The sequence below is a fragment of the Peromyscus maniculatus genome, chromosome 9 (genome assembly GCF_049852395.1).
Source record: "Peromyscus maniculatus bairdii isolate BWxNUB_F1_BW_parent chromosome 9, HU_Pman_BW_mat_3.1, whole genome shotgun sequence".
Classification (NCBI taxonomy): domain Eukaryota; kingdom Metazoa; phylum Chordata; class Mammalia; order Rodentia; family Cricetidae; genus Peromyscus; species Peromyscus maniculatus.
The window spans coordinates 1,307,287-2,460,719 of NC_134860.1; the positions used below are offsets into that span (position 1 = coordinate 1,307,287).

Genomic DNA, 1,153,433 nt, shown 5'->3' on the forward strand with positions numbered 1-1,153,433 from the left:
ACTGAACATTTGTATCAGTCCTAAGCAAAATCCTTAACTGTGCAACAGTTCCTGCCCATTGCTGTCTTCCTTTGGCAACTGGGACCAACCAATCCATGTTCTGTCTCTACAGGTTTACCTGAATCCTCCACGGAAGTGGGATCACAATGGCGATTGTTACTCCTTAACCTAGTGTTTCCAGGGTTCATTCATGTTACAGTCCTGTGCTAGTACTTTGGTCCCTTTTGGACTGAGTAATGTTCCACTGCATGCACCTGTCACACCTTCTTGATACATTTTTTTTCCTTTTACTGAAAACAGATTTTTTTTCCTCACATACAATATCCTGATACGTTTTCCTCTCCCTCTACTCCTCCTAGTTCCTCCCCCCCTCCCCCCCGCTTTCCCTCCAGATCCACTCCCTTTCTGTCTCTCATTAGAAAACAAACAGGCTCCTAAGGGATAACAATAAAATAAAACCTAATAAGATGCAATAAAAACTAAGACATCAGAGTTGGACAAGACAAACAAACAGAAGGAAGAGAGCCCAAGAGAAGGCACAAGAATCAGAGCCCCATTTGTTTGCACACCCGGGAGCCCCTTGGGAAGAAATTAGATAGAGACTCCCATTTAGGGCTGAGCATCTCGAGGCCTCTCACTCTGCATGCCTGCCTGTAGGTCTCTGCATTTGTTCCCACCTGCTGCAGGAGGAAGCTTCTCTGATGATGGCTGAGCAAGGCACTGATCTATGAGAATAACAGAATGCCATTAGGAGTCATTTTATTGCTATGGTTTTTGTTGTAGTTGTTTTGTGGGGCTTTTTGTTTGTGTTTGGCTTTGCCCTAGGATCCTGGGCTATCTAGTCTGTGATTCTTGGTCACCCAAGCAGTGTTAGGTATGGGTTCCATCTTGTGGAATAGACCTGAAGTTAAATCAGATATTGATTGGTTACTCCCATAAGTTTTGGGCCCCCGATGTCCTAGCATAGCTTGCAGGCAGGACACCATTGTGATCAAAGGGTTTGTGTCTGGTTTGGTGTTTATGTTTTTCTTTTAGTGGCCTGCAGAGTACCTTCCTGTACCAAAGACACTGGAATGCAGGGATAAAGGCTCTATGTAGGCACCTGCTCAACTTCGCCATGTTCAATGAGTTGTATATATGTTATTTTCAGCAATGGGGCCTTGCTGTCAATTTGTGGAGAGGTTTTTAATCATACAAGTCTTTCACTTACTTGGTTAGAGTTACCCCAAGATATTTGAATTATACTTGAGGCTATTGTGAAAGTGTTGTTTCCATGATTTCTTTCTCAGTCCATTTGTTATCTGTATATTGGAGGGTTACTGATTTTTGTGACTTAATTTTGTATCAGCCACTTTGCTGAAAGTGTAATCAGCTGTAGGAGTTTCCTGGTAGAATTTTTAGAGTCACTTATGTATGCTATCATATCATATGCAAATAAAGATACTTTGGCTTCTTCCTTTCCAATCTGTATCCCCTTTATCTTCAGTTGTCTTATTGTTCTAGCTAAGATTTCAGGTATTATATTGAATAGATAATGGAGAGATGGACAACCTCATCTTGTTCCTGATTTTAGTGGAATTGTTTTGAGTTTCTCTCCATTTAAGTTGATGTTGGCTATTGACTTGCTGTAAACTGCCTTTATTATATTTAGATACATCAATTGTAACCCTGATCTCTCCAAGACTTTTATCATGAAGGGGTGTTGGATTTTGTCAAAGGCTTTTTCTGCATGAGATAATCTTGTGGCTTTGTTTTTCAGTTTGTTTATATGGTGGATTGTATTGAACTAAACTCGAATCTCTGAGGTGAAGCCTGCTTGATCATGGTGAATGACCTTTTTGATATGTTCTTGGATTCAGTTTACAAGTATTTTATTGAAAATTTTTGTATCTATGTTCATGAGGGAAATTGGTTTGCAATTCTCTTTCTTTGTTGGGTCTTTATGGGGTTTGTGAATCAGGGTGATTGTGACCTCGTAAAATGAATTTGGCAATGTTCTTTCTGTTTCTTTCTACTTTGTGGAATGACTTGAGGAGTATTGCTATGAATTCTTCTTTGAAAGTTTGGTAGAATTCTGCACCAAAACCATATGACCCTGGGCTTTTTTGGTTGGGAGATGTGCTAGCTAGTCTTATGTCAACTTGGTATACAAACTAGAGTTATCTGAAGGAAGGGAACCTCAATTGAGAAGATGCCTCCATAAGATCCAGCTGTAGGCATTTTCTTGATTAGTGATTAATGGGAGAGGGCCCAGCCCATGGTTGGTAGTGCTATCCCTGGGCTGGTGGTTCTGAATTCCATAAGAAAGCAGACTGAACAAGCCAGTTAGCAGCACCCCTCAATGGCATCCAGATACCTGCCCTGTTTGAGTTCCTGACCTGACTTTCTTCAATGATGAACAGTGGTATGAAAGTGTAAGCTCCCCAACTTGCTTTTTGGTCATGGTGTTTTGTTTGCAATAGAAACCCTTGCCGGGCGGTGGTGGCGCATGCCTTTAATCCCAGCACTCGGGAGGCAGAGCCAGGCGGATCTCTGTGAGTTCGAGGCCAGCCTGGGCTACCAAGTGAGTCCCAGGAAAGGCGCAAAGCTACACAGAGAAACCCTGTCTCGAAAAAACCAAAAAAAAAAAAAGAAACCCTAAGACAGGAGGCTTTTGACAGCTGCTTCTATTTCACTGGGGATTATTCACTCTGTTTGAATTGCTTATCTGATCTTGATTTAACTTTGGTAAATGGTATGTATAGAGAAAATTATCCATTTCTTTTAGATTTTCAAATTTGGGGAGTGTAGGTTTTTAAAAGTATGTCCTTATGATTCTCTGGATTTCCTTGGTGTCTATTGTTAGGTTCCCGTTTTCATTTCTAATTTTATTAATTTGGATATTCTCTCTCTGCCTTTTCGTTAATTTGGATAAGGCTTTGTCAGCATTTTGATTTTCTCAAAGAACCAACTCTTTGTTTCATTGATTCTTTGTATTGTTTTTGTTGTTTCTATGTCATTGATTTCAGCCCTGAGTTTGATTATTTCTTGCCATCTATTTCTTTGGGTGTGATTTCTTCTTTTTATTCTAGAGCTTTGTTAAGTTACTATTATAAGATCTCTCCATTTTTTTTAATCCATGATAGTCAGATAGGATACAGGGTGTCCTTTCAATTTTCTCGTATCTGTTGAGACTTGCTTTGTGTCAAAATATGTGGGTGCCTTCTGTATGGCTGGATTTGTAGATAGATATTGCTTAAATTTTTTTTTTTAAATCTTAAAATGCCTTATTTTCTCCATCAGTGGTGAATGAAAATTTTGCTGGATATAGTAGTGTGGGCTGGCATCTGTGGTCTTTTACAGTCTATAGCACATCTGTCTAGGACCTTCTGGATTTTAGAGTCTCCATTGAGAAGTCAGTTATAATTCTAAGAAGTCTGCTTTTATATGTTACTTGATCTTTTTCTCTTGCAGCTTTTAATTTTCATTATTTGTTCTGTAATTTAGTGTTTTGATTATTATGTGGTGAGAGGAATTTCTTTTCTGCTCCAGTCTACTTGGTGTTCTATATGCTTTTTGTACCTTTATAGGCATCTCCTTCTTTAGGTTAGGGAAATTTTCTCCTGTGATTTTGTTGAAAATATTTTCTGTGCCTTTGACCTGTGTTTCTTCTCCTTCCTCTATTCCTATCATCCTTAAATTTGGCCTTTTCATAGTTTCCTAGATTTCTTGGATGTTTTGTGCCAGGAGATTTTTAGATTTAACATTTTCTTTGGCTGTGTACCCATTTCTTCTATCTTTTCTTCAATGTCTGAGATTTTTCTCTTCCATCTCTTTTTATTCTGTTGGTGAGGCTTGCTTTTATTGTTCCTGTTTGAGTTCCTAAAAATTTCATTTCCGGATTTCCCTCAGTTTGGATTTTCTTTATTGATTCTACTTCCACTTTCACGTCTTGGATGCTTTTGTTAATTTCCTTCCAATGTTTGTTTGTGCTTTCACATATATCTTTAAGGGATTTATTCATTTCCTCTTTAAGGACCTCTATCATACTCAGAAAGTCTGTTTTAAGGTATTTTTTTGTGCCTTGGTTATGTTGGACCATGCAGGACTTGCTGTGGTAGCGTTGTTGGGCTCAAGTGGACATGTATTGTCCTGGCTGCTATCGATCACTTTTACACTGGTGTCTAGGCATTTGGGATCGGGAAGATTGTAATTCTAGGTGTTGTCTCTGCTTGGTGTGTGTTCTCTTCCTTGGTTTCTGTTGCCCTCTCTGATTCTTGGGAGAGTGTGGTGGCTGTATGTTGCCTGGCAGGAAATTCTTCGGGGATCCTGATAGGTGTGGTCACCAAGGGGTCCAGGTCAAATGTGTTTCTGGGTATTGGGAGTTGACGCTTAGGAATGGGGATGGACTAGGGGGATACGGGGCCTCCACAGGAGGGAGAAAAGCAGGGTCAGAGAGTGGTAAGAGGCCACAGCAAAAGTTCTGCTACAGAGCTGGAGATAAACCAGGGGATTGGACTTGGAGGTATGGAGGGAGAGGTGAAGATCTACAGTCAGCCTACCTGCTTCCCTGGTCAGTGTGGCCTGTGAGGTCCCAGGGAGGGCCTGTTGAAGTGGGGGCTAGGATAAAGCAATGAGCAGGGAGAGAGGTTAGGAGACAAGATCTGTGTGACTGACTGGCGATGGGAGCAGGGGCCGGGGAAGGGAGCCTGCAGTAGGTTTTCTGCTGCAGAACTGGAAATGGAATGGGGGGGTTGGGAGGGTTGGACTTGGAGGAGGGGGGATAGCTGAAATCTATAGTTAGCCTGTTTCTCTGTTACATATTCTTTCTTTCTTTCTTTCTTTCTTTCTTTCTTTCTTTCTTTCTTTCTTTCTTTCTTTCTTTCTTTCTTTCTTTCTTTCTTTCTTTCTTGACAGGGTTTCTCTGTGTAGTTTTAGTGCCTGTCCTGGATCTCGCTCTGTAGCCCAGGCTGGCCTGGAACTCACAGAGATCCACCTGGCTCTGCCTCTCAAGTGCTAGGATTAAAGACATGCGACATTTATTTTCTTTCTTTTTTTTTTTTTTTTTGGTTTTTCGAGACAGGGTTTCTCTGTGTAGCTTTGCGCCTTTTCCTGGAACTCACTTGGTAGTCCAGGCTGGCCTCGAACTCACAGAGATCCGCCTGCCTCTGCCTCCCGAGTGCTGGGATTAAAGGCGTGCGCCACCACCGCCCGGCTGACATTTATTTTCTTAATGGGATTATATGAACTTTTTTTTGGGGGTGGGAATGAGAACAAGTGCCTATCCCAACTTAGTGGACTGTTGTAGAATATTATTTTAAGGTGTGTTACTTTTGTTTATGCTGCATTTGTTTAACTCTGTGAAGCTGTGTTTCTGTGCCTGTTTAAAACACCTGATGGTCTAATAAAGAACGAATGGCCAATAGCGAGGCAGGAGAAAGGATAAGTGGGACTGGCAGACAGAGAGAACATAGAGAGAAATGAGGAAGGAGGGGAACTCCAGGGGCCAGCCACCCACCTACACAGCAGCCATGGAGTAAGAGTAAGATTTATAGAAGTAAGAGAATGGGAAAAGCCCAGAGCCAAAAGATAGACAGGATAATTTAAGTTACGTAAAGCTTGCTAGAAATAAGCCAAGCTAAGGCCGGGCATTCGTAAGTAATAATAAACCTCCGTGTGTGTTTGTTTGGGAGCTGGGTGACGGGCCCTGAAAAGAGTAAAACAAACAACAGTGGACCAGTGAGTTCATTGGGCTTAGATGAGGGGTTCCTTACAGGAGTACAGATGGCTTTGTCTTAACTGCTTTCTAGACCATTTGGATTTGTCTGAAAGAGTCCTCTTTCCACCCTTAGTTAAGCCACATTTATATTTCTTGTGTGTTGGCTGTTAATTCTGAAGCACTGTGGATTTTCTAAAGCACTTTGGCCACATTTTATCATGGAGTGTCCTTTCCAGAAATGCAAAAAGGAAAAGCGAAACAAAACAAAACTAACCAACCAACCAACCAACCAACCAAACAAACAAAAAACATGAAGACCAATGTAGACTTTATTTACTTCTGGTTAACTAGTTCAATGTTCTAATAGTTGTCTAATAGAAAAAAAAAGTCATTTATTTTCTAATCTGGGTTTTAGTTGCTTTTTAAAGTGAGGAGTGAGCACTCCTGAGAGCTTCATGTGCCTCCTATGCCCATTCCAAAGAACTGCAGGCCACTGAGGGATGCTGAGAGTGGGAGAAACCATCTGCCTCAGGCAAGCACACCCCAGTTGGTTATCCATTACCAAAGGTCAGCCCTGAAAACATAGACAGATGTAACATCATACAGACTGAACAGGTTATATACGGATTATTATATGCATATATATATATACATATATATATATATATATATATATATATATATATATATATATATGAAATAGCAATCAATGAAAGAGAGGCCATGAATATGAAAGAGAGCAAGGAGGATTATACAAGAGGATTTAGATAAAAGGAAAGGGGGAAATGACATAATTATAATCTCAAAAATAAAATTAAAAGAAGAAAAACTTCTTATTCTGTGAGAATCTCGTACATATATACAATATATTTTGATCATTTTACCCAACCCCCTCCTTCTCAGAGGAAATTAAACCCACAGAGTCCAGTCCATGCTGCCCATATAGTCAAGGTTATGAGGCCATCCACTGTGGGGCCACCTCCACTGGAGGCTCACCTACCCAAGACTACACCAAACCCCCCCCCCCAAAACAAAAAAAAACCTAACTCTCCTTCCTCCTGAAACCATCAACTGTCAGTAGCTTCTCAGCTGGGGGTGAGGGCTCACAAGCCCTTCCCCCAATCCATGCTAGAATATTACCTGGCTTGATTTTGTTCAGACAACCACAGCAGCTCTGAGTTCTTGAATGCAGGGGTCCCAGTGCTACAAGGTGGACAGTGTGTCTAAGGGGCTGAGTTGACAGTCTTGGGGCAGGATAAATAAGCTATCCTATGAAGCATAGGTAGGAGCTGGAGGGATGGATCAAGGGTCAAGAGCACTTGTTGCTCTTGCAGAGGATTCAGGTTCAGTTTCCCATACTGCACAGTAGCTAACAACAGCCTGTCATCCAGTTCCGGGGAATCTGACACCTCCTCAGGCCTGCCTGCACATGACACACAGACACACATGCAGACAAGACACCCACACTCCTAAAATAAAAATAAATAAATCTTTCAAGCATAGGTAATACCCATACAAACTTACCATGCTCTACTGGGAAGTCAAAGGCATCTTAGTTTCCATCTAGTTCAAATGCCTGGTTTTCAGGCATGGAAACCAAACAATAGAAGAAGGTAACTCTCCCTCCATTTATAACTAATCCAAGGACTACATTTCTCCATTAAGTGTTTAAAAATAAAAATCTCTGCTAGGTTTTCTTTCTGACTTAGTTGAGAAATCTGGTCTTCACTTTAAGTTTCTTATTTACTTGCATTGGGGTTAGTCTGGGTGTTCAAAACCCAGAGAAGAGTTCTAGCAATTGCCTGGGCTGCTCACCATAGAGACTCCCTATGGCACCATGAGATAGGAGCCCCTCATCTTGCCAGCCCCAGATGAAGTGTGCAGCCCTTCAGTGATGTTCCCTCCCCTCCAGCAGGCCCTGGTAACTTCAACCCCACTTCTTCTTCTCAGGCCCGCCCCAAACCAGATACCTTCGGATCCACTTAACTCAGCCTCTCTCAAAAACACAATGGCCTTTAAAGTCTGGTAAGTTTTGTTGCTTAACTGTTGGTTATGTGAGGACATGAAGAAAACCCCATCTCAGTTTTCATCATACATCAGGTGCAGGCCACATAGCAATTGGTAGTTCTTTGGATTTTTATTTCATGTGCCAAGAGCAAGACCAGCAGAGATGTGGTTAATTTTACATGTAAACAAAATAGGTAGTCACCAGCAGAGGAGGGCTTGAGGACCCAGAAAGATATTCTTTGGAATCATATAATTTCAGGATTAGGAGAATTTTTGTTGTCTTTGAGACATGGCTTCATATAGTCCAGGCTTGTCTCCAATTTGCTCTGTAGCCAAAACTGACTTTGAGAACTTGATCCTCTTTCCTCTACTTCCCAAGTTCTGGGATTATAGGAACATGGCATAATGCCCAGCATGTTGAAAGGAATTTAAAAGGATTGCCTTGTTTAGCAAAACACCCTTTCTTCCCACATCTCTCTCTAAGTGTATGTAAATGCTTATGTGGGTGTGGGTACATAGGCATGTGCATGTGTGTGAAGGCCAGAGCCACATTAGGTGTCTTTCCCAATAGCTCTCCAAATTATTTATTCAGTGAGGGTCTCTCACTGAATCCAGAATTTACCAATTCAACTAGAATGGCCAGCCAGTACACCTCAGGGCTCTCCCAGTCTCTACCTCTCCGGCATTGGGATTGCATGTCTGCGCTGCTGTGCCTGGCTCTTATTTGAGTACTGGGGATCTGAACTTAGGACCTTGGCAGCAAGCACTTTACTGACTGAGCCATCTCCTCTGTGCCCCTTCCCCTATCTTTTGTTAGAGATAGGGTCTTGCTTTTCATCCTCTCCTGGCCTTGAACTCTAGATCCTTTTGATTCACAAACAGGGCTGCATCACATGTGCGTGTTGCTATTCTTACCCCTTTCTAACTTTTCATTGTGTTGACTTTTCATGGAGAGATGAAAACAAATGCCTGCTCATCTCAGATAGGGCACCAATGACAGGCCAAACTACAGTCTCACCGAAGTCACAGAAAAGGGAGTTATTGGGCTCAGAACACTTACAAGAGTGTGGATGAATCCAAAATAGCTGCATCATCACTAATCATCACCATCACTATTACTACCACCTCCATTATCAACATCATCACCACCACCATCAGCAGCAGCAGCACCACCATCATCAATATCACCATCACCACCACCATCAGCAGCAGCAGCAGAAGCACCACCACCACCATCACCACCACCATCATCATCATCACCGTCACATCCCATCATGGATGAGGACCTCCTGGTAGCTGCATGAGAGGAGTTCACTTTCAAACAACCTTTCATTTTCTGTGTGCTCCAGTATCTCTCAAGATCACTTGCAGCTGGAATGGGTTGAGGGTGGAGGATGAAGGGTGAGTGGTGGTACAGAAGAGTGACAGCTGGACTTTCCTTGTCTATCATTAGAGAATGACGGAAAGCTTCACTATCAATACTCCTCTATCAATATTCCTTCACTGTCAATACTATGTATCAATAGACATAGTTACCTCTATTGTTTTCCTGATCAGTGGCCATGGCTACCAGGCCAAGACATTTTAGATGGTCATAGTATAAACATGCTATGCCTAGAGGGAAGAAGGTCACACTAACATTCCTGAATGTCCTACAAATCCCTTCATGTCTTATTTACTCAGTATCTCTTAGGTACTTGCTATTGTTAATTAATTTTTAAGTCATTGGCTTCTGGGACATACTGACTTCTAGTTTTCCTCCATAGCTTTGGTCAGTGTTTTTTGACTGGGGACTTTGCGCCATAGGGGACATTTGGGAATATCCAAGTATATTTTTGGTTGTCCTTATAGGAAAGAAGATGATGTTTGTTTTTAGTAAGTAAAACAAATGTATTGGGAATGTACTATGTCATAAACATAGATGATCACATTTGTGTCTTTCTACAACATCAGAATTTATTGGATAACAGTAAGCTCACAGGGAACAGTGGTTTCCATGGCAGTAATTTTGTCAAATATACTTTCCCTTGTAAATATGGCCAAGACAAACAGGGTTCTTTAATTTTAATTACTGGTGTGTGTGTGTGTGTGTGTGTGTGTGTGTGTGTGTGTGTGTGTGTGTGTGTTTAGAGTGACAGACCCCTTTCTTGGCTTTTGGTGAGCTTAACTTGGGAAGCTGAGGTGCCAGATGGTCATGGACACCAAATGTTCCCTGAGTCAGTGGCTTCCACACTCATTGTCTCCTGCCCAAGAAGAATAAGGAAACACCTACAAACAGTGAGCAGAGAAACCATAGATTGTTTTAAGGGGAAGTGAGAAAAAACTGCGAATGGGAAGGGATCCAAGGGAGGAATAACGACAGCCAGCTTGCCCCTTGGGCTTTTATGGATCTGTGGCAGAAACTATGTGGAGATTGTGGCATTCTTACTGTCAACAGCCAGTTTTGAAGGCACCTTTGTCTGAGCCAGTAAGGAGACCATATACCTTACGCAAACTTCCTCAGCCCAACCAGAGTTGTTCATTTATTCAGGTGTGTGGCTGAGGGTGCTGTGTGACCACAGACTCTGTGCTGCTTCCTAAGGGAGGGTCTAACTCCTGACTCAGTGTTAACGCTCAGATGACAGATTACAGGTCACATGGCAAATCTGCCTGTTTGAATTATGGAATAGCTGTAAACAGTTAAAGTAGCAAGAAGTCTCGAAGAGACAAGAAGCTAAGGCGGGTTCCTCTAGAACCCAGGACCTCCAGCCCAGGAATGGCACCACCCACCAGGGGCCAGGCCCTCCCCCATTAGTCACAAATAAAGAAAATGCCTGACAGCGAATCTTATGGAGGCATTTTCTGAATTGAAGTTCGCTCCTTTGAGATGAATCTAGCTTGTGTCAAGCTGACATAAAACAGGACAACATACATGTCCCAATCCCATGGTTTGGTCATATAACATCGTTCACATGTTAACTAAACCTTCTTCCTCCTGGTGCAGGACATTCCCCCAAACCTTAGAAGCCTCCTGAGAAGACACCTTACTTTGCTTGGTGGGACTGAAACTTCTTAGTTCCTACCCACCAGTGTACTACTTGCTGCCGCCTTAAAAAGTTGCCTCAGTGCCTTTTTCTCAACCTCCTTCTGTAGTTTACTTTCTGTTGCTGTGACAGCCAGCATGGCCAAAGGCAACATGGGAAGGAAAGGCTTTATTTGCCTTATGTATCCTGATCACAATTCTTCATGGAGGGATGCCAAAGCAGGAACTTAAGGCAGGAACCGGAAGGCAAGAACTGAAGCAGAGGGCATTGAGGAACACCGTTTACTGGCTTGCTCTCCATGGCTCACTTAGTTTGGTGTTTTTATACAACCCAGGACCACTGTGCCCAGGGTGGCACCACTCACAGTGAGCTGGACCCTCCCACATTAACCCTTAATTAAGAAAATACTGCCACAAACATACCCACAGGTCAATTTGACGGAGGCATTTCTCTAATGAGATTATCTCCCCAAATAACTCTTAACTCGTGTCAAGTGTTAAAAATGAAACAAAACAAACCACTAACCAGAACATCTTCTTTCTCTCCACCACAAACCTGAAGGTTACCTTCCCCTTACATCGCTGACTATTTCTTCTCTGTCTAGGATTTCCTTTCTTAGGAGTCCTAAAATCTTCAGGGCTCATTCTGTGGACTCTGACCTCATGTATGGGATTTTATTGTGCTTCTTGGAGGCTCAAGTTCTTCTTAACCACTGCTACCTGCTCCATACCTTGCTGTCATCAGAGCTTATTCCTTGCATCATCTAATGAAAGCTGTGCATTGACACATTCCAGTGAGTGCCCCATATGCCTTGTGGTGCTTTGAATGAGAATGGCCCTCATAGGCTCATATATTTGAATGCTTGGTCCCCAGTTAGTGGAACTGTTTGGAAAGGATTAGGAGGTGTGGCTTTGTTGGAGGAGGTGAGTTTTGTCACTGAGTGTGAGCTTTGCTTTTTAAAAAGCCCATGCCACTCCCAATTAGCTTCATTCCCCCTGCTCCCCTGCCTGCCTCTTACTTACTTGTGGGTCAGATGTAAGCTTTCAGATACTGCTCCTGTGCTACATTTCACTTGTGTGCTCAGTGCCCATATAGATAAGAAGAGGGAATCAGAACCCCGGTACTGGAATTACAGATGGTTGTGAGCTGCCATGTGGGTGCTGTGAACTTAACCAAGGTCCTCTGGAAGAGCAGCCAGTGCTCTTAATCACTGATCCAGCTCTACAGTACCACATTATATAAAGATCAAGTTAAACATACTTGTTTCCTCAACCACATCATTTCTTTTTTTTTTTTTTTCACAATCATTAAATCTTTTATTTACATATAGAAATTGGTAAAACTTAAAACAAAACCAAATGCAACTTGTACAGAAATCCTTTAATTTTCTTTATTTCACACATTAAAAAAATGAAACACACTATACAAATGGTTTTCATAGCAGATTACACATGGGTCCATTCAGACTCCTCTCAAGTGCTGCCTCAGCAGACAGCGTTAACCAGGGGCCAATGTATTGATTTAAGTGCAGTAGCATGCAGCCTCAGCATGGAAGGTTCGGGTCCCCTCTGTCCATAAGTTAGGGTAAATGGCATTGGCGTCTGTTTACTGACTGAAATGTGTCAGTCCTGAGCAGTCCGGCTGTAGCCTGAGACCAGCTGGTGGGAACTGTGGTCTCAGCGTTAAAAAGGGAGGTCCAAATGGCGGCAGGCTGGCTGCTATGAACATGAGCTGCTTCCATTCTATTCAGTGGACTATGTTGTGGGTCACAGACCCTTTTAGAAGGGTTAGGCCAAGTAACTGTAGGTATCCTTCTCACCATCAACTCGTTCCAAATATTCTTTCTCGATGAGAATATCAATGCATTTCTTGATCACTGGGACCCGAGGTTTGAACCTGGAAGACAGCTGAGTGAGGACTTCACCAAGTAACTGCTGGTGTTTCAGGACCTTCCTCATTTTCATGATTCTCACGATGGCCGCCTGAATCAGTAGTTTGCGGTCTTCCTCTATATTTTTGTGTGTGGTCTCTTGTTCCTGCTTCTGTTCAGTTTTCATTGGTACGTTGATATTAACCCTTAATTTCTTATTTTTATAACCAAGATATAACTTGATTAGGGTGTCTGGCTTCAATTCCACCTCATCAACATTTGCATTTTCATCTTCCAGGACCAGCAACTTCGACTTCAGCAAAATCTGTAGGACTTGTGCCAAAATGTCCATCTTAATCTGAGTGCTGTCCGTCAGCTGCTGCACAGTGTAGGCGTCTTCTGTGTTGTACTGAAGCAGGATCGCCATCTGGAATGTGGAGGCCTGCAAAGTATATCTGTTTTTGAAGCAATTAGTGACTAGTTCGCCTTTGGACAGTTGATACAACCACGTCAGTTTTCTGCCACTGTGGCGGCTGGCATAGAAAGCTGTGAACCGCTGATAACTGCGCTCCAACTCTGATGGCAAGGCAAATGTGCAAGACTGCTGGAAGGGCCATGACCCGGAACTGAGGACCTGGATGCTGAAGTCCAAGTCCAGGGGTTCTGAATTCGTTAGGTGCTTTTTGAACTGTTCATTCAGATCTTTGCTTACACCAATGTCTTGAAACATTCGTTGAAGTTTGGAGGTGTACTCAAAACCACAAGCTTGCTTCAGCTTGGAGATCATGCTGGCTTCGGCGTCGTCACTTGCACTGTTCTGATGCACCAGTCTCTTGGCAAGCATCTTTGCATAGAACTTCTGAAACACATCTTTGTCCTCGATGTACTTGAAGACCACCATCACTTGATTGAGGGTGTCTTCCAGTTCGGCTTCTTCCGGGTTCTTGGAACTTTTCTTCAACAAGGAGTCACAGTACCGAGCGAGCAGCTCAGGGGATTTACTGGAGGACTGGGCCATTTTGGTAACTGCATTGTTGTTTATGAAGCGACCGCAAGCCTTATCAAGTGCAGCCACGAAGCCAGCGCCACATCATTTCTTTATGGCAAACAAATCCCAAAAAACCAAAAACCAAACAACAAACCTTCAAAATCTTTTTATTTAGCCTTCTGCAACATAGTAGATTGTTATCGTAGTCACCATACCATGGAACAGAGCCACAGAACTTTTTACTGCTAACCTATGGTGGCTTAGCACCCGTATCCCACCATTTCCCTACCCTCTACACACACAATTCTAGTCAACCTCTGTGAGATTAGCCGTAGATTTACATGTGAGGGGAATCCTATGGTAGTTGTTGCCCTGTGCCTGGCTCTTTCCACTTAACACGTTGTGTTCAGTTACTGTCTATGACAGGATTTGACTCTTCTCTTGTGGTTAAATAGTATTCCACTATGTAGGTGTACTGTGTTTTATCATTCACCAGTTGATGGATGTTTAGGTTGTTTCATGTCTTGGCTACCATGGATGTATAGGTTTATGTGTAGAGTCTTTGTTCTGTTCTATTGAGCTGTGTGTCTATTCTTATTCCATTATCAAAGCATTTTCGTTGGTATAGCTTTTATAGTCTGTTTGAAAGTGAGATAAGCAGGTCACTAAAACAAAACTTGGGTTTGATGGAAAGGTTGGAGGTAGCTCCAAAGTATGATGTTGGATCCAAGAATCTGGAACTGAGAACATGAATGCATGCTATTGGGGAAAATCACATCAACACATTTCTTTGGTCCATGTGTTTTATAGTTCACGGTTCGGATTCTAAGAAGAGAACGTGTGATTGGTCTTGCTCACTGAACGCAAGTGCTTCTGGGCTATATTGTGGGCTATATCAGATTTATGACTGACATTGTGTGGAGACTACTTTCAACCAGTTCTGCATATTCAGGGGGAAAGAATGCTGAGCAGGGGGCAGCAGTGGATTTCTGCTTGATTCCTGCCTCAGTTGGTTCAGATTGCTACAACAAAGTGTGGGAGACTGGAGGGTTGAGAAGCAACTGGAATTTGGCTGAAATGTGTTGTTCTATACATAAGTCTACAATTACATCTTGTAGACTTAGTCTTTTATTTCTCATAGGCCCAAAATGTGGAATGAAACTGTGGAAAAGCATTGTCAGGGTCATATCAATCTTCAAAGCTACAGACAAGGTTTTTTCCCAATCAGAGCATGAAAATGTCAAAAAGGAAATCACCCGAGCTTGGGAACACCCAAAGAAATTGTTACAAACACTGAAAAGGTTATAAAAAGCACAGAGGCATGCAATTTTAAATCAAGCAAGGAAGTTAAATGAGTGATAAATATGGAAAGTAGAATCTAGTCATTAGAATTCCAAGTTAATACAGGCCCAGCGGAGGCCCACAGAGGTAGATGGGCCTGGCGGCGGTGGCCGACAGGGACATTCAGGCTGCAGAGACATACAGGCCCAGCGGTGGCCCACCGAGGTAGACAGACCCAGCGGCAGCTGACAGGGACATACAGGCCCGGCAGCGGACTGCAGAGGTAGACAGGCCCAGCGACGGAGACAAGCAGACGCAGCGTGGAACAGGGACGCCTCTAACCCCAACACGCGGGGAAGAAGCTATTTCCATGGGACAGAACCAGAACGAATCTGAACACTCTGTCTGAGGACAATCCAGGGCCCAGCTGCTGATCCTGCGAAACCCAACAACTTGGAGGTGTTGGTGAGACTACCCCACCCAGCTGAAACCCATCTGGGAGAGGATTCAGATGCCTACAGTTGGAAGTCTGAAGAAACAAGATCAGCTGAGGAGTTGACGAATGAACAAAAGGTGACCTGGGAACACAGAAGAAGGCACTGCCCAGCCACCAAACCAGATCACCAGAATCATAAGTATATACTTCGCCGACTGAGATCAGCTGCCCCTAAAGAAATAGCCCAATAGCACCAATTTAACCAAGAACTCCTACTAAACCAAGACTAAAAATTAGAACAAGAGAGGCACTCTCAGACACAGACACCACCTGCACCACACAGAGGAAGAGATGAGTAGACGCCAGTGCAAAAATAAAGGCAACAACATAAAGACCTATATGGCAACATCAGAACTTAGTGATTCTACACCTGCAAGACTTGAATATACCAAGACAGAAGAAACAGAAGAAATCAACCCTAAAAATGACTTTAAGAAGATGATAGAGGCCCTTAAAGAAGAAATAAAACATTCCCTCAAAGAGGAAATAAAAACTTCCCTTAAAGAGGAAATGAAAAACTCCATTAAAGAGGAAATAAAAAACTCCCTTAAAGAAATGGAAGAAAAAACGAACAAAAAATGGGAAGAAATCAAAGAAAGCCAGGAAAAAGCAATTGAACAGATGAAAGAAACATTCCAAGATCTGAAAAATGAATTTGAGACAATAAAGAAAACACATGCTGAGGGATTGCTGGAAATAGAAATCCTGACTAAACAAACAGGAACTACAGAAACAAGCATAACCAACCGATTGCAAGAGATGGAACAGAGAATCTCTGACACTGAAGACACAATAGAGAAAATGGATTCATCAGTCAAAGAAAACACTAAAGACAAAAAAGTTGTAACACAAAACGTCCAGGAAATTTGGGACACCATGAAAAGACCAAACCTAAGAATAATAGGGATAGAAGAAGGAGAAGAATACCAACTCAAAGGAACAGAAAATATATTCAACAAAATCATAGAAGAAAACTTTCCTAACCTAAAGAAAGAAATACCTATGAAGATACACATAATAATCAAAACACTAAACACACAGAACAAAGAAAAAATATTAAGAGCTGCAAAGGAAAAAGACCAAGTAACATATAAAGGCAAACCCATCAGAATAACACCAGACTACTCAATAGAGACTATGAAAGCTAGAAGATCATGGACAAATCTCATGCAGACACTAAGAGACCACGGATGCCAACCCAGACTATTATACCCAACAAAACTCTCAATCACCATAGGCAGAGTAAACAAAATATTGCAGGATAAAACCAGATTTAATCAATACCTGTCCACAAACCCAGCCCTACAGAAAGCACTAGAAGGGAAAATCCAACCCAAAGAAGCTAAACACATCCATGAAAAATCAAGCAATAGATAATCCCACACCAACATACACCACAGAAGGACAACACAACACAACCACAAAAAATAACAGGAATTAACAATCACTGGTCATTAATATCCATCAATATCAATGGTCTCAACTCACTTATAAAAAGACACAGGCTAACAGAATGGATAAGAAAACAGGACCCATCCATCTGCTCCATACAAGAAACACACCTTAACTTCAAAGACAGACACTACCTCCAAGTAAAGGGCCGGGAAAAGGCTTTCCAAGCAAATGGACCTAAGAAACAAGGTGGTGTAGCTATCCTAATATCTAATAAAGTAGACTTCAAACTAAAATCAATCAAAGGAGACCAGGATGGACATTACATATTTATCACAGGAAAAATCCACCAAAATGAAATCTCGATTCTGAACATTTATGCCCCAAATACAGAGGCACCAACATTAATAAAAAATATTACTAAACCTTAAAATGCACATCAAATCCCACACATTAGTAGTAGGAGATTTCAACACACCACTCTCACCAAAAGACAGACCTATCAGACTGAAACTTAACAAAGAAATAAAGGACCTAACAGATGTTATGACTCAAATGGGCTTAATAGATATCTACAGAATATTCCATCCTAACACAAAAGAATATACCTTCTTCTCAGCACCCCCATGGAACCTTCTCAAAAACTGACCACATGCTTGGTCACAAAACAAATCTCAACAGATACAAAAAAATTGGAATAACCTCCTGTATCTTATCAGACCACCATGCCTTAAAGTTAGACCTCAACAACAACAAAAATTATAGAAAACCCACAAACTCATGGAAACTGAATAATGCCCACCTGAAACATCAATGGGTCAAGGAAGAAATAAAGAAAGAAATTAAAGATTTCCTAGACTTCAATGAAAATGAAAGTACAACATACCCAAACTTATGGGACACTATGAAAGCAGTGCTAAGAGGAAAATTCATAGCTCTAAATGCACACATAAAGAAGATGGAGCAGGCCAGGCGTTGGTGGCGCACACCTTTAATCCCAGTACTCGGGAGGCAGAGGCAGGCAGATCTCTGTGAGTTCGAGGCCAGCCTGGTCTCCAAAGCGAGTTCCAGGAAAGGCGCAAAGCTACACAGAGAAACCCTGTCTCAAAAAACCAAAAAAAAAAAAAAAAAAAAAGAAGATGGAGCAATCCCATACCAATGAATTAACAGCACAACTGAAAGCTCTAGAACAAAAAGAAACAAACTCACCCAGGAGAAATAGATGCCAGGAAATAATCAAATTGAGGGCTGAAATCAACGAAATAGAAAACAAGAGAACAATACAAAAAATCAATGAAACAAAGAGTTGGCTCTTTGAAAAAATCAACAAGATAGACAAACCCCTAGCCAAATTAACCAAAAGGCAAAGAGAGAGCACCCAAATTCACAAAATCAGAAATGAAAAGGGAGACATAACAACAGACAATGAGGAAATCCAGAGAATTATCAGATCATACTTCAAAAACCTGTACTCCACAAAAATGGAAAACCAGGAAGAAATGGACAATTTTCTGGATAAATACCAAATACCAAAATTAAATCAAGACCAGATAAACCATTTAAATAGACCAATAACCCCTAAAGAAATAGAAACAGTCATTAAAAGTCTCCCAACCAAAAAAAAAAAAAAAAAAAAAAAAAAAAAAAAAAGCCCAGGACCAGATGGTTTCAGTGCAGAATTCTACCAGACTTTCAAAGAAGAACTAATACCAATACTCTTCAAAGTGTTCCACACAATAGAAACAGAAGGAACACTACCAAATTCTTTTTATGAGGCTACAATTACCCTGATACCCAAACCACTCAAAGATGCAACAAAGAAAGAGAACTACAGACCAATCTCCCTCATGAACATTGATGCAAAAATACTCAACAAAATATTGGCAAACCGAATCCAAGAATACATCAAAACAATCATCCATCACGACCAAGTAGGATTCATCCCAGGGATGCAAGGATGGTTCAACATACGAAAATCAGTCAATGTAATACACCATATAAACAAACTGAAAGAAAAAAACCACATGATCATCTCCTTAGATGCTGAAAAAGCCTTTGACAAAATCCAACACCCTTTCATGATAAAAGTCTTAGAAAGATCAGGAATACAAGGAACATTTCTAAACATAATAAAAGCAATTTATAGCAAGCCAACAGCAAACATCAAATCAAATGGAGAGAAACTCAAAGCGATACCACTAAATTCAGGAACAAGACAAGGCTGTCCACTGTCCCCATATTTATTCAATATAGTACTAGAAGTTCTAGCTAGAGCAATAAGACAACAAAAGGAGATCAAAGGGATACAAATTGGCAAGGAAGAAGTCAAACTTTCACTATTTGCAGATGATATGATAGTATACATAAGTGACCCCAAAAACTCTACTAGGGAACTCCTACAGCTGATAAACTCCTTCAGTAAAGTGGCAGGATACAAGATCAACTAAAAAAAAAATCAGTATCCCTCCTATACACAAATGATAAAAGGGCTGAGAAAGAAGTCAGAGAAACATCACCCTTTACAATAGCCACAAATAATATAAAATACCTTGGGATAACACTAACTAAATGAGTGAAGGACCTTTAAATAAGAACTTTAAGCCGGGCGGTGGTGGCGCACGCCTTTAATCCCAGCACTCAGGAGGCAGAGGCAGGCGGATCTCTGTGAGTTCTAGGCCAGCCTGGACTACCAAGTGAGTCCCAGGAAAGGCGCAAAGCTACACAGAGAAACCCTGTCTTGAAAAACCAAAAAAAAAAAAAAAAAAAAAAAAAAAAAAAAAAAAAAAAAGAACTTTAAATCTCTAAAGAAAGAAATTGAAGAAGATATCAGAAAATGGAAGGATCTACCATGCTCATGGATAGGTAGGATTAACATAGTAAAAATGGCAATCTTACCAAAAGCAATCTACAGATTCAATGTAATCCCCATCAAAATCCCAACACAATTCTTCACAGACTTGGAAAGAAAAATACTCAACTTTATATGGAAAAACAAAAGACCCAGGATAGCTAAAAGAATCCTATACGATAAAGCAACCCTTGGAGGCATCACCATCCCTGACCTCAAACTCTACTATAGAGCTATAGTAATAAAAACAGCTTGGTACTGGTATAAAAACCGACATACGGACCAATGGAATTGAATTGAAGACCCTGACATTAATCCATGCACATATGAACACCTGGTTTTTGACAAAGGAGCCAAAACTATACAATGGAAAAAAGAAAGTATCTTCAACAAATGGTGCTGGCATAACTGGATGTCAATATGTAAAAGATTACAAATAGATCCATATCTGTCACCATGCACAAAACTCAAGTCCAAGTGGATCAAAGACCTAAACATAAATCCAGTTGCACTAAACTTAATAGAAAAGAAAGTAGGAAGCACTCTTGAACGCATTGGCACCAGAGACCATTTCCTAAATAAAACACCAACAGCACAGACCCTGAGCACAACAATTAATAAATGGGACCTCTCGAAACTGAGAAGCTTTTGCAGGGCAAAAGACACAGTCAATAAGACAAAAAGACAGCCAACAGAGTGGGAAAAGATCTTCACCAACCCCACATCTGACAGAGGATTGATCTCCACAATATATAAAGAACTCAAGAAACTAGACATCAAAGTACTGAACAGTCCAATTAAAAAAATGGGCTAAAGAGCTAAACAGAGAATTCACAAAACAAGAACTACAAATGGCTGAAAGACATTTAAAGAAATGCTCAACATCCTTAATCATCAGAGAAATGCAAATCAAAACGGACTCTGAGACCTTACACCTGTCAGAATGGCTACGATCAAAAACACCAATGACAGCCAATGTTGGAGAGGATGTGGAGCAAAGGGAACACTCCTCCACTGTTGATGGGAACGTAAAGTTGTACAACCACTGTGGAAATCAGTATGGCGGTTTCTCAGAAAATTAGGAATCGAACTACCTCAAGACCCAGCCATCCTACTCTTGGGCATATACCCAAGGAATGCTGATTAATACCATAAAGATACATGCTCAGCTATGTTCATAGCAGCACTATTTGTAATAGCCAGAACCTGGAAACAACCTAGATGCCCATCAACGGAAGAATGGATGGAAAAAATGTGGTACATATACACAATGGAGTACTACTCAGCAGAGAAAAACAATGAAAGCATGAAATTTGCAGGCAAATGGATGGAACTAGAAAAAATCATCCTGAGTGAGATAACCCAAACCCAGAAAGACAGTCATGGTATGTACTCACTCATAAGTGGATTCTAGATATAAAATAAAGAACAATCAGACCACAACCCATAGAACCATAGAGGCTATATATATAGCATGGAGGTCCCTAGGACGACTGTGGCTTATAATAAATTTCAGTTTTACTCAATTATTGAAAAAAATAGCCAAATGAATGGAAACACATGAACTATGAACCAAAGGCTGAGGGGCCCCCAGCTGGATCAGGCCCTCTGAATAGGTGAGACAGTTGATTGGCTTGATCAGTTTGGGAGGCAACTGGGCAGTGGGACCAAGTCTTGTGCTCATTGCATGAGTTGGCTGTTTGAAACCTGGAGCTTATGCAGGGACACTTGGCTCAGTCTGGGAGGAAGGGACTGGACCTTCCTAGACTGAGTCTACCAGGTTGATCGCAGTCCTCGGGGGAGAATTTGCCCTGGAGGAGGTGGGAATGGGGGCTAGGCTGGGGGTAAGGGGAGGGGGTGGGAGGGGGGAGAATAGGGGAACCCATGGCTGATATGTAGAACTGAATGGTATTGTAAAATAATAAAAAAAAGAATTCCAAGTTAGTCACGTGCTCATTTATTTATTTTTACACACTTATCAGGAGCTCTCTTCATGCCGTGTGCTATGCTGGGTCCTGGTGATACATATAGCTCTTACTTCTATAACACCTCTCTCCCGTTTTAAACATATATTTCTGCTTCTTCTAAATTTGTGTATTTTTATTTTACAGTAAGTGGAGGATATGTTTTCAAGTAAGTGGACATGGGTCTGTGTATCATCAGCCTTTTGCTGCTATAATAAAATAATTGACTTAACCTAAAATAAGGGAAGATTGATTTTGGCTCACAGACATAGAGGTTTCATGTGGTCCATGGGTGCGGGTCTGACAGTCTCTGAACCTTCCAAAATTATACAGTTCCATCATATGCATTCATTCACTGTTTCAATCAGAGCTCTCATGATCTAATTATGTCTCAGTGATTGGATTCACTATCTGGGGTCTAAGCCTCAAAACTATGAGCCCTTTGTGGGGGGAATACTTCACATCTAGATCATAATATTCTGCTACCCTCACAGGATCATGCTTTCAAGGAATTGCAATGGCATTCATGGAATTAATTAAAAGAATTCATGCTTCTTTTTAATTACGCAGGCTGACTGTTAAATGTTCCGTGTTGTGCAGAAGGCAGAGTAGGAAGCCTTTGCAGCTATTTGCAGCACTGTCTACAAGTGAGTCTGGACAGGTGTAACCCTCCGCTCTTCACCCCTGGCTCCTGCCAGGGCAGGAGGAAGCCTGAAGACTGGTGGATTGAATCGCTAAAGCCTTTTCTGCCATGGCCACTGTTGCCATCTCCAGTACAGAACAATGTGGCTGCAGATCCTTCCAGATCTTCCCCATCTCCCCTTCCACCCAAATCCACACCCTTTCTTTCTCTCTTTCATTAAAAAACAAACAGGTATCTAAAGAAAAAGAAAAAGAGAGAAAATTAAAAAGATGATAAAAGGGGTTGGAGAGATGGCTCAGAGGTTAAGAGCACTGGCTGTTCTTCCAGAGGTCATGAGTTCAATTCCCAGCAACCACATGGTGGCTCACAACCATCTAAAATGAGATCTGGTGCCCTCTTCTGGCATGTAGGCACACATGGTGGCAGAAAAACTATGCATTTATAAATTAATAAATCTTTTACAAAAAAAGTTGATAAAATAAAAACAAACACGAATGAGACAAAAACAAACAGAAAAAGGAACCAAAGGGGGGGAAAACTCTACAAGACAGACATATAAATGCAGAGACACAGAAACCCCATATAGACACAAAGCTGGAAATCATAATAGGTAGGCAAAAGACCCATAAGGTTAAAAAATTGCCCAAAAAATTATGAGATTCCCCACCCCCAAAAAAATACTAGTGAATTTATTTTGTGTTGGCCATCTACTGCTGGGCCTGGGGCCTGCCCTCAAGTGTGGTTTGTGTACTCAATGAGACTCCATTGGAGAAAACTAATTTTCCTCTGTGGGCAGTTATTAGTTGGAGATAGCTTCTAGGTTAGGGATAGAGGCTCGTGTCCATTTCTCCTTCCAGCCCTGGGACACCATCTGGCTTAGACCTGTGCAGGCCCTGTGCATGCTGCCTCCGAGTTCATATTGCATCAGTCCTGTTGTGTCTAGAGGGCCTTGTTCCCGTGATGCCCTCCATCCCCATGGCTCTTATCTTTCTGTCTCCTCTTCTGCATTGTTCCTGAGACCTGAGGAGAGGAATTTGATGGACACACCCCATTTAGAACCCACTGTTCCAAGGTATCTATCTCACTCTGTGCATTTTGTCCAGTTGTGAGTCTCTGTATTTGGAGGATCTAACTTTAAAAAAAAATTAAATGTCCATTGAACAAGAGAAAATGTAATCTTCCTAGACTTGTAATCAGATGATTTTAATAGCTCTTCTGGTTAATTGGATGATTCTAGATTGCCTTTGGTATACGAAAGGCCCAAGGCTCAATAAAGCAGACAACAATTTGAGTTCTCAGATAATTTCATTTCTGGGAAGTAGCCCTAGATGCTTCCATGGTTACATTCAAAGCAAACACAAGCACCTATTTAGCCAACACTCTGGTTTAATTACAGATTCTTCTTGATTATGACTTAAATTTTGACTTACATAAGACTATTTGAATTCCAGCTGGGTATACTTGGAAGCTATTATTTTAGGAAAATTTTCAGCTTATCAGACATTTTACCAATTAAGCAAGGCTTCCACATTGAGTAAGTTCCAAGGGTGTTTTCACACACCAGTGATGGTAAATGAAGTTCATCTCACATCTGTCTGTTGCTTGTCTATCTGAACCAGGGTCTTGCTATGTATCTACGGTGGCCTGGAACTTGAGACCATTCTGCCTCAAATCCTCTTCCCCAAGTGCTGGGATTTCAGGTGGACCCCATCACATCTAGCTCACTTGTCAACTTTAGCTGATTGGCTTGCCTGGCATGGCACATTGAGATGGAGCCTGAGGCAGAGCCTGAACTCTGTGGGAGGTTTACAAGCATGGCCAATCATTAATGTCTTTGGTTGACAGAGACAGGCAGGGGCCACACACTCTTCACAGTTTCCACCCTTGATTCCTAAACTACAAGGGAAGATGGGAAGTGCCTCTTTTGTGGGCAGAGACCAAAATGCTGCCAAGGCTTCCCAACCAGGGGCAGTCTGTAGACACACTAACTCCATCCTGAAGATAAACCTTTGTTAATGTGCCTGGAAAATGGCTTAAATAAAATCTTCGAGGATTCTAGTTCCTTGCAAAAAGGATAAGTGTTCTGAAGTCTATGCAGTCACTGTTAAGTGTGCTGAACCTGGAAGGAAGGTGAATAAGCCTGACAGAGTAGCTGTGGCTATAGCTCAGTGGGAGAGAACTTACCTCGAATGTTCAAGGTTGCAGGTTCAATCCTCAGAATAAAAGGGAAGAAAGCCTGGTGGGGTAAAACAGCCCAGGAGCTGGTACTAAAAAAATACCAGCTGTTAAGCAATCAGTTATCAATAGTACCCATTTCCCTAGGACTTTCCCTCATATCTAAAATACAGATACCAATACCAACTTGTTTGTTGATAACAAATATTTATAACAAACAGCACCTCAATGATAGACATTTTTCTACAGAAATGTGAATTATTGAGTTTCTTTGAACATTTTCTTTTAAACTACTTTCTTTATGCTTCAAATATGCTTTTGGTAGCTTCAATTCTGAAAGGCAGTGTCAGCTATGACCGACTTTATGATTACTTCAGTAAAGTGACATATTCTCCCTGCAATATTAGCAGGCTTCCCCCCCCCCCCACAGGGTTTCTCTGTGTAGTTTTTTGGTGCCTGTCCTAGATCTCGCTCTGTAGACCAGGCTGGCCTCGAACTCACAGATATCTGCCTGCCTCTGCCTCCCGAATGCTGGGATTAAAGGTGTGTGCCACCACCGCCTGGCTTAGCAGGCATTTTTATTTGGCACCCCCCCCCCCCCATGGGAGTAGTTAGGAAATAAACTCATTTTTACCCTTCAGACCTGGTGGAAGCTTTCCATTGGTGCTTGCATTGTCAAGTTCAAGTTCTCCATCACTACTCTTCAGCTGCCATAGTACAAGACACATAATGAAATTATATCAGAACTGATATCTCATACAGAAAATAGTCCCTGGGTTCACTTCATGGTTCACATGTTCTCAGCATGCTTTACATGTGACTCCTGTAATTTTGTGTTGATCTTAGAAAAAAAACCTCTTTGGTTGGAAGGTGTTTGCTGTTATTTTAAATTGTGTGTGTGTGTGTGTGTGTGTGTGTGTGTGTGTGTGTGTGTGTGTATTTGTGCAGGTGGGCTCAGTGCCTATAGAGGCCAGAAGAGGGCATCAGATCCCCTGGGCCTGGAGTTAAAGCTAGTTGAGCAGCTCAGTATGTGTGCTGGGAATTGAATTTAGGTATGGAAGAGTAGCATTTCTTCAGTCATTTCTTCAGTCCCCTTTTGACTGAAAGCTTTAAGATTATATTTATATATTTATTTGATATGTAAATATTGGGGAGGGGCATGGCCCACATGCGGAAGTCAGAAGACAGCGTGCAGGAGGAGTCAGTTCTTGCCTTCCACCATGTGGGATCCAGAGATGGAACTCAGGTTATCATGTTTGGTGGCAAGAACTTTTACTGCCGACCTGTTTTGCTGGCTTTCTTTAAAAAACCCTCTGGAGATATAGGCAATTGTGAGCTGCTGTGTGGCTGTGGGGACTGAACCTGGGTCCTCCACAGTGCTCTTAATCACTGAGCCATCTCTCCAGCCCCAGATGTTTCTTTTAAAATCCAATTTCTGAAATGAAAATAAAACCAGTTTGTGCTTAGAATTATCTCTAGAGGAAACTTAGCAAGGAGAACCAGGCCAACACCGATGATCAAACAGAACTGCTTTCTTTCTTTCTTTCTTTCTTTCTTTCTTTCTTTCTTTCTTTCTTTCTTTCTTTCTTTCTTTCTTTCTTTCTTTCTTTCTTTCCTTCCTTCCTTCCTTCCTTCCTTCCTTCCTTCCTTCCTTCCTTCCTTCTTTCTTTCTTTTTTTTTTTTTTTTGGTTTTTCAAGACAGGGTTTCTCTGCGTAGCTTTGTGCCTTTCCTGGAACTCACTTTGTAGTCCAGGCTGGCCTCGAACTCACAGAGATCCACCTGGCTCTGCCTCCCAAGTGCTAGGATTAAAGGTGTGCGCCACCACCGCCCGGCCAGAACTGTTTTCTAGATCCCTTTAGAATTTCAAAAATGGAGCTGGGTGGTGGTGGCACTTTATTCCCAGCACTGGGGAGGAAGAGGCAGGTGGATCTCTGTGAGTTCGAGGCCAGCCTGATCTACAGAGTGAGTTCCAGGACAGCCAGAACTGTTACACAAAGAAACACAATCTTGAAAAACAAAAACAAAATTTCAAAGATGGAACTTCATGTAGGGAAAGATTCTTATCAAAATGGTCTGTCTCCAAAGAGTCTTCACCACATTTCCTTAAATGTAGGAAAGTGATCTAAACATCTGTCTCTGACCCCACAGGGGGGGAAGGCAGGCAGCAGGTAAAGCATAGAACATATACCCAAGATATTCAAACACAAAGAATGCTCTAGCCAGGTCAAAGGGATAAGAGGGACTTTTGGTTTAAAAACCCTATTTGGAGGGGCTGGGAAGATGCTTACTGTGTAGGCATGGAGGCCAAGTTCAGGTCTCCAGTACACATCTTGAAAAATATCTGAGTGTGGCAGCTGGCATCTGTCTTCCCAATATGAGGGTATGAGTGGATCCTCATCTGCACACCCAAGTGCACACATACATATATACCATACACATATACACACACAATATGCATATACACTGTGAGTCATATTATTGTGAACTGTAGCTGGAGAGCTTCTCTCCAGGTCCCACCAAGCGCCGCAGTCCCACAACCCATGTATAAAATAATCATTCAGAAGCCGGGCGGTGGTGGCACACGCCTTTAATCCCAGCACTCGGGAGGCAGAGGCAGGCGGATCTCTGTGAGTTCAAGGCCAGCCTGGTCTCCAAAGCGAGTTCCAGGAAAGGCGCAAAGCTACACAGAGAAACCCTGTCTCGAAAAACCAAAAAAAAAAAAAAAAAAAAAAAATCATTCAGATGCTTATATTACTTATAAACTGTATGGCCGTGGCAGGCTTTTTGTTATCTACTTTTTTATCTTAAATTAACCCATTTCTATTAAAAGTTGCCACATACCTTACATCTTGCTTGTCATGGTGGTGGCTGGCAGGTCTCTCTCACTCAGCCTTCTACTTCCCAAAAGACATGAAGCAGGAACCTGGTTTTTGCTCTGTTTAGAATTGTTTATTAAAAATTCACAGGTTTAAGGTGGAAATTCGGGCCATTGGACACCATTTGTAGCTGGAGGGCTTCTCTCCAGGTCCCACCAAGCACCGCAGTCCCACAACCCATGTATAAAATAATTATTCAGACGCTTATATTACTTATAATCTGTATGGCCATGGCAGGCTTCTTGTTATCTACTTTTTAAAAAAAATCTTAAATTAACCCATTTCTATTAATCTATAAGTTGCCACGAGGCTTGTGGCTTACCAGTACCTTACATCTTGCATGTCATGGCAGTGGCTGGCAGGTCTCTCCCACTCAGCCTTCCACTTCCCAGAATTCTCCTCTCTCCTGGTCCCGCCTATACTTCCTGTCTGGCCATTGGCCAATCAGTGTTTTATTTATATAGAGCGATATCCACAGCAGTGAACTGCCTGACATGGGTATTAGGAATTAAACTGGGGTCCTCTGCAAGAGCATTCTCTGCCCTCAACCACGGATCCATCTCTCCATCCCTACTTATTTTATTTTTGGTATGAGGGGTTGAACGTGGGGCCTTTTGAATTCTAGCACACTCCCCATCATTTATCACACACACACCCTCGGCAATAAATTATGCCTTGTTCTTTCTGCTTCAGCATGGATCAGCACTATGTAGTCAGTCTGGTCTTAAATTCACTCTGCCTCCTGAGAGTCGGGTACAGGGTTATACTACACATCCAGGTCTTAAACAATGACTTCTGGTTTAACTTCCATGTCCCAAGCCTACTGTGGTTCCTCATTGTTCATCCCAGTCTGTTTAGACTTTCCAAACCTCTTGGATGATTTCAAGGCCAGTGTCATTGGCTCCTAATTCTTACTAAATTGTCACTTCTTCCCATTAGTCCATCCGACGCACTTCCCTTTCTCTTATCTTGGATTAGGTCGAGTCTCACCTTTGGGCTTTTGTGCATGCTTTCCTGCATGTCAGGGTGTGTTATCTGTTCTTTCCTGCCTTTCTTGATTCATTTATTTTTATGTGTATGGGCATTTTTGTCTGCTTGTATGTCTATGTACCATGTGCATGCTTGGTGCCCATGGGGGCCAGAAGAGGGCATTAGACCCCCTGGCACTGGAGTCACAAATTGTGAGCCGTCATGTGTGTGGTGAGATTTAAACTCAGGTCCTCTGTGCAGCCAGTGCTCTTAACTGCCCCCGCTCCCATTTCCTCATATAGTGTTTCCTGGTTTCTTTGTGCCCATCCATGTCCTTGTTTTCTGGAAGCCGGGAAGTCTAGCCACTAAGCGACTGAGTCAGACAGACGTGGGTGAGGTGCTGATGCTCCTTCACAGGCTCTGTGAGACGTGGGCAGACCGTTGAGCCTCTCCACGCTTTGCTTCCTTACTAGTATGAAGCCACATTGAGAGGACGAAGTCACATTTTGTGTGCACCATTTAGCATAATTTCCACGACTTAGGCATTATTCTGTGTATACTTTGTTTTGACTGCCCAAACAGAATCAAAGTATTAAGGAGGAGGACTGAGGCTGGAGACGTGACTCAGCCAGCAAAGTCCTTGCCTTGAAAGCATGAGGACCTGAATGGTCTCTAGAACACATATATACAAAAGAGGCAGTGTCGTTGCCTGCGCTTGTGATATCACAAGTGGGGGATGGAGACAGGGATATCTGGGGCTTGTTGTTCAGCCAGCATAGCCCACCTGGTGATTCCAAGGTCAGTGAGAAACCGTGACTCCAAAATAAAGGTGGATAGTTCCGGAGGACGACGCCTGAGGTGGTCCTCTGGTCTCTCTATGCACATGCACATATGTGCACGTGCTTACACTCACCCTACACACAAAGGGGGATTGCATGGTAAGCTTACTCTCTTGTCACCCACCATAGAGATCCACACACTGCTGATACCAGGAAAACAGGCACTGCATGTGTCTCTGTTGGCTGCTGCGTTGCTATGGAGCTAAAGTTTTTTTTTTTTAAAGGTCTTTTACCTTTTCATCCTCCCAAATGAATCTTAGAAAGATGAGATACATCATTTTGATTGTTTTCAAGATGATGCACAGCATCAGCTGGCTGCTGCGCTATGGAAATGGCTGAGATATGATGAATTAGGCCCTGTAATCAGCAAGGCTGGTTCATCACACAGTGCTTCCAGAGGCACTAATGAAAGCCATGGCACAGGCTGCCCATGACATGGTCTGCTCTGAGGGGAAAGAAACTAGAGACCTGGGAGGAAGAGGCAGATGAGAGACATCTCACACCGTGAAGACTGAAATGGGGCCTTCCCTGGTTCATGGTGACATGGTCTTTCTAACTCATCATTTTAGAAAAAAAGTAACTGATAATTTCCACATCTAAGAATTTATTTTTGCTAAGTAGTGTGGGGTAAGCTTTTAATTCCAGCACTTGGGAGGCAGAAGCAGGTGGATCTGTGAGTTCAAGGGCAGCCAGGGCTATGTAGAAAGACCCTGTTCCAAAACAAAACAAAACAAACAAAACAAACAAAACAAAACAAAACAAAACAAAACAAAACAAAAATCCCAACCAACCAAACAAACAAAAAACAAAAACCACAACAAAACAGAAAACAAACAAACAAACAAACAAAAAGACAAGAGAGAGAAAGAAAAGAAAAAAAAAGAAAAAGAATTTATTTTACAGAAATGAGACACCAAACCATCTAGTTATTAAGATGCTCACTGCTCCATTTACAGTAAGTACAAGCTTCCTGTGATGGTCAGTGTTGATTGTCACCTTGATGGACCCTGGAATCACCTAGGAGACAAACCCCTAGACACACCTGTGAGGGACACACCTGTGAGGGGACACACCTGTGATGGACTGATTATGTTGGGATTAGACTCTGGCCTTGTCTGTGGTTGGTCATCTTGATGAGGTTACCTTGAGTGGGAGGACCACCCTAACTAAGTGGGGGCGGGGGAGGCACCATTTCATGAGTTGGATCCTGGACCACATGAAAAGGAGGATATTAGCTGAGTGCAAGTCTTCATGGTTCTCTGTGTGCTGACTGTAGATGCAGTGTGGCCAGCAGCCTTAAGCTCCTACCTTCCCCACTTCCTTGCTAGAAGTGGACTGTAACCTCCAACTGTAAGCCCAAATAAACCCTTCATCCTTTAAATTGCTTTCATCAGGGATTTTACTATAGCGACAGGAAAAATAACCAAGGCATTCCCTGAGGTCTGACCAGCGCCATATTAGTTAAGAAAACTTGACTTAGGAGGTAGCTCACTGGTGGATCTCTTATCTAGCATGAGTAGACCCTGGTTTGAATCGCCAGCACCTCAAGAATGATAATAAAAATGGCAAACTCATACGGTACAATAATCTGAAGCTGCTAAAAATATAGCTGAAACAAATAGAATCAGGTCCATGACATGCCTGTTATCTTTGTCTTGGTCAGTTCAGGTTGCTATAATGAAAATACTGGATAGTGGGTGTGTAAACCACACATGCTTACATTTCTGTTAGAGAGGCTGACACTTTCAATAACAAGGCACGAGCAGATTTGGAGGCCTGTGGGGCCCCTTTCTGACTTGTAGTTCCTCTTACTATGTCCTTGCATGCAGAAGGGAGCCAGGGAGCCAGAGTCTCTTAACTTAGAGCATGAAAGCTGTTCCCATTCACGACCCAACAACCTCCGAGAGCTCCCCTCAAACACTGCCAGATTAGGATTAGGGTTTCAGTGAAAGAATTTAGAGGAATACATTTCATTACAACTCTGCAGAATACCATCGGCCAATGCATAATTATAATGTATAATTAACCACAATAATGACAATAGCAGTGATGAACTACTGAATGATAGACCTCTATTTTATCATTTCTTCTGAGGTATGTACTTAAAAAATAACATTTTTATTCTTTGATAATTTCATATATGTGCACAATGTATTTCTATCACATTCATCTCCACTCCCTCTCTATAACTCCTGAAACCTCTCCCATCCTTCTTCCAACTTAATGTCTTCTTTCTATTTAAAAAAATATAATCCATTGAGTACAATTAGTGCTGCCCATATGTGCTTGGGCATGGAGCCATGCACTAGAGCAGGGTCAGCCTACCGCAGACCTAAGTAAAACAGATTCTCCTTCACGAGGCACAAGCTTTTATAATCCCTTCCTTACAGAGGAGGGATTCACAAATCATAAGGTTTAGTGATTTGGCTAAGGTCATGTAATTAGGAAATGGCAGACCAGGATCCATGACCAGTCCAATATCAGCACACACTACCAGCCACTCATCCATCCTGTCATACAGGAGAATGAGTAGATATGTGTGCTGTAGTTGTGAAAAGTCTTCTAGGAAAAAAAGGCTAATGTGTCTAGAATTAATATATCCACAAAGCAAAAGTTGTTGTTATCCAGGTACATGTACGTTTTTGTGTGTCAGGATTACCACTAGGAAAGAATAGTGGGAACTTGGATGTTTACTCTCTATATTCTTTTTTTTTTTTTTTTTTTTTTTGAGACAGGGTTTCTCTGTGTAGTTTTGAGCCTTTCCTGGAACTCACTTTGTAGCCCAGGCTGGCCTCGAACTCACAGAGATTCACTTGGCTCTGCCTCCCAAGTGCTAGGATTAAAGGCGTGCGCCACCACCGCCCGGCAACTCTCTATATTCTTAAAAGATGTTTTTATCTCTCCTAACAATGTTTGAGTTTTTTTTTCCCTGAGCAATTTAAGAACAATTGTGCACCCAGAAAGACAGACATGGGATGTACTCACTTGTAATTGGACATTAGATGTAAAGTAAAGGAGAACCATGCTGCAGTCCACAGACCCAGAGAAGCTAAGTAACAAGGAGGGCTCAGGGGGCAGGGAATGCATGAACCTCACTGTGAAGGGGAAATAGAATTGACCTTACCAAGAAGGGGGTGAGGGGTCTGGAAGGGGCAGTGGGGATGGGAGCAGGAGGGATCAGGTTGTGGGAGGATGCGGGGAGAGATAACTGGAGGAGTCTCTGGGATGAGCTAGAAGACCCTAGCTAAGACTCCTAGCAGTGGAGGATACAGAGCCTGAACCAGACGTCTCCTGTAGCCAGACTTCCAGTGGAGGGACTGGGACACCAAGCAGCCACATAACCTTTGGCTTACAATCTGTCCTGCCTACACGATGTACTGGGGTAAAGATGACACAGATATTGTGGAAGTAACCAATTAATGACTGGCCCAGCTAGAGACCCTGAGAGGGAGCTCACCTCTGAGAGACAGGACCCAGAGGCCGGATACCCTAGAGACCTACAGTATAACAAAAAACGACTGGAAAAGAAGAAAAAAAGTCAATGAAATGATTCCTAGTGATATTCTGCTATACTCATAGACTGATGCCTAGCCCAACTGTCTTCAGAGAGGCTTCACCCCAAACTGATGGAAACAGAAGCAGAGACTGCCAGCCAAATGTTAGGCGGAACTTGGGGAATCCTGCGGAAGAGGGGGAGGAAGGATTGTAGGACTCAGTGGGGTCTAGGGCATCACAAGAATCCCATAGAATTAGCTATCTGTCCTGGGCTCAGAGAGACCAGATTGCCTCATCCAGCCTTAATAGAAGAGGAGGAGCCTAGTGTCCCTGGAACTTGAAAGACCATGGCTGGCTGATATCCATGGGAGGCCTGCCTGTATCTGAAGAGAAACAGAGAAGGAGGAGAGGATGAGGAGAGGGTAGAGGGGAGGAACTGGGGGGAGAAGAGGAAAGGAAAACTGGTTAGAATGTAAAAAGTTAAAAAAAAAAAAAAAAAAGAACAATTGTGCAACAAATAAAGCTACCGCCAGGGGGCTCCCTCTCGCTCTAGAGGCGATGGGTAGGGAGCTGTCCAGGTGCTGAAGCATGTGGCTTTTGTAGCTCTGCGCAGAGATTCCGCGATCTCTAGAAAGCCACTGCAAGCTCCGTGGCTGGAAATCCGACGGTGTTGGGTGCTAATCTGGAGCATGGGGCTGACTGCGCTAAATTCTTTGGTCCTCTGTCACTCCAGCCTGAATCATTTCCAATATGTAAGGGAAGGGTAAGCAATTGGTAGATAGTGGTTCAACATGCTTTTCTCCCTGGAAAGAAAAGACGCCACCACCAAGAAGCCAGGGGTAGGTGGGTGGGATTGTGAGCACAGAGAAGTTCAAGGCACAGGCGTCAGCCAACATGGTGATCAGGAATTCCTACCTAGTCTTCAAGTACTGGGGAGAGGATACAACCTAGGAAAAGATAACACGGCTGTTGTTTTAATGATTTTACTAACTGAGCTAAAGAATCCGAGCTTTTAAATATATTTTCTGCATTGTTCATAAACAATAGGGATGTCCTTTATTTTTTCCTTTGAGTGTGTGTGGTGTATATGCGTAATATATTTGCATGTGAAGGTATGAGTGTGTGTGTGTCCACGCACGTGTGGAACACAGAGGGACATGTCAGGTGTCCTGTTCTGTCATTCTTCACCTTTATCCCATTGAGACAGGGTCTCTCACTGAGGTTGAAGCTAGGCTGGCAGTCAGCAAGCCCAGTGATGGTTCTATCTCTAGAAACCATTGTGCCCAGCTGTGCCCAGAGTTTTTGTGTGGGTGCTGGAGATTTGAACCCAGGTCCCCAGGTTTGCACAGTGAGTGCTCTTACCTTTTGAGCCACCCTTCAAACCCTAATCTTAGTGTTTGATAAGAGGCTGTAAACACCAACATGAAAATACATTCATAGGATGAACTGTTTGTGGTGCTCAAAGGTGGTGATGATTGGGTTTGTATGGTTATATATTTTTCTTTTTTTTCAGAGCTGAGGGCCAAACCCAGGGCCTTGCACTTGCTAGGCAAGCACTCTACCACTGAGCTAAATCCCCAGCCCCATATATTTTTCTTGAGTGTTTAAATTGTTGCAACATTTCAGAGGAAATTTCTTATTATCATATATCAGAATATTAGTGCATATTCTTTTGGACTCAGCAATTCCATACTAGGGATTTAACTAATATTTCCTGGAGATAATATGGATAACTATGCAGTAACTATTGCAGCCACATAGATATGATACTATGAATGCTATGATGAAATATTGGAAGCAACTTAAATATTATTAATAATAGGCTAAATTATGCTTTATCAATAGACACATAGTTACTAAGACAGTTGATTTATGTAAGCAGACAAACACAGTCATAACATTTTTGGTATTGAAGAAAAGGGTAAAGAATAATATATATATATATATTATAGTCTACTTAGGTAGGTACACTTGCATACACATCCCGCTGTACACAGAGAAGAATCTAGAAGACTATGGAATGAAATATTAACAGAGGTTTTATTTCAAACAGATGCCAAAGGAAAAGAGAGGGACTTTTAACTCTTTTTGATGTACATTACAACATTAATTATAGATTTTCATTAATATCCATACATTATGAGCAGGTGCCATTTTATCTTATTTAAAAGATAAAAAGAAATAGCATAAATCAAAATATTGAGGTAGATATTGAGGTAAATTTTCTGTTTGCAGCTTTTTAAAATTTTATCTTTTCTAGTTTTAATGCCACTAGAGAATTCCATTCTTTCTCCCCTTTTGGTTATCAGAAAAAGACTTTATACAAAGACTTTCTTTTTCTCTCTTTTTAATGTGAAACATGTATCACCCTAGAAATTTCTTGAATCACAAAAGTCCTTTGTCAGCTGAATAGATCAATCCACATGTCTCTTTTTCAGCAGTTAGCTGCTGAGGTTGGTGGTAAGTCACTTTTCTTTCTTTTCTTTTCTTCTTTCTTTTTCATGACAGTGTTTCTCTACGTAGCCTGGCTCTTTAGACCAGGCTGGCCTTGAACTGCCTGCCTCTGCCTCCCAAGTACTGATATTAAGGGTGTGCACCACCATCGCCTGCTTGATAAAACACTTTTCAAAGATCCTCAGCTGTGAAGTTTCGGATGCCAAAGTATTGGATCTTCAGGTATGAGAAAATATAGATTGTGTGTCTATGCTAAGTTATAAGGGTCCACTTTAAACCGGTGTTTGCAAATTCAATCAGTATTGATTAAACTCTTGACTTTGGAAGTGGAGGGGAAATTTTGGGAAACAAGAAATCTGGTTAGTGTCAGAAAGACCCCTGGGATTTTTCACAGATCCCTGATCTGCCACAAAAGGGATCCTCTTTGACGATGACAGACTAAATGGCAATCATTGCAGTAGACGGTTGTAGATGTTACCCAGGGCACTCTACTGAAGTTCACACACTGAGCTCACAAGATGATGTCCCTGACATATGTCAGTGTGGTGAGGGAAAGACTCACAAAAAGGGCTGAGATCCCTTAACAGATTATACGCCAATCTGCAATGTGGGCAGTGGGAAACCTTCCAATAAGATGTTGATACTCTTAACTTGCCTTTCTGTACAATATGTTCAGAATCATGTTTCAGATATTGAGAATTTTTTTTTTCCATCACAGGCAATTTATTTTGTTCTATTCATTCACAGTTAATACAGAAAATACTTGGAAACATTTCCATATAATGTTTGACACAGAAATCATCAAATAGAAGTATACAATGTTGACAGGAGGCAGTACATTTATAATTTATAACCCCAAATGTATTTATAAATTAGAAATGGAAAGATCTACAAATGAAATTATGAAGGTTCACCAAAGTCATTTAATCTGTTAGTTTCTCATTCATTTTTATGTCTTAATAATATTCTATTGTATGAATAAGCCACATTTTATTTCTCTCCAGTATTTGATAGCTATTTGAGTTGTTTTAACTTTTTTACTATTAGCAACACACTGCTGTAAACCTTCATGTACATGTTTCATAGGTGCACATTTTCAGTAGTTTGAGGTTATATTCCTAAGGGTAGAATTATTGAGTAACAGAGTAACAATGTTTTGCATTTTGACCAACCACCAGACTGTTTTGCCAAAGTGGCACACCATTTTACAATCTCACCAAATCCTTGTTTTTAAGGCTCTGATTTTTGTACAAAAGCATTCAATCATTCTGTCAGACCAAACCAGGAAAATTTTTTTTTAAAGTTAGAACAAAGCAAAAACCAGAGATTTTGTGACCTGGAATTGGAAGTCTATCTTTTAGCCCTTCCTCACCGGTACTGAATCTTTAAAAGGTTTGGTTGAGAAAGCAGGTTGTAGCTGAAGCTTGATGTGTTACATTGCTGCTTAAGACAAAATATGACTAACAGAACCAGAAGGCATGACTGGGGCTAAGCCAGTTCTCTCTGAAATGGCAGTGAGGAAACCCAAGCTCCATTGTCCATATCATCTAAGCGCATAGCTCTGTCTGGCTCCTCTCGAACCCAGACACAATGAAAGACAGGAGACACAGTGTGCTGAGAAGTGAATCTGTGGCAATTTTGTATCTTAAGTGTCATAATTATTTTCCAGAAGTAGCTACAGAACAAAATAATGACAAAGTAATAGTTCTCTCTTATAATCAAGGCTTTCCTTAAAATTAGCTCTCACTCTCTAGCTCAGGTTAGCCTAAATATGTAGCACAGGCTAGTCTCAAATGTATAGGGATCTTCTTGCTTGGGCCTTCCCAGTGTTGGGATTATGGAGATGAGCTACTGTCTCTACAATAATGGATCTTTACCACGTTTCATATTATTTAATCCTCTTTATAGCCTCATTAGATAAACTCTGTTTAGAAAATAGAATTCCAAATTTATTTCTTGTTCATATATATTATATGATAAGTAGTAGGAGTTCAATTACCCCCATTTAAGTGATTCTGGTCATTAGATGCTCAGAGTTTATACAACTTTCTTCTAGATATTTAAGGATAAAGAGGGTTATATAACATGTTTCAGAGATTTGTTTTTATTATTATTATTTGTGTGTGTGTGTGTGTGTGTGTGTGTGCGCGCGCGCGCGCGCGTGTTTGCGTGAATGCACGTGCATGTGTAGGCACAGGTACTCACAGAGGGCAGGGGAGGTACAAATGGCTTGTTAAAGGCTGGCCACTCCACAGCTCCTTATTTTCATCATCTTGGGCAGTCGTGAGTCTCTACATTGACCACCATTCGCTGTAAAGAAAGGCTTCTCTCTGATTAAGGCTTTAATCGGAGATTGGCTTTTGTCTATGGATATAAAAGTATACTACATCCAGAAGACAAATTGATGCTATATCAATTTAGTTAAATATTAGCAGTAAGTTCCCCCGCTTAGGCCCTGCCTCAGTTTCTGTCTTATCCCAGTAGTGATACTCTGGGGACCAAGCCTTAGCATGGCTCTTCAGGGACATTCTAGATTTAAGCCACAGCACATGCGTTAGTGGCGTGCTTTGAGAAATAAGATACATTGATGCAGCAATACATGAAAGGGTGTATTAAGTAGGGAAATCACTGAATCTAGTACACAGATTAAAAAATAAGGGCACAATCAATAATTCTAGTCTTTAAGGGTGGAATCAGGTGAGTCATAAGTGTGGAGATAGCCTGGGCTACATAGCAATAGCCTGTCTCAAAAATAAAATAAAATAGAACTATTATTAATATTAATTACTAAACTAATATTAACTACTAAAGAGGCTAGCTCAGGAGAAAATTTCTTATCTTTTTTTTTTAACTATGGTTCTCACTAAATAATTTTATTCAAGTTCTAAACAGAAACACTATAGTACTGAACTTGGACTCAAAAAGCAGTATACCTTTTTCTAAGCTGTTAGAGGGCACAGAGCCACGCTGTCCAGTATGGATGAGGAAGAGAGTTCAGGTAAAAAGGCCCCCTTTCCACCCCCCTTATGTGGTAAATGGCTACATGATTTGTCATCTCTGATCCTTCACATAATAAGTGAGAAGATTTTCATGATGGATACATTTTCACAACAGACATCCTCAAACTCGCATTTTGATTTTATTTCTATAAATATAATAAGAAATATATGTACAATGATAAATATTGAACTCTGTGATGGCTTTAGCAGTCATGTCTGATTAAATAAATTGTACAATGCACATCACACACATGATTTCTGACAATATCAGAAAAAAATATGTTTCTTATAAATTAAATTATTGTATGGCTTGAACATTTTTTTTTCAAGTAAGATTCTGTTCTAAGGAGAAACTTTAAAACTTAAAAGGAGGTATCATAGTAACTCGGGCTTCCAGAAGAAAACACCAACGATTGAGTGGTGTGAGAAACAGGAAATCGTTCTCTGATAACTTTGGAGGCTGGGTATGGGTAGGGTTGCTTTCTTCTGAGGCCTTGCCTTGATTTGCAGATGGCTGGCTTCTTGCTGTGTCCTTATTTGGCTTTTTGTCAGCCGCCTTCTCCATCTGCAGCCCAGACTCTCCTTGAACTCCAGACTCTCCTTGCCTCCATCTTCTGGGTCATTCCTGTTGCAGGGGTGTGTGTGCTGCCATGTGCTGACAAGTTTTTCTCTGAGATTTCTTGTTAGCTTTGTCTTCAAACACAGTCATATCATGGGCCAGGGCTTTACCATATGGCTATGGAGGGGGGAACCAATTCAATTTACTTTACAGAAACTCAAAGGAATAGCAAGGGCCCCTGAGCAGGGGCCTCTGAGCAGGGGCAGGGAAGTTCAGTTTGGAAGGTGGCGCTCTAGTGATACCTGAGTCTGCGGGTCAGAGTGACAGGGAGGAAGCCTCGCAAGGGAATTTGCCATCCTGATATGAAGAAGCCTGATCAACTGTAAGACTCTGTGGATTTGAGGTCAGAGAATTCTCCAGCGGGTAGAGACCTTTCAGGATGAGCACATGACAAACACTGTTGGTGCTGTGGAACGGACCTATGGTGCTGAACATTAGAAAGCATTCCATCCTCACTTTGAGGTGTAGGGTTGCATGGACGATATCATTGCTTTCTGGGGTCTCTACAGCAGAACAATGATTTTTTGTGTTAGAATAATTAAACTTTCTTTAGATGAGCATCTAACTTCAATCAGGTCTGAATTTCAACTTCAGGAAACGATGCACACGCTAGCTGAAGGGTATTTAGCGAGCTGATGTGTGCTTCTCGGGTATTTAATAACCTGTACTAAGACAACCGCTTCTTTTCCCAGTAGATTTCTCCTTTCGTTGATATAAAGAACAGACTGTGTACTAAGCATTCTGGTTGGCAAACACCAGGTTTTAGTTTTGTTGGTTGGTTTCTTTTCTGAGATCTGGTCTTGCTGCTCAGCTCAGGTGGGCCTCAAACTTGTGATCCTTTTACACAGGCATGTTCCATCATGTCTGGCAAATATCAGATTGGTGGTTTGATTGATGGGTGATTGATTGATTCAGACAGATTCTTACTATATAGCCCTGATCAGCCTGGAATTTGCTATGTAGAATAGGTTGACCTCAAGGAATACACAGAGATCTGCTCATCTCTGCCTCCTGAGTGCTGTGCTGGGATTAAAGGCATACACTGCCATTCCCAGCTCAGAATTTTTTTTTTTAAATCTGCATTGCCTCTTCCTAAAATAAGCATCCTTCCTAACCCACCTCTCAGGTACTCGAGGGAATTTGGACTCCTGAGGGTAAACAGTTCTCACACACACCTCTTCCATTTCCCACTCCAGTCCACTTTTCACGGAGACAGACCTTGATGAATATCTCCCTTGGACTGGCCTTGAATCTCTTGAGAGATTGTGCATCATAGCGAGGAGCCAAAGCTACAGCTCAAGGGTGAAAAGAGACCATAAGGTGCTTTCAACCCAGAAGGCCGCCGTGTTGTGCTGGCATATCAGCCCACAGCAGTGGCGGAAGCCAATTCTCCGGGAGAACGCCACGGGGAGGGAATTCAAGCAAGGCCAAAGCTCTTACTCAGCACACGAAGAAGCAGGATATAATAAGTAAGACTCAACGTGCTGACTCAGTGTCAGCCTGCAATTCACATTATTCATAGAGAAACCCTGCAAGGACTCACCCCTCAAGATGATAAACCACACCACTGTTGGGCGAGCACATCCAGATGTTTTTTTTTTTTTTTTTTTTTTTTTTTTTTTTTTTTTTTTTTTTTTTTTAACTGTAGGCAGTGAAAAGAGGATTTGCTTGGTCAAGGGCGAAGCTGGACTTGGGAGAATCATTTCCAGTGGCAGACTGTCCAGCGCCATGAAGCCCTTGGTAGTGGCTCTTGCATCTGAGTGCTCAGCCACAGTGCCCGCTGGCTCTAAGCTTCCCTCAGTTTCCTTACCTGCCAAATGGGGACTAACTTGGGGTAGTGATGTATAATGGTTTGTGTCAATTTGACAGGGTCCAGAATCATAGGAGACAAGCTTCCAGGCACACCTTTGAGGGATTTATTCAGATTAAATTAGTTTCTGGGTTTGCCTGTGAGGGACTGCCATGATGAGATTACTTCAGGTAGAAAGACATACCCTTAAAGGAACAGCTACACCATCCCCTGGACTTGGGTCCCAGGCAGCATCTCCTCTGCTTCCTGACTATGTATGTAAGGACCATCGGTCTCCGGCTCCTGCCACCATGATGTCCCCACCGTGATAGATGGTATGCACCTTCAAACCATGAGCCCAAACAGACCCTTTTTGAGCTGCTTTTCTCAGGGTATTTTATCACAGGAACAGAAAAAGAAACTCGTACATGAGGAATGCTTGCTGTGTGGGTGTCCTGGAACCGTGCAGTATGTAACGTGCTTGTCTAGGTGCCCAAATGCTTTGTGAGTACCCCGTAACTTAATGGTAAATGACAGAGTAATTCAAGGCATAATCAGTTACTTATAGGCAACTTGGCAAGAGAATTTAGCAAACCAGCCTAAGGACTAGAGCAGGAAGTTCTGTCCAGTATTGTGAGGGGGAAAAAGATCAATATTACTCTGGCATCCTTTTTTAAAATAAAATTTTATTTCTTTGTGTGTATGTGTGTGTGGAAGGGAGGGTGTGCAAGTCATTCGTGCATATGGAGGTCAAACAATAACTTTTAGGGGCCTGGAGAGATAGCTCAGAGGTTAAGAGCACTGGTTGCTCTTCCAGAGGTCCTGAGTTCAATTACCAGCACCCACATGGCAGCTAACAACTGTCTGTAACTCCAAGATCTGACACCCTCTCACAGACATGCATGCAGGCAAAACACCAATGTATATAAAATAATAATAAATAAATTTAAAACAACAAAACAAAAAAAACCCAATAACTTTTAGGAGTCAAAAAATCATCTCTGTCTCTACTCTAGAATCTTAAATCATGACTGCAATGGTCAACTTGGCAGAGTCTAGACTCATCTGGGAGACAGGCCTCTGGGCATGCCTGTCAGGAATTATTTTGACTATATTCATTGATATGTGAAGACTCATTTAAAAATGATTACATTTTGCAGGGCGGTGGTGGCGCATGCCTTTAATCCCAGCACTCAGGAGGCAGAGGCAGGCGGATCTCTGTGAGTTTGAGGCCAGCCTGGGCTACAGAGCGAGTTCCAGGAAAAGCACCAAAGCTATACAGAGAAACCCTGTCTCACCCCCCCCAAAAGAAAAATGATTACATTTTACATTTTATTGTTATTGTGTGTGGTGTGTGTGTAGGGGCATATGCACGTAGAGATTAGAACATTTTGTGGAGTGAGTTCTCTCCTTCCACCTTTATGTGAGTTCCAAGGACCAAATCCAGGTAATGAGGTTTGAGTGGTAAGTTTCTTGCCAGCTGTACATCTTGCCATCCCCAAAGACCTACCTTAATTGTGGGAGGGAGTTCCCTGGGCAGGGCATCCTGGACTGCAGGACATGGAAAATGCAAGCTGAACCCTAGCGTGCAGGCTTGCATTCATCCCTTGCTGCCTCCTGATTGTGGATTTGCTGAGAGCAGTGGCTTCAAGCTCCTCCTTGACTTCCCTGCCATGATGGGCCTTGAGCAGTGAGCTAAAGTAACCTGTTCCTTCCTTAAGTAGCATTTGTGGGAGTATTTCATCACAAAAACAGGAAACAGACAAGAATCTCACGCTTCTGAGCCTATTGGTATTATGGAGACGCTGAATTGAAGTGCTACATGACAGGATTTGCCCGAAATATTTCTGATCTTTGAAATAAGCATATGAAACACAGTCTCCCTATTTCATAAATTAGGAAGCTTGGAAAGGGTAGGCAAATTTCTAAAGGACCTATTGCTGGCACATTAGTTATCTACTGTTGTATAAAAGACAATTCTAGAGTGTGATGACTTAAAACAAGCTAAATTTTCAGGGCCCTCATTAAGGTAAGGGGGCAGGGCCAAAAGCTCTGTCTATTAAGCTTTCTAAGTGAGTCTGATGAGTGCGAGGCTGGGCAAGCATGGCCCTAGAATGTGTCTCTAGGAGCAATAGCTTCATGGAGTTAAATGAATGGTTAAGATAAGGGCTCAAGGAACCAAAGACTGGGATACGGAGTAGTATCACCCAGATCATGTCCTCTCCTGCTGGACCTCATTTTCTCAGAAGTTATTCCCCAGTCATGTGCCTGGGGAATCTTTCAGAGAATTTGGTGGTGTCCATTTTCCCTTCCAGGAGCATCTCATGGGATTAGCATTTTATGGAATACATTTTGGCTCTCGGGAAAACGTGGCTCTAAAAGGAGAAGCAGTACACACAAACTGAGAAAACAATGGTAGCAGAGAATTATTTACTGAGAAACAAATTTCTAGCTAGTCAAGGCTTCAGATAACTTTCAGGTCTATATCATGGCCACATTTTGTGACTTTTTTTTTTCCAATTCATGTTGGAGGAGCCTCATCTCTGATATCTTCAGAGATGTGTGATTTCTAAATATCATCCGGGATTTCAGTTATCTGCATTTTACAGACTAGTAAACCAATGTCATGGAGATGAGTGTGGACATGGACTCTTAAGCTTCTAAGACACCTGGCTACTGATAGTGACCATTGACAAGATATTGGTGTATGTGTACCATTTTCCTGTTTGGGTTCCTCATGGGTATTAACAAGCTTGGAGAGGCACACGTTTCCAAAGGCATTGAGCCCCAATAGGGAACCAGGCAGCTTTAGTTGCCTCTGTTTCTTCCTACATACTTGGGGTACTAAGAAGTCAGGTTGCTCCTGACCTGCCCGCATCACCATTCCTCATCTTAAACAAGAAAGCCACCTCAATCCGTGAGCATTGGATACTTTATTTGGTGGATGTTCCTATACAATTTAAAAAGGAAACTAGGCTGGCATCTCCTGCCTCCTGCCTGGTCCTCATCTGGCACATCTGTATTTCTCAGGCTGATTTAGCAAATTAAAGAGAGCTAATGAATCACACCTTTCTACCCTGCTGGTGGTGTTCTTCTGGCTTCTGTTTAACAAGGAGAAATGACCATCATTGTGGAAAGACTCCAGAATCTTCTTCAGGAAAAAAAAAAGTCCCAAATGTAAGTTTCTAGGAAGAAACCACCATCAGAGTATCCTTCAATGCATAATTGTTATTATCACAGAAGAGGCAGAAAAGTTAGGATATGAATTCAAAACATTTTGCTTACAATTGCATCTCTCCTATTTATTATCAGAAATAGCATCTTGTTGCTATGGTGTGTAGCACTCATTTTCCTTTGAGTGCCTGTTGTATAACAAGAGTGTGCTAAAGCCAGGTGGTGGTGGTGAATGCCTTTAATCCCCGCACTCGGGAGGCAGATCTAGGCAGATCTCTGTGAGTTCAAGGCCAGCCTGGTCTACAGAGCAACATCTAGGATGGTCACCAAAACTACACAGAGAAACCCTGTCTCAAAAAAAAAAGCCAAAACAAAATAAAAGAGTGTGCTTTATGTATGTTATGCCCATTTCATTTACTAATGTAGAAACTGGGACTTAGGATTCTATTTGTCCAAGTTACCAGCTGCTTAACCACGCTACCATTCCACATACAGCACTGTGAATATGGAGTAAAAAGTAATTTAAATGGCCCTTACAATTTTTGATTTTTCTTTTTGCTTTGCAAAATAATATATATTTTTTTAAGGTTCAGAATACAGAGTTATTTTTAAGACATGCCTTTCTTCTGCATGCCTGTTATCCCGGCACTCAGGAAGCAGAGGCTGGAACATCAAAAGTTCAAGGTCATCTTTGGCTATATAATGAGTAGAATTCTATCCTGGCTTACATGAGATGCTACTTCAAAGAAACAAAAAAGGAATGCCTTTCCTTTCCCCAGTCTGTGAATTACCAGAAGCAGCATGGTATTCTGGTGAGCAGTAATGGCTTTGAGGGCAGGAAGGCCCAGATTTGGGAAGAGCAACTATGAGATATATCATCCTTGTCTTAAAGAAGAAAGCCCTGTCCCACCTGTGGACATTCAGATGCCATTTTGAGGGTGTGCCAATGTAATTTCTGTAGGGAATATCTCACACTGAAATCATTGTTGACAGCCTGAGAAATGGGGAATACTATGTTCTACCACCTCACATGGTGACCGTGAATGCAGAACTGTACATACATAAAGTTTATAGTCTTGTGTCTGGTGCCGGTAAATGTTCAGTGAGTGATAGTGGGTTTTATTTTTATGATGGGAGGCCTTAAGAGTCCTCCTATCTGTTTTCACATGCACTTTCAATTAGCTAAGCCTTCAATAAGAGTTCTCGGCGGGAGCCTTACATCATCCTATGTATGTGCACAGTCAGCTAGGAATTTGCTGGAAGCTTAGAGATGCCAGTTCTGGCCCCAGCCATATGAACCAGGCAAACTGTACCTCGGCTTCCTTATTTGTCAAGTGGGAATAATATTAGCACTCACTTCTTCAAAGCACAGTTAGGAGGATAAAATATTTTAAAAAATATGGAAAGCTAAAATGTATACTCAGCTGCCTTTAATGTCGGCTTTCTGTGATCTTGTAAATGCTGCAGAAGGGTGTGTTCCCCGACAGAGAACAGCCTCAGACCATAATGAAGCCCAGAGGCTGGGTAAAGCCTCCACTGTTTCCTTTGGTGCCTTCACTTGTGGAGGGCCAACACAGAGGGGCCAGACAGCCTGCTTTCTACTTCCTTTAGTGAACTCCCGGTGGTATGATTACTTACCTAAGGTCAGAAGTCAAGTCCTAAAGGCAGAAGCCAGCCAGAAATCTTGGTGTTCCTCTGGCTTGCTTATGACACCAAAAATCCTTCAGCTGCACAGAGTGAAGATGCCGGAAGCAGGGATAGTTTCAATGCACTGTCTCAAATGGATGGGTCCAGGCAAAGAAGATGCCCGGGAGACACTCAAACCACAATATTTTGCCACTGTTGTTGATAACCGGGAAAGGTTTCTACTATGTAGCAGCCGAGGTCATGTTACATTTTAGAAGCTGGCCTCACGGAAGAGGTGCCCCCAGCGGGGTCCACACTTACTCCCCACCCCTCCCTTCACGAGTTTGCAACATTTGCTTTGTCAGGTTGCAGCTGCCTTTTCTCTGACAAAGTGGACTGAATGGCCAGAACTCCACTGCTGTCGACGATTAAAATTGGAACAGCCAACCACAGCCCACTCTGAGGAGGTTGGTACACATTTATATCCTGTGGCTGTGTGGGCAGCGCATTCTGGAGAGCCAGCTGCTGGCTTGAAGGCTAGGGTGGGCACTAAGGTGCCATCAGGAACATGTAAGACAGTCCGAGGTTCAGATTTGGGAGACAGAGGACAATTCTGTGAGGCCTTTTCTCTTCCGCCTTTACATGAGTTCTGGGAACTGTATCCAAGGAGCCTGAAATTACTAGCTGCTTGTGCTTGGGCGAATCACCTCACCTATCTGAGTATCCTCATAGTGCGGCTCAAATGAGAGCTATTTCAGAGGGTTGGGATATCGGTTACATGAGATTAAGCCTATAAATTACTTGTATTAGTATTTACTGGTAGGCAGTAAGTGCTCAGTGAGTCTCAGCTGTTGTTACTGATGTGTGTAAAGTGCTTGGGGCAAATATAAATACTCAGGGTGAATACTGTTATAGCATTAATTGCTGATATTATCTGGACCTTGAATCAGCTCTGTCTCTACTCCCTGGTCCCACGAGTCCTCTCCCAATAAAACTGGCTCCATCTCTGTTTTAGAGGTTTCCTCTTTGTGAGACTGAGATATAGCTTCCAGGGCAGGGCAGGGCCCCTCGCTAGTGTCTGAAACAGTCTTAGCCGGTTGTCTTCTTCCTTTTAACCTTCCACCAAATAGCGACTGCAGCTCTCAGGTTCCTTGGGTAACATTTGTTTTCTCCTTCTGAGACATCATTTACTTACCACTGCTGCTCAGTCACAGACAGCCCACATACCCTTTCCAGTCTTGTTGGTATTTGGTTCAGAAGTGAGCTAGGTTTGCTCAGTCCTGGCTACCCATTAGATTTGTCTGGTGGAGGCCTTCTAGAATATCTAGGTATTCGTTGCTGATTGAAGTCTGTCTGTGGAGTGGGATATCTGCTGTTAACACTTCTGATGATTTACTTTTTCAGGGCATATGTTTGGGGCTTTCTGTGAATTAGCTCATGGAATCCTCCTTAGGACCATATGAGTTACTCTCGCCCCCATTCTCCTTGGCAGCTGAGGGTGCCACTCAGGATTCCCTGGTTACATTAGCAGAGTCACCTCTGTGGGACGCAGAGGTCTCTTTATGTCCCATCAACTAAGCTGTTTCCTCTCCAATCTCTTTTCTGAATGACTCAATGGCTGAGAGTCCCCGACGTTCTCACACATTCTGGGAAGAGCCTTGGGGCCCACTGATGCTGGTGGGTACCTGATTTCAGCTGTGAGGTTAGACGAGGTCGAGAGGAGGTGCCATCCTCTCTCTTCACACCCTCACCCACGCTGCATCTGCAGTCACTGTGAGGTGAGGCAAGTGTTAGTCATGTTCCCAGACACCCAGGATGGATTGGGCATTTCATCTAATTAGAAGCAATTAGAGATTAGTCCTCATGGTGTAAGTATTTCCTTACCCAGAGAAGAAAGGCGTTGGTTTTTGGAAAAACAGGCAAAATTAGATTGTTTTCCATTTTTATTTTATTTTGAATGTGGTTTATGGCTTTAGTCTATAATTAAACTGACACTTTACTTAAAAATTTTAAATTTCTTTCAAATTTTATTATGTTGTGTACATATATGCATGGTGTGTGTGTGTGTGTGTGTGTGTGTGTGTGTGTGTGTGTGTGTACACTGAATAGCATGTGGATGTCTGAGGACAACTCTGTGAAGTTGCTTCTTTTCTACCTTTGCACGATCTCTGGTACTTGTACTCAGGCTGTGAGGCTTGCATACCGAGGGACTTCACCTGCTGAGCCATTTGAAAGGTTTGGGCATTGGCACACAGGGTCATACAGATAACTAGGGGCTATCAACCCTCTAGAATCTTATACACTGTATCACTCAGATTTTGTTGCTGCTGCTGTGGCAAATGCCTCACATAACCAAGTCAAGGAGGAAAATGTATTTTGGCTCATGATTTCAAATCACTCATGTCAGGGAAGGTATGGTAGACCAGCTCATATCATGGTGGTCAGGAAGGAGAGTGAGAGAGACAGAGAGAGACAGAGAGACAGAGACAGAGAGAGGGAGACAGACAGAGACAGAGATAGAGACAGACAGACAGACACAGACAGTGAGACACTCAGATATATATATATATATATATATATATATATATATATATATATATATATATATACACACAAATAGAGAATGAAACAGAGAGAGGGTAAGGGAGGAAGGGAGGGGAGAAGGAGGGAGGGAAGGAGAGAGAGAGAGAGAGAGAGAGAGAGAGAGAGAGAGAGAGGAGAGAGAGAGAGTTTTCAAGGACAGAGCCTCTAATGCTCTAGTTTTTCCATTGAGGCCCTACTTTCTAAACCTTGTAGAAGCTGATCCAGCTGGCGAGCAAGCCCTGGGAACAAGCCAGGTGTCTACAAAGAGGGATGCAGCAGACAGTGCCCACAGCCCCCCTCAATGTCCATCCTCCTATATTCCTGATTAATAAAACCCAAGTATCATTCAAAGAAACAAAGTATGCAGATAAATGAGACAGTATTTTCGAGCTTCCCCTGGGGCTAGGAGTGACATTATTAAGCACACGAGATCTAAGTGGAAGTTGTTAGAGGTCAATCTAGCTGTAAATTAAAAATGGAAGCAGATACGTCGAATGCTAATGGCCATTTTCCCCGGGTACTAGAATCATGGAAGATTATTTTTCTTTTCAAGACGTTGCACATTTTCCTGAGCATGTGCTGCTTCTAAAACTAGGACGCAGGAAGAATAAACTTTACCTTTAGGAGACGTCCAGTTGCACTCGAGTCACCAGCCTTATGGGACCGCCCCTGAGTTTGAAACGCTTCACTTCCGTCCCAGGGTGCAGATGTGGCCATGGCACACGTCCTGTGCACCCGTAGAGAGAGAGGCTTTTCCACCTGGCTACTTGGTTTCATCACTGAGTAGCCCTGCTCTTTAGAACTACCTCCTGCAGAGTGTGGTTCAATTCTGGGTGTTGATTGTGACACCAAGCCCCTTATGTCACGGGAATGTCACATCTTCCTTAAAGAAGAAACGACTGATGACTCCGAGGCCTTGATCTAGAGAAGGCTAGATGGAATTATTTATTGTCTTCTAGAGGCTGGATGCTTGCAGTATGGGAGGAGGAATAAAAAGAGGTTACCAGTATCTCTTTTCACAGACAGTACGCTGAGCTAAATGCTTGATATGTGTGTATCTTTTAATTTTTTTTTCCTTTTTCTCATTTCTGTAGGCCAAAGTAGCCTGGAAATCATTGTGTAGCCCAAGCCAGCTTTGACTTTGTGGCAATCCATCTACCTCAGGCTAAGCCACCATGTCCAGCCAAATGTCTTTTAGTCTTGACAACATATTAAGATTGTCTAGGGGCTGGGGAGATGGCTCTGAGGTGAAGAGCACTGGCTGCTGGTCTTTCAGAGGACCCAGGTTTGTTTATAGCACCCACACAGAGGCTCACAACTGTCTGTAATTCCAGGTCGAGGAAGTCTAATAATGGTATAAAAGTGGGGCACAGACATACATGTAGGCAAAATTCCATACACATTAAAAATAATTAAAAAGAAAATTAAGTGTCTAGTTTTGGAAATTGGCTAGAAGAAAGAAGCGAGTTGCCCGTGATTATTCCAGCTAATAAATTCAGCTATGAAACTGTCTTACTCCCCAACTGGAACTGTTAGCCTGGGGGATCCATCAGGGAGCAGAATGTCTTTAACAGGTGGAATTAGAGTCATATATGTTAGGTCTTAATATAGGACAAAAACATATTTATGTCAGGCGGCGGCAGCACAAGCCTTTAATCCCAGCACTGGGAGGCAGAGCCAGGCGGGTCTCTGAGGCCAGCCTGGTCTACAGAGTGAGTTCCAAGACAGGCTCCAAAGCTACACAGAGAAACACTGTCTCAAAAAACAACAAAACCTCAAAACAAGCAAACAAACAAACAAACAATAAAAAAATGAAAAATAAAACTAAATAAATAAATAAATAAAAATTGAACAATTCAGCAATGAAACGCACTATTCTGTGTTGAAAGGAAGCCCTGTGACACAGGATCTCCCACTGAGGCTAACTGGCTCTGGGAAAGAGAAGCTGTCACAATTTTTTTTTTTTCAGTGAACACTATGAAGAACCACATGCTGTGGGTGTGTGGTGGTTTGAATAAAAATGGCCTTCATAGGCTCAAAAATTTGAATACTTGTTTGGAGTTGGTGGGAGTGTTTTTGGAAGGATTAGGAGGTGTGGCCTTGTTGGAGGGGGTTTGGCCTTGTTGGAGGGGGTGTGGCCTTGTTGGAGGAGGTGTGGCCTTGTTGGAGGGGCTGGCTTTGAGGTTTCTATAATCTATGCCATTCCTCCTTATCTTTCTCTGCCTCTCACTTTTGGGTGAGAATGTAGTCTCAGCTGCTGCTCCAGCACCCTGCTGGTCTGCTTGTTGCCATGCTCCCGACATGATGGTCATAGACTCAGCTGACCCTCTGCAGCTGTGAGCCCCAGAAAACTCTTTCTTCTCTAAGTTGCCTTGATCATGGTGTCTCTTCACAGCAATAGAAAGGTAGCTGAGATAAGAGGCTTGGAGACTTGGGGGAGATTGATTCCCAATTTTCTAAGAAAGTGCCATATTGATTTCCAAAGTGGTTGTACAAGCTTGCATTCCCACCAGCAGTGGAGGAGAGTTCCCCTAGCTCCACATCCTTTCCAGCTAAGCTGTCTTCAGTGTTTTTGATCTTAGCCATTCTGACAGGTGTAAGGTGGTATCTGAGAGTCATTTTGATTTGCATTTCCCTGATGATTAGGGATGTTGAGCAATTCCTTCACTGTCTTTCAGCCATTTGAGCTTCCTCTGTTGAGAATTCTCTGTTTAGCTTTATAGCCCATTTCTTAATTGGACTGTTGGGCATTTTGATGTCTAATTTCTTGAGTTCTTTATATATTCTGGCTATCAGCCCTCTGTCAGATGTGGGGTTGGTGAAGACCTTTTCCCATTCTGTAGGCTGTCGTTTTGCCTTGTTGACCGTATCCTTTGCTCTACAAAAGTTTCTCAGTTTAAAGAGGTCCCATTGATTGATTGTTTCTCTCAGTGTCAGTGCTACTGGTGTTATATTTAGGAAGTGATCTCCCCCAAGACCCAGCTATACCACTCTTGGGCATATACCCAAGGAATGCTCAATCATACCACAAGGGCACTTGCTCAGCTATGTTCATATCAGCATTGTTTGTAATAGCCAGAACCTGGAAACAACCTAGATGCCCTTCAACTGAAGAATGGATAAATAAAATGTGGTACATATACACAATGGAATACTACTCAGCAGAGAAAAACAATGACAGCATGAGGTTTGCAGGCAAATGGATGGATCTAGAAAAAATCATCCTGAGTGAGGTAACCCAGACTCAGAAAGACAAACATGGTATGTACTCACTCATAGAAGGATACTAGATGTAAAACAAAGATGACTAGACTGCTACTCACAACTCCAGGGAGGCTACCTAGAAAACAGGACCCCAAGAAAGGCACAGGGATCACCCAATGACAGAGAAATGGATGAGATCTACATGAACAACCTGGAGTGGGGGAAATGAAGGGCAAGGGTCGAGGGAAAGAGAGCTTAGGGGAGCGGGAGATCCCAGCTGGATCAAGAACAGAGAGGGAGAACAAGGAATAGGAGACCATGATAAATAAAGACCACATGAGAATAAGAAGAAGCAAAGTGCTAGAGAGCTCCCCAGAAATCCACAAAGATACCCCCACAATAGACTACTGGCAATGGTTGAGAGAAAGCCCAAACTGATGTACTCTGGTTATAGGATGGCCAAACACCCTAATTGTCGTGCTAGAAACCTCATCCAATGACTGAGGGAACCGGATGCAGAGATCCACGGCCTGGCCCCAAGTGAAGCTCCAGGAGTCCAATTGGCAAGAAAGAGGAGGGTTTGTATGAGAATTGTTGAGACCAAGATTGGAAAAAGCACAGGGACAAATAACCAAACTAATGGAAACACATGAACTATGAACCAATAGCTGAGGAGCCCCCAACTGGATCAGGCCCTCTGGGTAAGTGAGACAGTTGATTGACTTGATCTGTTTGGGAGGCATCCAGGCAGTGGGACTGGGTCCTGTGCTCAGTGCATGTGCTGGCTGTTTGGAACCTGGGGCTTATGCAGGGCCACTTGGCTCAGCCTGGGAGGAGGGGACTGGACCTGCCTGGACTGAGTCTACCAGGTTGAACTCAATCCTCAGGGGAGTCTTTGCCCTGGAGGAGATGGGAATGGGGGGTGAAGGGTGGGAGTGGGGGAAAACAAGGGAATCTGTGGCTGATATGTAAAATTAAATTAAATTATAAAATTAAATAAATAAATAAATAAATAAATAAATAAATAAATAAATAAATAAAAAGAAGAGGCTTGGAGACAGTGAGCAACAGCAGCAGCATCATCAGCAGCATCATCAGCAGCATCCCTTTGGCACACTCTGGTTTTCAGGTGTGACTATGCAGCTGGGTAAGATTTTTGCTTTCAAGGCCCTTCTATTCTTTGTCTCTTTCAATTCCTGTTTAGACCTAGCTGATTATATATCCAATTAGCCGCCAATTGTTATAATTATCACTCCCCCCCCCCCGAAACAGATAACCAACTCATTTTATAGAATGTAGATGACATGACATCAATATACTTTTAGGTTAAATGGAAATACAGATGTCTTTGACCTTTGCAAGGAAAGTGTCTTAGCAAAGCTATTTGCTGAGTTTCCAAAGGCTATTATAAAAAAATTATTGAATAAATAGGCTTCTCCTCAAAATTTGCAGATATTTGTTGTGTCACTACAATGGGCTTGGAGTTGGGGTTGACATAACGGGTGTGGTCCTTTTCCTGGTAATAGTGGAGCAGGTGGGAGTGTGTGGAGGACAGCAGCGTGTCCTTGAGTCAGCCATTTCAGTCCAGACAGCCTCTCTCTTCCTTAGAAAAACTTATTTTTATGTGTTTTGCCTGCATATGTGCATGCATGTGTGTGCGTGTGTGTGTGTGTGTGTGTGTGTGTGTGTATGTGCATGTGTATGTGTGTATGTGCATGTGTGTATGCATGCGTGTGTGTGCGTGCGTGCGTGCGTGCGTGCGTGTGTGTGTGTGTGTGTGTGTGTGTGTGTATGTGTGTGTGTGTATGTGCATGTGTATGTGTGTATGTGCATGTGTGTGTGTGTATGTGTGTGTGTATGTGCATGTGTGTGTATGTGTGTGTGTGTACCTGGTGCCCAAGGAGGTCGGAAGAACATCAGATCCCCTGGAACTAAGGTTAAAGATGGTTTTGAGTCACCATGTAGGTGCTGAGACTTGAACCTGGGTCCTCTGGTCCTCTGCAAGAGCAGCAGTGCTCTTAACTGGGGAACCATTGCTCCAGCCTCTAGTCTTTCTTTTGGACAGTGTCCCTCTATATAGCCCCAGGTCAGACCTTGAACTTGAAATCCTCCTCCTGGGTGTTGAATTACAGGTGTGTGCCCCCACACCTGGCTTCCACTGTTACCTTGCTAAGATTTATTGTATTTTTATTGTGTGTGTCTGTGTGTGTGTGTGTGTGTCTGTGCACGTGAGTGCAGTGCTGGTGGGGGCCAGGACAGGGTGTTGGATCTCCGGGATCTGGAGTTACAAGTGGTTGTGGGCCGCCTGACAGGGGTGCCGGGAACCAAACTCAGGTCCTCTGCAAGAGCAGCAAGTGCTCCTTCTTACTTCCCGAGCCATCTTTCCGGCTCTTCCACTTTAATGGAGTTATGCAGGAAAAGTACGGTGGGCAAGGGAGAGTTACCAGCAAGGGGGTCCATAACAATGGCTTCTGGGTGATGTGCCCCTGATTGGAGGCTGCGCACTAGGGAGGGTGTAGTGGACACAGATGGAAGCCATGGAAATGGTAAGAAGGAACTGGTTCTTGGAAGTTATTAAATAGCAGTTCATTCCAAGCTGCAAGATTCCTCTTGTAGGATTTCTATGAATAATTAGCCCGAATTTCCAAGGCCTCAAAACCAGACAGGGACGGGATGTTGAATTCTATTTCACCGAGTATTTGCCTGAAGGATTTAGGCTATCACTCTTTTTTGTCCCTATTTGTACCCTGCAGTCCACAACCCAAGGCAATTTTGAGAGGTGTGGATGTAGTGAAAGTAGGGCCCCCTCTCCCCATTAACTCTGAAACACCTGCTAGAGCCCCCACCCCCACCCCAGACATGCAGTGCATGTTTAACATGCCCCGGGAAGGGCATATGCCACTCTGAACAACATCTGACATGCATCATGCTCCAATAAACTTCACTCCGGAACAAGGTCACAGAAAGAATGCTGTTTGATCTTTACTCACAGTACAATTTTGCTCTTAAAGAGAAACGCAACATTTAAAAAGGCATGTCTCCTCTCCTTATTTTTAGGACTGTTTTGCTTCCAAATGTTTCCTGGCCAGCACCCAGCTTTTTATGTGTGTTCCTGAAACTTTAGAAAGAACAGTTTCTGAAAGTCACATTGGCAGCTGAGGAAATTGTAAAGCAGAAACAGAATATAGCCCTGACAGCTGAATTTATCGCACATCAAGATGATGCTAATCTTCCTGTATTGAGCACTTACTATAGGTCTGCCACAGCCAAAGGAACTTTCCGAGCAATTTCTTATCTAGTAGCTTCAAGTTATGTATGAGGCGAGTACTATTAATTATTCCTCTCTCTCTGTCTGTCTCTCTGTCTGTTTCTGTCTGTCTCTCTGTCTCTGTCTTTCTGTCTCTCTCTCTCTCTTGAGATATAATCATGCTCTGTAGTACAAGCTGTCCTCAAATTTGTCATCCTCTTGTCTTAGCCTCGCGGGTGCTGTGACTGCAGACAGATGTGGGTCATCACACCCTACTATCACTCTGGACTCACCTCATGTGTAGGAGCCTCACGGGAACTCACTGAATTACCCGAGATTATATAACTCGTCAGCGGATAAACTGAGACTTGGTGACAACACTCCGATCTGACCTTCTATTACACTTTGCTCCTTGTTTGGAAATGTTGGGACGGGAATATTGAGTATCGGCTCTTTAGACAAATTTAAGCTCACTACTGATTGTACTTGTGGTTCCAGGCTTCAACATCTAGCACAAATATAATCTCTACTCAATTACACCCGAAATGTTCCATTAGCAAACTGGTTTAAAGACCCTTTGAATGAGTAGATGAGTTTAAGGTTACTATGCTCAACGTGCTGGACAGTCTGGAGTGTGTAAGGCATAATATTTGGTCCTCTGGGTAGGTGACAGAGATAATAAATGCTGTAAGATAGTATAATGAATATTGTGTGGGTGGTTGGGGAATTCAGTGTCACTTGAACTTCATCAGTGCCAACCTCTCATTTGCATATCCATCATCCACCCCGTGGGGCTGTGGCACTTCTTGATGAGTTTTCCGTTTATCACTTTTTAAAAGCTTTTGTGTTCCCGGCTCCAGGAAGAGGTCATAAACATTCATCCAGATGCAAGACTATTAACCATTGAAAAGGAAGGGGGAGATGTACTGTGACATGGACAGTGTCTGCCATGTGCACAGTTTTAAATGAGGGAAACCAAACCCTAGAAAGCGTGTACATTGGTCCTCCATTGTCAGTGGCAGATGACAATGAAGAACAGCCTCTGCGAGGAACGGCATTTGCTGCCTGGCGGGCAGGACTCACAGACTGGAAGAGCCAGTCACACAGAAGAGCTCTTAGAATGACTGGGATTGCAGGATCCTCAGCTGTGTTCCTCAGTGAGAAGCACAATGTCTGCCTTTTGTTTCTGCTGCTCACTGCTTGCGGCTTTTGCAAAAGAGTGGGCCACAGATGGCACCAGCTTTGTTAGTACACCCTTACAGCCTCTCTACTGGAGAAGTATGGAGGCCCAGTAGTTGTAAGTCCCAGGAAAGGCCTCTCTCTCTCTCTCTCTCTCTCTCTCTCTCTCTCTCTCTCTGTGTTCAAGCTGAGGTCAACCTTGAGTGTCATTTCTCAAGAACTGTCCACTTGGGTTTTTGACATGGGGCCGTTGAGTAGCCCGGAACTCAATGATTAGGCTAGGTTGACTGGCCAATGAGCCCCAGAACTCCTTAGCCCGGAACTCAAAGATTAGGCTAGGTTGACTGGCCAATGAGCCCCAGAACTCCTTCCTTCCCCTGCTTCCCCAGCCCTTGGACAAGCCCTCACCATGCATGACTTTTGTTTATTTTTGAGACAGTCTCACTAGGTAACCTTGGCAGGCCTGGAACTTGCTGTGTAGATCAAGTGGGCCTCTAATTTCCCGAGATTCACCCGCCTTTGGGTTAAATGTATATGCCACCATGACAGGCTCAATGCATGCCTTTTTAAATATGGCTTCTGGAAACTGAACTCGGGTCCTTCTAGTGTGGCAAGAACTCTATTAACTGAGCCATCACCCAAGCCCCCAGGAATAGATCTTGATTGGCATAGTTATGGTCATGCATCTAGCTCTTGGAGCAATCACTTTTGCCCAAGAAAAAAGGCAGTGTGAGAACTCCTGAAGCCAGGATTGTAGCACTAAAGCCAAAACCAGGACACAAGGGACACTTCCGGCAAAAATCCATAGCCAGACCCATTGAAATACAGACATTTGTTCCAAATTCCAAGCAGGCTGGGGATGAAGTTCACCGCTTGCCTGCTATGTGCAAAGCCCGGAGTTTGATTCCCAGAAACGGAGGTAGGGGGCCCAAGGGAATATACACCAGGCTGCTAAAAGTGGTCGGAGGTCAGAGGGTGGTCTTAGAGGATCAGAGTGCTCTCAGGAGGCAAATTTTCACCATTTATGGAAAGTTTGGTTAAAACATTTTTTTTTTAGATTTATTAATTGTTTTGTCTGTACGCATGTCTGTGCACCATGTCCACATAGTACCGTTGGAGGTCAGAAAAAGCAATCAGATCCCCTGGATCTGGGGCTATAGGTGTGTGTAAACTTGCTTGTGGGTTCTCTGTAAGACCAGTAAGAGTTCTTACCTGCTGCTGCATCTCTCCAGCTCCTTCAGTTTTATTTTAAAACCATTCTTCCTGTTTTTCTTAGGTAATTTTCAAAGAATGCTTTTCATTAAAAGGTTAGGTAAACGACGTCCTAACTGATTGCCCTCTGTTTGTTCAGCTGATCATGTATCTCATTAATCAAACCTGGGAGCAATCGTTCTAAAGCTGTTGCCAATTTGTACACATTTTTTTCATTTAAAATAACTTTTTTTTCACTACTCTCTTCCAAGCAAATGAGTTCCCTTTCATTTAATTGTGCAGTTAAAGCTTTTGTTTGGAAAAGAACAGTTTCTCAAAGCTGATCCAAAACCTGTTTCAAGAAATGGATGAATTTTTGCAACGTAAGTTTCAAAGCTCTGGACTGTCTAGAACATTCAGTATCTTGTAGGTGGTAGGACAGATACCTAGCGTTTGGACAGAAAAGCAGTGCTCAGTTCCATTTTCTGAGTCCATGCCCTATTCTGCCTTTATCTAGCACTGGCCCCTGTCCTGAGGCAGGTTGATTAATGAGCCCATCACTTGTTTCTCTGCAGTACAACTGCAGATTCCACTCTTCAAATTACATTAATGACCCTCCTATTACTGAAAAATGGCTCATATTTATCTGGTCCTTGGACATATTTCGATATTTATCTACTTTTCACATATGTAGCCTAAAGGAGGTATTTTGTAGCCCTTAGGTTCTTGATTAAAAGAGGTAAGCAAGCTCATCTTGGTTCCAGGAAACTTTTTGTTTTGAGGAAGGGTTTCCTGTAACCCAGGGTGACCTTGACCTTGCTGTGTACCAGGGATGACTTTCTATCCCCCTGCCTGCACCTCCTGAGTGCAGGGATTACAGATGTGGGCCAGCTGGGTTCATGCAGTGTTGGAGATAGAGCCCAGGGTTTTTAACTTGCTAGCCAAACAGTCTACCGATGAAGTGACAACCTTAACCCCCTCTCAGAATCATTTCTAGGTGGCTTCAGTTTCTCTTACAAGGAGACCCCATTCTTTTGGCAGGAATCTTTCCACTTAGAAAGTCTCCAGGCTGCAAAGATGAATGCTGGCACTCTGGGTGGTACAGAAATCCTATACTGGGAAGTTAGTTGTTGGCCAACAGCCCTAGCATAAGAACCTAGTGAGTAAAACTTGATACTGGCATCTCCTGTCCTCTTTTTTCTTGTTTCCTTTCTCAGCAGTTCCCATTAAGCTTTATTTACAATACATACACTAAATGTAATAATAGTAGTAATAATAATAATAGTTATTATTTTTAATATTATATAAAACCTAACAGCCAAACATAGGCTGTAGTTTGCCGATTTTAAAAAAATTAAGGGCCAGGGAAGTGACTCGGTGAACAAAAGGCACTTGCCGTCAAGCCTGAGTTTGATCTTGGTGTCCACACCGTGGAAGCAAGGAGAGAACTAACTCCCACAAGTTGTCCTCTGGCCTCTACTTATGTGCCAAGACACATGCATAGTTTATCTATGCAAACGAATAAATAAATGTAACAAACATCTTTTGGAGGGGTTCAAGACAGGCTCTCATTATGTAGTTCCAGCTGTCCTGGAACTCACTCTGTAGACCAGGCTGGCCTCAAACTCACAGAGATCTGCCTGCCTCTGCCTCCCGAGTACTTGGATTAAAAGTGTGGGCCACTATGCCCAGCTATTGTAACAAACAATTAAAATATAATGTATTTGGTTACTGGGATAATTTTACACTCTGTAACCAAATACATTACCCCAATTTTGCACCCAGGGCAGTATGTTTTTCTTGCCCCCCTTTAGTCTAGGGCATTTAGCACAGGCTTTCACAGATTAGTTGTAAACACTTGAGACTGTTTTATGCATATATTACTCTTTTACTTAACATGACCATCACTACAGGTCCAGAGCCATTGTTTAAGAGATAGAAGGACTTTTTCTGAATGGTTATATTTCACTCACATCACAGACATATTAAAAAGAGATGATGAACTATTATTTTATAGATAAAAAATCTCAACATAGGCAATTTCTCTGAATACATATAATTATTTTTATGTTTTATTAGCATATGTTAATTATACAAAATGGGCTTCGTTATGACATTTTCATTCCCGCATATAATTTATTCCACCACATTGCCTCCCTGTCACTCTCTTGTCCTCTCCTACTCCTGCTGATTCCCCCTTCCCAATTATTTCCCCTAGTTCCCCATCTACTTTCCTGAATGACACATAATTATTAATTTAGTTCCCTTTCTGCTTTCATTAATGATACATAACTAATTACTAAGGGCAGAAGTTTTGCCACTGTGGAGGGGAACAGAAGAAAGTTTAGCTTTGTGTGTAACTAGCATTTCAAGCACCTGTTTTATTCTGACGCCTTATTCTTGATTTTTCCTCCCCTTAAAAGGAAATTAATTTTCATTATCAACTAGAGTGGACACAGGAGACCCAGTCGTCACCCCTTTGGGTGGGTCTGTGATGGGTTTACAGTATTCCTTGACTGGGGGAGGGGCAGTCTGAATGTGGGTGGAGTTATCTTCTAGGCTGGGGGCTCTGAGGAAATTCAAGGGAGCTAGATGGTAGAGTATCTCCTTTTCTGCTTCCTGGTCTGCCATGATCTTGGCTGCTCCACCAGGCCTTCCCTACCATGAGGAACAGAATCCTCTGAAATGGAATTAGAAAGGGCTTCCTACCCTAGGTAGTTCTGCAGGCCATTTCATCACAGCCACAGGAGTAGAAATTAATATACAAATCCTATCAGTAGCTTGTTTAAAATTTTTGTCATGTCATCTCAACACTTACCTGGATGTAAACCCAGGTAGGACTCTGATTAAGAACTCTTCGTGGGTTCCTAGAATAGCTGCTTTGTTCTTTGTGATGTCTTCAGTTTTTGCAGGAAAACAAATGTGGCATTTAGGTCACTGCTTTAGGAGTAGAGAGAGTTCAAGATTAAAAACCACTTAGGGAGAGGCCTAGCACATAGCATGGACCATACAGAGGAGTGCAATTGTTTTTCCTATTGTTGAATTCAAAATGAATGTGGAGAATCCTTAAAGAATGTAAAACTAAATTGTTGTTGGTTGTTTTTATTTTTATTTTTTGTGAGGGGTCCACCACCCAGCTCCCAAATAAATCACACACGGAGGTTTATTCTTACTTATGAATGTCTGGCTTTAGCTTCATTTATTTCTAGCCAGCTTTTCTTAACTTAATTTATCCCAACTACCTTCTGCTTCTGGGCTTTTCCCATTCTCTTTCTTCTGTAAATCTTACTCTTACTCTGTGGCTTGCTGTGTAGCTGGGTGATTGGCCCCTAGAATCCTCCTCATTCTCTGGCTGCTACCTTTCACCCCCCCCCCCATTTCTCCTTCTATTTACTCTCTCTCTGCCTGTCAGCCCCATCTGTTTCTCTCTCCTGCCTCACTATTGGCTATTCAGCTCTTTATTAGACCATGAGGTGTTTTAGACATTAACACAGCTTCACAGAGTTAAACAAATGCAACATAAAAGTAACACTCCTTAAAATAATATTCTACTCCACTAAATGGAAGAGAGGAGAGGAGGAGCATGAGGAGGAGGAGGGAGGGAGAGACAGAGACCGAGACAGACAGACAGACTGTCATTTTCTTACACTGTCTCGCTGTGTAACCAGGACAGTGGCTCCCATCCAACCCTCAGTCACTGGCCATCATATCCACACTGGCAGGTTTATGAGGGTTGATGACAATAAGATGACTACTTGGGCAACATGGTACTTTATATATAATTGTTTTGAGACAGCTTGGGCAGGCCTCAGAATCCCCATGTGGCCAAGGATGACCTTACACTCCTGGTCTACCTGTCTTTCTCCCAAGCATTAGGGTTGTGGGGATGCATTGTCACACCTGGCAGTTATATTTGAAAACTTTAGGACTTTGAGTCTTTTCTATTGGGGCACACGTGTTCTCTTTTGTTTCAGAAGCTGAGGTGGCTTGGCTCTGGCTGAGGTGGAGCTGACAGAACCGGCTAATGGTATGGATGTGTGTGGGGTAAGCAAGAAGAAGCAGAATAGCATTCTTAGGTTGGGCTTGCATAACAGGAGGAATGATCATGTCAATAATTTGATGGACAACCTCGGAAAAGAAGAGGCTCAGTGCACAAGAATCTTAAACTATGTGTAAGGGACCATAAGTTGGAGACACTGGTGGGTTACACATATTGGGAATGTCTAGTAAGCTGTTGCATAATAAGCTCTTTGTCTTAAAAAGTCTTGTTTCAGCTGGGCGGTGGTGGTGCACACCTTTAATCCCAGCACTTGGGAGGCAGAGGCAGGTGGATCTCTCCGAGTTTGAGGCCAGCCTGGGCTACAGAGTGAGTTCCAGGACAGGCACCAAAACTACACAGAGAAAACAAAAACAAAAACAAACAAACAAAAAAAGAGTGAAAAAGTGTTGTTTCTGTATATATGGCTATCTGTTTTTCTCTCTATGTGCCAGCTTCCCAGGGCAAGCATTTTAGATTTTGCTCCTGGGTGACTTTAACATTTTGATGGGGGTTTTGTAGCCATTTTTGGAAACAGGATCTCATGTAGCCCAGGCTGGCCTTGAACTCCTGATCCTCCTGCTTCTATCTCTGGGATCACAGGCATGCATAACACCTCTGGATACAATCATCTAGAGCTTACCATTCAGTGCTGGCTAATGGACTCATTCTAAGCTCAGTTTCAAATACCGAAGAGAGCCCGTTATGGTCCACTCTGGGACAGGTGTCCATCACAGAGTCTATCATGGCTGGGTTCACAACATAGGTGTAGCACCACTCCAGGCTTTTCACAGGGTCTGGCGGCACGGTGGGGTGTGGCCGGCACGGTGGGGTGTGGCGGCACGGTGGGGTCTGGCGGCACGGTGGGGTGTGGCGGCACAGTGGGGTGGGGTGTGGCAGCACAGTGGGGTGGGGTCTGGCGGCACGGTGGGGTGTGGCCGGCACGGTGGGATGTGGCGGCACGGTGGGGTCTGGCGGCACGGTGGGTCTGGCAAGCATTGTCTTCGGGTCTTTTTTCTGATCCTTTCCCCCTGGATGCTCCCACAGTTCTCAGTACTTTGTCCCTTCTTAGGTGGTTGGAGTTGCCTACTTTCTATCCGTTGCCCTCACTAAACTATCTAGTTTCTGAGGGGAGAGGCTCTGAACCCCCAGGCCAAGAGTAGATGCTAAATACATATTCGTTAAATGAATGAATAAGTTTGTGAGAAAAAAAAAATCTGCCACAAAACGGTGTTCTCTCTGGCTCGCTGGAGGAGTGGCTACCACGAAGATGTGAGACACCAAGCAAAGAAAATGAAACAAACCAAGATGGTGAGCGCAGGAGGCAACAGGCCGGGAACTGCCGCTTCCCCAAAAACGCTGCACCGCGTTAAACGCCGTCCAGGTCTAATGGACCCATCCGGACTTCAGTGGTTGTGCAGAGCTGAGATGCTGCAGCTCTCAAGCCAAATTATCTTGGGTTGTCTTAGCATCCAAAATAACCACTTACCGCTCCCCTCTGCGTCCGACCTGACGTCCTTGTGACTATTTGGGTAAATCCTTTTGGAATGTACAGATGACTGGCTTCCACAAATCCAAAAGCTAAACATGCCCTCAAATAACATGGAGACCTCCAGCAGAGATCCCCTGCTTGGCTGTGACCTGCCTACCTGAGGTTTCCTCTGATGCTTTTTAAAAAGTGTCGTGACTTAGGACTTTTTTGTTCTGTAACCACGAAAACTTCATTAAAGTGTTACTGCATTGGAACACGGAGTTTGGGATAACCTAAATTTGTGTTTCTGGGCCATGGCCACTCATATTTGGCTTCAGAATAAACTTACTCTATTTGAGGTGAATTCTGTGGGTTTTTTTTTTTTTGTATCGACAAGATTGTATTGTAATTTTCCATCCAGTTGAGTAAAAACCTTGGAATGGCTGCTTGTTAGCCCTTGGCGTGTGGTGGGGTAGTGTATCTGTGTACATATGCACACACACATATCTAACATTAAGCTAGAGAATCTTAGCTGGATGAGATCTTGAACTCCTTTAATTTAGCTTTTAAAATCTTCAAATGGGGAACTAAGTCCCAGAGAAGATGAAGAGGACTTACCTAAGCACTCTAAAGTCTCCAGTCCTTTGTTTTGTATGTAAAATGACTATTCGTTCATCTTTTTTTTTTCTGAGTAAATAACCTCCTTTGAAAGAAATCTATTGAAAACCATGAGTCTCTCTCGTCTCTCTCTCTCTCTCTCTCTCTCTCTCTCTCTCTCTCTCTGTGCGCGTGCATGTAAAATATTCTTGGGTCTCTATACATATAGTACATTATCTTTTGAACATCCAGGGATTCCTACTTAGAACCCACAGGTCAAAGGAAGAGAGAATGAATGCAATCAATAGTGAATGTTGAATACTGCATTAAAAAAATCCATAATAGTGCCACCTTGGGTATATCACCTGGTTTTTCGAAAGATTATTAACGTTTTACAGTTTTTGTGAGCGTGATTGAGAAAGTGTAAGTGCTGATGCATATATATGCATAGATGTATACATACATGTATTTAAAACACATTGTCACTGTGCTGGTTAGTGTTGCCAATTTGATAGGAGCTAGAGTCACCCGGGAAGAGTGAACCTCAACTAAGGAATTGCTTCCATCAGATTGGCCTGTGGGCATTGATGACTGATGTGGGAGGGCCCCGCCCACTGTGGGTGGGGCCTTCCCTGGGCTCTTGGTCCTGTCTGGGCTGAGAAGGTAGCAAACTGAGCAAGCCATGGGAAGCAAGCCAGTAAGCAGTGACCCTCCATAGCCTCTGCTTCAGTTCCTGCCTTGTGCTCTTGTCCTGGCTTCGCTTAATGGTGGACTGTGCTGTGGAAGTGTAAGCCAACAAAACCCTTTCCTCTCCCAAGTTGGTTGGTTTTGGTCATGGTAACAGAACACAATATGTAGTTTGGTTTTGTCCTTCAAGTATCAGGGTTAGGAGAATGAGCACTCTTTGTTGGGAGTGGAAAGACTCAGAGGCTATGAAAAACCTTAAATGCCATGGCTATAAAAAGAAGCCTTTAGGCTGCTATTGGAAGGCATCCTCCGGTTCTCTGAGCCGTTAACATAGGAGTTTCTCCCTCCTAGGGTGGGAGGAAGGATTGTCCCCACTCACCGTGCTAATAATATTCCACCCCCCTGTTCACCCCACCGCTGGATCCGGATCCGCTTTATTTGTGTGAGCTTCCCAGCAGGAGACATTCGTGTCTGGCCACTGAAGTTGCTGGAAGCAGACTCATCAGGACATAAAGGAAATCACTGCTGTTCTGGAATTGACTACTCACTAAAAGGGACCAAATTTGGAGATGCCTCTGACGTTTCCTCCACTAATGCGAAGTGGCAGCAGCAGGGGTTCAAGACTTCTTGTTGAGTAGAAGCTTTTGCCAATGAAAACCTTGTCCACCTCATGCACTTTACCTGAAACGTGTGCTTGCATGAACTCAGGGCCCATCTTTATACTTTAAATGGCAATCAGATGAGACACCCAACGCATGTGATGAACAGGACCCTTAATTGTTCTCCTTTTCACCTTTCTGTCTGGCCTTTCTTGGGGGGGTTGGTTTGCGAGGAAGTGGCAATAAAGTAGGTATCTGTGGAACCCATCCTTCTAAGGATCCTGAAGCGATGGGATGGTGCCAGGAGATAGGAACCCCCAACCTAGTTCTATAGGTTAAAGTTAAAAGGCAAGTGCTGTCCTTGTTCCCCAGAAGTGTCTGGCAGCTTCTGGAGGGTCTTCTGGGGGGGAGAATTGCGGAGGTCAGGTGCTTCGGGCTGGAGGTTGCCAGGAGGCGCTGCGGAGCGGCGCGCACTCGACTCTCTGCTGCCCCCCGCGGAGGTGCCCAGGCCCCAGCCGCGGCCCCTCTGGGCTCCTCGGGAATGCTGGGAATGTGAGTCAGGGCCTGGGCGAGCGGCCGTGAGCGCGCGTGTCGGGACTGCGGCGGGCGCCGCCCCCTCGGCCCCGCCCGGCCCGGCCCCGGCGCTCCGCGCTGGCCGCGCTCCCCTCCACCTCCCCGCCACCTCCCCGCGCTGCCCGCGCTCCCAGCGCTCCGCCGTCTCGCGCTCCTGGTCGCTCCGGCTCCTCCCGGCCGCCCGGAGCCGCGGCCACGCGAGGTTGTAAAAATCCATGTGGGACCGCGCCGGGGCGAGCATCGCTAAGGTGAGACGCCGACGCCGGGGCCCGGCTCCCTCGTGCGGGTCCCCGCCGCTCGTGGGCAGCTGCAATGCGTTATCGGGGGAGCCGGAGGGGAGACGCAGCCGCCTCCTCGGGGCTCTCTCGGGCGGGGGAAGGGATGGGGCGGCCTAAGGGCGGATTTGCCTCGGTGTCTAAACCCCCGGATTGGAACAAGTGCACAGTTCCTCTGGCGCCCGCCCGGGCGGCCCGGGCCACCTCCTGCGGTCCCTCTCCCGTAGCCACCCTCACTGTCTGTCCTCGCCCTTCTTTTCTGCAGACCCCCACCCCCCGCGCCTGGCTGCCGTCTTGCGGGGAGGGGTGGGGTGCTCGCAAGGGCGGGGGTCTCGCTGAACCCCAAGCTGAATAAAGTGGAGAACAGAGAAACCCCAGCCCCGGGGGTTGTGAGCCTAGCTGTCTGGGTGGGCTCCGGGAGGATGGTGGGGACGCAGGTTAAAAAACGAGAAATCCATGCCTGGGAAAATGAAGATGATTTACTGGGGAGGGGTAGGAGGTGGTGTATGAAAAAGAATATGATGTGAAATTAAACAGCATTCCTACCTTCTCTCTCCTCATCTCCTAATTATACAAGGGCTACTTACAAGGAGGTACCTTAAAAAAATTATTATTATTACTGTCCGAGCCTTTTAAAGATCATTTTTAGGACAGTGAGGAATTAGGGCTCCTTTGCTGTGTGATAATAAAATAGTACCCGTAAACTCTCCTCTGTTCGGCCCTACCTAATTTATTTTGTAGTTAGGGGTCCTTTTCCTCGTCGCCAGAGGGAGGGTCCGCTCTGTTAGGAGAAGATCAATTTTAGGCGGCTACCTGCCTTTGCTGGATGAAAGACAATTTACTCCTGGAGCGGTGAATTGTCAGCTCTCTCCATGACTGACAGCCACACCTGCCACTTATGTGGGTCGAACGGGACCGGTGGAACCCCAAGAGCCAATCAATGCTCGGGAGAGGAGGGCTGCTCCCACTTGTCTTGGTTAGTTTCCTGGTTGGCTCTTTAAATCAGTGGTTTTACTTAACCATTGGTTTCCACCTGGTAGGAGCTCCAGCTGTGAGAAGCAGAGCCGCGGGAAGCAAACTCCTCGGAAATGGGCTTAGAAGCAAGTAGGTTCGACCTGTGGTCTCTTGCCTTCCCCGACCGCCACTAGTTGTAGCTGGGAATGCTGAGGTCGTTGGCTTAAACATGCAATGAATCTGTGTAAAGAAAGAAACGGACGTGGGGTGCTGGGGTGGCTGAGGTGGTTGGCAGAATCTACCTTTCCCCCAGAATTGCAGTCTTCTTTATAGGAGATGCATTTACTGTGGAGCTAGCGGAGAGAAGGGTGTGGCACTCTGTCTCCTCTGGTCACCCTACCCTTGTCCTTGTGAACTCACACTGTTTCTGGGTGTGTAGTTTGGTCCTTAAATCAGGTCTGGTGGGCTCAGGAGATGTTTTTGAAGCAGAGAAGCGTGCTTGACCAGTGTTCACGCGAATAGAAAGGGTTCTTTGAGATTGGACGGTCTAACTCAACTCATGTTGAGTTAGTGTTAGCAGTGAGGGCTGCCTGGTTCTCCTTGGTGGGGTGTCAGTTAGGATGGGGGTGGCGGTGAGGTAAAGGACTTTACCTTCTCATGCGAGGCATCTTGTTGGTTTGCTTCTGAACTCTAATAAAAGCCTTTGACATTTTCGGAGGAAGGAGGTATGGCTTGTGAGACTTGGATGGATAAATCAGGGATGAAGGACCAGGTCTTCTTAACTTTGTTCTAGTGAAAGGCTGATTTTGAGGACCTTTCTCCCCGAATTCATTAGAAAACAGTGTGTTGCACCCAGGGAGATGTCACCTTATTGGGAGCTGGACCTGGATGTGAACATGATGCTGCGGATTCAGCTTTATATGAGCCAATTGTGAACTGGCCTGTGCTGGTTAGGACAGTGGATGCCAGGTGTGTCAAGAGGTATTGTTACTGTTGCTGTAGTCGTGGTGCTTATTCTTATTCTAAACTTAGCAGAGCCCATATGAGGTGGGTGCTGCTCTTTCCCCCAAATTAGACTTGTGGAGACTAATGGAATTAGGTATATTGCCACTCTATACCGTCATGGTAAGTCCTTTTGTTTGACCCAGAGCCTGTGTGACCTTGCCGTGGCCTTGAATTCAGATTTTGATCGTGTGGTCTGCACAAGTCCAGTGTGAAGCAGGGACTCCCCAGTGTACAGAGAGCCCACCCTGTGAAGAGCTCACTGTGATGTTAATGGTCCTTATGCCTGCCTGCCTGCTTGCCCAGTTGTCTGAAGTGGCTTGCTTTTGCCAGTAGGCAAATTTAACAACTTTGTGTATTGTGTGCTTCTAATAGAGCATTTTTGGTCAATTAGTTCTAAACTTGATGATGATGATGATTTAAAAGAAAGTAAAACAATTCATGCTCTTTTATTTTTCTTGATACCTCAAATTTCCAGTTTAAGTGTGTCTTGGTTGAGTAAATGCTTTTAACATCAGTCAGTTGGTTTCCTGCATCCCCAGGGATTAGAGTTTCATCTTTCTTTCACTTGCAAGAAAATATCTGTTCATTAGTGACTAAATATACTTACACTTTAAATTATCCTTTTAAAATTCTCTCTCTCTCTCTCTCTCTCTCTCTCTCTCTCTCTCTCTCTCTCTCTCACACACACACACACACACACACACACACACACACAGACTTAGGTTCCATGAGCGCCATCCCTGGTGACACTTAATGGTGGAGGTTTACCAGAGCAGGTATTGTGAACGATGAGGGAGGTGGGCCGTGCTGCTCACAGATTCGCCTTGGTGGACAGGCTCTGACTCTGGTTAGGTTGGCTCTGTCCAGTCTTTGTTTTACCTGTTTCCTAGACTATCTGCCAGCTTTTTAAAAGCAGCCCACCTGTCACCATTGCCCATCACATGGGGTACCTCTTGCCGGCTACTAGTTTAGTTTCAGTGACATTTATACAGTTCTTCGGTAGTTTTTTTTTTTTTTTTTCTTCTTCAGGTTTCCTTGTTTTATAAGGCAGTGGAACAAACAGGAAGCGGAAAAGCACCAGTCTTGCAAGTTTATGACGGTTGGTTCCAAGATAGAAGTCACTGGCTGCAGCCAGAGAGTCTTCAGTCTGCTCTCTTTTAGATGAAGGAAAGGGACAAAAGTAAAGGAGCAGGTCAGAAATGCCAACATATTCCAAATGATCGTGTTGTATCACTCAGTTCCCTGTTCTATAGCAACAGGTTTTCATTTGCACACTCACGAGCCCAGGCTAACCCAGGCTCTGCTTCTGGGAGCACCTTGACTGTGAGCTGTAGGCTGAGTTCTAGTGTGTTCCACGTGTGTTCCGGGGCCCAGGATGAAGGGGTAGCAGTTACCTGTGGTTTGCTCTTGCTATGACAAATTCAGTCCAGCATCTAGGCAAACCACATAAGCAAATGTGACTTCCACAGACACCCTTTCTTGGACAAAGGAGTTGCATGGGGAATCCAACCTTGGTGGTAGATTGCCTGTGGTAGGGGAAGGAAGGCTCAAAGAACTACATCTCTGCTTCCATGTGGGTTCAAAGTATGGAGAATTTTACAATTATCACTCCTTTCTTCCTTCCTTCCCTCCTCCCTTCCTCCCTCTCTCCCTCCCTCCCTCCCTCCCTCCCTGCATCCTTCTACCCCTCCCTTCCTCCTTTTTGTGATTTTGAGACAGGGTCTTATTGTGTAGTTCTGGCTGTCCTGGAACTCACTTTGTACATCAGGCTGGTCTCCAACTCACAGAGATCTGCCTGGTTCTGCCTCCTGAGTGCTGGAATTAAAGGTGTGTGCTACCACACCTGGCAAAAATTACTACTTATTCGTGCATTTTTTTCCTTTTCATTCTTTTTCTTTTGGTGTGTGAGTGTGTGTGTGTGTGTGTGTGTGTGTGTGTGTGTGTGTGTGTGTGTGTGTGTGTGGTATTTGAATGTGTGCCCATATGTGGATATATAGAGGCCAGAGGAGAAGGCTGGGTGTTCTATACTATTATTCCCTTGAGAGCGCCCTCTCCACTCCTCACTCCATAGTGTGTGCCGGGATTAAAGGCACAGGCCATTCCCAGCTTTTACATGTGTGCTGGGATCTGAAGTTTGGTCCTCATGCTTATTTGCTCTTACCCACTGAGCCGTCTCCCCAGCCCCATCTCATGCTTGGAGAATGCAGTCTTTAACCTGTTATCCTCATCTCTCTCTCTCTCTCTCTCTCTCTCTCTCTCTCTCTCTCTCTCTCTCTCTCTCTCTCTCTCACACACACACACACACACACACGTTTAACCTTTGTGTTTTGGAATGTACCATATTTGACTCTAGAAGGCTGATGGTCACAGCAGGTGTATGTACACATGTGTAACTTTAATTATTAGGACACTAGTTTTGTTTTTAGTATTCTGTGACATAATTGTTAATGCAGTGGGGTGGGCCAGGGTTGGGGAGATGGCATTTTGGAACTTACTGTTAGGAGTAGGTGGTAGGGAAAGAGTTCTTGGATGAAATGCTGTTTTCTTCGATTTGCAGGGAGGGAATTAGAGCTACAGCTAGAGCAGTAGATACTTGTGGTTTGAATGAGAACCCCCCTCCCACCTCTGCAGGCTTGTGTATTTGAATGCTTGGTCCACAGTTTGTGAAACTGTTTGGGAAGGATTAGGAGGTGTGGCCTTGTTGGAGGAGCTGTGTCTCTGAGGGGGCATGTTGAGGTTTCCAAAGCCCACACCATTCCCATGAACTCTCTCTGTGCCCACAGCCCAGGGATCTGAATGTAACCTCTTAGTTCCTTCTCCGAATTTTTTTTTCGAATTTTTTTTTTTTTTCCCGAGACAGGGTTTCTCTGTGTAGCTTTGCACCTTTCCTGGAACTCCCTTGGTAGCCCAGGCTGGCCTCGAACTCACAGAGATCCGCCTGGCTCTGCCTCCTGAGTGCTGGGATTAAAGGCGTGCGCCACCACCGCCTGGCTAGTTCCTTCTCTAACACCATATCTTCCTGCCTGCTGCCATGTTCCTCATGATGGCCATGGACTCTCTATTCCTCTAGAACCATGAGCCCCAAATTAAATGCTTTCTTTTAAAAGTTGCCTTGCTCACAATGTTTTGTCACAGTAATAGAAATGTAGCTAAGACAATTTTGTAGGGATATGAGGGGCACTTCTAGATAGAACCAAGTTACTCCATTTAGCCAGAAAGCAAGTAAGATGAACAGCAAGGACAACTGTATTAGCAGTAGTTTTTTTATAGCCTAACCTTTTTGTTTTCATGATATAACCTTACTGTTTAGCTTAGGCTGGCCTGGAACTTGGCAATTCTCCTTCTTCAGCTTCCTAAGTGCTGGGATTATAGGTGAGTGTCAGCACATCCAGCTGTAGTATAACTTTTATCAAGTAACTGTGTGCTAGGTACTTTGCATTCATAGCACTAATTTACTATTAGAGTGGACCTGGTTGGTTGCCTATCCAATCTTCACCCCACTCCTGCTTTTTTAACTAAACCCAGTTTTGACATAAACATATGCCTATTTTAACCTCCCAGACTCTCTTGCATCATAGAGAAGACATGAGACAGAGGTCTAATAATGATGGAAGTAGAAATTATTGGGTGGGGGTTTTCCAGAAAGCTTAAAAAAGAGGGCTCACATGGTTGGTCCTCTCCAGTAGCTTTTGACACTCTGTTCTGCTGCTGGGAACATAGGCATAATACCTGGATAGGCCAAGCCAACTGTAACACTGAAGCTGGACCGTGTCTTCACCATAGCAAAGCTGTGCTGTGTTAGTCTTGTGTTTAAGCTCTAGCTCAGCGAAACAAAACAAAAGGAAATATAACTAATGACAGAATCGGAACCTGGAAGGATTTTAGCTCTGATGGCCTACCCTGTCTTTCACTACTGGGCTTTGTTTTGAGACAGGGTCTCCTGTTGTCCTGGCTGGCCTTGCATTCTTGATAAACTGTCTCTGTCTCCCAAGTGCTGAGTGCCAACACACCTGCCTCCTGTACTTCTCACTGAATAAAGCAAAAGAACTGCTTTATCTGCAAGACATTACTGGTGTGGAACATTGCTTTAACTATGTAAAGATATGTTATATTTGTTTATGTTGTGGAACATTGCTTTAACTATGTAAAGATATGTTATGTTTGTTTATGTTGTAGACTATTGCTTTAACTATGTAAAGGCGTCTTACATTTGTTTATGCTGCATTTGTTTAACTATGTAAAGATGGGTTGCTGTTTCACCTTGCCTGCTTAAGGCACCTGATTGGTGTAATCAAAAGCTAAATGGCCAATAGCCAGGCAGGAGAGGGATAGGCGGGGCTGGTAGGCAGAGAGAATAAGTAGGACAGGGAAGAGAGAACGAGGGAGAAAGAGAGGAAGACACCCCGGGCCAGCCAGTCCGGCATTTGCCAGCCATGGATCGAGCAGGGAAGTAGGACATACAGAATGAAAGGAAGGTAAAAAGCCCGAGACAAAATGTAGATGAAGAGAAACGGTTAATTTAAGTTGTAAGAGCCAGTGGGAGAAGCATAAGATACGGCCGAGCATTTGTAACTCATAATAAGTCTCCATGTCATGATTTTGGGGCTGGTTGGTGGCCCCAAAGAAAGCCTGCTACACATATTGCAGCCCAACATAATCATCTTTGATGTGTATTTTCTTAAAGGTTCCTCAAAGCAGACACTACCATATTTATTTTGCAGATGGAAGGAAGCATTAAAGCTCTGAGACATTAAGGAACTTGCCCAAGATCACAGAACTAGTAAGTAGTGGGAGTGGAGTTCAAAACAGTATCATTTTGACTTTTAGGCTCATCTTGTCTTTAGCTGGACAGGATAAAGAGCCATAGAAATAAAATTGGAAAAGTAGGGTTCAACTAAGATTGAGTAGGCAGCTTAGTTCTAGATTGAAGATGAGGTTGGGAGTCAAGGATTGGGTCTGTGACATTCAGTGTTAGTGTGAATGAGGGCAGGGGGGAAGCTGGGCACAGAACAGACCTCAGGGATGTGGGATAAGAATGTGATTGGACCACTGTAAGTCCTGGTGTTCTGTTAACCTACAATCTTCTGAGAACAAAGCCAAAGCTTCCTGAAGGTTAGTATTAGCTTCTATTGATGGCCTCACATTAGCCAGGAAGCAAGGAATGAGTAATGTAAGAATTACTAATGGGATGTGAATCATTGTTCAGGGCTGTAGGGTGGAGGTTTCTGCTCATTGTCAGAACCATTTACGGAGCCCTTGATGACCTTGTCCGATGTGATTTTTGTCTTGTCCTGGCTTCATTGTGGTAAAGAACAAAGTCAGAGACGCTGTAATGGTGCTTCCAAGCCCGCCAATGGACCTTTTCCTTCCCGTCACCTGTTAGACATTCTAGAGCTTTTATGGGAGGGGCTACTTGGACTTTCCAGTCTTAGCCTTTGCCTCTCCTCTCTTTTTTAAATCTGTACAAGAATTTGTTTTATGCTAGATATTTTTCAGTTGCATAAGCTTTTCCCCTCTTAAGTAACATTTAGCTGGATCCCACTAAAGAGTTTATAGGAAAAAGAAGAATTTCTCTAAGAACTCCAGAGTTGAGGTTTATGTTGTCTGAGGTGTTTTTGTGGTAAGGTCTCTGCTCTAAAATGACAGCTGCATACTGTCTTAGGGTCAAGGTTGTGTGACTCTTGTAGCTGTCCAGCTGTTTTGTTTATGTACTCTGCAGTAAATGCATATTAGGAGGCTTCTTGGGCCTTGATATCTGTAGTGTAGACTTTAACTGTCCCCATAACCACCTAGTCTCTCTTTTTAGGCTTGCATTAGAAGTGACTTGTATCACTTTTGTGGTAGAACATTAAATGTGAGGTGTAAGACCATCCAGAGCTACCTTCCATGGTGTGATGGACACAGAAGCACAGGGCCTCTTTGAGACTGGGGTCCCAGTCACTCAATGAATGAAGCGTCTACTCAGCTGGGGTTGGATGTGTACTTACTGTAAAGGATAGACAAACCTCGGCTGTTGAAGCCATGAAGATTTCGTCTCTTAGCTCTTCTGCTGAACTTGTTACTTTTTGGGGTTATCTTTAGGATTAACCTGATGTCTGTCCAGCTTGTCCTCACGTTGTACTTAGGAAAGTCATGGGCAGGCATTCACATTAGCTGTCCATGTACGTCGCTGTCAAATGAATCATTTGAATGGGAATACTCATACTCACTAACACTTATTGTCATGCTTACAAAAAGGCTGAAAATGCTTGTGTGTGGTGCTTTGTTTTTAAGAAAAAGCTGTTGGTGCCCTGTCACCTGTCCAAGCAGCTTTACTTCTGTGGCCTGGAGAAAAATCGTGACTATCAGCCATCCCACCATGGCGGCTATTAACGAAGGAGGTATTTGTTCACTTGTGAATTAACTGTGGAACGTCTGTCTTCCTTGTGATTGGCACGGGTGCTCAGAGGTGAGCCACAGGTAGTTCCTCCTGTTGTGAGTCAGGGTTAAGTTTGTTCTGTTCAACAAAAGGCACGGGCTTTTGAGTGTCTACTGTGCTAAGTGCTATCTGTCACTCATTTTATATTGCCATAAAGTTAGGTACATGTCTACCTTTTTTTCCCCCCCGAGACAGGGTTTCTCTGTGTAGCTTTGCGCCTTTCCTGGGACTCACTTGGTAGCCCAGGCTGGCCTCAAACTCACAGAGATCTGCCTGGCTCTGCCTCCCCGAGTGCTGGGATTAAAGGCGTGCGCCACCACCACCCGGCTGTGTTTCCTGTTTTATAGATAAGGCAACTGAGATCCAAAGAATTTGTTAAGCGCCATCAAGGAAGAAATATTTGCCTTTTGGCTGTATTCCTCAGGACCTAGGGGAAGGTTTTCCACACAGTAGACCTTCATTAACTATTTAGTAGATGGATTGAAGGAACACTTGAGCTCAAACAGCCAGATGTAGACCCACATCTGCTTGACCCTCAAGGCTACCTGAGTATTACAGTAGGAGCAGCGACTCCCTATACCTGCAAGAGAAGCAATTACTAAGTCCCACAGCATCAATGCCAAACAGCGGACAGGGCTGGGCTGTCACAGGGCTGAGGCTTCCGTCTGGTTTCCCACAGGTGGGGAAGCCCCACACTGCTACCTCACTGGCTTAACTGAGATATAATGGGCACCTTTCTCCTGGGCTGGTTCAGTTTCTTCCCTGGCTGAATTCCCTTAGCACTCCACTGCCTGATTCCCAGGACTGCGACCTCAGTGTCATGAGCATCCCCTCCCCGCTTGCATCTTTGAGATCTGTTGCTTCCGAGTTCTATTCCTCTGCTCTTGGACCTGCATTGCCTCTGCCAGGAAGAGTTCATCTTGGTTTGAGCCCAGGAGATCTCTGCTTGCTGGCACCTCCTGGGCACTCAGCAAAATTAAAAAGGGGTGAGGGGGGGGGAGAATGAGAGAGAGAGAGAGAGAGAGAGAGAGAGAGAGAGAGAGAGAGAGAGAGAGAGAGAGAGAGGAAGGCAGCCAGCCCTTTCAGGAAAGAACTGATCATTCATTTCCTGGAAGTCAATGATGAGATTACAGACCCCACTGGGTGAATGTAGGTTAAAAAGCCATCTCTGGGATATGCTTGGGGATGAACAAATGTGCCTGTGCGTACACGTTTTTGCATGTGTGTAGGCACACATCTGTGTGGGTGCACATGCATGTGTTTGCGTGTGGAAGCCAGAGGTTGATGTTGGGAGTGACCCGCCATTGTTCTTCCACCTCATTCACTGAAGCAGAGTTTCTCTTTAAACCCGGAGCTCACTGAAATGGCTACTCCTAATAGTCACCTTGCTCTGGGGATCCCCTGTTCTGACTTCTGAGGCCAGAATTACTGGCAGGAGGCTGTGTCTCCCCCGCAATTGTGTGGGTTTCTGGGAATGCGAACTTCTGTCTCTTATATGGTGAGCACTTTACCTGATGAGCCATCTCCCCAGACCTTCCTGAACTTTCACGTGTGTGTGTGTGTGTGTGTGTGTGTGTGTGTGTGTGTGTGTGTCGTGTGTGTGTGTGTATCACCTCTATTCTTGCCTTCCTGCTCCTCCCCCTGCCCCCTCACACAGTTTTGAGTATGAATGAACTGCAGGCAGCAGCGTGCATTCCATCAAATGCCTGAGGAGCCAACTGAATTTAAGGTAGCTCCTGAGTGGGTCAGAAGACAAGAGCTTGAATGGGAACTGAGCAGTGTGACTGTTCTGTAAGAATACGCTCAGGTCCTTAGGCAAACTCTGAGAGACATTTCTGCTAAAATGGCATGACTAATTATAGCAAGAAAGAGCAGAGTTTCATCAGAAACTAAACCTTGCTGTAACTCTGCAGATATTGGTTCTTAGGCAGTGAATTTCACTGTAACACTGTGGATGTGGTCAGGGTGGGAGTCCATCCTCTGGGCACCTGCAGGGATGGAAGGTTCTCTGGAGTCCTTGGAACTGCTCAGAGGGTGGAAGCCTGTTCTCTGGAGGTGTAGAGTTGGGCAACACTGTAAGATGTGAGGTTGGGCTGGACCTGTGACCCCTCATTATTTTTCTCAGTGGAACTGGCAGGCATTACAGTCCTATCATGATGTTCTTTGCCTGTTGAAGGCAGGCTTGCCACATTGCCTTCCTGCTACCTGTCATGACCTTGAAGAGCAAGGCCTGGCATCCACCTGGAGCAGAGCTGTGGACTCTTTTTCCCATTTGCTCTTAGGAGATGGTTTCTGATTTTGCCTGATGGTATGCTTTCTTCCCTCTAGGCTATACGTTTCCCTCCTGACTCTTCCTTCTTTCCCAGTCTGGTACCTCCTCCTGCTTGTTCCCGAGCCTCTCCCTAGGGGAGCAGGAGGTTGGGTGGTGAATGGGATGATGGCTTCACATTCCTGAGGGCTCTGTGAGGACAAGGCCTCTTTGATGCCGGGCAGACATAAAGGCAACAGGGTTTTGGTGACCGCTCTTCATGCTTGTGGGACATGGAGCAGTTAGCAGGGACTGACACACAAGGGGAATTATGGCCATTTTTGTTAAGGATGAAAAAGAATTGTTATTTTTATATACAGGCTTCAGATATACTGATGACCCACCTTGAATTTACAACACTATTCTAAGAGTTGCTTAGAATAACTTCAGAGCAGATTCTTTTAGCTACAGAAATGTTACACTGGCCTGGGGTCCAGAGACCTGAGTGCACACCCCTTTGTGTGCTTGCCATTAATCTCCTTATATGGGATCTCTGTCTCTCATCACTTAGGCCAACTTATTTTATGCGTTTCATGTAAGATACATACACACATGCATGCATTTGTATGCACACATTTGTTCATGCATGCGGACTTTTAACTAAATAACTATCATTTGTCTGCAATGTCAACCTTGGGCACAAAAATAGCATATGTTCTCTTATGATAGATTTTATTAACGAGGAACTAAACCATTGTATTATATAGTGGCTGTATGTCGGTGTATTCGCCTGATGGGTCTCTTCTGGGCACGAGGAGGACTGTAACCAGAGCAGGTAATGTGGGGGCTTGAGTGTTAAGAGTGTCTAGTGGTAGCACAGAGAGGTGAGTGAGTAGGCAATAGAGGCAGGTGCTCCTCTGGGGAGCAATTGGCCTGCCACAGAGGACTTCGAAGGTTCATGGAGAAGGATGAAGGAAGGGTTCCTTAAAAGGGTGACACCCAAGGTGTCATGGAGGGCAGGTGGGAGAGCTGCAGTAGAGAGAACTTGGATTTTGGTGGTACAGATAACAGATGAGTAGTATGGGCCTCGGTCCAAAGGTGAGAAAATGGGCGATTTGGGGCTTGGTGAGGTGGCCATAGGTGGGCCTGTCGAGCCAGTATTTTTGGCAGAGTGTGTGGTGTGGTGGGAGAGCTTGAGAGGATGATCAGACACAAGGACCCCGTGAGCCCTGAAGACGCTAGTGCTGAGCTTCACTTTCGAGGACTTGGGTACAGGATTGACATAGAGACTCTGTTTTTTTTCCTGTACTAAGGATTGAACCCCAGACCTTGACTTGTGGGAGTGATTTGGGGCTTGGTTTGGTTCCAAGGAGCCTGAAACTGGAGAGAGGATGGCAGGATGACCTGGAGAACTATGGGAAGGTTGGATATGGCCTTAGAAATGCTGGCAGTGCCTACTGGAACCTCATTTACTAACCATGCTTTTTGTAGCCTTGCTCATGTTCAAAGACTGTCTTTTTTTCAGGTGAGGATGCTCCTTACCAAAGACCTGCAGTGGAATTCCACACCACTTGGAGGTTTTGATGAACCTCTTTAAATGTCATCAAGGACCAAAATCTTATCAGTGAGATTTAAGTAGAGAATAGAATGTGGATCTTGTTTTAAAAACACAAAGGTCAGTGTTTGCAGTAAGTGGACAGAATCAGACTGAGCATTAGACTAATCAGGGGGAAGTCTGGGAATAATTTCTAGCATATAGCCTTGGAGAGTGGTGTGACAAAGTTCATGAATGGAAATGGTTTAGTTATCCTTTGAAATGCACACAGTTGGGAGTTAGAGGTAAGAACACTGTTGCATGTCCTGTGCATTCTGGCTCCCTTTAACTGATAAACTGCCTTTCACATACTTCTGAGCTTCTATTTAGGAACTGATGTTTTGAAATATTGTGTTGCAACTTTATCTGCTGAAAGCACCTGTATTTCAGGAGAGTCACCTGCAATATTTGTACAGTCACTTGACTTTCATGAATGTTGCCGCTATTGTATAGGGGTAAATGGAAAAATATAGGCAGCAAATGAAAGGCAGAAAGAGTGAACTTCATAATGTAACTGAGCAAAGACAGGGCCATTCCATATGCCCAGTGTGTAAGGTGCTTAGTCAAATGCTTTGGACTTGATTTGGTCAACTATACATAGTTGTGTGGAACAAGAAAAGGTTAAAAGTCTTACTGTGTATGAAATGTCAGAAAAAAAAAGTATTGAGTTATGCTAAAGAGAAAAATGCAAATAGTGTCTCCTTTCTTTTAAACATGTAAGTTTAGTCAGCATTTGTCTCAGTTTTCAGAAAAATACATATTCAGAAATGTATTTTCTATGAGATGGGGATGTAGCTCAGTTGACAATGTGCTTGTTAGCATCTGTAAGGATCTGCATTTAGTCCTGAGCACTGCATAAACCAGGTATGGTAGTGAATCCCTATTATTCCAGCATTCTAGAGGGGGAGGCAGGAGGATTAAAAGTTCAGGGTTATCCTCAGGTGCACATCAAGTTCAGAGCCAGCCTGAGATAGAAGAGGCTGTCTCTAGACATTAGACTATTCATTACTTGTTTGCATATTTATTTATTTATTTATTTATTTATTTATTTATTTATTTATTTATTTATTTATTTATTTATTTATTTATTTATTTATTGTGAGATTGAACCCAGAGCCTTGCATATACTAATCATAACCACTACTACTAAGATATTTATCCAGCCCTGGTCAGTCTTATTTAAGAGAGCAGGCCTGAGTTGTAATCTATTTTCAGACTTGCCCGGTGGCATAGGTGAATGTTCAGGAAAAACATTCTCCAGGTATTCTGGCAAACAAGTGGTACTTGGCAAAGGCTATACCTGGACAGAATGTCATGGTTCTAGGTTCATTTGTTAGATTGGAGCACTGTGGAGCTAGAAAAAGACAAAATATATCTTTATTGTTGTTAAGATGGCAAGTCAGATCCAGAGAGAGAAGGGCCTGGTCAACCTCCAGCCTCCTAATTCCCCAAGTCAGAAGGTGTTTTGGTGACCTGTTTGTCCTGGGCTTTCCGCTCGCTGTCTGGGGAGTCTCTCTAACTTTTGTGGGACTGGTTCCCTTTAGGCAAAGGTTTGGGTTGTTAGCATTTGAAATTCTAGTACCTTTAGTGCTTCTGGTATCTGTGTTCTAGCCGCTGTTAGAATTCATTCCATTTGAAGGCTGATTAGCATTCCACTGTATGTGTATACCACATTTGATTTACCCATTTGATGCATTGGGCTTGTTTCCACCTTTTGGCTAATATAAATAATTCTGCTCTATGCTTTGTGTTGGATGTCTTGGCGGGTGTTTAATTCCCTGGGACTTCTACTCTGTCTCCTACAGGGGAAGATTAGCTTCCCGAGGTTCAAAAGGAGCCCTCAGGCAGAGCTGCTGCTGGTGGCAGTGGGGATCCCCGGGGGCCTCTAAAATGTTCATTGCAGAGGAGAGATTGTAGCCTCAGCTCACAAGCTCCTGACCCAGTAAGTAGAGGAACTGGGATTTGGATCTTGCGTTCTTGGCCTCAAAGACCATGTTTCAACTCTTCTACGCTGAGCTGGTTTTAATTACAACACTACAGTCGCTAGGAAGATGAAAGAGATGTGGTTCCTGCCTCCAGTGAGCTGTGAGGGCTGAAATATCTACCCTGTGAAAGGCTGAAGTGAAACGGTGGCTTTGGGCGATTGGAAACTCTGTTGTAAGATGGGATCACAGCACATGCTTGGAGCGGGTTTCTCTTGCTTTTCTATGGTGACGACATTGCCCAGGACAGGCATAACTGGCCTCAGTATGGATCTAGGCTTTAGACATGTATTCATACTGGTACTGACTATCTGGATTCCGACCGAGTTCTCTTTCTCTACCTGATGATCACTTTTGCACTGTTAGTGCAACTCTGTCATAGCATACTAAGATGCACCCCACCCCCCTTGCAAATTTTAAGCAATTGCCTTCCCTTTATGTCCAAGCGTCAACAATAAGTATTTCTCGGGATACACTAATAAAGAAAACACACATGGAAACAGCAAAAATGGCTGGGTATATTCATCGGTGTCTGAAAAGACATAATTTAAAATTTCCATCTGTCTAGAGACCTAACATGAAATATTTTGTTCTGAAGGATGGCATTACCTTGCTTGGTAATGTAATAGAGAGAAGAAAAATGTGAGAGACTGCTGTTCCACATTTTAACCTCAATGTTATGTATTTTGTTTTAGCACTGTACTTACTTGCTGTCATGGGTGGTCTATGGTTCTGTTTCTGGTTGTCTTCACTGTAGGACTTGGGCTGGTGGGCTCGCTCTTGGAGAGTTATCCTCAGAATGAAGAGGAAACACAGTGATTTATCCTCAGGGTAGCTCCTAGTGTGGTTAGAGATGGCAAATGTCTCACTTGCCATTGGCTAAAACAAGTCACAAGTCCAAGCCAAGTGTCAATGGAGCAGAAAGATTTTCTTCCTATCAGAGGCAAACTGTAGGGATGGTGACTCTTTTGATGCATGCTACAGCTACCTGAAATTTTACTTTCATATATACACTTTTGAAAACTCTGTTGACCAATTCGTTTTCTTTAGACCCTTTAGTGCAAGGCTTTTACTATTGTTAATTCTATTTTACTCACAAGGAAGAAATATTGTACTAGAGGGTTGAATATGACATTCCAATATGTCTGTTGGTCAGAATTGATGATCATGATCCTACTTAGTATGCCTGGGTTCAGTTGAGTATTTCCACATCCTTAGATCTGAATGACCTACTTCATTTTGTAAAGTAGCCAGCATTACAGCTGAGGCTGCTCTACCATGTGAAGCTCCTTAACTTGCTCCCAGTTAAACAGACACTAAGTATGAGATCATGGATTCACATATAATGTATGTCGAATCTCTTAAGGTTTCTCAAACTTGGGCCGGCTCTCTTTGGAACAGAATTTCTTATAGAACCCCAGGATTGACTTAAATTATTATTATTATAGTAATACTTTAATTATATAAACATGAGGTTGGTGAGGTCATTTTTAAAGGTCTTATACTTTCAGAAAGCCCAAATCAATTTAGAAATTGAGTACTCTTCATATTAATAATTCAAATTAGCATCATTAACTTAACTGCATTAACTAAATTGCTGCTTGTAACTGGAATATGATGCTGATTATTGTAGGCGGGTTCTTTGGCAGTCAACTGGTCTACCCTGCTGTGCACTGGGTGATGACTCAATTCTCTCACAAATCTAACTTCTGTGAAACTTTGACTCATGCTGAGGAGCATGGCATCCTTTACCTTTTACCTAGTGGGAACACATCCTTTAGATTCCCAAGTCCATCTTCTTTCCTTTCTCATTGACTCACAGTGATTCCTTAGGCTACAAGGAGATACTCAAACTCAATGGGCCTGTATGTTGTGGTGAATATTCTCACGTTATATGTCTTCAGATCACTGAAATAAAGACAACTTTGAATTCTCAAGAGCTTTGCAGGGTCCTTACCAAATTGATTAAGGATCTGTCCCCTATATCCTACTCTGCCTAGTTCAAAGCATAGATTTTCTCCATCTGTTACTATAATTTCTTTCGGTGAGTTCTCTTAGAGTCCACATCTATCACTCGCAAGAGGCCTTCATCTATTCTAGGGTTTAAACAGCCTTGTATAACAATTAGAGTTGTTAATGTAAAGCCAAATAAAGGGGATGTGGCCTCATTTCTCATGGAGGGCCTCTGGCATTTTAGAAGCCGCATTCCAGATTTGTTCTTTAGAAATATTCAGTGAGTAGATTCCATCTATGTCTCTTAGTTTCTCTTTTCATTTTTTCAATTAGATAGAATTTATAAGCAAGAGATCCCATTCTGTTACTTGATGACTGAACATATGAACTCTCATTCACTGTAAATTCAGTTTTTCAAGGGATTTCTGAATCTAATTCAGCATTGTGCTCTGGATTTTCTTTAAAGGCTCAGGTGTAATTCCTTCATGAACATCAGCCATGTTACTGAGAGACTGTTCTCTTCTTTGTAGACGGAACAGATAGATGTATGCATACACAAGTACATAGATGTATGCATACACAAGTACACAGATGTATGCATACACAAGTACACAGATGTATGCATACACAAGTACACAGATGTATGCATACACAAGTACACAGATGTATGCATACACAAGTACACAGATGTATGCATACATGAGCACACAGATGAATGATCTGCTCTGAAATTTGCACATTTAAGGTATTCTCCACTTCCCGTTATTGATTGAATTCTTGTTGCTAAAATTTTCCTGTATATATATATATATATATATATATTCTCCTTTCTAGCAAGAAGCCATATAAACACTTGTGTTTATTTAAAAGCTATTTAAATGCTGTTGTCAATGAAGAAGCATTTTTGTATGATTGAGTGTCTGGGGGTGAGGGGATGGTCTAGATTTCTTCTACATTTCTGTCATTTTCTCTGGAACATCTGTCAGCGGATGGATTGAGGATTTTTTAGTGTAAGACCCAATAATTCCCGGCTCTATTTTTTGGTAAGTGTGCTATAGCTAAAGCTTTGCCACTTGACATTTCACGTTTGCAGATTAAAGGAGATGCACAGATGTTTTAAAACCAAATTTAAAAATCTTGGTTATTTCTTCAGTGCAACCAGTTTAATTTGTTCCATTGTGTGAGGCCATGGTTAATGTTATAATCAGCATATTGTACTAACTATAACAGTTACTTTAATTTTATTTAACATCTCATTGCTTTTACCTTTTAATGCTTGTTTTTTTTTTGTTATGCTTTGAATTTGTGGATTTAGCTATATGCTTTAAGAATATATTTCTTTAAAAAGTTTTTAGGTATTTTACATTTTAAATTTAATACTTTGGAATAATTTGATAGAGTTTAGAATTTAAACAGTGGGAATGGCTGGTGGGAAGAGCAGTTAACTAAAACTGGGGTGTATGGAACATTTACCTTGTGGTATGGGATAAAGTCAACCTTCTCGCTCAAGTACTTTGCTATAAAATATGAACCAAGGCAGCTGAACATGTAGTCATGCTAAATCTGCACATAGAAAATGGTAATTATGAATGAGTATGAGAGAGCTGAAGGGGAGAGTTGTGAGCCATGCACAGGCATGTGTCAGTTTCATAGAGAATTTTGGAAAATGATTGGAAAGCATTTATTTTTATTTATTTTTGCAATTTCAGCTATAGCAAGTTGGATTTTTTTAACCCCTAATTCATATTTTTGTAGCATTTAAAGATTAAACAGTTTATCATTGAGATTTCTGTGGATGTAGAGACATATAATGTTGTAGCTGCAGATTTTTCCTGTTTTAAGAAATAATGCATCTCTAACCGAGAGCTGTTTGCAATTGGTGCCTACTGGCAAAGAGAAAATCGATTTCCCAGTGGACTCTGGGTACAGCAGCCACATTCCAGGGCAGGCCAACACAAAATGAACTCCATGTTTTTTGTAGACTTTTTGTTTTTGCATTTTTCTGTCTTATTAGTCTTTCGCTTCTTTGTTTTGATTTTCGTTTTTGTGCCTAAAGAGAGGCAGGAGGGGAAGAGGGAGACAGTGTACTGGGTGGGTAGGTTCTGGAAGGAGTTTGGGGAGGGGGAAATATGATCAAAATATATTTTATGAAAAAATTTTAAGTAAAACTATGAAAGGTATTAATGCTAAGCCCATTGCTTCTGTATGTCTAGGAGAAAGAAAAGAGAACCCATCACTTGAAAAAAAATTAATTGGTGTTTGAAGCATTTTTAAATAGCAAGCTGAATTTGACCCAAGCTAGTCAGACAGGGCTAAACTTAATGAGTTGAGAGAATTCCAAGATAATTTTGAGGTTTTTAGTGCCCTTAGGCTTATTAAGGTTATCCAGGTCAGCTTTTATTGGATATTATCTGTGTGCTGGGCATTTTGCTAAATATATTTCTTGTATCATTTCATTTAATGCCCCCCCCCAATTCCTATGAGAAGTACTGCTGTCACCCCCAGCTTTGCAGCTGAAGGAAATGAAGGCCAGGCAAGGACCTGCTTGAGGGCACGTCAGGAAGTGAGACGGATATAGGTATGGATCCAGTCAGACCTGGTTTTGAGGCCTGACTTGAGACCTCTCTTTTGAAAACGCTGTGTCTTTCCCCGCTGGCCAGCATCACGGAATTGTCACCTATCATCCACGGAAGTGATTTCAATGTTATGATGAAGGGTCGTGGCACTGAAGTACCACTTCGATTCTTTCAGACATTCAAGGAATGGTTTACATAGCTCCTATGTCCTTAGACATGTGCAAGAAGGGCTACTGGGGGCCACTCTGGATCTTCTGTGACTGTGTTCCCCATGGGGGGAGGACTTCATAGGGACACATGCAGGTGTCTGCAGAGTCTGGTGTTCCAGAGTCCATTCCTATACCTACTGGCCAGTGACCTGCCTATATAGACAACGTGATGTGCCTCCAAGCCCTGACACCATTATGTCCATCTCTGCACTTAGGATTGCCAAGGGACACATGTTTGCAAGGTAATAGACATCAGCAGGTTAGAGCAGATGGGTCAAATCCAACTGCTGTCGGATTTTTTAAAAATCAGATTTTGCTGGAATGCAACCTTGCCCATTGGTTAGAATCATCTGTAGCTGCTTTGTGCTGAAATGACAGCCAGGCACATAGACCAAATGGCCCACAAAACCTCAACTACATCATCATTTGGTCTTTTACAGAAGAAGCCTCTCTCTACCTTGAATATAGCTAGGAATAGTCTAGTGTGCTAGCCGGCAGAATTCATATATGTGAGGCCCCTGGAGTATACTTGAACTATCGGTGAGGACAGAGGGTTTGGGGGTAGGTAGGTCCTTCCTTTTGCTACTGGATTTCGTTTAGAACTTGGAAGAGTAGACATTCTAATTCAGAATTAAAGCCCTGTCTCTCTGACCTTTACATTTGTCGAGGTAGGAAGACAGGGTGCTTTATTTGCCAGTTTGCCAGCTCAGTGTATACATTTGAAATGTATAGATATTGTCCTCAGGCCTGTATTACCCTCTGGAGTCTCCCAGTGTTAGACTGAATGTTAAAACTTGGGGTGCACAATAGGGGTTTATGTAGGAAGGAAGCAAGACCCTAAGAGATGGGGATGCAGTGTGAAATTTCAAGGAGTGGGAGTGGTTTGGGGACATGGGTGGACCGCTGGATGTGATGTGGACCATGTTCCAAGTCCTGATAGTGGCAGAGGTGACAGGTATGAGAACTATAAAATCAATCTGTGCAATTAAATTTACCTTTATAGAAGCCTGCAGTAGCACATGTCCATGGCTACACAGTGAGATGTTGTTGAAAAAAGAGTTAAGATGTAACTTTGTCATATGTATTATCCTTTAGGTTTATAAAAACAAATAAGACCAACTAACTATATTAAAAAAGAAGAAACGCCCACCAAAATTCTCATCCCCTATATCACTTGTCCAAATTAAGTTTTCAATGCTGGAACCTATCTGCCAGCTTAGCTAGACATTCCAGGTCCATTCACTAGGGAACACCCACCCCGACCCCCACATGTCCGTCTGTCCCTTTGCCTCCTCTCCTGGACTTACATTGCAAAGTGAAAGGGATACGGTCTAAGTCTCACATCCATAGGGTCTGGGGATGTGGCTCAAAGGGATTGACCTTGATGACAGGAAGCTATCAGGTGATGTGATCTAAATGATAACTGGGAAGGAGTCCCGTGAAGGGAACAGTATGTGTGTTGGCTGAGAGACAGGAAGGGACTTGATGCATTTGAACAACAGGAAGACCTGTTCAGAGATGGTAGAGGAGAGAGTCGCCAGAGGACCGGGAAAGAGATCCTGCAGGATGTTTGGTTTTATCTGTGCAGCACTGGGAAGCTTGGAAGTGTACTAAGTGGGTGGCGGAGATATTTTTGTGATTATAATTGTAACTTAACACAGTTTGGCTGATGTTTTGGAAATAGAGCAGAGGGTGTCAGATGGGAGGTGTCTCAGGAGGGCATGGGCTAGCTTCAACAGGAGGCCTGCTAGTGTAATAGGGTGGTGACAGCAGATGTGTGAACAAGGAGGTGGATTCAAGGGAGAATTTTAGAAAGGAGGTAGAATGGACTTCAGTAGGTGGTAAAGGAGAATGGATTCTTATTTAAAGTCTTTGATGTGGTAGAAGTAATCCAGCATTTTACTGCCCACGGGCCAGACGTGGAAAGAGGGAGTCAGGCAGACTATAAGGCCACAGGGAGCAGAGGGATAGGAAGAGCAGAGGGGCATGCCCTCTCCTGAAGGCGCTGCTGGTTGGCTCCAGTCTGTCATTGTCTTGGAGGGAAGCGAGCATGACAGTGTCAGACCTTCAGATTTTTCTTGTTTCCTTCCTTTTTTTTTTTTCTTTTTTCTGAGACAGGGTTTCTCTGTGTAGCTTTGCACCTTTCCTGGAACTCCCTTGGTAGCCCAGGCTGGCCTTGAACTCACAGAGATCCGCCTGGCTCTGCCTCCCGAGTGCTGGCATTAAAGGCGTGTGCCACCCTTCCTTCCTTTTTTGAGGAGAAACTGGAATCTGGATTTTAATATTAATTATCTATACCTTTCTGTGTTGGCAACTAGAAGCAAATCCTAAACAGCCCTGTGCCAACTATGCCCCACACATCTGCAGCAGCCCTGTCCTAGTCATGCTCCGCACATCTGCAGCAGCAGCAGCAGCAGCAGCCTGATGGGCAGTCACTTCTTGCTTGAGACTGTTCTCTACCATGTCCCCCTGTAGAAAGATTTTATTTTTGAATTAAATGTCATCGGTGACCCAGAATTTTAAAAAGTTGGAGAGGCTGATCAGAAAAAAAAGAGAAACAGATATTTTCAATTGTTTAAGTCTTAGGCGGTGTTGATGATCTCAGCTCACACGGTCTGTCAGCAGGGCTCAGGTGATGGGCTGAGGCTGAAATATGTGGAAATAAACTTAACCTAATTTAGAACAGATAGCAGGAAGTTCTTTTGTCTTAAAATAGAGCATTCCAGACTGTGATAGTCTGAGACACTTGAGGGAGGCAAGACTTAAGGCTCTTCCAGCCTTGTCCCCTGGGCTTCCAGTTGGAGAGTCCTCAAACCTTGTTAAGAGGGCGAGTGGATGAGTGCATATTTTATTTATGAATCCATAGGCAATTAGAGACAACATCCTCATAGTCCATAAAACCATCTGTTATTTCGCTTGACTCCCAAGCAGAACTTACCTGTGGACTTCAAATTTTGTTCATGAGGTGCTGTTAAAGTGGGAGGTGTTGTGCAGCTGATTTCTTTGGTGTCAGAGTTTCTCTTATGTCAGCAACTTTGTTTCAGTGCAGTTTGAGGTTATGAATAATTTATCCTATGTAGTGTTGTTTATTCAAATATACACAAGCAGGTATTTTAAAGTTTATTAGAAACTACCAAGAGACTCTATCTTGGCTCTGTAAGAGTATTTAACACAATAAGATCTTGCTGGTACCTTATTTTCTAAAAGCACATTTGTACGTGGGTAGAAAAGCTTAAAAGTGGTCTTCTTGAAGTCAGTAATGGAAAGTAGGCATTATTGCATTATTGACTGCTGAATAAAATTCATCTTTTTTTATTTTTCTCAAAAAATTATTTTAGGGAATTAAAAAAAAAGGAAAAGAAAAAGAAAAAAAACCAGGGTAGATGAGAAATAAGGAGACAACAACTCAAAAAAAGCCCAAGTGTCAGAGCAAATGTCTTAAAATACACCAGGGAATTCAACACAGCTGGGCAGAGGGTGGAGGGTGTGAGTGACTCAGTAGAACAGGTAGGAATCATGAGGTGCTGTGGGGATCATGAGATGGTGTAGGGGATCATGAGGTGGTGTGGGGGATCGTGAGGTGCTGTGGGGATCGTGAGGTGCTGTGGGGAATCATGAGGTGCTGTGGGGATCGTGAGGTGGTGTAGGGGATCATGAGGTGGTGTGGGGAATCATGAGGTGCTGTGGGGATCGTGAGGTGCTGTGGGGGATCATGAGATGGTGTAGGGGATCATGAGGTGGTGTGGGGGATCATGAGGTGGTGTAGGGGATCATGAGGTGGTGTGGGGGATCGTGAGGGGCTGTGGGGGGATCGTGAGGTGCTGTGGGGGATCGTGGGGTGGTATGGGGGATCGTAAGGTGCTGTGGGGGATCATGAGGTGGTGTGGGGGATCGTGAGGTGGTGTGGGGGATCGTGAGGTGGTGTGGGGGATCGTGAGGTGGTGTGGGGGATTGTGAGGTGGTGTGGGGGATCGTGAGGTGCTGTGGGGATTGTGAGGTGGTGTGGGGGATCGTGAGGTGCTGTGGGGATCGTGAGGTGGTGTGGGGGATCGTGAGGGGCTGTGGGGGATCGTGAGGGGCTGTGGGGGGATCGTGAGGTGCTGTGGGGGATCGTGAGGTGCTGTGGGGGATCATGAGGGGCTGTGGGGATCGTGAGGTGCTGTGGGGGGATTGTGAGGGGCTGTGGGGATCGTGAGGTGCTGTGGGGGATCGTGAGGTGCTGTGGGGGGATCGTGAGGGGCTGTGGGGATCGTGAGGTGCTGTGGGGGATCGTGAGGTGCTGTGGGGGATCGTGAGGTGCTGTGGGGATCGTGAGGTGGTGTGGGGGATCGTGAGGGGCTGTGGGGATCGTGAGGTGGTGTGGGGGATCGTGAGGTGCTGTGGGGGATCGTGAGGTGGTGTGGGGGATCGTGAGGTGGTGTGGGGGATCATGAGGTGGTGTGGGGGATCGTGGGGTGGTGTGGGGGATCGTGAGGTGGTGTGGGGGATCGTAAGGTGCTGTGGGGGATCGTGAGGTGGTGTGGGGGATCGTGAGATGGTGTGGGGGATCGTGAGGTGGTGTGGGGGATCGTGAGGTGGTGTGGGGGATCGTAAGGTGCTGTGGGGGATCGTGAGGTGGTGTGGGGGATCGTGAGGTGGTGTGGGGGATCGTGAGGTGGTGTGGGGGATCGTGAGGTGCTGTGGGGGATCGTGAGGTGGTGTGGGGGATCGTGAGGTGCTGTGGGGGATCATGAGGTGGTGTGGGGGATCATGAGGGGCTGTGGGGATCGTGAGGGGCTGTGGGGATCATGAGGTGCTGTGGGGGATCGTGAGGGGCTGTGGGGATCATGAGGTGCTGTGGGGGATCGTGAGGTGGTGTGGGGGATCGTGAGGGGCTGTGGGGATCGTGAGGTGGTGTGGGGGATCGTGAGGGGCTGTGGGGATCGTGAGGTGCTGTGGGGATCGTGAGGTGGTGTAGGGGATCGTGAGGGGCTGTGGGGGATCGTGAGGTGCTGTGGGGGATCTTGAGGTGTGGGGATCGTGAGGTGCTGTGGGGGATCGTGAGGTGGTGTGGGGGGATCGTGAGGTGGTGTGGGGGATCGTGAGGTGGTGTGGGGGGATCGTGAGGTGGTGTGGGGATCGTGAGGTGGTGTGGGGGATCGTGAGGTGCTGTGGGGGATCATGAGGTGCTGTGGGGGATCGTGAGGTGCTGTGGGGGATCGTGAGGTGGTGTGGGGGGATCCTGAGGTGGTGTGGGGATCGTGAGGTGCTGTGGGGGATCGTGAGGTGGTGTGGGGGATCGTGAGGTGCTGTGGGGGATCGTGAGGTGCAGTGGGGGATCGTGAGGGATCAGTGGCAACCAGGGAACCTGCCTCTGGCTTACTTCATTGCCTGAACCTGCACTTCTTGAACAAGCTTGACCTAATTCTCTGTGTAGTAGCCTTAGGGGTGGTCTGGTCCCAGGAAACTGTGCCCCATCTTTATAAATCTGGCAGAAGGAACTCATTTCTAAATAATGTGTTTGGCTTAGGTTCTAATTAAAATTATTTTTAAGAAGTAGAAGAGTGGGCTGCAGTGATAGCTCATTTGATAAAGTGCTTGGGCTGTAGGCGTGAGGGTCTGTTTTTTTTTTTTAAATGTCCCCCTTTTTAAAAAAAATTCTTCTCTCATATCTTACATCCCAATTGCAGTTTCCCATCCACTCAGTCTCTCCCCCATCCCACCTCTCTTCTCCCCCCAGACCCACATCCTTTCCATCTTCCCTCAGAAAAGAGCAGGCCTCCCAGGGACATCAACTAAACATGGCATAACAAACTACAATAAGACCAGGCACATCATCACATCAAGGCTGGACAAGGCAACCCAGTAGGAGGAAACGGGCCCCACAAGTAGGCAAAAGAGCCAGCAACTGCCCCTGCTCCCAATGTTGGGAATCCCAGAAGAACACCAACCTACTCAGCCATAACACATATGCAGAGGACTTAGTGCAGAACCTCTCCAGGCACCCTGGTCTCTGCAATCCCTGTGCGGGTCTGAATTTAATCTCCAAACCAAGATGAAAAAGACAGGCATATAGTGGTGCTTGCTTATAATCCCAGTGCTGGGGAGGTGAGGAAAGGCTCACTGGTCCAGCAGCCTCGCCTGATCAGGGAGCTCCAGGTCAGTGAAAAGAAGGTGGATGGTCAGAGCAGAGAGATGCTTGGTGGTAAAATTGCTGGCTTGATCAATCCCTGGAACCCATGTTGGAAGGAGAGAACCAGCTCACTAAAATTGTCCTCTGACCTCCAAAATGTGCTGTGGCACACTGCATCTGTACACACACACACACACACACACACACACACACACACACACACACCCTTTATACATAATAATAAGTTAAATTTCAAAAATTAAAAGGGCCAGTCATGGTGGTGCAGGACTTTAATCCCAGCAGATGCAGGCAAATCTCTTGAGTTAAAGGCCATCCTGGTCTGCAGAGCGAGTTCCAGGACAGCCAGGGCTACACAGAGAAACCCTGTCTCAAACAACAAACAAACAAACAAACAAACAAAACCAAAGAAGAGGAGGAAGAAGAAAAGGAAGAGGAAGAAGGAGGAAGAAAGGAGGAGACGAAATTTAAAGGAAGATTTTGCTCATGACACCCAAGACTGCCCTCTGATCTCCACATGAGCACTGCACACATGTGAACATACACATATGTGAGCATGCACACACATGAACACGCACACACATGTACACACAAATATTCATATCCCCTGAGTTTTTAGGGATGAGAGATAGTTCATTACAGACTCAAGTGCCAGTGAGCATAGGACACAGACTGAGATTGCACAAAATGATAACGGCCTCATTAGGTTTTTATAGTAACAGAACAAAGAAAACCATCAAGTGGCACGTGTCCGAACACGTTGCTGGGAACGTGATGTAAGTGCGTTACAGCAGCAAAAGGGGAAACTTCTGCCGCCGGCCTCAGATGCTTTCCAATGACATGGTTAGCTTTATCGTTGGTGGAAGCTAGTGATTGCCTGTTAAGACATCCCAGGAGGTTTTACCCTGTCGGCACAAGGATGTCGGGCCCGACACAGAGGTGGACAAGAAATGGCTGTTAAGGGCCCTGGAGATAGCCCAAGATACATTGTAGTTGGACGGTGGCCCTGCAGCTCCCAAGCCTCCCCACAATCATTGTTCTTCTAATCAGATAATCATACTTGTAGAAAGTTCAAAGTGAGGTGTGGTTTCCTTCCAGGGACGTCTGTCACATCTTCATGGAATTCAGTTCCTTAAACACCTGGAAACCCTTTGGTCACAGTGGACAAAGGATAACAAGAACTTAAACAGGAACTTCAGATTAGATGTGTTCCCATTTCCATATCCAGAATCAGCAGACCCGTTTTTAGCTGTAAATCTTCACAAACTGGAACTACCCTTGAAAATGTGTTTTTCTGTTGTGAGAAGAGGGAGAGATTGCTCTGTATGTATGTATTCTAAATGTATTGTCATTTATTTCATAGAAATGTTTTAAAAGGAAAAGGCAGACATGCAGTGACGAAGAAACTGCTCAGTCACCGTCTCAGTGGCCTCAGCGTTGCCTGTGTGACTTGGTAGTTTCTGTGGAATCACTTGGATAGAACATCTCTTGTCTAGTGTGGTCTTGGTGGTGCAAATATCAGTGTTTTTCTCAGCTACTTGACACGGGCTGCTGATGGATGACATGTGTTCTTTCTGACACTTAGACTTCATTATTGAGGCTTGAAAGTAAATAGGGAATTATGCTTTTTCTTGGAGTTTTTGAGGTCAAAACTCCATTTTTCAAGTTTATTTTTTATGTGAACTTGTATTTACTCTACAAAATAATGGGTTTTGTTGTGAAAATTTCATACTTTGACCATATCTGGTAGTGCTTTTACTTTTCTTTTAGACCGTATTATATGTAGCCCAGGCTGATCCCCAACCTTCTACATAGCTGAGGCTGGCTGCAAATTGCTGATCCTTCTGTTTCCACCTTCTAAGGGGCGGGCAACTGTGCATGGTTCTAGCCAATTCTTTTGTCATTTACCTTTCCCTGTAGGGGGTAAATTTTGTAGTACCTGAGCTCAAGAAGATTGTTTAAGAAAGTCCATTCCTGGGAGTAAATTTCCTGCAGACAAAAGCTATATCATATCTCAAACCCATTCACGCCAGCTTTCAACGTTAGGAACTAATCTGTTCCTTAAAAACATTTCTTGTATGAGGAAATTAGAATGTTTTAAGGAAAAATTTTCAAGTATCTTAAAGGGAAAAGGGTTCACTTGCCAAATAATCTTGGAAAAAAATCTATCATACATTCAATTTTGGGTCCATTGCCAAGCCACCCTAGTGGTCTACCATCTCTGAGACTTCTTGGTGTAAAATCAAATTCCCATTAGCTATACTAATCCAGACATTTGCTAAACTGCCCAGGATGTACTGGATGAAAATGGCTGGAGTTGGGTAATATTACTCCGAGAGTGTAGTTATTGGATATACAATGTTGAAATCTTCATTGATTTGGGAATTTTTTGTAGCTTCAAGAAGAGCTGGTAGCTTCAAGGGATACTGAGAGGAAAGAGCATAGGCTGTGAGGGAAATAGCCTAGGAAAAGATGGGAGTATGAATTGTTCCATTTCTATCTTGTATTTCTTCAAGAAAGTGATCCTCGGGTACTAACCAGTGCTTCATCAATCAAAATATTAGTCAGCCAGAACTTTTTCAATCAAAATATTATGAAATGTTTTCTATCACAACATTATTACATTTTCATTCAACAAATAACCCGTGTCATATGGCTAGTTAAATAAATGATTAGATAACCATTCAATAAAGCATTAAGTGACTGATTCCAAAGTCTGGGGGCTTTAGACAATGGCTTTTTATTTTCCACAGCTCTGCACCTTGACTGACAACCCTGATATTGCTTATAGTGTTAGTGTTACTCATGTGGATAATACTAGATGGCAGTTCAAGGTGCTTATATCATTGGCCTGCCTTAGTGCTGGCTGGGATACATCCTTCAAGTCTTCATATCAGCTGTGTTTCCATGTAGTGTCTCATCTCCAAAGATTTTCTGTGGGATTCTGTTTCCAATAGGACAGCTTGGACTTCTGTGTTAGTTGTGACCTAAATATCTGACCAAACTATTTGAGAAAATACCTTCAAGGGAGGAATTCTTTATTTTGGCTCATGGTTTTAGAGAGGTCAAGATGAAGGAAGGGGAAGAGTAAGACATAGCCCTTGAAGGACATACCCTTATGATGGACTTCCTCCAACAAGGCTCTGCCTTCCACAGTTCCTTACCTCTGAAGACTTCATAGGAGTTTAAATCCATCAGTGGGTGAACCATTCAGTCAGTCAGAATCCTCATGAGGTACTTGTCTCTGGAAAGGACACCCAGAGGTGTGTGTCAATAATCCAAGCATTTCTTACTCCAATCAGATTGACAGTCAGGATTGCCTAACACAAATTCCTTACGTCATGTCAGCCGAATTTGAAGAGACAGAAGAGAGACTTTAGGCTTTCTAAGGATGAAGTTCCGTGGGAGAATAGTGTCACATCTTCTGCATTTGTTGGTCTAAGCCAGTCACAAGTCCATTCCACATTCAGGAAGGAAGGAAACAGAATTTTCCTTGATAGGAGAGACAAATGCTCACAGGAAGGGAAGAGAGTTTTGGTGGCCAGCCTTTGGATTTTTATGATAGTCGCTAATAATCATGTCTTTTAAAACATTTTCAGGCACTCAAGCGTAGTGGAAAAAGGAGATGGTGTTAGGAATAAAACATTGAGGGAAAAGCAGATTATAGCATGGGACTTTATGTAGAATTTAATGCTGATTCACCCGAAATGATATCCATACACACTTGCATACACTTAAGGAGAAAGCATCGTTTTGTTAAAAGACACTGTTGACGAGTGACAAGACTGAGTGCTTTTGTCTAATTCTTTAACACCTGAGTTTATTTTTTCTCAAGACAGGGTTTCTCTGTGTAGCTTTGTGCCTTTACTGGATCTCGCTCTGTAGACCAGGCTGGCCTCAAACTCACAGAGATCCACCTGCCTCTGCCTCCCAAATGCTGGGATTAAAGGTGTGCGCCACCACCTCCCGGCAACACCTGAGGTTTTTTTTTTATAATAACCTACTAGTTATTTTAACAATTAAGTAAGCACTTAGGTTTATGACCAATTTTAGAAGATTAGAATAAAGGCTTGAGTGTGGTGGCACACACTTTTAATCCCAGCACTCAGGAGGAAGAGGCAGGTGCATATTTCTTTGAGTTCAAGACCAGTCTAGCCTGGGTAGTTCTAGGCCAGCCAGGGCTGCATAGTGAGCCCTATCTAAAAGACAATGTAGAAGAAATGTGTTATAGTCTCAGGTTCTAATTCTTTCAAAATTGAGCTTTTGTCTATCCCGGATGATTAATGGGACATCACTTTATAAGGAAATTATTTATTATTATAATCATATGTTTGTATGTGTGTACACCATGACACATGTATGCAAATCAGAAGACAGCTTGTGGAGTCACTTCTCTCTGTCACCCTTTACATGGGACTCAGGTATTGAACTCAGGCTTTCCAGCATGCATGTTGGCCAGGCAGACACTCAGCTTTTTAGCAAGCGTCTTTACCTGAACTGTCTTGCTGGCCACAGCTGAACAATCGTAGCTATTCACAATTGGAAATAAAAGATATCTAATACAACCCAGGAATATGCAGCCATATGTGTACTTATTTGAAAATATGATCGAAGACAGATGAACATTCAAAGGCAAAAGGCAAAAGTAAACACAATAGCAGTAGAAGTTGTTAGTGAGACTAGAGAGATACAGGTCGAAGCAATAAAATATAACGTACCAGCCCAGTAAAAATCTATACACCTTTGAAATACTAAGAGACAAACATTCATCGTATCATTGGCTAGAGAAACAGAAAAATACAAACGTTAAGAATGAGATAGGGATATAACTTAAAGTGATGTATTTTTACTTAAGGGGAAGGTATACATGCCTATATAGATTAGACTATGTTTGAAGAAAAAATAACAATCAGTGACATAGAATAAATAACAAATGAAAATACACGGGTAAAGTTGGTAAACAGTGAGAGGATAATCAGTAGCCCAGTCTATGCAGTTTCATGGGTTTGCTTTACCAAATACTTCATCATAGAAATGACTTTGTGTATTGTTATCTGTTTGAGAACACAGTAAAAAGGAAAGCTCCTATTTCTTGATTCTAGCATTGAATTTGTTGCTAACCCTGCATGGAGAGAGCTCAGAGAATCTGGGAGCCAGGGTCAGAATATTCTGCTTTTTAAATGAGGAAGCATAATCATTTTTACTGTGTGTGTGACTACGGCTGTGTGGTGTAAGTATGTGCGTCTGTGTGGGTACATGTACCAGTATGTGCATGGAGGAGGACGTCAGGTGTCCTGCTCTGTCACTCTCCACCTCACTTCCTGAGACAGAGTCTCCCACTGAACCTGGTTTGTAGCCAGACAGCTGCAGTGATCTGCTCACCACAGTGCTGGGATTACAGGTCCTTGTAGGCATGCCTGGAGTTTCATGTGGGTGCTTGGGATTTGAATTCAGGTCTTCCTGGAGTTTTATGTCGGTGCTTGGGATTTGAATTCAGGTCTTCCTGGAGTTTTTTATGTGGGTGCTTGGGATTTGAACTCAGGTCTTCTTGCTGCAAAGGAAGTGCACTTTTCTTCCAAGTCATCTACCCAGTTTCTGGAAGCCTGGTTTTGGACAAGAGAATGTTTCATTATGTTACATGTTATGTATGTTGTATGTATGTTTCTAAAAGGAACACATTTATTTATTTTTTTAATTGGCTGTTGCAATGCTCCAAACCCTGGGCTAGCCAGCTTTGCAAAGGCACCGAGGTTTAAATCTGAAAGGGTGTAAATTTTGTGTTATTTGTGAGAGACCTTAAACCTAGCTGGAGAAGTGAATGCCTGTTCTAGATGTAGGAGGAAAAGACAGGGGAGGACAAGTTCCACCCTTTTAGGAAGGTACAAGTCTCAGTTTTAGCCTAGCCAGGCCCCAGTGCCTAGAACCTAAACTTAGTAAAAACAGCAAATTATATTTCCTATAACTGTTGAAGTTATAGGAAAAAAAATGTGGGAGCCCACTCCCACCTTTTGAAGGGTTGTTAGGTGGAGGAGAGAGGAATGAGGAAATATCAGAACAGGATAGCTTTGGGAGGGCCTGGATCAGTACCCAACAGCCACTTCATTTATTGAAAAGGGCTTTTATAATAATGCCAAGGGGAGAGGCAAATGACTTCCCCCTTGCAGATCAAAGCACACTGCACAGCCAAGTGCAGACCCTTCCAAACACCTGGTAACCACACCCATGGTTAGATCATCCCATTATGCAACCTTGCTGGGTAAAGCAAGCCCAGATTCTCTGACCCTGACTAAGTTCTCACTAGGAAACCTCAGTGGATCTCCACACACATACACACACACACACACACACACACACACACAAAAAAAACCCAGAAAATTCTTATTATAAAAGCATGCCTTCATTGTGGAAAACACTGACATGCAAATAAGTGGGAGAAAATCAATGCCTTTTAGAATAGTAACTCTGATGTCAGTTCCATGCCTGTCACTGTAGTCTCCCTGCTAGTGTATGCATATATCTGTGCTTTCCAAAAGTGTGAGGAACACACACACACACACACACAAAAAAAAAAAAATACACACAAATCGTTTGTACTCTGCTCTTACCCACTTCCAGTATGTCAGGAACATCTTTCATTAAATATCCATGCTGTCATGCTTGTCCACTGTCTTGTCTGTGCCATTCATCATTTATATAACTGAATTCTTATTATTGGTATATTGATATTCCCTTTTTACTGAAGAGATTATTCATACAAAAATCTTAGCTATAGCATGATTTTTATGTATTTCTAAGGAAAACGAGACAAGGTTAGAGCAATGTAAACATTTCAAATGAATTGCCTAAGTTACAAACAGATATATAATTCTTTTAAAGACTGTCTTTTTAGGGAATGGGAAACATTTACAGAAAACATTTTTTCACATATATGTGAAGACTCCTTAGGGTGTACATGGTAGGAACACCAAGTAAAATAGAAATTAGCAAAAAAGAAATTCGTGGGCAAAGGCATCAGTCACGCCTTGCTCCCACAATGCTGCAAAACAACCAACCACAAAACTTCTGTGATACTCTAAGAAGTACTGATGGGGTCTGTGTGCTGCTCAGCCCATCTTGGGTGGCTTGCTCCTGCATCTGTGGGCAGCCACTGAGGAGGCAACTCCACTCAGTGGGATGGGGCTTGCTTTCACACACTGGGGTTGGGTTGGTGGGCAGCTGGCAGGACACCTTGCCTATGTTTTGTGTATCTCGCTTTTTCTTGTCTAGATAAAGCATGTTCTGGTGTGATGGAGGAAAATGATCAATGAATAAACACACAGGTGCTGTCTCCAAGGCTTCTGCTATGTTCACATTTGTTTTCCTTAGCCAAAGCAAGTTATAGCACTGGACTCTAGAGTCAGTAGGAAATGCATTATGAAAAGCTCAGATAAAAGAAGGTGTAATGAGTCTTTCTTTGTCCTTTCGGCCAGCTCCCAAATAACAACACAGAGACTTACTATTAATAACGAAAACTTGTCCTTTAGTTTAGGCTTGTTTTAGTTCTTATACTTAACTCATATTTTCATTAATCTATGTGCCACCATGTGGCTTTTTACCTTTGTCCCATTCTGTGTGTCCTACTTATTCCGCAAATCTCTTGCCCCCCAATTATCTCCTCCTATTTCCCCTCTCTGCCTGGAAGTCCCACCTATACCTCCTGCCTAGCGATTGGCTGTTCAGCTCTTTATCAAACCAGTCACAGCAATATCTTCACATAGTACACAAATATCCCGCAACAAGAAGGGGTATGTGCTGGGGAGAGGGCTCAGCGGGCAAAGATACTGGCCGCTATTCCGAGTTCTGTCACTGGGCACTGACATGGCGGAAGGAGAGAACTGACTCCCAAAAGTTACCCTCTGACCTTCACACACATGCACGTGCACACACATACAATACATAAATAAAGAAATACATGAAGAGAAGGAAGGAAGGAAGAAGAGGTTAAGACTTGGGGCTAATGCTGTATCTCTGGCACATGTAACTAAAATGGCTGCAGAGAGATGGAGCTTCAGTGGTGGCTAGATTCAGAATATCATGTGATGTCTTCTTGCTTGGCTTTACACACCTCAAAGTGTGGCTCTGCTTCCTTTGGCTTCACTCCCACAGAGACCCCTACCACATGGTAGTTCTCAGAGATCTGTCTTTTTCATATTTTTTCTCTTTTTTTAAAAATTAGCATTTATTAATTATATGCAGTGGGCTTTTTTCCTTTTTTTATTAAGAGATTTTTCTATTCATTTTACATATCAACCACAGATTCCCCTGTCCTTCCTCCTACCCCCCCAGCCTTCCCACCCAACCCACCCCCCATTCCCACCTCTTCCAAGGCAAGGTCTCCCCTGGGGAGTCAGCAGACACCGGTACACTCTGTTGAGGCAGGTCCAAGCCTCTCCTCCCTGCACCAAGGCTACACAAAGTGTCTCACCATAGGCACCAGGCTCTAAAAAGCCAGTTCATGCACGAGGAACAGGTCCCAGTCCCACTGCCTGGGGGCCCCCAAACAGTTTAAGCCAAACAACTGTCTTGCTTATCCAGATGGCCTAGTCCAGTACCATGGGGGCTCCTCAGCTATTGGTCCACAGTTCATGTGTCTCCACTAGTTTGGCTAGTTGTCTCTGTGCTCTTTCCAATCATGGTCTTGATATCTCTTGCTCATAGACTCCTCTCTCTCTCTCTCTCTCTCTCTCTCTCTCTCTCTCTCTCTCTCTCTCTCTCTCTCTCTGACATCTTAGAGCTCTGCCTGGGACCCAGCTGTGGAACTCTGCATCTGCTTCCATCAGTCACTGGATGAGGGTTCTATGATGACAGTTAGGGTATTTAGCCATCCAATCACCAAAGTAGGTCAGCTCAGGCACCCTCTCGACCATTGCCAGCAGTCTATGGTGGAGTCATCTTTGTGGGTTCCTACGGTGGGTTTTAGTTTGACATTTTCATACATGTATTTGATGTATCTTGATCACTACCCTTTCTTGTCCATCTTTTTCTCCTGGTAACCTCATTCTTTGTCCAGCTAGCCCCCTTCTACTATCATGTGCCCTCAAATTATTGCATGTTATTTTGTGTCAGTGGATGTGAGAATATTTGTGTGTGTGTGAGTGTGCTGTGGCACACCTGTAGAGGTCAGAGGACAGCTTTCTTGAGAATTCTCCCTCTACTGTGGACTCTGGAGATAAAACTCAGGCCATCAAGTTTGCAAGGCAGGCTTGCCACTCAGTGATCTCGCCATCGCCCATGTCGTCTTTGTTAATGAACCGTTGAGTTTACTAAGGGTTACTCATGGCTTTATTGCCGAGAAAAACCTTTACCTTATTAACCATAAACTGCTTATATAGATCTTCAGGAAGGGATGCGACCTCCTGGGCCCCTCCCTGACTTCAGTATAGAAGGTGAACAGGCCCAGTCTTACACAGATCTTGGCAGGTGATCTCGGTCACTGTGAGTTCAGAAGTAGTTGGAAGTCAGTGTTCTGTACCACCCACTCCTGTCCTCTGATCTTTCTGTTCTTTCTGCTTCTTCTGTAATTTCCAGAACCTTAAAGGGCATAATGTAGATGCCCCATTGGGGGCTGAGCATTCAACCATTGCTTTCAGAGTTCCGTCTTGAACACAATTAGCTCTAACTGAAGATGATCTTGTCTTTCCTATCTGTTCTGCCTGAAATCACCATATGGAGTCTTTTTGGACCAGTGAGAGTCCAGTCACCATTCCTTGAACTACTTATGGTGTCTGCAATGGAGTATAATGACTAGACAGACTTGGATTATATTCTCACCTCATTCTTGCCATCCAGGATGGAGCCGTGGGAGTCAGCCTCATCTAGTCCTTATGAACTGGGGTTTAGAAAGAATTTCTTTAAGGAAAATAGAGATTGCATTACTAGAAAGTGTGTCCAGAGGTGGGAGGAGAGATAAATGATAGGCAGATGAAAATAAACAGTGCCTCTATGTGTTGCTTTTAATGTTTTAATCTCATTAAGACACTAAACGGAAGCTTTTTATTTCTTTATTTTTACAAAAGCTGTTTATTGACTCTCCTATGTTAGGTAGCAACAAGGTATTTTATAGATAGCATCTGGTTTATACTATAATGAGTAAGATGGTATATATCTGTATTTTATCTACTGAAGAGTAAAAGCTCATGACAGCTTTTTGCATAAACTCACTCTCTCATCTGCATTCCAGTGCAGATTTCACCCTCAGTTTGCCCCTCTCTACTCTGTCCTCTTATTGCCCAGCTGAAGGAAAGAAAAACACATTGAAAATTTTCTGAGAGCAGGAGGCCATGAGCACCCATTAAGGCCCTTTGAGGCCCAGCACTGAAGTGATAATTGCAGCCCTGTGGCCCCAACTATATAAAGACTGTCCTGATATCTTGACTCACCACCATAGGGAGCCTCTCTTACTTTTCTTGAGGAGTTAGGGGACCAGGAACTCTAATCCTCTGCACTGTTCTCCTGGGCCATTTCTGTGTGGATGGGAAGAGGTTCATATGAAGATTAAGGTCAACTAATATGGAAAAGAACTCTCAAATGACCAGCCTGGAAGATGTCTGATGGGAAGAGACAGGAAGGACTGCTGTTTCCCCTGGTAGTAGCTTTGAGAATCTGCCCATATGTACAGGCCTCTTGCTGGTTGGAAACCCCTCTTGATTCTAGCTCTGAGATGGGCAGTGGGCTCCAAACCATGTGTCAGTGACAGCTGAATGGTAGGAAGCTGTAGTGTTGGGTGCAGCAGAAAGGAGGTCTGACTTCTAAAGGGCACAGGAGGAGAAAGGACAACACACATGTCAGGTATTAGACATCCAAGGGAGCAGCAGTTTCTCAGTCATTATTTTAAGCCATGTGTATTTGAGGGCCGTGTCCCTAAAGATGGGTTATTTTATTGCTAAAGTCTACAGAGTGAACTCTTTGGATTTCCAAACCATACTTAGCATAATTCAAGAGGGAGAGCTTCATTTTCCTAAGGAAAAAAAGAATTTCCTTGTTACTTTGGTAACTTTTGACTTTGGGGGCATAGTGGGAAATTTGTTTTAAATGTTTACATGTGCCAGGCTGTGGTGGCTCACGCCTTTAATCCCAGGACTCGGGAGGCAGAGGCAGGTGGATCTCTGTGAGTTCAAGGCCAGCCTGGTCTACAGAGCGAGTTCCAGGACAGGCACCAAAGCTACACAGAGAAACCCTGTCTTGAAAAAAACCAAAACAAACAAAAAAGTTTACAAGTAGTAAGAAATGTTTCAGATTATTTTTCTTTATAAAATAAATATAGAGGTACCACTTTATTTTATCTATCTATTATCTATCTATCTATCCATCCATCCATCCATCCATCCATCCATCCATCCATCCATCCATCTATCTATCTATCTATCTATCTATCAATCATCTATCTCTATCAATCATTTTGTCACTAATTTATCATTATCATCTTTCCATTTATCTATCATTCATCCATCATTCTATCTGTCTATCTAGATTTTTTTCAGTGCTGTGAATTGAACCCAGGACCTTGTGCCTTCTAGGAGACCATTTTACTACTTCTGTTAATATATTTTAAGGTATGATGCAATTGTAGTTAGAATTCCAAAGAAGTTTGTTTTTAATTCTCCTTTTTCTCATTTTTCAGATCTCTGAGTGGAGTCATTTCCTGGTACAGACTATACAAAGAATGTGGTGAAAATTCTGGCCAGTAGAGGAAACATTGGCTTCAACCCTAAGGTTGCCTAGCATTTCTTCTCTTCAGTAGCACCACACCACAGAAGAAAAATGTACGGGAGTGCAAGAACGATCACTAATCTGGAAGGGAGCCCTTCCAGATCACCGCGTTTGCCAAGGTCACCTCGTTTGGGCCACCGAAGAACAAGCAGTGGGGGTGGGGGAGGGACAGGCAAGACTCTGTCCATGGAGAATATTCAATCCCTTAATGCTGCCTATGCTACGTCTGGACCCATGTATTTGAGTGATCACGAAGGGGTGGCATCAACAGCTTACCCAAAGGGTACTATGACTCTGGGCAGGGCCACAAATCGAGCTGTGTACGGAGGTCGGGTCACAGCCATGGGGAGTAGTCCCAACATTGCTTCCGCTGGACTTTCCCATACGGATGTTCTCTCCTACACAGACCAACATGGTGGGCTGAGTGGCTCATCCCATCACCACCACCACCAGGTGCCCTCCATGTTGAGGCAGGTAAGAGACAGCACAATGTTGGATCTCCAAGCCCAGCTCAAAGAACTGCAGAGAGAGAATGACCTCCTAAGGAAGGAGCTTGACATTAAGGACAGTAAACTGGGATCGTCCATGAATAGCATCAAGACTTTCTGGAGTCCCGAGCTCAAGAAGGAGAGAGTCTTGAGGAAAGAGGAGGCAGCTCGGATGTCTGTCCTCAAGGAGCAGATGAGGGTCTCTCACGAAGAAAACCAGGTAGGTTCTGACCTGTCACAGTGTTCCCAGGCTTTGCAGATGGTTCCAGACCTACTGTATGTACTAAGGAAGTTGGGCACCACAGAGCAGGTTACACTTGGATGCCACGGCAGAACCCAGGAAGCACCGTGGTGTACTGATTGATTTCCTTACTCCGGAACCTTCCACATAGTGGCAGCATTGGGGAGGATTGATCCTCATTGCCAACTTCTGTACGTGGTTAATTCTGTTCTCTTTTTCAGCAGTTGCAAAGCAGTTCAGATGTTCCTCCCTCAGCATAGAAGAGGAAAATGTTAACCCCTGCACGAGTAAACACTTTACATTAAAAGGCCACTCTTGACTGGTGACTTTTCATTGTTTGTTGTTATTTTTGCTGTTGAACCAGCCTTGTTTCTTAGAATGAGTGGTGTTCGCGAAGTAGCAAACTCAACAATATGAAACAGGATTGGCAAGAGTGGATTTGATACCCCGTAAGGGAAACTCAGTTTCCTGGGTTTCCGTAGCTTGGTCTTCAGCCTTTATCCATTCAGTATTTTCCCACTATGTATAAGGTGCCTTCTTAGTCTTTGGTCCATCTGCTGTATAATAGCAAAATTAGGGAGATTAGTTTCCCAGAGTCTTCCCGAATTGCCCGTTCCCTTTCTTACAGCCACCTGTTCCTTCTTAAACCATTGTCCCCAGAAGGCGTCACACCTGCTGGACTGAGCCTACAGGACTTTCTGCTGGAAGGCCTGGCCCACCCTCATCTTGTCCGCTTCCTTCCACATTTGAGCTTCCACTCCATCTTTGGTCTCCCTGCACACAGCTGAGGTTTCCCTTGCTGTGGTCTTCCTCTTCCTTCCCACTGTTAGCTTCCCCGACACCCATTCCCTTTCATTCCAGTCCGTTTTTCATCTTCTCGATTGTGTGAGGCCTGTCTTACACAGTATCATTTTCACGAGTGCTTTGGAATCATCTGGATCTATGCAAATCTCAGTTTCTTATGTGGAGAGAGAGAGCGAGCGAGCGAGAGAGAGCGAGAGAGAGCGAGAGAGCGAGAGAGCGAGCGAGAGAGAGCGAGAGCGAGAGCGAGAGCGAGAGCGAGAGCGAGAGCGAGAGCGAGAGAGAGAGAGAGAGAGAGAGAGAGAGAGAGAGAGAGAACTAATGTGAGAGCGCTAAGGGGGAACAGACGGGCTGTGCCATTTGGCCCATGAACTCCCTGGTAGTATTTCACGTTGTTAGAAGTCTGAGATAGTTCTAACCTGGCTGAACAAATGACTCTGAGAGCTGGCCTTGCAGTCGGCCTAATGTCACACTCCACCTTTTGATGGAGGTCATCTGATGACCCTCCCACCCGATCCTCTGACTTATAGTACTTTAGAGCTAAGCACCTGTGGGTACATTTATGGCTTCTACAAGGATTTGTTCTTGCTGCCTTTCTGTGTGTTGTAAGCAGCGAGCGTCCCCTTATCTCTGATTATCTGGCAGAGCCGGTGCTGCTTTCCAGATGTGGAAAATGTGATGGTTTTCCCTTGGAACAGAAAGCTCCCTTCTTTACCCTTAAATCAAATTAACATGCATTACCACTGTTTCTGCTGCCTCCTGATTCGCTGGCTCATGAACTCCCCGTGAACTGGTTATTGTAATATGCATTTCCTCCCTGCTCTATATTGTTTTTCTCCTCTCTGTAGCTTTTTGTGTTTTAAGTAGTTAGCGCCATTTAGCGATGACAGAAGCAGTGGCAGAAAGCTTGAAGGCTTGGTCTCTGGTCTGTCAGCTCTAAAATGACTCTTCCCGCCGCTTCTGTCATTGAGTTTACATTTGATCACCAACCTGCATTTATACCCGTGTGTTTATTTGTAAATTACATTATGTCACAGTGTCAATGTGTTCTTCTGTGTCTTCTTTGATACTCACAAAAATACATGGATGGGACAAAGTATAAATAGAATGAAGTAATTCCTTTTTCCTTTTCTTTTTAGCGGTGCCCTGTTTCTTCCCTCTTAGAAGTATGTTAGGATCCCTTTTAGAGGTCTATGTATCCCTCTTGCTCAGGATAGGTTAGGCTTCTCTAGAGTGACAGTAGACCTCAAATCTCAGTGGCTTAACACATGACACACACACACGTACTTCCTTCCTCCTTTCTTCTTTCCAGCATCTCACTATGTATCCTTAGCTGCCCTAGAACTCACTCTGTAGACCAGACTGGCTTTGAACTCAAGAGATCCACCCACCTCTTACTCCTGAGTTCTGGGATTAAAGGTGTGCGCCACCACACCTGGCTTCTGACATTTATTTCTTATTCCCTAAGGTATGAAGCAAGTCATGTGACTCTCCATGGCAGATCTTTCCTGTGTAGTGAGTGACACGGGACCCAGGCCTTCTACATCTGGGAGCCTGGCTTTGAGAATTGCTATTCCAGGGCAAGAGGTTCCTGAAGAAGACACACACTGACTCCTTGATTCTCCTGACTAGCAGTGACACAGCTGAGGGAACTGGGGGGTGTAGTCTTCCGCTCTGAGAGAGAGAAGACAGACATGGCGTTTGTAACTGCATCTGTAGGGTTTTTTAGGTTTGTCCTAAAAGTGGAGCTTGTCAGGCGTGGTGGCAAATGCTGATAGCCCTAGCACTTGGGAGGTGGAGGCAGGAAGATCAACAGTTAAAAGTTGTTCTTGGCTATGTAGTGAGTTCAAGACCAGCCTGGGTTACACATGTCAAAGAAACATAAATGGACAAACAAATAATTGAAAAATAGTAAACCTAGAGGAAATAAAGTTTGGGGAACAGCCCAGACTTAAGTTGCTGTTGATGTTCCCATTTTATTGCTGCCATATCCAGTGCCATCTGTTGAGGGCTCACAGTGAACTGTGTGTTATGAGTAGAACATTAAGTATGTCATCATCCAGCCTCTTGAATCAGTCATCTGAGGCCAGTACTGGAGGTTTTCTTATCTTAAAGATGAATGTAAATGTAGAGAGAAGGGAAGACTTGCCCAGATTTTTGCCAAGTTGGAAAGTGGCAGAGCTGGCCTTTAAAGTTTTGGTTTGGCACTTGACTTTGTAGGTTGCTACCTACCAAGGGGAGCACTGAGCAGAGAGAGTGTTAGTATAGCAGGAAGGTCATGTTTGATGAAAAGAATGGCAAGCTCTCAAAATACTTCAAGTGTGCATAAAAATATGTAATACAAATCATGGGCATCATAAGGAAAAAAGGCAAGCTGTAATGGAATGGCGAAGAATTTGGTTTGTTTAGGATTTTGATTCTTAATTAGGAACTGATTTTTCCTAGAAATGAGTTTGATGCTATTTCTAATTTCTACTTGTGTTACCTAGCTTTCTGTCATTATAACACAAGCTGGACACAATTAACTTACGAAGAGCAAAGGTTTGTTTCAACTCAGGATTTGAGAGGTTTCCGTCCCAGATGGGGTGGAGCCGTTGTTCTGGGCCTCTGATGGGCGCAGTGGGTGGCAGTGGTGGATGAGCACACTGCTCAGCCAGGTCTTACAGTCCCCTTCAAGGGCATGCCTTCATTGACCCGAGGACCTTTTCTAAGTGGCACCATCTTCCAATGGCAGCATCCTTGGAACCAAAACTTTGACGTTTGGGAGAACACTTACTTAAACAATATCAGTACCATTCACTATAGCTAACTGTACCTTCCTTTTAAAGGTAAAAAAAAAAAGCATAATAACTGTTTCTATATGCAAGAAAGGGACATAAAAGTCTTTTCTTTTTTTCCTCGAGCTGAGAACCGAACCCAGGGCCTTGTGCTTGCTAGGCAAGCGCTCTACCACTGAGCTAAATCCCCAGCCCCCATAAAAGTCTTAACAGACACTTGACTGTGGTTTCTTAAGCACAACAGCCAGAAGCTACAGCTGCAAATGTCATTCTTCCAGGGATGTTAGATGCTGGAATTTAAAACAATGTGAACTGTTCTGCCTGAAGAGGAATGGGAGGCAGACTCATTACAGAAGGGAGGGAAGAGGGAAGAAACTTGTGTGCTCTTGTCTATGACATTCATAGCTTTATAAAGTTGCCCCCAACCAGCACAGACATATATCCTCAGGTGCAGTTTATAGAGGGCATTGGTTTTAATGTCCTCCTGGTTCTATCCATGGGAGCTGAGACCATCTCCAATTCTAAGAGAGGCTGTTGAAGTTGCTCCTTATGATAGAGAAAATTCAGGAACTCCAGAGCCAATGCGTAGGTGGCCTCCGATTTCTTACGTGCAAAGTGTTGATGATCAGGTTCCTGCATGGGATATTCCATCCCTTCTTTACTTCCCATCTCTTCAGTGACACAGGAATATAAATGTGGATATAAATACATGAATATAAATACATTTGCTGCTGAGCGTTGCAGTCCCGAAGTTTGGGGTCATATGTGTAATCCAGAGTGCATGTGTGCAGGACTAGCTTAATGTGAGTAATCCAGAGTGCATGTGTGTGGGGCTACCTCTATGTGTGTAATTCAGAGCACATGGGTGTAGGCCAGCTTAGTGTGTGTAATCCGGAATGCATATGTGTAGGGCTAGATTAATGCGCATAACCCAGAGTGTATGGGTGTAGGGCTAGATTAATGTGTATGAGCCAAAATCCAGAATGCATGGGCACAGGGTTAGCTGTATGTATGTAAGCCAGAATGCCTAGATGCAAGGCTCTATTTGTGTAAGCTGGAGTGCATGGGTAGAGAGGGCTATCTTACTGTGTATAAATCAGAGTTCAGAATGCATGGCGACACAGCTTTTTGTTGTTGTTCATGACTTTGTTGTGTGATGTGCTTTTGCAAACTGCTAGAGAGCAGAGCACAGTATTCTGGGAAATCTATTCTTTGAGGTGGCTGAACCCACAGCTCATGTTCTCAATGCCATAGCAGTAGACTGAGGAACGGTGAGTTTAAAATATTGAACACGAGGTTAAGAGCACTGACTGCTGGGTTTGGTTCCCAGCAACCATCTGGTGGTTCACACTGACTTTAACTCCATTTCCAGGGGATCTGACACCTTCTTATAGCCTCCATGGGCACCAGGTATTCATATGATGCACATGCATACATGTAGGCAAAACACATAAGAATAAAAATACAATTTTTAATGTTGTTGAATGTTTTGCTGTTACTTGAGATTTGTTTTTGGTGGTCTGTAGGTTGTGCTAGATGTTGGGGGTATAATATTATGCTATTATAAGGAGGTCAAGTGACTCAATTTCTCAAAAAAAAAAATATAGGTTTTTCTATTCTCTTTTTCTTTCCTTCTTTCCTTCTTTCCTTCTTTCCTTCTTTCCTTCCTTCCTTCCTTCCTTCCTTCCTTCCTTCCTTTCCTTTCCTTTCCTTTCCTTTCCTTTCCTTTCCTTTCCTTTCCTTTCCTTTCCTTTCCTTTCCTTTCCTTTCCTTTCCTTTCCTTTCCTTTTTCCTTTCCTTTCCTTTCCTTTCTTTCTTTTTTTGAGACAGTCTTACTATGTAGCCTTGACTGGCCTGAAACTTGGCATGTTTTGAGCCAGATTTTGGCTTCAAACTTGTAGCAATCCTCCTGTCTCTGCCTTCTGAGTGCTTGGATTACAGGTGTGCACTCCAACACCTGACTAGTTAGTCTTCATATTGCCACTCTATCTCCCACTATAACAGAGATCAGAGGGAGAGTGTATGGTAGAGAGTAAATGTTCAGAAATGTTGTGAGAAGCCGGGTGAAGTGTTACACACTTCTAGTCCCAACTGCTTGGGAGGCTAGGGTGGGAGGGTAGCTTCAATCTGAGTTCAAGGCCAGCTTGGGCAATAGAGCAAGACCTTGCCTTGAAACACTCAGAAGTGGAAATTTTGTAAGGACTTGATCTTGCGATTTAGTGCACAGATGTTACTGGCTTTTCATATGCCTGGATATTCTGTACAACTATTACCTTTGTGCTTTTAATGACCTCTTTTCCAAATTAGATACATGGGAAGTAATTTTTAGACATTTCTTAGGTTGTGTGTAGCCAGTCAAGGCTCTGTGTGAGTATAAATAGCATCGCACACTAGGAGACTGTACTAGATCTAATATTTACTCATCTTGTGAGGAAGTGGGACAAGGTCATTGGGAACTGTAACCCAAGAAGTGTAAGTAAACCTGTCTGGGGAATGGTGCAGCTTTTAGGCAATGGTTATGTGATCGTTTCTATTTCTGATTTAGCACCATAGAAAAGAATAGACTCTAAATCAATATTAATAAGAACTTTTGATCCAAATTCAACATATCGCTTATTAGTTTTTTTTTTTTTTTTTTTTTTTTTGGTTTTTCGAGACAGGGTTTCTCTGTGTAGCTTTGCGCCTTTCCTGGAACTCACTTGGTAGTTCAGGCTGGCCTCGAACTCACAGAGATCCGCCTGCCTCTGCCTCCCGAGTGCTGGGATTAAAGGCATGCGCCACCACCGCCCAGCTCGCTTATTAGTTCTTATTTGGAGCCTGAAACTGGAAAAGCTGAAAGAGAGTCCCCTCCCCTCCCCTCTCCTCCCCTCTCTTCCCCCTCCTCCCCTCTTCTCTCTTTCCTTTTGAGATAGGGCTCATGTATCCCAGGCTAGCCCAGCAATCACTATGTAGGTAAGGATGATCATGAACTTCCCACGCTTCTGCCTTTACTTCCTGACTGCTTGGGTCACAAGACTGTACTACTACACCCAGTTTTATGGGGTGCTGGGGATTGAACCCACATCTTTGTGCATGCTAACCAAGCATTCTATAAGCTACATTCTTTAGCACCCCTCATCATTTTTATTACTTATTTTACTTGTATAACTACAGGCCCCTTTCGGTAGGAGTCATTTGACCCTGTTCTGAAGTTCTCATTTGATTGTGAGTGTCCGGATCTGACGAGCTGTACCAGCTGGGAGCGAGTGATAGAGATACAGTTTATTCTGATGAGAAGGCAGCGAGGCAGCTGCAGCAGGACAGTCTGATAAGAGTGAAACTCAGCTGTCATCACTTTTGTACAGGGAAGGCTCGCCAGGAATCGCTGGGTCTCCTCAGGTTTATGGGGCGGGGGCGGGGGTGGTGGTGGTTAGATGTTTCTATGGTTTGTCTCCTAAATGTTAATGTGCTGGGAGCTTGGCTCTTAATGTAACTGTGGGAAGGTGGTGAGAACTTTAAGGTCTAAGTGGGTCATGAGGGTTTCACCCTCATGAGTGGATTAATGTCTTTCTCAAGGATGGGGTTAGGTCTCTGGAGACTGACTTAGGTCTCATTGGAATGAACTGGCTCCTCCTGGGGGACTGCAGTAGTTACTGTGAGAGCAGGCTGCTTAAACAAGACCACCCCAATCTTTGGGTATTTTCTGCATGTGCTCCTTCATTGCTTTTGTGCATATGCTTTTACCATGTCATGCCAACTGCAATGCAACATTCACTAGGAACCAAGAAGTTGCTATCACCACCAACCTTTTTGATGAGAAGCATGAGCTAAATAAACTTAGTTTTCTTGTATTTTATTCAGTCTCTGGCATTTTGTCATAGCAACAGAAAACGGGCTAAATCAGATACATTCACCATGCCAATAGATTTGTCTTACCACTGTACCTTCTTCAGGGCTCTTTTCTTTTGACTGGTAAAAATCAAAGTCCCTGAAGACAGGATGTCCAAAGTGTGGCCAGGGAGATGATATTTTCCAAAGAGGATTTTCTGGTTAAAGAAACTTTAGACACACATACTAGAAACATTTGCCATGGAAATTCATAATGCATATGTTCTAGGTTGAGTTTTGTCTCCTCCCTTAAAGGTAGGTTGGATCCCTAACTCCTGTTACCTGAGAATGTGACCTCATTTGGAGAAAAGACCTTTACATAGGTAATCAACTTGAAATCTTTAGCATGGGCCCTAATCCAGTTTGACAGTTGTCTTTATAAAAAGGTAGATTTGTACACAGATACAGACATGCACAGAGAGAAGATGTGAACACACACAACTAGAGGGTGACCTTGTAGTTAAGCAAAGGAAAGACTCTTGGAACATGTCCTTTTCTGGGAGCCCTACGAGGAAGCAGCTGGGTTGACAGTCTTGTCTCCGTCTCCATATTGTGAGATAATGAACATCTGTTGCTTGGCTTGTGGTATTTTCTTATGATGGTCCTAACCAAGGAATGCCATATATCATGATATATGTAATGCTCAACTTTTGAAATTAAACAGCACTTAAAATTCATTTTTAACCTAACAATTTCCCAATCTTCCTTGACCATGAAACTTCATCTTAAACTAAATGCTTAGGATGCTATTGCCACAATACCTCTCAAACACCATCTTTATACAGCTGTGACCAGCAATGCTCTTCTGTTTCTTGTCTTGAGCATTGATGTGATGCCTAGGACCAGGTGTGTCATATTCTAGTCATGGAATAAAGACCAAAGACAGTGCTGAGAAATAGGCCCACCATATGGCCTGCCTCCAGATTGCTAGTCATGTGAGAAAGTGAAGCCCTGACTATGTAGATCACTGTTGGCTAGGCATTCTATTCAATAACACACTGCCTCTCTGTGTAAGGTTTTTCACACTATTTCTCTTTGAGACGTGTGTGTGTGTGTGTGTGTGTGTGTGTGTGTGTGTGTGTGTGTGTGTGTTTTCCCAAAGTTACACAGGCACATGGGTTTAGCATTGGCTAATCTAGTTCAGTACCATCATACAGGACAGAGTGCCAGAACTTACAAAGACAAAAACAAACAAACAAACAACAACAACAACAACAAAAACCTTGAAGTTTTTCAGCTATAGTTTTCTGGCAAGCTGGAAGATCTTTTATCCAATCTTAGGTGATGACCTGCTTAGACAGAAAGGCAATTTTAAGTGTCTTCTATAGATAGGTTAGAATTTCTTTGGCTCAGGAGATGGATGAGATGGCGCGGTGCCACAGTGGGTTTCTTTGTTTGCTCGAATGTAAGAATGATTTGAAGTGAGCTATACATCTTTGTCACAGATGTCAGCTCTTTTCTGCCCCAGTAATCTCTTGCAGTCAGCCCTAAAGGCAGGCATGTGTACCACATGAGTAGCCTTACAGACTTTTATTCTCAGGTTTTCTTTGGAAAGATTTGGTTCATACAAGGGCAAGAAATGTTGTATGCTGGACTTTGGCAGATATAAATGATTCCGGCCTCTCTCTTTCTTTCTGTATCATGTTAGTTGGGTCAGGAGGTTCCTGTAGTGCAGATGCAACCAGAGAAGACATTCTGGACTGCTTCAGTGAACAGATTCTCTTAGTCCCAGTATGCTAAAGGTACATATTGAAAGCATAGGGAGGGGAAGGTAGGCTAGAGGGTCGGGGCCAGTGATCATCCTCAAAGCATTCACTGTCTTATCACATTTCCATGGACAGCATTCTCAGAGGGTTTTAAGAACCAAGTCTTGACAAAGCGAGAGGAACACGGTGATTTTATTGGCCAACACAAATGGGCTGGTTCTCTTCTGGCCAGAGATCAATTTCAATTTCTATAATTAGTTGCAGGTGGAGCTCTTGTGGTGGTGGTTTGGGTCCATTGACATCTGTGTGCAAATTCCCACCACCACCAGGTGAACTCAATAAATAGTTGGGCTTTGCAGGAATATAGAAAATTATAAATCTTTCTCTCTCTCTCTCTCACACACACACCCGCCAGATAAAGCTGCTTTAAAGGTCAGGCTTTGAAAGCTGTGGAAAGCCTTTTCAAAAGTTTGGGATCTGGGTTTTTTGGCAGAGTGTAGGCATACAGCCAAGAGCTGGGGCAGCCTGACAAACAGAAGTCTGGCATGTGCACGTTCTCCTGAGTCTTTGGGGAGCCAGCATCTGACTGCATTTTAGAAGCTACCTGCCGCCATTTTGTCTTCTAACAAGACAGCAAGAAGGGAAAAGACTGAAGCCGCACCTTCTCATCTCCTCTTCCTGGATTGGCCAGGGACTACCTGTTTGGCAACAGGTACTGATCAAGTTCACTTGGTAGTTCTTAACTGGGGGAAAATTCCGTCACCCAGAAGACATTTGGAAAGATTTTAAGCCACATTTGTGGCTTGTACAAATTGGAGGAAGGTGATACTTCGAAGAGGAAAGAAGGAAGGATGCAGAGAAAGGAGGAGGAGGGAGCTAGTGGCGGGAGTGGCAGAGGAGGCAGGGCTACCAGGAGCAAGAGATTTTTCGAGGCAGGGTTTCTCTGTAGCTTTGAAGCCTATCCTGGAACTCGCTCTGTAGTCCAGGCTGGTCTCAAACTCACAGAGATCTGCCTGGCTCTGCCTCCTGAGTGCTGGGATTAAAGACGTGTGCCACCACTGCCCTGCACAAAATGCATTCTTGTTTTAAGTAAGAGGTCAGAGGAGAATGCCTGAGGAGCATGGCTGCTTGGGAAACTTATCACAAAGGATGGGAAGAAGCAACTCCAGGACAATTAATCTATAGGTAGCAGAGGAATGAGAGATCCTCACTCAGGACACTCATTGAGGACCTAGAAGAGTCTTTCCCCCAATCAACCAAAGTGGCCCTTCAGGGACAGACAACTTTTCTTTTGTGCAGTTGAGTTCTAAGGAGGATGGCCTCGTTAATTCAGCTAGAGTTCTTGAGCTTGTCTTCATTCTTGGGAACTTCAAGGCAGTTTGTAAACTTCCTGGTCCAGGAGCTCTTCTGTTGGCATCCCTCTGCTGGCATCTCTCAGCTTCCTCTTGAATTGATTTCTGACCTTCTTCAGGCTTTGTCTTTTGGGAGGTTTCATGTCCTGTCTGTCAAACCTTCCTCTTGGGTCTCAGTCTTCCTGATTTCTGCTTTTTGGAGCATTTTTTTTCTTTTCAAAAACCTCTCTTTGTTCTCTCTGAGAATTCAGACCATCTACTCACTTCATTGTTCTCTCTTGTTTAGGGAAGAATATGACTAAAAGTAGCAGAAATCCATCCAAACTGAAGGGTGGTGGTGGAAGGGGGTTACTTACTGGGAAGAGAGCTGGGTGCCCTGAGGGGATGGGATCATGGTTATTTGGAAGGTGACCAACAATACAAGGTCTTCCTTCCCTCTCTGCTCCCTTGAAAACCTGGTTTCCCTTGCGCCTTGTGAGAAAGTGTCAACTTAAAGCCTATGTACAGCATCTATACAAGTACTCAACAGGGACTGCTCTGTAGCAATTTTAAGCTCAGAACTTGGGTCCGAAGCCTAGTGTATATTTGTTTTTAGAGCCACACAGCCGAATAGGCCTGTGCAAACATATCTGGGAAATGGACAGAATGGGTAGGTTTTCTAAGAGAGCATGTATGGGGAAGGCATTGAGGACATGATGTCCATTGCTGGGAAAACATGTTTGTGTCACATACAGTTGGAAGCCTGTCTATTTTGGTTATCAGAAAGACCCAGATCAAGTAAGACTCTGATGGTTTGGAAATTTAATAACCATCACCTCTGTCTTGCACAGCCATTTCGATAGCAACTTTAGTTTCTTGGTCTCTTGACCTCCACACTCAGTTTATCAATCTTTTTCTATGCCCACCGGAGAAATTGCAGACGTTTGTATCAATTGATACGAGGATCAGTTGCTGCCATCATATTTTAGCAGGATGGTTCCTTTATCTGATATTAGTATATTAGTATTTAATATTAAATATGGTATATTTGTGAGAAATTTAAAACCATCGCCCACTTTCTGTACATGTCTTAGTTAGGTTTTCTATTGCTGCAACGAAACACCATGACCAAAAAGCAAGTTGGGGAGAAAAGGGTTTATTTGGCTTACACTTCAGCATTGCTGTTCATCACTGAAGGAAGTCAGGACAGGAACTCAAACAGGGCAGGATCCTGGAGGCAGGAGCTGAGCCAGAGGCCATGGAGGGGAGCTCTTACTGGCTTGCTTCCCATGGCTTTCTCAGCCCACCTTCTTATAGAACCCAGGACCAGCAGCCCAGGTTGGCCCCACCCACCATGGGCTGGGCCCTCCCCCATTCATCACTAGTTGAGAAAATGCCTCACAGCTGGATCTCACAGAGGCTTTTCATCAACTGAGGCTCCTTCCTCTCTGATGACTCTAGCCTGTGTCAAGCTGACACACAAAACCAGCCAGTACAGTGCACTTCCTTAGTTTCAGTTGTTAGTGGGTGGGATTTTGGTACTAGATAGAATCTAGAAACTTAGAACTAGGTATGTTAACATTTACTGTTTTCTATTTGAAGGATGTAACAGCTTGAGTTCTAAAAACTGTCTCAAGATACTGTTCTTGAGTGCATATTATCTAAATAAGAATAGAAAGAAGTTAAAATGTACTGATGTGTTCCTTGGAAGAACTTCTGGAAAGAGCCATGCATGGTTAATATTCCCTCAAAGAACCCTGACCCCATTGCAGTAAGAATGTATATGAGATGGAAAACTAGACAATAAACATGAGGATCAGATTTAGAATCTGCCCACCTTTAGAAATACAGAAAATACTAAAAAAAAAAAAGCCTTCTTAAAAATTGAAAATTATGTGCTTTTTGCCATTGTGAAGCCATGCACTTTTGAGGTGCCAGCAAAAACATCATAATTTCCCGTGTGTGTGTGTGTGTGTGTGTGTGTGTGTGTGTGTGTGTGTGTGTGTGTGAGAGAGAGAGAGAGAGAGAGAGAGAGAGAGAGAGAGAGAGCGAGAGAGAGAGAATGTGTGTAACCTGAACTATGCATAGTTCACCCCATCTGTGAACATCAAGAGCATCTAATGATGTCTACATTAAGGATCCTATGTATAGCTATAACTGTTTGATATCAAGTAGTATTCATGTATCAGAAGCAAGTTCCTAGTAGTTAATGAGGTGAGTGAGATTTGGGGACTGTGGGATGTGTTTCCAGCTCATTGAGTTTATGCTGGGAAGTCAGGAGCCTTTGTAGGGACTTAGGTGAGAGAATGTATGTTGGTGAGGTGGAACTGTGTTGGTGGATTATACACATGCACTAAATGCATTAAGATACAGTGGACTGGAGGTGGAGAACTTTATCACATCTTCAAGAATAAGTTCCTTGAAAGGAGCTGAAGAAATATGTATCAAATATTTTTACCAAGGACTTCAAAAATTTCCAGCTCACCTCAGTTCTGTCTCATTTTATTTTTTTTTTGTAATTGCAGGTAAAATCTAGTGCTAAAATTCAGACATTTATGATAGGGCAATAAAAAATTTTGGTGAATTATCTCGTAAGAGTTTCTTGGGTACCTACTGTTTCTAGTTACACTGAGGATAAGCTGAAGTGTAAGAAGTTTTTTACCCCTCTGCCATTTCATGACTGCTAGTAGAAACCAGTTCCTTTTCCTGTGTAGACTGTGAGTAAAGAACACAGCAGTGGCATATCTGATTTGAGGTAAACAATTGAGTACCTCAGTCTTTACCAGGGACTTAGTATAGGGAAGGAACCTTCTTGCTCAATTTATTTCTTAGAAGAGTTGTTGATACTGATGTGACTGTTCTCCTCCTCCTGCAAGAGGCCTAGCCAGAGTCCAGGAGGACAGGCGCAGTGTGCACCCAATATTCAGCTCCAGCAGAGCTTCTAGAAGGAGGTGGCATGACGCCGGGGCAGGGAAGGATCTGGGATCTTGTCTTTTTCAGGCAAGCACCTGAAGTCATAAATTACTTCCCTTCTAGCGGACCTCTCTGCCTATCATATGCTTGCTTGATAAATCAGAAACCAAAAGGTCGCTTTAGCTTGTCAGGCATTTCCCATAGGCACCTGAAGTGAATGATGGTAATTACCAGTGCTTATTGGGTGCCAACTACTGTGTTAATTTCACCCAGGGCATCTCCTTTAACTTGTGGGATGATCTCGTGGAGGAGGCTTTGTTTGTTAGCAGCACCAGCTTTAATACAGCTGAGGCAAGGCTAAGAGGGGAGGACTTTGCCCAGAGTCACGGAGAACAGAAGACAGAGCTGGAGCTGAGCCCAGGCAGACTAACGTCAAAGAGTGTCCAAGGCAAAGAGTGTCCAAGGTTGACCTTCGCACAGAGTCTTCGGACAAGTGTGAAGTGACTTCCATGAGCCTGTCCATGTTTCATTCAGAACTTCTGGTGAGTGTTAGTGAGAGTCAGAACTTGGTGCCGTTCCTGAACACATTAACACCCGCTTCCTAGGTATTTCCTACCCTCACTGTAGGCTTTAGAACGACACTCCTCTATAGTACTTGTATAGTAATTCTGCCAATCCTAGTTCTTCCTCTTACATTCGATGCACTCAACAAAGACACTCTGTGAGCAGAACTGGCAGTGTGGTGTTAATAGGGCCTGCTTCCTCCATTTCTGCTTGTCTTCGATGGCAACTGAAAGTAACATCTTTAGAGATAGATTGTCAGGCTTCCATCCCCAGCCTCGGAACTTTGGTCAGCATAGTCTTTGAAGTTGTGTCCTCACTTGTAAAAAACGATGTGGTAAAAGTGCCTACTCTGGGTATAAATTTAATAGGATTTGAGTTTAATTGGGAGGGAGGAAGTTTGTGTAAAAATATTTAGCATCATGCTAGCATGAACAGACATCCAAGTTGCAGAGGACGATGCCTTCGGAGAAAGTCAGACTGAGCATAAAACCAAGATGTGGAAGAGCAGACCGGAAGAGTGCACAGCTAAGGCACAGAGCTGGAGCCTTGATGGCGCTGTATTTGAAACCTGTCCTACCTCTGGATTGCCTGGAGTTTGTAGGAACCAATGCAAGCACACACTTTGTTACTGATAGACAATGTGTCTGGATGCTAGAGCCTTGACTGTTCAGAGCTCTCCCATGAGAAGCCTTGTGGTTATGAAAGGGATGTCCTGCCCCGCTCTTGGCTTGAGAACCAGAAGGGGAAGTGTTATACACCAAGGCCCATTAAAGAGAGGAGGAGAGTTGCATCTCCCATTAAAAGATACAATCAAAACGTTTCGGAAGCCCAGAGAAGGAAGTGGCGAGGAAGGAATTCATACTGAGAACAGGGCACTGGAGACAGTGTTGAGAAAGGCAGGAGGTGGGCGCAGAGATGAGATCCAGGGAGCCGCATTCCCAGTGGAGCGAGCAGCTACTGGAAAATGCTGCCTGGAGACTGACTTCATAAAGCACAGGCATGAATTCAGGGCAGAGTTTGCGCTCCAGATATTGCCCTTAGATTTAAAGAGGAGAAAGACAAATTGGCTCATAAAGGTTATATTTTCTTAGAGGATTTTCCTCCTCTGAATCAGAAGCTAATACTGTGCTTAATACAGCGTGGGTAACACGTATAAAGATGAGCTGCGTTTTGCTTCTATGAGTTTTCCTGTGTGTTCCGGCTCTGTGAACTCCAGTGAGGCCACAGAAGGATGAGAATGATCCAGTAAAGGGAGGGTGATATTGTTGAGACTAAGTTTGGAAGAAAAGAGTCCAAGTCCAGCCTTGGGCAGAAGACAAGGTGTCTCTTCCTCAGGCCCAGGGAGGTGTTCAGAAAGTGTCCAGATATGAGACATTTGTAGCTAGAGTTTTCCGCCTTGCCCACAGTCAGGACAAATCTCTGTCACCCGCCAGTCCCACAGCCGCTCAGACCCAACCAAGTAAACACAGAGACTTATTTTGCTTACAAACTGCATGGCCGTGGCAGGCTTCCTGCTAACTGTCCTTATCTTGCTAACTGTGCTTTTATCTTAAATTGATCCATTTCCATACATCTATACCTTGCCATGTGGCTGGTGGCTTACTGGTGTCTTCACATGCTGCTGGTCATGGCGGCAGCTGCAGTGTCTCTGGTCATGGCGGCGGCTGCAGCGTCTCCTTCTGCCTTTCTGTCCTTTTATTTCTCCTCTCTGTTAGTCCCGCCTATCTTTCCTGCCTAGCCACGGCCGATCAGGTTTTATTTATTAACCAATCAGAGCAACTTGACATACAGACCATCCCCCAGCACACCCAAGTGCAGACCATCTCAAACACCTGCACTCAGGCCCATGGTCCTAATCATCCTCTATACGGACCTGCTGGGTAACGCCACAAAGAACCCAAGAAGGGCTCCCACAGGACAAACAGAACATCCCACAGCACCTCCCCTTTTCTTTTTTTTAAAAAGGAAGGTTTTAACTTTTACACATCTCCAAAGCCAGCTTGGTATATTTGGGAATTTGGGCGTAGCTTCTCTTAACTACTTCCTGCTGGAGGGGGGCGCTGTATCTTATGGGGATGCAAAGAAAATTTTAGGATCATGGAGTAGTCCGTGAGACCGTATCGTCTGAGCCAGTTGCCTTGAAATGATTCTGGATGTTGGATCATCTGGGCCATGGTGTCATCGGAGACCTTTCAGGTGGTCTTGGCTGGTCAAACCTGATGTATCTTAATCTGGAACAAATCCATAGCCTCTGGCTTTCTGTAGAGACAAAAGCAGAGTCTCCTTTCCAAAGTAACACATCCTTATATCCAAATTTTAAAGTCAAGATATCTTTAATATATACATATTGGTTTAACTCAACATCTTTTACGATCAAATGTTTTTCTGCAGTTAAAAATCCCAAAGACAATATAATCCAAACTCTCTGTGTGATATCCATCTTTACATGGCTTATTTTTTATATTACTTTTACTTTCTCTTTAAAGACTTTATTTTTTTAAACTTTCTATTTCTTTATATAACTGTCTATGTTCCTTTTCCTCTCTCTTCCAAGCCTATGTACATTTTTACACACATTGTAAAGCATTTAAAGTCTTGTTCCATCTGAATCTGTCTTATTGCAAACTTATTGCTTTAAACTGTAGCCTTCTAAGCCTGAAACGGCTCTGTGGCTGCTGGCTCCGCCCCCTTCAGCTTCCCAACATGGCGGTGGTACGTTTTCCACCAGCTCTGGGAGCCATCAAGTCTCAGAAATAGTGGGTCTACACTTTTATCCAAGCAGCGTGTAGCCCAGAAACCTCTTTTTTTGTTTTGTACTAGCAAAGGCTAAATCCGCCACGCAGCTTAATGTTCCATTTGCAGAGGCCTCATTCCCGCCATACTGCAGGTCAAGCACACATGCCAGGAACCCGCCAGTAACTCAAACCGGCGGCTGCCGCTCATTTGAGAGAGAGAATTAGGAACTGTGGGGCGTTTACCGACGTCACCGTTCCTGGAGAACTTACCGACGTCACCGCTCCGTGTGTTGAGTTCTGAATCCTCTTTACCACCACGTGAGGATTCTTCTCAGATCACACTTTATTGGAGCGCCTCTTGGTTAAGGGACTTTGTCTTTAGTATTTTTTTTTTTCATTACACCGGCCTTTATCCCTGTTCATTTGTCCTTTTTCTTTAGTCCCTCTTTTTTTTTTCTTCCCTTTTTTTCTTTAGCCCCACGTTGGGTGCCAGACATTCCTGGTTGTGAAGCAGAAATAATTTTTAACCTAAGGAGACTTCCTTGTTTCACCAACAAACAAACAAACAAACACCCAGGAAGCCTCACACTAGAAATAAATCTAAACTTGGATTTGATACTAACCACAGTATGCTAACATAACTTCAAATGGTTTCCTTTCCCTGGGCCTCTGTCTCACCTGTTGCAATATCACACTTAATGGAATTATCTCAAATGAGTGTTGATTAAAATATTCCATAACTCTTTACTACTCAAAATTTGTCAAGATGATTGGAGAGAGAGCTCAGCTAGGTAAAAGTGGTTGCCTTGCAGGCATTAACAACCTGTGTTTGATCCCTGGAATACACATAAAAATTCCGGGTTCGTGTGGTAATCACAACACTCTGGAAGCGAGTGGATCTCTGCGGCTCCTTGGCCAGCTGGCCTAGCCTTCTGGGCAGTGGGAAAACTTGTCTCAAAAAAGGTGGACCACTGCTGTTGCTGAACGACACACGTGCTTGTCCTCTTGTCCTCCGTGTGTGTGTGTGTGTGTGTGTGTGTGTGTGTGTGTGTGTGTGTGTGTGTGTGTGCGCGCGCGCGCACATCATTTGTGGAATTAATTAAGAGTGTTCCGGGAGCACCAGAAAGTCAGTGTTGTTATTACAAGACTTACACATGCAATTTTGATGGGTCACAGGGCTAAGGTGTGATAAGTGAAGACAGAGAAGCAGGGAGGCAGGGAGGCAGGGAGGCAGGAGAGGCGGAGAGGGGCAGGTGAGGCAGGGATCCTGGCACTCCGGCCGCTGTGCTGGGGTTGTATTCAGGTGCTGCTGCTGAGACAGTGTGCTTGCCACGTGATGCCACAGCATTCCCATTCCCATGCTTGCTGGAGACAGGAGCCACCGGCATTTCCCTCAGGAGAAATTTTACAAGCGAAGGCTAATTTTACTTTTGCTGTTGATGGTATTTCTTAGCTATTCTAATTAGCCTCCTAATAGAAATGCTACAGAAGTATATTCCATGCTCCCGAGAGTGCAGAGGGGAAAAAGGTTGTTCTTAAATAACCCGGAATAGGTTTTACCTGTGGATTCCAGCCCTGCCATACTCCCTTTCTCATGACTTTCTGAAAAGGCAGATACCCTTGGCTTAGATAGAATGTCTACTTCTGCCTCATTGTCAACTTCTAGACTGTGGGATACACTTCCTACTCAGTGTCAACTGTAAATAAATTATTTTAGCAAGGCAGATGACAGTCATATTGATGGGTTAAATGCTGTCTCTCAGTTTTTTCTAAAAAGCATTTTGTTAATTTGTAGATTATATTTTGCTTTCTCCCTCAGTATTTTATTGTGTATCTGGCTGTCCCTCTTTCTCACTGTCCATCCCTCCATCTCTGCCTCTCTCCCTACCTCCCTCCATTCACCTATCATTTATTCATCCCTTTATTAAAGTGAAAGTCCAAATATAGCATTTTCTTATTAAATAGCTATTTATTGAAATGCATAAAAATGTACAGTGTTAATGCCTCTTTAATTTCATTAGACAAGGAGGCCTACATCTAATTCTGATTTTGCTACCAATTGGCTTAGAGTTAGTTCCCAAAATTGAAAGGTTAATGTCATGTAAAAAACCAAAAGGTTTGGATTTTCTCCTTTCTTTTTAAAAGAAAATTTTAATTTATGAGTATGAATGTTTTGACTGTATATATGTATATGAGCTCCTGGTGCTCATGGAGGCCAGAAAACAGCCATACTCTTAACTACTGAGTCGTCTCTCCACCTCCCTGGATTTTCTTGAATATGGACAAGATCTTGTAGCTTTGAGTCCAGGAGACTGGAGTGAAACAGCTACTACCTCCTGTAGGTGGGACATAATCCCTCTGGGTTCCTGTAGCCCATCCCTTAGTTGATACACACACACTCTCAGATTTAAGGTGAAATAAGGACATTTCTGAATTCAGAGTGTTGGTAAGATGTAGACAATGATACTCTCCCAGAGTTTTGAGTGGGAAACCCAACTCCTCCTGAATGTGAGTGGAAGGGCAGCTTAATAACCCCGTTGGTCTCAAGGAGTGACAAGCTACTCATGCAGGTCTGAAGGATGGAGGAGAAATAACTAAGGCATTGATTAATTCTCAGGGGCCAGAGACATGATCATGAATGGTGGTGGTTGGCTGATGCCTGTCTGGCAATGAAAAGGATCAAGTTCCCTAGGAGAATGGCACAAAAGCCAAGGAAGAGCTCTTACTAAAGGTTCAGCATAGACAGAGGGGCCACCCCCCTTGTGCTAAGAAGGCAGATGCAGAAGCCCGTGTAGAGAGCTCTTCTTGCAGAAGAGAACTAGCTTCCTTTGTTTTACGGATGCCTGGAATTTCTACAGCTGTTCATGGTCTTGAACTCCCTGGGAAAGCACAGGCAGATACAGCTGTGATGAAATCAGCCTTCCCAGCCTGGCTTTTCTAAGGACATTGCTCATTTCAATAGTATTTTAGCTTCATCTCAGCAGCTGCTTTCAATTTCATATTGGGTACACGTGACTAGGTAATTTGTACACATGTGTATAATGAGTGTGTGTGTGTGTGTGTGTGTGTGTGTGTGTGTGTGTGTGTGTGTGTGTTTTTGTCTGTGTCTTTAAGCCCAGTGCTAGGATCTGGGCCGGATAACCACTATAAATGATGGTTATTTGGCTTTGAGGAGGAATTTTCCAAGAAAGTTCCTTGTCATTCTCAAGTCTGAATATCATGCAGAAGAAGTCTGTTAGGAAAGTCTCTACATCAAAAGGCATTTACTTCCTAATAAGTGTTATTGTTTGACTACAATACAGTTTATTGCACATTTCCATCGGAAAGTAATCTGGGTTTGTTAGGGGTTTACAGAGGTTGTTGGTGACTAAGTTCCTTTCTCCTCTCCTCAGTGCCCATCGAGGAGAATGTACACTTAAAGAGGTCAGAAGGGAGGCAGGATCCGACTGTGTTCATCTATGTGGAGCAGTCCATGCTCGTGCCGCCACACAAGATTCTCTGGCTAGGGGTGAGAACTTGCTGTTGTAGCCAACCAGATCCCAGGCTGCTCATGTCCGCTGCATTGGAAACCATGTAGTCTCCACACTTGGGGAGAACTCGGGGCTAGACAGGGAAGGTGCCTCTGAGGTCTTACCGTACAGATCCCAGAGATGTACAGGTAGAGGAGGGTTTGTAGGGCGCTGTCCTCTGAGGCTAGAAAGTCGGGTCATGGTGTGCTTCCTGGGGAAGCACTGTTGCCACTGGAGTGAAGAAAGGTGATGGCGTGGGGCTGTCCGGTCCTGTTGGGGCTCCACACCCAAGGATGAGGGTGTAGAGAACAGCTGGGATCCTTCTGCACCACAGTGACCTTGTCCATAAGCACAACATATCCCAGTAAATGTCTCTGTATTTGGAAAGCAACACCAGACACTTCTTTGGGGGCAGAAATAAAGGACTGATTAAAGGGGACAAGGGGTTGAATTGTGCTTCATAGGAAATTGAGAAATAGGACCTGTCACTCATTCCACAGGTGAGCCCTGCTAACACATCTATCACTTTTCCTAAGCATGGCCAGGGTCTTGTTTTTAATAACTTATCATTTCTAAATAGCTAAATAGATAGTTGAAGAGAATATCAGTAAGACCTGATATTTGATCACTTACTGCATGCCAGCCACATTTTTGATAATGACATCATGAGATAGGTGTGATTTTTGTTCCCTTTTGTGGATAAACAAATGAAGGTGCAATATACGTCAGAGGAGGCGTGTCACTGGCAATAGACTTGACATCAAAAGCACATTACTGTTGTTGGTTGTTTTACTCTTTTGCGGGGCCTGCTACCCAGCTCCAAAATCAATCATGCACAGAGGCTTGCTCTTAATTATAAATGCCAGGCCTTACTTAGCTTGGCTTGTTTCTTGCCAGCTTTCCTTAACTTGTATTATCCTGTCTACCTTTTGCCTCTGGACTTTTCCCGTTCTCTTACTTCTGTAAATCTTACTCTGTGGCTTGCTGTGTAGCTGGGTGGCTGGACCCTGGTATTCTCCTCCTTCTCTGGCTCCTAGATCTCTCCTCCCAGATTTCTCCTTCTATATATCCTTTCTGTCTGCCAGCCCTGCCTATCCTTTCTCCTGCCTTGCTATTGGCTGTTCAGTTCTTTATTAGATCATCAGATGTTTTAGACAGGCACAGTAACACAGCTTCACAGAGCTAAACAAATGCAACATAAACAAAAGTAACACACCTTAAAATAATATTCCCCAACACGTCACATTCTCAGTTAGCCCTTTCTCTGCCTCACAGTTGTTGTCTCAGCATGTAAGTGCTCAGCTACTGCTCCAGCACTTTGTCTGCCTGCTGCTATGCTCCCTGCCATGGTGGTCATGGACTGTAACCTTCTGGAATCATGAGCCCCCCATTAAATGCTTTCTGTTATAAGTTGTCTTGGTCATGGTATTTTGTCATAGCAATAGAAAAGTAGCTGAGACAACAAGAAAGGAGAGGTGGAGTGGTACCCAAGGCATGCTCTCCAGGCCTTTTAGAACCCAGGGTTGCTCTTTCAGCCACACACATACAAATCTACAAGAAGGGCAATACTGTAGACATCAAAGAAAGGACACCGTTTAAAAAGGAATGCCCAAAAATGTTACCATGGTAAAACTGGGAGATTGTTACCCAGCATGCTGTTGGTATTGTTATAAACAAGCAAGTTAAGGGTGAGATTCTTGCCAAGAGAATTAATGTGTGTATTGAGCATAGTAAGCACTCAGAGAGCAGAGCTAGCTTCCTGAAATGTCTGAAGGAAAATGTGCTTGATCTTGGCCAGATGTCTGAGAAGCAATGCCTGAAGGAAGATGATCAGAAAAAGAAGGAAGCCAAAGAGAAAGACTCCAGGGTTCAACTACAGTGCCAGCCTGCTCCACACAGAGAACCTGTGTGAAGGATCCTGTTACTTGTCCCTCTCGAAAGTATGCCATAAGAAATGTAAAATACCCAACCATTGACAATAATAACTCTACCCCCAAATAACCTATCCTCACTGCAGAAAATGGTGTTGTGAGCTCTGGTAGTAAGCCAGGCTCTGTAAAGTAAAGTTGATGAACATCACTGAGCCTCAGTTTCCTACTCTGTAAAATGGACTGAAAGTGACAGCGTAGGGTTACTAAATGAGCTGCTGTAAGCTGTTAGTGCTTAGAACAATGCTGTGTGTTGGCTGTGACTGCTGTCTTCTTTTAGAACCCAAGTCCATGCCTATGATTTTAATAGAGAAGGGAGTTTTGTAAGAGATGTGTTTGAAATATGGCAAGACACAGCCCACAATGGGACTATTTTTTTTCTATCCTATTTTAAATTAGGATGTCCAAATGTGTCTGAGATGTGAGGATTATACCTTCCGGCATGCCGAAACATTTTTTGGCCGTATCTTTTTAGACATGAAGATGAGCTGTGAGAAGGATGGGGCTGTTCTCATGTTGGAGGAGGCAGACAGGCAGATGGGAGGTGGCAGAGGGAACATCCCGATGCGCTCGAGGAGGAGGCGTTAATATTTCAACATCTTTCTCGTTATTTGCAGATAATTTTTATGAGAGGTTTTCTGAGATGCTCAGTTTTTTCCGTCTCTGAGTGACACTGAACTGTCACAAATCAATCTACTAAGCTAAAGGACTTAGCAGCCCTCTGTTTGGGAACTGACGGAGTCCCAGTTTTGTAACAAAAATGAGGCTTAGCTTTCTAAATTCTGACTTTGCTTTCCTGAGGTAATTTATCATCTTGCAAAATTCACTCAACAGCCTGGACTCAGCAGCGGCAAGGTTTGGCTTTGGTCTTATGTGGGAAATAGACCAGCTAATAGTTTGGTATTAATATTGTGTTCCTTTTCTATCCTGGGCAATGAGGAGACAGAGGTGAACAGGAATGCATCGATGATTTTTTTTAAAACTTTGTTTCCATTTTATTTTTTTGTGTATTTCATGTCACGCCTCTTGATCCCAACCATCTCTCTGCTCCTTAAATAAAACAAAATACAATTTAAGAGAGAAAAAAAAAAGGAAGAAAGGGGGAAATCTCATCATGGAAGCTGCAGTGTGATACAGTGAGTCACACAGTAAGCCCCTTTATACATTTTTACATGCAGGCGTTCATCTCAAAGAATTGTTGGTCTGGTTCGAGGCCCCGGGTTTCAGCTACATCATCGATGCCAGGCCTTCACTGGGACTCTTCCTGGACATCCTGTGGCTCCCCTGTCGCCCTGTGTCATGGAGATCCTGCAGCCCTGGGTCTGAAGGACAGGACTCCCCTCCCCCCTCACACACATACACATGTGCTCCAGCAGGTCACAGATGGGGTAGCTGTTGGGTGGGACAACACATAACCCTGGTTCTGGGCCAGGTAGCTGCAGGGTTGGCCAGCTATTCATCTCTCCCCTATCTTCACCACCAGGGTGAGCTCTCCAGCATTGTCCTGGCTAGTTCACCCCTTGCAGAGATGAGTAAGGGACCGGGCCAGTTCTGGTTTTCATCCTCAGCGTCATCTACACCTACCTACACCTTCAGGGCCAGCTCTGCTGTGTTGCCCAGGTGAGGTGCAGGGGCCACTCTCCTGAGTGCTGCAGCTGATGAGGGGGAGATCAGCTCCCTTGCTATCACAGGCAGTATGGGACAGGGGTAAGTCTGGACATCTCCCCCACCCACACCACCAGAAAGCATTGATTCTTTAAACTGGGAGCAAGGTTGAAGGCTGATCTTCAAGGAAATCATCACAGCATGGTGTGATAACTGATCCAGCCAAGCTCCACTAAGAGGAATCCATTAAGGGGATATGTTGAGCGCAGTTATGAGGAAGGCTTCTGGAGCCAGATATACCTGGCCTTAAAAGTTGCCTCTGAAAATCTCAGTGGAACCAAACCAACTTGTCACTTGTCTCTGTATCACAAATCAGATGTTGCTTTCCCAGATTCCTGGATTAACATCTATAAACATGAAAAACAAAACAATGACTTCTCCTGTAGTGAGGTTTAAGTGACAGTTCACTCAGAGTACTAAGTGCATAGTAAATGCTCAGTAAACATGATTGTAGGAATAGAGTGTCACAGGGTGAGTTCTCTATAGTGTGATCTTGCTAAGTTATTCATATAGCTTGATGCTTATGTATCACATTGCATGGTATGTTTAATGAGTGCATACTTTTATTCCTTATCTTTAAATCTTTCATCAAAGTTCATTTACTAAATTTATATTCTGTATCATAGGGACATAAATTAAGATCAGTTTGCTCTCTATATATTCAGAAATTTGACATTTTGGATACAGTTTTGCATATAATTTTTTTTTTTTTATAAAATCATCTCTGTAATTTCAGGTGCTAACAGCTGCTGAAAAGATACCCTGTTTTGGTCTGTAAAGAAAAAAAAAATCTTAAGCCAACTCCAGTAATTTAGAGGCTTTGTTTTAACAAAATAAGAAGCCCTGGGCCTGTAATTCCGCCAGGAGGTTGAAATATCAAGAGTGAAACTGCCCCCTCTGCAACAAAACCAAAATTAAAAGGAGAAAAAAAAAGTAAAACGAAATGCTAGCATCATGGCTGGGTAAGGTGGGGGATGAGACCGAGGCCCGGAGGTCTGCCCATTGCATCCTTATGACGTCAGGTAAGCCGGCTTCTTGGGGATGCTTCTTGGAGTGTGGAAAAGGGCGAACGATTCCTGCCGAAGACCGAAGCACCACGGGAATGGCGTACTCAGCACCGAGTGGATGCCGATATTACCCACATGGTATTAAAAGTGACAATCTTCCAGAAATTTGGCAACAGGCTCGGAGGTGTATCTGGGGCTCAGGGAGTTAGGACGCCCTGTGACACAGGGTGCAAAGGCGGAAGGGATGTTTTACTCAGGTTCTGTGATGAGTAGCCATTCCGTTTCTCTGCCCCCCCTTCCAACTAGCTTATTCTTTTTATATTCCAGGTTAAATTCCTACAAAAATCTAAATATCACCAGTCTTCTAAATATCACCAAAGCTCCTTCCCCTCCAGGTGTAGCAAAAATCTGAACAGGAGGTACAGTTTGATGATGTTTAGACATAAGAAAAACCAGCAGGTACAGCCCTGGGCAAGAAACAGACAGAGGTTATGTGCTATGTCCACTCTAATGAGCGAAAGGGGCGGGACGGGACTCGGAGCTCTCTGGGTAGTGGCCTCTGCCCCTGGGGTGGGGGTGGGGCAGAGGTGGGGGAGATTCCAGGAGGAGTTTGTGGTAGGCATTTTGGAAACTAACTTAGTAGTAACATGGAAAGGAATGTCCTGGACGTGGGGGTGTGATTTGGTTCAGACCCAGCTCCTCACAGGCCCTGCCCTGGGTCTCAGGTGTGAGCTGCCGGCCGCCAGAGGGCCTTGGTGCATGCACCTTGGCCTTCTTTGAGTGGCATCCACAGTCATCTTCAGTCCAGCCTTTGACTTGTGGGACCCCTGCCTCAGCCATCCTCCTCTCCTTTCTCCTCCTCCCCTCTCCCAGCCCCTCCCCCCCGTCATTTGCTTTTTGTCCTATAGTAAGTGAACATCCATTACTTACTGATTTCTAGAATGTCTCCACAAAAACAGTAACTGTTTAATAGATGCCGAGGGAATGTGCTGAGCCTCTTGGCCTTGTGACCATTGCAGAGCTTGTGTGTGCTGTGGGCGAGAATGTGGAATGTGTAGGGTGCTTTGGTGTGCGTCCTGGGAGAGAAGTCTCTTAGATTCCAGTTCTCCTTCTCCACTAGTGGTTTTCAGCTGTGTGTCCTTGAGCAAGTGACTTAGCTTCTGAACTTCCATTTCATAGCCCTAAAATAAGGATAATACTTGGGCTTACCTCATGGGATTGTGTGAGGATTAAACTAATCAAAAGTTGTAAAATGCTGCGAGCTGAGGCAGACACGGAGCAGGGCAATCAAGCACTAAGTATTTTTAGTTTTGCACAGGGCAGTTTGAAACATGAAAACTGCTAGACGTGGTAGGCTGAGGCTCTCCGGATGAAGTAAACATTATTCTCTTACTCATGGAAACGGACATCCATTCTGTGAGGATCTGAAGAGACTCTGTTCTGAGCACTATAAACAGTGCGAGGGCTCTTGTGGATTTTCTGTGGAGAACATGGCTTAGGAGGGCTTCCCTGCAGAAGTGGGACTTGAGCTGCCATGCCATGGCAGAGAGAGAGAGGGCTTAAGAAGTCTAAGAAGGGGCTGGAGAGATGGCTCAGAGGTTAAGAGCATTGACTGTTCTCCCAGAGGTCCTGAGTTCAAGTCCCAGTACCCATGTGGTGGCCAAAACCATCTGTAATGAGATCTGGTACCCTCTTCTGTGTACATAATAAATAAATAAATCTTAAAAAAAAAAAAAAAAAAAAAGAAGTCTAAGAAGTGGGTGGCAGTGGAGGGACAGTGTGTGTGTGTGTGTGTGTGTGTGTGTGTGTTTGAAGTAAAGGGCATCAAGGTGGAAGCACAGAGCAATTGGAGCTTAGGAGATGTGTTTCCAAAGTCACACTGCAGGGTGACACCTGGACACCATTACTAGGGATTCTGCTGCAGTTGTTGAGGCGTGGTGTGTGTGTGTGTGTGTGTGTGTGTGTATGGCTCCCTATGTGACATGAATGTATAGCTAGGTTAGAAACTGATGCTCTTGGATTATTAGAAATGCAAACACCCATATCCTAGGGCCACACTCAGTGAATCGGAATGTGTATTTTAGCAAGATCCACAGGTGATACGTATGCACAGTTGTGAGAAGCTTCCATTTGCATAGACTCATCCAAAGTGGATTCAAAGAATCTGAGTTCTGACCCCAGAACTACTGATTTGGAAGGTCCAGCGCGGCACCATCATTCTTGAGACACACCTGTCTGGTTGAGGAGAAGTTGGTTTGAGACAAGATTTGAGAATGCTGATGGGCATTCGGATGAGAGAGGAAGCGGACCTAGGTTTCAGCCTGATGCGTCCTGGGCCTGTCCTCCGGAGAATCCATCTGGGGACTGCTGACATGTTTTGCGTTTTTAAGCTTTAAATGAAGTCCAGAGAAAAGACAGTGTTCACACTAGGACTACTAGTAGTCTGTTACATTTTGAGTTCGGTGAAAGTCATTGGAGAGAGAGGATTACCAGCATGGGTTTCTATGATTTGTCTTTATTGGCCCCGGAAACCAATTGTCTTATGTGGCTCAGGATAATAAAAAGACACTTATCCCGTCAGTTATAATTTTCCAGATGGCTTCCAGGAAAATTTCCAAGTAGAAATCAAATTTATTCAGTTCAAGAACCCACTGGGAAGATGATACAGTCACAGAAAAAGCCAAATTCTCATTGACTTTGAACTCAGTGTCTTTCTGAATTACTGTCTCTCTAGGTTTTGAAAACTTTGTTTACTTTTTTCTTTTCACGACTCTTCTGCATCTTTCTGATTTCCATTTTATTTAATTGTCCTCTTGATTTGTATAATGAAGTTATGAGGTAATTTGATAATGACTTGAAAAGTGCATACTTTTAAAGCAAACATTGATTACTTAGTTTGATTTTTCTCCTCCTCCTTCCTGATTATAAACACAGTAAGATGGTTCTAGTTAGTGGAGGTTTTGACACTATCTAAAACCTACTATGAACTTTGCGATGGTCCAGCAGAGAATTGAATCAAGCCAACTTTGGGGCGCCAGAGGTGCTACTCCCGAGCTTAGTTTGTGTCTGAAGTCTTCTGGTGCCCTTGAGGAACCGTAGTTAAAGCAAGAGGACCAAATGTCCTGTACTTTTTTCCTTGCTCTTGGGGCAACAATGCCTCTCATTAGGTCTGGCTTCTCATCCATTGTTGTAGAGGTATGAGTGCCTAGAAGTTCATGTTCTTTTGATGGAAAAGGAAAAAGCCAAACAGGTGAACATATAATTTTTGGAAGCATAAATAGGTACCTTATTCTTGGAATGCAGTTGGCAAATTGCCATCAACAGTTTTAAAATATTCATGATTCAGTGATTATTCTTCCAGGAATTCTGTCCACACAAAGTAAAATGATGTTCATCAAAATTGTTCCATATTAAAAATTGACAAAGCTAAGCCTGGTAGTGTATGCCTTTAATCCCAGCACTTGGAGGCAGAGGCAGATGGAGCTCTGTGGGTTCAAGGCCAATCTGGTCTGCATAGCAAGTTCTAGGCCAGTCAGTTACATAGTGAGACCCTGTCTCAAACAAACAAACAAACCTACAAAACAAGTTGACAAAACAGGAACTAGCATAAATATCTGAAGATCTATTGTGATATAATGAAATGCCACCCAGACATTTAGATTTGAAGAAAAAAATGACATGGGGATTATGTCTGTCTGTCTGTCTGTCTGTCTCTCTCTCTCTCAATCATCTATCTATTTATCTACCTGCCTACCATCTACCTTTCTTCCTGTCAATCTCTATGTATTATTGATTATCTTTGATCCTTCCTTTTCAGTCAACACAATAGTCAGCCTTAGATGTTTGGATACTGACTTTGCTCAGGGTCACTGCCCATGCTGGGTACTGCTGTTCTTTACTCCTCTTCATCAAATCTGTCCACCTCTCATTTCCTGGACCTTCCCCCATAGTTTCCCATGCCTCCATTTTTTTTTTTTAATTTAATGTGGTATGTTGGTGAAGTGGTATTTATTTATTTGGGTATTTTGCCTGCATGTATGTCTGTGCACCATGTGCATGCCCTGTGCCTGCAGAGGAGGGCATCAGGGTCCCTAGAACTGGAGTTGAGGATGGGCTGTGAGCCGCTGTGTGGTGTTGGGAATGGAATCCTCCAGGGCCTCTAGAAGAGTAACCAGTGCTCTGAACAGCTGAGCCTTCTCTTCAGCTCTCATGCCCCATTCTTTACTTTGGCTGACTCATTTGCATGTGCAGCTTACTTATTCTGAACCTTCCTGTTTTCTGTCAGGACTGTCCATCAGTTCTCCGAGCCACATGTTGAAATCTATCCATTTATTAAGCCAGGATAAATGCTACTTCCTTTGATAATTGTTTTCCATTCTAATCCTCCCAGCTGGAAATTGCTTCCTCCTCTGAATTTTTATAGCACATTTCTGGTATTGGTTATGTAGTGTGCTTTGTGTATTGCATTCTATCATAGTTATTTGTATGCAAGTCTTCTCTTCCATTGTCCTTCCAGGAGAGAATCTTACCTTGCTTATCTACAAATTGCTTATGTTGCCTTAGGAGTCATTTGATATGTATTTTCATGATGGCGTAGTAAAACTAAGAAAGACATGAGCAACTTTTTTTTTTTTTTTTCTTGAGATACCAGACAGGCCTAGAAACTACTGGGACTGGCCGACAAACTCAGGGCAGTTTGTTGTCTTAGTCCCCCACGTGCTGATATTATAGGCATAAACTATTACACTTACATGAGTGAATTTTAAAAGTTGTAGATTTATAGAAAATGAACTGATTTACAAAATAAATGGCTCCCACACACGTCTAATAGTTTTCTTCCCTGAGCACATCACTCATTTATATGGAATATACATGAAACATGAGGAGGCAGATACTCTGAGACACCAAGGCATTGGATATAAGTGGTACTAGTTTATGAAAGGGGACTGTTTTTGTTCATGGGAGAATTTATTTCATAGATGCAAGTATTAATTGTTGTTTGTTTCCTTCAGTGCAGATAAAAATATGTATCTTAATGTAAAGACAGTCATTTTGAGGTAAGGTTGAGAGTCCCTTATCCAGAATGCTTGGGACCAGAAGTAATTTAGAGTTCAGTGTTTTTTTTTTTTTTTTTTTTTTTTAAGAAGTTTGGAATATTTGTATAGAATTCACTGAGTTGAACATCTCCAGCATGTGTTTATGTTGGGGGGAGGCAAATATTTGGATGAGTAGACAGGAGATTCGAATAGGTCACCTGCATTTTGACTCATTCTCACAGTGTGTAAACCTCGCGGTTTAGCCTCGGATTCTTAATTTGTGATGTGAGGGTAACAGTCACTCACTTCACAGACTGGCTAGACCAAACAAGGTTGTCAGTGGTATAATTTACAATTTGTTGGGATGCTGGGATGTGTAGAATCGAGCACAGCTGGAAAAATTCTGCTTCCCAGGCACTGTTTTACCTCTACAATCTTGGAGCTTGTTTGCTTTTTTCTGTTCATGTGGTTGCCAGAGGGAGAAAAACCAAAATATGCAAGAAAGGAGGCTGTGTGTGAGTGTGTGTGCTCGAGTGTGTGTGGAGATGGTTAATAAAAACGTTTTACAAATGGCTGTTGAAGTTTCTCTTTAGTAGCCACTGAAAAAAGAGGTGGGGGGACTTGAGAGCATAGGCTTTTTTTTTTAAGCTTAAGATTAAATTATTCTTTTCTTTTGATAGCTGATTGAGCTTCCAATTATATAGCAGGCTAAAAATTGGACCACAGAGTAATGAACATTATAAAAACAGGTATTAGTAGAGCTGTTCATTAAAATTTTGTTTATAATTTGTTGGCAGAAAATAATAGTTGGTTTTTAGAAGAGAAGTCTTAATATTTCTGGTTTGTAGAAAAATTAAACGTGTTTGGAATCATACAGCATTTCTGTGCATTTCAATTTACCACAGGCAAGTCAGACCCTTCCTTTTAAAAAATATTCCAAGGCAAAGGGTTTTATATGGATTAGTGCATCGTTCACGGTGGGATTTGAAATGCAGAAATTGTTTAAGATGTTTTTATTATGGAATATTACTGTGTGTCAAGCATAAGGATGTTACTCAGATTTTAGTTCAATGTTTTGTTATGTGCTGACAGTTTTTATGGAGGATTTTGAATGTGTAGAATAGGAATGTGCGGACCACCTTCCGTGAACTCCTCGCCTCCCCCCTGCTCTCTCCGCTATGATTATGAAGCAAATCTCAGGTTCCCCACTAACCAGTGTTTCCACAAATATAGTCATAGCCTCAGTGTCAGAACGAGAAGGATCTTTAAGAAAGTTATAGCTATAATGCTGTTAGCACATAAATGAAAAATTAATGACATGTTAAAAAATTTAATTCAGGCAGTGCTCAGATTTCCCATTGTCTCCTAAGTGTTAGAGTTGTTTTTTTTTTTTAAACAATTAGTGTAATTTAGGATTCGAATAAGGACCACGTGTTGTGATTGGCTGATGTTTTACATTTTACCCCCTGCCCCCATTTGTTATTTAGTTATTGAAGAGCTGGGTTGTTTGTCCTGTGGCATTTCCAGCAGCCTGGATTTTGTTGATTGCATCCCTGCAGAGAGTTGGAAATCTTTCTCCATTCTTTGTGTTTCTGGAAATTGGTAGCCAAAATTAGAAGCTAGATAAGAATCAGGTTCATTTGAGGTGGGCTGGGGGATGTGGCTAGTGTTTCCATCTGTGATCGTTCTCTTTCAGGTCAAGAACTACATTCCTTGAGTGAAAAAAATGTGTGTGGTGCTAAGGTTCTTGATTTCCTTGTTGTAAAACGTGTATGGGCTATAAAATTGTTTTATATGAAAAATTCTGCAGCATTTTTATAGCATATGGGGGAAACAGATTATTCATAATCAGAAAAATATATTCATAATCAGGAAAAGTTTACGAGGATGTTCTAATTTGTTAAATTTTAATTTTTTAAAGCCATAGATAGAGAATGTGTTGAAATGATTTGCTGGTGTAATTGAGATTTTCAGATTTGATTCTCTATCCAGCCATCGTCATGCCCTAGGAAGTGTCTCTGAACTCAGAGGTGTTCTCAGGACCTCAGTGTATCACTTGCATTCCATGCTTGTGTTCTATGTATGTGCAGTAAGCCAGAACTTCTACAGGGTTTACATCTTTTCAGCTTGTATGAATCTGCATTGATTTATAGGTCACATTAGTTTAGATGGGGAGACACAGGCTGTAAAGAGTTTCTGCCACCTATATATTTATGACACTGAAAACATTCAATTGATTTAAACATAAATAAATTGTTAAGCATAAATAGTGTACTGTTTAAGCCCTTGTAAAAACTCTGTTGGGAAGGAATTTTGTTTGCCTGTGGATTATAGGTAAGCATCATTGGTGCACCTTATTCATTGACTGAGTATCCACTTGACATGGCCATGCTGGATGCCATGGAAAATTAGATCGAAAATTAGGAGATTTAAATTATAAATCTGCTGTGGAAATGGCAGATTTTCTTTTAGCAAATATAAATACAAGATGTCCAGTCTAAATTTGAATTTTCTTCCCAAGAATTGTTACCTTCAGTCAATCATAGGAAAACAAAATAAGATAGGAATTTCCATAGGTAAACAGTATACAAGTTTTAAATTGCATACTATTCTAAGAAACATAATGAAATCGCCCATTGGCCCGGGTGGAATTTTAATCTCCCAGCCCCTTTGTTCAGAGTATCCATGCTGTATATATTGCCTACCTGTCAGTCACTTAACAGTGCTCTTGGTATTCGGTTTAACATACAAGATTCAGTACCATCTCCAGTTTGAGCCATCTACTGGAGTTAACATAAAGATGACTCTATGTCTCTAATATGATATGTAACACAGAATAAAATCTGTTTCGTAATTCTGAAACTCAAAATTCATTGTGTTTTTCTTTATTTTGACATTTCTCCTCTGCTGGAAGCTATTTTGTGACTTTTGGCAAGAAATTTTACTTCCCTGTGGCCTTAATCCTCACCTGTAAAGTGTGAGAATTGCAATAGGATTTGTCAGCTTGTGTTCCTCTTATAGTAACTCAACAAGGATTTCCCTAAACAAGTATAGAGAGGCATTTGCAGAAGGATGCTCCTTTTTGCCTTGCCTTACGAAAGGTTGGAGGCAGCCACTGTTGGAGACTGTATCCTTTCCAACTCTGTTTCCCCTTAAGCTATAGTAGCACAAACATACTCCTAATTTATGCTGGCACATAGCCACACAGAATAAAAGTAAAAATTCCCAATCTCCTTTGTGTGAAAGTATGGCCGTGTTACTAAGATGTAACTAATGGGATGTCAGTGCAAATCATAAATAAAACTCTGGGAAGCACACAAGGAGAGGGCATGTCTTTCTTCCCTTATCTTCCTCCCTTCTGCTGGAATGTGGACATTGTGGCTTGAGCTGGAGCAGACATGCTTGCTTGCGCCATGGGGTCAGTTTGGGAATGAGACAATGTGTGGTGGTGTAGAAGGAGGCACATTTTTATGTCCTTCTACAGTTTTTTTCTTTTTGTGTGTGTGATAGAGTAAGACAATTTTATCTTGTTTATTCTCTTGTTATTTGAAGCACAACTGGATTTTATCCCAAATAATGTAAAAATTAGATATCTCTGTGTGGGCTACTTGCAAAAAAAAAAAAAAAAAAAAAAAAAAAAGTTATGGTACAACTGACCATACAATGCAACATTGATAAGATATTATTAATTCTGTCTATATATAAACAATAAGCAACTGAGCTGGGCCATGGTGGCGCATACCTTTAATTCCAACACTCAGGAGACAGGCAGGTGGATCTCTGAGTTCGAGGCCAGCCTGGTCTAGAGCGAGTTCCAGGATAGCCAGATCTCACAGAGAAACCCTCTCTCACAAAATAAAAAAAAAAAAAATCCAACCAACCAAACAAAAAATCAATAAGCAACTGAATGGTTACATATAAATGACTAATCTATAGAACAGGTTGTAAGCTATCACTTGTGTGACCAAAGGGTGCTCTAGGAATGCATGTGTCTTTGTAGACTTGCCTTTGAAATAATAGCCAAGACAATAGAAAGTTCCTGCTGGTCACTAGGGGATTGGGATTCCATTTAAAACTTTATTGTGTATGCCTGTGTGTGGTGGAGATGGGAGTTTCACAATGTTGCCTAGGCTGACCTTGACTCTCTCAGCTTAAACAATCTTTCTCCTACAGTTTCATGAGTTGCTGGGACGATAGGTGCAAATCATTATGCCCCAAACACATTAAGCCATTTTATATGAATTATATGTTATGTATATATGTATGCATGTGTGTATGTATGTGTTATATAGGGAGGAATGTGTGCCATGGCTCATGTATGGAGGTCAGAAAGTAATCAGGGGTTTTGGCCTCTTCTGCCATGTAGGTCCTCAGGATCAAACTCAGGTGGTCAGGCTTGGCAGCAACGCATTCCGCACCAAACCATCTCATTGGCCCCAGCACACATTTTAAAAGAGTTGTGTGTGTATGCATGTGTGGCCGGGTGGGTGGGTGGGGCATATGCATGTGTGTGCACAAGTGTATGTATGTGTTCCCACCTGTACATGTGCATGTATGGAGGCCAGAGATCAACACTGATGTTGGGCGTCTTCCTCTATTGCTCCCCACCTGTGTTTTATTTTGTTTTAAGACAAGGCCCCTCTCTGAACCTGGAGATCATGGGTTCAGCTAGCCTGGCTGGCCATCAAGACTCCTGCTTCCTCCACCAGCACAGGGGTTGCAGACTTAAGCTGCTACACCTAGTTCATCCCTGGGTGCTAGAGCCCGAACTCAGGCACGCACACTTGTACAGCCTCTTCCTCAGTCCTCCACATGCGTTTTCTATGGTCAAGACCATAGAACCAACTTATTTTTTAACTTTAAAAAAGTAAAAATTAATTTTTAAAACTACTTGTGTATTGCTGAAGCTGTACAGAACATGACTTTTTAAACTGGTATCCACCTCCTGTGGGCATTGGGTGTTTGAATGTGGAGCTGTGAAAAATTTGATGAGTAAAAGGTTTCTGAATGGGAAGCAACCAAAGATGAATTCAAAATCAAGCACAACAGATGCTTTCATAGCCAAGGGCCAGAAAACACTGCAAAGGAAAGCAATCATTCAGATATTTAGTGAGCCAAGGGCAGCCGTGTGCTAATGTATATACAACTTTGCCTGTAGAAATCGACTTTCACCTTGATAATCTTGATATTTGAAATACTTCATTAAAATTATTTCTTTAGTGACCAAGGAGTAAGGGTACTTTCTCTGAAAGCATGAGGATCTGAGCTGAATCCCTAGCCCTGGTGTAAAAAGCCATGCATGGCTGTGTGTGTCTCAGAGCTGGGGGACAGAGACAGCTGAACACCAAGACCTCACTGGCCATGGGGTAGTGAGAGACCCTGTCTCAAGGCAGTGAGGCTGAGAGCCTTAGAGGAAGAGGTATGATCTCCTCTGGCCTTCACATGTGCATGTATTCAGCTCCTCTCTATCTAGCAGAGTATAGCATCTTTGCTGTTATTTGTGCTACAGGAGTCTAATATGTTTACATGAATTCACATTCATGTAATGTGTCTGTCTCTTCAGCATAGACTACTGACGTGAACCATTACCACTGCTGTATGTTACACAGCACGTTATCAACTGCACCATGCTTTGTGCACAGTAGGTGAAAGGAAAGTATTTGATTTGACTTAAAATTGGATAACACCCATAAACCGGACAGTTAGTCTCTCACCAGATATGACTTGGGACATTATGATGCCCAGGAGACAGGAAAGATTGTTTTTAATATTTTTCATAAAACTTATTAGATTTGAATTAATTTGACATATAAAAAATGATGTACTTTAGGTACATAGTTTCCCCCAGAAAGGCAAGATGTTGTCCATAATTTCAGTAGTAACCTATTGCTGTGCATGGTTGCCTTTATTAGCACACTCTCCTTGATAGGAAGCTTTCATTTCCAACTCTGAAAAGACTTGTATTCTGAGACCCCCTTCCCAGGGGATAGCAGGTCATCATTTAGTCTTCTTAGTTCATCTCCTTAGTGGAGTTGATAATGCACAACGTGAACAGCAGACATGGTACCACCAGGTCATCATTTAGTCTTCTTAGTTCATCTCCTTAGTGGAGTTGATAATGCACAGCATGAACAGCAGACATGGTACCACCAGGTCATCATTTAGTCTTCTTAGTTCATCTCCTTAGTGGAGTTGATAATGCACAGCGTGAACAGCAGACATGGTACCACCAGGTCATCATTTAGTCTTCTTAGTTCATCTCCTTAGTGGAGTTGATAATGTACAGCGTGAACAGCAGACACGGTATTTAGACATTGAAGCTCTCTCCCTGCTCCCTATTTCCTACTTCCTTCACTATTTCCTTTTCATGTTTCTTGTTCCCAAAGTAGAAATGGTGACAATACCTCATAGTTGATGTGAAGGAATTTTCTAAGTGAATGATTGATAAAGCATAAAATTCTAGACAGAGTTAATTACTAATCTTATTTTTTTTCAAGTTGATGGTCTTTTTATTAGGAAAGAATTAAAGACTTGCGTTACAACTTGCAGTGGGCATAAATTACACTTTCTTGATCAGCAGTATTGATGGCTATTCTAAAGTCCACAGACTCAGCCCAATTTGTTGGCTCCAAGTCTTGTCTCCGAAGGTTTAAAAATCAGAGTCAGTGGTGGTTCACGCCTTTAATCCCAGCACTCAGGAGGCAGAGGCAGGCAGATCTCTGTGAGTCTGAAACTAGTCTGGGCTACAGAGTAAGTTCCAAGAAAGACTCCAAAGGTACACAGAGAAACCCTGTCTCACCTGTCTCAAAACAGAACAGAACAGAACAGAACAACAACAACAACAACAACAGAGTTCAAAGATGCTCCCTTGGTAATGATTTCTTAGTAAAAATTGTCAGTCGGTGACACCCTGTCATCTTTTCAATCTGGTAAGATGCACACAGCACTAAGCTCACATGAAAGTACAAAAGGACCACCCTAATACTGAGGCTGTGTCTCAAGTTTAGCTGTCACCACCCCTTTTCTACACATCATATTGAGGTAAATGTGCTTGTTTTCAGTAAACTGCTATGGCACTTTATACTAACAGATTGAGTGAGAACCCATCTGGTCAGGTTTTGAATTTGTTTTTTCACTTTTAACACAAATGTCTGACCTTATTTGGTTGCCAAGCTGCATGCATTAAAAAATACTAGTACCAATCACTAGCAATGAGAACTTTAGGGAGTCCGCTGAGTGCTTTTTTTCTCATTAAGGCAGTGCATGTTTTTACATTATAAAACTGACATGTAGCTTGATCTATAGGAGATAGGACCATCAACTAATATATTTAGATTTTGTGTGTGGATAGAAGGTTCTGTTTGTTCTTTTGACATTTACTTTTTCTAAAAAAAATAAAAAACCACAGTGAATTAATGAACTTTTTTCTTTCATTTTCTTTTTTTGTGTATGTGCAAGAGATTTGAATAACAAACAATTTGACTTGAAGTAGGAGAAAGTGGTTTAATATAGATGTCTTAGTTACTGTTCTAGAGCTGTGAAGAGATGCCATGACCAAGGAAACTCTTATAAAAGAAAACATTTAATTGGGGGCTTGCCTGCAGTTTCAGAGAGTTAGTGCATGACCATCATGGTGGGGAGCGGACAGGCATGATGGGGCAGCAGTGGCTGAGAGCTGTCCTTCCCAGTTTCACAGGCAGCAGGTAGAGAGAGAGAGAGAGAGAGAGAGAGAGAGAGAGAGAGAGAGAGAGAGAGAGAGAGACAGAGACAGAGACAGAGAGAGACATATAGATATAAACAGGCAGGGACAGAGTGAGAGACAGGGAGACAGAGAGAGACAGAGAGAAGACAGACACACACAGATCTATCTATCTATCTATCTATCTATCTATCTATCTATCTATCTATCTATCTATCTATCCATCTATCCATCCATCTATCCAGACAGGGACATATGGTGGTATTCTTTTTGTACTGAAATGTGATTTTAATTGTATGTTAATAAATAAAGTTGCCCGGGGGTCAGAGCTATTAGAGCCATAGCAAGAGCGGGCGGTGGTGGTGCACGCCTTTAATCCCAGCACTTGGTAGGCTGTGTGTTCAGGGATACAGCCAGCATTGGAGACATACGCCTTTAAGACCTGGAGGGCTGTACTTACAGGCAGTGACGAGGCAGTCATGTGTTTGGGTTTACAACCAATGAGAAGGCAGAACAGAAAGACTATTTAAAGAAAGACACACAGGAAGTAGGTCTCTTTCAGAGAGCTAGGAGCACTGCAGAAAGGGTAAGATTTTAGCTCTGAGCTCTGACCTCTTGACTTTCTCTTTTACATTGGTTCTGTGTTTCTTATTTAATAAGATGGTTGGTTACATCTACAGGGACAGAGAGACAGATAGAGAGACAGAGAGAGACGCAGAGAGAGAATTAGTAGACTGGCCTGGCTTGGGCTTTTGAAATCTCAAAGCTTACTGCCAGTGACACATTCCATCCAACAAGGCCTCACTCCCCTCCTAATCATTCACAAATACTTCCATTAACAGAGACCAAGCATTCAAATCATGAGCTTATGAGGATCATTCTCATTCAAACTACCACAATAGGTCTTCATTTTGTGGTCATTACATGTACTAATTCTTCATAATTGCTGTGTTTGTCTTCATCACTTCTCTTGGTGATAGGACCTACATTTTCATCTGTTAGTTTTTTTCCTTGGTTAGTCCTGATGTGATGTAGTTCTGCTGTACTGGTATGACCATTTCTTTCCTTGTCAAAGACTCAGACTATCTCATGGATTCCTTTTTTGCTATCTGCATCTTTGAATCACACCCCGCCCCCATCATCATAGTAAAGAATTCTGGGACATCAACGGTGCAGTTCCCGTCAGCCTCCATTTTGTTGATCACATTTTACAATTCACCTACCATTGGGTTATAAACCACTGACCTCCTGACAGTTCCAAGTTCCCTTGGTGTAATGGTGCCACCACCATCTTATCAAGTTGAGAGTAGGCTTCCATGAATTCAGTCAGCTGCTGAGCCATGGTGTGAGCCGGGCTGAGGAAGAGCAGAGAGCAGGTGAGGGGCTGCCCCAGGGCAGGAGCTCTGGCCTGTGGGTCTTCTCTGCACAGCTGCTGATGTGCTGGTGAACTCTGCAGCAGTCACCACATGGCTGGGTTTGTTTTGTCACTAAGGAGGGGGCATAGTCAGCTGTGCTTACTGAAATCTGTGGCCAGGATACTTAGATGGAGTGGCACTGGCCTCCATCCAGGGCACAGCAGGAAGCTCTGACCCCCTGCTCCTCATGGCCATCTTTCAGTGGAGAATAATTTGCAATGTTGGCATGAGTGAACTTCTTAAGGGTTTATTTTTGGAATGTCTCCCATGCATGAGATTGAAGTTGTCCAAGCTATGTTGGACTCTGAATGCTTCACCTGTGTTCTCATTTTAATCCTCCAAACCTCCTTTGAGATGAGTGCAGGGGCCATTATCCTCATTTAACTGATGAAGGAATGAAAGCTCAGGGTCATCCTAAGTCTGAGTCACACATGGGAGCAGGTGCTCTGTGTTCAGTGCCTTTCTCCACAGCACACTGCCAACAGCTCCACTGAGCTGTCATAATGCAACCTCAAAGATGTGTGTCCCGAACCCTTAGTGGGGTTATTATTGTTGCTTCTGGTTGATTTTGATCACATCTCTGTCCCAGATAATCAGTTCTTCAGGCCAGGTCAGCAAATTCTTACTTGTGATTATAAACTAGCTTATTCTCAGACATATTTAATTTTTAATTGTGTGTTGTGTGTAGGACTGTGTGTAGACATGTGCATGTATGTGCAGGTGCCTGTGGAAGCCAGAGGTGCCCAGTCCCCAGAGGTAGAGTCACAGGTGGTTGTGAGCCACCCAATGTGAATGCTTGAGTTACCTCTCCAGGCCCATGAACTAACTTACTTTCAGCAAAACTCAAGGAACTTACAAATTGTCATGCTGGTAAATGTGCATCTCAGTTTGTTCCTCTTTTTTTTCTTTTATTTAAGTAACATTTGTTTTTCATTTATTTTATGTAGTAGTATTTGACCTTGAGCACTGAAGAAGGCGGTGCGTCCTGCCATTGTACATGACCTCTTAAAAGGAGAGGGAGAAGGGTCACATTCCCCATCAGATCAGAGGACAGCTTCAGCTGTCTACTCTGTTCTGTATTCATGAGTATTTCCTCAATTTACCTTAATAAATTTCCCTAATACTTCTTCTTTTTTTTTTTTTTTTTTTGGTTTTTCGAGACAGGGTTTCTCTGTGTAGCTTTGCGCCTTTTCCTGGAACTCACTTGGTAGCCCAGGCTGGCCTCGAACTCACAGAGATCCGCCTGCCTCTGCCTCCCGAGTGCTGGGATTAAAGGCGTGCGCCACCACCGCCTGGCACCCTAATACTTCTTAAACAGACTCCTGTGGATTTACCACTTTATCATCTTCCTTAGTTATGATAAAAGATAAACTAGATACGAAACATTAGACTCGCAAATATAGGATAGATGATAGACTATTTTCTTATGTTGCCAAATACAAATAGACTAGCTATTGTAACTAATTCTTGCTTGATAAGTGTTCTATTATATGTAATTTTACTATGTTAAAGTTAAAACCTTCCTTCTTGATTAGCTAATAAAGGGGAAGTACTGTGGGATACCTTTCTGTATGCTGTGAATATGTGTGGCTCTGATTGGTTGATAAATAAAGCTGCATTGGCCTATGGCAGGGCAGGATAAGGTTAGGTGGTACATTCAAACTGAAGAGGAGATGAAGAAGGGTGGAATCGGGAGAAGCCAGCCTGCCACTCAATGAGCAACAAGATGCCAGCAGACTGATAACACCATGGCCACATGGCAACATATAGATTAATAGAAATGGGTTGAGTTAAGTTATAAGAGCTAGCTAGCAAAAAGCCCGACTCATAGGCCATACAGTTTGTAAGTAATATAAGCCTCTGTGTCTTTACTTGGGACCAAGTGGCTGCAGGATATGGGTCGGAGAGATTTGTCCTGACCAGAAATTTCTGGCTACAATTGGTGCCCAATGTGGGGCACGAACCCATGACCCTGAAATTAAGAGTCTCATGCTCTACCAACTGAGCTAGCCAGGCTCACAACAGATGAGGCAATACACCAGACAAACAATTAGCTCCCTGGGACACCTACAGATACCCTGTAGGACTGGCTGTGCTCTGTGGTGGAGGCGCACAAAATGGTGGTGGCTGCGGGAGTTTCAAATAAATGGAGTTGGCAGCAGCCACACTGAACAGTTTTAAAAGTAAAGGAAGTCTGCCGGTAATCTCTAACCAGGTGGGGGTCTGTTACCTGATCCATGATCCAGCTGCTACAAGTACAGTACGAGAAAGGTGCCTCGTGGTATACCTTTCCCTCTGAAGCGGTACTCCATCTGCCACAGAACTGCATGCTTCTGGCAGTGTTTACAAGGATCACTGCAGCAGGAGCTGCCTGGCCCACAGGCTCCCAGCACAGGCCGCCATATGCAGGCGGTCACCTGGGCAGGGGTCAGGCAGTTCCCAGGGTGGGGTGGGGGGAACGGTTCACAGGGGCTCTGCAAGGCAGAGGAGAAACTCACCGGCAGCTGCCTGTGGGTGTTAGGGTGTTAGGATTTGGTCATGCAAGTAGCCCCGGTAGGGGCGTGTTGGGGTCGTGCTTGGGCGCCAGATAAAGTGATAAATCCACGGGAGTCTGTTTAAGAAGTATTAGGGAAATTTATTAAGGTAAATTGAGGAAATACAGTCACGAATACAGAACGGAGTAGACAGCTGAAGTTGTCTCCTGATCTGACTGGGAGCAAATCCACCTCACAGGCTGGAGCAGGGAGAAGGGGGATGTGACTCTTCTTCCTCTCCTTTTAAGAGGTCATGTACAACGGTAGGAAGCACCGCCTCCTCCCGGCCCTATAGCTCAAGGTCATGGGCGGAGCAGCTACCGCTACAATTTTACACGTAGACCACAGTTTCTCCTCCCTCCCCTCCTTCCATTCCCCCATCCCCCCATCCCCCCACTTCTCCGGCTCCGTTCAGAAAGGGGCAGGCCTCCTATGGGCTTGGACAAAGTATGGCACCTCAAGTTGAGGGAGGACCACGTGATGTGCTATGCTTTGTTCAGTTCATCCCTCTTCCAGTTGTTATGTTGATAGATTGCTTCCAAGAATATTAGCACACCATCACTTCCTGTCTAGATTCCGATGGCAGACATTTCTAGTAAATAATGCGACTTTCCCACGAAACCTAGTTTTGTCTGTAGAATCCTCGTCAACTCAGAGTACCAGGCAGCCCATCACTGCTGTTTGCTATCCTTTGTTCCTTTTTTGCTCTTTGAAACCCTTTTAACAGTTTCCTCATTCAGCCATTTAAGTGGGTGGTAGGGGAATGACCCAGCTAGTTTAGTTTTAAAAGCAAGCTGTGAAAAGAAAGTCATAGAATTCTATTTTGGCATAGAAGTAAGAACATCACTAGACACCTGGTATTGAGTTGATTGTAGTTCCCTCCCCCCCCCCCCCCCACAAAATTCAGTGGGAGAATTTCCAGGAAATTGAATGGTAGGCCTTTTGTGCAGGGTAAAATAGACTTGATAGAAAAGCTGAAGAAAAAGCTAAATAAACGTGGTTATTCTTCAGGGTGTCTTGTCCTCTGTAGAGACATTGTGTGGAAAGTATTATTACAATTTCATTGTGAGAAGATGCTGTTCCACATTTGCATTTAATATGGTCATGTCTTTTCTTGGCTGTCACTGGTTTAGAATGGAAAAAGAACCATAACTTGAGATAATTTTTTACCATTAACTGAGGTACTTTTTTTACTATTGAAACATCAACCTTATTTTTGGCTCCTTTTCAGCCAACTGTTTATTTAACCACTAAAACTAAGCCACTTTTTATGAAACTGGGCCTGTACAGTTGTTGCTAGTTGCTGTTGTGAACTTCCTCTTCTTGTTCCCCAAAGGGCTGGATCTTGTCTTTCTAGTGCAGCAACAGATTCCCTCTTGTTTCTTAAAGGTAAGCTGGCAGTTCTGGAAGAATGAAATCTATAGATTTTTGGCCTCCCCCCCCCCATGATTTTGGCAGTTTCCTTCAGTTTTTAAAATATTTATATATTATTCATGTGTGTGTGTGTGGGTATGTGTGTGTCTGTGTGAGTATATGCCATGTATGTCCAGGTGCTTTCAGAAGCCACCAGAGGGCATTGTATCTCCCGGAGCCCATGTTGCAGGAGATTGTCAGCTGCTTGCTGTGGGCTCTGGGAACTGATCAGGAGTCCTCTGAAGAGCAGCAAGTGCTCTTGACTTCGGAGCAATTTCTCCAGCCTGGGGGATTTTTTTTTTAATGAAATAATTTCTTTGAAGCTTTGGATATTTCACATCACATACTCCAATCCTGCTCATTTCCTTGTCTTTCCATATCTGCTTTCCATCCTTGTAGCCTACCCCCAAAAGTTAATTAAAAAAAAAAAAACCTAAAGAATTAAAAATTAGAAAAGGAAGAAAAAAAAAGAAACTGAACAAATCAAAAACCCATCTTGTCGATCCTTCTGGGCAGCGACCTGGTCCTCTATCAGCCGTAGCCATCTGTACATATAACATTCTGCTCCTCCAGCTCTCCTAAATGTCCATCACATTTTGTTCACTGCAGTGGCATCGGAAGTTGTGGTGTGTCACACAGTACACCCTTTGCCCCATCAGCCCATTGCAATGAGTTGTTAGGGTTGTTCAAGGCCTCTGGCTTCTGCTGCAACACCAATACTGTACTCTCCTAGAGACTTTCAGATATCGTGCTGTTGCTCTGAGTCATCACTCTCAAACCACAAGGCAAAATAACTCTTTCTTCCTTACATTGCCTTTGTCATAGTTCTATCACAGCAACAGAAAAGTAGCCAATGTTCCCAGCCAAGTGAGAGCTACAAGTACAAATTATTTTCATACTGAACAGCTATGAAGCACAGTGTGGACCAAAGGACAATACTTAATGCCCAGAGGGGTACCCAAGGGAATCCACAGGCCCTGACTTCTTAAAGCTTAAAGTATAGACTCCCCAAGGCAAATACAAATGCCATCATTTCCAAGAGAACTTCTAGAATTCCTTTCCTTGTTCTACATGCTCACAGTATTCTACCCCCAGTATGCTTTGGCCTTCATTGGTTTCTGATTTACTTTGTCAACCCATGTATATCTAATCTCCCCTGTCTATCCAAGAGAAGATTAATTCCTCATCTATTCTTGAACTCTGAAGGCAAGCAAACAGAGAACGGTTTAACAACTTGGGACTCCACTTGTCTTGGGCTATGCCCACACCACTCTCCAACAATGGGTCTAGGAACCTATTAGCAACACGGGACCCTCACCTATACCAGGTGCATGCACACCCCTCTCTGAACAATGGAATCAGCTCAAGTTCCTCTTAATGATCACCAAACTTAAAGAGATTCTATTCAGCAGGAAGCTGAGAGCTCACAACCTTAACCTCAAGCCCAAAGCAGAGAAAACAAACTGGAGATGAGTGAGACTTTGAACTCTCAAAGCTCGTCCTCAGTGAGGTGCTTCCCCCAGGAAGGCTGAGCCACCTAAACTTCCCCCACAGCACCACCACCTGGGGACCAAGAGTTCAACCCAGGAATATGGGGACATTCTCAGTCAACCATTGCAGAGGGGAATGTAAGGGAGATCAAATAAGAATCACCTGTGAGAATCATGACTCCACAGTAGAGTGAGAAGATACCTGTGAATTCTAGCTCTCCCCACATATCCAACTGTTTTAGTCACAGGCATGGAGTCATTGTTAAAATAAGAGTTAAGAGACTGTGATGTGTGACTTGCTTGGTCCTCGTCTACAGTCAGGTCTCTAGCATTGATGACTGGCTCATACACTTCCTGCAAGGATTCTCTTGGAAAAGAAAGTGGTGACAGAGGATGACTGTATTCTTCATTGAAATGGAATTTGATTACCCTTATTTCTCTTTAGGTGGTAAGAAGAGCTCAACTAGAGAGGTTATAAAAGCTCCTCCTTTTTTTTTTTTTTTTTTTTTTTTTTTTTTTTTTTAAGACACTGAGGGCTTGGATGCATTAGCAAAGGTGACAGTGTTGTCATGGTGAAGGAATATTATCTAACACCGGCTTGCCCTGATCCAAGTTTCACAGACACAAGCAGCAGATAATTTGAATAGTGAAATAAACAAGGAGGAACAGCAGGACGGACACATTCAGGATCATCTACTGCCATGTTACTGGCACTCTCATTTTAGAAGGTTTCAAAATCACTTTATCATGCACGAAGAGGACTGAGAGCTCCCATGATGTGATGAATGATTTGAGGATTGTGACGTTTTAGACTGGGATCAAACTGTTGCATTTTATAAGAGTTGGTGGTGGTGAGTGTGTGCATCAGGCTTTGTACTAAAACAAAATGGTTAGATCTCTCATAGTAATTAGGAACAATTTTAGTTCATAGCATTTTTGCGTAGTCAAAGTTAACCCAGTTAACATTTCAAATATCTGTATTCTATTCTTGCTACAGCTAAAATTTGAATGTAACTTTAAGATACATATAAAACCCTTATACATTTAGTGACTCTTATATGGCACATCTTTGATAAATTTTAAATAGCATTTTCATATATCCTAATATGCATCAATTCTCATCATTGGTGATTAGGATTTATCTCCTTGTCTTGACAGTTAAGTTCTAGTTGCACAGAACCACTGTTTGGTTCAATTTTAGCTTCTGGTGTGACTAACAGAATGCTGGGCCCACATCTAATAGACATCTGTGACAAGAGAACACCAGAGAAACCAACCCGTGTCCTTGATAGGCAGTTCCAGGCAGCTTCTTGCTGTCAACAAAAGGCTCAGGCTCTGTTTGGGTTGGAGAAAGAACTGTTATCCTTAGGTTTTGTTTTAGCATGCTCAAAATCACAAGGCCCATTGTACTGGCCCTTGCTTTGTAAATGCCATTATACTGCACACACTTCTCTCTCTCTGAAGTCTCAGGAGCGGTGGCTGCCTCGGTGGTAGTGCTCCACCATTCTTTTTAGAGCCCAGCACTAAGGCCATCTTCTAGCACACACAGCCAGTCAAAGTGGGAGCTCTGGACCAAGAGGTTCCAAGCCCCGTTTCAAATCAGAAACACTAGAGGAAACTCAGAAAGAAAATAGAAAACAAAACCAACAAAACTCAACACTAGAGATACTGGTTTGCAATAGTGAGGGTGGAGCCCACAGTTTGAAATTTCCTCTTGATGTTTTGGAGGGTCACCAGTTAGGAAACTCAGGATAATCCCATGATCCCACTCTTTGTATCTTGATGACAGAAAAGTGTAATCAGAGTCGCTCTTTATTACCATCACACTAGGAATAAGAGCAAATATTTTGAATATTTCACTTGGCTTAATTGTTATTGTGATTTATTTTCATATTGGTTATCCTGAATTAAACATCTGATTTGTTTCTGTGGTTGAACTTTCAGTCTTTTTTTTTTTTTTTTTAACTTTCTTCTAACAAGTGATTTGGGGCTTCACAGTATAGAACACTCAAATAAATGTAACAAATATAGCTGAAGAAAGTAAGACATTAAAAAGAATGCATATATTTATGGGCCATTCTTAACAACTAGAGCTTTTTTTCATTTTAAGAAAAAGATGTATTTATTTTTATTTTTTTGTGTGAGTCACCATGTGGGTTCTGGGAAGTGAACCTGGGTCCTCTGCAAGAGTAGCAAGTGCTCTTAATGGCTGGGCCTCATCTCCAGCCCCTGGACTGCCTTGTTTTTTTTTTTTTTTTTTTTTTAGGAGGAAATGAGTTGAACTTCAGCATTCCTCTCTCTCTGCCTCCAAACTGTGGCTGTAATGTGCAGCAGCTCCATGCTCCTCACCCCACAGAGAGAACCACTTTCTTATTTAAAAAATTTTTAAATTTATTTTTCTCTCATACAATCACACAATCCATCCCACCACAGCCTCCCCTCCCTCCACTCCTCCAAGGCTCTCCCCTGCCCCACCCACCTCCCCTCTCCTCCAGATCCACTCCTCCTCTGTTTCCCTTCAGAAAAGAGCAGGCCTCCCAGGGATATCAACCAAACATGGCATAAAAAGTTACAACAAGACTAGGCACAGACCCTCGTATCAAGGCTGGGAGAGGCAACCCATTAGGAGGTAGGGGGTCCCAAGAGCAGGCAAAAGAGTCACAGATATCCCCACTGTTAGGAGTCCCACAAAAAACCCCAAGCTGACAATACATGCAGAGGACCTAGCACAGAGCCGCACAGGCTCCATGGTTCCTTATTAAGTCGCTGTGAGCCCCTGTGAGCCCTGCTCAGGTGATTCTGTGGGCCGGTTTCTCGTGGTGTCCTCAATCCCTCTGTAGGGCCACTGTTTCAATCATGCTTTCTCTAGCATTGTGGACTGTGTCCTCACATTGATCCACAATAAGCCCCTCCATCCTTGTTGATTTGTTAGTGTTTTGACACAGCAATAACAAAAGTAACTAATAGACTTTCCTCTCTCTTCTTCTTTTCCCTCCCTTCCTCCCTCCCTCTCTCCCTCCCTCCGTCCCTCCCTCCCTCCTTGAGACAGTAAAACACTAAGAAGAGTGCTTCTGAGTCTATTCGCTTCCGTTGTCTAATTCATTTTCTAAACAGGTAAATCTGTGTGAGCACTAGTGTGTCTCCTCTCACTGGATGAAATAGAGACGTTAAGCAAATCATCTAATACTCCAAATAACACTGACAATGAGTGAGCTAGAAGACATTCGTCATTTTTTATCTAATAATATTCGGCATGTATTCATTACAACAATGGCTGTTTTAAGTGTGAGATTCATAGGATTTCCGCTGTGTAGTCCAAATTAAAAAGTTCTTCCTTTTTCATCCATTGTGTTTAGTTAAATACACCTTCCCTGGTCTTGACCTTGGGAACTGATAGCTGAGAAACTGAGAGAAACTGATACTCATAGAAGTGTTTTTCTTTTCTTTGGTGGTTATCCCAATTTGGAGGTGGTTTCAGAGGGATTGTAGGTGTAAATTGGCCTAGTTTCATAGTCAATTATCATTTAAGATCATTTGGAATTGTTTAACAGATAGACCATAAGTAATTTTCACATATAAAAATAGGACATAATAATTAGCTTCTGTTTCCCATGTGTTTAATATTTCAAGATCAAATCTGTAACTTGGAGCAGGTGGACATTTTGCTTTATTTGTGAGGTTTTCATGTGTAGTCCTTCCCACTTTCTAGAAAAGGTGTTGGACCGATAGCTTAGTTCCTCATCAAACATACTTGTTGCTTTTGACTACAGTCAGTTGGGTGTTGGTGTTAAGAGCACGAGGTCTCGTTCCCTACAAGTGCTTTCTCAGACTTTCAGCATTTATTTGTTCGATCCTACTCTGCCAAGATCCTAAAAGATGATTAGCCATGGAATGGAATTGAGCTAAAAGAAGAGGAACAGAAAGGAGGAATAAATGATGGCTGCAGTGGGAGGTGACCTTGTCTAGGAGTGCCCCAGCCAGCGTGGGAAAGCACACAAACCACCGCGCTTGCGGCTGCCCAGCCAGACTTTCAGCTTTCTTAACTGGAAAGACAGTGTTAGTGCTTCTCCGTGAGACTGTCAGGAAAAATGGGAACTAGTCACTAGAGGAGTTCCAGCTGGAGGTGATTTTTGCCCTCTGGGAAGACATTTGTTGGTACCTCCCCTCCCCCCTTCAATGTTAGCTGTTGAACCCGGGGCCTCATGCATGGTAGCCAACGCTCACCGAGCCACAGGCACAGCCCTCTAGACACAGTTCTCATTGCTGTGCTTATTGTGGGTGGAGAGCTGTTAACTGGTATTGGGCACAGGTGCTAGTTAGCTGCTAAGCATCCTGCAGTGCATGAACCAGCTTCCACAAACATTGCTGAACACAGATGTCAGTCGTGCAGGATTTGAGAAATCAATCTTAGCACATTATATGGTCCAGAGTGAAGACTCAAAAAAATTAGTTTTTATCATCATCTTCATCATCATTTTTTTTTCTTTGAGACAGGGTTTCTCTGTGTAGCTTTGGTGAATGTCCTGGAACTCGCTCTGTAGACCAGGCTGGCCTCGAACTCACAGAGATCCACCTGGCTCTGCCTCCTGAGTGCTGGGATCAAAGGCTTGCACCACTACCGCCGCCCGGCTTCATTGTTATCTTTATCAGCAACTGCTGATAAAAAAAACTCTTGTTCATGGCCAGTTTTGGATTCTCCTTTGAATTTGTTCCCCAGCCCCTTCTCTTTTTTTTTTTTTTTTTTTTTTTTTTTTTTTTTTTTTTACCTTGTAGGTGAATTTATCTGTTCCGCAAAATTAGACTAACCTTTCAATTATTTTTCCATTTTTCTCATGCATACTCATATCAGAGCAAGCTCTCTTGACCATCTATTTCTTTACTTTAATATTATTTTTCTGTTGTTAAATCATTGTACACTCTAGAGTCAGAGTGCTAGGATTGAAACCCTTACAACACTACCTTCTTGAAGTGTGCAACTTAATTTATTTTTTAAGCTTCAGTTTTCTGGCATGACATGGAGATTACTAATGTTTCTTCTCATAGAGTTCTAGTGAGCATTGAAAGAAATGAGCTACATGAACCTCTTGGCTTAATGTTGACACCAAAAAGATATATATGTATATATATGTTGGTATATACATACCAGTAATATATACTGAGCAGTATATATCATTTCATAAGTAAATAGAAGTTGCTGTGGGCTATTTTCCTTTTTAAAAATTGTTATGTAGTCAGGCTTTGGCTTAAATCCATGAAAGCTAAGCTGTTTTGATTAGTAATCAAGAACGCAGAAGATCTTTTCTGTACTAACCCTGCTCTGCCCAGTTCTGTAGCCACAGCTGTGTGAGGCTCTTGAGCATTGGCAGTGTGGGCTGTCTGAACTGAAATGTGGTTAAATAGGGCATACACTTTTAACAGATTTGGTACAACAAAATTATAATAAAATGTCTCAGAAATTTTTAATATTGATTTTGTCTCGAGATGAATGATTTTTGATATAGTGGGTTAAATAAAATATATTTTGGAACTAATTTTTAACATATACTGTTTTTATGGTTTTTAAATGTGGCTGCTAGAATATGAAGTTTCACGTGTGGCTTGCATTATATTTCTGTCGTACTGCTCAAGGCTAACCTAACCTAAGAGGCAAGGCTCCTCAAATGAAGGCACATCTGTCCTAATCAGTATCCCTGAATGGTTTCTGGCACACTCTCAGCAAGGTAGGAATGGGAGTCTGTCCCTTGAGCCCAATCTGTCTGGCTTACGTGGTGACTCTGTTAGTTACTTTAGTTCATTGCTGTGATGAAATATCCAACAAAAGTAATTTGAGGGAAGGTTTATTTTAGCTCATGGTTGGGAGTGCACTTGACCATGATGGAGAAGGCATGGGAGGCTAGAGCCAGCCTAGCTCTGAGGCAAGAGTGGGAAGAAGCAGAGAGAGAGATGAGTGCTAGTATTCCACTCACTATCTCCTCTTTCTTCATCCTGAGGCCCGAAGTCCATGAAATGATGGTTATCACACTCAGAGTGGGCCTTCCCTCCTCACGTGAACCTAGAAACACCCTCATAGATGCGCTCAGGACTGTCTCCCATGTGACTCCACAGCACCGAGTTGACCATCAAGATTAACTATTACAGAGACATTTTAAATTGATACAATGATAAAAAAAAAACATGCATATGACTCTGTACTCTTTTTGGAACTTGGACTTTTAAGGAGGAAATGTGGTTTCTCTGTAAAAGTGCAGTTCCCCTTGGAGACCTTATATCAATCAGGCAGGTAGCTGCCGTTGTTCTCACACTGGAAATATTGAGCTTTTTGGTATGGTTGCTCTTTGTTGCCTTTGTGATCTATCCCAATGACTCAATAGATTGGTGAAGTTCTCACACACTTGCAAAGTCTCCTTCCATTGGATTGATTGCATTGGGGGCAGTATGGTTTTGTTGTTTGGATGCTCCAATGCATTCTACAGACTGGTTAGAGCTAGTGTTATGGCACAGATGAAAGAACCTCATGTGCTTTTTTTAATACAAGATTTTCTTCCACTTTTTTTGAGATCCAATGTGTGAAGTGATTAATTCTATTTAAAAATAAAAGTCGATTGAGACTGTTTGCATAATGTTGCTCTGCAGGTGTTGATCTCTTAATTTGTACTTCAAAGTTTCCACATGGCACTTCAGAATTCAGTTGTCAAGTTTACAAATTGATAAGTGAGATGTTATCTATTGTAAATAAGACTAAGCTTGGAGGCATATGACAGGTACCTCAAGATTGTGTAATTATAAAGTAAACTGAATAGGCCCTAAAAGATCTGTCTTGGAGTGGACATCTCTGTTATTTCATGCTTTACATTGTAGACATTGTGCAGACATGTCTATGTGTTGATAAATGCACCAAAGAGATCTAAAGCTTCATAGAACTTCATCTAATGATTTTCATTGATTCTGTTTGTATGCATTCTTTTCTGTCACAAAACTGAGATATGTTAATAACTTGTAATGTATATTGAATTCATACTGCATGAAGCCGTTATACTGGACAATGCAGATCCAGTGACTGCCAGTTACTAGATTGACATTGTCAATCAACATTGACCCAGGACTCTAATGGGAGAAATTATACAGTGAAAAGTTCATGTAGAGTCCAAGATGTTAAGGAATTTGATGTGAGAGAATGTCGGGGCCACTGTAACCACAGATGCATTTGTTCTTGGAAATGTGAGTCCAGCTGATTCTCCTGAATTGAATTGTAGAAACAGCTTCTTGTTCAGTTTGACTTCTGTATTCACTGTATCTGTTTGCCATTCAGTCTCTATTAGATTGCTCTACTCTGTCCCATAATTTCTTTCTTTAAATGTGTGTGTGTGTGTGTGTGTGTGTGTGTGTGTGTGTGTGTGTGTGTGTGTGTGTAGGAGAAGGTCAGAGGGATATCAGGTCACCAGGAGCTAGAGTTACAGGCAGTTGTGAGCTACCTGGTGTGGGTGCTGGGAATCAAACTTGGGTCCTCTGCAAGAACACTCTGTACTCTTAACCACTGAGTCGGCTCTCCAGCCCCTCTGTCCTGAACGCATCACTGAGAGATGGACTTTTTCTTTCATCCAAGTGATGTGTGTTCTGTTGCAAAGTTAGGATTAGTTTAGCTTTGCCTGTTAGGAGGAGTTGTTTTCATGCCTCATGTTACTGTTGCTGTTACCAGAACATCTAGGTCTATTAGTAAATGTTCAGCAAACTATTTCCCTTGTGAGAAGCAAGAGAAGCTTGAGGGTGTTAAGTGGGTATTTTCTGAGCAACTCAGTTTATCTGCGTTGTCCAATGTTATATAAGAAACTTCTCCTGAACTTAGGTGCTTTCAACAATGATACTTCTTGTTACCTGTTTTATGGGTCGGGAGTCTGGTTCCTGTAGCTGGATTCGATGTCTCTAACATGTGGTTATACCACCCAAGGCTGCAGTGTCTTCTGAAGGCTTGAATGGAAACAATCTTCCAAGCTCTCCTGAGGTTATTGGCAGGATTCAGTTCCTTGAAGGCTTTTGGACTGAGAACTTGAGGTCCTCCTGCACTCTTGACTAGAGACTTCTTTTAGTCTTTGCCTTTAGGCCTCCCTGTTACGTCAGTTTACAGTATGGTAGCTAGCTTCCTCTAGAGCAGGCGAGAAAGAGGGAGTGTAAGCAGTACAGAAGCCACAGATTTTAATAATGTTTTAATAGTTGTTCAACAGAAGCAAGTCATTAGGTTTAGCCCATGCTGGGGTAGGGAGTTCCATATGGTGTGGTACCATGAGGTAGAGGCCATTGGAAACCTGTTTTAAGAAGCTACCTTAGGCGGTGCCTGCAGTGGATGTCTCTCACCTGGTACTCCTATAAGGTCCCGTATTTCCTCCTTGTATTTCTTCCAGTGATAAACCTGTGAGCCTGTCAAGAACAGGAGCCATGCCTGTCTTGTCCCCTGCCATGTCTACAAGGCCTGTACTGTGGTACGAAGGTGATAGGTAGTCAATACTATTTAGAAGGAGTGTGTAAAGCCATAGACCCGTCTCTGCTAACTAGTGCCAGCTTTTCCTCCTGCTGCCTATCTTGAACTTGCCCCAGTTGCCCACCCCCTGCTAAGGGCCCTTGATGTTAGAACCAGCATTTGGCTCTCCTCACACTCAGACCTTCTGACCTTTGTTTTGGAAGCTCCTTTGGCTCAGAGACGCGGGTCTCTGGATACTATTTCTAGTCACCTCCCTCTCCCTCTTTCCCACGTAGTCCTTGCCTCTCATCACACGAAGTGGAGATTGCGATTGCCTTCCTAGAGAGAGTGATCCGGAGGGAAGGTTAAATCCTATGTCAATCTCTGTTGTTATGGAAAAAAAAAAGTGACCTAGTAACCTTGGGAGCATGCTGGGGCTCCTTTCTTGATACAGGCCTCAAGGAAGAGCAGACAGGGATAGCTGCTCTCATTCATCCCAGAAAGATGTGTGAAGGTGACCTTCCTGGACATGGAATAAATGCTTTGTTATATTTAACCCTCTCACACTCAATCTTAATATTGTTGCATTGAAACGGAGGGCACCCGCCATTAAAGAGAAGAGACCCGAGGCTAGGCACTTTGAAAGTGTGAGAATATGAATTTTCCTCATTGTGTGGATAGTTGTGACCTTGGCTCTGCTATTGTCGGTTTTAGTATTGTCACTCCTGGTTCAATTTTTAAGCAATATTTATTTACTTGTGTGTGAATGAGCACATGTGAGCAGGCATACATGTCATGGTGCATGTGTGGAGGCCAAAGGACAACTTTGGGGGTTAGTTCTCTCCTCTCACCATGTGGTCCCTGGGGAGTGAACTCACGTTATCAGCCTTCGAGGCAAACACCTTTATCTGGTCAGTGCTGATAGGTCCGTCCAGTTCGTCCTGCCTCCTGCCCCACAGCAGATCTTTCTAGTTAGGTATCGAATAGCAGGATCCTACGAACTGGACTGCAGTCTTGCTGCCTCACCTACTGGTTCATGATACCTGTCTCTGAGCCCCGGTTCTCCCCGCTGAGAGGAGAATAAATGAATGGACACCACACTGTGCTGACTAGTTTCATGTCAGTTGACACAGGCTGGAGTCAGGTGGGAAGAGGGAGACCTTCATTGAGAAAACGCCACCATCGGATAGCCTGGGGGCAAGCCGGAGGGACATTTTCTTGATTCATGGTTGATGCGGGCAGGCCCATCCGTAGGGGGCGGTGCCATCCCTGGGCTGGTGGTGCTGGATGCTATAAGAAACCAGGCTGAGGTGCCATCCCTGGGCTGGTGGTCCTGGATGCTATAAGAAACCAGGCTGAGGTGCCATCCCTGGGCTGGTGGTCCTGGATGCTATAAGAAACCAGGCTGAGGGAGCCGTGGGGAACAAGCCGATGAGCAGCACTCCTTCATGGCCTTTGCTTGAGCCTCTGCCTCTGGGTTCCTGCCTTGGGTTCCTGCCTTGACTTTCCTCCCAGCCACGAGCTGTAAGAGGAGACAAACTCTTTCCTTCTTAAGGTGCTGTTCGTCCGGTGTTTTATTACAGAAGTAATAGAGAATAACTAATACACACTTTCCGTGTGACCTGGCATAAAGCAAGCATTGGATGAGTGCTTCCTACACGTCTTATCTGCATGGAGGAAGGAACATGTAAAATGTGGACTTAATGGAGGACGAGAGTATGGAAAAAAAAAAAAAAAAAAAAAAAAAAGGGAACTTGTAGACCAGGGTAAGCAAACCAGAAGCCAAAGACCAAGTTACAAGTTAGGCTTACCTCCTGTTTTTTTTTTTTCCCCCCCTGCATAGCCAGTACAAAAGAATGGATTTTTACATTTTTTTTAACGTTTGGGGAAAAAATCAAAAGAACAATATTTCATAGTATATGGAAATTATATGAAATACAAATGTCCTTGTCCACAAATAAAGCTCATAAAATAATTTAAAACAAATGGATAAAACAAACCTTAAAATGTTTACACTGTGGCCACTCCTGTTCAGTCTGTCTTCTGTGGCTGGATTTGTGCTTCTGTGGCAATTGACCAGGACTGGCAAAGACTGATGGACTAGTGTGCTGCTCTAGATTTTAGGCACAGGCTCTGGAGGGGACGAGACTGGGTGACAGGTCAAGCCAGAGTTCTCTAGTTAATATCCTGCTTCTTCTTTTTTTAAATTTCAATTGTAATTTTTTATTTGTGTGAGTATTTTACCAGCATGTGTGTGTGCATGTGCGTGTGCACACCACTTGTGTTCCTGGTGCCTGAGAAAGCCAGAACAAGGCATCAGGTCCCCTGGAACTAGAGTTACAGCTGGCCGTGAGCTGCCTTGTGGGTGCTGGGACTCAAACCTGGGTCCTCTGGAAGAGCAGCCAGTGCTCTTAACCACTGAGCCACCTCTCCAGCCCCTACTGCTTCTTAAGTAGGCTTTTGTAATATGTTAATGCCCAGATTATATACATCCAATATTCAAATTTAAGAAATGATACATTCCAACACTGAGGAAATTAAATAAATTTATGGACATGGACATTTTGTATTTTATGGGATTTCCATGTCCCATGGAAATTATTTGAAATATTTCTTTGTTAGTTGATAAAAATTGACTATGTATTCAAGCTGCAAGTTACTGAACCTAGTTCTTAAAAAGACCTTCAAATATTAATTTTATTTCCAGATATTTTCACTAATTTTAGCCTGACTTTCATGTAATTTTATGGGATCATTGACTAAAATGTAATAGTTAAGTATTAGGCTATAAAATGCTGTTGAAATGCTGGCTTGATATGAAAATAGACTATTACATAAAATTACTGCTTATTTTAGCCGGGCGGTGGTGGCGCACGCCTTTAATCCCAGCACTCGGGAGGCAGAGCCAGGTGGATCTCTGTGAGTTCGAGGCCAGCCTGGGCTACCAAGTGAGCTCCAGGAAAGGCGCAAAGCTACACAGAGAAACCCTGTCTCGAAAAACCAAAAAAAAAAAAAAAAAAAAAAAAAAAAAAAAAAAAAAAAAAAAAAAAATTACTGCTTATTTTAAATAATTTGGAAGACAATTGCTAATTCCAGGTTAATTTAAAAACTACAGTTAATTGAGACACCAAGAAGGATTTATGTCCTGTATTTATCAAAGTACAATGTATGGCTCTAACTGGAACTGACAATATTGATAATGAACTGAGCAGACATTAGGATTTAATTTTCAGTTCCTGAGTAATGGTGAATAATTGCTGTTCTTCATCTTAAGCTGTCATGCTGAGCTGGTAACGTGTGTGATCAGTCAAGTAGGACTGTATGTAGAATTGTGGACGTAGTCTGGCAGATGATGTTGGTCTCTAGCTCCTGTTCTGCTATGGGATCTTTCCCCAAGTTTCTTAGCTTCAGTTTCCTGGTCTGTTGTGAATATTAAATGAGGAAAGATGTGAAGAGCTTGGTAGTTATGTCTGGAATTAGTTTGAGGTTATTAGTGTTCAGTGGTGCATTGTTATGATGTTATTAGTTAGGCTTAGCAAGATTATTTCATATCACCAATGTTAATTAATGTAATTGAGATGTACTAACTTTAGTGGGGGTGTGAGTATATTATGAGCTCTACCCATAATTTTGGAGTCATGATGTAGCCTGTAATTTACATAGTTCTTAGAATGTGAAAGCATGGAACACATCTTACCACAGAACTCTTCAGCTCATTTCCTGGGGAAGGCAACTCCCTTACCCACTCAAGGCATTGTATTCCTTTGTCTCTCATTTGGGGCATCTTGTTGAAGCCCCGTTGGACATACAAATTCTCCTGGCAGAGGCTCATGGGTTGTGTAAGAGACCCAAGAACTTGAATTTTCTTAGCTTTGGTTTCCTATTCTACACCATGAGTTCACTAATGGTACTTTCATCATCAGGCTGTTGTGAGAATTAATGGAAAAATACATGTGTAGGGCTTGACAGTTGTGTTTGGAATTGGTATAAACTTATTCCTGGGGTATAGAAAGCCTCCTCAGCTTTCTCAAGACATGGCACACACAGAAAAGTTCACAGAAAAGTCTGGGGTGAACTGATGAGTATCCCTTGGCTATACATGCCTGACTGGAATGTGGACTTGGGATCAATGACTTCTTTATACACTGGTGACCCATTTGTCATTCTCCTGTGCCTTATCAGGTGGTCAGCTTCTGGTTTGAGTAGAGCCTTGGTGCGGCAGTGGAATGAGAAGTGATCCAAGAACAGCAGATATGTCTGTGCGGGAAAAGGGAATGTATTGATGGAGGCAACTGAACCCCAGCCTTCGGGAGGTAGCGCAACAGGCGAGGCTGTGCTCTCTTCCTGAGCGTGGGCTTCTTCATCTGGCCATTGGAACTTTTAGACTTTTGTACATGGCCCTGCTACATGTGTGTCTATTTATGTGTATATGTGTTACATGTAGTGCAGAAATGAACGACAGCTTTCCAAATAAGAACAGAGGTTATATTTATTCAGAGCTCCCTTTAACAAGAGAGCCAGCCATCGTCCTGTGTCTGACAGAGACTGCCAGGGGCTGGTGTAGAGTGAGAAAGCTTCCTAGTGACAGAAGGGGAGCGTTGTCCCTTGACTCCATGGAGAAGGCTGCAGAGCTAACTGAAGATGAAACCCATCTTGCAATTGGTTTGGGGCGGATATTTGGCTTTCTTTGTTTGTTCCTGAGTTGGAAGTACAGATAAAAAAAATAAAAAATAAAAAAAAGGGAAAAATTGGCAGTTACAAACCAAATCCCGACTCTTGTCTCCAGAGTCAACGTGTATCGTAAGGTCTTCTTGACCTTTTTATTATTGTGTTGCCATGGAGTCATTTAATGGGAGAGTAGCTGTGCATAAGCATTTGAGACCCTGGGTGGAACATAATGACTGAAATCATGACCTTAGTGCCAAAAATGGGAATAATTAATAGTCCTTGTAAGTAACTTCAGAACCAGAAACATCAATTGCTTAGCTGAGGCCAAAAGAACAAATTTCACAGGTCATGAGGATGAACTAGAGAGTCAAGGCTTTCTGTAAGACCGTGTTTAAGTTTATTCTTTCCCACAGGCAGGCAACGATAGAACTGCCACTGTGGCCAGCCAAGAGGAAACGGAAAGCAGTGTACTTGTCCACCTGTGCTGAGGGCTTGAGACTGACCTGGCGCCATTCGAAGGTGGAAGGAGTCGTTAGTAACTTCTGCCAGAGTCAGCAGTAGGTTTAAGGACAGTTCTGTTGGCAAGAGTATCATCCCTGGTTGTTACCCAGCTAATCAAGGATGCTTTCCTTTTGGAGCTCACATTCAGCCACAACACTTCATAGAACAAGTCACTCTGTGTCCTGGAATGTCAGTCTGAGCTCAGCAGGATCAAGCTTCTTGGCAACAGAAGCCTGGTCGCCCACACTGCTAAGTGACCCCTTACTATATGCCTGTAAGTAAGCCCATTGAACTCATTATTTTACCAAGCTAGACTTGGGTGGAACCATTGCTTTGGTTTTCATTGATGCCCTCTCTGAGGTGAGTAGATGTTTGTTCAAATTGCTCCAGTAAAAGTTCATGCAGTATTCTTGCTGGCCTGATACTTGGTATGTAGCCCAGTTTCCTCAAACTCATAGCAATTCTCCTGCTTCAAACTCCCAAGTGCTGGGATTACAGGTGTGCACTGGCACAGCCAGTTTAGAGGCTGTTATGGGAAGAGAGCTATGTATGGTATCAGAGTTTCTTGGAATACTTTAACATGTGTGTCTACAGCAGTAGAATGTAGTATTTGAGATGAGATCCTTGGCCTGTGGGCCTTCCCAGTAACTATTCTTAGGAACAAAGCTGGTGTGTAAACTGTATGGCTGTAAGGGCTCGTGGGAATGTCTTTGGATGAGGTGAAAGCCCACTATTAACTTAATACCTTCTTTCTTATTGTTAAAAGTTGTTTTCCATGGCTCACTGGGTAAAGGTGCCTGCCACCAAGCCTGACGACCTGTGTTCACTTCCTGAGATCCACATGGAGGGAGAAAGCTGGCTCTTACAAGTTGTCCTCTGACCACCACCTCCATGCCATGGCACATGCATGTGTGCCCTCGTGCGCGCGCCTGCGCGTGTGAGCACACACACACACACATACACACACATACACACACATACACACACAATGTAGTAACATTTTTAAGATGCATGAAAGTTGTTTTCTAGTCTATGTTAGAAATATCTTAAAGTTTCACTCTTTTCCATTTATATGATTAATTATGGTCTAATCTACATTTATTGGAGATATTTGAGTATGGATTTTAGAATGCTTTATTTTACTTTTAGGATTTTCTCTTTTTAACCCTCATATTTATTATGGAAAGACAGATCTTATAGGTACTTTCGTGGAACAGAACTGTTGAAGATTTACATTCCATCTAACATGTGTTTAAGTTGGTAAAGTATGGTAACCCAGGTCATATGTACTCAAAATAACTCTAAATTCTTCCAGAAATAGAAGTCTTGTCTGGATTTAAGGAATCCTTAATTATAGCTTTGTGCTAAACTAAAGTCTAAGGTTTAAATTCTATAGTTTTCAGAATATCTGGCTCATGGATGGTGTCCTGGTTAGTTAGGTTTGTTTGGTTGTTTTATGTTTTTTGTTAACTTGACACAAGCTAGGGTTATTTGAAAAAGATCAGTTGAGAAAATGTCCCTACCAGACTGGCCTGTGGGCAAGCCTGTAGGACATTTCCCTGATTAATAATTGATGTGGGAGGACCCAGCCCACAGTGTGTGCTGCCACCCCTGGGCAGGGGGTCCTGGATGGTCTGGTCTAAGACAGCAGGCTGAGCAAGCCACAGAAAGCAAACCAGGAAGCAGGGTTTCTCTGTGGCCTCTGCATCCTTTCCCCATGTTGGTACCTTCAGTTCCTACCCTGACCTCTCTTAGTGATGGACTTAAGAGCTAGAAAGTGGAAGAAACCGCTTTCCTCCACTTGCTTTTGGTCACAGTGTTTTGGTCACAGCAATAGAAACCCTAAGACAGATGGAATGGAGCTTTGGATAGCAGCTGGCATTTTTTTTTTTTTTTTTTTTTTTTTGGTTTTTCGAGACAGGGTTTCTCTGTGTAGCTTTGCGCCTTTCCTGGAGCTCACTTGGTAGCCCAGGCTGGCCTCGAACTCACAGAGATCCGCCTGCCTCTGCCTCCCGAGTGCTGGGATTAAAGGCGTGCGCCACCACCGCCCAGCTAGCAGCTGGCATTTTTGAGGTGTAGAAATGTTGATGGGAAGTTGAGGGGTTTGTTCAAGGAAAAAAGGATGGACAGAAGTACACAAGGGAGAGACTGGAGGATCAGGGAGCCAGAGGGAGGGATACAGGGAGCAACAGCAGGAACAGGGAGCAGATTTCCTGGAGAAGTCAGTTTAAGATCCTCAAATTGTTCATTAGATTGGGCCAAGTCATTTTTTTAGGAAAGTGCTTTTAAATCAGAATTTTGTTCGGAGGTCTCTCCATGTGAATAAAATTGATTCTGAGAAATTGTATTCCTCCCCTTTGCCCCACCAACGTGTGTCGCAAATAAATGGTTTTCTGGAAAGCAGCGATTTCCTAGAGTTCTATTGAAGATGGCTTTGGTGGACTTCTGTGGGCTAGGCACATGAATCGGGGCTATAATGGAAGGATGCAGCAGAAGAAGTATTTCCCTTTTTTTCTTTCTTCTAGAGGAAGAGAAGAGTTAGATTTAAGTTACCTGTGTATAATGGCAGCATTTGGTTGAAAGTGATGTTTGTGCCTTCTGTGTCCTGTGTCTAAACCTTCAAACCTTAGGATGGCCTCTACAGGTGCCAGTCTGACATGTGGCCCTCCTACAAGAAAACCAGAAGAATTGCCCTCTTTGGACTGAAGCCAGTATCTCAGGGTAAACATAGAAGATGGAAGGAAGAAAACATTATTCTTTTTTTTTTTATGGGCCACATAAAGTTTCCCCACGTGAGCGCCAATTTGGTAAGAACCACAAAACTCCCAGACTGTGCTTCTGGATTAAATGACTTTGAACCAACACAGGTTCCATGCCCTGTGGTTCTCTTTATGGGAGGCAACACTTTGAGACAGCACAAGTCGGGACAAAAGCGGACAGAAGCACGCAAAGGAATGGGTTAGTTCTCCAAACAAATGGGGACCACTAACAAAGTCCAATCCTAGGAGATGACAAATACACAGCCAGGAACCCAATACGAGCAGAATTCACCCCCACACCCTTTTACCATATCACTGCAGATTTGACACTCTGTGAACAGCAAGGCACAAGGGGCCTCTTTGGGTACCACATACAGTTTAAGGCTTGAGTCCATGGCAACAGACAGTGCAGACCATATCTCTGGGGACCAAGAAGTTTCTGGGTCAGCTGAAAGGAAACAAAGACTACCCAAAGGAAAACAAGCAGATGGTGTTTATCCAGGATGTGCTGCAGCAAGAGCTCCTACCATCATCTCCAGCGTTTGGCAGAGACTCAAGAGCAGGCAGAGCAGGGGGAAAGCTGTATGTGTAAGAAGGTTTGAGGTCCACGTTTTGATTGGTGGTCAGTGTCATGAAGAAGGAAGTGAGGCGTCTTATATGAATGGTCTGGGGGAGAATAGAATGTTTATTTGGAAGCAGAGGCAATAATAAGGAAGTGGGCAGTCATTGACCAAATCCTGACTCCCCTGAGCAGTTACGGCAGAGGTTGTGGTCTGGCTTCCCAGGCTGGATGCTGTGGAGATAGTGGCCTGGAGATGTTAGTTTTAGTCCCTCAATAAATATCAGTGAAAGCCTACCTCATTGGGGGTTTTCACATACCATGGATTAACCCTAGGTAACAAATGCTATGTTTTGATTTTAGATTTTATCCACTAAAAACGTAAATGTTTATCCACTGTAAATGACTAGATCATTAATTTTTTCATCTGTACAGATCAAATAGGCTGATTTGCAACTGCATAAAAATAGACATAGGTATATACAAATAGATAGGAGTATCTGTGTTCCAATAAATCTTTATTATTAACCCTGGAATTTGAATTAAATCATTTCCATGTCATGAAATACTCTTTTTTTTCTTAACCATTAAAAATATTAAAATCCATGTGACTTTATCTTTGTCAGTTCACAAAATGGTACCCTACAGCCTACTGGTACCTGGCTGCAGAGGCCCTGAGTGTTTGGCAGTACTGTGTGGCCTCTGTCCTGTGCCAATGGGCCAAGGTGGCCATGAGCCTCTCTGAGCCCAATGAGTACCTCCGCTGTGATCTGCTAGAGAAGAACATTAACATTGTCCACACAGGGTTGAACCAGCCTCTGACTCTCATGAAGATCATGTATGGACACCTGGGTGACCCAGCCCACCAGGAGATTGAGCAAGGGAAGACATACCCACGTCCATGGCCTGACCAGGTGGCCATGCAGGATACCACAGTCCAGACTGCTGCTATGTACAGTTCATCAGCAGTGGGCTGCCCGAGGTAGCCATGCCGTTAGACATCCACTGTGATCGTCTGATTGAGGCCCAGCTTGGGGGTGAGAAAGACCTGCACCAGGCCAAGGACATAAACCAAGAAGTGTATCATTTCCTGGCAATTGCAGGTACCAACTATGGCGTGGGGTCCTGGAAGCCTGGATCTAGAATAATTCACCTGATCACTCTAGAAAACTATGTATACCCTGGAGTTCTTCTGATTGGCACTGACTCCCACACCCCCCAGTGGTGGTGGCCTGGGAGGCATCTGTTTTGGAGTAGGGGGATACTGATACTGTGAATATCATGGCTGGGACCCCCTGGGAGTGATTGGTGTGAAGCTGATGGACTCCATTTCTGGTTGGACCTCACCCCAAAGATGTGGTCCTGAAAGTGGCAGACATCCTCATGGTGAAAGGTGGCACAGGTACTCTTGTGGAATACCATGGCCTGGTGTTGACTTCATCTCCTGTACTGGCATGGCAACAGTCTGCAATTAGGGTGCAGAAATTGGGGCCACCACATCAGGGTTCCCATACAACCTCAGGAAGTAGAAGCACCCGAGCAATACAGACTAAACAGACAGACATTGCCAATCTGGCTGAAAAATTCAAAGATACCTAGTGTCTGACCCCGGCTGCCAGTATGAACAAGTGATTGAAGTTAACTGCAGTGAGCTGAAGCCATATGTCGATGGGCCCTTTACCCCTGACTTGGCTTACCCAGTGGCAGAAGTGGGCATTGTGGCAGAGAAGGAAGGCTGGCCTCTGTGACATTGGAGCGGATTTGATTGGCAGCTGCACCAATTTAGGCTCTGGGGACTTGAGATGGTCAGCAGCTGTGGGCAGCAGGCACTGGCCCACGGACTCAAGTGGAAGTTCCAGTTCACCATCACACCAGGCTTTGAACAGATCCACACCACCATTGAAAAGATGGCTAGTCACATGTTCTGAGGATGGGGGTGGTATTGTTTTGGCCAAGGCCTGTGGCCCTTACATCTGCCAGTGGGACAAAAAAAGACATTAATAAGGGGGAGAAGAATGCAATCATCACCTCATACCATAGGAACTTCACAGGCTGCAATGATGTGAATTCCGAGACCCATGCCTTTGTCACATCCCCAGAGATTGTCACAGTCCTGGCCATTGTGGGAACTCTCAAGTCCAACCTAGAAACCAACTACTTGACTTACCAACTACTTGCCAAGGATGGCAAGAAGTTTAAGCTGGAGGCTCCAGATGCAGGTGAGCTTCCTAGATCGGACTTTGACCCAGGGCAGGACATCTACCAGCAACCCCCTAGCCCCTGCCCGAGGACAGCAGTGGGTAGTAGTGAGCATGAGGAGGAAGAAATAGGTCCTAAGAGGTCTTCCTCCAGAGTCCCTGGCTTCAGCATTTGTCTCATTAGGGTCATTAAAGCCCAGCCCCGTAAGAGCCCAGACTGCAGAGGCTGACCAGTGAGGAAGCTGCAGCCAGTGCCCACCTCCCTGTACTAATTCTGGCTACAAAGGCAGCATCATAAAGCTCGTTATGAAAACTTGGGGAAAACTGGAAAAGCTTAGAGAGGAGAGCAGATGCATGTCTTGCCATGCATGTGTGGCTCATCTCCCCTAGCAGTTGGGTGCCTGGATTCCCTGTCTTTCTTTCACCAGGATTTTATGTACATGTTGCCCATATTTTTTTTAACACTTTTACGGAGTTATAATTTACGTGTAATACAACTCAGCTATTTAAATTGTGCAGCTTAATGGGTTTTGCTGTGCACCATTCATTTTTATAAATTTGTTATTTAAAAATCTTAACTGTGCTATTTAACAGTGTTATTCATATAATTATAATGATATAATTATAATTGTACAAGATTTGCCACCAGTTTTCTAGTTTTTAATCACTCCATGGAAAATTTATAGCCTTGCAGTAATAAGTCCCTATTCTTTTGTCCCCCTTCAGGCCCTGGTAACTGCAAATCTACTTTATTTTTTTTTTACTGTGGGTTCAAACGGTCCAGGTATTTCCTATGAGCAAAATCGCACAGTACTTTTCCTGCTTTCTACACTCTATTTGCTTAGCCTGAGATGTGCACACTCTTTTCTAGTCATTGTTTTCGTTTACTGTTCTGAGGCTGTTTCGGGGTAGACAGAGGCCAGGAAGTGGAGGTGGGCCAACGTTTATCAGTCACACTGAAGCATTTAGATTTTTCTGTGTAGGCAGTGAGAGCAGTAAACTTTTCCCCTCCTTCCTTCTGTCCTCCCCTCCCTCCCCTCCCTCCCTCTTCTCTTCCTCCCTCTGTCCTCCCTCCCCTTCCTCTTCCTCTCTCCTTCTCTCTGTCCTCCCCCTTCTCTTCCCTCCCTTCTCTTTCTTCCTCCCTCTGTCTTCCCCCTCCTCTCTCTCCCTTCCTCCTTCTCTCTGTCCTCCCCTTTCCTCCCTTCTCTGTGTCTTCCCCTCTTTCCTCTTCCCTCCCTCCCTCCCTCCCTCCCTCCCTCCCTCCCTCCCTCCCTCCCTCCCTCCCTCCCTTTCTCCACCTCCTCCCTCTTTTCCACTTCTCAAACCCCTGCTTCTTCCTCTTTCTTCCCACCTTCAGTTTTATCTTTTTTTTCCCCATTTCCTTTTCCTCCTCTTTCCCCTCCAGGAGGACCTGTAGTGTTCATTGTGGATGTTGACTCGTGGGGAACTTTCCCAAGTCCCGTGATGGTGGGAAGACATCTTCTCCATATAGGTGGATGTGTGATATCCATGGAGTCTTGGGGAGAGTTGCTGAGTCTGAGTCATGATTTGCAGCCCATCATGGGAGTAATTCTTAGGACAAGAAGAAAAGAATGCTCTTATTGCAGGGGCCTAATTGTTCCCTGGTTGTGCTTTGGCTTCCATGGCCCTCGTATGTTATTCGTGAAGCATCTTTTTATGGAAAGCTCACAAAATTCGTCCTATGAACATAACCTCCATTTGACAGAGACGGGTACATTATCTACTACATAGGCTGGCTTGGCTGCTACTGTCTGCTCTCAGTGATGGCGCTCTTCTTTTTGTTTTAAGCATACAACATTTAAAAGTACAATTATTGTGTGTGTGTGTATGTGTGTGAATATATTGGGAGTTGGTTATCTATTTCCACTGTGGGAGTCCCAGAATGAAACTCAGGTCATCAGCTTCGATGGCAAATGCCTGCCTACTCAGCCATTTTTCAAGTGCTACTTTATTTTTAAGTTCCTTTTATTTACATTTACGTTTTGTTTATATTTACAGTTGTGTGTAGTACCACCATGCACATGTATAGGTTAGAGAACATCTTGTGGGAGTTTTGGCAGCCTGACATCTGGCCAGCTCCACCTTGTACTTCCCAATGTCCTTCTCTGTATCCCATGGTCTGATGTCCTCAACTGCCAACCAGACTTAGTAGGTTTGTTTTTCATTTTTTGGTTATTGTCATTTTCTTAGCTCTCTTAACTGAGTTCTTGAAGCTAAACTTTGAGCCTTGACCATCTCCATTTGGATTCAGTTGGTCTCTGTTGGTGGCCTTCCCTTTTGAAGCTTTCTCCTATTTTTCTTACTGGTTCAGATAGCGTACCCGTATTCAGTTTTGTGTCCTAGATGTTGATGATTCTAAGCTGCTGTTTTGCATGGGAGGGGTTTTTGTCTTGTTGGAACTCTTTCAAGCAGGCTTCATTTTTTTTTTTTTCACATGTTTCAGGTCAGAGTTGGTATCTTTGTCTGCCTGGACTTCCCCACCCCATCTATAAGCCTTCAGAGCATCCGGTGGACCTTCTTATTTATCTTTCTTTTCTAGTCTGTCCTGGGGCAGCAGCTGCCTCCACAGTCTTTGAAAGCCCACAGTTTGCGTACAGAATCCCCGCATGCTCCACAGCACGGTTGAAGAGACTTTTCCTGGTCAGCTCTTTCTCTGTAGTTCTACTCCAGTTCCCTCATGGCTCAGCTGTCTCCCGCCCACCTTCCCACCTCAGCTCAGGAGGATCTTTCCTGTTCTCTTGTTGCCATTTTGCCCACTTCCCTCTTTCTTGCCCACCTCATTCTTCAGCGCTCAGCTCTTCCATTGCCTCTTCAGTGACCTGTTTTCTCTTTCTCCTTCCTCCTTGGTGCTTTCAAACCGATTTTCTTTCACCCTTGGAGAATACAGCTTCCCATTTTATCACTGTGACTCTGTCTTCCTTTCCCATTAAACGATGAACCAATCCTACTCTTTATTTATAAGACCCCCACATCTGTTACAGAGCTTAGAGATGGCAGGGGTTATTAAAAAGACTTTTGTCGCCATGAGGATAGGGTTCAAATCTAGACTTGCTACCCACCAGCTGTTTGGGTCTGAAGAGGTCATTTTTTCTGTACTTCTTGGTTCCTGATCTGTGAGGTGGAAGTAAGAATATGTGCCTTGCCTATTGGTAACAGGTATTTAGAACATTGAACAGTTAATAGAGTTTCTTCTGCAGAGCAGTGGTGCACAGTGTTTATGATCAGGCGGTTCTGGTGTCTGATTATTTTCCCTGAAATCCTAGTTTCCTAAGTATTTTTCTTAATTTTGCTTTTTTTCCCCTGGTCTCTTTTTCTGAACTGTATATTCTTGGCATAGTAGGAAGGTTTGATGTAGGAGGGTGACAAGAAGTAGAAAAAGGAGAAAGGAACTTGAGAAACTGCCTTCATTGGGCAGCAGAGCTCTAATTTTAACTCGGCAGTTGTTCTGTGATAGACTCCCCAGTCTGGCTCCATACTCCAGTCATGGTGATGATATGGTGGAGTTTTTAGCAAATAAACCAGATTTTGCACATGTGCACACTTTGGCAAATTCATGTACCTGTGCTGAAGTAAATTTCTACCAAATAAGTTGTCCACTTGTCAAAATGTCACTTTAGACCATTAATTGTTTCCAGTCATTTTATTGTTCAACTTTTCTGCCAAGCTCTCCATTCAGAACCAAATGTTCTTCCGATCACCTTACGGGTAACAGATGAGCATTAACAACAAGAGTGCTAACAATGGCTTAGGGCACAGAGTCCCTGGGAGCAGCCCTACAGAATGTTATTTCATTTTACTTTCATAATAAACGCAGGGAGAAAGCACCATTCTTCCATAGTAGTCAAGGAGAGCAAGGCTTGGAGAGGGTGGAGACTTGCCCACATCCATTTACTGAGTCAGAAAGGTGAAACAGTCTGACCTGAAGCCTCATAGTCTAGGCTGCTAGGATAAAGTGTGTCTTTGGATGTAGTTGTCCTTTGAAAACCAAGCTACACATGACCAACTTGGTGATAGTTATGTGATAGTTGTGGTATGTAACGCCACTGAACATGCAAGCTAGATTAAAATAATGCTTTTGTTCTATTCAGTCCCTCATGTCAAGAAAGTAACATTGTAGGCAATTGCAGTATAATTGTGTGACAGTGTCTCTCTTACCTCATGGTAATAATTATTTAGAAGTTTAAAGAATCTTTACACAAAGTACAACACCAGGCCAGAACCCAGTTACTCCATTGTGTTTAGTATTAGACTATGTTGGAGGATAGAGAAGGATGAGAGACAGTAGTGGGTGGATCACTTTAGAGATATGGTTTCCTTCAATCAAGAACCCACGCCACAGTCAGGTTTGTTCTTGGATTCTAGAGAAGGACTTGAGGATCAGTGGGGCTCAAGTTCATTCCATTGTCACTAAATGCTAGGCACCAAACCTCACACCCAGGATGCCAACTCTGGGAGAACAGTATCTATTCTGATGTCATGATCGACTGCCCCCTTTCTGTGTAGTCTACAGTAGAAGGCGCCTTTATCCATTTATTTGAGAAAATTGGGGCAGAAGTGCTAGGGGAGAGGAAGCTTGTAAATGGTGTAGTTCTGTTTGGCAGGTTGATATCTCTATATAGAATCAGCTATACATGCAAAGGGTCAAAAATGGATGGAGCTCTGGGAAGTGATTTCCTTGATGCTTGCAATATTTATTTAGATTTTTAAAATATTACCTTGTGTTATGACGGGGTGATTGTTCATTCCACAGAATATAATGTCTCATCAGAGTTTAACGTGATAATAATGAAATTAGACCTTCACAAGTGACTGTGGTCTTTACATGGCTGAAATAGTTTTTCTGCCTGTGTAAAGCAATGGCTGACTGCTCAGTGTATACGCAGGTCCACCCGTGAGACCTGCATTTGCAGGACAGAGGCTGCCATGGCTCCATCAGGATCTTCTGTAGACACACATGAGTGGCAAGGGATCCAGAACACCATTTCATTAATACTGAACACTGTGGAGTGAAGCTTTGGGGTGTCTAGAAAGCAGAGTCTAGCTCCTAACCCCCAAAAGGTTGCTGCTACTGTGGATGCACATAAAGCTATATGTGCTGACCAGGAGAGCATTTCTAGATCTTTAGAGCCTTCTGATTTTCATACAAAAACATGGACATTAACTTTTAAAGTGCAGAGTTATGGAGGGTAGAGGTGAGAGGTTGCAACAGAGAATGCAAGGCCTGTAAAAAAAAAGATACATTTACTCTTCAGTGATTTATTGAAGAGTTTGTTGACCTCTTTAAATATCAGTATGGGTTTGAGCTCTACTGTCTATTATCCGTGTTATCGAGCAAGTTACTTTTTCATTTCTGAGGTTCAGTTTTCTCATTCTTAAAGTAAAGGTAATGATATTTGCCCAGCATAGAGAAATTAATTCAAGCCAGGCATGGTGATACAGACCTATAATTCCAGTTATTTGGGAGGCCGATGCAGGAGAATCACAAGGCCCATTTAGGCTATAAAGTGAGTTTAGAATAGCCTGGAGACTCAGTGAGACCTTATCTCAAAGTGTAAAAAGTGAGGAGAGGGCTGGGATATGCAATGTGTGAGCCTTACACTTGATTCCTAGCATTACAAAAGCAAACAAACCTAAACCAGATCAATGACATAAAATGTGGAGTGTCATGCTAGGAACATCGGAAGAGCTCAATGAACAGCCATCCCGATGCCTACCGTTTAAAGAATAACGTGGCACTAAGGAGGAAGCGGAGCTTGGTTTTCTCTCTATAAAATGACTGAGGTCTGGTCTCAGGGGTCAGGTGTGAGTCAGTGGATGAAGGATATAGGCAGATGCTAACCACACACATATCAGTTCAAACTCTAAACCAAGCCTCGCCAAGGACTCAGTCTAGCCAGATCAGCTCACTGTGAAAGCAGGCTAGTGCTCAGATGGACTTTACTGTAGGCCATTTATGTCATGCCCAGGTCCATACCTGTATTGCTGTTTTAGATGTCTTCATGTTAGCCTAGAAAATTATATTGGAGAAATTAGAGCTCATGTTTCCAAAACAATGTTGAGTGAATTCTCAATGTGACTGATAGTGATTTGGGGCTTCCCTCCTGCTTTGATTCTCTAAAGCCCTCATTAGAAGTAATTCAGGGCAGCTATTGTATTTCACAACCAGTTTTGATTTGATGAGTTGAGGGGCACGAACCAGCAGGAGCTAATGGCCTCGGTTGGACTGTGCAGCTGTCTGCTTCACTGGGCTTCTGTGGATAGCCTTCCTAATTGGGAACAATCAAGGTGCTCCTGAGGAGTTTCTGAGACCATGTGGTTCTGTCCAGTCTGATTAATCCACTCCCGGTGGTAAGTTCTGTCTGGAGCAGACAGAACAATTCAGTCTTCTCCCAAGTAGGGGTGGGGCCCAAAGGCTTTAAGTTATTTTGGGATTCAGTGGATTTGTTTTTGTTTGTCTGTGAGGGAAAGAGGAGCCAGACTGTACCCTGAGATTGGGTGATGGAGGAGTTGAAATACACAACTTGACATTTTCCTACTTGGCGCAGAATTCGTTGGAAAGCTAGACCATTTGATGCATTGTTTAGAGAATAGATTTAAAATTTTGTACCTAGAAAATGAAATGATAGGTCCTTTCCCTTCCTAGAATTGTAACATGCCCTCATCTTAATACGCTCACAACTCCTGCTTTTGCTAATAAATGGTCAAAGGTTTCTTTGTTCAGCAGATGCATTGGACTGTCTTAGAACAATGTTCTTTTCCCTCACAGTGCTGTGTAGTTTTAAAAGAAGAATCGGTTTTGTTTGCCATCCATTTGCATGGCCTTGTCTTTTGTACATTTCAGGCTGAACAGTTAAAGTAAGAAAATAAACACCCTCTAGCCCTTGGCATTTGATGTTGCATCTCTGTTTTTCATTTGTTTCGTTTTTGCTTATTGTTTCTTTTACACTATTCTTCTAAACCAGATCTGTTTCATAATGCGGAGATTCAAGCACCAAGAACCGCTGGAGAGGGCTGTGGTAAGCAGCTCTCACTTTGGAGAGAGGATATGAAACTGTTGATATGAACAAACAGCTCTTTTTGTCGAAGGGATGGTTAGGGTGTTACTCTGCAGCTAAGCCTGGACTTGAACTTGCAGAATTCCTGCCTCAGCCTCTCAAGTTCTGGAGTTACAAGTGGGACCCACTAGGCCCAGCTTGGATAAATAGCTCCTATAGAAGGAAATCCTACTATGTATTTGTCATGGTTTTTAATACACTGAGTATCTCCCAGATGTTGAGAAAATGACAAGGCTACCATGAGATCCCTGCTCTGGTAGCTGATCTTGGAGGGATAGGACTGATTCAGGTGAAATGCATGGAGAATTTACAGTGCTCTGCAACATTGCAGCTCAACACTGTTGACATTTTGGTTTGGGAGGATATGCTCTGAGCATTGAGAGAAGTACAGTCGCATCCTCGGTCTATCCTCATTAAATGATACTTGCATACCATCCCCAGCTGTGACAAACAAAACTGTCTTTAGATTTCGTCACATGAACTCCAAGTGGGCAGAACTGTCCCTGATTGAGAACTGCTGATGTACTCTATATATGAGGAGAATGTGGCAGGGATTACTGATGCCCAGGGAAGGAGCCATGTGGGTGAGTCATAAGACTTTGCAGATGGTTACTAATCCTCATTGTCTATGGGGAGAAGACAGGGTTCCATGTGTGTGCACTGTTTATGCACACACGGGCAGATAGTAGCTTGTTAAAAGGCTACAGATTTGTTTGAAAGTGTTTTTGAATTAAAATACATTTTGTGGGGTTGCAGAGATGGCTCAGTGGTTAAGAACACTTACTGCTCTTGCAGAGGACCAAGTTTGGTTCTCAGCACCCATACGGCAATTCACAATCATCTGTAACCCCAGGTTCAGGGGATCGGATTCCTCTTCTGGCCTCTGCAGGCTTGTGCATGATTGTGGTACATCAAGCAAGCAAGCAAACGCATGCACGCACACACGCACGCACGCACAAGCACGCCTCAAATATTAAAGTAGCTTTTGGCAAGTTGGTATTTTCTCACTTAGAAGATTCTAAAAATGTGAAGGGTGATGATGTCATAAGTGCCTGGTCAGGTTTTAAGTACCGGGGCTACCTGGTATCTGCCATTTATTTCTTACCCAACTTTGGGAACTATTTAGCTTCATTTTGTCTTGGTTTTATCATATTCAAAATAGAAATAGATTTTTCATTTAAGTTAGTATTATTGTAAGAATTAAATGTGAAATTGCATTATTGCCATTATAGTGAGTAATATATAGTAAATATTTAATAAATGGCAGCCTTTATTATTTCTATTGGAGGTACACATTTTTGTCCTTAAATTTCAGAACAATTAATTTCAATAAATTTTAAGTGCTAGAATACTCTATTGGAGGGGGATGGAGAGACTCTGGGAAAGCTTAAGGAGAGGATGAGTTAAGATAATGTAGGGTCATAAGGCAGACCAAGAGGGATGCATGGTTTGTAGATCTGTATTTGATTAGGCTATAGGGCCATAGCCAGCAAAGAAATGGGTCCAGTGGATTCTAACTCTTGAAAATTAAATGAACATGATAATAGTGGACCTACCTATTCCCCCCAATGATCCCTATTTTCTAGATTTGTGGCTTTTTTGGGTGAGAGCAGAATCTGTGACTTGCTTGTAATCTGTAGAATACAGCAAAAATAATGGTATGTATGTTGGTTACATGGAATTGGAATGCCCAGTTTCAAGGAGACTGTTTCTTGCTTTGAAGATGAAAGCTGCTATGTTTTTAGATGCCCAAGGAGATGGCTACCTGATGAGGAACTTAAAAGCACCAGTCATAAGCAGGCAAGAAACTGAGGCTGTCAGTCTGGCAGTGTTCGTGAACTAGTTGCCACTAATGACCATCTAAGCTAGGAAATGAAGCCTACCCCAGTCTGGTGAGGCCAGTTCAGTCAGCTTGGACTCTTAAGCATATAAACAACGAGACATTAAGCGTGTATTTAAAATTGTTACATTTTATTTATTTATTTAATGTGTCTGGGTATTTTGCCTTCATGTATGTCTGTGTACCACATGTGTGCCCAAGGAGGCTAGAAGAGGGCATTAGATTCCTCCAGAAATGGAGTTACAGTTGGTTGTGAGCTACCATGTGGGTGCTGGAAATTGAACCCGAGTCTTTTGGAAGAGTAGCCAAGTGCTTTTAATCACTGAGCCATCTCAGTGTCTATACATTGTTTTAGGCTGCTAAATTTGTGGCAACATCCTTATATAGCAATAAATAATACATGGCCATGGAACACAGATATCTAGGGACTTTCAGTAGACAAAAGTACTTATAATTCACCAGATCTATCTGAACATGGCCTTTTCCCCTTCATCTTGTCCTATGTCCAGTCTTTGGGAACATTTCTAACACACCAATCACAACCAACCATATCTTTGAGACTATCTTGATTTCTTTTTTCCTCTTCATAACTCTTTCCAAATTGTTTTCAATTCCAACTGATCCTTCTTGACTTGGTTCTGTTCTTTTTATTCTTCCCATACCTGCTTTAGTGTAGGCTTTAGTATTTCTAGCCTGGATAATTTTAGTTGTCTATATACCTATCCCTCTCCTCTAGTCAAACCCTCCTTACTCTGTTATCCACATTGCACCACTATTTATTATTATTATTATTTTGGTTTTTTTGAGACAGAGTTTCTCTTTGTAGCTCTGGCTGTCCTGGAACTCCCTCTGTAGACCAGGCTGGCTTTGAACTCACAGAGATCCACCTGCCTCTGCCTTCCAAGTTCGGGGACTAATGCATCACTACCGCCTGGCCACATTTTTATTTTTAAATGTGAATTGGACTTGGAATCCCCCTCTTAATAAACCTTGAATGGCTTCCCTTCAGGACAAAAATACAAAGATTTCATACTGGCATGCCCTGTCTCCACCTCTCCTCCCTCTAGTCATCTTCCTCTTCAGGAATCATAGGGGTCCCCTCAAGAAGCCTCCCTCAGCCCCGCTCCCAGCTGAGCACTCAGAGTTCCTGAGACGTATTTCATTATGCATAGTGTTGATTGGCTTAGTGCTTATCTGTAATCTTCCAGTGGCTTGTGACCTTCTTCAGATGGATATCACGTCTGGTTCCCCACGGTATCTCTGGCTTCTCCTGACAGCTATAGTAGAGGTTTGGTAAACATTCGTTGCATGCATGCATGAATGCATGTGTGGATGAGTGGATGCACATGCCAGGGCTACATCCATCTGAGCACTTGTTCTCCAGGCAACCTCCTATCTCCTCTAGCACACCTCCCCAGAATAGCTCTCCTGCCTTCCTGGGTGTGAGCTTCCTTCCTGTTCACACCTGCCACCTCAAGTGTGAGTCTGTAGAATCTGGAGGAGATCATGTGTTGAGCAGCCTTATTTTCTCAGCTGTTTCCTTCCAATGGTTCCCTTCCTGCGTCACAGTTATGGGTGAACTTTTCAGGACTGTAGTCTATGAGTGTAATTTTCTTAGAGCTTTTCCTCTAGCTGACCTTTAAAACATTTTTTTTTTTGGTTTTTTAGATTTACTTATTTTATGTGCACTCCATGCATGCCTGAGCCCATGCCCTTAGAGGTCAGAAGAGTGTACTGCGTCCCCTGGAACTAAAGTTAGGGGATGGTTGTGAACCTTTATGTGGCTCCTGGGAGCAGAACCTAAATCCTCTGCAAGATCATTAAGTGCCCTTGGCTGCTGAGCCATCTCTCCAGGCTGCTCTATGCTGCGCTTACTGTAAGCGAAGAGAAACGGCAGTATGATTGTTTTGTATCCTCTGGAGTTCTGTTTTTTTTTCTTTTTTCTCCTGTGTTCTGGTAATTGCTTTGACAAGGGCAGTGATTTGGTCTGTCAAAATAACCCCTGGTTTTATCTTACACCAGGAAATATTTTTTTGTTATTGTTTTGAATGAATGCTTGAAAGAACTTCCTCCACGTGTTGAATAGGCCATGTTGGTCTGCTGATGCCACTATGACAAAATACTGTGTGTGGACTTAGTGGTTAGAGCACAGACGTAGTTTATCATAGCTCTGGGGTCTGGAGAGACTGGACCAGAGTGCTGGCAGATTCAGTGTCTCATGGGGACCTTCTCTCCTCGTTAGTGTTTTGTTAGATCATCTGGAGAGAGGGAACTTCAAGTGAAAAAAAAAAATGCCTCCATCAGATTGGCCTGTAAACGTCCTGTGGCCAGTGCCGCTCCTGAGCAGGTGGTCCTGGGTTGGATAAGCAAGCTAGCTGAGTGAGTCAGGAGGAGGCGGCCAGTAAGATGCCTTCCCCCATGTCCCTGTTTCACTTCTTCTTTTTTTTCCTTTGGTTTTTTGAGACAGGGTTTCTCTGTGTAGCTTTGCGCCTTTCCTGGAACTCACTCTGTAGCCCAGGCTGGCCTCGAACTCACAGAGATCCGCCTGGCTCTGCCTCCCGAGTGCTGGAATTAAAGGTGTGCGCCACCACCGCCCGGCCCTGTTTCACTTCTTGACTCCAGGTTCCTGTCCTGAGTTCCTGCCTTGGCTTCCTTTAGTCCCGGACTGTGGTCAGGATGTGGAAGCCAGAGAAACCGTTCCCTCCCCAGGTTGGTTTGGGTCAGAGTGTTTGTCACAACAATAGAGAGTAAATTCGGAGTCTTCCCGCGTCGCAGAGGACTACTTTCTTACTGTGTCCAGAGTTAAATGGAAGGGGAGAAGGAGCACACACGGGCTCTTAGTGAACATCTGGTCGTTCTCCAGCCAGTGTCTCTTCCGCATGCAGGACATCAATCTTGTCGTGGCAGCTTCACTGTTGTCCATCCAACCCTAATTAACTCCAAGGACACCACCTCCATCTGCCATCACCCTGGGAGTTAGAGCTTCAGCACAGGACTGATGAGGGATCACAGAATTCAGTTCCTGACACGGGCATGGCAATGGCCACGGTTGGTGCTTGGTGGAAAGAAAAAGCATCCATGCAATTCCACAGAGAGCCGGGATCATGAGCTGAGATTTTGTGCTAATCACTGCCTTCACAGAGCAATGGTGGATTCAGAGCACAGAGTGTCTTGATAAAGTGCCATTCACTTTCTCTCCTTTTTTTCTACTTCTTTCTCTCCTTCCCAGGGCAGGTTTGGAGTTAAGTCATCCTGGGATACAGCTCTGATTGTGTCCCTTTCTTTGGGCTTGCATTTTGTAAGCTTTTGTAGCCTGACTTGAAAAACCGATTAACGCCCATCTATCTCACAGGGTTGCTGAGAAGGTCAATAAGGCAAAACAGGAAAGCTTTGCAGTGGAGCTGCATGCCTACACCCACCACGACCACCGGCTCTTCCTCTAAAATCATGGGATTCACTGTATGTTTGCAGCTGCGGCTCTTCCCACTGGCTCCCTCTTTCACTGCGCAGCCTGTTTCTGGCCCTCCTGTTTTTACTCGATTCCTGTATTTTCTGGCTTTTCAAGAATTAGCACCACTACAGAACATTCTGGAAAAGGAGCTCAACCACAATGTGGCTGTGTCTCGCAGCAGGCAGCTCTCAGTTACTGGGGCTGTTGGACATGAAACATGTTTGTTTTGATGCTAATAAAGTGTAGCTGGGAGATGCAGCCAAGCTTTAAAAAGGCCCGGTTTTTTTAGTTCATATCTGGTAATTATAGGGCCGACAGATCTTGCTCTAGCAGCCTGGGTAACTGCACTGGGGGGTAGGATAGGGCAGGGCTGGTGGGTGTGTGCTCAAATGCTCTCCTCGCTCAGATGATGCCTGCCCTGTTTCTGAACCTTAGGTGTTGGTGAGATGAGCAGAGGGTAATTTGCTGCCACCCCAGGGCCCTAATTTCATTGTCACCATTTTGGTGAGTGTGTCCCAGGCCTACTCTGTTTGTGCCAGTTAGAACTCCAGAACAAACTGTTCCGTAAATATTGCTTTAAAAACTAATGCAGCACCGCCACTTTATTCAAAAATAAACTTGAAAAGCTTTGCCTTGGAGAGCTGTTTTCTTCAGTTAATTTTTTTAAGTTGAACCCCAGAGTTTCTGAGAGTTTAAATCAAGTAATATCTCATGTTAGTCATTCTTTCCTCCATCTTTTCCTCCTTCTTCCTGTCATTTGGATGGTAGCTTCAAAAGTGGTCGGAGCCTAGACTCAGGAAGGTCTTCAAGCAGGAGGACCTGGAGTTAAGGCCAGCTTGGGCTACAGTGAAAGCCTGCCTCCAAGATAAACGATAAGCAAGAAAAAGCACCCTACTTATTTTGTTTTCTTGTGAATGTTTTGAGCTCTGTAGGTTGTAGTTGTTTTCTTACTCTTTACTCTTTCACTCTTTGTTCTTTGCTATTTTGGGGGACCCCCACCCAGCTCCCAAATAAATCACACACAGAGGCTTATTTTTTATAAGTGCCCAGCCTTAGCTTTGTTTGTTTCTAGCCAGCTTTTCTATTTTATTTTTATTTTAAATATTTTTTTCATTTTACATACCAACCACAGTTCCCCCTTCTTTCCTTCCTCCTGCCACCCCACTACACCCCCCCATCCATTCCTCAGAGAGGGTAAAGGCCTCCCATAGGGAGTCAACAAAGTCTTAGCCATCTACTTTTGCCTCTGGGCTTTTATCTTCTTCTATTTCTATATATCTTCTTTCTTTCTTACTCCATTGCTGGTTATGTAGCTGGGTGGCTGGCCCCTGATGTCCTCCTCACCTCCTTGTCTTGCTTCTTGATCTCTCCTCCCAGATTTCCCCTTTTATTTATTCTCTCTGCCCTCCAGCCCCACCTGTCCTTTCTCCTGCCTCTCTATTGGCCATTCAGCTCTTTATTAGACCATCAGATGTTTAGACAGGCAAAGTAACACAGCTTCACAGAGTTAAGCAAATATAACACAAAGGAATGCAACACATCTTTGCATCATTCAAACAAATGTTCTGCAGTATAAACAAATGTAACACATCTTAAAATAATATTCCACAACAGTAGGTAGCCCTTCATTAAATCTTTGCTCAAGAAATGGACTACCTTGAGTGCATTTTTGGGTTGCCATAGGGCATACATATGAGACATGCCCTAGCTCAACCTCCTGAGCCCATGCCCTCTGCTTCTCTTTGACCCCGTGGTGGAAACAGTTGAAGTCGTGCAATCCAAAGATTAGAGACTGCAGACCTAGAACCCCTGTGCCTGGCTGGGCTCTGTTTCCTTGAGGGGCATTTATTTCCATGAGTAACTAACTCTAGCCTGAGGGAAGGTACCCAAGCTCTTCAGAGACTCATCCCCCCCCACACACACACCCAAGATGGCTATGCTCACCCCTACACCATCAGCACTTGTTCCATTCTCAGTGGTGGCTTCTGTGAAGAACAAATAGAACCAAGGGACCCCCTTCCCCTTCCCCCTCCCTCATGTCCAGAAACAGCCATGATATGTGAGAGCAGTCTGTGGGACCAAGTCAGGTTGAGAATTCTGTACTCCTTGTCTCCTCATCTCTATAATCTTCCTTTTTTATATAAATATCTTATTTCTGAACCTGACGTTCTTGCCTCACCCCTGAGTCCACCAATGTTGTTTCTTCTTCACCACACTTTGTATACTTTTATTTTCATTAAACAGTCATTCTCCTGCCTCAGTTGTTCCCAGAGACAAACAGAATGACCATGGCGCCTGTGTTTGACTTTCATAGATCCTGAAACATCTTTTAGCAGCATTTGGCAAAATGGTGGCCCTCCCAGTCTGTCTGCATACCTGTGTCCATTGTAGCTTTATTTATAATGGCTAAGGAATAAAATCAACCTAAGTGTCTATCATCAGAGGATTAGATAAAGTAATATAATATTTGGCATTTTAAGAAGATGCACTGCTGTCTTTTAGGACAACATGAATGCATATATAGGTGTTATGCTAAATAAAATTATCTAGGAATTGGAAGACAAGCATTGAATGGTATCAGTTATACACAGAATAAAAATAAAATCAAATAAATTGAACTTTTAAGTATAGAATGAGGGATAAGAAGCTGGAGATGGGAGAAGAGGGGAAAGAGAATAGGAAACTCTCTGTCAGAAGTTACAGTGTTTCAGTAAGGTGATGAATTTTATTTATTTGTTTGTTTTTTGTTTTTCTTCTCTGTGTGTGTCGGGGGTACATGGACATGTGTATACACATGCATGTGTTGGCCCGAAGTCAACCTTGGGTGTTACATTGTTTGGGGGTTATCTACCTTGTTTTGTTGAGACAGAGTTGGTCAGAGGGGCTGGCCTACTAGGCTGGGCTGGTTGGACTGCTACCACAGCTGTCTGTGTCTGTGCCCTGCCTGTAGTTTTTACATTTTTCTGGGGATCAAACTTGGGTACTCATCCTTACATGGTAAGCCCTTTACATGCTGAGCCATCTCTTCAACCCCAAAGAATAAGTTTTGAGGTTTATTTCACAGCAGGGAGACTTAAGGTTAATAAATACATATTACATATTTTAAGAGTCAAATTTTAATATATTACTACAAGAAAGTCAGGTCAGTGAAGTGATAGATATGTTCATTGGCTTGTTTAGTCACACATACATGTATAGAAACAGAACACTGTACTCCTTAATGATTTACAGTTATTATTGATAGTAAGAGCCAGAGGAATGGGAAGTTCGCTGTGAGATTTTGTTTGCTGGAAATGTCAGAGAAGCTGCACCATGAGGTCTCATAAACACAGCTCCCTAATTAAGATCTGGACCAGGATGATACCAACAGATATGCTTAATGTGGAGGGGAGAGATCTCACGAGGCCTCAGCCTCAGACAGAGAACTACAGGCAGGGAGAAATGCTGCCTGTGGGAGAAATAGTCCTCCCCAGGGACGAGCGCTCAAGCTGGTGTCCAATACCCAAGTGGTCAGTCCTGAAATCCTCTGAAATCATATGCATACAAGCAACTTCACGTGGACTGCGCAGGTTGTACTTATAGAGTTAGGAAAAAATTATATATATGCCATGAATTTGAGAACCTGGTGGGGTGGGGTGTCTGTGCATGGGAAAGTTTGAAGGGAGGAAAAGGAAGGGCTAAAATGATATAATTAGATCTTAATTTCAAAAACTAACACATGCATGTGCCCTCACAGATACATTTAAACTAGTTATTTAACAGAACAAAGGCCTGGCTCTCCAGCTAGACTATACAGCTGGCACATCTCTTCTCTTTGTACTCTGTCTCCAGGGGCTGCCGTCAGGGAGATAGATGTCTAATAAAAGCTGTTGGAAATCGTGGAATGCAGGCCAGCCTATATTCAGACATCATTGTTTTCAAGGAATGGAAACTGTCTTCTGAGGGTGTGGCCTGGTGCTGCCAGTGGCCTTACAATGACACACAGATTAGCGTCTTGTATGTCTGCTTTTACCAGCACAGCCAACCAGAACACCTGATGGGTGAACACAGATGCGGTGGGATGGGATACAGCCCTCACCCAGTCCCTGTTGAATGAGTGACCTCCTGTCACAAAGGAATCCATGATGTTCCACCAGTGGGAATACCCCAATTCTAGTTTCTTATTTGACAGGAATTAATGGTGTGAAGGTGTGGCTTCAGAGCCAACAGACAGCTGGGGAGCTCAGTAGAGGGATAAGTTAAATCCGTTCCCATAGTAGCTGTGTTTACAAACACATTTGTGAACATTGGTGTCAGGGGCCACCTTTTATTAAAGGATGGTGTGCTTCATTTGTCACTCATTGAGGTTTAAATGCTGGGTGGGGGTGGAGAGCTTCCTCTGACCTTCCTCAGGGACGGTGCAGGTATTTGTTGGAGACACAATCTTAGAGTACTTCATTACAGTAACCGCAGAGCTTCATACTCAACAGAGCACATGAAGGCATGTTGCTATCAGACTCCCTCACACTCCCTGAGAGTGAGGGGAAGGTTTGTTAGGGCAATGGGGGCCCGGTGTACTTGAGAGCCAAAAGGCTCAAGCAGCCAGCTTAGCCTGGGCACTAGACATTCATGGAGGCCTGGTGTACTCCAGAGCAGCCAGGTTAGCCTGGGCACTAGACATTCATGGAGGCCTGGTGTACTCCAGAGCAGCCAGGTTAGCCTGGGCACTAGACATTCATGGAGGCCTGGTGTACTCCAGAGCAGCCAGGTTAGCCTGGGCACTAGACATTCTCGGAGGCCTTGGGCCCTTTTCTCATGTTAGTTTTCTTTGCTTTTCTTTCTTCTACTTTATCCAGGAGATATGAGCAATGAAATCCTGTTTATCTTGCAAATGTAAAAGGATATTTTGTTTCATGTGGTATTTGAAATACCCGTCTGTGTCTCTCTGTCTGTTTATTCTGATAAGTCCCAGGAACACAGGCCTTGGTGGGTGAGGAGCCAGAGACCATGCCTTGTGTTCTCAGGGGACAAAGAACAGTAAATTTCAGAAGAAAGGATTATTGAAATAAGCAAATCTTTCTTTGTTGCTGTTGTTGAATTCTCTGGTCTGGAGTTTTATCATGGCTTCTGTATGCAAACAACAATTTGCAAAGCTAACGAGGATGCAAGATTTGGTGATGGAAAAAATTTATGATAAAAATATATTAGTTTTACAATCAGGAACAAAAAGGTAGGCAACTTTGTATTATAGCCTAAAGTGTCCGGCTTAAGTGATCATTTCTATGTGCTTTCTGGAAGCTAGACACTTTCAGTCTTCTATGACTTTGTAGCCTTGGGGGGAGGGGTAAAATTATCTAAAATTAAAATAATGTAATTTGATAACTGTTCAGAACTTATATTGTAGGCACCTAAACTCCATAATTAACAGGGATAAAGTACCTTCCCTTATCAAGTTTATAGTTTAGTGGGAAATTGTGCTATGGAACTTCTAATTTCCTAGTATATAAGAAGAATGAAAGAAAGAGAGCTTGAAATACACACACACACACACACACACACACACACACACACACACACACACGAGAGAGAGAGAGAGAGAGAGAGAGAGAGAGAGAGAGAGAGAGAGAGAGAGAGAGAGAGAGAAGGATCAGAACAGGGACCTGACTATATTAGTCTCTTTTCTGTTACTATAACAAAATTCCTGAGAGTAGGTAGGATATACAATAACGAGATTTATTTGCCTTTCTGTTCTGATGGCTGGAAAGTCCAAATATGATGATGCTGTTGGCTTGGTAAGAACTCCTCTTTAGCAGTATGGTAGAGAGCAACCATGTGTTGGGATCTTATAGAAAAGGAACAAGTAGTTCCATGGTCTGACAGACGGCAAATAGAGATTAGGAGATCCGGCTTACTCCTTGTTGAGTGTACCATTGTGCAGCTCACTGGGGTCCCATTGAAAACCACATTTATTCCACCTGAGACCATGGATTCCAGTTACCTAATCACTTCTCCCTGGGCCCCACAATGGGACCCAAGCTTCTAGCAGCGAACGTTTGGGGTACACTCAAACCATACCTAAACTGTAGTATTGTTCAAAGCAGTAGTTACTGAGGCACAATTCTGAATGAGCCTGGCTAAGAGAGAAAGAGTGCTCAGCCTGAAAGCTTGGCGTGCTCTGGCAAGGTGTCACATGTAATGAAGTTCAAAGACAAGGTGTGTGATCAGCCCTGGCCTGAGTCGGGACAGATGGCTGATCAGGCGGGATGAGGGACTTGAACTTCCTCTGTGTAAATGTCCCTTCCGTGGAAAACGTATTCTTCATCAGTGAGCTAAGAAGATAGCCTATGTGAGACATCATTTCCTCCACCCACAGACGAGAGGTTCTGCTTCTTGACAACTTCTAGGCCCCTGCACTCAAATTTATATCCCACTGTGTTGGAAGAAGAGCAAGACTAGAACACAGGGGTGAGAAATGGACAAACCCCCTTTTGCTGGGCTGGGCTGGTGTTCCTCCCGCAATGGGATGCAGTACCCTGAATTGAGGGGAGGGGCAGACTCTTTCATCTCCAATGTCCTTCCTGGTTCTTGATGAGTCTGGTGGTGTTGGTGAGTACTTCAGAAGGGAACACCCAAGGATTTACAGTGGGTCGTGGAAGCCTGCTGCTACAGGATACAATTTTAAATGGAAATGTTAAGTGTTCAGCACAGTAGCTGGCATATGGCAAAGCTCCTAATGAATGGTAATTTCCTATTTTTTTTCCAACAGCTATATCACCAGGGGTATTTGTTATGTATTCTAACACTAAAACTCAATCATACCATCCCCCTGTTGAAATCTTGCAATTCTCACACTGCTTAGAGAGTGAGTGCTTGATTGAATTCATTCTAGGTTTTGTAATGGCCATAAGTAGCACTGTTGGCTTTCTAACCAGGGTAAGAAAAGGACTTGAAGCATTTAAAAAGTGATCTGGGACACTGAACTCAAGGTCTCCAGATTGCTCCCGGCTTTCCCATTGCTTGGAAGAGGAGAAAACTGTGGCTCTGTGAAGCTCCATTCTGTGTCCCCTCCATGGAGGGAGCATCAGGGTGGAAGAGTCGCCCTGCACATTTATGATGAATGAGCAGGCTCTGAGATCTGTACTAGTGTGACCACATCCTTGCTTTCCTTTGCCTCTCTGCCGTCCTCAGTGGGCATTGCACAGAAAAGATCTTCAAGGCCTCCCCGCATGGCTTGTACCTGGAATCTCAAATGACCTGCATGCTTAGGACACAGGAGTACACAAACAGAAATGTTTACCTTATGTTTCAAGAGTCCCAGATAACTAGAAGCCAAGCGCTGAGTAAAGGTCCTTGGTTGAATACTGTTCTGGAGAACAAACAGGTGCCTCCGGAGCTGCTGACAGTATTGAAGAAGCTTCCTGGGCCCCGTGAGACTGGGTGGCTTGGTGACCTCGGGGTGGGACTTACTCTCTCGGCTGCTTTCTTACTTTCTGCTTCTAACCTCAGGCCTTATGTATGCTGGGCAAGCGCCCTGCCCCTGAGCTACACCCCGGCCCTACTGCTCTTTAATTTTATTTTAGCCTTCCCCACCTCCCCGAAAGTTTAGTGAGCCCACAAACCTTTCACAAGTGGTCACTCTTCTCTGTGGTGACCGCTAGAAATGTGTAGAAATCAGCTTACCCTGGCAGGCAGCCCTCTCTCCATGCTGACAGGAACCTGGCCCTTTCAGGACTCTATGATCTGCAAACCTCCACGTTTTTCAGGATAGAAGGCTTGGAGCACAGTGAGCTCTCTTTTTAATTGGCAGCAATCTCCTCTCACCCACAGCCATGTGCTGTATCTGATTCCATATTGGCTTTCATTAGGAGTTCTTAGGTCTCTAAAGTGGCCTGGACCAGCTCCCCCAAGAACAGGCTTTGTAGGATGAAGCCAGTGAAGGGATAGACAGGACAGTTCTCCCAAAATAGATCTCATCCCTTTAAAATAACCATGACCTGCTGCATTAAGTATTAATTGCAAATCTGTTTCAACTTTTAAATAACATCCCATTTTAAAAGATTTATGCTAGTTAATCTAAGCTCAATAGAATAAAATTGAAAACAAAGGAAGGGTAAAAAAAAAATCTGGGTATCATTTAGGGTGCTAAATTAGATTCAGGATTTTTTTACCCCAAGAAGAGGGACATTTACTGCTGTCATTGGTGATGGGGCCTGGAGAATGGAGCCTAAAAAGGAGGCAGACCAGAGCCCCATTGTACAGCCAGCTTTTTTCAGTGCATCAGACTCTTCATATTGTGAGGGCTATGAGGAGTAACCTGAGCAGAGCGGACAAGGACAAGCTGCGTGTGGCAAAATCATGTTTTTCCATTGAGGCAGATAAATAACAATCGCCAATTGTAATGAAGAATCTCAAGTAAACTCACTTCTGCCGCTCACCTGGGAGGGGCCTGAAAGCACATCACAAGATCAATTCCGTGGCTTCAAGAGACTGACCCTTGTCTTGTTCTCTTACAAGCACTCAGAATTCGCCTCACACAACTACATCATTCTTGGACTGTGGTCTGACACACGGACGTTTATTTTTAGGATTTAAGTACATCCCTCACCCTCCTACGCTTACCTATTGAAAACTTCACAGATGCCACATAGGTCTGTTTTGAGAAGAGGTCTGTCTGCTTTTGAAGTTTCTTACAGGTGGCAGAAAGTTTTAACTTTTGCGCGCGTGTGCGCACACACACACCACACACACACACACACACACACACACACACACAAGGATCTGTCTGGAAACCTGGGTTATTGTTGATAATAAGCTTCAAAGCAATAGTTCTCAACCTGTGGGTCGTGACCCCTCTATGGTGTCACATATCAGATATTTGCATTACGATTCATAACAGTAGCAAAATTACAATTATGAAGTAGCAACGAAAATAATTTCATGGTTGGGGGGGGTCACCCTAAAGGACCACAGCATTAGGAAGGGTGAGAACCACTGTTGTCAAGGAACCTGTGGAAGATGTTTTGTGCTTTATGGTTAAAAGCCCCAAACAGAAACACCCAGCGCCATGGCCTTGATTGTCCTGTTTGTGTGAGTTTGGTGCCACCTTGTGGTCAATTGCCAGACACTCGCCATGCAAGGAAAAGGCACCCCGAGGCAGCTAATAATACTAAAATTATGTCTTGCAAATTAGACAAGAGAAAACCTCTGTGAATCTCCCACTGGATACGTTCAGCTCCATAATTTGGGGGAAGCAACTGGCCTTGTCCGATGGCATTCAGATGCTCCCACAGAGTGGCAGAGCTTTCTGTCGTGTGTGGAAAACCGTGAGTGTTTGGGTCCTTTTCATCTACCCAATGTCCTGTGAAACCATTGTTTTCTTTCTTTCACTTTGAGCTGAGTATTATGAGCATCAATGTATATCTTTTAGGTAATCACACGTGGGCGTGTGTCCACGTATGCGCTTGTGCCTGATGTGGTGTGAGTACGGAGGTCAGAGCACAGCTCTCTGCAGGCATTTCTGTCCTTTGTGGTAGGTTGTGGGAATCGAACTTAGATCACCCTTGGACTTGTGTGGCGAGCATCTTTGTCCACTGAACCATCTTACCAGAGCCAGGATGTATCTTTTTAATGTTACTACTTAATGCTGTCATTATGAGAATAGTAGGCATATAATAGAAGGAGGAAGTCTTGTTAAAATACCTTAAATAAAATAATATTATATAATATATATATATATATATTATATATAATTTAGGCCTTATATACTTTGATTTAGCAAGATAATGAAGTAAAAAAACCAATTAATTTTTTAAGTATTAAAGAAGTACTTTTTGATGGCCGGGCGGTGGTGGCACACGCCTTTAATCCCAGCACTTGAGAGGCAGAGGCAGGCGGATCTCTGTGAGTTTGAGGCCAGCCTGGGCTATAGAGTGAGATCCAGGACAGGCTTCAAAGCTGCACAGAGAAACCCTGTCTTGAAAACCAACCAAACAACCAACCAAACAAACAACCAACCAAACAACCAACCAACCAACCAAACAAACAAACAAAAAAGTAATCCACCTTCAGACTCTCCCCCGTCCCCTCCCACTCTTTCTCATACTCATGACCTCTTCTTTTTGTGACACACACATGTGGCTGTGTGTATACGCAGCTGCTGAGTCCACGTAGTGTTGCTCATGTGTGGATTTGTCTTGGGCTGGGTGACCTAACGGGATTGTTCTCTAGAACACTGCTTCTCCCTCTCAGCAGCCATCAGTTGCCTGGAGCGCTTCGTGTAGGAGGGGGTGTTTTGAGATTTCTCCCTTCCACCTTGGCATGCCAACTGGTGTTGTCATTGTGCAGGCCTTCTTCGGGCCATGTTTGTGCTATTTCATGGGTGTAGCTTCCGTATCACATATAGAAGACACGGTCACCTCACATGACCTGGCTCTCAGGCTCTCACAGTCTTTCCCCATTTCTTCTGCAGCATTCTTTAAGCCTTAGGCAAGGGTGGCGTTGCAGATATATCAGTAGAGGTTGGCCACTTCACAGTGAATTGTTCTCGGCAATTTTACTGGTTTCTGATTTCTGTGATGGTCCCTGCTGCCAAAAGAAGTGTCTTGAAGGGTGAGAGCTACACATGTGTATGTATGTAAGTATGTACAGGGGGAGGAAGGGTGGGAGGGAGGGGCAGAGAGAGAAAGAACGCCGTATACTTATATGCATGGCATGGTTGCGGAGGTCAGAGAACTATGGGAGATGGTGAACTTTTGGTGCGAGGGTGGGGTTAGAACACAGGACCTTGCATGTGCCAGGCACATGCTCTGCTGCTGAGCTACACCTCAGCCCTAAGCTGTGACTTTGGACTTCTTTTAATCCACTTTTTATTACAGCCTCTAAGGCATAGAGAAGGTTTTTCTTCTTCTTCTGTTTAACTCTATTATTGTTGTTTATGTGAGTGTGTGTGTGTGGGGGGGGTGCACAGAACGGGGCTGGAAGCTGGCTCAGCCCCAAACCCTGCTTTTCTAGGAGCACAGAGTGCTAGCCCCGAGCCTTGCTGGGCCGGAGGGGGATTTAGAGATTTGGTGTGTGGAAAGAGGGTGGAGGCTGCAGAGGGGCATGGAGAGGGAAAGAGATCTGTCCTGCTGCCAGACATGCAGCAGACTATGGAAAACCTCCTTCACTCTCTCCAAAAGATAAAGTGGGCCCTGGAAAATCTTCCGCCTGACTAAACCTCTCTAAAGGTTCCCTTTATACACACAACAAAGCCCAAATGCGTTGAAGTAGCTTTCGGATTCTTGAGGACCTGGCTCCTTGCCTTCTCCCGCCGAGCACACATTACCCCGGCCATACCAAGTTGCTCTGGGCACAACTTCCCAGCTCCTTAACTCGGCACTGTAGTTCAAGCTGTGCCTGTTGCCTTGACTATCTTTTTCTGGAGAGTTCAAAGCTTTGTACAGGGTGCATCCTAGGAGGTCACCTCTGAAATGCTTCTCGAGGCGTCCTTGCCCGCTAGTCCCGTGAGGTGTTCGCACTGCATACACCCATGATGCCATGGTGTGAGATGATCCTTGGGTGCTTCAGGGTTCCTTACTCAACAACAGCATCTGTAAGAGGGAGTCCTGCATGCTAGTTCCATTTTCATTACAAGAATTCTGTAAACGCCTTGATCCGTATTATCCTCCCGTAGACGAGAAGGCCTGACGTGAAGCCAGATTGCAGAAGGCAGTAGATGGGCAGCATGCTGGCAGTGGGGACTCATGGCTTCTGAATCTCCTCTCTGACTTCATTGCCCTCTGGGCACCAGGCACTACTCACGGTGTTCTTCCACCAGCCTCATCTTGTCTGCGTTTGTACACACTCCTCCTCCTCATCACGTCCAATCTCCCCATTCCTTCCACAGCCTCCTAGACCGAGGCAGAAGAGGGCTCCTGTCACGGAATGTTTTGGGGAAGGATTTTGACTGAGTGATCGCTGTCCTGGCACTCTGTGCATGCTGAATGGCTGGTCTGTGTGGCTTTTTTTTTTTTTTTTTTTTTTTTTTGGCGCCCCTCATTTCTTGTGTTTATCACAGACTCCTTTGTTTAGCTGGTTTTGTTTTCTTATCTTAGAAGTCCTTTTATACAGGACAGAGATGGGCCTGGGAGAACCTCCTGAGACAGGAAAGGGCTGTAAAGGTTCAGTTGTTCAGCCACCAAAATTATAGATGGCAGACCCACCTCCTCACCTGTCCTGTGTTCTTCCTGCCTTCCAGGAGAGAGAGCCGGGCTCCTAGGTCATGGTCCTCTTGGTTCTCTTCTTTAAAAAAGGCCTGCTTTAGGTAGGACAGGCAAGAATGACTTAGTTTTAGGCAATTTTATTGGCAACTGAACCACAGGTACAGGAAATAGATACAATATGAATGTACAGCCTGGAGAGTGAGTATTATACACATACCACCTTCATCTAAGTCCAGAGATGGCTCTCTGTGGCCCTGCATCATTTTTTCCCTTGACAACCTTGTTCTTCCCACAAAGCCACAACTCCAGGGTAATCTTCTTTGCTTTAAAAAAAGTCCTTTGACCATTTAAGTATATGTTCATAAACAGCACGGTTAACTAGCCTGATTTTAAACTTTGTTCCAGTGGGATCATGTAGTCTTATTCTGTGGAGTATGGTGTATTTCATATAATACTCTTCGTGGAATTCATCCCTTTCATTGAGTGTAGCCATGATCTGTGTGTATTTGGCTTCATATGCCAATGGTATTCTTTCATATAAATAGACTCATCTCATCATCCACTTCTCTGTTATGTTGTGGGTGAACAAATGGCTTGGTTGCAGGTTTTGACTGTCATACACAGTCTCCCTCTTAGTTTCTCAGTTCTTGTGCCTTGGGGCACATGGGATGCACTGCATTTGGGCATGTGCCTTGGAGTGGAAGCTCTTGGGCATGTTGTAAGTATATCTTCACCATTAGTTAAAATGCCAAAGGTTTTTGAAAACAGGTAGGCAGTTCACTAGCAGTAAGCCTCCTTCCTCTAACCCCCAATTTTGGCATACTGTGGAAACCACAGATGAATCATATTCATGACTGCTTTTTGTTCTGGAGCTGGAGTTATAGGTAATTGTGAGCCACATGACATTGGTGCTGGGAAGTGAACTCAGGCCTTCTACTAGAGCAGCTAGTGCTCTTAACCGCCCTTTAGGAAGTGCTTGTTTTCTTTAAGATATTGATAGCACAACAGGTCATTTGCATGGCAAGTGTTGGAATCGGGTGCCTTGCTCTCCTTTTTATTTTTATTTTTTATTCAGATGAAGACCGCAAGGACTAGGAAGGCTAAATAACTTACCAGTGTGATACCAATGTGACAGTGTTTTATCACATCAGAAAAAATATCTAGTACAACTGCCTTGACCATACCTCTTAGTGCTCTCATTGAAAATGTAAGGTTATAAGTTATCTGTGGTGTGTGTGTGTGTGTGTGTGTGTGTGTGTGTGTGTGTGTGTGTATGAGTGTAGGCTTAGTATTGATGCTGGTTGTCTTCTTTGAGTTCTTTCTGATGGGTGATACCATTCTGTATGCTGTGAAAATGTGTTGCTCTGATTGGTTGATAAATAAAGCTGTTTGGCCAATGATGAGGCAGAGTAAGGTTAGGAGGGACATTCTAAATAGAGAGAGAGGAAGGAAGAAGACAGAGTAGGGAGACACTGCCAGCTGCCACCAGAAGAAGCAAGATGTAAAGGTACCGGTAAGCCACGAGCCACATGGATTTATAGAAATGGGTTAATTTAAGATATAAGAGCTAGATAACAAGAAGCCTGCCACGGCCATAGTTGAAAAAATAATATTAGCCTGTGTATGTTTAATTGGGTCAGAGTGGATGCGGGACTGGCAGGTGAGAGAGATTTGTCCTGACCACAGGCCAGGTGGGACACAGGAAAACTTTCAGCTACATCTTTCCACTTTTGTTTTTTGAGGTAGTCAGAGCTCATTAATGTAGCTAACTTGCCAAAGAGCTTCAGGGATCTACTTGACTCTTATCTCCCCCCAAGAGTTGGGATATAGACATGTGTCACCGTGTCCAGATTTTCACATAGGTTTTGGGATCCAAACTTAGTCTCTGCTTTCATTCAGGTCCTTTAGCAGCTGAACCATCTCTCCAGCCCCATTCATGTGGGTTTCTAAAAGGAGTTAGGTCAATAGTAGGTATTTGTCTGAATTTCCCCCCTAATTTTCTTATTGAAACAAAAGTGAATTCCATAACATTTAAATATAATTTAAAAATTATTATAAAGTACTTTAACTTTCCCAAGGCCTCAGCACTATCCATAGGGACCTTTCTTTCTTTCTTAGCCACATTTAACAGACACTTTGTTGGTGGCCAGCTAGAAAGTTCACATTTATCAACACCTCTCAGTAGTCATGGCGGCCAATGGGACTGCTCAAGAAGACCTCATCTGTCTTTTTACTGAGGCCTTGTGTGGCATGGCCTCTGCATGCATAGGTGCCTTTCCCTAAACTCCAACCCAGTACTTGTTTATGTGCTGGGTATAAGTCTATACTCACACTGCATAGAAATCATGATTCCTGTTTTATATAGGAAGCATAGAGGTCTAGTTACTTACTTGTAAGAGCTCAGGCTCAAACCCATGTTCAGTATCCCTGGCTTTCCTGTTCTCAGCTATGCACTGTGCTGTGTGTCCAGGGCCTCTCTGGGTTCTCTTCCCTCTCCTCTTTGCAGCAGTGGTTTTGTACACTGTTCCTTTTGTCTGGGGTGATATTCTTTCTCATACTCTTCCATGCCTCACTAACATTTCTTTCCCTTCAGAGCTCAGCTTAAACTATTTGCAAACTATGGCCGATAGTTTTGTTATTTACTTATTTTAAATTATTTGCTATATAGGTCCGAGTGAACTGTTTTACTCTCCTCATATCCTATAAGTGTCTTGAAGGCAGAGCTTTCTCATGCTGCAACAGGGTGTGTTTGTGCACTTGCTGGCGACTGACTGGAAGGATGCCTCTTGGTGGAGACAGTGCTTCTCACTGTTCCCTTTACTCCAGATGTGTTCTTCAAGAAAGCCCTAACCTACAGAACTCACCTTCTAACTCTTGTTTAAATGACTCCTTTGGTCTAGCGCCTGATTGCTTTGGGTTTTTACTATGCATTTTTAGTTCTATGTCTGCTTTCTGTCAAGCCTTGCCTTATAGTTTACAAGGCTCCATTAACTCCAGGCCCTCTGCATATATATATATATATATATATATATATATATATATATATATATATATATATATATATATCTCCCGTGACTATACAGAAGAAGAGGTGGTTCAGTGAAGACTTCTCTCCACTGAGTTGAATAACTGGGTTAAAAATGTGTCCCCATCAGTGTTTAGCACCTGCCCAGTGCATTGTTTTCTTATACTTAAAGTGGGACAGTGTCTTCTTCCCTGTGGTAGCCAGCTTTCTATCACCATGGCAAAATACCCAAGACCATGGACTTGAAAGGTTTGTTTTGGCCCATTCCTTTAGCGGTCTCGGTCCGTCTCCCTTCACGCTGTGACGAGGCGGAAGATCATGGTGCGGAGTGTGGTGGAAGAAGGTGCTCACTTCATGGTGGACAGAAAGCAAGATGAGGAAGAGGAGGGCTGGGTCCCATTCTCCCCCATGGCGGTACTCTACAGCACCTAACTTCCTTTCACTAGGTCACCCTCCGTCCTGTTCCACTACCTCCCAGGGATCCAGCCTGTGATGGACTCAGGGGGACGTTCAGTGGAGAATGGTAACAGACCGTAGAGCAATTAACAAAGTAATTCAGCCAAGCGGTGACCCGAACCTTTAATCTCAGTACAAACCATAGAGACCTGAAGGTCTGTATAGACAGGCAGTGATGAGGAAGTCATGTGGTTGGGTTTAGAACCAATGAGAAGGCAGAACAGAAAGGCAATAAAAAGACAGGACACAGGAAGAAGGTCTCTCTCTCAGGGGAAGGACAGCAATGAGTGGTAAGATAAGGTAGTCTCAGTTCTTGGCTACTGCTCTGATCTCTGGGCTTTTAACTCTTTATTTGGCTCTGTGTTTCTTATTTAATAAGACTGTTTAGAATTACATCTACAGTTCAAGCTCCAGCCTCTAGCACCTGCCTGACCCAAAGATTGTGATGAAGAGAAAACATATATTCTAGAATATTTGGAAAACCAGAGGACTATAAGAATCTAATCAAACTGTGTCTGAAGTTCTATCTTAATAGTCCCATAATTAGGCCTCCATCTGCCAGGCAGACTCTGTCTGGGCATGGGGGATGACCTTCATAGTCTCAGTGTTCCCTCTCCCCTGCAAGCACCCCCCCATCCCCTGGAGTTAGGTATTTCCCTTCTCTAAGCAATAGGCTCTGGTGTAGTAGTTTTCTTTGTGGACAGGCAAAAAGAGAGCATCCTGGGCTCATTTTTAAATGGCCAATTTCTTTCAATTCACTGCTGGAAGAAGTGGGAGTTACCTCTGGTGTTCACAGGGAGAATGTGCTGGGGATCCTAGAGTTAAGATTCACAAAGTGTGGGGACTCCAAAGGTTGGGCCTCTCTGAAAGTTTTAAGATGCTGTTTCTTTAAAAATCAAGACACACAACAGTAATACCTTTTCCACTTTGTTCTTACCATCTGTAGATTGGACACAGGAAGGAGCTCAGCCATAGTTTATCCAGACTTCTTATTTAGCAATGGATGGATAAAAGGAATACCATTTAGTGTAATGGTAAATGCTGGCAGCAAAGGTTTAACTGTATAGTGGTAACAGCCCGGTGATCCTGATATAAACGTATAGTTTGAAAGACAAAAGGAGTGGATGAGAACATGCCACCGTTCTTTGCTTGCTGTGGAGGAAACTATATAGCAATGGGTGCTATATCACAAAACAGAAAACTAAATAATATGCAACTGAGAATATGGCAGAGCTTCACCATCTTCCAGAAGCTATAAAGTCAAGTAGGCTATTGGCTTATGTTAAGCATTTGAGAATTACTTATATGGACTGCTTTGAAAACCCTTAAAACTATTTTGTAAAAATAAAAAAATAAAACACCGTGTTAAATGATTGCTATTGTTGGACATTTAGTGTAACTTGATTAGTTTCTGATTTGAATTCCAAATGAACTTGGGTTAAAAGAATAAGGAATAGCGTTGGCATATATGTGGCTTCATGATCCAGCACTTGCCCGGCATACTCAGAGCCTTGTGTTCCATTCCCAGGATGGAAAAAACCAATGCAAAACAAAGCAATGAAATGAATGACTGGTGAACATCCTTAACATTACCACACACAAAACTATACATTAAACTGTTCACTGTACAACATTTTAAACATCAGAAGTTTATGTCCCATGTTGTAATTTGTAAAAAGAGTCTTCTGTTAATTATTTCAGGATTTAAAGTTACCTGGTATTGGGAAATAGATGAAGTGGCTGGGAGGGTGGGGGCCAGCAGGAAGAACAGGGGAGTATCTAAACTTGGGTGTTAGTGGACTTGTCCCTCGGTCTGCTCCACCCCTTTTCCTGAGTTACTTCCCAGATGCCCATGGCTGGGGCTGAGTCCTTCAAGAAGGTGGCCCTAAGTGGAGATGTTCTTGTACTTTTCCAGATTCCAAATTTGGGTTTTTCTCTTTTCCCCCTCACATGTCTTGTCTCTCTCAGTTAAGTGTCATGTGGTAACTAAGCTCAGCTTCTGAAATTCGACTTGCTGGTTTCCAATCTGGCCCTTACTCTGTGTGACCTTGAATGATTTATCTGACCTCTCTCCACCCACTTTTTTTTGGGGGGGGGGTCTGTGAAATGAGGGTAATAATAATTTACTGAAAACATAATATCTACTTCTTAGATTGGATGGGAGGATGAAATGGGAGGTCTGGTAAGTGTTACCTTCGCTACCATCACATTCTTCTCCATCCTTATTTTTAAGCCTCTGTAAAGGCTCTTCCAAGAATTCCTTGTCATACCCTATTGTTCTCCAGCCCGGAGGTGGGGTAGTCTCCGTGTCTGCAGCTGTGTCAGTGTGCACACACACCACACACACCTTTCGTGTCTGTAGTGTGCACAGCTCCTGGTAGACACGGAGGTGAGATTCCTGACTTTGTGGGGTCTGAAAGCTAGAGACTTAGCTATTAAAGTGAAAGAAAGAGTGAAGTGGTGTGGGTTAGCACAAACCCACCCCACAAGAACATGGGAGCTGTGTAGCAGGAATCTTAGAGTCTTATCAATAAGGTCAAACCTGAGGCCAGTTATTGGGGTGAACGCTGGAAGATCAGAGAGACAGAACAGGCCACAGCCACCTCACCTCACCAGTTCCTCAGCTGATCCTGTTTCCTCAGACTGGAAGCCTCTGAGTCCTCATCCAGATTGAATCTCAGCTGAACTGCTGCTCCAAAGCCTGAAAGTTTAACCAGCCAAATGCTTCTAGTTTCTGGTCTTCACGCCTTATATATCTTTCTGTTTTTGCCATCACTCCCTGGGATTAAAAGCTCGCTTCTTGGGATTAAAGGTATGTGTCACCATACCTGGCTATTTCCAATGTGGCCTTGAACTTACAGAGATCCAGAGGGATTTCTGCCTCTGGAATGTTAGGATTAAAGGTGTGAGTGCCACCATTTTCTAGCCTCTGCATCTAGTGGCTGTTCTGTCTCTGACCCCAGATAAGTTTATTAGGGTGCACAATATTTTGGGGAACACAATATCACCACAGAGCTGCCAGGAGGGGGCACATTCAAGCTGTGCCCGAAGCATGAGTAAGACCTTACAAATGTAACCCCAACTCCATCTTCTTCTTAGAGCCCTTTCTAGTCTTATTCTTTACAACTCATGACCTAAATAACTTAGCATTTATTTATTTCTGCTTCAGGCCTAGCATGTACAGACATCTATTTAGTCATATAAATATGTAGGCCAGCCACTTTCTTATTGGCTTACAACTACCTGGAAGATGAAGATGAAGATTATCTCTGCATGATCAGAGCTTCCTGCAGGACACTCTTCAAATCAGCTTTCAGTTAGAGGTTTGTTTGGTTTTTTGTTTGTTTGAGCTAAACACACCTCTGAGGAGAATAAATTCTACAAGGGAATTCTCCTTACCGCATGCTTGACTCAGTTGAGGCCAGGTGTCCTCCTTGCCTGATGGTGACTCAGTTTTGCCATATGCAAACTGGCAGGCTTGGGTCAGGGTCTTTCTGGTTAGGGTTTCTGTGATTCCCTTCAATCTGGAGAGGGATGTGGGTTGTGTGTGTAGCAGCATGAATGGGTGCGTAAAGTAGGACATGGAAATATGGGTGCATTATCCCCTGGTGCTTTCTCTGGGCATATCTTGGCTGGCTGGCCAGCTGGTGGAGTTATGCAACTCCTTTGTGTGCTCTCCCAGCTCTGAGATAAGCATTATGGAACATCTGTAAGAAAGAACTTGAGCTCTTAATGTAACAGAATCTACATATATTAGCCATACATTTGATGGGCCAGATATTCCAAAGGAAAAGTAGAATGTAGAGAAAGAGGCCATGGAGTTCTTGAGAAATCACAAGTGAGGAGAGTTCACAGTGAAAATCAGTAGAGGAGAGATAGATAGAGCAGGTGCCAAAGCATGATCTTACACAGCCCCTAGCCTGATGATTCCTGGGAACCAGACTGTTGTGGTATAAAGAGAAATGGGTCCCTACTGGGCTGCCATTTCTACCAAAGGAAATGATTTGGAAGAACTGGCCATGTAGAAGAGCAGGTGATTTTTGTCTAGCCAGAAATGGCCAAGACCATTAGAAGTTGGTGACCTTGAGTTCAGCAGAGGTACAAAGAGAAAAATATGGAATTCAGACCTGTTCTTATTCTCACATTTACATGTACAGGGTTAATACATAATTCAAGGTAGTTTTGGAAAACAGATGCAGGGACAGCACACCTGGCCAAAGCCATACTTTGTCCTAGTTGATTGGTTTATGTTACTAGAGTTAGTAAGGTGGATTAAGGCAGTTCTTTGGAGCTGATATCAGCACTGTCAGAACCGAAGTGTGTGGCTCTTATAGGGCATTGCTGTAGATTTCCTGCTGTGTTCTCCCTTCTTTGCCACCAACTTCCTATATTCTTCTTTCATGCCCATTGTGCTTCCTCAGTAAGTGGGATTTCTTGAAGCCTTTTGCTTGTGAAGGTTCTAGATCCTCTTGGATGGTTCTATGTAACTTTTTTCTCTTCCATTGACTTGGATTCTAGTTCTAGCTGTCTCAGTGAGGCATGTGATATTCTAATGTGATAGTAAGACTCTTCTTCCTTGATCCATGGAGCCACTGAGGTAGGAGTGAAGAACAAGGCCATTTGTCATGGAGCTTGGCTGTGAATGGAGAGAGTTCATAAGAGGAGCATGTGAGAAGAGCTGGTCATGATAAGATGCCTTTATTTCATAATCCAATTCATTCATCAATATATACATTGAAATTCTTATCTGACAGAGTAGCATTAGGGATAAGAGCTTGAGTTCAAGAGTCAGGCTCAAATCTTGCTTATCTTGAGCAATGACTTCTCTCTCCTTGAGCCTTATTTTCCCTATCTATAGAAAGGAGATGGTAATCGTAGCCACCTGATAAAGTTGCTGAGAAGAGGGTATCAAATGAATAAAAGTGCTTAGCATAAGGCTCAGTGTAGGGTAAACATTTTACAAATATTAATATTTTCCCATGTAGCCCATCTGTAAGCAAACATGATAGATATTGTACCTGTCTTTGTAGAATTTGTAGTTTACCAAAGCAATAATTATAATGAATGCTCTCATAGACTAGTATTGGGATACATGTGCAATGTATAGAACATGTTTAAAGTGGATGCATTCATTAAATGGGCAAATATTTATTGAGCATCTGTCTACTAGGTATGCTACATTGTTATTGAAATGAATAATAAGCGACAGTGGTGGTGGTTCTGGTTACTGCGCGGAAAAGTCACATTCACCATAGAACCCAGTATTAGTTTTAGAGCTTTATTAGGAGGAAGAGGGGTGGGGGAAGAACCAGGCCTGGGAAAGAGCACATGTGGAAAGCAGAGAGAAAGATGGTGGAGGGGGGGAGGGCAGAACAGAGAGAGAGGGTGGGGTCTGCATCTGGCTTTTTAAGGGCTCTCTGTGAAGCAGGCTTATGGAGCTACACCACACATGCACTGATTGTGTGACCATGCCATGCACGTGTAGTCGCTAGCGCACACTGATGACGTAAGACGCAAGACCCTTTGCTTAACTCCTGAACTGCACATGTGCGGTCATGCAACTGGAGTAAGGGCAGAATTATACTAGTTACTAACACTGGATATGCTGTTTGGGGCAAATCGTCAACTCTTTGTACTCATAGAGACTATGCTATAGTTAGAAGATAGACACACGCATTGAAGATCAATGAGATGAGGAGGAAGAGTGGGATTTAGATAGAGTGATCTAGGAAGGCATCCCTGGAGAGGTGGCATTTGATCAAAGAACTGAATGAAGTGATGAGAGGTGCCGTCATTTAGGGAGGAGCATTTCAGGTGGAGGGAAGGGTGAAGACACCAACGGCTAGGCAGAAGTCTGCAAGGTGGCTGGGAAGTGAAGGTGAGCGCTGCAAGCAGTTCTCAAGAAGGCTTGACCTTCTTGCTGGGTCACTGCGTTTTGTTTCTGTGGCTCATCTGGGTTTTCAGCTTAGCATGATCTCATGTCTTGATACTTCCCATGGTGACTCTGGGCAGACATATACCTGTTTTGAAATAGGCTGATTTGGGGAGACTCTTGAAGGACCGTTAATTTTGGGCATGACTGTGGTCTACTGACTCCTAAAGCTGCATCACAGTTGGTGTTTCTCCCCACTAGGGTAGGATGAATCACAGGGGTTCGGATAATCTTCAAGGCAGCTTCCTCTGTCACCACCACCACCGAGATGCTCCCTTAGTCATCCTTTAGTACTGCTTGCTTCTGTTTTCCGACCTCTTTCTTTTGGGTGAAAATAGTCAAGCATGGCTGCCTCCAGCTGCTCCCTGTTTAGGGACGGGAACTATGCTGATTGATGAGTTATATCTAGGACAGGCTGCTTCTGAGGATAGGAAACCTACAGAATGTATCATCGATTCTAGAACAAATTTTGTCTTTCATCAAAATGGGAGGAAGACATGCTTTTCAGTGAGCAGAATCTCAGGGAAGCACCAGAGTGGAGGTGACATGCGAATCTTGATATTTCAGAATTCTGTGATCCGTATTTTTTTTTCTACAGTGCTTTTAACTCCCTGAAATGGAGACGGGGTCTAACTCTGTCAGGGGCTACCTGTCATCACTACTTCCTTAGGTTGTTAGCTAACAGAGGACCACTTTTTGGTGATTATTGCTTGTCTTCTGTTTAGCAACTCTTCTCAATGGAGAGTGATCTATGATAATGCTTTCAGTTTAAAATGAGTGAGAGGCCGGGCGGTGGTGGTGCATGCCTTTAATCCTAGCCCTCAGGAGGCAGAGCCAGGTGGCTCTCTGTGAGTTCGAGGCCAGCCTAGGCTACAGAGTGAGATCCAGGAAGGCACCAAAACTACAGAGAGAAACTCTGTCCCCCAAAAAACAAAAAATAAAAACAAAAAATAAAAATAAAAAATAAGATGAGTGAGTTTATTAAGCATATAGCAAGCAAAAATAAATGAATAAGTAGCAGGTAGCAAAACATCATTAGGCACTTTTGAATGGAAATGACTGGAGTAGCTCCTCAGTTGAGATAACAAACAAAAGTAGCATCATTAGATCTGGCACAGTGGAAATGACTGGGGAAGCCCTAGTAAAACAGTAATGCTGGAGGTCCTGATTGAGAGTGTCCTGGGCACAGCGTCTTCTCTACTGATGAGTTTTTGTTCCTACTGCAGGCATTACACCATGCAGTTGACAATAGTAACGCCTGTTGGAAATTGCTTACTTGGTAGCTGTTCTCAAGGGCCTAATGTTTTCACTCAATTCATTCTCTTCTTTTCAAGACTAGTATATTTTTATTCTCGGACTGTTTGGCTGTTCTCACTTGTCTCTAGACAAGAGGCTTTGGAGGATACCCTGAGACAAACATGCTTGGGCCTTATAGCAAGAACATTCACCCTGGTGACATGTAGACAAACACCGACTCTCTTTTTATAGAGCGCCACCAATGAACCAAAGTATGATTCCACCAGAGTCCAACTTGGGGGAACCCATGAGTTTATTGGACCTACTTACATAAGGATGAGGGCTTACTTATAGGAGTGTGGGAGACTCTAAAAGCAGCTCTACCACTGGAAGGTTTCACCCCAGCATGGAGGATGACTCCCCCATCACTGCTTAGATGGAGTCACCTCTTCAGTTAACTTTCTACAATCTGTATACTCTAGCACCTCTTGACGCCATGTGCAGGTAAGCTTTGGGGTGCAGAAGGGAGTGCTGTAGTTTTGGGTGGGGGAGTCAATGACTCTTCCTAGCCCTCTGTCTATGAGGGAACATCAATAGTCGATAAGCTTGATCTCAGCAGTTTCTTTTGAGGAGTCACAGCTTTGCCAATGAAGGTGACAACTGTTATGCTCTGAGGATAGCTTTATACAACAGGTCCAAAATGGGAGGGGAGGTGGGTTCTAGAACTAGCTTCATAGTAAGCCTAAACAAAATCACCAATGTATTTTATATTACAGCAGCAGTATTTTAAATGTCTTATGTGCCATTTATGGACTGTATCCTGTAAGTCAGTCCTGAACTTGTTGGTTTAAAACCACAGCTGTTTAATTTTGGCATGACTCTAGAATTTGCTGGGCATGGCTGGACTCAGTTGACAGTTTGTTAATCTCCTCTAGGTCCCTCTGGAGGATGAAGTCATCTGGTGATATGACAGGGGCAGTTATGGTGGCTTCTGTCACATGCCTGATTTTCAACATTGCCTTTTTGGCTGACCGACCTTCCTTAATGGTCTCTCATGTCAAAGAAAATAGCTTGGGTGTCTTCAAAGCATGAGTTTCCAACTATTTTTTTCCCTCTCTCGCTTTTCCTGGCCTCAGGCAGTTGCCTCTCTTTTTCTATAATATGCTGATTCAAGTGTGTGTATGTGTGTCGGGGGTATCTGTAGCTTTTTCTCATCTCTCCAGACTCCCAGCTTCACTGTCTGGAACCAGGGAATTAGGTCTGTGCTTTGTGTGCTTCATGTACTACAGTCTAGGCTGTCACCAGGCTGGGAGGTCATCCTTAGGACCCCATTTGGTTCCAATGGAGGAATCACCGCCATGAAAACAATCTCTTTATATATATGGTTCAGCTTCTCAGTTGTTCCAGGGAAGGAGGTTGTTTAATCTCTGTAATTGCTTTCTTTGTCAGAAGTCTCAAGAATATGGAAGTGAACTTACAACTATTAAAACACTCTTCAGGGCAATCCCATGTATTTTTTATGAGAATGCATATGCATAAGATATGTGTATCAAAATGTCACATTAAATTGATATACATTATCACCTCCAAAGAATAAAGCTACAGCTAAGTTAGAAAACAACAAAGGATTAATCCTCTATCAAGACTTGTGTACTTGAGTTTGTATGCTAATTATGTAACTAAAATTCATTTTCAAAATGAAAAAAATAATAAAAAGAATATGGAAGTGAAAGTATCAAGGTCTCTTGAGTTCAAAGTTAGGGAAACATCAACTCTGAATTCTGTTACTCAAAGTTAGCCCAAGGTCAGCACAGGTTCAGGAGATACGGGATAGGGGAGAAATAGAGTGGGCCTCTTGATGGGATTGGAGATGAGGCCATTGCAAAGGGGCAGGATGGGTAACAGTAGGGGGAAAGCTTACAGCCTTTGCCATAGTGCCACGTGGTGGGATGGGTAGGTAGCGCTAATTTTAACACAGTTGCTAGCATCTCTCAAATAGTTGTTCACAGGATCTGCTGAAGCATGTTCTGGAGAATGCATTGAATCTAAAATTGTGAAGTGTAGTTGTTAGCTGTTTTGATAGATGAGAAAACTGCTGTTTCTCAGAGATTAAGTGATTTGCCTGAGGACACCCCCGGACGGTGTGACTCCCGTGCCTGTGGGGTGCCATGCCAGCTCCTTAGAGCTGGCCTTTTACTTCTGACCTTTTTGTATTCTTCTTAACTTGTGGTTATACCTATGTAAGCATAAACATGTCAAGCAACATTTAAAAACAGGAACAGGTTAAATTTCAGTCAGTTGGGGTATGTTGTTCACGATTCTCGCTTTTCTGTCCTTGATTGCTGCGGCAACAATTCTCTTAGCTCCTTGAGTGCTGATTGGGAGTCTTCCCTCTTTAGTTTAGCTAAAACTTCATTTTCTTTTCAAGAGCTCTACCATAGTTGTTGATTTTTATTTTTTTCTATTTTATTTCTCCTCTAATATTTATTAGTCACTGATTTTGATATGCCACTGAACTCTGTCAGTATGTGTGCGTGGTGGTAAATGTCCTTGGAGCACTACTGCCTTGCGAATTCCATAGGCTTTCATCTATGTGTTTCTGTTTTTGTTTGCCTCACGATAGTTTTTGATTTTCCTTTGGATTTCGTCCTCTACCTATTGATTGCCCAGGAATGCCCTGGAATTGTTTTTATTTCTCTCTATGGGTGCTCCTAGACCTATAGGCACTGTGAAATGAACCCCAAAGTTAGATGAAGGCAGGCCTTGGTTACTGTTTCTTCAGGGAAACTGCTTTTCTTGTTCCTCTGCCCTGCGATAGAGTTCAGCTTGTGAGTGGTCCGTGTTACGTCCCTCGTTCACTGCTCTGTGTTACGTCCCTCGTTCACTGCTCCGTGTTACATCCCTCGTTCACGGCTCCAGTAGTTTACGTGGGGAGCTCAGCTGTAAATTTCCCATGGTCCTTTTCTCCTTTGCCCCCCTTCTGCTGCCCCCTTGACCCCACCTGCCCTCTTGACAGCAGCCCTCAGCTCCACTCATTCCTTCAGTTTTTCCCTTGGGTTTTGCCCCCTGAACATCTCTTAGATTAGAGACTTCTCACACGCAGGGGTGCTTTTGCATGTGCTCAGCCTTCCTTAGTTGGTGGTGGTGATCCGCTCTGCCATATTGCTGGACACTGGAGTGTCAGCTGCAGCTTAGGCCCTGACTGTTCTTCACCCTGGCGTGTCCCAGACCTTCCTCACTGCCTTCTTGGCCTGTACTCTCTCATTTGTGCGGGCTCCTGTTCTAGAACAGTCTCTGTGCCCGTGGTTCATGTGCCCACAGGCTCAAGCATTTGAACACTTGCTCTCAGCTCACAGTTGGTGGCACTGTTTGGAGAGGTTGTGGAGATTTTAAGATGTGGAGTCTTGCTGGAGGAAGGATGTCACTGAGAGCAGTTTCTGAGAGTGTGTAGCTTTGCTCTCCCTCTCTCCCTTCCTTCCTCCTTCCCTCCCTCCTCCCTTCTTCCTTTGTTCAGTTGACATGTGATTGCTCAGCTTTCTGCTCCTGCCGGTAGGCCTCCCCAACCATTATGTATCCCCTCTGGAACTCTAAGACACCCCCAAAAGTCTTTCTTCTGTAAGTTACTGTTGGTCATGGTATTTTGTCACGGTGACAGAAAAAAAAACGATTAATGCAGTGTCCTTGATTTATTCTTCAAATTTGAATAGTCTATGAAGTATTAAAATGTTTCTGTAGAGTTTTAAAAATTTCAATAGTATATAAGTATTTAAAATAATCAAAGTATTCTTTTAAGCCCTAAGATTCTTTGTGACAAATATAGGTAAATAAACTGTTCTCTGAAAACATCTTTCTCCCGTCAGGTCTTTGCTGAAATAAATGTGACATTACCAGAGGGAGCATGCCTGAGTGCTTACTACACTGCATGAAACTTTACCTTCTGACATATTTGACTCTCTACCCTCTTACCATGTTCATGTTTTATTTATTTATTTATGATTTACCATTTCTTGATATGCTGCACTATTATTTATTGGTTGCCTTATTTTCTTTCTTTAGATATTCGGTTCTGTAAGTTTAAGGATATTGTCTTTTTTCTCCCTTTTTCACTGTTGTAGTCCCCAAACCTGGTTTTGCACCAGTATATCTGGGACATGGTAGATGAGACCGAGTCCATTATATAGCCCTGGCTGGCCTGGAACTTGCTGTGTAGACCAGGCTGCCCTCTAGCTCAAAGAGACCCTGCCTGCTTCTGTCTCCCAAGTGCTGGGATTATATATGTATATTTAACTGAGTGATTGAAGTAAAATTACCACATAATTTTATTTTGTAGATTATCATTAAAATTAAAACAGTGATACTTCTAGTTCAGTCTGGTGTTGAAGGCCTGCAATCCCAGAAACTCAGGAGACTGAGGCATGAGGATCAAGTTCAAAGTTAGCTAGGGGAACTTAATGAGATTCAGTCTCAAACAGAAAAGTAAAGAAAATCAAAGGCTAGGGATATAGTTCAATTTCAGACACTTGCCTGGTGCTGACCCCTCTCCACCGAGACAGGATCTCATGTGTTCCAGGCTGGCCCGTGTAGTAAGATTATCTTGAACTTCTGATGTTCTCGACCTCTGGGGTTACAGGTGTGCACCACCATTCCCTGTTTATGGAGTGCCGAGGATGCATGGCTAGGCCATGCACTTGGTCAACTTAGCAAGATTTTTAAAATGTGTTTTTATACACACACACACACACACACACACACACACACACACACACACACACACACACACAAATATAGTCATTTAAAAGCTTTCTTAAAGGGATAAGTGATGTAAGTTTTGCAGACACTGCATTTGCCTATGTTTTTCTTCCTTTCTATAATCATAAAAGCTGCAGTTCTTTACATTCTTGTTTATTTCCCTCTAGATTTTTTTAGTTGAAGAAGTAAAACGCTCGAAGATGCAGTAAAAAAAACTCCGCTCACTTTGCAGACACTGCTCTCTAAGGGTTTGTGCAGCAAGCTGCTCATAGTTCACAGCTGAAGACCTGAACAACGAGGAGGGACAATCATCTATTTTAAATGGGGTGCAGATGTGTGGATTCAGGAGGGCCTTTGGCCTCACTGTAACTTGGGGAGGACTCTAGTATATTGAAATTTATGTAACCCAGGACCAATAGTTCATCTGCCTAGGAAGAATGCCCATAAGACCTGGAGTGAGAGCCTGCTTTGGTTCCACTAGTCTTCAGTTCAGTAACTCTTGTTCCGGCCCCGGCAGCCCAGTCTGCACTTTCAGATCCTTTATGTCCCTCTTGGACCTGCTAGGCTAGCTCTGATCCAGAGCTAGAGTTGAAAGCCATCCTCTCCTCTTCTTTACTTTAAAAGTCTCAAGTGAGTTGTAAAACCAAAGAAATATCTACAGATGAAAGAGGCACTTTGCAAGACCTTGTTTAAAAATACTTTTTACTGTACTTTGGAGAAAATTCTGTTCTCTCTTACTGGTTTAAAGATTTGAAAAAGAATCTGAAAGCATATGAAATCTGTACGTGCTCATGAATCCATACATACATGGTTTCTGAATCTTCACTAAGGGTATCTTTTGTCATGAATAGTAGGTACACAATTATCTAGATAAAGTTAAAAAAAAGGCTTCAAGCTACTAATGCAAGATTGCTCTCAAGGATCTTATGTCTTAGCCATGTCATTGCAATTGTAAAAGAACTGTTCTCTCTCTCTCTCTCTCTCTCTCTCTCTCTCTCTCTCTCTCTCTCTCTCTCTCTCTCTCTCTCTCCACCCCACCCCCCAGTTCCTTCAGTGATAACAGGGATCATCAGTTATCAGTTTGGAACCTGTTTCAGGTTCCAAAGTGGCCCCTTAATTCTCGACATTTATTCCGCACAGTTTTCCTCTAAACCCACTGCAAAGTCTTTAAGCTCCTGGGTGGAAGAACATTAAACCCCAAAAACTCCCCTAAAGGTGTTTTCTGAGAAGTCATTTCAGAGAGAAGTGACTTCATCCTGGTTGGAATGAATCATCTGTTCCAAGTCCCCAAGCCTCGGAGCCTCTGGCTAGCAGCGTGGGGTTCAGAGCGTGGTTGTGGCAGCTGTATCGTCAGTGGTATGCAGTGGGGGGATGCATCTGGTTCAAAGATGTCTGACTCTAGTGTGGAAATCTGGCTGTTGCATGTGCCCTGATGCTAATTATGTGGTAATCAAATCTCTCTGGCTTGCAGTACCAAACAAGGCTGGTTTGAAGAACCAGAAGAATGGGGAAGGACAGTGCCCTGCAAGCCTGGTGCCTCTGACTTGCAACTAGCTACACAGTCCTTTTGGCAGTGACTGCGCAAACTGTGGTTAGTTTATCCTCCTGTAAAAGTAAGCAAGGCAGCTTTCCCTTCTGATCCCTGCCACTGGTAATGTTTAGAGGTTGGTTCTATTGTTCAATTTTTTCTTTTTTGCTGTTTCTTTGGAAGCAATAGTCGGGTTTACTCATTTGAAACAGACAGTTATTGTGTGGTTAGCAGTTAAAATGTCCAGGTTAAAAAGTTTGTGTGGTGAAAGATTTTGTTTGCATAGAACACAGACACATGTGATTTCATGTGTCGGTTCATTCTTTTCCCATGGCATTGTGGGAAGGTTGCAACCTGGGTTTCCTATTATTATGGTGGCTTTAAAAATGATGGCTGCGTGTTGGCTGGGGTCCTAGGTATGGGACATGTGGCCTATCCACTTATCCCATGGTTCTGCATGGATGTTTGGATTATTACCAGATTTTTAAAGGAGAGGAAAACTGCTAGTGTCCTCAGGCCCCTCAAGGCTTCTGATCACACCGCTAATGAAGGACCTTCTGGAGCCTGACTGAAGACTGTCTGAGTCAAAGTCAGCGTTCTTAATTCGGGATCTTATTCCCAATCAAGTCTTTACAACGTTCACTGTTGAATTATTCCTTTTTGTCCTCTTGAAAGTCAGAAGATGACGTGGTTGTATGTTTATATGTAGTTGACCAGAGTCTTGTATATTTTGCTCCAGGAATCCCTTAGTTCCAACAAACATATCTATAGCACTATTACATTATTCAAAAGCATTCATATCTCTCTTTTTTTTTCTTTCTCGAGACAGGGTTTCTCTGTGTAGCTTTGCACCTTTCCTGGAACTCACTTGGTAGCCCAGGCTGGCCTCAAATTCACAGAGATCCGCCTGCCTCTGCCTCCTGAGTGCTGGGATTAAAGGCGTGCACCACCACCGCCCGGCCATATCTCTTCTTTTTAAAAGCTCACAGTGGTAGCAGCAATTGTAGATTCTTGTTGGTCTCCCTGCTAACCTTACTCCTGCAGTAGTTGCTTATGGTGGACACCAGCTGCCACACTGATTGATCAATGGCAGACATCTGGCTCACCCTAGGCCCTGCGTGTTTTCAGTTTGGGAGAAGTTGTGTCACATGCTTCTCTCAGAGATTCTTGTTATGTCCCATCTCCTCCTTTCTTGCTTGCCTTTTTTTCTAAATGCAGGAATACTCTGCTCTATTTTTCCTGTGCTCCCCTTTTGACTTAAGAGAGACCAAACTGATTTCTTCTGCTTTCAACCCAAAGAATATCAGCTGAAGTAACAGTGTCACGTGTGTAAGTTGTTTTTGGGAAAACCATTTGACAAGTGAGAGCGGGACATGGGGAGACTTCAGGGAGGTGCCTGTCTCCCACCACCCTAAAAACCTTTCCCCTTTGCTTCTTCCCTCCTTTCTCTTTCTTTTCTCCTTCTCCTCATTTTATTATCATTATCATTAATTATTATTGTGTGGGTGTGCATGAGTGTGAGTCTGAATGCATGTGCAAGGACATGCCATGATTTATGTTTGTGCGTAGGTCAGATGGTGACATTTGGGAGTCAGTTCTCTTCTCCTACCTTGTTGAGGCAGAGTCTCTTGTTTCTGTCGTGTTCCATGCTCCAGGCTGGCTGACCTTCCAGCCAGTTGCCCATCCATCCTCCCGTCTCGCTGTAGGAGTGTTGAGATTACCAGTGTGTACTGCTGTATCTAACTTTTTCCACATGGTTGCAGGGGTAGAATTCATGCTTGCTTAAGGATCACTTTTATCGGATGAGCCTTTTCATTCTTCCCCCATTCCCCATCATTTTAAACAGCTTCTTTGAGGTACACTTGGCATGCTATAAGATTCACAGTTTAAAAAATTGTACAATTCAGGGTTTTTTAAAGTATCTCCACAGCATTATAAAATAGTAATAATTATCCAAATAGAAATGTAGCATTCTCCCCGTCTGTATCTTTAGTAGTCATGCTCTGTCTTGCATACGTCTAGCAATGATCCCTCTGGTCTGTGTCTTGTTCCTGGCTATTGATATTGCATTCTCATGATATATTGGCCACACTCCTTTTCAGGGACTTATAAGTTACTTTTCTTATTGCTAAACAAAATACCCACAAGAACACCTTAAGGAAGAAAAGGTCTGTTTGCTCACAGTTTAGGAGGTCGGTCATTCAGCCCGTCTGTTGCGGGAGGCATGGCAGATGACGAATGTGAGGCTGCTGGTCACGTTACTTCTATAGTCAGGAAACAGAGAGAGATGAATGCTGGTGCCATCCATATGCAGAGTCAGTCTTCCCACTCAGTTGCCCCTCTCTGGGAATGCCCTTGTAGATGCCAAGAGGTTTGTCTTCTTGGTGACTCTCAGTCCCTTCAAGTAGACAATCAATATTAAAGGTCACAGGGGTTTGGTTTGTTCTTTTTATTTCATTTATTCATGTTCTCTTTTTCTCTACATACACATACATGCATATTTGTTAAATGTTTACACATGAAGTCTTTAGACATTTTGGGGAAACAGTGGTAAGTATCCTATCTCCGTACCAGAGAAAAGGATACTAGTGCATTAATAAAATGGAAACCTCTTACAGAGTTTGAATTCTTAGGCTATGTGTGAACCTGTATATTCACGTTTGCCTAGTACATTGTTCAAGTTATAATCTGAAGAAGTTTCAACATTGACTCTTCATGGTTTTTCTAGTCACTTGAAATTCCATCGAGACAATAGAGCGGCACACAGAAATGCTGTTTAAAGGCAGGGTAAAATGACTAAAAGAGGGAATATGGAATGCAGTATTGGCATTTCTGACGATCGTTTAAAAGCTCCCCTCAGGTCACCTTTTAAATAATAATGACAACAAACAACAGTGAAGGATTAAATTTAAGCATATTTCTGCATTCCCTAATACAAATGATGAGTGTGTATAATCACATATCTTATATAATTATATGTTTTGTGATTATATTTACATGTACATAAATTAAGGGGTTGGGGATTTAGCTCAGTGGTAGAGCGCTTGCCTAGCAAGCGCAAGGCCCTGGGTTCAGTCCTCAGCTCTGAAAAAAAAAAAAAAGAAAAAAAATAAGAAAAACATGTAAATAAATTAAACTGGTAGGATTTCTTCTTTGACTGGGAAAGGATCCTTGGCACATATGCCTATCAAATAGTACCTAGCTCAATAGTGGTTGTGAAAGACCAGATGTCCCCCCTCATTTGCTTTGTCCTGTAGTCCCCATGTTGGGAACACTACTTACAGTTTACTTAGGCTTAGTTAGTCACACACACTGGCTTTCAGGCCCTTAGGGCTACCCCACCTTTCTATGTTCATTGTGTTTTCCATTCACATTTTTTATTAGCAAATGAACTTGGCTTGAAGAAGTAGTAAGGTTGAAATGTTTCTCACACCTTCATGTGTCTACAGATGTCCCAGGGGTCATGCCATAATGCAGATTCTGATTCAGCAGGTGTGTGGCGTGGCCAGGAGCCTGCTTGCTAACGCTGCTGGTCCAAGGACACCACGTGACATGATTCCTTTCTTTTCTCCTCCCAGGGGTAGAATGACCCAAGAAGCAGAGAGAAGCAGGTGGTCCTCAGGGGGGATCTCTTCTCATTAAAATTTTGAGTAGAAGGGGCTAGAATTTAGCTGGAGTACCCATGAGGCTTAGGGCAGGTAGCATTACCATCTATCCAGGCATTTGAAATTAATTGAGATAAACCTTTTTACCTATTCTAAAAATACTTAGGTGTTTGGCCATTTGTTAAATGGACACGTTGTATGGTGGTGAAGAGAAGATACTGGAAAGAGGGGCAATAAAGATTCTTAAGTGCCATGCAAAAAGATTTACTAAGTAACTAAGGGAAGTGCTGTCAAGTGCCTGGGTGCGACTTGGACTGGTGGTGTCATTAGTTTTCATCTTCTACCTATCAGCACTAGATTACACATTTGAGGCTATTTCTTCAAAGTCACTAAAAAAATTCCAATTTCTTTTTTCTTTTTTTTAATAAAAAATGGATCTCCCTGCCCATACAATGTGTTCTGATTCTGGTTTCCCCTCCTCCCACTCCTCCCAGGTCCTCCCCACCTCCCCACCCACTCAAATCCCCCCTCTTTCATTAGAAAACACATAGGCATCTAAAAAATAAAACAAGCAAACAGAAAGAGCCAAATAAAAAGCACAAGAAGCACACACACACACACACACAGACACATTGATACACACACAAACATACACACACATTCATACACACAGTTACAGACACATACACACAGATACAGAAACATTCTCACACACAGATACAGACACATTAACACACACAAACATACACACACAGTTACAGACACATTCACATACAGATACAGATACATTCACACACAGAGATACATATTCACACATATACATTCACACATACAGATACAGACACATTCACACACACAGTTATAGACACATTCACACACACAGTTACATATTCTCACATACACAAACACACATACACATTCATACACACAGATACAGACACATTCACACATGCAAACATACACACACATTCACACACACAGTTACAGATACATTCACACACACAGATACACACACATTCACACACAGTTACAGACACATTCCCATACACAGATACACATTCACACACACAGAAGCACACACATTCACACACACAGAAATCCCACAGACTATATTAGCAAAAGACCTATATGGCAAAAGAAAAAAAAAAACAAAAACAAAACAAAACAAAACAAAAAAAAAAAACAAAAACAAAAAGCCCAGACAAAGCGTTGAGACAGAAACCCATCGAGTTAGTTGGTGTTGTCCATCTGCTGCTGTGCCCAGCTTGTTAAACTTCAATTGTTTTTTACAATTACGTCAGGTTTGGAAGTGCTGACAGTAGGGGATGCTATTGTCCTGTAGTTGCTTGTATATTACGGGTAATGCAAGGAACATAGCGACCTTCAAACCAGGAATGGTTGGTATCCTGAGAACCCCTTATAGAATTATATGCAGGCCAGTTAATGGGAAATCAATTACATCCATTCTTTGAGTTGGTCTTAAAACAACTGTTTCCTGTTTTCCCTTATTTAAGAAAATGCCAAAGTGCTTAGTGTATTGTTTCCACTATTGCATTTGTTTGATGATTGGAAATTTATGTTCAGTAGGCCCATCTCTGTCTCCTGCTTAAATAGAGGGAGGAAAAAGAGAATTTCAAATTCTGGGCCTCTAGCCATCACTCTCTCAAAATAATGATACCATTCCTTACGTGCTAGACCCCATGCTTCGTGTTTTATGGGAACCACTGTGCTTACTCAACAAGCATCTTGGGGAGTCTTTGCATGAACTCTGCAAGTTAGTTAAAATTATTGTCTTCTATTTATGGATGAAGAGTTGATAATTAGAGGGTTCTAGTAATTTGCTGAATAGGATGTAATGGAATCAAAATTCTGCTCTTCTTCATTAGTCTCAGAAGGCCAGACAAGATTAGTGGTTTTTTTCCCTCCCAGATCATGTAACTAGTTGAATGCAAAGTTAGAGATAGAACACAAGTCCTTGACTCGAAGCTCAGTGCAATATTTCAGTAGCATGTCACCTTAGAGTATTGGTATATAATAAAAACCAGAACTTCTTGCTTATGAAGGCAAACTTCTTCATGTATTCTGTCCATAGCATTATTAATCTTGGCAAAATGTCACATATCCACCGAAGTGGGTTCTGCAATCATCAGTGATACCATGTCCCTCTGCCTATGAAAGTCGCTTGTCAGGACGCTTTGTTCAGCTCCCTTTATTTTTCCTTGGGGTATTCTATGCTAAGGGAGAGGGTCTGGGCCCATATATGTGAACATTCTCTTCTTCATACCCTTCCATTAGTATACACACATATTTCTAGCTCGTCTGTTGTTTGTCTTTTCACACACATGGCTTAGCCCTGAGAAGGCTTGGAGTCGTGGCGAGTGTTGTATATCCTGTACATGGGATTACAGAGAACCTGCCCTAAAAATTAGATTAGAGACAACCTGGAAAATGATTAATAAGAAAATAAAGTCACAAGAGAAGTAGAGCAGGTTACGTGGTCTGCAGAGAAACAGAGAGATTCTGTTTTCTTTGAAAGAGTTATGCTTAATCCTTGCCTGAGAAGGAGTATGGATTTATTAAAAAAAAGAAGAAGAAATTTCAAGACTTCTGGGTATAAGCCAATTCATATTTTTATATAGCTTGGAGACAGCTTTTGTAGCAATGGAGTCCTAAACTGCTTTACAGTGCAAAAACTTTATCATTTTTTGTTTTTTTCCCCTGCAGTGTGGAAAAGAGCTTAAGGTCACACATTTTTTAAAAATCTGCCAGGAACTCATATTTTCCATGTTTGGGAATAAGACATAGTAGATTCTAAACATCTGGCTAGTCCCTATTTAAATAATTGAGTGTTCCATGCACATCATACATATATAATTATATTTTCATTCTATTTACCTTTTTGTATTTCGACATTCTGAAATCTGGATTAGATTCTGACTCCAGTAGCTATTGGAAGTTGGCCTTCTAAACATTGGCTCAGGCAAAATGTATGTCTCCCTTCCTCATTTTTCCATATAAACTTGAGTATGGTTTAGTTTCTAGTATTTTCATTGTTCTTTTTTCTTTATAAAAATGAACTGAATATGGGAGCTGATGGGAGTGGTGTAAAATGAAGTTCTGTGATTTTTTTTTGTTGTTGTTGGAGCTGGGTGACTCTAGAGTTGTCTGGAGAAAACCTCAGGTTTCGACACTGGCCCATATCTGCTAATGATGTGACTACAGCGGAATCCTCTAAGGACCCCAGTTTATCCTCTTGTGAAGTGGACAAAGGTCTGGCAGCTCAGAACAGTGCTGTCAGATGAATGAGCTGGCAAACGTGAGGCAGTTGAGTTTTGGGGGAAGGAGAGAATGGGACAGAGCACACGGATGTCAGGGACACCACCCCTCTACTAACCACAGAGAGGACGGGAAGCCTGGCCTCCTCCACATGGCGGCCTTGCGCTGACTAACTGGTGAGACAGTTTCCTCTTCTCTCTCTTTTTGCATCTCATTCACTATTATGTGTGCTGTGGAATGGCGTTGTCCCGTCCAGTATAGGGAAATTAACAACTGTGCTTGAGAAGGTATTTTGTGTGTGAGTATTTGAGACTCCAAGCAAACATTGGCAGCTTATAGAACGCTGTTCCAGGGAAACTACAACGTGAAATGGGATTAAACGCAATCTGCTAAAAACAGAAGGACACTTGGTGTGTTGGTCACTTGTTAATGAAGTGTAACAAATTCCTGGTACTGCCTTTTGGCTGAAATGTCATCCATATTGAAGGTTGAGAATTCATTTTCCCTCAGGGCCTGTCTGGAGGAAAATGGAGTCTCCTTCAATCTTTTGGATAATACTGTGAGATTCCCATTTAACAGTTGGCCAAACTATGGCTTAGGGAAAGGCTCAGGTTAGCTCGGGGACGCCATGGGAAATGGGAAAATCTCAGTTAATTTGTCTTAAGGCCCACACTTCTCCATCAACTGTGATTGGACAGTGTTAGCATGAGAAGAGAGACAAGACTTCACAGCCGAACTTCACTTTTATGAGACCTTACCCCTCCCTTTGTAGGCCAACTTCCCGTCTGAATGCTAGGTGTCAAAATGCTTCTACCCCAGGGCCTATGTATGTCCAAGTGCCTTGGTCCTGACCTCTACCTCAACAATGGAGGGTAGGATTCGGGAGGATGTGGAGACCGGCCTTGCTGGTATATGGAGAGTATGGCCTAGTTCACACTTGCTGTGGAAGGAACATTTTTCTGAACTCAATGACATGAAGTAGGTTGTTCACCCCCAGTTTACAGATGAGGAATCAGGTTCAGGCTAAGAAACCCATTCTATATCACACAGCTAGGACATGGTCTGGCCAGGATTAGAACCTGCTCCAGAATCTAGCATGCTATATACTGCATTGCCTTCCCCCTCTGTGTGAGTGGGTACCTGTGAAGGTCAGAAGAGAGTGTTGGATGCTTTGGGGCTGAAGTTACAGACAGTTGTGAGCTTCCAGATGTGGGTCCTGGGAATAGAGCTTAGGTACTCTGGAGGAGCAATATGTCCTCTTAACCACTGAGCCTCTTCCTCCTCCCTCCCTTCCTTCCTTCTTTCCTCCCTCCCTCCCTCCCTCCCTCCCTCCCTCCCTCTCTCCCTCCCTCCCTCCCTCCCTCCCTCCCTTCCTTCTTTCCTCCCTCCTTCCCTCCCTTCCTCCCTTCCCCTCTTCCTTCCTTCTTCCTCCCTCCCTCCCTCCCTCCCTCCCTCCATCCATCCCTCCCCCACTTCCTTGCTTCCTTTCCTATTCTTTTTTTGTTTTTGTTTTTGTTTTTTTGAGACAGGGTTTCTCTGTGTAGCTTTGCGCCTTTCCTGGAACTCACTTGGTAGCCCAGGCTGGCCTTGAACTCACAGAGATCCGCCTGGCTCTGCCTCCCGAGTGCTGGGATTAAAAGCGTGCGCCACCACCGCCTGGCCCTTTCCTATTCTTTTGAGACAAGCCTCACTCTATAGCTCTGGCTGGTCTGGTACTTTCTATATAGACCAGACTGGCCTTGGACTCCGAGATCTGTATGCCTTTGCCTCCCAAATGCTGGGCTTAAAGCCTTGAGCTCACCAGGGCTGGCTTTTCTTGTGTTTTTCTGTTGATCTTGTTGAATTTATGGGATTGTACTGTAGGTAATAATCTTTTGGCATTTTATGAATAACAATTTTTTCATTTTTATGATTTGTTTTTCATTATATGTTGTCTTTGTGTAACAGAAATTTCTGAATCTAATATTGTCAAATTTATTCATCTTTTTCTGGCTATTTTTTCTTGTTAGTAGGATAGTATTTTTCTTATTTTTTTTTATAATTTATAGACTCTTGATGTTCCTAAGTTTATAATCACATAATGCAGTTGATAATGTTAGAGTTATCTCCTTTCAATCCTTCTGATACTCGGCTTCTGGTCTTGCTGTTTTGACTCAAGCCTGTGGGAGAATGTTGTCTAGGTGGTGCTGATAGTGGATATGACTTCCTTTCCTTTTTAATGGCAATCCTTCTAACACTTATAGTAGGTATTTATTCCATGTATACAGTCGACATACACTTTAGGAGTAGTTCTCCTTATTCCTAGTTTGCTTAGATTTAAACAAACATGAATGACTATATCTTGAGCTGATGGCATATTTTTTCTTTACTGTAATTTTTTTTCTAAAAGAAGTGCAACTAGGCTATACATTCTATATTTCTTTCATGAGTCTGACTTTTTTTTCTGAGCGGTACTCATGGTCTGAGTGTGAAGTTGGGCTATAAGTCACTTTCTTCATGCTCGAATCTAGCTGTTGTGTTGTTAGTCAAGTCTCAAGGGATGAATGGAGAGATTCTCCAAAAGAGTATATAAATTGGAATCATCTGGGCTTTCTTAAAGGAAAGACTTTTAAACCATGGATCCAATTTAATAGTGGCAGAACTTGCCAGGCTCCCATTTCTTCTAGAGTTAGATTGTGGAAGATGCTTTTCTAGTCATTTGTTTGGTTCATCAACATTTGCAGTTCTTGGTCAAAAGTTAAAATCATTGGCATGCCCTCTTTTAAATATCACATGTGTTGTGCTTTTTGACACATTTATTAGATTTTTCAAAGAACTGGCAAGTCTTTGGATTATCTCCATTGGGTCTTTGTTCTCTGTTTTACCTTATCTATGAGGCTTTCATTTATAATGCTGTATTTTTCATTACTACATGATTTTATTCTTTTTCAAATCTGCCAGTTCATTTTGAGTGTCACTTTTACATCCTTAGTTCTTTACTGTTTTTTGAAAAATATTCGTTTGCATACTTACACATTTCAGAAACATAACCTGTTCTGTTTATGACTATCAGCTATGGATTTTCCTAGTGTCTCTGACACTTTTCTCCATTTTGTGAAGCATTTTTGCCCCAGACAAGGGCTTTGCTCTTGTACCCCCAGAAGATTTATATTTTTCTTTTTCAGGGATCAGGGGGTGCTACGCTACCTGAGACCATTCTACCCACTGTGCAGACCTGGGCATGACAGGGAAACAAGTGTGCTGGCTTGGTCTCAGTTACCTTTCCAGCTCAGTGTTTACACTGGCATCTGTTCTTATGAGAGAGGGACTAGAACTTTACTGTGTGCATGTGAGTCTTATCTTTCTCTGTCTCCCTTTTTCTTCCTACCTTCTCTTCCCACTTCTTTTTTCCTTAGAGATTTCTCCTTTTTTTGTAAGCCTAACTATGCTTAGAAGGAGGATTTACTTTCATTTAGCTGTAGTGTAATGGGAAGATGTATCAGGAAATGTAATGATGCCAGGAGGAGGAGGAGAAAGAGAAAGAGAAGGAGAAAGAGAAGGAGGAGAAGTAGTTGATATGACTTCCCTCATTGTCCTAGGATACTGTCACTGAACTTCCTTGTGCTTGAAATTGAAAATAAACTGGACTAACCAAGCTAGTTAGCTCCCATGCCATTTACTTATGTGTAATATAAGAAGAGTCCTTTAAGACATTCCCCTTTTATGGACTGAATTGCTCTTTGCCATTTCTCTTGCAGGGCAGCGTTTAAAGTATATACCTAAGTAGGAAGGAAGGTTAAGAAGGGACTGGTTAGAGGACACATGTCAGGGTACATATGGTAGAGTCTATTTGTGCTTCTTACAAAATGGTTGCAGCCAGTAGCCTGGACTTCTACTAAAGTTTGGTTCTCTCTAGAGTCTTCCCAGTGGTAGGCCATAGAGAAAGGAGCTTGCCTTTTGAGCTTTGATTTTCTAAGGACAACTGGAGAATGATCCTAGAATCAGGGTGGCGAGTAAAAGGGTTTTAGATCCTTGTTCAACACATGCACTTTTGTACTTGAAGGAGGTTAGCTAAGATGCAAGTAGTTTGGTACCCAGGCCGAAGGTTGAAAAAGGGGGCTGTCCCGTCCTGATGAAGGAGGGCCCTGGAAGGGCGTTTATCTCTAATGAGCAACACAAAGGAAGGCTGTGGGAAGTTGAGCCATCGTGATGACCAAGAGATTCCAAAGAAATGGTCCTGCAATACAGTCTTGCAGGTTGCTGTTTTGTAGGCTCATAATTACTCAGCCAGTGAAATCTAAGTGATTGACTTAAAAGCAGTGCATTTTCATGATTGAAGAGTGGAACATGATTGCAATTGAGGGGGCTGAATAATGTGAATACAAGGAAAATGGAAACTGGCCATGATTTTTCTGACTTTTGACTCTTGGAGAAAGTACTGTAGTTCTGACAGAGATCTTACTTGTACTGCAACCTTGTCTTTTAAAGACTATAATACTTTAATAAATTATTTGAGAATTTCATACATCATACAATCAAAATATACTTTGATTGTATTCACCCCTCTTTCCTCAGCTCTTCCTGTCTTTGTCACTGTTCTATTGCTGTGAAAAGACACCATGACCAAAGCAACTCTTACAAAAGAAAGTATTTAATTGTGGGCTTGCTTGGAGTTTCAGAGGTTAGTCCATTATCATCTTGACAGGAAGCATGGTGGCACACAGACTGACATGGTGCTGGAGAAGTAGCTGAGAGGTCTGCATCCTTATCTGTAGAGAGGGAGGGAGAGAGACAGAGACAGAGAGACAGATACAGAGAGACAGAGAAAGAGTCAGATGGAGAGATATATATATAGAGAAAGAGAGAGACAGAGAGATATAAGGCCTAGCATGTTTTTGAACCCTCAAAGCCTATCCCCAGTGACACACTTCCTCTAACAAGGCCACACCTCCTGATCCCTCTAATTCTTTCAAATAGTGCTACTCCCTGGTGACTAAGCATTCAAATATATGACCCTATGGGGGCCATCTTACTCAAACCACACCACTTCCTAAATCTACCTCTCATCTCCCCTCCAAACTTCACATCCTTAAAAAAAAAATAGCTCACTGAGTCCATTTTGTATTGCTCATATATGCACGAATGTGGGGCCGTTTATTGGAGCATGAGCAATCTACCAGGAACTATACTCTTTAAAAAAACACTTTCTCTTCCCTAGCAGCCATTAGCTGTCAGTAGTTCCTCAGCTGGGGTGGGGGCTCAGGAGCTTCTCCTCCATGTGTGCTGGAGTATTGATTGAGCTAATCTTATGCAGGCACAGTGTAGGTACCCACAGCACGCTCAGTTCCTTCGTGCAGTGGGCCTGTCTTGTCCAGACACCACTGTTTGGTTCTGGTCCTACCTGACTACTGGCTCTGACAATCTTTCTGCTCCCTCTTCTGTGATATTCTCTAAGCCTTGGGGGACAGACATAATGTAGATGTCCCAAGTGTGGTTGAGCATTCCGTAGACACTCATTCTCTGCGTGTTGTCCATTAGGAGTTTTTATCTTAACCGCCACCCACTGCATAAAGAAGTTCCTCTGATGAGGACGAAGAGGACAGACTTGCCTTTGGCAGCTAGTTCTGTCAAGCTTTTTAGTTATCCACACCACCAAACTCCTTCAACAGATGGTCTTTTGTCAACTGTCCTTGAGGTATCCCCTACCATTTAAATACTGCATGGGGTCAGTACTGTGGAATGAAGTTATTTAGGTTAAGTCCTATCCTTTCTGTAGGACACCCTATGGCAACCTAGTGTCACAGTCTAGAGTCACACCATTTTTGTCTACTTTCCCAGCACCAAGTACAGGATCCCCGACACGAAGATTTGTCTTTGTTAGAGTGCAGGTGTTCTCTTGGGCCTATAACCTATATGCTTCTGTTGTTCTCCTTTGTAAATAAGGTTGACAAGCTAATTTTTAAGTTCTCTGAAAACCTTGGAAGATCCAATTCCATGTCAACAGGTGGGTTACCCTCTTCAGACTGTAGGTTTTTTTTTTTTTTCCAAGACAGGGTTTCTCTGTGTAGCTTTGGAACCTTTCCTGGAACTCACTCTGTAGCCCAGGCTGGTCTCAAACTCACAGAGATCCCCCTACCTCTGCCTCCTGAGTGCTGGGATTAAAGGTGTGCGCCACCACTGCCTGGCTAGACTGTAGGATTTTGTTGTTGTTGTCTCTGAAGTGACCTTAGTCCATCCTGACTAGTGGGGTGTGTGCTCTGTGCCTGATACATTGAGTTTTGCGAGCAGTAACTCATTTAATCATCATTAAGTGATTTTACTTCATTGAGATTAATACTTCCTATGTCCTCTTACAAACATGGAAACTTAGCAGCTACTGCTTTTAGTGCACAATTTGTTATCAAGGGTGCTATTACATTTTAAAATTATGACTATCTTTGTTAAATATATAACCTGAGATTAGGATCTCTAGTGAATTTTTGAAACTGATTTGAGTTATTTTTTAATTTTATTTTTTATTATAGTGTCTTTGTACATGAGCATCCACATCACAGTATGCCTTTGGAGGCCAGAGGACAGCTTTGTGAATTTAATTTTCACCTTCTACCCTAATATGGGTTTCTGGGATCAAACTCAAGTTTCCAGGCTTAGGAGGCAAGAACCTTTACTGCTGAGCCATTTTGCTGGTCCAAGTTGAGTTTCTTAAAGATAGAGTAATTAGAGATTAAAAAGGGAGGGACAGGGTTGGAGGTGGGGGGAGAAAATGAGATCAAATGAGATGTCTCCATAGTCCCTGTCTTCAAGGATATGAATTTGAAAGATGATCAAAACTTATCAGGTATATACATTTTGCTAAAGAATCCTTTGTGTAGAAACAAGGTTATTCCTTCTTGAGTTTGGACATATTAACATTAAAAGAGAGTAAAAACTAAATGCAAGCATAGATTTGCGACATTTAGGAACTGAAGTTTAGACTGAGTCTCACATTGTATTTGCTCATGATGAACTCATTTTGTGACTAATAGACTAATGGAAAAGTATTGTTGCTTAATGACATGCAAACCTACAAAAGCCAACCTGGATATGATGGCTAATTCTTAATTGTAAGAATTGCTACAACTGTTATGCGTGCCCACCCGTCTGCTCTTAACCACCCATTCTTCTTTGGCACACTCTGAAGGACTTGTGCCCCTTCGGAGCCCACACGCTGCCATGGTTCAAGCAGGGCTATCTATGGAGGGCAGGCTTGCTAGATAAGCACCTGGCCATGCCCCTTATCAAGCTGAGGGAGCTGGAACAACTCGCTCACTTTGTCTACAGTCTCATTCCTTTAGTGGAGATTGTAACAGTGGATACCACTCTGGGCTGTTAGGGAAGTTGGCTAGAGCTTGGAGCGTGTGTGGCAGATGGTAACTGCTGTCCAGGTTTTCACTGTGACTATCCATTATTAGGTTTAGTTTCTCTTTGGCTCTGAATATTTCCATGGACTCTTCATTTTGCAGCTTTACGCTATGGACAGATTCTCACTTCTCCTTGAAGACACCACTCTGTGGTGGGATCTACATAGCCCTCCCCTACGTGACCACCTCTCTGTGTGTCTAGCCACCCAGCTATGACTTTCTGTCATGACTCTCAGGACACAGTGTCTCTTCTGTGGCTTTACTTCTTTACTTGTCTTCAGGAACTGTGAGCACGAGCTATTTTTTCCTCTTGTTTCTATTTGTGAGTCTGATAGATAGAAGGTATATGTATACTGAATGGATAAATGGCCCTCCTCTCCTTCCCTTAAACCCAGTACCTGATGCATTGTCCTTGTTATTCCTTCCCTTAAGCCCAGGAAGAAATAGACTGAGCCCTACTTTTTAGATATGAAAACAGAGGACTAGGGTGATAGACAACTTGCCCACCCAGGGACAGTTCTTTTACTGTCATCTTGCCAATGTTGACACCTGTGATCAGAGCATTTCTGCAAATTTGTTTTGGAATCTCCTTCTGACTTATTTATGAATCTTGTAAAAAAAACCTCATAAAAACATAAAACAAGCATTAATTTTGGTTGCTCTCATTTTCCATTCTCATCATCTTGATTCATCACATTTATCTCCAAATTAACTTGGATCAACTCAGAAACCCACACCACCATCCGAGGACAAAGACATGCTAGCATAAAGCACATTTAAGTAATCAGAAGACAGTAACTGAAGTGCATCCCAAAGCAGGGCCAAAGTTTGTCCACACTCCATTGGAATCTTTTTGATTGGTTTAGAGATGGGGCTTTGTTGGAAAAAGATCCTATGGCCCTGTGCTGTTAGTTTATACTTTCTATGACAGCTTTATTGAGGTAAAAATTACTTATCTTGTAAGAATAAATGTTTTACCCCTCATAAGTACAAATGGTCAGTTTTTATATATTCACAGCTGTGCAACTAACACCACTACCTAGCTTGAGATTGTGTTTATCGCACCGGAAGTAGTTATACCCTCTTCATTTCCTGCAAACATGAATGTTTATGTTTATTTATTAATTTATCTCTGCCTATGAATGTGCTTATCTGGATTTTGTGTAAGTGGAATCACACTATTTGTGGTCTTTCGTGATTGGCTTCTTTTATGCTGATATATGATTTTTCAGGGTCATTTTTTTAGTTATATCACCCATTTATGTCTAAATAATATTTCATTGACTGGATACATCACATATATGCACTGATTAATTGATTGGCATATGGATTATATGTACTTTTTGGCCAATGTAAATAATGCTGCTATAAATATCTGTATATAAACAAGCTGATTAAGTGGAGAAATAAAATTTAGTATATTTCTCTAATGGAATAAAATTCAGTTATAGAAAGCAATGAAATACTGATACTTGCTAAAACAGGTATTAAACTCTGAATGCATATGAAACCAAAGAAACCATTTATTTCATTATTTCACTGATAAGAAATGTCTTTCATAGGCAAACTTTTAGAGACGGAAAGATTACTGGCTCCCAGGGCTTCGGTCTTGGGAAGGAAATGGGAAGTAGATTGCTAAAAGGTGCAGAGTTCCTTTCTGTGCTGAGAAACATGATACAAACTGTGTTGGAACAACTTGTAAATAAAAGACCCTGAAACTTATATTTATAAGATTACATTGTATGACAAAATAATCAGCAGTCTATGTCAATGTGTGGCATTCAGTACCCTGCCAGGCACTGTGGCCCTCTAGGGACTTCTCATTCCCAGTGTGAAGGTGAAATTCAAACTCGTAGAGTGTAATCTGGCAGTGTGCCACACTGTGCTAGTTTCTGGGTGGAGCCTACATTCAGAAAGATCTCAGCACCTCCAGGTATCAGCTACAGGACTTTAGACAGACTTAAGATGTTGACGGTTCCAGTATTTATATAGCTCAGACATAGTATTATCTGTGCCTTACAACACCATGAGTCCCTGTGGGTGGGAGTCATGTCTTAGGTCCAGCTTGATTCCTCTGCTTAATGTTGTGGTCTGGTTCACAGGCAGGATTATGTGTCTGTGAATGAATGAGTAGCTGCTATTTTTGAAGCCTCCTGGTATGTCCCTGGGCAAAAACCATCTTCAGGCTTGTGGCTGCCTCCTCTGAGCAGCGTGAGGCTGGTCTGGAAAGGAAGACATGAATTCACCAACTGACTTCATTCAAGGGTTTCTTTTTCCCAACTGTTAACTACTTTCTCTAGTGCTCTCCACTATGGTGACTGGAAACAATGTTTGGGTACTCAAGAGTGTTGTGATTTCCTCTCTGGTAAGATAGCCAAAATTGTGGGTTGGGTCAGAGAGAGAGGGAAACAAAAGGCTATTGAAATAAGCCTTAATTGGCTTTTCTTTTTTGTTCTTTCTTTTTCTTTTGTTCTTTTTGCGTTGACCCAGCATCAATGCTCTGAATTGTGTGTAGCTTCTGGGTGTTGGCTTAATGAGAATTTGTTTTCTTTCGTTCTTCTGTGAAGGTACTCTGTGTTGATTAAGTTCTTTTGTTGAATATCCTTTGCTTGCACTGGACTTTTCTTTATGTTGATTTTTTGCTTCATTTTTTTCATTTCCCATGCTGTTCAGTTACTGGATGCCAGAAGAACCAAGGTTTGTCCACTCTTTGCAGCCTCTTTGTTTTGCGCTGCGTAGCCTCACCTCCTCGTGTGTCTGAATGTGTTGTCTGTGTCTCCATTTATTCCCTTTTGCTTGCAGAGGCAGTAATCCTGTTTACTAAACCTGTTCACAGATTTATTTGTAAAAAAAAAATAAAGTCCTCGTTTGTGTCTACTTGTATTGGATGCTATTATTTTCATTTTTAAATGGATAATGCATTTATCATGGAAAATAATGGATAAAGAACATCTTAGGAAACAAGGAATACTGAGTCTGGAGTGTTGTGGGCCTAAGAAGGTGTGTTTCATGAAAGTTTCCCTCTAACCCTTTCCCTTCCTAAATTAAACACCATAGATGTATAATTTCCCATGTGGTTGACACTAATATACCGTTTCTGTGTGTGTGTGCACATATCTCTTCTCCTAAGACATTCAGAAAGCATCACTGAATTAATTACCCTCTTCATGTGCTGTCCCATGCTTCTGAAGTCACCGTGGAGGACTTCATAGCTGGCCCCTGGACCTCATGATTAACATTCCATCGTCATGGTGTGGTAGCGGCAGAGAGCTTGCCCATGGCCCGTTTATTGACTTTCCTCCTTTCTCCTCTCCCACTCCATCTTTCTCACTGTAGCACCTGCAGTTGACCATCCAGGCCCTTCAGGATGAGCTGCGGACCCAGAGAGACCTCAACCACCTCCTGCAGCAAGAGAGTGGCAACCGGGGAGCAGAGCACTTCACCATCGAGCTGACGGAGGAGAACTTTCGCAGGCTCCAGGCAGAGCATGACAGGCAGGCCAAGGAGCTGTTCCTTCTGCGGAAGACGCTGGAAGAAATGGAGCTGAGGATCGAAACACAGAAACAGACTCTCAATGCCCGAGATGAATCCATTAAAAAGCTCCTGGAGATGCTGCAGAGTAAAGGGTTGCCATCCAAGAGCCTCGAGGATGACAACGAACGCACGCGGCGTATGGCAGAGGCCGAGTCTCAGGTCAGCCACTTGGAAGTGATTTTAGACCAGAAGGAGAAGGAGAACATACACCTCAGAGAGGTAAGAGCGCTCAGTCAGCTTCCCCGAAGCCTTGCTTCCGGTACTGAAATGTATCAGTCAGCTATCTCAGGGTTATGTAGCCTCATCCCCGACACTGGCTCCTGGTCTACTCCGCCTGCGGCTGGTAAAGTCGAATCGGGCATGCTCTTTCTGCGGTTCTCGTCACGCGTGTTGGGTTATTATTCACGCAAGGGCAGCAGTACAGTTACTCTCAGGTGCCTACGGTCACCTTTCCACAGGCGACTATGGTTTAGAGGCTTTTAGGGACAGGTCTGCTTAAGTTTGGTTGTTGGTCAAAACTCTCTCTAAAGAAACAAAACAAATAGGTGATTAGCAACACAGAGAACCCAAGCGTTTTTATAACTGATTCAGGGACAGAGTATATGGAAAGCAAAACACATGTGTGTTTTTGAGAAGAATGGTAAAATGTACAGAGCAACTCTGCACATTCAGGTCTAAGATAATCCTCGTCTGCGTTTGCATTTGTCTAGGACAGACTGTTCCAGGGCTTAGTATGTGTTTTATCCTCAGTGTTAAATCATTTGAAGTCATCCGGAGGCAGATTCTTTGGCTGGCCACCACTGCTGAACGTTGAGATGCTCAGATATCTGAGAATTTATGGTTAGTTAAAGCTTAGAAGAAAATGTGGGTGTCAGCCAGGGTTTGAAATTGTTACCACAGTTTTCTTGCTACTGGGGTAGAGATGGATCTAAAAACATCATGTAGGTGAAACTGCTGAAGGGAGACACGTACCACGCAGCAAACTGTGAGCCTTAGATGTATTTTCTAAACACCAATGGCACTGAATACTAGTTCCAGAGTCGACTAGATTTCTTGGTATTGAATACCCGTTTAGATGGGCAGCTGCCCGGAGAGTCCCTTGTTTGCTGTTAAGGAAGCGTGGCTTCCTTGCTGAGACTTGCTAAGATACCGATGCTCCCAGAAGGTTCCCCTAACATTGTTTGTATCTGCTTGGAGTATTTTAGCAGACTTTGGTCTAATTTTCAAACCTGATGTCCTCTACTCTTAATCTCACTTTTTTTATTTTCATGAGGTCTTAGCCATATATTTTGGAAACCACATGGCTTGGTTTTATATTGATACTTCAAGAGCTATTTTGTTGGCCTGCTCTTTCTATTTGAGTTCCAGGGGTGTGAATGTGGTGGGCAGATTTCTAAAATGATCTCCAGTGGTCCTTATAGCTTGGAATTCACACCCTTGTGTAATTACTTTCTCTTGAGGACTGGATAATTCTAGAGACTTGCATCTAAAAGATACAGTACAGCAGAAGCAATGGATGTTGATGCCACTTCTAAGATAAGGTTACATATGACTGAAACCTCTACCTTGCAAGCAGAGCTTGTTACCTTCCTAGTGTTTTGATAAAGCAAGCAGCTGTATAGAAAGGCCGGACAGTAAGGACATGAGGGCAACCTTCAGCCAACATCCAATGCGGTGAGGAGGTGCTCAGCCTGGAAGCCAACAATGAAACCTGCCGGCAGCCACAGCTGAGCCTTCAGATGAGATACTGAGTGATAGGTTGAACGCCTGAGCTGCAGCCTTGTGAGACATCATGAAGCAAAGGACCCTGCTAAGCTGGGCCTGGTCTTTGGACCCATAGGAAAAAGCCAAACAAAACTATGAGGTAATGAACATGTGTCTTTGGAGTTGATTGGCTTGGGAGTCACCTGTTGTGCTGCAGTGTGTGACTAACACAGCAGAGCAGCAGCCATCCCCCTGTCCCTCTTTGGGAGCCTCCAGTCTAGTCTACAGAAGAGCAGTGCACATCGTGATTGCATGCAGACAGGTCAGGTTTTGGAAATGTTACTTGGGTTGTCTCAGAATTGTCGGAGTAGAGCATCTCTATCATTAGGAAAAGCTGCTGCTTTCATTTTGGGGTCAAGGGGTGATGGTGTAGATGTAGCCAGAGTGGGACGCCAGAGAAACGGCCAGTTGCAGCACACACACATACCCCCTCCCCATGCTGGGTTCTTGTGGTCAGAGTGGAACCACTGCTTTTCTGCTCTAGATTTTGCATCTAAGTAGCATGTATTAGATGCTGCTTTGGTCCATTGGTGTGGTCATTTCCAGTTAAAAGAATAGAAACATGCTGGGCAGTAGTGGTGCATACCTTTAATCCCAGCACTCGGGAGGCAGAGGCAGGTGGATCTCTGTGAGTTCGAGGCCAGCCTAGTCTACAAAGCAAGTTCCAGGAAAGGCGAAAACCTACACAGAGAAACCCTGTCTTGAAAAACCAAAAAAAAAAAAAAAAAAAAAAAAAAAAAAAAAAAAAAAAAAAAAACCAAAAAAACACAATTCATTTTTTTTCAGAAGTTGATTGGTTCTCACAGAGGTCTGTTGTGGATGTAGATCACATTTAGACCCTTAACATCAATTTGAGAGGTGTTACAAAAGGGACATCCTGCACACCCAACTAGATTCAGTGATCATCAAACCAATCAGATGAGCCCTAATCTTGGCTCATCAAGAATAGACAATATGTAAAAAACATGCCTATGTTAAAAAACATTAATTTTAAACTTGGATTCAATGAACATAGTTTAGAGGTTTAGAAGAAACTCCTTTTCTAAGAGAAGATTGCAATATCTTGTGAGGTCCTTGGTTAAATTTTTAGGAATTTGGGGAGCCTGCTCTCAAGCCATTGATCACTTGAAATTGGTCATGGTTGGAATATTTACATCTTAGAAACTGACAAATGCTACTTTTAGATTACATGGAACTGTTACTCCTATCTTCCAAATAGACTCCTGTCTCTCTAGCTTGAATGCATTGATGACGCAGGCTGATCTGTGAAGAGATGGATGTGAAATTCAGCTGAGTAGAACCTCCATCCAACGTATGGTGAGGACTAACAGACTCACCCATTCCCAAGAGCCATTCCTAAAGTTTAGCAGCATACAGCTGATGGAAGTACAGGGAAGACTTACCAATGATATTAGCAAGAAGGGGTGTTTCAGAGCCTGGAAGTTAAAAATTGGAAGAACTGTGACTTTAAATTCATTAGCCATTCATAGTTCAAAATTTCCCCAAAGTATCTGAGTGGTTGGTATTGTATAGATGCTGTGTGCTGACTCCACTGAATTCCTAGAGACGCCTCATTCATTTGGTAGATCGTTTGTTTGTGTGTTTGAAACAGAGTCTACTTAGTATTCCAGATTGGTTTTGAATCTGCTATATAGCCTAGGCCGGCCTCAAGCTTGTCAACTTCCTGTCTTAGCCTCTGGAGTCCTGTATTACAGGGGTGTGCCACTTGTTGCATACGTTTTTATTAACTATCAATTTGAAAGTATAAAATGATAACTGATAGTTTGGCTTGACTTTTGTTGTGAGAAATAGACGGAAAAATCGAGAAGTGTTATGAAAGGGAGAGTGAGGCGCAAGGCCCCGGGGAGGCCAAATTCTAGTGTGGTGGTTAGGAAAGGTTTCTTGCAGGGGCCTACGATCATGAGACTTCAGTGACAAAAAGGAGCTGGCCAGCCAGGTAAGGACCTCAGAAGACTGTTTCCCTCGTGTTCTAGGAGGTAGGTGCTACTATTTGTCCTTCTTCCCTGGGGGAACTGAAGGACAAGGGACATCAAGAAGCTTGCTAATGTCACATAGGTAGCAAGCAGTAGAGATGTCTTATGGATCAGTTGACTTAGTCTCATCTCTTATATCATTTCATTATGTCTCCTTCCTAGGAATATCTTTGCTGGAGTGTTCTAGGCAGAGCAGACATTTTGTGGGATGATTAAAAAAAAGGGTCACTTCTAGACAGAGGACTTAGGAAAGGGGGAGAAATCTCAAAATATGTGACTCACTTTTCTCTTACTGCACTGGTGTTCTTCGTAACCATGTTTCTGATCTATAAAACACATAATACACAAATAGTTGTTTCCCATTACCGAAAGTCTGGGTTATTTCCTTCATTAATTATCCTTTAAGGCAAATTCCACTGTAAGCTGTTTCCATGTTTTCTACGGAGGCTAAAAATGTGCTTCTATCGCACTATTTTCATTTTTTTTAGTAGAACAATATGTCTGACAGCTTTCGTTATTAAACCAGTAAGGATAACTCAGCGTGCATATAGAAACTGCCTGACCTCTGCTAATTGAAGTGAATTTAAAGCAGGATTTAAAGTGTGCTTGAGGTTTTTACTCCAGTGTGTTCCTGATTCCTTTTTCATTATGTGCAGCTCAGCCAGGTTGGAGCTGTGGTGCAATGCTGGGGGAACGGAGTGCTAGTGCTTTATGATTCATATTCAGGCGGAGTTGGACCGCACAGATATCCCATCCCCAGGCCTCCTACAGTCCATTGTTCCAGGCACTCTGGAGTTGGCAGAAACTGCACATGAGGCAGAGTGGCTTACTTCAGTGTCCTCTTGTTTTTCTGTGGTCTGGAAAAGGCTGAGAGTGAAACCACTTCTTTGTGGAGCAGGAAACGGCAGCAAGAGCAGCAGCGGTAACAACAACAAAATAAATGTGATGATCTCCACTTATTTGGAACGCTGAAGTCATTGCCAGGAGCTCCAACTGACATGCGAAGGGTTGGCCAAGACTCCGTATTACTCACTGTGTCATCAATGCGTTTCCATACCGGTTGATTTGATAAGACAGTGTTTGATGTGATAATGGCTTACCTTGTACTCTAGCTTTTTCTGCAAACATACTGTTCCATGTAAACTTTCCAAAATACCATTGATCTCACTGAGGAGAGAAAAACCACTCTATGCTATTCTTACATTTATAGACTTCTACTTCTTAAGGGGTCTTAGAGCAGAATCTGAGGTCTTTGGACTTGGCATACTGTAGGGTGCTGGGTGGAAGGGTCTATCCTGTGCTGCTATGGGTGTTGATGTTTGGTGCTGATTTCTTGGGGGGCGCTTAGCTTTTCTTCACTAGTAGAAGCAGAAGAACACTCAAGCCACTGGGACTCAGGTTACTAATAGCCCAAGGCTAGCAAAACTCAGGACACAGGGTCTGAGTTTGTCTTCTGTGCTGTGAGGAGGCAGTGAGAAGTAGATAATGTGAATTCCTGGTCAATGTCTGTATCCATCTAGAATGTTCAGAGGCCAGTGGAAGATCCACCAACGCCAAGGTTGTCACCTTGGTATTCTTGAGCTTTAAATCTTTTATCGATGGCTCAAACCTCCCTCATATAATTTCTGCTCAAATTTCTACATGATGCTCCAGTCAGCCCCCACCCCCTGTCAAAACCTTGTGGCCTCATTTTTTTTTTAACATGCTTGTCCTTGGTTCTGCTGACTACACTCCAGTTTTGCTGATGAAGGCATATCTAATTCTGACTCCACAGATTCAGTGCATTCTATTTCTACTCATAAGGCTTATCACAGAAGATATTCCAAACACACGAACTTAGCATTTTATGTACAGCGTCTTTTTATAAGATTTCTTTTCCCATATATTATAAAAAGTGCACAGTTATTTTCTATTTTAATATAATGCATTTATAAAACCCCAATCAGTACTCTGTGAGTATTCTCATACCTCAATATGGCCTGTAGATGTTCAACAAATATTTTAATGAGTGGAAATGATTTAAAATCCTTAGAGAATTTCTCGGTGGTTTATTTTGGGTACATATTGAATATAGGCATTAAAACTATGAGAGTATCCATGTCAGCTTTGTGATTAAAAACAGATCACACTAACGCTCACTTTGTGTGTCCTATGCTGTATTGCGTTGTTACCATCCTTAGTCTATAGGTAAAGAAATCGAGACACAAAGTAGTGAGTTATTGTCCCCAAATGGTGTGCAACAAATGTTGGAGCTGTCACAACTTGGTTTGGCTCAAGCCTTGTACCACTCTTGGGCTGTTCACTAAGAGGACAATGAGTAACACTTAGATGCTGTGCAGTTTAAAGGGAGGAAAGCTGGTGACTGGCTTCATGTGTGGCCGACTCAAGAGCAGGAATTCTTACCAGAAGTTTTGGGTAGTCCCACCAAAGTCACTACATATTACTAGGAAAACTGGTGTCTTCTCTTGGGGTTCTTAGTCTTGATAAAAGAATTTAAGAACTGGTTCACAGGGAAGCTCAAGGACAATTTTATTAGAATTTAAAAGAAAACTCCAGGGCAGACAAGCTGTAATCTTGGCCAGTGACCCGGGAAGGGGCTAGAGGAGGAGAGAAAAACCATGGCACTTCTAAGCAGCTGCAGGGTAGGTAAGCAGCCTCCTGAAGGGGAAGAGAGCTTCAGAGAAAGAGTGAAAAATCCCAAAATACTAGGGAAGGCGTACTTAGGCTCTGGCCAGCATCCAAAAGAGATAAAAAAGAAGAAAGAGGAAATGTTACATCTTCCTGAGTCAGTACTCAGAAGAGCAGGCAAACCTAATGGAGCCCTACAGTGGCTCCATAGTGACTGTAAGAGGGGCGGGAATTCTGGAAAGAAAAAGTACATTGTCTCATTAACAGATAATTTACTCACCCTGTCTCTTTTAACAACTTTTATTTTTATGTGTGTGTCTCTCTGTGTGTGACTGTATATGGGTATATGAGTGCAGGTGCCCATGGAGAGTACTGGACCCCCGGAGCTGGAGTTGCAGGCAGTTCTAAGTCTTTTAGAATGGGCCCTGGGAACTGAACTCCAGTACTCTGAAGAGCAAGTGCTCTTAACTGCCGAGCTCTTTTTCCGTTCTCTTTAGCATGGCTTAAGATGGTTTCGCCTTCCCAAGGGGTGGTCCCTCAGCTGTGTGACTGACTTGCTCACCTGGAATGTTGTTCTCCATCCTGGCCAGAGATTCCATTCTCTTGACTTGAAGGAACTAGTTTTCCCTTTATGGGCCTTTGCTACTACTGTAAGCAGAAGAATCTGACGGTAAAAAAGCATGGTTAGAGACGAGACCGTCAAGTTAAGGCACAGATGTGAGAACGATGCCGGGTTTAGGAAACTGGGTTGGGAGCAGCTGAAACTCCGCCTTTCAAGAGGCAAAGGAACAGCTGAACAGCTGGTTTGGGTTTAGGTCTTTGAGAACTCTGAGTGCTAGACACAAAGGATTGGCTTTTACTCCATGAACGCCAGCGAGCTTTTCAAAGCCTTTGCCCTGGGGAGTGTGGCATATGATATTGATCAGTTGAGAGTGGATTTAGGAAGAGACAAAGTCAGGGAGTGAAGTTAGAAGGATGTTGTGGCTGTTTAGATGGGCAGTCGTCTAATATGGGTGGTAGCCATGGAAGTTGAAGGGATAGTTCATCTCTACGTGTAGCTAAGGCATTGGTAACTCATTAAGTGCACACTGGGAGCTTCAAGGAGCGACAGACAACTATTGTGAGTTTCTGTGTGGGCAGATGGTGGGACAGTGAGAATTATTAGCAAGAGTACAGAGGCTGAGGAAAAACTGGATGCCTTGGGTTTGTTGAAATCCTGCAGCCATGGTTGTGAATACAGAAGAAATGATATAAAGTCCTGCCTAAGCACATAGAACATTTCTCATGATTGGTCACTTGCAATTTTTTTTTCATGGAAACCTGATAATTTGTGGCCACCAAGCCTTCCATGTACCTAATTCTATGACCTGCCGTTTCTCATATACTAGAATGCCATACTTCTTCTTTGTGCCTTTTATGAGTAAACATTTAATTTTGACTGTACTATCTCTTGAGGTTATGTGGGGTTTTCACTGACAGATGCCAAGGCAATAAATTCTCCTTGTTCTCAGTAGGTTCCATCTTCCCTATACATTTCATGGAGAATAGGTGCCAAGGAAATATTTCAGAAAATGTTCCTTTGTACCCAGGTTAACAACAGGGCACATCCACAATGAGAATTTCATAGCTTTACCCTCCCCTTTCAGATGACATGCAGAATATGCACCAATAATTCATTTCTGCTTGGCAACTTTTGCTTGGTCTTCAGATTCTGACATATTCTTTAAAGTTGAATGCTATATACTAATTTGAAATGGGTCAGGTCCTACCCCATATTGATTTTAACGAGTGTAATTGGCTGCTTTTTACAGTAACAGACTGGTAGAGCCCCAGGGGGCCATTAGACACCAGGCCGTCCAGCTGCTGAGAAAGGAAACAAGCAGCAGACTGCTGTACAGTGCGGGGCCAGGGGAGGATTTCGGGAAGTTGTGCTGGGAGAGGCTGACTACTGTGCTCATGACCCTCCAAACAGTATTCTTTCGGTATCAGACATGATTTTATCCCAATCATGATTTATTAAAACAGTCGCCACAAATAAAACCTCAGTCATAAGAAAGGCGTACAAGCACTTGTAGTGCGAATAAATCAGTGTGTTTCATAAGTTGTGGCCATGGGGAGTTGAGGCAGACTTGGCTACGTCAAGGTCCTCTTGTCTAAAGTAGGAGCACTAACTAATTCCTTACTGGTGGAGGAGGCTTGGTAATTTATGGAACATGCTCACTTAATGATCCCCACAATCCAGGAAGGGCACTGAGGTTCAGGGAAACTAAGCTTTGATGATGTGTAACATTTACTGAACACACACTAGGATCAGCCCGTGCTAACTACTTTTTAAGAAGTTCCATTTTATCCTCTCAGTGAGGTGGATGGTGGCTTTTTCCTCCTCTCAGATGAGGCAGTTGTAGCATAGAAAGGTTATGTGACTGGTCCAGTTTCTCAGATCCAAGTCAACATGGGTCATGGATTCAGTGTGAGGCATGTTTATTTCAGGCATCTTATTTCTAACCACTCCTAACCACATCCAGGGACTTCAGGCTGACCAAGAGTGAAGACCACACACTAGGATCTTGTCTTTTGACTTGTTCTGGATCTTGTGACGCTGATCTCGACACACTTGGGAAGTTGGAACCTCAATTGAGGAATTTCCCCCCAGTGAATTGACCTGTGGGTATGTCTGTCGGGGCATTTTCCTAATTGCTAATTGATATCGGAGGGCTCAGCCTACCATAGGAAGTACCATCTTTAGGTACATGGACTTAAGGAAAGTATACAAGAGATGCTGAATATGAGCCTTTGCCTGCATGGTTTCTGCCGAGTTCCTGCCCTGAATTCCTTCAACAGTGGACTCTGATCTGTAGGATGAAATGACCCCTTCCCTTCCCAAGTTGCTTCTGTTGGTGTTTTATCACTGCAGCAGAAGGCAAACCAGGACAGAAACATTCTTTGGTAATGCAGAAACCATTTCAAAGTTAAAAAAAAAAAAAAAGCTCTTATCTGTTTTCCTTGTTACATCTTGGTTTTTAATTTAAAAAAATCAAGGCAAGGTCCCATATGGCCTAGGATAGCCTCAAACCCAGGGTAGTCTTCCTGCCTCAGCCTCCTGAGTGGTTGGGTTGTAGGCATGCACTGGCATGCCTGGCTTCTGGCCCCATCTTGTACAGGGCCTGTTGAGGGAGATATTGTTAATCGGTGAGGTCCCTGAGCTGTGGGATGGGCGGATGGGTGCTTGTAGAATGTGCAGTATGAATAGGTCTTCTCGGTAAGGAGTGATGCCCTCCGCACTAAAGAGAAAGTCCCTGCACATATGAGCAATTGGTAGAAAAAGAGAAAAGGAAGTCAAAGTGTCATAGTAAAAATTGTATTTACTAAAACAGCTAGGAGTTGGCGAACTATGTACAGCCTGAGCACCAAATGCCATGCTTGCTCCGAACCCTGGCCTTCTATTAACAGATAATAGTATGTATTTCTTTATTAATTAATCAATTTGTTTATTTTAGTATTTATTTTTTTTTGACAGGTCTTACTTTGTAGCCCAGTCTGGCCTGCAACTCACTATATAGCTGAGGCTAGACTCCAACTCAAGGTCATCTTCCCATCTCACTCTCCTGAGTGTTGGAATTCCAGGTGTGAGGCACTGTGCCTGGCTGGATTTTACCCTTTTAAGTGGTTACTTATAAAATGATCATATAATATCTATGTGTAATATTCCCTATATTGCCTCTTGGCTTATAAAGCCTAAAATATTTACAGCCTGTCCCTTTAAGGAAAGCATACCGACTTCTGATTCAGATAAATAAATACTTTGAAAAATCAAGACGTTTGGTAAAAGGCCTGTCAGCAATTAGCTACATTTTATTTCCCTAGCTTTTGAGAAGTTTTTCAAGTCAGAAGACACATTTTCTGTCTTTTTTTTTCCTTCTTCCTTAAAATGATTAGACTTGTAGTCCTGGAAATATTGGCAGTTAGCACAGATGGCTGCAGTTCTTTCAGGAGTGGTGAGTACTGGGATGATAACTTCTGTGGATTCGAGGGGGGGGGGGAGGTATTCCCTGACTCTGTGATGCATCTGACAAATCCATTGTCAAAGTTTGGAGCCAGTGAGGACTTCTTGGCCTGATGAACATGCGCAGGTGGGCTGGTGAGATGACTCAGCAGGTGCTGGCCCTTCCCATCGAGCTGGGCTCCCCAAGTTCAATCTCTCAGACCCACATGGCGGACACGGTGGTAGAAAAGTTGTTCTCTAGCCCTGACCCTGCCGATATGCTGTGCCCTGTAGGCCCCCTGTGGTGAGTTGGATGAGAACGCCATAGGTCCAGAGTTTGAATATTTGGTTGAGGAAGTATGTCACTGGGGACAGACCGTGAGGTGGCACAGCCATATGCCGGTTTCAGTTTGCTGCTTCTGCTTCATGCCTGGGGTTGAAGGTTTGAGCTCTCAGCTTTCTAATCCAGTAGCCATGCCTGCTTCCAGCCACCCTTCTGCACTGTGACAGCCGTGGACTCGTCTCCCTTGGGAACTGTAAGCCTAAATAAAACCTTCCTTCTGTAAAACTGTCTTCATCATAGCGATAGAAAAGTAACTCATGTACCTCCCTTACAAATGTTTTTTTAAATCAGACTTTCTCCTTGTTTTTTTCTTTTTTTCTTTTTCTATTAAGATTTTGCTTATTTGTTGACATATCAGGCCTATACAATGAGTGCTTTAAACACCGGTAGCTGCTTTGAAGGGACTTACCTGAAAAAGAGCCTGCTTGTGTGTGTTCAGGTCAGTTTACAAAACTTTTCTATGTGGTTGTTGTTGCATGTTTCCCCATTGAAAATGCTCATCAGGTCAGCCCAGGACACAGTCAAGAGGAGATCTTCAAACTCCCCAACTGGCCTGTGTTTCTGGAGCAGCCAGGTCTCTGGGTGGGGTCCCTACTTGAACATTTTCAGTATTAGGGGAAGCCCCTGTGTATTGCTTCCTTCCTGTAGCCTAGAGTTGTTCAGTCTCATGACATTTAGGGCAGGAAAGTTCCTCACAGAGAGGGCCATGGTTAGCAGCATCTGGGGGAGGCGTGAGAGTGTGGCACTTCACCTACTAGATAAAGTAACAGCCGCATCCTCAGCTTCAAATTCTGAAGAAGACACCACCACTGAAACGTGGCACCCGACATGGCAAAGCACTCCGGAAGGCCAGACCAGTTGTGAGCCGATACATTCTTCTGGTGGCTGGCCTAGGCCTGGGAAAAGTGCATAATTTCCCAGCCCAGGTTCTGGAAACTTCAAGGAAGGGTAAACCGCAAACACCATATTGTAAGGGCAGGGGACTGAAGTAGGAAACAGATGAGCTGAGTGGCGGGGGTGGGGTGGGGGGATTGAGCATGAAAAGAAACCGGAGTAGGGAAGGGGGGTGGTGGGCAGGCTTGGAAAGGAGGAAGAGAGAAGACATTGGATTGAGAGGCGCTGCCCTAGTAACACCCCACTCCTTTGTCCATCCTTCCTTCCCTCTCAGAACATAGAGGTCTGCGTCCTGGAAAAGACATCTAAGGCAGGGATGGAGGGGACATCTTAGAGATACCAAGTAGGAAAGTTTGTATTCAGTGAAAATAAAAGGGATTTGACTCTCAGGAGCATTTATGGAGGCAGTCAGGGATCCAAGAAAACACATAATCCTCAATTTCTGATTACCAGACTCTCCCCATTAATTGGCAGTTTTATTTTATATTAAAGGTTGTTGTCTCTGCTTTCCTCAAGCTGGCTTCGAGTCTCCCTTTCTGCTTTTTAAGTAAATATTTCTCTACATGGGCTGCGCTCTACCCCCAGTACCACCAAGCTGCGGAATCAGTTTTGAGTGCGGCGGTTTTATCACGTGGAAATGTACTGCAGATGTTCAGAATTACCTTTCCTTTCTCCTCTTTAAAACATTATGACCACACATGCTTTGCTCTAAATACTATTAAGTATTTTTATTATTGCTATTTAAAAAAACCTTGCCTCAGGCAGAGTCCTACTACAGCTTAAGTAAAGGTATGTATCAAAGTAGCAGTGACTCTGTGACTGTGTTACATTAATATCTGAACTCATACATGCTTTTGAATGTGTCTGAAACTTAATTGTTTACCCACTTGACCAGGTTCTCTGGTTTTAGAGAACTCTTTTCCTTTCCTTCACCCTAAACCATATATGGTTTTGTTCACTCTCCCCCTTCCTGGACAAACACACTAGTTTTCTCTAGGCTAGAGACGTCCTCTGTTTTCTGCATGTATTTTTAAACTCAGCCTGGTCACATAATGAAGTTGGCAAGGAACTGATCTGCCAGCATGAACTCATTAGTACATGGTTTTAACAGCTACTAATGGAGCAGAGTTCTATTTATTTATTTATTTTTTTGCAGAGAATATCATAGATTTGTAGAAGGGTTTCTGTATTCAAGTGCCCCATACTCTGCTGGTCATTTGTCAAGGAAATGCTTCAATACTTAATATAGCTCCAGTTTGCAGAGATTAGCTGCCACTCAAAGCTCAACTTCTGTTAGGTTTATTATTATCTATTACTGTTATTTTATTTATTTCTCTTGGGCAGCCTTAGACATATTTCTCTAAAGAATTCTGTGCCCACTCTCTGCAACTCTATTTTTTTTAAAGAATCAAATTTTGTGTGTGTGTGTGTGTGTGTGTGTGTGTGTGTGTGTGTGTGTGTGTGTGTGGTTTATATAGTGCCCATGCAGTCTAGAGGAGGGTGTTAGATCTACCTGGAAATGGAGTTAAAGGTGGTTCTGAGCTGCCCACTGTGGGTGCTGGGAAGAGAGCTCTGGTATTCTGCACAAGCAGTGAATATACTCTTAACCACACTGCCATTGACTCCTGTTAATACCTATTGCAATTCTTTAACTGTTTGAGTCTGGCATCAAGAGCTTCCTTCTTTTTTAGTGTGCTGGGAATTAACCCTGGTTTAGACAAGGATATTTGGGACAGTGCTTTTTTACATCGATATCTAAACTGGAATACACTGTGAGATGATTCTCTTTAAAGGGAGGAAGAGGTTTGTCATTCTAGCAGAGGCCACACAGAGAGAGTTGCAATCTAATTGTGCCTTAGCAGAAATGGCTCTGGATGTTGGTATTGAACCTACATTCCCAGCCATGTTCTTCCAGGTGGGGTGGTCTCTATTGAAGTTCTTTCACAATGCATGTCAAGCTTTAGACTGTTTTAAAGGCCTCGGCCTTAGCTGTTTTAAAAAGCAGAATACCACATGGTGCCTGGGTCCCAGCCAGTTGCACATTTGAAACTTGAGACGCCTTTAAAAAGCTGCCAGGCAAAGGCTCGGTGGGCATCATTAAGATTCCTCGTAAGCAGTGTGGAGAGGTAGAATGATAGTGGGGGTTTGGAGGAGACTTAAAGGTGATGAACTGAGAGTGCTGACATTTGGCATGTCACATTAGAGGGGCCATGGAACCCTCGCAGGACTCACTGATCTCTGCTTTGCTAGGCTGTGGTTGTCTTGAGGAGTGTGTTCAAAGTGATTGTGTTTCTGGATATGCCCTCACCTGAGGAGACTGCAGGGCATTGTATACCCGAGATTCACTGGGCTTAGTGTATAGCTAAGGGAGGCTCATGCAGTCTCATTTTGGATAGTCCCATTGTTAATAGCAACAATATCATCATCGATAGCACCACAGCTGAATGGAAAATGCTCTAGGTACAGGCAGGTAGCTGAGTGCTGTGCTCAGCTGCTCCCCAGAACAATGGTGTGAGGTGTAGGTGTTGACATTTCCCTATTGTTTAATCGGGGCAGTAAAGTAACTTTCCTAGGACCTCACAGGGGCCATGGCCCATGAAATGAGAAATTGTACCATCTCCCGTTGTGTGGCAGTCAAAATTACTCCTAGCCATTTCTTCCTGTACAGTTCTTCTCCTCTCTGGTTTGTTTTCTTTGAGCTTTTTCCCCCTAATATATTGCTCATCTGGTTTCTGTTATAATGCCATTTAAAATTGTACTCTTTCTTCCAGTGTTTTGATTTTTTCCTCTCTCGTTTTAACCGGAACCATTTTCTTGCCTTTGTGTTTCCTCTGTATTGTTTTAGGGGTTAACCTTGTTGCCACATTCCAAGTTGCCGTTCAGCACTTTGATTAGCAACCTGAAATTTGTAAAGCACTTCTAACCTGGTACAATGTGAATCAGCATGCTTCTCCACTTCCTGTCGAAGAGTAGGAGAGGGCCCGCCCACCTCTACAAATGTTGTTTCCTTGAAGAAAGGCGAGGAAGGATGTCAGTTGGCCTGCAGAGCTAGGCTCTTCTCCCTCTCCAAACCACCGCCTTCTCTCTTCAGGCATTTTCCTCTCCTCCTGGCATTTTACAGGTCACTTGTTGGGGTCCAGGTGTTTGTACTGATCTGCAAAAACTCAAGGGTGACCTCTCTACCATCTTGGTCTTACTTTGCATTTGCTTATAGACATTACTATATTGTGTGGTAAGTATCTGTATAGGGCTTGGTAAGCTGACTTGAATATGACATGTTTACCTCATGTCTGCTTCATAGTAGGTGCTCAGCAAGTGTTGGTTTACTGTTATTTAGCATACATATACTTGTTTCCTCTCAAGGCAATTCCCTGAGAACAGGAAACACCCTTTACTCATTTAATAAATCTCCAGCACCCTGCTCATGGTTCTTTATAATTATTGACATGTATCTGTCTCCTGGAAACATTCTGTACAGCATATGAACAGACATGTGTCTTATATATCTTTAATGCCAGACACTAAGTGGTAGCTTATTTTAAAAATATAGGAAGAATGCATTCCCTGGCCTTTCTTAGCTTCCACTGGCATGGCATGGCTTGGCTCATGGTCCACTCCATATTCAAGCAAACACTGAAACATCTTCATGTATCACTGAACCTCATTTATTCTACAACTTCTCTATACACCTTATATTCAAATTTTTAAATTTTTGAGAATTTCATATATAAATACTGTTTTTACATGATTTCCAACACTTCCTCTCTCCCTCTAACTCCTTATGTCCTTTTCCCCACTCCCTTTAAAGTCTGTCTGTTCCCGCTATCATCCCCTTAATGCTTCTGGATATCTTCTTTAATTGTTGTTATATATGTATTGCATTCATACATACACATATATGCATAAATGCACCCAGCTGAGTCCATTTAGTATTGCTCAGATGTGTCCTGCATTTAGGAATGACTGATTGGGATTGTATCAGGCCCCACCCCTACATGAAGAGCTATGGGTAATTAATGGGTTCTGAGAGAGGGAGAAACAGTCTTTTACATGCTTTTGGATCTGTCTGTGAGTTTCCTTCCCATTGCTCTTACCTTTGTCTGACTCAGTTCTTCCAGTTTGGCACTACTTGTAATTTATTCTCATACGCTATTAGGATCATTGGAGAGAAACATTAATCTGTTCTTTGAGTAGCCTCCATTGACTAGAGAATGATGTTCAAACTCTGAGAAGAGATATAGGCCTTTCCAAGCTCCTCTGCTCCCGTTTTCTCTCTCCTTGCTTCCTAGTTGTTCAGACTCTGGCTTTCTTGAACATCAACTCTCTGGTCTCTGTGTCTGGCTGGTGAGCTTCCCCTGCAGCCTTGGCTCCCTTCTTCCTCTGTGTAGAAGAGAAGATTGTTGTCACTGCCGTCAACATAGCTCGAGTTTTTCATTTATGTATGTCTGATGCTATTTTAAACTGTTGATATGTAGTAACTCAGGGATTTAATCTTTACCACAGCCCCAGTGAAGATAAGCCTAGGGTGGGGAGAGGGTCGTTTAGCATAGTTTTCCAGATCCAGGTCCATCAACCCAGGTTTTCTCCCAAGCTGGTTACCATGCCAGTCCCCTTAACACTATGGCCATCAATTAGGAGTTGGTTTTAAAAGTCTGTGGGACTTCATGAGGTAGCATTAAGGGAATGATAGTGGGAACAGACAGACAGGAATTGGAGAGGTTGCCTTGAAATAGGTTTCCCAGCGATGATTATAGCAAAAGAGGAGGGCAGAAGTATCAGAAAGAAACTATGCTTAGGAAGAGAAAGACAATAAAAGGGAGGAACACAGTGATGGGAATAGAAGGAAGTATGTGGAGAGGAATGAGAAACCAGGAAGCTGAATCTGCCAGGAAAGAGAGTTCATTGATTGACTTTCTTGTTTTATGGGTTTGTAGGTCTACAAGGGGATACTGCAATGACAGAGACTTTGCCAGGGGCTTTGCATTCAGAGGAGTCTTAGGGCTGCATGTCTCTGTTCTTGACAAGTTCAGTTGCAGATAGGCAGGAAGACAGACCACTGCATGTTGCTTTGGACCAGTGCAAGTGGCATTTATTCTTATACTCTTTTCTCCTGTAAAATGACAGGAGGTTTCAATCAGCCCTTAATTTATTCAAATGATACTTCTATTTAGTTTTCTTAAAGAATATACTGTAATCAAACAGGAGGAAATTTAAAGACTGAATTTTAGCCCAAACTATTAAACTGGAACTAATATCTTGATGTTATGAACCTTAAAGATCCAGATGAACAGTTTCAATATTGGGTTTGGGAACTGTGTCGATGAGGATACAAAGTACGGCAGTATCCCAGCAAGCTCCTGACACTGGGTCCTGGTAGCTAGTGCTGCATAATCAGAGATGGCAAAGTCTGAGCAGCTCAGAGAGGAAATTAAAACATTTCTATCTAAAAATCTTATCTTTTGCTTTTTCAAGTGACCTCCTGTGTCAGAAAACAAAGACCTAGGCAGAAACGCTAGGTGATTTGTAGTTGGCTGATCTGTTGTCCTCATATATTGAAAAGTGTATTTGTAAGGAAATTAAATTCCATGGTGCTCTAGCCATTGGCTACATAATATCAATGCTTCTGTGAGGCTGAAATACAGAGTCACCTTTGATCTCAGAACCCCAGAGGATTTGACAAAAGTTTAAATGAACTTGTCTTTTCTCTATCAGGCCTTGCCATCTGCAACACTGTTGGTATTCTGGGGTGGCTTCTTGGTTGTGGGTGGGTGCTGCCTTGTGCAGCAACACCCTTGACCTGTGCCCAGAGGGGCCAGTAGAGCATCACTCCTCCAATTATAAGTTGTGTCAATAAAAAAAAAAAGTCTCCATAGGTTTCCAGAAGTTCCCCCAGGGAACAAAAATCATGCCCTGTTGAGAAACATTGCTCCAAAGCTTTGCTACCAAAAGTTCAACATGCAGCAGAAATGTAGTCTCCTGGGCGTTTGCTGAAAAGGTCAATTCAGCCCAGGCCTCTGTCGGAAGAGGCTACACTGTAGCGAGGTCTGCAAGAGACCTGGGGACTTGGAGAAGTTGAGACACAATGATACAGAGCTCCATATTGGGCAGCATGGGGGTCAGAAGCGGAGAGCTTTGGAGTCAGACTTACTGTTCATAGTGGTATGACCTTGAGAAAATTGGTTAACCTCTCCAGGCATGTTTCTTCTTCTACCAGCGGGGACTAAGAAAACCCTTGCGTTGGGAGAATGAAGCATGAATGGAGTGATGCCCGGGGAGGCCCACCCTGCCCTCACCAGAGTTTCCACTGGGCTAGTTCCTGCCTTCCCTGGCAGCAGCCCATTCATTGGCAGTTCCTTGGAGGGATGAGCTAGCAGGGAAGGAAAGGCTCCGTGTCTGCTTTAGCGCTCCAGAAGTACAGCAGGTCATAAAAAACCTGTTTACACATTTTTATTTTTGAATCATCTCCTTCCTTCAAGCTGTGGCTATCCTGGTCTGGCGCTCCCATGGCTTTGGAAACTGGGATCCTGGATCTGGAAAACCCATTATCTCGGGCTTTGTGAACTCTTAATGATCTAATTTAAAAGCCAGACTCTAAGGGTGGGAAAGGGGAAGCTGATGGCAGGTAAATGTATTTAGGGAAGAAGTAGCTATGTTGTAAAGTCTATTCCTGTGTCACTGCGACGGGATTTCCAAATGGGCAATTATTTTTACAACCATTACTAAAATGTTTGGTTATACACAGTGAAAATGAACATTTCTGCCTGGGAAATAGGATGGTTGTCCCCCCACCCCCATCTTTATCTTTCTTTCACTGTGTCATTAGCATGCCACAGATATAAGAAGCCCCTTCTTGATTTGCCAAGAGTAGCACAGGTGACGGTGAACGGCCCCTGAGGGCATGGTCATAGGGGAGCTGACTCCAGCCCCTTGCCTGAGGTGGGTAGCCCCAGTGTCCAGGACAGACCAGCTCAGCTACCACCCAGGGCCACAGCTAGGCCTTAGGTTGGCCCCCCCTAGCATCTATCCCATCTAGGACCTGCTGGAGCTCATGAAGGGACTGGTCCTGTGGAACAACACCTGCAGGATCTCTATGACTTGGGGCGGCCATGGGATCTCCCAGAAGAGTTCCGGTGAGGATCCAGTGATGATGGTGTACCAGAAACCAGAGGCCTTGAACCAGACCAGTGACTTGTTGCAGTGAAAATTTGCTAGAAAAGCTGATAGGCCAAAAATGGTCTACAGTAGGGCACACCGAGGCCCCCAATGCCACCAGGACGAAGGAAGAGGTATTGGAGAGACGAGAGAGAAGCAGCAAAGAATTTTGATTTATTTTCCCTGTTTTGTTTGGTTCTTGTTTTTGTTTGCTTGCTTGCTTACTTTGTTTTGTCTTCTTTTGGGGAGGGCATGCTTCAAGGGTGAGGGGAGGATATGGGACAACGGAAGGTGAGCAGAATTGGGCATGTGAAACTCCCAAAGAGTCAATAAAGAAGTTAAATTAGACACCCCATCCAGTGACTGAGGGAACCAGATGCAGAGATCCATGGCCAGGCCCCAGGTGGAGCTCCGGGAGTCCAATTGGCGAGAAAGAGGAGGGTTTATATGAGCGAGAATTGTTGAGACCAAGGTTGGAAAAAGCAGAGGGACAAATATACAAACGAAAGGAAACACATGAACTAAGAACCAATAGCCGAGGAGCCCCCAGCTGGATCAGGCCCTCTGGATAAGTGAGACAGTCAATTGGCTTGATCTGTTTGGGAGGCATCCAGACAGTGGGACCGGGTCCTGTCCTCAGTACATGAAATGGCAGTTTGGAATCTGGGGCTTATACAGGGACACTTGGCTCAGCCTAGGGGGAGGGGACTGGACCTGCCTGGACTGAATCTACCAGGTTGAACACAATCCTCAGGGGAGTCTTTGCCTGGAGGAGATGGGAATGGGGGGTGGGCTGGAGGGAAGGCGGGGGTGGTGGTGGTGGGAGGGGGGAGAACAAGGGAATCCGTGGCTGATATGTAAAATTAAATTTAATAAATAAATTTAAAAAAAGAACTTAAATTAAAAAAAAAAAAAAAAAAGAGTAGTCCTGCTAGTATCAGGGCATACTCTAACCTGACCGAGATAATGCTCCTTTTGGTTTTTTGGGTGAAGTTTATTTTAAAATGACATGCTTTGTTTTAGTGTGCTCTTCCCTGGAGAAGACTATGTCTCCCACTCTTCGAATTCCTTAGTTGCCTGCAGTTCTTCTCCTGGTGTTGAGGCCTCCTGGGTTCATCACCCCCTCCCCTCTTGTCCCTATCCACTTTAGCATGTCTACGGAATGTCTGTTGTTGGTGTCCTTGTTTAGCTGATGCTCAGGCAGTCATATTGGTGAGACGTTATGTGTAGCTTCTGACATTATCAGGAGACACAATATGTCACAGCAGACTCCTGGTTCCTCTGGCTCCTGCAACCTTTCCGTCTCCTCTTCCACAGTGATCCGTGAGCTTTAGGTGTAGAAGCTGTTGTGTAGATGTACCAGTGGGGACCGGGCTCCACAACTCCGCATTTTTCTTGGCTGTGGTTTCTATAGTGGTCTCTTTCTGTTGCAAAGACAAGTTTCCTTGCTGAGGCATGAGGACTACACTTCTGTGTGTGTATGGGGACAAATGCTCAGGATGTAGTTAGGGATTATGCTGTTTTGTTAGAGTGGTGTTTGGAGGTTCTTCTCCCAAGATCTGTGACTTCACTAGTCCTGGGTAGCTGGCTAGGTTTCCAGTACTAGACATGATTTTCCTTATTTTGAGTGTGTGGGGCATCTCAGGTTCAATTACGGAGCTATTGGTTACTACCAAGGTGTGTGGGCCACCACTATACCCTTAGGTTGTCATTTGATGCTGGTGGTTGCTGTGGCTTATAGCTGGGTAGGACTGTTGGTTGCTTTCTTTCAGGTACTGTGAAAGCTAGGACTTAGGGAAGGTTTTTAGGTCAGTTCTAGCTCAGGGGCCTTTCCTCCCTGTCTGAAGTTTTTAGCATGGTGTTTTTAGCAATAGGGTCTTACAAGTAGCATTATACAGACTGAGCAGGTTGTAGTTATGTATTTAGGACTATATATACATACATACATACGTGTGTGTGTGTGTGTGTGTGTATGTGTGTGTGTGTAACAACAATTAATGAAAAAAGAGGCCATGAATTTGGAAGAGAGCAGGGATGAGTATATGGGAGAGTTTGGAGGGAAGAAAGGGAATGGACAAATGATGAAATTATATTATAATTTCAAAAATAAAATAATGAAAAAATAACATGCAATATAGGTAACAAGCACACACATACATATTCACATACAGTATTTGAATCTGGCTTGTCAGAGCAGATTTTATACAGATCCCAAGAATAGTCATGTGCCACATAATGATAGTTTAAAGGTCTGTGAGAGAGAGAGACCACACATATAACAGCAGTTGAGTAAAATTATAACAGTTGAAATGCTTCCGTTACTTAATGATGTCACAGCTGTCAGATGTTTAGCTACATACATCCTTGCCATCCCTCTGCGTTGCCTGCAATCTGCTGTGCAGGTTTGTACCCTAGAGCCAACTGACTGTGTCATGGAACTGAGGTGTGTAGCAGACTTTACCACCTAGATTTGTACAAGCACAGTCACCGATAATCACCCAGTGATAAAATCATCTAACATTGCATTTCTGAGAGCATATCCATATCACCTAGTAATGCATGCCTACAGTTTATCTAAAGTGCTGTGATGCTGTAAGTGTGGAGGGACATGATATAGAGCCATTGCGTGGAGTTGTAGATGGGCACTGCACAGCTCTAAGGGATACCATTTATATTATGGCAAGCATAGACTTGCGTATATGTATTAGGACGGTGTGCCAGGAGGTGTCAACACATTCCCTTATTTTAACAAAAATCAGTCAGTGGTAGGGATGCTCTAATAGGTGAAAGTCAAGTGCTTGCTCAAGGGGAGTTCCTTTTCTGATTTGTACAGAGGCAATGTAAGCTAGCAGTAGCCCTGGCAATTCAGCTTTCTCTGGGAGTTCTACTTTGCTGTGAAAAATTTTATGCATTATATGATCATATCATTATCCCAGAAGAAAGAAGGCCGATAAGAGCCAAGAGAAAAATATAATGTATTTTGTGATACCTGAATGTGGAAAAAGAATCTTCCATGAAAGGGATGCTTTTGGACATCCTTGTCATCTTGAAGCTACTGCCAATAGCTGTGTGTCCGCTGCCATCCTTCCCAGGTGGAGAAATCACTGAGGTAGTAGAAGAGGCTTGCCAACTTGAGTCCAGCCAGCAGCAATTAGAATAGGCAGAAGGACCCAGATGGCTCAGATGGGTGGGAGATCCGCTGGCACTGGTTTGGGGGTTGGGAGATGGGGGATTATTCTCATGCACGAGGCTGCACTTAGTGTGTGCCTTCTCAGGACTCAGCTTTGTTTTTCACCTAGCTTAGCATTGGCGGTGCGAGCCGCTTTGCTGGCTCATCGTAGGGTCTTACGTTCTTGAGGTTTTCCATTGTCGCTTCCATTTTATTCTCTGGAGAGCCGGTAGCTTCACATTGAGCTGCATCTGAATAGTCACTGAATAGAGGGCATGACTCAGTTAGGTGTGGCAGCATGGGTGCCACAGTTGGCAGAGGGCTCTTCTGAATAAGCAGAGGAGGAGAGAGAACGCAGGTGCCGGTGTGGAGCAGATGGAGAAAGTGTGCTTTTGTTGTTGTTCAACTGATAAACTCTTGGGTCCTTTGTATTGTAGTATTGTATTTGCATGTGCCCCAGTTAGTGGCTTGCAAAGAAGTGTCACCTAGAGGTTGTTGCTGTTTTTTGTTTGTTTGTTTGTTTTCCATTTTTTTTTTTTGGTTGGAGATATCATTTTTGTAGCTGTGACTGTAGCAGGATTTTCAATTGAGTGTTAAATTGTGATTTAAGGGGAAAATAGTTCATGAAATTTGAAAGTAATATGCTAAAACTGGATTATGATTACAATGTCATAGTGATGATATAATAGTAAGAAATTTTATATGTGTATATATAGATATATAATACATATATATTTTAATGCAACATATTACATAGTTAGTACAACATTTAGTATGGGCCTATATATAACATTTGGTCGTTACCTATAGAACTGACCAAGGAAAGTCACATTGTTTTTGCTTTTATCAGTGTGGACAGTGAGGCTGAATAGGGTTACCTTCACATTTCTGGGAAGCAGAAGGGATGGGGCTGACTATTTACACCCTCAAGCCCTTATGCATAGTAACTACATTTCTGAGTTTGTACCCAGGAGATATTTGAATGTTGTTGCTTTTTTGTAGAATGTCTGTCTTAGTTCCCTTTGCTGTTGCTGTGATAAAACACCCTGACTAAAGTAATTTAAGGGAGAAAGGACTTGGTTCACGGTCCTCATGCTGGAAATTCGGTGGCAAGAGCTGGAGGGAGCAGTCAGGAAGCTGAGAGAGAGAAATGCATGCTCAGCTCTTTTCTCCATTTTACATAGTCCGAGGTCCCCTGTCCAGGCAATGGTCACAATTGAGATGGGTCTCCCCTAAGCAATTTACACAGTAAACACTCACAGCTTGCCTAGCGCCCCATCTCCCAGATGATTCTAGAATCTCTCAACTTGACAGAGAACACTATCACAGTGACCAGCCATCCCAGTTGCTTGGTCGTGAGGGCTTTTCCAGAATGTTGGACCACTATGAAAGCCAGAAAAACCTTGGAGGAGCAGGGAGAAGATGGTCGCTGTACTCTTGCATGCTCTGGCAAAGACAAGGTAGGTAAGCATAATGTGGAAATGACTGCACTGCCTCGTTACCCTTCATACTGGTCCTATATTCTGGAAAGTTTGCATTACAGTGTAGTTTTCCTATCAGAAGTTTGTAAAAATGTGTGAAGAGAGTGAGGAGACCTTTGAGGCTGTCTTGTCTATGATCTTCCTCAAAGTCCTTTTAAGAGATGGAGATGAATTATAGATAAATGCCCAGATATTTATATACCTGATGAGCTAGCAGGAGCCATGTGATCACAGCTCAGTCTGGGCCACAGTGGTTGCTTTTCAGCCAGATGTCTCCATCTTGGCTTTAATTTGGTAGATTTTAATAACTTGAGAACTTTCATCCCTCACATAATCATGAATGTGAGCTGTTCCTCTTCTGTTACAAGATGTCAGAAACTCAAGTTGAGTGTTTAGCAGTTATCTTCATCCTGGAACTGGAAAAACTGGCGATAAATGTGCTTAGTTTAAAAGGGCAATTTGCTATTGGGAAGCCTCTACTCCTTTGGGAACCACTTTTAGGTCTGATCACCTCCTGCCTGGAGGCCTGGCTATTGACAAGAGGAAGCTTATGTGGTTCGATTTTTGTAAAAATCAAAGTAAATAAATACCTTAAAAAATCTTAATATGGATTTATTTTATTAACATGCCTGCATGCATACATACGTAGACAATTTCAGGGGAAAGATGGAAAAAAATAAACATTTTTATTATAACTTACTGGTATTTTTAGAGGTTTTGAAAAATTTTTAAATGCTAATTTATTTATTTATTTACTATCCCAATAGCAGTTTCCCCTCCCTCCTCTCCTCCCATTTCCCACCCTCCCAGTCCATTCTTCCTCTGTTTCTGTTCAGAAAGGGGAAAGCCTCCCATGGGTATCAGCAAAAGCATGGCATATCAAGTTGCCATAAAACTAAGCATCCCATCTTGTATTAAGGCTGGGCAAGGCAATCTAATATGGGGGATAGGTTTCCCAAAACGAGCCAGCGTAGAGACTAGAGGTTGCTCTTGTGTGTCTTCCTTGGTTGTTTGCTATCTTGTTCTTTGTGGCATGACTTACTGAACCTAGAGCTCATCAACCTTGACCTTGCTTGACTGGTTGGCCAGCAAGTTCTAGGGAACCACCGGTCTCTGTCACCATGCCTACCTTTCACATGGTGCTCGGGACCTGAGCTCAGCCTCACATTTGGGTGGCAAGTGCTTTACTGAGTAAGCTACCTTATCATCCTAGTCGAGCCTCTCTCAGCCTTATTTTTCCTTTGGCTTTATTTAGTGTGCGTCTCACTGAATCTGGGGCTTGCTATTTCAGCCAGAAAGACAGATGAGCTGGCGGACAAACCCCGGAGTCCACCTGCCTCAGACCCTACATATAGACTCCCGCAGCTGGCTTTTCCCTGGTTTCGGAGGGTCAGAGCTTACACAAATGCTTAGGCAGAAAAGACTTACCCACTCAGCCATTCCTAGCCTTCCATCTTAGATGTTTTCCTTTTTTTTCTGGTTATTCCTATGCTGCCAAAGGTCACGTCTCACAGTTGGAGTTTTGTTTGTTGATTTGCCATGGCCTGGACAGGGAGTCATTTCTAAGCTGGCTAGGATGGTTATAGTAGTGATTAAAGTGAAGACTAAGTCATTTCAGCTAGCACTTGGCAGGTATTTGTGGTATCCTGTCTAAATAGCTCCTTGTGAGTTTTGGCACTGGTGAAATAAAGCTTGTGACAATGTGGACTTCAGCTAATGTCAATGACAACTTGACTATAACAGGGAGCTTAAAAACCTTGATTCTCTCTGTAGACCTGGATATGTAACGGGATTTTATTCAAGTGTTGGGGTCTTGAGTGTTTATATTTTAGTGAAAGCGCCAATACTTTCATTTCCTTTGTTTTCTATCATGCATCTAAAACAACTTCTTCAACTTTAAAAAATTTGTTTATGGCTGGGCAGTGGTGGCACACTCCTTTAATCCCAGCACTCTGGAGTCAGAGCCAGGTGGATCTCTGTGAGTTCAAGGCCAGCCTGGACTACAGAGCGAGTTGTAGGAAAGTCGCAAAGCTACCGCAGCAAAACCCTGTCTCGAAAAACCAAAAAAAAAAAAAAAAAAAAAAAAGAAAAGAAAAAAAAAAGAAAAAAAAAGAAATTGGTTTATATTTCTATATTGTGGGGTGTTTGTATGTGTATTGTATATGAATGAATACACACATGGATATGGAAACCAGAGGATGGCTAGTTGGAGTCAGTTCTCTCCTTCCACCATGTGGGTCCTGGGGACCAAACTCAGGTCCTCAGGCCTGGCAGCGGGCACCTTTACCCACTGAGTCAGTTCACTGGATTTTTAGTCTTAACAACATGATGTTACTAGAATCAGAGATGGCCTCACATACATAACCAAATTTGAACAAACTCCATAGTATGTTCAAATTCATATTCCTTAGTACTACTAGGAAGTCAGCTGAGGTATTCCTAAATATATAAACACAACCTGCTCAGTCTATATAATGTTAGCTTGTATGCAGATGTTTTCAGTGCCAACCATTTGGTTCTAGATGACAAATTGGTGTGCTCTTCTCTGGGGAAGACTGTTTTTGCTCCCAGCATCCCTTGGTGGCTTATTGATCTTTGTACAGGGTTGAGTACTCGTGGATTTCCCCTGTGCACTTAGCCTGTCTATTGTTGGTGTCCTTGTTTAGCTGATGCTCAGGCAGTCATATTGGTGAGACTCTATGTGTAGCTTCTGACATTATCAGGAGACACAATATGTCACAGCAGACTCCCGGTTCCTCTGGCTCCTGCAACCTTTCTGTCTCCTCTTCCACAGTGATCCGTGAGCTTTAGGTGTAGAAGCTGTTGTGTAGATGTACCAGTGGGGACCGGGCTCCACAACTCCACATTTTTCTTGGCTGTGGTTTCTATAGTGGTCTCTTTCTGTTGCAAAGACAAGTTTCCTTGCTGAGGCATGAGGACTACACTTCTGTGTGTGTATGGGGACAAATGCTCAGGATGTAGTTAGGGATTATGCTGTTTTATTAGAGTGGTGTTTGGAGGTTCTTCTCCCAAGATCTATGACTTCACTAGTCCTGGGTAGTTGGCTAGGTTTCCAGTACTGTATTTTCCTCATGCTGTGTATGTGTGGTGTCTTACATCTAGTTATAGAGGTCTTGGTTGCTACCAAGGTGTGTGTACCACTTCTTTACGCTATCAGTTTTCACTTATCATTTGATACTGCTTGTTGCTGTGATTTCATAGCTGGGTAGAACTGTTTTTTTTTTTTTTTTTTTTTTTTTTTTTCCTTTCCATTGGAAGCTTGCATGGTGCCTTCTGGTGCTATGAAGGCTAGTCCTGAGAGAGGAAGCTTTCAGGTCAGTTCCAGCTCAGGGGCTTCTGGGCCCTGTGTCTGATGTGCATGGTGTCATCAGCAATAGGGCCTTGCCTTCCACCTCTTAGGAGCATCAAAGGCAGTAGCAACGACACAGAATGTTTGGGAGTCTTTTAGACAACTCCGATTAGCAGCTTGAAAGAGGCTTCTCATGCCTGGTGTTTGGGCTTTTGTTAGATGGTCTTTGGCTCTTGGAGGGAGCATTGTCCCTAGATGTAAAGATTTCATTTACAGTCTGCATATTTATCTACTGACTTATGTATATTATAGGTGATTTTAGGTAGATAGTTGATAGCATGGTTTCATATGACTTTTTCAGACATTCTTGCTGGTACTTTCCTCTCCCTCCTCCCTCCTAATTCTGTATTAATTCCGCCCCCTCCCCCACTCCCTAGTTAAAGCACCTCCTCTGTTTTCTCATCAGACCATTGTACCACGTTATTTTCCTTTCTGTTGCTCCCTTATCCAACCCCCTCCCTTGGAAATGGCCCCTTTCTACTTTTCTGGTTTCTGCAAATACCCCAGGATGTGGACTTGTATCTGAATATTTGGAGCTAGGAGAGAAAACATTCAATGTTTGTTTTTCTGAGTCTGGGTCACCTCACTCAATATAAACTTTTTTTAAATCCATCCATTTCCCTGCAAAGTTCATGATTTCATTTTTCTTTACAGCTAAATAGTATTCCATTGTGTGTATGGACCACATTTTCATCATCCATTCATCAGTTGAAGGGCATTTAGGTTGTTTCTACTTTCTAGCTTATTGTAAACATGGAGTGAACAGTGAACATGGAGTAGGTTGCCTACTACTTTGGGAATATGCCAAGGAGTAAGTAGTGTAGCTGGGTCCTATGGTAGATTACTTTTTAGTTTTTGAGAATTATCCACGCTGATTTCCGGAGTGGCTGGACCAGTTTGCAATCCCACAACAGGGAATGAGGGTTCCTTCCCCCCATATTTTCTCTAGTATTTGGTGTTGGTTGCTTTGTCAATCTTCGCCATTCTGACTGAGGTCACATGAAATCTCAAAGTTGTTTTGATTTGCATATGGCTAGTTGGTAGGTATGATGACCATTTTTGTTTTGTTTTGTTTTGTTTTTAGATATTTCTTAGCCTTTTTTTTCTTCTTTTGAGAACTCTATTCAGGTTCCAGGCCCAATTTTTAAATGGATCATTTTTTTTGACTCAGCATTTTGAGTTTTTTTTATTCATTCTAGATATTAATCTACTGTCAGAGGTACAGCTGGCAAGGATTCTCATCCTGTGGATTTTCTCTTCATCCAGTTGATCGCTTCTTTAGATGTGCAGAGACTTTTTAATTTTGTGAAGTCCCACTTGTCAATTGTTGTCCTTAATTTTTGGGCAAATGGAGTCCTATTCAGGAAGTCCTTTCCTTTAACCATGTCACGTATGGTATTGCCTATGTTTCTGTCCAGCATTCAGTATTTCAGGTTTCACATTTAGGTCTTTGGTCCATTTGGAGTTAATTTTTGTGCAAGGTGATAGACACGGATCTAAATTAGTTCTTCTTCATGAGAACATCCGGATCTAAATTAGTTCTTCATGAGAACATCCGGTTTTCCCAGCACCATTTGTTGAAGATTTTTTCTTTTCTCCAGAACATGTTTTTGGCATCTTTGCCAAATATGAAACGGCTGAAGTTACATGTGCTCATGTTTAGGTCTTTGATTTCCCCCCATTGGTCCACATGTCTGTCTTTGTGCCAGTTCCATATTGTTCTTATTCCTGTGGCTCTGCAATGCATCTTACGATTTGGAATGAGAACCCTCCAACAGTGTTCTTTTGATCAGGATTGTTTGGTCTCTCTGGGATTTTTTGTGGCTCCATATGAATTTTAGAATATTTTTTCCTATTTCTGTGAAGAGTGAGATGGAGATTTGGATTGGTATTGCATTGGATATGTAAATAGCTTTTGGTAAAATGATCATTTCACAATATTAGTTCTGTCAATCCATGAGCATGGGATATCTCTATGTTTCCCAATGCTTTTCTCTCTTTCTTCAGAAGTTTAAAGCTTTCCTTATAGAGGTCCTTAATATCCTTGGTTCTATTTCTACATATTTTATTTTATTTGAGACCGTTATGAATGAGAGTGTGTCCATGATCTCTTTCTCTGTATGTTTGTTGATGGTATGTATGGAAGCTTTTGACTTGTGTAAGTTAATTATGTATTCCTACTGTATTGTTGAATTTGTTTATTGTTTCTAGAAGTTTTCTGGCAGAATTTGGGGCATCTCTAATTACTATCATGGGGTGTTCAAATAGGAATAGTTTGACTTATTTTCCTATTTGCACACTATTAATTTTCTTTCCTTGCTGTGCTGTTCCAGCTAGTGCTCAGTCACAGTACTGGAAAGGGTGGGCATAGTTGGACAGCCCTGTTTTGCTTTTGACTTCAGTGGGGTTGTTTCAAGTTTTTCTTCATTTAGGATGATATTGACTGTGAGTTTCTCACATATAGTTAATATGTTGAGGTGTGTTCCCCCTAGTCATACGTTCTCTAGGACTTTTATCATGAAGCCATGTTGGACTTCGTTGTAGGCCTTTTCTGCATTTGTTGAAATGATCATGTAATTTTTGTATTTAAGTCCATCTATGTGGCTATTACATGTATTGTGCATATTGAACCAACCCTGAATTTCAGGGATAAAGCCAATTTGGTCATGGTCGATAATCTTTGGGTTGTATGTTTGTATTCTGTCTGCAAGTATTTTATTGAGCATTTTAAAAATCCATGTTTATTAGCAGTACTGGCCTGCAGTTTTATTTTTCTTTTCTTTTTTTTTTGTTTTTGCTGTTTCCCCCTGGTTTTGGTATTGGAGTGACTCTGGCCTCACAGAAGCAGTTTGGGGAGTGCACCTCCTGTTTCTCTTCTCTTTCTTTCTTGACTGGGTTTAGAAGGATTAGGTGCATTTTCTTTGAAAGTCTGGTAGAATTCTGCTGTGAATCTATCTAGCCCTGGAGGTTTTTTTTTTTTTTTTTTTTTTTTTTTTTTTTTTTTTTTTTTTTTTTTTTAAAGCTGGAAGGCTTTTTATTACCTTTTCAAGCAAGCTCCCATTTGTTATGGGTCTGTTTAAGTTGTTGACTTCTTGGTTTAATCTTGGTGGTTTGGCTGAAATTCATCCACTTCTTTTAGGTTTTTCAGTTTAATGGAGAAGAGGTTTTGAAAAGAATTTCATTAGAATATTCAGAATTTCTTTGGTGTCTGTTGTAATGTTTCTGATTTTGTTCATTTAGGTTATATCTGTCTGTCTTTTAGTTAGTTTGGCTGAAGGTCTGACTATCTTGTTTGTCTTCTCAGAGAATCAGTTCTTTTCATTGATTCTTTGTATTGTTTTGTTTCTATTTCATTGATATCTGCTCTGATTGTTATTATTTCTTGCTGCTGACTGGGGTTGCATTCAGTCTGTTATTTCTCCAAATTTTGTGTCGCATCATTAAGTCATTTATTTGTGTTCTTTCTCATTTTTTTTAAACATAGGCACTTAGAACTATAAATTTCCCCCATAGGACTGCTTTCAATGTGTCCTAGAGGTTTTGTTGTGTTGTCTTTTCATTTATATTTTGTTCCAGGATTTCAAGTTTTCTTTCTTGATTATTTTCTCCAACCTATTTATCATTCAGCCATGAGTTGTTTATTCTCCATGAGTTTGTGCACTTACTAGAGATTGTACTGTGGTCAGATAGGACACACAAAGTTAGTTCAATCTTTCTGAAGCTTTTAGGTTTATTTTGTGTTCTAGGATGTCCTGTTTTAGAAAAAAATTCTGTGTTCTGTTGAATAAAATGTGTATTCTTTGGTATTTAGGTGGAATATTCTATAGCTATATTAAATTCATTTGATATATGGTGAAAGTTCATTCTGATGTTGCTCTATTTTTTTGTTCAGTTGACCTGTCTGTTGGAGAAAGTGGCTAATTGAAACTATCTACTATTTATAGGTTGATATTAATCTGTCTTTAAATCTAGCAGTATATTTTTTTATGAAATTGGATTCACCAGAATTTGGTACATATATGTTTAGGATAATGATGTTGTCTTTAGGATTGAGGGTGATTCCTGAAGGGTTCCTCTCAGTCCCCTTATAGAATTGTTTTTTTTTTTTTTTTTTTTTTTTTTTTTTTTTTGAGTTATAGACCTCAGAACTGATGGAGTGTGTTTATTTTCTCTCTGGGGGGAGATTCCGCAGCATGGGTGGAAAAATGAGATGAAAACTGGGGCATGGTGGTATGGTATATGTAGGCATTCAGGCTCCGTGGTTACAAGAAATCCCAGTGAGATCAGTTAGAATGGAGTTTTCCCTGAAAAAAACTCAGCATGCCAAGTGCAGGTGCTGGATGTAGCTGGCCATGAGGATGAGCTGGGGTGGGATCTTGAGGCCCACATGCTCCAGGAGGCACATACCTTGGCCTTCCTCTGACCACAGCCTCACATGCCTTTTCTGTAGCTCCAAACACATGCTATAATCTGACAAGCCATAGCTTTTGAATTTACCTTTTATGGATCCAGCTGAGTTGTAGGGAGTTCAACTTGGGTTGGTTTTATACCTGTACCATTCAGACCCACAAGACAGTATTTTGGCTTCTGGGCACCCCTTTCCATCAACCCACAGTGCAGGGCCACAATTATAAACTATAACTGCATATTAAGATAATACCCTAATAAGTGTCTAAGATCTATCAAAAATTGTCATAAATCTCATTTCCCTCCACTCCCTATATTTGCTGTATTCTAAGTCACTCAGACATAATGTTTGTTTTAAGAAAAATCTTAATTATGTCTATTTTTTTTCTTTAATAAGCCACTCTTTCTCTTCTTCTGAAAGAGGAAGGAAAACCCAATTTTATGTGTTACAAATGAGATGTGTCTTTTTGAGGTACAGGGGATTGCCCCATGGAATTGCTATGAACATGCATCTTACAAGAATTAAAATTTACTGTGTGAGAAAGATTATAGACAGGATGATCATTATTTATAGAGTAAGACATGGTGTTGAGTTCCTAAACAGCCACCTGGTGAATGAGTAAGAGTTGATTTTCATATCTTATCTACTCTGGTAAATATTGTGGGTAAAGAGAAACTAAATCAACATTCAAGATATCCAAGTGGAATTTTGGACACTTCCCATGATTTTTCTTTGTGTCTACTTCTTCATATCATGTGATACAAGACATGATAAAATGGTGTCTGTTGATCAGGATTGGCCAGCTATGGTCTGTGGGCCAAGTCAAGATGGTATTTATTTTGATAGATGGAGTTCATTGGAGGCTTGTCATACCCATTTGTTTCTTTACTGTCCTTGGCTGCTTTTAAGCTACAACAGCAGATTGGAGTCTTTGCAACAGAGACATTTGGTCTGCAACACTAAATGTTATCTGGCCCTTTTCAGGAAAGCTTCCCAGCCCTGGTTTTGATCATCCGAGGCAGTAGGTTTGTAAAATGCACCGAGGAACCCCAGAGTTCTGAGGGTGGGCCAGGATCTTCCCTGGGGTAAAATTTAGCAGGGTCGGGCATGTGATCCAATGTCCTGTTTCATCCATAATATTTTGGCTGCCCTGTTTGCTGCTAGTCTTCTGTGTGTGACTTGATAAGAAGAAATTATTGTCTCATATAAAAATAATGTCAGGCATACTGATCTAAAAGCACAGGAGGGCATTCCACAGAGAGAAAGTTTCTCTGAATGTGTCTGATTGACCTCCCTCATTGTAAATTGAGATGGGACCCTTAACAGGAAGTCTCCAACTAAGGGAAACAAATCCTTGATAAGAATTTGGAAGCTGGAATAAACTTCTGTTACATATTAACCTAGTGCAAATTGCTTTTAAGTCTCCAGCAATCCACTTCTCATTTTGTTTTTAAATAGGCAAAGATGATAAACTTCTTGTGCTGCAATCATTGTTTTAAAAAAAAGATTTCTCCAACTTCTTTATGTGGGCATTTAGTGCTATGAATTTCCCTCTTAGCACTGCTTTTATAGTGTCCCATAAGTTTGGGTATGTGGTATATTCATTTTCATTGATCTCTAGGAAGTCTTTAATTTCTTTCTTTATTTCTTCCTTAACTCATTGGTGATTCAGTTGAGTATTATTCAGTTTCCATGAGATTGTAGGCTTTCTGTAGTTTTTGTTGTTGTTGAAATATAACTTTAAACCATGGTGGTCTGATAGAACACAGGAGGTTATTCCAATTGTTTTGTATCTGTTGAGATTTGCTTTGTGGCCAAGTATGTGGTTGATTCATAGCACTAAATGCCCACATAAAGAAGTTGGAGAAATCTCACACTAATGACTTAATAGCACACCTGAAAACTCTAGAACAAGAAGAAGCAAAGTCACCAAGGGAGAATAGATGCCAGGAAATAATCAAATTGAGAGCTGAAATCAATAAAATAGAAACAAAGAGAACAATACAAAAAATTAATGAAACAAAGAGTTGGTTCTTTGAGAAAATCAACAAGATAGACAAGCCCTTTTCCAAACCAACCAAAAGGCAGAGAGAGAGAGAGAGAGCATCCAAATTAACAAAATCAGAAATGAAAAGGGAGACGTAACAACTAACACTGAGGAAATTCATAAAATCATCAGGTCATACTTCAAAAACCTGTAGTCCACAAAACTGGAAAATCTAAAAGAAATGGATAATTTTCCAAATAGGTACCTGTAGTGGGTAGCCATTCCAGCTTGGACCAACCCCCATTGAGACTCTGGCAACTGTCACGCCTACGAGGTGGGGCTACCTAAGTTAAATTAAGACCAGATAAACTATTTAAATAGTCCAATAACCCCTAGGGAAAGAATCAGTCATTAAAAGTCTTCCAACCAAGAAAAGCCCAGGACAAGATGATTTCAGGGCGGAATTCTACCAGATCTTCAGAGAAGAGTTAATACCAATACTCTTTAAATTGTTCCACACAATAGAAACAGAAAGAACATTGCCAAACTCCTCCTATGAGGCTACAATTACCCTGATTCCTAAGCCAAACAAAGATGCAACAAAGAAAGAGAATTATAGACCAATCTCCCTCATGAACATTGATGCAAAAATACTCAATAAAATACTGGCAAACAGACTCCAAGAACACATCAAAACAATGTGTTATCCACCTTGATCAAGTAGGCTTCATCCCAGGGATGCAAGGGTGGTTCAACATATGAAAGTCTGTCAATGTAATACACCATATAAACAAACTGAAAGAAAAAAACTACATGATCATCTCACTAGATGCTGAAAAGGCATTTGACAAAATCCAACACCCCTTCATGATAAAAGTCTTGGAGAGATCAGGAATACAGGGAACATACCTAAACATAATAAAAGCAATTTACAGCAAGCCAACAGCCAACATCAAATTAAATGGAGAGAAACTCAAAGCGATTCCACTAAAATCAGGAACAAGGCAAGGCTGTCTGCTCTCCCCATACTTATTCAATATAGTACTTGAGGATCTAGCCAGAGGAATAAGACAACATAAGGAGATCAAGGGGATACAAATTGGAAAGGAAGAAGTCAAGCTTTTGCTATTTGCAGATGACATGATAGTATACATGCAAAAATTCGACCAAGGAACTCATACAGCTTATAGACACCTTCAGCAATGTAACAGGATACAAGATTAACTCAAAAAAAAAAAAATTAGTAGCCCTCCTATATACAATTGACAAACAGGCTGAGAAGAAAATCAGAGATACATTACCCTTTACAATAGCCACAAATGATATAAAATACATTGGGGTAACTCTAACTAAGCAAATGAAGGACCTATATGACAAGAACTTTAAGTCCCTGAAAAAAGAAATTGAAGAAGATGTCAGAAAATGGAAAGATCTCCCATGCTCATGGATAGGCAGAATTAACATAGTAAAAATGGCAGTCTTACCAAAGGCAATCTACAGATTCAATGCAATCCCCATCAAAATACCAACACAAGTTTTCACAGACCTGGAAAGAACAATACTCAACTTCATATGGAAAAACAAAAAACCCAGGATAGCCAAAAGAATCCTGTACAATAAAACAACCTCTGGAGGCTATTGGTGAAATTATTAAGGCCACTCCACGTAGTTAAAAGGAAGATTTATTTAGTGGGTAACTTACAAATGAAGGGATAGGTAGGTTGCAGGGTCTGGGGAAGGTGTATCGCAGTCCAGCGGTGTTCTCTGGAGCTCTGCTCAGTCAACTTCCACTGTCTAGGGTTCAGCAAGAGAGAGTGTGCCAGCCCATCCAGATCTCGGGTCTCGTGGCGCCTCCCTTGGCCCTGCCTTGTAGGCATGACAGTTGCCGAAGCCTCAGTGGGGGTTGGAACTTCCAGATCAAAGCTGGAATGGCTACCCACTACAAGAGACATCACGATCCCTGACCTCAAAGCTCTACTATAGAGCTATAGCAATAAAAACAGCTTGATACTGGCATAAAAACTGACATGTAGCCGGGCGGTGGTGGCGCATGCCTTTAATCCCAGCACTCGGGAGGCAGAGGCAGGCGGATCTCTGTGAGTTCGAGGCCAGCCTGGGCTACCAAGTGAGTTCCAGGAAAGGCACAAAGCTACACAGAGAAACCCTGTCTCGAAAAACCAAAAAAAAAAAAAAAAAAAAATGTTTAAAAAAAACTGACATGTAGACCAATGGAATTGAATTGAAGACCCTGACATTAATCTGCATACCTATGAACATATAATTTTTGACAAAACTGTACAATGGAAAAAAGAAAGCATCTTCAATAAATGGTGCTGGCATAACTGGATGTCAACATGTAGAAGGCTACAAATAGATCCATATCTGTCACCGTGCACAAAACTTAAGTCCAAATGGATCAAAGACCTCAACATAAATCCAGTTACTCTGAACCTGATAGAAGAGAAAGTAGGAAGTAGTCTTGAACATATTGGCACTGGAGATCACTTTCTAAATATTACACCAGTAGCACAGACACTGAGAGAAACATTCAATCAATGGGACCTCTTGAAACTGAGAAGCTTTTGTAGAGCAAAGGACACAGTCAACAAGACAAAGCAACAGCCTACAGAATGGGAAAAGATCTTCACCAACCCCACATCTGACAGAGGGCTGATAGCCAGAATATATAAAGAACTCAAGAAATTAGACATCAAAATGCCCAACAGTCCAATTAAGAAATGGACTATAGTGCTAAACAGAGAATTCTCAACAGAGGAAGCTCAAATGGCTACAAGACATTTAAGGAATTGCTCAACATCCCTAATCATCAGGGAAATGCAAATCAAAATGACTCTGACATACCACCTTACACCCATCAGAATGGCTAAGATCAAAAGCACTGAAGACAGCTTATGCTGGAGAGGATGTGGAGCAAGGGGAACTCTCCTCCACTGTTGGTGGGAATGCAAGCTCGTACAGCCACTTTGGAAATCAATATGACACTTTCTTAGAAAATTGGGAATTAATCTCCCCCAAGACCCAGCTATGCCACTCTTGGGCATATTCCCAAGGAATGCTCAATCATACCACAAGGGTATATGCTCAGCTATGTTCATAGCAACATTATTTGTAATAGCTAGAACCTGGAAACAGCCTACATGCCCTTCAACTGAAGAAGGGATAAATAAAATGTGGTACATATACACAATGGAGTACTACTCGGCAGAGAAAAACAATGATATCATGAGGTTTGCAGGCAAATGGATGGATCTAGAAAAAATCATCCTGAGTGAGGTAACCCTGACTCAGAAAGACAAATATGGTATGTGCTCAGTCATAGGTGGATACTAGATGTAAAACAAAAGATGACTAGACTGCTGCTCATAACTCCAGGGAGGCTACCTAGAAAACAGGACCCTAAGAAAGACACAGGGATTGCCCAATGACGGAGAAATGGATGAGATCTACATGAGCAAACTGGATGTGAGGGGGGCGGGTAATGTAGGACAAGGGTTGGGGGAAAGAGAGCTTAGGGTAGTGGGAGATCCCAGCTGGATCAAGAACAGAGAGGGAGAACAAGGAATAAGAGACCATGATAAATGAAGACCCCATGGGAATAGGAAGAAGCAAAGTGCTAGAGAGGTCCCCGGAAATCCACAAAGATACCTCCACAATAGACTACTGGCAATGGTTGAGAGAAAGCCCTAACTGACCTACTCTGGTGATCGGATGGCCAAACACCCTAACTATTGTAGTGGAACTCTTGTCCAGTGACTGATGAAGTGGATGCAGAGATCCACAGTCAGGCCCCAGGTGGAGCTCCAGGAGCCCAATTGGTGAGAAAGGGGAGGGTTTGTATGAGCGAGAGTTCTTGAGACCATGATTGGAAAAGGCACAGGGACAAATGGCCAAACCGGTGGAGACACATGAACTGTGAACCAATAGCTGAGGAGCCCCCAACTGGATCAGGCCCTCAGGATAAGTGAGACAGTTGATTAGCTTGAACTATTTGGGAGGCCCCCAGGTGGTGGGACCGGGACCTGTCCTTGGTGCATGAGCTGGCTTTTTGGAGCCTGGGGCCTATGCTGGGACACTTTGCTCAGCCTGGGTGATGGGAGGAGGGGACTGGACCTGCCTGGACTGAATCTACCAGGCTGGGCTGAATCCCCAGGGGAGTCCTTGCCCTGGAGGAGATGGGAATGGGGGATCAGTTGGGGGGACGGTGGGAGGTGGGGTGGGATGAGAGAGGACGGGGGAATCCGTGGCTGATATGTAAAATTAAATTAAATTATAAGATAAAAAAGAAAGAAAGAAAAGGAAAAAATATGCTGGATATAGTGACATATGTCTTTAATCTCAGGACCTGGGAGGTAGAGGCAGGCAGATCACTATATAGCATGGTCTCCATAGTGAGACCCTACCTCAAAAAACAAAACTGAATAACACCCAAGAGAATTTGGCTGTAGTTGAATATGCAAACTCACAGGGATGCTTACTCTGTTTTCTGTTGCAAAAAAGAAAATCAAAAAACGAAACCAAACCAAAACAAACAAACAAAAAAATCCAACAAATCAAAACAAAACAAAAACCAAAAAAACAAAAATCCAAACCCACCCAAACCCAAAAAACTCTAAAACAACAACAACACAAACCCCATGGCCAGGTACTTTTTAAAGAAGAAAGTTTGGGGTTTTGTTCATAGTCTTAGAGGCTGGTTCAGTATCTTCATGGCATCTGGTAGGCATCTTCTTGCTACTTCTTAACATGAAGGACATCAAGGGGATCATCACGGGAGAAACAGAGCATGCATGTTAGTGTGGGTCTTAATACATAGGAAGATTTATTCGTGTACTCATGGAGTCACCAGGGCCCCACTTCCATGGGTGCCTCTGATCATGGCCAACTTCTTTCCACTAACATATAAATTTGGGGATTTCAATGTGTGACCATATGGGGTCCCCATAGCACTCAGACCATAGCATAAGACACTGACCCAAAGATCAGTGTATACTGAATCTTCTGTTTTGGTAGACAGGGTCTTGCTGTATAGCCCAGGCCTGTTTGGAACTCACGAGGTAGATGAGATGGACCTTGGAGTCCTGATTCTCCAACCCCAGCCTCTCGGCCACTGTGATTGCAGCCCTGCACCACCACATCCAGCTCGTTTGTTCCAGTTCTTGAACATCAACATGAGTTTGGCTTTAAGCCTCATGCCATGGAAACTGACATTTTAGTTGGCTAGCTTTCTCAAATATTTCTATTTTTGTAACTTGAACAAACCAAAAAAACAAGATACAAGTTGTGTGGGACTGAGGGTGAGAGTAGAGCCTTGGGATTAGGTGAGATGAAGAGGAGGCATTGACAGCTTTAAATGCATCTGTATTCTAGCCATGCCCTAGCCATGCCCTAACCATGCCCTAGCAATGCCCTAACCATGCTCTCTAGTCATGCCTTAATCATGCCCTAGCCATGCCTGATGAAACTTTGTGCCATGGTGTATTCTGCTAAAAAGCCACATGAATCAGGTATTTTACCAGTGATTGTGAACAGAAACTTGATACGTACATGTGAGAAGCATTTCAGTGCTTCGTACTCAGAAGGGATGAATTCACTGTCAGATGGGTACAGTTTATGCATGTAGCTGCAGTATCCACCTTAAAGGGGAAATCTGGAAGGGGGTGGACAGGTTTGCCCTGTTCTAGAAGTTTCATTTATCTCATTTAATCCTCATGTGAGCCTTTGAGATGGATTGTATTACTTCCATTTCACAGTTAGGAAAACTAGTTAGCTAAATACTTCCTAAGGTCACATACGAGAACTTAAGTGTGTTGCTCAATGTTTTCTTCCATGCCAGGCTGCTGCCCATTAAAAAAGAAACGGTTACAAATTAAGTCACAAATTACAATAGCAACAAAGGGTAAGTTAGGAAGTTTTTCTAGAAATCATGAGCAAATTCTCTGTATAAAATTTTGTTTCTGTTGAATATTTTTTTTCCAGAGCTGAGGACCGAACCTAGGGCCTTGCACTTGCTAGGCAAGCTCTCTACCACTGAGCTAAATCCCCAACCCCAAATATTTTTTAAATTATTTATTCTTCAGTAATTTTATACATGATACAGTGTATGTAAATCATTCCTACCATCAACTGCCCCCCATTCCGCTTCAGCTCCTCCTAGACCACACTCTAATATTCCCCTCCAAACTTCATGATATTTTTCCTCTCCTCTCCTCTCCTCTCCTCTCCTCTCCTCTCCTCTCCTCTCCTCTCCTCTCCTCTCCTCTCCTCTCCTCTCCTCTCCTCTCCTCTCCTCCCCTCCCCTCCCCTCCCCTCCCCTCCCCTCCCCTCCCCTCCCCTCCCCTCCCCTCCCCTCCCCTTCCCTTTTTCCTTTTTTTTTTTTTATAACTTGCTGAGTCTAATTAGTGTTGTCCATATGCTTAGAAGTATAGGGTGACATCAGCTGGACCATGGGTGGCCTCCTGTGGGCCACACCACTGAAGAAAACTGACTTTACCTCATCCAGTGACCATCAGCTGCCAATAGCTCAGCTAGGCATGGGTCCTCATGAGCCCCTCTCCATCTGTCTTAGGGTTTTTCATTGCTGTGAAGAGACACTATGACCATGGCAACTCTTATAAATAAAAACATTTAATTGAGGTGGCTCACTTACAGTTTCTGAGGTTCAGTGCATTATGACCATGACGGGAGCATGGCGTTGTGCAGGCAGATGTGCTGCTGCTGAAGCTGAGAGTGCTACATCTTGCAGGCAATAGGACATTGACTGATTGTCACACTGAGGGAAGCTTGAGAAAAAGACCACAAAGCCTGCCCCACAGTGACACACTTCCTCCAACGAGGCCACACCTCTTAATAGTGCCACTTCCTTTGAGGGCCATTCTCTTTCACACCAGCACACCATCCATGCGGGCTTGTTGGTTGGCTTGAACTTGTGAAGTCTTGTGTTGGCTTTCTTCACATGTTAATATGACAGAATATATGTCTCCATTGTCTAGATATTTAGGATAACTCTGACTAGGAACTATTAACCCTGAAACCTGTGTTAATTTATTTTTTATGTTATTGAGAACAAAGATTATCTCACATTGATTTTCTTCACCTGTGGAGAATGAGCATGTAGCAGGTTATTTTTGAAGTATTAACTAGTGATTTTCATCTGTAGTAAGTTCTAGTAATTCCTGTTTGTCTTGCTGCTCTCTGAGGCAGATCAAAGGTGTTGATTTTTCTCTCTGCAAGGGGTAACGGTTCACTTTTGAGTTCTGGATAGAGGTTAACGAATTGCAAGAGTCCAGACACCAAAGGTTTTGATTTACTGTAACCAGCCTGTAGAAAGAGAAAGTATTTCTTGTTCTTAAAGGTGAACATATAGCTTGATGGACTGACTGGACATCTGTTTTCAAGCCACTGTCTTATGGTGGTGAAGTTTCCTTTACCTGTGGATCCTGTCAAATGCAGTCTCTGATTTGGCTTGGCACCCGAGATACTGTATCTGTTTTAACATGCTCAAGGCAATGCCCTCGCTGCTGGTCCATAAACCAATGTTCAGTAGAGAATGCATGATGGTAGGATAGGAGCTCCCCACCCAAAGGAAAGAAAGAGTGCATCCCACTGAAGAAGATGATCAAAGAAGGCATGTGGACGTCAGGGGGCATGTGGCTGCCTGGGAATAAATTCCCTGTATTCTTCCCTGTTTCATGGGAGGGAGGCAGCAGACAGATATATCTTCAGAGATCTAGAGATGGAGATAATATATTCTTTGTGAATACATACATACATACACACATACATACATACACACACATATTCTAGGGCATCTTGGGGAGACTAGCTGATGCATCTTCAATAGGTTCCGTTTCAGAGGGTGGCGGTAGCTGATTGTAGAAAGGAGCTCATTTGAAGTGGAAGAGCATCCCCAGCCCCAAGGAGACAAATACAGAGAAGGATGAAGGACTTGGGGTGACCGGGTGGGAGCAAGAACTCAGAGTCCATGATCCTTGTTGGATAGCCATCAAAAGTTGATGCCAGAGGCTAGCCCACCAAATATAGTGGCACTGGCTACCCTAACCTGATCTCTAGGGGACAAGCATGTCCCCAAAGCTACTTTCCCTGTGCTAGCGAGGTAGAGGTACATGAGAAGATGAGGCAGGTGGATCGTGAGAAACTGGCTTGAGCTGCTTCTGAGTGCCAAGATGAAGTCAGTTGCGTCTATGCCCCACTAGGGGGTGGAATTTACAGGCTTCATTGAAAATCAGTTCTAGAGATAGAAAGTTGTTTTGCACATCAAATATGAAGCAATGTTTTGTAGTTTTCTTGTAATTGAAAAAAACAATTTAAAGCCATAACCTGCTAAAATATTTTCTTTTAAATTAGAATAATTTATTTAGCACGTGTGCACATGCGTGCACGAGTTTGGGTACATGCCACAGGGTACATGTAGAGGTCAGAGGACAACTTGCAAGAGTTGGTTCTCCCTTCTACCATGCGGGGCCCAGGGATCCAGTTCCTCAGTCTTGGTGGCAAGTGCTGTTACTCACTAAGCCATCTTTGTGATCCTCAATTATTATTCTTTTTAAATCACATTGGTGAATAAACTACACTTTTGGAATATTGAATATGGAGTGAACACCATTCTCTGTGTTACTTCATTTGGAAGGTATTTCAGTTATTAAATGTTGCAAGACAGGTACCGTTATCACCTCACACACCTGAGAAATCTGAGACTTAGATAAACTAGCTTTCTTGTCCCAGCTTCCGCAACTGCTAAGTAAATGAGACCAGGATTACTAATTCACATCCATTTGAGATTCTCAGATCCTAGCGTTAGACTTGACCCATAATGAGAGCACAGTCAGTATTTGAATGGATGAATATGTAAATGTGACAGATGACCAACTGTTACATGGGAATCCAGTTCTGAGCAAGATAGGAAAGAAAAATGAATCAGATGCACCCTATTCTCAAAGAATTGGTTGTGCTTGCTCCATGTGCGTCCCAACTCAGAGCTGAACCTTAGGGAATAATGGTGGGTCCTGTCAAAGAGCAAAAGAGAACCTCTAAACTGACGTTCTGTGGATGGGAAAAAGTTTGTGGTTAGGGGGCTCTGAGGGAATGTTGTTTATTCTTGAGCTAGGTGTAGGGTGGGGGTCCAGAAGAGGGGCCAAGAAGCTATTTCAGGTCAGTTCGTGCCTCTTAGAGTCACTTTATCATTTCCCATTGTACTGCCGCCATCCACGGGCAGGATAAAAGCAGACAGCCTCCCAGGGCAGACACAGAGAAATCACAGCTAGCTCTAAGTCGTGCCAACTTCAAACCTGGGCGCCGGCCTTCTTCCAACACGTCCAGCCCAGCTGACAAGACTTTTGTCTGGCTTCCACTTTGCATTTGGGTCCCTGTTAATCCGATTAAAACACCAATCCCACATGTAGGTATTAAATTTCCTGTTCAGGCTTTGAGGTTGAATTCCTAATTATGGCCTTTTCTTCACCTACCAGAAGTACAAGTCTTGTCAAAAACTTATGGTTTTAGAGCTTAGGGGATCTTTAGAACTTGTATCTCACATACAAGTTCTTTACATTGAAGTCTGAGTTTGTGTGCAAACAAGTGGGTATTTCCAAAGCCTTTCAGTTGTAACACACGTTTGATGTGGACGTTTGAAGTGGGAGTGGCCTGATTGCCTGCAGTTACCTCTGTAGCTTGCCATTCATAACTGAGGACTAGGCAGTCCAAGCTTTGTGTAAATGGGAATAACTATTGAGGGAAGAAAATATTGTCAACATAAATGGATGTCAATACAAATAACATTTATGTAGTTCTACTTATGGAATGCATTCTTTAAGTCTTAGCACACAGCCAAACCTTCATGCCAAAAGGTATAGAAATACCATCTCCATTAAGATAAGCTTACTTACTTGTTTGTTTGTTTATTCCCTGTCTCTGGCACAGGCTGATCTGGAACTGTGTGCCTTGAGCTTTCTGCAGCCCTCCTGTCTCAACCTCCTTAGTGGTGGGATTTTAGATGTGAGCTGTCAACATCCTGATTTATTGTTTTCAATAAGAGAAAACATAAATAATTTTTCTTAAACAATTTGAAATATTTTCTTAAACAATTTTAGGTTATGTATATGTGTGTACCTTGGGAATATGTCCAGTCCTTATAGAGGCCAGAAGTGGGGTCAGATTCTCTGGACCTACAGTTACAGGTTGTTGCCTGATGTGAGTCTGACCTTGGGTCCCCTGGAAGAGCAGTAAATGCTTTTAACTGCTGAGTTATCTCTACAGCCCCTTACATAATTTTAAAAGAGGTATTTTTTTTAATGGGAGAAAATTTAAATAGGAATCTAGAAGCAGTATTGTACAGCTTTAAAGATGATTTAACAACACCAAGGAAGAGCTGGATATAGTGGTGCGTACTTACATGCTAACACTTGGGGGGTGGAGGCAGAAAGATTGCTACAAGTTCAAGACCAGTCTGGGAAACATATCAAGACACTTTCTCAAAAAGACCCCCTCCTTAAAAACAAAAAACAAACTAAATCAACTGAAAAACAAAAGAAAATGAAACAAACAAATCCCCAAATCAGAAATATAACAACAACAAGAAAAAACCCAAAGCCAAAAGCTCCATTTCTTTTGTTCATTCTTAAAGTCCTGTCAAATCATTTTTCAGTCTTAAAGGGAATGGACTGTGGAGTATGAATCAGTGAACACATATCCCCCTGACATCACCAGCGTGTAAGATGTGGCAGTGGAGAATGCAGGGACAGGTGCCTGTATTGGAGAGTGGCTGCCTCTCATGCTGTCTTGGGAAGGTGTGGCTCTTGGGGCTGCTCAGCCAGTTCAACTGCGGCGCCATACTCCTGATCGTTGATGCATAGCTGATGTCTGACAGGGTCCTTGGGACATCTGTAAACAATGATCTGCTGTTTGCTTTTAGTTTTTAGCTTTTGTACTTTGTATTCCTTACGTGTGTGTGTGTGTGTGTGTGTGTGTGTGTGTGTGTGTGTGTGTGTGTGTAGGCCAGAGGTCAACTTCAGCACCATTCCTCAGGAACTATCATTTTGTGTTTTGAGATAAGGCATTCATCAGATAGGCTAGCCTGGCTGGCCAGGGAGCCCGAGGAGTCTACCTGTCTGTGAATCGCCACTCAGAGGATTGCAAGCACCTGCCACCACATACTTAAAAAAAAAATGAACAAACACAACACCACAACTTCGTAAGTTCTGGATTGAACACAGATCCTCCTGTGTGCGGCAGTTATTTTACCAACTGAGCTACTGCCTCTGCTCTTTTTATATTGATTTTTTTCATTGTGTTTGTAGCAATATCCTTGGAAGCAACTGCCATTGTATTTCTAGAGTTGCCATCCCACTTGCCCAGTTGGGGAGATGACAGTCTTGGCTCTCTTGGAGCTTATTATTTTAGGATATAATTCTTTGAATTTGAAGTCCCAAATCACTCTAAGTATTGTTATTGCTTTTCAGGTTTGCAGTTAAATGGAATATATATGGGAAGAACAAAAAATAACTTCTGCACACTCTTAAATTGTTTTTCTTCAAATATAGCAGTAATAATAAAATATATGCAGGTGAACTACCACCACGTTGGCATATAGATTTAAAGTTGATCTGTAGCCAGGGTAAAGTACAGCAACTACCAGAACTTGTGATGAAGGTATTATTTTAAAATCAATATTTAATCTGTCTGTAATAGGATATCCTTCTAGCCAAACAGTTTCTTTCATACAGAGTGCTAGGCAATGGGAGGAAGGAAGTCCTTTTTCCCTCCCACTTCCACTCACCTGCTTCGGATTGTGACAGGCTGCAAGGCAGTCCCGAGAATATGGACACACTATTTTTGTTGCTGGAGTCTTCATGTGTAAAATTTTGAGGCCAGAGCTAGATTAGATCAGTGTTTCTGCAACATTGTTGTATAAAATTCCAGTGCTCTAGGAGGAGTGTTGAAGCATCTATTAGTAAAAAGTTTGCTTGATCAAATTCAAGTGAGAAATGCCCCTTCTCCCTTTAGAGATTCCCAGTGTGCCTTGGTATGTGTAGGATTCCTGATAGCCTGAAATGAAGTTGTATTTTCCACAGATCTTCACCCAGCAAGTCTCAAATGCATTTGATGACAGAATCCTGTTATCAAGGAATGTATTTTGGGAAACAATGAACTAAATTTCTTCCAAAATTACAGGGTTTAAAACAGACCATCCAAATGCTGCCGAGTGGCCTTGGACTTGGCCTCCTTTCTCCCACTAGATGGCGCTCTTGAATGAGATTTATTTTCTTTCCAGCGTCTCGAGAGAAGTTTGCTTTTCCTGTAGTACAGGAACATATGGATCAGTTGTAAAACTGATCACAGGGCCTTTCTGGTAGCATTTTACAAGTCATTTAAAGTAGAGAAGCATCACTGGTCAAGGTAGCTGCTAGCCAAGATCAAAATAGTACTTGGATTTTTCTCATTAGTGCTATCTTTAAAAATCAATCCAAGGTACTATTTAAATAAAACCAGGATGAATTCTAACCATGTATCAGCCGGACAGGATTTAACTGGACATTTGGGTTGTTCCCTTGATCACATAGACACATTGGGTTGTGAGGCTGTGGGGAAAGCTGGTGGCCCCTGGGCGTGTTCTTTAGTCTCTGTGATGCATAGGGAGAGCTTTCAGCCACCATTAAGATAATGGGATTTCTGTGATAGTATCACATGTATGTAGATGGTGGAGACCTATCAGAATGGCTCTCCAGGTAACCTGTGCTAAGTGTCCTCTTAAAGTCTCCTTCATGTTCTAGTACATTCTCTATTAGCTTTTTATTTAAAAAATAATGTTATTAGGCACAATGGTTTTGCTGGTCTGTGGGTTAGTGAGTCCCTGCTTTACTTGGTGCTATTGTAAGCACTTGAGCAACACCCCCTGCTTGGAGTTCACGGAATTTCACACATCAGTTTAAGTATGCCCAGGAGTTTTAGAAAACAAAGACAACTTCACTCAGGAATCGTCTCGCTTCAAGTTTGTTCAACTGAAGGATGTTTACCCACTAGAAATGTGCTCCCTTTTAATGATGGGAAGGGAGCTATAAAAACGTAAGAGGAGGCTTCCCGAAAAGCTCCCTGAATTACCTGGCATCTACCATTTTTTTGGGGGAAGCAATTCAAATTCTGTGACAGGAGAGCCTCACCCTGTTCTCTCAGTCTAACTTTTGAAGGTTAAATCTTGGTAAGACATCTTACATCTTTTTTTCCAGTAAAAATTATTTCTGAACACTAAATAGCTCCCCAAGGACGTGAAATCTCTCATGCTTGCTGAAGGTAAGTTCTCAATTGCTGTTTTCTTAGTGTGAACGGCAGATCTGTGTCTGTGTTACATTGTGTGGTGTGTTTTCTCTTAGTTTATCCTCTATGATGTGCCCTCTAGTTTTTGACCTATATTTGAGCTTTAAATATTTCTGTGGGGTGGTGCAAAACCATTTGTGTCTTGTTCTCTTATTTGGTAAGAATATCCACTTGAGGAATGTAATGAAGTTGTTGTTGTTGTTGTTGTTTTTTAATCTTAACTGATATGCATTGAACTCCTAATGTTCAGACACTTCATCAGCCGTTTTAGATTTACTATTTCATTTAGTACTCGCAGCAACCTGTAGGAAGTAGATGCCAGTTCCCTAGCATGTTGAGATGGGGACACTGAGGTCAGAAGCATTAAGTAACTTATTAATGTCATTTACTTTGTAATAGGCACGGCACGAACTGCAAATCGGATCTCTTATGCTGTCTGTTTTACCAGCATGCAAATGATATGGTATTTTTGCATATTAAAAGTTCTGGCATCATACATATGATGGAGGCAGGCTGGAGCTTATAGCCACGAGGTAGCACGAAATCTCCTGATAATGAGAACCCCACTGCCAATTTTGCCCTCAGCTTCTAGACATCAATATTTCTTGGCCCGATGGCTTCATATTCAAATATGTTTGGCCATGTTTCTCAAAACACTGAGTTACTATACTTTGCATTAACAGTGCTTGGCTTTGTCTTTTATGCAGAAAACCCCTCCAGGCCTCTGTAATGTGCTAAAAAAGATCTTGTCTAAAACTCAAGAAAATAAATAACATAAAACTGTTCTGAATAAATTTGAGTTAAGTGAACAGAAGTCTTTTCTGTGTACGTGTATTGCATACATACAGTTGTGTATGCCTATGAACATGTGTTCTGTTGCTGGGCCTAGGACCAATATCCTCTATAGTGAAGGACATCTCAGAATTTCCATTATAAATTATTTTAAAGGCATATAACGAATACTGTAAAAAGCTCAGAACTGCCTGGAACTTAACTTTATTGTGTTTGTGGGAGTTGTTACAGGACTGCAAGGAAGCATACAGGTTCAAGTACATCTTTGCTTTGGGAGGAGGTGGAGATGCTTCACCCTATTGATACGGGTACAAGGGCTGTCAGAAATATGTCAGGGATCTCAAGGAGTCAAGCCTCAGAGGCAAATGCAACAGTCGGATTCTGGAGGCCAACAGGGCAAGTACAAGATTTGATCTTGATTATTGATTACAAATAGAAAGACTACACAGCATATAGTGAATTCCGTAGGAGAATCCCATTTTACTTTTTAAACATTAGTTGGCAGGGATGCAAAAAGTACTAGAATAATAAGCCAAAAGAATGTATTTACTTTAAAAACCAAGTCTCAAAAGTAATCTCATCTGGAAAGCCTGCAGTAGTTATAAAATGTATTGAAAACCAACAAAAATGTAATGAACATGCACTGTTTTCCAGGAAGAATCCAAAGCTGGATATTCTGAGATGTCCTTTCTGTGAGGTTCCAGTCAGCACTTCCATTCTGCAGCTGAAATTACAGATCAGTGTGAGGCAGGAAACCCAGGTCTCACAGAGCAGGGCTGGGAGGAGAGCAGATTTCGCTCAGAGATGCAAGAGCCTGTAGTTTGCACCATGCGGAACCCAGCCAATCCTCATGTCCCCATCAGCCTAGCTGTTCTAAGTTCTGGGGCTCCAGAACCATCGGAGGCACTTTCCATTTCCTCTCCCCACTTCATGCCAAGAAGGGTCAGTGGCTGTGAGGTGATTGTTTCTCTAATGGAAGCTTCGCTCATTAATAATAAACATATTTAAGGCTGGACTGGGCAAAGGTTTCAGAGGATTTACTGAACAGATTAAAAATGATCATATAATTCTGGAGTCTAAGTGATGTGTTTCTCCAATTAAAGAGGTCAAATAAATTTCAAACGCACTGGAAAACTCAGAAAATAAATTGATAGATAAATTGCAGGTCTCTTGTACAACCACTAGATAAACTGAAGGACTGTCAATCTACAGCATATCATTAGCTTTGTTAGTTACTTTAAAAACTTATTTATGGAGAAAAATGGTTCTAACTTGTGATGCAGTCAGCTTGGATTTTTTCCACTTTTAGTTGAAATCAGTGTTTGCTGAATAAGTCATCTGATCAATTTGTAGCTAGGTGCTTTGTTTTGTGCATGAGTGGACTGGCAAATTTTATGTCAACTTGACCCAAGCTCGAGTCATCAGGAGGAAGGAGCCTCAGTTGAGGAAATGTCTCCATAAGATCCATCTGTAAGGCATTTTCTTAATTAGTGATTGAAGGGCAGGGCCCAGCCCATTGTGGGTGGTGCCATCCCTAGGCTGCTGGTCCTGGGTTCTATAAGAAAGCAGGCTGAGCAATCCAGTAAGCAGCCTTCCATGGCCTCTGTATCAGCTCCTGGCTCCAGGGTCCTGCTCTGTTTGAGTTCCTGTCCTGACTTTCTCTGGTGATGAACAGCAACGTGGAAGTGCAAGCTGAATAAACCCTTTCCTCCCCAACTTGTTTTTTTGGTCATGGTGTTCCATCACAGCAATAGAAACCCCCGAGACGATGAGGGACCTTCTCACTTCTCAGGACCATGCCAGTTTTCTCTGTCCTTTACTCCCTGCAGGTACGCTCCATGAAGACAGGGTGTTGTACAAAATGGAATTTCAACTGAAGAAAATTTAGCCTGTAGACACGGGGTGGCTGGTCATATTCACATGGGTTATTTGTAACTCATGCCCATGGACTCCATTTATACCAAGCTATACTAGTTGTTAAATAGAGATTTTGTTTTTTACCTCTGGGAGGACGCAAACACTCCTGCTATACCAGTCAGATAACCTTAGCTGTGGGCTGGGCTCCCAGGTGATCCAGGTTATAAACTAGGCACGGCAAGTACAGCCATACGCTGTTGCTCTCAATTTTGTGCATTTCCAGAGAAGCAAGGTGGCTCCGTCATTATGAGCAGAGGGCGGGGCATCAAGGAACTCAGCTCATTGTACAGCTTTGTCTCCGTGTGGCCTTGGACAAGTCAACTTCTCTAAGCATCTTTAAAATGGAAGATTATGAAGATTGAGTTGACAGAGACACAGGCTTAGAATAGTTGATGGCCACTCACCTTAGTATCTGTTATCTTGATTATCATCATTGTGAATGACACTTAGAAGAGACCACTGGTTATCAGCAGAAGATGACATTTCCAACAGTTGGGAAGCACTTTTGACTGTTACATGGTTAGGCTTTAGGGGACACATGCTACTGGCATCTAAGAGGCACGGGCCAGAGATGTCATCACTGTCCTCTGATACTCAGGACCTCAGCTCCGTGCTCCCACCCCAGAATGCTAATGCAGTCTCCAAGGTAAATGTTGACATTGAGAAATCCATTTTTAGTGCCCCACAAACATGTAAGTAAAATCAAATAGCCAGGAAAAGTTGAAATGTCAAATCGCCCTGGTATGATATGAGAAAGCAATTCCCTAGTGAAAACATTTGAGTGAGGAATCTGGGGGAGCCCCTTTGCAGCATTGGTGGTGGAAGGCCAGGGAACTGGCTGGCAGGAAGTGGCCGGCCCACATTAGCAATGAGAGTGGATAGAGTGAGCTGGGAAAGCCATGGCCTGCTATTTGGGGATTAGTTTGCTCAAGGCTGTCATTTCTGCCACCTCCCCAGCTGTCCTATTAAAAAAGCACTCAGATAGTAAAGGAACTTTTGTTCCTTCAAAAATGTAACCATAGACGTGTTCTCACTAAAACACACGCGTGTTTGGCGAACTGCAGAGACGGTAAGACTGGGATCATTTAGAAATAATCTTTAACCTATAATCAGGGGTGCAACAAGGGTGTGGACTGCTTGGCTAATGAATTCTGGATCCCTCCTGTGTTTCTCAAAATGACAAACTCCACACATGAGTAGCAATACACTTCGATAAAGACTTGAATTCACCGCTGGTATCCATAATGCCCCTGGTTTGGAAGACCGGTGCTGGAGGGGACTCTAGAACTCGCATTGCAATGTATTAAACAATCCAGCTTATGACACGCGTATTTAACCTGCCGTCTGGTAAACTCTTTGGGTCCTGTCCTAGGTATTTTACCATTGGGGCTCTGCCTACCTGTTGCGTTTTGTCTTCCAGCACGTTCTTCACCCACACTGTCCTCCCCTTACTGCACAGCGATGACAGCATGAAGTCAGCTTCGAAGGTCGTTTTTCCACCTAGAAGAGAATTATCTTGTGCTCGGGTCCTCTAAGAGAGAAAAGTCACCCATTGGGTGGATGCATAATAATAGCTCCTTATATAGGATTCGTGGATACATCAGACCATGACCTCTTTTTGTCTTTTTTTCCCTTCTCAACCCAAAACATTTTGTCTTTGAAACTCATCTCCTTTAAAAAAATCTCTTCATAAAGCATTCCCTTCTTTCTTCTTTCACTCCGGTTCTCTCGACATTACTCCCTTCCTCTTCAGTAGCCCAAAGGACAGGTCCTTCTGTTTTCTTTTTATTAGCTTGTTTTTAACAAAGCCCTTGTCTCTGAATTGTACACGGCCTCTGGTATACAAGGAGCTATAACTGTATCTCCTTTTACTGCATCAGGTTCCTGCACACAGCAAAGTGCCTGAATTATGATGGAATAATCTGGTGGGTCTTTCCCTTTTGGCCAACTAGAAGCTCTGCTTGTCATCATGCTACTCAATGTGTGTTCCCTAAAATAGTCCAAGGAGGTCACACCAACTCTCGGAGTGGGGCTGTGTGCCTTGTTCTTTGGTAGCCCCTTACCTAGAGTTGTGCAGAGCACGTGCCCAGTAGCTGTGTGGGAAATGATGCTTTAAAGTTGCCGTGAGTTGGTTAATGGTTAAGTGTTCCATGTCATTTGTAGTGTGAAAGGCAGTTGATGTATTCAAATCATCTGCCCAATGCAATTAATCATGGAATTTGATGGACTTACTCTAAGTCATGCAGCTTGTATTTATTTGATTTATATACTCAGCTTGTCAAGAGAAGGGCAAAATGGACAGCAAAGAGCTTTTGGAAATAGAAATTAGCCTGAATGAGGACAATTATGAAAATGTATGTGTACCAGAAGACCTGGATAAAGAGGCTTGTTACCGTGAGATAACTAAAATCGCAAATGAGTAGACAGTAATTGCTGTTGACTGGGTATTGGCTGACATTGGGGAAGTCAGACCACGCAACATGGCTTTGCATTCTAGGGTCTTGTCCCTTAGTCTACAGCTTGGCCAACTTTTTCTTAAAGGACTAGATGATCAATCTTTCAGGCTCTGTGAATCACTTGGTTTTGTCATTATTCAATGCTGCTTTCACAGCATGGAGGTGACAGCAGTCATGTTCACATAAAAGGAATGTGTTATGTTCAAATAAAGATCTATTTGGAAAGCTGGGTTTTGTCAGCTCGCCACAGTTGGTTGACCCTGGTCCCAAGGGTGGGCATGTATATGGGTGTGCATGTGCATAGAAAACTAGTCTTGGAGTGGGTACTTTCCTTTGCATCCATTTGTAGGAAGTCTGTACTAGCAGAGGATGTGGATTAGAGTAGGAAAGGGAGAGGCTTGAGGCAATGGGCTGTTTACTCATCTGTCTGAGTGTATGCATAGCAATTTCCCCTGTTCTGTTTTCGCATTGAGAAGTCACTAAGTTTTTCGCTCTTCTGTGAGTTATTTTCTAAGCATGTATACATTCTGTCTTTCCATGTTTAATGGTTGGTGATGCCCATACTGTACTGACTCATTTTGCACATTCACCATTTCTGAAACTGGGGCCTGGGGTTGATGGTGCTGTAACAAGACTCTCCTTCAGGCCCTGGGGTTGGGGGTGGGGTAGGTGCTGCTCTTGTTTTGCTAAATGGACACGATGTCAAACCACCTTCCAAATGCTTCTGTTTAATGCCCCAGGTTGGGGCTACTCCAGAGAAGGTTCTTTTGCAGTGGGTGGCAGTTAATTCAGAGACTCCCAATTGGCCGAAGCATAGAAGAGAAGTGATCGTTAAATACTCAGCCCCAAGTTGGGACATCTTTACTATAGCCTCCGAGGCTCAGCACACGTCCGTCACACAAGAGGCAGGAAAGAATGTAAGCACTGGAAGATGTGCAGTTCTGTGAACCCATGTCTTCTGGGTGTGGCATGACTGTTATGAACTCACTGTCACTGTGATTAGGACCTGTACGGGATGGAACTTCTCATCAGTTCGTTACTGACAGGAGAGGACTATGGACAGCGGATGGTTGCTGGGGAAAGGTATCATTTTCTTCCATGGTGTATCCATGGTTAAGATGCCCTGCTCCAGTAAACAACCCTGACCCACGCTCATTCAAGCAGCTGTCATTGAACCCAGCAAGTCCCATACAAATGATGGGACAGTGTCTGAGGGACTTGTTGGAAAGAGGAGAGACCTGTGGGAGAGTGAGGGAGACAAGAGAAGTCATGTGATGGGGAGTGAAAACAACCCAAGCTTGTTTTATACATATGAGAAAAAAAAAAAAACCCAAAGAATAAAGAGGAACAAACAGCAACAACAAAAACAAAATGAAAAAAAAAATTCTGTCCTGGTTGCAAGTTAAGATGCCTCTCTCAATCACTATTTGCTTAAACTTAGAAACATAGTGGACAATTTTGTAGTGCCTTAGGGCAGCATTTAACATAGTTTCTAGAACAGAATTATTTATTTTAGATATTCTAGTTTTTAACTGTTACATTTACTCAGCAATTTATTTGACACAAACACTCCGAGAACATTTAAATGAAGATTCAAATGCTTTCTTTCTCTCTCTCTCTCTCCCTCCCTCCCTCCCTCCCTCCCTCCCTCCCTCCCTCCCTCCCTCCCTCTTTCTTTCTTTCTTTCTTTCTTTCTTTCTTTCTTTCTTTCTTTCTTTCTTTCTTTCTTTCTTTCTTCCTTCCTTCCTTCCTTCCTTCCTTCCTTCCTTCCTTCCTTCCTTCCTTCCTTCCTTCCTTTCTTTCTTTCTTTCTTTCTTTCTTTCTTTCTTTCTTTTGTCTTCAGTCCTGACAGGGATCAGTCACTTTACAAGTTTCAGTTGTTTTGTTAACTGAACTCCCCTTGTAAGGCATGGCTTCTCGTGTTCTCTGTGGGCATTTATTTCACATACACTTCCTCTAGGAAGACAAACTATGGACCACATTTTCTGACTTCTGTGATCCAGGGAAGAAGCTGGCCTGTGTGTACATTACCTGTAGCTTGGCCTGTGTTAGTACAAGGTTTGAGAGCAGGTGTTGGGATATACATGCCTCCCCTGGCTGGTCTCACTTTTATTTCACTGCTTTCAGGTTTTTCTAAAACTATGAGGTGCTTTATGCAGGTCTGGCCTAATTAGCAGAGGCCAGGGAAGTTTGTGAGAGGTTTTGTGTTCCGCCTCCTTCCTGTCTCTGCAAATCAATTAAAATGGACGATGAAGAAACTCACACTCGAACAGTGTATAACTCTAGAGCTCACTGCCATGTGTTCCCTTCCTGCATTCTAGGAGGAGGTGCTGCTAAGCCATATGTATGATTTACAGAAGCCAGAGATCCATTTCAACCAGCTTTGTGATATATGGGCCTAGGGCAGAATATAGAGACATTATTTATGCCTCTGATGAGAAGGGGAAAGTTATATCTTATACTGTGTCTATAGTGTAAGCAGTATGCTACAAAAAGCACATCTGTCTTTGTAATTAGCACAAAATCTCACAAAAATTTAACTTAATAGTATTTCACAACTGATATCTTTAAATACTATTACTGCTCCTAATTGATAATAGTAAATATACCCTGGTGTCTGTGGTCATTGGCAACTTTTAGGGTGCTCTCATTTACTTGTTCTCTTTAAAGTAGTTATTTGGATACTCAGTTCTGGAACACCCTTTCTATAACTTTCCCCATTATATACTTTATATAAGTTCAATAAGGTAGTTTAATATTCATTGCTAATTGATTATTAGAGAGTAGTAAACCATGATTCTTATCCACATGGAAAACTGTGTAGTTTAGTGTTTGTGGTATTTTACGTATATGGACCTTAAAGCAATTCAAGTCATTTTTACTTACTGACATTCTTTTTATAGGGCATGAAACCTGAGATGTAGGAAAGGGCTAGCCAGAAGCTGTAACTCACCCCAAATTCTTTCTTGAAACAACTCTGGAGAAATAAGTTCTTCTTTTGACAGCTTGAATTGCATTTTAAAAGTCTTTTCTTTAATTTTTTTTTGTTTAAAAATTGTGTGTGTGTGTGTGTGTGTGTGTGTGTGTGTGTGTGTACATGTGAGTGTAGTACCCACAGAGGCCAGAAGAGGGCCTCAGATCTCCTAGAGCTGGAGTTACAAGTTGTTGTGAGCTGTCTGACATAACTCCTGGGAACTGAACTCTGGTCTACCGCCAGGCCATCTCTCCAGCCCCAAATTGCAGTTTTTATGCCATTTTATCTTAAAGGCACTTAAGTGAAAATATAATAATGTTTTAGTTCAGATCCAAAATTTAGAGCAACTTAATTGAGTCCTTTCTTTTTAAGTTGAGGAACCAGAGGCTGTTCCTAACTTGGGTTGGTCTAGGTAAGTACTACAGAGACTAAACACCTATAAAAGATAACCTGACTAAGCCCTGCCTAGCTTCCCATGTGGAAGCTGTAGCTCTTTGTCTCTGTAGGACTAACCATGTAGCCTGTGAGAATTTGGGGAAAATGGAGCTGCTGGAGTAGGCCCAGGCCCAGGACCTTTTGGGTGCACCATACCCAAGATAGTAGTAATATATTCAGGCTCCCCAGGGAGGCAGGTGAGACCAGTTTCATTATATGTGGTTCTACATGTGTGGCTTAGGCCTTCCTGGAGGCTTTAATGAGTCTCAACTTCCATCTTCTGAGCAGGGGAAAGGAAGGCAGCAGAGTTATCTGGGTACCTCATTTTTTCCGTCGTTCCCAAGGACAGAGACTGTGCTTCATTCTCTCACAGACTCTTGGTTCAGTGTGCCCTGGCTGGGGGTTCAAGATCATCTAATGAGTTCCTCTTATTGGCTTAGTTTACTCCCGGTTAAGAAAACAAACAAAAACTATGCCTGAGAGACAGAGGGTGAGGGTTGGACAGATTACACTGCTGTGGGCATGGTGATAAATTCTTCAGTAATACGTGTTTGCTCCATCTACATCCTGACTTACAAACACACCTCCACTAAGGTGCATGGGGTCGGGCCAGACAGGAATCATTTGCGTACATTCCCAACTTAGCTTTCCTTTTCTTCAACTGGACAAAGAGTTGCTAAAACTCACATGTACATCGTGACTTCCAAAGAAAGAAAATCAAAATACCCTCTGTGTGAAATTTTCCATTTCTCAGGGAATTCAGGTGTATGAATCACTTCCTTCTGTCCTGTCATAGAAAACTATAACACCCAAACCAAACCCGATGTGACTTCACAGTCCAGCTGTGGAGGCCTGGTTGGTGTTTTCCAGAGAAGACTGCTTATCATGGAGCAAAAGCTACGCTCTTAAGTGGATTTCTGTATAGGCCTTACAGGAACAGTTTGCAGATGTGGATGGCATGCACAAGAAAAGATTTTTACAGTGACTGACATCCTCAAGACCTTCCCAGGAAAAGGAAAACGCGTCCTTTCTCAATTTCACGTTCGCTTTCCCCTGATCAAAAGGTGGATTTATCTATGGTGGCACCTGAAAAATAATTTTTTAACAGGGTTGCTTCGCAGTAAAGATGAAAGTGCAGCAAGTGTTAGGCAGGCCAACTGGAAGGGCCTGAGCATGGACAATTTTATGTTTGTTCTTGCAATAAACATATGTGGAGTCTGGGACGGCCTGATGCCGTCATCTGGTGCTGTGATGGAGATCCCCACTGACGCTGGAAAAACACCATGTCGGTGAAGTATAAAATGCAGCTTCAGGTACATTTGTGGGTTGGGGAAGTGTGTTGATGGGAATAAAATCTTAAATCTTCTTAGTTTTAAGGGTCTGAGAGAGGAGAGCAGACAGAAGGGCTCAAGCTGGGAAGTGATGGGTGGGGTGTGTGTTTTGTCTCAAACAGTGTTCATGGATGTCCTTGGAGAAATATGTAGGCGAACTAAATGAAAGAAGCCCCTGTAGGCTTTAAGTGTTGACTGACCAAGATGGTTTCCCAGTGTCTTTTGGTTGTTCACGCAACGCTTGCAGCATATATCTTCTTGTGCATTGGCTGGAGGGCCTGTAGTTGTTTACGTTGGCCTGGCCTTTATATTATGTACTTTTTAGGAGACTTCCTAGTCATCTGTTTTCCTGTTCTCCAAAGGGGTAGTGAAGTTTGCACAGTTGCTCTGTAGTAAAGTTGGTTGCAGGGAATCAGAGGAGCAAGGTGACACTCAGTTGAGAGACTGGGCTTGAGAGGTGGCTCAGTGGTTAAGAGCACTCATGTCTAACAGTTCATAATTGCATAACTCCAGTTTCAGGGGTATCTGATATCTTCCCCTGGCCTTCCCCGAGTACCTACACATATGTGATATGCAATCATACAGATGGATACATGGATATATAAATAAAAACTAAATCTTAAAAGAAAGATTGGACCTGCTTTGGTATTTTACCACAGGCCCACAAATAGCCCACAAACACACCTGGGATCTTGAGAAGGCATCAGCCAATACATGACCTTCAGCAACGGAGCTTGTGAACCAAATCTCCAGGCATGCATTTCCTCCAGAGGGGACATTCTCAGCAACTACCAGGAATGTTCTCCTCTACCCAGAAGTCATCGTTTTTAGCTAGGAAACACTATGGTGAAGAGCATTTACTGTTCCCAGGAATTTAGACAGTCTGCTGAGCAGATGGTGTCCACATTTAAGATTTGTCTCCGGAAACAACTGCCATCCTGAAATGGAGAGGAGGGAAGGGAGGTTCTCTCTCTCTCTTTCTCTTTCTCTCTCTCTCTCTCTCTCTCTCTCTCTCTCTCTCTCTCTCTCTCTCTCTCTCTCGTGTGTGTGTGTGTGTGTGTGTGTGTGTGTGTGTGTGTGTGTGTGCGCGCGCGCGCGCGCGCTTCAGATGGTGATAGTTTCAAGTGATACATGAGAGACACAGCCATCTCATTTGACGTCCAGGTTTCTAGGCAGTCCTTTCCTACTTGGATATGTGCTAATTAAGGATCATTTCCTTTTGCAAGTAGATATAAAATGAGGTGAAATTATTAGTAAAGAGTTGATGATCAAAATTCTTATCCTAGGTTCCTTTATACATTATTCTTGTTTGAATCACTTTTCCTCCAGCTACCGTTAGTCAGCTAACATTGGCACATCTTTCAGATCCTAGCTTTCTGGTCACTCTGCAGAGGAAGCTGCATTTCCTGATTCAGTTTTCTCATCTCATTTAAGCATTTTAAGAGACTATGTCATTTTGGCTTCAATTTCCCAGCATTCCTCAAGTCATACTTGGGGTTCTGTCTGTACCTCAGTACTCAGCTTGAGACTGAGTATCCGGTGACTCTGATATTTACTGAGTGATTGCTGGATATAGCAGGTAAAACTAGCCTTAAAGGGGGGAAGTCAGCTTAAGATGCAAGAGGAAAGGCTCCTGTCCTTGAGGGAACCGTACCTGCTTTTCTGTATGAGTAAGCTGCTGCCTAGATTGTAACAACCCCTCTCAATGCAAGGCAGCATTTAGTTTCAGGAGCATGAACGATATGGCCTTGAGGAGGGGGCATGCACCAAAGGATTCTGAAGGGGGCACTCTTGTGAAATCAGGTACTCTTTAAACCCTAAAGGGGGTCAAGAAGAACTAATCTAAGACCACAGGGCAAATTGCTGCTGTTTGTTGTGTTGTCTGGGTCCCAACTGCAGCCATTCTGAACCAATGCTACACACTGTTCATATCTGAGAAGTTCTGGGATTCCTGCTATAACAAGTCAAGTACTGTGAGTCAAGGGCTTTGGTTTTAGTAGTAGTCTATCCTGCTGAATTCCAGTAGGGGTTTTTTGATGAAATTTAGGAAGTTCACTAGAGTTTCATTTGAGTTCATGTAAAAGCCCATGACAGAGGAAGAAACATCCCTTTCATTGTCACTTTCTACTTTTATCTATGAAGGAAGTTTCTTTGAGCAAGAAAATCATCTAAGATGTACAGTACAAGGAAAGAGTGAATTATGTATTTTTCCCCTTGCTGTCACTCTGTCTTGCAAATAGTTAAGTTTTCATAGAGGCTTTCTAAGATTTAGAACTATAATAGTTTCTGTTCTCAGGTTGTTGTTATTAGCATTCCTATAAGGAAAGAGATCCATTCAAAAGTGGTTGTAGGCCTGAATATGGCCCTCATATGTAGGCACCCTAATCTAAAAGCCTATGATTACACTGCCCTTCTTACAAAAGAGCCTTGCAGAGATTTCATGGGAGTGAGGATCTCGAGGTGGGCAGATGAGCCTAGATCATTAGTGTCTTTTCAATATCCTCCTTCCTGCTAAGCAAGCCAGTCATGCAAGGAATGTAGCCTTGCTCTCTGTCACCTGTGTATAACGTCTGTGAGGCCCATTGTAAACGCATGCTTCCAGAACTAAACGGCAGAAATCTGTGTTGTTTTAAGTCAGTAAGTTTACAGTGATCTGTACCAACAGCTTTAGAAGGTTAATATACCCACAAATAAAATGCATCTGTTTACAAATGGAAATTTTATTTCTACACCAAAAAATCATAATATGTGGTCTCATAAGTCAATTTGCTAACCCAGTGGTATTGTTCAGACATTTTCATCACAGGATGTTGCTATAGGAACTGTGGGTTCCGGGGTGAGCAAACTCCATCACAGTGCAAACCCTCAAAGACTGTTCCATATAGGCAGATACCAAATAGCTGGATACACAGGTATTTAACCCAAGTGTTATAAAAAGAAATGTAAAATGTAAATGCATAATCTGGAGGGCTAGTCAGAGAAGGATTTCTGGAGGAAGTGATTTTCAGGATAAACTGGATGCTTGGAGGAAATTAGCAGGTGAAAGGAGGAAATAATGCAGAAGAGCATTCCCGGTAGGAAGACCAGCATAGGTGAAAGGCTGAGGCAGAAGACCCAGCACTACTGAGGAGCTGAAGATGGCACTGTGGTCGGAAGGCAGACCAAGAAAGGGGTCTGGCAGGATAGACACTGCATGGCAACACAGGGAAACCGTGGTGCCTTTTGACCTGGAAGGAATCCAGCACTGTAGACTAAGTGATCTTTTTCGCCGTGGATGGAGGGACACTGAAGAGGAGAGAGAATACATAAGATGAAGGACTCTCGACGTCTTCTAAACTGAGGCTGTTCTGAGAGTGACAGGACGCGCTGTTTATTTGGAGCATGGATACTAATGAGGGCTGTCTCAAACAGAGTAAACCTCAGGGCATGATTGAAGTTCCGGACTGGCTAGCATAACAGTCTGGACCCTATGGTGGCCTTGAGGATGCTTCTTAGAACATCGTTACAACATGCTTTCTTCTTCCTTGGCCCTCTGCACTTACTTTGACCCTCCCCCACCCCAAAGATTTGTAAAACAATTTAAACCAGCCCACAATATCTGATTCTTTTCTGCTGCTGCCACAGCTTCTGTAGATCTTACCTCTGAAGAGGTACTGTGTATAAGCCAGCTCCCTCCGTGGCAGCAGAGATACACATATCCTAGAACTGGGCATCCTGGTTTGCTTGGGTTTCAGCCTCTGCTAAATGTTCTTGGCTATTCCTACTGATAGAAAGCAAAACCCTGCTATTAGACACCTAGAGCTCAGCTTCCTGGTTTCTGGCAGTCCTTTCCAGCAGAGGGCATTGTATCAGCATTCCCTGGAAAGCAGCCCAGAAGAGCCCTCCCCCAGAGGCCCTCTCTCTCTGGCATAGTGCCTACTTTTTTGGGAAATAAGAATAATCTCAGTCAGACATGTGATTGCCATCTCTACTTTTCCTATGATTTTTTTTTTTTTTTGGTGAACCTCAAATTTTACATTCTTAGCCTCCAGCATTATTTTTATTATATTATACTTAAGTTCTATGCTGTGTCTGAGAAATTACTCTTTTTGTACATGGTAAAACTTTTGTGCATTTTTATGCGCTTCCTTTTAATTGTTAAAGATGTGTTTTGTTTTGTGCATTTAGAGTTTGCCACGAGATGTTGTGGTCTATACATAGAGAGTAAGAGGGTAACTGTGGTGACGCAGGTTGTCATACCTATTGTGATGGGCAATCCTCATTGTCAAAATGACTGAACTTTGAATCACCTAGGAGATAGGCAAGGCACACCATGTGTGTCTGTGTTTCCAGAGAGGACCTGCCCTGGGGTCAGCGCTCACCTTGAATGTGGGCAGTACTATGCAGTGGACAAAGTGAGCTGCACATCTCTGCTGCCTTTGTGCTTCCTATTCTGCTACGACGTGACCTGCTTTTCTCTACTGTACTGACCACGACAGACAGCACACTCTGAAACCATGAGACAAAATAAGTCCTTCCTGCTTCTTGTTGTTCCTGTCTGGCATTTTAGTCACAATGGTGGAAAATAACTAATAGAGCCGTCATCTCGTGGAGAGAGAGAGAGAGAGAGAGAGAGAGAGAGAGAGAGAGAGAGAGAGAGAGAGAGAGAGAGCGAGCTAACATCCTAAATGCCCTCTAATTTCATTAACTTCAGTTTTCAGCCTATAAATGTGTCCATCCCACAACCCTGTTCTGTATCCTATACCATACACCTCTTCTCCCCATCATTTCATTTTCTGTTTGTGTATTTGAAGCTCCATTTATTTAGTGTCTGTTGAATTCGATGCATAAGGCCACATTCTTAAGGTCTGTAGTGAGTCCCAGGGTGTGTCTCTTATGATCATGCTTCCTCCCACTTCATAGCCCCAGACTGCACCACATTCCCAGGGCATTGTTCACTTCTGACACCTTCTACAGCCTTCCCTGACCAGTCTTCTGTTATGTTTGCACTTAGAGTGCCCTTGCATTCTTACAGTCCATCTCAGGATGGTTCCCCAGGGTAACGGTCTGTTTCTCTTCTGTTTCCAGTACTGTTTTTCTCTTATGACACTCATCAACTTGTGCTTACAAGGAGTTGTTGGCCCCATAGCTATGCACTATGGACATCCTTGAGGTGGGGGAAGAAGGAAAGGTATATTTTATCCAAACATGCACAGGGTGTATTGTCAGTCAGTGTTGAATTATGAATGCAAATCTTCTGTATAATGCTGATTTTTAAATTTGTGCTTTACAATAGACTGATCTTAGCAGAAAATTCTTTATTGTTTCCCAGTCAGTCTTCAATTGTAATAGAGCTTAAAAGGAAGTACTAGGATTTATACCATATGAAGAGGTATAAATCTTTTTGTTTCAAAACCAACCAATCAAACCAAACCAAACCAAACCAAACCAAACCAAACCAAACCAAACCAAACCAAACCAAACCAAACCAAACCAAACTAAACCTCAGCAGTCTCCAGTTTGCCTGGGCTGTCTTTTTCATGAGTTACTTAGGCCTATTTTTGTAGTCAGTTTCTAGTATATTGCACATAGCCTCTAGTTATGTCAGTTTGACGATACTGCTATGAAGTAATTGTTTAATTTATCTTCGAATGCCTTTACTTCATATCCCCTGGGAATCCTTTAAGCTTTCCTCTTAGGAGAGGCCTTCTGAAGAGTGTGGTTTGGTGTCCATGAATTCCTGGAAGTTATGGATGGTTGCAGGATGATTCACACAGTAAATATCTAGGGCTGGATTTGCAAATCATATGGTAAAATCTTGCAGGCATCATTGGCCATTAATCTTTTCCCTGCTGGAAGTAAATAAAAGAGATCAGTGTCCACACAAATCTCCTTGTGGGTTTGACATAACGGGCATTACTCAGGGCCATGGTAGGCTTCGAATGGGCAGGATCAGCATCGCTTGGGAATTTGTTTTCAGCCCAGCATCTCAGGACCCACATGAAACTTGCTGAATTGGATGCTCTGGGACCTTGTCCAGCAATGTCTACTTTAACAAATCCTAGGTGATTCTGTTACACATTGAAGTTTGATAATCCCAGCCTAAGAATATGGGTGGTATTGCATGTGTTGATGAGTAAGGTCTGGAATAAGTTTGCTTTGCATCTTGGTTCTTCTCTAACTGTCTTGAGATAGGGAACTTGAAGTTACTGTCTTGAGATAGAGAACTTGATATTATTGTCTTTGAACTTTCTCCACTCATTTATTTTGAGTCTAAGGATTGTAAGCCTCAATTGGCATCTGGAGGAAAGAGCTTATTTTTTATTAAGGAAGCAGCTGGTAGAGATACAGGTATTAAAGAAATGACTATAAGTGATTACTTGTGACACTAATTAATTCTTTCACATCTCGTTCCCTAATTACAAATAGTTTGCTTGTCAAAAGATTTATTTCATGGGGGAAGGGTGCAGAGAGATGCCTTAGTTAGTAAAATGCTTGCCTCACAGGGTGAGGAACTGATTCTATCTCGCAGGTCCTGTAAAATGCTGGGCATAGTGTTGTGTCCTTGTAATCCCAGTGCTGCGGAGGCAGAGACAGGAGTGTCTCTGCTGGTTGCTGGCCAGGTGGTGCAGCAAAGTTATACACACACACACACACACACACACACACAGTTGCCACACACATAATTTATTTTCAAATTTTCAATTACATTGCCAGCAGACAAAAAAAATTGGGGCATGGTACCATGCTTAGCACAAATGGCCCATTAGAAGAGGAGCCTGTTTCATTGGGAAGTAAGCTGAGAGGCAGGAGGGAAAGTCACTCCTTTATTTTGTTTTAATTAAATTTATTTTTGACTATATATATTTTTTCCATAAAAAAGATGTAAGAAAAGAGTAAAGGACAAATTATATATGTATATGTACATATATACATATATAGATGCACACACATCTGCCCCTCTCTTCTACAGTATATAGACTGTAGTTATGTATATATGTACATATGTATATTTACAGTTCTCTTTTACTGTTTTCTTATCTCTCTCTCTCTCATCCCCTTCAACCTATTTCATAGTAACAATTTCTATTCCCATTTCATGTCTTCTTTTTGGCTTATTTTTGTTTTGTGACCTACTTGGGCTTAATTTTAGACCACCCTCCCCGCCCCTCCCCCCTTTTCCAACACTCAGTCCCTGGGTGATCACATCCTGGGTATGGATCTAAATACCATCTGCTTACCAATGATTCACAGATTTATGTCTTTGACCTCAGCCTCACCTCTGAATTTTTGAATCATCTGTTCATTTCTGCTCCACTCTCTGTGCGTCTGCTTTATAGGCATTACAAATGCAATGAATCTAACCTCTATTTTTGATCTCTCCACCTTGTACTTTATCTTCTTTCAGTTTCCCATGTGACACCCAAGTCAAAGCCTGACCGTACCTTTTGGCTTCTATGCCATTCACATCTAGGCCATGGATGAATACTGTTTGCTTGTTACTAGTGTAGCACTTAGCTGTTCCTTGCCATCTTCATTGCTACGCTCTCCTGTCCTAAACCACTGCCACCAACTCTTCCCTCAGTGACAGCTCTCCATGTCTTGCCTCCTAGAGGAGATTTCCCACATGGAGTCTTGAATAGTTCTTTGAAGGTAAGACCATGTTCTTCTGCTCAAAACTCCCCTACGGCTTGCATCTTCCTCTAAAGAATTTTGCCAAAGTCTCTCACCAGCAAAACAAGCCATGTTGATTTCATGTGATGAGTTGATGAGACAACCAGGGCGCTTAGTCTTGGGATATTTTTGTTCCTTAAACTCTTGGCCAAATAGAAGAAAACCAAAGTGGATGACCAAAATAGATGGTCAGTACTCTTTAAAATTGTAATGCAAGACAAACAAGGAGGACAGAGAAATTGGAAAATATGCACATGACTGGATGTAGTGGAATATTCTGGACTATTGGACCCAGAACAGAAAAAAAGACATTTGTGTAAATATTGGTAAAGTTTGAATAAAGACTACAGTTTAACTAACAGTGTTAAACTGGTGTTATTTCCTTATTATAGTATTGAGCTGATGTTATTTTCTTAGTTTCCACAAATGTACCACAACAGTATGTGATATTAAATATTAGACAATAAAGTGAGAGATAGATTTGCAGAACTATTTAACTATTTCACAAATCCAAAATTCTCTTAAAATTAAAATGTATTTGGAAACAAAAATTCTTATAATAGCTGTTAAGGGTCTGTGTAATCTGGGCCCAAAGGATGCTCTAACTTGTCTTCTGTGAGCAACTGGCTTCATCAGCATCGACCTCTCTCTTGGCTGTGTCAGCCTTGGTTTTGTTTTTAGGTTTTTGCACTCTTGTGTCTTACATGTGGAGAACCCTTTTTTGGGGGAGGCATGACTAAAGCCTCGACCTCTTTTATAGATTTGACCAAAGAGCACCGTATGTGAAGGGGCCTCCCCAAACTTCTACCTTCCGTCCCCCTACTCTATATCACCTTACTTAGCTAATTTTCTTAACGTGTGTCTGAGTATATTTTCTTTCTTTCTCCTTTCACAAGAAGTAAGTTCCATGATGTGGGTATTTGTTTTGTTTACTGTGTGTCTTCCGGGCAATGCCTTGTAGATAGTGTGGAGTTGGAAGAGGTGCTTGTTGAATGAGTAGACTAGATTTAAAAAAAAAAAATTGTAGTGAACGTCCAGCCTCACAGAAGCGATGGTCCTTTAAAAGGAACACATTTAGCCTTATGAAAGATTCATAACATTGAAGATTTCTGTGTCTGTTCTGTTGTGGGCTGGTGAAAACTTGATAGCAGATTGGTGCTGGCCCACCAGCTGGGATTTCACAGCCTTGGGCTAGGTCTTCCTTTCTTCAAAGGGATATAGTATTTTGGTTATTCTAAACCCATGTTATCTGATATGGTAGCCATTAACCACATGTGGCCATTGACATTTAAATTAATTAAGGCTAAATGGAATTAAAGAGCACACCATCCATGTTTCAGTGTTCCATAGTTCCATGTGGTTAAGTGAATACTCTGTTGGAAAGCATAGGCATGGAACAATTGCATTGTTGCAAAATGTTCTTTTGACAGTCTACTTGTAGACAGACAGACCCTTTCCTTTTAGCCTTTGGATTGTAAAAATCAAATGGTAATAGCAACAGCTATCGTTTATTAACAGTCTTGTCAGACACCTTGCTATCTGTTTTGGAAAATTTCTTCTGACCCCAGATCCTTGGAAGAGATACTATTTTTGTTTGTTTGTTTTTTAGATGAGAAAATTGAAGGTCAAGAATAGTGAGTCAAGTTTTCTAAGGTCACACAGCTTTGAAGCCAGGTTTCAGATTTAAGGCTGCTGTAAACATCAGACCTGTAAATGTAACATTTGAGAGAAGCAAGAGTCCCAGCCAGGAGTAATGACCCTGTTTTGATGTATCTTTGAACAACCATGAGTTATGTATGTTAGCAGGGTTGCCAGGGTGTTTGTGTTGTCCTTTCTTTTAAGTCTCACCAATAAACTTCAGGGCATATATTTTTATCCTTAAATACTTTCTTACTATGATAATTTCACTGTTATCTGTCATAGATGCTTTTCAACAATGTAAAGTATAAACTGAAGTCTCAGCTCAATATTATAACAGGTAGGGAGGGATCCTTTTTCTAATGTGTAGAGGAAGACAGTAGAGCTGCATCATGAACCAGGCCATGTCACTTTTGGTTTTTCCTTCACTGGATAAATACTTTATATTATATGTGGGAGAACAGCCTCCATAGGTTCATATGGTGGAATGTTTAGTGGAACTGTTTGGGAAGGATTAGGAGGTGTGGCCTTATTGAAGGAGGTGTGTCACCAGGGGTGGGCTTTGAGGTTTCAAAAGCTCACACCAGGCCCAGTTTCATTGCCTGAAACTTCTGGATCAGATGTGAATTCTCAGCTGCTGCTCTAGCCTCACGCTTGCCATAATGTTCGTGGACTAACCCTCTGAAACTGTAAGCAAATCCTCAAGCACTTGTTTCCTTATATAAACTGCCTTGGTCATGGTATTTCATCACAGCAAGAATAACTCTAAGACAGGAGGCCATTCTGGTTAGAGAGCTTTATTGGACACCAGGGGAAAAAGCAGGTGAGGCATGCAGTAAATGGAGCTTAAAAACATAAGCCTTGGGTGAGTCTTTTGTGGCTTGACTTCTAACTAACTTGAGTAAATGACAGTCCCAATTCTTACATCTGTAAATCAGCATAATAGTAATTCCTAGCTAACAGGGTTATTGTAAGAATTAAGGAAAACAAAGTACATGCCATGTGCTTTGCCCATAGGCAACATCTCATGCATGCTGTTATTGTTATTTTAATTTTGTAATTATCACTTGGTGAAATACATCTAGAAGCTATCTTAGTAATCCATGAGTATAGTTTGTGACTTCAAGACTCTGGGGGGAAGTTGTAAAGAACACTGGGCTGTCATTTGTTGTTGACCATTTTAGTTGGCAGCAGTGTGGAACTGGGAGGGCGGGGCCTAAAAGTGAAGCTGACTAAAGTCTCATGCGATAGTCAACTGTATTCAGAGCATCAGATAGTTTATACTCTGAGGGCTAAGAAGAGTCACCTGAGTAAAGTGTACAGTGACAAGGACAAGCCACACGTAACAAAAACATGTTTTTCCATAGAGACATTTGAATAACAACATCCAAAGTAAGCTCTCTCCCATCATTACACCTGGGAGAAGCATGAAAATACATTCCAAGAACAATTCTGTGTTTTGAAGAAGAAATTGAGGTCACAAGATTCTTGTCTTCTTTTCTTGGAGTTTTCTCACAAGCACTCAGAATTCTCCTTATACAACTACATTCTTGTAATGTGTTCTGACAATTTGTATTACTTGTTATTTATTTATTTATTTATTTATTTATTTATTACCAATTTTTAGTTGTTATTTCTTCAACAAAAATCACTTCTAAGAATTGTAATAATTAATTCCATTTAGTTCTTCCAAGATGATATTATGATACTATTTTCTGACATACTTCATTCTTATTTATAAATTTATGAAATTATTTCCTCCTCTTCCAAAAAATCAAATTTAATTCTATAGAACAAAGTGAATTCAAGGATCCTAATCAAGTACTCTCTTTCTGTATAGTAAGTTGGATGATTTTAAAACTATGCCTCCATTAGTTTGTTGTGGAATATTATTTAACTAGGCAAAGATGTGTTCCATATGTTTATGCTTTGGAATACTACTTTAACTGTGTAAAGGTGTGCTATATTTGTTTATGCTGCATTTGTTTAACGATGGAAGGATGCGTGTTTAATTATGTAAAGATGTATTGCTATCTTACCTTGCCTGCCTAAGGCTCCTGATTGTTCTAATAAAAAAAACTGAATGGCCAGTAGCTAGGCAGGAGAAGGGATGTGGGGGCCGGGGCTGGTAGGGAGAGAGAATAAATAGGAGGAGAAATCTAGGCTCCAGAGGAAGGAGAGAAGAAGAGAACGAGAGAAAGAGGGGACACACTGCAGGACAAGAAGCCAGGCAGTTGCCAGAAGCAGCTGAAGTAAGATATACAGAAGGAAAGAAAGAAGGTAATAAGCCCCGAGACAAAAGGTAGATAAAGAGAAACAGGTTAAGTTAAAAAAGCTAGCCAGAAATGAGCCTAAGCTAGGCTAAGCATTCAAAACTAATAATTAACCTCCATGTCATGATTTGGGAGCTGGTTAGTGGCCTAAAAGAAAAAAGCCTAGTATATTAGTTGTGGTACATGGATATACTGTTATGTTCTTCATTAGTGGCTCTGAAATTTTCCTTATCAACCTTTAAAATGATAGAGTTGGTTAGTTATCTAATAAATTGTACTAGTGTGATAAACAGTATTTAAAAAGTGTGTGATTTATTCTCATAGTCATTAGAAGTACTTCAGTAAGACATCTTGTACAAATTAGTCAACAATGTATATTTGTCAGTCAAAGCAAAAAAAAAGTTCAACATATAATTTTAAGAAGCTAGCCTTGAAATATTTCTAATTTCATGCCCAGTTAAATCTATTCTAATTTTCTGTCTCTAACCATAGATATATCAATCAGAATTCTGTATTCTGTTTATACTGTTTATTTTTGTGACTCTGTGTGTTCACATGCACAGGAGTGTATGGGTGTACCAGAACATGTATACCTGTGTGTTGGACAGAGGTTGATGATATCACATCTTCCTCAATCACTTTTCTTCTTTATGTTTTGAGTCAAGGTTTTGTAGTAGAATATTTTAAGGTGTGTTACTTTTGTTTATGTTGTATTTGTTTAACTCTGTGAAGCTGTGTTACTGTGCCTGTGTAAATCACCTGATGGGCTAATAAAGAACTGGCCAATAGCAAGGCAGGAGAAAGGATAGGTGGGGCTGGCAGGCAGAGAGAATATATAGAGGGAGAAATCTGGGAGGAGAGATCTAAGATCTAGGAGCCAGAGAAGGAGGAGGACTCCAGGGGCCAGCCACCCAGCTACATAGCCAGCAACTGAGTAAGAGTAAGATTTACAGAGTAAGAGAATAGAAAAAGCCCAGAGGCAGAAGGTACATGGGATAAGTTAAGGAAAACTGGCAAGAAACTAAGCCAAGCTAAGGCTGGGCATTCATAATTAAGAATAAGCCTCCATGTGTGATTTACTTTGGAGCTGAGTGGCGGGGCCCCCAAAAGAATAGAAAACCACCATCACCACCACCAACAGGGTTTCTCATGGAAACTGGAGATTTCCTATTTGACTTGACTGGCTGTCTTTGGAGCCCCCAGGAATCCTGAGGTTTCTATGTGCACAGTGCTGGAATTACAGGTGTGCACCACAAACCCCAGCTTTATTGTGTGGGTTCTGGGCACTTAAACTCAGATCCTCATGCTAAGCACTTTGGTGACTGAGCCATCCTCCCCAGCCCCTTAAAGTGTCATTAAGCATCATGGTAGGACACTGCCATAGCCTTGACAATTCTTGGTTAGTAGTGTTTCTCTAGCTCCTCTCCCTGCTCTTGGCAAGTGTGCTATATTTCTTCATGTAGCTTATTTTTCAGCTATCATATCTATTTCCGGTCTTCTGGTGGCTGCTTTTCATGTTTTTTTAGTTGTATAGAGCTATAAGTTTTAGAAATTCTTTTGACTTATGCTATGCACTAGACACAATGCTGAGTGCTGGGGGTCTGAAAGTAAATAGAGGGAAGCTCAGAAACAAACCAAATAGCCCTGGGAAGCAGGCTAGAAAATATTTTATAGGTGGGTGATCTGTATTCTTGCAGAAAATTACAAATAATCTATCTTGTTTGGGATCCTAGCCTTTTTAACTGATAGCTGTTAATGTAGCTGGCTGGTTTCAATCTTAGGGAATGATGGTAGAAGGCACCTCAGGATATCAGTCCAACAAATGGAAAGAATATGGTTATTCAAGGGACTGTTCTGATTTCCGTAAGTGCTAGTGCATGGGAGGCAGCTTGCTACATCTGGGGAGGGGACATTTCAGCTACACTCTGGGCGTTATGAGGGAGCAGTGGTTGGCCTGGTCGTCGGTGGGCTGGAAGCATCATAAGGCTCACATTCTATTTCTTGGAGAGCACACATTTCTCTTCCCCTTGATGTCAGCACTGGTGCAGTCAGAGACCACCATGGAATGACAGGTGACCACCTCCTTAGCTGTGTGACTACTAGCAGTGAGGGAAAATATGTATGTTGCAGAACCCTGGGATGGCTCTGTAAGAACGTCCTTGACAAAACCTATTCTAAGATTTGAACTTGGGTTGGTGAATCAAGCAGTCAAGCAAGGGCCTTAAGGAAGAAGGATTTTGCTTTTTTTTTTTTTTTTTTTTGGTCAGAAGTGAATGTAATTCTACAAATGGGTCAGTAACTTATATCTATCGGCAGGGCAGACTAGAGCAAAGGTAAAATTCTTTCTGATACTTAAAGTGGTAGTCACTTATTTAACCAAGTACAGAGGATGTTTGGTGCTTTGTTAGTGACATAGTGACCTTCTCATGCTGTGGACATGGCCTTGTCTTGCCCCGCTTTGTGCAGTCTGTGTTTTATAAGATCTTTTATGTCTGGCTAGACAGTAATATGGTCTAGTATGAGTACCATGCTAGATTCTCGATGTCAGGACATGCTCACTTTTCTTTAACTACAGTATTTGCTAGCAGCTTCAGGATTCCTGTAGAGTAGTTAACAAACAGGGAAAACAGAGGCATGTGCAAAAAAAATAGACTAAATCTTAAAGTCTTACCTAAAAACCTTAGTGGTGGGTTGGAAGGTCAGAGTGAGGGCAGGAAAAAGTTAGGGGAGCCTGATGTTCAAGAGAAAGGGCTTATGAAGGCGATGTTTAAGGCTAGACAGGGAACAGTGAAAGGAGAGGGAGCAGATTCCACCCACCAGAGGCCAAGCAAAGAAGCTGTCATAGGAAATACATGCTGAGGAGAGCTGGAGCTCTGAGAACTCTCACCAGCCTCTGAATTGCTAGCTGGAATCACTAGGTGTGTGCTTGGCTCATACCAAGTGTTCACAGTCCCTCTTGTTTTTATAAGCATCTCTGGGTAGGAAGGGGAAGGTAGAAGAGAATTATGGGCAATCAGTTTTCCACAACTATGTATCTGTTGAATACTATGTAGAGTAAGAAAAGATTTGAAACCTTTGGAAACCTTTGTCTACTTGATAGTAAGAATCAATCTCTCTCTCTCTCTCTCTCTCTCTCTCTCTCTCTCTCTCTCTCTCTCTGTCTCTCTCTCTCTGTCTCTCTCTGTCTCTGTCTCTCTCTCTCTCTCTCTCTCTCTGTCTCTCTCTCTCTCTCTCTCTCTCGTGTGTGTGTGTGTGTGTGTGTGTGTGTGTGTGTGTGTGTGTGTGTGTGTTGGAGTCATGATCCACATGGACCAATCTTTGCATAGTGTCTCTTTGTAACCATAGGAATAATTTCAAATTAGCTCAAGGTTCTATTGTTACATTCTTTAAATACCATGAGGAGGGATAGCTAGGGCATGGCAACACTTGCTTACAGTGGAAAAGGACACTCTTCACCTGCTCTGTTCCCTTCAAAAACCCCTCAGTCCTCACCCAAGCTCTATTTTCTCTTTATTTGTGATTTGGAAATTTGATTTTTTTATTTTCATAAATAATGTTTTTGTAGAAATCACTGTATAAATAGTGCAGACCTTGTATGAGTAAACTCACTATGTAAATTTTTAGCAGTGGGATTGATGGGTCAGTCAATTTAAATATACTCAGTTATAAATGAGTGTGTCATTTTAGATGTCTACCAACAAAGTTGGAAGAAGCTTACTTTTTTCCACTTTCTTGATAGCCGTGGCTAAAGTTGGGTATTTTTTTCTTTTCTGATCCAAATGTAAACATGTGACTCTACATAATTCTTTGTGTGTTTATACATATTACTTAATACATCTAACTGACCTATGGTAAACAAAAAAAAAACCTTTAAACTTACATATCACTTTCTATTTCTCCTAAATTGCTTTTGGTATATTTTTATATATTATTGACTTACGATTCTTAAATAGTATAGAATGATATGAGTAAATTAGCATGTAGTTTTGACAACTTTTAATTGGTGGGAATGATACTTGACACAACATTTTTAAAATATGTGTGGTGGAGAGAAAAATATGCAACCGATTTATTTTTCTTGCATGGAAATATTCACTCAGGAATGAAGACTCTTAGAGAATGCAGTGGCCATCTCTTTTCCCACTAGGGTTGCAGCTTAGGTAATCATTGCACAGTGATGCAAGAAGAGCTTTAGTGACTGAGTTGAAGCTGTCGGGAAGCAGTGAACTAACAAAAGGGGGGCCTTGCATAAGTTTAGGGCTGAAGTTTTAGCAGATATACTGCTGGTCTCCCTTCCTGTCAGCTATTATCATTCGAAGGGCTATTTTTCCTTTGGTAGTCCTTGGAGTTTTTAATCCTTTTACTCATTTGTATCTCCCGCAGTGGATGAATGTGGCTTTCAATGCCTGGCCTTCAATTTGCATGCCATCTTGGTTTGAGGGAAAATATTTTTCCACCTTAGAGGCATGATTCAATTGGTATAGTGTGAAATGGGGACAGTGGTTGATTGAGGTCCTACCACAATGCCACCGAGCCTTGCCCTCCCAACTGAAAGAATCCTCTCAAATGGGACCATTCATTTTGACCTAGTTGGATGCTCTATTTCTGGTTCTCGAAATGTTCATTTTAGGCACTAAGCTTCCGTTGAAAAGTGAAGAGGGAGGAGGTGCTGACAGTCCAGATTCCATGGAATCCCATTTGTCAACAGGCCTGGTTGGCTGCCTTCTATCCGGGAGGGAACTGGTTAAATTCCTCCATCTGAGCTCAGACTCTGGTGGCACAGGATCTCTATATTCCTGGCAGGGCACAAAACACCCTGCAGGGAAGTGAGCTTATTGGGAAGTTAGGAGGGAGAAGATGAGTACAAATGAGTACAATGGTTTCAATCAGAAGCCAAGTTGTTCTGAAAACTGCTTGTTCTCAGGATGCAAAAAAGATCTAGGCATCGCCTGAAGCTTTATCAGCCATGGGGGTCCTTCTCTAAACCTATCCTTTTTCCCATTTGACATTTTGTGGCCAGAAGCTTCTCTATGGCTGTGGGAATCATAGAAGTAATACAGATGTAATGTATTCTTCCTACAGCTATAGCAGCAATATTCATTCATTCAGTATGTTCATCCATTCAATCTTTTTTCATCATTTACTGTAGTAAGGTATAGGGGATTATTGCTGACAAGATAAACATGCTCATTTTCCTGATCTCGCATTCCAGGGGGAAAGCCCAAACTAGAGAGGTAGTTGAAATGTGGTGATGGTTCAGAAAGGGGAATGACAGTGATCAAAGGACTGTTGTGCATGGCACTATCATGAAAGGATGGTGTTCTCCAAAGGTCCGTGTGCAAAGTTCAACTGCCAATGTGACAGGATTGGGAAGTGATATAAATCTCTAAGAGATGAGACCTAATGGGATGTTCACAGGTCATTGAGGGTGTATCCCCCAAAGGGATATATATATATATATATATATATATATATATATATATATATATATATATTCATCCCATCCTCTCTTTCACCCTGAGGATCAAAATCTCTCTCCTTTTACATCCTGGCTCGGGATGTGATGTAAGCCACCTGACCAGTGCTTTTGCTGTGCTGGGCCACTGTCTCCAGAGACTCAGACCTATGGACTTGTCCTCCTTGAGCTTAACCAAAATAAACCTATCTTTATTCCAGAAGTAGCTGAGTGGTTGGTTATGCATGTGAAGCTTACTACCACAGGCAGCTAGGGTTATTTTGAGTAACCTTGACCTTCTTGCCCCTTGCTTGGCTACTGAACTCCGTATGTGCTATCTTATAGCTGGGGGAGTGGCCAGGAATCCCAACAGGCATCATCTGCAGCAGGTCAAGGAAAGGCAGAAATGATTTGGATGAGAAACTAAGAGAAATGCAGTATGGCTAGAGATAAGAGTAGTTTGGAATTAGGGTTTAAACTGTTCATTGTGGACACTTCTTCCAAACATGAAAACAAAGGAAGCAATCTGCTTTGTCCTTCTAACCAAGATGTCTTTGGTATTTCCTGTCGTTATCAGAGTTTGGGGGCAGCATTCTCAATCACTTTTACCATCGTGAGTTTGAGAATTGTTGTTGGCATTATTGTCTTTGATAGCTGAAAGCATTTTAATATATTGTTGTCAGTAAATGCCATTAAAAGTGACACCTCTCCTTATACGAGTGACATCTCAGCTTCACATGGCCTCTCTATTGTGTGGGTTTCTTCAAGAATTTTAATTGAAGATGCTTAGATTTTGTATAAAAATCACAGAGTGATTTTGTGCAAATTTAGCTCCTAGTTTTTTTCTTCTTATAGAAGATGACAAAACTCCTGTAAAGGACTCCTTAAAGCATTTGTTAATACTATTCTGTTGGTGTGCTATATAAATAAACTTTTTAATAAACAAGAATCATAATGAGCAGATCATTTTCATAGGTTCTGGAATAACATCCTACCTATGATTTTTTTTTCTTTTAGAGGTTCACAAAATTCAATTTTTCATATAAAACAGAGCTCATCTCTGGGGCTCATCAGTTTTCTTTATTGTCTTCTGTTTCCTGTCTCAGTGATGTATGTTTTTATTGCCTTCTTCTGTGTGGCGTCTTCAGTCTCTGTGTAGCATGCTCCTTGATTTCTATAACCAAACCTGCCAGAGTCATGTTTGAATGTGGGTGGGTGGCTTCTGTGTTCCTGGAGCTTGCTAATGCTCAGTCATTGTCTCATCAGCCTGTCAAAAAGCAGAGAATCTCAGTTGTAGCTGCCAAATCTAAGTTGTAGCTGACTTAATTATCCAAGTCAATTAAGATTTTAAAGATTCTTACCTCGTTGTTGTGTGCCTAAAAGATAATCTGTATGTACACGTGTGTTTCTGTGTACGTGTGCACATGCATGTGTGTGTCCATGTGGAGACCAGAGTGTGCTGGGTGACTTTCTTTATCACTCTTACTGAACAAGGAGCTCACCAATTCAGCTACATCAGTTGGCCAGCAAGCTCTAGGGATCCTCCTGGTTTTGCCTTCCCAGCATTGGGATTATAGTCATACATCACCATTTCTGCTTTCCTGTGTGGGTTCCAGGTTATTGAACCAGGTCTTTACAGTTTGTATGACAGGCACTTTACTGATTGAGCTCTCTCTGTCCTATGTTTTCTTTTTTGGCGTGTATATGCATATGTTCATGTGTATGTACATTTGTGTGTGGGCATTCATGTACCAAGTATGAAGACAAGAGAGATAACTTCTGGTGGTGTTTTTTGGGGAGCCATCCATTTTGAATTTTTTTAACAAGGTTTCTCATTGGTTTGGGGCTTGTAGATTGGGTTGGGCTAGCTGGCGAGTGAGCTTCAGGGATCCTCTGGTTTCTACCAGTGATGGGCTCAAGCTACTGCACTTGACTTTTAAGCTTGAGTTCAAAGGGTCCAAAATCAGGTCCTCATGCATTCAAGGAAGTCACTTTACCTACTGAGATATCTTTATAGCCCTGGGTATTTGTTTATGTGTGACTTCCAACAGGTTGTTTCCCTTATATAATAATTAAAATATTATATGCATCTTAGCTTAGCCAGTCAGGTGCATTTGTCCTGATGTGGCAGTGGTGAAATCTGGTGGCTTTAGGGACAATTGCAGTGGAGCTAGTGATAATGTCCAATGAGTGTGTGGTGACAGTTTAGACAGGCCTGTTAGCTGTGATAGTACTGAGTGATGTAACAGTTAAGAAGGGTGCTGTGGATGCTGATCCTCTATTTCAGCTTGATTGGCAGCCCATCTAGTGATCCTGTGAGCTGTCTCATGATTTTTCAGTACTTTTCTGCTATGGTCAGCTAATTTTGGGCTTACCACCAAAATTCCATTGTGTAACTGACTTTACCTGTGGCTGTGACAAACTACGAACCAGAAACAACTTCAGGAAGGAGGTGTTGGTTTTGTCTCCTAGATCGAGGGTGCAGTGCATCATGGTAAGGAACACATAGCCAGGAGCTTGAGGGATCTCATCACGTTGTGTCTGCTGTCGGGAAGGAAGCAGATGAGATGAAAGCCGGTGCTCAGCTTGCCTCCTCTTTTATCCACTGTGAGACTCCAGCACGGGGACCAATGTTACCCACACCAGGGTGGGTTTTTTCTCGTCAGTCAAGCCTCTGAAAATGCCCACACAGATGTGCCTTGTGGTTGGACTTCTAGATGATTCTTAATCCCATCAGCTGACAACATCATCGGTCACATGCATCTGATACAGTGACCATATCACAGGGGCTGTCCCCAAAGCCATTTGTCCATGTAACCTGTTGTTTATTGAGCATTCCATGTAATTAGTATGTTGGGATAGTGTGTTGTGAAATTCGAATAGCATGACAGAACAAAACCTGGGGATTATACTTTATTTTATAATGCATGGGGTTGATCATGATTAGAAAGTCCCTGAATGCTTTCCTGATCTTATTTGCATAAAGTCCCATAATATAGTGTAAGATATTGTAGGCCTGCTGATCCTGGGAGAGGAGGATTGAGAGTCTAAGGTAAACCTATGTGAGAAGCTGTGTGAAAAGGAGGAAAACATACTGTAGGACGCAAACAGACAATTATTGGTATTTTGAATGGAGGCTACACAAGATTCACTCATTGCTCCAGCAGAGGACTCTACTTTTATTTTTCATATTAGTCAATTTATAATAATGGGTAAACAGTCATCATACACATCCAGTTCTTTATGTTCCTTCCTTTCCCTACATCAGGGGCTTTTCGTGATTTTAATGTTGACCCTCATAGCAGCCATGTGTGTGCACTGTTATCCTTATTTCACAGTTGCTAACTCCCTGCCAGGATGAAAGGAATCACCAGTGATTACGAGGAATAAAGCTGGGATGGACCTGGAGCTCCTCAGGGGATATGGCCCTTTCATTTCCTAATTCTTAAGGCTATATGGTCTCTCTGGATGGACTCTAAACACAGCACTGCTCTGTGTCTCGTTGGGACCTTCTTTACCAGGTGGGTCTTAGCCTAAGTTTGTTCTGTAAAGAGGAAAGTCAGTCACCCCAGTCATGTGCACAGTGCCTGGTTTTCAATAATGCATGTTTCAGGATGGGTAGTGGACTCTTTCTGTGCCTGCTCATGTGGTTTACATTCATGTCTCCTGCTCTATAAATTTGGGGACCTAAAGGTTTAGGAATTTTCCTCACTATAGTATAGTGCCTTTCCCACATTCCCCAAATGTCTACTTAAACAGATAAACATCTCTATCAAATACTAACAGTAAGTCCAATTTTCTCATCTTTTCTCATGATTGCCTCACTAAAGAAGAACAAGTGAATTGAGATTCTCTTTTAAGAAGAGATATTAGACATTGAGGAATGTGATATTAGGGGCTAGGGTTTCCCTTTTGACCACTGAAATCCTGTGGCTAGTTCACCACCCTCCCAGTCCCCTGAGTGGAATCACCACCCATGCTAAAAGTGAGTGGGTTTGTGTGGAGCAGCGCTGGGTACATCTAATGTGTCTAATGTGTCTAATGTGTAAGGCTGCCATAAAGACTAAAGCAGGCAATGTTCTTATCACATTGTAGATGCTCAAATGAGAACAAAGTGCCCTCTATTAACTGAATATCAAGTGTGACTGCAAATCATATTATATTATGCTACAGTTCTTAAAACACACAGATCTGAAAGATGAGACATAAACAAAGTAACATCTACTGAGAAAGCAGAGAGGTTTATCTAAGATTTCTGTATTTAATGGAGATTTGGGGCTTTGACAGTTTATTCAGCTCAATTCAATCTCGAGTCTTCGTGGAATTTCCCAAGGAATGCCTGATAGTGTAATTAAGCACAGAGTAAAAGGCCACACCTATAGCGTTACTTAAAGCATTGCTCACGTTAGAGCATAAAATGGGGGGCTTTAGTACAAAGCACACCTCTATGGATTCTCTTGAGAACACGCCACCAGGCAGTCACTAAGTTGTATAAAAGACAGCTTATCCCTATTCTACATGAGTTGTCTAAGTTTGGACAGACTTGGAGTTATAAATCTGAAGATGTGCCATTTTTGGCGTGCTCTTTTCTCTTCAGTCAGGCTCAACAAATTGCTTTTCCTATGCATAGTAATTTATATTAAGGGAAATACCAAGAGCATCTGCAGTAATCAGATAAAATCCCCTCTCTTCTTACAGATCTGACTTTTCAGACCCAGGTAGTCTGTTCTTGCATAAAAGAAAAATATTGCCAGTTGCTTTAGAGAAAAAGATGAGACATTTTAGTGGCAGTTTAATTTACAACAATATGTTTTATATGTGCCCTGCTGATGACATTGCAAAAATATCCGCTGGTTGAAAAAGTACCCTTAAGGCTTGTGCCTAAAGTGTTTATTTTTATACTATAATAGAGTGTCAGGGGTGAGGCAAGAAGAGAAATACATGACTGTGTACCCTTACCATAAATCTATAGAGCAACAGTCCTCTGCCTGCAGGGACTGCAAGCCATGACTTCATGAAAATTTCAGTTGTATTTTTCATGGATAATTTGGTTGTCCTGGAATTGATAATTCTATTGATTAGAAATAAGTAGGACTTGAGCTTACTGACAATCCTCACCAAAGCGCAAGTCGGCTGTCACGACAACCTGGATCCCCAGACAGACCCTTGTTCTGTTGATTCCCTGTTAAAGGGCTATGTGGTAGCACCCAACACTGGGCCCTGCGGGAAGAAAGGCAGCTGATTTTTCTGACCACTGAGTGTGGTTGCTGAGCAGTGACTGTGTGTAGTGCGTCTACTATGCTAGGCTCTGGAATAGAGCAACGAATCCACATTCCCTTGAAACTTCAGAGTCTAAGTGATGAGGGGGGTGCCACAAAGGTAATGTCTAGAATGAGGATATAAGCATGAACTAGGAGTCTACAGTCTAGAGGCAGAGGCCAAATAAAGCATGTAGATACCTGCCCAGGGATTGGAGTTTAGAAGGGCAGAGAGGAAGGGTGGAGCAAGAGATTGCTGCAGGCCCTGAAGAACATGAATGACATTCTCCAGGAGTTAAAAAGCAATGAATTTGAAAGCTAATGTGATAGAGAAAGGAGGGGGTGAGGAAAGAATCTTGGGAAAGGTTGGTCATGACACTCCTTGGTGATGCCTAGCTTCAATCCATCCCTTACTGTGAGCCTTTGAGGGGTTTCAGTAGAGGAGCTAGGTGGTTAGATTTGACTACTTGGTTGTACTAAGGAAAGTGGGTGGAGGGCAAAAGGACTCTCAGCTCCAACTCTAGACAGCTCCCGTGTCTGAGCCTAAAGGGACAGGCAGCCGGGGCTCTAGGCACCCCACAATCCCCAGACTGTGGAGTCTGTGCTTGGTGGTAATGTCAGTTTTCACAGAGATGTCTCAAGTATACTTCCAAACCTCCAGGCTCCTCTGCTTCATGCGATACACTGGCCCCTGATGTGTGGCTGTGCCAGGCTCTGCCACCAGTTAAGCAGCTTCTTTCTCTGGGTGAGCTTAGCATCTTCCCTTTGCCTGTTTCTAAGGAGCCAGTAAGGTGTCCTCTGCTACCAAGTTAACTTCTGAAGCTGTTGACTCCTGAATACAGCTCAAGGACCAGAGAAGTCTGTAAGTGTGAAGAACAGCCCAGGTGCCCCTCCTCTTTCTTGGTCTGTAACTGCTCTGAACACGGTGGGGGCGGGGGATTATAACATCTTAGTGCTGTTTGCTGTCACATCTGCAAACGGATGAGATACAGCAAAGCAGGACTTTGAAACTTCAGTGTGAGACCAGTAGATAAAGCAAAGCAGGTGTCCCAAATGCTCGACTCGTTGACTAGAGCATAACCTAACTGAAAACAAAGCTAAGGCAATGTAGTGTTAAGTGTGTTTCAATTGAGCGGCAAAAGCTTATTTTTAAATATTTGCCCAGAATCTCTCTATGAGATTTGGAATTGCCATCTTTTTACTCAGAAAAAAAATGAACAGCATTTCTGGCAACAATTAATAGTCCATTTGTGGCAGTCCCCATGACATCTTTATGATTTGATAGGATGAGTCATGGAAATTCTACCCTTCCCCGGCTTACATCTCCAAAGAGAGTGATTGGAAAATCTGCTTGAAGATGCATCAGTTTATGCCCACATTGTCTGGATCTGATAAACTCTTCATGCGGTTTGGGGATCAAATGACCACAATTGACTTTGCTGTGTTGCCAACTAGTTTGCATGTTGCAAAATGGAAGCAGTTTACACATAATAAAAATGCCATCTATGAAATAGTAAAACATAATTATGCATGTGAGCCCTTTCCTTCTCCATCTCCATTTACTCTTTCAGCACTCACAGTGATTGGGGAATGGAGTTTTCTAGACTCAAAGTATACAATTCTGTAAGTATGGTTTAAGTATGGCCTACAAACTCTAGTGCCACAACTTTACCCGTTTTCTCTTTTTAAATCAGTATGCATGGAACCAAGCACTCTCCCAAGTAATGTCACACTATAAAATAATTTTAAAATTTATTTTAATTTAAATTTTTATTATGAGTGTGTGTGTGTGTGTGTGTGTGTGTGTGTGTGTGTGTGTGTGTGTGTGTGTACTTGCCACTCCATTTACAGTGTGGAGATCAAACTCACATTGTATGGGTTGGTGATAAGTACCTTGACTCATTAGCCATCTTGCTAGCCCTCAAAATTTTTTTTTTTCTTTTTGAGAAAACCCATCTTCTCTCAATTTTATGTTCATGTTTCTAACTGCTAATCATATACTTAAACTTACACAAGATGTAGTATTCTTGTACCATTACATGCATTTTTAAACAATACCTAATGGGCAATGCCTCAGTATATTGAAAATGTTTCATTTTTTTTTTCTAAATGACAAAAAAAAAAAGCAAAACAGAAACTTTTGTATACTATCATCCTAGTTTAGGTTATCTACAAGTGCAGAAATGTAAATATCTAAGTAGTCAGCAAAAGGACTCCATAGGTGAGAAACTAAAAGAAAATACTACTGAAAGTATGTGTGGGTAGAGGCAGTGTGATTACCTTTTTAACTCCAAACCATTCTGTGTTCTTCCTATTTTCAAATAAACCAGATACTCCTTTATAATCTCAGGGGAATGTGAGATAATGAAGTGAAACAGATAGTTACATAAAGGTACACCTACCCAACAGATTGTGGTTTTGTAGCAGGGAGAACAGCAACCAATGATAATCGTGTTTCTTATATTCCAGATGTTTTCTTCTCCTGTTTTTTTTTTCTTTTTTTGATCTTTGGAGACATGGTCTTGCTGTGTAGTCCTGGCTGGCATGGAACTCATTATGTAGAGCTAGGCCAGGCTCGAGCTTGTTGGTGGAGATCTGCATACCAAGTCTAGGGTACTAGCTGAAGTTTTCAGGCTTTGGTGTCCCAGGGCAAAGTATTGGCCTAGGGACCCATGGTTAGAGATAGAAATTGAGAGTTTACTGAGAGAGGGGAAGCACTCCTGAGGGTGACAGTGGCCTTGTGAACTGAGGGAAACATGCTCTCGAAGGCTCTGCCTGCGTCATCAGATTCATGACCCTTTCTAGGTCATTTACATAGAACCCACCTCTCATACGTTTGTGTATTATGCACTTTGCGGGGGAAGTCATGCTCTATTTGTTGTACAGCCCAGGTGGAAAAGCTCTTCCCATCATTTTCTGCCAACTGGCTTCTTTCATATGTTAATCTCCATGTAGTTTCCTCTGTTCCCTCTTCTCCTACACCCACAAACCTCTAGCAAAACTCCCTCCCCCAGAGACTTTTCTCTGACATCTTTTTGGGAAGTCAAAAGGTGATGACCATTCAGTTCATCTCCATTACCATGCTGATGAGAGACAAGGTCACTTCTACTTCCTACTTTGCTTATTGGTTGGCGAGGAGGAGGCGGCAGCTATATTCAAGTATCATGGGTAGACCTTCCCTGTCATTTCTAGGAGACACAATCTCACAGCAGATTTCCTTGTCCTCTGGCTCTACAATCATTCCACCCCATCTTCCATGATGTTCTCTGAACCTTAGTTTTAGGAGTTATGTTGTAGATGTAGTCGTTGAGGTAGGGTACCCCATGATCCATGCTCAGTTGTTTTCTATGTTTTGACCAGTTGTGGTGTTTCCTCTTTGCTTCTGAGGGGTGAAAGCACAAGGGTAAGTGCTTAGAATGTATTAGGAGTTGTGTTGGTTTAACTGAGTGGTGACAGTAGGTTTTCCACCAAGATTCATGACTTCACTAGCCCCAGGGAGTTGGCTCTGTTTCTAGTAACAGGCACGGTCTTCCTCATGTTGAGTAGGCTTTAAGTCCAATTAGAACAGCTAGCTGTTGGTTACCACCAAGATATGACTACCATTGTTGCACTCTTAGGGATATCTTATTATGCTGGTCATTGTTATAGTTCATAGACATCATAGCAGAGTAGGACTGTTAATTGCTTCCCTCCCCTAGTAGAATGCCAAGTACTTCCTGGAACTGTGAAAATAGCTAATTGTTTTGATAAAACATTTTTAAAAAGCATATTAACTATTCAAAGAAATCTGTAAGCATAGGGCTAAGTCATGGTTTCAATCTTTGGATTCTAGGGATAGCAGAGTTTGGAGGACCATTCCTCAGATGAGGGCAGTTTTTCATGAAGATAGGTCTAAACAGGACCAGAAGCCATTTTATTTTCCCAAGCAATAGGGACTTTTTCAGGGGACTTGTAGAATCGGAGTTGAGATAATCATTCACCAAGTAAATTCTTAACTAAATTGTACTTCTGGTTCTTTGTTTTAAAATTTTGGTTATAATATAAACTTAAAGTAATTGGACTGGCTTAACAGTTTGTATTTATTTGACCATTTACTGAAACCATTTTGGTGCCAGGTAATAGTTCTAAAAATATAAGCGTATATATGCACCAGACATATTCATAATCATATATAAAGATATATTTTAAAAAACAAATACCAAAAAAGTATTTTGTGTCACTTGTCAACTGTGTTAGACTTTTGATCAGATCATTTTTCTAGCCTCAGCCGTCCTTAATTGAAAATCTGTACTTTAAAAGACATGATTTAAATTTTTCCTTTTAATTTTTTATACAATGTATTTTGATCATGTTCTTTCCCCCAATTTCTTTCAGATTCTACTTGCTTCCCTACCCACACAATTTATTTAATCCTATCTGTCTATCATCTCTCTCTCTCTCTCATCTATCATCTATCTATCTATCTATCTATCTATCTATCTATCTATCTATCTATCTATCTATCTATCATCTATCATCTATCCATCTCTCTGTCTCCACACCCTTTTCTCTCAGCAAACAAATAAACAACAACAACAACAACAACAAAACCCCTGGAAAAACAATAACAACAAAAATCTCCAAATTAAAACAGACAAACTAAAAAAAAAAGAAAGAAAGAAAGAAAAGAAAAAAGAAAAAAAAAAAAACCAAACAAACCAAAAAAACCCAAGATAGTACAAAAACCCCACGGAGTCTGTTTTGTGATGGCCAACCATTCCTGTGCATAGGGCCACCCTGGAGTTGGCTGGTATACCCAGTGACACTTCATTGGAGAAAATTATTTACTTGCCAGCAGATATCAATTGGAGATAGCTTCTAGGTTAGAGAGGGCTTATGTTCAATTCCCCTGTCAGTGCTGGGATGTCATCTGACTAGATCTGCACAACAGGCCCTGTGCATGCTGTCACCTGTAAGTTCATGTGTATTAGTCCCATTGTCTGGAGGATGCTGAGGTTTCCTGGGAGCCAAAACCATATGGAAACCTACTACTGTAGAAGCTTCCAAAAATATATACATATATGAAAGGAATTTAAATGGAGTCACGATATAATGGAGGAGACAATGCCCCAGCTAGATGTCTTATGCCACCAAGTAAAACCTCGAGTGCCAGGAATGGGCTACATCTTCAGCAAATGTTGTTTTATATAAACAAATGACATTTAAAGGTTTTATAAAACATTTAATAGACCCAAAGATACCATTTTAATGGGTTTTAAGAAGTTAAGAGTACTTCAGTTCATAAGAATGTATTTATTCATTCAGGCCTTCTCCCAAACACTCATTTTTACACATATGCACTTACATGTTTTAAAGGCAGTTACACCAAGAAATAAGAAACTTAATGTTTTCAGAAATAAGAAAATTAGTAATTTCAGCATGCCGTAAGAAAATAGAATGACACACCTGCTAAGGGGCCTCAGTGTTTTCTTTCAGTTATTTCACAGGATTCCGGGGACAAATGGAGTCTTGTCCTGTCTGTCTGGGTGTCTCTCTCTCGGCCCTCCTGGGTTCTGCTGGGCCCTCTGCTGGGCCCCCTGTGGCCTAGTGGAGCTGCTGTCCAGCCTCACGGGCCTTGGTGATGGCAGTAAGCAGCTAAGCAGCTGGCTGTCCAGGTACATTCTGTGAAAGGGGTCATTGGATTAGGTACTACTTCCTGAACTCCAGCAGCTCAGACCAGCAGGGAACAAAAACAAAAACAAACCAAAACCAAAACCCAAGCAATCTGTGTCATGATGCGAAGCTAGCACCTGCTAAGTCTGGGGCTGATGGGGAAGGTGGGAGCCATCGAGGGCAGCTTCCTAGAGACTTGAGGGGGAAGTGACCCCCGCCAGGGAGGAAGAGTAGAAAGGGTGTTGTAAGCAGTGACATGGAAACAGTTTGTGAGTGCACACGACACAATTACAAAGTAAGAAGATTGTGTCTGTTGACCTTTGAAGACAAAAGGGTTAAAGGAACCTTCTCTTTGTCAGTCTGTCTCATTGGGACCTTCAGTCCCACAGTGGCGGTCATGCGTGGTTGGTCTCTTTCTTCTTGGTTGTTCAACACTGAGAAGGAAGAGTTGAATAACTGAGTGTGAGGCCTGGGTTTCCTTATGAAGGAGAATTTCTGGGAAGAAGGAGATAACAATGGCTCTTAAATTGATTAGAAAACTTCAGTGACGTGGAGAGGTTGGAATGTGGCAAGTCCAGAGCCAAATTATCCTGGGGCATCTTTACCCAACTTCACAGTCATTTACTGCACTGCGCTGTAGTGATCTAACATCTTTCTGACCATAAAGCAAATCTTTGGAATGTACAAACAGACTCCTCCTAGTTTCCAACCAGCCCAAGAGCCAAGAACACTGTAAGTACCCAAATCCTGGAGAAAAGTTCCCTGATTTGCTGTAACCTGCCCGCCTGATGTACCAACCAATTCGTTAGAAAGTGTGCTATCTTATGACTTCTTTTGTTCGATTACTATAAAAACATTATGACATTGTTGCCCTCCAGGAACTGGGTATTTGGGAAAAGGCCGACTCTGTGTTCTCTATCCCCACTCACGTATATTTGGCTCCAGAATTGACTGTCTTTTGTTCCTATGAGGTGAGAGCTGTTTCTTTTGTTGACAGTGGTTATCTGGGCTCGTGGGTTTTAGCAAGAGTCTTTGGGCAGTAAAAGAACAAAAGTAAAAGAAAAACGGAACAGTGGGGTTGGCACAAAGAGCAAGTCGTGCATTTGGAAGGAGCAGGGAGGCAAGAGCCCATTTTGGTGTAGGAGCAGAGAACTGTGTTTTTGAAAGTCCCACACAACAGAGAAAACCAAAACAGGAGACATATTTAGGTATGGCCAGTGTAGACTAGATGTGCAGTGATGTTTTGGGTGTCCTGAGGGCAGCTTCCTAGTTTTTTCTTGTATAATTGAGGGTCCACTACTGAAAAAGGAACATGACACTAATTATCCCCAGGAGTTCAGGAATTTTCTTAAAGGGAGTGCTGTAGACACAGGGGTGGATGAGTGACAGCAAGCCTTACTCCTTGTGTACCCCATAGCAACCAGTTCCCTCCTTTTATTATTTTCTTCGTGTAGCCCCTTATCCGGGTAGAGACTCTTGTAGGTCATGTAACTTTGGGTTTCTATTGCTGTGATAAAACACCATGATCAAAAGCAATGTGGGGAGGAAAGGGCTCATTTCATCTTACAGCTTCTGGTCCATTAACCAAGGAAGTTCCTGCCATGGTCGGAACTCAAGGCAGGAACCTGGAGGCAGGAACTGATGTCGAGGCCGTGGAGGAATGCTGCTTACTGGCTCCTCGTGACTTGCTCAGCCTGTTTTCTTATGGTACCCAGGACTACCTACCAAGGGTGGCATCACCCACAGTGGGTTGGGCCTTGCCGTATGAATCACCAGTTAAAATAATGCCCAACAACCCTGCCTATAGCCTGATCTTATGGAAGCATTTGCCTCCCATGGTACTGGCAAATCCAAAATGTCAAGGGTCTCCACTGCACTTGGGTTGGGCCCTCACCAATATCCCCTCCTGGCCTTTTGTGGTGGCAAGCTTCAGCTGTTCTTCATGAGACCTTCAATCCTTCAGAGTTAGCACTACCTGAGAAACTCTTATCAATTACCAGTTTTGGCTGCAGGCATAAGGTACAGCAGGGCAGGAGGCAAAATCTGAAGCAAAAGCCATAGAGGAACACTGCCCTCTGGCTTGCTTGAGTTCCTGCCCTTCACTCAGTGCTGGACTATTACCTGGGAGTATAAGATGAAATAAGCCCTTTCCTCCCAGGTTGCCGTCGGCCATGGTGTTTTATTACAGAAATATAAACCCTAGCTAGAATAGCATTTCCCAGCAGTTCTCTTGATGCCTGCAGACTAGGGCCAGCTATGCATAGCATGTTAGTTTAATAAACTGTCGTCCTTTCACCAAGATTTCTCCTCATCTAGCTTGGATAGTATTACAGTGACTTCTCCTTCTGGTTCTCAGGATCGATCTTATTTTCATCCTTGAGGTTTTATCATAGCTTGTGGTCCAAGGGACAGTGAGTGAAGAGACAAGTGTCAAGGCCTCTGGAGTGGAGAATTAGAGTCCTTAAGATGTGGTGGATTGGAGCTGTCTTTCCCATCCTATCTAGAGCATAGTTACAAGAGAATTAGAGACTTTTGATGTGAATCCCCAATACTTCTGCACTTACCCATTCCTAAGCTAGTGTTTTAACCAATTATCCACATTGTTCTGACTCCCAAGATTGTGTCTTAAAAGTATTGAAATGCTATTTCAATTTGAGGCAGTGTCTCGTGTCACAGGTGGGCCCAGCCCCCAGATGTTACGATCATTCTTTTGTCTCAGGGTAGATTCAGTTCATATTCCTGTAGAGCTGTAGAGAAAGCCCGCTGTTGGGGTGAGCCACAATAATGCCCGTGAGCCACAGTAAGCTGAGGCAGGACGGATGGAGAGGAGAGGAGAGGAGAGAAAGGGAGAGGCCCCGCCCCCACAGGGTTTCCAGAGGCCCTGGGAAAGTGGAAGTAGGGTGTGTTGGGAAGTGAGAAATTAGGAACAGCGCAGTCAGACCTCCTTGCTGATGGCTCAGCAAATGATACAAGGACAGACAGAGTCCCAGGATGCCTGATGACGTTTCCAGGGTCACTTGCTTGCAAAGAGGGATGGAGACAGTCTATTAAGAAAGGGAGAACGTGCCGGGCGGTGGTGGCGCACGCCTTTAATCCCAGCACTCGGGAGGCAGAGGCAGGCGGATCTCTGGTCTCCAAAGCGAGTTCCAGGAAAGGCGCAAAGCTACACAGAGAAACCCTGTCTTGGAAAAAAAGAAAAAAAAAAAAAGAAAGAAAGGGAGAACGTGCCTGAGAACGAGAGTGGACTGGCGAGTGAGCTGGAGGACACGCATGCACTCAAAATTGCTGTATCCTGAGATAGAGAACCCTCTATAGGTCATTTACATAGCACTCACCTCCCCCACGTTTGGATACCATGTCCTTCTGTGGGAAATGCTCTGCCGCTTGCATGTAGCCCACGTCTGGAAGGACTTCCTGTCTTTTTCTGCCATTCTTTCATATGTCAATCTTGATGTACCTTTCTCTATTGCCTCCTTGCCTACACTCGCGAGTGCCGCTATTCCAGGCACATACAAAAGGCCCAGATTTTACTTTTATTCCTGAAGTCACCTTCACTTTTCTCTAGGCAATTCTTCTGATGCTTCAGTTGAATTATTGCCACATGGAAGGAATCTCTGTGTTTCAGACCTTTGCATAGCTGTGTTGCATTTGCTTAAATCCCTGCTAGGTGAGAACTTAAACATTTAAAAATGGTAAGATGAGTAAGGATAGGCAGAATGTGAAAATCTGGTTGATGTGTGTTTGGAGGTGTAGGATGCCATCTGCTCCTGAGTGCTGAGCAGCCTCCTGAAATACCATTATTTGAGCATCTGGGGTCTAAGGAGGAGTGTGTCTATTTGACAAGCTCTGCATATGCATACATAAGTATATTTTATCCTTAGAATTGAACTTGGTTTCTCTGCAAGAGCAACAGGTGCTTTTTACTGCTGAGTCTTCTCTCCAGGCCCGGCATAGCTTTTTTGAAAAACAAAAACCAAAAACAGTTGTACTGAAAAATTTTAACCTGGTTCAAGATAAGATTTGACAAAAGAAATAAAATGTAAAGGGTCAACTGAACAGTTGGACAGGAACCCTGGGGTACCACACTCTCTTAAGGTACCAATGTGTTATAATCCACATAGGACTAGCAATTGATTCTCTTGAAATCATAGGGTTTGCTGCCTAGTGTGAGTCAATATTTCTTCTTAAATGAATCCTCTCTCTGCTTTTTAGTCTTGTTCCTGGCATCTGTTCCCTCTGGCCTTGTGACCCTATGGTAGTGTTGGTGGCCATGCCCACAGCTGGCAATGCTGTTGTTATTTTAATGCCTTTAAGTAGCCTGTCTGAGCCACAGGCCTTGGATACCAAGAATCAACATTATAAAGATAATGGGTCCTATGATGTGTGTTGTTAGGTGGTTTGCTGAGTTACAGATGGTCTTATTACAGTTTGGACAGACATTAATCAGACAGTGGAATAATTGGGATCCTGCTCAGAATGCAATGTACTCCAGTGACCCAAATTGCAAAATCTTCCCTTTCTAAGAGAATGTGCTGGACTCGAGGCCACACATTTGCAGACAGACTTAATGAGGAAAAAATTCATGCAGTTCTAAGTATTGTCATCCACAGCTGTGGAATACAGGCTCCAACTTACTCTGATCAGGGATTTAATAGACTATGGCTTTAAAAAAAATCAGAATCTGAAGACAACTGAAGTATGGTTACTATATTCCTTGCTAATTTATTTGCTGAAGGAGATGTTGATGCTTAATTGGTATTTAGTAAGGGTTGAGTCTTTTTGTTCAAAGAAATGAAAATTTTCTGCAAGAGGCAAGCAGTTATGTTTGATGAGATTTTATGGGGTGTTAAAAGTTTATGTGGATTAAGACTGAGCGGGAGACAAAGATGTGCATGCCCACCCGGAGCTCTCTGGTTGGGCTCTGTTATGGTGAGCAAATACAGGGTGGGGTATGGGGTAGAGTGAAAGGGGGCAGAGAGAAGGAGGGAGAGAGAGAGAGAAAGGGAAGGAGAGAGAGAGAGGGAGAGAGAGAGGTGGGGGGGAAGGAGAGAGAGAGTGAATGGTTCATGTCTTATGGAGAGAGGCAGATCCGAAGAGGCGAAAGCAGGGAGGGGTGGGCTGAGGTGGGTGGCCTGTTTGCCACCCGGGACCATGGTGATGTCCAGGCCTGGGATACTGCCAAGGGCCGTTTCTGCACCAGTGGCCCTGCTGCAGCCATGGTCTGTGTTGACACCTGTGACATCTGTTACTACTGAAAGCTAAGAGGATAGGGCTGCACAGAGTTGGCCCCGCCCCTCAATGGCTTCAGCACTGTGGAGAACTGGACCCGCCCCTCAGTGGCTACAGCACTGTGGAGAACTGGACCCGCCCCTCAATGGCTGCAGCACTATGGAGAACTGGACCCGCCCCTCAGTGGCTGCAGCACTCAACAGGGCGTCAAAGTAGAGCTGACTCTGTTGACAAGAGTGTGGGTGAGCCAGCCCGAGAATATGAGTGTGGGAGATCTGGTCCTGGCCCTCACCTGCCATATGGTGGTGTGACCGAGGGGGAGATTCCCCCTGCTCCTCACGGGCTACAGCACTCAGGAGAGTGGGCCCTGCACCTGGCCTGGGCAGCACAATAGAGTGGACCCTATTGACTTGTGGGGGTGGGGTGTGAGCGTGAGAGACCTGCCCCCACCCCCTCCCCGTCTGCCATGCCGTGGCAGGTGGGAGAGATATCCCTGAGGTCCCAAGAGCAGGGGAGCTGGCCCTGCCTCTCACCAGCTGTGGAGTGGCCCCTGCCCCTTGTCTGGGCAACACAGTCGAGCTGCCTTGGTGGTGTAGGTGTAGGTGAGCTGGCCCTGGGGGTGTGAAAGCAGGAGAACCAGCCCCACCCCTTGCTGTTTACAGCGTAGGGTGAGCTAGCTGGAGAGCTCACCCTGGTGTTGAAGATGAGGGAGCACTGGCTGGCTAATCAACCTAGCAACTACCCAGGCCCAGAACAAGGGCTTTGAGTTGAGCCCACCCTAACATCCACCTCATCTATGATCTGCTGGAGCACGTGAAGGGGCCGGTCCTGGGGAACCAAAGTAGCAGGATCTCCATAACACAGGACAACAGGATATCAAAGAGGAGTCCCAGTATCAATAGTATAGCAGAAACCAGAGACCTTGAACCACACTAATGACTCATTGCAGTGAACACTTGCAAGTGAGGTGTGTAGACTAAAGGGTATATATTGTATGACTCACTGTGTCACACTACAGCTTCAACGATGAGATTTTTCTTTTAAATTTTGTTTTGTTTTGTCTTGGGAGAGGAGAGGTTGTAAGAGCAAAAGGCAGATGCAAAGGGAGGGGGAGATGAGTGAGATCGAGATGAATAATGGGAAATCTACAAAGAATCAATAAAAAGTTAAATTAAAAAAGTTTATGTGAAAATACTTTGGAAGAAACATTGAATTTTTTGTTCTTTGAGAATTTTATACAATGTATTTTTATCATATTCGTTTCCCATTCCTTCTCCCAATTCTTCCCAGACCCACCCTCTCATCCCTACACCCCTGCAACTTTGTATACAATTTGTGCTGTTAGTACACTCCCGGGCATGGAGCTATTCACCAGAGACTGATCAGCCTACCAGCCGCCACAACTTTAAAAGCAAACTGACTCTTCCTCTGCCAGAAGTCATTGCCTGTCCATAGTTCCTCTCGGAGGTGGAAGCTCGTAAAGTCCTTCCCCTGCGTGCTGGAGTACTGAGAGGCTTGATCTCATGCAGCTCTTGTGCAGGCTGCCTCAGCTGCTGTCAGTTCATGAGTGCTGCGGTCCTGTCATGTCCATAAAACTGAGAAACAGCATTTAGAGACCACTTGAGTCCGTTTTTGTGGCATCAGAATCAATCTCTCTCCCTCACCCCCTTTTCTTCCTTCTCTCTCTCTCTCTCTCTCTCTCTCTCTCTCTCTCTCTCTCTCTCTCTGTCTGTCTCTCTCCCTCTCTTTCCCCCTCTCTCCCCCTCTCTCCCCCTCTCTCCCCCATCTCTTTCTCCCCCTCTCCCATCCTGGGTACCTTTTCTCTCCTCTCCTTCCTCCCCCACCCCTCACTTCTTCTTGCCCCCTTCCTCCTTTTTCTCCCTCCTTCTTTTTAACCTACCTCTTGGCTCAGTATAACTACCGCTGTTGGGGACAATTTTTTTTTTAAATGTGTCTGTCAAGACTTTTCAATGTTTTCTAAATATGCATCTAATTGAATGTATATATCCCATTAAAAATTCAGAGGAGACCAGTGCAATGGCTCAGTGCTTAAGAAGACTCTTGTTGCTGTGACCTGATGAATTAGCTGCCTGGTACCACATGTTTGTCCCAGATCAAATCACATAAGTTGTCCTCTGACCTTCACACATATGACACACATGTACACACAGACTCACATGCACACAAAAAACCAATAATTATTTTTAAAAGTCACTAATGTTTTAAAGTAACTAATTACAAATATTTGCATGTACTTAATAAAATGAGGTCTTTCATAGAGTCAACAGGGCACAAATTAAAACAAAACCATGCATCTAGTACAAAAAATATTCGTTTGAATGCTAACTTTGTGCCAGGCATCTTGTAAGGAGTTAGAGTCTGATGTGAGCAAGGCATGCATTCTTACCTCCCACAGTAATTTGAGTAACTGGATGGGTGGATTCATGCAAGGTTGTATTGTGGCAGTAAAAATTAATGCACAGCAGGCCCCCTGCACAAGGCTGCTCTTTGAGCTAGACAGCATTCATGTAATTCAAGTATTTTACACACATGGTCCTCTGACATGCCCTGTAAATAAGTATTGCGACTACAGTTTGCAAAGTTTCATTTTTTTCCATGGTGTTTTGTTTGTTTGTTTTGTTTTTAATATGATGTTTTTCTGGAGAATGATTACAAAATCCTGGAATGATTCAGGAGGTATTCAATTCCTGGTCCCTGATAAACTGAGTTTATTATATCTGGAACATTTCAGGGACTGCTTCAATAAGCCATTAAAAACAATGATGCGGATTTTAATGAAATTGCTGCAAACTTACGTATAATTTGAGAGTGTTTCATCAATGAATAATTGCATTCTTCTGAAATAAATAATTTTCCTTCTGTCATAATTAGGATGAAAAGGATTAAACTATAACTTCTTTAGCCAGATGTCAAGAACAACAAAAGTGGCTAAGAACATGGCCTTCTCTAGCTTCCACAGATAACTCTCAGAGTTACTTTGAGGTTAGGTGCTTGGTACAAGTATCTGGGTACTTACTGGCATAGTTTAGTCAAATCAGGACAGTGATACTGGGTAATCTTGATGGTTTCTGATCATCTGGTACTGGGTAGAAACATTTCCCTGAGTGGTTCTGGTTTCAACTGCATATAGGAAATGATCTGTTTTCTTTCAGAGAACCCAAGCCTGGGCACAATGCTAGCTTGATTTTGCTCAATAACTTTCTTAGTTTGAAGGCCCAAGAGTCTTTCTTTGGACCTAAGAAAGATGACCTCAGGATCAATCAATCCATCACCTTACATGGTTATCATTTTTGTACATGTGGTAGGAACATTTAAGATCTACTCTCTAGGCAAATGTTAAGTCTGTAATATATTAATTATACTTAACGTAGCACACATAAAATTTTCTAGAACCTATTCACTTTATAAGCAACATTTTATATCCATTGACTGACCCTGCTTCATAAATACCACCGTTCTCTGTTTCTATGTGATCAAGTTTTTTAGGTTTCACATGTAAGTGAACTAGTACAATATTCATCATTTTGTAACTGGCCTGTTTCATTTAGCATAATGCCCTCTACATCCGCTCTTATGTTGCAAATACTCAGACTCCCTTCACAGTTATAACCATTTCACAATGTATTGTATCAAGTATCCCAAGTACACCTTAAATTTGTATAATTTTAATTTGTCAGTTATACTTCAGATAGGCTTCAAATAAACACACACATAAATAATAAAAGTGATGAGCTATAATTTAGAGATGCTCAAAATTTTCTCGTTTGGTTGCCAGATGTCCATTGCTCTAGATGGAAGGACATGTGCACATGAGCTTCTTGATTGGGACATTTTTGGAGGCTTTCTACAAATGCAAAGTCATCAGAATGATATTTTGGAATTTTAATTTACTTTTATGGGTACTATTTATATACATATATAGTATGTTTTAATAATTAAGAGAAACTGGTTTTTATCCTTAACACAAGTCTTTATTATGTCCTGTTAAAATCCTATAGTTTATGTGTAAAGTTAACTAGAGACTTTCAATACCCAAATGGAGTTTGGTCTGGAGGACATTGCTGATTTTTAATGGTTAATAGGGAAACTGATTGCCGCCTTTGGATGTTCCAGGAACTAAAACCTTGTTTACCCAGCTGGTCAGTGGTATTCTGCCTAATGTTGCAATACCTAAGGTTTCCCGAACCCTTGGTGAAGTGACTGTTTGGATGTAGACATGGGAACAAATTCTGTCTTGGCAGTTTGTCTCTGAGTTCATGATAGCTTGTTCTCTTTGTGTGACCAAATATGTTCAGCAAGCACTCTTTCTGGATCAGCTCCAGAAAATAGGCTTTCAGAAGCAAGAATACAGTTCTCTCAGAGCACACTGATTGCTCTAGACTCTAGCCCATGTTTTTATAAGTTAAAAAATCAAACATGCCAGCTATGGTGGTTTATGCCTTTGATCCTAACACTCAGGAAGCTGAGGCAGGTAGATACTCTGTGAGATCCTGGACAGCCTGGTCTACATAATGACCTGCGAGATATCCATGGCTATATAGAGAAATTCAGTCTCAAACAAACAAACAAACAAACAAACAAAACAAAACAAAACAAAAACCTCTATGAAAAGTCTGTAAAGGGCACAGAAGGGATACAAGAATTCTCTTGTGTGATATGCTGTTGATGGTTTGTTGAACAGCATTCTTGAGGACCCAGCAATGGCTTGAAGAGGAGCACAGGTAATCATGAATTTGCAGATGGAGGAGGAAGGCTGAAGTAAGAGTGGAGTGGAGTCAGGCAGAGTGGAACAGAAGACAGATGGGCACTGTGGCAGTTTCATCGTTCTATTTGAGGTTGCTAGGAAGACCGAGGCATCGAAGCCACTTAGCATAGGGTCTGGAGCACTTTGAGTGTTCAGCAACAATAGCTGGAAACAATCTGTATCTGGTGGCATGCTGGTAAATGTTTAACCACTGGTTCTTGCTTTGTAAGACTTGCAGCCTTCTGTGGGGCAGTGACTCCCATCATGGCTAATTGTAGCAGTCCAAGTGATGCCTTTGAACACAGAATTGACAAGATTATCTCCTGAACTGCTAAGAGCCAATTTCAGAAAGCACCAAGTGTTCTGTGTGATCCTGGAGGTCTTGACAGTCCTAACATTGCGCCTTGGCATATTCACCTCAAGTCACCTTGGTCAAAGCAGCTGAAAGTTAGCTTACTAAGAGGTGTATGGCATTAATGTGGGGGACTGTTATTGGAAATGATTGTCAGGCCCTGGGATATGAGTTTTGCTCTGGGGAAATTTCTAGACTTGCATCTTTAGCCACCAGCCACTCTGGATTTGAGACAGGAGCCTAGGAATGCATTTTAGTTCTCGACTGGGTGAGGATGACCCTGGTGGGAGGAACATGAGTAACTGTTAGAGCTGGGGAAGGATATTTTTGTTAGTAAAAAGAAACTAGGTAGTTTCCAGTCTCCCCCATCCCCTCGCCCCCGGAGAGTTTGAGTAGGCAACATGTGTGGGAACAAACCTGAGAATAGTCCAGAACTCCATGGGATGGGGAGAGTAGAAATGAGGAACTAGAGGCTGTTAAACCTGTGGAGGTGGAGAATGGGAGGTGGTTCTTACAAGAAGAACCAGTGAGGAAAGACTCCTGTGTGTATAGCTGTTTACTTACCTTGCTGGCCCAGCTATATGAATATACATTGTTATGTATGTATATTGCAGTCTTTGTGTCTTACAATGACTTTGAAACATTAGCATTCATCTACTTGGTTGCTCACTTTGAAAACATTGGGATCGATAGGTCTGGATGTTCCTTGTACCCACTACGCCTGGTTGGTCACTGAGACTCCATGGTTATATTCCTGTGTTAGTGTTCTCCTGCTGTGACAAATAGCACAGCGACTCCACCTTCAGGAGCAGAGACTCACTTTGTTCGTGATCTCATTGCAGGGTTGCTTGGCATCATTGCTGTGGGCCTCCAGGAAGGCAGAGCAGCACTGCAGTTGAGGCTGTGCTGGGACAGAGTTGCTCATCTCACAGTGACCAGGAGGCAGTGGGCTAGGGGTGGGGCCATGTACAAAGTCGTGTCCCCAAGGACGTATCCCAAGAGATCCACTCTCTTTGAGCAAGTCCCAACTCTTAGGTATCTTCTACCTTCCAAAACTTTAGTCCAATTATAAGCCTATTAAAAGATTAATTTGTCGAAGTGGTTCAAGCCCACATGAGCCAATCAATCTCTTTCCCAAAGCTCATTTCTGGACATTGTGGTATTGGAGGGTAAATGTTGAACACATAGACCTTTGGGGAACATTTTGGATCCAAACCATTAGAAACAACACTGGCTATGTGGTGTTCTTTGATCTAGCAAGGGGGAGGTCTTTTGCCCTGCCCCTTGGCATTGTTATAAAAAGCCCTTTTGAATAAGTAGAACAGGCCATTGGGTATTAACCCAGGTCCTCCTGAAGCTATCCTGTGTTTCTGTCTTTCTCTTCTTTGCTATCTTTCTATGTAATGTTTTCTTATCTCTCTCTCCTTCTCATAAGAACCCTTGAAAACATGGGAGCTAGCCTCCCACAGATGGTACCAGAACTTGGGACTTGGGTACAGAAAAGATAAAAGAGAGAAGGGGGCACTGTGGAATCAGTTGGACATATCTGGTTATGAATTAAGGTTAAGGAGATGGTATTTTATTCTTCAGGAGTAAAACTGTATATGGATAAAGCAGAGCAGCTAAAAATTAAGCCAAAACAAGTAGTAAAAGTTAGGCTGCAGCAAGTATCTCTCTCTGTCTCTGTCTCTCTCCTTCTCTCTCTCAATTTCTATTTACTAAATTTGGTTAAAATAAAGGGTTTAGGTATAGGGATATTGTGTAGGAATAAACTTAGGGTAAGAGAAGAATTTCTCTGGTGCTAGACCTGGTGCACAGAAAACAGTATCCAGAAATGAGCAGCCACTGCAGACTTAGGAGTCTGAGAAAGAGAAGCCGATATGGGGCAGGGAAATAGTAAGCAGATGTTTGTATATATAGTAAGAGAGTCTGAAAATTAGAATAAGTAGAATAACAACAAGTACAGAGGTTCTTAGAGTTTATAGAGGAGCTGTGTCCTTGGTTTTCTGACTATAGGACTCTGGACACAGACTCATAAGAGAGAACTGGAGTTGAAATGCAACACTATTATGTGGAGCATGAGCCAGAAAAGATCCCAGTAGAAGCTTTTGGCCTGTGGGCAATCTGAGTCCTGAGTGGCGGGGGGAATTTTCCCTGAGGTGGACAAAGGTGAAACAAAACCCTCTGCTCTGCCAGAGCTGCTGCTAGATGGGGATACTTTTACAAAATCATTCAATCAGATTCAGTCCCCTCTTGGCCATGAAGCTGAGTCTTGGGTTTGAGACAAGGGAGGAACTGCAGGGTTTGAGAGACTTAGTAATTTAATCTTTCTCAAAAATTGGAGGCTCTTCAGGTCTCTCCTCAGAAGGTTCCTCATCTTCCTTCTGTAGGGGTAGAATTAGACTCACCTGAGGGGTCATCTATCAGAATGGAAAAGTCACTCATAATTGCCCTGGCACAAAAGCCTCCTAGAGCCCCTCACTGCTAGTCCTGTTTTTCCCCAGTATTAGAGAAACAGCTATCAGAAGGGTGCAAGGATTTCAAATGTTCCCAGTAATTGAACAGCCAGACACCCAGGGTAGTATCATACCAGTGCACATAAATGGAGCCTGGAGCCACACTGCTTCTGGTTGCTAGCAGTAAACTAATGTGTGGCTCCTTTAAGAGATGGTTTCCTGATTTCTACTAGCTGAACAGAAAGCTTTTCAAAAAGTGTTACAGCAGCTCAGTACAGTAATTCCATCTTCACCCTAGGGCAGCTTTCCTAAGGAAGGCTACTGGAAAACGCAGAGCCTTGTTTGGACTGGGTTGTTGCACTGCAACAAGTTTTGGTAAAGGGATCTCTATGCAAAGACTCCAAAGCCACTGACAAGTTAGGCTCTGATTGCAAATTTTCAGGGGAACTTTAAAACTGGTCTCAGAACTGACTTTGAACTTCAAACTTCAGAAATGGAACAGTTTTGATTTCACCTACAATTTTAACTATGTACCCTCTGTCTTGTTAGAAGAAAATGTAAAAAGTTCTGTTAAGAGATCATTTTTGAATGTTTGCTAAAGTTTGTAAAGTATAAATAGTCCTATTGAGAGTTGGCTTTTGGATGTAAGTTTGTAAGAATAGTAAATATATATAGTAATATTCATGTTAGAATTAGGTTAACCTCTTGATATTAATGAACCATGGTTTGGTGAAGCTAAGAGAGTCATTAGGTTTGATGCAGTTGCATCGGGAGTTTACTGATTTATTTGATGTGGTTGCATCAAGACTTTATTGATTTTTAAAAGGGCTTGATACAGCTGAGGTTGATATAGACATCTTAGACCCATTCAAAAAGGACATTCCATCTTGGTCATCCTCTACTCTTTTACTGGGAGATGTGGCCAACTGAGGGAGCAGGAGTATTGCTGTGGTTGTTCCAGCTACTTGCAAGCTTTTAGTGGAGACCTGATTTAGAGCTGCATAGAGTTAAGCTTTATACTTTCCCCTGCCAGAGGCTGGTAGTCAGAGATGGGTAAGTCCTTCTTGCTAGCTGCCAACCTAAGACAGAGTACACTTGACAGAAAGTGTATCTCCATGTTGGATAAGGCTGATTAGTGAGGAAGAAGACAACCTAAGACAGGCACAGTATATCTGAGGGATCTGAGGGACTCTTTAATATATTAAGAAGGGGGAGCTGTGGAGACCCACAGAGGTTTCCTAGTGAGAACTTACTCTGGGTCCAAGAATCTGAGCTTTCTTCACCCAGCAGGGCTGCATAATGGGATAAATTGATCATGAACATGGTTCCTAGGTGTTTTGAAGGGTCTACACTTGGCTCTGTGGTGTGATTTGATCTTCTAGCAAGGTGGACGTAAAAGGTCTGGTAAATGGTGCTGGTGGTGGTGCTGGTTACCACATAGAAAGTTCATGGTCACAACAGAACCCAGTGTTAGTTTTCAGAGCTTTATTAGGAGGGAAAGAGGAGGGGGAAGGGAGAGAGGAGAGCCAGGCCTGGAGAGGAAAGCATGTGTGGAGGGCAAAGAGAGAAAGATGGTGGGGTTGGGGGAAAGGGGAGCGGAGCAGAGCAGAGCAGAGAGAACATGGGGACTGCATTTCCTAGATGTCCTTGCATGTATAACCACATGACTACATTTAGGCCAATGACATGTGAGCAAAAATGAATATGGTATTTCCAAGCTTGACCTACAGAAACCTTGAGTTCACTTGTCATTCAAAGACATTCACTTGTCTTTGCTATGGTAGTAGGCCTATTCTATAGGGTTAGTTTAGAAAATTGTGATAGGAAATCTTAGATACATTTATATCATCACATTTGCTGCTCATGACCCTGTGCAAACCATACTGTCACCATGTTCATTTTACAGCTCCTGAAGGCAGGTGTAGAGCACTCAAGTCCCATGGTCACAGCTAGAGAGGAGGAGAGCCCTGGGCTGCAGACCTTCAGCTTTCTAGGATGAGAATTTGTTGCATCACAGCCAACACCACCAGCTTTGATTAATCCGAGGTGACTGGACCTCCATTTCCAGTTGTCTTCTGTTGTTTAGTATCTGTTTTTGCAAACACAGTCTCTGCAGACTCTGAAAACACTGTTTTAAAATATGACTCTGAAAGCTTCAGAGTGTCGCGCTGGGGATTAGCCATGTTATCCCCAGGGATTCTCAACTGAGTCTAGCTGCCAAAAAAACCCCTTTCACTGTTTTGGAAAGGACATAGGGGTACAGTCCCATTTATAGGGGTGTGAGTAATTTCTACCATATGGCTCATGATTTACTGTCTTAAAGAAACGTTTATCTGTGGCTCAGTAGCTAGGCCTTGTCAGACTTGAGATGATGAAAGTGTTTATGAGGAACGTACTTGCCAGTTCAATTATTATTTCAAGGGGCTGGCTAACAGGAAAATTATGGCATTGTAGCTGTTAGAAGCTAAACTCCAGTAGATAGCCTGAGTGTTTTTAAAGTGGTTAATTCAATTTCCCCTATATCTTCCCAATAATTGATCTTAAGAAGTTTTGGTCCTATGTATTACATATACAGATGTATGCATATATGGCAGAAAGTCTGTCCTGTTCCTTAGCTATGAATTGAGAGCAGTCTGCCTGGCCCTGGATGTCACCACTGTCAGTACACAACATTAGGTGGGCTCTATTCAGTGTATTTTACATGTCCTTGGTTGGGGGCTTTTCTCTAATGATCATAGCAAGCACTGTTTCCTGGATTTTTCTCAGTGCAGGGAGAGTTGGGAAGTTTTCTTTCTTTGTCTTAGGAGAACGATGAGTGTTCTACTGTGTCACCCAGCTAGTGAGCCCAGCCTCTTCTCTGAGAACCCTCTCCATCTTCTGTTCTCACCCAAGTCTCCATTTTTGCTGGTGCAGCAGCTGTCAAGTGGGGGCAGTGGACGCAGCCATCTCCAGGCACAGGCAGCAGCAACAGTGTGGGCTGGGAACAGTAAAAGCTGCCCGAGGCTTTGTGCACATGTGGCAGCCCAGTGCTCTTGCAACACTTTAAACCAGGCCAGTGATGGAATATTTCTCCTTGCTACATGTACCAGGTCAAACCATGCCTACGACTTCAGTCTCAGGCTCAATGCTGCCCCTTTGATTTATTCAAGGGACCACCACATCATTACGACTTGATGACTTAGTATTGAGTTCTTATGGTCAGCTTAGCCACAGAATAGTTTACCATCTCATTTTACTTAGAGACTATATACATGTCCATACATATACCCCTGCATATATACTCATATGGTTTCAATGGAAAGAAATTCGGTTGCTTACAGCTCTGGAGACAGAAGTCTGAAATCAGGGTGCTGGCAGAGCCCTCTGCCTCCTGAAGTTCTAGGGGAGAATTCATTCTTGCTTTTCCTAGTTCTGATGACTATTGGTATTCCTTGGTGTCCTCGGATGGCAGCTGTGTCCCCATCTATCTTTATCTCCATTCACACACAGGCTTCTATTTTTCTGACTGTGACCATATTACTCTAGTCTCGCCATCATCTTAACATTGTCTCCTCCTTTGATCCATGCATCTTCTGCCTATTTGAACTCTCACCTTGTCTTTTTTCTTTGAAGACTCTGGACATTTCTGGAGTTTGGCCTACTTGGATAACCTTTTATTATCTAATTTTGGGATCCTTAATTTAAAAATGTCTATAAAGGCATTTTCCAGGTGGACTCACACTCATAGGTTCTGACCAAATACACCATGAGGTGGGGAGAAGGATGCTATTGAACACAGTAGATATATCCCACCCTGAATTTAACTTTTGTTCCTCAGAAGAACTCTTTGATTAATTAGGCTATGTTGGATCACAGAGACTGCTGTGGCCAAGACAGATGCTTTATTTGCCTTTAGGGACCTTGTGGCTTGGAGGAAAATGTAGACACTGAAGTAATGAAAGAAAATTGAGAATATCTAATGGCTGCTTTATTGCATGATCTTGCTAAGCAGAATACCTCTATGAGTTTCAATTTATTACTGTATATAATGGAGATAAAGATAGTAGCCCTCTGGCTGGGGAGATGGCTCAGTGGGCAGTGATGGCTGTGCAAATATAAAGACCAGATTTCAGCTCCCCAGCTCCCAGATAGAAGCTTGGTGGGGCTGAATGCACTTGTAATGCATACACACACATGCGCACACACACACACACACACACACACACACACACACACATCCACATGGGGTAGAGGGAGAAAGAAAGAGAGAGAGAGCAAATAGTGAAGAATAGCCTCCCATTTAGGGTATTGTGGGGTTGTAAGGATCTGGATGCTGAATTTTGCTTGTTCCACCTTGGGCCAGTTATGGTGCAGAGATGAGATCAGGGATATGCAGTGTCTTTCCAGGAAATGGCTTCTGCCTTGGGTCAGAGGCAGTGTTCCCAACATTCCATCCGCCTGTCCATCCATATAGCCATCTATGCCTCCTGTGATCTCTGGGCCTTACTCCACTTGTCTTTGTTGGTCTTAGCTTCTTGAACTGCAAGTGAAGATAATCACAGGGCCTCATGGAGTCGTGAGCAAGAGCTGTGTCAGACACAGCAAGAAGAGACTCTGAACTGGCTTCAGCTCAGAGAGCGCGATGGGCGAAGGATGGAAGGCGCTGTCAATTTAGCCTCACACCCCTGGGTGTGCTGTGCTATGGCCAGGTCAGCAGCCCAGTGGCCCTGTGTACCCATGACTATGGGGCAGCTCCTCCAGGTATAGACCTTGCCTCAGACCTTTATTCCCCCTGATCCTGTACTGGGACCCGAACCCCTGAGTACCACAGCTTGATCGGAGGTCTTTAGACCAGTCGGTACAATGTAGTCTCCCCCAGGGACTGCCCTCTGTCAGCTCTGCCTGTGTCCCATCACTGCTCTGCTGCCTGGGCTACCTCCTACATTCTCTACTTTGCCGGAAGGGCCCTATGCCGTACCGAGGCATCTTCTCCTGTGACTCCTTCTGGCCCCGTTTCCAGCTGCCCTTCTATGCCTATGGAGCTCAGTGTCCTCTAACTCCAGACTGTCAGGGAGATGCTAGCTTTTCACTTGGCTCAGACTGTCAAGTAAATTGTTAAGGAGCTGACACTTAACTGTGTTCCAGATACTCTTTTAGGCACAGCTGCCAACGGGCTTGTCCCCTGGTCACCCTTTCATCCTTACAGCTCAGTCTGGCAGGGTGACTGTCGTCTACTCACACCTGAGGCCATGAGACACAGAGAGGTCCAGCACCTTGCTCCAGGTTTCAGAGATGGAAATCCCAAGGCCAGCAATTATATCTATATGTTTCCAAAAAGGAAGGGCCCGCTCACTGTTCCCAGAGATGGGAAAACAATCCCTTTTGGGCACAGTCTTCAGAGCTCTCTTCCTGTGCAGCAGCGATGATGCTGTTACTTCTCTCACATTAGAAAAGGAGGGCTTTTTTTTTTTTTTTTTTTTTTTTGACCAAAGCGTCAGGTTCATTTGAACCTGAAGAGTCATTTTGAGCTGCAAAATTCACAGGTGCTACTTGTTCAGCCCATTGCCTGCGCTTATCATTTGTCAGCCCATTGACTTTAGTTTCCCACCAATCTTAATGAAATAATGAGGGAAACACCGAAAGTACCCCAGAGTTGCACAGAACTTGCTGTGAAAACTGGATGATAAGACTGGGAGCAAGTATGGAACTGGCTTAGAGACACTCCCAGCAGGCCATGTGTGCTCACCATCTGTATCCCGAAGCCCCAGTCACTGCTTTAAGGCTGAATCCGTGGGACAGCAGGAGCCCAATGTTTGAAAGTTCTACCAGGGATGCTAAAAATCAGCTGTGTGTAAAAATCTGTTCTGGAGAGGCGAGCGGACCCTGCTTGTGCAGGCGAGAGTCACTGATAACGGCACCGCCCCCTGTGTGCATAGATAGGCCATTTTTGATAAGGAATATCGTTGTTCGGTGTAGAGCAGCATGGGTTCTATCCAGAATGCCCGAAGAAGTGGTGTTTTATAAGAGAAATCCCCAGGAGAGAGAAGTGGGATGAGTTTCTGTACTAGAAGAACCGTTAGATGAAAATAAGTGTTCTGTGAAAACTGCACAGTGTAGGGCTCCATTGTGCTTTGAGAATGACAGATGGATCTCAGCTCAGGTTTTCTAAGGTCTGATCTTGGGCTCACTGAGCTCTGAAGATCCTGCTTCCTCCTGAACACTAAGTCCAAGATGAGTGCTTCCCTCCTCAGCTTGGGGTATAGATTATATGCAATAGTGTATGTCTAGTCATTAGCAAATGCCTGGACATGGCAAGAGGTATTGAAGGGTCCGGTCGAAGGGAGAGCATAGGGAGCGGCTTTGACTTAACAGCCGAGGAGAGAAGGTTCAGCTAGATGGTCTATGGAGCGGTGAGTGCTTAGCTCTGAACTCTCAAGCTTCCGCTCAGTGACCCACATCATCGACATGAAGGAGCTGGACGGGAGTGAGAAACTGGACCAGTTGGTTTCCACGGTGCCTTCTAGTTTTGTGAGCCTTACTGTTTTACCTGGTGAGGTTTATTACAGATGAGTGTCTGAATGACAATTCCTAACAAAGGAAGGATCATGCCCTTTCTGCATAAATGTCACGGTTGCCACCACCACCACCACTGTATCCTCCTGTGGTCTAAAGTGTGGAGTGTGTCTCTATCCAGGGAAGTTGTCTGCGTAGGAACTGCCCTCTGCTCTCGCGGTGCGCTGCCATCTGGACCGTGGGGGTGTGCAGGGAACACACTGTCGATTCATTTGCCATCCCCTTCTGGCATCTCTAAAATGGGTCCTCCGGCTAGAGCTGGCAAGCAGCCAGACCCTCCCTCCCTCCCTCCCTCCCCCCCTCTCATGACTTCCCAAGTGCTGAAGGACAGGAGAGAAAACGGACAGAGGTGCAGACAGCGGGTCTGTCTGATGGGGCTGACTTAAGGATGACTGTGCAACTTCAGATCTGGGTCTTAGAATGTGTGCTGCTGAGTGTGGGGCTGAGAAAGACGTTCTCAAATGGCGTTTCTGGAGCCTGGGATGCCAGGAAGCACCCCAGGGGTCCTGCAGTGGACCCTGTATGGGCTCTGGTGTCTGACCTCCACTTGATATCCTATTAATCTTAGCACTACCACCATTTTTCACGTCCTTCTTCCCTCTGCCTGGATCTTGCTTTTCACAGGTCTTTATTTGCTGGCCACTGTTCATCCTTCAGGTTTTTGTCTGAAGGTTACTGAAAGGAAAAGTATTGGCTTAGGACCCCCCTAAGACCAAGTTCTCAGCACAGAGGTGATTTATTTGCCCCAGAGGGACAGAGGGAAGAGAGTAAGAGACAAAGACAGGAGATAGAAGGTGAGGGAGGAGATGGGGTATGGTGGGGGAGGCAGGGATGTTTGTCCTGAGGGACGAAGGACTGCCTCTGGATAGAGAGGAGACAGATGTGGCATGCAGGAAAATGGCGGTTTATAAAGGTACAAGGAGAAACCCGGAGTTAGGATGCGATGTTTAATTTTAACTGGGTATGTTAATTAGGTGAGCCTAAGGGGCTTTTGATTGCTGGGCTTGAATACTTTGATAACTGGACCTTGGGAGCTGGCCTCAGGAGGAGGAAGTGGCCAGACCGCCATAAGGGACTAGACCTTGGTGGCTAGCTTTAGGAATGGTAATCTAATGGTTTGTAGCAGGCAGAGGGAAGGGGGAGAAGGGCAAGGCCTGCGAGAGCCACATGCTGGAGTGGACTAGCGTCACGTGGGTTAGCGTCATGCTAGTCCTTTCCTGACTGCCAGGTTCAATTCCCGAGAGGATAAGAATAGCAAACGATAAGGCACTTTAGTCAGGAGTCCACTCAGGAAACACACCTTATACGGATCAAATGGTTCCCAGTCCCATTTTTTTTTTTTCCATTTTGGGGGTGTGGTGAGGTAGGGGAGTGTGTTTAGACGGAGGCTTCTGTATAGACTGCATGTGTATAGACTAGCCTGGCACTTACTGTGCAGCTAAGGCTGACCTCTGGTTTGTAGTCCCTCTGTGTTAGTGCCCCAAATTCAGGGATGCCACTTGCACCCCAGGTCTGGCATCCCCTGTCACTTGTGTCTCAGTGTTTTCTTGCTGCTCTGGCTCTTACAGCACTTATTACCTGTGGCAGCTTGAATGAAATTGGCCCCCATCATCATCTCATAGGGAGTGGCACTATTAGGAGGTGTGGCCTTGTTGGAGGAAGTGCGTCACTGTAGGGGTGGGCTTTGAGGTTTCCTGTGCTCAGGATCCTGTCCAGTGTCTCAGTCGTCTTCCCATGGCCTGCAGGATGTAGGACTCTCAGCTGCTCCTCCACCACCACTTCTCCCTGGGTGCCGCCATGCTCCCCGCCAGCATGATAATGGACTGAACCTCTGAAACTGCAAGGGAACCCCCACCCCACTCCAGTTAAATGTTTTCCTTTATAAGAGTTGCCGTGCTCATGGTATTTCTTTACAGCAATAGAAAACCAACTAAGACTCTACCTTTGTATATTTGTAGCTTTAACCTGTTTTGGTGTTTACTATTTTCTTCACTAAGCAGAAGGCCTCAATGATTACAGGGCCATTCTCATCATTTATTTATTTATTTATTTATTTATTTATTTATTTATTTATTTATTTATTTATTTATCTATCTATCTATCTATCTATCTATCTATCTATTTATTTATTTATTTATTTATTTATTTATTTGGTTTTTCAAGACAGGGTTTCTCTGTGTAGTTTTGGTGCCTGTCCTGGATCTCACTCTGTAGCCCAGGCTGTCCTCGAATGCACAGAGATCTGCCTGGCTCTGCCTCCCGATTGCTGGGATTAAAGGCATGCGCCACCGCCGCCTGGTGGCCATTCTCATCCTAATTCCCCCTTGTCCCAAGGACCTGTCACAGTATCTTATGTATAGTGGATATTCAATTTATATAAGAGAGGGTGTTGCTTTTAGTTACTTTTCAATTTCTGTGATAAAACACCATGACCAAAGCAACTTGTAAAAGAAAATGTTTAATTTGGGGTTCATAGTTCCACAGAGTTAGTCCAAGACTATCTTGGTGGGAAGCATGGCAACAGACAGGCTGGCATGGCACTGAAACTTTTAAAACCTCAGTTTCCTAGTGATATACTTCCTCCAACAAGGCCACACCTCTTAATTCTTCCCAAACAGTTCCACCAACTTGACACCAAGCAGTTGAATGTAGGAGCCTATGGGAACATTTTCATTTAAACCACCGCACAGAGAGAAGGATGGACTGAAGGAGAGGGAGGTGGGCAAGAGTGTGAGTTCATGTATGTTTTGTGTTGGATTTTTGTTTGGAAGGAAAATAAAAAGAAATCTGAAGAGTTGCACTCCTAAAATAAAGGTTTCATGGCCTTGAAATAGGACAAAGGGAATGGAATTTTAGATCAAACCTAATTGTGTGTAACCTCTGAGTAGTGGAGCGCAGCAGGTGCTGCTATTGCATGACTCAAGGCCCCTGGCAACACTTTTACTGGACAGGTATGCTGTCTCCACTGGCTGCGAGAGCTAAAGCTCTGACTCACATCTGGTACCCTTGCCTTGGTGACCATAATGAGGTTTCTTACTGCCTGGAAGCATCCAGCAGACTGTAGGCAGTGGATGGCAGGAGCAGAGGCAGTGGGCAGCCTGCAGCCCGTGTCTCAGGGTGGTACAGGCTACGCAGCACAGTTCATTTTCCCCCCATTTCACAGCTCACTTTCTCAGCCTCAGAGTCAGTTCCTGTGCATAACTCTTGTTGTCTCTCTTTTCTATGTGGCTTTTCTTCTTTCTGTACAGTTTCCCTTTTCTGCCTCATACAAACAACCCTGGCTTGGCTCCAACCTCTCAGGCATGGACCTAAGATATAGACGTGGGTTGTGGTGATTGAGCACCTGACTTTGCCATGAGTGGATGGAATAGGTTTCATTAGTAAGAAAGGCTTTGAGTCAGGAAGCTGCCATCATGGAGGTGAACGTGGTTTGTTCTTTATGTCTTTGAGTAAGTATGACAAAATCCAGTGTATGGAAGTTTCAGAACAGTGTGCTTCAGTTCAATGTAGAAAACAAAAAACAAACAAACAAACAAAAAAACAAAAAAAACCAAAAAACCAAAACAACTGACCAACAAGGGAATCCTAAGGCTGGTGAAAGACTCAACACACTATATTAGTTTTATGTTGCTGGCATAAGAGATCATACACATTGAACAGCTTGAAAAACGAATTTAGCAGCTCCCGGGTGGTTCAGCTGGATCACCCCTTTTGAGCATATCAGGACAAAATTAAGGCATTATCAGGGCTGTGTTCCTTCTGTATCAGTAGGGTTCCAAGCCCGTTTAGCCCATTAGCCCTTGCTGGCTCCTACAGTGCCTGGTATGGCTCTCAATGGCTGTAGCATGGAATCCTTCTAGAGCTTAAGATCCCTCTGGCTTCACCAACTGTGGCAGTTCCTTTTGCTTCCAGTCAGAGTTCACAGATTTTAAGGAACATATATGATTATTCAGTATAATATCTAATTTTAATGTCCATGAACATGATCATAAAATGTCTTTGCCACAGAATGTGCCACCTTTACAGGATTTAGACATAAGAGAGGGTTATCTTTGGTAAGTGGCATTGTTCTATTTATTATAATCCCATTCTAACTCCCAAAGATTCTCCTCCCTCCTTATAAAAAATAAAATTCACCTCAATACTAAGATCACCTAAGGTTGTCCTATTACAGCACCCATTGGCTCAAAGCATAATTTCATCTGACTCCTAACAGTTCTACAGTCCTATTACATATAGACTCTGTGTATAAAATAAGTTCTGGGTGTAATCCACAGGCACAGCCCCTGGATTATAGTTCCTCTTTATCGGTGAGTCTGTGAAATAAGGTATCTGCTTATAGCAAATGGCAGTGAGGCAGGAATAGGGCGTTAGCCGACATTTCAGTTAGATGAGAATGTTGGAAGGTAAAGTGGGGTCCCAGGCAGTGTTGAGATATAGCTGGGAAGCCAATGAAATTCAGGGCCTGGGAAAGATGATCTTTGGTCCTTCACTCTTCACTGAAAGCAGCAGCACTCAGTGTGCCCTAGTGTTTACACACCCAAGTCATAGCCTGGCCCAGCTTTGTTTATCTCTGAGATCAGAGGAGAACCCACGCAGAGGCTGAGAAAATACCTGACCACAGTGTCCTATGGGAAACTATGGAGAGAATGATGACTCCTCAGTGAGAAAGATGAATTGAAAGTGCTCTTCCTGGGAGGAGGGGTCCTCGGTGGTCAGTGCAAGCCAGTACACCAGCTTTGAAGGGCTGTGTTTCTGCTTTGTAAGAGGAGGTGTGTTTCAAAGGTTTATGTCTCTGCTCAGTAAAGGACGAGTCTGTCGGAGGAGTGTAGAGGTGGCTCATCGTTGGGCCTGGATGTTTGCTACTCCCTCTCTCCCATGCCTGTGGTTCAAAGCTAGGAGAGTCTTTCAAAGGAACCAAGAAACAAACCAGAAATCAGATTGGCTACCCTTGAAAATCCCGCTTGTTTTTAGAGTGTGAACAGACTATAGGTAGCAGTGTAAACTAAGTGTCAGTACTCAAAGGTGTGAGGTTAAGTGTCAGATAGAAGTGGCTAGCGCTTTCAAGTGTTACTAACTCTGATCTTAGGCATTTAAGATCTTTAACTCCCGGAGTGTGATTATCTCCCCCTTCAGATGAGGGTGGTAATACCTCCTTTAGGGATGCTATGCCCGTCAAAGGAGCCGGGCATGCGGTAAGTGGTACCTGTTGTTATTGTTGAACTTAACATTTGTGGTGTGGTTCCGTAATCTAGTTTAGCCTTCCTTTTGTCTTTTGGCAGTCAGTTTCCCTGAGGTCTTGGGTAGTGTTTCATTTGCTTTTGCTGTGTGTGCTTTGTCTAGTCTGTATTACTTATCTAGTAACCATTAAAATAAGAATGATAATATTTCTTCGGAGCTATTATTAACAAAATTTAGTAATAGTTTGAGGTGGCTGAATTCTGTGACTTTCAGTTGGCTGCCAGGGTTACAGCATATAACGGACCAAGAAAAATCTATAAGAAGAAAATTGTGGTGGTATTGTGTTCACCAAAATATTGTGTACCTTAATAAACTTACCTGGGGTCAGAGAACAGACAAGCCACTAGTTAGTCAGTGATAGCACACGCCTTTAATCCTAGCATTCCAGAGATAGAAATCCCTCTGGATCTCTGTGAGTTCAAGGCCACATTGGAAATAGCCAAGCATGGTGACACACACCTTTAATCCCAGAAAGCCAGCCTTTAATCCCAGGGAGTGGTGGTAGAAAGTAGAAAGATATATAAGGCGTGAGGACCAGAAACTAGAGGCTTTTGGCTGGTTAAGATTTGGCTGGATAAGCATTCAGGCTTTTGAGCAGTAATTCAGCTGAGACCCATTCCGGATGAGGACTCAGAGGCCTCCAGTCTGAGGAGACAAGACCAGCTGAGGATCCGGCGAGGTGAGATAGTTGTGGCTTATTCTGTCTCTCTGACCTTCCAGTATTCACCCCAATAACTGGCCTCGGGTTTGATTTTATTAATAAGAACTTTTAAGATTCCTGCTACATCTGGCGCCCAAGTGAGATAGTTGTGGCTTATTCTGTCTCTCTGACCTTCCAGTATTCACCCCAATAACTGGCCTCGGGTTTGATTTTATTAATAAGAACTTTTAAGATTCCTGCTACAGAAAATCTTTAAAGGGACGTCAGTAAAATGAGCAAATTCTGCATTAAAACAAGTAAAGGGAAATGTAAATGTGTACATACAGAGACAGAGATAGTATTGGGGCTTCCAAATAATCATTTGTGTGTATGTGTGTGTGTGTGTGTGTGTGTGTGTGTGTGTGTGTACACAAAAAAACAAAACAAAACAAAACAAAACAAAACAAAACAAAAAAATTAAATAAGTCAGTTTACATCAGATTTATTTTCTTCACTTCCAAATAATCATTTTTTTATGTGTATAAAAGCAAAAGAATTAAATACCGGTAAGCTTATATCAGATTTATTATCTCCATGGAAACAATTTCCCAGTCTGTAGAAATCTAAGTTTCCTATGTGGGACCTATAAACAAGAATTCCTAGAAAGCAGCTGTGTCTGCAAGGACTGATTGACTGATAGAGCTATGGGGATGTGGAGAAGTTGGAATGCTGTAGGTCTAGAGGCTAATTACAGTTTATTTTGTGCTAGTATTAGCTGCCTAAATAGCCATTCCTTGCTCACCTCTGTGTCAGAACTGTCCTCCTGTGGCTAATAGATTAAAAAACTCTTGGAGTATATTAACCTAGTAGACCACTAGCATCCAACAAACCAAAAGCTAAAAATGCCGACAGATATCATCTGAGACCCATAAGAGAGATTCCCTGTCTTGCTCTGACCACCTCTCCAATGCACTCATCAGTGCATTTTAAAGCTACCATGATTTATGACTTTCTTTGTTTTGCTGCTATAAAACTCCATGAAACTACTTCCCTGTGGGAACATGGAACCTGGGCAGCCTAGCTTCATGATGCCCGGTACTTGGTCCCTCAGCTTTGGTTCCAGAACAGTCTCTTCATCCTTTTGAGGTGAAAGCTGGTTGTGTTAGCAGACTAAATCTTTATAAGGATCTCTTATACAATCACCTTCCAGCATTCTTTTGATGACTATGTTCATTCTAACAATGTTTCCTGAACGCTTGAGGCATGATATGAAATCCAGTGAGAATGCATGTGTGAGCTAAGGAAAACCGAGGTTCTGTGTGTATCTTACATGGCAGGCATGGGTTCTACTACTGTAGCTGGAAGTTTTCTTGTGTCCCGCCTGATCCCGCAGCTACTCGGTCCCAAGTAAACACACAGAGGCTTATATTAGTTAAAAAAAAACTATATGGCCTATGGCTTCAGCTTCTGGCTAGCTAACTCTTTCATCTTAAATTAAACCATTCCTATTAATCTATATGTTGCTTTGTGGCCGTGGCATTATGGGTCTGATGGCATCTTGTTGTTCAGTGGTGCCTGGCATCTTTCCAACCCTTCCCTTCTCTCTCCATGTCTGCCTGTATTTCTCACCTGGCTGTAAGCTTTCTTGCCATAGGCCAAAACAGCACTATTTATTATCCAATGGGAGCCACACATATTTACAGCATACAGCAAGACATCCCACAGCAAAAACACTTTAATTATTCGTTCAGATCTAGGAGTAGTGGGAATATGGTCACTAGTTTCAGAGCACAGGACAAGTGGGCAAGGGAGGCATTCTGCTAGGCTCTACTTCTCATAGCCTTCCAGGAACACTCATCAAGGTTCAACAGCAGCAACAGTAACAGTCAGATTCATTTGTTCAATGTGTCCTGTGTGGAAGCCCAGTCAGCTTAGTTCTAACTAAGCCGCAAGCTTAGTTCAACTTCACCACTCCAGAAGATAAGCTGTATTACAAGGGAACAAACTGAGGGGGAGAGAAAACGCAGCAACTTGTCCAAGATCACATTTCTAATTGGTCTCTGAGATGGGATCATCAGTTTCTTGCTTTATAATGTGTAGAAAAGAATGTGGTCTATATCACTTCTGTCTTTTTTAAAAAATACATTTGGAGGCCGGGCGGTGGTGGCGCACGCCTTTAATCCCAGCACTCGGGAGGCAGAGCCAGGCGGATCTCTGTGAGTTCGAGGCCAGCCTGGGCTACCAAGTGAGTTCCAGGAAAGGCGCAAAGCTACACAGAGAAACCCTGTCTCGAAAAACCAAAAAAAAAAAAAAAAATACATTTGGAGTGTTCCTTTGTGATTTGCTATGTAGTCAGTCTTTAAATATTCCATGGGATTCTTGAAAAGGAGATATGCAGGACCCAAATTTCAGTATCATTGCCTACTGAGCCAGCCTTGTTAATTTTTATTATTTAACTATTTTAGGTTATTTGAAAATGCTTCATCTGTCAAAGGTTGACAAGATTGTTAATATAGTGGTGTGGTTGATATATTGTGTATTCTAATAAACTTATCTGGGGGTCAGAGAACAGAACAGCCACTAGATTAGACATAGAGGCCAGAAAATGGTGGCACACACCTTTAATCTCTGCACTTAAGATCTCATGTCTTTGCTTGGGAAGGACACATGCGTTTAATCTCAGGAAGTGATGGCAGGAAGCATAAAGGTATATAAGGTGTGAGGACCAGGAACTAGAGGCTTTTAGCAGCAGTTCAACTGAGACCCCCAGGGGTGAGGACTCAGAGGCTTTCAGTCTGAGGAAACAAGATCAGCTGAGGAGTTGGTGAGATGAGGTTGGATGTGGCTTGTTCTGCTTCTCTCATCTTTCAGCGTTCACCCCAATATCTGGCTCCAGGTTTTTTTTATTATTAATAAGACCATTTATCAATTTGTGTTTCATAGTGGAGTCTCAAAATTTGAGATAGCTTAGTCCTAGGACCAATGTCCGTGAATGCTCATCTGTTATACAAAATGGCACAGTCGATTTTCGTGTAACCCATATTCATCCTTCTGTATGCTTTGACCATCTCTAGACTGCCTTTAATACATTATAAATGTGATCTAAACCATTGTTACACTCTACTATTGATAGAATAATGGCAAGAAAAAGTCCCCTTGCCATGTGCAGACACATATTTCCCTAATATTGTTTTAAACAGTATTTTTATTTATTCATTGAAAATTTCATACATATATTCAATGTGTCTTGATAATATCCACCCCTACCCCATTCCAAATTCTCCAGGGGCTCCTAATACCTCCCCTATCTTTTAATAGCCAACTGAGTCTAATTAGTGCTGCCCATATGCACATGGGTTTGGAGTCACCTACTGATGGTCAAGGCATGGGCCACCTACTGATGGTCTGGCCACACTCCCAAAGATAACTCCCTCTTGTCCAACAGCCAATAGTTCCTCAATTAGTTGTTAGAGCTTGGTCTCCTCTTCCCCATCCATGTTGGATTTTCTAATAGTTTTTGTCTATAGTTGATTAAATTTAGAAGTGAAGAACTCATAGACACAGAGAGTTGGCTTTATTGGAACAGAATTGTTCTTCCTCCACTTCTGTGTGCCTATTCATGTTTATTTTTTAAGCTTTAATATTTAAGATGAATATCAGAACTATTTATTTGCTACTGAGATAAATTTTTTTATGTTTTCAAGTCCTGAAGAAAGCAATGGGAAATCGAAGGCCAAGTCAAAGGAGATACAGGGAGGGTTACTACAATGAGAGAAGGTAATCAAGATGTCACTCCCAAAGTCAGATCAAAGCCAAGTGGCAAACCATGGGTTTTCATTAGCACCCCAGGCTCTGGAGTCAGGCTGCCTGCAACAAATCCCTGCAGTTTATCAGTTTTTTCCCCTGTGGGCAAATTACTAACTTCTCTGCTTCTGTTTCAAGTGAAAAATGATGATAATAATAGTACCTGCCTAAGGAGGTTATTTTGAGAATTAAACACATTAATATTTATAAAGTGCTTAGAAGATTGCTTAGCACATAGCCATGCATAAGTAACTCCTAGCTATTATCCTCACAGCACCTGCTTTTGGTTGAAAGCACTGTAGAACATCCAGGCTCCCAAGTACAATGTCATTTGTTCTATTTCAGTGGTCAAACAGTGCCAAATACTCTTGGCAGGCACATCAGTATTTTCTGGGAATATAGTAGAAACAGAGTGCTCATGAAGTTTACTGTTCGGTGATAGACACACACACACACATCAATCAATTATACCCAGTTTTCTAAGTTAGTATAAAATTGAAGCTATATTCAGTGATATTCAGAATGCCCATGGTTTAAAACACTGGTCATTTACTATCCCACAGATTCTGTGGGTCAAGAATTATAGAGTTGTTTAGCTGGGGTGTCTTAGCCTGAAGGCCACACATGAGGTTGCTCCTAGATGGAGCTGTTGTCATTTGAAGGCTTGGCTGGGACTGGATGAGCCACCTCTGTGATAGCTCATTCATACAGCTGTTGGCGGGACCCCCCATTTCTTTCCACATGGGCTTCTTCATAAAATGGCTTGGTATTCTTTTTTTTTTTTTTTTTTTTTTTTTTTAGATTTATTTATTTATTATGTATACGGTGTTCTGGCTGCACATATCCCTGCAGACCAGAAGAGGGCACCAGATCTCATTACAGCTGGTTGTGAGCCACCATGTGGTTGCTGGGAATTGAACTCGGGACCTTTGGAAGAGCAAGCAGTGCTCTTAACCTCTGAGCCATCTCTCCAGCCCTGGGCTTGGTATTCTTATGATGTGTTATATGGCTTCCCACTCAGCAAGTGATTCAAGAATGAGAGCAAGAAGGAAGCTACACAATCTTTTATGCCCACGCCTTAGCAGTCACATATACCATGTTCAGCATATTCCATTTGTTGAAAGTGGCTTGCTGAGTCCAGTCCATGGCAGCAGGGAAGGGATGCCTTATCAAGGGGGTGCAAAGAATGTGTACATATTTTAAACTACCACTGGAGAAATGGATGTGTTTTTCTGAGATTGCTATGATGAATATTAAAGAAATCCTAGATAAGAGGTTGAAAAGTTGTATGTAAAGGGCCAGATAGCAAATACTTTTTAGCTCTTTGTGGTTATTGGGTCTCTGTTTCTGCTCCTAAGCTATGCTGTTACAGAATACGTGCAAGTATAGGCAGTGCTCCAATAAAACTTTATTCATCAAAACAGATGGCGAGCTGTATTGGGCCTATGATCTACAAACTGACCAACCTTGTAGACAAAAGAGAATAAGATAAGGATTAATCCAAGCAAAAAAGACAGCTTGTTTAAGAAAGGAGATAATTGTTGTGAATTTCAGATACATGGGACAGAATCGGGCTTTTGCCCCAACTACTGATTAGCTTTTTGAAATATTATTTGTAATGAAAAAAATAAAGAATAGGAAACACTTATACAGATACATTTCTAAAAATAGATATTATTTCACAAAGATCAAACTTCAATATGCACATCTTTTTTTGTTGTTGTTGTTTGTTTTTTCTCTGTGTAGCTTTGCGCCTGTCCTGGAACTCACTCTGTAGCCCAGGCTGGCCTTGAAATCACAGAGATCCACCTGGCTCTGCCTCCTGAGTGCTGGGATTAAAGGTGTGCACCACCACTGCCCAGCAGCATATCTGGCATTTCTGTAACTTAAAAGGCAGTGCACCTTGTGGGTAGCTTTATATTGTCCGTGTAATAAAAGCAAAGAGAAATGCATGGCAAGTGTTGTTGTCACTGGGATACTTTCTGCATGGGTGGAAATGAGGCAGGTTGTAGAATTTCATTAGTTGCTATTATGCTGATGTTTGTCAAAAGGTTGTAGTTCTGATAAAATATACATGATATAAATCCTACAACTTTAACCATTTTTAGTTCATGAGTCAGTAGTTTTGAGTTCTCCACATTGTTGTATAACCAGTCTCTACAGTTCTCCTTTTGCTGAACTGAAACTCCAAATCCACCCCTGCCCTGAGTTTTGCAGTCTTTGTATTTTCAATGGCCTTTTGCTCACAGCATAATATCTTCAGGGTTCAACCTGTGTTGTAAGAGGTATTAAAAATCCTCCCACTGTGTGCTTTTTTTTTTTTTTGACATTTTGTATTTTTATTTGTGGACAGACATTTAAGTTGTTTTTCACCTTTTGGTTATTGTGAAAATGAGAGTATGAACTTGACTGTACAAATCTAAAGCAACATTTCAATCAATGATGAGTTAATGATGAGTTAAATAGTGCTGAGTTAGTAGTTAAATGACTAATTGTATATGAATGTCTCATACCATGCCTTGACTTTGCTCAGATCTTCCAGTCTTATTTTTCTAATGGAAAATCAGTGTCTCCCCAATGGATGCCAAGTATAGGGCTTCGGTATCCAAGACTGATGTGGGTTGGTGTTTAAAACTGTATTTTATTTTCTTATTAATTTCTCCACTTGGTTTTGGTCTATAGAGTGACAGTCTTTTGCATTTTCTCCCCCTATGATGCTAGGGCCGGAATCCAGAGCTTCACCCATCCTAGCAAGTACCTTGCCCCTGAGCTCCATCCCCAGCCCTGAGAGTGGCAATCATGAAACATGGCTACAGATTCATTTGCATTCCACACTGGAACCTGAGGAGGATTATTACTGCTTCAAAGTATGACAACGCAATGCTACAGGGTTAGATCCTCAAAGACAATGCGATTTCCTGCTTATTTTCTAGAACTCTTGCTCTTGGGGGCTTTCTATATAAGTGTGAGAATTGATATTACCCTGAGGCTGCCAGGCTTGGAGGATGCCCAGGCCATACAATGAAGCTGTACATTGATGCTCAGAGAGATGTTTCTAGCCAAGTTCAGCCTTCAAATTATTTCCAGGTACATTGAACGACAATTAGGGAAAGAAGCCATCTTGGGGTGGCTCCAGTCCTTCCTGTTCAAAGCTCCAGGCATCATGCCATAGAGAAACATCTTTCCTGTTCTATGCTGCATACATTCCTGACCTACCACTCATGAACATAATAAAATAGCATTTCACAACACTAAGTTGTGTTAGATGGTCTGTAATATAGACTTCCAGAACCATAGTGAGATAGAGCCAGATAAAAATAATAATCACCTTTGAGAAGAAAGTTAAGTTTTGAATGTTTTTTCCCTCCTTGTCTCCTGAAGAAAGTATGTGATATATATGAACACTGTTTTGCCAGGCTCATCTTGGAAGCTAGTGTCTATCCTGGTTAAAACAATAGATTTCAGACTCTCATTAAGTACCAATAGATGTCACTCCAATGAGCCACTTGAGATTTCATGCCCAGAATTCTAGGATCTTGGTATATTTCTAGGTTGATCATCTGAAAAGGCTGGCAGTTGGACAGGATCCCCCCCCCCCATTTCTTTTTCTTGTTTTTAATGCTGAGAATGGGTGTGACTAGAAAGAGCAGCCAGAGATGAGCCTTTCAGAGTCAGCTGCCTATTAAATCAGTGCTGTTCTCAGGCCAGAAGACACTGTGCTTCTTTCCATCCTTGCCTCACCCTCACAAAGCTGCTTGTCTTTTGGTTCAGAGGCGGGAGGAGGGATGTATCCATCCCTGGGATGCATCCTGGGATGTAGGCTCCCAACTTGTGACTCTCAGTGCAGTGCTCTTTTCTCACAGCGAATGATTTTTAGCTCAGTATCTGGTTCAAAGACAAAATTCTGCGCCAGACCCTGTGGAGCAATGAAGCACTGCCCACTGGTGTGTGTGTGTGTGTGTGTGTGTGTGTGTGTGTGTGCGCGCGCGCACGCGCGCGCGCGCACGCGCGCACGCGCATGCTTGCCCACTCTAAGGGAGAAACCACACTTCTTAAAATTTGATTCTTTTAGAGGTCTTTGACCTAGGAAAGTCTTGAGTTGAAGTATACTTAATCTAAACTTTGTACTCCTTCACCCTCATACCTGGTGAGAACATCAAATTTTCCTAGGGAAAGCCATTTGCTATTTCAGATGCATGGTGGATGCATCTTGCAGATGGCTAGGGATGGTTTCGAGCATCCGGGAAGGAACTCATCTACTGTCTGTTTGGAAAAACTTGGGCACATAAACACGAATGTTTCTGCAGCAAACAGCACAGGACTGATAAGGTGTCCCTTTCCCCGGCAGCCCCTGTAGGAGCTGAAGCAGAGAGCTGGGGTTTGTTTCTCCAGGTAAAGCCCGCAAGCTTCAAGGTTTCACTTTGCAGAAGTGTACTGTTCATTTACACCCTCTTGCTCTATAGGTATTCAGACTTTTCAAACTTCCCCTGCTTCAGGGACCCAGGCTACTTTTGGATGAAGGCCTTGCCATCATCCTGGGTCCAGGAGTCCTTCAGCTCTAGATAGGCAGATAGGAACGGAGAGAGAGGCCTAAGAGTGGCTTAGGAGTTTCTCTGGGAGGTGACTTCTTATTGCTGTCTAAGTTTCATTGTCTAGGAAGCTCAGTTTAGATACAAGGGTGGTGGTGGTGGCAGGGAGCTTCCTAACAATTCTACACTGTGGAAGAGGAGCCCAAATCTTTAGGGGGTTACTGGTCCTCTCTGCCAAGGCACAGTGAGCATTGGCCAGGATCTTGGAGATGAATGAAATACTAAAGTGGCTCCTTCAGACTACCTGTGTACTCTGCACACAGGGTATTATAGTCTCTTACCTGATACTTGGAGACCAAGGTGATCTTTACAAATTGAAGTCATAATTGACAGAGTACCATGAAGGTAAGAATTACAATTTCCAGCCAGACAGTGGTGGCACATGACACGCCTTTATTCCCAGCACTTGGGAGGCAGAGGCAGGATGATCTCTGTGAGTTTGAGGCTAGCCTGGTCTGCAGAGTGAGCTCCAGTAGAATCACAATTCCCAGGTACCAGGGGATCTTATTTTCTAAGTAATATAGTAGGCGAAGTCCAGTCTGGATTTTGAGCTAGTTTCTCATCAGAGGTGTATGAGGATTAGAAAGAGAACAGTTTCTACTTTTGCATCATTACTGCGCAAATTTAGCATTTTTTTGCATGTCTATCCTGTTGTTTTCATGTTTACAGAGCAGCACATACCTTTACCTTGAGGTTTTTATGTTAATTCTTTTAGTTGTTTATTATTTTGACCAGTTTTATATAAGGTTAACCTATCTCCTCAAGTTATCTTCTGATTTTTATTCTAGAATAGGCTTGATTATAGTATGAAACAATCATTCTTCTTCTTTCCCTCTTTTAAAGAGATGGGTCTTGCTGTGTGGACCAGGCTGCCTCAGCCTCCTGAATGTTAGGGATTACAGATATGCCCTGCACCTTGCTTGAACCTTTGCCTGTCATTAAAGATTATTATTTTAAATTTATTTTTATTTTCTGTGTATGGATGTTTTGCCTGCATGTATGGCTATGCATCATATATACGCAGTGCCAACAGAGGCCAGAAGAGGGCGCTGGATCTCCCTGGAACTGTAGTTACAGAGGGTTGTTAGCCACACTAACATGGATGCTAGGAATTGGACCTGAGTACTCTGGAAGAGTAATCAGTGCTTCTGATCACTGGACCATCTCTCCAGCTCTCTTTAAAGATTATTTTGATGCTACCTGGTCTCAGAACTACTGACCTGTGAAGTGAATTTTTTTTTTTTTAATACCAGTAACTATATGGAACAACTCCAAGGAGTGAGTGACTTAACCTTTTCTTGTCGGTGAGATTTGACTGCTGAACTGCAGCAATATTGGAAGCAGTGGTAAGGAGTAAGTAGCTTTCCTTACAGGTTGAAGTTACATGGGATTCACTGCATGGTATATGGAACTGGGTTGTGTGTGGCCCATGAAAGCTGAATGTTGAAACTGGTTCTACTGGCTAGTGTTACAATTAAATAAACAAAGTCAGAATTAAGTAAATTGTAATAAACTGATAATTCCCTCATTTCCATTAGATCATTACTTTTTTTTTTTTTTTTTTTAGTTTTTGTGTCTTAGAAAATGCTATAGATTGAGGTCCTACTTTATACTTTCTATATTTTCTACTCTTAAAAAACCCTTGATACCAGATGCTTTTTTTTTTTTTTTTTTTTTTTTTTTTTGGTTTTTCGAGACAGGGTTTCTCTGTGTAGCTTTGCGCCTTTCCTGGAACTCACTTGGTAGCCCAGGCTGGCCTCGAACTCAGAGAGATCCGCCTGGCTCTGCCTCCCGAGTGCTGGGATTAAAGGCGTGTGCCACCACCGCCCGGCTACCAGATGCTTTTTAAGACAAGTGATGCATTGAACATATAGTTCTGAGAGTTCATAGTCCACACAGCCTGCATGTGTGGCTATGCATCATAGAAGGCCCCTGCCTGCATCATATCTTGAAGAATGGGCTCATGGTGAGGGTGCATGAGAGGGCGGGGTCAAGTGCAGGGCAGAGTGCTTGAGGGAGGGGCTTACTCTTGTAGCAGCCTCTTAGGAAAAGATAGCAAGGTCCCATGATGAGTACCTCTTCCTGTCTGAGGACAGTGACCCTGGCCTCCCATGAGTCCCATTCAGCTGCCCCACTTATAAGTTCTGCCACCTCTCATCCGACCACACTCGGAACCAAGATTCTAATGCAGCTTTGGGGATCCAGTTAAACAGTATCCCAGGCACAGTCCTTCCTAGCTCCCCACTAAGTGACACCATTTAGGTGGCTTGAAGTAGGCCATGGCAGGTGCTGGTGCTTAAATGTTTGCCAGAAGCAAACTCTCTAGGTCATATTCCTTTTGATAGTGCCAAGACATTCAAGAAGCAAGCAGTACCAGGACAGTAGATGCTCAATAAGGGACAACTGTTTCTAAGGTCAATCTTTCAAAAGCCCTTGCCATCTCCAGGAAGCTGAATAATGCCCACATTACCAGATCCCTTCAGGCACAAGCTCTAGAAGACAGAGATCTCTGTTTCTATCTTCATATAAGAAGATCTGTAGTTCTAGACTCTATCCCTCCCAGGGATGTGTTACCAGAAGAAATGTGTCAGCTGAGGTGAGAGCATCTTAAATAGTTAGGGGCAAGTTTTAAAACCAGAGTTTAAGGAACAGTATTACATAAGGTTGCTGATTTGTGTTGCCTGGAACATTGTGGGTGGGATGTGATCCTCAAAACTCCAAGCAGGTTGGTAGTGCTAAGTACCCAGTTGGTCTTCAGCACACCGTCCAGATTTCCTGGTCACTGGCCTAAAAGGTTACCAAAGGAAGATACTGCTTACCTGCCCATGTGCCTTGTCTCAGATAGGACTGCCTTTTAGTGTGGAATGTGTTTTTCTAACAGTTTTTACATCCCTGCTCCCATCTTTATGCAATGGTGGTAACAGTAGGTAGAAGTGATGGACGGTAGTTAATTTTAAATGCCCTTCTGGGAAAAGCTAGATATTAATTACATGGTCCATTCCCAGTTTTTACATCAAGTCTACAAGTACTGCATATTGACTCTAAGTTGGCTTTTCTGGAACCAGAAGTAAATCTTAATCTCCATAAATGACCTGTATCAGCAGGCTGCATATGTGAGCCCTGTATGTATGTATTACCCCTGGTAATGACTTTCACAAAACTGTTGATATCTGTTAAGAAAATCAAAGCATGGCATGAACAAACTTTGTGTTTTTTTCTTCTGCTGAGATGACTTTTCAAAGTCTGGGCAAATGGTTCTTTTGAGGAAAGGCAAGTGGCAGGGGAGCCTTCAAGCTTAACATCGTAGTGATGCTGTTTGTGCTTTAGCTAAGGAAACCTCAGCCAGCCTTCCAGGAGTTCTTGGGTATACATATCTGGCTTTGAGTGATTTTGTCTCTCCTTTGACATAGTTGGTTTTAAAGCCAGTTTTAATTTCTTGGCGTCATGATTTGGTAAGCATATCGCCCACAGATGTGATTTTGAGCAAGAACCTAAAGTGTGAATTCAGAAGTGAGAGATTCACAGGGACTCATCAGACCACTCCAAAGAAGTGTCACACAGTTGTACTGAAATGGCTTTCAACTGCTCACTGCAAACCTGCTCCAGTAGCAGAGTGCCGTGCGAGCCAGGGAGCGAGCGGCAGATTTGCAGCCACGTTAGTCATTTTCCTTCCTCTGTCTCCTTGCTGGGCTTGTGCTGGGAGCGCAGAGTAACACGATTTAGTAGATTATGATTTGAAGGCTGGGCACAAGCCCGTGTTGAACAGTGTTTAGACTATGATTACTTTCTGGCTTTGTCACAGTTGACATTAATTATTGATGGAAGTTTCAGAAATAGCGCATGTGCCAGGAGCGTTTCGCCGGAACGCAGGCTGCAGGCAGGAGGGATGCTGAAGAGTGTGGGGGCAGAGGCACCTGTGGCTTGTTGATGTCTGCATACAGGGAAGCCGGACCTGGTGGGCTGTGTGGTAGCTGTGTAAAGGTCATGGTATAACAGAAGGATGAACCGTCAGGCTTATTTCTATCGTGTTCCTCCCCAGGAACTGCACCGAAGAAGCCAACTTCAGCCGGAGCCAGCCAAGACGAAGGCTCTCCAGACTGTCATCGAGATGAAGGTAGGAACTGAGCGCGTTTGTCAAAACCAGCGGTGCCTGGGAGTTTGTTGTGACTGGACGGTGCTTGACAAGCATGTGCACGAATCCAGTGTTTTTCTCTAGACACCATGGAGGGTGCTCCGCTTCCAGCTCACTTTGCTTTTCTTAGCGCATCTCATTTATTGGCCTTTTAATTAAAGAGCTTTTCCAGGAAAAGAATAAAGGGCTCGAGTAGCTCTTGTTTAACAGGAGCTGGGCTCCTTCCCAGAGTGTGACCAACACCTTTACAGAGTTTGTTTGAGCGTTACAAATGTTTACTTCTAAATCAAGTACCCCTCCCCCATTATAATGGACAGACACCTTTGAGAAACTAGGACTTGACATGGCGATGCACTTGGGGTCATTAAATCAGAAAGCTCTACTGTCCCCAGCAGTCACTTTTCAAAGAATGATACTTTAACTCCAGTATTTTCTTCTTAGCCAGTCTGGAAGTAAGAATAATTTATTGAATGCCTGCAAAGTATAGAAGTGCTATTGAGAGGCATAGAGAGAAACTATTTCAAAGAACAAAAAAGAAAAGAAATCCTCGAGGCTGGGTTTAGGGCATGTGAGGAATAATCAAGTTGGTGGTGATGGACACATCCTGGTCTCTCTAATCAGGAAGGAAATGTAAATGAAACATGTTTGGTTTGCCAGTGTCTAGACATTTGAACTCTTCTATTTCCAATTTTCTTTTTCTTTTTTTCTTTTTTCTTTTTTTTGCAAGGAAACAAATGGTAAAATTGTTTATTTTAGGAATAAATAATTTCATTTAAATTGTCCTATTAAGGAGAAAATGTTTTCAGCATGAATATATCTGCCGTCTGTAATTCCACACCTGAGTTCATACTCTAGGTTCCCAGACCTTATTGTCCTACAAGAATCCAAAGGCTGCTCGCAGCTTGCTGACTTTTCTGTCTCACAGTACAAGATTCAAATCATTTCTCAGAAGTTCCCAGGCTCTAGAGAAAAACTCATGTGAACTGTTGAATTTTGGGCATGTGCAATTGTGGCAAGATTTTTTTTTTTAGTCCGTGGCTGGGTTTTTATCGGAGGACTTCGTTTCATGGCGACAGTGTAAAACATTGACTTGACAGCAAACACCTCCCAGCCAGTTACATGAATCAGGGCGTTCAGGAGATACTTGAGCAGGTTGGCTTGAAAAGTATCATTTGAATGAAATATTAATAAGATTGAACAGTAAGGATTAATAGTAGCTTGTGGGTTGTGGTTGTTAATTCATGTAACTTTATTCTGCACTTAGAAGACAGTGGTTAGGTACTGGCATTTTAACTTCTCATTGCAACCAAAACTGAAATTAGATTGAAGGGAAAAAAAAAAAACACCTCAAAAACTAAAACTTAAAACATCACCCCACAGACATACAGATACAGATACACAGACACAGACACATGAGAGAGAGAGAGAGAGAGAGAGAGAGAGAGAGAGAGAGAGAGAGAGAGAGAGAGAGAGAAAGAAGAGAGAAATGAGCTGACTTTATTTTATAAGCGTGGCTCTTCCTCCCTTGTACCTACCTTTACATTGACTGCCTCCCTGTTCACAAAAAACAATAGAATTAACATTTTTTTAAGTAAAAGAATTCTAGAGATCTCTTAGAAGTATCTGGCCTTGGGTGGTAGGTGTTCCCTTGTTAAGTGTCTCCATTTAAAGACAACTTCATTTTTGGTGACTGTTTAAAGTAGAAAAATCTGTTTTATTCTATTCTCACTTCGTATTTTATTATAAGAGAAAAAGTAAAGAACATTCATTTAGTCTAGCTAACTGGGGAGGCATAAACTATAAGGACAAAATGAATATAAACTTACTCTCAGTTAAGTGAGGTTAAAAGTTTTCATTTATGGATGTTGGTGATGCTGAGTCTATATTTTTAGGACAAATGAAGGTCAATATATGTCTGAGGAAGCAAAGGACAAGTCCTAGTGTCCTTTTGGTGCCTCCTAGCTCACATAGGCTTTGGTATTTTATCTGTGGAGAAGTCTGCTCCCATTAGCATCTAGACTCCACACACCTGAAGTGAGTTCTGGAGGCTCCTGTGCAGGGTCATCTCCTACATACATCATGTGTGTATTGTGACAGAGGCGCTGATCTCATCTCATTTTGTGTATTAGAAATTAGGACAAGCCTTAGAGGGGACTAGTGAATAGAATTTCAACTCAGAGCTTGGAATTTGAGATTGTTTTTTGTCTTAGATTTGGCTGAGCGTCATCATTGTTATTTAGTGCCTTGCCAAATCTAAAGTTAGAAAGAGGTTTTTTTTTTTTTTTTTTTTAAGATGGTCACATGTCCCATGTATCTCAAGCTGGCTTCAATTTTACTATGTAGTCAAGGGTGACCAAATTTACTATGGAGTCAGGGGTGACCAAATTTACTATGGAGTCAGGGCTGACCATGAACTCCGGCTCCTCCTGTCTTTCGTTCCCAAATGCCAGGATTACATGCCACCATGCCCTATTCAGAAATACAGGGAAGGCTCTCTTAAAGTGTCCCCTAGTTTCAGGAAGATGGCATGAATTAGAGCAGACAAAATTATCGCTTACTTGTCTCTTGTTCCTCAGGGAAACTGAGGGTGAAGTTCTGAGCCCCATTTGTTTCCACCAACAGCATCAACTCTGCAAAGGGGCTTGGTGGGAAAGTGGTTTGCAGAGTCCTGCTTATCTCAAGCTCTGTTTTTGAGCTCCATCCCAGGGCTCTCTGAGAGCTCTGTGGGCCCCACAGACTGGCTGCTTTTGTGTGAATGTCTCTGCAGCGTTAGCCCTAGAGAAGTCCATCTGTGTCCCAATAGGGGACCCGTCCTCCATAGGCACACCTCCCACCCAGTCTCCCGAGGGAAAACAAGAGGAGGGAAGGAAAACCAAGCCACTGATGATTTATCTTCTTGCAGGAATCTCCACGTTTTAAACTTGGCCCTGATTTGGTGTGGCAGGTATGTCCGGCATTTGCACGTAGAAAACTGTGTGTGCTTCTCTGAGAAATTCCTTTCCTGTGGAGCTCCTGAGGCCCCTTTTCTGATTCTGGTCTAAGCTCCTTTCTGCTCTTTTGGAGTACTGCCTGCAGCAACAGCTCAAAGGCTGGGTCTTCAGTTCTCTCTTTAATGCTAAGCCTTTGAACGAATACACTCTAAGCCGTTTTGATGGTAAATTTGACGTGAGCATTCTGCCCAAAGCTTTCACTCTTTTGAGTTTATTGATAAACTATCCATCTTTAAAAGTGAAAAGAGAATGGAGTATATGAATGGTTAACACTTGTCAGCTAGCTTGAAAACTTTTCTTGCTAGAACTTGTAAGCCGCTGAGAGTCTAATTCTGTTGAAGTCACAAGGAAATTTATTGACCCATTTAACTGAAAAAGCAAAATAATAACAACAAAATCCAAATCACAACAGGGTCTGGCTCCAGACACAGCTTGATCCACTTTTTGTGTCAGTCTGTTCCTTGTCTTGTCCCTCATGAGAGCTGTTCCCAGACAGCTTCTCCCTGCCTGTCTGAGGAAGATGGCCGCCACAGCCCCCAAATTCAGAGTTAGAAGGGAAGAGAAAGTTAGGTTTTTGGTTTTTTGTTTTGCATTTAATACAGAAAATCAACCAATGCCAGAGAAATGATGGTTGCTGAGATAAGGTATAAAACTTCAGGCTGAGCTTAACAGCCCAGATTGAAGAGAAAAAGGCCTTCTGTTCTCTCACTTGCTTAACAAGTAAAACTGATGATCAACAAAGGCGTTTTCTGGTTTGGGGAGATGTCTTGGCTAGTAATGAGCTTACCGTATAGATGTTCTAGATAAGTGTGAGGACCTGAGTTTCAGATCCTCAGCTCAGCACCAACACAAAAATCCAGGCATGATGGTGCACACCTAAAATCCCAGCCTTGGAGATGTGGAGGCCAGTGGCTGGTCTCTGGGGCCTGCCAGTTAGCCAGCCTAGGCAGTTGGTGAATTCCAGGTTCACTGAGAAGCATTGTCTCAAAACATGAGAGCAATTGAGAAAGACACTGGGTGTGGACCTCTGGCCTCAATGTATGTATATACTTGAATGAGTGTACCCACAAACATATTCATAGCCACCTATCCAACCCCCCCCCCACATACACAAAAGAAGAAAGTCAAACTTCTGTTAGAACAGCAGAAATGAACCATTCTTCAGCAGATTTTATCAAATGAATATCCCTGAATGATGTAAGAGCTTTAGTAGAAATTTCAGAAACCATACTTGATCTGAGGAGCTTGTTAACTACAGAAGATTAAGAATCCAGGGGCATGATGTTGCGAAAATATGGGCTTTCTGTTGGAGCATGGGCCTTCTGCTTTGTAGCTGTGTGGCTAGCTGAGGCAGGAGTCACTTGGACCATTCTGTTGAGTGAGTATCCCTTATACCTGAAGGCCGATGGAAGCAGTTGGAACTAAGCAAGAACAGCACCAGACTTCAGTAAGACGCTCAAGCGAGGCTGGGGTGGTGCTGGCACACAGCTCTAATCCCAGCACTTGGGAGGCAGAGGCAGGTGGATCTCTGTGAGTTCAAGGCCAGCCTGGTCTACAGAGTGAGTTCCAGGACAACCAGAGCTACACACAGAAACTCTGTCTTGGGAAAAACAAAACAAAACAAAAGCTCAAGTTCCTTCCTGTGGCGCACAGGAGGGCATGCCTGCCTTCAGCTGTGACTTGGGGTAGAAGCTGGCTTTTCTTAAAAAAACTGAACATTGCCCTTTGTCTTTGTGCCCAGGCAGGTGTTGTTGTCCTGCAGATGGGTTCAGATTCCTCTAAGAGTAATCTTAACATTTGATCAAATTGACTTCATTTGGGCTTGTAGGGTGTAGGGGAACATTTGACTCCAAACCTGGTTCAGCCATAGCCGGTAACCCTCAATCCCAGGATCGAGTCAGAGGTACTGTGAGATAGCCATCAGGTGTTTTTGGACTCCAGACCCTGTTTAGGTTTATTTCATTCACCTTTGAGACAGTCAGGGGTCTTAATTAAAATGATTTCTTCTCCCAGGATGCTGTCTTCTAGGAAGATTTGTACCATATACAGCTTCGTCTGGTTAGGCTGTAACGATGGCATCTAGGCTTTGAGACTATGACCCACCACAGCTGTGGCTCTGTGGTAGAGAGAACACTTGTTAACATGTGTGACACTCTGCTTTGTATGCAAGTAAAGTAAATGAACGGCAAACAAAAAAACTGGTTCCTATTTTTTTATGGATAATAAACAAAAGCAATAAGCACAGTAATATCGTTAAGCAAAGTAGCTCCTATGCCAACAGCGAAGTCTCCTCCCACATAGTTAAGTAGTTTCAGCAAACCTGGGAGGTGACATGATGGTCCCAATCTGGATGATAAAGCTATGGTTTCGGGAAACTAAGCAACACGATCAAGACCCTACAGCTAGCTGGTTGGCAGCTAAGATTTGGACAAATACTCTTCCCCAGTCCCAGCTGTGCTCATGGAGCATCTGCTTTGTGCCTTCCACACTACAGTTTTGCTAGCGTGGCTGGCAGGTCAAGTGGCTTTTCTTGACCTCATTTTCAGCGCTCATTTGGGACAACGCGCAGGGACTTACATCTGAGAAGAGCAGAGTCAGCCCTGAGTGCTGGAGAAGCCCTCTGTGGGTTTGCAGGACTTCAATGCTGTACTTGGTGCTGGGAGGCAGGGCTGATTCATTCCACACACGTGTTATCTGCCCTTCAGACGTGGCTCTTGTAGCCAGCGTGTATCCTGTTTCCCACTCTGAATTCTGAATCTTATTATGAAGTCTTTTAACAGTGAGGTATGACTGGTTCAGACTTGCTAAGTCTTGTTTTTGTTTTAAATAAATATAAATCTTTAAAATATTTTCCTATTTTTTGAATTTTATATAATATATTTTGATCATATTCACTCTCTACTTCTCTCCCTAATTTTTCCCAGATTTCCTCGCCTCCCTACCCAAATCAACTAAATGTCTCTTTTTTTATTAACCCACTCAGTCCATTTTGTGTTGCCCATATATTCCTTGATGTGTGGCTATCAATTATGTGTTATTGGCCTACCAGGGGTCACACCCTTAAAGAAAACTAATTCTCCCTCCTGCAGACACCATCAACTTTCTGTGGTTCCTCAGCTAGGGGTGGAGGCTTATGAATGACTGCCACAGGTCCTGTTACCATGAAGACCATGTTGCTCTGGTCTCCCCTGACTTGTTGCTTTTAATGTCATTCTGCTCTTCTTGGGTAGCCGCTGTGTATGTGTATGATATAGAGTTCTCACTCTGGCTGAACACTCTATCAGCATTGACATTGTACACTTCTACCGATTCTGAGTGTTTGTGCTAACCACCATCTACTGCAGCGAGAAACTTCTCTGATCAGGTCTGAGAGGCACAGACACAGTGCAGTTTGGTCCTATATTCATTTATCATAATAATAATAATAATAATAATAATAATAATAATAATAATAATAATAATAATGTCATCCTTGGCGCCTATGAGCTCCCAACATAGGTTCTTGGTCAGATTTACTGTGCTGGGTATGTGTGTCCTCTTATGCAGCAGGTTTGAAATCTAACCAGAAAAGCCTTTTTAAAAAAAATGTGCTCCATTCATTTGTGATACCAGAATTATCCTGTAGCTTGGTTTTCCCCCTTGGGAAATTTCTTCATATTTTCATCTTACAGCTTGAAACCATTTCTGTCCCACTTAATTATTTTTCTTAAGTAAGGGGGGAGTTGTGGGTTGTAAATGACATCCAAAAACAGCAAAAGCAAAATGTCCAGTTAAATGTAGCTCTGAATGATATTTAATTGTCTTTAGAACAAGTAAGATAAAAAGAAAAATACAGCATTTTCTTGTCTTGCTGGAACTCTTCCTGTGGTATGTTTGATTCTGATTGTTTGACCGGGTTTCCAGTTGATAATTACTGCTATTAACTTCATTAGTTTTGAAAATATCATTCCTGAATTTAAAGCACACACACCAGTGTTTATTGAGCACTTTTTTGTTTGTTTGTTTTTGTTTTTTATTTCTCAAGACAGGGTTTCTCTGTGTAGTTTTGGTGCCTGTCCTGGATCTCACTCTGTAGACCAGGCTGGCCTCGAACTCACAGAGATCCGCCTGCCTCTGCCTCCTGAGTGCTGGGATTAAAGGCGTGCGCCACCACCGCCCGGCCTGAGCAGTTACTTTGTACACAGTACCACATAGTGGATCTTTAAAACAACAACAGCAGCAAAACACAACTGAGCTGTCAGTCATTAAGGTGCTAATAGAAGTGAGAGGACCAAAGTTCGATAAGAAAGGGGCAGGGAAGGGCAATGGGAAGCCAGAGGAAACCAAATGAGAGGGCAGGGAGTGCTGCTTGGGGAAAATGGCATTAGAGAAACACCTTGGAAACCGGTACAGGTGTACAGAATGGATGGGCTGCATTGTGGATTGTGAGCAGTGGAGACTACCAGAGTGAAGACAAGGAGTCTGTGCTGCATAAGGAACACGTGGGGAAGATCAAGCCATCCACTTGGTTGAGAGGAGACTTTTTAAGCCTAGAAGCAAAGGAAGAGAAACCAAGAGAAAGAAGGAAAGAAAAACAGTAAAAGTCAAAATTAGTGAATTGAAAAGTTAACATTTTTTAGATAGGAACACCAAAGCCAAATACCAACTATCTGACAACAAAAATGACAGATCCTGCTTAGAACCCCAGAGACAGCTCAGATAACCAAAGCAGGAAAAGTGGGACATCACTCCAAATCTTAACGTAAACAGGAGAGTATTTGTGAATGATTCATGATAACAAATTGAAATTTTAGGTAAGTGACTAAATTCTATTAAAACTACAACCTGCCAAAACTGTGTGAGTAGGAATAGAATATCCAAGTGTCCTAGAGTCTAAAGAAAGTGATGATGTCATTTAAAAACTCACCACCAAGCCAAACAAATCTCTCAGAACCCAAACACAAATTTTGTAGGTTCAGATGTCATCTTCAGAGAATTGTACCAAATGTTTGTGGATGGAGCTAGATAGATCATAGGAAAAGTATTCCTAAACAGAATGGAAGGGAGAACTGCCTGGCCTGTGTGCCTTCTGCTTAAGCTTGATGCTGCTGCCTGGCCCTACCAAGGCACTGGAAGTAATTGTGTGAATAAACACCACTATGAATTATTTGAATGAAATGAATGCAATTATAGACAACATGGGAAAAGAGCAAAGTTGTACTAATATTTGGATATCAGTGTTAGTCTCCATAGTGAAAATATAAGGAAAAAACGAGGACTTAAGTAGACACAGAGAAAGCCTTTGATAAGTGTAACATCTGTGAAAATCACTTGATTGGAAGTGGAGAGTTGTCTTAGTCTAAGGGGGGTGGTTACAAGAAAGATGTAGCAAGTATATTTCACATCAACAGTTGATCCCTTTCCCCATGACTCAGGGATCGGGTGGGGGTGTCTGTTGCTCGGTAATGCTCTGGGTATCACAAGTCTAAGAATTAGAAAGGAATAAATAAAAACATTTTTATTTAGAGGCAATATGATTACAAGTACAGGAAATCTCAACTGTGTGTGTTTGGATTAAAAATGGATTTAGTCAAATGTCTGGCTCATATTATAAAAATCAATCTTCTATTAACAATTATGAAATGAAATTTATATCTTGTCAGTTATGATGACATTAATAAACCCAGAATCTCTAGAATTAACTCTAACAATAATTTTACAAGACCTAGCCTATTCATTCCATGAAAGGCTGTACAGCAAGAAGTAGCAGGCTATTGGTCCATGCAGCACACAATTAACATCCACAAAACAATTTTAAAGAATCCAGATCCAAAAGAGCATGTAAAACATGCTGTCCTTTGCGTCCGCCAAAACTAATTAATGGTGTGAAATACCCAGATGGTAGCTAATTTCGAGTAGGAGAGAAGCAGTCGGGGCTCAGGGAAGAATATCCTGGCACTAGGTGGTCATGTCCTGTTGTGTGAGCTGGTTGGCGTATGCCCAGTGATCACTTTATTATAGTTCACCATAAGCGGGTTAAATCACATGAGTTTGGTAACTTGAAATATCTATTACCTTTATGTAAAATACTCATTTAAAAGCAGGAAAAGCTCAACAATCAAAAGCAGATAACCCAGTTAGAAACTAGACAAAGGAGTTAAACAGACGTTCTCCAAAAAAAGGGATTCAAGTGGGCAATATGGACATCAAAGGACCCTAGGTATCATCAGTCATTAGGGAAAAGCAAATAAAATTATATTTAGATCAACTCCTCCACTCCCATAGAATGACTAAAATAAAAATGACAAACAAGGAGTGTTGAGGAAAGATGTATAAATATTGGATGGCTTGAATGTTCATATGGGGATTTAAAATGATGCAGACCATTTTGTCAAACTACTGGGCACTATCTCAAAATACTAAACATGACCCAGAAATCCTACATCCAGGCACACCCACAAAATTGAAAACAAGTGTCACTATCATTTGTCACACCTACAATAAATAAAGCCACCAAAGTGTCCATCATGAAGAAATAGAGTTAGAGGTATCCACAGTGTCAAATGTTACTTAGTAAGAAATAATGCATTACTGATTCATGCAGCAACCTGGAGAACTATGAAGACATAATTATAAATAAAGGAAGCCAGTCCCAACGGGCCATCTGTTACCTAACTTGAATTATATGAAGTGGCCAGTAGGAGCAGGCTAGTGGCAGAAAGATGAGTGATTGCTAGTAGATGTGGGGAAAGGAGAGAGATGAGTCACTGCTAACAGGTGAGAGCTTTTGGGACCTGAGAATGTTCTAGAATTAGCGGTGATGATTCCACAAACCACTTAATTAAATATGGGCAAATTTTATGTTCTGTGTATTATATCTCATATCTCAGCTGGTACTAAATTTTAAAAAAGTAAAGGAAATGATCAGTATGATGATTGTAAATGTTTACTTGAGGTACCGTAACTATAATGTTAGGAGTAGAGCTGTATTACTGCTCTTATAGAAGATGTCCCAATGTAATTCCCAGGAAGGTTTTGAGCCTAGACTACTAGGCTCAAGTAGTCTTCCTGCCTTAGTCACCTGGATTGCCAGGATACTACCGCTGTAACATATAAAGAGGTTCTACTTATCAACATAGAACAAATATTTGGGGAAAAATATCTCAAAACGTTGACACACACTATTTTCCCCTCTAAATTGTCATGCTGTCATGTTACATTTATTATATAGGGATGACTTGTAATTATTATTTGGGAAAAGCAACAATAAGGTTGTTAAAAGAAAAACCCATCACCTCCGCGAGAGATGGCATACACTTGTGATTCTAGCTCGGCTACAGGAGACCCTATCTACAGCAAAACAAAACAGCAGCAAACATTCCCCCAATAAGCACCTATCAATAACAACAAACCATCATAAAAACCTTAAATTATTATACTTATTTTCCTTGACTGGACTGTGAGGATTCCAATGGAAGGATCCTGGTATTGAATAGATATTCAAGGAATTATTTTCTTCACTCCCTTCCTTTTAATCTGGAAATTGAGTTTTGTCTGCTAAAAAAAAACAACAAAAAAACGCTACATTTGAGGAAAGTTCAACAGAGAAACAGAATTAAATAAGCTTACTTTAGGCAGAGTCTCAGCTCTGAGTGCAGTCATGATTTGCATTTTGAAAAGACTTTCAAATGTCTTTGAAAGGAGAAACCAGTGGAGAAAAAAAAAAAGTGAATCACATCATAGGAGCATGATGGTCCATGCTATAATAAATGACCAAGGGGTTTCCCTTTCTTGGTTCCAAGCATCTGGCAAGACCCTGACCCCTCCGGCTCTCATTAAACTCAACTGGCAAATGGAGGGATTGGAGTAAGTGTCCTGCTTTAAACATTCTACCAAGTTTGGAGGCTTTGTACCGAGAATTTGAACTCTTAAAAGATGGCTCTGATGAGTCTGACTTGAGGTGACATTCTTGTAGTATTGAACCCTCAGCTTTTTGTCTTGAGTCTTGGTCAGCAGAGTGCAGACTAGCAGCCAATGTTTTGCGCCATTGCTGGTGCACAGTGCCCAGCCTGGTGTTTATTGAGGGAGTGCAATTTCCTTCCTGATGTGCAGCCCTACCAGTAGGGTTGAGAAGTCAGCCACGGGCCTCATGTGAACTTCCCTTTGCAAGCTGTGGTAATGACAGTGTACCGACCATCATCAGCCTCATCCCTAAGGCACGATCCCCTTTCACATCCATCAGGCAACACTGGGGATGGTGTGGGCTGAATTCCTTTACTGGCTGTTGCTTTTTCCATGAAACAAGCTGGTTGAACACGGGAAGATTTGTGGTATGTTTCAGAGAACCTGAGAAAGCCTCTGCCCCAACCAGAGCCATGGCTAGGGCTAAAAGGAATAGGAAGAATAAGTTCAGGTTGACTGCAAGGCCAGAGAGCATCTTCACCTATTTATCTACCCGAGGAAGGCTGGAAAAGAAATGGAGAGGGAAGTATCCATGTCTTTAGCCTCCCTGAAATGTGTTTGCTGCCTTAGAGAGGCACGTTTCTCTGTCTGCTTTTTTCAGAGGATGGGTAGCTAGAATCCAAATGCTCTTTGTACTTTGGTATGTGGGTGCATACGTGTGTGTGTGTGTGTGTGTGTGTGTGTGTGTGTGTGTGTGTGTGTGTGTGTGTGTTTGTATGTGCTCTCATTTGAAAGAAGTTTTTGAAACCTCTCTATCCCTTATATCTCTCCCCGACATCTTCACTGTTTTCTCTTGAAGTTGCTCTGCGATTGTCAGACAAAAAACTGTGTGGGGAAGATCTTGAATCGGCCAGGTGTCTAAAGTGGAGCTCCTTCTCTGAAGCTAGTCTTGCTTGAGGTTGGTCAGGAGACAGTGGGATCCCACTATGTGAATTAGTCTTCTATTTCAGGAAAGTTGTCTGTCAAGGAAGCATTCCAGTTGACTGATTGAACTCTTAGACAGACTGCTACTCAATGGTCTCCCAACTATAAAATGGCAAAAAGAAATAACTAAGTTGATAAGGTTATTATGGAGGGTTACTTGAGAATTTGCTAGCATAGGGATTCTCTAAGTAATCAGTGAGCATTGACTATTGTTGTTCTGAATTGCATTTTTAATACCAGAATAAACAAATGTTTGATTTTTTCCATGCTATTCCTTTCTGTATGTTCAGGCAGCACAAACTTATTTATGTTTTTATATTTTATCTAAGTGAAACATAAGTGGGAAAATGCAGATATGAACTTAAAACTTTTGATGTATTTTCCAAGCTGAGAACTTTACAAACCATTGTATAGTGTTGTATCATTTTTCTCTGAAAGGGATCTGCTTCTCTTAGAAAATCATTCATCATTTTTGCTTCCTCTCTTGTGGGTGCTGAAGCAACAAGTCTCCACCTGGCACTTCAGAGCCTGTTTGTGTCACTTGTGTCATGGACACACTGAAATTATTTCATCCTTAGTTACTAGCCCTGTCCTGGTTTATGTAATTTGGAAATCTAGGGAGCGGATGATTCAGGGGGAGTTCAATCTACTTGTCCAAATGGTGATCCAGTTTGTTTATTCTTGATAGAGGGCCTCCCTGAATACCCTAGGTTGGCCTTGAACTTGCTATTCTCTTTCTGTAGCCTCTTAATTGCTGAGATCCCAAGTGTATGCCATTAGGCCTCAATTTCTCATTTTGTCATCACAGTTTCAGTGGAATTGCCCCTGTTACTACTGATATCTTGAACCTGTCTTTGATTCTCATTTTTCTCAATTCTATTCACTGTCTAATTTTCTGGGACTGTCTATGATCTCCATCAGTTTTTATTCCCCATGCTTTTGATAATTCTTTTATTTATTTATTTTTCCTAGCCTGGATCTTCAGCCATGGCTGAAGAATGTTTCACCACCAGTTTGGTGATTCCATCATCTCCATGTTTTTCTATGCCAGCTTCTGTTTGGATCATTAACTCCATCCTCACCATCTTATTATCACCTCATGCGCCAGTTTATAAATGATGCCCAGTCATCCCCAGGAGCACACTCCTAACTCAGTTCTAGGGATGACTGTCATTCCATCTCATCTTCCCTTTGTTTCCACCTCCTCTGTAGTGAAATGTGACATCCTCTTCTTTTTGTTTTTAGACAGGCTCTTACGGTGTTAATCTGTAGACTAGGCTGGCCCCAGCCAGATTCGCAGAGATCCACTTGCCTTTGCCTCTCGAATCCTTGTGGTAAAGGTTTGTGCCACCACACCTGGCTTATAATCTGCATTTTTTAGTTTTGTCTGTTTCTTTTCTCCTCTTTGCTGTACAACCCTCATCATTTTCTAGTTCTTCCGAATATTATATGCTGAACATCATAATAAGTACTTTTGAGTTTGTAACTTCTGGCTGGCAAAAATTTTATCTTTCTTAAGTTAAACTTACTCATAGCCAAAGCCCTCCTTAGGCTCTTGTGCTCTGTGAAGGTTTTTGAACTCCAGAAAGACTATCTTAGCCCCTCCCCCTTTTAAAACTTGTTTATTTCCTTAGATAATCTTACATCTAACTATACCTTGGACACTTTCATACTTACCTCCTATGCAACAGGTGACACAAGTCTTATTTACGCATTTTGGCAATCCAGTCAGTGAATGGTCCAGGTGTAGGCCTGCCTAGTTATTCGATATGTTCTAAGACCTGTCATTGGCTGTTGTCAATGTCATACACCATATTTTCCTTATTCTCAGAAAAGGAGAGAATGTCCTGTATTTATGTCTTTTCCTTAAAAGACACTGGTTGGCCTTGCTAGAGTTACAAGTTCACTCCTGGACCAGTCGCTGAGTCTGGAGATACATGGATCTTGTCTCTGGGCAGGGCTAAACAATTGAAAATCCTCTTAAATCACAGCAAGTTGGGCAAATACAGTTCCTAAAAGGCAAAAAAAGTTGACCAGAAAAAAGGCAAAATGAAACAAGAGGACCCGCCCCCCAGATAAACGAAACCCCAAGCAGTAGCTGTGCAGACAACGTCTCCACTGTGGTTACTGTTCTGGAAGCTTTCCATGTTGTTTTCCACTTAATTATCACAGCAGTGTTAGGAGCATGGTCACCAGGTTTGACCAGGTGGAATCCAAATAGAAGCTGCCATCTTGCCCGGTGTACTGATGGGACTAGAGAAGGGACAGACATACTGGTGTGGTGTGATGATGGTGCTGCCTCTTCTCTCCTGGTGGGGGCGTCCATGCATGATAATGTTTCCCAAGCATTACAAACACTTGCAAGTTTCTTAGCACACCCAGAAGCATGTTCTAATTTCAGAGAGGCTGAGTATCCCATCTCAAAATTTAAAAGCCTGAATTGAGATCCGCACCTAGGTGCGTGGCTCCTCAAGGCTGAGTTTTCACCTTCTTATGCAGTGTGTCTGGGTTTTTATCATTCTCTCTCTCTTAAAGATTTATGTATTTCATGTTATGTGTAATTTGCCTGCATGTATATATGTGTACCATGCGCATACCTGTGGAAATTACAGATGGTTGTGAGCCCATGTGGGTGCTGGCAATCAAACCCAGGTCCTCTGCAAGAACAAGTACTCTTTTTTTTGTCATTTTTTCTTTTTGTTTATTCTTCTCTCATATGTTACATTCCAATTGCAGACTCCTCCCCCGCTTCTCCTCCCAGTTCCCCCCTCCACTACCCCCCCACACCTCTTCTTTCCCCTAGATCCACTGCTCCTCTGTTTCCTTTCAGAAAAGAGCAGGGCTCTTAGGTACTTTTCATAGATGCGCCATCTCTCCAATCCCATTAGCTTCTTTTGTTTGGTCTAACTCTGTTAAGAATAACAACAGATTCATAGACAGAGGCCATACAGTAAGCTAGTACCATAAGAGAGATGCACTTTTTTCATGGTTTCGTATCAGTACCATGTATATCAGGGTCAGGGTGGCAGGAAGGACATGGTCCAGAGCAAGGGTTTCATAGCAATGAGTCAGTGTAGACAAATGAGATTATGATAAGTGGCTAACTTGCCTTTAATTGGTTGGAATCTAACCTGATCCCATGTCTGTGCATTTTCCCATGAAGGAGCAGATATTTTACAAACAGATAAGCACAGAAATGTCATCTAGAACCTGGCATGTCCTTTGTCATCTTCTAATCTAGGTTACTATCTGTTCATAGTTTGATTAGGACCAAGACAATGAGGTTTTGGTTTCCTGGTATGTATTCTTTTTCTTCAAATATGTTGTAGGCCTAAGTCAAATTCTTTCTAGAGTACTTGGCTGGGGCTTGTGCAACCATGGTTAAACCTCACACTGTAGGTCCTTCCAGAGCTAAGACATGACTCAGCTAGCTTAAGACTCAGGGCTACACGGTTGTGTTTGCATCTGCAAGTAGATGACTTTTAAGGGTTGAGCCTTCGCAAGCCTCTGTGGTATCCAGCAATAAAAGTTTGGAATTCTATTCTAAATAAAATGTAATATAATTATGTAGGACTGTTTCCTGAGCATTACGTCTTATCTTCTTTAAGCCAGTTTGGGCCTATGTTGATCAGTGCCTGCTAGTGGATATGTGGCCATGGTGAGTCCCATGCTCTCTGAAAGCTGTTTATATATTCTCTCTTGTCCTGATATTAAAATGAAACCCATAATTCCTGCTGTATTCAGAGGAAAGTACATTGTGATGCTTAGAATTCACATAATTGTTGCATTTTGTGATGAACTGATATTTCTTTTTTAAAAATGTTCCGCCCACTCGCCTTTTCAGCCTTCAGTTCCTAGAGAGGAATTGAAATCTGTTCCTTGCTGTTTAAGGGGAGCATGATGTTTGACAAGCGCAGGAAGAGTTACAGTGGCATTCTGACTGGCATTCTGACTGGCACAGCCGATGTAGGCCGTTTCCTCACAGGATTGCTGTGTCTTATGTGCCAAGTTCAACAGCCTTTGCAAGTAGGTTTGTATGTCTCTACATGTGTTCGTTCGTCCAGTAAGTTGCTCTGGTCTCTTTGCATTGAGTCTTGTCTGTGGTGCCTGATGGACCCCTGCAGTCCTCCAGGGCACTAGCATCTCCTTGTGACCTTGGGAAAAGGCAGGTTAAGATTTCATAGTTTGGAGTTGGAGCTCGAGATTTTTGCCCAGGTGATTCCCATGCAGCTGGGGCCAGGCTCCTTCATGAGTAACAAAGATCTAGACTATATCCCTTCGATGAGAGAGAAGGATGCCCCAACATCTTGTTTTGGTTTACCTGCTATCTCCCATACCTGGCAAAGTGATTGGTACTAAGTAGACGTCCAATGTACATTTATTGAATGAATGGGTGGATGTGTGAGAGAACTCCCTGTGTCTAAGTTTAATACCAATCTGAAGCATATCTATTTTAGAAAATCCTGGATTCGTAAAAAAAGAACAGAAGAAACTTACTGGGTCTCCCTGCTCAGCTTCCATCTGCATTGCTCGGTGGTGCTCAGCAGCTGTTGCTAACACTCGTGGCTGGGTTAAGAGTTACCATGGTGAGCCTATGGCTGCTAGGAGTACGGTCTTGTGGCTTAATTTTTACTTGTATATCAGATACTTATTTTAGCTGGTGGATGTAAAAATGCTCTTTAGTGCAAATCATTAAAGGGAAGCTGTGACCTACACTTTGTGTAAAATTTTACAAGCATTATTTTATGCATGTATGAGAAGAAATAACTTGTAAGAGGTCAGACATTTTCCCTAATAGGGAGCAGAAACAAACATATTTTAGATTCCTCCCCCCTCAGTATCTTAAAATGTTATTACAGTCTATAACCAAAATATAGCATTAAAACAAGACAACTTTATGGGCATCATATCTCATGGCTGTTGAGAAGGTATCAACTCAGACATGAGGGGTGCATTCAAGATGATGAGAGTCTATGGCATTGTTTTATTGCCCTAGTCACTGCAGATTCTCAGTCCCTCCCTCCCTCCCTCCCTCCCTCCCTCCCTCCCTCCCTCCCTCCCTCCCTCCCTCCCTCCCTCCTCTCCTACCTCTGATCTTCCTTCCCTCCCTCCCTGTATACATACATCCTTCTTTTTCTTTTCTCTCCTTTTCTTTTTCATTACCTACCACTTCTCTTCTCCTATATCTGTCTATATAGCCTAAGCCAGCCTTGAATTTGTAATCCCTCTGCCTCAACCTCCCAAGAGCTATCTATGGTTATAGGGATTATAGGCATGTGCCACCCAGCTCAGTTAGCGACCACTTTCGAGTGACAGAAGCTGATTCGGTAATCTGAATATTTAAGTCCTACTTGTTTTAAGTTTGGATAATTGAAGAGTATTTTCCCTTGACAAATCCAAATCACTGGCTTCTGTTTTATTGAGTCATAGCATTGTGTGCGCATGTGGCATGTATGTGTGTTTGTGCTCCTATGTGTACATATTGAAGTCAGAGGTCAACATCTGGTGTTTTGATTGTTCTCTGCATTGAGTCATGGTCTCTTTGTGAACCTGGAGCTCCCCAACAAGGCTGATCTTGCTCTCTAGCAAGTTCCAAAGGCCTCCTGTCCCTGTCTTCCCAGCACTGGGATTGCAGGTGTGTGCCGCCATGCCTGTCTTTTTAACACAGGTGCCAGGGACCCAAACTCAGGTCCTCATGCTTATGTGGAAGGCACATCACCAGCTGAACCTTCCTCTCCAGCCCCACTCAGTTTTTAAAAAGACCTGATGGCTAAAGGTGATAAACCGGGATGGACCTGAGCAAACACTTTGCTGTAGTATTCCTCAGAGCTGCGGACATTGAGTCTCTCCAACAGGCGTTTCTCAGACTCACCAGGCCTTGGCGCAGAGCTTGTAGGTACTAGAGGTTATTCTATCTTGTATTTTGTTACTTTGTCTCTAACTCAAAGGCAGTCCCTAAATTTTGTGTTTCTGGAGGCTGTTTACTTGTGAAACAACCTATGTGTGTTTGAAAACTATAACAGATTGTTTAAAATGTGAGTCATTAGCAAATGTAACAGTATTCAGATTTCTAGAGAGTAAATACATCTCTACCTTCCAGAACTCTGGGGCTTTTACAACCTGTTGTCATTGAAGTTTTTTTTAAATCTTCCTTGCAGACCATGGCTTAAAGCTACTGCATGTGTTCTTTCAGCATCTGCTTCCAGAGGGAATGTCCGTCCACTGCGCTTCCACAGTCCTCTGGGGTAGCTGTCACACCCACATCATAGCCTTGCAGACTTGCTGAAAACAAACGATAAAATTCCTTCTCCCTAGATTCTTGGAGCCGAGGCATGTAACAGGCGAGGAACATGATGGCCATTGTCTGATTTTCAACCTTAGTTTCCTCACTCTCTCTGGCTTGATTTTGAACATCTTGTACTCAGCCAAACCCAAACTCTACCTCTGTGCTTTGTATCTTTTCTTGGCTGTAGATCCTAATGTGTTCATCACCTATTCAAGTTTGTCTGGGATTTTTCCGTGCTTAGGAGTTTGGGGAATGAGTTTTGTTGCCCTTGAAGTAGATTTCTAATGTAGGAACCAGGTTATAAATAAGGACAGAATAAATAGATCCTTCCAGAGTAGCCATTTCCTTTTTTATTTTTCTTTCCCCTTTTGCATTTTGGGATGCCTGTGGCTAAAGAAAAAACAAGTTTATGACGAGAAGAAAAAAAAGTTGCTAATTTAAGGAAATTATCGAAGTGAAAAATATTCTGTTCCACTGTTTACTAAACTTTAAACTCAGATGCATGTAGATTCAGAAGCCCCCTTCTGGGAATAAACTTCCTGTCTGGACTCATCTGATTGTTCCTACACAGTATGTAATTCTTCAGCATCGGGTGGAGAGGTCCCATGTAACCTGTTGAGTTGCTAGTTGTGGCTATTGCTAAGTAGAGCCTCAGGAATTGACTTAGGAGCAAAACTGAAGGCTCATAGGAGACAGGCTCTTCTCTTTTTGCCCACAGTTGAGACCTGAAATCTTACCAGGAGGTATTAGAAAAGTTGTGTCAAAGAGAGGAGAACTGCGAGTTTTACTACTGTAATATATACACACGTCCTTAGTCACATAAGTACGATCATCTCAGACTCGGGAGATTTTTATATAGGAGGAGAAGGAAACTGAACCTTCTCTTCACACTTAACACGGCTATATTCTTATAAAGATTGAATTTAGTGCTGGGCGGCAGTGGCACACACCTTTAATCCCAGCACTCAGGAGGCAGAGCCAGGAGGATCTCTGTGAGTTCGAGGTCAGCCTGGTCTACAGAGCGAGATCCAGGAAAGGCTCCAAAGCCACACAGAGAAACTCTGTATCAGAAAAAAAAAAGTTTCCTAACTCTAAAAATGAGACATGTTCAAGGTTATTAAAAACTTGAAAAGTTACATAGACGATTATGATTAACACACTCTACCCTAAAACATAGGATAGGGTGTTAGTTAAGACAGTAATCAAGATGGGCAGGGGAGATAGCTCATTGGTAAACGTTGGTAAAGTGGTTGCCTTGCAAGTATGAGAGCCTGAGTATGACCTCCAGGATCTACAGTTCAAAAAAAAAAAAAAAAAAAAAAAAGCCAGGCATGATGGGGGCAGAATGGATCCCTCCTTCCTCCTCTTCTGTTTTTCACAGCTCAGAACTGAAGCAAGTCAGTCAGTGAGCCTCCACGGTCTGTCTCCCAGAGCTTCCCTAACAAGCCGGACTGGGAGGAGTCACCAGTGGGCTTTGGAGGCTGCCAGGGTGAGATGAGGGCGCCCACCCACCGTACAGGCTCTGGTGAAGACCTTCTTCCTGACGTGCAGATGGCCACCTTCTTTCTGTGCTCATATATGGGGGAGAGCAAGAGAGAAACAGAAAATTCTAGTGTCTTTTCTGACAAGAACACTACTGTGATCCCAAGGACCCTGTCCTCATAGCCTCATCTGACCTATCCCTATATCCCATATCCAAATTCTGTCACGTTAGAGGCTAGGACATCATATAACTTTAATAAATAATTCCCTTCCTGAAACTAGAACTTACATCAAAGATTGAGAAATCCTGATAGGCAATATATAAAACACAAATGGTGGTTATCTTTGGATAGTAGGATATAGGAGATTTTCTTAAGTCTTAACTAATTGACAAAATGTTGCTTTTATAACTGAAAAAACACAATACTATTATTTTCAAAGGAAGTTAAAACTCTGGACTGTAGGATTTCATAATAGTTTTGAAATTTTCAGATTTAAAATTTATTTTGATGGGATTTTCCCGAGAATTAATGGAAATACCTATTGTGTTAAGCATTTGGTTCTGGACCCATAATAGAGCCCAATAAGTCATTGTCATCCTTCCTCTGTTTCTTCCTCTTTTATACAGTTACATTGTAGATAGTAATAACAATTGTTACTAAATTGACATGTAACATAGAAAAGTGAATCTACAGTGGCCACAGAAAAAGACAGGCACATCTAGTTGTAATATTTTAAAACTGGGTTAATAAATGTAGGAACCATGTATTGTGCTTATATTTAATCTTTTAGGTTCTTTTTTAGAATTATTAAAGAACTATTGGCTCATTTTCATTAATGTTTCATGACAAATATAACACTGATTAGTTGCATCTTTGTAGTGTAATGCAGGCAAATGGAGACATTGGAAATCTTAGGACAACTTTAGACATCTTGTCTCTCATCCTGGAAGCTTTGGGCGATGTTTTTTGTTGTGCTTAGGGGCTTGCCCTGTAAGAGCCCTCTACTCTGTACTTCCTCAAGCATCGTTTCTTATTACGCATTCTCTTGTGTATAGAGTCTGTCACTGGATGTTTTTTCTCAATTAATCCCACATCTGAATGTAATATTTCTCGTTTTTCGGGTCTGTAAATCAATAGGTTAGAAATGGCTTGCAAGTTAGTCATGTTTTTGTCACGTAGGGACCTGACTGCTCGCCAAATAAATCACGATGTCGTGATATATTATTTCCAGTTGTTATAAATTTTCAATATTTATTGTATCAGTCATACAAAGTCAGGATTCAGTTATTTAATTTCACTTATGTCTGTATTTCAGATGAGAATCCCTCTCTCCATTAGTAAGTTCGAATTTCCTTCTCTCTTGGAGTCAAATTCCAAGCATGCCTGGAACAAGCAGCTACAGAATTCTAAACAGAAACAAGCAGGAACAAACTGCTTCTGTGTTTACAGGTGGACTAAACATGTACCCTGGTTAACTAGATCCAAAATTACAATTTTTTTCACTGAAAAAGATTATTTCACTGTTGCTTAGTAACCTGGTTCCTGGACCTTAGTGAAACATGTCTATGTTACTGTCTGTATTGTGGACACGTGACGTTCATTGATCATTCAAGCATTTACCTGACCAGTGATCCTCAGATGTGAAAACACAAGCTCTTTTGGACCCCAGGCTAGTTCTGCAGCAGGGCTAATGCCCCACTACCAGAGTTGCCATCTTAAATTCCATTTGGGCAACGATGAAATAAAAAAAAAGTCAAAACAAACCCCTCCAACTTTCTTTCCCTTTTATCAACAGGACACAAAAATTGCTTCATTGGAGCGAAACATCCGGGACCTGGAGGATGAGATCCAGATGTTGAAAGCCAATGGCGTGCTCAACACAGAGGACCGCGAGGAGGAGATCAAACAAATTGAGGTGTATAAAAGCCACTCCAAGTTTATGAAGACCAAGGTAGGTCCCCGAGTCTCAGCCTCTCATGGCCTCGATTCGAGGAGAAAGTTATGGCTTACCTGCTTGCTTCTTCAAAGACCCACCCAGTCTGCCTTATGCCACATGACATACATGGATAGTGAAGAAGAACATGGGAAGATTTAAATTCAGAATTAAAGGATCTGAAAGGCGGTCTGAGGAAATCTTTAGTGGAGTGTCTACTCTGCAAGGTTTGGGGTGGGTTCCCTTGTGTGTCTGTCTCTGTCTCTGGAGTTCACAGGTTTTTAGTCTCTCTCACATTTCCAGCTACCTGGATTTTTTCTTAGAATTGCTGCTCTGCCTGGTTCTTGCCCATCCCTGGACAGTGCTATCTCAGAAAATACTGTTCTCACAAGCTGTTAGCATATTTCAGTGCTATTAAGATATCCTGGTTTGCTTTTTTTTTTTTTTTTGATACCCTGGTTTTAGCATAAGACAAATAATTTTAAGCATCAGTGCTTCCGTTTGGTCTAATTATTCAACTTGTCTAGGCTGGAGTTTCCTTATTTGTGAAATGGGAATCAAGAAAGTAGATTCCTCACTAAGCTGCTTTGGTATTCCCCAGAGATTATTCATTTAAAGCAGGTGGTCAGCCTTGCCTAGTCTCCAGAAAGCCCTCAGCAACTGGGCATGGCTGCCTGTGTTCTTGTTTCTCTCTTGGTTACTCTTCAGTATTTAGGAAGCATTATTAGACTAACCTGCTCCATTAGTTTATATCACTATTGCCCATTCAAAGAACTGGCTTCTGTTTGTCAGAATTTAACTTTGGGCTATATGTGAACTGAAGATCTGAAATGATCAGTTTTTACATGCACATAACCATTAGGTTTACGAGTAGCCACAAATAGAGCTTTTGAGACTTTAAGATGGTTTTTAAATTGGTTTTGAAAATAGATTCTTCTGTCATACAATACATTCCAATCACAGTTTCCCCTCCTTCCACGCTTCCTACCTCCCTTCTTCTACAGATCCACTCTCCCCCATTTCTTTTCAGAAACGAGCAGGCCTCCAAAAGATGAGAATCAAACAGGACAAAACAAGGTATAGTAAGACAAGGCAAAAGCCCTCACTGAGGGCTGGACAAGGCAACACAATGGGACAAAGAGTCCCAAGGGCAGGCAAGAGTCAGAGACACGCCCACTTCCACTGTTAGGAGTCCTACAAAACACCAAGCTATTATCTATAACGTATACACAGATCTGGAGCAGACCCATGCAGGCCCATTGATTGCCACTTCAGTCTCTGTGAACCCATGTAAACCCTGCTTAGTTGAGTCAGCCGGCCAGGTTCCCCTGGTGTCCTCCATCCCTGCTGACTCCTACCACCTTTCCTCCCCATCTTCTGCTGGGTCCCCTGACCTCCTAGGGGAGGGGTCCAATGGAGATCTCCAATTTAGACTCTCTCTGCATAATTTCTGACTATTTTTCTATTTTTCTGACAAGCCATTTTGTTTCTGAAGGTATTTACCACTTGAACTGACTCAGGCCTATCTCTGGCTTGTCTTTGCTGGCAGAGAGGCTCTTGGGGAGGGTTTTGTCACCCGGCCACACTTCCTCTATAAAATGGGGCAGTACTGCCAGACTTAGAATGGTTCACGAGGATTAAATGGGAGTTGAAAAGGACAATGTAATTAAGTGCCTGGCTCAAGAAAGTGGCTAACAATTGTAAACATTATTCTTGAAGAACTATAACCCAATTAATAATAGTGATGAAATACTGTTATTGTTGAACTGACTTGGAAAGTGAATACAAATAAGAATGTGTTATACCTCATAAAAATGTTAGACTGATAAACATTAGCTAAATGTACTAGTAGGAGTCAATTTTTATGTTTTGTGGTTGAAAACATGTTCTTATTGGATTGGACCATAACATTTATTGCTTATTTCTTTATGGACATTTCTTGATTCTCCTACAGTGAGGAGTAAGTAGGATTCCTACTTAAGCTTGGGAATGCTACCTGCAGTAGTTTGGAGGGAAATACTTAAATTAGCTGTCGAGAAAGCCATGTATCCTCAGACTGATATTGACCTGGGAGGGTGGATCTGGGGTAGGTTGGGGGAGGGCCTCTGGAAATTCCTGTGACTCAAGTAGGTAGCACTGAAGACCTAAATTATTTTTATAAACCCGGCACCATAGCAAAACCAGGACAGCATATTTTGGGAGAAGGTGGAAGATGAGCTGTGAAAAAAAACCAGCAGAGTTTTAGAATCTGAACTGGTGGGAAGCCAGGAGTGTCAGAGGGCCTTGGAAATCCCTGTGTCTAGGAAGTCCTTTGGCACATGAACATTGGCCTCAAGAGCCAAGGCTCCTTGAAAGACTCCTGTCTTCTGCAACCCTTCCTTGATGGAGACTCACATTTCTGATCCACCTCCAAAGGCTTAGAGGATTCAGACTGTGAAATCCAAGTCTAAGAGGTCATCAAAAGCACTAGTTACTTTCAGGTACATCATTAAACTTCTGAGAATGCAATGAGGCGTATCAGTAATTGCTTTTCCAAAAAGCGATGGCCCTCTTTTTTGTAGAAGGCTTTATTCCCAACCTAAGACAGCTTTCATCTACTGATCTCAGGATTTCTGGGTTAGCTCCTCTCTCTGTCTTCAGGGTTTGTCAGGTGCCACTGTGCTGTTCTGGATCTCCCCTTCTCTTCTGAATTTGTAACCCATTTTTATAAATCCCTGACAGATTACAAACCTCATAACCCACCGCATGATAATAAGCATGTCACTTTCTTGGCGGGGGGCGGGGGAGGGGAGGGGGGAGGGAATGTACCTGTAGTGAAAGCTGTTTGCCTTGGTTGAGCATGTCTTTCAGGGCCTTGGCTGTGTCACAGTTTGAAGTGGGGGAAGAATTCTCAGACAGGGTGAAGTGTGTCTGATGTCTACATGGACTTCATATGAGGCAGGTGATGTAATTCCAATGGGTTTGTCCTCTGGCCATCACAGAGAAGCCTTCCTTGGCTTCAATCCTCATGGATGTTTGATTGCATCACTTTCCATTTTTATTGAGTTCATGGCTGTAAAAGAAGCAAAAGGCATATTTTTGGAAATATGTGAGTTTTTTTTTTACCCTATAAATGTATTCCCTTCAGAAAATCCTTTTTCAGTTATTGTCTGCATAAATATTTATTTAAAATTTACCTCATGGCAATGATAGTCTGAAAGCTATTTTGAAGAGCCTGCCTGTGTAATATTTATAGACTGAAGCATCTTTATCACCATCAGCCCACTTTTGTAGAAGAAAGTAGGTGTGTGTGTGTGTATGTGTGTGTGTGTGTGTGTGTGTGTGTGTGTGTGTGTAGCCTGCCTCACACTTCCTGTTCCCTCTCTTCTGTGGATTAGGGGCTTTCATTCACAGTCCTTTCCCCATACCCTAGCCCCAGCATGGTGTTCTGCTTGGGAGTTTGTGGTAGTTTTCACAGATGGGCTCGGGCCAATCAGCAATGTCTTTGCTGAATGCATGCTGAGCTGACAACCTTGGAGCTTTCTAGTGGAATGGGTTTCATGTGTGCACTGGCTGTACGCTGTGCCTCAGCTGAACAGGCTGATTTGGGTCCACAGCCCTGGTCCTGTGGGTCACAAAAGAGCTTAATTTTTTTTAAAAAAAAGTTATCATTTTAGGTAATCCTAATTCTGACCAGCTTTCTCTTTACATTCCGTTCTTGTCAGTCCTTAGGAGAGGAAACTCTTGGTTCTGTTCCACACAGAAGTGAAAGTGGGTTCAGGATTCTAACCTCAGGGGTGCTGTGCACAGTGTTCCCGGGGCTCACATTCCCATCAGTAAGCCACACGCAGTCTCTCGGAAGCCTTAGAGTCCTTCTCAGGACCATTTTCTCTTCAACTCTATCAGTCCTTTCAATTTGGTAAGCTAGGAAATGGGTTCCCGATGCCATAAGACTTCTTGCTAGTGGTTTGCCTTCCATATTTTGGTTTTTCATCTGTACATACTGCAGTAGTTATTTTTCTGGTTGTTGTGAGAAAAACCCTGTGACAAAATCAACTAAGTGGGAACGGTTTCTTCAACTGTCAATTTCAGAGTATGATACATCATTGCAAGGAGGTCGAGGCAGTAGGGATTTGAAGAGCTAGTCACATCTTCAGTGGAGAGCAGAGAGAGAATGAGTGCATGTGTGCTTGTGCGTTTTCCCACTCTCACACCATTCAGAATCACCTCCTAGGGAATGGTGCTGCCCACCATGGGCTAGTCCTCCCACTTCAGTAAGCCCAATGAAGAAAATCTCTCACAGGCATGCCAATAGGCCAACCTAGCTAGACAGTTCCTCATTCAGAGTCCCTTCCTAGGTGATTCTACAATGTTTCAAGCTGCCAATCAAACCTAATTGTCACATCTATCTTTCTGGTGAGTGTTGCAACCCGAACGAACCCTTCTGAAGATAGAAGTCTCACTCCGGGTGCCATATAGTACCACTCACAGTCTCCCTCAAAGCACCACTGTGCTCATGCTCAGATGCTGCCTGAGTGACTTAGGTATTGCTTATGCCATTTTTGTTGTTGCTGAAAGCAACAAAATGCCGAGTGAAATATATATTAAAAGCATTAAAATATATGAGCTGTTAAGGAATCTCAAGGGCTAAAACTAAGCTATCGTGGAACTTGCCTTGTAGGTAGAGAACAAGTTATTTATTCATGTTGCCATTCATCAGGTGGGTAGACTTGAGCTTTGGTTTTCACAGCCACAAGGACACTGGAGAAAGGTGACTGGTTGGGCTAGTTCAGATGAAGTATGTCACAGGAATGTTACTACCAGCACAGCATTAAACCTGGGATCCCAGACATCTACACTCTTAGTGGAAGGAGAAACCAAAAGTAACCCTCCTACTCCATGTACCTCCACATTTTCTAAGGGACTCCAGGAAAAATGGTCTGTTTTGAAATTTTGAGCCCAAAGAAAATTGAACAAGATTTTTTTTTTCTCTGAGACATGGTTGGATCATGTGTGGATACACTGTATGAGCTGATCTAGAACTTTCAGGTAGGGAGCAGGCTTAAAGGATCCTGGGTTGGGAGTATCTCAGGTGCTGGCAGAAACAAATGGTCTGAATGGTCACATGACTGCTGCCAGTCTCAAGTACCTCTCCAAAGTTTCCTTCCTTTTTTTTAAAATCATACAATCTGCAAGAAAAACAATAGAAAAGGGGAAACAATAGAATCAGAAATTATGACACAGCCTGTGAAGTGTGCTCTTTACATTTAAATAAAGTAAATGATTGAAATCTAAAGAATGATCGATCAAGAGACTCTAAAAATACCAAGCAGTTTTTGTGATAACCAAATAAAATACCTAGAAACAGGAGATTATAAAAACAGAAATTGAAAAGTGTAGTCAGCAGTTTAAACATTTGATCTGCCATAGCAGAAGGGAGATTTAATAAGCTAGGAAACAGAGCAGAAGAAATGAAATAAGAGAGAGAGAAAGGAAAGACTTTGGAGAAAAATAGTATCTAATAAGGTCTCCTTTGAGCCTCATCAGAGCTCTCATAGTGGGAGGTGTGTGTGTGTGTGTGTGTGTGTGTGTGTGTGTGTGTTAGGGGGAATCACTATTAGTAGCCATTCTGGACAAGGTGAAGGTTTCAGATGGTAACTGTATGTCCAAACTAAATAAGAAGGGTACATACAGAGAAACCTCTATGGATATATGCATCATGGTAGAAGTACATCATCTCAGAGGCAAAGAAAAGTCTCTAACAAACAGCTAGAATATTTGTCCAAAAGTTATTTATGAATGGCTAAGAAATCTATGCCAGCAGGTAAAGACTTATGTATTTACCATTAGTCATTGGAAACATACAAATTACAGTGAGTGTCTGATTGACACTCACCAGAATGCTTAAATTAAAAGACAGGTAATAATAGGTGTATAGCCAGAAGTTTCTCTCCCGCCTGCCTGTTCCCAAATATTCGGCAGCAGCTTCTAAAATAATTGACTCAGAGGCTTAATATTTACTTATAAATGCTCAGCATGTAGCTCAGACTTATTACTAACTAGCCCTTATACCTAAATTAACCCATAATTCTTCTCTGTGTTTAGCCACGTGGCTTGGTACCTTTTCTCAGTCCAACATTCTCATCTTGCTTCCTCTGCATCTGGCTGGTGACTCCTGACTCCAACCTTCCACTTCCCAGAATTCTCCTAGTCTGGTTGCCTGCCTATGTTTCCTGCCGGGCTACTGGCCAATCAGCATTTTAGTTAACCAATTTGAGTGACAAACCTTTACAGTGTACAAGAGCATTATCCCACTACATTTCCCCCCTTTTTTTTGTCTAATTAAAAGGAAGGTTTTTTACCTTAATATAGTAAAACAAAAACAGTTGTTAAGAATTACAGTAACAATATCCAATCCATTTGTATTTGACAAAATTAGAGAAAATACTTGGTGAGTCTAAAGTTTTGTATCTAATTTACTTTCTATTATAACTAAGGAAAACTATAACTATTTAGTCTTCAACTCCATCAGAGTTGATATAATGTTAGATCCCAGAAAGATATAATGTTACCTAACGACAAGGACATCAGGCTGCCTGGATAGTCACCCAAAGTTCCTCGGCAATATTACCTTAACTGTCCCTTGTTAATCTACATTCATTAGTCCAATGTCTGCCTTTGCTATACCTTCTGAATACTCCAGAAGGGAGGGGCATTCTTTTGGGATTATTCTTAGAAAAAAAAAAAACATTGTTTCTAGAAATGCCCTGTTTACAGTCCCTTCTTAGGTGACCTTGTTTATGGCAATTGAAATACCTGACATTTTGATTTTTTTCAAACTTCTGGAAATCACCTCTCCTATCCAAGCATCATCATAGTCATGAGATTCAGTATTGATTGTATCTTGGATCCATTCCTCTAATGGTGCTGATCTTGCCTTTAATGGCCTAATTACACTTTTGCATTGTGCATTCGAATTTTCAAAAGCTAGAGATTCAATAATTATTTGTCTAGCTTCTGAATTTGGTTTCATTCTATTTACTGCTGAAGTCAAACTTTGGAAGAAATCAGTGAAGGTTTCTTTTGGGCCCTGCATAACTTTATTAAATAATTCAATTTTCTTTCCTATGTCTTCAATTCTGTCCTAAGCATTTAAGGCTGCAATGCAGCTTATAGCCAGGGTGTAGGCATCATATAGAGATTGCCTTTGTACATTAGCATAATTGCCCTCTCCAAGAAGTAGGTCTTGGGAGATTTCCATACCTCTAGCCCTACTTTGTTGTTCACTGGTCTTAGCCTCATTTTTCCACTAGGTCATCCATTGTAATTGAGGAACAGCCTCCAAAACTGCTGTAACCAAATCTCTCCAGTCTTGAGGGATAATTCTATTACAAGTTGACCATGAGTTTAACATCTGCTTCACAAAAGGTGAATGCATGCCATATGAGACTATCGCTTCCTTGAATCTCCTCAAATCTAACATTTTCACAGGAGTCCAATCAGCTTGACCGCAATCTGGGTGATATGTATCATTTGGCAGTTCCTGTAAGGTTACTGGATAGACTAAGGTTGGCTGTTTGAAAGCCTTAGACTGTTTCTCTGGAACCTTATAATGCAATGCCGAGACTGGTTCTCCTTTAAATTCCTTTATCTGGGTCTGAATATCTCTATGATCTGTTTTTAACAAGTTTTTCTTAAACTTTTATCTTGGCACTCATATTGACCAACCTTTTTAGTGATAAAACAAAAATGATCAAACAAAAAATATTTATGACTGACATTACACAAATCTCATCTACATTAATTATCCTCTCTTTTAATTGCTCCATTTTCAAACTGTCTAGTGTATTATCAGGGACCTAACTCCCTCCATTGTAATAGTGTTTCCCATTTTTTAATGTGGCGAAAAAAACTGTCTTTTTTTTTTTTTAAACTAATTCCCTCCTTTAATAAATCCCAATTGACTCACCAAATCTGCTGACAATGACCATTCAGATGCCTGTGAAGAGAGGCAGCTACCTAGTGTGGCAGCAGCCCAAGGATGGGGTCCAGGGAAAGCCATAATCCACCGGGAGAGGGGAGGAGTGGCTGACTCTTGCTGACTCTGGCCAACTCCTTAGCCCACGGACTCTGGTGGCATGTCGCTCTGGCCTGAGCCAGCGGCTGCAAAGCCCCAGGCAAGTGGCTTTTTCATGAATTTGTGTCCCCAAAGTTGAGTGCTGTAGGTGTAAGTGGGTTCCCGGGAGAAGTCAAGTTTTGCATGTTGCTGTTGGGAAAGAATGGTGTCACAGACTGTAAAGTTTCCTTAGCGCAGCATGGTGGGAGGCAGAGGCAGGAGGATCAGGAGTTCAGAGTCATCCTCTGCAGCACAGTGGATCTGAAGATAAGCAGAGCTGTGGGAGACACTGTCTTAAACAACAGCAAAAACTACATCCACCACCAATTTCCTCAAAATACTAAACATTTTGTTACCTTGTAGCTTAACAATTTTGCTCCTGGTGTACATTCACGAAGTGGAAATTATGTCTACAGAATCCCATACATAAACGTTCTTAGTGCCGTTGTTCAGAATAGTCAGAATGTAGATATATCTAAGTTTCCGCTGCCTAGTGAGTGGGTAAGTAACATGAGCAATAGTCACACGGTAGAGTCTTATTATGTGATAGAGATGCGTGAGGTGCTACAACAGAGTAATTCTCTAAGCAGTATGCTGTGCAGAAGGAGCAACCAGCCATTAATCCCATGTTTACTGCAGTCACACGAACTGTGCAGGACATGACAATGCTCAGGGACAGGAAAGTAGTCTGTGGCTGCATGGAGCTGAGAACAAGAGGTGGAAAACAGAGTGGCTTCTTCGGGGTTATTTTTATCTCTGAGTTGCAGATGTTCTGAGGTTAGTTTGTGATGGTGGTTGCATAACTGTAGTAAATGGTAAGTTATGCAAGGTGTGGTTAGTAAGTAGGGGGAAGCCCTTGCCTTTAGGGGCATGAATATGGAGTGATAGCCTGGCTTCTCAGTGGTTTCTGGTGGCCAGAAGACCGCTGAATGACAGTCACTGTTCCCAGAGTCAGGAACTCTCTTTTTAAAATTAACTCCCCCCATCTCATCTGTGTGTGTGGATGTGGGTGGGTGTGCTTGCGCGCGTGTGCATGTGCTACAGTATTCCTGTGGAGGAAAGAGGACAACCTGCAGGAATTGGTTCTCTTCTGCCATTACCCAGGGATTGAACTAAAGTTGCCATGCTTGGTGACAGGTCTCTTTACCCTATAATAAGTATCTCTAAACTAGAAATTGTTTTAGTGTTAAGTAATAATATTCAAGAAAATAATAGAATTAAGGTTTTATTAAAAAATAAAACCCCACTAAAGCAAGAAAGTTTCATTTTTCTGAATTTTTTCATTTGTTTTCTTCTTTCTTTCTCTTTCTTTTTCTTTCTTTAATCTCTCTTCTCCTCCTCCTCCTCCTCCTCCTCCTCCTCCTCCTCCTCCTCCTCCTCCTCCTCCTCTTCTTTCTTCCTCCTCCTCTATAGCCTAGACTGGCCTCAAAGTTATATTTCTCCTGCTTTAGCCTCTAAAGCTGTTTTTAAAAGAATTTATTCCTTATATCCAGCCATAGCTTCTTACCCTCTGGGGAAGTTTTCCCTGCTTTCCTCCTCTCCCTCTCCTCAGAGTCTGGTTACCACTAACAGACTTGCAGCTCACATGACATCAACTTTTCCACAGTTCACATACAGGTGGGATCATATGTCATTTGTCCTTCTGTTCCTGACAACAAGCTTTCTTTGTGTGTGTGTGTGTGTGTGTGTGTGTGTGTGTGTGTGTGTGTGGCTGAATACACACACACACACACACACACACACACACACACACACACACACACACACACACACACATAGTCCCATTTTCTTTATTCATTATTTCCTGGGCACTCAGTGTGCTTCTGTTTCCTGGCTAATATGAATAGTGCTTCCATATACTTTGGAAATGCAAATGTCTCCTCAATATACTAACCCACTTTGTCTAGCTATATGCCTCACATTGAGGTTGCAGGACCATATGAGCATTGTATTTTTTATTTTTCTGAGGTGTTTCATACTGTTGTCCATACTCACTGCATGGATTTGTGTTCCCACCAGCAATGGGAAGGTCCCCTCTTTCTTACTGGCTGTACTTTGCATCTTTCTGACAGTTAGTGATGTTGAACAAGTTCCACACACTTGCCCGTTTCTCCTGTCTGTCTTTGAGCATTCTCTTCCTTAGTCTATGCCACTTTAAAGTGTTGACTGGTTGTTCTTTCTACTTAGCTGTATTTTGGATATTAACAACATGTCTGATGTACAGTTATGTGCTTCTGTGTTCCTTAATTCGGGGATGAGTGCAAAAGTTGTGTGTGGTGGTGCGTGTCTGCAGTCCCAGCAGGCAGGAGAATTACAAGTTTGAGGCTGGCCTGGGTTACACAAGGACCTGTCTTAAAACACAAAACAAAATCAGAATGAGTAATAGGCAAAGGTGGTGGTAAGTGTGTAGTAAATCAGAACCAATGTGGACTGTGTAGAAGTGATTATGCCCAGGACTGGAGAGGTGGCTCAGTGCTTGAGGTCACTGCATGCTTTGCAGATGACCAGAACTGGGTTCCCAGCCTTCACATCAGGTGGGGCACACCCATTTTTAACTCCAAAACAAGGGGATCTGACACATTTTTCTGGCTTCTATAGGTACCCACATGCATGTATGCTAACACACACATGTGCATGCATACACACACACACAAATCTTTTAAAAAGTAATGTCACTAAAATCAAAGCATGACAGAACTAAATGACATAATAGTATCTGTCTAGAGTCTGGTGATTGGATCTGAGTTGAAGAGCCTCATGGTATTCAGGAAGAAGATAAGCATAATATCGAAGACGACACATTAAAAAGATAAATTTTATAATTTCTAGAGTGGTAACCTAAAGATTAAAATAAATTAAGTAAAATAAATGTAAATATAAGTATAACTTTTAAATTGATGGCAAAAAATAATAATGAAAAAAAGTCATTTCAAACAAGGCAGAAAGAGAAACGGAAAAAAAAAAAGAAAGAAAGGAAGGAAGGATAGCATAGAGAAATCCTGGGTGGTGCACTGAAATAAAATCCTGTGGTTGTGATAAATATTCCACTTGATCTTTGCAGACACATAAAAGGATGTGGAGATTGCTGTTTACAAGTGGAAAGAGAAGCACAGGGCTGAAGAGACATGGAAGTTTTGGAGTGATGCCTAGGTGGGCAAGAGTACTTGCTGTGTGAGCACAGATACCCGAGGTAGGGTTAGGATATCAGCACCCTATAAAAGGCAGGATGTGATTGTGCATCACCTGAGTACTGTGCAGGGGAGGCATGAGGATCATTAGGACTTGCTGGCTGCCAGCTTATCCCAAGGTTCAGTGAGAGGCTCTGTCTCAAGAGTAAGGCAGAGTGTTAGGGCAAGCCATCCAGCATCCTACATATACCCACCCCCTCTCTCTGACTCTTACCCTCTCACACACACATGTGTACACACATATACACATACACCACACCACACACCATGCCACACTCCCACACAAAGTAACACTAAAAGTGAAAACGGGCAAACTAGTCAAATACTTGCCATAAAAACTGCTCCAGTCTTCGAGGCAAAGAAATCAGTTCTGAAGTTAATATAATTAAGAGAACTACAAGAAGCAGTTGATGATTTTATCATTCAGTGGGTAGTTTTAACACATCCTGTGAGCTATAAACAGATGAAGCAGACTTTTTAAAGTAAAACATACTGAAAATGTAAGCTTCCAATTTCATGAGTTATCCGATCCTGGGCTTACTATTGGATAATGCACATCTCAGTTGCTGAATATGTTTGACTTCTCTTTTTAGTATAATATTTTGATCGATTCTTTGGGAATTTTGACAATTATTTTTATCATATTTGTTCTGCATTCCTCTCCCTAACTCTGCCCAGATCCAGATCCACCATCCTTACAACTTCACATGCTTTTTTTTTGACTCATTGAGTCCAGTATACTCATGGGTGTGGGGCCGGCCATGCACTGGAGTATGGTCAACCTCCCAGAGGCCACATCCTTAAAGAACATTGCTTCTTCCTCCCTCCACCCCAAAGCCATCAACTGTCAGTAGCACCTCAGAGATGGGGATTCATGAGCCCCTCTCTGATCTATGCTGAAATGTTGACTGGTGCAATCTTACTCAGGTCTTGGGTAGACAACCCACAGCTGCTTTCAGGTCATAGGGGTGGTGATTCTGTTGTGTACAAAATACATTGTTTCACTTTGATCCTCTCTGACCTCTGGCTTTTGCAGTCTTCTAAGATGGTCTCTGAGCTTTGTGGGAAGGGAGTGTGATATCGAGTTCCCATTTGTGCCTGAGCACTCCATAGTACTTTGTACTTTGACCACGATGAGCATCTGTGTTAACCTTCATCCATCACATAAAGGAAATTTCTGATAGGGTTTGAGGACGGCACCAATCAACGGGTGTAGAGATATGGATTTAGAGTGCTATTTGTTACTATTAACAAAATATTAGTACTAGTTTTATCCCCAGAGTTTTTGAGCTCCTCAACCAGGAGTGCTTGGCAATAATTATAGTACTAGGCATGTGTTTTCTCCTGTGGAATGGGCCTCAAATTCAATCAGAAGAAGAATTGGTTACCCCCATGGCATTCATGCCAGTGTTTCATCCTTAGGCATGTCTTGACACATCGATTATTACTATAGCTTATAGGTATGGCTATAGGTAGGACTGCTGATGACTCTTCCAACTAAGCAGCCTACATAGATCCTTCTAGTACTATGAAAGCTCGCTAGCAGGGAGGAAACTTTCTGGTCAATATTAACTTGATTTCTGCATGTACTGTGGCCAAAATGTGTGGTATCTTCAGCAATATGATGAACAACACAGAGCAGTGGCAATAGTCTGCATTGTTTTGGTTGTTTCTAGTATACTCCTGATCAACTGGCAGGAGATTTTTTATTTGGTAAACCTATGATCTCTGGGAGCAACATTTTCCTTGTGTAGGTGAATCCAGTTACACACACACACACACACACACACACACACACACACACGAGGGAGAAGGAAATGGGGGAAAGTGCTGAAAATTAGTGAGATAAATTTCTAATTTATAAATTTAGAAAAATAAGCAGAATAATCCCAAAGAGGCACAAGGAAGGAAAAAGTCTAAAAACCAGAGCAAAAATTGATGAGCAAAACCCAAAAGTGAACTTGTCTTACCAGCACTTCTAAAACTAGATCTCTGATTTCTTGGTTTAATTTGACATTCTTCTGATGAGATCAAGCAAGGAAACATTAAAGAAAAGAATTTGAGAAAGTATGATCATAGATACCATTGGTAGAAGAGATAAGAAGGTTTTGTGAAATTTTCCTTTAAGTTAATATGAAAATTTAGTTGCAATGTAGAATTCTTAGTAGGGGAAATATTACAGCTTTATATGTTTTTGCTCGTGTTTTCTAATGAACATCAAAATAAAAAATAATCCAGCTTTATAGAAAAGATCTCCAAGCACATTAAAATAAGCTTCCGTAGATAAGTGTATACCAAAACCCCAAACCACAGCACAAACAGGAACAGAACAGAGCACTATTACCCAAAAACATAGATGAAAAATCCTTAAAAGAGTTGCTGCAATCTGAATCCATTAACATTGAAGAATATCATATGTCGTGACTAAGTGAAGTTTTCATAGAAATACAAGTAACAGATAATGTTGAAATTCCATTGATGTGAATCATTATAACATATTAAAGGAAGGAAAGCATGGGATGGAGGTAGAATGTTGGATAATATTAAACATTCTTTAATGATTTAAAGAAACTCTTGAAATGAGTGTAATAAAAGAGAACTTTCTCAAACCTAAAAGTGCATCTTCAAAGATCTAATTACTATATTTGTTAGTAAATGACATTATTTTTCCACATGTGAAAACCAGATGTCAAACTAAATGATGAAACACTGAAAAATTTCCCCTTGAGTCCTAGAACAAGACAGGCCCTTCTTCCTGAGTGGCCTTTTTATGTGGCTTGTGTGGACTTCCACATAGTGGAACTTTCACAGGGTTGATGACTTTATACCATGTGAGCTGGATCCCAACAGGAGGCAGAGACTTCCAGTTGGGATTGTCATAGAGGCTGCGAGCTGTCTTCTACGTTAGCGCAGGAAGAGGTACTGATCCTTTGCCCCATTCAGAATCATTGTTCAGTGCAAGGTCAAGAGTGGGAAAACAGACCCAACTTCTGGTTTGGAAGAGGGACAGTTATAAAGAAGAGAGAAGGACCTCGTGGTGCAAGTTTTCTCAGAAGATCATCTATCCCAGCTCCTAACAGTGGACAAAAGTGTAGTGACATAGGACACCAGGAAAGCTATGGAGAAATGGCACTTTTACAAGCTGCTCGTGGTCATGCAAATGAATATAACTGCTTTGGAAAACAGTTTTTTTGTCTTATCTGGTAAAATTAGATTAGGATGTTGTGGTGGTTTAAATGAGAAGGGCCTCATAGGCTCACATATCTGAATGCTTTGTCATTAGCAAGTGGCATGTCTTGAGAAGGATTAGGAGATTTAGCCTTGTTTGAGGAAGTGTGTCGCTGTGGGTAGGCTTTGAGGCTTTAAAAGCTCTAGACTTGCTCAGTGTCACTCTCTTCATGCTGCCTAGAGTTCTGGATGTAGAATTCTTGCGTCCTTATCCAACACCATGTTTGCCTGTGTGTTGTCATGTTCCCTGTCATGATGATAATGGACTTACCTTTGAAACTGTAAGCAAGTCCCAATTAAATGCTTTCTTTTGTAAGAGTTGCCTTGGTCATGGTGTCTCTTCACAGCAATAGAACAGTGACTAAGACAGAAGTTGGTATCAGGAGTAGGGTATTGTGAAGAGGCCTGACCATGCTGTTTATTGGAGGAATATAGAAGACTCTGGGACTTATACTAGAAAAGCGGTTGGGCACTTTAAGCAGGGGATAATGGGTCACCCACATAGGAGCATGGAAGACAATGCTGAAGGCAGTTTGAACTGTTGGGGCCCAACTCAAGAAGTCTCAGAGGGGAAGAATATTAGTAAGTGGCCTAGAGACTGTTCTTGTGGTATTTTAGGGAAGACTGTGACTGCTTTCTGCCCTTGTCCTAAAAATCTGCCTGAGGTTAAACTGAAGAGTTTTGGATTCATGGTGTTGGAAGAGGAAATTTCAAGACAGCCTGGTATTGACTCTGTTGCGTAGTTATTATTGGTTACTTTGATGTAGATCTATAATGAAAAGGAGCAAGTTGAGCAAGGAAAAATGTGAAATGTATAGTTTGAAAAAAAAAAAGGAGCATTAGGAAGTGTAATGGAGCTAAGTTCACTGCTCAAGCTAATAAAAAGTTCAAAGAAGATTCTTATGCTAAATAGAATAAAGGGAGTGGTGACCTCAGGACCGTACTCCACCTAGCTAAGCTTCCAACTTGTGAAAAGAAGCTAACGAAAAGCTTAAGTAGTGAAGGAAACCATCAACAACAGAAAGCTGATGCAGATATAATTGGATAAGGGACCATGTCCCAGTCCCAGCAAGCATCATAACTTGGCAGCCATATGGTTCTGACTTTAGATACTACACTTGATCTTAGCCAAAAGGCCGAGAAGCGATTGGTTCTGACTTTAGAGTGAAGGATACAAGAAAGGGGTTATGGAATCTCCCTCTGCTGCTAAGGAAAGCTGCTGAGACCAGGCATGTGTCAGTGATTTCCCTATATGGAGGCTCAGAGAAGACATTGTATGAAGCTGTGAAGGTAAAGCCTGGATTGTATTGGAGACTCTAAGATGTTGAAGATGCCAGAGTGGTGGAATACCTGCTAAGGAGAGCTGAAGTGTGTTACAGTCAACAAAGCTGAAAGGAGTTGGAGATCTCAAGAACACTTTGACATCAGACATGGAGATGCAGAGTTTGGAGTTTGCCCAGCTGGTTTTAGTCTTGCTTTAGCTCAGTATTTCTTTGGTATGCTCCAATTTTTTCCTTTTGGAATGGTAATATATATTCTGTGCCATTGTATGTTTGAAGTATGTGATATGCTTTTTGATTTTGATTTTACAGGGGTTGCAGTTAAGAGATTGCTAAGAGTCTCAGAAAGACTTTGAGCTGACTTTTAAACATTGTTGAGACTGTGATAGACTATGGGGATTTTTGAAGTTGGACTAAATGCATTTTATAATATGATATACATTAAATTATTATATACATTACATTATGGCTATAAGCTTGTGGAGGCCAGGGAGTAGAATGTGGTGGTTTGAATAAGAATGGTCCCATAGGCCCATATATTTGAATGCTTAGTTATCAGCAAGTGGCATGACTTGAGAGTAATAGGAGATGTGGCCTTGTTGGAGTAGTTGTGGCCTTGTTGGAGGACATGTGTCACTGGGTATGGGCTTTGAGGTTTCAAAAGCCCAAGCCAGGTCCAGTTTCACTCTCTTCCCACTGCCTGCAGCTCCAAATGTAGAGCTCTCAGTTCCTTGTCCAGCTCCATGTGTCCCTGCATGCTGCCATGCTCCCTGCCCTGAGGATAATGGACCTCTGAAACTGTAAGTGTATGCCTACAGAATGCTTTCTTTTATAAAAGCTGCCATGGTCATGTCTTCACAGCAGTAGAACAGTGACTAAGATGGACATACATGCTACATGGTCCAGTAACTTCACACCTGGATGCAACCTTGAGAAGACGTTAGCTATATGACCATGTTTTATATATTTTCAGAGTAGCACTGTTGTAAAGGTTAAAAATCGAGAACAAACACCACGTCAGTAGTAGAGCTGATAAATAAGTTGAAGTGGATGCTTGCAGTGGAATGCTCTTTGTAAGTGAAAAAGGATTGAATTTTATGTATGTGGGTTTAACATGGACATGATTTAATCACTAGCACATAAACCCTTAAGGTATATGCAACACAAACTTTTAAAATATGAAAAAATAATATGTTCTGTATGGACGAAAAAGTTAATGATAAAACTAAAAAAAAATGATCTCAGAATTCAGTGACATTTCTTAAGAGGGCTAGAGGGAGATAGATGCGGGATGGTTTTGACAGGATTGATTGTAATTATTATTTTTACATTTGGTCACTTGAATGATGAGTGCTTCTTGCTTTGCTTTTTCTTACACCTTATGTGTATTCTAGGTTCTTTTGTCTCCTGTATGTTTAATAGAAATAAAATGCCTTAAATTACTTTTCCTTTGGAAGATTGTCTTCCGATGACCCCCTTGAGTCACTGTCTCTACTGTGGACTTGAATCTTGGGTTAAATAGCCAGGTTGCCCCTCCCTCACCATGGTCTGCATAATGACAGTAGACTTCCGGGTTTTAGAGACAAGTAGGCTTTAGCACCTTGCAGACCCAGGTTCTGAGTGAGCTGGAAGGCATCCACCTCCCTACTTGTCTCTGTAGGGCCTCTTCCAGACCATCTCTTGAAGCAGATTCATGGCATTTCCTGCTGGATCCATATCCACTGGCTATTGAAATGGACAAATGAGCAGGGTAAACTGATTTTGCCATTGTTTTGTTTTCCAGATTGACCAGCTGAAGCAGGAACTTTCCAAGAAGGAGTCAGAACTTCTTGCCTTACAAACAAAGCTTGAAACCCTTAGCAATCAAAATTCAGATTGCAAGCAACACATTGAAGTGCTCAAAGAGTCGCTTACTGCCAAAGAACAGAGGGCTGCCATCCTTCAGACAGAGGTAAGGTGCTGTCTGGGGCCCTGGAGAGCAGGGACACTTCGCCGTGTATATATGGTGTTCTTTCTGAGAGGTGTTCTGGAGAACACTTTCCCAAAACTGTTGGGGTCAGATGTGTTTGGGGATTCACAGAATTTTGGATTTTTTCAAACCCAATGCCTGTTATGTGTATTATAGCTTTGTGACTCCCCCCCCCCACACACACACACAAAACTGAGATTGCAGCAATCCTCTAGACCAAACATGTGACTCCTTCTGCAGGGAAAGACAGTCTCACACTGAAGTGGGATAATTATGGATGAAGACTGGGCTCATTGTCTCCTGTTGGCTGTGTCATGTTATACACCCAAGGAGTTTGTTTCACATTTAGATTTTTTTCTATTCTATTTTTTCCATTGTTTAGAGCATTTTATTATTATTATTATTATTATTATTATTATTATTGTTGTTGTTGTTGTTATTTTGGATTTGAGAATTATAAGGAATTGGATCTGGAATGATTAGATTTCATCAAATCATAAAATGATTAGACTAGCCCATACATTACTTGATGTCATTTGTTAAAGGTGATTTCTTAGTAATTTTTCTGATGAAGAAAATACCATTGTATGTTTCTGAAAGGAAATATTGCTCTGCTATTTCTGTTTCATACTTAGAGAAACAACAACCCCCCCCCCCAAAAAAAAAACCCACTGCATGTGTTATTATCCTCTTTTCCTGCTTCTTCTGGTTGGATTACTCCATTCTGTTTTATAAAAAATGCAGCACACACACTTGTCGTCGTATAAATAAAACAGCTGTCCAGGGCAACAGGCAATGTAGCCAAGAAGGTGGTAAACCAGGCCGATTTGTGTGCTCAGTCAGTGCCTTGTGGGTAAGTTTGGGAGAAGGCAACGACATTGTCATGTGTGTTCTCCAGGGGCTCTTTGCATCCTGTCTTTGTATAGATAGACCTGAAAGTGGGTAAGGAGGAGTTACATTTGCCTTAGGAATTAGTCTGGTTGTTGAGTAGGTCTGTGCCCTCAGTCAATGCACAGGCATTTTATGCAAAGGTGCATGGATTTATGGCATAAATTGGAAGATGACTTTCATCTCATTTGACGGGGCATCAGTACAGAGTGTCTAGAACTCTGCTGTTCAGTACTGAGCCATTAGCCACACAAAGATATTTAAAGTTACTAGTTTAGCGAAATTTCAAATGTAGCTCTTCAGTCACTGTAACCATGTTTTACACATTTAGTAGTGTCACATGGCTAATGCCTGCTCTATTCAACATTTCTGCTCTCTAGCAGTTAGTTGTCAATTTAGAACAGGATTGATGGGATCCAAACCTGGCCCCTTGCTTGATTTTATCAAATATTATTAGGACCCACCATGTCTATTATTCACCATGTCTGCTTTCTTGCTCCAATGGCAGAGTCGTACAGTCATTACAGAGCCAGCGTGGCCCACAGAGCTGATGGTGTTTACTATCTCATCTTTTGTGGAAAATAATTGCTGACACTTGCAGTGTGATCTCTGTGAAGCAAGTCGCATGAGCAGGCATTGGAATGTCCAGTCAGGGCTCCTTCTTGCTTCCATATTATGCACAGGCCAGGTAGTTTGCTAACTCCTATTCAAAAGCACAACTTTTGCTTTACAAAGCACCTTTTCATATCTGTATTTTGTCTTAAGGTTATTGTAATTACGCTACTGTGAGTTGGGTGGAAGGAAATGTGATGAGCAAGGCAGCCTGCTTGCCTGAACAGGTACCCCGGTTCCCTGGCAGTTCCTTTCCAGAAGGCAAGAGTGAGAAAAGCCAGTTAGAAAGGCCTCTCCTCTTACTGCCTCATACTGATGCCTATGGCAGTCTCTCTACCCTTCCTTCTGTTTTCCTTCGTTCAAGTAGACCCATGCATATTTCATGAAAAAGACAGAGGTGACATCATGTGGACAGCTTCTGTCCCATGTTCAATAATTAAATGACCCGATGAAGAGATGGTGCTTTGAAGTAGAAACGAAGTCACTCTCCCTGTGAGGACAATGAGATGGTATTTCCACACTGCTGCTTTGAAGTTGAGAGTGTCACATGAATAAGTCTATCAGCTGAAATATCCAAGGAATTTTCTTTTGCCTTTTTTCTTCTATTAAGATTGCTGTGTATATAAAAAGAGGAATAAGTTTCCTAATGATGGCCGTCTCTCGAAGAAAGCAATTTAGTTGAAATTAGCTCTAATTGTTGAATCAAGGGGTTGCACCAGGTAGAATACATTGAAGTGCTAGGTCCTTTCTTTAGCTCAACGGGAAAACCACAGTCTCCCTAGCTCATGAGTGCTTGCTTAATGGAAGAGTGGTTACTGGATGAGATATGTTCCATCTCATCATGCCCTACGTTGAAAGATGTGAGTTAAAACACATCTGAGGGATGCAGAGCTCATTCTCAGAAGAGGTGACATGGGACAGTTGTTTGCAGTTTTATTGTTGACTCATTCCAAATAGCTTGCCAGAACCAAAGAGAATGGGTAGAGTCTCGGCTCCTCTGGAATATCTGTGCTGCCAGCTGGCTTTAGCTATATATCTGCAATACAGTATAAATGGTAGCTATGGCTGGTTATTCCTGTGGAACACACTCTACATGACAGCTGAACTGGCATAATAGTTCCTCTCTGTAAGGAAGGTTCTGCAAGTAGGACCTTTGTGTTTGGGAGGTGGGAGGACGAAGGGTGGGGTGAGAGGTGGGAGGCAAGTTGTCTGGGTTTGTGGCTATGTGGCTTGGCTTTTTGGTTGGTTTGTTTTAACTTGTACAAATACCCAGGCGCTCTTTGACATGTGTGCAATAAATCAGTGGAATAATAATTATATATGTACAGAGATACACCACATGAGTCTTAACATAACATTTTACTTTTTAAAATAGCTTCAAAGGACCCCACAGCCACATCTTATTTTGTATTCCCCTTAATGTTTCCTACACACTGGCTTACTTCATCCATCCAGCAGTGCATGCTCTTCTTAGCGGTTGGGTACTAATAAATTGACTTGTGTTCTTTCTTGATTTTTTTTTTTGTAATTATCAAGACAACCAGAAAATAGGAAGGATAAAGTCCTAGCATTGATTTCAGTTGGAATTAAAACATTTTTTAAAAATGAAGGAATACAATGTTTCGAAGTGGGAGGTATGTAGATGTGCATGAATCTCCCTGTTAACATATATGTATGTATGCGGGAGATCTGAATACAGAATTCAGGAAAGTATGTTCCTTGCTTGTAGTAAAGTGTTCCAACTGCAAGTTGAGTTTCCTGTATTGCTGTTATTGTTACTAGTGTTGTTGCTGTTGGTTGCTAGGACACTTGAAAAAGTTAAATTATTTCTAATCTATTCTATTTTAGCTTTGTGAGTTTCTTCTGAAACTTTAGCCTGTGTGTTTATAGACCACAGACTTTTACAGTTCAATCCAGTTACCTTTTAATGTTTTTTTAAATGTGTACTTTTCTCTCCTATATTATATCCTGGCCACAGTTTTCCTTCCTGCCCCTCCTCCCAGTCCCTCTCTCTACCTTCCATCTCCCCCAGATCAACCCTCCTCCATTCCATGCCCCCCCCAAAAAAGAGCAGGTCTCTGAGGGATATCCACCAAGCATGGCCTAACAAGACAGAATGAGACTGGGTACAAACCCTCATCTCATGGCTGGACATGGCAACCCAGTAGGAGGAAAAAGGTCCCACATACAAGCAAAAGAGTCAGAGATACCTCCCACTCCCAATTTTGGGAGTCCCACAAGAACACCAAGCTATACAATCATAAGGTATATGCAGAGGCTCTAGCTCAGACCCATACAGGATCTGTGTTTGTTGCTTCAGTTTCTGTGAGCCTCTGTGGGCCGCACTTAGTTGATTCTGTGGCCTGTGTTCTTGTGGTGTCTTTGAACCCCTCTGGTTCCTACAGTTATTTTATCCCCCTCTTCTGCAGGGTTCCCCTGGCTCTACCTAGTCTTTGGCTGTGGATCTCTGCATCTGCTCCTATCAGATGCTATCATCTGCTCCTATCAGGTGCTGGATGACACCCCTCTGATGATTACTGGGCTAGGCACCGACCTATGAGTACTGCAGAATATCATTAAGAATCACTTCATTGACTTTTCTTTCTCTAGTCGTGTTTGGCTCTATCCTGGGCCTCTGGGGGGAGTCCTGGCTCTGGTTCCTCGCCATCAAGGCAGTGTCAGGATTGGGTTCCCTCTTATGGTAAGGGCCACAAGTTGGACCAGTCATGGGTTGGCCCCTCCCACAAGTTCTGTACCACCATAGCCCCAGCATGTCTTGCAGGCAGGACAGATTGTAGGTTGAATGTTTTGTGGCTGTATTGAGGTCTCAGTCCCATGGCTAGGAGCCCTGCCTGGTTATAGATGATGGCCAGTTTGGGCTCTGTATCTCCCAACAGAGAAAAAAAGTACTACCTAAGTGACTATTGGTTCTGTTCCTAAATTAAGACTTTTGTTTCTGCTCTCTTGTAGAGCATCCTCTTCTACTCAGCATGATTACTGAACCACTTGTCATGGCAATTCTTACACATCCTTTCTAGAAGATATGTTGTAGTGCCACACAACATCCAAGGTTTTTTTTTTTTTTAACTAATTTATGTTGCAGATAGGTCTGCGAGGTGATCTATATGTCTGAGTACTTGCTAACTAACAAGGAATATAGGGGTTTTGTGCCCCAGCAGGCAAAGGGCAACATATGCTGGGTAGGGTGGTGAAATGCATAGCAAAGGTCCATAGCTTTTCTTTTCATAATGTAATCAACACAGATAAGAACATTATACAATCTGCGGACCATCTCTCCAGAAAAATTCCTCTTGCCAAACATACACTTACATTCACATGCAGTAGTATGTATAGATTCTGGTAGCTTATAGATTCCCCAAAGGTCTTCCAAGATTAATGACTTCTTCTCTATGGACTTCATGTAAGTAAATATTTATTTAAACATTATTTTTGTGCTATAAATGGTATGGGCATTTTTCGTGTCATTGTGATACAACAGTGACACTGCTCTTGCTGGGCACAGACTGTATTCAGCACAAGATGGTGGAGAACTGGTTTACAATGGTATAAACTCCCAGCAATCTCACTGTCACTGGTTACCAGTAATCCCATCTAGACTCTTAGTTAGACTTAATCTTCTGTCTTGTCTAAGAGCAGCTAAGTAAAGGAAGAAAAGAAGATGGACATAAATATATAAACAACTAGCTCCCTAGGAAATTAATATTTGCAAACTATTCAAAATGTCTACTTATGTGTACTCTAATTGAAGCTGATGCCGTCACAGTTACTCTGAAAAACCTGACCTGTTTGGCTCATGTCTTGGAGGAAAGGTGTTGTGCATGTGGAGGGGCAGACTCTCCTAGCCTCAGTACAGCAGGGTTTTACTGCACATGCCTGAAGATACTTCCGCCGGCTGTTGTCTTCCACTCAGCCCTTCCTTCAGCTTGTCTACATGACGAAATAGTGGTATAATTTGAGGGATCTTTATTGAGCATCTATGATCTTCATGGTGCTAGTCAATAGGGAACACATCATTTCAGGAGTTTCTGGTCTTGGGCTTTTCCATGTAGTTTGATTACCAAAATGTCTGGTCAGTGTTCTGTGGCTGCCAAAGTGAGTTCTAGAAACCACAGACTAGTGTTTTCAATGTGGCTTGAGTTAAACCTGGATTATCACCTATGAAATCACTATTCAAGTTGCTCCTGTTTAAGGTAAAGACAGTCAGATCCAAAGATGGTGAATGAAGTGACTGGGATCCTTGAACTATTTTCACCATGAGCAAACTGCTTCCTCTGAGGATCCTAGTGGATGGAGGTCTCACACAGAGACCTGGTGAAGTTTTATAATCATGTCTTAATATACGAGTCCATGAGGTCACAAGGCATGACATTGTCTTGGCTAAGAAAGGGCTTGAATCTTCAAGGTAACACTATGGCCACAATAATAAGGCCATTGCTTAAAGTTTCAGAGATGTTATTATTTTTACATTGTATAATATTTTTATTTCTTTAAAGATGTTTATGGTGTGTGTGTGTGTGTGTGTGTGTGTGTGTGTGTGTGTGTATGCATGCATGTGTGTGCGTGGGTGCATGCATGTGCATTTGTTCTGTGTACAAACAAGTAAAAGAATGCATGAAGTTAATTGCTGTGCTCTCTCTGTGTGGAGAGCAAGGTGCTCCTTAGATCTTCTGTGATGCACAGTTTGTACTTTTGTAATGTGAATAATGTGTTGGAGTTTTAGCAGAAGTGGCATGATCATTCCAGGGAGCTTGTGGAAGGTGCTGGTAGAAGGAGGAGGTGTTTTCTCAGCTCATGGTAACATCTCTCAATGTCTGAGTCACCAGTGACTCAGTGTGATAACTTGACCATGGAGCAAACTTGGGCTATAATTTTTCAAGATGACTCATAAAACCACACTTCTAACAATGAATATGTTAAATGGATAAAAGAGTACATGTCCTTATTCCTTAGTCTATTGGTGCTGAGACAGGCTCTCCACCACACTTTCTGGTGACATGAAGGTTGTTGTGTCAGGGAGTTAGGAACATTGTATAGCCTCTAAGGTTGTGAGACTAGGTACATGCACTGTGGTACCTTGCAGACAATTAATTCTGCATGCTCAAGAACTACTCAGTCTTTAAGATCCACAAGCTTGGAACAAGAGAGTAGTTGTCTTTTTTTAAAAAAATCAATTTGTCATAATATATATTTTATGTGGGATTTCTAGGGAAGGACTTTTCCTTCCCTTCTCACTTCCTGCCCTCGTTGCCTGGAAGTTATTTTCTACCCACTTCAGTTCAGACTGTTACTGTCTTTTCTTCAGATAGACTTTTGCTGATTGCCCTGCTTACTCAGTGCATTTCCAAATGCAGGTGCTTTTTTAAACAGTTATTAGGACACAAGCCAGGCAGGCTTTGCAGGCTTTCTTACCCTTTGCCACCGTGAGTACAGTGTTCTCTTTTTAAGTTTTGCAAGGAATGTCTTTAGAATGAATAAATTAAGAGACTTGGTGAAAACACACACACACACACACACACACACACACACACACACACACACACACACAGAAAGTCCTCTTGTCATTTATATTTTTCCAGTTCAATCCCCTTATTGGGCTCACATTTTTAAATGTTTTTATTTGGTGGGGAAAGGCATCGTTTGAAATTTTTATTGATAACATTTTTAACTGCAAGAAAAAGACGTAGACCTGCAGAGCAGTAACTATCATGGTGGCCACAGGTGGGAGGTCTGCAGAATGCTTTATTGCCAATAGGAAAAGAACTGTTGGGAACCACAGTCATTATGGGGGTCACCACCTCTGCCAAGTGCATCCCATTCCCATTTTGAGAGCGTGAATGATGGGAACACCAAACACCACACTTCCCTTCTCCCAATGTCTACAGGCTTTGTTTTGATTCTCTCTTTATTAATTATGTCAAAAGTTTGGGGTCACATAAAAATGAGTCAAGGTCAGGATTTGTGAGACCCAGAGTGTTGAAAGTAGCCTTGTATCTAGCCAGAGAAGGAACTGGCTAAAGGGGTTGACTTGGTTCTCTACAGGTTTTAGCTGTTTTATAGATTTTTAACTGTCTTGCTGAATTAGGCGGCCAGCTTTCATAAGGTACAAACAGGAAAAACTGTGGCAAAGGAAACAAAGTGGAATGCAAGGACCATCATGAGCTGCAGTGAAAACTTTTTGTGGCCGTTGAACATCAGTTTCGGGATCATTAGAAGAGCATGGATAGCTGCTGACATCGTTCCCTTCCGTAGGTCCAGAGTCTAGTACAGTTGTTGTTCGAGTTCTCAGAAAATGCCTTATTTAACACCTTGTTAGGATGAAATTGCTTCTGACTTTATAAACACAGGTGTTCAGTTTGAATCCTAATGAACTGTGAAATAGGTAGATGTCTAAAAGGAAATTCTATAAATTGTGAACAGGGCTCTGTCAGCACACTAAATGGATTAGGAAAATTCATTGTCTGCCCTGTAACTGAACACCAGTGTGATGCATGCCCCCGAATTAGTCCTGAAAAGCCAATAAAACAGAGGAAGAAAGTCGAGCCTCAGAGATGTTGATTGTGGGGGTTCCCCACCACAAATGAATCTGGTCCAGGAGGCCTTGGAAATCAGAATGGCTATTCAGAGAAAGGCCAAGAAGGAGTACATAAGAGCAGACAACACAGAATTTATGGAGCAAAACCACAAACACCTTATTTTCCATTGTACTAAAACAGTGCTATTTTACACTACTCTTTTTGTATGTAATTCTGCTTTCAATTTTATATTGTTACTGCGACTCAAATCTCATTATAAGTGTTCCAACAAAAATCCCTTTTTAATCAAAAACTTTCCAAGCCCTAGCCATTGTAGGCATTTTTTGAGCAACCTATTTTTTTTACTGGAACAAAAGAATTTGGCCTCCCCTTTCGAGCCTGTGGGGATATTATTTGACCCGGGTGGCCAAACATGTAATTAAGATAACTGAATCATTTTAATTTCTGCATTAAATCCTTTCATCATCATCAGCCATTGTTTTGGAGTAGAGAGATAGCAAATCAGAGCTCTTTTATTTTCTTTGAGAGGAAATCAATAGATCATTAGTACTTTTGCTGGTTATATGTCTATTTGGTAAAGACCTTGCCTGTAACAACTTGTGAATGGAAGTGACGGTATCCAGTTAATCAGTCATCTATGAGAACATCCATGTCTATAGATGAGTAGACTGGTAGATTGTTGGTTAGTGGGGTAAATATTTTTGCCATGTCTGTGAGAAGCTGCCTCGCCATTTAAAGGGGGTGACAGCATCACCAATAGAACCTTCAAGCTTACATGTTTTCCTTTTTAAAAGTGAATGCTATGGAAAACAGGATTGCTTAAGTATTTTCATCTGCTTTTTCCCCCTTCCGTAAGCCTGCATTTGGAGAGCTGTTTAGAATGTGACTCTGATGTCTAGTACAGGCTTCATGTCTACTTCCCGTCTCCCTTGAGGAAGGCCCCAAGTGCTTCCATTAGATTTTTGCTGTGTATTTTCATAGCAACCCCAAAGGCCCAGTTAAACCACATGGTGGGGCCTCTGCAGGGAGACGGCACTTCTTTTTAGATGTATTTTTCCCTTTAAATTAAGTACAAACATTTATTTTACACACAGATCTTCTTTTCTTCTTTCTTTCTTTCTTTCTTCCTTTCTTTCTGTCTGTCTGTCTGTCTGTCTTTCTTTCTTTCTCTCTCTCTCTCTCTTTCTTTCTTTCTTTCTTTCTTTTTTTAGGGAATATGGTCAAGGTAGTAAGTTGTCAAGATTTGAACCCTTAGGATGTTAGTTTTATTTAACAAAATATATTGAAGCCTACAAAATTTTTGGCATTTAACTTAAAATTTTAAGTTTGATTTATTATTATTAGTGTGTATGTGAGTCGGGGAGAGTGCATGTATGCATGAACCATGGTGTTCATTGTGGAGGTCAGAGGTCAACTCTCACGGTTTTCTTTCCACTGTGAGATCCTAGGATTGAACTCATGTCATCAGGCCTGTATGACAAGCTTTACCTGATATCTTCAGATGTAGGTGATTTCTCAAGTCCTTCTAATCAGGTAGTACTTTTTCCCTTCGGTATTACTTGGTAGTTGTTTATTTGAAGTGGAACAGACTGTAACTTGGAGTTGTAACATCTTCTCAACTGTGACAGGAGAGAATCCAACTCATTTGCCGAGGGTGATTTTTTGGGTACCAGCCATGCTGGCTGCCAGAAAATCTGCCCATGGCAATGTCAGCAATGGGTGAGCACCTTTGCAGCCCTTCAGAGAGTAGGAAAGGCCAAGCAGGGGAGGGGGGACCCAGCTGTCTCTGAGGACATGGGTGAGGCTGCATCGGCTCTTCAACCTCATTTCCATCCACAGGCAGGAAGCACATTTTACATTAACTTGCTACATCAATTTTAACCATTTGAAAAATCTTAATCCACATTTGTGTTTCCTACTCCCTCTCTGTGTGTGTGTCATGCACACAGACACACTATACACATTTCTGAGAAAGACAAAGCATTTTGATACAGAAATGGCGATACAGAATCATTTTGGTAACCTCCTTGTATCTCCAGTAAGTTATTTCTAAGGTACCTATCACGTGTTAGGCATGCTGTGAGGGCAGGAAGATTGTAAGAGCCAGAGTACCAGGAAGTCTGCTGTGAGACAGTCTCATTGAGAAGTGCTTGCATAAATGAGACCTGAGGAGTGACAATATTAATGAACTTGTCAACATGGAAGTGGTAAAATTTTGCAGGGTCCCACACCTAGACAAAGAACTATAGGTAGTTAATGACCCTGGGAGAAGGAGAATTAGGATCTCCCAGGGTTGAGGCCCCTTATTGGTTGTCCAGTGCAGAGTGCTCAGTCTTGAATCCATATACTCACAAACAACAAAATTGGATTCATTAGGTTATATTTATATGTGTTGGTACATATATATGTATGCAACAATAATAATCAAACAAAAAAGGCTATCAACTTGAGATTTGGGTGGACACAGGAAGGGCTTCAGGGAAGATAATTAAGAGGGGATAGAAGGAAAGGGAGGGGAAAGTGATGTAATTCTGTTTCAATTAAAACATATAAAAATACTTGCTAGAACTAATAATGGGCTGTTGTTATCTTGTACAGAGGTGCCTGGGCTTAGGCACTGTTTTGTGTTAGTACTAGGAGAAAAATATGAGATTAGAAAAAATATCCTTTACTACCAATCATTCTATTTTTGTTTATTTATTATCTGTGTATCTGTCTGGTGTGTGTGTGTGTGTGTGTGTGTGTGTGTGTGTGTGTGTGTGTGTGTGTGTACATGTGTGAAGAGGTGAGAAGTCATGGTCAAGTGTCTTCCTCTTTTCTTTACCTTTGAGACAAGGTCTCTCACAGAAACTTGAATTTACCAATTTGGCAAAGACTGGCCAGTCAGTCTCAGGAATCCTTCTGTCTCCACCTCCCCAGTTCTGGGATGTCAAAGCCATAATGCTATACCCTGATTTTTTGTGTAGGTGCTGGAGACTGAATCAATGTCCTCATGACTGTAAACCCTTTACTGATGGAGTCAACTTCTCAGCCTCCTACAAATCATTTTATATGAGCAATGTCTAAAACTGATAAACTTGGTGACAGATTTTGCATATGGAAATTATTGAATATAAATACCAACTTAGAAAATTTTATAATAGATAAAGCATTCACATTTCTAATGAATGAGAGTTTTGAATATATATAACCAAAGAGCCAAGGGCACTGTAAAATAGTAGTTCTGATCTGCAGTCAGCATACAGAGAAATGAATGTAAATGTACCCAGTGTTTTTGAGATAAATGCATATTAAGACTACATTGAAAAGTCATTTTCATTTGATGGGGCAAAAGTCCAAAAGTTTAAAGTGTTTTCTGTTGGCAATACCACGGAGAAAACTAACTCTCCAATAATGATGGTCTTAAAGCAGAATGGTTATCCCCTTGAGCAAATTTGGCAACAGTTACCAAATTTTCCATCTTTGCTTTGGAATCTCAGTTCTAGAAATAGATCTCAAAGATACATTGACAAAAATATGAAAACACCCAACATTCATGATTCATATCTGCAAACACTAGAAATAATCAAGATATCTATCTACCAGGATCAGATTGATTCAATAAATCATGGTGATCTATAAGATGGAGTGCTGTACAGCTATACAAAACACAATGAGGTTTTGGTATACTGATAAGGGATGGTTTCTAGACTACACTGTCAAGTGAGAGAACAGCAGGCAATTAAGAGGGCAGGGCATGCCTGTGTATGTGTGAAATTGAAGGGCTAGAACCATATCTGTATGAATGCAAGCAACTCAGAAAATTAATCAATACATATGGGAGGGCATAGGATGGAGTTTATAGGGATGGAACCTAGATTTTTTTTTAGATTTATTTATTTATTATGTATACCGTGTTCTGTCTGCACATACCCCTGCAAGCCAAAAGAGGGCACCAGATCTCATTACAAATGGTTGTGAGCCACCATGTGGTTGCTGGGAATTGAACTCAGGACCTTTGGAAGAACAAGCAGTGCTCTTAACCTCTGAGCCATCTCTCCAGCCCAAAACTTTTTTTTCTTAAAGATTTATTTATTTATTTATTAAGTATACAGTGTACTGCTTGCATATACACCTGCAGGCCAGAAGAGGGCACCAGATCTCATTACAGATGGTTGTGAGCCACCATGTAGTTGCTAGGAATTGAACTCTGGTCCTCTGAAAGAATAGCCAGTGTTCTTAACCTCTGAGCCATCTCTTCAGCCCAGGAACCTAGATGTTTTGAATGAACCTCATGTTATAAATTTATCTTTGAACTGTGAGAATAGTTTATATATTTTCAAAGACAAATTAAATCCTGAAACATAATCCTTAAATAGGAAGAAAAAAGAAGCTTCCTTTAGGTGAAATTTGGACAGTGAGGATGACCATGGAGTCAGTACATTGCAAGTACCTTTAGAACAGAGTCTTCTACATGTTCATCTCTAGTGGGGTTACTTGAGGACAAACAGAAATGTAAAAACTCCTTAAGGCACCTTAGGTAATTGCATCATTTGTTGTAGTGTGGATATTATTGTCTGAGTTGATTATTTGAAGAGCTGGATCAAGTATTTCTCTTGGTGCGATTGAGAATTTGGATTTTCGGCATAGGACAGAGGAAGGGCACAGGCCAGTCTAATCAGCACCATGGTTCATATTGAACTGGAGCATCTGGGTGAACTTGGTGTATAGTTTATGCTTAAAAATAAGCACTTCGGAGGCAGAGGCAGGTGGATTTCTGTGAGTTCAAGGCCAGCCTGGGCTACCAAGTGAGTTCCAGGAAAGGTGCAAAGCTACATAGAGAAACCCTGTCTCGAAAAAAAAAAGCATATGCATATTTCTTAAATGTTATATAGGATGATATATGCTAATTATAAATAGATGTATGCTAATGCATATTCTAGCCATACCTTTGAAAAGTTCTAGAAATAAGAATAATCCAGGAACAGTAAGCATTCCTGCTGCCACATTTACTATTTTCCTAATTAAGGGCTTTGTAGAAGTGGATGAATCCATGTCTGGGACAGGAAATGTTGCCTGGAGCAGCTTATCTGCTGGCCAAAGGGCGGGGATGGGATTGTCAATTACTGACCGAGCACTGGGAAATAACTGAGGCAAATAAAAAAAGCTACAGCTGTGATACATGCCTGTAACTCCAGTATTCTAGAAGTGGAGGCAAGAGGATCATGAGTCTGAGGCCAGCCTGGGCGGCATGATGACCCTGTCTTACACATATAAACTAATGAAGCAATCTTTCTGAAAACAGAAGTTTGAATCTTACTGTAAGTAATAAAGTCTAGGAGCAACTTGGCGAAGAAAGCCTTCAGCTAGTCTTAGTTAACAAGTTCCCCATGGGGAAAATCCCCATCATATAGATTAGGTTATATATTTACAAATAAAGAGAGGTAGGGAAGGAACTGATCGATTAAAAACACTCAGCAACACATCACACATTATTATGTACAGACCTTATTATGATCCTAGTTAAGTAAATGAAATGGTAAAATTGTATTCCAACTGGACAAATTCAAAGGTTCAACAGATAACATGTGAAGGAATAATTGGTAAATTTTCTAATGACATAATGGTTTTATTTTTATAAGAAATCTTTATCTTCTAAATATATATGGAACTGTTTATAAATAAAATAAAGCAGCCTTTGTGATCTGGTGTAAAATAATTATAGAAGACGAGAAAGAAAACACCAGTCCAGAAGAAGTAAACCCTGTATTGTGTGTATTGTTTCTCTAAAAAGGAGACTTTCAAAGAAATATCTGGTGCTGGAAGAGGTACAGTGCAGTTAAGATCAGGACCACAGTGTCTTAATGTGACGTCCTGCAGATGGGCAGGCATGGCAGAGAAGGTGCTCCTTCTCCTGGGTAAGGTCTGAGGGGAAACAAGTGACTTGGATGTGTTTGTGTTCAGGCACAGGACATGCGTTCTGTGGAACGCATCAAGGTGGAATCCCTCTTTCCGCTTGTTTCTGGACTTCTCGTCTTTCCTGTTCCGTGTGTTTTTAGATTCTGTTAGTCCTGCTGGTGACTGGCCACTTTCCTTGCTGTCCTCACACAGCATTGGACACTGAGCTCTTCACATTGCTGTCTACCTTGATGCTTTAGTTTTTGAGGACGCAGCCATTTTATCGTGTGTTCCTCCATCTTCAACATCTACCTGTGTTCATCCGCCTTTGTCTTATTGTTGTTAGGTGTTATTAAGTGTCGGTTCATATTAAAGACTGTACAAATCTGGGAGTTATTTCAGCATCTAGGAAGGTATTACACTTTCCCAGTCCTATGAAGAAATAAATGTAGGGCTGCTGAGATGGTTCAGTGGATAAAGGCTCCTGCTGCCAACTCCAGTGCCTTAAGTTCAGTCCCCAGGACCCATGTAGAGGAGCAAACCAACTTCTGTAAGTTATCCTCCAACTCCTCTGTCCGTCTGTCTGTCTCGCTCACTAAATAAAAATGTAAAAAAATAAAAAAGTGACCGTAGCTTTCAATGATTTGTCATTGTGGCTCTGTTAGAATGCCAGTCCTGTCCATGTCCACATGAAACCTTTGTTCTGCTCACTGTCCTGATTGCAATACCTCCAAGATGGAACTTATAATTCAAGTTAGGAATATGTCTATGGCCCATAGCTTTTATTTTTCCTGGCAAAGTGGTGCTTTCTCCTGATAACTAACATAATTAGAGTGCTTGTCACTGGAAAAATCTGTAGGATGAAGTCACTAATGGAGTTAACACAATTGAACACATTTTGTCCAACAGGAGGTGTCATATATCATCAAGACTAAAACGATAGTATCATATCACATTTATTAAACACTTACAGGTGTCAAAGCCCATTTGTAATATCAAATAATCTGTAAGTCTAGGTTTGTAGTACCTGATGCTGATGAGTTTTCTTATTTTATACAACTTTATGTATGCAAAATGGCCATAAAGTGGATTTAACAGTTATTTGCAATATGTATATATTGACTGGGAGGGCCTAGGGTAAGATATGTGAAATTCACTTGTTCCTAGTTTTTCTCCATGTGTAGATCCAATGACAGCACTTAAAATGAGTTTCATAATGAAGGCAGAGATAAGGAGATCTAAAATTCTGGGCATTAATGGCCTATTGGGGAGTGACTCAAGGGAGGCTCAGCAGAGGAGGGAAAACTTGATGTAGACCCTGACGAATGAAGTGTTTTCTAGGATGGGGGAGATGGAGGGAAAAAGAAAAATACAGAAGACAAAACATCACGGAGGCTAGAGCTCACTGGGTAAGAACACTTGCTGTTCAAGCATGAGAACTTACGTTTGATTCCAGTATCCATGTACAAAGTTGGGCAGGGCTGTGCATGTGTCTCTAACATGGGGCAGATAGATGGGTTGCTGGAGCTTCATGGCCACTAGCTGAGAGGAAACTAGCGAACTCCAGGTTCAGGGAGAGATCCTGCCCAAAGGGCTAAGGAAGAAAATGAAATGTCAAGAAACCCCAGGTCTTCCCTTCACTGCCACGTGCACACACATGTGAAAGAAAAGCAGAGGGAGTGGAGAAGTGTAGCCTGTCCAAGAAATGGTAATTCATTCTATCTGTGGTACCATATTTGAAATGAAGTGTGTGTGTGTGTGTGTGTGTGTGTGTGTGTGTGTGTGTGTGTGTAGGGATAGGAGATAGCATAGGATATATAGCATAACGGCTGAATTCATAGATTTTGAGACAGACACAGCTTGGTTTAGAGTCCAGATCTGTTTCCAGCTCTGAGTCTAATGAGAATTTGTCCACATACTTCTCACTCAATGGATATTATCTGATGTCTTTTATGAACCTGATGCGCTCTGAAGTAGTGGGGGTGGGGGTGGGGGAGAAGTAAACACAATGGACAGAGTCCATTTTATGGAGCAGCAGTGTTAGACTTGTGTGTTGTGAGTAGGGTCAGGAGACAAACAAAAAGGAAAGGTGCATGTGCATGGTATGTGTGATCCACTCTGCAGTGACTCCGACATCAGGGATGCAAGGTTAGAGATCTCAGGAATGAGTGGGCTTGGGTGGGTGCCACTGGATAAAAAAATGCACCCCACATTCAGTGAGAAGATAATGGGGGTGAACTTGGAGAGGTTGGAGATTCCAGACCACAGCAAGATAATAGGACTGGTTTACAGTATAATGGGAAGTCACTGGAGGGAAGAAACAGTAGATAGGTGGTCTGATTCTCACTCCTAAAAGATGCTGTTATATATGAGCCAGCCGTTTTGAGGGCACCACAGACATCCTGAGACCATGGCCTAGGCCCAATGGTAATGTAGAAGTGAGAGAAGAAGATGGTTTGCTCTCCATTTTGGAAGGGTACTCTCCTGAATATTCACACAGATAACTGTAGCTGTGGGACTGGCAGGTGACAAAGATTTGTCCTGACTGTGGGCAAGGCAGGAAAACTCTAGCTACATCAACTCTTCTGTTTTTTCTTTTTTTTAGGGTTTCTCTGTGTAGCCCTGGCTGTCCTGGAACTCACTCTTTAGACCAGGCAGGCCTGGAACTCAGAGAGATCTGCCTGCCTCTCCCTCCTGAGTGCTGGGATGAAGGTGTGTGCCACCACACTCAGCCCCTCAACTGTTTTTAAAGTGTTAAAAAAAACATTTGTGTGTGTATGTGTGTGTGTGTGTGTGTGTGTGTGTGTGTGTGTGTGTGTGTGTGTGTACATTCTTGTGTACTTATGTACATCAGAGGACAACTTGAAGGAGTCAGTTTTTCCACCTTGTGGATTTCAAGGATTAAGCTCAGGTCATCAGGCTTGGGTAAGCACCCTTACCCACTGAGCTTACTCCCTGCTCTAAATGCGTTGAAGTTGTATGCTTCCCCAGGGTCCTCACTGGAAATGGTTCCTCACAAACTGTATGTTTGTGCCAAGACTCAGGATTCTATTGTAGGGAACTGTTCACTGTAAACAAAGCTTTATTGGAATACAACCATGACCTTTCAGAATGTGTGAATGCCTCTCATTACAATAAAGTTGATTAATTGTTATAGAGACTATATGGTCTGAAAAAAAATTTACTATGTGCCCTCTCCCTGAAATAAACAAACACAACAAAATCCACCGATACCTGCTTACATCCATTGATTGGTACTCCCTTGGAAAACTAGAATAATACTACATATGTGTGTCTCTGCATGGGACTGCATAAAGGGAAGAATCAGTGCAAGGAAAACACCTAGCTTAGTACCTGGTACATGATATTTTGCTGCTGCTATGCTCATTATTAGGAATACTCTCTCTTCTGTGTTTTTCCTTATTTCTTGGATATCCTTTCTCTAATTGCTGAATCTGGTATATGTTAGTATCAGTATTATGATCAATACTAATGGACCGCATGCAGAGCTGTTATCCTCCAGCAGTGCTTAGATACTGTCCCTGAGGCTTAGTGTGCCCTGGAATCCTGACGATGATCCTAGGGAGCAGGAGTATCCACATTTATATGCACAGCTCATATTAGTATTAGTAACAGAAGCCACTGTTTGCTGTGTTTTAATTCTCTGGTCACCAGGATGCTCCTGTTCTCATGACAGAGAAGCCAATACCAGGTGCCGGGAGCCTGATACTCAGAATTGGCAGAGCCAAAATTCGAGTTTCACAGCCTCGAGTGTCCCCCACCCACACTGTCCTGGGATTGCTAACGCCTCTTGTGCAGCCGTTCGACCCTGGAGCGCCTTCTTTATCGCGCTGCTTCTGCTCCGCGATGCCTTTCCACTGTCTACATAGGCTCCCCTCTCAGCCCTGTGTTGGAGAAGCTAGAAGCTGCTTCTCTTGTCACCATGCTCCCTTCTCCTCCAGCCTGGGTGAGCACTGGGGTGCTGATTGACGGTACAGTGTGAATAAGAGTGAGTCTCTAGAGACAGGAGGTCACTATGGGTTTCCGTGCATATTGAGTGAGGTGTAGTTAATATTTCTCTTCCTCTCTTCTGATTCAGAGGACACACTGTACCATATTCTAGCATTGCTCCAGGAAATGGACAAGACCAGGGCAGTGAGGCAATGGAGGAAAGACAGACATAGACACATGAACAGAAAAATTGGGATTAGGTGGACTGGGCTCTCTGGTGGAGAAATCACAGCATCCTGGAAGCAAGTATGCTTATTAGATACAATTAAACAGGAGTGTGGGCTTATTGCATACAGCTGAATCAGGAGGCAGAATTTATGGTGTACACCTGAGCCAAGGAAGCAGGCTTAGCTAATCTTTGTAGGAGCAATATCTGTAGGGGAATAGTCTTTGGGCCTTAAATATCCAAAGGGAGGGGCTATGGTGTCCACATTAACTCTCAGATCCCCAAGGAAGGCTCTGCCCTCCCTATGAGCCTCACCCATGTCAGATTTACAACTCTCATAGGGCTGAAGTAATAGAGTCCTTGATGTGGCTGTGTCCATGTCAACAGCACATATTCACTCAGGACTTCGTTCACCCAGGGCTTCCTCTGCTCTTCACAACCCTGTACATACATTGCCTGCCATTTTTCATAGTGGCCCTGTAGCAGGCTTTCTTGGACTGCCAGCCCCCAAATCATGGCATGGCAATAATTCTTAATTATGAATGCATGACCTTAGTTTAGGCTTGTTTCCAGCTAGCTTTTTTTAAAGATTAAATTAACCCATTTCTATTAATCTAATGTATCACCCCAAGGAAACACACTGTCTGCATACTGTCCATCCTGCTTTCCTGCCTCCTCCATGTCTGGCAGGCTGGCCCCTTGCTGGCTAGCTGGCTCCCCCTTTCTCTCTGCCAGCCAGCCCCACCTATTGGCCATTCAGCCAATCATGTTCTCCAGGGATTTAGAGACACTAATACATGTTTGTGATGAGTCAATCGTGTATGCTCAGTGGAACCCAGGTAAATCTCTGTAAAGGTGGAGCTCAGAAAGCTACCAGGTTGGTGGACACCTTTGGGTGCTAGGTGACCCTGCCCCTTCTCTTGTGCCTTACTGTGTGCATCTCTTTCATCTGCCTGTTCTTGAGTTGTATCCTTTAGAACAAACTGCTGGTCACATGTAAAGTGTCTTCCTTAGTTCTAAGGGCATTTCCAGCAAACCGTTCAGCCAGAGGATGGGTAGTAGGCACCCCTAACTGGTAGCCAAATTGAATGGATGGCTGTGTGGCTAATCTCAAGACCCACTAGTTCGACCTGGCACCTGAAATACAGTCTATCTCAGTCTATGAAGACAAGGTCTTAACCAGTGGAGCTGTTCTGTTTCCAGGTGGCCAGCATCAGTTAGAACTGGGTTCAAACGTGGGCACATATTTGGTATCCATAGAACACTGGAGGACTGCATAGTGTAGAAATCTGTGTATACACACACACACACACACACACACACACACACACACACACACACACACACACACACACACACAGCCCCCCTGCAAAGCTGTGGAGTTTTGGTTATGGGTGTGAATTGCAGCTGGCATCTATATTGCCAGTGGCAGCCTTGAGGCATCTTTACCATGGTCAGAGGGACAGCTCTAAGGTCACAGAAGACTGATGCTCCTTGTTTTTGCTTTGAGTCAAGCTGAAAAAAAAATTCACCGGTTCATCCCCACCCCCCACCCCGTACTACCCGCTAAATCCACAGAAGTTCTTCAGACCAAGGTTGCCAATCTTGCTCATTTGTGTATCATGGCCTTTTCCTTAATGTACTCCTCCTTCCTGTGTTTAAGAAATTAAGAAAGAGAACTTGTGACCTAAGAAGGCTGTACACAGCATCTGTTGTCTGTAAACTAGCATAGACTGTGTGTGCCCCCTCAAGCTGTTTAATTTACAAAACGGACATTAACACGCTCATCCGTTAGAGACGTGAATACCAGAGTTCTCTCTGAGTTCCCCTGATCTGTATGACAAGAGGCAGAAATGCCTCACGGGATTTCCAGATCGCCTTTGGAGACAATTTACTTGAAATATCAAATGATTTGGGTGTGTTTTCCCACCAGAGTAGTGAGTACTTCTGCTGAGGGCCTCTTGGATATTGCTTCAGTTCATTAGGCCATGTTTGCTGGTATCCAAAGTGGTGACCTGCTGGAGGGAATGGGGAAACCTAGACTATTTCATCTCCCTACCCCATCCTTATCATGGGAAAATACCATGTTAACAGCCCTCCTGGTTTTCTAATCATGTATGGAGCTGGCTAAAGGCAGGACTCTACTTTCTGATTCATCCTTGAACTTACATATTTAGACAGTGATCTTAAAAGTCCAGGATTGTCTTAATAATGACGACTAAGTTGTTTAACATGACAGTCTCCTTAGAGACCGAGAAGGAACCAATAGTCTATCTGCAATTTTGAACCTGTCACAAGAGTATATGTGCACGTGTGTATAAGTATGTGTGTATATATGTGTGTGTGTGTGTGTGTGTGTGTGTGTGTGTGTGTGTGTGTGTGTGTGTATGTGGGTGCATGTGTTATCTTCTCAGCGTTTGTTACTCTCTGAGAATACACTATTGTACAGGACTACTTAATTAAACATGACTTAAAAAGTTTGAATTCTCCTTTAAAGTAGTGACAGAAATTGCTTAACATGATTTCTTGGTTATATGCTGCCTTTGGAATGGCAAGAAAGCAGACTCAAGAAAATCCAGTCACTCTGTTAAATCTTTATTTATTTTCTAAAGAGTGAGAGAGCATTTTTATCCAAGCGATGAGAACCTCCTGGAGTTGATTGACTTAAATTAGCTTGATTGCTTTTTATCAATCACAGCTGTGCTGTTTAGCATAAAAATGCAAAACATCTAAAAAGCATTTGCCTTGCAGCATACTAGAAAGATGTTTTTAGTTAGTTTTAAGATGTTTCAAATTTTTATTCTGCACAGATTCCCTAAGAATGTATCCAGAACATATCTAGTTACAGAGAATTAGTACAGATATTGTAAACTCTGAGAAAATGAATTAAAGAAAATATGCTGTTTTATGAATTACATATTTAGAATTTGGGCTTTTTCGCTTTTAAATGTCTCTCCTAAGTTAAACAGTTCAGCAATATTTGTTGCAGTGACCAAGCCACGCAATTGCTGCTAAACATTAAGAAACAGTCCTTGGGACTTTTCACATAATAAGCCATTTGGCCTTCCCTGAGCTGTTGACACGGTTGAGTGGAAACTAGCTGTTAGGTGAAACCTGCTTTGTCCTGAAATCCTCTGAATGAAGTTCATCCCGTCTTCTGCCTGGCTTCCATGGTGTGATGATGCGCAGGGCCCGTTAGCATCCTCTTGTGTTGGTGTTGAGAGCGGCTGCTCGGGAAGGTGGTCCAAGTCCCTGATCCTGCTGCTTTTTATCACTTCCTCTCAGCTGGCAGATTTTGTCCTTTGATACTTTCAGGTATAAGCAACAATGAAGCCAGAAGAAGGTGGCCTCTCAGAGCTGTGAGAGAAAGAGAAATGTCAGCTGCTACACCGGCTGCTTGTCTCTTTGTTTTTGCCTGAGTGGTTCATTTAGTTTCCTGGATAGAATCCCTTGCTTGTCCTGGCACTCGAGTGCACGATTTGAGTTTACAGACACACCAGGTTTCTTTTCTTCAGACTGGCCACCAGCTTACATGCCTGCAAAACAAACCTGTATGTCTTGGTCAGTCACTCTACAAGCCATGGGTGTGAGAATAACACATGCCTAACTTTACTCAGCTGAGGATGTGAAGGGCTGTGCTCCTGGGTCTGGAATGGGAACACTGGGGCCACAATCTTTCTATTGGGGAGAGTATAGTGTACGGAGTCCCCTCTCCCTGTGAAAGCAGAGGTTAGATGAACAATCAAAACTGTCAGGAGTCACCCAGAGAGATAAGTGGAGAGCCCAGTAAGAGCTTGTGTCTTAAGCTCCAGGGATGTGAGATTGACACGGTCTAAGTGTTTTCTCTACTAGGTTTTTATGAGGATAAGTCTGTGATGAATGTCTGCATTGCTTTTACAGATGTATAATCTAATTTCTCAGTAGTTGATGTATAATTGTATTCTGGGAAATTAAAAAAAAATAATACCTGTTTCACTCTTGCTATAAACCATTTTCCAAAAATAATTTATCCTACTATAAAATATGTATTGTAATTATACTATTAATGTTTAAATCAATCACAGCTTTAGCATTATGACACAATTTAGAAAAATGTTTTCAAATTCCCTTCCAAAACCAAAATCTGGTCTGTTGTATTTACTCTTGACATCATTATTTCAGTAATTACCTAAAAGTTAGCTTAATATTATTAAAACTGTGTCCATATAGTTTTACACCCCCTCACTGTCGCTTAATTGATCAGTTAATTTTGTACTTTAGAGACAGGATTTCCTGTAACTCAGGCTGATCCCCAACTCCTGTGCAGCCGAGGCTGAGCTTTGAACCCCCCACCCCTCCCTCTTCTCCTACCTTCTCGAGTACGATTCACCACACCCAGCTAAGTTGACTTTTTTCTTAATCATTGTGTGGCATGCTCTCCCAGGCTGATTTCTATGTTTGGTCATTATGGAAGTTTGGAGTCTTCCTCTGGGGTAATAGAGTGTCCTCCTGCATGTCTGGACTGCTGGATCACAGACTATCTCTAAGGCATGTTGTGTAGACTTCTAAAAGTTAATTTTATTTTGACTGGCACACTCTACACATTTATGATATTTTACTCGTGTATACTTTGGAGGTAATATGTATATACTTGGTTTCAGGCCACAGCCTTAAATTGCTAACTCTGGGATTTTGAAGTTTAAATGGTCAACATAACATTATTATGCTTTGTTGTAATTATAGTTGTTCTATAGGGTTGAATATATTTCCATATTCTGTTGTGCATATTTTCTTTCTTGTCTTCAGAGATTGTACAGTAATAGATTATTATTTGGTGTGATTATGCATTAGGGATATTAATTATTTAATCTTAGTAATGGAGACTGTTTTATATCATTATTTGCCATTTTAGTTTTGTTTTTGTGCGTTTTCCTAAGTTTTTGGACTATAAGCCTAGCTAAATCGACCACACATTTCTTAGGATTTCCAGAGATCATAAATATTCTGCTTTTCTTTGTTTTTATTTTCTGTCTTCATATGTTATAATTTTTTTAGAGTTTATTCACTCTTTTTCAAAGTAAAATACAGGTACAAGGTCAAAAGATTGCAGCTGGACATAGCCTGTGTCCATAGTTACAGAACTTGACACTCTTCATTTATCCCTGTGCTTAGAGCTCATTCCAGCCCAAGGAGACAGCTGACCTCTTGGTTTTTTCTCATACTGTATTTCACTACAAGCAAGGGGTGTAATTTCTATACCCAGTTTCAGTTTATTTAGAAAAATAAACTTGCATTTATTTTAGCATAGAATGTAAGGCATAAATCTAAATTATTTTATGTCCATTTATGAATTTGTCCTAATATAATCTCTTTAATAGTCTTTAATTATTTTTGAACTTATTACCTGTCTTCAGTCACTGCTCTCTTTGGGCTTTCTGTCCTGTTGACCTGGTCACTAGAGCTGTGTTTTCCAACAGGCTCCCTACTGTGTACTCTGGGTAAACAGGGTGCTGCTCTTCGTACAAAATTATATTGTCAGAATATTTGTTATGCTTATGATTTTTCTTCAGTTAATCTATAGAATTTGTTTTTAATTTATTTAAAAAATCATATGTGATGTGCATTGACTCTTTTGAGTTACCTTGGGGACAGTTGACTAGTTTAAGTTAATTCTATATTAAAGGGTATTTCCTCATAATTATTTCCTTGTAATTCCTATTTTTTCTTAAATGATGTTTTTAAGATTATTCCCAAGTAGTTTCTCTTTTAAGATATTACTTTGAAATGTGTATATGCTTATGAGTTGTGCATTTGCAAATATAAATACAAATTCAGATCACGCTTTTCTGTGTATGTACATGAAAAATGATTGGTCATTTCAAATTTCCTGTTGTATGCTAAGGCAAATGGTGTTTATCCCTTTATTGTTGCTGTTCATGCTCTGAGCATCTTTGTATGTGTGCATGTCTTTATGTAGTTCTCCCAACTGCCAAACAACACTAAATCTGAAATCTGTGTTTGATACAATTTTGTATTGGAATGCCTGGAAAGTTTCTTTAGTATACCATGGTTCATTGATGGGAGATAACTTCACATCCCGGCTCTTTCCTCTACAGTTTTTACTCTAGCCTACCACATTCCTAACCTCCTTGCATTCTTCAAATGTCACTTCTCAGTGTGGTCTATTCTGGTGATCCTTTTAGAACTACAGCCCCTTTCAACTGTAGGATTCTCCGTTTTTTGCTGTTGACATCATCTAGTGATAAATGCCAGCTTTGGGCTTGCTTTCTCCCTTGTATTCAATCTGGAACCCAATCCTCATCAATGGTGATGTCTACATTCGGGATGAGTCTTAGCCCCTCCATTAAACTGTTCTAGAAATGCCCTCATAAAAACTCAGATACATGTTTTCATGAGGATTCCAAGTTTAGATATGGATGAAGATTAAGTATCCAAACATCTTCACTATAAATATGAAGAGGACCTGGGAGAAGCTTCTACTGGCCTCTCTTGTCACAGTTGCTGTTGGAGGTATTGATGGCTGTGTCATACTTTCCAGAAACATTGGCTAATGGGCTCTGATGAGATTGGATGCCATGCTCATTGTTACTGGAAAGTTCACTAACCAGATGCATGCCAGCTTCTTGGAACCATGTCTTCTGGTGATGACTGATCCCATGGCTGCCTACTAGCCTCTCATGGAGGCATCTCATTTTAACTTGCCTGCTGTTGTCTATGTAATATGTTCCCATTTGTAGTAGTAGGGTATCCCTAGTCCATGTAACAACAAGGAGGCTCCCCTGGTGTTTCTGACATGATGGAGGCTGGCTCAGAAAAATCCTACACATTCATGGAACCATCTCTTGTGATCATTCATGAGAGTTCAAGGAATATCTCTACTTCCTTAGATATCCTAGAGAGGTTGAAAAGACGAGAAAGCTGCTGCTGATAAAAGACATTTTTTCAGGAGCAATTTTTAGGAGTAATTTCAGGACAAATGGACCTCCCCAGAACTTGAATTTGCTTCCACTCAACCTTGAGGTTAGGGGCTGGTCTGCAGGTGGTCAGGTGCCCACTAGTCTCTAGACATTGCCAAATGTACCTGAGGTCAAGATGGACCTGAATGAGAACCTCTTGTCTATGAGAATCAACTTGTCTATGGCTTGAGATTTACAATAAAGGGAAGGCAGAGAGCTAACTCAGCAGATGTAATTTTTTTCCCTCTTATAAGAAGAGGAGGAAGGTTTTGCCCACATATACAATAATAATTTTGAAGCCAGGACAAGTTTACAAGGTGCTTCATCTCAAGAACAAATCTGTTCAAGCCACTTCCATCTGCTGTCAGAACCAAATCCAGACTCTTTAGTGTGGTCTAGTTCGTGTGTTTCCCTTTGTCACCCACGCTGCGGATAAACAGAACTCTACAGCCATATCAGAGGGTGTTAAGGTTCTCACACCAGTCAGGGTATCTCTGGGATCTAGATTGGAGATCTTCTCTGTCTCTGGCCATCCTTGTAGCTTCCTGCCCTCTGTCCCTCGGGCTATGGGGTCCATATGTCATCCTACAGGCGGATGCCTCATTCATCTTAGATGGATTTAGGTGAGCCCACTATATCCTCTGCTTCCCCTCCGGCACAAGGCAACCATGCTTTGTTTGGCTTGTGTATTTGTCTGTCTTTCTGACGAGGTTATCAGGCCATTGATAAAGGAGGATGCGTCTTCCATCATCACTCCTTTCCTCAGGCTAACACAGATCCTGGCGCTTGCTGGCGTTTGTGAAAAAAGAGATTGCCCAAAATATCCAAGTAGTGGTAACCTGAATTTTGTGAATAAAGCTACCTACCACCTTTAATGTGGTGTTGGAAATGAAACCGTAGATGTTGGACATGCTAGGCGAGTTTCTACCATAGGGTATATTCCTAGACATGCTTATGCTCTTTTTTCCTTTTTTGGAAATGGTTTCAACTAAAAATTAAACAAAAAAATAGCTTATCAGTACTAATGACTTCAAGAAGCTAGCTGGGGTTGTTGGCTAAGAACTCTGGTTTCAAGAAGAAATTCAAAGTTTTGTCTTTTAGAAGTTCAGAATATCAAAAGGACAAAGAATGACTTTTTTGTTTTATTTTCTATTCAAAATGAACCTTCTCTTAGAAAAATTCTGAGGCCATTAGGCTCTTGCTGTCCCTTTAAGTTCAGTCAGCTTGTCATCATCATCATCATCATCATCATCATCATCATCATCATCATCATCTTCTCCTCCTCCTCCTTCAACATGTAACCCTGCTGTGTTTCTCAGAAGGTTTGGGGGCTGAAAATACATTGGGTGAATCCTGTCCACAGAGCTCTTTCTAAACTCACTCAGTGTTCTTTGTTTTGGACTTTATTATTTGTTATTTTGTTGTTGTTTTAATCAAGGAAAACAGTGAAAAAGAAAAAAAAAGTAACCAAAGGATTCCACTTGATAGGGCAGATTTCTAGTTTCTTTTGAGCGGTGAGAAGCTCTGCAGAAAGCCTGGCTTCCCCTTGGCCTCCTCTGGCAGGAGCTGAGGGGTATCTGGCTGCCTTTTGGGGTAAGAACTTGCTCTGCAGCCAACTCAGGATGCTCCCAGCCCAGGTTAGTCCTACCTTGGTCTCCCCAGCCAGGCAGCTCCAACTGTACTGTTTAGTCTGAGTCATGAGCTAAAGGGAGGGAAAGATTAGCCTTTGAGATTGGCATGAATAAGACATGAGTGTAAGAACATCCAGGTGACAAGGATCCTGTGACACCTGGTATTGAAATGGTGACCCATTTTTATGAATCCAGAGTTTAATTCCCTAAAGTCGTCAACTGAAGTCTCTTACTTTCCCAACACCAGCACTGGCTGCAGAGGGTTGAGGGGATACTCTGATCCTTCTTGGCCAAGACAAATGCAGCCTGCTTTTGTCTGCTCTTAGGTCTGAGCACAGACCTTTCCATGCTCTCTCTGTGGCTCAGAGAAATCCAGTTTCCTCTTGCTGGAACATTTTCATGTCTAATGAATGACTTCCTGCCCTTTATTCTGGGGGCATGGTGCTCTAATGGCTTTCTCAGGCCCTGATGTGAGAGTCAGAGAAGCTTAGGAGTTGGAAGAACTAATGTTCTCCACATCCCATCCCTAGTTTCTGTGCTCTTCTGATAGGCCCTTGCTTCTGACTTACAGTGGATATGAAGCCTCAGTTGTGTCGTCCACTTTCCATCCCTAAAATTGGAAAATGATGGTGTCTATCTCATGATCAGCAATGGCACGATATTCTTAAGTCATTCAATATATAGTGGTATTTTGTTATGATTACACTGTAGTCATTTTAAATAGAAACTGGAATAAGGCCCCTCAAATATTGTCACAGGGATCCTAGAGCATGCACGTGAATGTGAGAATCCTTTGAAGGAAAGCAGTCTTTCTCATTCATAATGTGTTGGTATTGTCCAGCTTGCAGACAGTCTTATCTTCTTCAGTGACAAAAGTAGCTTTTGTGGTATCTATCTCCCTGGGGTGGAAAAGGAATTTGGAGGTCACACTGAGGTCCCCATGTCCACAGCACAGATTCAGAGAGCAAGCAGGTCCTGTCTGCCAACACTGACCTCATGGGAACATGACTGATTATCAGAGGGGACATCAGCCTATCCCATGAAATGGAACTTTATTTTCATAATTGTTGCAGAGAACAGAATTTCATCCATCTTTGCCTGGAAAATAACTCTGCCTTGAGAATGTTGCCAAAAGGACAAAACCGGGAAGAATCTTTTTTTTTTCTTCTCCTTGATTTGATTACCCCAAATATCTGTGTTAAGGACAATTGTCAAAGTGTTTTAGATCTCTGGCCTTTTAATTCTGTCTTCTGAATAATTTGGATACCATGTGTAAACCTGAAATAACCAGGCAGGGTTTTTTTTTTTAAGTTTTTACTTTACCTTGGTACAAGTTTAAATAGATTGCAACTTACTAATGTCAGTGAAAGCAGCCAGTGGGAAAAGGGGCCTATAGAAAGGACTGGAATGTAATCATCCTGGTTTTGATCTTCTAGGAGGACACATTTCAAAAATTTCTTGCCCTCACAAGTTCATAGATATTCTTAGAAATATGACCAAAGTTGGCATTTGCAAAAAGTGAGTTTGTAGGATGTTTTACCCTATGTATAAACTTTTCTTAGCATTGTTAGCAGTCAAAATCTGGTATCTTCCAGAAGGATTACTCTGACACTTCCAGTATGGTGGCCTTTCTATCATTTGTAATAATGTGTTAAAGTATAACATGTAAACGACTGAGGACCAGGACCATTGCTCCAAATGTTATATTCTTGGGAGCTTCATTGTTCTGTGGGCTTGGACCTCACTCCATGCTTGCTCTCTGGTGATGCAAGAACATTTGTTAAGGCTTATGCTGTTTGGTAAAGGTGTGGTTTTCTGGGCAGGAAATGGAAAAACAGACCGTGTGCTGAGCCTGCAGATATGTTGAGGACCTACTGAATAAGGAGTCAGTGTAGTTATCTTAGCATTGATAGGTAAGAATTCCCACAGCATGTTGCCCAGGAAATTAACTGGATACTACAAGGAAGAGAGTGCTCTTTGAAGCAACAATGGCATTTCATCTATCTCTGTATCCCCCCAAAATTAAATATTATTTAGTAAATGGCTGGATGAAAGGGGACAGTGTTTTATTTTTATAAGGCTGTGTGTGTATGTGTGTGTGTGTGTGTGTGTGAGAGAGAGAGAGAGAGAGAGAGAGAGAGAGAGAGAGAGAGAGAGAGGGAGGGAGGGAGGGAGGGAGGGAGGGAGGGAGGAAGAGAGAGAGAGAGAGAGAGAGAGAGAGAGAGAGAGAGAGAGAGAGAGAGAGAGAGAGAGAGAGAGAGAGAGAGAGAGAGAGAATATGATGTTTGGTGTCTTCTCTAGTCACTTCCCCACATTTTTTGGGGGGGCAGCGTTAGAGGATCTCATTAACCCTGAAGCTCACTGACTTGGCTAGACGGGCAGTCAGTGAGCTCTGGGGTCTGCTCTTTTCTGCCTCCCCGGAACCGAGATTCCAGGCGAGTGCCCCTGTGCTCAGCTGTGCCTGCTGATGGTTGAACTCAGGCACTCACGCTTCTGTCATCTCCCTGGCCATCGGTCTCTAGGGCTTCTGGAACAGATAAACATCACCTCTGTGGCTTCAAAGTGTAGAAATGTGCTGACTGGAGTCCAGACATCATTGATGCACTGTCAGCAAAGTTGCTTTCCCCTCGAGAGACTACCAGAGAGTCCTTATTTTCTCACTTAGCTTCTGGAGACACCAAATATTCCTTATGTTGCCTAACTTCAACCTCTTCTTTAGTCATCACTAGGCTTTTTCCTCTGTGGTGTCTGCATTCTGTATAACCCTTCATGCATAACAAATGTGTCTGTGTGTGCACATGTGTGCCGCTGCATGTGGAGGCCAAAGGTTTACATCGGATGTACTCCTCAGTTGTTCCTTACCTCGTATTTTGAGATGGGGTCTCTCACTGAATGCAATGCTCGCTGATGGGCTGGCTGCAGAGCATTGGGTGGCTGCAGAGCCCCAGGGAGCTGCCTGTCTCTACCAACCCCGATGTTATGGTTTCAGATGTGTGCTGCCGCATTAGCCCTTTTCACACGAGTGCTGGAGATACAAACTGAGGCCCCTATGCTTGCTCATCATAATTGTTACCAATGGAGCCGTCTCCTTAGTCTCTCTTTCTTTGAAAAAAGGGCATTTACCACCGAGTTCAAGGTACACCTGGGTAAAACAAAATGTATCCATTTGGCCATCTTCAACTTAATGATATCTTGAAAGATCCTTTTTCCAAATAAGTCCCACTCACAGGTTCCAGAACACAAGGCACATCTTTTGAGGGGTCTTCCATTTACTCCACTCCAGTGGCTCATTTTTTTGTTGTTTATATTAGAGAATGCTTGAAAAAAAAAGTCCACTGTGTGAACAGGTAGCAGGCTGTACTTGGAAGTGTGAAGATTCAGGGTTGCATATTCTAAATTCGAGGAGCCAATATAGGCCTGCCATTGCTTACCATTGTGTGTCTAGAGAGGACCACTGCTTCATCCTTTGAACTTTCTGCAGATGCTGGCGTGGCTTCTGATACTCCAGTCTCTTCTTCGATCTCCTCTTGGCCTTTTCTTCCATGTCTCTGCCATGTCTTTCTTCCCCTCTGAAAGGCTCTCTGAAGCTGCTGCCCATTAACTGTCCTGAGCTTGTGAGGGCAGAAAACAGTGCCCAGGAAGACAAACAGAGCAGAGTGTCTAAGAGGCAAGAACACACATGGTTTCCTTGCAAGATTTCCATAAGAGGCCCTAAAATTTGAGCTTAAGGGAACTTGTTCACAAACATATTTAATTCAGTAAAATGTCTTCTTCATAGGGAGGGTTTTGGGGGTGGAGTAAAGATGATTTTCCGTACTTCAGGTTCTTCCTGTTCCCACAGGAGGAAAGGCAGGTGTTCCCTCCCCCATGCTGTAACTTATCCCTGTAGTAGATATCATGCATCCTAGATAGGAGTAAAGGTGTCTGGCAGTGTGCGTTCCCCCATGGTGTCTTTACTCATCTTGTCTCTGTGTAATACTGCTGTATTTGACTCACGGTAGATAGCAGGCTCAGTGTGGTGCATTTGGTTTATCCATCATCAGAACATGTAGTTTCGAGACATACTTTCCTCCTCTGTCTCAGACACTACTTCCTTTAGAATATAGCTCTCATTTCTGGGTATTTCTTGTGTTTCAGCTAGATAGGATACTGCCAGCACATTTACCCACTCCATAAAATTGGTAATTATTAAAGGTAGAGCCATGAATTTAGTGTTTTTCTATGTCACTTTGCCTAAGTGTCTAAATGGGATGCAGAGTGCTGCCTGTAGCGGCCCTTAGATCATACTGGAAATATTTGTTCCTTAGATGCCTAAGGCCATGTTTGCTGATAGGGTATGAAGCTGCTTAGAAGTAACAGTCCTTTAGTTTGCAGGTGTCTTAATGGTCCCTGCATCATAGAGCATGCATTAACAGCGTGGAACCATAGAATCACAGCCAGTCACAGTTGGAACTTACTCAGTGAGCTCCACCTGCTTATCTCATGAATGTAAAGACTGTGAACTCTCCACCCCCAAGTTTTACTCTTCGGCTGCTCAGGTTTGCTGTGTCTAATAAGATGGACGACTGTTGCTATAGAAGCCACAGCTACAAGAGTAATAGAATATGGCATAGTCAATCTTCACATTGTAATATGAGAGAGAGAGAGAGAGAGAGAGAGAGAGAGAGAGAGAGAGAGAGAATGAGAGAATGAGAGAATGAGAATATACAGGGTAACGTATTTTTCCGTACTAAAATATGCACTGCCCTCACATTGTGGTCATGTTAATGTTTCAGGAGCAATGATGGTAAATCCAGAAGAGGATGACCATTGGTTTCTCTTTTTAAATAGTTAAAGATGAGTGAGTGAGCTGTCTCAACAGGTATAGGTGTATTCTGCCAAGACTGACAGATTCCTGGATCCTACGTAAAGTTGTCAAGAAAGAAGCAACTTGTAGTCGGAAGTTTTTCTGTGTTCCAGCCTGCCAGAAGTCAGGACAAATCTCTCCCACTCATGTCCCCCAAGTAAACACACAGAGGCTAATATTAATTTTTAACTGTATGGCCATTAGCTCAGGCTTATTACTGACTAGCTCTTATACTTAAATTAACCCATAATTCTTATTTATGTTTAGCCACATGGCTTACCTTTTCTCAGTTCTGCCTTCACATCTTGTTTCCTCTGTGTCTGGCTGGTGACTCCTGACTCAGCTTTTCTCTTCTAAGAATTCTCCTTCTCCACTTATCCCACCTATACTTCCTGCCTGGTTACTGGCCAATCAGCACTTTATTTATCAACCAATCAGAGCAACACACATTCACAGCCTACAGAACTACATTCCACAGCAGCAACTCTACAAATTTGCTCTCTGATCTTCATACTTATACCATGGTACACATACTGTCATGGAATATTTACCAGAGAAGACTACTTGGACATGGATTAAGCCAATAGAAAGTCTTTATTAGCCAGCCGGCAACTACACTGGGTGTTTGGGATCTATAGTAGCCCTGAGCCTTTCTCAAGGTGAGCTTTCAAGCTCCTAAATAATGTCCAGGCTTGACACACCTTGTTAGCAAGAGCAGTTAGCTAGAAGCAGAAATACATAAGCCAAAAAGCAAGGTTAGTACATTTAGAGACTTTCCCAGAACTATGGGCTTGGATGGATTAAGTCTCTGTTTTAGTTTTGGTAGGTGGTTTTATAGCCTGAAGGGCACTTCTATCATGGCATCAGTTGTGCTAAGGTCTGGGGGCCTGTTACCATACCTCTCTGTCTCTCTCTTTCCCACACACACCACAATAAATTAATACTAATGCTAATACTATTAATAATAACAATAATAGTATTTTTAAATGACCAAAGAGTGTAAGTATCATGGTTTTACTTTTGTTACATGCCACATAAATTCCTCGTTTTTATAGTGAGTGCATTTTCCACTTGTAAGGTTTAGTGTTCTTTTCCTAGTTCCCTGTTTGCTACTAGGAGGGTGCTTTCAAGTCCCACTAGTGAAGGAATCGTTTGCTATGGCCAAGGTAAATTTTCATAGGGTTAGATATAGCCACCTATTTGAAAATCAATTCTACCCTTCTTTAAAAATCATCACCTGTGTGAAACTCCAACTTGGCTTCGTTGTAAGGACATGTTTCTAAGTCTCACACATGCCTCAGTGGAATGTGTTGCAATGGAACCTAGTTAAAACCCTTTCCTTTGGCTATTTGTATATCTGAAGGATGTTTCTGAACATCTGAGGTCTGGTTTATTTTGAAAAGTATATGTGAAAATTATTTCAGAATTAAATATTTGACTAAAGTCAAAACATCACCATATATAAGAGTATACAAAGGAAAGTTGCACACATGTGGGTGGCATTTTGGAGGATTCCCTAGTTGATAACACTTTGGGGCATTTTAGACTGGATGAAGAGTGGGACTACCATTTTCTACTCTATATATCTTTTAGTCTATCTATTGTCTGTCTTTCTATGTATGTATATACATAAATGTCTGTCTATATATCTGTACCTATATATCTGGATACAACAGTAAGCACTAACATACATATATAAATATATGTATTACATAATATATGTGCATATGTTATAACTGCATTTTTATAGCTTGGAAACCTTAAAACCATTAATGCTTTCACCTACAAATAATACCAATCTATTACATGTATGTTTATCATATATCTATGTATACATCTGTCAAATATATCTATGTATACATCTGTCAACTACCTGTCAGAAAGGGTAATGTACATATGATAATTTTAGTATGTCTACACTTTTCCCCCTCACACCACATTTCTCCTCTGTTTGTCATTTGTGTTGTCTCCCATGTGTATGTGATGATCATGGTGGGCTCTTGGGAAATTGATAAACACATGGGTAAGTCTCAAGTGTGACACCTTTGTGGATGACTTTTCCTTGGGAGGTGAACAAACGTCTGATCACTTCCAAGAAGGTGCCATTGCCAGACCAACAAAATGATTCCATGCAAGTGTAGCTTGGTGAAACAGTGAACCTATGGGGGTTACTTATAGGAGTTTCATTGAAAGCCTACCCTAGCACAGGTAAGAACTCATGCAAGCTGCATCCCTGGAGTTCCCTGCATAGCTTGCAGGCAGCTTGAATGGTGACATGGCTGGAGAGTCCCTTTCCTTGTTATTGCTGATATAACTTTGGGGAGAGGCCTTGCAAAATCTTGCAACTTTGGGGGCTTCTCTTCTTCCTCCAGGAGTGAATGCTTCAGTTTGAAGGAAATGGCTGTACCACATACTCATAGGTTGTATGGCCCTGGGCTTTATAAAATGGAGAACAACTCTACTTGTTTCAGAAGCTTATGAGCCCCTAAAGCTGCTTTAAAAGTATCAGCTCATGTTACTGCCATCATTGTCAGCATGATTAGCCTTTAATGGTATCTGTTATACAATACTATATGATCTAATTTACTAATCTTATAGAGATGATGACTACATAATACCCTATACAATCTTAAATTATGTTACTATTTTCTAGTAAACAGCTACTGCTACTCATTGGCTATTTCTACTCTTATTTTCTAATGCATCATAATACAGTACCTGGTAGGTCATGTTTCAGGTAGGCCTTATGTCTCTACATCATACTCTCATTTTATGGATGAAGAAACTGGAGTTTTGAGAGATTATCTCTTTCTCTAAATAGTAGTGAGTGAGAAGAGGGTTAACATTTACAGTGAAGTCTAGCTTGAGAGCATTTACTTCTAGCTATTATTCATTCCTGTCTTCTGGCATTGTATTAAAGTACTAGATAGTGTCACCACAGCTGTGTATATCAACATAAACAATTCTTCCTAGGCAGACCATGTCCTCTTGTCTTCACCATTAACATGTTTCTCTAAGGGAACCAGAAAGGAATGAAAATGGTTAATTTATTTCCTGAGAGCTCTGAGCCTTGCTGTATTTCTTATTCTCAGCTTCCCATAGCAGTTGGTAGATGGTTGTTCTTAGTTCACAAGGAGAAATTGAATAATGTGTTAATTCTTGGGTCTTTTATTTGTATAATGGAGCATGAATTAAGCATTTAATAAATTTGTACTTATCTGTCTTTTTAGAAATAGTCTACACAAGCAAAGTTCCTTTCTCTTTTTCTCATTGAGAAAAATTATGTGCTGGAGTGGACATTTCATTTTACTGTCTTTTACAAAAACTTTGTGCAGTTTTCCATGAAAATACTTGAACTTTGTATTTTATCTTATTAGTATTCTCTTTTGTGTTATATAAGCCTATTATCTTGGTTAAATTTCTTATATCACAAAACAAAAGGGGGAAATCGTATTTTCTTTTAGCATGTCTATAGCTTTTCTTTTTTAACTTTTAATTTTTTAAGCTTACTGCATTTGAAAGGTCGTCTTGATCGTGGAATATGAACCTACTCTCCCCCAACCACATACCTTGGAATATTTTAAAAAACAAATGTTTCATATTTTTGGGAAGTAGTTCTTATACTTGGAAAGATATTTGTTTTAAAGAAAAAGAATCCTGTAGTCAGGCAAGAATTATACTGTGTAACAGTGATTGCTTGTGATAATGTAGGGCCAGAGACAAACATAACCACTAAGTCTGTGTTAGCTCTTACTGATCTATGGAACTGAATAAAAATTATTCAGTGTCAAAATTAACATTTAAATCACTGATATTAATTGAATATGGATAAGGATAGTGTTTGCTAAACATGAATTCATACTTGGTATGAATCTGATCCCAACTTCACTGGAGTTCTGTGGATTGGTGCACAGTGTTGACCCAGGTTCCTCTCTGAGTGTAGTCCTGATGAGCTCATTTTCATGCTCTCCATTATGTCTTGCTGCTTCCTGCTGGGGTGGAGATATCAAATTGATAAGTCCTTTTCAAAGCAATCTTACATACAAACAGAAAGACAAGTATAGATGCTCCTGGCTTATGATGTGGCTACATTCCTATTAACCCCATCATAAGATGACAATATTATTGTCAAAAATTAAAAGTGCAGCTTCCAAGTGATCTGGCTGTAAAACTTCTAAGGATACACCCCAAGCAGTGAACTTCAGTGTACAGTAGAGATACATGCACACCCATGTTAATTGCTCTACTTCCCATAGTGGCCACATTATGAAGTCACCTAGGTGCTCATCCAAAGATGAACAGTTAGAGAAAATGGGGTATATTTACATGGTAGAGTTATAGTTGGCCATGAAGAAAAATGAGATCATGTCATTTGCAGGAAAATAGGTGAAACTGGAGATTATCAAGTTAAACAAAACAGAAAATGCAGTAAGCTGGTCTCATAAAGGCAAATATCACGTATTCTTTTTTATATATAGAATCTAAGGTAGAATAAAAGAACATGACTATAATAGTGTTTCTACTAGGGATATGGAAGGATAAAAGGGTGATGGGCAAAGGGAGGATAGCGAGGTCAATATGATAAAAGGGCATGGTATGTGTCATAGGCTTACTATTGCCAAAGCAACCTGGGGAGGAAATGGTTTATTTCACTTATTCTTTCACATCACTGTTCATTATCAAAGACAGTCAGGACAGAAACTGAAGCAGGGTGGGAATCTGGAGCCAGGAGCTGATGCAGAGGCCAGGGAGGAGTGCTGTTTCCTGGCTAGCTTCTCCTGCATTGCTCAGCCTACCTTCTTATAAAAACCCAGGACCAGCAGCCCAGGGATACCACCACCTATAATGGGCCTGGCCTTCCCCCATCAATCACTAATTTAGAAAATGCCCTACAGGCTTCATACAGCCTGATCTTATGGAGGCATTTTCTCAGTTGAGGCTCCCTCCTCTCTGATGACTCTAGCTTGTGTCAAGTTGACATAAAACCAGCCATCACAGTATGCTTATGTGGAAATATCTCAATGAAACCCCTTAATTTATGTGATTAATATATGCTAAGAAAGCAAACATTATACTTGGAAAATGCATTTAATCCACTGAACCTGCCTGATATGAGAGTGTGGCAACAGTGCACTGGAGTGGGAGCTGTGACTTCCTGCTGCCAGGATCATGAGACAGTTTTAGGCTCCTATCCTGACAAAAGATCCAAGTTCAATGCATGGATTTTTACCAAACATGCATTGTTACACCACCATAAGAGTTAAGAGACAGAAACTTGAATCATTGTAAGTGGTTGTTGGCAAGAGAGCATTATTTTCATGAAGCAGAATAGATTTAATTAACTTTTGAGATAACCATAGAAATGATGCCACAACATGAAAAATATGTTGTTTTTAAAATCTTACAAAAAATTAAACAGTGGTTCCCATTTCCCATGGCATTTCATAGTCACAAATCTTAAGGCTTGGGACTCAAACAAGGACAGTGTCTAAACTGCTACTCATTTATGAACATTTTAAGTATAGATTAGGAGATGACTTGTCTGGATTTATTTTTAAAAACTCTTATCTGAGGAGTCACAGGATTATGATTTAATTTCAGTACTGAATAATCAGTGATTTAAATCCTTTGGGCTTCAGTCATAGTTTCAATATTTTTCTCAGTGCTGGGAATTGAACCCAGGGATTTGAGCACACTAATGGTTTAAAATTTTTATAGCATATCTAAATAGAACCAATACTTCAAATACTTATAGTAAGTAATTTTGTGTTTAAATTGAGTGCGCTTCTTTGAAGGGAAATGAATATGAATAATACCTACATTTTCTTCAACTTAGTTCTTAGTAAGGATAAGGGCTTAGAAGATGGGCTTTGAAATGTTAGGAGATACTAAGATTGATAGTTTTGCAAATTGGTTTTAAGTATTTGAATTTATAACTATCATCGTGTTGCAAAATAACATTGATTTTGGAATGGCTTACTTCCTTTCATAGTAATTCAAAACTATGACAGCTCTGGTTTTATAGTGAGCATAAAACCCAGTGAGGTAAGTTCAATGAGGTAAGGTTAGTGTTGGAAGTTTTATTAACAGAATTTTAAGTATTAACACATGACTTACAATTCCCATGTGTTTTCAGAAATTTTCTGGGACTGAACTGAACATTAAATTTTGAACTTTGGACTAGTTGCTTAAAACCATTTAATTTTAGTGTAAGAAGTAGCCAAAAACCTAAGTAAGAAAACAGTCTTTATGAATAGTTGGCTGGCCTACTTACCCACATACGATCGGAATTCTACATTGGTGATACAAAATGCTCCGAGACCTCAGAACTGCTGTCTTCAGGACAGGAGGGGATGTGAGGGACTCGGGTATAATTTTTGACAGGTAAATTAGACAAGTGCATCTTTATAATATGAGAGTATAACTCGTGTTATTAATAAGCTGGTGAGTTTAACTTTTATAAGCATAGCTTGTGGTTGTATAATACTAAATATCCCCAAATTCTAGCTTCTTGAAATGAAGAGAATGGATTATGAGAGAAAGCGTGTGAATTACAAAGCACTCTCTAATATAGCCATTGTTTCTCCTCCTGCTGTTAACATACTTTTAAATACAGTGCAGGATTTTCCCACTTATCTCCTGTATAAGCCTCTGATGCTAGCTAAAAGCTACACGTGGGGGGGATTACATGTCTCTTTCTTTTCATGCAGCATTGGTGCTGACTGCTGTGGCCAGGAAGAAGACACACCTTACTGATGTTACCTGGCAGGCCTCACTGAAAGGTCTCACTGAACTGACTTAATCTCTTGTTCCCCGTGACTGGGAGAGGCATTACAACAAAAGGCTGGAAGCTTTGTGGAAGAAAGAGGCTTTGTTGGTTTCCAGCTGGAGCACTGTCCGTTCTCCATACATGTGAACTTGGTCTCAGTGGCTGTGTTTAAATGAGTGAGGGTTCGTCAAAACATGCGGAAGTTACCTAATCAGTTTTTTAGAGAAGCATTCCCGTAATTCTCCTGCTTCTCCTCTACACACAGGTTAGCCTCAGGCCAAGTTCTTCACATCAGGAGTTGTAGGTCAGATAGCCCTTCATCTTTTGGGTATTTCCAGCCATCACATATTGTAGGTGTCCAATCCTAACATCTTGATAGCGTTTCCACATTCTCTGCAGACTGTTCCTGACCAAGCAGAAATGTCTTCTCTTTTCTTCCATCCAGTATCTAAGGAATAATCTTTAATCTCTCCCTTCCTCTCTCTCCACATGCATAGACCTTCAGTTCTGCCATCTGTCTCCTGAGCATGTCCCTGGATGGACTGCGTACACAGCTACTTTCTCCTTCCCTAACACTTCTCTCCAGGGACACTGCTTACTTGTCCTTGGGCTCCATTTAAGCTTCTGTAGTCTGTCTTCTGTACAACAGTCTAAGGAAATATTTTAAGAAAAAGTACTTTAGGTTATCCCAATCTGGGCCAGTGAACAAACTCTGTTAGGCTTTCCTAACATGTTGGTTTTGGTCAGAGGAGTATTCTGCCCCTGCCTTGAACACTTCCCCCTACAGACCTCGAATCAAACATTTCTGCAGTGACATTTTCTTTTTGTGAGGAATGCTTTTCCTAACCATCACCTGGCAGCTTTTCCTTGAGGAGCTGAAATCCATACTTGGGTGTGCCTTAATTTTCATGGCTTTGCCTTTAAGAGACCCCCCCCCCACACACACACACAGTTGGTGTGTCTTACTATGTTCTGAGCCCTCAAATTTCTCCTAAGCCTTGTGCTTAAGCTTGTATTAAAATATGTCTTGAAGGAAATTTCCAACTGTGCTTCACTGTTTAAGAAAACATAATCTGATGTGGGAGTTCATTGTGATTGAGATTTGTTTTTTTATGCACAAAATTAAAAAAATAATTTCTAAAAAGAAAACATACATTATGAGTTTCTACTGATATTTACTATTTGAATTTTCTGACTTTCTTTGACTTCTTAGGTTTCATATATGTATTTCTCTCCATTTATCATGAAGTTTATTTTTATTAACAATGAAGACATAATACTTAGATGCTCTGCCCTCACCTGTGTTCTCATAGCTATGACTGGACATAAAAAGGATCCCAACAGAGGGGAGATGAAGAAGTCAGAGTTACAACTAAGCGCTCAGTAAGAGATAGACATGGTCTCATAAGGAGAGCCAGCTTTCGATAGTGTAACTGCCAAGGAATATTTTTTTTCCAAAATGTAACTTTTGATATAATTAAAGATTTGTATGAAAAATTTTAATAACAGTGATTATTTTGAACTCTTCTCTCAACAAGATTGCAATGAGATTTATGCCTGTGGAATGACCAAGCCAACACACTCATAGGTAGTCACTGAGTTCTCTTGTAGAGGTCAGTAGTTTCTGACAGTCATAGAAGGGAAGCCTGGAGGACCCATGTCTCACCACTCTAGTAGGTCCAGTCTGTAGCCTTTCCAGGCATTCCTTGAGGTTTCTATTATGTCCTTCTGGAGCCATGCATCAGCCTAAGTCAGTGTGATGACATTTCCACAGCAGAGTTAGAGAATCCTTGTTTGTTGATGGACAGAAATGTGACTGGAAACATTTAAATACAAAAGAGACCCAAATCCTAAATGAAGTTTTATATTCCAAGGGCTGGAACTTACAGCCTTACTAGAATCACAGACCTATCCTTATAGTATGATAACTACAGGTCACACATCACTGTTGAGCTCCTGAGGCCTGGCTGGTCCTAATTGCAATGTACAAGAAGTTCAGAATAGGTGCTAGATTTAGAAGACAATCTGAAAAGTGAAATATCTCACATTTTTCATATTGATTATATGCTGAATAGTAATATAGATATAATGAGTTACATAACATATACTATTAAAAATAATCTTACTGTTTTGTTTAATAATGTAGCTCTTAGAAAATCTAAAGTTCTAGATGTGGCTTATATCATCATATTGACTGTGGAAACATGGGCCTAAATTCTGTTTCTGGAGGAGTTGACATGCCTGCTCTATCCATTCTATATACCCCACACACCACTCACCTCATCAAGGAAAATCACTCCTCATATCAGTTATGTTAATAGATCAATTTTCAAATATTCATCAGCTGCAGAAAATATCAAGATGCTTTTTGTAGCTAAGTCTGTATTGTTAGCTTTCAACTAAAGCCTATCATAAACTAATTAACTGCCCTGGAGTATTTATTCCCAGTTGGAAAACACATGTATCCACCTACCTAAACACTTCCCAGCACCTACACACATATCATATATTGTGTGCTGAAATATTTTAAAGTCAATGTTGGACGATACACAATAATACTGTGGTCCATGTTAGAGCACAAAACCTCACCTGTTGGTTCTCTACTCTTCTTGAGGGCTGTTGATCATCCAGCCTTTATTGCATTCCTACAGTATGTAAATCAGTGGGTTAGAGGCTGCAGAAAGCGCAGTAATAAAATATAATCACAATAGCAAAAATTTATTGAGTGTTTCTGGGTGCCAGCACTGTGCTAAGTTCCTTACTTCTGTTATTATTTAATCCTCAGAACAACTGGATGAAGGAGGTAGTGCTACTGTCTTCATTTTGTGTATCACACCTCAATCGTGCATAAGGTCTATATGGGTGAGTTCATGGTCATTGCGATGAGTCGGCTGGACAGGTATCTGCAATGTTTGTGAAGAGCTGTTTACTTGAATGCTTGCTTATCTATCTATGGAACTCAATGCCATGGGCTTAAGGAGATCCTTCATTTCCACTCTCATTCTTTCTCATCCCCAAGTCCACGATAGCCACTCCAATAGTCATCCCCAAGGATTCTGATTCAGCTTCCTTTGAGCTTTGTTTTTGGATCTTTTCATTTTTTCCCCCCTGTCTTTTTACTGTGGAGTGAAAAGAGAGCTGAAATAGAATTTGAGGTCCTATGTGTGAAAGAGAATGTTGCTGGATCCTAACGGCTCCCTTGGGGGAGGGGGTGAGAAGATGTGGTGTCAACGGCACAGACACTAGGAGTCAGTTGAAGGCATATAACAAGTTCCTTTATTTAATAATGGGGAAGGCCTTATGTACCCTCCTTCCAGAACCCAATCTGTGTTGAAATCTGGTGGCATTATGTAGTCGTCTCTCATTGGCTGGGCATGATCAGAAAGTCTGAGTGTAATCAGGAACTCTGACAGTGCCTTTTGCTAGGCCCTGGGGCAGACTCCACATGATCAGGAACTCTGAAATCATCAGTAACTAGGCCCTCAGGTAGACTCCAGGTTGGCTCATAAGGAGTACATTATGTGCACATCTTAGCAACTGGTCTGAGCCAATTTCCTCAACCCTATGGGTCTGTCCTATTACAAGAAGACAAGGACTTTTCATTTCTCCTAGGTTCACAGTAAGGTGTAAAACATGTAGTTTAAGATGCCTACATCTCATCAAATCCAGAAGTTATGGTTAACCATTGTTGAGTGGCTTAAGGCCTTATGGTCTTTATTCTAGCCCTGCTGTGACTGGGGGTTGGAGGAGTCCCTTCTATATCTAGACTTTCAGAGGTTCTGGCATCTTATAGCTCTACCATCTACTAAATGTAGCCTCCAGGATTTTCTAAGGAATGGCAAATATTGGTACAGCACCAACAGGAAGTGGTATGCTACATTTGGGCTTAAATCTCGTGACTAAAATCCTAGACTGCATCTTTCTGCAAGGGGGCTAGAAATCCCAGTCTTGTTCATCATTCAGGAAGGAAAGGAGTTGGATGTGAATGAGACAGCATAGTTACCACCACAGCAAGTTTGGGGTTTGAGGTTATTTTGGTGTTTGTGTCTTTGGAAGCTTTGTATGTTATGTATCCTTCTAACTTCGAAGCTGTCTTCTCATTTGAATGATTGTGAGTTGAATCAAATTCAAATAGACCCTTAACTCAAGTCTACTATTAGGCAAAACAAACAAACAAGACTTTGGATGTGGAATAAACTATCTTGGGGGCTGTTGTGAGTGTTCTAGCTTCATTCTTTTCGAAGTTCCTCTTTATGAAAGTGTGTTTGTTTTATTTCTGAAGAGTAGTCAAGTAAGTAATAAGCAGCATTTAGTCTGTGACAGTTTTCAAATGGTTCCTTTTCCATCAAGTGTTTTCCTCTCAAGTGTTGCTGTCATTATAAGATTGACAACAACCACTTTATTTTAAGAATGATTTCTGGCACATCAAGTGGCTCTTGGTGTTTTGTCACAGTCTGGAAAGTGTTTCTGAAGGCCACATCAAATATGACAGGGAGGCCGGGAACAGTTTATTTAGAACTTTTAGAAGCACACCTCACTATTGTAACTGGTTATAATTCCTGGGTGCTGACATGAAGATTAATAATGCTTAACTCTGATTTTGGCAATTTTGGCAATTTCATTGCCACAGTCCTTTCCTTTCAAGTTATTACCTGGAACCTAAGTGATAACAAATGTTTTATTTTATACTGCCAGATACAAAGTTAATTTTTCATGTGTTCCGTGTTTTTATGGACACACACATGGACACGGACATACATACATGAACACGCAGACACATACAACTGAATCAAAAGGAGATGATCAATTCTCCTAACATGGAAAGCTGTTACTAGTTTAAACACTAGGTGACTAGGTCTCATGTGGTTAACTGATATGGGAAAAATAGGAATTCAACCATATGGGTCTTTGTGCATTGATTATATCATACAATTCTCATTTTCTTTTTTTCCCCCTGGGAAATGATAGCACTCTTTGCTTTGCCAAGTATTATTATTGAGTCAACTGCCAAAGCTTAAGAGAGAGTGTCAAAGGCTCTTAAAATTATTTGGTGTTGAGTGAAGGGGCAAAGAAAGGTATTCCACATTCCCAAGCAGTTCAACTTTTATCTCTCTACCTGATGTTGGCCCATGACTTAGACAGGAAGCCTTTCTTAACACCTCTCTTTCTTTTTTTAATGATGCACACTGTTAGCAGATATCATTATGTTAGTGAGGGCCACTTTTATCCACTCCTTGGTACCCATTTTAGAACTATACAGTCTAGTTTTTCATAGACTATGCTCTTTCTCCCCTGCTCGCCACTATCTTTAAACTTGTGTGCATCAGAAGGCCTGCACGCCTGCTTGTGGTTTTGCACCATCTGGAAGTTCAAGTTTGACTTTAGAAATGATGTCATACTTGCTTACTGCAAGCTGAGCTAATGTTGGTTGAGAATTGGATGCAGTTCAGGTCAGTTTTTTATTTTTTATTTTTAAAAGGAGCCTCAGGTTGTTTTTTTTTCCCCCTTGATTCTAGGGGACTGTACAAAGCTTTTAAGATAGAGTGAAGGTGATTGAAGGGCATGATCCAAATTCCTTTGAAGTTAAGTTCATGCCTTATGGCTCATGGAAAATAAACTCCCAAACAGAAGACCTCAGCTGGCACAGGCATCTCCCTGCCATGTTGAGTTTGGGTGTAGTGAGTAGTATGTTGATCACAGCCATCCTTGCTCTCTGTTTCAGTCCAGGAAAAATAGTCTCATAGAGGGGCTTGCTTTTAATCTCCTCTGGGCTCAGGATAGTTCAGCAGGGCATTGCCAGATCACAAATGGTAAGAAAGTGCCATAAGTGCTGTTCATATTACTCATGATTGTGAAGCTGCTTCTTCCAAATGCTTGCTCCCTACTTCGGTCTCAGCCTTGCATATTGGGATTTGCTTCTATCACTGTTTTGATGGTGGACATTTCCGTTTGGTCCATATATAGAGTATCCTGCTTTGATAGCTAAGATGCAGGCCTAAGCCAACCACAGTCGAACATTTCTTCTCTGAATCTCACTGAGTGAGCCCATGTGAAAACACCTATGATTGATGAAAACTGTTTCAAATCACAACTATAATATGGAACACTATGTTCTGCTGTTTTTCAAGGAGCAGACCAAATGGCCTTGCTTTGAATGTGAAGTGAAAAATCCTATTTTGTTAGCAGATAAGAAAACTCAAAATAATGGCAGTGTTCTGGTTGGCAGATGAAGTTGACTTTAAATATTGATGAGTCACTTCATAATCTGAGATGCTTAGGTAGAAGCCAAAGATTTTCACTGAGGAAGGTCTGAGGATCAGAATCTCTTCTCCATCTTTTCTGACAGTACCTGTATACCCGTGGCCAACGTGTAGGAAGAGGCATAGCTATCATATGTGAAGAACCTGCAATTCCCAGTTTCTGGTCACAGAATGTCTACCCTCTCTAGTAGGGCAGAGTCACCTCTGCCTCATTGCTCCAAGCTCGTGGCATCACTTCTTCATGGGAATTCCAAGCTTCATCAGGGGCAGAAATGGTAAAAACAAAAACAACAACAACAACAAAAAAAAAACCTTTGACATTTTATACAACTTTGGTTCACATACCCCATTTTTGGAAAGGGTTAAGCAAAGAAGAGTCTAGTCCAGTAATATCCTTGTCTTTAACATTATCTGCTGCTGACATAGTCTTCCCAAGGCAAAGGCCTGCCTTTATTACCACAAGATGTCAGGCATTGAGGGTATGTTTATAAGCTGTGGCTAGAGATTGGGGGAGGGAAGGGTGACTTGTCCTGATCTTCACAGACCTAGGCCCAACATGCATCCTTTCAATGTTCTAAGTTGCTTCTTCACTGTGTCCTCATAATGCTCATGAGTCTTTTTATTTTGCATTATTACGATATTCTTGTAGCCTGCACTTCTTTTAATTTTTAAGTCTATATTGTGCTGTACAGGGGCAAAATTCTTAACACAAATTGGTAGGCACACAATAGTCTTTCACTTCCTGTTGCCCATCCTTTTTTCCCAAGGCAATCACTTTTCACCCCTTTTGCCTGGTTATTTTAACATTTTGACTTCTTGATGGTTGATGTTGCTGCTGACTGTTGATTTTCTGTTGTAGAAAGCAAGGGTCAGACATTCATCACCACAGAACCCCATCATCCATAAGTAACCTATTGTCCCCCAACCTCTTCATTCCCTCAGGAGGTTTATATGATATTTTAGTTTCTGGACTTGGTTTTGTTGTTGTTTTGTCTCTTAGTCATGAAAGGGAATTGTATGTTTGCTAATTCTTAGTTGAATATTTATATTTTTCAATTTGATTGAAATTCCAAATTTAACTATATTGACATATAAATTATAAAACTATGCAGTTTGATGAGTTTTGATAATTATCTGTGTTATGCATCTGATCTCTTAATCAATTTGTAGAGCAAAAGTTTCCTTCTTGTGGAATCATATACAAGACTTTCCAAACCAAAAGTGAAAAGGGGAATACACTGGCATGCCTACCATCTCTTCATACTTCTCCCATTTCTTCCCGAGTAGCCAAACTTAATGTCTCTTCTTCAGGAAACATGGAATGAAATGGTCATGTCCATGTCAAGCAATACATATTCACTCAGGACTTCTGTTCTTTACACATTCACTCAAGGCTTCCTCTGCATTACCTTTTAATATTATTTCATTGGGGGAATTGATTAATCTAAGATGGAGTGACAGTGTGGTTGTTTGAATGAGAATGATCCCCATAGGCTTATATATTTGAATGCTTGTTTCCCAACTGATGAACTACTAGGAAGGATTAGGAGGTATGTCCTTGTTGGGGGAGGTGTGTCACTTGGCATGGGCTTTTGATGTTTCAAAAGCTCACACCAGGTGCTCTTGCTCTCTCTCTCTCTCTCTCTCTCTCTCTCTCTCTCTCTCTCTCTCTCTCTCTCTCTGTCTCTCTACCTCTCTCTCTCTCTCTCTCTCTCTCTCTCTCTCTCTCTCTCTCTCTCTCTCTCTCTATCTCTATCTCATGCCTGTGAATTGGGATGTAAAGCTCTCAGCTACTGCTTCAGCTCCATGCCTGGCTACTTCCCACCATTATTATAATGTACTAACTCTCTGAGACTGTAAGCAAATCCCCAATTAAATGATTCCTTTTTTAAGAGTTGCCTTGGTCATAGTATCTCCTTACATCAATAGAACAGTATCTAAGACAGAGAGAAACATTCTGATGCCATCATTGATGTCTGTTGAAATGGTAGCACAGTAATCTTAGCAAATATTTCTAGTCCTTTTTTTTTTAACATTCAATTGAGAAAACAAATGCCTTGGGAGTAATGTATTAGATATCATTGTTCAGCAAAGAATTTTCTTGTAAAACTTGTAGGTAGTTTCTAATAATAATTAGGGACAATAAGCCTGCATATAATATGTCACAGTTGCTCTTAGAAACTGGCATAGTATGCATTTGCAAACACGAGTGAGAATGTGATGTCAACCAATAAGGAGATTCTGAAAAGACAAAATTAATTTTAAATGATTTTCATATTTTTTGTATTCTTATATGTTTGATGCTTCGGAGATTTTCTTCTATAATCTGATCTGAGCAGTCTAGGGTGGAAGTAAAACTTACTTTGTGCATGGCATCCAGAATGTTAAATTACACATAAGGCTTGGGGCAGGGAGGTGATTCAGTCAGTAAGATGCTTGCCATGCAAGCATGAGCACCTGAGTTTGGAACCCCGGCACCCAGGGAAAAGCCGGATGTGACAGAATGCATCTGTAATTCCCGTTCTGGGGGGACAAAGACAGTTAATAGAACTGAAACAGCTGAACTGGTGAGCCGTGGGTTTAGTAAGATACCATGTCTGGAAATAATAATAATAACCCAGGGTGGGGAACAGTTAAAGAAGTCACTTCTCATCACCTTGTGGACTCCATGTGCTTGAACACAACATGTGCACATGCATCCTTACATACATGTGTACAAAATGACACGAACACATACATATGGTACGCATAAACGCACACAAATAAAAATGTACAATGCTTATTTTTTTCTTTAACTAGCAACATTTGAAAAATGGGAATTTTGATTTTCTAATGTTTGATCTCAGATAGAAATGGGAATTCTTTGGTGTTCTTTGCTGTTTTTACAAAGTGTCTGGAAAGCAATCGTCTTCCAATTTGAGAATGGCTGTTTTGTTCCCACATCTTTCCTGGCCCCGGCAGCATATCTTCCTCATGGTCCTATGCATTTTTCTAATTTAGCAGTTTCTCCACGTGTCTATCTTGTTCATCCAGATGTTCTCAGTGTTCTTGGAGGATCCTGAAAAGCATGAACAATGTTTTCCCTCCCAGGGATCTCATGCGGAAGAATCAGTGTGCCTTGTTCACTACCCTAAGCAAACATATTGTTTCCCATAGGTAGGCAAACAAACACGGGGACATGCTACTATTTTGCAATGCCTTATTTCATGAAAACTGTAAAGAATTTTTTTTAAAGTAGTACTGTTCAGCTGTTTGCACAACAGGACATCATGGTAGATTCTACGTTGTTAAAATGCACTGAGGTGACTTAAAAAAACAGATTTATTTTTATTTTATGTGTATGGATGTTTTGCCTACATGTATGTCTGTGCACCATGTGTGTCTACAGTTGTCAGAGTGGAGTGTTGGATCCCTTGGAGTTAGAGACGGTTGTTAAGCACTGTGTGGGTACCAGAATTGAACCTTGGTCATCTGAAAGAACAGCCATCCAGTGCTCAGAACCATTGAGCCACTTCTTGGTGTCTTTGAACAGAGAATTAATTGCGTTGCGCTCAGGTGCTCCCTGCTGCCACCCCTTCTCCCAGCACTGACTGTTGACAAGCTCTTTGTAAAAATCTTTCTTCTGTGTCCTCATTTCAGGTCGATGCTCTGAGATTACGGCTGGAAGAGAAAGAATCTTTTCTCAATAAGAAGACAAAACAGCTGCAAGACCTCACAGAAGAGAAGGGGACCCTAGCGGGAGAGATCCGTGATATGAAAGATATGTTAGAAGTAAAGGAAAGGAAAATCAATGTTCTTCAGAAAAAAGTGAGTCGCTGCCATAACCCCTTCAAGATGGGAGTTGTTATCATACATGGTTAATGTTTCAGAGAGATTTGGTACTGTGGAAGATAAAGTATCTTTTTAAAATTTAGATTAGGATGTATCAATTTTTTACTTACTGGCATTTAATTTACTAATAGTTGTACTGTATCATCTTTAGCATGACCTATGTATTTTCTGTTGGATTACCCAAGAGGTTTTTTTTTTATTTGCAATCTTAATCAATGAGGAATTATACCAATTTATATACAAATATAAAACTCAGACCTGTCGGGGTAAGAACATGTGCTGGGCTTTGAATTCAGTCTCTAGCAGTGGAAAGACAACTGGATGAAAACTAAAAATTCCTAAGTGGTGATTTTAATGTTTTTCATTACGAAAGTCGACCAGTATATGTAAAGATGGTGTCTTAAGATAACCTTTGGTCGATCACATCTTGTCTTTATCCATTCCTCTTGCTATAACAAACTGTCTGAGACTGAGTGTTTTATAAAGAGTAGACATTTGGTTTCTTTTATCACAGTTCTGGAGGCTAGAAAGCCCTGGATCCAAGTGTCTGTGGTTTGGTGTCTGGGAAAGGTCGTCTTTTTGCTTCCAAGATGGCACCTTATCACGACACCCTCCTATGGGGATAAGTGCTTCTTCGTGATGGTGATGTAAGGTTGTTATCCTGTACAGAAGGTCATGGCTCTACTGGCAGTCAGTCCCTAATGGTTCCACCTAGTCTTACTAGTGATTATATTTTAATGTATGTATGTTGGGTGTCACACCCTGACCATAGCAATGGCTAAATCCATGTGGACTATTTTGGGGGTGTGTGGTCACTTCTTGTTTCATTTTTACTTAGTTGGAATCAGTGGAGAGCATGTACAAGGAACTCTACCACAGTAATCCAATAAGATACTCAGCCTCATTCAGGCCCCTCTTTTCTTCCTTCTTTAAGTGGTCCATTCCACTCCCTACCCGGGATCTTGATTTTATAACATCACCATATTTTTACTTTGGGGAATTCCCATTGTCTGTTTTACAGTTTTTGATACCCTGCAATTTTTCCTTACTGTTCATGTTGTTATTTTTAAAAGGTCAGCAAGAAGAAAATTCATAACCCTGCATTCCTATGAAAATCAAAATGATAGAAATATACAGGACTTTATGAATCATGGGTAGCCATTATGGGAACAATCATCAGCAGGAAGCTGGCTGGCCAGGAAGTCACTGTCGACAGTGGTCCTGTGATACTGCCCATACAGGCACACAGGAGTAACTGGTTCCTCCTTGTGTGCCATTTGTCACCATCCCTCACCTGGATCTTGTCATCAGTGCCCTAGATGTTTTCAGTTGCAGTTCCTACACTCTGTTCTTAACATGGAAACTAGAATTTTCCTTTTAGATCCCAAAAGAACTTAAGTTACTCTCTAATCAAAACTTTCCCATTTCAATCAAGTTATATAATTTGAAGGTCTCAGTATAAATGAAAACGTAGAGCCTTTTGCTCCCAAATTGGGAATGTTAGGATTGTCATAGGAGATCATTAAGTCAAGAATGGGGCCCAGCACAGCTGTACAAATCACAAGTCCATGACACTGCCCCATCTACTGGCTTCAGCTTTCACTGATACTACCAGGTAGCAGTTCTTCCAAAGGTCATAGAACCCTACATAATTAGGCTCCTACCCTCCTACCCTCCTATGTTCATCTCATATCAGAAGCTAAGGGCTGTGTATTCTTTTGCAGAGACGTATGTGCTCTCTCAGAGTCCTGAAATTTGACAGGACTTCAACCTCTATAGGGCACTGGTTCTAGACCCATTGTGGTGGCTATCAGTTGTTAGGCTCTTCGTTTGAAATGTGTTATGAGTGACAACTATATGATATTTTAAAGGTCTGTCATGAGCAGTAGCTATCATGAAAGGCAGAATGTTGACAGCACTCAACAGTAATTTCTATATTATTTATATGAAATGTTTTGGGTATATCAGTTATACAAAATATATTGCTAAAATCAATTATTGTTATTTGTGTCTTACTGTCTATTTAGGCTATTTATTAGGAAGTATAAAATTACATATGTGAATCTCATTGTGTTTGTACCAGATAGAACAGCTGTAAATATCATATATATATATATCACATTATATATAATACATATAAAGCATTATATATGTATATAATTATATAACTATATAAAATTATATAACTCATGCCTTTGCTTCTTGAGAGTCTCTGCTCAAAATGAGGACCTAGACCTAGACCTTGGCCTCTCCCACATAAAATAGAATGTGTATTCCAATCCTCTGGTTTACCTGTACAATTTTATTTTTCTAAATAGAACTGATTACCATCTGGAAAATATATACCTTCTAAAGTTTTCCATTGAAATTTTCAGAGTATAGATTGCAGGATGTAAGGCTTTATTATTTTCCCATTGCTGTATCTTTAGCACATAGTAGATATGTTTGCTCAATAAACATTTAATGAATGAATGAATGAACTTAGAGTTAAAATACGGAGCATTTGGTTAGTTAAGGTTAGGGTCTACTTAGTATTGCCTCTGGTCAGGAAAATCTCTGCCTACAAGATTGACTAAAACAGTTGATACTCACCGGGTAGTGATGATGTATGCCTTTAATCCCAGCACTCAAGAGGCAGAAGCAGGCGAATCTCTGTGAGTTCAAGACCAGCCTGGTCTACACAGCTAGTTCCATGATGGCCAGGGCTACACAGAGAAACCCTGTCTCGAAAAACAAAACAAAACAAAACCAAAACAAACAAACAAACAAAAAAAGACATTTGACACCTTGTTTCTGTAGATGGTGATGAAATTATCAATGAATCCCTAGGGGTCTAGACCCCTCACCTGCCCATACTTCTGGAACTCCATAAATGAATTCTCTAGTCTTTCCTCTTAGAGAAGAGGAAAATCTCTTCCCAGTGTATCCCTGTCATATTATGATTGACCAGAAACCAATGTGGTACACTGGTTTTCATTTCACAGACAAACTAAAGTTACCTTAAATCATTGATACTTTACCAAAGACTTAAAAAGCTTTTGTCTAGAGCTCTGTGTATAATGGTTATTTAGTTGATTGTATTGCTAATTCATTTCTATTAAGATATGTATGAACAAGGGCTTGTTCTGTGGATTCCCATCTTGAAGCACCAGGTAATTAATAAAGATGATTGGAGAGACCTGGGCAGAGACAACTAAGCACCCTTGAAGCAGGGTGGCTGTGCAGGGCAGGTGACACCTTTTTACAGCAGCAGGAGCTAGAGCGTGTTCTATGGACTCAAAAGATTGCGTCAGTTCCCACCTCTGGGACAAACTTCCTCAAAAAATCAAGTTAAGGGAGGAAAGATTGACACTGGCCCCGAGTTTCATAGGATTAATTCCATGGTTGGCTGATTCCGTTGCTTGAGTCTTGAAGTGCAGCTGAACATCATGGCGGCTGGGGAGTGGGCAGACAAAGCCACCCATCTCATGACAGCTCAGTGAGTGAGGAGGGGCCAGTGACTAGTAGCCCCTTCCAGCACTTGTCCCAGTGTCCTACTCTCTCCCGCCAGGCTCCACTTCCCTAAGTTTCCAGCCTTTTCCCAAATGCAACCAGCTAGAGTCCAGGCCTTTATTTAGCACATGATCTTTGGGAACATTTTAGATCTGATCCATGAAAGAATGCTTTCATTTGAATCCTCAGCAGTGAATGAAAAGCAAGCTGGCATTTGCTGAACATGTGTGCACTGAGTACTGAGTGCAGTGCTGGGTGCTCTGTCACAAAGTGCTGGGCGCTCTGTCACATGCGCTGCTTAGTTCCTTTCAACTGTAACCTGATGACCTACTTCCAAGATTTACCTCAAAGAACTAAGGAATGTTTTGGTTTGTGATGAGCTTGCCCATGGTCATGTAACCTAGGTACAAGGTTTTTTTTTTGTTGTTGTTGTTGTTTTGTTTGTTTGTTTGTTTTTTTATGGTTGAGAAAAATAAAATAAATCGGATAATGCAAATTGAGTCAATAAACATTTTTCTTTTGACCTTAATCTGTGTGATGATGACACCAGCTGTGAGAGTGGGGAGGAGGAAGATCTGAGTTCATCTTTTGCCAGGAAGTGAGACTACATCTTCTCATTCTTGAATAGTAAGTGGCAATAGTTGCTGGCAAAATTTTCAGGCAACTCTTCTAAATATCTAGGAAACACGTAATCACTTTGACTGATGTGCACATATTGTAGAACTTTAGGCTTTCCCCATAAATAATCAGAAGCAAAGGTTTGAGTACAAGTTTAGAAGTTATAAAGTTGAGAACAACACTATTTTTGTACTGTATCTCCTTTAGGCAAAATGTTTAAATCATGAACTTAGTAGATTTGGAAATTTGAAGTTGTTTATCAGCTTCACATTATTTTTTTTTCTTTTTACATTTTTATTTTTTGCATATATGTATCATATGTGCATACACACACACACATTTAGCTCATCATTCACTAGTCTGGCTAGCCTGTGTGCTCTAGGAATTCCGTGTTTTTAGCTCCTGTGTTTTGGGATTGCAGCTGGGCTGCCACACCTTTGTGACTTTTACCTGAGTTCTCTGCCCTACACAGATGGCTTTTATGTGAATTCTGGGGATCCAAACTCTGATCTTCATGCTGGTATGGCAAGTACTTTGTCCACTAAGACACATCCCTAGCCCATGTTTCTATTTAACTGTTTACCAATATATTTGGAGAGTCAATGAAACCACTGCAGTATAGGGAAGGGGCATGATCTGTTATAACTTTGTAGTGATGGATAAGTTATCTACAAAGAAGTGACATACACGATTCAGAACCCGATTCAGACCTGTGCAAGCTTAAGCTGGACAAAGCCCTTGCATAGAGCACAGAGGTACATAACAAGATCTACCCCTAGCTAAGGACCTATGACATTGATTGCTCCTTGGAGAGGGAGGGTTAGTTCCCTTAAGGGTGTGGTCCCTGGTGGATCTACCACCCTCTAGTGGATGGCCACATCTTCAAAAGTGTATAAGCAGGACTAATTGGACTTGATGGGTCTAAAACAAACAAACAAACAAACAAACAAACAAACAAACACAAAGTTGAATGGGTATGGATTGTTAGATGGATCTGGGAAAATTTGGGGGAGAGGGATGAATATGATAAAAATACAATGTATCAAATTCTCCAAGAATTGATTTGAAAATGTGGAGATAATATAGAAGCCAATGACGCATTGTCTTTGCATCTGGAGAGTTCTAAGAGTTTTGTCTACATTCAACATAATCATCTACTTCGGAGCAGGCGTAGATTAGAACAGCATAAGCTTTGCATTAGGGTGTGTTGGCATGAAATAATAATAAACTCATGTCAAAGTCAAAACTGCAATATTACCTCGTTGATGACCTGCACTATGTTATGGTGCTAGTAGAATGGGGATATACTCCTTTAACTGGAGTTGAATATCCAGAGACACTCAAGTGGCAGGTCAGCTCTGATCAACCTTTTACAGGAAGACAGATTGCTCAGGATGGACCCTTGACCCTGAGGCCATAGTTTTGGCTCCATTCCATAATGCCAAAATATGGAAAATTTTAGTAGGTGACAAAATTGTGCACATATGCAGGTGTTCACCAGGCTATCCACTTGCTGTGCTATCAAAGGCAGGGTAGCATGAGATTCATTCTGATCCCATAGCCTTTTGTTCCCACACCTGAATACAAACAAAGTTCAGCTGATGAAGTGTAACTTGACTACTGAGTTTTTATAGGAAATGCCATAAACCCTTGATGACATTGTACATTTGGAAATTATATAATGCCCATGATGTTAGGACATGGTAGCAATATTTAAACCAGATCAGTTTTGGACTGTCATGCAGCTCATAGATTCTCAGAGCATACATTTTCTACCCAAGAATTTGCTCTAAATCCATTACAATTGGGTAATTTTTCAGGATCTGTTTTCATCCTCAGTCGTATAAGCAATACAAATGTACAGAGCAGGAGTACTTTATATACTGGGGGAAGAAAAACAGATTTGTAGATTGCCTTCTGACTTGGAAAATGGAAGGAGGGGTGAGTGGAGTTGGTTCTTGTGCATGATGTATATGAACCTGCTAATTTCAGCACCTTTATTCTACATGTTTGGCATTATTGTGGTTGAAATTCTGATAGACAGTGAACTCAGGAGTAAGGATGCATCCTTTTACTGATACCTGTGTATCAGTAACTTTTCCAGCTTCTGAGGGTTCATAAAGAAAAAGATATCCTCTGGTTCTTGGGAAGCTGATATTCTGGTAAGAGAAGTATTCCTGCCTAACAACCCTTTATGTAACTGCATGTGTTATACTGTCAAAAGCTTACTGCTTGGTAGTGCATAGAGCAGAGCCACTTCTGGCTACTTTAAGCTATAAAAATATATTGAAAGACTATCCCAACCACAATAATTGGTCTTTAGGACAAGATTATTTATAATCAAGAACTGGGTCAGCACTAAGAAACCATAAAAAAGCAAACATCAGCAGAAACATGCATTCAGATGCCACCTCCTCTCTCTGCCCTGACATTGCCAACTTAGTAGGGATTCAGACTTTTAGGACTGCCTCAAATTTTGTCCAAGTATGTCCCCTTGACAACATCTATCCAAGACTCTTCCTCTAAATAGATTCACACTTTACACATGAGCTTTGTGCTCATTTTTATGTCATATCCTTCAGAATTTTTTTTTCTAGTACTGCAGTCTGGGAGAGATTTTGTGCTCATAGAGAAGATGCCTTCATCTCCTTGCAAAATTCTTACCACATGTTGATCCTCCTTCAATCAAAATACACTCAGTTCTCAATGAACGAGAACTTGGAAGAAGAGACATTTCTTTGAGATCTACTTCTGTCTTCAGAATATTGTCATCTATGAGAAGAGTCATTTGCCCCAGTGAAATGTCAAACCCACTCACTGTTCCCAGTACAGTGCGTTCTGTGTAGGCTGCAGGAGGGAACCATCCCATGAATAATAACACTCAGAAGAGATGACTATTGCTCTTCCCACACCTAACACCTCCAGCCTTGGCTCTCTTAGCTGTAGTGAGATGTGCACCCAAAGTATGACCTGGTGTGTGCAAGCTTGTTCTTCATCTTCATGATGCCAAGACCCCAGCTGGCAGTCCAGGGGTTGGAGCTGTACCACAGTAGTGGTCTTAGGTCTAAGGCAGTAGATTTTTCAACCTTCTTTCCTGCTTCCTACTGAGCATTTGCATTTTTGTTTGCCACAGCATGGAGATTGCCAGGTACATCTGGAAGGTGGAATCTCCTCCAGTATGCTAATCAGTATCCTGTTGTGCAGATCACACCTGCAATGAATACTTACACGGAGAAAGCTGTTCCACAGGAGTCTTTCCTTTTCAAGTGGACTGCCTTCTTATATTGACTATCTAGGCCCTTTGCCTAGAGATAGTGTTTCTTAAAATGCATTTTACACAGTTTAGCAGAATATCTCTGTGCTCCGAGCATTACCTTAGCTAATATGTGTAACATTTTGTTCATGCAAAGATCCTTAGAACTTTGAGGTGGTTTACAGCAATGATTATGTTGTTGATGTGTATGTATGCATGTGAGCATAGGTGCTTATGCTGGCTGATTTTAAATGTCAGTTTGACCCAAACTAGTTAAACCTGAGAAAATAGTTCCACTTGAAGAACTGTCTGGATCAGATTGGCCTGCAGGCATAGCTATGAGAGATTTTTATTTTTTCTTTAAGAAAACCACTTTACAATCTAGGTCCTTTATTTCCTCTTTGTACATTAAGCCAGGAATCCACAGCAAATGGACTCAAGCAGCTCAGGCTTCTTTCTGTTAATTCTCACAAAATGTGACTCTCTGGTTGGAGCAGGCTAACTATTCAGCTGAACCCAGGTGCCCTTCTCTTTGGCTTCCTTTTTCTTCTAATTATTCTCTGTCACCCATTTCAAGAAGCTGTCTCAGCTGTTAGAGTGCTTGATGTGCTCAATCTGCACATTAATTCTCTTGGCAAGAATCTTGCCCTTAACTTGCTTGTTTACAATGATGCTCATAGCATACTGGCTGATGTTGTAGACTCTTCCTACTATTCCATGGTAACACTTAAAGGGCATTCCATTTGAACAGTGCCCATTCCCTTGATGTCTACAGTACTGCTCTTCTTGTAGATTCACATGCATGGGGCCAAAGAAACACCTCCATGTTTTCTAAAAGGCCTAGGTAACATATAGCAGCATTCCTCCTCCTTCCCTTTGTGGTTGTCATTTTGGTGAGTTATTAGAAGATGGCTGCCATGACTGAAAGACAAGGCATTGTCTTAATTGTTGACTGATGTGGGAGAGTCTAGTCCACTGTGGGTGGCACCATTCTCTTGTAGTATATAAGAAAAAAATCTGAATGTAAGGCTGCCTGCCTACCTGCCATCCTCCATGCTTCCTGCCTCACTTCTTTGGCTGCAAAGTCAGTTTCTTGGTCGGAGGTAATGTGATGTGGAGCAGCATGCAGGCCTGCTTTCAAGGTCCTGTCTTGCAGTTCTGCCTTCAATTCCCTCAATGGTAGACTGTAACCTGGAATTGTGAAACAGATAAACTCCTTTCTTCCCCAAATCTTTTACTCACAGCCACAGAAATGCAACAGGAGAGTGATGTTTGAACTATTACTATTATGTTTTATAATTTTATATACAGTATTCTATAATTAAGGAGAATGTATATTATTCTCTGTCGGATTATAAGAATTATTAGTATTAAAATTGATCAGGCCACTGTAGTTATGGTATCAGTGAATCTGTACATAGGAGGGACATCTCACCTCTCGGAAGGAATGGAATGAGCAAGGAGTACTTCCTGGAAATGTCGATGACTGAATCTAGCACTGAGGGACTTTGAATTATTGTCTAGTCCAGGCATCAGGAGTAGCATTTTCAAGGCTTGACAGGAAGAGGCAACACAGTGTGTTTGGCGGGATCAAAAGTAACTTAATATAGCTGGACCACACTTCTTGCTCCATTTACGATACCAATCTCACAGCAAGGAGCTTTTCTTTATGTCTTCTGGCAATCACATATATTATGTAGTTAAAATCTGAGTGACATTTTGACTTCCATACTGTAAATGTTTTCCCCTAGTCCCTTATGACTTGCAAGTGGCAATAATGATTATCTGTGTTATTTCAAAATGTAGTTCATGGCCAGATCATGCTGAGAACTGATTCTTACTCACTGAGAGAGCTGAGCCAAACCAAGAGATACAAGTTCACTTTTAAATAAATCCTGGCTTCTAAGTTAAGACATTGTATTCTCAATCTCATCGTGGCAGATTTTTAAAAAGGTTTTCATATAATCACTTATAACACTCTTAAAATATTTAAAATTAAATTGCCTGGAGTGCCTGGCCATGACTATCATTCTGATGGGCACAGGCATCTAGTCACATCTGTTCATCTCAGTTGCCAGCTGTTGCTGCAGTTTTGTGATAGGGATTAGAAGTGGTTGAGCCTTTACATTTTTCAGTCTGGAGATGATTCTGTTTGTCTTCCCATATACTCCCCAGGCCATTTGATTTGAATCAGTCTCATTTATGTGGGAAGGAAAATTTTCTGTCTGTCTTTCTCACTTATCCTCTATTTGGCAATGGATTCTGCCTGGCTATGAAGAGCTTATGCATATCTATATTAACATTTATCAATGTATATTGTGAGGGGAGTCCATAATTCTAAGCTTATATAATCCATGTGTAAGTTTCCCCTACAAATAGGTGTTAAGTAGGGGTTGTATGTTCCTGGGGCCTGTAGCTCCACAGCGTCTTCCTTACTGCTCTGATATTATAATATTATTTCCAGTATTTCTTTTTCCTTTTCACTTACCAGATTATACAACTTACACAAATCAAAAGAGATAACTACTTTAAACAGAGAATTGTAACACGAATACCAGATACTGTTAGAATCTTAGATGGTCTTTTAATAAAAAACCCAGAGCCAGATACCATGATATAAGCTGAAAGATCAGAGAAGCAGAACAGCCAGCCACTAGTTCTTACCTTTATGAAATCCTCAGTCTAAAGAGAGGGAGTTCCTGTTTTCTCATGCCTTATGTACCTTTCTCTGCCCAGACATCACTTCCTGGGATTAAAGGCATGTGTGCTTCCAAGTACTGGGATTAAAGGTGTGTGCCATCACTGCCTGACCTCTGTGTCTAATCTAGTGACTGGCTCTGTCCTCTGATCCTCATGCAAGTTTATTAGGGTACACAGTATATCACCACAGAGAATTTTTACAGAAACTTAATTCTGAACCAATGGCATAGAATATATGTTAATTTTGGATCTTGTAATAATATTTGTGTTACGTTTCCTTTTTATTTTATTTATTTATTTTCATTTTTTATTTTATTTTTATTTTTTTGTTTTTCAAGACAGGGTTTCTCTGTGTAGCTTTGTGGCTTTCCTGGGTCTCCCTCTGTAGTTCAGGCTCGCCTCGAACTCACAGTAATCCACCTGTCTCTGCCTCCCAAGTGCTGGGATTAAAGGCATGCACCACCACCACCCGGCTACATTTCCTTTTTATGTTGCTGGTTTTTAAAAACAATAACACAAACATTTAACTAGTAACCAGTACTTGGTTAGTGTAGTTATGGTTCTTCACAATGAGTTTATAATCCTAACAAAAATGCTGTGGTAGGATTCTAACTTGAAGCCCCCAAGAGTTCTAACCTCCCTGGTGTTCCAGACCTTGACTATTTCCCCAGGAGTGTGACTGTAATGAATTTGTTATTGTTGGTTAAGTTCCATTACATGGTATAGTTGACTTTAAGAAATGGAGAGATGGTGTTGATGTAACCAACCGTCTTATTAAATAAGAAACACAGAAACAATGTAAAAGAGAAAGCCGAGAAGTCAGAGCTCAGAGCTAAAATCTCACCCTTCCTCCTGCTGTCCCAGCTTCGCGAAAAGAGACCTACTTCCTGTCGGTTCGTTTTTTTAAAGTATGTTGTTCTGCCTTCTCATTGGTTGTAAACCCAAACACATGACTGCCTCGTCACTGTCTGAATGTACAGCCCCCTAGGTCTTAAAGGCATATGTCTCCAATGCTGGCTGTATCCCTGAACACACAGATATCTATGGGATTAAAGGCGTGTGCCACCACCGCCACACTCTTGCTATGGCTCTAATAGCTCTGACTCCCAGACAACTTTATTTATTAACATACAATCAAAATAATAATTCAGTACAATTAGATTATCACCACATTTCCCCTTTTCTATTTTAATAAAAAGAAAAAGAAAGCAAAAGGTTATAACTAACAAAAGAAAAACTATATACAAAAATACAATAACTATATACAATATATACAAGTAATAAATACCTAAACAGGTATTTGACAAATCAGAGAAAATAATTCCATTATCTATCCTATTTTGGTAATCCCAAGATGTATCTAATGTACTTTCTATCCTAATTAATTTTCAACTATAACTAACTAATTTTCAACCATAACTAACTAATCTTCAACTCCCTCAGAGACCCAAGAAGGGAATAATATTAGCTAACAAAAATAAAAACAGGAAGTGCATGCAAGCAACTTCCAAAAAATTTTGTGAGTTGACAGAAACAGCCAGCTGCCTGGGCAGTCACCTGAGGTTTCTCCGCAGTGTTGGGGCATCATCTTCAGCCTATAGGCTTAGTGTATCTGACAGACTCATTTGTGAAGTAGGATGTACACAAGGTCAACAGTTCAACCTCACATTGGGTGAGAGCAGTCCACGTACCAGAAACACCTGAATTCCACTAGTGTCCTGTCATGATTCAGGATTTTAAATTCTGGAAATTGTTGACAGTTTTTTAATTCAGCTGTCCATTCTTCTTGGCTGTGTACATATGGCTTCATCTCAGCATCCCCTTCTTCTCCACATCCCTCTATTAAATGCCAGTCTACTTTTGAGAGGCATGAGCTTTCAGCTGCTGTTCCATTGTACAACAGAATCCATCGGCCCTCTGCCTGTTAAGCTGCCTTCGAAGAAAAGGGCACCGTACCTTTTCCGGATGCGAAGGCCACTTCAGGGATGGGGTCATATTGTCCTGGCCTCAGAAGATGCCTTTTGATAAAGCCATAACCACACTTGTTTTGGCAAGAATCAGTAGTCCCTTGTTTCGTGATCTGTCTGTCCATTTTGTCCTGTTGATTCGAGGATACTTTGTTGTCCAGTGGCTAACTTTTGCCAGAATGAAAGTTGACTCCATATGCAGTTTCTTCAATGCCCATATTTTCTCTAAAGTAGATTGGTACTGCCAGGAGCCGACATGTCTCAAAAAAAATTTTTTTTCTAAGTTATTAAAACATTTTAAATGCCATATTCTGTAGATCTCTGAAGGGTTTGAAGATGACCTGTCTAAAACATCTCTGCTCAATTTTTAAAACATATCTAATATGACTACAAGTTCTATGATAATGTCTAACTACTAGCTTTCGTTTCTTTATATCCTAATAGTTGATAATAATAACATTCAAGGATCAGAAATTTGCATTACATTGTTAAATGGATGGAATAAATACAATTAGAAATATACATATAGCATTTTCTAACAATATCAGTTTCAAATTTGTGTACAATATAAAACAATTCAATCCAATGTAAAGTATTTAAAACTAGTAATTGTCTTTCTCTTTTCTTGCTTTTCTTTCTTTCTTTCTTTCTTTCTTTCTTTCTTTCTTTCTTTCTTTCTTTCTTTCTTTCTTTCTTTCTTTCTTTCTTTCTTTCTTTCTTTCTTTTTTTTTTAAACAAGAACCTTAAATCTAATCTCCTTTGCTTAGCCTTTTTCCTAACCCTTGACAATAACTTGTAACCAACCCCCCTAAATACTGAAAATTATCCCAGACCCAGAACCCATTAAAAAGACCAAAAAACCACCTGCCCCACACCACCTCTTTGGGAATGTGGGCGTCGTATTCTTAAAATTGCTTCCTGCTGGGTATGGGCGAAGTTTTCTTTATCCTGAAAGAAAAATTTTAGGTTAATTGTCAAATTCTAAGAGAGGTAACTATATCCTTCACTATCCAGTCTGTGTATAATGCCAAAGTTCAGGGTTTATCTCAAGTCCTTATTCAAGTAGTCTTTGAGACTGGATCATCTCAGCTAGTCATCTCAAAATTGCTCTGAGCACCTTGTAGTTCAAAGCTGATCTGTGGATGATGTTTGTCAGCTTAATGATATTATTATTGTCCACGTGGAATTGTTGTTGTGGGGCCCCATCTTCTTTCTGGAGACTTCAGTTGATGTTAGGCCTGGCCATGATTTCCTGCAGAAAACTGATAAGAGACTCGAACACAAGAACATATATATGCAGCTAGCCTTTTTTCTAGAATTAGTTAGTACTCTATGTGACCATTCATATCTTTTTTTTTTTTTTGGTTTTTCGAGACAGGGTTTCTCTGTGTAGCTTTGCGCCTTTCCTGGAACTCACTTGGTAGCCCAGGCTGGCCTCGAACTCACAAAGATCCGCCTGCCTCTGCCTCCCGAGTGCTGGGATTAAAGGCGTGCGCCACCACCGCCCGGCTGACCATTCATATCTTAACAAAGTTTAAAATGTATATATATATATATATATATATATTAATCTTGTAAATTTTGATATAAAATTTATACTTTGAGAAAAGTTTAAAGAATCAGAATAGAATCAAAGAGTTGAGATTAGTAATAGAATAGTCCCTTAATTAATTTTGCTTTTGTCCTGTACCATAGCAGAAGATGGCTCTTATTCTGGCATGATACAGGGAGTTTGCATTTTCCTTTTAACAACATGCTTGATTTTAAAGAAGGAGAGAGCCATTCTCCAACTCCAAAGTCAGCTTTAAATTTTAATTGAACTGGGACTGTTAGAAGACCAATAGTGTTAAATCTTTAGAGAAAAGCAGAAACAAACATTTAGGAAGACATAAAATTTTTTTTAGATAATATATACCCATACACCGTTTCACTCTGTTTCTTGGGATAGATGATTTGTCCCTTTTCTTCAGTTGTCTCATTTGTCCAGTGTTCTTCAGATTCCTTAGCCTTCATTCTCCTAAAAGACAAAAACAAAAACCTTTCCCCAAGACTAATTTTGGGGATGTTCCTTTTTGGCAAGTTATTATCTGATGAAATGAAAAGGCATGTTTTATTGATACAAGTTAGTTTAAATTGGATGTTCATGCTGGTTGATGAACTATCACCTCCTCTAATTAAGAGGTCTCTCTTGTTCAAATCGAACCTTTATCAATTTTGATGGTACCCACAGCTTATCTTCTCCTGTAGAAACAAAAGCAAAACCACGTCCCCAATGTAATACATACCCTGGTTTCCATTCTGAGGTCAGCACATCCTTAAAGTATATAGGCTGATTTAATTCTGTAGTTTTTTCTATTATCCAATGTCTCTCTGCAGCTGTTGTTCCTTTCTCATTGGCATTCAGAAAATTCAAAGTTAGAAGAGCATTATGCAGTCTATTTCTGGGGGTTTTTGTTACCCATTTCTGTTTATTTAGCATATCCTTTAGAGTTCTGTTTGATCTTTCTATAACTGCTTGACCTGTAGGATTATGTGGTATGCCTGTAATATGTTTTATATTGTAATAAGCAAAAAACTGTTTCATTTTAACAGAGACATATGATGGAGCATTGTCAGTTTTGATTTGTGCAGGTATACCCATGATGGCCATAACTTCTAGCAAATGAGTGATTACAGAATCAGCTTTTTCAGAACTCAAAGCAGTTGCCCATTGAAATCCTGAATAAGTATCGATAGTGTGGTGTACATATTTCAATTTTCCAAATTCTGCAAAGTGAAACACGTCCATCTGCCAGATTTCATTTCTCTGAGTACCCTTTGGGTTACATCCTGCTGGTAATGGCGTCTGATTGTAGAAGGAACAAGTAGGACATTTCTTTACTATTTCTTTGGCTTGTTGCCAGGTTATGGAAAAATCCTTTTTTAAACCTTTACTATTGACGTGATGTTTTTTTATGAAATTCTGAGGCCTCCAGCACATTTCCTATCAATAATTTATCAATCTCATCATTGCCTTGTGCTAGAGGGCCTGGCAGACCAGTATGGGATCGAATGTGAGTTATATATAAAGGATGATTCCTTTTCCTGATTGTATCTTGTAATTGAATAAATAGTGAAGTTAATTCTGAAGCATCAGGGATAAATTCTGCAGTCTCAATATGTAACACCACTCTTTCAGCATACTGAGAGTCAGTTACTATGTTGAGAGGTTCTGAAAAATCCATTAATACCAACAGAATAGCATACAATTCTGATTTTTGAACTGAATTATACGGACTTTGAACCACTTTACTTAAATTTTCTGATTTGTAACCTGCCTTTCCTTCTTTGTTGGCATCTGTATAAAATGTACGAACTCCAGATATGGGTTTTTGCCGTACAATTCGAGGCAAGATCCAATCAGCTCTCTTTATAAGATCAATTCTATTGCTTTTGGGATATTTGCTGTTAATTTCTCCCAAAAAATTACTGCAAGCTCTTTGCCAAGGTTCACTTTCTGTCCATAATTTTTCAATGTCCTCCTTAGTTAATGGTACGACAATTTCTGCTGGGTCTATGCCTGCTAATTGACGAAGTCTCATTTTTCCTTTGTAAATCAAGTCAGAGATTTTTTCCACATAAGTTTTTAATTTTTTATTTGGTTTATTTGGTAAAAATATCCATTCCAATATAATATCTTCCCTCTGCATTAATATTCCAGTAGGAGAATGCCTAGAAGGTAAAATAACCAAAATGCAATCCAGCTTTGGATCAATACGATTTACGTGTCCTTCATGCACTTTCTTTTCTACCAAGGCCAATTCTTTCTCAGCTTCAGGTGATAATTCTCTTGGACCATCACCTTGTCACCTTCTAAGGTTCTGAACAAATTAGTCAGTTCATCATTTTTTACCCCAACAATAGTTCGTAGATGAGAAATATCTCCAAATAATCTTTGAAAGTCATTAAGAGTCTGTAGTCTATCTCTCCGAATTTGCACCTTTTGGGGTCTAATTTTTTGTAGCTCTATTTTATATCCTAAATAATTAATAGAATCTCCTCTTTGTATCTTTTCAGGAGCAATTTGTAATCCCCAGCGAGGCAAAATTTTCTTTACTTCTTCAAACATTATTTCTAAAGTATCTGCATTTGAGTCAGCTAGTAAAATATCGTCCATATAATGATAAATTATAGATTTAGGAAATTTTTTACGTATCACTTCCAATGGCTGTTGTACAAAATATTGGCACAGAGTTGGGCTATTCAACATTCCCTGTGGGAGGACCCTCCATTGAAATCTTTTAACCGGTTGAGAATTATTATAAGTAGGCACTGTAAAAGCAAATCTTTCTCTGTCTTTTTCTTGTAAGGGTATTGAAAAGAAACAGTCTTTTAAATCAATAACTATGAGAGGCCATCCTTTTGGTAACAGAGTAGGCAAAGGCATCCCAGATTGTAGAGAGCCCATTGGCTGAATTACTTTGTTAATTGCTCTAAGGTCTGTTACCATTCTCCATTTACCAGATTTCTTTTTAATAACAAATACAGGAGAATTCCAAGGGCTGGTTGATTCTTCAATATGCTGAGCATTTAACTGTTCTTCTACCAGCTCTTCTAAAGCCTGGAGTTTCTCTGTTGTTAAAGGCCATTGCTGGACCCATACAGGCTTGTCTGTTAACCATTTTAAAGGTAGAGCTGTTGGTGTCTTTGGAAGATCATCAGTTATTGTGCCCTGTTCTTGTATAATATGGATGGCTGGTGACCACTCATTAGAACAATATCTTCTAATATTTCTCTCAGTAACATGTGCTAGTTTATGATTTGTTTCTGAGATTGGAGGGATGTTAATCTGAGTATTCCATTGTTGCAACAAGTCTCGACCCCACAGGTTCATAGTTATGTTAGCCACATATGGTTTTAATTTTCCTCTCTGTCCTTCTGGACCTATACATTCGAGCCATCTTGCACTCTGTTTCACCTGAGATAATGTCCCAATTCCTAACAGTTGAACGTTTACCTCCTGAAGAGGCCAAGTTGGATGCCAAAATTCTGGTGCAATTATGGTAACGTCCGCACCTGTGTCTACCAGACCAGACAACAAAACACCATTTATTTTTATTGTTAATTTTGGTCTTTGTTCATTAATAGAAGTTTGCCAAAAAATTTTCTTTATGTTTTCTCCTGAATTTTCTATTTTCTCTGTTTCATCATCCTGACCAGCATGATTTATTCCAATAGGCATTTGGTTATTTAATCGCTCTCCAGAGCAGGCATTTCCTCTATGGCTGCCGGAAAGGTTTGAACTGGATTTGCACTGGGGGCCTGCCTGAGGCCCCTCTGGGAGTTTCCCGAAGACTGAGGCAAAGGATTACCCTGTCTGTCCTTTGTTGATCTACATTCGTTGGTCCAGTGTTTTCCCTTACCACACCTTCTGCATACTCCAGAAGGAAGGGGCATTCTGTTGCCATTGTTCCTTGAAGAAACATTGTTTCTGGAAATGACCTGTCTACAGTCCCTTTTCAAATGTCCTTGCTTTCCACATCCAAAACATCTAACACTCCTCAAACCTTTTGAAATTACTTCTCCTACCCATGTATCATCATGCTCATCAGCTTCAACATTAATTGTTTCTCTAATCCAATCTTCCATAGGTGCATATCTTGCCCTTAATGGCCTGATTATTCTTTTGCATGCTGCATTCGCATTCTCAAAGGCCAAAGATTCAATTATTGCCTTACCAGCTTCTGAATCCGAGACCGTTCTCTTTACTGCTGAAGCCAGTCTTTGTAAAAAGTCTGTAAAAGACTCTTTTGGGCCTTGCTTCACCTTTGTAAATGACTCAGATTTTTTTCCTGGTTCCTCAACTCTGTCCCATGCATTCAAGGCTGCCGTTCGACATAAAATTAGGGTTTGGACATCATATAAACATTGTGCTTGTGCTGAAGCATATTGGCCTTCTCCCATAAGCTGATCCTGGCAAACTTGTACTCCTTTATCCCTCCATTGTTTTTCTATGTTTTTAGCCTCCTCCTTAAACCAAGTCAGAAATTGAAGTCTCTGGCTGGGTTCCAGAACACCTTGTGCGAGGTCCCGCCAGTCCTGTGGTACTATCCTATTATATGTTGACCAAGTGTTTAACATTTGCTTTACATATGGGGAATGCATGCCATAAGATACTATTGCCTCCTTAAACCTTTTTAAATCCAACATTTCAATTGGAGCCCAAGTATTTTGTGTAGCCATTTGATCAGGTATCTGCTGTACTGTTACAGGATAAATTAAGGGTGACTGTGTGAAAACAGGCTTTCTTTCTGCAACCTTATGATCCCGACTTGAAACAACTTCACTGTTAATTTCTTCTGTCTGAATTTTTACAGGTTTAACAAGTTCTTCTAAAGCTGTTATCCTGGCACTTAAATTGACTATCTTTTTAAATATTAAAATGTGGATTATTATAGTGATAAGGTGCATAATTCCACCAATACTAATATTATATAGTTGTTCCATTGCCAGACTGCCTAAAATTTCGAACAAAAACCAATTTTCTTCCAATGTACACATAAAACCCATTTGTTTTTTAATGTGGAAAAAATTCTCTTTTAGATAGTTTCCTTTAAAATATCTGATATATTATGACTTACCAAATCTGCGTAGAACAGTAGAAATCCGAGGGGATTTTCAAAGCAGCCACCTAGTGTCCCAGGTGTAAATCCAGAGAGAGAGAGAGAGAGAGAGAGAGAGAGAGAGAGAGAGAGAGGAAAGAGAGAACGCACAAGAAAGCGTAGCCGGCTAAAGCTTAAATGCAGCCACGTGTTCCCTCTTGTGCTGAGTCAAGGCTTGGGTCTGGCTTCCTTAAGCTCCGACCACGTGCGTTGGTTTTACAGGCAGGGCCCTGTTCGGCAGGGCAGGTCTGAGTTGTTTGTAGCACTGGCTTTAGGCAAGCTGCTCACAGACCTAGGCCCGGGCTAGAAGTTGCTACCCGGACTAGGAAGCCGGCAGCTCAGACTAGGAAGCTGGCAGCTCGGACTAGGACGCCGGCAGCTCGGACTAAGACGCCGGCCGCTTCCTGCCGCTTCCTCTGCCGCCTGCCACCGCCTGTCGCCCTTGCGGGAAAGCGGACCTGCCGTCAAGCCAAGCGGTTTTTAATGGATTCTTGTCACGTTGGGCGCCAGATGTTGATGTGACCAACCGTCTTATTAAATAAGAAACACAGAAACAATGTAAAAGAGAAAGCCGAGAAGTCAGAGCTCAGAGCTAAAATCTCACCCTTCCTCCTGCTGTCCCAGCTTCGCGAAAAGAGACCTACTTCCTGTCGGTTCGTTTTTTTAAAGTATGTTGTTCTGCCTTCTCATTGGTTGTAAACCCAAACACATGACTGCCTCGTCACTGTCTGAATGTACAGCCCCCTAGGTCTTAAAGGCATATGTCTCCAATGCTGGCTGTATCCCTGAACACACAGATATCTATGGGATTAAAGGCGTGTGCCACCACCGCCACACTCTTGCTATGGCTCTAATAGCTCTGACTCCCAGACAACTTTATTTATTAACATACAATCAAAATAATAATTCAGTACAATTAGATTATCACCACAAGATGGTCTGGGTATATGTGACCTAATTGCACCAGGACTTGATTCTTGGCTCCTATGGTTAGAAACAGGGGAGTCAGTGGTTGGCAACACCAGGAAGTTTCAATATATCCTAAATTCTCTTCTGTTGATTTGAGATTGGAGAGGCCCTGTGGCAAGGGATGCAGGCAGACCCTGAGACTGGCAGTGGTTTCTCATATAAACCAGCAAGGAAGCGAAATTACAATTCTAAGACTCTACAAATTCGAAGTTGGCCAGCAGTAAAAAGATTCTTGGAAGTACATTTCCACTAGAGCCTCCAGACAAGTATTCATCATGGCTGACACCTTGATCTCATCCCTAAGGATAGACTCCAGATGTCTATGTAGGACTTCCGACTTACACAACTGCAAAATTGGTGCTGTTTTAAGCTGCTAAACTGGATGTATTTTGTTACATGGATGTAGGGAATAAATTCAAGTGTATATTAAAATAATTGATCAGAAATTCAGCTGCAAGTAAACAGGGCTGGCGTACAGAGCATGTGGACAAAGGAGATTATAGTCCATTAAAGAGCACTGTCTACAAGAGAACCTTTTCTAAAGCCTTGACTTGTAAGGGTAAGAGTCATTGGAATTTTTATGCAGTTTTATAATTTTAGAGGGATTTCATTATTCTAAAATGTTTGCTTAAGGGTAAACTGTCATTACACTGCTCATATCATCTTATTTCAGATCAAATAACTGAGATTTTTAAGAATGTGATATGTGTGTCCATTTTCCCTATGAAATCTGGAGTTCAGTAAGAGAAACATCAGGCTTATTCACCCTTTTATCCTGTAACCAGCACAGTTTTTGGCATGTTATAGGTGCTTAATAAATATTAGATAGAAAATTGAAATGGAATGGACTGAATGAACAACCTGTCCAAAGTTCTGGTTGTATTCAAAGCAAGTAAACAAGTAGGGATGGCTGTGTTCCAATAAAACTTTATTTAACAAACAGCTTAATTGGCCTATGGGGTGTAGTTTGCTAAATTCTGGTATAGATCAAAAGTTATTATAGCTTGTAGGGTATTCTGTCATATAGCCACCTTCATGGCACATAGGAAAGTTTTTTTTTAATGCATTCTAAATATTTAATGGAAGTAAACAAGTATACTTCTTTTCTGGAACAGATTTACTGTTTGACTCAGACATTCTTTATAGTGAAAAGGGAAGTCCTCTGCCGTTCCCAAGGGTGAGGTCTTCCCTACTTCCTGTTGCATTCTGTAGCTTTTTTGTGAGTAATTCTGAATGAAGCAAAGCTAAGCAAACAAGATATGCAGGAATGAATAGCCCCCATTGACACTGGGTGGAGATAGTTCTTTCTGTAGTGCTAAAATATGAAACTAAATTCTTTAGGCCACATATGAGACACTACCTTATAAAAGCTTATGAAGGGTGGCATACACCACAGCTCTCTAAATTATGAATGTTTGTGAACTTAGGAACAGCTGGGGGCATGGTCACAGGCAGCCAGGTGGGACGGTAGGCAGGGAGGGACAAAGAACCTCTGCCACCCTTCACTGTTACCAACACTTTCATAGAGATTATAAGGGAATGGTCTGTGGGACCTTATGATGGCACATATAAATATTAGATATTGGAGGAAACAAATGTGGAATCATTTACCAAGGCCTCTTAAATCACTGCTTCTTCCCCTAGGAATTTTTTAAATAGAAATAATTAAGATGTAGGCATTGATTTAGCTACAAGCCTCTTCACAAGATTTAAGAAAAATTTACTTTTCTGATTAGTGAAAATATTCCAGAGTGATGAATTATCCAAATAACTGATGATACAGTTATGTGTACAAATTCATCAATATAAATGGTATCATAACAGAATACTTAATGACACAGGAAAATATTCAAGTTATTCATTGAAATAAACTATAATGTATATGACAGAAATATATTAAAACGTGTGTGTATGTGTATCTGTACTATTGGCTGTGAACCCTAGTGCTGTTGCTTAGAGGATTTTAAAATTCCAGTCATGAATATATTAGTCAACTTTCTACCATAGCTATGATGAAATACCTGAGAAAATCAGCTGCAAGGGCGAGAGATTTTATTATTTATTTATTATTTTGGTTGATGTTTTCAGAGGTTCTAGGCCATTGCCAGTAGGTTCCATTGCTTTTAGTCCTGTGGTTATGCAGATTATCATGGTGATGGGAGTGTGCGGTAGAAGTGACTGTGTACCTCAAGTCAGAAAGCAAGAAGCAAAGATGGAGAAGTCGGGGGAGGAAGATGGAAAGGACGAGGAACAAAGAATCTCCTTCAGTGGCATGTTCCTGCAACAAGGCCCTCCCTCCTGAAGTTGCATCACTTCTCAATAGGACTGCAGACTGATGGAAACCAAGCCTTTGGCACATCCTCTTGGGTAGACACATTCCAGGTTCAGTCTGTAAAAAACAAATTCATTATATAACCTTTGGCTTGATTTCCCCATCTGTAAAATGAGAATACGTTCATATCTCACATTCAGTTTCAGTCTAACATAGTTGTGTTGAATGAGATACTCATCATGGTTAACCTGCGACAAATTGCTATTTTAGAATAAAAATCAGAATTTTAAACCCTAAGTCTATCAAGTCTTTTAAATCTAAAGCAAAGAACTTGGGGAGCAGGTGGAATCAATTTAAGAGATCATCTTAAATCTGTTGTTAAATTTACATATAGTAAAGTTTACTCTTTGTGGTATGTATTTCTATGGTTTTTCATAAAAGCTTAGGATTGTGTGATCCCCTCCATCATTGTGGTACAGACAGACTTCTGTTATCTCAGAAACTTCCATTGGGCTGTTCTCTTCTTGCTCCATCTCTTCTCCCAGCTCTGGCAAGCATTCATTTATTCCCCCTTCTTGTGATTTTTATCTTTTCCAAAATATGGAACTGGAGTCACGCAGTATGGTATGCATAGTTTCTTTCACTTAGCACGATGCATTTGAGGTTCATCAATCTTACAACTCCTATCAATAGTTTGTCCTAAAGCTACTCCTTTTAGAGGTAGTTTTGCAGATACCCTCATTGTTTGAACAACTTTCCATGTTATAATCTCATAACCATACAGATCTTTGGTCCCTGAAGTTGCTCTGAAGCCATGGTTGTGACAGGGCAGAATATTGGCACTGAAGAAGAGGAGAGGAGGATTCTGAGAGCCAGAAAGCAAATGTTTTGCCTGACATGAGCTTGGCAGAAATAAGTAGAGAATCCAGAGCTTTTGATGCTAAACTGGCAGAGTTATTCTGGAAATGAGATGGGTGGGAAGTTAATAAAAAGTCCTCAAAGGAAAGGATAAGACATGCTTGTGTGCATGGGCATGTGAATTGCATGTGTGTTGAAAGGCATGAGACAGACTTGAGAACAGAAAGAAACTGTTACTTGTCTTATGTTTCAGATAAGGAGGGCTTCTGTTCACTGTGATTCCAATTTGTAACAGGGAGTGTGTGTATGGATCCCTCTCCATTTTCTAGCTCTTACAGTAAAGGGTGTTTAGAATAGAGAAGGCCTGGGGGCTGATACTGTTTTCTTTCTGGATCAGATATCCAGAATTTTAAAGGTGTGAGTTCAACCTGTTGAGTATGGAGGTATGAAGTTTTCCTGAAACCTGAGCTTTTACATTCTTTGTTATTTATCTTTTATTCCTTGAGAAATAAAGCACTTTATTTTAAAGCAATTTATAGATAAGTATGCATTAAACTTCATTTTTTGAGCAAAGAAATTATATAACTTTTCTCATTAAAAAAATCAGATTAGGCCTTTAAAATGGAACCTTTTTAATTTATATGATATATTTATCTATTTTTTATAAGTCAGTGAGCAAAGTAAATATTTAACCTTAACAAGGAAAATTCAAATTTATGGTTTGTAATGTGGAATTTAGAAAAGAAATGGAATTAAACATTTATTTTTTCATTTAAGTTGGTCATAGTAATGACTGCTTATATTCATTCATATATCAGCTAATTTTGCTTTGTATTGTATTAAACCCGCTTCTTAAAATATTTTTATAGAGGTTGACTGAATGTCAGAGATACAGAACTTAGTTAAAAACCCAGGGTAATTTATATATTTGTTTACAGAAACTTTAACTTAATCCTCTAGTAAACATGGCACTTGTCATAAGGAAATACATATTATTTGCTGTGCTCAAATCTAAACTCTTAGAAAGTGTTATTATTGAGGAAACATAATTGAGCTTTTGGCTTGGTATTTCATTTCCGTTCGTAATTCAAACATTTGTTGTACATTTCTCTGTGGTTTATACATTTTTTCATTTCAATGCCACAAGACCTTTATTTAGAATTTTAAGCTAAACATTTTTTTCTTTGAATAATTCATCCTTTAATCCATCTTTTGATGCTTTTATAGTCTCTATAATCAAAGATGTGGGAACCAAACAGACTGGGCTAAATGTTATGGTAGTTGACAAACTAGTTTCTTGTTAGATAAGTCTCCTAGTTAGAGTGTCAGCACAGATTAATGCAGAAGGAGAAGAAGACTGAAGAGTGTTGTCTACAGTGCTTACAAAATCAGTAATTCGAGATAAGGAAGGCAGCAGAGGCACTGTCCCAGAGCTGAGCTGCAGGGACATTGTGAACATCAACTGTAGCAATTGAGTTTGCCTTATAGCTCACAGGAGGTGCTAATTTGCTCAGACATCTTTTGGCAAACTCCTGTGCAGTGTCTGCTTGTTCCTGTTGTTATTTATATACAGTAGTGCCTGCAGCTAGTAAGATATCTTTCTGGACCTGCCTCTTCCTAACTGAGAAAAAAGGCTTGAGGAATATAGGAGATGTCAGTAGCAACAAGCAACTCGAATTCCTCAAGATAAAGACCATGGCTGAGAAGACTTGAGCAGGCAAGTGAAGATTACTGACTCGGAATTAATAATAAATTTACAGGACTGCAAATCAAATCATGCCAAACAATCTTTATCGTTTCCTAGGTGGATGTGCAAGATTAAAGAAAGGAATTCAATAGCGGTAATATCTGGAATTGAGTAAATCATTTAATTCAGTGTCTCCACAAATCTTTGGGGGCAGTGGGATGGGGGGAGGGGAGAGGGAGAACCACAGTGAGAATTGGCTCTGAGCACTGTCATGTGGATTCAATTTAGCTGTTGTAATAAATTACAATGGAACAAGGTCCATTGGGATGATGTTGGGATCAATAGAAGGTCAGGCTGTAACATCTCCAGCAGTGGTCTGGAAGAATGGATAACACACTTTATTAAGCTTGGCAGGCCAGGAGGTTTTGGAACTATTGTGGTACACTGTCACTGCCATCAGTTTTATGAAGCACCTTTTGGGTATGTGGTACTATAAGGGCTTTTATATAGAAGTTAGAATGTGGACAATGGTCTGAGTGGTCAGTCTGTTCAATAATAATAACCACAGGTCTAACTTATAGAGTGCTTACAAGTCTTCATGCATAGCACTTAGCTATTTTCATGGATTTTTTTTTTTTAAATCCCAGTGGTAACCCTTAGAGGGGGCAATGCAGCTGGTAAATAGCAGTAGTTGGTTATGGTCAGAGGTAGTCTGGGTTTTACTCTGAAGTTTTGTACATGGAGAAATGTATGTACTCTTAGAGAAAGAATGTGTTCATTTATTTATTCATTTGACAATTATATTCAGTGGACTAAGATGGTCCAAATATAGTAGATTATCTGTAGCAATAAAATTTAAAAAATGGTGAGATCCTGCTTCTAATTGATATAGATATAAAGTAAACATGTGGTAAAGATTTTATTTAACTCACCAATCTGTGAGGGAATAAGTGAGAAATTAAAACTGTATAAGTCTGGCAAACAAATGTTTGAGTTAGGAAAACTAAAATGAACATAGGAATGGAAGTAGAGCTGGATTCCCCACAGTAGAGAGGGGAAGTGAATATCCTACTGGACAGTTCAGAATCTTCACATTTGTAAATAAGAATTTGTTTCATTGCTGCAAACTATTTATAATTTATCAAGTTGTATAGTTGCTCAAAAGACAATGGAAGACTAGAATAAAAAGGCCCAAGAGAATGTGATCATGGCAATAGATTTCTTCTAAAGCCTAACTCTAAAGAGAGAGGTATGAAGTGGCTCAAGAGGGTTTGATTTGGAATAAGACTTAACTACAGACACTATATCTCTGCAGTAGTCAGTATGGATTATAATTTTGACATAATATGGCATAAACTGGGAGACCAGTGTCTAGACATACCCATGGAAATGCCTTTGAGAGATCATCTTCATGTTTAATTGAGGCTACAAGACCCACCCTGAAGTAACTTGGGTCCATTTCATGGCTTTGGGTCCTGGATTATGTAAAAAGGATAGAAATAGTTGAGCATGAGGATTCTTTGCTTTCTGTTTTGTGATTGTCAATGTGATGGGACCAGCTGCCTCAAGATCTTGCCACCTCGATTTTCCCATTGTGGTAGACTATACCCTTGAACTGTGAGCCAAAATAAATCCTAATATAATTAAATTGCTTTGTTATTACAGCTACAGGAAGGATAACTAAAATTGGTACCAGAAGTGGGGTTATTGTTGGGCTAAATCTGTCCGTATGGTTCTTAAACTTTGGAAATGGTTTTAAGGAGAACTGGGGAAGAGTTTGGAGCTTTGGAATAAAAGCCCTCAAATGATATAAGCAGAGCTTAATAGCCCATTCTTATGGGAGACTGGAAGGAATGATGAAAGAAGCTTGAACAGTAGAGGCAGAAACCAGATTAGGGCCATATGTGGAATATCTTGACCAGCAGTCTGTCCGGGTCCTGAGAAAATGAGTGAAGTTACATTTAAAGAGAACAGGCTGATTTGTTTGATAGAGGAAATATGAGGACACAAGAGCATTCATGCTGTTGTCTAGCTACTTTTTACTGCCCTTATCCAGGACTATAGTGAAGAAGTGCAAAACCCTGGGCAGATGCGCACACACACATACACACACGCACACGCACATGCACACGCGCGCACACACAGACATACCCCAGTTTGTGGAGGAGGAAAATAGATTTGCAGCCAAGATGCATACTGAAAAAGGATCTGTAGCTGCTAAAGAGAAACATCCTGCTCTGCACTGGGACAATAGGATATGTGCCGCGAGAGCAAGACCTCATCAATCAAAAGTACCAACTGTGAAAATGCAAACTTGCTTGAAGAGAATGAGTCTGAACTGAAACAGATACTGCCACTAAAGGGTGCCTTGCCCCTGGAAAGCAGCTGCCTATAGGCGTATTTCCCCAGGGCCAACAGGCAGAACTGATGCAGCTGTGTTTCAAGGGGACAGGCTTCAACCTAAGATGACAGCAGGAATTGGTCGTGGCATCCATGTGGTACTGGTTTTTCAGGCATGAAAGATGGATCATTGTTGGGGTCATACAGTCTTGTGCCACAGTTCCAGAGTCACTGACACTAGGCAGTGTACACCAGGGTTTGAATCCTTGCAGGGAATCCCAGAGAACTTATATGAAGCTGTGAAGATGAAGCCTGAATTATAATAGAGACCCCACCATGTTCCAGATGCCAGGACCTTGGAACATCCACAAAGGCAAATAGCCAATATGGAGTAGAGTCTGCCTAAGAGAGAGACAGTATATCCCACAGGTGTCAGAACTGGAGAAGAGGAGTTATTCAAATCTTTTGGAACCTAGAAAATTCTGTCATGAGCACAAGATGTCAGACATGGAACTGCTAGATTTGATGTTTTTTCTGCTGGTTTATAGTCTTGCTTTGGTTTAATCTTCCATACTAGCCCCAATTCTTCCCTTTTGGAATGGGAATGTTTATTTATTCATTCATTTTGTCATTGTATATTGGAAGCATGTAATTTATTATTTTACAGGAGATCACAATTAAGAGATTTCTTTGAGTCTCAGAGGAGACATAGATTTTGGATTTTAGACAGCATTTTAAATGTTAAAGACTATGGGGACTTTTGAAGTTGGGCTGAACATTTTTCTCCTCATGAGGTGGACATAAGACTAGAGAAAAAGTGGTGGATGGTTATGGCTTAAAAGTTTGGGTGTTGAATTAACAATGTGTGAAGTTCTGAAGATCAGTGCTGCTTGTCAGCTTGACAGCATCAGGCCTCACTTAGAAGGCAAGGCTCCAGGCCTACCAGAAAGGATTGTTTCTGTTAGAATACCCTCTGAGTATGACTTCTGGGGATTATCTTGATCAGATTGAGGTGGAAAGACCCATCCCAAAGGAAGTTGGTTTTAACTTGCATATTAAGGAGAATGCTGACTGAGCATGGTGCTTTCTGACAATGGTGCTCCTTTCTAAGCTCCGATTCCCTGATTCCCTTTACTTCTCCATCACCATGGGCTAAACCCACAAACTGTGAGCCAATAAAACCTTCCTTCCTTAAATGTGGGGGTGTTTTGTCATCGCAATGGGAAAATAGCTAAGATGTTCTCTAAATTCTTCAGAGGACTTCTAAGCAACAGTGGAAATTCAACTAAGAATGTTTTGAGCCTTAAGTAATTTTGTTTTTTATGTAGGGAAACTTAGGCCCAGATGCCTGAAAAAGTATCCAAAAGTCACTTATATCCTTATCTCAAGGCTTTCCAGGATCCCCTCCCTGACCCTGGACTTTAGGAGAGAAGGGAGCTTTCAGACCACAATGTCCATGTTGGAGAAGGACCAAGTATGTGAATAAAATTTATCTGGAAAAACAAGCCATGGTATTCGTGTTCACATAGGAATTTAATTTTAACAAATTGGCTAGTGATTCTGGAGACATGATGAGTTTAAAATCTGATGTGGGGGGAGGTTGGCCTGTTAGAGACCTAATGGTGAATTGTAGATTCATTCCAAGGAAGTCTGTTAGAGAACCTGGGAGAGCTGGGCGCACACATACTGCAGATTAAATTTGAAGGCTATTGCTTCTTAGTTGGGCAAGGTAAGCCATTTACCTTTGACTGAGTGGAGCCCACTCATATGGCAGATATTAATCTATTTTACTTAAAGACCACTGACTTAAATGTATGCTCCACCCCCCTCAACACCCTAATCTTGAACAATATTGGACTAAATATTTGGATATTATAATCTAGTCAAGTTGACAAATAAAATTAAGCATCACCTCGTGTCAGAAGACTGAGGGATTTTACCTGATTGCAGAAGTGACTAGAGATAGTAGTAGAGAGTGGCTGGGGAAATGCTGACCTTAACCTGGGAGTGGTATAGTGGACAGTAGGATGCCATGGGTCTTCAGGTGAAACTTCCAACATCAGGACCTTCTGTAGGACGAGATGCTGTTGGAGTTAAGTTTATGGCTCATGACAACCAAAGAGACAAACTGAAGCTCTACATCTCTGTACACCTGCCAGGCCACTATATATGTCTCCCTAAATGTGAAGAGGAGGTATGGCTACTGAAGGGGTTCATGGAGCCTCATCATGTGTGAGGGCTATTCCACGACAGAGTTTATAACCAGAGACCATCTGGTAATCAGGCCTAGAATATCTTGGTGTAAAAATTTGTAACCTGAATTAATAACTCACTGAGAAAGTGCTTTGCTGAAAATAAAATTGATAACATCTCTTTGAAACACCCAGTAATTTAGAGAAGGATTTAGTGTACATGTTCATAACACAGAGTAGTATGTATTGTCTAAACAATTTCCTTATTTGAATATTTTCAGTTGACTAGAGAGGTTATTTTTTTTTGGCAGACTTTTTTTTTTTTAATTTCAGTTTTAATTTCTATTTCTTTTATGTAACATACCACTACCCCCATAATCTCACCCACATGCTGAGATGTGCACACTGTCACACACTTTGCCTAATAATCACAATAAATCCATGTGAGTCTATTAAATGGGTAATGGAATTTATTAAAATATAAATTGAGGAAATACACTCACAATCACAAAATGGAGTAGACAGTAGAAGTCGTCCTCTGATCTGACCAGGAGCGAATCCACCTCGAAGGCAGGAGCCAGGAGAAAGGATATGTGTCCCTTCTCCAGCTCCTTATCAGAGGTCACATACCACAGCAACAAGCACCACCTCCTTTGGGCCATATAGCCCAGGGTCATGGGCAGAGCAAATACCACTACACCTAATCTTCCTGTTCTTCAGGTGGGTCCTTTCTTTATCCCTAATGTAGAACTAACAAGGTCTGGGGGTTTGCAATTGCCATGAACCTAATAGTTCTGAAAATCCCGTAGTCACAAAGTATGGCTGTAAGACGAATTGCTAAATGGTCTTATTATTAAAAAAAACCTAGAGCCAGATATTGGGGTGAAAATTGAGAGTTCTGAGAAGCAAAGGAGCCAGCCACATTCTTCCCACTAGGAAATCCTCAGCCAAGAAAGAGCTACTTCCTGTGTACTCACGCCTTATATGCCGTTCTGTGCTCTGCCATCTCACTTCCTCTCTCCGCCCAGCTACATCACTTCCTCTTTCTGCCTAGCTCTACGGCTTCCTGTCTGTTTGTACAGACCTCCAGACCTCTGTAGTTAACTAGCACTGGGATTAAAGGCATGTGCCACCACGCCTGGCTCTGTTTCCAGTATGGCCTTGAAGTCACAGAGATTCTGATGGAGCTCTGCCTCCCGAATGCTAGGATTGAAGGTGTGTGCTACCACTGCCTAACCTCTATGTTTAATATGGCTGGCTTTTTCCTCTGATCTCCAGGCAAGCTTTGTTTGTTAGAGCACAAATGAAATATCGCCACATATGGCTAAGGAGTGGTTGAAGGACATGATGCTGAAAAATTAAAGGAAAGGAGGAAGAACAAGTGAAAGGTGTTGTGATGAGGGGTTACGATATGGGCACAGAGGCAGAGTTGTGCAGGGTTGAAGATCTCTATGAATAGCTTTGTGGCAACAGCATTCAGTGGAATGGACTTGACATCACCTTAAGTGGTTTAGATGATGAATTTGATATATCATTTATATTTTGGTGCAATTGAAAGTTAAATATATAAAAATAAAAGATAAAATGTATTAAGGTTTAGTTGGCACTGTTGATGTTGTATGTGTGGGAAGAAAGGGAGAAGAAGAAACAAAAGAATCTTATCAAAGCAGTGGGAGGAAGAAAACAACTAGAATTAAATTTTGGCTCCTTTCTTCTTCGTCTGTGGCTTAACTCAATTCCTGGTGGCCCTTTCTTCTCCTCTCTGTGATGACCTCTATCATAGTGCTTGCCCTATAAAGAAGTTGTGAGGGGTCATAGAGAATGAGTGAGGAGCTGGGTCTTATTGTGTCCTTTCTTGTTTTCTTAAAAGGGAATTCCTAATCCAATGACCAGTGAAAGCACCATTTTCTTGCTTATCCCTTAACACATTGCTTATTTTATTTCAAGAAGCAATGAGAGGAAGATTTAGAGTTCCCCTTCCCAAGGCCTGTGAGAGAGCGTGTGCCACAATGTCCATCCATCTTTTACTCAGACATGCTGCGGCATGACTAGAAATTGCTAGTACTTTATTCTCACCTCTTGAAAGGTAATACCCTTTCGTACTTACTCCATGTCTGGGTGGCACTAGGAGACCCCACTTCTCCTAGTTACAATGTCTAGAGTAGAAAGAAATTTATTGCAGGTCAGCTTAAGCCTGTGCCCTAGTCTGTGTTCATTTGCTTCCCCCTCCCCCATCAGACATGACTAAAGCTGGATTGTGACTCTTCCTCTCAATCTGGAGCATGGCAAATTGGCCTGCTCATGTTGCCCAAGTGTGCGAGCATCCTTTCAACATGCAGGAAACTTTGAAGACCAAATAGCATTGAATGTTTCTCTTCTGTTCTCTTATGAGGACCTCCAGAAGTATTTCTGAGGCATTGAGCAGACTAAACCTTGAGCCCTTATAGGGAAGGTTTTCCAAAGTATTTGTTGTCAACATGAAGGAAAAAGGATTGTCATATGACAAAGACTAAGTCCCTGGCCTAGGAAGGCAGGGGCCTGAGGGGTCTTAGGGACATTGCTCAGTAAACACCCAGTATTACACATTGGAGATGAATTTTCTTGGAAGTTAATGATTCTCAAGTCCTTATTCTCAGTCTTCCTTTCCTGGCCTGAGCCTCTTCCAAAGTCCTGGTTGCATGATTCATGCTCATGTTGTTACAAATTTTGTGAAAGTGGATGCCTTTGCATCTCTTCAGCAAGGACACCCTAACAGCCCATTAAGATGCGGTTCTGTTCCTGCTTTTACTGGTAGAGTAGTGTGGGCAGGCAGAAGTAAGCACATTACTGCTACAGTTCTCAACACTAGTGGTTGCAAAGACAGCTGAAGAGAGGGGATACTCAAGTCTGCTGGGTAAAGAAGTAGAATAGGATAGATTCATCTCAAAGAAGAGGTTTCCTGCAACAGAGTTGCCCCTGGGCAGATAGGCATCCCAAGAGTGGCAGGTTTGGAAGCTAGCCTCCATTAACCACCTCTGCATTTTGTCCGAGTCACCTGCTCCCCAGGACACTCTAGGAAAAGTGCTGCCTGAGCGTGTAGGGGCAGCCTTGATGGCTGTAGTCAAATTTCCTCTGAACAGTAGAAGCTGTGGTTGTATATTAGAACCAGACAGCTGTTATTTGGCCTTGGATTACAGTAAAATTTACTGACGCTAAAGATAATAAAACCATTTTATTTTCCATGCACTTTGTGGTCCCAAAACAGTGTTACTCCTTGGGAGAGAAGACTGTTGCTTGTATCACTTGTTCTTCTGTTCAGAGAGAAGATCCCTGAAATTCAGGGTAAGGGATGCTTGTCTCTTCCCCTCCTGCTACCCCTCTTCCTCAGGACACCCTGGTGTCCCATGGAGGACACAGGAACCCAGGTTCATAGTGTGGAGGCTGAATCACTGTTCTAGTCGTCCCTTGGCTGGCTGGTGGAAAGGAGCAACCTGCTTAGCAGTTGTTAATTGATGAGGCTTAGTCACTGGGGCTGTTGCTTCAATTTAAGGTTCTAGTAGTTTCTATACACAGGGCCTATGTCCTTCCCAAAGTAATGGATGGTGAAAGCCATGTTCAGCTCGGCTGCAGCACTGAAGTCCAGCATGTCAGATCTTAATTGCTGTGTGCTGTAAACGTACATATAACAGGAGAGCCATTTTGAATGACTCAGTGGAAACTGACTGCCCTGGAACACACTCACATATCCCAGGCTAGCCTCTTACTCATGGCCATCCACCTGCATCAGCTTCCTGAGTGATAGGCTTATAGGTATGACCCACCAACCTTGATTAAACATTGACATATCCTGAAAACCAGGTTTCGGGTTGTTGCTTGAGCAGTTTTTCTTGCTGGCTTTAGTATTGAAAAAATTATTTTAATGGTTATTCAAGAAAGAGATAGCTCCCAAGTAATCAAACTGTGCCCCAAGCCAGTGTCTGATTAGTTGTGTAACTTAGCTCCAGTCATTCTATTACTATAAGCCTCAGTTTCCTATTGAACAGAGTAAGAGCACAGAATATCATTTCCACAGGATTGTTAGAAGTGTGAAATAGCATAGTACTGTTAAAAACATCTGTCAGGAAAGGACTACCTACCAGAGAACATGGGCCATAATAATCATTTAATATACAGCAGCCAGTCATACTGTATCTGTCATATAGGTGAGCAATATTTATGGCATATTCACTCAGTTTTACCTGGTCATCTCTAAAGAAAACCGGATGTAGTCATTTGAAACAAAGTGGCTCTAAAATTTTAGTTTTAAATCCCCAAACTCAATTTTCCCTGTTTCTAAAATTGTTTTATGTGTGGGTGTTTTACCTATATGTATGACTGTGTATCATGTGCATTTCTGGTGCCAACAGAGGCCAGAAGAGGGAACTGGATTCCCGGCACTGGAGTCACAGACAGTTGTGAGCCTCTATGTGGGTGCTGGGAATCGAACCTGGGTACTCTAAAAAGCAGCCAATGCTCTGAAGTCCAGGCTCCTCTTTCTGTTTAACAATGTTTATGTTTTCTTCTTCCACTCAGAGCAGATCTGTCACTCTGGGCATTGAGTAGGCACAGGTCTGAGGTTTCTCTTCAAATCCTTTACTACCCCACAAACAAGTGACTTAAAAACAAACACACCTTATAGAGCAAGCAGCCTGGATTCTGACACTGCACACAAATTTATTGAAAGCACGAATTTGTATTATTCTATTGTTTTTCCAAAGAGTATAACCTTAATCCTAAAATTTAGCTAAATATAATTATTGCCCTTAATCAATAGCCATGGCCCTTTAGCTTGCCAGGAACCTGAAGTGGGGCGTTACAGATGATTCCAAAGGTCTCAGCTGAATAGAGAGGAGATGTGAGATGCAGCTAGCCAGCCTGCCTCCCGACATCCCCCTGGCAACTCTGAGGAGGTTGCCTTCTTATTGCCTGAAATTCTGAGGGGGAGAAGTACAAACCACTTTAATATCTTTGAAGTTATTTTACAAGATTGGCATGACTAATGTTTGTTTAAAAGGCGTGTCACATGGTACCACCATGCATTGAGATGGGGCTTTATTCCTTTCATATTATCTCATTTAACCCTATCCACATCCGGTAGCATCATCAGGACAGTGAGCATTGTGCCCATGTCATGGATGAGGAAATGAGGCCTAGAAACAGTCAAGGGTTTGATGGACACAGGAATGAAGTGGACTCCTCTGGCTCCCTATCCATGGTAACAGGAATTTCAGTGGTGCCGGGCGGTGGTGGCGCACGCCTTTAATCCCAGCACTTGGGAGGCAGAGGCTGGTGGATCTTTGTGAGTTCAAGGCCAGCCTGGTCTACAGAGCGAGATCCAGGAAAGGTGCAAAGCTACACAGAGAAACCCTGTCTCAAAACACCAAAAAAAAAAAAAAAAAAGAATTTCAGTGGCAAGGAGCCATGCGTCATGGAGGAAGCCCGTTGTTTGTTTGGGCTCTTAAGCCTAGTTCTTGTGTGTGACCAGGTCACCCTGCACATCTAGTGTCTTCTCCCACCTACACTTCCAGTGCGAGCCCCTCCAACCCCCATCCCCAGCACCTTCTTCCCTCTGTCTCCTCCTTTTCAGGCCCTTCAGGTCAATTTCCATCTCTTTTCTACCACTGAGCTCACGTCTGCTGGCTTTCCCTAGGGTGTCTGATGGTTTTGTTTCCCAGTTGTAGAGCATAGCACCTTCTTTTAAAGTTCTGTTCTTCTACCCATACATGGTACATGCTCTGAAGACACAGCAGCTGTCCTTCAAACTTCAGGGTCACAATAGAACAAACATGAGAAAGTGGACCAATGATCATGAGCCATGCCTGGTTTCCCCATGTAGGCTGGCTTTCTTGCTTGCTTTCTCTTTCCTCCCTCCTCCTTCTCTCCTTTCGACAGGGTTTCTCTGTGTAGCCTTGCCTGTCCTGGAGCTCACTCTGTAGACCAGGCTGGTCTTGAACTCACAGAGATCTACCTGCCTCTGCCTCCCGAGTGCTGGGATTAAAGGCGTGTGCCATTACCAGCTGGTCCACCATATGGGGTTTCTAACAGACATCTGCCTGCTCATCTCAACAGTTTTGCTTGTTTAGCCTACGTCTTTCCCTGGCTCACCTGCCTCTCTCCACCCAACTTTCACCCAAAGCAGAGTGCTGTGGAGCCCAGGTCTCCTCTTATTTCTCTCCTGTAGGCCATACCTCCAGCCTCTCACATCCTTGAAGGAACAGGGCTGTGTGCCTTTCTGTTCCTCTGAGCAAAGCAGGAGTACGCTTCTCACGTTTGCGAGCACAGGCTCTTACAACTCCATCCCCGCAGCTGTCTGCACCTGTGCTAATGATGCAGCTGTGCTCCTGTGGAACAACTCATGACTGCCATCCCATTTTCCAGTAGAACACCCGAGCCTCAAAGGAATTGGCTAACCTTCCTAGGATCACAGGAATCTCTCATATGCCCTGCACAGTGGCTGTCAGGTGTGCCCTTGAAGTTCTGGATAGTCTCTCTCACAAACACTCTGCCTTTTGTAGTACCAAAGCACATATAGATAGTACATCTGTGAGAGGATGTGGCTGAGTATCCATTGGTTTCCTTTACCGAACCAGGTGGTGAGCTGGGATCTGGTCTGTGTGGATCTTACAGTCTACCACACAACTGCCCTTCCTGACATCCTGGTCTCTATTTAGTTTAACTTGAGACCTAATGTGGGTTGAAACTGGAATCCAGCACTGAGTCTTTGTGACCATACCCTCTACAGTTCCCTTCCTTTGTTCTGGCTCGAAGCAGGAAAACTGCACTGCCCGCGGTTCTCAGGGTCTGGTTTTCTCTGTAGGCTGTATAAGATCTAGACAGCATAATTTATGCTCAATTTGTTATGTCGGGAACAACAGGAGGTGCTGTTTCCTGCATCTTGGGACACTAACTCTGACAAATGAGTGTAACCAAGCTGCTTTTGTGTATTTTTTAATGGCTGCCCAGTGTGTGGTGCTGATGGACACCAACATCCTGCTACACCGAAGTCCACATTTGTGTGATCCCCTCTGTGCCCTGGCTTCATTTCTGTGGTCTGCCTCACAAGATGAAGGCTGAAAACGTTTTCTGTCTGTGAGGAGGATTTAAAGAGTACTCAGTCATTTCTTTTCTTGGCAGGTCCATAACTGACGAGTGACCAAAGGTCATCTCTGTCTATGTGTGTTTCTCCAGATGACCTGTAAAAACAAGCCCCACCATTTGCTGAGTTCAGGTGAAGATTGAATTTTACTGCCGACTCTTCATCTCAGCCCCCCAAAATGGGGACTTTTAATGAAATGTTGAAACCACCTTAATCTGTTGGTAATTTTTTTTTCATTCTATTCCTTCTCTGGGGTCAGGAAGGACCTTGGAAAACTGTTTGTGGTGATATTTTATTTGTATGTTAATAAATAAAGTTTGCCTGGAGACCAGAGGTCATAGTGAGCCATAAACAGAAGTACAGAAGTCAGACAGTGGTAGCACACTCTCTTAATCCAATCACATGGCAAGCAGAGTCTCTGTGTGTTCAAGGACGCAGCCAAGCGTGGTGATACACGCTTTTAATCCCAGTACCAACCATAGAGACCTGGAGGTCTGTATAGACAGGCAGTGATGAGGAAGTGATGTGGCTGGGCTTAGAGCCAATGAGAAGGCAGAACAGGAAGGCAATAAAAGCACAGGTCAGACAGAAAGAAACTCTCTTGGGAAGCTAAGGTTAGCTGGCTGCTATTACTCGGATCTCTACAGCTTGCACCTCTGTATGTGGCTCTGTGTTTCTTATTTAATAAGATTGTTTAGAAACTAGTCTACAACTGTTGACCCTCTTATTGAGTCTCTAAAGTACCAATTGCAGCCTTTTGGGAACAAGCAGGATGGAGTTGTCTATTAAGTCCTGGCCCCAGAGAAACATCCGTTGCTGAGCTTGGAACAGAGTCAACATGCCAGGATCTTCATGGGCTAGAAAGCACCCCCACTGCGGCAGCTATCTGCATCAGGGAAGGAATGCAAGTTTGCTCCTGTCTGTCTCCCAAGAGTTGCTCACCTGCTTTCCCTATGCTTTAGAAGAATTGAGATTCTTTTGTAATTATTTGAAATTAAAATATAACTACATAATTTCTCCATTTCCTCTTTCCAACTCCTCCTTCATGCCTTCTTTGCTCTCTGAGATTTATGGCCTCTTTTTCATTAATTGTCTGTCTGTCTATCTATCTATCTATCTATCTATCTATCTATCTATCTATCTATCTATCTATCAATCATCTATCTATCTATCTATCTATCTATCTATCTATCTATCTATCACCTACCTACCTACCTATCTCTCATCTATCTCTTACCTATCTTCTTAAATACTTAAATGCAACCTCTCAGTCCATATAATGGTACTAGTATGTATATAATTTCAGGGCTGACCACTTGATATTGGGTAACCAGCTGGGAGGCTCTTCCCTATGGGAGACTCTTTCTCCTGCTCTCTGAATTCCTTGGTTGCCTGTAGTTCTTTGTCTAGGGTAGGGAAGATTTCTCTCTTCCATCTACGTCAGCATGACTATTGGTGTCTTCCTGGTTCAGAACTTACTTAGGCAGCTGTGTTGGTGGCATGTCATGAGTATAGCTTTCCTGTTGTTTCTAGGAGCTCCCCTTACCTAAAGATAGAAGGATGCATATTTGAATGCAATTAATAATTATCCTTGTTTTATAAAGTGATGGTAGTAGATTCTCCTTCAGCATTCATGACCTCACTAGCCCTGGGCAGTTGGCTAGGTTTTCTCTTGTTGGGTATGTATAAGTCCAATTAGAGAGCTGTTGGCTCCCAACAAAATATGAATATTACTATCATACCCTTAGAATTATTATGTTGTGTTGGTTATTGTTGTAGTCATTGGCATTGGCATCGTGAACTGATAGAAGAATTAAGATGTTTAAGAACATTTTTTTGCAGTCCTAATTTTTCCTGAAATTCATTTGGCAACCGTATGTTGAGAGCACTGCACTAGGTGCAAGGACGATGACTTCTGATGGGAGAGATTAAATGCCTTACCCCATGGAGCATTGGTTCAGTGGCAAATGGTGGTCAACAGATAAAAGTAAAGCCGAGATGCTAGAGCTGATAGCCTAACTACAGGGGAAGGTTGTATCTAAAAGCAGTGTAGGTACTGAGTACATGGGAATGTAGGGATGGGAGTTCCTTGCCAGAGACAAGAAGGTCTCCCTGGGAATACAGCATCAGTGAAAGCAAGGAGAGAAGTCCTGGTCAAGTAGCAGAGGGTGAAGCTGGAGGAACTTAACAGTTCCAAGACTTGAGTGTACTTGGGTAAAGCGGTGGAATGAGAGGAGGGTAGGGAGTCTGCAGGGCTGGTGGGGAGGGTGTAGGATAAGCACAGAGTCTGTAGTTGACCCTTATAGCTTACACCCTCTTGCTCAATGCTGAGCTGAGACAAGGCAACCTTAGCAGTACACCAGCTTTTCACCTGCTGAGCCAGAGTTCACCTGTAGAGTGTCCGAGCCTGAAGGAACCACATAGAAAAGCTCCTGAAGCTGTGACTCTACCTCTTCTTTAAGTCTTACTCATTCTGCCTTTACCCCTATAAGTACTTTTTAACAATTCTAGTCACTAAACATACCAAGATACAGTTTCCAGTAAAATTAACATTTTCAGTGTGCATTCTATGCATTTAAATAAGTGTTTCCAATGTTGTGATCACCCTGTACTTCAGATTTATAATCTCATCATTCTATGAACTTTCCTCTTGTTCCTCTGATCACCAAAGCATCTTGACAACCACTGGTCTGTTCCTTCACTCTCACAGATGTGCACTCTCACAGATGTGCCTTTTATAGACCGTCTTAGACATACACACAGAGTCTTTGGGGTCCGGCTTCCTTTACATGGCCTAAGGTATCTGAGGTTCATCCATGTTACTGTTAGGAATTAGTGGTCTGATCTTTTCGTTACTGACCAGAAGGCCATGGCACGGATGAACTGTTGTTGTCTGTCCATTCCCATGTTAACAGCCAGCCATTGTCATGTGGTACATCCCTCGATGGTAATCCTGCCTGTATGGTTGTGTGGTCTTCCTTCAGGGTGTGGGTGTTTTTGTTTTGTCTCTGTTATATATTCTCTCCCAGCAGCCAACCCTACTAGTTTTTAACCATGAGTGAGCCATGCCCTGTAATCTCATTATAGTTGTCTTTTTCTGCAGAAATCTTTCCTGACTGTACAAGAATGAAGTAAGGCTTCCTTCCTAGGCATCACATCACACTGTGTCTTAATCCCCTTGCTATTTGTGATGGTTAACCTTAGCTGTCTACTTGATATGTTAATCACCTTGGTGATGAGCCTATGGGACTTCTTGTGAGGGGTAGGTACAATGTAAACCGGCTGCCCTAGGCTCTGGCTGCTGTGGCTTCCCAGTCACAATGGACTTCACCCTCAAACTATGCAAAACAAACCTTTTCTCCCCTAAGTTGCTCTTGTCCATGTATTTTTTAACACAACAGGAAGAGTAGCTATGACACTATTTCTGAGTAAGTTTCTTTCAATCAGGGATGTGTGGCTCCCTGCTGTGTCACAGTTCCTGGCTGTGTCCAGCCCTCAGCTGAGACCTGTCCATTAAATAAGACTGGCCTGAGGGGCGACTTCATCAGCCTCTGGCTGACAAAGAGAGGCATGGAGCGGTCAGATACATAAGGAGCTTGATGTTCCCGTCTGTCCAGAGGAATCCTGTTCTCCCGGGGGCTAATGCATACTGTCACACAAGATGCAACCCCAATATTGGGAATCTCTCAGTTTTCTTTGTCATATAATGTCTCAAATAATCCCCTGCTTACCCTTGGTTGAAATCTTACAGACCTCCTAGAGAGAGTGAGCTCCAGCTTTTCAGAAGTTCAAGTAAGTGCTTGTGGTCTCATAGCTCCCAGAATTTGGTCCAGTACTGAGAGCATCTTATGGGCAAGTTCTGCTTAGATCTATAATCAAGAACCTATCTCTGTTAGTCATTTAACCCATACACATTCTATGGACACTTAGCAGCGAGCTAAATGAATGAGGGGATAAAGGACAGAACAGACAGACGCTTCAGTGTTTGCTGGGATTTCAGTCATGCTATTCTTAGAGACCAAAAGTTTTGCCACCAAGAGGTGGACAGCTTTGTGATCTGTGCCTAAGAGGCTTCTAGCTTGAGGATCTCATCCTGTGGGTCATGACTCCTTTAGGGGTTGAAAGACCTTTTCACAGGGGTTGAATATCAGATATTTACATTACTATTCTTAACAGTAGCAAAACTACAATTATGAAGTAGCAATGAAAATAATTTTATGGTTAGGGGTCACCACAGCATAAGGAGCTGTATTAAAGGGTTGCAGCGTTAGGAAGGTGGAGAACAGCTGTTGATGGTTTTTAGCGGCACTCTTACCCTGCAAGGAAAAGTCACGAAACACGACAAAATCCACTAACAAGAGTTTTATTAAGACAAGGAGAAAAGGATAGATGTGATCAGGCCTGCTGAAAGGACACATGTGTGAAGGGGCCAAGGGAACATGGGGGCTGTCTTTTAAAGGCCAAGTTGCACCTGTGCACACAGGCCCACATGGCTATTCCACACATGCACATAGATCGCGTGGTTGTGCCGTGATTCCGAAGCCATGGGGTACTGGGTCACGCAGGACGTATGACCTGGAAATGAATAGGCAGAAATGACTAATTGTCCCGTCTGGCATGCACCACCATGGGGGCGTGGCTGGAATTCCTATCAGCTGTAGCTGTTCCCCTGTGCTTCTTGTCTATAGGGATGTGTAGGGGGTGGATTTGTATTGTAGTTTTCCCTGCTGGTTCTTTATCCGCCTCGCTGCTCAGTTGTTACCTTCCTTGCTGAGCACCCATTGCACATAGTTCAGTACTCCATCCCCCACCCCAACCCAGTTGATTTTTCCATCGCACTTGGTACTCACTGGCACCCAACTGCACTGTACTCAGTTTCCAACAGCTGTGGATTCAACTCCTGCTTTTCTGCCTGGCAGTAGGCAGCAGCTCTTATCTGTAAAACAGATCACATCACCAAATGAGAGGCTCCTTGCAAGGATTCAGTCAGCAAACAGTACTTAACATTTGGGGAAACCCTTTTAGAATGAAGTAAGTGTGTGGCTCATAGCTCCTCTTTCTTTTCCCTGTCCTTCATGTTCAAAGAAGACTGAGGCTGAGTGGGCATTTCAGGGGAGGAGCTTAAGGCTGAGCATTTAGACTAAGATAAGTATGGAGAGCAGGTTTGACCTGTATGTCTAAACATCCTTACATCATTCTCCCCACCTTTTCCCCTCTCTTCTTTTCTTCCTTTTTTTCCCCTTCTACCCATCTCCATTTTGCTTCCTGTTCATTTGTTTTCAAAGAAAATTACCATGACTGCCATTATGGGACTGAACAGGGTGCCCCCCCCCCTCCGCCCTGGGTTGGAGAGCTGTAGTTGGGCGTTCTTGGTATTCTCCTGTATCTCAGGCCCTGTATAGAAGCAACTTCTTTTTTTTTTTTTGGTGGGTACAGCTCTACATCTGCAACTGATCTGGCCTGCAGATGGGCTCGAGCAGAAATAATTAGCCACTTGCCCCTTTTTGTGAGGGTGCAAGTGGCCTCTCTTGCCGGCAATTACTGAACCTAGGAAAAGAAGAAGCCTAGTGGGAGGCATGTTAAGCACTAGAGCAAGACTCTCTAGGCTTTCAAAGTTACAGCTCGCGTTTTCTTTTACAAAACGATTGGATTTGGAAGTATGTCAGCTGCCTTGGAAGAGATGAGAGCGCCTTTCAGGGAGCCAATACCTTAAACACGAGCCATTTCGTCCTTAAGTTTATTCTGAGGGCTTAGTTGAACGTGCTGTGTGTTTTGAGTGTTGCATTTGGTTTTATAGTTCACTCATGCTACACGTTAGGCAAATGTATACAAACCCTGATCCCTCTCCTCTGGCCTTCGTGCCTTGCAGCGGCAACTTCCCACATTTCGGGCTCTTGCAGAAAATGTTGTAGTGCCTTACCATGTGGCACCTTTGGGTCCATATGGGTCCAGATCATTTTCCTTCAGTGTGGCCTCTGATTAGAACAACATCCACTGGTATTAGGGGACTTGAGCAGTCTGTTAACCAATCAAGTTGTTGATTGCCATCCTCAACCATCTATCCCTGGGATTCAGAAATTTGTATGTGGGGAGGCTGCCTTGGACAATAAAGGAACAAAACACATTCTGGCTCTTAATAGGAAACAAAAGTGCATAAACAAAAGCAGACTGCCTCTTTAAATATCCAATTGCACAGCAGGGCTGGTCTCCCAGGGAAGTTTAAGGAGCCCTGTATCTAATTGGGAAAAGAAGCTGGGTTTGTGTTTCCTTCAGTGTCAGGCTAGCAGATGAGATTGGAGTTTTGACACTTTGCAGAAGACAGACTCCTTTCCATTAGCCAAATGAACGTTAGGGCCTGCATCATTATTTGACTTTGTAAATTCTGCCTGTGCTGTAATCAGACCTCTTGAATGCAGATGGCGACTGCTAGAAGGACTGAGGGGCATTGCATTTGAAAGGAAGAAAATGAAAGGTTTTCTTAACCATTTCGGCTCATCTACCCAGACCCAGTTTAGAGCCCAGGCACCTTGAAGTGCAGAGCTGTGACATTTCCACTGAAGCTCCACCTCTGGAATTGACTGGATGTGTTGCTTTTCACGGGAACCTGTTATGTCTTCAGTCTTTGGTTTTATTTTCAGTCTCCAATGTGTTCCAAGCAAAGGCAGGTTATATGTTGAATAATTAGAAGTAACCGGTGACTTCCCATTGAAGCAGCTTTTAAGGAAGGTGTTGGAATGTGCACATAATTAATAAACACACTCCCAATGTCTGCATTGTTTTTAGGGAGGACATGCAGGCAGAGAGATCTGTTTCCTCCCCCCATGCACAGACCTGGCCTGGATCCCTGTATGTGTGGTGCATGTGTATGCAGAGGGTGGGGTGTGCATCGACTAAATATTATGGAATAATCCTCAGACCTTAAAAAAAAACAAGTTCCATTATGAGAGCCTTGGGAGAATATTGTTTCTTCAATATTTTGAAGAAGATAATGATTGAGGGGGAAATAGGTTATCACTATTATTTTCTTCTTCCTTTGATATACAAATATTTTGGTTCTAATACTTGGAAAAATCTATTAGATTAAATCACAGATAGCATTAGTTCATCAGGCAGATTGTGTAACCTCCTCCTGGACCATAAGTGACTCTGGCCCTGGGCCCAAGGAATCTTATAACCAGGTATCCAAGTAGTTCTCATATGCCAGCAAACTGGAATCCATAGCGTTATGGATATTTTATAGTTTAATAGCTGAATGTAAACATATATGTGTATATATTTAGGGATGTATGATTCATCACAACAGAAAGGGTGACTGGAAAAGGTGACCCGACTGGGGTCTCTGACCGTTTCCAGTTGTGCATTGCATGTGTTTGCACGTCACTACCTCTTGGAGGCTGCCAAATTACTGACTTCTGATCTTCCTGTCTGCTCGTTCCTTTGATCCCATGAAAAACATCATGCACTGTGTTGTGAAAGGTAGTGCTGTTGTTGGTGAGGTGCCTGAGCCCCTGGAAACAAGCCCCTCAGTAACGATCCGGCCCAGCAACCCTAGTGAAACTCATCTGCTGTCCCCATGCAAAGAACAGACACCTGAAAAACAAAACAAAAAGACATGATGAAAGTAGAGGGGAGGCTGTGAGAAGAGGAAGGAGGTCAGTGAGAGAGGAAGGGGAACAAGGGAGGGTCCTGGGGGCAAGTATTATCACACCACATTGTGTTCTCGTGTGACAGTTTCAAAAGGAAACCATTCTTATGCATGGTTAACCTATTCTTACAAATATTCTTAGAATCCTGAGAAGGGATTTAACCTTAGCCTCATGCAAAAAAAAAAAAAAATCTAGTAATTATTTCACATTCATTTTTCACACAGTTAGGATAAATGTTAAAGATGGTCAGAGCTACTGGTTAGCACGTGTGAAAAGAGAGCACAAGGCAGGGTTTTACAGAACTGCAGGCAGGGAAATACACGTGGAAGAAAGGGAAGGGCTGCAAGGTGCCCAGGAAGCATCTCTCTCCCAGGCCTGCGAAGACATTCAGAACTGCATTCCTTAAAGTTTAAGGCTGGCCCGGAAGTGCTAAGTAGGTAAAGAATCAAATGTCGAGATTATAGGAAAATAATAGTAAGTTAAATAATGGGTTATGCTTATATATCTACGTAGAGACATGTTACTGCTCATTCATACTTTTTCCTGAGATGAAATTAAAAGTTAGTTTGCAAGTATTTCCGTCAATTCTTGCATGTCAGTTAGTAGGGGCTTCATTACTGATGGCGTGGTATGAAATGTACTTTAATCTCTATATCACACAGCTTGAATTGCAATTTAAAAAGGAATTGTAATCTAGGACTGAGTTATTTACAGATTGTGTCAATAGTGAAATTTGTGCAGACTAAATTTTAATCACAATGTGCAGTGTTTTATTTGTTTTTGTTTTTTTTCCCCAGTCTACCACAAAATACATTCTACAGCCACAAGGACTATTGCTTTGGTGGTTTCTATTCCAGCCTCTATTACTGTGTTTTTAAAATGGAACATTTGCTGTAGGGGACAGAACAGTTAGCATGAAGAATACTAACCAATGACAAAATAAATCGTCTGCAAATAATGATACAGGTTCACTGACAAAACGTCCCTTTTTTTAGTTTGATGGTTTCTGTCCTTCCTCTGGGGCTGTATTGGATTTGGGGAGAAAGAGCCAGGATTTTGTTTTTTTAGGAAGTAGATTGAAGAATTCAAAATTTGATGTGTCCTAATCCTGCCTGCCCTCATTGACTCTTACAACAATATGCTTGGCTGGGTGTATGAGGAGAATGTGGAAGTGCTTTCTTTTCTTGGGAAGACGATTTCTGCCGTGGGAATAGTTATCCTGCTGAGTGTTCTTAAAGTGCATAGTGTACCTGAATTTGGAAAACAGTTTCCTAAGTATTAAAGAGTTGTCATTTTCAGCCAAATGCACAAAATACTTTTAATTTCACATTAGTCCCTTCGATTGTTTTTAAGCTTAAAAGAGATACATCTTATATTTTTATTCCTCACATAGATTTTAAATGTTTGGCTTCAAAAGCCTGTAGACAGTCAAAATTCAAAACAGTAACCATGAGTAAAATAATTCTCAAAGAATACCCAAAGCCTTCAGCTCCTAAAAAATAAGATCAAATTGTGAAAAGGCATGACTTGAAGTCATTTAAATGACACAGTTTTATAGCTGTCTTAATATGACCTTGAGAAAATATTTCCTAAAAGGAATTCTCCCTTAAATAATTCTTTTAGACAAGGTCTTAGAGAGCACACTCTCTTGAAGTGAGCTGTTTTCTTTGATGCTGCTATTTTCCTGCAAATTCCCGAGGACAGAATATTTGGTTTTAACTTAAGATAATGAAAGTAATTTTCCTTTGAGAACTAGGTTTTCTACCAGATTGTAAAGCCTGTCTGCAGGTGAGATTTAATTTAATCCTTTGAGTACTTAAGACACATTCCCGAGACAGTGGCCAAAAAAGTGACAAGATTATCATGTTGTTTATTGACAGTGTGGGGACAAGCAAAGACTTTTTTTTTAATCCAGAGTTTAATGATTTTTTTCAGTGACTTCGATGTCAGTTATTTTAGTTACTAAAATGCACATTAAACAGTCAAAGATTAGCAGGCACACTCTAGTTGTAAACTTTGTTGCAGTTGAATTTTAGTGTAGGGATCCTCTCGCAATAAAGCAAGCATGGAGGGCAGGCAGCATCTTGTCGACTGAATTTCCTATTTCAGATAGAGTTGCAGGAGACACAAATGCACGAGGCTTGAAAGGGAGCCCACCTGGGAAAGTCTGAAGGGAACAGAGAGTCAGAACCATCTGTGAACTGTATGCGATTGTAAGGCTCTGTTTGCTATTTTCCTGTGTGTCCCATTATTTCCTTTTCAATTCTTCTTTTTCTCAGAGTGTTTTGCATATTCTAATAAACAGAGCACTTGCTGATGTCAGATATTATTAGAATAAACGAAGAAGATTATAAAAATGAAAGCTCCACATGGTTGAAATTTGATCCCAAATTATATGACACATGTATGCTGTAGACTTCCAGATAAAATGAGTGTCATTAAAAATTTTCATCATTTCCTGTTAAATGTATACGCAAATGTACTTTTGCTGCATGCAATGAGTCCTTGCATAAATTTTACCTTTTATTTGGGGGTGGACAACATATGAAAAAATAATACTTTACACATTCAATTTAATGGATTATCAGAATTTTATGTGGGAAACCTAACAAAAGTAAATCTTCCCATTAGTCTATTCAGTACAAATGAATGTCTGTGAGATTGGGTGTCTCCCTCCAGAGGAGGCCCCAGGCCGCCCAGCTTCCCATGTCCTCCCCGCAGGTTGCTGGCCGTGGCCAGAGCACCGAGAGCTCTGAATGCTCTCACCTTTGAGCATCTCTGGAGGCTGCCTTGGACTCTGCCACTTTGTCATTGGATTTTTAAAGAATGTTCTGGTTCAGAACAATTTGGGGATGTTTTAAATTTACTGCTTATTCATTTATGTCTAAAGGAAAAATTACACAAAATTCCATACTACTTGAGAACATACTGTCTTGGTTAAGGGTTTGGATCACATTTTAAAAATTACTTTTAAGAAAAAGGAAATCATGAATGTTCTGGAATCCAGAGAAGTGCCAAGCGTGGGAAGCAGTTGCCCTTTTTATTTTCGGGTACCCAATCATGGGGTCAGGCTGCGGATGACAGCAGCATGGGGGACCTTAGCTTTTGGTGATGTGTCTTGGGGAAGAGTCTCCTTTGTGGCGCCTCTGCATCAGCTCCGGCTGGCGTTGGCTGAGCGGCAATTGTGCAGTATCTCAAGTATGCCACAGGGTGTCACGATGTGGTTGTTCTCAAGAAAATTGTCTGGGAGTAAGTAATTTGAGCCAAGCTTTACCCAGGATTTAAAAAGCCGTTTTTTTTGGCTTCAGTCAAGGAATATTTACTATAGGCCTACTGTGTGCCGACCCCATGATTGAAAATACACAAATATTATTGCTACGATGCAAATCTTTATTCTGTTTGGCATCTTGGCCAGCCCGGCACTTCTCATCATAGTGAGCCTCTTTGAATGTATTTTCCATGGTGTTTCCTTCCATTAGAGAGTGAAAGTCGGAGAGAAGGCCACCAGCACACCCTTCCTTTGCTCCCCAGCTAGATCCTGACCATCCTCCTCCTCCTGTCTGGTGGCAATGTGTCCGCAATTGTGTTGGTGCAAGAATCGAGCTGAGAGCCTCCGTTCTGCAAGGGGGAGGGGTCCGAACAGTTGAGGTGCAACTGAAGAGGGGTCAGGTATCTTCACTCAGAGTGAGCATGGACCTTCACACCACCAGCTTCTTAGATTTATTTCAATGGTGGGACTTCTGAGAGTAAACGAAATAATCTATTTTAACAAAAGGCTTTTGGTGGCTTTCAGTTCTGGGACAAGATTGCATACATTCACTAAGTCCAGTTAGCTGAACTATATAAGTAATCATAAAAGACTCCGAGGGCCAGAATGAAGGAGCCCTATGGGGACTTGCTGAGCACATCCTGGGGAGTCCTTTGGGTTTTTTTCCTGTCCCTGTGACTGTCCCCGGACTCTGCAACAGGAACGGTGCCAACAGGAAAGGATGGAGGGAAGAAAGGGAGCCAAGGGAAAAAGGAGGAAGGGAATGGTGGCTCCAGACTTTTGATCCTGTCAACCCACAAAATGCCAGCAGCAAAGGCCAGCGGGCAAGCCTGTCCACCATCACTTCTTGCCTGTCTACGTGGTGAGCTCAGGATGCCTGAGGCAGCTTTGTCAGATGAGCCCTGACAGGGCACCCATCACTAGTGAGCCTCTCTTCCAGCAGTGGGAGTCAGTGACTCAGAGAAGTTGCAGGGAACATGCCTCCTTGATCAGCACCAAACGCAGGGCCCACTACAACAGAAGATGGGAAGACGGAAAAAAAAAAAAAAAAAAAAAAAAAAGAATCAAAGCACACCAAAATGTCTTACCACATGCCTAGAAATGTCCTGGATACAATAGAGAATCACCTGTAACATGAATCTTAAAGAGTCTTATTAATAAGAACAAACCTGAAGCCAGGTATTGAGGTGAACACTGGAAGATCAAAGAAGCAGAACAAGCCACAGCTTCCTCACCTCGCCAGTTCCTGTTTCCTCAGACTGGAAGCCTCTGAGTCCTCATTCAGAATGAATCTCAGCTGAACTGCCTTTCAAAAGCCTGAAAGCTTAACCAGGCTCTAGTTCCTGGTCCTCATGCCTTATGTACCTTTCTGCTTCCTGCCATCACTTCCTGGGATTAAAGGTGTGAGTCACCATGCCTGGCTGTTTCCAGTGTGGCTTTGAACTTACAGAGATCCAGATGGATCTCTGCCTCTGGAATGCTAGGATTAAAGGCGTGTGCTACCACTGCCTAACCTCTATGTTTAATATTATGGCTGTTCTGTTCTCTGACCCCCAGATAACTTTATTGGGGTACACAATATATCAACCACAATCACCCAGTGTAGTAAGAGACTATTACAGAGGAAAAAAAATCACAATTTGAATAAGGAGAAACAAATGATAGCCAAGCATATCAGATATTGGGATTATTGGGTGAAAAAAAAACAATTTTTATAAATGGCTTGAATAGGTAATTAGAGAGAGAGAGAAAGAGAGAGAGAGCGCCTCCCTGGAACATTGAGTCGGAGAGTAGACAGGACAGAAGATAGCATCAGTGAGCTTGGGGAACTCTCAGTCATGGCTCTTTAATGCGAAGGCCAGAGGAACTGGAATGGAGATCAGGTGAGTAGAGCTCATGGACTTGCGGGTGACAGTATGGTCTATAGAATTCGAGGAGAGGAGAAAGAATACAGAGCGCTTGAAGTAGCTTGAAGACTGAGTAAAAGTTGAAACATTTCCTAGCTTGGCAAAAGATGTAAACTCACTCATGCGAAGATGATTTAGCCCCGCATCACCAAACCCAAGAAAATGCACACCAAGGCTGTGTAATTAAGCCTCTGAAACTGAAAGTGAAATCTCCAAGCAGCCGCAGCCGTATGACTTTGTATCAGGAGACCACCAGTAGGTTCTTCATAGGCAACCATAGGCTAGAGAAATTAGCCTTGCACTTTTTAAGTGAGGAGCCTAAAACTGTCAACTACAGATTCTCTATCTTGTGAACTGTCCATCAGGAATGAGGGAGAAGAAAGCATCCCGAGGTAAGGGACAATAATGAGTTACTTGTTAATAGTACTAATTAATAGTATCAACTCTTAAAGACTTGGTGAAGGAAGTTCTCACAGAGAAGGAAGTGCTGACAGAAAAAGGATTAGAATTTCCCAAAGGGAAGATAGAAGAATATAGAATGCTTTGTTGGGATGAATAAAAATAAATCAGCTTCTACAGAGAGATTTGTTGCTTTCAGAGGTGGGTATTTCAGCCTATGACAGATGAGCCACCTTGCCTTGGCTTGTGGTCTGTTTCCGGGTAGAGGCCTGTGGTTGAGGAAAGCTGTCTCCCTTCTGCTAGGGAAGAGAGAGAAAGGAGCCCCAGGTCACACAGTTCCCTTAAAGGGTGTGCTCGCTAGGTTTATGTCAACTTGACTCAAGCTAGACTTACCTGTAAGGAAGGAGGGGACCTCAATGGAGAAAATGTCTCCCTAAGATTCAGCTGTAAGGTATTTTCTTAATTAGTGACTGAGGGGGGAGTGTTCAGTCCATGGTGTGTGGTGCCATCCCTGGGCTGGTGTCCCCGGTTCTATAAGAAAGCAGGCTGAGCAGGCCACGAGGAACAAGCCAGTAAGCGGCATCCCTCCATGGCCTCTGTATCAGCTCCTGCCTCCCGGATTCCTGCCCTGTTTGAGTTTGTCAGCCAAATAAACCCTTTCCTCCCAACTTGCTTTTGGTCATGGTATTTTATTACTGCAATATCACAACCCTGACTAGGGCAAAGGACATGTTCCAATGACTTAAAACCTCCTTCAAGGCTCTCCCTCTAACAGTACCACCTTCCCTCAGTCCTGATATGCTCTTGGGACAATTTTGTTTTGTTTTGTTTTGTTTTTTGAGACAGTTTCTCTGTGTAGCCTTGGCTGTCCTGGAACTTACTCTGTAGACCAGGCTGGCCTTGAACTCACAGAGATCCACCTGCCTCTGCCTCCTGAGTCCTGGGATTAAAGAGTTGTGGTACCACTGCCTGGTGGGAGAAAACTTTTAACACATGGTCTTCTTGGGAGCCAATGAAGATCTAAGTAATAGCCACTGTATACATACTGTAAACCATCATTCTCCTAATGAGTTCCCTAAGTCACGATTAAGGTAAAGGGCATGACAGCATCCCTTGTATTTCTCAGGATGTCATCGCACAAAAGTTCTTTGGCCTGATGCACTCTCATTTCTATTTTTACTTTCTTTATTGATGCTTTTGGGGTTTTGTGAAAAATCCAAACGAAACAAGAAGAAGAAGAAAATGCCCAGGTCAGTGGCCTAGAGCTTTCTCTGTGGTTTCTTCTAGTAGCTTTAGCCTCAGGTTTATATTTCCGTTCATAATCTTCCTGGAGTAAATTTTTATATGTGGTATGAGATAGGGCCCCAATTACATTCTTCTCTGAGTACCCAGTTTCCTCAATACCACTATTGGAAAGAGTTTTCTCTTCATTGTGTAACTTGGAAATTTTGCACAAATCAATTGACTATAAATGTATGGATTTATTTATGAGAGTGGGTTCACTGGTCTGCACTGTTTTCTTTTGTCCTGTTGTGATTACAATAGCTTTGCAATATATTTTGAGATCAGGTAGCCTTAAGCCTTCAACTTTGTTCTTGGTTCATGATCTTTTTGTCTACTCAGAGTGTTTCATGGTTTTGTGTGTATCTCAGAATTTTTTTCTAATTCTATGAAAAATGTTATTGGAATTTTATTAGAGTCAGAATTTAATCTAGAGCCTATTTGGGTAAGTGTAGGCACTTTTTCTCATGGTTATTTTGTGAGACAGTTTGGCTATGTGTCCCAGGCTGTCCTAGACTCACTTTGTGGCCGAGGCTGAGCTTAACTCATTCACTGGTTACTGCTCCCTGAGTACTGGGATTAAGGGCATGCACCACCCAACTAGACATGTTAACAGTATTAATATTCCCAGTCAATGAGCATGGGTTAGCTTTTCATTTGTGTGTATGTTGTATTCAACTTTTTCATTGGTGTTTTATAGTTTAAATCGGCAAGTCTTTTACTTTGGTGACTAAATTTGTTCTGAAGCATTTCATTTACTTTTTGTTGATACTGTAAATGGAATTGTTCTTCTCATGGTTTTCTCTTCAGATAGCTCATTAGTATGTGGAAAACAACTGTGCCATCTCCACATCCTTTCTCTAGACTGCACCGATACTAAATTTATTTACCAGTTCTAACAGGGCTAGTATTGAAAGTTTTCTATATATAGGATCATGATGTTTGCAAACAATTAGTTTCAGTCCTTCATTTCTGATTTGGACATATTTTCCCCCTGGTTGCTTTGATAGATCTTAGAGCACCATACTGAATAGAAGGGGTATCCTAAGAGATGGGGAGGGGAGATAGCTCAGCAGCAGACAACTTGTATAGCATGGACAGAAACCTAGATTTTATCACAATATGGCTCCCTCTCCAAAGTAGGTATCTTCATCTTCATCCTTTTATATAAAGTTATCTGTGGAAAAAATAAATGGAAGAAACCACTCTTCTGTATTAATTTTTACAGTAGTGAATATTGACTGAGAGACAGAGACTTAGATCAATAGAGAACTCGGGATGCTTGCACATATTTTGATGAAGGAAGGACCAGCTGGACACATATAGGCCACACAATTCTACATTGATTTAAACCTTGCACCTTACACAAAAAATAACTCAGTGGGTCCTGGACTGAAGTGTAAAACACGAAACTATAAGTTTTAGAAGAAACTGAGAAAAATCTCAGAATTGACCTCAAAGGGAAGATCAAAAAGGAAAGATTAATACATTGGACTTTTCTTCTGTGAAGGCTCCTGTTAAGGAGACTAAGGGATAAGCCACAGATGAGGAACGAATACTGTAAACCACACAGTGTGACAAAGGACAGAGACTCAGAATATATAACGAGTCATTGGAAGTCAAGAGGGAAGCAAAACCGCCACAAACAATCCGTTTAGAAAATGGGGAAAAGGCATGAGTGACACTTCACTGTGGAGGTGCATGTGTGGAAACACAGTAAAGTCACTAGTCACCAGGGAATGCAGAGTACCAGCACACCTGTCAGCGTCACTAAAGTCACAACTAGTGACAAGAGCATTGGTGACAATGTCGGGAAACCAGACCATTCTTTTGTTGATAAAGATGTTAAAATGTGCAGTGTTGAAACTCTAGCAAATAATACTTCAGTAGAGTTTTACACAATAAAAAACAACTTCCGCCGGGTGGTGGTGGCGCACGCCTTTAATCCCAGCACTCGGGAGGCAGAGCCAGGCGGATCTCTGTGAGTTCGAGGCCAGCCTGGGCTACCAAGTGAGCTCCAGGAAAGGCACAAAGCTACACAGAGAAACCCTGTCTCGAAACAAACAAACAAACAAACAAACAACTTCTATATGACCCAGAAATTGCATCCTGGTTATTTATACCAGGGTAGTAAAAACTTCTGCTCAAAGATAAAAAGCACAAACCTGTATGTCAATGTTCATAGTAAAATACTTGTAATAGCCCAAACTGGAAACAACCTGCATGTCCGTAAATAGATATATGCTTAAAGAAGCTGGCATAGTGATACAATGGAATACTACTCAGAAGTAAATAATAATGAACTACTAAATAGCTTGACAATTTGGATGAATCTATAGACAGTTATGCTTGGTGCAAAAAGCCAGTCTAAAAGTTATATACTCTGGTATGTTTGTGAAACTTTTCAGAGTCACAAAATTCTAGGAGAAAAGTAACGGATGCTAAGCATTTATAAAGTCAGCATTGATGGTACCATAGGGTTGTATGGACCACATGCGTTAGCTTAACCTTACAGTGCTCTAGAGATGCGAGGTGGTAGGAGAAAGGAAGGGAGGAGAAAATTGAGATTAACATCCATCTTTTTCTAGAGTAGTATGTTTGCTGGAACACTAAAGCTTTCCCTAGGTGTCTGTCATAGATATGGGTTGGTGGTTTGGCCACCAGACTCTGGCTTTCCTACTGACTTTATGAAGGACATCTCACTCCAGAAGGTGAGAACACTAGTATTTGTATTCTCAGCTTCTCTTGCTGCCAAGCCATTGGCTTAATCTTGTCTCTGCCTTTTAATTTAACCAAATGCACCTGTCAGAGCTGTTGGAATGCTGGGAATTTGATAACATCTCTGCACTGTGGTGACTGTGAGGTCACATGGTCATGGGTCAGCATGGAATGGAATGCAGTAGTTTGCACTGAAGTCCAGATGTCTGCTATCCGCTGCTTAGCCATAGCATCTGTCGTGGGCCACTTGGGTCAGAACGTTAGGCATAGAATTCTGGCCTTTTCATGTAACTTTCACTCTTTTGGTAATTTTTTGAATTCCTCTATATTTTTTTCTCAAATTTGACTGGTTGACTCTGTATAGTAACTTTAACTAATACCCAAGGTATGGATAACAAAAATTACAGAAATATGTCTTAAGAAAAAAAAGAGGCTTTTTAGTAATTGAGTTTCAGAATCTCCTAAAGTGAACTGAAAGGCACCTTTGGGTAAGACTTACAAATGTGAACATGTTATAGCATGAACCTCTAAACAGACCTTATCTGTCACTTTTTATATATTCTTTCTGTAGTCCCAGAGCCAAAGGAACCCAGCCATGTCTTCTCTTTATGTAACACAGTCTCTTTAATAGCCCCACCTTCCCCCCTCATTATATTTAGCAAATTAATGGCCAGAGATGTTAAAGTGACAGCATTGGTCTTAACTGGCCTTACAACCTCGTGAAGAGACAGTTTTACCCCTCAGCTACATCTCCAGCCCCTGACGGCAATTCTGATAGCGTGTACACAGTTCAGCGGAGGAAACCCAGCTCCAGGGCAGAGAAGGCGTTCTGATGGATAAAGGGTATGTGTTGGCATCGAAAGGTTGAACCCAAGTTGAGCAGGTGTAGAATTGGAGTGGGAAAAGCATTCCAAGTCCAGGAGGCAGACCCAGGTGGGAAGATGGAGTCTGTTCCCGGGAGTTGGCAGAATGGTTTGTCAGAATGGTGGCCAGTGCGGGCCTGGTGGGAGAGCAAGTAAACCCTCTTTCGTCTCTTCTAGCAGTCCTGGGGCTCGAGCCTGGGCTCTCACTCCTGCCAGACAAATGCTGCGTCCCTGAGCTACAGTCCTAGCTCTGGCTCTTAGACCATCTCTTGAAGGGCCTTGAGAAAAGTGGGAACCATCAAAGGGCATGAAGTGAAGTCAAAGCCCTATAGATTGGAATCTTCTTGGGTGGCTGAGAGTGAAGGTCTCTGATAGACAGTCTTGGAGTGTAGAATTTCGAAAGTTAGCTAAAATCTAGTAGCGTTAGCATTGCCGTGTGATCCCTGGGGTCTGAAAGCTGCCCGTACCTTGCTTGCTCTCTAGGTATCAGCTCTGAAAGTGCAGCTCTTGCTTCAGACACACAGTATGGTTACTGTTGTGGGTGCTGTGACCAGAAACAACTTTCTTCAATGGCAAGTGTGGTACTTCTCAGGCCTGGGGTGCACAGACTTGTCTTTCAGGCCTGGGGTGCACAGAGCTGTCTCTCAGGCCTGGGGTGCACAGACCTGTCTCTCAGGCCTGGGGGGCCTGGGGTGCACAGACCTGTCTCTCAGGCCTGGGGGGCCTGGGGTGCACAGACCTGTCTGTCTCTTACTCCAAGAGTCGTAGGGACAAATGCATTCTCTGTGTTCCAAGGTGGGTTGCATCTTTGGTAAATGTGAAAATTCTTAAAAGCTGCCCCGGGATTCCCGATCCTAACCCTAGTTTTCAGCTTGCTCACGGCCCAGTTCCTGCTGTGTGAACTTTGTGCAGCTTCACACTTTAAGAAAAAGATCCCAGACATTTTTGGTGTCATAGCAGTTTGAGAACAAGAGAAAGGTGTATAATAAGTTTCTAGTAGATTAAAAAAAAGTTTACATTTGCCAGCCTCCTAAAATTTAATTTTCAAAAAGAACTTACTTTTCTTTGAAGTTAAAAGGAACATTCCTTCATGTAACAAGCCTTTTTAAGAAGTAAAACTTACTTCAATACTCATTTTAAAACCCTTTTGATGTTTTGTAGTTGGTTTGAAATTATCTTTATTTTGTGTATTGTCTTCAAGGAAAATAAATGGGAAGATACAGAAAATGTGGAAGAAAATAAAATTTTCCTGTCAAATGAAATTCTTAGTAATAAATATATGTGTGTGTATGTATATTGCTCTATGCAAGAACTTCATTTTACAAAGTTAGTGTTGAATTGTTTTATATTATGCCTTTTCCCTCTTCAGATTCTAATGTTCCCATTTAGTTTGCAATTGAGTGAAATCAGGATTTGAAATGCTTCCTCGCAATTTCATTGTATGTAACTGGATGTGACTTGTCTATTTGGTGTAGTGATGACTCCTTCTGTATAAAAGAAAAAAACCGTTTTAGCTCACAGTTCTGGATGCTTGATGGCACTGCACAAGCATCATCTTCTGGTGGCAGCACATCCTGGCAGGTGGCAGGGAGCACATGTGAATCTGTCACACAGTGCCAGCTGACTGGCGGAGGGCACGGGCTTGCTCTCTGGCAGCAAACCACTCTTGGGAGAACCAACTGAGTCCAGTTAGACCAATTCCATCCAATGAGGATGGAACTGACCCAGTTAAGTAAAGCCTCCATGACATCACCACCTTCTTGTGACCTCCTATCAAAGCATTGGACACCTCTCAGCTTCAGCATCCTGAGGCCCCTGCTGCCAGAAGGACCTTTGGGAGACAGATTATACCCAAACTGTAGCACATGGACGACTTATTTTTGCTAGTAATTAGTAGTGTTTGTTTATTATTCACTTGTGTATTTGGTATTTTAAATTATTTTATTATATGTATTTATTTGTGAGTTCTGTATGTGTGTGGACATGCCTGTACCAAGCATATGTATAGAGGTTCAGGAGTTGTTTCTCTTTTCCACCAAGTGTGTCCTGAGAATTGAACTCGAGTTGTCAGATTGGATGGCATGTGCCTTTACCCACTGAGCAATCTCACCATCTTTAGTACATATAGACATATATGTGTGTGTGTATATATATACACACACACATATACTAGAGATATAATACGTGTGTGTGTGTGTGTGTGTGTGTGTGTGTGTCTGTCTGTCTGTCTGTCTGTCTCTGTGAGTATATGCCGTGTTTGTTCAAATGCCCACAGAGGCCAGAAGAGTGTAACTGATCTCCTGGAGCTGGAATTATAGGTGGTTTTGACCTGGGTGCTGGGAGCTGAACTGGGATCCTCTGCAAGAGCAGCAAGTACTTTTAACTGCTATACCATCCCCACCAGCACCACCAACGATCATATTTTAAAAAACAGTAAGCCCTACTTGGTTTGAAATGTTAAGCAGGAGATTATGGAAGCTTCCACCAATGAGAACTAGAAGCTCTGCTAGTTCTCTGAGGCTGCTTCCCTTTATGGTTTTTTACTTCCAGGTGCATGTGTCTATTTATAGAGTGTTTTACAAAAGTTATTAAGAGACTCAATTCTTTACATTGTTCTGTATTGTGTAGCCCCTTAAGTCTCCTTTTTACAAAAATTGTGTGTGTTGTATCTGTATGTACAAGCATGCAATGGCATGCATGTGGAACTCACATGACAGCCTCAGGCATCTTTCCTTGCCTTCCACCTTGTTTGAGAATGAGTCTCTGTTCTTAGCCACTAAGGATGCAGGGTATCTGACCCACAAGCTTCTGGGAGTTCTCTTGTCTCTGCTGCTGTCTTGCTGTAGGTGCATTAGGATTACAGATGTGTACTACCACATCTGGTTTTATATGCTTATGAGAATCTGACTTCAGATCTTCATACTTAAGACAACAGCCACTTTTAGCCACTAAACATCTCCCTAGCCCAGGACTCATTCTTGAGGTGTTTATATAACATTTCTTAAACTGGGATGTTCTTGGGTATAAATGTTCATTCACCCTATTCTAAATCTGTCAGTCAACCTTGTCCAAAGTTTCATTAGCTTTATTAGCTCAGATGCATTGGAACATTGGAAAAGTCCATTAGGCCAGGCCGGGTCCTGTCGACTCAGATGTAGATGCATCATTGCCTCTTCCTCACCCCCATTGGGTTTTCAAGACAGGGTTTCTCTCTGTAGCCCTGGCTGTCCTGGACCTTGCTCTGTAGACCAGGCTGGATTTGAACTCAGAGATCTGCCTACCTCTGCCTCCCAAGTGCTAGGATTTAAGGTGTGGACCACCACTATCCAGCTTTATTATTATTATTATTATTAATTTTTTTTTTTTTGGTTTTTCGAGACAGGGTTTCTCTGCGTAGCTTTGCGCCTTTCCTGGAGCTTACTTGGTAGCCCAGGCTGGCCTCGAACTCACAGAGATCCGCCTGGCTCTGCCTCCCGAGTGCTGGGATTAAAGGCGTGTGCCACCACCGCCCGGCTTATTATTAAAATTTTAAAGATGTGCATTTGTGTTTTGCCTGCCTTATCTGTCTGTCTGTCTGTCTGTGTGTGAGGGTGTCAGATCCCCTGCAACTGGAGTTATAGCCAGTTGTGAGCTGCCATGTGGGTGTTGGGAATCGAACCCAGGGCCCTTTGGGAGAGCAGCCAACACTCTTAACTGCTGAGCCATCTCTCTAGCCCCATTGCCTTTCTCTTTAGAGTTCCATTTTGTTTTGTTTTTTGTGTTCACTCTGTAGCACAGGCTGGTCTGGAACTCACTATGTGTCACGGGGTATCCTCAACTTCTGACAGCCTTCGGCTCCTGCCTCCTAGCTCCCATTACCAGCACGAGTCACCATACCTGGTGACTGTTTGGATGATCTATAGTGGTTCCTTCTTTGTCACCATCGTTGTCTTCTCTCCATTTCCATGACAACTGCCAACGTTACTTACATGGCCATTCCAGATTTATATGAAAAGAATCAAATAATCACAGAAGTTCCTTGAGTAGCAAGCACAATGTGGAGCATGTAGTTGGAATGAGTCCCTGAGAAAGCTGGGTGCAGAATGCAAATATTTTGAATGGACTTATCTTAGAGTTGTACTGCTTTTTTTCCTTGTCATTTTAAAACCCTTAATACGAATAAATTGTTTGCATAGTGGGCTTTAAAAAAAAAACCCTTAGATAAGAAATACATGGTTTGAAAGCAGAGAATAAAAACATGAATGATAATGGACGTAATGCCTAGGGAAGGTTCTTGCTGCCGCTGCCAGGCAGACCTTATAATCGGCTGTTTTCTGTGTTTATTTCGGGAGGCAGATACTGGATGAAAGTGGCTGGTTGGTTGCCAGCATATGACTTAGTTGCCAAATGGAGTGTTTAGCACTTGTTGCATATGACTTCTATCACAAGTCCTTCCCATTAACGGTCTGCTGGTGATAACCTACTTGGCTTTTCATGTGGTCACTTCGAAACAGCCACTTGACAACATTTGCTATATCACGAAGTTTCTTGCTGAATAAAGGCGTAAGTGAATGGCTGTGTGGGCTCTGTTGTATAACAATAAGCTTCCTAGTAAAGAATGAGCACCGGCTCAGTGTCTGCTCAGTGAATGAATTAATCCTGTGGGAACGTTTTTTTCTGGTTCACCGCGGCAAGGCGTATGGACTTGAACCTTAAGAGTATGGTAAAATGGGTAGAAACATAGAGAAATAATACTATTTAAATGTTGATGGGGCCTGAATTTGCATAGAGAGCAAAATTCTGCTTATAAATAACAAAAATTGCCTTAAATGGATTAAGGTCTCAATATATTCTTGATTCTAAGTCAAATGTATGATGTTGACGATGATCATAATATCGGATCTTAAACAAAACAGGAGATGGCTTCAAGAATCATGGCTTTGATTACTTATAAAATGTGTATTCTTTATTTCTAGATTGAAAACTTGCAAGAACAACTTAGGGATAAGGACAAACAACTGACCAACCTGAAAGACAGAGTGAAGTCTTTGCAGACAGATTCCAGCAACACGGACACTGCTCTGGCCACCCTGGAGGAGGCCTTGTCGGAAAAGGTGAGTTTAGCCTGAATCAGAACAGGGATTCAGAATTTAGAGAAACAGAATTGGGAGGAGTTGACCCAAGTGCCTGCAAATATATCTTCTTTTCCCCATGCCTACACTGGCTTCAGTCCCAACTGGTCCTCAGACTTTCATGCCAGCCAGGAGACTGGGCACACTGCAGCCATGGGCATCCTCGTGAAACTCAAAAACAGCATCATTCTTGGCTGTCTGAAAAAGCATCTACTAGCTTGTCGTTAAAGTTTTGGTGATAAAACTCTTAGCCTGCCCAATAGAGTTGCCTGTCCTTCTGATAAGATCCTTTCTGGACAGAACCTCTGCCTCATGCTCATCTCTTCCTTACATCTCTATGCTCCAGCTTTGTTGGTCCTCTAAATTTCAAGTGTGTCCTGCTCTCTTTTGCCTCCACCACTTTGCATTTGCTCTTACTTGCTTAGGATGTGATTTCCTATGTGCAGATTTAATTCTCCCACATCTTCCCAGAGGTTGTGTTATGTGAACTTGGCAGATAGGTGTGTGAGTTCAAATTCTAGGTCCAGTATTGGGGTGAATTAGTTAGCCTATGAGTTCCTCAGTTTCTTTACCTGTGAAATTGGGGCAATAAAAGTCCCCACCTTAGTGGGTTATGTTATGATGAGGAGACAATGTATTTAGAGCAGTTGAGAAAGATTATAGTTGTCATTATTATTTTATGAATCATTTCCATAGAGACACCATGTTGGTGCCTCCATTCTGCACAACATAATCCCACAAATTCTTATTGAAATTTCAACTCTTCATGCTTTTGTTTTAATGAGATTAGCTCCCTCTTTATACTGGACCCCAAAGCAAAATAACATACTCTGTGTGTGTTTTAGTTTGCCATCTCCAGGGCCTAGCAGAACACCTTATGGGGTTCCCCAGTAGATACTTGATACTGGTTGAATATTCCACCCTAACATGAATGGTTGAAAGCCCCAGCTCTCACAGAATTCTCATTCTAATGAAGGAGAAGGAGAAACAGAAAATGATGAATAATGGCATATGTCAGTTTTCAGAGGGTGTTATTTTCTACAGGTGAAAAGAAATCAGAGAGGAGTATAGGACTCCTGGGGTTTTATGGCCAAGTTAGAGACAGGAAAATGATGTTTAAGGAAAGACTTGATGGATGTGGGATGAGCCATGAGTCCTTCTGCAAGACCATAGGTTCAGGTCAGAATGAAGAATAAGGAGTTTGGGAAGAAGTCAGGTATTAACCTTTCTCAGGGCCTTGTAAGAAAGTTTCTTAAAACTTGGATTTTTACTCTTTTTGGAAGTCATTTTGAAACATTATTTCTGACTATCACTTAAAGGATTACTATGAACAAAAGAACTAATGAATCAAAGAATGAAATCCATGAGACAAATAGACCATTCTGATGTTTGCTAACTATGAAAATGATCTCTAGGAAATTTCTTCTGCTTGAGTTAATCCATCCATTCACTGCAGCTCTTGCAGATACGGTGTCTATGGGTGAATTTCCACATCATATCCTTGCTCTCGACTCTTCCCTGTACAAGAGCTAGTGCCTGCACAGGCGCAGATGAAATTCTCCAGTGATTCTGAGATGGCTGGGGAGACAGCCGTGTGGGTAATGTGCATGCTGCTCAAGCATGGGGACTCACAAGCTTGCAGCCGCATAGCATACATAAAGCTGGACTCTGTGGTGCATGTCTACAATCCCGTGTTCCAGAGGCAAGATGCGCAGCAGAGACAGGAACCCCAGCTGCTCTCAGGCCTCCAGCAGGACAGCCTGTCTCAAACAAGATGGAAGAAAGGGCCGACACCTAAGGTTGTCATTGTCCTCTCCACACAAGTGCTGTGCAAAGGTCCCCTACACACACGGCAGGGATGGGGTGGGGAGGGACAGGAGAGGAGAGGCGAGGAGAGGCGAGGTGAGGTGAGGATGGGTGAAATCCCTACTCTCACAGAGAATTCTGAAGGAGAGTTTATTTGGGGGTTAGGCTTACCGTGTTTCACCGCAGGTTCTAGGCTCATTATTGACGTTATTTTCAAATTCAGCTTGAAATGAAGAAAATTTAAAAGGTGAAATGTTTAAGTAAAGTTGTATATACTTTTTCTCCCTCTCTCTTACCGTTTTCAGCTCTGCAGCACTTTGTATAACATGTCCACGATGTTTGTTGTGATGTGGAGTTTTCTTTGGGGAATATCATACAATAAACATAGCACAGTGCTATGTATGGGCCCAGTCCTTCATCCGTTCTAACTGGGTAACTCCAACAAGTAATATTCCCTTTTAGGACTTCAAATCTTCTGCTGAGTGAAACAATCAGATAATGTAGTCCATTAGTTTCCTAAGCCTCTGTAGTCTTAATCATGACTTATCCTGCAACTTCAGAATCACAGGGACTACCATGGAAAATCTAGGATACTAGAACCATTGAAGCTGTTGACAGAAAATCTTGAGTAGTGTGCGTCATCCAGCTTCCTTGGTCTTTGTCGCATACAATAAGTATTTGGAAGGTAAAGGAAAGGGCTATGATTGTAGATGAGGTAGTCTTCAAGGCTGTATTAAAGTTATAAGTTTATAAGTTGAAGATAAAACTGTAAGATTATACAATTTTATTTGAGAATCTATAAGAATGTTTAGTACAATGATATTTCAGGGAAAGATACTCTTTCAACATGGAAAGTTTATTTCCAGAGTTCTCTGTAGTAATTTTGTGTATAAAAGTGGAATTAGCCGGGCGGTGATGGCGCACGCCTTTAATCCCAGCACTCGGGAGGCAGAGCCAGGTGGATCTCTGTGATTTCCAGGCCAGCCTGGGCTACCAAGTGAGTTCCAGGAAAGTCACAAAGCTATACAGAGAAACCCTGCCTCGAAAAACCAAAAATAAATAAATAAATAAAAAATAAAAAATAAAAAAGTGGAATTATTCAAAGAGTATTAAAATTATGTGTTCCTCTTGCATATTTGGGTAATATGTTAGTACCTTCCTCCTTCTTGATTTCTTTCTTAAAATTCATAGACTTACAGAGATTCCATGTAAATTCCATGTCATGGATTCTTGACAGGATTTTATCTCCCTCGCCCCCTCCCCTGGGGGGGTGGCTATTTCATTTGTTTGAGTTTAAAGCCAAAAAAGTTCCCACTTATAAGACATCCTTCTGTTAAGTTCTTCCTTCGAGGCCTAAGGGGGCATCAGAGGGAGAGCTGAGGTTAGTGGGGGTCTGGCCAGTCCTCCCCTGCCTTCATTGCTTCCTGGCCACAGACTGAAGCCAGTCTTCTGCTACAGGTTCCCTCAGTACTGAGTCACCCAAATGCACCTTTAATTACCCGACCTCCAATTTGTGCCTCTTTTGGAAGCGCCTAGACAGGGAATTATTGAGACTGTAGATTTGTAATCATGGGTTCATAGCATCTGAACTAGAGAACCAGAAGGACCAGGCGGAACCACAATGGGTCAGGTGGTTTAGTGGCATACAGGGAGGACTGTTAATCCTTGTCAGGGGCTGGGAATTCGGCAACATGGACAACAATTCAAGACTGACTTTAAAAATGAAGATACTGAAGCCCAGTAAAATCTCCCAGTGTACAAGCTTTGACTTCTGAGCTTGTTCAGTTGCAAAGTCTGTTTACTATTCACTTTGGGGTTTTCACTATGATAACAAATAAAAACTAATACAGAAGAATTTATTTGGGAAGAATTTTATAAAGATTCTGGAAATAGTATACTAGTATATTGCAAAAACACAGAAGACTCATTGAAAAGGAGCTAATAAAGCCAGAACTAGAATATTTAACTTTCTTCCTTTAGGTCTGAAACATTTGGTTATATCCAAATAGTATTTTAACAACACTGTTCTCTCTGTTACTCTGCTGTGAACCCCAGTAACTTGTAATTTTTAAGCATGTCCTGAGATTCTGATACTCTGGGGAAACACCAGTTTCCCACCCAGCTCCTGTCCCTGTTGGCTGTGGTAAAGTACTTTGACAAAAGTAACTTAAGGGAGAAAAATTATGTTTTAGCTCCTGGTTCCTGGCACATGTTCATGGCAGGGACGTCAAGTTGGGAGGAGCAAGGAGCAGCTGCTCCCATGCTGACACTCAGAGGAAGAGGGCTCCAAATGCAGCCACGCAATTAGCTCTCTGCTTAGTATGACCCAGGATGTGCCGCTCAGACATTGTTCATGGCCACAAATAAAATAGATATTTCCCTATCAATTAGTATACTCAAGATAAAAATCTCCCAAATGTACGCCCACAGGCTCATCTGTCTGGGGATCCTATGTCATGTCAAGCTGGCAATGAGCATTTGCTGTCAGAACTCCACCCTTGTCAACTTGACCCCAAATACGTCACTTGTAAGCTATAACTTTTCACCTTTCGTCTCCATAAGCTCTTGACCGCTCTTGATGATGTAAAATAGTCCAACATGAGAACTCAGCTTTAACAGTTCAAACACTTTACAAGTCTCTGAAGTGTGAAGAACAAAGTACATACTTTCAGGAATGATGGCACAGAGTAAACAGCATTCCTATTCCAAAATGGAAGAAGCAGCCACATGAATAGTTATACTTAAATAACAAAACAACAACAGCAAACAACCTACCCCAAAACCCACCATGGAAAGCACCAGATCCTCCCACTCCATGCCTGGGCATCTATGGCACATCATGTGATCATTTGGTTTCCCATGAGCTTTGGTAGGCCCACCCCTTTAGCTCTGCTGCCCCCAGCATATAATCTTGTGGGTTGTTTTCCGTTCCATGTCTGCAACTTTCCTTGGAGTACACCCCATCTTGGTGTCTCCGGGATCCTGGAGTTTCCAGAATGTCTTGGTCTTCAGCTTCAGAGTTGCATGCAGTCTTCTGAGGGCCTCTTTACAGAGACTCTGATGCTCCCACATATTGCCTGACCTCATATGGTCTCCATGACCCCCTCATTCTTTTATGCCTTCAAAACACATAGATGAGCTGGGCGGTGGTGGCACACGCCTTTAATCCCAGCACTTGGGAGGCAGAGCCAGGCGGATCTCTGTGAGTTCGGGGCCGGCCTGGGCTACCAAGTGAGTTCCAGGAAAGGCACAAAGCTACACAGAGAAACCCTGTCTCGAAAAATCAAACAAACAAACAAAAAACCACATGGATGAATACAATTGTTAGTTTAGTAGCCAACTTTACACTGTCCAGAATCACCCGAGAAAAGACTCTATTAGAGATTACCTAGACCAGGTTTGCCTGTGGGCATGGCGGGGAGGAATATTCTTTCTCTAATTCAGCTTACTTGGGGTGGAAAGAGCCGGCCGGAGTGTGGGCGGCACCATTTCAAGGGCTGAACCTTGAACTGTGTTAGAGTGAGAAAAGCAAGCTGAGTAAGTTAGTAAGCACACATTCATTTCTCTCTGGGCTCGATTATGGGTATGTAATGACCTGCTGTTCTTACTCTGAAAACAACGGGCTCTGACATGGAACTCTAAGCTTAAGTGAAACTAGAACAATGATGATGCCCAGTCCTTCTGCGAACTTAGGGTGGAGCCTGGCCCTCTTGGAAGAGAGTTGTATCAGTTGTTCCTGCCCCTGGGGAAGCACATCTCCAGGCAGCTGCATATCAGGAACAGCGAACTTCTTCAGCAGCTCCCCTTCAGTCCAGACCTTCCCCTTCAGTCCAGACCTTCCCCTTCACACCAGTGCGTAATTTCACAAGTAAGAGCCTTCGGTGGGTCATGTCTTGCCCTCAATGCATCTGTGTTCTATTGGTCTACTATAGAACGACACATTTTTCTTTAATAATTACCCTCTTTCTTTCAACTAGCACTTTGGCTGCAAAGTTCAACTTGTTCAAGTTCTTTTTCTCCTCCACAAACTATACAGTGTTTACAACTTTCTGCCCATCTTTTTAAAGGTTTTTTTTAACTATAGCTTTGGATAAGTGAAGTAAAATATAGCCATGCTCAACCTGAATTTTCTCCTGTCTTCAAATCTCCAGTGCCAGATAGTCTAGTTCATTATCATTAAATTCAGCTTGACTCAAGTTCTCAGGACAAAAAGCCATATTCACAGTCAAAAATCACACACATGACCCCCTTCCCAGTTCGTTATAGAGTTTCTTGTTGCCCTCTGAAATCACAGAGCCGTCACAGTGCACATTTCTCTGAGTGTTCTTGGTCTTCCAAAATCCCACCAGAATGACCTATTAAGTTCTACTTCCAACATGCACTTGCTTTTCTGTCCTATAGTTCCAAATTCATCCATGTTCTAGTTATAAAACCCCAGAGGCCTATATTATCCACATCGGTTTGTCATATCAACAGAGCCACCAATTTATCCCTTTGTTTCTTTTCCTGGCACTTTTCCTGGATACAGTGCTTTTACAGAAGCCACTCAAGGACAGAGAATTACTTTGAGTCCTTCATGGCCAGGAAGTCATGGTAACAGGAGCCAAAGTATCGTCATGTTATCCACAATAAGAAAAAGGTAACAATGCTCACAGATAAGCTATAACTTGTTCCCTTCCCTTTATATGATCCAGGATTCCTTACTAAAGGAATGTTCCTTCCCACAACCAAGAAGGGTCTTCCCATTTCAATTGATAGACTCAAGATAATTCCCCATAGGCATGTCTGCAGACCCATCTCCCATTTTAGATTGTGCCAAGTAACACTAATTATAATACTGCTCCTCCATTTTGAAGATTGGACTTGGGCTCAATAAAGTAAAATAAGTTTCTTAGAAACGAGGTATTTGGCCGGGCGGTGGTGGCGCACGCCTTTAATCCCAGCACTTGGGAGGCAGAGCCAGGCGGATCTCTGTGAGTTCGAGGCCAGCCTGGACTACCAAGTGAGTCCCAGGAAAGGCGCAAAGCTACACAGAGAAACCCTGTCTCGAAAAACCAACCAAAAAAAAAAAAAAAAAAAAAAAAAAAGAAACGAGGTATTTGGACTGGGTAGGCAGCATTAACCAATTGTGACATATGCTAATGGTCACTCCTGGAAGTCACTTCCATCCTGTCTATGTTGCGCTGTGGTTGAGACTGTTGCTTCTCCTGGATGACTCACCCAAGGCCACCTAGCCCATAAATGAGGGGATGGAGCTGCATTAATTATTTTTCCATAGCTGTGACCTAACAGAACAACTTGAAGGGGAGAATGATCTATTTGCTCACAATTTCATATTTGTCAATCCATCGTGGGAGGAGGGCATAGTGGGGTAGAGCTCCTTACATTGTGGTGGCGAGGAAGCAGAGAAATGAAATACAGGAAAGATGCTCCCCCAAAGAGACACACCCCTACTTCCTCCAGATAGATTCTACCTTCTGCTTTCTCTTTTTCCTAATAATGCTGTCGTATTATAATTCCAACAAAGGATTAATGTAGACATTAAGCCAGCACCCTCACACTCTGATCATCTCTGGAAGTGGGTTTACCTGGAAGTGTGCTTCATTAATCTCCAAGGTGGGGCTCAATTCTGTCACACTGCCAGCTAAGATTAAGCATCACAAAGACTTAAACTTTCTGATCTTTGTACTTATAAGGACATCATAATGTAAACTTATATAGCTTTTCCCTGACAAATTCCATATTTACTCACAATTAATCCTCTCTGTAGATCAGTGGTTCTCAACCTGCCTAATGCTGTGACCCTTTAATACATTTCCCAGATTGTGCAACACCCCCCAACCACAAATTATTTTCCTTGCTACTTCATAGCTGTAATTTTTGCTACTGTTATGACTCACAAAATATGTAAATATTTTTGGAGACAGAGGTTTGCCAAAGGGGTCATAACCCACATGTTGAGAACCACTGCTCTAAAATAAGACATAGTATGAAAAAAAAAATTAGTAAATTAGAAAAAATGATTCATAAATTTTTGTGGTTTTATAAGTAATTATTTTTCTTTTATAGCGTTGGTAATCTAACTCAGGGTCTTCCACATTCTAGGCATGTGTTGTTATGCTGAATGATGTCCCCAGCCATTAATAAGTAGCCATGTGCTGTCTTTGGCCCGTTATAGAATATGTCAAACTCTGCTTACTCTTTCCTTTTTATTATGGCACCAGGGGAGTGTTTTTTAATTTCTAGGAACTCATTCAACTGTAGAAGGCATACAAAATGATGCAGCTCACTGAATCGAAATTCTACTGCTTAGGCAGGGACAAAGCATGGTGGTAGAATATTTGCTTTGTGTGCATGGGGCTGTGCTGGGCTTGAGCTCCAGCACCGGTGAAAGCTAAGATTATATCCCACGAGAGCTCAAGAGCTTGAACCCACTGTGTTTATAAAGCTAGTCTGGCCAAGCCTCGCTGGAACCACTTCACAGATTAGGGAAGCTGGATAGCAGAGTCCCAGGCCACTGAAATGTGGTTCCTACCCTGTGATAAAGCACAACATGAAGAGAGCTGTGCAGAGCCAGATGAGTGCCCGAGGAGTGTGTGCCAAGGCAAACAGGACGCAAACAAGAATGTGGTGTCAGAATTTCTGCAAGTTAGTTGTTCATCAAGTGGATCCTGGCATGCGAGGGCCTTTTAACACGTGTTTTTGACACCTGATCCTGTATATCTGACAATTAAGTTAGTTTTGTGATCAGTGAAGGAGTGTGTTATAGTACTGAATCATCATCAATAACCTTTAATGTATTATACGCTTGCTTTGCTTCTCGTTCTCTGTGTGTCTCTCTGGCCCCGGCCATGCACAGGTGGCAGTACCCAGGGCTTAAAGCAAGCTTACCTACTTCCCAAATGACTCTGACACCTTCTCAGTGTCAACACCGCTCTTAATTTTATGACCCTTGCTCTGAAGCCAAGAGGATCCCTAATTTGAATTCTTCCTTCCATGTCGTTTTAAAGTGTCCTGTGGTGTGGGGTGCCAGGCAGTTTGTCCAGCTCTGGGACTCGAGTGCTGCTCTTTGGAAGACTAAGGTGGGAGGATGGATTTAAATCAAAACTGTATAAACCATAAAAAAAAAAATCACAATAGATGTAATGTGACCGGACTGCAGGGCTTCTGGAATGTTTAGAGTGAGGTGACTTGGTCCCCTTGGAGCTTGAGAAATGTCACGCCAGCATCTGTTTGATGTGTGGGTTGGAATGGGGAGGTCCAAGTGGTAGAATGGATGATTGTAGTGCAGGAAAAATTCAGAGGGCCTGGCAATCTGAAGTTATTAAAAGTCCTGAGAGGTTTACAGTCCACTGTGGCCACTTCTTCTTTTGTGGATCACACGAGCATCTGGTTACTTATCGCTTGCATTTACAGAGTAAAATAGGACCATAGCTGGGATCAAGAAGAAATTAATATGCTTAATTAATAAACCTACTTTCTCTGTGCCACCCACTGTTCTAATAATATACTTAAAATGCTTTAAAATGGCAAGATAACAATAGCCATTTTTTCTCCTCAAATCATTAAATATATCCATTATTATCATTGCCAGCACAGTTGCTCCCGGGGATCTTAAATCACCGTCTAATATTCAGGCACATTAAACACATTCTCGTCATTAAACACGTGTGACAACCCCTCGCACAAAGTAAGTTCCCAGTCCAGGAGCTGTCTGCATCTTACTCAGACTAAACCTGAGTTCTGGGGTACCCATTGTTTGTCAAGAAGCCACTGGGGGAAACCAAAACCAAAAACGAAAACAACAAGTCATCTCCAGACACACTGGAGAAGCCACGTCCCTGACAGCTTTACCTCTGTCTCACATTCTCTTTATTGGTTCCGTCTATATCGACAAGACGCTGGGTCACCTTGGATCAGTCAGAGTCTCTCTGCGCTCTAAGAGGCCTCACTGCTGCCCTGTCAGCAGTTATGCTAGTTGCACCCTTGAGGTTGTGATAATGACCGATGAGAAGGACATGTGACAGCTCCTGGCACAGAATAAGCGCTCAGCCCAAGAGATGTCTGCATTTTGCTTAAACTAAGCCTGAGTTCTGGAGTTCCCAGTGGTTGCAAATAAACCTTTGAAAGAAGCACATGTCCAGACACATCAAAAAACAAAAACAAAACAAGCAACCGAACAGACCCTCCACTCTCCATAGGCTTCTTGTCTCACATGCTCGGTAGTTCTGTCTCAAGCTTTGTACTGCCCAGTAGTCCTCTGTGTGGGCCAAGAAGAATCAACAGGAACGGAACTCCTTTATGACAAATGAAGAAGCCAAGGAAACAGGGTTAAGATAAAAAAAAAAGCCCACACTGCTTCTTCCCCTTTCTGTTCAGGGATTCCACCAAAGAGCCTTCTGGATGAGGCCCTTCCTCTAGAGGTGCTCTTGGCATTTCCCAGGCCCTAGAAAGAAGAACAGCCCATGGCTTGAACATCAGCAGTCTATCCTGCTGTTATTAGAGAGGAATGCTTTGGGTGCCATAATTCCTCTCTTCACTGCTTTTATTTTTCACTGGTTTTATTTTTCAATCAGTTGAAATATATTTTTGTGCCACAATGTAAGCTTCAATAAGAGCTTTAGTAGTAGTAGTAGTTGTTGTTGTTGTTTCAGTCCCTTCCAGGAATAGAAGCACCTCGGTCAGTAAAGTGCTTCCTACACAACTATGCAGACTTGACTTCAACACCCAGTGCCCCCATAAAAAAGCTGGGTGTGGCAGCTTGCACCTGTAATCCTTGCATTGTGGAGACAGCAATAGGAGAATCATAACTAGCTGACCAAGCTGTCTAGCTAAGTTTCAGGTTCCATGAGAGACCCTGTCTCAAAAGATAAGATAGAGCGTGATGAGGAACATAGCAGATATCAGCATCTTCTGTGCACATATGTCTATACATATCTCTACCCACATACATAAGCATGTACACAATATACAGAGGCATATGCACACATACATACACACATAAACACATAAAGATACATACTCACAGACACACAGATACACACACACACTCCTTTGTCACTCGGTAATGCTAAATTGTGTTAAGTCAAAAGCTATTATGTATTGATTGAATTTTACAAATATGTGTGCACATAACCTCTCTTCATATATCCAATGTTAAGGTTTCCATGTTGAGGATCACAGAGCATCTTTTACATCAATTATTTCATATTTTCTTTTACAATATGATTAAGGATAGATGCTGATGAGTTATCAGCCTTGTGCTTTTTTTTTTCTTTTTCTTTTTTTGCCTCACAGGAGAGAATAATAGAGCGCTTGAAAGAGCAAAGGGAGAGAGATGACCGGGAAAGACTAGAAGAGATAGAATCCTTTCGAAAGGAGAACAAAGACCTCAAGGAAAAGGTCAATGCTTTACAGGCTGAACTCACGGAGAAAGAGGTGAGTCTGGAAAAACAAATGTACCACATCCACAGTCCTAAAAACCCTGTTTTTGTTGAGGTTGATTTCATTAGGGAACATACAGTTCAGTGTGAGGACTTGGGGAACATGGTGACCTTTCTCTCAGAAGGCTGCCTCAATTCCAAGGAAACAATCCCAGTGTCTCCCTCCATCAAAGATACCTTTGGGTGTCATTGCCATTCAGCTGGCTGTACATGTGACTGCTAGAAACATTTTTCTTGTGTTTTACTTTACTAACTACACTTGTATGGCTTAGAGAAGTTTTTTTGTAGATACTATTATTTTTTGCTTGAACATCAGTTAGTATAACAATAACAACAACAATAATAGTAACTCCACTTATTAATGCTTTGGGGGTGTTTTGCATTCATCTGCAATTCTCAGATGAATCCCCCAGTATTACCTGGCTAGAGAATATGACAATAAAGACAAATTTCTAGGCTAGATGTAGCTACTCTTCTGGAATCTTATTTTTCTATGTTACAATAAATTAGTTAAGCCATTTCACACGATAGCAAAGATGAATACAGAATATAAGTGCCACATGTGTTTTTATGGTAAGACAATGCATTTTTAAGGAACTTGTCTGCATGGGGATTCTGGGGCAGTTGTTTGGGGCTGCAGTCTCCATGTTCCAGAAGATGCCTATAACATGTGCAGCATTCTTGAGGCTGCTTTGATGGAGATAAGCCTGAAGCCATTGTGTAACTTACCTACCTGGTGTCATTATCCTCAGCTGTCCCTGCCACAGTGATTTCTGTCTGCCACAAGTGTTCAGTCTCCGCGGGATGGCTCAAGCCCCTTTGACATGCTGGGTCCTCCTGATCCATGGATACCTCTCTCATCTTTCCAGGGCTACCCCATCCCTTGTGTGTTGATAACTCTACACAAATGACAGTCCCTGCCTAAATAGGGACTTGTAGCTTTGATGCAAGAGGAGTTTTGAGGGAACTGGAACCAGAACACAGTCTCTCATCCCTAAAATTGATGCTTGCTAGATTTTGAGAAAGGAGATTGTTTCTTTGACATGACAATAAAGAATTTGGTTCTACCTCTCATCACATTGCACTGCCACTTCTGACTGGATGGATCTGTCATTTGCACATGGCAGAAGCACACTAGCCTTGCTCTCATTTATAATAATTCTTCACCATTAGGATTTGGAAATGCCGTTTGAGGGTTTGTACCTAACATTCGCTGCTAGTGGAAAAGAGACCTTGGTGAGGTGTCAAAGCGGAAGCTTCAGATGGAGTTGGTTTCATAAGCAGTGTTAGCACGATTGAGCATCAGTCACATGGGTGGTGGCAGAAACATCTCCAGATCCTGGAGAATGCACTTGGCATTGCCGCTTGGCAAGAAATGTTCTGTCAAAAAACAAATAAACAAAAGCCAACAACAACAACAACAAAAAGAAGCAGGCTCAGATTAGTAAATTTAACTAAATTAAGGGACTCCCTGAAAGGAAATGGTTTCTGCTCTAAGGGAGGCTGGACAAGCCTACCCCATGTAATGTGACCACCTGGAAGAGTAGACAGAAGTCTCTCAGACAGGCTGCTGCTGTAATCCACATGGGAGGGGGGCGAAGGGGATTTCTTCTCCCACGGGTGCTGCTCCTAAGGCCTTTTTTTTCAAAGGGTAGATCAAGCCCACCCAGAGTACAGAGGATAATCTTCTTAAAACTTAAAATCAGCTGATTATAGGTGTTAGTCATGTCTGAAAATGTCTTCACAACACCTAGATTAATAACTAGGAACTATAGTGTAACCAAAATAAAGCTGGCCATCCCAACTGGCAATTTACAATTTAAAAAAGAACAACATGGAATTGCAGTTCTCAGGGAACTTATAATTTACTTCGGGTGATAATATGTCTTCACTTTGACAAAAATGACTGGATTATAAGGGCCTTCATTTTTCCTGTGGAAGTGAAATCAGAGTTGTAGACCTGAGTTTGAGACTTGAACCTGCCTTTAATGGCTAAGTGGCCTTGGACAAGACTAACAATGAATGTGAGCTTCAGCTTGCTGCCTTGAAAAATGAGCAGGACTCACCTGTCCTTCAAAACGTGTGGAGGAGCTTTGTGCGGCCAGTGATGCCCTCCATCATTAAGGACCTTCAGTACTCTGGACACAGTCTTGGGTCATGTTAGGCAGCACCATTACTGAAAGAGCACCGTGTGCTTCCTATCTTCCTTGATGTTGCAGCGTTGACAGAAGAGGGTCCAAGAGACACGTTTCAGTCAGTAGGGGTTGTTAGCTGTTTCTTATTTGGTAATAAATGCTGCCCCTATAGATCGTAAAAACTGTGTTCAAGTATATATTTCTCTAGATTTTGGAATTCAAACTATATATCCCAGGGAAACTCTAGGATACTGGACATGTTGATAACTAAACAATATTCGCAGCCCCATATCTAAGTAGATTAACCATATTTATTGAATCGGGACTACAAAGGATTAGAACTTAGGGTCTATTTTATCCTAAAATTTCAAATACCTTTATCTTTGATTTGCTGGAAGATATTTGAAGAATTAGTCATGTGTTTCTGTTAAAGAAAGGGAATTTGATAAAATGTAATAGGATGTTTTACATTTGATTTACCCTTGGGAAAGAAGCATCAAAGTCTGTATGTTCTTTACTGTCTGTCTCAGAGTCTGCCCAGCTTAATTATAATAAATACAAATGGAGAGCCCAGGGTGTCTGTTTGGAGAGATGATGCTAAAAGATCACCTTTGGACTATGATCATTAACGTGACTTTGAGATGTGGAAACTGCGTTTATTCACCATGCCATTTAGTCCCAAGGATTCTACTGCAATGGGATGTTCTTCTGTCTTGCAAGCTGGCCAACTCGAGTTTCCTGGCTCGAGGCCACTGTCACTGCCCTAGTAAAGCGTCCCCTCTCTGTTGAGTGCAGACTTTATTGCTGTGTGGGGAACCAGTGCGTTTACACTGATGATCTTGCTAGGAGAAATGGTGATGTTTTTCTTACGAGCATTCTCCTCCTTTCAGTCGAGTTTAATCGACCTCAAGGAACATGCGTCTTCATTAGCTTCTGCAGGACTGAAGAGGGACTCCAAGTTAAAATCTCTAGAAATAGCCATCGAACAAAAGAAGGAGGAGTGTAGCAAATTGGAAGCACAGTTAAAAAAGGTAAGTGAAGTCTAAGCATAAATGGGCTCATTTCAGGATGAATTTATAAAATGATTAAGAAAGAGGCCTTTTTCAAAATAAATGAACTCCTTATCATTTGTTAGCTGCTGATGAAAGAATTAAACACTCAAGTTGATTCCTGAGAAGTCTACATCAAATCTGTCTGTAAATCTGAAAACCTAGCTTAATTTTCCTGTCGAAAAAAAACTTGAAAAAGAGAAAATGGTAGCAGAAATGAAAAGAATAAAAACTAGCCATTGCTCTCTGGGAAAATCTAAACTATCTGAAAAGGTGAATGAGGATGTTTTCAACAAAGGAGAAAATCCAGAGATCTCTTCATATTTTGATAAAATTTTACAATGTTCAGAAGTAGATCATTTTTTGTAATACAACTTGGCAAGAATGTTTCTGGCACCACTCAGTTTCTAGATATCCACTAAAGTAGTCGGCCCCCTAATGCATCTGTAGGATGATGATCTGTATGGAATTAATGATGGTCTACTGTCTAAGGAGGCTTGTGATAGCCAGAAGGCTTTGGAAAAGAAAGCAGGTCTCTCCATTGTGGCCTCCCTTGTTTTCTCCGACCTGGACATCGTTGTGGAGTGCATTTCTGGTTGTGCATTGTTCCTTGACTCCCCCCATGTTGTTTGGTTCGTCTGCACTCATTGTTCATATAACATTCATAATGTTATTAGTTGAAGTCTTTTGTTCCCCTTGACAACCTATAAACTTAGAAGAGATAAGAATCAAAATATATAATAAAACATATAATAAGATTTGATTGTGATTTGTAGCACACTAGAATAGGTATTTATTAACTATAGTTACGAAGACAGATGGCATGGATGGCCAGAGATGTGGACAATGCATGTATCTATACAAGAATTGTTTTGAATGCTTAACATTTAAGTATTCTATTTTCTTATGAACTTACGTAATATAAAACTGAAATGTAACTCTTTCATGCTTACCACACAGGGATTTTAGAAAATCATCATGAGAAATTTCACACTAAGGAGGACTACTCACTAATACTCAAGGAACACAGAGCAGGGCTGTAGAGATGGCTGCTGGGTAAAATGATCAGTTCCGGTCCCCGGTCCCCATGTAAAGAACAATCAGGCATGGTGTACTCCTGTGATCGTATTCCTGGGAAGCAGAGATGAGTCTATCTCCAGACTCTTTGACTCCCAATTTACTTAATCAATGAGCTCCAGGCTAATAAGAGATACTATGTCAGAACAACAACAACAACAAAGGTGGAGAAGCAGCTGAAGGAGACATGATGCTTACTTCTGGCTGACATGTCTGTACAGGTCCGTACAGTCATGTACACATATTCTGGTCTAGTGAGTGAGAGAGTTTCAAGTGCCCATCTGAAATTATTTAGATGGAGACCAACTTGGTTATTTATGCATAGGTGTATGAAATATTTTCTTAATATATTGTGCTCTATAATACACTATGCGTTTTGCTTAATAAAACAGCCTAGTAATGATGAAACATGCTCAAATATAACACTATAGCAAAGGGAAATGGCCTTAGTATAATCTTACCTCACTCACAGTGTGCTGAGTAGGAAGAGAACCTCAAACATACACATACCCATAGCTCAGAAAGTACCCACCGTCAATTCCACTGAGCTGTCACGGAGATCAAGGCTCTGTGTGTAGGATTCCTCACATGTGCTTACTATATGCTCTTTGTCAGTTTAACTCAGCATTGGTGTTTGAAATCCTCTAGCGACAAAAGGAAGCAGTTCACATCTTGAAGCTGTAGTCTCCTAGTCTCTGACTCCATTTACTTCCTTTATCTCCACCCATGCAGTTTGGCCTTCTCTGCTTCAGTGTGCCTGTGGTTGGCCCAGCACGTCACTGGCAGCACACCTTTTCCTCAGACTCCCAGTCAGCACCATTTGCTGAAAGTCCCAGACCAGGTCCCGTAACATTTTGGCATGGTATTTGATGACATTTTAGTTTTCTACAATGTCACCAGCACTAAAGTGACACATATAGTTGTCTTACCATAGGGATTATTTAATTCATGAAAAAAGAACTTATTTCTAAGTATTTACACAATCTTCACATAGTACAGTGAACTTAAAAAGATAATGATAATGTAAATATTTCATGCCTAACCTGCAGATGCTACATTGTTACATTTGGCTCTCTAGTATTGACTTCAATTTAGGGTTGAAGTGGCTTTTGTTTTTTTTAATTTATTTTTTTCAGTAGTCTCTAATTTCTGCTGATGGTTTCATTAAAACTTCATGTATCTATCACCCTAGGAAGAAATGAGTTCTATATGGAATACTTGAGAGCACAATCTATATATGAATGTACATATACATACATCCTTTCCTCCAGGAAAAATAAGCAACTCTAAAAGCTTAAAGGAATGCTTTCAGCTCCTTTTAGATGAAAAGATGTGTGACTTGTGAGTAGACTAGGTTTACTAAATGAAGAGATGAAAATATAATTATTTTGTGTCATACATATACCATGGATTTTCCCAGTGGTATTTTGCTCAAGATTTGTAATGATCCAGGTAGTTTTTGCCTATAAAATACACATAAGAGTATAAATTAATAGTGTTTAATTGAATAGAATCCTTGCCTGCCAGTGACAATGGAATCCACATTGGGATTTAACTTATTATCTTATTAATAATGCGTGACTGAAGTAAACTATTTTTTTACATAGAAATTTGTAGAGAAGTTTTCTACATAGTCATTTTTAACACTTTTTTATATCAAATTATGACTCCTTCAGATATTTTAGGATAAAAAAGCTTCTATATAGAAAAGGGATTCTGTGAATTCTATCTCAAACTCTTAGAAATAATAATCAATTGTTCATGTGCAAGGAAATCCTACTGATTTTAGTGAGTTCAGTAAACAGTGCTAACCAGGTAAGGCATAATTACTAGTTGTAAGTGTACAAAAAAATTAAGTATATCCACCAATTAGTTATTCCGGGATTGAGAAGAACCTGATTATTGATGAATGGATCATATTGTCCATTGAATGAACTGTTTTTGAGATTCAAGCCATAGAAGTTAACTGACCTGTGTCTTTAGGAATTTGCTGAGAAGACCCAGAATCCCAAGTTCCATGACTTTTACTCCCTTCAGTTTTCTGAACAATATCATGCTTCAGGAGACTTTTCTTAAAAGACATGCTAAAACCATCATTTGCTATCCTCAAGTTGAAGAAACAGGTGTCCTGTCTCTATAAAGGAGTATCTCAGCCTAATACCAAATAATAGTTACTGTAGTATTTCACCTCCTTGACCTCAATCTTGAGCATCAAATTAATGTGTAGATACTTAATAAATATAATTTGAGAACACTATTTACAAGTAATATTTAGGACATCTGACTATGCACAAAATTGACCGTAGCCCGTATAGCCTCTACAGCACTGGGAACATAATAGGCTACCATTCAAAATTGAAACAGTAGAAACTGGTAATATGCAACACTGTTGTTTTTCCCTTTCCTCTTTCTCCAGACTTGAATTTTCCTTTTCCCATTTAAATCAGTGTGGTGTTGTTCTGCTTACTAATACATCCCTACTGTTAGCCTGCTGCTTCCTAACCTCTGTTTAAGTTAGACACCAAATAGAAAAGTTAAAGTTACAGTAATACCAAAGAAGAGCTACAAATTCAATGATAAGATTTAATTAATCTTATATTATTATCATCATGGAAGTTCAGGTAATAAATTGTGGGCTTGGCCAAAAGTACTTCTTCTGATTCATTGCTGGAGGGCAGCACTTCATGGATCATCCAAAGTGGACAGTTTTCTTTATTTCATGGGCATTTAACTTGAGAAAGGGAAAGGAACACAAACCTTAAATTTCTTATTTCAGCTATTCTTTTCTAGGAGCCAAAGTCAACATTTGTTTTCCCTAGAGCCTTTCACTTTCACTGTGGAATGTTTAGAAACTGAAATCTCTTCTTTTCTGAAGAGCAGCTCGTCTGTGCGAGCCCTGGGTTTGCTGAGCTAATGCTGTTTCTCTGGCTCTCTCCTTCTTTCCGTGTCTGTGCTGCAATGCCTTCCTACCTTTGCAATGTAGCAAGCTGAGCAGTTGTTCAATCAGATGTACAACCCAGTAAGTCACTCCTGAAAGCTCCCGCTGTAACATATGAAAGCATGAGGATCCACTGAGCCCACGTTACAGTGTGCCACCCTGGGGAAGTTGCCACTCTGTCAAAAGAAATGATCTGCATGAAACCAATGCCATTTCTTTCAAAATTCAAAATTTGAGAGGCCAAGGCAATATGGCCAGCTCTGATATTACCTTCTTCCTCGCTTAAACTCTCCAGCTACAAAACAAAACAAATCAGCTGAGGATATAGGCCTTATAGAATTGTTGGTGAGATCTTTGAACACAGGCTTCCCTGTGCCACAGGGAAGCATTTGCAAAACAGCCACTAGCTCATGTGTGTGCTGTATCTAAGAACTCAATGTTAGGCTAGGTTTTTAGCTTTAAAATCTGAGCTGTGCTCTTGAGGACTGAGAAATGCCTAACAATAATGCAGGGTTTGTAAAAGTTCAAAACATGGCATCCGCCCTAGGGTAGATCATAACATAGTCTACTAGTAACAAATCATAACAATTCTGTCTTTAGTTTAATGAAGTCTGAAAAGCAGTTAACTAGTTCAAAATGATAAAATAGTTCAGATGGCACCATTAGTTCTTTATCCTAATGACATATGCATTCATATAAAACATTTGTTTATTTAGTTTATTGAGAGAGAGGGGGAGAGAAAGAGAGAGAGAGAGAGGTGGGGGGAGGAAAGAGACAGACAGACAGAGACAGAGAGAAAGGAAAGAGACAGACAGACAGAGACAGAGAGAAAGGAAAGAGACAGACAGACAGACAGACTTTCCTGTTTTGTCATCTGACTGGCTTCCTGGGAGGTATATTAAATGAAGGTAACTAGAATGCTTCACTTGACAAGTATGGTCAACAATGCACTTTAATTATCTTCTATTGATAAATCCCCATCACAGAAAAGAAAATGCCACACATAAAGAAAGCAATTCAGTCAACAGTTTTATTTGTTAAGCCAAGCTCCACCTGCTTACAGGGTGATATGCAAGATGCCTGGATGTGTTTAAAAAATTCTGTCTGGACCCTTCATTTTTTTCAACAAATATATTTGCAAACATAATCCCTAATACTGTATGAAGCATCCCCCAGATGGATTTTAGCAGAATAGCAAAAATAAACAAACAAACCACCCAAGTTTTGTTTCCCTTAACATTTGGATGGAAGTAGTATTAGGTAGGATCAAGACGGTGCAGAGGTGAAGAAAGATACCCCCCCCAAAAAAAACCCCAACAGATTATCTTGAAGCTTGAAAACTCACCCTGATAAAACTGCATATTTTCTTGTGAATGTTTCTAGAACAAGATTGTAAAACATTTTTTTTTCATAATTGCAAGTTAGGGGCAAGAGGAGAATTAAAATTTGCAATGCTTTCTGCGTATGAAACACAGAGGGATTACTGTGCTCTCTAGCTGGAGAAAATGATCAGGACAGTAGTTGGAGTTCACTAGCCCTTGTCAGATTAGGTAGGGTCAAAGAAGAAATAACTTAATGACATGGCATCCTCAACTTTCTTCCACCCAGGGCCAGGCCTCTGCTATCCAAAAGCAAATTTTACAGTCTTTTCAGCGACTAATTCAAAGACTTAGACTGACATTCTTCCCCACGTTAATTAAAATAACCAAATGGTTTGGCATCCTGGGAATATAGCCAGCTCTCCTCACTTTAACTCCCCCTGTCTGCAGATATTCTCAGGATGCAGTTCTTTTTTTTTTTTTTGCTAGGGATGTGGCTTGATGGGATTTCTACCCTTAATAGTCTTAAAAAATGACCAAGTTTCTCTGAGTTATAAAAGTAATATATGGCCATGGTATTGAAAAAGTAAAGAAGGATGTAGGAGAAGATAAAAAGCAAGAGGACCACTCACTGCAGATGTAGCCAGGAGGAATGTGGTGTGTACATGTTCCCTCGCTAGGCACCTTTGTGTGGAGGATGTTTCTCTTCTTTCTCTCTTCATTTTCTTCCCCTGTCCTCCCTCCCGCCTGCCCGCCCTCCTTCCCTCCCTCCTTCCCTTCCATCCATCCATCCTTCCTTCCCTCCCTCCCTCCCTCCTCCCTTCCTTCTTTCCTTCCTTTCTTCTTCCCTTCTTTTTTCTTACATTATACCTTTTTGTCACCAAGTTATACCAAAATGTCTGCTCAGTTTTTGTATCTTATTTTTTTACAATAAAACATTAGAATTCCCTCATGCAATTAATTATTTTGCCAGAATACTCTTAATGGTTATATATTTTCTAGTCTATTTATTACCCTGGCTTTGATCACACTTATCCCTGTTTTGTCAGTCTACAAATAAAGCTGTGACAGGTCTCCCACTACCCATCTATCCCATCCATCTTCCCCTTCCTTCCCCTCTCCACCTCTACCCTTCTCTCCCTTTCTCTTTCCCTCTTTCATAGAATGAAATCCTGAACCGGCAATCTTGGTTTGTAAGGCTATCTCAGTGGTTCTTACTCAGGTGTTTTCAGAGAGGCTTTTTCCAGCACTGATTACATGTGCCCTTGGGCTTTTTGACCACACCCTGGCCCACACCAACAACTGTCATTTTGCATAATTTGAGAAATCTCTAGATCAATTTTTTTCTCTTTAATTACTAATGTGTTTTGGGTTCAAATACATATTTGAAGAAGCTTCATACTTCTACTTGTGGAAATTAGTTTCTGTGGCCATTTAAGTTCTTGTCTTTAATTTACTGGTTTGTTCTTTGGTCCATGTAAGTTGTTTTCTGTTCTATAAGTGCCGTTTTCTCATATTATGACAATTTTATTTAATTTTTAATAAATAGAATTGTTTGGGAGCTTTTGACCAGTGGGATTCTTTATTTTATTTTTATTTTTTAGAATTTCCTCATGTTCTTTAGTCTTTGAAGTCCTTCTCTGATTTCACTCACATGTATTAAATTTTTTGATGCTATTTTTTTAATATTAATACACTTCGTACCATCTGTATTTTGAGCCACTGTTCTGTGTATTACACTCTTGAGGGGATAAAGGTCTCAGTTCCTGTGCTACAGTTCAGCTTTAGCTGTGTCTCTTGCTGGTGGGTCAGAATCTTAGCTCTTGTAACTGATAGTTAAACGTCTAGTGGAGTACATTCTAGGTTGATTCTGCCTAGTTTTCTCCTGTCTTGTTTGCGAGTCCCTGGCTTTTTATTTTTAACCTTCCAGGTGAATTTCAGGGTCACTTTTGTCAATTAAAAATCACAGTTGCTGGTTATATTGAGTTATATTCATCCTTTATGATAATTTTGAGCCAATGATACATTTCTAATATCATTTCTTGCCACTTATAAACATGATCCAACTTTTTTAAAAAATGGTTTTCTATAGTGAAGTTTTGACATGTTTCTATTACAGGCCTGGAGTATTTTTTTAAGCTGTTGTGAAGCATATGCACATATATAATTTTTAAGCTGTTATAGCAAATCCTTTTGTTTTCTAACCAGATATTGATACCCAGCAAGTTTTTGCTCTTGTGTGTGTGTTTTGAATATGGCCACTTTCACACTTCTACTAAATTTACTATAGTCATTTCAAATACATAAGAAGATTATACATAAGCCGGGTGTGGTGTCAACATGCCTTTAATCCCACTACTTGGGAGGCAGAGGCAGGCAGATTTCTGTGAGTTCATGGCCAGCCTGGTCTACAAAGCAAGTTCTAGAACAGCTAGAGCTATACAAAGAAACTCTGTCTTAAAAAAACAAAACAACAACAACAACAAAACAAAAAAAAAGAAAAAGAAAACATTCTACAGTTAGTAATAAGTCCATGTGTCTACACTCAGGGTAAATAAGGATTGGGCTTGAAGTCTTTCTGCAAATATGTTCTGGAATACAAATAAAACATTTACCTTCTTTTCTTTTACTGTAGCTGCTCCATTCTGATAAATAACGGGCTAATGTCATTTCATAGGAACTTAAAATTTTGCCTTTGAGTCCTTATTACTTCTAATAATAACCTTTCTTCACTTAACTGCCAGCCTCCGATCCTGGAGGAGTTTTGTCCTGTCATGGTAAATATATGGAGCTTAACTTCAGCTGAATCCTTTTCTTCCCTTAGTTTTAATGCTAGACAAGAAATAGAGTTTATCATTGGTCTCAAATGCTGTCTTGGTTCTAGCCTTAGTATCCTTGGAGATGGTGTCCAGGAGTCTTTCATACATTTTAAAATAATCTTTAGCCTTTCTGGGCACATTGAATGCTTTGTATAATACCCTGTTGCTATGAGGCACTGAGGCAACCCTGCTGCTGGCAGGGGTGCACTGGAAACCCCTTTGATTTGCTCCCATGAGATTTCCCTGGCCAGTCACTATCCAATTGAAATCTTATCTCTGGTAAACTTACTTTGTGCAGGACTCGCATTTTCTTTAAAGATTTACAAAAGAAACAAAAGCAATAACAACAAAACTCAGGCATGTTTCCATTCTACATAGAGGAAAACATCTTCTTAATGTTCAGAAAGACCTTCTTGTTTAGTATGTCCTTTTGGAACTACGCATTCCCAGGGACATGATGTGGTGATTATAAATGTCTCCACCACTGTTGTTTAGCCTTAGCATTCTTTTTGAAAGTCTATTTCTGAACACTATTTGATTCACTCTTAAACAAATATTCTGTGGCATGGTAGAAAACTACAACTATTTATAACTATTTAAGATATAATTCAGGGAATATAGATGGTACATGCGAACACATGCATGTACACAAACACATGTCCAACAAATGACACAGTCTTTCAATGTCAAAAGAACTCAAATAATATTCCAAATGACATGATTTACTTTATGTTCTATTTCAGAATATCTAGATAATACCTTTAGTTTTCAATGTTGCTAATTTTCAGAAATTCCAGATTTAAGAGGAATTATGTTAATAATTACATTTTTATTTGAAGGATCTTAAAATGTGCTTAGTATATGCTTTTTATTTTTGTGGATATTTGGAGTTTTTGTTTATATTATATGTATCATATTTGGTTCATCTATAAAAAGAAATTTTTGGCAGAGTTCTAATATGCTGATTACGAATGCTATTAATTTAGTTAGTTTGAATTTTAAAAAGAATAATTTCCTTTAGAACAACAAAACACAAGATTCCTATATATATCATTATTGCTCTCAAAAAATATTACTTAGGGCTAATAATTATGTCTGGTATTTATTCATTTTTATTTGAATTAAAATTTAAGTTTTATAATATGTCAAAGTTCTATAAACCTTAATGAGTCTATTTCATTCATAATCTAGAATTATGTCAATGTCTAAAATTATTTACACCCCATCCTGCTATTATGATCTGAAAGGAATGTTGAAAATCCTGTCTATGGACACTGAGAAAGCAGAGTGCTGTAACTGAGAATCATATTTTCACAGTGCATAAATTTAGCAAATTACTGCTGAAGTCTAGAAGCAGCAGGGATGAAAAATCAACAGCTTCATTACCTAACAATTGGCTTGTACTTTATGGTTACAACTAATCATTGTTTCTGAGGGAAATAATTTTTTATTAAAAATTGATGGGGTCCATTTTCAAGGGAGTGTTATATAATATTCAAAGTGAATTATAAGTCCCCTGCCTTGTGTCCTAGCAGGGCTCTGGACTGAAGTTAATGCTGTCCTTCTTAGACATCTGGAACTGTGGACTAGTACTTTACTGAAAATAATCAGTGTCCAACCTTTATAAGATTACGTGCAAATAAGCTTGAGATGTGTGAATATGACACTTGCCAGCTCCCTACTTTGGAGCCAATCACTCTTTTCCTTGACTGAGATACACCAATTAGCTAAACGTCCTGCTTTGTTCCTGATACAGTTCTGGAAATTTTCCTTATGACAACGGCTAGGTATCACAATGTACTGCTCATCCTAGTCAGTATCAGCTTCTTCTTGCACTTTATCCAGGCTTTCAAAGTCAGTTCATGTCAAAATGCTGTGGCCCACATTAGTGAGACTTCCACCCATGTTTTTATTACCATTTATAGGGGAATTTATATAAATTTCTATAAATCCAAGAGACGTAGTGTTGAGAACCCTAAACTTACAGGACTTACATGTAAGACTGACATTTCTGTCCTGTCCTTTACTAATATTCTGTTTTTCTACGGAACCCTTGAGAATTGCTCCAAAGGAGTCTAGAAATGTTTGAGACAGAACTTGATACCTAGATTTGCCTTTAATGACCTCAAAAAATTAATATCTATGTTAACAAATGAATGAATATTTAGTAACTGGAGGAATGTTTTTGTGAAAGTATTCTTGGCCATATTCATGATAAACAAATTCTGAAAAATATAATACCAGTCTGTATTTTCAAGAATTAGATTCCTGATTACTTAAAGTAGAAACAAAATTGATGTGCCTTAGGAGGGAATAGACCAGTTCTCAGCTGGACAAGCTCCTGTTGTACCATCAGGTCCTTAAGAAGAAATGATTGCTGTCCATTTTCACTTAAGTCTTGAATACAGAAGAATGATGCCATGGTAGTAGTTTGTTACAATGGTGCTATATTGAAATGTAAATCCTTTTATGTTCTGCCTGCAGTAGCTAGGATGTGTTAGGCTACATCCAGTGTAGATGCAGCACCTTTTGTCATAATTTGAAAAAGTAACCATCTACTTATCTCTCCATCTTTAGAGGTGGTTCTTGCCTTAGAACTTTGAAGGGTGCATTAGCTCTATTCATCTGATTTCCTCCCTTAGCTTTTGGTGTGTGGCACTGGCCCTATGGCAATGGGTCAGTACAGCACTTTCACTGCCTACTGACTAAAAAGTTCAGCCAGTCCTCTACACAGTTGCAATTCATGTTGAGTAGAGCTACTTAACTCTAATATCTCTCAGGAATTTTTTTTCTTTTTTCTTTTCTTTTTTTTTTTTTCTTTTTTGCCTTTTTTTTTCTTAGACTGGCCTGGGGACTCAACAGATCTTCCTAGTCGTTAGGAACTGTCATTGTCATTACATGAACCCTAAGCAATGATCCAAGGAAGAGTTTCCTTGTGTTCTTATGTGACTCTTTCTTAAAGCTTTCTATTTATGTGAGCATTTTATGATGCTCTCTGTTTCCATGCCTGTCAAAAAGCCCCTCTAAGAATTAATTCTTCTTTAGGATTGAAGGTAGTCTGACATAAATTCCTTTTCTTGAAATCAGTATTCATGTGTGGGATATAGAGAGATGGATTTTAAACATTGGTATTATGAAAGCTACATAGTCATTTAAAAAGGAAGGCTTATTAGCATTTCCAAGTTTTATCTAACAGATTTAGGCAAGCTATGAACTTGCCAAGGGGCTTTAATAACATGATCTACCTTTAGCATTAGATAAAGTCATCAGTGGTACCTTCAAGATTCAGGCTTTTGTTTTCCCCCTAGGTTTCTGTTTGTCTATGCATCCCATGAGTCTTTTATCCATACTCACTTATTTGGCTGAAAAGCATATAAACATCTAATTTCACCCACTGTTAAAGACTGGCCTTGATTGTCATCCTCAGAATCAAACAAAGGACATGAATACCTATCAGGAACAGGCTGTCCATTCTTCCTAAACCTACCCCAGAGGCTTCTCTAATGTGTGTGTTGATGAAAACTGAACAAACCTATTAAACTAGCTGGACAACAAGTCTTATGCCTGGAATTATTACAAAATAATTGTTGTACCAGAACATGAATATTATCTTGTAGGTGTTTGTCATTTTATAGTTTTTCATCGTCCTTAGAAAGTATGTTTGTTTGATTTGCCTCCTGACATAGGACAGGGCAAATTGAGATTTAGAACTGATATCTCATGGCTACTAATTATTTATTTGCTCATTAAAATAATAATAATAATACAAATAATTTAAAATAATGGACTATCATGGATAACTGCTAACCCTTTGTCAATATTAAACATAAGAGATGGGAAAGAAATTTTAACTCTAAAATATGTTTATTCATGTTTCAATTACTCATTACTTAGTTCATTAATTGTTTTTTGAGATCTTAATGGCACTGATTGGAGAGTTTGAGAATGATACAAAAAGATTTTTAGTTGTAATATACTGGTAAGTCAGTCTAACAATGGAAAGAGATAAAAAATATATATATATATTTTAACTATTTAAAAACTATGTTTTTCTGCCACAGATAGAAGTATGTAGTTAGTTCATTTTAAACTGAAATTACCTTCTCTAAATTATGAGAGTAGATGTTAAGCTATTTAAATATTAATTACCTTATATAAAGATATAATTATTATAGGAACAAACTCCTGAAAGCATATTAATTCATGTATCTTTTTTTTACTAATAATTAAAAAGTATAATAATCTGTTACAAAGAGACCCAGAGTGCACACTAGATGAGAATAAAATGCTTTTGAGGTTTGTTGGTAAAAGGGAGTAACCAGTTTTTAATAGTATGTTGGACTGATGGATTTTTACAAGTTCTTTTTCATAGTTGAATTTATTTCTAAAGGAAATCTTAAAGAAAATGAAAAATTATTTCCCCTTTATCCTCATGCTTAAATAATATGTTACATGCAAAAAATATTATTTAAAATGATTTTGTCATGAGTAAGAAATTTATTTTATTTATACTAATTTTTGAATTTTTTTTTACTAAACCATTGCAAAGACTGTCACCCTTCTAACAGTAGTACTAGTATTACTCTTTCTAACCATGCATGATCCATTTAACTCCACAGTAGCTGTAGCTTGCTTGCCTTGTTTTTTCCCTGAAATTTAAAAAAAAAAAAAAGAAGAAGAAGTGCATAAAAGCACAGTGGAGATGTGCTCCATGTACCTGGAAAGCAAAACAACTTAAGTTTAATCAGTTGTTGATGTTTTATTATTTCGCGGATTTTCTGGAGAACCATACATGTATGACTTCTCTGAACTTTCTATGTTGAACGTGTACCATTGTTAAACTGCTTGTTTTCTCCCTGCCTGCTCTTTGATGAAGCCAATTAGGAATAAAGGGAAACAAGGGGTAGGCAAAACATTGCAGTGCAGTGCTCCTTCATCTGTCTGGGAATATTTCAGCCAAAAGTTTATTTTGGGAAAAATAAACTATAATGCACACGTGCGCATGCGCGCGAACACACACACACACACACACACACACACACACACACACACACACACAACTATATTACACATACATGCACACAAAGCTACAAATACTTTGGCTGCAAATTATTCTACAGTGATGTTGCTCGTTCTTGACTGTGTCTGTTCTGATGTGTACAGCTGCTATCCACTCATGCATGTGTTTGCAGATTCTTGTCTGTGTGCTTGTTCATGACCAACCTCATCTCCTCATGGTTTAGGTTAAAACTCTTCAAGTAAATAAGAATTTATGGGTATGACTGTTAGCTAGAAAGCCCTTCCTCTTACTTCCAGAAGTCTTCATTCCAAGCTACTTTTGTTGGTATTTCTCATTAGGGTGATATGCTCGGTGCTCAGTCAACCGGTCTCCTAGAGGCGGCCTGGTTCTACATGAGCCCTTCCTGGGCCTTGGAAAACAATTTACCACTCTGCCTTTTAATTCTCGAGTTGGAAATGGAAGCATTTGATGTAAACTGTCTTGTGAGGAATTGTATTGTCTTCATCTTTCTTCCTGAATGAACAAGAACAAAGACACCAGTCTCTTCCTTCACCTGTCCCATACATTTTGATGAAAAGGAAAAATCAAAAGTAGCCAAATTTAACATAACAAAGTATCAGTAGTAGAAGAACTTCCCCATGGGAAACTATCATTTAATTTAAAGTCGATATTATCTGACGTAGCTGAAATACGTGGCTTCCCCCCTCCCCCTCCCAGTTTGCCTTCTCACTGACAGAATACCCATAATTCTTGTTGGTTATTTTCTCTCCAAAGTTACTTTCTGGGCCATTGGTGACTACACCATCTGTTATTCTAAATCATTGTCTTAACTACATTCTTTACAAATGTAATGTTGAAGGCACATAATATTGAAGATGACTCCAGGATGCATCCTGAGTTTGCAGACCGACTGAAACAGCTTGACAAAGAAGCATCATACTACCGTGATGAGTGTGGCAAGGCGCAGGCAGAAGTGGACAGGTTGCTGGATATCCTCAAGGAGGTGGAGAATGAGAAGAATGACAAAGACAAGAAGATTGCAGAGCTTGAGAGGTACGTTCTGTGTCTTAGAGTTGTTAAAGGCGAGCACATATTGATGGCTTGGCGTACATTCTGAGTGGTAGTACATTTGAAATGCACACTCTTAAACTCACATCACAAGTTGGAAAGAAGTCGTTTGAGAGGAATACAGCCTGGCAGGCAAGGGATGATGTTGTGTTTCTGTGAAATACTACATAGGCACCTGATTTGTCGTCTGGGGGCTAAGGACCTCTTCAGTGTCTAGGAAAACAATGCCTGGCTTTCTTGAGGGGCATCTCTGATCCAGTACTTGTGCCAGCAAAGGATGCAAAAATTTGGGCTTTGACCATCTGAAACCTTAGTTCTTTCCCATTAAAAATGAACATTTGTGGTTTTGGTTTGTCACAAGCAAAAGAGAATGTGGAGAAATATAGTTGGAATTTCTTCATTCAAGATAAGAGGAAGGGGCCTCATGTCTTTTTGGATGTCTTTTGGCACACCACAACAAATTCTTCCTTGAAATTTATCTTTTAAGAGGATCTCAGACTATTTGGAAAAATAGATGGAATTAAATATGCTTGAGTTAAGTCTACATGATAAAAATTCAGTCTAAAACAATGAGTCTAAAACAGGCTTCCAACATCTTTAGATTTTGAGATAAACCATACCTGTATTATATTAATGTGTAGCCTGGTCACTAAAAATAAGCTTATTGCTAATGCTTTTTCCTATACTTCTGTAGGAAAAGGACTTTCTGCACACTCTTGGGTAGCTCTATATAACTGCCAAGGCCTTCTCATTGGTTCTGCAATAAGGTGGAATTTGTTTCCCTAGATTCAGTCCATATGGAAGAGATCAGCCAATTTTGAATAAATCAGTGAATGTTCGCCAGCTTGGACAGAGATACTTGTGAGGTACTAAAGGACTTCAAGACATGTGCAGAGTAGTCTCTGTGGCCATACAAGAATGATAATGGGCTTTTTCTAAAGAAAGACCTGGGTTCAGATTTTGCATCTGCTATGGGCCAGCACTGTGGCCATGAATCCTGTGAAAGCTAAATGTCTACAGCCTAGTAACATGCATTCTGCTTTTCTTCCACCCAGTTTTCATATAAGGTGGGACACTAACCTCACTATGAAGAGCGAAAAGCCAAAACAAATGAATTCTTAGTAGTGACTGATGGCATTGAATGGACAGATTATCCACAGTAAAATTTCAGCAACATTTTTAACATTGTATTTGATTATCCAAACACCAAATTTATGAATAGTTCTTTTAATAATCTTAGTCTTTTTTTGTTGATGCTGTAATTAAGTTTGATTTGGTGTGACTAATTTTAGCACTTAAGGCAGAGTTCTTTTTTAATGAGGTAACTATGCAAATTAAAATCTTCAAGGGCAGGTTGGCAAGATGGCTTAGTAGGTAAAGGTGTCTGCCACTCAGCCAAGTTGGATTTCTAGGACCCACTTAATGAAAGGAGGGAGCCTTGTCCTCTGATCTTCAAACACATGCTGTGGCACATATACAAAAACACATGCATGCAAAAGAAAAATTTAAAGCATAAATAAAAATTAAAAAGAAATCTTTAAGAGCTCCATTTTAATCTTAAAGTGTAGGAATGTTCTGCCAGTCTACTGGTTCTTAAAAATCTTGGGTCACGATTAATTTTAGATATATCTATCTACATGGCTATTTTGGAATTACAATTCAGGATCAGTTTTTTTTTTTTTTTAAGAAATAAAAAGCTAGTATGGGATCACAAAGAGTTTACAACCGTGTCTTCTTGTTACGAAACTAGACATTGAAAAGTTGAATAACCTTCTGGTTGTTAATCCTGTAGTCAGAGACAAGCAGCAATAGTGCAGGTTTACTAATTTGTAGTCTGCTTCTCCTAGAAGCAGTGATGCCAATGGATGATGTCCTAGACAACACCACTGATGATTGTATTATTAGTAAATGCAATTATAATCATAGTAATAAAGTCTATATATTTTATGAACACTGTGTGCCAGATACTCTGCTGAGCACTTAACCTGGAGTATCATATTGGACTTAATCTTACCCACAGAAACTATCATGGTCTCTACTTTATATATGAGGAAGCAAGAGTTATACAAGTTCAGTAACTTCCCAAAGATTGCAGAGCTCAGAAGACTCACAATTAGAATTCAAACCTACGATTGACCAACAAGCCACTGAAAACAACACTTTCTACCGAGGCACGACATAGACAACCTTGTCCAGTAGTGCTGAAGTCATAGGGAGCCAGAGGGGCCTCCCTGAGCAGGCCTCACAGCCACCAGAGCCCTGCCTTTTCATCATTAGTTTCCACGAGAGGGAAAGTGACGCACTGCATGTTTGGAAGGCATTTTTCTGCACTAAAGCAGTTCCTGAGAACTGTAATTGAAAATCAGGATCAGCTACTATAAACATTTACATATAAATGGCTTAATTATCTAGTTGGACAAACAGGTCTTAGTTGGGCTGTGTAGCCATTAAATCATCAAGAATATTCACAGTTTTATTTCTTCAATATGGAAAGCATTAAAGCCGCAGTGATTTTACAGGCATTTATCTTTATGTACTTTCTGCACATTCTCTTTATCTCTGCGTTTGCCTCTCCTTAAAGCTGATGCCTCCCAGGCACTGTAATTCATAAAACATGTGCTAGGGCTTGACTCTGTCCCAGGTCTCTGCCTGCCTGCATCTTGGGTCCAGCAGTAGAACACAGTCTGGGAAATGTCTGAGCCCCAGCCCGGCCCGGGCCCCTAAGGAGATGGGGGTGGAGATCCAGAGGAAACTATCCTGGGAAAAAGCGGGCTCAGCCTTGGCCTTTCTTTCTGAAGCATTATCTGCTGGGTTGCATGTGTATTCATTCCAGCAGAGCATCTTCCTCGACTGTGTCAGGCAGTCCTCTGCACATCAGCTAGTATCTCTGTTTGCTGGCTGAAACTACAAAATTCATACCTCATAATGTTGAGAACTACAATTTCTTAGCATTGTGACATATATCTCCATTTTGGAGTCATGGAGAGTGCTTGCAATTAAGTTTGTGATTTTGAAAACCAAAATATTGAACTTGAAATGAATTTGTGGTCTCTGGCTTGTAATGTGACCTACCAGAGCGAAGAGCCCTCTTTTTGAAGCAGCTCGTGTTCTAAAATGTTCCAGAACTTCTGTCACATGCAACAAAATAGTTGAGGTTCAGAGTGACTCTGATGCCCTGACATGGGCTAGCTTCTCTCCCAGAGGGTAGTTTTTTTTCATCTTCTTGTTCCGTTCATCTTCTCATTTTTAAAAGTTTCTCCACTATGGATATATTCTGTATAGCATACAGCCAGCATTGAATTGAACTCTTTAGTTCCACAAGAATGCTGTTTCTCATCAGCCATTATAGACTCAGTTTTTTAAGGTACATGGTATGCTTCAGCTGATGTGCATCTCCCATGATGAACTCTTGTCCTGGATGCTGATGTTCCAGCTGGAAGCTTCTGCCTCAACTGTGGGCTGCTCTGGAGGAGTTGGCCATAGGGACCATGGCCTGGAGCAAACCTGAGAGTTGGTCAAAATCAGGCTGATGTCTTTGTTCTGTTGTGATGTCAGCTGTCATGTAGACTGCGCAACTGAGCAGCTGGCCAAACCTTGGAGGTGGTGAAACACATTGCCCCTCTGCGTTAGTGCTCATCACAGTCTCCGGACTTTATTTAGATTCATAGTTAATCCTTGGTGCCTCGAGAAGGAGAGAGGTTAATCGGGTTGTCAAGCAAGGTCTCCTACCACTGGCCTTCTTGTGTCCCACCCATGGGAAGGAATCAGTTGGGTGACCTTTAGCATAATTATCTGAAATCTCTTAGGGATTTTCCTGGTGTTTGTTCAGAGCTCAAATTGAGTCCTCAGCCATATCCCTCTAGACGATGGAGGGGAACAGGGGTCCCTGGAGGCTCCACTCATAAGACATAACATCAGAACGGAAGACAAGGTACTGCTTAATTATCTGGACGGAGGGCTAATTCCATCAGACATTTGGACATTGAGAAATGATTTTTGGTGCCTAGCAGAACCTTATCTAATGTTGAGAAAGAAGCTATTATTTTCCCTTCTGATTTTCTCAATAATGTGCTGACACACATTAGTCCTTGATGCCTTTCAGGACTCCTTTGTAAATGTAAACTTAAACTTTGATATTATTTCTAGAGTATGATAATATATTCTAAAAGCTTCAGAGTACAGGGGAGAAATCTGGTAGTTCTACTTATTTTGATAAGCACTTTTTTTCCCCTCTGAGTAATTTTGTTGACCACTGCATTGCAAGAAATGTTTTAAATATTTGGGTTGTTTATTTGTTTTTATTTTATGTGTATCGGTGTTTTGCTTACTTGTATGTGTATGTACAACATGTACACCTGGTACCTGAGGAGACCAGAAGAGGGTGTCAGATCTCCTGGAACTGGAGTAATAGAAGGTTGTGAGCCACCATGTGGGCACTGGGAATTGAACCTGTGTCCTCGGGAAGGGCAGCCAGTGCTCTTAATCACAGAGCCATCTCTCCAGCCCAAGGAATTTCTTTAAAACAAGTAGCAAGTGACTAAAGACCACAGAGTGACCCTGTGAAAGAATCCCTTGGGAAAGGCCAAGCCATCTTAAATGTGTGTTAGCTATTCCAGTTAAGGATTTTTACCATTTGGCCAAGGTCCTCAGCTAAATTACCTATGATTCCAAAGGATTAGAAATGGCAGCTGTGCCTTGTTGCCACAGTCCCCAGGATGGCCATGATCTGACTTGGCTACGTGGCACGTGTAGGATCCTAAAACAGCCGCCCGGAGGAGCTGAACTATGAAGCATTGTTGAAGCAACACTCTTGCCGTGTGCACACTTTAACATTTTCTCATTAATTTTTATCACTGCAGCCTGTGGCAGGCTTTCTCAGACTGCCGGCCCCAAAATCATGACACGGAGACTTATTATTAATTGTGAATGCTCAGCCTTATCTTAGGCTTGTCCCACCAGCTCTTATACCTTAATTTAACCTGTTTCTCTTCATCTGTGTTTTTGCCTTGGGGCTTTTTACCTCTTTTCATTCTGTATGCCCTACTTTCCTGTTTCCTCCGTGTCTGTGGGCTGGCAGCTGCCTGGCTGGCCCCTGGTGTCTTCCTCTCTTTCTCCCTCATTCTTTCCTCGAATGATGCCTAGATTCCTCCTCCTACTTATTCTTTCTACCTGTCAGCCCTACCTAGCTACTGGCCACTCAGATTTTTATTAGACCAATCAGGAGCCTTAGACAGGCAAGGTAAAACAAATGCAACATACCTTTACACAGTTAAACAAATGTAGCATAAACAAATGAAGCACACCTTTACATAGTTAGAGAAATATTCCACAACAGTAGTTGACATTGTTTATGTTTGAAATGTTCTAGGTTAGACTTTATCCTAAGGATTTGTTTTTCTTTCTTATGTAGTGTCCTTAAAACAACACCACAACACAAAATGGCAAGGATCCTGTGAGCAGGTAGCTGGGCAGGTGTTGCTTTTGTGTGTCTACTTTGTTTTTTGAAGGGCATTTTACAGGTTAACAAAATGAACATCGACTACATGCTTCTCATAGCTTGGCAGATGATCATAACTTTCCCTCCTAAGCTTTCCTTCCCACTAGAGACTACTGTTCGGACCGGTGGGAAGGGCATGTTAGAAGTCTCATACAAATAAGTTAACAAGCATCTGGGTATTCTCAGTGGCAAAGTCAGAACCTCATTTTCTCAATGGAAAGGAATTACTCTCTGCTTTGGAAGTTTCGTTGTCCTTGTGGGGAGGCTGATGGGAAGGAGGCACCCCAATATCAATCTTCCCCACAGGGCCTTTGCTCACTGCTTAGATACAGTGCCCTGTAAAAATATAACTTTGAATCCTTGAGCCAAAATCCAAATTGCTCAGCTCCTTTGGGTTTTAGGAGTGAAGGAAATATCTCTTAGGATGTCTCCAACTAACCCACTTCCTGCCAGGCCTTGGTGATTTCAGTTGTGTTTTATCAAATATGAAAACTTACAGGCACACAGGTAGGTAGGAGCTTTCTCTGTAAATTATTTCTTTAAAAAAAGTCAAGATATGGCCACTGTCCTGAGGCGGGAACAGTCCTCTGTCCGATCTGTGCTGGCGTGATGGGTGTGGGAGCAGGCAGGGGTTTCTTATGCACGATATACAACAGAAGAGCTTATGGTGTGAGCCCAGGGCTTTGGGGGTGTCTGTCAGATAAGCCTCGCTTCAGTACCCTCCACGTGGTTGTAAGACCTGCTGATGGACCGTCTGTCTGTTACAAACTAATGCCTCTCCCTCCTTTTATTCTCTTTTGCTCCCCTCTCCCTCTGCTTGTCTCCACACCGCTGCTCTCACCCCTGCTCCAATCAGCTTGGCTCTCAGGTCAGTACTTTCCGTTTTCCTCTCCCCGCCTCCCCCCGCCCCGCCCCCCCAGCTCCTCAGCTCACCGCTTGCCTTTGTTCAGGAAGAAAGATCATTATACCGGTTCACCAAAATAGACGGCATGATGATAGAATGTGGAGCTGGGGAGAACAGCAAGGCAAGCCGCTAAGTGCGGCTTGGAGTGAGAGAGCTCCTCCGCGCCACAAGTGACATCATGACTGACGGGACAGCTCCGACCAAACCAGTTGGACCCTATGCTCAGTGAATCGCTGTTTTGAAAGATCTATAGAGCTCTCTTAGAGTCACGTTTGAAAATTATTGGAATGTTAGTTACATTGTGTACATACATGTTGCTTCGTGTCACTGTTCGAGTTTTGACTTTTCATTTTTTTATTGACTGGACATTATACTTTAATTACGCAGGGTAAAGGATGTAGAAACAAGTGTAAAATTGGATTCATTGTTGACTGTGAACCTGAAGATTAACAAGGAAAGTGGATATTCTGTTTGAAAAATCTATCCTAGCTTTGGACTCTTCTACTGTTGGAGGTCCAAGTCAATCCTTTTCCCTTTGTCAAGTCAAGGAGTCTATTTTGTTTTGTTTTGTTTTTTTTAGTAATACATGGTAATTTAATGAAATTAGTAATGAAATGCTTAACAGTGATTTCTTTATCATCCAGATGATGGTTTGAATAAAGGATGCTTGTTGTGTGATTTGGGGCTTTGTAGACTTCAGAAATATAGAAGGGAATGAAAAGGCCCGCCCTAAGTTTGTAGTTGGTATAGTAACTCTTTTGAGAGACAAGCTTCATCTAGTTTTTCTCTTTACGCAGGCTCTTCACTCTGTTCTGTTCTGCCCCCAAGCCACCAGCCCCATGACCCTATACCAGCAGCAGATAATTTCAAAATGAGGCCTCCTGCTCACATACCAGTATTTTCTCACCACTGGCTCCCAGCCCTGGTGGCTCTGGGGTCCTGAATAGTCACTGTGGATGCCACAAGACCTGCCTGGACGTCATCAGTCCACAGGAAACTCTGGTCTTAAATGCTTCTCTTCAGAGCTTTAATCAGAGTCTGTAGCACAGAGCTACGGCAGTGTAATCTCCAAAGATCCAGTGGCTCCTCTATACCCTGCAGTGAACCAGACCAGCATTCGTCTTTGCAGAATTACAGATTTTACAGTGGAGGTGTGCAGGAGGCTTAGCCGCTTGGCATCCAACCCATCCTCCAGGGTTTGGATTCCCTGTTGAATGAAGCCTCCAGCTTTTCTCCCGGCTGCCCTTCTTTCCTTTCTCCCCTTTGCTACCCTCGATCTGCACCTTTAGATATTAAAATAGCCTTTGGGACCAGGCCTCCTTTGCTCTCACCTCAGTCTCTGTGCCTGGGCCTTCTATTTTTCACTCTCACCTTGTATCAGTAACTGTGACTATATACTTAGTTTTTCTCTTATTCCTAGTGTATGAACATGGGCGGTTGTTTCCAGTATGCTACATTGACAGGTGGCAGGAATTTGAAGTAACTAGTGAAGAGTAAGTAGTGTGTGCTGATTTGCTTGGCAAAATCCACCTGCCAAATCTAGTAGATAAAGTCTACAGTCTAAATCGAGGTTCAGACCATTCCAGTAGCATTTGACCTATTGTTTCAAATGAGCCTGAAGGAGAAAATGGGCCATCATTGTGATGTTGTCTTTCTAGTGTAGAAAGAATTGGACAGTCCTGAGCTTATGGCAAGGGAGAAGTCTATAAAAACTTGGAAGTCTTTCTTAAGCTATGGCAACCTCTCAGAATTAGCTACGCTCCTCCTGCTACTACTTCCGGTTTACCAGTCAAAATAAAATGAAATGTAACAATGGAATTGATTGCAGGATCTTTGGCCCATATGCTGTCTTTGTATGGCTTACCCTTGAGGGGTGTGTGTGTGTGTGTGTGTGTGTGTGTGTGTGTGTGTGTATGTGTGGTGTGCATGTGCGCAAGCGCACACATACACACACACACATTTGGGTGTATATATACACCTCCCTAAGCTTAGAAGTTTGTGGTCTGCCATCCGTGTTTCCACCTCTTAATCTGAAGTTTGAAATGTTAATAACACTTAGTCTTTTCTATGTGCTCTGAACTCCATGAGAAATTCTCCTCTGCAAAAGCGCTCACAGATTACCTCATTTCCTTTCTAAACTCTTCTGCTTGAGCCCGGGTGGACAGGTATTAGATTTGGGTTTGGTGAAGTGCACATGTCATGTTCTAACCCTGTTTGGGGCTCCACTGCAGTAAGCACATCTTCTGTGCAGAATCTCTTTGCACACAGAGCAGTGGGAACAGGAGAGATTTAGTAGGCTCCTTGAATTATACTCAGGGGCGGGTTTATGTAAGATTTGCTCATTTCTAGCATGTGACTTATGACAGATAAGGTTATTGTGATAAATGCATGCAGGAATTGACTAAAAAAGAAACAATCCTTTGGGATGGAGTTCAAACTCCTGCCAAAGTATCAACCAAATAAAGCCAGAAAGTTCTCCCAGCTTCCAGCTTCCTTTGGATCCTTTCTTAAATATTTCCCTGTTTGGGCCTTAGTGTCCCCTCACAGAGAGGAAGGATTTGCTTTTGGAACAAATCTTATTGGATCTGCCCTGCATATGGGCATCATGTGTTATGCCCATATGAATGTGCTGTGGGTTATGGACATCATGCATCTTCTTGTGAATGGCTTGAGCTGATGGCTGGTACCTGGCAGCAGGCAGAAGTCATTGTTGCAGTGTTACTTCAAACATTTCTACCAAAATAAATTATTTGTGATGTTTCTCTCAACTGAGCACCATGCTCTTTCAACCCCTTGTTCTTCCATCAAAAGATGAAGTCACCCCTCCCAGACTTCAGAGGCCTGTTGCACAAGACATTAAATGAAAACCACCTAGCCCTTTTTTTTACTGTCCCACAATTCACTGGGGTCAATTCTTTGTTCTATCGCATCCTTAATAACATAGTGAGCACCTACTGTGTGCTAGGCTGGGTTGTATGTGCTGGCATTTTAGAGAGTAGCTGATGAAAGTGGCCTAATATTGAAGAATGATATTCCTCTTCTGAATGCTCATGATGCAGGTTGATAATTACCATAGTAAGAATAATAATAACAGAAACAGAAAAAAAAAAAACAGGAATGGTAGCTATAGATAACAGTCACCACGTGCCAGTACTGAAATGATAACATTTGACATAGTAGCCTCTTTTTATTACCACTCTTAAGGTTGGGACTGTAATCTCTTCCATGTTAGAGAAGAAGAAACTGGAGTTCACAAAAGTTGAGTATTTGTCTATCTTAACATAGCCAGTGAGTAAAGGTGTTGGTTTTCTTCCCCAGTATCTATCCTTTCCGACTTCCAAGTGAGATCTGCCACTACTCCAGCCAAAGCTACCCATGTACCAGTTCCAAGAAGTCCCTCAGGGTGGAAAGCTGGACAGTTCTGTCCCATGTGCTGCCTCCCAAATGTGGTGTGGAGAGAATATTTCCCAGGGGCTTTGGGGGAGCGGCCCTGGCTGCTATGTAGCCAGCCTCTGCCTTCGTGTGAGCTTGGGAGCAGTGACCATCCTGCTCCTGTCACTTGTGGCCTGGTATGGATGTTGCCCTTCCAATGCCTGCCCAAGTGTTTCTCCTTCCAGTGGCCCTCACCCGAGCCTGAAGTGTTTTCTCTAGGACCACAGTGTTTTGTCTCACAGAGATGTTCTCGAATGTGTGCTCTTGAAGGAAGGACCTTCTATTAGTCTGCTCTCCCTCTTCTTGGTCCCTTCCTTCATCCCCATGAGTTCTCAGTTGACTGTTTAGACAGCATGTGTAGCACTAGACTGAAACCCAAAGAAAAGAAATAATTGATTTTTCCATCAAACTAAACATTTGAAAAAAAGAAAAAACAAAAAACATAAAACAGAAGAACATAGACAAAATGGTAGCAGGGGGAATCCCTAGCCAAGCTACTTAGTTTCCTCACTTCCTTTGTTTCCTGTTTCCTTCTCCCTTCCTCCTCTGTGCCTTCTGCTCTTCCCTTTTTTGCTTCCTCCTGGACTGTTCTTGGCAGTCCTTTTTGATGGGAATATAGAAACAAAACACACTTGACCTCTCAGCTCACTGATTCAAAGGCTAGCACTTCCTATAAGGAAGGATTTGGCCCCCAAGAAAAACAACTTATTTCAATGCTAATAACTAGAGAAACTGGGTTTCAGGTGTCTATTCTGAAGGGTTATCCATAGGTCAGAAAATAATTTCTCTCTTTAAAGCCACCTTATACCGATGCTGATGTCTCTAGTGAAGTGTCAGAAAATTTTATGCCCAAGCAAAGCTGGTTGAAAGCCAGAAATCCTCTGAGTTGTCCTTGGGTACACATATTTTACTGGGGATGGAAAAAAAGTTGTTTCCCCTGATTTATAGCTTCTGCAGACATGAAGTAGGATCTATATTTAGAAGTGATTTTGAACCTTTGAGATGCAGCCAGGGGTGGGTGCTTGTACCTACCCAGACGGGCTGCAGTGGGACTTGACATGGCGAATGTCCGCTGAGCCAGCTCTGATTTATGGAACCAAGGACTTTTCTGCTCCATGATGTTTTCAGGTTTTAGCTTTTGCCGGAGCTGCTATCCCAGCATTCTTTCTGGGCTCTCAAACACACTGAAGATGGAGGGGACACAAGTGATGTAGTAGCTGAGACCTTTTGTTGTTCCTTTTGTTTCTGGGAGGAAGTGAAGCCATTTCTTAAGGCGCAGATCTGATAGAGAGGTAGCCATGGCAAAGGTTCATTCCAGGAAGCCTTCCCCAGGTCCAGTCCACAGTGAGAGATGCCACATTAGCAGAGCTCTTTGCTGCTTCCTCCCCCCAACCTTTCCCCCATTCTTCCTCCTCCTCTGAGCATTCGCTTGGTGCCACCATATGGATGAATATCGGCAAATAGTAAATCTCTCAAGATGAGTTAGCCTTTCCTATAAATGTGGAGATGGAGAAGGAATTTTAAAAATTGGTTTCTCGGTATTATTATAAATCACTTTCTAGAAAAAATAATATCATATTTCCTTTATACAGCCTCCCTTATGAAATGTGAATTCTATCACTTCATTACCCACAATGCTGGCTCAAGTTGTAGGAAAACCTGACGACCTAGGGACTGGATGTTTCTTCCGTATTCAGTGAGGGGCTTGGAATTTCTGTCCTGTGTCCTGTCAGAGCCTCCGCGAAGCCACTGGTATTGTGAACCAGTTTAAAAGTGAAAGGACGTTGCACGTCTGCCTCTGAAGAAAATAATTTGTCATTTTTATATCTAGCGAAGGTTTTGGAAGTTTCCTTTGGGGGAGATTGTGATGGCTTTACTATCTTCTAATATTCCATAGATGAAATGGACTGTAATTTCAGTAAGCCTGATAGGGAGGATGGGAAACCAGAACCCAGTGGGTTTTTCACTTGGGACAACTGTTTTACTAGAGATAGAAAACTTCCCAGCCCCTGGAAACGCAGTCCATTCTGGAGACTGGTTTTCATAGTAAAACTTGAGTTTTAAAAACTATAGAGAGGACTTGGAAATGGAAACGAATTTCCCTTGGAGTCTCTGGCTGCTTTTTTCAGCCCAAGAATGATGAGGTGGGGCCTGTGCTTTAATGCTGGTTTCCTGGGCTTTGGTGGCTGGCAACCTGCTTAGCATAAGCATGGCTCCTTTGGGTGTACAAAGAGCTGTACGCACAGTTGCTTATGCTTAAGATAGTTCTCTTCAAGGATGGGGGCAAGTGTCATTACCACAGTGCTTTGAAGTAATGAATTACTTTGCGTGGGGCTCCAGTTTGTAAATGGAAAGACACAATGCAAATACTTTGATATGGGGTGGGGCAGAATTTTATGCAGAGAACTGCTTTGCAAATCGGCATTTCAGGTCTTGGGGAAGCCTTGTTGGAAGGCACTGGCAAGGCAATCACCACCTTTTGCAGATGGGAGCATTCCTAGCGGGATAGGCACTCCTGGCCTTTGGCGTTGGTCACTGGGGTGTTCTTGTGGCTGAACTGGGGTGCGTGAGCTGAAGTGGGAGAGAGAGGTTTTAAATTTAACTTCAGAGCCTCCTGCTGTTTAATCGTTTGTCAGTTTGATGGTTCCAAGGACAGCATGCTGGTTGCGCACAGATAATTACCGTGCAGAGAATGAGTTGGCCTTAGTAATTGCTAGCTGGAGAATCTCCTGATAACCTGCAATAAATGGGCCTTGGTGAGAAACACTCACTGGGTAATTGGCAGATAGGTACCCTATCACTCTGCTAAGTGTGGGTACTCTTGCACCATCTAAGCATGCTAAGTAGGGACCCTTTAGGGATTCCTGGCCAGATAAAGAATCATGTCACTTGGGTTTCATGTGTGTCTATCCTAAGCCAGGCATTATGTCATATTAATATTTCATTCCTAAGTTTTTTACATTGTTAGCTCTTGTTAGAAAAGAGACAGACTACATTCCAAAAATTAGTGTCATCATTGATTTAGTATATGTGACAAGGCATATCATATCCAAGTCTCTTTATGTGTAAAACAGAGACATCTATGTTATGGCTCATCCCTCACAGGCCCAGGGTCATGATTCTCACTGAACATGGAGCACAGCCCAGGCTCAGAGAGACATGTAAAGGACAGTGATTTTAGTTGTGGTTTGGCTGTGATAAAGATTTCATGCCAGCAGTAACAGGTGAGAACAGGGAGTTCAAGAGAGAAGAGATGACCCCACCCAGATGGCTGACATTGTTTCTCTAGTCAGAAAACTGGGTGGCTGCAGTTGTCTTCAGGCTCCTCACTAGGCCACTGAGAGGTTGACTTTTCAACAGAAATGTTGAAAACATAGACAGAGAAGATAAAAATTCATCTGATGTTTAAGACAGCAATCTTAAATGTGTACATGAAAGAATTCATTCAGTATTTATTTGTCTTATATAGGTACACATTTTAAAATTTTCTGGAACCACTTAGACACTACTACCTTTCTGTGTTCATGAAGTAAAAGATCTGATTTTTTTTTTTATCTTTTTAGAGGCTTGGTCCCAGATTCAGGGTATTTCTCCATCTATGTGTCTCCTGTAATTTTATGTTATAAACATTTATCAGACAGTAATTGAATATCAGCACTTTGTCATAACTAAGACTGCCCATAGAAAATGCATCCTGAGACACAGAAGCAGAGTGATAGTATTTTATATAACATATAATGATTATATATAACAGTCATTATATATAGTACTTATGAAAATGAGGTAATACTTATTATTTTGGCGTTTTCCCCTTCATAAATATATTTGAGATCTCCCCTATCTGAACACAAAATAGTTTTTCCTTTTCCGTTTGTATACTATTTCATTGTGCTAGATGCCTTCTAAAAACCTTCTAGGTAGGTCAGGTCCTTTTTTTCCGGCATAGTTACAATTGATAACTATGAAAAGGTGCTATGTACTATGTATATGAATGGATGGATTTGTAAGTTAAGCTCCTGGATGTGAAGTTGCTGGGACAATCCATTTGCCATCTTGCTGGACTTTGCCAGTTGCTCTCTACGTTGGCATTTGTCTGTCAAGCGACCAAGAGTGCGTGTTTCTAACACTTCTGTGGTGTTACCAGGACAATCGAAAATGGCATTGAAGTTTAGTGTTGACTTCTTTTGGTCTAACTGCGAGTGCCAATGGACATCCTGGAGTATATTTATACTTCCCACATAGTATTCAGTTTCCTATCTTTTTCATATGGATTTGTAGGAAGAGTTCTTTGCATGTTGGGGAAATTCATCCTTGGTCTGAGTTTTAAATGTTCATTCCTTTTTATTTGTGTAATTACTGTTGGCTTTACTAATGGAGAAGCATTTTAGAAACTGTGCTTACTTTTATCATATTAAGTCTTACTAATGTTGCCTAAATTTTTTGTCATTAGAATTCTATATACTAAAAGACCATAAGGACAATTATCTGTGGCCTCCTTCAGTGTTTTAATACCTTCCTCAGTCTGTTCCAGCTCTTACAACAAAATAGCATCAGCTGATTAGCTTATAAATAACAGAAGGTTATTTGTTAACTGCTCTGGAGGTTGGCAAAGGTCAGAGTGCTATCAGTGTACTGAGGTCCTGCTGTTAACCCGTACACGGAACCTTCTTACTGTGTCTTTACAATGTAGTAGGGACAAACACATTTCCTTTGGTCTCTTTTATAGGGGCATTAATCCCATTCATCACTTCCAAAAGGCCCCATCTCATAATAATATCACCTTGTGGGCTCCGATTTCAACATATGCATTTTTGAGAGGATACGAACATTCCTTTAGTATTTTTATGGTTTGACTTTCTGAATTTAAGCCTTTGAACCATCTGGAATTTATCTTAGTGTAAGGCTTGAAGTATGGATAGAACTTCATTTTTTTCCTAGGTCAAGTGAAGTTTAAATGTCACTTCCTCCATTGGCTGTTTGCTGGAGCCCAGCCAGCCCAGGTTAGGACTGTACCGTGCATTCTTGAAGCTTCCCACTGGAACACAGAACATGCACTTACCACTTGCTTGATGTCTGTTCACTCTATCTGGAAAGGCCTTATCTTCTCCAAGCAGTGCCTGCAAACAGTGGACGCTCCATAAATATTACAGAACAAACACTATGGGAGTTGTGAAGCAGTTAAACTATGCAGAGGCCGAAATTTGGGTATTGGAAGTGTGCACAGAGTGCAATGTGAGGCACGAGGCAGTGATAGAGGGAGTAGTGTGGAAGATTCTGTAGCTCTTTCTATACACAGCAGTGTGATGCTCCATGCCCACAGGAACCTTGGATCCTGGCTGACTTCTCCCTGCTCTTCTCTGAGATCCAGCAAGAAATTCATGCTCCTTTTTTTCTTGAGAATCCTAGCTTCTCAGCTTCCCCTGACTTCCATAAACCCTACCTGTGGACAGTTCATGCCTGGCTGGTGCAGGAGATGGGAACAGGAATAGGAAGCATGATAGGAAGCCACTAAGAACAGAGAAGTTTAGCCAGTCTGCTTTCTAATGCTTTGTGGAAGCTAAGCAGCCTCACCTAGTAGGTGGATTGGAATGGCAGACTGGAACTTGGCCTTGTATGTGGCAAAGGGTGGCTGGATCTATGAGTGTTGCGAGCATTCAGAGGTGGGGATAGCTCAGGGAAGTTTTGAAGAGTGTGATGGTATTTGCTCAGGACTAGAAATATGCAAGTGATTTTACCAGATGGGGTAGTAGGTGAGAAGCCTGAGAAAAAAGCAAGAAAGTGGGAAATATTCAAGGCATGCTCGAAAGAGAGGGTGGGTCTGCCACTGGCGCCCTGGAGTAGATGGAAAAATGTACAAGAAGGATCAAACAAGACAGTGGATACTTTGCATGCTCAGCAGAGAGGTTATGGACTTTCTGAGTGTAGGAAGTGATATTCAGGATCTTCTGAGGGCTGTTAGCCCTGGGACTCTCCATGATGGAAGTCATGAAAAAGAAACGAAGGTGGAAAGGAGATTGATGTTGAAACAGGGTATGCGCAGGAGGGGACAGAGCAGGAGCTACGGTGATAATGAAGACATACTTTCTGTAGAAAGGATTTATGTTTTGTTTCTTATGTACGTGAGAATTTTGCTTTCATGCATGTCTGTGCACCATGTGTGTGCCTGGTTTCCATGAAAGCCAGAATAGTATATCAGATCCTGTGTACTAGGATGTGGGTGCTGAGACTTGAACCCTGGGACCTCTGGAAGAGCAGCCAGTGCTCTCAACTGCTGAGCCAGCTCTCTCTTTTAAAGGACAACAACTAGCAAAGTCACCCAAATTTTGCTTTAGGTTTCCCATGTTTTTGGAAGAATAAGTCATTTCTCAATAAGAACTGTGATACAGGAAAACAAACAAGCATTATAACACTGTTGTATAATGATAAAGGGATGATAGCACACCTATGCTTCAGCAGCCGGTAGTTGCTGCTCTGCTGCCATAGCAACGGAAATTAGGGAAGACTTCATTGAGTACTTCTTTGGTGCCAGGCACAGTGTTCTGCATTCTGCAAGGCTTATCTCTTTCTTCCCTCATAGCAATGGCAAGATGAGAGATGACGTCATCAGACTTGTTTTTGCAACTAGCAAACCAAGGCTCAGGATTCAAAGTAACTGTCTCACTCTGACCAGCTTCCAACTGTGGAACGGTATTCACATACAGCCATTTTGATCCCAGAGCCAGCATCTAACCACTATGTCCTATCCCACAGCAAGACTTTTTGTGTCAGTATGAATTGGTTTGGCCCAAGCACCCCAGGAACCATAGGGACTTCCCTAATGTGCTTCTTTTGGGGTGGAAATCTGTTTCTGTAACACAGAGGATTCTGAGCGTCGATGAAAGCGTCTCATAATGGAAGCCGAGAAGCTGTTTGTGTTGGCACCTCCAGCAGTCTTCTTTGAGCTGTAGGTCTGGTCCTTACCCTGCCTGAGCAGGAATGTGAAATTCCTCTTTCTGAAGTGAGTGTGAATGGGCCTGCCGAGTGGCCTCCGTGGAGGCAGCATCTTTGCCGAAGGCAGTCATCAGCTCTGGACCTGCTTCAAGATTCATGAACGGCTGAGATGGGGAAGACCTTGGGCTATCCATCCTCCTGCTTGCTTAAGATGGTTCCCGGCGGGGATTCTGGGGAGGCAGCCAAGAGAAAAGATGTATTTCTAGGAGGGGTTTTCGGCTTCTTCCAGGAATCATTTTTGGGACAGTTCTACATGGCCCCACACAGTGTGATCAGAGAATCCCTGTAGCATAAAACGCTGAAAAGAATTGGAGGCCTCTGGTGTGATATATGATGATTTTCCTTTGGGGAAACAAAACAAAGTAAAAACAAAACAACTTTGGGGGAGAGCTAGCCTTTCTGCAGCGCAACGATGTCTGAGTCTGCCTTGATCTGGCCTGACTCATGTGGGAGGGCTGGCCGTGCGAAGTGAGGGGCAGTGATCACACCGGGAAGTCGCTTGGTCCTTGTCTTTGCCGTAGGTCAGAGGGTAGGTATCCTGGCATCAGAATGTATGCTCTTTCTCCTACAGAGCTCGGGCCTTTTGTTTTGTTTTGTTTTTAAACTTTTAAACTTTAAACTTTGAAGCTTTAATGACTTCGTCTGTTGCCTGATGGAAAGGGTCTGTGCTGGCTTCTCCCATCCGGGCTGCCGGGGAGAGTGGGAGGTCTCTGTGGCCTGCTGTTTGTCAGCCGGCTTGCTTTGCCTCCTCTTCCCCCACAGACATTGGCTTTCCTGCAGGCTTTGAAGATGTTTGGGGCAGAGTGAGTAACTTCACTGTGCTCTGTGGCGTCCTTACTGTTAGCTGCTGTTTGTAGGCTGTTTTCGGGAGCCAGTAACTAAGTCCTGTAATGTTTAAAAACACATGCGACTTTGTCAAGACCTTATCTTCAAATATAATTGGACCCCATTTTCAGAGGTAATTTTGTAAAAAGATAATTCTAAGTGCCTTTCTTGGAAAACTTTGCTACCATGCATTTGTGTCCTTTCCCTGGGCCAGGCACGCTCTATGTAATGTTTTTGTTTTTTAGGTTTCTAATCACCGTAACAACCCCATAGAAAGTATTTAATTTGCAGTGGATAAATGAATACATTGAGGTTTACTGAGGCTACTGATAATCTATTCAAGGTCACTCTCGATTTGAACTCTGTCTACGAGCAAGAGGCCTGAGCATCCAGACACACTAGGTTGCTCTCTGTGTACTGTCATGCTACTTTGTCATGAAGGTCCATTGGATTGGAATGGGAGGCTCCTAGGAGGCTATTGAAGCATGTTCTGGGTGTGTCTGCAATCATGTTTCTGGAGAGGGAAACATGTCCCCTTCCATGGACTGACCAGAGTGAAAATGAGAAGACTAAAAAGACATCAACACAGGCAGACCTCACTGCTTCCTGGCTGCTCTGTGGTGAGCTGCCCTGTCCTACCAAGTCCTGCCCACTGTGGTGGACAGAACCCTGGAAAACAGTGGTTCTCAACTTGTGGATCATGACCCCGACTATCGAAAAACACAGATATTTATATTAGCGTTTATAAGAGTAGCAAAATTACAGTTAGGAAGCAGTAATGAAATAATTTAATGGTTGGGGGTCACTACAACATGAGGAACTGTATTGAAGGGTCGCAGTGTTAGGAGGGGTGAGAACCACTGATCTGGAGTCATAGCCTATCTTTAGCCTATGTAAAGTCAAGGAGAGTACGCAATGCAGAGAAGTTCCTGTGGTCCCCCTCTTCAGTTGGCTAGACTACAAACAAGTCCCCCACCTGGCATATGAAGCTTTTCATAGTCAGTCCTTCTTTGGCTCTGAGTTGATTTCATGTCTCATCTTCAATTCATGGAAGGCACAAAGCTCTTTCTTGTTTTAGATTCGTTTAAATTAAAAAGTGTGTGAGTGTGTGTGTGTGTGTGTGCGTGTGTGTGTGTGTGTGTGTGTGTGTGTGTGTGTGTGTGTGTGTGTTTAAGTGTGGTGCATGTTTGTGTCCAGGTATGAGTACACATAAGGAAACGAGGAGAACATTAGGTGCCCTGCTCTATCAGTCTTGGAAATATCACCTTTTTTAAAAAAAAAAAAATTAAGACTGGGTCTCACTATGTTGCCTAGGCTGGTCTAGAACTTACTATGTATCTCTGAGTGGTCTCAAACTCTGGACCCTTTTGCCTCTGTCTCTCACCTGGGTGCTGATAACACAGGCATGGAGCATGACATCTTCCTTAGTCCCTTTTTCTAGATGGTCTTTGTCTCTACTGAACTTCCTTCCATTTTCTACGCTTGCTAGCCATTGCTTGTCTTTCTACATTGAAACATGCGTTTCCAAACCTAAATGCTAAATGACCTAAATGCTCTTTTTCTTCTCATTGCCTGGTCATCATTGAATCCCCACTTTGGATATTACCATCTGGTAGAAAAGAGGCAGGGGTTGGTTCCTCTCACATTCTGATGCACTTAATGGTCCTGTAGGAAGCACCTCCTTATATTTCCTGCCTCCATGCTTCCTTTTATTAAACATTGAATTGTCTAATGATACCACACCCTCTTAGCTTTGTATTCTTAGTGTCTGGCTCATGGTCAGTGCTCTGTAAATATTTGTTGACACATGTGTACACAGGTGAGTAGGTGGAGGAAAGCTGGAAAACTAAGCCCTTTGGCACCAAGAAACAAGATGAGAGCTACTTCACCATCATGCAGTAAGATGGTAGTTAAAGGGGGCTACTTTGATAGAAATATTTTATTTAAATGGCATGACAGAGAATAGTGATCCTCTGTGTGTGGCATGGCAGGAAGAAGGGGTTTAGCCTTCCTCACTCCTAATCTAGGGTGACTGATGGAGATGAGGTATAGAAGGGGGAAGTGATTCTAGAGATGGGGCAGTGCAGATTTAGTTTGGAGTATATTAAGATGTGTGTGGGATATCCAGGCAGAATTATTCAATAAATGTTTGAAAATTCCAGAAATACACAGATCCTCATTTCTCCAGAGGGTGGTCTCAGGTTCCTCCCAGCATCTTCTCTCCTAACATCGTCATCTCCTGACATCCTTCTTCTCCATGCCACAGACTGTGTTCCTGACAGGCTTGATACCCAAGGCAGACTGTAAATCTTATAGACTTATGCTCTGTCGTTTTAAAGGGGGTTTGTGCTTATGTTTACACCATGCCTGAAATATTTCTAGAAAGATTAATGAAAACTCCTCCTTAGTGGGAGTGATTCCTGGGGTAGCTTGAGAGGCTATATAACTTCTGTTTTATTTTGAGTATGTATGATTTTAAAAAGTTCCAGTGCATAGGATACAAAATGAACCCTTTAAAAGTAGGTGTTCATACACTCACAAGGTTATGCAGCCATCACTACTATCTAATTGTGGAGTTAAAATTTTAGCACCAGAAAAGAACTCCGTCCACATTGAGCAGCATACCCACCCCACCCGCCCCTCACACCCTTATTCATTCCTCTTGTTCTCCAGCCTCTGCTGGCTAGTCTGCTGTCTCTCCGGGTTTGTGTATTTGGACGTTTCATAGACTCAGAATTACATGTATGGAGTGTTTCTTGATTGGCTTTTCATGTGTGAGCACTTGATTCTTTTTTATTGATGGATGATGTTCCATTGTATGAGACCCCACACTTTGTGCATCTGTTCATTTGATCAGCTTTTGGGCTGTCTCCTCCTTTTAGCTGCTATGAAAACAGTAGCTTGGGAATCTTATATCCACTGGGGTGGAAGAGTGGCGTTCCTCTGTCTGTGGTTATCCTTATTCACTTTTTGAGGAGGAGCAAATTAGTTTCCAAAATGTTGTTCCTGTTTTGTGTCTGCATCAGAACACACAATTATTATGAATTCACCCCAGTTTCACCCAAATGTGTTGTTATCCATCTTTTTGATCAAAGCAATCCCAATGACTATGCAGTGGTTTTGATCTGCTTTCTCTAATGACTAGTGATGTGGAATGTACTTGTATGGTCTCATTGGACATTTGTATTTCTTCTTGAAAAAAAAGTATTTTAAAATCATTTGTTCATGTTTAATTAGATTATTTACTTTTCTTTTTGTTGAATTGTGCTCTTTATGTGTTATGGATACTGGACCCTTATTCATATTTTACTTTTTCCTGTATACTGGCAATAAATACTTATCTTTAATGTGTTCTGTTAAAAAATTCTGTCTCATACATAATAGTATTTTAATGAAGGCCAAAGTTTAAAAATCGTATTCTTAGGGGTTTTGTACTATTATAAATAAATATGTTGCTTATAAATAGTTGATGGCTCTATCTTGACACTGATTTTTGTGGGTGTGATAAGGCAGTGATATAAGCAGTTTACCAAGTACCAAGCCCCTAAATAATGCGCTCACACATGTAGTCACTCATATGAAGTAAATGCTTTTGAAGTAAATGCTTACTATCTTTTGGTGATCTCTTCCCTGTCTTTGAAATGGACCCTGACCTTGAATGTTCCCTTAGCTGTTTTTGTCTACTGACATAACTGAACTTCAGACTGAGCCACTTCCAGCCAGATAACTTGCCCATTTAAATGTGCTGGGTATGGCCTCATTTTATAGTGCTATAAATGAAATTTAAAGAGCCTCTCCAGAGAGCTGGGATTACCATTTTTTCTTTAGTTGTTGGCCAAGCTAATAAATATTTTTAGCAGTTCTGTCATCAAATGTCGTATAAAATTAGATCTAGTGATCACACCTAGGGGAGGATCCTAAGTACCACAGCCTTCTGTGTGCCCCTGGGTGAGGGTGATCCACCTGATGACTAGACCTTGGAGGATCCTAAGTACCACAGCCTTCTGTGTGCCCCTGGGTGAGGGTGATCTACCTGATGACTAGACCTTGGAGGATCCTAAGTACCACAGCCTTCTGTGTGCCCCTGGGTGAGGGTGATCCACCTGATGACTAGACCTTGGAGGATCCTAAGTACCACAGCCTTCTGTGTGCCCCTGGGTGAGGGTGATCCACCTGATGACTAGACCTTGGAGGATCCTAAGTACCACAGCCTTCTGTGTGCCCCTGGGTGAGGGTGATCCACCTGATGACTAGACCTTGGAGGATCCTAAGTACCACAGCCTTCTGTGTGCCCCTGGGTGAGGGTGATCCATCTGATGACTAGACCTTGGAGGATCCTAAGTTCCGCAGCCTTCTGTGTGTCCCTGAGAGAGGGTGGTCCACCTGATGACTAGACCTTGGAGTTATCAGAAGCAGAGCTGAAGTCTCCTCCCCGAGGGGTAGGTGATGGTACTTTTGGCAAGGTGGATCCCTGCAGATGAGCTAGCTGCTCAGAGACCCTAGCTTAGAGCTGCCAGGCCCAGGAATGATGTTTTTCTCTATCCTGCAGACACTGTCTGTGATGGATTCTAACCAGCCTCTCCTTTCATGTGTAAACACTGGAGAAAGAACCTGTCTATCTCTGTTTTCTGACTGCTGGCTTTCCAGTCATCCAGCTTTCCTGCCTCCCCAGCCTACCGTCTTGGGTTCTCTAGCACATGCTCTTTCTTTTTAAATGTCTCCATTAAAGCTCAAGACTTTTCTCAAAATTTTGACAGCCAGTAATTCATAGAGGGAAACGAATTAAGTCCATTTTAGCTTAGTCCTCGGTAAAGGGTTGTTTAGAAGTGATAGCTGCAGGCTCTTAGGACAGGACAGCTACTTAGCTTTCAGGACTGGCAAGAGAGGGATGAAAAGTAATGAGCTAACCTGCTAAGAATTTGGACGTTTTAATCATTCAAGTCTGGGTATACTTTGTCTCAATTTATACTGAGTGGGGAAATAGTTATCTTGATAAGTGTGGGTTTATCTCACCCCACCTCTTAGGGGCTGCCTGGATTCAGAGTAGAATGGACTTCTTTATGTAGCAACGGCAATGGACGTGCTTTGTATGAGCAAGAAAAAGAAAACTTTTTTTCAAAATTCTTATCAGCAAAGAGCATTACCAAGAAATCCAATAGGGTAGTGATGACATTCAATTTTATTTGTATCAGGAATGCACAGATGGCTGGAGTTAGCAGCTATTCATTTTTAGCACATGCCTCTCATTATTATTAGTGGGAATTACACTGACCCATCAAAGGGGGAAATATAGGAGAGTCTGTAGTGTCAAATAAACGTGCATCATTCTTGTGCAAAGATCACGCGCTTTGACCAGTTGCTTTCTGTGATTGTAACTTTCTTTAGTTAATTTATTCTTCTTGCTGAATTTGTCTGGATATTTTTAATGGCCTGAGGCGAAGCATTTCAGCAAACAGCACAGGTCTGAAGCTTGTAATTAGTCATTGCTGCTTATGGGTTCACATGTGAATAGCTCAATCAAGATGTGTTTTCATAGAAAAGTTCCCTTGATTAATTGCCCAGGAAATGCTCCTGGTTCGCAGAGATCTGTGATTCTCTATCATAGAATATTCCACTCCCAACAGTTCAGTTGCCCAGATGATGATGATGGTTATTATTGGGCTCTCATGTTCGTAGGTGTTGCCAGGACTTTTCCTTTAAAAATTTATCTACACAGCCATAAAGAATGTAGATGCAAATGGTCCAGGAAGCTATAATCATTATCATCACACTTCCATGTGAGGATGCAAAAGAAAGGGAGGGGAAGGGGGCAGAGAGGGAAGAGTAACCTTCTTTTCCTAAAAGACCCATATTTAGATGTAATATTTTTTAAAGTAAGCATTCATGGCTGAAGCTATTCTTCCAGAGGATCTGGGTTCAAGTCCCAACATCCACATGGCATCCAATAACCACCTGTAACTTCTGTTCCAGGGGATTTTTGGTGGCCTTTTCTGGTGTCCTTGTGTACCAGACACACACGGTACCTAGATATACATGCAGGCAAAACCTCTATACACAAAATAAAAATTTAAAAAACATTCAAATTATCTCATTAAAAATAAAAGCAATGCAGGCCTTGAGTTCTGAAAGCTTTATGGATGTTGCTCCTTATTTTTCAAGCCTTTTGGTGTTATTTCTGCTTTGGTAGAATACCATAAACCATTTTGTATTGAGAAGAAGTTTATTTCTCGCAGTTGAGAAGTCGAGGTGCCAACATCTGTTATAATGAAGGTCTTCTTGCTGTGTCATCTAATGGCTAAAGGCAGAAGGGCAAGAGGGAACAAGAATCCTTTTACTGCAGATCCTCTCCGGAGCTAACAGCATTCACCCCCTTAGAAGACTGGGACCCATGGGCATAATGTCTTATGTTTTGCTTCACCTCCTGAGGCTGGAGATAGTGTTAACACATGGACTTTAGGACTACGTACAAACCATGGTCTAGAGAATGCTGCTCTCCTCGTGGCCAGGGTTTCAGTTACATTGGTTTTTATAGAGGTTTTTCATTCATCATTTGAGAAACAGGGAAATCCTTCTTGTTTTCTAATTTGTTTGAAGCATGACTTTTAATTTTGTAGCATGCAAGAAGGAATGAGATTTACGTCAGCAAGTGGATCTGCAATGGGGCATGTGAGACTGGGCTGCTGTGAGAGCAAGAGACTCGCTTTTTCCAAAGGAGTTCTTCTTTACTGCTTTATCTGAAATCTTGAGTATTTATATTCTTTTCATAATTAATATCGAGAGTATTTTTACAAGAATAAAATTGAAGCATGCCTTATTGCTTCTGGCATAGCAAAAGCTGTAGATACGATCTGACTTATAGTTGTTTCTCATTTCTGATGAGGCTACAGCTGTGGTAAATAATCCCTTTCCTATAGGAACCCTGCATCACTTGAATCATCTCCCAAGCCCCAGCTGCTCACTGGTTAAATGGTTTCTTCAATGTCGTATAAGGCCTGCTCAGCTTATCTTCACAGAGCCCCAGATGGGTTTTAGTGCATATGGAACAGGCAGAGACTTGGCCTTCATGAGCATTGTTTAGGGTTATGTGAGAGAGAGAAACTGGAAAGAGACGTGTTCTGCGTTGCAGGGGATGGGTATGTGATGAGCATGCACTTAGAGCAGGTGATGGAGAGTGTCAGTGGCAATTTCAGAGAAACACTTTCACAGCTAAACAATGGGCCTTCCCCCTATTTCAATGGACAGTTAGCCTGGCTAGTGACGACGGCAGGAAATGAGTGGGGGACAGAAAGCAGAGAAGGACAAAGGAAGCAGGGAAAATTGCATGAGTTTTGGAGTGCAGCAGATTGACATGGATTCTACCAAGAAGCGACATCTAAATGAGTTGTTATCTTAGCAGCATCATTCTGGTTTGAACAGTTATGTAGCACATAATGGAATGTTGACCAATGCTGGACTTCACACCTCATGGTATATACACTGTAGCTTATGTGCATATAATTACCTATAGAGTATATGTGTGGGGTTTTAGATTTGGTGTACGCATAATGACAAAATTTCCTTATAGTGCATTTCTCAGGACATCTCTCCATCATTCAGCAATGCATAACTACAATAGCCATGCCGTAAGGTAGTTGTAGGGATCAAACAGGATGTTGTGTGTAATACACTGATTGCCTAATCCTAAAACACACCAGTTAAAATACTGCATGCCTTCTTGTTTATCAGGCTGAGTTGCAGTTCCTGGTGGCTGCTCTATGTTTTAGACAATTAAAATTTTGGTCACCGCCTTATGCCTATGAGCTCTAGAAGCCCTGCCATCTGGGTGGAAACTGGAAAGAGCATGGGAAATTGGGGGAAGTTAATGTCTTATGAGAGAGAGCCTGTGATGGCTCTTGCATGGAAAATTATGTCCTATGAAGTGATGGTTTTATTTAGGAAAACAAAAGCATGTTGGGGAGTGATGTGTGTTATGTATATTCATCAGGAGACACAGATGGGTTCCTAGGAAGGCTGGGAGAGCGGTGTTCTCTGTTCTTTAGAATTTTCATAAAAAAATGGCGGCTTGGACTAGCCTTCAGAGTTTTCTGGTTGTTTTGGTCCAAGTATATCCAGTGGTTTGATGGAAGACTTGTTTCCATAGAAGCATCTGGGACAGTAGGAATGCATCAGTCCACACAAGGGACAGGTAGACTGAGAGCTAGCTGCCTGGGTCTATCTTATGATGGGGGGTGAATGGTTATAACTTACATTGCAGAGTGCAAGCCTGATCCATGAACTTAAGACAGAAAATGTGGCATCCCATGTCATTATTGCTTTCACAGAAGTTTAGAGACCACACAGCCTCTTCTAGGATCCTTCACTCACTGTGTCTGTCCCATTGCCTCCTTAGAGGTCCCAGATATTAACATATATCTGAGGTACTTGAAAACTTGAGATAGCCATCTTCATAGCACAGTGTGAGTCTTGGGGTGCAGGACTGAGAAGGTAGGGAACTTCTTTCCAGCAGCTTTGTCTAACAGGTATCAGTGATCAAGGGTAGTTATCTACCACCCCAAGGCCAACCAGCCCAGATGTGAGGAGGGCAGAAGATATTATTATCCTTTTCTTTATCATTAAAATTACTGTAAGGTAGCATTTATGAACCCCACTGAATCATACCTTTTGTGCATGAGCTTGTTTATTTCTCCTTTAATTAGACACTGCGTGACTACCTATATCCTGTCTCACAGCTAACATATTTATAAAGGAGAAATTAATTTGCTTGTCCCAGCTTCTTCAATGAAGCAGTTGCCAATCTGAGATGTGAACACACATCTGCAGCCTCCAAGTCACTGTCCCCTCACTGTCTATTTGACCGGGCTCAGAGGCTTATTTCTAGCCTCGAGCTCTCAGAGTCATGTGGACCCTGCCGTTTCGTCCTAGCAGAAGCAAGGCATATGCTACATCCAAGCAGAACCTGTCCTGGTGAGGGCTGTGCTTTCTTAACAAAAGGCTGAAAGGTAACGATGTCCAAATTCTTGGAGTATTGATTGTATTCCTCACCATTGTGACCAAATACAGGACAAGAGCAACTTAAGGAAGGAAGGATTTATTTTGGCTCATGAGTCGAGGGATACAGTCCATCATGGTGGAGAATGCAGGATGGGGGAGACTCATGATGCCACTAAGAATCCTCATTTCATACCTCAGCAGAAGAGAAAGCAGGGAGAGGCAATGCTAGCATCTAGCTTGCTCTCTCACCTTCCCTTTTAAGCATCTGGGACCTACCTCAGCCTATGGGGTAGTGCCACCCACATTCGGGGCAGGTCTTCTCTCCTTAGTCAATCTTGTCTGGAACTGCCTTCACAGACACATTCAAAGATGTGTCTCCCAGCACCCTGGGTGTCTCTAATCTAGTCAAGCTGATAGAAGTAACCATCACTGGGTTAGTAACAAGTTACTGGACCACAACAGATGGGGCTGCTTGCTTGCTTGGATGTTAAACAAAGGGAACACATTTGAAGTCCTTCCGATTGATGAACCCTGGGAATTGGCAAATCCCCAGCTTGCTTGGCAATCCCTGAAGGCCTGAAGGTCTTGATTGTAGCAGCCAAATAAAAGTGTGCATGCAAGGAGTCCTGTGAGCGGCTGTCTCCTCATGTGTAATGAGAAACTGCATACGCTTGTTCTCTTGCTTCTAGCCAGGGCCTAGCAAGTCTTGGTTGTGAATTCATGCTGATTTTTTTTCAAGAGTATCCTTAAGAACTACTTATTTGTTTATTGATATATGTATACACTAATCATAGGTAGTGCATATGAAAGCGAGAGAACAACTTTTTGCAGTAGGTTCTTTTTCCTTCCACCTCTATCTGGGTTCCAGAAATGGAACTCGGGTCATCAAGCTTGTGTAGTAAGAAAACCACTGAGCTATATTGCCAGGCCAAGAATACCTTTAATGGTCACTTATGCGTTACGTTCTCTGTTTTTAATATAAATTCATAATCTGCAGATGAAATGTGATTTCCTGGAATCTTGCTCAGTTAAAATTGGAAAGGTATTTAAGGTATAAAGGTTTAAAGAAAAGTTTAAGCGGACAACACTGTTGATGGTAGATGGGACAAGCTATGGAGTGAGAACATTGGCAAGTTCAGGAAACTGACTAAAGACTGGCTTTTCATCCTTGATACCTCAGCTGACTCTGGAAGAAAAAGCTGTTTGGTCAGACATTGTGTCCTGTCTCACTTTGGAGAGTCACAGTAGTCTATGATAGTAAACATTCTGAGGAATCCCATGGCAGTGTCAAGCAAACCCTGTTTATGTCTGTGCTCTCGGGACTCGCGGGGACTCAGCCCTTCTCTTTCCTCTCCTCTCAACACTCTGGATTCCAGTTATGAACAGATCTTGAACTAGTGGTCCAGGAGGCTGCCTGGAAAGCATGAGTTAGGACAAGCATGGAACTCTGAAACAGTGACGTCACGGTGACATTTGGAAGTGGTTGGCCATGTGAGGCAGTCTCCGAGGAAGTGGTGTTTTACATATTCGCATCGGACCAAGAGAAGAAGTTTGAGTTATGTGAAGAAGAGCGGAAAGAACAGACATTTATTTTGTAGTGTGTTGCCATGGGGATAAATGCTTGGGAAAGCATAAAGATGCATAAATTACTGTAATTCCTTCCCAGCCACCACTTAGGCCTTTAAGATTCTTTAGGCTGTATTGATGAAAATGGTTTGGAAGAAGTTTAGAACAATGCCAAATTAATTCTTGAGTAGACACTGAGGCAAGCAGTTCCTAAGAATTGTTTAAAAGTAACAGTAAAAAGATTACAAAACTTTTCAAAGCATAGTATAACAACCAAGATTTAAAATTAGCATGTAGTTTGGACATTAGTTATTGTCTAAGTCTCCTGTCCAGTATGGTAGCTACTAGTATGCTGTGACTGTTTAAATTTAAAATATTAAACTAAGTGATATTTAAAAGTAGTTCTTTAATACCAGCACTGGAGTTCGAGGCCAGCCTGGTTTACAGAGTGAGTTCCAGGACATCCAGGGCTACACAGAGAACCCTTGTCTTGAAAAACCAAATTAAATCAACCAACCAAACAAACAAAAAGTAGTTCTATGGATTCAGTAGCCAGGTTTATAATTCAGTAGCCATGTGGGGTTAATGGCTACTATACTACAGCACAGAAATAGACCATCTCCATGTTAGTACATAATTCAGTTGGATAATGTATGGGGAGACAGAATTCTGACAAGCTTCCTATGATCTCTATCCCCTGATATTCTTGCCTTCTTATAACCTCCTCCACCTGAGTGTGGACAGTGTCTATGGCATCCAGAGGATGGAATATGACAAAGGTGACAGTATCTACTCTTTTGTGTAGGTTTGCCATGTGACCCAGGTGCTGATGTCATTCCCATGACTTTGTATGAGACTCCATGTTAGTAGACTGGAGGGAGTGGTTTTCCTGATAGCTTAAAAACAAACAAACAAACAAAAAAAAAAACCTGAACAGCCATATTGTAGACTGTTTAGATATGGGAAGGAACTTGGTACATCATTCAGGACCGAGGGTAGCTTCTAGCCAGCAACCAGCTTCAAGGGAAGGCATTGTGCCAGGGAATGGGATGGACTTAGAATTCTATTCTCTCTGTATTAAGGCTAAAGGTGAGAGGTGCAATCGGGATGACACTCGGATCTCAGCCTGGCCAGACCATGCCTGTGCTGCCAAACCACAGAAGCTGTAAGGGCATAGCTGAGCACCATTTGCAGATAATAGGTTCAAGGGAATGTTTGTCCCTCAGTATATCAAATTCAGCCCTAGTACAAATTATTTTTGGGATAGTCTCATAAGCCACACCTCAGTGGGCCCACATGCTCCAATGGATATTGAGACAGGCACTCTACTTCCTCCATAGAGGGAAAAAATGGTTATCTTTCCCAAGTGAGTGTCTAGGCCTGCTTAGTAAGCTCTGTATAGTGTTGTGGCCAAGCTCTCATATTTTACTGTTTCTCTAGTATCACAGATAAGACTGTGGTCTCTGGCATCCCCGAAACAATGGCTTGCATTCTGTGCTCCCTACTTAGAAACCATATGACATGCTGGAAATTACCTCTGTAAGCCTCCATTTATTCATGTGTAGAGTGGGAATAAAAATCTTCCTCCATGTCAGAATGTTATTTCATTCAGCAGAGATATTTTTATAGCCTTTAGCACACCACTTCATATGGACGCTGACTTCCGAAAACAGAGAGGTTTTATTATTTAACAGCATTTTTTCAATTGATTTCTCATAGCAAAGAATCAAAACTTCAACACATTATTTCTCTAGTCTCATTTGAAAAATCTTCATGTAAGATTGTTACCCTCTTATACCCCTACTTCATGTCTGAACGGCTGTAGTCCAGTTCCAGATCAGACACAGTAAAAACAGGTCTTGCTCACACCAAGTGCCCCTATGCTTGGAGGTGGCTCTAGTTGTATATTGTTTGGGCAAATTGCCCCAACCTCGGGCCAGACTCTGGAATGTTGGTTTCCTCTAACATTAGCCTCCTGGGAGTCAATTTTCACAGTTTCCATATGTTTTTATATTACCCCAAACTGTAAATACAGCTGACACTCCACCAAATTGGCCCTAATGTGCCTATGTCTAACAGCAGAGCTATGGACTTCCAGAAGGATACAATGCTCCCTGGAATTGTGGCAATCATGTGGATGTTTGATTTTCAAGTGTTCAGATTCCAGTTTTTTTTTATTATTGTTATTTGAAAAGCAAATGGTGTGCCAGAGGAGATAGGAGGTAGGAACATGGCAGGGGCTTTGACTTAGGTCTTGCCTTGTTTTGAGTTTGCCCATACTTCCTGGACTTCTATCCTCAGAGGAGCCATTAAATGACATAGACATTATTTTTGCTTCTTTGTCCTTCTCTCCCATTCTTTTTTTTATTAAATTTAATTGACACTCATTTTTGTCATACTTACCTCTGAATCACTATGAACAACTAGAGTCAAAGTCTTTAAGAGGGTGTCATTTCAGAATATGATGTTCAAGAAACAATTTGGCTAGTGAGAATAGATTGATTCCTAAGACTTAATAACTTGAAGGTACTCTTATTGAGGATACGCAGTTGCAGGAAAGTTACAGGTACCTGCTGGCTTTGTGTTTGGCTTCCTGGCTGGTCCTCAGTTCATCACACTGTTGCCACTGTGAGGTTCACACTCTTAGGCCCTCTCCCCTGCATCCTGACATTCCCTCATAGATAACCTTTGGGACGGTTACCTCATTTGTGTCTAGTTCTCTAACACTCCATCAAGTTGATGCCCAGGGTCACCTTGTTCAGTTCAGTGTTGCTTACAGAGGCTGGAACACAGAACACAGACTGTGTCTTGAGATTTTTCCATGTCTGCTTCCTAGATCTTGCTATAGCTGCTTCAGAGAGGAGAATGCAAGATGCAATAAAAAAATGCTACAATACTCTCTTACTTGATTGGCATGGTGTAGATATGAAGGACCAAAGTGGGAAGGGATAGTTTCTGTGCTGGACTCATTGAGACTCTGACATCATTAGTTCCACAACTTTGGGTAGCTTCCTCATCTGTGAAAGGGACAAGTACATAGGACTTTCCTAATTGGACCATTGGAAGGTTAAGTAGGTGACATTTGCCTGTATCCCCAGACCATCACACAATACTTCAGTGATTTGAGCCCTTGCTGCTACAAGGATTGATTGACTAGAAATTTAATTAAGCAAGACCTAGGTTTGCTTGTTTTTTTTTTTTTACCACACCCTCTTGGATTGTCGGTCCGATCTTTTTAACAAGGAGCAGTCCATGCTGCTCTTGTATCAGCAATGGACAATAATTCTCATTTGTAATCTCCTTTAGTCTAAGATTTAAAAACAATTTTCGGCTAAGTATCTAGTCTAACGATAACTAGTCTTGTCAGTTTGAATAGATTAAAAGGCCTCTTGTCCATCAGTAAAGCACCACCCTGTCCCCTGTGTGTCTTGAGGAAATTTCCAGAGAGGATTAGCTAAGGAGGAAAGACCTGGCCATCCTTTAGGCCCAGGTGAACTGAAGGGAGGAAATGAGAAAGCAAGGCATATTCATGTTCTCTCTCTGTGTCGCCTCCCTTCTCCCTCTCCCTGTCAAAATACCTTCATGGATGGGAAAGGATTCCATGAGGCGCCACCCCTCCCTATTAGGAGATAATTGTTGTTAGGGAGGGGATATCATTTTCTTCAGTGCCCACGCTACTCAAGAGTTCCTGTACTCCAATAGTAGCCTTTGACTCTGCTATACAGGTAACTATAATCATGCTCAGTGGGACACAGAGACACAGATGCGCTCTCTCTCTCTCTCTCTCTCTCTCTCTCTCTCTCTCTCTCTCTCTCTCTCTCTCTCACACACACACACACACACACACACACACACACACACACACAGTGGGGGAGAGACAGAGGTGAGATGAGGGGAAGGAGCAGGAGGAGATGAGAGAGGGCGAAGGGAGAGGGACTAAATTCTGTATGTATTAATACATGCATGAAACTGTCCAAGACCTTTAAAAAGGAAGTGGGTGAGGAGCTTGAGTAGGGAGAGTAGAGAGGCAAGAAGGACCTGGTGGGCCTGGCAGGAAGTGACGGTGGTTTGACCTGTCATGGCGGTGGAACTGATGGAGGAAAAGGTCCCATCTCACTGGCTCTTCTGCACTCTTGGCTCTGAGACTAGGACCAAGGGGCCCCAGGGAATATGTGGAGCCATAGCACCCTGACATATACTTGCTAAGCAGATAAGGACGGCAGAGGACTCTGCTTTGGGTCATCCTGAAGGGGGATTGCTTCCACCTATGGGCTGCGAGGCCAGGGCCTGTGGTCTGGTCCAGGTGAGGGTGATGTAAAATAGGACACCTGTAGTGCTTAGCAATGAGATAAGCAAAGCACCACCCCGAGGCTGCCCTCTTCAGCCTGTGCTTTCTGAGTTCCCATAACTCGACAGGAGGAGCCAAGACCATGAGTTAGTCCTGCATCCCTTATAGCTGTGTGTGGTTCCCGTGCTCAGAAGAGCCTCCTTTTGTTAGACGGCTGTGGCTTGAACACTGAGTCCTTAGTGGGTAAATAACAAGCTTGACTGTCCTATGGTGGCACACTAATATGTTCCCATGGTGTTCCCTGAGGAGGGAACTAGAGGTACCAGCTCTCACATTGGCTCTCTCCCCTCTCCAGCTCCAATATCTTTCCTAAAAGGGCTCTCAGCATTTCTCTTTAGCTTCAGCTCTGCCCTGTGTCAGTGGGTTCTATCCATATTTGGGGTGGCACTCTACCACATTTTGGTGCAGAAGGGTTCTGCAGTGTTAACATGAAGGAGAGTGCCTGAAGGAAGGCTGCCCTTCAGAGTCTTCCTCAGAGCAAAATGCCTACAGGAAAGAGATCTTTTGCTCATGAATCATGACTACCTCCTGTCATGTAGCCTCTTCCCAGAGTCTTCCTGGCTTGGGTGGGAAGGTCAAGGGTGAGGGCTACCAGAGGAGTATGTGCTCTGCAGAAGAGGATGAGCAGAGTAATCTGTATGATGTTTATAAAGCATTCACTGAGCGCCAGTTGCTGTGCTAACAGCCTTAGTCCTAGGAAATTGAATATCCCAATTTCCTAGTAAAATAGCTTGGACAAGGTCATAGGCCTCTTAGGAGATCCTTTGATATGAAAATGGAAAGAATCTTAGTCTGAGGCTTCTTACTGCTTCTTAACACACATGATCTGGAATGGTTCAACCATCTCCAGGGCTGAGTTAAGAATTGCCTGTTGGTGCCATCTTTGCCAAGTCAAGTTTTACTTTGCCAAGTAAAGTTTTCTAGAAGGACGATGCTAGCAGACAGAAAGCTGAGGAATTCTTTGCCTCTGGGAAGCTTCATTTCTCAAGCTTTCTGATCTGAGCCTCCTTCCCTTCAATGACTTCTCTCTTTAGCTATGTTATCTGTTTCTGGGGTGGCATGCTGGCCTGTCAAGAGACATGAGCTGCCTTTTAAAGATGCGTTAGCATTCTGTGCTGTATCTGATGGCCTTGTCTCTGGGTTCTTGGGTAACCCCAAACACCAGGAGGAGGCATGTGAGGAGGAAAAATATGAGAGAGAAGCCAGGTCAGAAAGTTTGGAGAGGTGGGCTTGGATGTCTGCTCATGGGTTTGACAAGGACTTCAGCAGGGGACTATTACCAAACTTGTGACCAAAAGAGTTGATCTTGTGAGGCTGCCAGATCTAGCCCAGTCCTCAGATCTTCACTTATTTTGTGGATCTTTGCTGGGAGGACAGGGCCATTCAAGGAGCTTCAGTCGCAGTGATCCTGCCTACAACATAGCACCTTTGTAATTGCTGTAAGAATATCCTTAGGATGTTTATGGTTTCTCTCTCAAATTTACACTGTGCTAAAGTACTCAATGGTATTTACAAACTCCAAGAAGGTGGGATCATCTCAGTGGTTAAAAGTAAAACCTTTTATTTTCAGAAATTCTGCATATAATATAGACTGGTGGCTTCCATTTTGTGTGTGTGTGTGTGTGTGTGTGTGTGTGTGTGTGTGTGTGTGTGTGTCCCTGTCTACAGGTGGAGTGACCTCAGTGTCTTCGCTTAACCACCCATGCTTGTAGTGACCTTCCACAGTGTTGCCATCAGGATCAGCAGCCAGGCATGTAACTCATTAGAAAGATGGTACCAGTGAAGCTTAGCACAGAACCAACGGCACCCACTGATGCCTTCCACAGCCCACTGTGGGAGGCAGGCACCGTACTCACCATGTGTGGGAACTAAGACACTAAATATGTGTGTGCAGTCTTTCACAAGATGTGATTACGTTTTTCTTGTCAGCTGAGAGGTGAGCAGAGAAGGAATATGCCGGGATCTGTTTTAAGCATTTTTCCTGGACTGACTCATCGACTCCTCACGGTCACCTTCGAGTTAGATACAATTAGGAGTCCCATTTCTTATGTGAAGAAGCTGGGGCACAGAGAGCTTGAGTATCTGCCCCAACTAGAAAGTGGGAAACTTCTGATGACATCCCAGAAAATCTGGCTCTAAAGATAATGTTTTTAACCAGTGCAATGCAGATACACTTAAAATGCCGATTTATGGGCTCTAGACATGGACTTGCATGGGGATTGGGCCAGTTTTCATTCCTAGTTAAATATGCATTGGGTTGTTTATCCAAAGGAAATGAAAGTGTATTTCCACAAAAGTCTGGTGTGAGACAGGTTTATGGACACTTTATTCATAAGGGTAAAATAGTTTAGATGGTCTAATTATCCATTAATAAGAAGTGACCATTTGAACTGTAGTAATATTCAGATAACAGAATACTACCTGATAGAAGAAGGAATGAACCCACACAAACACACAAATTTGTTTGCACACCGAGGAGACATTCAGCAGATGAAGCACTTACCAGGCAAGTACAGGGTTCTGAGTTCAGATCCTCAGCATTCATATGAATGATGTCTGGGCATGACAACCTGCCTGGGATTCCAGCACTGGGAGGGCAGAAATGGAATTACTTAGAGCAACATGGCTAGCTGCATTAGCTGTGTGGGCAAGCTTTTGGTTCATACAAGGGATTCTGTCTCAATGAATAAGGTAGAGGGTGATTGAGGAAGACTCCTAAAATAAGTCTCAGGGCTCTACGTGCATTTACAATCATGGACATGTGAGCACACACACCCATGTGCAAACACTCAGACACTTAAGCTTACCACATACACAGACCTATGCAAAAAGATATGGATGACTCTGATAATTCCATGCCCAGTGAAAATTCCAGACACAAAGATCACACACAGTACAGTGTCTGTGAAGTTCAAGAAGGGGTGGAGTGACTTCATTTATGTAGAAGTTAGAATACTGACTCCTCAACTGGGGGTGGCAATGCTCTGCCTTTTGATTGGTCAGAAGTCACTGCTTTATGCCTTTTATGTCCAATGTCTGTCAGTGCATTTCTTGCATGTACTCTTACATGCATGCACACACACATGCCCTTTCCCCCAATCTCATTCCCACTGTTTTGTTTCTTTCCCAGTAGTTTAGTAGCAAGTGTAGTAGACCAGTGTAAGATTTCCAGAAGTTCCCATTTATGTTTGTGTGTGTCCAAATTGGCTTTATATTTTCACAAATAATTAAGATTGTACATATCATCCTGCTACCTTCTTTGCCTGTTTATAATGTCTTGAAAGTTTTTCATCTGGCCTTAATCTTTTAGCTAGCGTGATCCCCATACTATTAATAGACTCAATTCTTTAATCAATTTTTTTCTAAATGGACAAGTGAAAGTTTTCAAATTTCCATTTCTATATTTTGGTAAAAGTGTTTTCATTAGTGTACAATGTTTGTGTGCAAGTGCTTTTGCAAGCTTCTTTGTGTGTGTGTGTGTGTGTGTGTGTGTGTGTGTGTGTGTGTGTGTGTGTGTGTGTGTAAGGGGGCACAGAGGCCAGGAGAGAGGTTAAGTGTCCTTGTGTATCACTTTCTGCCTGTTCTCTTTCCCTGAACCTTGTGCCTGCATTTTCTGGACTAGGCTGGAAGCTAGCAAGCCCCAGCAAGCCCTGTCTTCACTGCCCCTTTGGAGTTAGAGTTATAGCATGCATGAGATGCCTAGCTTATTATGTGAATGCTGGGGGTCCAAACTCCAGTCCTCATGATTGCAAGAGCTCTTTACTGCCCTGCCGTCTCTCCAGTCTCTCCTTATTTTTTAATTTGAATCTTAGATACATTTTGAATGGCAAGTCCTTGGAGCTCAAAACTCCTTAAATGAGCCCCATGGAATTGCAGAGTTACCCAGTGGGTGGGAGTGAGAAGAGACACAAATGGCATTTTCCTCAGAGAGGGTAGAAAGAGAGTGTGGAGTCTCCACCCCTGTAGAACCTGCCGTCCAAACATTAGAGAGAGCGAAAGGCTGGAGTGAGTTCAGCACCTTGATTTATTTGGTGTGGACCTGCTTCTGCAGGTGGGGAAGATCTGGGGGCTCGCAGGCTGCTTGTAGATGTGGTCATGGGAAACTGCAAGTATCCTAGGAAAGCTCACAGTGGCTATGCAGTCGCTGAACACCACTGATCTGTGCAGAACAGACCCCATGGCTTAGCCATGGGACCGTGAAGAGTCCTTTCCTACCTGAAGATCCACTGACCCCAAGCAACCACTGCCACTCTTTGCTTCCTTCCTGTCTCTGAAGAGAAATCTTTCCCTTCCTTACTAGTTTTCATAGCAACTCAGAAGCAAGTTCAGCTTCTAGAAATGTATGTGAAAGTCACTGTACTTCTACAGGGAAGATGAATACTGGGTGTGTAGCTGTTGATAGTCACATGGACACCTGCCATCCATTCTTATCACCTGGCTCCTTCCTATCTGATTGGCCCATATCTTAAACAGCACTGCCTAAAATCTAATTTTTCTCTTGTCAACTCCTGCATTTGTTTGAGCAGTGTTTGAGGAAATGGCTGAAAATGCTGAAGAGAGTCCTGCACCACAGTCACGGAACTCAGATCTTCGTTTTTCTCAGCCACTCACTTGATAAGCAGAAAAACTTAGAAAGATGCATGGACCTGGAGTCGGGCACTCTGTCTGTCTATCTATCTATCTATCTATCTATCTATCTATCTATCTATCTATCTATCTATCTATCTAATGTCATATTCATAAAAATGGATCCTTTGTGTTTAGATCACTCAGAGAATGCTGTATGAGTTCTTCATGCAAACATTTGCCGCCATACTCTATTTTATTTGTGTGTACTTGGGTAGGGGCATTCGGCAGTTGGCTCTATTTAATGGTATGCGTTAGTATAAAGTGTATTATTCTTTGAGAGTGTTCCCCAGTTAAGCATTCACAGGCTTTGGAAGCCCCTCTGTTGGCAGAGTGCTTGCTGAATAAGCACAAGGACCTGAGTTCCGATCTCCAGCACCTGTAAGGGGGGTGGAAGGGGGAGAAGGTGTAGTGATGTCTACCTGTGTTCTACAAGCTGGAAATGCAGAGACAGTCGGCTCCCTGGGGCTTGTTGGACAACTAGTCTAGCCAGATTGGTGAGCTCCAGGTTTACTGCGTGATACTTCCCCTGGAGTTGAGGGAAGGAGGAGCGTACAGCGCTCTGTGAGGATTAAAGGAAGAAGGGCTGGTGGAGCGCGGCCTTTGTCGGCTTTTGCAGTGTTCCAGTCTGATGTTTTTTTTGCTGTTTGTCATCTAGTTCTCTTTCTCTTCGCACTCCTCAGAATGCTGGTCTCCTCGGGAGCCAGGGCTCAGTCCCAGCGGCTGCTGCAGGAGTGCTGAGGTCGGGGGTGAAGGGATTAGAAAAGATGCCAAGGATGAACTCTTGAGCCTCCTCTTCATGTCCCTGATCCCCAGCCCCTGGTGCCGCTTTCCTGCCCCCTTCATGTTAGATTAGATTCGTAACAGCTGCTGTGGACATGACTGCCTGCATCTGTGGAACGTTTCGCTCAATGCTGCTGGCGGAGTTGTCTGTGTTAAACCTGTAATTCCCATTTGTAATCCTAACCCATCCTTTAGCCTTTGTCTTTTACCATCTTGACACTTTACGCTGCCAGGGTTTGGCGTCCTACAGACCCATTAAAAACCTTTGCCCTAAGTACCAGGTCCTTGTACAACAGTATATTTAGCCAAAATCCTACTTTGAGCCATGTGTTAGCCATGTATTTGACCAGAAACTCTAGGTTGTGATTTTAAAGTCAAAGTAATGGATTATGATTTCAGAAAAAAAACAAGATCCACAAGAGCAAAACTAATGAGACCAGTAGCTACTTAGAAGAAAATAAAAGTGGCGTCACAGACCGCTGGATGCTATGTGCCCCGCCCACTGGCCTTTGGAGTCCTAGCTCTTACCTCACTTCACTTCCACCCATCGAGTCTCTGTAGCCTTCTGCTTTCCCTGTAGTCAAGTTTCTTCTGTCTCGTATTACAGGTGTCTTTCTACTTGGGGAGCTATCCTGTCCGGGAGCTTCTATCTGGGGTGCTCCTCCTGGTTGAATTCTTTGATCTGCTTTAGAAACCTTTCCCTGGCCGCAGTGTCTAAATCCATCTCTTTCCATGCACTGTCTGTCCATGTATGCACACCACCATCTCTTACGGCATGCTGTTTACTTCCTTCAGCTTGAGGAAACCCAAATTGCTGTCTCTTAGTACTTGTCTTCCCTCTGGGCTTACCGCTCCTTAAGAATGAAAATTACACTTGTCTCATTCACCATTGACACCCCAGCACCATTTGACCCCTGCCCTTTGTGTAGTACTCAGCACCCACAGTCTTGTGGTTGAATAAATGTAGGCTCCTCTGAACCCCTGGCTTTCCTAAGCTGTGCCAGGCCGTTCTGTACTTAGCCCATCTTGGATCTGTTGTGACAATGCAGGCCTTCCTTGTGGCTGAAGTTAACCGTGCTGTGGTGGCTTTTCTCAGGCACATGAAAGACCAGAACAAGAAGGTGGCTAACCTCAAGCACAACCAGCAGCTGGAGAAGAAGAAGAATGCCCAGTTATTAGAGGAAGTCCGCCGGCGAGAAGACAGCCTGGCCGACAACTCTCAGCATTTGCAGGTATGTCCATGTTTGGCTCCTTGCTACCTAAATGTTCAGAGACGGGCTGTCCGCTGCTGTAACCAATGCTGCAGGGATATGTGCACAGCAATGGTGGGCTGTACCTGACCCTGAGTCCGGCACTAACTGGATATTCTCAGGAAGTTCAAAAAGTCTTTCCCGGTAGAAAGCATCATTTCTGGGATGGTGTTCAAGAAGAGTTGAGTTTGGAAAATCCTGGAAATGCTGCACGGAGGCTCTTCCTTCCTGTATCTCACCTTAAAAAAGGTAAGGCCTGCAATTACATGGCTCACAAGTAGAGTCTGTCTGGAGTTGTGTTTAAGTTGTGTGGGGGTTGGTGAAAGGGAATGCATGTCATTATCACAAAAGGCATTCGGATGCATTCCTCTGATCTCAGTTTACAAAAAGCAAGGCTCCAAGATAGATCATTATTCTGTCTTCTCAGTGAATATAGTGGATACAGTTATCTCTCAGTGATATTCTTACCTAAGAAAGCAACTGATGGACCAAAACACCAATTTCTCCTCATTAACCATCCCTGTGTTGCGTTGGAACAGAGCTCTCCCTGTGTGCTCAATAAAACATTCAAGCTGAAACAGGACATTGGCTTTGAAGTGCTCTTATTTACTCCAGTCCTGTCTTTAAACAGAGCAATTGGAGTTCAACTTGGCCTGAGTTCATGTTAAATTCTGCTTATTAGTTAGTGTCTTTCTGCAGTTATATATTAGTTTCCTCCTTGGAGATAGAAGTAGATAATTTTAGTGTGTACTCATAGTTCATCCTTTTAATTGACCAAAAGAGAAATGAATAATTATCCCAAAGAAAGAGTACAAGAAAAATCTCCCAGATGGAGGTTTCTCAGTTCCTGTTAGTTACTTTGTCTCTGTGTCCTCGGCGACTTTGTGGTGCTAGTTCTGGTCAATGTCCTTTGCATAGATGCTTGGTCTAGACTTGAGAACACAACCAGCCCTGGGCCTTCTTGGCTTCTGGGCCCACTTTAGTGTGGGTGCTAGCTGAATTGTGCACATAGCTTCCTCAGTACTCCGGACAGGCCATGTCCAAGATTTCAGATTTTAGTGTTTTTCTGTCACAGATAGTAGATCACAGTCTAAAGAATGAGATAGTAACTAAAGTTTGAAGAATACCTTAGTTTTTTTTTTTAATGTGTCATGCTTTAAAATTTTATTTCTCTCAACATTTATTCCTCATAACAATGTTGGTAATTTTACATGTTGTAACTGGAAATCACAGCCAGATTCTGAAGGACTCCAGGTCCTCATGTCTTCCACAAATAAATGTAGAGGAACATGGAAGTGGTAGGTGTCTTTCATTGACTGCTTCAGTATTCCAGGCGAAGCTGCCTTCTGTCTGTTAGCTGTTTCCCCATTTACACTGCATGCTACCTGAGCTACAGGGCTCTTAAGTGTGAATCATAGGAGCACAACTTCGTTTTAACTAAGAAAACAGGAAGTCTTTTGGTTAAACGAACTGCAAAGGCCCCCTTGCAGCTACAGCCTGATTGGATTCAGATATCCCAACAGCAGTGCCAGCCTCTGCTCCGTCCTCCTGCAGGGGTGCTCTGCTCTCTGCTCCGTCCTCCTGCAGGGGTGCTGTGCTCTCTGCTCCGTCCTCCTGCAGGGATGCTGTGCCTCTGCTCCGTCCTCCTGCAGGGGTGCTGTGCCTCTGCTCCGTCCTCCTGCAGGGATGCTGTGCCTCTGCTCCGTCCTCCTGCAGGGGTGCTGTGCTCTCTGCTCTGTCCTCCTGCAGGGGTGCTCTGCTCTCTGCTCCTGTCCTCCTGCAGGGATGCTGTGCTCTCTGCTCCATCCTCCTGCAGGGGTGCTCTGCTCTCTGCTCCTGTCCTCCTGCAGGGATGCTGTGCTCTCTGCTCCGTCCTCCTGCAGGGGTGCTGTGCTCTCTGCTCCGTCCTCCTGCAGGGGTGCTGTGCTCTCTACTCCGTCCTCCTGCAGGGATGCTGTGCCTCTGCTCCGTCCTCCTGCAGGGATGCTCTGCTCTCTGCTCCGTCCTCCTGCAGGGGTGCTGTGCTCTCTGCTCCGTCCTCCTGCAGGGGTGCTCTGCTCTCTGCTCCGTCCTCCTGCAGGGGTGCTGTGCTCTCTGCTCCGTCCTCCTGCAGGGATGCTCTGCTCTCTGCTCCGTCCTCCTGCAGGGGTGCTCTGCTCTCTGCTCCGTCCTCCTGCAGGGATGCTGTGCTCTCTACTCCGTCCTCCTGCAGGGGTGCTGTGCTCTCTGCTCCGTCCTCCTGCAGGGATGCTGTGCTCTCTGCTCCGTCCTCCTGCAGGGGTGCTGTGCTCTCTGCTCCGTCCTCCTGCAGGGATGCTGTGCCTCTGCTCCGTCCTCCTGCAGGGGTGCTCTGCTCTCTGCTCCGTCCTCCTGTAGGGATGCTGTGCTCTCTACTCCGTCCTCCTGCAGGGATGCTCTGCTCTCTGCTCCGTCCTCCTGCAGGGGTGCTGTGCCTCTGCTCCGTCCTCCTGCAGGGATGCTGTGCTCTCTGCTCTGTCCTCCTGCAGGGATGCTGTGCCTCTGCTCCGTCCTCCTGCAGGGGTGCTGTGCCTCTGCTCCGTCCTCCTGCAGGGATGCTCTGCTCTCTACTCCGTCCTCCTGCAGGGATGCTGTGCCTCTGCTCCGTCCTCCTGCAGGGGTGCTGTGCCTCTGCTCCGTCCTCCTGCAGGGATGCTGTGCCTCTGCTCCGTCCTCCTGCAGGGGTGCTGTGCTCTCTGCTCTGTCCTCCTGCAGGGATGCTGTGCTCTTTGCTCCGTCCTCCTGCAGGGGTGCTCTGCTCTCTGCTCCTGTCCTCCTGCAGGGATGCTGTGCTCTCTGCTCCGTCCTCCTGCAGGGGTGCTCTGCTCTCTGCTCTGTCCTCCTGCAGGGGTGCTCTGCTCTCTGCTCCGTCCTCCTGCAGGGATGCTGTGCTCTTTGCTCCGTCCTCCTGCAGGGGTGCTGTGCTCTCTGCTCTGTCCTCCTGCAGGGGTGCTCTGCTCTCTGCTCCGTCCTCCTGCAGGGGTGCTCTGCTCTCTGCTCCGTCCTCCTGCAGGGATGCTGTGCTCTCTGCTCTGTCCTCCTGCAGGGATGCTGTGCCTCTACTCCGTCCTCCTGCAGGGGTGCTGTGCTCTCTGCTCCGTCCTCCTGCAGGGGTGCTCTGCTCTCTGCTCCGTCCTCCTGCAGGGATGCTGTGCCTCTACTCCGTCCTCCTGCAGGGGTGCTCTGCTCTCTGCTCCGTCCTCCTGCAGGGGTGCTCTGCTCTCTGCTCCGTCCTCCTGCAGGGGTGCTGTGCTCTCTGCTCCGTCCTCCTGCAGGGATGCTGTGCTCTCTACTCCATCCTCCTGCAGGGGTGCTCTGCTCTCTGCTCCGTCCTCCTGCAGGGATGCTGTGCTCTCTGCTCCGTCCTCCTGCAGGGGTGCTGTGCTCTCTGCTCCGTCCTCCTGCAGGGGTGCTGTGCTCTCTGCTCCGTCCTCCTGCAGGGGTGCTCTGCTCTCTGCTCCGTCCTCCTGCAGGGATGCTGTGCCTCTACTCCGTCCTCCTGCAGGGGTGCTCTGCTCTCTGCTCTGTCCTCCTGTAGGGATGCTGTGCTCTTTGCCCTGTCCTCCTGCAGGGGTGCTGTGCCTCTGCTCCATCCTCCTGAATCCCTTGGCTTAACTCTTAGGAAGTCCTTATATAGGTGATGGCCAGAAGCCAGTCTGCCTTCGTGGAACACAGTCCCTCAGAAGGAGGAGAGTGGCTATCTAGTAGCCATAGCAAGCATTCAAGGAGAGGGCATGCATGTTGGCAGGCCATGATCAGGTTGTTCATTTACCTGGAGACCAGGAGAAATGCTGAGTCTCACCTAGATCCCTCAACTAAAAGGGGGAGCAGGTGACAACACACGGGATGGAAATAAGTCCTACTAACTAAAGGGCTTGGGGAAAATAATTCTATTTTCATATGTGGTAGCTGAATGATCATAGCCCCCATGTTGTGTATGAGAAGGAAGCTCTGAGAATGAAAGCAGCAGACTTCTAGCTAGCAGGCGGCAGGCCTAGGACTTAACTGAAGCCTGACTCGGCTCAGATGAGAATTCTGCAGAATCGGGATGGCAGGGAACCGTGAAATGGCAGGGTCTTCATGGGTCACACGGACTTTGTCCTCAGTGCACTGAGATGGGAGAAATGAGCAATAGGGACAACCCTCCAGGCATGGCATAGGAACCGTCAGAAAAGCTGACAGGCTGGCAGAGCGAGGTACAGTCTGAGCATAAACTCTAAAGCACCGTGTGCTTGGAGCGAGAGTTTCCATTGAGGGAATTATTGTTGTCATTCCATAATGGGCCCTGGATTTCATTCCACGCTTCAAAATATATGGCCCGAGTATTACTAAAAGGACCACTTATCTTCCCAAAGCCTTGGTCTCCTCATCTGAAAAGCAGGAATGATTACTTCTGCTTTAGAGCACTATTAGGGCTGAGTCAGAGCTTATAAAGAGCTCAGGATCGTTCCCTGCACAGGCTGTGCTCAGAACAAATGCTGATAATTGACTGTTTTTAAAATAACAAGAAAAGATGAGAAATCATCAAAAAAGAGTTGCCTTGGGCCAGAGGGATGGCTCAGAGAGTAGGCGCACTTGCTGCTGACCCTGACAACCTGAGGTAGGCTCCTGAAACCCACACAGGGAAAGAAAATGACCAACTCCTGCAGGCTGCCATGTCTTATGTACACATGCGTGCACATGGACACACAAACACTTAAACAATAAAGAGTTGCATGTTATGTGCAGGGTGTTTACATAGTTGTGCTCTGGTTTTCATTGAGCGTCAACATTTTTCTTTTCTCTGTGTAGCAATTTGTTCTTTCCTTAGGACACATCTAGTTATGGAAATTAATGTCTTGTTTTGGCCCATGAACTTTTGTATAGCAGTATTTTCTTAAGGGGCCTTGATAACTACCTCGTAGACCAGTTCATAAAAGATAACATGGTCTGGAATTGCTCAGTTGCATTCCTGACCACCCCAAATAAAGGATAACATTTGAAATGCAATAAAAAGTAGTCACAATTAATTTAGATGGAAGTGTCTCTGGTTGAGGTTAATAGGGAGTGAATCTCCCCCTCGCCTGAATCGTTCAGCAGATGTGCTGAGATGCAGTAATTGCTGCCTTCTGAGAACAGAATTTTCTAGATGCTCTTCATTTTTAATATTAGTGTTCTTTCAAGTATTTTCTGTTCATATGTTAGTCTTTAAGTGTCAACCAGGATTTGGTTTGTTTGGTTGGTTAGGGTGTGGTTGAAAGTTTGGCACTGACTAATTTGATTTGTTCTGCACTGGTGGTTTGTGATGATTGATGCCTCGATTTTCCCCAACCAGCTAGATGTGGTATCTAGAAATAGATTAGGAGCACATTGCTCTAATAGAAATAGCTTCTGGAAGAGGCTTCAACTAAGACTCAAAGCCAGGCTTGGGGAGCAGGTATGACTATAATCCTCACACTAGGACACTGAGACAGGAAGACTACATAGTCCCCAGTCTGGTCTATAGAGTGTCTATGTAGTGACACTCTGTTAGAAGGAAGAAAGGAGGAAGTGGAACACACACACACACACACACACACACACACACACACACACACACAGTCACAGAGAAGGAGACAGACAGAGAATATGCTGAGCTGAAACAGATATATAAAAATAAATGACCAAGTTAAAGAGTTACCATTTCGTTAGTTGTTTAAACAAAGACATTGCTGTGTCCAGAATAGCCCTAGGGTTGGATCTAACTGGGTTGTCTAATGAATGAAGACAGACCGATGGACTCATGGACAGATAGCTGGGATCTGGTGTCCTGGGCTCTCTGCTGGAGAAACTGCAGCATCCTGGAAGCTCGGTGTGTTTATTATACAGAGCTGAGTAGGGTGGCAATATTACTGCATACAGCTGGACAAGGAGGTGGGGTTATTAAGTACAGATAAACAAGGAGGAATGGCTTATGGTACACAGTTAGATCAAGGAGACAGGTTTAGTTAATCTCGGCAAGAGTAGTATCTGTAGGGGAGTAGTCTCCAGGCCATGAATATTCAGGAGAATAACACTATGCTGAATATTTTCTGTACATGCTGTCAACACTCACGTTTGATCTCCAGAGGAAAGCTTTGTCATCCTTCTGAGCCTGAGGCCATGCGGTCCTTCACATGACTGTGCCTATGTCAACAACACAGTCACTCAGGACTTCACTCACTCAGGGCTTCCTCTTATCCCTACAGGATATAATGATAATAGGTAAAAATTGGAGCCTCTAGGTCAGTAGTTCTCAGCCTCTGGGTCATGACTCCTTTGGGGTTGAATGACCCTTTCACAAGCATCATTTATCAGATATCCTGCATATCATATATTTACATTATGATTCCTAACAGTCACAAAATTACAGTTATGAAGTTGCAACAAAAATAATTTTATGGTTGGGGGTCACGACAACATCATGAACTGTATTAAAGGGTCATAGCATTGGGAAGGTTGAGAACCCTTGCTTTAGATCAAAGTTGGATGTGACATGTGGCTTTCTTTGTTTCTTATCATCACTTCACGGCAAGAATGGCAACTGCCTCCAGGGTCTAGGTTAGTAACACACACAAGAAATGGGTTTGTATGTTGGGAAACGATGTCTGGTTCCTTCAGAGTTTCTTATATTTTTGATAGAGATGTATCAGTTAGTAAATGCCTTGTAACAATCATCTCCAGACTCAGGGCTTTAAAGCACTCATAGTTCAGTATTCGCATGTTGACTAAGAGTCTTTGCTGCATTTGTAGGGACAGCTGTTCCGTGTGTGTTCCTTATGAGTCTCAGGCTGAGAGGTGTCAGCGACCAGGAAAACTAGTCTCTGACGGCAGCAGAGACAGAGGGGAGTGAGCAAACTTGGAGAAGAAATAGGCCTCATCTAGAGGGTTTTTTCCACCTCAGTTCATTGATCAAAGCAAGGCATATGGCTGAATTGAGGATCAGAGAAAATACTCTGCTTAAGGAAGGGGCAGATACCAGGAAGACTGAAGAACCAAGGCTACCCTTAGGTATGTTAAGACAAATTTTGGAGAACTATTTCTAAATTTTTTTTTTTTGGTTTTTGAGACAGGGTTTCTCTGTGTAGCTTTGTGCCTTTCCTGGAGCTCACTTGGTAGCCCAGGCTGGCCTCGAACTCACAGAGATCCGCCTGGCTCTGCCTCCTGAGTGCTGGGATTAAAGGCGTGCGCCACCACCGCCTGGCTACTATTTCTAAATTTTAAGAAAAGCAACAGTGTGAGCGTGATGAAAGATTTCAGCTGAAGTTAGCCTTGGTGTATATAATTGTGCATATAATTGTGGGGTGGCGGGACTGTAAGGCATTCAGGAATGCATGCCTTATCTAAGGAGCATGTCACTAAACTCCAGTGAGCCCTGCTCTAACTAAACTGAGTTTTGGCTTGTGGGACCTTCTGATTGCACAAGGTAAGTCATCAGTGTGAATTTTTATGTGAAACCTGGGAGTTTGCATATCTGTATGTGACTTGCATATTGGTTTATGGTCTGTTTCCCAGACTATACTCTATCCCACTGGATTCTCTTGGTATTAAACAGTACTCAGACTGCACCTTACCTAACTTATTGTCTTCACTGAAGAGGGGTGGTAGTTTATTTGTCTGGAGGTGTTCTTTTTGTCTGAAAAGTCCTTGTTTCTCCAAGAAGATCACTCATAATCAGCAGGAAGAAGGGGTTCTTGATTCAACTTCATATATGATTATGCATGCTCATGGACAAGAGGTAAGGCTGAAGAACTATGAAGTAGCCAAGAGAGTATTCAAATACAGGTCCTTTGTGGTCTGAACTAAAACAGAGACTCAGTCCTTGCTCCTCCTGTCTCTAAATGAAAACTGGGAATGAGCCCTGCCATCCCTGATGCATGCAGGAGATGGTGGCCTTGGGGACTATCACCCATCAGATACTTGATGACTGTTTCATCTTTTTTGAGCCATACAGAATCAGAGTATGGCCTTAGTCAATGGACATTTCCAATAAAGCATCTTTGGAACACAAGGAAGAAATATTCACACATTATTCAAGTTAATGTTGAACTGTACAAAGGTGGATGTGAATGTCTGTGATTTTCTTATTTAATTCTGTAGAACTTTTCCCAGGACACAGATTATGGAAGCATGATATTTATGTTGGGCCTTTGGGGCTTTGGGCTTCTGTATGTCTCGTCAGAACCCATATGGAGACTTTTCAACAAGGCATCTTTCTTGAGATTCACACTAAATTGTCCTTACCAGAGTGGGATGCTCCCCCAACCCACCGCTCATTTCTTGCTGAACAAACATGCCAATTTGAAGTCCCGGTGGACATCTTTGTAGGTTTTGGCTTCGTCTTCTCCCGTGCAGCTTATCGAGTTAATGAACGAACATTCTAAGAAACACACAAGCCAATATTTTATGCTCCCTTTCTGTTGTGTGTCTGCAGAGTTCTCTTCAATTTATTGCCTGAAAACTAAGGTCTGTTCTGGTGTGCTTCCGTTTCCAAATTATAGGTTCCCAGGGAACTGTAAAGTTTCTTCTCTACCAGTGATTAAACCCCACTGTGATTCATTTAAAAAGTGAGTGAATGTTCCCGTTTATTCTTGTTCTTGTAGAATTCTAAAAACTGAAACAAACAAACAAAGCAAATAGGTCACAAAATCTCTAGAAATCATTTCAATTAAGTAAATGTGTATGTCCATATTTCCTCCCGGGGGACTTTATTTAACTTTGTTCTTCCAATTAGAGTTGGAATCCACCAGCAGAGGAAGTGTACCAAACATAAAACCCCCAAATGCATAGCTTTCGGTGAACATACAGTTCATTATGGCATTCCCAAGCTTGCTAAGTTGTTTCTTCAGAGTGGTATGCATATATTAAGCAACATTTTTAAGCCTCATGTCTTTATGTGCATCTCTCCAAGTCACTGACTTAAATTCATTTCTCTTTCAATTCCCCGAGCTTAAAATTGTTCCTCTAACGATGATCTATGTTCTCACGTTATGGCACACTTAGCTAAGCACTGCCATTAGAAGAAACCTGACCAGCCAGTGCTCAGAGATTCATCATTGTCAACATGCATTTATCGAGTGCCTAGTTTTTCACGGCTGTTTGGTCGGCATGGTGCGAGGTGACTGAGGGAGGCTTCATTTCAGCTATCTTTTTCAACATATGGAAAGATGAGAAAGGTCATCCCAACTCAGCTTGAAAAGAGAATCCACATCTGTTCCAACTTTCATTAGAATTTAACATCATCTTTAAACCTGTTGGAGGTGTTTTGCCCGTTTTGCACTTTTCTGTCTCACTGTATAGAGGTGCATAGAACTTGGGGTGTCCCCTTGATTTGTGGGTAGATCTCCTCACGTTGCTGACCTGAGCTGTTCATGGTTTCAAATGATGAGAAGTGTTCAAGTACTTGTTTGCCTGCAGAAGACATGGCCAGCTGGTTTGCAGGGGTGGACGGCGGGGCTTGTACTGAGGGTTTCTACAGAAATGCGCGCTCTCTCTCTTCTCTCTCTCTCTCTCTCTCTCTCTCTCTCTCTCTCTCTCTCTCTCTCTCTCTCTCTCTCTCTCTCTCTCTCTCTCTCTCTCTCTCTCTCTCTCTCTCTCAGATTTATTTTGACACTTGTCTTCTTTCACCCTGTAATCCCCATGAGGCTCAAATGACTTGTTCTGTATAGGCAGTCTTGAAAAATCTCATTTGACAATCAGTTTCTGGTAGCCTTGAGTCCAAATCATAGCTCTTATTAGTAACCAGACTGTTGGGTGTCAAGCGCCTTGCTCAGGGTCTTTGGACTGCCCAGTTCTCAGCCAAGTGAGACCCCATAAATAAAGCTGGTGTGTGTGTGCACGTCTCAGTTTTCCCTTTCCTCCCCATAAAGTATGACTGTTTTCCAAATGTGGAGCAACTTGCATATTTCTTCTGAGAAAAAAGTCCCCTGCTTTTTCCTGTGGATTTGTGACCTAATCCTCCACTTCATTCAGCCCCTCTGTACAAACACTGTATATATCCATAGAAGAGAGAGGTTTATTCTTAATCAAGTATCGCCTAATCTACCTACTAAATTACCCCCCTGGAGATAGAGGGGCTCCCTCTTTTCTGTGGGGTTTTCAGATTTCATTCCATGAGTGGCTCTTTGGTAGTTCTTGGTAAAGGGAATGTTTGTTTGCCGAAAGCTAAGGATCACACATAATGAGATTCAATGTATTTGTCATATGAAATCATCATTGGAAGAGGTATAGTCTGCTAGAAAGACAAGACGTAGGGCAGGAACAGAGGACTCTTGCTCAGGGGAGGTGATAGTCTCTTGTTCATTCCAAGGGCAGCTCATGTCTTTATGTGTATCTCTCCAAGATGTTATCTCTTTTTTTGCACCTTGGGGTTCCTGAACTATGGTGCCTAAGGGAAAGGTGGCCACCCTCCTGGGGCTCCAGGGCTGAAAGATGGCAAGCCTTTCCAAAGTGTGCTCCTCTCCAGAGTTCAGAGGAGCCTGGCTCTGTACAGACTGCCTTGCTTCTCTTTGCTCCAAACTTTGACCTGACAGGTTTACTCTAAAAATCAGCTCCTGGAGTTTGGGCTATAATCAGCAGACAGCATTTTTTTTTATGTTAAAGTCACTGCTGGTATTCCATGTCATCAGTAACAGAACAGCTACCCACCTTGACCAGATTGTGGCTTTTTTTCCCATGCACATTCTTGTGTTCTCCCATGGCCATTGAGGGTTGGGAGCAAGTGTGACTGTCTTCATTTTATAAACAAGGAAGCCAAGCTGAAAACAGTGTTTCCTCGGGCAAAAAACCTGAACCAGAAAATGTACTGGAAAACCCACTGAGATATGGGATGGTAATGACATATGCTTACAAGCCAGGCATTGTGGCACACACCTTTAAACCCAGCACGTGGGAGGCAGAGAGGCAGGTGAAGCTCTGAGCTCAAGGTCAGGCTGATCTATGTAGCAAGTTGTAGGTCACCCAGGGCTACATAATGAGCCGACAATCAAAGCAAAGGTGTATATTGAGAACACCTATTTACTTCTGAATTCTCCACGGACCCAACTATTTCTGTAGTAGATAAATGGAGGCATTGCTGAAGAACCCAGGCTTGAAAGGCAAGGGGATAAAAGAAGAAAAAATTCTAATGGCAAGCCTTTTCATTTTCTCCATGGTAGAATTTATGTAACTCGCAGGGATGCTGTTCATACCACCTCTAGGGGGCACTCGAGTTCAGCGTGCTTCAAAAACACCAATCCCCTTAAACCTGCTCTGCCTGGCCAGGGTAATTACAGCAGCTTTGCCCTTAGACATTTCTTGCTACCAGAAGTTGGGGGCTGGAGGGACCTGCAAATCACAGTGTGTGTCACCCTGATGCCACACCCACTTCCTAACAGATGCTGGTGTGTCAGCATGTCACGACCCAAGGCACAGACCTAGACATGGTTAATTTCTAAAGAACGTTACCTTTGACTTGTAGCTTGTCCACGCCATCGCTAAGCTATGCATCCGAACACTCCAGGTTAAGGAAATGACAGTCAGTGCCATAGGCAATGATTTATCTGGAAACCTTGCAAGAGGAAAATATAGCTATAAAATCTGTTCCCATTCATTTAACAGTCTCTCCTGTAATTCATGTTTGCAGACTGGGTAACGTGAATTTACGACACTTAACATCTTCTCTGCTGTTACACTTTACCTCCACATCTTACTTATTTATGTTGCCTGGGGGGGGGGGAACCCTGCAGGGTTAAGCGAGCGTGAGTTTTTCTTACTAGAAAGGACCTCAGACCTTTTTTTTTTTAAAAAAAAGTAAGCTTCTTGTTTTGCTGGTGAGAAAAGTAGAGTCCAGCAAAAATCTGGAACCTTCCCAAGAGCCTAGAGGGAGTTTTTGGCAAAGAGAACTCTGCATCCTAGGCTTTGGTATGCCTAATGCCATCTGTGCCCCTCATTGGCTCTGTGGATGTGTCTGCACTGTGTAGGATTGTAAATGATTAAAACTCTAGAACACAGTGTCTCTCAGCACTGGATTTTACACCAGCTGTCTCAGATGACAAGAAATAACCCTTCTAGTAAGCTGAAGCTTATCCTTTTGTCCTTTTATTTTGATCTTTTTGTTTTGAGATAAGATTTTGCCTTGTAGCCAAGATTGGCCCTGAGCTCTTCCTGCTTCAGCCTTCCGAGTGCTGGGAGTCCATGTGTGTGCCGCCATGCCCGGAAACTTTATCCATACTTTAAAATTGGGATCTGCTATCATTTCCCATGCCTCTTGTCTTTAAAGATAGAGTAACTCAAGGAGTGGTAAGTTGGTGGTGGAGATAATGGCTGTCAGTTTAGCCTACAGTATTTAGGACTCAATGACAATAAAAATTGATTTCAATATTTTTTTCTCTACCATTTTTCTTCACCCATACAGAATGTTGCCCATAAAAAATCTCATAATTTTTTTATATAGAAAATGAGTATGGACTGTTTGGAAAAATTTAACAAAAAGAATGGCAAATGCTACTTTTTGCTGAGCAGTGGACTAGGCCAAGGATGATGTCACTTGTGGAGTTCTCACAGAGAGTACAACTCTGGGAGTAACATGCAGGGTCTTCGCTGGAGTGTTCTAGGGAAGTGGGAGCCGATTGGAGCACAGGGGGAATCCAGACTACAATGTGGTCACAGTAGAGACCCCCGCCATTGCCTGGTGTTAGAGTAGTCATTAGGAGAGAATCGATTCTATCTGAGGTTGGAGAGCTGCCCTTTGTATCCTGTTATTGATAGGTCAATGGTTCTTGGTCCAGGCAGCCTTTGGGAAGGTATACTCAGAGCAGTGGGGGGCTGAGTTCTGTAGTCTTGAGTGAGTATCCATTCTGTTCTCCACCAGATATGGAGCAACCAGTCAACAGCACGCATGCTGTACTCTTGATCACCGACAGCCATGGCTGGTCTCTAGACTTGCTGACCTAGCTTCATTATTCTTAGCACACAGAGGCATTCAACACAAGTCCAGTTGACCAAGTCACTGGGAACACACTGACCTGTTTGATACTATCAACAGACTTCATGAGGTTTCTCTTGTCTTTGAAGCCATTTACAGATGAGTAAATTGAGTCTTGGTGATGGTAGTGAGTGAAATGACTCTTGTTCCAGCTCCTTGAGGACTGTGCCATTCTAGCAGGGAGGAATGAACACAAGCAGGCAGTGGGGCTGGCATCTAGCGTAGCTATCATTTCAAATGAGCTGAGTGGTCTTGAACAAATGAGTTCTGTCATTAACAGCTTTTGCTTTCCCATCTATGGGAAGAGAGGCTTGTAGTGGGGGACAGTCCTTCCCATCCCTGAAATTCTAGGGTCTGAGGACTACTAAAGGATGACCCTATGTGTAGTGACCAAATGGCACTTTCTGTAAGAGTGGCTCCTGGGCCACCTGGAGGGATGAAGCTAAATGGAGCCACCCACTCATGATCAGGGAAGCCCTGCAGGGAAGGGAGGTTCATACCAGCTTGGTAATGCATGCTATGACTCTGACTCCTCTGTCAGCTTCCCTTTTGGAGGGCATGCTCTGCCATGTTGAAGAGGCCTCTCCAGCATGCATGGACATAGCATGTCTTTTTCCCTTGAGCAGTGGGTTATGATAACACCGCCATTAATTGTTACTTTTTGTCATAAGATAGATTAGGACTGTGGCAGTCTGGACACAAGTTACACAATGCGAGGATTTCTCAGTACTGTGCTGTGACGGTTAGTGACTCATTTCTCGAGGGCAGGATCTATGTGGCTTTCAAATATAATTGTTTGTGAAGTAGACTATTATTTTAACAAGCCACTTTGTCAATAGGGACTATTTCCCCCAACAGTGTGGGTCGCAGTGAGCTGTGGGAAAATAGAAAATGAACTACCCAGACAAATAGCAGGTTGATAGGATCTAGGTTTGTGTTTCTCAAAACATGCTTATCAAAGTGATGGTCGCATGAGATGCAGTAGTAAATGAAAGAATGGTTCCATTTGTCAAATGCTTTGGAAAACATTCCTACTCTACTCTATATTAAAGGTTCTGAGAAGTCCTGAAGGCAAGAGAACTGTGTAGTGGTCTTTACTCCTACATTTTTCCAAATCACTTGACCAGAGGCCTTTGTTGTATCCCTAGAATGTCTATTAACATTGCTCAAAGGTAGTTTTTTTTTTTTTTTAATGTAATAAGTGCTGCTTCTGGGCAGTCATGATGCTGATAACTGAACAAGCTCTGTGAGCTTCATTTTAGACAGAGCAGATGCTATATGAAGTTGAGTATCATGTGTGCTGAAGGAAAATTCACTCAGGTTCCTCCTTCCTGATTGGAAAAAATTTGTTACAATGATTGACAAAGACCATTTTACATCTGACATACTTTTTTTTTTTTTTTTAACAAACTGAACCTCATGAATAAAACTGATGGGGAGGGACCTTGGAAAACGTTTGTGACAAGCAGTTAACATTCCTGCCTGTCGCTTCTCACCTCTAAAGTCCACATGGGCTTTTAGTTATGAGCTACCATTAGGCAATACTGCAAATCCAGATTGGATGAAGAATGCTTTAGAAGAATATGTGGGAGTTATTCCAGCTTAAAAACATTTAGTTCTTTGTGCAGTGGCTAATGGTCCACACAGAATCTTACAACTGGTCGAATTGCAGAATATATGTGACTATGAAGTGCTTATCCATAATGGAGCATTTATATCACACACCTGCCCCCCCCCAAGGCTCAAGGACCATTGCAGAAGTGGCAGTGAATGATTTTAAGAGCCAGATATTGGGGAGAACCAGAGTGAAACAGTGTCTTCGGGCCATGACAGGGCTGTTGGACTCATGAACTCATGGGATCTGTGGTTTCCTGCACAAGACCTGCATAAGACCAATCCAGTCAACATCCTGGCACGGTGGAGGAGAGCCTCATATGCCCCACCCCTAATTGTGGATTGATTGACAATTGGTGGCTTCTAGAGGAAGATAAGTCAATTTCTTAAGGATATAGCCCTGAGTATGTGGAGCATCCAACGGAGCATAGCCAATGGCCTCCCACTCATACAGATAAGGGCAACACAATTAGATTCTGTGGGTTACCAAAATTAAACAGTAAACAGGACATGGAGTTGGGAGGATTGGGGAGCTGGGTGGTAGATCCAGGATGAGTCATCTGGAGGAGTAGGAGAATGAACATGATCAAGTACAGTACAAGCATATGTGAAATTTCTAGAGAATTAATAAAAAAAATTATTTTTAAAAATCCCAATGGCTTTTCTGTGTCCAGTGTTAGCTTTCCCTGGGGGCAGCCACTCACTGGCCCATTGTGGTAGCACGCTGGGCTGGCACTAGGCTGTTGGAGTCAGTTTTACAGGCAGCTTCTACAGATTTGGAGGGAGACTCCCTGAAAATGTTCCCTCCTACATTCCTTAGATCCTCTCCCTTCCTGATGGCTGCCTTCTTCTATTATGTGTGGGTCAGTAAATATCATTTGTACCCAGACACATGGCACCTTGACCACATACAGTCATCTATTGTTTGCCAATGAAAACCTTCTTTTTGTTTTTTTAGTTTAAATATATAAGAATTTAAATAAAAATAGTCAGATATCTACTTATGATATTGATGTGGTTAATTTAATTGCATTTAAAATCACCTGTTATCCTTTGGCAACATAGCAGGATACAAGATCAACTCAAAAAAATCAGTAGCCCTCCTATATACAAGGGACAAAAAAGCTGAGAAGGCAATTATAGATACATCACCCTTTACAATAGCCACAAATGACATAAAACACCTTGGGGCAACACTAACCAAGCAAATGAAGGACCTACATGACAAGAACTTTAAGTCCCTGAAAAAAGAAATTGAAGATGTCAGAAAATGGAAAGATCTCCCATGCTCATGGATAGGCAGGGTTAACATAGTAAAAATGGCAATCTTACCAAAAAGCAATCTACAGATTCAATACAATCCCCATCAAAATACCAACACAATTCTTCATAGACCTGGAAAGAATAATACTCAACTTCATATGGAAAAACAAAAAACCCAGGATAGCCAAAAGAATCCTGTACAACAAAACAACCTCTGGAGGCATCACAATCCCTGACTTCAAGCTCTACTATAGAGCTACAGTAATAAAAACAGCTTGGTATTGGCATAAAAACCGACATGTGGACCAATGGAATCGAATTGAAGACCCTGACATTAACCCACACACCTATGAACATATAATTTTTGACAAAGAAGCCAAAAGTGTACAATGGAAAAAAGAAAGCATCTTCAACAAATGGTGCTGGCATAACTGGATATCAACGTGTAGAAGGCTGCAAATAGATCCATATCTGTCACCTTGCACAAAACTTAAGTCCAAGTGGATAAAGGACCTCAACATAAATCCAGCTACTCTGAACCTGCTAGAAGAGAAAGTAGGAAGTAGTCTTGAACGCATTGGCATAGGAGATCACTTCCTAAATATAACACCAGTAGTACAGACACTGAGACAAACAATCAATCAATGGGACCTCTTGAAACTGAGAAGCTTTTGTAGAGCAAAGGATACGGTCAACAAGGCAAAGCAACAGCCTACAGAATGGGAAAAGATCTTCACCAACCCCACATGTGACAGAGGACTGATATCCAGAATATATAAGGAACTCAAGAAATTAGACATCAAAAAGACCAACAGTCCAATTGAGAAATGGGCTTTAGAACTAAACAGAGAATTCTCAACAGAGGAAACTCAAATGGCTGAAAGACATTTAAGGAATTGCATCCCTAATCATCAGGGAAATGCAAATCAAAACAACTCTGAGATGCCACCTTACACCTGTCAGAATGGCTAAGATCAAAAACACTGAAGACACTTATGCTGGAGAGGATGTGGAACTAGGGGAACTCTCCTCCACTGCTGGTGGGAATGCAAGCTTGTACAACCACTTTGGAAATCAATATGGCGCTTTCTTAGAAAATTGGGAATCAATCTCCTCCAAGATCCAGCTATACCACTCCTGGGCATATACCCAAGAAATGCTCAATCATACCACAAGAGCACTTGCTCAGCTATGTTCATATCAGCATTGTTTGTAATAGCCAAAACCTGGAAACAACCTAGATGTACTTCAACTGAAGAATGGATAAATAAATTGTGGCACATATACACAATGGAATACTACTCAGCAGAGAAAAACAATGACATCATGAGGTTTGCAGGCAAATGGATGGATCTAGAAAAAAATCATCCTGAGTGAGGTAACCCAGACTCAGAAAGACAAATATGGTATGTACTCACTCATAGGAAGATGCTAGATGTGAAACAAGGATGACTGGACTGCTACTCACATCACCAGTGAGGCTACCTGGAAAATGGGACCCCAAGAAAGACACGGAGAAATGGATGAGATCTACATGAACAGCCTGGACATGAGTGGGAGCAATGAAGGGCGAGGGTTGAGGGAAAGAGAACGGGAGATCCTAGCTGGATCAAGAAAAGAGAGGGAGAACAAGGAATAGGAGACCATGGTAAATGAAGACCACATGAGAAAACGAAGAAACAAAGTGCTAAAGAGGCCCACAGAAATCCACAAAGATACCCCCACAAAAGACTGCTGGCAATGGTCAAGAGAGAGCCGGGACTGACCTACTGTGGTGATGGGATGTCCAAACACCCTAATAGTTGTGCCAGAAACCCCATCCAAGGACTGAGGAATCTGGATGCAGACATCCATGGCTAGGCCCCAGGTGGAGCTCTGGGAGTCTAATTAGTGAGAAAGAGGAGGGTCTATGTGAGTGAGAATTGTTGAAACCAAGGTTGGATAAAGCACAGGGACAAATAACCAAATGAATGGAAACACATGAACTATGAACCAAAGGCTGAGGGGCCCCCAACTGGATCAGGCCCTCTGAATAAGTGAGACAGTCGATTGGCTTGATCTGTTTGGGAGGCATTTAGGCAGTGGTACCAGGTCCTGGTCTCGTTGCATGAGTTAGCTGTTTGAAACCTGGGACTTATGCAGGGACGCTTGGCTCAATCTGGGAGGAGGGGACTGGACCTGCCTGGACTGAGTCTATCAGGTCGATTCCAGTCCTCGGGGGAGACCTTGATCTGGAGGAGGTGAGAATGGGAGATGTGCTGGGTGGAAGGGGAGGGGGGCAGGAAGGGAGAGAACAAGGGAATCTGTGGCTATTATGTAGAACTGAATAGTATTGTAAAATAAAAAAAATTAAAAAATAAATAAATAAAAAATAAAATAAAATCATCTGTTATATAACACACACCCTTGTCATGTTAGGACTGCATGGAACGGTGTGGCCTGGGCTTCACACCTGTCCACTTCCCTTTAAGGTAACTGTTTATCATCTAGTGTGACTAGTTGTCTGTGAATGGGAAATTCACCCCTAAAAGCCTGACTCCAGTAATTTAGGGACTCACACACCCACTTCATGGGTCCTTCACAAATCTGTAGATAACCCCTGACAATATCCTCGGGGCTCACCTTACCATTTCTACATAGATTGTTTTAATATCTGTACCATGCAGGGTTGCAATTGCTTTTCCTGAGACACACCTTCCTCATACTGGCTATATATGGGCACCCACATGGCCTGGTGCCCCCCTGGATAGCTGTGTAGTGTAGGAGAAGGTGGGTTAGTTTCTGCATCTCAGATCCTACAGTAGTGAGCTCATTTAGAACACAGGAAGTACTGGGTGTGCCATGAATGCTGATGCCAAGGCCGGGAATGCTGACGTGCTACCTCTTCTCACCCTGGCAAGGGTTCCGTAAAGGCCTTCCTGTAGCCTGCCTGTGCAGGTGGTCCTGGGTGTCGGTGGGACCTCTCTCTTCCATGTCTCTTGCTGACTGTGCCAGCATAGCAGACTCCATGTCTGTCCTGACCTTGAGTCTTGGGATATGACTGTGCCTGGAACCACAAGGCTCTTCCTTCAGAGAGGCATGTGACTTCCTCCTTCACTTTATGTGGGTCCTGCTCAAACATCCTCTGCAAAGATGCTTTCTCTTGAAGCTCTTTTTAATTAACTCCTTTCACTCTGGTGTGCTTACCTTATGGTTCTACATAATGTGTCCGTCCCATGGCCCCAAGTAATAGTGAGCAGTCATTTGCACACTTGCAAATTAGCTTCCTCTCCCACGAGCAGATGCCTGAGGACACTCCATCCTTTCTTTTCTAGAAGGCAAGGCTCTGTTACCTGCCTCCAGATATATTTAGCCTATGGTAAGCTGAGAAGTAGTCTGTGGCTAACATACTAGAATTATTACAGGTAGGGCAAAATTGTAAGTAAGTGCCCCTAGCAATCCGATGCATCGATCCTGCTGCCAGTCCTGGGAGGAAGGAACTTGGAGGCTGGTGGGGTGGAGAAGAAAAGGGTGGCACATGGATCTGACAGAGCCCCAGTACTGATCTTCCTGTGAGAAAGTTTGTGGTTTTTTTTGTTGTTGTTGTTTTGTTTTTGAGACAGGGTTTCTCTGAGTAGTTTTGGTGCCTGTCCTGGATCTTGCTCTATAGACCAGGTTGCCCTCGAACTCACAGAGATCCGCCTGGCTCTGCCTCCTGAGTGCTGGGATTAAAGGCATGCACCACCACCTCCCGGCGAGAAAGTATTATTTTTTTTTTTTAAAAAAATGGTATCTTTTTCAGCACACAATATGTAATAAGAAAAAGATAATTTCCTAGATGCTGTAATAGTCAGATGTGTGGATGGTTGAACGTCAGACAGGCCATGTCTAGATTTTGTCATGGATGTGGTTTGAACAAATTTGCTGCCAGAGATGAGCTTGTCAACACTTGAGCATGCCTTTGGAGATCTGCCTCTATCTTTGGGAGTGCTAGCTGCTGAGGGCACCTACTCCATGGGGAGCTTCTTCAAAGGCCTTCAGAAGAGCAAGGAAAAATGTGACAAAAATGCCAGAGTGAGCCCAGTTCTCACCCTGCCCTGCAGCCACCGCCATGGCTCCTTGTGTGCACATACTTGGGGCACACCGTCTGTGAGCTGCAAAGACCCAGCAGAAGCTGGCACAATAAACAATCTCAGGGCAGCTTACCCCTTCTAATTAAGTTTTCTGGGAGAAACTACAGGTTCTGAGTCTTTAGGTCTTGGACCAATAACTGTCACATGTGCAAAGACTGTCTCTCTAGTTCATTGGAGATTTAACTGGTAGACAGGGTCACGGTCATTTTTAAGTTTGTGATAGGCACCAGCTATGTGCTGGTGAGTTCGGGCAATGCCGAGCCTGTGTAAGTGCCCCATATCCTCAAGAGATTAGTACCCATCTCTCAGTCCCCTGGATGAACATTCTCCCTGCCACCTATCACCAATGGGATCTATATTCATTTCCCAGGATGGCACTTGTTACTCAAATGCTTTCTGGAACCCCTCTAACCTCCTTGAAGGCCACAAAAAAGGCCTCTTTTGACATCGTGACTTGTTCTTCCCCAAACACAGCATCTCCTAATTTGGTCCCCAGATTGGCTCTAAAAATCACGTGTCTGTAGGGTTATGCAGCAGGCTTTATACACTATTGGAACATTGTGCCAGATTTTCGAGGAGGCTCCAAAGGCATTCTCAAAAGGTCACGAGGGGAAAGCTATGTGTGTAGTAAAGTAATGACTTCTACCTCTGCTGTGGCTCCTTAGACTGGAGGTGATGTGTGTGGAGATAAGAGTGCTCTGGCATATTTTGTAAACTTGTCTCTCTTTTCCCCTCAGACCACAGGATTTTATTTTGAAATGAAGTACGTCTCGTTTTCGAGCATCATATAAATAATAACACTGATTGGATTTCCAACTCTTCACATTCTTGCTTCTATACTGTGAAAAATTCAAAGTCATTTATAACCACATGAAAACCTTACATTGCCAAGACTTTGTCAACATCACAAGCGATGCTAACTCCGCCGAGGCCTGAAGTTTCCAGAAACTCCCCCCGTTTGTGCTCGATCCCTTCCTTTGTCTGCATCTGGTTTTTGTTCTTTTCTCACTTCCCACTCTAGAGGGGCAGGCTCACTTTTCAGTTTTTTTTTAATCAAGGGTCAGATAGGCCTGGAATCTATTCTTCTTTCTCTCAGTCTGCACTGGGTCATGTTGGGGGTAATCAAACTCACTTTTCCTCAGTTTTCTCTTCTTTAGAATGGGGAGAAGGCCAGTGTCCTCTGTGGGTCACATTAGTCACTGGCATCTCAGAGGAAAGCATTGCCACAGTTCTCCATCCATGGGGCATACTCAGAAAAAGATGGGCGCGGCCACTGTTATCATTATTCTTGTTGCTAGAGCTAGTGTTGGACATTATTTGGTTCTTTTCTGGTAAGTTTTGTTGGAGTCCTCACTAATTTTATGCCTTCAGTTAAACCCTCCATTCCTCTGGTTACATTGTATTAAAGATTTGCATGCCTGTTCTGGTAGTTCAGCATTGATTGGGAGGCAAGTCTAAGATTTATGGCTCTGTATGCTTTTTCCCAGCATCATAAATTTTTAAAACTTTTCTTAATGCTTGGCAGCAAGCCTGCCCTCATTGTTTGAGCACACATGCACATATGGTCTGTATGTATGCATATAGATACAGATGCATCCATGGATAGCTGCTCTCTACTTCCTTCATTTTCTTGTCTTGAAACACCATAGCCTCCTTAATTCACTTGGTGGCATTAGTTGGCTGTGTTTTCTACTTCGAAATTAAACGTCAGAAGAATTTGACATCATGGCACCAAAGTGGTAGCCTTTATAAAGTCACCAACTTTGCCAAGACAGACCCTTGGGACAGGAAGCCCTTTCTTCTTCGGGCTTATTTGGTGTCTGGCCTCACCTGGTTGGGTGAAGTAAACTCTGGGTGGGTCGAACTAAATATGGTCTGGTAGGCCCACGCTCTGGAGGTGGTTAAGGGGTTCCCGTAAGTTAAAAGGCAGGATGCAGTCTCCAGGCTGGAGGCCACAGCAAAGAGGAGACCGTGGAGCAAACAGCGTGCCTCCTGTGGCCGTGCGGTCTGCATGCAGTTGGTCTGGGCCACAGAGGGCCCTCGGAACAGACCTTGACAGCTACTTGGTCAATTTGATTGATAGTTTGGGACATGGGTGGGAGGGAGTACCCCCCAAAAGTATTTATAACACGCTATACACACAGCCTGCAGACCTGCAGAGGCAGCCACAAAATGAAGCTAAACACACATTTCAACTGTGAAATAAATTTTAGAAGTGCTTTGTATACTTGTCTGTTGGAATAAAAACACACAACTTTTTGTTATTCTTCCTTCCCATAGCCTCACAATTTTGTTTCTCTGTTGTATCTCCATTGTTGCTTAAAGTTCCCAATTAAAGCTGGATCTAATCAAAACCCACATACAGCTATTTTGCTAAGAAATTGAGATATTTTACGTTGGCTTCATCTCTGCATGGAGATGAAAGCTTTCTCCTTTGCCAATCTGAAGGCTGGCCTTTGAGATTAGGATCCATTTCCTTCTTATTTTTTATAGTAATTAACACGAACAGTTTTGTTAACCTGAGTGATATGTTTATTGCTTTTATTTTTCATGGTTCCTTTTCAAAAGAGCTCGTGACTGAGCTGAGATCGTAGCTCACTGCTTGCAGAAGGCTTGTCTAGCAGGCACAACACCCCGGGGTTTGATTCACTGCCGTACAAGAAGAGCAGTTTGAAATCAACACAGAGGTTTTTACATGAGAAATGTCTTCCACAGTCTCAGGCATTGAACACTTAGTCCCAAGCCGGGGATGCTGTCTGGGGAGGTTTAGGAAGTGTGGCCTTCCCGGAGAAAGCATGTCTTTGGAGGCAGGCTTTGAGAAGTCGTAGCTTCTGCCAAGTTCTGGTTTACTCTACCTACTTCCTGCGTGCCCTTGTTAGATAGGACCCCTCTGCCGCCGCCACTCTGCTGCCCTGCCTGCAGCTCGCTGCCGCGACTCTCCACTGTGATGGACTTAATAAACTTTTCCTTCTAGGAGTTGCTCTGGTCATATTTTATCACAGCGACAGAAAAGCGTCTAGCACAAATACAAATATAAAACAAAACAAAAACCACAACTATCAAAAGATAGATTACCCTATTCCAGCAAAAAAGAATCCCAGAATGGTGGCAGGGGATGTTGCTCAAATGTAGGGTGCTTGCTTAATGTGCGCATGGTCTTGGATTCTAATCTCCAGAGGGGGGGAAGGGGAGGGCATGAGTGAATGAGAATGAACTCTAGGATGGCTCAGTCCTTGGGGTCATCTGTCCTTTGAAAGATCTTAACCATAGTTCTAAGCAGGAATGAAGAAATCTCTAGGTCTCTTGCTTTTCTGGGTACTGAGGGCATTAGTAAGGTATTTTAGAGGATGAGAAGGGAAAAAAAAAATAACTGTGATATGAGCAATGTGTAGTATTCAAGCCAAGATCTAAGGAAGCAACAGTGACATTCGTGTGAACACTGGAAGGAAGAACACTCAGGTGAAGAGGTGTGAATGAGCTTAGGCTAGTGAGCAAAGGACAATATGACAGTCAGTGGAGAAAGTTCAGAGATCCAGCCTAAGTGAAGCCGCCCTCCACACCGAAGGAGGGGCCAGGGATCTGAATCCCAGCTCTCACATTGCTCTGTACTAAGTACTGAACATGATAAAAGAAAAGCATAAAGATGCACCCTTGAGGCTGACCTGAGTCCAGGCATATTACTGCACATTTCACAGCCTGAACCTCAGCCCGGAAGTGCTTGTGACCTGCTTTATTGCATTTTCTGATGGGTCGTACAGAACACCATCATGTTCTCCAATCGGAAGACTTTTGCTTTTCCAGTTTTTATTAAGCATTCTGTTAGGGTAGTCTTTGGAGTAGGGAGCTTTAGTATCCTGGTCCCGGGGTTTCATTAGGCATCACTTGTAGTTCTGGGAATATTTTGCAGAGTCCCCAGACCCTTTACTACCTGGTGTCCTCTTTCCTTGTCCCACAAACATTTCTGAGTTAGTTACCTGAGGCCAGTGGTGCTTTGAAGTATCTAGCAACCCTCTGTCATTTTCCCCATATTAATTTGGTGAGTATTTAATGACATATACATTGTTTTTGATAGCTAGAAAAATTTAAAGAGAGATAATAATTTAGCAATAGTAAATCGGTATCACCACACTCTGGTCTTTTTTTTTTTTTTTTTTTTTTTTGGTGGATAATTGAAAGATATATTTACTAAAATTTCTTCCATTGTTTAAAAATGCCGTGTCTAATGAAATACTACCAGACAGGAAGTGTTCATCTAAGACATGGCATGGCTGTAAAACACACAGACACACGTGTGATATACATTTTATAGCTTTGTGTATTTTACAGGCAGAACACTAAAACATGGTAGAAATACTGCTGTGAACAGTGAAGCCAGCTGTAACAGTGACATGGGACAGCCGTTGGTATCTGCTTGCCTTTTGTTTATATGTGTGTAATTATGATTTCATTACTTGTTAACAGGTATTTCTAAACTTTGTCTTGTCTTTATATCTTCCCATGTTGGAAGTTTCTACAGATCGTCTGCTTGTTGGGTGAGCTCTCTGTCACTGGAAAGATCATACTGGAGAACCATGTGCTATGGCCTCACAGAGATCTGGCCTGGGCATATGCCCAGCTGTCTCAAGCCAAAATGTTAGGCTCCCTTGTCCCCCGCCCTTGCACCTCACGCCCTTGTCTTTTCATATCTACTTGCTCCCTGGGTTGTGCTGATTTTCACCTCCAGATCACTTGACTCAGCACCCTTTCCTATGGCCTCCCCCCTTCTTTTGCTCTGACCTTGCTCTCCTCCGGTTTGGATTATGCCGAGGCCTCCCAGCTCAACCATTACTTTAGGACCCTGCTCCGTTCTGATTCATCCTCTGCCTTCCCCATCTTCCCCTCTTCACACAATGGGTGGGCAAGAGCTCTTTCTTGGGATATGTAAGGCCTGGTTGTCTCCTTGTCTTGTCTGTTTTTCACTTGGCCTGTTTTGCCCCAGAGCCTGCCCCCAGCTTTAGGAGGTGGCCACCCTGTGCAGGTCTGCTTATTACACATGTAGATCAGCTACATCTCTGTCCACTCAAGTTCTAGCCTCAGGACTCACCCTGCTGCACTAAACCGTGGGTGAGTAATATATATTGAAAGAGGTGGTAGTTCTTTGTTTTGTTTTGTTTTTGTTTTTTGGGTTTTGCTTTTTTGTTGTTGTTGTTTTTTTGAGACAGGGTTTCTCTGTGTAGCTTTGCGCCTTTCCTGGCATTCACTCTGTATACCAAGCTGGCCTCGAACTCACAGAGTTTGAGGCTCTGCCTCCCGTGTGCAGGGATTAAAGGCATGTGCCACCACCGCCTGGATCCTCTCTTAGTTTCCGTGTCTACCTTTACAGTGATCTGGCCTACCCTTAGCCAGAGGGCACATTCCCTAAAGAAATTTGCCTTCATCTTGTCAGGTCTGCACATGGCCTCCAGAAGCTTACCCACAGGCTTCATGGCGTGTGACTGACTCTCTTGTTTCAGTATCAGCTTTTGTGGCATGAGGTCCAGTTAGGGGGCAGCCCCTCTGCTCTGCTGACCCCCTTAGCCTCCAGCTGGGGATGGATTTGGCTTTTAAGTTTTAGTTCTCCACGGAACGCTTCTCTCGCTGCTGCTTCTCCTCCTTGTGCCCATACTCCAGACTGCACACAACACAAGGTTTGCCTTCTTAGTTCCTTTCTCTCTGCCTCCTTCCCCCTTCTGATTAGTGTGGCTTTCTGGGCCAGCTGCCTTCCATTTGGCTTATGCCTGTGTCCCATGGGTGTGACCGTAGGTGGGTGTGGTGGATATGGGAACTGAGCAGAGGACGGGGAATGATTTACCCTGAAGGTAGTAAAAGGAAGGGGAAAGAAGCCTTGCAGAGATCTAGACTAAAGGTGAATCATCTAGAATCCTGCTTGACATAACAAAGCCCACAGGCCAAATCACCATGCCACCTGTGGAGGTGAGTAAGTCTTGGGACTGCAGCCCTATTCATTCATTTGTGTGTTGTCATGAGGCAGAGTTGAGTAGTTGTCATGGAGACATATGGCTCACCAAGCCTGACATATTTACTATTTGATCCTTTCCCAGAAAAAAAAAAATCCTCAAGCCCAGTCCAGAAGACAATGGTACCCTTTGTAAGGACAGGCTTAATTCCACTCGCCTCACTCCTCTTCATTAGAAGGCTTACACAAACCTCTGTCTCTCTGGATATTTGTATTTGTTACCCAAGCCAGCTTTCCAGGCTATGAGTCAGATTCTGGGCAGTAAAAAGCCATCGACAGAATAGAGTGAACCTGCCCCTTACATTGGTGACTGGTGCTGTCAGCTTGATGAGAACTGGGTTTTCAATATGTAAGATTGTTGTTGGAGTAAAAGAACTATACTGGCAGCTAGATCACTATCTGGAATAAATTTCATCTTGACAGGTAATTCTGGCTAACTGGAGGCTGCCTGACCTTACATCAGGAAGGATTACGAAGTCCTAGAGGACACAGTGCTGAAATTGATAAGTGCTGTCCGTCAGGATCTGTACATGCTACTGTGAAGGCAGGAGGAGGTTGAAAAGGCTTGAGTGGGTGTGGTTCTGTCCACCACAATGTAGCTCTGGGCAGATGGACACTAAGCAGAGGGTCTTTGTAACCTGCAGTCAGCCTATTTCTAAGTTCTCAAGGAAGTTCGGGTAAATCAGCAGAGTGTTTGTTTGTATAAGCAACAGTTGAGAACACTTCTGTTTATAATCGTATCCTGAGTCAATATTTTGGGAAGACATGTATAACATACAACTTGCCATTTTAGCTATTTTTACGTGCTCAGTCCTTTGTCGCCCATCCACAGCCAGAATCTTTCAACTTTCGAAGCAGAAATACGTTATCAAACAGCTTACCATTCCTCTCAGTCCTGGAAATCACAGTTCTGTTCTCTGCCTCTACAAATCCAACTGCTTGATGTATCACAGATGAATGGAGCTATACTATATTTGTCATTTTATTATTTCTGGTTTATTTCACCAACCATCTTCAGCCCTCCCCTCACATATCTGGATTTCCTTCTTTTTTAGGGGTGAATTACATATGAATAATATTTTCAGCAGAGCAACCACTTTGTGTCCACCTATCTTACATGCATTATTTCTGTGCCCTTCAACAGCAGTGTACCCCCTTTTTCCGGATGTCACTGTGATTAATTCTTAGGACGTACAACTGGAAGTGGCATCCTTGGGTCATATGATAATTCTGTGCTTAGGGTTTTGAAGAGCTGCCTTGTTTTCACAGTGGATGCACCATTCTCCATTTCATCAGTAATGTGCAGGGTCTCTCATGTCTCCACCTTCTTCCTAGCCAACGAGCTGTGACTGTAGTAGTGTGTGTGTGTGCGTGTGTGTGTGCGCGCGCGCATCTCACAGTATCCAATGAAACTAAACATTTTTTCATCTGTCTCCTTTGAAGATGTCTGTTTAAGTTGAACCCCATTTTATACCCAATTTGCTTCTAATGCAGGTTTCTTGAAAGGGGCAGAGGACAGTTTTTGCTGGGATCTCCCTGCACAGGGCCTGAGAAGTCCTGGCAGTCCCTCAGCAGCTCCCTGTGATGGTGATTGTGAGCCAAGAATGAGGAGTGGATTCAGCTCAGAGTGAAATGGGTTTGCTGAGACAGCCATAGAGAAAAAGAAGGGGGGGCTGGTGGTATACACCTTGTGTCTCCCCTCACTCCTTCCCAAGAGTGACAGGAAGAGCAGGGGAGACAAGGAAACATGCTGCTTCCACTGGGCTTCTCCTTGAAATCGGTCTCTCTCAAGTCTCCAAATCCTCAAATTCCACAAGTGACATTTGGGGGCTGTTTTTCCTTTATCTTGTTTTTATTTTTTTCCTGTGGAGGGTTCTTTGATTATCTCAGCATAATTGCTGTGTGTGTGGTGTTTTCCCTTGTTGGCTACTTTTAAGTGAAGCAAAATTTAAGTTGATTTTGTTAGAAATGTCCCTCTGGGAGCATTGAATTTACTTTGATTCCAGTAAGAAAATAATTTAAATCAAGTTTTAATATACTTAAAGTAAGCAATTTGACACTGTAGATAAGAAACATTTTGGAATGGTTGATAGGAAGTTCTAGTTCAGTTATTTAATTTGAAGATGAAATGACTTGGGGGTATGTTTGGGAAAGTTTCGAATGTGTGTCTTTGTGGGCACTAATATATGGAGTGAGACAGCCGTTCTGGGCTGTTTTGTGCAGCTATTGGCATTCAGCAAGCTCTACAAGATAGAGCTATATTTTGATCACTTAAACAAGGAAAGATGACAGTTATATTTAGGAGAGAAATTTTCCTCTTAAAATATTTGACCACCTGTGACTTTTATCTCCTGTGTGTATGTTGTGTGGGCATGTGTATGTTCCAGGGCAGTTGAGTGGATGTTGGGGGACAGTTTTGAAGAGCCAGTTCTTGCCTCCTACCTTAGTGTGGGTTCCAAGGGTTGGACCCAGGTCACCAGGTGTCTGTGGCAAGGGCTTTGCCAGCACTGAGCCATCTCACAGGCCTGAATTTGTTTTTTATATGTCTCATCAATTATCCTCTAGAAGTTGTTCCTAATTCCTAACAAACAAGACTTTCCAGTTACAAAGCTTAGTCCTTCCCATATATAGGTGATGGGTGGTGTATGTATTTAAATTCCTGTTAACAGTAGGATAGCAGCATGCTACTTTTCCACCTTGTGACCAACTGGATGATACAATGAGTTGTGTTTCTTACTTTTGTATTGCACCTCCCCCACCTCCCTCCCCACCTCCTGTTTCCTTCAAGTTTGATCAGTTTGTGAAGGCAGAATTTGGGACTGTCCTGCTGAGAATTCACTGTTAAACAACAGCCAACCTTTCTTCATAGGGCTAACATGCGTGGGAAAATGTCACCTTCAGGAGATAAGTGTGGAGTCCAGGAAGAATCAGGAGGCATTTTTCAATGCCAAATAAGACCCTGCCCTACCCATCTCCTTCCTCCTTGCCCCAAATCCAAACCTATCATAAGAATTCTAATGTTCCTAAGAGATGTTTAAAGGATCATAACTATTTGAACACTACTTAATTGCCTTATTTTTATTACAAGACTCGGCAAGGTTTCAGAATCACATTTGAATGGGCAGTTACGGTTTACGTAGATTCAGCCCAAGCCTCTAATCCTATCAACCAAAGCAAATGTGAGCCGTATAGTTATTCATTTATTACTCAACCATCATTCATGGTTGGTTTTCACTTCAGCCTGCAAGCAACATGCTATGGGAAGAGTTTGCGGGCATGCTGGGAGGCTGCTGCCTTCTCTGCAGAGCTAGAGGTTATGGTTCCACCTCTGCTGTCAGGCTGTTGGGTTTGAGGTCTGGCCTCATCACATGTCTGCTGTGGGCTCCTGGCTCATCACTTCTCTGCCTGTTCTTCAGTGTTTGGGTGGAGATAACCCCATCCAGTGATGAGGGAGATGAAATGAGGTGATGCTAGACAGAGATTTGGGGAAGGCGCTAACAAGTACTGAGCACTCCCTAAATGCCTTTGTTGTTACTGTCTTCCTGTCTGCCCTCCGTAATGCAGCTTCATGTTCAGATGTCAGTTTGCAGTAGGCATAGAGGCACTAATATGTTAAAGTAGATCCCAGGGAGTGGATGACACCAACTGGTCATGGATAAGAAGCGGGGTGCTGTTCTTTTCAGTGGAGTCTTCCCAATATACCTGTAGAGCTATTTACAGTTAGGAAACATCCTTCTCAGTGTGTGTGTGTGTGTGTGTGTGTGTGTGTGTGTGTGTGTGTGTGTGTGTGTGTGTGTGTGTGCTCTCTTCTCATTAAACAGCAGCTGCCTGTTCCTGATAAGGAACTAATTTATTTACTTTCAGAACCATCTATGGAACATTTCAAACAAATATAGAATAATGAAAATCAACTGCCCAGGTCCTCATCCTAAATATGTTTTACTTAATAAATACATAAAAGAATACAAATAAAGAATTTGGTATCTGCTTCACATTTTAAAGGGATGAAATATGATTCCCAATCCAGATCCAATTTAATTTCCCTCAATGTGAATCATATATATATATATATATATATGTATATGTATACACACATATACATGCTTAAATGAAACATAAATTGCTTCGTGTTTTTTTTTTAAATTTCTTCATTCTTTCTTCTGCCCCTCATTGGTCCCCCTCACTGTCCTTGAAAACCCTAGAGGTCCTTTGACCTCTGTGTTTTTTACTAAAAACCTCCTTCCCTGGACCTCCCGGCTAGGTTTCTGTGTCCTTCATGTCTCCATGGAAATGACTTTGCTCCTGAGTGTTCTGGGATGTGCCGTCTAAAGTCACAGATCCCACCAACCTGTCCCCTCCTTTCCTTTAAGGAAATCCTTCTCTTTGGTATTTTTCCTTCTGTGACTTACTATACATGCTATTTCTTTATTTTCTTTATCCTTGGCTGTCTCCCACCACCAGAATACAAGTTCGTTGAAGATAAGGATGTGGGGGTTTTGGTCTGACTTAGTGATTGCTTTCCCAGATGACTGATTGAATAAATGCATTTTTTAGGTATTTAACGTTTTCTTTTCTTCTCTACAGAAAAGATGGGATCAGGTAGGATGTGGTGACTTTTTAAATAGTATTATTTTGAACTTCATCTGAGTTGGGTCCTGCAATCTGTCTTATTTTGTCTGTTTCATAGTGTTCCTTGTATGTTTATACAAAAATGACTATCTCATGTAGTCATTTTTGTAATGGTTGACATCTTTGTTTCCATGTTTTTCCTTTTATAAACTTAATGGACATTCTTGAGCATTTCTCTTGGAATAAGAATGTGAAAATTTATCTTTAGCAAATACTTGGAGATAAAATTCTTATTGTCTCAGTTATCAGTTACTGTGTAACTAACACCCAACTTACTGACTTAACGTAATTAATTACACAATTCCGTGTTCTATCACTGTGGTCCCTAGTGTTCTTTGTTTAGTTGCAATTAGTAACGAACTATAGAAATGATCCCTGAAAGTATAGTCTTGTTTAGTTGCAATTAGAATGAGTTCCCAGGCATGGCTTCACTTCCACATTGGGAGGCTGCTGCTACCTTTTGATGTACCTCAGATCTTCACCCCTGTAGGGAAGGTCAGTTTTCTCTCAAAAAGAATTCTCAAGACAGCATCCCATGAAGCTCCTGCAACGTGGTATTGGTTATACACTCCAGGATGCGCATAACATCACCTGCTCCATATTCTGTTAGCTCACATAAGTTCCAAGCCCGACCCAGATTCAAGGAATGAGAGAAATAAAAAAATATTGTGACCCTTTTTTTCCTCTAAACTGCCACCTGAGATTACAGGTTTCATGTGTCTTCTGCTTTACTAAATGATGCCAAATTTCTCTCTGAAGTACTTTTACCAAATTATTCTCTGACTTGTACCAGCTGTTTGTTAAGAGGAAATATCTTTGAAACAATGCTGACATGAAGTAGATGCTCATAACTTTCCCATGCCCCTTGACCCACCCCCTTTTTTACAATAGTAAACCCCGAGGAAGTATTTGCAATGCCTTCAACAAAACCTGGCACCTTTCTTTAATGCACACGTGTAGGTACATTGCTCAGATTCTACTGTAGCTGTGGGGAGACATATGACTGAGTTGGGTCAATCAAGTTTTTCCACTTTCAAAGTGGGTATGTTATAGTTTCAGTGTGATTTGACTATGCTGCCCATAGTGGAAGATGGTTTAGCTATTAGACATAATGAACCTAAATGACTATTCAGAATGAACATCACTCCCAAAATGCATGTTTTCCTCATAAAATCATAGTAAGCCCTGAGATTTCTGGCTTTTAATTTGTTAAAGCCATGAATCTTTTCTTAAGTAACATGGGTCTTAGTGAGCATATAGTGTCTTTATTTATAGACTTTGTGTCTAAATGAGGATTGATTATCCAGCTTGATATTTAAAAATACAATGGATATCCACTACCATTTAAAACCATATGGCAGCTTCATTGAGATAAAATTCGTTTAACATCCAGCCCACTTTATTATGTACAGCATAACACTCACTGGTTTTTAGTGTAGTCTCAGAATTTTATTATCATGATTGCAGTTAGCTGTAGGATGATTCAATATCCCAAAAGGAAACTCTATACCCATTAAATAGAAGCTTCACCTACCTCCCTGTCTTCTGTAATTCTCACCTTCTACTAACCACCAAGATGCCTCTGTCTTTGTGGATGGCTTATTCTGGACACTTCAGGTCAGTGGAGACTCATGATGCTTCAGTTCTGGCTTCTTTTACATAGAAAAATATTTTCTAGGCTCGTCCACATGTTAGCATGTGCCATTACTTTTAGGAATTAATGTTGAATATGAACCTGTCACATTTCCTACTCTATTCAGTTTGGGTAACATTTGTGTTCTTCCTGCTTTGAGGAGGTCATGAATAATGCTGCTTCAAACACCATACAAGTATTTCCCTCTACTTTTCTTTCTAGTCTCTCAAATATCCTGATGGGAAGTATATGAAGGCATATAAACCAATTTAATGGATGTAGATTAACTTGATAAGTAAACTATTTCAAAATTATCCCATGTCATAGAAGAAAAACAAATGCAAGATATATTTATGATGAAATTTTGAAGTTAATGAAATTTCCTTCGGTGTGTAAATCAGGACCTGATTTTAATATCTCTCCAACAGATCTTATTTTTATAACAAAATATTTACAATACAGATAATATTTCTATGGCTGTAGGTCTTTGGTTTTAAACTTTGTTCTCACTTTCTTGGCATGAGTTTATTGAACACCTAGCCTCTCCTAAATATTGTCCTGGATGAGACTTTAAAGAAGGAAGACAGAGCTCTGCCCTTACTAATGTGGAGTGATATAATATTTTACACGTACAAGGAAACCTGAGCTTGTAACTGTGTTGTGAGGGAAAAACCATCATGGCCATTATCCCCAATGTCTCCAGGGGAGGCACGAGGCTGGCTTACCAAGGCATAAGATAAAGAGTGGTAAACCTGGAACTGCTGGTGGCCAGGGCACAAAATGTGAACTCCATAAAGTGAGAGCAGGCTCAATGGTGTTGAAGAACAGAAGAAAAGTCCCAGTAAGGAGGTTTTACAGAGTATGTCCAAAGAAAGTAGATTGTGTGTAACCTTTAATGATGCTGTTCTTGCTCACTGTGATTATTAATTATTTTTATGTCAAATAGTTTCTAGGATATGTGTGATTTGATAGCAATTAGAGATTGAGTCCCACCCCCTTAGGTCTCGAATCCCATTCTGGATTATTGGGTAGTATGAGAAATTACCTGTTAGAAACACCAGTCTAGAAATCTGTCAGCAAGGCAATAAACGTTTGGAAACCCAAAGGTAAATCTTTCCAAAATCATGCATGCACTTTTGAATCAAGGGAGCCTAAAGTCAAGTAGCATTTCCCACATTTTGAGGGAATAAATTGGGTGCTGTGTGACTCACACTCATGCCTATAGGCCCCTGGGATCGGATCACCTCATAGCACTGAACAAGGCTGTCTCTCTGTGAGCAGAATGAGTCTGCAGTGGATGCAGAGCTTAGCAGTTCCCTGCCCCATGCCTTTACTTACCTTGAGTTTATTTTCTGGGGCTGTGGGTCAGATGCTGTAGGGATGGGGTTGGCCTTATGAAAATACCATGGGAATCCATGTCTCACAGGGAGGCATTAACTACCAGGAAGACTTTCAGTGATATTTTTGTTCTGCAGTCAAAGTGTCCAAACACTCTTCTCTGTGGTGCTCTGAGGTCACCCAGGCATCCCACTAGAGGGTCATCAAGCACTTGACCACTGAGATGTATCTGCAGATATATTTTCTTTCTCTCATTATTCTCTCCTACCATCCCTCCTTCCATTTTACTCCTTCCTTCCTTCCTTCCTTCCTTCCTTCCTTCCTTCCTTCCTTCCTTCCTTCCTTCCTTCCTTCCTTTCTCTACACCAGGGATTAATTATAGGATCTGAAGCATGCTAGTCAAGTGTTTACCATTGAGAGATACATCCCTATCCATGTTTTTACATTTTATTTTGAGACAGGGTCTCACTAAATTACCCAGGCTGGCTTTGAACTCACTTCGTAGCCCAGGCAGCCCTTGAACCAGTGGTCCTCTGTAAGATGAACTGCTAAGCTTAGTCTTATTAATAAAAAAGCCCAGTGCCAGATATTGGGGTGAAAGCTGAAAGATCAGAGGGACAGAACAAGGCAGCCACAAGTTCTTACTGCTAGGAAATCCTCAGCCCAGGAGAGAGCTGCTTCCTCTATACTCACCCTATATACCTTTCTGTGCCCTGCCATCTCACTACCTCTCTCTGCCCAGCCATATCACTTCCTCTTTCTACCCAGCTCTATCAATTCCTGTCTGTCTATACAGACCTCCAGACCTCTATGATTAACTAGTGCTGGGATTAATGGCGTGTGCCACCACATCTGGCTCTGTTCCCAGTGTGGCCTTGAACTCCCAGAGATCCCAGATGAATCTCTGCCTCCTGAATGTTAGGATTAAAGGCATGTGCTACCATTGCTTGACCTCTATGTTTAATAAAGTGGCTGGCTTTTTCCTTTGATCCTCAGGCAAGCTTTATTTGTTGGAGCACAAATAAAATACCACCACAGTCCTCTTGTATCAGGCTGTGCCACCAGCTTGAAAGTTTAGTGATTTTATGTTTTGCTGTATGTGTATGTGTGTGGGTTCACACAAATGTGTGAACCATGAGTGGAGGCTAGGAACAACCTTGATGTCAGTCCTCAGGTACTGTCCATCTTGTTTATAAACACAGAGTCTCTTACTGACCTAGAATTCATCAAGTAGGCTAGGCTCCCAGGGCAGGGAGCCCCAGGGATCCACATATCTCTGATTTCCCAGGACTACAATTATAAGTACATATCCTTATGTCCAGATTTTTTATTTCTTTAATGGAGGTGCTAGGGATTGAATTCAGTATGTGTGCTTGAAAAGCAAGCACTTTACCAACTGAACCGTCTCCCTACCCCTCAAATAATTATTTTAATAATCCCTCACCCATTAGGAATTCACTCATGCAGCATCCTCACTGTCTACAATAAGACAATGAATACAACATCACACCAAGTCTTTGTTGTTTTCAAAGTCAATGTCTTTGTCTCACTGTTTCCACTGGCTTTGTGCATACATGCAGTTCTAAAGGGCAGGGTGTTTACCTTGCCTCCATCACTCACAGGAAGGAAGGTAGGAAAGATGTTACAACAGACAGCAGCAATGTGGACTTCTTAGATCTTCTTGGATAACACCGCTAGTGCAGATACTGGGTCTCACTCATTCATCCAAACCAATTCAGCATACTCCGTCACAGTCAAAGTTAGAGCTATCAAATGATAGAATTCTACCAAAATACCCAAATTATGAAAAAATGCAGCCATTTATTTATAAATTAATATAAATGGCTGTTGTTTTGTGAGTTTGGCTTTATATCTTACATGCATGCATAGCAATCTTTTGAATACTATATCACATTTAGCCCTTTCATTTTTTTTTTCAGAGCTGAGGATCGAACCCAGGGCCTTGTGCTTGCTAAGGCACTCTACCACTGAGCTAAATCCCCAACCCTCATTCTTTTAAATTGGTTAAAATGACCCCTTAATGCGTGTTCTTTGCAAATGTCTTTGGTAAGCCATCCCAGATCATAATCTTTTTTAGTACAGCAGTGATCATGTGATTATAGGAGCTGTCAGAATTCTTGTTTTGAAACAGTGTCTCACTGTATAGCCCAGGCTGACTGGAACCTGCTCTCCACTAGATGAGACTAGTTCTGAATTCATGGTCATCCTGCTTTAGTCTCCCAACACTGGAGTTCAAGTGTGTGCCATCATGCTGCCTTGCATACCTGCCTTTGAAATCTAGTTTAGTTTTTACTTTAAGAAGTGTTAAAAATAGGGTTTGGAGAGATAGTTCAACAGTTAAGAGTGCTTCCTATCTTCTAGAGGGTTTGAGTTTGGTTCCCAGAATATGTAGGGTGGTTCATAATTGTTTGTAACTCTAGCTCTAGGAGATCTGACACCCTCTTCTGGCTTCCACAGTCACCCAAATACAAGCAGGATACATTCACACACACACACACACACACACACACACACACACACACACACACACACACATGATGATGATGATAATGATGATAAATATATCTAAAAATGTTAGATAAAAGCAGAGCTTTCATACCTTGATATAGAATTTTGATAGTTGGGATTGACATGAAAACCATTAATACCCTGATAAATGTACTCCTTGATCCTAATCAGGGTACCACAAATATATGCTTTCAAATTATGATGTGGATTAAGTTTAAAGGAAGCATGGTGGGACTGGGGTGATGGCTTACTTGGTAAGGTATTTGCTGTGTAAGCATGAGGACCTTAGTTCGATTCCCCAGCACTGATGTAATAATGTCAGGCACAGAGTGTGTGTGTGTGTGTGTGTGTGTGTGTGTGTGTGTGTGTGTGTGTGTACCTGTAATCCCAGTTTGAGGATGCAGAGGCAGGAGGAGCCCTAGTGCTTGCTGGCCAGCTCCAGGTTAGCTGAACTGGCCAGCTCCAGGTTCAGTGAGAGGCCGTCTCAAAAACTGAAGTGGGAGAGTATGAGAAGAAGACAACAGGACACTGAGCCCTGGCCTCCACCCCCAAGCACATATACATGCATGTGTACTCGGGCACACTCATGCACCTCCACATAAAAAGACTTGTATGGAACATGGGGCAACTGTCTGCTTTATTAGAATAGGCCTGAAAGGTGAGGTTTCATTAGGTCTTTTGAAAGTTTCTGGTTCTACATTGTTCAATTTTTTTCATAGAATTTTTGAAAATGGATCATGTACTAAAATAAAGAACTGCGGGTATGGCCAGCGAGTAGAAGAAAGGACGTCCAGAGAGGAATTACAGACGTGGTTCCAGCTTGGGCCTCCCAGTTTTGTGAGGTGGTGTTCAAGCGGCCCTCAGAATCAGGACGGATAGTAGAGTGACAGCGTTCTGGATGGACTGAGAATGAAGTTATGTTTGTCGCAACAGTGTAAGGATTTGGGTAGGAGGAGGTTACCCTAGAGAAGAGAAATGCTGGCAGCGTCCTCGGGCTCTAAAGTGACACCCGAGGAAAGCAGTCTGCGGCCCGAGTGCTGAGCTTCTGTTTCGTTCCTAGCCAATAGGGGGTGTTAGAGGAATTGGGTGTTCAAGGAGAAAAGGCTAAGCCTCTAATGTCCAGCCTCACCAGGGTTGACATTAAAGGGAGTGAGACCAAGAGAGGGAAGGGAGGGCGAGCCCATGGCTCCAGTTGCTGGGAGGCTAGTCCATACAAAAGTGTCAGCTGTCTAACTTTGGCCCTGTGTCTTGAGGTTTCTTCTCAGGCTACATCTCTCCATCATAGAATCAGGAAACTTCAGAACACAACACTGAGTGTATTTTTCAGTGTGCTGTGTTTGGAGGATCTGCATTAGATGAGTCATCAGTCCACTCACTCCCTGCTCTCTGGTTCAGTGGCCTCGGATGTCTCTGAACGACAGCAGCCACCATCTTTCAGCGAATTGGAAAGAGACCAGAATCATGGCACTAACTTCAGGGGAAGAGCGGACAATTGAAAGGTCTTTATTCACCTGAAAGTGGATTATTTAGCATTTCTTTCTTGAAGTGAGATTTTCCTAGAAGGACAAAACAGTTGTTTTGAGGTGATGCAGGATGACTTTGTGGGAAGCAGGGATGTTGGGGTGGGTGTCGAGCTGAGTAAGCTTAAGAAACAGCCTGTACCCTCAGCTTTCTAGGGCAAGGCTTGTCCCGTAGGCATTTTTTTCCTTTGTAAAACAATTTTAAGCAAACTTGCAGTAACAATGTAAGGTGCATAAAGTAAAGAAAATCCTATCTACCTCACACCCTGGGTTCATATGGTCCTTCAGGAGAGTACTTTGTTGGCATTTCTCTAGACCTTGAAGAGATGTATGCTGAATACTTCTGTAATATTTGTTCTAAGTAGCAACTAGATCATTAGTCAAGAACAACACATTCAGACATCATTTCTGTTAATTCTCCCCCTCTTTCCTCCTTCCCACTCTCTCTTTTTCATATTTTCAAAATAGAATATTATAATTCCACTTCATTATCTTTTCAGAATTGAAAATACTGTACATATATATTGTTTAAATATCGGTATCAAAGAATCTAACTGTGTAGTCTAGGCTGGTCCCAAACTTGTGATTCTTCTGCCTCAGGCTTCTGAGTGCTAGGATTACAGATGTGCATCAACATATGCCCAGCCTTAGGGAAATTCACTTGAGATATGTCTTTCCAAATAGCCTTCTTTGTTGTATGTATGGGTATGTATACATGTGAATGTCATTTTGTTTTAGAAAACAAGGATGGCTGTTGTATTATAGCAATGATTATCAAGAGGGTTGGGTTTTTATGTGGAAATAAACACACACACTTATGAATACCCAGGCAGTCAGATATTATAAAATAAAAGGACCATCTGACAAAAAACTCTCTCATTTTTAGTGCCTATTTTGTAAACTGTTTTTGGTCACTCACTAATGTCATTAAATGATTGGTATGATGCTCTCTCTCTCTCTCTCTCTCTCTCTCTCTCTCTCTTTCTCTCTCTGTAGATTATACTTTGGGGATTATACTTCATGGCCATCATTATTTGTAAAACACTGTTGACACATAAGCAATCCCACTGCAGAGCTCTGGGATATCTCCTGTCAGGTTTCTCAGTTCCCTCCTCAGTGGGTCTCATCTCTTCCTGTTACACACCACACATTCTCCTGACTCTGGCCTATTGGACAGTTCTTCAGAAAGTATGTCTGCTGGGCCTGTGACACCACAAAGAATATTGCATAACCTTCCAGATTAATTGCTTGTTTCTGGCCACCAGGCATGTGGGGACTCTGTGGGGACTCCGTGCGTGGCCTTTGAGTCCTACCTTCTGGCTAGAGGAAGAACTGCTTTCCCTCTTCATTTAGAGCAGCTGGAGCCATGTTGCTCCATGACCTTGGAACTTGGAGTAGAACAAGACAGGCCATGCAGCTGGAATTGTCTGAAAAATTCGTTGTATCTACCTGAATGTGGTGTTATGACTTATGGGATCTTTTTTTTCTTTTCTTTTTTTTATGTTCTGCCCCTAGTGGTGATTTTACTTTGTGGAAGTGTTAGCAGGGAATTTCACTCCATTGAAGAAAAAGAATTTTAGTTTCTTAAAGTTTCCTTTATGCACAAGGACCTGAAATCTCATTTATGCTCTGTGAAATTGAAGAAATTGGATATTTGGGAATGGAAATTGGTGGCCCTACAAGCAGTATGAGATCTAAAAGTGTTGAATCCTTTCATAAATAAACCTTCATTCAGGCTGGAATGTCTTGGCTCAGTTCTCAAGGTGATACTGTAGGAGACACGCAGCCGTGACTGGCCTGGGAGATAGTTATCTGCACATTCCAGTCTTGGTTGGCCCTCAGCAGGGCTGGCTGGCCATGAAGCTGATGCTCTCTCCCTTACAAGAAGATTGCCTTTAGCTAGGCCTCTGACCCATGACCTTTAGGAGCCACATTGTTTGTGGACTTTAGAGCAAAACAAATTTCTTCTTATTGGCAAACATTATCTTTCAAGCCTTCTAGATTTCCATGCTGAGTGCCATATGTCTCAGCAGTTTGGATTTGTTTCCAGTTGAGTCAGTGATTTGTATTTCGAAAAAGTGTAAATTTTGTTTTCTCTGAGTATATGTGTGTGTCATTGGTAATTGAAAGCAGGGCCTCACCCATGCTAGGTAAGCACGCTACTACCGAGCTGTAGCTCACACCCTAGGTTTCTTTGGGGCAATGAATTTATATCATCAGGAAATGTGCATCGGAGCTAGAGAGTACGGTTGAAAAATGAAACCTGTTCACACTGATCATGTCTTGGGATAGAGAGAGCCAGGAGGATGATGGGAAGAAAGGAGATGTGAGCACAGAGACCGAGTCTCATGCCTGGCGCTGGGTGGCAATAAGTTTTAGTTATTGGTGAATGGCTTTTCCAGGGAGCTTGAAAAATGACAGATGGCCCTACATGTAACTCCTGCAACCAATGTCCTAAGCCAATTTTCTTGGAGATCTTCAGGTCTGGAACCTGGCAGTCTAGGTTCAAATCCCATCGACTAGCCATGTGATGGTGGGAAAGCTGCTTAGCCTCTGCCTATTGTAGTCTTAATGGGACTAACTAAAAAAAAAAGTGTGAGCAATAAGTGGGATTATATACAGTTGCTCGCCGTCTTTTAAACATTTTTAAAAAATTAATTTATTTTTATGTGTATGAGTATTTTGCCTACATGTATATAAGTGAACTGCATGCATGCATGCCTGGTGCCTGTGGAGGTATAAGAAGGCATTGGATCCCCTGGAAATGGAGTTACAGAGGGTTGTGAGCCACCATGTGGGTGCTGGGAACCGAACCAGGATCCTCTCGAAGAGCAGCAAGTGCTCTTAACTGCTAAGCCACCTCTCTGACCCGTTAGTCACCTTCTTGAGTGGTGTGTCAAAGCCTGGTGTAGAGCAAACACGTACAACTGTTCATCTTTTTATTAGTAATTAGTTTAGGGAATTGCTGTTAGAACTTGGGAAAACCCTAGACTATATTTTGTTCCATGTTAAGAAGAGATGGAAACAAATATTTATGTCTCGACATATAAATATTTTCTTTATTTTTTAAATAGGATTTGCCTTTGTTTTATAGAATAATCATTGGATCAACCTAAACATAGTGTATATAAGAGGAAACAATCTGGATGTCTAGTTGGTGAGTATGTAATGGAGGGAAGGTCCCCATAATCAGATGGAGAAAATTCCCCTAATGCAGGAAGCCTTTGTGATACATATTTCCATGTAAATAATTATACTTGACCAAATGTATTCCCTATATACAGATGCAAAAGTGTGTTTGTTTTCTAAATAAACTTAAATGTTAATGTGCAACCTCCTTCCCATCTTCCAGAACTGGTGGAAAAATCAAGCCTCAGGCATTATGAGGGTCCCTCTCAGTCTCGTAGGGTGAAGCACTCCAAGACTTTTTACCCAGAGTGCTTAGGAGCTGGCCCATGGTCTGTGTGATCTCTGGTCCAGGCGCTGCCCCTGAGTGCTACTGTGTCCCAGTGTGGCTGTGTGAGCCTTTGTTCTTCCAGGCAGTCTCAGGCTCTTTTCTCCAGTCCAGGCTCTTGAGGGAGAGACACCCGGACAGTCGCCTCTCCCGAGTCACCCTAGGGTAGACTCCTGTGTGCGGGTCCACTTGTTTCCCCATAAGTGTTCTGACAAGTTGGCTCCTTGCAGCAAGAAGCCAGGTTTTGAGAATCCAAGGCCTTGATGCTCGCCTCCCCTCCTCCATCAAGAGAACTAAAGCACCCATACCACCCTCCAGAGCAGGGAAGGAAGCCTGGCACTTGATTAATGTGCACATGGCCCAGCCATGTGACTTTAGGCACCATTTTAAAAAAAAAAAAAAAAGACACCGATTTGAAAGGCTCCAGAAGGAAGGCAGTTTGACAGGGTGGCTAAAACCGAGCCACTGGCATTAGACTGACTGCCTGTTCCACTGCTAATCCTCTGGTTGTCTGGCTGTTTGACCTCCAGCTAGTAAAACCATCCTTCCGCCTGAGCTACCACAGGGAAGTAATAACAGGAGAACAGGCCTCCTCCGCTGCCTGGTCTGGTCAGTGGACCAGAGTCTGGCCCAACTGGGGACTTGGTGAAGGCAATGTTTTAGTCTTAGATGGGTGTTGCCTCATCCGGGATTCCTCTCTCTAGTGAGTGCTTCCGGCATCTTGTTCCCTGGGACTGTACAGATGGTCCCAGAAGCAGAAAAGGCACAGAGCCTCTTCCTCCTGGTACTGAGTTATAGCCACAGCCCCCAGCAGGGCATGGGAGCTGCAGGCATTCTGAATGGTCCGGGCAGGGCTGGAGAAGAGCCTAGCAAATAGCTAACTGGTGAGCCATTTTACAGAGGAGGAAACTGAGGTCCCGCAAGAGGGAGAGGGGTGGAGAACGACAGGGCCAGTGTTCCTGATGCACTTACGACTCCTTTCTCCACGTCAGCATTCCCCACCAGCCCTGCCATCGCTCAACCCCACCTGGAACGTCCCCACCAGTTCCTTGCCCCCACCGCTGCCTCTCATTTCCATTAGCGCGCCCTGCCACGTAACCGGTGGCCAGAACACTCCTTGGCTTCCCAGCCACACTGTTCTGTACCACAACGGTTTCAACACCCCCACGTGACAAAACCTGCTCCTTGTTTAAAATGCCACGTCAGCACTGGTTGCTCGTGATTCAGATGTAGCCCACAGATGTGTTTGGTAAATCTAGGCCTATTTTTGTTTCTCTGTAAATGGAAGTACCACTTCAACAATAAGATACCACAGGACAATTGAGCTAGGAGGTTTTTGTTTTTTGTTTTTTGCCTCTTTTGATAAAGTTTTGTTAGTAATAGAATGCAGCCATGCATTCTGGGAATTAGCAGCAACAAAGGAACCTGTCCCTGCCTGGGAGGCCTCCCTAGCGGCTGTGACTGCTTTGCCTGCCAGTGTTTGACTTTGTGGCCCCTGCTTCACAACTTCCTTGCAATGCTATCACTTCCAGGAAGCCTTGTCTCCCTTGTCTCGCTTCTCTGATTGTATTGTCCCTAACTCATTTTTGCTGGTCACACCGCCTCTGCCACTTGCACGGTGCTGGAATCCTGGGCTGCTTCTTGTTAGTTTTAGCAAATAATGCTTATCATTTATCAAGTGCTTACTAAGGGCAGGGCACAGGGCTGAGTGTTTCTTGGATATTTTAATCTCTAGGCCTCCCTATGACCCTGAGTGAAGTGTATTACTATCTCCAATCCACAAAAGCGGGAGCCCAGAGAGTGTAAGTGGTTTGCTCAAGGTCACACAGCTGGTAAGTGGCAGAGCATGGGTTTGAGCCTTCATCACTCCCGTCCCAGAGTCTGGGTTTCCTCATGTTTTATACTGTTGTGCGTCTCCAGTACATTCATTGCTATGGCCCAGGCAGGAGTGAAATTCCCTAACTCCTTCATATGACACCAATGACAGACTTCTGACATCTCCCCCACTGCCCTCCAAGTCAAGGAAGAAATCCAGGACCAGAATTCCTACAGCAGCCTGGGTGGCACAATGCATTCTTTCCAGCTAGCAAGGCCAGGCACCCTAGCTGGAGATGTGTACGGACAAGTGGCTAGGATTGAACTGAGCTCATTTTACCTTCTGTTATTGGCTTCCTTAGCCTTGCATGTTTTCCCACATACGAGCTGCTAGTTCACTGATAAACCTAGCAGATAATACCCCTTGGATAGACCTGAGAATGACTTCAGCCACTGGTCCTTCCACGCCCACCTGTGAGTGGCTACTCTGCTACGTATTGGGTCAAGTTCAGGTTACAACAGTGACAAGGCCATGCTTGTGTCCTCAGGAACCTTCCACCAAGGGCAGGACAGGGAGTTCAGAGTCCTTATTGTAATCTGGACCTTACCGTGGGCTGAGCAGCCACACACAGTGTTGGTTGGGCTGCAGCTCCATCACGTTCAGCCCCATCTGCCACCTGCGTAGGATGAAGCAAAGATCGGCTTCTTTTCACAACCTTTCCCCAAGCACAGAAGTACTCACAAATTGAGCCTTCTCTGGACTGAATGAGCACAGTCCCTTTGTATTTAAGGATCAACCCTCCGTACAAACTCATTCGCTCTGCCTTCCCCACTTAGGGCAGGTCTTGATATCAGTGTCTGAAAGTCCTGTGGGGACGAGCATGACTGTGAACTGGTAGAATGCATAATTGAATAATCACGATGCGCAGAGTGAGTTAAAATGCAATCTGTTGAGCTGTACCTCCAGAGTTTCAGATTCAGTGCTTGATGCCCGAAGGGCAGAGCGGTATGAGAGTGTACATTCTCAAAGAATACCAGGTGCTGATGGTTTTAATCACTGGTATATATGCAAAACCTTGCTGTTTCTTCCAACTCTTGTTATGAATTAACTGAATATTATGGATGCCAGGCCTCATGATGGGCATTTCATAGGTCAGAGTGGGTACAAAGGACATAGAGCAAAGTGTGGCATGGAAAAGGGAAGCGACAATAAAGAAACTGCTAAGCCATTTACAACAGGGACAGACGCTACCAAGGGAACCAGCTGGGAGCTGGGATGAAGAATAAGAGAGATGGGCATGAGGTGGGCAGTTGCCTTATCAGGAGACTCGTTGGGGCCTTTTGCATGTGATGGCATTTACTCAAAGACCTGACAGTTGAAAATTATGCCAGGTACTTGAAGAACTTGGGAGGAAGAAGTTGGAAAGAAGGTATGGTAAAAAATAGATTCCATAAGGCCCAGGGTAGTGGATGGGAGCTTTGAGGAATGGCCAAGGTGACCCAGGACTTACTTGAATAGGTGGGTAGGGGCTGAAAGTACAGGGATGCATGTTCACCATAGGAGGGTGTTTAAGTTTTATTTGCCAATTGAGGGAAACCATATTGACTCTTTCAGTGAGGTTTTGATTTGGGAAGTCAGCGATTGTGAGTGTAAAAGTTTCTTAGTCTCCTCAACTGTAAGGTCGGACTCCAGTTATCTAGATATGATACAAAAATGGGTTAGAGTGTGTCTCAGGAACATGGAGGAGGAGTAAGCAGGGAGCTGGTGATGCACATGCCAAATCTACACAGTCCCTTTGCAAAAAAAGGATGAGTCCTCTGTGGAAGCAAGGTCACATCTCCTTCCCACTCCAGCTAGAAAGGGTGAAAAGGTGAGCATGCCACACACCAAATCACAAGCAACAGTTTCTTTCCCCTGCCTTTCTCCCCATCCTTGGAAACAGGATCTAAGTGGCCACGTTCAGGTGGGAAATTTTTTCTCTGCTCACTTTTGTCTTTCTAAGGGTCAGCCATGTGGCCAACCATTGTAAGTGATATCTTAGCCTAGGCGAGTCACAGACTGAAGCAGGAGTGTGGATCCCTGGTCTCCGTCCCTCTAAACTGGAGCAGACACCACCAGCCCAGCTGGCCCTGTCCACACCTTGGTGGTCAAAGCCTGTTGAGGGGTTCACACAGCCATTCCATTCAGCAGTGTCGTCCCCTGGGTGTTCCCTTTCTTCACTGTAGGGTGGAGAGTTTTCCGTTAGTAGAAGCATCCAGATGAAAACATATTGGTGATAGTTTCTACAGCAGTGGGAATCCCTGCTTTTTTGATCAGGTCTGCTAGAGTTGAAAAACGAAGCTTTCTGGACATCGACTTTGTAGCAAAAAAGGGGGTAGAATGAAGCTGGCAAGCGAAGAAACGATTTTGATGTAATAAAAATAGGCTTGTTCAGCACTGAGATGAGAGCATTTCTACTACTTGGTATTCAGATGAAGTTTGGAAGTCACATCAGTGAGGATCATGTTTCTTTGGAACTCCAGCTGTGTTTCCCATCAATGACATTTTTATTTCATTTAGCTTGTATAGCCACCAGGAAAGCTATAGACAGGTCCTACTTGTGTGTGTGTGTTTAGTTTATAATTTTACCTACAGATGCTGCAGCTATTAAAATATGATTTTAGTGTCTGTTTCAGGAACCTTAAGAAATGACTAGATGAGAGCCAGGATCTTGTGCCACCTCTGACTGTTCCTTGCTCCCAGGGCACACTTGCACTGGCACTTAATTTGTTACCCTGCATTAGAACATGTCCCCGTCACCTCTGACACTGTCTCAAAGGCAAGACCTTTAGAACTAGTGTTCTTTAAACACAAAACAGGATTATGGATTAATCTCAGGCAGGGAAGTCCCAAGTGCTGTGTAACCTAACAAGTCAGACCAGGCTTTTGGCAAGTCCCTTCCTGGACTGTCCTCTGGTCCTGCCGGTGACCTGGTAGAGGAAAGAGTGGATGTGTGTCTGAGCCTAGGCATGACTTCTTGAAAGATCAACATTTGTACACACTGGAGTCACCTTTTATACATAGTGCTACTGACATTAACCAGAGAAGTGGGCCTGACAGGCGGGCCCCAGCGCCAGCAGGAGAGTGGCCCGGCTGGGCGCACATGGTTTATCTGAAGGAATTGAGCACAGGGTTAGTTACACGGCTTGATTGTTGGTAGTCCAAAAGGAACTCTTGCTTGGAGGGAGGGGTTTTGAGGTTACTGAGGGTGACCTACCAAATGTGGTATTTGTTTAAATACATGCATCGTTGTTAGGCATTTTAAATATCAAGGCTGTTTCTCAAATTGAACTCTGGATATCATGATTGGCTATAGCTACGTATAACACTGAACATTCTTGAAGAAGGGAGAGGAAACAGAATGAGAAATACTTTCAAACAAAGCCATTTATTTGAGAAGCTATAAAAGAGAGAAAAGGTCCCAGCTGAAGCAATCAGGCCTTTGAGTGAATATTTGCCACTGAGGCAAGGAACCAAACCCTTTCTTAAACTTGTCTTGAGACTAATTAATACTGGAGTGGTATTTGATGCAGGATTATGTTTAATCGCTTTATATGAGACTATAATCTCGTATTGGTAATCAAGACATTGAATTTGCTTTTAATCTGGAGAGCCACTAGGAGAAAAAAAATACTTACTTTGAAAATAGAGTACAAGGGCACAAACAACAGGAAGAGTCCTTCAGGGAAAACAAAGCTGTTTGCAAACCACAATGCAGTATTTAGTAAAGCCAGAGCTGAAGGCATGAGTATAAACTGTACCTTCCAGTAGAACCTTTCTACACAGTTGTGTGTTTGAAGAACAGACTGTTATCTATAAAAACGTTCTGTTTCTCCTAGAGGAACAGAGACTACATCTGTACACATGTGTCATCAGGAAAGACCAGTTTTCTGCTTTGAAGCATAAACACTATGCAAGCAAGATATGTACTGTGGTCATTTACAGAAAGGGCATGAGTATGACTCTTGATATCCACAGGATCTCTCAGTCTGTGCTTCCCAGGGACAAATCCATAGCACCAAGCAGGGGTTGTGGGATGTCTTGTGGGACAGAGCCCAGGAGAACCAGAGTACCTAGTTCTGGGAGCCTAGATCAAAATTCTATTCTAATTCATTCAGATGGATGGTCAGAACATATAGTGTCATTCTCTGGGGTCCTAGGAGGATGATGAGCAGCACATTTGTGGCTAATAAGATGGAAGATGGGCTGAGTTCCACACATCTGCTGTTATGATGCATTTAATGGTATGTATCAAGAGGGCAAATGCTTCAGGACATGAGAAGCTTGGCCTGGCTGACTTTCGGTTCTGATGTCTCTCCTCGCCATCCCTTTGTATGTGGGGAGGACTCTTGGGGTGGGCATCTGCATTCCAAGCTTTCTCTTTATGATATGATTCCCCCAAACTTAACTAATTAAGAATGTTTTTCCCAGGCAGCAGTAAGAATTATGAGAATAGGGGGCCAAGTCACTGTGGGGGATGTTGGGCCCCAGGGATACATTTGGGTGGATTTTCTTCTGAAGGAATAAGGTCAGCAAAAAGCCTCTATAAAACATTAAGGAAGGGAGACATTGGAGTGGGGGATTTCTTTTTGCACTTCCTGTCTAGTTTTTGCTTTTTTTTCTCACACCAATAGTTTGGAGAATGGATTAAATTTGAGGATAAAGAACTATTATGTAATTTTCTTTTTTTTTACTAATCAGGATTATAATTATAAAGAAACCAGTTATCTGCTGGTGGTATTTGTATGTAGTATTCTATTACCCATAGCTACTATTGCATTTAAAAATGTATATACGTGTGTGTGACTGCTTGTTTTATGAAAACAGGACACAATGAGTGCATCTTTGTCACATGATTCAGGACTTCATGTATGGATTCAGTAGGTGTCAAGCCACCGATTTGAATCTTGACTTTTACTGGATGATGATTCTGCACTTAAATTTTCTTCAGTTAAGACTTATCCTTGGCAGTATGGGGATGGTCTAATTGCTCATCTGTGTCCGTGTTTTGTTCAAGCCCAACATTGGTCCCAGCTGTTTTACTATGGATGTAGTTCCTACCATTGACAACATTTGTTTTTGTATAACTGCAGGTTCACATGTAGTCTTAAGAAATAATAGGGGCAGATTTCATGTATCTTTTATTGAAGGTCACCCCAGAGTCATACCTTGTGAAACTCTAGTGCTCTAGCATTGGCACAGTGAGGAACCAGAACTTTCTATCATCTTTGGTTTCCTCTACCTTGTAACCCCAGCTGCCAAGCTCATTACCCATTTCCATAATTTCATCATTTCAAGAATATCCTGTAAATGGAATTGTGGAGTGATCTTTTGAGATTTTCTTTTTTTTAAAAGTTATTTTAATTTGCTTGAGAGTCCTCTGAGTTGTGTGTATTAATATTCCTCCCTTTTTATTGTTCACTAATATCCCATCCATGGATATGTAGCAGTTGAACTGATCTCCAGCTGAAAACACCAGTGATCTTTCCCGGCTAGGGAATAGTAAGACTAATGCTGCTTTGAACATTTTCTTTCTTTTTTGTGGGGATCTATATGATGGTTTTCTTTGGTATTTGCTGTCTGTTTGTCCAGTTGCTCCCACACTGTTTGTTGAAAAGAGTATCTTTCAATGAATTGCTTTTGTCTAGCATTACTCAGGCAGATTTGTGTGAGCCTATTTCTGCATTTTCTATTCTGTTCCATCAATCCACATCTCTATTCCTATGCAAGTATCACACTGTCTTGTTTACTATAGCTACACTGAGGGTAGTTCTATTCCTCTATTTTTCTTTGTCTGGCTTATTCGAGCTTGTCTGGATCCTGGACCTTTTCATATAAAGTTTACAATAAGCTTGTCTATGCCTGCAATAAAACTTGCCAAGAGTTTGATAGGAATTATGTTAAAACTATAGAACAGTCTGGGGGAAAATGACATCTTTATTGTATTTAGTCTTCAAATTCACAGAAACACTACATTTCTGCCTCTAATTGTATTGATTTGTTTCATCAGAATGGTGTGATTTTTTGTGCATAGATTCTATACACATCTTATTAAACTTATACTTACATATGTCATCTTTTAATGATTATAAATGGCATCTAGCTCTCCATTTTGTTTTTCATATATTTTTGTTAGTATATGGAAATTCAACTGATTTTTGTGTGTGTGTTGTTTCTGTATCTTTGAAATTCTGCTGAAGTTACTAGAGTGGGAAACTTTAAGAGATTGCTTAGAATTTTCTAGGCAATTGTGTCATCTCCATTTAGAGATAGCTTTATTTATATTTATTTTTACTTTTTAGTTTTTATGGTTTTTATTTTTTTTCTTCCCATATTACACTGGCTAGAATTCCACGTATTTGAATAAGAGAGGTGAGAGACTATTGATATCCTTGCCTTGTTCTTGGGAAAAGCATTTTCTACAAAGTACAGTGATAACTATAGATTTTTCTCACAAATTCTTGCTTTAAAAAAAAGCACTTCTCTCTACTTTTTAGATGGTTTGAAACAGTTTTATATATTTAGGGGGAAGAGATCTAAACAATGAACAATATTTTGGTAGCATGTTCACTTGGTTCCATATGATCAATATTGCTTGGAAAATGGTGGTTAGCAGAATTCTAAGATGATCTATAAGAATTTCTCACCCTGGGGTGTACATCCTGTATGAAACAGGACAATTGCACTTGTCATTAGGTATATTACATCGCATAGTTGACTTCCTGAAAGAGCATTGTAATTGGTGGACCTGGGCTTACCATGTAAGTCTTGAGAAGGAACCAGGCACTTTCTGAATAAGTTGAATCAATAGATGAGACAAGTCTCAGGTGAGGTAGATTCTCCATTGCCAGCTCTAAAGATTTGAAGGGGACAACTTACAAGGAATGTAGGCAGCCCCTGTGAGCTTGGAGTGGCAAGCAAATAGGGACATCATACCTTCTTCTGCAAGAAAGTGAATTCTTCTTCACCTTCATGAGCCTGAAAAGGACCCCAGGCTCCATATGAGAATGCAACATGCCAATATCTTGAAATCAAACTCAGGAGCCTGAGTGGATAACCCAGGCATACCTTTGCAGACTTCTGATGACAGAACTCTGAGTTGTCAAGTTTACAGAGGTATTCATTTAAGGCATTCAGAACAGCTCTGTGATCAAAGAACACAGTGAAGCAAAACTGATACAAGATCTATCTACTAACATGTGTGTGCATGTGTTTGTGTATGTCAGCCATATGCGAGGTGTTGTGTTCAGGTATAGAGACACTAGCCAAAATGAGCTGAGCTCCTTCTCCACTCAGAGGCCCAGAGCTTCCTCCTAGGCCTCCCAGTTTACTACCTTCTAGCAACTCTCCTCTTATATTTGTACTCAGAAGACTCATTCTGCTGAAGAGTAGCCCCATGCAACTCATGGCTAAATCTTTTGCTTTTTCTCAGCTTAAGTTATCTATCAGCTTAGTGATCTTCTTTGGGAATATGGAAGGATCGAATAGACTGTGGAACACTATTATTTAAGTCAGAGGCCATAACTGCTTTGTTCTCCCTCTCAGCATATCTCCCTTAGCCATCTAGTGATCATATATTATGTGAGAATGTGCTGTGTTAAATAGGAGAATGAAAGCATGTGTTGAGTTTCATGTGCTCAAGGAGTAAGGTGATGTGCAGAGAAGCCACTATTGCTCGAAGTAGATAGACATGTGGCCCAAGAACAAGAGGTCAGGCTTGGATTCAACCTTGATTTGGGCTGATTTAAATTTGATAGCATTAACTGGTGTCTCCTCCAAAGCCTGGTCTACAGGAGACCCATCTCATTCTTCCCCTTTGGAAATTACCTCAGTACTTCTCTTGTCTCATGAGAAAGTAGGTCTGCCTAAAGCCACTACCCTGATTTGTTGACTGGGAGTAAACAGACCATGCTAATAAAGGTAGCCAGAGGACATGGACAAATGGTTCAGATTTTCTAGGACCTGATCACATAGTTTGAGTGCTTCAGAAACAAAATGATCTCAAAAGCAGACAATGCTGTATACACAAAGCAAAACACTAAAGCAAGTTATCAGACTGGTCGTTGAAAGCACATTAAGTCTTTAGCAGGGAAGAAGGAGAAATGATCAAGGCACATGTGCATTGGAGGGCAGGGTGGAGGTGGCAGGAGCTGCTGTTGACAGCTCTGGAGTCACTAACACATGGGCACTCCCTGGTGAACCATGTTACAATCAGTATAAATCTAAGGGCTGTCAGAACCAGGCACTCATGCTCCAAAGTATAGCGGCTTTGGGGTCATTTTGGCCACATTAGTTACCACCATAACTGCTGCTGGTAGGTCCTGTCCTGCGCTGCAATTCTGCAATCTTTTCTTTCCCTCCTGTGGAGGCTGTAGTCTATCTGTAACCCATCCCCACCCCATGGAAACAGCTACTTTTTATTCAGACCTTCCTTGGTTGAAATGTCTTAAAATTACTTATTTCATTAACAGTGCCTGTTTAAAGGAATAAGTACAAGGAAGAAAATAATACATTACCTAAAATACCTCTTCTAGATACCATCCAACCCAAAAGAATCGTTTGATGCATTTCCTTCTGGTTGTTTTTCCTATGAATTAAAATCCCCCCCACATAGTTGTAACTGCAGCATATTTATTACTTATTAATCTGATTTTCTCACCTAAGTTTTCCTAACTCTTTCCTTTATAGTATATATTTGACTTATTGTTTAATAGCTAGCTAACATCCTAACAGTTGGGTACCTGTGATTTTTTTTTTAAATCCGGGTTCTTTGTAATATTGCCATGTGTGTGAGCACATTGCTAATCTCATTTCTTTGGAAGGCGAACACACCTATGTGTTTTCATATGTATGTATAACATGTATATATACACATTATTTTATTATGCTATTTACAAACAACATTGTGAATGTTTATACCTAAAATAATATCCTGTGGGAACATGCCTTATCATATCTTTAGAGTAAATTACTAAAGTTGAACAGCTGGATCAAATGGTAATTCTTAAGTTTTACTGCATGTAAAAAAAGGGGTGGGGGGGGAGGTTTCTCCTATGATCAGAACTATAAACCTGCTCAGATACTGCTCTTTCCAATGAAGTGAGCATATGAGTATTTAAATTCAAACCAATTAAAATGAAGCTGAAAATCCAGTTCCTGTGGTATGATGACCCCACCCAGGCCAAATGCTCTATAGCCACAAGTCCTTAGTGAAGGCACTCTAGACAGGCTGACCCAGCACCACCGCTGTGCATGGTGTTCTCTTGGATAGTCTCCATTCCTTCAGCTTTATGTTTGGGATTTTGCCACAGTAAGATTAAAAGATGAACAACACACAATTTTCAGGTGTTTAATTTGGCTTGTTATAAATTAAATTTAAACCTTTCCACATTCCACTGAGGAAGCATAGGCATCTTTCTGAAAATGCAAAAAGATAGACAGCCAATTCTTCGTCTTACTTATTCATCTTTTCACAGTCTGGACACTAAATGCCAGCATTTAAAACAATGCCTTTCTTGATAATCATTGCAGGCCAGCACATGCACACTAGGAGTGAGAAAGTAGCTGCTGTAGCTCAAGTGGTCCCCACCAGGACCTGGCCAAGGCAAGAAGCAGCCCTACTTAGCACATAAGAAAACTGGGGCCTAGCCTCATTAGGAGCTGGGCTATCTAACGTTGGAACCCATGCTCCTCATCATACTCCAAACTGTTCCTAAAGAATGCCAAACCAAATTAGGGCAGACGACAGTGCTGCAGAGTACTAACACACAATACAGAAAACCTCCCAGCTGCCCAAAGAGCACCCCCAGCAAGCACACCGGGAAGCCTGTCCCCACAGCTTCCCTTTTAGGGGGCTCCGCAGAGCCTGGTACCAGGTGGGGTAGAGCATGCCTGAGGCCATTTTGGACTGGTACTTACTTGTGCTCTAGTATCCTTTGACTCAATGGTATCTGTGGAGTCAGATGTATGTGTTTTGCACATTCCTTTTCTGTCTTTTGTCATAGTGTGTGATTTTGTTAATTATCCCCAGGAAGAGAAAGGGAAAACAGAAATTTTTAAATGTGGTTAAAGTTGAGGAATTTGAAGTGGATTTTGTTTGCCATGGAAGGAGTTCTTAGATGTCTTCATTCAACAAGGAGAAGACATATTATAAGCGCAATCTGCAGCTAGTCGGGGCCAGGTGGAGAGCAGCCTGGCCATCAGTTTCCACATTTTCCAAAAGGTGTCACTCGAATGCAGCAGTGGAGAGGTGAGATGGTGGGCAAGCTCCAAGGGCCAGGTACGGGTAATTGGAAGAAGAGATTAGTAGCCCTTGCTCCTGATGGATCCTAAGGCTCACAGCATTACTGGCTCAAAAGTTGCTGCTTCTGAGGAGGGAGGAATTAGGCCTGTATTGTTTTCCTTCCTTCGTTGCTTGCCTTTTTTTTTTTTTGCACTTGTGTGTGTGTGTGTTCACATGTTTGTCTGTGTGCAAGCTAGAAACAGACCTTGGCTCTTGCTCTTCAGGGGCTGGCCCTCCACCCTATTTTTTTTGCATGAAGTCTTTCACTGGAGTCTGTGGCTCTTACGAGGTTGGCTGGACAGTAAGTCCTAGGGATACATGTGTTTCTACCTCTCCCGAGCTGGGATGGCCAACATGCACCCCCATGCCTGGCTTTTCATGTGGGTGCTGGAGGGTGAGGAGTCGTCTTCAGTCTTCTTCACGATTGCATAGCAAATGGTTTACTGACTAAGCTGTCTTCTAGCCTCCTCCTGACCTGTACCGGCACCCAGTGACCCAAGTTGACTTTGAACTTCAGTAGAGTGTCCCACTCTTCTCCCAGGATCAGTTCTTAGTCCAGTTTGGTTGTAACTCAGGTTGTGGGGATTTCACTGGCTGAGGTGAGTACACACTGAAACACTAAGAATGAATCACAGGGAATTAGACTAGATGACAGAGCATTGCATGGACAAGCCAGTTTGCTTTGAAATACAATATTAAAAATTCCAAGCCGGGCAGTGGTGGCACACGCCTTTAATCCCAGCACTCGGGAGGCAGAGGCAGGCGGATCTTTGTGAGTTCGAGGCCAGCCTGGGCTACCAAGTGAGTTCCAGGAAAGGCGCAAAGCTGCACAGAGAAACCCTGTCTCGAAAAACCAAAAAAAAAAAAAAAAAAAAAAAAAATTCCAAATCATGAACACAACCTACTTGCCAACTGACAACTGGCATATAATATGAAGGGGTAGGTAGAAGTTTTGTCAAAATATTTGTTCATCAGATCATGCCAAGTGAACAGTTACAGAACACAGGTATCCCAGGGACCCAGGGCAGTGTTCATGGCAGATAACAGAGAAACTGGCTTCCAAATCTTCAGTTAAACAGCCTACATTTGTGTGCAAGTTTAGTTTGATACATGTTAACAATTTTATGTCTTAAAGGGGTTTTAAATTTTATCATTTTAATGCCCTGTTGCTCAGGTTAAAAGATCCTTGTTTCTCCAGAGCTGTATAGAATGACTCTTTAAACATCTATCTGCTGATGGCTTCATTATAACTAAAGTGTGCGGAGTTAGGAATTATTCAAGTGAAAGTGAGTAGTCTTAGTGCTTTAACCATTTCATAGTCTGCAACACAGGAAGACTAATAAAGTAAGAAATGGCAGATAATTGTTTATTGTATAGGGTTTGGATTTTTGTTTTGTTTTAACATTAGTGAAGCCAGGCTGGGCAGATAGTTAGGTTGGTAAAGTACTTTTCATGTAAGCATGAGGACCTGCATTTGGATTCCCAGCACTCACAAGGCGAGGGAGTGGAAACAGACAGACAGACAGACAGACAGACACACAGAGAGACAGAGACAGACAGAGAGACAGAGACACACACACACACACACACACACACACACACACAGAGAGAGAGAGACAGACAGACAGACAGACAGACAGACAGACAGAGGAGAGTGCCACCAGGCCTAGGCTTGTCCTAGCACTGGGGAGTCAGAGGCAGGAGGATTCCTGAACCTCACTAACCAGTCAGCCTAGCCGAATTGGTGAGAGGTCAAGGCAGTGAGAGATCCTGCTTCAAGATGTAGGGTGGACAGCAGTCAGGTGGCTCCCAGCACTGACTCCAGGGCTGGCAGGAAGACTAGGGAAGCTGCTTTAGACCTTTGTATCCCCTAGTACTTCCCATTCATAGTCTCTTTAAAAATCACAACTGTAATGAAATTCCTGTCTTTGATTCTAAGCCCTCCTGACAACCCAGACCTTCTGAGGATGACCTTGTAGCTAGCGTTCAATGGGATGGATATTCCCCATGAAGCAGAACGCAAGGACAGGGTGCGTGCCTCCCAGGTTCCAGGATGGAACATGTAGAGTACAGAGCAGGCTTAAGAACCTCTGGGCTCTACACCATCACAGAACTGAGGACACTTTTTTTTTATTGGGCTACTGTGGTACTCTGAGGTCCTAGTTCTTGTCAGGGCATCGATGGGCCCTGGCCTTCATCCTTTCAGGAGCTGCACCTGAGCACTGTGTCCCTGGCCTTCATCCTTCAGGAGCTGCACCTGAGCACTGTGTCCCTGGCCTTCATCCTTCAGGAGCTGCACCTGAGCACCTTGTCTCTAACCTTCATCTTTTCAGGAGCAGTACTTGAGCATCTTGTCTCCATGGCAAAGGAAAGGTACTCTAGGCAAACAGAGGCCAGGATTTTGAAGGGCAGAAAGTATCAAGGTTAGCTTTAATGCTTCATTCATTATTGCACAAAATGGGTCAGAGTGAGTGTTTCCGAATTGTCTTTGTATCCCCCTTCTTCCCAGTGTGCAGGGTTTATTAGATGTGAACAGAGGGACAGTGATGTGTGCTGATCTCCAGGGGATCATAGTCTAGCTATAGCATCCAATGTGTGTCATGCAGAACCGGTGCAGACTGTGAAAACTGAACACCCCTGGGTGGAGTAGAGGAGGCTTGGATAGTAAATGCCCCATAGGGTGAGACAGAGAGAGCCGGGTACTTCATCTACATTATCTTAGGTTTGGCTTATGTCAATCCTGCATGACAGCTCTGTCTTCCCACTTGATAAGGAAGGATTTGCAAGTTTAAAGAGAGGTTTGTAATGTCCAGGATTCCCAGGCTTGTCCACACTTTGGAATCACCTGGATCTTTAGTAGAATATAGATGCCTGGCTTCAACCCTGTTTGTGATCACAGTTTTTCTAACTTCATAAGTGATTTTAGCTTGTAGCAAGCTAAAGCATTGATAGAAATATATATACATATATATTTTACACAGAGTATGGGGTGGGGCTTTACATGGTTGGAGGAAAACTTAAAAGGGATTGAAATGATGTAATTATATTTTAATTTCAAAAATAAAATGTTAGAAAAAAGCTTAAAGAAAAAAAATTACATAAGGTCACAATGATCTTATAGATGCAAACAACACTTGATCCAGGCCTGTTTGCAGAGTTCCAGCTTCTGATCACTCAAAGTAATGAATGCAGTATATGGGGTCATGTGTCAACAGGGCATTGAAAGATGGGCATCTTTGGTGAATAGAAAAGAATGAAGGGCAGTCCAGAAGTATATGTTCAAATGTCCATATGGTTGAAGGTAGATGACAGCAAGCCTGAAATCCTTGAATTCAATAATCAGCAAACATATAATGGGTCAAATATTCACTGGGCACTAGTTAATAAGAGTCATCACTCTTACAGCACCAAGCTCTAGCTATCTTCATTTTCAACTGGATTTGATGTAAAATCATCTAGGAGATTGAGGCACACCTTTGGGTGTGTCTCTGAGGATATTCAGAGATTCACTAAAGAGAAAGACCTTCACTGAGTGTGGTAGGTACCATCCCATCTGTTAAAGCCTTGGGTAGAATAGAAAAGGAGAAAGTGAGCTCCAGACCAGTGTCTACCTCCCTCTGCTTCCAGACACATGAGTGTGAACAAGCCTCACACTCCTGTTGGTGCAACCATAAGTCTTATCTACCACTACTTCCTCTAAACTATGAGCTGAAATAAATGCTTCATCCCTTAAGTTGCTTCTTCAGGGGTAATTGGTCACAGTGAAGAGAAAAGTGACTTCACCAATTCCCACAAGGCTCTTTGAGTGAAGATGTTATTAACCCCTTTTCATAGGTGAGTGCAGTGGGTAGTTGTTCTAGCTTTGACCCGGAAGTATTGTCCGTAGTGAGGCTTCCAGTAACTGCCATGCCTATCTATGACCTGCCTCTGGGATGGGACCAAGACGGAAACCCTTAAGACCTGAGATCCAGATGTGCTGGCTGTCTTGATTCCTTGTGATCCTGGATGTTGGATGGGAGACCCAGCAGAGTTCTCCAGAAAACACTGCTGGACTGCACCCCATCTCTCCCAGATCCTGTAACCAACCCTTTACTGACTGTAAGTTACCCCCAAATAAACTTCCTTTTTAACTATGTGGAGTTGCCTTAATAAGTCCCCCAGTAGGTGAGGAACTTGAGGTCCAGGAATTCCATAGTCCAGAGCTACACAGTTGTGTCAGCAGCTTGCTCTTGCGTCCTGTTTAAGTGCCCTGCCATGCTTCCTGTCGTGTGATGACTGTCGCAAGTATCCTGCTTGCCGGTCCTTGCACTAAAAGCATCACATACATTGCTTCATGTCACACAGTCCTGACTTGCTCAGGAATTACCACCATGATCAATGAAGAGACTCAGTTTCTCACCCAAGGTTCCATAACTATTAAGTGGTGAAGGAGGAATTACTAATAAAGACTAATTTAACTTAATCGTTTATACTTTTAACTATTCTTAGTGTTTTAAAACCTCAATTTTTTTTTTTAAGATTTCAAGTTAAATCTTAAGTGAAATACTATGTATAAAACAGATAAAAGTAGACTCTAACTCCCTTTGTGTTGGGGATGATGGAATGATAACCACACTGATTGCTGTTCCTCCCATCCTGTTTAGCTGTCAGCCTTGAGATACCTTGGTGGAGTCCTTGATGTCTGGGGAACATAGCTTGGAACACACTGCTGTGGATGATCATAGATGTCAGATGTGTGCTGGTGACATTTTTGACAGATGTTGGTGATGTAGGCATAGTTCCTTGGCAGGTCCTTGATAGAAAAATTAGTTGTGACTATAACTCTTATGGAGCTTCTTTGAATCCCAGACTCACGGAGAACAGTTTAAAGGCACACAGTCAAAACAGCTCAAAAGGAGAATGAAAAGAGAAGTCCACTCTTGCCTCAGGCCTGTAGAAAGCACTTAGAAGTCTGCAGAAGAAACACTAACAACTGGTTTCCCTTCTCCCATGCCCCTCCCCCATTTCCTCTCAAATCTCTTATTCTTTCTTTAAAGCAAACAAAACCTCCCTCTAGTCCTAGCTTGAAAGATTTCTTCCTTTTTATTCCGTGACATCTTTTTCCTGGTCTGTACTTTAGTCTGCTCTTTGCTAACCCTTTCTAATTATGTTTTGTAAAATTGATCAGACCTGGCTGAGAAATATGCTTGATTGTGGGGGAAGCTGATGAGATGAAGCCAGGTCCTCACTGAGGGCAAGGTTGGAGACAAAGGCCAGGAACACATACATACATACATACATACATACATACATACACATACACATACACATACACATACACATACACATACACATACACATACATATACATGCAGGCACACACATATGTATTCATGTATGTTTCATTACTGTCAGCTCTGGCATACATGTGAGATGGAAGGGACCTGAGTTAATGGGATTAAAAGTAATACTAGGATGGACTGATGCATCGAAAATGTGTTTCTAAAATAGAACTGTTGGAGTTGGTTACAAGTGGGGAATTAGAGAAAGAGAAGAAAGAAGTGCATGTGATTTTGAGGTTTTAAACACACATGACTGGGAAATGGTTAAGTGTTAGGCCATAAGGTAGGTACGCTAGGGAGTGGCAAGTGGGGAGTTGGAACAGGTAGTGTACTGATTTGGTTTAGGCAGGTGTTATATAGACCAAGAGTTGGTCTTAGGATCTCCTCAACGTAAAGTGCTATTAGAATATCCATATGGAAGTGACCACAGGTGGTTAACTATGTATCAAAGAGGATGAGTGGGCAGGAGGAGCTAAGGACTGAAGAGACATCTAATGAGCACCAAGCCTGGAAATCTCAGACTACCCCTCAATGTCTGTGCCAGAGATGGAGAGGGTCTATGCTCAGAACCATGGGGCAGAGGGCTGAGGATGAGGATGAGAGGAATTTGCAAAAGAAATAAAAATATAGGCTCTTAAGTATCGTGATATGTTGGAGCTGTTACTCAGAATGGGGTGATTTATAAGCAACAGAAACGTCTCACTGTTTTGGAGGCTGGGGTCCTCAAGGCCACAGCACCAGAATGGTCTAGTTGGGTAGAGGGCTGACTTCCCTGTGGTATAGAGCTGAATTCTTTCCATGCCCTTACCTGGTGGAAGAAGAAAGAAATTCCTTTGTTTTATCAAAGGTTAATCATGAATTAGGATTCTGCCCTCATGACCCAATCCTTTTGCAAAAACCCTATTACCTAATGCCATGTCTGTCCTTGGTATTTAGGATTTTAGGATATGAGTTCTGGGGTAGGGCACAAACCTCAGACACTAATGAAAGTATAGTATTTAGGTAAATGGAGAAAGGCTTTTCTGCTCATTTGTAAAAACTGTTTCCAAAGGTTATTTAAAGACAAAGGAAAGTGCATATGATGCATTAATTATTTATAAAATTCCATTTCCATGTGTGCGTATTTATATATATAAAATCTCTGGTGTGTGTGTGTGTGTGTGTGTGTGTGTGTGTGTGTGTGTGTGTGTGCATAGATGTAGAAAATTACAGCAAAGTGTTATTTCCAGGTGATGGGATTTGGGGGTATCTTAACTAAATATAATGTTATTAACTATAAAGGAAAAGAAAACTTAAGTTTTCATATCTTTAGCCTTCGGATTTTTGTGGAGAACCGGAATACTGAAACCTGATCTAATGACCACTACCACAGGGGGAACACTTCTCGCTCTTCAGTGTTCATGTTTGGAGAGTAAAGAGAGCCATTCACAGAACTCTAAAACATTAAACCTAGTGTAACCATGGGCAGTGCCTAGAAACACAGTCTGAGAGAGTGATTGTTTGCAGGTGGCTGCAGCAGTCGTGGCTAGGAGGCCAGGGCCACGCCAGGCAGCGCTTTCTGTCTAGGAACTCATAAGTTGGGGTGGGGCTTGTCATAGCCTGAAGTACTATTTGAAAACCCTACTTGCAATGTGTTGGGAACACCAGTCTTACCTGATAGGACTGATGGATGTTGGGAACAAATGGTCTCTCCACCATTCAAACACTGGATTGCACCTCCTGGGAGTCCAGGTTCTTCATGTAGCATTGCTGAAACAGCACATTGATACTGTCAACTCTAACTGGTTCAAAGTTGTCGGGTTGGAATATTGGGAAGCTAGCTGCCATCTGGCACAAGCCGAATGGTGGCAGGAGAACTAACAACTTGTACATCTAGTTGAGTTTGATGTTTCTGGGTCTACAGATGCAGACAGTTTAGCTTCAACTAATGAGAGAGGATACGTATCCCTGGAATAAATAGTATATTTGAAGTAAAGAACATTTGTGGCAGAAGATGGGGTCTAGAGGACACAGGTTGTCCCATGTGGAGAGTCAGGCACATTCTCTGAATTTGTCTTTGGAATGATACACTGTGACAGTTTTTTTTAAAGCTTTAATTTTAGTTAAATATGTGCATGTGTTTATATGTGTGCGGGTATATACACACATGTGAGTACAGGTGCTGACAGAGGCCAGAAGGTGTTGTATCTCCTGGAGCTGGAGTTATAGGCAGTTGTGAGCTGTCTGAAGTGGGGTGCTGGAAACTGAACTGGGGTCTTCTGCAAGAGCAGTGCATATTCTTAACCACTGAGCCATCCTTCCAGCCTGTGATATGTTTTTTAAATACTGCTATGTAATAATAAGTCTATAAAGGAATAGACTACATTTTTATAATTTTTTATTAAAGATTTTTCTTTCCTTTTGCATACCAACCCCGGCTCCACCCTCCACTTAGCCCCTATCCCATCCCTATGCCCTCCTCATAGAGGGTAAGTCCTCCCTTGGGTGGTCAACACAGGGTGGTGTACCAAATTGGAGCCAAACCTAGCCCTCCCCCCTGCATCAAGGCTGAGTAAGGCATCGCACCATAGGGAATGGGCTCTAAAAAGCCAGTGTGTGTACCTGGGATAAGTCCTGGTCCCATTGCCAGGGGACCCACAAACACATCAAGCTGTGCAACTTTCACCCACATTCAGAGGGCCTAGTATGATCCCATGCAGCCTCCCCAGCTGTCAGTCCAAAATCCATGAGTTCCCACTAGCTTGGGTCAGCTATCTCTCTGGTTTTTCCCATCATGATCCTGACCCCCATTGCCCTTATAATCCTTCCTCCCTCTCTTCACTGAACTCCAGGATCCTGGCCAAGTGCTTGCTTGTGGGTCTCTGCATCTGTTTCCATCAGTAGGTTCTATGGTGACAATTGGGGCAGACACCAACCTCAGTGCAGGGGAGGCTAGTTCAAGAACCCTCTCCACTGTTGCTATGAGTCTTAGCTGGGGACAATCTTGTGGGTTCCTGGGGTTTTTCCTAGCTGCAGATTTCTCCCCATCCCCTTAATATCTCTGTCAAGATATCTCTTTCATTGCTCTCCCTCCACGTCTCTCACCCAACTCGGTCATCTGGAAGCCTCCTGTTCCCACCTCCCATTCCCTCCCCTCTATTCCTCCCTTCCAGTTTACCCAGGAGATCTTAACCCTTTCCCCTTCCTGGGGCGATCCATGTGTGTCCCTCTTAGTGTTCTCTTCTTTACCTAGCTTCTCTGGGGTTGTGGATTGTAGCCTGGTTATCATTTGCATTGCGTCTAATACTCACTTATGAGTGAGTACATACCATGCTTGTCTTTTGGGGTCTGAGTTACCTCACTCAGGATGGTTTTTTTTTCCTAGTTCTATCCATTTGCCTACAAATTTCATGATGACATTTTTTTTTATCCACTGTGTAATACTCCATTGGGTATATGTACCACATTTTCTTTATCCTTTCTTCAGTTGAAGGGCATCTAGGTTGTTTCTAGGTTCTAGCTATTATGAATAATGCTGCTATGAACATAATTGAGCAAATGTCCTTGTGGTGTGGTTGAGCATCTTTTGTGTATATGCCCAGGAGTGGTATTGCTGGGTCTTGAGGTAGGTTGATTCCCAATTTTCTGAGATACCATGATACTGATTTCCAGAGTGACTGTACAAGATTGCATTTCCACCAGCAGTGGAGGAGTGTTCCCCTTTCTCCACATCCTCTCCAACATAAGCTATGATCAGTGTTTTTGATCTTAGTCATTCTGACAAATATAAGATGGTATCTCAGAGTTGTTTTGATTTGCATTTCCCTGATGGCTAAGGATGTTGAACATTTCCTTAAATGTCTTTCAGCCATTTGAGCTTCTTCTGTTGAAAATTCTCTGTTTAGCTCTGTAGCCCAGTTTTTAATTGAATTATTTGATATTTTGCTGTCTAGTTTCTTGAGTTCTTTATATATTTTGGAGATCAGCCCTCTGTCATATGTGGCGTTGGTGAAGATCATTTCCCATTCTGTAGGCTGCCTTTTTGTCTTATTGACTGCATCCTTTGCCCTACAGAAGCTTTTCAGTTTCAGGAGGTCCCATTTAATAGTTGTTGCTCTCAGTGTCTGTGCTACTGGTATATTTAGGAAGTGGTCTCCTGTGCCAATGCATTCAAGGCTACTTCCCACTTTCTCTCCTATAAGGTTCAGTGTAACTAGATTTATGTTGAGGTCTTTGATCCATTTGGACTTGAGTTTTGTGCATGGTGATAGATATGGATCTATTTGCAGTCTTCTACATGTAGATATACAGTTATGCCAGGCCATTTATTGAAGATGCTTTCTTTTTTCTATTGTATAATTTTGGCTTCTTTGTCAAAAATCAGGTGTTCATAGGTGTGTGGATTAATGTCAGGGTCTTCAATTTGATTCCATTGATCAACATGTCTATTTTTTATGCTAATAGCAAGCTGTTTTTGTTATTATAGCTCTATAGTAGAGCTTAAAGTCAGGGATGGTGATGCCTCTGGAAGTTCCTTTATTGTACAGGATTATTTTAGCCATCCTGGGTTTTTTGTTTTTCCATATGAAGTTGAATATTGTTCTTTCAAGGTCTGTGAAGAATTGCATTGGGATTTTGATGGGGATTGCATTGAATCTGTAGATTGCTTTTGGTAAGATTGCCATTTTTACTATGTTGACCCTACCTATCCAAGAACATGAGAGATTTTTCCATTTTCTGATATCTTCTTCAATTTCTTTCTTCAAAGATTTAAAGTTCTTGTCATACAGGTCTTTCACTTGTTTGGTTAGAGTTACCTCAAGATATTTTATGTTATTTTCAGCTATTGTAAAGGGTGATATTTCTCTGAGTTCTTTCTCAGCCCATCTATCATTTGTATATAGGAGAGCTACTGATTTTTTTAGTTAATCTTGTATCTTGCCACATTACTGAAGGTGTTTATCAGCTGTAGGAGTTCCCTGGTAGAATTTTTGCGGTCACTTATGTATACTATAATATCATCTGCATATAGTGAAAGTTTGACTTCTTCCTTTCTAATTTGTATCCCTTTTATCTTCTTTTGTTGTCTTATTGCCCTAGCTAAAACTTTGAGTTCTATATTGAATAGGTATGGAGAGAGTGGACAGCTTTGTCTTGTTTCTGATTTTAGTGGAATCACTCTGAGTTTCTTGCCATTTAGTTTGATGTTGGATGTCTCCCACTATTAGTGTGTGGGGTTTGATGTGTGATTTGAACTTTAGTAATGTTTCTTTTACAAATATAGGTGTCCTTGCATTTGGGGCATAAATGTTCAAATTTGAGACTTCATCTTGATGGACTTTTTTCCTGTAATGAATATGAAATGTACTTTTGCATCTCTTTTGTTTGATTTTAGTTCGAAGTCTTTTGTTAGGTATTAGGATAGCTACACCAGCTTGCTTCTTAGGTCCATTTGATTGGAAAGTTTTTTCCCAACCCTTTACTCTGAGGTAATGTCTGTCTTTGAGGCTGAGGTGTATTTCTTGTATGCAGTAGAAGGATGGATCCTGTTTTCATATCCATTCTGTTAGCCTGTGGCTTTTTATAGGCAAATTGAGTCCATTGATATTAATGGATATTAATGACCAGTGATTGTTAATTCCTGTCATTTTTTGGTGGTAGTGTGTGTGTGTGTTTCCCTTCTTTGGGATTTGCTGGTATGAGGTTATCTATTGCCTGTGTTTTGGTGGTTGCAGCTAACTTCCTTGGGTTGGAGTTTTCCTTCTAATACTTTCTGTAAGGCTGTATTTGTGGATATGTAATGTTTAAATCTGGTTTTGGCATGGGATATCTTATTCTCTCCATCTACAGTGATTGAAAGCTTCACTGGGTGTAGTAGTCTGGTCTTGCATTCGTGGTCTCTTAGTATCTATAGAATGTCTGTTCAGGACCTCTGGCTTTCAGAGTTTCCATTGAGAAGTTGGGTGTAATTCTGATAGGTCTGCCTTTATATGTTACTTGACCTTTCTCCTTTGCTGCTCTTAATATTTTTTCTTTATTCTGTATGTTTAATGTTTTGAATATTATGTCACAAGGGAACTTTTGTTATGGTCCAATATATTTGATGTTCTGTAAGCTTCTTGTTCCTTCATAGGCATGTCTTTCTTTATGTTGGGAAAGTTTTCTTCTATAATTTTATTGAATATATTTTTCTGTGCCCTTGAGCTGGAATTCTTCTCCTTCTTCAATTCTATTATTCTTAGGTTTTGTCTTTTCATGTTGTCCCAGATTTCCTGGATGTTTTGTGTTAAAAAAAATTGCTGGATTTAACATTTTCTTTGACTGATGAATCTATTTCCTCTATCTTATCCTCAGTGCCTGAAATTCTCTCTTCCATTTCTTGCATTCTGTTGGATATGCTTGCCTCTGTAGTTTGTTTACTCAGATTTTCCTTTTTTCTGAATTCTCTCAGTTTGTATTTTCTTTATTCCCTCTATTTTAACTTTCAAGTCTTGAACTATTTCCTACACTTCTTTGACTGTTTTTTCTTGGGTTTCTTGATTTTCTTTAGGAGATTTATTTATTTACTCCAATTTTTTATTTGTCTTTTCCTCCATTTCTTTAAGAGAATTTTTCATTTTCTCTTTTAGGGCCTCTATCATCCTCATAAAGTTGTTTTTAAGGTCATTTTCTTCTGGATCATCTGCTTTGGGTCTTGCTGTTGTAGGATCACTAGGTTCTGGTGGTGCTGTACAGTTCTTTATGTTGTTTAATATGTTCTTACACTGCTGTCTACCCATTTCTTCTTTTAGTCCGAACAGGTGGGGCTCCAAGTCATTCTTCTTCCAATTGGTTGCAGGTGGGGTCACTGGCTCCTGTGGTTGCTCTTCTTCCCAATTGGTCCAGGAGGGGGAGTATGGCTCCAGTGGTCGCTGGTGCCGCAAGAGATGTTTGGCAAGGGGATGAGAGTGGGAGGAGGCTGCTGCTGGATCCCTGGGGCTCCAATGGCTTGGGGTGGGCATGGAATGTGCCCCTGGGGCATAGGGGCTATAGAATGGGGCTGACCAGTCCAGAGATTGGGGCCTTACCCGTTCCCAATCAGTGTAGGGTGGACATATGGCTCGACTTTTATCAAGAGAAAAGAAAATAAGTATTCTGATTGTAGAGCTTTCAAAATGTTTCCATCTATAGCATCACACACTCATGCCCCATTTCTTCTATATTTCCTGGGTGTATGATTCTTGTAGTAATGTTGACAGGAATTTTCCTGTGGTGAGGTCACTCTGGGTCATCTTGCCAACTCCATGAATCCTCTGACTGAATGTCTCTGAGTCCTCAGCCGAAAGGGTCCAGCCAAAAGGGCTTCCAGCTGAAAAGGCTTCAGCCACAAAGCAGGAATAGACTACTTTTGGTATGTTGCTTTTCAGAGGGCTTATAGTCATATTTAATGATCTTTATAAGAAAGTAAAAAGCGTAATTGCTTTTTAAATTTCATGCATTTGTATAGTAATACTAGTCTACAGTTAAACATACGTGATTCTGTGAGTTTTGTAGATTATCTTTTATATTCTGTGCTTTTAAAACTTTTTAGTTTTTGCTGTGATTTACAAGCTCATTAAGTTTCCTCTTTTTATCAGGGTGAGATGGAGGGTGTTCTGAACCTTAAAAGCATGTGATTTACCTTGGACACGAACTTCAATGCTTATTCTGAATGAAGTCCATGTAAAACTGTAGAAATTGTGTAGCAAGTCTTTATAAATTGGGACCTACCATGTCAATGACACATTGTGAAGGATTTTCTGTTGACTTTGCTGATGGATGATCCCATGCTGCCAAGTTCAGCTGGCAGGAGTGTCTTAGAAATCCACACATCAGCTCTGGAATCTAGAAACTTCCTGGACCAGGATTTTTGAATCAGTAGGGTGGATGCAGCCTGCATCTATACAGGCAATGCCATTTTACCAGATTGCTCCATGGAAGTCTCTGAAACATGACCATAAACACCTATCCTCTTTGTTGTGTGTTGGCTTTAAAAGCCCCCAGTGGTTTGGGGGAGGGTAAGGACTTGTCTCGGAGCCCCTTGGTCCAATTTTTTGGGGACCTGGCTGAAAGTCCTAGATATTTGATAGTCTGACTTATTTCTATGGTGTATTAGCACCCTATAAAAGTTACATGTCATTTATTTCAAGTTTAGAACCCTCTCAAGCTTCAGGGGCAAACCAAAGTTGAACCTTTTGTGGCTGGAATTCTGTTTACATTTGGCCAAACCCTGCTTCCTGATCTTAAGTCAGGGAAGCGAGGTGAGAAAGACTCCTGAAGCTCTGTGGACATCAAATACCTCTAACCAAACAAAGTTTTGATGGGTTAAAACCTGAATGAATCTGAAACACTTGATTAACTTTCTGTCAAAGCACTCTGGGGCCTCCACACAAAAGTATATAGTGCCAGCCAAAGTGTATTTGAGTCTTCCTTTCCTCTGGCTGGGAGGAAGTACCAGAGATTATTAACCATGGGTTGAAATTGGGTCAAGCAACCCTCTTCTAATAGATAAGTTAAATAGTTTCTGTAAAGATCATTGGCCAATCCAATTGAATAGACCTTGGTGAGTTCGTGAGATTGCATGAGTTTGAAAGCTTTATTTTCCATCAGTGACAGAGAACAAATGAGCTTCATTTGTGTGTCGTTATAGATGACCCATTGTTTCTTGTCAGAACACAGGGTAGTGAGACATCCCTTGGGTACGACTGAAGGAGAAATCACATGTGCACCTCCCTGTGTCTTTCAGATAGAGGAGCTGATGAATGCCCTGGAGAAGACCAGACAGGAGCTGGATGCCACCAAAGCCCGCCTTGCCTCGACCCAGCAATCTCTGGCTGAAAAAGAAGCACACCTGGCCAACCTCCGGCTAGAGAGGAGGAAACAGCTAGAAGAGATCTTGGAGATGAAGTGAGTACCCATCTTTGCTCCTCTGGTCTTTGTCATTTCCCTTCGATGGTAGGAAAAATGTGGAGGGGCTGGAAGTGTGGAAGGAACTTAGAGAAGAGTTGTGATTTTTTTTTTTGAGGCATTACTTATTTTTTAAATTACAGGTTCGATGCCTCATTGTGCACAGTTTTTTAACATGTTACTTTAAAAATGTATGCCCAGCATTGAAGTAGGTCTGCCTGTGTCTTGTGGGCGACCCTGGCATTCACAGATCTGTTTGTTACAAAGGTCTGTGGCTGCAGGGAGACTGAGGCCTTCTTCAGCACAATGGTAATCTGCGTGCTGCTTGCACTCAGTGGGAACTTTCCTGAAGCACTATGACGTTGCTAGTGTGATCCTCACTCCTGTTCAGTGCCTGGCTAGTCCTGGCTTTCGGTGTCAAGGCAACAGGACTCAGACCTGGTAGATTGATAAAATACAGGTTGGACTCTCTTCCAACCTGCACACCATGGAGGGAACAGGTAAGCACCAGGAGACTGCATTGCTTTCCTTGCTTCTCTTAACAAAGTGGGGCCTGGTACTGGGAAGCAGTCCTTTCGGTGGGCCCATGACATACCTACCTACACCTACTCAGCTCCCATTTTGCTTTCCTGATGAAAGATCACCATGGACGGCAATAGGAAGGAGTGTTATTGAATGATTTGAATAATAATTGCAATGTATTTATTCCCAAAGAACTAGTCAAGAAATAGCATTTCTATAAATGGTTAAATGAAACAATCACTAAGATATAATTTAAATCCTACTTCCTCCCATAATAAGGGGAAGCATGCATAATTGTGGCATCTTAAGCCAGTAACACAGACTTTGAAATTGGTGGCTAGGTATGGAAGAGTGACCTCATGGTGACCCAGCCAGTCTTACACATGGTTAACATTAAACCAAGAAAGCTTAGATCATGGAAAATATGGAATGAAATATTTTGAAGGGTTTAATAATGAGAATAAAACTTTTATGTCTCTTCAACTACCTCAGTTTCTCCAAGACCAAAGAACAAGTAAGTTTTTTTTCACATATAAACTCATATAAACTAGCATTTTGTCTAATAAAAGATGATATAATAAAAACAGATATTATTATACACCATTTAGAAGCCAGGGAACTGAGACTCTGAGAGATTCAAATAATTTGCTTACAGCCACCTGGCGAGGATTAGAGCAAAGCCTTCCATTTCAAGCTCCCTTTCTACTCCCTCCTTCTCCCATGGAGCTTTGTGTGCATTTTACCAGGTCTGTCTGCTCCAGTCCCTGCAGAAATCCTGCTGCCATTAGCAGGGCTGGGCATGTGGCAGGTGCTGACTGACTGTTGGGGCAATGAGTAGATGGGATGGTGAAGCCACACAACCTCCCAAATGTGTTGAATCCACTGGCCAGGAGCACAGCCTGCTTGTGTCTCCTTGTGTGCTGTTACATGCTCAGGCAGCCCCACTGTTCCGTTCTTCTCAGCTCCCATATTACCTCTCCGTCTCCAGTAATCCAAGATGCCGTCATGAGAGCCTCCCGAGTCTTCTTTATAGAAAGAACATGCACCTTCATAATTTCAAGAACAGGAGTAATAATGGACTATACTAGTTTAGGAATCATCCAATCTTGGGTACCATCCTCGTACTTCCACCTGGTAACTGGCAGGGAACTGCCCTTAACCTTGCTGACCCCCCTAGCTTCCCTCTCTGACCATGTGAGCAGAGGGCACAGCACACAGAAAATGATATGTGTCTATAAAGGCTCTGTCAACCAGGGAACATAATGTCATGTGTTTAAGGTGCTTTGTGAGAGTACCATTTATCTAAAGTGGGATTTATTTTTCTAAAGCATATAAGCCATTTCCATGTGTATGTTTTCCCACTTAATTTCATGATTTCAGATAGCACCTAGCTAAGGCCTCTTTGCTGAATTGCCACATTATTTCTGAAAGTGTTTAATCTGCTGCCACTGCAAAATAAATACAGAATTCTTCTGTTAATTCCCTTGGTCAAAGAAACAAAGTCCTGCTTCATTAAGCCCATATGAACCTAATTCATTATTTAGCTCACCCAGAAGACCAACTTATAGATGCCTTACTTGGGACTAAGGAGACCTAGGTATGGGATAAGCATACCGACTGAGGCTCCCACCTCGATTCATCAGCCTGTACAGCTGTTCAAGCCAACCAACTGGTTCTATCTATCATGATTTTTGAGCTGAACTAATTGATACATTGCTACGTGACATTGACTGAGCCCTGTTAAAGTTGCCGAGAACAATCAGATGTGTGTTATTATTGTTGATGCTTATTAATCATGCCATACTAAGACTTGGGTTTTCATTCAGCTGGAACTCATCTTTAGCCGGATCTACTAAACTTCTAAACTCTGGTAGGAAGAGTTGCCATGCAGTGCTAGAGGGAATAAGGATGGGGCCCCGAGTCAAGAAAAAGGCCTTATTTTCTCACACTATGACATGAAAGGAGATCACTTTTTGGTTGCCTCAGTCTTCTCTCCATTAACATGGAGGTAGTAATGCCTGCCCTGCCTGCTTTACGGAAATGTGCTAAGGTCAGGGTAAAAATAAAGTACTGGACTAAGATTAACATAAAATAGCATCTGTGAAAGTGCTTTGAAATCTAACATGGGCTTTAAAACTGAGAAGTGTACCTGTTAAACTCATTGCGAAATCAAACAGTATGAAGTTTTAGAATTGGAAGGCAGCTGGATCCACTCTCCCAACTTATATAACTAGTCTCCTGTGCACATAATTGCCGATGAAGAATTCACCAGGCCCTGGGAAACACCATTCTTGTGAGAGACCATGGTCTCCTAAGGTAGTGGTTCACGTTCCATGGACATGCAGGAGCTCGTGTGTTCTCACATTGAATTGGAATGTCTTTCCATACACTCTTTGTCTGGTTGTTGTTATGTTTTTCTTACACAAAATTGATCCGAGAATCATCCATAGAAGAGATAGCCTTTTATGTATTTACTAGGTAATATTGTTCATTTTGGAGAGAGGGGAAAAAAAACCCAGGAAACACAGAGAAGTCACTGAGGGAATTTTGGTGTATACCTCTACAAATGTGCCTTATTTGTGTCAAGAAAATTAGATTGTTCCTGCATGTCTTATAAATCCCATTTCTTTTGCTTTCTGGATGTGACTATTTTCTGTATCACAAGCATAAAATCATGCTATTTTGAATTACTTAATGTATTGACATATAGGTTTGCTGTATTATTTTGGTTTCAGTGTTTTGCTAATATAAAGCAAACTTGGATAAGAATCCTGCTGTTTGCTTTTATTTTGTTTCTGGTAATGGAGATTGACATGAAGCCGTAAACCATAGGAACAGACAGAACAAGTAGGCTTCTTGTCATCTTGACCATTTAGGCATCTGTAGCCGAATTTCTAAATGGTCTTATTAAATAAAAAACACAGAGCCAAATATAGGGGTGAAAGTCTTAGAGATCAGGGAAATAGTGAGAGCCACCAACCTTACCTCTCCAGCTCTGCAGCTATCAAAAACTGTGTTACTTCCTGTCTAACCTGTGCCTTTATTGCCTTGCTGTTCTGCCCTCTCATTGGCTCTTAGCCCAGCTACCTCACTTCCTTGTCAGTGCCTGTCTGTACAGACCTCCAGGTCTCTATGGTTGGTACTGGGATTAAAGGTGTGTGTCATCATGCTTGGCTGTTCCCTAGTGTGTTCTTGAACACACAGAGACCATACCTGCCACATGATCAGATTAAGGGCCTGTGCTATCACTGCCTGACTTCTATGTTTACTTAAAAATGCCTGGCATTTTTCCCCTTGATCTCCAGGTGTGTTTTATTTGCTAACATACAAATAAAATATCACCACATTTCAGCACAAGTGAAATATCACCACAGGCATCAGTAGCGTATTTCAGGTTGGCATTGCTACAGATCGAGAATCTCACAGATTTATCAAGCTCTAGTTGCACTGGTTTGTTGTGTGTTCCACAATGTTCTGATGTGTATACATTTGTACAACTGCCACCACAGTCAAGATACATGCTTGTTTCACTACCCTAAGAGTCTCTGGTCCTATCTTTGGGTAGGAGGGAGGGAGGGAGGGAGGAAGAGAGGGACGGACGGATGGACGGACAGACAGACATGTGTATGGATCCCCTGGGGCTGAAGTTACAGGCAATTGTGAGCCATCTGACTTGAGTGTTGGGAAATGAACTCTGGAAGAGTAGGAAGCCCTTTTAATGGCTGAGCCACCTCTCCAGTCCCGTTATTTCATTTTTAAGTGGAGGTGTGTGTGTGTGTGTGTGTGTGTGTGTGTGTGTGTGTGTGTGTGCGCGCGCGCACGCTATATCATCTTGAGACCCATGTCACACTGACCTATGCTTTCTCTTGCCATTCTTCTTTAGTGGGTAGAGAGTGTTCTTTTCATGTAGATCTAGATTAGAATTAGAGGAGAAAATGTCTGGTTCTTCTGGCTGAAGGGTACTTCCCATGCTGTAACTCTGCATTAGGATTTCCTTTTAAGAGTGGGTGTTGGGAACCAATAAGCATCTGTGGAATCAAAGGGTGAATTAGTGGAAGGTAGGTGCTAACCTAGTGGAAACAAAATCTCCCATACCTTGTCAAGCTTGCATTCTTAGTGAACTGAGGGAAGGAAATGAGTGAATAAAGCAGTTTATTGTGTAACCTTTAAAGAGGTTTGACACATCAATTATAAAGCCATTTCCAAATGTAAGGAGCTTCTTGGTTACTTGGGATACAGAGAGACAGGAAACACTGTTGTGTACCTTCCCGTTTCCTGTAACAGTGCAGGAAGTAGAGATAAGTTCATTAGAAGGGGAGCCCTGAATTTATCATGTCACGTTTGTCCCCCAACACTCTTTTAGCTTAATTTTTATTGGTTTGTATCCTAACTGCTGGCCATCATTCTGATGTTGGAAAAAAAACTGATAGTTCATAACCTTGTATTTCCAATCAAAGGACGCAGTATTTACCTTTCCCCTTGTATAAGAATATTGCTCTACTTAAAAAAAAAAAAACTAAAAGCTTTTGCTAAGACATCTTATGATGTTTCACTTTTTGTTATATTTACTCCTGTTTAATGAAAGACTTTTATTAAAAGAATATTAAAACCTTTCTAAGTTTGGCTTTAAAAACTGCTCAATAACCTTACATTCCAGTAACCAAGCTCGGTTTCCTAACTTGTGGCAGGTGAATTTGATATGTGTAGCTAAAAGAAATGAGGGTTGTGAGACACTGATCTGCTTATGCATTTTCTCAGACAGGTTAACCTGTCATGGTAATTTCACAGGCAGACAGGCAGCTGCTATTTTTCATTTAGTATAAAATGCTAAGTCACAAAAGTGCTTTAATAACTACTTAACAGTCCCATAATTGGAAGTATGTCTCTTAGATTTTTTTGCTGATGATTTCCTATACCTGTGTAAAAGTTGTATGTAACCCTCAGCATTTTTAGATCATCTGATTTTTGTGGAGTCCATCTTCATTTCCTGAGTATTGTTAGATTTTAGACGTCTCCTCCAGATAGTTTTGCCAGCCTTTGTATACACTGAGTTGTTTTAGTACATTCCCATGGGGTAAGGCAGCCGCTTAAGCTACGACATCATCTTGTTGGCTCCTTTGATCTGGGATCTTTTCTGAGAGAGCCACTCATTAGGTAAGTGCCCTTCAAAGCAGAGGCAACGTACCGAATATGATAAAATCAATTTATTCTTTACTTTATGCCATCATGAGAAAAGACAAATCACATTTCTTCAGAGAGGAATTCTAAGTGCCTGGCAATTTGCACAGGATAAATGGAGTCTGGGAGAAGAGTTCTGAAGGCAGCCATTACTTTAAATTGATAAACTTGGTTGTAAGGGGGCTCTATTACTTCCCAGAGGCATTTCAGGGATTGAATGGGACCCTCATTTATGAAAAGTAATTTTAAACTTGTAAGTATGCATTATTTTGTCATTACTTCATTCATGACACTTAGAATGCAGTAATCCTATCTTCAAATTATGATTTAATTTTATTCAATAAATAATTTCCTTTTAAACTGCAATGTTGTTTCCTCTTTAAGCAATAAGTTGTTGATTTAAAAAAAAAGAGCCCAGTTTAAAATATATTAAGTATTATGGTCACAAGTTCTGGAATGTCCTAGAATGTCTGCCCAGTTTTGAAAGGCATTTGCATTAGATGGGATGTTCAGAAAGCTTGTTGTAGCTACACAGTTCCATGTGGAGATGAAAGATCGCAAACACAGAAGGCGGGAATGGATACCATGGAGAATGACTTGTTCAGAATGGATTTTGGTTTATGCTACAAGCAATGATATAAGTACAGTTAGTTGCCATTCATGATTTCTGTTTCCCACTCTTAATTCTGAAATTAGTAGCTTAATGCCCATAGCAGAAGACAAAACACTTGCTGCATATAAAACTTATAGTGGGGAAATAAAATTTAACTGTAAAGAAAATAACCTTACAAGAGTGGAATGTTCTAGTTAGCTTCCAACACAAGGAACAGAAAACTCGTTCAAGTAGCAACGTCTGTCTTGAAGCTTTGCCGCTCTCAGGATTTGGCCACCACCTTACCATGCTGAACTTCTGGCCTCATTTCCAAGGGTCCAAGCCATGTCCCAGCCAGCGGAAAGGAGGAAAGGAAAGGAACCACCCTGGCCTCTAAGTTACCCATATCTGCCACTGACATCTGAGTCAGTTAACAGCTCATTCAAAAAATAGCTGCTGAGCATCTGCTTTGTGTAAGTGCTGTTCTGAGTGCTGGGCACTCGCCTAAGTGTTATTTTAAGGTATAGAAAAGACTCTGGACAAAGGTTCTATTCATAGACCTAATGTTCTACATGATCTGATGTGGGGAAGAGTAGCTCACTAGCCAGTTTTAAGTCATATGGTCCCACGTGTCACCTGCAAAGGCAAGACGATGCAGCCTTTATGTAGGTAGATCTCTGAGCAGCTACACTGTGGAAGGCCAATCAACAAGTAAAGGAAGTAGTACTGGGAACACTTGGAATTCTTTACAGAACAGAAAAAAAATAGACAATCTGGTAAGCCACCGTACCGCGTAATAAACATCCTTGGAAATTCACTGCAGATAGACTATTCGTAACCCATACTGTCTCTGTCTGTCTACCTGCCTGTTTCTCTTTCTCTCTCTCTCTCTCTCTCTCTCTCTCTCTCTCTCTCTCTCTCTCTCTCTCTCTCTCTCTCTCTCTCTCTCTGTGTGTGTGTGTGTATGTGTTTGTGTGTCTGTCTGTCTGTTGAGGGCCACAATGTGATTTGAAAGACTCCTTCCAGTACAATCCATATATTCATAAAATGACCTGAAACAATGGATCACTCAGGAATTGCTAGAATCTTTTTCCCCCCCGTGATGAGCTCAAAATGCAGTTTGGTTCAGCACTGCCACTCATGTAGGGCAAGGGTAGACTTCCTCTGTATTTTATGCATTGCCTTTTTTTTTTCTATAACACTCTTTAGATATGAAATAAACGAACAGAGCAGAAATGATAACCAATAATCAATGTAGGGAAAAACATTGAAATGGATTGAGTTGTATGCCATATAGAAGGGCCTTTTCTCATTCCCACAGTGAGATATGTGCTATTCGATTAAAATGCCTTCAGAGAATCAAACAAATCCAGGCAAAAATAATCTTCTGTTCTTCAGGCAGGGAGGTTAACCTCAGCAAGGGATGTTTATGCGATGTCACCTCATGGCTAGCCACTGCCAGGTGGACAGTGTGATGGGTCCTGTTCTACTGTTACAGACATGGAGGCTTTGGGATCTGAACTCAAACACAAGCATTCAGTGTTGTGGCGCATGATATTAACTACGGCACACACAGTTTTCTAACCTCCACATGGAGGGACCAGCTTTCATTAAATGGGGAACAGTGGGCAGATAGACACTTCTTCCTGCTAGTGTCTGGAGAACAGGGCAACAGTAACGGGAAGTGAGGGGACAGGAAGGCAAGCTGAAGGAAACCTTTAAAGTCAGCTCCATATCTTCAAATAAGGGGCACGCTCTCTTTTGGCTGGAAACATGAAGTGTATATATATATTTAATAGTGAAAAGTGTCAATCAAAAGGGCATTGGCCTGGTGGTTTTTAATGGAAATACAAACATTTTCTGAGTTAGAGAAGTGTAGGCTTTCAGCTTAAATAATCATAATCAGCAGTTAAATAATCAAAAAGCTTGGGAATTGTAGAACTTAAGTAATTGCAAGCACCATACTTCATGTTATCTCTATCCTTACAACAGTCTGTGGGGCTTTGGAAAGGTCACCCTTTTAAAAGGAGGAAAAAACTTATGGGGGTCTCCCAGCCTCTCCAAAAAAGGCAAAGCAAAGGGGGACATGAGGCATTTTCCTCTGATTAAAAGCAGCATTACATTGTCAGAAATCTGAGGAGTTTGGTGTAAAGCTTATAGGAGACACTGCCAACTATAACCCCACAGGTAAAAACAGGACAAGGATATCACACAGAAACCAAGGGACCAGAACCTCAGCTGCCATGGACTTGGATAGCAGGACCAGCCCTAGCACACTAGACCTGACTTCCCACTGATGGGGCATAGCTGCCATGGACTTGGATAGCAAGACTAGCTCAAGCACACCCCCTCTCCCTACCTGTGAGCTGGGCTTTTGACTCAGATGACCTCATTGATATTGATATTGACCTCTACGATTCTCTGACACCATTGCTTTCCATCTGGGATGATTTTGCCTCGCTGGAATATTTGACAAGGTCTGGAGACAGTTTTGGCTGTCACATGGCGGGAAGCTTCTACTATTTTTGTTTGTTTGTTTGTTTGTTTGTTTTTCGAGACAGGGTTTCTCTGTGTAGCTTTGCACCTTTCCTGGAACTCGCTTTGGAGACCAGGCTGGCCTCGAACTCACAGAGATCCGCCTGCTTCTGCCTCCCGAGTGCTGGGATTAAAGGTGTGCACCACCACCGCCCGGCTGGGAAGCTTCTACTATTATCTTGTAGGTAGAGACCAGAAATTTTTTTCTACAAGGCTTGGGATAGTCTGCCAACCCAAGGCACGCATGATAGTGAGCTTGAGAGACCCATGAGCAGCTACTCTTTATGGTGTTTCATAAAGTAGGGAAAGGGAAAGAGCTTGACAGAGTCTGATCTCTGATTCAGCTTGACAATCAAGGGGACTCACAGGGCATTTGCTCTACTCAGGATCATGATCAGGCCCAGAAGGTGTGATGATGTGGCGGCTTGGGGAGATGAACTTGACCTCCTGATTTTGATTTGCCATCTTGGCATTGTAGAGCAGCTTACCATGTTACCTAGCCAAGCCTTTGGAGACTGAGCTGGTTGAAAGCCTGGATGGGATCTCTAAGACCTGTTCCTTTAATGCCTGCTGTTCGATAGATTGCACAGTCTTGTTGAGCTCCAGGATTACATTGTTCTCTAATCTGTTCCTGTCTCTGGGCTTCCATTTCTCCACCTGTGGGTTGAGGTTTGGAACTGGACAATTCTCAAGACCTAGGCCAGCTTGATGACTGCTGCAGCCCCCACCCCATCCACGTCTGTCCCTCTTTCATTTAGTACCTCTGAGATATCCTTCTGGTCTTTGCCCAGGGAAACCTTTTATCCATGTTTGCTGAGAATAGAAGGAACCTGAGAACACCAGAGAGGCTAGAATGTAAGTCAGAGGAGGGTCTGAGGGCATCAAAAGGAGAGACTGCTGCCCAGATGGATGCCCCTGCCCAGATATTGGGAAAGCAACAAACCCTATGCATGTGGAGAGTAAACATCAGTGTCTACATCCTCACTGGAAGGCGGCATCACAGTAGGCTTCAGGAGATGTTTGTAGAGGACAACAGCTTGGAGGAGGCGGCTTTGAGAGCTCTTGGTCTCTGGTAGGCAGTCAACAACAGTTTGCTGAAATGGATGACGTCATGGACATGCGACTGCCTCGGCTAGTCTCTTCTTCTCCGCTAAGTTTCCTTCTCATCCCCTCTTCTTTATAATCTTTGCTCTATCCCTCCCTACCTCTCCCCTCTTTTTTCTCCTCTTTCCTAGTGCTTTTCTGGGTCCCCCACAGCATGCTAGAGTTCAACAGATTTTCTAAATTTCCCCAACATAATCCTTGTCTTTTGAGACTCAGGTTTTGACTGTCGGGCTGGGCAGGCGGCAGACCAAACATGTGGGAAGGAGGAGGACCGGAGAGGAGTGCCAGGAGCACAGAATAGCTGAACCTGGCAATTTTGTCTGGGCAGCGAATGTATTTGCCAGTTAGTTCCCCAGGAATAAAGAGACAGCCAAGCCTTCAATCAAGTCCAGCCCAGGTCTCTGGTTTATCCCAGAGTTTGGGAGCCAGCCGATTGTAGAATTGGAAATGCTGTGTTTGGCATGATCTTTGGGTTAAGCCAATATTCCTAAGATCTTAATTTGAACCTACAGGAGAATTAGGCCCACCTTAAGGAACTGTTATTACATCAGGCGCTTCACATGCTTGAGGAACTTGGAGAGTGCCCAGCGATGGCAGCGCAGAGCTGTGATAACAGTTAGATTGCTTTCTTTCTGCTCGCTTTTCACATCGGTGATTCGTGTTCCCTTCACCCAGCCCTGAGTTGGGAGTGGTTTTCTTCTCCTGGCTATGCCTCTGAGGAGTTTTCTCGGAAAAAAATGTTCCCTTAGACACCTGCACAAGGCCCCCGTGAGCTAATGCTGTGTCTGAAGGCCACACAGAGGTGGTGCTTGCTCTGCTCTCCGCTGGCTTCTCCTCACCACAGCCTGCGGGGAGTAGCGCTTGCCTCCCTTGCTGCATGGATCTGGGAAGACCTGGGAGCACTGCTGGCCACGGGAGGATGAGAAGAGAAAGGGTGGCTCCTCCCTTGCTTTGAGGCGCATCCGGCAGAAGGGCTTCCCTCTCTGGCTGAGGGCTTTCCATCAGCATTCGCCCATGCTGCTAGACATCAGCGTTAGTACACCGCTTCCTTTGCACCTCGGCCTGGCCATGGCCACAGCCACACACTGTTGCCAGCTTCCCAGCGCTTCTGTGTCTCGGTTTCACTATCACTGTCCACCTCTTCTTCATGGGTGTCTGCTCACTAGAAACACGTGGTGGGTTCTGTTCCCTCCAGGACCCAGAGGAACACAGTGGGGACAGCTGGTCAAAGACATGAAATCTCTTAGGATGATTTAAGAAAGTGCTGTTTTAAAAGGTTTGCATTTTGATCCGGGTTGTGGTGGCGCACGCCTTTAATCCCAGCAGAGGCAGAGGCAGGTGGATCTCTATGAGTTTGAGGCCAGCCTGGTCTACAGAGTGAGTTCCAAAACAGCCGAGGCGATCCAGAGAAACCCTGTCTTGAAAAACAACAAGAAAAGAGAGGTTTATATTTCACATATTAAGTAATTTGGGGAAGAGAAGCAGATTGCTTAATGCCATAGTCAGAACTTTAAAACAAAAACAAAGCTGCTATTTCCCAAAATGAATAGTTTTCAAATACCCTTCAGCATGACTGCCTGGGAAACATGTTCAGCTGAGGTTCTGAGAGTCATCTTCTGTCACAAACGGTGAAAGTGGCACCTGTTCCTGCAGTGTCCAGGGCCAATCCTCCTTTGCTCCATGGCCCTCTGGGAGGTGTTTGTCTGAAAGGGAGGAGCTCTTGAGGTGGAATGAAAGAGCATTCTAGCTGGGCAGTGGTGGCGCACGCCTTTAATCCCAGCACTCGGGAGGTAGAGGCAGGTGGATCTCTGTGAGTTCGAGGCCAGCCTGGGCTACAGAGTGAGTTCCAGGAAAGGCTCCAAAGCTACACAGAGAAACCCTGTCTTGAAAAACAAAACAACAACAAAAAAAAAAAAGAAAGAAAGAAAAGGAAGAAAGAAAGAGCATTTTAGAGGTGTGGTGCTCTTCTAGTGAAGCTGAGAGTGTGATTGGTTTCCAGGAATGCACTGGTGGTCATCCCTGTAATGCAGTCTGCTAAGCTCCTCAATGGCTCTGTCATTTGTAAGGCCACTGACTTGTCCATGAAAGTATTCACGTTGGGCAGTGAATTTTTTTCTTTATAGAATAAATACATATTTATTGACTATCTGGTCAACAATCTAATGTCTAATCAAAGAGCAATCCACATCACAGCATAAATAAACATGCAGTGGAGGAGAAGCGTGTAGGGCTGTCAGAATATCATAGCTTTGAGCTATGATAAGTGAAGCAAGGGGAAAGCAGGTGGAGGGACAGAGCTGGTAGGGGCTGGTGGGTGCATCTCAAGAGGAGAGGATTTGTCCTTGCAGACACCCAGTGGCCAAGGGGCTCACTCATTCCATTGGTCCATCAGAGCCTGGTGAGGCTGTGCCTGACCCACCAGGAGCCTCTTATCAATCTCCCTGCTCCCTGCATGCTGTGTTTCTGCAGCAACTGCTTCCTCACAGGCCCCAGCTCACTGTGACAGACTGACATTTGCTGAGAAGGCCTTTTGGTTCCAGTGGAATCAGCTGTCTGTTTGGAAAGCTGAAGTCATCAAATGCTCATAGTTAGAAGACAGTTTTAACAATTCCTCCTAAGTCAGACATTTGGAAGTCTCACCCTGCCCTTCACAGTATATCCAAGCCCCTGTGTAAGTCAGGGCTGTTGGCCTTGTGTTGATGAGATGGGACTTTTCTCTTGCCAGAGGTAGAAGATGCTTCTGTGGAATGGAGGGAGTGTTTTCTGTGAGCAGCGTCTCTTTCCTGATTGGGTGGCCCAATGGGCTTGAATAAATTGTCACTAAATCCCTTCTCTGATGCCAGTTACACCTAAAAGCAAAGTGAGCTCCCATATGGCCTCTGTCCGACTTCAGCAATTGTTTCATTGCCAAGCCCCACCCCTTGGCTGGATTATTTTGAAGTAAATACCAGACATTATATCATTTTATCCATAAATACTTGAGTGTAAACGTTATTTTTTTCAGATAAACATTTGTACAACAAATTACAAACACTTTAATGTAGAGGAGAATTCTAATGAAGGCCTTTTATCCATAGTGTTGGAAGCTCTGTGACCTGATGTAAAAAGTCTTCACTTTTTAAGAATGTTACATAACAACAAAAAGGAGCATTTGATAATCTCCTGTAGAGGAACCAGAACGATGTATGCCACAGGATTCATTCCTTAACCCGTGGCCCTGTTGTCCCTGGGCTTATAATTCAATAGTGATCTCAGGATTGACATATTTCCCCCCTCTTCATTATTCCTAGTGATGTTTTTGTTCGTGCCTGAGGGAAGGGAAGGGCTTTTATCGATTTTTATTTTTCATTTTGTTTTATTTTTGCTTCTTGACCAAATGGTAATAAGAGAATTTTGAAAGTTTGTAAATTTGAATATGTGATCAGTAGCATTCTTTGCACTCAAGGATTGATGAAGAGAATCATCATTAACTCAGAGAATGAGATCAAGATCACATCCATGCTATACTGATATTAGGCTTTTGAATCAAGCAAGATCTGAATGTACCTACTCAGCTTCTTGCCTTGTTTCTTACTAATGATCACAGTGACATCACATTAACTACTAAGTCATTCATCAGTTGTGGAGCAAGGACTAGGACCTCCTAGTACACTAGATGCTGATCCAGAGGAGTATCATTTCTGCTTATTGGGAATATACTCTAATCTTGATTATTGTATATCCAGCCTTGTTAGCACTTTAATAATTTAAGAGAGGTCATGGAATGGCTTTCATATCCAAATAACCCATAGGTAGCTACTCATGTGGTTCATTTTAGCTGATCTAGACTTTTTTTTGTGGGGAAAGGGGTTAGCTTTCAAATCTGGTTACTGTAGAGGAAAATAACTCCTGAAAGCATTATAGATGGGTCAAGAAGGTGGAAGCATTGTACTCAAGGCTGCAGTAGAAGTTAAAGAAAAGGAACTGGAGAGATGTCTCAGGGGTTAAGAGCATTAGCTGCTTTTTCAGAAGACCCAGGTCTGATCCCCAGCACCTGCATAGTGGCTCATAAATATTTAATTCCAGTTCCACGGGATCTCATGTCTTCTTCTGGCCTGTGAGGACACCAGGCACCCATGTAGTGTACAGACATACTTACAGGCAAAATATTCATACACATATAAATAAATAAAAATGTAAAAAAGGAAGTTGAAAAGAGACAGTATCCCAAGAAGAATGCCCTCACCCTCACGCCTTGATGCCTGTGGCAGGTGGGAGAGCTGGCCTGAGGTCATAACAGCAGGAGAGCTGCCCTAGCCCCTCACCAGCTGCAGCACTCGGGAGAGCAGGCGCTGCACCTCACCTGGGCAGCACAGCAGAGCCACCTCTGTTGGAGGGGGTGTGGGTGAGCTGGCTCCCCAAGGTATGAGCTTGGAAGAGCTGGCCCCCCTATTATCTGTCATGCGGTAGCATGGGTTGGGGGAGAGATGCCCCTCCTTTCTCCTCACTCCTTGCCATCTGCGGCAGATGAGGGAGCTGACCCTCCTTATTTTCTCACTGAAGCAATTTTCTTCACAACCCTTGAGTGTCTAAGGCTACTCTGTCGTCTCCCTAGTACTCTCCAGGCTGCTGAATAAACTCTACTTCATGTTGAAGCACTCAGTTCCCCCTTCTCTTCCTGTGACAGGTTTTGAGGTTCCACCCCCTTTGGATGGTCTTTTCATTCTTCTTCAGCATATTCCACAAGTCGCTGGCTACTGAGTATTTTCTATGGCACGATGCCATGACCCTTGCCTCCTGAAGCTTATGCTGTAATGATGAAGTTGGCAATATAAGCTGCTAATTGCTATGCAGTGTGCCAAGCGCTCTGAGCGGGAGAGTTTGGAGTATCTGTTCCAGATGGAAAAGAAGTGCAGGAGTTGTAGGATGCTTCCACAGGGTTACAGAATTCTTCCCCAGGGGCTGCAGGAAGCTCCCATTGGTGGTTGATGAAACTTCCATGGTGGTTATGGGAAACTCCCTTCGGGGGTTGTGGGAAGCTTCTAGGAAGGAGCAGCATGTCAGTCCAGACCAGAGAGACAAAAGAAATGGTTGAGATAAAGGAGGGAGGGAGGAGTATTTCAGGTAGGATCCAGAATCAAAGATGCTACTCAAGTGGTCGGTGAAAACAATCCGTTCAAGGGTTGAAATGATGTGATTGATGGTGCTGATGGGGGAAAGCAGCTCTGGAGATGTGGGCTGAAGGTGGCAAAATGCATACTTATGCAGCAAGCTACCATCTGACTCAAGATCCTTGACGCTAAACCTTACCTTCGCCTTCAAACAAATAGGCCCCTCCAAGTGGAGCTGGGACCCCCCTTGCCTGCATCTGCACAGATTTCTTGACATGTGGACATTGCAGGTTGCATGCTAAGCATGTCATTTTCTCAAGCTGCCAATCAGGCATCATCGCCAGGATACCAAGCAGACTTTTTACATTCGTGTTGGTCCTTGGCAACTGGGGATGGAATTCTTGGTAGCGCCTTTCCCTCATGATGGTATTAGAAATAATTTGTATGTTTATGATAAGAAAAGATATTTTTTTTAAAAAAATAACATACCAAATAAAAAGAGGCTCCAAGAGCTTGCCTGGAGTTCTTCGGGGAGATGTTAGGCCTGGAAAGCACCCATCCCCTCAGGGCTCAGGGTGCTGCACAGAAGAGGAGATAGCAAGACTGTGAGAGCCAGAGGGCATGGACAACTCCAAGGAGACCCTGGCTTCCAGGCACAGTAGGGCTGATACACACATGAACTCAGTCTGTAGCAGCATACAGGGGCCTGCACAAGTTGGAGCCGGATGGAATCCCAGCGTAGAGAGGGGGAATTGGACACCAGGTCCCACCCCTAACCTAAAGCTATTTGCAATTGATACTTGTTAATGAAGGGAAAAATCAGGTGTTTTTTTCCCCCCAATGTGAGTGTCACTGGGTATATTGACTAGCCTACAGGGCAAGCCTCATACCCAGGAGTCGTTGGCCAACACAAAATGAACCTCATTGTTTGGGCATTTTTTTTTTTTTTTGTCTTACTGGTCTCTTGTTTGTTTGGTTTGGTTTGGAATTGTGTTTTTGTGGGGGTGTTTTTTGGTTTGTTTGGTTTTGAAAAGAGTAGGAGAATGTAAAATTGGGTGAGCGGAGAAGAATCTGGAAGGGCTTGAGGGAAATGAGAAACATGATAAAATATATGAAAGCATTTAAAGAAAGAAAGATGAAAATTTCAGAAAACATATTTATAACTTGAACTTGAGGTTCAGCTTTTTAATGCAGCTGAAACTGCATACACAAACATTTGTGAGGGCAAACTTGACCCACTTCCGGTTGCATAATGTTTACTAGTTGAAATAATACAATAATTTAAAAAAGAACAGGAGCCTGTGGAAAAGAAGAATTGACTTCTATCAAGGCTGACTTGAGATGAAATGGGCCTCTGCCCTTCAGCATCTCTGAAAACATTCTTTCTTTAAGTTTTATTAGTTAAGGAAATACTAATGATTAAGCTATGAGAGAGGATGGTGTTTTTATTGAGCAGCAGCCAGTGTAGGACCAGGAGGCTTTCAAGTTTGGATGTGGAAGTCCCCCAAAGAGGGGCCCCCGGTGCCTGCTGGGAGAAAAGAACTCCCACAATAGCAATTAGCACACTCTGTAGCAATTCTGCTGCCATGGACTTCTGATTCCTCATTTTTATAGTCTGAGTAAATTATGCCCTTGTCCCTAGAAATTCTCTTAACCCCACTGACTTTGGCCTCAGTGACCTTCAGAGCCAAACTGATGAGCCACAGGCTTACAGGGTGTTGAGACCCAGGCAGCCGTTAGGTTACAGGTCTTCTGTACCTGTCCTCGACTCTAAGACACAGGTTACATTTTGACCAGCTCACTGCCCTTCCAGCTTGCCTGCCAGCAGGGCTTGACTGTGAACTTGTATTTGTGTGACCTACACAATGGGCTGTACAGGTGTGGAAGTGACTTCATTTAAAGACTGAAGGGCCAAACTGAATATAGGCATGTACATGCTATCCCGACACTCAGCGGACAGCGGGGGAGGATTGGGAGATTAAAGGCACTAGAAAACTCTTTAAAATGTAGAGGTGTACACATGGTGGGTTTCACAGAAGGGAACACAAGCTAACTGTTGCCATGGCAGGACTAGAGGATTACAGAGATCATATCTTCTGGGTAGTTAGAAATTGTATGAGGTTAGATGTTTAACAGCTCAGGAACCTGAACAATGTCTATTCATTGTATTGTCATTACTAAGGATGAGAATAAAGTCACATTTGTGTGGAATCATATCATCATAGCAGTACTTTCTCTTGAATAGAAATGATGTCACATCTCTTTTTATATGAAAATTAATAAGTAATGTGGCCTTTCCAAAACTTTTTTTTTTTGTCTCTTTTGAAAACTATAAATTATACAATCTGAATTTCGGGTTTTACATTAAGGTCTTCGGTGCATTTTAAGATGATCTTTGTCTAGGGTCAATCCAGTGCTCTAGTTTTATTTTCCTACATGTGGGTATCTATCCATTTTCCCATCACTATTTGATAAAGAGGCTGTGGAAGTTTACATGTGGTTTGTCTGCTCGAGTCCATGCTCTCCAGTTTTGTGTCAGTGATGTCCTGGTTTTGCTTCTACTCTGACTCTGTATTGTGTGAAGCCATTATTGTGGGGTTAGTAATTCAGGGAAGACTCATGACCTTGGTTTTCACACTGTTTTTGATTCTGCTCTGGGACTTATGCATTTGGAGTTAGTTTGTTGGTTGAGTTTTTCTTTATTTTATATATGTAATTCAATGTTTCCTTTTTTTCTTATATGTAAGTCTTTACAGTGTTCAGGAGAGGACTAAGTCTTATCGGGATTTAAATGTCATTTCTCTTTATGGGGTTGATATTTAAGGATCGAGACTGTTCCTGTTCTTTCACTGGGGATCAGGTATGTATCCTGGGTCAACTAGGGCCTCTTTGTGACTGCGGGCCTTACCCTGGGTCATTCCATGTCTTCACCATTCCCTGAAGCTTCAGCTGCCATCTGCTGGAAGTTATGGGACTTCCTGTGTACCTGTGGGCCTTCCTTGTGATTGTTCCTTGTGACCAGGCCCATAGTAGTTCAATCTTAAACAGTAGGTTTCTGCTCAATATGATGACTGACTGTAACCCTCCAAGATATGGTGTATGGCAAAATAAATTTCTGTCCCACCATCAACCTGTTCTCTACCTCACTGGAAGCTCCAAGTAGATTCAAGGCTCTTGAGAATTGTGACTTTGTCTTGTGAATAGAACAGTCATTATCTTTTGACCAGGGCTATCTGGCTCCCTTTTAAAGAGAGGCTCCTGCTTCCTCTGCCCGCAAGGAGGAACAGACGCTGCTGGAGCTCTGAGGAATTTGCTCTTGAAGCTGCACTGTCTCTCTGCTCCTCCACCTTCCCAGTTACCATGTCACCCATATTCTGATTTCTGACACACGTCTACTCACTTAGGAATGGACTCTGTTCTTCCTTATCCTATCTCTTAGCCTTTACCATGTTGGACAGAGGCAGCGTCTGCTGTGGTCCTCACCCAGGCCAAGGATGTAAATAGACTGCGGTCTTGACTCTTTTACTAAGGAGGACGTACAGATACCCAATCAGAACACTGAAAGATGGTTCAAAGCCATCACTCAAAGAAATGCACACCAAAGGCACAGCAAACCCTCTGTGGACTGATAGCTACAAGTATGTGTAGCTAGAGTTTTTCAGGTCCTGCCTGGCCCACGGTCAGGACAAATCTCTCTCACCTGCCAGTCCCGCAGCTGCTCAGACCCAACCGAGTAAACACACAGAAACTTATATTGCTTACAAACTGTATGGCCACAGCAGGCTATTGGTTATCTAGTTCTTATATTTTAAATTAACCCATTTCTATTAATCTATTCGTTGCCACATGGCTCGTGGCTTACCGGTACCTTACATCTCACTTGTCATGGCAGCGGCTGGCAGGGGCTCTTTAACTCAGCCTCCCTGTTCCCAGAATTCTCTTCTCTGGTTGTCCCACATAAACTTCCTGCCTGGCTACTGGCCAATCAGTGTTTTGTTTATTAACCAATCAGAGCAACACATTTAACATACAGAACATCCCACAGCAAGTATGAGTGAGGATGTAGAGGAACTAGAGACCTAACACAATTGCCAGCACCTTTATAAAACAGTGTCCATGTTTAGGGAAAGTTCAGTACCTTCTCAGAAGGTCAAACAGAGTTCTCATAAAATGCACTATTTCCTACTTTTGAATATGTGACCCCTCCATGTAAATCGTCCATGAATGTCCATAGCAACATGGCAGTATAATGGCAGAAAAGTAAAAATGATGCAAATGACCAATGTATGTTTTATGAATGATCAAGCACGGTATGGCCTTATTCTATGTGGGTCCATTGCTACAACATGGACAATCCTCAAATGCTGAGTGGATGAAGTCAGTCAGAAAAGGCCAAGTACTGTGCCATACAACTTATATGGCAGATATAAAGACAGACAACAGGAGAGTGATTAGCCAGTAAAGAATGAGGTGGAGTGCTGCCTGGCACTCGGCAAAGGGTTTGGTTTCGGGGCAAATGAAGTTTTCTGAAAATCATGACGATATTATTAGTTCTGTGATACATAAAAGCCCATTGAATGTACGTTTTAAATGGGTGACTTACAGGATATATGCATATACCCATAAAACTCTTACAGAGGGGTGCCTACACAGTGCTATAAAATCTGAAAAGATAAGCATACGGCCCATGTTTGCTTATGGCCTGCTTGAAGATGAAATATATATTGATCAGAAATATGAGATCAAAGCCTCAAAAATCCTTTTCTAAGTCAGCATCCAAGGAATGCACAAGCATTTGAAGGCACTAGCAGCCAGCAAACAGTGACATTCAACCTACTCATTTGAGGGCAATCAACTTGTATTTATTTTGAGTCCCATGTAGGTATGAAGCCTGGCACTAATAGCTGAAAGTAGTCAGATAAGATTGCATAATTGCATCATTATGTTTTAAGCTAGATATATACAAAGAGTGTTTTCAGCAAAGGGTATTTTCAGCAGTTCCGCAGAAATGAGAGAGAAATGCATCTGGAGAGGGGTCTGAGCGGCTCCTGAAGAGTGGAAAGCAGGACAGGTGAAGAAGTGAAAGTGTCTTAGGAAGTAGCTGTAAGAGCTAGAAAGGGCTTCATGAGCCGGCACCATGGCTCGCGGGTAAAGATACTTGCTGCTGAGCTTAATGACTTGAGTTCAGTCCTCGGAACCCACGTGATGGAAGAAGAGAAGCTGCTGTAGCAAGTTGACTTCTGACTTCCACATGTGCACTGTCCTGCACAAAGTAAGTAAGTAAATATACAAGGGGCAGATTAACAGGAGGTATGCTAATGGTAATAGTCTTAGTGGTGACAGGCTAGAGTAATGATGCTGGATCTCACAGTGACCACCCCGGTTGAAGTTTCAAAATCCCCAGGTCAAAGTCGGACCATACAAAAGCACCACTTTCACAGGCCACTTGTCAGCAATGGTTCCTGGATTAAGCTGCAACATACCTAATGCTGAGTCAGGTGTACAGTAGCTTTGTAATATAATAAGGGATAAAAGAATATTCATTATTCTGTGCCTTCTTTGTGATGGTGTGTAGCATGAATCTTAAAGGTACTTATTAATAAAATCAAACCGGAGGCCAGCTATTGGGGTGAATGCTGGAAGATCAGAGAAGCAGAACAAGCCACAGCTACCTCACTTTGCCAGTTTCTCAGCTGATCCTGTTTCCTCAGACTGGAAGCCTCTGAGTCCTTATCCAAATGAATCTCAACTACTTCTCGAAAGCCTGAATGCTTAACCAGCCTAGTTCCTGGCTTTCATGTCTTATATACCTTTCTGCTTTCTGCCCTCACTTCCTGGGATTAAAGGCGTGCGTCACCATGCCTTGTTGTTTCCAATGTGGCCTTGAACTCTCAGAGAACCAGATGGATTTCTGCCTTTGGAATATTAGGATTAAAGGTGTGAGTGCCACCGTTTTCTAGACTCTATATCTAGTGGCTCTTCTGTTCTCTGACCCCAGATAAATTTATTAGGATGCACAATATTTTGGGGAACACAATACCACCACAATGGTGGCTTTCATATATTTATGCATGTACATCCACATATGTGTCCTGAGAGAGGCTAGGTAGGGTACTAGACTGCTACCTAGTGCTCTAGGATGAGCCACAGATAGCTGCTGAATGCTGGGAACATGGCATATCTGAACTGAGCTAGCTGTGAGTGTAAAATGAATACCAGATTACCAACAGTGTTCAAGAACAAAAGGAATATTAATTATCTCAGCAATAAACTTCCATTGATTACATGCTCAAATATTTTGCATGTATTCATTTAATTAAAATATTGTTAATATATACTGTTACTTTTTATATTTTTGTGACATAGCAAGAAGATCTGACTTGTGAATCATTTTACTTGATAGTGCTTCTACAGAGGAAGGGGCTTGGAAGTCCTTTTCAGTTTATTTTTGGAGTTTGACTCCTTAGATCACTTGGCCATCCTGACACTCAGGATAGGTTTCTGGGAGCTTCAGGAGGGAGACAGTTTGCAGTAGCCTTTACTTGGTGGTCTTTGAGTGTTCTAAGCTTGAGTCTAATTCAGTTTCCTTGAAAAGGGGGAGACAGTAGATGTGACTTCTGAATCCCACATTTGGGGAACTGCACTGTGGAATCTTAGCACATTCTAGCTGTTCCTCTTTCTCCACAGACTTATAATGTCACCTTTGCCTTTGCTTTTGGTTTTTCCTGTTCATCCTGTCAACACTGTATCACAGGATTGAGGCTCTGGCCTCAAACAAGAGGACATTCGGGATAAAGAGTGCTGCAGCTCCAACTTGGAGTCTTAAGTGCCTAGGGACTAGCTGAAAATGTGAGACCAGCCTTGCAGTTCAGGATCAGAGGATAGTAAAGTGGCTGTCTACTGGAGCTGACAGCTTGAACTGTTGGGGTGGGGGTACCTTGGACTCTTTATGCCCCTCTAATTCCTACTAAGAGGGTAATTTACGGGGGAAATCATGGGGTGCCACTTGAAGGTGTCTCTAATGGGAAAATGGGAAATGGAGAATTTTGAGGACACATTACCACATTCACTTCAAGAAGTATTCATCAAACTCTGGGGTAGACACAGACTCTCTGGCGAGGTCTTGTATTATTGGAGAATGACCAAGGGCAAGCATAGAGATTTCCAAACATAGTAATTTGGAACCCAAGGGAAACAAGAGTATCACAGGCAATTGTAAAGCCACTCTGTGCCATGTGGCCCTGAAGCATGCTGGGACTAGGAAAGGAGTGGCAACTTTGAACAGCAGGTAATCTGCACCTCAGATTGTGATCTAATCCTTTCTTAAGTTCAATTGAATCTACAGTGTATCCCTAGGGTCCCTGTTTCTCTGTAGCCATAGTTTCTGGGTCAAAGAAAAATTCCACATGGTGGATGTTATCAGCAATAGCCAAACATGAAGAATGCACTAGGTTTGATTCCTAGTACTGGGGAAATAAAGATGTATAGAGAAAATTTAGGAGGCTATCTTACGACTGCCATCTTTATTTTATCCTCTGTCATGGCCAGGTTTTGTCTTTATGTTTCAAACTTGCTACTACAGCATCACATCTGTGTCCCAGCAGGAAGAGTAGAAAGTGCTCGATGGCTTTACCAAGGAGAAGGGTATCGACTTCTACGTGATGTTGGCATTTGTTGGAAAGTGACCATGTTGTCTTCCCTCAAAAAACAAATAATTGTAGCCAAAAGCCAATCAGAATCTGGAGCCCACCATACTTAGCAGTTTGGCATGTAAATAGCTTCTCAGTTAGGTTTTGGTAATGTGTATAATAATAGAATAGAACCTAGATAAATTTCACCTTTATAAGTAAAAGACCAGCTCTGGAAATGGTACAACTATATCCGTGAAAGGCAGACATTGTTCCTTCGACTCATCCCACAGATGAACTCAGTCCACGTGACCCAGTACAGCCCATTGCTTCCCATCACACTGACTCCGTGTAATAATCCAGCAAAGAAGGTAGTATTTGTTTGGCTGGAGCCTCCAGCTCACTCCTGCTTGATCCTGAAAGCCCCATTCCTCTCTCTCTCTCTCTCCAAACCCCACCCTCTCGGAGAATCTCGACAAAGAAAAGGCACCAGGAAGCCCAGTTCTGCATTCTTGGTGGCTGCAGCTCCTTTCCCTGAAGTTGTCAACCACCCAAGTCCCCACCTAAAGTGATCATACTTGGGTGCAAACTCAGCTTGTGACAGACTTGTCATCACCCCTCACCTGCAGGCTATATAAGCTCCTCGCTGTGGTTTGGGCGAGTGGCTTCTCAGGCCTGATCTCTGGGGCTGGGGGACTCACCTGGGAGTTGCTTTGCTCAAATAAACCTGTTCTTTTATTTTTTCAATTTGATTTGATCTGGCTTACTGCACTGGCGGAGAAACCTATTAGAGTGATACAGAAACCCTGTTAGTAGTCTCCACAGTTACAGAGCAGGGAACCGGGGTTCACAGAAGCTGAGTACACTTGCCCATGGGGCACAGCTAGCAAGAGGGAGCGCTGGCCTTCCAGCCCTTGCCTTTTGCTGCCTAGGCTCTATCCTCTCCAGGCCTTCCTAGAGCTAGAGAGTCTCAAGGTGGTTGGTTTGGTAACTTCCTCACCCCCTTTTAAAACTTGAAACCAAAGATTATAAATGTAATATCCCCAATCAAAACAAAAACAACACAGAGAAGTGGAAGAAGAGAGGAAAAATTGTTAGAATAACTCTGAGGCACTTAAACAGGTCCCTATTATGAGAGGCTTGTTGAGAAACCTAATCAAGTTTGAGTTCTGGACCATCTGAAGCTTAGAATGTTTTTCCTAGGTCTTCTGGTTTGGGTTTGCCATTTCCACACTGGATGGTTTATTGGGGCACAGTTGTAGGAGCAGCCAGACCCTGTGGTCTGTTTCTTGCTCTTCAGGGGTGAGAAGGAGCCTTGTTCTACCCCTGGAGTACAACCAGATTCTCTGATATCCATGAGACGCATGGTGCAGGAGATGTGGACTGGAATCACCACTTGGAAAGGAGTTGCCTCAAGAATGATGGATCTGCCTTTGGTGTCTAGTGCTTCCAAACAGCACAGAAACAATACAGATACATGCCAAAGGGGGAAAACAACTTTTGATCTCGTTAGAACCAATTAAGCTTTCAGAGAGCATGAAAGAAAGTTGAGTGTCGGCCAGTGTTTGCTCTGGGTGGATTTTGTCAAGGAGCACAGTTAAAAATAATGAATGTTAAAGCAAGCCCCTGCCTGGCTTCCTACTTGGGGTAGGGGGAGTTAATTTCTTTGGTTTTGTGTCTAAGATGCCAGGGATTCCCACCTCCTTGCAGCAGGACATCACCCACAGAATTACTCCCCCCTCCACTCTCTCCCACCCTGTGAGCTCAGAGATGTAAGAGTGATCGTTTTCTTTAACACTTTTTTTTAGAATCCCTTCCTTGTTGTCACAGCATGTTTAGTCTAACGTGTGCTTTCTGCGTACTGAAAAGGTAATCTAATTAACGAGAGAAGGTAAGAAGCCTGCCAGAGTTTGGCAACCATGACAAACGTAGGCTCGGCTATTTTATCGGCACCTCCCACTTATGCCTCGATAGCCGGGAAGGCTTTTGAACCTGGTAAGCAGCTTAGATAGAATGCAAAGCATGTCTTTGACAGGACAGCATTCAGAGATTCTGGTCGCCTTTATTCAGAGCGACTGGCTTGGTAAATGTTTAGAGGGTCCTAATTATGCTCTGGGCGATTAAAACATTGTGGGTTTATGCTGTTTGGCTCGGGAGAACAGCTTACTGTAGTATCCAAAATGGGTGTGTGTGTGTGGGGGGATCTCTGAAAGGGAGGAAAGAAAAGAAAACGGAGAGGTGGGTGTGGGGTGCACGTACTGCGCCTGCGCCTTGGAGCCTAGGCCTCTTGGCGGAGCATATGAATCCACTTACATGTAAATTGCTTGTCGCTGTGAATTAGGGGAGGCTCTGGAAGAGCAGCTTTGCCGTGTTTACTGTAGGATTTTTGACAGACTCTTTCCTCTTTCAAGTAAATTTGGCTTAAGTCCATAGTGAGTCCAGTTTTAAGTAAACTCCTCTTTTGTTACATTAACAAGGTTACAGCATCACTGGGGCAGATTTCCAGCTGCAGGAACCAGGGCCTAAGTACCGGGCTGAGGGTATAATTAAAACCTTCGGGCAGGAGAGTTAAACTCTCAAGTCAAATTGGATAAAAGGCTAATTGTCCATAGCAACATAATACATGCTTTAAATATCTGTGAAATGAAGATGAATAGTAGGAGGTTTGGGAAAAGAATTCTGCTCTGTGACTTGAGATCTGATTTCTGTTTTGCTTCTCATTTTCTTTTATTATTTTATTTTTTTAGGTTAGGATGAAGGGCAGGTCTACCCCAGCCCTATCCTGCACTCAGCTTTATAAGCAGAGTAGCATCATCTGTAACGCTGGTGACTTTTCTTCTGTCTATGCTCTGTCCTGCTTCAGCACAGGGAGGGGTCAGAACAGATAAACAGGACCTCCAGCAAGGTCCAGGCATCTCTTGCTTAGGAAGTCCAAACAGGCATGTGGAGCACTTTGCCCACCCTTGCTTATCTTTCTTCAAAGGAGGATGGGGGCTGCATGTGGGCAGCGTGGGAAGGGAAGGATGCACCTGCGTGTGGTCACCTCTCTGACACCATCCAGCCATGCAAGATGATCTGTTACCACAACACTAAGAAAACAAGATAGGATGTAATGGTGTGGTAGCTGCCCCTGCCCAGCATAGGCAGCAAGGAGTCCTGGTTGGTATGCATTAGGTACAGCCCTGCCGGGCTAGTGGGAAAGAGAGCCTAGAGACTCAGGTCATTCTGTCCCTCTGACTGAGTGGCGTGGACAATGGTAAAGACAGTTTAGTGGAACAACCCTTCCAGACTTTACAACCTTTGAAGTCCTGGAGGAATGAAGTACCCTAACATAGCTTGGAATTACTCCAGGGTGTTAGAAAGGGGTGGAGCGGTGAGAAGAAGGAGAAAAACCTTACAAGGTATTATTTTGAGGGTTAGGAGCCCTTGGAGGTAAGCATGGGGTGCTGCCCTGGAAGTCTCCAGGCCTCTTTGCAGGAGCTCAAAGATCTCCAATTCTTTCCTCTTGGAATAAGGATAGTCTTTTTGTTTTGTTTTGTTTTTTCAAGATGGGGTTTCTCTGTGTAGCTTTGTGCCTTTCCTGGAACTTGCTTTGTAGACCAGGCTGGCCTTGAACTCACAGAGATCCGCCTGCCCCTGTCTCCTGAGTGCTGGGATTAAAGGCGTGCACCACCACTGCCCAGCTAAGGATAGTCATTTAGAGAAGACCTTTGAGAGTCCTAGGCTGAGAGTGAACAGGAAGGGAAGGCCTACTAGGAGGATGTATGCTATGTCTCAGTGGCTGCCTGCAACATGGCACAGTTTTCATGATGTCAGGGCAGACTAGGTCTGGGCAGATTCAAAGGTTCAGTTCTAGAATCAGGAGGGCATAGGGACTGGGCAAAAAGAGTAGAAAGTTTCCTTCTGTGAAGATCTGCTGACATCGGGGACCTCAGCACGAATGTTAGTCTGAGTTTTGGTCCAGCGTGCTAGGAAAACAGGATCCAGCTTGGCCCTAAGGCAGAACAGTGCTGGGGATGGGCGCTGCCTGCTTGTCCTATCAGCCACACCGGAACAAAATCACTCCTCCAGGAAGTGCATTTGGGGTGTGGTGTCTTGCTGCACAGTGTAGAGATGTGTGTTTTCTGGGTGTGTGAGTTGTCACTGTGGGGTGCTGCACACCTTCTGCCTGAGCTTGAAGGCTTCTTGGCAGGCTGCAGCTCCATCTAGGTTCCACTGTGAGCGAGCAGCCTAGCACCTCTGATAGGCAGCAGAGACAAATATTTTTGCTCCAAGTCATTGAGATCACACATTTGCCTCGTGGCAGCTTATTATCAGTAGTGTTTTAAGCACACTTAAGTATGTAGAGTTTATAAATTCATTTCTCCTGCCAGCACAGTAAATTTAAATTCCTTCTTACATGGACCAAAGACATGTAATACATAAACCATGTTTTAGCTCAGAGCAGGAATGACATGAGAAGATAAAGCTGAGGACATTGAGGCTGAATAGGAACTAATTCTTAATTCCACCCATAAGACTTTTGCTATCTTTATTTTTTTTCTTTAAGTAGTACATGTTCCCTGTTAGAAGTATTTTAGTTGTAGTGTGTGTGTGTGTGTGTGTGTGTGTGTGTGTGTGTGTGTGTGTGCAGTTTAGTGTCAGTGATAGGAAGCTGCTCCTCCTGTACATGATTAATGGTTGGTGCCAAGATATCGGGAAATAGTTGCACTGTGTTTTTAAGTTAATACCCCGTGGGAAAGAAGAGGCCAGGCCTGGGAGTTCCAAGCTAGACTAGTGGCTTGGTGGCTGACGTGGCATAGAGTACGTAGTAGAAGGTGTCAACATAGCATTCCAGAAATGAAACTACACTTGCTGACTCATCAATCCATTCCAAATGTAGTGGTCCTCATCTTTGTACCCAAAGGCTAATCTTTCCAGACATGCCTTCTCCACCCATGCTTTCCCTCTGTGATGCATAACAGGCCTGGCCATCCCTATCATTGGCCTCTCTCATCCGACTCCAAACAAAGTGTCCATGATACATGCACACCTCAGCTTACCTGTTCCCTTGTAAGAGTTTGTCAGTTTTTGTTTGTTTTAGTTTTTTTTATTAACAGTATATCTGGCCAGGTGTGGTGGTGTAAGCTTGTAATTCCAGCACTGGGGAGACAGAGGTAAGCAGATCACCTATGGATTCAAGATCAGCCTGGTCTACACAGCAAATTCTAGGCCAGTCAGGGCTATTTATTAAGGCCCTGTCTCAAACAAAACAAAACAACAACAAGAGTAGTATGGTCATAGCATTAAAAGAGGAATAGTTGGGACTGGTGAGAAGATTTGGAAGTAGATAGTGTGTCTGATCGCTTAATATTGCAAATGTAATTAATGCCAATGAATTAATTGCACAATCAAAGTGGTTAAAGGAACAGTTTTATATTATAAATAGAAAAAATCAATGTGATGAGAAAAGCAGGGAGGGGAGAGAGCAAAGCAATGAGGTGGAGACAGCAGAAAGAGGCACGAACAGAGATTATTTATTAGCTTTGAAAAAGAAAATATATACCACAAAGTCACTCTTTTAATCAACTTTAAAATGTACATGCAATGGTAGTTTGCATTTTTACAACACTGTACAAACATCTTCACTATCAAGTCCCCCAAAACTTCAAACTGACTAAGCAGTTCCTCTGGATCGCCCCTGCTCCCCAGTGTCTGGAGAAACTTACTTATTGTGTCTCTGGATTTGCCTTTCAAGCATATTACCTGAATACATCCATGCAATCAGTGGCCTCTCATAGCTGACTTCTTTCTTTTGCATATTGCATTCAAGGTCACTGCAATTTGTGGCATGCATCAACACTTCATCTATTTTCACTGGCAAATGATAGCTTCTATTGTAGACACACTACGTTTTTCTTGTCCATTCACTAGTTGGTGATACTGATGTGATGCTATCTCTGTGACTGTCCTTGTGCAAGGGTTTATATAGACACAATGCTTTTCCTTCTCTGGGGTGTGGGTAGGTTTCATTTTAGTACTCACCACCACCATATCAGATGTGTACATGCACACAGATAGATGCATGTATATGTGGATTTCTGTGTATATACATATGTACCTTTTGTGTCTGTATCATGTGCTTCCTTTGTTCACTGTCCCCTGTTGAGATTGAAGGCTCTAGAGGGCCTGCACTTTCTTCTATCTTTCCCCATAGCACCAGTGCTTAGTAAGTACTGCCTGAATGAATTCTCCAATGAAGAAGGAATGGATTCAGTACTAGATATTCTACAGAAATCTTATAGAGCTATGGTGTGTCAATTGGCCTTTCTTTAGTTTAAGCCATTCTTTGAGAGAAATATGTTAGTGGAGAGGGGGTCACCCTACAAGAAAGCTTCTCACCTAAAATCATGACAACTTGAGCAGACTACACTAAGCACCCTGCCACACCAATGTGTGAAGACACAAAACTGGGATATCTTGGCCCAGCCACGGTCCACATTTTGCTTTGCTGTCAATAATAAGGAGAAGCCTTTTGTCTTGCACTGGGCACTCGACTACATCTGAAATAAATGCAGAGCTGAGGCTGCTTTTAGGAGTGCCAAGAATGTGGTCTTCACCCTTCTAGGAGTGTGATGTCCATCTGTCTCATCATTGGCAGATAGACTAGAGAAGAATGAAAGATGATGTAGAGCATACTGATTGGCCAAGGACATTATCTCTCATAAGTTCACTGAAGAGACTCAGAACACCTTGCTATATGAAGTCAAAGTAAAATGTAAAGCCCTGATGCCAAGGGATCCCATAGAATGGGAGGTGATATTCTTTACCAAAATTTGCCTTTACATCCATAACAAATCCCAACAGGTACTGTCTTGGCCTTTGAAAGGTCTCCTCGCTCCATCCTTGACCTAGTGAACTATGTGATTCTTCTGAAAATATTTTTATGAGTCCCGCAGTACATTTATCCTGTTTGATTCTGTTTTCCTTTAGAGTTAATCTGCTGTTATACATTTGGAGGAAATATTTCAATTTTTAAAAAACATCCGCAGGATGTGATAGGTATGGCTAAAATGATAAATCTTTCCCCCTGAAGAAATGTCATGGCACACAAGCAGACATAGTTATCACACTGTTTATTATTTGACTTGGCTGCAGTCCTAGATGTAGGTTCTAATTTTAATATATTAGACTGCACTACTCCAAGAGGTTTGCACGTAAGTACTGTACTTTTGGTAAGTGAGTAGCATGTAAAGTTCAAATTACACTTGTCTGGGAAGTTTCTTCCATGTTTTAGTCATCATGTGTTTCTTTGGAGAAGGAGGAGTGCGTCCCCTTAGATCTTGTGGGGGTGCATTGCCATCTAAGGCGCTTATGTGGTGGGATGGTTCATCTTCAGAGTTTGCTTTTCCTGGGTAGGTTCTTATCTCTGAATTGCCTTTCTGTCATGGACAGAGCGTTTCTTGCAATGTAGGTGGAAATGGGACAGTTGTCTTCCACTTGTCTATTTCCTTAGACAAACTCTTCACATTGTCGCAAAGATAAAATTTTCTAAGGCAGACTCTCTAAGGAACTCAGGCTCCCGTAGAGGATATGGGCTCGTTATACTTTGGGGCAGAAGACAATTGTAAGGCTTACATCAGACGAGGACAGGAAGCCTCCCCTGTCAGTAGAGCTGTGAGGAGGAGCCGTCCCACCCTCCTTAGCGGCCTCCCCACAGTTTATAGTACACCAGCCCATAGGAATGTGCATCCCACTTCAGAGCCCACTGGGAATGTGTTTCTGAGTTGTTTAACGTGTTTCTCACAAACAGGACATGACATGTATGGTTTAAATGAAAATAATGGCCTCACAGCTCAATGCCAGACCATCTTTTGTCAAGACTATCATGGTAATTGGAAGGTCTTTGGGCTTCTGTGGCCTATAGGCTGGGTCCTTAGGGGATCTGGATTTGATGTGTTTCACAAGAAGGCTCTTAAATCAGGAGTCTCCAGAAATCTGTCCTGGTATGTATGTACACTGCTCTGCAGCAGCTGTGAAGTCCTGCTGGTAAAGAAGATGCAAGTCCTTGGGCTCCTTAGCTAAGGAGTTTAGTGTCAGAATAAGCAAGCAAGCAAAAACAAAAAACAAAAAACCCAAAACCAAACAAACAAACAAAAAACAAAACAAAGCAACAGCAGAAAAAGTAAAATGTAAGAATAGGAGTGTTTTAAAACATAGCTAGGTGCTTTGTGGGATTAGGTCTTGTGATTTGCTTTAAAAATGGTGTGGGATGTACTGGACATGAAATTTAGCATTTCAAGCATTTTCAAGTGTTCAGTTCAATGGCACGAAGTTATTGTATCCTGTAGGTTCAGCATCCCTCTGGGTGGAACTGTCGGCTGATGGTGGAACTGTAAGGGGTGGGGTCCCAGTGAGAGGTCATTCTGTTTTTGAGATAGTCTCTCACCATTATCAGTTGTTCTTGTCCTGGGGTGATTGTGGCTCCTAAGGGGACATTTAGCCACTGAAAATGGCATTTGGGGCTGTTACAGCTGGGGACAGGGGTAGAAAGGAGTGGGAGGAAGCTGGTGGCATCATGTGACTAGAGATCAAGGACATTGCCAAGGATAGCCCTGCCTAACCAAGATTATGTGGCTCGAACGTCCATGTGTCAGATGTGAGAAATCTTAGCAAAGGTTAGTGAATGTGCCAGTCCTTTGTAGCCAGAACCTCCGGAAGAAATTCCAGGCCATGTCTGTAGTTTTGAAGTAATGTCTGTCCTGCCATCGGTTTATTACTGAGTGAAACATAGTACGTGTAGGGGTCTGGATAATGTACGGATGCAGGATAAGTCTCTAAAGTCATGCAGTGACTCCAGCTGAAAACCTCAGAAGAGTCAGAAGAAGGGAGGTAGCTATGCCTTCAGGAATTCTGCTGGGAGGGTTTGGTGGTTATTTTCTATTGGAATTGTTTTTGTCCCTGCAGAGATTGTGATGGGTAGAGCTGGAGCGTGGACACATACTCTTGACTCTGGCCTGTTACTGATGGTCAGAAGATGATCAGTGGTTCAGGTTATCTTTCAAGGCTGAGCTTTTCTCATCTGTGTAAGAATCTGTCTTCAGCATGAGGAAAACAGAAAAGGTAGTGGTTATCAAGTGACTTTCAATTGTGATATAAAGCATGGCTCTCAAGTCAGTTGTTTCTGGGAATTGTGTGTGTGTGTGTGTGTGTGTGTGTGTGTGTGTGTGTGTGTGTGTGTGTGTAGTATTTATTATATTATATAGTAATATAAATATCATTTTAGTGCTGAGTGAACTACCATTAAAGAAACAATACCCTTGACACATGGACATCTGGACCCATCGACTTTCTGTTGAAATAGCTCCTAAGATTAGAGCCCCACAGCCAACACTATATGACTAAATGAGCTCTTTTTTTATGCAGTTTTGTTGTGGTCCACCTCTACTATGGAAGTCAGTGGCATATGTAGACTCTTCAAAAGTTAGGTGGGCAGGAAAAGGAAGCAAAATACGTTTAGTTAAAGCATGACTTGTAGACCTACAAGAAGGACCGATGAGAAAAACAGTGTCTAGACCAAGTTACCTAAGTCTAGCTACTAATGTGTGCCACACAATAAAGGTATAACCCAAACTAAACAAATCCTTAGTGATCCCCGAGGTTTCAGGCTGTACATACAACACATAGACATTTTGTTGTCTCCTTAGAATTTGCTGTATGTCTTTTTTTCTAATATTTTCCTCTAGTTGATATATGTGTTTAAATAAAAACCTAAATGACTAAATGACTAATTGTAAAGTGTTGTGGAAAGTGCCATTCTCTGTGGAGAAGTTTATGGAAGAGAAGTTGAATTATAAAGAACAGTGCCTGGACCTTATTGTGGGATGCACAGCAGCAGCAGCAGCAGCTCCAGAAAGCACCACCTGCCATGTGTACCCCAGTTCACTGCCAGCCTCCATCACTAACTTAGAAATAAATTCATTATTTTTTTTTCCTCAGCAATTGAAGCCGGGCTTCTTCCTAACACCAGAGCTTTTCCAAGAATGTGCCTGAAGCCCAGACTTGTCTCTGAATTTCAAACAAAGTCTGGTGGGGTCTGGATTTTGAGCCTGGGCTTCTGTCTGGCTGTCCATTGTGTTGATGTGGTCCAGTCTTGTCCTGTCTGTCATCTGTGGGAGGCAGATACATAGCATAGGGGAAGGTAGGCAGGCAGGCAAGAAGCTGAGACCATGGTTGCTAGCCACCGGGGACATAGAAGAGTAAACTTCAGTCTTAGCCACACTCAGTTATCCTTCCCTCATGGCTCTTCATCTCCTGCTTCTCTCCCTCCCTTCCTCTTTTCATTCCTTTTCTGAAAAAGAAACTGCTAAAATAAGGGGGGAGAGAGGTTCTAGAACTATGGTTGTACACAAAGAGATTTTATCCTGAGACCACCTGGAACTGGTGGTTAGTAAACATGTGGAACACTTAAAGCTCCATAGGAAATAACCCTGTGATTGGTACTTGACAAAACCCAGACTCACCTGGGTGATGGGTTTCTTGGCATAACTGTGTGAGGTTATCTTGATTACCTTAACTGGCATCCTGCTCACTGTTAGTGGCACCATTCCCCAGGCAAGGGATCCTAGACGATGGAAGAGTAGAGAAGCGAGCTGAGCACAAGTATGCATGCATTCCTTACTCTCTGTTCTAGATTATGGATGTGATGTGACCAGCTGCTTCAAGCTCCTGTTTTGAGTTCCCAACGATGATATTCTACACACTTGAACTATGAGTCAAAATAAAACCTTTCTCCCAAAACCTTGCTCTTTCCAGGGTATTTTATTGCAGGAATGGGAAAAGAAACTTAAACTCTAGGATCAATTAGTGATACTTGATATGGCTGAATAGAAACCGAGATCTCATATATGTTGTTTTTTGCCAAAGATGGTTTGGTTTGGGACCCGGAGGTTAAGAATTCGATGCTGTAGACATGGTCCCAGCTATTAAGCAGGACACAGTACTGATGAAGGCTTCAGAGACAGGTGCCCCTTGTAAAAGAGGGTGAATTTCTTAGTTAGGTTATTGGGGAAATGGCTGGGCCATTTATGTTTTTAATGTCCTTATTTTTAAAATGAAAGTGATTACTTTCCCATTGTTGTTAGAATAAAATCAGTTGATGCAAATAATTTAAATAACTCTGCTATATAGCAAACCTTATGCCAATGTTGACATGAACACACTAGTGGCTCCTTAATGATTTGTCATTCACTATAAACCTCAGCTTATGACCTGATAACAGTCTTTGCAAATAGAACAGTACCTCAAGATGAAATCATCCTGGCTTGAGATGGACCTGAACTCACTAACATATATCCTTAAGAGTCAGAATAAGAGAGGACACATAGAGACAGTGGTTCAAGTTCATGGAGGAGATGCCAGAGATTAGAATGGTGCATCTACAAATAACAGAATGTCAAGAATTCCAGGTGTCAGTGGAAACTAGAGGAGATCTATGAGTTGGTTGCTCCTTCAGAGCCTATGGAAGAAACCGCCCTGGCTAAAGCCTTGACTTTGAACTTCTAGCCTACAGAACTGTGATACTTGAAGTTATCACAGTGGTAATTTTATGGTAGCTCTGGGAAATCAAGTTGGGTATGAGTAGGATTTGCTATCTGTTTGGTGAGGATCAAGTCCTAGGCATCTCAAGATTTGGACAACCCCAGAAGTCATCCAGAATTCCAAATTCTCCAGTGGACAGAGATGCTGGTACCCATACTGGTAGTGAGAAGCATGTTTGGGAGACCCCTTTGTCCTCCAGTTCATCAGCCTCTCAGAGTTCCAAGTCTAAAATACAGTATATGAAGGAGAGGACCAGGCAGTTGATGAGACAGAAAGACATTGGTTGACAATCGAATGGATGAGGATCTCTGCTATAGATACCATGATGACACTAGAATTTGGGAGGAGACAGGACTTTAAATTCTGTAAAAACTGAGTTCACAGACAAAGCTTTCATATGCACCAACATGTAAGTGTGGACACCGATCACAAAGTAGTGGCATTCCTGTACATAGGAACATAGGTTGAGAGGAATAACAGATCCTGGGGTGCAGGGTTTTCAGCTTAGAGCAAACTGAAAGTTATGCAATGGGCATTTTCTCCACTGGGGAACTGGACTTTTGGATCTAGCATGTTCCATGTGTTCAGATCCACCCAGCTTCATCTATATTTATGTTGAAGCATGGATCACGTGATCAGAGGACTGACTGGAGTGGGAGGCCGCCTGGGAATAGAATCTCAGACCTGCCAATGCCAGTAGTTCCTGACAAGTCACTTCCACTCTCAACATTGTTTCTAGCCACATGGAAAATGGGAGTGTCAGTGCCCACAAAACAGAGTGTGCTTGAGAACAGCCAGATGCAGCTTTGCCTGGCACATAGTCTGGAGGCAGCAGTGTTCCTTAACTTTCTGTATATATACATTTCTTTTCGAAGAGTCTAAGATACATATATGTCCTGCCCAAGGCACCTCAAGGGATAAAAAGACAAGTTTAAAAGAAAATTGATTCAAAAAAGATCTGCATTGCAATAAAGAGAGGAAAACTCTTAAGAGTGTGGGATATTGATTAAGAAAAGCAATTGCTTCTGTGTTTGTTATTTTTCTAAATTGAAGATTAGGCAAAGACTTCATTGGAATGACTCAATTTGGTACGAATCTTGAAAAATAATCAGAGTTTCTGTAACAGGTGAACCAGGCATTAATTTCTGAGGAGACACTGTGATCAATGGTATGGAGTTGTAAATGTTGGGGGACTGGCAGAGAATGGTGAGTTGTCCTAGGAGCAAGCAGTTCCTGGGGTTCAGAACAGAGGAGTGTGTGTGAAAGACATGGTCTGGTGGTGCAAAGTTAGACCAGCAAGTTGGAATGTCATAGTAAGGAATTTGGAGCCAGAGGGAGCTCTGTGGTGTCACTGAAGGCGAAGGGGGGGGACGACTCTGTGGTGTGAGGGACAACAGGGGACAGAAGTATGTTAGGAACCCAGGCTTAGGTCAAGAGTGGCCAATGATCTCAGCAGAATCCTAAGAGAAAGTGATTGTGAAAAGAAGACAGAGAAACAGAGCAAAGCCGGGGTTCAGAAAATGCACAGCAAGTGTCAAGTGAAAGTCAAGTTAATGAAGTAGGGAAACAGATTGTCTTTGGGGGAAAAGCAAAAGACGCCAAAGACGGCTTGAGGTTTTAACTGGGACGGAATATGTCTCATATGATGAGTTCCAAGTGTGTTTCAAATATTTTACTTTTGTTATTTTTGGTTATATTCATGTTTTTTCTAAGTGAATATATCCTTTTTAATAGTTATAAAAATAAAGGATTACTATTATTGTAACATCAATCATTTAGAAGTGTGTAAGCTCTGCTGAATCACCTCCATCGCCATGTGGAGCTAGTCACTGTTAATATTTCAGTCATTTAAATGTTTTTCTCCCTCCCTCCCTCCATCTTTCCCTCTTTCCCTCCTCCCCTTTCTTGAAAGTAGCAAAACAGTTCTTGCTCCTGCCTCATCACCTGGGTTCCTTAGCAACATGGTGTGAGTTGCACAGATTTTCCTATTATTTTTAATAGCTGGGGAGCATTCTTCTATTTGCATGACATCATGATTTACCCATTTATTCCCTGTGAATAAATATTGGATTCGTCTCCAGATCTTACTGATAGGTATACATTTTTTAAGCCTTTGCATATGAAACAATCCATTTCTAAATACTTGGCAACATAGACTTTTGACAATTTTTAATACTTTTTTTTTATTGGAAACCCCCTTCCCAATAGAAATGAGGGGAAATCCTACTTATCTGTCTCCTGGTTGGTTGATTGATTTATAGAAAATGAGAAGCTTCTCAAGTTTGTGTAGTTGTGCTTTTTTTTTTTCATGCATTGCCTCTTTCTTCCCTCTGTTGTTTTTGTTTGATGAATGGAACACTGAAGATACATTCCCTTTATTATGCTCACTGAAAAATGTGGCTTACATCTGGGTGTGTTTCCCATTTAATCATTCCTTTTTAACGTACTCATCTTTTCTTTGTTATTTCTGGTTTTCACGTCCTAGTTTAAAAGATGCTCACTTTCCTCCAGAAATACAGGAAAATGTCTCAAGCACAAGGTCTTGGGTGCCTTCTTGCAGTTTAAGTTTTCTGTTAAATTTTCTGGTTGCAGGATACCAGTAAGAGCATCATTGACTATCTTAGAATGGAAGCTTGCCATCCCTCTGGCATCCTTCTGCTGACAAAGCAGATCATACACACATAACCTGACATTACAACCAATACAGAGGACTAAGCGAAGATAGACGGAGGAAGGCGCGTGTAGGGGGTTTATAGCGATATAGCTTCAGTCCTTCGACAAAGTGACTTCCAATTCTGAAGCTGCCATTTGAGTCACTCCCTTCCATCCACAGTGGTGGGGTTGGTTGGTATTTTGTATTTAACTCTGAAAAGTCAACTTGAACATCAGATGCCTGCCTGGCTTGCCCAATCTTTGATGTAGGTGGCTGCCACATGGAAAAATTAAACTGGGTTCCTGGGACCAGGTTTTTTCAACATGTCACAGAACTACATGATTTTGTCCCCAGTGGTGTAGGCATGATAAAAGCCCAAGGCCTTCTGTCTCACCATGAGTAATTTAGAGACGAGAAGTAATGTTGTGATGCTCCTTTGAGATGTGTTACAGAAAAATAAATTCTAAATAATTTGATGGGTGAAGTTTAAGAGAAGAAGTGCACAGATATGGTATGATTGCTAGCTTGATGTCTTTGTGGGGCTCCTAACAATGGGAGTGGAAGTACCTCTGACTCTTTGGGACCTTTTTCTCTTACTGGGTTGCCTTGCTCAGCTCAGATAGGAGAGTCTGTGCCTAGTCTTATTGTAACTTTTTATGCCATGTTTGGTTGATATCCCTGGGAGGCCTGCTCTTTTCTGAAGGGAAACAGAAGAGGAGTAGATCTAGAGGAGAGGGGAGGTGTGTATGTAGGTGACTGGGAGAAGTGGAGGGAGAGGAAACTGTAGTTGGATGTATTGTATTTGAAAATAATTTTTAAAAAAGACAAACTAAAAGAGTAAAACCTGCAACTTTTAAGTAAAACAATTAGTGTTGAAGTTATAAATCGTTAGTCTTCAGTTCAAACGCTGTTAGTGGTTTTTCCTAAGCACTCCTGCATTTTCAGTTTTACCTCATCCTTTGATGGTTCCTTTTGTCCTCTGATGTAATGCTTCTGCTTTTATAGCCATGCCCGTACCATTTATTTTTTATTTTTATTTTTAGTGTTTGTGTTTTAGATGGAAAATAGTAGCAATCTTTTCACACTTTTCCTTGGTTTTGGTATTATAATGATCATAGTTTGGAATTACTATAGACTTGAAACAATCTTAAATCATGTATTTCTTTAAATGAATGTACATAAATTGTCAGGTTTCAGCAGCTAAATTTGCTTGGAGTGAACACACGTGTATAAAAACATTACTCCCAACTCACACAGAAGAATATGCTGAACATTCTGGAAGTCCACCCCTCACAGGCATTGTTTCCTCATATGTAACTGGTCCATGGTGTGCAGGCATGACGACCAATGCAGAGAGCTGAGAGATTACATCTCAATCACAAGCACAAAGCAGAGAGAGTGAACTAAATGTAGGTCAAGCCTCTGTGCTCTCAAAGCCTCCCCCTGGCGACCTACTTCCCCTAGCAAGACTGCACCTGCTAAACCTCCCCAAACAGTGCCATCACCTGGGGACAAAGTGTTCAAATGCCCAAGTCTATGGGGACACTTCTCATTCAAACCAAAACAGGAACTGTTAGGAATGGTGCTGCTCCATTTTTCTACTAATTGTGTTTGGATGAACACGCACACTCACTTCTATTGCACATGTACACAGAAATAGAAAGACATATGTGGAATATGTGTGGGAGAGAGTATGTACCTAATTTTTCATGAAAATGGACCTTACTGCTGTGCATTTTTCCTTTTTTTTCCTTTTTTCATAAGGAAATGTATCATTATTTAATATTTAAAGAATTGAAAACTATTCATTTGTTTTGGCATGATTTCCATTATTTACCTTTATCTGAGAACTTACAAGTGATTCTACAGGTAATATGGTCTGGAGTAAATTTGGTGCAAATGCATGGTACTTGCCTTATTCCAGTTTTCAGAGCCTGGCAGAAAACATTTGTTACCCTATATTTTTACAATAGTTCCCTGTGATGTGATGAGGCTCCAAGCTTTTAAAAAAGGAAACTGGACGGGAGAACTAATATGATCTAGTGTGATTTTGATGTAATAATGAGCCTTGCAAGGGAAGGAGCCAGCAAGCCTGACAAGAAGCACTGTGGCCACACAGCTTTGCAGGGGCATTATGGGAATAGAAGAATTTGTGCTTTTCATCAGAAAGTCCTCCTTTCATGCAGTCCACAGTGGAGGTGAAATATTTCAAACCTCCAGAAAGGAACTGAAATGGAAAGTTGAACCATCTCAGCAACTGGACTATGTTTTTCTAGGTTCTAAATCTGTGACAATAAATCATACTTTTCTTGTCTTCATGGACTTAGCTCATCATCCATTGCTTAGAGAAGGTTGTTCTAGAAGAGTGTGATACAATTAAATGAAAGTCTACTTTCCACCTTTTCAATATTTTATACAAATTATCAATTTCATAGAATCTGGTATCATACTTGGGACTTTAATCAATCTACTACATCAAAAAGACTCTAAATCTTATGGCTCACATAAAATGGTAATTTATTCTTTCCTGACATCAATTTTTGTACAGCCTGGCAAGCTGACTCAGCGTTTTCACAGGGACCTGGCTCCTTCTGTGTCGCCACTCCAGCATCCTCAGTGCGCTGTAGCCTCTGGGTATCCTTTCTAGGGATGAGAGAGAACATAGTCCTTCCCTCTAAAAGAACAGTCTGCATGCTGTCTTCATGACTACTGGACCCATCTCTTGACCACAAGAGACACAAGGCTATATCTAGTTAGAGGGAGGCTGAAAAATTGTCTTTAGTTGAGTTTCTCAGACAAGTTAACTTTGATAATTCAGAAGGGAAGTTTGGAGAACAACCAGTATTTCTGCTAGTATGTGTTCTTAAAATTTATGCATTTTATCATTTATATTTATTTACAAACTTTGATCTCTCTATCCGTAACTCTTTATTGTTCCTAATTTTTCCTTCTTGTAGATAGTTCATTTCTTAAGGCTTCCCACTCGTGTGTGTGTGTGTGTGTGTGTGTGTGTGTGTGTGTGTGTGTGTGTAGTATATGTGTGAGTGCATTGTATGTGTGTGTGTGTGTGGGGTGATATATGTACTTAGGGAAGCCAAAGGTCAATGCCAGGTATCTTTCTCAATCACTCTCTACCTTGTTGTTTGTTTGTTTGTTTGTTTGTTTGTTTTCAGACAGAGTCTCTTATTGCATGGAGAGCTCATTGACTGGCTGCAGTCAAGTGAGTTTCAGGCACCGTTCTGTCTCTGCCTTACAATACTAGGGTTACAGATACATGCATCATGCCCCGCCTCTCCATGGGTGCTGGGGATATGAATGTAAAGTCTTTGTGCTTTTGTGACAGGCCATTTGCCAAGTGAGCCATCACTTTAGTCTCCTCCATGTCCCAATATGCACATGCTCACACACACACACACACACACACACACACACACACACACACACACACACACACACACAAAACTTTTGATCACTGAAATTTCTTGCCAGTTAGGAAGCAGGAGATGTCAAGCCCTGCAGCCCCATCTTGCTTCTTTCTTCCTTGGGTCTTAATCTAGAAATCAGAATATTCAGTTTTATATTCATTCATATTGGCTTCCCTTCTTCTTCCCTACTCCCTCTTCCCACACCAAGGTAATTGAGATGGTCTGGATTCATGAGCTCACATACCTTTGATAAACTTGAGCTACAAAAATTCCCCACTCTAATTCCTAGCAACCTATATTTAACCAGGGTACTTGTCAGTATGTGTTGGACAGGGGAATAATAGTTATCAGTCTCCAGTGAATTATAAAGGAAAATAATTAGTTAACCTTGAGATAGCAAGGGTGCCGGACAGCTGAATAGCAGAGTCCTTCCAGTGTTCAATAGGTCTGAAAGCTTGGAATGCATTGTCTTCAGGGACTAGGAGAGCTGGGCATTCACTGCTGACCCTGAGACAGGACAGCCACATTCCTTTGTGAGTACGCCTCTGCTCATCGGAAACCCGTTAACACTTCTCAACCACTCACGGTTGTCTTAGGGGCAGAAATTTGGGTCGGGATAATTTCGAACGTCTTTTGTTGAAGAGTCAGCTGTCATTGAGCTTTGAATTAAGCCAATCCGAGTTTAATTTCCAGTCTCATCCTAGACTCATTTTTTTTTTCTGGCTTTAAACACATTCCTTAATCTCTTTCTAATTTCTGTCTCCTCAACCTTTTGGGGCCAGAGATGAACCCAGTTGCAGTTCTGTGACTGAATTACAGCAAAAGTTGCTCTCTGCCTCAATTTTAAGAAAGAAAGAGAAACATGGGGTAATTTTGCTTGTTGCCTTGAGTTAACTCATGGCATCTGTTCATCCAACAGTTGTTTGCATGAAAACCAAGAAAAAATGAAGTTGGGTCTCAGCCTTTCTGACTAGAGAGGCTAGAATACAGATATTTAATCAATACATATATAGTCATTCTAAGTTGATGCTTGTTTCTGACAAGATGCTTCCAGCAAGGAATGCAGGACAGTGAAGAACTCAGAGCTTGGGCTCTCAAGTTAGATCTAGGGGAAGCCCAAGCTAGGGGAGGTTCACCACCCCCCCATCCCGCCCTTGCCATGAGCTTATCAAACTAATTAACTTGCAACAAAACCCCAGCTCCTCCATGTCAAGCCATGTGACTTTGTGAAAGTTTACCATCCTTGTCTTGATCTCTCCTTCGTGCTGAGCCATAACATCACTTGACACATGGTAACGAGAAGAAGGAAGTGACGTGGTACATGGGAAGCACAGAGCAGGCACTTTCAGCAGAGGGAAGGTAGACAATGCCTAGCAAAAGGTCACTGTTGTATCATGTTAGTGACTGCCAGACTGCACTTACTGATAGAACTTTTGCACAGCTTACAACAAGCTGTGCTTACATAGTGTGTACACCTTGATGCCTTTTGACATATGGATGATTGTGATGCCACTGTAATCCATCACTCCTGCTTTCCCAAGCCTCTCTACCCCAGGTGTGGACTCATATGCTGTGCATCATTATGCTATTGATTACATTTCCATTTCTGAAATGTTTAATAGCCTAAGATAGAATCATATGGAATGTACCCTTTTTTTTAACTTTATTTTTTCCATACAAGTACATTACATAAATCAGTGGTTGATTCCTTTCACTGCTTTTTTGTTGTTGTTTTGTTTTTTTTGGGGGGGGGTTTGTTTGTTTGTTTGTTTTTGCTTTTGTTTTTTTTTTTCGAGACAGGGTTTCTCTGTGTAGCTTTGGCGCCTTTCCTGGAACTCACTCTGTAGCCCAGGCTGGCCTCGAATTCTCAGAGATCCGCCTGCCTCTGCCTCCCTAGTGCTGGGATTAAAGGCGTGCGCCACCACCGCCCGGCCCTTTTACTACTTGGTAATATTACCATCAATATTGGCATACTGTTGATCCGTTCTTCTATTGTTAGACATTTGAATTGTTTCTAGTTTTTGACTATTACAAATAAAATAACCATTATCAGTGTGCATGCTTTTCTGTGTATGCATGTTTCCTTTTCTCTCGGGTAAATCCCTGAGTGTGGAGTGGGTAGCTGCTAATGGAAGGTATGCTTGGCTTTTTAAGAAGTTGCTTGTTTAGTGGTTTCTAAAATGTCTGTGCCTTTTTTTTTGGACTCAGTTTTCACTTTTCCAGCCGCAGGGCATGGAAATCCCAATTTCTGAAGACCTTGCCCCACACTTGATGCTGTAGCCTTGTCTTTTCAGTGTGGCCATTCTCGTAGATGGACTCATCAGAGCATTTTAATCTGCCTGTGCTAGTGACGGATGAGCTCGAGCCCCTGATGTGTGTGCTTGCCCCTGCATAGGTCTTTTGATGACTTCTTGACATGCTGTCTATTTTGTATTACCTTACTTTCTTGTTTTTGAATTCTGAGAGTTCTTTAGAAAGTCTGCGTTTGATTTCTTTATTAAATATCTGGTTTGCAATATTTTCTTCTGCTATTTTAATAGTACAAACTTGCTTAAGTGATTCTTCGTGGCATGATCCCCTCTGTTCCAAATATTCTTTATTCTGTTTATTAGTGCTAATTCTTTTCTGATTAGTATTAGCATGTATCTTCCCAATATTATTTTTTTCTTAATTGTATCTTTTCACTTATAGGAAGCATATATTTTAATCTTATTATCTTATCTAATAGGAACCCTCTACCTTTTAGTTGTGGATAGCTAGAACAACTTGATTCAATGTGATGTTTTATTATGGTTGAGTTTAAGTGTATCATCTTTCTATTTTTTATTTGTTTCATATTTTATTTAGTCCATCCTTTTGTTGAAGTTTTATGAATTAAAAAAAAATGAGACACGATCACCATGTAGTTTTAAACTTGTAATCTTCATGCCTTAGCCTCCTAAGTGCTGGGACTGTGGGCATGTGCCATGTGTGGTCTGACTTAATCAAAGCTTTTTAAAAAACTAACAACTTTTAATCTTCTCTGTCAATGTATTCACTAAAGCTGTCCCCTTTGTTATTGGAATTGTTACTTTCATATTTACAGTATGTATCTTTAACTCCAGAATGTGCACATTCATCTACCTGCCTGCTTTTCTGCTGTTAGTGTAACACATTTTAATCTTTTTTTTTTTTTTTGAAGCACCACAAAATCTTTTTATTATGCTTGCTTAGGTGGTTAGTTATCTTTTAAAGAGATGTAAATACTAAGAATAATGTTTTCATATTTACCAGTGTACTTAACATTTTTATTGTTCTTTATTCCTTTTCATGGCTCAAAATATCAATCTGGTATCAAATTCTCTGCATTTGAAGATTTTAATGGTCTTGTTAGTACAGGTTTGATGATAATTCTATAAACTTTTGTTTATTTGAAAAAGTCTTCATTTTTCTTTGTGATGCATTTTCTGCTTCTTAGTGCCTAGGCTTTTTCTGTATTGTTGATATAAAGTAATTTGGTAGCTATGTGCTTAGTTTTTATCATGTTTTTATGATGCTCACTGCTCTCCTTAGTTGCAAGGGTTCCTTGTTATTTCAATAATAAGCTACCTTTCTGGTCGATGTGATGACTTCTAATAGATTATGTTAGTGGTTTGTGGTTTTCTTTTTGAGCTGATTTTTCCTGTCAAGAAATTGATTTGTTCTGTCAGTGTTCTCAGATTTGTGAACGTAAAATTATTTGTTTCCTTATTCATGCTTTATGGTCCCTGCTGCTGATGGGTTCTTTCTCCCTTCATATAGGTCATTTCCACATTCTTTTTTTCTTTCTGTCAATCAATACATTTGGAGGTGGAACAATTTATTCATCTTTTCAAAGAACAAACTTTTTCATTAATATTTCTATATTATTTCTTTACTTGCAGTTTGAATATTATGTAACTCCTTTGCCAAAGTCCTATGGAGAATATTGCTTTTTTTTCTTGTTTTTTTTTAGGATGCAAGAAAGAGAAGTTTCCCTACAACTTTCAGTGCCATGGCTTGTTGCTGGCTTATCATAGTCTTTAGAAAGCTGCCTCTGTGTTTTTCAGCGTTTCTAGCTATAATCAGTGAGAGAGCTTGGCTGTATAAAGGGTTAATCTTGCTTGCCATTATGGAGCTTTCCCCACCCTCTTAAAAGTTCAGTTCAGAATTTGTTCTTTCATGCCCCTTAGTGCATAAGCGATTTTTCCAGACAGCCATAGTTGGTAGCACAGCAGTGACCCTAGTGAGTGTTTAAGATGGCTGACAACTCTCCAGCTGGTTTCAATCAGTGTAGCCACAGCGATGGCTTGTCCTGCGTACAGGCAATGCCATAGGACTTTTTACATAGCTTCTGAGTAGAACAAGTTTGTAAACCCCCCTCCACCACCACCACCACCACAATCTCTCATGAGGAGCTCTGCATTTATTATGGATTCTAGAAAATTCTCCATGTGAGAGTTCTTATTTGTGAGGCATGAGTCATACAGTTCAAATTCCAGACATTTTCATAGCTTCAAACTCAGGCTTTTGTAAGTGAGGGAGATAAAGAGAAGTAGAGACCATAGAGAGCCAGTAACCATGGAAGAGGTAATGATGTCATGTTTCAGAGAAGAACTGTTCTTATTAACTGGGAAATGGGCATATGAAAGCAATAGCCTGATGTCCATTATACTGAGGCTTCCTTGGTGACAAACTGTTCATCGCTGCCTTTACCCTCATAACAGCGTGGCATTTATGAACAGTTAGATTTGCACCAGTAGAAGCCAGGGAGGAGTTAATTGACTCTCCTTCCTGCCTCTTATTACTGCAGTCTTCTCTCTCCTTTTTTACATCAAGAAAATGACCTGCAAAAAGAACACAGAAAAAAAAAATGTTCCTTACCCAAAGGGGAATTGTTTGGAGGAATCTGAGCAATTAGAATGGGTGACTTCCTGTTTTTAAGGTAATCATGCAGTGTCAGAGCTAATGCAGAGAAGGACATTGTCAGTAACAAGTAAAGACTTGTTAGATGAAGCAGGCTGTGGTCTGCTCCATGGCCTCTCCTTCCTCCGGCTCTCCAGTAATAGCCATTGGCCCCAAAGAGAGACAGGCAGAAGGGCTGAAACCCTCCTGGACCAGAATCTATCTCCCCAGCCCTTCCATTGGCAAGCTATTTTCAGTCTTTTTGTAACTATCTAAGTAGTTATAGAAAAAGAAATAAAAACATTATTGAATGTTTTTTCAAGATCCATGAAAACTTTCTATAGAATGAGCATTGGGGAATAAACATGCCTGTAGAAAGTCATACTGTTAGGCTTGCGAACTTGACATGGTCTTAGACAGTCTCTGGATCTAGTTTCAGACTTTGGTAAAGTAGGGAAGGCAGTCTATTTGACAGAGCCAACAGTGAATGGAAATCATTAAGTGGTGATGATTGTCAGGCTGCGTGATATGTGCACTGCAATGCGAGTTTCCTGACTCTCACAACAGACTGCAGTACACACACAATCCATACTACTTCACGCATCTTGAGGCAGGGTCTCTTTATATAGCCCAGGCTTGCTTTGATTCACTTTTGTAGCCCAAGTTGACCTTGAACTTATGACAATTCTCCTGCCTCAGCTTCCCCAGTGATGGGTTATAGTTACATACCACTATTCCTGGATTTCATATTGCCTCTTGCTGAGGGAAAACTGAAGGTTAGAAAAGTTTCCTGATTTGCCAAAGTCCGTTTTATGCTGGAAGTGAATAAATTCTGACTTCAGACCTTTATATATTATAATTATTCAGTAATAGAGGTCAACCAGAGCCCTTATTCAGATCATGTGGTAGTGGCTTCCCAGAGCTCTGTGTTTCAGTTATTTTGAGGCAATGATAGCTGTGTGCACTAGAATAGCCCTGGATTGACTGCTTTTGGCTATCATGGACAGAGTGACAAAGGTACCATGTGCCCAGCTGCTTCCTGGGGACCCTCCCACCTTACAATGAACCAATATTGGTTCAGTTGTGTAGCCTGGATGGCTGTTGACAGGCCTGTTTTTCTGAGATGCTGAAGGCTCCATGAAGCATTGTACTTTGTGCTTTTTCCTTCTTTCTCTTCCACTTGTCTTTGTTTTGTTTGATTTGTTTTTACTGAAATTGTCTCCAGAAAGGGAACTGCTCAGAACTCAACACTGTGAAGAGGGGTGGAAGTAGAAATTGTGTTGTTATATATAATAATAGTTTAAACAAAACAGCAAACACAAGAATGATGCTAACACTAGCCAGTGGGTTAGACTGTCTGATGCTGCTGCAAATCAAATACTCACTTTTCAGAGAAAAATGTCTTTTGAGATATGACTGACATTGTAACAGGACTTAATGAGTGATTATACATGAAAAATGACACTAATTTAATATTATTCCAGCAGTAGCTCTGCTAATTTATAGAAAAATAAACATGATGTGACTCAAAGTAAGAATTATTAGATAGGACTGGAGGTGTAACTCAGTGGTGGAAACCTTAGCTTGGGTTTAATCTCTAGCATGTGCATGCATGTGTAGGTGTACACAATCACACACACTCACTCACTCACTCACTCACTCACTCACTCACTCACTCACTCACTCACTCACTCATACAATTACTAGTACCTAGCTGGACATAGACCTTCGTGTTATGGAGAATAATGATACTGCACAAAGTCGCATAAACACAGAACTATACAAATATGGGCACCCACATTGGTAGAAGATCTGTCCATTATTTCCTAATCCTAGATGTTCAGAACACGATCATTTAAATGCAACATTTCTGCTAACCTTTATGTTCTATTTTCTGATTACTCTGACCTGGAAATGATTTTACTCATTAACAACACTGAAATGCTAAGGAAACTCCAGTGCTCTCTGGGAACACCCACCATCCCCATATGCACACAACAAAACAGAGAGTAGCCAGGGCAGCTTGTGACTCCCCTGCCTCAGCACTGACTTGAAACTGTGACCTCAAGAACCAAAGTTTCCTCTTCACAGCTTGAAGCCGGGGAGTGGGGGTGGTGGGAGGAGGGAGGACAGGAGAATCTGAGATTGATATGTAAAATGAATAGAAAATCTCTTAATGAAAATTAAAAAAAAAAGAAAAGAAAAGAAATGGGGATGCAAAGAAGAGCTCCAGGGTCTCATCCTCTGGTGCTCCCCTGGTGAAGTTCTTGGTCAACTATAGATCTAGCATTTAAAAAACAGTGAAAGTTACTAAAATAAGTCATGGTTAAGAAAAAAATGGTAGTTCAACCTTAGACCTCAGTAAATCATAATAAAATGGTGCTGATTAATGGATGGAGGAATTATTTATCTTATCTGAAACAGGAGGGAAAGAAGGATGAGAAGACATGTTCTCTAATTCCACAGAGAACAGTGAAACGCTGACTTCGGTGCTAGCCACATTCAGGCCAGAGCATCTTAGCTGGGCCCACACAATGTTCATTTAAAACTAGAATGAATTCACCAGTGCTTCTTAAATGTTAATATGGATCTGAATGACATATAGGTTTATTAAATAGTCAGGACCCCAGGTGCACTGAGACTTTGATTATCAGGTGTGCGTTGAGGCCCAGGAATCTACTTTTACAACACTTTTTCTGCAGTGTTGATGGAAACCATGTGATAACAATAGAAATGATAAAATGTTGTGGGAACTCTTGAAATCCTCAACATCAATCATCACTCTACCAGGGATCATGTTGGAAAGCATAAACAAAAAATTTGTTGTCCTTTATATAAATTATAATCAGCTAGCTGCTTTAAAACTTAGAATCCAAAATGGACAAATAGTGAATCATACTGGTGCTTGCTTCTCGTTCACACAGAAGTTTATGTTTTGCTCATATTAAAAATGCACTCTCATGGGGTCTCTGCTACCTCCATGATCACTCTAGGACTCAGAATGATGGGATGGGATGCAGGCTAATGGGGGCTGTCTATCTTTAACCCATGATAACCAATCCCATTTGTGTGTTGGCATTCAGATGTTGAAAAAGAAGAGAGGCTTAAAAATCACAAATAGGCTTGACTAGGCACCCTCCCTATCCATATGCTGAAGTCACAGTCCGCAGTACTTAAGACTGTGACTGTATTTGAGAATATGAGTGTCCTCATTAGGTTTTTGTCAACTTGACACAATCTAGAGTCATTTGGGAGAGGGAACCTCAAGTGAAAAAAAATTGGCCACTGGGCAAGCCTATGGGGCATTTTCTTGATTAATGATTGATTGGAAGGGCCTAGCCCACTGTGGGTGGTGGCCACCCCTGAGCACATGGTCCTGGGTGGTGTGAAAAAGCAGGCAGAGTTGTAAGATCTCAGGATCTGGTTACTGGCACTAGGGATCACCAGAGGAAAATCCTGGGGGATGATAGGTTTTCAGACAGAAGCAGGGAGCATGCAAGGTTAAGGAAACAAGAGTTTCCTTACAAATGAAAAGCCAGTGCTGCGGCCATGGTGCACCACACCATGAGGTGGAATGAGGGTGTTCAAATACCATTGAGTACATGAATCAGTGCCCTGTTTTAAGTAGGAACCCAAAAATCTCCTAGGAGACAGACAATCCAAGATAAGAAACAACGGAACAACTCTGCCTGGATGGACTAGGGATCTGCTGCTTGATGTGTACATAAACCAACAAACTTCTAACACATTCAATGAAAAAAAAAGGCATCTCTAGCTATAAACAAGCTGAAGATTATGACAGGGATCCTGGGATGTCAGTATAGACACTGGTAATATAAAAGATAGAAACCATTTCCATGTGCTAGTATAAAAGTTTGCAGTGCCTGAGTGATATCTACTGCAGGTCAGACCACTCTGAAGTTCATACTTAAATATAAAATAACAAGAAAGAAAGCAGGCAGAGCAATTCATAAAGAACAAGCCAGGATAAGGCGTTTCTCCATGGCCTCTGCTTCAGTTCCTGCCTCCGGCTTCCTGCCTTGGGTTCCTGTCGATGTGATGTGGAAACATAAGCTGCAATAAACCCCTCCACCAACTGTTTTTCGTCATGAGGTTTTATCACAGCACTAGAAACCCTAGGACAGTGGCCTTACACAGTTAAGTGATAATGAGGTCCTGGGGTGGGAGTCAGTCTGGCTAATGCCCTTATAAGAAGAAAACCCCGAGGGACATTGGAACACCTAAGGTACAGGTGTGCAGAAGAAAGGTGACAGCAGGAAAGTGGCCATCTCTGAGCTGCAGAGAGGCCTCGGGAGCAAGCAGGGGCTTGTGCCTGCAGAGAAAGCCAACAGAAAATATGCTTCTGTTGTTTGAGGCACTTTGACTGTGGTATCCTGTTAGGACAGCCTGAGATGAATACAGTATGGATCTACTGGCATCATTGGAAGTGGTCCATATTATTTTCATCTGTTAAGTAAGAATAAGCCATGCCTCCCTCGGTGCACTGTTGACTTGGAATCAAAACCTAGGTGCATACCAGGAAGATGAGATGAGCTCATGTGACTAGAATAGAATAGTGTGTATACCTTTGCCCCGTGGTGTGGTATTTGGGCCACTCATCTACCCATCTACAGAAATGCCTCACTTCTGGTAGAATAGGTCCGGGACTCCTATCTCCAACTTCTCAGAGCTTTCCCTTAGGTGCACAGGGAGAGTGGGGCGGGTACTATCAAAGACTTAAGGAAGATGGAACTCCAGAATGGGGACATCATGTGACCCAATCCCTAGTTGTTGAAAGGAAAGAGAGGTAGAAAGAAGGCTCATAGGTACACTTAGAAGGCAGGAAAAAAGCACATCCACTGAGCAGTTGTATGAAGCAGAGACTATTTTCGTCCTTTGTGTGTGTGTGTGTGTGTGTGTGTATGTGTGTTTTGCATGGATCTGAGTATGCAGATTTATGTGCCTGTGTGCATGGATGCACTGGCCAGAGCTGGACTATGGATATCTCTCTTTATAGCAGATGTCTTCTTTCCATGAATAAGGTCTCTCTTTCAACTAGAAGATTGCTCTTTCTGCTAGACTGGCTGGCCAGCCAGGAAGCTCTTCAGAGGATCCTGTCCCCCACCCAATGCACGGGCTGCAGGTGCTCTCAGTCATTCCTGTTTTGTTTTCTAACATGAGTGCTGAGGACTGGGACTTAGGTCCTCATGCCTGCTGAGCAGTCTCTCTTACCTGCTGAGCCATTTCTAGAGCCTCTTTTTTAAATTAATTTTGTAATTAACACAGAAAGAATACAAAATAAGTATACAGCTTGAGGAACTTTATACAAATGCCAGTGGCCCATAAACCAAGCATCTAGACCGTAACCCCGAAGACAAGCATGGTGGCACCTCGTCTCACATCCAGTCAATATCCCACAGCCCTAATCCCTGTCAGACTTTAGACTGCGTAGATTAGGTTTGCATATTGAACTCAAAACAAATGGGGCTGTGCATTATGTACTCTTTTATGCCTGGTTTCCCTAGCTCAACAATATGTTTATAAAAGTCACTGTGTGCTTGAATTCATGTGTATTGTTTTATAGGACCATCTATATCTGCATGATTATATCCTAATTCAAGTAGGCATTGTCCTTGTGATGGACAGTGGATTGTTACCAGTTTGAGCAATTACAATAATGCTATTTGATAGATAAGCCAGAAGAGTGTGTGTTTCCAGCCTTGGTAGATACTGTGAAACTGTTTTCCGAAGTGGCTATACTAAACGTTTATTTTTCATTCCATTTCTTTTCCTTTTCTACACCATTTTCAAAATCCCCTCTTGCTACCTGCCCACGGCCCCCCAGTCCTCGGATCTGAAGCTCCTGTGCCAGCTGCCTCCTTGGCACTTGCTTTGTGCCTTGCATCAACACTTGCTTGTTACTGGTCTTGTTTACTTAGGGAGTTTTTCATTTTAGCTGTTTCTTTTATTTTATATCAGCGGGTGTTTTGCCTGCAGATAAGTCTGTGTACCCTATGAATGCAGCATCCCTGGAGGCCAGAAAATGGTGTCAGATCCCCTAGAACTGGAGTTATACATGGCTGTCTGCTGCCATGTGGGTGCTGGAAATCAAGCCCAGGTCTCCTGGCAGAGAAGCCAGTACACTCAACCACTGAGCTATCTCTTTAGCTCCCTTTATTAGTTTTAAATAGATTCCAAAGTAGTTACGAAGCATTCTGGTCACTATAGAGCTTCCGAGAGGAATTCAGCACACATGGTAGCTCAAGGGAATTCATCCTCCTCATTCGGGGGACCTGAGGAGCTTCAGGGCTCAAACTCAGTGGTCACAGTTCTGTCCCTCCAGGCTGCCTCCAGGGCCCCTCCTTCTACATAGCCTCTTCCTTGTCTGGGGAATTTTCTCTGTGCATTTGTGGTACACCTCCAAATCCCCAGCACCTCTATGTGAGGCTCGATGGGCTAGAGACACATCTCTGAACTAGTTATTTGTCGTGACACCGAGGAGGCGGGACACACACTGTGAATGACCCAGCCTGGGTAAATGCCCATGCGAAGCAGGGAAGAGCGGGGCCCTCACGTGAACAGAGACAGCGAGGCCTGAGAGGAGGGCCATGTGCCAAAGTGTGAAGGCCTCCTCCGACAAATGGAAGAGGTGCCCACTCCAAAGCTGAACAATAGATTCCCTTTGGGAGAATGTGGGAAATTTCCAAAGAGCATCGCATGAGGCTCCTCTTGAATGATGGGAACTTAAGGCTCTGGGGCAGGTGAACTTTTTGAGGTCACTTCAAATCACTCAGATGGGTGACTGCCCATGACCGGCTTTCTCGTGAGGCCAGCTTCACTACAATGGACATAAAGTGTCTCATTAAAATGGACCCAGTCTTGGTCCACTAACTCAGCACAAAGGAGCCAAATGATTCCTCCATGTCTTTTAAAGTGAAAGTGAATGGCACTGCACAGTACCTGACCTCCAAGTTGAGCCAAAATGATCCTGGCAAAACCGTTTTGATTGGAGAATGAAGGAGAGAGGGAGAGAAGGACAGAGGAAGAGAGGCTGTGGAGATCCCGGCATCTTGATAAACATTCAAAATTCCTCAAGTCACAAATAGTTCATCTGGATATAAAAGGAAACAAAGAAAACATCGTTAAGCATGCTCACTAAGCCTCCTCAGTTCCCTAAGGTGTGGAACTGGTCTTGACCCTCAAGATGGCTTATGGATTTCACTGTAACAGCATACATTTAAGGAATGAGCCTCACGTGTTGACTGATCTTAAATTCTTTGCAGAGTAAGTGAGGATCTTAAAAGGTCATTATTTTAGATAACTATCAATGTGGTGACATCAGGCCTGCTGGATTCAAAATCTTCTGGGTGAGCACACCGTGCCAAGATAAAAACCTCAAGTCCTTTGAATTGTACTCTTTGTTGCAAGGCTTTCATAAGCCAGCAGGACAGATGTCCAGCTAGTTCATGAAGCTGGTAAAGCAAAGGGACTCATACAGTGGAAATATCCTTAACACCCTCTCCAAAAAAAAAAAAAAAGATGTTTGAAGTTTTAAGTGAGGTCCTAGGAAACATCAAAGAAAATATCACTTTCAAAACAATTCCATGTGCACTCCAGCAGTATGGTGTGAAGAAGCTGAGTGCTCAGATGCCTCTATGTGGAGATCCTTGCCAGCTGTGGCACCTTGGGCATGATGTGTGAATTGCTAGGCAATAGCATCTACTGACTCTTGAGAGACATTTTAAAACATCAGCTCATTTATTCTCAGAAAGTCCTATAAAGAGCTCTTATCAGCAGTACAGAGTACATAGAAGCTGTGTGTGATTCTGTGTGTGTGTGTGTGTGTGTGTGTGTGTGTGAGAGAGAGAGAGAGAGAGAGAGAGAGAGAGAGAGAGAGAGAGAGAGAGAGAGAGAGAGAGAGAGAGAGAAGCACACTTTTAATAAGGTTGTAGATCCAGGGTGCTCATAAAGTCCATATGAGAAATGAATGATGGTACCATTGAAATATTTGCCTTACATACACACCAGATGATACCTTTAGCTCATCAAGTGACAATGATTAAGTTTCTTTGGGCCTTGGGGCCCTCACAATCTTTCTTCTTTCTTGAGAGAACATTGTTTCTAGTCTCCCACTTTGGACTGAGACCCTCATCTGACCAACTGGTAAATATAGAGCTATGCTGTTAAAACGTGCTTCCTTGCAGATGATAAAATTCGTGTAGTCAGTTGCTGAGTGCCTAGGTGTGGAGTTTGTCTTAGCAGCCCTTGGCCTTGTTGAATGCAAGGATTCCTCAGTGAGCCCATTTCCATGCATTGGATGGATTTCCCAGAACTCACTCAGAATTATCTCCTTCACAGGCCATTATGGCCAGGGTGCTTATTCCTGCTGTTAATGCAAGGAGATACACATTAGGAATTGCCATACAGCTCTCCAGCACAGTGCAATCAGTCCAGTACCTGAAGAAAGCAACTTTTCTTTTCTCACTAACAGCATACTCATCTTCAGAAGACAAACTAATTCATAATGATGACTCTTCTACCCTTACTTCACTCTCTAGGTCCCCATTTCTGTGCCCCCCCCCCTCTCTCTCTCTCTCTCACACACACACACACACACACACACACACTTACTTCGTTAATAATTTTAAAATTTTTATTACATTTATTTGTGGGTGTGTATGTTTATATGCACTTGTGGAGGTTAGAAGATGATTTTTAGACGTTGATTCTCTCCATCATGTGGATTCATTCCAGAGATTGGACTCGGCTTGCCAGCCTTGGCGGCAGGCACCTTTACCCACAGGGCCACCTTGCTGGCCTTCTCACTGCTTTTCTATTTCTCTCCTTGGCTCCTTGTTTCTTCCTTCTTCTCTTGCTCTCTCTCTTCTCTTCTCCCCCACATTAAGCACACACCCAAGGAAGCTTCTAGATCACAAATCATTGGCCCAACAGTTGTGCCAAGAATGTCTCCCCGTCCCTCCATGCTGCTGCTGCCCAGCCTAGTGGCTAAAGCACAGTCCTTGCTGGGTGTGTCTCATCTTATTAAATGAATGAATGAATGTTTAAACAAATGGATAGCCTCATGTAGACATATCCTGAAGAACAGATCCTTCTCTTCCCGACTTCGTCTTCTCATTTGAAAACTGCCTCATCCTATATGACAAAATGGCCAGCCCCTGAAGCCAGCCGGCTTGCTTCGGAGAGCTGGCTCCACAGATCACGTGACCTTGGGCATATCACTTTCCCACCACACGCTTCATTTCTGTCATCTTTAAGAGAGGTATGATAGTTAGTTGTAGTGTTAAGAACATCACTCGAACACACATACTGTTCAATTAGATCAATATCAAAAAACAGTAAATACTGTTATCATTAAAATTTTGAGTATTATAACTTTTAACATCTGAGCTTACATGAGATGATGTATGTGAAATAGATTTAATTATAAAACATTGCAGAGTTAATAGTTGGATTTCTATTTTGGTTTTTTTGTTTGTTTTTTGTTTTTTGTTTTTCCTTTTGGGGTCATCTTTCTTGTACTACTACAGGTTAATTCTATGGTTCTGATTAACCCCCACCTCAGAGCTAGTTTATCTGGAATTACTCCGTCATGAGCCCTGGCTTTTATTCCTTGACACCTCTGAGCATCCTGTGCCCCTCATTTCTTTATGGCATGTTATGGCTTCACTCTTTTAAGGATACAACAAATCAGAGAAAACCCCCAATCTACCCTCCAAGTAGGGTTCCACTTTAAGACCCAGATGTACACCTGACAGACATTTCCTCCTGATGCCCAAGATCTTATTTTGTGAAGCTGGATAACCAGATAACAGTCTTGAATGAGTATTCTTGCTAGCCCCTACAAAGAATAGTTACCACCTTGTGGGCATAATTATCCACTTGCCCCCTCAAAGTGAGGTGGAAATTGCTAATTACACCTGCGAGCACCTAATTGGGAACCCACTCCATTGCACGCAGCTGAGATGCACCTGCAAACCATTAACTTCAGACGCCCCAAATTGTGCCCACAAGAAAGGAAAGGAAGCCCAGGCTGAGACTCAGCCCCTCCGAAGAGGTTTGTGTTCCCCAGGTTTTCTTTTGCACCCTTTGAACATCCAAAGGGGCGGAGCAGGAGGTTTCCTGTAACCAGCCACAGAGTCTGGCACAGTGTTCCAAAGCCGCATGCGTCCTTGCTGTCCTAATACCATCATTATCCAATAGATGCTATCCCACCAGTGGGAAATGAAAAGTGGGCTCCAGAGCCTATCCTTTCTCTTCTCTCTGTGTGTGGTAGAGAATTTCCACACACCACATGTCCCCCAATGATAGTTGTATTGGAATCTGCCAAAATAAATATTATAGCCCTTTATTTTTAGCTGGTATTGTACAGGTTCCTCTCAGATTAAATAGTCAGAGGTCAGGAAAGTTGAGATGAACCATAGTTTTAAAACCATTGTGCTGCACAGCGTTATTTACATAGAGGTTTCTCATATATAGACTTGATTAAAAGCTGAGGGTATTTGCTCAACAGAGAGGAGAAAAACCATCATTATCTGATTTTACATGGAATTCAGTGGCTGCTAATGAAACCCGGGGCCTGCATCTGGTTAAGGCATACTTGGCACAGGCTTGTCACAAGTAGAGGTTTTGCCATGTCAAGGGGATCTTTCACTCAAAGTGGCGACCCATATTGGACTGAACAAACACATGAGTTTTTAATCGAGAACAATAGTTTAACAAACCACTTCCCAGGACCATTGAAAGAAAAATATGTGCCCAAGGCAGTTCTGGCACCAAGAGATGTTTATTTGAAGGCATTTACTTCAAACCATAGCCCTTATTGCCCAACAGAGGAGGACCATTAAAAAATAATGTGAGGAGAGGAGAGGGGAGGGAGAGATAGACAAAGAGATAGAGGAGACAGAGAGAAAGGAGAGAGAGAGAGGGAGGGAGGGAGGGAGGGAGGGAGGGAGAGAGAGAGAGAGAGAGAGAGAGAGAGAGAGAGAGAGAGAGAGAGAGAGTTTTAGCTATCAACAATGTCAACTTCAAGTGTATATACATTCATCTTTCCTCTTTCCAAAAGCTGGTCCCTTCCACATGCCCAAGTGGACATATAGACACTTATGGACTCAAGGACACATCAATTTGAAGTACTCTCCACTGGATCATATTAAGCCTACATCCCTTGGAGGCTGCTTTGTTGAATTACCAGTGAATCTATATATTGTGTTTTGAGGCATTTTAATAAGATGATAGAGTTCTGGCATGTTTTACGCACCAGGTGCTGTCCTAAGTACATTGGCTGCCTTGTCATGATGGTTGTACAAAGCCCTCTGACTTTGGTGGTCTCTACATCTCCAGATGGGTAGAACTAAGTAACCCGGCTAGCTGCCAACTGTGGGCCATCCATCCAAGCCAGAGGCCAGCTTCTATGATCCTCCTTTTCCTCGGGAAGAAGAAAGGTGATTGGAGTGTTGTGTTATGTATTTTATAGACATCTTGTTCATGTAATAACATGTGATCAATGAAAACAATTGCTCAGTATTTGATTCAGAGGTAATTTATGTTAATACCGTTCGTCTCATCATAAAAATCGAGGGAACTGCCCTGGATTCTGATTGTTATGTTTATTTACTCACCCCAAGTCCTTCTTTATTCTGGTGAGGGGAGAGATAGATATGGCACCATATTTCTCTTGCTGTGTAGTCAGGACCAGGCTGACGTGACTGAGCATGAGGCTTGTTTCACAGACTGTGAGTTTCACCCTTGGCGTCATAATGAGCAAAAACCTTCAGGTTGTAGTCTTCTTCCAGGGCAGCTGTAGACGGTCTTGGCAGTTCTGCCAAAGAAAAGAGGAATTCTACTCGACAGTCTAATCGTGCAGACCTTAAATCTCAGTAACGATCCCCCAGAAGTGTGGTGCCCTGTGAAAGAGGTGGTGACAAGCAATGATTGGCTGGCTCAAAGGGTCAGTACAAGAGGCCAAGTCTCAGATTTGATCTGGCTGGAGGACTGGAAGGCAGCTATCCTGACTCTACTTGGCCTGTTGTGTCCCTGCAGGCTGGAAGTCTGCCACTAATAACACTGAATTGGAAAAGGGTACAATGGTAATAATGATGATGAGACTAGCATTCATTGAGGGCTTGCTGTGTTCTAGGAAGAGTCCAAAGCTCTGGATATGTGTTCCCCTTAATCCTCACAACTGCCCATGGACAGGTACTCTAAGATGATCCATCTGACAGGTAAACGGAAACTCAGAGCTTAACTATTTCCATTAGCTACCTTTCTATTCCATTCTGTGTTTCTGTAACAAAATCTACAAATAAACTAGTTTGTAAATGACATGGATTATTTTTTTAATAGTTTTAGAGGCTGGAAAATCCAAGAATGAGAGACTGACATATGATAATGGTCTCTATGTGAGAGAGAGAGAGAGAGAGAGACAGACAGACAGACAGACAGACAGACAGAAGGGCATGAGAGAATTTTGAGGTTCCTTTATTAGAAACTCACTCCCTGGATAATTTAATTAGGCCCTACCTTCTAGCACTCATTTGGGTATTAATTTTACAATTTTACAACACACTTTTGATGGGACACATTTGAACTACAGAACCACTAGGAAATAGAGTAGGTGAGCTTAATAACATAGATGAATACAAAAGTTCTGTTTCAGAGCTAAGGGATATAGCGAGGACTCAGAAATGCCTCAGTAGAGATTTGGGAATGCTTGAGGTTTTTTTTTCTCTCTAGGTATAAGAAATTTGATTCAAGGCTATTTTTATAACAATATAAATCTCACATTTGCAAACTGAAGTGCTTTCTGGAATGAAGCAGTTGATATTAGATTTGATAAGCTGAAGACTACCCATTCCTTGTATGATTACACAAGGGTATCCAAGCATGCGCTGGTACAGGCCAAAGCTGAGAGATGGAGAAGGCTGTTCAGTAAACTTCTGCAAAGATCAAGGCATTGGATCCCAACATTGTACACACTGAATGTGAAACATGTAAAGACAGGAAATGTTCACAGTGGGTACTAAACCAGTACCTTAGCTCTTTCCAACCTTGGATGGCTGACCCAAATTCTTATAGTTTCACTATGGGAGAAACAGGAATGCTTTGTCCAGAGCTAAAAATTAGTAAAGAGAGGCCATTGGGTGGGAATGGAAATCCTTATCTTTCATACCTATCCTTATGGGAAGCTTGAGACTTACCTTCAGCATGAATATTCTGAGGAACCATTTCATACTCATAATGGAAGGGTCTTGTGCATGACTTCATCTGAACTGCTACACATGCTAGACCCCAGAAAATGTCCTCAAACCCATTCCTGGCTTGTATAGAGAGTTTCTCCTGGCCAGTTTTGCCTGCCCATGGTGATGGCATATGACTCCTTCAGGCCTGCATGTGTGTATCTGGAATACTATTTTCAGAGTCAGTCATTGCATAGAACAATCTATCCTTTCTGTAACAGCCTGTTTGTTTTGCAATTACAGCTATTTATCTGAGAACACTTAGGGCTTGAATTCTCCTGAAAAAATGGGAAGGATGTGGGGAATGAGATTTCACCTAATGGGTAGCTATGCCCCTGTAAAGAAACTGGTTCCCGCCCAGGGTCATTCGCATCCTTGCAATGCCCCCCCCCCCCAGGTACTGTGTACCAAGTCTCACTCTTGTTCTTAGATTTATGACCAACATTATTTGTAAATGAGAATGCTTTGTGTCTGTAATGTGACTTGAACTTGAGAAGCCCAGAGTGATTAAAGTTGTGCACAGTGGCTTGAGGAGAGGCTGCATTAGTCACACTTTTGAAGGAGCTTGCCTATATTCACAAAGCTACATCCCTAGTAAGCTCCAATGCCCAGAAGCTGTGGGAGAAGATGAGCTTCTCCTGTGGCTGTAGCAGTGTGTAAAGGCAGACTTTGGTGAGGGGAGATGTATCAAGGAAATTACATCTATTCCATCTACTGGTACATGGAAAGCCCCAGCCCTATCACATACATATGAAGAATTCTCCCCTGGGGATATACCGTTGGGAAGGCTAAACATTACCCACTTTCTATAAGCCACTGTCTACAGGCATTGCAGCCCAAGGGATCAAATCCTTCTTTCTAGTCTTTTGAGGGGTTATCAGTTGTGTTCCTCTCCTAGAAAAGACTACAAGACAGAATGAGATATGAAAAGCTTGAAGTACTGCAAGTTACTATCCCTGGCTAGGAAAGAAATAATAGGCCAGAATCTGCTTTCAGAGGTGGTACTAGGGTGCACACTGTGTGTTTCCCAGAGACCCCCCCAGAGGGCTGTGAGTGCTGTGGAAACCTGCCCCCTTCCAGTGCTTTATGTGGATCATTTCCATTTTTCAGATCGGTCTTCGATCTTCACGGTCTGGGCTGGACCATTTGCTGTGTTAGGGTCGGCTGCCTCTGGGAGAACCCTGCACTGGTGCGGTGCCTCTGTAGTACATTATCACAAGTACAGAAGTGTAACACATCAATTTTCTCTCTCCACATCTGAAAGAATCCAAGCTGAGCTGGATGGTCCACTCAGGGGTTCACTGGGCTGCCGTTAAGTTATTAGCTGGGCCTATGGTTCTTATCTAGGGGGTGGCCACTTCCTCCAAGCTCGTGGTTGTGGAAGAATTAATTTCCTTCTCTTGCATTTCATGTGTGCCTCTCCATCTACAAGACAACCACATACGTAGAGTTGTTATATTACAAATCTCTTTAACTCTCCTCCCTGAATGATATCATCAGCTTCCTCTTCTGTTTTTAAGGGTTTAGGTGATTACACTGGGTCCACCAGACTCATCCCGGATGATTTGTCCATTTCAATGTCATTCCATCAATGATATTAATCATACATGCAAGGTCCCTTTGCCATCTATTTATTGATGCAACACTAGGCAACAAAACCATGCATCTAGGAGTCTACATCCCACTAAGAGAACACATGCCCAAACAGATTTCTCCTAAAGGAGCATTTTGCCATATTGTAACCCTCGATGGAGTTGAAACCGCTTGTTAGACTCTTGTCCATTCACATGCTGATTGGTTCAACAAATAAAATTTCAACAGTTATTGTAGGTAATTAGTCTGCCTTAGGCCTGGTTCCAGTATCCAAAGCATCTGCCTTTGAGTTGCTCACACTGAGTAGTGGAGGTAGGCTTAACAAGGAGAGCCCCAGGGAAGGTAGACTGGGAAGTTGCTAACATTATGAGTTCTATGTAGTCAAGGGAGAGTTCTAGCCAGTGTGTCCCAAGCAGACAAAGCTAAAGGCTGAGATATGTTTAAGCAGTCTAAGAAACAGGGAGCAAGGTGCTCTTCTCAGCAAATACCCAGCTTAATGACTTTACTGTCATTCTTGGGGCCCTTTGAGTTCTCGCATGAGCTGTTACGTTTGTGAGTCTGCTTGGGAAGGTTGGAAACATTGGAGAAAATTGGCCAGAGCCATTATTAGGTTATATGCAGGCTTTTAAATAAGGAGCCTTCCCCCCGCCCTCCCGCCAGCCCACTATTTCTTACAGCATATCATCTGCCATGTAACTCGTTTTAGGGAAAGAATAATGATGTCAGCCAATTTTTCTTTTTTTTTTCTTATTTATTTCATGCCTGAGCTATGAGTTTCAAAGGCATTTTTTTTTTAAATGCAAGCCCTACTAGTGTAGGTCTGAATTGAAAGGAAAGAATATAAAATAGGACTTATACTTCAAAATACAAAAGTAAAGTGAAATGAAATAGATTATGGCGTCAACCCTTCAGTGTGGACAATGGGAAATCTTGCTTTGATCCTAATCATATGTAGACTCTCTGGCAATTTCAGGCTTAAATTATCTTGGTTTTCACACTTGAGAAATGTGCATACTTTTATGCTACTAGCTTGGTTTACACTAATGGGATTGTCGTGAGACTACAAAGGAAATGTACACACAATGACCCAAAGCTTCCATGATGCATGTTTAACAACTGCAAAGCATCCCCCTGCTTCTTAAGACACTTGGGTTCCTACAAAGAGAGTTAGATGGTGATGTCTGACATACACTTTCATTTTTGTTTATCATTTTGCTTCATTTGCACTTTACTGATGCAGATAGCTTTGCGAGGAGGTCCATAAATGCTTTCATCTTCTTTGCAAAATTTTGTATCTTAGCCCATCCCTGCAGTCTTTTTTCTTGGCCTTGTCGATCCTGTTCCTGCCTCCCACATGCTTTGAAGTGGGCTTTTGTAGCATTCACAGTAGCCAAGAGGGTTACATGAGAAGATGTGGGAAAGCATGTGCTGCCCAAGGCTAGGAGAGCACTTGACTAAGCGAGCATGTGTGGCTTTGATGGAGGGGTTCACATTTAATAGGAGAAATCATTTTGAAGGAATGATAAAAATTTGGTGTTTCTATTAAGGTCGGCTCTTTGAAGATGTTGTGGCAAGCCTTTTATTCTCTTTCATGTAACTATTTACACATGCTCAGCATTTCTGTGTTCCATAATTCGGGGTCTCCCGCTTGTGAAGAACAATGGCCAATGTGGAATGTAAGGTTGGCATTAATAGTTGACCACCTGATTACATATGCCATGTCAGTCCAGAGTGGGGCCCATATCCAAAAGGCCTTCCTAGGTAAAGTTCCTGGAAGGCTACTCGTATAGGGACCTAAGTTTGTGAAGCAGAGCAGAATACTGGAAGTTCCTGGAGTCAGAAACTGAGTTATCTTACACTGTAAGCCTTGTTCTTGGCTACCCGGTAGAACTTTCTTGGTGAAGATTTCCCTGACTAAACTCACCTGAATGGTGGCTGCCGGATCAGTGTGGCTCCTGAGAATTTGAGATGTGATCAGTGTAACTCTGAAACTGAATTTCACATTGTACTTAATTCAGTTAATTTAAACAGTCCAACGTGGTTGCAGAAAGTGTCCTGGAGAGAGAGGGTAGGTAACCTCTGTAGTCGGAGGATCATGGAGTGGTAGGTAACAAGATAGGAAGCCTGGAGTCTACCTGCTTTGGTGCTGTTCCTGACTCTCACTCTGTGGGATAAGCTGTGTAATTTCTCCGTGCCTTAGGTGTTTAGTGCACCAAATAAGGATGAAGACTGTATCCACTTCATTGGACTGTTGGGAGAATCGAAATAATAAGTGTGACACCTGTCCTTCATTCATCCTTTTAGTGGACCTTAGATTATAGAGTTGTTTTAGCCAGGCTACTTGATTCAGGACATATTGTTAGCACAGGCCCATGAGTCACATACACACAAACACCCTTACACATTCACATCCCTCCCCTGCCACGTTCCCCTTATACCAAGAATCAAAGTATTGATCATAGCTTCATGTCTGCATGGCCTTTACCCCGTTCCTAACCCATTCCTGGAGTTTGTGTTCTTATTTCCATAGTTTTATAAAATGGTGATATTCCATGGACTGGGTGTGATCTCTTTATGCCCTTTTTTAGTCTTCTCTACAGGTCTCTAGATCTTCTTGACGGGCCCATTTATCACACTTCCTACCACATGAGATTGGCAGCTGCCTTCTTTTTTTTTAAGTTTTTTTTTAAAATTTTATTTATTTTATTTTACAATACCATTCAGTTCTACATATCAGCCATGGGTTCCCCTATTCTCCCCCCCACCTCCCACCACCTCCCCTTACTTCCAGCCCACCCCCCATTCCCACCTCCTCCAGGGCAAATCCTTCCCCAAGGACTGCGATCAACCTGGTAGACTCAGTCCAGGCAGGTCCAGTCCCTTCCTCCCAGACTGAGCCAAGTGTCCCTGCATAAGCTCCAGGTTTCAAACAGCCAACTCATGCAATGAGCACAGGACTTGGTCACACTGCCTAGTTGCCTCCCAAACCGATCAAGCCAAACAACTGTCTCACCTATTCAGAGGGCCTGATCCAGCTGGGGGCCCCCTCAGCCTTTGGTTCCTAGTTCATGTGTTTCCATTCATTTGGCTATTTTTTTTCAATAATTGAGTAAAACTGAAATTTATTATAAGCCACAGTCATCCTAGGGACCTCCATGCTATATATATATAGCCTTCACGGTTCTATGGGTTGTGGTCTGATTGTTCTTTATTTTAGATCTAGAATCCACTTATGAGTGAGTGCATACCATGATTGTCTTTCTGGGTTTGGGTTACCTCACTCAGGATGATTTTTTTCTAGTTCCATCCATTTGCCTGCAAATTTCATGCTTTCATTGTTTTTCTCTGCTGAGTAGTACTCCATTGTGTATATGTACCACATTTTTTTCATCCATTCTTCTGTTGACAGGCATCTAGGTTGTTTCCAGGTTCTGGCTATTGCAAATAGTGCTGCTGTGAACATAGCTGAGCATGTATCTTTATGGTATGAATCGGCATTCCTTGGGTATATGCCCAAGAGTGGGATGGCTGGGTCTTGAGGTAGTTCGATTCCTAATTTTCTGAGAAACCGCCATACTGATTTCCACAGTGGTTGTACAAGTTTACATTCCCACCAACAGTGGAGGAGTGTTCCCTTTGCTCCACATCCTCTCCAACATTGACTGTCACTGGTGTTTTTGATCGTAGCCATTCTGACAGGTGTAAGGTGGTATCTCAGAGTCGTTTTGATTTGAAGACTCTGACATTAATCCATGCACATATGAACACCTGGTTTTTGACAAAGGAGCCAAAACTATACAATGGAAAAAAGAAAGTATCTTCAACAAATGGTGCTGGCATAACTGGATCTCAATATGTAAAAGATTACAAATAGATCCATATCTGTCACCATGCACAAAACTCAAGTCCAAGTGGATCAAAGACCTGAACATAAATCCAGTTACACTAAACTTAATAGAAAAGAAAGTAGGAAGCACCCTTGAACGCATTGGCACCAGAGACCATTTCCTAAATAAAACACCAACAGCACAGACCCTGAGCACAACAATTAATAAATGGGACCTCTCGAAACTGAGAAGCTATTGAAGGGCAAAAGACATAGTCAATAAGACAAAAAGACAGCCAACAGAATGGGAAAAGATCTTCACCAACCCCACATCTGACAGAGGATTGATCTCCACAGTATATAAAGAACTCAAGAAACTAGACATCAAAATACTGAACAGTCCAATTGAAAAATGGGCTAAAGAGCTAAACAGAGAATTCACAAAACAAGAACTACAAATGGCTGAAAGACATTTAAAGAAATGCTCAACATCCTTAATCATCAGAGAAAGGCAGCTGCCTTCTTAATTGTTGTATCATATTATGGCACTGAGTCTGTCTTTTTCATCCCTTTGGAGCTTCTAGGGTCTGGAATGCACAGTGTATGATACATGGCTGTATCATAAGTATTTTCCAGAAAGATTCATTTATCCTAACAGTTATGTATGTTTTTAATGATCACTTTAGTGATTATTCAAAACTATGTTCAAGCTCAGAATGCTTACATCTTACTAATGAACGTGCTTTGAGGATTACTTATTTTATTGTTTTCACTTACTGATTCAGCAAGTGTTCCTTGAGGCCCACAATATGTGAGGAATTGTTTTGTTAATTGCTGAACCGCGAGTGGCATAGCACTTGCTTTCTCGGAGTCATGACGCATGTGAGTGGAGCCAGAGCTCAGGAGCTGGGGAGCATGGCACATAAGCCAGCCCCCCTCGAGGAGGTGTCCCAGCACAGGTGGGTAGCGTCTAAGTTGATTATGGCAAGACGAACAATAGGTAGGGTGACAGAAGACTCAGCCAGTGTCCCTTGCAAAGGCTGGGCTGAGGAGTAGCCTGTCCAGCAAGCAATTTCAGCAGAACTCCATTTGCCTAAGGCTCAGGTAATATGAACTAACTTGATTAACAAAGAACAATGGATAAAGAGCAGAAAGCATGGATTATGTACCACTTGCCTATTCTAACTAATTCTGGGCAGATTGTCTCCTTCCCCACATTCCAGTTTCCAGCATATATGAAACCGGGAGAAACAAAACAAAACAATGCTTGCCCTTTTCCCCCTCAGAAGACGTAAAGCCCCCTTGAAGGACAGGACACAAAGTTCTTTGATATGAAAGACAGTGTCCTTTAATTTCAAGGTTGAAAGGTTATATATGGGATTCATTAAGAGATGTAATGGATATATACTCTAAAAAGCTTAAGAAATATGAAATGGATCTAGGATCTAAAATATAGTAGCCTCTAGCCAAGTCTAGTTATTTAGATTAAAATGAAATAAAAAACCCGCCCACTTACTTGTCCTACTCACATTTCAAATGCACAGTAGCCACAAGTAGTTAGTGGCTTCTGTATTAGTGCAGATATTTAGCTTTCCGTATCACCAAGTTCTATCAGAGAGCTCTGAACTAGGCTCATCCTAATACAGAAATCCTAAGTCTGAAGCATCTGTTAAACAGTCACATTCTTTGATGTGACCATTATTTTAAGGAATGTATCTACAGGAAACAATTAGATAATTACAGAAAAATACAGGTACGTGGACATACATATCTTATGGATATGTATGGACAAACATTGTCTATGAAAATGTATTGAGGTAAGAAGACTTACTTGTCTAATAATGGGGCCTTTTTGAACAAATAGTATTGTGTTTGTATCCCTACATATATTTGCTTGGGCACATATTGAAACCCAATGCAGAAATTAAAGTCTGCTGCTACAGATATATGTTTATTTTCATTGAAATATATTCTACACATAGTGAAGGAGTGGGTTGATGTTAGTTGGCATATACATGTAGAGTGTATATTCCTGCATGCTGTATACATGGAAGAGACGGAGGAAGTATGACTGGGTAAGAGAAATGCAGGCATATTGGGGTAATCCATTTGCTAGCATCTGCAAGTTACTTTAGGTTGATGAAACATAGTGTGTTCTTTACACTTTCGTCTTTACTTTATCTTCTGAACCTTCTGATACAAATTGTTCATGTAACCAAGAAAGAAAAAGAGTGTTCGCACATGCCTGGATATGAAAATGCTTGCCTGAACAGCAGCTGAGACACATTTTTTTTTTAAAGCATACGGTAGGTGCCTGATGATTTGCAGACATGGGAGTTATGCTTATTTTGCAAAGAAAGGGATTTATCATCTCCATAAAACACTGTCATCATGGATTATTCAGTGTGCAGTACGCCTTAGCCCTTTCTGTGGAAGCCTTCCAGCCCCTTGACACCAGGCTCAAGGACCAGCTGAACCGCTTGCTCTACCTGAGATGTCCCTTACTAAGTTTGTTTGTTTTTTCCCCCCTTCATATAGCTGAGGATGTGGTAAAAAGGTTTGAGCCATGCCGTCTCTGAGCAGTTAGGGGATCAAAGTGTGCCTGGCATTGTTCAGCGACTTCCTTACAACAAAGCCTGGTGATCTGAGGCATGGCTGCCAACTAGCTTGTAGGAAAGCTCACTGGGGACTTCACTGTTTTGGTGGTGTCGCTAGACAAATAAATGTTCCTGGTATATTCTCCCAGAGATCATCTTGAAACTCCAGAACTTTTCAGCCATCCTGATCTTCATGAGTACCAGACTGAGGAAATTATGCATACAAGTTGTACCCGACTTGTGATGATTTAGCTTAGTCTTTCTTCTTTACAAAGTTGTGAAAGTGTGTGTATCTAACCACTCTGCCTTTCACTTTCCATGCACTACTCAATACATTACTTGTGTCATTCTGCCCTTGATGGTAAGCAGGCTTTGCATTGGAGTTATACAGCTTTACTCAACCGTAGGCTAATGTAAGAGTTCTGAGTACCCAGAAGGTATCTCCTCTGAGCTATGATGTATGATAGGTTGTCAATATTAAGTGCACTTTTTTGACTTTTTGATATTTTCACCAAGGATTTTCTTACCTTGCAGCAAGTTGAGAATCATCTACCTTCTTGCTATTTATGTCAAATATTTGACTTAAGAGAAATCTAAGCCCTGGACCTATAATCTAAATTGATTCATACCCAGCCTCTTACATTCCTTTTTTCCCCCAGCAAATTTAGACAATAATGTTTAATATATATCTCTGACAACTGTTCTTCTCTGAATCCCCCAAACAAGAAAAGCCAGCAAAGCAAATAACTTGTATTTATAGATAAATGCTACACTGTGCAATTCTAAGTTTGTCATACCTTCAGTTAGGTTAAAAATATAAATTGAGCAATAATTGATTTGCTCTTACTCCCAATATCATTTCTCACACAGATAGAAATATGTACAATTAGTGAATATGAGTTGATTTTTAAAAGATACATATAGATAGATATAAATTCAAGTTCAACATAAAATTTCCTTTTCAAAATTTTACTTAACATTTTTTTCATTTATTTTACATATCAATCACAGTTTTCCCTCCCTCCTCTCCTCCTGTGAAGTCTGCCCCTTTCAGAAAGGAGGAGGAGTGGATAGGGTTGGGGGTAGATAGGAGCCTCTTTTCAAAGACATGGTAACTTGGGAAGTGGGCCTTCCCAGCCTCCTGTATGCTGCTTATGACCCTCAGAGAAGTCCTCAATGGTGGCTGCCTGTTTCCAGTGCCTGCAGTGTGGAACTGGGTGCAATACTTCCTCTTTCTCTATCCCCAGGATAAGTCATAATATATTTTGGAAGCCAAGTAAGAATTTACTTAAGAAATGGGGAAATTTTTCACCTTCGAAATCTCTCTGTATCTAAGTAGACGTAACTAGCATTTTTCCATCCTCATCTTCTTTCTGAAAGCTGTAGGATTTTCTAGAGGTGTGGGGGGAAAGCATCCCTGGGGAGACACAGCTGCTTTTATTTGACAAGCAGCAATATAACTCCAACCCGGCTGAGTTCCTTTAAAAACTGAAGAAAGCTAAGGTAAAAATTCTGGAAGTCTTATTAACTCCATTTCATAGTTTGTGATTTGATCATGAAATATATTAAAAGATTGAGACTTAGGGTCTAAAGAGATAGCTGCACAACATCACGACATGACTTTAAATCCTCAAGTCCCAGGTAAAGAGCACCTGCAGCACCTGCCCACCCCTCAGGTAGAGGTCTGAGATGAGAAGAGCTCTGGGACTTGTAGGTGAGTCTACATTCAGTGAGAGACCCTGTCTGAAAGGAGTAAGGCAGAGAATGCTAGAACATGACATCCAACATCCTCTTTTGACCTCTTTACATGCACACAATCTGCACATACACGCACGCACGCACGCACGCACGCACGCACGCACACATCTGGAGTTGGTTAATCTCTTATGTTCTCAGTTTTCCAGTTTTCTCACCTAGGAAATGGGAGAAATAGATACTTTCTAAGTTCCTTTCAGCTCAAGCATACTGGCTAGCCCTTGGGCTGGCTTAGCTTTGCTTTGTCATGGTCTCAGGGTTATGTAAATTTGGCAGTGATTAATTTCTCTAAGAGATCACGTTGCCTAAAATATAGCAGTCGATGCAAATAGATTTTGGATGTAAAGAAAATTATGACTATTGTGTTTCAATAGTCTTAAAGACTCTAAGAAAAAAGTCTGCCTAGGCACTGTTGACTTCTCATTTCTTCAGCAAAAACAGCTACAGAGCAAGCCAGAAATCATGAATTCTTAGAAGACTGGTCCAAAAGGCCAGAAGAAATTCTTCTTTCACTTTACATAATTAGATGGCATGTTTGGTTTTCTGTAAGGCTTGGATTTGTCAGGATGCATGCCTCAGTTTGGTGGAGAGTCGTGGTAAGAGCATAACCCTCACCCACCATGCTAAAGCAACCACTCCCATGAGCAAATGGACAACCTCCTGCCCTGGTGTCACATCTACAGAAGACTCTGCGATGTATGTGCAGTTCCTAGGTTCCCTGGAGAGTCTATAATCCGAAGATTCTTGGGAAACCCATGTGCTAATTAGGGCAAGGCTTAGTTATTTTGTGTGTGTGTGTGTATGTGTGTGTGTGTGTGTGTGTGTGTGTGTGTGTGTGTGTGTGTGTGTGTGTGTTTCTAAATACTAAAACTTCTATACTTCCAAGCTGGTTCCATGACTAAGTGCAGAAGGAATGTCTATTACATGACATCCATCCTGGACCCAGGTTCTTTCCATTTTTTGCTCCCTTCTCTCTTGCAGGGTTGACAAACTACCAAGGCTATTTTTAAAATGAAAGATGCTTTTGTAGAATTAAGCAGTGCCCACTTATTGTCTAGTAAAGCAACACTTTTGCTCTATCAGTAGAGTTGAGAACTTACAACAGAGCTTTAGTGTTTTAGGCTACAAAGTTGGAAATATTGGCTTTAACTCTTTATAGAGAAACTATTTACCTTGACTGTAGTGTGGCTGAAGTGTGGTCTGGAACACATTGCTATTCAACATCCAGAAGAGAAGAAAAAGGAACCAACCACAAGTTTATTCCTCCAGAATTGGACACACTGCCCCTCCCTCATTCTTTCCATCAGCATGTATTATTTGTATCAAGGGTTTCATGGTGACATTTTCATGCATTCCTGTAGTGAGCTTTGATCAAATTCATGACTTTTGCTTATGTCTTTGTCCCCTTTCCTTTTACCCCTTTACCCCTAGTATCCACCCTCTTACTTTCATGGGCTTTTCAAGCCCTCTAAATTCTATATGAGAGAAGACATATTTGTCTTTCTGAATCTGGCTTGTTTTGCTTAACATGATAGCCTCCAGGTATATCTTTTTTTTTTTCAAATGACCTAGCTTTCTTTTTCTTTGTGGCTGAATAAGATATCATTTTGCATATACATTTTCCATCCATTGGTAGGCTCCCAGGCTGGTTCCATGGCTCTTTTGAATAGTACTGAGATAAAATGAGTAGGTAGTTCTATTGATTTCTTTGTGTGTATACTCAGGAATTGTGTAGCTGGAGTATACCATAGTTCTATTTTTTGAAGAACTGCCAAGCTAATTTCTTTTAGTGGCTAATCTGTGAATTCTTTTTCCTCTCATCCTTGCTAGCACCTGTTGAGTTTTGTTTTGACATCATGTGTGATGTTGTTGTTGGAGCTTTGTGTTAATCTAATGTTCCTTTAACTTGCTACTACTTTATGAGCTGCCTAAGAATGAGGATGCCCCTTCCTAGTACTCCTGTGTGTGACAGAGTTTGACCCTCAGGAGTCACTCGGCCATCTGAACCAACTGATGGCCAGGCACCAGGAAGGTAGTATAGAGAAGGAATTGTGACTTGCTTAGGTCCCTTGCTGGTACAATCTTATGATGACCATTTGCGTTCTGTTCAGGTTTTCCAAATCTAGGAACATGTCTGCTATCTCTGCATTAAACACTTTCATTTTTAATAATGAAAATTATAAATACATGATAATTTTAGTGTGTGCCTGGCCAGACTACAACTATTTCCTATGAAATTATCTGTCAGAAGATATGGCAAATATCTCAGTACTGTTCACAGCCTTCTGCTAGCTAGTTAATGGGACTCTTCAATTATGTGACCAACCCTAAAACCAGAGCTGGTATGTGGCCATTGAGTGTAGATCATAAAAGACTAAGTTCTGAGCTGTTTGACATTGGGAAACTTACTATATCTCTTTTACTTTTCATTCGGACACCCAACCAGTGTTTATTGAGCCTTTACAATTTGCTGTGAATGGTTAGGGGTGTACAAATAAATAAATCCGACCAAGATCTGAGTTGATCTATAAACAATGAGTCTAGTGGGAGATGAATTGCACAAATAATAAACAAATCAAATAGGTAAACTATATAGTAGATGATATGGCAATCAAATGAGCCAGAGAAAATTAAAATATATCCGTGCTGGTGGTTGAGAAGATTCAGTGTATTCATGTGTGTCCCATGTTTGTACAGGGCTGGCATGTAAAGTTTAGGAAACCTCCCTTTCCTTGGCTGTTTTGCCTGTAAAAGTGAAAATAAATATATTGACCCCATTGGAAGGTGGTGGCTAACTTTTAGTTAGTTCATATTGTTGTAGCTGTGGTTCTTAATATTTATAAAGCTCTATTATTCACTTAATCTCCTGCAAATGATCACATGTCAAATGAAAGGATGGTTTCTGAGGGGCTTGCTGGAGGAAGCAGAAAGGGGTAGTGCCTTGGAGACCACTCCAAGCAGATCTTCTTGCCCTCTCTCAATAAAGTCACCTGTGCCTGAAGCAATGGTGAAAGACCAACATGGTGGTAATGGTCACCACCACATTCGAGGAGTATGGCTGTGGGTTTCAATGGTCATGCATGCTGCAGAGGTGACTGGACTCTGTCACTCACCAGAGGATAGAGCGGCAGAGCGTCTAAGCATGCTGATTCTGAAGATATCCGTATCTACTGGCGAGTGTCTTGTGTCTATTAGAGCTTCCTTGTAAAATCCATGAGGCAGGGATGAACCGTCTCAGAACCTTACTTCTCTTAGGGATGCTGAAGCATGGACGGATATAAGATAGGTAAACAGGTGGACAATTGTGTTGGTTCAGCAAACTACCAGTAGAGTCTAAACAGTCTGCCTCTGGGGTCTAGAGACCATGGATTCTGCTCACCACTCATCCGCTAACATGTTCCATCTAAAGATTAGCTGCCAGGAGACCACAAGGAAGACACAAAGAGCTTGAGTTGCTTACTGGGTCTAAGAGAGATTGACTCTGCAAGAAAGTGCAGGAAGAGAGCCAAAGCTGCCCAGAGTTGTCTAAAGGGAAAACTAGAGGCAATTTGAACTAAGTAACCATAGCCAAGAAGAGATAGAGAGGTTGGATGGTATTGTTTTTAATCATCCTCCTCATCATCATCATCCTTATCATCATCACTTTCCAAGTGCTATGGATATATCCTAAGGTCTCACACACATACTAAACATATATTCTACCACTGAGCTATAACCCCAGTCTGTGAAACTTATATGTAATTATTTTCATTCTTTGAAATAAAAAAATAAGTTCAGTCTTATTACCACTCCTAATCAGTAGGAAGTGAAAGCTGGAATGACTGTTGAGACATGTTCCTAGGCTAGTCTAAAATTAAAAAAAAAAAAAGTTCTAGGATTGATTAGTTATGTCTACCACTATAACAATAACACAGAGCGCAGGGACTTGAATGCCAGGGTTCTTAACATGGTGAACGGGTATCGGGTATCTTAACAATTGCTAAAAAGAAAGATACTAAATTATTATTGTGCTTCCTATGAAAATCAAACCCATCATGGAGATGGCCCAACATCTGTTCTCAGAATGAACCAATATTCCATGACTGTGTTTACAGCTTGACACACTACTGCAGTTCACAGTTGTTAACTTCATACATAAATATTTATAAATTGAGCTCTGTGCAATTTCATCACGAATTAAGAAATATCAGCATTTAAACTGATATAAATCAACAGGGACCAGATATAAAGTATTCTTTGATCTTTGCTTTAAAAATGATCTTTGCTTTTAAAATGATGCTTTTCAAAAAAGAAAAATTACCAAAAATATCACAGAAAATATTCACATATTTAAAATGCCTTTCACTTGAGGATTTTCAGCATAGTGCCTCTTTTTATGTTTTCTTAAACACAAAGTCTAGCATTATACTTTCTTAGCATTCCTTCATTAGTGTTCTTCACAGTATGCCTTAAAACACAGGGCATGTATTTTTTTTACCTTTGTATCTAAATACAAGGTAGGAAGGTCATGGGGAGAAATATCACTTTTTTTTCCATTTTGATTTCTCTCTCTTTTTTTTTTTTTTTAACAATTTCAGTTACTTAATTTTACCAAAATCACAACTGGAAAAAGTAGTAAGCTTAGTTCAGAAGAGCAGGAATTTGGTTTCTAGCACTCAGGGCTTGAAGGGCAGACTATCCGAGGAATTGCAGCTCCTGGTGAAGCCTCACATGACCTTACCAGGTTTGCTCAGTACACCACTCTGCCTATAGTTGCCCCACTTTCAGTGTTACAGAGTCCCTACCTTCCATGTGATTGAGCTTTTCCACCTTTAAAATCATGATGGTAAATGCTGACCAGGCAATCACACTGGATACTCAAGATAAGAAACCAGAACACCGAAGTTGGCATTGCCTTATTGTGGGCAGATGTTTGTGCAAATGATGTGTCAGTGGTGTTGAGACACTTCCTAAGTGACAATGAGATGGTTTAATCTTCATAGAAGGCTGGCTTTCTTCTCCCCCCATTCTCTTTCTCTCTTCCTTCCTTCCTTCCTTCCTTCCTTCCTTCCTTCCTTCCTTCCTTCCTTCCTTCCTTCCTTCCTTCCTTCCTTCCTTCCTTCCTTCCTTCTTCCTACCTTCCTTCCTTTCTTTCTTTTCTTTCTGTCTTTTTTTAAAATGTTCTTTTTGTTTTGTTTTGTTTGTTTGAGAGAGACAGGGTTTCTCTGTGTAGCTCTGGCTGTCCTGGAACTCACTCTGTAGACCAGGCTGGCCTCGAACTCACAGAAATCTGCTTGCCTCTGCATGCTCCTGAGGGCTGGAATCAAAGGTGTGCACCACCACCACCCAGCTCATAGAAGGATTTCTAACTTTGTGTTATTCCTACAGAAAAAAAAAACAACAAAAGCCCCTGGATCTTGGACTTAGTAATTTTCCCAACCATTAGCTTATTTGTTCCATGTGGAGTATCCGGACCTCCTGAATATTTTGTTTTTGTTTTATAGGCTGGGTACTTCAGAAGGAAAACATTCTATAATTCTCAATATATTTTTATAGGTCAACATGTAAACCTAATTTCCCATTATTTCTTGAAATGAGGGGTTCTTATAATACTTAAGAAATCACCCAGTTATAATGCTTTTTTATTTTAAATATGAATTATATAAAAATAAAATGTTTTTGTTCAACTATATTTTTCCAGTGGACCAATAGTAGATAATTAAAAATTACATGGTCTTTTTAAGATTCTGGTTTTCCTACCTGGGGCTTGCCACTCATTCCAATGCTGTGTCTTCTCCTACTTCCCATTTCAGATCTCTGTCCTAAACAGCATCCTTGTTTTGTTGTGACCTATTTGCATATAATGTGTGAGCAAGCACAGTGTTCTGACACGTTCCGTACAACAGACATAGTAGCATCTACCCAGGAAAGGAATATTGAAATGGAATAGTTAATGTTGTTCAGGACATTACATTTATACCTAGGAATTTATAAAGGGGTGCTTTCATAAACTCTTTTTAAATTATAGATATGTTTGGCACTCAGTTTTAAAAAAAACCTATTCATATGGGGGAATTTTGTCTCTAAATTAATTATCTGGCTAAGTATTCACTTTGAGATTTCCCCTGTGTTGATGATGTTACCTTGAGCAATGGTTCTCTGGTTGTGGTTTCTGGCTGCAATCTCAGAATCTCCCAGGAGCTTGTTAGGGATGCAGAAGTCAGGCCCATTCCATCCCTGCAGATTCTGAGGCTCTGGGAGTAGGCTGCAGCAGCCAGTGCCATAAGAAGTGTATCAGTTGAGTGGGCCTTCTAAGTGAGTGACAGGTGCCCTCACAGACCCTACACAGACATATAAGAGCCTTTGTGTAATTGGTACAGACTCATGAGGTGTCCAACCTTCTGACTGCAACGTAATGAAATCTACCAATATATTGGGCCACATCCACAGCTATCCTGGGATGCAGATGTTATACAGGCCATGTTAGAATTTGTAAAGATTGCTTAACAACAATTTAATGTTTTGTTTGTTTGTTTGTTTGTTTTGTCCTGAGCCTGCCAAATGAGAGCCAGTCCTTCATTTAGGTGATGTCTGTGCATGCTCAATTTGAAAACTCATGTCTAACCGAAACATACAGATTCTTCCCAGGCATCTATTTAGTTGGTCATTTGATCCTAAAGTAAAACCCACTCATGTTATTCACATGAAATTGGTCCCAAGAGAAGGCATCAATAAATTGTGCCGATATTTCTCTTAACCAGGATTACCTGGTTTTTAGATAAGTGTTTGGCTATTTTCTGGCTTTCCATAGACATTACCCAAGAGTTAGAGCTAGAAGTGAAGTGTGTTGATTTTTCTAATCCCCCTTGAACCTTTTTCCCCTAGTTGCCGAGAAAATCTTGTTGTTACTTTTTCTAATATCATCAGGTGTTGTAAATAGCTAGTTTTATTACTACCTAAGTCTTTAGGTGTAATGTGTTTCAAAAAACATTTCTTTATAGATGTGTTGATTTGTAGACATTATATTAAGCAACATGTAATGATGATGGGTACAGATAAGCAAATATTCCAAATTATGATAATTAAACAATCCTCATTCTTGAGGCTTAATTTTAACAGTGTGGGTAAGGTGTAGGGGAATTATTAATGTTTGTTCAAGAACCTGGGACAATAAGAGCAGAATTGTCACCACTTACAGCCCCAAATGGACAAGAGAAGGAGAGGTTTCTAGAACTTAGAAGGAGAAAGACAGTCCTTTTGAGCTCCCCAAGAATGGTAGTAATTTTCTCTAGAGGAACACTGTCTCAAAGGAGGGATTAGCAGGGAGGAAGGCCGGGAAATAAATTCACCGACCTCATTAATTTGCACACATCTCCTGGCTTTGGAACTACTCTGCTGGATGCCCAAGCGTGCACAGTATACCAGTGCACAACAGAGTGCCATGCTGTAGAGATGGAGCAAGGGTAGGAGACTGGAGATGGATCTAGAAGACAGATGCACAGTATCCAGCAGTCTTGGCACCTGTGATACTTAGTATTAATTTTCAACTTGACAGACTCTAGAGTCTGAGAGACTACTCTGTGGCTATCCCCTCTGGGACATTATCTTGACTGTGTTCATTAGCATTAAAGTGAGAAGATCTGGCCACTGTGAGTAGCCCCATTCCCTGGCTGGATACTGGGCTATAAGCGGAGAAAGAGAGATCATATATTCATTCCTTCTTTCATTCTGATTGTAGATTTTATGTGACCAAGTTCCGACTGCCTTGGTTTCCCTACTAAAATGGGCTTTACCCTTGAACTATGGACTAGATTAAATCAGTCCTCCTTTAAGTTGCTTTTGTCAAGAGTATTTTATCACAAAAACTCAGAAAGAAACCGAAACAGCATATATTATCATCCTAGGTGTCATTATCTCGGGAAAGTTATGTCACCTTGAGTGCTATGTCACTGTGAAATAATGACATTTTAAATCACACATCAAACATGAACAACTATGTATTTTGTCCTTTTTGTTGCTAGATAGAAGAGAGGAAAGGGGAGAAAAGTCATAATGAGTAGTGCATTATTTTTATTTCTGTTGCTGTGATGAAATATCCCAACAAAAACAATGTAGAGAAGAAAGAATTTATTTTAATTTACAATTTCAGGGTATAGTCATACTTGTAGAGCAGTCATTGTTACAGGAACTTGAAGAAACTGTTCATACCATATCTCCAGTCAAGATCAGAGAGAGATAAATGCATGTGTGTGGAGGCCCAAAGTACTCAGGGTCAGAGAATCTGAGCTTGCTTTACCCAGCAGGGCTGTGTAAGGGGATGATTTGACCGCGGGCATGGTTACCAGGTATTTGGAAGGGTCTACACTTGGCTGTGCGGTGTACAGTGTGATCTAGCAATGGGGAGATCTTTTATCTCTCCCCTTGGCATGTTATAAAAAGTCTTTTGAACAAACCTTTAAGGCTGTTGGGTAGTGATCCAGGCCCTCCTGAAGGTATCCTGTATTTCTGTCTTCTCATCAACTAGGTCTCTCTTTCTATCTGTTATTTTTTTTAATCCCTCTCTCCTCTTCCTAAGAGCCCTTTAAAAAGGTAGGAGCTGGACTCCCACGTGTGTGTGCTTACCTTCTTGCTTGTGCTCAGTTTGATTCTTCCACTCTTACATAGTTCAGGAAGCCCTGCTTAGGGGATGGCGCTCCCTGCAGCGGGCTATGTCTTCCCACATCATTTACTTAATTAAATGATACTCCTACAGACATGCCAGCCTGATGTTAACAGCTCATTATTGAGGCTTTCTTCAAAGGAGATTCTATATTGTGTCACATTGATGACTAAGCTAACCATCACAGGCAGCTTAAAACATAAAACTGCTATAATCCCATTTCTGCACCTGGTTGCAAGTCCTCATGGGTAATCTTGGTTTCCACTTTCTGTGTCCTCTTGATGGTGAAGGTCATGTCAATCCTTGATGCCCTAGACATATTGTGACTACTGTTTGCATTGATATGGATTTTATTTATAGGCATTCTAGTGAATCTCTTGGTTGTGCATGTCACCATTATCCCTATTGTGTGGCAATAAGACTGATCTCTTTTATGACTGTTGTGTTAGTAGGATGAATGAGTAGCCTAGAACAATGACAGGGCAGTCCCAGCTTCTATCTGTCATATCATAGCATTACTCTCTGGCAGTGATTCTTCCAGTGAGTTATGGGTGCTTTGGTGAGAAAGTACTCTTTCCTCACTCTGCTTACTGTCTGTGAACTCGTGCTAGAGGGAGATGACACCATGTACCTTGCTCTGGCTTGAGGCATACTCTGAATTTCCATGGGACAGCAACCTAATCTCTTTGGATGTTGTCACCCAGCTGGTACTAAACTAGCACTTCCGGCTAAGAGAGCCCTTTGTATACTGTCTTTGCAGTAAATCTTTTCCGATAGCTGGCAGTGACATCATGCAGGATTCCACATACTATGCAAAGCTTTTTGGCACACGTAAGACCTATGGTCCCGATGCAGTGCTGAGAGAAGAGGTGGGAAATCCATAGACAAAATGCTTCCGTCCTTACTTAAGACAAACCCTTGCCCCCTCCAAAGTCATAGCCTATCACTTTATGCATCTTTAACTTCTCAGATGTGTGTGGGGGTCTATGTATGTCCATACACATGCTTGTACTTTTGAGACAGTCTTGAGTCTTGATATGCTGTTCAAGCTAGCCTGGATCTTGCTCTGCAAGCCGAAAATGCCCTGGAACTTGGAATGCTCCTTCTGCCATCTGACTACTAGGATTACACACCCATGCTACCATGCTTGACTTTTTAAAGAATAATATTCTAAAGACGTACTCTGCCCATCATTTCTCCTTATATGTCAAGTTTCTCTTCTAGATATATGATCCTTTATGCTTTCAGAAGGACTTTTGATATAACCTACTTAGAATGAACATTCCCAACTCTTATATCTTGACAACTGTCTTGATTCTCCCTTTTCAAATCATCCAGTTTTAGGTTGATATTAATTTCTCTCCATGGCTTTCTAGTTCCCACTGCACCTATAGAAAGGTTTACTGTCGGGCTGGAGAGATGGCTCAGAGGTTGAGAACACTGGGCTGCTCTTCCAAAGGTCCTGAGTTCAATTCCCAGCAATCACATGGTGGCTCACAACCATCTGTAATGAGATCTGGTGTCCTCTTCTGGCCTGCAGGAATACATGCAGACACATAATAAATAAATAAATCTTAAAAAAGAAAAGGTTTACTGTCAGGAGAATCGTGATTACTTTTCCTCTGTGATGGTTTTCCTTAATGCTTTGTAGTCCTTCTACATTGCACTGGTATTATTTTTGTTTAATTTATTCTGTTTCTTATAAGCATAAAGTTCTAGCCTTTACTAGTTTTGATTCTCAGCCATTATCCCTCCAAATATGTTGTTTTCTCCGTGTTTCTGTGTTCCTTTGGGGAATGCTCATTACTTGTGTGTTAGAGTTCCTCTTTCTAGTCTGCATGTTACATTCCATTCCATTTCATTTTCCCTCCTTTTCCCTCTCTGAACTTCATTCTGGATGATGTGTTGGTTTTATCTTCCAGTTCTTTGTTCTCTCTTCAGCTGCCTCTGAAATATGGCTGAGGACCTCCCTTGAGCTTTTCAGATTAACAGTGATATTTTTCTCAATGTTTTCAATATTTAATTTGGGATTCTTAAAGGACAGCCTTTTTGGATCATCTTGATTTCCTTTTGATCATCTTGATTTTTTCCTTCAGTTCTTTGTGTTTCTTACTCCCTTGTATGTTTGTAGAGAGAACCTAAAATCAACATCTTGAGAAACTTCTGATATGTTATACACATTTGTTCTTTGGGGCACTTTAAAATGACCATTTTATATTCTATAATCAATAATTTTGGTGTTTTATCTTAAGTCAAACCCTTACTTGTTGCACTTACTAATATTCCTTCCACTCTCCCTTCATGATGATCTCTGGGGACTTTTTACATTTGACAAATCATGTGAATCCCCTAAGGGACTAAAATAGAGATGCTTTCCTCCAAATTTACATCTGTTCCTTCTGAGAACAGGGGACCTCTATCTACCTGGAATCGCCTAGCTCCAAGAAATATTGTTTGTCAGGTCTTCAGGGTTAGTCTCCTGCAACTTGCTAGGCCTGGGACCTCCGCTGTCCTGATGAGCTTGCACCCAGAGTGACCCTGTATTTTAGTTGGCCTGTCAGTTTGTAATTCTGGTTTGAACTCAGGTTTGAAGTCTGGTTGTGGTGTTTTTCTGTTTATCTTAGTCTGGAAGAGGGGCCTCTGAGTTTCTGTGAGCTCATCAATGCAGTTACAATTGTGTTTTAAGATGGCCATTCATAGCAGCTACCCTGCTTTAGGCTGGCAGCAAAAGTCTCTGACTTTACATATTACACTAGTAATAAAAATAACATCAGAAAAATCTTAAAAATATTTTGAGCCCATCTATCTTAATTTTATAAAAGTCGTGCATTTTCAAGTTTTCCAGGATTCTCCATTTCAGCCATTGGTCAATCTCCTTAGTTACTGACCCTAAATATTCTTTTGCATGTATGAAAACAGAACCTAAAATCTACCTTCTCAAAAAGTCCTGGTATGCAGTATGCATTTATTTATTCTCTTACACACTTTTAAATAGGATATGTAAATGCTTTTTTGTTGTTGTTGTTGTTTTAAACATTTATTGAGGGTTTCTCTATTTCAGAATTGACAACATTTTCTTAAAGGACCAGATAGTTAGGACGTGTGTGTCTATTGAAGCTACTGAACTCTGCTATATTAGTATAAAAGCAGTGAGACAGGATGTAAACAGATGGATGTGGCTGGGTTCCAATTAAACTTTTATTACAGACCCAGGCGGTGGGTCCATGCGCTCTAGTTTGTTGACCTCTGTCTATTCTAAACTCTGGTCTGTGTACTGAATCTCCACTCATCTTCACTTCAGAGGTTTCTTCTTCTCACACAGTCCACTTAGCTGACAGCAGTTCCCAAAAGCTGTGACTATATAATTTCTCACATTCACTTAGCATCTGATCCCCCAGCTATCAGAAGGAAAGTTCATGAGTGCAGGAATGTTGCTTATTCTCACCCCAAACCAGCACTTAGCACAGTACCTGAGAGAGCAGGTACTCGGGCTAATTTTTATACTTGATAACTGAGGCCTCTCCAGGAGGCTGTAATTAGAATGCACACTTCATCGAAGAGCAACATAGGTTCCGTACCATTGAATAGCTTCCCCAAGTGGATTTCTCCACAGATGCACAGTCCCTGGGTGGGCCCCTTGGTTTCTTGGTCCTGCGCAAAGATGAAGAGCAAGGCTCCCCAGCTGTTCTTGGAACTGGGTCAAGCAAGTGAGAGGTAGGGGGTGGCGAGGTGGAGTTCCAGAAGCATGGCGTTAGTATCGGATGAGGCAAAGAAGCTGACTCAAGTTAACCAGGAAAGGATCAGTTACCAAATTGCAGCAGCCCCGCTGTAAAGGGACAGCAGTATGATCCAGGGTCAAAACAGTTTCATGCCAGCGGGGTCCCAGTGTTCTTGGGGTGCTGCAGGGAAAGGAAGGAGGAAGGCTCCATTCTCAGCGGAGATCCAGGGCAGAGCAAAGTGCCCCAGCTTATCCAGGAGGTCTGGCAACCATTAAAGAGAAATGACTTCCTAAATTCTAACTGACAGGGGGACTGAGTGCATTGTGCCATCCAGGATGTAGAGCCCCCATGTGCAAGGAAATGGATATGCTTTCAAAACTCGTGGGGTCTCTCCGGTTTGTCCCAAGCCTGGGAATGTAATGTGGAATTTTTTTTTCAAACAATAATTTGAAAGAAAGTTAACTTACTTTTCTTAGGATTTTGGAAAGCTGTGTTTTGCTTATTAGTCAGTGGAAAATCTATATGACTAAAATATGTTTAAATGTAAGCTGGCTAATAGAACAGGCTCAGGGCAGGAAAATAGACCATTTGAGGCAAATCAACCATTAATTTCATATGTATTACTTAAGAAAAAAAGAAACCATTGAAGAAAAGTGAAAATGACATGATAGTCCATTTCAAACATTCAGTGAATGTAATACAAATGAATTGTCTGCCGAGATTCTGTGAGTTCAGCCAAACCCTCAGAGCCAACTCTCAGGACCTCACAATAACTGTGAGCTTCACCAAGTTTTACAGAATTATGGCATTAATTTTCGGGAAGGCACCAACTATAAATAAGTATGTATTATTTTGTCAAAGTAATAATCTGTAAGCAGAATAAAATGTGTCTAGGTGTAATGGCGACCAGCACATAACTTATGCAGCCATAACTAGCTATCCCTAGAGAGAAAGATGCCGCTTGTATGCTCACTCACATCTACCAAAAGGATATTTATTTTGTTATTTTGACCATGCCCCTTAAGTTTTTAACCTTTATGATTCATACGCAATTCATCATTTTCTGAAAAGAAGACTTAAAATTGCAATTAAATCCCTCATCACATGTGTGTTTTCACCATGTGCACTCACCACAGACTCAGATATACAAAACATGATTAACAAAATTAAAAGTTGAAAGCAAAATCTACCAAAACCTGAAGGCAATAGCTCTTTCAGCTACAGAGTCTATTATAATCATTGCAATTGATCATCCAGTTTGGCCCCGAAATCCCTGGCAGCCAGGGCAAAAAGGGCAACAGAATAAATTGTACCATTCTTGTTACTGGAAAGGAGGAAATGGACTGGTTTGTGAAGATAGAGATTTTCCTGGCACCAGATAGTCAGGAGTTCTTGTGCCTGATTTCCTACCGGAGTATTGAACCACATAATGGGTAATGTCCTCGCCAGCCCTTTCCAGCCAGTGCTGCTGCGGTTTTCATAGAGCCGACTCCTGCAACAACTCCCAATACAAGCAGCACTCATGTCCTTAAAGTGCAACCCAGAGAGGGCCCATTGAGACTGTGGGTTTGCACGGTTTTGCTTTCAATACATATTTTACAGGTCCGGAAAGAAATTCCAATTTGTGTGTCTATGCTGCCGAGACCTGGCAATATTTTATATACAGACCAATGCTTCCGTAGACTGTGCCCAGCCTGCTCTTTTCAATTCACCGACTCGTCATCATCTTCTACAGTTAGTGACAGTTGATGCTAGCACTCAAGTTCTTCTGTCACCCTTGCTCTCTTGATTCATGAATAATGTCCTGAGGTAAGTTGGATTAACTACAGACAGGCTTTCAAGAACTTGGTCATTCATTGGAAGGGATACCACCATCCCTCTTAACTAATATGTCTAGGTAGATGGCTCCTTATTTTAATTTTTTATTAGTTTTGAATGTTAGTGTTCCTACTAACAGTAGTGTTCTGTTGCTGATTTGTGTCACCAATATGTCAAAGGAACTTGAGTTGTATAATAATCAAAGGAAAACTGTCTAGGGGCTGGTGGGTCTCTCAAACTGCTTGAAAGGTTAGTGGAGGAAGCCTCCCTATGGAATTGGGTGAAGTCTTAGTATGTTCTGCTCACTTGGAGGCCACACCAGTCAATGATGATTGCCCACCAAAGATACCTTTCAGTTAACACATGATATGGTTGTTTTGGTCTGCTGATACCACCCCAGCACATTCAGAAGGTATTGCCTGTCTGAACAGTGGAGCTCTCATCTTTTTTTATGCCTGTGCCTTTCTTATAAATTCTGTTATCTTAAGTTTTTGTAAAGTGCCTGGAAGGCATGAAAATGTACCCAGTCATCTCAGCCCAGACTGATCCATCTCCTCCCTGAAGCACAGGTTTACAGTATCACCAAGCATAGCTCTTCCCCCTTTATCAGGACATACACAAGCTTTGGGTAGTGATTTAGCATTCGGCCTCCTGTTCTAGTTTCTTAGTTGTGAAGAAAGATGTTCTACTTTTTGTATCTCAGCTTCGATGTGGCTTTCTGGTCTTTGTAAGACTGGTTCTTAGCTTCGTTGAAGCCATTGGCTATTTGCCAAGGTCTTAGTTGGCCTTCTTAATTTTTGTTAGCTTGGTCTGTGTTTTAGGAAATAATAAATGGGACAACTTGTCCGGATCTCAGCTTGCATAAGTGTGTTCATTATTATTCAACTTTCTATTACCACTGTTTCTTGGGTGCTGTCTTCGATATTTTCCTTATTGCTGAGGCAAAGCATTTGACCAAAACAACTTAAGTAAGGAAGGGTTTGTTTGTTTTTGTTTGTTTGTTATGGCTTCCAGTTCACAGGAAGGCCCATGATGGTAGGGAAGACATGGCTGCGTGACTATGAGAGACTGCTGGTCACAGTGGACCTAGAATCAAGCCAAAGCTGTGGTCAGCTGCCTTTCTTTTTCATGCAGTCAGGGACCTCAGAACATGGAGAGATGCCATGTATAGTTAGGGTAGACCTTCCCACCACAATCAAAATTAGAAAGTCCCTCACAGACCTACTCAGTGAGATTCTAGGTGCTGTCAAGTCGGCAATATAAACATCCCAGATGCCACATACTCATCCGCTTATCTCACTGTTGCATCTGGTAGGCAAGAAATTGAAATCACAAGGACATTCATTCAACAGTGTTTATTAGAGACCTACTTGAACTGAGCACAGTGGGTATGACAAGGTGCTGAGATGAAAGTTGATCAGCTCTCTTAATTCCAGCAGCACAGACTCTAAACAGGACATGGACATTTGTCAACAGTAAGATGATTTATCAATATGGCAATTGGTGGCATAGGTTTGGAGAGGCTTTAATGTCTTTTCTAAATCTAAAACACTCTGTCTCAGCCCTCTGCCTCGCTGCCTGCTCCCATTATTGGAAAGACTGGAGATTTCCTTTTTAATTGTCCATAGTTCTGCTGAGTTAGCAAAGGCGGAGCAATCTGCCCAGTCTTAACCTCTAACACTGCAAGCAGGAGCCTGTGAAATATTGCCCAAGCCCAGCCTTGGTTTAGCCATGAATTATGCATTGTGTATTTAGACTATTCTACTGTTATAGTCTGTTTATCTGTTGACTTCCACTAAGATTTAGGGTTTTGTTGTACTTAATAACTTGCTTTATTTTGTTTGACATGTATTTTATGTCCTCCATGTGCATGGATACATAAGATACACAGTCGTGGGTGAGGGTCGAGAGAGAAAGCCCAGCCCTGAAAGCACTAACTTTGAGAGCTCTGGGGTGAAAACTTTCACATACTCTTCATTCTTCCAGAGATCTGAGTTTTCCCTCCCTAGAACACAAAACAGCTAGATAAAGGGGAAGAAAAGGAATTTCAGTTCCTCCTGTTTCTGAATTTTGTCTATTAATGGTAGTTTTAAACCTAAGGTGTCAAAAGATGTTCAGTTAATTCAGCCACAATCACAATAAAAATTTCATGGTTTTAGACCATGTTATAATTTGTATTATGTTTCTTTCGTTGGCCCCATAGTCAAAGCTTTTAATCTGGTGAGTTAATGTGGCTTTTACATGTCTTCCAAATAAAGACAGTATTGAGACAGTGAGATGCCCGTTGATCTTAGTTTGATCCTAAAATGTTTTAAGCATTTCTTAGTCTTCATATGGTTGTGTTTGGAGCTGTTAAAAACAAGTTCAAAAAAAAAAAAAAAAAAACCTTAAAATGTTCATGTATAATATGACTTATTACATGTCTACTGTCATATGTGTAGGGAATATAGATACATACACATCCCTGATGTACATTTACTTATTTGCATTTTTGAAAACAGAGTCTTATGCTGTATCCTAGGCTAGTCTCAATCTCAGGATCTCTCCCTGAGTTTCTGGGTGAGAAATGTTAGCCGCCATAACTGATTCTTTTATGTCTATTTATATGTAATAATTATGTCTGTATAGTTTTTAATCTTACTTTTCTTCCTGATTTCCATTCTGGACTTTTAAAATAATCTTTATCAGAACAGAAATATGATCCTGTAAAGACTGTTTACACACTCCACTTTTATCGTCCTTCTCTTTCCCCTACCAGATCTAGGGGGGAAAAAATCCCCTTTCCTGGCTTTGTTCACAAAGAATCACTTGAGCATCCCAGACAAGTTTATGTGTAGGTATGTGAGCCACCGTCGGGGACTCTTCTCCTCACCCCTCCTATAACCATCACTGCCTAGAACAAGATCTGTGGCTCAAATGCTTCAGCAAATTCTCTTGCTCCAGGTTACGCAGTCAGTAGTAGGGGATCCACTTTTTGCACTGAACCCAGCCATAAGCTGAGGAATAGTGTTGTCCAATGCACCTGGAGTGTATGGACAGAGCTTGTCAAGAGGATATCATTAGGTGGCGTCTCAGGTGTCCCCTGTAGAACTGTGCTGACAAGTGTCCTGCTAGTGAGTGCCAAAGGTATGAAGGTGAGGTGTTGACCAAGGCAGCTGCAGCAGGGATCCTGGTTGTGATCAGTAATTTGAGTGTTAGAGGGGCTACAGGACCATGGAGGGAGTGCCAGAAAGCCTGTCCTGGACACTTGGCAGTTGCCTGTGACCTGGGAGGCAAGCAGAAGTGCCTGGTGCAGCCTGTGATGGAAGGAACATCCCAGACAGACAGAGAGAACCATAAAAACTTCCAAAGGGCCAGAGTACAAGAGATGAGCAGGGCCGGACAAGCAGAAGCCAGATCCCCTAAGTGCTGAAATCCACAAAAGACTCCAGCCTTGATCCCATGAGCAATACAAAATCACGGATGAGTGTTAGGTGGGAACATTGTGGTGATTAGGTTTGCATTTGGGGAAAAGCCTTGTGGCTGCCTTTCAGAAAATTGAGAGAGGAACAGCAGGAGGCAGGAAGTCCAGGTGAGAATGTGCTACAGTCAGCCAGGCTAGTTAGGCTCACTGGTTGCTTTCCAGTGACCAGAGAACTGTCTCCAGGCCAGGACATCCTACTGGAGTCCACACGGGCTGCCAAGTCACATCCATGTACAGGCCAGCATGTAGTCTGGCCTTGTCAAGAGATGCGGATGATGACTTTTGTTTTTCTGCGAACACAGGGGCCCTCTTTATCCTCCGTGTTCTTAAATAGGGAGGCTTTTATTCTTTTCTGGGAAAAGGTGGCTAAATTTCTTTTAAAATTCTATCCAGTTTATTGCCGCCACATAAAACAGTGTTCCTTTCTCGTCCAGTGCTCCTAGTAAATTCTTCTGAGATGAATTGTTTAAGAAATGGCAGTGGGGTCTCCAACATAATCTTGTAGTGTACCCCTCGCCCTCCTCTCTCACAAAGGGCTTTCTTGCCATGAAGTTCGTTGTGTTTTCTTTGGCTTACACCATGGGGTGGCTCCTAGGCTGAGTCTGTAATGTTATTGTGCATCATCGTTGTCTTTCTGCCTTGTCCATTGCAGAAGGTCTTGGAACCTCAGGAGTAGGCCTCTAGTGCAATGGCTCTCAACCTATGGGTCGTGACCCCCTTGGGGGGTCAGGACCCTTTCACAGGAGTCACATATCAGATATCCTGCATATCAGACATTTACATTATGATTCATAACAGTAAAATTACAGTTATGGAGTAGCCATGAAAATAATTTTATGGTTGGGGGTCACTGCAATGAGAGGAACTGTATTAAAGGGTCACAGCATTGGGAAGGTCAAGAACCACTGCTCTAGAGGATCACTGCCAAGAATGAAAAGGTCTAATAACATGCTGGTGGTGCTGATCTTAGCATCTCTAGATATTTAGAAGATGCTCAGCTTCCCTGAAGACTTAGAAAAAAACATGGTGTCTACGGCCCCAAGAGCCGTAAGCAAAGTCTTGTTGAAGCTATTGTGGGCAGGTTTTCTGCTTTTGATCCTTTGTTGTTTAGACAAGAACATTTATAGCTCAAACTGGCCTTGAACTTGAGATCTTGGTGCACAGGCATGTGCCACCAACTTGACTTCAAGGTGTGTGTGTGTGTGTGTGTTTTATTTTTCTCTCTTTTTTTTTTTTTTGTTTTAAATGTTTTTATTTACTCTTTGAGAATTTCCTACATGCATAGAATGCATTTCAACCATGTTCACCCCCTTCCCCTCCCTGCATCTCACTCGGAATTCACCCACACAAGTAGGTTACAATTGAAGACATCTGGTAATAACCACAAATAGTAAGCCTTGGGCGAGTGGTGTGTTCATGCAGTGCAGTACTCTAGATGAGAACAAACTGTTATAACATGCTGCTGCAGGGATGAGCTTAACTAACATGTTGAGTGAAAGACATTAAGGAGAAAAAGAGACGGATATATGACCCTGTAAAGTATAAATAGACAAAATTAACCAAAGGTAGAACCCCGGACAGTGGTTTCCCAATTTGAAGACTGACTGGAAGAGGCACCAGAAGTTTCTGGGATATAAATGTATTTTGTGTCTTCAAATGCACTGGGTCTGTACATATGATCATTTTTGTGAAAATTCATGGAGCTTTATACACATATGATGTGTGAAAATTCCTACATGTAGACTATGCCTCAATAATTATTTAAAACAAAACCAAATTGAAAACAGAAACTGTAGGCCATCTAAACTGCACACAGGTGATCCTGATGGCTAGCTATCTAGTCCTGCCTATTTATGTTTATTTGTGGGACACCAAGGCCCAGAGAAGAAGTATCATGAGTTCAAGGCCAAAGCCAACAAGCCAAATAAATAATCAATATGATGCCCGAAGTGACCTTCTCCCAGGCCATAAGTCCTGTCATAGCCTTGTAGTTATATAATACAATCAATATGTCCGGGTGAGGCTATAGGAAGGAGGCTGAATTCTTTAAGCTTTTTGAGAATTTCACCCATAAATACTGACTGTATTTACTTCATTTCTACCCCTTCCTCTCTTTCCTCCAACTCTCCACCATCCCAACCCACTCACTCTCAAATTAATAACCTCTTCTTGAATTATGATTGCTTTACACACACACACACACACACACACACACACACACACACACACACACACTACTAAGTTCTTTTTGTATTGAGGGCTGCCCATTTGAGAATGCACAACCCATCAAGTAGCTTGACTCTGGAGAAGACAGATTCTTCCTGTCTCAGCAGCCCTTGGCTGCCTCTAGTCTGCATGGAACGTGGGATCTTGTGACATTGCCCCGACCTGTGCTGGCATATCAACGGGTGTGTTCATTATGTGGGTCTGATTTAAGCAGTCATGTTGTTGAGGCTTCTCCGTGCAGCTTGCTGGTCGGATGGAGAACACGTTATCTGTCCCAGTAGATGGCTTTGTCCTCTGGCTCTTCCAGTCTTTCCACTCCCCTCGTCTGCAGTGCTCCGAGTCTTCCATGTAGGACTCGCGCTGCAGACATCTCAGCCAGGGCTGAGCTCCTCACGATCGAGTTGTTCCCTGCATTTGACTCAGTGTGGGTCCCTCATAGTCTCCACCTGTTGCAAACAGAAGTGTCTTTGGTGAGTGGTGGCAGTTACACTTACCAAGCAGGGCCAGGACAGGAACTGCACAAAGCAAGTGCCGTTAGGCCTGGGAGTGTGGAGGTGGTGCTGACCTGAGAGGTTCAGAGAAAGGCTCAGTTATTAAGGAGGGTCCATAGACAAGACCAAGGTCCTCTTGGGGCTTATTTTGAATTGCCGACAGGTCTCCCATGGAAGTAAAGATCATGTTGGGGGAGAAACAAGAGAAACAGTACATGGCATGTCCTCTTTCCTAGGAGATGACCTGTACTCATGCTGTGGTCAAGGCATGCTGTCACTGCCCAGCCTTTAAAGAACACTGCATTTATCAGGGACGATTCTGGTTCATTTTTAAGGGTTGACACATATCTCTTCATCTTAGTTTGAAGTGGCCGGATCTCTGCTGCATTTCCTGTGTCTTCCAGATGATAGGAGAGGGGTTGGGGTAGGGACTGTCTGAACAACAATCAAGGTGAATAAATTTTACTGACTATATAAGAAAATAGTTAAGAACTCTCTTGGAGATCAGCAGTCGTGAATACTTGCTGCTCTTGTAGAGGACCTGGGTTCAGTTCACAGTACCCACATGGCAACCATCTGTAGCTCTAGTTCCAGAGGGTCTGGTGCCCTCTTCTATCCCCTTAGGCACTATATGAATGTAGTATTCAGACACACATGCAGCCAAACACCTATATACATAGAATGAAAATACATACATCTTTAAAAAACAGAAAACAGCCGGGCGGTGGTGGTGCACGCCTTTAATCCCAGCACTCGGGAGGCAGAGCCAGGCGGATCTCTGTGAGTTCGAGGCCAGCCTGGGCTACCAAGTGAGTTCCAGGAAAGGCGCAAAGCTACACAGAGAAACCCTGTCTCAAAAAACCAAAAACAAACAAAAACAAAACAAAACAACAACAACAACAACAAAAAAAAAAAAACACCAGAAAACAAAAAACCCTCTTTCCTGGCCCTTTTTCTACTGTGGCTAACTTGTAAGCCTCTGGAAGCAATGGAGTGTTTTGTGTGGCTATATAATGAAAGAATTAAAAGAGTAAATATGTTGATACCTGCTTAATCAGCAATACTGGTGACTGGGGTTGTCAGAAGTCTCTTGGGGTAGAGAGGTGGCTTCCAGAGGGTAAAGAGGGCAGTTTCTAGGACATGGATAGACTTCCTCCTTGAGAACCAAAGGTCTTAGGCCTTGGAAAGCCCCTGCCTTTTAGAGGCTGCCATGAGACTTCTTTGGCATTAAGCTATGATCTCTTCTGTAAGATTTGATTTTGAAACTCTTTTGAACTGTTAGGAACCTTATGATGAGATATGAAGTTAGTAATTCTCTCCAGTGAATTCTAATGGCTCAATAGACATTCAGTTTGAATCTTCGTACATTTACTGGAAAGGATTATTTTTTTAATCTTCTTTGTTCAGATTTTCCACTTAAAATACAATTAAGTGTTAAGAACTAAAAGATGCTCTATAAAGCAAAATGAATGAAAAGTTAATAGTGAAGTATTCTGCTGCCTAAGAAATAGTTGAGAAGCCAAATCAAGTCCAGGGGGATGAAGGACAATAAAAATCATGCTCATTTTTAAGGCTGCCAGATAGTGGGGTTTAGCTGACATTGCTCACAACACCCATGCTAGACATTAGTAGACACATACTACTTTCATTCTCATTTTACAGGTGAGGAAATCGGTGCTCAGAGACATGTCTTGCCTAAGGAAGATAGTAATTAGGAGAACTGGTATTAAAGCAGATTGTCTACCCTGGCTCATTTTGTATCCATACATATTCCAGTGTAGGACTACATAACACAGTTTCCTGTGAAATGAGGCGTGCTAGGTGTACTAGCAGTGACCTTCCTAAGGGCTGAGCATTAACTGAATAAAAGTTTCTTTCTGGATACCGTCTAGTAATAGTTTATGTTATTCACCATCTTGAGGGAAGTGTTGCCATAGCCACACTCCCAAACTGAACTGCATGTGTTCAGTATGGCAGTGCTGGTGGTGATGGTTGAATGTGAAGTGTCCCTTTTGCCATAGGCTCACATCTTTGAATACGTGACCCCCATGGTGATGCTGGTTAGGAGATGGTAGAAGCCTTTGGGCATGGGGACCATGGGGCTGAGCCTGGAGGGTTGGAGGCTGCCTTCCTTCTGGCTCTCCAGTTCCTGATCTATTGAGGTCTAAAAAGCTGGGTCTTGATAGGTGGTCAGACACAAGCTCCTGACTGGTGGGACAAATGCCTGGGTTGCCCATTTACATATCAAAGTGAACCGGGCAGCCGGCAGGGTTGGTTCTCCCAGCTGTAAGAGGGTCCTCCAGGTTGGCACTCCCCACACCCTCTCCTCAACTCCCCGTCCAGGGAGCTGGGCTGCTCTTCCCTATGTAATCGGACGTTTTTGTTACTCACTCTTTTTGGACCTTTGACCTCCTGGCTGCTGCACCTGACTCCCCTCGCTCCCTCCCCCTCCTCCTCTCCTCACATGGCTCAGGGTCATGTCCACTCTGGACTCTCCCAGATGTCTCTGACTTTGGCTATGCTCTCCCTTTTGTCTACAATAAACTTTCTCCTCCATCATACCTAGGAGCAGGCAGGTCCTTTCCTTTTTATTTTCTTTAAATTTCCTTTATATCCGTTTAAATTATGAGATAAAATAAACCTCTTCTCCTTTAATTTGCTGTTGCTGGTACACAACATTGCATCTAACAGCCATGAGAAAAGTAACACAGAGGTATATTTGGGCCATATGATTTTTACCTTTCCAAGCCCCAGTTTGGTCGGATTCTAATTGTGCTTACCTAACACACATTTATTGAAAAGGCTAAATGAGATATTTGTGTAATTTGTGTAGCACAGTGCCCAGTTCACAGTAATCATCAGAAAATTACAGATATACATCCTTAGAGGTGGCAACAAGGGGGTGTTTTGCACAGATCCCCACACACAGACACATGGAATTAATTGTAAGTCCTTATTTTAGCATGGTGGCCAAACTCGTTGTGTCTTTAGAATATATTCAGTAGTCATGAGCATGGGCACCACGTAGGCAATTGAATCATTTTTGTGGCTCAATGTGTAGAGGGCTCTGAAATCTCTTCCAAAATATATGGATAATCCCGGCTTCAATTACGACTCTGCCCCTTACAATGCACACACGCTCACAGCAGGGTGGAACTTGGCTCAATCTTTTATTAGAGTTACAAAGGAAAAGATAATTGTTCTACTGTAAGCTGGCGCTTTGCAGGCTTTGTGTGACACACCATGGTGAGTTTAACTCAAGTGATGAATGAACTTAAAATTTTTCCACATCTAAAACAGATGTACAGGCGGAATCTACAGCGGTAGTCAATTCATGAATTAAGAAAATAAATGAAAGGATAAATGCACATTTCAAGATCTAAGTCTTTGCTCAATATTTTAACCACATGGCTGATTTCAAAGTCCCAGTACCACTGGGCTGGAGCAGAAGTCGCTGGCACCTTGCAGGAAAGGGTTCGAATTCCTTGTGCCCTTCATATGTTAAAGAAGTCATCAGAAACAATCAGTGTGAGCTCAGTGAAGCAGAGGAAAACACAGCTGAGCTGAGGGTGGGGTAGAGTTGCCTCTGACTATTCTGTTCCACAGAACTGACCTAGTTGAGGCAAGACTGCAAAGTCTTGTGTGGGCCATTTCCAGGTGGTATAGATGGGAGGGTGTGGGATGAGCAGGCTTCAGGAGGTAGTCTTACTGGCTTCTCATTATCACATTGCAGACCACCCTTCCTTGCCACCCAAGTCCTCAGTGTTGGGAGCAATTTGTCTTGAATGGGTGCAGAACCTTGGCTAGTCATTAAGGCGAAAGGACACTCATGTCAGGGCCACCCTAAGGCGAAAGGACACTCATGTCAGGGCCACCCTAAGGCGAAAGGACACTCATGTCAGGGCCACCCTAAGGTGAAAGGACACTCATGTCAGGGCCACCCTAAGGTGAAAGGACACTCATGTCAGGGCCACCCTAAGGTGAAAGGACACTCATGTCAGGGCCACCCTAAGGTGAAAGGACACTCATGTCAGGGCCACCCTAAGGTGAAAGGACACTCATGTCAGGGCCACCCTAAGGCGAAAGGACACTCATGTCAGGGCCACCCTGAACAACTGTTGTCCAACCATGGAGACAGCACACAGTTTGAGGCTCTTGACAAGATCAGAGTGGAGGTCCGCTGAAGCAAAGAGCTGAGGAAAGTCAGGGCTGAAATCTTAGAACACAACAAGTTAGGTAGTTCCTTTGTTCCAATAAATTAAAGAGGGATTTGGTGAGAAGTCAAAGAATGATGCTAATTCGTAGAGCTTTTGTTTATCACCTAAACATTCAAAGACTGAGTTGGGAGATGCAGAAAACAAATCTTCTAATCAGGATCTAGTTTGAGGTCTCCATGAATGCTCAGAGCGTCTCTCCTCTGAGTGTTTCTTCACCACTTGCATTAGGCAAATGCTCTTTTCTCTCTCCCCTTGACACTTTTCTGACTACTTTTCTAAGAAGTCTTCACTACAGATGGAAGTGCTCTGTTTACATCCCCAGTGCATTGTACCATGTGTCCCATCCTGGGCCTAGTCCTTATCTCGCCACGTCTTCACAGAATATATTCTTTGCTAAGTGACTCACAGTGAAGCTTGAGTGAGCATCTTTCCCTTGTTGGTACTTGGCAGTGTTGTACCCTTTTCCTGAAACCCCCAGAGACCCCCAAGGAGCCGGTTTCCGATACAAGCACTTAAGGGTCCTTTTATTCAGGTTTAACCTGGGCCACTGCACAGCAGATGGAAGGAAATGTGGTGGCAGCCATGAGCCCAGGCGTAGAGAGTTTTTATAGGGAAAAACCACAAGCCAGGAATTGGCAAGTTGGGATTGGGTAGAAGGGATATGGTGCAAGGTGATTTTTTGAAACTATTGGTCTAGACTTTGGGCACAAAACCACATTTGAAACTGTTGGGTTAGACTTTGGGCGGGGAACCACAACCCGCAGAACAGGATTATCTGGGCTGCTCAGCAAGATTATCTAGACATCTTCAAGGGCCTAAACTGTAGACAGGATGTCTGCAGGAGGATACTGCTCTGTATCCATTCCACTTGTCATGGCGCATTCCTGAGGTCCTTCCTGGAACTGAGTACAGCAGGTGGTCTGAGATCGTGGTCCTTTCCCTAAGGTAGAGCTTGTAAAGTCAAGTCTAGGCCTTCAGAGCAGCAACTACCTGTGTGCAGAGAACTAGATTGTGGGGTTGGGGACATGGCCCAACAGTAAAGTGCTTGTGGTGCAAGCTTGAGAACCTGAGTTCTGATTCCCAACAGCCACCTAAGGAGCCAGGCATGGTAGTGTGGGTCTGTAACCCCAGGATTGGGAAGGAAGAAGTAGGAAGATTCCTGGTGTTCATTGGTCAGCCAGCCTAGCCAATTCAGTAAGCCCCAGATTCAGTGAACACTATCAAAAATAAGGAGAGGAATAACTAAGGAAGACACATGACCTCTGAGCTCCATGTAAGTGCCCATCTGTACACACACACACACACACACACACACACACACACACACACACACACACACACTCTATACCATTCACACAAAGAACTAATACTTGGCAGAGACCAACAGACAAAAGAAGCCTTCATGGGGATGATATGTGGAACAGAATCAAGAAAACCTAGAAAATGTAAGAGGAACAGGAAATCTTCCATGCTGAAGCACCGGGGGCAAAGGAAGCTCTCTGGGGCAGGGTGGTAGAAGGGGACTTAGACAGTGAACAGACCCCCTCCTGGGCTGAGCTATTGCTCAGTGGTGAAGCCCTTACCTCCTACATGTGATCTCCAGCAACATGAAAGAAAAAAAAAAGTAAGGAAGAAAATGAACAGATCATCTTGAACCTTTTCCCCCTGCTGCAGTAATTTATGAGTTTTTCTGAGGTGTTTCCAAGTCTCACAACTTCTGTTGTTGACATGAGTGCCCATAAGGTCCTGTGGCCTCACCAGGCAGCCTTTGTTACACAAATTGGTAACCAAAATGAAGACATTTGACAAGCTCTAGAGGGACTCTTTGCTTTGGGGAGGATGTGGGAGTGATGAACTTCTGTGGCATTTTTCTGTAAGTCTTAAATCTCCCATGAAACAAATTTGTTTCCCTTTCAGCCCTGCTCTTGGGCTCTGGAAATCTAGGAGAGACGGGGTCACAAAAGCAGGGATGACAAATCAAAGATTTTCTTTTTCTTTAAGCATAACACATATAAAAACTTCGGTACAGAGGATTTTTGCCTCCCTTTATATAACTTATCAGAAATATTTCCTAGTTCAAAATTAATGGTATCTACTATAAAAATTACCCCTTTTCTCTCTATAGTGAGAACAAACCCATTTAACAGAGTATCTTCATTAAGTGAACTTCTTTTTTGATGTTTTCATAATGAAATACTGACAGAGGGTAGCCTGCTGTGGGTGGAAGTTAAGATGGACCGGTGTCCTGGGACACAGCACCTTAGGAATGTGACACTTCTGGTTTGTGATTTTTTTTTCAAAAAAAATATTTGTTTAAAATTTCTGAGAGAAGGCCTTGTATATAGTCCAGGCTGTTTCCAACTCCTGCTCTTCCTGCCCCAGCCTTCTAGTGCTTGGATTGCCAGTATGTGACATTAGACCTCCAGTCTCTACAATGGCCACCCATAGCTTTTAGTGTTGGGCCTCGTTGTAGGGACGTTAGGGATGTCTACCTGGTGTAGCCACCTGAGGGACAAATGATGACACCTGTCACCCAACCAGATGACTCTTTTTTTCATATTGTCATAGAAGGTATTCCCTACCTTAGAAAATCCAAATGGCAGGCACATTGAGAAGACATTGTCCATCTGTCCTTAATTTAATTTGTAGATAATAATATTTTAAAATAGGATCAACATGAAGTTTTCTTTAGAGCTCTTTTTCTAGGGGAAAGAGAACATTATTTCAAGCAGTAAATTCCACATTTGTCATTACTTAAGACTAGATCAAATACATTGACATATTTAACAATGATGGGCTGCCAGGCTAAGAAAAAATTATGTTTATTAGTGTGATAGTTCAGAAAGTACCAGCCTACCTAGGCACTTATGAAATGCTTATCTCGGATCACTTCTCATTTTTGCCTCTGGTCTTGCTACTATAAATATTGCCTCTAGTTTATCCATGGGAAAACTGAGTCCCAAACTGGTTCTCTGCTATCAAGTGGTTGCACCAGCATGGGAGCTAATGCAGGCAGCCTTCAGAGGCCACAGTTCTTCCTCCTCAGCACACTTTCTCTGTGTGAAACAGGATCTGGAGGTCCTAAGCCCTTCACAGCAGGACGGGGTGAGTCATCTCAGTATCCCTCAAGGTGTCCCTTTGTGGAGGATTGTTTGTGGCTGTAGGTGGAGATTAGCGCTCTGATTCAGGACCCATCCTGCTGCAGCTCTAGGGAAAGTGCCACATTTTGAAATCCTGGCTTCAGTGCCTGCCGTCCCTACCCAGTTATTATCCACTGGCTTTATTCTTTTGTAAAACGGGGATAGGAGCAGCATTAATTAGGGGCAGGATGCTGATTAAATGGGAGACAGAGAAATCCTTGTATCTAATGTTCAGAAGCTGTAGTTTTAGCTGTAGTTATTGTCACATTGCCACTAATGTGTGACATTTTGTCATGGCAGCATCTTCCTATCAGGCTGACATCTATGATGCTAGACCTCTCATTAGGAATCCTCGTTTAGAAAATGTCTTCAGGAAGGGCTCTGGGGAGATTAGATGTCAGAAGAATGCTTGAAGGCTAGTTTAAAAGATGATTTCAGGGCTGTGCTCATGTTCTGCTGTTAGCCCCTGGTTCTTGGTTAGCTGCTTAGTAGAAGTAAGCCCTGAACTGCTTCTCTGTTAAAATCTCTTTTCCTCTTTGAGTAACTCTTCCTTTTTGATACAAGGGCAGTTTTATGGGCTTTAGACTTTCTGAGAGAAGGAAATGGAGCAGGGAACAAATGCATGAGGGGAAAAAAACATTTTTTTTTATAATGAAATGAGGCCATTACTTGAACCTGAAAACTCAGACAACAAGTGGCTCCGCCCCCAGAGCTCCCCTGGGGTCATACGGAAAGTCTAGGAATGTTTGCTGACACCCAGCCTGGAGAACAGGCCTGGCAGGGAGGGCCTGTGGTTTGGGGGCTGTGGAGCAGAGTTCCTTTCCTAGGGCCTCGGCTGCCAGCATCCAAGTGCTGCATGCAGATTCCCATGCAGGACCCTGGAAGAGGTCCCAAGGGCAGGTCTGAACTTGGAGTACAGTGATGAATGTGGAGTATCCTCTGTAAAATGTCACAGCCCTGAACATCTTTCTAGACTGTGCTGTCGCTGCCTCAGCATTATTTTGAATGTTGACAGAGTCTTTGCTATGGTAAAGACAGACTTCCTTGTCCAAGGTTTCACACAAAATCTTGGGCAAAAGCCCAAATCAACATCCAGGACAGAATGTCGAAATGTATTTGGGTGACATACCACAACCTGAGGCCCCAGATGTCAGTTCTGACTTCCCTAAGCCCCTCCGTTGCTGTTTTCCAGTTAGAGTGTTTGGGTCACTATTGAGTTAGGAAGGTCTTATGCCCCCTGCTGCTCCCCTATTCTGGACGTATCACCTGCTGACATAAAACAGGTCTGCACCAGCAGGAAAGAATTCCGCTATTAACTGCTGTCAGGAGCATGGCAGATCCACATGGACCAGTTCCAGGATCCCCCAAACCAGCATCTTTGTGACTTTGGGCAAAATAAATACATCTATAAAATGGGTATAGTGTTGGCATACACCAAATAGGAGCAATTTCTGAGTATGAAATGAAGTATGTACATAAAATGTCCATTTGCACACAAAGGCTAAACTCTATAACTGTTATAATTTCTAGCCACTTGACTGTGCTTGCACTGTCCAGAAATCAGGCCAAATGCTTAGTCACTCCAGGGCCTCACATCCTAAGGAATCCATCCATGCGCAGCATGATCATATAATCTATGCACATGCATGACATAGCTACATAAGCCCATATACGCATGTGCGAGGTGACCTATAAAAGCAGGCCCCACCCACTCCCCAACCCTCTCCACACTTTCATTTTCAGTAGGCCTGTCCACACCCTATTCCTTCCCTTCCCTAATAAAACTCTTATAATAGTTTTATATTAGTGAGTTCCCTTGTCCTCGTGTTTCCTCATGTCTGGTAAATAGTGTCAACAACAACAAAAAATAACAATGCCACAAATAATGAGTAAATTTAAGGGAAGTTCATCCCTTTTAAATTTTTTATTTTAATTTATATGTATGTTTGTGTCTCTATGTGGGTAAGCACACATGAGTTCATGCTGTAGAGGCCAGAAAGAGGATGATAGATGCCCTAGAACTGAACCGTGAGGTGTGGGTCCTGGGAACTGAACTCAGGTCCTCTGGCAGAGCAGCACGTGTGCTTAACTACTGAGTCATCTCTTCAGCCCCAATAAGTAGTAATTTATGACTGAGATGTTCTTTGGTATTTTGTTATGGTATCTATCATTTATGGCATGATTTTAAGTTTAAGATACATATTTTTGTTGTTAATTTATAAAATTAGACATCATGATCAATTATGTTTACTTATTGTGTACATATCCCTGTTAGCTGTTGTGAGTTGAAAGTTTTCCCATTTTCTTTGAATTGGCAGGCAGACTAAGGGAGAACTTAGAAGGTTCTTTGAAATCTGATTTCCAAATTGCTTTTCAGGAAACTTTTATGCCTTCCAAACAGATAATTATATGGTCTGAAATAATCACAAGTGGACTTCCCTTTTGCTATAGCCGTATTTTAAGATTTCTTTTTATCTTACTGCTTTAGTTTAAATGTCTCGAGCTCCAGCAAACACTGTGGCTGTAATGCCCCTCCTTGTCTTATGTCTTGTGTATGGACACAAGGATTCTGCCTGTTGTTTGTCACAATGATGTTTATTGCTCAGATGAGGTAACACCTGCTAAAGAAATGTGTGTGTTTTTCTTAGTTTCCCATGATTTTATGTCAAGAATTTTTAGATTTTTATAAAGTCTCCTGAATATTTTTCTCAATCCATAGTTTTCACATAAATGTATATTGAGTTCTTAGAGCCAGATAGATAGATCAGCAATTAAGAAAATTTGTCTTGCTGAGGACCTGAGCTAGGTTCCCAGTACCCACAAGACAGCTCATGGTTGTCTATAACATTGGTTTGAGGTTACCTCCTGTGACCTCTGTGGGCACTAGGCATGCAAGTGGTGCACAGCCATAAATCATTAATCATTAATGCACATGAAATAAATACCCATCAATTTTTTAAAAGGTCCCCAAAGGACGCTTGCTGTGGGATGGTCTGTATGTCAAATTGCTCTGATTGGTCAATAAATAAAACACTGATTGGCCAGTGGCCAGGCAGGAAGTATAGGTGGGACTAACAGAGAGGAGAACAGAGAAAACAGGAAGGCAGAGGGAGTCACTGCCAGCCGCCACCATGACAAGCAGCATGTGAAGATGCCGGTAAGCCACAAGCCATGTGGCAAAGTATAGATTTATGGAAATGGATTAATTTAAGCTATAAGAATAGTTAGCAAGAAGCCTGCCACGGCCATACAGTTTGTAAGCAATATAAGTCTCTGTGTTTACTTGGTTGGGTCTGAGCAGTTGTGGGACTGGCAGGTGACAAAGATTTGTCCTGACTGTGGGCAAGGCAGGAAAACTCTAGCTACAGGCACTTATAAAACAAAGAGTCACCACAGATGCACTGGAGTCTAATTTCTATAGTAGGAATCAGGCCCATGCTGTGGGATGTTCTGTATGTCAAAAGTGTTGCTCTGATTGGTTAATAAATAAAACACTGATTGGCCAGTAGCCAGGAAGGAAGTATAGGCAGAACTAACAGAGAGGAGAATTGAGAGAACAGGAAGGCAGAGAGAGAGAGAGAGAGAGAGAGAGAGAGAGAGAGAGAGAGAGAGAGAGAGAGAGAGAGACACTACCAGCCGCTGCCATGACAAGGAAGATGTAAGGTATCAGTAAGCCACAAGCCACGTGGCAAAGTATAGATTAATAGAAATGGATTAATTTAAGATATAAGAACAGTTAACAAGAAGCCTGAGCCATTAGGCCAAACAGTTTAGATAATATAAGCGTCTGTGTGTTTATTTTATAAGTGGGCTGTCGGACTGCCAGGGCTTGGTGGACCTGGAGAGAAAACTCTCTAGCTACAGGCCCATGCTTCTGATATACATTACTAAGAAGTGTTTGTATGGACACATACTCACTTCTCTTATTAGAGTGCTGGGTATAGAACTCAGGTGAGGAAACACCCCTTCCTTTCCTCAAGTAAGCCCTCCTTGGCCATCTTCATTTCTCTAAGGTGTTCTAGACTTAATGTACAGGCTTATGGCTTATAGCTTTATGTTATATCTCAAATTGAATTCACCAGGGCTTTCTCCTTTTATATATCAAAGCTACTGCAATTTAAAAAATGAAATTGTCAAGTAGTCTATGTTTCTAGAAATCGTTTTTTTTCCTTTTTCTTTTTCATTTTTTTTTCTGGAAATCTTTAAACAGCTCCACCCCACCCCACCCCACCCCCTGCTGCCCACAAAAGGCTGTTCTTGACGATGTTAATGTATTCTGTTCCATAACCCAACACCAGAGCAATATTTTTTTTATTAATTTTATGGTCATTACACTATATGCCCATTTCATTTCACAGTCTCCATAGCAAACTTCTATTATGTTGGGAGTATTCCCCATCTCATTCATGTAGGGCCATTATTTTAATCTCTCATCTGTTGTGATCACTGCCCTTTGGGTCATTTTGGAATTATTTGTTTGAATTCTGTCTTCACCCCTCCCCCTTTTTTTCTATTAATAGACTAAGCTTTATGAGAAGGAGGTCTTTTGTGCTCTGACTTCTTTGGTTGTTTCTTGGATTAGTTGATTGGTGGAGAAAGAGTCACACTATGTGGCCCAGGCTGGTGTCAAGCTTGCTATGTAGCCTGTGCCAAGTCTTCAACCCAGGCTCCCACCCCAGCCTCCTAATGCTAATATGACACTGTGTGACTCCACAATTTTCCAGTTGTTACTCTGTGACATTCTTTCATTGACCCATTACTCACAAGTCTTTTCAGTGTTCATATCTTCTGTCCATATTTTAGCTGTTATGGACCCTCTTCTTAAACAGATAATGCTACATTTTGGACATACATTTTGACCTAAAATTTACTGACTTACTTGTCTTTTATCGTACACTTTCACTTGTATGGGGTCTTGACAACTCTTAGTTTTGGGCTGCTGATGTACTTTTTTTGGTTTTGTCTCAAAGACTTGTAAAGATTATATGAGTCTATCTTTCCCTTCACAGCATCTGAATTTTATTTCTTCTCAACATCAAGATTTTGAAAATAATGTTGATCAATAAAATCACTTGACATTATCTATCTCATCCATGATGCACCGGAGTAGGGATCTATAAAATATCTTCTTCCTCTTTTCTTCCCTTCTTCTTCATCACACCATTCCAAATAATGTCAAAAGGAGAGTATTGGAAACAGCTAGACTTACCCAAACAAGCTGGTAGACCAGATATCTCCACACTTATACTGTTAGGAGTTAAGGAACACTGTGATCTTGTGTCCCTCTGTGTGTGTGTGTGTGTGTGTGTGTGTGTGTGTGTGTGTGTGTGTGCTCATACATTTATTTACATAGTATGCAGACTTACATACATGGCACTACTTTAAAAAAAAAAAAAAAACCTCTTCTGGGAAAAATTCTAAAATATATTTTCACAGGTACTTCCATACATTGAAAAGATATCATGCCTGCCATTTATAAGCCAACTTTCTCATTCATAGAGTCATCAAGATGTTTCTAGACCCTGAAAGCTTTGAATCCCCACCTTTTGTTTTTTTAAAAAAAGTAAAAGCTAAGAAACTTTATTTAACTAACTTTAAAAAGTTCTTCACCAAGGAAATAGTCAACCATAAACAACATACCACATGGGCACTGTATTCCTACACTCATTCAGAGGAGAACCACACGAGTGTAACAAGTAAAATTTATATACAGGATTAAGGGTAAAAGTGTATCCTGCTGCTTGTTTGCCCGAAGGTGTGAGTGTTATTTGTTGGTCAGAGGATCAGCTAAAGTCTGGTGTATAAAAGCTCGTGCCAGTAGGAGATTTACTGTAAATCAAAGTCTAGGCTGGACCATACCATAACATCTTCAAGTTGTAAATTAACTCACGTAAATCTAACTTTCTGGGTAATGAACAAGATCTCTAGTGGAGCTGAAGGTTGCTGTAAATAAGCCAGGTTGGAGTCAAAGCTCCACTGTGCCTTCCTTCCCCTGGTCTGGGGGGTGCCTGTGTGTCCACTTCTGTTGTTAGACATGCCTTCTGGAGACAGCCTGCCAGGTGCGCCCCGGGTGTGGGTGGGGGCATCTGCAGGCCTGCCTAATGAATAGCCCGAGCTTTGATTTTCATCACACGGCTGCATCTGTTTCCTGTTCTGACTGGGAATGGCTGTTGGCAACAGGGTGTGGCCTGGGAACCTGGTTTGTGTGGCTTTTAGATGCCACACTCAAGTCCCATGCTTTTCATGCTAATTGGAAATCCTTTTTGATGTCTTGACATGTTGACAACAGGTACAAACGGGATGCCAAGCGCCATTGTCCATGAGGAGAAATCACATTTCTTTCTGAGATGTTGTCTATTACTATTGTTTTATAATGTATTTTTAACAGTTCTTGGGGCAAGTGGTTGGAGATGAGAAAAGAGAGACATTTGTCTTGTAGGCAGCAAAAGGTTCAAGAAAAGATGGAAAGAGGGTGTTCTGGACATCTGTACTGTTTTCTAAGGCTTCTCCAACCAAATGGAGTCACATTCTCAGAAAGACTGCAATTGGTACTAAAACTAATGTTAACTCTAACTATTGTGTTAATGCCTAATGTTTGTGCATGTTTTGGGTGTGTTGGGCACTATGCTATTTCTAAGTATGTATGTGTTCTCTCACTTTCCCCTCATTAATGGAACGGGTACCACCTAGAAAAAAAAGAAGATCCATAGTTAAAGAAGTCACGGTCAAAGGCCCAGGTCACCAGTTTTAGCTATTAACCTCTGGAGTGTTTTGGAGCCAGTAAAGGCTCCTACTGTCCCTTTTAACAATAGTGACATGTGCCCATTTCTTTTCCCTCACTCAGGCTGCAGATACCTGTTTCTGATGTATCCTGGGCCTGAAACAAAGCACAAATGAAACCCCAGTTTAGCTAGCCTGTGTGCCTGCAGTCATTGGAGTTCACTTGGACACTTATTATCCTTGCAACATACTTTCTAGAGAGATGATAAAGAAGGATATATGTTTGGGTCTGCCCATAAAGTAGACTCCCACCTCCCCCGTCTCTAGCACAGGTTCAGGGTTAAACTAATTTCCTTCCTAGCTCCATGGACCTGGGCAGAGGCTGCTGCCAGACTGCCTCCCTGTCCTCCTTACCCTGTGGCTCAGGTCCACCTGCCAGCTCTCCTCTAAAGCTGGAGGTGGATAATTCAGGTTACCCTGGCTACAATTTCCCCTGGGCTGTGGGATGCACTCGCCTCACACAGAGACCAGGAAGGGGAAGCGTCTTCCCACTGAACTTTTTTTGTTGGGCCTGATTAGGACAAACTTGGTGTGCTCTTTGTCCCATCCTCTCCTTCCTCATTTGTTCCGTGTCCTTCCTTCGCTCGTTCCCCCTCCTCTTCTCCTTCCCTCCTTCCTCCTTCCTCCTCTCTCTCCACCCAATCCCTTTACCATTAGTAAGTGGAGGAGTTGTAAATTAAAGACAGAGAGCCCTGAACTGTGGGGAGCTTCAAAGCTGAGTAAGGAGGTTGGCACCTGGGGAACATGTGGGGCCGTTTCAGAGAAAGCAAAGCCTTGCTTTCCCAGGCTGTGGCTGTCCTAAAATGTCCAGTGAAGAAAAAGATGTGTTCTCTAGCTGCACTTGAGAATGGAATTACTGTTGGAGTAAGTCCTGACCTAAAACAAATTTAATGAGGCAAGAACTAAAATGGACCTATGTTTTATGTCCCTAAAACTGGCAACATGTGCCATCTCTTAACTCTGTCAAGACAAATGCTAGTAATTAGTCAGTATTAATGAAGGGCTTGCTTTTTAAGTGGGAAGTAAAGGGAGCCGGCTGAAAAGGCAGATCGCATTGCCCTGGCTGACCAGGGAAGAAGAAAGCTGCCTGTCAGCCACTGGACCAGACTGTGCCCATTAGCTGGTGCCAGCCACCCATGCTGAAGGATCTGGAGAGAGCTCCCACTGCCTCAGAAGGAAGGCCTGGCACTGTAGATTCACACCTGTGGAGTGAGCAGAAAGGTCACTACCTCCTGCAAATCAAGGCAGTGAGACACCACCTGAACACAGAGAGCAGAGCCTGAGGGACAGGGTAAGGTCACAGGAGAGCCAAGGGGCCAGGGGGCATACCACAGCATTATGAACTCCATGAAAGATTGCAGGGTCTAGGAGTCCCTGGGTGATCTGGCTCTGCTCCAGGCCACAGCCCTGCGAAGATTTTTCCTTGATATCTGACTGTATCCTGGTGCTGAGCATGGGTTGTGGGACTCTCACTTGGAACTGAGGTTGGCAGGACCTCTCCAGGAAATACTCTGGGCTTCCTTGCCAACCAGGCTGATTTTTGAACTACTGTGGATGCTGAGGTTGTGTCTTCTTGTCTCCTCTTCTCAGAGTATGGACCCTACCTCACCAGCCCTTCTGGAGTCTGAACATAGCCTACTGAAAGTATGGCTTAAGTGAGGGTCTCCAGAGGCAGTGGAGGTTAATTACTATGCTGAAGTTCAACAATACAACCAGAAGGATGTTTTTTTTTGTTTTTTGTTTTTGTTTTTTTTTTTTAAAGATTATGATTATGGACTTCTAGTTAGAATAGTTTGGGCATCAGGCAGGGGGAGCAGCCCAGATTTGGAGGGAGGAGACTAAAATGACAAGAATCTCAAATTGGTTAAGTATATACACAAAGGCCACTTTCTTTCCTCTGTAATCTTTGTTCCTTTCAGTATATCCCTGGTGTTCGGTGAACGGAAACACAAACTTCAAGTTTTCCCTTGTGTGCTCTCAAGGATCCCAGCATAACTTTAACCAAAATTGCCTTTCCTGGGAGTACCTGCCAGCAGTTTGGTTTATTTTATTATCATCATTATTTCGAAACAGAAGTGTCCAGCCACCTTCTGTGTCCGTTGCATAGGTGTTGGATTGGGGTCTACTTTATGCCAAGCACTGTTCTAGGTGTTAGAACATGGTAAACAAAAATAACATTGCTCCCTGGTATTCTGGACGGGGCAAGGGTGAGGGTGGACATGGCAAGAAAGGGAAATATTAGGCTGGCATATGTGAAATTGCTATTTGCATAGGTTAAAATATTTTAAAATGAGAAGTTTTGTGTGGTTAGACCTGGCAATATGACATTCTGATAGTATTAAGTAGAAACCCTCCGCATAAGAAAAGGAGAGTATGAAATGTTGACATTAGAGATTAAGGAAGTACTTCATGGGTAAGGAGAAATGTGAGCAGTATTCCCAGGGTGGAGCACATGGAGAGGAGGAGTTGTGAGCAGTATTCCCAGGGTGGAGCACAGCACTGGTTACGGAGTTGTTGATCAGGAAATGGGATGACTACTGCAAAGCGCTAACTTCCAGATATAGAGATGTGCTCTGTTCTCAAGTTAGTGGTATACTTCCTTGTTCCTTAGCCTTCCCATCCATGTACATTTGGAACATAGGGCTCCAATAGTTGTTGGACTAAAACCTAGTGGAGGCTGAAGAGTGTCATCCATGATCAGAACAAGCCTGTGAGTCACCCTGCTGTCCCTGGCTTATGACACTTTTGGTGTCGCTAAGCATATCTGGTTAGAAAGCTCCTGAAAGGCCTCTCGACTTTTCTCCTGGCAGTTGAGGCATTCAAGAGAGGCAGGGGTGGAAGGGAGAGTGACCATGAGTTAAGTCATGCTGGCTGTGGCAAGGCTCCTGCAGTTAGGGCAGCAGGGGCAAGTGAGCCGGCTGCCTTGCTCGTACCTCTGGGGTCCATGACGCCCCTCAAACCACCTGCTGCAGACGTGTTAGCAGTGGAGACAGGTGCCAGTGGCTTGGGATCTGCACCCTGGCAAAACAACAACAACAACAACAACAACAACAGCCACAACAAACCCTCAAAACCTCCTTGCGATTTACATTTTATAATTGCTACATGCTAATTAGGTGTGACACTTTAGTGTGTCTAACTAGCTAATTAGCACCTCTTCTGTGATTGCTGTCTCCTTCATTCACTTATAAATCCATGAAGGTGGTGACATTGTGTCCTCCAATACATTGTACACCCTAATAAACTTCTCTGGGGTCAGACAAAAGAACAGCTACTAGATCTAGAGGCCAGGAAATGATGGCACACACACCTTTAGTCCTAGTATTCCGAAGGCAGAGATCCACCTGGATCTCTATGAGTTCAAAGCCACAGTGGAAACAGCCAGGCATGGTGCTACGCGCCTTTAATCCCAGGAAGTGATGGCAGGAAGCAGAAAGACATATAAGGTGTGAAAACCAGGAGCTAGAGCCAGTTAAGTTTTTAGGCTTTCAGTAGCAGTTCAGCTGAGATTCATTCTGGATGAGGACTCAGAGGCCTCCAGTCTGAGGAAACAGGATCAGCTGAGGAACTGGCGAGGTGAAGAAGCTGTGGCTTGTTCTGCTTCTCTGATCTTCCAGCATTCACCCCAATAAGTGGCACTGGGTTTGTTTTTATTAATAAGAACTTTGAAGATTCGTGCTATACATGAAGGTAGCAGGAGCCCTGTTGATTTCACTCACCATTTTATCTCTGATGCCTAGCATGGGGCCACAGTAAATGTTCAGTAAATATCTGCTAACTGAGTGATTGAGAAGAACTGTTCTAAAGCCCAAACTGATACAATCTAGGGACCACAAGTGATAGAAGAACATGATAGGCTGGGATGCTTAATGGGGACACTGGACAGGTCACTCATCCCAGAGACTCCTCCTCAGGAGTTTAGGTATAGAGACCTACAGTATACTTTTTTTTTTTTTTTTTTGGTTTTTCGAGACAGGGTTTCTCTGTGTAGCTTTGCGCCTTTCCTGGATCTTGCTCTGTAGCCCAGGCTGGCCTCGAACTCACAGAGATCCACCTGGCTCTGCCTCCCAAGTGCTGGGATTAAAGGCATGCGCCACCACTGCCCAGCTACAGTGTACTTTTTAAACTCCCTTTCTCCCAAGGGCTGGGCTCTTAGAGAAGGTACACTATTGGTTATAGCTTCAGAGTTCTAACTGCCTCTAACAAAATACTAGCGTACCCAGTATCTCCAAGGGTTTAGCCAGCTCTTCCCAGTATGTGCCAGACATGAGAGGCAGACTCAGAAATGGGCACTTGCTTCCTAGAGCTCCTCCAGGAAGGTGCCCACACTTCATTTGCCCCTCTTCTCCATCACTGTCCCTGGGGGTGAGCCCCACCTTGGCTGACTCCACCTCCACCAGGGAGCCAGCATTACTTTGCCTCCTTCGGTTGTTTGCAAGGCTATCCAACTTTGCCATGTGGCTCTACTCCATTAAAATGTATGCACACTACAACGTGCATGTCCATTTCTGTATTATTATTATCTTTTTGTGATGCACTGACAGTATACGTAACACAGATGACTTGAGAGAGCTGGTTCATTGTGGCTTGTGGTTTCAGCTCCATTAAGGGGTGGGGGGGCATGGTAGGGTAAGGCAGTTCACATCTGGTAGCCAGGAAGGTGATGGAGGGAAAAGGGAGAAGAAGGGAGTGAGAGAGAGGACGAGGAGGAGGAAGAAGAAATAATAGTGCCCACACTAGCAACTTCTCCACATCCCTATTTTTATTTTATTTCATCTGATCCTCCAATGGGATTGTACTGGCCCTCACGGATCTGGACCCCTGTGCCCCATTAATGCCTTCTACAGACACCTTCAGAGAAGCATCTCCTTTACTAATCTCCTCTGGTCTTTTTATACTACTCCAGGTATTAATCCAAATTGACCATCACAGTTCCCCTTTCATTGGGTTTGGGTCTTGTGTCTCTTCTGTGTGTCCAGCTGGCTTGTTCTAGCCTTTTCAAACTAGTTGGTGGCCCTGCAACAAGAGGCCTCATCCTGAGGTGCTGGCACTGAGTGGGTCTGTGGGGGCCTGGGCTTCCCAGTCAGCTGCCCCTCTGGCCACCTGGACCGTAGATTCACATAGTCTGCTTACTGTACTAGAGCTTGGATCCCAGTTCTGTCCAGAGTTGGGAGCCCCTGAGCAGATTCGTTTCGTCTGCTGTGGCACCAGGCCAGCTCTTTTAAAAACCCTGTGCCTTCTCATTTTCATTCCCTTGGAAGGTTGGATGCTGTTGTTGTTTGTTATCCTTTCCCTGAGGTTGATAAGGCCAAGGCAGACATGGGGCCTCATTATCAAAGTGCACTTAAACCAAGCTCACCTGAGCAGACACTAATTAGGGGTGCTAGAGTCGAGGGCAAAGAGGTCCTCTGGCTTTCAGTCTGGTGCATCGCCCCTGCCTCTAGAAGAGTCTGGCAGTGTGGAGTACTCATGTAGTGTGTCTGCAGGCAGTGATTGCTCCTGTGACAGCTGTTTCCTCAGCCTTGAGGAAGACCCTCCAGTAATAGCCCACTCCCTGATGCGGAGCCCCCTCTACCCAGAATGCCTTGCCAGTTTGGCTTGTCTGAAAATGCTTACTCTGAGTGCTAGGCAGAAAGCCATCCCAAGAGCTGCGTGTGCTGTGTCAGCGGGTAGAATACAATGGCTCTCTCAGACCCTGGGAAAGATGGATTGCTGCACTTATCTCTAGATTAAATACGAATTTCAGGACCCTTTAGGATCAGCCCTTGTAGAACCATTACACCAGTTTGAACAAGTACCAATAGCTGGAGATGGATGGGCAACTTAATTTACCAAGAAAAGTATATTTCAGATCATTCTTAGGTCTTAAGAAAAAAAAAAGTCATCTTTTTTTTTTTTCCAGGTTCGTAATGTGGATGATTTCGAGTGTTTTGCATAATTTGATTTATGAGGATACTGTAGTCAATGAATGTGTGCCCTGGTCTGAAATCTCTAGCTTAGGAATTCTAGCTTCATTCAGAAAAAAAGGAAAGGGGGTTGAGCTGGGAGACAGAGGTGGGAGGAGGTGGGGGGAGAAAGAGGGAGAGAGGCAGAGAGAGAGAGCAGGGTGACCAGATCATGACTCACTTTTCTGACCATGAGGAAACTTGGGAGCGCATTAACACACTGACAACTGCTAAGACTGTCTTCAGTTGGATGAAAACTGATTTTCTAAAAATTGCTTTAATCGGTCATTCTTAAATCGACAAAGTCTGGCGCGGAGTTGAAGGGCTGGACAATCTGGCAGCTGACTCTGACACTGTGCCTGCCAAAAGGAGGAAAAACTTCACCCAAATTGGGCCTCACTGGCACAGGGTCCGCTGCTTGAAGTCACATTCGGCTCTGTACAATGGAGCTACACTCTCCTCATTTAAGAGCTGGGAAAGAATGCCCCTTGCTCTGTTCTTAGCTGTTCCATCTTATTCGATGCGAGTTGGTGTGTGGGTAAAACCTTGGTAAAAATTTGACCAGATACATGTAAAGATTCATTCCAGTAATTTCTAAAAATTACATGCACAATTTAATTTAAAAATTAAAAAAAAATAAACAAGAAATCGTACTAGTTTGGAATCTATTAACTTAGAGTCATAGGATATAAAAAAGAATGCTACTTTTACATATAAGAAAAAGACATTGTAGCCTGTCCAGGATGACAAGGTTGTACCTTCATTAATAAACACTCACTGAGGGCTTAGCATCCTTCCCCACCGGCTAGAGATGAGAGACTGTGATGGACAAATATTCAATGTGCACAGTCCAGGAGAAAAGAACCTAACACATTACAGCAGGTATGGCTGAAGTCCATTCTTAAAAGGAGAGAGTGCCCTAGGCTTTCCAGGAAGTAGGGCTTGTTTAAAAAGGAAAATAAGTGGCTTATAAGTTGGGGCAGTCATTATGAATGTGCTCCTCATCTGTTATGGCTGTTGTGGAAACATAATTTAAGTTAAAAGGATCTGTCTTCAGAGAAGTAAATGGTTTTTCTAAAGTTGGAGAACATTGCAGGGCTGTTGACGATGGAACCATGCAGACAGTGTGTCCCCTGCTTTAAATGAAGGGGAAGCATTGCCAGCCCCCCCCCCCCGGGGCTCAGCAGAGCTAGAGAAACAGGGAAAGTGGCTCTGAGGACGGTAGTCCCTGAGAATGTGTATGGGGAACTTCGTAAGCCTTAAACTTACCTGAAATGCGCCTTAGTAAATGGGCTAAAGTTGTCTTCAGGAAACTATACCATGAGAATGCAGTGTCTTTTTAAAAAAGAAAGCCTAAAGTAAAGATGCTTTTATTTGATTAGATTATAGAAAAATTATAGATTTATATAGATTGTATATATATTATATTGATATAGATTATATAGGAAAAAGTTCTTAATGTTTAGAGATATTAACTGCTATATTTTATAGAATAATATCCTAAAATATTTCAGAAACAAAAGATGAGAAGGCATGGCACATTTGTGAAATTTGGGGGCTGGATTATGTATTCTTTCTCTTTGTATGTTCGAAAATGTCATGATGTAAAGAAGTCAGAAGTCTATGGCTGTACTATTTATGAAATACATCCTATGTGCTACCCAGTTATCCTTGATTTCCATCCTCACCACCTCCACAAAAGCTCTGCAGAGACCATCAGACTATCACCCTTTCTAGATGGCAGACCAAAGCCCGAAGCCACCCGGTTGGTAGGTGGCAGAATTCCTCTGAACCATAGCACACATGTCATCTTGCTGATGTAATCTCCTCCACAGCAGGAATTCTTTCCCCGGGCTCCTCTGAGATGGATCTTGAAGGCCTTGGAGAATTGGATGAAAGCAGCATTGCGGAGACTAGAGTTAAACTGGGTCCCAGCTCTCTAAAATCACTGTGCACCTACTCAGCGGGACAGTGGTCTCAGTGTATTCTCTCTTCAGGGTCCCTTGGCTATCTTTTCTTTCTAGCCACAGTGAATTTCTCACTATTCCTTCTCCACACCAAGTTCTTTCTTTGCTTGGGTATTTGCCCAGATTTCCCATTTGCCTCCCATGCCTTCTGCTAGTTAAATCATAGACATTGCTCAAATCTCAGATAATGCTGCTTTTTTAGAAGCCCTTCTTTGATTGTCTTCCTGATTACACATTTACCTTTGCCTTTCCAGTAAGACTTTGTGTCATGTGGCCAGGCTCTAGAGGACCTGTTCCGTGTGTCCTCAGTAGAGAGCCATTGAGTTGAATGGACATGGACTCTGAGTCTTCCATCTTCAGCTATGTTGGGTAATTCACATACCCTGAAAACTGTGTGACTTAGCTGGATCTCTTCTCTCTTAGCCCTTTAAATATTTACCCATGCCTTCTTGCTCCTCTTTGTTGTGGGTTAAATCCTAAGTCCATACCATCTGTTGTGGGTGAACTCCTAAGTTCATACCATCTATCATCAAGATTGATCTAAAAGCCTTATCATCTATAAGCTAAATGACTTTGAACTCCTTTAGTGTTTTTTAAAATCAGTCTTGATTTTTGATTTACTTGGCTAAGCTAGTTTAAAATGTTGGCTACCATGGATGTGTATACATATAATAAATGTATGTGTGCTATACACAACACACGTACAGGTGTGATTGAGCAAGCATGGGTTTGCACGTGTTTATATGTGCATGCATGTGCACATGCCTGTGCAGGCCAGAGCACAACCTTAGGAATTGTGCTTCATTATATGTCATCAGCCTTGTTCTTTAAGATAGAGTCTCTCACTGGAACTTGGACTCTGCAATTAGGCTAGGCTGGCTGGCCAGTGAGCCCTAGAGACCTGCCTGTCTTCAGTCCTAGCAATTACAGCTATATGCCAGCATGCTTGACTTTTTAGATAAATGAAGGGCTTGAACTCAGGTGCTAGTATTTGTGTGGCAGTCTCTTTGCCGATTGAGCCATCTTTCCAGCCCCTGCATGCTATTTTTAATGGACGCTCATAATCCATTGTGAGACCCTTGAAGTAGGAACAGGGTCTCATTTACATGCATATCTGTTGTAGGTACAATGTTGTAGGAATGTACATGCCTGTGAAATGTTGATTCCTCCCCACCCCCCGCAATGGCAGTAGTATCAGCACATTATGATGTAAAAAGTATTTTTCTGAGACAAGAAACTATGAAAACTCAAAAATAGTGTGCAGGCAATAGCAAAGGCTTATTATGTTTATATTAGTGGCATAAAATGTGCTGTCCAACATGCTTGAAGTTGTTCATCCTTCTGTGAAATCTTAGTGTTTCATTCAGGGCAGACTCAGCTTTAGATTTCTGTATGGCCCATGGACTGACTTTTACCATCCTCTGCCCTCTTCTGTACGTGAAGGTGGATCAGAGCATAACCACTGCCATTGATTCCCATATGTCATGGCTGCTTTCACACTACAACTGCATGTGGTTGCAACAGAGACCCAAGGACCATGAAAGTCTCTGCCAAATACAATGTAAGAAGCCTAAGATAAAGCAAAACTCGGGTGTACAATGAACAGATTTCCCATTTAGGTATCTCAGTGGTTAAGTGGATGTACTTCTACTAAAAACCTAAGTGTCCACTGTCTATCTGCAAATCACATTTAACTAGATGCCTAAATCTGGCATCTCTTTTTATAAATCCTGATGTTCAGTTGGTTGGTTCTTTATGGAGAGTGTTAGTTGACAACGGTGTGTATTACTAACAGATAGTGAAGGGGACAGCATGTAAGGACAGTGACAGTGGCAGCCACTGGTGTTGGTGCTATCGGTATCAATGTGCTAGCTCATCTGTTCCTAAAGCATTTCTCCTCAAGCTGGCACAGGCTCTGCTCCACACAGTGAGCCAGGGATAACCCTTTAGTCTACCTCCCTGCCTTCTCAGTCAGTGTTGTCCAGGCTGTCCTGTGTGTTTTGTGTGGTTTAATTCACACTCTTTAGGCACTCTTATTCTAGAACCAAATTTTGGTACTCCTAAATTACTACCATGTTCTGTGGTCCATTCTTTAATTAACTCGCTTTGTATGCATAATTATAGCATTATTTATCTGAGATTTATTTTTACAGTATTTACTTGTGTGTGCCCTACTACTTCCATATAAATCACATAGGACGGCCTGGAGACAGCTGAATTCAATCGTAAATGCACATTTCATAGTAATGTTCTCAGGGCATTCTCCCAACTGTTTACCATTATGGTCTAGTCATGGTCAACCATCATATTTCATCTACCTTTTTTTCCAAAGTGTGTATGAAAAAAACTTTCATAGGCGTGTGTCTGGTTGTGTAGCCACTGGGCTATCCAACACTTCCTTATCCTGTTTTCAGGTTTCTGAACTAAAGTCAAAGAGTATTTCCATTCCTCTGTCCAGGAGAACCAAGTTGATCAATGTAACTCTTATTAAGAACACTGAGTCAGGTCTATAAAGGGCCCCTAATCAAATTTCCACAGCCTCAGTGAGAGCCTTGCTTCCTTATGGACAATAAATGGACGGTGGTGAGAAGAGAAAACAGCTTCGCAATGTGTTTCTGAAGAGCCCAGCCTGCTCCTTGACTGGGCGGTAGGAAGCACATTAATTTACCTAGGATACTATGGCTCTGCCGTGTCAGCTTGTTCCTGTGTCAAGGCTGAAATTTGCCTTGTGCTCCTATTAGAAGATGGGGTTGAACCTGTGCTCTGTTTTCGTGTGATAATCTTGACCCTGGACTACTGTTTGGTGTGAGGTTCCTGTCGTGGAAGGTGCTGGTCAAAGGCTAAGCCTTCATGGCAAAGATTGTATTCTAAAAAGTCACTCTGCTGGAGTTTATTTTCAAAGAACTTTCAACCAGCATGCTACAACTTCAGAAGGAGAAAGAAGACTTTATTAAAGCCAAAACATGTCTTAATTACTATTTTTTGCTAAGAGTAAAAATAGACTTTGTGTAAATTTAAGTGCACTGCTCCTCAGAATCAACTGTAAAACTTAAAAAAAGTACCAGTCATTCAGATAATTAAAAACATAAACTTCAGGAATGTGCAGCTGTGAAATTAACTACTAGATTCACTAGTAGACTAGATTTTTTCCAAACCCCACTTTTCTGTCTTGATTATGTTACAAGCTAAGAAAGAAGCAGTTTCCTCCTTACTTTAGGAAATTTTAATGTTACTGTTTAGTTGTTGTTTAGTCTTTCGTATGGAGAATAGATGCTACCATATTTGTCATATTTTACCTTAATCTTTGTTTTTAAATGAAAGAGACTCAAAATGTCCCAGCTGGCCTACTCCTGGAGCAAGTGGCGGGGGTTGGGGGACAGTGGCACCCCCTTTTCCTGTGCAGGACTTGGAGCTTGCCTGATGTCAGAACTGTGGTAGGACCTGTCCTTGTACTGCTGTGAACATGTAGGAAGGTTGTCCTGTGTAGGGACAGGCATCCGTGACACGGGAGGACATCAGCTCAGGGCTCGCATGTCTTCTAGAGCATTGTGCACAGTGTGCTTTGATTTATGTTCTCTTGCGTCCCTGGGAAAGGAGGCATTACACAGATAGGTAAACTGAGGCAGTCGTCAGTGTTGTAAACCAGTTGCTTTTGCTGTGTGGCTTAATTGTTAGGGAGTCTAAGTTGGTCCAAATTGAAATTCCACAACAAAATTATCAAAACATTCATCAGAGTCTAACTCAAAAGAACTGAGGGAAAAAGAAACATCTTATTTGGTAGAAATTGATGGTTAGTGCTCACCTTAATAATCTACATGTTTTTTTAATTCTTCAACTATTTTAATATGCTTAAGCCTCATTTGTTGGTGGAGAACTTACTGGAGATGATATTTGGTCCATTCTTCACTGATCTTCTTGCAATATCACTATAATCTTCTTTGAAAACATTATACAGTTTGTGCTTTTTTTTTCCTCAGGGGAGTTGTTTTCCCTTTAGAAAGGTCCTTGTATATAATTCTTGAGTTTAAATGGCTCATTTGTTTTGGCTACAGACCTGACATACCTTGTCTGAATGAAAACTAAGCATGTCCTAGGAAACCAGGGTTTTGACTTGAAAATTTATAAGATAAAAAATAGAGATTTGAAAAGGCCAAGATCAATAAGGCCATGCCAGGTCCACCAGAGCTCTGAGAAGGTCAAGAGAACTTCTTCCTCCTTACACTTCACAATACCCAAGAAGTGGTCCCAAGGATGTTGAGCTTCCAGAAGCACATGATCATCCTGGTGATGAGAGAGGTAGACGCAGAGTGAACTTTTTCTGGTTATGGAATCTACTTCACATGTTTCCACTCCTCCTGTTTTCAGGGTTCTCAACCACCTCATCCATGGATGCTCATCTCTCAACTCATCCTTCTGATTATTATGTTTAGTATGATACAGTTTTTGTACTGAAGAAATTTTAGTAAAACCTGAGTTATTTCTCTTCTTCATGGTTTTAGAACAAGTCATGCTACATTTTGGAGAATACCAGAGGATCAGTACCACTTGGCACAGTTCAGAGATTTGCAGGGAAATATTGGATTTCTAAGAAGCTCAAAACATTGCTAGCAGTTACTTCCATCTAATGTGTGAGGTACAGTTCTAGGCAGACAAGAACAAGTGCCCTTTATAATATGGAAAATTGGAATTCAAGGGTGTGGCCATATGTTCATATATATGAATGAACATTTGCACAATATACATATTTGAATATTTAGCCAAATATATTTATGGGTTTTTATCCTCATTTGAATTGTTGCTTACAAAAGAGAACTATTACTTGACCCTCACATATCTTTAAAATAGAGTTTTAAAGAGCTGAAAGGGCAGACACACAGTCAGTCCTAAGAGTGGTGATTACATATCCTAAACTGTTGGCCTATTTGACAAATAGTTTCTGTAAGTGTAAAGTATCAGAATTCCAAAAGGAACAATATTTATAGATTTTTTAGTTTCTTCTGTTTCTCATTCTTTTATCACTGACCACTGACCATGTGCCAGGCACCATGTGAAGCTTGTCATGTACAGTTTCTCATTGATTCCCTACATCAATCCCATGAGATAAGCATTACTAGGTTCAACTCAGAAATAGGAAAATACCACACTTTGACTTTAATTGAGTGAGTCTTAGGACAGTGTCTTTGCTGTGGGGTGAGACACTAAGACACTGGGATTAAATGGGTTTATTTATCATAATTTTATTTCTGGGATTCCTTAAAACATACATTTAGATTTTATTACTGATCAAATTAGACTATCAGTGAGAACTTCCCCATTTCAAATACTGAGATAGACTCATCTATAGGGTAGGTCTTCAGTTACTTCTCATATGCCCTAAAAAATATCCAACATTGCAGTATGCCCCGTAATGTGGCAATTGCCTCATCCTGGAAGAAAACACACGTTAAAAATGGCTAATTCAAAGTTGGGTACTATGTCACAAAATAAGGCGGTGAATTGGTAGTAATTTCCCATGCCTACATGTGAGCATGCGTGATTTGCTGTTCTTTTTGGAGTACTACCTCACACTTTAGTGCCAAGGGGAATCGTTTTTTTAGTACCGTGTGTGGCAGGTTCACCTGAAGCAGATTGAACTTGGTGAGTTAACTGATTAATAAAGGAAGTTTCACAGCTAAAATTTGAAAAGGATGAGCATGTTTTAATATAAGCATATGGTTTTTTCATCTTATTATTTTTAAAATCAGAGTTAGAGGAACATAAATTCCCTTTCTTTCTCTTTGAGGGAGGGAACTCTAGGATGTTTGCCTTGCTTTGGTAAGGGGAGGCGAGGCAGGGCATTATAGGTACTTGAAATCAAACAGTGGCTGATGTCACATTGTTTCAGAAGCGATTTGAATTTTTATGGCCTGGGCAAGTGTTTGCAAATAATTCATCCAAAGACATCAGAATGAACTACAGACCAATGATCGTCAAACAGCCTTGACATGCCATACCTCTGTTGCTCTGAGACTTCTAATTTTGGAACTTAGAGAGATAAACTAATTGGGAAGACAGCACCCCCAATGCCTTGGAAATTACTCACTGTCATGCAGTTTCCCATTTCCCCTGTCTCATTGGGCACACAACTCACCTTTTAAAGGAAGACTAGTCTGGGATGTCTCGATGTCACTGGCATAAACTGAATGTACCAGTGTTAGTCACCCAGAGTGCCGCAGCGTCAGGTGGCTGGCTCCCCGCTGCCCAGCGTTAATGATCGTGACTGTGTCCTGTCATGGGGGTGCAGAGGAAGTCACAGGGTGAGGAGATGTCACCAGGGTGGCTTTTTAGCTTAGTGTTTGTATTTCAATTTGTAAATGTTATAACTGTTTTTAAATTTTTTTCTCAAGCGAGCTGCAAACTTTTAAAGACATTAAGCCTGCCAAATTAAAGCCACTTACTGCTGCCTGGCGTGTTTTTCAGCTTAGACCCACAGAGGGACTGCCAAGCCTGTTCTTTCTCATTACCTGTTCTCTGTCTGGCCCGGAGTTTAGATTTTCGAAAATGGAAAAAAGCTGTTTGCGAAATCGCAAGGCTCTTGAGTTCTTAGTTTCTTCTTAGTATCAACGTTTATTTATTTAGGTTTGGGCTGGGTTTCAAAAGATTGAAATTGGAAACAGAGAAGGTGACTCTGAACACCATTTATCTGTATATAAGTGAACATTCGATGTACGTTTAATTTAAAAAATTGCTGTTTCCTACAAGAGGGAGCTATTTTTCACATTGTTACAACATTTTTAGAGGTCACTAGGTGGTCATGTCACCAGCAGGGAGTTTTTGTTTGGCAGGCCCCCTTGGCAGTTAGTTACAAATGCCTCCATGATTCAGCGTTCAAAGGGGCTGCTTTGCAAGTAACAAATGCTTACAACCTGAGAACTGAAGTATAAAAAGTAGTGACAGGGGAAAATGTTTGGAAATGTAAAACAGCATCTTTAGTGGCCAAATTGGGGTGTTTGGGGAGTTGGAGATTACATGTCTACTTTGTACTTGAGTTCAGCCTTTACAGAAGCAATAATGTCTTAACTACCACACTGGCTGTCACCTTGCTTCCAGCTGGTGAGTGCTCTTCATCTGTGACTTGTTCACTCCCATGATTTGGAACATCATCGGGGGTCTTTATGAACCCCATCCCCTGTGTTTGCAATCGGTGGTTTCCTAACCTGGGCCTCTCCATCATCCCCCGTCGGGCACGCTGGCAATTTAAGCAAGATTAAGTGGGCAGCTAAAAGCACCAATTACTGAGATGACTTCTAGGCTTCTATATTCACAGACAGGGCCGTATTTCAAACTTGGAATAAGGGAGTTATAAGCAGTCTTCACAGGGAAATAAATAAATGAGGTGTAGACAGATCTTGGAGCAAAGGGCTAAGATGAGAAAGGAATAACTAATCGATATAACGGTGAGTATCTTATTTGTAAGTCATTTGAAAAGAATGAATGTGAGATTAATTTTTGTCTTCATATCAGGAAAGCTGAAGTGTCACCTGCAACCTTTGTCTAAAACGGGAATGATCTAAAGACCACGGCTGTCACGTTACAATAGTTACTTTGCTGTTGTAGGCACTTAATTAGTGCTCTTTAATATAGAGCCCAAATTATTTTCATTTGAGCTGAGAATGGTCTCAGCTCAAATTGTGTTGTTTATGATAGAAAGGCTGAAGAATTTCAGATTTCTTTAGCAGAACAGAGAGACATTAGACACCTACATCCACTGTTAATAGTTTTTCTGTTTTGTTGAGAGATTTTAAAAGTCCTTAGGTAAAAATGAGAAAATATTATATCCATGTGTATTTTTTTTCTCTAAAGCAAATTAACCTCATATTCTTGATAACATTTTGCCAGTTCTTCCACCCTTTCCAGAATGTAGTTTTTGGCTGTGAGGACTCATTTGAAGAATAGGCTTAAATATTCAAAAGAGTCCTGCTCAGAAATGAAGAGAGGAAAGCCGGGCGGTGGTGGCGCACGCCTTTAATCCCAGCACTCGGGAGGCAGAGCCAGGCGGATCTCTGTGAGTTCGAGGCCAGCCTGGGCTACCAAGTGAGCTCCAGGAAAGGCGCAAAGCTACGCAGAGAAACCCTGTCTCGAAAAACCAAAAAAAAAAAAAAAAAAAAAGAAATGAAGAGAGGAGGTCCAAGTTTTGACTGGACACACCGTCCTGGGCATCCCACCAGTTGTATGAAGCAGTTCTTCCCTGCTACTCCCCTCCCCCATTCATCAGAGAAGTTAATTTTCCTTCTCTCGCTGACATTTGCTTTGTGTATGGAGATGAAATTTTGATGCTGCTGCCAACACTGGGGATGAATCAACTTATAGAGGAGAATAACTTAAGAATATTGTTATTAAAAAAAATCTGACCGCTCTTTAAGGTAATTTTTTTCCTCCTGGTTTCTAAAGGCTGGTGATTTCAATACATCTGTCTTTTGTCTAATAAATTTGTGAACTACACTAATAATGGTTATAGTGTTGTATGAAAAGAGACAAGGCTAGTGCTTCCCTTGACAAGGAGGGAGAGGCCCGTGGACCTCACAACATGCGTGTGTTAAGGCAATGCCCCCTGCTTCGTGGCATCTAAAGATGGTTAGAATCATTAAGTTTACATTTATAACAGGAAATAAGTGCTTGCTATAAATGAAACTTACTGTGATTTATCTAGCTGATTTATCTCCTCTCTCTCTCATGTAATAGCCCATAAGAGACTGAGTACAAGTTGGGTATCCTTTATCCAAAAAGTGTGGGACCGGAAGTGGTTTGGGTCTTGTGCTTTCCCCCATGTCTTGGAATACTTGCATTTGCATCATGAGACATCTTGAGGCATGAACCCAGTTGACCATACTTTAAATCTATTTGGAAATATCCATTGTTTTTTGTTCCATAGATTCCTAGTTGGAATTTTTTATCAACCATTTGATCTGTTGATTCATCATTGGCTTGGTAAGTGTAGTTTAAATGGTAGAAGCTGTGTCTGCCACAAAGCTTGTTTATACCAGACACTATTTGAGATTCATCATATACATACAGTATTCCTACTTGGATTTTAGAAGACCTGGGTTTGTAGGCATGGATACAGAGAGTAATGTCAGCGAATCATTCTAGGATCCTACACTTTCACAGATGCCATCTCATGTGACCTTATCAGTAGACTTGGTATTAAATAGTGTTTTTAATTGTATAGACTTAACAGCTAGGATGTCTAAAATCAAGGGACTGGTCCAACCTACACATCTAATTCAGGTGACATTTTATTGAACCTCTGTGTTCTACTTTTCAGATGCCTTTTCCTTCATACAACAAGGGAGTAGATTGGAGGTTCAGATTTCTCACTGTCTTCCCATTGGGATTGAGACATCATGGTCCATTTGTGAATGTTTTATGGTAGGCTGTGCCTGCTGAGTCTTATCACAGTCTTACCACTATTTTCAAGAAATTTGACTAGAAGCTTTTGTATTTGGCTTGATTCCCTGGGAAATCCAAGTAATAATCATCCATGTTCCAGTATAGAGCTGTGCTGGGCTCTCTCCAGTGACAGTAGCATTGTGACTGAGGGATGAGCCTCCTCTTGAGATCTAGCCAATTCTGTTCTGGGTTTGACATGAACATGTTGAGTTTTCCCTGTGTGGAGGAAGGGGTATCACAACTCAAAACAACTACAACTTACTTGTTTTATTTTGAGGACTTAGAAAACATCAGACTGGGTTGGAGAAATGGCTCAGCAGTTAAGAGCCTGCATTGACATGGCAGAGGGCCCAGGTTTAGTTCCCAGAATCAACACTAGGTAACTTACAGCTCTAGAACATCCAACTCCATCTTCTGACCTCTGAGGGCCCCTGCATCCAAGGACACATACTTCAAATATTTTAAAAGTCTTAAGAAAAATAACTCAAGACTGTATAGGCTCAAATCGTTCCTTCACCATTTAGACATTTTAACTTGGCCAAGTTGACACATTTCTCTGTTTTATTTTGTTTTTTCTTATTTGTCAAATGGGACAAAAATAATACCTTCTCAGTGGGTTCCTATGCAGATTGAATGAGCTAATACAATCAGAGCGCTCAGTACCTAGTGCTGATATATATTTTGGCTATGAGATTCCTATTGCAGGAACTACAGGTGTTCAGAATTCTGGGCAACACTGTTCAGCTAACTTGGAATGGACCAATCAGCTTCTGTGAATAAAATCAGTGGAGAAACAAGCTCTGCTTGGTAGTGATCTCCAATTCTGTAATAGAAATGTAACTACTAAGTCGGGTGGTGGTGGTGCACACCTTTAATCCCAGCACTCAGGAGGCAGAGCCAGGCAGATCTCTGTGAGTTCGAGGCCAGCCTGGGCTACCAAGTGAGTTCTAGGAAAGGCGCAAAGCTACATAGAGAAACCCTGTCTCGAAAAACCAAAAAAAAGAAAAAAAAGAAAAAAAAAGAGAGAAAGAAAGAAAGAAAGAAAGAAAGAAAGAAAGAAAGAAAGAAAGAAAGAAAGAAAGAAAGAAAGAAAGAAGAAAGAAATGTAACTACTATAGCCAGGGACAGCTCTTCCTCTAGAATGGGAAGGAAGGTTCTCACTAGCTGGTAACAGCCAGTTCCAGCACAACAGAGAAATAGACCCTATGGGTAATAGGATCACTATGGTAAATCATTAGTATGGTCTCCAGTTCATAGATATTCCATTTCCTTTTGGTATGACTATTATTTCTAGTATGTTCCCAATAAAGGGAATACCAGGGCATATCTAATTTGACCTGTATTTGATAAACTAGGTTTTTTTTGTTTTTCAGAAAAGTCCAATATCACTTCTTTCCCATTAAACCTGGAGGTTGTATCAAAGTTATTATATAAATGTAGGGCTTTCCAAGGAAGGTTTATGATTTTTCTACTACTGGAGTAACTTTATTACCTCCTTCCTAATGCTCATTCACCAGCTCTCAGTCTTGATCTCTCCAAGTGCCCTTCTAATTCTCACCTTGATTGCTAAGCTAGTGAGAATCAGTTCCAGCTTCATTCCCAAGAAATGAATGAAAACATATGTTGAGTTACATAGTGTGTCATTTGCTAGAATTTTCTCTCTTGGGCTTGTTCAAGATGACCTTCTGTTGCTAGAGAAAAACCTTCAGAGATGGGATGGGGCGGCCACTCAACAGTGTTGAGTAATGCTCAGTAGCTAACTAACATGGCTGACTTTCTTCTTACCTATCTATGGCTGCATCCTTGAGAGCTGGTTGAAATCCTAGGGTACTCTTGGAAAGGTGTCCCAAGAAGTCACTTCAGCAGAGAGGTAAGGAGGTGACAGCTGTGTTCTGAGTCTTCCGTGGCACCAATCCTTCCCTTCTTCACAAGTTCCAGCGATTTACATATTGCATTGTGTTAAGAGCCCAGTTCTTCTGAAAGGAAGAATAAAGTCTGAAACAGCAGTGATTGTATTTCACACTGGACCTTCCAACCGTCTTCAGGTTTAGTTTCCCCAACGGTTGACATTAACCAGCTCAGCTCGTCCTTCCTTCTCTGATTACTGAGAGACCCAGAGGGGACCTGATGCTCAAGCTTAATATAGGCTATTTGTGGAATCAAGAGGTAGTCTACCTCTATCCTAAAGATATCATATCTGAAAACAGCCATTATCATAGGAATGATTATGAAGTCAAAACCATTTTTAAGTCAGCCAACTTGACATTCTCAACAATATTTAAGTAAATGCCAAACAGTTTTTGAAGAGACACATGGGCCTCCATCTGTGCAGGATAGAGAAGGACCAAGCACGTTTTTCAGATACACCCTATTTAATAGTACTAGTCAACAATGGAATGAGTGGTTTCTAGACTTTGGATAGTGTGGACCAATATACAGAATAGTGTTTTTGAAAACAACATATGCTTGACAATATAATTATGCTATTAAATTAAATATGACTATTCAAATATTAACTATCATTAACACCACTTAAGAAAAGAGCATATTAGTAACAAAAAGGAGGAAAAACAATTGCAAAACTTCAGAACAGAAGGTTTTTCCTTTCTAGAAAAGATGATAGCAATCTTACTCCCAACGCCTATTACTTGTGTGTGTATGCACACACACATGTGTGTGTATATGTTTAATCACCAGTCTTTGAGTTGACACTTCTACATACATAACTTAGTTTGACCACAATTTTCCTTTGCTGATCTTCCAACTCCCTGAAAGTGATGCATCTTAAAAATATGTAAATAAGCAGGAAAGACATGATTTGAATGTTAGATTCCCCTTAGCTGGTCCTCAGACAAAGCTTCTGGAGTCCCCCATCTCCCTTTACCTCTGCAGTCCTTCCGGTCCTTCCTGCCTTCACACTTCAGGCATCATTGTCATCCTCTGTAAAGCCTTCTCTGTCCTCCTAGACCAAAGGGACATTTCTTTCTTACTACACCCAAGCATTTGGAGAACAGTCCGGGATGCTCAGACTCTGAGTCAGACCTGGATTCAAATTCTGGTTCCTTTAAAAGCAGTAGGTCTTGAGGATTCCATTCAATCCCCACAGCCTCACCATTCACCTTTACCATGACAGTGCAAATCTGTTAAAGACTAGCTTGAAAGGACTAAATCAGTGTGCTTTGTTGTGCCTTGCCTATTTGTACAGTAACCACAATGAGAATTATCAGTGGCTGCTGAGTAGTAAAAAAAAAAAAAAAAAAGCAAAAAACAAAAAAACTGTCTATTTTTATTACTTTTGTTTCCACATTCTTTCGTTTTTACTTGCTAGAATATTTATAAGCCTCATCCATTGCTTATGTCTCCTAGCATATGAATGGTATTCTGTGATTAGCAAATTATCTCTGAATATAGAAGACAGTAGGATATTGATTGACAATATTATATTGTCCTTTTGTGATGCCACTGTAGGCATGCACTCATCTTTAAGGCTGTGTTCTTATTGGACCTTTCTTCAGTGGGACTTTGGAAAGACCACTTAAAAGTTGTGCAATCTGATTCTTCTTTGCCTCCTGCCTTATGTCTTGTGACTTGAAGTTCAGATCTCAGCAGTGGCCCTGTTCGTAAGCTGGGCAGCCTTAGGGCTGTCTAGGGAGATGGATGATTTGGTCTCAAAGCAATCAGTAAACAGATCAGCATCACAGGGAATGGGAATCAGTGTCAGGTTGGAGTCTGGTCTCCAGGACGTTTTCTCACTAAGTGCTTTTCCAGGGCTAGGGCCTTCTATAATGGGCCGAGTTCTGTCACTTCTGTGGCTTTTCCAGGGCTAGGCCTTCTATAATGGGCCGAGTTCTGTCACTTCTGTGGCTTTTCCAGGGCTAGGCCTTCTATAATGGGCCGAGTTCTGTCACTTCTGTGGGCTCCTGGCCCCTCCCCACTGCTCCGGTTTGTGTAACAGGCTCTACTGAACACTAAGTTAATTGCCTCTAGGGGTGGAAGGTGAATTGTCTCAGCTTTTTAAATCTGTTGGCGTGTGGTATAAACAGATAAACAAGCAAAGAGGCCTATAATACTCCTTTTACTTTTGGAAGATATTAGATTGAAACATGAAATTGTCAATATTTGCCTATTTCTAATTCATAAAAAAAAAGTGAACTTCCTGCCCGGGCATGGTGATACACACCTTTTATCCCAGTGCTCAAGAAGCAGAGGCAGTCAGATCTCTGTGAGTTTGAGGCCAGCCTGGTCTATATAGTGAGTTCTAGGACCGTCAGGACTTAGTAGAGACCCTGCCTCAACCCCTCACCCCTGAAAAAAGAGAAAAGGCTTCCTATCTATCACTTAGCCTACCAGTTACAGCTATGAGGCTAAGTTTTCTGCCTGTTTTTGAGTCTCTGCTGTGTGCTAGATATCAGAATACAGACAAAAGCACTTGTTAAGGGAACTTTGCTGTGCCTTACTCCAGCATATGACACCTGTTAGTGGAATGCCATGCGGGTTCTTATGCACAGCCAGGGGATTCGTAGGTAGGATGCACAGATATCTGATCTTCCGTGACAGCCTGCTTTTGTTCTTCATAAGAAAAGGCCAGTTCTTGGTATTTTCTGCCATCACAGCTGCCTCAGGACGGTGTGGAGGGTCTCTGAGGTTGGCAACATGATGAATTCCATTGAAGCAGGGATGGTATCTCTCCCATTTACACATTATTCCAGTACCTGGTACCCAGGAGCCCTTGGTGAATATACAATGGATGAATTGAAGGAATTAAAGCCCCCGACTCTGGTCATCCATCTGGTTAGTAATGCTCATATGGTCAGGAAAGAGCCACCCCAGAAGAGGGTGTTCAATCCAGATCAGACTTTAGAATTTCACATCAGAAGTGTTCCCACTTGGAGTGCTCACGCCTCCCAGGATGGAAATTTCACCTCCATGGCCACAGGGCCACCCATACTGTGAATCTGAGACGGCTTTCTATACTGTGCTTTGGGCTTCCTCCTCCCGATTCTTTCCAGATGTGGAACATTCAGGTAATTTACCAGATTCTCTTTCTGTGTTGGCTTTCTGGTTTGAGATTCCCTTGCTCGTTGACACAGAGCTCTCTGGTAGGGTCCCTTAGAGAGCAGTCATGAATCTAGAAGTTGCAGGTAACTAACAGATAGAACTTGCTGGTATTTCTGGGTTGGCTGGCTGACCTTTGCAGCTCTTTGTCACTGATGTCTCTTTATCAGTTGCTTAGCATCTCAAGACTTAAGGTATATGGCACAAGTCAATGCCTTTGGAATTTGGACTCAGAAATCCATTCACAGCCATCGAGTAAACTCCTGTTCCACTGTTTAGATTAAGGCCACACTATGTTGCCAAAATCTCGCCAGAAAACCATTGCATACTTTCGTTTTCTCTCCTGTTGACACACACACACAGCAGATGGGAGTGAGTGGGCATTGGATGGATTTCTTGTTTTCTGATGGCGTCTTAGCAGTTCCTCCAGTTTGTCCCAAGCGATGATAAACACAGCCTTGCTTCTTTTCTCACAGTGCTCGGGTGGATGTGTGTAATCTCAGTCATTTGGCCCATAGCTAATTTTCAGCAAAGCCCACCCCCTTGCTGTTCTTGTATAGGATTTATAATCAGTTTTATTATGGATGTTCATTACCAACTCCATGGCAAGTACATAAATGTTGAACAACTTTGTGTCCAGTAAGTAACCTCCTTCTAAAATAGTCAATAAAAGCATTTAAAAAACAACAACAACAACAACAGACAACTGAAGTTTATTACCTTTGGTTTTTCAGCAGGCTCAATCTGATATCAATAAATTGGTAATTGATAAGTGATCTTTTGAATCTATATTTTTATCAAAAGAAAAAATCTTGGCAGAAACAGAACTAGAATTCAAAGTGAATCTTTCCTATGGCAATGTCCTTTTCTTTTTACAAATTAAGTACCTTTTGGTATTTTTTAATAATATAGACTTTAGACTTGAAGCTACTTGGGTGGAACAGGGCTGACAGGAACAGGAAATGACAGTATTTATGGCAGTGGCAGACCTAAAATCCAGACTTCTCAAGGTAACAGAGACAGCACATGAACGATCGCACCTTTGATGAGGATGCCTTCAAAGCATCTACTTCCCAGAGAAAAGGTTGTCCTAAACTCTCAGTCAGTTCATTGTGTGTAGAGCAAGAGAGGAAGGCTTTAGGTAGATGGCCTGTCTTTCAGCCTCCTTCCGGGTAGTCGTTATGTCTTCCTATTCCCTGTAGCCTCATTTTTGCCTGACCAACTCCATCACTCCTGAAACACACAGATGTGACACATTGTTTCTTTCCCCATGTTTAAATCTGCCTTTTCCCCCCGCTCATGAACCAAAAGCATGTTAAATGAACTGCCTCCAGGAAACTCAATTTTATATAATTTTATCTACAAAGATCCTCCCCACAGAACCTTAACTGTTTGCCATAGATGCTATACTAATGAAATTCTACAGTGCCCCCTTTCCATGTACCTGTCCTTCTCATAGCAGTAGAATGACAATATATTTTTGTTTTCCATTATAATTTGGCTTGTGGTAATAATGGAGTCCATGTAAATATAAACAAAGAAAGTTTTATGTAATACGAACTATTCACATTAAGACAAGAACTATCAGGGCTGGAGACATGTCTCAGTAATTAAGAGTACTTCCTGCTCTTCCAGAGGACCATAGTTCAGCTCCTAGCACCCACATCTGGTAGCTGACACTGCCTGTAATTCCAGCTCCAGGGAATCCCCCCCACACCCCTACCCCAGCTTCCACCAGCATCCACACACACAGCATCCACATACTCAAACACACACACACACACACACACACACACACACACACACACACACACTAATAAATGAGTAGTTCTAAATTTACAGTATAAGGGAAATTAAAGTACATCATCTTTGGACAATTTTATACATACACAAATGTATATACATATGTACACATACACATACCCACTTGCCAATAAAAGAAACAAATGAACAAGTGCCCTGTGGGCTAAGCCTTGAAAGCAGTGTCTTATTCTCTGGCAATTGCTTAGTGCCAACCAAAAAGTTAATACCATTGGGCAAATCTCTTGGCAGTAACTAATCACCATAGACAGTAGATTTCTTTTAGATAGATGCTAAGCAAAGTTTGCCCACAGGAAGCCCAGTTACATATGATTTCTCACTCTCAGTTATCAGTAACCTCCCAGGTCTCTGGTGTTGTTTTCTATAGCATGGTCTTACCAGAGGTAAATAGCAACAGAGAATCCTTCTCATTACAGAAGACAGATTATGGAAATGGTCAAGCATTGACATCTAACCATATCCATGTTGTGGACAATGGGAGTCCATTCTACTCACCCTTCATCCTTCCAAACTTAGCAATTAATGTAAAGATTTTAAAAAATAATTTATTTATTTGTATTTTATGTACAGTGGTGTTTCACCTGCATGTAAGTCTGTGTGATGGGTATCGGATCCCCTGGAACAGGAGTTACAGACAGGTGTGAGCTGCCATGTGGGTGCTGGGAATTGAACCCCAGTCCTCTGGAAGAGCAGCCAGTGCTTTTAACCACTGAGTCATCTCTCTAGCCTCCTCCAAAGATTTATTTTTCAATGGGAGGATTTTTTTTGTTTTGTTTTGCAGTTGTTTGACATTGGTTAGACTGTGTACTTGACCTTGACTTTTAAAGGGTTACCGTTCAGAACACATTTCCATTTCCCAAATTCGCATGCTGCATGAAATCACATCTTTCCCACTTCTGTGTGGCCTTTTGGCTGGAATGATACTGAACAGTTATTAACCAAGTCAGGCCTGGCTGTGTGGGATGCCACTCTTCTATGGTGCACAGACCCTTTTCCACACTCAAAATCTGTTTTCTCCTTTAAGTTTGTTTGAGAACCAGATGTCAGCTCATGAAAGTCAAATGTTCAGTTAACAGAAACCAATTTTAGAAGTTTCTTTGAAACACTGTCTTGAAAGTAAAAGACTCATTACATGTTTAGATATATTTAATACAAAGAGGGGCCTGGTATACAATAATGCAAAACTTTCAAATCTCTAAATTTGGTGGTGTCCGTGTTCTGTAATAGTAATTGCTAGCATATATCACGTGGTCTAGTCAGAAACTGAGCAAAAGTCTTTGTGTGCATTATCACATTTAATTTTTATAGTTATTCTTCTTGCTTCATTTGCAAGGAAATCTAAGTTTTGGGGACATTATATGATTGCCCCGTTACAACAGCAAGTAATGTTGACATGCAGATCCAGGAATGTTTGATTGCAAAGCTCAGGCACTAAGGATTGGTAGCTTCTTTAAATGACCCCAGTGACATTTTATTTCTGAGGGTAAGCTGCTTCTTAAGAAGCTAAGGTACTCAAAAGAAAGCTCCCTTGCCTCCCTTGCCTTCTTTAACTCCCTTGCCCTCCCCTGCCCTCCCCTGCCCTCCCCTGCCCTCCTCTGCCCTCCTCTGCCCTCCCCTGCCCTCCCCTGCCCTCCCCTGCCCTCCCCTGCCCTCCCCTGCCCTCCTCTGCCCTCCCCTGCCCTCCCCTGCCCTCCCCTGCCCTCCCCTGCCCTCCCCTGCCCTCCCCTGCCCTCCTCTGCCCTCCCTTGCCCTCCCCTGCCCTCCCCTGCCCTCCCCTGCCCTCCCCTGCCCTCCCCTGCCCTCCCCTGCCCTCCTCTGCCCTCCCCTGCCCTCCCCTGCCCTCCCCTGCCCTCCTCTGCCCTCCTCTGCCCTCCTCTGCCCTCCCCTGCCCTCCTCTGCCCTCCTCTGCCCTCCTCTGCCCTCCCCTGCCCTCCTCTGCCCTCCCCTGCCCTCCCCTGCTCTCCACTGCCCTCCCCTGCCCTCCTTTGCCCTCCCCTGCCCTCCCTGGCTCCCCTGCCCCGGTTTCTTGGTTTGGGATCTAGCACAGAGTAATCCAGTCATACCTCATGGCTAAGACTTAGGTCCCTGTCTAACTAGACAACAGTCTCTCCCACACTTCTTCCACACTTGGCCTCTTTATCAACTTAATCAAAGGGAAAGACATTGTCTGGATGATTTAGGGTGGGGCTAGTAGCTCTTCTCCTGACATTCCACTTCCTCTGGCCTTGAACCTTGTTCATGTAGGGAAATCATTTGGCTTCGTATGCACCAACACTTGCACATCCTTAAGGCTAAGCGTGCTAGCACTTGCCATCTCAGTGCCACAGGTGTCCCCATGTGAGCGCTAGCTTGTCCAGCACAGTTGCACATGGAGCATCCTACAAGGTAAACCAGCTTCCCCCCCCACACACACACATATTAAGCTAGAATTCAGGTGGAAGCTGCTGTATAGAGCAAAGAACTTCCCAAGCCTGAGGCCCCTGTGATAAGAAATTCCAGTTGGGTTCTATGAAGCTTCAAAGACTGAATCTTTGGTAACTGGAAGTAGCTAATTTTTTGACGTCAGGTATAGGTGAGTGACAGAGCAAACTGCACTCTAGCATCTGGCCTGCCAGAGCCTGGCCTTGACGAACCTTCCCTCTTCTTTGTCTTTGACGAGACTCAAACGTATCTCACCTTGTGGATCACACCTTGAGTGAGCTCCTTCACTTTTCTGCCAAAGGACTTACGCAAGTACTCCCCATCATGATGTCAGTGGGCAGGGTGATATGAATCAATTCGAAGGCCCACTTCTACCTCCAGTTGCCATTTTAAGAGGTGCCTTTAAAACCAGGGCAAATGAGCAACCCCGAGGCCCGATCCAACAAACCTCCACCCAGCACTCACCCAAGGGGTGAGAGAGAGGCTGTTTTGAGCAAGATCTTTCGTCACCGTCTGTCTTAAGTCACCTCCTACTGAACTTACGGTTGAAGATTCAGGGTCATAAGGGAAAGAAAACAACAATTAACTGGGAAAAGTTGATAGAGCGGATTTTTTTTTCCCACAGTCTGATTGGAGCATGACTGCCCGAGGCTGACCACCATCCATAATGTAGATCCACCCTCATGTGTCATTATCCAAACGTTTCTTAATGGAATGCATTTTTTCAAGCATCTACTTTTGTAATTGAATGTGTTCCTAAGGATGGGTCAGCTAACTAAAACAAGAGCCCACAAGAAAAAAAAATATGTTCATGCTTCTGCTCCAGCCCAATTTATAACAGCCCCTAATTGGCTTACTTCACTTTTAACTCTTAAAATGAATTTTAGATCCCCTGTCCAAGCTCAAATCATCATTAATAGAGTGACAGCAGCAGGGAGTGAAACAGAAATGTTTGCAATGTGCCCTTTTAAATTGACAGTAATAAGTGTCATAGCTGCGTATTACTGTCAGCCGATACCGAAGCTCTCCTTGTGAGGGTTAGCCATGGGCGATACACAAAAGGAGACATTTATCATGGCAGAAGGTAGCTTTCAGCCCTCTTTTGTACTGGGCCCTGGAGGATGTTTTTCAGGGTGGCTAAAACCATTTTCCCCCCAGTGTTTTATTAGCTAAGTCTTGACTACCTCCTACAAAGTGAATGACAGTTTGGGGTTATTAAGTGTGTTCCTGTGCATGTTTGGGTCCATTGTTAACCCCTACCAAATGCGCAAGGGGCACAGAACTCCTCCTCTTCCCCTCCATGGTTGCCCATATTTGTTAAAGAAGTTATTCTCCTTGACGTTTGTTTAGGCTGCACTTTGATAAAATGCTGTCTATGCTCCACTTTCTCAGCTTGGCACACAGCAGGCCCCGTCGATTTATTTCTCTTTGCATTATCTTATCTACTTTGCTAGCATATTTGGGCTTCCTTTTCATATTTTAAGCTATATTTTGGTGCACAGACAGATTACCTCAGTAACTGTATACTAATATATAACAGTGTTCTAAAGATAATCTTGCAAGCTTCCAGTATATACTTAACCATACTAAATGACTAAGGATGTATTTAGATGTAATTCTTAGGTTGTCTGTGAGTAAGAGAAAAGGATCGCTTGAGTGCTGAAAGTGATTGGAAGGTCGAGCAACATTTCTGGTCGATGAGACAGTATCAGTTTCTGAAGCAGAGTAAATCCTGCCTTGGATTCAGGAGGCAATATATTTACTGAAAAAATGAAGAATTTTTCTTTGTGTTTATAGTCAAGTGTTTTGTCATGTTCTCATTTCTAAGTTGAAGTTTTTTTTTAAATGATGGTTCATAACTACAAATATTTTTATTTTCAAGTTTTCAAATGGCTGAGCCAAAATTCTCCACATGGGGAAAAACACAGAAATAGTTAACATAAGCCTCCCACTCTATTCTCTCAAGCCAACCTTCACATGTTTCTGTGAAGTACTTGAGTATGGGTGCTCTGTGGCTCTGTATTGGCAAGTGGGCTCCAGGGACTGTAAAAGTATAAATGTATGATGTAGGGCTGGCAAAATAAAGTACATCCTTACTAAATTATGTTCATTGTCACTATAAAAAGAGAATATTTTTAAAGCAAAGATAATGAAAACTTGTAACTGCACAGAATTTAGCTCATAATGATTTAAAATCCTGTAGGTTTGTGAAAATTTTCTCTGGTCATTTTGTGAAGCTCGTTGTATAAAATGCAGTGCAATGGTTCTGCCGACCTGGAGCCTTCATGGCATAGTGAGCTGTTCAAATGAAGACAGAGGCAAATGTCCTGATGAGTGATGTCATCATACTTTTATATCTTTATGCATTTTTGTTACCTTCTGATAGCTGCTGCTTTAAAGAATACAATTATTTACTATAAATCTCCATATATTTTAGGGGGAAATCATATTAATTTCTGACCAATATTTAAGTGATGGTTTTAAAGTGTATATGTTCTTCATTAAATGAATTTTATTGTGAGTTTCATAATTGTATAGTGCAAACATATGTAAGACAATTTTGTCAACCAAAATTAAAAAATACGAAGAATCAAGTGGATTCTTTTTTATGAATATTAATGTTGGTAAATGGCCTTGAAAGTACTTTTACAAAAGTTGTTTTATGAGTTGTATTTGGTGATAGCATCTATAAAGAATTAGAAACTAATTTTTATTTTTCTTTAGCACTAAAGTGAGAATTAAAAATTAATTTATTGGAAATAGGTATGTAGCTCAGTGGTAGAGTGCTTATTAGGAATACTTAGTGTCCTGGTTCAATTCCTGGCAATAATAATGATAATATCATTTTATTTGTGATTCATCATAACTCAATAATATTACATTCATAATGATATTGTTATTATTATTATTGGGACTTTTAACAGTATTAGAAAAGGAAAAGTTAAGCACTGAAAAATCCTGAATTACAGACTCATGGGGAAAGGGGAAGTTTTGAATGATCAGTCTTTGGGTTATGGTAACATTTAGAGGTTGTTACTAAAGCTGTGCGACATCACACTTTGGAAGAGGGAAATGGGCAGAGGCACAAAAGCAGACACAGAAAGCCTTGTTAGGAGATTCTTGACATTTTTCAAGTGGGAGTCGACCTGGATTGTCCCAGACTTGCACATGTGAAAACTGTGCGCCCCTGTCTAAACATCAAGGCTGAGGATGATGGGCAGAACATAAATATCTTTGGTGAAGATGTTTAAATCGCCACAGCTTTGGAAGCTTGTACCTGATGTTTCTCGGTGAGTTCAAGGATTCACTTACAGTACTCGACGTTTACTCTGATGATGTTTTGCAGGGGAGGAAGGATAATGTAGAAAGGAATAAGCAGGATACTAGTCCAGGTAACTAACTCCCTGCCTCTCACATTCAACATTCGGAATCCCGTTGGAGGATATACACTACTGGTGCAAGAACTATGGAGAGTCTGAGCCGCCTCTAGTGGCATGTGTCAGGCTGCCCCACCTCTGTTGGGAGTGCAAGAGATGTGAAGAGACATCTGTGCTAGAGATAAAACATTTTATTGCTTATAACTCAGAGATCAGCATTAGCATATTTGCATGCATTCCACTTGCAACTGGTCCTACAGAGACCATGTCCGTGCAGTTGTTTGTATTACAGGAGAGCAACTCTGAGCTTAAAGAACTTCAGTACTTTGTAATAGGCAGTGGCATGACTGCCCATTGCTCATCATGATGATATAACATAGTAAGCATGTCTGCCCTTTGACCCAGAAAGAGACCACCTGTGTCCTTGCAGGCTCATTGCTGTGCAGATATTCTGGAAAGATTTGTCAAAGAAAAAAAAAGATAATACCTTTGTTTCTAAAATGTACAGAATCACAAGCCTCCAGATGAACAGTTTCCCAGCAAAATTAAATATTTTCACATGTCACTAAGAATTTTATCAGCATTTTCATTTGTATAGCCATGAAGAAATATCCATAGGGAGAGAATGCAATTTACCAGCTTCCTAAAATTGATCTTTTAAGTAACAGCCATGAAAAAAAAAATTTTGCTGCCAGCTTGGCGGTGAGAGTAAAATGCCGCCATGACCTGTGTGTTGTATCTGGGCCTGTTAGAGAGAATGACCAAGGTCGGAGTTGATTGGGAGGTTTATATTAAGTATTTCTGCTTTTCTCTACATATGGAGAAACTTAAAATAAAAAAGCTTTAAAATGTTCACAGTTCTCAATCACCATTTTTTAAAAATGTATCTGTGACGAGTCCATGAGTAATACAACTTGGATGTAAACCTGAACATATAGGCTGTCCCTGCTGTCAAGTCCACACAGACTTCAACCCAGCATTTTAGAGGAATGTGCACCTGCAGGGTTTTGAGCAGGTCTGCTATCTCAATTCATTATCTGGTGAAGCTGGGTAAAAACAGGTGGTGCCATCTCAACATGTTATCTGGTGAAACTGAGTAAACACAGGTCCTCCATCTCAGCACATGATCTGGTGATACTGGGTATTGATGCTATTATACGTAGTCTGAGCTACACCAGTTTGTTATTTGAAAAGTGGAGCTATTTTCTGATATGTTCTATGCACGCATTCTGGGAGAAGCTGTTACTGCCAGGCATTAGTGGAGGCCAGAAAGACCCATACATATCCCTGACATGAAAGGGGTGTGTGTGTCGGGGTTGGGAGGGGGTCGAAATCAGAGATCCAAATAATGGCTACTTTGTCTAAATATCTAGGAGAAGACAATTCTGATGATAGAGATAAGAAAATGCAACCCAGAAACATGACCAGGTTTTACTCTTGGGACTTATATGCATGAAAAGTTCCCAATATTGAGGCTTCCCTGGAGCTATGAGGTCTTCTGAAGCAGCTAGAAGGTTTCATAAGTGACCCAGGTGGTAGGTACAGAGAAGGAATCCATGAAACACACCCAAATAAAGCCATTTGCTTGTCAAAAATTGTCCCAGACTATCCCAAATTGCAATTTGTAATAAGTACATCCCGAAAAATAGACTCTAAAGATGTGAGGAAACAGCTTAAAACTTCCAAATAGCCAGTGGCCATAAATAAATCCAGAGGGAAATTTTTAATTTTTAATTTATTTATTATTAGTATAGGGTGCACACTTGCACACATCCTTGAATGCATGATGAGGGAGTAGCATGTATGGTACAGAGTACATGTGAAAGTTAGAGGACAACTTTGTAGAGCTGGGTTGCAGGAAACTGAACTCAGGTTGTCAGGCTTGTGACCCAAGTACTTTTAACTTCTGAGCCATCTTGCTAGCCCTAGATTTCTTATTTTTGAAGAGGAAGAAGAAGGCCAATGATGTTTTTAAAGTTTGTAAAAATAAATAAATAAATAAATAAATAAATAAATAAATAAATAAATAAATAAATAAATAAAACTTTTTAAAAGTGAACATATCTATTAACAGAACCAATGTCTTGAGCCCAAGGATTAAGGAGGTCTCAAGTTGATAGGGCATCACAATAATAAACATGAACTATCTTGTCAAGTGATGAAGGGTACCATGGGGAACTTAAACAGTATGATGTGACAGAATCCAGACTGGGACACAGGGGGACAGGTGGGGCAACACCGTGGGAGCTGGTAACTGGACAGACTTCTCTGCAGAAGACACATTCGGACTGGAATCTAGAGGCAGAGGGGCTGTGTGATACAGATGAGGCCTATGAAATGTAAACAAGGATCACATTCACCAAGTAAACTAAAAATGGAAAGGAGACCCTTAGAAAGATCTCTACCTGACATCAGAAGAAAAATGTCATGTGAAGACTCCACGGGATAAGGAATTTGCTGCCTAGTTCTGTTGGGTTGCCTTGGAGAAATGGAAGATTGATGGATGGGTTGATGGGTTGATAGAACTGTGTGAGGAATAGATGCTTATCTTGACCCCCTCCCATTTCTAATTTGTACCTGTATCTCTGAAGCCTTTGAAAGAACTCTTCTCTCAGACGACACAATGAGCCAGTCTTAGTGATTCTGACGCAGCTACTTTATCCATCTGAGAGCAAAGTGTACCTCATCTTAAGTACCGTTTATAATTCTTCCCCACAGAGGTTGTAGTTTGTGGCTCAGTTTACAAATGCCAGTCATTTGAGGACTTTTTTGTTGTTGTTTTTCATCTTACAAAAAGGATCACAATCATCTTTATCTTACCAGACAGGAAGCACTCCTTGCGGCCATCAGTGAAAAAGATGCAAACATTGCCTTGCTGGAATTGTCTGCCTCCAAAAAGAAAAAGACCCAGGAAGAAGTCATGGCTCTGAAGCGGGAGAAAGACCGGCTGGTGCATCAGTTAAAGCAGCAGGTGGGGCATCCTGCACGCCAGGTGTGTCTTGCTGGGTCTGGGGCCTCAGTGCTTTCCCTGGGTTTTGCTATTCTTCATTCTCCCATGTCCATTCTGCAGGCGGAAGCAGCTACAACCAGGTAGGAGCCAACGGCCTGCACTGTTGCTAGAATACCACGTTACTGCTTCTCTGTTGATGTGCATGCGGCTGGGCTTGTGTGGTTTGCGACTGGCACTGCTTTCCTTTTTTATATTAGCCTCATCTTCCCAGAAGTAGCTCTCAGCTCTCTTCCTTTCAGTAGACTTCCACTTCTAATTAAATCTTAGGAATGCCTAATTAAACCCTGGGGACTATCTTCCCCTCCAACCTTGCTCACGTCCTGGGCTCTGTGAAGAACCCTTTCATCTATTTCCAGAGGTTCCTTTCTCTCTCTACTTCAAGCTTTTGTTCTTCAGCTGTTTCCTCCAGGATCTTTCAGTGGAAGAGCATCTCCCAACTCTAGTCCCTCTAGACTAGGCTTAGAGACCTGCCTGCCATTATTCATTCTAATTTAAAATCACCCTTTGGGCCCCATTATCCTTTATTTCCTTCTCTCTAGGCCACTGTGCTTGTCTTAGAGAAATGGAAGGAGGGACAGTCCTAACTTTTACAGAAAGCTCTTTGCTTTGGGGAGGGATTTCTGGAAGCAGCTTAAGAAATAATTGTTTCTGAAGTATACTAGAACATCATCTCTGAAATCTATAGATGTTCTTTCTGCTCCGTATATAACTTGGCAACAGACCAAGGTGTAGCTCAATGGTAGAAAACTTGACCAGCCCTGTGTTCTCTCCCCAATGTGAGTGGAGGGTAGAGAAATCACTTCTGTATATAATGAGGACTTGGGTAAAGCAATGGTTAAAAATATTCATTCGGATCCTTACTTTATAAAACCTATTCAGCTCAATGGTATATGGCCTGGTAAGGTGGCTGCCCCATTTTAACTAGAACCTGTGGCTCTGAAACTCTCAAAATGGCACATGGTTACCATGTAGAGTGTCTGCATGGACTTGGGACCCTGGGACTGACTCTTTGCCTGCTAAGATGGACTGTGCTGAACACAGTACCTAGGAATAACCCTCCTCATCCTGCAAAATGCCATCTCTTTCCCTCCTTGGGAAGGAAAAGGCATTCTTTGGCAGTGAGCTTGAGTCCATTTCTTATAGTACCGCCTTGCTGAAAGACAGAGAGAGAACACTGCCATGCCTGGGCACCTTCTCCTTGCAGAGGGAGGGTCTCAGTTGCTGCCAGACATTGGGGTCATTCCACAGAGCGGCATGCCTCGCTAGCACTGGCCCTGGGGTTCAGGGACCGCTTCTATCTGACCTCTTTGTTTGGAGCTGTGCATCTTCTACACTGGGTTTTCCAACCACTTGGCCTTAGTAAGTCAAGATGAGTCTCCTTCTTTGCTTTCCCCTAATTCCTTCCCCGAGCACCAGCACCCTCCCCTCCTGCACCTAACCATTGTAGCTTTTTCCTACAGGTGTATAGGCCTAGGAAACAGCCCCCGTGTGCAAATATACCGTGCACTTGTGATGCTGGCTACAGCCCAGATTTTACGGCCAAGTACCACGGGTCCAGCTACGATGCACACATGAGCCAAAGGTCTCAGGTCAGTCAGCTGCCAAGGAGACACGCCCCACCGTGGGGGGTGGGAGCACAGAACTACTTTGATCTTGATTGTCACCCCTTGTGCAGGTTCCTAGGACTTGGTGGCCATAAAGCCTGGGACCGCACAGAAGATAGCATCATTTTGTGACTTGCAGTATCATTTCATTTATTTTGCTTTTCCCAATGGTTTCAAACGTGGTGGCCACCTTTCAGGGTCAAATAGCTTGGTCAGGCTGCCAAGCCGGGGTGGGGGCAGGAGTGGTGTTACCAATCACAGGGGATTGTTTTTTCCTTTCATCTCTTAGGTACATTTTTTTTATATCACTTCTACCTTGCCAGTTTAAAACAAAATTTAAGCTGCCTTTCTCCCTCTTTCTCAGCATCATAACTGCATTCTCCAATGCCAGGAAAGAGCTGAGGGAAACTGTATAAAGGCTTCATTCTTGAGACAGGTTCAGCTTGGAGGTCCTAGGACTCTTGGAAATCCTAGAAATCTGTGGGAGTTCAGCTCCTACCTAGAGTGAGGTAACATTGGAAGGGTTTGCATGGAGAAGGAGAGAGCAAAGAAGGAGGGCAGACTCCCCGGTGACATGCTCAGCTTTGAAATCCTTCCTCCTGCCCCAGCTACCACCCGGCGATAAAAACCCCCATCTCGGTACCGTCATCACAAGTGATTACGGCTCTAAGAATAACCGTTCATTCACTTCTAATATCCGTGCCTTCCCCCCTTGACTGAGTTTGCTGTGGTATAGGCTATTGTTCAGGGTCCCTCGGGGATATTTTTCCCTTATCACCATAGCAGCTCTGCACATAGGGGCCAGAATTTTCTCTTTTTAAGAGAACATAACTCAAGTTCAGGAGTGTGGCATTATTTAGTCTGAAGACCCACAGCTGGCGGTATGCCTCGGGCTTTAGGACTATCTAACCCCCCCCCCCCCATCCCACCAGCCATACACACACCCCATCACATGCAGGAAGAAATCCTGCGTGACAACTAACAGGGTATTTCCAGAAATTGTGAAGTTCTGGTACTTTATCAGCCTAAAGTCATTGCTTAAATACCCAGGCAAGACTTCTACCAATGCTAGCCTGAGTTCTTAGGCTTTGGTATTTGATTGCCTTAGATGTAATGTCTAAAGTTGTGCGCTCCTAGCATGTGCTGGGAGTGAGTCTAAGGTCTTTGCATGCACTCAAAGACGTCCAGCGCTGAACTGCTTCCTTTGAATCTGCTTTCCAGACTAGTTATCTGGAGGATTTCAGATTTCTCCCTTCATTTTCTTCATTTGTGTATTAGGTTAATAAACTGATCCAGAGACTTGGAGGTTAGTGAGTGCTTTGCACTTGCCTGGCACATAACGGGTGCTGTAATTATGTATGTGGCCGATTCCTTCTGCTGTTCTCACCGCCTCCATGACTACTAATTACTAGTGCCACCAGTCCGCTGTGGCAGTTTACTTTTGGATTCCTTGCCATTGTAGTGCACGCAGTGAGAGCTGCAGCTCACTGAGAACATACTGTTGAAGTGTGGTGGAGAGAGCAGATGGATGCTAGCACCTAGCCCACCCCCATCTCCTTCCTCCTACTCACCAGCACGTGGAGAGCATCGAGCAGAGATATCAAGAGCCCTAGACCCCAGACTCAGCTGAGTCTGAAGAGGCCCATGGTGCTTATTAATTTTTCTTGGTTTGTGGGTGCAGCCTGTGGAGATAGATACTGGCCAGGAAAAGTGAGCCTGAGATCTCTCTTGTTTTCACCTCTTGGGTGGCTGGGGAGAACACAGCTCTCTCAGAGGCAAGGACAATGGAAATGAAGCAAGGTTGTGGGGTCGGCCACTTCTGTGCCTGAACAAATAGTGAGGCTTTCTTGTTCACGAGAGGTACCATGTTGTACAAACTGCCGTTTTAGTCAGTGTATCTTGTATGGAGAAAATCTTTCCACTGTCCAATCCCAGGTGACTGAACAGAAGTAGTGCATTCATCAGTCACCACAATCACTGAGCCTTACTAAGCATAAACTGGGCACTCAAAGAACATTTCTTGTGGGAATGCATGACTACTAGATGGCAAGTGCCATGCCAAGTACTACACACACACACCTGTACACATGTATGCACATACACTGTTGTCATTTTTTTCTCTTATCTTCTTTATGTCAAGCTCTCTGCTGGGTGCTGAGGGTTCATCTGTTTTCCTACCATGATGAAAAAGCATGCATCACCTTATTTTGAAATTGACCAAGCCAAAATCCCAAGAGGCCAAATGACTTAACCACCATGATAGCACCCATTCCTGAAGTGCAGAGCTGGATTCCGAGACTGGTAGAGTGCCACAGCTTAGCTCTTGCTAAGCTGAACACTGCAGTATGGTTGGCCTTCTTAAGCTCTCCTAGGTATTAGGATAAAGACAACTAGAAACAGTGTATTCTCCACCTTGCATAGGCCATTGGTCCCACATTTCACAGGTATCATCCAAGAAAGCCAGTTCCAGTACCTCAGATCATAGAGAAGAAAAGGGCTTGATTCCTTGGTGAGACAGAGTGCCCTATAGGTATATGACTTGGTCTGAGTACATGCTGTGTCTTAGAGTGTCAAACAATTTTGGAATATATATTGGGGACGAGAATTAATGAAGACACCTTCCTCATATAACTTAATTTTAATCATGGAATAAAGGCAGTAAACAGCAAAATTACTAGCTCAAGGTAAAAACCAACCAAAATACAGACCAGTGTAAAGAAGAATAGGAGAGCAGTGGATGGGGGCACTAAGGGGCAGAGAATTAAAATTAGGGCCAATGAGAAGAACTTCCTGAGAAAGGAGACCCTTGAGCAAAGGTGAACAGGAGAGAGAGGGAGCCTTGCAGATCTCTGGGGGAGGGATATTCCATGGAAGGGATAGCCTGCATAAAACCCCCAGACAGAATTTGATTCGGGAAACAGTAGGCAAGCCCATGGGCTGCTGGGAGTGAACAAGAAATGAGCTGCCAGAGCAGGAGTATGGCAAAGCAGAGGGGTAGGGGAAGAATGGGCTACAGAGGGGTGGAGCAAGCTATGCAGGACTCCTGTGTCTGCTAAATGAGACCTTCTCTGGGCTAGACATCGTCAGTCATCAAGAAGTAGAATGCACTAACCCAGCCTGAGAGCGGAGCTAGGTCCCTCCAGCACACACACATCACCATCCAGTGTTGCAGCTTCCAAGGATTCTCAGGAATGGGCTTGCATATTTAGAAGCATTGCCACTTCCGTTGAAGCTACAGTAAAGACCCATGCAGTCTGCCACATCTCCTGAAATTTTCAGCTGATGCTAGAGCAGGGCCTCTTGGCAGAATGCTCCTCTCGCTTCCTGGCAGCCTCAGCCTGAGGCTCGCAGGCTGACTGCTGTGCCCTCCTTCTGTGGTGGTGTTGTCTAGGTCTGGAAGTGTAGCTGGCTCCTGGACCAGCCATTCTTTGCGTCTGAGCAGATTAGAGCCTTCTCTAAAGATAAGTCTCATTTTGTCCTCCTCACCCTCCAGCCTTCACTCCCGAAGCAATGCTTGCTTCTCCTTGCTGTAAGGATAGAGGGAAACTGAGACCAGTCTACCCTCAGCCTCTCGGGTGCCATTCCATTTGCTGATAACATTTCTCTCTTTTTCTTCACTGGCTCTTGCATGCAATCTCAGTGCAATATCACTTCTTCAAGGAAGCCTTCTGGAACCTTCTCAACTGGATCACACCCTCCAGTTTGTCCCTTTACAGTATGTACATACCTATTTCTTAGCATTTGTAACAGATGAATTTTTGCCTTGCTACTTTGGGATCTCCAAAAGAGAAGGTGATCTTGTGACCTTTTTTGATCACCGTTTATCTCCAGAGCCAGCACAGCTGCAGGCTTATAGTAGACAGCAGACACTTGTTGGATGTGTGAATGAAGGGGAAATAGGGCATTGGTATCACATTCCCTTAAGTCTCACTCTAGTACCCTAGACTCCACAGGTGACAGAGAGGTTACACTGGTACTTCCTTTTTCCTGCTCCATCACAAGGCCTATGCTTGGGCCTTGTCCCATGCCCAAAGCACTTGAAAGGGTGGTTAATTTGAGCCCTTTCTCCAAATCTCTTAACCCTATTCTCCTTTGAATTCTTTCCAGAGTCCTGGGTCCTTCTTGAGTAACATGTCATTCGGCTCCCAGATGTAGCAGAGTCTCATTATGCAGAGACCTCTCCATTCCAACCCTGGCAACTTCTGAGTGTCTCATAAATCAGTTTGCTAAGAAATACCTTAACTCCTCTTAAGCAGCTGTCATGGAAGCCAGAGGTGATATGAAGTGAGTTCAGAAATTCCAGCTATGCCTGACAGTGAGAGAGTCCTTATGACGACGTTCCTTAAGTGTTGACATTGAGTTCTTTCGGGAAGGAAGAGAGCCTTGCACATTAACGTTCTGTTTCCTGTTGCATTTTTAAAAGAAAATAAAAGATGAAACCCAGTGTGGCAGAGGAGGATTTGAGTCAATCAACTTTTGTTTTCCTTGCATTTCCGCTCCGCATACACCTTTAATGGTATGCTCCACCTCTTAAAAAAAAAATGTCTGGCTTCCAGATTTGTGCAGTTTGGGGAGTGGCTCTCAACTTGGAATGAGTTAAGTTTTGGATTTTTTTTTCTTCCTCTAGGGAGTTCTGAAAATTATCGAAAATTGCTATCTTTTGGTCTTTGGTGTCTTGAATCCAGCCCCAGCCCCTACTCCTTTCCTCTGCCCTTGAAAAAAAGAAAGGACTGACTTCAAAATAATTAATTCTGAAACCATTGGATTTGCCTGCTGCTAAAGGGTTTTTGAAGAAAGCTTAAATCTAAATCTTACCCCCTAAGTCTTATTCCCAAATGCGTCCCTGTTGCTGAAGCCCTGATAGGCACATCCTTGATGAAAATGCCTTTTTAAATGAGGGCCAGACACCATTGTTTAGTGAAAATTAGAGCCAGCTTCCTTCTCAGGATCAGTTAGAATACTTCTGAGATCAGATAGATTGTGCTTGGGTTCTGTTTTCTTTTCTTCCCAGATCTGGGCATCGCTTTGAGCCATCAGGAAATAAGCAGGTCAGTTGGGAGCAGGAAGGCGTTAGAGGAGAAGACAGGTCCACTGATTCAGTGTTTCCCCAAGAGTTGGCCTGTGTCTTGGTAAACATTTAGATGGTCATGCCAGGCCATCACAGGGTACTCTGTTTGGGTTCAATCTCCCCTGCCTCCCTTGGGTTGTCTAAAAGTCAGGAATGTCTTCAAGGATTAGCTAAACAGATATGGTCATGAATGGCAGAAGACAGAGGCCTCCCTTCAGAGCGTCCAGGAGAGAGCTTCATGAGGCTGGGATCCTATTCACAACTGGATATGAGCATGAGTAGATGCATGTTGAGGGGAAAGCCAAATTCAACCCATTGATCAGCCGGGTCTGTCCCCTCCCATTGAGAAAAAGGAACTCTATTGTCCACTTATGTTTCTCTTGCATTGTATGTAGATGACTATTATAGTTCGTGGGGTAAGCACAATTAAACAGCAATAGAGGAGCTCCATGTAGTAGGGTTCCCAAAGCCTCTTGTTGTGCTTGGATGAGCTCCAGAAAAGCTTGATTTGATCCCAGCATTGTAATGCATCACAGACCTACTCCAGATTGAATTGCCATAATGCAAATGCATTGGTTGTTCCAGCCGACTCTCATTGGGTTCAGTTGTTCGTGTTCCCCTGGTAGGATGTAGCCACATCTCCATCTTTGACTTCAATGCATTATATTTGAAGTATGCTCCGGAGACCTCTCTTTCAAATATACTCAAAGGTCAAAGGCTGGCTGTTCCCAAGGAGGCAAAACTGGTATGACTAAAAATGCTTTTTCTGTTAAGAGCCTGTACTTGGACAGGATTCTGGTTTGCTACCTCAGCCTGCATACTTTCCTTCCCCTAAGCTGATGCCTCAAGCCCAACACTCAAGAAATCCATCTGGTGGAAACCAGAGTATGTTCGAAGACTGGGAGGCCAACTCTTGTCTGTTGTTCCATGTGTTGCTCCAGTCCTTCTTAGGACGCCATCTTCCTAGACCATGAAAGGGGAGCTGCTGGACCACCTGTGAGTCTGATCAGAAAATCCTAATATAAACAGGTTAACTGCTGTTTCTAAGCATGGGGGGGGCACCTCTGGCATATGTAGGCACTCTAACCAGGGAGATAATGACTTCCTTGAGTATTGGTTGTGCGTTTCTGGTTTCTACCACCAGTAAAGTTGCTCTTAGCACATGAAAGAGACGGAAGGGCCAATTTCTGCTGTTTGGGGTAGATGAAAAGTTTGTTTGTTTGTTTGTTTGTTTGTTTATGTGTTGTTTTAAGTATTTCCTTGCCTGCAGAGCCAAGAATACTTCTTGCAGAAGCAGAAATTGCTGAGGTGTCTGATGGGAAGTTTATGGCCTGTCTTTTGTGACAAATGCCTGTCCAACTTGGATGCTTCCTATTAAGTTTCCAGGTTCCTAGAATAAGTCTTTCTAGTTGTTGGTGTTTGGTTATGAGGGAGCCCACTTTGGAAGGTTCGTGTGTTGAAGGCTTTGTCTCCAGGTGCCAGTGAGAGAGGACTGTACCACCTCTTGTAATACAATGGTCTTATTAGGAGGAAGCAGGGAAAAGGAGGGCTAGACCCTATTTGAAGGAAGCAGGTCACTTGAGACTTACCGCTCAAAGACATACCTTTTCTCTGATATCCTCTTCATATCCTGGCCCCTGTAAGGGGAACGACTCTGCTCTGCTTGCCTCTTCGCCATAATGCTCTGCTTCCCCCCGAGTCCTGAACAGTACAGCCAGCAGACAGACTGAAATGGTGAGCCGTACTAATCTTTCATCCTTTAAAACCCCTTCTCTCTGGGGTATGTCACAACAACAAAGGGTTGAATGGGCTGCTTATAGAATAAACTAACATACATGCTTTTAGCTTTTATGGTTGGTTTTCTTCAGTAGAACAACCTGAAGAAAGCAACTTTACCATTCTGCTCTCCTGCTTATAGAAAAAGCATGGAGCTGGGTGTGGTGGCGTACTTCTGTAATCTGGACACTTGTGGGAGGTTGGACGGAAAAGATCATGAGTTCCAGGACAGCCTGAGCCATGTGTTTCAAAAACAAAATAAAAATGAAATATTAATGAGGAGGAGAAGATAATATGTATGTGGGGGCTGGGTCTGAGTGGCTTGCCAACTTTACTTCAGTGGTCTGAAGCTCCCAAATAGTACCTACATGTTGGCAGAACACACCAGAATAGTAGGCTTAGGGGACCAAACAGAGAACTGTGTGCAGACGCCAAGAAGATCTCTCACATTCTGCTATCTCTCTCCCCCTTCCTCCCCTCCTCCCTCTCCCCTCCCCTCTCCCCTCTCTCCCTCCTTCCTTCTCCCCCTCTCTCTCTCTCTTTTATTCAAATTGCACATCTGTGCTCTATTTTTAAACATTTATTCTTTAAGTGATAACGCATGTTTTACCAAGCCTCTTATTGGATTAGACATGTTTGAAATCCCCTCAACTTTAACCTCTTCATTACCGCCTCCAACAAAATACACATCGACCACCAGAGCGGAGTGCAGATAAGATGTTCCTGCCTCAGCAGACCACTTCATAAAGAGCAAGAGACCCCATCAGGAGTGCTGGGTTTGTCAAGGTGCTGGTGCTGTAAGGAGAAAGAATTCAACTGTCCCATTGTATTGACTTGTGGATCTTAGGGTGACATGAATTCAAGGTTTATGTGGTACGATGTCTACAGAGTCCATGTTCTTCATCATAACTTTAATGTGCACATTTTAGGCTGGAGTAACTGGTTTGGAATTCTAACATTCAACTTGGTACAGGGTGTGTGTGTGTGTGTGTGTGTGTGTGTGTGTGTGTGTGTGTGTGTGTGTTTAAATATAGTCCCCCATTTGATCCTCTGGGAATCTTGAAAACCAGGTGCTAACAACCGTATCTAGGGACGCAGAGACAAAGAACTGAACCGGTGTAGGGCAGTTCTGGGGAAGGGTACAAGCAGGACCTAAGCAGGTCTCACACCAAACCTCTTGCATGCCCTGCATGGGAGATGGTGCGAGAGAAAGGAAGGAAAGAAAAGAAAGAAAGGAAGAAGGTGGAGAGGGAAAGCGAGAAAGAGAGAAGAAATACAGAAGGGTTCATTCTGTGACTCTTGGCGCTCATTCTCAGTCCCTCTCCTCCAGATCTAACTTGCCCCATTGATCCCAGGCTACCGGGTGCAGGCTATAGAGGGTGCCCCATCTCTCCCTCTGTCACCGGATCCCTTCCCCAGGGATTCCAGCAGATGCTGGTGCCTGCCTGCCCATAGCCCGGGGAGGGCGGGTGATCTCAGGGTAATTGCGTGGAAGATTTTCTTCTCAGTAGTTTTCCATCTTCTGTCTCATCATTTGACATATTTTAAAAAACCGGTTTCTCCTGATCCTGATGTCCCTATCCCTGTCCCTCTCCCTCCTTCCCTGCACCCACTCCCTACTCCTCATAATTAAAAGTCCTTTCAGGCTGTCTTCACCTTATCATTTCAAGTGAATGGGGAAAGAATTCCAACTTCCCGCCCTCCTGTCTTCCTGACGCTGAACTTCAAAATGGATGAGAAGCCCTTTTCTCTGGTGTTGGGCTTCTTCCCCTCCATCACTGTGTTCAAGTCACTGTGCTCAGGCTGCCGTCCATCTGCACTGATCTGCAGAGGAGGCTGCACTTTCCTGGGCTTATGGGCTTGCAGGGGCAGCACACAGAGAGCCACACAGTGAGGAGTCACATCCTCTTCTTGCTTACCTGCGCCCATCTGAAGAAGATGCTGGCTGTCCTGCTGCTGCTGCTGCTGCTTCTCCAAGAAGCCTTCAGACTCTCTGGTCTGATATGTTCTTTACTGATCCTAGACCGTGTTAAAATTCATTCACGACTTAACTGTATAGCCGTTCCTCTATGAACTTTTCCATGGGAGAAAGCATATAAATAAATATTTTGACATAGCGATAATAGATCCTCATTAGAAAAACTTCAAAAAATGTAGAGAAAAATCTGAAATCATTCATAATTCCACTACTTAGAAGTAACTGTCATTAAGATTTATGGTTTCCTACATTCCATTGTCTGTATACATTTGAATGAATACATGACACACTGGAAGAATGCAGATTTCTCTTATCTCTTTATATATATTTATACTGGGTGTATTTCCAGAGTCCCTGAAAAACATCAAAAGCAGATTAATTTTTATAATTGCCCTAAGGTTGGGATTTTAATTTGTTCCTAGTTTGTACTTTTATAATCATACTGTAATGAACATTTGAATATGTAGCCCTCTTCTTTTATCATTTTCCTGAAGATTACTACCCCCAAATTGAGTCACTGAAGTTAGGGTTGTTTATTGAGGATTTTAGAGAACTGAGAAACAGCTCTCTCCTGCAAATACATGTATCATTTGTGAATGCTTAAGCGATGGACGACTGCTTACTTCAAACTTGTTAGGCTCTATTCTAAATATGCCACCAACCATTGCACTACCATAGGTACTTCTGGTGGTCAGAGAGCCAGGAGAACCAATGGCAGAGGCAGGTTTTCAGGGAGGCAGGGGTGGGAAGCCGAGTATTAATTGAGCATGTACTATGTTCCTGGTGCTGCTCTGGAGTCTGGGGATGTTACAGTGAGCAAAACAGACAAAACCTCTGACCCAAGGCAGTTTATCTTCTAGTGGCTGGGACAAAGGAAAGGCAAAATATAAATATTCAACATACGAGTTGTGGAGTAATGGTTAGTGCAGTGGGGAAAAAAATAAAGCTGATGTTTTCTGAAGAACTTCAGGCCAGGGATCCCTGAGAAAGCTACATTAAAGGAAGACTTATGTAAAATAAGAGGTGCTCCATGTGGAGCATTGTGTGTGTGTGTGTGTTTATGTGGAACACAGTGCAAGGAGGGAGACTCAGTGAATACATTTAGCCAGAAGGCTTGAGTCCATTCTTCAGTCTGCTCCCCAAGTGCAGTTACCGAATTGACAAGGTGGGGGAGCCAGAACCCTGCAACACCACTATTTAAATGAGATTTATTATTTTTTTTTTTTAATGCACACAGCAACCTAAACTCTGCTGTCTTATCTCTATCCTAATATGGTCATTAGGAAATGCCTGTTGAACACAACCAGCCAAGTCTGCCTCCTAGTGATCTTTGACACAGTCTGGGGATGGAACTGTGCAAAAGGGTTACAAGTTCAGATAAGATGGAAAGCTATCATTCCAGAAAACATGAGAATTCCCAAGAATGGCACCTCCGAAGGCCAAAATGCAGGACCGTGCTTATGTGTCCAGAAACCTCTGATTAAGTGCTCATCTTGTGGCTGCTTTACTTCCTCTTTCTCTTGGATAAGAACTCCTAGAATTGCAAACACAGCCTGTGGACCAGCCATCAACCCTGCCTTCTGCCTGCTGGAGTAAGTGGGAGGTGCAGAGGTCACAAGGCCAGGTGATCTCTGTTGTCATGCTTCCTGGGTTTGGGGCTCTGTGGCTGCCTTTTTCAAAGTTTCAATGAAACAAGGTGGCTCACCTCACCAGGAAGGTCCTGGCCAGCATGGAAGGTTCAGGATCTAAGAGTAGAACTGGGAAGTGTGGTTCTAGTCCAACTCTGATCCCAGCACCCTGGGAAACTTGGATATAGTGTGTTTTACTTGTCTCTCAAGGGCTCTGTGCCTATCTGTAAGGCGAAGAGGATGAGCTCACCAGCTTCCCAGAGCCTCAGAGCTTGGGTGGTCTGATTGTTTCAGCACAGGCACACTCACAACATGGGGTGCACCCGATAGCTGCCTGTGACTTTGAGGGTGCACAGGCAAGGGGCAGTGTTTGCCTTCGTGGAGCTTACAGTTGAGTAGGAAGATGCATCATTCCACAGACTATGAGTACAGCTGACATTTCTTAAATAATATGCTAGGCACAACAGTGTCCTTCTGTTTGACTTACTGTGGTCCTCACAAATTTAAAGATGTGATAGTATCATGACCATGCTCAGTTTGCAGATGGGTAAAATAACTCACAGTGCTGATGAGCCAGTATGCCAGTTCAAGTACTCCGTACAGAAGGACTTCACTGTTCACTTCTTTTCTCTTCTGCCAAGATTCAGCTTCACCTCCCCACAGGCAGTCTTCAGAAGTCTAGATTTCCATGACAGCAGGGAGGAAGGACTCTAAGCTTACTGCTTTGGCAAGTGTAATCTGGACTCATCTCCATTTGCTAATTGGATGAGCATGGGTAGATCAACTTGCCTTCCTATAAAATGGGTCCATTGTTTGCTACCCGACTCACAGAGATGCATTATTTAAAACATTTACTGTAGGACATGATTTTAAAAGCCACAGGGACTCTACAACTGTGTGGGGTGTTGGTCTTTGTTCCAGGGTTTTACTGTGAGCTTCCATGCAAGGTAATGCTGTACTGTTAGGAATGATGATCCCAAAAAAAATCTCCTGACATCTCTCAACAGAAGCCAAAGACCACTTGGCCTGTTTTCTGACCAAGGAGGAATTTGAGTATGAGCATTCATAAATAGATTCCCCTCCTCTGCTTTTCAGGGTGCCAGAATCCCCTTCTTCTGTTTTTCAGGGTGCTAGAACATGAATTATCAGAATTACCACAAATGAAGCAGAAAGAACACAGAGCACACATGGTTTTGTTGTTGTTGTTGTTGTTTTGTTTTTTAAAGAACCTAGGTGAGTATGGAGCTTTTCCTTCTGGGAAAGGAATGTCCATCATCTCTCCCATCCCTGATTGTATGTGTCCAGGCAACAGGAAACCTGTTGGGCCAATGGCTTCTGAGGCTTCTGGAGCTGAGATTTGGCTTGCAGGAAAAGCCTGTGCATTCCTGAACTTTCTAGTGATGCAACCCTTGGTGAGGCAGGGGAGCAACAAGTTGCTATTTTGGCAAGTGAAGCCATATCTCTAAGGGATTCTTTTTTATGAAGCTGGGACACTGAAGTGTTGCTGATTTATCTTAATAGCAGATACTATGAGCAAATGTCCCAATTGCCTCTTTGTGCTTTTGGCAAGTCTAGATAAGAAATGGAGTGGAGCAGACCCAGCCAGAGCTGCTATCCCAAAGTTTAGCAGTCTTAATCTTCCCAACTCCAAATCTGTGGTTTAAGATTGCTTCCGGAGTCATTCAAGCTGCAGGTGGAAACCTCATTTTGGCCAGGGATGAGGTAGGTTCCGTTATCAAGCTTCCTGCTTTCAGAACGATTTGCTTAGACTTGCAAGGAAATGACCATGCTTCACACCATGGTAGTGAGTTCCTTAAAAGGACTTATCAGTTCTGGATTGTGGGTGCTATTGCTGTGTAAAGAAACTGACTTTTATCTCATGAGGAGACTCCAGCTTGTTGCACATATGCTAAAGATTCTCAGAGGATACAGCACAAGAAGCCCTCGTGTCAGAACTGGAACAAGACAATGCTGAACCCAGGGCCTTAGAAGTTGGAATATAAATTATTTCAAAGCCACGTTCAATGCTGTAACATTTGCTAACCCCTATTAGATATGGATACGTTCTCATGGCTTAATTTGGCATATTGAATCCATTCTTCAGATTCTCTTTGGGGACAGGAAAGGAAATACACAACTCCACTATAATTTTTCTCTTGTTTCTTTAGAATGGGACATAATTTTTTATTGTTAACTGGTGGAAACTGATGAATCACAGCCAACTATGGCTCACCCCCACAGGAGGAAAGTATCAGGCTGTAGCTGAGAACATATTCCTTGAAACGAACCAGAATATCTAAGTTTTGAAATTTCTTCCCACTTTAAAAAAAAAAAAACCCAATCCTAAACCATGCTGATGAGAAAATATTCATGTTGTGACCAAGACCAAGGGAGTGGAAGAAGCAGCAAGCTAAGACTTCTCTGAGCAAAGTGTCAGAATGCTGTGCAACAAACCCATTTACTGGCAACTCCACTGAGTACAGAGGAAGGCACCCAGGATCAGGCAGAACAGCCTACTGACATTGGCCTTTACTTCTTCCAAGGAAAGGGCCAGAAGCTGGATGTGAGCCAGGGATTCCACACTCCTGAACCAGGTCTGCTTAGGCACCACCTCGGGCACATCCTATGGTTTTGTTCCCACTTCTACTGTTGAATCCAGAAACTATGCTTGGAAATAGGTTCTCCTCTTTTGGCCCCAGACTATTGCATGCTGAAAACCACTGTAGAGCATTTTAAATGGCTTGGGTCGGAAGCAATTATCCCTCTCCTTTTCTTTGATCAGCATCTCACATAGTTTGGTGGTCAGTCACTCATAAGGCACTGGAATCCATCGAATTTGATAGCTCTGTCTGGGCTTGGGATTATTGAATTGCTTGGTATTATGGGTGCGAAATTATTTAAATGGGATTGTTGTAGTCATGATCACAATTTACACTTTGCTTCAACACAACTGCTTTGTAGACTTTTATTTTTCATTCCTTGGGTGCTTGTTGGAAGAGTGGTCATATATGGCCTTTTAGCTGTTCTTCAGCTTTTCCCAAGAACAGAACCCTAAATTATCCTATCTCCACCTAAAAATGGAATTTAACAAAGACAAAAACAGTTCCTGTGCATTGTGTGTAGAACCAAATTATTTTCGAAGTTTCCCTAGTACCCAGATAAGAATAAGAAAACACAACACCTCTTCCCCTCTCTGCATGACCTGCTGATAGATTTGTGGATTATGACTCTCACCTAGAGATATCAGAAGTAGAGTCTTGGTTCTTATTTGTGTTTTTGTTCATTCATTATGATTTATTTATAATTAAGCTCAAAGAAAGCAAAGAACAGCAAAAGCTTCATTTTCAGTTGAATATAACATTGTCTTCGAATTTTAGTGGGATATTAGGACGTCAGAGTTTTTGTTGTTGTTGTTTTTGTTTTTTTTCGAGACAGTGTTTCTCTGTGTAGTTTTGGTACCTGTCCTGGATCTTGCTTTGTAGACCAGGCTGGCCTCAAACTGACAGAGATCTACCTGGCTCTGCCTCTAGAGTGCTGGGATTAAAGGCGTGTACCACCTCCGCCTGGCTTAGGATGTCAGATCTTTATACTAATGAAATGCAAAAGAATTAAATTAATTCTACAACAAACTAAGCAGAAATAGCCATGCATTTATCCAGGGCAGAGATAGTGCATGCTCATGCCAGTTTTCAGCCCCAAGGTCTTTATCAATAAGGAAGCATCACACCCACAGAGAGGCATTGCTAAGGAGGAAGTTTGAGAACTGGACAGGGAAGAGAGAGACTTACCCAGCACAGTGGTTTTAAACTTCAGCTTCTCAAGGGTTCTATGTGGTACCTCATATACAGATAGATAAAGAATAGTCACAGTCAGAATTGAACCGAAGGGTCGGTAACTGGTAGGCTCCATAACTAACAAAGTAGCTTAGGCTGAGGACTTCTGGCCCCTTGATTGGATCTCTTAGCTCATCAGATATTCCTAGTTAGAGGAATTTTCAAATGGAATACATCTTGAGCCCAGCTATGATCAAGTTGAAGAGTCTGGTTTTGTAGAGAGGGGCTCTTCCAGACCAGGGAAGCCCCAGGGTAGAGCTAATTCTGTGTATGCTTGCAATTAGAGACAGACCATCTTCGGGAGAGTTTCTGTGGAGGAAGCTGGGAGGAGATAGTTTAGTGAGAGATTGGCCCTGCCCAGCAAACTGAGCCATTTCTAGCTGATGCACAAGACAATAGGGAATCACTATGCTCTCTCAAGCGAGAGTGTGATGTGAAAACTGTCAACACAATGCAAGCTTGGAACCAGAATTTTCAATTAATGATAAAATGTCTCCTGAGATGAGATATGAGGGTCATTTCAGCTCATGAGAGCTTGTTGAATCTTGGGCACCGCCCATGTTCTCATCGTGTATAAACTTTATAGAAGTCAGTTGGGTATGGTTTGGCTCTTTTGTTAAGGCATCTCCACCCAGTCACCCCAAGAAAAAATAATAGCTTCCTTTAGTTATATGGTTATAGGATGCGGGTATCCAAAGGGTTTTGCTCTGTAGCACAAATGTCAAATAAAGTGTCCCATAAAGGTTCAGAGTTAGAGAGAACCTTGATCCATTAACCTTAAAATGCTGGAGAACTAAAGACCTAGTTTATTAACATTTTCCAACTCCTGTCTGCTCCTGAATAGTCATTATGGTACATTATTCTTTAATGTGACTTTTTCCCCCAAAAAAATAGTAAAGGGGAACCCAATGCACTACTTGATTTTGTGTGTTCTTTCTTTGTTGTTGTGTAGTATAATGTCCCCAGGCACATGCTGCTTCTGAGCTTTAATTATACTTTTAACCCAGCCCTTTATGTCTGGGTCCTTAATGTCCAAGCTCCTATATAATTACCCAGTTGGCTGTGTGGGAATGAGACAAATATTTCTTGCATGACTTTACCCTATACATTACTATAGTGCTGTCTGTACTCAGGACACTTCCCGAACTTGGAGCTGTGCTTTCCACTTGAAAAGACCCAACAAAGAGAGACTCCCAATCACTGGCTGAATTCAGATGAACAGTGACTTGATCCAGCTGAAGTCCTCTGAGCTCTTGGGGGGAGGGGGGATTTGAATTTGGCATTGGAGACTTGGTCCAGAGCCTGACAGGGACTTGGGAACATTTCCCTTTCTATCCAGCTGTGTGTGCACATCCCAGCTATGCCTCTCCTTACAGTTGTGAAGTATGAATTCCTTAGTATTTAAAAGGGGCCAGATTTCTAACTGAGACCTCCTGGAGGAGGAAGTCACCATATTTTACTAAACTAGAAAAACATTGCTGATGCTGGTTGCTAAGAGACATCAGCATTTGAAGGGGGGCAGGAAACAAGGGTGAAATGGAAGGGCTATGGACAGTTAGTCGGGGTCCTCCACTTAATTCTGGATTGTCTTAGTTCACTAAAACAGGATGGCAGGAGCCTGAGTCCCCTAAAGTTAAGCTCCTCCATCTCTCCCTGGAAGCCAAACTTCTGTCCCTTCCTCAGAACTAGAATGATTTCCATCACATTCCGTAATCCAAGGAATAATTTCTATCTCATCCGTTTTGTGTCTGATATAGAGAAATCATTGTGATTTTTGTGGTTGATTCCATGACATGCATTAAATATTCACATCTTATCGAAGAGAAGAAAGGAGGGAAAATAATCTTGAAATCTAAGTATCTAGCTATGATTATCAGTATTTTATGCTCGCTGTTGTCGATCCTTTTCATATGTGGCTGAAAAACCCACATATACATTTATGTATAGGCATTTATATATTATTTGCTATGAACAGGTTATTTGAAAATCTGATTTGATTTTCTTTCTGTTCAATTCTATGTTATATTTTCCTTTTAGTAAGTGTAAATATATGCCATTCTCTCAGAGGGTTTGTTCGTATTCCATTGTAGAATAGTGTATATTCATTAGTTTGCTAAAATAAGTTCTGATCAGTTAACATCAGTGACATCCCTTTATCACCACTGCCACCTGAGTACCTGTCCAACTTTCTTTTCAGGAGACTCAGAGCCTCCTATAGTGTCCATAGCTCCAGTATTGATTAACTGTCCCCTATTGCCCTTGAGAACATTTGTGCCAGTTCACAATCCTGCCAGCAGCAGATAAAGCACCACAAAACTAAAGATGGAAATGGATTCTCCCCGTTCTTAGCATTTTTTCTAAATTTGCCTGTTCCTAGAAATTTACCTCTAATATATCAAAGGCAAATGTCACTTACATAAAGTGGTGTAGGTTCAATATTGAACCATGTCCACGTTCTAAAATAAGTTATTAAATTGAAGATGTATGACACTTGGAATAAAATCAGCCATCACTTAGATTCCACTGTTTCTAAGATTAATAAGGCTAAAGTTACTTTGTTTTTCTGATAAGTTCAGTAGAGAGTCAGGCCAAGGGACTGCTGTAGACACAATGTACCAGGATTTCATCTAGACAAATTCATGCATGTTTTCTTTTCTCTTTTCTCCTAACTAGTTTGAGAAAGGACTGAAGGATGGGTTCACAGCTGATTGAGAAGTTTCCTTTCTCAGATTAGCTAAGGGAACACTGTCACCTCTACAGAGAGATGATTAGAAGGGTTGGCACTGACTTTCCAGCATGCACATGGAATTAATTATATCCGGCCTCTGAAAACATTGCGTTTGAAAGTGGGGTGCCTCAAAATTGTAGAGGTTAGTGAAACAATAGCAGATACAATCACAGTTGAGAAATGCATCAGCAGGATGGAGATGTAGACCCAAATCTAGTTTGGGTAAGTGTAACAAATAATCAGTTAAAATATAGTTTATACCTAGTATTAAATTGTGTGTGTGTGTGTGTGTGCGCGCGCGCGCGTGCGCCGAAGGATTGGCAAGGAAACTGTAATCAGGATGAAAGTTTAGTGAGTTGTGAATATTTAGCATTATGAACATTTGCACCACCAATGCTTTTTAAAACATAATCAATGGACCTTACTGGTGTATTAACTGTCTTTAAGCAGTGTTTAGTACCTGTGAGGACATGTGTAAAGACTTAAGTTCAGGTCATATTCTGGAAACTATTCCATGAGTTCCTCTGGCCTAATAGTGACCTCGTGTGTGTAAGAGTACAGAGGGGACTGGGGGAGAGGCATGGCTGGTACAGAGGGTTGCGAATGAGGAGGCTAGAGCAGAGATACGTAAAATAACTGTGTTCACATATCTGAAGAGCCAAGTTCTCCCCCTAAACTGAAAAAATGCAGAAGTGGGACAACTGCCTGAAAATGAAGCTACAAAACTCTCAAGTAAGCACAAGGGCAGGAGATAGCATATTTAAATCATTTAATCATTGTCGCTTAGGGTGTGCTGAGTTTCCCATCTCTAGTGGCCATGTGTAAGGACTAGGTTACTGTCCAGAGGCCACTACAAATAGAAGTCCCATCTAGGGAAAAGTTTGTACTATGTTCTTTTCCCCAATGCAGATGTAGTGGGTGGCATTTACATGGACAAGACACTCCCATCAGTGAACTAGACTTCATCAGAACCTAAATGTCTTTTTCCGAGAAGTACTATATGGACTGATGATGCTAACACTCCTAATAGTCTACCAGTAACTACCACCCATCCTGGGCATGGCATGAAGGAAGAGGGGCTGATGGCATCCTGGCTCACCAGCTAGTCATGCTTGCCTGATTCTGTCCTTCACAAGTGAACCTCTCAGACCCTGATGGGCCCCAGTGATCAGAGATGGCCATCCTCAGACCTTGCTTCTCTTGCAGGACCCTGAATGTCTAACCCACCTTACTTCTGTTCTGCTCTTTCAAAAACCAGTCCCCACTAATGTCTTTAACAGAAAATTCTTCTCATCACAAATAAGAAAGTCTCCTCCAAATGACCCCAAAGTGGAAAATGAACATGAAAAGGAGTCTTCTCACCAATAAAATAGTAACAGCCTCTAAGTGAATCAGAAGATTCTCAGCTTAAATTATAATTAGGGAAATATACCTGCGGGACACTTTCTCACCTACAAGATATTTGAAGATTAAAGGGTTTGAAGAAAGTTCATGTAAGCACAGTTCAAGGAAAGAGGTACAGACTGGATGTTGAATTTGGTGATATCTTTCCAAAGTTAAAATGTTTATATTCTATTCCAGGGATATCACTCGAATCTCTCTTTTCCTAGTGTATTATGGAAACAGCTGTGGTATGTTGAAGCATCCATCCTTGTTGAGAACAAACTCATGTCAGTAGGCAAGCTGTTCCCTTGCCAAAGTATTCTTTGAAGCATTACTGGCAAAAGAAAAGCTGAAAACCATCCAAATGTCCACAAGCGATTCATTCTGTCAGTATTTACTATATGTCTACTACATAGCAGCCAATACTCTAGGATTTGGGGGTTATCTCCTTGGACAAAAAATGAAAATGTCTGGCCTCCCAGAGTCCCCAGCGTAATGGGGACCATAAAGGCATAGGGAACATTTGTTTTAATCAATTATTGGATGTATTTAAATGTGTGTGGGATATACATGTGAGTACACATGCTTATGCCAGTGTGCAAGCATGCAGAGGCCAGAAGATGTCAGGTATCCTGCTCTGTTGTTCTGTACCGTATAGTCTGGAGACCTTTCATCTCCTTTTTGTAATGAGCTTCTGACCCTGCTTAGTTTGTTACTAGCTTGCGACTTGTGTAATATAAAAACTTATGGGTGTTAACAAAGAGGACAGTTATAAAACTAAATCAATAATGCAGTGAGAGAGCTAAGGCTACTATTTGAAAGATAAAGAAAAATTCTTTAGCCTGTCTGTAACTATCCAAATTAAAGTGACTGGGTGTTTAATACTGCCTAGACTGTGGGAATGGAATCGGAATTCATACTGTAGTACTCAGAACACACAGCTGTGTCTTGAAGTGGGCCTGTGGTATTAGAGGCTTTAGGCAGGGTGGGCTTGTCCTCACTTGCAGAGCAGTAGGAAGGCAGATAGAAGCTATGCAGGGCCAACAGAGAAGAGTCTTTGGCTCAGTTCTGATTCTGCCAGGGATGGCTTTTCCTTCATCATCTAGAAGCCTCAGCCTCTCCTCTGTACCATGGTGAACTTACTTCAGAGTTTCTTACTTAAAAGTAAGAAAAGCCTGTCACTAAGACTTCATGAACCTATATTCTGGAAAGTCCTCAGTGACAGGGAAAAGATTTGAGAACCTAAAATTTTCTAGACTCTTCAGGAAGATCTCTCTCATTCCCCAGTCAGCTTTCCCTACGTCTGCGAGCGTATATCTATCATGTATGTACTTGAGTATCTATTTTTGTGTAGGTTCAAGCTTTGTGCTTGTGCTATTCCCATTGCAGGAGTATAGGAAGGATTTGGGGGTTCTGTTCTAAAGATGACTAAGAGAAGGGTTTTTTTTTAATGTACCTATTTGATGAATGTAATCTAATACGTTGATGAAAAAAAATGAACATGATGGGAGTATAACGTCATTTCATCCCTTCCGGAAGTTGGATTTCTGTCAGATTCACAGGCTGGGCCTTGCCTCTGGTTCAGAGTGGTAAGCAATAAAGGAGGAGGTGTGATTGCTATGGATGAGATTCCATGTGTGTGTGTGCTGGAGGGATGTTATCCAGGAGGAGCCTGTGAGACCTGCGTGATGGGCTGTCTTACTTGTAAGGGGCCAGTGAAACCCCATCCTGAGTGGAGTATCTGACTCAGACTCTCCCTCCACTGAGGACTAAATCAGTCCTGGTCAGGGTGGCTTCAGAGTGTGCCATATAAAGCCAGCAAGGATATTGTAGTTCAACAGAAAAAAGGGATGCATAGGTAGCTAGCCACCAGGGGAAGAGAAAGGCCCCAGGGAAGGTTTCAGAGATTTGGTGTTTGGGACACTGGCTGTGAATTCTCTCTTCCCATTTGTTTTCTGACCAATTGGAAAATGGATGAGTATGTTTATATTTCTTCCACTTGTCTTACCCAAGTTGGAGACCAGCTGGGGAGAGTGATTTGTTCCCTGTCCAGGGCGCTAGCCATCTCTTGCTGTGATTCTCTCTCTTTCCTGGCTGCCAGGTTCCCTTGGCCCCTGCCAGCCTTCCCCTCCTGCCTCATCAAGCTCTCTGCCTGGCTCAGGCTGTGCTCAGCGTGGCCAGCAGCCCCACTGCATGTGTGCACGGCCTTGCTCACAGGTCCTTCTCTCCCTGCGTTATCCTTACTTTGTTTTGAAGGGTTGATGTGCAGAGAGGGTCCTGGGTTTTCACCTTTCTGCTGGCCACTGTCAGAGAGCAGATCAGAGGGTGTTGGTTCCCTGTTCTGCACAAGCATCAGAGCCTCTGTGGAAGAACTTTCCTCTGCCACAGAGCAGTTCTTCTGGAATGTTCATCTTCCCTGGGCTGCCCTGAACGTCCAGTCTCTACTGTCAGCAGCCGGGACCATCTGCTGTCACCTTACTCTTTCATTCTGAGAGTAGTTTCTCAAGTGTCAGTCACTTTGAGGACCCCTTTCTGTGTGTCTTGAGTCCAAAGATGTACTTTCTTTAGATGCTCTTTCTGGGGTGTGTGCTATAATTTACTGTAGTGCATTTTAAAGTAAACACGTCATTATTGGAGGGTCCTTTACTCCCTGTGACTCTTCTGTGACGTCTCTGTGGGTGCCTGTTCCTTTCTCTGCATCTCTCTCGCTTATCTACTTTCTCGGTCCCTTCCTCAGCTGCTTCAGGTTCCTCAGCCTCGAGGGCTCCTATCATCAGAGCCGCTGGCCTGGCTGCTTCCCGGCCCTAAGGACTTCCTTTTACTTTCCTCACAGGTAGAGATGATTTGGTGGGGCAGATCTCAGCCATGGAGGACAAATATTGGTTGAGTTATGCACCAAATGAAGATCTCAACCTTCCTCGCTGGTACAAATTTCATCTAAGTGATAAAACTCAAAAATACCGTTACCGTTTTCTTCCCGCCTCCTTTCTTTCATTCACTACTTTTCTTCTCCCTCCCTCCCCCACTCTCTTCCTTTCCTTCCCTTAGTACCTCCTGTACCCTATGCCCCCTGCTTCCGTCTTCCCTTCCATCTCTCACTTCTCTTCCATTCTCCCCCCTCCCCTGTCCTTCATTCTTTCCAATTGTTGTCTCTCTTTTTTATCTTCAGTTTTGTTTTTTTTTTTAAATGAGGTTTGATCTCAAAGTCAGCTTTGTCGAGAAGCTCCAAACAGACCAGGCACAGAGCCCTTTCCCAGTTCAGTAGAGGAGTCCGGGCTTTTTCTGAGACCCTCTATTGACTCTCTGGGTTGAAACAGTTTAGATTCCACATAAAATATGTGTTGTTTACCCAGACTCTTCATGCTCTGCATACTGTTACAGTCCTTGAGGAGCTTGTCAGTGACAAGTAAGATAAATGAATGAAGAGGACTTTACAAGTGTTTAAAGGCTAAGTATAGCATGTGCTGCCCACTACTTAATTAAACAGACCTGCGCTTAGCCTAGTAGCTTGATGGTGGAAACTTCTAGGGCCTCCCCCTCCCCCACCACTCCACTACTGCAGGCCCCAGTACTCAGGATGTTAGAAATTCCTTGGTAGTCTGCAGTCGCTAGCCAGCTCCACAGCTCTGGAGTTGGTCGAAGCCGTGAGGGGCAGTGCGGACTGTAAAGGGAGGGGAGGTGGGTTCACACCGGAGCTAGTGAACAGCACAGGCTCCTTTGAACCTTGAGGATTGCAGAGGATGACTTGTGAGTTTACAGTAGGGTTAGGCAGCAACAGGACACTCCTTTGAACCTCAGTCGAGACTTTGTGGATTCCATCCTTCTCACCAGGAACTTTAAACTCCTGTGCGCTGCTGCTTCTCTTTTATGCTCTGGCTGGAGTCTATCCAGAGTCCCAGCTCATTTCCAGACCAATCTTGTTATTTTTTTTTTTTCTTTTTTATCATGGAGCCAGTCTACAAAGATCCAAGTCGTGGTAGACAGGGGTCCCACAAGAATGCTACGGCCCCAGTTATTCGGGCTGCAGTGTCTGTGTCTCAGTTTCCTCCCCAGGTAAGCCAGGATGATAATCCCCTCAAAGGGTTAGTAGTCAGGGACACATCGACCCAGCTTTTCATTGTCGTGGGCTTCTGTCCCTATTAAAGTAGCCCTCCACCGCAGCCTGTGTCACAGGGCTGCTGTGCCATGTGACTGAGATGGCACAGCGGAGCACCCTCCGTTCCTGACACAGCGAGGACCAGGCAAGCAGAGCGATAACTATCAGCGCTGGCAAGTGGCTCGCTCTTAAGATGGCCACACTCTTCCTAACACTGTTAGGGAGCTCATGCCCCCTACTATGGGCAGAGGGTAGAGTTCTCTTCCTGTCAGTCACCACCCCATCCTCAGTAAGCTGTGCTGGCTGGAGCAGGACTGAGAAGATACTGACTCTAATCCTTATCCACGACCCTCCAGAGAATTCATTCCCCAGCTGCCTAAGATGGCAGCGGGAAGCTGCTTGAGAGAGTAGTCTTCCTCCTTAGCAGGAGAGACAGGAAAAAGAAAGAGAGAGAAACTACAAAGTTGCAAGTTCTGCTTTCTGAAGGAACCAGGACAGGAGTCAGCATCTGCCTGTGGTGCTGAAGACCCACTTCCCATGCTCACCCATTCTGAGAGGCAAGAGCTGAGCCTTTCGGAACTGATTCACTCTGCGACTAACGGGGAATATCTGATAGAAACAAACTGAATGCCGGGCAGGTGCTGCTTCTCCAGAGAATATGACAGCTGTCATTCAAGATAGTGAGAAGCCTGCAGTATCTGTAGAAGGGAGATGAGTGGTCTTGGGAATATTAACCCCATACGAAAGGAAGGTATGCACCTGGGGATGATCCAGTGAGGACTTTATCTGGGATTTCTGGGAAAACAAAAATTATGACAAGAATTTGTTGCATTTCAAGGGAAGTAATAACAAAAAAATGTGTGATAGCAGAATGGGGAAGTGAGAGTAGAAGAGAGCAAAGGTCAGTCCATATTTGTAAACAGATGCCAAGACCCTGGCCCATTTCCCCAGAGGTGTCACAGTTTGACATCCGTGAGCATATGGCTGCGATTCCATCCTAAATCCCTCCCTTTATGCCCCAAACTGATAAGTCCTTCTGAGGTAGGAAGGTGAGTGGTTAGTTCAAATGGTTTTTCTGCTTCTTCCATGTATAATGAAGGAACGAGGAAAGGAGCATCCACATAGCATAGCTTGAGCTGCATTTTTTGTTCAAGATCATGAGTAGGCCAGTTGGCTGTGGCATCTGTCCATCCTTGTCACCTTATACTCATAGCCAAGCCAACTTTCAACTCATAGCTGCAAAGGAGCCTAGCTTGATGCCCCTGCCTTTAGCTGTGGGGGAATATTTCCTGCCTCTGGTTATTCATTTAAGCCATCCCTCACTCCCATTTCGCTTGCCACACTGGGCTATAGTCAGCCCTAATTCCCCATGTTTTATTTACCCTTGCTTTGGCTTCTGCAGCTGGCCTGGGGCCTTACTCTTCAAGTTACTACTGTCAGACCCTGGGACCACAAACCTGGATGTTTTTTACCTTTTCCTCCATACACTAGATGAACAATTATGGACTTAGGAGCTCTCTTTCATTGCCAAGTGAACTTTGTGTGTGTGTGTGTGTGTGTGTGTGTGTGTGTGTGTGTGTGTGTGTGTGTATGTGTGTGTGTGTGTGTATGTGTGTGTGTGTGTGTGTGTGTGTGTGTGTGTGTGTTAGAGGTGTGGAGATGTAGGTATCTATGCCTGCTCATGTGTGCATGTAATTTTAGAAATCAGAGGTCAACTTGGATACTGTTCCTCAGGAACCATCTACCTTGGATTTTAAGACAAGGTCTCTCCCTAGAATCTGAGATTGCCAATTAAGCCAGGTTGATGAGGGGGCCAGAGATCCCTACAGAGCTTCTTGTCTCTGCATCCCTGGGGCTAGGATTACAAATGTGGACCACCACACCTGGAATTTTACATGTATGCTGGGGGTCAAACTCCGGTCCTCATGCCTCCATGGCAAGTACTTTACCAACTAAGCTATCTTCCCAGGGCCCCAAAACAAGGTTTTGATAGGTACATGCTAACCATGCAGTTAAGCTGCCACATAATTATTCCAGTCATTGGTCAAACTTAATGACTTTTTGAGCAGTTGTCCATAGTAGACACTTGACTGCACTGATTCCTACCCTTATACAGAGCCTCTGTCTATTGATTCCTATAGCTTCTCCATCTCCTGCTTATTTTATTGTCCACTGTGACCTCATCATTGAAACCCAGATCCTACTCAATGAAGACTCACTGTCATCTAAGTTCCACGGACATTCTGAAAAGCCCCCACCCATCTTCCTTATTCTCTTGTTGTCAACTGCTTTCCCATCTTTGACTTGTAGACAGGAATTGTCCACTGTGCTTGGATCAGGTGGAGAGAGACATGTAGAACAATTCTGGGTGTTTTAGAGTTCCCCTGCTGGGAAACAGGGAGAAAAAGAAAGCCTGAGAGAAGAAAGCTATAATTCCCATGGTGCAGCATTGTCTTCATTTCTCATGGTAACAAATCTTATTGTATGCATCTTTCCCTCTTTTTTAAAACCATACTTACGTAGGTTTTAATGCTAATATCATCCAGATGACTGATCAAAGCTTCATTCCTTATTGCCACCTGGCTAAGCTATGTGTAAAGTTTTAATATTACACTTTTATAGCTACATATTGTCATTAAGCTGTGGCATCTACTAGTCACTCAAGGGTTTTCATCTTGTTTTGAAAGCTACATGGATAAAGTCTTCAGAAACGTCTGAGGGGCGACAGTATCTGGCACCTTTGCACACACACAGTGTTCATCAAGGATCTTAGTTAATGGATAAAGTCTGTTTTCCAGGTTGACTTTTGGTACTGGTAAAAGCCTTCCAAAGTCCCCTGGTCTTCCAAAGGCTAGGGAACCATAAGAAAATGCACTTTGTAACACCTAGGCACTCCTTATTCATAGTGAGGTAATTGGGTAGGTAGGCACTAGGTCCAGTTTACTGAGAAATAGAATATTCCTTAAAGGAGAACAAATTGACTTGGCTAGTAGTTTCAGATTTGTCTCAGCAATCATGATGTCACATATAGCAAAAAGAGTCTAACATGGGTGGCCAGAGATGGGAGTTTCAGGGGGACAAGTTGGGACCCCAGTGAATCACTAAATGAGTCCCCATGTTCCTAAATGCTATGCGACAGAAAGGTTGTCTATCTCCAACTACCCATGAATTTTTCTGGCTTTTCATTTAGGTCCACCCTGAAGACCTGCTCCTTTGTGGTGGGTCTTTCATGTATCCTTTGGCTATAGGGACACAAGCCATCCCACTTGGACCACCTACTGAACCTGTATGGAGTTTGAACAACTGGCATCCTTGTTTGAACCCTTGTTAAAAACTTTCTGCAGGTTTTCTTCTGTTGACCACTAAGGAGTATTATTTAGCGTGTCTTATCCTCCCAGGCTTTTCTTTGTGTGGTAGAAAAACGATATAACTGGGCAGGGATGAGGGTGAATAGTAGATTGTGGGGGCGTAATATGAAAAGAGGTCCATTTCCAATTTACGTGAAAGGAGCCAGATTGCTCAGTTGTTTTATGGGACATAACATGATCACCCAGGCTGTAAGAAATCGGTCACAGTTTAAGAGCTATGTTACAAGAAAGATAAATAAAAATAGTCTGAAGTATCAGACCGAACTCAATTTTCACCTCTGTTTCACACTCTTCTCTCATCCCAGACTAATCAAAAGAAGGCTCTTCCGCTCACGATTGCTCTGTGTACATTTCCCCCAGATCTGGTATTCATATGAACAATGTGGTTTATTTATATTTCAGCACCAAATTGGAAAGATGACATCATTCATTTACAGTCTTCATCCCATGACATGCCTACTCTCCAACACCTCATTTCAGCAGACACATTTAGGGCTGCATATAGCATCTTGTTTAGCCTGAGCATTCTTTTATGGGACACAGTTCAAAGGTATGGAGCTTTAGGATTGTTGCTGGTAAGAGAGTGACCTCATAAAGTCACAGGGGCTCCCCTGAAGGAGAAGGGCATCGCGATGTTTACAATAGCAGTGTTATTATTTGTTCATTCAGCCTCGCTCACTCATTCTTGGGCTTGCCCCTTCCTTCTCCCCCAACGCGGGTCTCATAGCTCCCTCCAGGCTCATAGAATTCTATTTGGAAGAAACTGTTCCAGATTTATTAGTCAATGAGTTCAAAAGTACAGTCCCCCATGGCAATCCTGGGATTTTAGGTGTGAATCCCGGTCTTCAGCATCTCGTGTCCAACAGCAGGAGAACTAAGGAGGATCTTGTCCACAAGGGCTCCACTACCCTGCTCTTTCTCAGAGCCTTACTTGTCCACTGGGTCCTCTGACACACTAAGTGGACAAATGAAGAATGTAAATGCTATTGGCTGCCAAAGGTTGCCTGGGTTTTTTTTTAATTTAATTTTTAAGTCTTTTTTATATTTTTATTTTTTTAATCATATACATGCATTTTTATGCTCACTTTGGGACCTTGCAAATATTGTACACATTTTAAAAGATGGAATGAATAAATCATGAGGCATCCTTTGGCAGGTTGAGCTGGGACATGAGGTGTTTCCAAAGCTTAACAGACCCTGAGTACTTAAGGGATAGCTGTTTCTACCTGTTCAGCTGTTTGCCTTCTCTACTAGCAGCCAGACAAGGAAAGGGGCCTGGAGACTGAAAATTGGAAGACCCAGAAATGTCCACACCCTTTGTCAAAAAAATGGCTCTTGGGGCTGGAGCCCATGTCTTCCTTTACTGGCTGCCAAATGACAGCAATAATAATTCCATCAAGGAAAGTTTGAAAGCCCAGTTGTACTTTGAGAGAATACTGTGCACATGCACTACTTTTGGTCCATAATGCTCTTTACTATTCAACAATTAATATAGTACACAGTAAAATTCCGACTGGTTGGAAGCCTTGATGACTCTCAACTTCTGGCTCTCTGAGAATACTGGTGGTCCACGCCATCTTGGACTGTTATAGCAACCCACGCCATGTCCTCAACTCTTGGTGACCTTTCCTATTGAAGAGAGACATGCAGCCCTGTCTAGCCTGGCAGCATCCTTCATCCTTCCAGCACTCACTGCAGCAGTATCCACTTGTTGTCTGCTTCTGCAGACCAAGCTTCAAGGCTAGGCACAAGGAAAGCTCCTAGAGGAGGCTGAGAGTAGCTCCAGGGCAGAAATATGCTTAGTATGTATAGTGCCCTGGCCTCAATCCCCAGCACTGCTGAAAAGAAAGAAAAGAAAAGAGGAAGAAGGAAGGAAGGGAGAGAGAGAGGGAGGGACAGGGGGAGGGATAAAAGACAGACAAACAAGAGTAGGCTGCTACAGAAACCTGTGAGTCAGGAATCAGAATGAAGGAAAGGCCAAGGAGAGAAAGTGCAGGAAGAGGACACAGCGTACTCAAAGGAGAAAGTTCTCCAGCAGACAATGGCAGCAGTGATGTCAGTAAAGGTCCTTGACTGACACTTGCCCCTCACAGCAATCCCAGGAAAGATCCCTCCCATTTTAGAGGTAAGGCAGTCAAGGCTTAGTTAATCACCTTAGGACAACACAACCAGCAAGTTAGGTGGAGCAACACTTGAATCTGGGCGATCCTACCCTTTGATCTAGACTCTCCGGCTTTCCAGGCTAGCTAATTTCTTCCGTCCTTTCCAATGGGCTTCAGGCATTGTTTGTGTTGTTGTGGCCTTGTTAAGTTAGTTCCCCCTGCGCTGTTGCTTGCCCCACATCATAAAGGAATACAGGATTTGACCATGACTCCCAGTCTCCCTTCCGACAAGCGCCACGTGACTAGAGCAGTGGGCTGGCTTTCCACCAATCCTCTCAAAGAGCAATGGCAGCTAAATGTCCGTAGACAGCCTTCCTGGAGACATCGCCATCATGACTGCAGTGAAGCATCGCCATCAGTGTCCCTGCGTTTGGCAGCTTGGGCGGACTTCCCTTCCTTGTCCTTTGAGAGTGTTGTGTGTCGTTCTGTGTCTCCACACAGCCCTCCCCCAGAGTTTCCTTCCAGGGCTTCCTTCCGACCTTGTCTAGAATGTAGGCTGTGACTGTGGGCATCTTGCGATTGCTAGCTCCCTCTGGATCTCTGATTGTACCTTAGGATGCGTCCACCCCCCCACACACACACACCCCTTAAAAAGAGCATGGACATGTCCAGATGTTGCACACAGCTTCTTTATTAGGTTCCAGTGTGCCTAGAGACGAGGACTTCTGGAATGAAGTGAAGGGAGCCCTCCCTGCAGGTGCTGTCAGTGTATGCTGTGTCTATCTACCAGGCTTGTTGTCTAGCTCCTGACGGAATCTTCCCTGGTTCTCCTTCTGCACAGACCCAGAACAGGATGAAGCTGATGGCAGACAACTATGACGAGGACCATCACCATTACCACCACCACCACCATCACCACCACCGATCTCCTGGGAGGTCACAGCATTCCAACCACAGGCCCTCTCCGGACCAGGTCAGTTTCATTGCCGCTTACCTCAAGGACCCCTCTTACGCTTTGGATATTTTAAGATAAAATAAATAATCCTCAAGAAATAATAAACAGCATAAAGTGATACGTTCTTTGAACTGAAACTAATAGCTTTGGTATTTATTTCCATCACTCAAGGAATCTAAATGTTTTCCTTTCTCCTTCCTCTTTAAGGTTTTGTCTTCTCTTGTTTATGTTATGCATTTTCTTTCCTCCCCTCCTTTCTTCTTTCATAGATATGCAGCCTAGTGCTGGCTCATATCTAATGGCTAGTTACTTTGGAATGTCTCTTTGCAAGTTTTAAAAGAAAGCACTCTGTTCCCAGAGCTTGGAAACCAGAGAAACCTTGAGTTTGCTGAGCACTCTCCTAGAAAATCCCTCAGTGGTACAAGTCAATGGTGAGGTAAAACACCAAAAGGAGCAATCCATTTCGCTGGCCTTTCAGTCAGTGAAGTCAAGGCGTCTTTGTTTTGGTGCCTGTCTTCTCCCATGACTAAGAAAGCAAGTGAAAAGATGAAATAACAAAAACCAAAAAAGAAATGCCTCAGTTTTCAACTGTGTTCACACTCATCCACTACATGAAAATACTATAATGTCCAGCATTAAAACTCCTGAAGGTGACTCATATGCGAATTAAGAAATTAAATACAAATAACCAGGACAATAAAAGTCAATATTAGTAGTTTTTCTTCCTTCACTATTTCTTTGTTATATATGATCATAATATAGTTTGTACAATAAATTCTAGTAGATATGGGGCATTAGGAAAAAGCACAGAATCATCTGTGTAAGCTGGAACATCTCAGATATTGGCAAGAAACGCTGTAATTTTCACTGTGTGTCGAGAGGGAGTCAGTGTTTTTGGGGAGGTGGCACTTACTCCTTAAACTGTTTTCAGATGCCTCTCCTCTCTCTCCTCACGTCACTGGCATCCCAGGCAAGTTAGTTAAGGTCTAGTCTTTAGAATGTTTTGTCAGGGATAAAACTCCAGGGGGAGCCAGTTATATAGAGCACATACCATTGAGATCCCAACCTTTGTACCCTGAAGAATCTACCCTTAGAGACCCTAGCACTGCAGAAGGTTTCCTCATAGGACTTGTAGATTTCCAAAGCCACCTGCAGAAAGGCTCTAGTTCATGGACTGCATCCCTCTGAAACATCGCCAGAGTCTGGTGACCTGGAAAATGGAAAGATTAATTATATGTCACTTCCTTACTTGTCCTTGTTTTTGTTTGGTTTTTATGTATTCAGTTTTTGCCACTATCCCCGCACGCTCACACCTGCTCATCCCAGCATATCTGAGATCGCCCCCCCTCCACCCCAGCTACTGCCCTTTGGCACACTGCCCTTTGTTCCTTGGCATTCTCCCATGAAAGGTCAGGGTGAGGCTTCATTGGTGGGAGGCCTGCAGACCTCACATTGCCTGTCCTTCTGAGCTGTGCGTGCCAGAAGGCCACCCTGGATATCCTTCTCCCCCAGACATAGTGAATAGCCAGAGCTGGAAGGGCACCAAGAAGAATTAGAGTGAGTCATACAAGGACCTGCTGATATAACCAGTCATGTGTCCTAACATGCCCTGTTGCAAATGATGGCCAGATCAAATCAGTCTGCTTTGTGTATGGTTATTTCTTACAAAAGCTGGCCTCCTGACATGTAGGCATCGGGCTGGCCATGGAGTGACTTGCCAGCTTAGTAGGCCCTCATGTGTGTCTACATCACCAAAGGTGTCCACAGAGCATCAGTGATTGTGTCTGGCTGAGACATATCCTTAGGACCCTGGACACATCTTTGTCACTACTGGAATCAGTAAGTGCTCTGAACAACTCTTGGGCACAGAGATGGTAGCTGCATCCTCCTAGGGGAAACCTCCCATGCTCTAGGAGGATGTCTACCTGGCTGGATTTGGGCTGCTAGTAGTTTGCTGTGTCAGCTGATCCCTGGAGCAAATGTCACGTGCCAGCCCTATGAAGAGCCTGGAGAGGAGCATGCATGCAGGCCAGATAAAACCCTGTCTTCAAGATGCTTGCTCTCCATTCCTAGAACAACAGTGCCAGGTCCCTTAGTGGCTACTTAATTTTTTCTTGGTCCTGTCAATCATAATATAGATTAAAAAAATTAAACTCATTAGGGCCGTGGTTTCTGAACTTACAGTTGATGGTGAAAGCGCAATGGCCTTACCTAGGAAGGGACTTTTACAATTTTAAGTTGGAACCACGAAGCTGCCACACTGCACCCTTTCAGTTGTCAAAGGAATGTTAAGCAAGGGCATCTGGTGTGATATTTGGTTGGCCTCAGAGATGAAATTATTAGACTTCCTGAGCCCCATCCCTGCTAGACCATGGCCTCCAGATTTAGGAAATGGTGCGCTCCCCTGCACTGTATCAACAGCCTAGATGTCAACTTGGGCATTGTTATGGAGCTCAGTTGCAGAGTGTGGCAGTTGTGAAAGCCTACAAAGTTTTCCCCAACTGATTACAATCCCTACGCATGATTGGTAGGCTGTGTCTAGTGATTCCCTGGGGAAGTGAGAGGCCTGTGTCAGAGTGTGGCATCCCGAGAGTCTAGATACTGAGTTAGTTTGGGTGCAATTCCAGGTAGTGTCCACTGTGTGGAATTAGCTGAGCTGACTTCAAGGAAAGTCATCTCTTCCTGTGAGTCTTCCAGCCCTGGCCTTCTGGTAGTCATCAGGTTCAACCAACCATGTCTTCTAGACAAGTGGCCACAACTGTTGCCATTGTTTCCTGAGGTTTACGAAGAGATCAGAAAACATGAAAATGAGGAACTACGAAAAATCAGTCACTTGGCTACATTTCCAGAGAAACTCAGTTTTCCTCAGGAAACACAGCACTCGCCAGGCACTTGAAGACTTACATTCTTTTTCCATTGCTTTCCTGTCCCTTGGCCCTTCACCGTGATTTTTGATTTCTCCTTGAAAGAAACTGAATCTAAGCATTATAAGTCTAAACTCACGTTCCCCCAAGTAACTTCTAGAACATTAGTCCCATGAGGGAAGTCTTGAGACAAAGAATGGGGGGGCCAAGAATTTTGGGAAAGTACTATACATTTTTTAACTCTATCTCCTAGCATCCTGATACCATTAGCAGATCAAAGGATCTAAAATGGCATATAATAAAGAAAGCTCTATAATTTTATTTAATCTAGCATTTCCCAGACTTATTTGATCATGGTTTTAATTTTTTTTTTCTAGTAACATCTGTGCTTTGAGAAATTGTGTTCTCAGGCTATTGGGTGAGAAAAGATACTACCTAGTTTAAAACATGGCTGATCCTGTTTTTTAGCAGTACTTTCACGGGAAGGAGATCTTTGGACACTAACCCTTGTGGTTCACATAGTGGGAAGTGAAAGTGCCCCTTCCATTCATTTCCTGGAGAGTGGGTTGTCTCAACAAGGACCTGGATGATCTGAACTACAGGAGTCACTCATGTGAGGACTCAGGAAATCAAGGACTCTCAGAGGCCAGTCACCCCAGGATGACTACAGCCATCAGATATGTCCAAGTAGAAAAGGACGTCCCAACAATGTAGTAATAATGTAGGAAGCCCCTTTAGTCAAGAAGTAGCTATAAAGTACACTGAAAATATTTCTCATGGTACAGTCAAGAAAAGTCAATGGGACATGCTGGAGACACACTAGTGATTCAGCTTTTATTGAAGTGACCAAGATTGATTTCATAAAACTCAGTGGAAGTGCAGTCTCTCCTAAATGCCCTCCACACCTGTAGTCATCAGTATCACCTGTTACATCCTTCCTATAGTATCGTCTCTGCCTTAAGGCATATCGGTGGTACCAGGTCTCTGCTGTCTTTTTTGTGGCCATATATAACTTTTACTGTCCCAGGAAAAGGCATATTTTAGTAAGGTCTTTCCATTGTCTCCCAGATTTGTACTAACCCCAGCAATGAGAAATCTGCATGACATAGTGCCATACATACTTAGACCAAGGATAGTCAGGCCAGTTCAGCCTGCCCCTTGAATATCTAGGAATCTCCACATTTCTCCACTGGGTATTGGGCTGGGATGATGGATCTTTAAGGGCCCAGACCTCACTGTTTGCTTATTCTAAATGCACCTGTACATGTAAAGGCACTGAATGGTCTGATTCTAGTGTGGAAGTAGGGCCTTGAGGACACAGAACCTGAGCATTTTAGAGCTAGACACCCCAGAGCACACAATACTTTTTGAAGACCAGGAGAAAAGGCTTCTGTCTTCTCCTGCCCTCCTTCACTGAATGGAAAACCCAAGCACAGGAGATGGAGGGCTAAGTGCATTTCACTACCTATATCATTTCCAGATCTTGAGATTTTGAATTTTACTAAACAGAAATCCTACTTCTCTAGAAGGGCTATAGAGTCCAGGAGTATGGAGGCATAATGCTTACTAGAATTATAGAAAAAGTAGAAGGTGATTGACTTCTATGTTGATGTTCTTTGTTGGATATTGTGAAGCACATTTCCTCTGTCTGACTCCCACATGCACATTCAATAAATGTTCCTTTAATGATCAGTTTCTGTAATATATATGAAAAAGAAGGTCAGATGGAAGTGTCCCTGTTATAAAGGTTAAGAACTGTTATTTGGAGAGATTATTCATGATCTAAAGACATATAACTGGGCTGGAGAAATGATTAAGTGATTAAAAGCACTTGCCGCTCTTCCAGAGGACCTGAGTTCAATGCTCATCATTGACTTGAGTGGCTTAGAGATAACTATAACCTATAATTCCATAACCTATAACTACCTATAACTGCATAACCACCTATAACCTATAACTCCAACTCCAGGGGATCCTATGCCCTCTTCTGGCAGCTACAGTGATCATTGGTCTGCTCTCTACTGCCACTGGTTACTGTGTATGCTCCCAGCATGCCTTGCCTCTTAGCTGTGGTATTTTTATACAGAGGTTGATGTCCAGGGGACTTAACCTATGACCCCCTTTAAGAACTGTAGCACTCATTGCCTTAGTCTTGAGGCTTCTGGGCCCTGAATGTGGCCTTGTTTCTCTCCTTCCATTTGCCAAAGATCTCTAGGTTTGCTAAACCCTGGGAGTTAAAGGAGAGTCCCTGCCTTCTTCTCCTACCACCTCAAGTACAGCTCACACCTGAGCCTTGCGTATCTGCTCTAGGTAGAGTACTCAGGTTCCTATAAAGCCTTCCCATGGAAGAGGAACTTGAAGTCAACTGGACAAGTAGGCTGTCACTGAGGTCATGGCTGGAGGCAGAGGACCTGTGCAGACCCCATAGCTTTCTGTCTATCCTTCCTCTTATGCTTTGTGTGCAGTCACTGAGAATCCCATAGAGCCCAGATCCCCAAAGAGAGGCAGCACTTTCCGTCTGCCTTCTGGTCCCTGTGACTTCTGACAAAGCCATTGGAAAGTTCTTGAGACCCCTCTGCCCTTTGTGAAATATGAGATTGGGGCCTTTTATTGGTGTCCCTATGCTTTCTATAGTAGATTAGCCAGAGCAGCGCCCTTTGAATTCTGACAGAGTTCAGTGCGCTCTGTGGCCCCCAGAAGATGAATTCTATATGTAAAGTTGTTATTCTTAGCTTTTGCTTAGGAAAGGAAAAAAAGAATTTATTTTATGTTTTGAGGTTAAATGGGCGTAGGACAAATGTATACACAGAGTCCTGTGTGTATATATGTATGTATCACTATGTGTCAGATGAATGGAGGACTTTTCCACATATGGAAGAATCTCACACGATCATGTTTAACTAGAAATTTCTCTCCTGTATATGTGTGTGTATAAATGTATTTTCATGTTTACTACATGGAAGAAAAATTAACCACTGTGTATCGAATTTATAAAAATGTAGCTATAGAACAGTAGGGGTGAGGGGGGAAGGGAGAGAAGAAAAAGGAGGGTGAGGGGAATGGGAGGAAGAGACGAGAAGAGAGACCCCCATCATGTCTACTTCCCCATGAAGTAACCTAATGAGAAAGTTATATGTCCGAGACTCTTAATATCACTATCCATTTTAGCCAGTGTGTCTGAAGTTCACCCGAGGAAGCCCTCTCCTTTTTATTTGTTTGTTTGTTTTGTGTGTTACGGATTTGATTTCATGGCCCTCATTCTGAAAGAAGCCTCAGCTTTTGGCTTCAAATCCAAGAGCCCATGAAGAGCTCTTCTCTGGGTGCTGGTGTGTATTGGGTGAGATCAGGGTTCAGAGATTACCACAGCCACTCCGGGGCCAGACCTCTCAGAGCCAAGCCTGCGATCGCCTCATGTGTCCACGGAGCTACATCCTGTGAGGCACTGGCTTCTTTCCTGGAGCCTCATTGGTCACAAGTTAGATTGGAATATTTTTTTTTTTTGGAATTTTTCAACAATTAGAATATTGTTTAAAACTCAGCAGATTTAAAAAAATATATAGATGTTCTAAAAAGATAGCAACAATAGCACTTTTGCATGATCTTCACAACATCTGTGAGAGATCCTCCAAACCACTAAAACATGTCAAATGGCCTACGCCATTTCTCACCACTGGTAAGGAAAAGAGGAAGTCTGTGTGTTTGCTTGCTTTTATGAGCAGAAGCTCCAGGGCGACACTGTGGGGCCCCAGGTAAAGAGGAGGATGGGGACAAATGCTGCTCTTGGGGAAGGTGTTTCAGTGCCTCTTCCCTCAGCTAGCAGCTGCATGCTCAACCAGCCATTCTAGGCCCAGGAAAGGAGACAAGTTCGCAGGCACTGGGCTTTGTAGATTATTGCCAGAGCTCTTTAATCTGGGTGTGATGTTAATTCCTCCTGTGTAAGCACATGAGGCAAGCCCTGATAAACCCTGCCGGGATGGTCTTGGTGTGTGGGAAAAGAGCATAGCTTCTTGGTGTGCTGGGACCCTCAGGATAGAAAAGGGTTTTCCTCAAAAGAGGCTAGCTAGCATCTAGTCACGATTCTACTGTTGCCCTGTTTGGGGTAAAGCAGGGCTCCCCCCCTTTACTGGGTTGTTTTACTTTTACACTGTGTTTGCAGTATTAGGACTTCATTAAGAGATTTGTTGCCCTGTGTCTTTCCAGTTAGCAGGGCTTTCGGGCCCAGCCTGCACTCCGCAGCCTGTCTATAGGTGGAACTCGGGCTTGGCAACATCAGAGGCTGGATTCCCTTTCACCACGCTGCCGCTTTAATCCAGTCACATTTGTCTAACAGGCAGCATGTCAACTCTCTATTGAAAAGGGGTGGCCAACCTTGAAGCGCCGGGAAGCAGGGAAATCCATTTTATATTGCTGAATACCCTCTGCCTCTCTTTTTTTCCCCCCTTGAACTGCTGGACTAAGGATCATGTTTGACTTACACACTCCAGGCGCTTGCAGCTCTTCAAAGATAAAGGAACAACAGAGGGAAAGGAGCTGGAGGCATCTTTTAATACACACTGCACTCACTCACAAAGTCTGATAGTTACTTAATAAAAAAAAAACATGTTCATGAAATAATGGCACCATACAACATTCTGATTCGGGTGTCTCTCTACTAATGAGCGGAGGAAACGCCAGAATACTCCCAACACAGATGATGTGCCCAGTTGGAAGTAGTTTAATTTTCATTCTCTCGTTTAGTTCTCACAGCACCCCATGAAGTGTGGGAACCGCATGGATCCCATTTTTGTCTGTAAGCAACAGGGAAAAGGCAAAATCAAAAATCTAGGAGATTTGGTGGCCCACCAGCCAAGAAATAGTCCAGCCAGAGCCATGTTAAAAACACAAATTTTACTGTGTTTAACAAAGCCAAGTGTTAATGACTGATAGATGAAGGAGCAAAAATAAAGCCTGTCTTCACTCCCGCCCCTTTTTATGGCTATCTGGCAGTGGCTTGGCTTTTAGCAGATGTTGACTTTGTGCTCCCAAACAATATTATTGGCCAATGGAGAGCCTTCCAGCAGTTTCCTCTTCAGCCCAGAGAGCTGGATCTATTCGCCAGAGACTGGCTTCTCCAAATTTCTTCCTCTTAAAAGAAATAAGGCTCAAGCTCGTATATGGTACTAAAATTTTGAGTGAGTACTCCAAGATGCCAAGTTAGAAGTCGGGGGGAAGGCTGCCACCAAAGTGTCTATAAGGTTTTGAGCGCCTTAGCAAGGGTGTCTCCATGGTATCCTTGCTCTATTTTCCAGTGATCAGTCTACCTGGCTCCACGGGCTGTCCAGTCCACCTCTCTCCTGAGAGGTGCTCCAGTATGCCTCTTAAAATGTGGACCACTCCCATCATCGCCCAGTCAACCAGGGAGGTTCCAGCCTTCACTAGGAAGGGTGAGAAGAAAGAGCTGTTGTGATAGAAAGAGCAAAACATTCTGTTTGGAGATGGGGCAGTTATCCTCAAGCCTTGGCAGCCCTGGGAGCCAGGCAGCATTCTCTCTCAGAAGGCTCATTTTAAAAAGCCAGAACGAAGCCTGGCATTGGTACTCATTTATAAATATCTCTTTGGCTCCTGTGTCTGAGAACTTGTCAGGCAGTCTGAAGGAAGTGAAGGCACTGTCCTTCCCCACAGAGATGTGGAGACTTTTGCTGAAGCATTGCTGATCCTTCCATGTGAACAAGTCCCATGGCCTGTGAGGACCCTTTTCTTCCAAGAGTCAGGGGACTGGACCTAGGTTGTAGCATCATCCACCAACTGGGATCATCACCATGTGAGGAGGGGTCAGTGCAGAGTCCTGAGTACTTCAGAGCTGAGCTGAGCAGAGTCAACACACCCCACCAAGGGAGATCCAAATGCGCTTTCTGGGGTTCAGCTCAGGCAGAGTCAGAAAGGTACACATTTCCACTTGGCCAGTCTGGAATTTCACCTTGGCTCCACAGCACCCTGCCAGATGTTCTTTGGTGCCTTGGCTCAACTTCCACTCTGCCCACCTTCCCATAGTTATACAAACTCTACCTGACATCTGTGTCTGGGGGCTGCAGTGAAACGTAGTGGAGAAATTCAGATGGCTGTGAGGGTTTTCTATGACCTAAAGGAGGCACCGACACTTGCGGACAGCTTTGAAACTGCTCAGAAATGAGCAAGCATTTATACTTAAAACAGCCAAGAACGTGTATGAACCTGGCCGAGGCTTTCTTATTCTTTGGGGAACATGTCTGCCAGTGACTCCTGAAGGCGGAGGCAAATACAGGTCAAACAGGAGGTCACAGCCATGCCTGACTCCATCAGAGTAGAGACCTGATTCATGGACCAAGCATCCATGGAAGTTGTGAATAAGCAGTCTTTAGAGGGAAGATGTGGACTTGAATGTGGGAGAACATGTCCAGGCTCCCTGGCTTCCTCCAAGCCTGCTTCCCTTCACACATTCTGCAGCCAGGAGTGTCAAGAGGACATGACTTCTTGGAACCTGGACTCAGGGCATGTCGTGAACCCCACACTAGAGCCCTGCTTTTGTGACTTGACATTTCAGAGAAGCCATGATCACAAGTAGGGGTAAGGGAAGGTCTAGAGCCAGTTCAGACTGACCCCACCCCACACAGTAAGGACTCCTGACCAGAGTGAGGCTCAGTTCCTTGCAGATAGTGGTAGGTTCCCACAAAAGCCTTTGAAAGTGGCTCTTCCTTGGTTTCCCCCTCTTTTCTAGGTAAGATAGGTGTGACAATAAGGTCTTCATTAAGAACTTCGTCCTCTAGTTTTAAGGTGAAAATCAATCCAATACTCTAAAAGGACTGCAGATGCTTTAGAAAACAGTGATGGGCTTGAGTTTGCCTACCTGCTGTACCTAACACTTCAAAATAGAGACCCATTAAAGGCTTACCCTGGGTCGTTCACCATGCCAGGCTATCAGGTTCCTGTTCAGAGCTTCCTTGATGGGCTAATAAATGCTGCCCCCCCCCACCCCCAACACACACACACAACAAGAAGCCTTTTGATTTGTCAACAATGACTCAGTTCCTTTGCTTCTAGATCTTGTCATCAACAAACTCACAGTGAGCAGCCCATCTAGGGAGGAATTTGTTTTATCTCAGTATTTAGAGAATCCCATTAGAGCCTGGCATCTGGACTGTAGGATTTCCATCAAGGCCTCTTGTCTGTCCCATCAGCCTTGGAGCCGCAGACGCATCCTGGGGTTGTTGGACAGTTAAGCTTCCCTAACCTCAGAACTGGCTGTTTTGTGGTCTCCTTTCTCTGGGCTTCAATCCACAGAGCACGTTCCCAGCTTCAGATGCTGTAGACAAAAGCAAACAGATGACGGATGGACTAGAGCAGCCTCTTCCCATCCAGATACTTTGGCAACTTCCGGCAGAGCAATTGCTTACAAAGGACACCCCAGGATCAAACACCAGTCAAAATCCAGAAAGGCCACTGGGAACAGAAACATCAGCGGAGAACACAGGCTCTGTTGCATTTGAAAACTCCACGCGCCTCCAAGCGATGGGGCAGCGCGTTAGGGATCAAGTGTCCATATCTGTTGTTGTTGTTTGTTTTCGTTTTCTTCTGATTTACATTTCTGTGGGGTAAGGTTGCTGAAGAGCTTAGTACTTGCAAGCAGGGAGCCGTCAGACAGTTGGCAATGTTTGGGAGACATGGAGCTAGCTGCCTCTCCATGAGCTCCTCACCGTTGCTTTTTGTTTCTCAACTGGACACTCACGTTGACCCAAAGGACCTGGCGATGAGGGGCAGTTCAGGTTTATGCTCTGAAGACAAGAAAGACCAGAAATGGCCACCATTCCCTTTCTATTTTCTTCTAAAATCTTATTAAACTTTGAAAATGAAGAACTTTTTAAAATACGTAATATTCTCAGTTCATGAGAGGAGTTTATCCACATCTCTGCCGTGTTAAATGTGAGCTGAGTTTATATTGGGCTGTCATATTTCTTTACTTTATCCTCTAGCATACAAGACGTCGATCTCAACATCTGGTTTTTAATAACCCTCGACATCTGGGAGCTCCTTTTTATTCCTATGGTGGACGAGGAACAGTAGTGATATTGGCAGTGTATATTTTCAAGCTACAACTCCTGTCTGTTTCAATCATAATTAATTACCACTCTTTAATATATTTAATTTGCTAAAAGTGATTTGCATTAGACCGCACTTCACTGTTAGGAAAGTAGTGGCAGATTTTGGTGGCATTGGCTTTTCTTTCTTCTTTTTTTGAAACTGAAACCCTATACGAATGGACTTGGAACAAACTCCATGTAAATGCGCTATTGGGTTTTAAATGCGAAATGAAATAAATTGTTCTGCAAGCAAAGTTATTTGACAGCCATTTAGGAAGCGGTCAGCAGGGGCTGTGAGCTGCATTTCACAGAAAACCTCCAGTTTCATTTTGTAAATGGCACATTGTAGCATCTTCCTGTGCCTGGAGTTTTCCTACAGAAATGACTTTGGGGGTCAAGAACCCGATGATGAAAGTCAGGGCCTTCATTCAGAGAGCATGTTTACTCACATGCCCACTGAAATTCTGCATTGAGTTTCATAGGTTGCTAGGTCCCCAAAGCTTACTCAGTACTGTCCTGGGGTGCCCTGCTGTAAACTTGTTTTCTTTATTAACATGAAAAAGGAACATCAAATTTGCTTTTCTACAGAGATAGCCAGGAAGTTCAGGGAGTGTGGCAATACACTTTGCTCAGTCCTGTAGGGATGAAGAAGTGTGTGGCCCCAACATGAGCTAGTAAATAAATATCCTCCTCCAGATTGATCACAGGACTTGCTTTCTGCCAGAATATTCCTACATAAACTATCAAGCGAAGATTCATCCTGACTTATCCAGTTCAAGCTCTCTTGATTGAAAGTCCCATGAGGAGTTCTGAAGTTTTGTGGACCATTGATTCTTTTGGCAATCTGAAGTCTCTGGATCTTTTCTCAAAATAATATTTTAAATTCATGAGAGAAACAAAGGCAAAAAAACTATATTTGGGAATCAGTTCAAAGAGTATATACATCTGATTCCTCAAGTAGATAAAAATTACCTTGGCTTACTGAAGTATATGAAGCCATATATTGAATTGTGTGAAATTCCCGTTTTGGCAAGTCTGGGGTAGGGGCATTTCCATATGATTCAACCTACTACTGCGTGCAACACCTGCAATAGTCCAGATCCAAGTCTGAGGAAATGTTCCGAGTTACTATCCCCCTTACATCCAGTTTTTTTTTTTATTTATTTATTTATTTTAAACAAACAAGTCCTGCAGACTCTGTTGTCCTTGGTGAGTTGTTAAGAGCACCCTGCCCTCAGATGATATGCAGGGCCAGCTTGTGGACCACTCTGTTTTACATGTTTGTTTAGACACACCCTGTGACAGAGAGAGTTGTTTACAGCTGAGACTTTGCCATAGAGCATGTACTACCATCTTCAAGAATTTGAGCTCCTGCTTATTGGCCACTTCTCTCCGAGAAGAAATTATCCAGAGCCATTTTGGAAACATTTTCAACCAGAATTCAAACCAAATTAGTTCAACATCTTTTTTTGCAAGCATTCTGCCGAATTGCAAATTTACACTCTTCCTTGATTATAAATGTAAAACTAATTGTTCCACATAGGTACACCTTTCTGTATGCTAACTTCCAAATAGAAGGAGCCAAATCAGACTGCAGTGTGTCTGAGACTTCCTAAAATAACTAATGGGAGTTATCCCGTGCAAAAGACTTTATTCCACCTAAGTAGAAAGTTTTTAAAATTATTCTTCATCCTTACTGCAGGGTGTCTGAGACTTCATAAAATAGCTAATGGGAGTTATCCCATGCTAAAGAGTTTATTCTACCTAAGTAGAAAGTTTTTTTTAATTATTCCTCATCTTTTATTGATACTCTAAGCTTAAGAGAAATTAAGGGTATTTGATTACTATAATTACTTCTCTGCTTACTTTAAAGGTTTAATCCACTCTTTAAGCATATGAAATTCAAATTGCATGCTTTCCAAAAAAATAATCATCTACTAATGTAGACTAATTTTAATCTCCTAATCCAATCTTGACAGAGTCCCAGCTTGAGTGGGTGGAATGTTTTTGTGTGGGGTTGCCATAGATACAAAACTTGGTTATGCTTTTGACAAATCAGTGGTGTGGAACTTAAGTTACGATGGATTTGTTTGCCTTGCTCTTTAAGATGAAACAGAAAGTTCAGAATCGTGTGCCTTTCCGTGCATGTTGGTGTGACTAACCTTCTCTTCTTTCATTCTGGCGCCCCTCCTCTCTGTACACCTTCTCACTTCGGGCCGGCCGCAGGATGACGAGGAGGGCATATGGGCATAGCCGGGCCTGTAAACCAAAGTTCCAGTTTTGTTTTGAGGGGTGAGAAACCATCTTTTCTATCATTTTTCTTAAAAAAAAAAAATGATTGCATTCTAGTGTTGTATTGTGTGCGTGCTCAATTGTGTTCGCTGACGTCTGTGATTGTGTCCCGTGTTTGCTACTGTGTTCCGTGAGCGCAGAATGGCCGCGTGCTCTGACCATTCCCAAGAACCCCAGTCCATCCCCCTTGCTTTCCCACCCCCACCCCCACCCCCACCACATTGTTGCTCTGCCTTGTTGGGGCTGGGTTTAGCACAATCCAAATGTTTCTATGTCATTTTGGATGTACACTAACTATGACCTTAGGATTCTTTATACACTCTTTTAAGGTATGATTGTAGATGCAAAACTTGTCACAATTCTCCAGTCGTGGTTTGCAGCTGGCTGCTTGCTTTACCAGATATACCAGTGTGGTATGACTCTCATGTTCTTTGGGTCATGTCAAACGTTTGGCAAGGAATAAGGACAATAAAGGTATATGAAGCTGAAATTGTCATCTCTAAGAAGCCTGCTAAATGGATTGTACTGTGCCTTCTGTGGCAGTACTGAAGAACACATGAGGATCCAGGCATAATAATGGTGAATGGGTAATCGTAACTCTTCCAGTGAATTAGAATGGATGTGTTGCCATAGGGGGCCTTAGTGGTATTTTATCTGTGGCTTTGATTAAAACTTGTACTTCTAAGAGAATTTACATTATTAATTATGTACATTGTATTTTATAACGGGGTTTTGCTTTTTTAAAAGCTGATCTTAGCAGTGAAGAATCCTCCCTTTGTTTGTTTTGTTTTCTGTACTGTAATTGAGTAGGGGTGCATATAAACACCACACAGTTAGAAATGGAACACTGAACTCTAGCTGCTGGGAATTGTTCTTCTCCAATACACCATGAACGTTTACCACCAACTCCCTGGAGCTGAATGTTCATATGGTGACTTGGATATGCCATTGAATTTGATGACACTACACATGACATTTTGTTCAGAACAAGGAATGTGCTAGACTTTGTGCTGGGGTAATTATTCTGGTCAGAAAGTATTACATATGCAGGTCTTTGTTCTGGGATAAACATGAAATATCACAATGCTGGGAAATCAACATTGAGACAACTCTTAGGATAATTGGTTGTATGCATTTTCTCAAATCCTGCCTTCCATGACATTTTAGCCCCAAACTGGTACGTTTCACCCTTGGGTGTTGGTTTCACTACTGCCTTCCACTTCTCTGTTGAACCTGCTCTAAGTCCCACGAGTGTGCCAGTTGGCTTGGGTGGTGGCAGGAAATGTCCAGGAACAAATTTTCAGGAAGAACATCTGTGGGCATAGTAAATATGTAATGTGCCATGCCAGCCTGCTGTTGATGGTTCTCATCTCTTCTTCCTGAGTGACTGGAAAGGCAGTACTAGCAGGAACATTCTAGATGCTGAGGGATCAGGAGGAAAGCTTGTCAGTGTGAGAAGGTGGTAGCACCAGGACATCCCTCACAGCAGGAGTCAGAAACCTAACAGCCTGTCCAGGGAAGACATGAAGAGAACCATTGTACTGATTGACAGACAGCCAGTAAAAGGTGTACTTACTGAGAGCAATGTTAAATGAGGAGGGTTTTTAACATTGAAAAGCACACGTGGAGCATTTACCACCAAACATGCCAGGGATGTGTAGGCAAAAGAAGGCTCCACAGGTTTGGAGATGGTCTTAAGAAGGGGACTCTTCTGTGAGGCACACCTTTTGAAATAAGCAAAAGCTAGGGTACTAGGCTATACTTGTGTCCCTTCCTGAAGAATGACTGTTCCTTCACAGGATTCAGGACATCTGCCCTGCTGTCTCCTGTGTCCGTTTCAGAATAGAACCAGCTCTGTCTAAGATCCATAGAAAATCTAGCTTTGCTCAAAGCAGTGTGGAGAATAGTGTGAAGTCCCTGTCCCTGTATTGCTCTCTTGAGTACCCAAACACTGTGCATCCCAGAAAACAACTGTCTTCAGAAAATTAGTGAATGCATTATTCTACTTAATATGTTCTGAAAAATTTTATAGACTCCTGGGGGAAAGTGCTATCTTTCTTTCGGACTCCTTTAAACACGTGCGCTCAGACACCCTCGGGCTTTTTAAAGTTGGTTCTTTAAGAGTTGAAATAATGAGATACTGGGGGACCTTCTGTGTTTGAACAACCATCACGTGTTTCTGGTTGTATTACAATCTCTGTGGCCTAAAGAGACATTAAATTTATAACTAAAGATGGATAATAATGGTGCATTAAAAAACGAACTGTTTCGGATGTTTTGATTTATAGCCCTTATAAAAGAAACATTACAACATGCTCTTTGCGTAGGCATCAGTTATATGCTCATAACAGCATCAGAGGGCTTCACTTGAAACCAGAGTCCTGGTGCTGAAATGAATCATAATTTAGGCCAAGTTGTTCTAAAATTTATAACAAATTGCAATTAGCATAGCAGCCCATCAGCTCCTCCCTCTCTCGCCACTTGTGAATGGGAGGCCCAGGCCTGATTTATCTGTCTCCCTGTGATCATCCAAGAGTGGTGTTTTATGGGAGCAAAGTGGACAGGGAAGTTTGCTTTTCTAAGGAGTTTCAATGGTCCCTAGAATTAACCTTGCTCCACCTTTAATCCTCGTGGTCAGGCCCAGCTCTATCTGGGGGTGGCCTATACAGTCCAAGGGCCTTGTGCTTTGAAGAGCTGGGCCCGCTCTTGGTTTAAAGGTCTTTTGTCTCCACTGTGAAACACTTAAGGTTTTCCGACAAGGGGATCCTACATTTTCCTTTTGCAATGGGTCCCCAGTGGACTTCATAGTCAGGGCACCCTCTGGCTGGCTGTTGCTCTGTGCCCCTCGAAATTGGTTCAGCACCCCTTTTTCCTTTTGCTTAGCATCTGCTGGGGGATGCATTTCTATCAAGTTGTCCTTGTGAGCATCCCTGTTGTGTGGGTTTGCAACCACAGCCCCTGGACTGTCCCCCTCAACACATGCACTTTCGAGTGTGAAAGTGTGTGCAAGGAGCCATAACAATAACATCTCCTGTGCTTCCCCAAAGCAGAAAGAGCAGCTCTTCAGTCCCCTATTGCTTTCCTTAGGGAAATCCCAGTGGTGTGGCAATCTTAGTGTCAACAAATAACTCCTCATCTTCATTGAATGAAGGTGCTTTTGTAGGGTCTCAAGTAGTACTTTTGTCTGTGAACACTCAAAGATGTGGGACAGCAGGAGACCAAGTTAGGATATCTTGAGACCGAGTGCTACATTTGTTTTGACACTGAGTTGTTTGAGCTCTTGTTATTAGTTCTTAAAATTGAGCAGGCATGGAACATCATTTTTTATTCCTTAAATCACCAGAAAGGAATGCCTTTCTCTATTGAGAGCATATGTAAATTTATGACCTGATTGATTAAAAATATAGATGTAACTTTAGCAAGTTCTGGTGTGGGATCATGATGCTAGTAGATATATCTTGATACAAATGAAGAGTTAGAGCTGTGTGGCATGGTCAACAGATACAACATTTAAACACAGACAGAAGGTTTTATACCCAGAAGCAGTGGTGGAAATGCCAGTGTAACTCCGAGCACATCAACCCCAGGAAAGATGGAAGGGTCGGGAAGGATGTCCCACTCGAAGTGTGGAGTCTGTGTAGTCCTCACTTCTCTCTGCATAGAGCATAGCATACCTGTGCTTGTCCTGGAGCTGCAGGAATGGAATGGCTGGAAGTCTCTTGCTCCTTCTCTTCCTCTGGGATTTTCTTTCCTGCCTCTTCTACTGAAATATTCGCTAGTGCTTCTGTATAGCTTAAGACTCCTATGGGTATTGGGCTGATGTAGCTCTACCTTGTACTGTTGGATATTAAGAAATTCATTCATTCATTCATTCATTCAGTTTTATTTACTTATCAAATGGGGAAGTTCTTGGTTACCTGCAAGAACAATGATGAATAAAGTAAATGTGGTACTCCCCTGTGAATCTTACTAATGTAATAAATTAAAATAGAACATAAATGATTAAACACATTAGTAGTCATCTTACAAAGTTTGATAATTACTTGGGCAGAAGCCAGGAAGGCACTAACTGGAAGAGGAACTCATTGCTCTGTGAGTTTCCTGTAAGGAAGTGCATTTTCAGCCAAGTCTTGAAAGAGTAAGAGTCAAGGTATACCATGTGTAAGTACGTGCTTAGGACATAGTTACAGGCAGGTGCACAGAGAGCTGCAGGCAGGAAAACCACATGCTTCATGGAAACCACAGCTTCTGAGTAGAGTGTAAAACAGAGAGGTGAGCGTGGGGAGGGAGGAAAAGGCCAGGCATGGCTTTCAAGGCCAAGTAAAAAGCTCAGACATTAGCCTAAGAAAAATGAATAGACATTGGAAGATCAGTAATTCAGTTTTTGTTGTAGATGGAGAACAGCCTTGGATGCTATGACGAGGCTAAATTTTCATGGCAGGAAAGCAGCGGTAGTGGCAGTTCCATCATCTGAGAGAATCAATGGTGCTGGCCCAGGGCAGCAGCAGTGCAGATAGAGATAAGTGTGTAAACTGGAGAAAAGACTAGGAAGTGGAGCCAGGAGGACTGGATGGGGAGGTCAGATAAAGGATGAAATTGAGAATGCCCCTGTGGGTGTCAGAGTCAGAGAGGCTTTTAGAAGGCAGAGGGCTGAATAGAGATCCAGGACTCCTTCCTCCAGATGTCCACGGCACAGGTAGGCTTCAGACTGTGCTCTTTTGCATTTGCTTGGGTAACAGCATGGGAATCTTTGGCCTCTGGTTGCAATGATATGAAAGCTGAGTTTAAAGTATGGTTGATGTCCAAGTTTAAGACTAGGGCTTCTCCAACTCTCCAGAGATGGAGAGAACTTGATTACCAAAGGCTGCAAAGCAACAATGCTTTGTGGCACAGGCTGGCAAACTAAGCTACTTGGGATGCTGAGGCAGGAGGATCACTAGTTCAACATTATCCTGGGCAACTTAGGGAGACCTCTATTCAAAATAAAAAAATACAAGTAAGGACTAGAGTTGTAGCTCAGTGATAATGTGCATGCTGTTATGCACAAAAGGCCCTCTGCTTTTTCCCGGTACCACACAAAATAACAATAGTAGTAATAACAATAAATAACAGAGGAGTTGTGTGTGGAGAGGGTGATCTGTAGAAAAACAAAACTGTTGAGGTTGTAGGAGGTCAACAAGTCCCCAGAGAGGGGAGAACAATGCCAATATCTCTTGCAGCTCCTCCTGAGATCACCAGGTTTCCGACAGTCCAGCATAACTCATGGGATCTGGCTCTCTCTTGGATTTAAGAGTTATTGATATTGCCCTGGAGAAGAAGATTTCACCTCTCTTTTCAGGACCCAGAATGAGAAATAACCAGAAGCAATTTTGAGATGTTACAGAAGAGTCATGATGACTAACGTCTCCGCTTCTAGTTACAAAATCAATTCCTGAGCAGAGTGAAATAGTTTTAGGCTTCATTTCTCCCTCCATTGCTACTATCTCTCTTTTAATTCTTCCTCTGGAAGCCACTTTTATCTTCTATTAGAGTAGAATAGGAAAGTTACCATTCAGAAATAGAACTTGAACATCCTATCCCTGGTCTTTGTAGTCCATGTTTTATTGAGTAAAATTTTTCATTTCAGTAATGGAGACAGGTAGGAAAAAAGTGTAGTTGCTATTCTGAAAGGATTTAGGATTGTTCACAGCCTTTAAATTTGTGTCATGAACCCTGCAGAGCCTACAGATCTACCACCGTGGTTACCAGATGTCCATGTGGGTGTGGGCATATTCCTCCAAAAGAACATCTGTGATCCCCAGTAGACATTCAGAGGTCCAGGGAAGAGCCGCTCATCTCTAGGTACCAGTGTGATTTCTGAATGTAGGCGCTGCTAGGCTAGGCTGGGTGGCCTGTATCTGGTCCTCTATTTGCACTTTGGGTGGATGTTATACACAGCTCCCAGGGCTGTGGTAAGGACCAGATAAGCTGAGGTAGGTCTGGTGCCTCACCATGCCTGGGGCACAGTGAGTGCTTAGTCCTAGGTAGATTATCACTGTGCTTCTTGCTCCCTGGCCCAGGCAAGTATAACTCTATCTGCCAGCTAAGGAGAGTGATTGACTCTGTGGGGCTAGTGAATTGGGAGATGGGACCAAAAGACAGAAAATCAGAATGGAAAATCAGTTCTTGTGAGCACAGATAAACCTGAGCTCCCTCTGTGTTTCCTAGCAGGCGTGTTGATCCCTAAAATACACCCTCTTCCAGTTATCTTTTGTTTTTATTTTCTTCTGTCACTGATACTCAAGAATCAAGAATTGCAAAAGAATTTTTGATTTGTCCATGCTTTTAACAAAAGGTTTCTTTCAGGTAAAAGAAAAATCTAATGAGTAACAGGAAAAGCCAGTGAATATTTAATGAACAGTTGCTACTCGGTGAGTTGGAAGGGAGCAAAGGGCCATGGTGTCTCAGTCCCACTCTCCCTGCATTCCAGTATGGTCACTTGAGGTGAGGGGGGCAATCTCCAGCAGAGAAGATAGGACACTCGTGCTGTGGCTTTGCTGGAAATCATCAGTATGACTGGGCACAGTTATACATGTTGACTTAGATATGACCACACTCTCAGAACCTGGCACTTGGCTGAGAAGATAAAAACAAATAGTGGTCATAAATGACCATGGGCTCGCTGGGGGGATGCTGCTAGCAGAGTGAAGGGCATGGCCACAGCCTTTCCATTGCCAATCTGCAATGCCATTCAGACCCCCAGGCCCTCAGTACAGTTGGTATAGGAAAGAATTCTGTTTCCCTTCTTGGAATGTAGAGTCGAAAAGGGGGAAAGGAGAAAGTGCCAGAGGCTAGTGTAGTGTCAGAATGTCTAGAAGAACTAGGCAACATCCACCGGGTAGTAGAAAACTCTGAAGGTCTTACTTTCCATCTCCTATGCTAGGTTGAGGGTGAACACTCCCCTACCTGTTGTTACCACTCCAGAGTGACACATCTTCCTAAGGGACAAATGGTGCCCATCTTCCAGGGATCTCCACGCCAAGAATGGGCCACATCTAAAGAGGCCACGAGTGAGCAAGCAGTCTAGGCAATAAAAACTGTGTACCCACAGGTTCCAAACCCTGCGCCTAGGCATTCCCAGTAAACTGGCACCACCAGTGGCCTGTTGGAATTCAGTTAGTGAAGAAGCTTAGAACTCGCAGCCACTGAAGAATGACCACTGTGTTTTGAAGTCAGGAAATATTTTAACACATACTGTAAAACCAGCAAAATTGCAAAGAGGATGCTAAAGCATTTTCCTAGATGTTTGTGTGGTTCTCGCCACTGATCCTAAGTAGATAAAAGAAGTATTGGACACAGCTTGTGGAGAAAGGCTGGGTTGTCTCTCCTTTGCCTGAAGAAAGGCATGCACACACTTGCTGGTGGTGCCGCCTTCTCAGAGAGGCTTCAAGGGACGGTGCAAGCAGGGCATGCTCGGTAGATGACAGGCCTTTGGGCTTTGTGTTTCATGGCTGCCGGCAGCTGGCCTCCTTCAGAAACTGTGTGAGAGTGGGTAGAGCTCCCGGTGCAGACTTCTGAGAGAGAGGAGACTTAAGGAGACTTTGAATGTAAGTCTTAATCTCATTGGGAAATTTTAGGGTGAAAAATGTAATTATATCTGAAATGCCAACAACCACCGCCAAAAGAATGTCTCCTCTTTGGAAGGCCCTTTGTTGATGAGATTAAAGGCTAAGCTGCTGTGCCCCTGCCTACAAATTATTCAGATTATTTGAAAAGAAATGAAAGACGACACTGGGTGGAGGGGGAGTCACATACCACAATAGATGAGGCTTAACTGAGGCCCACCTGTTTAATAATTAGTTCAACCAATGTTGGTTGAGTGCCTACTATGTGCAGTTCAACAGATACTAGACAAAGTCCCTTCTTTGGAATGTTTTACCCAAATAATGAACTTTCTTTTCTTTTCCTCCCTTCCTCCCTCCCTCCCTTCCTTCCTTTGTTTCTTTTTTTCTTTGAGACAAGGTCTCATGTACCCCAGGATACCCTTATACTTATGCAGCCAAGGCTAAACTTGAACTTCTGATCCCTTGTCCGTACCTCTCAGGTGCTAAAATTATCAGCATGCACTACCTTGACTGGTACAATGAATATCTTAATTATCTGTCAATATAAGGAACTGATCATAAGAATTTAAAACCTTCCAGTTTAGTATCAGGCAGCTTCGTATTGTATAACCTAACATCAAGTGTGTTTAGGTATCAGTTAGTACGAGCGGTTCCAGCAGCTGACAGAGAGATGTATGGTGTGGCCTGCACACCAAGACTGGAGGAGACAAAGGACAAAGTATAGAGGAAGTAAAAGGAGGACAGGAAAGTGACAACAGCATTGGAATATGGGATAGTAGCCAGCTGACAGATCCCACTGGAGTCCAGTGAGCCTCATAGCCATGGAGTCATAATGAGCTCCGTTTGTCCTGAGTGAAGGAGAGCTCACATCAAAGGCTGTCTTTGTCCACACAAACCTGTACTTACTCGTCTTCTGTCACAGCATGGAAATCTTCTCTTGCCCCGAGTTGAGGAAGAGAGGTTAAGTAAGGCTTCTAAGGAGGTGGGGAAGCCTGCCTGGACCTTAGGAACTTATATCATTTAGCGTCCCTCACTTTCATTTCTGTGTGATCACTGGGAGCCAGCACAGAGGTGGTGTTCTGCAGACACAGCTCTTAAACCTCATGCAAAGTCTGTCTCCAGACAGTTTCATCTCTAAGAGTTTGTGACTCGTATAAGTCAGGTGACTTGTGGTTGGAAAATCAAATAATGGGCTATATGTATACATATAAGTAATTGTGCATCGTATATCTTATCTAATACACATAGTATAGTGTACGTTAAATGACTTGTTAAGCATTCCATCTAACCGACTATCTTAGTTAGGGTTTCTATTGCTGTGAAGAGACACCACGACCACGGAAACTCTTATGAAGGAAAACATTTAATTTGGGCTGGCTTACAGTTTCAGAGGTTTATTCCATTATCATCATGGCAGAAAGCAAGGTAACATGGAGTCAGATATGGTGCTGGAGAGGTAGCTGAGAGTTCTACATCTTGATCCACAGGCAATAGGAAATGAACTGTGTCCCACACTGGATGTAGCTTGAGATATGAGACCTCAAAGCTCACCCACAGTGACACACTTCTCCAGCAAGGCCACACCTCTGAGAGTGCCATTCTCTATAGGCTAAGCATTCAAACACATGGGTCTATGGGGGCCATGCCTATTCAGACCACTACATTGACAAAAGCCTATGTCAAGTTATTAAAACTCCTCTACTTATGGAAAGGGTTGTGAATTATAAAGGAAGATGGTAGTTAACGTAGAGTAGGAAAAACAGTAGCACTGAAGGAAGACTTTAGAAAGCCTTCAGTGATCTTAAACCCAAATATTTTAGAATGGTTTTGCTTAATTTAGAAAAGAAGCCGGGCGGTGGTGGCGCACGCCTTTAATCCCAGCACTCGGCAGGTGGATCTCTGTAAGTTTGAGGTCAGCCTGGTCTACAGAGTGAGATCCAGGACAGGCACCAAAACTACAGAGAAACCCTGCCCCCCCAAAAAAAAAATTTAGAAAAGAAAAAAAAAAGAAAAGAGGAGGGGGGAAGGAAAGCTAGTATTCATTTAATAAGGTTGTTTTGTGAATTAAATCCTTTAAACCATGTAAAATAGCTAGTGTGTTATAAAAGCAACATGCTAGCTGCTTTGATAAATGGATACCTTTGAAAACATTACAAAGATAACTGCTGGGTCCTTGGGAGGATTTTAGGGAGGGCCATGTAAATTATTTATTAAGCTTGCTTTCAGTTAAAACAAGAGTTTTTGCCATGCTGAACCCTACTATGTATGCACAAACATGGTAAGTGCGTGGATTGGCCATTCTTAATTCTGAGTTCTGAGACTCCCATTCTTAATTCTAAGGTTCCCTTTTTTTTCTTTTGTTTTTTTTGAGACAAGGTTTCTCTGTGTAGTTTCAGAGCCTTTCCTGGAACTCACTCTGTAGCCCAGGCTGGCCTCGAACTCACAGAGATCCGCCTGCCTCTGCTTCACAAGTGCTGGGATTAAAGGTATGCGCCACCACCACCTGGCTTTTTTTTTTTTTTTTTGGTGAGGTTCCCATTCTTAATTCTGAGATTCCCTGCCCTTGCTAAAATGACCAAATCATACCAAGCAAGAGCTTCTGAAACCCCACAGTCTGGTGCGTAACCTCCAGTCCTGGGAATATGGACAACTTTACTGAACCAGGGCACTGTTGCAGTTTAGCATTTTCCATGTACTGCTTTATTACCCCCCCCCCCACACACACACACACATTCACAAGGCAGGCCCTGATAGCAGTTCTGGATATCTGGACCCTGGGGAGTTCACGGAGGTTGTCCCCAGGAAGCTGCAGACAGTGAACAATAGAGCTGGTTTCTATGAATGGGCAGTTAGTCCCTGGAATGCAGTATTCCAGGTTTCTCAACCTTTGTGCTGCTAACAATCAGGACTAGACACTTCTTGGTCTTACATACAGTGCATTGTGGGATACTTAAGAGCAACCTTGAGCCTCTAGCTGCTGGATCCCAGTAGCATTCCTGCCCCCCCCCCCCCGACCCCCCAGTGTAACAACCAAAACTGACTTCAGAAATGGCCGAATGTCCCTGTGTGGGCCATCACTCCTAGCGGAGAATCCCGTGTCTACGTGTGGAAGCATGGCCTAGAAGAATTCTTGGAATTCACTTAGACCATTATTGAACTGACGACGACGACGCCAAGTCATAGACTTGACAGGAGCAAGCATGGCCTCCCGTAGAGCAGGGCAAGGCCAGGGAGTTTTCTGAACACACCAGGCTAGAGTGTGCACACTAGGGCATGGTGGGTGGAATACTAGTCAGGGTGTATTGTTGCCTGTAGGAGCAGAGAGTGGGGTGATCTTCTGACACAAGAGTACCCCACCTCCTGCTCCATACAATGACTGAGGTGTTCCTACAGAGCACAGGCCTGATTTAAACCCCACCCCACCCCTGGCTGCTCTCAGAGCCTGGGCTATGTATTCAATCTAAACGCCTCCGTTTCTTCTCCTTCAAAATATAAGCACCTGTTGTTTTCTACCTTACTGTGGTGGTGAGAGTTCCTAAAATCACTATTTGTCATATTATAGGAAATATCCTATAGATTTTTTATCACGTGTCCTGTCCACTGGTCCCGAAGCTGTGCTTCTTACTAAGTGGCTATGAAAATTGGGTCTGGACTCAGGCTGCCCAAGTATAAACCCAGTGTGGCCATGTGTTTTCTGTGCGGTCCGGACAGAGCAACTCAGCCTGTGAGAGCCTCCACTCTGCATGTCCTCATCCTGGGACCCTATCTCTCAGAGTGAATCTTTTTGAGCCCTGAGGTGATCAGGAGATCGCTGCCCAGTAAGGAGCAACAGGAAACCTTGGTGGCATTTGTAGTAGCAGGATGACACTGGCCCTTAGCATCTTTCCTTCTCGTGGCTGCCACAGCAAAGTACCACAAACTTTGATCGAGATGCTGGCAAACTGCTAAGCCTCCTAGTGCTGAGAAGTGTCTCCGTTCTGTGCCCCGCGTTTCTGGGGGCTTGCAGACAATCTCCTCTGTTGTCCTTCAGTTTGTAGTCCTTCATCCTGGGCTCCATCTTCATCTTCCTGTGGAATCCTTCCTGAGTCCGTGCTCCAGAAACACTCCTTATATACCGAAAAAGAGTATGACTGTAAAGTCACCTTGAAACTCGTCAGCCTCTGCCTCGGTGTATTGTGATTATCCCCGGTATTTATAAAGAATCAAGTGGGATGGGGCCGGCCGAGCAGGGATTTGGCATCTGCTAACAGGACCTCGCTTCTCCATCTAGGCTTGCCTCTCTCCATCAAACAGGGACCTGCTGCTAAAGTTTTCAAAAGATCCCTGTGTTGTGAGATTTGAGCAAACTTGATCTTCTAGGTTTAACTTAAATATTGTTTCCATTTTGAAGCCTGTCATGTGGTGTGTACCACAAAGCGCATTTGCTTCCCACACCCCGAAGCCCTGGGTGGAGGTATGTGTGCCGTAACAGAAAACCAGTTAGAAAAAGGGAGCTTGAAACGGATCCTGGGCTCTGGGCCTGTGCAGAGACAAAGCAGGATGTAAGTAAAACCATTACTTCTCCCTCCTGATCAAAGGCAAGGTGTGGCCCCGCCCCCTTCCCCACCACCCAGAAAGCAATTAACACAGCCTGGCGGCTCCTTGGTAGTGATGAGGATTCTCAGCTCAGAACCAGTTCTGACTCATGGGAGTTGAAAGTGGGGGTTCCTTGTGTGCCCAGGTTGAGAAAATGCAGGTTTACATATAAAATACATTATGACGCTCTGGTGGAGGAGCATGCGCACTGACCAAACGTGTTGACAGGTGACTCTTTTCATCTGCCTTTGGTGACAAGTGAGATCAAAATTTAGCAGCTGAGCCTAAAAGGTTAAAATTGTAGGAATCAAGTAGACTCACAAAGATTTTACAACCGCCTGTAATCTTGTTAAACGTAGATTCTAATTCCTCCTGGGGGCCGGGGCTGGGGGAGGGGCCGGCTAGGTGGAGACTGATGGTCTGCATTTCTGACATGCTCCCTGGTAGAGCTGCCAGATTTAGAGAGAAAGAAAAGGAAAAGGGAAAGATAGAGAGACTGTACAGCTAGTTAGATGTGTGTGTCCTGTGCTTTCCCGGCAACTCCCCTCCCAGGTGACATTCATGCTGCTGATGTGAGGACCGCACTTTGAATAGCAAGGGTGTGTATTAGAAAAACATGAAAGTCTGATGAGAAGGCGAGGCCAAGCTAGCAGATGAGCATCTGGTACAATTTAGCAACCAGCTCATGGTTTACAGGATAGTCACACTGCAAACTGGAACTGGCTACAGACAGAAACAGAGCAGTAGCAGCTAAGAGCAAGTCTCTATCTTCTTCAGAAACAGGTTCCTTGTTTGCTTAGTGTTAAAATCCTGGCCGGGGGGTGGGGGGTGGGGGTGGGAGGGAGTGGGGGGGGGAGGGGGGGTCAGTGGAGTATCTGTTTGCTTTATTTACAAGCCATACATTAGATTGGTAAATCCACAGTGCAAGTTATGCCTACAAAAGTAAAAAAAAAAATTAAAGAACTAATAATAATAATAATACTTAAATACTGAGAGCGTTTTGTCATAGTCTGCCTCTAAAATGAAGAGGCCACCATAGCCTTCTTTCAGCCTGGCCCCCTGACAGGTGATCTTCAGGAGCTGGTGGGGCCTTCCTTTACACTGACATTTGGCATTCAAAGCTCAGACTCTTTGCCTGTGAAGAGGAAGCAACATTCCCGCTCCGTTGAGGCTATGGGGCCACCAGAACAGCCACTCATAGCTGGCCGGGAGGTCGATGCAGGACCCTGCCAAAGGGGTGGCCACTGCAGTCAGCTCCCTGAGCCCTTCCTCCATGGCCATGGGCAGCCTAAGAGGCAGATCCCAGGGCGCTGCACGTGGCTAAGATCTGGTTTGCAGGATCTGGCTTTTCAGAGCCCTCTTGGTTTTGTTCTGTTTTAAAATGTAGCAAGGTTGCCTACATTCCAAGTCTTCCTTGCCTGCATTCTATAATGATAAGCATTTCCTTCCTGCCCATCCACAGTGGAGACTGGGTTGGGTCATGATTTGAGTAGACTTGATTGAATTGGGGTGGGGGTTCACACTTTCCCATCTTGAACAGCACCACTCCGTTTAGTCTTTCAGTGTGTGTTGAGCACCTGAGTCTGAAGGGCAGGCAGTACCTCCCCACTTCCCACCACTCTGCCTCTCTGGTCAGGACTCAACTCCAAGGCTGCCTACAGTGATTTTATGCCTCTTTTCAGCAGCAACAGGCCCCTGGTGATCTGTACACGGGCCCTCTGTATGTATCAAGAACATATGTACATTTATGCACTGGTTGTAGCATGCGCTGCATTGTATGATGCAGGTTCCTGGTGATCTACATATTTCTCCTCACAGTTCCTCTTGGCAAACTTCTACTTCAGAGCACTTAGACCCACCTCATTGTTTTCTAGTGTCCACAATAAGTATTTTTACTATAATAAGGACTCTCCCCTGGTAAGGCTAACTTCACTGTTCACAGTTACTAGATATTTAAATTGCTATTTTTTTTTTTCAGACAAGGTTTCTCTTTGTAGCCCTGGCTGTCCTGGAATTCTCTCTGTAGCCCAGGCTGGCCTTGAACTTGCAGAGATCTGCCTGCCTCTGTCTCCTGGGTGCTGGGCTTAAAGGCGTGGGCCACCACTGCCCAGCTTAAATTGCTTTTCTTGATATGACAAGTAAGACTGGAGAAAGCACTTTAGTATGTATGATTTAGGCATATTTGCAAGTGTTTCTTCAGAATAGAGACCAAGAATTTTAATTTTCCATGTGAGATGGTTCTGATAAACTGATGAGAACAGAGTTGTTTGCCAGATGGAAGATGCATTCTAATTGGAGTCTCCAGGTTCTCAGCCCATGCTGTCCTGCTGGGTTAAATTCAGGATCCACACTCCCACCCACCATATTTAGACCTCACTGGCTGATATTTTCAAGTCTGGAATCAAACTTCATAGATAAAAACTTTAAATCTACAATATTTAAATGCCTTTAAATGATATGGACTTCATTTAACAAAAAGTAGAAAAGAGAAGAATAAAGAGGATTTTTCTGATGATAGTTAAAAAAAAAAAAACAACTCCAAATTGAACTACGCTTTTTCAGTCACCCAAAGAAAAGAGATAGTCTCATTCTTCTTTGGGGAAAACAAACAAAAGAAATAGCTACTTTAAAAAAGTTCCCAGCTAAGCCAACCCCAGAAATGACAAAAACCAACCATATATTATGTGTTGACATGGATTTTGATTCAATTCTTCTTTTTTTAAGGTTTATTTATTTATTGTGTATATAGTGTTCTGTATGCATGTATGCCTGCACACCAGAAGAGGGCACCAGATCTCATTACAGATGGTTGTGAGCCACCATATGGTTGCTGGGGATTGAATTCAGGACCTCTGGAAGAGCAGCCCTTAACCCCTTAACCCCTTAACCCCTGAACCATCTCTCCAGCCCTTGATTCAATTCTTAAATGCAATGGGGTATCAGCAGAATCTAAAGATTCTGCCCTACAACATCTTTTGGTCATTTGGTCAAAACTCACCTGTGCATGGTATGCAAGGACTTTGCAGATAGAATGAAAATTCTATTTTCGTGTACCACTTAAGAATTAAGGAACTGGTCTGTTTTAAAATCAGGTCTCCTGGAGCATGTAAATAGATATTAACCCTGTAAAGTGGAAGAGGACGTTGAAGCTGAGAGTCAATACTCAGTGGGAAAACACATGATTATATTACTGAAGCCTGGATTTGATTCATAGTACTGAAGGAGAAAAGAAAACGGAAGAGGAAGGCAGATAGAGGTGCCTTGGAAGGGCAAAGAAGAGAGGTGAAGAAAAAGAATCTGAGAATTCCGAGCAAAGACCTGAGGAAGGAGCCCTAAGCTGTGGGTGGCCTCTAGAGGCTGAGAATGACTCCCAGCCAACCACCAATCCCCCAAAGTCCTGCAACCACATGGAGCAGAATCCTGCCAGTTACCCCAGAGAGCTGGAAAGGAGATCTACTCTCTGGGTTCCAGAAAAGATGACAGTCTGCCTGACACCTTGTCTTTGGCCTTGTGACACTCAGAACAGACAAATAGCTGAGCCACATGATACCCGATTTCTGTCCTGCAAAACTTGGGAGTGGATGGTAAACAGAGGGGTAGCAGTGTTAAGCTCCCAAATATGTGGTAATTTCTAGGACAGCAACAGCAAAGTAGTGCACAAGGTTGGGCTAGCATCTTAGTGTTGGGCAGAATGGAAATGGGCGGAGCTGGCACACTTCCCATCCCTCTAGCCACTGAAGCAGGGAAGGCCAGTGGTATGCTGTGAAGCAAGCAATGTGTCTACATGTGTCCAGCAGGGAAGGGGCTGGAGTGGGTGTTTTCTGTACCTTATTCTTAACAGTAGCCCTACAAGAACTGATGATGATGATGATGATGATGATGATGATGATGATTATGTTTAACTAGTAAGGGTTGTGAGTTCAAAGATATTAGGTCCTTGGGCAAAGGACAAGTGATAGTACTATGACTCAAGCTTGCATTCATAGGCCCTAGCAATCAGAATTCCAGCTATGAATACAGCATACCACTCCAGGAAATATGAAACTGATGTCTTCCTATATGTTAAACAATTGTAAACACTCACCATCAAGAATAGCTTTCATCACATAAAGCCTTTGGCCTTGTTTTTAAATCCTTTGGAACCTTATACCATCAGATTCTGAACAAGGAGGGAGACAAAATCAGTTAGATGGTCAGAAGAAGCCCGAGACTTCCAACTTCCTCCTCCAAGATCTTCAAGTTGAAGATAGTGCACCCTCACATTTCCTCTCAGTTCCTTAGGGTGGGGGGTCCCTAGTTAGTGTCAGAGATTGTGCCTTCCTCACACTAACTCCTTTCGTGGGTGAAAGCTGTCTTGGAGACATGTTCATACCTTGGACACAGGATTAGGAGCCAAAAGGAACGTCAAGTGAAATAAAATGACATTGCTGTCATTTTAACTCAGGAGGGAGAGCTGTGCTGTGCTGATGTGGCCCCGGTTGTCCTTATCAGAGTATGATCTTAGCCTCAGCCAGGGAAGGTCTAAGCATGTGACATACACCTCCTTGTCCCCATTCTTTCATACACTTGAGTATGTAAAACATATGAACTGGGATTTTGTACTGTGCTGGAGTTTGCCCCGGAAGCTGAGGATGCAGCCATGAACAAAATGAGCTCTTTATCCAGAGATCTTCCAGGCTAGTGAAGGAAGGCTAGAAAAGCTTACAGTTGCAGATCAGTGCTGAAGGGCATCTGGAAGCCAGAGTTAGCCCCCTGAGCTGGGAGCTAAAAGAAAAGTAAGTATTGGCCAGGCACATAGAAGGTAGGGAGGAATGTCATGATATGTAGATATGTGTGTGTATATATGTATATATGACATACATACATGAGAGCATAGAAATATCCACGAACATATCTATACCATAAAACACAAAGAGGCAAGATGGCCAAGGCCAAAGAAAACAAACAACTTCCAAAAGGCTCCAAGCTAAACTCCTGTCAACTTCAGAAATAACAAAAACCAGGCACATAATGTGTGTGTTGTGTTGACACGGATTTTGATCCAGTTTTTCAATGTGTTGAATAGAGGGTAACAGCCAGAATTCTAAAGAATAGCCAGTTCCTTTGAGGATAAAGAGTAGGAAAGTGTTCTACTGTTTAAAAAAGAATGAATTTCTGTGTAAGGGAATGTGCAAAGAAACATTGGACAGTGGCAGGAATCTAAAGTTGATGCTTCAGAACAGTTCCTCTGGCAGGGAGAATCAGGCTTGATGTGGAACTAGCAGAGGCAGAGATGGCGCAGATAGATAGTGTAGTGGTGGTGCATAAGGCGTGCATTGTATCCGTGCTGGGAAAGACCTCAGGAGTGCCTGCAGGGATAGCCAAAGAAGGACCAGTAAGGTTTGTTGTGAGATAGAAGGAAAAGAGAGAATCCAGGGAATCCAACAAACAGGTCTTCCTTCTGGGGCGAGGGGCAGCTCTGTAGCTGGCATCTCAGGGATTTCAGAGCAGGTTACTCCCCTGGGTTGTTTTGAATATTATGACAGAAGAACAAAAGCTTTCAAGAAAACAAAGCCCAAATCCTCACAGACACAGGAGAAGATACAGTTTCAGATGCTGTGTGTTTGCCATGCACTTGTTTTCTTTGGAGAAGGTTGCTTGCCCATAGAGCGTGGCAGGTGCAAGGTTTTCTGTGAGCCTCTGGAAGGCTCAGAACAGCTGCAGTCTGTCCGTCCTATGTGATCAGAGGCATGATGATGTCTTGACAGGTGTCCTGACTCTTGGCTTGACATGTCACAGCAGGGCTGCCAGTCAGCAGGTCAGCAAGCTCAGTGGCCCCTGCTTGGTTGCACACCTGTGGCTGCTATAACCCCATAGCTAAGCTTCATCACGTGCTGACAGGTGAAGGCTACTCAGATGGTTCCCCATTTTCATGTGACTTCATGTGGGGGTGGAGGGCTTCATGATTATGTGTACAAAATGCGTTCGATGTGTACAACTGTCTTCTGCTTTGACCTGCCCTCGAGGCTTCTTTTCTCTCTTCTGATACTAGCAGATGGAGTTTCTTTAAGAGGTGCTGGTTGGCCTCAGCAATTCTGGAGTTTATCCTGCAGCCAGTTCTGTGTTGCTGGCTCGAGTCTACTCTCTTTGAGTTTGCACCCTCTGAGAAAGACATTCATATTGGGGCCATGGTGTTTAGATCAATGATGAGCACATGGTACAGCTTGACTGCTGAGTCTTAAGTCTTGAACATTCTTTGGAATTGGGAGGCAAGATGAGAAAGCCTGGAGTGTCAATGGCTGCTGGGCCAGAACAGGAAGAGAAGTCTGCCCGGAGGTAAAGACAAAAGAGGAGGAAAGTAGACAAGTGGAATTAGAGGCGGATACAGATCTCGAGAGACATTATCTGAGACCCTGAGTTCTTTCATAGCACAGCTCGGCCTACTCCTCAATGACTTAGCTACAAAAGCCAATTGGATCCCTTTTACCATTACCCAGTCTGGGTCCAGAGGAATAGAACTGCATCCATTATTGAGTGCTAGTTCAAGTCAGCTTATCAAGCACTTGCTGAAATGTGTGGTGGGAGACTCACCTCAGAACAACAGAGAAAATGTAAGGTGTGGTGTAGTCATATCAATAATGACATTAATATTCCATTTAAGGGGCATTTCCCCTATTTTGATGTTTCTTAGCACTTTACACACATTATTTCATTTGACTCTTAGAACAAATCTTTGTTTTAGGGTAACTATCTGCCTTCTTCAGAGAAGGAAACTTTGACCTGGAGATTTAATAAATTAAAAAATAATAAAATAATGATACAGACTAATAATAAGTTAGTGACAGAGGTAGGCTGTAAGCTATGATGTACTGTGTTTGCAAAGTCTAGATTCTTACCAGTTTACTGTTTTGTCTCCCTCTCTCGGGTAACTCATAGTCTGTTCAGGGAGATAGAAAGGAAGTACTTTATACAGACATGGCAGATGAGATTTACACACACACACACACACACACACACACACACACACACACACACGCATGCACGTGCACATCAAGGATGTGAAAATAAGAGAAACAAGACTACACGCCATCAGAGCACAGCTCTGATCAGAGTAGGGATTTATTGAGTTGCCCTGTGGAACTAGAATGACTAGGTGGAGTGACCTGAATGTATAGACAAGAAAGAAACAAATGTGTCAGAACTATCATCCTCCTAGGGGAGCAAAGAGTAAGAGGGTAGAGAGGGGATTGTGGGAGATATGCATGTTAGCACGATTCCACGGCGTTTCCCAACAGCCAGACCATCCCTGCAGGGTGGTGAGTGGGGAAGTGGAGCCACAGGATGCTGCTGTTTTTACTTCCCATGAAGGCTGCCATCTCATTGTGAATTAGTGCGATGAGTCCCATAGTCCAGTGCCCGCAAATGGCTCCCTGGGCCAACGCCACAGGTTTTTGGATCATGCCATGCTTCTTTTCATCACAGACTGTCCCGATGGTGCTCCTAAGCCATTTTGAAGCCTTTGCTCATATGTTGAAGCCAGTAGGGAGAGGACTGTACTTGCCCAGCACACTCTTTCCCACTTTTGCATGGCCCGAAGCCATTGTAAATGAAACTGGCTTTCACCATCTAACCACAGCTCCCTGCAAGTTCCCACAGGAAAGACTGGGTTGGTCCAAAGCTGTCAAGTGCTTGGGTCCGTATGTCGGTTACAGTTACCCTGGTGAAATAATCTCGGGGACCCCTGGTTTGCAATGTGAACTGATGAGGTCTAACTACTTTGGAAACCGCCCTTTTGGAAACAGATTTCCCCTTTGCTTTTTGGTAATCCAGCTTTAGAACCTCTCAGACTCAGGTTCAGGCCTGGATGAAGATACCATGGTATCTATTTACATTTATCTATCTACCTGAATTCGTCAAGGCCCTGGATTTAAGACCTGAGCCATATCACATACACCAAGAGCAACCTGCACGCTGGAGTTATAGGAACTTGAGTTAGAGTCCTAACTCCATCTTTACTTGTGATTTGAACACGTTTTTCAGCTTTTTGAAGTTGAGGTTTCTCATGTAAAAACATGAGCATCATAGTAGACACTACCTTGTAGATTGTCCGTGAGGACAGGTAAGGGCTAAGCCAGTCACCACATATAAACTTGACAGCTGTGAGCAGGTTTCCCATGACAGACATTCTGGTACTGCTGGCCATGCCCATCCCTCTGCCCGTGTTCTTCCTGTGTGCCGTCTAGGTCTTGTTCCACGCAGTGCCTCGGGCCCTCAGCAAAGCAGAGTCTTGCAGAGAAAGATCACCTGGGTTCATGACTAAGGTGGCTCGCCTAGGTAGCCCCAGAAGTCGGGTAAAATGCCCATGGAGAGAAGTGGCCCCAGGGGGATAGGTTCGCCTTTATGGGCTGGCTAAAGAAGCTTTTAAGAATCTCCAACCCCGGGTGCCATAAGAAAATGCAGGCATAGTATAGCTATAACTGCATTCTTATTTTTTTCTCAATCAAAGCCAAGAATTTAGATTTATTTGTTAAATGTTACTTTTTTCTTTTTCTTTCTTCCTTCCTTCCTTTCTTTCTTTCTTTTTTCTTTCTTTTTTTTAACAAAAGTACACTGGTGTGAATTATTTTAAACACTGTGCAGGCCCATGTGCCTATATGCCAGGAACAATCATAGGACTTTAAATTGCAGCCTCCAATTTAAAAGCTGGCCAGGACTGTGGTAGGGTAGTCTGGATGGGGCCTGCATAAGAGATCCCATGACAAGGATGGGACACCTACAGTTGGCAGTGGAGAGGTATGGTCCAGGAAGCGTCAGGAGGGCAGGGAGGAGCAGGGCAGGGAGGCAGCACTGAGGGAGGTCAAGTCCTAACTGTAGGTGGCTGGTACCTGCAGACAGGCCTGCTGTGAAGCCCCAGGGGACTTGTGACCCGAGCATCTTCCATCGGAAGAGCGCACGCACGAGGAGCTGGGATACAACCCTCTCCTACCCTGTCAATCACTGGCTAAGCTTTGTTCTTGGAGGAGAGGAGAGGGCAGGAGAAGGGCCCCTTTGGTGTCAGGAGAAAGGCAGAGGGAAACAAAATTACCCGTTGGTTATGAGTTGTCGAAACCTCCCTGCACCCCGGCAGGAAAGGCAGATGGCAAGGTCCGCACACTGGCTTCAGTCTGAACCATCATATGTCTTCCAACATATGTCTCTGGTCTCCTTCCCGTGCCAAAGCGGGAGCTGGGGCAGAAAGATATGGGAGCTGCTGGCAGGAATGCCCACTGCTGGGCTTGCCTCTCCCAGCTCTGCCTGTCAATTATAAAAAGAGCTGCCCCATTCATTGGCCGCCATTATCTTCCATCAGGGTCTCTGGGGACAACCCTGCACCCGTTTTCTGCAGAGTGGTTGAAATCGTTTTATGTCTTCTTAGCTGCCAAGTACAATGTCATAAGCAATAAATAAATAAATTGTTGGCCTCTATGGAAAGCATATTTTGTCCAGATGCGTCCTTGAAACTTCAGCCTGAAACATGAAAGTCAGATTGGAAACTGCACTCTAAGAGTTTAGGGAAAGAAGGCTCACCAGAAAAGCAATTTGATTGGCAGGTGCTACTACCCAGCACCCAGTCCATGTCCCGCTGATGGGCCAGGACATCTGTCTTCTTAAACACGGAGCTTGTGCATGCTGAGTGTGGGTGGCCCGACTGGAAGGCCTGGTTCAAAAGGGGGGTGAAGCTTTGGGCATTGTTAACCTGAGACCTGTGAGTCCCTTGGCCACCTTCTGACCAGCTGGAATGCAGTAAGTCTTCCCTATCGATAGGGTTCAATTCAGCAGCTTTTTCTGGGTTACAAGCTGTCAGCTGGACCTTGACTTTCCTGGGTGCAGAAGGTAGGACCATTGGGATGTGTAACCAGGAAGAAGAATCACTCAAAACCAGGAAGAAAGATAATCAGCCCTAAGATCATGTGGACACTCTAAGATAGAGTGAGTCAGCAGGCTGGACAGAAATTACCATGCAGCACTCACCACAGGTGACTGGATGTACCTGTGCCAGCTGGCTGACAATACTTTACACTGCCCTCTTTATTGCCTTTTAAATGACAAGCTTATAAAAAGTTGGATAGACTAAAATGAATGAGTATAAAAGTGAAAGTTCCCTTCAACATCCCCAGCCACACACACCCACTATGTTATGGTGGAGATTCCCAAGACTTACACACAGAGGTATATACACACACATACTTTATTTTTACAAGATTTAAACTGTTACAAAAATTATTTGTAAGTGTCTCTCTTGTACTCCTGCATTATGGATATCTATTCACATCAGTACAACCTTGGCTATTGCTTGAGGTGCTGTTTTGATAGATTACAGTAATCCCTTGACAATCTTCAGGTGGCTTAGAAGGTCACTCCCTCAAATGCCAACCTATTGTCAACAAAGCTAAAAAGGTCAGCAGCACGTATCATCTGTGTTATTGCTAGTAAAAGTCATCTTTTGTCATCCACCTGCAGAGTTCATTAGAATTAAATTGTGTAGGAATTTGAGAGAAACAGACTATAGAAATGATGATTTTGATGTAAAGTATATAGGGTATGTACAATATCATGTCATTCAGGAGATAAAATAGTATGTCTAAGGAAAACTAAGGATGTTGCTTTCATAACTGATTAATTTTCCTAAAAGAATTCCTTCACCCACTGCTAGGACTTCTTTGTAGGCGTGTGTGTTTGCCTGCATGTGTGTTTGCGTGTGTGTGTGTGTGTGTGTGTGTGTGTGTGTGTGTGTGTGTGTGTGTGTGCATGCATGCGCGCGCCTGCCTGCTTGTCTGTCTTGACTCTGGATGGTGGGGAATAGGCCATAGTATCAGGTTCCAATTCTGACACTTTCCAGGATATGACCTTTGTCCATATGTTTAACTCTTTCTGTGCCTCTTATTCCTCATTTCTTGAGGACAATGACAACCACTCACTTGAATGGGAAAGAGGACCAGAGGAAGGAATGTCTCAGAAGGCCTCCTACCTGACACTAAGTGTCTCCAGGCAGGGAGTGGAGAGCCAAAGCAGGCCAGAGGAGCATGATTGCCAGCAGGAGGCACATGTCTCATCAGACATACGTGTGGCCAGGTCCTGGTCCACGAGGTGCAAACACCTTTGCAGATGCTATTGTCTCTCAGCCAGGTAGTAGGGAAAAATACTGGAGAACAAAACAAGTGGAGGGATAATTTTTGCAGTCGCTAGTCAGCTGAAATTGTTTCAAAATGTCTTAGAGGTTGTCACAAGCTGGACCAAAACCAGAACCTGATTTCCAGTTGTGGATGATAAATAAACATGGACCATTGCCCTTCGTGGATGTGGCTATTTTTTTAACCCATGCAGATGTGTCCTATTTACACTGGAGCTGTCATACAATTTAGTGAAAGCCCATAAGATCTGAAGGAAAGTGGGCCTCCTGCTCTGGGGTGTTCACAGGAGAGGGAATAGCCCATCTCCTCCATGAAACTGTGGCATTTTGGTCCTGGGGGAGATATGAGAAGATCTGAGTTCTTCTTGGCCAGCCGCAGAGTCTGCTGACCAAACAGGCTTTGAGCTAATGTACAGGAGCAGGTATGATGAGATGGGAGACGGCTGGCGCTGCTATAATTTTGACATTTTTTGCAGTCTGTGGAAAGTCTTGAATCTTAAACGGATATGAAAATCCCCTCATTTGGTACAAGCTTGTGCATGGCAGATGGAGTCTGAATGGAAACACCAATTAGAGAGTACTGGCTGCTCTCCCTTTTCCCTGAGTGTGAGGTTTCTTTGGCAAAATACTTGTTTGACTATAATTTTCAGATTCACCCCTCACCGACCCACACCTATGGATTGTTGGAGGGAGGATATGGGGGTCTGAGCCTCAGAGTAGAAACAAGGGAGGAGGTATTTCAGGCTCATTCCATATACTAGAGAGACCAAGGTTTGGACAGGTGGGAAGGCCTGCTCGGGGTCCCCCAGTTGAGACTTGAGACGGCAACCCAGAGTTCAAGACCTCCACCAGTATGATTTCTGCTAGACTTTGTCCTTTCTACACGCTTTTTCTCTGGGGTGATGCATGTGGAGAAGTAAACATCAGTAATTTCAATGCACTTGAAAATTCCTTATGGTTAGTCCCTCCTAAATGGTAAGACACCTTTGATGGCATGATGCAAAGACACTTTGGGTCTAGGAGAGCAGTCTGGATTCTGATCCCCATGAAGGACCTGTGGAGTCCAGCAGATGCCTAGGATACACAGAATGCAAGCACAGGTCTTCCCTTCATAGTAGCAAGGGGCCAGGACAAGCATGTGGGACGAGGAGGCTGGAAGCGGAGGTTGCTAGGGCATGATTCTTTATTCTACAGGGTTGGTTTCTATCTGCCATGAGCCTGGAAGGGACAAGCAGGCTATCTCTTCACAGGATCGATCAGGCCCTTATTCTAATTGAAATTTTCTAAGCACCTGTTTCATGCCAGGTCTTTGTGCCAAGTAAATAAGCAGTAACCACAGAGCAGTTGACAACACTCTGTCCTCAGGAAAACCTCAGAATCAGACACAAATGGGTAAATGAACACGTTAGACCATTTTAGATAGCGGTCAGTCCAAAGGGGAGGGGTGAAGAAACTGAGAATAAAGATATTCTCTCAGATAAAATCTCAGTGTGGTGTGAGGAGACTCCCAGACTGGGAAGGAGGCGGCACAAACTGAAGGGGATGGGAGGCATGAGGTGATTCGGGAGAGGTGGGCCAAGCTTCCAGACTAGAGCAAGGCTACTAACGTTCTAGGAGAACTTGGGAACTATGGAGGACCATAAGCCAGAGAAAGCTGTGCTCACCAAGGGAAGAGACAGAGGACATCACAGTCCCCACGCTGGAGATGGCATTTCAGGAGTGGGCTTGGGGCTCCCTAGATGGTGGCCCCTGTGAATTCCACAAGGCCTTTTGCTTTAGGGTGACAAATGGGTAGAACTGCAAGGCAGCACGTTCCTTCATTTCATCATAAGGAAACGGAAACGGAGGGAGTGGCCAGTGAGGACAACTGGGCACTGGCCTGGCTGTGGAGGGCTGTGTCCTCTCTAACTCTGTGCCCACCTACAAAGCCTCCAGGGGCTCTGACTGGGAAATCTGTTCCCCATCAGACATCTCAGAGAGCACTTGTGCAGTCTGTTTCCAGTAGCTTGTGAAAAGGCAGTCACCTTGAGTGACTTCTGCTTGACAGACATGTCAGCATTGTCCATTTCTTCCAAAGAGCAGTGGCACATGGGAGGGGTACCTTTGCTCCATGGGAAATGAGAGGTGAAGAGCTATTCCCCAGTGCAAGAATTTAGATTCAGCTTGGTCCCTGATGATGACATTGACCAAGTCCGGTTCCTGTCCCTCTTTCCCTCTGGACCTGCACTTCTTCCTGTCTAGAGAGTACGGGGCATAACGATTATCTTAAGGTGAGATAATTGTGAACTAAGCCAGTTAAGCAAGTTATCCATTGTAGAACTTGGGGGTGTGTGTTAATATGCAAATGAGCACTACCAGACTCCATGACAGACGTGCACTCCGGTGTGTGTTTCCTGCTGGTGGTTGTAGAGGTGCATCTGCGGGTGGCCCTGGAATGCTAAACAGGAGATAGGCAGCACCTTTTAGAACCTGTGTCCTACAGGAGTCTTGGGAGCGCATGAAATAATCCTGAGGTTCTAAGATCTGTTGTGGCCTTGCCTAGCATGGAGGGGCAGACATCTACGCTGTGTCTCAGCACTGTGTTCTTCCACTCCTATGCCTTCTCCTCGCCCCCCCCCCCCGCCCCAGGGACCCACAAAGGCTGTCTTGGAAGCAGCTAGACCTCTCTGGCCCCTGGACCACTTGACACTCTAGGTGAGCACTCTCCCACAAGGGGAAAATGTTCCTGTCCCCTGAATAAGTCATGCAGGCACAGTTCTCAGGCAGGCATGATGCAGGCCTGATTCTCAGGTCGACTGAGTCTAGGCTCCTCCCTTCCTCTAAGGGACTTCCTCTGGCCCTTTTATTATGGCTGTTTTCACGTTTCACATGCCGTCTTGCTCATGAGTTATACTCTTCTGCCCAAGGATAGCCACACAGACTAGAGGGCTTTCTGGGTTGGCTCTCAGAGGCCTGTGTCTGCCACCTCTGTTGCAGCATCTTCCACAGAGCCGCCGACCACATGTGCACGCAGCTGGCTGTGGAGCACTTCCTCTGCACCAGGCAATACGGTAGGGGTTGGGGGTTTACTCAGGGCCTCTAGACAGACAGCACGCCCTGAAGGGGTCAGCTGTGCTGGTTTTCCATCTGTCTAGATGAGGATTCTGGAGTTCGGTCAGCTTTGGGAGCTCTCCTGAAGTCTCATAAAAAGCCCACCCAAGTCTGTGCCTTTCGTTATGGCACTGAGTTATTCTGGGTGTCAACTCCTCACTGTGGAGAAGTACCTAGCAGAAACAGATGTAAGAGAAAAAGCCTGTGGGCTCATGGTTACAGATGTTCTGACCATCACGGAAACTAGGGCACAGTGGAACAGCATCATGGCAGCAGCCGCCATGGAAGCTTTCACATGGTGGAGAATCAGGAGGTAGAGAAAGAAGAAAGAGAAGTATAGCTGTGGGATAAGCCCAAAACATCCCCAGAGACCAGCATCTGCCAGCTAGGTCCATGCCCCAAAGTCTTGCAACCTTCTAAAACTGGCATCGTCAGCTTAGAAGCAAGTGCTTAAAATGCAAGCTTGTGGTGGGCATTTCACATTTCAAACCCAACTCTCCATTATAGTTTGAATGAAGGAAGGTGAGTGAATCAATCCCTGAATGGCTGGATGAGAGAATACCGGAGTACCTAAAATGAAAAAGGAAGGGCATATTAGCCCCTCATACTTCTGGCTTTAGGAAGTCTACCTGGCCCGGGGGGGGGGGGGGGGGTGCCACCTTTGAGCCACCATTTATTTGTTTGTGGTAGCTATGAAGTCTCCACATGGCATTGTCTCCTGCCACCTGGGGTACAAGTGGGTACTACCCTATTGTAGAGTCTGGCCTTTGTCTGCCAGCAGCCCCTGGGGCATCTCACACCTCCTCCCCTGCCAGGCACATCCCACAAAGAAGGGGTCCTGCAGGATGATGGGCTGCAGCCTTCAGCTTGCTGGGTTTTGTACTCTACTGCTGAGGCTCCCTGGGAGTAGAGGCCAGCTATGCTAGGATTGGAAACTGAAGAAAGATGGACAGGGATCAGATAAGCACCCCTTCCCAGGCAGTGGCAACCTGCCTCCTCCCTGTTTGCAGGCCTTTGTCAGATGACTAGCAGTTGAGGAATGTTGAAATGGATCTCAAGCCCTGATCTGAATTATAATCTCAGAGGCTATACTTAAGTCTACCTAAAGATATTTCAATTTGCTCACTCTCGCCCTCTCTTTTAACTCTCCTTAGCTCAGAACATACTTTGTAACCCTGCAGAATGCAGAAATCCAGGACATATTTCTTGATGTTTTACATCACAGTTGTAAGTCTCGCTTATCCTTTGATAATCATATTTTAGCTTTCAGTCGGTGTACTGGTGGGTGTGCCTGTGTGATATATATAAGTTCACATTTATACTGACAAGCATAGGCTCCTTTCATCTTTTTTTTTCTTCCAAAGCCAGACTTGTGAGACAACATTCAGCCTCAGATTAATTTCCAAATAACTTTGTTCAGCCTTCACGGCTGCTGCCAAACAGCTTTTCTCCAAGACTGATTGGTTATAGACTTTGCGGTAGCTGTAATTAATAGTCCATACTCCAGGGGCACTGGACACCAAAGAGGAGGGACAGGGATGTCACCAAGAACCAGTTAAATATGCCAGCAAAGTAAGAGCAGGTTGAGTTGGATGGGGTGGGGGTATCAATGTGTCCTTCAGCACTGACCAGTGGTTAGTTAAAGGTGAGGATGGACCAGGTAGAGCTCTAAGAGTCTGTGGAGCAGTGGGGGTGGGGGGGGGGAGGCGATGTATATCTTTTAAGACTGTAGGTTTTGCTATTAGCTTTTATTTGAAGTCTAATATTTTACTTACTCTTTCTTTGACCTTAGAGAAATTGCTTCTCTGTACCTCAGTTTCCCAGTCTGTAAAGCTGGTATTTCTTAGTTATTCAAAAGATGCTTATGGGGTCCCTGCTCTGTTATAGATGCTGGTCTTGATAAAAGGCTGGAAGCGTAAACAAAGGGGTGACATTCTGGTCCTAATGGACATAGAGAAGGGGCAGGCCCTACAGGGAAGGTTACCAGGGGATTAAAAAAGACCAGACATGGAAAATGCCTAGCATAGTGTGTGGCATGGAAAAAGGAAAGATAGCAAGGTTGTTCTTCTTTAGATCACACTTACTCGGAAGGAGTCCCTGTAGTCCCAAGTCCAAGTGCTGCCATTTCGATTTACAAAGAGGTTTTACCTTAGGGTTGGGAAAGACACTCTGTAAATGTTTTGCTAGGTTAGTCAAAACAGCGCACCTTCATACCAGACATCACGAAGAGAAAAGATGGTTCTCAAGTGGATTTTAGCTGAGGATGATCAGCTCTTGGGTGACAGGTCAGACATGACAAACTGGGACAATGCAGAAAGGAATGCGTGAACGGTGGGATTAAGAATTGCAGGGCAATTACTTTCTGCAAACTGATACGCAGGAAAGAAACAGGCACACCTTGTAATGCAGAAGCACAATGAGCAAAAATTCACTATTACAGAATTGCAGAATAGGCAACCCCCTACATAAAAATGGGCTGTTATTAAAAGGGGGGTTGGGTGTGTTGTGAAATTGCTTTGGAATGTGGGCCTCATTTTCCACTAGAGTGGAGTTCATGGACTGGTCCTCAAGGGCTTATTTAACCTACACTTGCCTGAAATGTATTATTTCCCCCTCATGGGCCACAGTCTGCCACAGCACTTTTGTAGGAGGCTGACTGGAAGGGCCCTCCTCTCCCTGCACCCACCTTGTGGCAGCATGTACTAACCACACAGGTATTTCCTTGGGTTCTCCATATCAGAACCTCATTGTTCTGGACTGGGGTTTGAAAGATTGCAAAGAAGCCAAATTCGACATAACATTAAAACTTCCATGAATTAATTGAGCACTTATCAAGTGAGCTCCTTCCCCAGACATCCTTCTTCATTTGATGCTAGGCCTCCCATGAGGTTGATGGTAAACTCTGCCTATCTTTTTCTGGAATTATCTGGGCATTTTCAACATCCAAATATACAGTGGAAGTAGACTGCACGAGACTTGAAAAGTGAGGCAGTGAAGTTTTCAGAAGATGTGAATTCTCGTGGGGTTGATGAAAGGGACATGGGAAGGCTAGTTTGTATCACTAGCAAACTCATTGTCAAATGCTATCAATTAAAATAGAAAATTTAATAAGCTTGATGAGAACCTAGAGGCTTCAGAGTGAGTGAGTGGATGAGGGGGGCTCGTGGCAATCCTTGGGAAGGGGTATACATGTACACTAGTTTTTACTCCCTTAACAGTGGCTCTGAGGGAGGCTAAGGATGGCACATCAAGCCCTCAGACAGTCTGGCTGAGGAAATAAAAAATGGGCTGAATAAGCCAACACCTGTTTCACTTTCCCTTCCTTATAAAACTCATGAACTGTGGAAATTTTATTAAAAAAAAACAATATATGTATCATTGTTCCCCAAAATTTGGTCTTATTTTAAAAATGAAACGCCAGTCTCTTCCCCATTAATTGCTATGGAAATGGCCCTGTTCAAGGGGCAGGTGCTCTCTTCCAGGTCCCAATTTTCCATCACTAAGAATAACCTTGTCTGTTAAAGAGGAAGATTTAAATTCTATCTAGCCAAGGTGTAGAGACTCCTGAGTTATTGGGGGGTGGGCAGGGGTGCACATAGGGATGATTGATGATCATACATAGATGCTCCCTTGAAGCAGATTAAGATTCTGAAGAGTCTTGACTAGTAAGTATCAATATTAAGTAGCATTCAAGGGGCAGTTTTCTTTTTTCTCTTCTTCTCTCTCTCTCTCTTCTCTCCTCCCCCCCCCCCTCAAATGCCTTTTAAGCTTTGGGGATGTCTAATCCTGATTTTTAACTTCCATTCTAACCCTTTAAAATAATCCTCTTAACAAATCACCGTGACCTTGATGAAAAGATAGTTTGTGGTAGAAACGATCTTTTTGCATCTAATTTTATTCTCTGTGTTGATCCAATAAAAACTTAAGGAGAAATCAAAAATTCCACTTCATACAGCAAAGATCACTTTGGCAATTTTTTTAAAAAGCTGCAAAAGATTGGTATTAAATCAAAAGGAGAGGCTTAAAGGCTTAATGTATGACTGAAAGAGACCCATAGATGAGCAGAAAGATCCAGAAAGCTTTATCAGTGAGCCCTGACTTGTACTCTGTGACAGATTCAACTTCTTGCTTACCCTGAACCGGATGTGAGAAAGACCAGTCCCAGAGCCCCACCTGTCAGCTCAGGTAGCTCCACCCCTCAGAGAAGACTCTGAAGCCAACAGGCTACTCCTTTTCAACCTAAAACTCACAAGAATTGATTTCATTAGCCACATTTGCTCAGGAAAATGTAAGTCTGGGTAAGTGACGTGGTAACAAGAATGTTTAATTATTCCCTCCAGGCAAATAAATACGCCTACAGGCTTTAGTGTTACAAAGCACTCTTTTTTTTTATCAAGGAAATGTTGCTCCTCATCTGTTTTTTGAGTTACCTAGTCTTAAAAACAAAACATAGATAAATCTATACATAAAACTAATTCTCTCCTCTTCCTTCTTCGTCTCACTGAAGGGACTTGACATGAGTGGAGGTAGCTATGTTTTGAGAAGAGTACATGTTGGCAAAAGATATGAGAGCCAAATAGATTCTGTTGAAGAAATGGTTCAGCATTTAAGACCCTTTAGTTTTCTCAGAGACCTGGAGTTCAGTTCCCAGCACCCACATTGGACTTCTCATAAGCTCCTGTAACTCCAGTTCCAGTGCATCTGATTCCATCTTCTGGCCTCCACAAGCACCCGCATGCGCAGACACATGGATGCACACACATACACATAAAATAAGTAATAAATAAAATGTTTAAAAGAGAGACTTCTTAGTAAGTGGAGCAAAAGGCAGTCTTGACTTTTTACTGAGAAAGGATGTGTCCCCCGGTGGTAATGGAGTGCAGCTCCTCACATTCCATTGTCTGCCTCCCGGGAAAGTCAAAAGAAAAGAGCCTCAGAGTTGCTCATGGCCTCCAACTCTACAAATTCCTCACTACTTACTCACCCAACACATACTGAGTGCCTCCTTGGAGGGTGGCACAGCATGCAAGTGTGTGAGACCACTGGAATGTGCCCATTTGCCTGAGCTGGCTCTCCTGTCTGGGGAAGAGAAAATTCAACTCCACTGCCATGCATAGGCCCCTGTGATTTGAGTGGAATCAAGGCTGAGTACCACATCGTGTTGGTCAATACTAAGTCTTCCTCAGCAGGGCACGATGTTACACACCTGTAATTTCAGCTCTCGGGAGAGACTTGAATCAAACAGACTGACTGGCTGGTGGAAAACGATGAATCTGCTCTTTTCGCTGGACCCGAGTTAGAAGGAAATTTCTAGCCTAAAGGTGTGTGTTTGTTTCTTTTATCACAAGGAACCTGGAGGAAGTGGGAACGGAATCCTCTCTGCAGAGAGCAGGAGCCTCTCCCATGCATCTGGATGTGAAAGAGCCCTTGCAACTACTTACATTGTTAATACCAGGGAAGAAGGGAACTGTATCGGCTATGTCTAAAAAAGCAGTGTCTGATGACTTCAGGGCTGGCTGGATCCTGGGCTTTAAAATCTGTCATTAACACTCCACTTCTTGAGAGCTTTGGCTTTGTACTCCCCAGGGGACTTCTTTTTCCAGTGGACTCCCATGAGATTCACATAAGATAGCGAACAGCTGTTGAGAGCTGCACACACACCCGCGCACACACACACACACACACACACACACACACACACACACACACGCCATGTTTCCATGTCAAGGTGGAGACCCCAGAGAGATGTAGACAAAATCTTCCCACCCCATGGAGTCCCACTGTATGAACTTTTGTCACATCTCTCCCATGAGCCAGTCACTGGGGTATAAAGTAGAGTATTTTCATCGAGTGGCCTGCTTCATACTATCCCCTTCCCTCCCTGGAGTCTGAGAATGCAGTGAGTCTCCAGAGGAGCATCAAGATGCTGCCACAGAATGCATCCATGCCAGTTACACGTAGGCAGAAAATATCCCTGGGAGGGCGGGCAGGCAGAGGGTGGCTTGTGGGAAGCCTGGGAGGTGTGAGGTCAGAGTCTGGATAGCTCTGCTGTGCTGGACATAGAGGTGGAGACTGGGAACTGACTCACTCAACTTCCTCCACCTTTATCATGCCCTTAGCGCAGCCAGCACATCCCCTCAGCCTTATCAATGACTGGTTCCATTTCTTGGAATCCTTTTTTTTCTCACTCTTTAGGCAGGAAGTTGCTTTTGGTTATCTCAGAACTAGGTCACAAGGGCACACTACCAGCCAGCCCTGGAGATGGATTTGCCTCAAGCAGGAGTCCTGACTTGATTCATTCAATTCTGCAAGTTAGGTAGATCAGGCTGCTTGTGGGATCTGCTCCAAAGCTCAGGCCCGGCAGGACCTTCAGAAGGTGCACAGCAAGAGCAGTGTGTGTGTCAGGACAGTGAAAGCGTTGACAGAAGAAGGCTTCCAGGCTGTTCCTAGAGCTGGAGCCTTGTTGTAAATATGGTACTTCATTCCTTGACAAAAAATGAGTGGATCAGGATTGGGCTGTTCAGGACCAGTACAGCCAAGGAAATCACCTAGGGGAGGGATAAGAGAGACAAAGCAGCTGCCAACCAGCCTCAGTTTCCTCTTGGGAATGCAAAAAAAAAAAAAAAAAAAAAAAAAAAAAAAAAAAAAAAAAACAACAACAACAACAAAAACCACAATCACAACAACAAAAACCCTACAGGATCTACTCTATTCAGCATCCTCCACATCAGGCAAGGAGGGTTTCTCAGAGCCCCTCAGAGTTACCTCCTCAGGATATGGCACACTCCCCTGGGCTCCAGCACTCCTAATCCAGGCTGTACCTCCCATCTGCTCCCCATCCTCTGTGAGCTCAAGGGAACCTGGGTCGTGAAGCAGCTCATCTTACTAAAACCAAAACTGAACCGGTGTGCTTGCCTACGTACAGCCAGTCCCAAGCCCCGCAGACACGAACGTTCCATCTGTTCATACAAATGCCCTGGCCTTGGTTGGGGCAGGAAAGGAACATCTTTTACTGAAAGTCAGAGTTCATGTAGGTACTGATGTAGGGATAGTAGAGCTTTGGGGCCAGGCAGGATGCTGTCTGCCTCAGTTATTCCTTTACTTATTAAATACATGTTGACTTATATTTTGTATCATGAGCCAGTGTCTTTATCTCTAACCCTGAGCTTGTACTCTTTCTCTCGTCTGCAGGGCCCTTGACTTCTCTGTCTCGGGTCTTTCCTGACCTTGGAGATTCCGTCTCCTAGAGTTCTACACCTAGGTCTTCAAGATTTATCCCTAAACCAGGAAGTTATTTTCTTCGTACTGCATCAGTTCTGAAGGTGTTGTTCTCCTCCTAGCTGTGGACCTCCTCTTCCTAGGTCGGGGCCCTATTTATGTGCTGTCTGAACATCAGATTCTGGGAACAGCAAAACCTGCTTGTGACCTGGCTAGGTGTTCCAGTTTTTCTCTTTAGGAACTCCCTCTAGCTGTAAGCATACATGCAGAATAAGAACACATAGGCCTTGAATACAGTGAGCAATGCGCCTGGTGTCCAAGGAGTCATCAAAAGGGAGGACGTAGCTAGTGCTGTCATGGACCACTCCTTATCTGGTCTTCGAACCCCATCCCTGTGCTGTCCATGATCTCCGGTGGGATGGCACTGTGAAGGTTACAGTGATAGATTAATGTTATCCTGATATGCCTTGGTGAATAAGTATGTAAAGTTTTCTTGGTTTTAGAACAAAGTGGTAGTGATTAGCCAGCCCTATCTACCTTTAAGGAAGGCAATTTAAAAACCTGGTAACTGGCCAACAACATAAAAGTATCTGAATGTGGTATATTTATTAAATAATGTATTTACTAAGGGGATGGGCAGGGGCTCTGCTTCCTGCTCTCACAGTACCCTTTGGTGAAAAGATTCCAAATTCTAATGTAACCCTTTAGGGAGTCTCTCTGAAGTAGTAAGTCATTCATGGCCAACTTTTTAATTGAAGGTAATAATAATTCCAATAATATTATTAAGAACCACTATTAGCTTAGCAGGGACTGAATTCACTGACGTAATGCAAAGGCTATGCCTAGTGATGACTGCTTTGCTGAGCCCCTGGGGGAATAACTTTCATAATCCATTGAAAAGTTATGAGCTCCTTGTGTTTGTACCAAGAAAGAACTCAGCATTCACCAGTTGGAAAGCCATGGAAAGATGGAGAAAAAGCTACTTGTACTCTTAACAACGTAATGAACGCTAGAGGTGGGGTTATTTCGTACAAAGATCTCTGGGAGGAAGCTGGGATGTGTACTGACAATGGAAAATTATCCTAGTTTTATAGGTAAGGGAAATTCCTAGACACTAGGAACAAATATGGTCAGGCAAGAAAGAGAAAGATGACTTTTTGTTGTGAAATAAACAGGGCCATTGGGGTCATTGTCTGGCTTGGGACAAGGGGAATCATTGTGTAGGGGAAACTGAATGGAATAAGAAGAGTCTAGCTTATGGCCTAATAGAACTGAGTTCAGTTATTGCTTTTGCCATTTGTTAGCTTTCTGACCTAGGGCTAGAAGGCTCAGCCTTTATGGACCTTAGTTTTATCATCAATAAAATGGGGGAAATAACAACAGCCAATTGTGGAGTCAGAGAGATGATTGTGCCACATTATTCACCTTTTGCCTATACTGCAAACTACAATCTCATTCTAAAGATCACAATAAAAGTCTCCGATGTAGCAGGAACTGTAGTGGATATAGAGATCAGTTTCTTTTGTGTTTATGATCTAGTAGGAGAGCCCACGCACAGTAAGCTCATTAATCTGTAAAATGCTTGCAGATTGTATTAAGTTAGACTATCTATCCCGCCACATAAGACACAGACTAGGTTAGTACTAGCAATTCCACCTACACCGAGCACAATACGGATTTTAATAACTTGGCCTTTAGAGTTGGCCAGCACAGCTTGGATGCCCCCCTCTGTCTCCAATACTTGTGCAGGGGAAAGTCCCTCATGCTTTCTGAGCTCTGACTCTCTACTGGGCAAGCTCTTGCGGAGCCTGGACCATGTCACCGTTCAGCATGAAGATGAGTTACATCAACAACCCTTCCGGCAGCTTTCATTCATGCCTGCCTGGCTTCCACAGTGTAACTTTCTGTTCCCAGATGAAAGGAAGTAATAAAAGGAGTTGAATTTCTTTGCCTACACTTGGGCAAGAAAGTTACTGACTCATCTCTGAATATTTAGACAAAGAAGGGCTGTCACTGATTTGAGTAGGAAGATAAAGGAAACCTCTCAAGAGAGCTTCTGGCCTGCCAAGGCATTAGCCACGGGCCTGGTCTCTGGGAGGGTATACAACAGGCTGGCTTGCTGACTAGGTGAGTAGCCAGGAGATGGACTGGGAGGCAGGCGACTGTCATAATTGATACACCATGAAGTACAGTAGGAAGTAGTGAGTGTTGGAAGTGAACCTGGTTATGACAGTCTCACCTCCTCATTTCTCTTTGCTGGATTTGGCCCAACACTAAACCTATGGGCCATCATTGAGGGTGCATGCTCAGATCAGGGTTTGGTTTTCTGCAAGCAGAGGCTTTGGAACTATGGCCAGCTAGGCAAGTCTAGTCCCCTGCTTGCCTGGTTTTGTAAATAAAGTTTTATTGGAGCCCAGCCACTCCCATTAATTTGTTTTCTGTGGCGGGGATCATGCAGTATCATAGAATTAAGTCATTGTGATATAAACCATATGGCCAGCCAAGCTTAAAGTATTTACTTGCTGGCTTCTCACAAGGGTAGCTTGCCAAACCCTGATTTAGAGCATTGCTGGTTTGGTGAGGAGAGGTGAACCTGTGGAAGCATTCATTCATTTAGATGATTATGGACCATTTAAAGTACCCCCTACACTGGGTAAGGCCCACAGCATTAGAGGTGTGGCATTTGACCCTTGTATCAGCCCTGTGGACAAGTGAGGGTACTACCCATTTTGTAGATGGCAAAATGGAGGATTGAGTGATTTGCCCCAGGTCACCAGCCAACAAAGGCCAAAGCAAAGACTAGATGTAGACTTGTTACTTCTCCAATACTGTGCTGCTAACCCCACCTCTAATAATGTGCTTGTGTGTGTTTGGTTTTTTTCTCCCCACCCCTGACTACTATGGATAACCATGAGAATGGGGAAAAGATTTCATAAAAATCAAAAAGAATTAAAAAAAAAAAAGCAAATCTATGGTAGAAACTGTTGCCCTTCGGAGAGGGTGAATACATCCCTTCTAGGTGATTTTCCTTTTGTGAGTGGTCCTGACCTCACATTCTAATTGATAAAGTCGTATCAAAAACCATCTGAAAAAGTTTTCCCTCAGAATGATATGATTTCACCACTAATGTTGATAAACATTAAAATGACATAAAGCATTTCCTGTTCCAACCTGAGAGAGATCTAGAAGGATTTGTCTAAATATTAGCATACTTTTAAAATAATCAGTGGTTGATTATCTGGATAAGAGGTCAAAAAAAGATATTTAGAAAAAGCGAAATAATAAATCCAGGCAGGTTGTCTCTCTGGGAGCTCTTGCTGCTACAGTACCAGAGGGGAGCATTGCTTGCATGGGTTGCAAGGGACCACTGCAGAGTCGGCTCTCATGATCTCCTTAGTGCTCCTTCTAGACATGGCTTTGCCAGCATTGCCTCACAATGCATGAAAGGTGGTGTTTCTAACCAGAAACAGGAGAAGAGAGCCTTAGCAGAAGGAACCACACTTCCTTCCAAGACTGTTTATGAAGATCCTCTGATCTTCATGTCTAAGTACAGGTTCTGCAGGCAGGTTCTCATACAAGCTGATTATGATTTACCTGGAGACAGTTTTATCAGATTCATTCCCCTGGAAGAATGCTAGCTTTTACTGTTCCCCCCCCCCCCAGAAGAGATTCCAAATGGCTTGTCAAGATTACATCTCATATGTGAATCTCAGCCAGGACCCAACAGTGTTTAATAGATAGAGTTCAGACAAGATCGTGGAGGTAGAGCAAGCTGGTCCCAATGAATAGTAGAAGCATGGACATTTGCACACAATTCAGGTAGTTTCAAGGTTATCTATTGACTGGACATTTCAGGAGAATGCAAGGATGGAGAACATGTGATACTGATGACAAGCTGCTACTTCAGCTTCTGTCTGTCTGTTACAGTGTGAGCAGATCCTTATGATCTGTCTTTATGTCTGCATACCCCACCACCTGAATTCCTAATCATGCCTTCAGATCTACTTCAAAGCCACATACTTGGAAAGAAGAGGGAACCTACCTTTGTGCTAAGCTGTTCAGTGCAGAGGTTTCAGCTGACATGCCCACAACATCTGAAACACTCCATGGCTAAGTCCCCTCTCTTAGGACACAAATGGAGCCTCTAGAAAGCCGTGTGGGAGGTGACGGAATACATGGCCTTTCTCACTCAGTATCTTTATCATCCAGGTATTGTATGTATGCTGATGAGGAAGAAAAGGAGACAGGAGGGTCGCTCACTGACATAATCTTTGTAATTTTAGAGGAAAACCACGGACAATGTCCCTTTAAAATGTAGTTGTGCCTTTGAATGAAGTGTGAAAGAAGAAATGTGTTAATTTTGTCTGTAACAGTAGACTATAAGCTCCACAAGGACAGGTTCTCTACCTATTTTCATCACTTCTGTGGCTTCAGGGACTAGACAAGTGCCTGGCATGTAATAGATATCAATTAACACTTGAAGAATGCATGATAAACCCCCCCCCCCGAGGAGTCATGTATGAACCTGTGCTGTCAGCACATGTTGTATTAAATACTTGTCCTTTGTCAGGAAGCAGAATAGGAACTGACCTAAGGAGTTCAGCCCAGTGAAGGGAGTTAGACATGCTAACCAATGGCTTATGTCCCCATAAACAAGGGCCATGGACTTATTTTATGAAATCCCCAAATGTGCCTAGCTGTCCATTGGGCTGATAAGTGAAGTAATATAGAGCAGTTGCTCACTTTTCAAACATGTATATTTAGTATGGTAGATAAAATATGAAACAAAGAATCATTGTATATCTGATCCTTGTATGTCATCCTATAATATCTCTCCCATTTATTTTGGAGAGGGTCATGAAGCTCATGCCCCATAAAGGGCAGGCAGAATGGGACAATGAGATGAAGACTCTAGGTGGGTCCTACTCCCACTGAGACCAGCTGGGTAATCACAGACAAGACAGCAATGAGCCCAGAAAGTCTTGGGATCTTTCTCCCCATTGTCTGGAACTTAAACTCCAAACCATGCCCACCCTCCGTTTCCTCAGGGAAAAATTCCGCTATGGCACAAGCAGGTTCCTTATCGCACGCTCTCATGGCACCATGCCTCCTCCTTCCAAGCCTATGCTTCCTTTGACATGCTGCTACCTTTGCTTGTGGAATGTGGTTATCAGTCTCCAGGAAGATAGGCTCTGGCTCTCCTCAGCTGCACAGCATGTCAGGACTGGGAAGAGGCCTAGGTGGAGAAATGAAATTCTCTGCACATTGTTTTCACATCGTGGACCGCAGCACCTAATTTCATTGAGTTGTTACAAAATTAAATTATATCCTATGAAAGTTCGGACTTGCACTAATGAATACATTTTTATCATAGGAATGAAAGAATGAAAATGTAACTGTCCACATGGTCATATCAGTATGGTATTACAATGGCTTCAGGGGAGGGGAGAAAGGTATGGAAACTAGTGTTCCATTGACTTGGATGTAGTTATACCTTGTCAGGATGATGGGCATAGTAATCTGACCATTTTGACAACCGCACTTTTTTTTTTTATTCTTTAGTTAATATGTATTATCTCACATAATGTCCTTGAGGTTTGGACCATGTTTGGTTAGTGTTGAAAACATTGTTCTTTTTTTTTTCCAGGAGAAAGAAGTAAGCCTGTGTTCTTTTGGCAGGCAGTACATCACAGGGGTTAAGTGTGCAGATACTGGCCAGGTTGCTGGTGTGGGAATCTCTGCTAGACCACTTCCTGCCTGTGTGACTCTGGCAAGCTGTTTACCCTCTTTGCTCCCATTTTCCTTATCTGCAGAATGGGAGATAACAGTACCTGACTCACGGGGTTATTATGAGCGTGGAGTGTGTTGACATTTCTAGAGTGCTGAGCTAATGCCTGGTAAATAAGGAGTATAGATGAGCGGTGGATGGAGGGGAGCTTTTAGTTAGGCCCGACAGGAATTCCTGGTAGGATTTGTTTGTATCTCTTCTACATTTTACTATACCAATTTCTAATCTTCCCAGCAACTTAGAGAGGCTCTTATTTTGTCCTCTCCAAAAGACAAATAACTGTCTTGCCCCAGGGTGTATGGTAATGATGTGGCAGTGCAAGATTCCTGTCAGGCCCTTCTGACTTGAATCCTGAGATCACAGCTCCTGAACTAAGACAAGACCACCTACCAGGGAGTCAGTCATCCCTCCACAGACACCACTGCCTGGTGTCCCTGGAAAGCCCCCCTCCAACCCCATGCAGAATTTGCTGGATTCCCTTCTAGCTGCCCACCTGCTACTTCATCATTCATCGCTTTAATCAATGCTATGGGTGCCTTCTCTGCACAGCTGGCGAAGTGATGCCAGCTCCCACTGTCCTTTCCTGGACTGTGCTATCTTGGTTCCTCTGTGAATATCTTAAGCAAGTATTTATTGAGTGCTTCCATAAGCCAGGCAAAGTATCCCTCATTGGTTATTTGTCCTAAAACCTATTTTTAAAAAAGAGCATTACTTTGTACTTTTTAGTGCCTAGCAGATGTGGATACTAAGGACTCTGTCTGGATTAGATGGACAGATGGACAGATGGACAGCAGTGGTATGCAGAAAAACTGAGGACAGAATACAGAATGGGAAGAGCATGTGCTAAGAATTTGGATGCTTAAGGGTATCCTGGTCACTAACTTGGGATCGCTCTTAAGCCCTTTAACTAGTGGGAAACTAAAACTAATCAACATCCCCTCATCTCTTCTTCATTTTGTTCCTCTACATAATTGCCCTGAGTACCTTAGCTGCAAGTTGGTATTTGTGAGGAAAAATTATATTTGTCTAAATTCCCAAGAATCTTTGCTCCTCTGAAGTCTGTGTTGCTGTTGCAATGGTTATTTCCTGTGCTGTTGCTATAAAGTTCTGGGTTAGACTTGCAACCCTTAAATCCTGCAGGATGTGGGAAGAATGAAGACTAACTAGCCCTGGGCCAAGCTGGGCATCCTTGCACTGCCACTTAAACCAAACTAGTGGAATGGACAAGTGGGAGTGTGGATCAATTGGTATCCCTTCCTCTCTCCCTCTCACCTGACCTCACTGGAGGGTCACAGCTTTTCAGCAGTGGACTCAGACTAGATTCCAGAGGGGAAATGACATGATTCCAGTGTCCATCTGTATCCTGGGTCTCCTTCCTTCTTTTCTCCGGCATGTCAGTTCTCAATCAAACTTGACCGGGATGAGAAACCAGTGGCCCCAGATTCAAGGATCATTCTTACCCTTTCACAGCTCTGCAGGCTGGTATGAAAAAAGCACCTAGTATCCTCTTCTTCTTCATGCCTTCCATGCTGGGGTACACAGAGCCACCCAGCTGTTTAGTCATCTCTGCAGCTCATGCACCCAGTGAGAGTCTATTTAAAGAAGAATGTAGCAGAAGAGCAGGTGAAAACACAAGATCAAACATCTTTTTTTGTGACCCCAGTTAATTTATTTACTAACCACCACGAGGGTACCTCAAGCCTCAGCTTCTGTGTATGCTCCATGGGGAGTGGTCAGAACACAGGCTGCTTCCTGTTGTTGTGAGGACTGATTTAGAGAATGTCCACAAAGCACCATGCATAGGGCTGACACATGATAGACACAGTAAACGGAAGCACGTTTTACTGTTGTTCTTAGTAGAATTTTCTCAAGGAGCTAATAATGGGAATTCTGCAGTGATAAAAATCCACACAACTTCATCTAGTCACCCAACAGATAATGGTTGGAGACTGGCCAGAAGCTGTTCATTTGGTTATAGCATCCTAGAGAGACTATTTCAATGACTCTTCCCATCTTTATCTCTTAACTTCCCTCAGCCTTCTTTTGACTGCTTATGACTCAAAAATAAGAAGACATCAGATGAGAGTGTAGTTGAGCATGCGCCCCTAAAGATGGTCCAGTTGGCTGGCAAAACTAGAGTTTGAAAGTGTAACTTGTAACTCCTGGTGCCAACAGAGAGGTGTGAGGCAACATCTTTCTTCCTAGAACATCCACAACCTCCTCCGGGGGCAGGCTCTTGGTTTTCACTGAATGGACCGCTACGCTGGAGAGAGGCAACTTGTTCATCAGAGTGTTTGGGAGAAAACTGTTGACTAACTCTTGCTCTTTTCCAGCCTTTCTCCCTTTCCCAATATTTAGGAACCTCGGCCAAGACAAAGAGCTCATTGTGTTGCTGGTACAAGCACCAGAACTAAATTAAACATTCATTGACTCTTAATTAATTATATTAAGGTTGGGCAATTCCCATTGCTTGGGGGGAAAAACCCTCAAATACTTAATTTACTCACGATGTGGTGTGTATTGAACTAAACCACCACAAGACAATCACTCACTCAACAGAAACTGGGGCCTTGGCCCAGGAACTAATTAGCCCCTCTGTCTCTATATATAGCTATCTTCACCAGCAAGGCCATCTGGAAGTTCTTACCTTCCAAATTCTTTCCATCTAGCTCCCCCCCCCCCCAAAACCAATCATTACTGCCCAAATTCTTTCTTTCTTATTTTGTGTTCCGTGACTTCCCACTCTTAGATTCCCCGGCCTTATCTAGACCTCAGGCCGGCTGCTCTGCCTATTTACTCTCTATTGAATTTCCAAGAGGCACACCTATTTTTCTGTATTTTCCAGTGGCAGGAAAAATATTTATATTAAACCCAGAGGTTGGTACAGCTTCCAAGGGGGTTGGGCCTACCTGAGTTGCCTGTATCTGCCTACCATGGAGGCTCCTGTTGTCTGGTAAGCCCCTGTGGTAGTGACTTTGATGGTTAGAGATCCATGGCGAGTATTTGGAAGAACTCGATTCCTTTCCCAGCTCATTGAACAAAAGGTGCTAATGTCATCTTCCCTTTGAGGAAATGCTTTCTGATCAATCAAGGTCTATTCTCTTTGGAGACAGAAAGGCAATATAGAAAGTGCCTTTGCTGACCATATACTCAAAGAAAGTGGCTCTGCATATTTTAGTAATCCATAGTCCTTCCTCTGGCTTGCCAGGGATGTCCCAGCTGGCCCCATGTATGCCCCTCCCCTCCTGTCACACACACCATGCATATGTTCATCCAGTCCTGGACATCCAGCTTGCTCTCTGCTCTCCTGCCAGTGTGCCCAGCTTATTGCCACCCTCAGAATCTCCGAGCCTGCTGTCCCTGAGCTCAGCACCCATCCCCTCTGTCTCTAAAGGCTGGCTGTTTCCCATCATGTAGGAATCATCAGCTCAGCTGTTGCTTCCTAGGAGGACCTACCCAGACCATGCCAACCCAGGGCCGTCCACATGTTCCAGGTCCTCTCTGCCACTGTGCCCTATTGAGAACCCTGTCATAGAACTTGTCACTGTAGGAACTGTTGCTTTTCAGCATCGGTGCCTGTGTTCAGTAGCAGAGTGCCCACTCTGTAGAGTTTGCCATTGTGAGTCTAGTACCTGGTTCTACAGCTGTTGCTTTATGGCATAAGTGACTTTCTGGGTATTGGTTACATATTATATGTGTTTAGGATTCTTTGTCCATTTAGAATACAATCCGGAAGTAGTAAGAAGTGGCTCCACTGAAAACCGAAGTTTAACTTCATCTCAAGTACCTCCCACACCACCTCAAGTAGTGTGCTTTCAGTTGGTCCCTCTTACTTCTTAGGATTTGGGGGCCCTTTGGAGTAAATTTTCCAACACCACCCAAGTCCAGGCATCAGAAATGACCTGAGCCCTCCAGAGTTGTCACTCAGTGCTTCTTATTGTCCCCGGGAGACACAGTTCTCACCCACCCTGGCCATCCCACCAATACCAAGCTTCATGCTGCAGATTGCTCATTGGCATACAGCAGGCAGGCAGCAAGGCCTGGGACTGTACTGGATGCTCGTTCTGTGGGGGGTGTGGTCTGCAAACCTGGGCAGGACTTCCTTCCACAAGCCCCTTACAGTCAACTACCTGTTCTTTTCTTGCTGTTTCCTTCTTAAGTGGCAGAAATCCCTGTGAACTAACCTCCTAATTCTCGGCTCTATTCATATTAGAAGTTTCCCCACATAAAAATGCTCCACAGTGTCCCCATTTCATCAGGGCCAGCATGACACTCTACAAAATATCATCTGTCAGGGCCTCCCCCGACCCCCAGAAGGAATCCAGTTATGTGGGAGTTCAAATCCACGCAGCCTCCACCTCCAGCCCTTCCACTTTCCTTTCCTGGTCACACTGGATTCATTTATTCGGGGGGGGGGGGGGGGGTACCACACCAGCCAGGGCCTGGCCTGCTTTCCTCTGGGAGTCCTTGGTTTTTCATCCTCTCTTTCTAACCACATTTCCACAGTTTTGTTTGTTTGTGTGTTTGTTTTCTACTGAGCCTGGGATCTTGGGAAGAAGGGATTAGGGTTGGACAGACCCTATTGTAATCTGTCTCTTGGTTAATGCCTGGTCTTCATAAAAACAGTAAGAGTAAATGCAGACAAGAAGATAAAAGTCAAAGGCATGAGTAAACAGTATAGAAAACTGCAACACCAAAACAAGAGATAATTCACAAGGATAAAAGGCAAATCTTTGAGGTATTTATTAGCAAAATAAAGCTATTTTGAATTGATTCCACTAAAATTCACTAACAGCTAAACTTTAGTTCCTCTGTCACTCTGGTCATTTGCCAGAGAACTCAAGTGAATGGTTAGTGCTTCAGCATTACAGTGCTGGTGGGTTCTGGCCTCCCTGGACAGTGAAGACTTCATTTTCACGGAAAGGTCTGCTGGAATTCTCAGTCTGCCCTTGTCCTGTTACTGTAAGAGACAGGAAGCAGAGAAGACACGGACGTTGTGTTAGTGATTGGGGTTTTGGTTGCTTTGGTTGGTTTTCGTTTTTGTTTTTTAAATTAGGTTCAGAGAGAAATTTATTTAAAAGTTACAAAATTAAGTAAAAATAAGAATGAATCTGTCAGCCAGGGAATCAGTAGCTGTAATGTGACTCTACCGTCTCTGCCTTGCACCAAAAGATGGCACCAGGTCCAGACGATGGTGAAGTGAGTTCCACTGCCATGTCAGGAAGAGTGGAGCTTGGGAGCTTTGCAAGCCCAGTGGCTCTGTGGCCCTGCAGCTTTGTCCCCTTTAGATGTTGCCCTTTCACTCATCTACATAATTTACAGCTTTCGCCTCCCAAAGGGACTACATTGGGTCACCCAAATGGCCAATCCACTTTGTTCAGTAGATCCGGAGCAAAGGAGCAGTCTGCTAAAACAGTTGACCCAGTGAGAGGGTGGAATTGAACCCACGTTTCTATTTGTTCCTGTGTTACTGATTAGGGGAAATGTCTACCCCATAGTTTTGAGTAACTGCACTTGAGAGAGGTAGAAGATGTAATTGTTTTTATGTTGTACTAATAGCAATAGAGAGTATTTGTAGACTGATTCCCACATGCACACAACCCAGTGCCCATCTGGAGGTTTCATTTCAGAGACTAGAAAATGGGACTCAAGAGATGTTGCCACTTCCCCAAGGACACTTGGCTCTTAGGGGTTACACAAAATCCCTGCACAAGAGCCCTTTCAACATGGGCTAGCCTACAGCAGAGACTATAAATCATGAGAGCCAGGGGAGCTTCTGCAGGGGTAAATAGAGTGTTCCCCCTGGTACCAGTAGCCTTTCTTTAAGGCATCTTTGAGAGGTTACCTTTCTGGTACTACCTATTCAGAAAGCCCAGGAAACCGCCTGCCTCCTTCTGTAATCAAAGCAATCACTGACTTTGGACTTGGTTCATTAAGGAAGCAAAGCTGGCTGGTAAAAACTCATGTTACATTGTAATATTCATCTGTTACACAAGAAGAGATGGAAAAAATGATAGCTGCCCAAGAAGTGAAGAGCCAGGTGGGCCATGGGGCTCTCAGGGATGACGAGTCATCCAGCTTGAAGACGGTGTCCCACTGCTTCTCTTCTGCAGTGTTCTTGGACCATCTGAAGTCTTTATGTCCATTGACCCTGCCAGAGTCGGTCACTGACATTCATCAGCAGTCGGTCACTTGCCTGATCTCCTTTGATTATGTGGGTTTTCTCAAAACTTGGCTTCCAAATACCATGAGCTTAATGGAGAAGCAAAGGCATGTATGCTCAGGGGCCTCAATGGTTTTCAAGGATCAAAAAGGCATGCTAAGCAAGAATTTCCCCAGTTACCCACTTCCTTCGCTGTTCATTCCAGACTTACCAGGTCAGACCCAGCTCATCGTTGATAGTTTGTATTGTGTAAGATGGACTTGGGGAAACTCAGAAATGAGAAACTTTTTTGTTGTTGTTGTTGTAACTAAAGCAGAAGTCCATTTTAGGTTTAGATTGAGATTCTTTGGGGCACACCTACCTACTTGAGAATAGGGTGCTCCTTAAAAAGTTTCCTCTTGCAGAAATGCAGACATGCCTTTCAGTCCCCTTGAGTTAAGGCGTGGGCTTAGAGGGATAATGTGCCCTGGATTTAGCTTCAGTTTAAGCCTTTGTGTTGCTGACAGGGCTGAAAAGGGGCAGGTAATCACTAGTACAATGTGTCATCTTCTCTCTCTTCTCTTATGAAATAAGTACTGGCCTTTAGGGTTTTTTTTTTTTTTTTTTTTTTTTTTAGCAACTTAATAATTTCTTTTAAGTGAAAGAAAACTATCACCATTTTCCTTGAGCCTTATATTTTCAGAGAGAAATCTCCATGAAAAAGATGGAAGAAGGCTGGATGGCTGACATAGGGACAGTGTGTTTCCATTTACACTGATACTTTGACTTCTCTGACAGATGTTGAATGGCTGACTTTCAATGTCAGGAAGCTTGAAAGAGAGGCCTGAGGATGGTCATTGTCTCTGTGGGTGGCTTCGGGATCGTGTGCACAGAGCTTCTCATTTCTTTCCTGCCCTTATCATACCCAAAACCACCAAAATAGTCAGCGTGGTTTTTGTCCACTTTAGGATGAGCCCAGCAGAGGCCCACGTGAAATAGGCATTCTTTATTCCCATTCTCTGGGGTGGGGGGAGCTTAGTCGGTGCCCTGAGCCATGGCTGATGGGTGGCAGGACTGGGTGGCAGACCCTGCAACCTCTAGACTCTGTGTAACTAGACCTGTCTCGTCACCACCGGAAGTCAGTCAGTTTTTCCCACAGAGTGCCTCTTCTGGCCACTACTTCCTATCTGTCCTAGTATACTTCTAGGGTGACCCCCACACCTCCAGCTTCTGGGAGCAATTCCCTTGACTCTCAACCCTGGGAGCCTGTCTAACCCACAGGCCCCACTCAGTTGGGACAACTCAGCAGTCTCCTCCCTGTTTCTAGTTGCTCAGGTTCAGTCTCCAGCACGGTCTCCAGGTTCAGTCTTCAGGTACGGTCCTCAGATCCCCTCCTGGATGGTTCCCTGCATAGTTTTTATGAATATTCTACCACTCCCGGATAATGGGGTACTTTTCCCCTTCTGAAAATGGCTTTTTCCCCGGTTCTTGTGATTGTGGCTTGCCTTTATTCTCTTCCTAAATCCTTCTCTGGAAGTCAGCTTTCCAGGGTTTCCTCAGGAGCCTCCTCTAAGTTTTTGAAGTTGGCCTTGTCCCCCTTTCCTGACCTATTGAAGCTCTCAGAGGCTGGGTTCAATTTTCTGAGAGTTTAGAGGCCACCTTTCCTCAGACCTTCCTCTTTATCCCCATAGTGTCCCTCCTGCGATCTTGTGCAGGGTTTTGTTTTTTGTTTTGGTTTTGTTTTTTTAATGATAAGGCAATGCTCTGTACCCTGTTTTGGCTTTTCTTTGGAGGGAGCTAAAATGTAATAGTCAGGGCCGCTGTTTGTTGAGCGGTGCACAGGTACTGGGTACTGTTACATGCTCCTCCTCGAGTCTTCACAGTGCTTCTGGACCCTAGACCGACTTGAGCTTCCTCTGTCAGAGGAGACCGAAGGGTCTTCTCCCACACCGGGACCTGACGCAGGCAGCGGGACTTTGACCCCTGTGCTCTGTGGCTTTTTGCCATCCTCCACTACTTGCAAGGAGACTTGTACCTGAGCCTGGGGACAAAGGAGAGAAAGCAGCCTCTTTTGTTCCCAGGCTTTCTGCAGGAGTGGGTTCTGAGCACCTCCCTTGGTGCTGGCGTGGAGCTGGAGAGCTGGGTGTTGAATTGGGATGTTCGGTTTTTAAAAGCTTTGCAAGTTTATGTGAGTGCTGTCCAAATCCCCCTCAGAGTCCGCCTGACGTTGGCAGGGTGGATGTAACCCCAGCCCTTCCTGCTCCCGCCTCTTAGGAACACGGGCCTCTTCTATTTGCTTTTAGATGCTGTAATCCTTTTTGGAATAAAATAGAGTATAAACAAACAAAGCTGGATATTTTACATTTTTAATAGCAGCAAAGGCTTCCATAATAGTTCTGAAAATTAACTTTTTGTCATTAGGTGGTTTGTGGCCTTTTGAGCCACACTGTCACTTTCTGGCCCTGGGTTTATATAGCAGCCTACATAAGCAGCCAGTCTGGGGAAATTAATGGCAGCCAGTAATTTGCATTATGTGTGATGTAGACTTTTACATGCTGTAATGTAGTTTCCAAATACTAGCTTCCTTTTGTGGTAGATGTTTGTTCTCAGTGTTTGATTTCAAATGGAGTTTTATTAGTGGAGTGTTAGGGGATGGAAAAAACAAGGAGATAGATCAAAGGCCATTTACCTTAAAATCCAGTGTATGTCCGAATCACATTGTACTCTGAAGTCATGCCTATTCCATCACCTTTCTGACTCACCTTCACCTCAATGTCTTCCATGGTGTCAGCATGTTGCATGTTTACCAGGTGGAACTGTAGATGGTCCACCTGGATTTCCAAATAGTGCTGTTTTGATAATCAAAATTGAAGTGTTCTCTAACTCAGGAAGTGTGACCGCAGTTTCAGAATGATGCTTCCCAAGTTAGCCCCGGGGAACCTGGGTGTGGATGAGGGCACGGAGCAAATAGACACGGGGTAGTGGTTCCTATCCACTCATCCGGCTGGCTTTGGCGGAAGCATGCCACTGTACCTCCTCTCCTTTGAGCAAGGAAGGAAAAATCTCATGGCAGAGGAATACAATGCCTTGCAGGATCCTTTCGGCCTCAGCTCATCCTACTGCTGACCAGTGATGTAGAGCACTGTGGGAAGTTCCCCTGCATCTGTCTCCTCAAATCCACCCTCTGCTTTTGCTTTTCCTGATAGAAATGCTCTTCCACTTAGTTGCCTGTCCATCTCCTTGCATTTGCAAAGGCTCACACTAGAAATGCTCCTTCTCCTTGAGAAGCATCTCTGATCTCCCCTAGACCTAAAGAAGCAGAGTTACTTCTCACTGCCTTCAATATTTGTGCACATAACTATCCTGGAGTCTGTTAACACAACACTTGGCATAGTCATTATGAATATGTCTTCTTCTCCTCCGACCATTTCCTTGATCTCTCCATCCCAGGCCTAGCCCAGGGCCTGGAAAACAGTAGGTAGGCGCCTAGGGGCTCCGATAAAGGAAGACACAGCAGGATGCAATATCCCCCAAAGGCAGAAGCTGTAACCTGTCTGGGTGAAATCCCCCAATAAATTCCATTCTTTGTTGTCATCTATTCTGCTTTTCATGAGGGAGTGTTTGCACCACATGAAAAGTAAAAGCAAGCACTCCTGTCAGAGTCACACTGGCCACTGGAAAGCCCAGCTTTTCCTAGCTGGGTATTTAGCCAGCCCACCACTTAGGTGTTTGTTTTGTTTTGTATTTTAATGATAGAGTGTCTCACGGGGTGTTATCTCTTCCTCTTATGTATTTGGAGAAGAATAGATGATCAAAGATACCAACTCTAGGAGAGGATTTAAAGTCAAATTGTGTTTCTGTGTGAGTAGAAAAGGAGACAGGGGAGACTAGGTATGGGGTATCATGAAGTAGGGAAAATGTTTTAGAAGCTTCCTGGTGATTTTTGTATGCAGCCATCTTTCATATCCCTGGGAGATAAAATCACCATAAAGGGTCATAAACCACTGTCAGGGTATTTGACAAGCCCCATAGGTAGTTGTTCCAAGCCAGTAAAAGCATCTTAATTGACCCAAATGACAACAGTTATGTTATAAATATCTAGAATTTATGGCCTGAGAAGGCATAATCAAGTCTTCCATCAGTTAAGTCTGCATAGGAGAAGCTTGAGGATTTAAGATAGAGCTGCAAGTTGGGGGAAATGGGATTAGCCTTAACTTTATGACAGACACCAAGCTAAGTGGATCTCAGTGCTTTCAAGTTCCTGATCCTCAGGAGTTAAAGGCAGTGGTGTTGCATAGTTGGGAAAAGCCACCCAGACCCCTCTGGACAGCTGTCATTTTATTGGCCTTGTAAAGTCTCACATTCAGCGTGACAAATCCAAGACCATATACCTGGGAAGAAGAGATGCTTCAGACGATGTGGTGCAGAGGAAATAGACTAGAGGGGTTAGAGGGCGAAAGCCTGTGTGTTTATGCCCAGGCTTCCTAGGAATCTGCAGGGTCCCTGTGAAAAACAAGTAGATGCTGGTCCCGAGATCCATGTGGGCTGGGAGAGGATGCCTCACTGTCTCCAGTACTGGAGTACAGGAAATCGAAGGCAGACTTTTAAAATGAGTTTTTGTATCCAAACACTCCGCCTAGTTTTCAAACCAGTTAGACACTAGATTCAGATCTTTAAATTTTGATTTGCTTTCTAATTATTTTATTGGAAGAGATGTGTTACTATCAAGCAGGGCTACCACTTTGAAAGCAGAAATTAAGATAAAACCAGTCTGGAAAAGAGTGCCATAGTTTAAATAAACTTGATAATGCTGCTCAGCCACACAATGGCCCGGGGGACCCACTGGCCAATAGAGTGGAGCTGTCTTCAAGGTGAAAGACAAACAGCCTAACCCTAATTTGTAGGCTTCAAACGTGACGGTCACTTGCTTGGCCATGAAGGGCTCATGTTATAAAATACTGCCATCTATGAAGTCAGGAAACTTTCTTAAATGAATTTAAGAACAGCCCTTCAAATAAAGCTGCAGATAAAATCCATAGAGAGGTCATTTGTGTTTGAACTTCAGAGATGAAGCTTATCCCTGATAAATCTGATCCTTCAGTAAGCATTCTGGGGCTCTGGCGGACATACCTCAAACACTGAAGCAGTGTTGCTCATAGAAATCCTTTCAACTTCTGCTTACTCCATCCATTGGTCAAGAGGTCTCCCAACATTCATCCAGACAATCCTTACACACATCCGCGTTCTAACAGTTTCTTGAGACCAGTTAGGTTCCAAGTTATGCGCTCCCTTTCTTCCTTCTCAGGAGTATGGAACAGAACTTCAGTTGGGAGTGTGTTTTGGTCCAGATTTCCTATGTACTTCCATACCCTTCAACAGTACATCTCCCAAATCTGAAACTCCATGGCTCACACTGTGGGAGCAATAGAAAATCTGGACCTGATTATGAGATGATGAAGCAGGGAGATGCAGGCATGTGAGGGGATCAGTGTACAAACGTATAAGCCCTGATGCAGCCCAGCCCGCTGCGAAGGACAGATCGTTTTGGGTTTGAACCCTGCTTGTACATTTCAGCCTAATGAAGTCTAGCATTTGCTTTGTGTGGCGCTTGGGGAGCTTTTGGTGTTAACAGAATTCTTTTCTAAAGAAATTCCTTTGGATCCCTTCAGAATTTGTCCTGTTTCCAGGTTCCAATAGGAAAAACATGGACAAGATTTTAATAGAAAAATAGCGCTCCAGGTTTTTTACTTGGCAATCTCCCTGCTCCAGGGCTGCTCTGGCTCAAGTACACGAGCGGGTCAGTGTGGTGGAGAATCTCAGGGCATTTGTCTCCTGGCGGAAGGGACAGGAGAAACAGGAGCTACCCAGGAAGGTTGTTGCTGAGAAGTGAGCCTACAGCCAGTGTCTCCATTTAGTTCTCATTTTGCTGGAGATTTTGCTCCATCTAAAATCATGTGTTATCACATGTGTCCTGTGTTCATTTCTCTCAGATGAAAGGAAGCAAGGTCTTCCCTTGACATCTCAGACATGGCTGTCTTCCTGTTGCTGGGGAGAATAGTGGTGGTGTGGTTGGGAGGTGGGTAGGGTTTTTTGAGGGATGTATGTGTGTATGTTTTAACTGATTTCTAAAGATAATATGTCTTAGGGTTACTATTACTCTGAAGAAATACTACGACCTAAAGCAAGTTGGGAAGGAGAAGGTTTGTTTGGCTTCTACTTCCACATTGTAGTTGATCGATCACTGAAGGAAGTCAGGACAGGAACTCAAACAGGGCAGGAACGAGGAGGCAGGAGCTGATGCAGAGGCTGTGGAGGGGTACTGCTTACTAGATTGCTCCCATGACTTGTTCAGCCTGCTTTCTTACAGAACCCAGGACCACCACCCCAGGGTGGTAGCACCTACTATGGGCTGAGTCCTCCCACACCAATCACTAATTAAGAAAATGCCCTGCAGGCTTGCCTATAGCCTAGTGTCATAGAGGCATTTCCTCAATTGAGGTTCCTTCCTTCCATTGACTATAGCATGCATCATGTTGACATAAAACTAGCCAGCATATAACATATATTTATTATTAAAAATGTTAAATGATTGGAGCTGGGATGATGGCTCGCACATCAGGTGGAGGTGGTTGTCGCCAGCCCTGAAGACCTGTGTGATCACTGCGGCCCACACCTAGCCAAGAAGGAGCCAACTCCACGAGATGTCCTCTGACCCCCAGCACTGCAGAAGTTAATCAGTGATTAAATCATACAAGTCTCTGTATAAAAAAAAAGTCAAAATCCCCTCAAATCCACCACATAGAAATGCTAACATTTCAGGGAACTAGACGTTGTTTTACTTTTTCTATAGCCTGATGAAAAAGAATGAGATTGTATTATGAAAGTTGCTGTAACTGCCCTTTGAAGTTCACACTGTGTGCTGTGTGCGGCATGCTGTGTGCCACGCACACACACTGATGTGTGCACCCAGCATCATTGCCGTTATCTATCCAGCCCTTGTTAAAATGCCGCCTGTTAGACCCCCGAAGTTCCCTGTGCTTAACCTTTATTTGTTTATCCTATGGTTTCTTTAAAATAAATCCATAAAGTGAAATTTCACATTGATAAAGGGAAATGTTGTGAACTGACTTCTGGGGGGGGGGGGGTTTGCCACGCCCCCCACTGCTGGTCTCCAGTGTTCCCGGCTTCCTAGCTTTTTGTTTTCTGTTTAATTCCAGTAAGTGCAGAATGCTTGGATTGTTTCCACCACTTGGTGATGTTTTGTAAATTAACAGAAACTGCCACAAAGTGAAACTTCCAAGTCCCTTCAAGGAGAGATGCCCTTGTGGAAGTAAAGAGGGTCTTGGTTTCTCACCTGTCACTACAGTCCCTTAAACTTGTGCTTTCTTTGGAGGTAAGATTGGTGTCTTCAGTCCGTGAGGGGAAATTCCCAGTGCTGGGAATGAGCAGGGCCCACCACCCTCGCTTCAGCCTTTACAAACACCCAAAGGAAAACTTGGCTAATGGGTCAATTTTTGCTGGCCATACGTTTTAAATCTGGGATTTCTTAGTCATTGAAGGGTTGAGGCTCAGGCCCTTTTATCCTTTTATTAGTGAATTCACTGAAGTGTAGGCAGACAGAAAGCGTTCAAGTGGCCGCAGATAAACTTGTTAAATCCTTGGGAGTCTTTCCTTCTTGCTCTGGGCGTTTATCATCGTGGTGGAGTTAAAAGGCAATTAGGCCTGTAGGTCTTTGCTGGTTTGTTTATTGGCCTTTTACACACGGGTGTTGAAGAGACAGGGGCCAATTCCTTATTCCAATTCTGATGGCCAGAGGGGAAGGAGACCTCAGCCCAGCAATGTAGGTCTCCTTGAAAGACAGACTTGGCAGAAAGTGGGAGGAAAATCATTTCAATATAGTACCTGTTCCCCACAATGCTCATTGTTGGTGGAAAATGCAGTCCTCGATGGTTCCATGCTGTGTTCCATTTCCTGGGAAATGGTTTTATGGAGGAGCATTTGATGAAAAAGTTTGCTCTAATTGTTCACTGCCCCAAGGTGTTAGGGAAGGTGGGGGCATCCTGGAAATGTTCCTTTCCAGTCTCTGGAGTACACACACGCGCGCACGCACACACACACACACACACACACACACACACACACACACACACACGATAAAGGAGTGCCAACAGTTTGAAAGCAGGTGGGGGCAGATTTCCACTCAGCACCCTGCCCCCCCCCAATCCCCACTCCTCACTACCCCGACCCCTGTTCTCCCAGTCTCTCTAGTCAAGATGAACTTAGAAAAATTCATGAAAGGAATCTTGGCGTTCTCCACAATGTCTCCCTTCTTCCTCTTCCCTCCATGGGCTCATGGCCTTTAGCCTACAATCCTGTGAGGGAAGTCTTGCATTGGACTAAAGTTTACCGCTGATTAACAGTCACGCCTTAGCCAAGAGACATGGCTCCTTCTGCAAACCTATCCTTGAAATCTGACTTTCCTCACTATCAACATGGGCACTTCCCGGAGGGATCCACTGGACCCTCTCTAGCTGGGTATGTTCACTAGTTTAAACACTGGACTGATGGGCCTGGGAGATGACCTAAGTCAGGTCCCCAGCACCACATAAAAAAACCAAACACAGTGGTATATGCCTGGATTCCCTTCATAGGTGAAGCCCTGAGACTCACTAGCCAGTCAGACTCACTCTAGCTGAACTGGGAAGTTCCAGGTTAGGTAAGAGACTGTCTCAAAAATAGAAGATGGATGAGCCGTGAGACAGCCCGGGGAAAAGATCCTTGCCACAAAGCTTGATGACCTGACAGATTGTTCTTGACCTTCACACATTCACTGTGGCACACACATGACCAAACACTCACATGCATGCACATTCAAACACCAAATAAAATTTTAAAAATGAAAGTGAAGAACAATTACCATGATATACCATGTTAACCTCTAGTCTCCATATACATCCATGTACATGTGCACACACATAGCCTCACAAACATGTACATGCACAGACAGAAACTCTTGTCTAACACACACACACACACACACACACACACACACACACACACACACACACAAAGGTTGAGGAGTCAGGTACTCTTGAGTTTGATCTTGGGTTCTGTGTTCTAACTTGGTGGGTCCAGTCAATTTCAGTCTCTGTAAAATTAGGACAAAGATGGTCTCTTCCATTCTGATTTGAGAAACTAAGTGTGCAGAGAGCTTATCATGGCACAGGAGACAATCAGTGATAGCTGTTATTATTTAAATGTGCTTTCTCTGACACACAGATGTAGTGTATGTTTGTGTAAACACATAGTCATAAGACAATTACCTTGAAAACAGAAAACTTGGCTATTTTTAATCTTACCCATGTAGGGTACTACTGAAGTATCAAAGCCCCAACTGTATAGAAAGAAAATCTTTGCCCCTATCCCAGACACCTGGAATGTAAGGACTTGGTTTCCACAGCTGAGGGCAATGGTCCTCCTCTCTTGAGCAGCCACTCTTATTCAAATGCGGGTTTCTTCGGAGCTGGCACCCTGCCTTAATTCTCTCCACTAAAGAAAACACAATAGATAACTGCGCCTTTTATTCCCAATGTGACCCTCCACATTCTGAAACTAATTTGCCATTGAATCTTGCCAGCCTCTGCTGGAGGACTTCCTCTGGCTGAGGAATGTGGTTCTGATTAAGGACATCCTATAAGACCCAGGAGACAGCCTGGGAAGGAAATGGGTCTGAGACAGAGAATGGATTTCTAGCCGCTCGCTCGTGGGACATGTCGTGTCAAAGACTGAAGGTGTAGGGAGTTTCTCCTTAGGAAGACTCTCGGAGAGAGGAAAAGCAAATGGCTGACAAATTGGCATCTTTTATGCAAGGCTGACAGGCAAGCAGGCCTCTTAGCAGAAAGAGGATATGCAGAGCCCTGAGGCCAAAAGGCAGGCAGCAGGCTTTTTGAAGTTCCTGCCTGCATGCCACTTCTAACAGCAAGACTTCAGCTGTATGGCCCTCCTCATAAAGATAGGAAAACCTACTTTTCAACTCAAATATCATAGTTCAAAAAAGTGATATTTCATTTCCCTCCCTAGCACTTGCACTGAGGCAGACTTCTGTTCTGCATAGAAGAAGCAGGCTGGGTTTTTAATCCCTGCTGTTCTGTGAACTGAGCTGCAAATGCTAAATTTGCCTTATTCCATGGAGGTGGTGGAGAGTTCCCCCTTGGGCCCTGCTAAGCACTGACTGGCCCCTGCCCTGACTAGTGGGTAACTCAGGAACTTGGGATACCCCACTTGCTCCCCCTGGCCTGACGGGGTGGGCATCTGTGGCAGCAAAGACAATAGAGGTACTGAAAGGGCAGTAGGATTTTGAAGAACGTGGAGTTTCTTTACCAAATACCTAAGAATCGACTAATAGTTGTAACTCTAATATGATTTTCTTGTTAATCTCTGTCAAAGCATGAAATCCGATATGTTAACCATGACTAAGCCGTGAAATTTGTCAACTTTGTCTGTAATTTACACGAGCTCTCTATTTTTTCTCCCCTTAAGTCTTAAACACAAAGTGTAGAACATTACTTCCCAGCATGCTCTTCCCAGCAGGCTGTTAGTATCCTTTGACAAGTAAGAACAGAGGGTATGCATTTCTCATGCTGTTTCAGGAACCAAGGACAGATAACAATAAAACGTGAAAAACGAAGTTATTTTCCTTTGAGGTGATAACCATGAACATACTACATTTGCTTAGATGTCAGTGAGTATCGATAAACATTCAAATTAGTTTTATGGTTCCTGTCAATGGACATAATAATAAACTTCCTTAAAGTGGTAGATTGTTTTGAGGAAAAAAATAATAAATGAATAAAACGTGCATTATTTCCAGTTTAGCTTCAATTATAGGTTGTATGATTAATCTCTTCAAACCAGTGTGAATATAGGCTCTCTACGTTGACTATGTGGATAAAGTTGTGTAAGGCATTTAACTGCCACCCTGCCCCTGGCTTTTTTCTTCTAAAAGGCTAATTTGTAGGTAGCTTTAAAGCTGTATGAGGCTTAGAGCTGGACACACCTGCCCTTTGCCCATTGAGGCCAGTACCTCACTCAGCAGGCCATGTTTAGTCACTTGGCTACCCCAGGAGAAAGTTAACTTCAGAAAACTGAAAGAAAATGGAGGAACAATGGGCAGTTTGGAGCAGTGGACAGCTTTCCCTGTGTAGGAGAGCAGCTGGCGAGGAGAAAGGAATGCTGGAGAATGGGCAAGTGATCAGGCTGGGATGTCATTCTCTTCTGTCCCTGCCAAACCCTTTTCTCTTAGACTCAAAGGAAAATGTCCCAGAACCTCCCCAACTGTTTCCTGACCTCTGCGCTGCAGATCCTGGATCTGATAATCAGATGGTTTAGAACTAAGAGCGCTTTGTCAACTTGGGTCACCGCATAGCCAGTGCTTTAAAACTTTTTTTTTTTTAAATACAAATCTTGGACAGTGCTCCAGAACCTAAGAGAGCCCTTCCCAGAAACCTGGCTGCTGGGTCTGAAGGACAGGACCTGTGCAAACAGTCAAGCTGGCCTGTTCATTCATCAACAATGAAGCCAGAGCCCATGGAACCTAGCCAGTTGCTCTACTGCTCAGCTTATCCATGGTGCCCAGCACCCAGCCATGTCTGCCCACTTTACAGTTTCTCACCGTGGCCCAGCCTCTTCCATTCCCACCCAAATATGAGAGAGGAATCCCAAGGCAGAGGACTTCGGGGTGCTTGTGGTCCCATTGGAAATCTCTTGGACCCTTAAATAGCCTGTGGCTATCAGAGGACCTACAGATGCTCTTACCACCTCAAAAGCAGTGCTTTGTAAAAGCATGGAACTGGAAAAAGGACTTTCTTATGGAGAGGGTCCACAACTTTTACCAAATGCTCTCAAATTTGTGACCCCCCCAAAAGGGTCAAGAATGATTTCCCTATAATTTGTGCCCCTAAAAGTCACTTTGCCAGTTCTGATTGTGAGTTGCAAGGTTAACAATTACATCCACTTTAACCTTTCAAGGCAAATGTAGCATATAATCCTCTGAGTGCCTGAGATCCCAGGCTTGCTTGTAAAACAGCAATTGGGTTGTGAATTCCTTAAGTTGTCTCTGCAGCTGAATTCTAACTAGAGCCAGGTTCTGACTATCTTAGAGCTGAGAGGCTACAAATCTATTGAAATAGTTCAGGTTTCTTTATAATGACCCGTTCATTCTGAACAACGAACAATCAGTTCTTGGCTTAATTCTGTTTTGGTCTTAGATTAGGATTGCCAGATTTAGCAAGTATCGGAAGGCTTGGGAGTGTTAGAGCAATTGGCTGGGTTAAAAACATGTTCTGTTTGCAGAATTCTGGTTCAGTTCCCAGTGTCCACATAGAGGCTAACAGCAAGCTGTAACTCCCATTTGGAAGGGTATGAACACCCTCTTCTAGTCTCTTCAGGCACCAGGCAAGCATGTGGTGTACCTTCATACATGTAGGCAGAAGACTCGTGCACATAAAAAATAAAAGGAAATAAATGAATGTAAAATCATGGAGCTTGAGAGATGGTTCAATGGATAAGAGCAGGAGCTTCTCTGGCAGTTCAGTTCCAAGCATCCACATCAGACAACTCACAACCACCTCTAAATCTAGCTCCAGAGAAGCCAATGTCTTTTACCTCTATTGGAAACCTGTACTCACATGCAATCTCCAGTCACACGCGCGCACACACACACACACACACACACACACACACACACACACACACACACTCTAAAGGTACATTTTTTAAAAAAATGTACTTTTCTATTAGCCTTTTTTGTTATAGAAATTAGGCAACATTTTCAGTAAACAATGACAGGTTCAGGGGTCAGGGACAAGGATCATAGAAATGTTCTAAAACTGGAATTAATTTAGTCAAAATCATTGAATTTCACACTCAAGAGCATGAACTTGATGATGAATTACATTTCAGAAAATTGTTAGAAACTTAAGGCTAGCATCGTTTAGTTTTTCTTTATTAATAGGATGAAAGCCATAAATCTATGCATCCGAATGAAAGAAACTCTTAGGATCTGTGCTATACTTTGGTAAAATTTCTGGGCCCACAGAAGCTCATCCCCAGATGACAACTGATGCCCCTCCTGGGATTCTGTCCACTGCTGGGCAGTGGCGGTAAGGCTCCTCACTAGCCAAAGTGAAGAGCTGTGGCTTTTGGAAGTGTCCTGTTGTGGACTCTCACAGCGATCCATTGGGGCAGCTGGGCTTTCATGCTGAAAGCACAGACAGAGGGCGGTACCTGTCTTGTGGGTGGGATGGAGCTTGGGGTCTGTTTAAGAAGCAGAAGCACATGCTTGCTGAAGCAGGCTGACACTCCCTTCCTAACAAGAGTGGTGCAAACAGGTGTCTGTGTACCATTGCTGCAGGCTCCGCTAGGAAACCCCTTTATCAACACCCACAAAACTCATGTGTGACTTTAGTGTCAGGTACTCTGAGGAGCACACATGGGCCGGGATGTGAGATAGGAAGGTTGTTGAGTTAGGGCACTGGTTTCCAAGAACAGAGTGACTGTGAAGGAGATCACACTAGTCTGTAAGAACAGAGTGACTGTGAAGGAGAATACACCAGTCTACAAGAACAGAGTGACTGTGAAGGAGATCACACCAGTCTACAAGAACAGAGTGACTGTGAAGGAGAACACACCTGTCTACAAGAACAGAGTGACTGTGAAGGAGATCACACCAGTCTACAAGAACAGAGTGACTGTGAAGGAGATCACACCAGTCTACAAGAACAGAGTGACTGTGAAGGAGAACACACCAGTCTACAAGAACAGAGTGACTGTGAAAGAGAACACACCAGTCTACAAGAACAGAGTGACTGTGAAAGAGAACACACCAGTCTGTAAGAACAGAGTGACTGTGAAGGAGATCACACTGGTCTACAAGAACAGAGTGACTGTGAAGGAGATCACACCAGTCTACAAGAACAGAGTGACTGTGAAGGAGATCACACCGGTCTACAAGAACAGAGTGACTGTGAAGGAGAACACACCAGTCTGTAAGAACAGAGTGACTGTGAAGGAGATCACACTGGTCTACAAGAACAGAGTGACTGTGAAGGAGATCACACCAGTCTGTAAGAACAGAGTGACTGTGAAGGAGATCACACTGGTCTACAAGAACAGAGTGACTGTGAAGGAGAACACACCAGTCTGTAAGAACAGAGTGACTGTGAAGGAGAACACACCGGTCTACAAGAACAGAGTGACTGTGAAGGAGATCACACTAGTCTACAAGAACAGAGTGACTGTGAAGGAGAACATACTAGTCTACAAGAACAGAGTGACTGTGAAGGAGATCACACTGGTCTACAAGAACAGAGTGACTGTGAAGGTGAACACACCTGTCTACAAGAACAGAGTGACTGTGAAGGAGATCACACCTGTCTACAAGAACAGAGTGACTGTGAAGGAGATCACACCAGTCTACAACAACTACAAGAACAGAGTGACTGTGAAGGAGATCACACCGGTCTACAAGAACAGAGTGACTGTGAAGGATCACACCGGTCTACAAGAACAGAGTGACTGTGAAGGTGAACACACCTGTCTACAAGAACAGACTGACTGTGAAAGAGAACACACTGGTCTACAAGAACAGAGTGACTGTGAAGGATCACACCGGTCTACAAGAACAGTGACTGTGAAGGAGAACACACTGGTCTATAAGAACAGAGTAACTGTGAAGGAGATCACACCAGTCTACAAGAACAGAGTGACTGTGAAGGAGATCACACCAGTCTACAAGAACAGAGTGACTGTGAAGGAGAACACACCGGTCTACAAGAACAGATTGACTGTAAAACTCTTTAAGCTTGAGGCCTACCTCCTTTAGAGTTAATCACCATCCTCTTGAAGCAGCTATTGGCTTATGGGACTTAGGAGAATCACTTTAGCTTCTGCTAGACCAGTGGTTCTCAACCTTCCTAATGCTGTGACCCTCTAATACAGTCCCTCATGTTGTGGTCACCCCCAGCCATGAAATGCTCCCATTGCTACTTTATAACTGTAACTTGCTACTGTTATGAATCATAATGTAAATATCTGATATGCAGGATTTCTGATATGCAACCCCTTCACCACCCACAGGTTGAGAACCGCTCTGCTGGGACCTCAAGCCAAGCTCTTCTATTTTTCTCTGACTGTTCTAAATGTTATTTAACCAATAGTGGAAAGGAAAGAAAAAGGAAAAGAAACAACTGGAGAGGTGCTAAAGCCCCGCCCCCCAGAGACCCTTTCTTCGTGTTCTTTGTCCACTTGAGACATGTCTCCTTCTGCAGTCAGATGTTGTAGAGGTCAGTGAGACATGGAGGCAGTTGGACGGTAAGGAACAAGAAGGATGAGAACAGTGGACAAGTTGATAGCGAGAGCTGAGGCTGCCTTAGACTTGAGGGAGCTCAGAGGACCTTTCTAGGAGACCTTCTAGCTCTCTACCTTGGACAATTTCTAACTAGACAGTTGCTAAGACCCAAATATTTTCATTCCAGTAAGCTGCAACAAGGCCCAGTCTTCACACATAAACTAACATGATTCTTCTAACTTTACTTGATGTGAGCTCAGGATCCTGAGATGGAAAGAAATCAGAGCCTAGAATCAAGAGCTCCACTGGGTGGGGGGGTTGCCTTCCAGCTAAACAGAGAGCTAATTGGTTGTCCTCATTGAGGGGAGGTCAAGCTAATTGAGTCTTCTTCCCAGTGTAGCAATGGACGTGTTAATTCAGTGAGTCCTACCTTATTTTCTCATTCAATCCACTGGTGAGGGTGGCACCTTGGCCATTCTACTCTTAATCATTTATATTACAGTGCAAACAGGTGCCTTTCTTTGGAAAAAACTCCACAAAACCATCGATTTTGCTGCTTTTAAATGTCTTCTCTCACATGTCCAAATAAGTGAGGTTTCACCACTTTTGGTTGTTTCTCCTTCTATTTCTCCTTCTCTTCCTCCTCCTCCTCCTCCTCCTTCTTCTATAAAGTGGGTGACTTTTAGGTCTTTGTTAAAGAGGCCATTTTTTTGAGGCCCACTCCTCTTTCATGTTTTTGGTCAAACCTGAGTGTGAGGAGTACAGCAATAATCTTAAAGTTCTGTTTTTGTTTTGTTTTGTTTTTCCTGAAGAAGAAGCCAAACGCTCATTTGGTAGCTCCCCATACAGAGGCCTGGCCTGTGTTCGTGATGTTCTTCTCCTCTGTGCCCTTTTCCTCTCAGTGTTTAGGCAGTACTATTTCTATTAGAAACATTTTCTCTCCACGATGATTCTGAATGGTTCAGCAAGTCTTGGAGGTCCCATGCCTGTAACAGATAATAGTGTGGCTACTTTGGGCTTTTTTTTTTTTTTTACTTCAGTTGTCTCACCGTAGGGCTGTTTTACATGGTTTCTGTAAAGTACTGGAGAAAATGGTGTTTCTCTCTTACTGAGACCACAGTACTACAAGACATCATGTTCTTAAGGATGCTGTGAGTGAGAGCTGGCCATTGCTCAAATGTTATATTAAAGCAGTGACTCTCAACCAGCACTGCCCCCAGCCCCCATCACTGGGCATTTGGCTCTGTTAACTAATATTTTTAATTGTCTCAGGCTGAGAAATGGGTGATACCGGCATCTGGCAGGTAGCTGAGGACACTATTGCAACCCAATATGGACAGGTGATCCTGGTAGAAAATAATGTTCTTGTCCCAAACTTACATATATTAAGTTGAAACCCTGGCATTTAAGGAATTTTTGCTCAGTTTACTTTTTCTCAAGGTCTGAGGAAAAAGAGGGAAAATACTCTATTTTTTATGAATTCTACATCCCATGTGGATCCAGGCATTACTGAGCACAAGGAGTACCCCTAAGCTGGGCAAAGTGCACAATTAAGGGAGGTCTCAGCTCTAACAGCTGCCTTAACTCCAAGGAGAGACAACTTTGACAAAAGCCCAGGACTAAAAAGTTACAAGGATGTTTAGTTTGTGATAAAAATCATCTTGCAGATTAAAGTCTTTCTTCCTGCCCATAAAATGGTATGTTCTTCAAATAACTCAGAAACTGGCAGCGTTTAGCCGTGCTGTGAGTAGGGGGCCAAGCTTGTCGCCCATAGCCATGCCCCATTCATTCCGTCCTCCTTAGCAAGTGCGTCCGGGTCACCATAGTCCTCATCTTTTCTCTACTCTGTTTTAGAATTGATCCGTTTTCTAAATGTGCTGTCTGCATAAATTGACTCCTGGGGACCATGTCCCAGACCCAAGTTCTTCCTCTGTCTTTTGTCTCCATGTTCTTACTCCTTTACTGGGGCAAAGATGGTTGCTGAACACGGGTGCTTCCTCCTTTTCACATACAGGAAAGAAAAGGGAGACTCCTTCCCGAGACCCCCAGCAAAGGCTCCCTGTGTCTCATTGGCTTGGGGTCATGTGCTCATCCTAAACCAGTGCTGAGGCTAGAAGAATGCTAAGAGACAGCAGACTGTCGCTGTGACCTAGGTGTGCCCTACCCATGAGCTGGATGGAACTTGATGGGTTCATGTGGGTTGGGCTGCATGTCTGGCAGATGTGTGTGTGCCCACAAAGGGAAGTTAGGGTGAGATAGATAAGGAGAGAAAAAAGGTGCCTAGGAGAAAAATACAGCTTCACACACACACACACACACACACACACACACACACACACACACACACACACACAACTTGCTTCTAGGAAATGTGAATATAGCCCAAAGACTTACCAAAGTTCTTACCCCATTTCAGTCAGCTAGTTGACTGACTCAGACAGTGTTATGAATCTCCCAACCTCCCTTCTTAGCCACATGTAGACGTCGCTGTCCAAGAGGGATGAAAAACCCATTATCAACTGTCTTAGAATATTAGATGGACTGTGCAAACACATAGTGATGGTGACATTAGACCAAAGCAGTTCCATTCAGTTTCTGCAGTTTAGAAGTGTAGCACTAGCTCCGACCCACCCGAACAGCTGTGCCAGCCTTATTTCGGAAGCCAGCGTCTAAATTTATCCCAATCTTCATTGTCACAGGTCAGTGTGGGAAATCTTCTGAGGTCAGTGATTGAGGTAATTGGCTTGGAAACATCTCTGTTAAATGACATAATTGGTTTTAATTACGTAATTATGCCACTTAAAGTGTGGGGGTGAAAGGTTACCCTTATATTTAGCAGTGAGATCCCCCAAATGAAGCCAGGGCTTTTAAAACAGTGGGTCTTCAAAGTTCTCTATTTTTTTTTCAGAGGAAAGCCAGAGTGGGCTTGCCTTGGCACTGGTGGTTTAGGGGTGATTATCCTGCATGAGGTAGTGCCAGGTCTGCGCCTGTGTATAGGAGCCTTTGTAAGGAGAGGCAAGCGCTTCCGTAAGACCTCCTTGTGATCTGACGTTAATGAGCAGTGGGAACTCAACCGTCAGCAATTGAATCTGATTGGGCAGGGTAATTATATGATTGCCTCTGGTGTTTGCACATGCACAGGGATATTTTTATTGGAAAAAACCTAATTGCTTACTTACTTAGTTGGAGGGCAAACCTAAACAAATTTGTGTTGTCATAGGTTAAAAAGACATCGTTTCTTTGTCTCTAAAGTAGCTGCCAGCTCCCCTTCTTAGAAGTGAGTGTTTTGTTTCTTCCTGGGTTCAGTCGGGGCTATTTTCGAGCCCGGTGTTTTATGATGAATATTAGAACCTAAAGGAAAGCCCCTCACTCCAGGCTGTGAGCTTCTGGTATGACAACTTGGTGCTAGTTGCCTTTTCTACCTACAGTGGCTTCTTTCCTAGTGCACAAGCAGCTAGGACGTTGGGCAACATTCAAGCTCCCGGGACTTGTGCTTTTTGTTGTTGTTTTTGTTTTTCTCTTGTTTTCTTGCCCAGGTGGAGGCCCCTCACAACACTGGCTTCCTTAGCTGTCTAGTTTCTCTTTATTGCCTAAGACAAGTGGGAGGGACTCTGTCTATAATGGGCTTATAGAAATAAAAAACACCCAGGCTAGGAGGCACAAGATGTTCCCTCCGCAATCTCAGTCACGTGGGGCCTTGGGAGGAAAACTGAGGCACAATAGGTAAAGCCAAAGGGAGGAACTCTAGGTGCTTCTGAGTCAGACCTCTAAAATCAACCTCAAGGGAAGCTTACCTCCATTAGGTGGGCTTTAAAACAGACTCCAGAGTATTCTGGCCTCTGCTGTCTCCTCACTTCTTAGAGAACCAGTTACTTCCTAAAATTGTTCCTTTGGGGAGGCCCTCCTACCAGAAGTAGAAATACAACTGGCTTATGGGGAACAACTCATGGTGAGGACAGCAGATGCCAGATCTGGGTGCTCCGGATGGGTACAGACTGATGCGCTGGAGAACGAGGGAGAATAAAGCCCACCACCCCCACTCTACCCCACCCCACCCCCCATCCCCGTTTCCCTTGCTCTGCATCCCAGGAATTCTGCACATGCGGACCCACCCCAATCCTTTTACTTCTCAGGCTTGAAACTAAGTGGAAAACCTCCCCTGACGACTCACACACCTCTGAACTGGCTGCCTCTGTACTTGTTAGTGAGTGCTGGATTCCCAGTTCTACTGTGCTGTGATGACTTGTCTCGTTGTCTTCCCCAGCACCCCAGAATCTCCACAAGAGCAGGGCCCGTGTGTACATTCCTCGCTCCTCTCTCCACCCAGAGCCTGGCCCAGTGCTTGAGTGTATGGCGTGAATGAATGAGGAGAGGAATGTTTGCTGGGTGTCCCGGGGGAGCTGTGTGTGCTGCCTGCGGTTCCCAGCCCACGCTGTTAATACTGCTTTCTTGTCGCTTGCAATTTTCATTGCCCTAGATGATCCAGCTCAGTTGGAGGCACGTGTAGGCACAGCCAAATCTCATGCTGAACATTGATCACCTGTCCAACCTTTGCCTAGAGTGGGAGCCCCCAGTTCCTTCAAGAGATCCAACTTTACCTGTCTGTAAAGAAGAAGAGGAGGAGGAGGGAGACAGCGGGGAGGATCCAGTGGCATTGTAACACCAGAGCAGGTCCAGTGTTTACTCTTGCCCTTTTGGAGGTGGGTAACTGCAATTGATGGGGAGTGCTGGGATTAAGAGAGACTGGATAATGACCTTGGATTTGGGGACTCATTTGCATTCTTTTTTTTCTGGAGTAAAGGGATTGCACCCTATTATATTTAACTCATAGCCAGACTGTTGCTCCCTGACTCCCATCAGCATGGACTGTGGATCCAGGCCCAACAAACCCATACTACCTGTTACTGCAGCAGCCCGAGGCAGCTGTGCACCTTTTCTGCATCTGGCTGTGTGGATAGAGAGGCGGCTCATTGGCTGATGCTGTTTAGTGAGCGCTACATTGATTATTTTTCTTGCCAAGGTATTTTTGTTGTTGTTTCAACCTTCCACCCCATCCCAAATGACCTCACAGTGGAGAGATCCTGAATGACTATTGAGTAGATGCAATGCCACTTAAGAATACCCCTGCAGCCTTGCCCAAGCCTGAAACACCTCAAACCAGTTCTTCCTCGAAAACATGGACCCATGACACCTCAAGTCTCAGCCAAATGGCTTTCCTACTGAGCCCCCCAAACTCCAAGCTATCACTGAGTGTGAACTGCTCATTCTTGATTGACTTACAGGAACACTTTCTGGGTGGATCAATGCTTTCATATGGAAACCACAGTTTCACAAGATAGAACAGAATAAACCCACAGAGGTCGAAGGGCCTTGGCTGTGGTTTTTTTGGGTGGTGGCCTACACCCAGCTTCTCTAGGTACAAATCCACTCTTCCTTGGTCATGTCCTGTTAATGTCTTGGTATTCTGAGTCCCATTACCTTGTAATCTTGAGGTTGTATTTCTTAGCAAAATAAGCTCCTACATTTGCATTCTAAGTGTTCCTTCTAGGACAAGGTGTGTGTCCACTCTGTGGTACAGTGTGGGCTCAGAGACATCGTGCACTTTGAATCAAATAGCCATGACATTCTTTATTCCTGAGTTCTAAGGAAAGTTCAATTTGACTGTGAGTTTGGGAATACTACCAAGGGATGGTTCACCAGCTCATATCCTCTCTAGATTGAGTCAGGTAGTAACTGCCTACAGAAATAAATCACATTCTTTTGCAAATATATGAGTGGCATTTAATATGTAATTAAGCTAGGCAGTGTCTCCTCCTGTCTAATCACCATATGATGTTTCCTTTCAGAATACTTCTGTGTGGGGTGTGTTAGTCCTTCTGTCCCCATCAACACGAGGTCTGAGAAAGAGAAAAGACGAGGAATAGTTAGAATAAGTTATTGCTCTTTCAGGTCACACTCAAACCACTGCTTTGCTCCATTGTTTTTTTCTTATAGAGTCTTCCTGTCCCTCCCTTGGCTAATTTAGGCAGTGGATTTAACACAGGTGCCATGCCTGCCTCAGCAGCCTGCTTCCTGGCATCATATGCGAATGCCTTAGATATAGACTCCTTAGACACACCTGGATCTAGTGGGTCAGAAACGCTCTGTGGGGCCCAGCAACCTGGGTTTGAAGGTATCTGTGGTGCTCGGGTGTATACAACACACTCAAAGTCATTGGTTCTACCAGTATGTGATGGGAGGATATTAAAGGAACATAACCAAGTACTGCTCTCCAGGAGATTGATATCCACCAAGGGCATGGAGCATACATTCATCAGCCAGTTAAGCAGAGTAATCTTCATATAATAGAAATTATATTGTGGACTCACTCCATAACCCCCTCCAGGTGGTTTCGTTTTGTTCTTTTAATGAAGCTAAAGGTTTGGCTCAGTCCTTCAAGGCCTAGCACGTCCCTCTGCCTCCCTTCTCTCCTTCTCTGATAATGCCACTCCCTCCCTCCTCCAGTGCTCTTCAGCATGGTGTTAGCCTTCTCAGAGATCCTCAAGCATGTATCCAGGTGTGGTGCGGCAGTGGCATAGGCCGGAAGGAGGAAGCAGAGAATTGTAGAGCATCAGTAATGGACTCCAACTTTTTTTTCATCAAGCAGAATATGTCTACTCCCTTTGTCCTCGTTGGTTGGCACATTCATACAGTAAGCAATATAGAGATAGACAGATGCAATACTATATTGGTATAATTGTTGGTATTACTAGCCTCATATTGAGGCTAATTGTCAAGTCATTAAGAATGGAGGAAGCATAGCGTAGTTCTTCTTAGTATCACATGTTTTATCAACTTTTCTCTGTGAGTTGGCTGGGCATTAACAGTAGGAACTGAGTGAATGGGTGTGAGATGGCACTTGGATGTGTGGCACCATTACATGGATGGAGCTGATAAAGAACCCTTGATGTTTTAATTTGGTTTCAGTAAAAATGAGGACCGTGTCTGTTAGAATTTGCCTTTTTAAAAACTATGTCAATATGGATCTTTGCAGCATTAAGGTACCATGTACTCCAGGAATAAAGGAGCCAGTTAGATTTTTATAGAATGTAAAAGTAGCATATCTTGCTGGGCAAGGTGGCACACACATTTAATCTCAGCACTCGAGAGGCAGCAGCAGGTGAATCTCTGTGAATTCAAGACTAGCCTGGTCTAGAGAGTGAGTTCCAGGACAGCCAGAGATACACAGTGAAACCCTGTCTCAAATAAAAGAAGAAGAAAAAAAATCGTATCTCAGGATTCTGTTTAAAGGAGAAAAATTAACAATTGAATTGTCTTTTGGAAAGCAAATTGGATTTGGGTGTTGCTTTCTGTTTTGAGTATCCCCAACTATGTATCCTCAGTAACAGCTTATTGCTATATGAGTATAGCATCCCTGGTTTTGGACATCATTTGCTCATCAGGATCCTTATTTACGATCTTCTACAAAGGTGCAGAGTCAGTATGAAGGTACAGACAGGGAGAATGAGGTGTGGCCTTAGGGAAGGTGTGGCTTCCACCCTCCCCAGAATCCCCCTTCCTTGTAAATCCCTCCCTGGAAAGGGGAAGAGAGTCTCCTCAGTACCTTTAGATCTCCCATCTTCAACACCTTGTGATCTACCATTCTCAATCGGGGCCTTACTGTTGCTGGTAGAGCTGGTCCACTCCTCTGCGTGGCAATCCCATATGGACCAAACAGGCACGCCATACCTCTGCTGTCTGAGAACTCAGGCACAGAGGCTGAGAAGCCTTCCTCCATCTGGTAATGACCTCTCTGTTGCTGCGAGAAGTCACAGTGTCCAAGACAATTTATAGAAGAAAGAGTTCATTTTAGCGTTTTATGGTTCCAGAAGCATCAGAGTCCATCACGGCAGGGAGGCATATCAACAAGTGGCAGGCATGGCCGCAGGAAGTGGAGAGCTCACATCTTCAGCTGCAAGTCCAAAGCCGAAAGAGAGAACTGGGAACGGTCTGAGGCTTTGAACCTCCAGGCCCAGCCCCAGGGACGTGCTTCCTCCATCAAGGCAGTACCTCCCCACAGCACTGCCGACTGGAAACCAAATGTTCACACAGGCAAGCCTGTGGAAGAACATTCTCATTCCAACCTTTACACTCCAGTAGCCAAGTGACATGGACCCCAAGTGTATCAGCGGCAAGTTGCACTGTAATGAGTGAGGGCAACAGACCCTTGCATCCCTTCTATTTGATGGGGAGCACTTCAGGGCTGCTGTTCCCTGAAGACGATGGATCTGTAGTCCTCAGGGACACCTGTGTTACTTTCTTAGTAGATCCTTATGGGTGGTTTTTCTTTATTTCTTTATTCCAAGTAATCTCCAGTGCTTGTCTCTGTCCATGTGCCTGGTATTCCCTAGGCCCATGTGTTTCCCATCTGCATGCACTTATCTCTGCTTTGCTTAGTTTGGGCCTTGTCTGTTGGAGCATCTCTTATCTTCAAGTTCTTGGTATCTAATTCCTGTATCCATCTGTCATCTACAGGGGCTAGATTGCATCTCCGTATTCTGGGATAAATTTACAAATTTATAACTTCTTTCACTGATGACCTCTTCTTCAATATTTTCTACTGATTTAACCGGTCACTGCCTCTAATGCTGGCTGTGGTCCCATCACTGCATTTTTAATAGGAGGGAAATGGTAGAAACCCCTTTCTGTTTCCCATCTTGAGTGTATTCCTCTGCATCAGTGCCCCATAAGAGCATTGCCCCTCGTGGGGAAACTGAGTCCCAGTGATGGATATGGTTTGTCAGCAGTCATGCTATTGGCTCCTGGTAGGGGTTGAACATAGCAGCAAGAGCCTGCTTCATCCCCACAGCTCCCAATAAAGATCAGACCTGAGAAGCAAAAACCATAAAAATCACCATTCCTGCCAAACTGACCAAGACCTCACACATATGAAGTATGAGTATTTTAATTGCGATTTATCTAGCTCAGAATGATTCTTGCTTCTCTATAGCATAGATTACCTCAATAAACCATGGACTCAGAAGTACTATAACAAGGAGAAAGTTTAAAGACAAAGATGTTTTGGTTGGGAACGGTTTTCCCCACCTCTGGTACAGTTAACAAGGTTCAGAGTCATTTTTGTTTGTCGTAATTCAAAGTTTGGGGAGCAGGCATGGGCTCTTGTTACCCGAAGTAGAGAGGGCATGGCCAATCATTTTGCATTACTGAGGATAACCTCTTCACAGAATTATCCATCCCAAAATGTCAGTAGTGCCAGTGTTTGAAGACTCTGGCCTGAAGAGAATTCATTCAAGCCAATTGTTACCCATTATGCTGGCAATGTAAACACACTTCTGATTTTGAGTTATCAAGCTGTTGTTTTATACCTCATCTTTTTTTTTAATTGGACAGTGCAGTCATTGTGAGGGTATGTAGCTGTTTTAAGAGGTGAATGGATGAATTTTAGTTGACTTGACAAAGGCTAGTGTCTAAATGGCATTAACAGAACAAGTTAGTGAAAAGAATATTACAAGTTGTCTTCTGTATCCACATTTAAAGCCTCCATAAAGGCAGGATGTGGTACAATGAGGAGTAGAGACCATGTGGGAGAAGCAGCCAGGAACCAGATTCGTGGGTTACTATGATATAGTTTTAAACAGGCAACGTGGCTTCTTAAGCTATCAGGCAGCTGCTGCCACACGGAAATCATAGTTAAATTATTTACTCGATAGCCATATATTTGGCATCTAGGACATGCTACAAACATGATGATTGATGCATTCACCATTTCCTTTTGAAACTGCATCACAGGTAATCTTACTGTACCATCTAGATTTTGAAGTCTTTTTGAGAAGCCATGACTTCCTCAGGCTACAAAGAGTCAGGCTGGCATTTGCAAATGTTCTTGGAGTGTCTACTGTGTGTAAGACTTCAAGCCAGGAGGTAGATATTGCAAATTACTTCTGTTTCAATGGGGCTGAGTGTAGCAAACCAGGAAGCAAATGAAGATGATGATGTCTTGGGTAAGTTACATGGAGAAAATACAGTGGCGTGACTGGGACTGAGGAACAAATTTGCTTTCTAGGCAGAGAGCTGTGTGAATTGACCTTAATGTGTGAAGTTCAGATGTTTAATGTTCTGTCTCTTTCCGTTTTTTGACTGAGTCTTTCTGTGTATTCCAGATGATCTAGAATTCACTATATACAGCTCAGGCTGGCCTATAACACTTGATCTTCCTGCCTCACTCTCCTGAGTACTTAGTTTACAGGCATATTCTAGCATACCCAGGGTAAAGTTTTAACACAGTTCAGGTGTTGAGTAAATTGTCCCATGTTTTGGAATGTGTTGCTAGAGCTTAGTGGCTGAGCACTAGTTTAGTTTTTGTGAACACTCCACAGTCACATGAAGATAATGCATATTTTTAAATGGAACTTACTAGATTATGTAACGGAAATCTTCCAAATCCCTATTAATGCTTTCATTGTTAACTGCTCAGTTTCTGGGAGAGATGAGGTGAAAATCCTCTTGATGATTGAGCATTTTGGTCATTTTTTAGTAACTCTGTGAATTTTTTTTATTTCTCTTTTCTAGGATATACTTTCCTAGGTGTAGGAATCTTCTTATCTAGTATTGCCACTCTTCATGACTTGTTCTTAAAAATCCCTCTTTCTCTCTATTGATGCTTTCACCATTAAACTTTTTCTGATAATATTGCTGATACAATATCATTTTGGTTTGTAAGTGTGTTTCTGTCTTTGCTGTTTTAGCCTTATCTTTCAGTGGTCCATTTGTATGAGTAGTTTTTAAGAAAAATGTCTGGTGTCTCTGCCTTTTAATGGATGAATTTAAGCTATTCATATTTATTGTACATTACTTTGCCTTAACTTTGTCTTATTTTGCACATTTTAGTATGCCTTTTTTTTTTCTTTTATTCCTTTTCTCTTCTTTACTGCCCTATTTGAGTTGATGGTTCTTTCTTGGCCTTGATGCTTTCTGTTTTCCCCTCTACTGTTTTTCAAATCACATATTCTGTTTCTCTTTTTAGCAGCTTGGGTAATCTCTAAACCAGGACTTGTCAAACCCCCATAGCTTTTAATGCACCCCTGTAGACTGGCTTCAAGGGTCTTCTCTAGTATTTAGATCCCTAAGCCTTGGGCCCTTCATGGGATGAAGTATAAATGAAAGTGCAAAATATGCTCATCGCGATGACTGTATCTAGGAGTGTGGATTCCCAGCAGGCCTTTGCCAAGGCTGTACCTTGTTGCTAGAGGCTCACTGGCAACTGAAAATTGCACAGTCATGGATCACAGGGCCTTTGCAGTTCTGAGCGAAGTGACTTGATTTCCTCTGTCGTCCCTTTCTTTGTCTGCATTTGAGCCTCTTGTAAGTGATGATAAACACTAAATCACTCCTGTAAAGCTGTTGAATTGTCAGTTTTTAAACAGCATAAAACACTGACATTTTCATTAGGTCCTGGCCTTGAGAAATGTCTAGCTTTCATCCTAACAGTTTTGTTTATTTCTAAAGAAAGTCTTAATGTACTGCCTATGGGAGAACTCTTTCTGTCACCTGCTCTTAAATGGAAACATCTTTGCTCACTCACAGATCTTTGGGGAAACGATTTATAAGAGAGCTTTTCACCTCCTCTTCTCTTCTTGTCTCCTAAAAGTAAGAGTGGGAATTGAGTCTTTGAAGAGCTTTAGTATTAGATAGAAACAATTTCAGCCTAAAGTAACGCTGCAGAGTTGTCTACAGAAAACAATGATGCTTTTAAACCTCTATTTGGTTTCAGTGTGTCCTGCTGAAGATAAGCAAGACATATCTGTCTTTTCCCTCAATCTTTCAGCTGACATTTAAACAGATAACTTGATTTTGCATTAATAAACTCCCTTGTATATGTTAGCAGACAAAACATTTAAACTGCCAGGTCTTTCTAAGCAAATAAGAAAAGAGAGGCCTTTTATCTTCCAATCATTGCATTAGATCTGCAAAACATGACAAATCTTCATGAAAAAATGTGGAGTCATCTCAATTTAACAAGCTGGAATGTGCATGTGCTGAAAGACAGACTTGTCTCAATACAATTGGGACTGGGATGTGAAGTTCCCTGGTATCAACATATCTGTAATTTATGGCAAGACTGGTTGCTTGCTCATCTTTAAAGGGCCTCGCTTCTCTGTGATGGCTTGTTGGACGTGTGCTTGGTTTAGCCAGTTGCATCTGTTTGACTGGGAAGCAAATCTCCATCTAGCAGAGTCAGCATGTGCGTTCTGAGTATAGGACCTGTGTGGTCATGAATAGCTAATGAATGCTTTGATTTTCTCATCTATTAAACCAAGATAAGAAACCAATGCTTTAGAATTGATGTAGGCATTAAGTAAGGTCATGTCTGTAAAGGGCACAACACAGAACTTGGTTCATAGGAGATGTCTTTCCAATGTTATCAGATGATGAAGATGATGATGGAGGTGATGGTGATAATGGTGATGATGGTGATGATGGTGGTCGATGATATGAGATAGAGAATTTGGCACTGATGGGGTACTGGTGACAAAGAAGATAAGCATTCCAATGATGGAGGTGCTAGTGATGAAAATGTTGATGGTGCTGGAAATAATGGTGATGAAGATGGCGGTTGTGGTAATGGCCAAGTATTGAAGAGATGCTGGGAAGTTATCATGTAATCAAAGTATTTGAGGGAAAGCACAGTTATCTATTAAAAATCTTATCCATAGTCTCCAAGCTTCTACTTGGACAATTCTAGTCACTACAAGGTCTTCTTAAACAAAATTCTACCTCAGAGAGCTAACCACAAAAGCCCTTCTCAGTCATCCGTTGTGTTTTGGAAAGTGTATTCATTTAGAAAATGCTAAGGATTATTGGTCCGTGTCCTTTACTCCTGATCTCACCTGTGTCCCTAAACCTTTGCTCACGTGACTCTGGGCATTTTGGAATTCTGTACCCTTGGATGTATCTCTGTAATCTCTTTGCCCAGTTTTCTTCCTCGAATCACCTGGATATAAATGATAAGGCAATACATGAGAAGCAAAGGCCAGCATCAAGGCAGGAATAGAGTGGAGCATAGTGTCACTGAGACAAAATAAAAGCAAACCAAAAACCCAAACCAACCAACCAAAGAAAAGCAACAGCAACAACAAACAGAAGACAGTTCATAGAGAGGATGCTTTGAGGATGAAAGGATGGAGTGAAGAAGAGAGGGGAAACCCGTTACTCTGGGCCAGACAGTCCAGGATCAACACAAAATCAGTGAGTGAAAGACGAGCTAAGGAGGAGCTGGGAGGTTAAGCAGTGGAGCTTCAGGCGTTGAGAGAAAGCAGTGAAGTAGAAACCCTTGTTTTGGAAAGGGGAAATGTTGCCTCTTTGTGGACCAAGAGGAAGAACCAGAGGAGGCTGAGAGTGGAGGTACCAATGCAAGAAGTGGCAGATATTTGGTCCTGGGGGGGGGGGCAGGGAAGGAGCTCATCAGCCGTAAAGCACATAAGGTGTTCCCACATCCCTATAAGGTACAGCAAGGGTACAGGGCTTGTACTAAGGAAGGCTTCTCTTTCATGGCCTTGACCCTCTTTGCAGAAGCTTCTTACAAAAAGGAGTGTTCTGTTGGCAGTGGAGCCTGGCTTAGACATGAAGAACAGCCACCTTTAACAACAGACAAAGTTAACTAGTCATGAATAGACTCGCCAGGAGTCCATTTCTGCATCCTTACCTCCAATTCTCTTCCCACTCTGGTCCTGGGATTCTCAGTGAACCACGGGTACCCTGGCATCCCACATCTGGCCTAGTGTTGCCACACACTCCACGTGGCTCTCCTTTGTCTCCCATCTCCACCTGTGCTTAGATAGCTAACAGAATTCACCCAGAGGGCTGATATGCTGAGATGTGGACAGCGGCGGCCCAGCACTAAGGCCTTATTCCACCTGATGTGGAAGGCCGAGGATCAGAATGCAGCGTGAATTCTAATTGGTCTTAATAATAAAAACCTGGAGTCAGATATAGGGGTGAATGCTAAAAGATCAGAGAGAGGAAGGAGCAAGCCACAGCCACTTCTGACCTCGCCAACTCCTCAGCCTGAAAAGGGGGCTGAGCTCCTGTCTCTGTCCGCCTTATATTCCTCTCTGCACCCAGCCATATCACTTCCTGTTTCCTCCTCTCAAGTGCTGGGATTAAAAGTGTGTACCACCACTGCCTGGCCTCTAGTGACTAACTCTGCACTCTGATCTCCAGGCAAGCTTTATTTGTTAGAGCACAAACAAAGTATCACCACATCAGAAATCAGGGACTTTTGTGGCGTGTAGTCTCCACCCTGACTGGCCCACCCATTCCTGGGCCCTCCTATAGCAGAGGACGTCATCACATCTTCCTTGCTTGTCATTATGCAACCAGCATGTCATCCAAAACCACACACGTGTGAGATGCTTGTAGGGTTTATTTGAAAAGTGGAAGCGGAGGGAGAGAAATCATCAAACACCTCATTATCCTTACAAATAGGGGGAGGAGCTGCTATTATTCCCACATTGCGTTTTAGCAGACACAGTACCAGTGCACGTAATGACTCTCTAATGGTCAGACGTCAACTGCCAGAGGCAGATCGGTGGAGGAGGCTGCTTTCAGCAGTGCTGGATGGGGTCTGGCCCAAACCTCTCTGATGTTAAGCACCTTAATGTCTACACCTACTGCTTGCCTATCAGATAAATGAGTTCCTATGCCTTCAGCAATCTGGTCCAAGGTGATTTTATTGTTTCTCACTCTAGCTGTTGAAAACGAGTACAATTTTTTTTTTAATCATAGATAAGAATTTGAGGTCCTGGCAAGAGAGAGAAAAAATGGGGGGGGGGCGGGGTCCAGATGAAAAGCTACGGCAGCCTGTCCTGCACGCTGCCCCCTCCAGGCTGCCCTGCCCTTTCCTAGCTTCCTTGTTGCCAGTACAGCAGCATCTGCACTGAGGAAACATCTGTCCTAAGATAGAGCCCGCGAAGATGGGACATCCATAAAGGCTCTCTGGCACGCCCACAGACTATGAAGTCCCACAGGGTGCTTATTTTCCAAACAAAAGCTTACCAGTCGGATGCTTATCAACAGCAGAGAACAACGGAATGAGCAGGCATGTAGCCAGGCATAAGAACATGGAGACAGTGCCCAGGACTCTGTGTCTATAGGCACAGTTTTGCTTCTCTGTCCTGGGGAGGCCTCTGCGGACTTACACCCAGGGCCTTCAGAATGCTTGAGGGAGACTCACCTGGCAGTCATTGGTAGACAGCATGGAATAAGTGAAGTGTCATCCCTCACATGGCCAACTCTGGGCTGGCACCTTTTCAGACACAGATCTTTTCCACAGCTGTTCTTATGAAAAGGCCTCAGGGACAGAGAAGTGTGTCTTTAGAAGGCATGTGTCACAGCACCGGGCAGGTGTAACCGGGTTTCGTGTCAGTTTCTGTCACAGGCTTTGTGGCTTTCCGTAACTGAACTGCCTGCTCTTAGTCTCCCTGGAGTGCCGTAAGGATGAGAATAAAGGAGATAATTTGCTGACAAGCAGTCTGGCAAAGAGGTGATCAGTGAACCTGTCTGGAGACCTTCAGGGACCACTGTTTGCCTTAGTTGCAGACGTCCAGAATGACCTCAGCAGCTGCTGCTCTGTCCAGGACCGTGCAGATCTTGTACTGTCTATGGTCATTCTGTGTGTCAGTCACTCCAGTCTCCACGAGTAATGGCATCTTCCACGCCCTGCCTGTGCCCTGATCTCAGGGTTCACGTGTGGAAAACAAAACATGTGAGCAGGCTCTCATTCATCTCAGCTAGCTTTGGGGTTCTGCCTGGGTGTTGGAGCATTCTGGACTCTAGACCCCACTTTGACAGTACCATGTCTCACAAAGTGGTAAACAGGAGGCCATTCATGACCATTGTCCCACACAGAAGACGATGAAAGTGAGAGAATAATTCCAGTAATTCCCATTTGCTCTGTCCAAGAATATTTGCTTAAAAAAACAAAAACACAGCAACAGAAATTAATACCTAAGGGAAAACCTAGGACAGTTCTTCTCCTTAGAGTTGTGTCCAAATATGGCAAAGGAAGCTAATGCTGCCACCCATTGCCTTGGCACACTTTGGCTTCTCCAGATGACTTGAGGGTTGACAGTTGGTGTGAACTTCCCAGTTGTTCTTCTGAGTTTAAAACATGTCTCTACATCTACGCATAGGTGGATATACGTGTGTGGTTTTCACAGCAATGTGTCTGACGGTTTTTATGTTGAGGTCATTGTAATTCACTTGACAAGATGCCCGGTTCCTCCTTGAATGGCAGTGAAGAGATCAGCCTCCTGTAGTCAGCACAACGTGCTGTCTCTTGCTGTGGAGAAACTGTGTCCTCCTCCCCAGGGCATTAACCCATTTCCAGGGTTTGCTTGGAACCAGGAAGGCTGCAATGAGCATCTTTCATTCTTTGCTGAGTATCCTGTGGAATAAACTGTACCATTGAAGGTCTGACTTTGGAGTCTGGGGAGGTCGTCTCTCTAAGTTGTAGTGGTGACCACGAAATCAGGTCCTGTGGTGCTGCCGTGCCGTGCACTGTCTGCTGCCAGTCTTGACTCTTTTCCAACCTGCTGAGTCCAAACGTGTCTTGCTCTGACTTTGCGTTTACTTCTTTTGGTTATCTTTCCCCAGAGTTTATCTGGTTGTTGGTCATTTTTGTCCCAAGAGTTACACATTTATATCTTTGGGCCCTGCTCCTGTTTTGGTTAAAAAAAAAATTATCTTCTTTTTAAAAAATATTTTTAAAGATCATAGTAATTTTTTCCCTTCCAGGTTATCAGAGGAGCTGAGGTGAGTGAATGAAAAGTAGCAAGAACCCTTCAGTGGGCTGTACAGGTCATGAGCTCTCTCTCATGGGTTCCTGCTTCTGTATGCTCCTCAGCACCACCGGGGGAGGTGGGTTGAGCTCTGAATGACCTACTGGCTGTCAGGCCCTGGCTGGAAAAAGAGGGTAGAGAGAGCCTGTAAACCCTGTTGCTACTGGGCTCAGAAGCCCAAGTTCATCCCTGCAGGCCACCCAGATGTCTCCTGTCTCTTGGGGAAAAAAATCAAGGAAGCAACACACACAAGGTGGGGGAAGGGAGAGAGTATCCTGGGCTGTAGCTTGGAGATAAAGATGCAGCGTTGAGGTCACTTGGGGTACCTGTGGCTTTAGCTCAGGTGTCTGGTCAATGAAGATAGGTGTTTAGCAGTGCGAGAGGCCATGCTGTTCGGTTACTAGGTCCCAGCCTTCTCCATTGAGCCATCAGGTTGCTAAGGCTCTCCATCTTTTAACTGTCATGTGACCCTGTTTAACTGGCTCCTCTTCTCCAAAGCCCCTTACTCTTGTCTGAAGTGGGATCAATGAAATCTGCTTTTTAGGGTCATTACTAGTAATCAATGGGATAGATGTATGAATACCTCAGCCTAAGGCAGAGCACCTCCAAAGCATGTTACCCCCAGCTCAGGAAGGTACATGGCACTACATCGTAGAGAGCGACACCCCAAACTCTGCCACGGTGTGGAGTTGGCAACCACTTTTGAGAACAAGTCAACAATAACTAGGCCCATGTATGTTAGGTATTCACTGTGCCATGGCAGTTTGACCTCAAAGTCTACACTTTAGGGAAATGTTTAGACCTTTGTATAAGAAAAGACATGTGTAAATAGAACCATTGAAGATTTGCAATGACAAAAATAAATATATGGGAAAATAGACCAACACCCATCAATAGAAGTTTTGGCGGGTTTGTGTTATAAAATACTTGACAGCATTGAAACACTTCATATTGACACATTGTACTAATAAATTACAAATGAATTGTGTGTGTGTGCATGTATGTGCATATTCTTAAGTATGCATGTCCATGTGTGTTCCTGTGCACATGTGTGTGGAGGTATGTGTGCACGTGTGCAAGGCGGTGAGGGAGCAACCTTGGGTGGTATTCTTTATAATCGTCATTTTTATGTGGGCTCTCGAGATGGAATTTAGGTTCTTTGCTTGGAAAACAAGCACTTACTGACTGAGCCGTGTCTTTAGCCCACTAAATGTTTTATAATTAGTATTTTTAGTCAGCATACAAAATTATGGGTTTCATTATGACATATTCTTACATTTATATCATCTTATTTGCTCATATTCATTCCTCACTGTCTCTCCTCCCCTCTTGCTGATCTCTTTCCTTGTCCCAGACAGGCCCCCTTTGGCTCCTATGTAATATGTTTATGTGTATGTCCACATATGTGTATATATTTAGTCAAATCTAGATTCCACATATGAAAGAAATGTGCAACCCTTATCTCCTGAGTTTGGCTTATTTCACTTAACATAGTGTGGCCTCTGGTTCGATCCTTTCTCCTGCAAATGATGTAATTTCTTCTTTATGGCTAAGGAAAACACCGTGGGGTTATATGTGCCACATTCTCTTATTTCATCTGTCGATGTGTATCAAGGCTGACTCCGTGTCTTAGCCATTGTGACAGTGTTGTCCTGGAAACAGAAATCTTGTGCTGCTGGGTTCCTCTGGGAATATACCCGGAAGTTAGATAGATGCTCTATAAGGTGGTTATGGTGATTCTGCTTCAAGGTTCTTTGTTTTGGTTTGGTTTTTTTGGTGGGGTGTTTGTTTGTTTGTTTGTTTGTTTGTTTATGAACCTTCAGTTTACTTCCATCGTTGTTCCACACATTTACAGTTCCCTGTGTAAAGGGTTCTCTTGCCCGGGATCCTTGCTAGCATTTGTTCTCATTAATTTTCTTAATGATAGCATTCTGCCTAGGGGAAGATTCAACCATTTTCCCTAAGATTTAGTGTGTGTGTGTGTGTGTGTGTGTGTGTGTGTGTGTGTGTGTGTGTGTGTAAGTTTATGCCATGAGTATTTAGGTACTTCTGGATATCAGAAGAAGCCGTCAGGTCCCATGGAGCTGGAGTTTCAGGTGATTGTGTGCTGCCTTACATGATGCTGGGAATCAAACTCCAGTTGTCTGGAAGAGCAGCAACTTCTCTTGACTGCTGAGCCCACGCTCTAGTCCAGTGAGATGGAATTTCAGTGAAGTTGCCATTTCACTCCCCTAACCACTGAAGGTATTAAAAAACTATTCAAACATTTGTCGACCATCACATTTCTTCCTTTAAGAACCGGTTGTTCAATTCGTTTGTCCATGGATTGATGAATGATTTGTTGTGGAGGTTTTTGTTTGTTTGTTTGTTTTTATGTCTTTTATTTTGAGAGTTTATATAATCTAGATATTCACCTCCTATGCAACTGACAAAATTTTCCCTCCTCTTCTGAAGGCTGTGGCTGGGCATAACCGTTTAATTTCTTGCCATCCTGTCTGTCAGTTCTTTGGAAGCCCAGACTGTACCTGTCTGTCAAAGTGCTCTCCCTATGCCCTCCTCCAGCACTTTAGACCTCAGGCCTTCAGTTAAGGCCTTTGATCCTGTTCTCATTTGTTGTGTCCAGACTCAGCAATGGCCCAAGTTTCATTCACCTAAAAAAAGATCCCCAGTTTTCTCAGCATCATGTGATAAAGAGGCTGTCTTTCTCCTAAAGAATGAAGCAGGTTCTGTGATGATGTGTGCATTATGATAACACTTGTTTAAATGTAAAGATTCATTACATTTATATAAAATATAACCATCAGTGAGTGCATTAGTAGAATATAAAATATTGACTGAATAACGGAGTTGCATAGACATGATATTACTTGGTGTAGGTGTAGGTGGTGGTTAGGAAAGATAGTAGAATAAAAACAGAGAAGGTAGGGGAAGCCTTAAAGTATAGTCTTTGTTTCTTATTTTGAGGAGAGCAGATGTGAAGGGATTATGACAAAATGTTAAGCTTTATTCCAACTGGATGATGAGGACATAAGTGTTTGAAATATTTTCAATTTTATTTGGCATATTTGAAACATTTTGGAATAAAAATTTTAATAGATACAGCTGAGTTGTTTCATACAGTGAAGAAATGATAAAATTATCATTTTAGAAGAAAAGGGCTAAGTAGGTCAGCTAAAAAGCTTAGGTCATGAGACTCTGTATGAGGTAAAAAGCAGTTAGTAGATGAGAACAGGTAGAGCTTACAGTTGTTTCAAGTGTGCTTGGCTAAAGAAATCCATAGTGACCAAAGAGATCCCCAGCTCTGTCAGCAGCTCAGTCAGCTTGGTTTCTGTGGTTATGAAGAGGTTCCGGTCCGATGCTCTCAGTCATAGGCTGTGTTTGTGCTGGGACAGCCAGGCATGCTAATGCGCGCTTACGCTCCCACCCTAAACTCTTGGGGGCTGAGGAGATGGCTCAGTGGGTAAGAGCAACTGGTTTCAAATCCCCAGTACATACCTAAAAATCAGGTATGATTGCATGTGCCCCTCAGTGGCAGAGACAGGAGGATGGCCGAATCTTTAGGGCGACTAGCTTAGCTCCAGGTTTAGGGATAGACCCCGTATCAAGGGGATAAGATTATGCACGATAAATCAGGATACCTGATGTCCTTCTCTGGCCTCTGGATGCACACACCACCATACACACTTGCTCATATAACACACATGCACGTATAACACACGTACACATATACACACACTCATAAAATCTTCTACCAGAGTACTATTCTCTGGTTTTATGAAGAGAATTTCTTTACACACTGTGGCTAGAATCTGCTTTTGTCTTAGATAGACTGAGGTGACTCATTGTTTAAAATTGGGCCTAGTAGGTAAAGGTGCTTGCCCCAAGCTCAATGGCCCAACTTTAGTCTTCAGAACCCATACAGTGGAAAGAGAGAGATGATATCCAAGGTTGTCCTCTAATCTCCACACATGTGATATAGCACATGCATATATGTGTGCATATTACACACATAATATATAAATGAATGTTCATTTTGAAAGAAATGAAGAGGGGGCTGGAGAGATGCACAGTGGTTAAGAACACTGTCTGTGCTTCTGTCCCCCTTCCAGAGGACCCGGATGGTGGCTAGCGTCTACTTGTAACTCCAGTCTTAGGAGATAAGACACCCCCTGCCCCAGTTTCTGGCCTCAGTAGGCACCAGTCATGCACATGGAACATAGACAAACATGGAGACAAAACCCTCATGCTCATAAAAGAAAATTTAAGAAAAAAAGAAATTCACATACAAAAAAACACAAGAAATGGGTCCTGGATCCACAGGCTGCCCCACTTACGATGGCCCAGGGGTTCTCTGGAACACTTAAAGGCCAGGGTTCCTCTTGCATCTTGGAAGAGCTGTGAGGTCTCTGCTCCCCCATTGTTTGAACAAGTTGTTCCCTTCTTTGGGTCCCACCTACTCAGTCCTCTCTCTTTAGGGAATTATCAACCTCCCCTGGGTTACTTCTTTTTGTTCCTTAACCTTCTGTAGCCTCTGATCTTCCTCCCGCCAGGCTTTTTGGGGTGCACCAGTGTGCTTCCAAATTAGGCCTGCAGTGGAGACCTGTGAGTGAACCGTGAGTGTGCCCTTGTGTTCCCACCCTCCTCTCCGGAAGCCAGGCTCTCAGCCCTGGGTCCAGAGCTTCCTGGAGCCTTCCCTCCTATGGCTTCAGGCTCCCGGGGAAAGAGCTCCTTTTCTTTCCCCCAGTCTGGCTTGTGATGTTCATTCTGGGGTTCTGCCCCGCTTCGCTTTGTTTATTAGCATCAAAGCTGAGGCCAGCTGTGTTTGTTTGTAGATCCTTTATTTCTGTGAAACCTGCAGATTTTTTCTCAGTCAGTCTGAGCTCTTAATAATCAAGAAGGTGGCCACTCACATGGCCACAGAGGAAGGGCTGGGACTCAGAAGGACCTCAAAACCATAGCTTGCTCACTAGCCTCATCCTTGGCTGTAACAACTCGTCATAGCAACCATGTAGCTTTATTATCTCCCCAAGTGCCCTGCCCCAAACACGTCTCTAACAAGGAATTCAAATAGAAATAGTTTGTTTTTAATTTTTTTCATGACTAATTTCATACTAATATCAATTATGTATAATAATGGGCCTCATTGTGACATTTTCATCATGATTATGTTACCCTCCTATTGCCTCCTCTTAGGTAGAAGCCTTGCCTATGATTTTTGAGTAATGTGAAAGATCTTGTGCTTAAGATTTTAGTTTTAAAGTCTAGAAAGCTAAACAGACAAGAGCATGAGTATTGGAGTTTTTCTTTGTAACATAACTGGGCCCTTGGTTGGATCATTAGGTCCTACTAGCCATGTGGTCACATTGTCAAGTAGTTTGTTGGAGCTCATTTGGGTGAGTGAAGCCATAATTCAGCAGTGGTAAGCCTCACTTGTAACCTGACATGACATCCGGAGGGTTTTCTGATGCATAAACCACCCTAAAGCAGGAGAACCCAAGATCTGATAGAGGCTCCTTATAGAAATGTATTTCTAAAGTGGTTTAATCAATCTTACAAAATGCTGCCCAGTAGACAGGACAAATAGCCCTAGAGAACATTATGGGGTCTTTTCTGAGAACCCGGATGGAACAGGTAGCTTGCCTGATTCTGATGTTAAACTAAAGAGCCCAAATCACTGAATCTCCAGCACCACAGGGGAAGGAGCAGCCAGCCGGAAAGAGGCCACTGTCCACCTGAGTGCCTCTCCACTTCCCACCAAATGGACTGACATCCATCAGGCTCCCAGAACAGCCAAGACAGGACCATATTTGGATTTGTAACTCCCAGGGTATATTGCAGGCACGTCTGGTTCTCGTTGTCCATTGCCTCTGAGATAAAATCTGGGCCTCTGCTTGGCTTAAGACAAGCCATTCATCTGGATACCCTCCCTCTTAGGGCTGGACTGCCCAAGTGCTACATGGGTGACTGCAATTTGCTTGTGGGGATATCTTGTCAATCTTCCCAAGAGTTGTGGTTCTCTGCCTTGTGTTAAACTCTATCCCCGCCCAGCCTTGAGTGTCTCCTGCAAAATCAATGACCTAAGCAGGCAGATCTGAGCCTTGGTTGCTCTGCTAGGCTGAGGTGACAGAAGCCGATGAACTGGGAGTCTCTGGATCTCCTCATTCAGTGGAGTGAATGGGGAGATGGGAGAAGTGTGGCCCTAGAAGCTCATCTAAATGAGGATTCTGCAAGGAGCATCTGCCTTTCTTCTCGGTGCTGGCGAGGCAAAGGTGGAGCTAGGCGGAAAGCCCAGAATGCCTGGCTGTTCAGCACAGAGATCTGATAGAGCAGCTTTCATGCCCCAGATCTAAGCCAGGCATGGCTCTGAGGGCTTCCTGCTTGGTAGCTCCTGAGCCTTTAGCCAAACTTCAGGAGATGGGTATTGTTTTCATGCCCACTTTGTAGAGGCTGCGTACTCACCCTTAGTGGCAGGCCCAACTTGGGCCATGGGTCACTGGGCTCTAGAACATCCCCTCTTGCTCACTAGGCTGTGTTGTGGGCTATCCCGGGCTGCCAGTGCTAAAGCTGTTGGTTCAGGCCTGTCACGGGTTTACAGCTAAGAAAGCAAAGGCTTGTGTGACACCCCTGGAGCGGCATAACTGACAATGGAGGGGCCCAGAGTCTAGTCCAGGAGGTCTTGGGGAGCCTAGATTCCTGCCCTGTGTCTTTAGGGAGGGACTAGGAAGGGGGTGTGACTGGATTTGCTGGCCAGAGCTCCTGTAAGCACTCTGCTGCCCTTTGAAGTTCACAAGAAGGGAAAGAGCCGGGTGGTGGTGGCGCACGCCTTTAATCCCAGCACTTGGGAGGCAGAGGCAGGTGGATCTCTGTGAGTTCGAGGCCAGCCTGGGCTACAGATTGAGTTTCAGGAAAGGTGCAAAACTACACAGAGAAACCCTGTCTCAAAAAACCAAAACCAAACCAAAACAAAACAAAAAGGGAAACAACTCAATGTATCCTTGAATGCTTGGGAGGAGCTGGGTCTCTCCCATCATATACTTGGCTGGACCCCTCCCCTAAGCTGAGCAAAGGGTGGTGCGAAGGATGCCACCCTAGCAGCAAGCATAGTGCCAGCACACAGTTGTACTTGGTAGATTATTAGAGAAATTGATACTGCCTGATCTATCCTTGACCATCATTTCTCTGGTTGTAGGGATGTCTGTCATGCTCTTGGTCCTCATAGCATAATAACAACTATGAAGCTAATACAATGATGATACTAAATCAATAACTAGTTGTTACCATGTTCAGACTCTATGCTAAACAGTCCCCATTTTTCATCAATAAAACTTTATTATTCCTATTGTGTCAGGTGAGACAAACACAGACTAAGTAACCCTCAAAAGGCTGCTTGGCTGGTAAGTGCTAAGTCATTATTCTAACCAGAGCCTCTCCAAAGCCCTACACTAGGTTGATCATGTGCCAGGAAATTGAGACACAGAGATAATGAATGGATTGCCATGGTCCCTCTCTATATGTTACAGAGTTAAAATTTGGGCTCAGGATACATCTGTCACCTGCTTTAACTAAGTCTTTCAAGTCAGGCTCAGCACCTACTCCTTTAGATAAGGACAGCCAGCGTGTGAAGGCCAGCAGAAGTGTTGAATGGAGTTCTGAAGAGGCACGTGACAAAAAGGCAGTCAACAGTTTGGACCAACTTTAAAAACTAGTGAATCAATCAACTCTGCAAAATCGAGTCATTGCGATAATCAATCATTTTTAAAGAAGAGTCTGCTTCATAAGAGGATAGCTTATGGATGAGCGTGCAGACTCAGTGGTAATAGACCACCCCTCACTCCTCTCCTGGCCCCAGGTTGGTGTTCAGATGAAGTTACCTCTCGGAGAAAGAGTTGATCAGCACATCCATCTGTAAATGCCTCTTGGCTGTCTATAGTTTCAGAGCTCTGGTTTACAGAAGAGAGTCCCCCTTCTGCCCTCACAGCGCTTCTGTTGGAGCCCAGAAAGTTTCTGTGAACCTAGAGAGCTTACTGTTAGCCCAGTGGGGGAGTAACTGAATGGATTTCTAATGCATTTCCACTTGCAACCCCCTTTTGCCTGAGAAATATTACATAATCCCAGGAAGATAGGTATACAAATCAGGTATCTGCTGATAATAAATCATAATAAAATGTATTTTAAAAGAGTGATATACAAATAACTTTACTGCCTGGAGAGATGGTTCAGTGGTTAAGACTGCTCTTCCAGAGAACTTGGGTTCAGTTTTCAGCACCCACATGGAGTTCACAACTGTTTATAACTTCAGTTCCAGGGGATCTGGCACCCTCTCACACACATACATGCAGGCAAAACACCAATGCACATAAAATAAATAAATCTTTAAAAAATAAAATAATCAAAAATTATTTTTAAAAAACTAAAATTTTTTCATGGGAGGCAGAGGCAGGTAGATCTCTGAGTTCAATGTCAGTCTTGTTTACAAAGTGAGTTCCAGGACATTCAGGGCTATACAGAGAAACCCTGTCTCAACAAAACAAATAATTGTACAAGTTATTAAAGATAGAAGCAAATTTGCATACTAGTGAGATGGGCATGCTTGCTTATTTTTACAAAAAGACTTAAATTGTGAACACTGGATTCTGCAGGACATTGAGCATCTCCAACATTTTTCAGCATTGGTCTGTAATTTGACTTTATAATCATGAGTTCCAGGATAACCACTTTGCATAAATATGTAGTACAAAATAACAGAGATGCGTTCAGGGCTACTTCAGAAACTGTTGCAAATTCTGTTCTAAACTCAAACCAAAATTTACTTAGTAATCTTTTTTAATTAAATTCACATTAACAACCCAAACACCATTTTAAAAAAAATCAAACATTCTAGTACAATACAGTTCAAAGATATACTATCTTTATACATACACACTAAAGAATGATGGTAGGGAAGTCATAAAAGTCTTAGCTTTCTCTTCTTAAGCCATTATGTTTCTGGAAGAGCGTAAGACTTTGTATGTTTAGTAGAAACACTGCAGTCATAACCTACAAGAGCCTCGCATCTAACCAAGGTGTTTCAGGAAACTGATGGCGTTGTCTAGTAACACAGTGCACGTAGTACAAAGTGTGTATGCGTTGCATGTTCAGAGCCCAAGGCGTAGGGCAGTCACGTGAGATAGCAGGTCTGAGCACTGCCAGAAACATATTCATTATACACTTGATTTGGAATTCTTTTTTTGTTTGTTTGGTTTTTGTTTTTTGTTTTTTCGAGACAGGGTTTCTCTGTGTAGCTTTGCACCTTTCCTGGATCTTGCTCTGGAGACCAGGCTGACCTCGAACTCACAAAGATCTGCCTGCCTCTGCCTCTGCCTCTGCCTCTGCCTCCCGAGTGCTGGGATTAAAGGCGCGTTTGTTATTGCAGAAGTTCAAAAGCCGCCTACCACTGTGAAATATTTCACGACCCCCATTTTCAGTTACATGGTTCCCTATAGAGTGGCAACTCGAATTTAAACAGCTGGGTGATAGAGGCCATGCAGGGTGTGCTAGCTGGCCACGGGGCATTGCCGTCTACAGCGTGGAATGGATCTTTTAGCTGTGTGTCAGCTAAGTGAAAAGTGCAGAAGAGTGTTCCAGATAGGAGAGTGTGTGTCTGGAGCTTAGAACCTTTGTGCAGTTGCAGGAGTGGACAGTGGTCCAGCCAATTGGAGTACAGGATGGGACAGCCCATGTATAATTCACAGATGAATGCCATGGGGGACCTGCCGCATGACTCTGGTGAGGATCCTTGCATGGGAGTGTTCTCCCCCTGATGACAGAGTTATCCTTGGGGCAGGCAGGAAAGAATCATCCGCCGACCCCTCCCCCCATGGGAAGAAGTTAGGGCAGATACTGTTCTTCATTTTGTAGAAGGTCACAGCAATTTCTGAGAGGGTCTGGACCCTTTTCCAAGAAAGCATACTTAGTGCATGAAATGTACAAATCATCTCTTCAAAAGCCTGTCCATGAACGTGGGGACCAATGGTCAAGGATCCTGGTTGCGTTTACCTTCACCTTGACTCCCACTTGGAAATAGCGCTGGCTGGCCACAGATAGGAAATGTGCTTTGTAGGAACCCCACCCAGCATTCTTCCTGGACCTCCAGGCTAGCCCACATTAGTAGTCAGAGGAGTGATTACTGCCTCTGAGGTTAAGTCGATAACTCACCTTGATGGATGATGACACAGACACACAGACACAGACACACACACACACACACACACACACACACACACACACACACACGGGAGCACACACACACATACACAAGTCCCCTTTTCTCCACACGGCATGTATAGCTTTAGATGTGTGCAGTTTTCTTTCCAGTTACTCCACTCTGTTAAGGAAGTCTGAGTGGGAAGAGGAGGGGCTCTGGTGTGAGGAAAGGGCAAGGTGATACCTTTGTTCTTCACTGAGCTGTTCACCCTAAAACGGATTCTTCTGAGGAACAATGAATGGAAGTCACCCAGTGCTGCCTCCCTAAAACTGGAGTCACCCGAGATCCCTACACAGCATGTCCCCTTCCCACCTACCTACCTCTTTCCACAGTCAGTCTTCCCGGCTGCCTAGATACCTGCTGCCCGGGCTCTGTAAGGGCTCTGCTTTCTGCCTGGGATTTTGATTCATTACCTCATCGGAACCCTCCTTCCAGTACCACCCACTCAGTGAGATCTGTCCACCTGCCGTATTTACATTACCCCCCCCCCAACCGTTTTTTATAAACCCTAACACAGTCAAGGACATGGGCTGCTCTGTTGACTGTGGCTGAAAGAGTACGCCATTCCTGCACTTGGGGCATTCAGTCAGTGGTTGGTGTTTTTTGTTGTTTTTTTTTTTAACTTTTATTTATTTATTTATTTATTTATTTATTTATTTATTTATTTATTTTTACATTTTATGTGTATTTATGTTTTATCTGCCTGTATGAGGATGCCAGATCCCCTGGATCTGGAGTTATAGACAGTTGTGAGCTGCCATGTGGGTGCTGGGAATTGAACCCAGGTCCTCTGGAAAAGCAGTCAGTGCCCTTAACCTTTGAGCCATCTCTCCAGCCCTCAGTCAGTATTTTGAAAGGAATTGTAACTATATTTATTGTATTATGTGTGTATAAGGACAAGGTGGTCCATGGGACCTGTGGTGAACTTGTGAAGGTCAGAGGACAACTTTGCATCTGTCTGGTTCCTCTTTAGAGCCTTTCACCACGTGGGACCTGGGGATCGGCCACAGGTCAGCTGGCTTGGTAGCAGGCACCTTTACCCACTGAGTCATCTTGCCAGCCCTCAGTCGGTGTGTTCTGAATTGTGGACTGGCAGTGTTCCAACTTCACATAGACAAGCACCTCTGGGGTCATCTGTCTGCATGGAGTTAGTCAACAGATTGTCTTCCAAATCCCAAGCCTGACTCGGGCCTGAAGAAATGAGAACATCCCATTCGCCAAGTTCTTGGATTCCACTTCAGCCTGCACCCTTATGAAAGCAATTAGCACCTTTGATTCAGTGAAATGGTTCCAGCGGTCTCTTGGGAGTAGGTAGCAAATCTGAGGCTCTCTCGTCCAGGCAGTGGTTTCCAGAAGAAATGAATTCGGCCTCTTCTGGTCACCAGGCTCTAGGCTGCAGGGCTTGCTGACACTGAAAAGCCATAGCCGTTGTTTGAGGCTTACATGGGTTTCTTGCTCTTAGATTTGTAGCAAAATGATAGTTTCCATTATTAGGCCACCAGCAGCACCGTCCCTCCCTCAGAGGCAACCCTGAGTTCTCAAAAGAGAGGGCCCAACCCTCCCCATTGCTAGGAAGCAGGTGTGAATACACCTGACATGAGTGTCAAAGCCCTTCTTTCTTTATAGAGCATGTGCCTGCCTCAAACTTATAACCAACCCCAGGCTATTTTAGCCCTGCTTGAGTCTCTTCCTATGTCCCCGAGGCCATAGACGCTCTTGTTTGAAACCCTTTACCACAGCCATGGAGATATTAAATGAAGCGTTGCAGCTTAGTATGGAATGTGTAGATACTTGACGCAGGATTTAAAAGACGTTCTGATTCCCCAGGACTGTAACAGTATATTGCCTCAGAGCAGGGAGCAGTGCACAGAGAGAGCATCCTTCGCCAGCCTCCGGCCTGCTGCTCCTCGGTGCAAAGGCGGTTAAACCATGCACTGAGCATGGAAAAGGGGAGGACGCGTTCTGTTTAGGAGACCCTATGTGCGGGCTTGTTTGGCTGGCTGGAGGAATGAATCATTTCAGCCATGTACACCAGCTGCAGCCTGTGGAAGTAAACCGGCGGCTTTCCCACAGCATGCGCTGTATATTTCATTGTTAGAGCTTTGCGTTTTGACAGGTAGTTCTTATCCTTCTGGAAAGAGAGGTCTGAAGCCAGCAGCTGGAGGAAGGCCTGGCAGGGCCTGCTGTCTAAATTGAGAGCAAGCATGTGCAGTGAAACCTCATTATAACATGACCTGTTATTACGTGGATTTTGATATCCCATGGGGCAAATATGTCTCCCAGCATAGAAGAGCTCCATGCTGCAGATGCCTGCTACAACTTGTCTAACCCAGAACACAACCTTGTCCCTGAAACCAGTGTGATAAAAAAAGGTTTGTCATTTGCCTTTTTCTTCAAATTGAAAACCACAAGCACATATCTTGAAAAAAAATATGTATGTGTGTGTGCACACACACATATGCACACATGCACTATGTAAGCAGACAGATGAAAACCTCTGTGGTATGTGGCCAGTGATCAGTGTTCACTGAGGTCCCTTCTCTAATAGAACTTGCTTTGGAGGAGAGAATGTAGTAGATTGATTGTAAAATTGCCCCTGCTCCTCCACATTCCCCATATTCTTATTCTTTGCACTGTGCCTTGATCGCTGTTTCTATAAAGAGGTAGGATTCAGTTTCTCCTCTGCTTGAGTCTGGACTCCCTTGAGACCACAGTGACCTAGAGAATGCAGTGGAAATGAAAGCATGCCTCTTCTGAGCCTCAGCCCCAAGGGGCCTATGATCTCTGCATGAACTTGCATTTCATGCAGAACATCCTTACCTCTGTCTTCATTTCTCAAAACTCTGTCTTACTCTGTGAAAGCAAGCCCAGGCTAGGCACGTACAAGAGAGACTATTTGTCCCACCAAAACATATGAGAGAACCAAGCCAAGATTAGCCACCTCGTCGACAGGCATTGGAGCATGAGTTAGCCCAGGCAAGGCTAGGCAAATCACTCTATTGACCAAGACTCATGATCAGTAATAACTGGTGGCTCCTTTAATCCAGTGAATTGTGGGAAAAACTTGTTATATACCCTAGCTCATGCAGAAGAGTTGTCAATATGAAAGTAAATTCATGAGGGAAGGGAGTTCAGAGAAGATCACCTTCCTTGAAATAACCAGTGCCACATAAACAATCTGTGTCTACTTTAAGAAGCAAGACCAAAGAGGTTGCTGACTGTAAGAAGAGCCGAGGCCAGAGCAGAAGGAAGTGTGTGGAAGGCTGAGGCAAGGTCTGGGAATAAGTAGGGAGCACCTAGGTGGTGAAAAGATTAGATTTTGGTAAGGGTACTGAAGAAGCCACAGGGGACACCAGGAAAGGTGGATATGGGAAGCGCATCTGAAAGACCCTGGCAGAGGTCACAGGATAAGTGATGGTGACTTTAATACCTGTGACCATGAGTGAGCAAACCCCCTTCTCTGCCTGCTGCTGGAGAACACCAGCTGCTTATCAACCTAGTGGTGACCTTCAGGGCATTGGGGGTGGGCTGCTGGGGGACACCTCTATAATCTCTCCGACTTCAAGGCCTGCCACATAGTGGGCTCTAGGAAAACTCCTGCCTTGGTAATGCTTCATGTTTTTCCTCCCACACTTCAACTGTGGTGGCTTCCCTGGCCTCTCTCCTTCCTTCCTTCCAAGGCCTGTGAGAAGCAGAAAGAGCTCCAGGACTTGGCTTTTGTTATTACTGATCATCTCTAAATGGCCTGTGGCCACCGCCCAGTGGGTTCCTCTCCCAGGCCCCAGGGTGGATGCGTGCCTGGGCTCTGTTTAGGGATCCTCTGACTCATCCTGTGACTGAGGGAAGTCTCTGGGCTTCTTGGCTCCCCTTTGTGCTGCTGTTAAATTCCTCTGGTTTGTGCTTCCCACCAACCCACCTCGAAGGCTTATGCGGAGGTCCACTGTGCTCCAGTGTTTATGGAGCACCCAGAATGATGAGGTGGCTGAGGGAGCATGTCCTGCATTGAGACTCTGCCCTGATGAGCTAACTTAGTTCCTCCTGTGCCTGGGGAATCAGAACTGAAGGCACTTTATGAGGATGTGGCCCGATTATCGCGCCCTTCCCCCAATGCCCTTTTATTAGTAGGATTATTCAGTGCTGGTCTTCTCCTTTCAACTGACATAAATTTTCTCTGACTTCACTTGGACTTCTCTCTCTCTCTCTCTCTCTCTCTCTCTCTCTCTCTCTCTCTCTCTCTCTCTCTGTCTTTTTCCTAGGGAGGGTGGGTGGAATTTAGAATTAAAGAGTAGCAACCATTGGGAATGCAGACCTGTCTTGAATTTCACAGCAGTTCATGAACTTCAGGAAATCTGAACACACAGCATGCAATTAAAAGCAGAGAGGGATTTTTTTTTAATCAATTGTGAAAGAGAAGGTGGTCTACCGAGAGTGTCTCCTGAAGGCCTCTGGGGCTGGGAAGCTGCTGACAGCAAATGGCCCAGTTGGCAGCCAGAGTCTCATTTGTGTTTCGATCTCCTATCGGCCCAAGTTATCTAGAATGAAGCATGGCACGCCCCTTTTCTGGACATGGGCACCCAAGGTCCTAGAACTGTCACTAAGCTGAGGAAAGGGCTCAGGGACCTAGAAAGAGACCTTCCCCTCAAGGGAGTCTCCCCAGAAGCTTCGCAGGATGTGGTGTGACTAACTTGTCACCAGTTCGGTTCTGACAAGGTGCCAAAGACAGGAAACTGAGGGATGAGGAGGCCATCAGCCGAGGTCAGAGGCAGCCTGGGGGGACATCAGCTGGGCAGGCCGCTGGAGAGTCAGCCATGTCTGAGGCTTGCTTAGCAACTCCTCCATCTCCTGTTTTGGCTCTGAACCAAAAGGAAAGGCAGGGCTTCTGCTTCCGTCCCCATGCCATAAGGAGAAGCCAGGGACTGGAGGCACACCAATGCTAACCAAGGCCATGATCAGAGAGCACAGCGGGTCTGGGGTCTGTTACTGCAACAGTGTTGCCCTGGGGCCAGGCCCTCACTTCTCTGAGTCCAGAAGATAGCATCACAGTTCCCGTCCACAGGTGTCAACTGTGCTGATGATGTCCATAAACCACCAGCAGTTCCTGGTACAGGATAGGCACAGAGTGGCATAGACCCTGCAACTGGAGGAGGTTTTATAGACGATAGGAACCTTTGCATCTGCAAGAGCTTGGTTCTAGTCTGGTTTAGTTACCGCCGTGTGGTCTTCAAGCAAATCATCCATAGCCTTCCTGGGTCTTAGAGGTTCTTCCCTCTGTCACACTGGGCTAGTGAAAAGACCTGTCTGTGCTTGGGATCACGGTGAGGAATGAAGCCCATGATTATGGGATGCACCACCCAGGGCTTGGCCTGCAGCTCCAGCCACAGCCAGGCAGCCCCTGCTCTTCAGATCTTCCTCAGCATCTGGATTTCCAGCACAGGGGAGGGGGGTGTCCTACTCCTTTACTTCCTCTTGTCCTGAGCCCCGGGTAGAGCTTGAGGGGGCCCTTGAGCCAAAGCTGGCTGGAGGTAATGGTCGGGGCTGATGGGAATGTCCTTGGGCCAATGCTCAGGCCTTGCGTACAGAAACAATGGTGACATGTCTGAGGAGCCCAGATGTGTGTAGGTGACCTCTATGTGTGTAGTGGCATCTGGCATAGCTACTCTATTAGTGTGGTTGCAAATCGGCTGTTGCTTCAGGATACAGAATTCTAAATTAGTCCAAGTCTCCTGCAGCTGCAAGGTGGAGGGGGCACCGTTTCCAAAGCCCCGGCATCTCTACAGCCACACATGGGGGAATGGCAGCTTCTAGATCTTCACTCCCTGAACTATGAGCTCACCGAAGGCACACTTCCCTATCCCCTGCTTCTCTCTAACCCACAGTGAAGAGATGCAAAACCCAGAGCCAACAGAGTCGTCGGCCAATGACTCACTCAAGGTCCTGTGCCCACTACTGACAAACAGGACAGGAGATGTGAACCACAGCCCTGACTCTTCCTAAGGCTACAGGCATCCTCCTTGGTACCCTTTCCTGGGGCATCCTCCTCCTCTCCTGTGTCTTACTGCTGCAATTTCTCCCATCTGGGAAAGGTCCATTCTGTGCAGTCCCTTAAAAGGCCATGAGACTCAGCAGGTGAAAGTATGATTCAGGACAGTGTTTACTTAGAGAACTCTGGCAAAGGGAAATGCTGACAGATTTTATCAGGGATTTGAGAGAAACAGCAGCCACCACAGGATGTGGATGAAGCAGGAGGTGCTGGGCAGTGTACAGCCAGAGTATTCACCATAGAGATGTGCAGCCTCCAGTGCATCCGTTAGATGCAAATATCTGAACTGACTCTTCAGCGTTCTTCCGAGGTTGGGAAGAGCATATGTACAGTCCTCGGCCTGTATGAGAACTCTAGGGAGCTGCCCATCACAGCGGTGAGCATCATTGTTAATGAAGCGGTGTCTAACCTAGACCCAAATGCCAACACAAATGAGTATATTCCCTCATTTCGAATATGGCCCTTATGTCAATTAGCAGGCCTTCGCTGAGGACAACACACACTGCGTTGAACACACCGGTCCAAAGTTAGCACCTTCTCCATTCAGAGCAGTAGGGAAGTCCAGTCAGACCACCCAGCTAAGGAAACTGTGGGTCCTCCCCACTGACAGAAGCCTGTTGACAGGCCCATTACAAAAGACTGTCCTCTGTGTCCTTGCACTGTGACGCTCAGGTAGACTGTGAGGCAGGACCAGAGGGCTCCGGAAGCCCATAGGAGGAAGAGAGGAGGAAGTAATGAAATGTGTGAAGACCGCATGAGGAGGACCCCCGTGGGCCACCCAGCTGCCCCCCCGCCTGCCCCCCCCCCCATTTCAGGGCATGCCTCCAGCAGGCTGTGACATTGCCACCGGGCCGGCCCTGCAGCCCCCAGTGTCTGGACTCCTCCAGCATCTGTTGCTCTTCACTGTATCCTTCCAGATGCAGAGGCATGTGAGGAATTGAGTGAATCGTAAAGTTCAACGAGCATCTTAATGGCTGACATTTATTGAGTGCCTGCTGCTGCCCAGCTCTGTGCAGAAGGCCTCCTCCCAGGCGGTGCTCTGTGCAGCTCTTTGCGGCCACCAGTGCCCATTTGACAGATGGGGCGACTGAGGCCCAAAGAAAGGAAAGTACTTAGCTAGGGAGCAGTGGAGATAAGCCTAGGTCTATCCCACACCCAAACCTGTTCCTTATCATGCCGTATCCTGTGATTCTGTCATGTTCCAAAAGTATTTACTGTGGGACAAGAAGAAGAGGCGGTACAGGTGGAGAGTGTGTGGGAGAGGAGCTGGGGTTGGTTTGTCAGCTAAACCTGCCTCAGGTACTGTTTGTTCAGTTTTGTGAGCCTCAGAGAAGTTAACTAACCTGACCAAAGCCACACTGTCTACATAGAAAAGGAATCTTCCTAGGCCCTGTGGTTTTCTTAGTTTCTGGAGGAAGCTTGCAATTTAGAGTTGTTGCTGTTTGGGTTGAAATAACAGAGCAGAGAAAGCTCCAGGGTCAAACCTCGCACAGTGAAGAGAGGAAAGCAGGGGAGACCCTCAACGGGTCTTTTGAACATTTAACAAACTCTGATTATTTGAGGATGGCCGTGTATGGGCTTTAAGACAGAAAGCAGAAGTTTAAGCCTAAGCCACCCTTCACTCAGGGACCTTTGGCAAGTTATTTCTCCCTGGTCAGACTCCGTGTTGCCATCTGAAACAAGGACAGCCATTCCTCTTCAGAGCTGTGGGCACTCAGTTGTCACATGCACACTGAGAGTTCCCTGTGACACCCGGTGTGAAATGACCGCTCCATTGATTGTTTTCTAGAAGATTCCAAATACCCCCACCCAAGTGTCAAAAAAAAAAAAATAGCCAACAGAGTCATTTCAGCATGGGGTTGCTTCAACCTCTTCCTGTGGATGCCCACGTGAGGGCCCATGGCGACGGTGGGGCTGATGTGGGAAAACCCATCAGCAGGAGTGATGTTCCCTCAATAGTCAAACTCACTTCAGATCACTGACCTCTGGCTGGCTCTGCCTGAGCACCTCTCCACCACTGACCCAGAGGCCCAGGTCCACTCGAACGGGTGACAAAGCCTGCCTGGCCTGTTCCCCACTCTCCAAGTCATTTCTGAATTGCTGCCAGGATGGAGCCATAAAAGGCGAGGCTCCCTGGCTGATGCCTTTGTTCTTCTGAGCTGGAATGTCTCACAATGACAGGCAGTGAGGAAAAGCCCCTTCAGTGTCCCTGGGCCACCTCCCTTCAGCAGCTCCATCAGTCTCGCCTTCCTGGGTTGCACACCCTGCGGGTGGCTGGCTGGAAGATCAGCGCTCCCTGGGCCGAGGGAGAGGGACCACCTGAATTTCCACCTACTGGGTGGCCAACTGTTGACATTATCTCCTGGGAAAGGAAGAGACCTGGGGAAACAATAGCCAGGAAGTGGCTGTGGACTTGTATGTTTGGGGGAACCGGCCTCTCAGGCTTTGGGGGTCTTTAACTGAGTGCCTACTATGTTGAGCCAGCAAGGTGGTGTGGTTTGAGTTTGTGGATTTGGGATTTTATTATTATTCAGATGTGCTGAGGCCAGCATACCAGAAGACAACAAGGACCAGTGAAAGATACTTTGTTCTTCAAAGTCCCAGGAGGAGGAGCCACAGCATGCAGTGCAGGGGCCACCTGGGAAGCCCCAGTGATCAGAAGGCCGAGGGAGCCAGGAAAAATATGGCAAGAGCCTTTGTAGTGGTTTCTGTGGGGCGGGCAAGCCAGGCCAGGGACTGACTCATTTGAATAGTTTCACAGGCTCTAGAGGAGAGGGACTCTTCTAGCTATCGGTACCTGGTCCAGGGTCCCTGAGACAGGGCAAGATTGCTCTGGGTGTAAAAGCCCTGCGGAGCATACACCCCCATCCTGAGAGGGAGGGAGAACGGGGAGGGGGGAGAGAAAAAGAAAAATGCTTTAGGTGTGGATTGTTTGCAGGTAAAAGGTGACCCCTGAGGCCAGCTGTCCCATGGCCATCTCTAGGAGTTGGCTACCCTTTCCTTTAAGGCACAGTTTCTCCAGCCACTAAGGCCTCAGAGGCCATAGCATCCAAACTGAAAAGTATATCATTATAGCTGGGCCCTGGATCCCTAGTGCACAAAACCCACCAGATCCCCGTCTCAAAAAGCTGTCCTCCCCCAAGGAAGGAAGCAGCAAATTGTGGAGCATTTTCAAGCGTACTGAGGGTTCGCATTGGGGCAAAGTGTGGGGTTATCATGGATAATGTGGGAAAAGCCTTCAGCTCAAAGTTACTGATGCTGCTCATAGCTGACTAAATGAATTAATGAATTCTGAACTGGAGCGTGTCAAAAGCGAGGGAAACACAGAGCAAACTAAGGTCTGTGCAAGGGGAACGTCCAGCACAGAGAAAGGAAGCTCCAAGGTCTGGAATTTTCCTTGAACTTCCTAATCACCTCCAAGGGCCTAGTGGCTTATCTGGCCATGGGCCATCTGTCTCTCCCTGGAGTTAAAGTAGTATGGGCAGAGCCCTTTGAAACCTCCGAACACAGGGCCCCCATAATGGCTGCCTCCATCCCTCTTGGTATCACCCTGGTCCACCTTCTGCTCCCAGGCCATTTGGAACCCATCTGGAAGTCATTATGAAAATCCAGCTTGGTTGAGGCATCAACAAGTGGGGAGACCTGTAACCAGGAGATAAGAAATGGCTTGACTTTGCTTCTGGCCACACTCCGACTGACTGGGTTCCTTCAGGGGTTCTGTCTCAGCCTTCACCCGCTGCCCACCCCACCTGCCATCACCTGGGAACAGAAGTACCAGGAGGAAAGCGCCTTTGGAAGAGTAGATTCAAATGGAGGGGCGCTCAAGGCCTTAGTCCTTGTGGGGAGAGGGTGCTTCTTTGCATATAAGAAGTGAAGCCACCTTGAAAAGCATCACCTAGGGGTCTTACTGATTGTGTGTCTTTCCATCCCCAAACTGTGGGCACCAGAGAGTGATAATCAAACCCAATTAATTACTTGTCATGTCATTTTTGAAAAAGATGAATGGTGAAATGTTTTTAAATTCTTTGCCTAATTGAAATCAGTGTTTATATGATTTGCCAAAGTTTAAAGAATGTGTGTGACGGGCTGAAAATGTCAGCTTAAGGGGAGGTTCAGGCGCGGCAGATGCAAAAACATCGAAAAGCATTCATCTAATTTAATTGTCCACTTGTGCCAAAAATGCTAACGTGATATCTTTGAAGAGTAATTGGTACAAAGAATATCCTCAAAGAGAAATGTTTCCACACATGTCTGGCTCCTCTCTTGCCCTCCTTGGGTTTGCTCCCCCCTCATTGGCAGAGTACTGGGTGCTCCATCCCTTCCCCTCTGCACAAGGACCCAGCTTCTGCAGATTGTTCAGCCACCGAACTTCATCATGCTATGGATGTGAATGCAAATTCCTTCTTTAGATGGAGTCCAAGATATTCATGGAGGAATTCTTAATACTCTGTTGCTGCCAAATATGGTCCTTGCAAGTGTCTGTTTAACCTGGTAAGTTGAGAAATTGTTGCTTGCTCCATTCAGAGACAAGGGCAGCTTCTCTCATGAAAGGAGAATGAATTTGAGCTTTGGGTGATATTTCCTGGAAGTGAGTCCAGAGCCTACTGTTAGCTTATCCCCCCAGTCATAGTCCCTGGAACTTCCTGGAATAATCTAAAGGAGAGAGGATTAAAAGTTGAGGGAAATGGAAAATCCACCCCACATTTACCACTCTAAAAGGATGGGAAGTTGTGGTCCTTTCATGAGCACCATCCACAGTGTCCTTGGGTCAGTAGTGCTCTGTCTGCTTCCTGGACCACAGCTGACGAATGGCTTTTTGTCCTCTTCCTGCATCACCATCCTCAAGGGGAGTGCATCTGCAGCTTCCTGTAATGACAGACCTAGCTCCAGCCACGTTAAAGAGCCCCTTATCAGCTCCCTCTCCTGTTCCCATATCATGATGGATGCACGGCACGTGTGTGTGTGTGTGTGTGTGTGTGTGTGTGTGTGTGTGTGTGTGTGTGTGTGTGTGAGAGAGAGAGAGAGAGAGAGAGAGAGAGAGAGAGAGAGAGAGAGAGAGAGAGAGAGAGAGAGAGAACAGATTTATCTTGTTCACTGTCTGTCAGCCCTGTAGAATTTGGTTCCCTTATGGGCAGAGACTTGGTTCACTAGGTACCTGGCACACAGCAGATACTCAGTAATGGTTTGTCAAAATGACGAATGGAGATTTGGGTATTCATAAAATTACTGACATAACAACATCCCTGTTGAGAACAGTGGTCCGGAAATAGGGAATATAGGGAATTTCTGCTAGCCACATAGCCTGGTTAGCCATCATGGGTCTTTTACATAAAAAAAAGTGTTTTTTTCTTAAGATAGAGAAAGCTGAGGTCTGTACCTTCCTCTGGCTACTCATGATGTCATACAGAGGTCAGCAGTGCTGCCTTCTAGACAGTGGGCGGGACACCAGTGCCACTGCTGCCTGCCACAAGTGAGCGACCTGTGGCGCCTCCCATCCTGTCCTCAATCTGCCTTCACCAACTGAGCCAGCACCCCCTCCCCGCTCCGGGGTGCCAGCTGCTAAGGTGAGACCTCTGGCTATGTGGGCACTGGCTCTGGAGGGCTGTGTGTCTGTGTGTTGCTGAGAAAAAGGATTGTGTTGGAAGAGTGTTAGCAACAGAAGTGGCCAGGAACCGGCGAGGCTACAAGGAACAGAGTAGAGTGGGGATGGGGTAGGGGGTTGGGGGGGAGCAGACCTGGGCTGGCTGGACAGGTGATCATGTGGGCCCTTCACCTGTGCCTTTCTGAGGCACATGCCGCCTCCTTGCTCCTCCTGCAGTCAGTCTTGCTCCAGCCAGTGCGTGCGCTATGGGCAGAGGTAATGAGAGAAGCTTTACGTGTCTGTAAGTGGTTTACCTCACTCTCCTCTGCCTGCCTGCCTGACTGTCCGACCCTTGAGATGGAGCCCGAGTGACTACATCAGAAAGCCCCCAGGCAAACACAGCTAACGGAGGAATGATGTGGCCTGTGTAAAACCATCAAAAGCTTAAAGATGGGGCCAGTGGGGTAGCGTGTGGTACGTCTAGACTAATACACAGCCAGTGAGGTTTTTAGTTTTGGTTCCCATCATTTTTTGTTTTTGTTTTTGGTTTTTTGAGACAGGATTTTTCTGTATAATAGCTCTAGCTATCTTGGAACTTGCGTTGTAGACTAGGCTGGCCTCATACAGAGATCTACCTGTCTCTGCCTCCCAAGTGCTGGGATTAAAGGCATGCATGCCTGGCCACCCCTGCCCGGCTGGTTTTCATCTTCTTAAAGATGGAGTCTTACCATGTGTAGCCCATCTTGACCTTGAAATCCCATCCTTCCTACTTAAGGATCCAGAATGCTGGGATTACAGGTGTGTGCCAGCATGTCCTACAAAATATTTAATTTTATCGATTTGTTTAGGTTTGGTGTATTAATTATTTATTTACTTGACACAGGGTTTCTCTATATGATGACCTGGGACTCACTGTGTAGCTCAGGCTGTCCTTGAACTCCCAGATTCCCTTGCCTCTGTCTCCTGAGAGCTGGTATTAAAGGTGTGTACCATCACACCTGGCTGAACACTCAACTTTTTAAAGAGACTCTCTTCTGTCCTTCCTTCACTTCAGTAAGTCAGTGCTGACTGGGCCTCCCCTGTGTGTGCAGCATCAAAAGAATCACTAGAGATTGTCACCGAAGAAAACCGACGACAGTTCTTGCCCCTCAGCAGCTCCCACTGTAGCCAGCGGGGTGGGGGAATTTTTTTAAAAAATGAGCCATGATAATGTTTGTTGGTGATAAACGCTTCTCTGTTGTTAGGAGCAGAGCCAGAGGAAGACATGTGGGTGTGGTAAAATCCAGCTTTTCCTGGGGATTTGGAAAAGGCCTGGCAACCCATGTCATGTGGACATGAGAATCTGAAGGAGGCAGAGGCAGGCCTTGCAGGGATCTGGAAAAGAACGTCCTTGGCAATGAAAAGCAGTCCATGCAAAGGCCCTGGGGTAAGGGTGTATCTGCTCTATGTTTTTGCCGTCTAACAGGAATATCTTGAGCACAGACAGAATGGTCAAGTTGAATGAGTTAAGGAGGAGCCAGGGCCAAATGGCACCACACACCTGTGGCCCCAGGAAAGTGAGCGGTAAAATGAGTCATTTAAAGAGGCAGACAGATTTTTGTCATAAACTAGCATCGTTTTGATGAGACTTCTCAGGCTTATTTGAGACTAGTCAGGAGAAATAAAAAGACAGGAAGGCTTTGAAATAACCCAGAAAACAGACCTCAGAGGAAGGTCCAGGAAAGAGCAGTGAGATCCAGGGGAAACAGAGGGACCTGGAGTGGAGAATTTGTAATTTGAAAGGAGAGGTGGAGCTGGGCAGTGGTGGTGCATGCCTTTGCTTTAATCCCAGCATGAGGGAGGCAGAGGCAGATGGATCTCTGTGAGTTCGAGGCCAGCCTGGTCTATAGAGTGAGTTCCAGGACAGCCAGGACAACATAGAGACACCTTGTCTCAAAAAACCAAAAAAGACAAAGAAAGAAAAAAGAAAAGAAAGCAGAGGTTGTATGCAAGAAAGAGAAGTCAGAAGCCAGGCATGGTGGCATGCACCTTTAATCCCAGCTCTCAGGAGGAAGAGGCAGGTGGATTTCTGTGGGTTCGAGGCCAGTCTGGTTACATGAGAGGTATTGCCACCATCTCCAAATAGACATGTTTCCAGGAAGCTCTGAGCTGGCAACAGGCAGGAACTCGGAGTTAAACATTTTCTTTCTGGGATGCTGGCTGACTGCTGGTTGCTGGGGTAACCTCTCACTGCCTCCCCACCACATGGCGCACAGAGCCCATGGGTGCCTGCTCTGTGACCCAGTTGGGCTAGAACAGCAGTGCACCTGTACTGCCCACTCTGCAGGGCCGCTGTGCCATGTGCCCTTCTTCACCTGGAAGACAAAGAACAGCCCTCCACTGGTAAGAGTCCATCGTGGCAAAATGTACTCGGCCAGAGGGGTCTGCACACTTGTAATGAGCTGAATATGGATTCGGCTGAGCTATAAAATAAAATAATAACTATTTTAATATATAGCATCTTCCTGCCAATGCAGCCAAAGAGCAATAAAATTAGTCCAGCGAAAAATGAAACAAACAAACAAGCAAACAAAAAACACCCAAAGCGATCACCTTTAAAAAAGACACAGACTAGAAGAAGCGTCTGAAGAGGGAAGCCATCACCAAGAGCGAAACTCACCAGATAGTAATAAAACAGTAGAGAGGGAAGGGCCGGAAGGAAAATGTCTAGGCTGCTCTGGGTGATTCCACTAATCACTAAGTGACCTCATTCCTCCTATGGCTTCGTGTCCCAACCAGGGGTGATTCTCTAAAGCCCCATTCAGGGCGCTAGACCTGCATTCATTGCCTGCTGGGAAATCTAGCTTCACACCTTCCTCCCGGAAAAACCTCTGGCCCACCCTCACTTCCTCACTCTCCTCCCAGCAGCCTCCCACTCACTGTCTCCTTTCCACCACCTTACCTTCTCCTACCACCTCAGCAGGGCCCTGCAAATTCCACTTTGCCCTCACGCCCTTCCAAAGGATCGAGCTTTAAAATGAAAGTCACGCCAAGGACTCCAATGGGATCTCATTTCATTTCAGTAAGATCAACATGACTTACCAGAGCATCCAGGTCCTATAGACCGGGGCAGACCCACCTCTCTACCCCTACCTTATGCTGTATGCTTCCTTCTTACTAGTTAGCTTTCTATACGACTGAAAGCCCTTCTCACCGTTCCATACATCAAGCCCACAGCTTCCAGTGTGCTCTGAAGGCATTACATGGTAGTCCAAGTCACCTTTTCCTCCCTGACCAGTTGACCATTCCATCACCAATTACTCCCCATTATATGACCCTGAACCCTTGTTTTGTGGCAGTAGTGACTGGAGAAACCAGGCTTGATTATTATATACCCATGTATTGTCTCTTTTCCCACAACATGCAAGTGCCATAGGAATGGGGACTTTGTTTTCCTTTGGATTTCCAGTATGTAGAATATGTTCCAATGCTCGCGCGCGCGCACACACACACACACACAAACACACACACACACACACACACACACACACACATACGTACATGTACACACAGGCGCACACACATACAAAATCATTGGTGAAACAGGAAATGGTATCTGAGTAATTTCCACCTCTCTAATGTGTGCAGGATACTTGCCTATTTTGTTTTTCTTACATCAAATGGAATCTGGCCGTGAGCAGGCACTTAAACATTTCTTCATAGTGAACAAATGAATGTTAATTCTTCTTGGAACCGATTTTTCAGCTGGGAGAATCTGCCTTTTCCCCAAGCCCTACACTTAGCACATAGTGAGGCTAGATTTCAGCCCATGCAGTCACAAGAGAGTGGCTGCTCTTGACACACACTAGAAGCTCATTGAGTGGATAGCATAGAGCGAAAGTCAAGGGTACCTACCTAATTCCAGAGCCAGAAAGCGATGGCCTGAGACATCGTCCTCAGAGATTTCTGCTCCTCACTGGATGTAGGGATTTTATTTGAGCCTTGTGAAGAAATGTAGACTTGAAGAGGAATGCCCTTCTGGATGAGAGACTTCACAGCAGCGGTGTGGAACATGCCTCCACAGCAAGTATTTATACTCTGCCCAGCACAGCCTGGGGTGCAGGGTCTGAAATCAAATGACTATTTCAGAGAGTATTTTATTTTAAAAGCCTCTGAGTGACAAATGATTTAGCAAGTTTTCAACACTGTGCTTCATGTGGTTTTGGTTGCCAGAGGGTGACTTACAGCCCAGCCTGGGAGCTCCAGCCCAAATGAGCCTCGAGGCTCTCGGCAGTCACATCTTCTTTATGATGTTTAAGGAAGCTTAGCACTCCTCTTTCCTCAGAGCGTGGCTCTGACCCAGAAAGCATGCCAGCCCCATCTAACAGAGGGCAGAGTGTGCTGAGAGAGGGTTGACATACAGTCTTTATCTGGAATGAGGAGAACCACTCAGGGCAGAAAGGGTTAATTGCCTCTTTCATCGAAGCTCATACCTCTTTCTTCTCTTCCCAGCAGGCTTGGTGTGCCTGTTGGCTACTGAGTTCCCAACTTGGAGGTGGGGCTCTAAATTTTTATATATATATAAATAACTATCTAATGATAAGTAAATTCTTGTTCCTTTAATATCCCATTTCTGATACTTATGCTAAATAAATATTTCATGAAGTAAATACATTCTGTTATAAAATAATGTTACATTACAGAGTTGTAGCATAAAGCTATTGTATTTCTTAGTGATTTTAATTAGTATTAAGTTTTGCCTAGAATGACAGAAATTCTTTTATATAAAAATGATTCTAGTGGACAGCGGTCTACATCAGAGTCATGGGTGGGTGGCCTGGCATCATCGGGGGCCTGGGTTCCCTTCACATGCTGACCTTTGGTCCTAGAAAGGGGATCAGCAAATGGTAGCCTCAACTCAGCACCTGCCCTTTAGCTAAAACGTCATTGGACATGTGCAGTGTATGGCTGCTTTTGCTCTACAACAAAGTCGAGCACAAGATACACCTGACCTTTCATTGACGGAGACCTGCCTGTGCACATGACTTCTGATTCAAATGGCTGTTCAGCATGGTCCTGGGGACCTTGTTCTAGGAGATGAAAATGAAGACGAAGTTCTGTAGAATCCTTCTGCTTGCATTTCACTCACAGAATTTAACCAGATGGTCTCGCACAGTTGTGAGGGAAGCTGGGAAATGTAGTCATCTCTCTAGTCACCGGGAGTTCAGCTAAAAATCACAGATTCCCATAGTTAAAGGAAGGAAGAAGTGGATTGTACACCTAGTGATTTTTTTTATCACAAAGATCCTTCAACGTGGGAATGACCCTTCTTTCCTCTTTGCAGCCAAAGAAGCTGGGGATGCTGAATTTGTGCAACTTCTTAGAAACAGCGCTTTAGTGTCTTAAAGGGTTATAATATAGTGGTGCAGAGAACCAGGGGCCTGAAGACATTAAGAAAGAGTGAACATTTTGTGATCTCTCACTCGTCAGCTTCTATTGTACTAAAAGTAAAATCCTCGTTGCACCATGTTGCCTGAGCCTTTTCTCTTACCTTGAGCTTTGCTCTTCTCTAAGAGCAAAATGGGGTCTCTCTACTTCCAGATAATGTCAAAGCTCCCCTCTTGAAACTGTCAGGGGGAAAGTGGCCCTTTCTCCCTGACAGAAGGGGGGAAGCCTGTGGAGGGAGAGCAGTCTCACATTTACCATTAGTTGCTAGTACCTCACTCAGCCTAGAACTGAGTAGGTACCTAGTGATCCATCACTACACTGAACTCGGACTGTGAGCTCCTTTGAAGTAAGAACTGTGTCTTCCTTCTGTTCTTCTCAATTTCTTTTATGGTCCTGGTCATGCTGTAAATACGGTGGGTAACTATGTCAGTGAAAATGTGTTCCATTCCAAGTGGCAAAAGCCCAGTTCCAACTGGCTGAAGCTGAAAAGAATATTTATTGGCTAATGTTCCTTCAGAGTCCAGGCAGGGGTGGTTCTGCTTGCGAGCACAGCTGGATCTCAGACCTTTGCCTCCTCCATCTCTCTATCTCTCCATCTCTCACTCCCCCCTCCCTTGCAGGTTGTATTGTTCTCTTTGCTTCTCTCTTCACGGTGGCCTCAGAGAAAGCAGTCATTTCTCTACGCTCATTGTTACTTTCTGCTAAAGATCCTGGAGGAAAGGGGTCTACTTCTGTCACTGTCCTTCCATTTCTGTACCAGCATTCACATATCAGATTGTATGAATGAGCAGGGCAGGACATTTGCCCATCCCTGAGCCAATCTCTGTAGCCCAAAGACTGAGTAATCTGATCTACTAAGTTTCAGTTTGGGGGTTGGAAAGAAGTAAGTGGACCCCTCAAAGCTTATGACAGGGTAGAGTGGGTCTTGGTACCAGATGGGCACTAACAAGCAATTATACTCTTTGCTCCTTTCAGTGTCATGGTCTTCCTAATCAAAAGTATAATACAGACTCCTAGGAAACATTCTTACTAGCCCAAATCCTCTTCAAGGAACAAAATTGAGAAGGTCATTCCAGGACAACTCCATGCTTTACTTACCACTAATGGATGGTTATTTGTAGGGGGAAGTTTCTGTCTCACAAGCCACTCCCAAATAACTGACACAGAGACTCAATATTAATTATAAATGCTCAGCCAATAGCCCAGGCTTGTTACTAGCTAACTCTTACATTTTAAATTAACCTACATTTCTTATCTATGCTTTGCCATGGGGCTCAGTACCTTTTCTCAGTACAGTATACCCATCTTGCTTCTCTGTGCGTCTGCTGGCAACTCCAGACTCCATTCTTCTTCCTCCCAGCATTCTCCTAGTTTGGCTCTCCCTCCAATCTCTCCTGCCCAACCATCAGTCAGTCAGCTCTTTACTAACCAATGAGAGTAATACATATTTACAGTGTCTGAATATTGTTCCACAACAGCTATTTTTATTTTTCATTAAGGTTATAGATATGCTGTCTTCCAAACAAGCTGACCACCATTCTTGTTACATGTGCATCCTCTATGATAGCCAGGGCTGGTTCTCAGGCCTCTGCTTTGTACCCCAGTTACTGTTAATTTAGGATTCATGTGTTTCCTTGACCTTCTGTACATGGTTGATGGATGGGTTTTTAAGCATCTTTAAATGAATTACAATATATGCCAAACTTATATTTTTGTAATAGTTCTGCCAAACTGGACTACAGTGGATGGCTTATTTCCACATTCCTCTGGAATGTGCATTTCATAAAATTTTACGCCTGTCACTTGGTAATTTGCCAACATTCATTTGCTATCGCATCATGATCATTTTTTTAAAAACCAACAATGAAAAAAAAAAGTTAAACACAGGTATTAGCATGGAGAGGAATGCCTTCCAATAGCTTGTCATTCGGGATGTCTAAGCTGGAGAAAGATGAGCTCCATAAAAAGGGTGCAGCTGGAAAGCAGTGAAGAGAATGGGGAGGTAACTGGGCCCGGGAGCTTGGAGCTCACTGCCAGCCTTCCAAGTTCATCTCTCTGTGGGCAGTGTACACAGAACCCAGGGACTCCCAGATGACATCCCTAAACTCAACTAAGACCTATGGACTTGTCCTGTTAGCTGAAACTCTTGGTTTCAAGTGACAACACTCAATTCAAATTGGCTTCATTTCAAAAGGAGAGGAGCTAGAATTTTACAGTTTACATAACTAGAAAGTCCAGGAACCCATGTGACGCCATCAAAACACCCTCTTTCTCCATCCTATGCTCTCCTCATCTCCTGGTTGGATTCAGCCTGGGTTTGGGTTTCTTTGGGTCCAGGTTTCACACTGAAGTGGCTATGGGCTGATGCCATTTCCAAACTGGCTTCTTAGACTCCATGAAAAGTAGCTGGCTGCCTTTTAGCTGCTCCGTAACAGCTCAGGGCAGCCCTGTGTTATATTGGTTTGAATCCTGGTGCCTCACCACCCATGCATGGGCATGTGTTGATGGAGAGATGGACACAGTTGGCCAATTCTAGTCAAGTGTCCTCACTCACATGAGGCATGAAATGGGAGCAGAGGAAAAATAATTTCCCTCAAGGAATTGGGGGTGCTATTATTATGAGGAGGGGTGAATATAATGCAGGAACAGTGACCTCTCATGCCTACTTGCCTAAAAGGAACAATGTGTATATACAGTTGCACAGAATGCTACCCCTATTCTTCTTCTATTTACGGGGTAGAGAATTTAGGGATGAAGGTTTTAGAAGGGTCTTTACAAACCATGAAGATTGGTACATGAAGGCATGGTTTTGGCTTTCACTTTAGATTAAACATTTTTCCAAATGTTGATAAATGCTTTTGGTTGAAATGGAGCTAGAGTCCAGAGACTAGTTTGCTGAGTTGTCTTTCTTACCTACATCCAAATTTGTGGAAGACCTTAAATCTTTGGTCTACTTTTAAAATGGCAAGGTGGTAGTTTGGTAAACTTTCTACTGAGAACATGTCAGGATGATCTAAACCTACCTGAACAGATGCAGCCAGGCTTACACTTAACTATGGCCAGACTGATGAGCCAACTTCTCAAGTGTTGTAAGACATGGGGACATATTCGTTTCCCACCACTCCAACTCTTGCTAAGAGAAGAGGATTGATGCTCTTGGGGAGGGATATTAGAGACTCAGTGGTCCAGCAGTTACCAAGAAAGACAGTGACCTTAATAACTGAGCCACACAACAAAATATTCCTTCATCAGGTTCTTCTTTGATCATATTTCTAAACTGACTTGTGACACAATAATAGCTTTTCTTCATCTCTGAAAATTTTCTAGTTACCTCTTTTTGCATAAGGAACAACCCCAAACTTGTCTTCAGGCTTGTTTGGTTCAGGCATTCCACCAAAGCTGTGCTGGAAATTTGGTTCTGTGTGGCATGCGGGGAGCTCACTTGGTGACAGTAAGTTGCAAGCTTTGAGCATCTGAGATATTTCTATCCTGTCTGGTGTCATGGTAGGGTGCTGAAGGCCAGGCTTTTCTTCCACATCATTATCCTAGATGTTCCCATGGTCTCTCCTGGTTAGTCTGGCCCCTTGCATGGTAGCTTTGGGCTTCAGGAGACCAAGGCAAAATCTGGTAGTCTTAGAGATAGGCAATTTCTACCAGATTCATCAATCACTGTAGCCCAAGCAGTGTCAAGTCTTCCCAGAGCAGGGGACACCAAGAGCAGAGCTGCTGATATTTGGTAGAGAGATGCTTGTCTGGGTGATCTTTGGACATTGCCAATTGGTATTGCATGACACCTTAACCAACAAGTTCCCTTCTTGTAGCCAGTTTGAAATCATGCAATGAAACAGGAGAATCAACCCACTCCATTACAATGCATGATGTTTTGGTTGGCAAAGATGTCACCATAGGTAAAGGGTTTACCAATGGACTTTCCGACAGCTGGTCCCATTTTTAGTGGAGGAGCTCTTAGGCCATAGCCTCCTAGGAGCTTACAATATATGCCTTCCCAGAGCAGGGGACCCCAAGAGCAGAGCTGCTGATATTTGGAAGAGAGATGCTTCTCTGGGTGATCTTTGGTCATTGCTAATTGGTATTGCATGAGACCTTAACCAACAACTTCCCAGGTAGTGTTTGTGATTCAAGCTGAACACTTAGGGAACACCACCTAACAGAAATGGTTTCGAACTGCTTTTCTATAACTCATCCAGTTTTAAAAATAATTCCAGCCGGGCGGTGGTGGTGCACGCCTTTAATCCCAGCACTCGGGAGGCAGAGCCAGGTAGATCTCTGTGAGTTCGAGGCCAGCCTGGACTACCAAGTGAGTTCCAGGAAAGGCGCAAAGCTACACAGAGAAACCCTGTCTCGGAAAAAAAAAAAAAAAAAAAAAATTTCCAAAATCAGCTTCTATGTGAACAAAAGAAAGTCACTCTGAGATGTTTGGGTTGTGAGGAATGGTATAATGGAATGCCAGAGAAGGGTTCAGGGAGTCTCAGAACCCAAAGTAAAGACGACAGATAGAGAGGGAAAGTAGGGTAGGAACCTTTAGAGCAGCGCTTCTCAACCTGTGGGCCATAACCCCTGTGGGGTTGTGTATCAGATATTTACATTACAGTTCATAACAGTAGCAAAATTACAGTTATGAAGTAGCAATGAAGTAATTTTATGATTGGGGGTCACCACAGCATGAGGAGCATTAGGATGGTTGAGAACCACTGATCTAGAGAGGAAGCATCGGCTCCAGTGTCAGTAAGGGTCAGCACGATTGCCAGGAGTGTAAAATCCTTGAACCTGCATCGTCTCTCCCATTTATGACAGCATTCCAAGGCTAGTGCTAACACTTGTCCTTGGCTTATTGACAAAGGATCTAAGACTGGACCTAGATGAGTTGCTTGCTCAAGGCAGAGAGCTCAGTAAACCTCGAGAGGGCTGTTGTCTGTGTATCCCCTTCCTATAGGGCAAAAAGTAGGTATCCTGGGAAGACAAATAGCCCTTGGATGTAAAGTACTGGTTATGTGAGGGAGTCTGTGTGAGGATGGCTGGGCCCAATGGCTGGAGCATATGCTTCTTTCTAGTCACTGCCTTAAAATTCTCAGTGACAGTGGTGCCGGTAGCTTGGTCGGTAAAGTGTTTACCCCCAAGTTCTGAGTTCAGTCCTCAGAACCCATGTAAACAAAACAAACCCAACAACAAAGGAGGGCATGGTGGCATATGCTTGTAAAGCCCAATGCTGCAAGAGCAGGCACAGGCGACTCTCGGGGCGGGCGGGGTGGGGTGGGCTGGGGGGCTTATTGGCCATCCAGCCTTGTCTAATCTGTAAGTCTTTGGTCATCATGAGAGACACTGTCTTAAAAAAACAACAACAACAACGTGAGCAACTCCTGAGAAACAGCACCCTGTGGTGACACCACTCTAAAAAAAGAAAGAAAAGAAATTCTCCATGTCTCTCCTTGGCCACGTGATGTGGGGCCCACCCGGCTTTGCTATAGTGTTTGTGAGAGGCTCTCCACTTGGGAGGGTTGTTGCAGTGACTTAGGTGACACATGCATGCAGGAAATGCAGAGAAGGGAGCTGCTGTGTCACGCCTTGAAAGCAGCGTGTTGTCTGGAAGAAGTGTTCTGGGTAGGCGCACCTCTGCCAGCAGATGCCCAAACTGAGGCTGTGTGATACCAGATCGAGACACCACTGAAGGCCTCAAATGTCAGAGAACGCCCCCGCCGAGGGCCATTTTGCTCTCTTGGGGCTCTCCAACAAAGTTTGGAGACTTTTTACAGATATTTTTGTGAATTAAGGATGGTGCCAGCATCTAACTGGTAAGACCAGAGGAGTTGCTGAGCAGCACACGGGTGGCCCCTTTTCCCTAGCTCCCGGTGGCTACCTGGCCCCATTATCAGCGATGTGGAAGCTGATAATCCCTGCTCTTATTTTGCATTTTCAGATGGTTTCTAGAGTGAGAAGTCTGTCTCTGTCTGGGTGTATAACCATAGAAGTGGTTAGGATGCCAAATACCAACACTGCCTGCTTTTTTTTTTTTTTTAAATAAAGTTTTTTTGATTTTTTTTTTGATTTTTTGTTTGTTTGTTTGTTTGGTTGGTTGGTTGGTTTTTCTTTTCTTGTTTTTATTTTTTGTTTTGTTTTGTTTTGTTTTGGCAAATAGCCATCCATGCCCACTTATGTACCCACTGCTGCCTTTCAGGTTCCTAGCTAATCAAGGCTCAAAGAGAACCTCAGGACCCTGTGTTTTACCTACCCAGGATGGAAAGCTGGGCTGCCCAGGGTTTGCTGGGCATCAGGGTAGCAGCTCCTGGCACTCCCCTCCCTAGGGGAGTTTGGGGCCCTGGGCTGAGTTCCTTCCATGGCTTATCAAAGATAACTCTCTCCACCCCATTATGCTCCTGGGGTATGATGGTGAGATCATGTCTGAGCACCCTTGATCTCCTGAATAGGAAGGCCACCTCACCTCATGGCGTAGTGCTCCATTCCCCCAGAGCAGATGAGTCAACATGAAATATGGCCTTACCCAGGGAGAAGTTAAAACAGGTTAGAGCTCAGGCTCATGCCCTTGCTAGAAAAGAAGGATCAAAAGGAAATCAGTCTCTCTTGTTCTTTGTGTACCATTGCCAGGGGAGAGAGGTCAGAGGTAGGAGGGCACTGGTGGATTGGCTGAGGGTGTTGTCCCACAGAGCTTCCTTGGGAACAGTTTGACAGGGATCTGCATCATACCCCAAACCTATCCAACCCTGGGGCTTAAGTCCACTTACCAGGGACTACTTCCAGCCTTATTTCCCAGGCCAGGCCTCTTAGGGACACGTGTGTTACTTAGTGCAGGGAATATGATTTCTAGAATGCAAGAAACTGACAAGTTAGCTCTCAGACAGGTCTGAAAGGAGGTAATGAGATAAGGCTCCGAGCCTTGGGGGTTTAGGTTGGCAGTGGTGGCAGGTTGGGTGATAGAATGGGTTTTCTGGAGCCTAGAGTCATTGTTTCAGTCCCAGTATGGCATGTGGGTCATGCATGAGTTCATGCATGCCAACTCTCTTCACTCTTTGGCACTTTCTTCTTCATTAGAAGCTATAGGGAACTGGGGGTTGGGGCTTAAGCTATCCACCATGGGTGCCCCGAGCAACTGGAATCTCAGAGTTGAGGAACCATGCATGTCTTTGTGGGAAGGATGAGAAATGGCAAAGGACAAGCAGGTAGAAGAAAGCTGAGGAATTAGGTGGGGGGAGGCATCTCTACTTCACACCTAGAGAGAGAGGTTGAGCTCACTCAGGTGCTTATGAACTACTCAGAGCTGTATGCCTTGGGAAGTTAAAGACTGGAACCTCAGGGTCTGACTGTCCGGCCTCTGTGCCCTTAGTGTCAGCCGGCCCATCTGCCTTGCAGACTCATGAAGAATTCATTCAGCATGATCTGTGGAGCCAAATATGAATAGCATCTCCCTGCAAGCCATGTTCACTTTTGGTCACTTGCAAGCTGAGCCCTGATCTCTGGAGGGTCATGGAGTTAGGATGGATGGGAAGTTTGGCATGGAAAGCACTGTTTATCCCAGATCTATAACAGATTCCATACCTCCAAGATCCAGCATGGATCTCAGAGGAGAATTTAGCCCATTATATGGTATGAGACAAGTATTAAAAACATACCCCAAACATGTAAGTGCTCAGACAATAGCATTGCCAAGCAAAGCAAAATATTATGTAAAATCTGAGCCAAAGGTCACAAACACAGACACTTCCCTGGAACTGTCAAGGACTCTAGAAGAGGGATTAGCGTCTTTTGATGCACATCAGCCTGACTTCTTCACACTTTGAACTGTTGCATCTGGTTGGCCTACCATGTTTACTCTGAGCCTTGCCCCACTCATAAGGAGAAAATGAGCTGCTAAAGGGAAATTCAATGGCCAGAGTGTCTCTTGAACCTTTTTGCTTTGAAGCCACAGATATTTGCAACCTTGGCAATCTTGTTCCTTGGCTAATAGTTGGAGGTTAGGGTTTCTCCAAAGTATGAGACTATTTGGACCTCTGTTTTTACTACTCTGGTTCCTCTTATTCATGCCCAAACTCCGGAGTAATGTATTGAGCACCTACTATGTGCCCGACAGTGCTCTAAGTGCTGCAAGTTGAATGGTAAGCAGAACCAGACATTACCTTACCTCACTGATCATTTGGCAAAGGCAGATGTCAGTTGCAACAGTGAAGAGGTTCTGAGTCAGGAAGAGTTGCTCTGAAATCTGGGGTGATGATTCATGTTCCCTGGGGTCTATTATCGGGGAACACTGCTGTTGGGACTAAGCCTCTCTATTACCACGTCAACATTATGGATGAAAAAAATCAGAGGCACAAAAAGTCCACTCAGCCTAGTGAATACTGACACAAGAATTCACACCCAGGTATTCTGTGTCTAAGAGCTCTTGCTCTTCACCCTACATTGGGAAGCCTTGAACCTTAGAGGTCCAGGAGGACTTCCATGATGAAGTGGTACGTGAATCTCAATGTGAGGAATAACCTGGAATTGAATCATTAAAGTGGTGGTGCCATTTTAGATGGAAGGAGCCGCGGGTGCAAAGCCTCGTCAAGGGACACCTCAGGGAATACAGCAGCACACAGAGTGGGAAGAGCTTGCTGAGGCCATACAAGGCAGTAGATAGAGTTTCCCCGATCTTCTCCAAGATGCATTTTCTGCCTATGCCACACGGCTCCATGCTGAAAGCTGCCTTTAGAGCACACCAAGTTATACAAGCTGTTTAACTTTCCATGGTGGCAAAGCTTATGGGGCAACTACTTCAAACACAAATGACTCTCCCTGGGGAAGCCAGGAGAAACAAAATTTAGAATCCTTTGCAGACCGAGAAGCCTGGAATGACAAAACTAGCTAGAATGGGCTGCAGGCTGGAGATGCAGCATCCAGGGTATGTAAGAGGAATGGGGGGCCCTTCCCAATAGCTGCTTGCATTCTTTGGTGCATGTCTGTCAACACTGCCTCTGCGATTCCAGAGACAGCTTCTTCAAATTTGCTTACACTGTCCACTCTGTTAGCATGCCATGTGCCATTTCCTATCCCCGGCTCTGCTTGTCATTTGCAACTGTTACTGCCAGGCTACCTCCATGAATCCATCTTCTGGCCCTCGGTTGAGTAGCAACAGAACTTTTTATCCCCCTCTCACTGAACCCACCATGTTTTTCTTTATATTATCATCATTTGAACACGTTTCATATCTCTTTAAAGAGTACAAACTGTGGGGTTATGAATGTATATGCCTGTGGCCCCAGTGATTGACCTAGGATGGTGCCAGGCTGCAGAAGACAGACAGTATTGGGTGCATGTTGTCCACAGGCTCCACTTCCTATCATGAGTTCAGCAGTTCTTTTCTGTTAGCTCAGTTGCAAGTACAAGAAAAACCAGGCCCGAATTACCAAGGCAGGTGAGGAGTTTTCATGGCTAATGGAATTAGATTGACCTATACCTTCAGCCATATCGAGATCCAAGGACTCGGAGGACATTTAAGCCTAGAAATTCTTCCATTCAGGCCTGGACCTTCCTGTGTACATTGGTTACTCCTTAGGCTCTAGGTGGTAGACAAGATCGCTGTCAGCCATCCTCCTCCTCCTCCCAGCTTTCCCCCCAACCTCCTTGCAAAGAGAAGGCAGCTCTTGTCCATTGGTGGCAGGACTCTCAGCTCAGAGCCTTGGATCCTACAGGGGTCCAAGGAGTGTGACACTATGGTTGGCATGGTGGCAGGGACGTGGAAGAGATAGGAGCCTACTTGCCTTCCTTAAGGTACAATGAACAGGTACTGTGGGGCGAAAGCTATGGCTTCTACCCTGCCTGCTTGCCGTTGCATTTGGGACACGGAGAGGCCAGCCCTGCTGCTTTTGAAGGACCACTGTTAGCAGTGCTAGGGACTACTAGGGGACAGATGAAGATTCAGATCTCCTGGTAACCTTCTCCAAAGACCTGCCCAAGAAATCCCCATTGTGGGTGGCTTAATGAAGACTTAGGAAATATCTCAAACTGGTCCCCGAGGCTTCTCTATTCTGCTTATCTCAACCAAGTGAAATATTTGTCCTCTGGGGAGCATAGCCAGCCTCTGAGTAAGAAGGAGCATTCCCTCCTATCCTGGGGAATTCTACTACCCTCTGGTTATGGGTGTGTGATGCTCCCAGGTGCCATGGCTCTGTGATTGGGATGTGGGAGACAGGCATGGAAACAGTTACATTGGAACTACTGGAAGGACTGCTGTCTCTTGCTGAGACTTCTCAGTACCAGCTGCCTGAGTGAGGAGCAGACAACCTGTCAGAGCAGGGGTGAGGTGCCTACTTTGCCCTTTCCACCTGAGGACTCCCTTGCTGGGGCTTTATCTCTTCCATGGCTACCATGATCTCTAAAGGATTCAAGATTCTGAAAGTTAAACCCCTTTGTCCTCCAGCAGTGAGCTGTTGGCATGGCTTGTCTGATTCTAGACTTTCCTATCATAATTATTTTTCCGGGCTACCTAATCTACCTCCTAGATGTCTGTGACCCTCCCATAAGCCCTAAGTCTCAGCTGGCCATATCTCTTCCTGGAAGACAGCTGGATTTTGCTCCTTCAGAGTAGCAAGATGAGGCTGCTGCTCCCGCACCAAGCCTGCATGGGCTCAGCTCCCTGCAGGCCATGCCTCTCTCAATTTCAAACTCAGATGGGCTCAAGCTGGGCTCAGAGGGCTTCTAGGCTGAGACAACGAAAACTCATTTTCTGGCATGGTTTGAATTAAATGAGAATTTCCCGTTTTTCATAAACATTTACAGTAGTTGTGGATGCAGAGTTGAAAGGTTTAGGGTTTTGGTGTTTAATTAGAAACAACTGCCCTTTATGGTCCCGTGAGCAAGGGCGGCAGGTCTCTGCTATTAGGATTATGTCTATTATTTGTGAGTGCGATTTGACTTTTTTACCATGACACCTAGTATTGACTTCCCCACGGTGGCTGGGCATGATGGTGGGAAATGGAATCAGTAGACCCCTGGGGATTCTTGTGTCTGGGAGCCAGTGCTCTGGACTGGCTTCAACCAGCCAAAGCCCCCAAACTCTCCCTCCCTTCCTTCCTTCCTCCCTCTCTTTCTCTCTCCCTCCCTCTCTCTCCCTGCCCACCTCGTTCCTTGCTTCTTTTCTTCTGTCCCAGCGTCCCTGTGTACTGAAGGCATCAAAGGCTGGATATCCAGCCTCATGGTCTCTGGGGTCTGGGCAAGGGATATCTGCCAACCTTGCAAATGCAAGTGTTGACTCAGATGTAAGGCTGGCACTGCCCCTGAAACCAAGATCAGTGTTCAGTAGAAGCTTGCATGAGAACCAGCCCCTGGCAGGCAGCAGGGAAGAGTTCCAGCAGGGTGTTTCCAGATGGCTCTGTTTTGTCAGTGAAGAACAGTTTGGACATTTGGGGTTGTCCCCACATAATGGGAAAGGGCCAATTGCTGCAGCCTGCACCCTCTACACCCCAGGAGAGAGTTATCCATTTGGTGTGCCCTGAAAACAGGCCTGTGTTCCTAAGAGGGACCTCAGTCAGCACGTTGATTCCCTGGGGTCCTCTCAGCCTCCTTCCTGAAGACAGATAGCCATACTAGAAGAAAGAAGAGGCCCTAAGCGCCTGTCTATCTGTTAAAGACACCTTGGGCTCCTATCAAGCAGAGTCCTTGGCTACATGGTGAAACAGAGCCCATCTTTGACCTCAGAAGCTCTTTTCCTAAATAATGAGCGGGATGAAGGATGTTTACAGCCAGGGGGCTCTTGATATCCTCTCAATCTGTCACTCTCATCTTGAAGACAGGACAATTGAAACCCAGGAAAGGATCCCTGGACTTCATGAATAACAAAATTATCCCGGTGTCCTGCACCCCAGAACAATATACTCTACTCCAGCAAAAGCAATAGATAAATAAATGTGGAAGAGATGTCCAGTGAGGCCTCCCCTGTGTCTTCAGACACTGGGTCTTCCCTAGATAAACCCAGGAAAGGTTACTTTGTATTCTTGAGAAACCACTCACAAAAGCACTCACTATTCCACACTTGGCCGTGGAACATGTAGACATTGTAATACATGTTAAAGAATCAACTTGCAGGCATCTTCATTCCCCCCCACCCCCACCCCGCACTCCCACCCACCCCCACCCCTCGCTCAATTGGATGAGTATAAACACAATCATGGTCTCTCATCCTCATTGACAGTTGGGCTCCAGTGCAGGGGACTTGACTGTGAGGTGTGAATTTCAAGCCACCATTTCCTAGCTGTGACTTGGGGCCAGTTATTTACCCCTCTAAAGCCCCATATCTTCATGAGGCTCCCTAGAGGATTGGGCAGTCATTCAGCATAAGGAAAACAGTCAAAGCTGGAAGCTCCACAGCAATGATGCAGAAGCACAATTATTAACTCAAAAAGGCCAAACAAAATGAGTCTCAGTGAGAATAGTGTTTATAAATTATTCAGCTACTCAAGAAAAGAATTAATCGGGCCAGATTTTTAACCTCTTACTTTAAGTCCATTTGGACAAAATTTTAATGTAGTTTCTTTTTTTTTTCTAAAGGAAGAGATTATTTGAAAGCAACATGAAACAGACCCTTTATCTCCTCCCTAGAGGAGAACTCCATTCAGCTGGACTTAATCACCAGAAATGGCATGCCTATGGCTGTGTGAGAATGAAGGATGAATACCACAGGGGCACACCAAGGGGTCTCTTTCTTTTTTTTCTTTTTCTTAATTTGCTGGGTGGAGTTAGTTATACAGGACAGTTTTAATAGAACAAAGTCATAAATGACCTTTTTCACATAAGGAACATTTTCCATGATTCAGCCACTCGACCTTGTTTATAGAGCCTGTAAATATGGTAGATTAAATAGGTACCTTTCTTTGGTGTGCATGAGTCCAGACACCTCAAAGACAGAGAAGAATGAGGCAAAGGAAGTGGCCGGGGTAGTGCTAAGGGGAGGGAGGAAGAGAGTGGAGAAAGCAATACATGGGAGCGGGCAGTCCCAACATGAAAATGAAAACCATGGGTGTCCATGGAACACCAGAGAGCTGATTTCCTAGGCGTGGTGGCCAAGGTGACATTGATATACAGTCTTTCCTGTGCACAGAAGAGATCGAGATGGAAATTATCCTGCCAATCAGACCCTGCTTCCGGTGGTACAGCCCAGCCTAAGTGCTGGGGAGCCTGCTCTGCTTGGGGAGACCCTGTTTGCAGGCAGAACTCCGGCAGCTGTGGGAGTGCTGGACTTAGAAGCAGATGTAAGTACGAGATGAGGCCGAGGGAGTGTTCAAACAGTTCACTGGTAGGAGAAAAAGGAGAAACTGAGCAAGGTGAGGTAAATGCAGCAGCGTATTGATAATGGTCCACTCGGAGCAGTGACCATCAGGAGGTTTTACTGCTAAATTTTGTGTCATGTTGTCAGGTCCACAAGGCCCGGATCGTGGTTGAAGCATTACTGGAGCTGTTTCTGTGAGGGTGTGTCTTGAATGAGTTGGAAATTCGAATGAGTGGACTTTGATCAAAGCAGACCTGCCCTCTGTAATGTAACCAGGCCTCAAACAAGGAGTGGAGGCCTCTGCAGAACCCAAACTACGCTCTAAGCAAGTCTGTGGTACCTGATCTTAGGATTCAGGCTCCGCTGGGGCTCTAGCCAGCTAGCTTGTCCTCTCAGATTTGGGACTGGCCTCTGAACCACAACTGGTTCCTGCAATGGTTCTTTCTCTATATTAACATGCCCGAGTCCTGACTCAGAGACTTCTTAAATTGTGTCAGATTGAACCATTTGGAAATCAGGCAGACTAGTGGCTGAGTCAGCCTCCACCTTGCTGGGGGACCTTAGGCAAATGAGTGACCTTCCCCGAGTCAGTCACCACCTAGCTTTCTCCAGCACAGGGTGTTCTGTAAGACCTACCTCATCAGGCTTGCAAATCAAGGGATGGCCTAGGTGGAACCTAATTAACTTATTTATTTATGTATTGCACCAAGGAGCTTTTACTACACACTATCCCTAGTGTTGAACTATGACATTGAATTCTGAGATGAGACCCCGCCGTGCCCTCTAGCAGTTTCAATTCCAGTGGAGGAGAGGAGGCCAGTTGGAATTATTCAGATAAGGACCTAGAGGTAGAGGACCACAATCTACGAAAGCTGACTGACCAAGACTGGAGACTTCGGGGAGGCCTCCTTTGGGGTGGAACAGGTGAGCTGCAGAGGGAATGAGTGGTGTAGAGGCCTGTAAGAAAGAAGCAGTTGTCTCTACTAGCAGGCCTTGATGAGGAGGGCAGGAGGATGCATGCCTAAGGCCAAGGAGGGCGGCAGAGGGCCAAGATGCAGAGACCAGGTTGGGCTAGGCTGGGAGTCAAGTTGAAGTCTGTGGTCTAAAACATGAGCTATAATGGGCATAGGTTTTCTATTGGCATTTTAGAGATGGGGAGGGAAAGGAGGGAAGGAGGGAGGAAGAGAAGGGGGCAGGGGGGAGAGAAGGAAGGAGAGAGGGAGGGAAGAGAGAGGGAGGGAGAGAGGAGGGAGGGAGAGAGGGAAGAGAGGGAGGGAAGAGAGAGGGAGAGAGAGGAGGGAGGGAGAGAAGGAAGAGAGAAGGAGGGAAGAAAGAGGGAGGGAGGGAGAGAAGGGAGAGAGAGGGAGGGAGAGAAGGAAGGAGGGAGGGAGAGAGGGAGAGGACTGCTTAGAAGCAGCTGCTTCCTTTCCATTCTCATTATCGCTGTCAGAGTAATATTTACCAGGATGCTTCAGTTTTCTCAGCGTATCGGGAGGACAGCCTTGCGCATGAGTGATGAGGCTTGTGGAGGGAGGTAGGTCTTTCATAGATCGCTGGAGAGGACGCCAGTGGGCAGCTGTCTAGGTCACAGGCCTTCCATTTCAAGCCACTTGTTTTCTCTGAGCCTGTTAGCCTCTTAGTATCATTGAGCCTCAGTTTCCCCATCTGGAAGGTAATAACCAGTCTAACAGCTTGGCAGGGCAGCTGGGAGCTTAGTGATATCAGAGCTTATGAATGCAGAGCAGCTTTGAAAGTTACAAACGCACAGGGAAAAAGGAAAAAAAAAGAGGTAAGACGATGCACGCATCTGGTTTCCATATTGTCTCAGGCATCTTGCTTCAAGAAGGCCGCCTCAGAGAGCAGCCGCGTTCCAGGTTGGGGCTCAGGGTCTCCGTAGTGCAGACAAGCATCTTTAGAAAATGAGAATAACCAGGGCACAGTTCTCTGCTCTTCACCAAGTGCTTTCACAAAGGGACCTCATTTCACCCCCACTCCACACGGATGGGACCATAGGAGGAGCAATGAGTCCCCTTCCTGGAGCCTTGGGCAGTAGAGGTTACCCATTCTTTGAGTAAGCAGTCAACTTCAATTACCTGTTTTATTCACACTCTAGAATTGTTTTGTTTGTGTTTTTTTTCTTTATTACATTTACATTTTTTATTTGGGGTGCATGAACGCCACAGTCTATGCGTGGAGGTCAAAAGACAACCCAGGGAACAGGTTCTCTCCTTCCACCACAAGGGCCCTGGGAATCAAACTCAGGTCATCAGGTTTGGTGTCAGTCACCCTCCCTCACTGAACCACCTCACAGTCTTGACTGAAGAGTTTTTAAAATGACTGTAACTCTTGAGATCAACACATGTGTTTTGAGGGACCTGCAGCATGCTGGGTGTCTTGGACATCTGAGCTTGTTTGCTACCTGTCAGTTTGTATAAACATCAATTTTCCATTTCTTTTGATAAATGTGGGTTATGGCCACTGAGGAGCTCCAGAATGTTGGCCAGAGGGAGAGGTGATGGTCCCTCTAAAGTGCCGATTTTGCTTCTGCTCCTAACGGGACTGTTGCCTGCCTGCTGTCCAAGTAAGCGGGGCACATTGAAGAGCCTCCGTGTGGGCTGGCCATGTTTGAAAATAGAAAAACTGAGGTCCAGAAACACCCAGTGCCTTCCAGAAGACGGATCGCTTTTACTGCCAGAACTGGGGTAGGCTCATTTGAGATCCTCTCTCCTAGCTCAGCCCTTGGCTACTTCTGGCAGCCCCGTACTCCTCCTCACTAACAACAAAATGTCGTGGTCACAACCAAGGCATCGTCAGAGTGGCCATCTCCTTTCGGCCTCCATTTCCTGGCCCTACAGGTACAACATGGAGCATGTGTGGTGGGTGGAGTGATGGACAAACGTGTGTGTGGTAACTGTGGGGACACATGCAGGGGACCAAAGTCCCTGTCTCTAAGGCGGAGAAGCCAGATTGGCCCTCTGCAGCCAGCCCTTCTGATCACCCGCAGCCACTGCAAAGCAGTCCATGGGAGAGTAAAGCCCGAGTCCTGAGATCACAGGGACCATCTGGGATTCGTTTGGGGTTTTGGTTTTTTTGAGACAGGGTCTCATGTAGCCAGGCTGGACTCATACTAGCTGTGTCATATAGGATGACCCTGAACTTCTGATCTTTCTGCCTCTACTTCTCCAGTGCTAGGATTATAGGGGTGCCCAGAAATCATCTTAAAATAGACAAATAACTAACTAACTGAATGTCTGGCTCTAAGAAGAAAGCATGGGGCCTATTCAAACAACTGTGTGGTATAGAAGGGGAGGACCACATTGGGCTACAGTCATGCACAATGGCTGGGTACATCCGAGGCCAAAAGGAAACCTTTGCAGGTGTTCCTTGGGGGTGCTGGCACCCGGGCCTTGCATGGATAATCACTGAGACCTCCTTCTATCTGTGAGACCAGCCAGCAGCAGCTTCCTCAGTCCCTGCTAGAGGCCAATCATACTGCTCACCAGGTATCTCCCACATTGGCTAAGACACTAAAGAAGAGCCTCTGGCTGCCTCATGGGGCCTCCAGAGCAGAGGGGTTGCTCTGGATGGGACTCAGGTAGGCCACCTACCTCTCTTCTCAACCCTGCTGTGGGACCGCATAGGGTTCAGTACTCCGACTCACAAGGGTCCATTGAGGGGCTTAACAAAATTTATTTGTGATTTGCCAACTCCTCAATGCGGGTGGGAAGAGGCAAATCCTGCTCCCCGGTGTGGAACATTTGGTATTCTTGAGCCTAGCTCCTCTGCTCCTAGAGGGTGGGTTTGCTTGACTTCCTCCTGGGGCTGGGGTTCTTTGTACTGCCCCGAGGAGAAGAAGCCCCGAGGAGGAAGGGAGTGTTCTTCATTCTTCCTGAAGAGGAGCTGCTGGAGCAGCGCTGAGACATTTTATGAGAAAGAAGGACCTTAAACTGGTTTTCATTAAATGTGGCTTGATGGAGGCGAACCGGAAACATCCATTGAGCAATGGCAGCTTTTCAAAGCCCCCCTGCAGGAATGATAAGCTATAAAAACAAATGGCCCAGCAACAGAACCAAAAACAAGGCTCCAGGAACATTTGCTGGGCTGCAAGCCTGGCCCACCGGGTCCTGCCCTGCCTCTCAGAGGCTGCATAGTCCAAAGCAAGCTGAGGTAGAGGAATAAAGGAACCAGGAGCTTACATGGCCGGAGGAACAGCCACAGGCTCAGCCCTGGGGAGCAGGAAGCTCTCCTGGACCATCAGCAGGCAGACATGGATGGCATCCACAGCTAACATCCTGGGTGCTGGGTGCTGTTACCAGCTCTTGGAAAGTATCCCGAGTCCAGGGCTGAGTAAAAAAAAACAGTTCTCAGATTCTGTGTGGAGGGAAGTGCCCCAAACCACCTGCAGCTCTATCTCTTGTGAGGAAATGGTTATGAACTTGAACCGAGTTCCAGACATGAGAGAGAGTGCATTGAAAGTGAATCAGACTTGAGAACCTATCTCCCTGTGAACGACATCGGCTGAAGTGGCGGAGTCAGGGCAGGAGCACTCTGTGCACAGCTTCCTTGCTCGATCCTCACTGTTCTTCAGAAGTTCCCTACCCTTCACTGAGCCTCAGTTTCCCCAACAGTGAAAGAAGAGTCACTGCACACCATCGATTCACATCATTCTGATGGTTGAGGAACGCACACTTGGAATAACTTCTATGTACCAAGAGCTGAAGTGGGCCTTGGAAGTGTAGCAAAAGACTGAACATTAAAATCTTTCCCCTTCTAGGCTCTGGATTTCCTTGGAGGTGGCAGATTACCAATAACATCAGAAGGAAATGACACAGTGTGCCAGAAAATGTGAGCAGCTTGGGGCAAAGTGAAGCCCGGAATAAAGGGTGGGGTGGAGTGACTTAAGGAACAGGGGGCTACAAGGTGATCAGGAAGGGTCTCCCAGGAGGAAACTGGGAGCCTGGACTTAGCAGAGTCAAGGGCAGGGTGCTCCTGGAGAAGGATAGGAACAGCAGGGACCCTTGTTGTGAGTAAGCCTGGGCTAGAAAGGAAACACAGTGAGCCGGGTGTTTGGGATGCCTATAAAGTGCGCTGTAGAGTACCTGGCTCTCAGGAGCTTCTGCTATGAAATTCACTTTGTATTAACAAAGGAGCAAATGTCTTGACACCCCCACCCCCCACCCCCATCCCTACAGGCTCACCCACGTCTGCTTAGATAGCTGATACTTGGTCTCGAGACTATCTACCTGTTCATTTCTTAGATATCTTCTGAGTGCCCCTGCGCATGCTCAAGGACCCTAAGGGAGGTATCAAAAGCAGGATGGTGGGTCTTAGGGTCCCTCAAGAGATTCTATAGCTCCCCGTCCCTTGAGCTTCTCTGGCCATGGCAGGGGCTTGCTGATACCCAGCCCAGCATGCTCCGAATCACAGGAGCCTCTTGCAAGCCTGGCAGGAAGCCCAGCCAGCCGTGGAGGCACACCTGAGCACTGCAGGCCATCCTCGGTCTGCTGCTGCTTTTGACTCCTTCACCCTGCCCTGTCCTTTGCAGCATGTGTGCTGTTTCTGTGCCACGTGACACCCTCCTGAAAGGTAGCCGTCCATGATTGGAGTGCTTCTTGGGCAGACAGTTATTGCTGAGAACTGTGACCTGGGACTCTCACCTGGTGGATGAGCACTCCTGGTGGATAGGCCCCGGGGGGTCAGACTTCTCTGATTGGAAGTCTGGCACATTGCTCTGCCCCACGCACCCGATCTCTCCAAGTGCCACCTGAGACTACGCTCAGCAGCCTAGGCCTCCCATAGCACGGCAGGAATGGGCTTCACTACTCCATCCTAATTCCCCCAGAACAGTCTTGTGACTGGATCTGCCTCTTAGAGGAAGCCCTCTGGTTGTTTGCAGTATGGATAAGGGAGGGCTGTGATGCAGTGGATCTTCCTGAGAAACCCTGGAAGGAGCCCCGGGGGAGAGAAGTGGCCATGGTGCCTATGAAGCTGGACGGCAGCCTCCACATAGCTTGCAGAGATATTCTAAAGATTGAATCATAGCCTGGGGAGATGGTTGAGTGGGTCCTAGTGGAGTGGGTCCTATACACAAGATGGAGATCAATACCCAGCATCCATCTAAAAGGTGGGCATGACTGCACCTGTGTCCTTAACCCCGGCACTGTTGGGAATGGAGGCATGAGGATTACCAGGGTGTACTGGCTCCCAGCCCAGTCCCAGTCCCTTTAAGACTCTGTCTTAAAGGAATAAGGTAGAGAAGGATAGAGTAGTAGACACCCAACAGTTTCCACTGTCCTCAGCATGGGGACAGAAGAGTATATATCTGCTGATACATGTGATATATACATACATACATACATACATACATACATACACACACACACACACACATATACACACACACACACACACACACATATATATATATATATATATATATATATATATATATATATATATATAAAATCACAGTGCGGGGGGAGGGAGAGAGAGAGGGAGAGAGAGAGGGAAAGAGACACAGAGAGAGAGAGAAGCAGCAAACCCTGGTATTCTTGATTCTGTGGAAGAGGCAGAAGCAATCAGACAGGCCAAAGAAAACAATCTATCGTACAGGTCAAGATGCGGAGCTGCACCCTGCGATGTGACAGGGGCAGCAACAGGAGACGTATCTAGGGTTTAGATGGATGTCAGATCTCACATATGACACTCGCCACCACAGGTCCCTGGGCAAGAAAGCAAATCTTCATGAGATATCTTTCTTCATCTGCTTACTGGAGAGAGCCGTGAGTCCTAGCTGTCAGGCGGCCTGAGAATGAAGTGATGTGCCACCCGCTGCATGGTGTCTGGCACATGATGGACAGTATCCACTACTGTGACATCTTATCTACTGTCATGGCTGTGGTACCGCCCCTTCTGTCCTCCCTCCCTTCCCTTTCCTTCCTTCCTTCCTTCCTTCCTTCCTTCCTTCCTTCCTTCCTTCCTTCCTTCCTTCCTTCCTTGGAAGAGCCTCAGAATTGATTCTTCACTTAAGCTCTTCCACGATACACTGAATTATTTAAGAAATTCATGGAGTGCCAGGCAGGGAGCTAACATCTGCCTACAGCTCAGAATTCTGATTTCTCTCCAATGGTAGATGGGAGGAAAACAAATACTACCTCAGGGGACAAGCCATAGAAAGATGTCCCTTGCCCCAGCATTAGTACTGAGGTGGGGCAAGGGCAGCAGTGGTATGTATACTAGGTGGGGAAGGGTTGTCCTTTTTATAGCCAGAGCAAAGGGCGGAAGTGTAGACTCAGACAGGGGGCAGGGAGGGAAGGACAAATGGCACATCAGTCCCCAATAAAAGACGGTGGTTGAGGCCTAATAAACCCAATGGGCATCCGTGTGTGAGTGAGGAGGTGGCCTTTCTTCTGTCTGGTGAGCAGTCACCCTAGCCAAGCAGGACGACTTGGAGCTCAGAGGGGAAGAGTAGCTGCTAATGGGGAAACTGAGACCTGAAGTTTGGAAAAGCGAGTTAAGTGCTTGGAACATTGGAAAGGACAGTCCCAGACAGGTAAGGTGAGACCTAAGGGCCCACATCATATTTTAAAGAAACTTCTCATCTATGGCACCTGCTGCCCAGGCAGCCAAGTGAGCACCACCCTGTCCTGTCCTGGACATCACCATTATATTAGGCTGGCACTGGCAACTAATCGCCTGGATGGGGCCTGTGAGCTCACCTCTATGAACAAATGGCCTGGGTGGCCAGGTTCTTGGTTTTGGAATTATAAATGGAGGAGCACAGCTAGAGTGGATTAGCTGCAAGAGGTGGGCTGCCAGAGTTAGGAAGGGTAAGGAAGCAGCCGCAGCTCCTAAGCTGAAGTCATGTGCAAGCAAAAAGCATGAACCAGAAGATGGTCCACAGAGAGAAGCCAGCAGCATGCAGAGCCAACAAACACAATCAGGGACAAGGACTTTCCTGCTGGCTGACCTCCTGACGCTTCTCCAACCCCTGAAGGACTGGCCAAATGCTCCCCCAGACCACCACTGTCATGATGAAGCCTAGATGCTACCTCAGTTCTTAAAACCAAGGAACACTGGACCACCTACTCCACTCCATTATCTGTGTGACCCACCTCCATTGTCTTTACCAGGGGAGGGGACCTGGAGGGAGGGCAGCCCCTAGCCACTGAGGCAGCCAGGCCTTGTTTGTCCCTCTAGAGCCTAGCTGGGAGGGTACAGGGATGACCTGGTTGCTTGCTCATCTTTATGAGAACATCCCCCTCATGGGAGCCTTTTCTTTTCATCAGGATGTTTTTCTTGATGTCCAGCCGAACATTCCCATTTTTTATTTTTTCCTATGAGTCCCCACTCTGGCGCTCTATTCTGCTGGCTGATATAAACCCTGTCTGCCTGCAGCTCTCCCTCTGAGTTCAGACATTTGACTTCTTAAGTGTGGCCAGCCTTTTGCTGATGCTCTCCTCCCAGGCCACTCCTCCACAGGCCAGTTGTTATTTCAGCCTGCTCCTCAACTCCCCTCAGAGACATCAGGGACCTCAGGGACAGATGCAAGAATGCATTAGACACAGTGGGTTCAGGAAGGGGGACCACAGCCAGGGAACAGGGGACTCTTAGGTTTGTGGAGAACCAACATACATTGGAGTAAATGTATGTTCTAGAAAACCAGCCCTATAGCCCAGTGCAGGAGGGATCCCTATGAATAATTCCCTTCTCCAAGAACCAGAATCAGAGTACTGTTGACAAAACTAGATGATGTTCTAGGTGCAAACTAGAAGCAAGAGGGAGGAGATACTGGCTGCAGTGGAATCTGAGAAGGTTTCGCTGAGGAATCCTGGAACATCCCTTTGTGTGCCGAGCAGAGACCCCTGGTCTACTCCCAGGCAGCTAGGCTGATCACCTTGAAGTGAACAAAAACTTGAATGGAAAAGGTGACCTAAAGTGTCTGGCAATGAGGAAGATCAAAGGGGGAAATGTCGGGGAAACCTTCCAAGCTTGCTCTTTTCCCAGGAGAGGATAACTGCACCACCTTCTTGGCAGATAGCAGTCCTGGGGGAAATTCAGGACTAGGTGTTAGAGAGTCTCACGTTCAAAATGTGAGAAACAGAGGGAGTTGGGGATCCTGATATTATTAGTATCTGTAGCTAAACACTTCGTTACTGTGACATACAGTGGAAGCAGTTTTATAGAGGAAGGGTTGGTCTTGACCCACGGTTTCAGAGGTTTTTCAGTCCAGCATATTGGGAGGGTAGAGGAAAGCAGCTCACCTAATGTCAGCCAGGAAGAAGAGTGAGAGAATGCATGTGCTCACTCGTTCTCCTTCCCCTTGTGTTCCACACCCCCACCCAGTCTGTGAGACAAAGGACAGTGCTCTGTGCCTCCGTTAATCCTCCCTGAAACCACCTTCACAGACAGACACATCCAGAGATGTGTTTACCTCACCGGTACCTCCAGAAGTGAGCTTTTAATTGCCTGAGTGCTTATCAACTCAATCAAGTTGAGACCTTAGACGGACTTCACAGGTAGAATGAGAAACCATAGCTACAGATGCCCCTGCTCTCCAGCACTATGACCTCCCAGCTCTTTCCACAAAGCCTCCAAAAAGAGCTTCTGTTGGATGATCTCAGAATTGGAGCACAAGGAGTGAGTGACCTCTGCTACAGCCTTAAAGAAAAGAATAACAAACTTCCATCTCCAGGGTCCGGAGAAGGAGCCAGGCTTTACACATTTGGTTCTTGGCTCCACCACAGACAAGCCCTGGTCTTAATCCAAGTCTTCATTTAAAGCTTGATCCTGGATTAAATTCTTAGAGTTTTAAGCCTCGATTTCCCAGATTCTAAAATGGGTTTTATAATGTTGACTAGGCAGGGTTCTTCAGAGGGTTAAAGATGGTTTGTGCCATCAATTTTCACAGTGCCTGGAACAAGGGAGATTCTTGATAAAGGGTGTTTTGGCAGAATTTTCGAAAGTCCTTAAGATTCTTTCAAGTCTGGTCACTTGACCTAACAAGTCTTGGGCTGAAGGGATTCAAGCACATTGACTTGGCACATGACCACAAAGGCTTATCTGTTTTGAACATTTGTGAAACTAACCAGGGCAAAAAGATTCCTGCTTGGATTATTCTATGGAATCTACTGACAGTCCTTGTCTGGCTTTCTAGACAACTCCTCTTGTGGAGATTCTTAGGTTCCCATTTTTTGGACTGTGTGAGTGGTGTGTACTGAGAAATGGACAGTTTTCACCCTGGAGAAGGCGATGTGAAAGTTAGGCAAGCTCCTCTTGATGAATTGTTATACTGTCCTGTGAACTCCCTTTGCCAAAGATAATCAGATGCACAAGCCAGATAAGCGCTAAGAATTAGAATGGTCATTCCTCGCTCTGACTTGTGATAGAACGTCCGTACTTTGTCCTCTGAGGTCCCACTGGATTCTTGGAATGCTCGATGTGAGATCCAAGCCCCAGCAAGAACCAGTGGCATGTCTTGACAGTGTAAGGCCTCCCATCAAAGCGGTGATCTTACTGGGTCCTAAGAATGACCAGACTGTTTTATGACTGGCTCAAGGCTTTTGGAAAAGTCAATGATTTGCCATCTTGCATTTAAAAACGTGGAATTTGAAGTTTTGGCCAAAAAAAATCACCGATTGCACATAGCTTGCATAATGGGTGACGGCCTGGGAAGCTGAGACTTTGAAAACTGGATGATTTCACAGTTGATGTCCTGAATACAATTTTTTTTTCTCTCTCTCAAATGCTGTTTTAGGAATGGAGACTTTTACTAAAGAGGAAGACCTGAGCTGAACCCAAACTTTGAACCAAATTTCTCAGTTTCTGAAATTTCCATTTTTTAAAAAAAGTCCGCATATTCTTGCACCTCTAGCTTGCTCCATAGGGAGTAGAAACCTGTAGTAGAGATGGTAGCTAGAGCAGCTGTTATTGGAGCATCTAGCAATCCCTGAGGAAAAGGGACAGTCACATCTTCCAAGACTGCCCTAGGTGTCTCCCAGAAATGGCATGAGCTTTGCATAAGCAAGTGGACTGTGGGGTGCCAATCCCAACTGATTCTGTTCTTAGAGGGACAAAGACATGTCTTTCCCAGAGAAGAAGATTTCGATTTTAAAAGCGGCTATTCATGGTACAGTCATTGTGTGAGTTCAGCTTGGAGTGTCACTCCTAGGAGAGAAGGATAAAGAATGGCAAAGCTGGGCGGGGCCCTCAGAATCCTCCAGCTGTCCTCGCAACCCCCTTCTCCAGATGGGGAGTTGAAGACTCTAAGAAAGCATTCTGGGCTCATGCACAAAGTCAGTGGCCAAGGTTTTATCTGAGCTACTTTCTTAAAGCAGACAGGCTCCTCCCTCTAGCACTGTCCATCTTAGTAGGCTCCAGCAGTCCAGTCCCCCAGGTCTTACTCTGAATCATCTTTCTTCTCACATTAAGCTATCAGCCGGAAGTGAGGTGTGAGATGATTAAGGTGGATACCAGCTGTGATGAACCACACTCCAGGTCCTCAGATGTGGTTTTTTCTTATTTTTCTTATTTTTCACAGAAATAAGCATCAGCCCATTCCAACCTTGGACTCCAAGAACACCCTAGGGGAAGGCATGACTTCAGGAAAGCCATAATGGGGTCTAGCACACAGAGCATTGACCTGGAAATGTAGCTTTCTGATACCTCCCAAGACAATCTGTGGATCCTGAGTGAATCTTATGTCTGTCCCTGAGTGTCTTTGTTTATAAGTCACGGAATTCAACTAACCTTTCCAAAAGAGTATTCCAGGAAACACAGGTTCCACAGAACCAGGAAGAGCTTACCCACAAGAAAATATTTGCACAGGATATATTAAATCAGTATTATTTGTAGTAAGTAATCTTTATTATCTAAATAAACATTCCCTAAGTAAGAATTCTTTTCTAATCTCTTTTTAAAAAATGAATTCTAGTGCTGGGGATCGAACCCAGGCTTTGTGTATGCTAGGGAAACCCTGAAGCAGAGATACAACCAAAACCTCATGATTAAAAAAGAAAATTATAGTCACATACACTTTGTCCATTCTATACTAAACAAAATTAAACGTATTGGTTTATTGGAGGGCTTAGGAAAGTCCTAAGTATGAAACTACACGTCAGGAAATCTACAAGCATGGATAAAATAGACACGGTTTCCTTAGTGCATTTGGCCACAAGGATCTCATTTCACGAAGCACCCTCCTCCAGCTTGTCAAGCACAGGGTGGGGACTGGTTCACAGCACGTGGGGCTGTGATTATTTCAAGTGTTATGTAGCCACCGTAGCTCCATTTTCTGAGATTGTGGGTGGAGCCACCTGTAGACTTACCGCTTTCATTATCAGTGTGATTCCTCACATTTTTGCCAGGTTATGTTTTTTTTTTTTCCAGATGCAGAATATTATGTAATTAGCGCTGAGGTTTCAGCCATAATTGGAGGGACATTTCCCACTTAAAGACTCCTTGCAAGTGCCCGATCCGTGATTGTGTGGATCTTTGAAAATGCTTTTGGCTTCATTAAATTGTTAAACATTAATTTAGTGTTGGGAGACTCTTCAAAGAAAGGATGGAAGGAAGTATGGCTGGTGGGACAAAATATTAATAGGTAAATGCAAAACAGTAATTCCTGTCTAAGCTAGCTGCCGTTGCTGAGGCAGAAGAGACACAAACAGTTATTCCGGGATTATAGGGGTTTCACGGACTTACAATGACCCACAAGTAGCCAGGGGCAGGCTTACCTTCTCTTTATTTTTTTGCCTGAGGAGGCAGGAAGAAAAATGGGGTTTTGTTTTTCTGAACTAGAAAATGCTCTTTTCCATGAACGCTTCCAAAAATGTTCGTTAAAGAATGCAACGCTGCTCAACAAAGACCAAAATTAAAACGGAAAAATCCCATTTTGCCAGCTGCCTTGTTCATCTATACCGCCCTTTAGCTCAGCAAACTCCAACCCAGTCCACAGTGCAAGGGGGCTGGCTTGGCACCTTCCAGGCCATCAGAGTTGAGACTGGGGATGTGTGGTGTTGTCATGGTGATCACTGTCAACAAAGGTTACCCCTGGTGGAACCTCTTTGGCCTCATGACCCCCACACAGAGTTGGAATAATAGACTCTGTAAGTGGCTTCTGCTCTGCAAATAGAGACAGGGCTGGAAATCAATTATTAATGAGCTGGGTGACATTGACATTCACCCACATTTAATAAGCACAGCCTGGTGACAGGACAAGAGCTGTGCTTTGCTCTGCAGGCTCATGGGCTGGTGGGGAATTCAGAGAAGAAGAAAAAAGAACCAGAAACAAAAACCCAAAGAAGAGGAGGCTGTGCTCTGCAGCCGCTCCGCGGTCGACTGTTTAGATTCTCTGCCTGACACCCCTTTTCCATCCTAAATGACCATACGGAGCGTGTCTTCCCACTGTCCCCCACCCCACAAGCCTCCAAAGGACAAGTAGGTTGGCAGAGGCTCCCCATGCTGTGGGAGGAGGCCATGTTCCGGGGGACCAGTAGCCCCACCTACGTTCCTGGTTCAAAAACCCTTTGGTCTGAGCATTTGGACTTCTTTGCAGAAAACTAAAATGCTAATGAAGCTAAGGGCAGGCAGGGTGCAGGGACTAAGACATTTGTCCCTATGGCCTGTGTGCTCCACTGATGCTGGTTTCCAAGGCTTTCCATGGGAAATGCTCTTTCTGTTTAATTTCCTTTCACAGCAGCCTGTGATTTCTTTATATCTGAAAGAGACCAAAATTGCCTTAATCTGGAGTTAGGCACTCCCCTCCCAAACTGTTAGTGTTACCCCAGATTCTGCTGCCTTAGTAAGAAGAGGACTCTATATTTAAAGCATACTTCAGCTCTAGCATGGGTGCAGGGGACAGAGATCCCAATCACCTTCTAGAAAGCTTCAAATTGGCAAGCTCAGAGGCAGACAAAGGAACTAGCTTCCTATGAGACTAACTCAACCCATCACCATGGACTGAAAGTCTCACCAACCCAGACATGGTCTCATCTCAGGCTAGTGCTCCCCTTTTTGATATTCTAGATGCTTTCTGGAGTCTGTCCCTTCAGGGGGCACCCCCACCTCCATTCTTTCAACGGCCTTGTCACTTCCAGACACTGATTGTTAATGGCACTCGGAATGGCAGTGAGGAGTGATTTCTCCAGGAAATGGGACCGACCGGCCACAGGGTCTGCAGTGAGTTACGGCGTCAGCAGGACCCAGCTGCCTCCCAGCACGAGGACCGAGGGGCCAAGGTGCTGTGCAGAGACTGGACTCAATTAGAGGCCGTGACTTGGGAACAGCCCGTCTCGCATCTCCCTTTCTGATCTGGACTCTTTGCCTTTTGATATTCTAGACGCTTCTCTTTTGCCCTCTGTCAGCATAGAATTCTTGAAAGTGACTGATATTCCAGGTCAATAATTATATGTGGCAAAAGTTCTTAAGCAATGGATTAAGAGGCCTCTAGTTTCAAGGCAAACGCTTGAGTTTTCACAGCCCCTTCCTGTTGCACAGAAGGACTTGGGGGCCATGAGCATGCCTCAACATCTACGGCGGCCTCCCTTTCCAGCAGGGTCTGTTAACGTCTGAGTAAGAGGAAGGGGAACTCCCACATAGCCATTTCCCACAAGCCCCTCTATAGCACCCTGCACACACACATTGGCAAGGTCTTCATATGCAGTACTGACAAATACTTTCGGTAGATTTTGGCTTTTGTGCACTTTTCCAGCCTAGGACTTGACTGCTGTTAGCACGCCCTGGCCTGGGTCTGATTCTAGACCCCGCAACACGTCCGCCTAAGAGATCAGCGTGAGTTTCTCATGCGCGGCCTCTGCTCTAGGCACAGTGCTGTGGTACAGTTGTGGCCTGAGAAGTGTCCCTGTTCTTGTGCAGTGCACAGTCATTCTAGCTGGGAGTATATGCCGCTGTATCAAGGAGGTGCCATGAAGGTAGGTTTGAGTGGGAAAGGACAAGAGTCTTTGAGCTCAGGTAGGAAACAGGAGAGGGCTTCCTGGAGGCAGTGTGCCCATCTAACTGCATTTTCCTCCTCGCTGCACACAGCCCTAGTCTCTACCTCACCCACCCACCTTTTTACCACTCCAGCTTCTCTTCTCACATCCTCTTTCCTCCCCCTCCCCCCCTTCTCTTTTGCAAACCTCTCCTCTGGCTCCTTTGCCTCTTCTTGCCTGGGGCAGCAGGTACATGGGGAGTGGGCTACAAGTCGGGATGGGGATGAAGTGGTCTGTCACAGAGGGTGGTGGTGAGCATCTGATGTCACAGCACGTATCAGGAGGGCAGCTCCATGCCTGGCGCCGCCATCACTCAGCAAACCGCTGCGCCCCAGGTGATACTTCATGAGCACCGTGAGAGTGAAGGAGAGCACGGGGAGTTGAGAGAGCCTTTGGAGAGACAGCTCTTCTAGCCCAGGCTCCAGAATGACCCCAGTGCCACCCACGCTTCCTAGACTCCCTCCGCCTGTTGCCAGGAGTTTTGGGCACAGTCTGGCCACTCCTTCCTGTCTGCAATGCACCTGCCATAGCTTCCTGTTTCCCCAGTGAGACGGGATTGGCTGCTCCACACACCTTCCACTGGTGACACTTTATGCCACTTCCGTTAACCTTAGTCCTTCCAGCTTGATCCTGTCTTTGAAAGCTGGCCAGCCTTAATGGCAGGCGGGACGCTCAGACTCTCACCTCAGGTCTCCTCCCAGGGCCTAAGGCTGTGCTCCTAAGGATTTCAGGAGGGGATGCAGTGCATTGCTGTCCATGAAAGCCCGTCGGCAACAGGGCTTACATGGACAGCAACCAAGAGCATCTCTGTTGCTCTTGGGATCCCGGAACCCATTCTGGGTGAGGCTCCTACAAGAAGTTCATTAAAATATTTTTGAGTGAATGGAAAAATTAGTCTGTCAACTGATATAGCCACAGGGAGGCAAGAGCCTGACACCACCTTTCTGGTCTTTAGATAAGAGCCCCACTTTCAAAGCCCCGTTTGTGTATGAGTTGGATCCTGGCCCCCATCCTGCAAGTCTTTGAATCACTGTCATGGTCTTCTAGGTCCTGGTCTAATGTCTAGAGTGAGACTAGACAGAGGGCAGTATATTCTTCGGACTGGAGCGAGCTGGGTGAGTCCGGGTACACAGAACGCCTGGGTGACTGCGCTTGACACCCAGCCTAAGCTCAGTACTGTCGCTGTCATCACGCACTTGAGATGGCATTACACAGAGGTTTGTTTGCTTGGGGGCCACAGGGGAGCGCTGGGTTTGTACCCCAGGACTGGCCCATGCCGGCCATACATGAAGATCTCTTAGTAATGAAAGCTATGTAGCAGGTTGTCTGGTCACAAGGCTTAGAGATGGCGCTGGAGTACCCTGATCAGGGCACTGAAAAGTTGAGCGAGGTGCCCAGATCACTCTCTGGGTTACTCTGAATTCGAGGATAGGGTACAGGTCCAGGCAGGACTGGAAATCAGCCGGGGGTTCTTCCCTTTCATGTAGGGGGCTCTCCTAGTCAGTTACTTTGAAACGACCCTCATTATGTTTCAGCCACAAAAGAGCTCTGGAAAGCTGGAGATACATAGGATGATAGAGCGCAAACCAAAAGTTTCATGTGGCCCTGGGATCCGGGCATCAAGCCACCCTGGAAGCAGACTATCAGCGTGCGAAGTTGAGGACAGAATCTCATCTGCCCAGCCCCTTTACAATCATAATCGATTACTTATCCCCAAACCTTTCAAACAGACAAGAACTCATCCTGCCAGTTTGCTTTATACCTCAAGACTCTTCAAGTGTGTTGAAGATGAAACCATAGCAGAAAAGAAGAATTGTGTCCCATCCTTAGCGTGGTGGCTGAGGAAAAGGCCTGCCACCACACTGGGAAGGCAACCATACAGGGGGATCTTGAACTCACTGATCCTTCCTTTAGCAAGTTACAACCAAAGGGAATTACCTCCTTCTGAGACTGGATGGTGAGCATAGGTGATTTGCGTATGTGGTTTTTTAATAGGCCACCCATTATCGTCTTGGAGACCTCTCTGTGCGATGGCATTCTGCTAGCAGGAAGTTGGCATTAAAAATGGCAGCAAGGACTCAAATGTACCTCAGGCAAAGATAGTGCGCTGAACAAATATTAATTTTCGGGTGACAAGGGCACAGTGGCTTGTCACAGGGAGGGACCCACTTCCACTTCTCTGGAAGTGACTCCCAATTACTTTACGAGATTAGGAACTGAGCGCTTGCTCTGGCGCAGGTTCCAACTTGACATGGAGCTTCTCTCCACTCATCGGAAGCCGTGCTAGTAGCCCATGAGAATCCCACCTCCTGGAAAATCACAGCTCCTTAAGACATCCTTGCCAGCAGCCAGAGCTAAGGAGTAGCCGGCCAAAGCCCCCAGTGTGGATTATCCGCTTAATAAGTAGGTCTTTCCTCCTGCTCCTCTGCACAGCTCTCCCTCTCTTCCCTCAGCCTGTGCCTCTCTATCAAGGCAGAAATCTCACCATCAAAGGAACACTGGGAAGGGACTCTGGGAAAATCAGAGTCAGAAATGCAGCATAATGAGGTCCCCCCACCCCACCCCCAGCAGACTTCAAAAGGTCAGTCGGGCTCTGGAGCTCAATGTGATGACCTCACAATCAAACTATTCCCTCACTGTTCCCTTCTAATCCAAACTGTGCACATGTGTGAGCCAGAAAGGTGTTCTGGTGGGAGAAAAGCCTACCCCGCCTCCAGGTGCTGCCTGCAGCAATTGGGTTCCAGGCCTCTCCTCACACTTGGATTTGATTTTCCAGAGAGGATGAGCCAAGTCTCTGTGAGAGGTGCTCCTGTCTGTCTCCAGCATCCTTTCTTCCCAATCTTCTGTGAGTTGGAGCGACTGTACAGCGAAGGGAGATGGCATCATTTTTGATGCTGATTATCGTAAAGGCCTTTGGTCCTCAAATATAGACAACACTTCTTGAAGGGTTTTTGCCTAGTTTCCAACCACAGGAAGATGAGCTCAGGGAGAGATGGAGCTGTCATAGCATATGCATATCTCTTAGTAAGCATTGATGTTGTTCTCTGGGCCTGGAGCACGGGGCTAGCTGAAATCTAGAGAACCCAGTCAGGTGCTTGGAACCACACAGCAGGCCACAGCCCAGTCTAAGTTGTCAACTTCTTTTCAAAGCTTGTACCGCACTTGTTCACATATTATCTGTGGCTACTTCAGGGAGATGACGTCATTAATTCCCTTGTCCTTCCCATGGGTCGTCTCTTCACCTAGAAACCCAAAGCTTCAGGCAACTCCTTCAGAGAAGTTGCCACTGCTGGACAATCACTGCTGACCTTTAAAGCAGAAGGTCTCCTTCTGCGTCATATACAAAAAGGGAAACTGAGGCCCACTGAAGAGAATGTTCTCCTCCCGGGGCATACAAGGAGCCCATGGCCATATTGGCATAGGGATCGGGTCTTCAAAGCCAGGGCACCTGAATCATAATAGGCAGCCATATTGCTTTTTGTATGCAGGCAGTCAGTGGCCTTGGCACGCTTTAGGGAGCGGCAGGTGAGCATGTGACTCAGCAGTTTCTCCCTCTAAAGAGCATGTTCCTTGTTGGTTCTTAAGTGCAGCTGATTGTAGGTGATTATTCACATAAATTACACCTGTCGCTCCCCTGCACAATGCCAGGCTTGGGTAATGTGATCTCCTTGAAAGAGGAACCTGTTTTGTTTTTCAAAGGGTGATTATAAATGAGATATGGATGTAGGCTTAGGAGCCTGGCAGACATTCCACTAGGGAATCCTCTATCTGACATATATTTGCTGAGCAACCTTTGCAGAAGCTAGTTAGGCCACTCTTAGAACTGGAATACAACCTTGAGGTATAAGAGTTCTAAGATATTTGAGCCGGGCCTACACAGAGAAAAATATAATAAGCCCAATTCTCTTTCCTTGAGGACTTTCCATAAAGCCCCAACTGACTTACTGTTTAAGGAGTCAAAACGTGAATTATGCTCCAAAGGCAGTGTAGCAGCTCACGGGAGATTGACTCACATCCCATGGCAAGATGCAAGGATATCTGGGGTCCAGAACGCAGGGAAGCTAGAGTTCCCTCCTGCTTTCAAGAATGAAATGTTTGTGGCTGATGTGATCTGGCAGAGACAGAAAGGAAAAAAGCCAGAGAATCCAAATGCGTAATTGAAGGGTAGACATGCCTTGATTGTAAAGGAGATAGGGTCCTGCTGGCTCAAGCCCAGGAACTCCCACCTCTTGGAGGATCCCATCATGCAGACACAAGGAATATAGACTTCAAAGATTGGCTCTGGCTCCTGCTTCGTGTGTGTGACTGACTCCCTTAGTACAAGTGCTGCAGCCTTGGCTGTAGCTTGTCTGAGATTCACTTTTCTTACCCTTAACCAAAAGCAGCCGTTCTCAGCAGGGGCAGTCTCATCCCCACTCCAACCGCCAAGGACATGTAATAAGATCTGGAGGCATTTTTGGTCATTACAGCAGGGTAATATCTATGTGGTTAGGGGACATTGTTAAATATCCCACCATTCACAGAACAGCTAGCTCCTTACTACCAAGAATCATAAAGCAGGACCAGTGATATGGCTCAGCAGATGGGGTGGTTTACTGCCAAGCCTGAGGATCAGAGTTCAATCCCTGGACCCCCCCCCCCCATGGTAGGAGCAAATCAACTTCCATAAATTGTACTCTGACCTCCACACAAGCTAGTGACCCATAATACTCCCCACACACATATAAATAAGTGAATGGAAGAAGGAGGAGGAGGAGGAGGAGGAGGAGGAGGAGGAGGAGGAGAAGAAGAAGAAGAAGAAAAGAAGAAGAAGAAGAAGAAGAAGAAGAAGAAGAAGAAGAAGAAGAAGACCACCAATTACCAAACAAAGAATTCTCATCTCTCCCCCAAATCAGAAATGCTGAGGCCGAGAACCCTACCTGGCTTCAAGGAAACAGGTTTTGCTCATTACTGTATCAGCATCATAGAGTGCCAAGGCTGCACATGTTGTACACTCAGGGAACATCTGTGGGGCAAAGAACACGTGGGCGAATAGGAGAATAGCTCAGTTTTACACGTCTCCTATAAGAGTGCTAGGATTCCTTTTGTCAAATGAAATATGGGTGCCCGGTGCCTAGCACTGTGCTCAGCACACAGTAGGGATGAAGAATGGTAGCTCAGAGCCATGCCAAGAAATTCACCTGACTTTGCTTCATGCTCGTTTTTAAATAAGAATTCCCTTGTTTTCATCCTCTGCCAAGATAATAGGCAGTCTGTGCAGGCCGAAAGCCCGGTGGGGCTTTTACAAATATTGGTTTACAAAGAATCTGTTTCATCTTGTGTTTTTCAGATAGGTAAGCCAAGGGCCACTTGGTTGTACCTTCATTTCCTTTCCCTCTGGCAGACTTCTCCTGGGCAGGGTTTTGTTTCTCTAAAATTATTGTTTCATTGCTTTGTTGTTCTGAAGAAACCTGTTGGTTAATATTAATGCATTTTTATCTGGGGCCATTTCCTTCCGGTTCTCTTTTTTCCAATCTGCCATAATTTGGTGCAGCATCCTTTCTCGTGTCCCAGTGCCGACAGGACCCTTTCATGTACGTATTACCCTCCAGCCTCGGGAAGTCTGTGGGCGGGAGAGTACCATCTCCATTGGACAGATAAGGAAACTGAGGCTCAGCAAATTAATTTTCAGGGAGTGAGTCAGGAGCCTCTGGCTGTGTCTTACAACTCCTCCTGGAATCTGGAACCGGGAAAAGATTTGGGGACCGAGGTCAGAGAAAGGAGGAGACTTTCCAAAGCCCTCCAGGAAGTGGGGCTCTCCTCCTGTGCCTGAAAATCATTTGCAATTGAATCTGCTCTGAAGTCACTTAGGGGAGGGTCTATATCCTGTGGTGAGGTCAAGGGATGATCCCTGGCTGGGGTGCTCTTCCCCTCCTCCTCCTCCTCCTCCTCCTCCTCCTCCTCCTCCTTACCATTGCATCCCCTAATGATTGCCAACCTCAGCTTCCCTCATCAGAAGTGGAGGTGACCCAGCACTGTCATGATGGCCAACAGAGATCAGGAAATTAATGGGGTTCATGAGCAGGGTTCCCAAGAGAATTTCTCTGCTTCTCTCCCCTTCTTTTCCCCGACTCCCAAGTCTAGAGTTGGCAAATTACTGCTTCTGAGGTGTGAGTGACTCATGACTTCGTGATGGAAACAAACCTACTACATGCTTGTGTTTTTTTAAAGGCTCTATTCTCTCAGACTCTCCATGAAAGTCAGTAACGTGCCTGCTACTGCTTTCAATGCCTCTATGTGTTTTCTAAACTTTTCTGTTTGTCTCTCAGATAAGACACTTGAAGCCCAGAAAAGCCCAGATGCTGGTTCAAGGTTACACAGCTACCCATAGGCAAGGCCCGGAGAGTACTTCCTGACCACACCACATCAGGACAGAACCGAGGGGACCAAGATCTCCTCCTCCGGGGAGGCACAGAGACACGTGTGCTCTTGCTGGCTCACACTGCTCTCAGCTGTGTCAGCTAGTGTCCCTGGGATGAGGGTGACCTTACTGCTTCCAGCTGGGAACAGCTGACCAGCACCAAGGGAGGGCAGGGAGGCTCCATCCCCGGCAGTACAAGTAACTCAATTGTGTGCCCAGCTTCTCTGAAGACCGTGGTCTGGACCGTCCCCTCAAGCTTCCTGAACGGCTGCTTGCCAGAATTCACTAAGTGGGACGCTGTCCTGTTGGCTTATCTTCAGGGGTTTCCTGGGGACAAGGGTGCTTCATGGCTTAGAGACCACACGGGCTGATATCTCTAGCAAACCTGTTGGGGCTTTCATATTGCAAACACAACAGCTGCCTGCAGCAAATATTGACTTTGGGTGCAAATTCTCCCACACATGGCCACCCTTGAGAGACTCCCAACCCAGGCCTCTGAGCACATTCTGGGTAACTGGGTAACTGGAGTGTGGAACAAGGCAAGATGCCTCTTGACCCCCAGGTGACCCTCAGCCACAGGGGCCCCAGCATCGTGAAGTTTTAGTCTTGTTGAGAGCAGAGTTACAAGAGCCCCCAGACACCGGTGACGGCTCCCTCGAGTTGCCCTAACAAAGCACTGTGAGCTGTATGGCTTCACAGGCTGGTCCTACTTCACTCTCCAACACCGCGACCAAAGGCAACGTGGGGAGGAAAGGTGTGTTTGGCTTACAAGTTGCAGTCCATCAGCTAGAGAATCCAAGGTGGGAACCGAAGCGGGACCATTGCTCACTAGTGTGATCTCCTGGCTTGCTCGGCTACCTTCCTCATACAGACCTGGCCCACCTGTCCAGTCATGGCACAGCCCACACTGGACAGGGCTAGCCTACAGATGAGCAATCAAGAGACTGTCTCCGTAGACATGCTCACAAGCCAATCTGATTCCCTCTTCCCAGGTATATCTAGGTTTATGTCAAGTTGGCAAAAAACCAACTAGCACACACCATGCCCCAGTAGGTTCCCTCATGTTTCTGGAGAGCAGAGGTTCGATATGAAGGTGTGAGCGTGGCTGTGCTTTCTTTGGAGGCTCCAGAGGTAGACCCTTCCTTGCGTTCTGTGGCTTGTCAGAAGCCTCATTCCAGTTGGCTTACCTCTTGGCGTGGCAGGAATCCTGTGTCTGTGTGTCCATCTTTCTCCTCTCTTGTACCTGTACCAGTTGTTTAAGATTGACCTAATCCAGCATGACTATATTGAATTACCTCTGTATATGTATCACTCTTTCTAAATAAAGTCTCATCCAGAGGTTCATGGTCAGCAAACATCAATGCTTAATGAATTAGATAAGCACCTGGATGAATAAGCAAGTGTGTAAGAAAGTCAGCAGAAAGCAAGGTGATTGTCTACCACCAGCGCAATCGAGGGCATGCTGGGACACGCAGGTGTACTAGAAAGACTTGACTGCGTCTTACAGAGGATATGGTTCTGCTCATACTGCTCCTGGTTTGTCTCTTAGGGAGAGGCTATCAGGCCTCCTGTCCTTTTGATTCGATCTCCATTTGGCCTGGATAGACCTTCCTAAAACACACACTTACCTCCTTTTGGGTGGTATCCCTCTGCCCTAAAGGAAGCATCCCGCCTCCATAATGCAGCCAAACGGCCCTACATAGCCCTGTCTTGGTTGGCTTCCCACCTGTCTGTCATAGTCCTGAGAAGACTCCCCTGCCCAGCTGTCTCTGGTCTGCGTTACTCATGGTTGCTTCTGGCCTTTCTCTTTGTTGACCCTCCCCTTAGGATGATCCTTTCTTTCCTTCCCTTGGGGCTCCAGCTCATTAGCTCTTCCATCCCAGCCTGGGTGTTCAGCAGGAGTCTTTTCTGCCTCCCAGGCTACCTGTTCTCTGCCCACCCACCCTAGTTAGCTCATTTACCATACACTATGGCCATCTCTTAGGTAGTCCTCTTTGGCCTCAGTGTCTGAAAACCTCACATATCAGGGACTATGTATTACTGACTCCACACCCTACTTCATGGCTGGGAAAAATAAATACCTACTGTACTGAATAATCACTTGTATATAGGTGGAAAGGGAGGGGAAGAGAGGGTTTTGTTTGTTTGTTTGTTTGTTTGTTTTTCAAGACAGGGTTTCTCCCGGTAGTTTTGGTGCCTGTCCTGGATCTGGCTCTGTAGACCAGGCTGGCCCCAAACTCACAGAGATCTGCCTGGCTCTGCCTCCCAAGTCCTGGGATTAAAGGTGTGTGTCATCACTGCCTGACCTAAGAGAGGGACTTTTAAAAGTAAAAAGTAAAAATAACAACACTATCCTAACCGTTGTCTTAATTTTGTGGTAACTGGGGACTTTTCTGCTTCTCTGCTAATGTTCCCTCCCACCCAACTCAACCAGTGGCACACTCCCAGAAAATGATGTCCAGGGATGGTCCAGGCCCTACAGCTTGGCTGGAACCCCTCACTGGCCAGTAAGGCAGTTACCACAGTCTTGCTTTCCCATCAGGAATGTCCAGGACAGGCCATGCTGAAGACCTTGGGGCATAGCCCATAGCCTCCTTCTGAGTTTTCAGCTCCATTTCTTTCTTCAAGACTGAGAAAGTAGGCAACCTCAATTAACGCCCTGTGCTTTGGTGCATGTGTGGTGTGACTCTTTTGCATGATTGAATGCCCCAGCCCACTAAAGAATTAAAAGCTGTAATTCCTCCCTCTCTCTTTTTTCATTGTGTTTAGCCAAAACAAGCTGTGAAAGAATGTAAAATATATCATTTTGTTGGCACCCGTTCACAAGTGAGTCAGTGAGCTTGCTCACATTTACAACTAAAATTGGATTCTAACCTCCCCCAAGCTTATGACAACTGCTCCTTCTGGTGGCTTAAATGCCTACAGATAATTAATTTAAGATTTCTTCCTGAGCCATCCTGTCCAGGTTTGTACCTGGCACAAAAATATCCTTGAGAGTTCACCTGACAGCTGGAGGAACCATGAGCCCCACCGCCCTGAAGGTTTGTGAAGCAAAGTGGCCCATGCCAACGGGCAGAACCCAAGAGAAAGCATAAGGCTGCCAACCGACCTGCCTGCTGCAGTGCCCCAGGTGGGAAGGAAGCTTGGGGATCCTCTGCCACTGTTCTTCCTGGCCTCTTTGATGAACCCACTCTGGTCTACACACTTTTTCGTGAAGGTGACAGGATTCACGCCCAGCCTGTGGATATCCTAAGGTTGAGCACCATAGGCTGTGCTTTCTGCACTCTGGTCAAGCTTTGTTCCCCGTGGTTAGTTCAGAGGCAGAGGCTGTAAGGATTGCTGCCAGCTGGGCTGATATGGCAGGTGGGAGACTACCTATGAGCAGGTGTATCAGTCACTTGCTTCATTGCTATGACGAAATACTTCACTAGACCCCCCAAGGGGAACAAAGGTTATATTGGCTTACAGTTTTCGGGACACAAGTCCATCCTGGCGGGGGCGAGCAGGAGTGGGAGGCAGCTGTGGAAGCTGCTCTCAGGAAGCCGAGAGCAGGAATACCAGTGCTCAGCTCACTAGGTTGTTGCTGCTGTCATCCTGGACTCCAGTTCCCAGAGTGGTGTCACCACATTTGGGGGGGCTTCCCATTGCCGTTAGTCCCTGGCAGGTGTGCTGGGGGGTGCTTGTCTTCATGGTGATTCTAGGGTCTGCCAAGTTGCCAATATCAACCACTTGGGAAGGATTCCTTTGTTTATCTTCTCACCTGAAGTGGTGAGAGTTATTGTCTTTACATTAGTGATGAGAAAAGTGAGTGGGGCAGAGAGAGGGCAGGGATTTACCCAGGGTCACCCAAACCAGAAAGGGGAAGCGGTCACAGGAGGGGTCTAGATATGGCTAGACCTCGTCCCACTGTCCCATTTAAGGACCAGGACAACAGCAAACTCTCCAGGTCCTGGAGGTCGTGGCACTCAGCATTAAGATTCCCTGGACATGCTAGGCACTGAGCCAATCACTGTTGTCGCCAATGGACTCCACTCTCTCTTTAGTCCATCCTTGGTAGATATATTTGAAGCACAGCTGTGAGTGACACACACCCAGCCCATCTTCAGGAAGGCCACCTCAGCCAGGCAGGCTGCAGTCAAACAATAACAGCTGTGTGATGTCTTTTCCCCCTGTCAACTGGACAGACATTGGGAAGGGGATGTTAGGAAAGGGTTTGGCAGAGACCAGGAACCACAGTGAAGGAAGGACCTCAAAGAAGTGACCTTAAATCTAACCTCTATGGACAAGCAGAGGGTGGCCAATGGGCCTCCGATTCTTTGTCTAGTGCCGAAGTAGAGGGTAGGTGTACCTGTCTGGGTTGGGAGTGCTGCCCACTCTTAGGGCTGGCTTCCAAGGAAGGAAGGGGCTGCCAGAGGACTTTGGCATCCAGCTGCACTGGACAGCAGGAGCACTAAGGTTGCTCTTAAGATTCACTGGTATCACCCACTGGCATTGGTATCAGGCACCGGCTCTGCCATACTTCATCCCCTTGGTCTCTGGCCCATTTCCATTTGAGATGCTGAGCCTGCCTTTAAAGAAAGAAGTCAAGCCTACCAGGATCGTAGAAGTTAATAAGGAACCTTCTAGCTAGTTCATGCATTATGAAAATACACTTTCTCCTCTTTGCTCTTCAAGAAGTGACCAGAGACATAAAGCTATGTAGAAATCCCTCCCTCTCAGAGAACCTCAAATCAAAGTGTCAAACCTTTGTGATAACAGGAAGCCCCATAATGATGAAAGAACAGGCCCATCGAGAGGCCCATTGTTAATATGCCCTGGCTGTGCTTGGAGCCTTGATGTTCCAGGACAGTTACAGAATTCACTTAGATTCCTGACCTGGAGTAGAGACAGGAGATGGAGGGCTGCAGCCCAGGTCCCTGCACTTGATGTGCAGACCTTGAAGGTCAGACTTCGTCATGGGACTTAAATGTAAATTCAAACCAGAGAGCATGTCTGCTTTTTGGCATTGTGAGAATGTGACTGACCTTAGAGGCCCTCTGAACTAACCTCTGCCTTTATCACACTCCTCATACTTTGGAAGGGAAAGTCATCATTTCCTGTTTAGTGGCCCACTGGAAAACGAGTTCCCCATATAAAGGAAGTATGTACATGACAGCGTTTTCAGAGATGTCTGGAGCCGTCCTTTTCTTTGTGCATTTAATACAACATTGTAGCCTATGGGAATCACAGAGTGGGTACTCCAGGAACTCATATGCTTGAGGATATTATTTCTTGCTCCTATCCATGCCTTTAGCAAAAGATCAGTAATACCACTGGCTCCTCCAAAGCATTATTTAGTAATTATACAGTATTCTATAGTATCTTGTTCTGCATATCCACTTAAATACAGTGTGACGATACATTGTATAGGAACCAGGATGGCATCTATAATGCCAATGAACTCTACACTGTGTCCCAGGAAGGCATCATTCTGTTTCTACTCCAACAAAATTCCTTTTAGACAAAGTAGCTATATATTAAGCAGGCATTTTATGCATGAGAAACCAGGTCTCACTAATGCCAGTGGATTTCATGTTCTTTTCCCTAAGCTTTTCAAGGTTGTCTACGGAGGTATAAGGGGGAGGAAGTCAGAATTTGCATAAAGGGTGGAAGAGAGGGAGTCTTCCAGCAGCTGACATCCTGGTCATCGCTGGGGGAGGTTCTAGAGTAGAAGTCAAGCTTTAGGGCTACACTCTGTCTTTACAGGCAGACCGTCCCTCGCTAATCTTTTTAGCATTCTACTCCTCCAAAGATAACTTGGACCCCAAAGCCCCCATGCAGCCAGAAGACATATGGATATTCCATCAATTTTGTAGAAGCAATAGATTGGAATCCTCCAGATAGTTCATTCAATCTCAGGATGATAAACGATCAATCGTTGCATTCCTCCTAAATGAAATTAAGATGTTAAGATATATTGCTTGGGGCTTCTGCATGGGATTTCAAGAGTTGAGTTTCCAACAGAAAATGTATTGCTTTGGATTCACTGGGAAATGGAGATACGGGATCTATGCTGAGGCAAAACATTTGACAGTTTGGAAGAATGCTTCAGACACATTAATTTTTTTCATATTTAGAAATGATTAATCATCCAGAATACCATGAAGCCAAAAGACTATAATGCAGAATCTTGTGGGGAAAGGCAGAGACCTACCTATGCCTTGATCCTCCAGAGTGGATCCTCTTTTAAAGGAAGCTCAAGGCAACCTTACACTGGGACACTAGACCGCTGACTAAAGCAGAGTCCAGGCAAAACCCTGGAAACACAGAGAAATCCACAGTATTTTTCCATCAGTACCATACAAAGACAGGAATTATGTGCTTCCAGTACACGTGTGCACGGAAGGACCAAAGACTTACTTCCTCCTTGGAAACTCTTCCCATCTTCCTTGCAGATCAGTTAAGAAGATGGGGATGCTACTTTAAGCTGGGGGTTCACCACGTCCAGCTACAAAGCTCACAGCACCATTCAACCACCAATTAGCAGTGCTTTTGCCACAGTGAGGGTAGGTAGGAGACATATACTTCAGAGTGTGAGGGCTATTAAAAACCAAGGTGAATATGGTTGGGTAGTCCTCAAGTTTGATACTTAGCGTGACTTTAACCAGTTAATCACATGTTCCCTATAACGATTTGCTTAAAGTCATGGCTGGCTTGCCAGTAGATGTGCATTACATGAAGTCATAGCTGTTTTAGCACGGCTCCAGTACATGGAAAGAGAAAAGGGAGCACCACCACATATGGGAAAGGGAGGATTCCCACGGGAGGAAGGAGGGAAGGGAAGGGGAGAAAAGGAAAGGAAAGAGGTCATGGGTCAGCTTTGTGTGTGTGTGTGCTGCTCACAAGCATAGCTCACAGACAATATAAAGTCCAGACTGAGTTTGCTTTTGTAGCTCATTCCAGAATGCAACTCACTTTCAACCCTACACGCCAGAAGGAGATGGCATTTGTCCTGTTCCTGTCATTGTTGAAAGGTGAGGATTATTAGCACTTGGAGACTCTGAAAACCCTTAAAGCCTGGGCCCCCGGCTGGTTCCTGGCCTCTATTTTTCCTTCCCACCTACCAAAGAGCTTCTCTTCCCAAAGAGAGGACTCTTTCCTTTTGTTGGAGGAAGACTCTTAGTGGTTGCTTAGAAAACACAAAGCAATTTGCAGTACCTTGAAATCAAAGCCCAATTAATTAAATGGGGAACACCTATCTTCCGAAAGCGAACAGTTTATAAGATGAACTTCACATTGGTGACAATGATAGCTGTGTTCACAGGGATGGGGTGGGGTTGCCTGCCTTCAGCTGGCCATCACTGGCGGTGTGCACGGACATTTAGAAATGAAACTGGACCAGACTGAACTGGCTACATTAGCTGTTGCCACATCGGGACGCTAATGGGCTTAGTGACCACAGCCTACCCAGCCCAGAGTATGTCAACAGCCAAAGGACCAAGCTCGGGCACTGTCTGTGCTCTGCCTGAGTTGTTAGGGCTTCTTCCTCGGCGATGTGCTGTCCGGCTTCTTCTACCTCTCTCCCTGCCATGTCTTAAAGAGGGTGGCAGCCCTCCCAGGTGCTGTTGCATGGCCACTGAGCCTGGTGAGGGGTGTCCTGGGGCACACTCGGTCCTCTGCATCTTGTGACTGGTTACATTGGTTGGTGTTCGATCTCCTTCCTGCTTTAGCTAGTCACTTCTAACATAGGTTCCGGAAATGGCCCAAGTCCAGGCAAATGCAGAGAGCCGCTTCATTCCCTGCTGGTCCGCAAAAGTGGAGTTTTCTCCACTCTCTCCTTCGGTGAGGAAGCATGGTACGTAAGGTTTGCACCTTTAAGGGTTTCCTTTGCATCAAAGCCAAGCCTTTCACCCTGTCTGGGAAACAAGGTCGGGCTTCTTCACCTCAGGGCAGCTCAGTCAAGGGCAGGATTGCAAGATGTTGGTGACGAAAAGGTTAAATTGCTCAAAAGGCTGCATCTGTGGTTTCCTGCCCACACTTGTTCTGGCCTAAGGCAGTGCTTGGTAGTTTGGGGAGGGGGGGAAAGGGAGGTCTTGCCTGGACCCAGGTGGCCGACAGGCAAACCATGTTATTAAGAAGCAGGGATAGCAAAACCTTGATCTTCAAACGAGACCCCTAATTAGTCACCAGCCCAAGAGTAAATGGCATTCCACCTCAGCAAGGCGGGAAGGGTGCCTTCAAATCCCAGAGACTAATTGCCGTCAGTGGCTCCGTGAGGATCCTGCTGGAAACACTTGTCATTTGAACCACTTCCGGTTGGTAAACTTAAGCTATCAAACTGTTCCTTCGTATTTCAGATTCTCCAAAGTGCTTATCCAGCCCTCGCACGTGAAGGGAACCTCTTTTTGCTGAACATGACACCCTTCTTGAGATCCAGTTTAGGGAAAGGTCTCACTTACATACGTACATCTAACAAGTTCATCCTAACACAGAATTCTTATAAGGGAGTTAAAACATGTTTTACTTTATTCTCATCTGAGTTTAAAAAACTCCATCTCAAGAACAAGCCTGTACTGGAGGGAGCAGGGATTTATCATGGAGAGTGAGGCTTCAATTTCAGAGCCTGTCAAGGGACCCTATAGTCTGTCCTTATGGCTGTATATCTTTGTCATTTGAAACCCTTTATTATCTGTGTGTGTGTGTGTGTGTGTGTGTGTGAGAGAGAGAGAGAGAGAGAGAGAGAGAGAGAGAGAGAGAGAGAGAGAGAGAGAGAGAGAGAGAGAGAGAGATTTGGGAAGGGTCTTCCCAAATGGCATGAACTTTGAAGCATGCAAAATGAAAATGAGCTTTGTGGTATTCGGGTTATTTTGTTTCGTCCTCTTGAATCTCATGTTCTTGTCTCTTTTGGAAGTAAGTACCCTCTGCTCACTCTTGTCTCTTGGTCCCACTTGGTGCTTGTAAATGGAAAAACAGACTCATCCAGGCTACAGACAGAATTCTAGGTTTTCTCTAAATTCACACTTGAAATAGGAGAATGGTTTAAGAGCTTAGGACCAATAGATGCTGGCTCTGTCCCTTTTGAGGGTAGCCCATGTTACACCAAGCCCAGAGGGCCAAAAAAAAAAAAAAAAAAAGCCAAACAGGAGAGGCCTGGATGTGCTATTCAGGTGGGCTTCTCTCAGGGTCTTCCAAGAACTGGGATCTGTTTTTTGGGATCCTCTCACAGTAGCTCATACTATTATTGAGACCAAGAGTACTGCAGTCAGGCTTTCTGAAGATGACTGGGCAAGCCCAACTTTTGAGCTCAATTTTAAGATCCACAAGTAAGCTTCAGTGGGCCCTGAAATGACATGTTTTCTGTGAACACACTCAGCAAGCTGTGTTATAGAACGGACCATGGGCACTTTCTCCTGCAGTTCAGCTTCAGAACCTGTTCTCTGCCAGTCGGAGAGCAGCTATTACTCAGCAGTAATGCCTTGGTTATGAACAGGCTGGGGTGGAACAGGAAGATGGGACGTCTGTACACAGCTTAGGGTATTTGCACATAGGATTCCATCCCCTGTGATGAAAGCTTATGGTTTCCCCCTATGGGTAACTTAATAGCTTCCTGTAAGTAGGAGGGTGCGGAAGTATTGCCCCACCCTAGTGGACTTCTCTAGGATTCCCCAGGACAGTTCCCTTCTCTCCAGAGCACAGGGATTCTGTTTGCTGAATCAGCCTTCATCTCCAATATCATTGGCAGGACCCCCCACCCCACAGACTCCCAAAGCATTATTTTAACCTGTGTGTTCTCCTGATTGGAGATGGTAGAAAATACATGCCAAACCCTGGGTTGTTTAAACTAGTCCAGAAAAGAAAGGCTCACGTCAGTTTTGACAACAAACAAAACGAGTTTTTGTTCTATCAGTTATGTTTAAAAGATTCCAGTTTCAAACTGAACACAATGTGTGGTTATTCTGTTGGCGATTTATATAGCCACAGGGGCGCCACAGTTACACACTGCATACATCATTGTATTTTTGAAATGTACTTAATGAACTTTTTTTTCTTTTCTAGTAACTACTTCATTGCCTTAAATGAATGCATTCCAATAGAATTTGTAACAAATGACCACTCTGTGTTTGCGTTAATGCCAAACACGTTTAACAAATTTTTAACAAGGAACCCTGGCAAAATGCCAAACTCCTAGAGGGACACTGGAGGAATGCTATAAATTTAAACTAGATTTTACCTTTTCACTTAGCTCCGCGAGTGTCTTAGGTGCCTTGTTCTCTCAGCACAGCAGCCTGTCTATTTCATGTCAGATAGCTGTACATTTTCATTATGTGGAGCACACAGGCTGTGCCTACTTCCAGGGACGTGTAAGTGCAGGCATCTACAGCTCAAATAATATAAGGAGTGTAGAAATGAATCTTTATTTTCTCAAAATTTTTTCATATCTTCTATGGGTTGGTAACTATACGCATGCACATACACATCTACCAAAGTATGTCTGTGTTTCAAATCCACAGTCAGCCAATATTGTACATGACAATTATTTAAACCAAGGATTCTCACCTGGGGGTAGCTGTCTTCCTCCTTGAGATATTTGGTACAATCTGGGGTTTTTTGTTTGTTTGTTTGTTTTGTTTTGTTTTTCATTGTCATGACTGGAAGTAGGGATGTGCTATTAGCCTCTCAGTGAGAGAAGTCAGGGAGACTGGAGGCCATCCTCCACTGAGGTCAGTGCCCAGTAGCAAAGAACTGTTCAGCCACAATTTTCATATTTTTGAGACTGAGGAGCCCTGGACTAGAGACCTTCAAAAGTGGGCCAACTAAGAACCTGTGTTTTTAAGAAAGAAAAAAAAAATGACAACAGAGCTCATTACTCCTCAGCCAGTGTGTTAAAGGTTAGGCAGAGCCCCCCCCCCACCTGTGCCGAATGGGGGACTTTGGCGTTTCCTTGGCCCAGCCTTCTGCTTTTGTGAAGGAAGTAATTTAGTCCACCATGATACCTTGACCCTAAATGTAAACCGAGGTGGCGTTGGCGCTCACCAGCAGCTATTGAGGTGTGTGCACAAGGCCAGCTGACAAATATCAAGCGCTGCCCCCGAGGAAGGCCAGTGCTGGGTATCAGGAGTGGTCCAACGCAAGGCTAGTAAGTGGCAGGTTGTTGTCCACCAGCTTTTGGGGGATGAAGCCTCATGTTGCAATGGCCAGGCAGTTATCAACATGTATACAAGACAAGAGTTGATTCCCTTAAAATATTAAAATAAAGCTTCATGAGACAAAATATACTGTTGTGTTTAGAGGTTGTTTACAAGAGAAAGACATTAGTTTAAATACTATCGATGTTAGAGAGAGATTATACAAGTTGGAAAGATGAAAGATAAGAGACAAAGACCAAGGTTTAAGGAAAAAAAAAAAAAAAAAAAAGGACTGGAGTCAAAAAGATGTAGGTTTGAAGGAGGGGATTTGACCCAAGCACTCAGTTCCCTCACGTGGGGAGGGGCTGCTACCCAAGCAAGTGGAGGTGTGATACCCTCGGACTTGTTGGAGATAATTAATGCGGCCATGATGAGGCAGGCGGCCTGCTCCAAACATGAACCATTAATATCACTGACCACAGTAATAATTACAAAAATAAATCCTAAGGAGACATAGCCCCATGAGGCCATTTCCAGGTAGAGGTTGCAGATCAGTCTGAATCCCTTCATTTCAACTGTGGGTGAGTCACACCCAGCGGGAAGAGGGCAGAGATGAACGACAGGAGCCCCACCGCTGTCCATCTGTCCATCTGTCCGTCTGTCCCCCCACCCCCCACCCCGCAGCTCTGTTATCCTCACGGCTTCAGAGCAGGGCTGCAAGGCCAGCCCTACCCCCACCCTTATAGCCCTTTGGGCTCCGAAGTGTTACATTTTATTGCCCTGTGGAGCTGTAGGAGGCCACTCTCAAGGTAAAATGTTGCTCTCCACTCATATTTTTGAGTTATGGCTTCAAGGTGATTGCTCCTATCAAGAAAATTAAATGATTTAACATAATTTGTTGCCACTTTGATCACAACAATAATAAATAAATCTTCATGAAGAAAACGGGAAACCCATTCCATCCCATTTTAAAAGATGTTAAGTCATAACACAGATGTAGTTATATGTTTTTATTTTATTTTATTTTAGCAGAAACGACTGTGTTGGGCTTTCCTGTGCATAGTTAACTCAGAGGAGCTGTTCTGTAGGATGCCCAAGGCCCTGAAGGAACCCTTTCCTCCTCCATGACTAATTAGTCTATCAGGGGCTGGCCTTTTATGTGGGCACCATGTGCAATACGTTAGGGGCATCCATGGCTGTTGTGAATGGGTGTCTGTTTTTGTACCTGGGGCACAGTGCACACATTTGGGACACACATGGAACGGAGTGGACATTAACCCAGATGTCAAAAATAGCCTGCATTTTACTGCTGTTATTAAACACTTTCCCCTTTAACCCCTCTGTGTTTACCAAAGACCCCTTTCTCCCAGCCCGTTTCTGCAAATCACTACTGAAGGGGCAGGGGAAGAAAGCCATAACCAGGCAGGTGCCTTTATTCCAAAGAAAAACAGTCTGAAGCACATTTATAGCTGTCTGTCCTGGGGGTGCATGTCCTGGGCCAGTCTCCCTGCTGGGGTGCACCGTGCTCTGCTCCTCTGGCGCCCTACCTAAAGTCAAGCCAAAGGCCACAGTGCCACCAGCAGAGGGGTTTCTTCCCATGAAGGAGCTAGCTTTGGATTCTAATATGACAGCAGCCCCACATTCTTCAGTTTAAAATGTCTAAAAAGTGCAAAAAAATATTCTGAGAAAAAAATTGAAATACCGCCTATGATAAACATCATCCATATTCTGCTTGGGTGCAAAAATGAAGTCAAATTATATAAATAAGTCAATCTGCTTCTTTTCTTTCCTCCTCTACCAGAAACGTTTAGGCGTCTTTCCTCATCCCAAATCAGAGATGTCTGCTTCTTGGTTATTCATAATCAATTGATAAAATGTATGCTTCCTGACCACAGGTGTTTTGTTCCCTTCAGGGCACAAAGATTTAAAACCTCCTTCAGATGTCAGTTTGCATATCTGTGTGCAGTCTGTTTCCCCATGAGAGCAGAGACTCGGCGAGGATAGGGACTTTGTCTGTCTCCTTCATTACGGCCGCTGTTGCCTACACCAGGCACATTGCCCCTGCACTGTGCTAGATTTCAGTAGCTCCAAAACAGAGCACTTCAAACACAGCATCTTCCAAGCCATACCCATGCATCACTGCAGAGGTCCCCTCTATGGTAGGTTCATATAGAAAGTGAGGACATAACCACCCCAAGGTATGGTTGAGGGGAAGGTTGGCATTGTAGATAGAAGAAACAGTACAGCCAGGGGCATCTGGAAGAGTCCAGAGCCAGGAGAGAAAGAAGTAGACTAAACATGGCTAGCAGACTGGACTGGGCCATGGCCGGGGGTGGAGTGGGGAGGAGAGGAGGAAGACAGAGAGAGAGAGGGGCGCGCGGGGGGGGGGGGGAGAGAGAGAGAGAGAGAGAGAGAGAGAGAGAGAGAGAGAGAGAGCGCACAAAAACAGTGTATGGCCAAAATGGCAGGGTTATATAGTAGTGGGAGTTGGGGGTGGGGGATGGGGCATGAACTGGAGAAGTTTAAGGTAGGGGGTGGGGTGAGAACAACTGAGAAGAGCCAAGGGTCTTGTGTGGACTCTGTCACAGGTATTTGTGATGCTGAGAGAGCCTGGCTGCCAGCATGTGCTTTGGTATGCTAATAGACTCCTGACAGAAGTTCAGAAGGTCTCTTCTGAGTTCTGTACAGGGTTTCACACAACACAAGTCAAAGCAGACCCTAAGAGGACCTGATTGGGAAGGCTCTTGTAGCAATGGACTCCAAGCTCTTTTCAGGTTGCCTACAGATTTCACTTGCTCGTGGGTGTAGGACTGAGGTTCTTGCTGCTTCCTGGCTGTCAACTGTGCTGTGGAGAGACTCCTTCCCTAAATCAGTGGTTCTCAACCTGTGAGTCCTGACTCCTTGGGGGGGGGGGGGGGCTGAACAACCTTTTTATGGAAGTCGAATATCAGATATCCTGCATATCAGATATTTACATTATGATTTGTAACAGTAGCAAAAATACAATTATGACGTAGCCATGAAATAGTTTTGTGGTTGGGGGTCACCACAACACAAGGAATTGCGTTAAGGGTCACAGCATTAGGAAGGTTGAGAACCACTCTCTGACCTAAAGGAAGTTGTCATTCCTCACCCCTGTGGCTCTTTTCTCTCAGCACAGTGAGACCTCACTCACAGCCTTCACACTTGACCTTCTCTTTTGTAATGATGACAGGAGAAAGAGATTTGCTAAAGAAGGGCCCCTGTCCTCAAGCTAAATCTGTTTGGGCCAACTTTCTTTATATTAATCTAGCCCTAATTGAGTTAATTAATATAATTATGGTCTGCTGTAATTCACTCCAAAAACCAGGGGTTGGGGTAGAAAGGCTTATGTCAAGGGAGGCTGGGTAGGGAGGAAATTTTAGGATTCTATCTATCTAATCACTCCTTACTATCCGTAGAATGAATGAGGAAATCACCCTGTTCCAGGCACTGTACAAAGCTCAGGGGATGCTGAGTGAGCAAGAGCAGCCTGCCCTTGCCCTCACCTAACTTATCATCTGGGCTATAGGTGTCTACTGGAAATAAAATGGCAAGTCGCGTCTATAACGTTGAGTTTCCTGGTAGTCACATCTTTAAAGTGATAAGGGGAGTATATTTTATTGGATTCAGTACATCCAAAGTATTTTGACATGAAGTCAGTATTAAAAAATTGTTCCTGAGATAGTATACATCCTTTTTTTCCATGGTAAATCTTCAAAATCTGCTATGCATTTCACACTTCAGTTGTGTCTCAGTTTGTATTAGACATGTTTTGAGTATATGGTGGCCACATGTGGCCAGCAGCTACCATATTGGGTAGGGCAAGTCTAGACAGAGGGAGAGGACCATACAGGAGACTTCCTGGATGGCACACTATCTAAGCTGAGAATGAGGAGTAAAGAGAGATCATCTGCTGGCGAAATGACCTGAGTGTCTGTGGACAAAGGACACAATGAGGAGAACATGGGGAAACAAAAAGAATAGACAGAGGCTAGAAGAGACCTTGCCAGCCTGGCCAGCGTCCACAGGTCCTCCATCCCCAGTCCTGCAGGATTACAAAGAGCTGTGATCAGGGCGGCACACTCTAAACCGCTGTGTGTTGAAGGCCACCATAATCACAGTAGAGCTATTGGCTGCCCCAGAAGACAGAGCTGGGTCTGTCTGCCTTGCAAGAGGTTACTGGAGAGGTTAGGGCCAGCTACTTCAAGCATCCTTGTGAGGGAGAACAAGCCAAGCTTGGAATCATCTTTCAGAAGATAAGGGCCCTGGTTGCCCTTGCTGGAAGGCTGGATCCCATTTTTTTTAAAGGTTTTAAAAGTACATTCTGACTTGCCCCTCCAGGAGTGATGATCTCTATTTGTAACTGCTGGCAATGTCCTGTTATGTTCGGTTTGGTTTGATTTTTTTTTTTTTTTTTAAGCTTCAGACTCATCTGAGCCTCTTGGTGAATGAATTATTTTGTTGAAGGGTGGCAACATTTTTTTTTTAAAAAATCATTTTATTTGCATGGTAGACTGTTAAAGGTAGTCTATGACTATATCCGTGGTAGTGGTTATGTCTGTTGTCTTTCCAATGAAAAAAATTAAGAGGTGTCACAGGACTTAAAAGATGATAGCTGAAGATGTGGCTGGCGTAAGGGCTCTGAGGGGGTCCTCACTAAACGAGGTATTCTGCTCATTTGCTCTATTGTTTGCATTTAAAAAATGACATTTTAAAATCAGTATTTAAACCATCAGGGACTTTTGAGAGTTCTCTTACCTAAAGATAATTATTACCTTTCCCACAAGCAGTACACACTGTGATTGTGAGACCTGTGTTCAACTCTGTGACCTGGGTGCCCAGCTGGAAAGCTATCTCAAAACTGAGTAAACAATTGTTCTCTGCTGCTTTATCTTGGAAAAATATCAAAGACATTGGACATCGACCATAGTTATTTTTCACTTAGTTCCCCATCTGTAAAGGAAACAACCTGTACATTTTAATACTACCTTATGTTCCCTTTCCCTTTTCATCCTATGGCCTTTTAATATGTCGGTCAGCCCTTGAAAGGGATGATTAAGGAATGCTTAGCACACAAAAGAATGAGAGCTATGCACAGCTCATGAAACAGAAAGCGTGCTCAGACTCACAATTTTTATACAAAGTTTGCAGCGATTTTATGTGCCAGAGTGAGTAATATGATCTGCACTAGAAACTCCCTAAATTTCTGGCTCTGCAGAAGTCATTTTTTGCCCTGATTCAAGTTTCTTAGCCAGAAGAGTTATACCAAACTCCTCAAAGTATGAATTAGCTGCGTTCATTCAAGCCATACATTCCACTGATACTGCTTAAGGATGCCCTGAAATAGATGCTTGCCTGGGCAGATGCAGAGATCTTTGACTTTCTCATCAGCCAGTGGGACTTAAGTAGAGTAGATCAGCTGCCAAATCAGACATCCAAAGAGTAGATATGAAAAGTGATGTAGAGAGCAAGACTTGGTGGGGTGCTGGGGATATCTTTCTGTGTGCTGTGAATGTGTTGTTCTGATTGATTGATTGATAAATAAAATGCTGACTGGCCAGTAGCCAGGCAGGAAGTATAGTATAGGCAGGATAAGCAGAGAGGAGAATTCTGGGAATTTGGAAGGCTGAGTCAGGAGACGCTGCCAGCCGCCGCCATGAGAAGCAAGATGTAAAGTACCTGTAAGCCACAAGCCATGTGGCAACTTATAGATTAATAGAAATGGGTTAATTTAAGATATAAGAACTTGTGGTGGTATTGTGTTCTCCGAAATATTGTGCACGCTAATAAACTTATCTGGGGTCAGAGAACAGAATAACCACAATATTAAACATAGAGGTTAGGCAGTGGTAGCACACGCCTTTAATCCTAGCATTCCAGAAGCAGGGATCTACCTAGATCTCTGTGTGTTCAAGGATACAGCCAAGCATGGTGACTCATGCCTTTAATCCCAGAAAGTGAGCCTTTAAATCCAGGGAGTGATGGCAGAAAGCAGAAAGGTATATAAGGCATGAAGACCAGAAACTAGAAGCATTTGGCTGGTTAAGATACTAGAATTTTGAGCAGCACAGTTCAGCTGAGATTCATTTGGATGAGGACTCAGAGGCTTCCAGTCTGAGGAAACAGGATCAGCTGTGCAACTGGGGAGGTGAGGTAGCTGTGGCTTGTTCTGCTTCTCTGATCTTCGAACATTCACCACAATAACTGGTCTTAGGTTTGACTTTTATTAATAAGACTCTTTAAGATTCATGCTACAAGAACTAGATAGCACGAAGCCTGCCACGGCCATACAGTTTATAAGTAATATAAGTCTCTCTGTGTTTACTTGGGTCTGAGTGGCTGTGGGCCTGAGTGGGACAGGAGAAAACTCCAGCTACAGTGGGATATACTTGCATTCCCAGCTCTTGGGAGGTGGAGGCAAGAGGATCAGGGTGCAGGAATTAAAGGTCAGCCAGGATACATAGCAAGACCCTGTCTCAAGAAGTAAAATGAAACAACAAAAAAAGTGTGTGTGTGTGTGTGTGTGTGTGTGTGTGTGTGTGTGTGTGTGTGTGTATTCTCTCCCTTCCCTGCCACAGTCTCCGCAGAGCCACATTATGTCTATGTGTTGGAAATACCCAACATTCCAAGGACCTTTGAATGGTAATGATGTAAGCACACTGTTGAGCATGAACAGAGAAGCAGGTTACAGCTGTGTCTTCAGTGTTGTATTATATATACCACCATGTTTTGCTTATCCACTCATTTGGGGACAGACACTTGGTGCTGTTGTGAAAAATGACACTTGGTGTGCTTGTGTGTAAGAATCTGTCTGAGTCCAAGTTTTCAGTCCCTTTGCATGTGTACATATGAATGGTATTGCCAGCTCCAACAGTCACTTAAGCCATTGCTCTCGCATGGCTTACAGGTCTTTGAAATTGTTGCTGTCACAGGGCTCATAAATGAGTGTTAAAGCTTTTGGCATGTTGACTGCCTTTAACATTCTAATGTCTCTGAGTCGAGTTAAAAAAAAAAAGTAAAACCATAGTGTAGAAAAAAAAATGTGGAGAGAAAAAAGTGACATGTTATTTGATCATGTCAAAATGACCCATAGGAGAATCTGGCACATTCCTCGTCCTTTTCTTTGTGGTTATCAGTAATGTGTGCATACGGTGGAACATGGTTTGAAAGGGCCTCTTTGTAAGACACTTGTAGGACATAATTGAACCTTCTGATCTGTGTGTCCTTTTTCTCTGCTCCCTCTCTTTGCACCCTATCCATTCCCACCTGACTCCAACCAAAGAGAGTGGCCGTGGCTGGGTCGGGGAGAGGGGAGATTAGCCTCTGCCGCATGATGGCAGAGATTGCCACCAGTGTCCTTCTCTATTAAATCATGTACTTTGTCGTTGCAGCTGTCGGAAGGGTTGTCTAAAGGGGGAGCTGGGCACTGCAGCCATGGCCTGGTAACCCACTGCAGCGTGGCTCTCTTCATTGTCCACCACCAGCCGCAGCAGCAGGTCCAACCGGAAGCGGAATTCTCACTTTCGCTTTCCTGTGTGATTCTGGTCACCTCATCCCTCCGGCGTTTGGGTGTGTGGGAAAGAGAGAGCACGAAGGAGGACAAGGACGACAGCTCTTTCATTTTCCATCGGGATCTGGGCCTTTTCAAAGTGACCGGCCCTGCTGAAAGCCACATGATGAGCGTTTTAGTTCTGTTGCTTTGCCTCGTGGATACATCAGCACTGCACGGGATGCAGACTGTGGATTCAGCTTCTGTGGGACTGCTTGCTCTATCTCCCATTATCCTGCCGGTCAGTCTGAGTGGTCCTAACACATTAGATTATCAGACAATCTAAGCTTGCTATGAATGAGTGCTACTGGTGGTGTTTGTATACCACGGTGCATGGAGTGTTGGACAAAGAAACCAAAAGACCAAAATTTGAGAGCCTTTACCCTCCTCTAGTTCTTTAATCTGTCGGTCAAGGAACCACATTTTGATGGTGTTATCAGTTGTTACCTCTGGGCCAGGTTGGAAATGAAATCAATTTTTTAAACCACTAATAACTTGCCAAGAAATCGCCTTATGAGAACATGGTGTGTGTCTCTGACAGTGCATGGCACATCTAAATTGGTCATTCATGATTTTCTTGTCCTGCTCATGAATGAGAGAGTGACAGAAGCCTGAGGCATCTGCATATCCACTCTCATGCTCCTTTAAGCCCACGGCTGGGACATGACCGGGCCTCAGGCTCTTCTCTTTCTCACGCATGCAGGTCTCCATGAAGAAGCTGAAATTCATTCACGTTTCAAGATCCAAATGCTGTGCAAGCAATGTGAGCTTGGGTCTTCTGTAAATGAAGGGTCATTTCTCATTGTTATTTTTTTTTTCTTGAGAAAATGTCTCTAACATGGATTCCAAAGCATTTCAGCATCAAACATGAAAGCATTGATGAATGAAGTTGTATGTCTGTAAATAGCATTATACAACCTGTCTGTGGATACAGAGTCCTTCTCTAAAGCACATGCCAGGGAAAGAGACCACATTCCAAGGTCTTTTACGTACAGTGACAAGGTACTAAGGAGAATCCAACTCCTGCTGCTTCCTCTGAAGATTCAAAATTGTTAGTCATTACAACTTCATACAAACACACAGCTCAACCTGGCAGTGTGCAGCTCTTGTACCGACCCATTTTCTTGACAATGGGAGGAGCCCTCCCACCTGCATTCCTAAAGGACAAACAGTGAATTTAAGCATGAGTGGCCTTAATAAATACAATTGTCTTTCTTTGCTGCTGTGGAAAGGGTTCTAAGCAGAAGTTGCTGAAATCTTGCATTGAATCAAATCATTATTACTTTCCAAAATGTTGGTGCAATTAACTCTGGACCTCTCTCATGAGCCATAGAGATATTTAAAAGACAAACCCCTCGTTTTCTGGGGAAAGGAAACTGTCCCTGAACTGCACCCTTGATTCCTGGTGCATCAGGAGTAATATATTCAAGCAGGTTTCTTGCTTTGGGCTTCGTTCTTGTCAGTAAATAGCGAACTGTGTAAAGCTTATGTGTTAACATAAATGATCCAGATACATTCATGTTTAAAAAGTTTGTCCTTTAACTATCAAAAGGATCTAGGTTGTTATTAGAGAAGGGAGCAGAGTTCTTTGCAAGTTTATTTAACTCATTTTGGTAGAGTGTTGTAATGAAAACCCAAGCCACAGACCAGTCCCCAGGGACAATTTGGGTGTCCTCAGAGAAGTCCTTACCGCCTACCACCAGGGCCTGACCTGAACTCTGCAGCTAAATACTTGAAATAGGAAGGAGGAGAGCCAGGATAGTAAATGGGGTCCTTGAAGTAGCAAACAAAGAGATCAACCATGTGTAATTAGCTATTTCTACATATGTGCCAATTTTGTCACAGCTATTGTTTGGGGAACCATTTTTTCTGCCCTACTTTGGTTGGCTGGAAGTACTATTGATCTTACTTTCATGTAAGCATATCATTCGGTCCCTGAATAATCGAATTCTGTCTAACACAGTATCTTTTCCCATTTTGTGTAATATTCTCTGATATTTGGGGGTTACAAAAAAATCCCTTTTTGCACATTGAAAATAGTGTCTGGGTTTACAACAAACACTGTGATGTTCAGAAGATATTTCCTCTGTGCAACCTTGAGCAGGTTTCCTTCCAATCATAGTATAGTTGATACTAAACAAGCAAACAAAGTTTGGGCTAACATTTAGGAGAAGTTGGTCTAAGTCTGACTTTGTGCAAGGGCAGGCTTGTATTTATAACCCCATTTGATTTCTAGAAACACTCTCAATTTTGTATTTAATGATTTTGTGTATTCAGTATGCACCTGAACAGCGTGTCAACTTTCATTTGAAAGTGGGTTTTACTTTGTAAACAGTGTTTATGGTGAGACCTCAAACGTGTCCACATAAGCTCTATCTGCAGTGTTTTGTGTAGAGTGCATCTGACTGCTGCCGGGGGTCCGTGTATCTAATTCCCTGAGACCCTTGTTTGACAGTGCTTCTTGTAATATTTCTTCAAGTGAGTGGCATGTGGGTTGTGATATTGACCATGTGATCATGGACCTCGCTATGAACAATAAATAATAAATAAATAAAATTAAGGAACCCTCAAAACTACCAATGGGCATGTATCAGCCAGTCATTGTAACCTCGTGTCTAGTAGAAATACCATGTGCAAGGTATGTACAGCTCATAACTTTGTTATCATGTGTATGAGGAGTACTTTGTGCTGATTGTCTTATTTATATTCATTAAATAAAACCTTGTTTCTTTCCGAAGTGACTTCATTCCATCTTCCACAAATATACCGTGTGACTGTCTCTAACACTTTGGGGGCCATTGGTCACCATTTGAAGAGTCATACAGGCCAAAAGAAGAAAGAAAGAAAGAAAGAAAGAAAGAAAGAAAGAAAGAAAGAAAGAAAGAAAGAAAGAAAGAAAGAAAGAAAGAAAGAAAGAAAGAAAGAGGGGAAGGGAGGAAGGGAGGAAGAGAAGTCATTGTCTTCCTTAACTGGAGAGGCCAAGACAGAAGTCTTTCTTGATAGACAGCGAGTCCTACAGGTTCAGAACAGGAAGTTAGATCACAAGCCATGTCTCCTTTCCTCTCCCTTTCCTTTATTTTCACACACACCCCCCTTTCCCCCTCTTTTCCCTCCTCTTCCTCCCTCCCATCATCCCTCATTGTCTCTGCTGAACTCTCCCCTTGGGAACAAAGATGTTTCTGAGCATTTGGGGCTTTTCAAGAGGAGATCTTTTTCTTTTGCAATATCCACAAATGTCCCCAAAAGGGACAGACACTTTAGCTCTGTTTGGATCTCAAATCCTTCCTTTTTGTGGGAGCTGAAAGGATGAGGCTGTGTGGTTGACACTGCCTGGAGGAGGGAAGTTTCTAGTGGGAAGATCGTGGATTGCACTCAGAAAAAGAGAGACGGAGAAACTGGGTAGGAAGAATCACAACCTGCACAGCCACCGCTTGGCTGTACACAGTCACCCACACATGGACTCATTGTCCCTTGCAGCCTGAATTAGAACCTAAAGGATGTCCCCTCACAGTGATGGCCTCTTGCTAGATGTCCATTTTAAAGCCTACAAAACCAGTTTCTGCTTCCTTTAAAGCTTTGAATTACATTAGCACCATGGGATTTCCACTTCTTACCAAGAGTGAAATCATTTAGTGGTTGCTAGAAACTGTATTTCACCAGATGGGGAAACTGAGGTCCAGTCATAAATGGCTGATCTAGTCAGATGTGGTAAGCTTATGGCCATCTAAGACAGGAATGGGTATCCCTGGGAGCTCCTCTAGAAAGGAGGAAATGAGACCAAGGTCTTTCTCCAGTTGTTCCTTGACAACACAGAAAATACCTTTTGGCCTCTGTACTTTGGGTTTATGGGGTTGACTTCCCTGACAGTCAGGTACACTAGGGGCCTTGTTTGTCCTTTGCATTTTATTGTCTTTTTGTAGAAAGAGAACTTCTGTCAGGGAAGAATTTCTCACATCATAGACTTGCCGAAGCGGTCAGCACTTGTTCAGGACTGCTTGTGTCAACCCAGCTGGCCAGATAGAACCCCTACTTTGTAATCAACAAACCCAGCCCCTGGGTGAGAAAGACAGCAGCCCACATTGTCGGACTGGTTGCCCATTGCAGAACTCCCTGGGGCCTCTCACAGATGAGACTTGGGCACACTTGAAGTCTCCCATGGCTGCCTCTACTGTCCGTGCACTGATCTCACAGAAGACTAGAGAAGACAGCGCTAATCCTGGATCCAGAACTGCAGCCCTACTGATGATAAGTAAACATCGGTAGTAAATCATTGACCTGACCTGAGGATTTGCTAGGAGCCGGGCTGTGAAAATGATGATGTCAGAGCATCTCACCCACCCTGGCAACAGCTCTGTGAGGTAAAGCACTGCCATGAAGCACATTTCACATAACTAACAGGAGGGAAGTCATGGGGATGACCAGAAGAGTACTTGTTGAGTACTTAGCAGTACTTGTCGAGTACTTACTTTAGTGTCATGTTATAGCAAATGCTATTGGTATGTGAACTTATTTACCCTCACTGCAATCCCATAAAGCAGGTGCTTTTATGATCCCATTTTATAGACTAGTTTAAAAAAGCCCAAGGAGTCAACATGCATTGCTCAGGGTTCCCCAGCTTTAAACCCAGTGTTAGCAAAAGCCTGCTGAGGAGGAGGTCCATTGAGCCCCAGGTCAAGTCTGTCTTTCAGAAAGGGAAACTGGCAATGTTCAACAAGAGTTCCTAAGCCTAAACCTAGGGTCCCTCTTGTTCCTGAATTTGAAAGCTTCAAAATTATCCCCAAGGGAATATTTAACAAGTCCTATCCACAAACCATTTCTAGAACCATTTGGTCTCTGACCTTTAGGAAACCCTCACAGCAGTCCAGTGGTGGAGTGTAGCATAAACTGTATTTGTAAGATACCAACTGAAGCCCATTCCACAGAGCTTACCCCATGCACACAGATATGTGGTTTCTTGGTTGTTAAGATGATAAATTAGTCATCTATATTCCACTCATTGCAATAATATCACAGCTTAGAGATGAAGTACATCACATACTGGATTCAGATTTCCTTGGTGTTAACCTCATATCTCTTTTCTCTTTTCATTTAGGGCATCGCATTGCCTTTAATTGTTATGCTGCCATAAGTTCCTATCACTGAGAGTCACTTAGACTGTCCCTGTTTTTGTGACCTTGGCTGTTTTGGAGGTCACTAATCAGGTCTACTGTAGGATACATTCGGCTGAGATTTGACAGCTCTCTATTTTTCAGGCTCAGCCTGGGGAACATAAGGGCTCTTGGGAGGAAGGCCACAGAGCTGATAAATGGCCATGGTCAGGGCAGCTTATCAAGGAGGGCCCATACTTGCAACATGACTTAACACTGTTGATATTGACCTTGCCCTTTTGGGTAGGTCAGTGTTTGCCAGTTTTTGCCACCAAGGTCACTCTTGTTCTCCCACTGTGTTGGACTTTTAAAGTATTGAAGCAGGGGGCTGGGAAATGACTATGTAGGCATGAGGACCTGAGTTCAGATCCCCAGCAACCATGTAAAAAAAATGGGTTTATGGCACTCACCTTAACCCAAGCACTGGGAAGCAGAAACAAGAAGATCTCAGGACTTGCTGTCCAGTAGCTCTAGCCATCTGTGAGCTCTGCATTCAGTGAGAGACCCTGCCTCAAAAACTAAGATGGAGAGGACTGGAAACCTGTGGACCCCACACAGGTTCATGAGCACTCCCATGAACATAGACACGCAGCACATGTGCAGGGTACAGAGAGAAGTGATTGGCTCTCTGCCTTAGAAAGTTCTTGTGGCAATTTGGAAGATGCAGTAGCCATAGGATTAGAAAAAAAAATCCCCAGTCTTTAGAAGCAGAGTCGTTTTGATCAATAGCTTCAGCCAGTTGCCTGGCCGAGTTGTCCCTTTTGGGTGGAAGCCTAGCTGCTGCCTCCTGCCCCATCTCCCCTGTTAGAACATGGAAGCGTCTATGACAGACACAGCCAGTGTGAGAGGACTAGAGCCAGCACTTCTCGTTTAAAAATAGGTGATGCCTGTCACAACACTATAACTTCCTGTATGGAAGACTCGGGGCCACCAACCATGGTGAGTCCCGCACCTCACCCATGCGGGTGCTGTGGCTCTGCAGTTGCAGGAAGAAAGATGGGCATTTATTTGGGTCAATACATCTATTAGGGATTTTTGTGTGTGTGTGTGCAGGGATGGACTCTTTCCACACAGAAGAGAAGAACAGAAAAGGTTTCATAAATAAAAATAAATGCACAAGTGAGCATGGATGGCAGGGGGGTTATGAGCTCAAGGCAAGTATGGGCTACCGAATCTAAATCTAAACAAACTCACACATATATTCCTGGGCACTCTCAGCCCTACAGGTAAGAGCTTGGACTTTATGACTCCCCTGTGAAGGTGAAAGACTCATTCTCTTCCTCGATATGGATAGAGTCCCCTGTTCGAGCTATAGTCCTGTTGAAAAGGGAGAAAATACGCAGCCCCAGATGAAAACATAAAACAAGTGCTGGGATGCAAGGATCAAGTTTATACAGTGAGGAGAACACTTCACACCAAAGGTGCATTCCAGTCCACTGTGACTCCCAGGTAAGACCTCGGCTCAGTGAAACAGCACGAGCCTGGCAAGCCAGTGTCTGCTCCTCAGTCCCCACTGGGCCGCTATTTATTACTTTTAACTTACTTTGGGAGAAGGATGCCACGTTGTGACTGAAGGCAGCCTCTGTCCTGTTCAGAGCCAACAGGAACAGTGTAACTCCTAGCCACCAGCCTTGGAGTCCCAGGGGAGAGCCCTAATGAGTGTTAGGCCTCCTCTCGGGGTAGGGCTTCTTCCTGCTTACTTGCTGATCAGCTGCTCAAGGTGTCTACCCGCCAGGACAGGGACTGTATCAACTAGTTGACCAGAGCGAGAAGAAACAGAAGAAATTGTTGCCATGTGCCCTAATGTGGCAACATTTCATATAATCCTGGACAGACAAGAACCTTCCATCTCAAGAACCTTCCATCTGATTCTATTCAGATAAAGCTAGAAAAAGACAAGATTCACCTGTGGGCATAAGAATTTGAATCCTTAGCTAGAAAAAGACAAGATTCACCTTCACCTGTGGGCATAAGAATTTGAATTCTTAGCCTGGAAAATATTTCCAAAGTTAGGTTTGTGTTGTGAAAATTCATCAAGCAACAGATGTTCTACCTCATTTCAAAGATTTGCCCTAAGAAATGCTACTGCCAGTATGCCCCAATGTTCACATCACACAAGTTGGAAAAACAGGGAGTGAATCTAAGCTTCAAACACCTCCTGTTTGGCCACACAGTATCTCAAAACTCGAGGAATTAGGAGTTAAGGCTGGGCCTGTATCTTTCTGCAGAGTGATAGTCTGGGGCCCTAGGTTCAATCCCCAGTACTTGAAAAACCGGAGGAATTACCCAGATTAAACAATCAAAGAGACACGACCACAGTGTCATGTATGATTCTAGATGGGACTGTGGACCACGTGTTGGGACAGGCATCAAAATTTGAAGAGGACCTGAGATTGGATGGCAGTGCTGGATCAAGATGGTTTCCTCATCTGAAAGTTACTATGATACAGAGATGGTCTTGCTTAGGAGAAATGTATGCTGGAGAATCGAAAGGGTTTTGTAGTTTGTGGTTACATGGCTCAGAGAAACTGATAATCATGGATTTGTACACTGCCATCAAAGAGAACAGACCAAGGAGCTAATGCAGTGACATGTTAAAAAGTGCAGATATAGATGCTGCTTTTATACCCTTCCAGCATTTTAGTAAGTTTGAAGTTGTTTCGAAATACATTACTTTAGAAGTAACTTTGGAAAGCGTAGTCGCGCAGGGCTCAGGAGTCTAGGAGAATGGGGAAGTGTTAGAGGCAATGGCCAGCCCTCCATTGTCCTCGCTGTCCTCTAGAATTTGACACCTGGTGAAGCCCACCCATTGTGTGGCCTGCCAGCATCTGAGTGGGCTTGGGTTTACAGCCCTCTTTAGACTTCCCATTCTACTGCATGCCAAACAAGTCAGCATAGGCCTGCCGAATAGCCGCTGTTTGTTTTCTCTATCCCAAATTATCATTCAGACCTAGAAGTTGGTTTTATTACAAAAAAAAATAATAATAAAAGGACCAAATGAACACTTAACACAATGCCAGCTACAATGCTAGGTCATGAACAAAATGGAGATAATAGCTATTATTAGCAGCAATATATCATAAATAATAAGCACGTAACAAAATGATGTTGCTGGTCACTGGCCCACTCCCAGCCATTCTCTCCCAAGAGCTGCTCCAGCTGGTCCTTGTTCACATGCCATTTGCCACGTCAGGGTTTTCCTCAACCATGCTTAATAACCAGTTTCCAGATCTGGATATTGGGGGCTGTAAATTTCCCTGGTGACTGTTGCCAATGACAGGGAAGGAAAGGCTTGTGTAATTACCACTTGTACTTCCACGAAACACACGAACTCAAGTCAAGAGCGAGGATTTGGGACAATAAAACACTGGGGTTGAAGCAAGCAGGGGACAAATTCTGCCCAGTGTGAGCTTCCTTAGCGGGGAAAATGGTAGTGGGATCAACAGTGGGGTGCTACTTACATTGCTGGGTGCTTCCTGTCCTCTCTTCCACACAGATGTTCACACTTCTGTAAGATTAGCTCTGGGTTGTTCAGCAATCGGTAGCTACAACCACAGTCTGTGGTGTGATTGGTTGATTTTATAACACAGTTCTCCCAAGTCTAGGAAATGGGGAAGGCTTCCAGGCAAGTCCACGGTACCATACTGTGTGACACCCTTCACACAAGCTAGTTTCGTATGTTCCATGGAAATAGCCAAAAGAGCAGTTAAGATCTGTGTGTGATACTGCGGCACCTCAGCTCCATGCAGAAATGCGCAAGACAGTCCTCGGCAAGGATCTGAACTTGGGCCCCAAACCCTGTCTGGTGATGATCTGGCTTCTGACCATCATGTTGTCAGTTTTGAAGAAAAGGAGGTAGAGGTACACAGGGAAAAAATTGTCTTGCCTCGGGATTCCCCCTGTGTTTCATTTCCTGGACAGAGACAATGGCTGTGCTCTATAAGTTAGAAAGTGGTTTTCTTCTTACTCAGGCTCAGGCTTCGTGTGTGTGTGTGTGTGTGTGTGTGTACACGTGTGTGAGTGTGTGTGAGTGAGTGTGTGTGAGTGTGTGTGTGTGTGTGTCTGTGTCTGTGTTTGTGTGTGTGTGGTGTGTGTGTACGTGTGTGTGTGTGTGTGTGTGTGTGTCTGTGTGTCTGTGTGTGTGTGTGTATGTGTGTGTGTCTGTGTGTGTGTGTGGTGTGTGTGTGTCTGTGTGTGTGTGTGTGTGTACGTGTGTATGAGTGTGTGTCTGTGTGGTGTGTGTGTCTGTGTGTGTGTGTGTGTGTGGTATGTGTGAGTGTGTGTGTGTGTGTGTGAGTATGTGTGTGTGTCTGTGTGTGTGTGTGTGTCTGTCTGTCTGTCTGTCTGTCTGTGACAAAACCAGAGAGGGGTGAAAAAGTGATAGGGACAGAAAGAGAATTTCTGGTGACCAGCTGGAGAATTCTGGCACCTTCCGAAGTTGTCGGGGCATGGGAGAATTTCTCCAAAAGTCTCATGTGGATTCTCAAAGAGACTGAAATTCAACAGATCCAAGAGTGGCCACCATGAATTCTGGAAAACAAACAAACAAACAAACAAACAAACCCAGAGTATAGGTTGTAGCTACTTATAAAGGGACAGTCTTTCAACAAGAGAATAAAGTAGTACCTCCCACCAAGTAGGAATGAGCTCGTGGAAATCTCATTTTACCTCAAACTAGACACAATCATTAACAGAGTGGGTGACTTTGAGTTGTAGAGACTGAAGTAGTCAGAAGTGGGGGTGGGGGGTGGGAGGGTGGGGGTGGGGGTGGGAGGGATCATCCCAGGTATTTGGAGGGCTGGGGTCTGAGCAGCATTGAACTTGGAGAGACCACAGCATTACTGTGGGCCATGGACCAATTTCCTATGCCTGTGCCCTTAGAAGTGCACAGCTTCTTCCTGGCTCACCTCCTCCCTTGGGCTATGTACTATCACCTACTGTACACAGGGAACAGCTCAAAGACTAAAGAGTATTTAAAGACTCAAGTGGAGCTCAGAGCTGAATAGTTGGACCCTACATTTTACACAATTTGAAAATAGTTTATATTCATCTTTTCTGTCTCAACATCAGAGAAACTGCAAAATGTTCCCTAAGCCTTTTTTGTGCTACAGAATATCTCTAAGGAAAAGAACACATGGGGCTGGAGAGACAGCTCTGGAAATAAAACGCTTGCTAAACATGAAGAACCGAGTTCAATTCCCCAAATCTCACACAGAAGCCAGGTGTAGTAGTGTGTTTGTAACCCCAACATTGGGGAGGTGAACGTAAGATCGCTGAGGATCACTGCTGCTCATCCCAGACTGATCAGCTAGCCTTAGGTCCCCGAGAGAGATGTTTCTCAAAACAAAATAACAACAAACAAATAATAACCAAGGTGATCCTGAAGAGTAAATAACACCCTAAGATGACCTCTGGCCTTTGCACACAAGTGCATGCATACCACTCACATACTTATGAACATGCACATGCCTGCACACATGTAAATGCACACACCCAAAAGAAAGAACATTGCATGCTGGTTTATTCCTATAACCCCAGCACTCAGGAGGCTGAAGCAGGATGACCACCAGTTGAAGTCAGCATGGGCTACATAGAAATACCCTATCTCCGGACTGTTTGGACTCTGAGCCCAGAGCTTCAACCAGAACTTCAGATCTCTGCATTGACCAACCCTCATCATGGAACCTTCTTTCCATAGAGATGGTAGTTAGCATAGAGACCCACAAAGGACAGTGTGCAGAGAGTGAGAGATTTAGCAGCACTCTGCCTTAAATGTCTTTTTCAAACTCCTGCCCACAAGGCTCAGGGATCTACATGGCCGAGAAGGCAGAAAGAATGTAGGAGCCCGCGTTGGTGGTTGACTTCAAGGAAGCAGCATCTCTCTTCCTGATGTAACAGGACTGATGACATGTATGAACTCACAGAGACTGTGACAGCATGTACAAGACCTGGACAAGTTCAACCCAGACAAAATCCCAGCACTAAGCAGGGAAAGTGAACATAAAATCCCACGACTAACCAAGAAGCCATTAGCAATTGCTAGCCGCTGGGAGAGGGAAAATCAGCTTTCCTCAGTGGAATGTCATAGAGTATATATCAAGCACACTCTAGGGCAGGCAGGCATTTTGCTTAGAGACAGGTAACCAACACAAACTAGATTCCATGTTTTCTGGGGTTTTTGTTTTGTTTTGTTTATGTTTTTTTTTTAATTTTTTATTTTATTTTATTTATTTTTGTGTGTGTGTGTGCTTTTTGGTTTGGTTTTGATTTTAGTTTTTATTTTTAAGAGAGAGAATATGAGGTTAGGTGGGTAGGAAGGGGAAGATCTGAGAGGAATTGGGGGGAAAGAATATGATCAAAATATATGTTATGAAATTCTCCAAAAAGAATAAAAATATTTTAAAATGTTTTGCCGTGGACCTACAGAGAGAGAGAGAGAGAGACATGGGTGGGGGAGTGAGAGAGAGAGAAGCCTGTTTCCAAGTAAAAGGGTGGATGTGAGAGGCAGAGGGAGGAACCCCCAAGCAGTTCTCTGTGCCTCCTGGCCCCAGTCTTCCAATATGGCTTGCAGGTGAGATAAAGCTCTGCATATCCAGATAAAGCTGATGCCCTCTTTGGGGTAAGGCATTATGTGGGGGCATTCTGCCTGTTTCTTTGTTTTATTTTCAGGCAGTGCTTTAGGAAAACCTGATGTCAGTTTGGATGTTGGTATTAGAGCAATCCATGCAAATCCAGCCAGCTGCAACTGTAGAAGTCTTGATGAAAAGCCAGTCAGTTTGTGCATTCGATTGGAATTTCAGGAGATAATTGTTTCATTTCCAGGTCTGTCCCTGGTTCACCATTTGACCTCAGACTAATTGCTTAATCTCTCTTGCCTTCAGATGTTCTACTTTGAAAAGCAAGAATAATAATAACTTCCAACTACCTATCTCATCCGGGTATTGAGTGGATTAATAGGGTCATGTTTGTAAAGTCCTGGGAAACTCTCAAGAAAGAAAATGTCCCTCTGTCTTGGCGATGCTGGTTGGTAATATTCTAGGCTGGGAAGGGCTGAGCTCAGTAATCATTACTACCGAGGGATGTCTCTGCTCCTCATAGCTAAGGAATGGCCCCTCCTGAAAGCAGGGTTTTCATCACCCTGAAACCTCTTTGTGTTTGTTGGTGCAACAAGGATGAACTGCTGCGGTAAGCCATGCTTGCTCCTCTGTTTCAACAATACACAGAATTCCTTGGAGCATTTCTGCCTTAGGAACACATAGGCTGCCTTTGGGGGGGTCACACAGACGAGGACTGAGACCTGTCTATGTCACTTCCTGGCTGGGTGACCCCAAGCAGATCACTTGGTCTCCCTGTGCCTCCTGGATACCTAGCAGGAGCATGTGACGGTCTGTCAGGCCATAGTACCAGAGTCACGAATGTGTAATCGGCACTGCATCTCTGCTTAGTGCTGCCAGGTGTGATGAGCACTGGCTGGCCCTCGCTCAACCTGAGCTCCCCTCATCAGAACTTGGGCTTATCAAGAGCCTGGCTGTCCTGCAGCCATGTACTAATGACAGCCTCCTTTTGGGAGCCCTCCAGATTTAGGAAAATGACAAATCAAAAGGAAACAACTTAGTGTTGGGGATTTGTGCAATTTCCCACAGTGTACTTCTCTGTCATGACTGATTTAGCCCAATCTCTCGACTCTCCAGGTGCAGCACTCTATTGACTAAGAACAAGATCCATGCCGAGTATCACACTAAACACTGCCGGTATGCTTTCTTGTTTCATCGTTATAAAGCCCAGGGAGCTGGTACCTTTAGTAATCCCATTTATAGGGCCAAGGTTTGGTGAGGTTAAAGAAGCCACCCAATGCCATGCAGCAATTACAAGAACAGCCTGGATTCCCGTCCTTACCTGTCCCCAGAGTTCTGCCTCCTGGTAGGGAAAAGTTGTACATCATCTCTGCATATCTAATTTTATGTCTTTGAGTTCAGAGACAATTATCTCATGAGGGCTTTGACTTAATGAGTGGATTAACCCCTGAGTGGACTTGTAGCGTGATGACATTGTTGGGAAATGGTGAAAGGTGAGCAGGCGGGGCTTAGTTGGAGGAAGCAGGTCACTTTGGGGTTGTATCCTTGGGGACTGTATCACACTCTGGTCCTTCTTGTATTCCCCTGCTGTCTACTTCCTTCCTATTCACCATCTTCTTCTTGCTGCTGTGATGATCCCAAGCAAATGGACCAAACCCTCAAAACACATAAACTAAAGCGTATCTTATCTCCCCGAAGTGGTTCCCATCAGGCATTGCATTATAACAATGAGAAAAGTAAGGGCTGTACCCAAGTCAGGCAAAGGTAATGAGCTAGAAAGGGCATGTTCAGGTATGGATGAGAAGTTAAACGTGTTAACTTACAGATTTTTGGTTTGTCAAAGGGTTTTCCCTCCAAGAGTTCATTTCTAGAACATTCTTCTGTCCAACCTTTCACTTCATCATATATGATATGTATATCTACAGAAGCTTTGTGCAAATAAATGAATGCATGAATAAATTCTCTCCTGTAGGCAGGGCAGATGTGTAAATTCCATAGGGCAGGTATTTTATCTAATCTTTACTGGAGTTTGTAGCCCTTCCTGGCACATGTAGCATCTCCTCCCATTAGCCCTGCTGGTGTATGCAATAGTGTTCCCAGGATGAAGTTTCTTCCTGGCCATGTTCCACTCACTACAATGTGATGATGGCCTCATATTAAGTAAATCTCCTTTAGTGTCTGTGAAGCTAGTCTGGACCAAGGTAGCTTTCATTTAACCCTCAACATGATTCTGACTTTTTTTTTTTTTTTTTTACAAAAATGATAATGACCCTAAAGCAATCGAGCATGGTTATGTTGCTGTGAGAACTTTTCCAGTTACAGATGATAAAGCCCAACTCAAACCAACCCCATGGCCTTAGCACAACTGGAAAATAGGCTGTCATAGGTCAAAGGCAAGGTCTGGTTTTCTCTACACACGCTAGATGGGCACACTGTGTTCACCAAAGCTACTGTCGGCTTGCAGGATTGATCTCCTCGTTTACAGTTAGCCAGACAAGAATCCTCAAAGCAGAGGTGGGTCCTGTCCCTCTGTGGCCAGATACCAAACTACTGAGATTTTCTCTGCTGACTAACCAGTCACCCATAAGGCTGGAATTATGGGCCAGGCCTATGTCACATGCCAATACCTTGGCTGGAGGGAGCCCTCTCCCCCAATCACCTGCTGGCGAGGAACGTGGGGAACTCTCTGGGAGCTCCATTCATGAGAGAGAGGAACGAGGCATGAAGCTGTCCAAACTAGATGCCTCATCCTCCTCACTGTCACATTAACAGTTACTTTTCTTCTCATTTTAGTAGTAGACCAGTGTCTCCTCTTTGGACTGTGTAGTAGTTTGAATGTAATTGGCCCCCATGACCCCATAATCCCATAATCCCATAATCTCCTAGGGAGTGGCATTATTAGGAGATGTGGCCTTGTTGGAGGAAGTGTGTCACTGTGGGGGCGGGCTTTGAGGTTTCCTATGCTCAGAATACCACCCAATGTTTCAGTTGGCTTCCTGTGGCCCTGCCAGATGTAGGACACTTGGCTCTTTCTCCAGCACCATGCCTGCCTGCATGCTGTTCTGCTCCCTACCATGATGGACTGAACCTCTGAACTGTGAGTGACCCCCCTCAATTAAATGCTTCCTTTATAAGAGTTGCCATGGTCATGGTGTCTCCTCACAGCAATGGTAAACCCTAACTAAGACACATTGTTAGCTCCATACCTTACTATGTGGCATTAAAAAGTCTTACTCTAATCATCATTGCTCTGTGTGCCTAGATACCCACTTTACTTTGAGACCTGAAGAGGAGAATCCTGGTCCATCCCTCTCTGCATCATCAGTATTTAATGTAATCCCCATATGTGGTAGATAAAGGATGAGCTACCTGGGAATCAAGATCCTATCTTGGGTGACATTCTGCAAAGGCACAGATACAGAGGAAAGTTCTACACCATGAACAGTGACATGTGTCATGAGAACATGGCAAGGAGAAGCAAACTGAGGAACTGTGGGCCATGATGCAATCACACAACCTGCCTCAAGAGAAAAGGACAGTCTAGTTCCAGCCCTGTGAAGCCTTTGTCACATGTATGGGAGACACATGACTCCGGCTCTGACTTCAACATCCATGTTGGCCATCTGTAGTCACAAAGAAAGCAGCAGGTGGTCTTTCTTTCCTGTGCTCTTCTGGGAGAATTGTCTTGGTACCTGACTCTGTCCTCCGTCGCTCCCTCCTTCCATCCCTTCTGACCCTCGTGCTCCAGCCGTCCCCTCCTTTCCTCTGCTGTTCTCCCTCCCTTCCTTCTCCTCTCTCTCTCTGCTTCTCCCCTCTGCTGCAGCCTCTGGAGTTAGAGCTTGTGCAGCTCCTCAGGTGAGTCACTTTCCTCATGTCTTTCAGACTGCTTTGTTCCCCTGCTGTGTGAGAATGACCAAGGCTCTTGCTGATTCAGTGGCTGGGGGTCAAAGACAGAGGCAAGTGAATCTCTGTGAGTTCGAGGCCAGTCTGGTCTACAAAGCAAGTTCCAGGACAACAAGGACTGTTACACAGAGAAACCTTGTCTCAAAAAAACAAAAACAAAAACAAAAACCAAATCCTCTAAGTGTGTCAGACACACTGTCTGGATGGACTCCCTTTGGAAATTTTCTAGGGTTTGCCAGCCAGCAAAGGTCGACCCAATGTTGAACTTACACTATAAGGCTTTTTAGCCCTGTCCCAGCACTGTTACTTAGCTGGACCTCAGCCCAGTGAATTTACCAATGCATAGTAATATCTAGAGTGCATGTGCCTACTTTCGTGAGTTTTAATCCCATCTATGCATCTGAGACATCCTACAATTCATTCCTCCTTTGGCATTTAGTCACTGCTCAGTCATTATTGATGGACTAAAATGGACAAACCATCAAGGTCTGGCCAGCCCAGTCCTAACTCAACAAGAAGATGAGTGGTATGCCCTCAGTACTTGATGAGTGAATGGCTGAAGATCTGTAATATGTGCTGAATTAGCTAACACTAAATACATGAATGAATAGAGAATGGCACATCAATGGCATCCATGGCCATTTCTTTCCATGTGTTTTAAGCTGCTCTTTGATTTATTTTTTGTATCTACAATACAGTCCCAACAAACTGACTCACTGAATTTATGATTTGCTTTTATATTCTGCTGGCGAATTTTGAAATAGAGGCTGGTGTCCTCTGTATTGAATCCCATTTTCAAATAGTCAAGAGATATTTTCAAAGCTCCCTGAATGGAGTAGGCAAGACATGGGAGGGATGGCGCTTATGTACCAGCTAATCTCTGTTATGACATATCTGTATGAGTAAGGAGTGGGGGCCATGGGGGTAGGATCGTGCCCCTGGGCTGAGTAGAAGAGGGTTGTCCACAGATGACACATGAGTGGAGCCATCGTGTTCCTGTATATACTCGGTAGATATATGTACCCGCTGGAATAGGTAAATCTAATCCTTTGCCATTTTTCATTTCACTTTCTTGAATTCTGTGGTCTTACCAAGGAGCAACTGCTTTTCTTCTGGGTGAAGTAGAGATCTTTGCTTAATTCAAAACCACTTACATTAATACATGCAGCCACAGAGGGATCTTTTGCAGAGGGAATGTTATTCATGCTTTTCAAAGTCAATGAATTGTCACTTGACCTTAATGGACGCATATAGATCACTGCATTGGGGATTAAACTAAGCAAAGAAAAGCAGCTTTTACTCAAAATTCAATTGTTTATTGATATATATTTGGGAAGTCATAACAGAGTCACATTTTTGGACACAACAATGGCAGAGTATACAAAATTAAAGTGACTCAGAATTCATTCTGCTACTTAGAATTATGCGAAGTTCCCCCCAAAGGAGGCTGGGAATATTCACATAGACTAAAAATGCTAGTCGGATAACTCAAGTTAAAATTCAATTAGATATGAACTTGGTGTGATATATCATAATTTAAAAAACTAGACAAGTTTTAAAATATAGTCAACTTCCTGGATATTTTGCATAATGGTGGGGCTCAAGAAGGCCAAATATCTGACCAAAATGTTGCTGGTGTACGGCCCTCTTTTAACATTTTTTTCTACCATTGATTTGGTACCAAAAGTGTAAAGGTCAGGCAAGATTAGAGAGATGCTCATGCAAATACAAGGATCTGAGTTCAATCTACAAAACCCATTAAAAAACCAGGTACTGTGCTCCCAGAATCCTAGCACTGAAGAAGTAGAGACCGGTGGATCCTGGGCCCACTGGTAGACCAGTTGGCCTAGCTGAATCAGCAAGCTTGAGGGTCAGTGTGAGACCATTTCTCAAAAAATAATGTAGAGATTGACTGAGGAAGGCTCCTGTCATCTCTGGCCTCTGCATGATTGGACCCATATTCACACAAACACACCCCTGCATGTACTACAACCACACACACATTTTAAATGTGTGTCAATCAGGCAGCTCAGTGGTAAGAACACTTACTACTATTGACGAGGACCTGGGTTCTGTTCCCAGTACCCATATCAGGCAGCTCACAAACTGCCTAAAATTTTAGTTCCAGGGCATCTGATGCCCTCTGACCTCCCCAGGCATCTACACACATGATGAACATACGCTCATGCAGGTACACAAAAATACACTTAAATAAAAATAACATTTTTTTTTCTAAAAATAGACTGTAAATTGGTATGGCCAGTTCAGACATGGATGTTCCTGAAAAGACTAATAAGAAAACTAGCATGTTGTCTTAGTTACTTTTCTGTTGCTGTGAAGAGACACTATGACTGAAATAACTTACAGAAGACTGTAGCTAGAGTTTTTTCTCTCTGGGTCCTGCCAAGCCCAGGCAGTCCCGTAGCCCACTTATAAAATAAACATACAGACGCTTATATTATTTAAACTGCTCGGCCATTAGCTCAGGCCTATCATTGTCTAGTTCTTACTGTTACACTCAGTTCATTTCTGTTAATCTACATGTCGCCACATGTTCTGTGGCTTTACCTGCTGCTCCCTGGACGGCAGGCTGGCATCTCCTCCAGCATCCATCTCCCAGCCTTTTGTCTCTGTTTGTCCCACCTATCCTATACTTCCTACCTGGCTACTGGCCAATCAGTGTTTTATTTATTCACAACATACAGGACATCCCACAGCAGAAGACAAAGTTTATTTAGGCTCACAGTTTTAGAGAGTGAGACCATGAGCATGGTAGAAGCATGACAACAGGCAGGTAGGCATGGTGCTGGAGCAGTAGTAGTAAGCTATATGCTTATCTGCATGCAGTAGGCAAAGAAAGCTAACTGGAAATGGTGTGGGCTTCTGAAACCTCAACCACACCCCACCACCACCGTGAAATACTTCTTCCAACAAGGCCACACACCCTAAACCTTCCCAAACAGTTCCACCAACTGAGAATCCAAGTATTCAAATTTATGAGCCTATGGGGGTCATTCTCATTCAAACCACCACACATGTAACCCAGTAAACACACACATACACACACACACACACACACACACACACACACACACACACACTGAAATCAGTAACTGATATCTGAACTCTTCTGTTCAGAGCAACAAAATAGCCAAGATACCGAATCAATCTAAGTAGTCATCAGAAGATGAATTGTGAAAGGATCATATAAGCTGAGGAATGCTCAAAGATACAGCACTTGTTTAGTGTGTGTGAGGCTCTGGGTCTATTTCCCAGTACTGTAGAATAAATAAATAAGAAAGAAAGCAAACAGGGCACACATGCATGATGAAATACATTTCTGTCTTTAGAAATATTGCCATTTAGTACCGGATGAACCTAGAGGACACTATGTGAACTGAAGAAACCTAGCCACAAAAAGACAAATAATGCATGATCTTACTTACATGTGTATTTTTTTTAAAACAGATTTCTAGAAGTACCATAGAGAATAATGGTCACAAGGTCTTATAATTGGAATCTGGAATGGTCCCCAAAGGTTCATGAGTTGAAGACAATGATCCCCAGTGCAAGAGTGTTCAGAGGTGACTGGACCAGTGTGTTAACCTGTCATGATCACAGCTGAATGAACTATAGGGAAGTAGTGGAAAGTGAAAGAGGTGAGGCCTTATTGGAGGAAGTAGGCCATTGATGTATCTTGTCCTAGTCACCTGTGGGAGTTGAAAGAAAATGGTCCCTGTAGGGAGTGGCACTATTAGGTGTGACTTTGTTGGATTAAGCATGGCCTTGGAGGAAATGTGTCACTGTGGGGGTCAGGCTTTGAGGTCTCCTCTGCTCTAGCCATGCCTAGTGTCAGTCGACTTCCTGTTGTCTGAGGACGAAGATGTAGGATTCTCAGCTCCTTCTTCAGCACCACATCTGCCTACGTGCTGCCACGTTCCACCATGATGATAATGGACTAAACCTCTGAAACTGTAAGCCACCTCAATTAAATGTTTCCCAATATAAGAGTTGCTGTGGTTTCTGGGTGGTGGTGGTGCATGCCTTTAATCCCAGCACTTGGAAGGCAGAGGTAGGCAAATTGCTGAGTTCAAGGCCAGGCTGGTCTACAGAGTGAGTTCCAGGACAGGTTCCAAAGCTACACAGAAAAACCCTGTCTCAAAACAATCAAAACAAACAAACCAACCAAAACAAAAGCAATAACAACAACAAAAAAAAGTTGCCGTGGTCATATGTCTCTTCACAGCAACAGAACACTGATTAAGACCCTCCTCTCCCTTCCATCTGCTGTGATGTGAGCAGCTTTACCTTGCCAGTGCCTCCCTATGATGATGCTCTACCTCACCTCAGGCCTAAAGCAGCAGAACCACCCAACTGTGTACAGAGAGCCACGAAAGTGTGAGCCTAAGTGGGCCTTCCTCCTTAGTCTTCAGACAGTTAACCCTAACAATGAAGAGTTGGCCGACACACCAGGGTTGAGGTCAAAGAGGAGCCTGGGGAGACGTCAATCAAAGGATGCAAACTTTCGGTTATACAAGGGAAAAAGTCCAAGAGGTGTACTGCATAATATGTTGATTATAGTTAATAATGTATTTTATGCTCGAAAATTGCTGAGAACAGATTATTTTAGAGTTCTTAGGCTGAGGTCGTAGTATGGTACAGAATACCTGCCTAGCATGAGTAAACCCTGGTTAGATCCCCAGAAGACACGAAAGGAAACAAAGAAGTTCTCTGCACAAGAAAGATGATGGTTAGGTAACTGTTCATAAGTATCTTGACTTAGCCACAACATGTATGTACTGTAACTGTGTACCATTTCTAGTTGTCAACTAAAAATGAATACAATTTAAGTATAATAATTAAAGATTATGTCTCAGGGATGGGACTGGTGAAGAGAGATGCTCACATTCATCAGCATTGAGAAATGACTGTCTCCCAGGCTGAGCCTGTTTCACAGACTGTTTTAGTATTCACTTCAGCTTGTCTCAGGGTCAGCTTGACAGGCTGATCAGTCCTGGAAAGGCTGATCATCGCTTCCAATTGGGAAGGAACTGATTTGACCTGTATGAAGATCTAGTTAGAACCAGATCTGCACATGCACAGCTCTTTCCTAAAGAGTTCCAAAGCCTTACTGCACAGATTGAGACAGGCAACACTAACAACTGCACAACAGGTTAACAACAAACTAGAACAAAATAAAAACCCAGCCTTTGGTTCTGTCTCTCTAAGAAATCTACCTCCTGCCTGGAAATGGTCAGTCTGTGCTCTGCTCAACTCAGTTTGTGACTTCGTGGTGGCCCCCAGCGAATACAGAGCAGGTTACTTTTAGTGGTCTCCCAGAACCAGCCATGATGTTTGCTTTCAGCAGCCAATGCCCGCTCAGAGGACAAAACTCAGAGACGATGGTAATGAGACAAGCAAGAGGAGTGCCACGCATCTGTAGAGGAAAATGATTTCTCTTATCGGATAGACTCTTTGCACAGAGGCTGAGAGAAAAAGTGGGAAAAACTTGAGGGTCTAGGGAGCTCGGAGGTACCTTCTAAGGGCTAGCTTTTTCTTTCACAGGTAGGTGAACTGTAATGGCCACTCCCTTGTCACTCAGGCCAACGACATGGGAAGAACAGCCCCTTCATTCATACTTCAGAGCATGCTCACCAAAGCAGTCATGGGAAATCACAGCCTTGAGCAAGATAGAGACCCCTGCCCTCCTGCATCAACATTTGCGTACAGGCAAATGGAAAGCAGACGACTGTGCATGTAAATTAAATAAGGTCATTTTTGATCCGGAGGAAGGAGAAAAGCATCCCTACAGCGGGACAGGGATGGGGAGTCACGGAGACAGAGATGAGACTGCTTCAGGTCAATAGGTCCGTGGAGGAGGTGACCCCAAGACACTGAGGATGTCCAAATATGAAGGAAGAACATCTCGTGCGTGTGGGAGAGCAGACACCAAGAGTACAGCCGGAGGAGCCTTGTAACCTGGTAAACTTTTTGATCCGTAAGGTCTGGAGAGACTTCGGAGAACTTTAAGTAAGGTAGAGACATGGCCTGAGCTGCAGGGTGAGATCATGCACTCAAGCCCACCAGGGTTACTTACAGGATTGTGTGGAAGGAGTCCCACTCCAAGTTGTTTCCAGAAAGCAAGGAAGTAAGGTAAGAACTCAGGGTGGGGGTGAGGGGAGGGCGCTGCTGGATCTGGATGTGTAGAGGGAAAGTGAGTTCTGGCTTTCAAGTCAGCCAATTCCTGATAGAACAAAGCTCTGTCTGATGCCTCCATAAAACTCAGCAAGCATGGATGGGAGTGGGGTGGGAGGTGGGGGTGGGGCTGGGGTTCTGGAGTGGCTGGTTTGTGTGTTCCCTGCAGTGGAAAGTGAATCAGAAGATGCTATAATTTCAAGTCCTGCCACTAAAACTTGGGCTTTGGGGACCTATGACCTCCTTTGGCTTTCCCCATTCTTTTTCCACAGCTAATATCTACTTCATGAGGGGAGGATGGAGTCAGGCAATGGGCATGAGCTAAGGCATGACTGGCATCTGGCAGGAAGAGCTGGGTAAATGACTCCTGATGGAATCATCATTCACTCCTCACCATTACCCACACTTATCTGCCCAGGTCCTTAAAGAATCCTCCCACCATGTAGCTGGTCATTTCATATGTCTTTCCTTTTCAGCATCCCATCCCATCTTCCTCATATTGTCACTCTGGGACCCAGCCACCAGCAGTGCTGAAATCACAGCATCTGCCATTCCTAAGCAGTTGCCATGGCAGAGGTGGACCAAGGTGGACCAAGGTGGACCAAGGCCTTCTGTACAGTCTCAATGGTTGGAACAGCTTCACTCTAGTTCTCTTAGCTCTGCTTTATGTGTGAGGAAAGTGAGACCCACAGGGACATGTGGTTACTATAGGGTCACCCAGCCAACAATAACCAGAACACCAACAAAAAAATCACACTTTTTTCTTTCTGTCACCCCCAAAATGAACAAGAAACAGTAACAAACAAATAACAACAATGCACACAAGAACAAAATATCCACTCGGGATCATGGGAAAGTACCGCTGGACATAAGAAAGAGCTTCAGGAGAGCAGGCCCAGGGCATATAGAACTTGAGACTCTTTTTGTTTCGTTTTGGTTTTGGTTTTGTGAGACAGGGTTTTTCTGTGTAGCTCTGGCTGTCCTGGAACTCTATAGACCAGGCTGGTCTTGAACTCAGAGATCCTCCTGTCTCTGCCTCTGAGTGCTGGGATTAAATGTTTGTGCCTCCATGGCCACCATACCTGGCTGAGCTTGAGGTTCTTAAAACATGTCCTTGAGTCTGCCCAGAGACCAAAAATGGCCTCTAACCTCGAGGGAGCCTTTGTCCCCCACAGGCCAGTGGCCAGTGGCAGTATTATGTGATGGGATTACTTTGACTGTGGCCATGTGGTGCTGAGGAAGCCCCCTGGCCCCTTCCGGACTCTTTGTCCCCTTCTTAAAGTTCCATCTGCAGGGCCCTCACACAGCCCTCCTGCTCTTGACTCTGAAGCAAAGAGGTAAACATCTTGGGGCCCTTTATTAGTTTATTTCAGAAGATGGAGCCTGTTTGTCCCTGGGGGCCAGCCCTCTTTTATGGCCTCCAGGCCCTCTTGACAAATTCTAGTGACTGGAGAGAAAACCCGCTTTCTACAGCAGATCATTAAAACACCCACCATAAACCCAGGGCCATAAAACATTATTTGCCAGGCATAAAAGGAGGGTAGATTTTCCCAGAATGACAACCCAGGCCCTGCTTTCTCCCGCTGGGAAAAGGCGGCACACGGATGCCGTCGTTCATAAATTCCTTATCTTGCACTGTGCTTTGGGAAAAGAACTCTGTTGGGAAAGCAGCCAGAAAATATTGATTTATTTGTTCCGCAGAGTCCAAAGCATTTTTAATGAGAGAAGCATGGCGATGCCCTGCCAGCATGTCTTCAGATGACTTAATTTGAGAACACACGCCTGCATGGTTTGCCAGGAGATGCAGGACTTCCACACCCTGGAGGCTGTCCTTCCAGAGCCTTCCCAGGTGGAGAGGCATTGATTTCTCCCCCTTGCATCTGTTTGTTTCCCAGTCAAACCAACCAAGCAGCACCCACAGTGGGACTGACTCTTAGGAGATCCAGCTTTCCCCGGGCACCCACCCTCAGCCCTTCACTAAAGGCTCCCAGGGGATTTCCGGTTTGTTTAGGTCACATGTCTGAAGGATAGGGCTGAGGTCCTGCATACTTGGAGCTCAATGTTCCAGTACTATAGCTCTATGAAACCACTGAGTCACCAGTTAAGAAGCTCTCATCCCTTTATCTGAAGTCACTGGGACCAGATAGGCTTGCTGGAAATCTTGCCAAAATTTTTTTCTTGAGCAATAAAATATAGTATATAACTCAAATAGCATTGGTGATTGTCTGGGGAAATAGCCAATAATCAAATGTGTTGTATTTCTTCAGTGAAAAGTATTTGAATAGTCTCTGGCACTGAAGTAAAGAATGGCTACAAATGGTCTAGTCGAAATTTGCATGCCAGAAAGGGGGTTTGAAAACCTCGATTTTTCAGAGCTTATTTTTTTCTTCTTCTTCTAGAAGAGTCCGTGTCTAGCAACAAGTCATCTTGGTATTCTTACCACTCTGTAATGTCCAAGCCATCCTAGTCCATTCTGAATACACCATCTAATTTCTGGCTGTGTGCATGTGCGTGCATGCGTGCGTGCGTGTGCGTGTGCGTGTGCGTGTGCGTGTGTGTGTGTGTGTGTGTGTGTGTGTGTGTGTGTGTTTCAGAAGCTATGGAGGTGCTGGGAGGCCTTATGAACAACTAGAAAGTAGCAGGGAAGGAACTGGGACTCCAGGCTTCATCTTCCACTAGAGGATAAAGGGATGAACCCTCAAGGCTGAATCTAACCCACAAAGGCAACTCCTGAGAAGCAAGCAATTATCCGGGTAACTCAGACAATAGCTAAGGAAAATAAAGAAAATGCTCAGGGTTGAGCAGCCAGCGTTTTTGCTTTGTAAGTGGAAGGGATTTCCCTTCTGCCCTGTTTCTTTATGTGGCTTGCCTCTGGAATCCAGGGCACTTGGGTGCCAAGGTGGCTTTCCTGTCCTTTGGGAAACTCCAGGGTTCATAGTTCATAGCTACTCCTTGATTGTGGAGCCACTGGAAAGTTACATCCTGGAGATGTGCTACCCCAGGGCCGAGCTGGGTGCCTGCCTGGGGACACCTGGCCTGGGCCTGGGGTTGGGATGGAGAGCCATGGGAATGTCTTTGCAGCTGCTACAGAGCTTTAGCTGGAAGGAAAGGGAAGGGAAGAGAGAGTGCCTGGAAGCAATTCCCCTGATGCCCCAAATCCCTAAATTTTGTTCCTTTTCCTCAAGTGAGCAAATCTAAAGCTACATGGAAAAGTGGTGAAATGCCCACAGATCAATAAGGTGTGAAAGCCTAGAAAGGGTTGGAGGGAAGAAGACCCAAGAGGTGAAGGGGAGTTTTGAGAGCCTCTGGGTTTCCTCAGGGCTGCAAGCATCCTTAGCAAAAGAAAGCCAGTAAGGGGGTGGGGGTGGGGGTGGAGCAGATCCATCCATCCATCTCATGCAGTTTGCATAGCTCACAAAACAATGTTTGCATTCCCAGCAAAAGGACCAGGGATGCTATGATGGGGAGGCATTCAGTCAGTGGGTACAAATATGGCTGGGCTGAGGGAGGTGTGGTCACACATCTGATGCATGCTCTACGGTGGGCGGCCAGAGATGGGGGTAGGATGAGAGAGAGAGAGAGAGAGAGAGAGAGAGAGAGAGAGAGAGAGAGAGAGAGAGAGAGAGAGAGAGAGAGAGAGAGAGAGAGAGAGAGAGAGAGAGAGAGAGAGAGAGAGAGAGAGAGAGAGAGAGAGAGAGAGAGAGAGAGAGAGAGAGAGAGAGAGAGAGAGAGAGAGAAAGAGAGAGATCCACCCTTGACCTTTGGAAGATGGGAAAGGTGGAGATGAATTGCACTATCCCATGAGACACAGTGTGGAACCCATGGCATGCTGTAGGCTGGGGTGGCACACATCCACCAACTCTGCCCAATCGAAATCTTAATCATTTCAGTTGTCTAGACATGTCTAGAAGTTCCGAATCCCAGTTCAGCTGAACTTTGCAATCTTCTCACCAGAAAGCAGCTGCCTAGATCTTCCAGAGCAGCATGACCTCTATTCTTGCCTGGCCGCTTAGAATCTCAAGTCCGAGGTGCAATCCTGTCTCTATCAAAGCTTTAGGACACCGGGGACTTTGCAGGAGATGCTCGAGCCCACCTTACCCTCCAAGCTCAATCTTTAAGTACCCTCCCCAGGTGCAAGAAGGAGACATCCCCAGGAGAGTCAGGGAGGTCGTCTCCGCAGAGGCCCCAGTGAGTGCAGTTTGGGGTCTGGTTGGGAAAGATGGGGTTCAGCCTCCTAAACTGGTCGATGGCTTTGGAAGAAGCCGAACTAGTCAGGAGGTGAGCAGGCAACAGCGGCCGAGTGGACGTCGTTCAACAGATGCCTGGGGGATGGGGAGTCTTGAGGAGGGGGCCCAAGGAAGGAGCGTACCCCGCCTCCCGGCACCCCGGCCCGTAGTACAGCTTTAAAATCCTGCGAAGTTTGTCATAGGACAGCCTCACCACGCATGCGCACAGGCAAAGTTGACTTTTTTTCTCCCCCCACCCCCCTTTGCCTCTCCAGCCGGGTTTGGTTCTGCAACTTTAAAAATATTTTTTTTTCGCTGTGAACACCAGGGGAAAGAGGAGTCTGCAGAGAGGGAGGGCGAAAGTGAAGGAGCTGGCCAGGAGGGCCGGGGGGGTGGGGGGGCACGCGGTCCCCGCGCTGGGGCAGTCAGTCTGCGGGGCACCGCATCGCGTGGAAAGTTGCTGCAGGCTCCGAGGCGCCGCCTCCGCCGTCCGGAGTCCGGTTTGTGTGGCCGCTGCTTCGTGAGCTCCTTCCGCCGCCTCCTCCGGGCCCCACTACCGCCCCTCGGACCCCGGTCGCGACTGAGGAGGTGGGCAGCGTCGACCGCCATGGACCTCTGGAGTTGAGTCGCCGCAGGGGAGCTCCGCGCCCGCCGTCCCCTCGCTCTGTTCGCCCTGGAAAGGCTGGGGGTGGAAAGAAGAAGGTTAACCAGAAGAAAGAAAGAAGGGGACCAAAAGGGGGAAGCCAACGTTCCCCACGGGTTAGCTGTCCATTAACGGCTCAAGCCACCGCGCCGCGGAAAGTCCAGGGCCAACTTGCACCCATTTTGCGCCCGGTTTTTGCCAGACCCTAAAATGAAAGGACAAAATTTGGCGCTGACTCTTGCAGCTCTGATGGCGACTTGTGCGATTTCAGCGGCATCTCCCGGAGAAAAAGCCATGCGTGCCTGATTGTTCTGTGGCCCCAAAAGCTGCTGTGTTTGCGCGCCTGTCTGCGTGTGTGTGTGTGTGTGTGTGTGTGTGTGTGTGTGTGTGTGTGTGTGTGTGTGTGTGTGTATGTGTGTGTGTGTTTGGGTGTGTGTCTGTGTGTACATAGACGTCCACTAGCTAACTGCAGGAGCAGCCCCTGGAAGCAGACGTTTCGGCCACAGACCCAGAGAGGAGGAGCTGAGGATCAGGAGGCGTGAGCCGCCAAGAGTCTGCAGAATTCGTGGTGTGAATGAACTGGGGGCACCTTGGGCACAGGGATCGCCCCCCCCCTTTCCCGCCTCGGGCCACAGTTGAGTAGTGGGGCATTTTTTTCACCCTCTTGTGAAGAATTTTTTTTTTATTATTTGTTGTAAAGTCTTTTGCACAATCACGCCCACATTTGGGGTTGGAAAGCCCTAATTACCTCCGTCGCTGATGGACGTTAGAGAGGGAGCGCCTCGCCGCGGAACAGTCGCCTGCGCGCCCTCGTCGGACCCGCGGCTCCTGCACCGTGTCCCGGCTCGGCCCTGCGCTTGCTGCTGGCCCGCGCGCGCCGGCGCCCTCTCGGTTCCTGGGCGCATCTCCAGGCTATACCAGCTCGGCATTCGGAGCCCGGGTGCCAGTGCTCGCTTCTGCTCCGGGTCGCTGCGCCCACCCGACGCGCCCAGGAGGACTCCACAGCCCTGTTCTGGATCGTCCCCCCAGGCTTAACCCGGCGGCTTCGCTTGGATTCCTCGGCCGCCTTCGCTCGGGTGGCGACTTCCTCCCCGCGCCCCCTCCCCCTCGCCATGAAGGTAAGTGTTCTGTGCGCACCGACGCTCGCTACTTTTTTTTTTTTTTTTTTAAGTTAACTGAACTCTGTCCATTTATTCCCATCCCCTCCATTTCTCCGACTGCCTAGAGAGAGCTAAACCCTACTGTCGCTGGCCGGGACTCCTATCTCTTCGTCCCTTGCCTTGGGGACACTGCCTCTGCGTCCTTGGAGACTTTTCACACTGGCTATTCTTCAAACCTTTTCATCTATGGAGAAGAGCGAGGGCAGGAAAAACAGTGGGGGTCATAGACGGCGTTCCTTTTTATCCCGAGAACCTGGAGTGTAGTTTACCATGTATATTTTAGCAACAGGATAATGATTCGATTCATCAAATATTTCTCAAACGTTCGCTTCACGGGCACGAGGAGACTGTGTGGCTGGAGAACTGAGGGTCAAGAGGACACCTGGGTTAGGAGAAACGGCTTTGAGACTAGGGAAACTAGGAGCCACCTACCCCCGAGCAATGCACTCCCCACCCCCAACCTCCGACCGGGGCTGGGTTCCCGGCTGTCCAGGTCGAGTAACCCGAGCGGTCCAGGCCCCTGTGCCTTTAAGAGTGCCTGGCGGGGGGCCAGCGCGCACCCCGCGCGGGGAGCCAGGTCGCGTTATTAGCATTATTAGCGGCCTCTGGGTGAGCTCCGGCCCTTTACTGCAGCCGTGGGGGCGGGGAGTAGTGGTCCTAGTGGCTTTAATCCTAACCGCCCCCCCCCCCCCAGCGGAGTCTGCCTAGAGCTTTAGAGACTCTAGGGCCTCTGCGTTGCGAGAGCGGGCGGGGGCTAGTTTGTGAACTCGTGTTTGTTTTAATTGTCAGTTGTATGTTAAAGCCGAGTCACACACTCCGAGGGTCACCGAGAGTTCACTTTTACAAAAAAGTTAACGTTTCGTCTTGGAATATAACTAGCAATTTTCCAAACAACTTTTCCTCTGTCTGCCCTCCACGTCTCAATAACAATCTCCATTTATACTCCGTATCTCTCGTTTCCAGCTTTCTAGAGAATAAGATGAAAATCAGAACGAAGATGCTTCCTAAAAGCAAGTAGCCTTCTTCCCTCAAAGAAAGGGTTTTAAACGCGGTGTGCTCCGAGGCCCTGTTTCACTCTCCATGCCCTGTCCCAGCCACTGCTCCCCGGTCGTACTTAAAAGGACAACTCGCTCTTGAGAAATAACTTGGGCCCTCTGGTGAGGTCGCAACTCCTCAGCCTTTGCCCTCCGGCTGATATTAGCACATCCGCCGCTGTCCTAGTCAGATTCCAGCAGGGGAGATTTTGGGGGGCAGTGAGGGGCGGAGGAGGCAAATGTCGTGAGTACCCAGCAACTGGCGAGTAATGGAAAGTAGGGTTATGTGTGGACGTGTGGGGACCCTTGCTCTGCTTTTAGGGGTGCGGGGGTTGGAGATCAGTTCTAAAGTCTTGGACAGGTTGGCTTTTGTCTTCTTCTCTGGGGTTCGGCTCAAGATCCTTCGGAGGAGGCCCAGCCCAAGCCCCCGATCTTCCCCTCCCGAGAGTTCCTGTGCATGGGGGGTGCACTCTGCGCCCGCAAAACTCGGAGCCCTAACCCGGCCTTTTCTAACCGACCGCGCGGTGCCGGCTGCCCCCTGTTGGCCATCCGGAAGTAGGGCGCCTCAGGGTTCCATTCCTTCAGTTTGCATCCTTCCCTGGCGACCACTCGATCCCTCTCACCCATCAAGGCCCCTCGGAGACCTCCGCCAAGGGACAATTTGTGTCGCTCAGAGCTGTGAATAGGAAGGGCCATAGGTGTAACCCAGCAAAGGGGTCTCGGGCAATTGGACAAAGGACTCCTGCCCTTTCTGGTCACTGGGGAGGGAGTGTCACCGTCGGAGGCCTCGGGTGTGGCCTTGGTTGTTTCACCAATTCTCCTTGTGGTCTTGGATACGTGTTCCTGTCCCTCTCTTAGCCTTGATTCTAAGTATATAAAAAAACAGTGACTTCGTCTTCGTCTATTTAAAAATATCCCTGTAAAGACTGGGGATTGAACTGATCTTTCATTTCTCACTCTCTGGCGGATACTCAACTCAGGTTTGGACAGAAGAGTCCCTGCTGAGTTAGGAGAGGTAATTAATTGTGGGTTGGTCCTGAAGAGCCCTGGAGTGCGTCGCTGAGGCTCAGGGATGGAGGAGAATCAAGCTAGAGTGTTCTTCTATATGATCACTGTTCACTGACCTCCTAGCCAGTCTGGGTCGCTCTGGAACTATTCAGATTCCTTGCCCTAACAGCAGCTCCAGACAACCTCCGGCTTCTATCACTGGCTCTTATTTCCTGCTGCATGTGTGCATACACATGTACACACAGTGCTGTGGTCACTTATTCTCCGTGTAGGGCAGCTCTAGCTCAGCTGCGCCCAGGCCGGCGAGGTGGGGAGCGACCCTTCCTTTGTCTACTCCCCCTTAAGTAGACCCCTACTGGTCATTCTTCAGGGTCTTCTCTCCGCCCGAAGTCGAGGAACCAAATTTGCGTCTGTAAATGAATTTCCTCCCCGCAAGTTTCTCCATCTCTCTTCTTGCTTCAGAGAAAGAGCAGACTGGGGAGCACAGTTCAGTTTCCACCTCTTCAAGAACGGAGATCTTCTGGGAGTTTCCCATCTTCCTTTTCGCCACCGGCAGCCTGGGTCACTCTCTTCTTCCGCCTAGTTGGCATATCTCATCATTTCCACTCCCAGACGTGGGCCCTAAATGTAGAATCTAGCAGAAGGCAATGACCAAACAGTGAGGTAGGGGAAGAGACTCTGCCTAGCCTCTTTAGTGTTCGTCCTTAAGGGACCGCCTGTCTTTGCACTTGGTTACTGGACTCTTGCGCTCCTCCAGTAGCTCTCTAGACCGAGGAAGTCCTCTTTCCCCACCAACTTCCCTCTGCTTGGTGTCGGCACCGTCTGTATCTTTGATCTAGTACATCCTGAAGGCTTTGGGGTTCGCTTTTGGGGAAGCAGCATCATCTAGATCCAGCTGCCCTGGCTTCGGGACCGGGTGGACGCCTTTCTTTTACCTCACTCACCCCTGCGCTGCACCTCTTAAAAGCCTGCAGCCTCCTCTGCACGCCCACGAGGACTGATGCTCCGGCTTCTCAGTCTGCTTTCTCGGGCCCCTGTTGGAAAACATTTGGCTCGTTCTCTGGATAACTTTGATCAGAACTTTTGTTTTAGCCTTGCTGCGGCAATCTCACAAAAGTTCTCCTTTCACGCTATCTTCTTCGTTTCCTATCTCTGATAAACCCACCCGGACGGATGTTTTACCCTCTAAAGTGGAGGTGTTCGAATTAGTTCGCTGTGAGTTCCTTGAATCGCTCAAATTTGTGGGGCCGCGACAGAGTGGAGAGGGAAGAAAATCGAGGTGTTTCCAGGCAAGTGCAGGGGGGTCCAAGGCAGACACTGCTCTGGGCTCTCCTGGCGACCTCCTTGGGACACCCCTACTCTGGGGCCCAGGAGATCCGAGTTAAGGAAACTGGGTGGCTCCACTCGCAGTTGGCGGGGGTTCTGGGAACTGGTGGATTTGCCCCGGGGCGTCGGGCCGGGAGAAGGTTCGGTTTGTGTGGTTTCGGCTCTAACAAAGAGATTCCCTGTAATCCGCCGAATCTGTTATCAATTTCTCCACCACCCGCGCCCCGCCCCGCGCTCCCCGCCCGCTGTGAAGCTCCAAAAGTAAGTGAGGCCGCCGCGATCTGAGAGCTGGAGCCCTTCGGAACGTGTATGTCTATGAACGCATGTGTGTAAGTGTGCACGAGTGTGTGTGTGCACGAGTGTGTGTGTGTGTGTGTGTGTGTGTGTGTGTGTGTGTGTGTGTGTGCGTGCGCGCGCGCGCGCGCGCGCGTACTCTGGAGAATGGTTTCAGCATCCACTCTCGCCTTTGCAGCCTGGGCCGCGCGCAAAGACAGACCCTGAAGCCCACCCCTCCCCTGGAGGAAACTTGACACTTCAGGCGGGGGTAGGGAAGGAGACTGAACCTTCTCTCTCCGAGACTGGGGAAACTCCAGATTTCCATTCTCCAGGACGCGCCCCCAGCTTTGCGGTGCTTTGGGGACGACCGGGCCGCGGCGGGGAGCACTGATTAGCCGGCGCTGGGAAGCACATAAGCATTTCCTCTACCAGGAGCCCGGAGGTGTCCAAGCCAAAGGGGTGGCTCGCAAGGGAAAGCTACCGCGTGCTCCAGGGGCCTTTAGTGTTTCTACTGCCGACAGGGCCCCCTTCATCCGTTTTACGGAGCTGGCCTCGGCAGGGCCCTTCTATCGCCTGGAGGAAGTTCACCTTTCTTGCCTTTCCAAAGGAAGGGGCTCCCTCGGGGACTGCGGGCATCACAGAGTTACACTTATCAGAGATGTGAAAGGGGACGTTGGAAACCTGCTCCTCCTACCCACACTCTCCTCTCTCCGCCGCCGCCTGCAGGTGGAAAAGTCACCAGTGGGAACAGCAACAGAACTTTCTGCCCCCGAATATCTTCAGGAAGGGAACGTTCTCCGCCGGCCCGGCTCCCGGCACCCTGGAAGCCAGGGACACCGCTGATACTTCGGAGCTTATGCAACTCCGGCTCCCCTGGGGAACCTGTCTCCTCGGCCGGTTTGCCAGCCTTTTGGAACTAAATGAACTGAGTCCGACTTGGGTCAGAGAGGCTAGGCTGGAGGCAGGGTGTTCTTCAAGCCACAGGCTCACAGTGATGCGATGGAAACATGGGGGACAACTCCAAGAGACACACCAGGCCCTCTGTGCCCCCGCCCTCAACAGCAGCTGCTTGACGTGGGGGCCAGAGGGAGAGTGAAACGTCAGAATAATGGGTCCGAGGGCAGGGCAGGGCAGGGGAAAGATCCACTCCTAAAAGAACCGAAGGCGGACCCTTCTTTCACCGAGACCTGTTCCTCCTCTCCGACTGAGAGGAGGCCACTGGCAGGAGGGGGCAGGTTTTCCGGGTTCTCTGGGTGGGGAGCGACCTCTCTTCCCATTCATTATCCCTTACCCCTGGCCCCATCTACTCCCCGCCCCAAACTAGCTGAAGCAGATCCTAAAGGAAACCCAGGCTGCTCTTCCCCATCTGGAAGTGGCTTTCCCAAAATCGGCCCCGTAAACTGATTATGAAACAGACGATGTTAATTCGGAGCTGCATTTCCCAGCTGGGCACTCGCGCGCGCACTGGTCCCTGGGGCCTCGCCCCCACCCCCTGCCCTTCCCTCCCGCGTCCTGCCCCCACCCCCACCCCCGCGCCGGCCACCCCGCCTCCTCGGCAGCCTCCGGCAGTGCGCTCCACTCGCCTTCGCTCTCCTCTCGCCCATGGAATTAATTCTGGCTCCACTTGTTGCTTCAGCCCAGGTCCGGGAGAGGACGAGGGTGGTGGCGGGTTCCCGAGTGAATTCCCGAGGAGGGACCGAGCGCAGCGGGAAACTAGAGGGAAGCGTGGGTGTGTGTGTGTGCGCGCGCGCGCGGGACTGGAAGTCGCTGGAAGCCTGGCACCCAGGCTTTGACTCAACAGCATTGAGACATGTTTGTAATCGCTGGCGTGCCCCGCGCGCAGGATCCCAGCGAAATAAGATTTCCTGGTGAGGTTGCGTGGGTGGATTAATTTAGAAAAAGAAACTGCCTATATCTTGCCATCAAAAAGCTCACGGAGGAGAGGCGCAGTCACTCAATTGTAAACTTGAGAGACCTCGGATGTTTCCGTTGTTTAAACTTGTGTGCTTGAAAACTATCTGAAGGCAATAAACATCTGCTCCTTTCTTCCCTCTCCAGAAGTCCATTGGAATATTAAGCCCGGGAGTAGCTTTGGGGACCGCTGGAGGTGCGATGTCTTCCAAGTTCTTCCTAATGGCTTTGGCCACATTTTTCTCCTTCGCCCAGGTTGTAATAGAAGCTAATTCTTGGTGGTAAGTTGATTCTGTGTGTGCCTACTCTTTCCGTTTTTAAAAGTACACTTGCATTATGATACAGTGTTGAAAGTTGGAGCATGAGCATGGGTACATTTATCTAATATAGATGCGTATATGTTCTATGTGCCTTTTAAATCCGAATTTTCTTGTTACCTGCTAATTTTGTAAATCATATACTCAGTTACACAGGAGAAACCCGAATCTATAAATCTCAACTTTTTTTCTATGAGTCCCTTATTGAGCCGTGCGGTTGCAGTACCTCATGTAAAAAAAAAAAAAGAAAATACATTTCTAATAATTGTAAGCCTATCTATAAAATTGACTTTTTTTTCCACCTCTAGGTAAAATTTAAAAAATGAATTTCCCCTTTATTTTTCTGTCATTGGAGGTTATTAATCCACAGTGTCTGAAGTAGTAGAGTCTTAGGAGACAGCTAAACCCCAAGTAGGGACGTGTTTGCACTTGAAATTTGATCAGAAGGAGATGAACTTGAAGTAGTCAGATGTCCCTAAATGAGGGTTTCTCTCTGGATTGCAAAATACCCAGAGTATTGTATGTGATGGCGGCTCTCTGGATATTCCTCTCTGGTGAAGCAATAGCATTTTTCTGACTGTCAGATGTGACTTCTGGACACTGGATTTTCTGTTTTAACATGGGTGATTTTCTTCAGCCTGTATAGACACCCCTCTGTTCTTCCATTCATCAGAAGGTGCTATCTCTCCACTTTTGATGTTCCTGTTATTTTTAAGGCAGATCCATCCACTTTGTGAGTACCGAGTCACTTTCTCTAAAGTCAGTGATCGGTCTCTGAAAAACCTCCATTTCCCCCTCTTTTCTGGGTGAATCTCAGAAATATTGGTTCAGAGATGTGGTGACCGGCAAGGAACAGTGAACACACTAACTGAGGGAGCCAGATGGCCCGGTAGGGACTACACAATACCTCTGTTTTCTTAGTAGAGTTTCAACAGAGGAGTTTTATGAAGCCCTTCTCATACTTTGTCATGCAGACCAACAGGAGAGAAAAGGCATCTGTATGCTTCAAGCCCGTATTGCTGACGTGCTTTTGGGGAAGGGGGGGGGGCTGCTACCTCCAGAGTTCACGTAAATCTTGAACGCACATCTCCCCCTCCCCTTTGCAGGTCGCTAGGTATGAATAACCCCGTTCAGATGTCGGAGGTCTACATCATCGGCGCACAGCCTCTCTGCAGCCAACTGGCGGGACTTTCCCAAGGGCAGAAGAAGCTCTGCCACTTGTATCAGGATCACATGCAGTACATCGGAGAGGGGGCGAAGACAGGCATTAAAGAGTGTCAGTACCAGTTTCGGCACCGCAGATGGAACTGCAGCACAGTGGACAACACCTCTGTCTTTGGCAGGGTGATGCAGATCGGTAAGAAAGCAGCAGTGAGGGGCTCATGGGCCCTGCCCTCCACCCCTCCACCGTTATGTTCGCTCGGGTGCTCCGTGGGGTGGGTGTCCACTGTACAGCTTGGGTGATGGCTTCAGGGTTTTTGTCATTAGCCAGAACAAAATTAAGTCTGATCCCACCTCTTAAGAGACTCTTAGTTCCTAAACTTCTTGAACCAGTTCAGGAGGAGGACACCACAGAACCGCCTTTCCCTGCAACACTTCATTTTGTTTTGTAAGATGCATTTTATTTAAAATGGAAGCAGGATGCTTGATTTGAATTATCAAAAGTAGAGGGGTTGGGGAAACTGAGCCATTGAAATCCTCTTAAATCCAAAGGCTCTTGGGTTGGTTAGCAGTGTCTTAAGCACAATCCAAATAGCTCAAGTTGTCATCTTTCAGAACACTGGCAATGCCGGCAGTAAGGTTTTAATTTTCCTAATATAGACGTTTCCTGAGGCTACAGAGATATATAAAGTTAAAAGCTTTATTTTTAGTCCCAGAAAGAATTTTAATAAGAAGTGATACAATTTATGTGTGTGATTTTCGACAATCGGCAGAAAAATACACATTTGAGCTTTCAGCCCAGAAACTTGGAAATAACAGTTTTAAGTGTCTTGATTACAGCTTGAGTTTTAATGTTAACTATGTTGTTGAATTTGTTGATCCGTTCAGGGAGGAGACAGCATTTAAATTTGACCAAAAGGAATAAAAAGAAAAAAAGAAAAGAAAAGAAAAGAAAACTCAGTTTGTCTGTGGTTTTCTGCAATAGTCTAGAATCCTCCTTGACAGATGGGCCCTGTGTGTTTTCTAGTGTGAATGTTTTAGGTCTCCTTAGTTTTATGCAAACAAGCCTTTATAATTAATATGACTGCAGTGACTCCAAAAGTAAGAAGCAATTTATCAAAGGCAATTAACTGTTTATACTGACCGGAGATAAAAAGTTGGCTTAATATCCATCACAGATGGATAAAATACTTTTGAAAGAAAACCCTGAAAAGTGCATTCATTGAGAACAAAAAAGAGGTGTCAGTGGACGCCCGAGCCAAGGGACTTCATAAACGAAAATAACACGGATTTGGAAGCCACTCCTCTAATCCAGTGGGAGAACAGCCTGTAGCCCAGCCTGCAGGGTTCATGGGGCTTTGTCCTCTCTGTCAATGATTAAAATGTGCTAATGTATATCCTGGGGTCCGACTGGAGTAGCTAAGCCTGGGGGAGCAGGCATGGTCCCTGGATATAGGCTGTCTTAAGGTAGACACATGGAGATATGGTGCAGACTGATTTCTACTTTCTGATACTATAAGAAATGAGCTAAAAACCTCTTTCCAAACTCCGTCAAAATGTCAAGTTTCAGCTATCCCTCTCATATGCAACCGCCTTTTAAACTGTGGTGCCACTGCTTTCTTGAAGGGACAGGAACTAGAAAGAGCCAGAGGGAGATGGCAATAGGAAGTGCTCTCTGCTCCGTGTTCACTTGCAAACAGCTTTGGTTTAGCATCCTCTCCTCATCCTCAACACGTGGCCTGCTCTGGGCCAGAGTGGACTGAATAAGCTCTTATTTGATGAGCTAAGTTCTGTTGGAGACTCATTTTAAATGTGGCCCAAGATTCAAAGTGCTTGTCTCCTCAAGGCCAATACCCAAATGCCTGCGTTTAATTGTCCCTTGCCAGTACCCCTTTCTTTCAGTCCTTGGCCTTGTGGTACTTGGTGTGGGGACTGGGTGGTGGGTCTTGTGTGAGTCCCATCCTCTCAGAGGGGCAGGGAGTGACTGGTGCTATGGGTAAATCATCTGATGCCCCAGGAAACACAGGCTGCATCCTCACTGGCCAGAGGTCCCCAAGTACCTGCTTGTCCTAGAGCAGAAAGCCATCTGGAAGATTAGATGGGCCTTTTTTTCTTAATTATTTGAAACAAGAGAAGGAGAGCAGGAAAATTAGAATGGATTTTGTGGATGAGAAGGAACAGGGACTGAACTCCAAGAATGGAAAAATGTCTTTATCTTCTTTTTCCTAACTCAGGCTTTGCTTGAAGTCAGTGAGAGCTTAGGGACAGCTGAGAACACCTTTGGTGCCCAAGGTGTGCCCACATCACTCCCAAACCCCCAGTTCCTCAGGGATGTGGAGAATACCCCTTGTCTGTGAGAATGTGACCCTGTGAGGGGCCAGTGTCTGGGAAGCTCCTCCTGCTGCCTCTGACCCCTTTCTGGGCTCATTTTTCTAAAGGTGCCAGTTGCCCTGGAGGCAGTGTGCACAGTTGCCTCCCGAAGGGCCCAGGCTTCATTTTGGAAACGTTCTCATTTTTCATCGCATTCCCCTTTTCCTTCCGGCTTTTGTCTCTCTCTTGTCTTTGTTTCTACACTGTGAAAAGATGTCGGGGAAGGCACCATTTTTAAGGGATGTGAGGATCCAAGTCAGAATAGATTTCATGCAGAGGGAGATCCAACCGAATGAGCAAGCAGGATGACTAGAGAGATGGCCAGGCTGCCAGCCAAACAGCACTTTTTAAACTGATGTTTTTCCACAGTCAACAATCAGCGTAGAGATTCCCACCAGGTTTTGTATTCTGGATGAAAATGGACGTGATCGAGCTAGACCTATGAAAAAAAAGCTTGGGTGATTTGTGTGTTGTACAGAAGCCCGTTTATGCTCTGTGTACTCAAAGGACAGTGTCTCATCCCCCTCTGTCCTCAGAGGGTCATTTTATCTCCTTGTCCTCCTCCCTCCAAGGTACTTTTATTCTACAGCTCTCCTGCGCAGGCCGCAGCATTTTCTGTTTTATCAGTGTTAATCTTCAAACGACTCCCTCCAACCTGTCTGCCCTCCTCATTTATTTCCACTCCCCTGTATATGCTGCTGTCTAATTTGAACTAGACAGATGTAAAGCCCCACTGGAACTTTCTGGATGGACCCTCCTGTCCACTACCAGCACTCTCCTGAAGTTATTCATCTTTTAAGTGCAGGAGGGGAGAGTCTGTGTGAGTTGAAGTCATGGTCCGTCCTGGGGATCACAAATGGTCCCAGTGAGCTGTGGGACACAGCTTTTCTGGGGAGAAGGTAGGCACCAGGGTCAGCGGGACCATCCTGGACAGACCTTCCTTCTCCCTGGGGCTGGCTGGGTCCTGCTGAGATCTGCTGTCTTTGTGGGGCCCCTGCTCAGCAAAGATGGCTAGCAAGCTTTCTAAATGGATGAGAAACCCAGTCTGCTGCAGGGGGTTGAGCATCAGAAGGGACCTTCATTTCCTGGGCATCAATTTCAATACCCTTGTTTCACACTAGATTGTGAAAGGGAGGCCCCATCTTTCTCCCATACCCAGGCCTAGCTTCATCCAGGGGGCAGACTGCTAATCCTTTCTCTCTCCCAGTGTGGTTGTTTATCAAGTTGCTTCTTGTTACATGTAGAAACTTCTCTGTATGCAAGTTGAACTTAAGCTAGTCTCTGCTAACAGGGCTCCTATGAGTGTTTTTATGGGGAGATCATCTTGACCAGTTTGAGGGAAGAACACTTTCTACTTCCCACCCCCATTTCCCCCAAGTCTGTTTGCTTTCCTTTCTTCTTGTCCCAGGCAAAGGCTATGTATGGGTAGGGATAGAGGGCAGGAGAGTCAGGGGGTGAGGGATTGGTAGTAGATGTGGTACCAAGGCCAACCAGGAGGCTGTTTTAACCACTCCTTCTCAAATGAGAGATTTCAGGGCAGGTTTAGAGCAGTGTGGGGATGGTAGAGTGAAGAGCCCAGAGGCTGGTGCAGTGGAGGAGAGGTTATTGCTCCAGAGGGAGGGTGCCAGGTGAAAACTAACTGTGACCCCCCAGGCACTGTCTGGCAGAGGGAGCATGGGGACGTGAGATGTGCAGAAGCATCTAAGCCCAGCAAGTGCTGTTCTGTTCAAGACGAAAATAATATCAACGTTAGAACAAGGGTAAAGAAGTCTAGCCCAGTTCTGAGCTTTCCTTCAATGGCTTCTTTCATGTGCATTTTTGGGAAATAAGACGTTTTGAATATCTTCAAAAGGGTTTAGTGAAAATCAATCCTGTAGTGTTGAAGTCCTGACTAGGCTCTGAAATGTCCCAGTAGATGCAGGTATCCGTGTCTCCTTTGTTAGTTGTCGATTCTGTGTGTGACCGGATCCCATCCTTCTGCAATTGCCTCAAGGTGGGCCCAGGGCCTGGGTGTGTGTTTCAGGGTGGGGTCCAGTGTGCAGAGTCAGCCTGAGGTTTATCCACTGCCTGTTTGCTCCAGTAGCAGCTCAGGCATGTTAGGGTGCCCTCTCTCCTATACCAAATAATCCAGGTTCGCTATGTGTTGGGGCTCCCTCTTCTCTCTCTAGAGGTCTGTTATCAGGATTTTTCCTGCCTTCAGTGGGCCTGAGAACTGTGTTGAGCCTGTGTTTTGACAAGTGGTTTCCCCTAGCTCCACAATTGGGTCCAAGGCCTTGTGTTCTGGGGGCCCCCACCTCCCCAAGGATTGGTGTGTGTTGGACTCTCTCAACCTTCTCCAGCAGCATAAGCCAGTGTGTTGGAGGCCTTAGAGCCAACCCTCGCCCTCCCCCCACACAGAGCAAGATCTAGGCATCTGCATGGGGCAGGCAATCTAGTGACCCCCATCCTCTCCTGCAGGCAGCCGAGAGACAGCCTTCACATACGCGGTGAGCGCAGCTGGGGTGGTGAATGCCATGAGCCGTGCATGCCGCGAGGGCGAGCTGTCCACCTGTGGCTGCAGCCGCGCTGCACGCCCCAAGGACCTGCCTCGGGACTGGCTGTGGGGCGGCTGTGGGGACAACATCGACTATGGCTACCGCTTTGCCAAGGAGTTCGTGGATGCACGGGAACGGGAACGAATCCATGCCAAGGGCTCCTACGAGAGTGCGCGTATTCTCATGAACCTGCACAACAATGAAGCAGGCCGTAGGGTGAGTACCATGCCCACCCCCCCACCCCCCCACCCCCCCACCCCCGCCACCCTTCCTCCCCTTGTGCATGCGTGCACAGGAGCTGGACCCTCTTGTCACCATCACTCAGCTCCGGTCTCTCCTAGATACTCACACCTTGTTTGGGTCTCTGTGCATGCTTGGCCTCCTGTATCTTCCTCTGCCTAGTTCTCTCGGCCTCTTTGTTTTTCCTTGAGTCAGTTCCTTCCTTGTGGGCCTCCTTGGAGAGAGGTGCACATTCCAGAAAGGCCTCCCCCTCCAGGGGCCTGAATGGTTCCATTAATGGGCCCTGGGACCAGGAGCTTCAGCTGTTTTCTGAGAAGTGTGTTGTGTACCTTTGTAGCTGGCCCCCACCAATGGGTACTAGAGCTCACCCCTTTGTGGCTGCTGGGTTTGAGTTAGGGAAAGCATTAGGTGCTCCACTGAGCAAGGCCTGTCCCCAGCTTTGGACCCTCTTTTTTTTTCCTCCCTGACCACCTTGTGGATATAGCAGATCTGATGGGCTGAGAGTTTTTCCAAAGGGCTTTTGTTAGGGAAAAGACAGAAGTCTTAGTAGCTGTCATTGCTTGAGTCTGAGTCCAGGGTGGCTTTGGAGAGAAGAGGTATGGACAATCTGCCCCCAGCCCCCCTGAGACCCCTGTTCCCGCTCTTTCCTTCCCCTGGTGGGGATATGAAAAGCTACTCCAAGATATTTTTAAAAAGACCCTTTTTTTCCCTGCGGTTAAACACATGGCACTTTATGGCTGCTTTAAAATGAAGGGGTGAAAATGTTTCTTAACTTTGGCAGCATTGAAAACCAGGGCCATTATTTTTTTTTTCATAGAACCCAAGGTAGGTGCCAGGAACTTTCTGGTCACAGATTTCACTCTTCTGTATTTTGGGGTGAGGAAAGAGGAAGATAATCACAGAGTAGACCTGAGGACTGGAAGGAGCTTTAGAACTCTCTGCCCCCACACCCTCATCTCACAGATTGGGAAACTGAGGCCAAAGAGGACCACTTAGTGGCTGTGTAAGGCAATCAGTGGATCTCTGTTAGAAACCTCGGTTAACTTGCTTTAAACGCATTCATCAGGGCTTAGGGCTGAAGAGCTCCTGGAGATGCTGGCCTAAAATCAGGTCCGTCTCTCTTAGTTTCTGAACCTCAGTTTGCACGTTTCCACTTCTTCCCGTGGCCATGGTGATGACTTCAGGTATTAGGGTACACCATCGGAAATCCAGCCTACAACAATGTTTCCTTTGGTTCAGTCTCAGATTTTAGCTTAGTGTCAGTCAGTAGTCAGTACTTGATAAATGATAAGTTAATTATTAAACATTACAGAATAATAGGACCTAGAGAAAGTCAAAGATTGTGTAGATAATTCCAGCTAACTTCCTCTCAAAGTGGATGGTAAACAGTTGAGGGTGACAGGTAAGGACTAAATGCAATGCAGTTTTTGCTTATGCTTCCCTGAGGGGACAGGTAATTGCCACAGAAAAAGTACAGCGTGTACTTGCTCAGGCCTTCTACCTTAGAGACTGTTCCTCTCTCTACCAGAAATGTCCCAGGCCATCTTAGGACATCCTTATCACTTCTTTCCTAGAAAGAAATCCTGAAGGGCTTGTCCACTCACAGGAGAGGGTCAAGCATTTCCAAGTGGCAAGAGGGACCTGGAGAAGTTGAGAAGTGTCTTTGTTATTTTTGTTGCCCTTGATATTGATACTTTGATACTGTCGAATTTTGAAGTGTGACGTTTATTTGGTTGTGTTGTATCATGGGAATGATGAGCTAAAGGCAGGATTTTGGTCAGTAAGGTGACACAGGAACCAGCTCTTCTCTAAGTTGGGGGGTTGGGTACCTTTGAAAGTTGTCCACTATGCCAGGAAATCATATTAAAATTTCTTTAGGGCATTAGCTTTTGGTTTTCCTTAAAAGGTAGCAAAGGTTAAATATATTTACAAAACTTTTCTCAGGCTGAAAGTCTTTGTGGCATGATAATATACTGTGACCCCTGTTAAAAGCAAGTCCTTGTGAATCCTTGGAGGAGGAAGGTGGTGGTTGTTTGGGCAGAAGTAGCTCCGGGTTCTGGACAGGCCCTGGCCAGCACTGCCACACCATGATGACTCTGGAAGGTTGCTGGCATGAGGGACTGTGGGCAGTCAGGACTATAAATAGGCAACCACCACCTCCCAGAGTGCTGGGCACAGTGTTGTGGGGCCAGACCTCTGAGCACTGCTCTTGGGAGGCCCGAGGTGACTGGGCAAAAACCCAGGGCCATGGCCCCATCACCCTGGACAACGACCAGATTTACTGAGTGGGTTTGGAGTGCCAAGTGCTTCCTTCCCTTCCTCAGTTTTAACTTCCTAACTGTGCTAGGAGGTTGGTATCATCCACAGGTGACAAACGGTCTTAGAAGGGACAGCCGGTTGCCTGAGTTCAAGGGCAAAATCAGACATCCTATGTCCGTGGCTGCAAGGCTGTCCTTGAGACCTAGTGTGGGACAGGGCAGAGGAGGGACTATAACGTGAAGAGCAGTGAGCATGACTGAGACCCAGACCAAGTTCCCCTACACCTGGCTGTGTGACCTGTGTGAAACACCTACCCTTGAGAGGTCACTGTGCTGTTATCTGCTACAGAGCTGCTAGTGTGACTGGATGAGATCGCAGGTGTCAGGGCTGTTCCGACAGTGGAAAGACACAGGAATAGGGTAGGATGGGTGGAGACCGGAACTCTGGTCCCTCTAGGGATGGATCCGTTCCTACCTCAGCACTTACCTGGTCATTAAATGTGGGCCTACTGTCTGGATTCAAATCCAGGCACTCTCTGCTTCCCAGTGATTGGATAGGAGCTCGTCTCTCTAGGCCTCTCTTCCCTTCTCTGTGAATAGAAGGATAACAGCACATCTTTCAGAGGCTTGGATGTGGGCCCGCATTCAGGGAGGACAGGCAAGAAATGGAGTTCACACAGTACTGGTGACATTGCTCTGCACAAGTGGCGGCCATTTGGAATATTGTTTTTTTTTTTTTTTCCTGTTGCCATTTGAATTCGATAGTTGTAGATGGAATGACGAAAACTAAAGAGTTGGAGCGTTTTCAGAGTAGGTAACAATATTTCTAGCGGTAGCGGATGAAGAAGTAACACAACCCTTGATTCAGACATGGCTGCCCCTAGAAAGCGGAGAACAGCTTTGTTCACCACGCTCATGCCCGCGTCTCGCTCAGCTCCTCCAAGAATTTGCACCGTAACCTCCCGCCTTTCCTCCTGCAGACAGTATACAACCTGGCCGACGTAGCCTGCAAGTGCCATGGAGTGTCTGGCTCGTGTAGCCTCAAGACGTGCTGGCTGCAGCTGGCGGACTTCCGAAAGGTGGGCGATGCCCTCAAGGAGAAGTATGACGGCGCGGCCGCCATGAGACTCAACAGCCGGGGCAAGCTGGTCCAGGTCAACAGCCGCTTCAACTCCCCGACCACGCAGGACCTGGTCTACATCGACCCGAGCCCGGACTACTGTGTGCGCAACGAGAGCACCGGCTCGCTGGGCACGCAGGGCCGCCTGTGCAACAAGACCTCCGAGGGCATGGACGGCTGCGAGCTCATGTGCTGCGGCCGCGGTTACGACCAGTTTAAGACGGTGCAGACGGAACGCTGCCATTGCAAGTTTCACTGGTGCTGCTATGTCAAGTGCAAGAAGTGCACGGAGATCGTGGATCAGTTCGTGTGCAAATAGTGGTGTGCCTGCCTGCCCATCCCTCAGCCCCATTCCCAGGACCCATTTATTTATAGAAAGTACAGTGATTCTGGTTCTTTTTATTTTTCCCCCCAGGAATTGCAGCTGGAACCATATTTTTTGTTTCTGTTACCATCTGAGAACTCTGTGGTTTATTATTAATATTATAATTAATATTTGGCAATAACGGGGGAAACCAAGAAAAATATTTATTTTACGCATCTTTGCAAAGTTAGTACAAAAACTTCTTTCTTCTGATGCTACAGGATAAAGGGGAAATAACACATATTCTATTAGCTGCATGGTTGGGGTTCACATCTAGAAGGTATAGGAACCATTTTCTTCTCAAATATAGAGTCCTGTGGGACAGGTGGTACCCAGGTGAAAGAGGCTGGTAAGACCCATGAATGATTCAGTTCCTATGGCCCAAATGAATTGCAGATGCTCTGGTACAAGACAAAAGATCTTAAAATCTAGGTATATTAAATATACATATATGGCAGAAATACAGACTAGGAGACACTCCCCCATTCCAGAGGTTAGCAGCCCTCTTTTTGTATTTTCAGAATTATCTTTTAGAATGTAAGAACAAGAATCTCGTATCTTCCTAAACAGGAATGGCATGTATGTTATTATAGCCCACCTACAGATACTCCAATTATGGATGTGCCTTTTTTCTAACAGTTCATGAAACTTGGGGAGCTGGTGGGCTTTGTGGTGGGGGATGTCCCCAGAAATTAGAAAACTTGAAATTTCCGATATTGAGGCCATAATCTTATAGTGTTAGCTCCAGCTGGTTCCGAATACCAGACTTGATGTCTGGGAAGGGATTTTGACTCAAAAACTGTCTCATTTTGAAAGCCATCTTCCTGTCTTAAAAATGAAAATTACCCATGAATTCCATGTGCAGACCCACTCCCCAGACAACGAGGGAAGCCCCCAGAGTTGAGCACTGCAGAAGGGCAGAATAGCTCTTTGAGGAGAAAGTGGCAGCCACCTTCCTACTTGACCCCAAGCCCTCTCTGGACTCTCTGTGCCCTTATGTGATGCTGACCATGCTTCCAAATGACAGCTACGTGGATACTCATTGCTTGCAGGGCGGGAAATGTACGTGAGGAGTTATGCTCAAAAACGGCTTCTTGGGGGATTGTTTCATTTCTCTAAAGCTTTTCTTTTGAGGTACAGTCACTTCATGGGTTTGCTGATATTTCTTGGCCCAAGGAGTCCACAGAGGTGTTGTGACTGGTATAACCCTGTATTTAGACTATCCATTTGTGCTTTTCCTATTATCCTGCAGGTGTACGCCGAAACTGTTCCTAGTGTACTTGAACAGTTGCATTTATGGGGGGGGAGTGGTTCAATGGTACCTGATATCTCAGTCTTTTGTACATAACATATATATATAAATATACATATATAAATATAGATATAATTATATCTCAGTGCAGTCTGTGATTTAGAGTTACAGTTTGCTCTGGGCTTACTCTCCGCCTGGAGTACTGTCCTTCACTGAAGTCCAATTGGGATTTCTTTTTTTCCAAAATTTTGAGTCTTGACATTGGCATGTAACTCTCTGGGATCCTACCACAAATGCCAGGAAGCAAGCTAGACTCTGCAGAAGCGTTCAGGGCTGGTGTCCTGAGATGCATGTTGGTTAGAAGGTGGCCATTCTGCTTCCTGCCCACCCACCCACCCCTGTTCTCCACCCCCTCGTTGGTATTCTTTGTGGGGAGGGCATTGTGGTCTGTCATAGCGGCGGACCTTGAGAGGCACTCAGAACCCCGGAGCCAGCCTCATCTCCATTTACTTAACTCATTTCTCAGTGAGGACTGACCAGAGTTCCTGCAGCAAATCGGCTCACCACATAGATAGTTAGTTTAAACAATGTTTTAAAATAAGGGCACCTCTATTTCAAAAGCGGCATCTGCAGTGCTGTTGTTGGGGCCTGAGCTGGTTTTCAAGGTTTGAAAAGATGTATGTCTCCCTTCATAGGCTTGGTGGCCTTCAGGTCACCTCAGCCCTGTGGCTCTTAACTTATTGCCCCCAAATATTCATTTCCCCTCAGCTACAGTGAATCACAAGCAAACGATCTTGAAATAAAAAAGCACTAATTTAGTTTAAAATGTCACTTTTTTGGTTTTTATTCTACAAAAACCACGAAGTATGCTTTTTATATTTGCTAAATCAGATTATGTTCTTTTTTTAGTGATTCATGTTTATGAGCAGAGTGGAGTTTAACAATCCTAGCTTTAAAAAAAAACTATTTAATGTAAGATATTCTACGCGTCATTCAGATATTTTGTATATCCTCTATGGCCTTTATTCTGTACTTTTAATGTACATATTTCTGTCTTGTGTGATTTGTATATTTCACTGGTTTTAAAAAAACATCAAAAGGCTCTGCCAATGGAAGATAGAATATAAAATAAAACGTTACTTGTATATTGGTAAGAGGTTTCAGTTGTCCTTCAGCTAATTCATGTGGAGAAATGTTTTTAGGAGAAGCCACAGGGGTAGCTTAGGGCTGCTGTGTGTTCAAATAATAGAAGAGCGGACAATTTTACCAAAAGCCAAACTACTTGGAGGCTTCAAAAGAGCTCTATATGCAACAGAACAAAGATGGAATTCTCTTTTCCTATATATGTTCCTTTAAAAAGAGAGCGAGAAGGGGATCAAGCAGATGGCGTAAAGCTGGTCACGGGATCGCTCACATTCCTTCGGCATTATGCGTGCGACTTAATTGTTTTAGAGTGTGTTGCTGTTGTAACATCCCAGAGATGAACCAAAAAAGCTCATGCTTTCAACCATGACCAGATTTTTAGCTCTCTCTCTCTCTCTCTCTCTCTCTCTCTCTCTCTCTCTCTCTCTCTCTCTCTCACACACACACACACACACACACACACGTGTCTGTGCATCTCTATGTATGTATCTTGTGTACCACTGCCACTATTGTGTCTCTCTTTTTGAGTTTACCAGAGGCCACGTGGGCATCTCTGTGCCCCATTTGAATGGACACAGTTTTTTTGTGGGAAAAAAAAAAGCTGCAGAGAACGGGAACTAAAGCTTCCTTGCGTGGCGTGCAATTAATAAGAGGCCTCCTGCTTTCTGGAAATGAATCCCAGAATCTGGTCAGGCCTGCACAGACGGACACATTAGCTAGCCCTTTGCCCTTCCTTCCCCTTGTCCGGATAACCTTGTAACATATTGAAACCTTTAAAGAAAACCAAGAATGCATTATTCCACACACACAAAACAGTAGACCAACATATAGAGTGTTTAAAATAGCATTTCTGGGCCAATTCAAAGGCTTGTGGTTCTGGGAGTCCCATCTGTTTCCGTTTTTCTTCAGTTGTATACTGACCAGTGTTCTTTATTGCTAAAACATATACTCAATGTAGCAATGTCAGCATCTTTTGCTTCCCATCCTGGAGAGCATTCAAGACCTTCCCAGGCCAGGAACATCAATGAAACATTTATACCCAGGCAGTGGCAGACAAAGCCATGTTCACAATGGTCAGTTCTGAGCTCCAGGTCAAGGCTGCATTGTTCTGGTCCTGGTTCTTTGGGATTTTGACCTTCCTATGACAGCAGCTGCCTGCCCACATTCTTTCTCAGAAGACTGTCCCCAATAGCAATTTCCAATGTGTTTTGCTGCAACATCATTCAAGTCACTGGAACCTTCAGATAGGGCCTGAGAGCAGGATGATGCAACCTGTGGACAAGAACTGTATTAACTGACTGAAGCGATCATTAGCGAAAATCACCTATAAAAAACTGAAGGATCAGCAGAGCATGGGAACAGTGAAGTTGCTTGTAACTTCAAGTGCATATTTAATGCAAATCAGCATGGAGGCCCAGCTCAAAAGCACTGCACTATTACTGTAAAGCATACTTTAAAATATTTATTTTCTTGAAAAGTATTTTCTAGTCTTCCCTCTCTTTGTGGACTAGTAAACAAGATGCCATGTTGTGAAAGTTAAGATAATGGGTTTTTTTTTTTTAATTGCAGAAACATTTAGAGACATAGGATTAAAACTTATAAAAGGGACCTTCTACTTTGCCTGTTAACATGGAGTTTACACTTAAATCTGAGGACTGGATGATGTTTTATGTTGGAGAAATACCTTGTTAGCTAGCTTTATAAAGTAGATGTAATGAAAGGTTGGTGTGAGCCAATCTAAAAGGTTGAGGAAAAGCTCTTACAGTGTTTCCAAAGAGAGGAAGGACTTGCGTCTTAGACCAATTTTTATACGGTTTTCAATTTGCTGAGCTAGAAAGGAGATTAAGATTATTTATTTTTGTTCATATCTTGTACTTTTCTATTAAAATTATTTTATGAAATCCAGCACGCTCCTGTGTGTGTGTGTGTGTGTGTGTGTGTGTGTGTGGTGTGTGTGTGTGTGTGTGTGTGTGTATTTAGCAGAGAGGGGCTGAGTTCGTTTGAGTCTGTTGTGGGCTTAGATACTGGTTTAGAACTTTCAGAAAAAAATGAATATTTTCGGCATGAGAGGCCATTATGCTTGAAGCTCAAGGATTTATTTATCTTGTGGATTAATACTGGTCTTTTGTTGGCCTCATGTTAATTGTCCTCTTTCTTATTTGCTTGCTGTGGCTGAGATGTAAGAACCATGTGAGATGATTCTCCCCTGTAGACATTTAGCATGGCGAGAAGGGATTACCATAAAATTCCAGGGTCAGGGGGAAAAAAAAAGAAAGAGCTGAAGAGGAAGAGAGAAATCAAGTGGTGTTTAAGATGATGAGCAGATGGAATCAGCCGGAATGTTTTGCTGGTTGCTTATTTCACGACACAAAGGCTGTCATGCTTTTCTTAGCTAGGGGTCCCCCACCCCAGCACCACTGGAATTTCAGGCTGGGCGGCTCTCTGGAGTAGATCGGCCCTGTGCAGGTTTACCAGTACATCTGGCCACCTCCCAGTAGTGGAAATGTCAGACAATGCCCTGTGGAAGAACCTCACTTCCAGTGGGAAGATGTGGCTTTAGATGTGGGGCTGAGGTTCTGAGCACTTGGGGAACTTGGGGTGACCAGACCACCACAGTGTACTGATGCTTGTGTGTGTGGACCCAAGAGTGAGCAAAGTCCCTTGTAAATGTCTTTGTAGACACTGGAGATCCAGCAAGCTGGTTTTCTCCTTAACAGATCTGAGGCTAACAGGTGGGGCTCAGATTCTAATGCTGGCATTTGCTTTGCGACCTGGAAAAGCTGTGGAATGGCTTTGTGGCTCGGAACCCCTTGCATCTAACATGGGAAAGAGCAAGTTCTCTTAGCTCTTGGGGTTGTTGTGCAGGAAAAGCCACACAAACAGGATTCTATTGCATCCTAATGGTACAACCAACGCTGCCTGGGAGGGGAGTAGGTAAGGCTAGGAATTGTCAAGGCCTAAGAGTTCCTCCAAGCCCTCGAGTCTAAGGCAATGCTATGCTATACTTGCTCACGTGGAGAGCAGCCTTTCTCCAGGCAAAACTGCAGCCCTGATTCCAGTGTCTCCAGATTTGTTTTGTCCAACCTGCATAGAAATTTTAAAGTATGCAGCTTAATTGTGGACTCTTAAAAGGGAAGTAGTTTCCCATTAAAATTTTAGTTTCTAGCTTGAAAGCCAGGAAGAATGGGGGCTGGGCCCTTGTGTGGCTGCTGTTATTCCTGTGGCCCACCTGGCTCCTCCGCTTTGTCTGTCTGTCTTCCTTTCTTTCTCTCCTTTCTTTCATCCTTCCTTCCTTCCTTTCTTTCTTTCTCTCTCTCTTTCTTCCTTCCTTTCTTCCTTCCTTCCTCCCTTTCTCTCTTTTTTCTCTATCTTCTTCCTTCCTTCCTTCCTTCCTTCCTTCCTTCCTTCCTTCCTTCCTTCCTTCCTTCCTTCCTTCCTTCCTCTCCTCCTCCTCCTCCTCCTCCTCCTCCTCCTCCTCCTCCTCCTCCTCCTCCTCCTTCTTCTTCTTCTTCTTCTTCTTCTTCTTCAGCAGTTCACCCGCCCCCTTCCTCAGGGGCTCTTCACCTCATCATGGTGACATTTTGGTCCAGGTGATTCTTATGAGGGTCTCTCTTACACAGTGTGGGACATCTGGCACCACTCCAGACATTTATCTTCTAGATGACAATAGCACTCTCCCACATATGACAATCAAATTTTCGTCTCTAGACATTGCTAGATGTCCTGTGGAGTAGGGGCACCCGAGGGTGGAGGCGGCTGCAGCAGATAATAAAAGCGTGCATTTAGATGCTGCCAATGAGGTTGAAAGTGGAAATGGACAGAAAGCAGCAGACTCTCTGTCTATGGAGTGTCAAGAGGCCCTCCCTTCCCAGGCTTGGCTCTGCCACTCACCTGCAGTGTCATCTGGAGCCATGATGATCTCAACCCTCCTGTGGAACAAGGAACTAAGACAACCACCCAATTAGAGTTCATATTAAATGATGTGCTCTAACCCCCAAGGCTGCCTCACAACCTTTATGAATAAAGGTGGAATTGGTTGAAAAAAAAAAATGAAGACTTTAAACCACCAATGATACTGTCCAAGCCAGCCTGCCCCTCCCCTGTCTAGCTAAATTGATAGGCCCCTCTAGTGTAGCTGAGAGACACCTAAAGCACATTCATCACTCAGACCCAGGAGATGCCCGGCAGGAAGAGGATTCGCAGTGTCATCAATGTAGGATAGGGCAGTGCAGCAGCTAGAGTCTGGGCAGGACAGAGCGTAGCTGGGTCTTTTCCTGTGTCTCGCCTGGTCCTGCAGCCGCTCAGACCCAAGTAAACACACAGAGGCTTATATCAATTATGAATTGCATGAACATGGCCTATGGCTCAATTTTCTTGCTAGCTTGCTCTTATAACGAATCTCAGCCCATTTCTATTAATCTGTATTTCGGCCACGTGTTCTGTGGTTTTACCTGTGTGTCATTACATGCTGCTCCTTGGACAGCAGGATGGCATCTCTCTGCCTCTCCTTTTTCTTCCTGTCTGTCTGCTTGGATTTCCACCTGCCACCAAGCTGCCTTGCCATAGGCCAATGCGGCTTTATTTATCAACCAACCAGAGCAACACATTCACAGCATACAGAAAGACATCCCGCAGCAACAGAGGGCCACCTGCTGCTTCACTCCTTTGGTGGCGTGTGTCTCTTTGTCTAGCAGGGAACCTGCCTGGGCAGTTGGAAGGCACCTGCATGGACCAAACTCATCTTTGCAAATTGGAAATTAAAAATGTAAGAGTGCTCTTGGAAGGTAATATTTGACACTCTCTCTCTCTCTCTCTCTCTCTCTCTCTCTCTCTCTCTCTCTCTCTCTCTCTCCCCCCCCCCCCCTCTTAACTCTGTCTCAACAGGGTCTCATTCATTATGTAGCCTGGGCTAGCCCCACACTTGCTGTCCTTCCGTCTCCACCTTCCAAGTCAGAATTCTGGGATTACAGGTGTGGGCTGCTGCTATACCTGCCAACATGAATTCTCCTCTGGCACTGATGGCTTTTGTTTTGTTTTGTTTTGTTTTTTTTTTTCACTTAGTTTAAGACTCTCAAGAGCCATCTGGGTTAATACTTTGATTTGTAGATGAAGGAATAGATCATGGGGAGAATTTAAGTCTGACCCAAGTGCCCCTCTAGCTACCACCTTCTCCTTTCCTGTAGCAGCATGGTGGTGTTAATGGGAAGGGGCCGCCTAAATGGGACACTGCTTTGTCAGAGTCTCTGCAGACATGGCCAGAAGATTTGGGTTTGGTCTAATAGGGAAGATTGGGAGTGTTGTTTACTTCAAGATGGGGGGTTGAGAGATTGCAGCTGGAGGTTTTGAAAAGTCACTGTGAATTCTCCTCAGTGTCTTTCTGTCACTCATCCTGAATACCAGTCGTTGATGGAGCCACAGTGTGGTGGAGAGGCCTGGGTCCCTGGCTCGCCCTGTGGAGGAGGGTCACATACCCACCAGACATCCTCTGGTGGTTTGCTTATAAACTTCTCCTCTAAGTTGTTGTGGTATGTTATTTTAACTATGCAAAGATGTGTTACATTTGCTGATGCTGCAGAATATTACTTTAACTATGTTAACTATGTTAAAGTTACTAACTTTTGTTTTACTATGTAAAGACATGCTGCATTTGTTTCACCTTGCTGCCTAAGGCCCCTGATTGGTCTAATAAAGAGCTGAATGGCCAATGGCCAGGCAGAGAAAGGATTGGCAGGGCTGGTGGGCAGAGGGAATAAGGAGGAGGAGAAATCTAAGCCTAAGAGAAGGAGAAAAAGAAAAAGAGAACAAGGAGAAAGAGAGGAACACCCCGGGGCAGAAGCCAGGCAGCCACCAGCCAGACACGAAGACAGCTGGAAAGAAAGATATATAGAAAGAATGAAAAGTAAAAAGCCTGAGACAAAAACGTAAGTAAGAGAAACAGATTAAAATAAGAGCCAAGTTAAGGCCGAGCATTCAAAACTAATAAGTCTCCCTGTCATGATCTGCAAGCTGGTTGGTGGCCCTAAAAAAAAAGCCCGGTGCAAGAAGTCACTGAGATTTGGAATTAGTAATTCCATCTAGCATGTTGGCTCTTCGAATACTTCCCAAGGTCTTCACTCTCTCCCTAGACTCCATGTGTCTCTATCTCCTAGACTGGCATGGTCTCCTAGCCAGGAGAAAATGCAGACCAGGTGAGTCCCTGGTACATACTGGCATTCCATCTTCAGGGCCCCTGGAGACTTTTCCTGGAGAAATTCAGACATAAAGGGTGTCTGTTTACTCCCACAGGAGAGGCATGAACAGACCTGAGGAAGTTTCCATCATGTCCAGTCTCATGGACCGATGCCTGGAGGTGAAAGAGGCTTTCGAAGTGGCTCTGTCGTGGGCCCTGCAGAGGCCAGAGCTGTCTATAGAAGCAGCCTGCCATGACTAGACAGGTCATGAATGCAATGTGCTTTTCTCAGAGTGTGATCTTCCATCTCCAGTGAAGCAGGCTGGGCTTTTTGAGACCCCTCGAGGCCTAGACTATCGCTGTCATTGGATTAACAGGCCTGAGGACAGCAGAGAGTCAAAGACTTGGGGAATGACTCATTTACTCCGCACACCCACCATAAGCTTGGTACAGAGGGAGAGACAAAGAGATTGAAGCTAAACACAAAAGAGCAAACAAACAAAAAACCAAAACCAAAACCAACCCTGGTTCCAAGCTTTTCTCATTAGCTATGCATCCTTTGGCCACTTACTTAACCTCTCTGAGCTTAAATAGTTTCATCTGTAATATATGAGACTGTGATCGTGTTATGGGTGGTGGTGAGCACTGCCGATCCTGCTAGCCTGACGCTCAGCAAGCCTCTTCTCATGACCAGGGTTAGGCAACTCAAGAACCTTCCACAAACTCAGGGTGCTCCACTCAAATGACTCAGTGGGAGTCCACAGGAATGCCCCATCAGTCTTTCCCCTGTTTCGGGAGAGACCATCACCACTGGGCAGGGTGCAGATTCACCAGCTCCACAGGCGGCAAGCGGGGGGGGGGGGGGGCGGTTGAGAAGTAGACCAGGTTACCCGGAACTGAACACAACAGGGTCACAACCCTGGCATCCCAGGCGTGTGCTGCAGCAGCCAGCTACGGCCCTTGGGCAGACACTCGGCCTCCTCCTGGCTTCAGCCTCTTCACTTGTAAGCCTGGGGACAGCAGCACAGCACAGGTTCCCGGACCCCCGTGGCTCGCGGTCACTGCGCCCAGGCTGTTAGGAGGACAGTGGCCAGCAGCTCTGGACTCGGGCCTAGGAGGGGTCACCTGGCTGTTCCTCCCTTTTCCACCATTGGAGGGCGCCGTGATCAGCAGCGGGCAGGGAATTTTACTCTGCGCATGAGCCAAGGTGCATGAGAGCCCTAGACCCAACCCCTTTGGTCTACATTCTGAATTACCACTGTCTGCCATTTTGCTGTGTGGCATTGGGAAAGTTTGGTGTCTTCTCTGAGCCTCATTCTTCAACATGCGAGCAGTGGTTTGCACAGAGTCACAAGCGTTTGATTTCTCCTTCAACAAGCCTTGTCCCAAGAGGCCGATCTTATTCTGAGGTGGGAAACAGAACATGATCAAATGAAGCAAATGGAACCTGGCTACATTGATTGGCCCTTGTCCTTCTGTCCTTCTGCCCTTCTGCCCACGTGTCTTGCCCTCACCTGGTGCCTTCCCCCACTCTCTGTAGCAATCCGAAATTCTGAGTTTCAAAAACACCCACACAGTCTTGGCCCACTTCGTGGTTTGCCCTGGATCCCGCCCGCCACCATCTGTGAAAAGGGGTAAGTCCTGTCCATTGTGTAGATTTCGCCAGAAGTGGTTTGCAGGTGACCAGCCTGGATGGTGATCACTCGATAAACGCTAAGTGGTGAGTCTTGTGTGGTAACCGGGAAGAGGGACCGCACCTGACCCATCTGCTGCGGAGAGCGCAGCGGGCGATGTTATTGAGTGGTGTGGATAAGGAGCAGGATGGAGCAGCCAGCTTGCAGCTTGCTGTCTCCAGACTGTTTGCAGTGTAGAGCGCAGGTCTTGCCTAACGGGCTGGGTTCCTCGAGGAATTCCTGGCAGGCAGGTGAATTTCCTCTCTCGGGTCCTCTTCTGAAGTCCATGATCCAGGCTGGGACGTAAGCTCTCCGACTTTATCTTTCCCCTCTGCATTTCCCCAGGGCCTTTACCAACATTTTTTTTCTTTCTTTTTTTTCTGGGTGAAGAAATCACTACGACTTTCTCTTAGTACCATTTGGGGTGGAGCACCGGGAAAGAAAGAATCTAAGAGGGTGCCCCTCTGTCCACAGGAAATCCACACTCCCTGCGTTTTTTCCACGAGAAGCTTCCACCACTTGAATTTGGGGCTCGAAACCCAAGAAGCCCGTTCTAACTCTTTGCACCTCTCCCGCCGCTTCTTGCTAAATTTCATTAGGGCTAACAATTTGTAGAACCACTTAGAGTGTAATGTGATTTGAATGGCTGGCCCCAACTGTTAGAGATGGAGGCTCCCCTGGGCGTGGGAGCCCAGGCAGTGGGAGGCGTTTCCCGGGCAATGGGGCCTCCCTAAAGTGGGGTGCAGTGCGGTGCTGTGAAGGCAGAGGCAACTCGCCAGCCAGGGTGTCCACCCTCAGAGTCAGGAGGGGCAGTCTCCAGCCTCCCTTCTCTCTTTGCCCTGCAATCACTTTTGTTCTTGGAGGCTGAGCAATCTGAGAGTTTCGGCATGCAATAAAACATGCTCAACCACAGGCCGCGGTTGAGCCAGGACTGCGGGAGCGGCTCGCCAAGCCGGCTGGCCGGCAGTCTGCATGGGTAGGCGGAATTGATAGTGTGGGTCCTGCTCTGGCCTTGCTTTCTGTTTCGGCTTTGTAACTAAAACAGAGCTGATGCCGGAGAGATGGGACGGTCCCGCTTTATTTTTATCCGCATCGAAGTTAGGCGCCCATGTGTGTTAAGTGTGGAGTCGTGTGTCGCAGATTCAGTGTGCTTTTGGATTCCTGCCCTGCCTCATCCTGTGACCTCAGGCCATGTCATTTTCCATCCCTGAGTATCAATTTCCTGGTTTACTAAACTAAGCCGGTGTCTCCTACTCTGCAACAATTAATTAGGCAAAGGATCTAAAACACTGCCCCCCCCCCCAAGAGCCGTCACCAGCTGTGGAGAGCTAGCTCGGCCACGACGAACATTTTTCCATTCTTCAGTGCATCGAGCCATATTATCCATAGCCACAACTGGTTCAGTAGCCACGATACTAAATGATGGCATAGCCATATGATTTCCCATCAGCATGGAAGGTTTGGAACAGTGCAGGCCTAGACCCACACTTGCACACATGAGAATGCTCAGTAAGCACCCAGAAGGGAAGCAGGCCTTCATCATCTTCCTGCTGACCAGTACCAGCTTCAGTCAGACACATGCATGACAGCAGTTGGCTCAGAATTTAGAATATGAAACTCTGAGAGTGGCTGTCTTAGTATTGGGCATTCCGTTGTTGCCCCCCCCCCCCATCTTCCTTTCCTTTTCCTTCATTCTCTAGATGGACTTTTGCTATGGGAGGCAGGCTGGCTTCAAGCTCCGCTACACCTGGCTCCCTTGGACGGTGGAACATTGAAAGAAGAGAATCTTCAAGGAGCTGGGTGGCAGCCGCCGCCTTTAAGGCTCAGGGTGAAGAGCCTTGGACTACGTGGGCTGGACTCTGAACAGTCTCCCAGGACCTGCTGTTCTGGATGCCTTTGTTACGGTTCTGTTGGCTGCTGTTACAGACTGCCAGTCAGGGTGAGGTGGAATGGGAGTGGAGGGCCCAGCGACAAGGTGATGGGGAGGGATGCCTGGACCTGAGGAGCAATGCAGGAGGACCACAGAGCAAGGAATTCATGAATTAGCCTTCAAATGGTTTCTAAGTTAACACGGGAGGACATCAGTGAAATGCAGATATAGGACCCTTCCTTGGTTATTCAGATTTAGTGTGCAGGCAGTAATTCCCAGGGAGTCTATTTTCTTAGGCTCCTGGGGGAATCCAGAACCCTCCCCTCCTTCTACTAGAGAATGTTAATAGGCTCAAGTCTTGGTGGGTCACTTATGGGTAATCACAGCTTCTCTGATCTCAAAATGTTAATGGTCCATGGGGGGCCTGGAAGGCAGTCATTGGCTCTCACTGAATACTCACAAGTTCCTAATGAGAGGATTTGATTCATCCTAGGGGCTAAAGTCCTTCGGCTAGCCCATCACCTACCTGCTCTTTCATATTCAGTCCATATTGTTGTGATGACTATTGAAAACAGTGAAGACACAGAGGCGATTTCTGTGCAGCAGATGGACAGACCACAGAGGAGGGGTAGGTACAGACAATGGAATATTAGTCAGACTGAAGGCAGAAGGTCATCTTGCTGTGGGAGGGGATGCAGATGAGTCTGGAGGAAATTCCGCTAAGTGAAATAAGCCAGGCACAGAAAGGCAAATACTGGATACAGTTCCACTTAGAGATCTAAAATCGCCACATGCGTAGCAAGGAGGGTAAGTGGTGGGTGGTCACTAGGACTTTGGGGGCTGGTGGAGAGGAGGGGAGCCACTGTGTGCCTATAGTGAGCAATATGATAACGGGCTCTTAAAAACTTGCTGATGGTGTTATGCTTTGAGACAAAGAAAGGAAACAGGGTGGGGGTGGGGGGTAGAGAAGAACTGAATTTTAGTGATTTGCAAATCCATCTCCTTTGGCAATGTCACTTTGATTGGTGAGTCTGGGGACCAGGAAGGTCTTTTCTTCTGGAGTTTCTTTTCCTTTCCGGGAGGCGTTTCCCTTATCTGTTAGTGAAGACTTTATATAGTTAATCCTGTGGCTATGGGATATTTAAGGGTAGTGTCAGGCATCTGATTTGGTGGTACCCAAGGGTCTTCATCCTCTTTTTGCACACAGAATTTATCTCTTGCTTTATAATGGAAATGAGCAGGTAAATTTTGTCCCATGTATTTATGAAGAAAACTCAGTGCACAGTGTTCCTAGCCATTATCCATAAGTGGTAAAATTAGTGTTTAATCATTGATCTTTCTGAGGACTATGAATTGCTTTTGCATGAATTAAAGTCCTTTTAAAATATAAATATGGATCATCTGGATACACAAAGTAAAGATCAGAGTGTGTTATGCGACTTGTCCTGGAGGAGATGTGAACTCTACCTCCTCTAGGACAAGGCCAGTCTTTTCCATCTGCACCCCTTTTCTCCACATCCATCACAAATGCTCACTTCTCCTTATGTCCCTGGGGGCCACTAGGACCCACTCAGGATCTGGACCCTGAATCTACCCATGCATATCAGAAATGGAACACTAAGTCTCCAGCTGAATGTGGAGCCTCTGGCCACTGCGCATGGTTACCCAGGCAGGCAGGCTTGGCATCCCTGTTAGGGAAGCAGCTGGCCTGGTGCCTACCCATGAGATCCACTTCCTCCACAGCAGCTGGCCGCAGGGATCACCTGCACTTCTTTTGTGAAGTGTGCAGGCTTTAGAGCCTTCCAGAAACTCACAAATACAGGCCTTGGCTCTCTGTCAGGTTTTCCCTAGGAAGCCTGGCTCCATCCCAATCTTGCCACATTTGCTTTCCAGTGACCTGGACAGCCCCTTCATCTGCTTTTTCCTTTTCTCATCCCCTCTTGATTGCTTTAGTACTTTACAAACCTGATTTACATGCTGGTCTAAGTCACTCAGATCCGCCAGAGCCTTTCCCACCTCATAAAGATCACGACCCACTAGGGGTCTTGGCAAAATCACAGAAGCCCATACCAATCTCGGGCTCTGCCGAACTTTCTCCCTTCTTAACTCTCCTGCAAAGAGTCCTATCTGGCCCCGGGAACTGGGCATCACACAGAGGCTCTCTCCTGCTTCGTTCACTCACCATCACTCTTACCCACTCCCCTCCTGGTTCCCATTGACTCAAAAAGTTTTTGGATCCTAGAAAGGGCTGTTTAGCACGGATTTATTTGGGGGCTTTTTTCCTTTGTCACACCCTAGCTGTAAAAAACAGCAAACAAGACCCCCCCCCCATCTCTCCCTCTCCTTTATCCAATTTACTTACCAGATCATAGGCTACTATGGAGGATGACACCGGCAGGTCTCTTTCCCATAATTGCTTCCTTGTGTGGGCACGCTCTTTCTGGGCAGACAGCTAAGCCTCGGTTGAAGCCCTGTCACCCGTAGCAGGGGCATGGCCGCTTCTTCCACAGCTCTTAACAACCCAGTCCTCATGGGCTGCTTCTAGGGATTGCAATATGGTCTCTGGTCCTCAGCCATTCTTGGGATCTCGAAATGTTCCCGCACTGTCCCTGCAGACCACATTTATCAAAGAGACGTGGCATTCTGTACAACATAGAAGAAGATGGCCCCCATGGGATCCCCACCAGGGACACTGCAGCTTCACATACAGCAGCCTCAAGGGCGTGTCTTTTCACTTGTAGCAGAAGCAATGTGACAGCAGCTTCTAGAGCAAGAAGTTGACCCTGGGTAGTGTGGCTGCACTGGGATTGTGTCCATGGCCACTTTACCTTCACATAGCTTAGCTTCCATTCCATGCCTTTCTAGCCACACCAGGCACAATGTGTCTGTCCTTCCACAACTTATCTTTGATTCTGCTCTGTCCTTGTCTAGGTACCAAGTGTTACTCGCTTTTTTGGGGGGCGGGGCACTAGTGAATGGCTATTCACCTAAGGTTGGACGGCAGTGACAGACCAAAGAAATGAACCCACACAACTCCAGCTTGGTAAACCACTGAGTTTGTTGGACATATAGGAACATGGAAGATTATTTAGAAGAACATGGGTGACTTCCCCCAAAAAGTTGCATCATTGAAGAATGCCACCCTAGAGGTCATGGGTGATGATCTCCTCATAGCTGGATAGACAGTTACCCCTGTCATTTAACCGTTCACTACCTCTTATATACTCTGGCTGACGGGAATCACTAATCTTTGTCCATGGTGACATCAAATTGGACCACGATCATAGCTATCCTGGGATACAGGCAACCCTGAGATGCAGACTGGGTACACCTGCTAGTACTGCACGAACCTATACACAGCTGTGCAGCATTACATGCTGCTGAAATGGGTGAGCTGCTGTAGTCTCAGGTAAGGGTCTGATGACCCTCCCTTCCTACTAGGGAATGGTAACTGGCCTCAGTCTTGTGGCACTCACTTTCCGGTAAGCATGGCTGGCCTGATTTCAAGATAATAATGGCCACGGAGTACATAGAAGATAGTGTTCCGCAATGGTGACAAAGGGCAGCCAGTGCTCCTAGCACCATGATATGTCTTCGGCCAATGTGTAAGTTTCCCCTTGGTGTGGAGTGAGGTGTCTCCTTTCTATGATGACTTTTCCCAATGATGCAAAGATACAGATAATTGCTACTCATTTGTTTACTTGGGATCTTTCTCCTGAAGGGAAACTTAACACAGTCTGTCTTTACACCTAATGTGTATACATCAGAGCTGGCTGGCTCTAATTAACATGCATTGATAATCTTCTGATTTGTCTTTCTTTCAATCTTGTTATTCGACTGTCTTGTGTCTTTAGACTTTCAGCATTTGGTTTTCAATATCTAGAGTGTGGGTCTTTTTTCTTTTGTTTGGTTATGAAGATTATATCAGCATAAGGATGATATTATTGGCTTTTTTTTTTTTTTGAGTTTCCTATTTGTCCAGCTGTCTGGATGGTAAACAAAAACGAATCAACCAAAGTCAATTGCAGCCATATCCCATTCATTCTGCACTGTTCAGCCCTTTGTAAGTTGTTGCCAATGGGCCTTTCTCCCCAGTCTGTCCTGGGAGTCTGTCTTTTGTGTTCCCTGAGTGTAACTTTAAAAGAAAAGATTTATATTGTCCAAATAGAAACCAGTGTATTGCATGTAATTTTAAATCACTCCAATCTAGTGCTGGTTGGCAATACCAAATGGTTTCAGATAATGCCTTCATTATTTTTCTCTGTGTCAGGGTTTAACACGTTTTGGTATATTGAGAGTAATCCTATTTGTGTGATACAGCAACCGGGAAGTTCATAAGCCATTTAAGTCCTGAATTATAGTCATTATGCTAGAGTTCTGTGGATGATGCTCCCTTTAACACAAACTTGTCCTTTGCTAGAAATGTTTTATATTTAATTTTAAGCACATTTCAAGAAATTTGGTATATACAAAAATGTACAAGGTTATTTATGAGTCCTTATTGTTTCCTGTAGTTGATAACAACACAGGTAAGGGATGTACAAGGTCCCCTCCTATACTATAGGGGAAATCCTAAAGGACCTAGTAAAATAAACAGATTATATAGGCTTACTCTGTCCTGTGTGAGAGAATTGCCTTGATGTGGGAATATAGCTCTGAAGTAGAGCCCTTGACTAGCCTGGGCTCTATCCCTAGTGTGGCAAGCACGTAAAAATAGGCCAGCGTTGGCTACATGTCTGATGTCAGTTGTCATTCAGGCTGGAGTTATAGCCTATGTCTAGCCTGGGCTGCAAAAGCAAATGCTTGAATGATTAGGATCAATTCCAAACCCTCTCCCAGCCTCAGTTTCCCTGCAGATAGACCTAGGGTTGACACTACTTCACAGGATTAAAGAATGGCTATGAAGCCTCCTGGGAAGCAGCTGCTGCCTGGACCTGCCCCCAGAGGAGTGGCTTTTGTCTCTCGGGTACAGGATCTATTCTGTGAAGCTATGTTGCTCAGCTTTGTGCTCCAACTGTTTTGCCAGCTCCAAGTCACGATCACAAAGCACAGTGTTTAGAATAACAAGCACAACATTTCTTGAAGAGGAAGTATCTAGTCCTGATTGATGATGAAATTGGTAGGACATTCTGGGTTTCTTACTCTCCTAAAGGCAGTTGATCAAAACCTAAGTGTCTGTGACTCCTTATATATATATAGCCAAGATATTTCACAAAGGCATGCCAAGACACATCACCAAATGATCCGAAAGAGAGAATACTCAATGCTGGTAGGCACGTGGTGAGATGGGTATTCTTATACAGATGCCACTCAGTGTGAGGCACGAGCCATAAAAGCGCTCATGCAGTTACCCCAAGTCTTCCTACTATTTGGAATCCCTCATAAGGAAGTAATCAGGAATAGGTGGGTGCATAAAAATTTATGTAGCAGCATGTTCATAGCAGCGTTATTTATGGCTATGTGATACCAGAAACTGCCTACATGTCTAACAATAGGGAAATGGTTAAATAAATTATGGCACAACCCAATGGTAAAATATTATTCTGCCCTTAAAGTGTGGTTCACAAAGAATTTTAATGACAAGGAAAAACAGCTCTGATATGACCTTGGAGGGGAAAGACTGGCCACAGCCTAGCAAATGTAGCATGAGCTGAGCTCTGAGGGGATCTCCCAGAAGGCTTCTTTCTTCAGAGACTGGCCCTCAACAATGGGGAACAAGCAACAGAATGCTGCTGCCCTTTGGTCTCTGCCAGAGGTATGGGCACATACTGTCTTTATTTGGTTTTTGTTGGTTTTTGCAGTGCATGGGGCAAATGAAGAGCCTCGTACCCACAGGTACATCTTGGAGATGCTCTGTCACTGAGCTCTACATATCAGTACTCAGATTTTGCATTTGGTTAATGCTACCACCACTTGTCTTGTGGTCCCGAATATTCTGACAGCAAAGTGGTGGTTTGGTAAAACAAGGCCTAGATTCCGTGGAATGTGGCGACTTCACCCCAGGCGGGAGGCAGAAGGCTGATGGTGTGCATTATTAGCCAGCCAGGGGTCCCTGTGGAGCCTGCAGTTTACAGTCGTGAGACTCCCTGGGCAGCAGCACACCCCACCTTCTGGGCTTCGGCTACTTTAACAAAAGACCATGAGCTGGCCCTTGAACAAAGGAAGCCCTCCCCCCAGTTCAAAGAGCAGACCATGCGCCAGCAGGGGTTGTTTCTGGTGGAAACTTCCTAACTTGCAGGTGGCTATTCTTATGTGGGGACAGGAGTGGAATGGTGGAATGCAAGCTTTCTGATGTCTCCTTTTAAAAAAGGTGCTAACCTCATCACAGGGCCCCACCTTTATGATCTCACCTAGCTCTAGTCACCCCTCAAACACCCATCTTCAAAATACCATCCATAGGCAGGTTAGGATGTTAACATAGCAGTTTGGGAGGGACACAGACATCCAACTCAAAACCTCCACCCGCTTAAATCTGTCCTGATGTCACACACCTTGTGTATTTACAGACCATCATTAGAGACCTAGACTGGGAGATGGGGAATGGCCTAGACCCTCCTCCCACACCCTAGAGAGTCCACAGTGAAGTAGAGGCCTCACCACAAAGGATGGTTACCTTTGATTGGGAACTCATGCCATGGCACTTGTAGGCACCACCCTAAGTGAGATTCTTTCACCAGTTCCCTGACTTTTCACAATTCAGTCACTTTTACTAATGAATTAACCGAGGCATAGAGGCATCTGGAAGCTTAAAATGAAATCAGCATATTGAAGAGAGACTTGAGCATTCATGGACAGTGCAGCCCTGTTGACATTACCTGAAGTAAGCCTACGTGTGTACCCACAATAGCTGGTTAAAAGAAAGTTGAGAGACACACAGATATCACAGAATACTATCTAGAAATAAGAAAGCACAAACTCCCATCCTTTATAATAACAGAGACGGGCCAGAAGGACATCATGGTGAATGAAATGTCAGGCAGCCACAAGACAAACTGCATGCCCTTATTCATGTGAAATCTAAGTAAATTGTTTTGTGAAAAGTGGGAGAATGGTGATTACTAGAGTTTGAGTAGATTAAGGAATGGGGAGTGGTTGGTCAGGCAACAGGTACAGTTGGATAGGGGCAATATGTTCTAGTGTTCCAGGCACAGCAAGGTGACTATACTGACGGTCTTACATTGCATATCTCAAAATAGAGCAGGGAACTTTGGGTGCACTCATTGTGGAGAAATGATAGAGTTTATGGTGATACATATGTTAATTACTTTGAATTGATCATTTCTCTGTATGTCTGTGAATTAACACTTTATCTTAGCCGAAAGTCTAAGAAGCAATGTATACACGAAAAAAGACATCACATGGTACTTCATAAATATGCAAAGATACGTCCGTTTAAAAAAAAAAAGACAATAGCTTGCATAAAGTCTGTGCTCTTGGGACACACTATGACCCGGAAGCAGGAATCATCCAGACAAGCCCTGTGGGTTCTGAGTCAGGCTCGGAGGCTGAGCAAGTGCCTCAGCCTGTGATGCCTGTAGTTCTGTTTTCTGTCTGACTGGGCTACCCAGGATTCCTGCATGGCTTTAACAATCCTGTGAACATCAAGTGCCCTCACAGCAGGGGTTTTCTGTACCTCTACTAATGTATCTGGTAAGGGATGGGGCACAGAGGATGGCTAGAAAAGAAGCCTGGATTGGCAGGAAGGTCCAAGGAGGCAGAGCGTGCATCACCAGGTAAGAGATGACGCCAGCAGGGAACTCCCAGGAGCACTTGCTGTTGCTGCTGGAGACTGGCAGGTGTGCAGCTCTGGGTGTGAGGATAGACTCTGGGTTCACATCCATTCAGCACTAGGGCGAGGTGGGTGTGGCTGAGCAGTAACCAGCTTCAGACAGGAGCAAGTCTGGGCTCATGGATCCTGCACCCAGGAGCCAGGAGCTCATTAAAGAGGAGGGCAACGAACAATTATGCACAGACTTCTGAAGGGCATGACCATGAGGAGTGGGGGCAGAAGTGAGAGTTCTCTCCCTGGGGCCCTGGCATGCCAGGAGGGCGGAAGGCATGAAAGGAGACGGAAAGCGCTCCCAGGGGTCACTTGGTAAGGTCAGGACAGTGCTGTGAAATCAACCAGGGTGGCCAGGAAGGGAAAGAGGCCTGGCCGTGGGCTTGATGGGACCTGAACTGGGGAGCCTTGGTGAACTCTGGGTGGAGGGAGGGGCAGGCTTCCAGGAGGACAAAGGTAGCAGGAGTTTGGAGTTTGGGGTGGAGGAAGGAACACCAAGGTGTGACTGTATCTGAAGTCTGGCCCTAATCCTGACTCTGCACTTTATCCAGGATGGTGCTGTTACCTACAAGTACAATGCCAGCTATCTCTGCACTTAAATTTTTCCCTGGTAGCCTCTGATAAATAGCAAAAGAAATTAACTTAAATTATTTAGCCCAATGTAGCAAAGATATTTCCATGTTTAATATGAAAATGAGACATATTTCACATCTGTCTTTGAGACTGGCTGGATGTCACAAGCTCACCTCAGTTCAGGTGAGTGATGTTTCCTAGTTCTGGGTGGTTCCTGGCTGTAGGTTAGACAATGTGGACTATACCCACAGAGGTTGTCTCGAGCTGACCTTGGTAGCCATCTCTCCTCATGTCCAGTTCTCTGTCTACCTGTCTGCCTCTGCAAGGTGGACTTGGACAGAGGACCGTGTCTTCACTGGACACTGCAACAGGTTGAGGACCAACCTAGCCTTCCTTCCCATGGCTTTGCTGAGTTCGTGGCTGGTTACTGCTGTTAGGATTAGAGCTGGGTGGTAACCCAGGACTTCTCGGAGCTAGATATCCTAGTGGAGAAAGATTTTTAAAACCAAACCAAATCCCAGAACCCATGCAATTCTTCCTGCTCTGAAGGACTTCTGTTTTCCAGAAGTGGGTACCTGTGGACTGACCCCCATCATGGCTACTTGGGTTGTGTTAATTTTTTTTTTATTTTTCTTTCTTTTTTTTTAAAATTTTTAATTAATTAATTAATTTATTTATTTTTTGAGACAGGGTTTCTCTGTGTAGCTTTGTGCCTTTCCTGGATCTCTCTCTGTAGACCAGGCTGGCCTCCAACTCACAAAGATCCACCTGCCTCTGCCTCCCAAGTGCTAGGATTAAAGGCATGCACCACCACCACCTGGCTGGCTGTGTTAATTTGTAAGGGTGGTGTTAAATATGTCATTTGAAAACTAGATATGGAGCTACAGCTGTAGGCCAGGGAAACTGAATTTAAAACCCAGCCTCTGGTTGTCCCAGGCAGCAGGTACCATGTCTGTAGTCTAGATCCATTTGGTTTGGGAGAAAAGGAGTTCGTATCTAGAGATGGTTGGATGTTCTTGGAGACTGGTGGCCTACAGGGTTAGGGAGTAAAACTGTATGGTTCTGGGTTTGAGTTTCAGCTCTGTGAGCATGGGGACATCAGGTCTCCATTAACCTCTTGATTTTCTTGTCTGTAATGTGGGAACATGAACATTAGAGTTGGAGGGGTTCATTAGGATACAGTAGGAGAGAATGTGTGAGGCTCCCGACTTGTAACTGAGGACTCAACCACCAGGAATAACATGGGGCATGGTTGCTGATGTCACCATTGCCATTGGTGTTCAAAGGGCAAGCCTGGGCTGAGTGTGTGGTGTAGGACAGGCACTGGGAAGAAGCTGCCATGGGAAGTGAGGTGGCGCACTCATGAGCGGGGGAGTGAGGCCTCCTTACCAGACATCTGAAAGGTTGAATCAAAGACCTCTCAAAGACAAGGCAAGGAGGAGCAGACTGGCTCCTTGCCCTAGGCTGCAATTTCAACACCCAGGCCATACCACAGGCTGCCATTGAGTACCATGCTCTTGACCATAGGTGATTAACTCCACTGTCCAGAGCTATTTTCCAAGCCACCCTTCTGATAAGTCTAGGATGGATCTGTAGAAAAGAGAAATGATGGGCTCACTAGAAGTTGCACATTTTAGTACACATTGGCTCTTAGAGCTAGACTATCCAAAATGGCAGTTCCAGGTTAAGCGAGAGATTTTTGTTTCCAAAAATGATGATGAAGAGCACTAAATGACACTCAATAACAACTTCTGGCATCCATATGTGCACACACGAGTGCATGAACCCACACACAGAGGTGCATGCACACACACACCATACACACAAATAAAAAAATTAAAAAATTATATTAAATTAAAAAAATTAATGCTCATAAATGAGTGAGTCAAAGCCCCAAGGAAGACTCCAAAGGCCAGTGTGTAGAATTCTAATAAGCCCTGCCTTACCAGGATAGCCCTGAGGTTTCTACTAGGAAAGGAGCTATGAAGGTCCCTGGGATCTGTCTGTCTCCTTTCCTCCACTGCTGGGGTTACAGAAGCTGATTACTACTCTTGCCTTTTATGTGAGTGCCGGGGATCTGAACTCAGTTCCTCATGAATTTACAGCAAGCACGTTACCTGCTGAGCCATCTCCCCAGCCCCTGTGAACACTCACCAATTGTAACTTGATTTGCGTTTTCTTAAGGTTTAGCAACTTAATGGTACTTTTGATCTTGGAGATGCTCTAAGTCTTGGGAGTGGGGCTCTCTGAGGTCCAATGGCTATACTTTCAGAAGTGCTTGTTTCAAAGGAAATGTGCATGTGTTACTGGTGGTTGGGATCTGGGTTGGGTGTTTCCAGGTTGTTGGCCTCCTAGCCAAAGAATTGTAAACAAGGGCTCACACAGATCTGCAAAAGAAGCGAGATAAATTTATGTGGAGCAAAGGGATAGTGCAGATTAAAGACAGGTACAACTGTTAAGATTGACAGTGGGACACATGAGTGAAGACACTCAAAGGCCCCAGGCTACAGCCCGGGGTCTCCTTCTATGGGATCCAAGGGACGAAGGGCCCAGTGTCTAAGGAAGCGTTGTTTGTGTGGTTCTCTATTTTGATTTGGATTAGTTTAGGCTGTATCATTATTTTTATGTGCATGTCCCTTCCCATGAGGCATCCGATTCTCATCATATGCGCTCTCAGTTGTGCATAGGCACAGGATGGTAAATAGAGGACTCTCCCTAAAGGTTACTAGAGGACACAATTTTGACTTTCTGCACATACACTCAAAACTAGTTCAGGCCAGATTGGCCTTTTTATTCTTTATACTCAGATATGTTGGAATACACCCAAGTAGAAACTGTCTAAATATGATTGTTATCAGGGGCAGGGAAACTCATATCATTGTTCAAAGATGGAAGGTTGAGGGGGTTTTGAGGTTTATTAGCACATTGTTCAGAGCAGGGTGTACAGGGAAAGAAGCAATGCTTTTAAGAACATTGTTACAAAGGTGTGTGTGTGTGTGTGTGTGTGTGTGTGTGTGTGTGTGTAGGCTCAGATCTGAATGGCCTAAGATAAACTATTTACTGTGCTTGCCTGCCTCTCATGGCAATATGGGAACCTAAAACATAGCAGTCTGACCCAAGCTTGAAGACAGGGGACTAAATATCAAAAGAGGGCATAAGAACCCCTTAGACAGGATGAATACAGAGATAAAGGCCCGGTAGTAAGGGAGGATCTAGCACCCTAGAGTAGCTGAGAGAAGACTCCAGATGACAGATTTGGAAAGCCAAGTCAATGGACCATTTAAGCTGAATCTTTTTTTGTTGTCTTTTATTTCTTTTTTTAATTTTTATTTATTTTTTTATTGTTTAAAATTAATTAATTAATTTTCTATTATCAGCTTGATAGAGTATGTATTCTTAATAGTGAGATGTTTCATTGAGGCTTGCTCAATAATTGAGTAAAACCAAAATTTATTATAAGCCACAGTCATCCTAGGGACCTCCATGATATATATATATATATATATATATATATATATATATATATATATATATATAGCCTCCATGGTTCTGTGGGTTCTAGTATGATTGTTCTTTATTTTATATCTAAAATCCACTTATAAGCGAGTACATACCATGATTGTTTTTCTGGGTTTGGATTACCTCACTCAGGATGATTTTTTCTAGTTCCATCCATTTGCCTGTAAATTTCATGCTTTCATTGTTTTTCTCTGCTGAGTAGTATTCCATTGTGTATATGTACCGCATTTTCTTCATCCATTCTTCAGTTACGGGCATCTAGGTTGTTTCCAGGTTCTGGCTATTACAAATAGTGCTGCTATGAACATAGTTGAGCATGTATCTTTATGGTGTGAATCAGCATTCCTTGGGTATATGCCCAAGAGTGGGATGGCTGGGTCTTGAGGTAGTTCGATTCCTAATTTTCTGAGAAACCGCCATACTGATTTCCACAGTGGTTGTACAAGCTTGCATTCCCACCAACAGTGGAGGAGTGTTCCCCTTGCTCCACATCCTCTCCAACATTGACTGTCATTGGTGTTTTTAATCGTAGCCATTCTGACAGGTGTAAGGTGATATCTCAGAGTCGAGTTTATTTCTTTTGTGTTCAGAATTGAACCCAAGGCCTTGTACATGCTAAGTAGGTGCTACACTGCTGCTCATTTATATCCTGATCTTTAAGCTTGATTTCAGAGGTTAGTATAGGAGCTCCAGGCTCTTGCAAGACTCTGTGTGTGCCAGGCTGGTGGGTAGCAGGTTTCAGAGGCCTAGAAAGGAGAAGCCTCTGTGGCCTTTGGTACCATCTAGTATGGTGAGTGTAGGCCAGACCCACAAGCCTGAGTGCTAAACCCAGTGTATCTTATTGCTAAGGATGCAGTCAGATCCTCAGCCAACACTCTGGATGTGGTGGGCAAGCTGTGTCATCATCTTGGACCACCATGGAGGAGCTGGCCTGTTTTGTGTAAGAACAGAGGGATTCTGTCTGGTCTTGGATCCCACGTCATGACTGTGCAGCACTGGGTACGTTACTGTGCCCCTCTGTGTCTCTGCCCCTTCATTCCTATAACAGCAGTAATGATACGACTGCATTGAGTGGTCATAAAGAGTATTTGTGTGTATATGGTATATGTGCATGTGTGTGCCTTACTCCCTTGAGACAGGGTCTCTCAGTGACCCCCAAAGTCCCTGTTTTTCAGCTAGTCTAGCAGCCGGTAAGTCCCAGTGATTTTCCTGACCCTACCTCACCCCCAGGCTCTGGGGCTATGGGTGTCTGCAGTCATGCCTGGCACTTTGTGTGGATGCTGAACTGAGGCTCTCATTCTTGCACATCAAGGTCCATCTCCCCTGCCTGTAGGGAGTTTCATGTAAATTATAGATAGGGCTTAGTTATTCTGACCGAAGTCCTCCCCCATAAGAAGGATGTTCCGCCCCCCACCTACCATGAGAAGGAGGGCATCTGTGACCCTGGGGTTCATCTGGCTCACACTCCCATGCCTTCAGACTGTCTCCTGTCCCTTGGTCATCTGTGTTCTTTCCCAAGTGGCTGGAAGCGGGGTACTCATGCATGCCCTCTGATGGGGGAGTTGGGGCTGTGAAGGTAGAGGAGTGGAAGAGAACAGAACTGATAGATTGCCCTTCGCTCTGGGTGGAAAACTAAAAGGGAGAAATAAAGTAGAAAAACACAAGCCTAGCACTTGCTTTGAGAGATGCCATGCGAGTGTATCGCTGTCCCCCAAGTGAGAAGCAGCCTGCAGTTCTGGCTCTGTTGTTTCTCCAAGTATAAGGCGCGTTTGGGAGCCTGAGTGAAGACCATTGGGAAGGGGTCGGGAAGTTCTCTGCACTACAGCCTCCAGGAAGAGAAAAGCTATCGCATGGATGAAGCCCAAAGATGTGTACTGACGCTTAGCCGTTGCCAACTGAGGCTGGTCCTGCAGCATCAGAGGAAACAAGAGCCTTCACAGTGCTTAGTCCAGACCACCCTGACCCTGGCCACTTCTGGGCTGAGGAGAGTCAAACCTGAGAAAGATCCTTCCTACCCAGAAAAACCCCTCCTTTCCAGACATGGCCTCCCAAGGCCTCTGTGTTACTCCCTCTGCATGCAGGCGCTGAGAGGACAACTGGGTGAGGAGGGGTCAAGACATCAGGAGCCAGACTAGACAGGTCTGGGTGCAGCTCTGTCAGGTAACAGGCGGGGGGGGGGGGGGGGGGGGGGGGGGGGGGTTACTGTAATTTGGCCTTCAAAAAGCAGGCTGATATGATCCTCCAACCAAGAGACTATAAAGAAGTTGACTGCCCCAGAGTTGGGACTTCCACACAGTAGGTGCTTGTTAATTATACGCTGAGGTGTGTTATTTGTGGATTGCTTGTTCTTCTCAAGGTGGGCACTTAGTCCTCTAGCATGTGGGATCTTCTCATCTTCACAATGGCCTGATGAGGGCCCTGCTACGATTGCTTTTCATGGAGAGGCAAGGATTTCATGTCTTTGGTTCTTCACAGGACACTGAGAGATGGTTAACAACTGATTTTGCTTGGGAGTGGGGTAGGGTTCTTGAAGCATAAAAGATTAAAGAGGTGTACAAATTGGGTCATTCTTGTGCTCATGTATTCCAAGATGGAGCTTGCCAAGAAGATAGGGAGTCAGTGCCAGTGTTGCTTGGGAGGTGACCTTCCTACTAGTCTTCCCGTGACCCCAAAGAGTCAAACCACTCATAGGAATGTATAGAGCCTTCGCATCTCCCTAGTCTCTGGTCATTGGCAAGCTGAGCTTTCCTGCTGAAAGACTGGTTTCCATGGGCCTAAGGTTGCTTCAAGTTGGGGAAGCAACATTTTTCATGAGCACAGCATAATGAGGTGTGGTGACCTCTTGTTATGAAAACTCATCTTTCCCTGAGGAACCCTGCCTATGCAATGGCTCCATGCCTGGAGACGATAGGCACTGACTGACTGACTGACTTCGTGCGACTTGAGATAATGGGACTAAAAGGATGCTAATAAAAAGTTTGTCCCAGGGCCAGATGATTGTGTGCCAGGCAGGGGTGGGTGGGTGGTGGCGATCAGGGGCCACTGGAAAACCCTGCAGCTGCTGGCAGAAGAAGCCCTAGGCCTGTGGGCAGCAAGCAGTTTGGTTCATGAGGAGGACTATCGAGGTGAGTCCTCCTAAGTACATGCCTCAGAATGTAGGCCGGTCACCTTTCCTGTTGCTTCTCTGAGGACTTCCAGACCCTTAGATCCGATGCTCCTCTTCGTTATTTTTCCCTGGACATCTGAAAGACCAAGTCTTCTATGCCCTCTCCTGTGTAAACCAACTCCTCAATCCTTCCAGCTCAGTAGAGGTACCAGTGGCCCTATTTCAACTAGAAATCTGGCCTCCACCCATGACACTTCCTTATCATCGTATCCAGTACAACACTACACCTTGTGAGCTTCACTTCCTGAACCCAACTTGTATCTATTTCCTGTTTATATTTTATACCACCACTCTTTCTGGAACATCCCCCATGTTCCCAGCCAGCTCCAGCCTGGGAATAGTCTGCACCACCTCCATGTTATTACTAGGACTCCTGGACTAGGCAGCTGTCCCTTACTAGTAAGCACTGCCTTACTCCAATAGGACCGGTTATCAGCCTCTTAGTTCACTGGGTGGGTCTTGCTTCACACTCATCCCCACTACTTTCCCTCCTCCCAAAGCATGAGCTGGTTTTCTGGCTTTTTCTTTAGAGTTCTAGTCCTTGGTATTACTACTGACTCTGTTTTCCTTAATGGCGCCTTTGTCCTTCCATGGGTCTCAGTTCAACTTACATATTTCAGGAAATACCTTCCTTGACTCTCTCATCATTGGTACTTTCTCATCTTGTCATCACAATCATGTGCTCCATATTGTCAGCTACTCTCTCACTGTCTTGTTCACATATTTCATCAGTTGCCTAGTAGAAGAGCAAAGCTTTTCAGTGTTTTCAGAAGGAATCTGGCCTCTATCGCACTGCTCACCTTTGCTACCTCACTGTAGAAGAAGACACGCACAAGACACTGTGTACATGAGTGGACAGGTCTGTGTTCCAGTAAAACTTTATTTGTCAACACCGAGATAGAAAATTTCACATATCACAAACACCATCTGACTTAAAATGTCCTTAAATTGTAGGAATCACTTGTTGCTCTCAGGCTCAGATATACATGGATATATATATATATTTGCCTAGAAGATATGCCCCATGGGATCCACAGTTCGTCCATGTATCCCAGTTGTATGGGAGTTCCTGGTAGAGAGAGAAAAGCCCTTTGTACACCTGAGGGCGGAAGGAAAGGAGAGCAGCGATATACATGGTGCTAGCTGACCATCTCTCAAACATGGGCCATCTTGTTTTGGAGAACCAGGAAAAGTACAGGAACAAGAAACAAAGGGAAGAGGCTGGTAGGGAGAGGTCATCCAAAGACTGGTCAACAAGCGTCTCTAGATTTCAAGGTGGCAGTCTACCTCTAGCCCAAACAACCTTCTTTGTCCGTTCTTTTCTAGGCCCAGGGACTTCTAAGCAAAGGCCTAGCCACAGCTCCCATGAGTCTTCTCCAACCATGGGAAGGTCATAGATGTTTTGTGCCAGCTCAGGGAGCTGCCAGCTGAATACATTGACATTTAATTGGAATTTGCCAATACATTGACATTTAAATGGAAAAATGTACCTACTCTTTAAAAATTAAAATCAACCTTTAATTCCTACCCTGCAATTATAATATCCAGTTTAACCCAGAACACTTCTTACCATCCTCAGTAAATATCTCTCTGCTTCACTGATAGCATTTGTCCCTCTGCAAGAGCTTTGGGACAAAATGCTTTTCTTAGTAATAATCTCAGAGAGAAAACGTTTAGCTCTTTGCTTCATAACTTATGACAGAGCCTGTTTATTGTCTTGTGGTCATTCCATTGGCAATCATGGTCATTGGATTCTGTGGACCACCAAGTGAGAGCCCTTTTGGGTTGTCTCTCTGGACATCAGTGGAACCACTTGGAGTTAAAAAAAAAATCAAGCAACTCATTGAACTCAAGGGAAAATGTAACTATAACCCATGTTCCATCTCATTTCAGAACCCATGATGAGTCAGACTTGAAGAAACAAAGATTGATGAACATTTAAAAGACATAATTTGGAGGCTGCAATACCTCCAGACATAGAACTGAGACAAAAATACAAAGACAAAGCTGATTTATAATAATTAAAATAAAACTTCAGGTCAAACCTCCACCCACAATTGGAAATCATAAAAAAATGGCAACAATGCAGAATTATTTCCTGGCAAAGCACAGAATATGTAGAATGTTCTAATTATCAAGGGCAAGGAATCACAACTGAAAACCATGTAGAGGATCTGTGGTGTATGTGCCTATGTGTGTGCACACATACATGATTATGTATATATGTATGGATGCTAGTAGATCTAGGTGGGTTCCTCAAGAAATAAATGCCTTTAATCAACAAATAGTTTGAAAAAATATCCAATCCTATTAGTAATAAAATAACCCACAAGTGAAGCATCCTGAGACAACCATGTTCTTTCAAACTGGCAAAGATAACAGTCCAATGGTAGTGAAGTGTGGTCAGATGTGATAAGGACAGTGAAACTCTGTAGATCTAGAGCGGTGGTTCTCAACCCATGGGTTGCAAACCCTTTGGAGGCTGAATATCAGATATCCTGCATGTCAGATATTTACATTATGATTCTTAACAGTAGCAAAATTACAGTTATGAAGTAGCAACAAAAATAATTTTAAGGTTGGGGCTCAGCACACATGAGGAATTGTGTTAGAGTCTCAGCATTAGGAAGGTTGAGAACCACTGACCTAGAGTGGACAGTTCTGTTTGGGAACTTGAGATTGTTACTGTGTTTAGAGTTTCTCAGTTGTCCTGTTAGGCTGAGGACCCTGACTGACTGAGCCATGACTCACCTGCTTGGTTGAATGACGAGATGAATGAGTGAAGGAATGTGCTGAGCTAGAGGAAACATGGTCAGCCTGTTCTAGAAACAGGTTCACAGGAGACACTTGCCATATTCATCTGGAGTAGGTTACTTACAAAGAATCCAGGGGGCCAAACTGCTAGTTTAATGAATTGTCCTCTACCTGGTTGACAAAATTGACATTGATAATCAAAGTGAAGCCTCAAGAAGGGACACTGTGTGATGTGTTTGAATTCCCTGGGACACCTGGAACATAACAACACTGGCTTCCATGTCGTGCTTGGGTGGAGGCACATTAAACATTTTCTATGTGAAATAACAAAATACATTCTTGATCACCAATTATGAGATTTTTAAGACCTTAGTAGATTAATTATAAATATGAAATCAATTGCAAGTGCTTTTCTCCGAGTCTTCTCTGCAGTCAGAATTAAATAAATGAATGAATGAATGAATGAATTAAAGAAACCATATTATGTCCATTTACAGAACAAACACAGTCTTCCACTTGAGCAGACACTGTGCCCAGGTAAGCTGGACCTGAGGCCTAGAGTTCACACTCCTGTCCAGTGTCTTGGAGAGTGACATTCTTGCCTGAAGCAATCTAATTAAACCCCCTGTTAACTTGATGTGGCCCCCAGTGGACAGATCAAAACTATTTTTAGGTTGCAAGGGCTCCGAGAAGAAATATTTAATTAGAATGGGGGTGTTTAAAATAGCTTTCTCTCTTAATGTCAGTACCCGCTGGCTTGTTTTCTCGAGGTCATTAATCACCACTGAAGGGACATCAGGAGTCACAGCTGAAATCCGCCTTCTGTGGCGGTATGTCTCGTGACTCAAAGGCCAATGCTGTCTGGATTTGGGCATTTTCCTGCAGGTGAATGGCATTGGGAGTTTCAATACTTTAATTTAGACCATTTCTTCAGAAAAGCACCCCACACAGGGTATTTCTCCCACTGTGTTCTGTGTGTTGCAGGGTCACATTCAGTCTGAGGAGGTAGAGGACATTCCATGGACCCCAGGCTGTGAAGGACTTGCACTGCTAAGACCTACATGAGGACTGAGCTAAGTGGCTAAATGACGGTAGAAGAAGAGTGGGAACTCAAGCCTGAAGGACCGGGGTGGAGCCCAGTGACGGAGCCCAGTGACGGAGCCCAGTGACGGAGCACTTAGTATTTGCAAGACCCTGAGTTTTCGCCTCACATCAAAGCCCCCAAGCAACAAGGAACTCAAGCTTGGCTAGCTTGACAACCTAGTGTGCAATAACCCGTTCTATTTTTTTTTTTTTTTTTTTTGCAGGGGCAGGGGAATCAAAAAATTGAAATTATTTTTTAAATTTATTTATTTTTATTTTATGTACATTGGTGTTTTGCCATGGGTATCGAGTCCCCTGGAACTGGAACCACAGACAGTTGCGAGCTGCCATGTGGGTTCTGGAAACCGAACCCTGGTCCTCTGGAAGAGCAGTCAGTGCTCCCAACCACTGAGCCACCTCCCCAGCCCCTGAAATTATTTTTAAAGTCAGACATTTTTATTTATTTATTTATTTATTTATTTATTTATTTATTTATTTATTTATTTTGCTTTCTTTATGAAATTATTGTCAAAAGGGGCAGGAAATAAACTTTATTCTAAAAATTACCTGAGTGTTTAAGAAATGCTGAGCATTATTTTAACTGTGCTGTGTGCTTTCTACCCAGGTACTATATTGTAGCTCTTTGAGATGGGTTTGATTATTAAGTCCATTTTGCAGATAATGAAACTGAGGCACAGAAAGGCTGTAGAACTTTCCCAAAGCTTCTCCCTCCTGGGAGACAGACCCAGGAGGGACATAGCATGATCTGGGGTTAGATACACAGCTGGATTTCCTGCCTATCACTGCGATCTATCTGCAGGTTTTCTCTAGTTCTGGTATTTCAATAGGGCATATCTCTCAGAACTTCATTTTTAGTTATCCTTCCCACAGATTATTGTTCATCCCCCAAACTCATTATTTGTGATAGATAAGGACACTTTTATACCGTTTTGGGGGGAGTTCGAACTCTCTGCTCCTTTAGTGCAACACCTTAAATTGTTTCATGTTTGTGTTGTGTATGTACCTATGTACATGTGTATGCATATGTGTAGTGTCCACACGTGTGGAAGCCTGAGGCTGATCTCACAAGTCTTCCTTGCTTCCCACTGTACTCATTGCAGTAGGCACTCATACTGTACCCTTGCTTCCTCTCTCTCCCTCTCCTTTTTCCTCTCCCGCCCTCCCTCTCTTATAAAGAGCTACAACAAATTTCCTTTGTTTGATAGAGCTAGGTTCATAGCTGTATAGCCAATAAAAGCATCCTTCCACACCCTCCCACCCAGTACACAGCAAAGCATGCACACACACACACACACACACACACACACACACACACACACACACGCACACACACACGAGCATGCGCATATATGCTCCTACACATGAAGCTGGCTCTGGATCCATCTCCATTTCTTATTGTCCTGGGTAGCACAGGTAACACAGCGGTTCACCTTGGAAGCAAGGCCTAGCTAGCTGAGGGACTTAGAGATTGAGCAAGACGTGCCTTACAGGAAGTGAGTTACAGGAAGTAACTTGTATCAAGTTCACCTACCTGCTGTAGAACTCTCTGGGCGGTGAGCGATAAGAGGTTTCTGTTCATAAACATTTCCCTCTGAAGGCAGATCTCTTAATTGACCCCGAGATCATCAATATGGGAGCACCTGACATTCAGATGGGTGCTAGGGATCTGAACTCCAGTCCTCAAGTGGTTCAACACTGAACCATTTTTTCCAGCTCCAGTAGTTTCATTGTTGAGAATGTGCCCTTGGGAAATAATCTAAGCTCTGTACAGAAAAAACATAACTAGAGATCTTTCTCTACCCCACTTCAGAACCTCAGTGGGCCCTGACACAGAGTGGACCCCACGGTGAAGAAATATTGAAGAGATTACAACTCAGAAATAACATCTCTTGTACATGATCCTTCAATGTCCAGAGGATGAAATCATTTTACAGGCTCTGATGTGTGCTCTATAAGCATAAACTGTGCCTGTAGAAGACTTGCCACTGAGAATAGCTTTTAGAAATTTAGTAGGCGAATATGACAGGTTCAAAACCTGGAAAAATGGTTCAGAGGTTCAGAGCAGGTGCTGCTCTTTCAAAGACTGGAAGTTGGATTCCCATCACTCATGTTAGACAGCTCACAACTGTAACTCCAGTTCTGGCTCACCAGTCACCGGCACGTGTGTGTGTGTGTGTGTGTGTGTGTGTGTGTGTACCCCTCCCACATTAATAAATAATAACAGTTTACAAAGTGGACACTATTTTTGTGATCCTTCCAATGTAATTACTAAAACCCCTATTAGTAAAGTAGTGTATTTATAGTTTTAAGTCCTCTGACAGAATTTTTTTTTCTTCATTTTTTTTTATTATTATTATTTTACAACACCGTTCAGTTCAACATAATAGCCACAGATTCCCCTGTTCTCCCCCTCTCGCCCACCCCTCCCCCCAGCCCACCCCCCATTCCCACCTCCTCCAGATCAAGGTCTCCCCCGAGGACCGGGGTTGACCTGGTAGACTCAGTCCAGGTAGGTCCATTCCCCCCTCCCAGACCGAGCCAAGTGTCCCTGCATAAGTCCCAGGATTCAAACAGCCAACTCATGCAACGAGCCCAGGACCTGGCACCAATGCACAGCTGCCTCCCAAACAGATCAAGCCAAATGACTGTCTCACCCGTTCAGGGGGCCTGATCCAGTTGGGGGCCCCTCAGCCTTTGGTTCATAGATCCTGTGCTTCCATTCATTTGGTTATTTGTACCGGTGCTTTATCCAACCTTGGCTTCAACAATTCTCGCTCATATAAACCCTCTTCTTTCTCACTAATTAGACTCCCAGTGCTCCACCAGGGGCCCAGCCGTGGATGTCTGCATTCAGATTCCTCAGTCCTTGGATGGGGTTTATGGCACCACTATCTGGGTGTCTGGCCATCCCATCACCAGAGTAGGTCAGTTCCTGCCGTCTCGCGACCATTGCCAGCAGTCTTTTGCGGGGGTATCTTTGTGGATCTCCGTGGGCCTCCCTAGCTCTCTGCTTCCTCCCCTTCTCACCTTTTCATGTGGTCTTCATTTACCATGGTCTCCTATTCCTTGTTCTCCCTCTCTTTTCTTGATCCAGTTAGGATCTCCCACTCTCTTTCCCTCGACTGTCGCCCTTCATTGTTCCCACTCATGACCAGGCTGTTCATGTAGATCTCGTCCATTTCTCCGTGTCTTTTTTTTGGGGTCCCGTTTTCCAGGTAGCCTCACTGGTGATGTGAGTAGCAGTCCAGTCATCCTTGTTCCACATCTAGCATCTTCCTATGAGTGAGTACATACCATATTTGTCTTTCTGAGTCTGGGTTACCTCACTCAGGATGATTTTTTCTAGATCCATCCATTTGCCTGCAAACCGTGTGATGTCATTGTTTTTCTCTGTTGAGTAGTATTCCATTGTGTATATGTGCCACAATTTATTTATCCATTCTTCAGTTGAAGGGCATCTAGGTTGTTTCCAGGTTTTGGCTATTACAAACAATGCTGATATGAACATAGCTGAGCAAGTGCTCTTGTGGTATGATTGAGCATTTCTTGGGTATATGCCCAGGAGTGGTATAGCTGGATCTTGGGGGAGATTGATTCCCAATTTTCTAAGAAAGCACCATATTGATTTCCAAAGTGGTTGTACAAGCTTGCATTCCCACCAGCAGTGGAGGAGAGTTCCCCTAGTTCCACATCCTCTCCAGCATAAAGTGTCTTCAGTGTTTTTGATCTTAGCCACTCTGACAGGCGTAAGGTGGTATCTCAGAGTTGTCTTGATTTGCATTTCCCTGATGATTAGGGAAGTTGAGCAATTCCTTAAATGTCTTTCAGCCATTTGGGATTCCTCTGTTGAGAATTCTCTGTTTAGTTCTAAAGCCCATTTCTCAATTGGACTGTTGGTCCTTTTGATGTCTAATTTCTTGAGTTCCTTATATAAAAAATATGGAACACTTCACGAATTTGCGTGTCATCCTTGCGCAGGGGCCATGCTAATCTTCTCTGTATCGTTCCAATTTTAGTATATGTGCTGCCGAAGCGAGCACCCTCTGACAGAATTTATTTCAAAATAGAGGAGGCAGTGACCTGCTGTTGGAAAGTTGTGGGTGATTCTGATTCTATACCCTAGGGCATTGCAATCCTTTACTAAAGCAAACATAAAATGTGAAGACTGTTGAGATCAGAGGGATGACTATTTAAAGTTGTGTTTTCCACAGCAAGGAGGAAACCAAAGTGAGAAGGACTTAAAGCTGGGTAAAACTCGGAAAAGTTAGGAGGAGTTGTGCTTAACCAGTTGGGTTTGATGCTGTGTGGCTTTCACTTGAAGTCATGGGGCTTCCAGATCACCAATAGTGAAAATGTTATTTAAAGGGAAGGAGAGCAGGAGTTTAGGTGGGGAAGTTTTCTGGTTTTGTGTTTTCAGACGGAGTCTGCGTGCATAGCCCAGGCTCACCGGGACCTCACGGGCCTTTTGCCTTCTGCTCTCCGAGTGCTAGGATTGTAGGTGAAGGCTGCCATATCTGGAGGCCTTAAGACTGACTGGCATCTCTGCTGCAGGCCAGTGGCTTCATCTGGGTCCTTGGCTACTCTGCTTCTCTTCTGCCTATGGTCCTGGACAGCTTGCTGACCAGACAGTGCCTGTGTGGCACACAGCAGGCTTTGGGACGTTTCTCTACTAACTAGACAGCCATGAAGCAAGTTGTTCATTTGGTATTCTTAAAGATCTTATTTTTGTGTGATAAGGTGGGATTTCCCCCCAGTTCCCATCACCTCTAATAACCTCTTGTCTCCAGGCACCGGCTCCTCACCCTAGGGCCGCATTCCAAGGCCATCCTACCAACAGAGCTGTTTTTATCTTGTGGGATTTGTTTGACAAGTAGTGAGGCTGTCCTTCCCAGTTCCCACTCTTCCTTGGCCGTTCACATGCCATCAGTCATTACACCACTACTGCCTCCCCAGGAAGGGCCATCATAGCTGCCTGGGAGCTCACCTGCACCCCTGGAATAGCCCAAGACAGCACTATGGAAGGAGAAGAAAGCCTGCTGCGTGTCACCAAGGGGACAGCCATTATCCCCCAAGAGCTGCTGTCAGAAAAGCCCAGAGTGCTCAAAGATGTTTTCTCTAGGGCCAAGCGCCTCCCCGAGATTTGTAAATTTGTTTTTAAAATCTGCTGTCTCCTTATCCTGTTTCTTCTTTTCTATTATTATTATTATTTTATTCTGCCCTAGGTTAAACCAGATATATGTATAGAATTCACTGGCTTCTTTGATTTACACACATGCATGCACACACGCACGCATGCACATGTACAATTCTAGGTCCTCTGGAGATGACAACATAACCCCCCTTCTAAGACTGTCCTTAGTTTCCATCCCAGCCTCCTCCTTTACAAAGTGCTAGGTGTGTCTGCCTACCAACTCCCCAATGGAAGGAGTTGGGGTCAGTGGTCAAGGGTCCCAAGACCCACATGGTTTCAGGAAATCCATGCTGAGAGTCACTTGCAGCAGAGGACAGCCCCAGGGTAACCCATGCCCCTGAGAACTGGACAAACCAAGACTATCCAGGCATATACAGGGCAGCAGGGCAGGCAGCTCAGGAACAGCAGGGGAAGGAGGGGTGGGGCTGCTCTTTGATGCAAAGTCGGCAGGGACCTGCCATGAGCCCGCCACGTGGGTAGAAGGAACTAGGGAACTCCAGCCCGTGTGCCAACGGCAGCTCAATATGTCAAATATTTCAGTCGCTGCCTGTGGTGTTCAGAGAATTGCTTTTTTTTTCTTAAGGGATGACGTTGAAAAATTTCACACTCATGCTTTTGCTGTAGCATATCTTTCCAGTGTAACTTGGACTATTTCTCTCAGTTTGGCCTGTATGCCCCTACATTGTTCTCAACAACCCCTCCTGCGTTCTCCACCCTTGTTCCTCATGCTTGACACCAACCATTGTGATGGAGTTTGAGTCACTGGAGACAGCACCGCCCTGAAATACACAGGCTTATGTTATGGAATATTTAACTAGGCAAAGACTTGTTATATTTGTTTATGCTGTGGCATATTACTTTAACTGTATAAAGGTGTGTTACATTTGTTTCTGCTGCATTTGTTCAATGATGTAAGGATGTGTTACATTTGTTTATGCTCTGGAATGTTACTTTAAGTGTGTAAAGGTGTGTTACATTTGTTTACTCTGCATCTGTTTAACCATGTACAGATGGGTTGCTGATTCACCTTGGCTGCCTAAGGCACCTGATTGGTGTAATAAAAAGCTGAATAGCCAATAGCCAGGCAGGAGAGGAATAAGCAGGGTTGGCAGAGAGAATAAGTAGGAGGAAAAATGTAGGAAGAGAGGAGAAGACGAAGAAGTAGGAGAGAATGAGGGAGAAAGAGAAGATGAGCAGGGCCAGGCCAGCAGCCTCCAGCCAGCTAGACCAAGTAGGACATACAGAAAGAAAACGTAAAATGCCCCTAGGCAAAATGTAGATGAAGAGAAACAGGTTAACCTAAGTTAAAGAAAAAAAGCTAGCCAGAACTGAGCATTCATAACTAATAAGTTCCCCTTTCATGATTTGGGAGCTGGTTGGTGGCCCAAAAGAAAAAGGTTGATACAGGCTTATGACACAGCCAATGGATCTTAGTAAACTCTTGGTTAAAACAAACAAACACAACAACAACAACAAGAAGCCCAAATTCCTTTAAGAGGGGAATACTGGGGAGATGATTCAGTCAGGAAGAGAGCAGTTGCTATATGAAAGCCAGCGGAACTGAGCTCAGATCCGCAGTACCCATGTAAAAGCCTGGCCCTGCATGCCTGTAACCCCAGCACTGGGGGAACAGAGCCCAGAGTGTTCCTGGAGTTCATTAGCCGGTTCATCTAGCAGATGTGGTGGGACTGGGGTTTAATGAGTGACCTCATCTCAAATGACAAGGTGAAGAGTGATAGAGGGAGACACCAGGCATCTTCCTCTGACATCTGTGTGAGCGCATAGGTGTGTGTGTGTGTGTGTGTGTGTGTGTGTGTGTGTGTGTGTGTGTGTGTGGGCATGAGTGCGTACAAGAAGACAGAGACAGAGAGAGAGAGAAATAGAGAGAGAGAGAGAGAGAGAGAGAGAGAGAGAGAGAGAGAGAGAGAGAGAATATGAATTTGAATGTTACTGCTTTTGTCCGGCACATTTCACTCAATTATACACAAAAAAGAGCAACATTCATTCCGGTGGCTCTTGTTCTTGCTTCAACACCTTCTTTGACCTCCCACAAATTTAAAAATGTTTTCATTAGAATATTCTTTGGGTATATGCCCAAGAGTGGTATGGCTGGGTCCTGAGGTAGATCAATTCTCAATTTTCTGAGAAACTGCCATACTGATTTCCACAGTGGTTGTACAAGCTTACATTCCCACCAACAGTGGAGGAGTGTTCCCTTTGCTCCACATCCTCTCCAACATTGACTGTCATTAGTGTTTTTGATCATAGCCACTCTGACAGGTGTAAGGTGGTATCTCAGAGTCGTTTTGATTTGCATTTCTATGATGAATAAGGATGTTGAGCATTTTTTTAATCATACCACAAAGATACTTGCTCAACTATGTTCATAGCAGCACTATTTGTAATAGCCAGAACCTGGAAACAACCTAGATGCCCATCAACTGAAGTACTACTCAGCAGAGAAAAACAACGACATTATGAAATTTGTAGGTGAATGGATGGAACTAGAAAAAATCATCCTGAGTGAGGTAACCCAAACCCAGAAGGACAAACATGGTATGTTCTCACTCATAAGTGGATTCTAGATATAAAGCAAAGAACAATCAGACTGTAATCCACAGAACCAGGGGGGCTATTTAGCAGAGGGGACCCTAGGATGACTGTGGCTTATAATTTTTGGTTTTACTCAATGACTGGGCAAACCTCAATGAAACATTTCTCTATTAGGATAAGAATTTATACTGTATCAAGCTGATAATAGAAACATAAATAAATAAATAAAAAGGAAAAAAAGAATATCCTTTGGGGTTGAGGATGTAGTTTAGAAGTGGAGCATTTGCTTAGCTCATGTGAACTTTCAGATTTTATTCCCAATGCTACCGCACCACTACTACACAGAAGTTCTTTGATACTGTGAAAGAAAAAAAAATTCTCCCCAATTCGAGAACATGTTAAAGGGGCATTCATTTGATTTTTGAAATGCTGGGAAGTCATTACATGTCGCTCAGAGAATACCAGCCAAATTCGTGGTCCAAACCAGGGCCATGGACACGACGAGGAGCCGATTCCTGGAGATAAGCGATGTTAGAGGTGATGGGCACCAGGGACAAATCCCTTCCTGTCACAGAGGAATAATGGTGAGGCTAAGGCTGTGTGCTCACCAGCATTCAAGACGATTCCAGACAACACAGGAATTTCTGGGCAGTGAGAATGGTGGCGAAGGTTCTCTTGGTGACTCTGGCTGTGACCTGCCCCCTTTCCCCACAGAATGTGACAAGATCACCTTTCCTCAGAACAGGACCTGGATGTGGCATTTTTTCTTTATTCTCCCCCAGTGTGAGCGTGTTGACTTTGTGGTGGGAGGGAGAGAGTTTGATACACAAGATCGTAACGTTAGCCCTGGGTCAGAGGGACACATGTTCCATATGATCCGCAGTGTGGCACCCAGGATTTGGGTCACATTCAAGCACACAGCTCATAAAAGTCCAGACCATAAAAGTGAAGATGTAAAAGATAAAAGGAGTTCTGTCAGATGCCAGAAAATCTTGTTTAAGATCATTCTTAACCAAAGCCTTGAACCTTTACATTTCCATTTTTATGCTTGGGTTAAAAAAAAAAAAAAGTCTGTTGAGTAGGTTGATCCAGCCTCAGGACAGAGACATCTTCTGGCCTTTAGAAGCAGGCTCTGCTTGTAATAATGGCCCTTGAGTCACTCTGCAATGTGGGACTTGCTGTCACACTTTGGAATGTGTTTGTTTTCTTGTGCTCAGGGCTCACTAATGCTTTAGTTCTTACAGGTAAATCCTGTGGTAAGAAGTAAGATGACACCTCAAATCCCTAAGCAGAAGACTGGAAGTTTCATCCAGAGCTTACAAGGGAGGCCTGCTGTCACTAGGAGCACTTGTGGGGAGCTCCTGGTGTAATTACGGTTAGAGGTGAAGCTCTAAGTATCTACGGATGCATTCACCAGCGCTGATTTTGATGATCAGCAAAGGAACAGCTGACGTGTCTGTGCATGTACTGAGCTTCAAGTCCCGTGTCGACCTTGCTGCCTTCTTTCTATAGCTTGCTAATACTTCCCCAGGGTAGCTCCATTGTGTAGGTACAAAAAAAAAAAAAAAAAAAAAAAGAAAGAAAGAAAGAAAGAAACTTGAAGGTGAGGAGAAATGACTTGTCCAAGGTCAAACACTTTTCTGAGTCTGATTGGTTTGAGAGTCCAGTTTCTTAGTCCCCTTTGGTGTAATGCATTTTGTTAAAAGATTTCTTTTGCTTGTTTTTTTTTTTTATCATATTTGTGGTGTGTGTGTGTGTGTGTGTGTGTGTGTGTGTGAAGTGAAAGAGGAGGGGTGAGAGAGGGAGCGCACGCAAGAGAGATGGTGTGACTATGTGACTTGTGACTCTAGAGGTCAGAGGACAACTTGCAGGAGTCAGTTTTCTCCTACCAAGTGGGTCCCAGGCATGGAACTCAGCTGATCAGGCTTTGTGGCAAGCACCTCTGCTGACTGAACCACCTCACTGGTCTCCAAATGTCAAGTTTTTCTAAAACGCCAATTAACCCTAGTTTCTTAAACCCAGAAACTCCATTTAGAATGTGGAACACACTCTTACTTTGACCCTGAGATCAGGCCACCACGTTGTTGTAAATGTAGAAGTGGCGGAGTCCTGAGAAGCGGTTTTATCTTCCTGTCTCTTAGGTTTTCTCATTTGCAAGATGAAGGAAATGGATGAGCTCAATGCAATCCAACAGCCCCTTTCCCCCCAGTGCTCACTCATTTGTCATTTCAACAACTGTTTATTTGAATTTCAATGTAAGGAGAGTTCTGGGTGATATAATCATAATAGCAGGATAAGGAGGTGTGATCTCAGAATGGGAAGAACTTTCAGTTCCACGGAAAAGGAAAATTCATGAACAAATCGTCAGAATCCAGTGTAGTTTGTGCTGCAAAAGGACGTGTGTGTAGGTGTGCAAATATTCCTCTGCACGTATGTACACACTCTATCCTGCAGACACAGGGACTTGGGAGCTGGGGCGTTTGCACAGAGTGACAGCTCCGTGAGAAGGGCCCGGGTGTAGCTCTAATTCTGGTACAGCCCGTGGGCCTGCCTAATGGGCCAACAAATATTTGCTGAGTGATTGCATATGTGAGAATCTGAGAATCGGAGTTGTTGAGGGCCAATGGCTGTCAGTGGATGGAAAAGGGAGGGTAGACGCCAGCAGACACAGCAAATACAAATTAGGAGCACACGCAACACTGAGGTGGGATGAGGAGGACATTGGGAGCTTGCACGAGAAGGGTGCATGTGGGCTGGCAGCAGAAGAGGAGATAAAGGTCGACTTGGGCTGGGTGAGGTAGAAGCCATAAGGTTTAGCTGGTATGATCTTCTATAGAATTCTTCCAGTAGAACACTTTTGACTTGGGGACAGCTTGTGGTGTTGCCTATTTCGGAGATCTATGCCTTACTTATCCACAACTATTGAGTCTCACATCATTTGATATGACTAATTCCAAATAAAAGGACAACAGTAGGAACTTCATGAGGAAAAGGTAGTGAAGGTATGTCCATATTTCAAGAGAACAAACAATCCCAGTGAACCATCCCTAGGAGTCAAAGTAAAAGGAGAATTGCTGACATCCAACAGGTTGTCATGTTGAACTTAAATATGGGAACCTGTGTGTATGGGAATCTGTGTATATGGGAACCTGTGCATATGGGAACCTGTGTATATGGGAACCTGTGTATATGGGAACCTGTGTATATGGGAATCTGTGCATATGGGAACCTGTGTATATGGGAACCTGTGTGTATGGGAATCTGTGTATATGGGAATCTGTGTATATGGGAACCTGTGTATATGGGAACCTGTGTATATGGGAATCTGTGTATATGGGAATCTGTGTATATGGGAACCTGTGCATATGGGAATCTGTGTATATGGGAACCTGTGTATATGGGAACCTGTGCATATGGGAACCTGTGTATATGGGAACCTGTGTATATGGGAATCTGTCTGTATGGGAAGCTGCCAGGAGGGTTCTGTTAGCTGCCTTGGAGAACTGAAGATGTGATAGATGAAATGTGTCTCCTATGCTGTGATTTCTTGGCTCCACCCACCATCTGTTCCTTGAATCTGAGCTGGCCTGTGTCTTGAATCTACTACTGGAATAGAAGCAATGGAATGGTAATTTTGATCCTGTTCACCCCCTTTGTCTTAGAACACCATTGCTGCCAGATGACTAGGCACAGGCTGGCTTGCTGCTAGTCCCTGAGTTGAACCCTAGCCTTGCTGATGACATGTGACTGAGGTCTCCTTGGACCAGCCAGTCCCCCAGATAACCTGCCAGTGGACTGCAGGCATGCTTACAAACTCAGACCAATGTCCTCTGCTGAATCCAGCCTTGATCAGCTGAACTTCCCAGGCAACATAAAGACTCATTAGCAAGAATGAATGGTAGCTGGTTTAAGGTAAAGTGTCTGTCTGTTTGTGTGTGTGTGTGTGTGTGTGTGTGTGTGTGTGTGTGTGAGAGAGAGAGAGAGAGAGAGAGAGAGAGAGAGAGAGAGAGAGAGAGAGAGAGAAGCAGAGTCAGAGAGAAAGATACAGATACAGAGAGAAGAGAAGAGAGAGAATATGAATGAATGAATATGAACATGGTGATTGATCAAAATCTAGCACTCACTGTGAGTTAGAGTTGGCTCTTGGGTTACCCTACCTGACTTTATTTTAGTCAATTTGCTCAGCTCAATAGTATTACTAAGGTTCGTTATTGAATTAAATTCCCCCTCAAAAGAGCATGATTTTTGAAATCTTCCCACATGACTGGAAAAGCTAGGTGTTAGAAGGATTTTGGATTTTATTTGAAAGGTGTGGAGTCAGATAAATCTGGGTTTGATTTCAAATCCCAACTCTGATCACCTATAGAAACTTGGTAGTATGTTTGACGTCAGTGCCAACTTTTATACTTGGCAAAATGGGCTTAAATGGTGGCTCCCCTGTTATGGTAGTGATGTCTACTCAGTTGACTTAACTAGAGTGCCTATCACTAAGCCTAAATCACCAGGGCCTGGCAGTAAGAGTGCCATCTTCAGAGTCCCGGAGATTTAAACCAAACATTTGCTAAAGGAAATGAAGTTCTCAATAGAGGTACCCATCCTTTTCCCGGTCTGCGCCTGGAGGCCTTTTGTGCCTGGCACAACCACTCTTGGGCATTCCAAGCTCATGCTTCATTTCTCTCTGGACTTTGCTTCCTTCCAGTTAAGCCATGTAGTGGAGTAAAAGTGACGTGAGAGGCACAGCATCAAGTTTCTGTCGATTAGAAATAGAGTGCATAGGATCTCAGATCTGCACAGTGTGCTTCCTGTGCATGCCTGGCAGAAACCCGACACCTGTCAGGATCTGGCCGGATGCTGTACATCAGGGCTCTGAGGCTGGACCAGGATGCTGGACTTGCTGGCTCTTCTCCTCATGTTGTTCCAGACTGAGCTTCACTTGGGCAAAAGCTGGCTGGCTTCTTCCTGGCACATGGTGTGTTGTCTGGTGCACAAATAGCAATGGATAAATATTTGCTGAATGAATGGTTGTACTCCTCCACTCCCCAGGGAGAAACAGAGCAAAGAGTTCACCCCCACCACCTCCACCACCCTCAGTAAATCAGAGAAGCTTCCAGAACTAGAAGGGAGGAATTGGACTGAGTGGTGTGGTTTGACAGATAAACACCAATCTTGTCTCAGCAGCTTGCCTCTCATTCTGGCTTTGTCCAGCCAGTCAATATGAAAGGGGCTTTGTTACCAAGGGGACCATACTCACAGGCTTGGTTCCCACTCCAAAGCTAGAAAGGGGTAGTGCATTTTCAAGTTCTTGGCTAAGCTGTCTCTTGAGTTTCATGTCCAGTCGTCTACCTTTCTCACTGCCGTTAAGGAGTGGGACAGTGTTCACAACACGAGGAGAGGATATACTGAAGAGTAGAGACGGTGATTAGTGCAAAGCCAGCAAGGAGGCACAACCACAGGTGTGGGGTTGGGAATGGGGGAGCAATCCTATTTAAAGAGCATTATAGAAGGATTCATTATTGAGATGGATTTTGAATGGTGACCTGGAGGAAGGGAGGGAACCAGCCCTGGGTGTCTAACGTGGAGAGCCTCAGGCAGAAGGAAGCAGATGCAAACATCCTGATGTAGAAACATGTTTAACATGGCTGAATATTAGCAATAAGAACCCAGTGACTGGTGAAGAATGAACTAAGAGAGAGTCATAGAAGGCAAAACTTAGAGATCATGAGCCAACAGATGGCAGAGACGTATGATGTGTGATGGTAAGGATACTGAAGTGTTTGTGGCATGGTCTAGAAACCATTTCTAAGTTAGGGCTCATTCATAGCTTCATTGATGGGGAAGTACCACCTATCAGCAAGTCGTAGAGGGCCAGCAGGCAAAAATGTAGATGTCAAGAATGCTAAGGTGTCTTACTGTGTCCCACAGTGTTGTAAGAAAGCGGTTTCCTTCCTTTTCCGTCTTGGTTTTTTGTACATTAAGAAGCAATCTGGCCTTGGTAACAGTGCCTAACTATCTCTGATGTTTCTTCCTTATCCAGTGAGGAGAGATGAGAACTTGGGCTCAGAGTTGCAGCAGAATTTCACTAGGATTTAGTGACATAGTTTTGACTCACCAAGCATATCTATTTTTCCAATGGCATGTTTTGGGGGACTTTTATATATTGCTTTTTAGATCATGTTGATGAAGTACACCAAGAAAGCATGGCATTAATCTACATAATTCATTAAAAGAAGTATGATGGTTGTAGATATTCCTGTGTTTGACTTGTTTAATGTATTAAGGAGCACATTCAAATAAAAAGGAAAACACACAGCTGATGCTTTCCTACAAAGGTGTATAGCCATCACTCAACACATCTGAGCAGCTTACAATCCCCCTTGATGTAACGTTGTATCTGTCCCAGCTCAGTCTTCCCAAGTCAGTACACTTGGATGACTGCTAACACAATTTGTATGTCTGTAATCAGTCAGTATGAATTCTTGGACATTTCACTACTTGTGGGATACTGTATAGCTTAGGATTTCATTGTCACACTAATTATTTGGCTTCCCTAGACAGTATTGTACTGTACGAATGCATCTCAATGTACTTAACCAACATAGGTAAACAGCATTTCTAGTGTTTGCCTTGTGGTTAAATGTAGCTCTTGGCATTCTTTTACAATGAATATAGATAGATATGTGTATATTTTTGTCAGGTGCATAGTTCAGGCATCCTTTAGATATGGGGTTACATCTCACTATGGTTTTACTTTAAAAATTGGCAGTGTTTTTATTGTTTGAGAATTTCATGCTTTACCTATAGCGTGTTTTTATCAAGCTCATCCTCCCATTCTTTCCCCTTTGATCCCCACCCTCCCAAATCCCCACCCCCACTGCACCATTCCTTCCCAATTTCATTAAAAACAAAACAAAACATTGAGTCTATTTAGTGTTGCTGGTATGTGCATGGGTATTGGCTCATCTCCTGGATCATGGGTAGCCTCCCAGGGGCCACACCCTTGAGACAAGCTGGCTCCCCTTCTCCCAGCAGCCATCAGTTACCAATAGCTTCTCAGACAGGGGTGAGACTTGGTGACCATTTCCCTCCTCCACACTGGGATTTTGAATGGCTTGGTTTTGCACAGGTCCTGTGCATGCTGTCAGAGCTATTGTGAATTCATACGTGCAACTGGACTGTTATATTTGGAAAACATTGCTTTTCTGTAGTTATCTACTGCCTCTTGTCCTTAGAATCTTTTTCACATCTCTTCTGTGATTTTCCGTGACTCTTGAGAGGGTGTGTGTGTGTGTGTGTGTGATATAAATGTCCCATTTCTGTCTGAACACTCAGCAGTCTCTCATTCTCTGCCTGTTGATTAGTTGTGACTCTCCATCTACTGCAAAAAAGAAACTTCCCTGATGAGGGCTGAGAGTGTTAATCTATGGGTATAAGTTGTTAGGATTTGACTTATGTTAAGAGTCAGTTTAATACTGTGTCTATTTCAGAATAGCAGTAGTAGGTCCCCTGCCCCCACCAGGGCCTATGACTTACCTAGGCACAGGTTCTTGGCCCCATTAGTGCTTCCAGGCTTGCATTCTGTCCTGTGGAGCTGGTCTTAAACCCAATTAGAAAGTGGTTGGTTACTCCTGTAGTGTTTGTACCACTATCGCTCCACCGTGGTAACTGTAGCTTTCAGAGTTCCCAGCTGGGTAAGATCGATAAGATGGCATGGCCAAGGCTGGACTTTAGTGATCCTCCAGCCTTCATCTCTACCTACCATATGCACTACCACACGTGGCTTGGTAGGTTTTCATAACTTTTGTTGAAGTACATCTTGTCACTAATGGAATAGAATATCACATTTTCTGCTTATTTGTCAATTTACAAAACCATGCTCGAATGTTTTACCTATTAAGCATATCTGATTGATAGTTGTTTCGTAAATTGATTTAGACATCTTTTTTTATTTGTTTGTTTTTGTTTTTTGAGATAGGATTTCTCTATGCAGCAACCCTGGCTGTCCTGGAACTCACTCTGTAGACCAGGCTGGCCTTAGACTCATAGAGATTCACCTGTCTCTGCCTCCCTAGTGCTGGGATATAATACATATGTCAGAGTTTTGAAGTTAATTCATTGCTTTTTTGGGTGTTGTTGTCACCCAATTGATAAGTATTGTCTTTATAGTGAGTCATTAGTGTTTCTAGGCTTGCTTCTAGACTTCTAAGTTTGTTATATTAGCTTATTTGACTTTTACCATTTACCAATACATTATTTTAATAACTAGTTGTTTGGGACAGTTTTTCATGTATGTTCTTATTGTTTATTTATTTCATTTGAATAAATGTTCATTAAAAATCTTTACTTTTGAAAAATAAAGCCATGTTTTTCAGACTTTGGTTGTACAATCCTTTCTGTATCTTAGATGCTAGACACTTATATGTGTGATTTGCAAATATTTTCTCCTTTCTGTGGATTATCTTTTCATTTTCTTGATAATGTGCTCTGGTATACAAAATGATTTTTAAAACTATAAAATTTAATTATTTTCCTGTTTTTTTGTTGTTTTTTTCATTTATTTGTTTCATGTTTAAGAAACTATAGCCTATTACATGACCATGAATTACAGCTGTATGTTCTTTAGAGTTCAATAGAACTCTATGTTCAATATGTTAAATAGAACTCTTTAGAGTTCAGTTGATCTAAGGTGGGTGTGGTGGTGCTTGTCTATCACCCAGAACTTGGGAAGCAAAGGCAGGAGGTTCAGGAGTTTAAGATCAGCCTGAGCAATGTATCATGTTTAAGGCCAGCTTGGGCTCTGAGAGACTTTGTTTCAAAAAACAAAACAAAAATAAGAGGAAATCAACAGTTTTCTATATCTAGCTTTTTAAAAAAGTTCTTTTGAGACACATTTTGAATTAATTTTGTGTGATGTAGGGAAATGTATTGTCCAAATTCATCCTTTGAACATTTTATTGATACTTAATTGTTCCAGCACAGTTGGAAGACTATTCTTTCTCCACTGAGTAGTGTGGTGAATGAGAATGGCCTCATAGGCTCATATACTTGAATGTTTGGTTCCCAGTTGGTTGGGAAGGGTTGGGAAGTGTGGCCTTGGAGGAGGTGTGTCTTTTGGGGTGAGTTTTTGAGGTTTCATAAATCCACTCCCAGTTAGCTTGTTCTCTGCCTCATGCTTGTGGATCAGATGTAAGTCCTCAGCTACTTCTCTAGTGCCATGCCTGCCTGCCCACCACCATGCTCCTTGTCATGATAGTCATAGACTCTAACCATCAGGAACTGGGAGCCACCAAATTAAATGCTCTCTAAGTTGCCTTGATTATGGTGCTGTGTCACAGCAGCAGAAAAGTCACTAAGACCAGTGGTTTTGACAAATTTGCTGACACTCTATTGATCATAGGAGGACTTCAGTGTTCCATTGGTCTATTTGTCTGTCATTAATGCAAGTACCACACAGCTTCAATTTGTGTAACTTTGCATAAGTTTAGAAGTTAGAGCATGTGAATATTTCAATTTTGTTCATTATGTGCAGGGGTTGTTTTAGCTTTTTGAGGTCTTTCTGCATTTCCATATAAATGATAAGATCTGCCTTTTCATTATGAAAAGAGGGAGTTACAAGTTTGGTATGGGTGATGTTGAAACTAAAGATGGATTTGGGTAGTATACTGATTTTAACATCTCATCTATTAAGCCATGAGAAGTGCCTTTATGTCTACTTAGATAATCTTTAATTCTTTGTAAGAGTGTTTTGCTCTATTGCAATATGCAGCTTTTATATTCCTTCCTTCAATTTGTCCATGAGCATTTAAATTTTTTGTGTGTTATTATAAATGAGATTATTTTAAATTTTTTTTCCTATTTTGCACTTCTAACCTGGAGATCGGTAAGATAATACATTCTTGTTGTTTTAGCCACTGGGTTTATGATAATGTGTTACCTGCACAGAAGCAAATTAGTAAGTACTCCATGGTTTTTGTTTGTTGATGCTTGTTTAGATTTGGCCAAAGAAAGTGCCAGCTTTAGTAAATGTTCAATGTGTAGTAGAAAAATATGTTTTCATAGTTGTCTGGTCAATCGTGTATGAGATAACATATTGTTAATCATGATGTTCTATCTTAGTATCCAATTGTATCAGTTATTGAAGAAGAATGCCCAACTACTTTAATATGACTTCAGATATGGCTTTTGTAGATTTTATCTTGACCAATGTTTGTTTTGAATGTTTTTGAGGCACTGTTATTAGGTGTATTAGTAAGAATTCTCTAGAATAACAAAACTTACAGAATTAATCTATATATGTAGACAGGGGACTTATTAGATTGTCTTATAGGCTTTGACCCAGTTAATCCAACAATGTCTGACTGTGAATGGAAAGTCCAAGAATCCAGTGGTTGTTCACTCATCAAGGCAAGATGTCTCAGCTGGGCTTCAGCATATTCAGATTATTGTGATGCCAATGAAGGAGTGGACTTGCTAGCAAGGTGAGGGCATACAGGCAAAGAGCAAAGGCTTCCATGTCTTTAGGTAGGCTTCCAGCAGAAGACATTAAAAGTGTGTCTCCCCACCTCAAAGACCTGCAGTAGAAGTAAATCTAACTACTTCAAGTTAAGCAGAAGTCCCTCCATTTTTTTTATTTAGTTAATTCCAGATACAGTCAAATTGATAACCAAGAATCGCCCTCATATTAGGTATATGCTTTTATAGTCCACACTTTCCTACCACCTCCTGACTGATATTGACCCTCCACACCTTTATGCCCCTGATCCTCCTCCCTGTTCCCCTATGCTATTCTACCTATTTGATGCTGACTCTTAAAATATATATTTTACATGGCACAAGAATTTGTAGAGCCAATATTTATTTAAGTTTATCTAAAATACATTGAGCATTGTGCCGTCATATTCTTTTATCCATTTTCATACCCCACTTTGTCTATTTTCCTTGGGCTTATGAGGTCTCCCTTTGCCATCTCTTTCAGCGAATGCCTGGTGGATATTAATCCTCTCAGGTTTTGTTTGTTTGAAAATGTTTTTTTTTCTCTTTACAGACATTTTTGAAGGCTGTTTTCACTGAGCGAAGAGTTCTAAGTTGGCAGTGGTCTGCTCTCAGCATGTTGAAGATGTCATCTTGTTGTTTCTCAGCCTCGATCGTTTTTGTTTCAAAGCCAGCTTCCCTATTACTCTTGCTCACTTGAAGGTACTGTGTTTCTTTTCTTTGGCTGCTTGAAAGATTTTTTTTTTTGTCTTTGTTTTTAAGCAGTTTGACTATCATATGCCTTGTGGTTTTCGTTATCCTATTTGAGGTTGTAAATATTTTTAAATCTTTAACTTGGTGTCTTTGGTCAGTTTGGGGGAAAATCCTCATCGAATATCTATCTAACTCTTGAGCTTGCTTCAGTTTCTTCCTGTTTGCCCTTCAGGATCTCCAAGCATACACATTAGAACTTTCATTGTGCAGTTTCAATATGCCTTTCCGGTGCCACACTCAGCCTCCTCTAGCCTGTGCTTACTTCACAAGTCTTCCAGTCTGTCTGAAACTCCATCTTGTGAGTTCTTATTTTCAGTTACTTACGTTCAGTTTTGGAGTTTTTCTTTTCTTTTCTTTTTGTTTGTTTGTTTTTGATGAGAAAATTCTAGTTCTGATAACACTTTTTGTCTGTGTTCTTGAACTTTTTAATCATGGATGTTTGGCACCTGTATCTGATAACTAACTGGGTCACACATTGGGTCTGCATTGTCTCCCCCTTGGTTTTTGGTTGTTTGGTTAGGTCTCATGGCCTGTCTGGTAATTTTTGATCAAAGCTAGAAACAATGTAAGTGTAAAGCCAATATGAATTTCTGGTTCATGTTATCGTCTCCTGTAGAAATTACATTAACATTGACCTTGGTCCAGTGTTTTGGGCACTGGTAGATCACCATATTTCATTTGGCTTTGAGCTGGTTTAGAAATGGTTTTGGTCTTTGTTGAGTTGTTTCAACTTCACCTTCATTTCTCATGCCTTGTCTTCCCAGGGTAGCACTTGGACCCTTACCAGGCTCTCCCTCGCTTCAGTTTTTCTCTCACAGTGGTGGACTCTTGAGACCTTGCATCCTGTGAAGTTGACCGATCTGCTGTGCTGGAGAATAGTGCTGTTGCTAGATTTATCTGTGTATTTCACTCCTCTCTTGGATCTTTTCGTCCTAGTTGACTGAGTGTCTCTTGAATCTCTTCAAACAGAGGCTCTTTGTTTTTCTCTTCTTATATTTTATATGTTTAATCCAGTGTCTAAAGTTGTTCTTGGCAAAGGATTTAGTCTGAAGCAAACTTGTCCGCTATGACCAAAAGCAGGCGTCCATTATACTTAACTTTTTTTTTTTTTAGCTATGCATTCTATTTTAAGACCAGTGATTCTGGCCTTCCTTTAATATTAATGAGATACCTTCCTTTTTAAGTAGATGTATTTATTACAAGAGATATACAAGTTCCAGGAAATACAAAGAACGGTATAATAAGTACCCATGTCCTTTCACATAGGTGTAGCTGGGTTCAAATGAAGACAGGGGACTTGAAAGAAAGTAGGAAGTAAATAGCAGTGCACCTGGTGCTTGGAGATGATCATAATGGTATTTAAACATGTTTCATGTAGTAGAAGCTCACAAAAGTCAATGTCCTAGCCTATAAGTGTGCATGACATGCTTGGTACAGCTGACATGACCATCTAGGTCCTTGGTTCCCTTGTCAATACTTGACCTATTTTAGCATACAATTCTTTTCTGGGAATTTGTGTGCTTCCTGCCTCAGACTTGGTTTCTTTAGTTGATTTTTTCCATTTTGGCCTGAATGTTTCCATACATATCCTAAGTCTATTTTTATAATTGCTTTTTATTTATTGAATTGTGAAAAAGTCTCTGAAAGCATGAGCATGGTGTGTGTGTGTGTGTGTGTGTGTGTGTGTGTGTGTGTGTTTCAAGTTTCCATCAGTTTTTACTAGCAGTTTCCATATAATGTTTGAACCCATGAGACTCAGGGTGATTGATCCTTCTAAACGCTCAGCAACCTTTAAAACAGCATACAAAACAATGAGCAGCTCCATGGAATGTATTGTTACTAAATCTCCTCCCCATTTGTTTAATTGTATTATTTGCCTGAGGGATGCTGTGTAGATGTGGGGCCAAGTCAGCTAAATGAAACATGATCCTGGCACAAGAAAATAATGATGTGTCTCTTCTGTGAAATCACAGCCTCCCCCTCATCTCCAGATGCTTGGAACCACACCCTCTCTTTCTCTTGTTGAAGGCAAGGAGGGTGGTGCCCAGCGGGGCTTAGCCATTGCCAGCATCAGCGAGGGAGTAGACAGACCAAAGTAGTGGGAAGAGGGACAGACTCATGGACAGTCTAAGATTGGAGGCTTTGGCCAGTCATCTGCTGGATTTAGGCCATGTCTCTGAATGCAGCTGAACACTGATTCTATAGATTATATCGTAGAGAAAATGACCATGTTTAGAGGCCTTTTGAGGCAATCACTTACTTTATTCTTCCCTTGAAAGACAATGGGTACTTCATATTAATAATTTCTAGATGAGTGGGTTTTGTCTTTTTGCTGGTTTGCTTGTTTTTTTTTTCCTATCACGTCATTATGTAGCCCACCACAAACTGGCTCCTTTCTCACCTCCTTTGACTTTACCTCTTTGGTCCTCTGTATTAAATGAGAGCATAGGATGCAGCAGAGATTATTCCAGAAATATTTACCTAGTGCTCATCGTGTGCCAGGCACTGGCCTGCTCTCTGGTAAGTGACAGTGAACAAAGTAAGGTGGTGATCCCTTGTAAAGTTGACATCATGAATGGGTGGGATAAGAGAAGGAAAAGGAAATATACAGGTATCGGGGCAACAGAAGACTGGAAAAGTAACAGGTAGGAGAGAGACACCAGGGCTGGGTGAATGATGGCTGAGTGCTGAATACAGTGGTCAGGAAGGGGCTCATGGAGAGGGTGAAGATCTAGAGAGATCTTAAGTGCTGCTTGAACTGGAGTCTGGAGAATTACTGGATGTTGGGACTGTGGTAACAGTTTCCCAAGTGCCACCCCTAGAGACTCCACATTCTGTCCAATTCTGTGTCTTGCAACCTGCATTTCTAGAAAGTTCTTCATACAATTCATATGAAGGTCCAAGATCTACTTATAAAAATAAGCTACATTTTAAACTGTGTGTACCTTGAAAACCTGGAAAATAATTATCTTAAGAATGCTACAAGGATTTGTTGTAGACTTCCTTCTTGGCAAACATAGCTCCTAGTGTATAAAAGAGGGAATTGGGCAATTATTGTGTGCCTGCTGGATGCTTTATACATTCTCTATTTGCTGTCTATTTTGGTCTCCCCATTGTTCTCTAGAACTTCGTATCTTATACACACAGCAAGACTCAGAGAGAGGTTAGCAGCACCCCACCCCCTTGTAAAAAGCAGAAGCCATATTGAGAGCTCATTCTACATTTTCTACTTGAGTCTTTGGAATTGAGATGTGAGCTTTAGCTCTGCTTGGTCTCTTGTCAATGCTGTTGCTAGCTACATGATCTGTATTTATCTAGATCACTTCCACACAGTAAGCCAGATGGAACATTCCAATTTCCCAATTAAAGTTTTTGTTGATGGTATCACCCACTTTTGGTGACTTTCTCAATTCAAGGGGGACTTTGGAGATCAAGTGACTTCCCAGCAGTAGGACTGGCATGTTTCACTTTCCACCCAGAGCATCATCAATCAACCAAGTGGCATCTTTTCCAGAAGAACCCAGTGCAATCCAAGAATCATCTTTAGCCCCAAGCTTGGTGAGTAGCTACTGATTTACAGAGTCTCGTCCACACAGAAGAAACCTTCTTTCCCTCCACCTTGGATAATTCTCTTTCTTTCTCTCTCTTTCTTTTCTTTTCTTTCTTTCTTTTTTTGAGACAGAGTTTCTCTTTGTAACTTCTCTGGCAGTCTTGGAACTCACTCTGTACACCAGGCTGACCTCAAACTCACAGAAATCTTCCTGCCTTTGCCTCCCAAGTGCTGAGATTAAAGGTGTGTGCCATTACTGCCTGGACAGTTCTTTCTTTTAACACATCTAGGAAACAGGGTCAAAGGTCTATAACCAGCTAGAAGAATTCGATGTTTTTGTTTTTGTCTATTCATTAGTTGTTAGCACCTGCCTCTTCCAATTCAATAGGGGACCAGCTATCAGTAGTCATCACTTATGCTTGGCTTCTGAATCCAGTCATTTCTGCATGGGCATAGCTGCACAGCTGTGAAATCTCCTTTTGCAGCTGTGTCTTGTTCTTGACACACATAAGGGGTGGGCAGATCATCTCAGTTTCTTCCATAGTTCATCTCTCAGAGCTGCCAGCCCCCACCCTGTCCTCAATGGTCATTCTTCTGTTGGCTTGTTGGTACCTTCATACATGTCCCTCATCTCTGATCATTAGTCCCTGTTAAGAACAGTTAGCTGCTGGGTGGTGGTAGTGCATGCCTTTAACCCCAGCACTCTGGAGGCAGAGCCAGGTGGATCTCTGTGAGTTCAAGGTCAGCCTGGTCTACAGAGTGAGATCCAGGACAGGCACCAAAACTACACAGAGAAACCCTGTCTCAAAGAACCAAACCAAACCAAACCAAACCAAAATAAACCAGTTAGCTGCTTAGTCATCCCCTATGAACATATGCAACATCCCTCACATCACTCCTGTTCCAAGAAAGCAAGATTACGCTGTCATTTTTTTTTGTGTGTGTGTTCTTTTGGAGCAGTGGTTCTCAACTTTTCTAAGGGTGAGACCCTTTAATACAATTCCTCATGTTGTGATGACCCTCAACCATAAAATTATTTCATTGCTACTTCATAACTGTAATTTTGCTACTGTTATGAATTGTAATGAAAACATCAGATATATAGGATATCTAATATGTAATCTCCATCCCCACACTGGGTTGTGACCCACAGGTTGAGAACCAGTGATTTAAAGGATGCTCCTGTTTGGGTCTGAAGCTTGGCAGCTCTGCCCACCAAGGACCCACCTTTTCTCTGAAGTCCTGTTGCTTCTCAGGCCTCTGCTTAGAATCTGGGTCTCAGGATTCCTCTCTTTTCAGATCCAGCACTCCAGTTATATGGACCTAAGGTTTACGTGTTCTCTGATGGTACCTGGCCTAGGATAGTGCAGGACTTGTTCTGATTTGGTTCCCTTTCTGTGACACGCCAATGTCCACACACCCACATTTAGGGTCATCTCTCGCTTGTTCCTCACCTGCTGAGGTCATCTCCAAGATGGCCCTGTTACCACCTCCCCCATGTCTGTCCTCACAGGGAGATTCTTTCTTTTCCTCATTCCCAGGAGAACTAAAGACACAGGGCTTTGAACTTCTAAAACCAGGAAGAGAGTCTTCTTATTTTGTTGACTCACCTTGTTTAGAGATGATGAAACTAGAGTGAATGGATAAAAGACCAAGGGAAGGGTGGAGAGAGAAGGAGAAGAACCAGACAGCATCAGGCACCATTCCAAAACCTAACACATGAAGTTACTTCAGAAGGCTAGACCCATCCTTCCCTCCTCCATCCAGTCCCCTCCCTCCCTTCCTCTCTCTTCTTCCTCCTTTTTCCCTTCTTATTTCTGGTCTGTTTAATAAAGTGTGAGATTTTATTGCGCTCTTTTGCGTCAAAGTCTGTATTTTTAAACTGTCTTCTCTCCCTTCTTCTCCGTCCCTGTCAGCAATTGTGAGCTTACAATCTAGAAATCCCTCTCCTGCTTTCATGTCCCATGTCTCTCATTGCCCTTCCTGCCTTCCTCGGTACCTCATCTTCACTTCTCATGTTCTCCTTTCCAGTTTCATAACCCATACCCGCACATATACACATATATACATACATACATACACACATGTACACACACACACACACACACATACACACACACACACACACACACACACACACACACACACATCCAAAGCTAAGATCCAGATGTCTGAGAGGACATATGTTTGGCTTTCTGAGTCTGGGTCACCTTACTTAATGATTTCCAGACCCACGCATTTTCTTGCACATTACATGTTTCTTTATATCTGAACACACACACACACACACACACACACATACACACACACACACACACACCACATTTTCATTATCTGTTCTTCTGTTGATGGACATCTAGGCTGTTTCCTTTTCCTTCTATTGTGAATAGTGCAGCAGTAAATGTGGATGTGTGAGTATCTCTGTGGCAGGATACAGAGTCCCCTGGATAGACTCTGTCTTTGGGTAGTCTGGCCTCCAAAATTCTCTTATAAAGGAAGTTTCAACTTTGCCTGTAGGCCAACTCCTTCCTCCTGCTTGTATCTGTCTATTTTATATTGGGAATGATTATTGTTTGAGAAGTCACCGTGATGTCCTCCACTTAGCTCTTGGCCCAGAAGGTCTACAGTATTTACTCTTGAACCTTGGGTGACAATATTGGCCAGCCCTAGCTTAAAGCATCAGTGGCCAGGGTGATTTTTTGTCTGCTGCCTGGCTGAGGCTTCTGGAAGGAGGGATTCCCACCAGAGGTTGTACATCTGAGGTCCGGTTCTTTATGATGCCTGCTCCACTCCTCGTCAGCTGGTCTCAGGTCCAGATGACTGGAAAAAGAGGAAAACTTGAGGGAAGTCGATGAGGGAAAAATCTTCCCAATCAAAATCCCCTTTGGCTTTAAGGCTGCCTTTGGTGAGTCTCAGAGTGTGAGTGTTCTGTTAGGAGCTGCGTTCAGCTCACAGGGACATGTGGAAAATTCTGTGATGTTACCTTTGCTTGATCTTGCCTCTGGCATTCTCCCGTGGGACACACAAGTATGATCCACACAGTTTGGATCTCCCGAGAATGTATGTCACTCGAGTTAATGGATGATATACGTCACTGTGCATTTATAAAATGGGTGAATTGTTTGAGTGTTTAGGGGATTCAGTTCTTCATCTGTAAGTAGATTTTGCAACCACTACAGTTCTGCGTATTGTTCCACACACAGATGTGGAATGAACTGTCATACCTTCTGCTGCGGTCTGAGAGATGGGCAAGTTAATGCTTTGCCCAAATGAGGCTCTTGCCTTTTACATTTGCTGTATCATTAACCTTCCCTGCTTGCGCCTGAAATAAAAATTACACCATGATCAAATTCAAGGCTGGTTTGTCTAAACCATGCCTCGCGCCGGTATTTATTGCCGGGCTTTAGGGGCAGGAGTCAGATTTATTTGGATAATTTATTCACAATTTATGCTGTGACTATTTTAGACTCTTGAACACACAAACGCATGTTCTCAAGTCAACCTATTGCCACGGTGATGGGCTCATGGACTCCACCCTAGTGTGGGTTTTGCTAACATGTGTAACCAAGACTTTTCAGCAAATCTTTACGGCAAGTCAGTCTTCAATATGAACTGAGAAAAATAATCTTTCTGAGTGTTGCTGAAGCTGCTTGCCATTACAAATTTAATCTTCCTGCTGACTGTACAATGATGATGATACAAGTTATCCTTTGTATGTGGTCAAGCCTTTACGAATGTACTTATTTATACTTCCTGCACAATTACAGCGATGTGAATGACGGAAATTTGACTTTGTGTTTGGTCAAGACTCTGGATAATGTCTTTTTGGGCCTTGGTCACCCTGCTGGAGGAAGAACATAAAAACACATCTGTTTAAAGAAATATACCAAGGCCCAGAGAGGCACAATGAATCAGTGGATGTCACACAGCCAGAGGCCAGTCCTCCCTCGATCTACCTTCAACACCCCTTTCAGATTAATTTGTCTCATTTGAGGAAGGTTTGACGACCCAAATGTGCTTATGGTCCTTGAGAAACGGTGCTTACAGACTTTAAAATGCACATAAGCCTCTGTGGTTCTGAATTTAGAAGGAATTTTATAATTTTTGAGGTTTTGGGCAAACCATTTGAAGCAAAATAAATCTTTTTTTGTCCAAAGGATATAGCTTTCTTTCTTTTTTAAAGTGTTATAAAATAGGCCTATGATGCTTTGTAGGGCTCACATAACTTTGGCCTGAAGTGTTTTAATAAATTAAATGTAAATGGATTAGAAATAGACAGCTCATCTTTCCTGACCCTACCCCGGCCAGGCCCAGCATTAGTGACATCCTCTGAGGGTTTCCATGGACTTTGGCAAGATCTCTTCTCAGCCTCATTTCTCTTTCGGGTAATGGGATTTAGATTAAATCCCTATTTCACAGACATTTTCCCTTGTCTCATTCCAATAGCTCCTCTGAATGTGGATACATTTAACCTTTGCTGTACTGGGTGGGATATCCTAAGTGGGGAGGCATTACTGAAGCATGGTGGGTGATGGTGGTGCCTTGACCATGCTTGTTCTCTGTGACATTCTACCCTGGTGGATGTGTAGGAACAGCAGTAACAGGACATTGGTGGTGTGTTTGGTAGGTTGGGAGTGTGAGATTTAAAGTCAGATGGATCAGGGTGAATCCCACCACTCTAGCTCAAGATGGGAATAACCACAGTCTATCTAGATATCATTATGCATGGCCATCCAGCCGCAGGTACATTGATCCAGGTGTATATGTACTATTTAGCCAGTCTGCATTTGGTGTCTTCATTCTGATGCATGTTGATGGTTTCAATTCTTTACATCCATGGCTCCTTTTAAAAATGAGTAATGCTCATTTTCCCTCTGGGAAGATAGCGTTCCCTTACCCCATGGAGCCATGGAGAGACAATTAGTTAGCATGTCTGTCCCTCAACAGTGAAAGGGGTGCTCTGGTGCTTTGGTGTCAGGGAAGACCAAGACATTTTCTACCTAACATTTGACACTGGAACCAAGAGGCCCAAGGCCTAAACATGGCTGACATCTTGAGTAGTTTCTGCTGTCAGGGGCTACACACTTACCCAGTGCCAGCCCTTCCTGAGCTGTGCTTGTCAAGGATTCTTTTGATCCTACAAGCCGTCATATATATGATTTATGTATTCACACACACACACACACACACACACACACACACACACACACACACCCCTACCTATGTATGCTTAGACATACATGCTTATACTGCTTATTTATGTACTGAATGTAGTTCTATACAATTCTGTCTATATATACTAAGCATGTACATGTATATTTATATACAAACATGTAGCTGGAGTTTTCTCCAGTCCTGCCTGGCCCACGGTCAGGACAAATCTCTCTTACCCACCAGTCCCTCAGCTGCTTAGACCCAACCAAGTAAACACACAGAGACTTATATTGCTTACAAACTGTATGGCCGAAGCAGGCTTCTTGCTATCTAGTTCTTATATCTTAAATTAACCCATTTCTATTAGTCTGTAAGTTGCCACGTGGGTTGTGGCTTACCAGTACCTTACATCTTGCTTGTCGTGGCGGTGTTGGGCAGTGTCTCTCTGCCTCAGCTTTCCACTTCCCAGAATTCTCTTCTCTGCTTGTCCCGGCTATACTTCCTGCCTGGCTACTGGCCAATCAGCATTTTATTTATACAGAGTGATATCCACAGCACAAACACATATACAATGTATTTTGCTTTTGGACACAGGTCCTGCCTCAGCCTCTAGGGTCTTGGGATTACAGGCATGGACCACCATAGCTAGCCTATGTGGGTGCTTTTATATTTAGCAGCGTTATCATAGTCTAACTTCAGTGATAAACATTTTGTACCAACAGATCTCAGCAGCAGCATTCCAGGACTGATGGGAAGGACTTGTTTCTGAAGCAATGTGAACATAGCACTGCAAAGGATGAGAGATCTTACCTTTCACCCGGGGATAGCATCTCAGCATTGCCACAGGCCTTCTGGTGTTCTCTGTCTGCACGAGGTGGGTATTTCTGAACACACACCTCAGAAAACAGGGACAAAGATTCATGGGGAAGATTCCAGGGCAACTGTGTATGGGTTTCTGTGTAAATTGGTGATGGCCTATGCAGCATAATGCTCCAGTCGGACGTTTCTTTCAGAACTGGGTCATAGACGGGGAGTGTGGCTCTGACAGAGGTCATCCAAGTACCCCGGCACTCCACTGCTTCTTCCAAGTGTTCAACTGGTTGACCATCTGCATTTGAGGGGACCACTCCCACACTTGAAGAGCCATGATCAGCAGACAGACAGCTGAGTGCCTAGAAGCTGGAAGACCAGGAGACACCGAACACACCTGGAGGCAGGTGTTCCATTCTGTGCTGAGCATGTGGCAGGTTTCTATGTAATTAGGGTACAGTTAGTTCTCCTAGCCATTAGGATCTGAAACATGTGTGGATAGTTAAAATAAAAAAATGGCCTTAATGTTCATTGTTGACAGAACTGTGGCAAAATATTTGCCTTGAATTTAGAACCTAGTCTTTGTAAGATATGCCTGTAGCCATTAGAATCCTTCTTAGGGTGCCATCCCCTTAAAGTCTCTCAGGTATAAGCTGAGACCAGCCATGCACACAGCACACTGATGTTTCTCATCATTACCCCATGACAACTTGTACACTGCCAGAAATAATCAGTATTTGCTGTGGAATGGTGAAAGTGAAATTTAAAAATATGTTCTGCCAAGCAGTTGTCTCTGCAGCCAAGTGTTTGCATGCATCTAACCTCTCGGGGTACCCTTGGAGATGTGGAATTCTGAGTTCAAACTACAGGCTCAGGGCGGCAGGAGCAGCGGGGCTGTTAATCCTGACTCTGCAGGTATGCGTGAGGGGTCCAAGCTGGTCTCAATGGCTATTGGTCACCAATCCCAATCCCATTCCATCTCATCCCCCAGTTGATGGTTTTGGTTCCCACGATCTCAGGCCATGTCTTTATATGGAGCATTCAAGCTGATTGTAAAAGACATCTCTGTTGCGTTGAATTTTTAAAGTAGGCTTCTGGCCCTTATCATCCAGACATGTCTTTAGTACATATCCTGTGCAGGGCTATGAAAGTGATGGCTATTGCATTCATGAAAAGGCAACTTATATTAATTAGCATCACCACGGTACTTATGCAGCTCTGTGATAGACATGTGTAATTAGCTAATCGGTATATTTTCAAAGCTGTTTTGAAAGGTAGCTTCTCTAGCCAATCTTAGCATTTATTTACAAGCTATTAGCAAGAAAAGTGTTCAGGGAGATATATGAACCAGGACTTCTAGGAATCCAGTCACAGCTGCACATTGGTTGAGAGGCTGTGATGCTGTGAGCTTAAAAACACACCCTAGCCACCTAAACACCAGAGCGCCACCGCTCAGATCCTGCCGGGTTCATTTCCAACCTTGTGGCCTCACTCAAGTCTCACTAGGTGTCCGAGACTTGGTTTACTCAACTAGAAATGGGATTACTGTGAGGGATGACTTCATGAATTAGTGCTAGAAACTGGAAACAATAGGCAACAGGCTAACTGACAGCATTCAATACATGTCACCATTTGTTATGACTGGCCATTGCTGTGGGACGCTGCAAAGGCTCTGAAGCTATAATGGAATCACTTCAGGCAGGTGGCTTCAGTTTTTGTGGCAGCAAATATTCCTTTAAGTATCACTTCTAGGAAGCCTTGAAAGCCAGTTCTATTGACTCCACTCGTCATTTGGGAACTCTCTCAGAGCCCCTGTGTACACAGAGTGGAATGGGGGGCTTTGCAGGCCCTCCACCAGCTGCTAATCGATGATAATGAGCCGAGGGTGAAAGGTGGGTATACAGCGTGTCTTCCAGTTTGTTCTCGAAGACTCGGAGAGTTCGGGCGTGGCAGGAGAGAAGACAGCAATGCCCAGGGCCCAGGAATCGGTGGAGGATTCACTGAAAGAATAACCTTGACGTCCAAGGATGTTTGGACGTCAGACAGTTGGGGAAGATTATTGAAGACCCTCCAGATGAGAACTCTGTAAGATGGAGGCAGCCTGCTTAAGGCTGTGGGAAGAAGCATTTAATGGTCCTTGCAACCATGTTCCATAAGCATGCATAGCTTCAGGTACCCCGACTCCACACACTCTAGAGGTGTCCCCAGGACCAACTTCCTCTTCTTTGTTCACTGTCTGTCACTCTCTGACAGAGGTCACATAGAAAGGATGGCTTTTTCTGGTGGCAAATGGCTGCCCCACCAATTTCTATTCTTTCCAGTGGTATGGGGAATTTCCATCCTTCCTGTCTCTATTATAACCACTGTTGTAAGTTCTCATTGGCTGGCCTTGTTTGGAACTTGTACCTACCCAGCCTTGAGCCAATCACTTCAGCTAGAAAGGAGTGAGAAATCATAACATCAGGACATACTTGGTTGACCTGACCTGAGCTGTGGGCAGGCACATTGTCAGTGCCAAATGAGCAAACGGTGGCTGCAAGCCATGAGGTTCCTGCAGGGCTGAGGGAGGAGGTGGCCTGTCCATCACAGAAAAGGGGCTTTTGCTTGGGCTAGTTTTATCCTTCTGAATATAATAACTGAATTACAACAACTCCTAAATTGAGAAATTTATTTCATACACTAGAAATACTGAGTTTGAGTTTCTGTACCCATTCACGATGTCATAGCAATGAGAAAAGTAACTAAAAAGACCATAAAACATGCTCATCTAGAACTTGTGTTTGTCCTAAACTGACCCATCTGCAGTTACACCTTGTTACCACATGGCTTCGGTGGTAGAGATAGGCTCTGTGTGGCCTAAGATTCTCCCAGTGTTCTGTTCTTGATGGGCCAGTGTGGTGGTATTGTGTTCCCCAAAATATTGTGCACCCTAATAAACTTATCTGGGGTCAGAGACAGAACAGCCACTAGATGTAGAGGCTAGAAAATGGTGGCACTCACACCTTTAATCCTAGCATTCCAGAGACAGAAATCCCTCTGGATCTCTGTGAGTTCAAGGCCTCATTGGAAACAGCCAGGCATGGTGACACACGCCTTTAATCCCAGAAAGAGAGCCTTTAATCCCAGGGAGTGATGGCAGATAGCAGAAAGCTATATAAGGTGTGAAGACCAGGAATTAGAAGCATTTGGCTGGTTAAGCAATCAGGTTTTCGAGCAGCAGTTCAGCTGAGAGTCATTGGGATGAGAACTCAGAGGCTTCCAGTCTGAGGAAACAGGATCAGCTGAGGAACTGGGCAAGGTGAGGTGGCTGTGGCTTGTTCTGTCTCTCTGATCTTTCAGCATTCACCCCAATACCTGGCTTCAGGTTTGATTTTATTAATAAGATCTGTTAAGATTCCTGCTACAGGGCAGTGGTTTCTTTCTTTTCTTTTTACTTTATTCCATGTGTATGTGCACATGTGTGTATGCATGCTCCCATGTGCATGGGTGTGGGCACATGTGTATGGGTGAGTACAGAAGCTGGAAATCAATCCTGGGTGTCCAGCTCTGTGTTTCTTTGCTTTATTTTTATAGATATGTCTCTCACCGAACCCAGAGTGTGCTGACTCTGGTCTGTCTACCTCATCAGCTTGCCTGAGGATCCCCTGCTTCTGCTGAGCTGTGACTTGGATCACATTGTGACTGTATAATGTGTGTTCTGGAGAGTGTCAGGGCTCTTGTCCACTGGGCCCTCCTGTGGCTTCTTAGGAACTAACCAGAAGCCATTTTTAGCTAATCTGGTCTAGCTTGTTTTTTCCTAGGAAAGTGCTGCAAATGCAGCTTGTTAGCCCCTCCTTTCTCTCTCCTTCCTCCTCACCCTCAGGGGCTTGGATCCCTGAAGGGGTACCTTATACTATCTTTCTGCTTCCATTGACTTTTCTCAATGGACCGCTACAGTGAATTAGTGCATTTGATTATAGAAAACCTCTGGGGAGGGCAGGAAGATGGTCTTCTCATTATGTCATGTCTAGTGTGAGGAGAGTACATAAAGATTTATGGCCACTGTCCTAGTAAGCTTTAGCTGTCAACTGGACAAAGCCTAAAGGCCTCCGAGGGAGTCTCAGCTGAGGCATTGTCTAGATATGAGTGGCCTGTAGCTATGTCTGTGGGAGATTGTCCTGACTGAGGATTGATATGGGAGGGGACCAGCCTAGACAGGTGGGGCTGAGCTGTATGAGAAAGCTCATTGAACATGAGCTAGCGAATGAGCAGAGAGTGAGCTAGCCCACTCTCTTCCTCCATGGATTTTCCTGCTTCAGTTCCTGCTTGAGTTCCTCCTCTGACTTCCTTGAATGATGGATTATGACCTGGAAGTGTAAGCTAAATAAATCCTTTCCTCCCCAAGTTGTTTTGGTCGGAATGTTTTTTTAGCATATCAACAGAGAAGAGCTGAGCACGGCTATGTTGCATTCCATGCCGGGGTTAGGATTACCTGCAATTCTAAATTCTTCCCCTGTTGAGCTTGCATTGTTTTTGAGATGCTGCTCTTTCTGCACAGCCTCTCCCAATGGATTGGCCATAAAAAGTTCTGCATATTTAAGCTCTGGAGAGATAGCTCAACAAATAAAGCACTCGCTGTGCTAATATCAAGATCTGAGTTCAGATCCCTAGCAGCCATGTTAAAATATATATATGCGTGTGCGTATTACTCCTATACTATGAAGCAGACACACATGGGTCCTCAGAGCTCAGTGAACAGGCAATGTATCTAACCATTGTGCAACAGGCTCAGTGAGAGACTGTCTCAAAAAAACAAAACAAACCACAGAGAGCAATAGAGTAAGACAATCTAACATTGACTTCTGGCCTCCACATGTGCACACACACACACACACACACACACACACACACACACACACACACCACAGCACTACATGCATACACGCACTCACACTCACGTAGAGCCAAACATGATTATTTGGCTTTGGAGGTATAGACTTCTGAACTCTTAAGGGGGAATATATCCTTAGACTCTGTCTTAGTTAGGGTTTCTATTGCTGTGAAGAGACATCATGCCCACAGCAACTCCAATAAGGAAACATTTAATTGGGCTGGCTTACAATTCATAGGTTTAGTCCATCATTATCATGACAGGATGCATGGTGGTGTGCAGACAGACATGGCGCTGGAGACATAGCTGAGATTTCTACATCTGTATCAGTAGGCAGCAAGAAAAAAGTGAGGCCCTGGTCCTGGCTTGAGTATCTGAGACCTCAAAGCCTACTCCCAGTGACATACTTCCTCCAAAAAGGGTACACTTCCTGATAGTGCCACTCATTAAAAAAACAAACAAACGAAAAACCAAAACAAAACCACAGACTCTATCATATTAACATCTTCTTTCAAAAATAATTTTTTGAGATAATTTTTCAATAATAATTTTAAAAGGTTTATTATTGTTTCATGTGCATTGGTGTTTTGCCTGCAGTCTGTGTGAAGGTATTAGATCATCTGGAACTGGAGTTACAAACAGGTGTGAACTGCCATGTGGGTGCTGGGAATTGAACCCCGGTCCTCTGGAAGAGCAGCTAGTGCTCCTAACCACTGAGCCATCTCTCTAGCCCTGATAAACATATTCTTAATGAATGAGGGCACAGGTAAGTGAGGTGATATTCTCAAAATAAAAATGTTAGGACAAGGGATAGTAATATGTGTCCGCAGTACCTTAGGAGCTGGTTCCCTCATTAGTATTCTGGGGCTACTAGGCCATTATTTGAGTTAGAATGCCTTGACATGGGCCATGCTAAGAAGATCTTTCCTGAGTACAATGAGTGTCCTCTTCATTGGTAGGTGCATGTTCAAAGCAGCTCTGACTGGTGACATTAGTGTGGTTAATGTCATGGGCTAGTTTTAGTGACAGCTGCCATCTTTGAGTGGAACTAATAGCCTGTTCATGTGGCTAGACCGAGAGATGGGTAAGTAAGATTGTGTGCCCTGTGACTGGGGCAGAGGTTCCTATTATCTAATGTAGTGTGTACAGTCACCCCCGCTTGGCTCTGCTGATACATCTGCTCATGCCATCCATCTCTGCTTGTGAGTGGTGGTCAGTGCTCCTGGAAAGTCCCAGCGCTGGAATTTCACCAGTCTTAACATTGACTGAGAAAACTGTATCTTCCATTCTGTGTGTGTGTGTGTGTGTGTGTGTGTGTGTGTGTGTATGTGTGTGATCATCATGTGTAGTTGTGAAATCAGCCTCTGAAACTTAAGTTTCGCCTTAAGGTATATCATGTATACCACAAATTCTGCACGTGATGACGTCTGTTTTCCAGCATTAAAGAGGCAGGACTTGAGATGAACTTTACAACAAATGGAGGAAGAGGGTCCCGAGGGCAGAGCTGTCTTTACGCGGGACTGCTGAGTTGAGTGCCTGCAGGTAGAGGAGGAGGGCTCCGATCTCCAGGAGGTTTTTATATGGACCAGGAGCTCTATGATTTGTTGAGCAGTGGAGTTGTGACTGCTTTGATCAGTGTGGGGTCCACAGCCCCGAGATTAACACCCAGCGAAGCTTGTAGAGTGAGTGAAGGCAGGCTGGAGGCCACTCACACCTTAGAATGTGCAGGATTCTAGACTGAAAACATTCAGCTATCACATCTCAGCTCTACGTTGACAGGTGGTGACTGGGGTTTTCAGTAGGGCAGGCTCAGGACCCTTTTTGTTTGGTTGGTTCTGAGCTACACAGATAGTTGGTCCAGACCAATATTTACCTTTCATGCCTATATCCCATGGCACATGCATGATACAGGAACACTCAGCTCTGCTCACAGACCCTTACCCTCTCTCTCCTCCACAGCGGCACAGGAATGGAGACCACAGAGACACAAAGCACAAGAAATGTTTGGCAGCTACAGTGACTAGGTAATGGAGGCCATGCAGGATGCATCGAATCCTAAGCATTTAGCACCTAGATGGACTCACTCTCCACCACAGCATCTGAGGGTAGAGACTGCCACAAAGAATCTTTTAGCAAAACACCTCAGAGTTCTTCCAAACTGGAAAGTTCCAAGTTTGAACATCTCTGCTATTGTCTAGCCATAACAGGCCCTTGATGGTCTTCTCGGAGAAAAGAACATTTCTCACCTGTGGGAGGCTTTGTGCATGAAGTTCTTGCTCTTGGAAGTAGCATCTTGCTTGCTAAGATGATAAAAGGTGGTGTCAGTCAAGTATAAACTTAATAGCTCTCTGCAGGGACTTCACCCTCTAAGTGACTTCTGGGAAGCAGCCAAGGGTAAGTCTAGCTGCAGTAGGCAGTTGGGAGGCCTCTAACATCAGGGCAGGATAGAGACATTCAGAGGAAAATGCTTTCATGCCTGGTTCGCTGACCTTAGTCCACCTCTTCCCATTGGTGCTCACCAGTTGTGTGTGGTCAGTTCCCAGTTGAGCAGGTGGTCCAGCTTTGCAGCAGGATGAGATGTTACATAATAATAGCAGGGCAAGCTAGGAGACTACCTACATCAGACCGTGGGCCTCAGGTGGACATTTGTAGGGTTAAGAAGTACTCGTGGATTCTAGGTAACAGGTCATCTGGAGACAGATTCATTAATGATCACTATGAATGATACCCTTCCTTTTGTTAATATTGATATTGATAAGTTTTTTGCACCCTGATAGGTCTCTCCACCAAAGCAACAATCAAAATCCAGACCAAATTAGGAAAAGACCCAGCTTAATGGGTAAAGTGTTCCCAGGTGATTCCCGGTCCCTCAGAGAGGAGATGGGAATGAGAAACTGGAAGAACTACGCATCTGTTTTCTGGGATGCAGCTTATATACCCTGTGGGAGTGTTCTTGAGCCTCTCTGGAGAAGGAGCTGCATTAGGAGGGCTTTGACGGGGCGGGTTTAGGGAAAGAGATGGGGGAGAGGAGTTGAGTTGGATCTTCCACCAGAACATTCCAGACTCTTTGGGTATAGGGACGCCAGGGTGCCAGGGGTTGAGGTGGAGCTCCCACCCAAACCAAAATGTCATCAGGTCTCATGATTTTTTCAACTTATGACATTTTAGAAAGAAGAAAGTGAATGAAGTTATTATAATTTGTTCTTCATAAATCCACAAGTACTGGCTAGTCTTTCGTCAACTTGACACACAAACTAGAGTTATCTGGAAGGAGGGAACCTTAGTTGAGGAAATGCCTCCATCATACCTAGATCTAAGGCATTTTCTTAGTGATTGATGGAGGAGGGCCCAGCTTATGTTGGGTTGTGCAATCTCTGGGCTAGTAGTCCTGCGTTCTATAAGAAAGCAGGCTGAGCACGCCATGGGAAGAAAGCCAGTAATCAGCACCCCTCCAAGGCCTCTGCATCAGCTTCTGCCTCCAGGTTCCTGCCCTGTTTGAGTTCCTGTCCTGACTTCCTTTGATGATGATCAGCAATATAGAAATATAAACCAAATAAACCGTTTCTTCCCCAACTTGCTTTCTGGCATGGTGTTTTCAACACAGCAATAGAAAACCTAAGACAAAGTTTTTACAATCTTTTTATCATTTGAGCATTTCATATATTCACATAATGCATTTTAGTTTCACTCCCAACTTCATGTGCTCTTAAAAATAAAATAACACCGAGTCTACTTAGTGCTGTAGTCTATGTGTGAATGGGTGGAGGACCGCCTGTTAGAGTATGGGTGGCCTCGTAGGAAACTCTTGCCGGGCAGTGGTGGCTCACACCTTTAATCCCAGGACTTGGGAGGCAGAGGCAGTCGGATCTCTGTGAGTTCAAGGCCAGCCTGGTCTCCAAAGAGAGTTCCAGGAAAGGCACAAAGCTACACAGAGAAACCCTGTCTCGAAAAAAACCAAAAAAAAAAAAAAAAGAAAGAAAGAAAGAAAGAAAAGAAAAGAAAACTCTTCCTCTCTTAGTGGCCACTAGTTGCCAATGGTTCATCAGGTAGGGGGTGGTACCGCATGTGTCCCTTTCCTATCCACACTGGGATATTCGTTGGCTTGATTGTATGCAGGTTCATATGTCAATGGCCCTGTCATGTGTAGCAAATACTGCTTCACAGCAGTCATTTTTTTCCCTCTGACTCTTAGAATATTTACATTCTCTTTTCTGTGGTGATCCTTGAGCCTTGGGAGAAGGGGGTATGATATAGATGTCCTATTTCAAGATTTACTTACTGCATGTTGACCAGTTCTGAATCTCTGTATTAATCCTATCTACTTTGAAAAAAACATCTCTGCTGAGGGCTAAAAGATGCACTACTCTATGTATATAAAGGTAAGAACTTAGTTTATTACTATGTCTCTTGAACAAAATAAAATAGTTCTAGGTTCTCTCCTAGGGCCTATGATCTGACTAGTCATATTTTGTTTTTGTTTTTGTTTTTTTGTTTTTTGCTTGTTTGTTTGTTTTGTACTTCTTAAGCTCAATTAATAGTATCAGGCATGAGTTTCACCTTTAAATCAATTTATGAAGTAATTGGTGTGGAGATATTTTGTTTGTGATCTAACAAATAAAGCTTGCCTGTAGATTAGAGTGCGGAGCTAAACTACTTGTTAGCCATAGAGGCCAGGCAGTAGTGACACACACCTTTAATCCCAGTACTCGGGAGGCAGAGGCAGGCAGATCTCTGTGAGTTCAAGGCCAGCCCGGGCTACACAAGCTTGATCCAGTCTAAAAGAGAAACAAAGCCAGGCAGTGGTGGCACACATCTTTGATCCCAGCACTTGAGATCTCACGCCTTTAATCCCAGAACTAGGGAGGTTGAGACAGGAAGTGATATGGCTGGGTGGAGAGAGGAATGTAAGGTGGGAGGAGACAGGAGCTCAGGGCTCTTTCAGGCTGAGGAGGCTTAGAGGTAAGCACTCTCTGGTGGCTGGCTGCTCTACTTCTCTGATCTTTCAGCTTTCACCTTGATATCTGACTCCAGGTTTTTATTATTAAGACCAATTGGGATTTGTGCTATATATTGGTTACTCGCATAACATTCATGCCTGCTGTGGTCGCGCAGCTGGAGCACAAAATCTGGCGAGGGACGCCAAGGTTAAACAGCACTCTAGACACCCAGTTTCAGTTCGTCAGGGAAGCAGCTCTCTTTATTCGTACCAACATGGGCTTATATACCCCTCTAACAGCAGGGGTCAAGGAATGGCTACTCTGTATCTGGAGGCAAGGCGGACACTGTTTTCCAAACAGGAAAAAACACAGGGGAACTGATCCCCAGCACCTTCCTGAAACCAACTGCACGTTTTTCACACAAACAACTTAACTGGGACAGGACAAAAAAGGGCATTTAAAATTAAGGCAGCAAACTTACTGCTGCCGACAGATGCCATTATTAAAGCAGTGGACATATCTTACCAGGCCAGTCTTACTGTAGCTCATAGCGTTCACAACTTCGTAAGACTATTGATCACTTTTCTACTCTGATAGGACCTTACAGCATCATGAAAGTTAGCCAGTAAGAATGAAATTTTCCAGGTCAGTACCAACCTGATTTTTCTATTTCTTGGGACTCATGTTTATGTTGTTTTCATCAACAGTGTCTTACCATCAAGTTCTGGATATTGACCAAGAACATTGGCATTAGCCTGTAATGTTTGGGGTTTGGTTTTGACTATAGGGTCTTACTGACAAATAACTGGAAAAGAGATAAACTGTTCCTGAAATATAGGCTTTTTATTTGATAGTCTAGTGTGTGTGTCGGGGAGACGTTGTCCCCCATTAAATGGAAATCAATATTTTTGATGTTATTTTTTTCAAGTTTTGCTAAGTTGCCTAGGCTGGCCTCACACTAGTGGCCTTCCTACCTTAGTCTCCCCCGTGCTGGGATGACAGGCATGTATCACCATATTCAGCCTGTACTGAGTTTAGTTGGTTATTGTCTTCTCTTTAAACTGTTCACAAGCAATCTAGACATCGCCATGCTCTAGAACCAGTTTGCAATTAAATAAACATTACACCATTTCTGTTTTTGGAAAGGTGTTACAGCATTATTGTACAATGGAGAATTATTGTTCTTCTTTCTTCTGATGTATTTTTGGCTCTGCTAAGTTGATCAAAATCCCATTGTTTAAGTGCACAAATTATTCCAAGCTTTGGGACTCATGTCATCTAAGCCTGGAGGTCAAATAAAGAATGAGAGCAATTCTAAGTATCTATATAAAGTGTGAAATATGTCTGAATTGTCAAGACAGAATTAAATACATCCTTTCTCTCTGGTGTCACTGATCCCTTCATCTCAGTTGCTGGAGGGCCATGGGATTGGTCCTAGGCTGTTTGCACCATTACCACAATCAATTTATCTATCCCATGCTGTGCCAGTAAATACTAGCTACTTTTCAATGACCCCTGAATATAAATCTTAAGTTATGACCTCATTCATAGGCTTCAGTTTCATTCATTTTTACCTGCTTGGATATATAAGGGGGAGGTCTCAGAATTAATATATGCCAGATACTATTTATATTTCTCTGACCCATCATTGTTACTGCTTTCTCCCCAACTCTCTTTATCTTAGTAAATGTCATCATTGTTGACTCAGTTCCTTGACATGGTACTATTATTTCTTTTATCCTCCCCCAGATATTTTTATCCATCTATAGTTTAGGTGGGTCTGCATTTGGTGTATTTATTGATTCATGCTTCTCCATTGTGTGGCTTTTGTGGTCTAAGCCTTAGCCACCTCTTGCCAAATTTATCTTAACATTCCCATTCTACCCCTGGTCTTTCCATCTCATTACAGTGTTCTTTCTGCTCAGAATGAGGTTTCAAACAAGGAAGCTCTATCTCTGTTCTGTTTTGTGTAGCTATTTCTTCAGAATTGAAACATTCCCTCCTAGAGGGAGGAGGCGGGGAATCATAAGACTCAGGAAGTAAAAGAATACACAAGATCCAGGAAGTGTAACTTTCAAGGATCAGGAAACTCAGAAAGTTACAGAGTCTCAAGGTTTCTTTTCTATTTTGTATAAGCAGTCAAAGTTGCCTGGGAGAAGAGAGACTCCAGTTGGTCAAGCTGCCTGCAAGTTGGATAGGGAGCATCAAGAACATGGTTTTCATGAGTCAGAATCCAGGCTGGGCTGGGTTTTTAGTAGGTGCAACTACATTTTAGTCATTCACGCTTATTAAAGTAAAATTTCACTCACATTTCTATAAGTATCCCCAATAAACTCACTAGTTCACCAAGCTGGGCTTGGGTGGGATAGGTTATTTGATCTCTGTTGGTGCCTTATCTGGATTGCATACTCATTTATTAACATCTCCCAGGAAAGGTTACACACACCACTAGAGATATTCATGGTCTCTCACCATTACACATTACCAAGGTTGGAGTGATCTGGTCCCCACCTTCTTCTCTGAGCTCTCTGAACTCACTATCCTCTAGCCACACCGTCTCCTTTGTGGACCTAAACCTGCTAGCTATGTTCACAATCGTCTTTGTAGCAGCTGTTCCATTCACCAGGAATGCATGTCTCCTAGTTCATGTCTCTGGCCCCATTCATACCTCTACTCAAGGATCATGGAACATTCCTGTCTGATGGCTTTCCCTCATCATTCTTTTCTTTTCTTTTCGTTTCGTTTCATTTCCCCCTTAGCACTTAGCAGGATGTATTTCCTTGTGAAATACATGTTTACCTACTTAGAATATAAGCCCTAGGAAGGATAATTTTGCCAATCTGGTTCATCACTGTATCCTAAGTCCTGGCACAAAATTTGTGTTCAATGTGTATTTCTAGAAGTGCTAGTGAAGGGCTAATGGAGTCTGAACTTCATAGGTAGTATTCGCTTACTGACCTTTTAGTCGTCACGTCTTTTCTTTCTTTTCTAGTTTGAATTTATTATGTCAACAGGAAGAAAATAAAATAAATGGACTTTGGTACATTTTTTTCTTCTTTTGGAATGTTGCATTCTTCTTGTGTAACCTGGAGTTGTTTCTTTTTTATCTTGCTCTGGAACAAGCCAGAAGCATTCCTTCCATTGTTCTTAGCGTTTGTGCCTAAGACTCAGATTCCTAAGGGCATAATTTTCTTTTGTATTCCTCTCACTTCCTGGGCTTCCTCTTGCTTCTCTTGAGTATCATCTTTTATAGTCTCAGCTCATCAGATAATTTAGTTTTCTTAAAAAGCAAACAATCCACAGTAGAGTATTGTTAAGCCTCCATTTTTTTCTGATGAAACATTGAAATTTCTTACAAGGACTCAGTCATAACCATGCCTAAAATAGAAGTTTATTCTAACAAGTTTTATTCTTGCAGCTACACTGACTATAACTTTAACATAATTATTATTATTTGACTGGTAAAATTATATAGCATGATATAATAGGTGAGGCATAAAATTATCAAAGCAAAAGTGAACAGAAAATATATTAATATTTTAGGAAACATTTTGCTAATTAGTGTCATACAGCCATAGTGCCTGGGACCTATAAATGGTGAAGGGGACGGTGTCATACTGAAATGTGAATTTCAGATGTTAGTGGTTTAATAATTTTTTTGTGTATTTAGTGTGGGATATGTGAGTACAACCATTTAGATAATCTGACTCTATTTTCTCTCTTAATGATGCCTTCTTTACATACATCCATGTTTATGCACATAGCTTCATATATGTTCAGTAATACTCCAGTTCCCCCACTGAGAGACAATTTAATTCTTTCCTTCCTCTCTTCCCCTCCCTCTGTTCATCTGTTCCTCCCTGCCTGCATTTCTTATTTCATCCTTCCTTTTCTTCTTCATTATTATGCCTGGACAATAATAAAGCAAAAGACTATCTTTGGCATGTCTGGGAAATTCTCCAGGACATAAAAAAAGCAGGAGTGCTGATTCACAGGCCACAGTCATCTTTAATTTTAGTAAATGCTTCCAAATTCCCTTCCAAAACGTTTGTCCTGTATTACATGTTTTTCCATTTTCTTCTAAAAGTTAGTGAACAATGTTGACTCCTGTCCAGAAATCACTAGTGGATTATTGGTGGATTTTCTATAGGATAAAGAAAACAGATTATACATTTAATATGTTTTCTTGTCTTATTACATAGGACAAGAATTGCATTAGGCATAAGTAATAGCAAGAGAATTCTTGTGTTTTTACTGTAAGGTGATCACCTTTTGTAATTCTTCATTAAGTATCATGTCAGTCTTCTGTAGGGATTCCCATTTCAGATACTGAATCCCTTTTGTTGCTGAATCATCTATATTGGTAAGTCATGTTTCACTATATAATAATTGTGCCATAATTTTCTCATCTCTCCTGTGATTGGTGGGCAGTTGAATTGCTTCTAGATTTTGATTCTTATGAATGGAATGGATGGAAGCTTTATTTAAAAAAAAATGTTGTATAGGGCTAGGGAGATGTTCAGTCAGCAAAGTACATACAAGCATGAGGACCTGAGCGAGTGTGGATACCTAGAGTCCTGTTTAAAAGGCCAAGCATATGGTGTATAGATGTCACCTCAGCACTCTCATAGGGTTTGGGAAACAGAGACAGGTGGATCCCTGAAGCTTGTTGGCCAACTAGCCGTGCTGAATCAAAGACCTTCAGGTTCAGGGAGAGATCCTGTGTCAACACACAGGTGGTAAGTCATCCCAGAAGAGCATAAAATGTCTATCTGTGTCTTTCACACAAGTGCTTGAAAATCTGTGCACAAACATGCACACACCCACAGAACATGCTCCATAGACAGAGCACAGCACACACACACACACACACACACACACACACACACACACACACAGGCACACACGCACGCATGCAAGCACGCACGCACACACATGCATGCGCACATACGCACCAAACCAGTATAAAAAATGTTGTGTATAAGAACTTTGGGAAAAGTTTCATCTTCACAGAGGTAACTAGGAGTAAAACTTTGGGTCGTATGGTACAATGAAGAAATTGGTGCTCACTTCCCATGTTAAAAACATTCAGTTATTCTAGCACCATTTTTTGAAAACACCATTCTTATTTCGTCACCTTGCCCCCATGTACAAATGCCTATTTCTGTTCCATATCTCTATGCCATTATTGCATTACTTTGTCTACCATGACTCCCTAGACAGACTCTGGAAATCTGGCAGTATAGAGCTTTTGGCTTTGCTCATCTTTTAAAGTTTAATGTCACCAAGCACTTCCTACCAAAAAGCTCTCTAGCATTTAGATTGGAATTCCATTGGTTTATTGATCAATTTGGGGGCTGTGGCATCTCAACTTTGACTTTAAACACATTAGCACTAAGTATCCTGTTGGGTCTTGAAGAAATTCTTCCAAAGGCACGTTTTCTAGCTTTTTTGTGCATGCTTTTTTTGGCTTACTTGGTTGAATTTGTTTATAAATTTTAATATTTTTTAGGTTCGTATTTTAGCCTCTTTATATGGGTTATGTGGTATGCATCATGCCCCAGTGTATGTGTATTCATATGTGTGTGTGAACACATATATTTGTGTATATACATGCTCCATCTTAAACATCAAGGTAGGGTCCTTAGCTGACCTTGGAGCTCATCCAGTTAATCAACTTAGTCCTGGGATGCCCGGTTTCTACCTCAGGAATTCTGGGATTACATGTGGGCCACCACACCCACTCAGATTGATATTTTACTTTGTTTTTAAAGACCCCTTAAAAAGCATTTTCAGAGTTAGAGAAAATTAAGGAGGATAACTTTTTATTAACAACTTGGTAGGTTTGTATTGCCTAAGAAACCACCACTGGTGTGTTAACATTCCCTGAAGTCCAGGCTCTGTTCTAATGCCACTGATTTTCCCACCATGTTCTTTTTCAGTTCTGGGATCTTATTCCAAGTGCCACACCATGTTTAGTCCCCACATGCCCTTTATTTCCTCTGGTCTGTGGCAGGCTTTCAGAATTCTCTTGCTTTTATGACCTTGACAGTTCTGAGGAACAATGGCCTGGTGTTTTATAGAACACACTATGTTTGGTGGTGTTTGATGGTTTTCTCATAATGGGGCTTGGGTTTGGGGGACAAAGCCACTGAGGGAGGCAAAGGCTATTCTCATCACACCCATCCCTTCCTGTTTGATTGCATCAGTGTTTGAACATGGGAGAGGGTGGTCTGTAATCTCAACCAACTTTGAACTCAACTCAGTCAAATTCTTTAATCCTGTTTTCTTGCCTACCTTGAGCTGACACTTTCTTGGTAAAATTTGAATATGGGGAAGAAGGGTAGGGATTGTTGGGACAGGGGATTTGTTCTTGTGTTTCAATTCAGTCTGTTTTTATCTGGGCTTGGCTGAGCTGATTTCTTCTGATCTAGGTCTGAAGATCCTTGTTTGGTCTTTGTCTACCTGTACCGAATAGGAGCTGGCCTCTCTGTCTGTGAACATCTTTCTTCTCTGGAATTCAGTTACTCAGGCTTCTAAGTACTCATTACTAGCCCATTGGAATGGAACGATTCCGTTTTCCTAATATTTTCTTGGTTTTTAGCAGAAGAGAAATGGTCTGTCATGTTCTAGATCCTAGACAGAGTAAAAGTTATATGTTTAGGTTATTTTCATAATTTTTTTGTTCCTTACACCTTGTCTCTTGTCCTGTTGACTTGCTCCAAGTCGTTTCTGTTCAGTTTTTCTTTGATCTTGCTACTAGTTTGCAAGGTTGTGTATTTCTTTTATGTATGTTAAAGGTGTGTTTTTCTGCATGATTGCTTAACTTACAATCCAAATGTGTGTTTTCCTCTCATCAACCTGCTTAATTACATGTTACGGTGATCCCATGCTTTGTCTCGCCCTCTTTATCCTACCAGGAGAATAATAATTATGACTATTTGGCCACAGGGGCTGCTTACCTGTTTAGACCTTCCTCTCTGGCCTCCTTAGCTTTTTTCTTCTTTCTTCTTCCTGTGAGGTTTACATTCCTTCCTTCTGGGGTCCCCTGCTTCCATAGCTCTTTCAACCAAGATCTTTGTAAAGGTAAAATTGTGTATCTGTACAACATTGTTTTCATTTTGCGACTTGCCCTCACCCTTGAATGGTAATTTAGCCAAGGAGAGAATTACCAGCTTGTTATTTATTTATTTTTCACTATGTTTGACAAGTTACTCCATTTTCTTCTGACTTATACTAGTTTTCAAGAGATTAGCTGCTGGTTAAAACACTATTTGTTGGGTCATAAATATGACTTCTGATAGTGTCTATGATTTTCTCATTGTCTGTGTGATTTTGCTGTAAAGTATCTATTTTATGCATTATTTGGAAGTTTCTGATGCTTAATATTTCAAGAACACTTGAGAATTTGCTTGCTGTGTATCCCCGGCTGGTCTGAAACTTGATATGCAGATCAAGCTGGCCTCAAACTCAGAGGGTTCCTCCTGCCTTTGCATCCCAAGCACTGGGAAGAAGGGCAAACACCACTATTTCCTGCTCACGACCTATGTTGTTTTAAATGTGAAAGCTTCATGATGTATTTTAATATCCAGGAAATTGATAAATTCCTATGGTTACATCCATCTTTTAAGAATTTCGGTCTTGAGTCATGCGGTGGTGGTACACACTTTTAATCCCAGCATTCAGGAGGCAGAGCCAGGTGGGTCTCTGAGTTCAAGGCCAACCTGGTCTACAAAGTGAGTTCTAGGACAGCCAGGGCTACACAGAAAAATTTTATCTTGAAAAACTAAAAATAAATAAGTGCATAAAATAAAATGTTTTTCTTTGCAGCTTGCACTCATCAGTTTTAAGTTTAGAAAATTTTATTAGGTCTTCAAATAATTAGATAGTGCTTATTTTTTTAAAACAATTTTGAAGAAAACACATGTTCATATTTAAGAGTATTTTGATACATCAATTTATTTATTTATCTTTATTACATACAATGTAAGTTTTATTTATGTAGTGTATAGTTTTATTTATGTAGGTCCTGGCTTTGCATATTATTTGTTTCTCTCATGTATGTTAGGCTAGCCTCAGGTTTGCTGTGTAGTCAAAGAAGATTCCTACCTATCTTCTTGCCTCAGTTCCTAAGTGCTGGGATTTCAGGTGTGTACCATTCATCCATTTATGCAAGGGGAACGAAGCTTGACTCTTCCTGTGCACCAAGTGAGCCCTCTACCATGTGAGCTCTGTCCCCAGCACCAGCATCTTGTGCTTAACAGTGTTTTTGGAATCTGATCGTCTCCTGGTCTGCTTTTAGCAGACTATTGCAGAAATTCCTGTTTAGTTTTGTGTACTTACTTTAATTCAGTATAATGTATTCAATTCTCGTCTTGGCTTTTTAAATTTAAAATATTTTAATTTTCAAAAATAAATTTTAAATTTTCTAGATTAAACAAAAACCCTATAATAAGTAATAGCTGTGTTTTCCACTTCCAGAATTTATAATGTAAAGCTATCCAGTTCCCTTGCCAATATTGTACAGCCAGATAAATGGGAGGGACACTGTCACTATCCCACTTTTAATTTCATTGTGAGTCATAGCATTTCTTCAAAGAACACAATTCTGGTGATTGACTTCAGATAGTCACACACACACACACACACACACACACACACACACACACACACACACTCACGCTCATGTTTTAAAAAACCCTGTAGTCCCTTTTTGTAATCAGTCTGAAGTTGAGAAAGCACTTTTACTTGAAGAGTTCTTTAATTGTTGAGTGTTTTGCCAGGCAGTGGTAGCTCACACCTTTAATCCCAGCGCTAGGGAGGCAGAGACAGGCAGATCTCCATGAGTTTGAGGCCAGCCTGAGCTACAGAGTGAGTTCCTGGAAAGGCTCCAAAGCTACACAGAGAAACCCTGTTTCAAAAATAGAAAAATAGTAAAATGTGTGTGCATAGTTCAGTGAGGAGTCAATGAATGCTCCCTTAGTCCCTATTTTCTATTTAGATGAAAAAAAAAACAACAACCCAGGCCTTCTGAGCTCATGGGGCGCCCCTTGTTCCGCCTCCTCCCTCCACCTGAGGTAAGCAGCGACCAGAATTTCGGTTTCCTCACCCATTGCTTTGCTTGATTGCTGTTCTATTAGTGTCCACACCCCTAACCACTGACGTAAAATGTTAATTTGAATGTACCATAGAGGAGTTACGTGGCTTGTCTTCCAGCTTCATGACTTGTGTTTGGCTTTTGAGATGTCCTTGTGTGACTGTAGCGGGTTCTGGGCGTTGGCTTTCATTGCTGGGCACATGGCGTGCACGAAGCCTCCTTTGCCATCCATCCCTGGCTGCTCCTCAGAGTTGCTGTTGTTTCCAGATTAGCTCTTCTGTAAACAGCCTGGCCATCTCCGTGTGCATGTGTGGCAGGCACACCCTCACAAGAGTTCTCTGAGCCTCTTGGAAGGATTATCCAACCAGTCATTGGACTTCTTGGGTCTTGGTGCTTGTGTGTGTGGCCACTTCCACCGAATCACGTGGAGACGCTTTCCAAAGTGGCTCTGCCAGGCACGTTCCCATCAACAGTGCAAGGGAAGTCCCACTGTTTCCTGTTCTGACCAACTTCTAGTACTGTCAGAGTGTTTAATTACTACATTCCCAGTCCAAGATTACATCTCACTGTAATGAGGGTTTCCCCCTCAACTTTTCGGTCTTCCCTCCTTCCTTTCATGTAAGATAACATCTTACTCTGTAGCCTAGCTATAACCATTAACTGTATGTAGCCTAGGTTGGTCTCAATCCTCCTGCTTCAGCCTCGTGACTCCTAGGATCTTACTGTGTTTTTAATTCATGTTTGTCTAATGATTCCTTGAGATTTACCAGCTCTTAAGCCTGCTGTGCTACATTTCCTTTTGTAATTCTTTCTTTTAAATTTTGATTTGAAACCCTTTTTATCCTAAATACTAACCCTCTGTTGCTAATCATAGTAAACAACAACAAAAACAAACAGACCCCCTCCTAGTCTATTTATCATGAGAGAGTTCTTGGTCTTTTAAGTTGTCAAATTTTTCTGTCTTTTGCCTTGCTGTTTGTGTTTGCTCTTCTTTTTTGAAGTGTTTTCCTTGGTGAAATAAGAAAATGACCCACTTCTGCTGGTTTCTAAACCTGCTTTTAGACTGGGCACTTGTCAGCTCTTACCAGTAAGGGCTGTGTTTCTGACAGCTTTGATTCAGGGTAGTATTTTTCAGATTACATTTTATGGAAGGGCTTTGGAGGGTAAATTGGACTTTTGTTCTAATTCGTTAATATGATGAACTGCATTAATTCATACTTTTTATGTCCCATCAATGTTACTTTTTCGGACATACTGAAATTGAAAATGATGTTTTATTGCTTTTACATGTTTCTGAATTTGGTTTGCCAATGTTTTGTTTACATTTTTTTTTGTGGATGCTGATGAGCAGTTGGCCTGGTACACTGTGTCTGCCTTGTTTGGAATTAAGGTCAGGTTAGTCTAATAAAAAGAGTTCTCTAGAAGAGTTTAGGTCAATTTAGAATTATCTGTCCCTTTCTGTTTGGTAGAACATGCTTGTAAAGCCATCTGGGTCTAGTGTTCCTGTTCCTAACATTTGAAACTATTGATATGATTCTTAAAGTGGCAGTAGAATTTCTGACTGCCTTTTCTTCCTTTCCGAGTCAACTTTTTTAGGTTGTATATTTCTAGAATTTTATGGATTTAATGGAAGTTTATGATTATTGGCAATAAGTTATCTGTAATAATCCATAAACTTTTAATCATAACAGTTCTTAGGATTTTTCTTTCATTTCTAATAGTGTTTATCTCATATTTCTTTACTGATATGACAATAGTTCTCTGTTTTGGTTTTCCAAGAAATAGCTGTTTAGTTTACCAATAGTTACTCTTACATGTTTGATTTCTATTTTTATTAATTTTTACTTTTATCTTCATTATTTTTATTTTAATGTGTGTAATATGTGTCCATACTTGCTTAAATATGTGCATATGTATGTATGTGTGTATGTGTATGTGTATATGTGTGTGTGTGTGTGTGTGTGTGTGTGTGTGTGTGTGTGTGTGTGTTGGGGGCCAGAGATTGGCATCAGAAGTCTTCCTCTATTGTTGTCCCCAGCAGATAGGGTCTCTCCCTGAACCTGGAGATCCCTAATTTGCCCAGGCTGGCATGTGGATTCCAGGGATCCTCCTGCTTGAGTGCTGGGATTATAGAAATGAACTACTATGCCTCTTAGGACTTTATTATTTCTAATTAAACATTGACAGCATAGCTCCCCTGCAATATTGTTTTATATTCACAAGTTTATATTTCTGATTTTCATAATTACTCTTTGGAGTGACATTGGTCAGGGCATGGCATGATTGATACTGTCTTTTTAGGCCTTGGAAGCTAGCTTTTCAAAACACAGATTTTTAAAATTTTATGTGTATGGATGTTTTGCCTGCACATTTGTCTATGCACCATAAGCATGCTGTGCCTACAGAAGCCAGAAGAAGGTGTCAAATCCCCAGGGACTTGAAGTCTCAGATGGTTGAGAGCTGTCATCTGGGTACTGGGAATCAAACCAGGTCCTCTAGAAGAGCAGCGAGTGCTCTTAATCTCTCAGCCATCCCTCTAGTCCCAGGAAGCTAGCTTTCTGGAGTCACGTGAGACAAGTATGTGTACTTGAATCAGAGTGTGTCATAGCTTTCAGAGTACTCAGCTCTGTGTTCTCCCATCAACCATTGATTTGAGATCTTTGTTGTCTTCAGATTTTGATGATGTTTATTTGTGCTCATACTATTGCTTTGCTCCAGCCCCAACTTGATATCATTTTCATTGTGAGTATGAATAATCTCTACTGGGTTGATTGCCCACATGCTGATCACTCTCTTTGCTCCTTCTCCTATTTCCACCACTTTATTTTTCTAGAATAGTTTTTCTTCTCCACATTCATCCTCTAGAATTTCAGTGTTGAGGATATTTTATAGCATGCTCTTTTCATTTGTGCCTCTTTGTGTGTAATATATTACGTATATTATTCACATTGTGCATTTTCTCTAGTTTAGGTGGCCCTGCAGCAAGCCAGGTACTTCTAACTTCCTCCGCTTTGGGTTCCAGATGAAATTGTGTGCCCCCTGAGTGTACAAAGGGTATATTCACCATTGCTGTCTCTACCCTGAGGTGATGGAGTCAAGGGGGATTTCTTACCATGTGAGCTTCCTGTCTCCCAAACTGCATGCCAAATAAACCTCTTTTTCCATCATTTGTCTGCATCTGGTATTTTGTGATAGTGACCGGAAGTTGACTAATATGGCCATTTCTTGCAGGTATTGTTGATTCTCTTTTGTCCCACTGGGGATGTGCACTCTGGAAGTTGACAGCTATTCTGCATTCAGCTGTGTTATAAGCACCCTGTTCTCTGTCATCATCTGCCTTTAGATCAGTGGTTTTCAAACTTCCTAATGCTGTGACCTTTAATACAGTTCCTCATGTTGTGGTGACCTCCAACCATAAATATTGCTGCTTCATAACTATGACTTTGCTGCTGTTATTAATTGTAATGTCAATATCTATGTTCTCCAAAGATCTTAAATGACCCCTGTGAAAGGGTCATTCAACCCCCCAGAGGGGTTGCAACCCACGGGGTAAGGAACCACTGCTTTAGACCATCTTTTTCTGTAGTTTATTATGTACCTATAGTGCCTGAAATACAGTAACATTCCCTTTGATAACATGCTTGTCTTTTCTCATCTTCCGGGGATCTTGTTAGATTCCGGTTTACTCTTCTGGCTTGGTCCTCTGTGCCTCTTAACCTCTTGTGCACATCATCTATCTCTCTGTCTTTGGACTGAGTTCAGGCAGTTTCCTTTGGCTATTTTGTTAATTTCCCCCCAGTTCCAAAGTTCTGGCTCAAATGTAACCACACGTTGTCACTTTCCTCTACTTAGTGATATGCCTCCAAGGGGAGCATGGAATGCCCTGTCAGCATCCAGATGAAGACCAGATCTCTCAGCCTCAGGCTCAGAGATGACAGACTTTCCAAGATGTGCATACACTCTTCTTGGATACACTTAGAGCCTCAGTAGGTCACGTGCCACACTGTGCATATTTATCCTGCTCTTAGAATAGAACCCAAGGGTTTCTAGCCAAGAACTCTACCAGTGTATGTATCTGTAATTGACCACATCAGGGGATGAAATCACCAATTACAGGCTTCATGCTTTCAGCAAAGAATATAATTTTATCATAATATTGATAACAATTCCACAGGCCACATGATTTTCTCCAGTGGGGAAAGACAAGCCTCTCTGGCCCACACATCCTCTTCACTTTCCTATTCTTCCTGTCCATCTTTGTCAGGATTAGAAGGGCTTCTATGGCAGCTACCCTTGGCACTGCACCTTTTTGGTGTTACAGGGTTTTAATCAGAATCTCCTAAGATGACTGATTTATGCCTTAATGAAATCAGGCAACCACGAAGATTTCCCCAGCCACGAGCTTGCTCAAACTTCTGGGAAAGATGTATAGTAGTGGTCATGTTCTGCTGGCCTCATCTCCATTTTTCTTCTTGTACTATATTATGTGGAGTAACTTGGTCTCAAATTATAGTGAATGTTGAGGACATCCATACAGAAATCGATTCTTTGGTTGAGGAGAACTTAGGGTTCTTTAGAGAGGATGAGTGTCTTCCACAGCATCATTCAACAGTCAAAGCCTGGCTGGTCCCTCCAGGCTGGGATCTCGTATGTGCTAGATTCTTTAGGCTCCAGCCTTTGCTAAGTGGACAGCAATGACTTTGCTATTGTTGGATCACCGTAGTTCATCAAGAAGCTGTGACTCACTTTCCCTTCCCCATCCCCCTCAGCATCACTAGTTCAGCCCCAGGCAGGTGGCCTGGTATGGTCTCCTGGTCTCTGACATTGGTTCAGGGATGGGCATGTGCTCCAGTTAGAAGTACACTGAGACTATTATTTGAGTTATCAGAAGAGAGGCACATTCTTTTTTCCATAGAATCATGAAGGTATAAGAGAAAGGTGTTCTCATAAGCCATCTTCCTCCCTTGAGAATAAAATCCTTCTGAGAATGGAGAGAACACACACACACACACACACACACACACACACACACACACACAAACACACACACACACACACACAGAGAGAGAGAGAGAGAGAGAGAGAGAGAGAGAGAGAGAGAGAGAGAGAGAGAGAGAATGTTTCTTTCTGAGTACCTGGATCCAGCTATGCTTAAACTTACCCTCCCCCGGGGGGTTTTGGTTTCTTAACTTGGTCAAATTATAACATAGGCCTTGATATCTTTTGATGGTGCTTTCTCTGGATCCTGATCAAGGGGTCCATGTAAGCTGGTTCTTAGAAGTTTTTTTCTTTTTGCTTGTTTGTTTGTTTTATTTTTGGGGGACGGGGATTGAACATTTAATTTTTGTGTAGTTATATTCTTATAATGGTGTCTTCCATCTTGGTGATGCTCAATTTCCTTATGACAAGATGGCCTCTTGGCTTATTTAGAACACACTATGTGGTTGTGGTTGTTAAGTAATTGGAGAAAATAATTCAATCCAATAAACAACAAAGGCTGTATTTTGAATAGTAAAGGAAGGCACATGTCCCTGACTGTGTGCTCTTGTTCTTGGCTCCTATTCAAAGCCTTTTTTTTTCCTGTCAAGATGTCAGAAAGCACTGGGGGTGTAAACTGTTATGACTCTATAGCTGTACTGCTCCTAGCAAACATACTGCTTTTACTTTTCACATGAGAAAGTTAGTAATTAGTATATGGTTTTTGATGAATCATATAGAATTTCAAAGATGGATTTCAAAACTGATGGGTACTGAAATGAACATTCTCAACACTCTCAAAGAAATGAAATTCAGTTGTCCAATGGAGGCTTTTTACGGGGGCCCAGCTATGAGCCTGTGTGGGAACAGGTGGGTAGGATTTTCCTCTAACCCAGAGTGTCTCAGCCTCAGCACTGTTGACACTTGAGGCAGAATATTTCTCTACCCTTACCCGTTGGATGCTCAGAGCTATCCCTGACCTCCTTTCACTAGATGCCAGTGGTATTCCCTGTACTTGTGTTACTCTCCAAACAAAATGACCCCCTATGGGGGACCGTGGCTTTACCTGACTGTCTTGTGTTCTTGCTCACCACATAAAGACCATGCCTTGCACTGGCACCTAGAAGTGTTTTCTGACATGGGGAGAGGCACTGGGTCTAGGTTCTGTTGCTGTGATAAAAATACCGTGACCAAAAGCAACTTATAGGAGGGAAGGGTTTCTTTCATCTTACACTTCTAGCTCATACTAGGTCACTGAGAAAAGTCAGGACACTTAACCAGGAACTTGAAACAGAAACAATGGAGGAATTCTGCTTTCTGGCCCAAGTACAGGCTCATTATCATTCTTTTATGATAGCACCAAACCACCCACCTAGGGAATGGTGCTACCCATAGTGGATTGTTCCTCCTACACCAAATAACAATAAAGATAATTCTCCACAGACATGCCCACAGTCCAATCTTACCTAGGCAATTCTTCAATGGAGGTTTCTTTCCTCAGATGACTTGGTAGTTAAATCTGAATAGAACACCATGAAAAACACATAAATTAGAAAGGAGTAATTAATCTTTATTGGCAGTTGATATACTGTATAGAGTCCTGAAGATTCTATTGGAAGATTCCCAGACCCAGGGGGCCTCAACAGGGTCCCAGATCAGTGCACAGGAATCAACAATCACGTTGTCCTTTACTAATCCTGCTCAGAAGAGAATGAAAACTGGAATACAATGCCCCTTTAAACATTCCAGAGGACTGGAATACTTAGTAGTAAAATATACACACTAAAATTTATGAACCATTGTAGTGGGTAGCCATTCCAGCTTTGATCTGGAAGTTTCAATCCCCATTGAGGCTTTGGCAACTATCACACCTATAAGGTGGGGCCAAGGCAGACCCCTGGAGACCCAAGATCCAGACAGGCCAGCTTTCTCTCTCTGTTCCTGGACCCTAGACAGTGGAGGTTGACTGAGCAGAGCTCCAGAGAACACTGCTGGACTGCCATACACCTTCCCCAGACTCCACGACCTACCTATCCCTTCATTTGTAAGTTACCCACTAAATAAATCTTCCTTTTAACTATGTGGAGTGGCCTTAATAATTTCAGCAATAAACTATGGTTGAAATCAATCTTATTAATGTTATGATTAGCTTAAACTCTCAATTTGACACAGCATAGAACCATCTGGCAAAAGATCCCCAGTTGTGCATTTTTTTTTATCAGGTTGGTTGTATTTTTTTTTTTTATCAGGTTGGGCATATCTATAAGGGATTGTCTTGTTTGTTAATTGATATAAGAGGACCCAGCCTACTGTGGGGTACCATTTCCTCAGAAGTTGGAACTCTGAGCTGGGGAAGTCATTTAGTGTGCAGAGTTTAATGGGATGTTCTATTGGAACTTGGAAGATATAAGTACTGAGAGGAATATTGAGTATGGAGGCTTGTCTTGTCAAATTTCACAGGTAAACAAAGATTTTATCTAGATATGTGACAGTGGCTATTCATGTGATTTTTTTTAAAAAAAATTAAGAATCTGTGTGCTTATCCTCTGGAGCTGAAGAATCTTATCTGTGATTAAAAAGACATAAACCCCACTGAAGTAAGATCTTTTGTCATTCATTGGGATAGTATGGTACTGATCAGCTAGGACTGATGAATTAGCTGTGATTGTCAAGAGCTTGTCACTATCGAAGTGATGTATTTTAGGCTTCACTGGGGGAAATAGGAACGTGTCTTTACATGGTCAGTACTCAGAAGCTGTGGTCCAAGGGGTCCAAGACTGTATCTCAAGCATGACTGCATGCCAAGCTGAACTTGGCAATGAGTAAGAGTCACCCACAGGATACTGGTTTTGAAGGCATGGTAGCTACTGGATTGAGGAGGTCATGTAGTGAAACTGAGGCTTGATACTATGTGGCTAGGTTGGAATCCCTGAGGAGAGGCCATTGGTGAAGCCTTGTTGCTGTGGAGACCCCAGGATATTAGGGATGGCAGGAGGAGTGTGGGACCCTCAAGAATAGCAGCAGGTCTGAAGTGGAGCCAACATGAGCCTGTGAGACAAGCTTCGTGTTATGGCAGAGCCAGAGAAGTGGCACTGACCAGGTCTTTTGGAGTCAGGAGACTATATAGCAAGTGAGTCTCAGAAGTCAGACTTTTAGCGACAGGAGTTTGGGTTTATGCTGCTGGATTTTGATTTTGCCTAAGTGTGACTTTTTATGTCTGTCTAGTTCTTCCATTTTGGAATAAGAATATATAGAACTTGTTTTTGAATTTATAGGAATCCACATTTGAGGTATTTTGTGTTTTTAAAGAGAACTTTGACTTTTAGAGTATTGAAAAATTTAAAAACTGTAAGACTTTAAAAGCTGTATCATGTTTTATATTGTAATATTAACATGAATTCTTGGGGATAAGGAAATGAAAGTTTATGGTTTAAAGTGTTGGGTTTGTGCGTCAAACTGTCAAAGGGGTGGGGATCTCTTGTTAGCTTTAACTGTCCACTTGAGGCAGCCTAGAATTGTCTTTATCACGTTGATCTATGGGTATGTCTGTGAGAGATTATCTTGATGGTTAATTGATGCAGGAGGGCCCAGCCCACTGTGGGTGGTAACCTTTCTAAAGAGGTGGGCCTAGGCTGTAAAAGGAAGCTAGTGGAGAATGAGCCTGAGTGAGCCAGCAAAGAGCAAAGAGCGTTCCTGCATGGTTCCTGCCTTGAGTTTCTTCCTTGACATTCCTCAGGGATGGATTGCGACCTGGAAGTGGAAGATGAAATAACCTTTTCATTCCCAGGTTGCTTTTGGTCAGGATGTTTTATCAAAGCAATAGAAAATGAACTAGAACAGATGTTCGCCGATTCAAAGATTCCATTAAGCAAAGATGTCATTTCTTCCCCAAATGACCTATAACTTTAATGCAGTTTCTAATAAAATTTTCTGTAGGCATAGATGGGTTTATTACAGTATTCATATGGAAAGACCCCAGAATAGCCAAAACAATCTTGAAAAGGGAGAGTAAAGTGAGGAGTTCTTCCATTCAGTGTTAAGGTATTCTGTACAGTTGCATCTTCAAGGATGATGTGGAACTTATAGAAGAACAGATGCACAGACCAGGGGATGAGCAGAGCAGCCTCAGAAACAGACACACTTTCAATACTTCCCAGTGTTGTTTGACAAAGTTTCAAAAGCAGTTCAATGTGGGCAGATTTCAATAACGGGAAAACTGGACAACCCAAGGCAAGAGGTGACCTCATTCGGCAAAGCTCAAAGTGGTACAGAGATTAAAGCATAAAAGATAAAACTGTAAAACTTCAGAGGGGAATACCTAGAACCCACGGCTAGGCAGAGTTCTTAAAGCTGATGCCAGAGCATGAGACATGCTGAGGACTGAGCTTTGTCTCTTTGTGGAGCTTTTCACAGTGAAGCCCTGACCCTTACATGATGAGATTGGAGCTGTAGCCCTTGGGGAGGTAGTGAAATTCAGATAATGTCATGAGATGAGGTCCTCGTGATGGAGTTATTTTCGAAGAAGAACTTCAGAGAGCCTGCTTTCTCTCTCTCTCTCTCTCTCTCTCTCTCTCTCTCTCTCTCTCTCTCTCCTTTCACTTAAGAAAGTCTATTCAGGACCACTGGGCAGTGGTCTGCAACCCAAGGAGAAACTCTCCCTACACTTTGACTGGGCTGACACCTTGACCTTGGCCATTCCTATAGCCTCCAAGACTTTGGGAAATAAATACCTGTTGCCTAAGATACTGCGTCTACGGTATTTTATTATGGTTGAGCTAAGATAATCCATAAAAGGCTAAATGATAAATGGGACCACATTAAAACTAAATATGTGTGCTCTGTGAAAGACCTTGCTCAAAGGGGAAAGGCAAACTGCCAAAGGGGAGAAAATGTTTTCAAAGCATATATCCAACAAGAGTGTGGTTGAGAATATATAATGAACCCCCAAATCCCAACATTAAAAGACCCAAACAATCCACATAGAACACAGTCACAAAGACATTTCACTGAAATGAGTGGACGTTTTACTCAGAAGGAGGGTGTATATGTGGCATATAAGCACATATAAGTACAGGACAAAGGTCCAATATTACTGACCATTCAGCAAATTAAAATGTGTGTACTGCTCTCATAACATTGGAGAAGTCAGTAACTCCACCCAATACTGTAAGGCTGCAGACAAAAGGACCTTAGGGTGGTTGGAATGTGGTCCTGGGATTGTACCAGGGTCTTGATCTTGTACTCATTAGAAAGGTACTCTGTCCGTGAACTGTATTTATAGCCCTAATACCTGTGCTCTTTAGCACTGGTTGCAGGACAGGCAGTGAAAACTCATGGCTACACAAAGCCCAGGAATACTTACCAGAGGATCTTTGTTCATTACAGGCTCAGTGCCCTAACAACTCAAATGCATTTTGGCAAATGAATGGAGAAACAAACTGTGGTACATCTACACCGTGGAATACTACTCAGCTGTGAAAAAGAAAGTAACAATGCACAAAGCCAATTGCCAAACACTATACAGTGTTTGGTTCTATTTATATAGCATTTTACAAGTGGAACAGTGATAGGCATGTCTTGGTTGGCACCAATAAGAGGACTCAGCAGGTAAGGACACTTGCCTCCCAAGCCCAGTGACCTGAATTTGACCTCTGGAATTTACATAAAAGTGCATGTTAGGACAACACAGCTGGTTCTTGCATGGCCCATGTGCTGTGATTTCTTCTAAATGTTTTAGTTGAATTAAGCCATCTAATTCTCACCATAGCCAAGTGAGGTGTGCAACTCTCATCTCCATTTTCCAGAGGGAGACTGAGGTTCTGAGAAGGAATATGCCCTTCCAGGGTCACCCCCTGTTAAGCGAGGAAGGAGTCTGCTCTGGGCTGTGTGGCCTGAGTCCTTGTGTTGTGCTATTCTGTACTTCCAATGATAACAACTCTTTCAGGTTCAGTATTTTAACAATGAAGTATTTCCTGTGTGCTGTGTGGTTGCAAATCCAGCCAGGACTCCCTAAAGCAATGGGGGGGGGGGGGGGCGGCGGATCTCATTCTTCTCCCATATTGTCCCACTCACCCAGAAGCCAGAGTCTCCAGGAAACTATGACCCTCTCCCCGAGGCCTGAATGACTTCTTGCTCTTTTGCTCTCCCGTGGAGCTCTTCCTGCCCTCTTGGTGGGTGATTACATATCCTGTACTCATTTTTCACTCTGTTACCCTCACTGTCTGGCACTGCGTTTTGTAGATGGTAGGTACCAAGTGCTGAATTCCTACAGACACATGGGCCAGTGCATTGCATCCCATGATGTCGAGCAAGGTCCTGCAGGATTTATGTCATGCTGCGGCCAGTGATTCCCGTGGGACTTTGTTCTGAATTTTATGTGTCTTTAGTGCTGAAATGACCAGGTCATGACTGGAGGGACAGAAGGATGATTTCTATTAAAGACTTTGTTTGCACAGCCTGACTTCTCCCAGGCTTGGGCTGGGGCCAATGTATATGGTTTATACTCCCCACAGAGAGACAGGTTAACTACCCTGCCGCAGCCGGCCCTGGCTGTGCAAAGTCACATCACCCCAGCACGGTTGTAGAATAACAATAAAGTAATAAAACAGAAGTTTTTTGTTATCATATGCCTGGGGGACTAGTCTTTTGGGAAAAAAAAAGAATTTATTTTTTACTGCATTTTATTTATTTATTTGTATGTGTGTATGTGTGCGTGCAGGCACTCGGGAGTGTATGTGTGTGGAGGTCAGAGGACAACTTGCGTTGAGTCCGGTCAGTTTTTTTTACTTTTCTCATGTGTGTCTGGGGGAATTGAACCCAGGTCATCAGCCTTGACAACAGGTACCCTTGCCCACTGTCTTACTTAGGGTTTCTTTTGCTGTGAAGAGACACCATGACCATAGCAACTCTGATAAGGAAAACATTTAATTCAGGCTGGCTTATACTTCAGAGGTTCAGTCCATTATCATAGTGGGACGTGGCGGTGTACAGGCAGATGTGGTGCTGGAGGCAATAGGAAGTGAACTGTGACACTGGGTATGGCTTGAGCATATATGAGACCTCAAAACCTGTCTCCACAGTGACACACTTCCTCCAACAAGGCCAGGCCCACTCCAATAAAGTCACACCTTCTAATAGTGCCACTCCTTTTTGGGGCCATTTTTGTTCAAACCACTATACCCACTGACCCATTCACATGCTCAGGACTGTTGCTGAGAGACACTTTCTTTTTTCTTTTCTTCCTTTCTTCCTTCCTTCCTTCCTTCCTTCCTTCCTTCCTTCCTTCCTTCCTTCCTTCTTTCCTTCCTTTCTTTCTTTTTTTTTGGCTTTTCGAGACAGGGTTTCTCTGTGTAGCTTTGCACCTTTCCTGGATCTTGCTCTGTAGACCAGGCTGGCCTTGAACTAAAAAAGATCCACCTGCCTCTGCCTCCCGAGTGCTGGGATTAAAGGTGTGCACCACCATTGCCCAGTACTGAGAGACATTTTCAAAGATTATGAGAGTCCACATCCCAGATGGAACTGTGTACTCTTATGTAAGCATGTCCCTACACATTGTTCTATTAATAACAGTAATGCTGGAGGCCAATGTCGTGAAGCCTTAGGATGTGCCAAGGACTTCATATGGCTCTCTCTGTAAACAGATAAGCTGCTCTATTTTCCCCCATTTCTGGATGAGGAAGACTAGAAGAAGCAGTGAACTTCCCAAGGGGAGCTTATTCTAATCTGTGATTCTCTGAGGTCTGAGAAGCTCTGAAGAGTTGAGAGGTTCTTGCCTAGGCTACCCACTCCTAGGACCCTGATTGGGCAGGCAGGAGGGTCTTACCAGGGAGCGAGGATGTAGTCTATTGGTGAGACTCCATGGGAAGTACTCAGAGCTGCCTCTGGTGGGGGCCCTGGCAGCACCTGGGGTTTGGCCTGAAGCCCCAAGATGCACCTTGAACCTCAGAAGTTGTGCACAGCTGCCTGACTTCCCTACATTTGGGTGACTGATGGCTGCCCCCTCCTGCCCCAATCCTGGGGATTTGTTTTATGTTTTGCTCAAAGGAACCAGGGCGATCGTGACGCTGGTATATAAATCGCTGTCAAGTAGCTGAGCCAGAGAGGGAGGACAGATTAGGAATGAATGCACCCCAACACACATGGGAAAGGCGCCCAATGCTCCTCTCCGCCCCCCACCCCCACTTCTCCAAATATCCCAGGCCAAGGAGCCCCTTCCCAGCCACCATTCCTGAGCTGGGGACTCAAAGATCAGCCTTGGGAAACAGCACCCTTAGCTGCTGTTGAAAAAGCAAAAAGCTAAATAAATGAACTACCTCAGTCTGGGGTTGCTGCCTGCTCGCTTATCAGAATCCTCTGGTACGAACTTCATTTTCCAGATGTTTATGGAATTGATGCCCTGGCAGGGTGGGTCTGAGGCAAACTGTGAGGTCGGCATACTTCCCACAAGCAGTACTCTCCAGCTCCCGGCTGCTCACGGCCAAGCAGCTCTGTCTGTTCCTCCCTAAACATGTAAAGAAGAAAAGATAGAAAGCGACTCACTTGAACAGGTTCGTGTATGGCTATGGCCCTAAATTATTAAACAGATACAGCCTCTTTGAGACAGCTGATTGTTCAGGAGTTTGAGAATTAAAAACTAATAAACTGTTCACTTTCTGCTTGAATGTCCTGACTCTGCAAAAGTCATGTTTCCCTTCAAGTTAGAGTTCAATATCACTGTTCGGGAGGTCCACGCAAACCACCCAGTTTAAGTGGTAGAACTGCCCTCAAGGAGTCTCAACCCATTCTTATCGTCCTGCTGGCTTTGTCACTTTTGAAGTCCACACAACTGAGTTATCATCCTGCTTCCATCTCTATAACATGAGCTTTATGGAACTGGGCCCTATTCATTTCCTTTCGGACATGTCTTGAACATTAAGGCCGTGTTTGAAAGCACATACCAGCCTGATGTGTGAAGAAATGGATGAATCCAGACTTAAGCTCTCATTGCTAATAATGGTAGTTAAGATTGTGGACTTCAAACCATCCTTCCCCCTAAAAAGATCTAATTACTGAAGGATTTGGAGGGTCCGAGCTGGCAGATTTGGGAGGGATATTTGTGAAAGGTAGTGAGCATCTCTGTGCTAAGGACATCTAGATGGCAAACACTATGGGAAGGAATTCCATGAACCAGCAGCTAGTGGGTCTCTAGATCATTTGGGAGCCGACCAGCACGGCTTTGCCTCTGGGCTGTTTAGATTATTGTATCAGATGGGATTTTCCTATTGGAATGAGATGACCCTCAATGCCTCTTCCGCCATGGTAGGATAAAGCTGGCCAAGTGATGCCCCCCATCCTTTTTTTCCCCTGGGACATCTGACTTTGGAGAAGCAGAGGAATGCACTAGAAGAAGTGTTGTATTAAGCCTTACTCTCTTGGTTTCAGGTAGCAGTACCTTCAAGTCAGGCCAATTAAAAGAAAATCAATCTGCTTTCCTTGTAACCAAGGGTAAGTTTAGGCATGAGTGGATGCAGGAACTTGAGTCTCGGAGACCAGGCCTCTTCCTATTTGTCTGCTTTTATCCTGTTGTTTCTATTCCTGGCCTTCACTGGCCTCCCTTCAGCTCTACACCTGTAACAAGTCTAGACCAAGAGAGGGCATTCCTGCCAGTCCGACAGAAGTCCAAAGAGCATGGGTCTAGAGGACTGGATTGCCTTAGAGCATCCTGAGCCAACTCGATAGCCAGGCTACAGGTACACTGTACCCCCAGATCCTGGCCACTGGCTGACAGTAAATTAAGAGGGAGGAGAAATGAGCCATCCAATGACAATTAGGATGTTATATGGAGGAAGGGAGGATGATAGAGAGGAAATAGCAAATAACTCTAAGAATGGCCCCAAACAAAAACAAAACAAACAGACAAAAGAGACCAGAGATGACAGGCTAGCTCCACCACAAAGGCCAAGTTCAGTTATTGCTAGTAGCTCTCTGGGATATTGTGTGGAGAAACAGCCTCCAGCTGAGCCATGGAAAGAAATAGTATCCTAATGGCTTAGAACTGTCCACCATGTGCCGGAAAACAGTAGAATGTTGGGTATTTGTTTTCCATTAGTTTTGGACAGGCCAATGGAGTTGTGAAGACACACACAGTGACAATAGTGCTTGACCAAGATCATCTGTGTGGCATGCAGTGAGTTCCCTTCCTAGCGTCCTTGTTGCTTTATTGTCTTGTGCTTGGGTAGGTCAAAGACTAGGCTGTGTGAATAAGGCCTTCTGTCTGCTGTCATTGTGAAGCCGTGATGCTGAGATGAATGACATTTATCTTGCCCGTGCTCATTGGTGCCATTGCCAAGACTATCGGTGATGTTGCCTTGATTTGCCAACTGGTATTCATTTGGTCAGTTACCACTTCACCTTTTTTTTTTTAACACATTGATGACCAGGACCCTATTTGCGACAGGCCCCTTTCTGGATGCCGCAAGATCGATAGTGAACAAAAGTGGCCTGGTCCAGCATTGTGGAGCTCACAGCTCATTAACAGTAGCCCTGCTGGCTTGTAGAGAATGAATGTTCAGGGTTATTCCATTTCAGACCAGTGAAAATATCCCCTAAACTAGGAGCAACAACACCCCTAAACTGGAGACAGACATCGGGAGGCTGTGACCACAAAGACTTCAGTGACTAGAAGGTGCTCTGCAGCAAAGACAACATTTGGAAGGGGAATGATGATTCTGGCAATTCAATAATTTTTCCTCACTTAATATTGCCAGAGACCTTTGAAGTCAAATACTGTTTTTAACCATGTCTATACCTTGCTAACAGTGAAACCAAGGATTGGTGAAGTTAGGCCAATTTCCAAACTTCATAGGGCAACAACGTGGCAACTGTGAAATCCACAGTGATGTCTCATGCTTGAAACTAGCTTTGAGTCTGTGAGCATCACTTCCATGCCTTGAGATCCTGGGGATGGAGTGATTTGATTGCACATCGACCTAAATGGGCTTCATGGCAGGTGGAGACTTAAGTATGTCATCATTAATGACTTTGTATGTTCTTTACTGATGCCAACATCGAAGTTATCTCAAATGTCATGAAAAGAAGACCATTATGCACACTGGATCTCCAGGGGCAGGACATTACATTTGCAAATAACTCTGCCAAAAGCCAAGGCCTTTATAGTATAAGATACAATATTAGTGAATTACCAGGAGCTAAGGGTCTAATTGTATGTGTGTGCGTGTGTGTGTGTGTGTGTGTGTGTGTGTGTGTGTGTGTGTGTGTGTGTAACAAATAAGGTCCAAGCCCTGGTTCTGTTTTTATGTCATCCTCCATCTTTGTCATTTTGAATACAATATCTACAGAAAATAATCATCTTTGCACCTTCAGGGCTTTAGGGATAGCCCTAATTTTAGGTGATTTTCTTTTTAGTAAAAGTAATTCTGGATGCATTTAAGTCAAGTTGAATTTTATACCTTTATATAGCAACTTTTCTAAAAAAAAAAAAAAATGACTCCTCAGACCATAAAAATCTCACTTTATTTTCTGCTCTTTGCTTGACTATGTGTGTGTGGCGCCTGTACAAAAGCGCACCGCTGTATTTATGAGACGTTTTTGTCTAGTCCTAGGTTTCCTGAGGGTTAGCAGACTGTTGGAAAGCATCCCTACTCCAATTCCTCATGTAGGTGTTCTTCAGCCAAGTAGATCTTGTGGGTCCAGGGTATTAGGGGTGTGGTTGTTTCTCAACTGAATTTTTATGTCTCTTCCCAGGGCTTCCCATCCAAGTATAACATCCACATTTGTCAAGGAGGCAGTGGGTTCACCTGGAGGTAGCCCAGCTCTGACCAGTGGCTAGCACTGGCCTGAGAAGTGAGCCCAGTGTGCCTCCCAGGATTTTAGAAGTTTGGGTTTGAAATTAAAATTGTGTAAGTGTTATCTTTCAGTACTGAAAGGTTGTCTCAGAAGCCCCACCGGGAAGAGCTTATCTGGATTCCTTTCTGAACAGGAATGCTTGGCAAAGTAGATTTTGTGATTTGCTTTTAAATGTTTCTCTTGCAGAGGGTCAGGTTTTTTCATGTTTCTGCCGCCTCAGTGCCGTAAGCAGAAAAGCCACCTGAGGTGGAGTTTCCTAGGAAGTGGCTTATCAACAGATCTAGCCACCAAGTGATCAGCTCCCACCTGATCTTACCGGGGAGGAGCAATGGCTAGAGAGCAATCTGAGCAGAAGTTTTGCAGGAGATCTTGTCCCTGTCCATAGTGCATAGAGAGGAGAGATGGTGAGAGTATTCCAATAGATATGAATCAAAGTCCAACTGAATTAGACAAATCCAAGTTGCATAGCTAAAAATGATCGAAGTAACATTTTGCAGCTGTGATTGCCACAGATGAATTTGGAGCTGTGTGCTCCTCAGATGCCACCATTCATCTATATCTCTGACCCCCAAAACAGATCTGAGCCTTATTCTAGCAACTTAGAAATTGCAAGAGAAAGTGAGATCCTTTCTTCCCAATGGACTCAGCAAAATATTCAAGGCTTGTTCTCGGTCAGTGACCCATGAAGTGAGGTATGAAGTCAGCCTTACTTAGTCCAGGTGGCCTATGAGTAGGGAAAGGCTAGTTTTAAAATGGAAATATTGAGATTTCTGTTTGAACGGGAGAGGAGAAGAATTGGTAGGTGACATTTAAGTTGAGGGCTTCACCTTATGCACATTGATTATCACTATCTTAGAAAAACAAGGCTTTGGAAATATTTCGGTTCCCTTCTGTTTTATCTTATGGTTTAACAGATTGATTCACTTGGAATTCTTTTAAATACTCATCATGTAGCTGTATCATGCTAAACACCTCATGGTGGAAGAAAACCGTAGTCAATGGAGATCTCAACCTGGCAAAGGTGGGTATGGTCATGTGAGGTGCCAAAGGGAAGCTCATTGTGCAATAAGAACAGACATGGCAAGAGGGCCCATCTTCCCGTAGAGTGCAAGTTCATTTGAGGCCTGGAGACTGAATAGGAAATAGCCAGGTTCCATGGGGCCTAGTGTGTAGGTTCAGGGATCAGGAAGGAAATCATGTTTTAGAGGGACAGAATGTGTAAGAGCCAGGAAGCTTGGAAATCAGAGAAACTTGGTTATAATCTGAGATGAAGACTTCTCTCTTCTTTAGGGGGTGGGGGGTGGGGAGGCACGGAATCAGGGCAGATGCTGAGAGTGGGAGAAAGGTCAAAGCAGCTTCACTCCAGGGGGCTGCTTTGTTACACTGTGGACTGAGACCTCATGTTGGTATTCTGGAACCACATGGTGAGGCCTTGATTAGGTGCCTGCAAATTAACTGCCTCCAAAATATAACATGGTACCAAAGAAAAATATTTTGTTCTATTTTATTGTATGAAAATTCCTGATAGGAGAACGGATAGTCCCAGTAGTACATAGGACTGTACCATAGATATGATCATAAAGCACAAGGCAACTTGGGCGCCAATAAAAGCAGGGAAGGAAGCCACTGTTCCCAGTGATGGGATTCACAGTGCACATTTAAAATCCTTTCATGTGTATCATTCTTTTTTCCCCCTATGGATGAGCAGTGATAAAAGGAAGGAAGCTGTGTTTATTCAGTCACGAGGGAGGAGCCTTCAAGGAGGCAAGCATGCTGCTACTCAGCCTCCAGGAATACGTCATGTCCCCTGGCCTGCAGAGAGCATTCATGATTTACAAATGGTAGGAAGGGTGTGCTTAAGCTCTGATAGAAACCAGGGTAGCTCAGCCGGGAAGGTTTGTCTTTTGAGTCACGGTGAGGTGGGGAGAGGCCATGGTTTGTGAGGCCGTGGGATGGCTAAAGGAGTTGGCTTCTCCTCTTTTCCTTCTGGGATGGCTCTAGGTCTTACTGGACTGCGGTGTTGTAGACATGGTGTGCTTGGAGAGAACTGGATCAGTGGTGAAGGAAGATAACCAAATACACACCTTTCTTAGTCTGGGAAGCTGAAGGGGACGGTGATGAAAATACAGTCAGTGGGCAAATACGAACACTCAAAAATTAACTGCAGTACTTTGAATAGAACTGCTGCAGAAAAAGAATTCTCTGAACAGATTTATGCAAACTTACTCTTGAGGAACAAAAGACAACGTTCTGTTATCTGTGCACAAAATCCCCCAAAGCCTCAAAACAATATAGCAAGATGAAAGGAATCCCGAAATTAATATCAATAAGATGTTATATCTGGAGTAGATGTTTGCGTCATGAAATAATTCTTCATCACCATGCTGGTCTGCCCCTGGCAGGAGAATAAAGTATGTGCTCATGGCTCAAATGGACTTCAAGGTCTGAGCTGGTGACAGCACAGGAGATAAAGCTGAAGAATTAGGAGATCTGTAAATAATGCAGGTGGGTGAGAGAAACGTGTGTATCCGTCAGTGAATGGGCTCTGCTTAGGAGTTAGGTCCACATGCATTGCAGAAACACTCAGCTCCGGGGACCCCGGTGCTCTTTACAGTTGTTGAATACAAAGTTCAATGTTTCTTTAGTCCCATGGTTCTCACCCTTCCTAATGCAGCGACCCCTTAATACAGTTCTTCATGTTGTGCTGACCTCCCCCCCCCGACCATAGAACTATTCTGTTGCTACTTCAGAATGATAATTTTGCCACTGTTATGAATCAGAATGTAAACATTTGATATGCGACTTTAAAGGGGTCGCGACCAATAGGTTGAGAACCACTGCCTTAGCCGAAGGGGAAAATTATTAAATCCTTCTCCCCCAACCCCCCGAGCCCCCCTCAACCCCCGCCTCTGTGAGGCTCATTAAGGACAGAAGAGGAAGTTGATAGAAGTACCAGTCAGTAGTTACTCTTCAGGACTGGGAAGCTACCAGGGCAGGGGATAGTTGGGTAGTTAGTTACCTTTACAGCTGAGCTAAGCATGGTAGCATTAGTAAAAGGAAGGTAGTTAGAGCTTGTATCTTTTGCCTCTGTATCCCAGGGGAGTATAAGGCCAGAGGAACACATCTGGAGGCAGGGCTGGGGTGCACTTGGTGGATGAGGTGGCTTTATTTCATTACCTCTGAAGAGTCTCCCACATACAGAACCGGAGATTTTTTTTTAAGGTGGAAAGAATTGACTGTGGACGTTGGCTCACTCTTTGCAGTGTTTGAGGTCATTAGCCAATGCAATATATGAGTGTGACTGATTGCAACATCGTCATATATAATAATAATAAAAGAGGTGTTACTGATACCATAAGAGCTATTTTTATCTTCTTCTTCCCTTATTTTTCGTTTCTATCAGTGTGGTTTATGTAAAGCTGACACATTTGTGTATGTGAAACAGATGCACAGTGAAGGCACAGTTACGTCTCTTCAAACCACATTTTTAAAATCATAGGCATGATTTATGAAAATGTTCTTTGAGTATGAGTTTTTCTTTTTCTCTCAAAATGTACAGTAATTATAAATCCAACATACATTCTTTCCCCTCCTTTGGTGCTTAGGAGAGCTTGAAAGTCAGTTTCTTAAGTTGCTTTACCCAATCCATCTTTATTAGGTGTTGTAAGGAAAAAAAATGGCATGAGGCTTTGGTGATGATGCAAATCAAACATTTAGAAAATGACCCCGCTGTTCAAAGGGAGGGGAGAGGAGGGTCATCTCTGCCACAAAGTGTACCCTATCGTTGGGGTCTCCTCTTTCCTAGGTCCTGGATGTTATTTCCTTTGCCATCTCTCTTTCACCCAACACAGCAACTCACAAAGTGAGTTTCCACTAGTGACTATTGAGTCCAAGCATTTATCGCTGCCTGTAGCCTCATCACCCATGGTTCTTTGTGTGTGTGAACACGATATTTTACTTATTTATGGGATTGTGATGTTAGCACACCCATACACAGTGTTCAGAGATCATATCCAGCTATCCCCTTTCCGTCTCTCTCTCCACATCTTTCAAAATCCCTAGTGATCAGTTGCTCTCTGACCATGCTTTCTTTGTTTCCCTACATGAGAGAAAACTTTCGCTACTTGCCTCTCCGTGTCTGGCTTATTTCACTTAACACAGTATCTTCCATCTCCATTCATTTGGCTGCAAATGACATGGTTTCATTCTTCTTGGCTGTGTGATAGCCCACTCTGTTTACAAGCCACATTTGCTTTGTCCATGCATCCGTTAATGACTTTCCTAGGCTGAGTTCACACTTCAGCTTTCTTGGATAGGGCTCAGGGTATCTCGTTGGTAAACAAAATTCATTTTCTTTGGCCATACTCCTTGGAGTATGTAGCTGAATCTCATGCTAGTTCTATTTTTATGTTTTGTGTTTTTTTTTTTTTTTTGAAGAATCTCCACACTGTTCTTCATAATGAATTTGCTAATTTATATTCCCACCAACAGTGTATGGATTTATGTTCTTCTTCATTCTTTGCCAGCATTGGCAATTACTTAGTAATTCTAACTGGCCTGAGGTGGACTCCCACCAGAGTTTTTATTTGCATTCATCAATTGCTAATTTATGTTGAATATTTTCACATATTTGTTGATCATTGTATTTCCTTTTTTGAGGAGTGTCTGTTCAGATCACTTGCCCATTTTTATTGGATTAGTTTTAATTTTTTTAAATTTCTTATATGTTCTGGATATTAACTCCTTTTCACTGCCTTGGTTAAATTTACTTTATTATTTATTTTGTAGTTATTGTGCATAGGATCAGGTTTATGATTTCTTTCTCAGCTAATGTATTGCTTTATTTAAAAATTATTTATTGATTCTGTATCCTGCATGTTACTGAATGCATTATCAGTTCTAATAGTCTTGGTGAGGATTTTAAGTTTTTTTATGCTAAAATATTTTCATTTCTTTGTGTTCCTTTTATTTCTTTCCTTATTGTTTTGATTGAAACTTTCAGTATTAGACTGAATAAGAGTAGTGAGAAAAGACTCCTTTGTCTTATTCTTGATATCCGAGATATCAAACCTTTTCCCATAATGTTGACCATTGGTTTGCCATATATAACTTGATTTGTTAATATATGAGTCTTCTAGATCCAATTTGTTCAAAGCTTTTGTCAGGAATGAATGTTGCATTTTATAAAATATCTTTTTTATTGAAATAAGCACAGAATTTTATCTTTCATTCTGTTTCTGTAATGTATTTCATTGATTGATTTAAGTATTTGAGCCATCCTTGCGTCATGTGGTTAATAATCTCTTCATCGTCATGTTGAATGTGAACTTCTACTTTGTTGAGGATTTTTATATCTATGCTCATCAGAGTTACTGGTCTGTGATTTTCTTTTTTATTGTATTCCTGTCCGAATTTAGTAACAGAGAACTGCTGGCTTTGGAGAATGATTTGAAAGCGTGGCCTCCCTTTCACTTCTGTTCATAGCCTGGGAAGAACTGGTGGTAGTTCTTAGAAGGTTTGGTAAGATTCAGCCACGACTCCATCTGGCTCTGGAGTTTCCTGTGCTGTAAACCTCTTTGTGTGTGTGTGTGTGTGTGTGTGTGTGTGTGTGTGTGTGTGTGTGTGTGTGTTTATGCATGCATGTATGTTCGTGCCTCCCCCCCACCCACATGTGCACTGCTGCTATGGTGCACCTCTGAAGGCTGGAGGACTGCTTGGGGGAGTCAGTTCTCTCCTTCCACCACGTGGATCCAGAGGATTGACTCTAGTTGTCAAAGCTGGACAGAAGATACTCTTACCTGCTAATGCATCTCTCCAGGCCCCCACCATAAACCTTTTATTATCAGTCTATCACAGTTCCTGGACTTCAAACTTATGAGTCTTCTCCTTCACTCTCAACTCCAGTCTGTGACAAATGCTGTGTAGATTTTATATCTTGAGTGCTTCTGGAATCAGTGCACTTCTTCCCATTTCTGCCACTACAAACGTCTAGAACAAACCATCACCACTTCAGACAGACAGACAACCTCAATGAACGTTGCCACATGTCTTCTTACCCTCCTTAAACATCTCTACTGCAGCTAGTAGGAGTTGAAAGTGAAAGCCAGCAATGTGGTTACCAGTTCAACCCTGACCAGAGCTGTGGTTATAGCACGGGACTATCTGCCAGGAATCCTGTAGGGCATGAATGAATGAATCATGAATATGTACCCTGGGCTCTCTTTCCTCTCAGGATTCCATGCCCTTCTGGTACTTTCCACTGACTAAACCCTACTCAAATGGAGATAGCAAGGAAGTTGAATAGATGAACACTATACAGTTCAGCCTCCTGTGATACAGAGAATGTTGGAAAAGCATAGAGGATCTGAGTCACACCCAGAACACATTCCATACATGGCTCAGCTTCAAATCTCTGTCCCTCGCCACCTCTGTCTTGTCTTGTCTTGCCTGTGTGGAAGGATTGAGCCTAGGACCTCATCCATGCTAAGCAAGCAGTCTGCCACTGAGCTGTATCCCCAGCCCGCAGTGTCTGCCCTGATGCCCACTCTCTTGTCTCAGAGAGTGATAGTATAAGTCAATGTGTTTGAGTTCATGAAAAAGCCGTGGCTTTATTACTTCTCCCAGCTTGAGTAAGACGCTGATCGTTAAGGAGATGCTGCCAAAAGTTGCTTTTATGGGAAGATTTTCTGAGATTAGCACGTTGTTCAAATGGATGCTGTTAAGCTAATGTTATTTAAAGAGCTTGTTAGGTGGTCTCTGCCGTCTTGTTTGTGTGGCTCGGTTCGATTAGCTCCCCCCACATCTTCTCAACACTGCTCTTGCGCAGTGTACATCACACCTGTCCCATGAGAGCTTGCCTTGTGGCAGGGCTCTGCACAGGATGAACTGGGTCACCCCTCTCCAAATGTGGCTGGAGGTAGTTTGTCCCAGCTCCCTTCTTACCCTGCATAGCAAGGTGGGTTTTGCAAGTCTATTTCCTAAGTGCTGCCTGCATGTGGCACGCAGAGAGGGATGCTTGGAAAGGAAAGAGCGGTCTGTAGCCTTGCCATGTGTATGCTATGGCTTTGTTCACAGGAGGCTGGAGGGGTGCCTTTCTCTTGCTTATCCTCCCCTCCTGCTCTCTCTTCTTCCATCTTTCTTGTCTGTCTTTGCTTTCTCTTCACCTTCTAGGATATTTTTACCCTTTATCAGAGAGAGAGAGAGAGAGAGAGAAAGTACTACTCAGTTCTAAAGAAAAACAAAATAAAAAAACTTTCAAGAAAGTGGATAAACTTAGAATATGTGATGTTAAGTGAAGTCACGTGACCTCAGAAATGTTCTCTCTCATATGAGGGATCCTGCCAATAATATATGTATATATTTTTAAAAATGCAAATATGGGTATAGTGTAATATGAAAAGAAAAGCTAAATATATGTAAGGAAAGCCAGAATGCAGGTAGTGGATGTGAGTGTGTATATATATATATATATATATATGCATATATATTTGTGTGTGTATATATACATATGTGTGTATATATATATGCATATGTGTGTGTATATATGCATATGTATATATATATATATGCATAAGTTAAATGTTTCTTTAGTCCTAATTCTGTCATGATTTTTTTGTGGAGGATAAATGCATAAATTTAATGAGAAGCTTCATAGCTTCCACTTCAAATACCAGTTCTAACTGTATGTAAGTTGTATAGTCTTCAGGTCTGGTTAGTTTTGGTTATGATGTTTTTATGTATTTCCAAGGATCTTTGAAATAATAAAGCAAAAAATAAATGCCTTCTGACTTTGTGGAAAGACATTTAAAAAAAAAGGTATGCCTCATTTCCCTTTGTAAATTAATTTCTTTCAGAAACAGAGACATATAAGAATCTTTCATAGTTCTATCCCTTATAATTAACTATTAACCCACTGGATGCTTTCTTTTAGTTTTTTTTTAAATTTCTGTGCCAGGATAAGATAATTCTGACTCATTTATTAAAGAGTCTGACAGCATTTTAAAGTCAGATTTTGGGGTGGGGGGGGACATTACAGATAAGAGGCAGGAAGAATTACTTTTTAATATCCTGTAACATTGGGAAAAATTTATTGGATTGTCCATGCTTCATATGCAAATTAGGTAAGATGGGCTTGTGACCTTTAGCCCCTCATTGGAAGATATAAAACTATTAAAACCTGAAGAGGATGAAAGGTGAAAGGTAGGGGATTGCTGTGATCCTCATTCCCCCTAAGTCTACCCCATCATCTGTGGGGTGTTTCCCATTAATCCCCAGCAAGTGGCTGGAGCTCCATGCTTGCAACCCTAGAGCCTGAGGTATCTCACCCACAGACTTCGTGACGTGGAAGTAGGGTGAAGATGGGGCCAGGAAGACAGGTGGTCGTAGGGGTGTCTGCTCTGAGAGGCCATCTAGTGAACTGACTGCCTTCTGAACTGAGTCTTGCCATAAGGAGAGTGTCCCCAACATCAGGCCTGTGGGAACACCAACAGTGAGACTCACATGATTTGACCTCTGTGAGGGAGTCAGGGGAGATCACGGGACAAGCAAGGAGGACATGCTTGTCTGCAAAAGGAAGATGGAGCAGGAAACCCCCTCGCCCCCCCACCCCGATGGGAGTGATAGAGGAACTGTCAAGTTAACTCAGAACCCAGGCTCACCCTGAGAAAGAGATGACCATACATATCTTTCATGGCTACAAAAAAACCAGTGTTCCACTAGTGCTGACTTGTGACTTCTCATTCCTTTACCTCTCCCGGCTGGTTGTTGTCCAGGCCCCCAGGAGTCAGCAATCCCACAACCGCGGGAAGGAAGGTAAGAACAAGACGGCAAATAAGGGTGAATCTGTGTGCTCACACCTGCATTGTAGGTTCCAATGTGAAGTCGCCCGCCTGAGCTGAGGACAGCGGAGGGCGTAAGTGCTATTTTGACTGTAGTCCAGCAAGCACTGCATACTATGTATCCAAATGACACACTTTCTAAGACTGTAAGTAACAAAGGGACATTATGTATTTTCAGAACAGAAACTACACAGGACTATGGGGGATTTCCAAGGCATTAAGTATCCAACCTCTAATAGAGGATTGTGAGAAAATGAGGAAAGGGTAGCCGCGTGCTGGCATCTAGCCGAGTTGCGAGTCTTGGTGGATGTATTGACTTATTTATATGCCAAACACACAGAGGTCGTTTGTATGCATAGAAATGATGTAGGACTCCACCATCCTAATGTGTTGTCCTCAAAACCGAAGCTTCCTTATACGGTCTCCTCTCTTTCCTACTCCACGCCCACCCTGCGTTGCTTTGTGACATGGCTGTGTCCCTGGAGGGGACTTACGGGTTGCAGGTGTTTTTATTTCTTCGTCTACACCCTGCCACTCGATCCTTACAGTGACTGCTCACAGTCACCGGGACACACAGGTGGACGTTAAACTCACTTCACAGGCAGGAAAGCTGACGCTGAACACCCTTCGATTCACATCTGCCACGGGGTGTCGCACACTTCTCCTCGGGCCGCAGTTCAGGACCCTAGTCCCCAGGGTCCTAGAGATCTGTTGCCTCCCATTTCTCCGCAGCTATTCCCCCTGAACTGGCCTGCTTGGATAGGAATCTTTGTTTGCAGCCTCGGTATGCAGCCCCTCTTTGCTGCCTCTGCATGCCTTCCCAGTTAATGGAAGGGTTGGCATCCCTACACCTTAGTCATGCTCAATTCATTTCAGGGGACCAGGTCAGCCAAGCCAACATTTACTCAGGCCCAAAGCCATTGGGCAGAATCTTTTACAGCATCAACAGCAGCAGCCAATGAGGGGGCTTGTTTAGTTCAAGTTCATTACCTTTTGGGATCTCTGCCCAGGACCTCTGGGATGAGTCCATGCGGCATTCCTTTGCAAGGTATAGTGACCACCTCTTGGCCAGCTTAAGAGTCCCATGGATTCAAATGAAGCCAGTTGTGTCATTTCATTTGGCACGAAAGGCTGGAAGCCACCCTGGGGTTTTTCTCAGAATTTGGACCTGTTGCAGTATAGCACAGAGTGAAATGAGAAATCCCTCATTGAACAGCCAGTTCCACATGAATGTTTAGTGGGAAGCTTTAAAGGCTATGTTGCGAGGATGCAGGGGAGATTTGTTTAGGTGTCACCTTCCTTTTATGCCTTTAAAATTCAACTTAGAACTCTCGCCCCTTGGAGGAAGTATTGGCTGGACCAGAGTTAGAGTCATTATAAAATACATTATGTAATCCATGCCATCTAAGGCTGCCTGGGAAATCAACACATGGGTCACCCCAGCTCCAGTGGGCTCTCAGGCCACCCTAAGGTTGAATTCCTTTGCCTTTTCCATTTGCTAATAGATTTGCTCCTAAAATTTTTTGGGTGGGGTGGGGTGGGGAAATGTTCCATGGGTAATGACGCTCACTGTGCAAACACAAGAGCCTGAGCTCAAATCTCAAGCTATATAAAAACTGGATTTGGCCATGCACATGTCTATGGCTCTAACACTGGGGGTGGGGGGAAGGTGGAGCAGAAAAAGGAGAATTGCTGGGAATTGCTGGCGGCTAGCCCGGCTCCAGGTCTATCTCAAGGCAACTCAGTATGGAGTGATGGGGCAGGACAACCAGATTCTCAACTGGGTCTCCATATGCATACATCACACACACACACACACACACACACACACACACACACACACACACACACACACACAATTTATTCCCTAAATAGCCAAGGTATTTAACCAGTGGATTTGAGGTTACACTGTCATGAGGCTGCCAAAATGCCGCCATAGTTCAGAAAAAACTTCAGAGTCAGATCGCAATCAGAGTTTTGGATTCGGCCACTTGATGTAAATAAGGCCTGCCCAAGCCCTTCACTAATTTCTCAGTAGAGATTGATGATGAGGGAAAGGGACTCTGGAAGCTGAATGGTTGATTTGGATCTCCTGCTGCCCACTAGTTAATGACTGGCTTGGACCCTCCATAACATGAGAATAAAGACACACTAGACTGTGGCCAAAGTTGCAGAATTCAAAACCAACACTTGCATTTGTATGCATTTGCAATGACTAACGTGAAAAGAAAATTATAGAAGCAATCTTATTTATAATTTCACCAAAAGAACAAAATACTGAAGAAGGAACCTAACAGAGGAGGCCAGATGTTCACACTGGAAAATACAAAGTGCTCTTGAAAACACTGATCACAGTACAAGTGAATGGGAATCTCCCAGGCTGATGGGTTGGAAGACTTGATGCTAAGATGGCTCATGATCTCACCTGATTACAGACATAGCATCTATAGATGCTATCAGAATCCTAAGTGGCAGTTTAAAAGACAGAAATAAAATCCCCATCCTAAAATTAACATGGAATATAAACAGCTTGAGTAATACATTCAAAAAAGATACTGGATGTTCAGATTTCCTGATTGTGAACTCGCTGCAGAACTACAGTAATCGAAACCCTATGCTGCTGCCATAAAGACCAGAGGAGCTGCAGAAGAGCATGGACATAAGAAGCCCTGTCCACCTGCTCCAGTCAGCTTGGCTGTAATTAAAAGATGTGCTTTTCCCATGAAGAATTTGTAGTTGGGCAACCTAGGTGTCCATAAGCAAAGAAGCTGGGACCATATCTTGCGTTATGTAAAAAGATGTATCAGAGACTAAGTGTAAGAGCTAATGCCATAAGACTCACCAAAGAACACAGGGGAGAAGCGTTATGACATTATATTTGGTAATGAATTCTTGGATATGGTATCCAAAACAGAAGCAACCAAAGAAACAGAGAAGTCAAAAACGTCTGAATAGCAAAGATCATATCAAGAAAGCTAAAAAGCAGTCATGGAATGGGAGAGAAACTATCTGTAAATTATATATATGATAATGTGTTTAGAATATACAAAGAAACCGTTTCCTGCACCATGATGGAAAATGCAAAAACAAATCTGAAACTCCAACACTCTGATTCAAAAAGTAGATTCACATTTGTATAGAGATTGCTCCAAATCACATGCATGGTCAGTAAGAATATGAAACAATGCTCAATGCCACTAAAGAGTCATCAATGAACAAAATATATATGTGTATATATATATATGCACAAATATAAAATATATGTATGTAAGTGATGTAATATTATTCAGCCTAAAAAAGAAAATGAAATTTTTATGCATGCTATAATGTAAATGAACCTGAAGGCATTAAGCTAAGTGAAATAACTTTATATATAAGGTCAAATGCTATTCTATTACACTGACATGGGGAGCTAAAAGATTCCAGCTCACAGAGACACACAGGTACAAAGGACGGTGGTTACCGGTGGCTTGGTAGTGAGTTGGGACAGATGGAAACTTTCTTGCAATGAATGATAGTGGTCATTGCATGTCAATAACGTCCTTAATATCATTGAACTGCACACTAAAAATAGTTCCAATAACAAACGGTACTCTCTAGCTCCTACCACAGCACTCACTTTTAGATTGATGAGGAGGACCAAGAAGATGGATAGATCTAAGCAAAGGTGGAGAAAAATTCCTCTGTGGAGAACCGTAAAGTAAATATTTTTAATTTTATGGATTATACAGTATTCAGTCTTGCGATTTTAGCAGAAAGGCTCTCATAGGCTCTGAGTAGGTGATTGAGTGTGGCTGTGTTGCCTTGAAGCTTAGCTATCAGAATAGGTAGCTGTCCTAGCGTGCTTTCTGATGCCACGATAAAACACTGGCCAAAAGCACCTTGGGGAGGAAAGGGCTTATTTCAGCATACAGGTCACAGATTCCAGTTCATCATGGAGGGAAGCCAAGGCAGGGAGCTGGAGGACCTGCGGAAACCTGAAAGAGACCTCAGAGGGATGTTGCTTATGGGCTTGCTTTCCCTGGATCCCCTTTCTTATGTAGCACAAGACTACCTGCCTAGAGATGCTATTGCAATTGGTGGGCTGGACCATCCTACATCATTTAGTAATCAATAAATTCATCACAGATTTGCCCACTGGCCAATCTGATGGAGGCAGTTCCTCAGCGAAGGTTCCCTTTTCCCAGGTCTTTCAAGTTGACAACTGCAGCTAACTGTCGGTGCTAGGCAGGATTTGGTCCTTTGTATGGGTTCTTGATCATTCTTTCATCTATGGTGTTGATCATCTAAACAGCTCCTGTCTTAGCAGAAGCCATATGTCAATGTCAGATATTAGTGTTACTGCTTCACAGCATTGCTATAGTAATTAGAGAGGATGATGAAGGAAAGTACCTAGCACATGCTACTTACTGTCTAATTATAGCTGTTAAATCATGACACAGTGGGGATTTATCATACTGGGTATAAATGAACACCCAAGCTTAGTAACAGAGAAACGAGACAGGCCATAGTGTCACTGACTGAAGCGCAATCTTCTTTGACTGGATAGAGTTGGTCCACAGTTTTGATGGATATTGCCCATGAACCTATGACGTCACCATGGGCTGATGGGACCAATGCTCTACCACACTCATACTGGACCCACTGGGGACTGCTGATGGCACCAAGCATCACCTTGCAGAGCCACATTCTTAGGTCCCTCAGACAGGGAACTTCAACAAGCACACGTTTGTCACCATCACCACCAGTTCTACTGAAAACTCTCAGCAGAGTTCAGTGATGTTTATTCAAAGATTTCCTCTCTAGGCGATTCCGATGCTGCTGAAGTAAGTGTGAGGCCCACTGCTCTATATGACGAGGCTGTGGCTAGCCTCTCCGCTGGCCTTGATGGGGCTGGAGTTCTTGACTTGCAAAGAAGGGCACCGGTGCTTTTCACTGCTCTGCCCTGACACTTCTGCCTCCAATGGACATGTTATACATTTGTGTGTGTTGGGGTGTGTGTGTGGTGGGTTATGCACATCATTGTTCTCACCATGTCAGCGAAAGATAGCCACGGAACTGATGCTCATCAGGTACTGGAAGGTGCTCATGAAGAGGGTTGAGAGGGAGGCAGGCAGGCCCAGGTGCAAGCAAGGGTTGCATGTTTAAATAGGAAAGTCGAAGTGGGAGTCAGGCTGGTTATCTAGTAAAAAATCTAGGGTTGGGGAACATCTAGCTCTCTTGTTCTGTTTGTCTCTGAACTTGGTTTGGTGGCAGCATCTTCTCATTAGGAGAACATTAGTGTGGGCAGTTCTCCATTTGGCCACAATTCTTGTGTGTGTCAACACACATGAAGAGACACTTCTTTCATCACCCAGAGCTACATCAGTCCATGTACACATAGTTTCTGCATGAGCCCAACTTCCCCAGCAGCAGGAAGACCCCTCCCAGTTATCCCCAGCACAGATCCTTGGTTCCTTTACAGACAAGTCCTTGGGAGGCAGAGAAGCCTGGAAACATCTGCTCAATTAGTGTCAGTCTGCTTTGGTGAGGATGAAGCAGGGCCTCCTGGGTAGCCAAGGAATCTCTGGTTTCCCAGGTAAACTCTGAGAGTGCAAAGGTGTGATCATTTCAGGATATGGACAGAAGGAATAGAAGACTTGGCTGGCACGTGTGAGTTGATCTGGGGTTGGAGGGAGCTCCTCAGCCAGGCTTTCATGAACACCAGATCTCTCCTCAGCATTTATGGTCAAAACAAACTGTGAGTGGCGGGGCCTTTCCACTGAAGACTGGAAATGAAACCACACTCTCTAAAGACCTTTTATGCCCAAGCCAAACTAAAATCTGGAGAATCAGTGTTTAGACACAGAAGAAAGTGGAAGATTTTCTCTTCAGGAGTGTCCAGTGCACAGATGCACACACATTACCTAACCAGTGATGAGGCTCTGTCTTTCAACATTTATCTCTAATGGGCCTTCCTGATGTTTCCTTGTCTCGAGATTGAGTTATGATTCTTTTCCATGTACTATGACTATTCTTACTTGGCAGAGAGATTGGTGATGGCTCTCTTTAAAAAGCTAAATGATTAAAACACTGATACTGATTCCTTTATGTGTCAGGTCAGGCTGTCTGTATTTCCTTCTGCACAGTTGGGGAAATGGGAGCAGGTGGTGGTAAGCGATGTTGGTTAGAGAAAAAAAAAACTCCATCCTCACTTTTTGCAGGCTGGTAGGAAGATAATGCCCAACACTGTTGATGCTACTGAGTACCAGCCACATGCTATACAGCAGGGAATGAGCTGGTGGTGATAACTAGGATGGGATTTATGCTTAAGGCGAGGTTTATGAACAGCGCTCCAGCTAGCTGGTAGCAACTGCTCTGGGTTAGGACCTCGCCGTCCCCAAATTCCACCCTCACTTGCTGCCTGGTGCACACAGCCTTTTGATGGGCTCACAGCCTGGCTTACTGCCCTGTAAAGGAGTAAATAGTCATGGGGCTTTAGGTAGCGATGGGACAGTGTGACTCAAATTGATGTACACTTGTCTAGCAGAACATCATCCCCCAATGACTTTGACTAATGAACACAGAGTCTTTGAAGCAAAGACACAGACCATGTTTGAGAGTACTGATGAGTTGGTTATCCTAAATGAGATATTACAAATCCATCTTTTGTCCCTGGGTTGAGATGCTCACCTCTGGGTGAGCATTGGGAGGTCTCTGTGTTAAAATGCTCCATGTCCCCTCTTCTCTGCCGCTCTCCTTGGAGACGGACGACAGTGATTCATTTTCAAGTCTGACTTCTGCAGAAGGTGATGGGTGACTACTGAAAGCATAGGTGGCTGAGCGGGCTGGAAGGACAGGCAGTAAGAAAAGGTTCTCTGGGCACAGGAAACGGCTAGGTCAAGGTGCAGAGTTGGGAGTGGGTGGAGTGCTGTGTAAGTAGAGGAGAGCCCCCATGTTGATGTGCTGAAGGATGTCAGGAGGTATGTAACGGGGTACCAATTGCTAGAGGGTATTTTATCACCTCGGAAACAGGGAATCCTTGGTGGTTTCTCAGCCTGAGAACAATCAGGTCTGATCTGTGTTCTGTGGATGAAGACTGTTGTAGGTGTGGTGTGTGTATAAGGTGGAATGGGAGAGCAAGGGGCTGACAGCCTGCCATCCACGCGAGTGTGTCACTTGTAGACAGGACAGTACTGGCAATATTGACAGTGAGAATGGGACCTTCACGGAGAAGGCGGGGGTTACTCAGAGGGCGGGGTAAGTGGTGGTGATGGGAGATGAGTTGGTGCCTTCACCTCCGGTGAGACCCTCTCTGTGTCCAGCAAACACTTGCTGTGTGCAGCCCTGATGGGCCTTCCCACAACCTTCTCTCCAGGACGTGGGCAGCTGAGATATCTGAGGAATGAAGCAAGATTGCACAATGCTGTCTTCACCTGGGGCCAGCCCAAGGTCTGAGGGAGGGGAGAACTGAAAATTCTCCAGGTTAATCTCCCAAGTCCAGCAGGGAGGAAACTTGTGAACTCTTCTGGCTTGTACTGGCATTTTGGGCTCCTCAAAATAGAGCAGACTGCTTCAGGACCTCTAGTGTTAGGGTAAGAGGAATTTTTTTTAAGTTATATTTGTTTTATTGTATGTGCTTGTGCCTCTGCATGCACATGCCATAGCGCACATGTAGAGGTCAGAGGACAATTCCCAGGAGGTGATTTGTTCCTTCCATCATCTAGGTCCTAAGGATTGGACTCAGGTCATCATGCTTGGTGGCAAGCACTTTTACATACTGAGCCATTTCTACAGGTGTCCTTATTCATAAGAATAATTCCCTGGAAATTTGATTCTGAGGCTTCCACAAGCAAAGCAAACCCGGTAGCCCTCTGGAGACTCCATTCTGTCCTCTGGAGGATGGAAGTAACAAGGCCAACCTATGGAATTATTGAGAAGATGAATATGATGATAGCTTTACTGGACAGCAATTTGCTCTCGGATTAGGTTCTGCACTAAGTATTTCTTTTTCTTGATTGTTCTACACAATAGCTCTCTGAAGTGGGTGTGGTTAGTTTGAAATGAAAATGGGCCCATAGGCTCATATATTTGCATGCTTGGTCTCCATTTGAAGAACTGTTTGGAAGAATTAGGAGGTGTGGCCTTGTTGGAGGAGGTGTGGCCTTGTCAGAGGAGGTGTGTTGCTGGAAGTGGGCTTTGAAGTTTCAAAACCCATACCAGGCCCAGTCTCTCTCTGTCTCTCTCTGTCTGTCTCTCTGTCTGTCTCTCTGTCTCTCTCCCTCTCTCTGCCTGCTTGCCTGCCTACTAGGATGTAGCTCTTAGCCACTGCTAAAGCACCAGCCTGCAGGAGTTCAAAGATGATCTCAACCACATAGTGAGTTTGAGGTCAGCCTCGGCTACTTGCCATCCTGAAAAAGAAAAACTTTAAAAATTGTGTGCATACATTAGATACATACATTAGTTACTTTTCTGTGATATATACTTGACAGAAACAACTCGAGGAAGGAAAGCTTTCTGCGTCTGAAGGTTTCAGGGGGTTCAGTCCACAATGGTGGGGAGGACATGATGAAACAGCCTGGTTCATGGTATGAAAGTCAGGAGGCAGAGCAAGAAAGGAAACCCAGGCCTCTGGCGGCTCACTTCCTCCCCCATTGTGCTCTGGCCAGGCCTCCAGTCTGTAGCTAGAGTTTTCCGCCTTGCCCACAGTCAGGACAAGTCTTTGTCACCCGCCAGTCCCACAGCCGCTCAGACCCAACCAAGTAAACACAAAGACTTATATTGCTTACAAACTGTATGGCCGTGGCAGGCTTCTTGCTAACTGTGCTTATAGCTTAAATTAGTCCATTTCCATAAATCTATACCTTGCCACGTGGCTGGTGGCCCACCGGCATCTTCACATGCTGCTGGTCATGGCGGCGCCTGGCAGTCCGTCCTTCTGCCTTCCTGTCCTTTTATTTCTCCTCTCTGTTAGTCCCGCCTATCCTTCCTGCCTAGCCACAGCCGATCAGGTTTTATTTATTGATCAATCAGAACAACTTGACATACAGACCATCCCCCAGCACAGCCAAGTGCAGACCATCTCAGACACCTGCACTCAGGCCCATGGTCCTAATCATCCTCTATGCGGACCTGCTGGGTAACGCCACAAAGAACCCAAGAAGGGCTCCCACAGGACATACAGAACATCCCACAGCACCAGTCTGTGGGATGGTACAGCTCACATTCAGGGCAGATTCCCCCCTCTTGCCCCTCCCCAGTTAATCCTCTCTGAAAACACTCTTTACAGACACACCTCCAAGTACATCTCAAACATCTAGGTGAGTCTAGATTCAGTAATGCTCAAGATACGTAAATAGCTTATGTTGCATACGAAGATCAGTGGTCAGGGGCTATTGCTTTCTAAGCATTTCTCTGTATTTTTGAGCTAATTGATAGTGTATGGCCTTTGACATCCTTTGTGCCAGTGTGCTGATTGTACTGACAATGGCCTACAGTTGGACATCTCTGCTACCTTTAAGTGTAATGAGGTCATATTGGGAGAATTTACATCACAGAAATTATCAATTACCACAAATCAAGGCTTTGTGGCAATTACGTTTAGTGGATGGCTAAACATTTATCAGCCCACATCCTAGCCAGGTCAAGATTCACTGAGGTACATTGGGTTCTGAGTGTTGAAACTGTCATGCTCCCTGCCATGATGATAATGGACTAACCCTCTGAAACTGTAAGCCAGCCTCGATTAAATGCTGCCTTATGAGCTGCCTTGGTCATGGTGTCTCTTCACAGCAACAGAGTGGTGGGTGACTAAGACAGTGTGGATTCTATTATATCATGTAGATGAGAAAACACCTCCTAGGGAAAGTGAGATCACTTGCCCAAAGTTACTTTCAGTGAGTTAGAAGAGGCAGGTAGAACTTTAGCCAACTCTGACCTGGTCAGAAGTCACTATTTTTAACTCCTAAGCTTTACCACATACCACAAAACCGTAGAGATGATAGTTTTTTTGCCATTGTGTTCAGGTAATTTGGACAACACGGTGTCTCCTGATTAACAATGCAGAAATTTTGTGGTGGATACAATCTAGTAAAGCAAGGTGGCAATAGGAAGAGTCCCATGAAGGAGCCACTGTGGCAGAATGAAGTTTCTGCTTGAGGAGGCCATCTGAATCAACTTCCTGTGAGTCCCCGGCAGCTTTTAAACTAGAGAGAAAACTCCGGACAAGATAAAACCCAATGTGATTTCCTGGCTCGCATAGTTAAAAGCACACAACCATCCAGCTTTGGGTCTCCAGTCACGCCTGATTCCAGGAGCTCAAAGGATGCTGTTAAGGAGTCTTCAGATGTTAAGCTCTGTTTCCCAAGTTGATTCCATTCTCAGACAGAATGTCCGTTCATGCTTTAGGCCTCTACCCTCCAAGTGCTAGCATTACTGGCTTGTGCCACCACACCCACTCTTGCTGTTTGTTTAAAACAACTGCATATAACAGTCTGATTGATGGAAGGCACAAGTCAGCAAGTGACTTTTGTGAGACCTTTCTGCCTAGTTCTAGCTCATTGGCGGTCTTGCTGTTCTTGTTCTTCCTGGGCTTAGTGGTCATGTTCTTGCTTGTGCTTTCTGCTAAATGAGGCAAGACCTCCGTGTCTTCCTCTCCATCTCCTCAGCAGAGCCCTGCAAAGCATAGCAAATGTCCTAAACAAACCTCAAGTGGGTAAGCAGCCTCTGGGTACAGGGTGGTAGTGGAGGCACTTGAATCCTCGCCTCCCTGCTCCAGGTTGCTGCAGCCCATGATGCTTTTTGGTCCCGGCAGACATCACACAAGTGGCCATCTGCTTAATGGCTGTTTGCATAGCTGGGCTGACCCTCCATGAGGACAGGGGTTTTGTCTGGCAACTCCCCCAAGCCCAGTGTTTGGCAAACAGTGCATGTTCAATCAATACTTGTTGATTCTGGCTGACTCTACAAAGTTTATAATGCTTTTCTAAACTATCCACACAAAAATACACAAATGCATTCTGTTGGGAAAATATTCCAACATTACAGATAGGGAGAACTATCTTCCAAAGAGCCCCCATCCCAACAAGTTCCATTAGGGTGGGGACCACAGTCATGGGGAGGTGTGTAGGCTTTACTTCTTATTTACTTACAAATGTGTCTCTAAATGTGCATGGCACCATTTTGAGACTTAAACTTTGATTTTGAAGTAATCGTTGATCCACAAGATGTTTTCAAACAAGGCCCTGTATTCTTTCTCCAATTGTTCCCAGCAGTCACATCTTCTATAATGACACGACAATATCCAAGCCACAGAAGGGCACTGGGAAGTGAGTATGCAGATGTGTGTTACCACCACCACCAAGATCGATCGAGATACAGGATTATCTTCTTAGACCAGTTAGAACAACTGTCAACAAGTTGTTCTCACTCTGCCATCACACACCCCTCCATAATCACACTTTTCGTTCCACGGTCTCCACTCCTCTCTAATCCTAGTCAACCATTAGTCTGTTCACCAGTTCTGTGCCTGTCTTGTCTTCTCAGTGATGTAGCTATGAGATCAGACCACATCAGGACCTCTGATGTTGTCTTTTTATTTCTCTCAGCATAATTGCCCTTGAAAGTAAGACTAGTGGAACTGAGTGAGACCTGTCCTTGGTGCATGAGCTGACTTTTTGGAACCTAGGACCCATGCTGAGACACTTTGCTCAGCCTTGGTGTGGGAAGAGGGGACTGAACCTGCCTCAACTGAATCTACCAGGCTGGGCTGACTCCCCAGGGGAGACCTTGCCCTGGAGGAGGTGGGAATGGGGGGTAGATTAGGGGAGGAAAGTTGGGGGATGGGAGGAGGGAGGACAGGGGAATCTGTGGCTGATAGGTAAAATTAAATTAATTATAAAATAAAAATATTTTAAAAAGAAAAGAAAGCAAAACTTTTATAAAACATGAATAATGCAGTATTACACACATACTTCTTAATTAAGCCTCATGTCCCAGAGGCTGTTTCCTTCAGAATACTTAGGTATACCTCCATCTCCATATTCCTCACATAATAGTCTATGGATTGGAAGAGTTAGCATATGTCCATGAGGACCTCGTTGCTAATAAGTTTTGTTCTCTCCATTCAAAGACATGCTTACAGTCTCCGGCCCCTTGGCCCAAAAGAGCATCCCAAGATGTCATTAGCCAGACCTGGAAAGCAAAAGGAAACTTATCAGCAGTGTTCCTAAGAGTCCCCAGCAAGAATTTCAGACCATGAAGTGAGTCCCACCAAGGACTTAAGATTAGTTTGTACATTGAGGTCACTCATCATTTCTACCACCTGGAAAGAGGAATGAAGCAATGATAAAAATAACCAAAGTCTTTACGGCCACTCAGTTGCTTTTGCTGCCACTCTGGTAAAATGCACCGAGAACAGCAACTCAAAGGGAAAGGGGTGACTTTTCTCATGGTCCATTATGGTGACAGGGACATGAAGCATCCACACTCAGGAAGCAGAGAACTGTGGTACCACGTTGTTGCCCGGCTCCTACTCCTCCACTGTACAGTCCAGCATCTCAGGCAGGGAATGGTGCCACCCATCATGGTCTTCCTACCTCACTACAATCAACATAGCCTCCACAGATATGCCCAGAGACCCATGTTCCAGGTGATTCTAGATCTATCAAGCTGATTATCTTGCCTACTAATATCAATAGTGGCTTCCTCAATGCTCAAGGAAAGATATATTACACACACACACACACAAGAGAGAGAGAGAGAGAGAGAGAGAGAGAGAGAGAGAGAGAGAGAGAGAGAGAGAGAGAGAGAAAGAAAGAGAGAGAGAGAGAGAGAGCTCAATAATGCCGGAACAAGTGATACAATTCTAGCAGCAGGGGTTTACTTGTTTGTTTGTTTGTTTGTTTGTTTGTTTTGCTTTGCAGGCACCAGTCCCTTCTCCTGAGTGACAGATGAATACTCCGGTATTCCATAAGCTGCTCTCAAGGGTGCTGGCTGTAAGGGAACAGAGTGGGAGGAACCCAGAACTGAATCCCTGGTGCCCTCACTGTAGCCCCTCTGAACCAGCACAAGTTTCAAACTCTTGACTACACCCAGAAGGAACCCTGTCAGGATTTCCTGGCTAGAAAGCTTGGGTAAACCCCAAGCCCTAAGCTCCAGCACCCAGGCAAGGCTGATTTGCAAAGGCCTGAGTCCCAGGCCCTCTCAGATTCCCCCTTGCTCCCCCACTGTCTCTGTCTCTCTCTGTCTCTCTCTGTGTCTCTGTCTCTCTGTGTCTCTGTCTCTCTGTGTCTCCTCTCTCTCTCTCTCTCTCTCTCTCTCTCTCTCTCTCTCTCTCTCTCTCTCTCTCATCATGTTTTAAGCCTTTTGTACAGCATCTTGGGCCTGTTTGCTATCTGTGTCTGGAAGGCTTAGGCTTTCTTTAGCGTTTTCTTATTCTTTGGGAGAATAAAACAGGACTCATTTTAGTAGATGAAACCAGGAATCTAAACTGAAAGCAGAGGCCGCGTAAACAAAGCCCTTTTATGTGGTGACTCCAAATGAGTTTACTGTAACCAAAACAGGACAAGTAAATAAGTGAGGTTTACAAACATAAACTGCAAAGTGGCTGAAGTGTGAGGTAAATTGTCTAAGGCTCTCCTGTCTCAGCTCTGTGGCCTAGTCTTCTCCCTTTGCATTTCTATCACAGGAATCGAGGGAGGAGGGAACGATCTGTGGATCTGTATAAGGGAAAAGGCTCTCCAATGGTGGGACCGGTCCTTGATCTGCTCAGAAGACCTCCTGCAGGACCCACCAGGATGGATGCCCCTCCCTCCTGTGGGCCATGAAGAAGCTGGGCTGGAGGAAGGGCCTCTCAGGAACAGGGAACAGCCTGCCTGTTCTATGTAGACATAGAGAGGGATGATGAGAAAAAGTTCACCAGGGACTGGGGAGATGGCTCAGTGGGCAAAGCACTCGCTCTGTAAGCATCACAGCCCGAGTTCAGATCCCAGCCTCAGCAGGGGGAGAGGGGATCCTCGGGACAAGCTGGCTAGACAGAGTTGCCAAACTGTTGAGCTACCAGTTCAACTGAGACACTCTGCCTCAGTGTATAATGTGGAGAGTGATCAGTGACACATGTCAACCTCTGGTTCCACATGTGTGAATTCATGTACATTTGCACACACATGTGCACCCATGCTCATGCAAGCATGAACACATATATGCTCATATACTATATATACACCCATACTAAAAAGAGGGGCCTGGGACTATAGCTCAGAGGTAGAGTGCTTGTTTAACATGGAGAATGAGGTGAGTGGGGGGAGAGAGGGAGAAGGGAACTGTGTGTGCCCATCAGCTGTCATTGTTGTTGGAGGGGAAAGTCCCTCCTTAAATCCACCAGAGGCGCAGGGTGTGCCCAGCAGGTGGAACTCATTATAGATGAGCATCTTTGCCAGTGGGATCGGCGACCTGGCATTCAACCACTCTCCCAGAGCAAACAGCTAAACATGGCGTGAAGTTTCATCTGGGTGGTTCTGAGACAGTCAGTTGGGTTTGGAACTGAGGGGTAGGGGTCAAGTCAGTACAAGTACTGTGGGAAAAAGGGAAACAGGGGAGGGGTTAGTTAACCTCTCTGCTATGGTGTGCTAGTAAATATTTAACAACCAGCTCTCAGGACCGAGGGGAGACTGGGTCTGCTGCCTTTGTGGCCTTCGCTGGTACAAATATGTCCAGCAGGGCCAAGTGGAGGCTATCATGAGAAGTCACGTGGCTCACAAAAGCTAAAAACATTTAACAGCCGCCTCTCCCTAGTTGTTATCCCCCCCCCCCCCAGCATACCACTGCTTGTGTGGTTCAGGAAGTGGGTCTAAGAGGGCTCGGAGTGAAGGATGCTGGGGCTTTGTGAGAGAAAGTATCATCAGAACCATATTTCCAGAAATTTCGAGCACACTCTTTCCCAATACTTAGACTACGGGTTCAGTGTTTGCCTGACCTCCTAGGAGCATGGCAAGACCCATCTACATGGGCCAGTGGCAGATGCTAACTAGCTAACTAATGCCTACTGTGCTATGGATCATGTGGTAGAGCTCAGACGTATTCTGATTGGTCCAGTGGTCTTTTGGATGTGCTAACTAATTGTAAGAATATCCACAGTGCCCTAGAGACCGGGTGAACTCTAACAGGAAGAACACACTTCCATCCCCACCTCAGCTTTTTGACTTTTGATAGCGTAGTCGCACAGAGGATTACTTTCATCTGTCTTAAGCTGTGCCTCAGAACTTGCTAAACATGGGGAGCTTGGGAATCATCCTTTGAACAAGGCTTTTGGATGATTTCATACAAACTCAGTTTTTAAAATAACTTCCTGATGAGGTAGATTTTGATGAGGAAAATGAAGCTGGTAAATCTTGATAAAAGTCTTCAAAAGTATACATTTTAGTAATGCCTGGACCCAGAAATCCATGTTAGGTGTACCAGATGCCAAAACTAACCAACAAACTGGACTTTCATGGAGTAGGACTGACTGACTGAGTAAATGATCCGTTTTCACTGACTGTGAATTCCGTGAATCAGAGATGAGAATGAAAATAAGGGCAGCCAATAGGGACCATTTGCACTAGTTGGGGTGAGGTAATAGTATAGACTCACAATGGATAGAGCAGACCTTGAAGTACAGCCACGGATAATGGTTCCACCATTCAAAACAGTACTGCGTGCTGGGTACTTTTGTGTGCCTTGCCGCGGGTGAGCTTTATGTCCTCAGTTCATTTCATCCACAGAATGTCTCAGGAGGAGAGCTGCTGTTGTTCATGTTTCTCAGAGTGATTCAGAGAGGATAACAAACTAAGTTTAATGCTGGGAAGCAGAATAGTTGAGGCTGACTCTCTTCTTCTGGGTCTGTTCTCCTTGGCCTCTGGTAGGTGGGGGTGGGGAGGGGAGGTGGCCGTGAAGACCACCATGAGGAGGAGTGGTGGGAAGCTGTAGGCAGCATGATCCCTGCTGGGTGACCATCTGCAGCCACTTCCCTGGGAAATATGTGCCATCTCTGCTTGGTTCCTGGAAACTGTCACTGTTGCCGGGGCATCCTGAGCACTTGTGTGGACAGATACTATCTGCTGGAGAAATGATTTCCTTATGAGTCTCCAGTAGCTTCAGTGCCGCCTTTCGTTTTATCCCATGGCCATGTGTGGGTCAAACGAGGCTGGGAGCATGTGTTCTGGGAACTGGGGCTGTTTCCTAGGAGATAAAAGTCATCTGCGGTAATTAAAACTTCAGAATGAAAGGAGGTGATTTCTGAAGAATGTTCTCTGTGTCATGCTCTTCTCCCTCCTCTTCCTCTCCATCTCCTCTGCTCACAATTCTGTGCAGAGATAATGACCAAGTTATGAAAATAAAAGTCTTGCTGGCCGGGAGAGGCGCATACTTGTGTGGTGGGGAGGATGGAGCTGGAGAGTCTTCCTTCTGCCAGCAGGCTGGCCTTGCCCGGGAGACAAACTTCTTGAGCCCCGGGGTCTGGAACCAACATGACAGACACAGTGTAATTAGCAAGAAGATTGGTGTTTGCAGACGGTCCTTCTTTAAAGAATGTTCATGGTCCTGTGGGCAGGAAGACGATAAGACGTGAGTCCGGGGTAAAAGGAGCAGCACCAGTCAGATGACTTTGCCACAGGCATGCTTTTGTTGACCCACTTTTGTGTTGGTGCAATGGGCAGGATTCCTGGGCCCTGTTGGAGTAATGAATTGGTACAATTCCTTGGAAGGACACAGGTTGGTGAATGCCTTCCCTGCATTGTTACAAAGCACGAGGGTGGGGTTGTTATTATAACCTAATTTATTCTTAGACTGACAGAACAGTAGGAAACAGCTTGAATTTATGCAGGAGATAGTTTGTATCTTATTGTAGAACTTTAGATAGCATCTGTGGTGGTCAGTTTTGTCAACTGAACACAAACTGGAGTCACCTAGGAAGAGGGAACCTCAACTGAGGAATTGCTTCCATCAAGTTGGCCTGTGAACATGTCTGTGAGGCTTTTTTTTAGCTTGATGACTGATGTGAGGGGGTCTAGCCTGCTGCTCAACCCCTGGGCAGGTCATCTGGGATGACGTGAGAAACCAGGCTGAGTGAGCTGGTCAGCAGCACTCCTCCAGGGTCTCTGCTTCAGTTCCTGACTTCAGATTCCTTCCTTGAATTCCGGCCCTGACTTCCCTCAGTGATGAACTATTTGTAAGATAAAATAAATCCCTTCTTTCCCAAGTTGCTTTTTATCAGTGTTTTATCCTAGCAAACCGGAACAACTCCGAAAATAATTTCCACTTACAGATATAAAACAAAACATTTTATATATGTATATAATGGGGGTTGGTTCATGGGGTTATGGAAGCCAGCCTCCCCCCCTCCCCCCGCCCCCCTGCCATCTGAAAGGTGATGAACTAAGAAAGTCCAAAGTCTGATGTCTAAACCAGAAGGCCTGAGACTCCGGGGTGTGGATTCTGTATGTTTGAGAAGGTAGATGTCCCAACTCCCCCGGGGAAAGTGGGTTCTTACCTGCTTTTCTGCTCTGTCATAGTTTGGGGTAGCTAGGAGGATGCTCACTCAAACTGTTGGGGCCACCTTTACTCAGGCCACTGATTCAGATGTAAATCTCACCTGGAAACAAGGAAGCTTGGAACTGGCTGATGTATCACCAGCAATGTGGCCGGTGGCTCAGCTCAGTCCAGGCAGGAGGCCAGGTCAGCATCACCCTGTACAAAATGCATTTTCAAATGTAAAAAAATCAAAACCCCCAGGGCACTCGTGGTAAACCAGGTTAGGTAAGGCCAGACACATAAGCTGCAGGTACCCTTCTGCGTTTACAAAGGTGTCCTGCATCCCATCTTCCCTCTTGTGGCTGGCACTCTGATTGGATTCTCTGCTCCATTCCCAGGCTCCCATGCTCACATAGGCAGGCTGCTCTGTTGTGTTGATTTCACAGCAGCTCTAGTTCACACCGCGCCGTAAAGACTCCGGAAGCCAAAGCCTATAAAAATCCCGTCTGTACTCTTGTCTCTTGACACTCAGGCAATTTGGAATTCCCAGCACCATAAAGATCTCACCAGGTGCTGAAATGTGTGGAAAGTATCTTGAGTTGTTAGGTCTGGAACGCCAACCCCCATGCTCTTTGTCCATCTGCCATTCACTGCCCTGTGTGGTTGCTTGGGATTGGCAAAATGCACCTGGTGCTTTTTTTACCACTTCACACACTCCGGCTCACATGGCACCCTAATGCCACCACCACCTCCACCAGTTTGAAAGCGAAAACTCCATTAGTTTTGGCAGCCTCGCTCCCTCCCAATGGTGTTGATTGCTGTGTGACTGGCATGCGGTTTTACCGTGGCTTTGCAGTTCTCCTGGCAACACCCAGGCTTTGCTTGTATACCTGTGTATCTATCTGTTAGCAGATATGCATCTTCCCAGCCTTAAGAAAACGTGAAGGTTTTAATGAGAGCACCACTGTTGCCCGTAGTAATAGTTGCCGCAGTAAAATTAGTACAGGGGTCAGTGAGATGTCTGGGGAAGAGCGGCTGGTAAAGGAACTTGCCTAGCAAGCATGGCTACCCAAGTCAATCCCTGGAACCTATACAGAGGTGGATGGAGAAAACATACTTCATAAAGTTGTCCTCTGACCTCTGCAAGTATAGCGTGGCATGTGTGCCCACATACACACCTCGTGTACATGCCTCTTCCAATAATGATACAAATTGAAGCAAAACGAAAACAGGAGCACAAGCTATCACTTACTGAGTGCTGAGCCTGCCATGTGCCATGCTTAGCGTTTCACGGGATGTATCAACCTCAACTTTCAGCATATATGCCCCTCTGATGGGGTCTAAGGATGAGCTGAACTTCTCAGACAGACTGTGTGTAGGATGTGAATGGACATTTATATTAATAGTAGGACATAAGTAAATACTTCAAGGTCACCTTGTTAGAATGGATGACACTGAGCTTGTAATATTATAGGAATCACAGGCTTGACATTTTGAACTTGAATTTCTCACTCTTTACCCATGGCTTGTTCATAGGGAGGCAAATGTTTGAAGATAACCCTCACTCATGGCATGATTTCCTATTAAGTCTCTGACAGCCAGACCCAGTTAACAGAGAGAACAGGAGAGAAGAGATCAAGGAATATACCAGCAAAGACCTACCATCAAAGCCTAAACAAACCTCAGTGCTATATCCTCCCATACCTCCTGAGAGGAGATGGAGCAAACCCAGGAGGATCATGAGTGGCTGCCCATCAGCTGTGGCTCTAATCTAGCAATGCACCAGACTGTCTCCAGCCACACCCACCAAGTATTCCACATCATTTCATGAGGTACCTTCTAATAGAAACCTCAGGAACCCATCCTCCTCCTCCAACATAGACCTTCCCCTCTTCCACGTGCTGCCAACACAAAAAGAATAGAATGGAAAATATCAGTAAATTAAAATCTTTCAGTAGTCATTAGCTACTTTTCCTTTGACTTAAAGTTTCTGTCTCTCAAGAGACAGGGTGGAAACAGGAGATTAAAATTTTGGTTTTATATATTTATTTATTTTCTTGAACTGCTACATAAAACATAAAAGCAGATATATTAATTGAGTGCCAAGTGATGCTTTAAGATAGTCTGTGCAATGTTTAGATCAAAATTTATCAGCTTCCTAAGACATGTGTGAATCATTTCTCTATCATGACAATATTCAGAATTCATTCTTCTAGCCATTTAAAATGGAAAGTACATAATGGGTATCTATGGTCACCACAGAACCCCAGATCCTCTCTCTTCTACTTAACTATGACTTGGTACCCACTGGTCAACATTTACCCATCTCTCTCTTCTCATGGATGTACACCCCAATGTGCATGCGCGCGCGCGCGCGCACACACACACACACACACACACACACAGAATTTTATTGCCCATTTTTAAACAGTTGACATTGAAATTTTAGGAGGCAGTAAGCTAGAGAGAAGGCTCATACTGCTCTTGTGGAGGACATGGATTTAATTCCCAGCACCTTCATTGGGATGTAATTCTAGCCCCTGGAGATCTGACACCTCTGGCCTCCAGGGCACCTGCACTCATGTACACATACTCACACAAAATGCCATATTAATATAGATAATTAAAAATAAAACTTGAAAAATGTTTGGCATTCCTTATGTAGTCTGCATATTTTGAGATGTGTGTTTTCTCCTATTTCATATGGAGGTTGTCTCTTCTCTTTGATAGTTCTTTCCCTTACTGTTGTCAAGCTTTCCAAGTTCACCATAATTCTGTTTATTATTTGGTTTTGTTTTCTATTGGATAGGATCTTGTCCAAACCCTCACTCATTCTGAGTGTCTGCCCTGTTTTCTTCTAATAGTTTTAAAGTTTGGGTCTTACATTTATGATTTCAGTCCATTTTCAGTGAGAAGTAGGAGGATAATTTCACTCTTCTACCTGTGAATGCCCAGTTACCCAGCCCTGCTTCTGAGGAGGCCTGTGAAGAAGAGGCTATGCTCCTACAGGCTTCCTATTTCCCTCTAACTTTGCAACTCCTGTGTCTAACTGGTCCTGCGGTACAATTGGTGTGCCTTCAACCTCTGATGTTACCAGGGTTGTTGGAAAAGTCACTTCCTGCTCTGAAGGCCTGGTCTGGGCAGCTTAGGGTAGCTGACAGGACCCTTCATGTATCACCCATCTATGTTCATCCCTTAGCATTGCTGACACCTCATAAACTTCTCTCCCTTGGTTGAACTTCCTTCCATTCTATCCATACATCCTGCTCTCCAAAGCCTCTGAGCCTTTAATCGAATAAGTCTCCTCTTCCTGGATCACTTCCTTGCTCTGTGAAAACTAACTCTCTTCCCTTATTGGTAAAGCTAGTTCATCCCCAGGACTTCCAGGCTGCTCACTTCCCATGGGAAGCCTGCATGGTCTACCACTATCTCAAGCATCCGTGCCAAGAGTTGGAACCTCAGATCCCAATTCCTCTATACTTTTGATTATCAGATGATTTAAGTCTTGATTCTTTTCTGATAATCTCTGACCCTTTTATTCTTTCAAGTTTATTTTTAAACTTGTGAAGAGTCTCCCTGAGAAGAATTCTTTCCTCTAAGCCCACTGGCTTATTGACTTTTCAGTAAGGCCACTGTATGAAGGGCAAGCTGTACTAGCTCTTACTGTATATGTGGACTGAATATATATATCATTGGAAAGCATAATTTTGGATTCTGGGGTGTAATTTGTCCACCCCCCCAATCCTCTGAAGTTTATGTGCACTTCAATGAAGCTTCCTCATCCCCTGTCCCCCCAAAATGAGAGAGATTACATATCTGCCTAATTGATTATGTGTCCTCCCACCCTTAGAGACCAATCATGACAAACAGAGTATTTGAGAGAGGAGTCCAGCTGTCCAGGTCACTAGGGCATCTTCAGGTAGACCCCACTGATTATAGCTGGATCTGGTATTTTTCCATGTCAAATTTCTTCCAGATCGTTTCCGTTGGTGGAAAGTTTCACTCGACTCCTTGTTTTCTTGTCCCTGTTCCCACTCTGACTGTGCCAACAGCTTCTCCATATTTCCCCACAGCCTCCCTGCAGGGTCCCTTCCTGCTCCTGTCAGACAGCATGGCTTCTAGTAAGAAGGGATGTCTTCAAGTCCCATCCATTTGGAGGCTTGCTTACCTTGGTGTGTTATAGACACAGCATGATCCACCATCCCTTTATCCCTCTCTTCAATACTGTACAAATCCAAGACTCTGATGAGTCCTAGTACCTGCTTCCTGCAGAGTGACTATATGCACACACACACACACACACACACACACACACACACACACACACACACTACTCATAAACATCCAGTCTTATGTCTGAGTCTGTTTCTCTAGCCTTCCAGTCCAGGGCATAACTAGTTTGGGTCACGTGGCATGTTCCTGGAGGTCAGTGTGCTTTCATTTGCCAAGTGTGTATGTGTGTCCGTGTGTCAGCATGTAACTGAAGTGCTCTGGCTGGAACAATTCTGCCATATAGCCTGTTTTACTCAGCCAGGTGTAAAAATTTGCCCTTGGCCAAGTCTACAAAATGACTCTTTCAAACTGGCTGTTCTTCCCAATGTGGCCAGACCAGGAAAGGTGTTGAAATGTTTCACGAACAGAGATGAGGGTCTTGGGGCCCTGGCATGCCCTGCCCCAGAGAGGAGAACTGCCCTGGGGTCTTCATCTCCCAGTCTCTCATGCTGGATTTTCAAAGGGCTGCCATGGGAGACCTGTTCACTCGTCCAATGGAACCGTTTACAGAAGCCTAGCTACCCTTGGCTTCGTGTGGAGAGAGACAGACCCTCCCCCCACAATGGCCCACTGTTCCCCCAAAGCCCAACAGAGAGGCAAGAGGGGATGGGGCACAGGCAGCCCCTATGTGGGAGGATAAAAAGGTTCCCTCGTCAGCCCAAAGGCGTGCAGATCACCCAGCCCTGTACTACACGGACTCTTTGATAGAGCCAGTGGTACAAAGGGCATTGTAGGGGGCTCTTGAAGCAGATTCAGGGCCAAGACCCCTCTACTATAGATCCCGGGAAGAGAAAACTATCCAAACCCATATTGATCCTGGGTTTTATGCATTTTCATAGGCTGTGTTCAACAGCATGAGAACCTTCCGGACTTTCTTCCGGGTATCTGACACTGTTTCTCACCGTCAGTGCCCATCAATGCCTGTGATTCATACAGTCCTCAGGAAAATGGATCTAACAGCAGCTAGTTGTGGAGTCAATCTTGGGTCTCAGACCCCTTGGCCTACTTTCTGTGCTCTGTAGCTAAACCAATGGGCTTCCAGGAGCTGAGTTCAGAGACTTTGGGGGGGGGGTGAGCTCTTCTCTGTTCTTTATGGGCACTTCCCATTTGACCTCCTATGCTCAGCCAGGTCTCTGGGGAGGGCAGGAGGAGAGACAAGACTCTTCTACTCTGTTCACAGCCAGCCCAGATAAGCAGTCATTGGCATTGCCTGCTAAGTGTCTCCTTGGCCTCTCCCCTCCTCTGGAAGTATGTGCTTTATTTTTCCAGTGATCCTGCTCTTCTCAGGCTCCTGGGAGCTTAGAAGTCCCCACTTTCAGTCAAACTGATCTGACCACTAACCTAAACTGACTGGTTCTTAAGCCACCAGCCACCGTTATGTGCTTAAAAACAACAACAACAACAACAACAACAACAAAAAGATTTGAAATGCGCGTCTCTGGATTCCATGTGGAGACTGTGATTCTAAAGGTTGAGGTGGAGTCTGGGAAATTTTACTCTGTTGCCCGCCCCCTCCCCTGCAACGACCACCAGATTCTATTGACTGGGTTACTGATAGGCACAAACTACCCCACTCCCTGACGGGGCCCTGTCTTGGTGGCTGGCATCTCTCCTCTTTCTTTCCGTACTCTGAAATGACAGCCGCTTTTCTGGTCCAATGGCTGCTGTTCCTTCGGTCCAACCCAGTTCAGAGGACCGGTGTTTCCGAGGTCAGCCTTCTGTCTGTCGGGTTCAGTTCCTGCACTGTCTGTGGTGTTGCTCACAGGCCGCCCGGCATCTTCACATCCCTCTTTCTTTGCCTGTACATGTTTCTGTCCTGTCTGCATGCTTTCGTCACTACCGTAAGTGACCACACTCATTTATTTGTGTGTTTTTTCCCCAGGAACTCTGACTCTGTCTTTGGTTGCTGTTATTTTCTTGCCCAGAACTGAGTCCATGAGAAGTACTGACGTGAATAAGTGAATAAGGCAGACACAGGCGTATTTCCAGGGCCACATGCTCATTTCATATCTGCACTAGTATTTCCAGTGTCCATATCCTTCTAGGAGTTTATGCCAGTAGCATAAAAGCCACAAGATTGCCAGAATTCGCAAATAAATTCATGATATGCTCCCCAGCAGCATCAACAATGTATTCAGAATTGTAGCAGTGTGATTCTTAAGAACCCGAGAGAACGCACCCGTCTCCCCAGGAAACTTCTGGAAAACAAACAAAACCCTAAAACCTTTCAACTCAGAGTAAGAAAAAAAAAAAAAAACCTTATCAGGGAGCTATGTTGCCTTGAACTTCTAAGGAGTTATAAGGGGTGGTGGTGGTACAGGTTCCATTAAGGAAGTTGGGTTTTCAAACTCATGTTGCTACCGGAGAGAACAGTGGGTTAGAAGGCAGAGGCAGGAATGTGTACCCAGTCATGGGAGACCTCAGCACCTGACAGTCAGCCTGTGTGATAGGAATGTCCCTTCCATTAACCTGCTGACTGACATCTGAATTCACATTCCATGCAAGCAAGGGGCCCCCGGAATCAGATGCTGGCTTGAATCCAGAGACTGGTGTGGGCCCACAACTTGCCTGAGAAATAGAACAAAGAGAAGTCACGGACATCGGCCTGGAGAACACAAGGGATGTGGTTAAGGTAATTCCCAGGGAAGCGTGAGGCCACGGGAACACAGGCGACACAGAGAAGGAGGGTGTTCTGAGCGTCAGTCCCTGAAGGTGTCAGGCTCTGGGTTAAGAAATGGAGCCCTGGGGTCAGGAAGGGAGGAAGGAATTGGTCCCGGAGGCCCTAGATGGTGGGGTCAGTTTATGAGGCACCCAGGGCTTTGCCTGTGAATAGAGAGGGAGTTGTTAAAGGCACCAAGCTGATTTGGACAAATAAAGATTTCTTTCTGAGGCTCCTTGTGTGTTCTTCCCCGCTGGCAAGACCACCTACCCCTGGCTGAACCTCCTTCTTGCTCCATGTGACCAGTGTAGTTCTGGGCATGGAAAGCACTTGGTGTGAGGAGAGGGCCCCCTGGGGTCTGTGGTCCTCCCCTCCAAATTTCTTTTCAGTTCCCCAGTCATCCCATGACACTTTTCCAGGCAGTGGAGGACATGGCCTGAAACATTTAGCACAGCACAGTGGTCATGTAAAACCGGAAGGTGGTTTCAGTGTCTCCAGTGAGACACGTTTGCTAGTGTCTGCAGCCCCGACATCCAGGTTTTACAAGCTATCTGGGTAGTGCTGAGGGGCCCCCGTGTTTTTCATATCTGGACTCTCCCACACTTGCAGCCTGGTGGGCGGCTTTCACTTTAAAGTCAGAAAACATTCCAGCCCCTGCCCGTTAGTGTGACTCCTGATACGCCTCATAAACTATTCATAAAACAAAACGATTCCAGCCCGAGTTGCCTTCCCCTTCTTCCTCCTCCTCAGGGGTTATTTTCCTCAGCTCTTCCACCTTCCCGGTTAACCCTTAGGGAACCACTTAACCAAGCTTTGTAGCCAACACAATCCCACATGTTGTAGCATGGACCTGGGGCACCCCACTACCACCCCAATTTCCTTTGAGATGTTGTTTTTCTGCACAACCTTAGATTTTCAAGATGAAGATACCACGGAACTCTTCAGCAAAGTTGTCCCTCTGGTATGTTCTCCTGCTCTAAACATGTAGGACAGGAAGGTAAGAGAAGGCCGTTGGTTGTCTTGCTCTGTCACAGACACAAAGCCAGCTTTTAAAGAAAGGACACAGTCAGGGGCTGGAAATGAATACCATTGTGAGTTCTTTCTTTAACCAACCATTGGTCAGGAGTCACAGGAACATATAAACCTGGATTCAAAGCCTGGCGTGGCTACTTTTTTGCTGAATAGTGTACATAAGCCTTTATCATCCACCCACCACCTACCCACCCATCCACCCACTTACCCACCCAGTCACCTACCACTGTGAATTTATCTATTCACCCCCTCATAATCCATCTGGTTGTTCATCTGTCCATCCATCCATCCAATAATTAACAAACACCTCTTCTGGGCTAGTCCGTTTTAGACACTGGGGACTTTGAGGTGATAAAATACATATTTCTGTTCTTTTGAGTTGACATCCTTGTGACCTTGGAATTTTAAAATAACTTAACCCTACCAGACAGTATAGGCCTACAAGGTAAAATGTGAAATATTTGTAAAGTTTGACTACATGACATTGCACTTTTTTTGTAGGTCAAAGATATCTGGATACAATTCATTTTATGAGACTCAAGGCAACAGCAAACTGCCTAGCACTTAGTAGGTCCTCAACAAAGGAACAGGAAATGAATAGTTGAAGTACAAAGGGTATATGTGTTCACCAGCATGAACTAAGCAGCCTTCCAAATGCCTCAGTCATTTGATGGAAAATGCAGTTGAAATCAAGGATTATTTACAGCTTGTGTGTGTGTGTTTTTTTTATTGAGTGCTGGTAGCCCACGAAGTCTTGAGGAGCAGCTGACAGGAAGTGGATTGTTGAGTTTTCACTGTGTTTTAACGCTCCCGTCCTCCAGACCGTAGGAACAATATTTCGAAACAGTCTGATCCTTTCTTTCTCAAGTAAATCAGCAGAGTTTAAAACAGGCTTTGCATTATTCAAAGCATCCTTGGAAGAGGGGTGGGTGAGGAGGAAGACCTCGCGTTAAACATTTACGTCTCATTGCTGGACTGCAAACGTAACCCATCTCGACTAAAACCCCTTCCAACGGTTGAAATAAATCTCATACAAAGAGTCTATTTTTCCCCCCTCCAGAAAATATACAAAAGCAGGTGTCTAGACTTCCTGGTGGGTTAAAAAAAATAGCACTCAGTTTTCAGTGTTTACTTGTTTTCAGGTGCAGTCAGGGTTGTTGAGAAAACACCAAGGAAGCAGCTTCCCAGAGCATCACATCACCATGGTGTTTGGCTTTGCAAGGCTTCACCAAACACTGCTCCTCTGCCCCGAGGGCTCTCATCATGGGCCCTCGGGTCCAAGGGCCAGGCTTTCCGTCTTGACTCTGCCACTCTCTAGGATAGTCACTCAAAGATTCTTAATTTGTCAATGAGACAGAATACTCTGGCCTATGGCTCTATTGTCTGGAAGAACAAACAGGGAAAGTGCTTGCAAAAGTCTTATCACAGTTGGGTGTATGTAAGCCGTAAGTTACCAGCCAGGCACTGTGCTTGCTGGTGTCTGAGTGTTGTTATTTGTGTAGAAATTTCAGCACCCATATCTCTTGTCAAGTCTTGAAAGGTATATAATTCCTTCGTAGTAAGGAATCATGTTTTGTTTTGTCCAAATTCATATTCAGCCCTTCTCTGTTCAGTTCCAACTCCTACAGACTGGAACATTCAAACTTCTGGCTTCTAGTTGACTTTGAACAATGACAAAGATCATGGATAAATCCTGAGTCTTTAAGATCCCCAAAGCATTTTGTGGTTAAAACTTTTATCATGTGTCTTAGAAAGTACTTTCAATTTTATATAGAAGAAATGATGATAGACTACTTGATAGTAATTTTCAATTTTAAAAGGAGTTATTTTTATTATTTTTAAATTAAGTGGTGTGTGTGTGTGTGTGTGTGTGTGTGTGTGTGTGTGTGTGTGTGTATTGTGAGTGTAGATGCTGGAGGGCAGAGGCATCAGAATCCCCCTGGAGCTAGTTACAGGCAATTGTGAGCCACTGACTCATTGAATCTTTTTTTTTTTTCTTTGATTTTTCGAGACAGGGTTTCTCTGTGTAGCTTTGTGCCTTTCCTGGATCTTGCTCTGTAGACCAGGCTGGCCTTGAACACACAAAGATCCGCCTGCCTCTGCCTCCTAAGTGCTGGGATTAAAGGCGTCTGCCACCACCACCCAGCTGACTCATTGAATCTTGAAGATGCTAGGAATTGAACTCAGGTCCTCTGCAATAGCAGGATGTTCTCTTACCAGTTTACATTATTTTTCAGCCAGATGTGGTGGGTCACACTTCTAATTCCAGCAATCAGGAGGCAGAAGCAGACTGATCTCTATGAGTCCGAAGCTACTCTGGTCTACATAGTGAGCTCCTGGACCTTTCTCAAAACAAACAAACAAACAAAATCAACCTCCTATGTATCTTCTTGAGAGATGACCAGTATCTGACACGGGGAGCTGGAAAAGAATAACGACCATTTTAAAGCTGTGATTCAAACATTCACTAGGCAGCCATTGCATGCTGGGCATTATTGTTTTATTTGTTCCTCATCATCTTATCTTTATTATACAAAAGCATGGGTGTCGTTGACATTTTCTTTCTTTTGAAATACAAAACAGTATCTTATTTGACTTTTTATTGGTGTATTCTCATTGTACACAGTGCTGTGTTTCACAAGGGCATGTTCATGCAAGTGTACCATGTATCAGTGTGTTCCCTTCATGCCCTTAACCTCACCCCTCTCCCATTAGTTCCCTAGGCAGTGTCTCTTCTTCTTTCCTGATATTGTAACATTTTCATGCACCAATGGAACATTTTTTGCTCACATGCACCTCCATCCCGTTGGACTATCAGCACCCCTTCCTCAATCTAGATTCTGCACATAAAAGGAAACATGTATTTGTCCTTCTGAATCTTCTTATTTCGGTTGACGTTGTTCTTCCAGTGCCACCAATTTTTCTGTAATGCCATAATTACCCTCAATCCACTTTATAGCTAAATGACATATTATTGTGTATACATATATCGAATTTTCTTTATTCATTTATCTGTTGATGGGTGTCTAGGCTGACTCTTTACCATCTGGCTATGGTGAATGGTGCTGTAAAGTTGGGTGTGCAGGTATCTTTGTGACATGATAATTTTGGTCTCTTTAGGCATATACCCAGGAATGATATAGCTATATGGTACAGTTGTTATGTTTTTAGTTTTATGAAGACCCCTCATAGTAATTTTCATAGTGATTATACTAGTTTCATTCCCATCAGCTGTGGATAGGGTTCCTTTGGGGGACATCCTCTCCAGCACTTTTTTTTCCTGTTTGTGTTTTTGTTGTTTTCCTTGGTGATAGCCATTTTGACTGGGGTCAGTTGGAATCTTGTAGAGTTTTGATTTGCATTTCCCTGGTGGTTAAGACTGTTGAAGTATTTTTCCCCCGACACATATTAGCCATTTGCACTTTGCTTAAGAACTATCTTTTCAACACTTTTTCTTATTTAATGATTGGGTTATTTGGGTTTGGGCAGAAGTATTTTTTTATTCTTTGTATATTCTAGATATTAATCCTCTGGCAGGTCTATGGCTGACAAAGATTTTCTTTGAATATTGTTCTTTAACCAATAGTAATCAAGCAGAGGACCCTTGCATCAGGATTAACAGGAATGGGGATGTGTTTGTTTCTAAACAGCAACTTCTGCTCTTAAAAATAAAAGGTAGGCTCTAGGTACGTCAAAACATTTTCCTTTCTTTGGATTGGCGCAGATTAGGGATCAGGTTTGGTCATGGTACTCTTTGGTGGCCTGTGAGATAAAAAGCTCCATCTTTGAAACTTAACCCTCATCATTACTATCCACCTCACCCCAGTGGTCTCACCTCCCCAGCTATCTATTGACACAGTCATGCTGTTTAACAAACCACTCTTAACCCCTGTGGTTTACCCCTTTTATTTAGTTTATAAGTCTGGGGTCAGAGATTGACAATGGCCTTGACTACGCTCATTCACATGTGCTATGGTTGGCTTGGCAACTGAGCCTAATGCGTCTCCTCCAGTAGGCTAACTGGCTCATTCAGATTGCAAGAATGGAAGTCTGAGAATGAAGAAGTTCTGTCATGAACACGCACCTCAAGTCTAGTTTTTTCTCTCCCAACACCCCGATCACTAAGGCAATTTAAACCATTGCATTGGTTCATGATACTGCAAAATCCTGACACGGCATGTATAGAAGAAGAATGGCTATATACATGGATTTAATTGTCAAAGAATAGTAATAATAATAAAAGAAGGAGACTATAAAGGGAGCAATGCATTAATCTACCACAACTTTAAACTAGATTATTTTCCCAGGTCATTTATGGCTTAATGAAAGACTACAAATAGTCTCATTTCAGCCATGACTGGATCCAGGTGCTCAAATAAAATGGTTAGTAGTTTGTCCTAAGTCCTTATCTCTGTTGACCACTCTGCTGGTTCTTATGAAGTAATTTGCTCCCATGAGGTGGAAAAGACAGCCCCAGACAATTGTAGATGCAGCCTGCTAGCTTTCTAATCCAGCAGGAAAGCTCCGAGATCCTCTCATTGGCCTATTTTGGTTCATGTGTCTATCTGAGAGTCAATCCCCGCAGCCTGCAGGACCACAAAGGCTCTTTCTTACTAGATGTGTACAGACCCATGGAACCTGAGAAGTGAGATGAAAGGAGACAAGAGGAGAGCTGATCTTCTCTAGGAGAATTGGTCTGCAATTTCCTGAGAAGAGGTGATAGGTGCCAGAAAGGGAAATGATGGCTGTCTACTGCAGGTGGATGTTGTGAACTCTGTGTGTGTGTGTGTGTGTGTGTGTGTGTGTGTGTGTGTGTCTGTGTGTCTGTGTGTGTGTGTGTTGTATGCATTGGTGTGAAGCCATGTGTGTGTGTGAATCTGTGTGTGTGTGTGTGTGTGTGTGTGTGTATGTGTGTGTGTTGGTGTGAAGCCATGTGTGTGTGTGAATCCATGTGTGTGTGTGTATGTGTGTGTTCCATGCTCAGACATTATAAATGAGACAGACAGACAGAGACACAGAGAAAGAGAGAGACAAACACAGAGGGAATGAGCAAGCCAAGAGCAGGCATAGGGTCCGGCAAGATCTGCAGGAAGTTTCATGGGCAGTGCAGAGTAGTGGAGTTGTGGTCAGGCTAGCAGGAAGGCAAGCAAGTGGGGAAGTGTGGTAGATAAAGGGAAAGTGGAAGTCATGTTCAGAGAATGGGAGATAAGGGAAACAGTAACATAGAAAGCAGATAAGAGAAAGATGAGCGATGTGAAGTTTGGGGAGAGCATCTTCCAGAAGCATGGTTTGGGGTCTGGTCTTCTGGGTTCTCTTGCCCAGATCTATTGAAGAATTCTCACAAGTCTTTCTATTAGTTTCCTTAATTCTGTAATAAGCACTAGAATAACCATCTTGTTTGCCGCATCGTTCTGATCTAGGAGACAGGAATGCCCTTTAAGAACTGTGCAAATGTGAAGTGTCTGGTTTGTTACTGGAGGGAAGAAGGCTTTCACAGATGACCTCAAAGGAAATTCTAACCCAACTCGTGAGATCCCTTCATTGCTCATAAAGGAGTGGAGTCTGAGAAGACAAGGAAACAGAAGGTCAGCCTGGCTATGAAAACGCCAGATTATTCTGCTTTGTTTTTTAATTGGCCCAGGGTTTATGTTTCTGGAAGATTCTTAGGTTTCTCTTGGATGACCTTTTCATCCTTTTATTTCTCAAAGAAACTATCTGGTTACATCCTGGATTGTTCCTAAAATTATCTGTGGCGGAGGATGTAAAGACATGTAAGAAAAAAAATATCAAATCAAAGAACACCAGGAAGTCAGGGCTACGAGGTGGTCCTCAGGGACAGAAGGCTCCCTTTTCCTCTCCATTCCTAGGTATAACTTGGTGTCATGTAAGGATTCAGAATGTAGTTCTACACCAAACCCAAACAAACAAAAATAATGACAATCTGTCAAACTCATCTCTGTCTCACATACATGCATGATTTTTCTTCATACAGTTTCTGTACTTTTATGTCTAGGGAAACATGTCATTGTGTAGAGATTGAAAACAACACAGCATCATCATTTACTTGTAAGCTAGAATGAACACCCTGGACGTGGCCATGTTTGCCTTTCCTGTGTGTGTCATACATGCCATGCAACGTCATCTCAGCAGATCATTGGAAGGTGGAGATTGTTATCCTTACTTTACACATGACATGTGACCCCTCAGCAAGGATGTCCCACTGTGAAAAGTTACAGAAGAGGAGCTTAAATTAGGATTTTGAACTTCCTCAACTACCACCTCCTCTACAAAAGACTGGATTACCTCTAGCTCAGTGGCCATACCTGGTTTCTACCCATGGCTAGCACTTCGTTCCTATTTCTGTGACCTGGCACCAATCCTGCCTTCCTTTCCTATTTTCTACTCAATCTTTATCATCTGTGAAAGGAGGTCTGATGACTGGAGAGTTCTGAAGTCTAGAAAAGATCACCATGCTGTCCTCTAATGGAGGCTCTACAGTGCAGGAAACAAGCAAGCTAGTTTGACCCTAAGCCAATGTCACTGTCTCCTCGGGGCTGGAAGATCACTGTAAATGTGCCCGTGTCCCTGAAACACATAAGTCTGGGTCCACACTGGACGCTTGGAGGGTGAGTTGGACAACCATACTTAAACTTCACTGTTGTCTGTTAACCTCCTGCTAAGTCATAGCTACAGCAGCAAGTGACCCGCTACTGAATCCAGACCTCAGTTCAAATGCTGCTTCTGTGAATGGCCCTCATTAAACACTCAAATCTTATATTATTCCTTTTCTTTCCCCTTTTCCACAGATATAAGTGTGTTTTTGTCTACTTTTTTATTTTGAACAGCCCCCTCACACACACCTACCACCTAGTTTAAAACAGTATAGGATCAGGATAGAAACATCACCTCTCTATCCCAAGTACTCAGAGCAGAGTCCAGGTTCTATTAGGTTCTTTTTGTGATTTGCATGTGAAATATCACCTATAGTTGCATGTGTTTGAACACTTGGTCCTCAGCTGGTGGTACTGTTATGGAAGTTTATGAAATATTTAAGACATTGCTGTGGAATAATCCTTCCGTACACTGTGAATATGTATTACTCTCATTGGTTAATAAAGAAGGCCCACAGGATACTGGAATGAAGAAGGGTGGAGTCAGGAGAGACTCCAGCCAGCTGCTGAGGAAGCAGGGTATATAGAAAATGAGGTAACAAGCCATGAGTCATGTGGCAAAGCATAGATAAGAAATATGGGTTAATTCAAGTGTAAGGGTTAGCTAGTAACAAGCCTGAGCCACTGACCAAGTATTTATAATATTAAGCCTCTGTTTCAGATTTTTGGGAGCAGGAAATAACTCCATCTACAAGAGGTAGTGCCTTGCTGTAGAAGGTCACTGGCGATGGACCTTGAGGTTTGAGAGCCTGGCCCAACTTTCTGTCTGTTTTCTCTGCTTTCTGACTGTAGATGTGATATAGCCATCCACTTCAGGCTACCGCCAGCATGCTTTCCCTGTTATGGTGGACTGTGTGCCTTGGAACTGTGAGCCAGAATTTACCTTTCTTGCCTTAAGTTGCTTTTTATCAGGTAATTGACTTCAACTACCAGGCAAACAAAACAACAATCAACAAAAATTTGTTGAGTGATCAGTTGAACTGTTTTAGATTTTCTTTGTATTTGTGGTCTAGGAACTAGAGTCATTTAGCGTCTGTCAAATATTTTGCTTTTACTCTGTGCTGTGTCCTAATTTAGGTAAGTTTGACTATCTGACTTACATCTCATAGTAACTATATGAAAATATAAATCATTGTTATTATGTATAGCTTCTTTATACTCTCTTAGTGAGAAGCTGAATAACCCTGTCAAAGCTACTCAGCTAAAAGATAACTGATGGGAATTAACCAAGACCTGACCCCACAAACCCCATGGATTTTGGCCTCCTATTCCTGAAATAAACTGTGGCCAGTTAAATACCAAGGGAGTATTCTGTTGTGTGGTTGTGTTGTACTGTCTTTCCTGATATACAGGGAGGAAAGGGTTAAAGAGAAGCTCCAGTCATGATCTTTGGAGCACTGATTGGAGACAGCACCAAACCACAGGAATGGAATGTGAAGGGAAACCAGGCGATCGTGCTATATAAAGGAAAGAGTGTCCTAGGTCCATGTGGAGAGAGAACCCAGGGCGCAGCTGAAGAGTTTGCGCTTGACTCCACCACGTTTGTGTTTCTCTCCTTACCTTGGTCCAGCACCCTACACATCAAAGCTTTGGTTTCTTCCTCTCTAAAGTGCAGAGTAACTGGCACACAGTGATCACTCAACAGCAGCCCTGACTTCCAGTGTTAACATTGCATTACAGCTATTGAATATTTTGACATTATGGTCACTAATATTAGTAAGGTGTATGAAGCAGGCAATGAAATTATGTTATCTCAGCCCAAGAACACATAGCTGGACCCTTTTGATTCTAAAGCTCCTCCCAATGGTCTCCAAAATTTCAGCTTTCCCATTCTAACACTGTAGGTTCCTTAGTGTCTCCCCAATCTGCTTTGTCAATCGCCGCTGGCAGTGGATTTTTGTACATCTCTTTGAACCTTCTCTTCAAGCTTTCTTACCCTGTGTCTCACAGTGTATAGCCCTTTCTAGACCATGCCTGATTGTTCAATGGAAACCTCCTCCAATAAGCCTGTTAAGATGTGATAGCAAATTCATTAGAGGTACAAACTTACACCATAAACATGGAATGCTCAGCCGTCCTCACCTCTGGTCCATCCTGCTTCCATGACTCTAGTCAGAATATGTTTCACACTTCGTGGATGCCTAGCTCCAATCATATGCCCTGCAGTGTATGGTAGTGTAACATCCAGGGCCGCCTAAACTAGGTTGAAAACCCAAATACCTGAAACTTGATCATATCTCCCAATTTCAAAGCTTGCTCTTTGCTCGCATCCTCCCACCAGGTGTTGGAGTCTATGAAAGGACTTTTGACTTCTCCAACATAGGGGGCTGCCAGAACTGCTGTGGGTGGGGCTGTTGTCCTGAACTCAAGGTGGTTGGAAGCATCTTCTTCTACTGTTGAACGGCTTGCCCACACCTGACAGTCATACATGCCCACACGTTTCCCATCTAGTTCCTTTTCTTTTGTTGTTAGTGCCTGTGGCTTTTCTTTCCTTACACTGAAATGCCAACCTCACTAGGAAGATTTAGTCTTTTTAGTAAAATAGCTAATGCCCTTCAGACAGTCATGCTCCAAGGAAAGGCTATTTCCAAGCTCAGACCAATTCATGTGAAATCATATTGTGTTTGAGAACCAAGGCTTCCAGGTTGCTTTGCCTTCTGAGAGTGGCTAAATGTTAATAAGGTGCATGAAGCATGAAAGAAAATGGTATTCTCATCTGAGCCCTTGGATTCTTTATGCTCTGATTAGCTATTCTTGCTTCATTCGAAGCTGGCACCAGCTGTGGGCTCCATCTTTTCAAGGCCCCACGCTAGGTGGAGTTGAATGTCTGAAGTAAAGGTGGTGGATATACAAATAGAGAAGTCTGTTCTTCAGCTGTACCTGATGTGTGTTGGGAATAGGGAATGGATGGACACAGGGCAGGGAGCTCCTTCTCACTGGAGACACAGCCTTGGCTTTAAATTTGTGCTCTTAAGATAGCAGGTCTCAACCAATACAACCAAGGACCCTTTCTCAGTGGTCACTTATCAGATATCCTACATATCAGATATTCTACATATAATCAGATATTTATATTACTCTTCATAACAGGAGCAAAATTACTGTTACGTTATGAAATAACAACAAAATAATTTTATGGTTGGAGGTCCCCACAATATGAGGAACTGTATTAAAGAACCACAGCACTAGGAAGGTTGAGAATTACTGTTCCAGGAGAGTGCTCTGGCTTGGGGAGGCTGGCTGCTGGATGTTATTTATTTATTGATTGATTTTTTTTAAATGGAAGGCCAAGGCTAGGTTTGCTAAGGCACAAGGCAGATGAAGCTTTTGAACAAATGTTGGAAGAACCTCTCACTGGGAAGGTGCCGGAGAGAACACCCAGCATCAAGGCTGTAGAAGTTTTCTTGAATGTCCAATGTACCTATCTTATGTTCAAAATAGCAATGGAAATGTGTGGTGTTTAGTCCAGGCGCATATGTTTGTAATCAAGGTGTAGTTCTCAGGGATGAGAAGCAAAATGCTGTAATTTGCTGCTCAGCATCATAGCTCTCATACATTCAGTGAAATAGCTTTATTTATCTTCTGCATATAGAAACTTGCATATTGCAAATTTATTGAATGGCTATTGGCCTAAAAATATGGGCTTCATTACAGAGAGATGTATTTATTGCAGTGTTAATTAAATAAAAGCATTGTAATCTTTCCAAATTGAACAATTACGTTCATTTAAACATTTTAGGGAGAAAAAAATCTTCTATATACTAATTGGGTGGTGTAATGAAAAGCATGTGTAATGGAAATTTAAATCAAAACAAATACTGAAATAATTCAGACAATTCTTTAACAATGTAAGATGTCTACCTCCATCTTTATTAGAGATCCTCTCAGGGCCATCTTGCTTCAGAACCTCTGCCCTCTAAGCTGGGTATACGGTTTCAGGGCCTTCAGGCCACCCTCACATACCACCAGCTGGCCAACCCTTAGACATCAAAGTCTGGGTTGGCTACCAGCCGCAGCCCCTGACACTCTGGCCAATTGCCTGGATCCTGACAGGCTGGCTGGAGGCCTGGAGGCTGAGCTGACAGCCTCTTCTGGAGTCTGATGAATGGTTTCTGGCAACAGACAGCTCCGCTCTGACTGCCTGTGGGAGCAGCGTCCCTTCAGAAAATGTGTACTGTCTCCTGGCCTGTCCAGGGTAGGAACCCTGAAAAGTACTTGGTACTGCTGTTTACAACCTGGAGGGATCTGTGTTTGCTTTTGGAATTCCCACCCCTCTCCATATCTGTCCGGCTGTGAGGGGTTGGTGTCGTTGAAGAGATACCCGGTCTCGGCGCCCTCTGTGAAGGACTTTCGCAGCCTACAGTTTGTGGTTCCCTTCCCTGCTTTGGTTACGTATGGCTTCAGCCCAACCTAACATTAAGATGCTAGGAAGGGGCAAGGAGGCAGAAAGGCAGGCACATTTTTCAATGTGCTGCTCACTTCCTGGTTCCACAGGAGGATTTGTATAGGACCCCTGGTTTACCCACAGCTTGCTCTCTTGTTTTGAGCCAGTCTTCAGCCAAGCGGGACTCAGTCAGCACCCTTGTCACACAGACATGGAGCGAGGCAGGAGGCCTGCCTCTCCTTTCTGACATGTGGATTCTGCTGGGATTATCAGGAAGCTTAAAGAGAAATCACTGCACTAAAACCTTCAATTATTAAAAGTAGCAACAGTAAGTTGCTTTGGAAGCAAATTCCTGCTTGCCTTATCCTCGGGATGAAGTTTTAGAAACAGGAGTATCTAATGATAATCCTCATGCTGACTAAATGTATTAATAAAAAGGCTTACGGCAGCATGAGTGAGAAGCACAGACAGAGCAGGCATCTGACACGGGCATATTTTTCCTATGCCCCATTTGGGAACTCTTGTCAAAAGTGACTCTGTAATTCAAGAGACGTAGGTGGACCCGGAAGAATGGAGGAAAAAGTGTTAATGCCAATCACTGTGCCCAAGATTTTAGTGGTGACATTGCTCAGGACAGAGGAATTCTGAAAAATATGGAAGGCATTTTCCCCAGGCTCAAGAGAGCCTTGGGTAAGATGGAGCAGGCTTGTGATTTCAGACGGCCTCCTTCACAGCTGTGACTTTCTCTTCCAGTGGAAGGAAAGAGGTCTTTTAGAGGAGAGTCATGTTGAGATGCACTCCATCCTTCCTTCCCATGAGGCTCAGCCCAGGTGTAACTTCTAGCATAGTGAGGAGGAGGGTAGATCAGACTACTGGGATTAATCGACTAACTGCCGTTGATGGGTGAGGGTGTTCATATTTTAGTAGAAACTTCAGTCTCTGATTTTCTTCTCTATGCATATTGCGATAACTGCTGGTGTTTCAAGCTGATTTTGCCCTTTGTTTAATATATTAGTGCTAGTATAATACTAAATTATTATATATTATATAGAGTAATATATATAATATATAATAACTAGTGCTCATAATCCTAACCATTGTTGAAAGGCACTTCCTGCAAGTGTGGTAGAGAAGGAGTCCTAGTTTGAAGACAGTTTAGAGAACAGGTCCTGAGGTATTTATTAGTTCAACCCACCTCTTATTCCCAGCCATACCCCACTTTTCAACTATGAAATTTGAAGAAGAATTTCCCAGGAGTTTTTTGAGGGTTGAAACCATGAGATACAATAGCGGCCGCAATGACAACAATCATTTGCCTGTGGTGAGCTAGCTCATTAGTGATAGAACTATGATTTGCAATTAGGTACTTAAAGCTCCATCATCAACTACTATTACTCTATATACCTGATTCTATGTCATATTAGTTATTCAAACACTAAATCTATTTGAAATCCATTGCTGCCAGTGCTGAAACTGGTAGGGGCAGCTTCTCATGGACCACAGTGCATCATGTTGTACAAAATCTGATGTACCATCATCTCTTTGTGTTT

At 43.3% G+C, this 1,153,433-nt stretch overlaps 3 protein-coding genes, 1 long non-coding RNA gene, 2 other non-coding genes and 4 pseudogenes across 25 annotated transcripts; 4 read left to right on the forward strand and 6 right to left on the reverse strand.

The window, feature by feature from the left end:
• Positions 1 to 12,093: 12,093 nt before the first annotated feature.
• On the reverse strand, positions 12,094 to 13,680 carry LOC102914132 (cullin-1 pseudogene; annotated as a pseudogene).
• A 50,994-nt stretch (positions 13,681 to 64,674) lies between these two features.
• Erc2 (ELKS/RAB6-interacting/CAST family member 2) lies at positions 64,675 to 970,279 on the forward strand. Of its 17 annotated transcripts, XR_013042143.1 has the most exons (21): positions 64,675 to 64,841; positions 101,597 to 102,393; positions 224,347 to 224,370; positions 225,010 to 225,426; positions 347,228 to 347,302; positions 368,741 to 368,896; positions 386,453 to 386,620; positions 434,848 to 435,015; positions 494,180 to 494,317; positions 505,439 to 505,579; positions 508,610 to 508,750; positions 512,829 to 512,864; positions 522,801 to 522,994; positions 562,068 to 562,203; positions 629,489 to 629,649; positions 765,216 to 765,363; positions 766,863 to 766,991; positions 795,808 to 795,939; positions 809,105 to 809,170; positions 874,560 to 874,782; positions 967,389 to 967,501. XR_013042143.1 is itself a non-coding variant. In XM_076544124.1 (20 exons), the coding sequence occupies exons 2-19, from the start codon at positions 101,737 to 101,739 to the stop codon at positions 809,129 to 809,131; spliced, it is 3,048 nt and encodes a 1,015-aa protein (XP_076400239.1). In that variant the 5' UTR covers positions 64,675 to 64,841; positions 101,597 to 101,736; the 3' UTR covers positions 809,132 to 809,170; positions 967,389 to 967,503. The 17 variants fall into 17 exon arrangements, 15 of the variants coding, with proteins under 15 accessions (XP_076400239.1, XP_042140425.1, XP_076400236.1 ...); XM_076544124.1 differs by lacking the exon at positions 874,560 to 874,782 and having other exon boundaries at positions 967,389 to 967,503; XR_013042144.1 differs by lacking the exon at positions 224,347 to 224,370 and having other exon boundaries at positions 64,676 to 64,841; positions 967,389 to 970,279.
• On the forward strand, positions 164,378 to 193,944 carry LOC143267204 (aconitate hydratase, mitochondrial-like; annotated as a pseudogene).
• LOC121832492 (U2 spliceosomal RNA) lies at positions 384,363 to 384,537 on the reverse strand (annotated as a pseudogene).
• Positions 593,059 to 593,204, reverse strand: LOC121832496 (small nucleolar RNA U3; annotated as a pseudogene).
• On the forward strand, positions 748,786 to 748,905 carry LOC121832475 (U6atac minor spliceosomal RNA). Its single transcript, XR_006076129.1, has one exon. It is a non-coding gene; the product is annotated as a U6atac minor spliceosomal RNA (small nuclear RNA).
• Positions 875,691 to 884,284, reverse strand: LOC143267215 (uncharacterized). Of its 2 annotated transcripts, XR_013042146.1 has the most exons (3): positions 883,785 to 884,284; positions 881,664 to 881,722; positions 875,691 to 875,979 (listed from the first exon to the last, which is right to left on the reverse strand). It is a non-coding gene; the product is annotated as an uncharacterized LOC143267215 (long non-coding RNA). The 2 variants fall into 2 exon arrangements; XR_013042145.1 differs by lacking the exon at positions 881,664 to 881,722.
• A 23,738-nt stretch (positions 970,280 to 994,017) lies between the features above and the next one.
• On the reverse strand, positions 994,018 to 995,164 carry LOC143267216 (uncharacterized). Its single transcript, XM_076544129.1, has 2 exons — positions 994,984 to 995,164; positions 994,018 to 994,274 (listed from the first exon to the last, which is right to left on the reverse strand). The coding sequence occupies exons 1-2, from the start codon at positions 995,162 to 995,164 to the stop codon at positions 994,018 to 994,020; spliced, it is 438 nt and encodes a 145-aa protein (XP_076400244.1).
• Positions 995,165 to 995,218: 54 nt separating this feature from the next.
• Positions 995,219 to 1,013,720, forward strand: Wnt5a (Wnt family member 5A). 3 transcript variants are annotated; one of them, XM_006981484.4, is made up of 5 exons: positions 995,219 to 995,353; positions 1,001,098 to 1,001,231; positions 1,002,374 to 1,002,624; positions 1,007,256 to 1,007,548; positions 1,010,811 to 1,013,720. In XM_006981484.4, exons 1-5 carry the CDS (start codon positions 995,348 to 995,350, stop codon positions 1,011,267 to 1,011,269), a joined length of 1,143 nt encoding a protein of 380 aa, XP_006981546.1. In that variant the 5' UTR covers positions 995,219 to 995,347; the 3' UTR covers positions 1,011,270 to 1,013,720. The 3 variants fall into 3 exon arrangements, with proteins under 3 accessions (XP_006981546.1, XP_015855561.1, XP_042140437.1); XM_016000075.3 differs by lacking the exon at positions 995,219 to 995,353 and adding an exon at positions 1,000,538 to 1,000,680; XM_042284503.2 differs by lacking the exon at positions 995,219 to 995,353 and adding an exon at positions 1,000,713 to 1,000,907.
• A 32,530-nt stretch (positions 1,013,721 to 1,046,250) lies between these two features.
• LOC121832498 (U6 spliceosomal RNA) lies at positions 1,046,251 to 1,046,357 on the reverse strand. The gene has a single exon (XR_006076142.1). It is a non-coding gene; the product is annotated as a U6 spliceosomal RNA (small nuclear RNA).
• Between the last annotated feature and the right edge of the window lie 107,076 nt (positions 1,046,358 to 1,153,433).

What these genes read in the sequence shown, in the direction of transcription:
- Erc2 (XM_042284491.2), top strand. Translation starts at nt 101,737, where the DNA reads ATGTACGGGAGTGCAAGAACGATCACTAATCTGGAAGGGAGCCCTTCC. An exon ending in CTGAACTCACGGAGAAAGAG is followed by an intron (nt 505,580 to 508,609) that starts GTGAGTCTGGAA and finishes TCCTCCTTTCAG; the next exon opens with TCGAGTTTAATCGACCTCAA. An exon ending in AAGATTGCAGAGCTTGAGAG is followed by an intron (nt 522,995 to 562,067) that starts GTACGTTCTGTG and finishes GGCTTTTCTCAG; the next exon opens with GCACATGAAAGACCAGAACA.
- LOC143267216 (XM_076544129.1), bottom strand. Translation starts at nt 995,164, where the DNA reads ATGCCGAGCTGGTATAGCCTGGAGATGCGCCCAGGAACCGAGAGGGCG. An exon ending in AACGTCCATCAGCGACGGAG is followed by an intron (nt 994,275 to 994,983) that starts GTAATTAGGGCT and finishes TTCCACCCCCAG; the next exon opens with CCTTTCCAGGGCGAACAGAG.
- Wnt5a (XM_016000075.3), top strand. Translation starts at nt 1,000,642, where the DNA reads ATGGAATTAATTCTGGCTCCACTTGTTGCTTCAGCCCAG. An exon ending in ATAGAAGCTAATTCTTGGTG is followed by an intron (nt 1,001,232 to 1,002,373) that starts GTAAGTTGATTC and finishes TCCCCTTTGCAG; the next exon opens with GTCGCTAGGTATGAATAACC. An exon ending in TGGCAGGGTGATGCAGATCG is followed by an intron (nt 1,002,625 to 1,007,255) that starts GTAAGAAAGCAG and finishes CCTCTCCTGCAG; the next exon opens with GCAGCCGAGAGACAGCCTTC.